Below are 1153433 nucleotides of genomic sequence, written 5' to 3' on the forward strand. Positions count from 1 at the left end.
GGTCCCCGGATGTTGCAGGGGACTGACCAATGCCGCTGGGTGTCTGCTGCAGTCCCACCAACCTGGGGACCGGCGCCCACTCAGCCTCCTTGCTCACCGCCGGGACCCGTGAAACTCAAGGTCCCGGCTCTACCACCCCGTCCAGGCCTCACAGCACAAGGCCTCGATCTTCTGCCCCCGGTGTGCGAATTCAGCCAGAACTGCGCACGGGGCCCGCCACCAATGTCCGACGCGCGGATTTATGCAAGGCGGAACGGAGCTTCTTTAGGCTGCGTCCGCCATGATGGCTCACTTGGCCACGCCCCCCATGAATATATAATTATATTGATGTGCGTTCCGTTGTACATTACTACCATCCATAGTGTTCTGTTCGCTAAACCTAACCACTTAGACCATTTTCAAGATCGCATCAGTCTTTGACCACACTAAGGAGGTCATTTGGATAGCAGGCGGATCACCACTGCCCATATTGCGGTGGCGATCCACCGGCTGAAAACCTTAGCCCGCTTAGGATCCCCCCCCCACATTACCATGGCGGGGGGACCCTGGCGGATAGAAAGACCATCCGCCGGTTTTGCTCCTGGTCAGAGTCGACCGGGCGGAAAAGCTGCTAACATGGTGATGTGTCTGGGAGACACCGCCATCCATATCAGCATTGCAGCGGGGTTGTGCCGCCACGGAAAGGCAGGCGGTTGTCGCCTTTGGGGGCCCGTAGCGGGCCCCCAGGGATTCTGGGGGTGCACATGGGGGTACCTAGGGTACCCCCCTGCAGTTCCATGCACAACATGGCAGGCATTGCACAGTGCCTGCCACATTGTGCATGGAAGTGCACGACATGCCTTCTTGGCATTGCTTGGGGCCGCAATGTCAAGAATGCAGGATGAGCCCGCCAGTGTGGCGGGCGCATCCTAATGTCACGAACGGGACCCCCGCACCAATGGCGGGCAGTCCCATTCTCCGCGCCAGCCTAAGGACCCCCTAAGGTTGGTGTTTGAGGGCCAGTGGTGTGTGTGCGAGGAGTGTGCTATGACAATCCTAGTGCTCTACCATATCTAACACTAAAATCCAGTCTGGGGCAGTCACTCTATACACAATTAACCCAGATACAGAAGTTTGATAGAACAAAACAGGGCTTTCCAGCAAGCCCAGGCCCAGATCCACCTCTCCTCCTGCCACGAAACACCAATACCTTCCCACACACAGGTCTTTGTTCTCTAATCTGGGCACAGCTTTCACACCTCTTCAAATGCTAATTACTGGTTGGCAGAAGTGAGAGAACAAATGCAAACATAGGCCTCGGGAACTACAGGTCAGGAAAAGGCACGTTTTGAAAAGCTACTTTTCCTAGACATTTCTTAAAAGTCTTTGCCATTGAATTGGATTTTTAATAACTATTACAAATAGTTGTTTAATTATTTTCCTAGCAAGTCCCATTCCCAAGATTACAGTATTAGCATTTTTTATCTGTACTCTGGATTTCAACATGGGACAGCTAGGACTGCAACAGTAAAAAAATTATTTTAGGTACTAGTCACTGTAAGGACATGTTAACATTAAATGTCTACGTGTTTTACTTTTAAATACCATGCAACTTGCCTTGCCAGTAAAAAGGCTTATATAGGGATGACTTATTAATATTTAAAAGGAAGGTTTTGACCTGTCAAAACTGTTCATTTTGACAGGTTGAATTGCAGTTTGTACACTGCTACAGGCAGGCTACAATAGTAGGCCTGAAGCCATGTTTGCACTGCCACTGTAGTGGATGTCACAATAGGTGCTGCAGTCACATTGGCAACATTTAACTTACAGGCCCTGGGTAGATTGTGTGATATATACTAGGGATTTATAGGTAAGTTAAATATACCAATTAGGAATATTCCAATTTAAGCATGTCTAAAAGGGAGCACCGTCATTTCATCAGTAGTTAGCAAGGTCAGAATGCACAGAGTTCTAACGCCAGCAAAAACATAGGGTCCAGCAAACGTTTTTAAAAATCTGGGATGACCACGCAGAAAAGCCAGATTTCCTACAATGAGGATCATCACATTTTTGACATGATTTCTGTTTCAGGAGATGGCCTAGATTAGGCTAGGGATGCAGCAGCAGAATTTAGGAACTCATACACTCCACATCGCGGAAGTATCCACAGTGGAACGTGTTCTTCAGCAAGAAGAGGCTATTATGTAGATCTGTCAGAGGAAAGACAGGCACTATTAGTCCTACGTCAGCCATGTTTTATGGTAGTTAGGCATTATGAGGACCATGCTAACTCTCCTCTCTCCTCTTTTTTCATTAGGTCAGTTGTCCGGGCCAGACATGACGTATTGGGCACCGGGCGTTTTCCCGGTGGGCTGGATGAGTGGGGGCTGGTTTTCTAGCAGTGGGGAGCGGATTTGTTACTGTGGGGCTGGTTTTGCAGCAGTGATGCTTAACACTGCCCCCCACCATGCCCCCAAAGGCCAGTCCAGCTGAATTGCCAGGGCTGGTCTGTGTTGCCAGTCCAGCCCTGTCAGTGGCTGTAAGATGCCCCGGTGGTCTGGGTTGTCAGACACTCAAATATTACAACTGCTTGGCTGAGGGCTTACCTCGCAAATAGCACTAGGTCTGGCACCAACATTGAACGTTTTGGAAGGTCTGACATAAAATGGGAGAAAATGGTCTTGTGGTGGGGAACTTTCTGGAATTCAGACCTTTCATTGGCATACTGGTTGGCCACTTGAGGGCTCACTTGTTGGGTGAGATGAGGCAAGCATTGGTTATCCTGTCCAGTCTAGCAGGGGAAACTCAGATTATATGGTCTTAAATTTTCCAAGGCTCACTTGGCTGGGGCACTGTTGCACTTGGTGGGGGAAAGTTTAAGGAAGCTGAACAAAATGCTCTTCCTCACGGAGACATGACAACTCTGCTCCTGATGGGGTGCAGTCACTTCCTCCTGGCAATTGCATTGGAAGACTAGATCGATCCTGAAAAGAGGTGTGTGAATTGCTATCCTATAAAGAGAAAATTTAACGGGCACATATTCTACTTTCAGGATTGATAATTTTGAAAGTCTTCTCTTCAAACTCTTACTCAGTAGAATTTTTCTTTTTTCTGGTGTTCTATTGTATGGACTGCCTGGTCCATATGTCTATTTTCTACAGGTTTTCTCTGGCCTGGTTGCAGTTCTAATGGTAAATAAAGCCAATTTCACTGTGTTTGGTGATTTTAATCTTCATACTGATTAGCCTAATAATGAGGATGCAAGAAATCGGTCTTTTAATTTTGCATCTAAGCAACTGTCTCATGAAAAGGACCATACCATCTAGTTTTTAGCAAGTTGGCTAACCGTCAGGTACAGACCCTTATTCCTCTTACTAGGTCACACCATTTTATGATTCCAATAATTCTATCTTTTCCTTCCTCTTCCTCTGTACCACCCCCGTCAAACGCCTGAAACACTGTTGTTGCAAGCTAAATGGGGATGATTGATTGGGTGCCTTTCTGGCCACCAGACCTGATTTGATGGATAGCATCACTACTTCTAGATTCAATGCATAGACCACAAACTCATTGGATCTGGCTCTTCTTGCAAGGTGTTGTAAGAACACCCTGTGAAACTAGATTTGTCTTTGGTTCAATGCAAGTTTACTCACTTTGAAAAAGGACTGTAAGCGTCTAGAAAGACGTTAAAAGCCAATTACAGGACTAAAGTTAGGAAGTACTATGTGGAAATAAGAGCCTCTCAATCCACTTACTTCTCTACTAAAATTAAGCAATCTGCTAACTCACCTAAGGAGATTTTCCAGATTCTCAAGGATATCATAGAACCCAAATCTGCAGGTTCTGTGCCAGAAGCTTTAGTCAAACATAGCAATGGTTTTGCCTCCTTTTTCAACAAAAAGATTTTTGATATTTACTCCTCCTTTTCTGAAGACTCCATTAAGGAGTCTCTAGGAGGCGGCCCTCATCTGACGTGGTCAGAGGGGACTCTCTAGGCCTTCTCTAACCGCATGGCTGACCTCCTTAGAGATCTCTTAGGGGCAGTAAAATCAGGCTCTCCCCTCGGCCCTGCTCCCCTCCATATTCTGCGTCAAGGGTCTGAAAGTATTGCCCCCACACTGGTGGACCCGTTGAACTCCTCCCTCTCCAATGGGCAGGTTCCCCCACAGTAGAAAAACTGGGCTTTTTAAGTCCCTTTTTAAAAAATCTGGGTGCCAACACACTCTGCCTACGTAACTTTAGGCCGATTTCTTTGTCACCAGGTCCATCAAAGCTCCTTGAAAATCTTTTTAATAAACATCTCTGCGCCTACCTCAAGTCCCCAAAAATTTTCCACCCTACTCAAATGGGGTTCAGACGCCAGTACAGCACTGAAACAGCTTTGCTAGCTGTGGTTAAGGAACTTAGATTTTGGTTGAACAAAGCTGGTTCGGCAACCATTATATAGTAGACCTTAGCACAACTTTCGACGCAGTAGATCATGCAAAATGTATTCAGAGAATATCTATGGTGGGTGTTGGTGGCCGTTCCTTGGACTGGCTCTGCAAGATCATCCCAGTGTTGCAGGGATTCTGCACATACACAGAACTATGCGCAGGAAAACAGGACTTTGGTGTACAGGGGCTAAGCCTTCCTACTGCCTCAGTACCCACAATCCCAAAACAGACTAGCTATTGTGTCTCATTTGTTCTACTACATAATCACAAAGCTACAAACGATTAGACAACGCAGGACATAACACTCTGACTGACTCTCTCAGGAATCGCGGGAACAATTCATACCTTTTCGTTCTCTCACTTGTAAAAGTCCACTATAAGAATAGTCAGTCACTGTTATAGTTCAAAATGTTTATTTTAACTATAGTGCTGTAGAATACAGTATACGAGCCACTACCAGCAACAAAACGCAAAAACCTAAAACAGTCAGCATGGTAGCAAGTCCATAGATTACAAAAGGGGATATCATGGTAAACAGACAGTGGACAAAGGACTATAAGGCCTAACCACCCTCCCCTTTGAAGGAGGACGTTTTATTATATAAAAGAAGATCTCTGGGCTTTGTCAGCAGACCCCATACCTTAGTGCCTAGAAGGTAGTGTTACATCGTAGGAACTGCATAGCTCTTCTCCCTGGAAAGGTCCTTCTCCAAGTGTGTGTCAAACGCACATGCATTCCCATAATATCAAAGCACGATATTCCAGCAACTGCAGCTGTGTAGCATGTTTTGTCTAAGTGCTAGGGACTGACCAAAACAGAATAACAAGGGGCATTGTTTATTGACCTTGTACTCCATGTTCAGACAAAACTCCAGGAATAAGCAGAGAACGCATAAAGCAGACAGTACTCATGTGAAAGGCACAAACAGAGTCCAGAAAAATAAAGTCATGTAGCAACGTGCGCAAAAGCAGCATAGCTCATGCCAATTTAGCAATGTCGATAGGGACCCTAATGGCCATATGACGCCAGGTGTGGTATTCACACAGTCTTTCTTTATGTTGTGGGTTGCTTGAAGGATCCTCCATTAGTCCCACCCTTTTCAATCTTTACAGGTACCCTTTAGCTGAAATTGTCTATTTTTTCGGGTTGTCATTGGTTCCTTATGCCGATGAAACCCAGCTGATGATTTCATTTTCATTTTTCATATTCTTTATTTCGATGATTGTTCATCATAAAAGATACACAAACAGTACAATCATGCAGTATTAAAAACATGGTATTACAGTATTAAAACTCCCACAATTAAAAAGTATATAAATATTTCGATCAAATGCTCAAATTGACCACATTCTTAGTAAATTACTTCCTAGTTTCGAAGGGCTGCATTCAGACAATAGCGCCTCCTATGCCAGACAGTGCCCAGGTATTTTGCCACAGCAAACACAATGATTTCAGCAAGATCAGTTTTTAGTACCCTGTAAGCCACCAGGCACTCTGAGAAACCTAAGTTTTTACACAGTGGTACTATCCATTTCTTTCTCGCACCACTGTACTGATTTCTATTTCTCCTAATCCTAGTTCTTCTTATCTCAGTCTAACACCTTGTCTTAAGAAAGTGACCAGGTGGACAGCCAACGGTAAATTGAAGCTGAATGAAGACAAGACTCCGATCATGATATTGGGGAATAACCTCAACAAAACGTTCCCCTTTCTTGGGTCCAACTGTCTGGATAGACTTCCTAGTCCTAAAACGGCGATAAAGAGCCTTGGAATGTGGTTAGACTCCAGTCTTACTATGGAGCACCAGGGAAAAAACTCACAGCCAATTGCTTTGATGTTCTAAGGCTGCTAAGAAAGGTTTTAGATCGTCTCCCTGTCATAGCCATTAGACTGATTTCCCAGGCTCTCATTCTATCTCTTCTTGACTATGGCAATGTTCTATACATGGGTTCTCTACTGTATGTCACAAAGAGGCTTCAGGTCACACAAAATGCTGCAGCCAGGCTTTTGGTGAATCTCCACTGTTCCTGTAACTCGTCTTAGGTTTGATGGGCTTTTACTAGAGGAGACAAACGGTCCCTCAGTAGTCCACTTTACGAGTCAGGATCCATGTAGCTATATACTTAGTAAAGACAACGTACTTTACGAATGGGATCAGTAAGTATACCGACCCACTACATACACAAAGCGCTTTAGGGTGCGCGTTGATACAAAAGACACACAGCTGGGGCCACCCCGCTTTTTGTGGCCACCGCACACTTTTCGGGCCTGAAGAAAGCCTCACGAATACTGAAGTAGGCTGAAACTAGTAGACCTAAACACACTTTTATTGAGATATAGAGGGGCATCACCACCTCATATATATCCGACTATTGTTTTTACCCATGCAATAGGACCCTTTCATTAAAACTTTTAGAAGGGTTTTCCTATAGGCATTTTTAACACATACCTCACCTCACATAGCACTGTTCACTTATACACAAAATCCCGCTCCGCTGTAATCAGGCGTTGTAGCACAGCTGGATTGCATTCGGTGATCCAGCTGGGCCCCGATGATGAAGCATGCCACCTACTAGGTAGGTGGGTGAGGGGTTTCCAAACAACAAGAATGTGTTGTTGACTCTCAAGGGCTATGCCCTGACCAGTACCTGCCTGAGGTTTTGTCTCCGTTGTTGCATCGAATCTCCAATGTCACCAATCTCCAAAAAAGTGTCGGAAGGATCTCCACTGGCTTCTGGACGAGCAGCCGGTCCAATTTAAAGCCTTATGCATGCTGCATATATCTATTCATAAGAAAGGCCCCACTCTTCTTTTTCTTTTACTACTCCTACCATTTCTGGAAGGTCCTTGAGATCTGCTTCTGCCCATCTACTACAGGTTCCTAAGTTCAGCAGATTTTGCTGGGGCAGCTGCTTCTTTTTCCATGTGGCCCGAAAGCTGTGCAACTTTCTCCCCCTTGACTTACGCCAGTTGCCTTGCAAACTTTCTTTCTGTTAATCTTTAAAAACATGGCTATAAGGCAGGGCTTAATGTGAGCTGGTGGTTTCCGGTGCACAGCACTGGCACTTAACTTTCAGCGCCGGGGCCTGTGACAGTCTGCCACAAGGAGGCGCTGTCTGGCTTATTTTAAGATGACGAGGGTAAATATGAGAGGTACCCCTTAACTAAACATCAAGGGAAATAGGGTTGTCTAACCAGTGAACTGAAGATATTCCCCTGAATGAGAATGATTAGGAGAAGCCAAAAAGGGGTCAAGGGAAAAACAATACCACAATACAAATATATATGAAGAATTCTTAAAATTTATTGAAACATACAAATGTTAAAAGGAGAGTGGTCCCAAAGATTGGAGTCCACTCAGCAAAAATAAAACAATAAAAGGGAAGTTTCAATTTCGGCCAGCAAGATTGAATCACAAAGACAGAAAAAACAGTAAGACATAAAATTTGTACAATACTTATTGTATATTCGGACTCTATTGTATACACCTAAGCTATATGTACTATGATACAATATATCAGCGAAGATGTCGAGATCCTGAATTATACTGTGTGTAGCGTCGACGCGTTTCGGTGGTTTTCCAAATTACTGTCCACCTTTATCAAGACACCTTTTGGTTTCTGTCGTGGTGTAGGGGTCTATATAATTGCCCTTGAAGTCCGTGTGTTTAAGTTATATTTCTATATTATTCCATTTTTGAAAGCCAATTCTGTTGAGTTCTGTTTCTCTAATGTTCCGCTAAGGACTGCTCACTTCTCTGGGTATATTCAATATTAAAATTGTAGAACCAGAGGCATTAGCACCATGTCCTCGTGTTATGTGGTTCTAAGAGTCTGTTGTTTTACGATGGACTGCCTGCTTCTCTGGTTCTGCGGGAACATTAGAGAAACGGAATCTAATCCTGCAAGGACAAGACTTAGTCGCCTCTGGATTTTAACTATGTAAAGACGACCAGTAATACAGATTTTAGGCACAACAACTCTGAACTCATCATATGCCTAGGTACCTTACTTACAGGAGTATGAAATTGGATATATTATCTAGAGAAACAACTCAACAGAATTGGCTTTCAAAAATGGAATAATATAGAAATATAACTTAAACACACGGACTTCAAGGGCAATTATATAGACCCCTACACCACGACAGAAACCAAAAGGTGTCTTGATAAAGGTGGACAGTAATTTGGAAAACCACCGAAAAGCGTCGACGCTACACACAGTATAATTCAGGATCTCGACATCTTCGCTGATATATTGTATCATAGTACATATAGCTTAGGTGTATACAATAGAGTCCGAATATACAATAAGTATTGTACAAATTTTGGGCCAGATGCATCAAGCATCCATTTTGCGATTCCTTATTAGCGAAAAATAAGGAATCGCTAATAAGGAATAGCAAAATGGAATGCATCAAGCAATCACTACAAAAATAGCGAATCCTTAGAATTCCTTAATTGCGACTCGCAAATTGCGAGTCGCAATTAATGAATACCTCCCCATTCATTCCTATGGGCCCAGAGGCCCATAGGAATGAATGGGAAGACAATCTCAACTTGCGAATCGCAATTAGTGATTCGCAAATTGAGATTGCGAGTTCAAGGGTGCAGCGGTGTCCAAAGGACACCCTGTTGCACCCCTGATTTTGATCTGTGCACATATGTTGCGCACACACATGCCCTCAGGGCATGTGTGTGCGCAACATGAAACTTTAAAATATGCACAGAAGTGCATTTTTCTAAGTTTTTGCAAATTACCACGAAGTTGTACTTCGTGGTAATTTGCGTGCCCTATTAGCGAATTCGCTATTTTTGAAACTTTCATGCATTGCATTTAAGGAATCACAATTTGAGATTCCTTAAATGCAAACAATCGCAATTTAGCGAATTCTCTATTAGCGATTTTTGCATTTGGGATGATGCATCCCAAATGCAAAAATACCGGTCGCAAAGGGGCAGATTCTGAGAATCTGCCCCTTTGCGACCGGTTTTGAGCTTGATGCATCTGGCCCATTATGTCTTACTGTTTTTTTTGTCTTTGTGATTCAATCTTGCTGGCCGAAATTGAAACTTCCCTTTTATTGTTTTATTTTTGCTGAGTGGACTCCAATCTTTGGGACCACTCTCCTTTTAACATTTGTATGTTTCAATAAATTATAAGAATTCTTCATATATATTTGTATTGTGGTATTGTTTTTCCCTTGACCCCTTTTTGGCTTCTCCTAATCATTCTCATTCAGGGGAATATCTTCAGTTCACTGGTTATTTTAAGATGACAACAAAAGTTAATTATTAACTCAATATACATTAAACTGAATAATACATGCCACCCAAGCCATTGTTATAGCTTTGGGGTCTTGAAATAGTCTGAATCATGACTCTTGTAGGAGTGTAAATGTTAGTACTTGTGTTGTTACTATCATTGGCAGCGCTGGTAGGCAATGTGTGGCACAAGGTGCAGAGGCCTCCTGACATGAGCCCTGGAATTTATTTTTTGCAAATTCAGTACAGCTATAAGGAACTGTAATGTTGTCCTTTTCTCCCCTCTACCACAGATGACAGATACAGGATGTGAGCGAACTGTATTTATTGGATTTTGCAGGTCGCGCTAATACAGAGCGCCGAGCGTGTTGCAAACACCGGCTCCGGTCGCTTCTCTCGTCTCTCTCGCTTCGCGCTCTTTCTCCTCCTCTCCTTGCTCATGCGCTAGTGTTCCGCCCAGGCTCCGGCGCACCTCGTCATCACGTCGGGCGTCGGAGTCTAGAGCGCAACACTACATATCTCCTTCTTTTCCAACAACAGAACAAAACAAAGTCCAACCATCAATAGTCACTTATATCATAGTCTTTGAACCGAGAGGGCAAAGTGACCACCCTTCCAACTCGGGTTCCTCTTACCGGTGCGAGCTCTTCTCTGTTGACGTCACAGGGAAGACTCTTCTCTCTCTTGGATGTGTCCATTTCCTTTTCTCCAGCAGGGGTCTCGCTCACATTGGTTTCTTCTGACCGTGCTTGTTCCTTCTCCTCCCTGCTTCCTAGGATGGGTCTTTCCTTCAAGTCCTCACTCCCTATCACATTCTCTTCATCGTAGTAGGCTGACCGCTGGCCTTCTTCCTCTTCTTCCTTGGCAGCCGGCCACTGCATGATCCTGTTGACTTTTGCCATGCGGTCTTGGGACCACACCCTCCCATCACTGAGTAGGGCAGCTCTTCCGTGTACCTCTTGTACTTGTAGAGGTTTGCTGTACTTGCTTTCGCCTTTTCTTTGGAGAGTCGCCAGCTTGACTCTAACCCACTCCCCTTTTTCCAGAGCTGTGTCTTTCGTGTTGTGCCTTTTGTCGTAATGCGCTGCATACACTTTTTGAGCTCTTTCCATGTTGTGCTGGACCACCGCCGGTGACCATTTGCTCGTCACAGTCTTTTCTCTCCATGCCACATTGTCTCTCGTGAAGGGGAGTCTGCCTCTAAGGATTTGGAAGGGGCTGTACCCTACGGTCGTGGGGGTGATCCTGTAAGCCCATAACATGCTCTGCACTTCCAATTCCCAGTCTTTCCCTTGCATTATGGCTGCCTGTATGGAGCCCATCAGTACATGGTTAAACCGGTCCACCTGACCGTTGCACGCTGGGTGATACCTTGCTGTGTGCTTCGACTGTATTCCATTCCTTTCCATATACCTGTTCCATTTGTCCGAAGTAAGCCCATTGTCACTTAATATTGTCCTCGGTATCCCTTCTCTCAAGAACAGTGAAGTGAGGAATCTCAGCACCGTGTCCGTGTCCATGGTTTCCTGTATCTCAGTCTCTGGCCATTTCGAGTATTTGTCTATGACTACACAAACGTACTTGGCTATGCCCTGGTTGTCGAGTATGGGTCCTAAAATGTCTATAGTTTTTTTTTTTTTTTTTTGTGAGCGAACTGTGTTTCCAATCTCATGCCCTAAGTACGTGACTGATGACATGCCCAGCTTGCACTTACTCCATTCAGCTGTGAGTCCCCTTTCCTGGAGTACCGTGAGTACTTTCGTTAGTTTCTCATCATGATCCTCTTGACTGGTTCCCATGATCAGGATGTCGTCCTGAAAGTACTGGACGCCTGGTGAGTCCTTAAACAGATGGTGCATCAATTTTTGGAACACCGCTGCTGCCGAGGCCAGCCCAAACGGCATGCGGCGAAATTGATAACACCCAAAAGGTTTGATGAACGAGGTTAGTTTCCTGCTAGCTGGGTGCAAATCGATCTGATGATATGCCGATGTGAGGTCTATTGTGGAGAACCAAGACACCCCTTTCGTTCTGGCTAGCATCTCCTCAATCCTTGGCAGGGGAAACTTTTCCACAATCAAGCATTTGTTGAGCTCGCGGAGGTCCACACATAAGCGTACCTTGCCATTAGGTTTCCTGGCCACAACCAGGGGGGCCAACCATTCCGAGCTGTCTATTGGTTCTATTATCCCTTGTTCTTCCAACCTTTGGAGTTCCAACCGGACTGCTTCCTTCACGGCAATGGGAATGTTCCTGACTTTGTGGGACACAGGATGGGCACCTTCCTTAAGGAGTATTTTGTGCACAAACTTGTCCAGCTTGCCCACCGTCCCTCTGAATACTTTGGGAAAAGCCTGCTTTAGTTTCTCTTGCAGCGGCCATGGGTAATCCTCCGTCAGCAGGATCTGCTCTTTGCCACCCGGATCTAGCTTGATGCCCAAGTCGCCCTGGTCCTCCATCCGAGTACTGAGGGACCCTTCTCCACTACATACAGCTTGCAGTTCGCGGATCTGCCTCTGAATTCGAACTTCAAGGTGCAGAAGCCAACCATGGGGATCGCATTTTCGGTGAACGAAATAGGACGTATGTCTGGGGGATGTAGTCGAGTACCTAGGACGGGCACAAAGTCTTCTTCCCATACTGACCGTTGGACGATGGAGTACGGGGATCCAGAGTCGATTGCGATGTGAACCTTCACTCCCCCTATCAGCATGTCCGTGCGAGGCTTGTCTGAGCGCCCGCCAGCTACATCCAACACGTGATCCTCGATGCACAAGACCATGTCGTCTTCCACCAGGTCGTCGTCAGCCGGGGCCTCCGACGAGGACTGCCCGATGTATTTCACCACATTTCTTTTCCCTTTCTTGCGGCACACCTTCTCGAAATGTCCAACAATGCCACAGAACGAGCACCTGGCGCGAAACGCAGGACACCTTTTGTCTTGTGCTGAATGATCTGCACTACCGCACCTGTAGCACGAAAATTTGTTGTCCGTGTGTTGTCTACCCGGTGCAGCTTGCTTTCCTGCCCATCTGGGGTCCTGCCTTCTTTCTCCTGTCGCTCCCTTGTACCTTGTGGATGAGGCCGCGTCGTCTATCTTGTTCACCATCTGCCTCTGCATGCAGTCCTTTTTTGCGGAGTCAGCACATCTCTTTGAAAGTTCAGCCTTCTTCACCATAGCTATGACTTCCTTGAGAGATGTCTCTCCTTGTGCCCACAACTTGTCCTGAACCGACCTGTTCGTGGTATGCATGACTATTTGGTCTTTGATATATTCATCCTGCAGCTGCCCATATTTGCATGTGGTGGCTAGTCGTCTCAAAGCAGCTACATAATCGTCGATGGATTCACCTTGCTCTTGTTTCCTTTGTTGGAAGTTGTATCGGTCGACCGACACGCAGACTGCCGGGCGAAAATGGTTATCTAGGTCTTCTAAGGCATTCTTGAAGTCGTCATCTGCTGCTGCTGGCCTCTCTGCTGGCACTATGTTCGTGTACACTCGCACCCCTTCTGGGCCCAGGTTGTGCAGCAGTAGTCTTTTCTTCCTAGCATTGGAGAACGGTTCACCATTTTCATCCTCTAAGGCCTCCACGTAGTTCTTAAAATACTCCCTCCAGTCCTCCCATTTCATCAGGGGTTCCCCTGGTCTGGGTAGGAAAGGGACTGGGGCTGTGAGGGATGACATTTGGTTGCTCATTCTGGACGCAGTATCCGGCTCTCCGTCCCTGTTGCCTGTGCTGCCAGGAGCGTTGGGATTGCTTTCCCTATCTGCGTTGCTTCCTTGGCTGTTGGGACTGCCTGGTGCGTCTATTGGATTGTCTTGTGGGGTGCTGGAGAAGCGTATCCCTCCTTCCTCCCTATCGCTGTCGCTTTTTTCTGCCAGGGTCTCAGCTGTGTGATCTGCTGCACTGCGCTGGCTTTGTTCTGCTCAGGGAGGGTTGGGTAATTTGCTGTGCTAGGTGCTTGCGTGTGGCGCTGCTGCCACGCTCTGTAGTGAATAGCGCTGGTTGCTGGGCCTGCTCTCGGGCTTATAGTTCTGCTCTCACTCTCTGACCTGTAGCTCCTTGCTGTCCTGAAGCAGCTCCCTCGTGGTGCTGTGTGGGGGTGGGGAGATCCCACCTTCGTCGCCACTGTAATGTTGTCCTTTTCTCCCCTCTACCACAGATGACAGATACAGGATGTGAGCGAACTGTATTTATTGGATTTTGCAGGTCGCGCTAATACAGAGCGCCAAGCGTGTTGCAAACACCGGCTCCGGTCGCTTCTCTCGTCTCTCTCGCTTCGCGCTCTTTCTCCTCCTCTCCTTGCGCATGCGCTAGTGTTCCGCCCAGGCTCCGGCGCACCGCGTCATCACGTCGGAGTCTAGAGCGCAACACTACAGGAACTTAGTTCTACTGGGGATCTGGTTCAGACATTGACTGCTCTTGCGCTGAGGGGCCTTTGGGCAGCAATGCAATTTATAAGACTCCCAGAATAGAATAGAATAGTGATAAACATTGCGGGGGGGATGCTTGAGTCAGCAGGGAGTGTGGAGGGAGGGAGACGCACAACGGCGTTACCTCCTATCAAGACGTGGAAGATGCCAGCGCCCACTGAGAAGGAAAGGGGCACCCACAATTGCAGTACAGGACGAGGGGGAGCGTGTCTCTGTCATCCTGTGTGGCCTTGGCTGGGACGTCGGGGCGACAATGAAGTAACGCACTATGGGTCACTTACTCCCGTTCACCCCTTTAAACAGCGGCAATGGGACGCCTGAGGTACCACGTTTATTACTGAAGGGCATCGGTGGTGAACAAAGCCCGACTAGAAGGTTACTGCCTACTGAGTGGTCTTGGGAAGGGGTAGATTCCTGCCAGAGCACATCTTTTGGTTTTCTATTTTAGGCAACATGATATTTGATGGTCCACTGATTGTTGCTTTGACTTTTTTTCACCGTGAAATAAAGACTGCGTCATCGCTTTTAATTCTGGTATGGCCGCTAAGCGGTAGCGCAGCGCAGGGTGCTAGAGGCGCGAATTTGGGGGTGCCCTTTCCCTCCACTACGGCTACCCGACCTCAGCCTATTCGTCTTTCCCACTTGGCTACCCACCTCCCGATTTCCGCCACACATGCCCGGCTCTTGCCACCACCAAAGTTGGCTTCCCACCTCCCCGCACAAGCTGCCTGGCAACTTTCCAGCCGGTAGGCGGGCTGCCACCGCCTCCATCTGTGAAGCCTGGGTCCACGCCCCTCAGCTGGCTGTCCACCTACACTGCCCTCACAGCTGGCCCCCTCCCCCACTCTGCTTTCCCATTTCCTCCACATCCGCAGGCGGCGGCCTCCGTCTCTGGAGGCTCTTCCCAGGTAGGGGTTAAGCTCAGCAGTATACTCCTCCCCTTCGCCCTTCCTCCTCCCCGCCTCCATCCCTTGACTCCATGCCAGGGGCACATGATGATGCAACACGCTGCTTGAGCCCTGGCTTATTTGCATAAAGCCACTCCTGCTCTCCCCAATTGGCCACTCCTTCGGGGCTCCCCGTTCGGATTGGTTAAGACGCACCTTGCGTCCCGGGGGACTCCTCTGTAGCCGAGCCCAAGGCTGGTAGCGAGTGTGTGGGGTGGGGAGGAAGGCTGAGGGCGGAGCTCCGACCGGGGGTGTGTGAGGGAGGCGGATCCCTCCCGCAGCCCTCCCCCGTGCTCCCGGGCAGCAGGAAGTCTGGAGCTGCACGCAGTAGGACTGGAGAGCCGTGCATGGGAGAACCCGCAGCAGCCAAGCGCCCATCAATGTGCGGCATAAGGAACCGGGAGAGTCGAGTCCGGACCGTGCACCAGTCCATACAACCCCTGGACAGACCGACACACGGGACAGACCCGGAGGCATCAGCCGGCCTATTCACCTGAGGGGGAGACCATAAGCTCAGGATGGAGACCGGCCCGCATCGGACCATACATCTGGAATAGATATCGGCAGCCCATGGCAGCTGGCACCGACCCTTGCACTTTAGAGAGACCGGCAGGCTGCACCTTGTACTAACGCCTGCCGTCAGCGCCGGGCAGTACACTTTGTATAGGGACCGGCAGTCGGAAGGCCTTGCATCAAGTGTACATGCAGGCAGCCAGAGTTTGGTCATACACTTCAAGCAGCCATCTACCGCCCTCAGCGGGTTCGATACCTTATAGAGGATCCAGCGACCACTAGGAGTAGCGACCGGACGTTAGAAACGACCGGCACTAAGCCTGGGAGACCAGAACACTTCACTAGTGCCTGATGTTAGCTCTGCCTACGTGTTTCAGCTGCATCTTGGCGCACGGCGTCTCTCCCATCTGAATACTGCTGTTCCCAGGATTTTGTTGCGCGCCTTGCGCCTGCACCCCGCAGACTTTCCAGCTGTTCTGCTGCATGGAGCCCTAAACATTCACCATCTTGTACTCTGGTTGTGCCCAGGAACTTAGAGCGATCTCTCCGCAGCCTGTGCACCCCAGGACCCCTCGGACAGTTGTCTCAGTGACCCTACCACCAAGCAGTGGCGCTGGGCTGCGCTCGGATGTTAGCAGCAGCCCAGCACCCGGAGAGGCCTTGCCGGGGTGCAGGGGGCGCCCCCGCCCCGGGCCCAGCGTGGATTGAATGCCTTTTCAGGGGCTATGCTGGCTGGTGTGCTGCAGGCACGGCTTCACCCTACTGAGGAGGGACTATGGCGAGAAAGAGGAGGAGGAGGAGTCCTACGAACTGCAGATGAGCAAGGATGAGCAGGTGTACCCCCAGCGGGTGAGTGTGTGGGACCGCTTCACTCCACTTCTATGTTCCTCTGTTTTAACATCTGGCCCCGTGCCTCAAACTCAGTCTCGCGCTCTGTTTTATTACCCCTTTAAACCACTGTTCACTTGACGCAAAACTCGAGGCGTGCTTGCTGCGTAACACCAGTCCCCAAAATAAGCAATATTAGTTGGACACCGTCAATCGTCTCCTTTACCAACCCCGCTAAATGTTCTCCTTAGCTATAAATATCCAGTGACTGAAGTGCCATTTCTCGACCCGATTGTCACTTACACATGTCCACATCGATTCCCCTAATTTGATTGCAAAAACCACGCACTTTTCACCACCCAATTGCTTCAGTTTAGGCCACGAATTTGGCCTCACAGCACGTGATCCTTGAATTTGGCATTTCTCGTTCTCCTTGTATCTGGTACCACAACGTGACATCACTTGGAAAACCGTAAAAGGCACTTCCATTGGCATCGGTTTATTGCTCTATTTGTCGTCCAATCGAACCCTCGCTTCAATGGACTCCTCTTGGTAACACTGTTTGGCATCTCTTAGGTGGTCCGAGTTCGGCATCTCCTGGGACTTCTCAGGCTTCCCTAGGGCCCCCACTTTGGCACCTTTGGGTTCCTTTGTCCAGCACCCCATTTGATCCCTCAGTATGACCCCCACCCCCTCAATTCTACCCCTCCCAAGTATGAGGCCCACTCTGACATTCTTGAATCCCACAGTTTGGCGAAACGTAGGGCCCTTTAATTTAGTTTTCCATTGGGTCCCTTAGTTTGGCATAAATAGGGACCATTTTAGCATAGATTTGCATCCAACTATGGCATTTTTCTACCCCTTCTAGTCTAGCAACATTTGGGCATTCGGATTAGCATAATGTTTGTGTCGTGGTGGGATTTTATGGATCTCTCACTTGACCCACCCTCCCCTTGGTTCCTCCCATAATATTATGCACTTTGCTTATGCGTAGCCCCTCCCATTTGCCATCATCTTATCTTCTTAAATTGAAATCCCTTGGCTCAGCAAACTCCTTTTGATCCCCAGACCGCAGCCCCCAGACCATTCCACACTTCCTCTCTCACACCTATGCATAGGCCCCTCCCCTCCCCCTCTTAAGTCTGCAGAGCCCTGCAGTAACAATGGACTCTGAAGGGACAAGCCTGGGCCAGAGCCGGCCTCACTCAGCACGCCACCAGATAGCAAGGGAGGGTAGGCGTGCTCCTGTCTCCCCAACTCGTTCTCTCTGTTGGCTCTTCTGTTTGTGAGTACCTGTTCTTTACCTTTGTGTCTCCCTTCTGTGCTTAATTTACTGCCAGGCACTTGGGTTCAGAAATCTGATACATATTGCCCAGCTCGAAAGCAATCAGCCGACAGGATGGCTCATTGAGGGCAAGCGCCTGCTGCTGAGATCTGTGGATGTCACGCAGGGGGCCGGTTTATATCCGAACTCGGCTTTTATTTTAAGCGCATAGAGCTGCCAACACGGAGTTACATTCGTGTTTAGGCCGGGGTTGTAATCTCGACTTCCTTCCCGGTTGATTCATTTTCTGTACTTTAGTTTAATATACTATAAAATCGGTGGCAGAACAGGGAAGCCCACAATTATTGGCATGGCGACCGGAATTTTGAGGTTTTGTTGCTGTTTTTCCGCATAAATATGGATTTGTCTTACGATCCATCATCCGCTGCATGCAGGTTCGGGGCTCTTTACATAGCACCAGCATTGAGCCTGCCAATGCGCCAAGATACCCTTCCTATAGGCTATACATACAGCATTTTTTGCAGAATAAAAAAAAAATTTCTAGCTCAAAAGTTACAAAAAACGCAGCAACACATGTTGCTGCTCAGAGGAAGGGTTGACCTGTCACATTTCTATTCCTTATTGCAGCATCTAGGTGTCCAACTGGTTCTAGTGAGTTTAAAGCGTTTTACCAAATAGTATTACCCCATTATTTTTTAACTATTACACGTAAGCACTATCACACAGTGTGCTGTCTTACACCGCATAAGTTTGCCTTTTTGCCACATAATTTGGTCATCCCAGACCGCACAATACCAGTGGTCCTGCTATTGGGTAGTAACGGGGAGACCTAATTGGGGTGCATGTGTATGGGGTATTTCTATGGCACAAACCTAACCCGAAGGCAGTGGAGTGGGGCATTTTACAGGGGTCTCAGTGCCACTGATACTGTTTCCAAGGTGGATACCTCACTCCACATCACCATGGGCAGTGCTTCCTGTTTTGAACGTTTGACCTACAAATCACTACTATCAACTGTTTGTCTAATTAGTTCAGTATTCCCAAACCAGGACCAGGACTAGAACACCCAGAATGCATTACGTTGAGACACAACACCCCAAGAATGCAATCTGTCTGAAATGGCATTGCCTGATGTGGTCGGTCCCCTACTTGCTGATCAAGTGACAGCTACGCTGTATACAGTGGGGCCTGCTAGGAAACAGGCCAGGTAACTGAACACGCATAGTAGTCCTTAAAGCCAGAGCCCCGATCGATACACAAATATGACCAGCCCACGCGAGGTTCTTATCAGGTTTGCCTCATATATTGATGGGTGATCGTGTTGAGCAGCGTACCACAATTCTGAAAATCACCAGATACGTGAGAAAATAGTCAGCTGGACACGAATCTTAAACCAAGACGCGTCTTGTAGAAATCGTTTTCCTGGAAAAAATGTATAATGCATCGATGCGATTAAGATAAAGTCGGTAAACCAGTTCCTCTTCCAGTATGTAAAATTGGAGATATTTTGACTTAATGATGCCTTTCAAAGGAGGTAGAAAGAGCCTCACCTAGGCCTGATAATACCGGCGTTCCTCAGAGCCCAGTGACCCGCTGTCATTGGATTACCACGTTTTCACCCAGGGCAGCCCCCTGCGCCACTTTAATTTGATTCTTTGTGAAGGCTGGATAGGTTATGGAGGCATCATTGTTTTGTTTATTTATTTGGCAATACATGACGTTTTTACCTGGCATGTTTTACATAGGTCAGTGATGCTATGTTCACAATAGGGTAATATATAAATCAGATGGTGACTGAGGACAAAGCACCTAAACCTTTTTTGTGGAGGGACATTTAAACAGAGAATGAAAACAGTAAGACAAACGTGCACGGGGCATAGTAACAAGGTAGACCGATTTAGATTGTTAGAAGGCATTTAGCTCGCGGAACGCTTACGCTATCCATATTAATGCTTAATTAGCTCATGTGATTGCTTTGCATTCTGGGATCTGTAGGCCTGTTTATAGTATTATAAACCTTGGGTAATCGAACCAGAATGCGAAGTAAAAACCTGGACTTCACCCCTCCCCCCGATCCTTACTTGCATGGTCCTGGCTCTAATATTGCTTCCTCAGCACTCCTTCTTGGCTCTGCACAGGTTATACAGAGGTGCTGTTGTAGCTAAACTTTCCCACCCACACAGGCTGTTTTTCAGACGCACTCCACGGCTTTTCTTCTGGATGTGGTTAAGGAAACTGGAGACGTTCTTTCTTCCCCTTCCTCACCCTGCCCCCCAGGACAGAGCCTGGAAGCAGCAGCACCTTCTTCTGATCTGCCAGACGGCTTCCTGTGGTCTGTTCCTGATGACTGGGCAGCTTGAAAGCAGGAAGCGCGTGCTCGTGCAGGCCCTGCTGGGAGGCTGAGAGAGGGGGGCGGGCTGGTGCCTGCTGCGAGGGTGCCGGTGTCCGCACCGAGTCACCTTGAGGGGGGAGAGCCCTGCTACCGCAGAGGGGGCCTGATGCAAGAGCGATGGTGTCCACGCGGAAGGAGAGCCCTGCTACCGCAGAAGGGGGTGGGGGGGGGGGGGGGGGGGACCTGCTGCAAGGTTGCTGGTGTCCACACAGAGTTAACTTGAGGCGGGGAGAGCCTGTTACAAGGGGAGGGGCGGGGGGCTGCTGCAAGAGCGGCGGTGTCCACATAGTTACCTTGAGGGGGAGGGGAGCCTGGTACAAGGGGGGGGGGGGCTGCTGCAAGGGTGCTGGTGTCCACACAGAGTTAACTTGAGGGGGGGAGAGCCTGTTACAAGGGGAGGAGCGGGGGGCTGCTGCAAGAGCGGCGGTGTCCACATAGTTACCTTGAGGGGAGGGGAGCCCTGCTATCCCAGAGGGGGGGCTGCTGCAAGGGTGCTGGTGTCCACAGAGTTAATTTGAGGGGGAGGAGAGTCATGCTCCCCCAGAGGGGCCTAATGCAATAGCGGTGGTGTCCACATAGTTACCTTGAGGGGAGGGGAGCCCTGCTACCCCAGAGGGGGGCTGCTCCAAGGGTGCTGGTGTCCACACAGAGTTAACTTGAGGAGGAGGAGAGCCCTGCTGCCCATTAGGGGGGCTGCAGCAAAAGTGCCGGTGTACACTCAGTTACCTTGAGGGGGAGGAGGCATGGATTCAGCAGCAGTGTTATGTTATGTTATGTTATTTATTCTTTTGTATAGCGCAACGGTTACTCAAAAAGAGTGTCCCGGCGCTTTAGGTAGGGAGAACTACTTCACCATAACATAACACAGTAAAAGAAGGGAATACAAGAAAACACAGTAAAAAGGGGCTACTGAGAGGCCTACTGGGTAAACAACCAGGTTTTAAGACCTCTCCTAAAATCAAGGAGACTAGTGGCCCCCCTGAGTGGGAGCGGAAGCGAGTTCCACATCTGTGGAGCCAACAAGCCGAAGGAACGGCCACCCAGGCGCGCTCTCTTCACACGGGGAACAACCGCCAAGAATAAAGATTCTGACCTCAAAGAGCGAGCCGGATGGTAAAAGGCAAGTCTCTTTTGGAGGTACTTTGCTCCCACCGTATGGAGAGCTTTATAGGCCAGAGTCATAGCCTTAAAGGCAATCCGTTTGCGGATGGGTAGCCAGTGCAGCGTCAGCAATAGACCCGAAGCGCTGGCCCGTCTATTTAGACCAAAGATGGCCCTGGCCGCCGCATTCTGCGCGACTTGGAGCCGCTGCAACAGGTACTCTGGTAAGCCCAGGTAAAGACTGTTGGCGTAATCTAACCTGGAGCCTATCAGAGCCTGCACGGTCAACTTCCTGTGTTCCTCCGACAACAGAGGTAAGAACCTCCGCAGCATCTTTAATAACCCGAAACAGGTACCAGTCACCCCAAGGATCTGGGCCTTCATCGTCAGCCCCTTGTCCATCTTGTACTAGCGTACAGCAATGACCGCTGCAAGGGTGCTGGTTGGAGTACAGGATTAATTTGTGGCGAAGGGGCCAGGTTCAGGTGTGCCCAGCCCTGCTACCAGCGACAAGTGACTGTTGCAAGGGTGTTGGTGGTGTACAGAGGGACCCGGCTGCAGTGCTCCTGCGTGGCACAGTTCCGTGTATGAGCAGTTCACATAAGGTCTTTTTGGTTGCATACTGGGATTTGTGGTTCTGTGTACCCAGTTATAAAACCTGGACTAGAAGTTCCAGAATTCAAAGAAAATTCCTGGTCTGGATGAACTACTCGGGCATGTAACTGGAAGTTTGCGGCGTCTGCAGCTGCAGCAGGAGTGCTTTGGTGACTGCTGTGGGTACCAGTGTAAAGAGGTAACTCCAAGGGAAGGTGCATGGTCAAGCAGGAATGTTATGCTGTCGCCTGGCGGGGTGGGATCTTGAGGGGGAAGGTGGCTGTCTGCAGCAGGGGTGCCCTGTTTGCATCCACAGAGACTCTCCTCTGCAAGGCTGTTGGTATAGAGTTCTTGCGGGAGAGGGTGCACGGCTGCTGCAAGTGTGGTCTTTAATCATCTAGAGCATGGGTACTCGCAAACATTTTCCAAGGGGCCACAAAGTATAGTTTGTGTTGTGCCCGAGGGCCACACTGATGCCAGCAGGGTGGCGGGAGGGGGTCTGGGTGGGTCATGGATTGTGAAAGGAAGTTCAAAACATGTTAAATAAACGGACAATCATTTATTTGCAGGTTAATAAATGCTTGCCCATTTATTTAACATCGTTTTTTAAAATATTAGTACTAGCAAATAAACAGCAGCTGATGTTTCTGTTCACCAAGGGGGCCACACTTGAAGGTCAAGAGGGCCGCATGCGGCCCCTGGGCCGTAATTAGAGTATCACTGATCTAGAGGCCACTCTGTCAAAGGTACCTGCTGCATGGGTGCTGGTGCACAGAGTGAACCCAGGGTAGCACCTGTTGCATGGGTGCTGGTGCACAGAGTGAACCCAGGGTAGCACCTGTTGCATGGGTGCTGGTGCACAGAGTGAACCCAGGGTAGCACCTGTTGCATGGGTGCTGGTGCACAGAGTGAACCCAGGGTAGCACATGCTGCATGGGTGCTGGTGCACAGTGAACCCAGCGTAGCACCTGCTGCATGGGCGCTGGTGCACAGTGAACCCAGGGTAGCACCTGTTGCATGGGTGCTGGTGCACAGAGTGAACCTAGGGTAGCACCTGTTGCATGGGTGCTGGTGCACAGAGTGAACCCAGGGTAGCACCTGCTGCATGGGTGCTGGTGCACAGAGTGAACCCAGGGTAGCACATGCTGCATGGGTGCTGGTGCACAGAGTGAACCCAGGGTAGCACATGCTGCATGGGTGCTGGTGCACAGAGTGAACCCAGGGTAGCACCTGTTGCATGGGTGCTGGTGCACAGAGTGAAGTCAGTGTAGCACCTGCAACATTGGTGCTGGTGCGCAGTGAACTCAATGTAGCACATGCTGCATGGGTGCTGGTGCACAGAGTAGGGAAATGGCCAGAGATCTGCTCAGTACACAGTAGGGCAATACTTGTGGGGAAACGGGAAGAATGTTCCAGCCTGATTGGAGGCTAGGGTGTGATACGAGGCTGAAAAAATTGATAGAGCGGACAACGGTGGCCAGGTCTTGTCGGTGTCTGACAAAGTCAGTAAAAGCTGCCAGGCTCTCTCCCCATAGCCAATCACAAGCAGTGTTGTGATTGGTCAGGAAGGCCCCCAGCCAGGGGCTAGTGGGGTGGGCATGTTCTCCATGCAGGCTGCAATACAGCCTGCATGGAGACGGGCAGAGTGCGCATGACTGGTTTGGACAGCCCTAGAGGGCCTACCAAACAGTCTTTCTGCACTCAGGAGTGGGCAAACCACTCCTCCCATACCCTGCTCAAAGAGCAGAGCAGCCCCCACCAGCCAGCAATGCGTAAAGCAAACATAAAATGGTAATGACTAAAAGTTATTATCATTTTGTGTTTTGGTTTTCTCGCAATGCAAGAAAGCAGTGGGGTGACACTCCTGCGCCCTAGTGAAGGAGCTGTCCCTGCTCACATGCATCCCCATATGCAGCTTCTCATCGCTGCATCTCAACAGTTGTCACTCAGTAAAAAGTACTTAAAAAAAGCACAATGCACGTACCGCCCAGGAATGGCCGTGAAACGCACAGCGCCTGTCTGTTGGGGAGACTGACTCCGCCCCCTTTTGTCCAATGATTCCTTAATGTACAGTGCTAGCGCCTGGATGCCCTCACCAGAATCGCAGCATGACCGACTGCTCCACTGTCCACAGTTGCATAATTTTAGGGTGATGAGCTGGGACTACACACATTGGGATGGGTGCTTGCTGAGCAATACCGAGTTAAAAATTAAAATAAATAATTATACATACATGGTTTACTCTCACCCCACTATCCAGCAGGTTTGCCATATAATAAAAGTATTGTGTTCTTTTCATACTTTAAGGGACTTTGGTTCGGCCCTCTCCTGCCCATACCTGGATCAGGAGTTGAGACTTCAGCCACTGGCTTGAGGCAATGTCAACCACATGCTGGATTTTAGTCTTGCCTTCTGTACAATGGATGTATCCTGCCATCATTAGCATAGGGGACTGTTTTACATATGAAACGTGCATTCTGTCGTCACACATGTAATTATTTGCCACATCCATATATTGTGTACAAATTTAAATAGTTTTGCACTGCAGCAGATAGATATTTTTACATTCCTTTTGTAAGCACTCGAGTGAGAGCATCAAACTTATTGGCTTTGCCATATTTATTCTGAAAAATCACCCTACAAGTATTATGGCTGGGTAAAGCTGATAAGTGGCCCCATATCATGTGTAACACCCTCAGCCAGTCCTAGTTTTATAGACAACAGCACTTGGCATGCTGGGATTTTTTAACAATTATATGACAAATGCATGCATAGTTAAACCACACATGGCTCTACTATGTTGCCCCAACAATGAATGCCCCTAAACAACACATACCCTTACCACTGATGCCTTTACCACAACATTTTGTGGTAGAGGCATGTGTGTTGTAAAGATTACACCCAAAACCCCCATGCCAGAGCCCTAAAAACTACAGACCCCTAAAACCTACCCCACCTGAGCCCTAAACACTACCCTGACTCCCCAAGCCCTAATCACTAACCTGACTCAGAGTCCTAAACACTACCCTGAGCCCTAAACGCTACCCCAACCCAGACCCCTAAAACACTACCCGACCCCCAAACCCTAAATACTACCTTGACCCCTAAACATTCTCCGTCCTCCTGATTGTAAACACTACCCTGACCCGAGCACTAAACACTTCTCGTCCTCTTGACCCGAAACACTACCCGACCCTCCAATCCCTAAACCCAACCCTGAACCCCCCACTGAGCCCTAAAAACTTCCGACCCCCTGAGCGAAAAACTACCCAACCCTTAAAAACGACCTCCACTTCTCCTCCAAAACCCAGACCCACTTACATCACTCACTGCGTCCTCTCCCGATCCTTCCTGTTTCTAGGCCTGCCAAATCCCAGCATCTAGACCCCACACTGCCATAACTTTGCATATGTGTAGTTAAGTCATATGCGTTGTTGAGGCATGCATGGTTGAGCTTGAGGGGGAAACGGCACATGAAGCTTTGCCCGCGTTGGAAATGCCGTTTCACTTTTTTAAGCCATACTTAAAATATTTAAAACAAAACTAAAAGTCCCGGGTTGGACGTTGCTTTTATCTAAAAATTCTAGGACCAGCTGAAGGTATCTCACATAATGCGATCAAATATATTTTTTCTTTCAATCCTGAGGATTTAACAGTTTTTGTGCTTTGAGAATTGGAAGTGGTTATGCTTGGCTTCACAACAGTTTGCCAACAGAGCGAGAGTGTTACTCCTGCTGTGTCTTATCTTCAAGAGTACCTTGAATTCCACCACCTCCGTCATGATCCTCTGTTTGGATTCATGCCTTCCGGGGGCACAGAGCCAACTTTAGTAGTATCAGGGAAGAGATCCTCCTTTCTCTGGTTGATGGCAATAAAACTATCTGGTCTTTGTCTCCTCGAGCACTGTTGACCACTGTCAATCTCAGGATTGGAGCATTCTAATCATGCATGTTTCCAGTGTCCCGAGGTGCTCATTCAAGAATCATTGTGACTTCTTTTCATTATGTAGGTTTGCTGCTGTGGCCCAGCTCCATGAATAGTATCGGGTCACCTCCTAAATACACACTGATGCACAAACCTACTTGCGTGTAGAAAGTATTGCACAGAATCCAACTAACATCCCTTCGTGTCGGGACATGTGTTCTATTGGATGAGGAAGAGCTTCCGTTGCATGAACCATTCTAAGAACAATATGCTAGTAATCTGACTCAGTACCTATGGACTTGCCCACAAACCTTGCAATCCCTTTAAACTTCTCTTAAAGTGAACAGCTCAGGGACTCTTTTTTTGATTCCGACCTCTCATTTGTTCTTCAAGTCAAAGCTACAGCGAATGGTGTGAACTTACAGTACTTGCTGCAAAAAATCCTTCCTTCTCTACACCAGCCACAGAGTTGAGCTGACAGCTCTCCTCCTACCATGCCTTGACCGTAGTCATAGCGTCTAATTTGGTCTTTCCAAAAAGCTAATTTCAACCCCCCCCCCCCCAAAAAAAAACAGAACCAGGCCATACCTACATAAGCAAAACCAAATCACCTTCCCCCCTGGCCACTAAGGCATGCCACTGGCTCTCACTTAAAGCCAGGATTACATTTAAGGACCTACGCACTCCCCACAAAACAAACTAGGTCAAATGCCCAGTGTACCTCCAAAAACTGGCACCACAACCTCCCCTAAAGACAAATCGGGTGTTCCTTCAAGAGGCTAATGCAAAAGAAGATTGCTGTGCGCACCACTACCCACTTCCTGAAATGTCCTCAGTCCGAACTTGAGATGCATCTTCATGAAGTGTCTGGAAAGGAACAGTTGAGACTGGCTTTCAACTGAACTAAGTGCCATGGAGGAGGCCGCAATGGAAGAATTTCAGACGGTTTCTCATCCGTCTGGCTGGACTCTTCCTTTCACTCTATTCTACATTTTCGAACCTCTGTCAAGCACTTAGAAGTAACTGAAACAAGCATTTGCAATGCAATAGGTCTCACAATTGCGAGGTTGTGAGCTATTGGCATTGTAAATGACAATGCCTTTTATTTGTATTAAAAAAAAAACTGCAATAATAAAAGGCATTGATATTTACAATACCAATAGGTAAAAGTTTCTAAAATGTGAGACCTATTGGATTGCAAATACTTGTTGTTTACAAGTGCCCCATGCTGCTTTCACATTACTAGAGGATACGCCCCTTTCTTTGGACGAGCTTTGTGAAGCTTGCATGATGCGCTGAATCTTGCAAGAAAGCATGTAGTGCCTGCAGTAGGAGAAACCATTAAACAAAATAGTGCTTACAGAGTAAATAAGAGATAGGTGTAAAAACAGAAGTAAAAGGCCCAGTCCTCGTGGGTGGGAGGTTGCAAATGAAGACTAATGAGCCTATTAACGAATCAGAAGCCACAATGGAGAAGCGTGGCTCAGTGGTTAGAGGCGGCAGACCCGGAAGCTGAGATCGACCGTGGACCAGGGTTCGATTCCCCCCCTCGGCGGGTCTCGGGCTCAAAATTCTACGGACTCGACAATTCTCGCTCTGGTGCCTACTCAACTCACGGGGTCACACTCTGCGACTCTGGGCAATAGCTTGCTTAATCTCCACTACGGCCCCTCGCGGCGGGATGCCTGGCTTTCACCTTGTGGACACCCTGCCGGGGTTTCTCACAGGGGAATACCAGGACGGGTTCCCTAAGCAAGCGCCGGGACGCTTACGGGCAGCTGTGCGCTTTACAAGTCCAGCACATTTACATTTACATTTACAATATATGAAGGACAATGACACAAGTTAGTGACAAATATGGGTGGAGAGTAGCAGGGCTTCAAGCCCATGGCTCGCAGAGCATGCACTGCCCAGGCTCGACCTAATAAGGCACATAGCACTATACAAAACTTCCAAATAAATAATCTTGGGAGAAGATGGTGTTGAGATGTGCGGCCTTACAGGTAACCCCTCAATACTATACTCCCACATATCCATATGTGTAATGCTCCACACAGATCCAAGATGAAATCTAGCCACCCACTATCCAACATAATTCAAAATAAAGCAATAATTTATCATACTTCAGTCTCGCCAGTCGCTGCGCAATAGGACTAAAAGTAAACACAACCATATAAAAGATCAACAAATTATTGTTACCCAGTCAACGTGTATCCCCAAACTGCAAAAACGTTGTCCGAGTCCAGAAGTGTTTTGGGGCCATACAAATGACAGAAAGTGTGATACAAATGCACATAACATTACATGTACAGCACCCTCCAATGTAAAGATGTCCTCCCGAAAAAAAGCACCCACACTTTGTTTCCTAGACTGTATCCCCTCTCACCACCCCAAAAAAATATAAATAAATTACTTATAATTACTTGGATCTTTTGCCATCATTGGCTTCCACACAGGAGGATGGCTGCCTCTTATGGGTCAGAGCCACAAGCTATGGATTGATCGCAAAGGCAGGCAGTTTTTTCTGCCTGTTTTTTTTTTTTACATTTGTATAAGGATAAAAGCTTCGCCTTCCTGCTGTTGCTCAGGGCAGGATAACGACCCCATTGCTTCTGTAATATTTCGCCCCCCATCTCTTGTATGTTATTTTAGTTTTCGAGGGAAAGAAGTTCACAACATAGGACAGAGTTAGGAAAATGCCTTCGAAAAAAGCAAAAACATAAAACGGATAGAAAGAGTTTTTGATCGGTTACCGGTATTGTTAGTAAATAATAACGTGGATGTGCGTCTTTGAGAACAAATATAATTTTTACATATTGTTATTGCTGTATAAAGAACTCCCACGCATTAGATTACGTACTACACTCTGGACATTATCATCACAAAAAAGTGGACCAGATACAACAGGGCACAGCAGGGGCCGTTTGGCTGGCTACAGGAAGTTAACGAACCACGTGGCAGTACATACAGCAGCAGTAACCTCAGCCATCTGGAAAGCAAGGCTATATAAATCGTACAGCATTTAAATTAGGAATGTGTCACGATAGTCGTGACCTCACCACACCCGTGAACTCATCATACTTGGGACTTGGCCTCGTGGCCATGTATTTTCCACTGCCCACCCCAGCAGATTTTACGGAGGGCTCCCGCATACACTGGCGGGTTCTACGGGGGATTGCTCGCACCTGTCCTAGGTAGCAGATTATAAACCATGGGACCTGGATCAACCATAATTTACTTTTACATCGGCGTTAACTATCAAGGGAGAGAAGGGTCCGTTCGGGTACAGAAGCCAGCATCTCGCCCAGTCTGTAGGGCTGATTCTTTTCACGTTTATAACCCTTAAGCCCCCTTCTTGGTTCCTCTCACTGTTAGTAGTGTGGATAAAGTAAAAACACAGGGCCAGCTGCCCTCAAGCAGACTGCGTGGTGAGTTGCCTCAGGCACGCCCGTTGCCAAGACTCGCAGCTCTCCCTGACAAGCCGGTCCTGTATGTGTTTCACCCACTTGCATAAGGACTCCTCCTACCAGTAGGACTCGGGCTGTAGCTTATGCGACATTTGCCACCTGGCTATCTATCCTACCCGGTGTGCCGGCAGCTCACGGGTTGCTTCAGATATCACTGACCGCTTCGGCTTCCCTCGCTCTTCTTTCTTTATTTTCCGAGCATCTCACAACGACGGGAATAGTGTCCCCCGCTCAACCTTGTATTTCCTAACTCTTGACAGAGGACCCAATGTCCACCCTTTCTTTGCAGGTGCCTAGGTTCCTCAACTGCAGGGGAGCAGAGAGACAGAGAAGGGACTAGGTGACTTACACCCCCCAGGTCTTCCATGATTGATCAGGCAGGCTCAGATACACAGTTTCGGCCATCTTAGATTGGGTTCATTGCATACCTATAGAACTTGACTTCACCTTTTAAAAGGAACCACTGCTCAAATCTCTACTCTCCTGTCAATAGGCCTAGTGGTTAACTACGACGTGGAGTAGCAGATTTACTTTATTCAACTTTCAGCACACTGATTTCCCAATCAAGGTTTCTTCTGTGCTATCGTCATTAGGTCAAAGCCTACCAGATTATGCGCAGTGCTCTGGTTTGCTAACAACATCTTGGGGACATTCGGGAAGCTTCCCAGGGAATATGTTCCGTCTATTGCTTACCATTGGATTTGTGGTTTGTAATTCACATTTGCTTGCTTTCTGTTTGCTGGCTTTATTTGTTTCAGGCTGTCCAGCTTGAGCTTGTTGTTCCCTTCCCTTGCCCAAAGCCTATTTACTGTATTCTTCCACCAGTACTTAATTTGGTAAACAGGCATTTGAATCTTGTTCTTATCTTGTAACATTTGTAATGCATTCAAAGACAGAGGTCAAATGTCAGGCCCTGTCTTCCAGTGAGCTTAGTTTTTACTTTTCTTTCTCTAACTTCAAAGTGAGAATATTTATGTGAAAATCATGCTGACTATTCGGGGTGTGCTGTACTGTGTTTTTTGTTTTTGTGGTAGCACAAAACAAAATTTAAATGTCTGTAAATAACAATGCAAGTATTTCAGAATATTGTCATAAATGAAGCATTTGGTAATTCTGAAGCATGATGAAAACAGATATTTTAATACAATCAAATCAATGCGTTAGGTGATGAAATTTACACACATTATTGTTTGTGCGCTTTATACTTTTATCATTAAAACTCTGTGCAAATATAATGGTAATTTCAGTTTAAGATGTGTCTGCAATGGCAGTGCACTACTGCACCATGCTTGCTTCGCTTTACCTCACTCCATGAGACTGCACTCTACTTTACACCACTCCACACTGTTACGCCACTTCATACTACACCACTCCACACTGAGTCACGTCACTCTACTCTGCTCCACACCACAACACGCTACTACACTCCACGCTAATACACTCTAATCTATTCTGCACCACTGCACTCTGGATGGATCACTCCACTGCACCCTTCAACCTACTCCATTGCACCTTTTCCCACTGAACCCTGCTCTGCATCATCCTACTCAGTCACTGCACTCTATACCGTTGGACTCTACACCACTTTACTCAAAGCCAATGCACTGTACTCCAATCTACTCTGCACCACTGTACATTACGCCATCGAGTCCGCTCTACACCATTATACTCCATTTTACTGCACTCCATGATACTCCACTGTATGATGCTCTACTCCATTATGTGCCACTCTACAACACTATACATAACTCTTTTTACACCACTCCATGCCACTATACTCGACTCGATTCTGACACACTCTCTTCTGTACTCCACTCTACACAGCACCCACTACGCCTCTCCACAACACTATGCCACTATACAACACTCTACGCCACTCAACTATACTCCACAATATTCTCCCTCCACACCACTCAACTCTATGCCACCCCATAACGCTGCACTTTATGACACTCCATTCGCCTTTACCACACTCATTTTTAGCCATGCGGAATAGCAGCCATGCTCGTGTCAATATGGCTAAAGACCTATTGACTCTGCCCATGCTTGTTTATAACTGCAGCTAAGCATCTCAGTTTAAGCAGCAATGTGTGAAAGGAGACTTACTAATTTTAGTCGATTTTTCACCCCTTAACAAGTTATGTAAATATGTTCATGCCAACTCTAACCATCGACAATATGAATAGGTGTTCCATACCAATGTCTCCCATATAATAATAATAATATAGCCATTTCTAGAGCACCTGGTTACACTAAAACAGTGTGTCCCCGCACTATAAATTGCTGTAAGACCCTAGAAGGAAGAATCTACTGCCTTCTAATCTAAAAGGCATATCTACTGCCTATAATTGAGAATATATGTGTGAGCATGCTATAGAATTGTAAACAATGCACGATTGAGTGATTTCTGTTTATTGTCAGGTGTCTTGAAAATTGTTGTATGGCACCAATTTATGTTAATATTTGTGATGCAGAACAGTCATGTGTTCTTGATATGTGACTTGTGTTTCTCCACAATATATGAATATTAATATACCATGTAAAGTACAGGCTTTGTGTCAGTTCTGATTATTATTTAATCTTTAACTATATACATGTCACACCATTCATTGGCACTTCCTAGTAAATCAGGATATAAATATTTGAACTTGGAAGAAATTGCACTCCTACAGAACAATTGTTATATACTATTAGTGTTCAAAAGTTTTTTTTATTGGTTGTTTTCTATACAACTGAATACACATCTCATACACAGATATAAACACAATGCTTCAAGAAAAATAAATACGAAACACAATACAATGATGGATGAGATAACGTTATCATCATGACTTCCTATACATTACATTGCATACCCTAAGACAAGCTCTTGGTAAAATAAATGAGGGGCTGTTAGGATCCTGAAACGGTTTAGCATCTGAAGATACCTGGACATAATACAAAAAGAATAATAAACCTAGACAATAAAAGAAAATAATAGAACAGATCATACATTGCCAGTAAGCATCTACTAGTGTACTTCTGCGACATAGCGCAGATGGGTCCCTTTGGAAGAGAATTGTTAGCATGCAGGTATTACCCGGGTATGGTCAGACGGTGGGCCTACCCACCACTTTGAGGGGTATCATTCACGGCGGTTTATGTGAATTAAAGTATATATCATGGCTATCCCATATACGTCTGACGGGGGTTTCCATGGTGAGTTTTGGAGAGCAATATTATCAGCGCCTCTGAGTTGGGAGACCCAATTTAACCAGCATTTAAGACTCTTTCTGGGTGACCTTCCAGTTATTTAATATAACCTTAACTGCTGCTATCAGGAGGAGATCCAAAAGAGCACTATCTTTATCGGTTCAAGGATTCCACCCTGAGGAAGCCAAATAAAAGCGTAGAGTGTTCCCTTTTAAGGGAACATGAAAATAGTTTAGAAATAAAGTCGAATATACAATCCCAAAAGGTTTTACACATTTGCAGTATGATAGCAGATAATAGCAGATGATAGCAGATAATAGCAGATGAGCAAGGTCTCCTGTCTACTCCTTACAGTTCCAACATCTGGAGTCCTCGCTAATCACTCCCAGTCAAGAGATCTAGGTTAAATCCATTGTTCTTTTGCACACCATGCCACCCCAGTTTAGACCCGGCCAAATGCAAATCAGTCTTGACCCTGTGCCTCATGGGAACAGTCTAGACTGAACTGCCAAGCCTGGTCCTCCCTGGATCGGACACGAGCATCCTGGGACCGATTTCTGGGTATTAACCTTCATCAGCCAGGCTAGCTTGAATCCAATGGCACAGTGAGCAAGGGACCCACGTCTGGGCATACCCATCCCACTTAGGGTGACAAAAACTCAGTGCTGATTAGAGTTTCCTCCTCCTGCCCTGGGCCCATTACGTTGGCCTCTGTGGCTAGCTCGTCCTCGGGTGGGGTAGAAATCTCCGAAGTGAGAGGAGTCCTGCCACTGGCCGCGTTGGGATTTCTGGCCCCTGCCAGAGGCGACAGAAGAGGATTGGCCAGCCAAGCGCCCCCTACTACAGCCGGCCCCGCTGAAAACACACACATTGAAAATGCCTTCTACTGTTGACTGGGCCTTGTCCAAGGTATTAAACGTGGAAACAAATTTTACCAACTCCTTGACAAACTGATCGCCAAAAAGTCCCCCTTGGGCCACCTGTCCCGGTTCTGAAATGGCCAGCTCCCCCAGCTTGGGATCGATTTTGATCAGCAACTATCTGCGTTTCTCAGTAGAGATGGCACAGTTTGCATTGCCTAAAAATATGACAGCACGCTGGGCCCAGCTAGAGAGGATCTGTGGGGAAATCAAAGCCCCGGAGGAAGTCTTGGCATCATCCGCCATTTCAAAATTTTTAACAAGGGGGCCTCCCACATCCAGGAGCTTGTCCTGGTATGACCGTCAAGAGCGGTCAATGCCTTTCTTGGGGTCTTTAATGTATTTGGCCAGGAAAGTAGCCATCCGTGCGTCAATCTCCGGGTTGACTGCAACTTTCCCTTCTAAAGACGGGCGGTGATACTCTGCCCTGAGGCGATTCCTGACTTCCTGATCTATAGACTTGCGGAGCCTGCTGGCAACATACTTAGGCACCTTGGAGCAGGGACACCACTCAGAAGAACGTGGGTGCATAAAGTCCTCAGGGTCCAGAAGATCCGATTGAGAATCTGTGGGTTCCCCTTTGGGGCACTGGGACCCGCCGCGGGTGGGCCGTTGGCCTCCAAGGCCTATCCTGATCGGAATCCCCTTCTGAACCTGTTGGCGAGTCATCAGAGGGGGGTGGCTGAGAGGGAGTATCCTCTGATGGAGGGGGAATATGAGGCGGGTTAACCTGTTGGGGAGTTTTGGGTTGAGTCCCTAGGAAGGCTTTTTTGAGCCTGTCAAAGGCATCCATATCCACCCCAGAATCATGTAGGCGTTTGCGCGGATTCTCAGAGGGGCGGGGGGGGGGCAGTGGCCTGCTCCAGAGGTTGTGGGGCCGAGGGCCCAGGCAGATCTTCCCTCTGTGAGAGGGGTTGAAGGGACCTTTGCACCATCTCCATTAATCTCTTCTCAAGAGGGGCCACTGCGTCTGTGACTGCCCTAACAATGGAGGCGTCCACTGCGTCACAAAACTCATCAGTGACTGAAAAATACTGGACGTCCTCCTCCTCCTCATAAATATCGCTGTAATCCTCCATGAGTTAAGTAACAGAATACTGAGGACCGGCAGTAATTATTGGGTTGCTACCCACCAGGTAAGCGGGATAGGAAACCCAAACTGGGAAAGGGGGGAACCCTAATCAAACATAACATATCATGTGTATTTGTAAAGCTCACTTATCACCCGTGGGTCTCAAGGCGCTGAATAACGGATGTTTATTGTTACCCAGCTCAATGGTACTCATTTTACCGATGGATGAAAGGCTGAGTGGACCAGCCGGGATTTGAACCTGTGACCATGAGGTCGAACACTGGCCCCTGCAGTGGATGCATTAGTCCACTAAGACCAGACCCTGTACACCTATTACTGAGGCAAGAAGAGAAAACAGGGGAGGTGAGCCAAAGGCCCTGCAGAGGAGTGGGTCGAAGCTCACACTGTATTAGGCCCACAGAGAACTCCTAACAGCACGTATTAGAGCAGGCAGATAGTTAACCCTCGCGTTAAAACGGGCTCAAAACAGTTATATTGCAGCCTGGGCACAGTCTGCCTCATCGGAGACCGTGCTCCTAACTGTCTTACCCCGCAGGGTGTCATGCTCCAGGCTTACTTGGGACACAGAGAGAGACTTGCTACGGCTCCGGGAAAAGGCGCTCCAATCTGACAGAAACTGATGCGCCTTCCGCTCTGCGGTCCAGCGATACACAGAGCGTCGGAGAAAAGACGCGCTGAAGGCCCGTCCCCTCTGGCGGCCGACAGAACACCAAGCACCCGCCCCGATCCCACACAAGAGATAATTACAGTTTAAATCAGAAGTTTGTTTTTGATTGGAGTGAAACAGCGCTCCCACGGTCACACCGAGCAGAAGTACGAGACCTCAGGCCAAAGCTAAACACACACAACCAAGGTGACAAAAAAGCAGATAATAAAGAAAAAGGGGACCGGAGTCCCGCTGCTCATCTGTACTCGGCTTCCAGCAGCGAAGAAAGAGGGCGAGAGAGGCAGGACAACACCCCTTGAAGGGACAGATGGCTCCAGATTGGAGCAGCACGCCTGCGTAATGACTTTGTGGTGGTTCAATCGTACTAGGACCACCACAAGCTGAGTTATGGGCAAAAATGTGTTATGAATAAAGGGCCCGCAAAGCACGTTGGGGCGAGTTTCCATAGTGCAGTGAATATTAGAGTATTGGCTCCCCTGCTGAGCCAGGGAGAGCTGCAGTAAAGTTTTCCATCCGTTTTCTGTCCTTTCTGCGGGCTCCCAGCGTGTTCCCCTTTTCTAAATGAGCGCACAAAAAAGCAAAGTTCTCAAAGAAATGCATTTTTTTGTAAAAGCGCCCCATGATGCGCTTTCACGATAATGTCGGCTGCGCCCCGTTCTTTATACGAGCCGCGTCTAAAAACAGGGGCACAGCACCCATTAAAAAAAGTGTTGCAAGAGAGTTTTGCAGGCAGGATAAAACCATTTAGCAAAATAGTGCTCAGAAGCTGTAATTAAAGCCTACCGAGTAACGACACGTGTAACAGGGAGTGTCGTCATGGGAGGTGACAAATTGAGACAATGCGGTACTAAGGAGGGACTACTACGCCTATTAACCAATGAAAAGCCACAGTTTCCAAAGGACAATCACACAAGGGTATGAAAAATATGGGCGGAGCTTCAAGTCTATATCACAATACAGCATGACTTGCAGCGCATGCGCTGCCCAGGCTCGACCTAAAAAATAGCCTTGGTTGCATTACAATGCCTGTGTGTCCGGAGTGAAGTGGCCACGTGGAATGGGGATCTGGTCAAAATAATCTTTAAAAATCAGTGGCAAACAAATCAGCCCAAAAATATTGCTAAATAATTTGTTGACCTATGTTTCTATGTCACTAAATATATTTATTATAACAGGAAAATGCAGCACGCTATTGCTAAAGCGCTCTGACACGTTCAGGTAAAGTTTACGCTATATAAAAGTGCATAAATAAATAATAAATAGATACAAGAGCATGGGTGAGCGGTGCCCGAGCAGTAAGAGAAAGAGTGATGGGTTTTGGGGGGGGGGTGACTATGCCGTTAAGATGAGAGGGGGAAAAGTGGTATTATGCTCCTACTGTTTTAGAAAGACACGAGAGTGAGACAGTCTTTGCCCCGTGCATGCCTCCCAAGTGAAATACAGATAAAAAATGATGCTACAGCATTGACATTTTCTTAATACACTTTTCGTAACCTTGAGGTAACGCAAAACCCACCAAAGCTGTCGCCATGGTGTGTCCTTTCCCTACCCTTTTATCCCTGTACGGACGCTTTCTGTCTCTGTTCTCGAGATAGGAGGTTGGAAAAGTACTGGCTGATGGGAGGCAAACGTGAATCAGTGGCTGCACTGGTGTTCGCGTAGAACAAACAAAACAGAATTCTTTCGATTTGACTTTTTAGGCTACATTTAATAAAGCAGTGTGGTCTCGAGCCTCCTCAGCACACCCTTCAACTTCACCCCCTTCTCCCCTCCTCCTCCCCCGATAGAGAAAGTTCAAGCGCCCCACCCCCTCTCAAGAGGTGAGCAGGGCGCTTTTGAAGTTTAGCAGAGAGTGTTGATTTTAAATTTAGCCTGTTGAAATCCCACTGGCCGCCCGCCCGGTGCGTGCCAGGGAGGTGCCAACACCTGGCTGGAGTGATGGGAGAAGAAGGGGCTATTTATACGTCTCGGAGGTGGTGCTTGTCCCAGCACAGCAGAATACCGGGACAGGTGTCCCTCTGCACCCCACCACCACCGCCACCGAATGGTTTTAAATTTCAAGGAATTGAGAATCCATCTGGGGCGACAAGAATCACGCCGTCCCCACGCCCTTCCTTTTTAAAACCATTCTCTGAGAATTAAGGTTCCACTTCCAAGAACAGAGTGGCAGGATCAGTGACATGGCTGACGAATAAAAGGTACATACACCCTAGCTGATTTCACATGCAATAGCAGTAACTAGCTTAACTATTAGTTACAAGTTACAAATGGTTTCTGCTGGAATCAGTTGCAGACAATTTTTTGGACTTAATGAATGCTCCTGAAATATTCGTTTTTACTAATTTGACTAATCTGCACGAATTTTTCAAATTTACCAGTTACATGTGGCCAGTACTGGATCTAGTTGCAGACATTAATTTTCAGATATAGAAAATTGGGGAAAATTCCAGGCAAGTTAATGTTTCAGTGATTCTAGATGCTGAACAACATGCATACACGTATCCCACAGGTTGCTTCCGGGCCCAGGAGTAATAGGTGCACATGTATTGTCCTTCCAGTGAGACCAGTCATCTATCCTTCTAGGTGGACTACTGCATTGGATTTCAGCCATAACGCTTTCTTTCTAACCAATTGTACAGCACCAACAAGAAACTCAAGATATTAATCAACTAGATGGGAGTGCAACAATCGCCTGGTAGTTTGTGCATATACCATAAGACATCTGGAAGTGAGTTCTAGGATGGCAGGCTAAAGCCGCAAACATCTTCCTTCCAACTTTTCTTCTGACACTCTTCGAGAAACTCAGAAACTGCTTTTTAGCAGATCTAAGAAAACTTTTCAGACACAAGGGAGTCAGTCTTTCTTGAATGTATTGGAAAAAAACTCCAGATCCTTCTGAACACAGTTTGGACATGCTGGTTTAGCTGCTGTTTCTTGGAGTTCTGGTGTCAACATGCATCAACAGTGAGTTGTAGGAAATAATCAAATGAATTTGGGTCTGGACCAACTGTTCCATTGAGCACAAGTAGGCACTAGGAGATGCAGGATTCCATGCACAGTGCATCTGCACTTACCTCACCACACCGTTTACGGTGAGAAATTGACGCCCACCGTTATTTTTGCGTCTAAAAAAAGCTTGAGCTCTTAGGTGTTAAAAGATTTATTGTGTTCCACACCAACACTTTAAGTGAGTTTTCGATCAGTATTGCTTATCATTGTTGGCTTTCTCGTCAGTTTCATTTACTTGCCTCTTATTTGATGGCTGTCTTTCCACCTGTGTTTGTATCTCCACTGGTGCATGGCTCTATATAGTATTTGTGATTGGCCGAAATGTATCCTTCCATTGTTTACAATCAGGGAACTTTTTCTTTTTCTTTCAGCACTTCACAGGAACGTATATATTTTTTTAACTTTCTTCCTTGTATACTTCATTTATTTTATTTAGTGTTGCTCCCCTCTTTCTGCTGTGCTTGTTGCTTTCTTCCCCAACCCCTCTGTTGTTCTCTAGGTGTCCTAGCTCCCCTTTGCTTAATAGTTTCTTTTATATTTAGTATTAGATGGTAGCACGTTTCATTGCTCTTTCACCCATTCCCCTCACTTTAATTCTTGTCAGTTGTATCATCCATCCTCAGTCCACACTTTAGTTTCAATTTTCATGTTGTTAAAAATTCCTTTTTTCCCTAAAGGCCCAATGTTTGCACACTTATACCTGTCCACTAGCTTATTTCCTTATTTAGATTCCCACACAGATTTTATGTCATTTAATTTACTATTCCCTAAAGATCATCAGCCATCTTTGGACAGTAAATTGAACTTCACATGCGCTGGTGGTCATGCTTTTTTTTCTTTGCAAAAATCCATTCCAAGATGGTTGCCTGTGTATATGTTTTCCTGCAGTGAGGCCATTTTGATTTTTTCTTTCTTTCTTTAAATGTTTTAGAAAAGAGCATCGGCAAAGCCAATTGCTTGGTACTGGCACTATGAAGAGGAGACCTGTTGGCTTTGCTTCAGCTTTTTTTTAATAGACCCCTCAACAAAAGTGATTATGCAAGTTTACAATTTTCCAGTTTCTATTCTCTGAGACGCTGTAGTGGCTTGCCTCTATTCACTCGGAAGCTTAAGTTCCTGGTCTTTATCCTCAGATGTTTGATTGCCTGGTCTAGGTCACATGAAGCTATAATGACTGGTCTCCATACAGCGAAGCTTTGGTGCTTAATCTTTCCCTGCTGTAAATCTGTAGTGCCTGGCCTTTCTCCGCTGTGAACCTGTAGTGGCTGGTTTTATACCCACTGAGAAGCTGCAGTGCCTATTTTTAACCCACTGAAGCTTTAATAACTGATATAGTTAATGTGACGGTGTAGTGCGTGGCCTTTCCCCACTGTGCACCAGTAGACACTGGCTTTACACACTGTGAATCTATAGTCCTCCACTCAAATTAATTTCATATTTTACCACTAATCCTTTGTTTCCAGAGTAGCCTGCTGCTCGCCGAAAAAGCGCTTCAACACTCCATCAGGGGTAGCAAGCGCTATATATATATGCAAACCTTTTTCCCCTCTTCTATCCCTCCACTATCCTTCTCAATCCAAATAGCTGACTAACATATCCATCACTCAAATTACTTTCATATTTCACGATACTAATCCACCGCTAATCCTTCATGGGTTCCGGAGTAGCGTGCTACTCGCCGAAAAAGGCTTTGAAACCTCGTCAGGGGTTGTAAGAGCTATATAAATGCAATTACAATGCAATAGTGGCTGGTCGTTCCTCACTGTGAAATTGTAGTATCTGTTCTTTCACACTGTGAAGCTGCAGTGTCTGTATGCGTCTGGTTTGTCTTCACTATGAGGCTGCAGGGCCTGCTGTTGATGTCAATTTAAATCTGCAGTGCCACGTCTCTTTTCAGTGTGAATTTATAGCGCCTAGATTGCAGTCACTGGTTCGCTGTAGTGCTTGGTCGGTGTTTACTGTGAAGCTGTAGGTCCTGGTGTCAGTTCACGGTTCGGCTAGAGTGCTCGGTGTTGGATCTGGTCTCGAGATAATAAAACGCAGGCACTCTCCGCCTCGCAGAGCCATATGGTGGGTAGGGCATTAGGCCTCTGGATCCGGCTTGTGCTCAGTCTGTCAGCCTCCCACTCCAGCCATCCTTTCCTCCTTCGGCCTCTGGCGCTTAACCCTGTGCCCGCTGCCGACTATAAATAGATCCGCAATGTTTTTAATACGCACATAACAAGTTATTAATTATCATTAGAATGTCTTATTTTATGGTTGATTGCCTTAATGTTATTTTATTTTTTAAACTATGTATTCATCACATAATTGTATTGTACAAAACGTAAAAGTGCCGTAACACAAACGAATGCTCTCCCCTGCAAAATGTGCAGGCCTCCCTGGTCTGAAAACAGGACTGATTCTCGTCTACCTCCGGGAGTAAGCATACGTCAACATCCCCGAATTCGGCGGGAGACTCTCGAGTTTTAACGTCGAAACATCTTCTTTCGGCTGTCTCCCGGTCAATAACGTGCCTACTTCGGTGGAAGTCAATTGTGAATTTACCTTCCACCGTTCTTATTTTTCTAAACACTCCCCCGCCCGTTCCATAGGGTTGGCATGAATGCAGAAGGCCCGTCCACGGTCACCCAACCGGAAGTGGAAAGAATGAACCGGACCAGCAGGCGACGGACTTGAGCCCTCAGCCGCAGAGGCCACCTCGTTAGGCCTGCCGGGGATCCTCGGCTGCCAGAAGAGGGGGGTGGGCGGCAGTCATTGTAAACCTGGCAGACCTTGAGTTCTGACTGAACTGCTACTAATCCATGGAGGACAAATGCCAGGTGTGGCGGAAGTGACATCATAGGGTTGACCTCCCTGCCTGTCACTTTGGCCCTCAACCGCCTTCTTTCTGTGCTGCCGAAGGGCTTGGGCAGGACAAGGAGTGCAATCCACAGAAGGTAAAGATGCCTTTGCAAGCCCTGTTTGCTTTCACTTGCTGCTTTCTTGACCCAGTAAGCCCAGGCCAGCTTCTGCTTTTTGACATCCATGGTCATGTACCCCTACCATGCCTCGTATTAATGCTCTGCGCTAATTGTGCACCCTTTGTCATGTAGGGGAGGACTGGGCACATAGAGGAACCCCCCAGCAGGCTGGAGCACGTGAGGCTTAGGGCCAGTAGGGTTAAGGGAACCATAGACCTTTTGGCCCGGAAAGCAGCACACCATTCTCTTATTGGTTCAGATACGGTTTGCTGCTTAGAAGATGGATGCCTCTTAGTACCATGCCAGATCCTCAAGTTATGGAATATTTAATGTGCGACAGTCATTGAAAAATGCTACTGAACGACAGTGTGACCACATTTAAAAAGAGTCAGGGCAGCCTTAAGCTGTACATCCAGAAATAGCATGCCTTTAGAACTGACAGGTTAAAAAGCAGCCCTAATACCCTCTCTGCATTGCACCAAACCAACCATATCACGCCCTGAACAGTGTGGCGCATTAGGATTTACTCTCCAAGAACTGTTTTTCTGATGTGGTCATCAAACAGTTGACTTTTACAGCTGGATTTATTCTGGATAATTATTTTTTTTTGCTGCAACTCTTAGCTACTTTTTATGACACTAGATGTGTGTGGTGCTAGCTCCTACCACTGGTGAACACTCCAAGACACTATCACTAATAGCTGATCAGTGCTCCCTCCCACCACCGATGAACAGTTTGGCTGTATCTTTCTTGGCAGATGGATGCTGTTGGACTTGGCCCGTCTGGCAGGTCCACCCCCGAAGTTTTGTGCTTATTATGTGTGTCCGGGGGATGGTGATTCCCCTCCTGAGTGTGTGTGTGGTGAGAGAGACCTGCCTCCCATAGGAATGCATGGGGGATGTATGTGGCTCTGGCAGTTCCCGATGCGTGGGGCGTGCCGGGCCGTGTTTGGTATGTGTGCGCTCGTGAGGTTGAATGCTACAAGATGACATATGTGGCATGCGTGTGGCTAGAAGGGAAGGGCCCCTTCTAGACCTTGGTGTGTGTATGCAGTAGGTGTGCTGGCGCGTGATTGGCTGAAGCCGGCTGGGCCTTCCCCCACCAGGCTGGCCCCACCCCCCGGGGGTGCGTCCAGTGTCCCTGGCCTGGCCAGCACCAAGAAATTCCTTATAACCAGTTCCAGCTGGTTCTCTCCCTGCCTGCCCCTTTTGGAGACAAAGGGAGCTCCTGTATAAAAGGAGGGTGGGCCCTTTTCTCTCTCTCTTCTCTCTTCCTGCTTCCCCTGACTGGAACCCTGCCAGGGGCTGCTGCTGCGTGGGCTCAGGGTTGGCTGGCCTCCCTGGGCCCTGCCCTGCTCCTGAACTGCTGTTGGGCCTCTGCCCCTCCTAGGAGCTGCTGTACTCCTCCTGAGGTCCTGGACTCTCCCATGGACTTTGCTATCCGTGGTCCTAGCGCTTGGGAGCGCTCCCCTGCTATCCTAGCGCCTCAAGGCGCTCCATTCCCGCTTCTAGCGCTTGGGAGCGCTTTCCTGCGGTCTTAGCGCCTGGAGGCGCTGCCTTTCTGCCCCCCGAGCCCCCAGCGAGTGTCTACCTCGCTTGCCCCCGTCAATGCTGCCCTAATCGAGGGAACCTGGCCCTCGTCAATCCGCCCTGTATTCACCGCCGCAGCCCGGGACCCTTCGTGAGGCCCGCCCCCGGGCCGCGCTCTGAGTGGCTGGCGGCCCGGGCTGGGCTGATGACGTCCCCCCGGGCCGCGCTCTGATTGGCCGGCGGCCCGGGGAGCTGCAGCGAAGGACGGGGAGAGCCGAGACCTGCAGGGAGCGGCGGGAGCCTACTCCGCGCCCCTGCGTCCCCCCAGAAGAATGGCCGCTTCCCCCCCGGGGCCCCCAAGAGCGAGAGGGAGCCCCGGAGAGCGAGGAGAGACCGGCGCGTCTCCTAGCCGGTGAGTGAGGCCGGAGGGGAGGCGGGGCATCGGGCCACATTGCCGGTGGCCGCCCCTCCCCTCCAGCGCGAGCACACATGTGCTCAGAGGCCCCCGAGGCCCCCAGTGATGCCGGGTCCCCCGAGGGGGGCCCCGCTTGCCCGAAGCTTGACCCCTGAGCCCCGAGAGGCCCCGTGGGGCCACCAGTGATGCCGGGTCCCCCGAGGGGGGGCCCGCCTGCCGCAGCCTTGTCCCGAGCCCGTGGGGCTCCCACTATTCCCCGAGCCCAGCGAGGCTCCTACAATGCCTGAGCCCGAGAGGCTCCACCGTGACCATTTGGCCCTGAGCCCCGAGGAGGCTCCAACGTGCCCCGGCCCTGCCTGGGCCCCGAGAGGCCCCACCACGTGTCCCTGGCCCTGCCTGGGCCCGAGAGGCCCCACCACGTGCCCCTGGCCCTGCCTGGGCCCCGAGAGGCCCCACCACGTGTCCCTGGCCCTGCCCGGGCCCGAGAGGCCCCACCACGTGCCCCTGGCCCTGCCTGGGCCCCGAGAGGCCCCACCACGTGTCCCTGGCCCTGCCGGGGCCCTGAGAGGCCCCACCATGTCTCCCGGAGCCCCGAGGGGCTCCACCATCGCCTTCCTGTCCCCCTGAGCCTGCAAGGCTCCACCCAAGTCCCTCAGCGGCCCAGCACTTCGTGGGCCGCTGCCACGTTTAGGCCTGCCCGGGCCTTTTCAGGCCACTTTGGACACCGAGACTTTAAGGCGCCCCTTCCCCAGGACGGTCATCTGGCCTAGGGGGTGCTACTGCCTAATATCCATGTGATGCTGAGAATTATTATGTGTTGCCCTGCTGATGGGGGCCTCTGTTGTGTTATGTACCTTGCCTCATGTATGTCCATGCTGGTTAGAGTGAGTTCTAGTGCTAGTCCTATGAGACCCCGGGGCGTGACGTATTCTAATGCTAAGCTCCTGGTAATTATGTGTTCTAGTCCTAGTCCGAGGAAGCTCCCAGTGTTATATGTTCTAAATGCCAGTTCCATCAGATGTGTACCACTGGCAGTGGTCCCTTGGCCCTGCCCTGTACCTTTTCCCTGGTAACCCCTGCCGTGCCTTGAGCACCTTGTAAAGTGTATGTTCCTATGTGTCCTGTCTAATACAAAGACTATTTTCATATATACCTCGTGTGGAGTTCCTTTTGTGGGAGGCCTGGGATGTTGCTGTTGGTGGGTGCGTGCGCAAATGCTTCACACATGTCCTCCGAGATAGGCCTGACTGCCCGCGCCGCGTTACCTAGAGGGCGAGCAGGGGTCGACTTTATATAGGAGTGGCGGTCTCTGACTGGCTGTGGCGCGAGCCCTGGCCAGCCGGGGGTTCCATTTCTTACAGATGCAATGGCGCTAGATGCTACATAGGATATAGGACCTCCAGTTGGAATCACAGGCTAATAAGACCGCCAATGTCTGCTTTGCGTTGTTACGCATGCTGCGTAAAATTCTGCCCCTGCTGCCTAAAGAGGCTCGCCCACTGGTAGTTAGTAGTATAGTGGGCAGCAGGCTGGATTACTATAATTCGTTATATCTAGGGGCCCCTTTATATATTCTTACAAGGGCTCCAAAGAATCCAGTCTGCGGCAGCTAAACTTGCCCTTGGCTGGCAACGTCGCTCCTCGACAACATTGGCACTGAGGGAGCTGCACTGGCTACCGGTGACGGAACGTATTCGCTTCAAGTCCCTGTGCCTGATTTTTAAAGCGATACATGAGATAGGGCCAGTCCCTATGCAGGAAAGGTTCTCTAGGTATCAACCCCCCAGGCAGCTGCGATCATCCACTACTCACGGTGCCTAGGTTCAAACGGGCCAGGCTAGGAGGTAGAGCATTTAGTGTAGTTGGCGCTAGACTGTGGAACGGACTTCCCCAGAGCCTTAGACAGATTAGCGACCTGCTAGAATTTCGCAGGAATCTGAAGACCTGGCTCTTCCCCAAAGCCTAGTTGGAATCCTCTATTTAGGTAATGGCTGATGTAACCTTTTTAATCGTGATTCAGTTTTAGTCGAAAGCGCAAGGATACCCGTGGGGTGACAGTAAGCGCTATATAAGTTTTAAATCAATCAATCAATCAATCAATCATTGTGTTTGGCACTGGGCAAACCACCAATTGACACCCATTGTTTGTTGTCTGCTACCCATGATGGACTCTATAGTATAGGGAGACTTCCAACCACTTAAGGACAATCTGTGATTGGACCGCAAGCCAGTTATGTTTACTCTTTGTGACACATGCTTAGTGGTGTTTGTGGTTACCAATGATGGCCCCAAGTGGTGGTGCACTCCTAAAGGGTGGACTCTCTGATGGATGCACAAAGGTGGTAGCAGCCACGAATGATGAGTGGCAGTAGATGTCATCAAGAGTGATAGTAGCTTTCACCAATGCGGTATGAAGAATTGCAGGATCTTCTACCAATGATGGGTGCTCATTTCTGGTAGCTCCTACCAGTGTTGAACACACTGTGTCTAAACATCTTATCAATGATAGAGGGCTCCTTCGCTGTAACTCACAGCGCTGAAAAATATTACATGAATTTGGTCTCTTGGCACCGAGAAGTTATTATCAACGCTGTCCTCACGCCATGGTTGAACACTCCGAAAGTGTAGTCTCTCACTGCTGATAGAATCCTTATTGCGCTTGTAGCCGACCGCCTTTGATAGTCCTCATGTTCTTGTGATCTGTACCCATGCAAGTAATATTTGTCTTTGTACAAATGCCATGTACCATCCTCTTGATATTACTCTCCAAATCCCTTCTCAACTCTGTCCCCATAGCATTCCAGCCAGCAAAGCAAACTGGATGATTTGGGCAAACTGACTACTTAACGCCACATCATCCTTTTACCTAGACGCACATCATTTTGGTACTCGAAGCAGTGGTCATTGACCCACATGCCCCTCATGAACCCAAAACATGGATTGAGCATGTCTCCATGTGCTCTTTATGTATCTAAATCATTTGCTGAGCATAGATTCCTCATACTTTTCTCCTGGTACCTAAGGCCTGCAATAGACCTAGAGCTATTTGCACTGAAAGTAGCAAAGACATAAATTGAGCATAGGCTGTTCGGGTATCTGAGATACTGGATGGGCTGTATACATTGGCAAGGGTGTGTATCACTTACAACGCAACTTTTACGTCGTAATGCTGTTACAACGCAGCTATTACAACGCAGGATCCATTACAACGCATGGCATTACAACGCATGGCATTACATCGCAGATGCTATTACAACGCATACCATTACATCGTAAGTATTGGTAAGTATATAATTTATTTTAATTTTATTTAATATTATATAAATGATTTAATTAATATTAATTATAAATAAAAATATTTATTTATGTTTTTAAATATTATAAATTAATATTTATTATTTTAAGTATTATAAATTAATATTTATTATTTTAAGTAATTTTTTAAATAAATATGAGTATAGGAGTATATGTATAGGTGTTTGGGGGTACAGGGTGTTTTTAGGTTTCAGGGTAGGGTTTGGGTTTTGGGGTACAGGGGTGTTTTTAGGTTTCAGGGTAGGGTTTGGTTTTTGGGGTACAGGGGTGTTTTTAGGTTTCAGGGTAGGGTTTGGGTTTTGGGGTACAGGGGTGTTTTTAGGTTTCAGGGTAGGGTTTGGGTTTTGGGATACAGGGGTGTTTTTAGGTTTCAGGGCAGGGTTTGGGTTTTGGGGTACAGGGGTGTTTTTAGGTTTCAGGGCAGGGTTTGGGTTTTGGGGTACAGGGGTGTTTTTAGGTTTCAGGGCAGGGTTTGGGTTTTGGGGTACAGGGGTGTTTTTAGGTTTCAGGGCAGGGTTTGGGTTTTGGGGTACAGGGGTGTTTTTAGGTTTTAGGGCAGGGTTTGGGTTTTGGGGTACAGGGGTGTTTTTAGGTTTTAGGGCAGGGTTTGGCTTTAGGGATAATTAAATTATATTTACCATTTTTAAATTAATTGAAATATATTTAATAAATTAAATTAATTATTTTACATTAATTACATTTTTTAATTAAATTAATTAAATTAAATAATTTAATATTATTAATTTAATTTAATTTCATTATAAAAAATATGTACATTAAACTAATTACATTTTTTAATTAAATTAAATTAATTACAATTTTTATTATATTTACATTTATTAAATAGATATTATTTTATTAAATTAAATTAATGACACATTTTAAATGTCTTTTAATTAAATTATTTAAAAAAATTTAATTACAATAAATTAAATAACATTTTAAAAAAAAAAGTCAACTTACCTATACTTACGATGTAATGCCATGCGTTGTAATAGCACCTGCGATGTAATGCCATGCATTGTAATGACATCCGTTGTAATGGATCCCGCGTTGTAAAATCTGCGTTGTAACGGAATGCGTTGTAAAATAACGCGTTGTAACATCATAGATCCATTGGCAAGTACATGCTTTTAAGATTTCCCATGCTTAGGAACCTACTTGATCTTTAAAGGCCCCCCACAGGTGGGGTGGGCATAGTACAATGTCTTTAGAAACCTGCCACATGTGGTTGACACAAATGTTCAAGCTATGGTTGCTCAATAAGTGTAATCTTCGGGGCACATCTACAATATTTAAGGTAACAATAAGTTGCGGTTGAGGGAATAGACAACCAGCTCTTGTGGTTTGGATATGGTTTAGAAACGTCATTAACTTCTACATAATTCAGTGAACACTGCGTCTCGGACAGCTTCTGTTTAGGGAACCGACTGGCATTAAAACAGTTTGGACTCTAGGTTCCCAGACCCTCCCTTGAGCCCAAAAAAGGAAGTAAAATAGGGAATCTTATCTTGCCACATACGTCATTATTTCATGTAGTTAAGAAAAAGGAAATAGTTTTCCTGTGATTTTTGTTAGCTGTGGTATGTAAAATATGTTATTAACTCAGTCAAATGGCAAGTTAAAGCAACCCAGAATATTAAACATGTCCTTAAGCTAGTTCTGTTTTGGGCGAGAGAAGACCAGGTCTGGATGCAGAAAAGGAGTGAAGGGTTTCAGCAAAGGAGGTGCCAAAAGGCACAGGAAGTGCTTCGGCACAACACCCAGGGTATCACCAAGCCCGCCATTCGCCGCCTAGCGCACTGAGGTGGAGTCTAGCGCATTTCCAGCCTCATCTATGAGGCTGGAAAAGCTCAGCCCTACTTAAATCAAACTCTTGCAGCTCAACAAGCAGGAAAGTCTTATACATGCGACTCCTCACACTACCAGTAATGGACTTTAACCCGTCTTGGACAAGGCAGGGCGAGGCAAGATCATGCAGACTGTGGAATTATATCGAATCCTAGCTTCATTTACTGTGCTGCTGCCCCAAACTCGCCAGCGAACGTCACCGCCTGCTAGTCCTGTTATTTCCGGCCCAAGGTATAGAACTTGCAGAAGGGCCTAGGACTTGTGCATCTCTAATAACACCCCAATGACCCAAGCAAGGCTGGGGAAATTCACTGTAATCGATCAGCACTTCGATCGTCGCAGGTGGGTGCTACTGGACCAGATAAAATGCGTGCCATGCATAGCCCCCACCAAAGTATTCCTCCCTTGGGCTCAAAGTCTTGTCTGTCCATAGCCCACCAGACTCCTGTACAAGCACTTTATCTTAATCGGCAAACCTTCCACGCTCTTAAAAACTAAGTAAGTGCAGTTTTTTGAAAGCGTGTAAAAGCCAAAGCGTCTTCGCGCCGGTGCGGTCTATTACCAACAGAAGACCGGGGGGCATACTGAGACCCCAGAAGCAAAGAGCTTCTGGGGTGGACTGGAGTGGTGCAGTGGACAAAAAAAGAGACTAACTAGGAAGCAGCCTTGATGACTGCCAATGGCTGAGACTTACAGAGTCACTCCACCCATCTTCTTTTTCTGTTCATGGGTATGGATTGCAAAGCACTTCTGGTAGAAATACTTAGTTTACAAATATAAATGAAATGTTGGAAAGCAACAGAACTAGAACCAAACCACCAAGGAACAACAGAACTGGAAACCAAACCACCAGTGGTGCTAGAATAGGCTAGAAAATTGGAAGGGTTGATGCATTTCTATCCAAGCTGAAGCATGTTTGGGCCAGCTCCCTGCATCTAGCCTCTGGAAAGCTCTTCCCCATGCCCGTTCAATTAAAGGTTGTTTTTTTAAAAGTAAATTAGAGGCCTGATTTGAGGTCAGCAATGGGACTCTGCTAACTGTTAAATAATGTACATTATTAAAAGTATTGGACCAGTACCAACAGAGCTAACTACCTATCACAGTCACCAGAGAAGGCTACATTCAGCCCTGAGAATGTTCCCAGGTCCGTGTCCGACTAGCTGCTCCAGTCCAGGTTTTTGCGTTGCATTTTGAGTCTTCTTTATCCTATTATAAACCAGAACGATAATCCCATAATCCAAAGAAAAAACCTGGAGTGGAGCAGTTTGCCACCCATTGATCTGGGAACCTTATCTGCTATGTTTAAAATCGAAACCCACTAATTCTCGGAGGCATAATGAGGGATGGCATGGAATTGAGATATATAATTAAAAGAATAAAAAAAATGCATATTAAGTATGGGTACATCGGAGGGATAGATAGGGGTGGTAGTTTTTGCCCCTATATTGCCGCACAGCAATCTCTATTGCGGCCCAATATGAACATGGCTAATTGTAGTTAATGCTATTTTTATTAGCTGAGTATTAGTGTCCTATACCGTCACTGTTTATTAACATGCTGCAGATGCAGGCGTGGAATACAAATTGAAAACCACACCTCTTAGTCCAGAAGTCGAAGGCGTGTGATACCACTTCATGTGATTTCATTTGGCGCAGTTACATCATATCTGCCACTCCAATCATTTTCTCAAAATGATACCACATGTAACAGGAGGAAATAAACGTTCAGACTTCAAGCATTGGCCCTGATAACGAAAGTATTATTTCACCTGTGTGAATATTACTCTCTGAAATTCTGGCCATTTGTAAGACACACTACTAATCGAAAATTGATGTTCCAAAGAGCATTAAATGGAAATAAAAAAATGAATATGCGGGAGAGCTCGAGCTTGACTTGTGTTGTGAAAAGGTTGTAACCTGCATCTGTAATACCCAGATGGCTAGCAACATTAAACTTAATTACAAAGTCCGGATAAATGCATGGTGTTCGGCAGCAGTGCAAGGTTCCCGTGCTCTAAGAAAACGCCCCTCAGGCTGTGGGACTCCGCTTTTCTGCAGTCCAGGTGGGATAGGCGGGGGTGTGGCCACATCTCGAAAGCTTTTTCGAGACAGGTTAATCATGTTGTGCCACGGTCGAGTCAACCAACCGCAGTGCTGCGTCATGCCGTGGAATGACAATTTAAGAAAATACAGAAAGATTTGAGAAGCATGGGCCTCGCACCCCGATCCGCCTGCCCTTAAAGGGCAGCTACTTCAGAACTGTAGTGTGGACAAAAGGGGCCGCCGTGCTCAGTGGCGTAACGTAAAATGGGGTGCCCCCTTGGATTGCGAAGTCTCCCACATTGCACAGACCCCTTGCCCTGCCCGCTGTGCCGCAGAGGCCTGTGTTACCAGGCAGTGCATTTCCCCACTCTGCTTCGTTCTAGGGTGACGAGGCGTCCCGGATTTGCCGGGTCAGTCCCTGGTTTTCACTAGGGGTGGGCGGAATTTGCGTAGTCGCGTTACGCAAAGTTAAGCAAAACGGTAAAAGATCTCTGCGAGCTATGCAGAATTCCGCGAGCACGCGGAATTGCTTGTTTCCCCTGTTTGCAATGCGTTTTTCCTGTTTGGGGCCACTGTTTGCGTGTTCAGGGAGAAATATCTCCCGAACCAGTTGGCACAGCCATCTTGTTTCACTTGTCCCGCCCACGACGTGGGTTTCCCTTTCGCGACCGCGGATGTCCGATGGCGCGTCTGAATGCCGTGTTTGTGATCGCACATTCTTGCGGGATTTCACAGCCGGCCACCAAAATCTTGTGGCGCACGCGAACGGATATGAAAACTCGTTGGGGAATGCAGGGATCCCGGTAAGTCGATACCGCGCCCATGAACACGCGTTTTGAAAGCGCGAACAAGGAAAAAATTCTGCTCGCTGCATATCGCGGAATTTTAGGCAATTCCACATTCTCCGCGGAATTGCCAAAATTCTGCAAATTCCGCAAGCGGAGCAGAATTTACCGCCCAGTCCGAGTTTTCACCAGCTGGCCTGGTAGATTATGTCAATTTTGGCTCATGCCCCGGTTTTTAAGGGGGTCAACTGAAAACAGTGAGAGGCACCTTTTAGGTGTTCTAAAGCTGTGCTAGTTAGCAGCTGCTGTAAGTAAGCAATAAAAAAAAACAGGTATGATGTTGGCTTTAGAAATTACATTTTATGTATTCTCTTAGTGTCTCTTCTGTGTTCCTGTGTTGACGAGCGCTGTCATTCTTTGCTGCTCCGTTGATTTAAAATTGTAGTCCTTCTTCTATTCTTTGAAAAATGCCCAGGTTTTTGGTTCTTAAGATCTGGTCACCCTACTTACATCTGCAGCGTCATGATTCAGGAACCAGTCTAAAGACGGCAACCGCTTTCATTGGGTCGCCTAAGTCTCCGCCCCTCCCTCCAAACTTTTGTTTGTGGTACATTAAGACCCTGCGCAGTCTGTTGGCATCTCTAGGCTGGCACAGGATGATGTCTGGCACTTGGGATGCAGTAGCAATCTTCCCTTTCCACCATCTTCTTTTTGTTTCCATCACTTCAAGCCTTTCTGCCCCCGTTTATATCTGTACGCCGTTTTTAGATGCAAATAGCACAAATGGCTGTCTTCTTGGATAATTTATTTCATATACACGGCCAGCATAGATCAGTTTTCGTATCTTTGAGCATTTTTCAGAGTAAGAGTGACTTATTTAAAAAGTGATGTCTACTGCCTTGTGCTGCGAATAGCAGCGCATTCATGCAGTTCTGATGAACAGATATATACTGGTTTGTCATACTGGGACAATTCCTTTCAGGCCGATGTCTCTGAAAAGTCTGTAGGGTTGGGGCAGAATCAGTCCCATGTCAGGCAGTCTTTTAGAGGCAGGAACTGTTAACCATCTGTTTGACCTGTGCTCTCCTCACCGTAAATGGTTCCTACATCTCGCAAATTTACTACGGATCAGCCTAGCATTGCCATCTGTCCACATGAGTATCTCATCTGCCCCTGTGATGAGCTTCCTACATGGCGATCCCTAAATTATCCCATATGGGGGCACCCAAACAGCTCACATGAGGCGCACACGATATGAGTGAGGAGAACTTCCGTCCTATCGCGTGAGGATCCGCCTTTTCCCCAAATGAGCGCACACATCTTACGATGGCAGATACCCTTCTTCGTCATCTGAGAAGAACCTCGAGCACCTCCTCTCACCACACATGATTACACGGAAACCCTAGTGACTTCTTACTGCACCGATTGACACCTGCGTCATGCTTAGAATTCACTGAGCAGTTCACCTCGTGCCTGGCTGGACCCTCTGACTGTCCTCTTGTTCTTTGGTGATGTTTACACTAGTTGTGGTCTTTCTGGTTCCTACAGATGCACTAATGGGAAATGCAGAAGTCCTCTTTAGAGTAATCTGAGAGGGGGCTCCAACAGCTGGGCACCTGGAGGACATCTCCCTTCAATGATGATCTTTTTCCCACCTGTTGGATGCTGCACTGACCTTGGGAACCCTCTGCAGTGACCAGTCAGGGACTGCACAACAACGTGTAAAAAAATAAATAAAAAAATAAAAAAGTCTTCAAAGTGTGGGCTTTCAGAGTTTCGTTTTCTTGGGGTGATTGCTTGTGTAGCCCTCTTTCATGGTCACTGTGCTGGGTTTATTTTGCAGGAAAAACATGTTTTTCCCTGCAACCTATTTTTGGAACTTTTTTTCAATTCTTGTCTGTTGCAGAAATGACACCACATTACTAAAACCAATATATCACGCGAAAGAGTGTGGTTTTGTCTTCAGGGTGGCCTGAAATGATGTAGAACTTGCAAAGTAAGTCTGATCATGGACTTTAGGCCAATAGTGGCCACGAGTGGTGTAGCACACCAGTAAGAGCTGGAAGATTCACACTGCACTAGGGCGGGGAGAGGCTGCAGGGGCATTTTCCATGAGCACTTAGAGAGGCCAGCATAGAAATATATAAGCATGTTGGTATGCTACAGAGGGGCCACAGAGTAACTAGGTATGGGCAAGTGCCCCAGTTAGGTTATGGGTATGTGAGCATGATGATAAGCGCACATAACAAACACCTACAAGACCTCCACTGCCTCCCCATCGAGAAGAGGGTCACTTTCAAACTCCTCACCCACGCCTACAAATCCCTCGACAACATCGGACCCAAATACCTCAACAAGAGAGTATCCTTCAATGTACCCAAGAGGAACCTCTGCTCTGCCGACCTTGCCCTGGCAGAGGTCATCCGCAGAAACAGAACAGGTGGAAGATCCTTCTCTTACATGCAGAAAAAAACGGGAACGAGCTCTCTGTGTACATCAGATGCTGCACGACCCTACACACGTTCATGAAGGACCTCTAGACCTGGCTCGACTGATCCGGAGCTGCTACCCTTCACCCCCCCCCCCACCCTCAGCGCCTTGAGACCCGGATGAGTGGCGTGCTTTATAAACCACTGATTGATTGATTGATTGATATGCTACACAGTAATTGGGTGGGGAAAGAGGCAGGAGTCAAAAGTGTCTGCTCACCTGGAGAAGAGTACCTGATGGGACATGGATTGGGGCGACAATGTGTGAGAACTGAGTGTAGTTTATATAGCACGTTCGACCTTCAAAGCAGTGTAGAACTGTACAGATCAGAGAGGCAAAGAAGAGGGAAAATGGCATGGATTTTGTGAAGAGGAAGCAGTGAGTGATCGAAGGAGGCAGGGTTTGAGTGTCAGAAATGAGATGGCACTCTTCAGGAATCTGGGGTAAATAGCAGTGAGGTATTGTTTACAAAACAGGCACCTTTATTCTAAAGTGGAGAAAAAATAATGTTTGGCTGACGGTTTGACAGATACCATATTCCATACTTTGGTGCCCAGCATGAAAAGGCATGGCATCTGTAGAGTGTTCCTGTTCTCATGGCTAGAGCAATGCGCCAGGACAAGCAAACAACCACATAATCAGAGTCACTGCAATTAAGCGATTCTGCGGCCACGATGTTCCACATAATTAAGGATTTCCACACAATCTACCATCTGCAGTAGAATGTTCATGTTTTAAGTCCATAAAATTTCTATCTCAAACGAATTAAAAGTTACGAAAAATGCAGGAACCTTCTCAAAGGTTGATTGGTCACCTTGCAGTTTCTTATTGTTGTATTTGAGTGTTAAACTGATACTAATGCGGTAAACCTTTTACCTAGCTAGTGTTAACATGTGTAAAATTTTCAAAATAATGAAGTAATACTACCAACAAATATGCTGCATAGTTTGCTTTTCTTGCCACATAATTTAGTCAACCCTGCTGCATAACTTGGTCCTCCCTTGTTGCATAATTTCAGTGGGCCTGAGCATGACACAGCATGCTTTCTATCCCACCTAATCGCAGAGACGCAATTGGTAATCTGAATTGATACATTACTAAAGCATACGCTTCAATTGCAACAATTAACAGCTAACTTTCCTTTATATGTGAAAATACATGAAACTAATTGGTATACCAACTCTAATAATGTTACGTTATATATGTCTAAGTGCAACGTTTACACTAGCGCTAGTAACTATCTTTGGCCTCCATGCACCCGCACGCTGCCCATCTGCAAAGCACGTCAATACCTATTCAGGAGTAGTAAGGATGTATGCAATGCAATGATTGGCTACCACTATATAGTGTCAATGTACAATGAGGAGCGGCATTCAGAATGCAACCCCTCTTTCAAACATGTGAATCTGCACTTCTTCGATTAGGTTGTGCTTATGCTTTCATCAATCTCTTATCAGCGCTGCTTCCCACCAGGCTGCAGGACTATGGCAGTGACCTCTGCTCTGACCATAGTCGCTTATGCAGTAGCCTCTCTCCGTATTCAGACCCGTCACAAGCCTGAATACAGTGGGAGGCTACTGCATATCTGGCCATGTTGAGAGCCCTTAGTTCTGCAGCCTAGTGAGTTACAGTACTGATAGAAATAAAATGGTTCTGTAAACATAAGCACAGCTTGAGCAAAGATTCACTGATTTCCATGTTTGATGCCCGGAATTAATTTTCGCACTTGATTACTTTTTATCGTTCGAACTACTACTGTTTTGATAATTCTGATGATATAATTGCTAATGTTCCACTTTTTCATTCACTGGGATCACATGAAGATCTCCCCCTGTTCGGAGAAATTCTAATCACCTGACACATTTTTTGGAGCTCACATGCGTTTCAAGGCGCCTCTTAACGTCCTCTCTGTTACTGTTTTATTTTCTGTTCCATCGCCGTACATTTTAGCATTCAGTTCTCAGCCCAGGTTCACAAAATGGAGGGGTTGCACAAAAAAAATGAACTCATGGGCTGTTTTCTCAAGCTTGTGCTAGAGATTAAAATAAACTGGTATGTTTTTCCTCCATGCAAAGGTCTGCCAGGGCTCTTGGAGTCGAGGGGAAACAAGGGCAGATCCCTAGGGGCGCTTCTGCTTAAGTAACGTGGTTAGAAAAGTTTGGACGCTTTGGGCAGGATGGCTGTGCTTTTGCTGTGTCAGCATTTTTCCTGTAGCTGGTCTGTGTTTTATCAGTGAGTTCAGTGACCACTCATTGCCTACCGTCGGTTGGTTTAATTGTCACTCATTTGCTTGCTTCTTATTGGTCATCTGACGTAAGCTTCCTTTCTCTTAGACTATTTCTCCACTCCATGGAGTATGGACATATTACTTGTATCCCTTCACTGCTCATTTTTTTAGGCACTTCTTTTTTTCTTTGTTTATGCACTCTACCAGAGTACCTCTTTTTCAGCTGTCTCCCCCGTATTCTTCTCCCTCCTCTACTGTCCGTCTTCTTGCCCCCTAACGCCGTCCCTCTGTTGTTCTTGTTGCTTGCCCCCACTTGGCTTCCCTCCCCCGGTTGTCAGTATTGCCACACTCCCACTCACCATAACTCAAATAAAACAATATCACTCTGACATCGCTAGCCATGTCCTGGCGTTTTTTTCCCCCCACACCCGCACTTAGTGTTTCCTCCTGCCCCGCCTTCATAGAATTTTCATTTTTTTAATTAAATAAACTTTTAGCCATGCTGCTATACAGCATGGCTAAAACATTGACAACGCCTATATCTCGCATAGACGAGACCTATTGTCTTTGCTACTAGTTATCGTGTAGCCATTCTGTGTTCCTTCAGAGTAGAGATCCTAGAGAGCTAGAGTTTCATATTAGATGCCTTGCTATTTACTCCCATTACCTTGACACATCTTGGCCCCAAACATCAGTATGATCAAAGAATTGCCAAATGGACCCATATCATGTGAAACACCTTTTGTCAGTTCTGGCTTTTTGTCCAATAGCACTGCACTTTTTGGAATATACACTTCAAATTTAGCAACAGAAGCATGGCCATAAAAATTCCATCATCCAAAATTCTATTGGCTTTACACAAATGTGATGGGTTACTATGTTTTACGCATGATAGGAGGCCGACTGGCAGCTCTGCAACATTTGTTCAACTAAAACAAAAAAGTGAATTGGTCAAAATGGCCAGATTTGCAAACTTCACTCAGCTTTGTTCCAGCTCATGATAGCTTTGTTACACGGACTCCCATTTTTATGTATTTTGTTTTGGGATTTATTTTAGAGTGTGGATATGGTCTGAATAAACAAGAAAGTGCTTTGCACACATTCTGCTGCATAGCACTTTACAGTTATAGTCCGGGCCGCTAGAAGTATGCGGCGGTAGATAATGAATGCAAAGCTGCACCTCCTTATACCAATGTTACACCTGAATACAATAATCCACAGCTGAATGTTGATCCACTGACCTTTGCAAAGTATTGATCTCTGTGCAGAACTATGCCTGGTGGCTTGTTATTTAACTTTTGATCTATTTGAGCTTGAAACAATGCTGGTAAATTCTGCAAATTATGCAGCGGATATGAGTAAATGCAGCGGATGCCAGATTGTGACAAATGCAGTAAATACATGGGGCAGATTTATGTTAACTGGCGCATCCCCAGGGATGCGCCAGTTAATGTGCGCCACAGCTCCGCCACCCATGGTGCGCCGCATTTACAATGCGGCGCACCATGGGGCAAAAACGGCACAGATGCGTGACGCATCTGTGCCGTTAAGGAGGCGCATTGCTGGAGTTACGTCGCAAGCGCGACGCAGCTCCAGCAAGGCTCGGGGGTGCCCAATCTTAACAATGCTGCATCAAGACCTACGCCTGCTTCAAGCAGGCGCAGGCTTTTGACGCAGCATTGGCCTGAAAGTGACTGAGTGAAATCTTATAGATTTCACTCAGCCACTTTTGCGAGGCGCACCTGCCCCGGAACGCCCACCCTACGCCGGAACGCCCACAAGCGGCGCAGGGCTTTACAACGTGACGCATCTGCCTAGATGCGTCACGTTGTAAATCGTTCGTTGGGATGCGCCACGTTTACGCCGCCTTGCGTGACGCAACAGCGGCGTAAACGTGGCGCAAGGGCCTCATAAATCTGCCCCATGATGTGGAACACGCTGCAGCCGCAGATTCGCATAACTCCAGTCACTCTGGTTATACCTGATTTTTTTTTTTCTTTTTACAAAACGAACAGTAGTATAATCTAGGTTGTGGAAGGTATACCCTTACGGAATCACTCTTCATGATTTGCATATCTCTCCATGTTCTATGTACACACATCTCTGGAAATAATAAAGTTGGCAGGAAGTTAAAGTTGGTCAGGTTTTAATATTGGGTACAACATAAAAATAAATTCAGAAGTTAAAGCAGGTACTTAACTCTCAGTCCCACCATCACATACGACATACGAGTAAGAGACAGAATTTGTTGAGCGTGTAAGAGTTTGCATGATTGTGAGACCAGGAATTTGAATGTTAAGTGTCTTAGTCTTTCTTTGTGTGGAAGGCATTGACATTCTGTGAAAGTGTCTGACGAGTGATATATGGATTCTGAACCCCAGAAGGATGCCGGGTGAAGGGGTCTATGATGGCTAGGGCTCCTCCTTTAGCTCAAGTTTAGCTGGTGACCTAGCCTTCCAGAAACCAGATTGAAGACCACAGGAATTAAGTGGAATAACCTGGGGATGGGTTCCGAAGGCCCCACAAAACTTACTGGTGTCCTGGAAGCCAGTAATAATATTCGTTAAAGCAAGAAAGATGTATGTTGCAGCTATGTTTTTTATGTTCGACTTGCAGAACAAGTTGACACTAAAGGCAGTGCTGCTTATACTGAATTGCATTTCCTAATTAAAATCGTTTCAGTACCTCCACTGTGAATATTGAGCATGGTTTCAGTAGTTAGCCTTATTCCCATCTTTCTCTCCACATCAAGTCGCCTTTGGAGTTTGGGGATATTTGCATTAAAAGCACTGAAAGGTACTAAATAGTAGGGCTGTTCTTGGGCCACACTACATACCCTTGCACCAGCCGCGCATGCGTTTATTGGTAAATACATTAGAAGCAGGAAGTACGAAGGACTGCCCAGAACATTAGTTGAAAGCATCACAGCCCCATCCCCCTCCCGCGCCCCACAATGCAGACTAGACCTTCTGTGGTTAGAGAAACGCAGCTTCTTCGGGTAGCAAGTCATAAACTTTCTCCCTTTCGCAGCTGGCCTTCCATTTAGGGGCAAAGGTCATGTGCCCACAGTTAAAACATACAAAGCTTCACCACTGGCAAACTGAAATAGAAAGGCCCTTTTTAACCCATTACCACAAAAGCGACATCAACAACCTTCCCCAAGCCCCCTCTCGCCTTTCCTAAGGAGTAACTAATATTGAAAGAGGGATACTTATTTTTTGGGGTGGGGGGAGGAGGCTCGTAAACTACTGGTGACTAGAGGGGGAGGGGCGTTGTGAGACTCCCCAGATGCTGTAAAGCCAAGCTTCCCTGCTACTAACAAAACACATTTGTCTCTCCGTCTGAGCTGCTATTCCACCAATAATTTACTGGCATCAAATGGGAACGGAGAGGGGGCCCTGCTTTTCAACTTTGAGGATCCCTGTGATCCCAAGGACCCCACAACCCCCCCTTCCCCCCACCCCCACACACACACACTTCGTCGTTGCACTTTGCGAACATTTATATATGTTTAGCCAGGACTTTCTGGTGAGACATTGTTTCGATGTATACGTTACTTGTTCCGAAGGATATGGTATATGAGGTGTTTTTTTTTTGCCAGGCCGTGGTTCCCTTTTGTAAATTCCGGTTGGCCAGCTAGAGTGCCTTTCTGTTGGATGCAGTTAGTTCTGCATTAACAAATCGCATCCTGTCATCTGGAATCTGAACAGGCGTGATGGTTTGGGAGTTTTAGTTGTCTGAAAGGAAGTGGTTATTACTGTACAGTACCTTTTTTTTTTTTTTTTTTTTTTTTTTTTTTTATCCACTAGCATGGACCTATTTCTGCTTGGCACTTGCAGCCTAAAAATCAATATGCCACAATTCACATTTTGCTGAAGCTGTGTTTGTGATGAGGCTGAATCCCCTCTGTCTGGGAAATTCTTGCTAGAGTTAAGTAAATCAAGTGATCTTACGCCCACTGTAGGGTTGTGCTTAGAAGTGACCCACTACAGACTCCCTTGAACCTCTTCAACGCTCAGAGATGACCACAGGCACATTAAGGTGAGGTAGAGCGCGCTCTGTATGAGTAAAGGAAGAGCTGGTTAACTGAGATTTGAGCTGTAAAATACTTATGTATTTTTTGCAGTTTATATTGCTCGAAATTGACCCAAAGGCAGCAGAGCGCTTAACATGAGCATCAGATTACACAAAGTAAGATATTTTTAGGCAGATGAAGGGATTTAGCAAGAATCATGGGATGGTGAGCTAACCTGCCTTCTATTTCAGTTAAGGTATTACCGCTCTATTTTAGTAAACACCGACTAATGGGTAACTGTCTAAGGAGTTTCTTACTGACACTGCATTTATGCCCAGTATCATTTTGGCCATAATCAGGAGCCTGGGAGAGACTCCAGTTTCCAAGGCACTATACTACATCTCCCTATAATGCTAATGTCCACTATAGAGAGCGTACACTGGCTGGTCTTTTGCCACTAAAGCAACAGGCGCTATTAATAACCAACTACACCCCCTTTCATCGGGCACTAAATTCACTTACATTCCTTTTAGCTCTCAGTTGGACAAATAAATGGTCATTTACAGATGTACTGCAATTTTCTGTTTTGCCCACTATTTTTACAACCGCATGAATGGTATTCCTGCACTTTAATGTTCGGATGCTGACTTGAAGTAGGACTGAGCAGGATTGTTTCTACAGCCACAGGACGGTACTTCTAGATTTTTCCACTGGCCGTATTAAGTGACCCATACAGTGAACTCCAAGTGTTGTACACATGTAGTTTTTTTTTTCCTGTTGCATTCTGGTAAATCGTTTTATTGACGTATTAAAAATACAGGAAAAAACATGGTTGTGCATTGACATGATTAACAAAGTAGATGACATCGCATAATATATGCTTTTTTAACTTATATTTATTAAACACTGCGTTCATTGCATCAAGTATAAAAACTCACTAGTACATTTTCAGGGATTATGGTAAAAATATCACTGATATTAATAAAATATCTTGTGAGTATACACAGGCTCATTAATCGTAAGAACGCGTTGCTTGCGCAGTACAGTAATATGTCTATGGAATTGTTATCTTCAAACAATTAAACCAACATCCCAACTAACGACAATAACAATAATCACAACCAGGAATACGAATTATATTCCTTGACCCTACCCCCTACCCAACTGTGGCTGCGACAGACACAGTACCGCCGACCTAAGTAAAAACCAGCATTACACGCATATCTTATTCAAGAGTCATGGAGTGAGAGGATGCATGTGATAGTGTTATGACTGGAGGTTAAAGCGGACCCAGTGCTCCGCGAGCTATGTGTGCTCACAGTCTCACCCTCATACTCTGTTGTGGACACTTCAGTCAACATTTGCCCCCATTCAAGGAGATCACCTTCCACATTCTCATTGGTCCATATTACTTTGAGGCGACATTCCTCTGCTACTCCTCATATGGCCTGGTATTGCCGAGTCCCCTCCCTGGACGTGCCCAATATCACATTATCCCCTCCCTCAGAGAACATCAATATTCAGATCCAAGACTATTTCTTTGGATTAGGGGTTGATAACCCTGGCTGTATTTATTACAAATTAATAAAAACATTATTTTTAAATCAAAATCAATAACTGGAAATTTTTTTTTTACATATACGCAGAAAACCCAAAACATATCCAATAACATTTCAAATACAGAATTTGTTACAATTGAATGGCTGACCTTAACAAGAGTCTAATACAAAGCCATACCTAATTTAGACTGGAATATGTACAATTTTGTTTTCTGCGTATCCTGGATAAACCTACGTGCAAGGTTATGACTGTTCCCAACTAGTTAGCAGGTCACCCCTTTACCGGAGCGACCTTGCGCAGGAGGTCTGTCTCCCCACTAGATGACGTGGGGACACAGGCCCTTTCCTCACACCTCCCAGGGGCTGATGTGCCAGGTTGTCGCCCAATGCGTCTGCGCGGGGGTTGGCCCATGCGGCCTACCGGAAGCGGGACTTCCTACCCCCGTGTCCTTCAGTTTACCGGCCATAACTTCCCCTGGAGTGTAATGAAAGACCACTGCCCCCCCCCCCCCCTCTCCTCAGGCGTCCCCGTTAAATAGTGGGATGCCTACTAATAGAAGTAATTATTTTCTAGCAACCGTGACCTTACTGCCACGGGCCAGCATAGTTTACTTACTATCTGGCCCTCCCCCATTCTCTATGTAGGGTCCCAGAGTCATGCCCTGCGCCCCCGCTACCACCAGGGTAGTATATTCTCTAAGAATATCTCGGTCTCTAGTTTAGAAAGGTGGACCCCGTCCTGTAGATAGCAATGCTCACTCCGGATGCACCCATGCAAGATTCTTCCTAGTTTAGGGGTCCTGAAGAGACGATTAACCCTGTTGTTGATCCTCTCTACCGAGTGATTCAACGCCCAGACAGATTTCTCTCCCCCCATTCCCCCCCCGCCATTGGAGTCTCAGGATCATGTAGGACCATACTAATGATGCTAGGGGACATTGTTTGGCCAACCACCCTATTTCTGAAATGAATGTCTCTACCACCCCCTTTCTGCCCATATGGACCAAATCATTCCCTCCCAGGTGAATTATTATTGCAGCTGGTGTCGCCGGGGACTTTAACAACAAAGGAGCAATACGTTTCTGGAACAGGCCCCGTCTCGAAATGATTAGCTAGTATTTTATTTTAATATAAAATATGAACTTACACAATTTGATAAAAATCTGTCGCTGAAAAGAAAGGAATTATTCTTAGGCGAATGTGAATAATGTGCTTTGTGCAGGTACTGATCAAAAGATTCCCTGTGTATGTATGTATGTTACTCATGGTATTTTTGGGAAAATACAAAACTGTGTCATGAAACACCTTAAAAAAAAAAAGTGAAGGAGCAGCTTTGAGGGTGTTCCTTTCAGAGGTGAGGAGTGTGAAGCGGGAGCTGCACCCTTGTTCTCTCTTCATCCTTTGTGACTTGCTCAGGCATGCTTGAACCTGGCTTCTCTGTCCAAGTTCTAATCCCACTAATCACACAGTACTCTGGCAGCTAGAAGGATGTGTATGGTTGCATAACTTCCAGATGGCCCCCATTCTATAATGGCCCAACTCCTATTCATCTAGTTCCACTTGATAACAGATTTTTAAATCTGATTCCGAAACCAAAACAGATTACTCAAATCACTGCTCCTAATGGGTGGTTTTAATATTGGTATAAGCCAAATTCTCTGGAAATGTAAGACCCTCTTTGTAGGTGTACTGATGAGATAAGCTCACCATCCCGCTTCTGAATGTTCTTGATTTAATGAGGAATTGTATTATTGTAACCAGATCCTCATTTAATGTAAGCTCCTGTACGGCTGCTTGTACTTATGAATACATTTGTACAAACTGCATATGTATTTTTAGAACTCACCCTACTTTTATTGTCTGCTGGCCCAAGCATGCCACCATTGCTGTGATGGCAGCGATAAAGTTACATTCATGAGATAGGTAGATTTGGGAACCACTTGGAATCACTAATTTAAAAAGAAAACTGTCATACATTTAGAATATCGATTACCAAATACAATTCTGAAAAAAATTGCTATTTTAAAAAGGTACATGCATATGGACCCAAGTTGACTAATCTCAGGATGGACAAAGACATCATGACTAACCATAATTAGGGCTTCCGGTTTTAGGTTATATTTTTTTTACATTTCTGTCCTCCATATTTGGCTAGATTTCTTTATTGGTAATTTTATCCATATTTATTTGAGGCTTTGTGAAAAAATTAAGCTGAAACTAGTATATTTTCACATTTACTCAATGAATGTGCACTCATATTTGAATAAAAAACAGGTTTTCATGATATGAACACCCACATAATCATTGCATTTATATTAAAACATGCACATTTTAGTTCAAATCTTGTGCATATATACTGTTATTTAAGTCTCTTTATTAAAATTAATTTCTTTTTTAACCCCTCACCCATCAATCTGCAAAACAGTCATGGCTGATAGGATAGAGAATCGCCCAAAATAAAGCTATTTCCACTTAATCCATATTTAAAAATAAACACAGACCGGAAAATAAATGTTTTGTCTATCTATCAGTGTCGGGGAAAATCAGTAAAAAACGGAAAACAGTGAGCCTTAAACAGATTACATACACTTCTACACACCTTTGTGAATCCTAGCTGTTCACCGGAAATATTAATTATCTCGGGTCATCCTCTTTGAGTAGAGTAGGGTAGGTTGGTTTACAGAAACACACCTGGAGCAGTATTATCAAAAGTGCCCAGGGGGTGCTACAGGTGCAGGCACCTGCAACTCTGGCATTCAAGAAGGAACCACAGAAGCTTGTGTGGCCCTTTCTGTAATACAGGTTGGACCGCCGTACATGAAGAGTGGGCGCAATCTAAAGAGGTGGGGGAGGTTCCCTAATTTGCATGAGGATATGGCCCGTGCAAATAGAGAAACCCATCACATTTGTGAGCCTGCCGTGTTACATATGTCCGTGAAGAGACAAAAGCTGCCGGAATGCTATATCTGTGCCCCACAAAGAGACTGCCCAGCTGGCACTTCCTGGATTGAGGGCCCTATGAACCATCCAAAAATGCCCCTGCATGTAGCTGCAGTCATTTGCTGCACCCACCTTTAAGGGGATCATTAACTCATTTTATTTGAAAGGTGAGTTGCCGCCTACACAGTGAAAAGAGATCTGTCTTTCACGAAGGGCTAGTGCACATTCGCTGCTGCATATGGGGCAGCTCATTCAATGTAGTATCAAATCAACGCTCCATGAACCCAGTTAAAGGTACACCAGGGAGCAGACCAGGGCAATTCCCCCGATCTGTGTTACAGGCTGTGGGGTTTCAAGAACGGATACCTCAGTCAGCTGTCAGCATAGCCCAAGAGAAGCTTTGAGTAATTAACTGTTACCTCGGTGGCTCCTCCCAGATTTCCTGATATCTAGTGTTGCATCCTGACGTCTGCCCTGCTGCTTCCACATATGAACTCTCTCTTCAAGCTCTCCTTTTCCAAAACTGTTTCTCTTCACATCAACATTCTACTGACACATCAGAGGAGTTGAACGCAGGCTTTCCGATTTCAGAATCTCTGCACAACAGCCGTGGTAGAGAAACCGTGCCACACAAAGTAACATATAAGAGCAGTATTGGGAACACCCTGCTATATGCAAGCTTGATTCGGCAATCTAGTGCCACCAAAAGAATGTACAAGTAAAATAACACTGAGGCACACTGATGTGGCGGTTTCTCTTCTGTGAGTACTAAAATAGTTACTCTTTAGATGTGTTACACATGAGGAGGACAGAAGAAGTAGCTAAGGTTTAGCAGCTATAGATAGGGTGGATAGAGCAATTAAAGCCTAGAGGCCCCAGGGAGGGAGATATTGCTGTGAAGACGTATCAGGGTAGAAGAACTAAACGGTCTAGTTGAGTTGCTGTGCTCTGAGGGAGATAGGATAGTGTAGATGTTAAGACTGGGAGAAATGTGACACTGATTAGAGGGATGAGAGAAACGTAACCGTCTATTGAAAGGAGTGAGGGGATGATGTCTTGTCATCGCCAGGCATAGGAGAGCGGAGAGGTTTTAGTTGCTAGCCGCGGGGTCATGGGAGAGATCAAAGTTGTGACGTTCTAGCTGCGACGAATTAGAGCTTTAAGGGCCTAGCTTCCAGGAGTGGTTGCAGTGACGCTCCAATGGCGTGGAAGCCCATCAATGCTGGTCTGGCTGCCCCCTCCCTAGGCGTGGGAGGGCTGTGACACTCCAAGGGGGCGAGAGACCAGCGGTGGTCCAGCTCCCTGGGGCGTGGGAGAGCTGTGACTCTTCAAGGGGACGGGAGACCAGTGGTGGCTTAACTCCCTGTGGCGTGGGAGAGCTGTGACGCGTTCACTGCCAGGGTGTGGGCAAGCCAGCGCCGTCCCAGCTTGTGTGGGGAGGGAGAGTTATGCTGGAAAACTAACGAAAAGCACAGGATGAACATCTGGCAGGACTGGAGGGGGAGCAGCAGTGCGCGGATTAGAAACCCAAGCCTGTGTTTGGCTGGTTAGCATGTAGGAGAGTGACACAAAACGGGTGGGGAAGACATGTTTTGTACTCCGAGAGGAAAATGTATGGAACAGAACATAGTCGCTGACTCGTGGAAGGCACGCAGAACACTGCTCAGTTACGCAACAGGCAAACTAGTCGTCCTATATTGCAAAAATCCTTCTAACCCTGTACCGTGCGCATAACTGTAAAATGCGCTGAACTTAAATCAGTTTGCGTCGGAAAACGAATAAAAAAGGGGGCCTGTGGAATTGTCGAGGGAAAGCTTAAGAAGGTAAACATTTTAAACTCGTATAACAGGAAGAGCGCCATTGAAGAAATGCCTTCAACTGGGGATGTGGACAAGTAAAGTTTCCAGATCCCATGGGCGTACAGGTCATCCAGCCCGATTTATTTCGTGTCTATTGCGGTACTAGAAGTCTGTTTTATTCAATTAAATAGTTTTAGCAAGGACCAGAATGCATAGAAACAATTTGGATTAGATTAGTGTAAGGTTTGTGGTGGGGGGCCCTAGGCCCGCATGTCAGGCGCAGCAATGACCTGACACAGACACCAGATGAGGGTAGTGGGAATGGCCACGAGCACGTGCGCTCGGCCCCTTTTATTGCCAGCGTCATGTGACACCATGACGTCTGTGGTGGGTGGGTGTAAAGTGTAATACAGACACTTGAACACTAGAACGTGTCCATGCTAGGACACTACAATTAGGTCCTCGCGCATGGAGAAGGTCGTCTAGAGCGCTGCATCTGAAGTGCACCTTTCAGAGCTCCAAAATCGCCCTCGAAAAAGGACGTTAAGCCAGAACGTAAAATCAGTCATTTGAAAGAGGGACGGGCGTTCAGAAGCGTTCGAGCCCGACAACAGAGGTGCGTTGTTTTTCGCGAGCAGTTTTCTCCTACGCCAGTTTGACACCAACTAAATAACGCCAGTTCACACGTATACACTTGTAGGACAGATGGTCCCAATAAAACACAAAAACGCAGCGTTTTAATGTTGTATTTAAATAGTCGTTGTTTAAAAGCGTTTTCAATACCCCGCATCGCCGGCTGAGGCCGGAGTACTTACTGGGTTCTATGGAGATCTCTCTTAATTGGCGCACAACATGCTGAATGATCGAGCACGCGTTAGCCATTGCATGGCACCCAACCTTTTGAGTGTCATAAGAATCAAGGTGAGGAGGAGAGTTTTGAAGTGTTGGCCAACGAATTAAATAGACATTTTTGGAAACAAAGGAAATTTAAAGGGACGGAGACTACGGGGATTCTTCTGCTTATTTATAGGGTAACGAGGAGTATACGTGATTGGCACCCTCCTAATGAGGGTGAGCTGAGAGCTTATCCGTCAACCTGTTTCGTTTGGGGAGTCTTATCCCCTTCCCAGTACTACTCTTCTAAATAGTAACATGCCTTCATTTGTACCCTCTTTGGAAATCTGTTGTTTTTTATTATCATCATTCAGTTTAATGTCTCGTGTTCTAAAACGTTTGGCTTCCCTCTCATTTGACAGCCAGCTGGTTGACATGTATCTGTGAGGTCCGCTATTCTCGTGGGGTTGGGCCTGCCGCTCAGCCTCGACCTACCTCTGCCTGAGGCCGTAACGTCGATCCCATCTAAATCCCAACTAGAGTCAGTGCTCTTCAAAGATACCCCGCTGAACTGGTACCCCTCTTGACCTGTTTTAGACCCCGGTGACCTATCGCAAGAGCACATCTTGCCTCAAGGGAAGGCACAGACCGCTGCCTTTTCTCGCACGTCCACTACATCTGTAATTGGCAGAGCTTGGCGCAGAAATATGACGTCACCACAATTACGCAGGGTGCGTAACTCGTCACTGACGTGCGGGGCCCGCCGTCTAAGGTGCCAGTCTAGGTTATCCCCATAATTTCCCCTCCCATATTACAGACCTCCGCCCCGCGGGCCAAAGCAGACTGGGTTCAAGGAAACCGCTGGTTTTGCTGACAGATTACTGGTACGTAACGTTTAAGAGCTGAGCTCGGACACCGATATCACTAGTTTTTTTTATATTTCCCGGGACTTGTAGTTCTGTTTGCTCCATTATAAAATCAGCACTGGAAATAACCGAATGCGAAGATGCTGCTTAGGAAGGGAGATGGTAAACGTCTGAGCTCTGGACAGGCATCCCATCCAATGCTCAGCTCACCACACGAAAGGGAGTGAGTGTCCCTGGGAGGATGGGTGGCTTTGCATGCCCTCCTATCAAATGACGTCTGGGGGATGGCCAACGTACACAACACAGCAGCTTGTCCGCGGAGAAGCCGCAAGAACACAAATGGCAGCTATAGCCGTATTGTAGTGTATTTCATGTGAATTAAATGATATAGCCAATGTTAGTAAGGCGTCCAGTTTATTCGCCTCATCCACAACCAGCTTCAGGTCCCAACTGACCTGGAATGTTCAATACATCCTTACACTCAGAACATTACCAACATTCCTATTCTAATCAAGTGATGTAAGCACCTCATGAGAGAGATGCAAGACAACATAACACATCTCCCTTCTTTACAATAAGCAATAACATAAATAATGAATCTAAAAGAGAGATAAGAAAATTAGTTAATCAGAAGAATAATTGAACATCATTTACACATAATCTTTCATGTACATTGGAGCACTGCGTAATCTTTGACTCCTCACACGAGTGTTGAGAGAAGAGTCAATACTTGGGCGAGAAGGATTTCTTATACCAAAGAGATTAGCTTTGATATCAGAGTCAGACTGAGTAATGTTTTTTGATTTAACAACTACCACACGACTCTTATTCCAAATCCTCCCATCTTGTGTTTTAATAGCATTCCCAAAAACTTTAATGACAGGCCTAACATTGGTATATTTTGACCAAGGCCTTCTCCCTACAGGTGCCTTTATTCTTATAAGGTCACCTACTTTTATCTCCTGAAATTTAACACACTTAACTTTGTCAAAATGTGCTTTCCTGCAAGCCTGTTTTTCCAATTCTCTCTCTCTCCAAGCACCAATATGATTGTCTACAAACCCCTTCTTCAAATTCATCCAACCCGGACACCACATTGTGTTTGGAACTCTACCTCTGAATAACTCAAAAGGAGATTTTCCAGTGGTTGAGTGAGGAGAGCAACGATAAGCATCTATTCTTTCCCTTAGTGTATCTTTCCAATTTAACCCACTAGCTCTTGCGAGTTGTATGCATTCTTTCAATGTACGATTGACCCTCTCAACAGCACCATTCGTTTCAGGGTGGTATAAAGATGCTCTTTTGTGTAATATTCCACATTTTTTTAGATAATCCTCAAAGAAATTAGAACAGAATTGTGGACCGTTATCTGATAAAATGCTATTCGGGAAACTCTCTCTCACAAATATTTCAGATAAAAACTTGATGATAGAGGTTGACGTAATCTCACTAACAGCGCAAACCTCAATCCACCGTGAATATAAATCAATTAAAACTATCAGATAGGGAGTGTCAGCAACTCCAGGAAGAGGCCCTAAGATGTCAATGGCTATTTCATCCCAAGGGTGATTAGGCAACTCTCTACACACCATCGGCATTTGCCTGACTTTTAGGATCTTGTCACTTGCACAGCATTCAACACATTCTCTAACCATGCGTTCTATTTCTAAGTCCATTCCTGGCCACCAAAACTGAGTACGAACCATCTCTTTAGTTTTTACTATTCCCAAATGTCCAGAGTGTGCATGTAACAATAACTTTTTCCTTAAAGAGAAAGGAGGTATAAGCCTCAACCCACGAGTTAGCATGTCATCAGAAATTGATAGCTCCTGAGAAACTAAGGACCAAGGTTTATCCAGTCCTTTGTTATTTTTTAATAACGACATTACCTTAACTAACTCCTCATCTTTTAACAATTCCTCTTTCCACTCTTCTTTACCTACTACACCCTCTGTAACCTCACAAACATTGAGATACTCATCTTCATCAACATAATCATCTTCACACCCTATATCATCACTTTTTACCAATCTGGAAAAACAATCAGCTGCCTTGTTTGATACACCAGGTAAATATTGTACCTCAAAGTCAAATTCCTGTAGGGATATGATCCACCTTCCAATCCGAGAAGAGATTGAATCCAACCCCTTCTTACAAAAAACTTCCTTTAACGGCTTATGATCAGATTTGACAACAAATTTAGTCCCCCAAACTAAATTTTTGAACTTTTTTAGAGCCCAATATATCGCTAATGACTCTTTTTCAATTACTGAATAGTTTAATTCAGGACCACGAAGACATCTGGATGCACATGCAATTAAAGAGTCATGGTTGTGTTTATTTTGTACTAACACTGCTCCTAAGCCTTTATCACTTGCATCAGTGAATATGAATGTTGGTAAGCCAGGAACAAATGCTTGTAGACACGGAGCTTTCTTCAATTCCTCTTTTATACTCTCAAATTCCTTTTTACAGTCATCCGACCAGACAAAAGAGACATTTTTCCCAGTGAGTCTCCTCATGTTTTTTGTCTTGTCCGCAAAATGTATGATAAATTTCCCATAAAATTCTACCATCCCAAGAAAGGATAACAACTCCTCTCTATTAACAGGTTCTGCCACTTTACCAATGGAAGCAACTAGATCAGATTTTGGAAACACACCTTGACTCTTGATACAGTGACCCAAGTAGTTTACTTCTTCTAAGCCAAATTTACATTTCTCCCTTTTGAGAGTCAAACCAGAATCAGTCAATCTTCTCAACACGTGACACACACGTTCATTGTGTTCTTGTAAATCGGACCCATATATTAGAAGATCGTCCTGGTAACATTTTACCCCTTGAAGACCATTCAGTATGTGTGTCATGATTCGTTGAAACACCGAAGCAGCCGATATCAATCCAAAGGGCATTCTTCGGAATTTAAACGTACCCATTGGTGTGACAAAAGCAGTTAGGTCCTGACAAGAAATATCTAGCTCAACTTGGTGGTAGGCGGATGCCAGATCTAATGTGGTAAAGTACTTCGCTCCCTCTAATGTACCTACAATTTCATCTATGTTGGGTAACGGAAATCTGTCTACCACCACCTCTTTGTTTAATGCCCTTAGATCAATGCACAAACGAATCTCTCCAGTTGGCTTTTTCGCTACTACAATTGGAGCTAACCATTCTGTGGCCTCTACGGGTTCTATTATGTTATTTTTTATCAATTTCTCTATTTCTTCTTGTACCTTTACTTGTTCCGCAAGTGGTATCCTTCTAACCTTTGCCACTGTGGGAATTGCATTTTTCTTAAGCTTAATACAGTGTTTATAGCCAATCAAACATCCTAACTTATCTTTAAACACAGAAGGAAACTTTTCTGCAAACATTTCAGACAGGTTTTCTACCTCTTGAATTCTCACCTGAGGTGTGGCATTCGGATCAAGTGTAACTCCTAGATCACGTTGATCCCTCCAACTAATTAGAGCATCCCCAAAATTAGTAACATAAATTTTGCCTGGAATAATTCTGCATCCCAATTCCATACTGGCCATAAAATAACCTAAAATCTTAATGGGTTTACTGCCATATCCTAAGGGTAAGATATCACTCTTGAATAATTTTACATTTTTCCCAAAAGTTTTGTGTAACAACTCTTCATCTATCATGGTGATTTGGGAACATGAATCAAATTTAAATTCTATCATGGCATCATCTACCTTAACCAGATGTGTGGGATGTTCTAATACCCCACTACTAATCTGAAACGTAACTGTCTTTACTTGTGGTTGTGTCCATTTTTTGTACATATTGTCCCTTTTATTACCTTTTGTCCTACAACATTTTGAAAAGTGACCCCTTCTCCCACACTCATTGCAAATAGATTTCAGTGCAGGACAATTTGAAGAATTAGCTAAATGACCGGGGTTGCCACATCTGAAACAAGAAAATCTGTTGGACATATTAAAGCTCGGATTAAATCTATTCATCCCCGTATCATTTCTTTCATTGTCTTCTTTTCTCTCTTTTTGAACTTGACAAACAACTTCTTCTACTTTGGGCTCAGTTTTCTTCTCAGGCTCCACCGTCTTCTCTTTTTCTCCTTTCAGTTCATCTACACATTTAGTCATGTGTTCCACTTGTTTCGCTATTACTAGTACTTCCTCTAAGGGTGGTTCATCTTTTAGCCATAACTCCTTTCGAATGTTATCATGAGCACATTTTAAAACAAACTGATCTCTTATTCTTTCCTCTAACGTTTGTCCAAATTTACACGAAGAAGCCAGTTTTCTTAGAGCAGATACATATTCTTCGACCGACTCATCTCTCTTCTGTCCTCTTAGCCCAAAATGGTGCCTCTGGGGAGCTATAAACACTGACAGTAATATAACATAAATTATACATTGGGTTTGTAATGGGGCTGTTAGGTCAAAATGTAAATACATTTTTGAAGAAATAAAATGAAGATTCAGTTTTATGTAAAGGATTTTCAAAAGAACAATTGAACTTGACAGGATTACATAACTTCGGCCCCTGGGGCAGATGCATAGCAGATTTTCAAGATAACTACTGACTGCACGCTCCTATCTGAGAACCTCAGCGCAAATGTTCCCACAGTGAGCGCCTATCGGTGAGCCACAGCACAAACGACCTCAACGACACATGCTGTCTGTCCGAGATAGCATGCACCACAGCTGTTTCTCTGGTAGGCGCGATCTAATGGCTGCAATACGCCTTTCCTCTGCTGTGCAGTTTTATTGCTGACCACGCACAAGTGCCTACACTAGGGTAGCAGGTCAAATGTGTACTCCAGAGCTCTCAAGTTTCTTGTGTCCATGCAGGAGTGGCTGATCCAACTATTGTTTTTGCATTACATTCTGCTGCTTGCAAACATGTTTATTTCGGTTTAACAAACTGGACTGCCTATCGCAGAATGCAAAGGACATCAGGTATGAATGAGCAACTCACTCAAGGACATGGAAAACTTGTGTGCCTTGTAACTCCTATTTGGCAGCCACCTGCACACCTGTTGCCAGCTCATGATGAATGTCTCTTAAGGGCACTCGGTTTTAGCACACATATCCCCACTGCACACTCCCATCTAGCACCGCAGACAACCCCACTGCACACTTCCTGTACACAACACAATGGCCCCATGAAGCACTGTGCCAGGTCACTGAAACAGAAATATATCTACAGTATACTCTAGCTGACCCTGCAGGTTGTTTTTAAAGTGCACTTCTCTTCTTCTGGCTCCAGCATGCTTTCCCACACATTTTACTTTTCTGTGATCGAGAAAGCACAGACAACACCAAGTATCCCTCTCATATGGGTGCACTATTGTTTAGCACTACAGCGCAACAACCGCACGGCAAACCAACATGCACAGTATGCACTCGGTTCAGTTTGTAGAACTTAGCACAAATGTCCACACTACACTACTATGTAGTGTAACATTAATGTATAAGTATCCTAACCATAATCCGACAGTATGTTGCAAACACTGCACAAACGTCCACATTGTACACTTCTACAGGCTGCATATATTACCACTTACACTCCTTTGTTCTGTAGCACTGCTGTAGAATGTCCACATTACACTAAGTTTAAGCAGCTTTGTCACACAAACGTCCACTCGTAACACTCTACTACACTTCATAGCAGTTCTGCACAAATTTTCACCGAACACCCCTGTAGTACACAGCACAAGGACACAAATGTCCACATTGTCCTCTCTCGCTGTATGTAGCAATCCTCCGTACAAGAGTCCTACAGTTTGTAGCACTACTGCACACATGTCCACACAGTATGCACCTACATTATGTAACAGCGCTGCACAGTGTGCCTCACTACACTCCTACAGTATATAGCAGCACTACACAAATGTCCACGTTGTACATTCCTTCCATATGTAACATATACACTACACTCCGACAGTACCCAGCACCGTCACAAAAACATCCACACCACATACACCCATGCGGTACATAGCAAAGCACACTTTCAGACACTTTACACCTGCGGCGTACCCCAGGGATCATCCCTCAGCCTGACCCTTTTTAACATCTACATGGTACCACTCGCCAACATCGTCCGATCACACCACCTCAACATTGTCTCATACGCCGACGACACCCGGCTGATCCTCTCCCTCACCAAGGACCCGGCCACCGCCAAATCCAACCTCCATGGGTTTTATTCAACAGCTCTTAGGGTCCTGTCTGCAAAGTTTTTATTCTGTCTTTCTTAATCTTATTCTCTGTTTCTTAAAGGTTTAGGTGCGACTTGTTCCTTAATTTCCGGGAGTAGTCACAAGTTTGCGCTTCTAGCAAACAGAAATATTTGAATATACTGTATTACGTTTTTCTTTTCAGATTCTAACAACATGCTTAAATAGATTTTAGGTATCTCCAACTGACAACCTTTAGCTCTTGTAGTCTATGTTGTAATGTTGATTCTAGGGCATGTGGATTAATTCCGGAAAAGAGGAATTTATGTTTTCCTGTGTGAGCCAAATATTGATCTTAAATGGGATAGCCTCAGTTCGGATACACAAGTGATCACCCAGGGTCTAAACGGTAGGAGGGGGTAGCCAATCTGAATTATATCACAATCTCTATAGCTAGAGACACAGGGAGGAGAGCGGTAAGTATTGTGGGAAATGAGGTCCAGAAGGCAAGGAAGCCAGGAAAGAGAGAAGAGCTATCGACCCAGAGTTGGGTAGTGGGCACATCGAATAGAGCGAAAAACACTGTAAAACTCCCGATGTTGCAGAGGTAACCCTTTGAGTAAATTGCTATCTTGGAATATGGCAGGTGTAGGACAGTCAAATCTAAAATTAAATTACATAGCACGTCTTAACCCATTAATAATTTGTTTGCAGGAAACTTGGATCAGTTCAGATTTTAAATATGAGAATTACTTTGTTTTTTTTCCTGTGTAGCAAAACCTTCCGTAAAAGGCCATGCCAGTGGAGGTATAGCTATTTTACTCAGTAGTGACATTAATTGAAATCCAAAGGCATTCGTTCACCCCTCAAAACTTTGTCTGCGCTTAAAGTTAGCTTTTTTCAGTGAGATAGGAGAGTTGTTTAAACCCCCCACCCCCCTTCCCCTCTCCGGGAAGTCTTATGATACGCTAGTTGATTCCATGCTCTCATTCGTTCTTAACACTAGTGTTTTGGGGAATGTTCTTTGGTTATTATTGTGGGGGACTTTGCCTGTGTGACCTTTTGGTAATTCCGAGTTGGAGGAGGTATTTAGTATCCCCGAGACTAACTTACCTGGAATTGTTAGATTAGACAGGCAGGGTTTACATTTCCTAGAAAACCTCAGACCATATGAATTCATTTTCTTAAATGGCCGGTTTCCTGAAGATTATCCTACTTCCTATACCTTCCATTCTCTTCAAGGGTGACCCCTAATCGACTAGATGGTGGTATCTTATCAAATGTTTGGAGCCTATACACAATTAGAGTTAATGAGGACTGATTTAAGTGGCCACAGTATTCTGCTGCTGTATGTTGATTTAGAGCTTAAGGCTCTTGACTTCTGGATTTCCAGGAAAGATAGTGTAGTTTACAACAAATCAAGTGGGCACACTTTTTTGTCATGTGATAATATAATGATTCTGGCCCACATTATCAAAATTGTGAGTTTGGGCCTTCCTGACTGTTCATCAGATGATCTTATTTCCTGGTTTGAAAAGAAGTTTTCCCTTTTTCGAACATTTGGTAGTAAATTTAGAAGTAAAAAAATTAAGTCACCCATTAAGATCTCATGGGCTGTAAAAAAGTTGAATTGTGATTAGAGCTCCTGGTTTTATGGCATTTATTTTTTTGCCATTTATTTATTTATTTATTTGTTGGTTTGTATAGCGCTTGAATCGACTCCCGGAGGAGTATCTCTGCGCTCAGCAAATGACAGAGAGTGGATGAACAAGAACTCTAGAGAAGGTGCTGCGTTTGAAACAAAAAAGTTTTTAACAGTTTCCTAAATGCAAGATGATCCATGCAAAGCCTGATGGGAGCGGGGAGTTTGTTCCAAAGGCAAGGACCTAGGCAGGAAAGGGCCTTTCCACCCCGTCTTGCCCTTCTGATGGGGGGAATTTGAAGAAGGGACTGATTACTGAAGCGGAGGGCGCATACTGGATTGTAGGGGACAAACTTCTCCGCCAGATATGTGGGGCCCAGACCGTGTATACCCTTATGAACAACACAGCATGTTTTGAATTTGATCCGTTGACGGATCGGCAGCCAGTGAAGCTTTTCCAGCAAGGGGCGTGATGGAGATCTGGGAGGAGCATTCAAAACTAACCTTGCGGCAGTATTTTGCACCACCTGGAGCCTGCTGAGTAAGCTGTCGTTAGCTGAAATCAGTAACCCATTGCAGTAATCCAGGCGACTGAGCACCAGGGCCTGGACGAGGGTTTTCCTAGTAGGGTCCGGTAGTAAAGGAAACACTCTTCGGAGTAGTCCAATTACGTGAAAACAGGACCCGACTGTTTGGTTTACATGTTCTTTTAAAGAAAGATTTTGGCCAAACGAACACCCAGGTTTTTCACCACCTGCTTAGGGCTGGGGACAGGACCCAGATCTAGTGGCCACCAGTCCGGTGTCCACAACAGTGTGGCTTTCCCAAAGAGCATAACCTCTGTGTTCGAGGCATGTGGGCTGCTAAATTCACATCTTAGCATTAGATCGCCGCCTAGTGTTGGGTCCGGATGATCGCACATTGTTGTCCTGGAAGAGTCTTCGAAGTATCCTGAGATAGGTGGCTCCTCCCCTGGACTACAGTGCGCATGGGCATCGGCTCCATCCCCAGATTGTTTTTTTCCGCCATTGGGTTCGGATGCGGTCTCGACGTCTCTCTGTCGGAACCGAGAAAAACTAACTTTTTACGGCCAAAGGCCTTGTATTCTTTGCGTCGGTATTGTTTGCGCACGGTCTTGAGTTCTTCCGTCTCTTGGAGTCGGAATCGACGGAGTGCTTGCACTCTTCGGACATCGAGGCCTTCTCATTGCGACACGACGCAACTTTCCAGCATGGAGCGGAGTCCGTTTAAGTACTGTCCGCTCTGTGGGTCCAAATACCCACATATAGACGTGCACCCGGTCTGTAACAAATGCCTTTCACCAGACCATAACGAAGACAACTGCAGGGCCTGCGCAAAATTCAGGTCAAAGAAGACACTCAAGCTTCGGCGCGCGGTGCGCCTTGAGGCCAGACAAGCGGCCCCGGATCCAGAAAACATCTTCGGCGACCGAGAAGAGGAGGACCAGAGCCATCATCTTCAAATCTCCCCGCCCGAGACGGAGGTCGAGGCAGATCCGGAAGGCGACGACGGAGTCGTAGATCAAGGCCTTGAATACGTCGACGAGGTAGGGGACGTCGAAGAGATTTATGGGGCCGCGGAAGATAGCTCAGGGGACGAGCTATGCCCCGAAGGTTACGAAACTCAAGATCGGGTCACGGGATCGCCTGTCGGCCTTACCCAAGGCCCCGTACCGCAAGCCACGGCCCCGCCTTCAGGCCCGGCCACGGACATACTTGCTGCGCAGCCCGTATCGAAACCGAAACTGAAACCTACGGATCGACTACACCTAAAATGGCCGACCCGAAAACTAAACCGAAACTTATCGATTCGAGCGACCCTAAGATGGCGGCCGTACCAACAAAAACGACTACACCTGCTGCTTCATCGACTCCGTCGACCTCCGGTCCACAAAAGTCGAAGAAATCTGTCGATTCCACAGGGTCGAAATCGGCGCCAGAGGAGGGATCCTCTAAGAAGGGTGGTCGGCACGGGTCAACCGCTGCGACGCCGTCAAAGCCCGCTAAAGCCGGCGACACGGCTCCGGTTCCGACTGGGATTCCGTTAGTCGGACGCGTGGTGGTGACGGAGCCGACAAAATCACACGGATCGAAGGCTGGCACGTCTGCGCATCGGTCCAAGGACTCTGGGTCGGTGGCTGCGGCATCATCGTCCAAAACTCAGAAGGGCCGACAGGACGTCGGATCCGAGGGCAAGGTCAAGACCTCCTCGTCGGCGCCAAAGGCCACTGTAAGTGACGCGTCCCCCATCGCCTCTTCACTACAAAGAATCAGGGAGATGGCCTCTGCTACGCCGGCTCCGATGCCATCGCCACAGAAGCCGATGGACATTCCGGTGAAGCCTGCGGGTAAACTTCTCTTCCTTCTGCCGCCAAAGGAGACGCCAAAGGCCTTTTCAACGAAATCGACGCCAAAGAAGTCGGATTCTTCAACGGCAGGGGCACTTTCAAGTCGGGTACTCGACTCTGAAGAGGATTCTGAGCGTTTTATCGACGCAGACACGGGCAAATTGACCCTTTACAAGAGGAGGATCACTTCACAGCCAGTGGACTCCTATGTCATCCCCTAAAGAAAAAAAGGCTTCCTCAAGACGCTTCAGGCCTCATGGAACCTATCCAGCCTCCTCCAAGAAGGAGCCCAACTCCTTCCCCAGAACACTCTGAGGGTGAAGGATATGTTGAAGATGACCAATACACTTTCCCCATCAATGAACCAGATGCACAGCCGGATTCATATGATGACATTGGTGACCAAGGCACCCAAGGTGTGGGGCAAGACCCACAGCCTTTCACTGCACGTGCATCCCCAACAGAAGATTCTGCAGGTTTTCATGCACTCATTGAAAGGGCAGCTGCTAATCATGATGTGGACATGCATGCTGACCCAGTAGAAGAAGACTTTCTATTTGACACTTTTTCAGTCTCTGAACGGACAGTAAAGACACTGCCTATGCTCAAAGGGGTCCTCAAACATGCTGCGGACATCTTTAAGGAACCTACCAGGGCGAGAGTGGTCAATCCACGTATCGAAAAGAAGTACAGACCAGCACCTGCAGACCCTGCATACATTCGGGGACAGTTGCCGCTTGACTCCCTGGTGGTCGCAAATGCCCGCAAAAGGGCCAACTCCCAAACAACGGGTGAAGATCCTCCCCCGGATAAGGAGTCCAAGGTGCTAGAGGCAGGAGGCAAAAGGGTAGCTGCACAGGCTGCCAATTTTTGGCGTATTGCAAATACACAGGCACTCTTGGCACGTTATGATAGGGCGCATTACGACACCCTAGAGCGGGTTTTAGAACACCTGCCTTCGCAGTTTCAAGAGGGCACCAAACTGCTTATAGAAGAGGGAAAACTGATCTCCAACGCAGCCATAAAGTGTGCACTTGATGCCGCAGACACAGCAGCTAGGGCCATTAACACTAGCGTCATGCTGAGACGACAGGCGTGGCTCCGCATATCGGGGTTTAAACCTGACATTCAGACAACCATACTTAATCAGCCAGTCAATCCTGATAGACTGTTTGGTCCGGATGTGGACACCACCCTAGAAAAAATTAAGAAAGACACCGAAACTGCTAAGTCTATGGGGGCCCTACAATCACAACAGTTTCGTGGCAACAATTTTCGTCGCTCAGGTGCACGTGGAGTCACCAGAGGACAGATGGGTCAACAGTCACAATTCTCTAGAGGTGGAGCACAATCCTCGTACCCCAAACAGAACAAGGGGGGTTACCGAGGAAACAGCACCAGAGGACGTGGCAGAGGGAACAACAACTCCCGCTCCTCTGCCCCAAGCAAACAGTGACTCTCTGTCACTGCCCCCCGACCACTTAACACCTGTCGGGGGGAGACTACAGCAGTTCCTGCCCGTCTGGAGAAACATCACCACAGACAGGTGGGTGCGACAACTTGTCCAGTACGGTTATGTCTAGAGTTAAAATCCACTCCACCCAACATCCCACCAAGGCAACGGCCTATGTCCGCAGAGCACTTGCACTTATTGCAGCAGGAAGTAGTGGTGATGCTGCAAAAAGGCGCAATCGAGCTCGTGCCAGTAGAGGAGGAAGGCACAGGGGTATATTCCCTGTACTTCCTTATTCCGAAGAAGGACGGATCTCTCAGGCCCATTCTAGATCTACGTCCCCTCAACCTGTATATACTGTCAGAACATTTCCATATGCTCACACTGCAACAGATTCTTCCCTTGTTAAACCAAGGGGACTTCTTAGCAACCTTAGACCTCAAGGATGCTTATTTCCACATACCACTACACCCGTCCCACAGAAAATACCTCAGATTCACTATCCAAGGCAGGCATTATCAGTTCAAGGTCCTACCCTTCGGAGTGACCACAGCCCCAAGAGTGTTTACCAAGTGTCTGGCGACAGTAGCAGCGCACCTCAGGAGGCAGAACATCCATGTCTACCCCTACCTGGACGACTGGCTCGTTCAAGCCAAGTCGGAACAACAGTGCTCCGCGGACATGTCGACTACCATTCACCTCCTTCACGATCTAGGTTTCTCGTTGAACTACCCAAAGTCGCATCTTCAGCCGGCACATGTCCGGCAGTTTCTAGGTGCGACGATCAATACCCTGACGGCCATGGCTCAACCAAACCAAGTCAGGATAAACAGCATGCAGTCTCTGATCCAGAAGTTCAGACCACAACACTCACTTCCAGCGAGAGTGTTCATGCAGTTGATAGGCATGATGGCCTCCTGCATCTTCATAGTCCCTCACGCACGGTTGCATATGCGCCCGCTCCAGGAGTGCTTAGCAAATCAGTGGACACAGGCTCAAGGACAATTAACAGACCTAGTGTTGGTTACCAGTCGGGCATACGACTCTCTGCATTGGTGGACTCCACACAACCTTTGCAAGGGCCGACTGTTCCAGGAGCCAGTGCCACAGATTACCCTGACAACGGACGCATCTCTCCAGGGATGGGGAGCTCATCTGCTCACTTACACAGTGCAGGGACTATGGACGACGCAGCAACAGAAGATGCACATCAACTATCTAGAACTGATGGCAATCTTCATGGCGCTCAAGTCCTTCATTGTACATCTGTGCAACAAGGTAGTGTTAGTCCGGACGGACAACATGACCGTGATGTACTACATTCAAAAACAGGGAGGCACCCACTCGCCACAGCTGTCTCATCTGGCTCAGAGCATGTGGCGGTGGGCCATTCAGAGGAACATCTTCCTCATGGCAGAACACCTCCCGGGCAAGGACAATCAGATGGCGGATCTGCTCAGCAGATACAGCCATCAAATGCACGAGTGGGAGTTACACCCATCTGTACTCCACCCGTACTTCCAGCAGTGGGGTCATCCGGAGATAGACCTGTTTGCAACAAAAGAAAACGCAAAATGCCAACACTTTGCCGCCAGGTTCCCTCACCCACAGTCGCAGGGGAATGCGATATGGATGAACTGGTCAGGCAAATTTGCGTACGCTTTTCCGCCAGCCCCTCTGATACCGCTGGTGGCAAGAAAGCTAAGGCAGCACTCGATGACTCTCATCCTAGTTGCTCCAACGTGGGCGCGCCAAGCATGGTACACCACGTTCCTCGAACTCTCAGTGGTGCCGCATCAAAGACTGCGCCTCACGCCCAGACTTTTAACGCAGAACCATGGAGACATTCAGCATCCAGATCCGCAACAGCTCAACCTGGCGATCTGGCTCCTGAAGTCCTAGAGTTTGGATACCTCCACCTACCTCCAGAATGCATGGACATCATCAAGGAGGCAAGGAAGCCTACTACCAGAGCATGCTATGCTGCAAAATGGAAGCGTTTTGTCATTTACTGTACAGCCAATGACATCAACCCGCTAGATGCATCTATCCCTAACATCATTTGCTATCTGCTACATCTTTACAAGTGCAATCTAGCGTTCACTTCTATTCGGATACATCTATCCGCCATCGCAGCTTATCTTCAGAATAGGCAGCATCTCTCTGTCTTCAGGGTGCCTGCCATTAAAGCTTTCCTTGAAGGTCTGAAACGAGTCATTCCCCCAAGAACACCGCCAGCTCCGGTGTGGAACCTCAATATGGTCCTCACCAGACTGATGGGACCACCCTTTGAGCCACTGCACTCATGTGAACTCCAGTTCCTAACGTGGAAAGTAGCTTTCCTCATTGCCATTACGTCACTGAGGCGTGTTAGTGAGCTACAAGCGCTCACAATCCAAGAGCCATTCATTCAGATTCATCCAAATAGGGTAGTGCTACGTACTAACCCCAAATTCCTTCCGAAGGTGGTGTCACAGTTTCATCTCAACCAAACTATTGACTTACCGGCATTCTTCCAAAACCCACAAACGGTAGCGGAAAGAATGCTCCATACGTTAGACGTACGGAGGGCGTTGATGTACTACATAGACAGAACACAACACTTTAGGAAAACAAAACAACTTTTTGTTGCCTTCTCTCCACAGCACAAAGGCAACCCTATTTCCAAAGCAGGAATAGCCAGGTGGATCGTTAAGTGCATCCAAATCTGTTATCAAAAAGCCAAGCGCACTTTAACAATACCCCCAAGGGCGCACTCCACACGCAAATTGGGGGCATCCATGGCTTTCCTGGGGAACATTCCTTTAGAAGACATTTGCAGAGCAGCCACGTGGGTTACCCCACATACCTTTACGAAACACTACTGTGTTGATGTGCATTCCAAGCAGCAAGCTGCTGTAGGACAGGCTGTTCTCAAGACACTTTTTCAGGTTTCTGCAGCTGGCACGGGCAACCGCCGCTGATGGAGGGACTGCTATGTATTCTATGCTAAGATGTGAATTTAGCAGCCCACATGCCTCGAACTGAATATGCTACTTACCAGTATGCATCTGTTCTTGGCATGTAGGGCTGCTAACATTCATATCGCCCACCCTCCTCCCCGGTGCCTGTCGCAGCTGCAGATATACTATTGTATTCAATCATTAGCATGAGCATCCTTTACACTTTTCACTCCATCTTCTGCCACAATGGCGAAAAACAATCTGGGGATGGAGCCGATGCCCATGCGCACTGTAGTCCAGGGGAGGAGCCACCTATCTCAGGATACTTCGAAGACTCTTCCAGGACAACAATGTGCGATCATCCGGACCCAACACTAGGCGGCGATCTAATGCTAAGATATGAATGTTAGCAGCCCTACATGCCAAGAACAGATGCATACTGGTAAGTAGCATATTCATTTCCCTATGTTACACTGCAGGAAATTTGAGGCCATCCATTGTGAAACAGCCCTCATGCCCTCAGAAAAGGACTGTTTAACCGCCATGGTTAATGACTTAAATGGGAAGAGGAGCTGAGTGTCATCAGCATACGACACTGGGATGAATCCGTACGATCTCATGAGGCTGGCCAGGGGGGCCACGTAGATGTTAAAAAGTGTAGGGCTCAAACATGAGCCCTGTGGCACCCCCTTGGTAAGCTCTACGGGTGCGGATCGGAATGAGCCCATACTGACGCACTGACTGCGGCCCGATAGAAAACTCCTCATCCAGGACAGCGCTGAGCCCCCGAGACCCACCTCCTCCAAACGGCTTAGCAGGATGTCATGGGATATCGTATCGAACGCTGCGGACAGGTCCAATAGCACCAGAATCATAGAATTCCCTTTATCCTGGGACATTCGGATGTCATCAGTCACCGAGAGGAGGGCTGATTCGGTGCTATAATTGGGCCTGAATCCGGATTGGGAGTGATCGAGACCGCCGGTTCGTTCAATAAAGCACGACATGTATTTATTCACATTTATGTTTTGCTAATTTTATCTGTATTTATCCATATTTATTTTGGGATTTGTGGAAAAATTAAGCTGAAATTAGTATATTTCCACATTTATTTAACCAATAAATATGCGCTCATGCTTAGAGTTCTGCCAAGTTTCAGTGCTGTGAACACCCCCAGAAGATAAATCAGTGCACCTATATGAAAATATGCAAATTTAGTATCAACTTTGTGCATATCTACTGCTGTTAAAGTCCCTTTACTACAATTCCTTTATTTTTTTTAAGCCCCTTATCCAGCATTCCACACATCTATTGGCCTGGCAGTCAAGGCAGACAGTATTTAAAATGACTCAAAAAGCAACACAAGTTCTTTTTTTATCCACATTAAAAATAAATTCAAGCAAGAAAATGGATGTTTTCTGTATGTATTTATCTGTAAAAATCAGTAAAAACGGAAAATGGGCAGCCTTAATTGTGATATAAACTCCCTAGCAAGGAAACAATTTAACTACAGTTTATTTCGAGGCAGAAGGAAATTAATTGTCTAAAGCCTGTAAGAACTAGATTAAAGGTGTCTGAACGAAGGAAGGAGGCGGATTGGAAATGGATCAATCTGAGGGAAGCGGTCTCTTCTTTTGACTCGCTCAAATATTGGGCTTTAATAGCCCAATATTGTGATTTAAGAATTAAAGCTGAGGCCATTCCTATATCCCATGAAGAGTGGCCCCAGTACATTATGCAATTATATGCCTGTAATTCTAGGTGCACTAACCAGTTGGAGCTTAGTGTTGAGGCTGATTCATTGGATACATATAGCCTGCCCTCCTTTTGAGGAGATTGAGGTGCAATGGGCCCAATGAAATTCCGATCGTTCTTATTTAACATGAAGCCTATTCGTGGGCTGTTTTCTTCTGTCCATTGTTCCAATACTGTTAGCTGTCCGGGGACATACTGTCTTCCTTGAAGGGAAGTATTGTGGTACCTCTATATAAAAAAGGTTCCAAAGTTTCACCAGCCAGCTACAGACAAATTGCCTTATTGGACACGATTGGGAATCTATTAGCTAAAAGTATACTTCTTCACCTTCTGGATTGGCCATTTAGCAATAATATTATTCCTGTTGAGCAGGCTGGTTTTCATAAGAATTGTGGTACCCTTGATAATATTATAGATCTTCAAGCTTTCTATAGCTTTGCACCCCAATGAAGAAGTGGGGATGCTGAAAGTTGGTCTATGAGTAGGAGGTCCATTAAATATTTTTAGGATAACTAGCGAGTATATGAATGCTTTCCATTTAAACGCTTTATTTACAAATGCATCTTATGTGGATATCCTGAAAATCTGGTATCGACCTGATCATCCTGAACCCAGATTAGAAAACCGTGTTCATCCCACTTCTGTTATATTTGGTGCTGTTCAGAAAGGAGCTGAAGATTCATTTCTTTCCTTCTCTATATTCCGTAGGTTGACCCTCCTCCAGCTCTCATTCACTCTTACATAGCAGAGACTCCTCCTCATGATATTGTCACGATCTTGCATCTTTCTCCACTCCCTCCCCCAGCCTACTCATTGCTGGGCGTACAGTGCTCCAGTGTTACTATTTAAATTCAAACAACAATCACGAGTTCCCTCTTCCAAATCATACTTTATTGTCTTGCATATGACAAACTCCTTTCTGTGCAAAATATTGTATAAAGCACCAGAACCCTTCCCCTGTCTCATGTAAAAGCCCTGTACACTTCCCCTGAAAAAAACGTGTTTTATACTGTGATGCATTTACGTACCTGCACCTACTCCCTTCTTATCTTGAGCTGTCTCCGATCATAGAATTCAGTAGTACAGTGCTGGTCTTAAGGCACTGGTCTCAACCTGTGGTCTGGGGGAACCCTTGGGGGTTGGGGTGGTCAGCAACACCCACTCTGGGTGGGAGGGGGGGCTGCGACTGCCTAGATTGTGTAATAATAACACATTCACATACATATCACCTGCAAACTGAAAACACGCCCCTTCAGGAATCATTACCTCTGATAGGTTGAAATCTCCATCTTCTGAATCATCCCCTCATGTTTCCCTAGCAGGGTCTGTACAGCATTCTATTCTGTAGCTAGCCAGCTAGGTTCGCACGTTAGAAATGCCAAAACATACATAAAACGTGCCTGGTCGTTGCTAGTCTTCTGATCAGATTTTTTTTTTTTTTTTTTTATACACAAGGCATGTCTTTTCGGGATAATGGTGTATGAGCAGATACTTTACAGAAATGGGGAAGAGGGTGAGTACAGCTACAATTTAGTCATGGTGACACAATTTGGAAGCGTGCCACTGTGGTGCAAAGTCCCTTAGGTTAGCCATCAGTCGCCATCCCCGCCATGACATCACAGCTGTCGCCGGGGCAACCTCAGGGTAGTTTCCCGGTGTAAGTAAACAGGAAGAGGAATTGTGGATTCCTGCTATATGATCTATGTCTCAGACTAGCACTTTCCGGGAAACTGAACTACAAAGGCAGATTCTTGATTTGTCTGCAGGCGGTGCTGGCATGAGTGTGAATCGGCTCTTTGTGCAGGTATAAAGCACACATATACACAGTCTCTCGCAAAGCATACAGATCTAAAAAAAATATTTAAAAAAATAACAAAGCAGATTCATTTGTGTAGCACAAGTCATAAAGTACACCAGTCCTAAGAAATCGGCTGTCAAATAGCACATGTATACAATACGTGCTGCACCATTTTGATCCCATTTATATAGTGCACATGTGATTAGACAACATGAAAAATATACTACACAGATCACTTCCGTTAATCAACGCTATATATATATAGTGTAAATTGTTATTACATTCAATTTAATCCGTGTTAGTCTTAAATTCGACAGTATTTAAATGATTGTGCCGAGTACATGTTTTGTCCTCATTTCATTAAGGGATTTATAGTAAAGATCTCTATTCATTATTGGTCAAAACTTCACCAATTGGGTCCTAGTGGGCACACAAATCCAAAACAGAAATTCCATATTTACATGACCTACTCGTCATTGGATTTCATATTATGAGCAGCGTTGAGCCACTAATTCTAAAGTTATTTGAATAAATAAATCAAAGCAAAAACCTATCTATGATATATACATTGCATATCGTTAAATCATCAGGACAAGGAATTTACCAAAAGAACATCATGATGAAACAGCTTGAGGCGCCCACGCTCCGGTTGATCATGGACCTTCTTAATGCCTCTTTACAGGAACGTTTTGTTCCTCCAGAATGGAAGCATGCCATGGGGCTCCCTCTTTTAAAGAAACCTATTGCAGATTTTTTGGATTATACCCCTCTCTGTTCCACATACGGTGGTTCAGGCCTTGATTCCGTCTACACTTGACTACGGCAACGTTCTATACTTAGGCTCTAATAAAACCATTATACAAAGGCTGCTGTGTCAGGTATCCAGGATGGTGTCAGCTACCGACTCTATTCGCAAACTACACTGGCTTAAAGTGGAGAACCGTATTAAATTTAAAGCCTTGAGCTTTATGTTTAAAATTAAATCTGGAACAGCCCCAAAATACTTGCAGTCTTCAATCCAGCTGTACACACCTCTTCGTCTTTTGCGTTCTGTTGGACAGTCTAAGTTCGTTCTCCCCAGAATTAAACTTACCAGGATGAGCAGTAGTTTCTTTTCTTTTTTGGGACCCTCCCTGTGGAACTCTCTTCCTATCTTTATGTGAGAGGAAACTGTCCTTCGTAGTTTCCGTAGACACGTGAAGACGTGGTTATTCATCAGTAACTCCCTACTTATTATTCTTCTCCCTACCTCTTGGCGCCAGGAAACCCCTCGGATAGCTGTGCGCCATACAAATTTAAATAACATAACATCATAAAAAAGTATACAATTCTGTGGCATTTAAGCCGTTCAGTGATTTAGTGTCTAAATTAAGAATATATTCAGCATCTATTTGTCTGAGAGCTCGCTCGTGGTTACCACCTCTGTAATGACACAACTGCATCTATAACAAACAGTTTTAAATGTTTCTCATCATTATTATGCTGCTCATTAAAGTGTCTGGCCACTGGATATAAAACATCTTTGTTTATCATATCGCTGAGATCTGTGGACCTGCAGGGTCATACTGCCAACATACCTTAGCCCACAATTACGCATTCATTAAATACACTGCATATTCTGTTTTGCAGTTAAATGAACCTGACATTTTAAATGGTTTGTTTGTAATGGAGTCCTGCCTTCCACTGTGTTTTACCAAAACCACAAGCCTTACACTTGTTACATTTGCCAAAACCATCAGGCTGTTGAAGCCACATCTTCTGTTCCACTAACTCAAGACTGCTTTTGACTAGAGCATCTCTTTTCGAAAAGGCCCTCTTATAAGATATCAATTGAGTCTTAGGGATTATTGAGCCTAAAATCGGGTCACCTCCAAACAAAGGCTAATGTCTACAGATAATAGCTCATAAACTTGTGTCTTGTTTAAAGTATATTGTGATAAGTCTAATTGTCAGAACTGGATTTCCTTTTCCTTGTTTCTCGTATACGGGAGAACAATAATGGCTCTCCACTGTTCTGGTAAACTATACGAACTGGTTAACTATACGAACTGTTTTCTCCAAAGAGTCTCTCGAGTAGCCTTCTTCCACAATCCTAGTTGTTGACTCATTTTGAAGTGTATGGAGATCATCAATGCGGCTAGTGTTCCTTCTTAAACTCAGCATCTCAATATAGGGAATTCTGGCTTTTAAACGATAAGGATGAAAACTGTGTGCATGCAAGGTCATATTACTTGCTGTTTTCTTTCTGTGCAACTGCTTCTCTTTTTGGTTATTACGGATATACACCTGCAAATCCAAGAAATGTCCTGAGCTTTGGTGATGGTACCAGTAAGCTTCATATTTAGTGTGTTGTTGTTGATTTCTTCCACATACTATTGTGCTGATTCCTGCAACCCCTTCCATATTACAAATAAATCGTCCATGAAACGCAATCAACATGCTACATGTTTACCCCAGTTGGTGCCATGGTCATTGATGAGCACCTGCTCCTCCCACCAGCCCATGTGTAAACATTCATAGCTGGGGTGAAGCGGGTGCCTTTCGCCGTACCCTTGATCTGCTGAACATGTCTCAATTAAATATGAATAAATTATTCTCAAGGCACGACTTAATCATGAAAAACAACATTTTGGCATGATTGTACAATTTGAGTGGCCTGACGTCAGAAAGTATTTAATCTCCTGTAGTCCATCAGCATGTATTACACTAGTATATAATGAGGTAACATCAAGTGTCATCATTATATACTCATCACTACATGGGATATCCTCGTCTTTTTAGGAAATCACCAGTGTCTATAATATATGATGGTAAATTAAACACATGCTCTTGAAAAAAAAAATCAATATATCTTGATGTGTTTTCAAATATACTGACTCTGGCAGAGATAATCTGACCACCTGGAGGCTGAAGTGGATTTTTATGGACTTTCGGTATTAAGTGAAAGATTGGTGTTTTGGGGTAGTAATTTATCAGAAAGAGATGCTCCTATTGATTTAGTAATCCTGCATTTCTCCATTCAGTCAATTCGGCATATTCTACCTTAACTTGCTGCATGGCTTCCCGGATATTTCTGACATTACACAGTATTATTCAATTGCTTGGACGCCTCAGTTTACTTCATATCAAGGGGCCATAGGACAATATTATCCCCTTTGTCAAAATTACTGTTTGCAGCTTCTTGACTACGCGATTATACAGTCTCTGTTGATAATTCCATGTATCATTAGCTTGCCTGCATATATTAAAACAATAATTTATTTTTATTTATTTATATATATATATATATATATATATATATATATAATCGCCTAGAGTTACAAAACTCACAAGGCATGCACATTTATTTAGGCCAAAGTCATAAAGCACACACATCGATAAAACCCTCACTCACAAAGCACAGAGCTGTAGAACACAAAGTACACTTATCTATAAAACGCGCAGTCACTAAGAACATATCTATAAAACTCCAAATACTAAAGCACACTTACAAGACCCAAAATGCATAAGTCAGTAAGTGCTGGTTAGCCCAAGGAAACCAGGTACTGCATGCCTGTCTCGTGGACCTTTCTGGCTTAATGTTAATAGAATTTCTGTTGGGTGTTGATTATGATCCCAGTGAGAAACTCTATGCTATGGTCATTTTGTTTTTATTTTTATTTTATTTTATGTAGCTTATAAAGCGCACAGCTACCCCCGGAGGGGTGTCCCGGCGCTGGAACCTGAGTCTCAGAGGGGAAAAAGGGAACAGACAGGGGAAATGACAAGAAGATCAGAGTCTAGAAAAGAGCCAGGTTTTGAGTCTGGCCCGGAAGACAGATTCAGAGGAGCAGAATCTGAGATCGACTGGCAGGGAGTTCCATAATTTTGCAGCAATGACGCTGAATCCTCTGCCACCCATTCTGGAAAGTCTGAAGCGGGGAGAGATCAGAAGGCATAGGTCATTGGATCTTAGAGATCTGATGGACCGGGATATTAAGACTCGTTTTTTTAGATAGTTTGGTCCGCGATCATTAATGGCTCGATGAGTCAGAGTGAGGATCTTAAACTGAATTCGGCTAGCCACAGGAAGCCAGTGCAGTTCCCTACGATATGCGGCAACTGACTGACGATAAGAAATATTACCAATCAGCCTAGCTGCCGCATTCTGGACAATCTGAAGCCGGTCAGTCAGGTATTGGGGAGCTCCGGCATAAAGACTATTAGCATAGTCCAGGTGGGACGTAATGAGAGCGTGGGTGACTGTCCGGCGGGAATCCAAAGGGAGATAGGGAAGGATTTTCCGGATCATGCGTAGCTTTAGGAAGCAAGCCGAGGTCACTTTTTGAATCTGGGTCTTACAAGATAGAGAGTCATTGAAATGGAAGCCCAGGTTGCGGGCCGAATGGACGGGAGAGGGAGCGGGATCTAATGCCGTGGGCCACCACCAGGAGGAGGGGATGGAATTTTTCTGGTTAAAAAACAGCACCTCTGTTTTGTCAGCGTTGAGTCTTAGATGGTTTTCAGACATCCAATCACTGATGTTGTTAAGACACCGACGGAAGTTGGAGAACGCGGAGTCAGAGTGGCCCCTAAAGGAGAACACTAGCTGAGTGTCATCAGCATAAGAGACCACCCTGACTCCATAGGACTCCACCACGCCGGCCAGAGGGGCAAGATATATGTTAAAAAACAGAGGGCTGAGGGCCGAGCCCTGTGGCACCCCGCAAGATAAGGGTTTTTCCTCCGATCTAAAGGGCCGCAACAGCACTCTTTGGCTTCTTCCAGAGAGGAAGGACTCGATCCAGCTGATGGCAGTGCCGCCAATGCCCATCTGCCGTAGTCGGTCAAGGAGGATGGAGTGGGATACCGTATCGAATGCCGCGGACAGGTCGAGGAGGACCAGCATGGCCTCCTCGCCTCTGTCCACGCACTCTCGAATGGTCTCCGAGACCTCCAGCAGAGCCGTCTCCGTACTGTATCCCGCCCGAAATCCAGATTGCGAGTCGTGCAATAGTAAGTTGTTCTCCAGGTACTCCGTGAGTTGCAGCTGCACGGCTTTTTCCAGAACCTTAGCAGGTTTGGGGAGGAGGGATATAGGGCGGTAGTTGGAAAATACAGTGGGATCGGCATCTGCCTTTTTTAGAATTGGGATCACCAAGGCTTCCTTCCAGGTGGTAGGGAAAAAGCCATGGTGCAGAGAGGCATTCCAGATGGAGAGGAACGGGTCGGCTAGCAGGGGAGCCAATTCACCCATAGTTTTGGCCGGAACGGGGTCAGTGGGTGCGCCAGACTTGCAGTGAATGAGTAGTCTTGAGAGCATCCTCCTGGGCAAGTTTATTGAAAGCATGAAGGGACGGAGAGTTAGGGGGATCGGTAGACGCAGTCCGAGGCATTGGCTCTTTAGGGAAGGAGACGCAGAGTTTATCGATCTTTTCGAGAAAGAAGTCCGAGAGTCCTTCACATAGTTTCTGGCTAGCTGAGACCTGAGTGGTCCTAGCCGGAGGGGTAATAAAATTTTTTACAATGGAGAAGAGGGTTTTAGAAGAATTATGGGCCTTGGCAATTTGGAGCGAGAAGTGGTCTTTCATGGCTGTTTTTTTATGTTTGAGAAATTTTTTCAAGGCCGCCTTGTAGGCAAGCTTAGCTTCAAGATCGTAATTTAACCTCCACTTCCGTTCGAGTGCTTTACAGCAACTTTTTTCCTCGCGGAGGGAGGTGGAGAACCAGGGAGAAGAAGGACGGGATCTAGAGGAAGTAATGAGTTTCTGGGGGGCAATGTGGTCAATAGCGTTGATAAGGGCGGAGTTGAGCCTGGCGATGTTAAAATCGATATCCGGGGATAGATGGTCCGTCTGGAAATGGAATATCGGGTCAAGGGAAGCGCATGTGACTTTGTGCCACTTCCTCCCCAGCTCTTTCCTGGGCACAGGAGGGATAGGTTTGCGGTCTAAGGTCAGAGAAAAAGGGATAAGGTAATGGTCCGACCATGTAAGAGGAAGGGAGGGAGAAACAGTAATAGTGGGGAAATTGGCGAAAATAAGGTCCAGGGTGTGACCCGCCACATGAGTAGGACCGGTAACAAGTTGAGTAAGATTAAGGCTATCCATGATTTCCAGTAAATTATTCGCTTTTGCGCAGAGGGAGTTATCGATATGAAGGTTAAAATCACCTAGAGCCAAAAAGTATTGATGTTTCAAGGCTAAATCAGCTAACTGGTGGGTGAGAGCGGTAAGAGAAAGGGAAGCCGCCGTGGGAGGGTTATAGATTAGAGAGCCGGCTAGAATGACAGCCGAGGAATCAGATACTGAGAAGTAGAGGGCTTCAATGATACCAATGTTGGTGAGTTTGGTAATGGTCAGCTGGAAATAGGATTTAAAGATAATAGCTAATCCGCCTCCCGATTTTCCCCCTGCACGATTGACACATTTTATGTCATAGCCAGATGGAATGGCTAAATAGATGTCCGGGGAGGATGAGTCAGTCATCCAAGACTCAGTGAGGAATAAAATATCCCACTCCTCGGAGGAAATCAACAACCAGATGTCATTGGCATGGCGGGGGAGAGACCGGCAGTTGAGTAAGCCTGCTTTCAACGTCCGATGATTAGACGTTGAGAGCTGCGGCGTGGGCTCAGAAAGTGAATGGGAAAGAAAGGACGGGAGAGTGAAGTTGCACTGGGGGCAGTGAAATGGAGCTGATTCAAGATGGATAGGATTGCAGGGGGTAGTGGCCGCACAGAGGGGGGGATTCAGAGAGTGGAGTAGGGAGTTGGACCAGCACCTACGAACAGTATCAGCAGCATGGACAGGGAGACAAGCCCTGGGCCCGGTCCAGGCCCGGACGGGCCCAGACGGGCTTGCCTTTGGCGCGCCTTCGGCGCGCAAACGGCGCGCCCGCTGCGCCCGTCCGCTGCGCCTCCTAGCGAGGCACATGATTTATACCCAAGCAAGAGGGCGTCACGGGGGTGTGGCCAGCTGAGGTGGGCGTGTCTAAGGACGCGTCTCGCCCTCAGTGATGGCGGAGAAGAATCGTTGCAGCGCTGAGAAACGCTGTTCAATGCAGGGGTGAGTAGGTCTTGGAGTTAAAACAGAGCACAACAAAGTATTTTAAAAACAAAGGGTTCACTCCCGGCTTCCGCCTCAGGAGACTCACAATTCGTCAATGCCGCGCTGTCAGCTGTGCGCGCAATTTAAACAGATTTCAGGGGGCGTGGCCAGCTGAGGTGGGCGTGTCTAAGGACGCGTCTCGCCCTCAGTGATGGCGGAGAAGAATCGTTGCAGCGCTGAGAAACGCTGTTCAATGCAGGGGTGAGTAGGTCTTGGAGTTAAAACAGAGCACAACAAAGTATTTTAAAAACAAAGGGTTCACTCCCGGCTTCCGCCTCAGGAGACTCACAATTCGTCAATGCCGCGCTGTCAGCTGTGCGCGCAATTTAAACAGATTTCAGGGGGCGTGGCCAGCTGAGGTGGGCGTGTCTAAGGACGCGTCTCGCCCTCAGTGATGGCGGAGAAGAATCGTTGCAGCGCTGAGAAACGCTGTTCAATGCAGGGGTGAGTAGGTCTTGGAGTTAAAACAGAGCACAACAAAGTATTTTAAAAACAAAGGGTTCACTCCCGGCTTCCGCCTCAGGAGACTCACAATTCGTCAATGCCGCGCTGTCAGCTGTGCGCGCAATTTAAACAGATTTCAGGGGGCGTGGCCAGCTGAGGTGGGCGTGTCTAAGGACGCGTCTCGCCCTCAGTGATGGCGGAGAAGAATCGTTGCAGCGCTGAGAAACGCTGTTCAATGCAGGGGTGAGTAGGTCTTGGAGTTAAAACAGAGCACAACAAAGTATTTTAAAAACAAAGGGTTCACTCCCGGCTTCCGCCTCAGGAGACTCACAATTCGTCAATGCCGCGCTGTCAGCTGTGCGCGCAATTTAAACAGATTTCAGGGGGCGTGGCCAGCTGAGGTGGGCGTGTCTAAGGACGCGTCTCGCCCTCAGTGATGGCGGAGAAGAATCGTTGCAGCGCTGAGAAACGCTGTTCAATGCAGGGGTGAGTAGGTCTTGGAGTTAAAACAGAGCACAACAAAGTATTTTAAAAACAAAGGGTTCACTCCCGGCTTCCGCCTCAGGAGACTCACAATTCGTCAATGCCGCGCTGTCAGCTGTGCGCGCAATTTAAACAGATTTCAGGGGGCGTGGCCAGCTGAGGTGGGCGTGTCTAAGGACGCGTCTCGCCCTCAGTGATGGCGGAGAAGAATCGTTGCAGCGCTGAGAAACGCTGTTCAATGCAGGGGTGAGTAGGTCTTGGAGTTAAAACAGAGCACAACAAAGTATTTTAAAAACAAAGGGTTCACTCCCGGCTTCCGCCTCAGGAGACTCACAATGTTTTCATGAGCCGTTGGGTTTTATGAAAGGCTGATCTATGGTCTTTGGTTCTAAATAGGCGAGTTTTCAGCTGTTTCCTAACACTTTTATTGTAGGCAGAGCTACACAAATATGCGTTGCAGAATTTAGAATAGTTCATTGTAAGAGGTTCAATTGAGACTCATTCTAAAAGGCATGATCTGAAAGAACATGCAATTTGGGCAATACAAGTCAACACATCTATTTTATACCATTCAGATATCACACTTGAGGCACAGGGAGGTAACGTGATTTGCCGAAAGTCACACCATTTTCTTGATCAAGATGGGTTTAGAACGCAGATCTCCTGGATGGAAGATGAGGACTTTAGACCACGTCCTATCCGATACACCAACAGGATTCCCACCCATCACCACTTCCTAATTTCTGTATTCCGGTCTCCTTGAGGCTCACACGCATACATACTGTTCTGTATACAGTACCTCGTGCTGTTGCAATGGAAATCTTCTCTGTAAAGTGCCCACTGCTTCTTGGTGTTATATTGAATTGTTTACAAGGGCCAACAGATAAACGAGTTAAGCAATTACTTCAAAACGGTGAAATTAAAAAAGTATATTTTTACTCTCGTGCACAGGTGAGCATTAGTAAAGGCATTCGTAATTCTGTCTGCTCAAGGACTCTTTGACATTGTTTAAGAAAGATGAACTGTTGGACAAGGTGAAGAGTCGGGCATTAATGGCCCAGTGGGTACCAGCAGCAGATAAGGTTAACAATTATTTTCTCGGCTTCTTTCCTCTTTCGGCTCCTTCACCCCCTCTCCCCTTCACCCTCTCTCCTGTTTCTCAGTACTGATGATGATGATGATTTTAGAAGTTGCACTGCCGTGAAAATGGAGAAAAAAAAGCCTCACAAGTTAAATTTCACTTGAAGTCACAATGTCACCTTCATGCTCCTTATCCAGATTCCACACACTTGGCTAAGTGCAGTGTAGGCGTCCAACCTGCCAGAAAATACTTTATTTTTTTCATCTAAACGCAACACAGCCACTTGGGTCTTCAAGTTTGGAAAATACCAGCTCGGGCTTCATATGTCAAATATTTTGACTTTGACAAATTATTTGCATGATTTCTTTTAGAAGCCACACAGAAATACGTTTTCTACAATGAAAATTCAAACTGAAAGCAACCACGATGTTTCCATCGCTATATTGTGCAAGATGCTAAAATCAGGTGTGAGTCACTCCTTCATGTGTAACAGGCTGATTTAATGGGATACGTCTGTGATCACAGACATGTACATCTGACATTTCAGCTTACAGAGTAAAAACATTGTCTCCAAACTAGCGCCCCAGTTGCCCTTAAATTACCACCACCTAGGCTAGGAGTCTACTGGCCAACAAACCCAACTGTAACCCGTATCTCTGCCTCCGTGCTTCAGGGCTGGCCACCTAAATCACATCAACGCTCATCCTGCTACTGAGTACTATCTCTCCTTTCATTGTCCTGTCTCTTCCCTTCTCACTGAGTATCGATATTTAGGAGTGTATCAGTTCATCGTACTCGCTGAGCCCCCCTCAAGTTGGCTTGTACGTTGAGGTACCAAAGCTAACCCTGGTGCATCACCAGAACCTAAAATCTCTGCACCACTAACCTTAATTCCATGTAAATCCTTGGCTAGCACTCGGCTGACCCATCACACCAGTGCTGTGAACCTATATTGGACCAGTGTATAAAGTACAGCAAAAGCAAGCCAGCAATTTGATAATGCATGGCACTTTTGTATTTGGTGGTTCTGACATTACAAGCCCATATAAGTCATCATTAAAAGTCAGGAATTCAAAGAAATTTACAAAAGACTACTTCTGTGAAGGTGACTCAGCCTGTTGGGGTCAGACATTATTATCCCACGATGTCTAATGGGCTCTGGCACACCCCTCCTGCTCCCCTGCCCTGCGGGCTGGTGACTGGTGTATTTGTCACTGATTTTTGCAGTGTTTTCCAGAATTCCTTGAATAATATCTGGAACAAGTGACTATTTCAGAGAGATGTATGTAGTCCTAAAGGCTTTGCCCAATTCAATATTGTTGTCTGTTCAGTAGCTAGACTAGTGGCTAGACTGCTCTCCATGTGTCCTAGCAAATGTCTGTGCTCAACACTTGATTTTAAAAAAAAATTTATTGCGTCAATCAACACTTGATTTTTTTAAATCGTTTTTACTGTAGTTGTTTGGAACAGTTTGCTGTGCTAAAGCGTTTTAAGTCCGTATCCAAATAACAAATACCAGCGTCAATGAGAACAAAGGAGGCCAACAACACGCAGTTGCACACAGCAAATCACCGGTTAGTCTGCCCATTCAGGACCAATGGTGGAAGGATACATACCAATGCTTGTTAAATCGTAATCTTTTCAAAGTCGGACATACATCATCTCACTTGGCTTCAACACACTGTTTGAGGCAGATCAACAAATGGGATACACAGTCCGTGAAGTGATTACTACAAGGTGAAAACAATTTATTCAGACATGTTCTGAAATTTGGGTAATTCTCCGTCAATCAAAGCTCTTGACGGTGTTCATCCTGAAGAATCGGACTCAGCAAAGACCCTTTCTTCCATGCTGAAAGCCTGGGAAATGTAGAGTAAATGTTTCAGAGAAGGTTGCATGTAACTGACTGGGGTAATACCAACAGAACTGAAGGCCTACAAAATCTGGATCCTCTCCATAGAAAACCTTGAGTTATGGGAATCTTGATCTCTCCTTTTGACTCAGAAAAAAGCCCAAATACCTATGGCACCTTTATCAGTGACCCTTCTAGGGCATGCACCAACATTTTCACCAGCTCAGACCTTTGTTCCAAAATTGTCTTCTGTTGAAGGCTGACTCTTTGGGCATAGCCCAACTGACTTAAACGACAATAAAAGTGAACCCAACTTTGAGTTTAATAGAATACGCCTTTCCCAAAAATATTATTGGCCTAGGTAGAAAAGAATTTCAATTCCAGTCCTAGAAATCTTGGCGTGTAATAGGTTTGCTAAGGGGTCTAATAGGTTTTTTAAGGGTTTTTATGGAAATTGATGGATTTTGTTTGCATACTTGCATATGTGCACTGCATGGGGGTGACTATGCTGAAGCGCGACAGAAATGGTCAGAATACCAGACCTCCCGGCAAAACCATGAGCTGCTTTGCCTTTCTACAGTTAAGTGGCCACAAATCACAGCACACTTGTGTTTGTGTAATGGAGGGTAGCATTCCATCACATCTCTAAACCTGGTTTGTTCCCAGTATTAACCACTATCGAAGAATTTGACATTTTTAGGTCTGACTTGCCAGCACAGCTCTTTGCCAGACATATTGTTACTAATACTCCATAATATACATGGACTGGTCTTGGTCTCCACCCAGAGTAACACTACTCTCTCACCGCGTGCCATTGTTTATTTGGTATATCATTCTGCCTTCTAGGAAGAGATTCCTTTAAAATTCATGAGGGATTATCCTGAAAAAGACTCTCAATCATCATACTGTTGGTCACATTCAGTTCTTTATTTCCTCTATCTATTCTTTACAGGTAAACCAGTTTTACTATATTTCCCGTATTAGCAAGGCCAGTAGGGCAGGGGTTTGTGTGATAAAGTAGCATTTGTGCATGCAACACATGTAAATCAAGTTTGTGAGGGTCAGTGATGAGATCAGTTGACACATTAAAGCCAGAACTATTGACTTTGCCAGTGCTTGTTATAATAAGCATGTCAGTTAATTGCACCTTAAAGTAGTCTGCAGTTTTCTCCCTCAAGGCACTTTTTCTGGCCATTCACTTTCCTATGTCTCCCGTTCTTTGTGCTATTTGACCTCTCCTGTAGCCTTTTGATCCTTAGAAGAAATTCTGAAGAGCCATATTGTTTTACATATTTGTCTTGCAATTGGTTCTTTTTAGAGTTATCCTCCCAGGCAGCCTCCTAACACTGAAGGGGTGTGGCTCTGAAGTAGTACAAAGATAGTGTGCCTTGATTTAACTTTTTTTCCTTCTTGAAACTGAATTATGATATCTTGGTTCCCTGTTACACCCAGGAAATAAATATTACCAAGCTAATACAGGAGAAAAGCAACAAAAAAAGGAAATTGACGTGGTTGCAGAAACGCAACTTTTATCCATATTAAAATGTATGGTGAGATTCCCCAGTATTAGTCTTTGAGGACTGCAGAAACCCTAATTGATATCTTGAGAAATGGGCATACAAATACAACGCATCTATAATTCGGCTTGGCTCCAGCCCTTGCATCAAAGTTGAACATTAAGCCACTACATATACATTCCAGTCCAATTCTAGCATTTTCTAAAATGTACTTTTATTCTAACCACTATTGTGGGGTGAATGTAACGTTGGAATTGCGGGGTGAAAATGGCCCTGAAATATCAGCGCCAAGCGTACTAGTCCCCACTCAAAATGTATATGTAGCTTGTACCAGTAAACCTTTACAATACATTCATATTAATCGATTGAGCAAACATAATGAACAATTCGAAAATAAGTCCTTGAATTGAGGAAACAGAGAAATATACTCTGACCTGATGCCTGGTCAACCTCATACAGCAGTCCAATCCATGAATATGACAGCACCAATTCTCCAGTGCAGATTGCATTGGTTCGTTAGAATCCTCACTCAACGCATGTTTCTCCTCCGTGTGGTGTTAAGTAAAGAAGTTCTAAGCAGTTTGGTGCACTGGAGGGTGGAAAAGAGTGTCAAGATTACCAGAGCCTGTTTTTTGTCAGAATAATTGCAGGCTGTAGCCTGGGCAATCAATTAACAGTGGCTGATCCTCTTCCACCTTGTGGACATCCATGCAGTGACATTTCCAGTCCCCGCCAGGACGGGATATACAATTGGGGTTGACCATCACCATTGTTGAAACTAAAATAACGGAAAATCAGTTAAAAAAAACATCATTGATGGTAATGTAGTCTTCTATTAATAGTGCAAAAATGCTTGCATGACCTCTACTCTTGGATTGACGGAGTACTTAAACTGAACCACCATTCTAAGATTGAATTTCGTGTCATAACTTTGCCTAATAGATGGTACACTTGGAACAAAACACCATTCCCTGCCATTCTAAGATATTAACACACCTGTATGATGGGACACCTAGACCAAACAGCCCTTCTATGAAGGAACTCCTTGATACTATCAGGGGAGTGACACGTAGGCTGACCAGATTTCTAAAATAAAAAAAACAGGACATTCCACAGACATGGAGATAGGACTACAATTTTGCATCTGAGAGGCACTGAATGGCTTTATTAACATCACTCATAACCATGAAAACCCAAATAATTAGGAGCCAAGTGAAATTAAAATCAACTTTGGCACACAGTGTCATCTTTTAATTAAATTGCTTTCTGCTCAGGATTGCTAACTAATTATCTTCTAGAAAACATGAATCCAGTCAACCCTCCCTCAAATGCGGGACAAATGCTAAAGTTCCTGAAATTAGCCGGGACAGATGGTAAAAAAAAGAGGACTATCCTGGCAAACCCAGGACGCCTGGCTAACCTAGTGACATGGAACACACACAGAATGTAAAATCAAACTCGTAGACCTATCAATGAGATTGAAAAACTAGAACACAATGACTATTGTAAGATTGAACACTTCATCACATCTGAGACAAAATGTCTACTACGATTAACTATTCTAAGTGAACACCTAGACATGACCACACCTTTGAGATAGAATATATTCTAACACCACCATTCTAACATTGAACACAGAGACGTATTTATATCAGTGAGATGGAACACCTAGGACAAATGAATGGTTTTTAATTGAATACCCAACCAGATCCGGGAGAGGGTAAACCTAGCCTCGCCTACCATTCTAAGTGATTTCCTAAACATTGCCACCTCAGTGCAAAAGGGTACAAAGACTCAACGCCACTATAAGATGGAACACCTTGACTGTATCTTGCCTACATGGTGAGCCATCTAGAAAAGAAAATAATCCTCTCATAATGAAGAAACTGGGCTTTCCAACATTATCACCTGTAAAGGGGGGGGGGTGCTGATTTTCATATGCAGTAAATGTACTTTTACATAATCTGAAGGGAAGTTTTATTCCCGAAAATCTGACACCGATCAGCATTTACGCAACCTTTGGGATGCATAGCACCTGCTGATTACATCATTGAGATGGGCCATTTACTGTACACGACTGCCTCAACATCCCCTCTCTCTCTAATCCCCCCCATCCCATGCAGCCCCGTATTAACAGTCGTCCTGCATAATTATTCGAGCCCTGTGTCGTTACCTGACGTAAGTCTGTGAGGAAAGGTCAGTGACCTACCGGCGGGAAACGTTTTTACAACGCGGGATTCCCCGCGCGCCTGGAACGCGCCCGACCAATGGCGGCAGCGCCTCGCCTCGTCCCACCCCTCGTCACCCGTGTCTTTGTCAGCTGTAGGCGTGGCGGGGTCACGTCAGGTCAGGGCGTGTTGGACTCCCAGTGTAACAAAGCCGAGGCGTGCTCCCCCGCTGCCCGAAGGCACCGGTAACCGGAGCCGGTGGGTCTCCTTCACCTTGTGGAGCGGCGCGGCCTTGGGAGTGTGAGCCGTTTTGGGACGTCAGCAGGTGAGGCCTTTATTTTTTCGTTTAATTAGAGGTGACGACAGGCTCAATGCACGACTTGGAATCAGGCGCTGCAGCTGGCGAACAGGCTACACTTAATTAGTTTCAGTGAGTCGTTATTTACGTTTACGTTGCTGTTGATCCCCCCCCTACCCTAGTTCGAAAGGTAGCCGTGTTTACCATTTTCGGTGAAGGTACGATTAATCTATATGGGCAGTTGTTGGAATAACAATGAAAGTTATTTTTTTATTGGGGTGTGGGGGGGCTTGACTAACCACAAGAGTTCGTGATAAGGGGCATATAGCATAATCCGTTTGTCACAGAAGACGCGTGGACACGGTTGTTCGCACGAGAGGCCATGGTACGCGGTGTGGTGCTAATCTTTAAAAATAAATAAAACGAGCAGTTCAGGTGACAGAAAATATGAGCGTTTGAAACCCACCCATGACGCAAGCCGGGAAGACCCCGATGATGCAATAGTGTGTTGGAAAGGCATTAGTTGGTTGGTATTTTGTAAAATTATTTATAAATATCACCCCAATTCTGCTGTTTATTTAAGAATGTTAAGGAGTCAGCTTGGTATACTGTACTTAAAAACGTTTTGAAATTGAGCCTCCTAGATATCTGCTAACAATGATAAAGCACCACACACATTTTTAAACCACACAATTGTTTTTGCAATATGTTTCTCTCATTGTTTGTTGTTGTGTTCGAATACATTAAAACAGGTGTGTAAAACAAAGCGCAGTCCTAGACAGAAGTTTCTGACAGATGTACTGTGAAGAAAAGTGTTGCTGCTCTGACGAGTAACCACAGATCCTGAAGACTGGCCCAAAAACCTTAGTGGTTACACCCTGAGGGTTCTGCTAGCACAGGGATTCGAAATTGACAGTTGATCTGGAGAGCCCAAAAAATAAGAAGCTAAACCCCTCGGCCTCTCATTCTCGGGTTGGGCTTCTTGCCATACCTCTGATTGTAGCCCTGCAGGTGCAATGAAGGACCCGTGTGACAGTAAAGAAACTGCTGGTGATTACTGAATTCTGCTCATCATTTCCATATGTGGGGTGCGATAAAATTGTCAAGCAAGGAAGTAGCCAGAAAATTAAAACACCCCCACTTTGAATCAAAGCACTGATGGTACCAAGCAAGTGAGCCTGAACCTCCCTAGAAGAGCTTCCTTATCTTTTCCATCGAAGCAACTATCTATTCATCCTTTCAGCCTTCCATCCACCCGCTGATATCCACCATTTCACCTTTGCATTCTTTCATCTAATCATTCTTTCATCCATCAGTCTTTCATCATTATTTATTTATTATTTTATTTTATAATTTATAAAGCGCCTGGTGACCCGAGGGCATCCCCGCGCTATAGAGTTGTGAGATCCAGGAGAGGGAGACCGGGGGGACTATATGGGGAAAAAGGAAGGTTTTAAGTTTTTTACGGAAGAGGTGGAGACAGGGTTCAAGACGCAGATTGCGAGGGAGTGCGTTCCATTTTAAGGAGGCATTGACCGAGAAGCGGCGGCCACCAGTGCGCGACTTCTTGAATTTAGGAACTATGGCCAGATGTTCGCTGTCAGAGCGAAGGTTTCTGAGGGCTTTATAGGGGATGACCATGTCTTTAAGGGCGGCAGGGCCAGCTCCGTTGATAAGTTTATGCGCGGTGCACAGGGCCTTGAACTCTACTCGCTGGCGCACAGGAAGCCAGTGCAGAGCTTTGAGGGCCGGTTTAGTCGAGGCTCTGGGAGGGAGGTTCAAAATGAGCCTCGCCGCAGCGTTTTGTGCACGATGGAGCTTGGCCAGGGTGAATTCAGGAGCTCCGAGGTACGCGGCGTTACCATAGTCAAGCCGAGCTAATATAAGCCCTTGGACCAAAAGTTTCCTGGATAAGGGGGGGAGGAGCGGGAGAATCTTACGAATTGACCGCAGGAGGCCAAAGCATGTTCCAGCGGTCTTGGCTGCCTGGGTCTTCATGGAGAGGTCCTGCTCCAGCCAGAATCCTAGTGTTTTAATTTCTTTATTAGGCGTGGGGATATTACCGAAGACATCCGGCCAAACTGATGGAGGGATGGAAGACCATTTGTTGCCTAGAAGCATGATTTCGGTTTTTGCACCGTTCAGCTTCAGGGAAGATTCGCACATCCAGGTGTGGATATCCTGCAAACAATTCAGCAGATTGTCTGGGTGCTTGTCAAGGTGCGAAAGAGAAACAACAAGTTGCGTGTCGTCAGCATAGTTTACTATTTTTATCCCATAAGGGGTCACCACATCTTCCAAGGGGGCCATGTAAACATTAAACAGGGTGGGACTAAGCGAAGACCCCTGGGGCACTCCACGTGTAAGAGGGAAGGGGTCTGAGCGAGAGTTGCCGTCCCACACCTGAAATGAACGAACGGAAAGGAAGGAGTCGATCCAAGCATATGCAGTTCCCACAATTCCTGCCCTGGCCAGGCGATGAAGGAGGACACGGTGATCCACCGTATCAAAGGCGGCACTGAGGTCCAGGAGGATCACTGCCACTGATCCTCCTGAATCCAGGATGCATCTTGCCTCCTCAATGACGGAGAGGAGGGCAGTGTCCGTGCCCTGGCCCGGCCGGAATCCGGTTTGAGACTGACGCAGGATTTTGTTAGTCTCAAGGAATTGGGAAAGTTGCACGTTAGCTAATTTCTCAGCCATCTTGCTGATACAGGGAAGGAGCGAAATGGGTCTGTAATTGGCCATGTCGTCCGGGTTCAATTGAGGCTTTTTCAACAGGGCCTTGACGACAGCGCTCTTCCAGTTGGGAGGGACTGAGCCATGGGAAAGAGAGGTGTTAATGAGATCCCTGATGGTGGGGGCTATGCTGGGCGACACAGTTTTTAAGAGTCTGACAGGGGCCGGGTCAAGGGGGGATCCGCTTTTCATTTTGGCCATCGTGGCGGTGACCTCAATGAGGGAGACTGCTCTGAAGGAGGTCAACCGCGAGCTGTTAGTGCAGGCGACTGTATCAGCCTGGTTGAGCGGGCTGATCGAGGGGAGGGAATCCAATATCCGCGAAATTTTGGAATCGAAGTAAGTGGCTAGGTCCTTGCTTCTATCCGGGGGAGGGGGGAGAGCAGCGGATGCTGTAGGGATGTTGAGTAGTTCCTTGACTATCGGGTAAGATTCTTTAGCGGAATTAGTCGCATTTTTTATTCTCTTATCATAGAATGTGGCCTTAGCTAGTTTTATAGCTGATTTGTATCGTCTTACCGAGCTATTGTAGGTGTCCTTATTACTATGGAGCCAGTCTTTTCTCCACTGTCTCTCAGCCTTTTTGCAATCTTTGCGGAGGTCTCGAAGTTCAGAGGTGTACCATAGGGCATGGCCCTTTATCCTATTTTTGATCTCACGATTTTTTAGAGGAATGATACTGTCAAGGGAAGAGGAGATCCAATCTCTGAATTGTGTGTCAGCCTCGGACGGGTCCTCCACGAGACTAGGGGTAGAGGAGTCCAGTACTTTGGACCAATCCTCCGCCGAGAGTCTTGCCCACGATCTATCTCTGGTGAAGATAGGGGGTTTATGAGGTTTCTTGTATGCCCCAGGGAGGTGGAATGTAACCAGAAAATGGTCCGTCCATGGGAGAGGTTGGGAATTGATGTATTGGAGGGAGGAGATGTTAGAAAACACCGGGTCGAGTAGATGCCCTTTTATATGTGTTGGGCCGGTGTTGGCAAGAAGAAGGCCATAAGCCGCCAGGTCGCGGATTAGGTCAGCCGCTCCTGTGTCCAGGGGATCGTTGAAGTGGATATTTAGGTCTCCTGTTATTAGGAAATTCGATGTCAGGTGGGCCGAGGAAGAAACAGTTTCCAAAAGGGTCGCTGCAAAGGGGGCAAAGTGGCCGGGAGGCCGGTAGACCAAAAGGCCTGACAGGGAGCTGGTCGGAGTTAGCTGGATCGTGAAGAGGCAGCTCTCTGATTCCCAATAGCAATGTCATTGATTCGACAGACGAGGTGGTCCCTGTGAATGATTGCTAATCCGCCACCTCTACCTAAGGGGCGTGGTTGAGACATGATAAGGAAGCCCGGGGGAAGAGCCAGTACTATGTCCGAATTTGACTGCTCAGTGATCCACGTTTCTGTCAGGAAAAGTATGTCCAGGTTGAGATCGACAATGAGGTGATTGATAAGCAGGGCATGCTTGGGGAGCGATCTGCAATTGAGTGTCGCAATTTTGAGGACAGGGGGTGGAACCGGGGATTTTGGAAGAAGTAACTTACCCGGTTTGCAGTTGTTACAGCTAGAATAGGAAACATTAGGATCCTGCATGACATGACATGTGCTGCTTTTACTGGGCCTTAGGCTGAGAAGCTCTCTGCGTGAGTAGCTTACCTTTGTCCTAACAGGGACGGGCAAAGAGTCTGGCCCTGGGCCCGGTCGTGCGCGGACGGGCGCAGACGGGCTTGCCTTAGGCGCGCCTTTGGCGCGCAAACGGCGCTCCCGCTGCGCTGGTATGGCCGGCACATTTGTAGTCTCTGGGGTGGGCGTGGCCTCGCTGTGGGCGTGGCTATCGCCTTTGGGCGTTTCCTGATTCAGCGCGGGGTCGCTGTGTCAGGGGGTCGAAGAGGGAGGTAAGAGCGCGTTCAGGTCGGCGCTTTTGAGCAAGTGAGCACAGTGGTTTTAAAAGTTCGAACACAAGGAAATAGTGCAGTTTTTAAAACACAAACAAACACAGTCCTCCGGCTTCCGCCTCAGAGGATGACACCAATCAATTGCAATCTGCTTTCAGTCAGCGCATTTGTAGTCTCTGGGGTGGGCGTGGCCTCGCTGTGGGCGTGGCTATCGCCTTTGGGCGTTTCCTGATTCAGCGCGGGGTCGCTGTGTCAGGGGGTCGAAGAGGGAGGTAAGAGCGCGTTCAGGTCGGCGCTTTTGAGCAAGTGAACACAGTGGTTTTAAAAGTTCGAACACAAGGAAATAGTGCAGTTTTTAAAACACAAACAAACACAGTCCTCCGGCTTCCGCCTCAGAGGATGACACCAATCAATTGCAATCTGCTTTCAGTCAGCGCATTTGTAGTCTCTGGGGTGGGCGTGGCCTCGCTGTGGGCGTGGCTATCGCCTTTGGGCGTTTCCTGATTCAGCGCGGGGTCGCTGTGTCAGGGGGTCGAAGAGGGAGGTAAGAGCGCGTTCAGGTCGGCGCTTTTGAGCAAGTGAGCACAGTGGTTTTAAAAGTTCGAACACAAGGAAATAGTGCAGTTTTTAAAACACAAACAAACACAGTCCTCCGGCTTCCGCCTCAGAGGATGACAACAATCAATGACAAACAATCAATCATTACATCCATCTATTGGCCATTCTGTCCAACCATCCATCTGTTCACACAACCGTCATCTATGCATGCATGTATCCATCCATCCACATATCCATAATTTGACTTACCCATCCATTGATAGCCTTTCATCCATCAGTTGATCCTTTTATCCATTCATTCAATCCATCCTCTCAGATTTCCATGTTCTCATCATCCTTTCACCCACCTATTTATCCATCCTCTCATATATCCATTACACTGCTAACCTTCCAGTCACTATTTCAGATTTCCATTTACTCTACCATCTTTCACCCATCCACCCTATACCCATCCCTCCTTCTATCCACCCCTCCTTCTATCCACCCCTCCTTCTATCCACCCCTCCTTCTATCCACCCCTCCTTCTATCCACCCCTCCTTCTATCCACCCCTCCTTCTGCTCACCCCTCCTTCTGCTCACCCCTCCTTCTGCTCAATCCTCCTTCTACCCACTCATCCTTCTACCCACTCATCCTTCTACCCACTCATCCTTCTACCCACTCATCCTTCTACCCACTCATCCTTCTACCCACTCATCCTTCTACCCACTCATCCTTCTACCCACTCATCCTTCTACCCACTCATCCTTCTACCCACTCATCCTTCTACCCACTCATCCTTCTACCCACTCATCCTTCTACCCACTCATCCTTCTACCCACCCATCCTTCTACCCACCCATCCTTCTACCCACCCATCCTTCTACCCACCCATCCTTCTACCCACCCATCCTTCTACCCACCCATCCTTTCACCCACTCATCCATCCATCCATCCTTTCACCCTCTCATGCATCCACTCGTCCACCCTTTGTTATCAAGCCAACTTTATTTCTTTAAACATAAATTATGAGCTGTTTTCTGCCAAGTTGCAGATAAGAGGTCTATTGAGATCCCCCACCTCCCCCTCTCCACTGAAGCGGTTCACAACACCCCTGGTGTCAAACAGCGTGTAGGTTCTGGAGTACCATAGGCTCTGGTGGTGACGGTGACCATCCAGCACAGGTCCCCAACATTCAGTTCTGCCATCTTCATAATTTTTCCTCCCACTAGACCGATAATATATGTGCAGTTTCACTCCCTTTACAAATTTCCCAAACCTCATTTCAGAGAGGCACCTCTCCGCTGTCCCTCCCTGAAGCACAGATGACCATGGCTAGAATGCACACAGTGTAGCCGAGAAAGGGCAGTGCCGGGTGAGCCTATAATGAGTTTGGATTCAGGGGTGTGCAAAGGATGAGTGAGGACGTTCGCAGCGTTTTATGGCCTGCAGCGTATGAGCCAAATATGGTAGTGGGCACGGCTTATTTTCAGTAGTTAATGTTTTTGGCAAGCAGTTGCAAGTAGCTCTGTGGTCTACCAGCAAAAACATCATAAATTCTAATTTTAATCTCTGTGTGTGAATTAATTAATAGTTGTGACTTTGAGATGGAACATCTGATTAACCGAATAGAATAAAAATACTAGGATTCTAGACCTGTCAACTTCAAACTTGCATTGAAAAAGGCTATATGTCTTTTCTTTTGAAAGGAGTTAGCTCCTCCCCCTCCCTCGAGGTTGACGATGGCGGCGGTCGGTGTTTCGCTGGCGTTCTGTGGCTCCTGCTGTGGTTTTTGCTACGGATCTCGTTGCCCTGGTTCCTGATTTCCGATTCTGACTTTCAACTCGGAAAATAAAACGGAGGGGGATGCAGCAGTGCCAATTTTGTGATCCTGTTTACGAATGTCCTTGAGGGAGCACACTACTGCGCATCGATATACACTAAGGCGAGGTGAGGTGAGCTTGGGAGCGCGGATATTGTAGCAGCTGTGCGTTATTCCGAGACTCCGAGACTTTTCAGAGGCCTGATGTGTTTAAAGCGTGAAGTGCGAGTTAAAAACGCTGTCACGTTTTCTTAAGGCAAGGAAAGTCAGCCTCTTTCACCTACACCTATACCTGTACATGCTACATGCTTTGCTCAGTGGAAAGTTGAACAGCGTTATACCTGTGCCAGCCGTAACTCTGCTATTTAGACTCGAATCTTCAAAAAAAAACCTCTGAAAAAAGCTAAAGTATCTGAAACCGGTGAAAACCATCGGTGTTTTGAACCTTCGCACAATTATTTGGATTTGTGACGCTGTTGGGAGCTACGTGGTTTGTGGCTGGGGCTTGGGGCTTGAGGCGAGCTGGGGGTTGAGGCGAGCTGGTGACTCTCCCGCTGCTGCCGTCGCGGCCGGGCTTTGCTCCGCCCCCCCCTCCCGCATCCTACCTCAGACTTGCTGCTGGTGTCCGGCCGGGCTTGGCTCCGCCGGCACCGTTGGGGACGGCATCACCCAGGATCCTTTGCGCCAGGACGACCCTTCATTGTGCGCCAGGAGGCACATATAACCACGCCTGGTCTTTCGCCTCGCGAGGTCGCGCGCGGGTCGTGCCGGGAGAAGCCTCAGACGCAGGGCCTCAGAGGCAGGGCCACCTCACTTGTTTCTCGCCTGTCTACCGCTGGAAAAAGGAGGTACACCTTTCAGACCCATAACAGTGACTGCCCGGAACACTTTTGACTAACATTTAAAGATTACCGAGGTTCCTACGTAACACGTTGGCCCAGCGTAGGTGTCTGCTTTTACTATATTAGTAATCCGCACTATGACTGGGAAAGAAGTATCAAAAAACGCTATCTCTCAGGGGGGCCTCGGAAGAGGACTTTGGACAAATACCTAACTAGGGTAACATCGGACATTGAATGTGTTATAGAGAGAGTTGAACAAAGTCCTTTTTTAGAAGCCACATATAGTTGCCAATCCCCTTTTGCGGTAGCAGACCAATGCCAAAATTTAACCTTATTGGAGGAACTTAATCGGCTCCGTCATACGGTATATGTCAATGTTGAAGAGGGAAACAAACAATTAGGTGCCCCATCCAAACCTAAAGTAAGTCATCCGGGAACCCCCCTTTTACCTCCAGCAAAAGCCAACATTCATCCGATAACGAACCCTCAGACTCCCTCTGTTAAAAGAAAGCGCAGAGGTGCCAAACAAAGGGGAAGACTATTAAAAAAACTAAAATTGTACTCTAGTCCCCCCTCAGTCATTAGCAATACCCCAAATTCATCCAGGGCATGCTCAACTCCTAATTCCCCTCTATCTACCATATCATCTGAACTACTGGCCCAGTTTGAACTTCTTGTCAAATCTATAGTATCCCCACTGGTAAAAAGAATCATGGTAATAGGGGAAAAGATCACTAGTATAGAAGAGACAATGAAGGAAAACGCAATACTTTTAAAAAGATTGGTAGGATCTAAGCAGGTAGAGACTCTAGTCGCTACAGATGTTCCCAAAATCTTGGTACAAAGCACTACTGCCCCTGTCCAGTTAGTTGCCCCAAAAACGTCATTAATATCAAATACTCGGTACCCAACACCAAACTTGGTAGTACCGCAGAGCACAGTTAATAGAGTAGGGCCGACAAATGTTCCCATGCCCTTAAAGGGGACTCTTCCCAACCATGGCTATATGCAAAGAAAGTTTACCCAAATTGACCTACCACCGGAGGCCGCTCTAATGTGTGCATTCTCTCAGGCGTGCCCGAACTAACTAATGGTAAGATGGAAGGACAAGCTGAATTGGCAAATAAGGTATCTTTCTGGCTAACTAAGAACAGGCCCCTCCCACCAAACATCGATGGGAAAATTGTAAACGTTAGAAGGGTGAAATGGCTGGGACCTTTACCTAAAGATATAGTGGGTGACCTGATTATTGTAAACTTTAGGGACTCCCACGTCGTCCCATATTTGCAAGGCTGGCAGCCACAAATGGGAGACGGCCCTATAGTTACTAGGGAACTGAGAGACTTCTACCCTAGAACCATATACTTGCCCCCTGTAAGTCTGAATGTAGAAAAGAACCATCGCAGAGGCAATAGAGGCCATACACTCAGCAACTTCAACATACCCATTCGTAATCGTTTTGCTTTACTTACCGTTATAAATCCGGTGTACTGACCTGTTAAACCGATCTCCGATTGGTCAGCTAATAATTCGAAGCCTGGGGTTGGTCTTTACTTGAATACGTTTTTACGCTTTTTGCACTCTCGCTTATTCTGTAGCCCATTTGTAACACTATGGTGAATTTATTGTCTACACTAGGAGAACTGCAGTGGAGACAGTATTAAGTGTGGAAAGCTACTATGAATAGATTGTTTTTATCAAGAGACATTGAGGGTTGCATCCCTCTTACAAACAAACAAGGTTTTCTTTTTTACTATGTATTGTAACGAATGTATTTTAAATTTTGTACTGTGCTTTTATGGTTGCTCTGTTTCAACCGAATAAAGCTTATTGAAGAAGAAAGGAGTTAGCTGATGTTTTGGCTTTGCCAGTGCTTTTTGCTGATGAACAGCATCAGTAAAAAGGCAAATGAATGGTTGTTGGTGATGCTGAACGGCATTGACAAAGGCAACAAAAAAAACTGCCTCCAGCATGATGACATTTTATTTATTTTCAGAGTTTTATATAGCACTGGCTAGATCCGGAGGTATCAGAACGGTTTACATGAGGATCAGCGAGTTACAGGTTACAAAATTACATCAGTTACAGGGGCCAAGAATAAACATAGGAGAAAAACAGTGATTACACAATTACAAGAGATATTAACGCATAGCCAAGACACACGTCTAATGGGGAATGGAAGGTAGACGGGGAATGGTAAAAGAGGTAAGGAATGCAGATAGTGTCAGGCAGACCGGCAAGGGGGAAAGTACTTCAAAGGGACAAAGCAGTCAAAATGAGAGACAGACAAACCGGCTGAAGACTAACGATCCAAAACATTCTGGTTATCGGTGAAAGTATACGATGAGAGGGGTGTTTTGCTCATGTATTTGTCAAGAAACTGTAGCAGGTATTTTTGTTTATTCACCTTCCAAGATGGTAGATGCTCATCTTGGAGCAGTAAATGGAAAAAATAAAAGTGGGGCATAATCTTGTGGTGGTGTGACCACAAAATAAATTGCAGGTGGTGCGTCCTCCATAAACGGAAAAAATAGAATAGGGAAGGATTGGGGAGTAACAAAGTAGCAGGGGAATAGGAGAGTAAATCAACACTGCTGATCAATGAGAGCAATGGGGAGCAGGGAGTGTTATGTGAGCAACTTTGGAGCAGTGCTTAATTTCAGCCGGTGCTTTCCGCTGCTCAGTGCCAGCACTTAAGTACCAACACTGGATCTTATGACAGTCCAACACATGGTCTGTCTAATTTTGAAATTAGCACAACAGCAGTTGTTTTATAATTTTAATATACTAAAAAGTACTAATACCTGCCACCCAAGCCGTTGTTATATCTTTGGGTAGCCTGGAATAGTCTGAATTGTCACATGTAAGAGTTTGATAGTACTTGCGTTGGTACGCTCATTGACATAACTGGCAGGCAGAGGCATTGGGTGGTGCAAGCTGGGAAGGAACCTGCTGTTTACCTTTTTATAAATTTAACACTGCATAGGAGCTGTGGGGGCAGGTCAGAAAAGAAGGCGATGGGTAGGAGAAGGAATGATCGAGATGGGGGAAGCAACACAGAGCGCGATAGGGGCAGAGATGTGAGGGGGAAGCAGCACATGGGGAGGGGAGCAAGACGAAAACATGTACTCCACAGGAGTGCTGAAATAAAGAGACCTTGTAAGTTCCCTGATGTTTGCTGTGGAAGGATATAAGTGATCCAATAAAAAGGATGTAGGAAGAAGCTACACTACAGGGGAGGGACAAACACAAGAAGTGGTAGAAAAGCTGTTGAATAAGAAGCCAGCAAATGAGATTGACAAGAAAGGCAATCAAGTAATGTGCTTATTCAAAACTCACTGCAAGTATTATGGAAAGGTCTTTGGCAACAGACAGCTAACACCTTTGTCAGACAAACCTATAATAGTTTCCTGTGCACACAGGGGCCCCGACAAGTGAGTGGTGGCTGAGTCGGTCGTTGGCCGTGTAGCGCCAAAGGTGCCTTGGAAGAAATTAGATCCGTGGAGAGGAGGCAGTTCTTTGCCTCATACAGTGACCCAGTAACCACTCATACCCTGCCCACAAACACCAGGTTGTCCTTGCAGAGGTGCAGTGTTTGCTAGAGTGATAAATAACCAGTTGCTTCCTCTCCTCCCTGGCACTTTCCCCAATGCTGTACAATCAACCACACTTCCATAATCGAATTTCAGGGACGCTGGAATTATTCAGCAATAGATAATACAATTATGAAGTAGGTATGCCTAAGTAATGCGGTTAGGAAAATCAAATTATTCACACAGTCTGTGGCAGTTTCTTTTGCTCATTTATTATTTCAACACATATTAATACTGCATAGGTGAAAAAACAGTACTAGTTAGCTGTTGCAGAGGGTCTGCCACTGCAACACACAAGATGGAGCCCGTTTTAATGTGATTTTAATCCGTTCAAGTTAGAAGGAACCTGTTTTAGTTTGCACTTTATGCCGCAGATAGTGGATTATGTGGCATGCATAATAAATGTATAATTATGTAAAAAAAAAAAAAAACTCGCAGTGGAGGGTCTAGGCCTAAGTAGTGAAAGAAATGTTCTTTGCACGGTGATGCCACTTACATTGCTGCCGAACGGTTGTAATCCCAGAGCAAAAGGGGTTTAATCCCAAAAGGATATGTAAAAATTATTGCTAGATGTGTTAAAATAGGCAGGCGCTCTGCAGGTAATTGTTTTTGGGTTATCACGGTTGATTTGTTAGAAACCAACCCTGAGATTTGACAAAACTAAAAGAAACAAGCTTTGGCAATAGGCCTGCAGCGGCTGCCAGCCTTTTGGCTTTCAGTGCTTATTTTCTTTTTTCATGTTTTTTCAAAATGTTATAGTTGAGTAGCTACTGGGTCCTCATCTGTATAAAATACATTGTCATGGTAGTCCCAGGCACTGAAGGGAAGTACTTTGTGCGGATGTGCTCCATGTGAAACAGTCGAATGCTGCCACTTACATTGAAGTTGGCCAGTGATTGAAGTGGGCTGACCCTGTACCCAATGCTATATGCTGTAGTGGACGGAGGAAAATGTGAATGGCACAACACACCAAAGGATAAAGACAGCTTGCTAAAAGCCCCAATAAGTAGTTATGTTCTATAATTTTCGTTAAATCAAAAGGTGCAGCTTAACATTGAATCTAAAAATAAAGCAAACAGCAGCACAAATAGGGAGCAATTTTAAAAGGCACAGTTTACAGTGAAAACGAGACTGATCCTTCTAACTTGTATTCTTTTGTCGACCCAGCCACAGCGGCATAACTGGTTTTTCCAGCAGCCTAGAGCAGCGAATGCAGTGTGAAAAGCATGTTTTTTTTGTAGGTGTCGGAACAATAAGGTGTTGACTCCCATGTGTCACTTGCAGCCCCTTATGTATTTCTAGAACCAGTTCTGTATTTTTTTTTTTTCACTGACTTCCCCAGTGCCTCAGTTTTACATTCTGCTGACGCTGGCTGTGATGTTAGCAAGGTATTTTCTGTATTGATAAGATATATCTGAGTGCAAGGTTAGAAGATCACAAGAGCTCCTTACCCATGAAAGCAGCCTTGCTAGTTTTGGATCTCCGTGGCAACCAAGCAGTGCTTACTCAAGATATGCAGAGTCTTACTCATCAAGAACGAGTTTGACTGGGGTAAAACAATAACAACCTCGTGGAGCTTTATACAACACATACGTTTTCAGTGCTGTGAATCATAGGTGTTGATATTTCCTAGTTTAATAGTACTGAATATAATGATTTCACAAGAATAGAAGACTGTGTAGTCCTTGTTGGAAATCCACGTCAAGATTTGCAGATGGCAGTAACCTTGCTTCTCATGTCTTCCCAGCAAGGCTGAAATCCAGGGTTCCTCTAGATCCTTGTCTTGGTCCTAAATTTGAGGGACAATTTAAGTCCTGGTGGGACGTCTTCTTCGCTGTGAACTCAGAGCTTCATCTGAATTCAAAGCCAGTACGAGGTGCTAGGGGCATTTCTTATCCCATTCCAGTGAGAATGATCCGCCATTGGATAGCATAATATCAGTCAGCTAGTGCTTGGTATGTTTTTAACTCACTACCAAATGAGGATGGCCCAACCTGTGGGTCTTTGAAGTGTACGCTCAGAGACTGGGCTCTCTTGGCTGTTTAGAGCTCGTCTGGTGACTGAGGTTGATTACAGAGAATGAATGTATGACTTGGAATTAGTGAGTGCTAGGTATTTGAGTGAGAGGGACTAACTTCAGTGCCTCACTTTATACTGGCATTATGATCCTTTGACGGTCTTAATTTGGAGTGAGTTACTGTGCCACAGTTAAAAAAACTGTATGTGCTTTCATCTTACAAGTACCCCTTGACTCACTAAATATATTTTCAGCTTGTGCTTTTTCTGATGTCCCCCAAAGCAGGTTAGTTAACCCAATTTTCGGTGTTATTGTGGCAAGATGCCCTCTTAAGTGCAGTAACAGCAATTTTCGACTCCTATTCAACCTAGTGTAGAGTGTAACAGTACAGAAGAGGATCTAGGAATAGTTTGAATATTTGTCTCCTCAACAGAAATGAAGTATCCTTACAGCCTTGTTTTTTTTTTTATTGTTTGATACAAGAAATGGAAGTATTCCATGGCTCAGAGCACATAATGTTTTTTATTTTTTGATTGTTTGATACTTTGTGCATCTTAGATTCTGTAGGTCGATGAGCCAACCAGGTTTTGGGCGTCATGGGCCTTGCAGACACAAGTGGAAACTTACTATTATGTGTGCCACTGCCGGAAACGCTTTGTTTTGAAAGTGAGACTTTGGATCAATCTCTGGCTGGCAGATGGTAATTTAGGGTACAGCAGATCTCACGGTCTTCTTCACCGACACCATCTTGTTATGTGGTTTTTTCAGTGCCATTCTGTACTAGGTTTGAATCCTATATATTAGGTGTGTACCTGTGTGTGCGCTATGAACCATAATGTACATCCAGAAGTTTAAATCTACTGATAGCATGCTATCGCAAAATATCTCCCCCCTGTTCTAGTTATAACTCCCTGGAATGCACCACTGCTTCTCTTCTACCTTCTGCATGCCTCTTGGGTATACAGACGACTCTAAATCGCATTCCTGTCTGTCTTGTTCACTCTTTCTTTTGCAACCTAACAATTTCTATTAATTCCAGAAACCATTTGCTTCTCACATAGCCCCCTCTTACCCTCACACCCAAGCCATTAATGTACCACAACGAAACTGGAGTAAATGAACGGACCGTTTCTTCAACAGCACAAAATGAATCCCAATAACTGTTACACTGGCCTCTAACTTTGTGCTTCTGGGTAGTGCGTTACTCATTGCAAAGCACGTTTTCATCAGTAGTAAGTAGTATATAAATGCAAAATCAATTTAGTTTCAATAATATGAGGTATAGGGAGAGTCGATCTTAAGATCAGATGTGACTAAATCTGCCCCTAACCCGAGTGTTGACGAGAGCCTGTTGGGACTTCTCCCAGTTCCTTCCCTGGTCACCTCACTTCTGGTCCCAGTCCCTTGTTGTTGTCTAGACTTCTTTGGATTTACTGTGATCCCTATAAGGTGGCCAGAAAATCTAAAATTCCAGTATTTAGTTATTTTACTGAATTCCCTGCTTCCGATCCTCCAATCTTGATAGTGGTGAGTCGAGTAATTAAAAGAGAGATGATCTATCTGGCAGTGTATAGGTCGAAGAGGTATCACCAATGCCTTAATGGGTTGTCGAGCATGAAGCCTGCTAGCATGTCTCACAGCCCACCTGGAAATTTGCCAGTAAGCCAGTCCATGCCCTGGAAGGGGTGGTGGGGGGAGGGGGAGGGGGAAGAGGGTAGTTGTTAGGTTAACGCTTCAACTCGAACCCACAGGCAATACATCCCTTTCCTGATAGTGAAACACAGTGATGCAAGTAATCTGGCATGATTGCCCTCAACTGGCCCATATCTTTCACTCATGGCATGTATTGGGGCACCCGTGGTTTATTTGGGTGAGTGGTGATGCCCGATGTGGGGGAGGAGGCAAAGTGATAGTTGGATGTAGACAGGGACACGTTTTACTGGGGGGGGGGGCTTGAGGTGAGAGGGGTTATTGGATAAGGCAGGGGAGGTTCTGGCAGTTGTTTGCCAGATTCCTCCAGCTCTGTAGGCACATTGGCCAGAAGGTGAAGAGGAGACTTTAGTTGAACTGAGTGGGATAGCAATGGTGCGCGGCTATTCAGCCCCTGTGGTATGGGGATGTGGCGCGATGGGACTAAGAGGGGCTTGTCTGATGGTTAATTGGTTTGAATTGGACCACTACATAGCTGGAAGAGTGAGCCCAGTTGACTGATGGTATGAGTTGTTGCTGGGATTGAGGGTTTGCAGAATGGAGAGGAGTATGGTTGGGGCGTTGATAGGGTTACAGTTGTATTAATAAGGGTGGGTAGTTGGTTGTATTTTAGTTGACTGTTTTTACACTGCACTGCAGACTAGTCCTAATGAAGTGATCTTTTACGCTTAAGTTATTGGTCCGTGGTAATGGGCACCGTCTCGCCTGATGCATGTAGCATTCAGTTTGTACAGCCAGTTGGACTGAAACTTTCAGGCATTAATCTTGAAAGGTGCATACAAATGTCTTTACGTGCTCAGGTTTTATGTTCCATCAGATCATGTTTTGTTGTGTGTCTTTTTCTGTCTCTATAAAAAGTCTAATTTTTTTTTCGTTTGCTTCGACAGGCAGCCCTGGAAGTGTGCCTGAGCCAGCCTACCCGTGCCAGCAACGGGCCCGAAAGGTAAGATAAGCGCCTCGTGTTACAGACGCAGAGGGCTGCTGAGTCACCGCCGCCTCGGGCTACATGTCGGGCCTGCTGTCAGCGAGCCAACTTCCTCCCGTTACACCGGGTGCCCGGGCCGCCAGTGCGGACAGAGCCCCCCACCTCCCCTCGCGCCCCAAGGCCAGAGAAGTAATCCTCCCCAGCTCACAGTAGCATCCATCTCTTCAGATGTCGTCTCACTGCAAAGAAGCGGCGCAAGGCACCCTATGGCTCACACATCAGAACACATGCACTCGCGAAACCGCTGCAAATATTGTACTACCAAAGGTTATCAGGAACGGAAGAGAAGTCCCCGGAGGCGATAGAGGCTTAAATATCTTAAGCTCCCCCGTTTTACCCCCTGGGGGTGTGGGTGGAGTACCTGGACCAGCCAGAGAGTGGAGGAGGGGCGCTGATCCTCGCAACGCCTAGGCCCAGTGTACCCGCCTGGAGCATGTATGTGGGGATAGGGGGGTGCTAATATCCGGTCCCTTTGATGTCCCCCAAACCAGGTACACTAAAATAAGGTTGGACTGGCTTATAGGGCACTCTGACGGATGGGCCAGTCCGACCGGTCACTGTGGGGACTGGTTTTGTGAAAGTGTATGGGCTAGTTTTGTGGTGGTGGGCCTGGTTAGTGGCTGCTATGTGCACTGCTGTTGTGACCATCTTTCTATAATGATTAGATTTCAATAGCAGACAGCAATGCGCAGGCAGGTTACATTGGGCACTCAATGAGGCACGGGGTGTGGGTCACATGGTACTGAATGAGCTGTGTCATGGCCTATCGGATGTGCAGTAGCAAGCGGTGCAGTTCTGATTTGAAATGAAATCAACTGCCACATTATCCCCAATAGTGGTAGAACACAAATGCCCCACTCTCCAACTCCTAGTCGTCTTCTAGTCAATTGAGCACGGAATGATCTACCAGTGAATGCCTGTTGGCGAATTCCCCTTAAAACACTAGTAGTGGCTAATGGGCACTGTATGGTGTTCCTGCCTTTGCAGTGGGAGTCCAAAACACTGACGGCATACTGGACTATGGGATTTCCAAATGTGGGGCAGTTTCTTTAACTACCCAATTTTCAAATGGGAGGCCACTTTAATTTTGGTGCTCTATCAGACCCTACATTTGTTGACATCTGAATCCTATCTCTCTGCACAAGATGAAGAATCCAATATTCATAAAATCGGATGAAGAATATAAAGCAGAAGGTCTTTAACCTCTTCCATGCTCATGACAAGGTCAGCTCGTCCTGCAGTACACTGGAGCTGTGCTTATGACGAGCTGACCTTGTCATGAACAATGGGAATTCATAATGTTTAGCACCCAGCGGGAATTGCCTTAGCATTGAAGGTGTTAACAGCGCATGAGCATGGCCAGGAAAAGGGATATAAGAGAAGTGGATCAATGGGCAGGGTGTGGGTTGGGCTGCAGCTCTGCTAAATATGTAGATCTATGGCAGAGTTTTAGACCAATAACTTACTTTTTTTTACATATATGAAATATATTTCGTTATTTGATAGTCGGTAGCTTCTCTGTTGAGAGTGGCAGCTATTTGGTGCTCCTTTTAGCATTAAATGTAGATGTCTTTCGTTTTGACCACCATGGCCTTGATCTGTGTTAAAAAACACAAAGGGGTATGTCTCAATGGTTGGTCCCTTGAGAGCAGTTTGATACTGTAAATTTGGAAAATAGTGTGTTCTAATTGGCGAGGGAGCTTTTTTTCCATTGGACAATTCTGGCTGGTCCACGAGACTTAGTGCTCTTATTGACTGGCTGCAACATGAAGAAAAATGTTGTAGCCCCCATTACAGGACATGGGTACTCGGATCCCCCATTTCATGAACTCTAACTTAAATAACTATATAATGTGGCAGGGTTTTGAGGGGGCCCGGAGGGATGTTACTTCAAATGTCGTCAGTGATGTCATCATTTATATAATTTAACATGTTGACAGTGATGTAATATGTGAGATCACAAGCAGAGCATGGCGGGGTTACATCTATAGTTAGCTCAGTAAACTATAACTTCTGAATTTCAGTGGTTTCTTTGGTGATTAAACATTAGTTTTTGTTTTTGTTTACGTATATGTTTATAGCATGTCTGGATGTAGATGCATACTCTCTTTATTCCTGCATTCTAGTGTTGGGTCTGGTCTTTTGCATCTTGTTTTTCTTCGCAGAAGTTTGAGTCGCAAGACCTGTTGTCACTCCACACTTTTCCCAGAATGCACCAGCAAAAAGGGTGTGACCTCAAATTGTTACCTTCTTCCTTCTGTCAGAGAACTCGGATGCTGAGGATGATGTCGAGGCAGAGCACCACTCTAGCTGGAGTTGGGCATTGAGCTCAGAGCCAAGGCATAAGAAGATTAAGCCCTTGAAGAATATCCCTTCAGAGGCCTGCACAGCATCGAGCAGGACAAAGGGCACTGACCAACATCATGATCTATTGTCAGCAAGTTATACCGGCTTAGAGAGGCCCCGCTCGGTGTTGAAGACACAGGAACTTTCTTCCTCAAACGCACACACAAATTCCGCGTCAAAGCCATCAAACACCTTCATTTCCCTCTGTCAACAAGCCTACTTTGGAGCCAGAGTTGAAGCCAAAGAGCCACCACATCCAGCCCGGGCTCAAAGGCAAAGCCTCCTTCAATTTCCAGAAAGCTGGAAGGGGTCGATACTGGAGGGATTTGCCTGGGTGCGAAATAAAATACACTTTTTTTTTATCCATCCAGGCACTGGGAAATTTCGGGACTAAGCCTCCTGCTCCAGGCCTTGTTGCCATCCCAAAGAAAAGACACCTCGCTTTCGAGGAAGAGCTACATTCACATCTTCTTCTGCCACCAAGCCCTAAGAAAGTTTGGCACATGGCTCCCAGTCCTCTTTACTTTCCATTGCTACCTACCACACCTCCTAAACCTCCACCTCTTCTGCCTCACAATCCCTTCCACCTGACACACAGGACATAGACTCCGACCCAGGCAACCCCTACTACCCTCAGAACACAGAGTAAAAGCCTTTTACACCACAAGGTGGATCCCTGGGAAAACTACTTAGGCGACCAATAGGCTAACCCTGATCTCGAACCATACACTGTCAAGCCAGCCTGACCAGATGATACTATGACGCATCATGTTATCATACAGCACATAATAGTCATTATTAGGTCTAACTGCCTACCATAGAGGATGAGGATGATTTCCTGCTGGAAACCCTCTCGAAGACATGTCTGACATTTCCAAGGTTCCTGTCAAGTCTAGAGAGTACACCCCCCCCCCCATATTGAAAAGAAATATGAGCTAGCCCCACATGACATGGCTTATATTCGAGAGGCAATTATCCCCAACTCACTGGAGGTGCGCGCTGCCCATAAAAGGGCCACTGCCCAGGCTACCGAGTATGCACCTCCCTTGGATAAGGAGAAAAAAAAGATTGACTGGCTAGGGAAGCTTTCAGAAGGAGTCACAACAGGTCTTGTGACATTCATGTCTTAAAAGAAAAGTTGCAAACATCCAGGCAGGACATACGCAGAGCATGTGAGAGTCTACATCAGTACACGCTACCAACAGATGATTACAGGGTAGGTAAGATTTTGTATTTTGACTTTTTTAGGTGGACCTTAATGTAAAGAATCACCCTTGCGCCAACAAATAGTGCTCCACAGTAGCTGCTAGGACAAACCCCAACTATTTGTTATTGAGAGAGTATCACCCCCCCTCAATCCTTGTTCTGTCATGTTTGTGGTAGTGAATAATCATATTTGTTAAATCAGCATGGCTATGTCTCCAAAAGCAACCCCTGCTCAAGGGACCTTTGTGCTTGAGTTTTGTAGGATTCTTCTATACAAACGCTCTACTGGAGCATTTGAACATGGGTGCGTGTGTGAAAATGGTAGATATGTGCATGACAACTTGACGACTGTCTGGCAGATTCTCCATACCACCTTCTCCAGTATCTCGGAGGATCAACAATTTTTCACTGATGCTTTTCTGATAAGACGTCCTTGAAATCTCCTCAGCACATGTACTAGTGGCAGCTCAGTTTATATTACTTGAGCTTGGGGAGTAATGTTATGTTTCACAAAAACCAACACATCTATTAATCTAAAATGCATTTATTTACTAATTGTTTATAACGTAAGAGACTAAATACACATGACACTTTAAATCACTATTTCTTTATACCTCGATTTTATCATTTATAAAGTTAATAATTTTTTCTGTGGATCCACTTCTGATAAATTAAATCAAAATCTTCTCTTTAGGAAAACTAATGGTGATCGACGGTGTCAATTCATATTCAAGTTTCCATTTGACTCTTCAATTAATATTATTAGTGAAGTCCATTATTCCTAAACAAACAGCACATTGACAGCCAGCACGAGTTTCACACTTATAATTCCGCTTCTTCGGGGTTGTAAGATAACAAATTTAGAATTTAAGTCACATGAAACGATTTTCCATTAGACTAGTAAATATGGTAAAATAATCAAAAAAGAGAAACACATATCAACTTTAAATTTATGCATGAAATTTTTTGCATCATTATGCAATGAAGCAACTCTTTTTAGGTCTCGCCTCTCAATGCGCATGCGCATTGAGCGAGATTATAGGGGCTTAAAGAAGGTTTACCTAGACTGGCGATTGACTGGCGATTTGATGCTGTGCCCGTCCGCTTTTAGGTCAATGTGCAAGCGCATTGACCTAAAATGCGCGTGCACATCATCAAATCGCCATCTGTTCCCCAGCAGCACTCCTCCCACACCTTTGAAGTGAAGCTTAGCTTCACTTCAAAGGCCCCTGCTGCTCTCCCCGCTCCGCCCCCTGCTGCGGCCGTGTCGCATTTCTCCTCCCCCCTCCCCACAGCAATGCCCTCCATCTTGTTTACCAAATGGTCACTCCCACAGCCTTTTGCTTGTTTTTAAGAGTTTGCGAGCCGTCTATTTTTTTTCGTCTTGTGTGCAAACGTCTTATCTTTTGCCTTTTGAAAGTATCATGTAAAATAATTATTTTCACAATGTTTTCAAAGTCCGTTTCAAGACCCTCAAATTTAATTAGCTGCTTAGATAGCCGTTCAATTTCGCTCTTTTTAAAAAGCGCGCATGAAAACTTGTTTGCTTACTTTCTGAATCTGTAAATGAGACCGTTCCGTACGATTGCGGCATGGCTTGCTTTTTGAAGGTACTAACGCCCTATGCCAAGGGTGCATGCATGTGGGTTGGGTGTAGCAGTAAGTGCAAAGGCATTTATTTCTTTACATTGATATCGGGGATACTTTAAATATGGCCAGGCTTGGTGTGGTAGTTCCCTACACTGCTCTTGCTGACTGCAGTGATATCTTAGCACTTTTAAGCAGCAAGGGTATGCTGCAGTCAAAGTAATACGAAATGACGTCAACTTTGGGGAATGGCTTAAAATATAATTTTAACTCTTAGTTTCTGTGCCTTGTTCCCTGTTGTTCTCATCTTCATCTCCCCCCTGGTTACTCCTTTCCCAGGTCTATCTCCATTGCTCTGCCTTCCATCTCTCATGCCTCTCTTCCACCTCTCATGCCTCTCTCCCAAACTCATCTTCTCCCTTTCTATACTCAACTCTCTCCCTTTCTATAATCTCAGACTCCCTCTCCTGCTTCTCTCTCTTGCTTCGCTCTTGGGCTCCCTGTCTGTACTTCTCGCTCCTGATACACTCTGTCTCCCTCTCCATGCTTCTGTCCCCTGCTACACTCTCAGGCTCCCTGTCCATGCATCTCACCCTTGCTTCACTCTTGGGCTCCCTCTCCGTGCTTTTCTTCCTTGCTGCACTCTCTGCTCCCTCTCTGTGCTTCTCTCCCCTGCTGCACTCTCGTGCTCTCTAGAGATGTGGCCTAACGACCAGAGCTGCCATCTAAGTCCCGTAAATACAAAACATGTTGCATTCCAAATGCTATAGGTGTCACATTCGCGAAAGTTATAACTATTGGCATTGTAAATGACAAAGCTATCCATTTAGCTATTTTAAAAACCAACACATAAATAAAATATTTGTCATTTACAAGACCAATAGCTCCAACTTTTCTAATGCGAGACCTATTGCATTTCCAATGCTTGTTTACATGTTGGACTTGGCATGAAACTAAAGTAATTTTGAAAAGATTAGAAGAAGAGTGAGAAATAAGAGGAGAAACAGTTAAGCAGGAACCTGTAAACATTTAGAGTTATCCAAAAAAGAAGGTATCTTTGTCTATACTTTATAAAATTTAAACCTCTGATACGGAAGAATTTGAAGACTGACTCTGCTATGCAGCATAGGCTTAATAGCAATACATGCAGTATCAGTGTAGAAAAATCTTCAGTAAACTGCGTTATAAACTTTACAAAGTCAAGATGCAAAGAGAACTATAATCTCCATTCTGTAGTTTAAATGTAAATAGTTTATTTCTAGCCCCCAAAATCCTGAGTTTCTTCTTACATATTTATTACGGTTCCTCAATAAATAACATATATCTCCAAACTCTTGCATGTGTATTAAGACACTTACGTTAAAAACAGTTGCCAAATAAAAGCATTTTATACAAATTGATTTGTAAGGTTTGTGTAAACATAACATTACCCCCCACGCTCAACTTAATATATACTGTAAATGTTTCGAGCCAGAGGGGAAGCTAGCTTAATGGGTGGAGTGTACAGGGCCTGTTGTTCTGTCGTCCCCAAAATAGTTGATAAACTAGTAGCAGCACACACAATATTATTGGAGTAGAGCAAACCGTGTTCTTCCAGCGACAGAACACCCTTTCGTTGTGTACCAACGGCGACCCTGGAATACACACCAGGCGTTCTAGGGTGTGATATAGTCCATGAGCATCCAGCCATCTTGAATCTGATCTCACCAGTTCCATGCTACTTCGACTTCCCTAATCTGAAAGTATTACAAGGGACTTCAATGAATGGTCTGTTGGCTGCTCTCTAGCCCGTGCATGTGTACTACCTATCCTCTTAAAGATAGGACAAAGAAGTTCTGCTGATGCCCTTGTTTCTCCTTTCCTTTTAATTACTGCTGTCGGGAAGCCTCACCAACAGAATCTAGCTAATTCCCTTGGGGGCGGGGGGGGTCGGCGGTGTCTCGGTGCTCGTGGCGCGCTCAGCTCGTCACGCTGCACAGTGGCTCGTCATGACTCCGCCCACTCAATGGAACGCCCCGCACAGGAGGGGGGAGTTAGCCCCGCGTGGGCGTTCCGCGGCCGTTATGACGAGCTGAGCTCGCCATGAGCGTCCAAGGGGTTAAAGAGATCAGCAAAAGCCACTGAAAGTGCTTTCATACCCTCCAGCGGTCACTCACAAACGCGGGTGGATAACTACTGGAATGACAGAATGCACAATAGCCACCAAAGGGTCGGTCAGTGGTTCTCCCTAGATAACATGCCCCCTTGCACCACTGAGTGAACTTTTTGTTTCTCAATCCAGACTCCTTGGGCCTTCGTGCCGTAAGTCGGCAGTACTTAATTTGTAAAATAATAAGTACCAGCGCTTTTGTCAGGAGGCCACTGCAGCTTTCACCACCCATTGCCTCTGCCAGCTCTGCCAATGACATTACCAACACAACTAACAGCCATCAGACTCCTACAAGTGTGGCATTTCAGACTAGTCTAGACCCCCAAAGCTTTAAGAATGGCTTCAGCGGAAGGTATAGGTCATTTTTAATGGTCATTGATTTAATAAACTACTATTGGGCTCATCTCTGAACTAGGATAACAGGGCCACCATGTGGTGCTCTCTCATAAATTCCAATTAAGTGCTGGTGCCTAACACTGCAAACCACTGCCTCAAATTCAGCACTGCGTACCTGTGTGGTTGAGCCTCACTATAGGTGTTCTAACCTGCACTGTACAAATGCTTGAGGGCAAGCCTGCGGACCCTCAGGGGTACCTTGAACATTTTCAAGCCCCCTGCCCACCCTCCCCAGATCCATAGACTTCAAATGTAAGACGTTTTAGGACTCCAGACAGATCCAGAAATGTCCTTGGTGCTGAACATTCATAGGAACAGAACACGTCTAATGAAGTGGAGTGTTCCCAGGTGGCAGTACAATGACACCCTTACTACCTACTGCCTCACTGGAACACCTATGCACAAAACATTGTGTGACCCTGCCTCCAGATGATTCCATTAAGCAAGATCTGGTGACTGTGAATTCTCTTCCAGGATAATATATTTGACTGGTAGTGGCTCATCTCCCAGTTGATCACATGGACTGCAATTGCGGCTGTGGGTTGAGTTCTTGGACTGGGCATCATAGTGTGCAGTTGAAGTCTTAAACTGGGAATGCCAGCTACATGATGATGATGCTGTTGATTGGCCTGGTAGTAGAAATTTAAAGTCATCCATAAAGTATGCATTGATTGACTGGGAATCCTAGTTACTGTCTTTGACTGGAAACGGGGGATCCACTATTAAACAATAGCACCTTGCACAACTTTCATCCACTGAGAACCTACAAAGTTCCAGGGAAAGTGGGCATATGGCACTCTTCCGGAACTGGGGACCCACAGAGCTTTGCTCCAGCTTTCACTGTTGTGAAAAGACAGTACAAAGCACTAAAGTCAGTCTGCCTCTCTGTGAATGGCTGCTTCCTTCTATTATGCTCATTTACTAGAGCGGTGGCTTTTGAGAATAACTGCAATTAATTAAATAGTGCTGTGTGCCCTGGGCTGGCCTCTGGGTGCTGCTAAGCGATTACGTCTCCCAATTCATGACTTTCTTGGGAATGGCGGATCCCATTAGATCTCCCCAATGGCAATCCTAGCTAGCAGTAACACCATGTGGTTTGAATCCTGGCTCCCAGCTGATGTCCTACATTCAACCGGTCCTACAGCGGATCTCCAGTTATTGTACTTTACTGGGAATGGGAGCTCACAGTTGGATTTACTGGGAGTGCTAGCCTTTGCTAGCCTGCATTTGACGTCCTTTACTGTGAGGCAGTTCCCAGTGGATGTCTTTAACCAGCAATGGTCGTTCTCAGCTGATGCCATTTAATGGGAATGTTATTTCAAGGAACAGTGGTCCCTAACAAGCGCAAAATAATAAAAAATCATATAGATCAAAATTGAAATCCATATAGTCTGTCCAGCCGGACAGGGTTTAATGACAAGAATGTAGGTATAGTCAGTAAATTTAGTACAATATCAAAAGTGGGACACAGCCTGTGTCCTACTGCTGTACAGAGACATTTGTGACATACATAGACAAGTGAGGCATGCATAGGCAGTCTGCATATATTCCAGGTTTTGCAGACAACCGGTCCTACAGCGGTTCTCCAGTTATTGTACTTTACTGGGAATGGGAGCTCACAGTTGGATTTACTGGGAGTGCTAGCCTGCATTTGACGTCCTTTACTGTGAGGCAGTTCCCAGTGGATGTCTTTAACCAGCAATGGTTGCCATTTAATGGGAATGGCCAGTCCCAGTTCATATCCTTAATGAGGATTGGCAGTTGTACCTTTAACTGGAAACCGCATCTCCCTCTTAAATCCACGACTGGCAGTCTCTGGCCCAGATGACTTGTTTAACTGGGAATACCGGCTCCCAGCTGATGTCTTTAACTGGGGATTGCAGCTCCCATTTAATGTCATTTTTCCTGGAAATCGGAGCGCCCAGTGGGACCCCTCGGCTGGCAGCCTTTGCTCCAGGGTGACCTCTTCACCTGGATAACGTGGCTCCCAGTTGAAACAATCAGATGGGGTTTAACTGTACAACGCTGACCCCCACTCCCCTCCTGTGCCTCTGAACGAGAATGCAGCTTAAATATTCCAGTTTATTTACTTTTTCCTGCGTTGGTGCCCTCTGGGCCCGGGACGAACGCTGGTGAATCAGGTTGCGTGTGAACAGAGCAGCGGCGACAGGGTTAACTCTCGTCCACCCTTCTGCTTTTGAGCCCCGCTTGATGCAGCCGGGCAGCGTGCCAGGGCCAGACTGTCCACGGAGGCGGCGTTCTTGTGTCATTGTGAAATCCCGAACCTTGGCCCCGAGGCCTGTAATTATGAGACTTCTCCCACCACTCACCCTTCAAAGTAGCACAAGCGTGACTCCATCGGCGAACCAGCCGAAATGGCACTTCTGACGCCATTGACAGGAAAGTTGGCGCCTTCTTTTTTTTTTTTTTTTTTTTCTTCTATTTTCTTCTCACGAGAGCTGGTATTCAGCGAGCCTGTCAGCCGCACACCCCGCTGCTCCGAAGTCATTGCTGACTTATTAGAATAGGGTTTTCAATGTGTACCAGGGTCGGACTGGCTTATAGGGCAATCAGGCTGTGTGTGGTTCGACAAATCGGTGTATGGATCGTTTTTTTTTTTTTTGCTGTTTGGGTCCTGTTTTATGTTTTGCAGGGCCGGGTTTTACTGTTGATTTCCCTGGTATTAAAACAAACACTGCCTGCAGCAAGCTCAAATCCAGGCAGTTTTCCATACCATGCAAAACCCTTATACAGCGTGTCTTTATAAGTTCAAAAATGCACCAATTTGCAAAATGGCTTATTTTTTAATTTGGTGCCTAGGCCTGTTTTCTGGTCCACCCTGACCCTGGGTGGTACTGATGTCACCTCATTTTGTGCTCTATGCCTCAATTTAAAGCAGTAAAAAGTAATCCTTGATCAAAAGAATAGTGAAAACTTCATATTATTGTAATAGACATCTATCCTGCCCTCTACGTGATTAAATTGTATGATCCTGAGTAAATAACCTTGATTTCACCTGCCTTTTTTTGCTTACCTGGAAAATTTTTAGGCATTTGAATGAGGGATACTTAGCTGCTATGGAAAAAGTGACCTACAGGTGGCCAGGCCTGCTATTCACTAGGAGAGTGTTCCAGATTTTTGTAACTTGTACTGAGAAAAAATTCTGTTTTATTTAGGTAGAGGGACACATGGTACTAGTCAGCTGATCCGCGATTCTGCTGGGCCTGTAGGCAGATAGAACAGGTCTAGAATGTTGTGGCTTTTTGCTGCGAAAAATGAAAAAGTGGTAGGTGGAATCTTTAAAGTAACTTCAAAACAGCTATGTATTAAGTTGAAGTAGAGAGATCACCTCAAGTGTTGTCTCTGTAGTTTGAGATTCGCAGTCCTGTATTTTTGAGACCCTATTCACCTGTGCCTCTTGCCCATACTCCTGTCTTTTTTTTTAGCATTTAGTGTCTTATTAAATTGTATGTATGTGGTATTTGTATAATGCAAGCCTAACCAAAAGGGTAACCGAACCTAAAGCTAAATTCTTGGGTAGGTTATCATAAAGGGTGTTGCATTAGTCCAAGTGCCAGTTCAGGGTTGGGTCTGCTATGATTTCCAGTACTTTACAGAAAGGAAAGCCAAGTGAGTGTTGGAAGATACACCTTATTAAGGCATTCCAGACTAACCACGTGGTCTTCAATTCTGAATGCAGCAAGCCTCCCAAGCTTTTGAACTTTTATCTTAATTGGTCTTTACCATTGACACCAATAAGAACACCATCTGTATTCCCTCCGCTCAGTTGGAAACGACTGTCTCCTAGTAGGGGATCCTCGCCAGAGCTTGCATTAGTCCTCCAAAAGCATCTTTTGTGCCAGTTTCTAAAATAATGCTTTGATGTTTCCACTTAATAATCTTTTGTATTTAGTTTCTTTCTACCCCATCTTCTGTGTTTTACATGTCTTTCTCTACAGTTCAATGTATTTTCTGAAAATGAGTCGCAAACAACGACACCAGCCACAGAGAACACAAAACAGTGAGGCAAACCAAAACAAGAAAAACAAAGACAACATAGCTGGCAGCAAATGTCAAGTGGTCAACACCCTTCTAACTGCTATTTATACATCATTGCCATTTTCACTCCAATGTATGCTTCTCAAATCCTAAAAACATACTATCTCTCTGCTAATAGTGATGCGTGGCGAGAGCTGGTGGAAAGCCCTCAAAGCACATCTGAGATTGGACAAATTAGAAACAAATTTTAGAAAAAAATCTGAAAACCCACATATAATAGCCCAATTCTAGTCACGCAAGGTAGTAGAGTAGATGTTGTTACCAGCTCTTGGAGGCCCGTCTGGTAGCCATACGCTAAATAAATCCCAGGGAATACAATAGAATGTAAAGCGCCCAATTTCCGTGCATTCCAGGTGCGCTATGTAAGAAAGTTAAAAAAATAATATTCTGTGTTTGAGTGATGCACTGAACTTTTAACCCCTTTGGTTATGTAAACGGGATTGAGTCCACAGGGAAGACCACCTGGGACACAGGACTCATGCAAGGCCCACATAAACCCTCTACAAGGGAACTCAGTGGTTGGAATCGGTTTGCTTGAAATTCCTGGGTTAAAGACCAGGCATTACAGCAGCCAACCTTCCCTTTCCAGCATGTCTAGTAAACCGCATTGTCCAAAACAGCAAAAGAAATGGACCGTCCAAATGTAATGGGGCCTCTAAATAGACTTCGCCCAGAGTTCTTAGGATCTGAACCCCTATATTCAGACTGAAATCAGTTGTAAGATTACATATTTTTTAATTTCTTACAGAGAAAAACAATTCATTATGCAATTTTCATAGACCAAAACTTAAAAAGTAAAATCAACCATTCAACAGGGCAACCTTCTTCCTTTATTGACATTCCCGCATTCATTATATTTGCCTTTTTAGCCACTCCAAATTGAGCACATCAAACAGTCCATCATTGTGAATATCAGAAATGCATCTAGAAAACTGACGATAATGGTAAAGTTAGGATGGGGGGGATCTTTTCTTGGCATTCACCTGTAATTCACACCACTAATGGTCGCTGTTATTATATTTGTGCCTGGTTGACAAGTTGCTGAAGCTAAATATTCACGTAATACAACTCCTCTTAAAGTTGGATTCCATCTTCTATCCTGATGTTGTTAGATTGAGTTCCATTACATTGGGTAATAATGCCACTTGTTTTTATAGCGCTTAGAAATAGAAAAAGTATTGTATGAAGTACTACATAAAACATTTTCTTTTATCTCTTTTACGTTTACCCAAAACATCATTATTAACACCTCATAGCAGCTTACAAGTGTCACAAGTTTACTCCCCAGCTCATACTGGGAAGGACACTTTAGATTAGCTTGTTTGAAAAAAAGATCTCAAAGAAGTGAAGAGAAGAGAACTATTTGAGAGCGCAAATTGGTTTACAGAGGTTTCTTCTGTAATCTCCGAATAGCTGCTAGGTTTGTTCTCATCACTGAAATGTCCAAGTTAAACTTTTGATAATGTGAACAAAGATTTTCTTTCCCTTTTAGACAAAATAAGAGCTAAAATGTGAAACTGTCTATAAAGAAATTATATGGAAATGTATATTTACCTAAATTACACTAGTCCCTCTGGATTACAGCAGATACGCCTTGGAGTGACTTAAAAAGAGTAAATAATAAAATATTTATACATATAGAAGTGATATGGGTCCTGAATATCAAGTGGGGAATACTGTTATTACTTCATATCAAGGACAAAAATATCGACTGGTATGCATTGATTTTCTATATCTAGCTCCAGATTACACATAATATGTATGTCATCAAGGTACATGAAGGGGATTTAAAAATAGAAAATCTATACTTCCCCATATGCATTTGCTATTCGATATTTGGTCCTAGGTATTTTTGTTGAAATAACAAGGGTATGACCATATTCGATTCGATATTCCAGACAGGCACTTGTAGAAAGTCTGTCCAAATATAAGATGTCAATCAGTCACTCAATCAGTATGTAAAGCGCTCTGATACCCGATACCTTCGGGTCAAGTTCGCACTATATAAAACTCTGAAAGAAAGATTTATATAGTGCAGTGCGCCCCACCCCCCACAGGGGTATCTGGGCACTCAGGGTGCCACGTCTCCATCAAAAAGGCAGGTCTTGAGTATCTTTCTGAGTGTTTGCAAGTGAGGGTGCTGTTCGGAAGTGGAGTGGCACGTCGTACCAGTTCTTGGCGGTGATGTAGGAGAAAGAGTGGTTCCTGCTGCTGCTGTGACTGATGCAGGGGGTGTGCCGACAAGTGAGGAGGAGCGCAGTAGTTTTGATGGTAGCTGGAAGTTGAGTTGAGGGTTGATATAGGATGGTCCTTGATGGCATCTCTTCTGGATGTGGAGCCAGAGAAGTTTTCTGAGGTGGGGGTGATGTGGGTCCATTTGGGGAGGTCCAGGATTAGTGTGGCTGCATCATTCTGCATGGTCTGGAGTCTTCTGAGGAGCTTGGTGACCATGCCGGTGTAGAGCGCAGTGCCGTAGTCAAGGTGGCTGGTGACGAGGGCCTGAGTGACGGCCTTTCAGTTGTTGACTGAGTGCCATCTCAGGATTTTGCAAAGAATACGGAGGGTGTGGAAGCAGGAGGAGGCAACTGCGTTGACTTATCATTTCATGGTCTGTTCACTGTCCAGGATGATGCCTGGGTTGCGTACATGGTCTGTAGGTGTGGGTGTTGGTCCGAATTCTGCTGGCAAACCAATTGTGGTCGAAAACTGAGGTTTTCTTCCCGAAGATCAGTACTTCCATCGTGTCAGAGTTGAGTTTGAGGCAGTTGTCTCTCATCTAGTTTACTACGTTGGTCATGGCGCCGCGTAGTTGGTTTTGGCATTGGAGGGGTCCTCCAGGAGGGAGAGTATTAGTTGAGTGTCGTCTGCCTAGGAGACTATGTTGGGGCCGTGTTTCTGAAGACGTCTGCGAGGGGGGGTCATGTAGGCGTGGAACAGGATGGATCATCATTGGGGTATGCCGCATATGATGTCCTTGGGTTCCGAGGTGAAGGGAGGCAGCTATATGCTCGGTGTGCATCCTTAGAGGAAAGAGGCGATGCACTTGAGGGGGTTTTGCTGTATGCCGATGTTGTAGTCTGTCGATGAGGGTGTAGTGGGAGACGGTGTCGTACACAGCAGAGAGGTCGAGGAGGATCAGGAGAGTTCTGATGTCGTCTGTGGCAGCGATCAGTGCGGGATAAGTGCTCTGGTTGGCACAGAATCTTGATTGAGATATGCCCTACTTATTCTACTAAAGTACATTAGCGGAGAAAATGGAGCTTTGTTGGACAATTTCTTTTCTAAAAGTTGTCCTTGCCAGGTGGATGTAAAAATAATTTTTAGATAATGTGCACAACTTCCCAAAACATTGTTAAAAACAAATACTAACTATAACTTTTACTTACATTATCTACACTGCATTTGTAGCACATTGAGTAATTTGAGTGTTCTGTAGGTCCCAACACACTAGTGGTATTTCTATGGGGGGGAGACATGCGTGGGCGTGCTTTTTGTGTGGTAAAAAACGAGTACTATCACTCTAGTGTGATTCCTACTGTTACTGTCTGTGTGTACTGATACACTAGCCCTTTCCCTGTGGCTCAGACCTGAGTGGTGCCACGTTGTGGTGCATGGGGGAATCCCATGTGTTCTACTTTCGTTGGGCCTGTTTCTTTAGCTCAGCACTGTGTGTACTAATAAACTATTCTTGTTGGTGTTGCCATAAGCACATTAGTCCTGTTCCCATGGTTGTGGCTACTGCCAGTAGCTGCCACTCTAGTTCCACTTGTATCGTTGCACACTAGTCTTGCTGCTTCTTTGATTTCAGATGTGGTCACATTTGACAATTTGCCCCTCTATTCTCGGTTTTCACCTTAGAATGCAACCCTAGAGAGATGAATTCTACTGGTGGGGGCAGCATCTGGAGTGTATAACTAAACGCAAAGTTAGCAGAAGTAGTCCACCTCATGCTGTGGAATGAAAGACCAAATATAAAGCTTATATATCAAACGGCAACTTCCGTGAAACGTTAAAGGTTGCATCTATCTAACATTAAATGAAAATGTGTAATCCGCACTTTATGCCGGAACCAAGAATTTATACCATTGAGCTTCATATCACAGACATCCTTCTCTAGATCTAGCTATTTAGCCCCCAGCAAAAGTCCCACGCCTATAAGGGGGAAGTGAAACTACAATTCCCAGCATGCAAAGCACTGTTATCTAAAAAGACAAGTGGGCTGAAAGTAACTCAGATGCCAACAGGGCCAGTTTGCAACCATGCTTGCATCCAAAGGATGCAGGCCTGTTTGGCGGGCAAATGACTCGTTGCTTGTCTCCTGTATACTACAAAACTGGAGTAGATGTATTTTTCAGTTTTTTTGGTCTTCGCAGTAGCATTGCCTGGTTTGTTAGTTGTTCCTCCACTTAATGAAAGAGCCGACACTGCTGCTGCCTTTGTTAGTAATTTTGTGTATTGTTCTTGAGTGACAGTCTTGGCCAAAGTCATGGTAGCTCGTCTATTATCTAGCAGACACGTTTGGACATGTACCTGTAGGGTGAAACCCAGACACCGGGCGGAGTGGGAAAGGTACAAGTAAAGGTACATATCAAGTTATATTGCCATACTTAGGCACTGTTTCTTTAGGGAATCACGCGGGGTGACTCCGTGAGAGTCTTTTTGTGCTCCTTCTAGCAAGCTCTTATTGTCCATCGTCGATCGTCAATTTTGAATTTGATGGTTGTGGTCACCTCCAATAGCAGGCTAACATTTAATTTCCACTATCTTCTTTTTTTTAACATGAGTTTAACTTTTCTTTTTTTACATTTGTTCGAAGAAGGCGATAGGTTTGTCATTTAAATTCCATTCTTACAAAATTTTGGGGAAAAGAAGTGTCTAACTTGTGGTGTATATCTCACTAAGGTGTATCTATGCAAAACAACAGTTGATGCACAGAATGCAGAACAATGTCATACATTCACCCCAGTACAGAGATCTGGGCCTAAATCCATCGTTTTTTTGCACTCCACACCACCCCAGTTCAAACATGGCCATATGCAAATCAGCCTTGACCCTGTGCCTCATGGGAACAGTCCAGCCCGAACTGCCATCACTAAGGTGTATCTAGCCATGGTGAGACAGCTAGAAGTATTAGTACCTGCCTTTTGACTGTGCTGTCTAAAAGGGGTTGACCTGTGTATTGTGATGTCGTCACACAATGTCTAATCGTTATTGATCATGGGCTGAAAGACTCATGCAATCCAATCGATAACGTCAAACATGAAAGTGTCTTCATTTACAGAGAATAGCGAGATGTTATAATCACGAGAAACCATGTGCATTAAAATTCAAGAACTTGATAAAATTGTTTAAATGAAGAGCTTGACTTGAAGTTAAGTTCCAAACGTCATCCCATTATTTGCAATAAATATGTCCCGGCTGTGTGATAATTAAGGCCGTCATTGTTGAGGTAGGAAGTTGTTTGCGTCACAGCTCACCGCCCAGAGACACTGTTTTAGTGGCAGCGTCATCTTCTCTGCCACTTTTGCTGGGTTCTAGGTAGGTAAATGAGGGTATTTACTTACCACGACATATAATAAAAAATACTATTTTACCAAGTTATTTTCAGCTCTCTTCTCTGAATCACGAGATCATCCAAATTACGCATGCAGTACTTCAACCCAGTACTTAATTTGAGACTTTGGTTTATGGTGCTCAGCACAACAGTGGTTTATTAATTCAATATACTTTAAAAATGACTAATACGCGACACCCAAGCCATTTGTGTACGTTTGGGGGGGGGGGCATGGAATAATCTGGATTGTCACATTGTAGGAGTCTGATGGTTAGCAATTGCGTTGGTACTGTCATTGGCAGCCCTGACGGGGCCTGCAGTTGCCCCCAGGTGAGGGCCTTAGCACCTATTTGTTTAAAATTAAGCACTGCATCACCTGTGATGAGTACTGAATTATTTGTGTTCTTTCCTCTGGGAAGTATTTGGGGAGGTAGGTGCATCAAACCGGTTGGATCTCCCTTCCACGTTTGACAACTTCCACCATCGACTTGATTACTAATCGCCACCCTCACCCGAAACTCATCAACCAACTCTGCGGACACCGACACCGCCGCCCACAACCTCAGGCAATGGATCGACGACTGCACCAACACCCTTGCCCTGATCAAGAAACCCTCCAACAGACGCACCGCAGATCGCAGACATTCACGACCGCTTCAACACCCAGACCCCCCCCCCCCCGACAGCCACAGACACCTCAGAATCGCCGCCCCCCAGCCACACCGACCTCCTGCTCTCTTGGACCCACGTCAATGACGATGACACCATCAAAATCATGAGCACCATCCTCTCTGGATCTCCGTCCGACCCCTGCCCACACCACGTCTTCAACAAAGCAAGCACCACTATCGCACCCAACCTCTGCAAGATCATTAACCCCTCCTTCGAGACCGCCACCTTCCCGGAAAGCTGGAAGCACGTCGAGATCAACGCCTTACTCGAGAAATCCAAGGCGGACCCCAAGTACCTCAAGAACTTCAGGCCCATCTCCCTGCTCCCATTCCCGGCGAAAGTAATCGAGAAGATGGTCAACAAGCACCTGAGACACTTCCTCGAAGAGAACAATGCTCTGGACGCATCCCTAACTGGATTCCGCAGCAACCACAGCCAGGGGCGGCTGGTGACATTTGAAAGTGGTGGGGGCGTAAACTAATTTGCATATTGCACCGCAGCGAGCGCAGCAAGCGAGCCCGAACCACCTTGCATCCATCCATACATCATTCATGCATCCACCCATCCATCCACCCACCCACCCATCCACCAATTCTGCATCCATCCTGCATCCATCATTCATTCATGCATCCATCATTCATTCATGCATCCACCCATCCATCCAGCATCCATCATTCATTCATGCATTCACCCATCTATCCTGCATCCATCATTCATTCATGCATCCATCCATCCATCCTGCATCCATCATCCATCCTGCATCCATCATCCATCCACCCATCCATCCTGCATCCATCCATCCATCATTCATGCATCCATCCACCCACCCATCCACCCATCCATTCCTGCATCCATCCTGCATCCATCATTCATTCATGCACCCACCCATCCACCCTGCATCCACCCTGCATCCACCCTGCATCCACCCACCCATCCACCCACCCATCCATCCATCCATGTGTCCATCCATCCATCCATCCATCCATCCATCCATCATTCATGCACCCATCCATCCACCCTGCACCCATCCTGAATCCATCATTCATTCATCCACCCATCCTGCATCATTCATTCATGCATCCACCCATCCACCCATCCACCCATCCACCCACCCATCCACCCACCCATCCACCCATCCATCCATCCACCCATCCACCCATCCATCCATGTGTCCACCCATCCACCCATCCACCCATCCATCCTGCATCCATCATTCATTCATGCACCCACCCATCCATCCTGCATCCATCATTCATTCATGCACCCACCCATCCATCCTGCATCCATCATTCATTCATGCACCCACCCATCCATCCTGCATCCATCATTCATTCATCCACCCATCCATCCACCCATCCTCCATCCATCATTCATTCATCCACCCATCCTCCATCCATCATTCATTCATCCACCCATCCATCCACCCATCCTCCATCCATCCATGCATCCATCCACCCACCCATGCATCCACCCACCCACCCATCCATCCATTCCTGCATCCATCCTGCATCCATCATTCATGCACCCATCCATCCTGCATCCATCATTCATGCACCCATCCATCCTGCATCCATCCTGCATCCATCATTCATTCATGCACCCATCCATCCACCCTGCATCCACCCTGCATCCACCCTGCATCCATCCATCCACCCATCCATCCACCCATCCATCCACCCACCCATCCACCCATCCACCCATCCACCCATCCACCCATCCACCCATCCACCCATCCACCCATCCACCCACCCACCCATCCACCCACCCACCCACCCACCCACCCACCCACCCACCCACCCACCCATCCACCCATCCACCCATCCACCCATCCACCCATCCACCCATCCACCCATCCACCCACCCATCCATCCATCCACCCACCCATCCATCCACCCATCCATCCACCCATCCATCCATTATTCATTCATCCACCATTCCTGCATCCATCCTGCATCCATTATTCATTCATCCACCATTCCTGCATCCATCCTGCATCCATTATTCATTCATCCACCATTCCTGCATCCATCCTGCATCCATAATTCATTCATGCATCCACCCATCCATTCATCCACCCATCCACCCATCCACCCATCCATCCACCCATCCACCCATCCATCCACCCATCCACCCATCCATCCACCCATCCACCCATCATCCATCCTGCATCCATTCCTGCATCCACCCATCCATCCATCCATCATTCATGCACCCATCCATCCACCCTGCACCCATCCTGAATCCATCATTCATTCATCCACCCATCCTGCATCCATCCTGCATCATTCATCCATTCATCCACCCATCCATTCATCCACCCATCCATTCATCCACCCATCCATTCATCCACCCATCCATTCATCCACCCATCCATTCATCCACCCATCCATTCATCCACCCATCCATTCATCCACCCATCATTCATCCACCCATCATTCATCCATCATCCATCCATCATTCATTCATGCACCCATCCATCCACCCTGCATCCATCCTGCATCCATCATTCATTCATCTACCCATCCACCATCCTGCATCCATCCTGCATCCATCATTCATTCATGCATCCATTCATCCACCCATCATTCATCCTGCATCCATTCATGCATCCACCCATCCTGCATCCATCATTCATGTATTTTTATGACCATATAACTTGCACACAGCTTGTCAGTGTTTAATACCAGTCTCGAACCTTGTACTCCAGCACCAATGATACATGATTAATATTAATTGTTTTTAAAAACATGTATTTATTCGACACCAATTTCACACCTTAGTCGGAACATCATTTTTATTTGTTTTTTAAAATATCTATTTATTTAACACCAAAGTAAGTCATGTATACATTTTTATGGTTCGATAAGAGGCTCGAACCTGGTTTCCCAGCACCAAAGTCGGCCGTGCTATCCGTCAGGGGTTATGTAACCGGGCTATGTAGTGACCAGCCAATCCTGCGCCAGGATTGGCTGGGGGGGCACCATGACTCGTCGCCCTGTGTAACCCCGGGGGCTGCGGCCCGCCCCCTGGTCCTCTCTCTAAGGGGGAATTCACAAGAAAACGATCTGCGCATGCGTGGGCATGTTTGTGCCCAAAAATACACTTGCGCAGCTGCAGCAGCCCGATTTCCCCCCCCCCCTGCGCACTCCGGGAAGGTCGGGTGTCTCCCGGTTTCCCGGCCGGCAGATAGCGCGATTTTTTTTAAATAATTGTGTTTGGCTTCTAGTGACGACGTGGTGGGTCCATGGGGCTTAGTGGGGCTTCGCCCCTACGCCCCAATGGACGCACCGCGCCTGACCACAGCACCGAAACCTCCCTCCATTGCCGCCACCGACATCAGAACCCTGCTAGATAACGGCAAAACCGTGGCCCTCATCCTCCTGGACCTGTCGGCCGCCTTCGACAACGTCTGCCACCACACCCTACGCATACAACTCCACAACGCAGGGATCTGCAACAAAGCCCTGGACTTGACCACCTCCTTCCTCACCGGCAATACACAGAGTGTCCGCCTCCCCCGCCCTTGCGCTTGGAAGCCACCAAGATCTGCGGCGTACTCCAAGGATCCTCACTCAGCCCGACGCGCTTCAACGTATACATGGCACCGCTCGCCAACATCGTCCGATCGCACCACCTCAGCATCATCTCATACGCCGACGACACCCAGCTGATCATCTCCATCACCAATGACCCCACCACCGCCAAAACCAACCTCCACGAGGGAATGAAGGCTGTCGCCAAATGGATGAAGAACAGGCGCCTGAAGCTGAACTCTGACAAGACGTAGGTCCTCATCCTCAGATCCACCCCCTCCGCATGGGATGGCTCCTGGTGGCCGGCCGCTCTAGGAACTGCCCCGACACCAACTGACCGCGCTCGCAACCTGGGAATCATCCTAGACTCCTCGCTATCAATGACCCAGCAAGTCAACGCTGTCTCATGCTCCTGCTTCGACACCCTCCGTATGCTCCGCAAGATCTACAAATGGATCCCCACCGAGTCCAGAAGGACGGTCACCCAGGCCCTCGTCAGCAGCAGGCTGGACTATGGCAACGCCCTCTATGCAGGAACCATGGCCAAACTCCAGAAGCGACTCCAGGGCATACAGAACGCCTCTGCTCTGCACGCCTCATCCTCGACATCCCCCGTCACAGCCACATCACAAAACACCTGAGAGACCTACACTGGCTCCCAGTCAACAAAAGGATCACCATCAAACTCCTCACCCATGCCCACAAAGCACTCCACAACACCGGACCAGCATACCTCAACACACGACTCACCTTCTACACCGCGTACCACCAGCTCCACTCCGCTGACCTCGCCCTCATCCCGCACATCTGAAGAACGACCGCCGGTGGAAGATCGTTCTCTCACCTCGCCGCCAAGACTTCGAACACCCTCCCCATCGTCGACCTACGGCAGACCCAGGACTACTGACCTTCAGTAGACTCCTCAAGACCTGGCTGTTCGAGCAGTAGCAACCCCCCACTTCCCCCCGGCACCTTGAGGCCCTCACGGGTGAGTAGTGTGCTGTACAAATGATTGATTGATTACTCGGCAACACAGAGAAAATGTAGTTCAGGCAGAAACCCTTACCTGGATAATTGAATTTCTTGCTACCCAAACGCAGACAGTAGGCACAGATGAGAACTTCTGCAAAACTTGTCATACACAAGGGTGCCAGTGTCGATCCTTAACATGGGACATAATTTAGAGATTACTTGGGTAACAAATACTAACCCTAGTCTGAACCTTTGGAATTCGCGACTCTGCCTTTGTTACTAGCGTTGCCTCCTGACCTGTTTTCTACCGGCACCACCGATATTTTAATGCCCTCCCAGTAGAAACATAACCAAGCTCTCCTGAAGCCGGTATTTTAGCCCTTATCTGCACATACTTAATCAGAAAATATAAATAGAAAATACTTTTAAATGCGTTCTAGAGCTGTGCTTGCGATCCTGACTAATAAATAAATAAGTCTTAAGTTGTCCGGGCCTTTGCAGAGTCTATTTCTAAAAATTAAAAAGCAAGAAAAAACAAGTGCCCTTCTCTTGCAAAGGTGGCAACCCTGCTTGTAAGCCCTCTCAGGCACGAAAACAGTGTTTGGAAGAGAAAATAAACAGCACTATGGGCCTCGGTTTGCTTTCTTTGGTTTCCACCCCATACCCTTCTGTTAACCCCTCGGTAGTAAAATCGGAGGCTCTTAGTCTGGGGAGAGGGTGTGTGGAGGAGCTAGATGGTTAGGGAACAGTACAAAAAACACTGTTCGGTCGTCGGGTGTTCAAGGGCGCAGTCCCATTTCAGCGAACCATGGCATCTTGGCGAATCGCAGTCTGTGGTCGATTAATGGAAAATTAATGTGCAATTAGCAAATAAACTACACAGAAATCTCACCTGATGATACACCTACAGGGACGCTGAAAGGTACATCGGAAGTACAACCTGAACAGTAGGGGTTAACAGAACGTCGCGCGCTAGCTCTATTGTCCCACTTTTGAAGAGCTTCAGGGCGAGGCCCTGCAGTGACCCCTATTTATAGGCTTGCACCGGATTTTCAAGTCCCTCAGGCAATCACATTGCCAAAGAAAACACCCCAATCGTTTTGGCGCAGCCGCTCGTCTTAATTAAAGAGCCTTTTTTTCTGCTCGCTAATCTCCTGATTCGTGCTGCTGTTTTAATATTTTAAAAGACATAGGCCTTGCAGTTGTGCAACAACCCCCGTCCCTACCCTAGCAGGAGGCTGGCGGCTGCTCTCCGGGACAGCGCGCGCCCCCTTGTGTCCAGCCGCGGGCCTGCGCTTCCGGCCCCTCAGACTGTTTGTCTTGGCACGAGCTCCCGGAATGGACTCTGAGGAAGCAATGCGCTGCCTGCTTATCTCCCGGAATATTTTTAGCCACTCAAGTGGGTTGGAAGAGAAGGAAAAGTGGGGTGTAAGTCGAAGACCAGGCCCTCGATGGCGAAGGGTGGGGTTATGGCACTGTGGCGACTCATTTTCAACAAGCATTGGCTTAGCCAATAGGTTCTTGCCTTTGGGACTTTTAGCCATGCAGAAGATTATTGTGAGTAGTGTGCCGCTAGCAGGGCTCAAGTCGGGGTACCACGCGGGTGGACGGCGCCCCCCCACTTATTTTACCGGGAGCTCCATAACTGGAGCAAATGGAGCCACACATTCACTCTTTGGCCTCTCTGGGGCGAGATCGGAGCCCCTTCAGAACGCTGCTCACGTGCTGGCTTCTCTGATGCAATCGCATCTATGGGTTGAGCGAGGGGAGGCAATGATTCTGATGGTGCAAGCCACCTTTCGTGATGTCACTTCCTGTTGTGACATCAGCGTCCCCCCACTTCTTTTTTTTTTTTTTTTTTAGGACTTGTGCCCTGGCCACTAGGGATTGAAGAGCTAAACGAAAGTTATGTTGCAAGGTAGAATAGAACTTGGACACCACTGTACACAATCTTATTTACCCATTCCAGAGAGTCGTGAAAAGAGAAACTAGTAGAAGGCCTGTAGCGATTGTTGTGCTTGACGCAGCCTTTTATTCATCCAAGGCGGAATAAGGGAGCTCCACGGACCAATCATTGGAGCTTGATGTAAAAAAATTAAAATCTACGTAAGAATGGGGGCGCAGTGGGGCTGCTCCACCCTATGAGGGCTTTATATAGTAGCTGAGGGACTGAAGACAGGATGGGCATGAACACACGAGACCGCATTGTGTACCTGTTTATAGTCTGCTTGCATCACACGGATGTGTCTTTGAGGTGCACTGCAAAAGAGGTGGGGATGCTCAAGAGATCCTGATACTGTATGATGAAAGGCATAATAAAGCAAAGGTTTGCAGTATACAAGTATAGCATTCAAAGAGGTACGGTCCAGAACAAAGGCTGGGAGCATGTTGGTGGCGGTGCAGAGAGAGGAGGGTCGCACAGCCAACGTGTGCATTATACAGTGAATAGTAATGTGTAGGGACAGAGTACTGAGAGGTGCACTGGCAATGGAAACATAGTGGAGAATAATGACCTGGGAATATAAGAAGGTAAATGCATGAGGGTGTACAGTACACAGTGAGGAGAAACAATATACTGGGAGAGACATGGAACAGTGAAGAGGCACTGCTTAGGGTGGGGACATGCAGCTTGAGTGGGTATGGGGTAAAATCTTCAGAGGTGCACACACAAACATTTTGTAGAACCCAGTGGAATTTTAGCAAGTGACTTGACACACTAAAGTCTATTGCAGGAGATGACTTTCAAAACCACCCGTCACAAAAATAAAATTGAACATCTGCTTCAATTTATATAAACCTACATGTCGGTCAATGATATTCTCTGCTGCAGAGGTGTAGCATGTTACCTTTGCTCTTAAAAAAAAAAAGAGAGAGCGAGGAGCTGCACATAATTCTGTATAAATGTCTGCACAATATTCTCCATAAACACCTGCCAAAATACCAACTAATTCTACCATCCATATCCGTGCAAAACTATGATCGAAATCTCTCAAAATAAGCCAGAAAGTTAAATGCAAAGCTTGGAAGTTTTACTGTGTACAAGGACAGTTATAGAAAGTTGCATTTTAATGCACATCTTTTAATGACTTCTATTGCTTAGTAAATCACAGGTCGAAAAGTTGAATAAATTACTCTGTCAACCTCCCAACACGAAGAATGTACATGTAACCTTCCGCTTGTTTCGCCTACACCAACTCTATCCAGCTTAAAATCACACTGTTTATTTTGCAAGTAAGCGTCCATCATAACCCATATGTTGTCCTTTATTACCAGTGCCTTAACAGCTAAACCGACGTCACAAATCAAAACGGAAGTTAAGACAGTCACGCTGGTTATAGAGTGAAGTCGTTCAGAAACATTGGTTTTGAAAGAAGGTGTTGTGTGAAAGAAACCGGTGTCGTTCCTAAGAGATGTGTTGGCTTTTAGGGCTAAGAAGTTACGCTATAGGCTGGCAAGAGAAAATACTTTAATTTCAATGGACAGGGCTGTCCCATCTGTGTGCTAAGTTGTTTGCAGATGACATGTTAACCCAAGGAACTATGTTCAAAATAGGTCTTGATATGTTTACATTTTCGGGTGTAAATGGGAAAACGAAAAACACCATAGATATTGCACTGACTCGTATAACCCTCCAGACCGATACTTCGTTAGAAACTGAATGACCGGTGATTTGGCACAGCCCTTCACACTAATCAGAAAACTTAAGGGTTAGCGAGAATACAGATAACAACTAACAAACCTTGAGGCTTGAGTCGTCAGGTCTGGTGCGGAAAAGCTGATTGTTTGCTTTTAATAACAGAGAACCCCACTGACTAACAATTTCCATCAACTGGTCTGTGAACCATTAGTTTGTGTGGAGGCCATCTTTCAGTGATCAACTGCTAATGTATGTGAAGAGTGGATCCGAGAATTAAGTAGTGACGATTTATGCAATATTAATCTGCAGGATAAAATATGAAGTTAAAATGAACCGCAGTTGTACATGCCAACATTTAGTACACCAAATGCATATTCTTGGAGTTCACCAAACAAGAGTTAATATACTGTATTTTAATGTTTGACTAATCAAAGGTGATAAAAATGAACAAATGGTTAGAAGAAAGCATTATTGCAGATACCGCAAGTCTCAGTGCAAGCGTGAGCAAAATGTAATGCCTGGTCAGATGGGGTACTAAATGATAAATGGGAGTTATTTCACAGCTTTGCAAATTGCATACAACATGCATGTTTTTTGGAGCAGGCACGGCTTCTGAAAGCCATCCATGCACAGAAAAATTAATACGAGTCAATTGGAGACTGTAACGGAGTGTGGGCGAATGAACACTTTTTTGAAGAGTTATATGGGCATATGAAGTGCATTACAAAAGCTATAAACGGCGCGGTGGAGAGACGATAGGGAAAGCGTTATTGCTGGATTTGACGAGTTGTCAGTCAGGGCGGACAGCGGAGACCAGTGCTTCAGGCGGTGCCAACCCGGATGGGAAGCTATGGTCCCGCATATAGGAAGGTGGGCCAAGATGTGGAATGAGAGCGATGTGTACACTTGCTCTTAGAAGCGCGATCCCAGAACAATGACCATGTAAAAAAATATCAAGCTGCAAGGGGCTGGAGGTGTTGTTGGTGTAGGCACGGGGAGGTTAAGTAAACTGGAAGCAGCTCCGTGCACCAGCAAGTGGCGACATCGAAAGGAAAAGTAGTCATTCAAACAAAAATATATGCCCATAGTCAAAGGATCCACATAGCAAGGGCAGTGGTGGGAACAAAACGACCACAAGGCGGGACAAATGTGCACTATTCACGAACGAAAACAATGCAGTTTATAAAGGCAGACTAAGTAACCAGTGAAAAAGCAGTGGGTGTGTCCAAACACCACAGAGGGAATATAGCATCCCTCACAGAGCAGCGCATGCACGCTGCTGCTAGGCTCAACTTAAAAAGTGCTATGAAGAAAGATTTTGATGCGAACCCAAAGCCTTCCTAAATCATGGAAAACATGGTGCTGAGTGCAATAAGGGTGTGGCCAGTGAGCGTGGGGGCGGGTTCAGACGCGTGGCAAAAAATATCACAATATTTGTTGGTCTTTTGGTTTCAGGTAACTGCATAAAAAATGACCTCACCTTAAATGTAAAATATATATATTCAAGTTAAACGAATCCGTGAGATATGCACTGTTTTACATTAGAAAACCTCTATTGGTTAATTTGATCTCTGCACATGTTTGTGTATGTAACCGAAAGCCACAGAATTGAATTCCGGTTGGTGCAGTGGGGAATAGCGATGTGCTTTTTTTTATTTTTATCGTTATGAGGTCCCAGGCCTGCGCCAGCACCATGAATGTGTAAGTCATTATTTTAAGTCTGCATTATACTTAGTTCAAGATAGGCTGCCACAAAATGTGCAGAAAAAAGTGCTTCCAAAATATAGATTTTAGTACTACTTACACTGAACCCAACTCAAACATTTATTATAACCATCCATTAAAAGCATGCACTCCACAGGTCGGTTGATAGCATTCTTGCAATGCTGCTCAAAAAGAATAAAGCTTTGTCCTTGGGAAGCTTCAAGTGAACTCCATCAACTAAAGCCAATACCGATGTCCAAGCAGCCTTTACAGTTACAGGTTAACCAGTTGCGCACATTTACATTTCTTTCAGGCCGTGGACACCCTGACAAGAAGGCTTGTTTCTTGTTTGTTTCTTGTTTAGCTCACTGTGCCGACCTCGGTCACACAGCACAAGAGACTCCTTCCCTTCCACTTCAACTGAGGCATCTCAACTTTCAGAATCAACTGTCCCTGAAGAGCTGTCTAAAATAAAAAAGAAGTAGGGAAACCGTTTTTGTCAAATTAAAAAAGATGCTCCTCAGATCCTGCCCACTTCAACCTCTGGGGCAGTGCACCTAGATTTAATTTTTTTTAGAAGTTGGGATTACATGGCATCTGGTGCACACACATTCAAAACCTTTTCAAAGAGGTTGACATAAGTACACTTAGATAGCATAGTTAGTTTAGATGTGGCTAGGCAGCTCCATATAATAATAATCAATTCGGTAATGGCTACTTCGCCATACGTGGAAAACTTAGCACTTTCAGAATGCTGGTGTGAGATGTAAGCGAGAATGGTGTCTGAACTTGTATATTCACTCACTCATCCACTTATACATTCACCTTCCTCCGTGAGTTAAACACCCACTTCAGCTATCGGTCTGTTCCTGGATGTCACTTATGTTTTAACTAGATATTAATTTTTTTATTCAGTGTTTTGTATAGTGCGAACTAGACCCCGTAGGGTATCAGAGCACTTCACAGTAAAGGACATAACTTTTTCAGTGCAATATTCTGTATAGAAATTGACATATTAAAGTACAATTCAAAACTGTCACAGCCACTTCTCTTGATAAATACTATAACACATTCACAGTAAGCAAGACTAGAGGAAACCATGTTGTCAGGGGAAACAATATTCTGTACAGTGATTGACATATTACAGTACAATTCAAAGTTGTCGCAGCCCCTTTTCTTGATAAATATTTTAGTACATTTACAGAGTGTGAGACTAGAGGAACCCTATCGTCAGTGGAAATAAGAACCTGTTATGAACAAATGAAATTAGTTCTTCGCAAAAAGCGTTTGTGACTTTAAGCTAGCGGATTTAGGCGAGTCTTATGTGGTAGTTCTGTCATGGTTACGGTTGGTATTTGCTCATTAGAAAGATCTTGGTTTCTTTCTTGAATCTTGAGTGATTTGGTAACCTTCTGATGCCTGGTGGTAGCGAATTCCATATTCTCGGTGCAGCACCTGAGAATGCTCCGTCATACGTTTTTTTGTTTTGCGGAAAATCTGTGGCTTCAGCCCTAGGTCTCTGGTGCTCCTGGATTGTCTCCCAGAACAATGCCAGTACCAGAGACTCTAAGAAACAAACACCAAGTTGCTCTCACCTCTCTTCCCAAGTGCCTGCCTGCGACCTTGCCTTGAAATGGCGCGCACGGGAAACGAGGGACACCCTACAAAGAACCAGGGTACGTATTCTATAACCAGAAACAATGGTTGTGTGGAAAAATTTTAGGCACTACATAATAATGAAATGCACAATGGCAATTAAATAGGGGCAGGAGAGATGTCAAAAATAGAAGAGAGACCAAATACAACGCGATACTAGTACGTTCAGAATGTTTATATACATAAATCTTTACAGTTGTATTCAAGATAGGTGTGTAGTGTCCCCAAGTGAACATATAAGACTCCTAACAAAGTGCGTGACATTTTGTGACATAGAAAAAAGCTGACATAGAAAAAAGCTCTCCATCATGACAAAGTAGACCATTAATTTAGTACATGAACACAGTTTTCTGATATGGTAATTGAGACTGCTGGTAATCCAGACTGGTGAAAGGTTCGCTTTCAATATTGTCGACTGTATTTCCCCCCGTTTGTTGTAGGGGGTATCTTCAGGACCTATCAATCAAAGGGACAACGTTGATCTCAGTAGGGGAAGTGAAGGTATAGGAATGGTACTCACATGGGACCCCAGCCGGGAACCCAGTGAGGGGAAGGGCGGTCTTCTAAAAGGGCTATATACAATGACCAGCTTCCGTTTTCAATTCCAAGGTAAACCGTATATTTGATAATCTTACGAACACGAGAGAACATGGCAGTGCGTGTCGTATGGACGTGTTTCTTGGATGCAGCGACAATGACCGCAGGATTCATCCAGAGACGCGGGTGCCGTGCTGCCGCCACGTGTCGGGGAAGGAGAACTGCACGAGTCCGTCTCCTCTTGTGAATGAAATGGCGCAGCGCCTGCTGCCCTGTGAGGGCCGCCTGTGCTCGTTCTGTATTGTTAATGTAACTTCTAACAAAATAGTACAGGCAATGCACTCAGTATCACACATTTCCCATAAAGGGATTCTTTTACAAATCTCAACTCCATTAAAAGTAATCAGAAGGGCAGTAACTCCCTTGTGTCATGGGCGATAGGCTTAAAAATGTTACATCACATTGTGCGAATAATCTCACCACGGACTCCTTATTTTGGAATGCTTTGGCACTGAGCTTTTGTGCCGTACCTAGGTTCTAGTATTGGTGTGCGGGGTGGGTGCAAGTACGCAGTGCACCCTTTAGATGAATTAGTATCTGCATTTTCAATCTCCCCTTCTTTTCTGACAGAGGCAGAATGCAGGCTTTACCGCGTAGTGATAGTGACCCGTGCCGTAGAGGCGCAGACTGCAGGCCTTTGAGAGCTACCTCAGCGTTGTCTGCATTGTCCAAAGCTGTCATGCCTAAGAGGTAACATCTGGGGTTACAGTGATGTTGGTGTCTGCGAAAGCAAGGTGTGCATGGCAAGGTGGCACAAAAAGGAATGGTTGGATGGCTGGATTGTATGATGGATGGTTAGCTGGATAGACCGATGACCGATGGATTGTGGGGTGTCTGGATAAAACACATAATAGGACGTGTGGGAGGAGGTGGAAGATGTGTAAGGTATTCTAGCTGGATTGGATGACTGGATAAGGGATGCCTAAATGAATGGATGGCTCTATGAAACCTTTTGGAATAGATGGACGGAGTGAGTGTTTCATGGGTAAATGAAATGAAGGAATACATGGGTGGAAAATATGGCAAAATGGGATACATCGTTAAATGTGTTGGTAAAACAGTTGATGAATGTATGGAGCAGTGAATGGAAAGTAGTATGGAGGAGTAGAAAAAGGGTAAAAAAATTAATCACGGTCACAAGGAGACGTAGCAGAGCTAATGATGACAATTGTGCTCTACATACAACTGGTAACATGTTTGGCTATATATACAAATTAATGTGTATATATTTAATGAAGCATTGGTAAAGCCAATAGGTCTGGCGTTTTCTGGCAGCCTTTTGGCTTTATCAGTGCTTGTATTGTCATTACGTTTGCAAAACGTTATTTTTGGGGGAGCTGCCAGCCCTTTACAGATAAAAATGTCTGAAAGCAATTTCTTTGATTCTCAAAAAATTATTATTGCCATGGCAGTCCCTGGAACTGAAGCAAACTACGTTGTGTGATGTGCTCCTTGCAAAAGAGCATAATGCCTCCCTCATAGTGAAGGTAGCCAGTGGTTCAAGCAGGCTGATCCATTGCCCCATGCTGTAAGCTGCAGTGGGTAGATGAAAAGTGTGAATGACAAGCAGACCAATGAATGAAGAGACCTAACTGAAAGTCCTAAAAAGTAAGGGTCTTAAACATCTAATTTTTAGGATAACAAAAACGTCCAAGCTAACACCACACATAAACACGAGATAATAAATGAACATTTATAAGGATGGATGAATGGAGAAATGACTGGGCTAATGCTAAGATGGAGATAGAATATGTGAGTGAATGAGTAGAATGAAGGATGAATGAGTGAAAATGAGTGCATAGTTGATGGGTGAACAAATACCGTAAGGGTGTATGGATGTTGGGATGGATGACACGGTAAGTTAAGAAGATTGTTTGTTCATGGGTAAATCAAACTCTTTAGCGCCTAGAAGATATAGCTTATTTGTTCTCCCTTCACAGAGTTGCTGTGCTTGCTGCTGATCTTCAGAATTGCCTGGCAAACCCTCGCTCTGTAAACAGATTATTTTTAGGAAGAGTTCAGCGGCACGCCATGCGGTCTCACTTTCCCACCAACTTCAAGGAGTTTTGCAAACCATAACTAATGGGGCTTGCAAGTTCAATGCCATGTTATTTTTATTCCACTTAAAAAGGCCTGGGAGTCTGGGGTGATGGTGATGATCTGGAAACTATCTGATCGAGAACTCATGCAAAGGACTGACACGCTACATGGCTGTGGGTATGCAGTGTCTGCACCAGTGTACGCAGTGTGCGACCTAAGCAAGACAACTTGGATATGCAATGCATTATCTGCCCCAGGATTTTCAGTATCTGTATTAGGATATGCAGTGACAGACCTGGGATATTCAGTGTCTGATCTATGGTAAGGCACCAGTAGTGTATGCATTTCTGACCTGGGATATTCAGTGTCTGATCTATTGTATGATATAGGGTATGTAATGCCTGCACTGCTGTATGTGGCGTTTTCCCTGGGGCACGGCTTACTGCATGGATTGGATATGCAAAGCATTGTCTACACCAGGATATGCAGTATCTGCATTAGGATATGCAGTGACTGAGCTAGGATGTTCGGTGTCTGACCTAGGATATAAAGGGGCCCATTATGATATCAGGCGGATACCCGCCGCCGGCCCGGCAGTGGTGATCCGCCCGTAAAATGTCCCTGGTTCACCCCCGCCATATTAGCATGGCAAGGGGTACCGCGGCAGACGGAAAGACTGTCCGCCGCTTTTGGACTGCCGGCCGGGCGAAAAAGGGACTCAATATGGTGGCGGTTCCTTGTAGGCACAAACATCCATATTAGGGTACATGCCTTTCCATGGCGAAGACTCCGCCATGGAAAGGCATGCGGGAAATCATCGTGGGGGCCCATTGCGCCCGCAATGGGCCCCACCCCGGGGCGGTTTGGGGGGGTGTAAGTGGCTGCACTGGGGGTACCCATGGTACCCCCCCCCATCATTGCCATGCAAAAGGTGGCAAGCACCGTGCAGTGCCTGTCATGTTGTGCATGGCAATGCACAACATGGGTTTTAACATTGCAGCGAGTGCTGCTTGAAGCACCGCCCGCCGCAATGTTAAAGTCTAGGATGCACCCGCCTTTGGTGGGCGCATCCAAATTTGCCTTGCGGGACCGCCGCAACTTCAGCAGTCAGTCCCGTGCTCCGTAGCGGTGGCGGGTGGACTTTTGTCCGCACGCCATCGTAATAGGCCCCTTAGTGTCTGACCTATGTTAAGATTCTAGGGTATGCAATGTCTGACCTAAAATATTCAATGAGTGGCCTAGGAGATGGCCTACGCTGTGTCCTAGGGAAGGCAGTCTGTTCTGCACTGCAGTGTGTAGTGTCTAAGCTACGCAGACACTGACCACAATACTCCGTGTCGGTGTCAGGTTTTCGATGGCTAGACTATATGATGACCTAGGGTGTGTGTGTCTGCAACAAGTCATGCAATATTTAATATAGGTGATTTGGTGTTTAGATTAGGGCATGACCAAAGGTATACTGTGTCTGCTCTAGTTATATAGAGTCTGACTTAAAAATGTAACATAAACCCTAGGATACGACCTAGGGCGTGCCCAAGGTTCTGACGTGTCTGACCGTGTACACCTAATGTTTAAATGTCCTAGCGCATTTATTTCTTTATTTTCTATGCAGCAGAAACGTACCTCCGTTCGGCCACCACTTATGGTCAGCATGTAGTGTCAGGCCTGATGTATGCCTTAGTGCATACAATGCCTGGTCTGGGTTATGCAGTCAATGTCTGGCCTATGATATGTAGTTCCTTATTGAGAGCATGTAGTATGTTACCAAGGTTAGGCAGTGTCTGTCCTAAGGAGATGTTGCATTCGGTGTACTCACCTGGAGCTGTGGTGGACACTGGGGATCTTCCCCTCTCCCAGGGATCCCTCCCGCCCCCCTCGTACTATGTTCTAATTCCTTTCAGCGCATTTGGATCTGCTGTTCCTGGCTTGTGGTTAGAGACTTCTGACGAGCAGCCATGCTTCTGTCGCTATTGGTCAGACTTTAGAAATTGGAAAAAACCTGAGAAAAAGAGAGAGAACATTGCTGGGAACATAAGAACATGAAGAGCCTGAGACTACAGCCCAAAAACGGTCACCAAAGTCTGCCTAGTGATGATGATAAACCGGGACTGCCCCAGCAATTCTGGGATGCCAGGCTACCCCAGCAAAACCCCCGCCCCACCTAAGGGCTTGGACTTGATATAATTTGGACACCTCTGCCCTTATTGGCTCTTGTGTGTGCGCGGTGGAGGTTGTTTGGTCCCACTGGAGGACAGCTTTGTTTTAGAACTGAAAGGGGGACCTCCATTGCGTATAAACCTCGTTTTTGGTGGTGCGCTGTTGGGGCTAAACGCCACAAAGGAAACTTTGGTCCTGGGCTGAGTGCCCCAGAATGGGGCCTTTCGACTTGGTGACTTGAACCCGTCCCTTTTAACTTTTTGGACATGGTGACCTAGGTGCCCCGGTTTTAAGTACTTTATCTGGGAGCCGCCCCACCCAACCTTGCCCTAGGGGATTAGCAGCAGGGTGGGCCATGGCTCCCGCAGGCGCACTTGATAACGAACTTTAGTGAGGATACTCGATCGACGAAGCACACACAGCAGAGCTGAATCCCAATATACAAGTAAAAGGTTGGATTCCCAACATTCTCATTGGTCCTTCTTTTGGTCTTGTTCAATTTTTGTGGATGTGGATGAAGAGGTGTTATTTATTTGGGGGGTTTATCTTACTAGGCATTTGGACTCTGTCTAGAAAGGTAATGCCTTCACACAAGCACAGTTATCCCTCCCTGCCGATGTTGTGAACCCGGTCCATGCTGGGCTAAATTCCTTGTCTGTGGTTGCTGCTGCCATGTGTTTGTCCAGCTACCTGAACCTTGCTGCAGGGGTGCGGCGGATGGCGGACCTCCCTGCGGCTGAGTATAGGGTGCGTTCTGATTGCCCTGTGCTTGGTTTTGTAGATTGACATTTGTAGAGTTTGGTGGTGGCTGGCCCTGGCCCATCGATCTCTGCTCATAGTATGCCTTTAACCGGCATCTGTTTGCCAGGTGGCCCATCCTCTGACAATAGTAGCATTCCTTAAGATCTGGCTGGCAACGTACCTGGCCTCTGCCACCATAGCTAGGTTGAAACCCTATTGGGTTTTGCGGTGGAGCTTCCTTTAAGACTGGTGCCATTTTGCATGCTCGCGGCCAACACGGGTCATTCGAGGGCGGTCTTTTTCGATTTATATTGGACCAATTTAGCAGTGTCTCTCTGGGTTTGCTCTTGTTATTCTTTATCCTTTTCTTGCTTCTTTTTGTGGTAATGTAATATAAGGGCCTTTTTTTTCCCACCAGTGTTTGGTGTCTAGTCCAACCACACTGTCCAGTCCGCTTTGTATCTCGGTGGGCATCACCTTTTGAGTATATTGTAAAATAATGCAACTTGTGGGCCTGTATCAGTCACAAGCTGTCCTGGCTCTTGTCCCCATCGATCCATCATTCTATTCAGGAAATTGGTAGTACTCTCCCCTGGCTGAATAGTTTCTGCCATTAACCCTCCCACATCTGGGCGGTCAGGGAACATATCCCTCAGGGCTGTCCATATCCGGGCCCTATATGAATTGAATGCAGCCCCATCATGCTTGGTGTCAGCGTAATTGCTGGGATGCGAGCTTCTGCACGTTAGTCTGGTTTCCGATAAGACTACTTAGCAGATTTTTAATATCCCCTATCGCTAGGTTTATTTCTGCAGTGTTCTTCTCAAAGCATGAGATCAATTTCCCCACTTCATCCAGCAATGGCGGTAACTTTGTCCTTAACCCCTTTTTATCCATCTGAGCCCATGGCACATAGATGGTCCCTGACGTGCCCTTCTGTGGTAACAGGTACATTCTTACTTTAGGTAGCTCTATGGGTTTCTCTCTAACATGGCATTCCTATCTTTTTAGGCATTCCTGCATGTAGGGGAAGTTCCATTTGGAATCTCCTCCCCCATGTCGGATGTAGTCTTCCGCTAGAGCCATGTCCTCTGGTTCGAAGCATCTTTCCTTCGTCCATGGTCTATTGTACTTTGTACTGGTACTAGGTGGTGGCAGAATGGGCGCACAAACATCTCGCTTTCGACTTTTGCTGCTATCTCCCTTGGGGTAAGTTTGAGGGGTGAAACCCTGAAACCGGGCCTAGGATGCTTGTTTCCAGTCCAGGGAGGACCTGTCTTGGCAGTTCGGGCTGGACTATTCCCATGAGGCACAGGGTCAAGACCGATTTGCATATGGCTGGGTTCCAACTGTAATGCCATGGTGAGCAAAAAACTATGGATTTAGGCCCAGATCTCTGTACTGGAGTGAATGTATGACATTGTTCTGCATTCTGTCCATCAACTGTTGTTTTCTGTCCATCAACTGTTGTTTTTGCGTCAGTTTGTCCTTCCCATGCATTCGGGTGGAGTAGCGAACGTCCTCGTCGCTGCTCCCCTTGTGGGCGCGCAAAGGATCCATCTTAGTTCCCTGTGTTTTCGTTGGGTCAATGCCATGCTGCTTTGGTCTCTTATTTCCCAGTCAGCCCCTCGCCTAGATTGGATGATTGGTGAGGCTCGGATCTCCGCCAGAAGCCTTTCATCTATTTCTACCTGTGATTCTTCCCTGATTGGTGCCCTGTACCTACCATCGCCTTCCTTATGTGAGGGGCACTCTGTTTTCTCACTGGGTTTCCTGGGTGCTAGTTCTTTCTCTCTGTGTCCTTGGCACACGCCATTCTTCCTCATTCCATCTAGTCTGCCTCCTTCGCTTTGATCTCCCTTCCTTACCCCCACTTACTGTATCCCTGTCTAGGATCGCCACAAATTTCCCTCTCACTCGTTTATGTTCGCCTGAACCAGTGCAAGTGCGTGTTTTTCATGCTGTTGAGGTTCTATGCGTCAGACACGACACACTAGAGTTCGAGCCTCTGCGGACATTCTCACTAGACTTGGGTCATCTGGAATTGTCTGGGCATGCTGGCCTGTTAGTTTCTCATGTTTCGGCCTAACCATTCATCGTTTGGTGGAGCCCCACCGGCCCCTATTATTGGCGAATTGGAAAATCCCAATGGAGGGGGAACTAGCAAGAGCACCTTCATACCTGCATATGGTGGGGGAGGTGTTGATGCCTTGCTTGCTATCTGTGGTGTGCGATTCTCGATCTGGGCCTCCTCGAAGATGGCTCATAGTTCTAATAATGCCTCTCTCCTATCTTTTGTTTGACCTGTGTATTTGTTAGTATGTTTCTTCTTATATGTTCAATTGCATTTGTGTCAAAAGTCCCCTCCTTTGGCCAGGGAAATATGTGTGCCTGGCATTCTTTGTCAAAACGTATTACGTTTTTTAGCCTGTGTGGGGAACCTGGTTTGCATGAGTTTTAGTGGTGAATCCATTAAGTTACATTTAGTGGGAAAAGTATGACTTAGCTCCTTTTTGGGGACTCTGTTTTGATCTAAAATTCAGAGAAATGTACTTGGTTTACTCTTATAATTACGTTCTACAAGCTCAGCACTATCTACAGATGCATCAAACTATTGAATATGAATATCTCATCAACACAAAAAACAATTCATGTGAAGGGTTGCAACATAGGCAACAAGCAAATAGGTCATGCCTTTGGGACCCTATAAGCGTTTAGCCATGCAGCAAATTAGTACACACTCCAACCTTTCGCAAGGGAATTGTTTTAAGTAGCACCCAACCCACCCAATTATTATGTTTTTTCCAAATTGACGTCCCAGTTGCGATTTTACAATTAAATTACTTGACTGGCTACATGAGAAGATCTGTAAATGGCGGATTGATACATGTTCCAAAATACTAGGATCTGCCTGCAGAGATAGCAGTAAAGTGGTGAGGTGAGGATTTCTAGATCGATGTTGTCGATGACTTGACTGCTGCAGGCTGTTTCGGCAACCTGCAGGTACTGCACATAGAGACTGTGTGGGAAGAGGATGCCTCCAAATTGTGATTGTGTCCACAGTTTATAGGGAGGGTCAAGTCAAGACACCACCTGAGTACATAGAAAGGCAATACTCGTGTGGCAACTGAAAGAGTTGCCACCTAATTGGAGGCTATGATGTGATATAAGGCTGGAAAAATGGACAGAGCAGAGTGGGTAGGGGTAGTTAGGTCTTGTCAATGTCTGTGCCTGAATGATGGAACAAATAACAAGTCACAATTGGTTGCAGGTGCCAACTTTAGGCAAATAGGACTATACGCACTTAGGATGTGTAATAAATTAAGACTCTTGCATAGCTTACATGCATCCCTTAATGCAGCTTGTATGCACTGTATCTCAACAGTTGTTACTCTGTGAAAGGTACAGTACAAATTTGGCTAAGCAGGTACAAGCACGATTCACGTACTGCTCAGGAACGGCCTTGAAGTACAAGGCGTAAGATCTTTATTACTATGGCGCCCAAAGTAAACAAAACAAGAATACTTATGAACACGGTGCCCAAAGTAAAAAGAGAACACGGTAGCTGTGAAGAAAGATGAAGTGCTGCGCCCCTTTTTTTTCATTAACAAAGCGCCTCAAGTAAACATAAAACAAAACACAAACGCTTATCAACATGGCTCCCAAGATACAGTTGTTGCTCTGTGAAAAGTATGGAAAAAATGTGGCTAAAAGTCTTTATGAACATGGCGACCAAAGTAAACCGAACACTTATGAACACGGCGCAGAAAGTAAAACTAGCATTTGCAATGCAATAGGTCTCGCATTTACGCGAGACCTATTGCATTGCAAATGATTGGTATCACGACAACGGGATGGAGGGAGGGAAGGCGGGCGGAAGAGAAGGCACGGGCAATGGGAGGGGGAAGAAGGCTCGGACAAAGGGGAGGCAGGGTGGGCGGGAGGACTTTGAAGGCACGGACAATGGGAGGGAGGGTGGGCAGGAGGTGGGTGTTGGGGGGAGGGGAGGCAAGGACAACGGGCGGGGGGAGAAGGCACGGACAACGGATTGGCGGGCAGACTGGAAGAAGGCACCAAAGCACGTCGTGCCTGCAGTAGGAGAACCTCATTAACGAAAATAGTGCTCACAGTGTACATAACACTACTGTGCAGCACTTTAAGTAAAGGGACCAGTCGCCATGGGAGGTGACAAACGAAGAGGAGGAAGCTCTAAGGAGGGACTATCTAGCCTATAGACAAATCAGAAGCCAGCATTTAGGACAGACAATGACACCAGCCAATCGCAAATATGGGCGGAGAGTGGGCAGAGCTTCTATTCACCTACTCCTCTACAATAAGCCTTGCAGAGCAGCACATGTGCGCTGGCTCTAGGCTCGACCTAAAAAGTGCAATTGTCAACAAAACAGTATCTGAACTATATCCACTTTTGGCATCAAATACAGTTTGTGAGAAAAAACAGTACTGTCATATGAAACATTGAGTCATCGACTGGAAAAAAATTCAGTATTTAGAATAATCTTTGATCATCTTTTGTACAAAATACAGTTTGCAAATACAGTTTGCAATAAATATCACCATAACCTCACATATAAATTACATCAGTCTCACAAAAATTGAAGAGAAAAAATGATGGCATTGTCAAAAATCTCTTAGCCCGCTCCTAGCACATGCTATCCAGTGACCAGAACTAATTGAGCCTGATAGTCTGCCAGTATCGGCTCCGGGACAAAGGTTATAGCAATAATTTGCAGAAATTCTCGAGAACCACAGGACCCTCTTGGCCACACACAAATGACACCTGGTTTCCCAGGTCTTACTCTTTTTCCCTAAATGTCCTAATCACACCCAAGGGCCAACGTACCATCTGTATCACATCCAGTGGTCCAAGCGACCAACACCTCTCATTCTTTTCCGATACCAACGTTGTTAAGAAACAGGTGGCACTGAGAAACACTTTCAGACTAAAAAATAAGATATGGGTGCCAACTCCACCAGATCAAAATAGCAGGATCACAAAAATAGCCTACTGGGAGCCATAAAGAGCTATACAATAAATATTCACCTTTCCTAGTGTGCTATCGAAAAAAGGTGACTTCCGCAGGATCACCTCCAAGGCCGCCTTACGACTACTCAACTAGGACATATAAAATAGGTAATATTGCAGATTCTGTCCGTGGCGGGGCACTCAGTTTATCTTTTTACGCTTCTCCCTAGTTTGCCATACACCAAATGATTTACTAAGGTTTTAATGTAGTCTATTACCCTCTGTGATGACTGCCCCGTGGATTCAGCATAACCTCTGTCAATTGCGGTGTCTGCTCACCTTCCTTGCTTGTGGAGAATATTTTAGTCGCATCTATGAATTGTCTGTTGGTTTTAGTTGGTATTTTTAGCTAACCAGACTAGGAAGTCTGGGAAGTGCAGGGTTTGACCTAGTACAATACCGTAGGCCAATAACTGCATTATTAAAGCCATAAATAGGGTGTGACAATGCATACTGTAGGTCGCACTCTTGCTAGATAATATATCACCTAGCCGAAATCATAGATCAGACTGTACATAGAAAAGATAGTTACGACATACCCTGGGTGAAACATTGCATATCCTAGGACATAGCAACAGCTAGACATTGCATGCCTTTGGTCCTGTCCTATTTGAGACATTGCATCTTCTAAGACATTCAGACACTACATGCTTTAAGCATGACACTGCATATTCTAGGCTATTACCAAGCTCTCAGTGTAGATTGAAGGTCATACCCTTGATCATACAATGCACATTCTGGGACGAGCACTAGGCCAAGAATGGCTCACACAATCACTGGGTCAGACACTACACTCTGCAGGCTGTGCCAAGGGTCAGAAACTGCATGCCCAGGGTTAGACAAATTCTTTAGGTTCTCTAGAGTACACCGAAGATCAGATATTAGTACAGTGGCTTCTACACTGCTTATTCTGAAAACAGTCACCCAACTTAGACCAAAAGGGACTAGGTAGTTAGACAAAATCAAAACAAAAGGATCCCTTTTGTGCTGTATGTTACTATGTTACTATGTCATCTATGATCAGAGTGCACCGAACCGAATTTGTACTAAAAAGTTGTATAAATGTATTAATACAATGTCATGATTCGCTCAAATATGCATATCCAAATACATTTGTAAAATCCATTCACATAACACACATCAAAAAGATATTTCCTTTATGTATGGATCTTTCCCATATAGATAATCTAAAGGTCTTATTAAGACTTCTCATATACTTACTGCAAAGAACTAGTGTCTGCGATGCGTTTCGGTGGAATATCTGATCTATCTCCGCCTTCTTCAGCACAAATTCTAAGCAAAAGGTAAATGTGGTAAATCAAGAATCCTCTAAAAATTGTGTTATGTGCCGAAGTTAACTGTGCTACTGGATTCAAGCTATCCTGGCTGATGAGGAGTAAAACCCCGAAACCGGTCCTTGGATGCTCGTTTCCAGTCCAGGGAGGACTTGGCTTGGCAATTCGGGCTGGGCTGGACTGTTCACATCAGGCAAAGGGACAAGACTGATTAGCATATGGCCAAGTCTAAACTAGGGTGGCATGGTGAGCAAAAGAATGATGGATTTAACCCAGATCTCTTGACTGGGGGTGAATGTTTTTGATTTGTTCTGCATTCCGTCCATCAATAGTATATTTTGCTTTTAAAATACCAGAGCAGGAATTATTTGAAAGGGGATAGTGCTTGCCTTCAAGTTGTAATAATGATACTGATCAAAGTCTAGCATTATTCATAAACTGAGCAGTTATCTTCAGCTGTGGACATCATTCTGTCTCTGTCCATTTAGCCGATCTCCATCTTAGGGCCCTTACTATAGCACTCCACCAACGGACCCAACTGTCACCTCCCTCGTCCCACACTACCCCCAGCCCACCAACCCTGGTACCCGTTCATGCTGCTATCACAGATAGTGCTGTTGTTCACATTTTGTCCCTGTCCAAAATGTTTTACCGCTGCTTCTGAACAGCATGGTTGTCACATGACCCAGAATTAACAAGAAATGTTGGGAGCGGCAAAGGGTGTCCGTTTGCATTTTTCCTTTTATTTGTTTCCTTTTGCTTTTTAGGGTGAGGTGTTTCTCAACGTGGTTAAGTTGGCGGGTTGGCTAGTAGCATCCTAGAGCTATTTCCTTCCTTCTGTTTGTTGTTCTTTAGCGCCTCTTCTTTTTTTCTTTTTCTTTTAATTTTGTACGTTTGTCTAACGTTTGAGGGCCTGGTCAGAACAGTGTTGTGATAAACCTTTGGGACTGCATTTCAATCTCTCCACACTGATTGTGAGCCACGGCATCCGTTACTGATAACCAAGCTGACCAGCAAAAGGGACTTTCCGCTGACTCTGAAAAAGAAAGTTGGCATTGGAATCAGACAAAAAGGCCACAAAAGAGTTAAAATAGGAAACAAAACATTTTTGGAAAGGGAAACTTGGGCTTGAGGGGGCTCGAACATACTGTACTAATTAGAGGCTTTAAAAATGTGTTAAGGGGAAAACTTTCATCACGTAAAAGATCATTCAAGAATGTGAGATTGCGTTTTTAGGTCGAGCCTCAGTTGTTTCACTTGCTATAGTGGCGAATAAATGACACGTTTACGAGCCACTGTTGGGAACCCGGGGTTCTTTGTTTACTTTTGAACAGTTCGATGTCAGATCCTCCCTGAGCGTCCCTTAAACTAAAGACTTCTGTTTTAGATCTTCAAAATCCGCAATCAGTAAAGTCCTTGTAGAGTTAATGGTCTCTTTGGAAATCCACAGATCTTGTAACAGATCGGTGTCCCCGGAGGGCAGTTAAGCTGTGGTTGCAGTATGCGACTTATTCCCATCCTCGTCTGCATTCCCGAGACACTGGCCTGACGTACAATAGTTCAAATACTCGGGTTTTGTGATCACATACTTTTAATTTGTATGAGACATTTCCATTGGTATTGCACCAGACCGTCTACAATCGCCCATGTGTTCTATACAGATAATAAATACTTTTTCTTGAGTGACTTTTTAAACAATTCCACTAATTAGAACTGAGAGAGTGGGCTGTTGCTTGCGACCCGCCCCTACCCCATCAACCCCCCACATCTTAGCAGTTCCCCTCTTCGTTGTGCCTTACCCTCAAGAAAGACATTCCTGTCAATGTCCGGTTCATCAGGCTATCCATAGCGAGGGCCCCCACAAGCTTCCGGGGCTCGTTGAGCGTCACTTGCGCGCGCACCCCCCTCAGTATCTTGTTGGACACTTGTGGGACACCCCCGCGCCGCACGGCCACCAGCTGCTGCGTGTGCCCCCAGCCGCCTCTGCCTCGCTGCTGCCTCGTTGCCGGCTCCCGCCGCTGCGAGTGTTTTTTTTTTTTTTTTGTATTATTTTGACAGTGATTTGTGCTTGTCTGTGTTAACTTGTTTTTCCTTGTTTTTCCCCGCTTTTGCGTGCATTTGTGCCTGTTTTTCTTCATTGTTTTCTCCTCCGTGTTGCCCTCCTTCCTTGTTGTCCGCCTACCGCCTTCCTCGACGCCCCCCGCCCTCCCTTCCCGCCACCGCCGCTTAGCCACGCCCCTTTTTGCCTTCTGTAACCCTCCCCGCTCCCGCCTCCCAGCTGCTCCGCCCACCCGCGCACTTGGCCTTAAATGGCGACCGTGCGAACGCGCAGCGGTCACGCGCAGCGGGCGCGCCGATTGTGCGCCGAAGGCGCGCCAAAGGTAAGCCCGTCCGCGACCGGATCGCGACCAGCGCCAGGACCCCTGGACCTCGAAGATCCAGACCGACCCGCAGGACGTACTCCGCCGCTACCCTCATCGCACTCAACACCGGCCGACTTCCAGACTGCCACCAGGCCACTCCACGACGTACCCACGGACCTTTCAGCTGCCACGCCTGCAAGTTCACCTGCAGCCGGACCTGCCTCGCACCAGCACCCGCAAAGTCGAACACCAGCAGCACCCACCTCAAGTGCATCCTGCTCAACACCCGCTCCGTCCACAGACACGCCATCGAACTCTGGAGCCTCCTAGACGCCACAGCCCCTGACGTTGCCTTCCTCACGGAGACCTGGATGAACGCCTCTTCAGCTCCCGACATCGCCATCGCCATCCCGAAGGGCTACAAGATCGTCCGGAGAACCGCAACGCCAACCAGATGGGAGGAGGCATCGCCATCATCCACAAGAGCACCATCCGTCTCACGACCAGCACCGACAACACTCCGACCAGCGCCGAACACCTGCATTTCCAGATCCACACCAACCCGAACACCACCCTCAGAGGCACCCTGATCTACCGACCCCCTGGACCACGCACGCAATTCAGCGAGGACATCGCCGACTTCATCAGCCCGCATGCCCTCCCATCCGCCGACTACATCCTCCTGGGAGACCTCAACTTCCATCTGGAGAACAACAACGACCGCAACACCAGCACCCTGCTCGACAACCTCGCCAACCTGGGACTCAAGCAACTGGTGTCCACCCCCACCCACCTCGCCGGACACACGCTCGACGCCGTCTTCTCATCCAGCAAAGACGTCACCTTCAGCCACACCACAGAGCTTCAATGGACGGACCACAGCTGCGTCCACTTCACCTTCAAGAGAACAACGACCCACCAACACCAGCAACAGGCCGCCCGCAGAAGCTGGAACAAGATCACGGCAGACCAGCTCACCGCCTCTCTGGGCCAGCACCCTCCTGCCAGCTCAGCGAACCCCAGCCAGGCCGCCGACAACCTCACGAAGTGGATCAGCAACTGCGCCGACGAACTCGCCCCACTGAGGACCCCGCCTAGCAGACCCGGCAGCAAGAAGGCCCCATGGTTCACCGACGAACTCAAGAGCTCCAAGAAGAACTGCCGAGCCCTCGAGAAAGTTTGGAGAAGGGAACCGACACCAGACAACAGGACCTCCTTCAAACTCGCCACCCGGAAACACCACCAGCTGATCCGCGCCGCCAAGAAAACAGCTTTCAAGGACCGGTTGGACAACAACGCACACAACTGCAAGGAACTCTTCAACATCGTGAAAGAGCTTTCCAACCCCAGCGCTGGTAACAACGACATCACCCCATCGCAAGACCTCTGCAACTCCCTCGCTTCATACTTCCACAACAAGATCGCGGACATACACAACAGCTTCAACAACCAACCCACGCACACCAGGACCGAACAACCACCCCCCACCACCACCCTCCACGCCTGGACCCCGATCAGCACCGAAGACACCATCCGCACGATGAACTCCATCCACTCCGGATCACCGACAGACCCCTGCCCTCACCACGTCTTCAACAAGGCCGACGCTGTCATCGCACCCCACCTGCGAGACATCATCAACACATCCTTCGACACCACCATCTTCCCGGAGAGCTGGAAACACGCCGAACTCAGCGCTCTACTCAAGAAACCAACAGCGGACCCCACCGACCTCAAGAATTACCGACCCATCTCGCTCCTCCCGTTTCCAGCCAAGGTCATCGAGAAGACCGTCAACAAGCAGTTGGCCGCCTTCCTCGAGACGAACGGATCCCTCGACCCCTCACAGTCCGGCTTCCGGGCCAATCACAGCACCGAGACCGCCCTCATCGCCGCCACCGATGACATCCGAGCCCTGATGGACAAGGGAGAAACAGCGGCCCTCATCCTCCTAGACCTCTCCGCGGCTTTCGACACGGTCTGCCACCGCACCCTAGTACAGCGGCTCAACAACGCCGGAATCCAGGGGAAGGCACTGGAATGGATCATCTCCTTCCTCGACGGAAGAACACAGAGAGTTCGCCTACCACCGTACAAGTCAGAGGCCTCCGAAGTCATCTGCGGCGTCCCCCAAGGTTCATCTCTGAGCCCCACCCTCTTCAACGTCTACATGAGCCCCCTCGCGGCCATCGTACGCAAACACAACCTCAGCATAATCTCCTACGCCGACGATACCCAGCTGATCCTCTCCCTGACCAACGACCCCGCCGCCGCCAGAACCAACCTGCACGAAGGGATGAAAGAGGTAGCCGAGTGGATGACGACCAGCCGCCTGAAACTGAACTCGGACAAGACGGAGGTCCTCATCCTGGGCTCCTCGCCCTCCGCCTGGGACAACTCCTGGTGGCCCCCCGCCCTGGGCACCGCACCCAAACCGACAGACCATGCGCGCAACCTGGGCTTCATCCTGGACACCTCCCTCTCCATGACCAGGCAAGTCAACAGCGTCTCCTCGGCGTGCTTCAACATCCTACGCATGCTACGGAAGATCTTCTGGTGGATCCCCACCGAGACCAGGAAGACCGTCACCCAGGCCCTCGTCACCAGCCGCCTGGACTACGGCAACGCCCTCTACGCCGGTACCACCGCCAAGCTCCAGAAGAGACTCCAGCGGATCCAGAACGCCTCAGCCAGACTCATCCTCGACATCCCACGAACCAGCCACATCTCCGGACACCTGAGAGACCTTCACTGGCTCCCCGTCAACAAAAGAATCACCTTCCGCCTCCTCACCCACGCACACAAAGCCCTACACGACCAAGGCCCGAGCTACCTCAACAGCCGAGTCAACTTCTACGCTCCCAATCGCCACCTCCGATCAGCCAACCACGCCCTCGCCGCCGTCCCCCGCATCCGAAGAGCGACTACAGGAGGAAGGTCCTTCTCCTACCTGGCCGCCAAGACCTGGAACTCCCTCCCGACCGACCTGCGCCTGACCCAAGACCACCTCTCCTTCAGGAAGAAGCTGAAGACCTGGCTGTTCGAGCAGTAGCGGCACCCCCCCCCCCCAGCGCCTTGAGACCCTACGGGTAGGTAGCGCGCTTTACAAGTGGCAATGATTGATTGATTGATTGTTGCGTCCCCAGAGGCGATGCGTCTAGCGCCATCTTGCCTTTGACGTTTGATGGGGTGCCACAAGGCCGAAATCCCCCCCCCCCGACCCCCCCCCCCCCCCCACACCCCCCGCGGTTCTGCTGCACCTGGGATGGTTTATGCCTCCATCTCTTCCCGCTTTCATCCGCACTTCCCGGTTCTGCATCTGGAGCTCCTCAAGACGCGTGTTCTTCCCACTGCACCCCCACCACGCCCTCCGTACCCCATCCCTTCCCGTCAGGCGCGTTTATTTTAAGCCTCCTTTGATCAGAGCTGTTGACAGGCCCTTTGCTTCTTCCACTTTAATTTTTTTCAGGCCTCCATATTCATTCCATCCAGTTTTCTATTGCATTTTGCCAAGCTGGAGTTACTGGAAATAACGCAGATAGAGAGCTCAATGGGGAAGATACATCCACAGAGACCAGTGGAAGTAGACTCATAAATCCACAGGTGTACATAGAAAAGTAGATCTGGAGAGGCAGAGAGATTGACAGAGAAACGGATATGGGGGTAGCCAGATAGGTTGTCGGGTTACATAGACTGAGAGATGGCTGGATGTAGGAACCGGCAGATGGATAGACCAATTGAAAGCAAGACAGAAGGGTGTAGAGTGAATAATGGCCAGATATAAAGAATTAGACCGAGCGAAAGTTAGGTAAGGGTAGTTGGACTGCACAAAATATAGACCTGGAGTCTGACCGAGCAATCGATGAATAAGGAGCCCAAACAATAGTTGGAGAGAGACTAAATGATATATAGATGTGACGAGATAGATCAAAGGATAGATATGAAGAAAAAGACCTCAAGAAGATTGGTATTGAGAGGTAGACCGAACAATGGGGTGGCTATGGAGAGGTATCCCAAATAATAAAACGGATATATGCTTGTATGCAGACTTTAGTGAACATTCGTTTATGATAAAGTAATTCATCTGTCAAGTTTAACAAGTAATTTTTTTTGCAATTTTGAAAGCATGGGCGTCTTAAGGGAACCCGTCAGAACAGTTTTCCTCAAAACTGACTCATCAAATTTTACGTACATGTAATAGTTGTATGGATTTGCTGAATGCTTCGTAAATGTTGGAGATAGGACCTTTGCTTTTAGAGAAAAATAATTGAAATTATTTGCCTATAATTAGTGTATGCACTGAGAAAATGGCACTGTTCTGATTTTAGCCACCAATCATGGCGCGCACAGTATTTAACAAAGCCGTTTAAAATTCATGTCTGTCAAGGCCTGGACATCATGACTTTTGAAGGGACTGACCAGTTCTTAATGATACTGGTGTGAAATGAAGTTCGTTCCGCATGCTCTAAATTTGGTCCAGTCAAATTTACATTAGTGCAACCTACGTACACCATGAGTTGTGCACGAGACCAAATCGAGTGCCCTTAATGACTCATGCCTACTACGGAGTGAAGTATGCACAAATTCATACCATCATACATCAACAGGTGTAGTACACAACATAAATGTTTCAAATAAACATTTGCGACCTACATGTTTTCTCCAGTAACTTGTTCTTTTATAGTTATACGCATCACTCTTGAGCCATTTCTAAGCACGGTAAAGAGCCATTGGCACAGTCACCTGATTTTAATTACACTCCATATATCATCCTCTTAAGGATGGAAGGCTCTCTTAGCCCTACCGCGAAATTAACTCCTGGCTGTCCATCTACCGCAATGGTGCGAGCAAAAACCTTTCACTGACAGAGCCACCTTGGCAACATTTTGCTAATCTGCAGCGCCCCCTTTCTTGTCTAACCTGGTCCTCTTCTCCTGTACTGGTCTACTGTTCTCTTCCTTTCCTTCTCTATCGTCCTATCCCCTCTTCTTGTGCTGCTGTGCAGTTCTCTCTCTCTCTCTTTCCCTTCCTTCTTCTTTAACTCACTGTGTTATTCAGCTGATCCTGTTCTCTTCCTCACTGCCCTCTTCCCCTCTACCCTTTCCTCCTTGCCCTGTGCTTTTCTCTACCTCTGTGGTGTCTTCCTCTGCCATTTTATCTCCCCTCCATCCCGCCCTCTTCTCTTAACCTGTGTTCTGTTTTCTTGTGCTGATCTGCTGTTCTGTTCTTCATAGAACTCTTCCTGCATGTGCCTTTTTCCTTTTCCTTCTCCTTGTCGTCTTGTTGCGGTCCCCTTCTCTCCTGCCCTCCTTTTTAGGTCTCGCCTGTCAATGCGCATGCGCATTGAGCAGAGCGAGACTATAGGGGCTTAAACAGTACTTACCTACACTGGCGATTTGATGCAGTGCATGTGTACTTTTAACTCAATGCGCAAGCGCAATTAGTTAAAATGCGCGTGCACAGCATCCAATCGTCAGCTTGGTGCCGCCAGCAGCTCTTCCCGCTCCGCCCCCTGCTGCATCAAAGGCTTTGCGCTCTGCCTCAGCCCAGCCATTCTCCTCCCCTAATTACCCCCTGCTGCATCAAAGGCTTTTTCACGCTTTCAGTTTCACGGCCGGCCGGCCGGCCGGGTCTTCTTTTCTTTTTTTCTATATATTTTCCCTTCTCTCCCATTCACACATTATCTCTCTCTCCCTTTCACTCGTACTCTCGTTTTCCGTCTATATCTGTCTGTCAGCCCTCTAACTTTCTATAGTTCACCCTCGTTCTTTCTCGCTCTCATATTTATACAACTTGCTCGCTCCTCTGATTCTTCCCCCACTCTGTCCCTTCTTTTTTCTCTCCCTCAAGATACCCCCTTCTCTCCTCGTATGTCGGTCTCTCTTCTCTGCCCCCCCCCCCATTCCCCCCCCCCCCCACCACCACCTCTCTAGTCCTGCCCTTGGTTATGTAAGAAGCTCTCCTTCTGATACTTTTACTTGGACAGTACCGGCACTTCTTAGAAACAATCGGGTATTTATTTATTTATTTCATGCAATTGTATATTGTTCTATTTCAGAGGGGTGGGGTTTCTTATTTCCTCTCCCTCGCTCTTGCCTTTGTTTGCCCCCTCGTCCTCCCTTCCTTGACCTCCGTCTTCCAGTGTATTGGTTGTAATTTATTCACGTTAATTAACCTTGTTTTTATTGTGGCTGCTATTTTCCACCTAACACCATCTAGGGACCAGCAGTAGTATTGCAGGCGTTACAGCAGCTTTCAAAAGGGGCATCTATCTTCGTACACTGAGCACACTTTGTCAGCTCCAGTATTTAAAGAATACTCCACTACAGTGCACCTCCCAATCGTCGCGACTCCAACTCTATTTCTACCCCTTTACATACAGTTTATGGTCCGATGGAGAAATTTATAAAGAAAAATGCGGCTGCTATCAGAGAGTGGCAGCAGCAACTGACAGCAAACCGCCTCACCCATAACTTGTTTTTTTGGGATTTACTTTAAGCTAGTGCCTTTATAAATTACAATAACTTTCATTTAAGTATTAATTATTTGAAATTTTTTTAAAAGCCATTGTTATTTGTAAAATCAATTTATATTTCACCTCTTCTTGCATTTTCGTCATAATAAAATACACTGAACATATTCTTCACAAAAGTTATTTACAATAGTTTAAGCTATTGCTATTATAAATTACAAGAACTTTTATTTAAGTATTATTTAAAAAAATTAAAAGCCATTTGTATTTGTTATATGAATACATGTAAGTCACGTACATACAAAACATGTTGCATTACAAATGCTATAGGTGTCCCATTTGAAAAAGTTAAAAGTATTGGCATTGTAAATGACAAAGATATTAATTTTGCTATTTTCAAGACCAACACATAAAAAAAAATTGTCATTTACAAAACCAATAGCTCCAACTTTTCTAATGCGAGACCTATTGCATTTCCAATGCTTGTTATTCCCTGGCCTCTGTCTGCCTCTTTTCATGTGTTCATCTTCTGTTCTTTCCAACCTTGCTCTCTTTTCTTCTGTTAGGTTATTCTCTTATTCCTTCCCCTCTTCTCTAGGATATTATCTTCTGATCCCTTGCCTCCCCTCGCTCCATTCCTCTACCTTCCTTTCCTTGTTTCTCACCTGTCGCCTTCCAAAGATAGTTCTAAATAGTTCAAGCATGGAACATGAGATGCTGCTGTATTTAACATATTTATGCAGGTGGAACAGGAGTCTGATCTAGAGAGAGAGTGTTTTTAGAAAAAGTATTTTATTGATTTTCCAACCGTAGAACACACACATAATAACCTAACTCCTTCCCACCCGTTGAGGTCAACTACATCACAAATACCTCCCTCTTTACCTTTCAAGATCTTCTCAAATTTCTTCGGACACCCTCACCCTTCTTAAATTTTCTTTTCCAGCGTGTAGCTTATATCCATTTCCCTTTCCCAATTTCGTATGTCTAGGGGCAACCTAGGAACCCCTTTTGAGTGCTATTTCTTTTTGGGCATGGAGGAACCTTAATTGAATTATATGGGTCAGTACGAGGACTAATGGAGCTCCTATGGTTATCTGCACGTCTGTTGCAGCCCCCAACCTGTGGGCTAATTCCTCCTAGAACTCATGTAGGACCTAGCAATCCCAAAAGGTATGTAGGAAGGTGCCCTGGTGTCCACACCCTCTCAAACACTAATCACGATACCTTCCCCATTTTATATAACTGAAGTCTGGTATAGTAGACCCCATGAAGGATTTTTAATGGTATTAATTAGTAACAGGCCTTAATTGCTACCCTTCTAGGAAATTGTAAGGCATCTCCCCAGTCCTCATCCTGTAGGTCTCTAGCATCTCTCTGCCATCTAACTCCCAATGGCACCAGGTCTCTTGAGTATTCCTCATTAAGAGTTGATAGGTGAGAGAGATGAGAGTGGGGTTGTTAATATCTTTCTGTTAGTTAAACAGATTTTTGTGCAAGCGCTTCCTTCAATTTTGCATTTTTATCAGTAATTCAGAGGACTTATGAAATCCCAAGGCATGGCTCTTACACACAAAACAGGCATGATCGCCTCCTTCCCCTCAGTCCGGCCCTACTCAGCGCCTCGATACCCTTACTGGTGATTGGCTGTGCGCTACAAATTCACATACAGTAAGATATAACAAAGGGGCAAAATTATGTCCTCACCAGAGCTGAGAAGTGGTCCAATTGGCTGGGCACCGGGGTTCTTCTCGAAGAGTCTTCTAGAATTCTGATACACCTTAATTCAGTCAACACCACCTGCCAAGTCTAGTAGTGTAGGAGATAGGTATTTCCTTAGGTGATTGACCTCACCTACAGATTGGTACTATGTTTGCCCTATTTTCAACTCGATAGTGAATTTACAAGTGATATGATCAATCCGAACTTGAAGGTACACAATAACTTGATTTACACATGAACCTAAGCGAGGCATCAGAGAAAATAGATGGCAGTAGAATGCATAGCATGCACATCTGTAATACTACAAACCACTTGTTACACATAAAAAATAGCTTCCTTTCTACCAGATAACTGTTGCTCCAGCAGAATTGCTAGCTATTGGAAAAGTAGCCATCCACTCTTACTATCAGTGGTGGCGTGAGATAATATGAATGCCCTATTGAAGATAAGGTTGCAGAGATACCAAGTACCCGGCATAGATTCTTGCAGACTGGTCTGAGTTTATGAAACTGTTTTTTGACAAGAACATGAGATGGAAATGTCATATGGGAAAATAGATATAGATTTGGCAACATGAAGGTTTTGACATTCTTCTATGAGCTTGCTATTTGTCCAAGTTCTACGTTTGTTCTTTTAATGCTTCTGTATATCATGTAGCATTGTATATTATACTAACTTAATTGGAGTTAAAATGTATATATACAATATGTTGTGGGTGGCAGTCTGGGATGGTCAAGTCAGTGTATTAAATCAAGTCTGTAGACAAATGGGCTAGAGACGCTTATGCCTTGCTAATGTACTTGCTCTTTCCCCCCCCAGGCTCATACATGTGTCGGAAGAGATGCGCAGTCTGATCACCGAGAAGAACAAGGTCAAAATTGAGGATGAGCCAGACATCGTAGTGAAAGGTGAGCGTATCTATCCTCTGTTTAACAGACTCCATGGCTCAAAATGGCTTTTTTCTAAGTAGGCGAAGGTGGTACATTTGACGCTCTTGTAAAGAGGGCACAGGGGCAACTTATGATTTCCTGCATGAACACAAGCACCTGAATAATGCCAAGATGGTGCAGTAAGCATTCACAGTTCTCACCTGTTAACTGCAGGTCACACTTTTCAATTCCAGCAAGGTCATTTCAGGCTACTATCCTTCGGGGGCTAATAAACTGAGTAGAAACTTTACATTAGGTAATATTAATACCTTTACAGTTCTTAGTGTCTGCATACATTGTATGGCTATAAAGCAGACTCTCATCTAATTTCGTTTCTATCTATATCAAATACATTTGTTAATTTGATTCTTAATTTTGGCTTCTTTCTTTTTTCTTTTGCTTTCTTTATCCGGCTTCAAGTTTTTGTCTTGCTCTTTCCATTCTTTCTGTTCAGTTTCTTCATACTTGTTCTTTCCTCGTTGTGTTTCCTGTTCTTCTACCTTCTTCCTCGTACCCTTTCTGTCTTTCCCACCTTCTGTGCAACCCATTCTCTCTCTACTTTACTTTTTACCCTCCCGTGCCAAGTTTTTCTTTACCTCTCCAGCTCTTTCTCTTTCATCTTTTTTTCTCTATCTTCCACTGTTTAGTTTGCTGTCCACTTTATTTTTCTGTAGACCACTTTGGCCCTCTCGCTCGTTCTTTAATGTCTCTCTACCTCGTATCTTCCCATAAGCGTCCATTTTTCTTTCATAGTTTTGTCTCTTTCATACTTCTACTTTCTCTTTCACAGTAGCTTAACTCTCTTCTTCCTTTTCTCTCATTAATTTTTTATTCGGCCTACCTCCCTGGTTACTTCACGTTATCTTTCTTTCTCTAATTTCTTTCTGTTTCTCTCCGCCTGCCAATTGTGGTGTTTTCTGTGTGTGATGGGAGACTCGCTTTAAAAAGAAACCATTCTGTTTCCCTCAGTAGTCCAATGCATCTATTGTTGATCTTTGTGTAGCCTGGTGAATTAAGATTCAAATATGATGGTGCTTCCACTCAGCCTGTCATCCTACTGAATGCCATTGGCTTAGCTAATAATTTACACACTACGAGTGCCCAAAGAAGAGACATTTCATGAAGTGTGCTTGTATAAGTGGATTTATAATTTTTTAATCTGCTGAACTGGTATCACATTAAAAAATACAAACCAAACGGTACTTTGAAAATCTAGCTCTATCTGTATGATTTGTTTGGTTCTCTGTACTCGTTTGAGTAAGGTTTTGAGCTCCTTTATGTTCCCTGAAGCCTCCCGGGAGGCATGTTGGCACCTCAACAGACCACTGTTGAGTGCTCCTGCCTCCTGGCTAAGTATCCCGGTCAAATGCACGCAGATTTATTTGCAGTACCTTGTGAGGGGACGTAGCGTTGTCCAAGTATTCAAGCGGTTAGCAGTGAAACCAGACACCTGGAGTTTTAATCCTGTCTTCTCTACTTTAACAACACTTTGTAACCCTTGGTAAAAGGTTTTTTTGCAGCGTGAATCTTTCTGGATTCACTATGCTGTGCATTATTCCGCGGTCTTGTGGTTGGGTCCGGATTCGTAGTCTTTTCTTTGTTTTTTTTTTTTTTTTTTTTTTCTTTGCCCAGGTGGGCGTCGGCGTCACACCCCCTTTGGGTGTATTTCCGGTGACGTCGGCATGCTTCCTGCGGAAGCTCCCACTCTTGGGCGCCATCTTCAGATTCTTTTTTTCCGCGGTCGGGTCTGGATCGTTCCCGTTTGGGCTCCAGACATTTTTGGAGAAAGAAGAAAGAAAATACAGAAAAGACGAGGAGAAGTCATCTGAAGACTCCAGGGGACTTCACCGACGAAAGACAAGCAAAGATAAGGCGTTTTCCATCCAGATCTTCGACGACCGTCGACGAACACGCGACCAGAGAGGCCCTGGACGCTCGAGGATGGACAACACGCCGTTCAAGTTCTGCCGTAACTGCCACCACAAGTACGCGCAGAAGGACCAGCACCCGGTATGCAACCTTTGCCTACCGGTGGACCACGAAAGCGGAGACTGCAACGCCTGTTCCGCCTTCACCCCGAAGACCCTTCGTGTGAGAGAGAGGCAGAGGGTAGCACACGCCGCCCTGCAGGGGAAGGCCCCGACCCCGTCGCTCTACGAGCTGGGGATGTCCTCCGAGGAAGAAGACAACGCTGCCGCCGAAGACGACAGCTACACGGTCGTAGAGACCGATTACACGAAGACTTCTGACAAGGTAGGAGACTCTTCGGCCCCCAAGAACCCGAGAGACTCTGAGTCTCGAAAAATCGAGGGCAAGACCCCGAAAGCGCCGACGCCAAAAAAGGCGGCGTCCGCGACTACTCCCAGGCCCAGCGGATCCTCAGAGAAGGAGTCCCCGGCGCCGAGAGCTGCTGATCAGCAGAAGACGTCGAAAATCGTCCCCGAAAAGGATCGATCGACGAGGGAGAAAGACCCGAAACTGTCGACGACGACCAGAGACCCGATATCCGGTTCGACGTCGAAAACTTCGACTCCGAGAGGCACGGCGACGAGCCATCCGTCGAAGAGAGCGGCGGAACCATCCGACGCGGAACACGCGGCCGAGATGGAAAAGAAAAGAAGGCGCCTCGAGGCAGAAATGGAGAACTTCATGCAGCGGAAAAAAGATTTCGACGCAAGGATGAAGGCCTTCACGATCCCTCACAAGACCAAGCCACCAGTGCTGGAGGCGGTCGAGGAGGAAGAAGAAGAGGTCGCCGAAGTCACCGAGCAAGACCAGGACGTCGAGGTGTTCGACGACCAGGAGGAGTACGAGAATCCCCACGAGAGCTACAGCTATGGGGAGGAAGATGAGGGCAGGACAGACACAGAGTCGGCGCCCTATGACCTTCAGGAGGTAGATTACATCGATGTCGACACCGACAGCCCGGAGGAGGTGGTCGACACCTACCCCTCGAGGCCCTCGCCGCCGGACGACATCGGGGCCTACAACGCGGTGATACAATCTGCCGCAGCAGCTTTCAAGCTCAAGCTCGACGAAGAGAAGCAGAAAGCAGACTTCCTTCTGGAAACATTGCTCCCAACACAAACGAGGAGCCAGTTCCTCCCGATGCTCGAGAGCGTCTTGGCTCAGGGGAAGGAAGCTTTCAGGGAGCCCGCAACATGCAAGGCAGTAACTCCCAGAACTGAGAAGAAGTACAAGCATGCCGCAAAGGACCCGGCCTACATTCAGGGCACGGTCTCCGCAGACTCCATTATCACGGCCACAGCAAGGAGGAGGGCTAACGTACCCACTACCTCGGGCCCGCCACCGGATAAAGAGAGCAAAAGGATGGATCTGGTGGGCAGAAGGATCGAACGGAATGCCGCGACCCACTGGCGCATGGCTAATTCCAACGCCCTGGTAAACAGACACATGTACCAAATCATGGAGGGACTGGGGCAGTTGGTGAAGGACTTGCCCCAGGATGCCAAGCAGAAAGCCGAAAAGCTAATTGAAGAGGGGAAGAATGCTGCAAATTCTTGCCTTAAGACGGCCCTGGATGGGGCAGACACCGCCAGCAGGCTCATGATGATGGGCGTCACGGAAAGGAGACACGCCTGGCTCAGGATATCCGGTTTCAAACCGGAGGTGCAACACAGCATCCTGAACACACCGTTCAACGGCAGTACGCTTTTCGGACAAACAGTTGATGAGCAACTCAGCCAACTTAAGAAGGATAACGAAACAGCAAGATCCATGGGAGCATTGCAGTTCAGAGGGAACAAGAGGGGCACCCCGTCACGGAGGCCCGGCGGAAGAGGCGGAAACCAGCCAGGTACATCACACCAGGCTTTCCAGCAAACGCACCAGGCAGACTCGCAGGGTCAGCAGGGCCATCAGAAACAGCCCTGGCAGTACCAACAAAGAGGCCAGTCCTTTCGAGGGAGAAATGGACGGGGACAAAATAGGAGAGGGGGCCAGCAGCCCACCTCCAAGTGACTTCAAAAAAATCCGTGTGCCCACCCACAAAAAAGATCCCAGGGGGCAGCACGTACAGATGGGTCAAGACAAACTAGACACCTACGACCACAGGACACCAGTGGGAGGAAGATTAAGATTCCACCTCCAGGAGTGGAGAGGAATCACATCAGACAAATGGATCCTCAACATTATCCAATTCGGATACTGCATAGAGTTGGAGGCGAGGCCAACAAGCAGAAAACCAAGAAGAAAGCCGCTAGCAAGCAAGCAGCTGCAGTGCCTTCAGGAAGAAGCAAAAGAACTCCTGCGGAAGCAGGCCATAGAAAGGGTACCCTTCAAGGAAAGAAACACAGGAGTATACTCAACATACTTCCTGGTACCAAAAGTAGACGAGACAATGAGGCCCATTCTCGATTTACGGTTCGTGAACAAATTCATAAGAACGCAAAAATTCAAAATGACCTCCCTGCAAGAGGTGCTCCCACAGTTGCAGACCGGGGACTTCATGGTCACTATAGACCTCAAAGACGCATACCTGCACATCCCAATGAACAGGAAGCACAAGCACATGCTCAGGTTCACCGTCGGAGAAAGCCACTACCAGTTCACGACACTGGCCTTCGGTCTAAAATCGGCACCAAGAGTTTTCACAAAGTGCCTCGCAGCAGTCGCAGCGCACCTAAGAAGGCAGGGAATACATGTATACCCTTACCTGGACGACTGGCTGGTGAAAGCAAACTCATACCAGAAATGCAAGCTGCACGCACATACAGTGACCAGCACGCTCATAAACCTGGGGTTCTCCATCCATTGGAAGAAATCATCAATGGAGCCGGAACAAGTGAAGATCTTCCTGGGAGCACAGATCAACACCTTACAGGGCAAGGTGTTCCCCAGCGAGAAGAGGGCGAGGGCGCTGGTGAAGGAAACTCGCCTCTACCGGAAGGGACAAGCTCGGACAGTGAGGACGGCGAGCAAGATCATGGGGATGATGGCATCATGCATCCACCTGGTACCGAATGTACGACTCCACATGAGACCCATTCAAGAATGGCTACAGGAGCAATGGTCACAAGCTACAGGCAGTTGGGAGGATCTAGTGGTTGTAACGCACGCAGTGCAGAAGGAGATGACATGGTGGACCATGGAGAACATAGCAAGGGGAAAGCCTCTAACGCCCCCAACGCCAACAGTGACCATCACCACAGACGCATCCCTGAAGGGATGGGGCGCTCACATGGAGGAGCTCAAGGTGAGGACTGTGGACACCGACGGATGCCACAAAGCACATCAATTACTTAGAATTGAAGACAATCTTCCTTGCACTGAAGGCCTTTCAAACAAGACTGTACAAGCACAAGGTATTGATACAAACAGACAACACCACTGCGATGTTCTACATCAACAAGCAGGGGGGCACACAGTCCGCACCGCTTTCAACGCTGGCGCAGGAGATATGGAGATGGGCCATCCCTCTCAAGATAGACCTGCTAGCCATACACCTACCAGGGAAGGACAACATACAAGCCGATTGGCTCAGCAGGCAGACATCGGCATCCCACGAGTGGGAGCTCAATGCTCAGGAGACAAGATACCTGTTCGACAGGTGGGGGACACCATCGGTGGACCTGTTTGCCACACGCCAGAATGCAAAATGCCAAAACTTCGCATCCAGGCAGCCCGAGGAGGGGACACTGGGGAATGCCCTATGGATAGATTGGTCAAGGACATTTGCCTACGCCTTTCCCCCGATACCACTGATGCACAGAGTACTGAGCAAGTGCAGAGCGAGCAACATGACACTGATACTGGTCGCACCGCAGTGGGCGAGGCAGACCTGGTACTCGCAGATCATGGAGATGACACAGTGTGCACCCCACAGATTCAGCAGGAGGAAAGATCTACTGTCCATGCAGAACGGAGAGGTACTGCATCCAGAGCCAGAGAGCATGAGCCTAGTAGCGTGGCTCCTGAGGACATAGAGTTCGCACATTTGAGACTACCAGAAAGCACCCTGAGGGTACTTCGGGAGGCACGAAGGCCCAGCACTCGAAAGTGCTACGTTGCGAAATGGAAAAGATTCACAATATGGTGCAGACAGGAAAGACTCCACAATAAGATGAAGAGGGACTCCACAGTGCTAAGGTACCTGACGCACTTACTGGAGAAGAACCTTAGCTCATCCTCGTTAAGAGTTCACTTGGCAGCGATAGTAGCCTACACAAGGGGAGAAACGTGCAGGAGCTTCTTCACATCACAGGTGGTGAAGAGATTCCTAGAAGGAGCGAAAAGGATCGCGCCACCCAAGCGGGTGCCGCCACCTGCATGGAACTTGAACACAGTCCTAACGGAACTCATGAAAGAGCCCTTTGAACCACTTCACAAGGCCTCCCTAAAGATGCTAACTATGAAAACAGCCTTCCTGGTTGCGATAACGTCCTTACGCAGAGTAAGCGAGCTTCAAGCGCTGACGCTACAAGAACCATACATACAAATACACAACGATAGAGTTGTGATGAGGACTGACCCACACTTCATGCCGAAGGTGGTATCCAATTTTCACATGAACCAGTCTATACAGATACCGAGTTTTTTCCAAAAACCCACAACCAGCGCAGAGAGAGCTCTGCACACCCTGGACGCCAGAAGGGCAGTCATGCACTACATTGAAAGGACAAAGGGGCACAGGAAAACGAAACAGTTTTTTGTGTCCTTCGCAAACAGCTTCATGGGCAAAGCAGTAACCAAAAGGACCATTGCACGATGGATCGCACAAACAATCCAACTCTGCCACAAACGGGCAGGACAGGAACTGGCTGAGGGGACACGTGCCCACTCCACCAGGAAGAAGGGCGCTACAATAGCCTTCCTGGCTAACACACCCATAGAGGACATATGCCTGGCGGCAACATGGGCTTCGGTGCACACGTTCACGAAGCACTACTGTGTGGACATACAAATGAACAAGGAAGCTCAAGTGGGACAGAAGGTGCTACAGCACATATTCAACACCCAACGCTCATCTTCCACCCAGCCGCCACAGAGATGAGAAACCGCTACAAAATCTATGCACAGCATAGTGAATCCAGAAAGATTCACGCTGCAAAACGAATAGTTTTCTTACCTGTCGGTGTAGTTTTGCAGCTTGAAGATCTTTCTGGATTCACTAGCGAACCCACCCACCTCCGCCAGAAAGATGAGGCTGGAGAGAGAAGAGGTGGTTAACTAAAGAATAGACTTTGAAAGTACAAAGCGGTAAATACAAACTAAGAAGAACATTGCCATTACTTCGGAAACGAAAGAAACACGGAAAAAAAGAACCCGAAGATGGCGCCCAAGAGTGGGAGCTTCCGCAGGAAGCATGCCGACGTCACCGGAAATACACCCAAAGGGGGTGTGACGCCGACGCCCACCTGGGCAAAGAAAAAAAAAAAAAACACAAAGAAAAGACTACGAATCCGGACCCAACCACAAGACCGCGGAATAATGCACAGCATAGTGAATCCAGAAAGATCTTCAAGCTGCAAAACTACACCGACAGGTAAGAAAACTATTCGTTATTGCTCTTCACCCTAATTCCCAAACCCAGCAAAAATTGTAAGAGCGATGAAGCATTTGAAAGCACCACTGTTCCGAACACTGGACTGAGCTGCAGTAACTGAATCGTTTTACAGACTGATGTCCAGAGAGGGAGATCCGCAGCTTTCAGGCACAAGGTGTACTTTCAGGTCCTCTTTCAGAGACGTGAGGCACAGATGGCTGCTTCGCTTCGCCATGTGGATGTAGGGTCCACTCTCACTACAGCCAAAACTAGAGGGCAGCATAATGGGGCCTATTCCCAAGGGCACCTTGGACTCCATAGTACCCTCATGTACTCTCACTTGCCTTTGTGAATTACAGGGAGACAGTAACCCACCACTGTGTTTCCCTTCTGAGCCACTGCTCTCGTTTTGGCTGAAGAGGGGGTGCAGTAATTCTTCGAGAAACAGACAGGCTGTGATGTTACCAATGTGGCTGATTGTGCCTGTGAAAAGTTATATGCTACCCTTGGGCAGGACTCGCCCACCTGTTCGTGTAACCTATGATGTTCCACATATGCTCCAAGGGAATGAAGTATACTAGATGTAGGTGGTAGAACCCACCTACAACACAGGATGTGCCTGCTCAGCAGTGCTTTAAATGGGCCGGTACTCACCGGTACCGAGTACCGACACTTCTGAATTTTCTCTCCGTCACTAACAGCACTGCTCTTTAGCCAGGGAGAGTACCGGTACGCTAATAGATGGCACTGCAGGCTTTGGTTAGGTAACTCTTCTAGCACAGGTTAGATGCCGGTCTGCTTCTCAGAAGCTTGTAAGCACAGTATCCTTTTGCAGAGTCCCTGTTGGAGATTCCAGCAGTGTCCATTTAAATGCCCTGAGACTGCAGGGGTCTGAGTGGACTTGCCTTGCATCATGCTGTGATTAACAGTACAGGGTCTAGACGGACTCTGCACTGTCGATCAGGGACACAATGACCATTCAAGCTGAAAGTGCTTTAGCATCCTCCCCACCTCCCCCGCCCCTCTCTATCAGGTGTGTAAAGGATTTTCCCTGTGTTCACCATTACGCTGTGTTTGATAGTGGAGGGCCTATTTAGGCCCTATGCTGTTAATCACATTCACACTATTGTGTGCATTTGTGGAAACACAGGTATTGGTGGCAGGACACTGACAGTGGCAATTTAGAAAGCCATGGGAGGCAAGGAGTTTAAAATGGCTTTAATCCCACCTGAGACTTTGTGTGAGTGTTTGCCTATGTCTGTGTGCTTGCCAACTTGTGTGTGCCTGTTTTTGTGTGTGAGAAAAGTGAGAGAAAGAGGAAGAGAATCAGGCACTCGCGGGAGATATTTTTGTGTGTGTTTCTTTGTTTGTGAATATATAGTATTGTGCCAAATAACATTATGGCATTAAGAAGCAACAAATATTACAAAACAAGTAACTGTTAACATATCATCCTGTTTGGCTTTCATTTTGTGTAATGAGTTAATCTCTTTTGTTTACATAAACTCATTTCTCATGTGTTTTGATATGTGCTGCAACTGGTACAGAAATCATTATGTATCATCATGTCTTGCCTCTAGCCTGCCCACTTGCCACACCTCTAGCTCATATTAATGAGTGCCTGCAAATATTTCTTCCCATTTAAAGCACTGCTGCTCAGCCTCCACACACAAGTGACTCCCATCCATGCCACACACCTCTGTCAGCACATCACTCCTGCATCATCACTAAGCAGCCTGAACAGCAAATCAGCCCGTCTGGGTCCCAATTCAGCCATAGACCAATGAATATGTGAGTTGTGGGAGAATCCTTGGCCCAACTTCACGTTCTGCAAGAGAGTGGCATTGTTTTGTCACTTCCTCCATGCTCTTGCTTCTGGGAGCTGCGCATGCGATGCACCAGTGCCAGCTCCACACAGAGGATTTCACTTGTTTCCACCATGATCCATGGGCAGGCCCTGCCCCTCACGTCCGTGGCCCAGGTTTGCCATGCATGCAGTTCTTATGAACCAGAGGTGCATGGCGGGTGAGCGTCGAGGGCCCCTCATCCCTGGTTGGCTGTCAGTAGCCAGTGTACATAAACAAAGCAGCTGGAACACGGGTAAAGTTGCACGGCGACACGTGGTGGGCTGCCTGTGACCTTCCCTCCTGTTATAATAGCATTTTTATAGCTCTTGTAATGGAGTAGCTTCATAGCGCTTTGTGTTGCTATGAACGTACATATTCGCTTAGTTTTGTTTTTTCCGAGCAGAGTTTGGACGGAGCAGATTGTTCCCTAGATGTCTCGAGTATTTGAGTACTGTCGGGCGATGAAGCCCAGATATGTGCATTGTGTCTCTTGCTGTTCTTGTTATGGTGTGAAAACCACTTTAGATTGATGGTTTACTGACGTGCACTGATCTGTGCTAGCTAATGTAGAATGTTTTATTTTGGTATTTGTTTTCGCCTCGGTCGGTGAGAGGGAGGGTTTCAGGTTCATTTTATGTTCTTTGAGGGGGTGGCACACTCCATGATCAGTCTGTGGCGAACTGTAGGTGTACTGTTATTTTTCTTGGGCTCTAGTCAAACTTACATTTAACTACATAACTCTAAAATCAGTCTCCCCGTGTTCCTTTTAAGGTCTCGTCTTCGTTGCAGCGCATGCGCTGCTCGCTGGCTAGAAATTTTGTGAGAGGGATTTCAGAAAAGGCTTTAAGCCCCACCTCTCATTTCTATTGGCTGGTGTCACTGTTTATGCTAAATGGTCGCCTGCAATTGGAAATGAGAGTTTTTTGTGGACGCCCTTTCGCCACCGATTTGACTGGGTTATCTACTTTGCTGCTGTCGCAAAGCACTTTCTTATCTTTATGGGGGCCATGTGTTGCTAATTAAAAACACATGGCCCCATAAAGCTAAGAGATCAATGCTTGTTTTAATAGCATCCCAGATCTGATTACCTTTGTTTCTAATGCAGAAGTTGGGATTCCACTCGGCCTGCGGTGTAGGACCATCATGAGGACTCGTCTGCTCCTTTTGATGTGGGTGCAGGCGCGGGAGGGCTGGTAGGCTCTTGTACCGTGGAACAGAAGGCAGTTGTTAAGTTCAGGTCACCCTTCTCCTTGCCATAGAGGCCAATAGCTGTCCTGGGTAGAATTAGAAACCACGGATACCTTTTAATTGCTATAACGTATGGATTATCCCATGATGCATCTGTGCGTATTGGGCATCCAGTAGAAAGCACTCGGCCACCCAGGTATTGTTGTCTTGTGTGGTCCGTTTCTGGTTGAATTGTACGGGTGTACAGTGCACGTGAAAGGGGTGTGGGGTGTTATATGTTCAGTGTAGGCCTGTGGGGGGTGATATGGGTTTACCCTAAGCAACTGCATTGTGCAGTTGAGCATCCTTCAAGGCCAGTTACACTATGGCTCTACCATTCTCATAACAGACGCTCTCTACAGTTAAAACAAATATTCACCTGCGGTTTGTTTGCTTTAGAAATGCAGAGGGCTCTGTCGTGCGTAGCTCTCTCCGACCTTCCCTTCAGGCCCAGTACTGGAGACATGAACTCGGCCATGATTTGAACATCGATAACACTTTATCCTGCATGCTGACCCGTGCCTTGTCCTGGTGTCCATGCAGCACATGCAGGGGCGCGGCTTCCATTGGTGCAGTTGCACCGGGGCCCACTGAACCCATATTATTGCTTTTTTTTTATACTTAAAACAGCTTTTAGGGTGGCGAGCGGGGAGGGGTCACTTACTTCTGTAGTAGGGGGATCTCTGTGTATAGTCATAATCTAGTGAATAGTCCCGCCCATGTGCGTGGACCCCGGAGCAATCAAAAATAATCTCTTAAGGTGTCAAAAAATGCAGAACTGCACAGTCACTTAAGAGAGAATTAAAGACAGATAATGCAGCCTATATCCACAGGCTACACTGTCCAGTACTTCAACTAGAAATTCCACCAAAAATCCACAAACAGCAAAGCCTGTCCAGATTTCCCTTGCTTTAACAGCAAAACCCCTCTGGAATGATAGAGAGGAAGACATGGACAGACAAGCCCCATAGGCTGGCATTATGTGGCTCAGAACAGAATACTGTGCCTTTAAGAGAACTTTCCAGAACTTCACAGTATCCCAGAATGCACTGCAGGTCCCTTTTACTTTGTTCTTTTTTCCGGCTCCTGCAAGCAGGACCCTGGAGCATTGAGCTCTCCCTTTTCAAGGGTTTATTGGTGATTTTTTCACATTTTTGAGTACTTTTCTGAAGTACTTTGAGGCTTTGCTTCCTGGTGTGTGTTTTGGGGCACTCTTTCAGGTCAATATGCCTGCAGTATTCGACAAATGCCCCGAGTGCTCCAGGAAGAAGGCCAAGTCGGACCCACACGAGGTGTGTATCATCTGCCTTCCTTCATCTCATGTCCCAGAGGAGTGTGACATCTGCCAGGGTTTCTCTAGCAGGACCCTGAGGGATAGGATGAAGATCAGGCTTCAGGGCCTCGAAGACAGAAGACTGAAGGCACACGGTGGGTCTGGAGGGGCTTCCTCTGCCCATGCTGAGGCCTCTGGGGGGCTCCCCAGGGGCAGGAAGACCAGTAAACGTCCCCATTCTCCGCCTGCGTCGATTGCACCGACGACGGCGTCGAGAGGGATGACTGCAGTCTGTTCCCCGTCTCCCCAGGGCTCTGGGTCGAAGCGACGTCGCCACTCTGCGTCGAGGGAACTGAACAGACCGCCGTCGAGGTCTCCGGTGACGATGTCGTCGGCGCCGTCGTCGAGTACTCGACGTCGAGAGGTGGCCCGGCGTCGGCGCTCGCCGTCACCGTCGTCGAAGAGGAGAAGGTCGTCGTCGAGGGGATCCTTGACGTCGAGGAGACGATCGCCGTCGAGGCACGGGAGGTCGCCTTCAAGGCGTAGGAGGTCGCCGTCGAGGCGCAGAAGGTCGCCGTCGAGGCCAAGGCATTCGCCGTCGAGGAAAGGGCGCTCACGGTCAAGGAGAAGAAGCTCGCCGTCGAGGGGCCGACGCTCGCCGTCGGGTCTCCGTTCTTCGACGCCGAGAAGGAGTTCTGGCGCCAGGAGTCAGTCTGGCAGGCGTCAAGTGCCTTTGGGAGACTCTCCAAAGTCCCAGCCTAGTAAGGAGGGCGGGTCACCGGGCTCGGTGTACTCTGTTGTGTATACCCCTGCTAGGCCGAAGATAGTTACGCCTCCTCCTCCTCCATTACCTAGAGGACTTCCTCCGCGGGCTCCCACCCCGCCTCCACTTCCACCACTTCCGCCTCATCCTCAGCCTCAACCTCAACCTCCGCTGCCGGCTGACAAGCCTCCTCCAATTCCTCCGAGGACAGTTTCATTGCCACGATATCCGATTCCTCCTAAGGGGACCCCTCGGCCGAGGGCCCCATCCAAGCCAAAGTCACCCGCCCCGGTGGAACCGGCAGGGCGACCGAAGCCAAGGAGGTCGCGATCCCGCTCCGGACAGAGGGGGAGATCGCGCAGTCGTCACAGATCCTCCACAAGGTCAAGAGGGCGCCATAGGAGGCGCGGATCACGGTCCCGCACGGACTCTTCCAGGACCAGGTCCTACTCCTCGACTTTGTCGGACTCCCCGGGGACGGGAGTGTCTACTGTGGACGACATCAGCACGTTCCAGGATGTTCTCCTGAGGAGTGCAGCAAAATTGGGAATCACGGTGACGGCTCCAACACCTACGACGTCCGTGATTTTTTAGACTCTTTATAAGAAGCATTTGTCTCGCCGTTTACTACCGCTCGTACCAGGATTGGTAGAGCCTGCGGAGGAGCTGTTCCTCACGCCTGCAGTGACGAAAGCCGCTCCATCCCGGCTTCTTAAGAAGTACAGGGCCCCGGATTCGGACCCGGATTTTCTGCTGATAGACCTGATTCCGGACTCCGTTATAGTGACGGCAGCCAGGAAACAACATTCTATCTCCCCATGTTCTACCGTGCCTTCCGATAAGGAGAGCTGATGGATCGACTCAGCTGGCAGGAAGGCCTGTGGGATGGCATCTACGGCCATGAAGGCCTCTAGCGATGCGGCTTTGCTAGGGCGGTATGATCGTGCCCTGTGGGAATCCCTCCAGCAGTTCACGGAACTCCTGCCACGAGATAAGAAGGAGGATTTCCTGGAGATCCTGAAGGAAGGGATGCTGGTTTCGAACCATGTCTTCAGCGCGGCTGCTGATGTCTCTCTTTTGGCGGCCCATGGGTACTGTCATGGGAACAACCAGCGGCGCCATGCTTGGCTCAGGCTCACATCACTCAAGCCGGAGGCCCAGCAGCGGGTGGCCAATCTGCCCTTCTCGGGGGAAACCCTGTTCGGCAAGCATGCGGACGATGAGATGCATGAAAGCGGAGGCCGAGACTCTGACGGCTGTGGGCTTGGAGAAGCCCAAAGAAAAGAAGGCTGATGGTTCGGGGCACAGGGCAGAGGGCGAAGGCAGGCTTCGGGACAGCAGCAGCAAAAACAGCAGCAGTTCCGGAGGCCCTTCCAGAAGCGCCAGAAGGGTAGAGGAGGTCAGCAGTCCTCTACAGCGAACAAGGGCGAGGCCGGGTCTCGACCCTGAGCGGTTACTTCCCCTACATCCGTTACCCGCTCCGGTGGGGGGAAGCGTTCAATTTTTTCTGGCAGAGTGGAGAAAAATTACTCCGGACAAGTGGGTGCTGAATATTGTTTGCAATGGATACAGTCTTCGGTTCACCAGCCCGCCTCCATCAATTCCACCGGTCAGCTCGCAGTTTCAACTGCGCGAGCTCCAGGCGGAGGCAGATATCCTGTTAAGGAAAAGGGCGATAAAAGATGTACCTCTGCCTCAAAGAGGAAGAGGTCTGTACTCCCGGTTCTTCCTGGTTCGTAAGAAGGACAAGAACGAGTTCAGGCACATTCTGGATTTGCGACAAGCAGAGAGAAGTTTCGCATGCTGTCTTTGCATCAGATTTATCCTCAGCTGCAACAGGGAGACTGGCTATGTGCTATAGACCTACAGGATGCGTACTTCCATGTGCCCATTGCACACAAACACGGGAAGTTCCTGCGATTCCAAGTCGGCGCCAATCATTATCAGTACACAGTACTGCCATTCGGGCTGAAGTCTGCGTCCAGAACATTCTCGAAGTGCATGGCAGTGGTAGCTGCACACCTAAGGAAGAACAAGGTGTTTGTCTACCCGTACCTGGACGATTGGTTGATCAAGGCCTCCTCCTTCTCAGAAGCTCAAGCGCACTTCCAGAAGCCGTGCGTTCTCTTGAACAAGCTGGGGTTGCACATCAACATGTCCAAGTCTGTCCCGACTCCGGTCCAGTGCATACAGTACTTGGGAGCCTCCATTAATATGCTGTCGGCAAGCGTGTCTCCTTCGGCGGAGAGTCGATTATCACTCCTTCGGAAGGCTCAGGCTCTTATGACCGCTCCATCTACAACAGTGAGGACGGTGTCTTCTCTACTGGGGTCGATGGCCTCTTATATCTTCCTCACGCCACACGCACGGCTGCACATGAGACCATTGCAGGAGCGCTTGGAGGATCAGTGGGATCAGAGGAAAGGATCTTGGGACGACAAGATACGACTGTCTCTGCATGCTCTTCAGTCTCTGAAGTGGTGGTGTTCAGCAGAGAATCTCCTCAGAGGGGTTCCCTTCCACAAGTACATTCCCACGCAGACTATCGTGACTGATGCGTCGCTCCACAGCTGAGGGGCGCACTCCGGAGACTTACAGATTCAAGGGACGTGGTCCCCGACGGAGTCCACGTACCACATCAATTTCCTGGAACTCAGAGCTGTTCACTTGGCACTGAAGGCCTTTCATCCGTCCTTCCGGACCAACTCTTTGCTTGTTCAGACGGACAATACGACGACGATGTATTACCTCAACAAGCAGGTTGGGTCGAGATCGTGCACTCTGTCGCGGGAGGTGCAGGCGATCTGGCACTGGCTCCTGGCCAGAGGACTGACGATAACGGCCACCCATCTACCAGGTGTGCAGAATGTTCAGGCCGACGCACTGAGCAGATTGATCCAGAAAAACCACGAATGGGTCATAAATGACAAAGTACTAGGAGAAGTCTTCGCAAGGTGGGGGACTCCAGACGTAGATCTGTTCGCCACCGCCGAAAACAGCAAATGCCGAGACTTCGCCTCCAGGTACTATCAGCAGGGGACGCTGGGGAATGCGTTATGGATCAACTGGTCGAACAGCTATCTGAAAGAGACACGTTAGTGATAGATTCCTTACCTTAGAATATCCCCAGGCGTCAGACTGGATCCGGAAATTTTTTGCGTAGCAGTACCCTTGCGCGTCGGTAGGCGTCGTCTGCGGGTCCGCGTCCGTCGTCGGCACCGTGATGACGTCGTCTGAGTACTTAGACGCGGCCTCCGCGTGCTGACGTCAGTTCTTCTTTTTTCCGCGCCAGCAACGCAGATCCGGAAAAAGTGGTACCTTAGTCACTTTTTGACTGAACTTTTTGATCTTTTTGATCATCCTTTTTCGAAGTCTTCGACTCTGAACGGTGCCGGTAGGGATGCCAGGTTTTAAGCCCTGTGAGGATTGCGACCGGCTGATGTCGGTCACCGACCCTCACCGTCGGTGTCTCCACTGTCTCGGCGTCGATCACGACGACAAGATCTGCTCCGACTGCCGGGCCCTGACTTCGAAGGCTAGGCGGGAGCGGTCTCGAAAGTAGCTCGAACTCCGGCAGTCGGCCCCGCGCCTAGAACGGGCCCGGTCCGGACGGAGGTCGAGGGACCGGTCGCAGGAGAGGAGCCATCAGAGCTCCGGGAGTCGACATCACTCCTCAGGGTTGAAGTAGTCCGGTAAGCACAAGAAGTCGAAGAGACGTCATCGCTCTTCTGACTCCCCCTCTTCCCCCCCCCCCCCGGGGGTTCAGGTGACACCGCCCACGCGGCTACCCTCCGGTCCCTGGGCCTCGCGCGGCGCCGGAGGAGATCGAGCGGTTCCTCATGGCCATGAGGTCCCTCACTCCTCCAACTGGCTCCGCGGCGCCTTCGGGCCCAGCGGACACGTCTGGGGGTCCTAGCGGGTCGGGGGCTTCGGCCCCGATGCCGTCGGGTGCTTCGGCTCTGACGCCGCCGGCGCCTTCGGGCCCGGCGCCGCAGGCCCCTGCTGGATCCGGATCCGGGTCGTCCCTGGTGGACTTAACGACCTCCCCGGCGCCAGTCCCTCAGGTGTCACCCCCGGCGCCGTCTTCGGGCCTCGCCGTCCCCGATGCCTCCCTCGACCCGACTGGACAGGTGAACTTGGGGATGCCAGTGGTCTGGACACTTTGCCGGACACTGGCTTTGTCTCACCTCCTACCGTGGCTATGGAGGAGGGGGCAACCTATAGTGTGGTGTTGATGAGGGCGGCCAAGGCATTGGGCCTTGAGCTCCCCGTCGCGGCCGTGAGGACTAACCTCCTCACCGAGGCCCTTAAGCCGCAGTCATGCTCAGCCGAGCCTCTGCTGCCGTTTAACAAAGCCTTAACCGACGTTCTTTTGGGCACTTGGTCCAAGCCCGCTACAGGTTAGCCTGTAGCTGGGAACGTGGCCAGACGCACCGCCCAGCCCCGGGCGACCCTTGTTTACTGTCCACCCACACCACCCCTGAGAGCCTGGTGATCCAGGCCTCAAATTCCCAGACTGCATTCCCGTCGGCGCCGCCTGACCGGGAATCCAAGAGGTATGAGTAATACGGCAAAAAAGTATTCTCCTCCCTAAGTCTGGGACTGCGGTCTTCCAACACCGCATGCCTCTTGGGCCGCTACACCCACTCTCTGTGGGATACGGTCGCGGACGTGCAGCCAGAATGCCCGTTGGAGGTACGGGCTAAACTCGGCCAAGCCCTTGTGGAAGGCCGAGATGCGGCACGTTATTCTATCCAGTGTGGACTGGATACCACCGACTCTCTGGGCAGAGCGATGGCAATGACGGTGGCGATTCGTCGCCACGCCTGGTTGAGATCTGCCAACTTCTCGGCAGATGTCCAGAACACGCTCATAGACCTGCTGTTTGATGGCCGTCGCCTTTTTGGCGACAAGGCAGACCATGCGCTTGAGCGCTTTAAGGACTCCAGGGCTACGGCCTAGTCCTTGGGCCTCTCGGCCCCACGCCAGCAATCGGCTGCCTTTCATTCCTTTCGTGGCCACGGAAGGGGTGCACCCACACGTGCTGCCAGCCACGCTCCGCAGGGTAATACCCAACGCGGTGGCGGCCGTGGAAACCGCCGTGGCAGCGGTCAGGGACAACAGCGAGGTCAGTCCACACCTTCCCCCGCAGCATCCGCCTCAAAACCCTCCCAGTCCGTGCTTTCAGGCCCATGTGACACCAGTGGGAGGCAGGGTTCGCCATCACCTCCTCCACTGGCGCACTGTCACATCGGAAAGGTGGGTGCTGCAGATCGTGCGAAGGGGCTATTCCCTCCCCTTCGAGGCGACTCCTCCAGCCATGCCACCGCAGAACCACCGGGTATCGGGGGATCATTTGCGACTCCTGCAGGAGGAAGTTACGGCACTCTTGGCCAAGGGGGCCATCGAGCGCGTTCCTGGGCCAGAAGTAGGGTGTGGTTGCTACTCCCACTACTTTCTGGTACCCAAGAAGGGCAAAGGGGGCCTACGCCCTATCTTGGACCTAAGGAACGTCCACGGCTTCCTCCGGAAGGAAAAGTTCAAAATGCTGACACTGGCTCAGGTCTTAGCTGCCCTGGACCCAGGAGACTGGATGGTAGCGTTGGACTTGCAGGACGCTTATTTCCAGATCCCTGTCCTGCCGGCCCACCGGCGCTACCTGTGGTTCATGGTTGGCCACGAGCACTTTCAGTATACCGTGCTCCCCTTTGGCCTTACCAGCGCCCCACGGGTGTTCACAAAGGTGATGGCGGTGGTCGCAGCTCATCTGCGCAGGTTAGGGGTTTCAGTCTTCCCCCACCTCGACGACTGGTTGTTGAAGGCGGGCTCGCACCAAACCGTCGTCAGCCACCTCCAGACAACGGCAGACCTCCTGCACCAGCTGGGGTTCTCCCTCAATGTGCCAAAGTCACACCTGTGCCCCTCTCAGAAGCTCCTCTTCATCGGAGCGGTTCTGGACTCAGCGCAGTTTCGGGTTTATCCTCCCGAACAGCGGGTCCGGGATATTCAGGCTCTGATTCCACTCTTTTAGCCTTTATCCCGGGTCTCGGTCAGGTTGACGCTGCGGCTTCTGGGGCTGATGGCCTCCTGCATCCTACTGGTGCATCACGCCAGGTGGCGGATGCGGGCTCTGCAGTGGGACCTGAAGTTTCAGTGGGCCCAGCATCAGGGCAACCTGTCAGACCACGTCCTGATCTCGGAGGGCACTGCGAGACAGCTGCAGTAGTGGCTCACGGACCGCGATTGGGTCAGCGGCAGATCCCTCTCCCTTCCCCAACCGGAGCACGTAGTTGTGACGGACGCGTCCCTCCAGGGCTGGGGAGGCCACATGGGAGAGGCGGAGACCAGAGGCCTCTGGTCTCCGGCGGAGGCCCGGCTCCACATCAACCTTTTGGAGTCGCGGGCGATTCATCTAGCGCTGAAAGCATTCCTCCCGTCTGTCCGGGGGAGTGTAGGGCAGGTGTTCACGGACAACACCACCGCCATGTGGTACTGCAACAAACAGGGCGGGGTGGGGTCGTGGACCCTTTGCCAGGAGGCTCTGCGCCTCTGGCTGGAACGCCAGGGCGTGACCCTGGTGGCTCAACACCTGGCAGGTTCTCTGAACACCAGGGCGGACGAGCTCAGCCGTCGGTGCATGATGGATCACGAATGGCGTCTGAACGCGGACGTGGCGCAAGGCCTCTTTCAGCAGTGGGGAGAGCCTTGGTTAGATCTATTCGCCACCGAAGAGAACGCGCAATGTCGTCTGTTCTGCGTGTTGGAATTTCCAAGGCGGCACTCGCCCGGAGACGCTTTTCGTCGCGAGTGGAGTTGCGGTCTGTTGTACGCCTTTCCGCCTATACCACTTCTGCCCAGAGTGCTGAAGCTCAAGCGCGACCGGGCCCAAGTCATCCTTGTGGCTCCCGACTGGGCACGAAGGTACTGGTATCCAGAGCTACTCAGTATGTCAGTTGATCCCCCGGTTCGTCTGCCTCTTCGGGAGGACCTTCTGTCGCAGCAGCAGTCCTCCACCCGAACCTGTCCAGTCTCCACCTCCATGCTTGGAGATTGAGCGGCGACAGTTGAGGCCATTTGACTTGCCTCCTGAAGTCTGTAATGTCATTCTGGCAGCCAGGCGTCCCTCCACGAAGTCGGTATACGCCTGCAGGTGGAACAGTTTTGTGGCATGGTGCACAGCAAAGGCTGTGGATCCTCTTGCTGCCCCTTTCTCTGAGGTTCTTCTCTTCCTTCTTTCTCTTGCCCAGCAGGGCTCTGCTCTGGGCACTATCAAGGGCTACCTTTCTGCCCTTCTAAGGCTGCCTGATCAACCTTTGTTCAAGTCCCCTATTGTTAATCGCTTTCTGAAGGGCATCACACACACGTTCCTCCTGTTCCGTTTGTGATGCCTCAGTGGGACTTGAACCTTGTTTTAACATTTCTGATGTGCGCTCCCTTTGAGCCACTTCACAACTGTCCTCTCCGCCTTCTTACTCTGAAGACTGCTTTCCTGGTTGCCATCACCTCTTCCAGGAGAGTGAGTGAGCTCCAGGCCCTTTCTTGTACTCCTCCTTTCCTTTCTGTCCATCCGGACAAGGTTGTGTTGCGTACTAAGCCATCTTTCCTGCCCAAGGTTGTCACGGCCTTCCACATCGGGCAGTCTATCACCTTGCCCACCTTCTTTCCGCCACTGCATCCCTCTAAAGAGGAAGAGCGGCTCCACCGTCTGGACCCAAAACGTGTGCTTTCATTCTATTTGGATCGCACACGCCAGTTCCGGGTGGATGACCAACTCTTTGGTGGTTACGTGGGCGCTAAGAAGGGGAAAGCGGTGCACAAGAGGACCATCTCTCGGTGGATCATCTTGTGTATCCAGGCATGTTACTCCTTGGCTAAAAAGGAGCCCCCTGTTGGATTGCGGGCTCACTCCACCCGAGCCACGGCGACTACAACTGCCCTGGGCCGGGGAGTGCCCTTACAGGACATCTGTCAGGCAGCTACGTGGGCATCACTGCACACGTTTGCAAGACACTACTGCCTGGACAGCCAAGTCCGGAGGGATGGCTTCTTTGGCCGTTCTGTCCTCCAGGGTTTTCTGGTGTGATTATTGGTTCGCAGACCCACCACCGGGGTTGGTATTGCTGGGGTATCTATTCTAAGGTAAGGAATCTATCACTAACGTGTCTCTTTCAGATGCACAAGTTACTACTTGTGTAACGATATATCTGTAAGAGACATTAGTTAGTGATAGATTCCTACCCGACCCACCCATCCTCCCCGTTCTGCGAACCGATATCTAGGGTTAGGGTTACCCCCTTTCAGGGCCCTAGTTTCATGGCACCAGTGTTGGATATTTTAACATGGCTCAGCGCTTCTGGCACGGAAAAGCTGTGTCTAAGAACTGAGGTCAGCATGCGGAGGCGGCGTCTAAGTACTCCGACGATGTCATCACGGCGCCCACGACGCCGACGACGGACGCGGAGCCGCAGACGACGGCTACCGACGCGCAAGGGTACTGCTATGCAAAAAAATTCCGGATCCAGTCTGACGCCTGGGGATATTCTAAGGTAAGGAATCTATCACTAACTAATGTCTCTTACAGATATATCGTTACACAAGTAGTAACTTGTGCTTCTGTACGCTTTTCCACCCATTCCCCTGATTCCGGCGGTGCTCATCAAACTGTCCCAGTCCAGGGCGCGGATGATCCTGATTGCCCCGGAATGGCCCAGACAGTGGTGGTTCACGGCCCTGCTTCACCGGTGTCTCAGGCCGTGCAGGCCGGACCTTCTCACGAAGTTCGGGGGGCAGATGTTGCACCCCAACCTCTCGTCTTTGAGTTTGGCGGCATGGCTCCTGAGAGAGTGCAATATGGCCATCTGAATCTACCAGAAGATTGCATGGACATACTGAAGGAGGCTAAGCGACCTTCCACTAGGACTTCTTATGCTTACAAGTGGAAGAGGTTTTGCATTTGATGCAAGTCCAAGAACTATGACCCAACGACATGTAAGGAAGATGTCATCCTTCCGTATCTTCTACATCTGGCGCAGTCTGGCCTTAATGTCCATTCCATTAAGGTTCATGTGGCTGCGCTGACTGCCTACAGGAAATGCCCTTCACAGACTTCATTCTTTCAGATCCCTGTGATCAAAGATTTTTTGGAAGGCTTGAAGAAAGTGTTCCCTCCTGTCCCGCTTCCTTCGCCTTCATGGGAATTGAATGTGGTGCTGTCCAGACTGACGAAGGAGCCTTTTGAACCTATTCATAAGGCTTCGTTGCAGCACCTGTCCTGGAAGGCGGCGTTCCTGGTGGCCATTATATCGGCCTGCAGGGTGAGTGAAATTCAGGCGTTGTGTTGCCAAGAACCTTATACTGTATTTCATGCTGCTAAGGTTGTTATGCGTACTCACCCTAAATTTCTTCCAAAAGTTATATCTGACTTTCATGTTAACCAGACCATAACTTTGCCTACGTTTTTTCAGAATCCTTCCTCTCCAGCGGAACGGTCCCTGCATTCCCTGGAAGTTAGGAGGGTGTTGAAATGTTATCTGGATAAAACCAAGGATATTCGTAGGTCAGACCAATTGTTTGTCAATTATGGATCAGTCAGGACCGGTCTTGCTACCTCTAAACAGTCCATCTGGAGGTGGATTATGTCCTGTATACAATTGTGTTACCAAAAAGCTAATAAGACCTTAGGGGGTAAACCTAAGGCTCATTCCACCAGGGGCAAAGCTGCCACGACTGCTTTGCTCCGTAATGTTCCAATTGCAGAGATCTGCAAGGCGGCCACTTGGAAGTCGGTCCATACCTTTGCTAAGCATTACTGTCTGGACACTGATGCCAGGGCAGACGCTCAGGTTGGGCAGGCTTTGCTGCGAAATCTGTTTGCACAGTAGTGGTGTTATTTCTCTTTTCTCCACCGCCGCTTTGGTGTGGGGATGGGCTTGCCATTCTATTCACTAGATTATGACTATACACAGAGATTCCCCTACTACAGAAGGAGTAGTTTCTGTCCTGTAACTCCAGTTCTGTAGTAGGGGTATCTCTTGTTAGTCATAAGCGCCCGCCCTCCTCCCCGGTGGAGAGAGATATTCATGTAAGGAATGCTACAGGTCTGGCGTGTTACGCCTTCAAAAAGAACTGAAAGTAAAAGGGACCTGCAGTGCATTCTGGGATACTGTGAAGTTCTGGAAAGTTCTCTTAAAGGCACAGTATCCTGTTCTGAGCCACATAATGGCAGCCTATGGGGCTTGTCTGTCCATGTCTTCCTCTCTATCATTCCAGAGGGGTTTTGCTGTTAAAGCAAGGGAAATCTGGACAGGCTTTGCTGTTTGTGGATTTTTGGTGGAATTTCTAGTTGAAGTACTGGACAGTGTAGCCTGTGGATATAGGCTGCATTATCTGACTTTAATTCTCTCTTAAGTGTCTGTGCAGTTCTGTATTTTTCGACACTTTAAGAGATTATTTTTGATTGCTCCGGAGTCCACGCACATGGGTGGGACTATTCACTAGATTATGACGATAACAGAGATACCCCTACTACAGAACTGGAGTTACAGGACAGAAACGACTCCTTCCTTGCACTGGGGGTAAAGACACTATGGCTACGCCACTGAACATACGCCGGCAATCATTGTGTACATCACGCGTAGCTTCCAGGCATGTGGGCATGAAGCGCTATGAAGCTATTGCCTATTTTGTTGCAGGAAGTGTGGATGGCCGTAAAAGTGCATCATGTCTGTAGTGCAGACAAGTGTCGGATTCAGAGGGCAGCACGTACTAACACATGCCTTCTTTGGGGCACCAGGCTTATGCTTATTGTTCCCCGGTGGTGTATTCTCGTCGAAGTCCTGTGACAAGCTGAAGTGACGTCACACGCTGGTTGACTCCTTGTGAAGAGCTATGTTAAAGAACACAAGATAACCGAGACTGCTGCATTTTTTAATCCAGGATTGATGACGGGCACAAAGTCCATGCTGCTGATCTAACAACAACAGTAATATGGGTGTGCTCCCTTCTGAAAGATTTGTCAGACTTGGAGGCCAGTGTGCCTTCTGGTAGCCAGGGCAGATTTACTTCTAGTTCCCAGATAGGCCAGACTGGCTTCAGGGAGCTGCAAGGGGGAAGTGGGCGCATGCCCGCTCCTCTGAAACCAGCCTTGAGTTAACTCAGAATCTGTGCTGGAGGAACTGGTGGCAGCCTCCATGCCAATGTCACTAGTACAGCAGCTGTCCGGGGTTTGTTCTCCGATCCCGCAGGGCAAGAGTTTGATCCTTGCCTCCAAAGACGGACAGGACTGAAGCTAATAAAACACTGGCTCATCCAACAGGTCTCACATTTGTGACCTGTTCGTTTGCCAATGGGTTTTAGCCACACTGCACACCATACTCGATGCTGTGCAGCATGGCTACAGTAAAACAACAAAAAACAACATTTAGATTACCTCACACCTAAAAATTGACGCAGGCATTTTTTTTGTGTGAGTTGGATTGGTTACTAAAAACAAAACTTGCGATAGCATTAAAAAAACACTGAAACGCCGAGGGCTTACCGGCGTCTTCCCACGTGTGCTGTAGAGTTTTGCTGTAGCCGCCTCCTGTCTTCATCTACAGCTAGCCGCACCCGCTGCGCGGGTGCCGCGTCGCAGTTTGGGAGAGTAAGGCTGTTGGGAGCACGTTTGCTCACAGCCCCCAGGAAGGACATCAGGGAGCAGGGTCGCGCTCTGCACACCAGCGCTGCCGGTGACGCCGCGGGGACTCAACTAACCAGGAGTCCCTGCGCCACGGCACACCTGCAGACCGATTGCCCCTCCCACCACTCGCTTCACGCCCCCATAAAGGAACGCCCAGCCCCCGCTGTGCGGGAGCACGCGGGAGTATCGCGGGAGAAGCCCGGGACAAGGGCGGGACCATCTTAGGCCATCAGGGGCCAGAAGAGGCCGGGCCGGGCCACATCTCTTGGCTCCGTAAAGTGGACACGCAATTAACGGGAGAATGGCTTCAGGTACCCGTTCCAGTAAAATAAAGAAATCCGCGGGAGACGTTGTCATAGGTACTATGGACCAATTTATAACCCGAGCAGTCTCAATAGTGGAAAAGGAGATAATCCTAGCTGAACGAAGATTATCCTGGGACTCCATGGGCACGTCCAACAAGCGTTCATCTTTAGGCGCCATTGCCCTAGCCCCTAGCCCTGCGCATGTTTCCCTAACTCCATTGGTGATAATTGATTCCCCAAACATTGATGAGAGATTGAGTCGGATTAGGGCAAGTTTAGAAAGGGTGACTACCACTGCACCAAGCATAGTTCTTGACCCAACACACTGTAATTCACCCGCCCTAACTGACCTCTCGTTGGGGGAGCAAATTCTGGATTCCAACTTTGCAACCCACAAAGCTCCTAGTCCCCCCACGTTGTCTAGCGAGGCTTCAAATTCATCACCCTCAGTTGTACACACTGAAGTTAGCACTTCTAGAGCAGTGGCTCAGCAAAATACCCCTGTAGGGAATCCAGCCTTAGGATCAGTCCAACAAAAGAAGAGAAAGCGTCTTGCTAGCCCCCGCAGGGGGGACTCTCAAAAACCATATAGGAAAGTAAAGAGGAACACTGTGACTAAAGGGGGTACTGGCACTAATCAAGTCCCATACCAAAAATCCCTTACGACCCATAATAGAGCTACCGCGTTGGAGGGCACACTTGGTCCGTCGGCTTCTTTAGATACCAGCATTTTCCCCCAGGTTGAGAGCTTAATTAAGTCTGTGGTGCTGCCCCTCGTAGACAAGATCGACAGCCTCACACGCAAACTAGCTACAGTTGAACAGTCAATGCTGGATAACTTTTATTTCAACTTCTGTTTATTAAGCCTCAGTTCGAGACACACATAAGAAAAGGGTCACAGTGACACAGCGATAAGCCTACAACCCTCATGGGGCCGGCCGCGTGAAAGAATTCGTGGTGCGAAGTTTGCATAAATCGGAACGTCCAATCGCACTCATCGATCTGCACATCAAAGTCCAGCAAGATCCCACGAAGTCGATCAAGAAGGGGGTCAAAAAGCGCTGCCCGGCACACCCCAGTGATACCCCGCCTCACAAATCTTCCCGCGGAGCGGGCTGGATAACTTTTATGCTGTGAAATCATTAGTCAAATTTCACGCCAAGGCTCAGGTTGAAGAAAATGGAGGGCTAACGAGTGGTGCTGTCTTCATAGCTCCCTCTGCCACTATAGCTCATCCTGAGTTTGTGTCTTGCCAAAAGACGCCTGTTCCGGGAAAGGTTTCCCAATTGCAGCATTCCAATAGTGGAACCATACATGCACCACAAACTCTTAACCCTGTGCCTAGTTTGGCCCGCTCAAGGAATAAATCTAGTTCCCAAGCTCCCAAGGCTCTTAAGGTCAACTCTGTCACAAACACCAAGCCCTTAGTGACAACTACCAAGGCAGCAGGAAACACATCGACTACAACGAAGGGCGATACAACCCCATCCCTTCCCATTCCTGCCAAACAGGCTGTATCCAACCCCCCAGCAAAAATTGTAGCTAAAACCCCGGCTAAAGATAGGGCAAGAAGGCACACCCCAAATGCTAGTCTCCCCCCTGGTTGTAAGCCTTATGTGGTAATTTTAACGGGGGTTCCTGAGCTTGAAGAGGGTTCTTGCGAGTTGTATTCTGACCTTAAGCACAAAACGCTCTCCTGGCTCAAAGCAAATAGACCCCTCCCAGGGCACATTGATGGTAGAATAGCCTTTGTCCGACGTGTGGGATGGATTGGAAATAGACGTAAGGATCTAACGGGGGACTGCGTGCTGATCAATTTTAACGATCCCAGAGCAGCAGGTATGATTTGTAGTCAGCAGTCGCATTATAACTTCTGCGACATCCAAACTAGGGACCTGGGGTACTTCTATCACCCCCCTCCTCTAATGGGGCACAAGAAATTTTCGCAAGACGGGGGTAGAGGCGCATGGTTCCCGCATAACCCAACCCTGGATGTTAGAGCAAGGGCATGGACACCTACCCAAGCAGCCCCATCCCAGGGCTGGGGTTGGTGACTTGGTGATATAGTAGTAACTATTGCCCCCCCTCTTAGGGTTAATACACCACACATAGTTGGGCGGGCATCCTTGTTTAACGTTTCTGCTCCCCAACCCTCGCTCAATCCAATTACGCCTCCCTTCTCAGGCGATTGGTCTGAGATTATCGAGTTAGTGGATGGAGCACAAACTCTGGGTACACAGGGTAGGGAAGTAGGTTGCGCTGAGCCTTTGCATCATGCAACCCTGAAAGCTATCAGCTGGAACATGGCAGGCCTAAATAATAAGTTGGATGCCCCGGACTGGGTGGCGCTCATTGAACCCCACTCAGTCTGTGCATTTCAAGAGACGTGGTGTGTGGAACCAAGGCACAGAGTGGGTTATGCCACCTTCTTTGTCCAGGCAGGCATCCCAGCATCGGGTAGAGGTCGCCCTTATGGAGGTCTCTTAGTTTGGGTAGATATTTCCTTAGGATGGAGAGTACATCATCATCCCCAAAAATCCCCAGATTTGATGCGCATAACTATAACATGCCCAAGGAAAGCTGAAAAACTGGAGATTATTAATATCTACACACGTGGGGCTTCTGGGAGAGCCTTGTCACCAACTCTTTCTGCTTTGGAGGTAGCCCTAGGTGAGTGCAGCGGAGACTCGTTAATTATGGTCATGGGAGACTTTAATTGTACATTCGAGCCTCTGTTGCCAGATGAATCTCTGGATCTGTATGACGAAGACTCAAGGAGAGGTGTCCTGTTACTTGATCTTCCAATCATAAATAGATGGACGCCCAGAATTATTCAGCTAAATTCCCTTACACTTGAGCATGGCTTGAGAGCAGCCAACGGGAGAACACGCTCAGACCTAGCGGGGGAACATACATATAATAGGGTTGGTCACTCATCCAGGATAGATTATATCCTTCTAAACTTTTCCCTGTGGGCCCACATGAAGGATATGATAGTTCTACCTTCCCTGGACAGTGACCACAATGCACTTTCACTATCCCTAACACGCTGGTGGTGGGAGAGTCACTTAGCTTGTGGAGACCTTGATGCACCTGAGCTAATGTCTTCGGGAGGGGTGGTTCCCTCAAATTGCCTAAGACGATTAAAGTGGGATAAAGTGGCAATTGATGAAGAAAAACTTTCTTGCATTCGAGCTGTTACCACTGCGGCCTGTGCCATTTTGGAAAATGAGCCTGTCAGCCCAAATCATATTTCAGCAATGTTTAGCGAGGTCTCGACGTCGATTGGGGACCTATTCAAGGCTAAAATAAAAAAGGGAAACAACAACCTTGATAAGCGTCAGGGCAAATTTGGCTGGTACTCGAAAGAGTGTCGTGCTGGAAAGAGAGCACTAATATTGGCAGTAAAAAGTGGAAATGCTACCCTAACAGCCACTAAACGCAAGAGTTACAAAGCAGAGTTAAAGTTAGCAAGGAGAGATTGGGAAGACGCATTTTGGCAGGAACTCCGTGTCGCCAGTGGTGAAAAAAATGCAAAAGGCTTTTGGGACTTATTACGCAAGAAAAACAGACCCCTAGACACTGTCATCACATGTAACATAACTGAGGATCTATGGCATTCACATTTTTCAAAATTGTACACAGCACCTGTAGCAGAAGTGATGGACTTCGCTCTACCACAGATCTCTCGAGGCGATGGGAGCTACGAGGAAAGCCTGTTTACTAGGAAAGAAGCGGAAGGTGCCATAAAATCTCTTGTTCCGCGCAAAGCGGCTGGTCCCGATGGCCTTCCTGGTGACCTGCTTCGTGCAGACTTGGGTAACTGGAGTATGCTAATCGCATCAGTTTTAAACGCTGCAATGGCGGGTGCTCCCCTGCCCGCCTCATGGATGGCCGCGGAGGTGGTCCCTCTGCACAAGAAAGGCTCAAGAGAAGACCCAGCGAATTACAGGCCGATTAGCCTGATCGATTGTTCGCAGAAAGTAGCAGGCAAGGTCCTTTTAGCCAGAGTCCAGCAGTGGGCAGATGAAAACAAGATACTTTCAGATTTCCAGGCTGCGTTCCGAGCTGGTACAGGAACAATTGAACAAACGTTAAGGCTACTTATGATCTATTGGAAGGTCGTCGTGATTGGGAAGGGTACCTTATATCTGGCCTTCATCGACCTCCGCACGGCCTTCGATTTGGTCCCCAGAAATAATTTATGGAAGGTTTTGTGTGACCTCGGCATGCCACCCTACTTGCTTCACCTGATCATGAGGTTCCACGAAAAAAACTATGCCCAAATTCGCTGGGGGCCGAATGGTCAAAAGACCTCAAGAATAGATGTGAATAGAGGTGTGAGACAAGGGTGCGTACTTGCACCAACACTCTTCTCGCTCTATGTAAATGGGGTGGTGGACTACTTGACCGGGATACCAGCAGATGCACCCCGTTTGGCAGGCCGTTTAATTCCTACCCTGCTTTTTGCGGACGATACTTTACTTCTGTCAAAATCCCCGATGGGACTTCAGCAGCTTCTCTCTGGTTTTGACGCCTTTTGTAAGCAAAGAGGACTCTGTATTAACACAGATAAAACAAAGTATCTTATCCTGAATCCTCCGCAAAAACTCGGCCCTCCCCCAACATTGGGGTCTGTTGCACTGGAAAGGACCAAGACGTTTGATTACCTGGGTATCCGGTTGGTGGACTCCATGAAATGGGACCACCACTTGACCAAAATGTTGCTAAGTTTGAAAAGAGTAACTGGGGCCCTGTTGAAAGAGCAGAGAGCAGCCTCCACAAAACCTATAGCAGCAGTAATGGACATTTACTCGGCCAGAGGAGTAAGTGCCGCTCTTTATGGGGCGGAACTCTGGGGGACGTCAAGCATGAAAGAGCTTACTCGAGCTGAGAACATCTTCTTGAGAAGTTTGATGTCCCTCGGTCCCTCGGTCCCTATCCTGCCGTTGCAATTGGACATGGGCTGTCGGGCGATTGAAGACCAAGCTAAGTTACGCCCTTTGCTTCTGTGGGCCCGCATCTGGAGAGTTCCTGAGCTCTCAAGTTATGCGGATGGCCTGCGGGAGATAATCAAATCTACAGGCTGGGCAAAAATAAAGTGGCTAAAGGACATCAAAGCATTACTTGTCAATCTGGGCCTAGAAGAAGCATGGCATCAACAGACAGCCCCGCCCAAATTAATGCTAAAACAACTCTACTGGAAATGGGTGGCAAATAAAAGATACTCTTCTGTGACGATTTGTAAATCGACTAGAAATTTTATGGACTCTAAAGATGTCCCCATTAGAGAACTGTATTTGGACATTATCTCAGCCCCATGGGAAAGATCCCTGTATTTTAAATTTAGAATAGGTCTTCTCCCCTTAATGGAACTCACAAGCCACTGGAAAATTCCCCACCAGACTGCTCCGTGGTGCCCTTTCTGCCCACAGCGTCATGAATCTGTCCCTCATTTTTTATTCGAGTGTTCTGCTTATAAAGTTCCACGGATGAAATGGCTAAAACCCATGTGTCTTACACTGGGAACAAGACATTGTAATGTGGCACTAAGGATATTACTTTCAGACACTCGCTCATTTTATGCATGCGCCACCTCGAAGTATCTTGGGTGGGCATGGCGGATTCGGTCAAAAAGACTTAGACAAATTGTTTAATCATGTTTTTATTTCTTGGGTCTGTTTCATAAACATAACTTTTTTAGGTAATTTATACAATTTTTCCCCCAAAAAATAATAGTAAGAATTGCTGATTTCTTCATGCAAGGGGCCTTTTTACACGTTTTATCCTTAATGCTTCAAAATGAATTTTATATGTATGTATGCTTTTTAAGATATTTTTATGTCGAAATAAAGCCTTTTTGACTTGACTTGACATTAAAAAAACAAAATGCAAAATAAAGCTAGAGGAGGAACAGAAGCTGGGGGGCAGAAACAACATGCAGGAGGGTGGTGGCAGTGCCTTAAATGGAAATATAGAAGTGCAGGTACTAACTATCCAGAATACCTGTTTATTTAAAGCACTGGGCGGTGGGACATGTAAGCAACAAGGGGAGGGCAGGAGGACACAAAGGGATCAAGGGGAGGTCAGGAAACGCTGAAGTAACACAGAGCAGGGGGGAGATAGACACTAGGGAGGTCAGGGAGATTTGGATGAAACACAAAGAAGCACACGGCGAGGGCAACCGAAAGGTGGTAGAGAAAAGGGACCGGCAGCGGCACGAGGGAAGAGAGAAGTTCACGTGGAGGATGGCTTGAAAACACCTGCCGTCTCTGACTGCTTACACAAAAAGTAACAAGCATTTGCAATGTAATAGGTGTCGCATTTGCGAGAGTTTATGCTATTAGCATTGTAAATGAGTCTTTTATTTTTTTTTAATCAAAACATAAATAAAAGGCATTGTCATTTGCAATGCCAATAGCTCACACTTGCGTAAGTGCGAGCCCTATTGCATTGCAAATGCTTGTTTTTAAGGTGGAAGGGATCATGAGTGAGGTGCACACATTTAAGCGTTGCTGTGTGAAGTAACGCTCCGAATAAAGTAGCTAATAGAAGAAGCACTAGTCACACACTGCTATTAAAAGACTAGAACATCCTCCACCTGCAAGAGGCTGATGAAACCCGCACCAGCATCAGGCAGAGTACACCTAACACAGGCTTGGTGGTGGCCGCTGAGACCCGAACTCTCCACTGTGATCAACCACACAGGGACAACACGTTTAACAGTCACAAGAGTTAGGTCGCGCATCCACAAGCCTCACAAACCTTATGGAGCAATCCACTCCCACCCACATCAAGTTGCGATTCAACTAGGAGTCAAGCAGTGGAAACCCTACTCAATGAACCGCAGTGCAGATTGGAGTCTTTACAAGGCACCAAGAGGGGCGTTATTGGAGAACGCTAGGGTGTACAAATACTCAGTAGTATAGCATAACTTCTGAGAACCTGCATACTGCTTATCTCTGCAGTTCCAATGACCGCCAGCTGGCGCTCCGGAAGACTCTTCCCGCATTGCCGACAGTGTGCAGCTGATATGTTTTCCTATGATGGAAAATGTGGGGGTGAGTTCCTCACACCCTAGACTAGTGCAGCTTTGTGGAAATGGACTCTTCCAGATTTTCTGTCAGGCCTGGGCCCGGCTTGCAGCACCCGCCCGCAGCCATGGTGAGCAGGCAGCGAGCCAGACAGTTTCAGATGTTTCGTGCCAAGTTGTTGCAGCTGCTCACTTTGCCCGGGCTAAATAGGAAACTTGGCAGGGAGGGGAGTGAATGCGGCCTCTGTGAGCAGCCTGATCCTCACCTCCTGCACTCGCCCAACTCTCCAGACTCCTGAATCCGAGCGAGAGGTGCCTTTCCCGTGGCTGGGTGGAGGAGGGAAGGAAAGCAAATCCTCGATTTCTTAAAATTCTTCTCAGTTCCTTAAATCTCCTATCGAGTGCTCTGCCTCCCTCACAGACGGCCGGGGAATGGTGAAAGAGGCACACATTTAACTCCCTCACGTGCAAAGATTATGATGGAGGTGTGGGGAGTGTGTACTTAAATCATTCATGAGCCATTCTGAGATATGTACCTTTAGCTCAGGCCTCTAAAATAAAAAAAACTATTTCAGGGAGGATACGTAGTAAAAAAAAAAAAAAAATGAAGTTTGACATTTCATTTAAAAAGAATGACTGTTTCCTGCCGTCATAGGTTTCCACAGCTTTCTTTATCCTTTTAAGAGCGCTACATCGTGTTCAGGTGTGTGCATGTTTGAAACTGGAGAACAGATTTCTCACTCATGCCTCTTACTGAGCATGATGTTTCATTGTATGACTGTGCTCTGAAGCATGTTTTTATTTGTGTCTGAGCAGGCGTGGGCCTGTACATGTGCGCAGGCTTCCTGCTGTGAGGCGGCCTCTCCTTACCATAACAGAGTATGTAGAGGGTATTTGGCATTAAATGCAAATATTTTTGAATTGTGAGAATCTAAACCACTGTGATAAAGCGAATCTAATGGGATTTCAACGCATAATTCAGCACAAAAAATAATGTTGTCAACTGAGTGAAGACTGTACTTTAGGCTTCATGTGGTGCCCGTCAGAAAAACTCCCTTGTTCCGTATTGGAGTCTGCAATGGAAGTGCTTGGAAAGGCCTCCTAAAGACTACTGAAAGGCACTGCAGTGCCATACTAACTGCAGAGGAAGGCTATATAAGTGCTAGTTTATAACAAAAAAAATGCCACAAGGCACATTGAAGTGGTGGTTTTGCAGCATGGAAATTCTACATAAAACACAAATGAATTACATTGACAATGTGAGTGTTCTCATCAGGGCCAGCCAGATAAAGTCCACTCAGTGTCTTAGAAAGACTGACAGGAAGGCTCCATGTCCCAAATGAGGCCCCCTATTCCCAGTCTGGGCTTTCTTTAAACATTATTTGTATACCATTATATGTTAACACTTCTCAGCCCCTCAGTTATAACCCTAATGTGGTCAGCAGAGGGCAGTAATGGAATTGACTGGTTGAGGGCGGTCAAGTCAACCAACCATCTAACATTAACAATGGTGGGTGTCACAGCAGGGTCAAATCTGGGAAAATTGAGTAACGTCAGTACCTGGTATGAGAGACTTTACAACTAGTCAAAATAAACCATTTCCCTTTGGATGTATATATAATAAGAAAATCAATATCACTTCCCAAAATCATTCATTCAACATTCCACCAATATCACCAGGAGATTTGGATATATACCCAAATGTATACATTTATTTAAAAACTGACAAGATAGCACATTTCATAAATTGAAACACACTATATGTATCATAGACGTTCACATTTGTCATTAAAAACTGATACTTTCTCCCTCTTTTTTTGTGTAAAATATTTATCATATATGTTTTTAGCTTGAAATTTCGACTCTACAATTTTAATGTGGTTTTGAATTTGCACACAGAACAAACAAGTTGTAGGGATAGATTTGCTTTGCACATATTTACTGTATATTGTGTTTCAATTTATGAAATTTGCAATTTTGTCTGTTTTTAAATAAATGTATACATTTGTGTAGATATGCAAATCTCCTGGTGATATTGGTGGAATATTGAATGAATGATTTTGGGAAGTGATATTGATTTTTTTATTATATATACACAACCAAAGGGAAATTGTTTATTTTACTGGTTGTCAATTCGGTCCCCTGTCCCTTTGATGAAGGAGGGTGCCTCTCTTGGTTTTTGAAATGAGAAACCTTACTCCAGGCCAGTTGGTTCTGTTCACCTAAAAATCAAAACTGAATCTTCACAGAATGCATTGTGGCATTCCTTGAAGAACCAGAACTGGAAGCACGGTCCTCCATTTCTGTATAGTCGTCTGCTAACGTTAAAATGTTCCTAGAAAATTAATTCAAGCTGATAGATACTCCAAGTATGGTAGAACTTTCCCAACTTTTAGAGTAAGCTGAAGATAGACGACCGCTCACTATTCCCCAAGGAAGCCTTCATTCGTCCCCACACCCCTGCACTCAGCTCTCTTCTCCTCTGGCTGCCACCTTATTAGGTGTGTAGCTCACCCCCGGTTTTAAGGTGCATTGAGCTTGATCTATATGTTGTCGATAACCTATTGTATACAGTACCAGTATTATAGTGGGCTTTCGGATAGCTTGTTCATGATTATTGCTTGGCTTTTTGGTTAACCTTATTTGTATGCTTTTTATTTTATGGCTTTCCTTCCTCTTCTTGTATTTGTTCCCCCCCGGAGCATAGCTTCTATACCACCTTTTTTGATTGGCTTACATTCAGCAACATGGGAGTGCATGTGTTTTCTTGCTCACTCCCCCGGGGCTGATTTTCCCCTCACATTCCTAGCCTCCATGTTGCTTCCTTCCAGTATGATTGTTACTTCCCTGGCACTCCCAGTGCTACTTTGTTTTTTATTTTTAACATGCTCCGCCGTTGTTGTCCTGCTCCTCCCTGTTAGCAGTTCCTCTGCCGGTCAATGCTCTGTTGCTCTAGACGCTTTCACTTGTTTTAGGAGGGGGGGGGAGGGGTGTGCCCAACAGCTGTAATTTAAGGCTGCTCCTTTATAGACGGTGCTCCAAAACGGACGTCTGCCATCTTGTAAAGTACATTAACTTGCAGGTACTACATTATTACGTGAATGTGCACGCATGCTCACACCATTTTTTTTTCTTCTTTTGCACAATTTTTACCAAAGCCATATGGCAAGACGTATTGGCTTTGCACGTGCTTGTTTCTTTTTGTTCCTGTGCATGTAATTCTGCCTTCAGAATGTGAAAATCTGAACTACCACTCCAAGTATGAAAAGGAAATGAACCAAGCCTGTGTCCGATACTCACGCCTGGCATGCAACAATCTGTGTGCTCATCACTGTGAAAGAGTGAGACGTGCTAGCCAGAAGAGGTCGCCAAGCAAATGCTTGTAACCCAAGGCCGCTCTTGGCAGACGAGGGGACGACATCTAAAGTTTTGTCTTTTCATTATTGACCTTAAAACGGACTCCTTTGGGGTGGGTGAGATACAAGAGTGTGTTTACTTGGGATATTTTTGTCCCACGCCTAGTTTATAGCGGAAACATTAAAAACGTCAAAAAGTGAACTTTGGGGAAAAAAATCTCTTCCTCTGAAACCTCATGCAAAGCCCCACCCTGCTTACTGGAGGGAGTGCGCCGCTCCCAAGTAGAACATTTGAAACGATTTACATTTCCAAGAAAAGTAGCGAACGTTCAACAGGAAATAAACTGTTGTCAGGGGGGAAACATTGTTTCTTTTACATTTTCAAGAAGTAAAATATGTACATGAGAAATGCATATATTCACAACTATGTATTTTATTTGACTTTGTGTGGCCACTACAAGACGTGAACCATTAGTTTTAAATCTGAATACCGCTTGATAGACGGTTGTGGGAGTATAAAGCTCACCATTCATTAAGTAAAAAATGCCTGGTGCAGCTCTAGAAAAGTGCTCTGTGACACATCTCTGTACCGCCTCCGGCTACTACCACTTGCTACCTGCCTCGACAGCAATGCCTTTAAAGTGTATTGCCGATCAAGGATGTGGCCTGACGACTGGAACTGTCGACCTCGAAGCTGGGGAACCAGGATCGAGTCTCTGCAACAACGCTCAACATCTTGTGATTCTGGGCAAATTACTTAATCTCCCCCTGCCTCACAAAATAAATGTGTCCGTCTGTAATGCAACTGGTGCTCATGAAAAGCACTCGGATAGCTGATGTCTTCGGTGACGGTCGAGTAAGCGCTATACAAAACTCCGCCCCAAAGAAATAAAACCCAAGCATTTGCAATGCAATAGGTCTCGCATTTACGAGAGTTTGAGCTATTGGCATATGCAACCTTCATTTGTTGTTAAAGCCCCATGCTGCTCTTTCACATGCATAAATGCCTTTACTATGCCAATTGTTCAAACTTTTGTAAATGCGAGACCGGTCTCCTAGGGCATTGCAAACAAGCGCCCACCATTGTCCCGGCTGCTTTGAAAGTGAAAGCGCGCATGGCGTGCGGATTGAAAGAAAAGTACGCAGGCAGCAGGGCAAAACACATTAAAGAATATAGTGCTTACAGAAGAATTAAAACCTACTGTGTCGCAACAGAAGTAAAAGGGCCAGTCCTCATGGTAGGTTACAAATGAAGATAAGGAGAGACTAACAAGGTGATAAAGTAATCAAAAGCCAGGATTTACAAAGGACAATGACACAAGCCAATGCAAAATATGGGCGGAGAGTGGGAGGAGCTTAAAATCCCTAACTCAATACAGCATGGCTCGCAGAGCAGCACATGCGCTGCCCAGGCTCTACCTAAAACAAGGAACAGAATGTTGGCTCCTGTGCTCAAAAGGGACCTCGCCAAGTCTACACTTGATCTTTCAGAATTTTTATTACAAAGATTTCTTTGAAAGGTTAGAGGCCAGGCAGTCATTCGCTCTTCGTAAGGCTTCCTAGAGGCACCTCACAATACATTTCTAGGGATCAGCCAACAGCGGAGATGGCCTAAATTGGCGTTAAGGACGGTATCCAGTCAATTGTATTTTTTTACCCTTAATTTCGAAAATCACTTGTTGTGAATGAAATGGGCAACAGTGATTACTGGTTCCAACATAGAATAACAGTACTTTGGCTGTTTGGTTGCGCACTTCTCTTCCTTGCAAAAAATTTCAGCGCATACCCTCCTCCCCCCTTGCCCCACCCCGGAATAAAAGTTTTGTTATTTTGGTACTCTGTTTTACCTAGCAGGTAGACCTTTAGAGGCCATATGTTGCAATCTGGAGCCATTATGTCACTCTAGGGCAGCTGCTGCTCCCATTGTAGCGCCATCCGTGGGTGAGTAAAGACCCTCTCACTGTCTAACATGGGAGAATACAGCCTCTCTCCCAGAACCTGGATAAATGACCGTTTTCCTGCGAGTGGTCTTTGCTAATACAAATGGGAGGTTTAGATTCACTGGGTAACACCTGCACTTCATCTACGAAGAACATTTAAACACTGGTTGCCGATTTGTAAAATAAAACTACTCTGATAACTCATGTTTGGATGTAGATTTACACATTTGTGAAGTTTCAAAAACTCCAGTAGTGCGACAGGGAAGCTGCAACAGTCAACGCTTTCCAGATATAGTCTTATGCGTAAACATTTACACAGGCCCAATAGTACATGTTGTACAACTAGTGCACATGTATAGATGTTTACCAAAGGTGGATTTCCACTTGCTTTTTCTCTCTTTAAGGGCAAAATATTTTTCCCCTGTGGAGAAACCACCCTAGTTGTCTACTTCCACACCAATTATGGAGTGGCTTGCTACAATGCCTCCCTCAGAAACTGGTGTACGTAAATGTACAAACATTAACAGGAATATAATGGTCTGTTAAAGTTTGGAAACCAGCAATCTCAAAACTTTGTTAGTAAATACAAATCCGCATTTTTCAGGATATCCCAATTCTGGAACTCCCACAAACCGCCCATGGGATTAGATTTAGTTCTGTATAATGTTAGAGCATGCTACTGTAATATTAGTTGTGAGTAAATGGATTTAAGATTGTAAATTATTTGTTTTAGGCTGTCCAGCTTGAGATTGTTTCATCTGTGGTGCAAACCTGTTTACAATGGCCCCTTGTATTGTTCCACCTGTGATCCTTTAAGTAAACAGGCCTTTAAATCTTCTTGTCACGTTGGCTGTGCATTCAAAGACAGAGGTCAAATGTCAGACTGTCTTCTGAGGGACCTTTGTATTTACTTTTCTTTCTCTGACTTCAAAGCGAGAGGATTTATGTGACACCTGCTGTTAAAGATTTTTTTTCCAGCACACACCAAAGTTTAAATGTCTGTAATAAACTGTGCAGACATTTCAGAATATATCAGAATTAGGAAAGCACAAATATCGCAATTTTTAATGTAATTCTTAAGTGTTGTGGAAACAAATATTTCAATACGATCAAAACAACTCCATACACTAGGTGATGACATTTCCACACATTGTTTGTGTGCTGTATACTTTTATCAGTAAGACTGTATGCCTATGCAAATGTAATGGTAATTTCAATTGAAAATGTGTTGCCTGTAATAGCAGTGCGCTACCATACCATGCATATTCCACTTTAGGCAACTCCACTCAATTGCTGCACTCTACTCTGCACCACTCCCCTCTATGCCACTGCACTCTGTTTCTTTACTGTACTGTGCACCACTCTAATTCATGCCAAAGCACTTTGTGCCGCTCTGCGCCAAACCACTGCTCTCTCCAGCACTCAAGTCTCGGCCTCTCCACTCTACTGTACGTCACTCAATTCTAATCTGCAACGCTGCATTCTATGCCACTGCACTCTACCCTGTACCACTCTGCTCTACTGCAACACTTCACTCTCACTGAACTCTACGCTGCTCTATTCAGCACCAAGCCACTCTACTCTGCATCACTCTACACCACTGCACTCTGTAGCTTTCCACTGTATGCTACCGCTCTGTTCTCTGCACCACTTAACCTTGCACCACTCTACACCACTGCACTGTATGTCACTCTAGGCCAATGCAGTCTACGCCACTGTACTCTAGTCTGCTCTGCACCACTCTAATCTAGGCCTCTGGATGCTATGATGCTGCGGCTCTCCACTCTATAACACTTAATGCCAACTTACGCCACTCCACGCCACTCTCTTCTATACCACAGACTTTTAGCCATGCTTAACAGCAGCCATACTGGTGTACAAAATGGCTAAAACGCTAAGAGCTTGCATAGGTACGACCTATTTGCGTTGCCAATGATTGTTATTCAGTGGCTTGCCTTTCTTGTCTTGTGTTTGTTCCTCCCATTGAGAATAGCCACTTTGCCATCCTTTTGATTGGATGACTTCTATTCTTTCACTGCTCACATTCACTGAACTATTTTTTTGGTGTCTCCTTTCAGCACTCCATGAAACTGCACGTTTCTTACCTCTCGCCCTTCTATGCTGCTTCCACCATCAAACACCCCTTGCGTGCTCCATGTTGCTCCCTCATCTCCCCTCCCAAGCTCGATTGATTTTTCTACCATTCCCTGGCTTTTCTTTTTTATTAGTTTTTTTTGCTTCTCCCATTCCCAGCCTTAAGGAGCTTCTTGGCTCTCTCGTGCCCCCACCCAGTCCTCGTTGCTTCCTCCTTCCACTCCTCCATTGCTGCCTGAACTACTCGCTGTCCTTTGCATTTTTGTTTGAAGGGTCTGGCAGCTGTTGTATGCTGCTGTTCTGCTCCACAGTGGAAAAAGCACTTTTACGCCACTAAAATTATTATTATTTATTTACTTAGCCACATGCATACGCTTGCCTACTGAATAATATGCCCGACAGCAGCAGCTGTGCCATTGTTCCTTTTTAGGTCGAGCCTAAGCAACGCATGTGCTGTCTCTTCGAGACATGCTGTATTCACTGTGTGGGCTTCCAGCCCGCCCATTGACTTTTTATTTGTAGCTTTGATTGTCATTAAAAAATGCTTTCTTGCCAGTGGTTAATCCTTCCTCTTTGTCCCTCAGTTTTGTTTCCTCCCACAGACCAATTACTGTTAACATTACGCTTCTGTGTTAATTTGAAATAGTATTTTTTCTTTGATTCCTGCTTGAGTTACTGTTTGCCCTTCTGCGATGGTTTAGCTTCGGCTCCCGCCACCTAATCTCTCCGCCCCGTTCAAATAACGAGATGAAATGTCAGACAATGTTTTCGGGGGCAACCCTTTACTTTTCTCAAGTTTCAATGTGCTAGGATTTCTCCCCAACCCCTTCCGCTTCGCTGCTTGTTGCTTTTTGAGCTGCAGTCACTCGACCTTCAGTAGCCTACCCTTGCAGCACTGTAAGGCTTGGGAAACTCCCATCGCTTTTGAGATGGGCGCCTGGTGAATAGAGGCCTGGGGGAGGAGGGATGTCAATGCTTGTTTTCCTTTTCCGGGTTGATGCTACACAATATCATACAAAAGGATTGGCAAAGCAAGTAGGTAAAAAAAAAAAGAAAGACCTATTTGCTTTGCCTATGAGTGTTTGTTATTTACTCTAGAGTACGTTGTTTATGGCACGGAAGATAAAAACTCTGTGTTGAAAATGGGTGGCATGATTTATGTGTATGTGGCAACATACACCGGGTTCAGTCTAGATCCCAGCTTGTCAGTCATTGTTGCAAACTCAGTTTGTGTCTGTGTAATAATGATCAAACAGTGCAAACCAAGCACTGTGCATTCATTTAGAGTTTAGAAAACATTCATATTGATATCTACTGTATGTCAAGTGTAAGGCTACCTCATGCAAATCAAGAATATATGATGTATATCATGTATATATTTGAATACCCATTTACAGTTCCTTATGTTATGCATTTTTATTTTATTTTGGGGACAGGGAGATTAAGGGCCAAATTCCGAGGTAGATCATTATCACACCAGGATAAATGTGATATCCTGGGGTGCAGCATTTACCCAGTGCCCCAATAATCTCTAATCCAATTTCCCCCTTTTTGCACCAAATCCGATTTGTCTTGGAATTTATATTTCTGCAGGTCACCTGGGGAAAAACTAGCTCAATGCACGACAAAGATTTTTTTCTTCCTTTTATGAAATACTGTAAATGAAAAACCTTGCCTATGTGTTAGGCAGGGGCTCCTGAATGACAGAAAGAGCTTGGATTAGAGTCAGTCACCTGTGAGGTTCTTCACCAGTGAGCTCTACCTCCTGTCGTGCGACTGACATTTCCATCACTCTTGACAAAGACTGCCTCTCATAGGGACATCTCTTGCTTTCCAGGGTTCATCGGAGTCGTGGTTGCACACGTTTGTTCATTCAGTTATTCATTCATTCAGTGTGGTAAAGCACAAACTGTCTCGTAAAATACATGTCCGCACGCTTTGCAATCAGGGTAGAGGGTTGCAGTGCAACAGATGTTCACAAGCATTTAACAAACGGATATTGGGAGGGTTATGGCAGGCATTCAGCTTACACGATCCGATGCAACAAGAGTGTATAGTGATGAGTGACTCACAAAGCAGTATGGCAGATTACTATACAGTAAAATCTAAAACAAAATTCATAGGTGTTCATTAAATCATACCCTCAAGTGAAACTGGGTTACAAGGCTTTGAAAAGTCAGTCCAGGTATTGAACCATCATTGTCTGGCTTAATGCTTATTAAAACGTTAAACATTAAGGTAAAAAAAAAGTTGAAAGGCAATTCTGTTGTACATTTCGGTTTGATTAAAAGTTATGAATTGATTAAAGGGTCGACCTATTGGCCATGTTACGTCCTTTTTAGGGCTCGCCTGCTGGGCGCATGCGCATAGCTGGCGAAGCTCTATAGGGGCTTAAACAGCGTTTACCCAAGCACGATTCCACTGGCGATTTCTTGAAGTGCATGTGCTTTTTGTCATTGCGCAAGCGCAAGCCCTAAAAAGCGCGTGCACAATGCCGCCTGCCTGCCTCGCATTACCACATCAAAGGCAGCTTCTCAGCGTGCGCTCATCCCCTAATTATTCACGGCCGGCCGGCCGTACTTTCAGTTTCACGGCCACCGGCCGTGTCTCCTTTCATGCTAACTCCCTCTGTACCTCTCCTTGCATCCTCCTCTTTACTTCGATTCCTGCCGTTTTCTCTCTTCTGTTTGCTTTGCTTCCTTGTTTTAGGACCCTTCAATCTCATTATTCTCTACCCTCAATTTCTATCACTTTAACATACCAGTGAAATTACTATACTATGCTATAGGCTTTCAGTCATGTTATTTCTCCATCTGCACGCATTAACACCACTTTAAGATGGCAAATATTTGTCTCTCGGGATAATGAAGGCAGCACCTTTTTTCACCCTACACTTTCATTAATATGGCGGTAGCTACGGGTGTCTTCGTTTTACTAGCCTAACCTGCGTTGGAAGCACAACAGGTTGATTTTATCACTGCGGCATGCCATGCATTCGAGCGCCATGAGGTAAAGCCACTTACACCTAGCCTTTGTCTTGCAAACACGCTGTTTTCATAAACGTGTGAGAGTATGCATGAAATCCGAAACTTTGCCTGATCAAACGCTGACAGCGCCAATGAAGGCTTCACAATTTTAAAGCACACCTTGAGCATGGCATGAACACAGATATCGTCACAGCCTTGTATGAATGTTCAACATTTACATTTTTGTAGCTAGGTATGGACATTGATTTATTCACATATAACGCATGAATGTAAAGTCATCCTGCTAATTCAATGTGTGGCACACGTTATATTAACACTCGGTATATCCACGGGTTCGTTCTGTGCACAACTTCTTTTACCTTGATTAATCACTGCACATTCTCACGGAGGTGGCGCCGTATTCTTTTGAACCGTCCATAGTTTCCTATCAGCATGTCACCATATGGACATTTAAAGACACAGGGAGACTATTCCACCTTGCATGTAACGCATGATATATTATGGGAACAATATTCCCCTTTTTTGAATTTTGTTGTCTCACTCGCCCAATCTTAGTTTTGTTTTAGGAAAAACCCCTGACAAAGGGCGGTTATTTGCCCGAAATGCATTGGGGCCAATACACACTTGTTTAATTGATTATGGATTTATACTTTAAGGAAGCTGTTGAATAACTCCTGAATTCAATGAGATTACATCCATACCGTTTACAATAAACGATGTGCTTGAACACCTGTATTTGAAATTTGGATTTCATGGATTAAATTCGTCTGAATTGGCATCAGGCAGTGCATTCAGAGGGACACTTCCCAATGGGGAGGCGCAACTGAATACATTACACAAGTTAACGTTCATTTATTTACTTTCATTTTAAGTGATTTCCCCATGATCCCAGGCATTGATCCGATGACGAGAGTCAAATTTGGTTTTCCAGTTCGGAAGTGGGCAGCTCTGGCCATAGTGCCACATCCTGCTTCCCCCTCTCACCTACTCCTTATCCACTTGGCTTCCTGGCTGCTTTCTGATGCTTTCGCATCTAATGCAACAGGCGGGGACGGCTCTGCTGACTTCTTTTCACTCGCTCACCTTGCTCCCAATTAGCATCAGTTACATTACCCAAGTTCACATTCATTTAATTAATTTTAATTTAGTGTGATATGCCTAGGAGCACCAGCGACATTACGAATGCTCTGAGACCCCACGCTGGGTGTCCAATAAATGATACTGGAGATTCCCCATGACTGACTCCTCCATTCTTTGGAGACTTCTCCAATTCAGCTTTTACACTAGACCCCTCCTAGCTCTTGTCCTCGATAAGCTCTGGGTTTGTTATCTGCGAAAGTGTCAACCCCTGATATGCCCTCTGTATGGAAAAACCAATTTCGCAGCACACTTATACAAAAGTAACAGTATAGAAGATGTCACAATGGACATAAAGTTCCAAGTTCAAGAGTGAAGGGGTTGTCCACAAGTCAAAATATCAAATCTTCTTTTATTTTTCAAACATACGCCAGCCGACACGTGTTTTGTCGTCAGAAACACACCGTTTCTGCGACTCCTCAGGGCTATAAGTGTAGATGTGAGGGATCTGTAGGTCGCGACCTGACGACGAAACACGTGTCGGCTGGCGTATGTTTGAAAAATAAAAGAAGATTTGATATTTTGACTTGTGGACAACCCCTTCACTCTTGAACTTGGAACTTTATGTCCATTGTGACATCTTCTATACTGTTACTTTTGTATAAGTGTGCTGCGAAATTGGTTTTTCTTTACTTGGTGTGTTCTCTAAGCACATCAGAAGGGGTTACAGGGCTTAGCCCCTTTTCTGCAGGCACCTTATTTGCTTATCAGTCTCTAGCTGTGCGTGAACCTAGCAGAGCGCCCACTCTAGACCTCACACCTAAAACCCTGCCCCTTAGATTTGTCTGCCCTCTGTATGCCTCCTGCAGTTATGTTGATGAGCAGTATGGCAAGATGATTAACTGCCTAAACTTCTGACCCCCGTAATCTTTAAAATAAACAGTGGCAATAAAAAAAAGTGGAAAACGGGCATCGGTGACAGCATTAAAAAGTTAATGGGAGCTTAAATTTAAAAAGAAAATGCCCGGCAGGTGTGAAGAAAATCCATCAGGAGCTGAAATTAAAAAAGAAAATACTTGTCCCCAGAGCAAAGAAGACCAGCATTGGCATAGCCAATAGGTCTCGCCTTTGGGACCTTATAAGTGTTTAACCATGCAACCGTTAATGTTATTGCACCAAGGATATTGTGCTGCATAACTAAATACTTATAAGGTCCCAAAAGCGAGACCTATTGGCTATGCCAATGCTTGTTTTAATGGGAGCCTTCGTTCTCGGCTTATGTGTTTGAATGCTTTTGTGCATATCTGTGACTCAAAAGCGCCATCCTGGTCGAGAACAGGGATTGTTCACAGTCAGTCTGGTTATCTATCAGAAGATTGCCAGTCTGGAGCATTGCACGTTCTTCAATCATCATAACAATGGCAACTGTGTGAATATAAGGAAATATCCAGAGTTTAAAAAACTATTGTGGGAAAAGACTACATGATAGGCTATAGATCTAGACGAAAAACCTGCAAATTGACTTGTTGCTCGCTTGTTTCCAGACAAAATAAATGACAAATCTTAGGTAGATATGGGGCCTATATTGCTGACAAATTTCTACACCTTTCTCCTCTCCACAAATCCTACAAAAAAAACTCTGGAACAAAAAGGAATTTCTAAAAGAACTCGCCAGAAACCTGATTTTATAGGAAAAACTAGAAGTACTAGACTATGAATTCTGGTCAATTTACCTGCGAAATGTACATTGTTCATACCCTTAAATGATCTAACTAGAGCCCTGCCCTGGCTGGGTGTGCATTTTAGGATCAGGTTAGGTTTTGTGGAATGGCCCTGCTTATTCGTGAACGCTATGTGATCCTGCTTTTACATTTGAAGGCTTAGAAGCAGGACTTGTTTACCTTACCAGTAGCAGTGGTGATTATAATGTAAATAATGTACAGTACTAGACATGCAAAATAGAGAGATTGACCTACCAACTTATCTTTTAGGTTGGCTGCAGAGGGAAGTGAAGGGTGGTGTGAAAACTCCTTGGATCCGCCTTCGAAACTACTGGTTTGAGCTCACCCAGGACTCACTGGACTACTACGCCAGCAGTGAGAAGGTCAAACAACTTGGATCTCTTGTCCTGACCAGCCTGTGCTCTGTGAGGTGGCCCGATAAGCAGTCCTACAAAGAAACGGGTGAGACCTAGTACTGACCACTGTGTGGGATGGGAAGAACTGCAAAGAAAGAATCATACAAGGCAACAACGGCTGATAGGTGTGTTACATAGTTCTACGTCTTTCTGGGGTAATCATCTTGTTCGCGCTATATAAAACGTTCAAAATAAAAATAAATGTCATATAATATGCTTGTTAGTGCCTCTAGACACATGGGCGGGTCTTCCTGTGGACAAGGAATCCAGTAGCTCACACTGACTTGCCTCTGGTACTTCGTCTTTGACCATGACCATCATGGTTTATCCAAGTATTGCTCTACCACGAGTGATGGGTGCAAAACGTGTTATAGCAGCCGGTGACCATTAAAAATCTGAATGTGAAATCTTTCATGTTTAAGTCTAAGTCTCTTTGGTTTGTGTCATGCTTCCCCTCCAGGTTACTGGAATGTGACCGTCTTCGGCCGTAAGCACCGCTACCAGTTGTACACTGAGCACCTTAACGAGGCTGTGCATTGGGTGTGTGCTATCCAGAAGGTCATTGACAGTAAAGCCCCCCTTGAAACTCCCACCCAGCTGCTCATCAAAGATCTGGAGGTAAGAGGCTACAGCACAGTCTTGTGTTTTTACTTGACTTTTCCGGAGTCTGTTTCAGATTAGTAGAAGGGATTGTTTTGAAATCTGGAAGGCCGCAATCATAATGGCTGCCTCATGCTAAAATGGCTGTTAAGAAAATGGATACTCTTCTTGAAAATAAAACAGCTGTCCACTAAAAATGTCTTTACACATTAATGCTGCCCAAAGGAAGTACAGTACATCATGACGTAGTATCAGCCTATGACTGCCCTTGGAACCCAGCTTTCACTCCAGTCACGCATTGGCATTTCTCTTTGTACGCTGTCTTTCGCAGTATAAAAAAATCACATGCATGCAATATACCAACAGTGGAGCATTGTTACTGATAGTCTATTCTCCTTGTGAATTTCAGCCACACCGGATCAGCAAGGTCGAATTAGCTAGGATTTTAACACCTCTTGTGATTGGCAAATTCATTGGTTTGTCTTTGCACAGGGCACCCACACCATACAGAGTGCTTGTTCAGGCTGCAATACTGCCAGTTGTTGAATCAATTTCAAGCCCATTTGTCTTAAATGTGCGATTGTATGCCAGTGTTATTTGAAATCCCACTTCAGATTAAAGGATGTATAGCAGGGTTGCTGCAGTTTAAATCAGTGTGTAGGAATACAAGCATCAGAAAGTGGCAGAGATTGTTTAAAGTAGGAACTAGAAATAGGGTGATTTGTTCTTGCAGTTGTTGAGCGGGTTGGAAGTTGTGTTGGCTAGTCAACACGTTAGCGTGTTTACTCTTGCTCTAAAGTTAACATTTTTTACTTGGCAATTCTTTTTTCCAAGGAACACCGTTCGAGTCCAGAGATAGTGGAGCAGATCTACAAGAACAATCCCATCCTGCGGCATACAGCCGGCCCGCTCTACGCCTCCTTGCTACCCTTCCCCTATGGCACAAGCACGGACCAAAGCTGTAAGTAGGATGGGTTGGAAACGTCTGCTGGGAACGGGGCGAGGCTGTCAATGGAAATGTGAATACATTGCTTATTTCCTAATGCACCAGTTCAAAGTTTGCTGATTCTGAAGGCCACGCCAATGATGAGCCTAAATCTGAGAGCAGAAAAACGTGTGTGAACTTGACTTTTTTATTGAATTGGTGTTCACATGAATGATCACCTTTGCAATTGTTACCCTGGCTGCTGGCAGGGTAGATGATAGCCTTAACGCAGGGGTGTATGAATTGCGCCCAGAAGCTCTAAGTGTAATTAAGGAATTAAATGTGAACTTCTCTTGTGTTGATATCCTGGAAATCGGGCAGGAATGCGGTCCTCCTAGAACTCTATTGAACTCTCATGCCCAAGCTGCTCAGGTGGTTTGAGGTCATCTCACATACACATATGTAAACTGGATTTCATAAATCCCCTTGGGACAGCCTGGTTTTCGTCCGACCTATGGATGGAAAAACGGTGGTGTAAGACTCTGGAAAGGAGCTGGCGCCGCTCTCATGATGTACAGGATAAAGAGAGATATAAGACTGCTCTGACTCAATACCACAAACATATAAAAATAGCCCAAAGAGCTCATATTGCACTACAGCCCAATCCGGCAGGGAATGCCCCTAGAGTCCTATACCAAATCCTCAAATCTTTCACCTATCCAAAGGAATGCGACATTGAGGAGGCTCCCTCTCAAGCACTCTGTGATAAAATTGCAACACCTTTTACACCGAAGATTGAGCTGATTTATGATAAAATCATCTCAGCTGGGTGGTCTCAGCAGCTTTCTGCTTCCTGCTGCCTTTCGGCCCCAACTAAGCTGCAGCTGTTGTAAAAATTTTCCTCCTCTCACCGATGATGAGGCGGAATCACTGTTATTCACAGTAAAATTAGGCTTCCCGCTGGATATTTTTCCAACCAAAATCACCCCCATGCTCTCCAAACAACTATTCCCTCCCATTTTTTCAATCCTCAATCTCTCAATGAGCGAGTAACATCTCCCTGCTGAATGGAAGGCGGCACAAGTCATTCCCATACGCCAGAATATCAAGGCCCCCATGGATGATTTATCGAACTTTCGTCCTATTTCTCTTCTACCTCTCCTGAGTAAGATATTGGAAAAACACTTCAACAAACACCTATCTGACTATGTCGAATCCACGGGATGCCTCGATCCATCTTAGTCCGGATTTAGGCTTAGGCACAGCACCGAGTCAGCTTTGATTGCGGTCACTGATAACATCAGGCAGTCCCTGGACAGCGGACAAGCAGTACTTCTCATGCTGCTGGATCTATCGGCTGCCTTCGACACAGTCTCCCATCAGATCCTGCTCAGGAGACTTCAAGAAATCGGACCCAGAGGACAGGCGTTCCAGTGGATGGCGAGTTTTCTCTCCCTCCGTACTCAAACTATCAATCTAGGCCCCTTTCGATCAAAGATTATGGGACTGACTAAGGGAGTACCTCAGAGCTCCTGTCTCAGTCCCACTTTATTCAACATTTATGTAGCCCCCCTAGTGGACTTACTCAGGACACTAGGTTTTATACCAATCTCATACGCTGACGACACTCAGCTTTTATTCTCATTCAATAAATCCACCCCTAAGGTCCAGTCTTTCTTCTCGGAAGGTATGATAGCCATAGCTAGCTGGATGAGGAGCAATTTCCTCCAGCTAAATGCAGGGAAGACCAAGATTATGCTGTTTGAAGATGCACCATTTCTGTGGTCACCAGATTGGTGGCCGGTGGATCTAGGTGATCGGCATACGCCTAGACCAGGATCTGACAATGAAAGAGCACGCTGCAACCTCCTCTTGCTCCTGTTTTCATGTACTTGGCTTACTACGGCGAGTCTTCCCCTTTCTTCCCTTGTCCACAAGGAAAACTCTCATCCATGCATTGGTACTAAGCCACCTGGACTACTGTAACGCTCTTCTGGTCTCAGCTAATGATTCCTCGCTGAGCAGATTACAGGTGGTCCGAAACACTGTGGCGCGCCTCGTCACAAACGCTCCTCCTAGAACTGCCTCTCTTTCTCTCCTACAACAACTTCACTGGCTCCCGGTACGCAAACAAGTCAAATCTAAACTGTGCTATTGTGCACACGGCCTTGAATGGCAAAGGTCCCAACTATCTTGCATGAAAATTCAACCACTACCTACCTTCTAGGTCACTCCTCTCGGGAACCAAATCTCTGCTTCTTGTACCGTGGTTCAAAAAATCGCGACTGGGTGGGAACACTTTCTTTCACCTAGCCCCTCTCTAATGGAACCAGCTTCCTATCCATCTGCGGCAATGCTCTTATCACCTGTCCCCTCTCATGGCCTACTGCAGCTCCTCCATAGCTCCTCCATAGCGTGGAGATAGCCCTTCAGGGGGGATTCAGGCGCTTCATAAATAAATACATAAAAAATGGTTACTTTGGGCTGACCTCTTTCCTGCACTCTTGTTGCCTCTACAAATGTATCCTGGGCTGCCCATCTATACTGCTGTGTTGTAATGTATTTGGTGTTTGTGTAGAGAGTAGCAGAGTACTGTAGAAGAAGCGCAAGACTGGACAGGCTGGCGGCAGGGGGTAAGGAAGAGAAGTCAGAGCTTGTGTACCGTGCGAGGATGGCGGTGGGTGTGTGGAATCTGAATGGGAGAGTCTTAGGGTTAGACTAGGTTATTCTTCAATGCAGGAGTGAATATAGCTCGAAAGCAATGCTTGTTGAAGAGATGGGCGTTAAACTCTCTTCTGAATTGCTAGAGAAGCTGGCTATCTCTTATGTAAATTGGTTGTTGTTCCAGAGCCTCAGAGCTTTGATTAAGGAGCCTGTCTTCCAGGTATTTTTGTATAGGCTGGCAGAGGTTGATCAAAAGCAAGCTTCTCAGGCTATGCCCTTATCTGTGCAAGTGTGACCTGGAGTTTGTACATGCACACAGTTTGACTTACTTTCTTGCCTGTACATTCATCAATCTGTTTCCAGGATGGGTGTGGTAATCTTACAAGTCAAGTCAAGTCAAAATATATGTTTATTATGACCTTGGTCTTTAAACAATACAGTGAGTAAAACGCCGATTTGAGTATGTAACATAAAATTGTACACCTATTATTTTTAAAAACGTGTCCATTAAAATATCATACACATCATTTTAAAACTACATAATTTATATACAAATGTTAAAACCTGTACACATTTTTATCCCTCCGAGGGTCTCTTCTGCTAAGCTAAAAAATACAGTAATGCAGGTTATTCTTTGGCCCTTAGCGCCCCAAGGGCCTCCTTTAAGAACTTCCCAAGGGCTATTACAATATCCAAGTATGGGATTTCAGAAAGGAGTTTCACCGCCTGAAACCTTGTTTTTACCTCATATTTTAGAAATACTGGGCGCAGCCACCTTTTCCTATATTCTAGGAGTACCACACAGTCTAACAGGAAATGCATCAAGTCCCCCTTAGTTCTCAAGTTGCACCTACAGTGACCTTCCTCATCTAACATTCTTATATTGAGGTCTCTGTTTGTTACCCATGGATTGATACCAATTCGAAGCCTCAGTATCTCTTGCCTGAGGCCACGGTTGGGTAATCTATCGAGATATGGGAACCAATTATCCTGGGGCCACGCATTTAGCATATGTGTGTGGTAATCTTACATGCACCATACTGATATAAGGACGGAAGAGTAATTGTGCATGCACCACAATGATTCTAGGATGGAAGTGGTAATCGTACACGCACCACACTGATTCCAGGATTGAAATGGGGGGGAACATGCCCATTCCGCTGATTGCAAGATTGCGATGGTACGAATACATCACAGTGGCTCTGAGATGAAACCGTTATCTGCCCAGGGTGCTTCCATGATGGAAGTATTGAACATGTACCAGGCATTGTTTCACTAGGAAATTGTGACCGTGCAGGCATGTGGATGGTAATCCCATGATAAAAGGACTGAATGAACACTCGCCAGACTGGTTTAACTAAGGCACTGACTGGTGGTAAGAGCAGCTGGTGTGTTCTAGGGTGGCAGTTGTAGGTTAACGTGCAGAAGCTGACTTCAAGGTTGGAAACATTGTACTGAAGGTCACAAAACTGATTTCTCTGTTAGTAATTGAAGGAAGGAAGTGCTTAGCAGACATAAACTGCACAGATCCCCGAATGGAACTCGTGGGTGCACGTGCCCCACTCTGATCCCATGCAGGAACTTGCAGTTGCGCATGCACAGCACTGACTCCTGGACCGGATGATGGGAAGAAGTGCACGTTACTATGTACAGGTTGAAGTGGTAGCAGACGTGCATTACGCAGATGCAGGTGCGTGCATTACTGCAACAGCTTACAGTTGTGCCTGCTGCCCAAAATTGTGAACAAATTACAATGAATCCACCACTCTGGAGCAACTCCATAGACATGATCATGAAACTATGGGTCGTAAATCTTTTCACTGGTTACCATTCTGGGAAGTGGGGGGGGGCATTCTTTCTAAGGTGCTGTGCAGAGCGTATTGTACTGTATCTGATGGTTGTGGTCCATTCGTTGTCCAGAAAAAAAATGGTGTCTTTATCCCTCTAGAACGCTGCACTCCGCTTCAGCACTGCCACGTTGTCCCTCTAGAGCCTGGGTACTCACAAACATTTTCCCAGTGGCCACAAAGTTTGGTCTATGTTGTGACCGAGGGCCGCACTGATGCCAGCGGAGGTGTAAAGTGGGTGTAGGGGAAGAAAAGCATGTAGATCTAGTGGCTGTCTTTAAAAATGAAAATGTTCCTAAAGTGAAAGGCCTAGTTGCTTCCTTTACCTAACTACAATTAAGCTTTAAATAAGTGCTTGCTGTATATTTAACATTTTTTCCCATGTTAGAGCTGTCTAGTAAACAGCAGCCCAGTGCTGCTGCTGCCCAGGGTGCCGCATGTAAAGGTCAAGCATCACTGCTCTAGAGTGCTGCACTCTGACTCAGAGTTGTCACGTTATCCCTCTGGAACGCTGCACTCTGCCACTTTATCCCTCTAAAATGCCGAGGTCCGCTTCGGCACTGCCACTTTATCCCTCTAGAACGCTGCACTCTGCTTCAGCACTGCAACTGTATCCCTCTCGAACGTTGCACTCCGCTTCCGCACTGCCACTTTATCCCTCTAGAACGCCGCACTCTGCTTCAGTACTGCCACTTTATCCATCTAGAACGACACACTCCGCTTCAGTACTTCTACTGTATCCCTCTAGAACGTTGCACTCTGCTTCAGCAGTGCCAATGATGCCCCTTTTAACCCTATCAGTGCTGCCGTCGGCCGCTGAACGTTCGGAGCACTACCTGGCTGGTGCTGTGAACGTTCAACGGCCGACGGGCCCCGCCCACTCTCTAGAATGCCCGCACTGTGCCGAAATAACGGCCGCAGTAAACTGGTTAAAAGACACACCTTGGAGGCAGGTCTTTGAGAACTCTAGGACCGACTCTCTGCTTCTAGAGTCAGTCAAAGCATTACATGATTTTCCGCAGAGCTTTCAAATTCTCATCTTTTTACTCCTGCTGGATGGCCCTATTCTGGGAGGGTTGCTGCGCAAACAAATGATGGAAAGAGTGCTGAACAAATCAAACACTCATCCCCAGATCTTTGGTTTTGTTGCCCATAGTGGGAAGGGTATGCGCAGACGTGGGCCTCGTGCTCACCGCTCCACTGTATTCAAGCTAGCCTGGCTGAGGAGTAGTGATACCCCAAATCCGGTCCCAGGATGCTTATTTCCGGGTTAGCTTGGCAGTTTAGGCTGGACTGTTTCCATGAGAAGCAGGGTCAAGAATGATTTGCATTCGGCTGGGTCCAAACTAGGGTGGAGTGGTGAGCAAAAAATGATGGATTAACCCCTTCGACGCGGATGCCAAAGCCAGCTCGTCATGGGCGTTACCTGCGCTACGCGGATGACGAGCTGGCTTTGTCACAAACCGTGCGATTTTTTAATTTCAGCGCACAGCGGGAAAACCCGCTAGCGCGATAGGGGTTAAACCAGGACTTTAAGTGGGCTGGGTCCTGCTGGTGCTGAGCAGCGGCAGTTCTATAAAGCAGGTGCCGAGACAGGTCTCTATCGGGCTCTCCATTTTCACCCTCTGTGAAGAAAAAAAAATCTTAACTCTGCAGTGGTGCCAACATTCACTGCCTTTTAATGCAACTTGAAGGAGGCTTGTTGTAGTTCTTTCACAGTCTCATCATGTCCAAACTGAAGCATTTTCAATATTATATACAACAAAGCCATAGGTGTTGCTTTTCTTATGCAACTAACAACAATTGACTAAGCCAATAGACCTGGCTTATTGTAGGTATGTTACTTGTGGTATTTATTTATTTATAAAGTTTTATATAGCGCGAACTTGATCCCGAAGGATATCAGAGCGCTTTACAATTGGAAGAAGTTCCACAGCATATGATTGATCGACGAGATGAATCGGCAACATGGGCATCGCATCATCTGCTTGTAAAATTGATGGACAAGAGCACTAAAACAAGTCTCGGGGTTCCCGAGCATTCAAATATGGTGAAAGTGTATTGGGTGTGGCTCAAATATCAAATGTTCAAGCAAATTAGCAGCAGGCTCTTCAAGGGACAAGCCAGTCCATCATAACAAGCATTTTGCAGCTTGAGTAGAAATCACCTAGCCACTGGGGGTTGCTCCAGATGAAGTTTCAAGGTGATTTCAAATGTGCATATATATATATGAATGTTGTGACAGAAGCAGTAAAATACCAGTCGGGCGGTACACTATGCTAAGCACAGATTTTCAATTTTGTGTTTTTAAGCCATGTCCTTAATTATATCGTTAACGCCCCTTTGAGAGACAACCAACCCACCCACCCCCCTAGTTTTTTCATCCTACTTAAAGCCCTGGATTAAACCCAGATCTGTGACTCGGGGTGAATGTTTGCATTGTTCAGCATTCCGGCCATCATCTGTTCTTTTTTTTTATTCGGGGGGGGGGGGGGGGGGGTTTGACACTGGTGAACACTTAATAGCTCGCTGGTGTTAATGCGCTCAGCAGGATTGCAGTTCAGCCACTCAGTCAAGCACGTGCACCGCACTGATCACCTAATGGACACTGGTCAGCTCCACTGATTCCTGGTCAGTAGTGACACCACGTTGGAAGCGATGAGTGCACGTGTTTTTCCCCAAGACGGTAATGGCTGAGATGTGCCAAAGAAAGATGTCGGGATGGGAGTGTTGAGGCGCATCTATCCTTCATTCCAGGATGGAAGTGGTGGGCGGACGTGCCGTATTACTCAGCCTGTGCAGCTGCAGACATGCCCTTTAAACCTGTTGGTGCATTTCCAATGTTTACATGTCCTCAAGTTAGCAAAGAAAAGCACATTTCCAGAGCGTGGTTGGCCGCGAGCTGTGAAGTCACAACGGCCTCGAGGCGACCTGCAGTCAGCACGCAGTCTCTTTTTGGCCTCCTTTAAGCACTCTTTGCGGGACTTTGTCAGCTGTCCCTGTGTGGGCAGCTCTGGAAGGAGCCTGGGGCTCGTGGCGTGTGTGCAGCCATGACATGTCTGGGTAGGGCTCTGATCGGGACCTTCATTGAGAAGGCAGCTCACGTTTAGTATGAACGAAACACGTCGTCGGAAGCAAGCCCGGCGCTAAAATGCAGCAGGTAATGATTCTGCCTGGGGTGGGCTCACACATCCCAGGGACGGGGCTCTTACAGCGAAGGTGTCCTCATTAAATGGATAAAGCGTGCCCGGTTGTGGATGATGGAGCACAGGAGTGCGTGCGCGCCCATTAACCTCCAGAAGCTGGTTCGCCAGCAGTCTCTTCCTGTCCCCATCAATACGTCGATGCTGCCTCCGGAGAGACCACCTTGCTTCCGGGACTACGACTGATTTGGCGGTCGTCGGCTCTTTATAGCAAGGGGGAGGGGTTTGGGGGAACGCGACTTCCATTTCGGGGCCGCTATTGATTGGCGGCCGGCAGTGTTCTCGTCGTTACGTCACCCACCACCTCCGCTTGTCAGGAAGCGCCGAGCTGCCCTCTGATTGGCTGTTGGTGATTTGACGCGTGTACAGTCAGAAGCAGTGTCAATGGTACTTCATGTCACCTCAGACACCTTCATTGTTTTGCTTTTCGGTGGGCTACGCTCACTGCTTTGCTTGAGTTCAGAAGAGCGAAGCGTGGGTAGACGTGTGCTGTCCCCCACAATGACGGGTAAGGCTGTGCCCGAGAATGCGCTTCCTCACTTTGCTTTCGCTCAAGAAGGGTCAAACTAAACATTCCTTGGTTTTAAGCTGTCACTTGCCGTAGCTGCTCTGCTTGGTGTTTCAGTGGAGAGGAATTGATAGTGCATCTTTAGGAACAGACACACACTCTGTGTCTCTCGGCAGCAAGAGTGCATGTCCAGGAGCAGATGAGTACTAATGTCCTCGTCTCTTGTAATGATAGTGCGTCTCTAGGAACCGACCAGAACTCCATCGGGTGACTCTTGCAATGCTGGTGCGGCTTTTCACAGGACCAGCCCTTCATCCCTCCTCCCTTGAAGCAATAGTGTGTGCAGAAGCCAACGAGCCTTAAATTCCGCATTTCTAGCAGTCATAGTGCACCTCTTGGAGAGGACAAGCTCCCCATTCCTCATCTCTTGTAGTTATAATGCGCCTGTAGGAGTACTCAAGCACCCAATGATCCATCTCTTGCGGTGGTAGTCTATCTCTTTAAGTCAAGCACACCATCTGTTGTCTCTTGCAGTGATAGTGCATCTCTTTAAGTCAAGCACACCATCTGTTGTCTCATGCAGTGATAGTGTGTCTTCCCGAGCCAGCAAGCACAACGTTCTTAATTTCTTGCAGTGAACATGCAGTCTGTACCTCATCTCTTGCATGGATAGTGCATTTCTGCTAGTACTCAAGCGCCCTGTCAGTCATGCATCCTTTGCAGACACAGCGCATCTGTAGAAGACAAGCTCTCCATCCCTCATCTCTTGCAAACACAGCGTGTCTAGAAGACAGGCATTCCATCCTTCATCTCTTGTAGTGACAGCGTGTCTCTAGGAGACGGGCATTCCATCCTTCATCTCTTGTAGTGACAGCGTGTCTCTAGGAGACAAGCATTCCATCCTTCATCTCTTGTAGTGACAGCGTGTCTCTAGGACACAAGCAATCCATCCTTCATCTCTTGTAGTGACAGCGTGTCTCTAGGAGACAAGCATTCCATCCTTCATCTCTTGTAGTGACAGCGTGTCTCTAGGACACAAGCATTCCATCCTTCATCTCTTGAAGTGATAGCGTGTCTCTAGGAGACAAGCATTCCATCCTTCATCTCTTGTAGTGACAGCGTGTCTCTAGGACACAAGCAATCCATCCTTCATCTCTTGCAGTCACAGCGTGTCTAGAAGACAGGCATTCCATCCTTCATCCCTTGTAGTGACAGCCTGTCTCTAGGAGACGGGCATTCCATCCTTCATCTCTTGTAGTGACAGCGTGTCTATAGGAGACTGGCATTCCATCCTTCATCTCTTGTAGTGATAGCGTGTCTCTAGGAGACAAGCATTCCATCCTTCATCTCTTGTAGTGACAGCGTGTCTCTAGGAGACAAGCATTCCATCCTTCATCTCTTGTAGTGACAGCGTGTCTCTAGGAGACCAGCATTCCATCCTTCATCTCTTGCAGTCACAGCGTGTCTAGAAGACAGGCATTCCATCCTTCATCTCTTGTAGTGACAGCCTGTCTCTAGGAGACGGGCATTCCATCCTTCATCTCTTGTAGTGACAGCGTGTCTCTAGGAGACTGGCATTCCATCCTTCATCTCTTGAAGTGATAGCGTGTCTCTAGGAGACAAGCATTCCATCCTTCATCTCTTGTAGTGACAGCGTGTCTCTAGGAGACAAGCATTCCATTCTTCATCTCTTCTAGTGACAGAGTGTCTCTAGGACACAAGCAATCCATCCTTCATCTCTTGTAGTGACAGCGTGTCTCTAGAAGACGGGCATTCCATCCTTCATCTCTTGTAGTGACAGCGTGTCTCTAGGAGACAAGCATTCCATCCTTCATCTCTTGTAGTGACAGCGTGTCTCTAGGAGACAAGCATTCCATCCTTCATCTCTTGTAGTGATAGCGTGTCTCTAGGACACAAGCAATCCATCCTTCATCTCTTGTAGTGACAGAATGTCTCTAGGAGACAAGCATTCCATCCTTCATCTCTTGCAGTCACAGCGCATCTCTAGAAGATAAGCACTCCATCCCTCATCTCTTGCAGTTACAGCGTGTGTCTAGAAGACAGGCATTCCATCCTTCATTTCTTGTAGTGACCGCGTGTCTCTAGGAGACTGGCATTCCATCCTTCATTTCTTGTAGTGACAGCGTGTCTCTAGGAGACAAGCATTCCATCCTTCATCTCTTGTAGTGACAGCGTGTCTCTAGGAGACAAGCATTCCATTTCTCATCTCTTGCAGTCACAGTGTGTCTCTAGTAGCCAAGCATTATATCATTCATCTCTTGCAGTGGTAGCGTGTCTTCGGATACAAGCATTTCACCGCACGTCTCTCGCAGTCAGTGTTTCTTTACGAGGCAAGCATTCCATCCCTCATCTCTTGCAATCACACATGTCTCTAGGAGTCGAGCATTAAATCATTCATCTCTTGCAGTGATAGTGTGTCTTTAGGAGACAAGCATTCCATCCTTCATCTCTTGCAGTTACAGCGTACATCTAGGAGACTAGCATTCTATTTCTCATCTCATGCAGTCACAGCGTGTCTAGGAGTCAAACGTTATATCATTCATATCTTGCAGTGGTAGCGTGTCTTTAGGAGACAAGCATTCCATCCTTCATCTCTTGCAGTGATAGTGTTTATTTAGGAGACGAGCATTCCATTGCTCATCTCTTGCAGTTACAACGTGCATCTAGGAGACGAGCATTCCATCCCTCAACTCTTGCAGTCACAGCGTGTCTCTAGGAGACATGCATTCTGTCCATCTCTCGCAGCAATAGCGTGTCGCTAGGAGACGAGCATTCCATTCTTCATCTGTTGTAATGACATCATATCTCTAGGAGTCAAGCATTCCATCCTTCATCTCATGTAGTGAAAGCGTGTCTCTAGGAGTCGAGCATTCCACCCTTCTTCTCTTGCAGTAATAGTGCATCTCTAGGAGCTCATAAGCACTCTACACCTTGGCCCAGATTTACAAACTCTTTGCGTTGGGTTTGTATTACTTTGCTAATGCAAACCCAATGCAAATTGCGATTTATGTTGGATTGTAACCAAAAGTAACAGAAAGCTGCGCAATGCGGTGCCTTGTGTTATTTCGCATCAAGGGTTCCTTCCATGGGTGGGCACGGATGTTCCCATTCAACCAACCTTCGGTTTTGATGACAGTCCCTATCCATGAAGAATTGTAGACATGGCTGCGCAACAAAATCCTGCCCCTGCTCGTTTTTGCGTATTTGCATGTGTGCTGCATTGTACAGTATGCATACAAAGAGGGAAACAGGGTAGTACCATAACTCTGTAGCTAGCATCCTGGGCTCCTCCACTGAGCCTCCTACTAAGATGCCAAATGCACTGATGTTTAGCACGAGGCTGCCCGGAGCCAGACTTAATTAGCTGGCTTCTGATCACATGGGATGCTGAATAGTGCACAAGTGGTGAAAGGCTGTACTGCTGCTCTGGATTGCTGTAGTAGAGTTCCTTGGAATTGACGCAGCTCTGGCCCAGTAATAGAATAATACATTTCCGTTTACTCTCCAAGTTTGAGTCCTTGAGTTGCAAACTTGTGACCTGCAAATCACATCAGATGTCGTTTAACTTGATGACCCATCTTGCTGGCCATGTAAGTAGGATGCTGTCGCTGTAGTCTGCCCCAGTGAAATTAGACGCGCACATCTGCGTTTGGCACAGTTGGACTATAAGGAGTTCATGCTCTGGGGCGCACTCTGTAACGCTATTTTGTCAAAGACGCTATATTTAGTGATATGAGGTCCCTGTTTGGTGCTAAGCTGAATAAAAACCTGTGATTTGATGATCCTTTGGTACCCAGTGGGTTAGAATACCTACTGTAACAATCCGGGGACACTTTTGAATCCAGGCAGGGATGGTTCAGCCGTCCATCCGCTTGAGGTTGATAAGATTAGGTATCACTGAGTTGGACGATAATAATGCCCGTAGTGAAAGCTCCACGAAGCTGCCAGCTAATTGCTAGGTTAAAACAGCGAGTTTCTGTTCTCTACTTAGATCCTAGAAGCGTACAGCCTGAATGTGCTCCTGAGGGACCGGCGCGGCTTTGGGCGCCTTGGGGCGGTGGGGCTCGCTGCGGCTCTATCGATCTCTGTTAATGAATGACTGCTGTTTGCGGTCCCTGCATGTTCGCTTAGAAGTAGGGGAGGGGGGGCGGGGGGAGGTGATGATATTTTTCGCTGTCGCTCTAATGCTTGTCTCTCGCATTGATTGTGTACGTCTCTCCTCTCCTCCTTACATTAGCTTTTTTCTATCAACTTTTCCCAAACATATTAGTTGACTGCCCCTCTCTCCCGCTGTCCTCCCCATTATTTCGCTGCTCTTTGCCTCACACTTTACTCACGTTTCTTATTATTTAACCCTCCCCCTTCTTTTCGCCTTTTCGGTCTCTTCCCTCTGTGCCGGGGTGCCTCACATTATCCTTTTCCGCAGCCCCTTGTTTACCACCAAGACCTCCAATGCCACCCTTTCTTTCTCCCCCACATTGCGTTTCCCCCCTCCTTTCTTATCCTGTTCTCCCCTCAAGGCATCCCTTCTCTCCCCCATTCCTCTTGCATCGGTACATATTTGCTGGTACCCTGTGCAGTGCTTTGGGCTTGGAATGTTGCTTCAAACTGCTTGGCTTGCTTCTCTGTGGACGAAATTTGTGGTCGTGAACGCCCCTCTCTCTCTCTCTCCCTCCCCCGCAGCGGACAGCGAGCGAGGGTACACGACGCTGCCCGAGGAGGCCCTGAAGATCTTCAACTCGCTGCAGCAGCTGGAGGCCGAGGCCGAGCCGGTGCCGCTGATGCAGGGGGTGCTGCAGACCTGCCTGGACCTGGAGCCGCTGCGGGACGAGGTGTACTGCCAGCTCATCAAGCAGACCACCGGATGCCCGGCCCCCGGCGAGCCGGCCGCCCTGCGCCTCTGGCAGCTGCTCACCTGCATGGCCTGCACCGTCCTGCCCAGCGCGCCGGTGCTGCGCTTCCTGCGCTTCCACTTGGAGAGGTGAGACCCCTGACTGTAAACACCCACAGCCTTTATGCCAAGCGCCTGCTCCACTGAGACATTCGATACAGGCTCATTAGAAGGATGCTGGGCAAGCTGGGACGGAGCATGCATGATACCTTCAGGTTTTATTGTTTTGTTTAAAAAATCTTTATTTAAAACATTTCAACTAGCACACCATTAAGTTGTTTCTTGTATAATAACTAATAACGCAAACCGTATAGCAAATTCACACAATCCACTGTTTTCATTAAATATAAGCCTGTCCTTATAAAGCATCAGGCAAGACACACACAAGGGAAAGGAACACAACAGCCTCTTAAGAGGCAACGATCAAAATGGCTTCAATATACCAACAGACCTGGGGGTATATTATCAAGGGTCGGTGTTAAAATTATCAACGTTTTATCGGCAGGAAATTGCCGATAAAATGGCGATAATGGGCTAATACGCCCTTGTTAATTCCCATAGAAGCCCATGTTAACACCAAAACATGGGCTTCTATGGGAATTAACAAGGGCGTATTATCAAGCCCATTATCGCCATTTTATCGGCAATTTCCTGCCGATAAAACAGCGATAATTTTAACATAGGTCCTTGATAATATGCCCCTAAGTTAATTAGGTTGTCGGCCACTTGAGATATTCGGTCTCAATCGCAAAACCATTTGTGCCTAATTTCAACGCAAGTGTGCAAATGGCATGATTTACAAGTGGGAATTCACATATTTTTACACTCATACATTGATTTACTCACGCATAAAATGGCATTGCTGTGGTCTAATTTTGCGTGGTAGTAAATGTTTCTCATGTATGGATTGTAGGAGTTCCAAGACAGGAATTCCCTTACACTGCCTTGTACATGGATGCACAGATGTGATCAGAAGTGCAACATAGCTAATGGATCAAGTCGGATGTTCCATTGTTCTAGGTTATATGCAGGGGCGGCCGGAATCAGAACGTGAATGATGATTTAACAGACCATTAGATGAAGTGGGCTAACCCAACTCTCCCCCTGGATATTGTTTATATGTATTTATTTTTATTAAGATTTTTCAATGCTTGAGGCTTGTGAAAAAGCTGTCTAGGCCAGACCTAAAAAGAGAGGGAAAACAAATATTCCAATTGGCTCTGTATACATTAGTAACGCAGGAGCCGGCAGTCATGTATAAAACCCTGTCTCTATTAGCTGCTCACAAGTTATTGCAGTTGATTTCTGACCTCACAATGCCTACTGCGATAGCCTGCAGCCAGAGTGAAAGGCCAGTCACGGAGGATCATCACAGATACCTTTTAAACACTGAAAAGGGTTACCAGGTTTCCATCTTCTGATATATTTTTCTAAAAAGTGATAGTGATTAGTAGATAGGAGATATTTATGGCTGCTTTAACTAATTATAGGAAAGATAGAATCTGTGCATGTTTCTACACGTTCTGAGGCACAGCTTAAAAAAAAAATGTTAAGTCTGGTTTGCATTTAACTGATTCTAATATATTTTTGCAACAAGTAACTAAATGCTTTTTGTGTATAATTTTGCACTACAAATTTACTTCTATTGTTCATGCCTGCACACATTCCATCTCTTTCATATGAAATAGCTACACTTCAAGATTTTAAGAAGTTTGTGGGAAGAGTGATGGTGTGACCATGTGTTATAAGCAATGACGTTCCCCCTGTTATGTATTATGAGGATATTGCAAGTCACCTTGGAGTTCCATCACTTTAAAAAGCAACTCTGCCTTCGGATGTGTTCCTCTATATGGTCACAGAACTTCTCTGACATCCAATATCCTTATAATGCACAGCAAGAGGTACTTTATCTTGTATATATTTAGTTGCGGGAAAAATGGAATTCACTAAAGGATTCCGTGAGCACTGATGAAAAAACTGTCACTTGTAGCTTCCCAGCAGCTTTAATGGAAATATTTTTGCATTCAGCAAAGTCAATGAGAGTTAGTTTGCGACTGAATTTTTCTAATTTCGGGCTCCTTGGTTCCAGATGTTATTGAGTAGGCAATCCGGATCCAAAATATCACCATATCCAAAATGACCAAACAGTAAAACATAAATAAGTTGTTAATATATTGGTAAATAAATGACGTCCAAGCTCTTAGCAAAAATGTATTTGTTATCAAAGTTTGATTTGCCAACCACTGTTTTAAAGCATCAACTTTTTTCTAGGATGAAAAGTATGCTAGAGTGGATTGCACTCCAATTAAACTATGAATTTTCCAGAAAGACAAGTCAGATTGCTCGTTCTGTGGCAGCTCCAAGCTTATCTCACGCACATGTTTATTGAATAGCCACTGTCTTGTATACCATGAACAGATGTGATAGACACAGTTTCGTTTGTCATGAGACAGAAAGCACTTTTGGAGCTCATGTTTGTTGTCGAAATGCTGGTAGCAACCCGGGAGGGAATGGAGTCTGCTGCCTTGCTTGGCGTCTTAATGAAAAGCTCTTACAACAGCTGGATAACAATTCAGGCCAGTGTTGTTTTTATATCGCATTAGCATTTGCTTTTTATAGTGTAACACATTTTAATACATGCCATTAATAAGGCTAGGAACTGAAGCTCTTTATTTGTATTTTATTGTGTTATATTTAGGGCTCCTATTTTATGGTATTTTTTTTGTAACATTTGTTTGTATTGATCATTATTTCTTTTTTGCTAATTTTATACGTATTATCCATATTTATTTTGTGTTTAGTGTAAGCATTAAGCTGCAGTGGGTATATTTCCACATTTATTTGACCTATAAAAGTATATTCAGTTCTAAATTTCCAACGTGTTCTCGAAATTTCCGGTACAGTGTTATCCTATAAACATTTATATTGTAGAAAAGCTCAGGAATCATCTTCAGTTATTTTTCACCTCATTAGGACATCTTTTAATTTTTTAAAATACTTTTACCTGTCAATCTGTACAGCTATTGACCTGCCATCCATCCTTGATTAACAGTAGTGAGAATTGTCCAAAAGAAGGGTTTGTTTTATGCATTTTTCCATATTTAAAAATTAATATAGACCCCAAAATAGATTTTCCGTCGTTTCCGTCTGTACTTATCTGTAAAAATGGAAAACTGTGAGTTTTAATTATATTGTATCATTTATATAGCACTTAATAACCCGACAGAATCACAAACCTCTCCGATTTGCAAGAGGTTCCTGAGCGCCTCTCGCAGTGCTTTGAAAATCATGTTGATTCACCAACATGCCTGGGGTAGCGGAAGTGACATCACATATTCTTTGACATTAATGACATTAAAGAAAGGAACTGTTAGAAATGGGGGTTTCTAGTTGGCAGGTACGCTGTCCAAGTGGGGACCCTTCTTCCCAGGCAGGATAAGGGAGTTACACTTCTAAAACAACCCCTGCTCACCCCCTTGGGATGAGCTCCGAAGAGCCGGCTTTGGCAGGCGTCGGTTCTGTGCTCAGTGCAGTAGTCGTTGGGCCCTTGAAGTCACACGCGTTCCAGGTCCAACTCTGTGCGGTTGAAGTCTGGAGCGCCGGCGTCAGGGCTGCGGTGTGGTGTGCGGTGCCCTCTTGTCGCGGTAGAGGCAGTGGCTCGCTGACTGTCGTCCAGCGGCGTTGGTGAGACCCAGGCTGTGGTGCAAAGTGGGATGGAGCTTGTCGCGGTGCTGGCAGGTCACAGTGCAAGCAGCGACACTGTTTAAGCGATGTTGGCTGACGAAAGCGAGTGACTGGCGCAGATATCGGTGGGCCAATGCTGCGGTGTGGGAAGGGGCGGTGCGTCGAGTAACTTACGAGCGATGCCCCCAAACCACGGTGCAGGCAGCAGCGTCGATGTCAGCTTGAAGCGGCGTCGGTGAGACCAGGGTTGCAGGGTACTGCTACGTGTTCTCCCCAAGAGGTGTCCACAGGCCATGGTGCAAGCAGGAGCTCGGTGGCTTTGTCGAACGGCATTGTCAGTGAGACCAGGGTTGTAGTGTGAAGTGCTGCAGTGCCCTCTGTGGTGCCTTTGGGTCGTGGAGTGGGCAGCGGTGTCGTTGACGGCGTTATGTGGTTTTTTCTTCTGTTGCGGCACAAAACACAGTTCTGTGTAGCAGATGGAGTTGAAGTCTTTGTTGTTGCTGAGGCTTTTTGAACGGGGGGCAAGCTCTACCACAAGTTCTTGTAGCAACTCAGGGAAAATAGATGCAGAAAATCCAGTCCTTTCACTGCCCAAGACAGTGTCTGCAACTACTGGTCAACACAACAAAGCACACAGCAAAGTGGTAGTCTCTGCTCACAGCTTCTCTAGCCCTTCTTTTGGCAGTTTCTTGATCCAAAAGAGTTCTAACGTTCTGTGGTTAGGGCCCCAATATTTATACCACATTTTCCTTTGAAGTTGGTAGAAACAAAGTTCCCCGGGCACACATCAGCCAGTTCAGCATGGGTCAGGCCAGGTTCACTCCAGGAGGGGGAGGCAGCTTTGTGGAAGGCTGCCACAGTCCATTCAGGTGCAAGTGTCAACTCTATCAATCACTCAGGAAAGGCAGGGCAGACCCCAACCACACCCAGTGTCTGTTTAGTGTGACTGCACATCCCCAGCTCCTGGCACTCCAAACCAGACAGGGAATATACAAAAGGCAGAGGCCCACCGGATGGTTAAGCAAGAAAGTGCCCACTTTCGAAAAGTGGTATTTTCAAACACACAATATGAAAATCATCTTTACTAAAAGATGCATTTTTAAATCATGAGTTTAGGCATACTAAACTCCATTTTTCAATACGCTCCCACTGGCAAGCTACATTGGTACAGTGTTAGAAAGCAGCTCCCATGTTAACCTATGGGAGAGATAGCTTTTCCAACTGTGAAAACGAAATACACAGTATTTCACTAGGACATCCAAAAATACAACACTAAATGTCCCACCTTTTGGGCCTACCTCAGGGGTGACTTGGATGTAAGAAAATGGAAGGGAAGGGCCAGGCAAGTGGATGCTTTTGCCTGGTTGGAATTTCAAAATTGCTCTAGACATTGTAGTGGCAGATCTGAGACACCTTTGAAAAGCTACTTGTGTGGGTGGGACAACTAGAGCTGCAGGCCCACTAGAAGCATTTGATTTACAGGCCCTGGGCACACACAGTGCACTGTACTAGGGACTTAGTATTAAATCACATAAGTGAATTATGGAAACGCCAATCCATAAACACAATTTCCTGTAGGAGCATTTGCACTTTAGTACTGATCAGAAGTATTAAAGTTCACAGAAACACTAAACTAGCAAAAACAATATCTAGAGTACCACCAAAACCAGGAGGTCAGTAGCAAAAAGACCAGGGAAACGAGCCTAAAGAAGCCAGGTCTAACAGTGACATTGTATGACATTTGACCCGGGATCTTCCTAGGAAGTGATGCTGCAAGGCACAAACCCTGATGAAATCACCATAATTACTGTTTCAGATACTACCTTTAATAGGGTGCTGACATGATATGCAATAGGAACATTACTCATTTCTCTTTGTTTTACATGAAAAATGGTGTTGGTTGGAAGAGGACATAGTGATACACGCAAAGGACAGCACTGGGACCCTAAATTATTTGTAACCACAGGCTGGCATTATTTATTAGTTCACCTAATGTAAACCGAAACAAGAAATATGGTAGTGAATCATAAGAAAGGGGAAAAAAAGAAAATTAAATAAAACAATTGTACTTCCACATGTGTAAATTGATATAAATTATATATTAAAATGAACTATTTGAAATTATTCGCTATTGTTTATTTGTATTTATTTTCATTTGCAAGGCACTGTTATTCATGCAAACACGAGGTGAAGGTTTTATGCAAACCCTTGATTTTTCATATCTTCACAATAATGAAACGAGAACTTAAACAGTTTAATCAGAAGAGTGCACATTTCACTGCTGAATTTATTTATTTTACAAAACTTTGTGTAATGTCCTAGTCAAAGTGGGAATCCCAACACTTTTTATTTTCTGCAGTGGCGACTGATGATTTTTGCAAATGGTGGACTGAAATTCTTGTAGCGAGTGAACCAGACTTCTTCTAGGAAGGGTTTGGAGGTTCTTTTCTGAAAACATTTTTTTTTTAAATGGGGTCAAATTGTGCATTTTAAGGCACAGTTTCGCATACATTTGTTAAAAAGCCTTAGTCTTAAAAAGGCTACCCATTAAATATCCAATTTGCATCACGGTGGTAAAACCAATGAAATATTACTCTCCCCAGGAAATGACCCCGTTGCTACCAAAATGTTATATGGGTGGCTCCATTTGTCAAAAATGACTCCCATTGTTCCAGTGCCAGTATTTTGTCTTGGGTGCCGCTTTGTGGCCAAACATTTCATACAATATGCCAGTCCCAGAATTTCGAAATTTGTGCCTTCTATATACCATTGATGACCCTAAAGTAAAAAATGATCACTAGTATGTCCTGTCAGCATGTGATCATGTTCGCCTACACGCACATGCCACATAAGTTCTCCCTTTTGCATAGAATTACCTTTAAAGTGCCAGCGCCAGCATTTCACCATGCTTGCCAATTATGGCAAGAATGTTCCTCTAGTCTGTCAGCGTAACAATTTTTCCACAGGTGCCCGTATGCCAAGAAGTACATCCAGTATGCCTGCACCATCATTTTGCCACAAGAGTCCCACTAGCATGCCCGTGCCAGCATTTTGGCACAGGTTCTTGTTATGATAGGAATTGTTTTCAGTATGCCAGCAGCAGCATTTTGCCATGGATGACGATGTAAGGCAGCCAATAATTCTATTTAGGATTTAAGGGCCATTGACAGATTTGCCAGCACAACACTCCGTTTTTACTCTTCCCTCACCTCTACTCACACTGATGCTCATTCACCAGCAATCACTCATTCATTCTCTTTCACTCACTCTTCCTGTCAATCATTCACAATCATCTTACTCTGACTCACGTATACTTAATCACATTCACTTGCACTCATTCTCATTCATTCTTACCCTCTCATTTTCACTCATTTATTTGCACTCACGTTTACACTTAGTCTCACTTACATTGTCCTGCACTCACGCTTTCACTAACTCGTTCCCCATGACTTATTCATTCTCCGAGTTACACTCACTTTCATTCATTCTCACTAATTCTTTCTGTCACTCCTTTACACTATCTAAGCCACCCTCACACTAATATTTACTAATTTGTCATCACTCACTTTCAGTCACTCATTCTCACTTACTGTGACTCACTTCTCACTGATTCTCATTCACCATTGTCACCTACTCTTGCTGTCTTTCATTGACACACTTACATACAGACTTACACTCTTACATATTCACTGTCTCACAAAACTCTCTTCCCCGCAAGCATGCACACGACCTACATTTCAAAACATTTTGTTTTTCTTCTCAACTGCCCAAACAATGTAGGCATGGTTAAGCAACCAAAGACTACTTCCTGGGGTCCACCCAGAAACAACAGAAGGCCTGACTATGTGGGCATGGTTAAGTGACCAAAGAGTTGGGCACAAATAACACGTGTCAACAACAGCATCGGTGTGGGGTTCAGAGGCGGACTGGCCTAATGAAAAAGTGGCATTGGCCTAATGGAAAAGTGGCATATTGCCTTATAGACACCACCAGGGTTTTAGAGATGGTGCGCAAGCTCCACTATCATTCATAAATCTTCTGGATTGCTTATATAACCTGGGCCCGATCAAAGGTTCTTTGTGAGTCTGTAGCCTTATGCAGGTTACCTAAATATTTCCTTTCTTTAATCAGTGGATGCTGGCACCTCTGGGCACATTTGTCATAGGATTCCATTTGTGGTTTTCTTTCTTGCCCTGGTCGGTTCTCTTAGATGTGGTGACTGTCTTGAGGACAGGGTTTAGAACTCGGGCGTGGTGTTTCCGCAGCCTACCATTTAGACATTAGACTCGTAGTTCTTTATCTTGTGACCTCTGTGGACCCCCACTGAATCCTCTGTGAATCCCCACTTGAAGCTAGGGCCCCCGCCTCAGCAGTTTTTAAGATTTGAACTTCAAAACAGTGCACAAAAATACAGAAACAGTATACTCAAACACAATTTATGGAATCTTTGATTTAATTCACAAATAAATAAAACAGACAAAAATCAAAAACAAAATTTTGGTGGAATAGTTTGAGCTTTTCAAATGCGGTTTTATCTCTTAAAGATGACACAACATGCTAAACTCTAGCATATCACTTTTTCTAAAAATAGCACCACAATGAGTAGCCTAGATTTTTGGGGGGATGTTGGGGCTGGGTGAGGGGTGGCAAGGAAAGAGTTAATCTGGGTGCTGTGGGGAAGCAAGCAAAATGGTGTTAATGCGCGAGAGACACTAGCTGTCTGTCCCAGTGGAAACATCCTGATTATAGTCCCACAAAGGTCAGACCCTATTAATAATGAGAGTAGATTTGATCCGGTCTCCAGGCGCTGATAACAAGTGGTCTCTGCGAGTGAGTGGTTCTCACGGTGTCCTTGCAAAGGGCGAACCACTGGGTTGCTTGCCCAGAACGATTCGAACGCATCGACACAGCAGTGGGTCCCTTAACCCACTGAGTTGTCTTAAGTAGTTTTACCGAAAAAGGGGTTTTATGTTTTTCGTAGACACTTATTTAAGCAGCATCAACTAGTGAACGTGCAGAAGGGGAACGTCTCTGGTGACCGAGCAACAGGGACAGTGCTCTGCGACGCCTTGTATGAAACGACTTCCAGAACTTTCTGTAGTCTGGTCTTGCTAGTGGGAGCGCTGGCATGGTATCCTATAAGGACATATCCCAGGTTTAAAAAGATGCACCACCTTCTATTTTAAGCGAGAGATGGAAGTCTGCCAATTTCTTTGTTAGCTGTTTGTTGTAGCACGTGCCTGATCCAGTGGCGTCTGAGCTCTTTACTGGGAGGCACACTGTTTTTCAACCAAGGTGGTTTCAGTGGAATGGATTCAGAACTTTGTAGAGCAGTGGTTCATTTTTGTGCCTCATATTTTAAGGTGCGCGGCTTTGCATGTGATGCACACCATTTGGAATATAACATTGTGCATTGGTAGGTAGTCATTTGATGGTACTGCGAGCTGGGGTGAGAGCAGCCTTGCTGCCCTGTGAAGATTTGGTATCCCTATGGGTAAAGCATTCTTGCAGTCGAATAACAGCATGACCAGAGAGTGTGCATCCGCTTAAAAGCCTGATTCTGGCAGACAGGATTTAAAGTCTTGGTGTTTACTTTGATAAGGGGTGTTCTTTGCATGTAGGCTCAGATATTTATCTAGCATTAATAATCCCAGAGATTGTGAGGATTCAATGATGTGATATTTGCACTCCAGTACATTGAATCCAGGCACAATGAGACTGAGATCGAGCTCTGAGGCGAGACCATGAGTAGGAATTTGGTCTCAGATGGGTTTAATTTCAGGGGATGACCAGACTTCCACGATTGAATGTCTTCTCAAGTCTGCTCTAGAAGGAGCATAACCTGTAGGAAGGCGACTTTTAGGCATAGCTGCTATCCTCTCCAAAGAAATGATACGAGATGATCGCTTGTTTGAAAAGTATGGACGAGGTACAAGGTATTGTAGGATTTTACAGATAAGATTTTACAAGGATTTTACAGATAAGACTCCCTCCCAGCAAGAGAGGATCTGGGCTTGCTCAAACAGAAACTTGAATCTGACTCTGCCCTCCTTGTGTCTAAAGCAACAGAAACTAACAGAGGACTGCCGTGGCTATCTCCTCTACTTTGGCGGCCATTTTGGAGTGGTCTGACCCGATCTCTCCTCTCTTTATTATCAAATACCGAGTGTCTACCGTTTATTGCAGTATTTTACCCCTACTTGTACTTAATGCACTGATGGATACCTCATATATTTCTGGCTGCCCAATAGGGGCATCTCTGACTCCTGCTGCTTTTGTTTGCACATGTATTATGTATATATACTTTGACCCGGTATATCATTAATATTATACTCCTTTATGTATATTACACCCCTCGCACTTTCAATATAGTATTGCACCGTTAACTACCTCATTTTTACCCCATACTACCCACTACCTATATTCTGTTATCATTGTATTTTGAGTCTGACTGTGATTATTGTTTTTAGATTTCGATTCTGACTATGTTTACATCGACTGCTGAGTCTGATTGTGATTATTGTATTTAGATACAGTGATTTAGATTTAGATACATACTACCACATATTTCTCTTGGACGCTACCACATATTTTTTTTGGACGCTACCTCATATCTCTTTTGGATGCTCACTAGTGTCACTTATGACGCCCTAGCTCCTACACTAGTGCTCACTAGTGTCACTTATGACGCCCTAGCTCTTACACGCACAAGCAACAGAAACTAACAGAGGACTACCGTAGCTATCTCCTCTACTTTGGCGGCCATTTTGGAGTGGTCTGACCCTATCTCTCCTCTCTCCTAATATCAAATACCGAGTGTCTACCGTTTATTGCAGTATTTTACCTCTACTTTTACTTAATACACTGACGGATAACTCATATATTTCTGGCTGCTCACTAGGGGCATCTCTGACTCCTGCTGCTTTTGTTTGCACATGTGTTATGTATATATACTTTGACCCGGTATATCATTAATATTATACTCCTTTATGTATATTACACCCCTCGCACTTTCAATATAGTATTGCACCGTTAACTACCTCATTTTTACCCCATACTACCCACTACCTATATTCTGTTATCATTGTATTTTGAGTCCGACTGTGATTATTGTTTTTAGATTTTGATTCTGACTATGTTTACATCGACTGCTGAGTCTGATTGTGATCATTGTATTTAGATACAGTGATTTAGATTTAGATACATACTACCTCATATTTCTTTTGGACGCTACCTCATATCTCTTTTGTATGCTCACTAGTGTCACTTATGACGCCCTAGCTCCTACACTAGTGCTCACTAGTGTCACTTATGACGCCCTAGCTCTTACACCCAACATTACAGCCTTTCTGAAATGGAGCTCAGCGGCAAGCACACTTTTAGAATTAACTACCCTTCCACCCTCACCAAAAAAGCCACTAAACGTTTTAAACATAACTTCTTGAGGTCGCACCCTGAAACACCCTTTGCTGACACTTACTTCTCACCGGGCAATGGAGCCCTGAATACCGATATCATCTTCCACACCTCACGCAGAGCCCAATGGAGAAAAGCGTTCCTTACCCTACTCACCGTCTCCTCCACTAGGAGAACAACTCATGGCCTATCTCTCTCTATCACACCTTCCCACCTCTTCCCTGGCAGGACTACCATTACTATCTACAATAACGGGATTGTCCTAATTCAATCCACGGACAAGAACCTAGAACTACTAGACCACCTGTTCCCCAAGTTCAAAGAACACCTCTCCAAGCTGCGGACCCCCACCCAGATCTCCACCAGCACCATCACCCCTGACGTCGCAGCCCCCACCTACAATACCTCTACCCTCAGCACCCCAGTAAATAGCACACCTGCTGTTAACGCCCCACACTCCCCAAGGACAGACACCCCCAGCACCCCAGTAAATGGCCCACTTGCTGTTAACGCCCCACACTCCCCAAGGACAGACACAAATGTCGCCACCTCTTACACTAGCCGCCCCTCTAACATGATCCCTTTTACCCCCACGCATATCCCCAGCTCCCTCCCCACTCCCACCCACGACACTCTCACCCTCCCAACAAAACATACAGAACATACCGCCTCCCCTACCTTAGCATCCCCCTCTCTCCCACCTCCTATTCTCAGCCCTCACTACCTTCCTATCTCACCCACTGTCTTCAGCCTTAACTCACTCTTCCACTCACCGGCACCGTCTCCCACTGACGGCACTACCTATGCCTCCCACCCACTGCCTTCACCGCCTACTTCACCCACACCCCCCCGCCCACAAACACGCCCACTCTTTGAATGCCATCCCACTCATTAATACCGCAGAACGTTTCAACAATGCTAGTATACCCCCCCCCTCATTACCCTGCCCGCTTTCCAGCTCACTACTCAACCAGCCACCAATCGCTCTCACCACCAACACCATCCCCAATCCACCTACCGACCTGACTTTATCCACCCTCCAACAAGTCAAAGAGGATATTCTACAAATCAAAAAAGATGTACACGCAATCAAAGACCTTCTCTCCTCACAGCCCAGTCTACCTCCCACCATCCCTTTACCCTACAAACGACGCACCCTCCCTACATACCCCCGCCTCCAACGACACCTGCGCTGGCCGACTATCCCCGTTCGCAACAACCCCCACCGCCCCCGTCGCATCCTCAACACGATGTCGGACCGCGACCTTTCCTCTCTCCTACGCTGTTATGGCCCAGGTCCGGTAAAACACATATCCAACACACACATCCCCATACCCACAATTCTTACAAACCCTCTGAGACTCCCAACACTCAACAACAGAGGTTCCGTCCCTAACAACCTCAGAAAAGTTCCACTCACTCTAGAAAGCTCGACCACCCTTCTCTCTCCCAAACTCAAATGCATCCTACTCAACTGCAGATCTGCCCAGAAACACTCCTCCGACATCGCTGATCTCGTCTCAGCTAGGGATCTGGACCTAGCCATTCTAACAGAAACTTGGCTTACTGAAGCCTCTACCCCGATTATGGATATACTAGTCCCCCCCCCAACTATCACATCATTACGCTAGACAGATCTTCAGACAAGACAGGCGGTGGAATTGCATGCATTTTTAGGAGCAACCTCTCCGTTACTAAAGTCACCTCCCCCTCCCTTTCCTCCTGTGAACTCCTCTGCCTCGACATCACCAGCGAGGGCCAACAAGTTTGTGCTTTGCATCTCATCTATCACCCGCCTGGTGACAATCTCATATTCACCCAACAACTCATGGACATGATCACTTCCAATGCCGGTCGGCAGACTACCCAAGTCTACCTGGGTGACTTCAATCTCCATTGGAACGATCAGAAAGACACAGTGGTGAATAGTCTCAAAACTTTCCTTAATGCGCTTGACCTCACCCAAATATGCGATAGACCAACACACGACAAAGGCTCGATACTCGATCTCATCATTGCCAAAGAAAACTCTACACAACTGGAGGCGATCCAACCCTGCGACTGGTCAGATCACCACATTATCACCTTTTTTATCAATGAAAAAGTTAAACCTAACCCGGCTCAACCAATTAAACCCAAAACATGGAAAAGGGACATGAAGAATCTTAACCCCTCTACCCTGCCTCCCCACATCGGCAATCTCCTCCTTCCCCCTTCAGGTGCCTCGGACGTTGAATCACTGACTGACCACTACCTTGACTCTATGAATACAATAGTCAATGAAGTCGCCCCATTGCAACTGAAGAGAGTCTCCACCAAAATCTCTAACCCCTGGTATGACGACAAACTCAATGACGACAGGCGTACTATGCGAATGGCAGAGCGCACCTGGAGATCGGACCCTTCAGCACTGCACCTCAAAAGGCTTAAGAACAAGAGAAATGCCTACTTCAGGAAAATAAAGCGCACAAAGTCGGACTTCTTTAGCCGCCAGTTGGACCAAGCCAAAAACAGGCCAAGAAAGCTGTTCGAACTAATCAAGACCCAAACAAAGTCACAACCCTCACATTCAAACAGCACAGCAAGCGACACCCCACACTGTGAAGCCTTCTCTACTTTCTTTAAGCTAAAGTCTGATAACATAAGAAATGATCTCATCATGGATGTAAGCCGATTCCCCAACCACACCAGAATGTCTAACAATCAACCTAAAAACAAGGCATCCTGGCTATACTTCGATACCTACTCGGAAGAAGCAATACACAAACTGCTCTGCACCGTGAAGCCCTCTAATCACCTCACAGACCCTCTACCTGCTAATGCTGTAAAAGACTTCATCCCCTTGCTCATCCCTCTCTGGACCAAAATCATCAACAGCTCCCTACAACAAGGCCTCATTCCAGACTCCCTCAAGGTGGGGCAAGTGACGCCTATACTCAAGAAACCTACAGCTGATCCGTCTGACCTAAACAATTACCGACCCATCACCAATATCCCCACCCTGGCCAAATTGCTGGAGAAATGTGTCCAACTCCAACTAACAAACACATTGATCAATTTGACCTCCTCAACTCTCATCAATCAGGCTTCAGAGCGAAGCATAGCACGGAAACAGCGATGACACACATAATTGATGACGCCCTCCAAATTCTTGATCGCAATGAGTCCTGCCTCCTCATCCTTCTTGACCTCTCTTCAGCATTTGACACAGTCAAACATGAGAACTTGCTGGAGCTGCTAAGCACTAGAATGGGTCTATCGGGAACTGTTCTCAAATGGTTTTCATCCTTCCTTCACAACCGGTCTCAGAAGTTCAAGATCGACAATGTGCTATCTTCACCGGTGCCTGCAGATCTAGGTGTCCCACAAGGATCCTCCCTCTCCCCCACACTGTTCAACCTCGTCATGGAACCGCTCGCCACCCTGCTCCAAGCTTCCAATGTCCAATTCCATATGTACGCCGACGACACACAACTTTACCTAAAGCTTCAATCCCCGGAAGATATCAAACATCTGAATTCCACACTTATTAACACTCAATCATGGCTGGCAGATAATCACCTCAAACTAAATGCTCTGAAAACTGAGTTCCTTCTCATCTCACCCCCGGCGAAAATTTCCATCACCCAAACCTGGCTCAATAACTTAACAGCACTCAGCGTCCAACCTACCATCGTGGATTCGCCGAAATCCCTAGGCATTACACTTGACGCCAAGCTCAACATGCAGCAGCACGTTAGCAAAGCCACAAAAGGAGCTAACTTCCAAATCAACACACTGAGGAAAATTAAACCTTTCCTCCCTGCCGAAGACTTCCAAACTGCTGTACAAGCTTTAGTCATCCCTCGAATAGACTACGGAATTGTGGCCCTCAGCGGACTCCCGCTATCCACAACAGCACCCTTAAGAGCCTCCCTGAACGCTGCCGCGAGACTCATTACTGGCTCAAGAAAACACTCACATATATCCCCAGACTTAAAGACTCTAAAATGGCTGCCTTTTGAAGCCAGAATACAGCTAAAAATTGCTATTATGACACACGCGGCCGTGCACCACAAGGCACCCAATTACCTCGCTCACAAGCTGTCTTTATCAGGTGGTTCGAGATCCAATAGAAGTACAAAAAATCTACTCCTGAAACCTCGTAGATTCCGTAAAGAGAAAACATACAAGCGCTCCTTCTCAGGAATGGCACCCAGGATCTGGAATGCGCTCCCTCCTGAAACGAGGCTTATCTCCTCCACTGCACTCTTCAAGAAAGAGGTGAAAACCATCCTTCTGGCCAAGATCCCCTGAACCGTATAGGTGCTGGACCAAAGACTCTGCATTGCTCTGTATCACTGCTCTCCTTGTCCTCTGTCACTATACTTCTACTTGATAGGCGACACTATTACGCTACTCTCTTAATACCGACCAATATATGTTACACCTTGGTTTACTGATTCACTCTCCCGCTGCCCCCACTCATTGTTCTCTATACTCTAAGAGATTGGTATAAGCCATCCACACACCCTAGGTGTACCTGAACACCTCTGTAGCGGGATCAATGACTAGTGTCGTCTTATATTACTTGTTTACCTGTTTGTATATTGATATGTTTTATGTATGTTATTTTTATCCTACCATGTCAGTGACTACTATACTGCTTCCATTATCTCTGTTCATTCCTACCGCCCCTACCCTGTCTTTGTGAAGCGCTCTGATATACCCAAGGATCTTGTTCGCGCTATATAAAACTTTGAATAAATAAATAAATAAATAAATTGTGGGTTGTAATTTAGATGATCTACTTTACGCCAGGGTAGGGACATCAAGGTGTTTGCTGTCCCTGGCCCGTTGCATGGGCCCTTTTACCAGCCATTTGCTACTACTACTACTTTCTCCGAGTTGAGGGAGAAAGGCCTGAGGTAATTGTATCACCATTCTGTTTACCCGAGTTTCTGACTTCGGAGCGGTTTGTTTCACAGTAAAAAGGCCGAGAATAAACCTCTCTGTATTTGTGCATACCAGTTAAAATTCTAAAAGCAGGTGTGTTTTTTAACTAGCTCAACAAATCTGCAAAACTTTAATAGCAAGCACTACCAAAAGTACTATTGATAGTTTCTGATTCCATGGGAGTTTTTCGTGTGTTTTAATTTTTTCCTGTGAGGTACATGTTGCCAGAATTAGGCAGCAAATGTCATGTTAAACTGCCATTCATGTCCAATTTTTTTAGCCAAAAAAGCGTCACATTTTAGGGCTCAAAGTTCAGCATTTATCACGATAAGTACAGCCTTGAAAATTCAGGCATGCAAAATGCTGCAACCGAGATAACCAGCACTGGCTGGTGGTGTCACACATGAAACGAGGCCCATTGACATTTTCCGCATATTGTAGCAATATTGTACATCAGCCTGTGCCCCCCTGCTGCACATCACGCGCACTCAGTAATTCATACAGACCCGTGCCCTGAAATATATTTCACCACTGCTTCTGTCCTGCACTGCACTTGGTGTCCCCCAAGAGGCACTTCACACAATGTCAAGAGAGGTATCTTATACATTGTTCTAATGGGGCACTTTACCGAGGGTTCCAGTGAGATCACTTCATCCGGTGCATCCCGGATGCATGTCACTAAAGCTCTCCTGAGGTAGCTATCACATTGTCCTTCCCTGGTGAATATCGCCCTCTTCTCCCTATCAACAACATCCTGTGGTCCATTGATGCACCCCCTGTGCCTGCTGCACATGATTATGTAGAACTACTAATGGTCTTTGTGCCTATGTTTTTTGTAATAGGCAAAAGGTAGAATTAAAGAGGCCATCGAGATGAGATGCTTTCAGGTTCAGTTTACTGTGCGTATTCGATCTTTGCACTTATCTTAGCCGTAGCCATTGCAGACAAATTTAAAAATCAAGACAGCGCCATACGACAGCATAGTGCATTCATGGTCATATAGGCGATTAAGACCTACCTTTTTCCTAGGGATTAGGTGGTGAGCTGGTCATTGTGGTAGCAGTCCTTTATGCTCTCTTGGTCAGCGCCGGGACACCCCCTTGCTGGGGTAGCTGTAGCGCTATATAAATAGTTTAACATAACATAACATTTTCCAGGGTATTAGGTTAATTAATTATGGCAGATGGAGACGGAGGCTGCTGGTGTTGTGTAGGAAATATTGGTAATAGAAAGAAACAAGCAAAAGCCCTCCACTTTCGCCCTGGGGGTTTAGCCAGTATTTTTTTCCGATGCTGTGCAGCATCGGCAAAAACAAAAATGACGCAGCCAATTTTTTTAAATTTACCATTCTAAGATGGCGGATACCACTTGGAGCAGAAAAATGAATTTAAACTGTGCAAAAGCGCTATTAAAAAACAAAAAGGATTTCCCTGAATGTGGACAGTGGGAGGGTACAAGTCATCCAATCAAAAGAATGGTAAAGAAGCTATGCTCAAGGGGAGGGACAAACACAAGAGGGTATAGAGCCATTGTGGAAGAGGTGCGGCGCAGCGGCCAGGGTGCCTGACTCCGGACCACAGGGTTCACGGGTCAATCCCCAGTGCCGGCGGCAGCTTAGGCCAGCACCATGTGACTCTGGGCAATAGCTCGCGTAATCTTTCTGACGGCCCCCAGCGCCTGGACACCTATCCGGAGGTAGCTGTGTGCTTTACAAATGCTGGTATTTCATTTCATTTCATTTCAATAAGAGGCAATCAAACGAGTGACCAGGAATCCAACTAATGGTAAGCAATGGGGCTGGCTCTTAGCCCAGTGTAACATTTGGTATGGTCCACAAAAGCCCAGTCTAACATTTGGTATGGTCCACAAAAGCCCAGTCTAACATTTGGTATGGTCCACAAAAGACGATCTAAATTCTTGTGGACCTACAAGAGACCTCATAACCTAGCGGCAAGTTTCCTAATTTCACCTGTACCTACATCAGCACACAGCTTCTGCGGTTACAGTTTGGTTTTACGTGTTCCTGAACAGGTTTAGTTCTCCAGGTAGTTGCTAGGTTGTGCTTGGATCCTGAAAGCCTTCTTATTTCTCTTGAACCCCTTCTAGGACGCAGGAGAAGTTTCCAGACACTGAGATGGACCGGTACTGCTCGTTTATCTCCGAGTCCCTGGAGAAAACGAAGGTGCGTGAGTGTGTGCCCTCCTGGGAGGAGATCTCAGTCCTCATGCAACGGCAGGAGATCCCTTGCACCGTGCACTACCCTGGCGCCGGCAACTGCAAGATCGCAATCAACTCCCATACGACGGCGGAGGAGGTGAGCTTCTCTCCCGCACTGGGCAGGCACAGTACACTGCGCGGGCCCTTCCGTGGCATGATGGTAGTGCCGTGGGCAACTGGGACGAAGATCAGGACTCGCCTGTATTTCGTAAGTCGACTGCTTGGTGGCGGGGGGTTTGGGCCAGCAAGACCCTGCATGGAGGGGGTGCAAGGGTTGCAGGTACAGAACACTATTAACTGAATTTCCTTTAGGAGAGATGTCTACCTATCCTAGCATGTGCTGTTATGATAATATCACAGGACTTAGTCAGCTGGAACTCTAGCCCTGTCATGTGAGCTGTTACCATAAGCTTTGAGCAAACGGTGATCCTTGCCTGTAGCAGAATAGCATAGTGTTAACCTTTGATTGTATCCGAGTACACCACTGTGCACCAATTTAAAAAAGAAAAGTACTTTAGGACAATTGAAAGACTAATCATAGGGCAGAATAAGCTTTAACTGTACAGGGTTACTGCAATACTGACAGTGGACAACAACCGACTGTGAGGAAGTACTGCTGTGCTGAAAGTAGACGAGTACTTTCACTCACGTTACCAATCAGTTTACACACCTGACTACAGAATATTACCACAGTACTCGACGCAAACTCCTTTATTATACTGCACCGAAGGAAGTTGAGAACACCTCCTGTATTGTAGGAGCATACCACATCACTCACCGGAGAGGAATCCCTTCTCTAGATTGTAGGAGCATACCTTAATTCTCCTTGTAAACACGAACCCCTCTTTCTTACCATCTGGTCGTACCATTTTTCTCCCAGGGAACAAGAACTTGTGTTCTTCATGTAAAAGATTAACACAATATTGAAACGAGAACAGACCCCACTCCAGTAGAAGATAAGATCTCTGTTCCGGCTGTAGGACAGCGCAACAACTCTGCAGGGAATCTTCAACCTCACATCTGCACAGTCCTTGGAGATGTCTGCTTCTCCAGCTGAGCCTGTAGAAAGACAGTTCGGAAAAGTAGGGATTGAAAAGGAAAAAACATGTCTGTTTGCACACATCTTGTACATCATATATACTCCAAAGCCCACCCCTAATCGAGGACATAGTGGTCACCTTGGGATGAGTTGCAGAAATGCTCTATGCCGGTGTTGGCACTTGCTTGCTAACGCAGGAATAAATTCAGGCAGTACCCATGAGTGCAGCCTTGCATTCATGTGTAGATCAGGAGTGGCAGGGTTATTCAGAGTGAAACAAATAAAGCTTTAAAATTCATACGGGATTTATCAGATGACTTTCTCTGTTACAGACAGGAAACATCCTTTACAACGCAACTTTTACCACGCAGTGCCTTTACGGCGCTACTTTTACAACGCAAACCATTACAACGCATTGCGCTGGGGGGCGCTCTAGGATAGGGAAGAAGTTTAATTTACTATCCAACACCTTCCCTAGTGTCCACGGGGACTGGAGTTGGAATAGTAAATTAAACTATTCACTATCCAGCACCCCAAAGCGCTATGCGTTGTAAAGGTTTTCGTTGTAAAAACCGCGTTGTAAAGGCATGCGTTGTAAAAGTATGCATTGTAACGTCATACATCCGTTACAGACGCACTCACACCATGCAGCTCTCCTGACCTTTCGATGAGACCCCTTTGTCAACAGCAGCCCTTTGCTGTTTACTCGAATCAGCCCTAACATTAAAAAGATGTTAAATAAACCTGCAAACATTTGTTTTTAGGTTAATTAAAGCTATAGAAAGGAAGTAACTAAGGTTTCCTGCACCACTTAACTTGAGCAACGCTTTCATTTTAAAGATATCTTGCAACAAACGTATGAAAATGATAGTCTCTTCCAAATTCAAAAAAGTCTCTTCCAAATTCAAAAAGTGTATTTCATTAACATACAGAACCATTTCACTTTAGCACATCAAATCATAGCATTGACAAGTGCTTTTTCTAAAGTGATATTTTTCAAACATGAATTTAAGAAACATTTGTGCTTCCTTCCACCCACACTGACAACAATCACAATAGTGAACTAAGAGGCAAGTCACTTGTTACTTGTACTCTTTGGGTGGCCTGGGTTGTTATTATGCCTGGACAACATTATAGTTGATTACATCCTAAACAGGAGACGGTTTCATGTAGCGCACATCCTGGTGTCATGTATTTCACGGTCCTCTTATATGTGATAATGAAGAAAAAGGCGGGAAAGTGAAATTAAACAATTACTTAGAATCACACAATTTGGTCAAGTAGGGAAGCGGGGATTGATCCTAGGTTTTCTGGTTTTACATTGTGCATTTCAGCCACTAGATTTACATGCTTCACTCCCCCTACACCCACCTTACAGTCCACGCACTGTCAATTTTCCCCAACCCATGCCAAGATAGAAAGGGACAAAGTCTCTAATAATAGCGAAAAACGTGTTAGGGGTTGCTTTTATTAATTCCAGGTTGGCTTTGATGGTTGCCTGGAGTGGTGAAAGTCTTGTGTAATTTTATAGTCCGGCATGGATGTCACTGTGATAATCCTATACTTAAAGACTTTGCTATAGAAGTGGCAAGAGACTTTGTCCCTTTCTATCTCCGCGCAAATTGCAATGTGCTAATCCTATGATTAAAAATGTTGACCCTTTTAGGTGAGCAAATTCAGAGTATTGCTGGTGTTGTAGGGTTCTCTACACAGGAGCTGCTCACCACCTAAACCTTGGAACTACCCAGAGTTCTCAGCTTCTTTTTTGCATAATTCATGCAGCACTCTGTGGTTGAAAGGATATTGTTTTGCTATATATATATATATAGATATAGATATAGATATAGATATAGATAGATATATATATATATATAGATATATAGATATTGTTTTGCTATATATATATATATATATATATATATATATATATATATATATATATATATGGATATATATATATATATATATATGGATATTGTTTTGCTATATATATATATATATATATATGGATATGGATATTGTTTTGCTATATATATATATTGTTTGCTATATATATATATATATATATATATATATATATATATATATATATATATATATATATATATATGGATATAGCAAAACAATATCCTTTCAACCACAGAGTGCTGCATGAATTATGCAAAAAAGAAGCTGAGAACTCTGGGTAGTTCCAAAGTGTATATATATATTTAGCAGTAAAGAGCGACACTTGGTTGGTGGTGTAAATCCAAGTTTATTAGGCAAGTCTGAATGAGTACATCCTTCAGACTTGCCTAATAAACTTGGATGTACACCGCCACCCAAGTGCCACTCTTTACTGCAATCTGGTAAAGTAAATTGGATTTGAGGTGTTGATGGCGGTCTCGCCATTCAGCCGCACCACTAAGGTTTGGGTTGCACGATGGCAACCGCCAGTGAAGTTTGTGTGTGTCCATGAGTTCAACACTTACAAGCAATAGCGGAGCCCCTGCTCCTAGTGGGTGCTGATGATGAGTTTTTTTGGGGCGTTACAGTAATGCATGTTGTTATGTTATAGAAAGACTTATATCTCGCTCAAATACTCTGGAGTGTCCTGGCGCGTGAGTGAACTGTGGTAGAGAGGGCAAGAATTTTTTTTAATAAGCTGACTAAAAAGATGAGTTTTTAAATGTTTTTTAAAAAGTCGAAAATCCTGGGTATACTGTAAGTCCACGGGGAGAGCATTCCATGCAACTCCTGCATCAGGTGTTAATAGGCATTTAAATGAACAGTCACTGTGCTATTATTAAAGGAGGGGACCAGAGGCTGTATGTTTCCTTCCCTGTTGAGTCCTGCATGCAGTCAGCAATGTTTTGTACCCTCTGCTCACTACCAATCTTCCTTCCCCGCCCCAGGTGGTGACAGTGATGCTGGACAAGCTGGGCCTGGAGCAATCGCGCAATGTTTTTGCACTATATGAACAGAACAACCACTGCGAGCGGGCTGTGGGCAAGTCCACCATTGTAGCAGATATTCTCACCAGGTTTGAGAAGTAAGCATGTTTGCGTGCTCTATTCACATCTTTCTGATGTTAGGGGAAATGGTTGCTAGAGTTGTTCTTTCTAAGACTTTCAGAGTTGTCTACTTTTTGAATGCTGGAGACGAGATTGTAAAAGTCTCCACTTGTGGAGCTACTTGCCACTGTTATTTTAAAGGCAGGACTTCCACAATAGTATGTTAGAGCGGAAATGCTGTGACAGTGGTGTAGGTGTCTTTGGCCCTATCAGCCAGCTGTAGGGGCCAGCTACAGTGTTTGTCATGGTGTCTCTATGAGTATTCTTGATCGCAAAGATAATAATAGGAATCCCATCTCTGGGAAAATGGATGCTAGTTGGCCTATGACTGGAACTTTAAAAAACAAAAAAGTTTTTTTAAGAGTCCAGAAATGCTCTGAAGAAATTGTTGAGGTGCAACAGCAGTCAAAAAAATGGGGTGTCAATTTGAGTGTTTTGACCGTCCTTTATCTTATTAGAAACGTTATTGGTGGTTCCAGGAAAATGTGTCTAGCTCCATATAAACAGTCCAGTGCTACCTGGGAAGGACTAGGAAGAAGAGCTTTCCATGAGGGCAACATGGGTGTAGACCAGATCCATGTCTGTGCTTACACAAATTGTACTGGTAATGCCTTTTAGCTCACCGAATCTTTCTTTCACTGACTAGCTCTAAGCTCTATACTTGAGGTAAGGCAATCGATTTTAGGCAAATAGCAACTATGTAGAAAAGAGAATTTCTATTCAGAACAAAAGTGACAGCAGAAGAAACGCAATGAGAATTCGGTTTTATTGGTTGGATTTGTCATATTCAAAACCCCTCATATAACAATCTTAGTACATTATGTAGGTGCTTCATGTGGTGGTGCAATGCAAAGGTGACCAAGTGAAATGATGTGGCGAAAAAATATATATCTACAATGCTCAACACTTGAACTATATACACAAGATCCAAAAATGAATCAACCATAGGTATTATGTGTATGAGAAAGCAAAGTCACGTAATTCCACAATATTGGCTGTCCTTCCAATGAAGGAACAAGTGGTTAATATCAAGTCAACGTTTTGACCCTAGGACAAAGATATGGGGAGGGTCTTCATCAGGACAAATGTATCTACCTGGCCACATTAGAAGTAATATCCCTCTGCAGAGAAGATATGAGGAGAGTAGTAGGATCGTCCGGATCGGTCAATCCAGACATCAGGACGAAAACGATTAGTGGTAGACTCAGAAAAGAATGCAGCTAGCCTTAAAGGGCCAAATACCTGCACTCGATAATTACAGCACTCGGAAAGAATCCAAATGTTTTAGGTCACGGAAAACAATGGCGCTTGTCTTTAGAGTGCCCACGTGCCACTGTGAATGCAGGAAAAGTGCCGGGTGCTCCCTATATTCAAGGTGGTATGCCACATGTAGCACCTTCGTTATTTACTGAGATTGTAATATGAAGAATTTGCATATGATAAATCCGACCATTAAAACTGAATTCTCGTTGCTTTTCTTCTTCTGTCACTTTTCTTGTGAGTAGAAATTCTCTTTTCTACACAGTTGCTATTTGCCAATAATTGATTGCCTTAGGAGTACTCTTTTTGATAGTGGCTTGATTACCCTAGTTCCTTGGGATTACAGGGTTTCCCCTTTTTGCTTAATGACCATACTTGAGGTAGCTACCACTAGCTGACGTACATCAGCATTCCGGGGGTAGCATTATTATGGGTTTGGGTGGTTGGAGCAGAGTGACAAAGCAGACCGTCGTCTCATGAAGAAAGTCATTCTACGCCAGAACCACAGTCTTATAAGCAGCAAATGATCTATTTTTTGGCCTGGGACAATCTGCTGATTTTATTCGTGGTTTTCACCAGCATGAACGTCTGTACAGATTGCTGCTATTTTCGGCAATACAATTGAGGATATTCTTACTCTAGAGGGGGTGAAATAGTGATGACTGGTATGATGGAGTTGATTTTAAGGGCCTATTTCCCCAAATATACGTTTGAAGCTTCCAACTATGATAGAGCACACTTCTAATAGCCATTTGCCCCAAGAACTGAAATCATCATTCCCCTTAATGTTATTTTTGATGTTCTCAGAAATGCTGGGATGGATAAGTGCCAGGATGCTCCTCGAAGGCTGGTCTTCAAGCTGTACTGCTTCCTGGACATGGACCGCGTCCCTAAGAATGGTGTTGAATTCTCATTCCTCTTTGAGCAGGTATGAATTGTCAAGATCAGTTGCGTGTTAGTGGGCTTTGGGAGGAGCCTGTGAGCACCATACCAACGAATCCATGACGTTTTAAGGTCACAGTGCAATGATGCAGTTGGAACTAACAATTAACATACTCTTAGATCATTCTTTTGCTCGTCTCTTTAATTTTTGTATTTTGTTGTTTGGGTTAAGTGTGTCCACAATTTTCTTTAAGCACTATAACTGTGTGTGCAGCATCTCCCGCTTAGTGCCAGTAGTGTGCAGTTTCAGTTAACGTTTTGAGAAAGTCATGGAATTACATACCTAGAACTGTAGAAGTAATTTCACTTTTTCGATAATATAAATAGTTCTGTTTATAAAATGTTTGGAAGTTACTGATTTATATAAATGTGCATCTCTGATTTGGGACATTATCCTGTTTTATACAAGGATGTAAGTTCAGGTCAGTTGTTACACATGGCTTCTGTTGAAAGCTGCTATCAACACTGGTCCAAGCCCTGATTGACTGCTCTGACATCAAGGCAATGTAAAAAGTCTTTGGAGACCCGAGGGAAGCAGGGGAATGTGGGTGGCTCTCTTGTGCCACAGACTGCCATCTCCCTGGTCAGTGGGTAGGCTTCTACAGGTCTGCATCCTGAATATAAAGTAGAGAATATTGTTATTCTACACATACTCACTATCAATATTTTTGTTCTCCTAATTATTATGGATACGGCATTAAGATATCGTAGCCATAATATGGAGACCAAAAATATTGATAGTGAAGTATGTGAAGAATTTTCTATGCCTAAATCCAAATCTATGTACCATGGCACTCTGTGTAAGTGTGTTTGTGTGTGTGTTTCCACTCCGGTCCCAACGAGTGGACAGATTTGGCGCTCTTTTAAATTATGTGGTGGTGTGTTCCCACCGGCAGGGCCCCTACCGTTCAGTATTTCTCCTTGTTGTGTCACCATACGCAGCAAAGATTTGAGACACACTCTCTGTGATATTTATTCTACTTTTTGTAGACAAAATGTAACACTCAACGCTTTTCAGTCTCTCTGGACCTTCATCACGGAAATCACATTGAATTTTATATATATATGGCGGAGTGTTTGCAAATGCAATAAAGACAAATTACGCACTCACTCGGGTCCACGCTCGTTTGTTTTACGACAGTAGCGGGAGAACGAGGATTCTTCATATATATATATATATATATATATATATCTCAAAGAAAAGATGACTCGCACTCTCGGGGGGGGGGTTTAAATCCGGATCAGATTTATTTGGCACAAAAGAAATGAAATAGACGCGTTTCGGCGGTACGCCTTCGTCAGTATAAGGCGGCCGCCCAGACGCTGCACCCTATAAACAACAGCTTCACCATCAAGTCTCATGAGATCTGTCCATCTAGGACGCCATTGCGCGGTCAGGCAATGTGGTTATGAACGCGAAGAGGATAAATAAAGTATTTACATTGGATAACTGGCATGAGAAACATATATTGGTCTTTAGTATAATTCGCAAAATAAAGCCCTCGGATGGGCAAAAAAGGGGGTTAAGTAAATTCATACAGGAATTCATGTTCAAAATCAATTGGCAACATGATTAATCAAATCATCTATACAAGCTGTACTAAATAAGTTGATAAGGTGATTTCTAGAAACAAGATGTATGGTTCACAGTTAATCTATACTTCAATTCATAACGTGAAGCCTGAGATTTCACTGATGGATATTCTGATCATACGAATCTAAGAACAAAAAATTAATTAGAACAAAAATTATATACAATTTCTACAGGTGTACTCTCAACTCCTCCCCCATGTTCAGTCCCAAAGGTGTTTTAGTTGCCAAATCAATAATGTAGCGAGATTCTAGTCTCCTGAGGCGTTTTTCCCTATCCCCACCTCTGGAATCTCGAGCTACATGGTCTAAACAAAAGTAACTCATAAGTTTGCGATTACTGTTGTGGTGGATTTGAAAATGCCGTGCTACTGGGTAGTTACTGTCATTGTTCTGTATTGCCCTCTGATGTTCCAATATGCGGATCTTAGCTGGATGGATTGTGCTCCCTACGTATCTGAGGCCGCACGGGCAACTTAGGCAGTAAACTACAAAAGGTGTCAGACAGTTCATAAATTTCTTGATGGATACATGACCCTTCTTACCAGGTATGGGATAGCTAGTGACGTTCTTGCTATTCCGCACACGCTTTGCATTTGTTGCATGGGTAAAAACCACTTATACCCTGTATGCCTATAGCGATTGGGGGTAAATGACTCTGTACCAGATGGTCTTTGAGTGATCTAGTCTTGCGGAATGTCACAGATGGTTGTGCAGGAATATCACGGCCAATAATTGGATCTGATTTTAATATATTCCAATTGGTGTACATGATTCTCTTAAGGCTTTTTGCTGCATTAGAGAAATTCGTTATCAGTCTGAAGTTGTTAGTGCCTGCACTTTTTTCTTTGGGGGTGTACTTAATGAGATCTGTTCTGCTCCTAGCCTGAGCTTTTTTCCATGCTTCAGTCAAGACCTTTTCCTTATACCCACGCTCCCTGAATCTGTTGAGGCATGCTGTCCCTTCCTCCTTAAAATCTTCAGACCTGGAGCTATTGCATTTAATATGCAAACGTTCCCCATAAGGAAAACTGTTTTTGAGGCTTGTAGGGTGACTGCTTCGTGCATGGATCACTGAATTACCCGCAGTCGGCTTCCTGAAAAGTGATGTCTGTATCCTGCCATCGGCTATAAATACTCTGACATCTAGGTAGTTAACCTCAGTGTCCCTGATATCACCAGAGAATTTTAGATTAAGATTATTACTGTTGAGATGTTTAATGTATTGCTCAACTGACTCTCTGCTACCTCGCCAGACAAGAAAGAGGTCATCGATATAACACCTCCAAATTATGGTCTTATCAAGCCAATGGTCGCAGGGTCCGACCATGCACCCGCTTCTCCCACCAATATATATATATATTCATTTAAAAAAACAACGGTTACAAGGATGTTATAGTTAGGAAATCGAATTCAAAGAATTCAATAATGTCATTTAAGATGTCATCAGTGATGTCACTGACCATGTCATGAGTGTTGTAATGTGTGAGGTCATAAGCAGTGCATTGTGGGGGCGTAAGTTATAGTTCGCTCAGGTAACTAGGGGTAACTGCTGAATTTCAGTGGTTTTAATCAAGTGAAATCTGAGTCTAACTATACCGTCACTAGATGCGCTGTCCCCAGATGTTGGGGGCGTCTCCAATTCATACTCCATTATTCTTTTCAAATAAAGTTATTAAAAGTTGTGAAGTTTTTTTATTCTTTATTCTTTCATTATCCTTTTTTTTCTTTTGTCTTTTTCTTTTTATCCTTTATTTACTTCCTTCTTTTAGTAGCATCTATTCAATTTAATCAAATTCATATATTCAAAATGAAAAATGCGCCCAATGAAATTTCGGGCCTTACCCGTCATCAGGGGCTGTTATCCTGAAAACATAGAAGAAACTTGAGCTCAGTCTTAGCAGGTACTGGATTGTAATTTGTATGATTAAATACACTAATGTGCAGTATCTGATTTGTCATATCCGTGGTCATGCAAAATTAAAATAGAAATTGAGGCACCTCTTCTGGTGTCTAGTCTATAACCTAGTTATCCTGGTTGCCAGGAAACATTGTTAACTGGTGGCTTTGCAAAGTGATGTTAGAGCCATTGTTTTATCCAGACAGGTGTTTCGTGAATATTATCCGTGAGAATGCAATTGCAATATGGCTGTGCCACGTACTGTGAAAGGCTAATCAAGCATGTGATGTGCAGCTCGACGCGTAAACCAATGTACTGAATGTTTGGTGATTTTTCAAAAAATTGGAAAAACTATTGAGCAATATTCCCAGATAAAAAGAACCATGTGTTTAAGGTTTAAATGAGTGCCCGTGCTCAACAAACTCATGTGGTTATATTAATTGTCATGCATTATGAATACAAGAAAACCGCGAGTGACAGACTTACGAGAACGGTAGAATATAGTTGTATTCCAATATCCGTGCATTTCAAGGATTAACCTGAAAATTGCATTTGTATTGTAAGTTCCAAGTGAATAACAAACTGACTAAACTTTAAATCATTCATAGTGCTTACTGAACTTACACCGTCAGGAGCACGTCATTGCAGCTGCCGGTTCCCGCGATACCGTTGTGTGAGTGTTTTTACTTGTATAAAATCAACCGGATATAAATGTGCTTGCTCTGCAAGTGTAGCGTGCATCATGCATCGAAACCGCTATGTGTATAAAAATAAAGAAAAGGATACTCCAAGGGGTGTAATCGACGAAGCTATGTGTATGCAAGTAAAGGACTATTCCAAAAAGTGTTCTCGATGAAACTCCTAAGTGACTATAAGTAAAAAAAAAAGCACCCAGCAACTAACTACAACATCCCTGTAATCTTTGGTTTTGTCAGTGAATTACCAAGATTTTTAAATTCTGTTTTCTAACGATAATGTCTTTGTAAACCTTTGTTTTTTTCCAGTAAATTTCCATGTATTTTTTTTATCGTAACTTTAAGCTGTCACTTTTGAGAGTGGGTGTGTGAGTGGCCGTATAGGTCGGTGAGTGGGTGAGATGTGAGTGTTTTTGGTTGGTGTGTGAGTAGTTGTGAGTGGCTGTATGGGTCTGTGATTGGCTATGTGAGTGGCTGTATGGTGACTGAGAGTGTGTTAATGCCTCTATGGGTCTGTGAGTGGTGTATGTGTGGATCTGTGGTTCTGTGTGTGTGTGTGTGTGTGAGTGCCTGTGTGAGTCTGAGAGTGGGTGTGAGAGTGCTACTGTATGACTGTGAGTGGTGCTATGGATTTTGGGCATTTTCATACTTGGGGGTTTTTAAAGAGAAACACGCTGGTGGCTGTTGGGTAAGCTGTACATCCATAAGCCAGGAAAACCTTTGCATACTACTAAGGTGGACGGGGTGGGGCCAAATGGATAGAGTTTCCTGGTGATTTGCACATTTACATACTCGTAGTAATTAAAATTTACTTTTTGAAAGTAAATTCAACAGGAGAGGCCAAGAAAGAACCCACTTTTCACAGTAATTACAGATTGCGCTCCGCTAGAGCAACAATGCAGTCACCTCCACCACAGGATTTCAGATTGCTTTTCAATGTTGAATTACTGAGAAAACACACTTGTGTTTCCTTCGCCAAGCCCGGGAATTTATTTTTTACAGGCGAGGAGGGGGGCCTCGTGGCCTCCCTCCTTAGGCCGATTTTGGCCCCTAGGAACCCATTCCCTCCGGCCAGGCCAAAATTAAGTGGGGGAGGAGGACTGCACGGTTCCCCTCCCCGGGCCAATCTCGGGCTTGGGCACCCCATCACATGGACCCCGGCCAAAAATCAGTGTAGAAGGGGGGACCATACGGCCCCCTCCCTTGGCTGATTTGGCCCCGGGGACCCCATCGCTTGGGTCTTATAACACTACCGTGGATTGGGGCTCTAGAGGGAAGGTTTATAGACATGTAAGTGTATGTTCCCTTATTACTTTTCTGAAAACCACTATATACACCTACAGTCTCTTGCATGTGTATGTTATCGGTAGAGCCCTAATTTCTCTCTCAACTATCAAAATGTGTTCTAACACAGGGGAAAGGCCTCCCTTAAGGATAAGACCCCTCACTCACCCGAAGGTGACATGCTTCATCATATGGGGCCTCCTTACCAGTGGGAAAACCTAGTCACCACTGGGAGCTACTACTTCAGGGTTTAAGGAAGGAGCTCAGAGATGTTTTAGGTTCTCAGGAAATAGGATGGTAATCCCATATGTGTGATGATGGGTTGTAGTGAGGAGTATGCAGCGCTGTGTGAAGGAAGGGTGTGAGTTAAAACTGCCTAGATAGAATCACCAATTGACTTTATTAATGTGTTCTACCTGACAGGATTAAAATGTAACAGCACAGTGGTATGGATATAAACCACTGTTAAAGGTGGGTCAACATGTTTCAGCCTGTTGATCAATTATATGTATCAGCGGCTTTCTTCAGGACCAGATATTATACAATGCTGCTGCAATAAATGTGAAAAAATTTTTACAAACATTTTAATACACCACCAGTATTCCTGCTCAATTCTTTTGCTTGTGTCAGGCTATACTCTGGGTATCCACTATTGTTGGATAATCCAGCCTCCCCTCTACCTGTCAGTGGAGAAGGGGGGACCGTACGGCCCCCTCCCTTGGCTGATTTGGCCCCGGGGACCCCATCGCCTGGGGCCTGGCCAAAATTCAATAGGGAGGAGGGTTGCGCAGTCCACCTCCCAAAGGCCAGTTTCGGCCCCGGGGACCCCATCCCCTGGGGCCTGGCCTAAAATCAATGTTAATGTTAATGTTAAATGAACTTGTACCGCGCACAGCTGCCCCAGCCAAGGGGCGTCCCGGCGCTTGCTGTAAGAAGTGTGTCAGTAAAGAGTGATAGTTCTCATCCAGGGGATACTCATCAATAGTCATAATCTATGAATAATCCCCGCCCATGTGCGGGATCCCGGAGCATATAGAAAATACATATAAATATATATGTATATATATATATATGTGAAAACATATATTTGCAGCCTAAAACATTTCCTAACTGGCAAAATTACATAAATTAGCATACATACAGTAGTACTCTTCCAAACCCTAAGGAAGAAAGAGAGCAGAAAACATTTGTATACAACAATGCTTTATTGCCATAGGAAAAACCTGTAATTGCAGGCATTTGCCAGTAGGCTGCAGTAGAGTATAAAGTAAACAAAGAAAACTGACACCTTGCCTTTAAGGCATTAGAGTAGGGGTACCGTGCCTTTAAGACATGGAGGCAACCCCCTGCTCCCATGATGCACCACAGGTGACAGTTGGGTCAGTTCTTTTTTCCGGCTCCTTCTGTGAGGATCCTGGAGCTTGAGCTCTTCAGTTTTCAACTGAAATTGTGTTTTTGAGAGAATTTTCTCTTAGATTTCGACATTTTTTGAATAAATAAGGCTTCGGATTTATTTTTCTGTGGTAACCCACAAGAATTTCCTGTCAGAATGCCTGCTCTGTTTCGGAAATGTCCTTCTTGTGACAAAAAGATGGCTCTGACTGACCCACATTCTGTGTGTATTGTGTGCCTTCCATCTACACACATTCCTGATCAGTGCCATCACTGTAAAAAATTTCAACGTCGGACTCTTCGCGACAGGGAGAAGATTCGACTTCATGCCATGCAGGAGATGGACAAAAGTCACCAGGTGGGTGCTTCCACAGTCCCTAGATCTTCTCCTACAAGCAAGCACGGCCAAAAACGGCGTCATTCCACTTGTCCTGTTTCCAGAAAGAGGAATGAAGGTCGAAGAACTCCGTCGCCGTCGAAAAGGCCCAGATCATCTTCACGACGTCGAAGATCGCCGCCGCAGTCAAGTAAGTCTGCGTCGAGGCGCCATACTTCGGGCTCGAAGTCCATGGCTGCTACTACATCTAAGTCTCCGTCGACGTCGAGGCTTCCGTCGACGTCGAGACACTCTCCGCCGCCCCGGAGGGGATCGGCGTCGAGAGCTAGGACGGCATCTATGTCGCCGCTGACTAGCGGGCCGCCGTCGAGAGGGACTGCCAGATCCCATCCTTCGACGTCAAGGAGGTCGACGCCGAGGCGACGCCAGGAAAGGTCGCCGTCGACGCGACGTCGAGGAAGGTCATCGTCGACACGACGTCGAGAGTCGTCGTCGATACGAGCATCTCCATCTGATCGACGTCAAGAGAGATCGACGTCGAAGTCTCCGGATCGACGTCGAGGTTCTCATTCGAGTCCTGCTCGACGTGATCGGCCGCCGTCGAGAGCATCACTCCGCTCGACGCCACTAGTCACCCAAACGTCTTCGACGTCGAGGTTTTCGCCGTCAAGGGATAAAGTGCCGGTGGTGGAGTCCCCTGGTTCTGAGACTTCAGGAGGCAAATCATCATATCCTGGCTTGAACATCGTGCAGGTCTCTCCAGAATCTTCGCCCAGATCTGCGGGCAGGTCATGCAGCTTGGTGTCTCAACATCCTCAAGGGGCTGTGTCTGGACAGAGTAGTCCGGGCTCGGATTACTCCCGTACATATTCTCTGTCTAAGGCAAAAACTCCGGCCAGACCATCTCCTCGGAGTCCCAGGATTTCACCCAGGCCAAGATCTCGAGCCAGATCACGTTCTCCAGTGCGGCCAAGAACACCTGTCAGACCAAGATCTCCAATCCGGCCAAGACCGAGGTCTCCATCAAGACATCGCTCTAGGTCCAGGGACAGTCACAGCAGGAATCGTGACAGGTCCCATAAGAGGCGGCGTACAAGATCTTCCACAAGGTCGTCCTAGTCTAGGTCGTCTTACCGAGATTACTCTCCGACCTTCTCCTCTATGCCTCCTTCCCGAGTCTGTCCAATTGATGACCTCGCAACTTTCTCCGATGTTCTGGGCAGGGGAGCAAAAAAGCTGAATATTACGATGCACACTCCAGTGGTTCCCACTTCTGTGATTTTTGATACCCTCCGTCATCGCACAGCGCCCAGGCCTCTACTGCCCCTGGTCCCCGGCCTCCTAGAACCGGCTATGGCTACTTTCCTCACACCAGCAGTGGTGGGATCTGTTCCATCTCGGATAGCCAAGAAGTACAAGGCCCCTGCAGAGGATCCCTTGTTCCTCAGATCGGATCCTCCTGCGGATTCCATTATTGTGGCGGATGCCATGAAGTCCCATGCAATTCAGAAAAGGGGGTGGTGATGAACAGAGTGTCTGAATTAAGCAGACCACTCTTACTCAGTCCAAAGATCAGGGCTTGATCCATTACCGTTATTTAGCTCACTGCCCCATCCCAGCTCAGAACCTGGCTATATGCAAATTAGTCTGTCCCTGGCCCAGTGCATCATGGGAACAGGGCAGACCAAACTACCAAGCCAATTCTTCACCAGAAAGGAGACAAGCTTCCGGGGACCGGTTTCTGCCATTTCAGGCGTCGTCGGCCCGGCTTGCTTGAATCCTGATGGAGCAGTGAGCAAGGGACTCATGTCTGAGTATACCCTGCCACACCTATAGTGGCCAAAAACGATTCATTTTGTCCACCTTAAGCGTGGAAGGGTATACTCAGATGTGAGTCCCTTGCTCATTGCACCATCAGGATTCAAGCAAGCCGGGCCGACGACGCCTGAAATGGCAGAAACCGGTCCCCGGAAGCTTGTTTCCTTCCCAGTATAAGAATTGGCTTGGTAGTTTGGTTTGCCCTGTTCCCATCATGCACTGGGACGGGAACAGACTAATTTGCATATAGCCAAGTTCTGAGCTGGGATGGTGCAGTGAGCTAAAAAACGGTGATGGATCAAGCCCTGATCTTTGGACTGGGTAAGAGTGGTCTGCTTAATTCAGGCACTCTGTTCATCACCACCCCCTTTTCTGAATCATGAAGTCCCATGCAGGCTCTACTTCTTCTTCAGTACCACCTGAAAAAGATAGTAAACGTATGGACTCGTTTGGTAGGAAGGTATGCAACACCTCTTCTTCCTTTATGAAGGTGGCTAGCTCCTCTGCCTTGCTTGGAAGGTACGACAGGTCCCTTTGGGACTCCCTGACTCGCTTTACAGACAAGCTCCCCAAGGAAGATCGCCAAGATTTTCTGGAGACTATACAGGAGGGAGTCCTTGTAGCCAATCAAGTTATTAGCGCCGCAGTGGATGCCTCTGACCTTGCGGCCCATGGCTATTCAAGTGGTATTTGTTCCCGTCGTTCGGCCTGGCTCCGCCTGACAGGGCTCAAGCCAGACGCCCAGAAGAAGATTTTGAATTTGCCCTTCAATGGGAAATCTCTGTTTGGTCCACACGCGGACGACGAAATGTCCAAAATGAAAGCCGAAATGGACACCGTCAAGGCTGTGGGATTAGAAAAGCGCAAGGAGTTCAAGAAACGCTTTCGCCATGGAGACAGGAGGTCTTTCCAACAGAGGGTTCAAACCCCTCAGTGGCAATCTCAGTCTCAGCAGAAGACGCAGTTCTAGCAGCGTCGTCCTGGCAGAGGAAGAGGTGGCAATAACAGACAGCAGCCTTCCTCAAAGCAACCTCCTAAGCCCTGAGCCATTGCTTCCTCCACGTCTGTTCGCCACTCCGGTGGGAGGGAGTGTTTCTCATCATCTGACAGAGTGGGAATCCATTACAAAAGACAGATGGGTGCTGAATATTGTGCAGCATGGTTACTTGCTGAGGTTCAAATCTCCTCCTCCGCAAGTCCTCCTCCAATCGCGACATCTTCCACGTTACAAGAGTCAATTGCTACAAGACGAAGTCTCCGTCCTTCTAGAGAAGATGGCCATAGAGGAGGTCCCCTCAATTCACAAAAATCAAGGAGTGTACTCCCGGTATTTCTTGGTTCAAAAACGAGGAACTGTCAAAGAATACAGGCCCATTCTAGATCTTCGAAGGCTAAACAAATTCATATGAAAAGAAAAGTTCCGTATGCTCGCCCTGCATCAGATCTTCCCACATCTTCATCAAGGAGACTGGATGTGTGCCATCGACTTGCAGGACGCCTACTTCCACATACCAGTGTCAGTCAAGCATCGGAAGTTTCTAAGGTTTCAGATCGGACGTCGTCACTACCAATATCGAGTGCTGCCGTTTGGCCTGAAATCTGCACCTCGGACATTCTCCAAGTGCATGGCGGTGGTGGCTGCTTTTCTCCGCAAAAGAAAGATCTTCGTCTATCCATATCTAGACGATTGGCTGTTGCAGAGCTCCACCCCGTCGCTGCTTCAGAACCATCTGTCGTTCTGCCTCAAACTGATGGACTCGTTGGGTCTTCACGTCAATCTGAGAAAATCAGTTCTCAACCCTTCTCAGCGGATCCACTACCTGGGTGCTTCTCTGGACTCACTACAGGCAAGCGTGTGTCTTCGGAGGAGAGGTTTATTTATTTATTTATTTATTCAAAGTTTTATATAGCGCGAACAAGATCTTTACAGATATCGGAGCGCTTCACAGATACAGGGGTAGGGGCAACAGGAATGAACAAGATAATGGGAGCAGCATAGTAATCACTAACATAGTAGGATAACAATAATGTACAGAAACATATCAAAATACAATCCGGTAAACAAGTAATATAAGAAGTCACAAGTCATTGCTCCCACTACAGAAGGGTTTAGGTAAAGCCTTGGATGTGTGGATGGCTTATACCAATTTCTTAGGATAGAGAAAGCACTGGGTGGGGGCATCGGGAGGGTGAGACAATACACCAAAGTGTTAACATATATTGGTCGGTAGTAAGAGAGTAGCGTAGTAGTGACATCATAAAGTAGGAGTATAGTGCCAAAGAACAAGGTGATCAGTGATACAGAGCGATGCAGAGTTTCGGATCCAGTATCTATAAAGTTCAGGAGATCTTGGCCAGAAGGATTGTTTTCACCTCTTTCTTGAAGAGTGCAGTGGAGGAGATAAGCCTGGTTTCCGGAGGGAGCGCATTCCAGATCCTGGGTGCCATTCCTGAGAAGGAGCGCTTGTATGTTTTTTCTTTCCGGAATCTGCGAGGTTTCAGGAGTAGATTTTTTGTACTACGATTGGATCTCGACCCTCCTGATATAGACAACTTTTGCGCGAGGTAGTTGGGTGCCATGTGGTGCACGGCCGAGTGTGTCATTACTGCAATTTTTAGCTGTATTCTGGCTTCAAAAGGCAGCCATTTTAGAGATTTTAAGTCTGGGGATATATGCGAATGTTTTCTTGAGCCAGTAATGAGTCTCGCGGCAGCGTTCAGGGAGGCTCTTAGGGGTGCTGTTGTGGAAAGCGGGAGTCCGCTGAGGGCCACAATTCCGTAGTCTATGCGAGGGATGACTAAAGCTTGTACAGCAGTTAGGAAGTCTTTGGCAGGGAGGAAGGGTTTAAGTTTCCTCAGTGTGTTGATTTGAAAATTAGCCCCTTTTGTGGCTTTGCTAACGTGCTGTTGCATGTTGAGCTTGGCGTCGACTGTGATGCCTAGGGATTTCGCTGAGTCCACGATAGTAGGTTGGACATTGAGTGCTGTTAGGTTATTGAGCCAAGTTTGGGTGGTGGAAGTTTTCGCCGGGGGTGAGATGAGTAGGAACTCAGTTTTCAGCGAATTTAGTTTGAGGTGATTATCGGCCAACCACGATTGTGTGTTGCTAAGTGTGGAATTCAGAAGTTTGATATCTTACGGGGATTGTAGCTTTAGGTAAAGTTGTGTGTCATCGGCGTACATATGGAATTGAACATTGGATGCTTGGAGCAAGGTGGCGAGCGGTTCCATGACGAGGTTGAACAGTGTGGGGGAGAGGGAAGATCCTTGTGGAACACCTAGATCTGCAGGCACCGGTTTAGATAGCACATTGTCGATCTTGAACTTCTGCGACCGGTTATGAAGGAAGGAAGAAAACCATTTGAGAACAGTTCCCGATAGACCCATTCTAGTGCTTAGCAGCTCCAATAAGTTCTCATGTTTGACCGTGTCAAATGCTGAAGAGAGGTCAAGAAAGGATGAGGAGGCAGGACTCATTGCGGTCAAGGATTTGGAGGGCGTCATCAATTATGTGTGTCATAGCTGTTTCCGTGCTATGTTTCGCTCGGAAGCCTGATTGGTGAGGGTTGAGGAGGTCCAATTGGTCAATGTGTTTTGTTAGTTGGAGTTGGACACATTTCTCCAGCAGTTTGGCCAGGGTGGGGATATTGGTGATGGGCCGGTAATTGTTCAGGTCAGACGGGTCAGCTGTGGGTTTCTTGAGTGTAGGTGTGACTTGCCCCACCTTGAGGGAGTCTGGGATGAGACCTTGTTGAAGGGAGCTGTTGATGATTTTGGTCCAAAGAGGGAGGAGCAAGGGGATGAAGTCTTTTACTGCATTAGCAGGTAGGGGGTCTGTGAGGTGATTAGAGGGCTTCAAGGTGCAGAGTAGTTTGTGTATTGCTTCTTCCGAGTAGGTGTCGAAGTACACCCAGGATGCCTTGTTTTTAGGTTGAATGTTAGACATTCTGGTGTGGTTGGGGAATCGGCTTAAATCCATGACGAGGTTGTTTCTTATGTTGTCGGTCTTTAGCTTAAAGAAAGCAGAGAAGGCTTCACAGTGTGGGGTGTCGCTTGTTGCGTTGTTTGATTGTAAGGGTTGTGTCTTTGTTTGAGTCTTAATTAGTTCGAACAGTTTTCTTGGCCTGTTTTTTGCTTGGTCCAGCTGACGGCTAAAGAAGTCCGACTTTGTGCGCTTTATTTTCCTAAAGTAGGCATTTCTCTTGTTTTTAAGCGTTTTTAGATGCAGTGATGAGGGGTCAGATCTCCAGGTACGCTCTGCCATTCGCATAGTACGCCTGTCGTCATTGAGTCTGCCATCATATCAGGGGTTAGAAATTTTGTTGGAGACTCTCCAGTTGCAATGGAGCGACTTCATTGACTATTGATTTCATATAGTCAAGGTAGTGGTCGGTCAGTGATTGAACATCCGAGACACCTGGGGGAAGGAGGAGACTGCCGATGTGGGGAGGCAGGGTAGTGGGGTTAAGATTCTTCATGTCCCTTTTCCAGGTTTTGGATTTGGTGGGTTGAACCGGGTTAGGTTTAACTTTTTCGTTAATAAAGAAGGTGATAATGTGGTGATCTGACCAGTCGCAGGGTTGGATCGCCTCCAGTTGGGTAGAGTCCTCTTTGGCGATGATGAGATCGAGTATCGAGCCTTTGTCGTGTGTTGGTCTATCGCATATTTGGGTGAGGTCAAGCGCATTAAGGAAAGTTTTGAGACTATTCACCTCTGTGTCTTTCTGATCATTCCAGTGGAGGTGAAAGTCACCCAGGTAGACTTTGGTGATCTGCCGACCGGCATTGGATGTGATCGTGTCCATGAGTTGTTGGGTGAATATGAGGTTGTCACCAGGCGGGTGATAGATGAGATGTAAAGCACAAACTTGTTTGCCCTCGCTGGTGATATCGAGGCAGAGGAGTTCACAGGAGGTAAGGGAGGGGGAGGCGGCTTTAGTAACGGAGAGGTTGCTCCTAAAAATGCATGCAATTCCCCCGCCCGTCTTGACAGGCCTGTCCAGTCTAATGATGTAATAATTGGGGGGGACTAATATGTCCATTATCGGGGTAGAGGCTTCAGTAAGCCACGTTTCAGTCAGAATGGCTAGGTCCAGATCCATTGCTGAGACGAGATCAGCGATGTCGGAGGAGTGTCTCTGGGCCGATCTGCAGTTGAGTAGGATGCATTTGAGTTTGGGAGTGAGAAGGGTGGTCGAGCCTTCTAGAGAGAGGGGGACTTTTCTGAGGTTGTTAGGGATGGAACCTCTGTTGTTATGGGTTGGGAGCCTCCGGGGATTTGAGAGAATTGTGGGTATGGGGACGTGTGTGTTGGATATGTGTTTTACAGGTTGTCATCTATGCTCCTGAAGGGTCGCTTTCTTCTGGACAATCAAGCCCCCAAAGCCAGACAAGTGTCCTCTCTTCTGGGATCGATGGCTTCATGCATTTACATCGTGCCCAATGCTCGCCTTCACATGAGACCTCTACAACAAGCCCTCGAAGATCAGTGGTCTCAGAGATCGGATCAGTGGGAAGACCGGGTCTTGCTTCCTCAAGAAGCCAGGGACTCGATCAGATGGTGGTTGAAACGATCCAATCTGCTCCGAGGAGTGCCGTTCCATCGTCCTCCTCCATCTCAGTCAATTGTCACGGATGCCTCCCTTCAAGGCTGGGGTGCTCACATGGACCAACTCCAAGTTCAAGGCCTCTGGTCCGAAGTAGAGCAAGGCTACCATATCAACTTCCTGGAGCTTCGAGCAGTTCATCTGGCTCTCAAGTCTCTTTATCCTTATCTGCGCACCAACCACCTCCAGGTTCAGACGGACAACACGACAACTATGTTCTATCTGAACAAACAGGGAGGCACGAGGTCAAGAGTCTTGTCCCTGGAAGCACAAGCCATCTGGCATTGGCTCCTAGCAAGAGGCCTGTCCATAGTGGCAGTTCATCTACCAGGAATTGAAAACGTCCAAGCAGACTGCCTCAGCAGAATCTTCGTAGAAGCGCACGATTGGGTGCTCAACGAGGAAGTGGCTCAAGAGGTTTTTCGGTGTTGGGGCGTACCGGACGTAGACCTGTTCGCAGACGCGGCCAATACAAAATGCCCCGTCTTCGCGTCCAGGTTCCCTCAACAGGGATCACTGGGGAACGGTCTCTTGATCAGCTGGTCGCAGACATTACTCTACGCTTTTCCTCCCCTGCCTCTGATCCCGGCGGTGATCCAGAAGTTCTACAGGACCAACACCAGAATGATCCTGATAGCACCAGAGTGGCCACGCCAGTGGTGGTACCCCGATCTTCTTCAGATGTCAGAGGTTCCTCACCGGCGCCTACCATGCCGTCCAGACTTGTAGACCAAAGACATGGGGAAGGTGTTTCACCCCAACCTTCCTTCCCTTCGCTTGACGGCATGGCTCCTGAGGTCATCCAGTATGGACATTTAGACCTCCCAGCAGACTGCATGACTATTCTTAAAGAATCAAAACGACCCTCCACTAGGAAGTCCTACGCTTTCAAGTGGAAGAGGTTCTTCTTATGGTGTCATGAGCACTCTCTTGACCCGGTACATGGCCAAGAGCAGGTGATTCTTCCATATCTATTGCATTTAGCGAGATCAGGCCTGAAATATCCCTCCATCAGGGTTCATTTAGCTGCAATCACAGCATATAGGAAGTCTCCTAATCAGACATCTTTCTTCCTTATGCCTGTAGATTTCCTAGAAGGTCTGAAAAAAGTCTTCCCACCGGTGAGGTCCCCCTCCCCTCCCTGGGAGCTTAATATTGTCCTGACTAAGCTGATGAGTGCTCCTTTCGAGCCTATACATAAGGCTTCTTTGCAGCACTTGACCTGGAAAGCTGCTTTTCTAGTGGCGATTACCTCTGCCCGTAGGGTCAGTGAAATCCAGGCCTTGTGTTGCAAGGAGCCTTACACAGTTTTTCATGTCAACAGGGTGGTCTTAAGAACGCACCCAAGTTTCCTGCCTAGGGTAGTTTCAGACTTTCATATCAACCAGTCTATTAACTTACCTATTTTTTTTCCTAATCCTTCCACTCCCCCGGAGAGGTCATTACACTCTCTAGATCTCCGGAGGGTCCTGAAATTCTACTTGTCAAAAACCCTGCCTCTTAGAAAGTCTGACCAGCTTTTTGTTAATTATGGTAGTACTGATACTGGCCTGTCAGCTTCCAAAAGGTCAATTTCTCGCTGGATTGTCTCCTGTATAGCTTTAGCTTATCAACTAGCTAACAAGTCCTTGCAGGGTAAACCACATGCACATTCTACTAGAGGGAAAGCTTCCACTACAGCTCTCCTTCGTAATGTTCCTATTTCTGAAATTTGTAAATCGGCAACTTGGCAGTCTGTCCATACCTTTACCCGCCATTATTGCCTGGACTCAGATACTCAGGCCGATGCCAGAGTAGGGCAGGCCTCGTTAAGGAACCTGTTTGCATAAGATGTATTTGCAATATATGTCTTAGTCATTCTGTGAAGTTTTTAGGTCTCGTCCTTTACCATTGCGAAGCAATGGGAAATGGGGGAGAATTCAAGTGCTCGAACGGATTGTCAAACCACCGCTTTTTTCCGTGGCGTTTTCTTCGAGTGCACGTACAGGCACGCGCATTTGGCCCATACACTTTCATGGCCATCTGTTCCTGTTCCTCAATGTCCCTCCCACCCTTCGTTTGATCTTGCCGAGAGTTCAGGCTAATGGCCCTCCCCCTCCCCCAGCACAGAGCGCACATCGCGGCCGCACAGCACATCAAAGGGCTTCTCCCAGCGTGTGCTGTGCAGCTTCTCCTCCCCTAATTATGTGGCCGGCCGTACTTGTGTTTCCCGGCCGCTTCCCGGCCGCTCTTGTATTTAATTAGCAGCAGCAGCATTTCTCCTGCGCCAGGCCACATCAAAGGCTCTGTGCCACTTTCACCCACACAGCAACACTTACAGACACGCAACGCCACTCACACCCACGCAAGCCCACTATCATCCACGCAACACCACACTCACCCACGCAACGCCACTCACCCAAGCAACACCACTCACCCACGCAACCCCACTCACCCACGCAACCCCACTCACCCACGCAACCCCACTCACCCACGCAACCCCACTCACCCACGCAACGCCACTCACCCGCGCAACGCCACTCAGCCGCGCAACGCCACTCAGCCGCGCAACGCCACTCAGCCGCGCAACGCCACTCAGCCGCGCAACGCCACTCAGCCGCGCAACGCCACTCGCAGATTGTGGGTGCAGATTCAGAGTGCAGATTCCGAAAAAACTCAGCAGCACCACCACCATTACAATGCAATAGGTCTCGTTTTAACGCAAATTTAAGCTATAGGCCTTGTAAATGACAAAGCCTTTTATTTATGTTCCAAAAACCAGAACGCAAAAATAAAGGGCATTATCATTTACAATGCTAATAGTTCAGACTCGCGTTATTGCGAGACCTATTGCATTTCCAATGCTTGTTATACTTCTTGCTCGTCCGCGAGACTTTGGGTATGAGCTTGCTAATCTATTCATACATTATGACTATTGATGAGTATCCCCTGGATGAGAAGGATTAGTTACTTACCTGTAATCCTAGTTCTCATCCAGGGGTATACTCATCAAAGTCATAAGCTCCCGCCCACCTCCCCGGACGAGCAGAGTTACACAGTTATGAGATGTTTTATTGTGGATCTCCACAGGTGTTATGCACCTCCAAAAAGAACTGACCCAACTGTCACCTGTGGTGCATCATGGGAGCAGGGGGTTGCCTCCAGGTCTTAAAGGCACGGTACCCCTACTCTAATGCCTTAAAGACAAGGTGTCAGTTTTCTTTGTTTACTTTATACTCTACTGCAGCCTACTGGCAAATGCCTGCAATTACAGGTTTTTCCTATGGCAATAAAGCATTGTTGTATACAAATGTTTTCTGCTCTCTTTCTTCCTTAGGGTTTGGAAGAGTACTACTGTATGTATGCTAATTTATGTAATGTTGCGGCAATTTTGCCAGTTAGGAAATGTTTTAGGCTGCAAATATATGTTTTCACATATATATATACATATATATTTATATGTATTTTCTATATGCTCCGGGATCCCGCACATGGGCGGGGATTATTCATAGCTTATGACTTTGATGAGTATACCCCTGGATGAGAACTAGGATTACAGGTAAGTAACTAATCCTTCTACGGCACTCTTTCCTGGGCCTATTTTGGCCCCGGTGAGTACATCCCACAGGGCCCAGCTAAAAATCCAGCCAGAGGACCCCATCCCTCCTGGCCTCTTTCTCTTGGGTGCCCTGGAGCCCACCCAGGGCACCCAGCATGCTATGTTGGGGAGCCCTGCGGTCCCTGCTAGCTCCCCGCCTCCAGCAAAAAATGCTGCTATGAGCATGCGGTACAAAAGGGGGTGGTGGTGATGGACGGAGCATCTGAACCAATCAAACACTCACACCCAGTCAAAAGATCTGGGTTTGATCCATCACCGTTCTTTAGCCCACTCTGCCACCCCAGTTCAGACAAGGCAAAATGCAAATCAGTCTGACCCTGTGCCTCATGGGAACAGCCCAGCCCGAACTGCCAAGCCATGCCTTCCCTGGACCGGAAACAAGCTTCCGAGGACCGGTTTCTGGCATTACAGCCGTCTTCAGCCCGGCTTGCTTGAATCCAGTGGCAAAGTGAGCAAGGGACTCACGTCTGAGCATACCCTGCCACACTTATGGCGGCCAAAAGCGGTACAAAAAGGGGTGGTGATGGACAGAGCATCTGAACCAATCAAACACTCACACCCAGTCAAAAGATCTGGGTTTGATGCTGGCACCTTGCATATCCCTAAAACTCCATGCAGACTCCTCAAGAGACCACTGCAGTAGCTGCTACAAACACAGTGGTTATAGTCAACTGGGTGGATCCAGTGGTTGTCACAGAGGATTCAAGGAAATACTATGGTTGAATAAACTAGTACAGGACATGGATGTATGGTCCATTAAGAGAAAGGTAACACTAGTGGCAATACATCTGCCAGGAGTGGCAAACACAGAAGCCGACAGGCTAAACAGACAAATGTCTCGCATGAATGGGAGCTGAAGCTAGAAATAGTGGAGACAATCTCTTAACAGATGGGCCCCTCCACACTTAGTTCTCTCTGCAACTCCAGAGAACGCGAAACACCAACGCTTTACATTCTGGTACCCACACCACAGATGACTAGGGAATACCCTGTCGATAGAATGGTCAGGGAAACTTGCATGCTCTTTTCCCCGATCTACCTCATATCACTGGTGCTACTGAGACGCAAACAATCCGCTGTCACTCTAATACTGATAGCAACCCATTGGGCCAGACAAACATGGTTATCCAGTATTAGAGTATCTTTCATAGATTCACATGTCTGAATCATTCCCCGTCGTCGGGATGGGAGTCCGGATGACGGGGAATGATTCAGGCATGTGAATCTATGAAAGATACCAATACTAGATAACTGCAGTTACAGGTAACGCATTTCTTCTCCAACCTAGTGGAAATGGCCACAAAGCGGAGTTATGAAACTGCCACCGCACCAGGACATGTTAACACCACAGAGCAGCGAGGTATACCATCCAGAATCAGCCATTCTCAGAATAGCTGTACGGCTCCTGAAGATCTAGATCAAGCACGCACCGGTGCTGAGCAAAAGATTAGACACCTGCAAACGCAGAGCGATATGGACTGAGGGTGGTGACCACTACTGGTGCTGAGTGACAGTGGTGTCCCTTTAAGTACAGAGGGGGGCCACTGGGATATTTCCCTTTGTGTGAACTGAAATGCGAAATGGCTGTGAACGTATGGGGGGGAATACCGGCTAGAATTGTTAATTCCAGTCCCAGTATCTTCTCAAGGCAATTTCTGTGATGAGGCCTCATGTCTATTGTCTGTTTCCCTTCTCTCCTTATTCATCCTCTGAAGGTCTCTTGCCTAGGTCTTTGTTTTTCTGCCCCTGTTGTATGTTGATGTTTTTCCCCCACACTGTCCTCCATAAATCGCTAGTGTTGCAGTGCTTTGAGACTTGGATGAGAAAGCTTTATATCAGTATTTTATTCACATGTTTTGGGGATAGGCAGTTCTGTGTTTTCGACCTAACCAAGCTACTTTCTGAACAAAGTTGTTTTCCCTCCTAGGCACATGAAATGGTGGTGCAAGGACACATGGCCACGTCAGAGGAAACCCTGCAATCGTTGGCGGCGCTCAGACTGCAGTTCCTTAATAGTGACTTTTCCACACATTCGCCCTTTCCCAGACTGGAGGATCTCTTCCCCATGTTGGTGCTCCGGTCACGAGTTCTGGCTGCCAGCAAACCGGCGCTCTCTTCTAAGTGCCCAAGCATGAACTTCCGGGCAGGATTGTTATCGGGGGCACTGCCCAATGGCCTCTGGAACAACTCCCTCGTCAAACAGAAGGCAGAGGAGGACCTGAAGTTTAAAGGACGCTTGAATGAAGAAGGGGCCAATGTTATGTCTGCCATTGTGGACAAGTGGAAGATTTTGCAAGGAATGGACAGGCAGGAGGCCATGGTGGCCTATGTGGCAATTGTGAAGGAGTGTCCCGGCTTTGGATCCACTCTCTTCGATGTGGACTTTTTCATGGTAATGTGGTCTTTGGTTGCTTTCAGTTACTCGTGTGAGAAGGGTGGAAATTGCTTAGTAGCTTGAGGTAAAAGGCTATACGATGTTGAGTTGCAGTAGCTTATTTATACCCCTGTTTGCGGGAACCAACTTTTTTTAAGTGTTGAGGGATTCTGGGAGAATGCTGTTTATTCAGCCTATGCAACATATCATGGAAGGAAGTGATCATAAAAATAGACAAAAACACAAGTGATATATATAGAGAGTATGTGTAAAGCTTCGAGCACTTCCAAATATTGCAACGTAGAGTTCTGTAGTAAAGGTTCCACGAACAGCCTTTATTTTTCCAAGAGTCTTTCATTTCTTTGCCTTTCCACCACGTGTTTAGTCTAAGCTGCAGATGTGACAACAGACTTCATCAGGGCTAATCAAGAATATGTCCGGGCTAAGTATGTTATCACAAGGTCTGCAAATATCTAGTTATCCAATGCTTTTGCGCTTTCAAGTCACTCCCACATCAATTGTCCAGTCACACGGAAGAATACGCTCAACCCATGTGGAGTGCTACGGGTCCCCGACTTGCATACAGAGAGTAGTTAGAATATGGAATGACTTAAGGGGCCGGATTTGTCCAAGTCGTTAAGAGGAAGATACCTACACTAATGAGCAATGTTAATGGTTGTTTAGCAGCTAGTTGTGACTGATTTCCAAATGACACCTACAGTCTGGCTTCAGCTCTCAGATGTCCAGAAGGTGCCCACCTTAGCCAAGAAGAAGAAACAAAAGAACATACCAAATGAAAAGGGTGCAACTACAGTACGTTTAATAAAGTTGTAGTTAGTAAAGAAGAGGGGCAGTCATGGGAGCTGAAACAAAAACTAAAGCGAAAATATTCCATCAGGGATTTTTTTTTTAAAGGTACATTATCTATCACAGAGGGTGACATGGTAGAAGTTGGAGTACAAGGGAAAGGCAAATAGAAGGTTACTTGGTTAGAATATTGAACTTTATTCCTGATGCTCATCGATTTCCAATACAACTGCTCATTACCATGGCTGTCTGTGACCCCTGGAAAGCTCGCAAAAAGGAGGGGATTGTTTGGGCCATCTCTTAAGCTTTTTCTAACTAAGCAGCCTTGTTGAAAATTAAACCTCCAAACAATCCCAGTGAACTCCAAGGATTCCTCCAACAGATGAGACGATTTTAACATGAAATTGTTTATGGCCTAACCAAATACGGGAATTCTATACAAGAGTACAAGTAAACGGGTAAAGCATGCCCCAGCACGGCCCAGTCTTTGTTGGACTGTAGATATTGTCGTCCAGCCTATGTGGCTAGAGAGGAGAGAATTCCAGAGTTGCGGCAGTGTATCACACAAAGCCACACATACAGGAATTCGTTGGAATTATGGTAAATTCGTATTTTGTGTTCTCGGAACACATTTTTTACAATCTCAAAGCAATTTATTTAGACACCGTAGTAAAGCACCATGGTGTAATATTTTTTGTGAGCAAATCTGTTTTGCAGGGTGGCCCCCTCAAGTTTTGTTACACTAGTGGCCTGCTTCAGAGATCTTTGTGTGCCAGCTAAATCTCAGGGAATAATAATAATGGTAAGATCTTTGGAGGATAACGTATTTGCTAGAGAGATCTGTGTTTTGCCTAGTCGAAGTTTTGAATCGAATTAGCTAGAGGGTTAATATGTCTTCTTCAAAGCACAAAATGTGACACGCAGATGACATATTTTTATTTTATGTAAGTGGATTACTGCTTTTAAGGCTGAGATTCTTTTGTTACTTGCAGTTCATAAATTGTAATCCTTCTGATATAGCACACTGAGGAATTAAGGACATTGGCTCCTACACCTGGTAACCCTCACTGTCTTATGTAACACATCCTTAATATATATTGATGTCCACACATGATTTGTCATTGTATAATCTGTGCATGTGATGTAAAGCGCTCTGTCACCCTGCATTGGGATGGATTATGGTACTACTCATCCCAATGCAAGTGTCAGAGCGCTTTACATAACACATACAAAAATAACAATTTGAATACCACTATTTTGTTTTATTTCTTTCATAGCACTACTATGTGCCAAAGAACTATAAAAGAAATAAAACAAAAAATGCTGGGGCGACCAACACATCTGACATTCTTACAGTGTATACATATCTCTTATATACAGGGACTGAACAAAGTCAAAAGCATTTCTCTCTTAAGTACCTGTTCAGAGATGAGATGTGAGCCTTTATTCCCCCTCCATTGCATCTAGATGTGAGGCTCCCCATAGCTCTTGGCCAGCAAAAAAAGAGGCTTAATGCAGTGCTTAATTTGTAAAATAAGTGCCAGGGCCCCTATCAGGAGGCCACTGTAGCTTGCACCATCCATTGCCCCTGCCCACTCTGCCTGTGATAGTACCAACACAACCACTAACCATCACACTCTACAAGTGTGACAATTCAGACTATTTCAGGCCCCCAAAGCTATAAGAATGGCGTGGAGGCAGGTTTTCATTGTTTTAATGTATATTGAATTAATAAATAACTGATGTTCTTCATTTCTCTAAATTACATAAAAAGTGCTACAATTAGGCTGTCTGTAATAAGTACCCGTGTTGATAATTAAGTGATGGTGAGCACCAGAAACCACCAGCTCAAATTAAGCAATGGCTTAATGGCCCCTTAACTTCCGCCTTTGTTATGGCCCGGCTGGAATCTGATGTGCCCCTTCCCCACCTAAATGTTGCTGCTTGGTACAAAAGCAAACAATGTGCAGGCGCTGCTGAAAGTTTTCTGGTGTCAGAAATAAGAAATGTAATTCTCTCTGCCCTTCTCTTACCTCCTCTTTCCCCCTTTCTCTATCTTATTTTGTCTGTCTCTCTTTCTCCCTTTCTCTATCTTATTCTGTCTGTCTCTCTTTCTTATTATCGATATAGGGGGTTAGCTAAACAAATGTGAAACACTGTATTAGGACACTGATGTATAAACTTCAACTGGGACAACCTATGCTAACCCTGTAACAGAAGTGCTATTGTGTTCTTGTATAAAATAAATAAAACATGTTGAAATTTAAAGAATATTACACCGGGACAAAGTAGAAAAGGAAACTAGGCTGAAAGCAGCCAGCTTTGCAGCAGGGTAGTGATGGCGTCTACCCTCGACTCTAGCCCTGCACATGTGTAAATGTACATCTGGTACATTTGCACAAATGAAAAATGCCTTAGTATGTGTGTGTAAGTTGGAATTCATAACAGAATGTGTGAACTACTCTTGGAAACCACCTGTCGAAGCTTACCTGGAGGGTTTCTCCTGTCCTTTTGTGAAGTCCAAACAAGTCAGAAATGTTATTTAACCCTGAGCAGCCAACGTAAAATGTGATACAAAGAAGCTCCCAGCAGTGGATGGCACAAAGGTTCTGTTGTTGCTGTAGTTTTTGAGTTGGTTCAAGTGATCAATTGAACCATAACCCATGGCACTCTGGAAGTGAGGCAGATAATAGCATTTAATTTTCCCACTTTCTGGAAGAATTGTAAACCACACCATAGACGAAAAAAAGTTTTGGGCGAAGCAGCCTGTGCGTTGTGCTCTGTGGAAACCTGATCAGTTAACCAAATAATACATTGTAATATTCCATATTGAACACTAAATATCAGGAGAGTGCATAGCCTAGGAATCTGCAACAGAAAAAGCTATAAACTGATAGGTGCAGAGAAAGTAACAATTTCTTCTTGTGTTTGTGGCACAACAGTTGGATAACTATAAACTTCTGTTATTCAGCGACAAGATGCCCCTTTGGGGGTGAATTTGCGCTTTATAAATAAACGTTATGTTATAAATGTAGCCACAGCATTTTAATTCAGCGGTGAGTGTGTATGGCCCGTTGTTTGCAAGGGTCGAGTTGGGGGGGGGGGAGATACGGTCTGATTTTTAACGCACTTCACTCAGACTGCCCAAGGAGAGGAAACGTGGGTCATTTGCTGAGTGAACGAGACTTGCGTTGTGTGGCTTTCCCACCAGATAATTCTTGTATAGTCTCTCCAGTGGTCCTCCCTGAACTCTTTCCCATCTCTCTCATGCAGAGCTCGGCAGGAAGCTTCTCCCAAAAGCTGTGGCTGGGGGTCAACTCCCAGGCTCTCTCTCTGTATAAACAAGGTGACGTGGAGCCCTTCGACAGCTACTGCTACAGTCAGATCTCTTCCTTTGGCGTGTCCGACAGCAGCACTTTTAAGGTCTCCGTTGGAGAAAAAGACCTTATATTTGAGACGTCCAAGGCAAGTATTTATTTTAGATTTCTGTATATTTCTGTCTTTAAAGAATACCTTCGATTGTAGATGTTTTTAAGATACAGACATTTCAGGTCTAGGGTGTTGAAGCTGAAAAGTTCTGTAATAATGTATAATACAAGGGAATGTTAGGATCCCTGTTAAAGACACTGAAGCAGTAGACAGAACATTTTCCATTGGTGCCACGAGTATAACATAAGAATCCATCTGACCAGCCAGAATGCATATATATAACTACTGTTGTGGAACCGCTTTGGGAGCAGCCTGCTACTTGACACTACACAGCTAATGCTCCTCTCCTTGTCCTGCTGATGAGGTTAAAGCTGCTCTTCCTTTGAGTTTGGACATGGCATTTCCACCCTTTGCCCTGCTGATGAGTAAAAGGCTGAATGAAACCAAGAGAAAAAAAAAAAACATTTTTATCAACTTCTGTTGCAGTCACCCTGTATTTCCCTTCAAAAGTACTGAGCTGGCAATCCTGACTTCAGAGGGTGTACATATTTAACTTTAACAGTGGAATCAGGAGAGAAACCGGCGCTGCTCTGCACCTCAGAAAAGCTCCTTTCCTTGAAAGCTGATTAATGGTATCACAGCTGCCCCTTGTGGGTATCACAGCTTCACTTCACTTTTTTTTTTTTGGAGCGGGGCCATTATCTGTTGCTCGGGCCCACAATCGTGGGGATGGGTAAATAACAGCTGTTGGTGCCAGCGGGCAGTAATGCTTAATTGCAGCCCATCTGCTCCACTATTTGATTCCCAACCCCTCGCTGACCTTGATGACATTACTCCACGCCCCAAGTAATAATGTGACTAAATTTGATTATGGAGGGTGACCCGCTTCTAAATTCACGTACATCCATTACTACGTCATCTAGTGGTTGGGTCTAGAAGTCATGATTTACTACAGTTCTCACTTTTTGGGGGTCAACCATAGGCAGGGTTTGTGACCTTGAACGTAAGCCTACAGAGCCCCTGTGCGTTACTTTCACGTTGATTCCGTTTTTCCTACTTTGGCTATGGGAACGAAGAAGATTACATAGCAATCCAGGTAAGAATTCAATGTACATACATATGTACTGAAGGCATACATAGGCACATGAGACAGAACTCCTCCGTGAAGGAGAAGATACAAGATAGAGTGAACGACAGGTTTTTGTGGGGAAAACTTTGACTGTAGGAGGGTCAGAGAATGTACATTTCGGGAGCCCAGTTCCATTCGGAGTAGTTTTTTTTTTTTTTTTTACTAAATATAATGGAAAATACTCCTTTAAAATCCTATCCAAAGTATGGTCACAAGTTATGCAATATCGGTCTCCCTAAGGACTAGAAGTTAGAGATCTGAAAGGCCTACGACCATTTTAAACTGAAGGCTCTAAAGATCAGACAGAAACCAAGGTGAGCACACTGCACCATGGGAAAGGCATTAGGACAGCTTGACGTTATACAAATTTCTGGATGAGAGGCGATTGAACACCCTATAGAGTATTGAGGAGGCACAGGTAAGTATATCCAGAAGTCCGATGTTGAGGATGCAACTTGCACAGATATTGAGTTAAGCAATGTGGTAGAGAAAGGCATTCATTCAATGCTAAAGAAGTGTCAGCAAAAAATGCCTCAGAAAGAAAAGTCTTCAGAGCCGAAAACTTTGGACTCCACTAAAGTAAAACCTAAGCCCTCCTTGGTCGTCACCTACCCAGTCGGTCTTTAGACAGACTTCTTTTCGTCTCTCCTCATTGTCTCGTCCCTAGCTCCTATCCCCTCTCTCCCGAATTCTCTCCCCTTGCCTGCTACTTTGCCTACCCCCTCTTCTTTTTTGCACTTTGACTAAGCACTCCTCCCCTTGTTGGGGAAAGATCCAATATTTATACTCTGGAGTCTCAGCGAACCCGCTGAGTGAGTCCACTGCGCCAAGGGAGCCACTCACACTTGAGGTTTGGTTGTCACCCCTTGCCAAAGCACTCCCTCTCCCCTTTCTGGGGAAGGATCCAGTATATAGGCCTTGGAGTCTCAGAGACTTCTCTGAGAGAGTCCACTGCGCAAAGGGAGCCGCTCGCAACAGACATAGGGAAGTGATACCACTTCCCCTGGGATCACAGCTTACTGGACATTGGACGTTTGCCTTCACTCGTCTACCGGTTTGTGTCCCCGTCACCTTTCCCCTCCTCTTCCCATGCTGTGTCTCTCACCCTAACCTCCTCTTTCCCGCCTTCATTATCTGTCTACTTCCCCTGCTCCAACCCCCCCTCCCCTGAATCCTTCACCTTGCCTGCTTCTCCCCTTACGTATTTGTGCTTATTGTTTATCTCGACCTTACCAGTAACTATGTGGCCATGCTCTAAGAACTATGTAACCTTTTGTTATGATGTAACCTGTAACTATGATCTGATGTACATGTAAAGCGCTCTGAAACCTCCGGGTCTAGCCAGCGCTATATAAAACTCTTGAAAATAAAAAATAAATAAAATAAATGTTGAAAACGCCTATGATGGAAAAGTTGAAGGACTCGCCACACGGGTCAAACAAAACCAAGATAAAGATGTGGTGGAAAGCCTAGACCATCTGGCTCCACTTCAACAGAGGACCAAGACCGGAGGAAGTTGGATGACAAGCAGCCTGAAATACCACACCTTAAGATACAGAAGACCCATTAAACTGTCAATGTTGAAGGGTGAGCCCTCTGTAGGACAGATACGCAAACTTGAGGCCAAAATGGCAGATACCCTTCTGAAAAAGAAAGAACTTGGTGTTTTAATGGCGTTGTACAAGAACCCAGGTAAAACTGGGCAGAATAAACCTACGGAGATAGATTGAGTGAGAACAAGAATCCATGTATACTGGACACACATGTTCTGGAAGTAGTCCCTCAAACAAGGAAATCACATAATACAAGTGGCAGCACAGGACTCGGACAGCAACATACTGGATCGGATAGAGGGTGATTCACCATAAGAAGTAGTAGAGATATACCCTAGTAGAACAGCTGTTCCAGATGACCTAAAGACCCGCTGATACTTATGGTATGCAGCAAAAGTAAGAAGAGTCATCCTTCTTCTTAGAAACACTGCACCCCTCGTAAAGAAAACCATCATTACCTCCCAATGTTGCCTAGTGTATTACAAGTGAAAAGCACAAGTCCCGTGCAAGGCAATCACACCTAGAGTGATGAAAAAATATATAAAGCCCTTACCCCAAACTTTACACATATTAAATATCATGCAGAACTGATTGCCACTGTGAACAGGAGAAGAACTAGTAATACAGCCACTACAGACCAGATAGGCACAGCAGAGTCTAGATGCAGTGAGGAAAAACATGGCAAGAGAGGCACCAGCACAATGGAAGATAGCAAACTCAATTGCACTCCTCTCAAGGTACCAACACCAGCAATTGGAAGAAATAGGGGAGCTCATGCAACACCACCTCGACAATTTCAAAAGAGGGTAAAACGCATCATTGAATAGGGCAAGACCATCTCCAGTGCTTGCCTCAGATCAACTCTGGATTCAGCAGTTACAGCCAGTAGGCTACTATGTACAGCCATGGTACTGCCCAGACACACGTTTCTCAGATTCTCTGGTTTCAAACCAAAGGTGCAAACATCAATCGTCAGCACCCCCTTTAACGGACAGGATCTGGTCAAAAACAGTATGACAAAATCTAAGAGGAAACAAAAAGGCAACAGACACAGCTCAGGCCGTTCTACAGAGGATTTAAGAGGAAATAAAGATGACCCTGCAGAACGTCATTCTCAAGCTACAGAAATTTGACTTATCTAGCAATCATATACTTAAACACCTACTTTCACATATCCAAACCATTGCCAAATACCATATATTTATTTTGGAGCAGATCAGTACCAATTTACAGTACTACCCTTTGGTATATAATCTGCTCCAAGGGTGTTCATAGAATGTCTTGCAGAAAATAACCTTTACTGTTGTACCCATGTTTATTTTTTTATTTTTTATAAACATATGTTTTTATTATAAGGATGCATCACAGTACATTACAGGGTAAAGCATCATATACATTCTGAACTTATCGGCATGAGACACATTCTTCATATTAATACAGATCATATGTTAATCCGCTGTGTATTACATTTATCCCAATATGACTTTCGTGTGTCGTATAGCTGTTCAAATAGTGCTGCACCAGCATGCAACCCTACATTAAGAGTTTTAGAAAAATCCAAAAAAAGACAACAACTTCCCCTCCTGTTTCCTCCCCCCTAGGCTCAGCGAGTAAAATGTGTGCAACTCTATACATATTCCAGATCAGCATGTTATATTTTTGTTATATACAGGTAGTAATAAATTGACTTACAGCAACCATCCCTTTCCTTTTGTATTTTGTGAGATTCTTAGAGTCCCAGTTTTCCTGTAGCATCACCCAGTCTATGTTCTAGCAAATCTCATTTTATGGGCTATACTCGATTATGTCCATTGCGCTAAGCTCTTCCAACAATAAATTCCATTCCATCTTATCTTATTCGGGATTTGTTAAGCGCACGGACACCCAGAGGTTTCATGGCGCTGAGAGACAGATGGTGACTAAAGAGACAGATGGTAACAATGCTCTAGCCGTGCGCTTGTATGAATAGCCAGGTCTTCAAGGCTCTCCTGAATTCTACTAGCTTAGTGCAGTTCCGAATAGACAGGGGAAAGGAGTTCCAAATTTTAGGGGCAAGGTAGGCGAAACGAGATCCACCTAGTCGTTTCTTTTTAAACATGGGCAGCGAGAGAAAGGACAAATGGGCAGAGCGAAGATCCCGGGTCGGTTCGTATTTATTAATGAGATGATTGACGAACTTGGGGCTTTTGCCGTGGAGGGCTTTGAAGGTTATGCAGCCTACCTTAAAGGTGATCCGTTGGGCTATAGGGAGCCAATGGAGGGAGGCTAGCAGAGGTTTGGCCGACTTCCTTCGATTGCTCTTAAAAATTAATCTGGCCGCTTGATTTTGGGCAATCTGCATGCGTTTAACGAGCGCGAGGGGTAAGCCCAAGTAGATGGAGTTTGAAAAATCCAGTCGTGAAAGGACCAAGGCGATTACCACCTGAATGAGAGCAGAATGAGTTGGCAAATGAGCTATTTTTTTGATCTTTCTTAACTGAAAAAAACAGGAAGAGATCACTGTTCCGACCTGGGTTTTCAATGAGAGGTCGGAGCAGAGAGTGACCCCGAGGCTTTTCACTGACTGAGAGGGGGAGGGAGGGGTACCCATCGAGACTGGCCAAAAGTGGGGGCCCCAGCTTAAGGCGCTGTTACCGGGGAGAACAAGCTTGGTCTTTCCTGGGTTGAGCTTAAGATGGTTTTGGTCCATCCAGCTCTGGATGTGCAGCATGGTGGTTTGGAATTCCTTAGTAGAGTCCGTAGAATTGAGGGGGAATATCAGCTGTAAATCGTCCGCATAGTTGTAGATAGTGACTTTTCTGTGTTTTAGAAAGTGCAAAAGCGGTTTGAGATATAAGTTGAAAAGGAGGGGGGATAATGAGGAGCCCTGTGGGACACCGCAAGAGGTGGAGAGTTTGGGTGTGTGAGAAGTTGGCCTGATGTGCAGTGTTCACTATTCTAGTGATCACTATATATCAGTCCAAACAACCCTTATTGATGATTGGTTGTAAGTCAACCTTATAGACCAGCTATCCTAGTAGCATGGATACGAGCAGTCTAAGGCTAAGACTCTAGAGGGCGTGTTAAGCCAGCTGTTTTACCATCACATTACCCCTTGAACACCCAGTGAAAGGACACCACACAAGTGTTATGAAAATAAACAGTGTATTTATTAGAATCACAACAACCCTGTACTCTTTATGAGGACAGGGTGCTAGGCACACAACAAAACTCTTACGAAAATACTTAAGTTAGCACGTTATACACAAATGCCCGAGGGGCACGAAAAACCATATACTTAAAAAGTGGAATGCGAAATTACTAGCAGGTAAGTACAGTACTAATAGGCTTTGGAATCGCTAGGACTTGACTAGGAAATCGTTAGATTACTACTAGGAGGCCCAGGGGACTCGGGTGCAGAGTGTGCACTCTCACGCGGGATGCGGGACAAAGTCTATGGGAGCTAGTAAAGGCAAAGTTAGTGTTCACGGGCGAACCCGACCTGGTGGGAAGAAAACGACAGTGGATCCTGACCCTAGGATAGTGAGGCTATGCTGGGACACCGAAGTGCCGAAGTTACCTAGCCCAGGGGCTGCAGCTGCATAGGTCTGAAAAGACGTCGGGGATCTCGTGCCGGACCAGGAGCCTGGAAGAAGGAAGTTGCTGGCAGGCGACCAGTGAAGAAAAGTTCGATGGATCCAAGCCTGGATCGAGGAAGAAGAAACCTGAAAGCAGAGGGGACCAAGTTCTTGAATCACTAGCCAGTGATTAAGTGGGCACCAGGATGGCACCGGGCGAAGTCACCGCAGTCAGGTGAGTGGGCGACGCTGGCTCTGCAGATCTCACGGACCAGGAGGCGTTGTCGGCGACCAGGATGGAGAGGCGAGCTGTCCCACGATGGATGAAGCTGTCGGCGTCGAAGTTACCCAGGATTGGGCAACAAGCCTTGGCTAATTCAAGCCCACGCGGTGGACTCAAAATGGCGTCTTGAGTGGACCAGGAGGGTCCGGGGTGCTCCTCTTTTGGAAGGGAGCAAGGGCCAGCCTGGAGCAACCAGACCAGCAGCAGAAATGTCGTCGGGCGTCGTTCAGAAGGCCACAAGCCAGCGGGCTAGTAGCCAAACAACGCGGTGAGCAGCAAAAAGCAGAAGGGCCCCACGCAGATCGTGGAGATGCTGGGAGGCTGCACTTCGGTGCTGGAGCTGCTCAGGGTCGGGGCTTCTCGGACCCCAAAGCACTCGCCAGGAAATTACTCGGCGGGCTTACTGGAAAGAAGTCGTGCAGTCTTGAAGATGGCCGGTCCCTCGAGGTCTCGTCACACCCACGAATCTCAGCGTGACTGATGATGCAGGTAGAGGTCAGAGGTGCCAGGGAAGCCGGTTCTCGTCGAGCTGGGCAGTCTTGATCCGGAGGAGAGACTTGCAGCAGACCGCAGTGTTCTTAAGATGGTGCCTGCGGATGCAGGGTGACTACTCCTTAGTCACAAGGGAGAAATCTTAGGAAGAAGTCTTGAGTTCCTTTCGTGGAAAGTAGTTTCAGGATTCAAAGATGATCTGATTTGGAAGGGGGCCAGTTCCTACCTTTATCCTGTAAAAAGGGGCTGGCACGCGACTAAGTCCTGCCCTAGGGGTGGGACTAGGAGGGGGGTGGTTACACCCACTTCCTTGGCGGGCTTTTCCCCAGCACAGGGTCTGGAGTGACCCTGGAACTGGTTCCAGCCAGCCTATGCACAGTGAGCACCGGGGTGCCACGTGCAGTCACCTTCCTCTAAAGCCCTGCCTACCTACAATACACAAAACCCTGTCTGGGACGGTGCTGGCACCGCCCCTGGCAGGAAACCCTTTGTCCTTATCTCCTGCTCTGGGAGGACTCCCAGCAGCAGGAGGGCAGACTTGTGTCTCGGTGGCAGCATCCATTTTGTGGAGCTGAGGCTCTGTTTGACTTTAACCGGGGTTAGGGGTTACATACATGTCGTGTCCCTCTAGAAGGGTGGAATGCTAACCCCGTCGCCAGAATTGGCGAGGGGTTAGTATTCCAATTCGTATGACACCTTACTCGACATGTTTTGATAAAGCGATACCAGAGTTGGCATATAACCGCGAGGATTATAATGCACTTAAGAGTATATGGTATGCGATATCATGGAAACGGCTAAGGGATGGATCCCGAAAGCCGCAGACAGGCTCAGCTCCTGCCAGAGCACCATCTCACACGATTCCAAGCACTCTGCCTTCAGGATTGTTAAGGCCTGCCATAGGAGTGACTGATAGGAGATCTGTGTGTCCATTTTAGGGTTAGATATAGGTATACTATATCTAAAGCAAAGGGTGATTACACCACCTTGCCCCAGCTGTCGTGCAGCCAGTTGTGTCAGATTTGGATGGCCAGCCAGGGGTGGCATAATACATGCTGCAGCCCCTGGTAGGCCCTGGGTACACCTATGCCCTGGGTACCTAAGGTACACTGTACAGGGACTGATAAGGTGACTCAGTATCCAATTAGATATGTACCTAAGGTACATGGAATCCATTTTACAGAGAGAGCAGTAGGCCTGGGGTCCTGAATAGCAGGGCCCCAGGTCAACTAAGTCAGAAAACCAGCAAAACACCAGGCAAAAAGTTGGGGGCAACCATAGTCAGGGATCTACCTTCCTACAGGGTGCTATAAAGTTCTCCAGCTTTACTGCCTGGGATCTGTCCGTTAGAAAGGACTTAATCCAGTCAAGGGCTGCGCCGTTGAGGCCGGCTTGTTCGACACGGTGTAATAAGATGGTGTGATCCACCGTGTCGAACGCAGCCGACCGGTCAAGGAGTACGAGGGCTTGGTGAATTCCATTGTCGGCGTTGGTCCTTAAAGTATTCTGGACAGCGAGGATTACCGCCTCGGTGGAGTGTGCCTGATAGATATAGGAGTCTTACGCAGTCCCCTCTGTTCCTCCCTCTTTAATGCCGCACTCTCCGCTCTACCCCATCGCAACAGCTCATCATACGCTGGTGGTCTAGCAGCCTTCCATTTCATTGTGATATTACATTTGGCCAGGATGTGCGCCAGGTTGTTAAATTTAGTGATCGGGCTACCTTTCTTTCCCTTTGGGCCCAGTCCCAACAAACAGTATTCCAGTCTGTCATTATCCCTTACCGGAGCAATAGTTAGGATTCTGCAGACTGCCGTCCAGTACTCTCGGAGCCGTGGACAACTCCACAGCATGTGTATCAAGTCTGTTGCCTGCAGTTGACATCGTGGGCATACATCCGAGATATCTGGGAACATGGCCCGTAGCCTGCTCGGCGTCAAATATGCCCTATGTAAAAGCATGAGTTGTATGAGTTTGAATTTCGGGTTCCTTGATACTCTCCTCGGGTACTCCAACAACACACTCCATTCCTCATCTCTAAGTGCCCTTCCTATATCATCCTCCCATTTGCCCCTGAGAGTCTGGAGAGACACCACTGCTATTGCGTGTATGCCCCCGTATAGCCATCTTGTAAGGTGTCTACCGTTGCCCATCAGATGTTGCATCATTGTGTGTGTGTGTGTGCCTGTGCCTGTGCCTGTGTCTAAACACCCCCAGGTGCCCGGGTAGTGCGGATGTAGCGAGATACCCCCGCGTGTAGAAGGAACAGGGTATCCGGTGCTCGGTGTTCTCGCACATGTCATGCATCATTAGGATACCTTCCCGAAAGAAATCGCCCACTGTTGATATCCGCACGTCTTCCCATGATCTTATCCTCCTTTTAGTAATCCTGTCTACCAGAGTGGGGATCCCCAGTAGAGGTATAGTGGGGGCGTACGGGGTCACCACCTTGGTGTATCTAAGTGATTGTTTCCAGTATTGTAGCACGATTTTCAAAAGATGTGGCGCCGTCGTTGGGACCCTGCGATTGGGCAACAGAAGCGTGTGTATCTCACCCCTTCGCCAATTGAAATGTGTCATATCTATTTCTGGCAGGTTGCGCCCCGCCAGCCAGTATGCTAGCCATTGTATAACACTTGCATAACAGTAGGCTTTTAGGTCCGGTACCCCTATGCCCCCTTGCTTAGTATCCAAGCAAAGTTTGTTGAGTACTATGCATCACCTCACCTTTCCCCATATCAGTTCAACCAGCATAGAGGAGAGCAGTGTGAACGTCTTAGCTGGTATCATTATGGGCAAATTGATAAAAAAATAAAACAGTATAGGGAGCACCACCATTTTTGTAATTGCTATTTTGCCTGCCACAGATAGAGACCAGGTAACCCAGAATTTTACTTGGGATCTAAGGGAGGCTTCCAAGAGGTCCGACGTGCCCCTATATATATGGATTCCTAGATATTTAAAGGTGCTAGTTGCGTTCTGGAATGACCAGTTCCCAAAACCGAACATACCAGTACGTGTTGCATTCATGAAGTAATAAACATAGGATTTGTTTTCATTAATAGACAAACCAGTCAACGTTTTAAAAGCGACTAGAATCGAAGGTACGGGTTCAGTCACCATCCAAATCCAACTGTTGTACCCATGTTTAGACGACACATTAGTAAAAGGGAATTACTGCAATGCCGGAAGAGCAGCAACACCGACATTCAGCTGCTGCACTCAGTGGGGTTTCAGTGAATAGTAAGAAATCATCCCCAATCCGAGCACTGGAGAAAATCTCCTTGGAGAATCATTTAATTTCCTGACTAGCACTAGCAGTCCACAAAAAAGACATCACAATCTCCGACAGTGAGAACAGTTCTGTGACTATTTGGCATGATGGCTTCATGTGTTCCAGACTGCACATAAGATCATTGCAGAAGTGGCTAATGAAGCAATGGTCACAAAACAGTGGGAAGTGAGATGGTTTAGAGTCTGTCACAAGGCAAGTTCCAAGAACTAAATTTGCAGACCAGGAAGAATATAAAAAGAGGTAATTCTTTCCAGGCACCACTTCACTCTGTGACAATAACAATGGATAGATCACATAGGGTGGTATGTACTCTTGAGAAACCTTAGGAAGGAGTCAGTGGATCGTGAAATAAGTGGTCCAATTCATAAATGTGTCAGTCAGTCACACAGCTTTATTCGATTTTTTAAAACGGATCATAAAAGCACAAGTTATCTCAAAATTCCAACACAATATATACACATATATACACATTTAAAATAGGAATTAAACAGTTGCCGTGATCCGTGTAAATTCATATAAAAACGTTTATGAAAAAAGCAGATCAGAATTTAAAATTAATTAATTAGTTGTTACTAAAATGTCATCCCATCTTTTTCCTCTTCCTAAGACAAGCCCATAAACATGAGGAAACAGAACAGCATACAAATGGATCCGGTAGAGTTTTAAAAAAATACATGGCCACCCGGCACTGCCTAAAATTGTGGTACCACAGGATTGGGAGTATGAATGTTTTCCTTTCCTCTGTATAGGTCTTGCAAAATAATACAATATGTAGATCTGACTGTACTGCGTAGTTGTTACAGGGACAGGGGAAGAGGTCTGCTAATTTATATTTATTTTGGGGGTGTCCCAGGAGTAGCGGGATCATGTTCATGCGGAAACGCAAAAGAATAAATCTGTGTTGCGCATTATTTATCCGTAATAAATACCGAAAACCTTCCCCCGATCTTGGTGGTACCACATCATAAAGAATGGAGGAATGATGAATACCTTTCTTTTCTCTTCGGGCATACTTTAATCTCTTAATGAATAAATCAGTTATTCTTTCCTTTGAAACCCTTTTGCAGGACTCAGGGTCCTGAAATAATTCTTTTAGATGGACCTCTACGTAATTTAACCATACAATTCTTTTATAATAATCTAGTTTTCAACAGTCCTTGATAATGGTTTGTGTCAAATCCACTGTAGACCTCCGCCATACTGATAGCCACAACAAGACTGGAGCCAGTCTTATGTTGCCGCTCATATAAGGAAGCCCCATTCACAGTGTAAAATATGATTTGGGGCGGATTGCGGTAAGGAGACACAGTTTTTAAAAAAGGAGTCTTCTATTTGTTGTAGCGGTGCAACATTAGCCATACCCCACACTCCTGCCCCATATAGTGCAGCGGACTTTGTTTTAGCTGAATATATATTCTTAATTGCATCCAGTGGGCTGCCTCCCAACTTCGTAGCAAATCTTTTGACAGCGTTGACACTCCTTTGCATGACCTGGGCTCTTGCTGCCACTAAATTAGACCAGGAGTGGTCTTTATCAAAAAGCACTGAGTCGACTGTCTCGATGTTCTTACCTGCCAACTGGGAATGGGTATGTTTCTCACCTCTTGCGGCGCCAGACACGATTATAAATGATTTCAATTCATTGACCTTTATGTCAAGGGAGGCCATAAAGGCGGAGTAGGCTGCGATTTGCATTTGTAGGGCTAAGCCCGATCTGGCCATCAATACCGCGTCGTCCGCGTACGCCAGAATCGGAAGGGGGATACGATCAAATTTAGGCACATCCACCAGTAGAGCAGACAGGGCGGACTCTACCCCATTCGTATAGATTGAAAACAGGAACGGGGCAAGAACACAACCCTGTCTTACTCCCTTTTCGACTTTAAAGAGGTGAGTGCACTCCCCCTTCCTGCCATACCTTACACAGGCAGTGGCATCGGCGTACAACTGGCGTATGAAACCAATTACTGGTGGATCGATACCCATACCCTCCATCGTGGACCACAACCTCGGGGGTTGACACACAGTCAAAGTGTCAAAGAGTGACCATCTTTCTAGTGCTAAAAGCTTTCCAAACACAAATGAAAGGAAAATGCATATTGATTCAAATTGACAACACTAAAGCACTGTTTTATTCAAACAAACAAGGAGCCATAAAATCAAATACCCTATCAAAGATGGAAAAGGAGCAATGGAATGGGGCAATAAAGAACAAGATCCACCTAATGGGGCAGTTGAACTTCGAGGCTGACCGAGAAGTAGATAAGTAGGCATATCGCACAAGTTGGAGCCGAATCATGAAATCGTAGAAAACATCTTATCTGAGTGAGGAACACCAAACATAGACCTGTTTGCAAATGCAAAAAATGCGAAACTCCTGCATTCACATTTCAACACAGTTTCCAAGGGCAATGAAAGCCTCTGAACTAGTTAGGCATATTTGCTTGCATATGCTTTTCATTCAATACCGCTGTTGCCGAAAGTGGTCAGGAAATGCAGAGTTCCTGGCTTTAAAATGTTAATCTTTACCCCAATGTGGGCAAGACATACATGGTTATGTTACTTATTGACAATGTCGTAGGAACATGTTAAAAAGCTCATCCAGAGCCAGAACAGTTATCCCAGTGGCATGGTTGCTGAAGACTTGGAGTTTAATCAGTATGAAGGAAAAGAGACTGGCAACTTGGATATGATACACTGCAAAATGCTAAGATTTCTCAAATGAAACCAACAGTGGAAACACACAGATGACCTTCTTAATAATAAAAACATCATTTGCTACTTTATGCAACTGGTGCAAAATAGCTTGCATATCGTTGAAGGTCCATTTGCCAGCTATAGTAGCATGCACAAGGCGTCATTGTAAACAACTGTTCACAATGACAGCTATTTGAAAAACACACTTTGAACCTTACATAAAAGAGATTTAGAAACACTTGACACTAATGCAGCCTTTTTGCGGCAGCCACATCTTGAAGGGTAAGTGAGATACTCCGCCCACAAAAAAAAACAAAATTCATACCGAAAGTAGCTCGGTTAAATGTTAATCGGATAATTCACTTAGCATTTTTCAAAGATCCCAAAACATCTACAGAAGGGATACTACACACACTAGATGTTAGAAGAGCCTTTATGTAATATGGGCAAAGCTATAACGGACATTAGGAAAACACATCAGTTATTTGTGGCACACGGACCACAATCAAAAGGGCAGCCATTATCAAATGCTTTGTTAACCTAATGGATAGTACAAACTATCAAACGGTGCTACTAAATGGCAAGGAAAACTTTTGAGTTTAAACATAGAGCACATTCAGCAAGGAAGGGCCACTCTACTGCAAGTGAGAAATCTCATTAGCAGACGTTTGCAAGGGCCATATTAGTAAGAGTAAGAAATATCTCACTAAAATACGTTTGTGCAACATGGTCCTCCACACACACATTTCACAAATGTAGACATTCAGGCAAGGAAACTAGAACAAGTGAAACAGTCAGGGTACTGCCCAACCTTAAGACATACCTCTGTGAGGGAGAAAATGCTGTATAATTATGCATTGCATGTGAATCTAGAAGAGGTTCATGCTGCATAAAAAATGGGTTACTAATCTATAACAATAATTTTGCAGCATGGAGCTCTTATAGATTCACATCCTACGCCCCAATTCTATGGTCCAGGGAGCAGATAATAAAAGAGGCATATAGCTAGTAGCTAGAAATAAAGTAAAAAAACATTAGGAATATGAAGTCATGGCACTGAGACATTGTGGGCATATGTTCAATGTCAAATACCCCACACCAAAAAGGAAAAACGTTGTACTAAATCAGGATTTGTGATGGATACCGTAGAGTCTGAAAGGAACAGGTTAGTGTTAGATTCCTTACCTTAGAATATCCCCAGGCGTCAGACTGGACCTGGAAAGTTTTCGTCAGCAGTACCCCTGCGCGTCGCTAGGTGTCGTTTGCGGCTCAGCGTCCGTCATCGGCGTCGTGATCGCTGGGATGACGTCGTCGGAGTACTTTATTTATTTATTTATTTATGCCATTTGATTAAGCGCGAACAAATGCCCGTGGGCGTCTCGGCGCTGCGACTTCTGCTAAAAATTCTCCGACTGATATTATAAAGTTTACTGATTAAACAGCCAAGTTTTTAGCTGTTTGCGAAATGACCAGAGAGAGTGGCTGGTCCTGATTGATTGAGGTAAGGTATTCCACAATTTTGGAGCCATGACCAAGAACCAGCGATCTCCCCAAGAAACGGTCTTGGCGCGAGGCACCACTAGGTAGTTGAGAGTGGTGGATCGCAGTGATCTGGGGGGGCAATAGGGAGTCAGATGTTCTTTAAGAAACTGAGGTCCCTGATTATGCAGGGCCTTATATACGATACACAGGGTTTGAACTTGATCCGGCTTCTGACAGGGAGGCAGTGATAGTTTCTAATTGTGTCAGCCGCAGACTTATGTGTAGGAATTCTGGCAAGAAGTCTTGCTGCCGCGTTTTGTATGGTCTGCATTTTGTTGATTACCCTTTCCTGAGCATTGGCAAAAAGACCGTTACAATAGTCCAATGAGGACAACACTAGGGAACTTATCAGGGTTTTGCCGGCACTATCAGGAAGGAAGGGAATGATTTTCTTTACTAGGCACAGTTTATGAAAGGCTGTGGACGCTATCTGGTTGGCATGATTGACAAAGTTGAGGTCATCGTCAAAGATAACTCCCAAGTTCCTCACTTTGGGGGCAGGTTTAGGCAGGGTTCCGAAAGACGAGGGCCACCAAGTGGGTGACCAACTTGGTGTTAGTTGTCCAAATATGACAACCTCCGTCTTCTCAGAATTGAGTTTTAGACAATAGGAGGCCATCCAGTCTCCAATTGCCAACATACCTTCTTTAAAGCTCTCGGCCACCCTTTCGCCATTGTTTTTAACGGCCAGGACTAGCTGGGTGTCATCTGCATATGAGGTTAGGCTCATCACATGCGCTCTGATGATTTTGGCTAGGTTCGACACGTTCATATTAAAAAGTGTCGGACTCGGGGATGAGCCTTGTGGTACCCCACATGGCAGAGACCGATTAGTCGATTGATACGATCCCAGGGTGACAGCCTGGGTTCTTCCTGGCAAGAAGGAAGCCAATAAGTCTTTGGCTGTCTGTTGAATGCCCATGTTTTCGACACGATCGACCAAGATCGAATGGTCGACCGTGTCGAAAGCTGCAGATAGATCTAGTAACACTAGTACTGCTGTTCCTCCTTGATCTCAAATGACTCTGATGTCATCAGCGGCTTTGATCAAGGCAGTTTCGGTGCCATGGAACTTACGGAACCCAAATTGGGTACTATCCAGTTGATGATGTTCCTCGATGAATTCGGATAACTGCGAATTCATCGCTTTTTCTACAACTTCTGCCAAGAATGGAAGACTGGCTATCGGTCAATAATTTTTCAACTCCTCCTTATCAAGATGTGTTTTTTTTAGGAGTGGTTTTAGGAGAGTTTTTTTGAGTGAGTCCGGATAAATCCCTGAACTAAACATAGTTACAGATTTGGGTGATGACAGGTATCAAAGAGTCCATAACCGGGGGAAGAATTTTAAACGGGCATGGGTCTAAGGCTGATCCAGATTTGATGGTGGTGATAATGTCAGCTGTTTGGGCCTCTGCCATGTCTCTGAACTGGGTGAATAAGGAGACAGGTGGTCTGGAGTTTGTGGTATATGTGGGATTCTTAGTATTGGAGGAGAAAGCTGAATAGATATCATTAACCTTTGTGAAGAAACAATTTGCCAATGCATCACAAAGGGACTGAGAGGGAGGGGGATTTAAATCGGGGGAGTTCCCTGCTAGCTGCTTGATGATATCATAGAGTTGTTTGTTAGAGTTCTTAGCTTTCTCTATCTGTTCGCTAAAGTACTTCCTCTTAGCCTCAGTAATCATGGCTTTGTATTTAGCGAGCATTTCTTTATAGCGGGTTTTACTTTCTTCGTTGTAAGACTTCCGCCAATGCCTCTCCCTATTCCTGCAAAGTTGTTTCTGATTCCTAATGTCTTCGGTAAACCAAGGTGCTGAAGGAGTCAATCTGTTTCTGGTCACATATTTAAGAGGTACCAGTGAGTTTGTGGCAAGACCCAGCCAGTCCTGGAATTGCTTGGTGGCTATATTAGGGTCCGTGGATGGTATAGGCTGGGTACTGTCAAGTAAAAATTTTAAGCTTGAACTATTTATATTTTTCCAGGCCTGAAAAGGTTCGCGACTGGAAGAGGATACACTGGCAGTGGGAGCTTCAGTGGTGGTGATAGTGCCCAGAATTGCATGGTGGTCCGACCATGGGAGCGGGAGGATGTCAGTTATACGAATATCCTCTAGATTGGAAAAGATGCCATCTAGGATATGACCGCCGTCGTGGGTGGGGGAATTAACCAATTGAAGAAGCCCGAGGGTTTCCATATCTGATAAGAGAGAGGACGTATCCCTGTCATCTGATTTCTCTAAATGAAAATTGAGATCACCCAGTACCGTTAGTGAATCTTCAATTGCTAGGGTTTCCAAGATGGTACTTAGGTCGGAGAGAAATCCTGAGCGTGCTCCTGGTGGCCTGTATAGGAGCATTCCTCTGAAATTATGGGAGGGGGGATAGCCTAATGGAAAATTGCATAGCTTCGCAAGAGCTTGAGGTAATTGGGAAAGTCCTGACTATGTAAGTGTCGCGAGCGATAATAGCTAACCCGCCCCCTCTTTTGCCCTGTCTGTCCTGTCGTTAAACCTTGAAACCATTTGGGACCGCGATGACTAAGTCTGGGTCGGACGTACTGTCCATCCGCGTCTCAGTCATGAACAGTATGTCTATATTCCTATCCCTAACCAAGTCCGCTATGTCCTGTCTATGTTTTCCTAATGAACGAACATTCGTGAGTGCTATCGAGGTACTTTTTGGGATTTTCTTATAACTAGACTTGGCTGATTTGTTTACCAAAGGAATGATAGCGTTACAGTGGGGACAGAAGTGCGTAGTTAGTCCTGGGGCATGCTCAGGGTCGTACTTTGTGCAGTTACTCACATGAGATGGGCGCAGGCTATGCAGCATAACAGACGAATAGTGGATACTATGCGCTGTACCTTCTGGACCAGGGGTTACGGCCCTGGGCCCGGTCCGGGCGCAGACGGGCTTGCCTTTGGCACACCTTGGGCGCGCCACCGGCGCGCCCGCTGCGCGGACGGGAAGTCATCGTCTTTTTATACGTTGTGGAGGAGGGTGGGAGGCGTCCTACAGCTGGACCGCTACCCTTTCCTCCCACTAAGATGGCAGCTAACCCCTTTGACTCCCGGCATCAGCGCCTCAATCGGCTGCGCCGGTAAAGAGATCGGGTGCAGGGAGCCTCGGTGCGACGCAAGTCTCGCACTCAAGGGTCTGGGATGCTTGGTAGGTAAAAACGAACAGTTAAAATAATTACAGTTTTTAACAAGCATTTACAATGCAATGGTTTCGCCTTTGGAAAAGTTAGAGCTATTGGCATTGTAAATGACAAAATTTGTATTTATGTGTTGGTTTTGAGAACAGATAAATAAATGGCATTGTTGTTTACATTGCCATTAGCTTAATGTCTGCAGTCACTCTGCAGTCACTCTGCACTCCCTAGCACTCCCTAGTCACTCTGCACTCCCTAGCACTCTGCACTCCCTAGCACTCCCTAGTCACTCTGCACTCCCTAGTCACTCTGCACTCACTACTCTGCACTCTGTACTCTGCACTCTGTACTCTGCACTCTCTACTCTGCACTCTGCACTCTGCACTCTCTACTCTGCACTCTCTACTCTGCACTCTCTACTCTGCACTCTCTACTCTGCACTCTCTACTCTGCACTCTGCACTCTCTACTCTGCACTCTCTACTCTGCACTCTCTACTCTGCACTCTCTACTCTGCACTCTCTACTCTGCACTCTCTACTCTGCACACTCACTTTGCACTCTGCACTCACACTCTGCACTCACTAGTCTGCACACTCACTACTCTGCACACTCACTACTCTGCACTCTACACACTGCACAAAGATCCGTTACAATTAAAATAAAATAAAACGATGTGTAAAACATTATATGAAGTAATCGTCCTAGAGTTTTTCTAGCACCCGATTCTCTCCCTTCCTTCCCCCTTCTAGCTCCCCACCTCACCTTCTGCCCACACTTTTTCAGATTATGGTGTGAATGGGTGCAAGTATTTATTTTACTTAATGCAGTTTTATATAGCGTAAACTTTTCTAGCACCCGATTCTCTCCCTTCCTTCCCCCTTCTAGCTCCTCACCTCACCTTCTGCCCACACTTTTTCAGATTATGCTGTGAATGGGGGATGGCGGGCAAAAAGAGATGGGGTGAAGGAGGGACGAGGGGGTCGTAGGGAGGGGGGTGGGGCGCCAAGGACGGATGGTGGACGTGGTATACAAGGACGAGGGAGGGATAGAGTTATTGGGTGTAGGGATAGGGAGGGTCGTAGGAAGTGGGTACGAAGGGAAGGGGCCGGAATGGAAGGGGGGAGATGAGGGAGGAGATGAAGAGAAGAAACGTCAAGAGAGCTGAAGGAAGGGGGCCGGACAAGCTGGCTGCAGAGGGAAGAATGGCTGAGTGAAACCGGGTAGTGGAGAGAAGGAGGGACGAAGTGAAGGAGATGCGAGAAGGATAGGATGAGAGGGTTGGAAGGGAGCCTGGCTGAGGCTCGGCAGGGGCTGGAGCTGAGTGAAACCGGGTAGTGGAGAGAAGGAGGGACGAAGTGAAGGAGATGTGAGAAGGATAGGATGAGAGGGTTGGAAGGGAGCCTGGCTGAGGCTCGGCAGGGGCTGGAGCTGAATAACAGACGGGATGTAGCGGGGTCTGTGTGGAGTGATGGAGGGGTAGGTGAGGTGAAGGGATGTGAACTGAGTTCCTCCTTAAATGCTTTACCAATATTGTACTTTCCCCCAACTATGCAGTTCTGGATTAAGGGCGCACCGAGGGGGTACAGTACAGCTCTTGTTGCCTTGGAAGGAATGCTCAGTACCTGTTGATGCGCGGTACATGCGGGGTGCGGGGCGGGCTCTGGATGCTGGTCTTGTCGAGCCGGTCCGGCTTGGGGCAGACGTCCTCTCTGGCAGGCAGATTCCCCAAGAGGCGGCAGCGGCACGGGGCGGCCTGTACTTAAGTACAGTGCGGCTCTCGGGTGCGGTGCGGCCTCGGGGACAGGTGCGGGGCCAACGCGTACACTTCAGGCGTACGACACGAACCTCTACCCCCGGAGATGTTGTATGGTGATTGCATTACTGATAGTATTCTAACAGACTGTGACACTGGATATTTGTTAAAGATGTTTTTTAAGTTTTTGGATTTGAAAACATGATTGCTTTTATGCTTCAGTGAAGACGATGTATTGTTCTTTATAGAACAGAGCAAGGTTAAGGAAAGTACACCGCATATGCTAACCCTTGCACAGGTGCACAAGCTCACACGTGCAAAACTAACTGCAAACCTTACATAAATGGAAGTAGGGGTTAAGAAGTTCTCACCAGATTTCTCGGGGCCGATGCTCTGGGTGGGTGTTGCAGAGGGCCCGTTATGCCCGTGGTTCTCGGTGGGGGTTGCAGAGGGCCCGTTATGCCCGTGGTTCTCGGTGGGTGTCGCAGACGGTCTGTCGTTCCCTTGGCTGTCGGCGGGTTTTGCGGACAGCCTTTTGTGCCGCTTGTTCTCGGTCTGAGCGCTGCTGGCACAACCCATTGCTCGCTCGTGAGGAACACAAGCCAAGCGGGAAGAGAAACGCAACCCGGCGAAGGAGCTGTGAGGTAAGAACAGGCTAAGCGTCCGGCTGCACGAACCCCTGCTCGGTACAGGTGGAGGCCGAGCGTCCCAGGCCCCTGCAGCACCGCCTGCCACTATGCACCTGGCATGCCACAGGCGCCGGAAGGCAGGGGACGGCAGGCGCGAGGACCTCATGGAGAAAGGACTAAATGCACCCGGAGACACAGGCGCCAGGTGAGACGAGAGACTGCAGCCAGAGACACAGGCACGGGTCAGGAGGGAGACGGCAGCCTGGGACACAGGTGGAGAAGGCGGACCGCATCCAAAGATACAGGGTGAGAGGGCTTACAGCAGCCTGAGGCAGTCACCGGATGAGAAGGGAGAGTTTAGCCAGAGACATAGACAAAGCATGTCATAGTAAAACAAGCACCTACGAGGACACGGGGGGCGGGAGAGGACACGGGGGGCAGGAGGGGGCGGGAGAGGACACGGGGGGCGGGAGGGGGCGGGAGAGGACACGGACGGCGGGAGGGGGGGCGGGAGAGGACACGGACGGCGGGAGGGGGCGGGAGAGGACACGGACGGCGGGAGGGGGCGGGAGAGGACACGGACGGCGGGAAACGTGTACAGGACAGCGAGGGGGGGGGGGAAAGGCACACGGAGGGGGCGGGAATGGACAGCGCATCTGAATTCACTTTCAGTGAAAGGGGAGGGAACGGGAAACAACGTAACTCCGCCCAGGGAAAAAATCTCAGGAACGCCCCCGAATCTGGTCCGGCCTTGACGGACAGATCCGGCACTCAATGGCTAGCCTCCATTTATGGAGCTAGCCAATGAGAGCCGGGGGACGTTCCAGAAGTCCTTATTGTCAACAAAGGATTTCACCTGCGCTGAAAAGCTGCGCAGAGCGCAGCCTTTCGGCAGGCGAAACCCAAAAACGATTTAACCAGCAAAATATGCAGTGTAGCAGGAGGGATAGAGTGGAGAGCCCCAGGCTTCCGCCTCAGGGGAGAATGAGCAAATGTCTGAGTGCTAGCGGTGAATGTCCCCTAAGTATCGTGGGAGGGCGGGAGGCGTCCTACAGCTGGACTGCTACCCTTTCCTCCCACTAAGATGGCGGCTACCCCCTTTGACTCCCGGTGTCAGCGCCTCAATCGGCTGCGCCGGTGAAGAGATCGGGTGCAGGGAACCTCGGTGCGACGCAAATCTCGCACTCAAGGGTCTGGGATGCTTGGTAGGTAAAAAGGAACAGTTAAAATAATTATAGTTTTTAAAAACGATTTAACCAGCAAAATATGCAGGGAAGCAGGAGGGATAGAGTGGAGAGCCCCCGGCTTCTGCCTCAGGGGAGAATGAGCAAATGTATTTTTTCCGCGCCAGCAAGCACAGATCCGGAAAGAGCAGTACACCAGTAAATTTTTAACTTGGTTTTTGATCTCTTTTGATCACTTTTCGAGTCGACCCTCGACTCGCGGTGGCGCTAGGGATGCCTTGCTAGGGATGCCTTGCGAGGACTGTCACCACCTGATGTCGGTGACAGACCCCCACCGTCGGTGCCTTTATTGCCTCGGGGCCGACCATGATGACAAGTTGTGCCCTGACTTCCGAGCCTTGACCTCGAAGGCTGCTCTAGCTCCGGCAGTCGGCTCCGCGCCGCTCGAAGTCCCGGTCGAGGGGGAAGTCGAGGGACCGGTCGCGGAGCCGCAGTCATCGCCGCTCGAAGAGCCACCACCACTCGTCGGGCTCAAAGTCCTCCGGTAAGTCGAGGCATTCGAAAAAGAAGTCGAAGAGGCATCCTCGCAGGTGCCGCGTCCAGCTCCATACCCGTGGTCCCTGGGCTGCACGCGACACCGGAGGAGGTCACGCTTTCCTCTCGGCCATGAGGTCTCGCTTTCCTCCGTCGGAACCTGCTGAGGCGCCTTCGGGCCCTGCTGGTCCGACTGGGAGCCCTAGTGGGCCAGCGGCTCCGGCCCGGCGCCGGTCCCGACGCCGCAGGGCTCTGCAGGATCCAGGCCTGGATCCAGGCTGTCACCAGACCACCTCACGACTTCTCCGCTGGCGCTGACCCCAAGGGTGTCGCTACCGACGCCGTCTCCGGACGTCATCGACCCCAGTTTCAGTCACCCATCTCCGGCGCCAATGGGTGAGGCCTTCACTCTCGACCCGGCTCCATCATTTTTGCCTGATTATCAGGAGATGGATGACGAGGAGGACTGGGAGGGGTCTGAGGACCCTCTGGCACTGCAGTGCCAGTTGAGTCAGGACTGGGCAGAAGAGCTAAGGGAGGCCAGTGGTCTGGACACTTCGCCTGACACTGGATTCGTCTCTCCTCCCTCCTGGAACAGAGAGACACATATGCACATAATCAAATATGTTAACGAATCAACAGAGACATTTTGCAAGACAAAGTATACCAACCGCATACACACTTGTGTTGAGACAAAAGCGTCTTGTCATTCACATGCATTATGAAACTATAAATTGTGGATTCTCATATTCTGTTCTCCTTAGCTCCCCCATGTGACCAACAAAGTCTCACACATCACCATTTGACCACCCCTCCTCCCCATGTGCGACTGCCCTGCAGTGCTTGCTGATGCCAGATGATGGATTTAGAGTCGGGGGGGGGGTAGAAATCACAGAGCTATAGTATGTGACTTCTGGTTAGAACAATCCCAGCTTGTCCTGGACTCCAGCTCTTCTTTGCAGTAGTACTCTGTTCTCAATATCTATTTCCAGAGACTGCTCTTTTTGCCTGGCATTCGTTACCATATGCCGGAAGGCACTGGTGGAGACCTTTTTCCTTCACTCATTGTTGCCTATAGGTCTTTATCCTATTGCAAGTAATTCATTTTGTCCTTGTGTTCAAATTGAAGTGACCAGTTACTAGTCAAAATGATGAGTGACACTATCGGGAACAGTCTGCACTGCCATTATTTATAGTTACTTATTGAATTTAAGATAAGAACATAGTCAGTATGCCCCACCAGGAGCGTAGTTGTTGTTTCCCGCTCAGCTCTTGGAGATCTGTAGCAGCCGGCGTTATTGGAACATGATACTCTCATATTACACAATGAACAGGGCAAGGAGATTCACAGGGCAGAGGCAAAGCAAAGCCAGTGTTGCATCGTAGGTAGTGTATACCGCAAGGGGTCTCCCAGCTACATATCCCATTGACTGTCATAGCGTCTAAGTGGTCGGAGGTCAATGCTGAGACCTTCTGCCAGTACTGGCATTTAAGCAATAGTACTTTGCATGCTTGGACTTGTAGGTCCATATATTTGTAGGGACCATCCCCTACTACTGTAATTGTGTCTGTGCGTGTTGTTTATGTGCTCAGACTGGCATGAGGGGTAGGTAGCTTGCTCAGAAGAGGGAGGTTGAGCCTCATTGGATTGGAGTAGCGTCTATGCCTATAAATATCTTCAAATGAGACTGCTGACATGTTTTCACACAACTTAAGGCAAGAGAATGTGACCTCGCTTTACTAGGAAGGGCAGTAAATGAGGGTGCGAAGGGAGTTTTGCTGGCGAGTGTTTAGAAGAGCTGATTACATATTGCCTGCGTTGTAGGCATCAGTGAGGCTATTAGAAGAACGATAGTCTATAAAGCATACATGTGTGTCCTGTATAATTGTGACCTAATTGTGTGACTCTGCTATCTAGATAGCCATAGTGTATGTCCTGGAATTTGTCACTAGAGAGTATCTCCTACGGAGAGCAAGCTTGTCCTTGCATGTTGATCTGTATTAGGAAGATTTAGTTTGTTATAATAAAGATCAGGGAGTGATGTAAAAATGTGTTCGAGGCATATGGGCTGCAGATGGTACATTTATGAATAGATCGCCATCTGGTGTTGGGCTCGGATGATTGCACTTTGTTTTTCTTCTGGAGAAGTCTTTGTCGTCATAGGTGACTCCTCCTCTCGGTGTTAGTGCGCATGGGCATCGGCTCCATCCTTAGATTGTTTTTTTCCGCCATCGGGTTCGGATGAGGATCGAAGCGCTCCGGACCGACTTCAACAAAGAAGGTTATAACCGGCGCGTATTCCTTTCCAAATCGACGGTATCGTTATCGAACGCGACTTCACTCCATACCAACGCGATTCGAAGGACGACGACTACGAGAAACTCGACGTAGTCCAGCCCGGGGTCCATGGAAAGGACTCCATTCAAAAAATGTCCAACGTGTGGTGCTAAGTTCCCACACAAGGACCTACACGAAGTGTGCAACCTCTGCTTGTCCCCTGAACACGAATCCAGGGACTGTGAGGCCTGTGCAGCGTTCTCGTCAAAGTCGACGATTAGAAACCGTCGAGCCCGAAGACACGAGGTATCGAGAATGCAGTCACAAGCAATCCCGGAGCGGTTCGAGGACCAGCAACCAGAAGAGGAGGAAGAAGAGGCCGACGAGGCGGGGTCAGAAGCGGACGAGTCCGACGTCGAGGAAATCGACGTCCAACAAACCGTGAGTGACGACGTCCCTTTACCGAAAAACAGACCCCGCACGGTGTCGACCCCGCCCTCGAGCCCGGTCAGACAACCGAAAAAAGTTTCCAACGCCCCGCCTTCGAGCCCGGCAACGAAACAGAAACCGAAACACTCGGTCCCCCATCATAGTGGTTCCGGTTCCGATAAACCAACCACATCGACACCGAAGCACCAGGTCAAGGAAAGCTCGAAGTCGAAGCAGTCCATGTCGACACCGAAGCACGCTTCGGCGCCGAAAACACCCTCAACACCGGGGACATCTTCGATACCGAAGAAGTCGGATCCGAACAAAACTTCGGCACCGAAAACACAAATGGACATTTCAAAGAAAAGACACCTTTCGGAACCGAAAACTGCGGTACCGACACAGGAACACGGAACGGATCCTAAACAAAAGACTTTGTTTATTGACCCAAAGACTGGCAAGGTAGTCACAGAGCTACCTAAAAAGAGGAAACATGAACATTTGGACGACAAGGCTCATCCAAAGAAGAGAACAATGGGGACGAATACAACTCCTCCCCCTTCTCCCAAACCTCACACACCATCTTCGCCTATTCCTCACAATAGGCCAGATATTCCTCCCACACGTCCATCTACACCTACAACAGATGGAGAAAGTGACACAGGGGAGGGGGGACACCCTGGGGATGATGAGGACACAATCCCAGAGGAGGCAGACCCATGGGAGGAGTATAATGTGGGATCAGGTAATGATACCGACCTTGAGTCATATCCCTCAAAACCTTCACCTCCTGATGACAATACTGGGTTTGCACAACTCATTACTAGAGCAGCAACATTTCATAAGGTAGACCTATATACAGAACCTCTAGTACAGGACTTCTTATTAGAGACACTACCTACTGCACAAAGAACATCAGGAACACTACCAATGCTAAAAGGCCTTCTCAGTCATACATCAGAGATATTCAAAGACCCAGTGAGGGCTAGGGTATTGAACCCAAGAATTGATAAAAAATATAGGGCAGCTCCAAAAGATCCAATATACATTAAGGGACAAATTCCTCTAGACTCACTAGTGGTCACAAACGCTCGCAAGAGAGCAAACTCTTTATCTACGGGAGAAGCGCCACCTCCTGACAAAGAGTCTAAACTAATAGATGCCTCTGGCAAGAGAGTAGCATCTCAAGCGGCAAACAGTTGGCGCATAGCTAATACGCAAGCACTACTTGCAAGGTATGACAGAGCGCATTATGATGAGTTAGAAACACTCATCAAACATCTCCCTAAAGAACATCAAAAGAGAGCTGATCAACTTATACAAGAAGGGAAGTTAATTACTAACACTTCAATAAAGTGCGCCCTAGACGCGGCAGAAACTGCGGCAAGGTCGACAAATACAAGCATCATGCTAAGGAGACATGCATGGCTCAGAGTGTCAGGATTCAAACAAGAGGTACAAACCTCGTTACTTAATCAACCTTTTGATGGGAAAACACTTTTTGGCACAGGGACAGATGAGGCCCTAGAAAAAATGAAAAAGGATACAGAAACGGCTAAATCAATGGGAGCATTGCAGCAGCCGACACAAAGAGGTTCCTTTCGTAGATCCACCTATAGAGGAGGATCCAAAAGTACAGGTACAAACCAACAGCAAACCTCTTTTACACCTACATCACCCAGAGGTAATTCTAGAGGTGGATACAGGGGTAACAACAACAAGGGTAGAGGTCGCGGAAACAACAACAACCGCAACTCTCCAACCCCAAAACAGTGACTTCATAGAGCTTCCCCCAGACCATATAACACCGGTAGGGGGACGCCTATCACAGTTCCTACCTGTCTGGGAAAACATCACATCAGACAAGTGGGTAAGACAAATTATCCAACATGGTTATTGCCTAGAACTCACAGCTACCCCACCAAACATCCCCCCCAAACAGCGTCCAATGAAACAAGATCACCTGACACTGTTAAAACAGGAAGTAATATCACTGCTAGAAAAGCATGCCATAGAGAAGGTTCCACAGCACCAACAGGGAACAGGAGTATACTCCCTATACTTCCTAATCCCCAAAAAGGACGGGTCTCTAAGGCCAATACTGGACCTAAGACCTCTCAACGCATACATAAATTCGGAACATTTCCACATGGTCACGCTCCAACAAGTACTTCCTTTACTGAAGAAAGGGGACTTTCTTTCTACACTGGATCTAAAAGACGCTTACTTTCATATCCCTATTCACAAAGCCCACAGGAAATACCTCAGGTTTGTGGTAGAAGGACAACATTATCAGTTCAAAGTCCTCCCATTTGGTGTCACGACGGCACCAAGGGTGTTCACAAAATGCCTGGCAGTGGTAGCAGCTCACCTAAGAAGACAACAAATTCATGTCTTCCCATACTTGGACGACTGGCTAATAAAAGCCAGGTCGCAAGAGGAGTGTCTGCAACACACACAAAAGACAATTCAGCTACTACACCAGCTAGGGTTCACGGTGAACTACACAAAGTCACACCTACAACCAAACAAAGTTCAACAATATCTGGGGGCTACCATAGACACAGGAAAAGCCAAAGTGTACCCCAACCCAATAAGAGTCCAAGCAATGCTTACAATCATTCAGAGATTTCAGCCACAACACTCACTAACAGCAAGAGTGTTCATGCAGCTACTAGGCATGATGTCATCCTGCATACTGCTAATACCATATGCAAAACTACAAATGCGTCCGCTACAAGAATGCTTAGCGACACAGTGGAATCAGGCTCAAGGACAGATTACGCATCTGGTGTTGGTAGACGACCGCACACACCGCTCTCTGAAGTGGTGGAACAGAACAAACATTACCAAGGGGCGGTCGTTCCTAGAGCCAATTCCACAGGTGACAATAACAGCAGACGCATCGCTCACCGGATGGGGAGCACATATGGACAAATACACAGTACAAGGAAGGTGGAGTGTGCAGGAAAAAACACTGCACATCAACTATCTAGAACTACTGGCAGTGTTTCTAGCATTGAAAGCCTTTCAGATACATGTTATCCACAAAGCAGTCCTGATCAGAACAGACAACATGACAGCAATGTATTATATTCAAAAACAGGGGGGGACGCACTCTCTCCAATTATCCAGACTAGCACAGGAGATTTGGAGATGGGCCATTCCTCAAAACATCTATCTGTTAGCCGAACACCTACCAGGAGTTCAAAACCAGATAGCAGACATCTTAAGCAGACAGTCGGAACAAATACACGAATGGGAACTGCACCAACAAATACTGCAGCCATTCTTCCAAAGATGGGGACAACCAGAGATAGACCTATTTGCCACTCATCAGAACGCAAAATGCCAAAGCTTCGCGTCCAGGTACCCACATCACCTGTCGCAGGGCAATGCGTTATGGATAAATTGGTCCAACAAATTTGCATACGCTTTTCCCCCTCTCCCACTAATCCCATTAGTGGTCAGGAAACTGCAACAACATTCAATGACCATGATACTAGTAGCACCCACGTGGGCAAGACAGCCGTGGTTCACCACGCTCCTGCAACTCTCACAAGTGCCACATCAAAAGCTACGAATTCTACCCATGCACCTTACACAGAACCATGGAGAGATAATGCACCCAGATCCAACTCAATTGAACTTAGCGATCTGGCTCCTGAAATCCTAGAATTTGGGTACTTAGATCTCCCCCCAAATTGCATGGAAATAATTAAACAAGCGAGACGTCCAACCACCAGAGCATGCTATGCAGCTAAGTGGAAGAGGTTTGCTATACACTGCACTAATAACAATATCAACCCTCTAGACGTATCAACAAGGGAGATTATTTGCTACTTGTTACACTTACAGCAATGTAATCTAGCGTACACATCTATCAGAGTACATCTAGCAGCTATAGCAGCATACCTACAAAACAGGCAGCGCATATCACTGTTCAGAGTACCAGCGATAAAAGCATTCATGGAAGGTCTTAAAAGAGTCATTCCACCAAGATTACCACCTTCCCCAGTCTGGAACCTCAACGTAGTACTCACCAGACTAATGGGGCCAACCTTCGAACCTATGCATAGGTGCGAAATACAATTCCTTACATGGAAGGTGGCATTCCTTATAGCCATTACCTCACTCAGAAGAGTAAGCGAGTTACAGGCATTAACAATACAAGAACCATTCCTACAGATACACCAGAATAAAGTGGTTCTTAGAACAAACCCAAAGTTCTTGCCTAAAGTAATTTCAGCATTCCACATCAATCAGCCAGTGGAATTACCAGTCTTCTTTCCAAAGCCACAGACGGTGGCAGAAAGGGCTCTACATACACTAGATGTTAAAAGAGCCATTTCATACTACATAGAAAGAACACAAGACTTCAGGAAAACTAAACAACTATTTGTAGCATTTTCCCCAACACATAAGGGCAATCCTATCTCTAAAGCAGGCATCACAAGATGGATTGTAAGATGTATACAAATATGTTACATTAAAGCAAAGAGAACATTAACTGTTCCTCCTAGAGCTCATTCCACAAGAAAACTAGGAGCATCTATGGCATTCTTAGGGAACATTCCCCTAGATGACATATGTAGAGCAGCAACTTGGTCTACACCACATACATTCACAAAGCACTACTGTGTTGATGTACAGGCTGCACAACAAGCCAGAGTGGGCCAAGCTGTATTAAAAACTCTATTTCAGACAGTTGCGACAGACACTGGTGACCACCGCTAGGGAGGTAACTGCTGTACAATCTATTCATAAATGTACCATCTGCAGCCCATATGCCTCGAACGGAATATGCTACTTACCAGTATGCATCTGTTCTTGGCATAGAGGGCTGCAGAGTGGTACATGCCCTCCCTGCCTCCCCGGAAACCTGTGTCTGTCCCAACATTATCTTATTTAGATACATTTACATGGGCATATCTTTATGTACTACACTACACTACTCCATCTAACCCTACTATGGCAAAACAATCTAAGGATGGAGCCGATGCCCATGCGCACTAACACCGAGAGGAGGAGTCACCTATGACGACAAAGACTTCTCCAGAAGAAAAACAAAGTGCAATCATCCGAGCCCAACACCAGATGGCGATCTATTCATAAATGTACCACTCTGCAGCCCTCTATGCCAAGAACAGATGCATACTGGTAAGTAGCATATTCCATTTGTAAAGCGCACGGCTGCCCACGCGACGGGGCGTCCCGGGGCTGCACTCATACCACTGTGGAACCCTTCCTGGCTTTTCCATGTGAAATGGGCACCCCCAAGGTGAAGCCAGGCATCCAAGCGCTGCTGGGGCCGTTGTGGAGATTAAGCAAGCTATTGCTCAGAGTCACAGAGTGGGACCCATGATTAGACTAGGCACTGAGGCGAGATTTATCAGGTCCGGGGAGATTGAGTCCAAGAGCCGCCGAGGCGGGAATTGAACCCTGGTCCCGGGCTAGACCTCTGCATCAGGGTCTGCCGCTCTAACCATTGAGCCATGCTTCTCCACCACTGTGCCATTTACAAGATGGTAACTGGACTATGAAACACCAGGGGGTGGTATATGTATATATTTTGACAGTAGAAAAGTTATGTTGCTTATTTTAGGTGGCAGGTGGGGCTCACACACACAAAACCTGCATATGCATTCAGGCAGTCTTTATCCCTATCCTACAAGGGTTGGTGCACATATTAGTGAAGTGCCATAGGTTTTAAGTATGGGGTAATATTCACAAAAGAGGCTACATGTATAACTGAGAAAATGAAACTGAGTCTCCAGAACAATGTTGACAACAGACTGACAACATTGTTGATGTCCAGGCCCTTCATACTCTCATGGTCGACAACAAAGAACGTAGAGAATATAGAGAAACATCATTGGTAATTCTCTCCCAACCATTGTATGCCGGAGTGTGCATAACCTGTGAATCTAAGCAAAAACAAGGTTCAAACTCAGTATTGCAGGTAAGTCACTTTTTCCATTTTTGAACCAGCTGTTCGACTTGTGAGCAATGAGAAGGGAGGTATTTGAGTGGCAAGAATTGTTGATGATGTCTTGGGAAGCCATCCTAAATTGCTGTTTACAAAAAATAAGCTTGAAAGACTTATAAGGATTTATTGGGTGATAGGGTACAGTGTGTGTTTCCTTATGCCTGTTTATATTGCTTGTTACCACTTCTCACTCTTACCACTTTAATAATGTGGCTGCTTTATTTTTCAGGTGGACGAGATTTCTCAGCTCATCAACACTTACCTCACCAGCATTGGGAACCACCAGTCGCAGCAACGGGAGAATGAAGGCAACATCAAGGAGGAGCTGGGGGAGCCAGAGCTTCCTGCTGTGGAAGTGTGAGGGAAGGGCGCATGCAGCGCCGGAGGACACTTTGAAAGACTCAAGCCTCGAACGGCAGTGCCTTCTAAAGCCATTCTGTTCATGGCAGGGTTGCCACAAAGGTTCTACGTGTGGCCGGCCTGGATTGTAGTGGCGGTCGGAGCTGAAGTTCAGCTTTGCGTTGGAACCTTCCTATTCCAGCCATCCAAGCATTTACAGGAAATGACAGTGCAGTACTCACTGGTGTGTTCTGTCCCTTGGTACCTGTGTGCAACTTGCTGTTTATGCTAATAGGTTTTGTTCAATGCTATGTTTCGCTGAAACAGAGTTGGTTATTTTTCCAAATAGTATGCAGCGCCCAGCTTGTATTTGTTAAACACAAAACATGGGTGTAAGTTTGTACACAGCTTGAAAGAAGTGTGACTGGTTGCGATGTTTGTTGTTGGCTGTTCTAACCTAGTGGTGATCTGTTATAATTTGTGCGCAGTCCTGCAGTGCCAATCGTGGCTTAATGGCAATAACCGCTGAGCGGTTCCTGCCTGTCACAGTATGTCCTTGCCTGTCACAATATGTCCTTGCCAAGCTAAACACCCTCATTTCCAGCCTGTAAATGTGTTTGCTCAGTTGATAGAGCCTTTCCTGTCTTCATACTTATTTGGTGACTGCTTCCCGGGATCTTACCCCACACAGGACTCTGGATCTCTACTGGTGCTCACTGTGATCTCTTGCTAGGCTTTACTCTCTGGAACTCTGCAATCCTCTGTTGCTTGTCTTCCTTGTCCTCTCCTTCCTCCCTACTCGTTATCAGGTCCAGTGGAAATTCCCATTGCGGAGAATCTGCCTTTGTATGCATGGTCCAAGATAGCACAAGACTCTCTACGACTTTATCATCTTCTATCTGGACCAGAGTTAATATTTTGTATGGCACAGTTTGTCTTCCCATATGTCTTCTAATTGAATGAGATTCACTTGTTCTCCACTTTCAAAGATGTTTTTGTGTAGGACATCTGATTACCCCTTTGCTGCACCAGGTCTGAATCTAATAGGCAGAACCTCAGACTTCTGCCACTACAAATCCAGAAATGTTATCATCCGGGTCACAACTCTTCTCCCTCTCTTGTCCATTTGTTCCTACTTCACAGCCCTACTTTTATATCTGACCCAAAGACTGGCCATTGCTGCTGGTCATGCTCAGTAGGTTAATGCTTCAACTACTGGCATCCGTGTAAACTTGCATTTAAGAGGTTAAAAAACTCGATTGGGATTGGGTTATCCTTTCGGTCTTCTGAGGTCAAGAAATTCATTCTATGTCTTAATTAAAAGCTGCTCAAGTCACTGACCAGAAATTAATGAGCACTGATTAGGAATAATTATAAAAATCCTACAACTTGCAAAAATAGGCAGCTGTATTGGCAAATGCCTCTGAAGGTAGATCTGGCGTTAACCGAGTACTTTTGATTTTTACTTAAATTATATATATATATATATATATATATATATATATATATATATATATATATGCTATACTTATAGGGCTTTCAGCCTGCCCTCTTCATCCATTGGTCTGTTAGTGTGTCACTCACATTTTTCATCTACTCGCTACAACGTGGGTCAGCCCACTTCAACTGCTGGCTAACTTCCCATTCTTTCCCTTTCACAAGGAGCACATGCACACACAAAGTAATTCCTGTCATTGACAGGGACCGCCATGGCATGCACGGCCATAGTAGTCCCGGTCACTGACTGCAATTACTTTGTATCGATGTGGATAGCACATTGCTTTTAAGACCAAAAATATTTTTGTTCTAGACATTTTTGAAAGGTTTTTATATTTTTTAGATTGACCGGGTCTGGTAACTACCCCAGCCAACAATAACGTTTTCTAAAAACCATGACAAAACAAGCATAGCTAAATGGCAAAAGGTTGGCAATTGTTTAAATGTATTATAGAGGAGTCTGCCTACAGCTTTGCTTAGGCTGTTTCCGAACCCTGGCGTTAAATGCTTCATGGCAGCCAATATCACGCTGTTTGGTCATTTGCTCAGTTCAATTCTGTTTTTCCACAGACAAATGTACACACTACCAAGCTGGCTGCAACTTGGGTTTATTTGGCAGATGCAACCTTCTTAACACTAACTACTGATATCCTTCACATTTTGTCTTTTTTCAGCACCTAAGAAGTAGTGGCATCCCAGTCTTCCACAAAATTCTTCCCCAATTAGTAAAATGTGCACTACATATACTCTTTCACTGCACTGCTATGGCCAATTCCATCTGCTACTTTCTGGAAACATTAAAGTAACCCTGGAAAGCTATGGGGCACTTTACAAAATCCTAATAATTTTACCAATGTGTTGTTGTTCGTAGCTTGTGTGTCATACAACTGCCATCTAGTGTTGGGCTTAGACCGTTAGCAAGTTGATTTTCTTCAAAGAGGTCTTTTGAGTCTTAAGGTGTGCTGTGACTCCAAATGAGACAATGCACATGGGCACTGACTCCATTTAGGTAGTTTTTTTCCGCTTTCGGGTTTGGACACACATCTAAAGGGCTTACAGTTTGTCTTGTTTCTCACATGCGTTTGAGTTTTATATGGTTAAATTCCAAAAGCAACGCATTGAAAAACCAGGCCATGTCTCTGCAACTCTCCATCACACTACACTGAACACCTTTGGAGACCAACAACTAACTCTCGACACCCTGGACTCCAAGGGGCTCCCTGTCCTCTTTGGGGACTGGAAAGGGGTGATGGAATGGACACCCTTGCAACATTGCCCCCCTCCCCATTATAGCTTGAAGTATCTGAGTTCATATCACCACAACGTCTGCAACTTGTGTCTTTCCCCCGACCATAAGACACTCCATGTAAGATCTGCCTCCCCTTCTGCTCGAAGAGACCCTAAGGTACCGTCGATGGACAAAATGCACCAGCAGGCATCCTCTGGAGCAGTGGATATTTTTGAGGAAGAAGATATCCTTCGCACCGAAGAAGGCGACGATGCAGGCTAGTAGTCAAAGCTTTCATGGAGTGTCCTCATGGGGCCAACCTTTGAACGTTTACACTCGTGCCACTTACATTTCCTTTCCTCTAAGTGGCCTTCCTGGTGGCTACTACTTCCCTTAGACGCATTTGTAAGCTGCGTCTTTGTGAACATTAACTCAGGTTCACAAAGAGAGGGTTGTTCTCAGAACCAACCATACATTTCCCCCCAGGTTGGTATCACCTTAATCAGACTTTAGATCTCCTGTTGGATGTCAAAAGACCTATTATGTATTATATCGACAGAACCAAGCACTTTGGCAGTCACCGGCTCTCTGTACCCCTTATAAAAGCTCACAAAGATAATCTCATCTGTAAAACAGGTTCAGCAAGATGGATGTCAAGTGTATTCAGATTTGCAACCACAAAGTTAAGAGTCCCTACTCTTAAGACAGGAACAACCATGGCACTGCAAAGAGGTCACCTGGTCAACACCGCACATTTTTACCAAGCACTACTGTGTGGGCATCCTATCCCGCCAGCAAGCTATATGGTTAGCCAGACAGTCTTACGGACTTTGTTCCAACCATCTGTAGTTAGCTACAGCTTAAGAAGGGTACTGCTTTACAGTCTATGTACAGCATGTGTATCAACAACAACAGATGCCAAGAATGGAAAGGTTTTACCCTGTAAGCATCAATTCATAGTTTATAGTGCTGTAGATTCACATGCACTCACAACCCCCGCCCGAAGCTTATCTTGTTTGTAGATCTCTTCTTTTGTTACCTAGTCGACTCTGCACAGTATGCATTATGCACCATGCTAGGCTCACTCGACATTCCATACACGTTCTCACCTTCTATGCGAAAACGTTGTGTCTATACACATTTTCCACTAAGCAAATCTTGTGGCGCAAAGGACTTCTTTGAAGAAAGATAACTTGCAAACGTCCAACCTCACCACTAGATAGCATGAAGATGCAGATCTTGTGAAGCTGCAGAGCTACACTCTACGAACATATGCCTACAAGGCAAGTAATATCTTCATTCTTCGTTATGTTTTTGTTTTGGGTAGGGATTAGAGCCAGAAGGTATGAAAATCATTTGAGTTTTTAGAATGAGCGAAAAATATAGGAATAATATTTTGCTGCAATATATTAAATCTTTTCATGCATGTTAGTATTGCAGGTTCTTAATACTTGATTGATTGCTGCTATTTTGTGGGTCGATGACCCCTGCTCTAAAATGTAGAATTTATTTGCTGTACCAGAACCAAAAAAAAGCTACACCTATAAAAAGTGTATTTTACTTCTGTAATCCCAGGCTACATTACACTGGTAAGATTACTGAGGTAAGCTCTTGCTGCTTAAATCAGTATGTGACCTGTAAGTCACAAGTTTTAATCCTGCATAGGTCAACACAGTCTTCCATCTTTCTGACCTCAGTAGATTGATTACCATTAAGTTGGGGACACTCAGCATTTCTTTTTTAGAGTACTTAGAAATGGCAAGACTTCAGTAGCAAGTGCTATATAAAATACCAGCTATTGTATCGAGGGCAATTGTTCCTGCTTATTTCCACTGAAGGCTTCGATCAGGGTCATGTCTCTAATATCTCTCACTAAACTGGTTGTAAGATAATGTTATGGTATGCCAGGGTTGCACATAAACATTTTTAAATGTGGATTCGATCTGATCTCTTGCTTTTAAATAGCTCTCTGTCATGTATGTCACATTTTGTCAATTCTAACAATTAAATTTAGATTGTGTTTTACATGTCTTGCCCTCCAAGTCTTAACATGCATGATCCTTGTAGCCAAAACATCGAGCAGATGCAAAACATGTTACAGATTCAATGGGTCTACAGAGCAGTGATCGATAGGTGCATGATAAGGAATTAAGGATTGATACCCCCCTCTACATCCCACTCCTCTTTATCACTCGTGCTCTTTGTTGAGATCCCCTATTCCAGCTCACAGCATCCAGCTGGCATTTTTCCTAATTTTCTACAATGTGCTCCCTAAGTAAAGCAGTTTGATGTCTTCAGCTTAGAATACTTCAATTTGGCTCCGTAGCTTCCTAATAGGAAATGGAGTGAACCTCCACACCCACCTTGTCAGAAGACCCAATGGGCCAGGATGAAATTGAAATGGTTATGCCCGACATACAATTGCCTCTGGCACAAACCCTATAATTGTTCTGCAAAAAGCAGATTGTTCAACAAGGCTGAGGATTCTCAATCCAAACTTCCACTTTATCAAACCAGATTCCTTCTCATGTTGAAATATGGGCCTTTCTTGGCTTCCTCACGAAAGCACCAAGGTCGAGATATACAAAGATTCTGGTCACAAAAAGCCGTTGCAATTTGTGACCTGCCGTTTTGTGTCCAGTATCTAATTTTGTGAACCAGCCTATTTACTTATAGTTTATTTCTCAAAGTACAGAATCAGAAGGTGGTTACAGAATGACCTGTCTAATTAATATTTATTAGCAGGCTGGAAAGTGTGATTCCCTCTGAGTGGCCACTTTAACAGGGATGATGGCCCACAAGGGACAGGAGGCCTCCATCCATGTGAAATTATTTCAAAATCGAAGCAACCAGAGTTTCTTTAAAAAAGCAAGCTACTTAAAAAAAAAATCCGATTTGGAAAAACACAAATTGATGGAGGTCCCCTAGACCCTTGCCTACTCAGCTGATGCTGGAACTCTGATTCAAAGGTGAACAGGCCAAAGGGGTTCCTCTTTCCATGTGCACAGCAGTTACCTCCTCAACCTGCTAGCTGGTAACATTGCGGCTAGAATTACTGTCACAAGCCATTGATACAAATGGTACTGATTCACAATGTAGTAGGAACGCTCAAAACATTTCCCTTCCACATTGCTAATCTGTAACTATTTCTAAACCCCTTAGACAAATCTATTGAAGTTCACTGACAAATACGTTGATCTAGCAGATTGGAGGGGTGCATTGTACGTCTAGCCCTCAATACGTTTGTTTCCCCAAACCTAGTCATAGCCCTCTCCTTTGGCTGTTGACCTTCCTTGCCTTCCTGAACAATTCAGTTTGTAGTGAGCTTCATATATTCCACAGTGTGGTATAAAAGGAAATGGTGGAACGTGGTTGAGTCTAAAAGGTTCGGTAGCGTAGCCCTCAGTTTCTCACTCACCACCTCCCTCTTTCTGTACTTTGCCAGAGGAAGGTTGTAAACCTGGAAAGACTAAAGGCTTGTCGACAGATCATGTAATTCAGCTGTCCTAGTTAATGCTGTACTCTAGTGATGTGTTTCGATTTGTAGATGTTGGAGAAACCCAGTTACATGTATTTGTGATATTCAAAAACAGGCACACTTACAATAACTTACAAGGTATGGCTAAAAAAAACAAAAAATGATGTTTAACAAAGAGCAGACAATTCTTTGTGCCACAAAGCAGAGCGTTAAGTCACAAATGTAGATTGTTGCATGGTGCAGGCCGGAGCCATGCCAGACATTCAAGGTAACCATTGCCTACATAAATTTCTCCAGTTTAGATTGTGTATCTAAATTCTGAAAATAAGGTCTAGCTCCAGGCATCTGTGGACCAACGGTGGACATCTGTGCCTAGGCATATTAACTTACTGTATAGTCTGTTGTTGTAGCACTCCAGGATTCTTCTTGATCTCAATGTCCTGCAGCATAAATCAAGCCAGAGTCACATGGGGTAGCTAAAAACAGAATAAGTCCCCCATACTGACTCTGAAAGCTTGTCAAACATTTGCCAGGCCAGATCGTGAATTTGTTCCACGCTCAATAATCCAGAGGAGTTTGTTCAAGAGATCCAGTGTAGACTAAAATCCAGCCTCATTACGGCATCTTTCCTGAGTGTGCCAATGCCGGATGTGGTAAAGTTCTGCAGAAGTGGACTGTTTGTTAAAAAATAAACACATATTCTGTTTTTTTCTATTGAGCTCTGTATTACACTGGTACTGATAAGTAGAGCTGCCACTCTTTGAATTGATAATCCGCAGGCGCACTCTCTAGCTCTTTTCTGTTTTACTGCTGCTCTCACGCACATATTAGGTGGAATAGGACTATACCATCAGCAATCTCATGCCAAAAACTCTTTATTTTCCCTGACACCAGAAATGCCTTCATGTTTAGCATAACATGCATTTTTCACCCTGTCCCCCATTAAGGCCATGATAACCCACGGTGATGAAAAGATGGTTCTCAGTTCCCCTTCCTCATGGACCTGGAATGCCCTTTTCTATCTGTTGCAGATACATTTCAATAGACGTTCCCTAGATCCGCCTTCGCTGCAAAAGCCATAGATAGCTCAAACACTATATCCTCGCTTTAACTTCTGTTATTTTCAGTCCACGGCTGCCTTCTACAAATCTACGAATTCCACGGTTAAGCTCATGTGTCAATGTAGTGGGAAGCCTGAGACTGAAAATCTTTGTGATCTCTATGCCAGTATTTTAAGAGAACAAAGTAATTGTATCAGTCATCAAACGTATATCGCTGCACGCGGGTGTATATAAAATCTCAGCTTGGCAGTGTCACGGAATATGCAACAGTATTATACATATTGCATAATTCAGGCATCGCCAAATCAATATTTCAGCCTAAGTTGTATACATACACTTGTCTATTGTCCATTAGAGACTGACTGGTTAGAGTATTTATTCTATTTCTGCAATTCACAGCAGCCTTGAAATGTAGGTCAATTTAAAGCAAAAATAAGGTAACCTGTTTTTCTGCGTGAAAATGAGTCAGATTTTTGGTGTGTCAAAAATGAGAACAAAATGATAACATTTACAGGTAGGGTGAACTAGGGCGACAGTGGATCCTGCCTAGGTCTTGAGGTTTAATTACCAGTTCCTTCTCTCAACACTAAACTCGCATCTTCTCAATTTTCCTTTTGTTGTTGGCTGTCAAGTGGGGTGATCACTGTGCCATCCGTGGCCATATCAAAGTGATCTTCATAGCGAGGGTGCTATTAATCTACACAAATCTAGATTAAAAAATCCCAGCTTGGATATATGGTTTAATAGGCCTTAGAATTGAGAAAAGAAGTAAACATGCACTTGTGACAGAATAGAACTAATAGCTTTCCTCAGGTGGCCAGTGGTTAGGTTCAAGAGGCAATTGGACCCTACTAATATATCTTCAAACCAATCTTTGCAAACGTTCACCAGCTGGCTACAAGCTTGCCAGAAACCAAATCAGACAGACTTTCAGAAATTTTCCTTTAGAGGGACATCACTGTTCTTTCCAAGAAGTTTGAGGGCAGGCTGATCACCAGCTCCCTTCGAATGGTGTTGAGGGGAGCATTAGCTATGGGAAAAGTTTGCAATTAATACAAAGTAATCGGATATAGGGTACCCAGAGTTTGAATTTCCAACCTATACGATTATAAAACCAAATTTCCGCCCAATGAATCTTTACACCAAATAATCAAAGGTATCTGTCATATAAAGACCTTCTGAATGGATGTACAGATTAAAGGCTTAAAAAAAAAAAGTGGAATTCTCAAGGTGGCATTCCATACCAGGATCTGGAATTCTGTTTTGGAAACTCTTAATGTGTGCCTGAATTCCATGCAAGTGTTTAAAAATGCCATAAGTTGGATAAATTGAAAGGTTCGAAATCTGTCCGGCTTTGTTCGGTGGTAAGATTTAATTTAAGTTGATGGCAACTCCTGTACCAAATATTCTAAACTGGCAATCCTTGCTCTGCAAATAATACCCCGAGGTACATAGAAGTGGCAGTCTGGCTTCCTGCCCTCTTAAGGCACCGATGAGGCACTCAGTGCCTGTAGCTCTTCTGTATATGTCTCTTACGCTGCTGTGTGTATGCTGCGACTGCTTTGTGTTGTGTACAGCTCTTGCGGATGTGCAATAAGAATACTGCAGGGCGCCCTTTCATCACTGAGATACTGTCGGGTCGTTTTCAGTGTGTACAAATATGTATCTAATGTTGGCTCTGTAAAAGCTGGGAGGTTTTGTAATAAATGAAAAAAAATGGCAATAAAAAAACTGTTCAACTATGTAAACATTTGTTTTTATATTCTATTTGACAAGATTCAGATTGGGCGTTTCTCAGGTAGGCAAGTAAGCGCCTACTCCGTTCGTAGTGCTTGGTTGGTAAAATGTTGGCTTGTACCGTGGCATGTGTGGGAAGAATTCTGGTGTCCTGTGGGGGTTAAGAGGGGTGCGACGGAGCTCTGTGCAGAAAGGATGTTAGACGTTATACACCAGTGTTTACTGCAGACTATACATATAACCACTGGTTATTTCACTGCCTTATCTCTCTGTGTCCAAATCGTAAGTCTGGAACGGATAACTACCATGAGATTTGGAGAGCAGCCCAGTGCTTAATATCCTCCACTGACATCATCCTAATGTGGTGCCAAATACTGATCAACATACTAATGGAAATAGTGTGTAATGTGCCCAATAAACTCCCAGCCACTCCACGCATACATTGAGAACCATGGGGCTAGAACAGATACTCATTATTAAAATCCTTACATTTTGTATCTCTATGAATTGTGAGCAATTGAACAGGAGGAAAAAACATCTGGATTAAAAGGATTGGAATTAATTAATACTGGTATTCGCCAATTTTAATCTAGTTAGTACCACATCCTAACTTTAATTGCTGTTCTCAACACGATTCTTGCAGTCTCAAGAGATCAATAATGTACTTAGTTTAGCCCCATGCCGTGTCTAGCGACCTGAGGTTCAGCTTAGCATACATGTGACTGGATATTGAACCTAATTTTTAAGTATTGTGAAAGAAGATTCGGATAGGAGACTTCTAACCACAGATTCCTCACCTTAGAATATTGCCCCGGGCACCTGACTGGATCCGGTCAATCTTGAGCAGTACGTTTATGCGCTGATAAGTGATGTTGATCAGCTCTGCTTTGGTGTCATCCATGTTGGAATTGACGTTGCAGTGCCCATACAATATCAGTTCCTTTTTTTCTGCGCCAACTGGGCAGATCCGGAAAGAGCTACTGTGGTAATTTTTTTTATCACCTATTGTTTTACTTTTTGTCAAGTCTTGTTTGAGTATTGCTCCCAGTCTGCTAGGGACAAGATCCCAGACAAATCCATGAGGTTCAAACCATGTGGAGAATGTTACCAACAGATGCCTGTCTCTGACCCACACTTAGTTTGTCTGGGGTCGAGCCGAGACCCTAAAATCTGCTGTGATTTTAAGTCTATGAATCCTAAGGTAATTCGCAGAAGAAGTCGCTGTCATCGTTGAAGTGTCCCTTGGCTTCCACGTCCAAATACTGTGCTTCTAGGCCTGCTCCCGCACACCACCTGCAGGGCTGGCACCAGGGCCCGCTCCGCGCTACCCCGAGTTCCCTAGAGCCAAAGCAACCACTGCCTAACTTAGAGTTTTAAGATGCCATCTTTGGGCCACCAACTCCCTCTGGCGTGCTTTTGGGCCCTATGGAGCCGAGGAGTGCCCCTGCTTGTTTACGGATGGTGGGTTCACCACCAAGCCAGGTCCTCTGGATATGCCCCCAGATCCAGACTGATGCCATCACAGGTGCCTTCTTCCTTTCCGGGTCCTTCGCCGCCACCATTATTCTCAACTCCAAACCTGCACGGTCCAGGCCCTACCTATCCTTAGATTTCCCACCGTAGATTAACCCTTCCTTTCTGAAGGAGGAGATGATGAGGAAGGATTTGGAGCTGGGTGATACCAGTGGCATAGACTCCTCACAGGACTCTTGCATGCTTTCCCAACTGGGCCTTGTGTCAGAGGAAGGCACATACTTGGCTACCATTAAGTGCAGTGCGTCAGAAGTCCTTAACCTTTAGCTGCCTGCTGTCGAGGTCAAGACCAACGTCTTGATGTAGGTTCTTCACCCCGGAGCCGGTTTAGCTGAACCACTGCTCTCCTTTAACAGAGCCCTCACTGAAGTTCTCCTGGGGGCTAGGGCGAACCCTTGCACAGGGGCTATTGGGCAGTGCATGAGTGCCCGATGCCATCATCCTGCCCCAGGAGACCCAGCTTTCCTATCACAGCATCCCTCTCTAGAGAGCCTAGTTGTATTGGCCTCAACTTCCAAGGTCAACCCAAATAAGTTCCCGTGTACCCCATGGGTAATCAAAGCGGCTCAGCACAATTAAGAAGCATATTTCCTTTTCCTCCAATCATTCTGTGACTCGATGGCACAGCTGCTTCTCACATTTCCTGAGGAGGGCCGTGCTATCTTCAACCAAGCCTTAATGTATTGTCAGGATGCAGCGAAGTTCGCTATCAGGTGTGGGCTGGATATCACAGACTCCTTAGGCAGAGCTTTGGCTTTGTATGGTTACGGTACAGTGCGTTCTTGGGGGACGTCCCTGATTGATGTTCCCTTCAATGGCTACAGCCTATTTGGCAACAAAGCTGACTCTGCACTAGACCGCTTTAGGGGGAGCCGCATCACCACCACATCTCTTGGGCTACCCCCATCTGTCCAGTCCCAACAGCAGTCCTTTGTCCCCTGCTGTAGCATGTATGGGCATCAACAATACCAACTATTCCAGCCAGTACAGCAATAGGCTCAGTCCTTTCATGGACAGGGTCGTGGATCCCAAGGATTGGGTGGGAGTCAGATCCAGGTAGCCGCCAGTCCCTCATCCCTCCAGCGGCCGCTGCCTCCAAGTCTCTTTAGTGCACCCTCCATTCAGTGCAACCGTACCATTGGTGGCAGGATCAGACACCACCTGTCCTAACGGTGTGCAATTACCTCTGACAAGTGGGTGCTTCACATTGTGCTGAAGGAGTACACACTTCCATTTATCGAAATCCCTCTACCTTTGCCATAATCCCAAAACCAGCAGACAGAGAACCATCTGTCCTTGCTCCAACAGGTAGTACAGGCTCTTCTAGCCAATCAAGAGAGTACCTGAACCAGAATTAGGGTGTGGTGTTTATTCCCGCTACTTACGGGTGCCTAAAAAGGATAGAGGCCTCAGTCATATTTTAAATCTATGCCCTCAACACTACTCTATGAAAAAGAGGAATTTAAGATGTGCACATTGGCTCAGGCTCTGTCTACACTAGTTACTGGAGACTGTTTGATAGCGCTAGACTGCAGGACAAGCATTTCCACTTCCCTGTCCCGTCGGCCCATAGGCTTTACCTGCAGTTTACAGGAGGCCACGAGCATTCCTAGTTTGCTGTGTACCTTTCGGCATTAACAATGCTCCTCAGGTGTTAATGGAAGTGATCGCGGTGGTTGCAGCCCAAGTTGGGAGTTCCAGTCTACGCCTCCCTCGATGACTGGCTAGTAAAGATAGGCCTCTAGACTACGGCGAATCTCCTGCATTCACTGGGCTTCTCTATCAATGTGCTTAAGTCACACTTGACACTCACTAAGATGCTCCCTTTCATCAGAGCCATTGTGGAACAGTGCAATTCTAAGCCTATCCTACAGGGCAGCGAGTCCCAGATATACAGGCTACGATTAGGGCATTTCAGCCTCTATCCTGAATTTTGGTGAGACTGAGGCTGCTGGGTCTCATGGTGAAAAAACATGAACATACAAATTGACCCCCACACCTTTAGTTTCAACTTATTATTAGAACAACAATAATCAGGACTGTTTTTGATTATGTGGGCTTAATTAATTTGGCCCTTTACTTTATTATTCATTCAAGTCAAAAGGTTGTTATGTATGAGAAACACACGAAACATATGATAATCAATCAAAATATAAAAATTCACAAATGACAACACATTATTTTCAAGCACATAGTCATACAAAACAAACATGAAGAAAACATTAAAGAAAAAACTTTGCACATTATTTACAGTGATAGCATGTATCAAATAGTGAAAAAGATGATGATTCTTGTGAAAGAATCTACAAGAAGGCTAGTGGATACAAATCAATAAATGTTATAGCACAATAATTTCTATGTGTTTTGTAGCCTTCTTGCCGCCGACGCGTTTCGACCCGTTAAATCAATAAACGAGGTCTCATCAGGGCCTTTTCACTTCGTTCTTTTCTCTAAAAATTTCGTGCAAAAGAAGAGAAGAACGTCTTAATTTTATTGTTCAGACCCGTTTATCCATCTTAAGCCTGAGTCTATGACAGTAGTGTACCTTTAGCGTGAGTGTAGCCGGATCCAAGGGGTTCAACAGCTTCCTTTTCTTTTTTGTATTGCTGAGAACTCTGTAAGAGAGTGGGATTCTATTAAGGTGATGATCTTTAAGAAGTGCCTGCACTATTGTCTAATATGTGTCTTTCGTACCTGTTAGCAGCGCCGTTGTTCTTGGCGTCAGTCTCTGTTTGATCTTTTTCTTTTTAATCTTTTTTGGTCTGTGGCTGACTTGATTTTTGTTTTCAGTACATCGGTGTCCCTGTGTGGAATGAGAAAGTCGTTTGTGCGTCTAATTGTCATACTTCAGTGTTATTGTTTGAAACGCTTTCATTCAAAGTACCTTGTGAGGGAAACGTCCCTCGGTGGACGAATATCTTGTCTCTTCAGAACACGGCACGGTTCCACATCATTCTATTGAGTGAGAACAGTGTGCGTTATTAGGTATCCTGCACTCGCATTTATTTTTGTATGAGGAGGGTTCTCACTCAATAGAATGATGTGGAACCGTGCCGTGTTCTGAAGAGACAAGATATTCGTCCACCGAGGGACGTTTCCCTCACAAGGTACTTTGAATGAAAGCGTTTCAAACAATAACACTGAAGTATGACAATTAGACGCACAAACGACTTTCTCATTCCACACAGGGACACCGATGTACTGAAAACAAAAATCCAGTCAGCCACAGACCAAAAAAGATTAAAAAGAAAAAGATCAAACAGAGACTGACGCCAAGAACAACGGCGCTGTTAACAGGTACGAAAGACACATATTAGACAATAGTGCAGGCACTTCTTAAAGATCATCACCTTAATAGAACCCCACTCTCTTACAGAGTTCTCAGCAATACAAAAAAGAAAAGGAAGCTGTTGAACCCCTTGGATCCGGCTACACTCACGCTAAAGGTACACTACTGTCATAGACTCAGGCTTAAGATGGATAAACGGGTCTGAACAATAAAATTAAGACGTTCTTCTCTTCTTTTGCACGAAATTTTTAGAGAAAAGAACGAAGTGAAAAGGCCCTGATGAGACCTCGTTTATTGATTTAACGGGTCGAAACGTGTCGGCAGCAAGAAGGCTACTAAACACATAGAAATTATTGTGATATAACATTTATTGATTTGTATCCACTAGCCTTCTTGTAGATTCTTTCACAAGAATCATCATCTTTTTCACTATTTGATACATGCTATCACTGTAAATAATGTGCAAAGTTTTTTCTTTAATGTTTTCTTCATGTTTGTTTTGTATGACTCTATGTGCTTGAAAATAATGTGTTGTCATTTGTGAATTTTTATATTTTGATTGATTATCATATGTTTCGTGTGTTTCTCATACATAACAACCTTTTGACTTGAATGAATAATAAAGTAAAGGGCCAAATTAATTAAGCCCACATAATCAGAAACAGTCCTGATTATTGTTGTTCTAATAATAAGTTGAAACTAAAGGTGTGGGGGTCAATTTGTATGTTCATGTTGATATATATGGTCCAGCCCCTCACATGACCCAGGACCTAACTCCTTTTACTCTAGCGGGTCTCATGGTGAAGCATTCCTGATGGCACATGCGGGCTCTGCAGTGTGACCTGAAATCCCAGTGGGCGCAGCATCAGAGTAATCTCTACGACCTGGTTCAGATTTTGATGGTGCCCGCACAAGATCTGCAGTGGTGGCTTACTAACTGAAATTGGCTCAGCAGCAGCCCCCTCTTTCACCATCCTGAGCTGACAGTGGTGACCGATGCATCACTTCTAGGTTGAGCCTGCCACCTGGGAGAGGTGACGATTAGGGGCCTCTGGTCCCTGTCGAGTCCCAGCTCCACATCAATTTTTTGGAGCGGTGGGTGATTCATTTGGCATTGAAAGCCTTTAAAAAAGGAAGGTTGGTTGAGATGTTGACCGACAACACCACCGTCTTGTGGTTTTGCAACAAACAGGGCATGGTGGGATCGTGGAACCAGTGCCGGGAGGCTCATCACCTCTGGACTTGGCTGGAGCGTAAGGACATCTTCCTGGTCGTGCGGCACCTCGCAGGATCACTGAATGCCTGGGTGGACAAACTCAGTAGTCTTTGTCTTGCGGGTCAGGAATGGCGTCTACATATGAAGGTGGCGCACGGTCTCTTCTGCGTCGGGGGAGAATCTTGGTTCGATCTGTTATCCTCTGCAGAGAACTCGGAATGTCAGCACTTCTGTGCATTGGAGTTTGCACTCTGAGAGCATTTTATCTCAAGTGGAATTCAAAACTCCTGTAGGCCTTCCTGCCGATACCACTCCTGCACAAAGTTCTCAAGAAGATTAGGACAGCCCAAGTCATTCTTGTGGATCTGGATTGGCCATGGAGGATTTGCTATCTTACCTTCTGAGCATGAGCATCGGTCCTCCAGTCAGGTTGCCCCTTCGGGGGGGGGATCTCCTGTCGCAGCAACTGGGCAGGGTCTTGCACCTGAACTTGCGCTCTCTCCACCTTCGTACAAGGAGATTAAGCTGTGACAGTTGAGAGTTTTCGATCTTACTCCCTAGGTCTGTGATGTCATATTGGGTCATCAGGCGTTCCTCTACTAAGACTAGCACACCTGCTGTTTGGATACATTTGGGGCTTGGTGTTCCTCATGCTCGGTGGACCCCCTTCCTGCACTATTGTCAGAGGTGCTGCTGTTTGTTTTGTCTGTAGCCGGCAAGTCCTTGCCCAGAGCACTGCTAAAGTTTACTTGTCGGCCATCTTAGCTTTTCTGCGGCTGTCGGATCACACCTCCCTGTTTGTCACCTGTTGTAACTTGCTTTCTGAAAGGTTTGCAACACTTGTTCCCTCCTACCCCATTTGTGATGCCGCAATGGGACTCTAAATCTATTCCTCACGTTTCTCCATACACCATATTTCCCCCTGTCTCTTAGTATGTGTGCCTCTTTTCTCCTAAAAGTTGTCACCCCATTACATGTTGGCCAGAGCATCACACTGCCTACTTTGTTTGCTCCCCATTATCACTCTGAGGAGGAGAGACTCCATTGCCTGAACCCAAAGAGCGCTCTTTTATTCTATATTGATCACAGTAAGAGCCTTTGAGTGGACGATCAGCTCTTCATCTGGATCACTGGAGTGAAAAAGGGGAAGGGTGTGCAGAAAAAGACCAGCTTTTGATGGATTGTATTCTACATTAGCTAAGCAGCCGCCACCTGAAGGTTTGAGGACCTATTCCACCAAGGCTGCTACTGCTGCGTTGTCACTCTGGGAACCTGTCCTGGATATCTGCCAAGCTGCTATGTGGGCATCCCAGCGCACATTCACAAAGCACTAATGCTTGACCAGTCAATCCATCAAGACGGGCATTTTGTCAGTTTGGTTCTCCAGGATTTTCTGGTTTGAACTAGTTTGCAGACACAAATCTGGGAAGGTATTGCTTGGGTAACTATTCTAAGGTGAGGAAGTCTATCAGTTTTTTCAGTAATGCCTTTTCTGGTTGAGAATCCATCTAACTGCAGACTTCTCTATGACCCTTCCATCCTCGCTGCACTGGGAACTGGCCTCTTCACCCTACATATCCTATTAGATACTGGTTTTTACGTGGCTCTGCATTTTTGGCGGTAAAATAGTCACAAACGAAACTGATGTCAGTGTGCCTGTATGGTGCTTATATGTGCACCACAACATCACTTCTGATGCGGACGATGCTGAGGCAGAGCTGATTGACGCCACCGGCACGCAGAAGTAATGCTCAAGATGTCCCAGACTCAGTGCGACGACTGAGAATTATTCTAAGGTGAGAAATCTGCAGTTAGATATGCTCTACTAGAAATGGTGTTACCGAAGGTAAGTAACATGTTCTTTTACTCCAACTGTAGATTGCTATCACTATTTGAGAATACACATCAATAGAAGACCCATAATAGGATACCAGGCCGCATGGAATGCTTCTTGCCAGTTTTTGTTTTCTCTGTATGTTACAGGTTCTTGAGTACAGGTTGTTCCAGGTTAGTAACTCATTTCTTACATATCTCTGTCTAGAGGTTTTTTTTATTTTGCCGGTGACTGTTTTCAAGATCACATGCTGCAAACTGAATTTTACAGGAGACGTGTGATGGTCCCTGGTGTAGATTTGGTGCTGGATCGGGTCAGTGTTGTCTGCTATAAAGTATTCTTGCACTACCCAGCTCTGTTCAGCTAGTGTCCTTGGGTAGGTAAAGAAGCAGTTCTAACAGATACTTCTTAATACACATTTGCCTGAAGTATGTAGTGCGAGCATGAAGCATCCCTGAAAATTAGAGTGATGATGAAAATCATGATGAATTTGTCCAAGCACATGAACAAAAGACAATCCACAACTCATGATCGAATGAGCTACAACTATCCTGAACATCGCTCTGAAATAACCTCAAAATTAAGTAGGAATAAGACAGAGTTCATCATTAAACAGCCCTAAAAAGAAACGAGACCGTATTAAATGTAAAATCAGCTAGCCAGATTGCCCAAAGTACCAATTTCACAATTTTTTCAGAAATCTCACTCGTGCTCAAGAAGCTGTACCTAAAAGAATGTGCATTCGTAAATGTTTACAACTATCTCTGAAACTTATTTGCACCTCAAAACAGGCATGGTATCCTTTTCAGAATTAGCAGGGAATACCCAGATGACCACATCCTTTCCGTTGAAATGAGCAAGAAATTAGCTTATAGTGGAATATTTTAAAGAATTTACACAAAGTGCCCTTAAAAAATACCATTAACGTCAATAAAAATAAGCACAGGAGGGTTTTACCTCCAATGCTGTTTGTTGTCGAGAGCGCCAAGTAGTGTTCGTAGAAAAGTTAGCCAAAACTCCCTCAGTTTCATTGCCACTTGAGCTTATTTATTTGAAGGTTTTATATAGCGCAAACAAGACCCTTGCGGGTATCAACGCGCTTTACATGGCAGATGTTGGAAAGAGGTACAAGCATAGAAAAATAAAAATATAGGTGATTCCGATACAAGGTGATTACTAATACAGACTAGCAATTATATTACAGTAATAAGTAAGTAATACAAGTGAATTTAGCCATGAGAATCGCTTTCACTTCTTTTTTGAAGGAGGCAGTAGAATGGTTCAGTCTTGTTTCTGTGGGCAAAGCATTCCAGATCCGGAGAGCCATTCCAGAGAAGGTCCGGTTGTACGTTTTCTTCTTTGCAAATCATGGTTTCAGTAGCAGATTCCTGGAGGCTTTATTACCAGAGGAGAGTACCTGAGCTATCTAGCTCAGTTTCTGAGCTAGATAGCTCGGAGTGTTGTGATGTAAGGCCTTGTGCATCATACATGCGATTTTCAGATGAATTTAGCTTCGAACGGTAGCCAGTTGAGGGCTCTAAGGTCTGGAGAGATGTGAGAGTCTCTTTTTGAACCTGTGATGAGTCTCACAGCTGAGTTGATAGAGGCTCATAGCGGGGCTGTTGTCGATCTGGGGAGGCCGCATAGGGCTACAGCCCCATATTCCACTCTTGGGATTACTAGGGCTTGAACTGCTTGTTTGAAGTAGTTTGCTGGCAGGAAGGGTTTCATTCTTCTCAAGGTGTTGATGTGGAGATTTGCTCCTTTTGTGGAGGTGCTGATATGTTTCTGCATCTATCGGTTTCTGTCCAGTGTCACCCCCAGCGATTTCGCTGATTCGACAATGAGAGGTTGCACTTTGAGTGCTGTTAGGTGCTTCATCCAGTCGAGGATGATGAACAATTTGTGAGGGGGGCGATTAAGAGGTATTCTTTTTTGAGGGAGTTTAGTTTCAAATTGGTTTTCGACGAACCATGTTTGGGTTTTTTGTTGAGTTGAGAGAATTTATGTCCTCAAGTGAGTGGATCTTGATCTAGAGTTGGCTGTCGTCTGCATACATGTAACGTATGCATACAACATACATCTGTGGCTGTTTACTCATAGGTGGTGGTGTGAAGTTTGGTACCATAACAACATATAACATGCATTATCACCCAGATTAAAAGTCCATGTCTAAGGATATTTCTTTTTAACCCCTTCGCAGCGGGGGTAATTCCACCTCTGTGCTGGGGGGTAAAGGGGGGGGCACGCACAGCGCCCCTGTGCTCATGACGAGCTCAGCTTGTCATGAGGCACGGTGCTCGTGACGAGCTGAGCTCGTCATGACCACACCCGTTTCCGTGGAATGTTCAGCACAGCAGGGGAATTATCCCCGCGTGTGAACCTGAGCACCGTGCCTCATGACGAGCTGAGCTCGTCATGAGCACTTAAGGTGTTAAAGAAATACCTTTTTATTATACACTTTCAACAGCTAATGGAATCACCCCATACAGTGTTAGCATGGCATATCATAAAGGTCTGTCAAATGCAGGCAATGTGTTCACTCACTTTACTATCGGCTTTGGGGTTCAGAGGTATAGCACTGCTACTGTGTACTATTATAAAGTTATTCATTCCAAAAGTGATAGACAGTAGTGCTTGCAAGGTAGCAAACTGGGCACTGCTGAAGTGATTTGCACTTTAAATTTAAATAGGGTTGATTTTAGAAATTCACAGTCAACGTTTTTCAATGTCTTTAAATGGCCCGTAGCGACTCTTGGCTCGAGGTTATCGTTGTGCAACTGGAGAGGCAAAACAGGCTGATTTCTGCTGGTCTGGGTTAGATATTTCCGATGCCATTGGTGTACTTGAGGGTAAGGGTTGTGGGGGGCCCAGGACCCTTTATCTTGCATTCAGTTGGTCTGAATTAGCTGGCTCTCCAGGAGTGATTTGGTCAAGCGGTACCTCGCTACCAGAATTGGCAACACAGAGGATCTCTTTAGAAGCCTGTATGTGGAGGTCTAATGGTTTTACTACTTTTTCTTTCCATGCGAGGTCCATTCTGTACTAGGGCTTCTTAGGTTGGGTATTATGGGCTTCTAGGCGGCAGGGGGACCTGGATTCTTAAGATGACCAGCCACATTATTATGCCGATTAGTAGACACTGTGCCATGATGCCACACTGGCAGAGGTCTCGGGGGGATTCAAACCAGCGTTTCTTGGTTCAAGTGCTGCCACTTGCTCGCATGGAGTCAATACTGTGGCTGCTCATTTCCACGCGTCTTCATTGTCCTGCTTCAAGTTTTCCCTGCTTCATCATGCTCAACGAGTCCTCCTCAGTCAGCTACATATCCTCTGGTTAAGGACGGCTGGCCGGCTTTTGGATGGATGAATGATTTCTTCCCATCTCTGCCTAGATGCTGATTTCCCATCCATCAGAATTAAAAGCAAGGTGTTGGGGTGTGTCCTTGGCAAAGTGCTGTGGAGTAGCTAAGGTGTATAATGAAGGACCAAGTGAGATGTTTAAAAAAACTAGTCCTTTTATGGATGCTCAGAAGTTGACGGTGCATCGTGGTGGGGGAGGAGGTGTTTCAAGTCATCAGTCATTCTTGATTCTTGTCAAATACAGAGAAGGTCAAGTTAAGCAAGACTGCTGGATATTACATTGGGGGCCTGTACCACAGGTATCAACAACAGCCACCATCCCAGCATTCTGTATACAGGTATAAGGGTATACAGACAGGCAACAGTCTACAACTCAGCTGGAGAAGTGTCTAGTATGCCAGTCTCTAGAAGCCCCGGGTCCAAAGGGTAACGAGGAAATAGGGAGAAAATAAGGAAAAAAATAAAGTATGGTTGGACAACTGCATCAGATAGTTCTGGACTTTGGTCTTTACAGAAACTCCAAAAAATGACCATATAGTGAAGAAGAAATTTACACCACCACATGTGCTCCTTAGTTTGTTTAGTGTGTGAATTGTGTTCTAGTGTGCAGTACCTTCTGCCACAGTGTATCCACCGTCCCAGTATTATAGTTCTTGGTAAGTATGGCTCTGTGCTGTGTTTTCCACCAGCACAAGAAATTAGTTTTCTACACTTGGCTGTGTGATAAATGACAAAACCGGAGCTGGTGTTTCTTCTCTCTCTCTCTTTCTTACTGATCTGACCTCCTGCTGTCTGCATTGGTTCGGGAGTGTAGCTGGTTGCACCTGCGGTGTTTCCTTTTACTCGGCCAGGGTAGCGAGGCCAAAAAATTCCCTTGTCTCTTTTTTTTTATCTCGCTTTCCTTTGGGCTATGATCCTATCAGTTGGGAACAGAAAGGAGGTTCAGAATATGGGTGAGAATACCTTTTTTTTTTAAATGTAAAATCATTTTTATTGCCATTTTGCAGTATACTTCTGTAGTAGGGGATCTCTGTGTATAGTCAATCTATTGAATAGTCCTGCCCATGTGCGTGGACCCGGGCAATCAAAAATAATCTCTTAAGTTGTCAAAAAATGCAGAACTGCAAAGACACTTAAGAGAAAATTTAAAGACAAATAATGCAGCCTATATTCAAAGGCTACACTGTCCAGTAGTTCAACTAGAAATTCCACACAAAAAAAACCACAAACAGCACAGCCTGCCCAGTTTCTTCCACAGAAAAACTTGCCTCTACCAGTAAAAGCCTTGGGAATGATAGAGAGAAAGGCATGGACAGACAAGCCCCATAGGCTGCCATTATGTGGCTTAAATAGGATACTGTGCCTTTAAGAGAACTTTCCAGAACTTCTCCCAGAATGCACAGCAGGCCCCATTTACTTTCAGTTCTTTTTTCCGGCTCCTGCTAACAGGACCCTGGTGCATTAAGCTCTCCCTTTTTCAAGGGTTTATTGGAATTTTGTGCACTTTTGGATTTAAAAGTGTTTTCAGTTTGTGTACTTGGTGTTTCCCTTCACTCCTGTGTATTTGTTCAGGCTTTTTAGCGCTCTAAAATGCCTGCTCTCTTCGACAAGTGCCCAGCATGTGGAAGGAAGAAGGCCAAGACTGATCCACACGACGTCTGCATACTCTGTCTCCCTGAAGCACATGTCCCTGAAGAATGTGACATCTGTCAGACCTTTTCAACAAGGACCCTGAGGGACAGGCTGAAGATTAGGCTTCAAGGCCTAGAGGAGAGACGGCTGCAGGCGGGTCTGGGGACCGTTCCAGAAGCGCCAGAGAGGCAGAGGCGGGCAACGGTCGGCAACAGCGACTAAAGGCCCGGCCGGGTCTAGGCCCTGAGCGCTTACTTCCCCTACATCCGTTACCCACTCTGGTGGGGGGAAGCGTTCAATTTTTTCTGGCAGAGTGGAGAAAAATTACTCCGGACAAGCGGGTGCTGAATATTGTTTCCAATGGATACAGTCTTCGGTTCATCAGCCTGCCTCCAGCAATTCCACCGGTCAGCTCGCAGTTTCAGCTGCGCGAGCTCCAGGCGGAGGCCGATATCCTGTTAAGGAAAAGGGCGATAGAAGACGTACCTCGGTCTCAAAGAGGAAGAGGTCTGTACTCCCGGTTCTTCCTGGTCCGCAAGAAGGACAAGAACGAGTTCAGGCCCATTCTGGATTTGCGACAGGCAAACAAGTGGATTCGCCGAGAGAAGTTTCGCATGCTGTCGTTGCATCAGATTTATCCTCGGTTGCAACGGGGAGACTGGCTATGTGCTATAAACCTACAAGATGCGTACTTCCATGTGCCCATTGCACACAAACACAGGAAGTTCCTGCGATTCCAAGTCGGCGCCAATCATTATCAATACACAGTACTGCCATTCGGACTGAACTCTGCGCCGAGAACATTCTCGAAGTGCATGGCGGTGGTAGCAGCACACCTGAGCAAGAACAAGGTGTTAGTCTACCCGTACCTGGACGATTGGTTGATCAAGGCCTCCTCCTTCTCGGAAGACGTGCGTTCTCTTGAACAAGCTGGGGTTGCACATCAACATGTCCAAGTCTGTCCCGACTCCGGTCCAGTGCATACAGTACTTGGGAGCCTCCATCAATACGCTGTCAGCAAGCGTGTCTCCTTCGGAGGAGCGACGGTTATCACTCCTTCGGAAGGCTCAGGCTCTTTTGACCACTCCATCTACAACAGTGAGGACGGTGTCTTCTCTACTGGGATCGATGGCCTCTTGTATCTTCCTAACGCCACACGCACGTCTGCACATGAGACCGTTGCAAGAGTGCTTGGAGGACCAGTGGGATCAGAGGAAAGGATTTCGGGAGGACAAGATACGACTGTCTCTGCATGCTCTTCAGTCTCTGAAGTGGTGGTGTTCAGCGGAGAATCTCCTCAGAGGGGTCCCCTTCCACAAGGACATTCCCACTCAGACTGTCGAGACGGATGCTTCTCTCCAAGGTTGGGGAGCACACTCCGGAGACTTACAGATTCAGGGAACGTGGTCTCCGATGGAGGCCACGTATCACATCAGTTTCCTGGAACTCAGAGCTGTTCACTTGGCACTGAAGGCCTTTCATCCGTCTTTTCAGACCAGCTCTCTGCTTGTACAGACGGACAATACGACTACGATGTATTACCTCAACAAGCAGGGGAGTTCGAGATCGTGCACTCTGTCGCAGGAGGCGCAGGCGATCTGGCATTGGCTTCTGGCCCGAGGACTGACGATAACGGCCACCCATCTGCCAGGTGTGCAGAATGTTCAGGCGGACGCACTGAGCAGACTGCTCCAGGAAAACCACGAATGGGTCTTAAACGACGAAGTACTAGGAGAAGTCTTCGGAAGGTGGGGGGACTCTAGACGTAGATCTGTTCGCCACCGCCGAAAACAGCAAATGCCGAGACTTCGCCTCCAGGTACTACCAGCGGGGGACGCTGGGGAATGTGCTATGGATCAACTGGTCACACAGCTTTCTGTACGCTTTTCCACCCATTCCCCTGATTCCGGCAGTACTCATCAAGCTGGCCCGGTCCAGGGCGCGGATGATACTTATTGCTCCGGAATGGCACAGACAGTGGTGGTTCACGGACCTGCTTCACCGGTCTCTCCTTCCTCACACACGGCTGCCGTGCAGGCCGGACCTTCTTACGAAGTTCAGGGGACAGATGTTGCACCCCAACCTCTCGTCTTTGAGTTTGGCTGCATGGCTCCTGAGATAATGCAATATGGCCATTTGAATCTGCCCGAAGATTGCATGGACATACTGAAGGAGTCTAAGCGACCTTCCACTCGGACTTCCTATGCTTACAAGTGGAAGAGGTTCTGTATCTGGTGCAAGTCCAAGAACTATGATCCGACGACGTGCAAGGAAGATGTCATCCTTCCTTACCTTCTACATTTGGCGCAGTCTGGCCTTAATGTTCATTCCATTAAGGTTCATCTCGCTGCATTGACTGCCTACAGGAAATGCCCTTCACAGACTTCCTTCTTCCAGATCCCTGTGTTCAAAGATTTTCTAGAAGGCTTGAAGAAAGTATTCCCTCCTGTCTGGCTTCCTTCGCCTTCATGGGAATTGAATGTGGTGTTGTCCAGGTTGATGAAGGAGCCTTTTGAACCTATTCATAAGGCTTCGTTGCAGCACCTGTCCTGGAAGGCGGCGTTCCTCGTGGCCATTACATCGGCCCGCAGGGTGATGGAAATTCAGGCGTTGTGTTGTCAAGAACCTTATACTGTATTTCATGCTGCTAAGGTTGTTATGCGTACTCACCCTAAATTTCTTCCCAAGGTTATTTCTGATTTTCATGTCAACCAGACAATAACTTTGCCTACGTTTTTTCAGAATCCTTCATCTCCAGCGGAAAGGTCTTTACATTCCCTGGATGTTAGGAGGGTGTTGAAATTTTATCTGGATAAAACCAAAGATATTCGTAGGTCAGACCAATTGTTTATCAATTATGGTCAGGACGGGTCTTGCGACCTCTAAGCAGTCCATCTCTAGGTGGATTGTGTCCTGCATACAGCTGTGTTACCAAAAAGCTAATAAGACCTTAGGGGGTAAACCTAAGGCTCATTCCACCAGGGGCAAAGCTGCCCCGACAGCTTTGCTCCGTAATGTTCCAATTGCAGAAATCTGCAAGGCGGCCACTTGGAAGTCGGTCCATACCTTTGCTAAGCATTACTGTCTGGACACTGATGCCAGGGCAGACGCTCGGGTTGGGCAGGCTTCGCTGCGAAATTTGTTCGCACAATAGTAGTGTTATTTCTCATTCTCCACCGCTGCTTTGGTGTGGGGATGGGATTGCTGTTCTATTCACTAGATTATAACTATACACAGAGATCCCCTACTACAGAAGGAGTAGTTTCTGTCCTGTAACTCCAGTTCTGTAGTAGGGGTATCTCTGTTATAGTCATCAGCGCCCGCCCTCCTCCCCGGTGGAGAGAGATATTCATGTAAGGAATGCTACAGGTCTGGCGTGTTACGCCTTCAAAAAGAACTGAAAGTAAATGGGACCTGCTGTGCATTCTGGGATACTGGGATAAGTTCTGGAAAGTTCTCCTAAAGGCACAGTATCCTATTTAAGCCACATAATGGCAGCCTATGGGGCTTGTCTGTCCATGCCTTTCTCTCTATCATTCCAGAGGCTTTTACTGGTAGAGGCAAGTTTTTCTGTGGAAGAAACTGGGCAGGCTGTGCTGTTTGTGTGTTTTTTTTGGTGGAATTTCTAGTTGAAGTACTGGACAGTGTAGCCTTTGAATATAGGCTGCATTATTTGTCTTTAAATTCTCTTAAGTATCTTTGCAGTTCTGCATTTTTTGACAACTTAAGAGATTATTTTTGATTGCTGGGGTCCACGCACATGGGCGGGACTATTCACTAGATTATGACTATAACAGAGATACCCCTACTACAGAACTGGAGTTACAGGACAGAAACTACTCCATACATCGTATATGACCATAACATAATCACAGTACATATTTACATTATGTCTTCTGGTATACAGTTATGCCAGCTGTCAGAAACCACAAAGATCATATTTAATTGGTTATCCTAGCTGTTTTAGAAGGACTTGTGAACTAGTCGCTTGGGGCATGGTCTACGTGATGTACTGTGGTGCATGTGTTGATCTACGTTGCTGGTGTTAAGGTACACCGCTGATTGTGTTGTTAATAAGGAACGTTACTCTTCAACAAGGACAACTGTAACTGGGGTTCACTGTATATGAGATATCGCATTATGGTGGGGGCCGGTGGGCTGATTTGTCCATTTTGGTCTTTGAGCGATGTGAAACTTGGTGTGAGATGGGAATGCCAAACAGGGTGTGCTGGTTCCTGTATGTGCACGGTTTAGGGCCGTATTCTGTTACATGTCAGCTTTAAAGGGGGGGGGGCGGAGGGGGGGTTTGCGCTAAGCTGTTGCATGACGGGATGCTTCCGAGGGGGGCAGGGTGTCTTGCTCCGGTGGCTCGTCTGTTGCTTTCTGCTTAAAGGAGTGGAGATACAACGCCCATTGCATGGATGTGTATTGCCTTTGATTTCTTCGGCTCTTAGCACCTCCTCCTCCGCCGTCCCCCACTTGCCCACTACCCCTCTCCAGGCTGCCAACGGTGGCCCCCCAGGCGCTCTCCAGTGCATTGCTATACTTCTCTTGGCTAATAGGATCGCTAGGGATGCGAAGCGTGCCTTTACTTTTTGATGTTTTCGACGCTTGGTTATGCCTAACGTGCAAGCCCTGTAACTGCCAGGAGGGTGGCGTGTATTGCGGACCAATAGATTTAGAGCACGAGGCAGTCCCAAAACATATGGAGAAAGGACACATTGGGTTATAGGCATCTTGGGCAAGTGAAGGATGAATTTGGGTAGTAGTGTTAGAGCTTTTCGGGTGTCAGATAGTGGCGGTGTTGGATGTGGAATTGTAGTTTTTTGAAGCTGTAGTTGCAGGACACTTTTTTGAGGAACGAGAGTGCCTGCTCCCCTTCCTTGTCATGGATGGTCTCTGGATTTCTGCTTCCCATTTCTCGCGAAGTGGCGTGAGGGTGATTGTTTAGTGCTCTCACCGCCTTATATAGCCATGTGTCGTCCGGGGCCCATTTGTAGGATTGGGTGTAAAACTGTGTGCGTGGGCGGCTCTGTCTATTGTGTGCCATACTCTGCGGCAGTCTCCTAGTAGCTTTCTGTGCAACAGGAACTATCCAGTTGGGAGGTCTGTGTCTGTAGCAAGTTCCGGAAATGTTTGCAGCTGCCCGTTCGCATAGAGGGAGCCCACTGTCGTGACAGAGTGCTCCATCCACACATGTAGTGTCCGCTCCATGTAGTGGGCACGGCCTTTGGGAAATCCTACCAGTGGTTGGATAGGGGAGTACACAGGGGCCTCCTGTGTCATCTTGTGTACCTGTTTCAGACATGTGCGTGCTACCATCACTTGGAGTGAGCACTCCCATATAGGTTCAGATCCCGGTAATAGCATGCGGAGTATGTCAGGGATTGGAATAGGTCCCGTGTTTGTGTGGGTTTCCCCTCATGCGCAGCCTGCTGTCCACCTCGACACCCATTGTATTTGGGCCGCGAGGAAGTATGCCTCAAAGGAGGTGAGATTACCCTCTTATCATTTTTATTTTTTATACTGGCCATAATTTCAACGCTAGCTGCTTAAAATGAGCCAAGTAGGCAACCAGATTTTAACAACTATGTCTAAGCTAAATTCTCATTATTTACTGGCTGGATGACTAATCAGTGGGAAAATACCCTACACTAGTCTAACGTGAACAGCTTTAGTTCACACAACATGTGACTTATCAGTGTCTTAGTAGGGTCTCTGTGGTTCTGCTCAAGGCGAGCCATTGGTACAGTAGACGATGGCAAAGGATGTGGATGACTACCACCAAAAGTGTTAGGTGTGTTTTATTGCCTTCTGCAGCACTTGAACCTTTCAGGAATAAAGCACAAGGCTGTCAAATGATGTGATTAGTTACCCTTTTCTGCTGCCACCTGGTGTCACTTCTGCTCCTTACCCGCCACTGTCATTTTGTATGGCATGTGTGAACAAATTGCTCTTGCGCCTGATGTACTGTAGGTTTGCACAATCCTTATAGAACTTTTGGTGCAACATTGTACAGAATGGCTCTGGTGTCTGCTGTACTGCGCCTCTTTTCTGCGCAATGCTTCTTGCCCCTGCTGTGGTACAATCCACGATTGCATCTTGGGCTTGCTGTGCTAGACTTAGTAAGGACTGCACAGAAACCCAGGAGCCTTTATGTGAGCTTTCCAGCGTTCACATATGAGACTTGCATAGTTATTACGGGCAAATTTACCAAATATCTAGATCCCCGACATTCTAGCCAACGCCGAAAGAATTGCCAATATATCTTTCTTGGTCTAGCAACTGTAATTACCTTTACTCTAGGAATCACCAAAAAGTGCTGCATCCCCACTGACCGAAAACAAGATGGGTGCCATCACAGTACATTGACAATTGGCGAGGTCAATCCAATGAGAGCTTTCCAAGCGCATGTAAACCATTGCTCATCACGGTGGGTTAATACAGGACTCACAGAAGACCTAACACCCTAGTGACACATGGACGCTAACCACTTCCAAGCAGATTAAGTTGTGAACCTTGCAGGCACACCTTATGTTAATGTGCCATTTGTTTGAGTGAATGTTTTGTTTTTTGTTTATAGTGCTTCTTTTGTTTGTAGTAAGCAGTTTTTCACAAGGGTAACTACAGGCGCCAGGATAACTGCCACCACGTCTTCATTTAGTCTCAGGCTAATAGTACTTGGTCAAACTACAAACACCACCCAAAAAAAAGTCCAGCTCCAGAACATTAGTAGCAACATATTCAGTCCAGGGGGGGCTATACCAAGAGACAGAAAACGATTGGGTACCAATATTTCCGACAGCATCTTCAGTCCTGTTGCTTGTCAGACAGCAATGGTAACTCCCCATCTTCCGCATCCATATCATGACTAGCTTAATGCCTAGGGCTACCAAAATACATAGTGTCCTGTCAAATCCTAAATAACTTTGCAGACTTATAATTTTCATATCCACGCCTGTTCCAAGAACCTAAAAAATTATCACAAAAAAACTGCAAGCAGGACCAGCTGTAAGACGCGTTCTTCAAAACACCCGGCTGTCACGCCGTTCCACCACACTTGTGCTGCTCCACTCAACATTAGTCTTCCACCCTCCTGCTAATTGGCCACTAAACTTCATCCTCATAACATAACGTGTATGTTCGAGGCATATGGGCTGCAGATGGTACATTTATGAATAGATCGCCATCTGGTGTTGGGCTCGGATGATTGCACTTTGTTTTTCTTCTGGAGAAGTCTTTGTCGTCATAGGTGACTCCTCCTCTCGGTGTTAGTGCGCATGGGCATCGGCTCCATCCTTAGATTGTTTTTTTCCGCCATCGGGTTCGGATGAGGATTGAAGCGCTCCGGACCGACTTCAACAAAGAAGGTTATAACCGGCGCGTATTCCTTTCCAAATCGACGGTATCGTTAACGACGCGATTCGAAGGACGACGACTACGAGAAACTCGACGTAGTCCAGCCCGGGGTCCATGGAAAGGACTCCATTCAAAAAATGTCCAACGTGTGGTGCTAAGTTCCCACACAAGGACCTACACGAAGTGTGCAACCTCTGCTTGTCCCCTGAACACGAATCCAGGGACTGTGAGGCCTGTGCAGCGTTCTCGTCAAAGTCGACGATTAGAAACCGTCGAGCCCGAAGACACGAGGTATCGAGAATGCAGTCACAAGCAATCCCGGAGCTGTTCGAGGACCAGCAACCAGAAGAGGAGGAAGAAGAGGCCGACGAGGCGGGGTCAGAAGCGGACGAGTCCGACGTCGAGGAAATCGACGTCCAACAAACCGTGAGTGACGACGTCCCTTTACCGAAAAACAGACCCCGCACGGTGTCGACCCCGCCCTCGAGCCCGGTCAGACAACCGAAAAAAGTTTCCAACGCCCCGCCTTCGAGCCCGGCAACGAAACAGAAACCGAAACACTCGGTCCCCCATCATAGTGGTTCCGGTTCCGATAAACCAACCACATCGACACCGAAGCACCAGGTCAAGGAAAGCTCGAAGTCGAAGCAGTCCATGTCGACACCGAAGCACGCTTCGGCGTTGAAAACACCCTCGACACCGGGGACATCTTCGATACCGAAGAAGTCGGATCCGAACAAGACTTCGGCACCGAAAATACAAATGGACATTTCAAAGAAAAGACACCTTTCGGAACCGAAAACTGCGGTACCGACACAGGAACACGGAACGGATCCTAAACAAAAGACTTTGTTTATTGACCCAAAGACTGGCAAGGTAGTCACAGAGCTACCTAAAAAGAGGAAACATGAACATTTGGACGACAAGGCTCATCCAAAGAAGAGAACAATGGGGACGAATACAACTCCTCCCCCTTCTCCCAAACCTCACACACCATCTTCGCCTATTCCTCACAATAGGCCAGATATTCCTCCCACACGTCCATCTACACCTACAACAGATGGAGAAAGTGACACAGGGGAGGGGGGACACCCTGGGGATGATGAGGACACAATCCCAGAGGAGGCAGACCCATGGGAGGAGTATAATGTGGGATCAGGTAATGATACCGACCTTGAGTCATATCCCTCAAAACCTTCACCTCCTGATGACAATACTGGGTTTGCACAACTCATTACTAGAGCAGCAACATTTCATAAGGTAGACCTACATACAGAACCTCTAGTACAGGACTTCTTATTAGAGACACTACCTACTGCACAAAGAACATCAGGAACACTACCAATGCTAAAAGGCCTTCTCAGTCATACATCAGAGATATTCAAAGACCCAGTGAGGGCTAGGGTATTGAACCCAAGAATTGATAAAAAATATAGGGCAGCTCCAAAAGACCCAATATACATTAAGGGACAAATTCCTCTAGACTCACTAGTGGTCACAAACGCTCGCAAGAGAGCAAACTCTTTATCTACGGGAGAAGCGCCACCTCCTGACAAGGAGTCTAAACTAATAGATGCCTCTGGCAAGAGAGTAGCATCTCAAGCGGCAAACAGTTGGCGCATAGCTAATACGCAAGCACTACTTGCAAGGTATGACAGAGCGCATTATGATGAGTTAGAAACACTCATCAAACATCTCCCTAAAGAACATCAAAAGAGAGCTGATCAACTTATACAAGAAGGGAAGTTAATTACTAACACTTCAATAAAGTGCGCCCTAGACGCGGCAGAAACTGCGGCAAGGTCGACAAATACAAGCATCATGCTAAGGAGACATGCATGGCTCAGAGTGTCAGGATTCAAACAAGAGGTACAAACCTCGTTACTTAATCAACCTTTTGATGGGAAAACACTTTTTGGCACAGGGACAGATGAGGCCCTAGAAAAAATGAAAAAGGATACAGAAACGGCTAAATCAATGGGAGCATTGCAGCAGCCGACACAAAGAGGTTCCTTTCGTAGATCCACCTATAGAGGAGGATCCAAAAGTACAGGTACAAACCAACAGCAAACCTCTTTTACACCTACATCACCCAGAGGTAATTCTAGAGGTGGATACAGGGGTAACAACGACAAGGGTAGAGGTCGCGGAAACAACAACAACCGCAACTCTCCAACCCCAAAACAGTGACTTCATAGAGCTTCCCCCAGACCATATAACACCGGTAGGGGGACGCCTATCACAGTTCCTACCTGTCTGGGAAAACATCACATCAGACAAGTGGGTAAGACAAATTATCCAACATGGTTATTGCCTAGAACTCACAGCTACCCCACCAAACATCCCCCCCAAACAGCGTCCAATGAAACAAGATCACCTGACACTGTTAAAACAGGAAGTAATATCACTGCTAGAAAAGCATGCCATAGAGAAGGTTCCACAGCACCAACAGGGAACAGGAGTATACTCCCTATACTTCCTAATCCCCAAAAAGGACGGGTCTCTAAGGCCAATACTGGACCTAAGACCTCTCAACGCATACATAAATTCGGAACATTTCCACATGGTCACGCTCCAACAAGTACTTCCTTTACTGAAGAAAGGGGACTTTCTTTCTACACTGGATCTAAAAGACGCTTACTTTCATATCCCTATTCACAAAGCCCACAGGAAATACCTCAGGTTTGTGGTAGAAGGACAACATTATCAGTTCAAAGTCCTCCCATTTGGTGTCACGACGGCACCAAGGGTGTTCACAAAATGCCTGGCAGTGGTAGCAGCTCACCTAAGAAGACAACAAATTCATGTCTTCCCATACTTGGACGACTGGCTAATAAAAGCCAGGTCGCAAGAGGAGTGTCTGCAACACACACAAAAGACAATTCAGCTACTACACCAGCTAGGGTTCACGGTGAACTACACAAAGTCACACCTACAACCAAACAAAGTTCAACAATATCTGGGGGCTACCATAGACACAGAAAAAGCCAAAGTGTACCCCAACCCAATAAGAGTCCAAGCAATGCTTACAACCATTCAGAGATTTCAGCCACAACACTCACTAACAGCAAGAGTGTTCATGCAGCTACTAGGCATGATGTCATCCTGCATACTGCTAATACCATATGCAAAACTACAAATGCGTCCGCTACAAGAATGCTTAGCGACACAGTGGAATCAGGCTCAAGGACAGATTACGGATCTGGTGTTGGTAGACGACCGCACACACCGCTCTCTGAAGTGGTGGAACAGAACAAACATTACCAAGGGGCGGTCGTTCCTAGAGCCAATTCCACAGGTGACAATAACAGCAGACGCATCGCTCACCGGATGGGGAGCACATATGGACAAATACACAGTACAAGGAAGGTGGAATGTGCAGGAAAAAACACTGCACATCAACTATCTAGAACTACTGGCAGTGTTTCTAGCATTGAAAGCCTTTCAGATACATGTTATCCACAAAGCAGTCCTGATCAGAACAGACAACATGACAGCAATGTATTATATTCAAAAACAGGGGGGGACGCACTCTCTCCAATTATCCAGACTAGCACAGGAGATTTGGAGATGGGCCATTCCTCAAAACATCTATCTGTTAGCCGAACACCTACCAGGAGTTCAAAACCAGATAGCAGACATCTTAAGCAGACAGTCGGAACAAATACACGAATGGGAACTGCACCAACAAATACTGCAGCCATTCTTCCAAAGATGGGGACAACCAGAGATAGACCTATTTGCCACTCATCAGAACGCAAAATGCCAAAGCTTCGCGTCCAGGTACCCACATCACCTGTCGCAGGGCAATGCGTTATGGATAAATTGGTCCAACAAATTTGCATACGCTTTTCCCCCTCTCCCACTAATCCCATTAGTGGTCAGGAAACTGCAACAACATTCAATGACCATGATACTAGTAGCACCCACGTGGGCAAGACAGCCGTGGTTCACCACGCTCCTGCAACTCTCACAAGTGCCACATCAAAAGCTACGAATTCTACCCATGCACCTTACACAGAACCATGGAGAGATAATGCACCCAGATCCAACTCAATTGAACTTAGCGATCTGGCTCCTGAAATCCTAGAATTTGGGTACTTAGATCTCCCCCCAAATTGCATGGAAATAATTAAACAAGCGAGACGTCCAACCACCAGAGCATGCTATGCAGCTAAGTGGAAGAGGTTTGCTATACACTGCACTAATAACAATATCAACCCTCTAGACGTATCAACAAGGGAGATTATTTGCTACTTGTTACACTTACAGCAATGTAATCTAGCGTACACATCTATCAGAGTACATCTAGCAGCTATAGCAGCATACCTACAAAACAGGCAGCGCATATCACTGTTCAGAGTACCAGCGATAAAAGCATTCATGGAAGGTCTTAAAAGAGTCATTCCACCAAGATTACCACCTTCCCCAGTCTGGAACCTCAACGTAGTACTCACCAGACTAATGGGGCCACCCTTCGAACCTATGCATAGGTGCGAAATACAATTCCTTACATGGAAGGTGGCATTCCTTATAGCCATTACCTCACTCAGAAGAGTAAGCGAGTTACAGGCATTAACAATACAAGAACCATTCCTACAGATACACCAGAATAAAGTGGTTCTTAGAACAAACCCAAAGTTCTTGCCTAAAGTAATTTCAGCATTCCACATCAATCAGCCAGTGGAATTACCAGTCTTCTTTCCAAAGCCACAGACGGTGGCAGAAAGGGCTCTACATACACTAGATGTTAAAAGAGCCATTTCATACTACATAGAAAGAACACAAGACTTCAGGAAAACTAAACAACTATTTGTAGCATTTTCCCCAACACATAAGGGCAATCCTATCTCTAAAGCAGGCATCGCAAGATGGATTGTAAGATGTATACAAATATGTTACATTAAAGCAAAGAGAACATTAACTGTTCCTCCTAGAGCTCATTCCACAAGAAAACTAGGAGCATCTATGGCATTCTTAGGGAACATTCCCCTAGATGACATATGTAGAGCAGCAACTTGGTCTACACCACATACATTCACAAAGCACTACTGTGTTGATGTACAGGCTGCACAACAAGCCAGAGTGGGCCAAGCTGTATTAAAAACTCTATTTCAGACAGTTGCGACAGACACTGGTGACCACCGCTAGGGAGGTAACTGCTGTACAATCTATTCATAAATGTACCATCTGCAGCCCATATGCCTCGAACGGAATATGCTACTTACCAGTATGCATCTGTTCTTGGCATAGAGGGCTGCAGAGTGGTACATGCCCTCCCTGCCTCCCCGGAAACCTGTGTCTGTCCCAACATTATCTTATTTAGATACATTTACATGGGCATATCTTTATGTACTACACTACACTACTCCATCTAACCCTACTATGGCAAAACAATCTAAGGATGGAGCCGATGCCCATGCGCACTAACACCGAGAGGAGGAGTCACCTATGACGACAAAGACTTCTCCAGAAGAAAAACAAAGTGCAATCATCCGAGCCCAACACCAGATGGCGATCTATTCATAAATGTACCACTCTGCAGCCCTCTATGCCAAGAACAGATGCATACTGGTAAGTAGCATATTCCATGTAGAGCGCACGTTCACCCGTAGGCATCTTGGCGCTGAATAATAGATGGTTGTTACCAAACTCAATGGTACTCAGCTGATCGACCTCAGATGGATGAAAGGCTGAGTGGACCAGCTGGAGTTTAAACCTGTGACCATGAGGCCGAACACAGGCCCCTGTAGTGGACATATTAGTCCCAGGAGCCTCAAGACCTGGCCTGACTCACTGTCCTCTAATCTCTGTTCAACATTCCCTTTAACCATTCTTTGGCCTTTGCTTCTCTGCACCCCCTCCCTCTTCCATCAGTCTAAGAATCATCAAATGCTAGTACCATTTAGACTGATTGCTTACTCCGTTAGGATATCAAGCAGAGGCAGGTGCTGGGAGAGTGTACTAGTGCCCTTTCACTGGGTGAAATGTTAATATGAAGCAGAGTGCATACTGTGAATTTCCATAGTTGAGCGGATTCCAAAATGCGGAGAGCCCTGGGTGCAGTTCACCGTTCGCTCCTTCAGTACCACTGAAGGGTTCATTGCACAGAAGGTGGTGGGATAGCTGGTTTTCCCATAGCCAAAGAAGAATGACTCACTGGAAGATCTGGTTGCGATAAAGTTCAATGAACAAGTGTGATTTCCAATGCTGGTGGTAGTCCAGAGTTCCTATACAAAGGTTGCAGTGAAGGAGAAGGCTATCTGCTGCAGGAACACATTCTCCGGGTCTGCACAAGTCTATTGCAAGCTTCAGTTGATCAAAGAGTTACACAGGAGAGCCCTAAGCCTCCTGTGTCTAAGAATGATGAGTCCTGGCGAGTACCACCCACTATCACTTCGGAACGACAAGAGTGATCCTGGGACCAGATGGCAACATGAAAGTACAAATTTGCAAGAACAGTAAATCAACATCATATCTAGGTCAACTCAAAAGGCCAATAACTCTCTGGGCAGCTATCTGTAAGAATCCCTACTTAGAATATAAAAGGGAGACTATCCAGTAGGTACTGGCATAAGTCTTCCTCCCAGTGGCGTAACCCAATATGATGGGCACTACCTGCACAATGTGAAGAGGGGCCCCTAAGTTTCCCATATCTCAGGAATATATTGGTCTTGGATTCTATGAGTGCCCCATATAGGGATGGGGCCTCCTGCACCGCAGGGCTGCATTACACCGCTGATTCTTGTAGCCTCTTGAGAGTTTATCTCGTCCTAATACCTATGGCACCATCTTAACAGAATGTACCTTCTGAGAGGACAGTAGCCGGAGCCCACTTGTCACCGAGGCATGGTGCAGTGACTTTTGGCACAATGCAAGGGCTATAATAGTCTGCAATGTGACACCTAGCATTAAGAGCCGTATACCCATAGGTGAGATGCACTGAGGAACTCAAACAGCCTTTCCATAGACTGGAGTCAATATGGGAGACAGAAGTGTACAAGATACCATTATGTGGAGTGATTTGGATCTTGCCTACCTGTTTCAAAAGGGCTCATTCCCTCAGAAAGGGATCCATTGGCATTCTGTGGAGACATTATACATAACATACGATTATTTCCCACAGGGAGATATGGGAGCGAGTACGTTCTCTGCAACTCAAGTCTCTCTGAAGGATACATCGACCTCAAAAATCTTCCAATCAACCAGTCTAGATTCAGAAACCTAAAATCTCTCGCACAGAAGCAGGTGGCCCAACATCTGCCCCAGACTCCATCCCTGAATGCCTTATAAGGGGCACTCTGGTACAGTGACATTTCCGTTTTTTCCCTCTTCGATGTGAATTCGGGGTGCTTTCCTTGGATTTGTCCGGTAATTGCACTGGCAGGGATTAGAGTTTAGGAACCTGGATTACAGCTAGTCTCATTACATACTTTAGTCTGGTCTTCGACTCATCTTCATCTTCTTCCAATGGAGGTTCGAATGGTTTTGAAGGATTGCACAGATCAGTGTTGTCACTGCCCCTCCAGATCCGGTTCCCTGAGTGCGTGAGATAGCTCTGCAGTTAGGCCATCCCTCAGGTGAATGTTTTGTCTCCATCTGCTTGAGGGAGTTTTCCCCTTTCTGGTGCTATTCACTGGGCAGGGACTTAGGTAGCCTTCGGACTTGGTTGCCACTTAGTCAGACCAATCCCCAGCTTCATTCAGTCTCTCCCGAAAGCTCTTCCAGCTTTACCATTAAGGTGGCAGTCACTCAACTTTTGTTGGCAATGTTCAATCCTCCGTTTACAAATCTGATGCACCTTCAGTCCCAAGGTACCTTTGGTCCTTTCGACCTCTCCTCCAGCTGGCAGCTGCAAACCCAGCGTAGTTCACCTTGCTGAGCTTGCTGGCACTGGTTCAAGCTCAGAGGCTCCAGTTATGTTGCCAGAGTCACTGTTAGTTTCATCAATTTTGACAGCCGCATTGCGCTGCAAATGGAAACATCAATTATTCTAACTCCTGCTTCATCCTTTACTTGGTGCAGAGACACCATTCGGACTGAAACCAACTTTCAGTCAAGATGTATGTGGATGAAGAGTCCACTCTAGAGATGTGGCTCGGGTTTAAGGTCTCTTGGAGTTCTATTGACTCCGGAAATGACTTCAAGCCATTGACCATCATGATGTATTCTGGCGCTGCTTTTGGGAATAGGAGTGGCCTTTTCTCCTTCTTCCTCTGACTTTGAAAGGGTTCTACTAGAGTCTCTAATCTTACACTGCTTTGATCTGTGAGGGAGACTTCCAGCTAGAATTGATCCACCCATCAGAGAGCATCCTATCTTTTAATTTTACCTTATGTAAGCTAGCTTCAGTCTTGGAATTACCCCTGCTCATGATGACGGTGAAGTCAAACTTCTTCTCAGAAATCTTACAGCCTTTTCCTTCTTATCTTGAGGCGCTCTGTGTTAGTCTTGATTGCCAGAGTAAGTCTGTTTCGCTCCAGCTGAGAATGCTTAGATTCCACTGCAGCATCACTTGGCTGAGGATGGTGTGCTCTCCTTCTTTGGTTCCTCGGTCCAATGGCATTTCCCTTGCTCCTTCCCTCTCCCAGAGGATTGGTTGTGTGTTGGGGAGGAAATGGTCTTGCAGGGAGGTGGGTGGGAAGGTAGGTGTGCCCTTCATTCTTTTACCTAGATGTGCTTATTGGTCCGATACTCCCTTGTAATTTGGGAGATAGCAGAGACAATGGTTCCAGTCCTTCCAGATCAAGAAATGTCGACCTCTTGCAGAGGTGTTGCAGGATGGTTTTGGAGACCCCAGGCACATCTGGCCTTGATTCAGAGGACTGTTGCCAATTCCATGGTGAGATCTTTGTACTTGCGTCTCTTTGACTCCCCAAAAGATTTAGGCTGCTCGACTGAATCTGGGCTTTAATAGTTCTCACCACTTCTGATCAGGGCCTGCTTTGTCTTCGAGACATTAGGATAAGGAGGTACCTCCAGCCATTTCACTACTTGTTGGCTCTGGATGCATCCGGGTTTTCTGATGGTTGCTCGAGGGCAGGCCTTACATTGGCCACATTGGGTAGGTTCAGATCTTCTGCTTCCACCTCAGTATATCCACCCTCTTTGGTATTTAAACTTTACATATTAAGCTGAACAGGTCTCAAGATACAGTGTGTTTTGGTTTGCCTTTTTACCCCTACAGTTTGTGCGTTGTTTTCCTTTTTCCTCTGTATCCCTGGAGGCATACAGGGGTTTGGGCAGGGGTTTCCCTACTATTGTGGTGGTGGAGGCTCCCACTGTTTCCGTTGTGTGGTTATTAGCCAAAATTGTAGTTGTCACTTGGGACACCCCATTCCTGTGAGCGGCATAAGCTTTCCCCTTACATGTGTATCCTTGTTGCGCACCTTAACTCCACTGGCAAAGGGATACTTTTGATGGTTTGACCTCCTTGTTGTTGTACTTGCTACTCCCATACCTCATCGCTGCATATTACAGTAGGATATTCTATCGAGGTGGACTGCTGGAAGCCCTAGTTGTCCGGGTTCCCCCTCCCCCCCATCTCATCCTGGATGATCCTATGGCTTCAGCCTTTGTCCCTTCCCTCTAAATGTCTCAATTTGTGCTGCGCTGTGTGCTTTGTGTGAGCAGCGGTACCGTCGTTCTATCAGAGGTGTGGTCTTTCTCGTTTCTGTGCCCACTTTAGCAATTGTACCGTTCTGGATTTAGGGAACCCGTCTACATATTGGTTCAGTTCATCATATGGTGGACTATATCAGTTCACCTATGGGTCCCATTTGGGGTGCCAGGCATGCAGGTGATCCTCAGGAAATCCAGTTTGCCTGGCGCCAAGTCTGCTGTCCAGACTATTATAGCCCTTGCATTTTGCCAAAAGTCAGTGTGCCGCTATCTGGAAGACAAGTGGACTCTGGCTAGGGTCCCCTTTGCAGGTATTCCCCGCATAGAGAGGTGTGTCTGTGTTCATGGAGCACGTTGATGGTTATTATCCTGTCTGCCTGCAGTGTGAGGTAGGAGTTAGGCTTTTACCACCATTCTCTTCTGGTGTGCTCTTGAACTGCCATTAAGTGTAGTAGCCCAAGGTGGATTGGATGTGTTGTTCCTCATTGACTGGGATCCTGTGGTGGTTGATGTGACACTACTTGACCTACTACAACCAGTTTGTCAAGCAGGGTAAGTGCGGTCATAAGTTATTTTGGACCATGGTACGCCTGCTGGGTGTGCAGTGTTCTTGCCTGCATCGGCTTTCCCTCCCAGGTTGGCCTCTCTGATTGTATACATGTGTTATTGTGACATCTCTCTTAGGTTTACCTTGGATGGGGTAGACCTCTTGGCTCAACTTCGGCTTTCTGGTTTGGCCTAGTTCTCTGCGAGGCATGGGTTCTTCTTGTCTCCCCAGTCCCTAGTTTGTACCTCTTGTGGGTTGATTGCTGCCACGCTATTGAGGTGTCGTCCTGTCTTTAATGGTAGGAATTATTTTGCGTCCTGGGGATTGTTGCTATTTACTGTGTTATATGTAGTCAAGACCATGTGTCTGTTCCATTTTCCCCTGCCAGCCAGGGGTAGCATTAAGTGGTGATGCAGCTAGTTCTCTTGAATTGCATTCTACTGGCCAAAATCTGCTTTAAGTGGAACTGATATTTTATCCCCTTGTGGGCTGTGCTGCAGTCTAGATTGTTCTCATCTTTGGAGGTGGAGGAGGTGGCACCCTTGCTACACGGCCTTATGCTGTATTTAAGTCTTTTGAAAGCCTTTGGTGCCTCGGCCTGGAGTTTCTTCTGCTGAGCTTTGCTGGGTTTAACTGATACTATGTTGTGGTACCCTGGGTGTATATTAGATTCCGCCAGTGCCTCAGTCATTTTCCCCTTGGCGCCAACAGTTACTGTTCAGTTATACTGTTCAGTTGTGGTTGCTATCCCCTTAGAGTTGGCCTATGACTTTGTGTCTTTAGGTTTACTCTGCCAAGTGGTGTGGTTATGGAGTGTCTAGCCTATGCTGTGGCATGTTTGTTTTCACTGCCTTCAGAAACTGACGTCAGTGTTCTTTGTGGTGACTTGTATGGCTCTGTGACAAAACATTCTGAGGAAGGAACCAGAGTAGCAAACACCACCTGCTAACGCGTATGGGGTATTTCAAGTTTCAAGATCCATTGTGGTTGCTTGGGAGGCTTCATCAGGTGAGGAATCTGCAGTATCCACAAGAAAGATAACATCCAAAGGTAACTTTACTCTCCAGTTGACCTTGGCATCGAGGTCACTGATCAGACAGCAGGCTTGGACCCTTTCCTTTTCCGAAGTATGCAAGTTTGAGCCCTGTCAAGGAGGTATGATTTCAAGTGGCAGCCATGGCTCAATGATAGACATAGCTGTAATCTATTATGGAGCGATACCTGTAGTCAACAAGTGCAGATACCATACAGAATCTTCACTTTTGTTGTGAAGGGACAAAGGCGCATATAATAAAAGAAAGTAAGTATAGTCGGTTGTATGACGTTACAACGCAGGTAAATACCTCGTATGCCTTTACCACGCATGTTTTTACCACAAATATGCTTTTACAACGCATGTCATTACCATGCATTGTTTTTATATATAAAAAACTATGCATTTGTGGGGGGAGACCCCCCCACCCCAAACTTACCTTAAATTCATGCTAAAGGTATGCATTGTAAAGGCATGCACCTGGTGAAAATATGCCTGCTAAAAATGCGTGGTAAAGGCACAACGAGGTTTAAGCCATGTTGTAAAGGCGGTTTCCTGTATAGTTTTGTTAAGAACATCGATCCAAAGAGACCTGAAACTTGAACTCTGTCCACATTGTGGGAAGAAAGCTTTAAAAAGATACAATTTTGACCCTTAATATACAATATTCTAACTTCTGGTATATTTATCGATAAAAATCCCCATTATATAAGCGCCTTTCTTTTTTTTGCCACCTCATTTTGCGTACTGCCTTCAGCCTCTTTGGAAGAGAAAAAAACAAAAAAGGACAAGAAATGCAGTTGTATTACACATGCAAAGGTGTAAAGTAAAGGGTTGCAACAAGAAAACACAACCTTTTTCTTTCAACTTCTTGGTAAGAATTTTGAAATTATTTTAGTGTTTTATTGAATTGGAACAGTTTAAAGTTTGCATTTTAGGTTTTAATAAAATGTGACTGTTTTTACAATATAACAAAGTAACGTTTCCCCCCCTTGATAATCCCCAAGCTCTCCATCCCAGACTACATACGCTTCCACCCCAGTAACACCAATACCAGACATGGATTGTATGCCATCAAAAGGCGTTGCCACCTTTGGAGACCATAAATCGACTGGAGCAAAAAGTTCTTGACAGTTTCTTTCCTGGTAGTCTATAACAATGCTCCATTGCTTTCAAAATCCCTCCCCTTTGCCATTTGGATCATTTTCCCCATGCATGGGATCCACCATATTTCTTGCAGCCCAGTTTCTCTCGAAAGGAGTGCTACAGAACCACATTCTGACTTGCTTCCCACTTCAAAGCAGATGTAAAATAATTGTACTTTGCCTGCATATAGGGGATTTACAAGGATATCCCAGTAAGATAAATTCAGGACATTCCACCAGTCGTGACATTCTCAATGCCATCTAGAACCTCCCTTTGGAAACTAGTCTGTCCGGAACATGTCATAGAATGCATAAGGTTCTTTTCTCCCCATGCTTCCTCCAGCAGTCACTACTTTTGGTCTAGTCTCCGTTGTAGTGTCTTTCTAGTGTATAAGACCAGTAACAGAGTGCCTTATTGAAGGGGTTCCTTACCTCCGGTGTGTCTCTTAAAATGATTTGTCCTTTCCAATATTACCTTCTCACAGGCCCTCTGGAATGGAAGCCAATATAATTTACTGGTGATGAGGATGTGGTAAATATCATTCTTCCAAGCCAATTCTCTCTAAGTAAATATCCTTGTGGCTCCTATTCTGTGTGCATCCAGTGCCTACTCTTTTGATCACAGACAGTCTGAAGAGTCTCCTGATTTGTTGGAAAGCCTTAGTATGTCCCTAAGACGTCCCTAAAGTCCAACACTGCCTTTCGATCCAAACTTAAAAAGGCTGGTCTCTTTAAACGACGGTTAAGGTCGTCATTTCCGCAGAAAGGCGGAAACCGAAACGTTAGGCTGTCAAGTCGGGGCCAGAGATTATGTCAATTCAAAGTCACAGATTTGCTTTCCTCAAGTGATTCAGAAGTGTATAGCCTAGGGGTCCTCTAGGCAAATAGGGCACCTTTAAGTTTGTATTTAGAAGTAAAGTACTTTAAATTTCTGTTTTGCTGTAGTTGTGACGTATTTCAAAAGGATATGTCAACAATAAACGGACTTAAGAGACTAAAAAACCCCGCATAATAATGAATTTAACAACCAGTACATTACAAAATGGGGGTGGGGTGGGGACCATAGCACAGAGCTCTCTTTGGACGCCAGTAAGCCTAAGACCTCAAAGTGCTGCCACACAGCCTGAGCACTGGCACGTCCTCATTCCACACAGCACCGTAAATCTTTGCAGAAAGTGTGTCCATTCGTGAGACCGAGGCCAGTTTCATTTTTCTGTTGCATGTTTCATCATTTGAGCAGTGTATGAGTCACTCTTTCACAGCAGTCATATTAGCTAAATGACACTTTCAGGCATCAAGTCCAACCACAGGCATGTCCAGTAACCATGTGGCTATCAGCACCACACCCACAGGAAATGCATGTGCCTATGATTGTAGGATTAAATAAAGGAATCCAAAGATTTTTTTTTCACTTTAAAAAATAAGATTTTATTTTTTACAATATATTCATTCAAAGATATTGTTCCTTAAAATGACCTTGTATGACAGCAGCTAGACACTGGCCTGACGGACACACCTGATCATGTACTATACACAGTGAAGGATAAAGAAACAATGATTCAACTTGACCCTGGTGACCACAAATGTCCCTCGCATCTGCAAACTACTATGGCCGGTAGCGGGACAGAAGTCGTGCAATGCGAAGACCTCAGAGGACAGTTTTTTAATATAACCTTATTTAGGGGCGAACAAACCACTCAAATACATGACACACATCCGCTGGAGGGGAAGTGCCTGTAGGTTTACATAGAGATTGTCACTGTCAAAGAGTAGTAAGTGCCTGCTGCTCACTTGTCCTTCGTACCCCAGGAGATGTACTCTGCCTGGGTGGCTGCATGGTACTCATCGATAAGCTGCTGGACCACCTCTCGCGAGTCGTCCAGCTCATCGAAGTTATCCTTGAAGATGTCCTCTTTTCGGAACTGTTCCAAGAAGGCCTCTCGCTTTCTCAGCTTGTCATACTGACGGCATGTCCGCTCAAATAACTGCAAGAGAAGTGCCAGAAGTCAAGTATAATGTGAATTCTTTCAAGACTCTGTACAGAGAAGGACAGACAGCAAGGGTCATCAAAATCAGCCTGCTCACTCCACTGGTCCCGCGCCTCCTGCCTGCAACCATTCACCTCTGGCAAGCCACCTTAGTCCAGTCACAGCTGCTCTTTCTTTCCAAATTTTAAGAAATTAAGAACAAAACACATACAGCCTCAGTCAAAGTGGCGGATTAAATAGCAGTGTTCAAACAGGCCAGAACAACAGTTGGCACGAGTTCTCTGGTGGTTTTGCAACAGTCCTAGGTTTTGCGGCATGCAATGGAGAATAACCAATGAGAACCGTCTCAGACTGTGTTTGTGCACAGTAATCCCCTTCAGAGCACCAATTTGTGCACACCTTTTCCTATAGATAGACTATGAGGGAAATAACCCAGAGCATTAAAATCGGTGTTGTGCCCCAAGTGAAAAATTGAGCCAAGCATGGTTAGTGCCCAAGCGCACACTATGCAGACCACCCAGCCCGAGCAACATGCATAGATCACCAGCTTTCTTTTGGCCTTCATCAAATAAAGGCAGCACCTATCCACTGAACAAATTGTCATCACTTTATTGTGGGTTTTTGGTTCAGGGCATGACCACTTTTACAAAAATAAAGATCGAATGATCTCTTCTACACAGTCACCTCAGGTAAGTTCCTACACAGAGGATTTATATTCCTTCTAATTAATACAACAGTCCCTGCAGCTGGCTAAACCTGGTTCCTTACCTGCATATTGCAGAGAGAAAGAATTTGCAAGGCTTTGCTATAGTTGACAAAGAAAATGATCCAGTGATGCTACCTAGTGGCTGGCGCGGACACTGCACGATTTAAGAATTTGAACGAAAGTAAAGTAAACCCTGTTTAAATTCTAATCTACTGCCTCTTCAAAACCCAGTTCATCTGCCCACATGTTTTTGATATTAACCACAGGGTCCTACTCCCAGATCTGTAGTTTTTTTTAAATTAGGTTTTGCACTCAGTCATCCACACATACATTTTTGATGTTCTACCAATCTGAGCGAATTGTTGCGCTGTATGTACATTTTCCCATCAGGAATATCTTTTCCTTTCAAACAGGTAGGTAGGTACCTTCCAGCTTGCTAAAAGTTGCTTTCCTTCTTCGCATACTTGATGAAGGCATACAAGAACCTGGGTTCGATTAATACCTTACATATCTGTCTAATTCCGTTGACTAGGTCTGATAATTTCCTCACAATCACACCAAAACAATTACTTGCTTAACTCAAGATTTCTGCTCTCGCCCTGATGAAGGAAAGGTATGCTCTAAAACGCGTTGCTACGGTCGTATCTAGTCTAACAAAGGATGAGTCCATTTCAGAGCTGCCCTGTCTTCAGCCAGGAAAACAACAGCGATCAGTCTCAATACAAACGTCTCATAATAATTCTGGTAGTTTGACAAATTCGTCCCATCCTCGTCAAGTGAGCTTCTTCATACTAATGATCTGCAATTTCTCTAAGGGCACAGAACCACTTTCATCGAACTGTAGAGGCGATGATCTATATAAACATACTAGCTTTCATAACAATCATTTCTGATAGAATTCACCTTTCCCATAAAGACAGACGGCGCTCCCTCCAACTCTGAATGCTTCAAATAGGTTCTAAAACCGCAAGACCTGTCTCGACACAAATCCTTCTGGAGCCATGGTTCTATGTACTTACGAATTCATTTTTTACTAGATTAACCTGTAAGAGATCCCATCCTATTCAACCACCCTCCAGAGACTGACTTTAGCCTGGTCAACGTTGACTAAACAATTGAAACACTTACAATAAATATGACTACTACAGTTTCTACACTCCACAACATTTCTGAAAATGTACGGAAACCTGGACAAGATGTTGGTGAGCATTAACCAGTGGAATGACTGCATGAAGTGTAGTAGAGGAGTTGGACACGCTGGAAATAGGACCTAATATCTTATTTCTGGCAAATAATTTTTAATAGAATTAACTGGATTGTGCAAAAAACAGTGACAACACTCGTAGCCTAGCACTAGCCCCATCTATCAGCGAGATTATAGATTTTTCACTTGTGCAAAAAGGAGTTTTGTTGCAGTGTGATAGCTGCAGTACTGGAAAAACCCAACACCACTTACTTTGGACATTTGGTCAGAAGAAACAAGTAAACCTGTATTAATGGAACCGACTGAATTAAAACACAAGACTTGCTGGATAAATCGGTCACCATGGATGGTGGGCATATTGGAGTTGTTTTATTTAATATATGGCACACCAGGGATAGAACTTAGGGCGGATGTATACTGCTTTACCCTGGAAGTTCACGGAGATCTGAGGGGGCTGGCCTGGACGCCCGGGCCAGAGTATCAACGGTGTGGGTGTCGCCCTCCCTCCTCTCTGGGATTGCTGATTACCTCCCCTGCCCGTGAAGCGGCTGGACCTCACCCTCAGTGGTGATGGGCAGAAATCACACCCTGCAGACCCATGCCCCTCAAACCCAAACAAAAATGGACCAATACACCACGATTGACCGGGATCCTGGAGGGGGCGTCCAATAATCCTGCCCCCGCTGGGGTTGACCTCTCCACTATCTTCCAAGCAATTGCCGCATCGCAGGCCTCGGTTGAAAACAAGATTGGCGAGGGTGGACATGGCCCTTATTAGTCAGGATCTGTGCAATGCCACGGCCTGAATTTCAGAAGCGGAATTGTGTATCTCCACGGCTGAGGATGATATATAGACCAACTCAAGACCCAAGTGGCCCGTCTCCAGACTCAGACCTCGGAACTCCACCGTCGAAAAAAGGTCGAGGAGGAACAAAGTGCGCCTCATAGGATTTCCCGAAGGGGCCGAACAGGGCCGTGTGGACACGTTTGTGGAGACTTTGGTGCGATCCTTGATGCCCAAAGAGTCCCTCTCCCCCTAGGTTCGCAATAAAACGTGCCCATCGCTCCCTGGCCCCCCGAACTTCACCAGGAGCTCCTGCCCGGCCCATGATCCTGAGAGTCCTCAACTTCCGGAACAGGGACGCTATCGTTAGGGCAGCAAGGACTCAGGGTCCACTGACTTTCCAAAACAGCAAGATCATGGTCTTCCCAGACTACACCAAAGAGGTACAGGCCCAAAGTCGAACTTACGATGATGTCAAGCAGAAGCTCCGTAATCTGGGTCTTTGCTATGGTCTCCTCTTTCCGGCCCGGCTCAGAGTTGTTTTTCAAGAGACAGCACTCTTCTTCGATAACCCCCAAGCGGCCTGGACCTGGCTCACGTAGGAGCGCCCTCTCCAGAACCGACTTCTCTCCTCCCCTACCCAGTGGGAGCCTACGCAACTTCACCCAACCCTACCCAAGCCTCAGAGGCGTCGTACTATGTCCCGAAAGAAGGGTGACCGTTACGGCGAAGCTTCCCGATCACAGGAAGCAGTGTCCCATCTGCATTACCTCGGGGATCTGCAACTCCCAGCTCGACTGGTTCCCTGATTGATCTGAGCCACATCCTAGACACTGCGCCCTGCCATATCGGACCCAGACTTTTTGAGGAGTCCCGCACTTTGAGGAACCGGGGAGGACGAGCGAGTCTGAACTCAGGGGCCCAACAGCATGCGGTCCATCCACTATTTCCTACATTGCTCCTACAGCTGAAGACACAATCATATCCGTACACCTGGAGAAAAAGCATTTGATACGGTTGACTGGAGCTATCTGGAGGACGTGCTAGAGGTGTTGGGTTTCAGCCTTCCGTTTCGGTGCCTCATCCGTGTTTTATATTCCAGTCCTAAAGCGAGGGTCCTAATTAATGGTGTGCTTTCGGAGGCATTTCCCATCCATAGGGGCAAATCGCCAAGGCTGTCCGTTCTCGCCGCTTTTATTTGCGCTAGCGATGGAGCCCCTGGCGCCTCTCATACTCCAAGATCCCTGCATCCGGGGTTGGGCTTGGGACCCTTTTCAGGGAGACAAGCTCGCCCTTTACGCCGACAACATCCTTCTCTTCCTGGCAGACCCCGAGAACTCTGGCCCACGGTGCTTGGACGCCCTCTCTGCCTTTGAACAGGTCTCTGGCCTTCGGCTCAACCCAGCCTAGTCCACTCAGGTTCCCCTCCACCCGTCCCGTGCCGGCTTCGATTAGCAAACTACCATTCCTCTGTGTAGGCAGTCCTTCAAGTACCCTGGGGTCTCGGCCGCCCTGTTTCCAGAACTTGAATGGGCCCTGAATATTACGCCCCTGGTTACCAAGGCCAAAGCGGACCTCAGGAGATGGCAATCCCTTCCTCTTCACCCCCAGGGCAGAAGTGCCCTTTTTAAAATGATTGTTCAGTTTTCTATATATTCTACAAAATATTACCTTTCACCTCCCGGAGAGCTGGTTCAGTGAAATTGATGATTTCCTCACCCGGTTTTTATTGGGGGAGGGGGGTGGAATGGCCCTAGCACACTGCCGCATACCTCCTGATGATGGAGGCATGGGTGTGACAAATCTTACCCTTTACTATCTGGCCACGAGACTCATCGTGGTTCATGACTGTTTTACGGGCGGCTGGTCCGATCCGGCATACCAGGAAGATCTCAGATCGCTGGACTTTCCACAGCTCCAAGCCTATTTGTAAGGGGCCCCCATACCACAAGTCCTTCCCCACCATCACTATGACGGTCCTAATGGCTCTGCGCCACACGAAATAGGGTGGGAAACTTACTAGAGTGACACCCCTGTGGCATGGTACTTGGCTGCGAGAGGCCTCGTCTCTCCGAGACTCCCGTCTGTGGGACCACATTGGGATCTCGCTTCTTGGGGACGTATGGGTTGAGGACCTCATCAGAACCTTTGCAGACTTGCAGCAGCACTACTCCCTCCATTCCTCCTAATTTTATAAATATCTACAGATTAGGCATGCCCTCAGGGTGCACATTCCGTCTACCACCTCCCTCCCTGAATTTCGTCCCCTCGAGGCCCAAGTGATGATGGGGAACCTGGGTAGGGGGGGAGGACGGGGGGTCACGGAGTTATCGCTCCCTCGTGAACAATGGCCCGCAACCCCAGATTAGTTGCGTGCCCGCTGTGAGGGTTGGTTGGGCCCCCTAGAGGATGCGGGCTGGAGGGACGCTCTTATGGCCCCCAAGACCCTGACGACTTCCTCCAAGTTGCGTCTAGTCCAACTCTACTACCTACTCATGGCATACCTAACCCCTGAGCGTCTATACAGAGCCTGTCTGTGGCCCTCCCCGACATGCACGTGATGCAATCACGCCCCAGCGGTCTTCTATCACATGATCTGGCAATGCCCTGTCCTTGCACCATTCTGGGCGGGTGTGGAACTGGAACTCACACAGACCCTGGGGTGGACGGTTCCCCACGACCCATTACATCGGATTCTAGGTGTGTTTGATAGCCTGGATGGCTCTCGGGCCGACAAGCGCTTCCTTGGGACAGCAGTCCTGGTGGCGAAACAAGACTTAGCGGCACTCTTGTCTCAGGCCAAGTTCCGTACTATGCGTAAGTGGAGACGGGTGGGGATAGACTGGTACGGAACTCAAGAGGAACCCCTCTTTGAAGCCTGGGGCTGCCCTGAACTATTTGGAAAGATTTGGGGTAAATGGTTCAACCTATTGTCCTGAGGGGGGGGGGGTATGTGTGTGTTTTTATGATTCGTGATAACCTGATGCAAGACTTTACCCTGAAGAATGATTCACAGGTCTCATCTCCCTTATGGTTGTATATTATCCAGATATTGTGCTTGATTTCGCTGCCAATGTAAATTTGTGGTTCGTTTTAAAATCAATAAACTTGATTATCAAAAAAATAAATCAAACCCTAAAAGGTTGGAAATAAACTCACCTAATTGTTGCAGGATGCAGTGTTTTTCATAGTATTACTTTTAGGTGGATGTTAACACACAACCCACTGGTTTCCTATTGCTAATAAAGTTCCGCAATTTGTTTGTTCTACCTAAATGCATTGTGGTGAATGGTTGGGAATGAGGGGTCCCAAAAAGGATCATTAAAGAGAGTCATACTAGATTTAGTAACAATGTCAATCATGTTTTGGAGGTGCTATACTCATTTTAGGAATTGTGGTCAGTTCTAAAGTGATTTCACCCCTTGATAAGATTTGGTAAACCAGGTTTGAGAGAAAACCGCTTTCTCATGATTTTCTTATGGAAATTATGGTTGGTGATCCAGATGCTAAAAATATTCTTATAAATTTACAAATATCGTCTTCATCAATGTGAGAAAAACACCCGCTATGCTGAGTAAAATGTACTTCCAACAACAGCAGTAGCCTGCCAGTTAATTCTACAGTTTTCTACTGCTGCTTCACAAAGAGTTCTAATAAATACAAAATGTACTCTAGTTCTTTATGACAAAAGTAAGGCACGCCAGACAACTGAAATAGGAGCTGTAGAACTGAGCACTCCATGTGAAGGAGAATGAACTAAATGAATGCAATGGCAGGCTTAATTTGGTAATAGTATTTATGGTTTGTGTCCCAAAAAGCAAAAATGAAGGGCAAATTTTCTGTAAGTAACTTGTTCTTCTGATGGATACATCTGCCAGTGGATTCCTCACCTTGTGAACAGATTCCCACAGCAGTCCCCACTCCCGGAAGAGGGTGTCCACCCTTCTCTACCAAGAAATCTAAGCAGTAATGCTTTGCGAAAGTGTGGAGGGAGGCCCAAGTTGCCGCTCTACAAATATCCTCTACAGGAATACCTCTAGACAAAGCAGAAGTAGTAGACTTTGCTCTATTGGAATGAGCCCTCAAACCCTCTGGAGGTTCCTTACCGGCCAGAGAGAAGCATATCTTAATACAGAAGACAATCCATCTTGACAGCGTGCGATTGTGCACCGCTTTGCCTCTTCTGGCGCCAACGAAACCCACGAAGAGTTAGTCATCAATCCTGAACTCTCTAGTTCTGTCCAGGTAAAAGCTCATCGCCCACTTTGGGAAGGAGTCACCACCTTAGGCAGAAAAGCAGCCCTGGCCCTGAGTACCATTCTTTCAGCATGAATGGTCAAGAATGGGGGTTTCGAACACAGAGCTTGAAGCTCACTTACCCTCCTTGCCGAGGTAATTGCAATTAGAAAGACCGTCTTAAAAGATAACAACCTCAAGGGACCCTTGTGCAGAGGCTCAAAAGGTTTTCCCATCAAGAAAGTAAGGACAAGGTTTAAGTCCCATTGAGGTACAATAAAAGGAGTAGGAGGAAATGTATTTGTAAGGCCTTTTAAAAGCCTTACAACAATAGGAGACTTAAATAAGGACGGCTGATCCGGCAGACAAAGGAATGCAGACAAGGCCAACAGATAACCTTTGACTGTCGCTACAGCAAATCCTTGCTGGGCCAACGAAAGAAAAAACTGAAGAATGTCAGACAAACGAGCCTTCAAAGGGTCAATGGACTTCTCCCCACACCAAGAGACAAACTTGCACCACCTATAAGAATAGATAGACTTGGTGGAATGACGCCTGGCTGATAATGACATCCACCTTGTCATGTGGGAGAGAAAAATAATTCATGTTGCCCCGTTCAATCTCCAGGCATGAAGGTGTAAGGTCTGGAGGTGGGGGTGTAGAACCTGCGACTGCGAGAGGAGGTCTGCCCTGAGAGGAAGACGGAGCGGAGGGCACGAGGAGAGGTGGAGAAGATCTGTGTACCACACCCTTCTTGGCCAATCCAGGGCGATCAATTTGACTTGGGCCCGGTCTTGGCGAATCTTCCTCAGAACCCGAGGAATCATGGGTATGGGAGGAAACACGAACCCCAATTCATCTGAAACGCGCCCCCCAAGGCCCCCTGCATCGGATACTGGAGACTGCAGAATGACGGGCAGTGAGCATTCTCGTGAGTGGCAAACCGGTCCACCCGAGGAGATCCCCACATCCGAAAGAAGTGATGAACTACCTCTGGATGAAGCCTCCACTCGTGATCAGCTAAGAACTGCCGACTGAGACTGTCTGCACAAACGTTCAGAACTCCGGCCAGATGATTTGCCATCAGACAAATCTGATGGTCCTGAACACAGGACCAAAGCCGCAGAGCCTCTTTTATTTATTTATTTATTTTATTTATTTTTTACACTTATAATGCGCACAGATACCCACAAAGGGTTTCCCGGCGCCATGGCTAAAAGAACGAAATACAGAAAGCAAATGCCGTCAAGAGATCAACAACCATTAATTTAAACAATTATTTATTAAACAGCCAGGTTTTAACTTTTTTCTTGAAACTGGCAAAGTTTTCCTCTTTGTGCAAGGCTAAAGGGAGGGAGTTCCAAAGAACTGGTCCCAAGTGGGAGAAGGATTTACCTCCCATTCGGGCCAGTTTGAATCTGGGAACCACAAAAGTTGCTCCATTTAAGGAACGGAGATTCCGTACAGGAACGTGGGGCCGAACCAATTTCTGCAGGTACCGTGGTGCGGTTCCTGCCCTGATCTTAAACATGTAGGTCAAGGCCTTAAACCGGACCCGGTTTTCAACTTTCAACCAGTGTAGGTCTTTAAGGTGCTTCGAGATCCTTGCTGTCCTAGGGATCTTACACAACAGCCTGGCTGCGGAGTTCTGGACCAACTGTAGTTGTCTGATTATGGCTAAATTGGAGCCCAGATAAAGAATGTTACCGTAGTCAAAGACAATGCGACCCCACTCCTCCCTGCTTGTTAAAATACCACATCGCGGTCGTGTTGTCCGTTAGGACTTGAACCGACTAACCGCGAAGGGAAGGGAGGAAGGCCTTGAGTGCCAAAAGTATCGCCCGCAACTCTCGAAGGTTGATGTGAAGTAGCCTTTCTTCTGGAGACCAAAGACCCTTGATCTCCAGACCCCCCAGATGAGCACCCCACCCTAGAGTGGATGCATCAGTTATCACTGTGGCTATCGATGGAGGCAAATGAAAAGGCTTTCCTTGAGACAGATTGCCTTCGACGCTCCACCAAGACAGATCCGCCACAGCTTTTCTGGAGATCCTGATTGACTCCCGGAGATCTCCGTGGTGCTGATACCACTGCCTGCGGAGGCACCACTGGAGTGCCCTCATGTGCCAGCGTGCATGGTTGACCAACAGTATGCAGGAAGCCATCAGACCGAGCAGGCGAAGGACCTTCAAGACTGGAACGACCGCTCCGTTTTAAAATAAAGGAATCATTTCCTGTATGTCGAGAATCCTTTGTGGAGGAGGGAATGCCCGATACACAGTGGTATCCAGTACCGCACCTATGAACAGGTTGCACTGAGAGGGCACCAGGTGAGATTTAGGCACATTTATCAAGAAACCCAACCTGTACAACAACTGTGTTGTAATCTGCAGATGATGGAGCACCCTCTCTGGCGACTCTGCTTTGATCAGCCAGTCGTCCAGATAAGGGAATACCGGTATCCCTGACCTTCTGAGATGGGCTGCCACCACCGCCATCACCTTGGTGAAGACTCAAGGTGCAGTAGTAAGACCAAATGGAAGGACCGCAAACTGGTAATGTTGCGACCCCACAGTGAAACGGAGATACTTCCTGTGTGACTTCAGGATGGGAATATGAAAATACGCATCCTGTGAGTCGATTGACACCATCCAGTCCTCTTCCAGCAGCGCTTGAAGAACCTGCGCAAGGGTGAGCATCCTGAACTTCTCCTGTTTCAGATAGAGGTTCAAGACCCTGAGGTCCAAGATTGGACGAAGTCTGCCATCCTTCTTGGGTATCAGGAAATACCGGGAGTAGCATCCCTGACCCCTTTCCTGCTCCGGAACCACCTCTATCGCACCTTTTCTCAGTAACGCCAGGACTTCTTCGTGCAGAAGAAACAGGTGGTCCTCTGAGCAAAAACCTTGGCAAGGAGGGTAATTCGGAGGGAATTCCCGAAAGGGAAGAGCATACCCATTCTCTACAAGATTGAGAACCCAAAGGTCTGAAGTGCCGATTCCCAATCCTGTAGAAAATGAGTAAGCCGACCCCCCACAGGACCAACATGATCCGGAATGGCGGCTCTAGGGCTGCTTTGCTGTGGCAGGAGGGGAGTGGGAAGAAGAGAAGGAGGAGGCTTGACGCCCTCAAGGACGGTCCCTGAGCCTGCCTTTGTACGATTTGTACAGCGGATTCTGCTGCTGCTTTTGGGGTTGCTCGAAAGATCGAAATGAAGACCTTCCGAATCTTCTATACCTTTTACTCACAGAACCTCTGGACTGGAGGCCCAAAGATCTAGCCGTTGCTCTACTATCCTTGAATCTCTCCAAGGCAGTATCCGCCTTCTTCCCAAACAGGCCCGAACCATCAAATTGCAGATCTATTAAGGTAGCCTGGACATCAGCAGAAAACTCAGATGACTTTCACCAAGCAGCTCTCCTGGTAGCAATCGATGACCCCATGACCCTTGCCACAGAGTCAGCTGTGTCCAAGCCACTCTGGATGACTTGGCGAGCAGCAGCTTGAGTATCAGCAAGAACCTCATTGAAGCTCTGCTTGTCCTCGTCAGAAATCTTAGGAACCAACTGCTTCACAGGGTCCATTAGAGCGTGAATGTAACACCTTTAAAGGCAAGTGGCGTTTGTTGACTTGAGAGCCATGCTAGCTGAAGAGAAAACCTTTTTCGCCGATTGACCTAGTTTCTTAAACTCTTTGTCACCAGGCACTTGAGGAAAAGCACCAGTAGACTTTTTGGAGCAGGCCACTTGTACCACCAAGCTTTCAGGAGAAGGATGGGAAGATAAGAAGTCCGGATCTCCAGGAGCCACCCTATATCTCCTTGCGACATCCCTTAAAACTGCTGGAGCCGAAAAAGGCTTACGCCACACCTCCAAGATTGGCTCTGTTAATGCATCATTAAAAGGAAGCATAGGTTCTACTACTGAAGAGGGAGAGTGAAGCACTTCCGTTAAAATGTTTGATTTAAATTCCGCAGTGGGCAGATTTAAATGTAAAACCTCAGCCGCCTTTTTAATGAGTACATGATATGGTGCTACATCTTTTGATGGAACATCTGGAGCAGAGGAAAGCTCCCAATCCGGAGGTAGTTCTAAACCACTAGCCTCCCTAAGACCATCAAAGAAATCTTCAGATTCCTGCAGTTCACCTTCCTCCATTACCTCTTCTCTATATCTCTGTTCCTCCAGAAGCCGCTGAGCTTCCCTTCTAGACCTCATCTTCGGGATCGGCATCGGTGGATCCGCAATCGACTCCGATGGAGCCGGTGCCGGCGTCGAGCTTGGAGCCGAAGGACCAGGCTGAAGCGTACGAGTCTAATTGGAACCGGCGCCGGAGAAGATGGAATCGGCGTCGATGACTTCGGTGGCGCCAAGAGATGCCAAGACGGAGTCGGTGCCGGCATAAAGGGCATGAACGGCGCCGGAGCATACGTCTGAGGGACTCCCAGATTAAAGGCCATCGTACCCATGGGACTAACCGGTGCTCCAGAGGGGTACATGGCTCTTGAAAAGACCCCCGTACATAGCATTTAAGTAATGCATTGGGTCTTGGCCTGGAAAAGGAGGGTACGTACCCACAGGCTGCTCCTGAGGAGGCACCGGATTCGGGTCAACTGGAACTTCAGGACGATGGACCGGAGTCACAGAACCCTCAGGCAAAGGAGCCTCTTCCTCCTCTCGAGGTGGAGAATGAATCGATGTTGGGGACGGATTCGACTCAACAGGCGATGGCCACCTTCCGGCTCCGGTACAGTAGGTGAAGGAGAAACATAATCCTTCCGATGTCGACGACCTGGAGACTACGACTTCGGATCCGACTCTCTCTCGGAATGACGTCGCGACCCGTGCTTCCTTTTCTTATGCTTCTTCTTGGATCTAGAAGCATGCCCCGAAGACGACCTCGAACAGGACCTCGAACGTCTGGAGCGGGACTTTAACCTTTTCTTCTTCTTGCCTTTCAACTTCGCCACAAGGAGCTTTGCCTCGTCGGCGTGTGGAGCTACAAAAGAATTTCCGAATGTTGCTGACGCAGGGGGATATTTACAAGGTGAGGAATCCACTGGCAGATGTATCCCTCAGAAGCTATTATACTGTAGTCCATCCTCCCGTTGTATTGGTCTGCCAAGCAGCTAATGAGGTGGAGAGGCATCAAACTCTACTTATCATTGGTGTGCAGTACCTGCTGCTTCATAGGGATGGAGGAAGGGTGGCAAAGTACTCTGAAATACATCAATGTTGAATAACTAGTTAAAGGTAATTAACGTCTTCATCCAGCAAGAAATCCCTTCTTTTCAAATGACCCATTCTTTCTAGACATGACCAAAGGAAACAAATGAGTGTGCTTCATATAGAAGTCCTGGTTTTTATCTTCATAGAATTTCAGGCATTCTTCACATCCACCAAATAGGGGAGAAGACCCCAGAAATCAACGATCTTTATGTGCACATGTAAATATGGAGAGCTTAAAGAAATGCCCTTTGTGTTCTAAGTGCTGACCCTACAGAGTAATTTTACACTACTCCTTAATTGGAGTGACAAATCAATCTTATTTCCAGATTTGTTCGGTATCATTTATTTATACCCTTTTACTTTTTGATTTTTTTGCTTTGAAATTCATTTGAAAGAGAAAGACATTACATATAAACTTTACATACAATTATTCAAAAAACACTACATATACAAAACAGAACATAAATCTGAACCCTTCATGTATACATTGCACGATTTTTTATGCAGAAACAGAAATATTCAATATTTACACTATCTTTAGTTAAGTGATAAAGTCATGTTTAGATGGAGAAAAACAAATCTAATGAAAAATACAAATATGACTGGGAGAATTAATCAATGTTCCAGTCATCCAGGGAACAATTTGTTCCTTGCTGTTATCAATTAATTGTCTCCATTTTGCCGACACGTTTCGAACTCGCTATTTTAATTTGCGGGTTCTCATCAGGGCTTTGTCACTTTTTATCTGCAAGGTTTGTGCAAAAAGAAAAAGTAAAAAACTCAGTCAGTTTTAGGCTTATTAGCATCCTGTTATCGCTGTATTCTCGTGTTTGACTACAAGGTGCATACCTTTAATGTGAGTCGTCACGGTTCGATTGGGTTCACTTTTTTTCTTTTTTAAAAGTGGTCCCTGCCACAGTTTCTAGAGAAAGAAATATCAATATGATGGAATCAGTTATTTGTTCCAATGTCTCGCCTGTGGTCAGACACCAAACACACTCCTAAATCCTACCTTATCGAGGTAGTCGCTTCTGTCTCCAGATCACTTCAGATTCGGTAAACAACCGCCAATGTTACTTTGTTCACAGGTGCCCATCCGGGTCCTGTATGCCTGTCTGGGGAGAGTATTTTTTATAACTCGATCTGTTCATTTAGCCTAATCGTGTATACAAACACACACTTTAACCCGAACCCAGTAAAGAGTAGGTACCTTCACTTCCAGGCTTTGCACGCTCGTTCTCGCTGCTCTTTTATATGGCGACTGGTGAATTTTATTTCGAAGGGTCCGTGTCCTGTCAAGGTACCAAGCACTGAGTTAGATACCGCTTGTCACCTTATTACATCTAAATTTCGATCTAGTCATTGTATTCACCTACCCAAATTCTTCTGCTCAGAACTGCTCTCTTCAGTAACTGTGACTTTCCATCAGTGCGCCATCTTGGACAAGGCGTGGTATTTACTTACACCACGTGATTTTTGGAAGTATGGGATATGTAGTCCCTACAGACTGGCCTCACGTAAGGTGCACCATACATGTTTGGGGCGATGTTTTTACAATCTGGAAATTTCTGACATGGAATTCAACCCAGTCTGTATGCTATTGATTCGCAATATCAGATAGACTTCCTTTTTTAATAAGACCTCATCAACATCTTGGATTCTTTTTGTGTGAGTAATTGCATGTAAGACTGTCCATTTGAAGTCTGTTTCGGAATGACCCTTTTCTATAAAGTGTTGAACCATGGGAGCAGACACCACTTTATTTTTGATTCGTGATCTATGTTGTGTGATGCGAGTATTGATCTGCTGATTAGTTTTTCCAATGTATAGTTTATGGCAACTACAGGTAATTGCGTAAACTACATTCCTGGTTCTGCAGTTAGAGAAACCCTCATTTTTCCATCTTATATTCTTGTGGAGGAATTCAGTACCCTCGATCGTTGTATCGCACGATACACAGTTTCCACATCTGTGGTGCCCCCTGATCTGTTTCCCATATCGAGAGTAAATCATGTTTAGGTTTTTCGACCAATACATCTGCCCGAACAATCTGTCGGCCGATGCTGCGATTTTTCTTATACGCAAAGATTGGTCGAGGAAAAGGGCATTCCAGTTCTTCTAGTAGATGCCAATTTTTGAGTATTGTTTGTCGCACTTGGTGGGTATGGGGGCCAAACGTTGTAACACAAACCATTTTATCCAATACATGTTTTTCTTTACGTTCAAGAAAGCACTCCCGAGGGGTGTAACGTGCTCTTTTGAAGGCATGTTTCAGTAATTTTTTGGGGTAACCTCTGGTGATCATTTCTTCACAGAACCTCTGTGCATGTAGGTCATAGTCCTCAACTTCTGAGCAGTTTCTTCGAATTCGAAGAAGCTGCCCATAGGGTAGATTAGTTCTCAGGTTTCTGGGATGCGCACTTCGATGGTGGAGGATGGTATTTCTATCTGTCTTCTTTTTGAAGAGGGATGATTTTAAATGACCCTCAACACAACTAATCTCTACGTCCAGAAAAGTCATCCTTGAGCTACTATGCTCCATGGAGAATTTGATATCCTGATGCTTGTTATTCAACCAGTGATGGAACTCTATCAATTCGGTGGGGCTCCCCTGCCACAGGAGCCACACGTCATCGATATCTCTCAACCATTGTTTTATGTATTTTTTGTAGGGGTTATTATTCTCTACGAACCTGTTTTTGGAATTGGTTGGCAGCATCACTTGGTCTTTGACTAAGTTAATAGTGGGTTCTCTGGTGAAAAAAAAGTCAGCATCCCCCATACAACTCTTGTAGATGTGTGCAGCAGAAATGTTTGACATTATATATTCGGATTAAGTTTTTTGCACTAGAATAAAAAGAGGAATTCTTAGTCTAGAAAGGGTCCTGTAACATCCTCAGGATGAAAGGGTTTGGGCTATTGTAGAAAAGGAGTGAAACAGCCCTGCTGTAAAATTACTGATGCTGTGTCAAAGGAATTGAGATGCAGATCTCATCTCCAATCAATATTGGTGGAGGTGAAACATACTTAAGGCCTGAGAGTGACAGAAGTAGCAGACAGGGCAACAACTGATTAGAGCGGGAAGATGTTATAGGCAGCACCTTTTCTGTACACCAGTGGCAGATCTTTTTGTCTTCACAAAGGTTCTCTCTCCTGAACCAGAAATTAACCTTTAGGTGCATGGCTGGTGGATAGTGATGCAATAACAAGTCTTCCTCCTTAGCCAGAGGAGCATGATGGGCTTAGAACCGGATGGATTTGTCTTAGGAGTAAGCATGTTGATTTATGCACAAAAAAGTGTTTGCCACGCCGCCGGTATCGCAGTTAGCCCTCTATCTATATGGTAAAAAATCAATTTAGTTCTCAGCTGAATGAAAGGAAAGGAACCAGCAAAAATGAAGCGTGTTGAAATATGTTCCCAGAACAACCCTGAGCATCGAGGTGTTGCGTAAAGCCCAGGCACTGGATCACTTTGTGGGAGGTCTTCGATGCCATTTGTGTAACCTCCTTCGATGGTGCCTACCGCAGCCGTTCATCTAAGTATAGAAATATTCAGAGGCCCGTGTAATTGAGGTGGACCAACACACGAACACATGGCACTTTCATCATCTTCAGATATTCAGTGCTGACTGGAAGTCAAAATATAATGACAAACATAGATATTGCGGTCTGTTGATTATGAACTATTAACATATTTTTTAGATGGGTGGAAAGTATGTGTACTTTGAAGACTATATCTTACATTTCAAGAATTAGCCCTGAAGTACATGCTAATGTTATCAAGCACAGAACCCTGCAGAACAGTTTCCTTTGATATTTAACAGACATCAAAGGTGGTTCTCAATCAGCTTACTTTGTTGACCAGGAAGTATTTGGAATACAAATTTTGCTCCAACTTCACTGGACTTATGCAAGTGCCACTTGCAGGAACATAAACAGAAGGCCTTCTCAAAAGCCTTCATACGTTGGCGAGCTTCCTTAGTTGGATGAAGTTTCTTGGAGATTAAACTTGCTTCTGAAATTCCCAAGGCCATCTCTGGCTGGAATACCCCTTTCAGGTACCGGGTGTGGTTGAAAGCACTCATTGTTGGTAACCGAGTTAACTGTAGCCTGACTCTTAGGACTGTTGTTGACAAAAGTGGTAGGAATAATAATCCCTAAAATTCACCAGTACTGTTAACCCTCCCTCTGCAAAACAGATAACCTTAGCTTGCAGTGAGGTGAAGGGCAGGTCCTTTTCTGTTCATGTTGGGCAGCAGCTTTCAAAATAAATATAGAAAATTTAAGACTGAACCTCTGGCTAAAATGGTATGCCGTCATTACGGTTGAAGCACAGCTCAGTTGGCTAACTGTTTAAACTCTGAACCGGCAATAACCATGATTGTGTCGATATTAAAGATATCCTTTCATCTTCACATATGATGGAGCTGGTCCTTCTATCCTACGCAATGAGGTCATGCAATAGAGAAATGTGGTTCCAAATTCATTTCTTCCTCATACCTCCTCAATACAGAAAAGAGATCTGATGGCTTCACTGTTGTCCGTGAAGTTACTTTATAATCAAGGGCCCAGTCGCCACTTTTCCATGAAGAATACTGTTTGCATGGCTCATTTCCATGCAGAGGCAGGGAGTAGAGTTATTTATTTATTTATGTATTTATTTAGTGTATTTTGTTATAGCGCACAGATACCCCAACGGGGTGTCCCGGCGCTTGTGCGATCTTATGCTGGATTAAGAGTTGTTAAAAAAGTGATGGTTAACAGAACAAGTGAGTTTTTAAAGCTTTTAGGAAGGATGGTTCTTCCTGTATCAACCAGATGGAATTTGGTAACTTGTTCCAGAGGGCAGAAGTGCATACTTGGAAAGTTTTTCCGCCTGAGCGAGTTTTTTAAATCTGGGAGTGGTGATGAGGTTTTTTGAAGAAGAACGGAGAGTCCTGGTGTTGTTGTAGGAGGTGAGACAGGTGGAGAGGTAGGCAGAGCCCTTGCCTCTCAATGCACGGTGAGCCAGTGCCTTGAATTCTGCCCTTTTTTGTATAGGAAGCCAATGAAGTCTGCGACGGTGGGGTGAGATGTGCTCACGTAGGGGAATGCCACCAACCAGTCGTACTGCAGCATTCTGGACTGTCTGAAGTCGATGGCAGAGACCTGCAGACAGACCAGTGTATAGGCCATTAGCGTAGTCCAGTTGCGAAGTGATCAGCGCCTGGACTACAATCTTCCTGGTGTTGTTGGGTAAGAAATTGATGAACTTTTTCACCATTCTAATCTTGGCAAAACAGGCTGCAGAGACTGTGTGAACTTGATGATGCAGTGTGAGGTTAGAATCCCATCTAACCCCTACATTTTTCACCGAGTCTTTGGGCTGGGGTGGTGCACTCAAATCAAGAGGCCACCAGATGTTGGGATCTAGTGGGGATGGCTGGTGAAAGAAAAGTACCTCAGTTTTTCCTGCGTTTAGCCGTAGAAAATTATTGTCCATCCACTGGGCAATTATGCGAAGGCAGTTTTTTAGAGGGTCAAAGGTTGTTTGGGTGATGCTGTTGAATGAAAACAAAAGTTGAATATCATCGGCATAGGAGGTGGCCTTTATTCCAGTTTGGGCGATGATATCAAAGAGAGGTGAAAAATAGACATTAAATAGGAGGGGGCTCAGTGAGGAGCCCTGGAGGACTCCCCACCGAAGTGGGCAGCTATCTGAGGTATATGGGGGGGTGAACACTGCCTGCGTACGGTTGGACAAGAAAGATGCAATCCATTTTAAGGCCGTACCCTGGATGCCTTTGGATTGTAGGCGGTCTAGGAGGGGGTGGGAGACGGTGTCGAATGCTGCCGACAAGTCAAGCAGCACCAACACCGCTCTTGATCCCTCGTCCATCCTCCAGCGTACTGCATCTGCCATCTCAATTAGTGCTGACTCAGTGCTATACCCCGGTCGGAAGCCGTGCTGAGAGTCATGGTAAGCACCTGATGTTTCTAAAAAACCCGCTAGTTGTTGCTGAACGAGTTTTTCGAGCACTTTGGCTGGGGCTGGTAAGAGAGAGATCGGCCTGTAGTTGGATGGTTCACTCGGGTCGGCGTTGGCTTTCTTAATTATGGGGACTAACCGTGCATGCTTCCAGGAGTCTGGATAGACTCCCGTATGCAGCGAGTCGTTCCAAATCCCGTTCAGTGTGGAGTTGAGAACGAGTGCAAGGGACTTATATTGCTTGGCGGGCCAAGGATCAAGAGGGGATCCGGATTTGCTTTTGTGGAGTTCTTTGAGAGATTGATCTAAGGTGATCTCTTTAAAGTTGGAAAACGTACAGTCAGATCCAGTGATGGTAATATTAGTAGTACATTTGTCTGAGTTAGTGTTGCTAGGGAAGGAATCGTAGATGGTGGCTATTTTGTTCTCGAAAAATTCCGAAAGACTGTTGCATAGTGTCTGAGACACCAGTGGGGGTCGTTTTAAAGCCAGGGGGTCGGTGAAGGATCTAACTGTATCAAATATTTCCCTGGATGATCCTTGAGAACGGGTGATTTTTTTCTTCCAGAAAAGTTCTTTTGTGTTCAATGATTTTTTTCCTATATTCTTTTAAGGTAGATTTATCGAGAGATCTACGGTCAGGTGAGTAGGTTATTCTCCAACGTCTCTCGAGGCGTTTACATTCCGATTTGCATTTTCGGAGTTCGTCGGAGTACCATGGAGTAGATGGGGCAGAACGATAGGTTTTGATGGGCCTCATAGGGGCAAGGAGGTCAATTGCAGAGGAAATCCAGCCGTTGAAGTTAGTCAAACGAGTGTCAAGGTCAGAAATCGTGTCAAGGGGGGTCGATAGATTGGAGATGGGCGGCAAGGCTGTCCGGGGGAGACCTTACTCCAATTTCTGCCCTGTAGTTTGGCCGGGTATATGTGGCGATCTTGACGGTGCCGGGGGAATGAAAAAGGAACAAAGAGGTGGTCAGACCAGATCACCGGGAAGGGATCAATTATGGCTAGACCATCCAGATTGGTGCAGATCAAGTCAAGGGTGTGGCCCACCTTATGTGTAGGGCAACTAATAAGTTGATTTAGCCCTCCATCTAATAAGGTAGACAGAAAGTTGGAGGAGGTGGAGTCCAAGGGGTTGTCTACGTGGAGATTAAAATCCCCGAGAAGGGTGAAGTTAGCATATCGCGATGTTGCTTGCAGAACATAATCTAGGAATACGGGGAGATGAGATGTTTTAGAGTTTGGGGGACGATAAACCAGGAGGCCTGTGAAGGTAAAATTGGCCGCTATTTTAATACAGAAGGGGAGTGCTTCAATGCGTTCCAATTGTTTGTAAGGAAAAGAGGATATAGTCCAATGGGATCTATATATTATGGCAACTCCGCCTCCTGGGTGAGAGCCCTGTCTGTTTGCGCAAAGTATACTATAGCCGGAGGGAATGGCTAAGTATATCACGGGGTTGTTTTCGTCCCCTAACCAAGTCTCGGTTAAGAATAAAAGGTCCCACTTATCCTCTTCCAAGGTTTGGGCGATGTCGAGGGTGTGCTTTACTAGCGAACGGCAGTTGATCATACCAGACTTTATTCGTGCCAAGTTGGAGTTTGTCTGCGTGAAGAAGCACTTGTGCTTTACATCGTCAGGATGTCCTGGGAGACATTTTATAAGAGGAAGATGGGGGCTAACATCCTGGAGTGTAATAGGGGGTGAGATACAGTGTTTGGGCTTCATGGTCTTGAGCGTGGCACTATCGTAGGAGATGGGATGTGGGGAATCACTGGGTGCAACAGTACCTGCGACTGCAGCCGCATCCGGGTGGCGGACGGGCGCAGACGGGCAGGACTCTGGCACGACTCCGGCGCGAGTCAGGCGCCCCCGCATTGCGCGTCCGCTGCGCGGAGGTATGGACATACCCTTTTAAGCGCAACTAGAGCGCTGTGAATCCCACCCACACACAAGATGGCCGCCGCTTTTCTATGCCCAGGACCGGCTCCACAGCGTCAATGCTCGGCTGGGAGTGCCCCGGGGCAGCGGGAAAGAGGGGGAACGACAAGGGAGAATAAAGCTTATTAAATCAAGCTGTATTGCTTAGCGTTGCAGGAGCATACAAAAAGTGCTGATTTTTCAATTCAAGAACAGATAAAAACAAAGCAGTACTAAGTAACACAACCTCCCGGCTTCCGCCTCAGGAGGTGCACAGCAATCACAATCAAGTGCTGGGCGATCTGGGACCCCTTTTAAGCGCAACTAGAGCGCTGTGAATGCCACCCACACACAAGATGGCCGCCGCTTTTCTATGCCCGGGACCGGCTCCACAGCGTCAATGCTCGGCTGGGAGTGGCCCGGGGCAGCGGGAAAGAGGGGGAACGACAAGGGAGAATAAAGCTTATTAAATCAAGCTGTATTGCTAAGCGTTGCAGGAGCATACAAAAAGTGCTGATTTTTCAATTTAAGAACAGATAAAAACAAAGCAGTACTAAGTAACACAACCTCCCGGCTTCCGCCTCAGGAGGTGCACAGCAATCACAATCAAGTGCTGGGCGATCTGGGACCCCTTTTAAGCGCAACTAGAGCGCTGTGAAGCCCACCCACACACAAGATGGCCGCCGCTTTTCTATGCCCGGGACCGGCTCCACAGCGTCAATGCTCGGCTGGGAGTGGCCCGGGGCAGCGGGAAAGATTTATAAAGTTTATTAAATCAAGCTGTATTGCTTAGCGTTGCAGGTGCATACAAAAAGCGCCGATTTTTCAATTTAAGAACAGATAAAAACAAAGCAGTACTAAGTAACACAACCTCCCGGCTTCACACAATCAGAGTGTGTGGGTACTTGGTTTTTTTTTTACTGACTTGGTGTTATGACTATTTACACAGTTGGGTTTGATGGGACTTGAAAGGCAGTAAGGAACTATCTAATGTTTTTACACTTTGTCAACGGCAAACGCAGTAGAAGCAGGGGGTCTCCACTGCAATCTGACCTCCAAAATGTTTGTGACTGGTGTTGTCAACACCAACTGACATGGCTTCGGTTTAAAATCGCCGTTTCTTTACATATTGATCATCCTTTCCAATGGGATATTAAACTTCACAATAACATTTGGAGAAACATAAGCAGGAGGCATTTTGTCCAACACCAATTTAATCCTGCTAGTCATTATTATGGTTCCAATCATCTCCGTGATTGAGCTGGGTTCGTCATCTGCTTCCTCATGATGTATGCATGATGGATACTGGAACATGGGCAGGGAATCTCTTATGGGTTCTAGAGTAGTATGCTACTCTCCAAAAAAGCACTTCAACAGCCCATTAGGGGTAGCAAGCGCTATATAAATGCAAACATTTTTTCCTTCTTTTATCCCTCCACTATCCTTCTCAATCCAAATAACTGACTAACATATCCACCACTCCACTTACTTTCATATTTCACTATACTAATTCATCACTAATCCTTTATGGGTTCCGGAGTAGCGTGCTGTTCGCCAAAACAGTGTTTTGACTCTTCATCAGGGGTAATAAGCGCTATATAAATGCAATTACAATACAATACAATGCAGAACAGCTTAAGGCATACAGGTCATGATGCCTCTTGTGGTACCGGCCAAATCCAAACACTCATTTGCTACAAGGCAGCATACAAGATATTTTATTGAAAGACTAAGCATTACAAATTTGCCCATAACATTGCCCACTTGGCTACTGTAAACGTATTTATTTATTTTATTTATTTCCTTATATAGCGCCTGAGTCAATTCCCGAAGGGATATCTCTGCGCTTATGCTTCTACTGGTTAGACTCAATCAGAGTTATATGTTGTTTAATCAGAGTAGGTGTTACCTATGGCAGCGTAAAAAGATAGGTTTTTAGGTGTTTCCTAAAGGATTCCAGGATAGAGATTTGTTTCAGCATAGGGGGTAAAGAGTTCCAAAGAACAGGGCCTTTATAAGAAAGAGCCCGACCTCCCTGTCTAGCTCTTCTACACCTTGGGACCTGAAGCAATTGGTGGCTACTGGAGCGTAAAGTACGTCCAGGGGTGTAGGGGACAAATTTTTCCTTTAAGTATTTAGGTCCGGCACCAAACAGACACTTATGAATGGTACAACATATCTTGAATTTAACGCGTTGCTTTACTGGTAGCCAGTGAAGTTGGTGAAGCAGGGGACGGGAAGGAGTTCTGGGAGGGGCATTAAGAACTAACCTCGCTGCAGTGTTTTGGACCACTTGTAATTTTTTTTGTTGTTCCTCATTGGCCGAGATGTATAAGCCATTACAGTAGTCCATCCTACTTATGATCAAGGTCTGGACAAGCGTTTTCCTGTAGTTGTCGGGCAAAAGTGGGAAAACGCGCCGAAGCAGCCCTACCACACGGAAACATGCACCTGTGACTTGGGTGGTGTGTTCCTTGAGTAGGAGTGCTTGATCCATCCGTATGCCAAGATTTTTGACTATTTGTTTAGGGCTTGGGACAGGTCCTAACTCTAAGGGCCACCAATCTGGGGACCACATAAGAGTCGCCTTCCCAAACAACATGACCTCAGTTTTGGTCACGTTGCATTGGAGGCAATTCTGTGCCATCCAATGTGCCACTGCTCTCATTCCATCCGCAAATGATTTTTGGATTGTAGGTGTGAGAGTGTGGAAAGGAAATAAGAGCTGGGTGTCATCAGCGTATGACACCGGGGTGAACCCATGAGATCTTATGATGTCTGCCAAGGGGGCCACATACACGTTAAAAAGTGTGGGGCTTAGGCATGAGCCCTGTGGCACTCCCTTGGTGAGCTCCCTAAAGGTGGAAGAGTGGGAGCCCAACTTGACACCTTGTGAACGACCCGAGAGAAAGCTTTCCAACCATGACAGAGCCACACCTCCTATGCCTACATCCCTCAATCGGCCGAGAAGGAGTTCATGTGACACCGTCAGCGGATAAATAGTACTGTGCATTCATGCCACAACAATGTTGTACATTTCTGAAAACACACTCACGTCTGTTAAGCCTACTATCAATCAAAACATCACAGGCTAGCACAATTCTAATTTTACAAAACCCCACCAACAAGCCTACCTCAGCAGGAATAGCACCAGCCTAGCTAAGCGCTGCCATGAAGTGTTCATCACCTAATAAGCCCTACTATTTATATGACCAAGCAGAACTGTAGACCCTGGCTCAAAAAGGGCGAGTAGGTCATCATATACTCACCGATGAGATGTTAGTGTGGTTTGCCATCATTAGACCACTGACCCTGTGAGCAGATGGAAGATAGGGAGACTTGCGGGACAAGGCTACCTGGATGCTAGCAGGCCCCCATGGAATAAAGTTTGCCAGCTTTCTTTCACGAATCCTCTGAAGACTCTTGTGCACCTATAGAAAAAGATCCACTTCATCATGTTACAGCATTTAGCATGGTGTGTCAACTCAGCAAGATGAAAACAGATTAACATAAAGCTAGAAGGATATGGGTATCACCACAACTACATATTGGTCCTACATTCACACATTCCACAGCTATACGTACCTGCGTGGGGTCCACCTCGCCTTGTATGATATTAAGTATGGCAATGTAACAGTGGTTTGTGGAGCGATCTCTCCCAGTGGACACCATTACATTTTTGGGCTGCAGCAAGCGACGCATCACATCTAGAACTGTTGTTTTGCGCACACTGGCTACCTAAAAGTACAAAAAAATGAACAGAAGACAAATGGCAATGAATAAAATGTACATCACGCGGTTTTATGTACTTCCAAAAGTTTTAGTGCTGGAAATGCGGATAGAAAGCAACAAGTGAAATGTATTTATATAGCTTTTGAACATAATATTGGGGTGTGTCTCTGGAGAATATTCTCTTTAGGAAGGCTAATACATTTTGATGCACATGACAATGCTAAATTTCCAGGATAATTTCAAGAGACCGTCTGGTACCATTTAGATTCAGAGTTTCTAAACTAGCCTTATGTGGATATCCTGAGAATCTATCATGGCTCTGATTTTCAAAGACCGACATGGCAAACCCCCAACTTACAACAAACATTCATGACTAGTAATTCATCATGAAAATACCCTAAATTGAAATGCAATTAGTAAGGAAGTTGGGATAATGGAAATTAAGGGAAAGAGAAGTGAATGGAAATGTGGAATAGGGAAAAGTAGCTAAAAGTAGTGATTAGTGGTCAGCGTTATCAGCCCTTAGTTTAACTACTTCTTAGGGGAGAGGGGGCTCCCCTGTTAATCTGTGGAGAAGTTTCAAGTTCTGCAAAAGACTTACATTTATATATAGTTCTAAATCATAAACTAGCATAAGAGCTCACTTGTCTGCACAATGATTTCGTCCCTTTATGTCACACAAGGAGGAATGGAGTCAAGCACGAGCTGTGTCTCCCATTTTAAAGAACAGTAAAAACCAAGAACTGATTTGCTACATTGCTTAATGTTATTATTACTCTGGGAAGTATAATATTGCTGATGTTCTCTCCTCCAGTCTTTGGGACGGATGGCTTTTTAAAGCATACTCTGCTTTAGGGATCCATAGTGTGATTACGTACCCTGCGCTTCAGTAAAGGAAATTAAACACTGAAGCAACTTTATACAGTTGATACAGAATACTAATCAGTGTGATGGCGATAGCAGACAAAATTCTTATTTGGAGATGTGGTTATATTTCATACTTCAGATATCACAGCTCTTGTTAATCCTCTATTAACCATACCTATCTACACCAAGGAGAGGGGAAGCTTAACTTTCTTATTGAGGATGAGAAACGTGAATGGTTGAATCATCCGCTTGCCTCGTTCAAGAAAAAGTCCCACCATAGAAAAAGCCCCCGTTTGCTAAAACTCTTATTTTATTCTAACCATGAGAGATAGTGGGCTCCCTCCAATTCTCTTCCCTTGTCCTTAGTTTCTGTTCATCAAACTAAGCAATATTGTAGAAGTCATAGAAAAGGAAAACTGTTTAGCTTTCTTAAAAATGTGTTACTTACCTGTAACCAGTGTCCAGGTGCCAAAGTACAAAGAGCACCAAAAAACAGGTTAATTCAATGTAGCTCAACATAGACTATATATTGCTTTGAAATAAACATGCCTGGTAACTAATGCCCACTTTATGCTTGAGACAGAGGCCCTTGAGCTAAATTCACTCCCAAAAGAACATGCGAGACATGCAAATCTGAACAAATGCACACAATAGGTTTCAAAGGGGCCATCCAGTGTAGATGGATCTGGATAGATCCAGTTCCCTTTGCCCAGTCCTGCATCTCCAAACAATGACAACAATAGGCTTTGTAGAATGCTTCTTTGTTTCATGATGTGAGCTGGGGTGAGAGATCTACTGGGTCACCGGATGGCTCCTTTAAATAGGTTTGAAACACTCGGTTTAAGAAAGAATATTGCTAAAGAACCTGAACGTGTTCAGGCTACTAGAGCAGGAAAGGCAGAAGGAAGAAAGAATTGCACACTTCTTGTACCCGCTTAAATGCTAAGAGCCTTTCAGATCTGGTTCTCGGAGGGACATCCTTTGCAAATGGAAACAAGGGGAAAACAAGATATCAGTACATTTGCCTGAGAACACTAACCGAATCAGGCACCATGTAATTTTACCGTCAAAGAACCCACTGTTGCTGCATGGGATTACACAACATACAGAATCTAAAAAAGGATGGAACATTAATGTATTTGCACATAACATTTTTATATGAAACAGTTCTGTATTAGCATTTTTATGTTATTAAGAATCCCCCAAATCCCCAACAAAAAGGAAACAACCAGTGCTACAACCTTATAGAACAATAACGAAGTATCTACTTTGTAACATGTGTAACACACGTTGAAGAAATAAAGGTTATGTTATTTTCTATTTGGTCAACAAGGATCCTATTCATATTGTACTGCAATGTACAAACAGGATGCACTGTTTGAATGTAGAATTGTGATCTTTAGATTTGTATTTTACTTATGGTACCGCAGCAGCTAAAAAGTGTGAGCCAGCGAATGTCATCTAATTATAACAAGATTTGTAAACTCTAGCTTCTCTCTGCACATCAAATGTATACTTCTTTTCTCCCCATTCTCACAAGTTACAGGACTACAATTAGTATTCCTTTTCTGCTGCTCATCGGCATGTTTCAATGTCCGTTTCACCATAAACAAGGCTAATATTTTTATAACAGTAACCTTTTTGTTCATCTATAAATGTTGGCATTTGTAATCCAGACACAAGCACAAGGAATGGGCAAACGTTGAGAGGAAAAAAAAACTGTTCAACAAAATAGTGTGAGAATCAGACTTTCATTAGGATTGGGTGAATATAGGTTTGTGTTAAAAATCCTTAGCAGCTTTAAGAACATTCACCACTTCCAGAAAATAATCTGTAGAATACAGTGTCAGATATTTTCCTCATACGATGTTCTTAATTATTTAGATGTATGTCTTACGTTTTGAAAATTTGCTCACAGATTAATTGAAAGCTCACAAGATTCACTTGTAATAGCGAGGGCTACACAGAGTAGAAGGGGTAATCCATTAAATCTACTCTACCAGATACTAAAGGACATGCACCTAGAATTGGGAAACCTGACCTCTTGCACACTGACAAAACATTTCTTGTTAATCAAAACACTAGCAAAATAACTGTCTGAACAAGACCATTACTTTGGGCTGAGGCTCAGACACCAACGGACTTTGGGTGTAATTCCAGGAAGCCGACGCAATGCATGGGGAAGAACAACCCACGCCCAAGCCTTTAACAGTGGGCATGGATGACAGCTACAATACATCGAAAGATTACAGATAATTAGAACACAAGAGGCATACAGATATGTAACCATCCTGGAACGCAATAGAAGCCCTGTATCATACACAACCACATAGAAGAGAGTTGAAACTTTAAAGTTCAACTATAAAGCCACAGATAGTTGGTGCCATAATCTCGAAAAATGTAAGACATGGTGCCAACATTTTGGAACAGGGGTCATGTGCAGACAAGCAGGTAATTTATCATAGAACATTATCTTAAAAATGTATATTTCCGAGAATATTCTGAAGAGGAAAGAGGCACCAACTATAATTGGTGGACATATTAGGGAGCTCAGAAACAAATCAAAGCTTTACACAGAATTTAGAAATGTAGATTCTATTCTAAACTGCTTTGCCAAGTGTCACTAAATTATTGAGCTCAGAGTGCTTTGACACAAGGTTTTGGCCTGTGAATATTTGTTAAACCTACTCATGCAGTAATTAAACTACATCCTTGCCACTAAGGGAAGTTGCTTACCGATTGGTCTGTGGTTAAAGGAGTGTACCCAGTCATGAGAAAATGAAGCCTTGGAGTGGGGATCAGAGAAGCAATCAGTCCAATCAAGTCATTATTCATGTAGCCGGGATAGCGGAGCGTTGTTGTGCTGGCAGACATTATAGTGGACACCTGCCCATAAAAGAACAAGAGAATATAAATCAAATTTAGTGGCCACTTTGCCCTCTTCCTGCCGGAGCAAACATTTTATATCACAAAAGGTACAAACCCCTACAATTTGGTGTCCACATTTTTCAAGAGTGACATAAGTAGAACTTTCACCAGAATTCTTAAGGGCTGTCAGGGCCGGACTGGGAACCACAACCGGCCCTGGCAAAGTGCTCGCCCCCCCCTCTCTCCTCCCCACTTGGGAGGTTGGAGGTGCCGATCTCTTTGCCGGGCCGGTTTTCGGACGATTTTGGTACAGGGCCGATGCTGCAAAAACGTCCCTGCTGCAAAAACGGCCCTGTAACAAAAACGGCCCGCAGGAGCCCAAAACAGGCCCCCACCCAGGCCACGCACCGGGGGATTGCCTGGTGCCCGCTATGGCCTGGCCAGTCCAGCCCAGAGGGCTGTGCCTCATTCCTTACAGAGCACTCACATTTCCAGTTTTGCTGTACTTACAATTGGAATAATGCTACTTGTGTAATACATTGCACACATGCATAGTGTAATGTATTCAACGTGGTATGTAACCCTTATCCCACAGTCTTAACCACACAGGTAAGTGAATCTATTGGGTTTTAACCCACTATACTTAAGTCCATAAGTACACATTTATATATCTATATTTATTTGAGCTAGACTTTGAAAATGATTCACCAACAAAGAAATTACATTTTAAACAAAGACATTTCTACAGATAACAATCATAGCTGAAGATTAAACTATTACCATGAGCTTTATCATTGGGGCATCTGGGACATTTTACGGCCCAGACAGACAATGAATACTCACCAGCTGATTAATCTGAGAGAACGATGGATTCTGAATGTGTAGTCTGTCTGTGGCTATACGGTTCAGGGCGGTGTTATCTAGGACGACCTATAGACAAGCACACAGATTACTAAACACACCTTGGATGTAGTCTCATATGGTAAATAATCACAGACATGATGGTAACTCAAGCAGCCTTTTTTACTGTAGCACCTTGTCACACACAAAAATACTATAGCTAAGCAATTGTGTCATTTTATTTTTGAGCACAGCAGCTTACACAATAAAGCACCAAGCTGCTTTGACATGGGCATCATTAAACATGCAGTTTATGTTTACAGTGAGACATCAGGAGAAAATATAACCTATCACACCGATATTTATTATTGCTACTAAGTCATCAAATGCCAAGTACTCTTAGATTTCACAAACGAAGCTGGAGTAATAGTGGAAAACTTTGTGAAATTTAAAAAATTGCATTTTCAGGTTGTAATAGAATTTTAATGTAGGATCCCATAATAAATGTAAAATAGCTCAAATCTGTCCATGTCACGTTGCAAAAAACTCAAAAATACACATGGAATCCACAAGTAGCACCTGAAAAATGGTGGAAAGCGTACTAGCTATTTCCTGAGAATTTTTTTTAACCTAAGTCCACATTTATCTTTTATACTGGCATACGTAGAACAACTAAATTCAATGAGATTCCTTAAGTACATCTTATAAAAGATACCAAGAACAAACAAAAACTTCAAATGCTGCAACACATAACTACATCTAGCTACTGCTGAATGCCATTAAACAACAAAAGATGTTCCTTCAAGTGGCAACAACAGTTACAGATATTCAGGCAAGCACGCAATCCGGCACAAAATCCACAGGTAGACACACCGAATACATTTTTGGCAGATTCAGTAAAACGGGCACTCACACTGAATTGGGCATCCATTTGACTTTTAGGCAGACCAACTAATCATCTGTACGGTACTGTCACAAATCAGTTCTCAAACCAAAACTAAGACCTGAACAAGAACCGATCTGTATGAACACAGACATACACTGTGTAAAAGTAGCAAGATCGGGTGATTATGAGTTAACGTAGAAAGGTCAAGCTTAAATAAAGTATTGCTTATATACCATTAGAAATAATCTAAACCTGTTGCAAGAGAAGGAGCTTCACCACCCATACTCGTATATTCGGAATACCGTGTATGTCTGCGCACACGTAACATTTTTAAATCCTAGACATGAGGCGGTAGCGCTAAAGGACCAAAAGAGGTTAAGAAGGGCCAACAAGCCAGAGCCATGTGGAACACATCAATACCTTAGTTGGTGTGACGGGGTTAAATAGACCTGGTGAGCCGATTGTACTGGCTTGAAAAGAAAGATGTTAACCAAGCTGACAAGACTGGAGACCCCAAATACAAACTGGTAACGGATGGTCAGACACAGATGTTCTTTGCTATTAAATAAAGATTGTTGAGCATGGAGGCAACCGTATGATTTGGAAAACGCAAATGTTGATCAAGATTTGTCAATTCAAGTCAATCAGTCTTTATTCGATAATTTTCCAATCATAAAAGACACAATACATCATAAAAATGTAATAAAAAAATTATACCCTAAAAACTGTCTTAAAAAGATTAATACATCATTATCGAAAGATCCTGACAATATTTCATTGAGATGGCTCTTAAAAAAAATCCATATAAACGTTCCTTCAGAAATTTGAAGAAAAAAAAAGTAGGAACCACTATAAAATAAATAATTCATGGAGAAGTAAGATTTTTCCTTCGCAGTGTCCATGCCCAGCTAAGGAATTTCGCAACAGCTATAACAATATCAGATCTGGTGTTTGTTACCAAAATACGCAGTGCTACCATACCCGATCTTGTACCCAGGTTAGCGTAAAGCTGCTTAAGCCACTTGCGACGAGGGCTACTGTAGGCTGGGCACACAAAAAATATGTGACTAATAGACTCTTCATGTGATGAGCATGATGGACAGTTAATATCAGGAGCATTGTACCAGTTTGCAGTGAAATTTCTTAGCGGAAGGGTGCCCACTCTGAGTTGGTCATTTAGTTTCCTGTCACCAGGTTTCGTAATCAGATTCCAGTAGGCCTCAGCTTCCACAACAAACTTATGTTCAATAAAGATACCCGTGAGCGAATTACTATCCACCACCGATAGGGTCTACTTAGTAATCATATCCCAATAATACCCTTGATATTAATTTTTACTGGGAAGATAATTCCCTATCGGGTCATCCCACAGGTGTCTAAGCCCCATATCATACAATTTACACTTAAGCTTCTGGAGCCATTTGATTTTTGCAGATGAATCAGCGTTCCTAATATACGTTAGAGCCTGTGCATAAGTGACCAATTCTGGAGTGGTTCACAGCCTCCTCCAGTAAGCTAATGGTCTAAATCCCGCCACCTCATCAAAGGAGGTACAGCCTAAATCTAATAGCAAAGGCCTGGTAGGGGTAGATTGTGGGAGGGCGGTCAGTGTTCTCAGAAACCTGTCTTGCGCCCTAACTAGGGGTGATAAATCTTCAAGCCCCCAAAGTTCGGCACCATATATTATGGAAGCTCTGATTTTCCCATTGTAAATTGATATAGCTGGCCCCACCGGTTTTGTAATTGAGAGTCGGTGTTCTTTTAATAAGGCACCCGCACGTTCCAAACCCGATTGAGTTTTAGATAAAATTAATGTATCGTCCGCAAACATTAATATAGGAGCCTTTAAACCGGCTAGAGTTGGTGCATCAGTTGTAAAATTATTGTAATAACCGACTACCTTATTTATAAATAGGGAGAATAGGGTAGGGGCAAGGACGCACCCTTGCTGCACTCCCTTATTGACAGGGAAATGATCGTTAGTTCGCCCTGCTGTCCCCACCTTACCTGGGCATAATTCGCCTCATGGAGTTTAATAATGAAAGACAAAAGTTCAAGAGGCATCCCAGCCTCCTTTAACGTGGCCCACAACTTATGGCGCGGCACTAAATCGAAAGCTGATTTTAAATCAACAAAGGCTGCATAAAGAGTCCCCCTTGCAAGAATCACTGTATTCCAATATATCATCACAAATCTGAAAACTTGATCTATGGTGCTGACGTGGGGTCTGAAACCCGCTTGGTAGGTAGATAATATATTCTGATCGATTACCCATTCATTAACCCTACCTAGCACAAGCCTAGCCACAATTTTCTGGAGAGTATCAATTAGGCTCATCTGCCTGTAATTGCTTGGGCTAGCACGGTCTCCCTTTTTATATATGGGGACAATTTCAGCCCCACGCCATGTATCTGGGATTGGTGCACCTCTAGTAATAGCATTTATGAAGATAAAAATATAATCTGTCCAGTTCTTCCTGTCCAGTTTATAAACATCGGACGGGATACAATCCGGGCCGGGGGTCTTTCCTGCTGGCACCCTCTCCAATACGATTCGATCTCTCGTTCAGTGAATGTGAGAACAACCTCACTAATAACCTCAGGGTAAGCTATTACATTGCTTGTCCAGTTCTCCCTGTCCAGTTTATAAACATCGGACGGGATACAATCCGGGCCGGGGGCCTTCCCTGCTGGGACCCTCTCCAATACGCTTTCGATCTCTCGTTAAGTGAATGTGAGTACAACCTCACTAATAACCTCAGGGTAAGCTATTACATTGCTATTTGCGGAGGCAAATTGGGCTTAATAAAACTCAACCCAAAGTTCTGGGGGTACATTATTAACAGGTACAAAGTCGATCACACCACTACCCCACTTTACTATTTACCAAAACTTAGTCCTAGTCCAGTTCTTCCCCTTACTAGCATTGGATAAGCTCATCCATCTATCCTCGAAGTTCTTCTTTGCCTGCGCTTGTGCTTTCTTATAATTTGCCCTTGCTATTTTAACCTCATGTGGAGCTCCTATTTTAATTGTATTTGAGAGATGCTTGAAAGCAGCTCCACATGCCTCATTGTACCACTTGGCCGATTTTTCCTTTATAATATGCCTGTGCAGTCTTCTAGTTTTTGTAAAAAGGGACTTTAATTTAGCAAAGAAGTCCTCGTGAACCTTCATAAGGTCTGGGGGGAAATTATCCTGGGTATCTCCAGAACCAAGCCTTGTTAATGTTTGTTTAATTGTCGACTTAATCTGCTTTAGTGCACCTTCGTCTTCAGAGACTACTACCCATTTCAGCCGACGGGAATCTTGGGTCATAATTACATCTCCTATATTGCTTACCAAAGTAACATGAGGGTGATCTATGCCCTTCCTAACTAAGGTTAATAAGAGAGGGTCATGGTCAATTTCCGGGCTGCGGTAAACCCGCATATCCACAAATCTGGGCCATAGCTCCATACTAAGTAGGATGTAATCAATTCTACTACCTCTAATCCCATTAGAGTGCCTTCTATAACTGAGGGAGATCTCCCATTGATGGCTCTTAGCCCCCTCCCCAAGGATAAACTTTTCAGCTGCAACGCCGCCTCAGACCACTTATTAATAGGCGGCAGCGATAGAGACGGTATCCTGTGAAGATTGGTCTACAGTAGAAATAAGTTCTTCGGCCTTCTACAGACAACTAAAAGTGTGACAGACTGTCAGGAAACTGTTAACATGTTCAAATATAACGCCAGATCAGCATCATGTTGACACGAGCAAGGAATAAAATATTAAAACAAAGAAGTAAAGTTTGTGGGTATGGCATTTTTTGGTAAGTTGAAATGTCGAAATAAAGCATCGTTCAGCACCTTCCAACACAATTTCCTTAAAATCAACGTGTAGCAGTCTCATCTCCACTTACTACCTATAGTAAGTTGTGATGTAGCCTGACGCTGTCATTTTAGTATTCTCCGTAAGTCTGAAGTTTTAGCAATACAAAAAATGCAGTAGAATTTATCAGCCAACATAACCTGGTGATAAAAGCACACAAAATAATGAACTCTTCCAATGAAACAAGAGACTTACCACACAGTCAGCATTCTGCGTGAGCCTCTTCAGCGTCAGGAGGGAGTTGTACGGCTGGACCACCACATCGCTCATTTCATCTTGGTTAGGAAAAACAGAATATGTTTGGACCAGCTTCTTGGGATACCTATTTAAAATAGGTAAAATGAAAAAGATAATTTTGCTTGATTGAGTTGGCTCTTCGAGCAACATAGGAGCAAGAATAGTAACCAAAATTATTAAGTAGCCTCTAACAATTTGTTACCCTACATTTTGAGCATAGCAAGTATGTGGGAAAAACAGTCAAGCCTGCTCATAGGCATTTATAGTCATTGCCGCTGGAATTCTGTGAGATGTTGCTATATGCACAATTTAGTTCACTCAACAATGGCAAATCGGAGAGCGCCGTTTGCAAAGGGTGCATTCTGGAACTTATAGAACCGTGTGTCCTGTGGTTCCTCCAAAAGAGAGCTTAGCTAAATATGTCATCAGCAAGATGCATACTCCTGCAACACAGTTTTCCAGGCCGAGATCCTTCCAGCTACAGTCAACCAGTGTTCCCACGACAGCAATATGATAAACAAGAATATTAGAACAAGGGCAAAGACTGCTTCAGTCGTGGGTTTCTCGCACAACAATCATAAGTTATTATTATTTTTTGCAGAGTAAGAATGAAAGGAAACAAATTCTACAACTAGTTCATCACTAGGAGCATCTCAGCCATTGCTAATTAAAAAAATGGCACCAACAGCATAGTTAGCTTGCGTTGTTAAAGACAGCCGAGCTAGGACAAGCTCTTGTGAGAAGTTATCATAAAAGACGTTGGGCTTATCAGAAACAAGCTTTAAAAATACAAATGACAAAAGGGCACAGATGAAAAGAACATCTATCACCCAATCACTCCATAGTATCATGAGTAGGGCTCCCGGTTTTATGGTATTTATTTTTTCTGCATTTCCGTCTGTATTTATCCATACTTATTTTTTGCAATCCATTTTTATTTTATGTTTTCTATATAAATGAAGCTGCAATGGGTATTTTTCCACATTTATTTGACTGATAAATGTATACTCGCATTTGAATGTCCAAATGATTTCAGCAGTATACTGTGCAATAGCGTTATCTGAAAACACTTGCATTGTAGAATAGCATCAATAACTGTAGATTTGCACTTAATTAGGAAATCTATTGTCTTTTTTCATCTCCCCTACTCTCAATCTGTACTCCTACTGACCTGTCACTCATGATTGACTGTAGGAAAAATCATCCAAAGAAGACCCATTTTCCGTATTTTTCTGTATTTAAAAATAGATTGGAAAATAAATAGTTTTCTGTCTGTATTTATCTGTAAAAATCAGTAAAAACGGAAAACAGGGAGCCCTAATCATAAGCTACCCCACATAAGCTATTGGAATATTCCATATGGCAGATCGTGTGCTCTAAAAATCTGATCTTACAGTCAATTTTTTAAGCCTCAAGATCGATCTACAAGGCCAAATAAGCCTTGACATAAGCTAGTAAACCGAGAGAAATAACTTAAATGCTCCCAAAATTACAAAGGTTTAACACATGAAAAAACAGATATATTGATGAAAAGTCACATACCTGTCATTTAACTTCTCTAAAAGGTATGAGCCTAAGCCGGAGCCTGTTCCACCGGCAATGGAGTGACAAAGCACAAACCCCTGCAAGAGATCAACACTGAGATGACCAACCCAATACAACAATGGGGATTCTTTGCACAGCAAAAGCGGATCAAAAGTATAAAGTAAAACAGTTTTTTTTATTTTAAACATTTGTTAGTGCTAACTGCACTAAATGTTATTAGCGAGCTTTGATTTAAAGCGAGCAGTGGAATACAAGTAGAACAGCATAGCACTGCAGAAACGCATTGAAAGTAGCAGTAAGTGAATACAAATGAAGTAGGCTATGTTGCATACTCACTAAGGGAAGTGAGGATGAGAGTTCAGCTTTGGGACATCATGGTACTACTAAAGGTGCATACAGGAAAGATGTCTTTCCTTTCAGGTCAGTAAGGCAGAGGGGTTGTCAGATGTGTGTGAAGATTACGGACAGGCTGTTGGCTACCATACAGAAAGATTGCTTCACGGCTAGAGCGTTTTTGAAATTAGGTGTTTTAACCTCTTCGAGGCTCATGACGAGCTGAGCTCGTCATGAGCCACGGCGCTCCGGTGCTCATGACGAGCTCAGCTCGTCATGAGCCGTGGAACGCTCAGGTGCGGGGAGAATTCCCCTCCTGTGCTGAGCGTTCCACGGGAGGCAATGCACCTGTGACGAGCGGAGTTCGTCATGAGCACAGGAGCGCCGTGGCTCATGACGAGCTCAGCTCGTCATGAGCATGCGGGCGCTGTGTGCGCCCCCCTCCCCCCAGCACAGCGGGGGATTAACCCCCGCAGCAGGAAAGAGTCCTTGGTCCTCAGCCACTGGTGGCCTTCCGATACTGCCAAAAAGATTTGGCAGATGTGTTTTTTTCCATTTGGAAGACATACACTATACAGCTGATTTGAAATGTGATTCTCACCTTTATGTGTAGCCAAAGTAAGTGATGTGATCAAATGTAATCTTGGCTGAGGCCTATGTAGCTGTTGAATGAATTATGTATTAGGGCAAAGGATAACAGAAGGATATAAGCAAACAGTGCGCCACTAGAGTCCAACTGAAAAATGATGAGAGCATGAGCTGCTGCTTGGCATTCGGAGAATAATCAAATTCAGTGTGATCACCTTGTGGATCAGAGGTTTTTGGGTTTCATTAGGAAGTAAAGGTACAAGTTAGCCTATTTGATAAATGGATTTAGGGGATGGGGTATTATCAGGATAAATCCCAGCGAAATGAGGACCGCATCAGGGAGAAAACCTTCACGTCTCAGATCGGAAAGTAATGCTGCATCAAATCTGCGTTGATGTTTAATGGCAATGAGCGGGGACGGTGTTCACTGTGCGTTTACCATTAGGAGATTGTCCAATATCTACGGCTGCATTGTCATGAGGTAAAATCGCAACAGGAGGACGTCTTCCTGTGGTATTGAGAGGCATCTAAATATCTGTGGATAGGGGCAGTTGCTTGTGCCTGGAATATGCAGTGAATTTAGTTAAAGGTTACACAAGATTAGGGGAGAATATATATATATATATATTCACTGAAAAAACCATAGGTTATAGACCATATATAGTTAGGAATTAGCATTTACAAAACCTTGAAAATTCACTGCAAAAACCATAGGTTAGAGACCATATATAGTTAGCTGGACATTTTATTGACATAAAACCAATGAAATTCCATATATAGTTAGTTGCACTAACTATATATCGCGCACCCGCAATCCACTGCTGATGATGTCACATATTACATCATTCATGACATGGTCAGTGACATCACTGATGACATCACTGATGACATCTCAAATGACATCACTGATGACATCACTGATGACATCTCAAATGACATCACTGATGACTACATCCAGTGACTGTATAATTCTGTAAAGTTAAAATATGTCTTACATATTGAAGAATGAGTGGATGTATAAGTGTCTGGACGAAGGATTTAGTAGGTGCATGACTGAATGTATGAGTGAGTGATTAAATGTGTCTCACTGAGTGCATGGGTTAGTGACTAAACTGTCTTAATTTGTGCATCATTATGTCTGTTGTTCTGTAAACTGCTGCATGTGTTGATCAGTAGCTATATGAGTAACTATATGGGTTATTGATTGATTGCCCAAGTATTTGTATGGGAGACTGAGTGTGTGTGTGGCTAGCTGGGAGGTGTGTGACTCTGTGCAGATCAATCTGTACTTGTATCAATGATTGTATAAGAAAGTAAGTATGTGTTAGTACATGTTTGAAAATGTAAGGTGCTCTATATTTAACTGTATAGACAAGAAAATGGAAGTCTCATTGATTCTTTACAGGACTGACTAGGTGTGTAAGTAACTCCATGGATGAGTGGCAGACTGTGAGTGTCTGTATAGGTGTATGAGTGCATATGATAGTGTTGTAAAGATGAGTGATTGTATGTATGAATGATTGTATGGGTGAATGAGTGAAGGTGTGTGTAGACGTAGCAATCAGTGAGTGCGTATGTAGTAACTAGTATTGGTGTGTCAATGGTTTCAAAAATTATACTCTTTTTAACACTGGGTGAAACAGAGGTTATATTAAAATGTGAGGAGATGCATTGTATTGTCACATGAATGATATCATCAGTGATGTGGTCATTGATGTCAAATGAGATGTCATCAGTGATGTCATCAGTGATGTCATTTGAGATGTCATCAGTGATGTCATCAGTGATGTCACTGACCATGTCATGAATGATGTAATATGTGACATCATCAGCAGTGGTTTGCGGGTGCGCGATATATAGTTAGTGCAACTAACTATATATGGAATTTCATTGGTTTTATGTCAATAAAATGTCCAGCTAACTATATATGGTCTCTAACCTATGGTTTTTGCAGTGAATTTTCAAGGTTTTGTAAATGCTAATTCCTAACTATATATGGTCTATAACCTATGGTTTTTTCAGTGAATTTTCAAGGTTTTGTAAATGCTAATTCCTAACTATATATGGTCTATAACCTATGGTTTTTTCAGTGAATTTCAATGGTTTTTTAATAGCAAATATCATAAGCTGTCGAATGTCAAGTACGTGGTAAGTAAAAACATTTTCGTGTTTATGCACACTGATCTGCTTTGAATGCTGCCCCTCATTTCTATTAGGAGTACTCTCTCTTTGCAGATAGTGAAGGGTAGTTAACGCAGCCCTTTGCCCCCTTTGTAATCCGTCGTGCCTGCTTCTCTCTCCATTTGATTGATTGTTCTCTTTGGTTCATTCTCTATTTACAAACAAGCACAGAGTCGCAATACTCTGTTTAGTCTTTGCAGATAGCGAAAAACCGTGTAAAAAAACAAAAGGAATCGAGCAAAATCAGTAGGCCACTAATGGGATCTCTTTTTCACCTCGCTAAAATAGAAACATTAGGAACAACCTGTTGAAAATAGCAATGCGTATGTACATAAGCGGCGTTCATTTGTGTTCACAGTACCCCTTGTTGATTGTTTGAATCGAGCATTGAATTGTTCGAAGTTGGTTCTCTTAAGGATCTTCTCTGCCTGCAAACGAGGAAGAATAGGAATATTCTCTCTCCCTTTGCAGATAGTGAAGGGTAGGTAACGCAAGCCTTTAACACGTCGTACCTATTTCATTCCTCATTGATTGATTGATTGTCCGAACATTGACTGTTTGGGAATTAGTTCTTTTTGGAGGTATTCCCTGTTTGCAAATAAACGTAGGAAAATCTTTGCAAGTAGTGAAAGGGTACGTAATGCGGACCTTTCTCCCCCGTTGTAATCTGTCATGCCTATCTACTCCCCACTGATTGATGCACCTGTTTCACCCGGACCATTTACTAGATATACGTCATCTGGCCCGACCAGAGAGCACCCCTAGTGAAAAGGACATATGCAATAATAACGAAGTGATCACTGTATCCTGTTAACAGAAACTTTAGCATGAAACAACCTGGAAAGAAAAGAATAGGAAAACGAAAATCAGTAGGCCACTGATGAACATGAACTTTTATTAAACAACGAACAAAGAAACGATAACATAACGTAATGATAAAACCTATTAATGTCCTAGAAACAAGAAAACGTTAAAATATGCCAGTGGTGAGAGACCAGAAAAACAGTAAGAGAAACCAAATCACCCCTCGCTGTCCCACCGCCTGCCACGCCAAAAAAATCGATAGACTAGGGAAAATGCAAGTCAGTAGAACATCCGCCCCCACTCTGGAAACTTCCAAGGTGGGGCAGGGTTCCGGCTACGCCCAGCCGGGAGCAGCCCATATAAGGCAGGTCCTGCTGCCACGCCTCGGCCAGGAGATCCTAACGTAGGGTGTAGCCGGAGGAGAGACCGAGACCAGCGGGACCCGGCCAGGGGATTGCCTTTACAACGCTGAACAGTTGCAGGGGGGGGGAATGTCTCCTCGACCCTCCCCTCTCTCTCCCAGTCCGGCCGCGGTGGCCCTTGAGAGTTGCAGGTAGTCCCGCCACATGCTCTTCCGGTCCGGCCACCAACGGTCGGGGGGCCGAGGCCGACGGGATCCGGCTGCAGCCGATAAACCAAAAAACCCGTTCATGGGGCCAGAGCCAGGGGCGTCCGGCCGACATCTACCGGAAGCCCGGCCCGAAGACGGACGGGACACTTCTTCTTTCTTGTATAATTGCTGCAACAACCCTGGGGGGGGATGTCTTGCACATGCCTCCGACCCCCCCCCCCTCGTCCTCATCGCCTGGTCCGGCCATAACAAATCTCAAGCGAGACGCCGTGGGGTGCACTGGGAGGGAGAGACGGTGCGAACAGGCCTCTCCCGCCTCCCCAGTGGAGGCTTCCCAGCTGCACCCTCAGCGCTCCAGGCGCCCGGAAAAGAGTTCTTCCACTGTGGCCATGCTGCAACGTCTCGCCCGGCAGGGTGGAGCCCGTCCGCTCATTTGACCCCGCGATCGCCAGTAGCTACCGAACTCTCAAAATGGCGGTCGACCTGGCAAGAGCGGGCCCAGCATAAAGAAATGGCCCGGTCACTGGTTGACTCCACCACCGTAGTCCTCCACGACCTTGAAGATTCTAGAGGAGCCGCGGGAGTCTCCGACCCCCGATGGGGAATGACTGCCATGATCACCCGTGGAGTGACGAAACTGTATCCGCGGGACGTCGGCGCCAGCCTCACTTTGAATTACTAGAATCCTGCAGACCTCACTTCCGGTGAAAGCACAGTGTGACCCGGTAGGAAAAATTGTTGCACCCCCTCCCCTTTTTGACTGATAGTTCAAACCACCGATCCTTTCCTTTGCCCTTTTAACGGAACTTTGGACTGCCTCCCCCTCTTTTACATTTTCTAGAGAAAACAAAACATTAACCACTACATTAGCATAGCAGTTGACACCAGAACTGTTTTCAAATTGAAAACCAACAACATCTTCAACAGAATCCTTTTTGTTTCTGCTGTGACCCTGCTACAGCACAGGCATTGTCCCCAGCAGTAATTCTGCAATGCCGGTAAGAATAGCTGTGGTGCCTACTGGACTCACTCACCCCCGCGGCGCCCCACGCCGTTATTTGCTGGGCGGCAACTTGCTAGACATCACTTTCGTGCCATCTAGATTTCAGCGCGTTCTGCTGCCTTGGAACTATTCGCACAACAGACCGCTACTGACAAGAATATTTCATTATTGGTGCTGTCAATTTCAATAAATCTATTGGATAATTCAAAAGAAATTGCCACGGTCTCTTCGTTGTTTAAATGTTTTTACTGTTTTTGTTTTGTTGTATATATTTATATGTTATTAAAGTTTTATATTCCTACTACTTTGTTGGAGTGCTATATATTTTTAATGTGACACATAATTGTAAAAACTTTGATGTACAAAGAGTCATTCCTGGAATCTTCCGCTTCAGGCTCGGTCCCCTCCCCAATCACAATACAGGATAGTTTTCAGATAGTAGGAACACGTGTGGTGTGACGGATCTCATCGGGTGTGGGCCTTGATCTACTATAACTCCTTTGAAGAGGGGTGATTCTTTACAGCTGGGGCCATAAACTACATCTGCAGGGCTAGCTGATAGCCTGGACAATCGGACACAGAGGAAGAGGAGTGTCAGAGGGTGCGGTAGTGAATAGGGCGAAAGGGAGGTGTCGGGCGGGCACAGAGTGTGATTCTCAGGGAAGAGCAGCGCAGATGGGGGGAGGTTTATTGCCCATGCATAAGACAGAGAGCGGGGGTGACCAGTGCCTGGGGAAGATGCTTGCGAGGGTGAGGAGCCATGCTACGAATCGAAAGGCGTGCAGAGAGTGGGTCTGGTCAAGACATCTAAAATGGCTGCCGTGCACGACAAAAGTGTGGCATTTCAAAAAAGGCAAGATGGCGCAGACAATGTTTTTCAACACTTCCTCATTTCCTTCGAATCGAACGTTAACAGACGTTGGGGCATATTACCAAAGTTAAGCGATATTTATCGCTAACGATGCTTACCAACGAATTTTTTACCGCTAAGCATCGTCAGAAATTATCGAAGATAAACCTTGCTATTATCAAGGTTTATCACAAATGCGATAATAAACGGCCGCAATGCATGAATATCGCTAAAAACTCAGCGATATTCATACATTACCGAGCTAATGCTCTTAGCCATGTTATCCACCTCCCATTGGATAACATGGCTAAGAACTGCTCAGGGCAGGTGTTACTTTTTGGAGATATTCGCGCTTAGCGCGAATATCTCCAAAAGTTGGTAATAGGAGATAGATATCTTGCATGTTGTAATGCAAGTTATTGTGGTATATGGAACTCATACCATAATCTCTCAGGAAAGCAGAAACTGATCCTTTTGGGACCGCCTAAAAAGGCCTAGGGGGTGAGGAGTACTCTACTTTGCCCCCTTTTCACGTTCCGAACTATTTTATTTTATTCTCTTCTGTAATTACACAAAATAGCAGCGATAAGATGCATCGGAGACACACAGTGAGAGAAAGGAGGCCGGAGATGAAGAAGAGATGTCAAATACACATTGGAGATAATATAGTGGCAGAAGGGAAGTAAATATGAGTAAACTTACCATGTAACATAAAAATGTTGCACTCTATACTATAAGTCTCATTTTATACTACAATCACTTCGCTACAACCTCATAAATTAAAAATAAAAATGAATAATGTCTCAAACAATTTTTGATTTCTAAATATAAATTTATTCTTCAGAATTTTCTAAATTTGAAAGAACTAGTAACATGTCCTCATCAGCAATGTCCTCATGAAAAGTCTGCAATAATGATTCTTGTAACTCTATGGTCTCCAAACACTCGATAAATTCGCCATCAAGAGATTGATCAAAAAAATCATTCAAGTCATCTCCTCCTTCTGACAATATTTCATTATTGGTGCTGTCAATTTCAATCAATGTAGTGGAATCATTCAAGTCATCTCCTCGTGACAATATTTCATTATTGGTGCTCTCAATTTCAATCAATGTAGTGGAATCATTCAAGTCATCTCCTCCTTGTGACAATATTTCATTCTTGGTGCTGTCCATTTCAATCAATCTAATGGAATCATACAAGTCATGTCCTCCTTGTGACAATATTTCATTATTGGTGCTCTCAATTTCAATCAATGTAGTGGACAATTCAAAAGAAATTGCCACGGTCTCTTCATTGTGAGCCATTTTATTTTGAAATTGCTTGCTGTAAATTGCAGAAAAAAATAATCACTTTCATTTATCGTTTTTAGTAATACATAATATAAAACTAACTTTATCAAGTATTTAGTATAACAGAAGGACTGCAAATAAATAACAGAAAACATTTTTCAAATTATCTTCAAGTGTACAACATAGTTCCCCTTACAAATTAACAACTCACCTTTTTAAAAGTAGGAGAGGTGTTAGTACTGTGTAAATCAAACACCAGAAATTCACCACCAAAAATTCCTCACAAATGTACCTCAGACAGTAGTATCACAAAATGGCTGTGGTTTCCTCTCATTTGACATATATACATAACCAATTAACTTTCATCACACACAAATACAAAACCAAAGTAACATTTTAATTGGTTCTAAATTTCAACACTTTCAAATGTGTTTTCCCCATGCAATTTTCCATAGGACATTTACATATGTCTACAGCCTGAATGGCTGAACGGAATTACACCAAACTTGGCAAAATGGTACATCAAACCTAAGAGGTCAGGAAGGATCTACTATGCCCCCTTATGGTCATTTCCCCCTTCACTTTGGCCTCCTCTTGTCTCTCAATCCTACCGAGAGACAAGATGGCGGCCGCTACGGACTGTTTGGAATGTTGACAGATGCCGGAGAACCAATCAGCTTCGCAAAGCTCCGTAACGCGAAAAGTACGCGAAGCGGAGCGCTGTTACAGATATATATCTTTTTTTGAACGTTAATTTCTCAAAATCCACTGGAGCACACATATTGAGACCTAGCAAAGGCACATCGGTCTACCAGTCCCTAATATTTTACCAAGTTTCGTGCAAATCCATTCAGCCGTTCGATTATTATTATTATTTATTTTTTTTGCCCCGCGGGGCCCTTTTAAAACCTCCACATCAAACCTAGGGGGTCAGCGAGGATCTACTATGCCCCCTTATGGTCATTTGCCCCTTCGCTTTGGCCTCCTCTTGTCTCTCGATCCTACCGAGAGACAAGATGGCGGCCGCTACGGACTGTTTGGAATGTTGACAGACGCCGGAGAACCAATCAGCTTCGCTTCACAAAGCTCCGTTGCGCGAAAAGTACGCGTCCTGGGGCGCTGCCCGGTCCGCTGTTACAGATATATATCTTTTTTTAAACGTTAATTTCTCAAAATCCACTGGAGCACATATATTGAGACCTACAAAAGGCACATCGGGCTACCAGACCCTACAATTTTGCCAAGTTTCGTGCAAATCCATTCAGCCGTTCGGGCTAAAAGTGAGGCCAACCGCCCTATGGAAATTAACATGGGAAAAACGCGTTTTGGGACCCCCCTTTTTTCTCGGCCCCCCCTTGACGAACCCCCCCAAATTTTCAGGGGCTGCTCAGAAACAAAATGTTCCATTTTCCTGAAAATTTCAGCCAATTCCGTCCACAAACGCCAAAGTTATTAGACATAGAATTTTCAAAAATCCCATAGAGAAAAAATCCTAACTATATATACCTACTGGCGACCGCCAGTAGGTAATATATATATATATATATATATATATATATATATATATATATATATATATATATATATATATTCACTGAAAAAACCATAGGTTATAGACCATATATAGTTAGGAAATAGCATTTAGAAAACCTTATTTTACTCACACAAAACCATTGAAATTCCATATATAGTTAGTTGCACTAACTATATATCGCGCACCTGCAATCCACTGCTGATGATGTCACATATTACATCATTCATGACATGGTCAGTGACATCACTGATGACATCACTGATGACATCTCAAATGACATCACTGATGACATCACTGATGACATCTCATTTGACATTACTGATCACATCACTGATGACATCATTCATGTGATGATACAATGAACCTCTTCAGACTCTAATATAACCTTAGATACACTCAGTGTAAACAGACACTCACAGACTGTCACTCATCCATGGAGTTACTCACACACCTAGTCAGTCTTGCAAAGAATCAATCACACCTCGATTTCCTCAACTATATAGTTATACACACCTTACTTATTGGAACATATAATAACACATATTTACTCTGTTATACAATCCCTGATACAAGTTCACAATAATCCATACAGCCACTCACACATTCACTGGCTCTTATGCACAGTTATTTATATATGTCAACTATCACATGTACTGTGTTTTACATATGTACTTACTTTGACATGTAGCACTGAGATATCCATTCACTCACCAATACACTCATGCACACAGTCAACCGCCCATACAGATGTTTCCACATGCACTTTTGAACCCATACATCTAGTGAATCAACTGCTCACACATCTATGCACAGAGTCATACACCTCCCAGACACCCACACACACACTCAGTCTCCCATACAAATACTTGGGCAACTAATCAATAACCCATATAGTTAGTCATATAGCTAATGATCAACACATGCATCAGATTACAAAACAACAGACACAATGATGCACAATTTAAAACAGTTTAGTCACTAACCCATGCACTCAGTGAGACACATTTAATCACTCACTTATACAGTCAGTCATGCACCTACTAAATCCTTCATCCAGACACTTATACATCCACTCATTCTTCAATATGTAAGACATATTTTAACTTTACAGAAGCATACAGTCACTGGATGTTGTCATCAGTGATGTCATCAGTGATGTCATTTGAGATGTCATCAGTGATGTCATCAGTGATGTCACTGACCATGTCATGAATGATGTAATATGTGACATCATCAGCAGTGGATTGCAGGTGCGCGATATATAGTTAGTGCAACTAACTATATATGGAATTTCAATGGTTTTGTGTGAGTAAAATAAGGTTTTCTAAATGCTATTTCCTAACTATATATGGTCTATAACCTATGGTTTTTTCAGTGAATTTTCAAGGTTTTGTAAATGCTAATTCCTAACTATATATGGTCTATAACCTATGGTTTTTTCTGTGAATTTCATTGGTTTTTTAACAGCTAATATCTGTAGCTGTAAAATGTATTCTTCTTTAAATCCAAAAATATATTTTATATGTTTATGAATAATTTTTTTTAAAAATATTTTTTTTTCTTCGTTCCCGCTTCGCGAATCGGGAAGCTTCCCGTTAGCTGACCTTGATGCCGCGAAATAGACCGCGAGCCGGTAAACGTTTCTTTACCGCAAGTGCCGCGTTAGAAAACAACATCGTGACGCCTCCCGTCCGCATGACGTTCCACGTTGTCGCTTGATACGTCATATGACGTGCTACGTTAGCAAACTGGTACGCGAAGCGAGTGCCAAAGCGCAGGTTTCTGGAAGCAAACCGGGAGGCCCTGCAAAGCGCTTAACGTAAACACAGCAAGTCATGTGACTTGGTAATAACACTTTTCATTGGTTCATTTCACTTTTGGTTTCCTAATGATGTAAGACTAGGTCATATAATCTAAAATGAACACTTTTGATTGGTTGAGAACTCTTGTTTTTCCCAAATGATGAAAATCCCTCCTTCTTTCCTCACTCTGACTTTCATCATTGTGAGAGAAAGACCCTTTGTGATCACTGAGCAATGGCTTCTTTAGTAGCTTCAGCTGGTGCTTCCCCACCACCTCCACCACATCCAAGGAAGAGTGGACCACCTGCTCAAGTTGTAATTCAACAAGAAGAAGAAGAGGAACAGGAGGACGAGCACGAAGAGAGGCAGTTTTTGCCTGAGCAGCCCAAGACGTCTCACCGGAAAGAAAACTTCATTTGGCAATTTTTTAAAATTCCCAAAGGTCAGAAAAAAGTAAATGCAAGATACGTAACTTGCCTTATATGTCAAGATAGACTGTCCAGAGGGACCGACAAAAAATACAGTTTCGGAAACTACACAATGCATCGCCATATGACTAGGTGGCATCCTAACAACTACAGTGCTGCACAGTTTCGGAACGACCTAGATAATCTCCCTATTATGGCCAGAAGATCTGTTGTACCGGAAGTAACGGGACCAGAGGGCAGGGAGATGGTGCCAAATATACAAATGAGATTTGGTGAAGTAAAACACACCTGCGTATTTTGCGATGGATTCATTTCCTACGGAGAAAGAAGCATCACTCTGATCAACAGAGCTATTGACTATCATATGCAAGTTTGTCCGAAACGCCCAAAATAATAAATACTTCTTTTTTTTGTTTTGTTGCTCCTGTTGAGCCCTTTACAATGAATCGTTTTCATTGCCCCCTCCAAGAAAAACCCAAAAAAATATAAAACTGTTCCGAAAAATTCAAAAACAGTAAAAAAATGTTCAGAAAAATAAAAAAAAAAAGTTCTTTTCAGAACTACCTCCCCGTTATTAAAAAATTGGTACAATATTTGGAACTGTGCCAACCTCTATTTCTCTTAGTTCGCTTCCTAGTTCGCTCGCTGGTACGCGAACTGGAAGCGAACCAAAAACAGTAAGTATAAGGGAAGGAAACACACACTTATGTTAAAAGAAAGACAGCTATAGGGGAGTAAACTAGAGATACTATTACCCATAATCCACTACTGATGATGTCACATATTACATCATTCATGACATGCTCAGTGACATCATCAGCAGAGGATTGCGGGTTTTTTGGCAACATGCCTTATCCACGGTTTAATAACGCTGCCTTTTGCTTTATATAAGTTTTCAAATTGTATGAAATATATACCAATAGGTCTTTATGAACCTTTAGGTAGTGCTTTTGTTCATGAGGTCTGGTCGCTTCCATACACATACAGATGTTTCAAAGATGATCAAGAAGTTTATCTGAATGGAGAGGAATGCACTGAGACGCCAGATCATTCACTAATGTGTAGGCACATACAGTTACACGATTCATGCAACAAACACCGACCAAATATGGCTTGCGTGTTGCAAGGCACGCCAGTTCCTGCTATCATCCCCACGTTCAAGTTGTTGGAAAATGGTAGTTATTTGATGCTCAATAATGAAGATTGTTCTGAGTTAATTAAAAAGTATTCCTTTTATCGTAACAGTAAGTGAACGGGTTATTTGCTGCAGAAATGTTCTATTTCCTCCCACACATGAACATAGGGAGTTTTCAATCTGGCCACAAATACCAACCTTGGGACACGTTTCAACGGCATGACAAGAATAAGAGCTCTTTTGTCTCAGAGAGAGGTGGCCTTGAGTTCGGCCCGTGAAACTTTCGTACTTCACATAGCGAACACCCGTACACAGGTTTGCCTTTCAATTTCAGCAACATGTTTCCGACTATCTTTAACGCATCCTCCACAAAATCCCTGGCACACTTTTTTAAAGTTGTTACCAGTGGTCTCGTGACTTCATTTGAGAAAATCTTTGGAGTCATCCCTGCTCCCTTTCATTCCATTTTCTCCACTCTGGTTCGTGGATTGCATTTTTACTTGCATTACCAGCGGACGCTCTTGTGCTTTTTTACATTTTTAAATATGGATGTCCCTCCTATGCAACCTCCGACCCTGCAGCTGCTGACACTGTTCCGCAATCGCATGCTAGAATATTATGGCACAATGCCGTTGGCGATATTAAGCACGGCATATGGATTATCTTTTCGGTTCTCCTACTTCACCTGTGTCCAGCCTGTATTTCACTGCCTGACCTGTGGTTTCGATTGGGCCATTGATTTGTGTCTCTGCGGACCGGTTTCTCCTGACGTCGACTTTAATCAGCTGATGACTCCTATCATTACTCACGAGTTGATTTGTCCTGGCGAAAGGATTATGGCTGTGGCATTGATGCATGGACTACTTGGTCCCTGGAATTTACTGGCGGCAGCACAGTCTTTCTTGGAACACAGCTTTCTTGAAAACCCACCGAGCTGTCCTCTGATGGTGATAGAGGATCCGGTGCTGGGAGAGCACGTATGTTCTTTTCCGCTTTTAAATTGGATGGCTGAACTGTTTTCGGATGAAGACGGTGACTTCCTATTGGAGGCTGTTGCAGCTTATTTTGCATACACAGTTATGTCATAGACCTTTTTCATGTTTGATATGCTGAGTACTAGCATTTCATTGACAATTCATTGACTTATTTGTCAAGTTTTTATTATTTACCTTGCCTATTGGCTTAAGACTCGATAAAGTACTTGGCTGTTTTATTTTTCTTTAGCATTGAATTTTCCTAGTTTTTAATGCTTTACCTTGCGGACCGTCCACATATAAACTTGCAATCTGCTCTCATGAGATGGCACTTCTATTATCTTATTCAGTTCGTTTCCGGATCATGAGGAGGTGTCATCTAGGTCCTGGATATCTTTACACCGTGTTAAGTTAGCATGGGCTCATTACCGGTTTAAACGCCATTTTTCCTTTTTTGCAACTTCTGCACACGACACTTAGTTGTTGCTTTAGCTTTCCACCTAGTAGTTCATCGTGGTTTACATGAGAATAATATGTTATTGGTCTACTATCTGCTTTACTTGTTAAACTATATCTGTACAGCGAGTGCTAAAGTTTCAAGAACAACACGATACAGAATTGTTATGAGGTCTGATCTCCACGACTTCATACTCATAACATAAGTGCAACTTCTGCCAATTCTGGGCATGAGGCGGGTTTTATATTGCTTTGCCGAACACACATACACAACAGTTGATGCGGTTCACATGAAGAGAGAGCTGGTGTATGCTGATGTGATTCCTTCAAATCTAAGACACTAAAGTATGGACACGCCCTAAACCAACACAAAGAGACCTTCTTAGCAAATAATATAATATGTGTATTAGGGAGGGTGAGATATAAGCAGCCGCGGGCCGTGGAGGGAGTTACGATGGGGCAGGGAGGCGGAGAAGCAGGGTGGAGCCCTCTCTACCTTGCCCCTCCCCCTCCCCGCCTCCCTGCCCCACCGTAACTCCCTCCACGGCCCGCGGCTGCTTATAAGTGTTGCTAACTCTTATTCATTTACAGCATGTTAACATACTGTCACCATTCGCTTTTTATGTACTAGTAACTATGCTGGTAATTTTGCTACTGATAATATGTGTACTTGTATTCTCCACCCTGCTTCTCCCCCTCCCCGCCTCCCTGCCTCACCGTAACTCCCTCCACGGCCCGCGGCTGCTTATAAGTGTTGCTAACTCTTATTCATTTACAGCATGTTAACATACTATCACCATTCACTTTTTATGTACTAGTAACTATGCTGGTAATTTTGCTACTGATAATATGTGTACTTTTATTATCTAAGGTACTACGCCTGAGAAGACGGCATTAGTAAATAAACATTTCAAATACACATGTGTTCTTCTTAACTCCATGTTCTGGTTTCTAAGAAATATATAACGACCGACTGTTCATGAGTTCCACGTATCCTGAGGTACTATAAGTTCATATTCTGGATTGTCTAAACATTGAGAGTTTGTTATATCCAATGTGACACTGTACCTAGCTTGCTAAATAGTTTTTGATTACTAACGTGAGTTTTGGGACACCCTAATTCGCCGAGGTTCCAATCCTCTGTCCACAGTTCTGTGTGAGAACAGAAACCCTGCGACAGGGGCACCCCCGACCCTTGCTGGAGCTTCATCACACTTGCGATACAACTCCAGCAATGCGCCACCTTTACGGCACAGATACATCACGCATCTGTGCTGTTTTTGCCCCATGATGCGCCGCATTGTAAATGCAGCACACCATAGGTGACGGAACAGCGGCACAGAATGACTAACACATCCCTGGTGATGCGCCAGTCATCATAAATCTATCCCTATGCTTCTTATCTTGTTAGAGATGAACCGCCATATGTATCATAAAAGTTATTTGCATTTCCTAAATAGCGAACTTTAAGGAATAAATAGCGATTCTTTACCATTCCTAGTTTGCGATGAGCTATTTGCTAATTAGCCGAATGTAGCCCAATGAAGCCCAATGTAGCCCAATGTAGCCCAAAGATGGCCGCCAGACACACAAAAAAACAAATGTAGCCCAAATATCAGCCAGATGTAGCCCAACTATAGCCCAGTGACAGAATGACCAATCAGCTTCGCAAACCTCCGTTACGCGAAGCGGAGCGCTGTTACAGATATATATCTTTTTTTGAACGTTAATTTCTCAAAATCCACTGGAGCACATATATTGAGACCTAGCAAAGGCACATCGGGCTACCAGTCCCTAATATTTTGCCAAGTTTCGTGCAAATCCATTCAGCCGTTCAATTATTATTTTTATTATTTTTTTTTGCCCCGCGGGGCCCTTTTAAAACCTCCACATCAAACCTAGGGGGTCAGCGAGGATCTACTATGCCCCCTTATAGTTATTTCCCCCTTTGTTTTGACCTCCTCTTGTCTCTCGATCCTACCGAGAGACAAGATGGCGGCCGCTACGGACTGTTTGGAATGTTGACAGACGCCGGAGAACCAATCAGCTTCGCTTCACAAAGCTCCGTTGCGCGAAAAGTCCGCGAACCAGAGCGCTAACCGGTCCGCTGTTACAGATATATATCTTTTTTTAAACGTTAATTTCTCAAAATCCACTGGAGCACATATATTGAGACCTACAAAAGGCACATCGGGCTACCAGTCCCTACAACTTTGCCAAGTTTCGTGCAAATCCATTCAGCCGTTCGGGCTAAAAGTGAGGCCAACCGCCCTATGGAAAACTCAATGTTAAAAACACGTTTTGGGACCCCCCTTTTTTCTCGGCCCCCACTGGACGAACCCCCCCCAAATTTTCAAGGGCTGCTCAGAAACAAAATGTGCCATTTTCCTGAAAATTTCAGCCGATTCCGTCCACAAACGCCAAAGTTATTAGACATAGAATTTTCAAAAAACCCATAGAGAAAAAATCCTAACTATATATACCTACTGGCGACCGCCAGTAGGTAATATATATATATATATATATATATATATATATATATGTTTGAGCAAAAGCCCTTGAGCTTTGAAAGGGCACACAACGCTCTCTCGTGCTATCCAGCACTGTGCACCTCGCTGTAACTTGCTTTCTGTCTTCATTAAAATACTTGTAGATCCGACGCGTTTCGAGGCGAAACGCACAGAGTCTATTGATACCTTGAGTAGGCTCAGTCCCCCTACTTATTTATTCGCTTTATTCATCCTTGAGTAGGAGTAGAAGTTCAGTCAGCAAGTAAAATCACCTTCGAGATTGCGTGCTGTTCAGGAAAGGAAGAGTTCTTTTCCGTAGCCGCTTCTCATCCGACTTCGCAGTCCTAAGGGAAGCTGGTGCTCCTTCCCAAGCCTACTCAAGGTATCAATAGACTCTGTGCGTTTTGGACTTCACAAACCAGCATGCCAAGCGTGCAAAGAAGGCCACACCCACTTAGGGCGGATACAGCGCATCAATCAAAAAGCGAACTTAGCACAGAGATGTCATTCCCTCTACTAAGCAGTCCATGATTACGGGGCAATCAGCCTCGAAACGCGTCGGATCTACAAGTATTTTAATGAAGACAGAAAGCAAGTTACAGCGAGGTGCACAGTGCTGGATAGCACGAGAGAGCGTTGTGTGCCCTTTCAAAGCTCAAGGGCTTTTGCTCAAACATATATATATATATCCAAACTCCAAATAGCTCGGCAGCCGCCGAGCTCCGCTCAAGCCACTTTTCGAAGGCGGTTCGTGTGTAGGCTGCGAGCCTATAAATCAATTCAATCTCTTGACCTTTCCAATTAAGTCAAGAACACACAAACGCTTCTTTCTTGGAAAATAGCCTTTATTGCAGTGAAAAGGCAACAAAAACTCGACGCGTTTCGGGAACTCTCCTCCCTTGCTCACGAGTAAGGCTACAAAGATCCTTTGGAATCCCATTGGGGATTTTTACATGAGGCGTGTCATCAGCAAATATCAGGGTCGGAGCCCTGATATTTACAAGAGTCAGAGCATCAGATCCACCACGATCTACCGAAGTTGCTAAATCATTAATGGAAAGCAAGAAAAGGGTTGGCACAAGGGTAGACCCTTATCTCCCCTCCCCACTTTGACAGGAAAAGGTTCAGGTAATTCTCCCATCTGACCACATCTTACTTGGGTGAAGTTGCCTTTGTGCAATCATTTAAATTATATTTATTAAGTAGTATGGCATGCCCAAATAATAAAAAGCCTACCATAACAATGTGGGAAATCAAAAGCTGGTCTGAGATCAACGAACACCACATATAGCCGTCCTGGTCCCAATAAGGCATATTTCCATAAAGGAGTTGAAACTGAAGGACTTGGTCTGAAGTACTTGTCCGCTCTCTAAACTCTGCCTGCAGGGCACAGAGAATCTGTACAGCTGAAAACCTACTTGTGGCGGCTATTCAGGATGACTTTGGCAAACAATCTTTGGGTACAATCAATTAAACTTGTGGGCCTGTAATTAGCTGGGAAGTCCCGAGCTCCCTTCTTAACATTAGGGATCATTTCAACCCCATCCTATGTAGGAGGGGTAGTAGCACCCCTCATTATAGCACTAAAGGCAAGGGAAAAGTTAGGGCCCCACACCACAGGCCTTCCCAAAAAGAGATCTCCTGGGACCTTGTCCAATCCCAGGGCCGTATAAGAAACAATCTTACTAATTGCCTCTAAAACACGTGATAACGTGTTAATCAGGAGGGTCACTCAAATTAACATGTGAAATTGCTTCAGTGCTAGTTTCTGTAGTAGCTCTACTATCAAGTATGAGAGAATCAAAGTCGGGGGATAAACTGGGTTTATAGGGAGAATACAAATGGGAAAAGTGTGCAAGCCAAATATCCATCGGAATATGTTTTTCAATCGGGGGTGAACCTCCGAACTACCAGTAGCAACTGTATTCCAGAACGAAGGAGAGTCGCATCTTTTTACAGATACCAGCAGGGATTACCACTTTTTAGTTTCCCAATCTCTCTTTACCTCTCGGATAATAGCGTTGTATGCCCATTCGAGCCTCCTGAATCTTCAATCGATCTTGCTACCTAATGGCATATGACAATGCTAATCTAGCTGCTCTACATAGCTGATTATACCAACTAGGGGGTTTCTGCCTCTTGCCCATGTGACAAGATTCTACACAAAAGAACTCCCAAAGATTGCATAGCAGCTGCAAATGGACACTAACAAGTGTAGCCCAGCACAGGCTAGGACTGCTCTAACAATAGCAGAATGTCATCTATTCCTCTGACAACACAACTATATATACTATCAATTAACTCTTCAGACAGAGACAGAACACCATTTAACTCTACGCCTGTCAGTGGATAGGACCAACCTTCGATCAAAGGGTTCGTCATGGTTGTGTCGAACTAGGGGCATTAACTATTTCAGCTCTAGAAATTACGGATTCTGGTCGCTATCAGTGTGAGGTAACACAGTCATATCTATAAGAGCAGGCCAGAGTCGGACATGCAGAAGGAAGTAGTACAAAAGACCAGGTCCCTGGAGCCGGTTAAATGTGTGACATCCCTATCTTTCCGAGATGGTTCTACCATTAGAGGTCCTAAGGCCTAGATACAAGGTGAAAGCATTTAGCTGGACTGCCAGGGGGGACCACCTAGCTGCTGTAGTGATTGCCAGCTGAGGTATGGACCAACGGAGCGGTGGACCAGGTCTGTTGGAACAGAGATATATCCTGCAACTTTCCAAGAGATCAGTTTGAGGGAAGTGTCAGAGGGGACGAAAGTCCAATTCTCAGAATCCTGGACAACTGCAGATCTTTAGCTCTCCTTCCCTAAATCTTCATTTCAGTCTACATCCGCTAGCACATCAGAGCGATAATGTACTGGAAGGGCAAAGGTGAAATATTCAGAGGGTTAAAGACAGCGCTAGGGGATGTATGACGTTACAACGCATACTTTTACTCCGCAGACCATTACAACGCGACTTTTACTCCGCATACCATTACAACGCATAGCGCCTTGGGGCGCTGGATAGTGGTAAGTATAATTTACTATTCTAACTCCAGTCCCCGTGGACCCTAGGGAAGGTGTTGGATAGTAAATTATACTTATTACCTATACTAGAGCGCCCCCCAGCGCAATGCGTTGTAATGGTATGCGGAGTAATGGTCGCGTTGTAATGGTAGTGCGGAGTAAAAAATGCGTTGTAACAGGTATATACCGCGCTAGGATCACATACAAACCCAGGTGTGGGTAAACTTGGTTTATAAAAATAGCCCAGAGGGAGTGGAAGAATATTGCTGGCGGCCGAGCATCTTCCAAAAGTAATTTCTTAACCGAAGGGGTGACTTAAAATTTACAAGCATACAGTCGATTTGCCGATTCACAGCGCACTCTTCTTGACATTAGGATATTACTTTTTGAGTTAAGTGAGAAGTTTCTATACTGGGACAACCAGTACAGAGTCTTGTAGAGTAAATCCTCATGAGTCTCCCACTGCTCCTTTCGTAAAAGAGCAACTCCTGATAAGACTACCACATAAGGGAAGGCAGTGGTCATTGTCAACCATCATTGTGCCTACCGCCTTGGCAGACAGTGCTACAGAAAGATTCAGATTTTCAAGCACCTCTAAACAATTGGGGGCCAGAAGAATATATTCTATGGCATCCAACCTTGCTATAACTTGTAAAATTGCCCCCTGAATTAAGTCCTTGATCTTCATTAAGCTCTCCTCCAATGAAATCACCAACTCAGGTAATGACTACAAGTCCATCGAGCCTCCTTCTCCATTGGGGAAATGAGGATAGTCAGAATTAGAAGTTGGATCACGAGTTGGCAGTGGCTCGCCTGTAAGGGTAGAGATTCACTTTTGGCCAAACGTTTTGATCATTTGAGGACTAACGTGGAACTTAAGGCAGGCTTCTTCTTAGCCACAGGTAGTGTCTGGACCACAGAATCTAATGGCTCTGCAGGTAGTGGGTGAAGGGCTGGGACTCTGGGTAAGTGGCTGGGTGGTGATGCCGTGTTGATTGAACTAAGGGAAAGTATTCTCTCTGAGAGGTCAATTTCAATGCTGATAATGTTTATCGCCCTCAGTAACATTCGATCAACTGACGAAGTTGTGGGAGGGGTTGGTAGGTGCAAAGAACCTCCTGGCTTTTTCTTCCCCTATTATATTATAAAGATAAGTAAAAAGGGGACCAAAAATTGCTGGGTAGTGGTATGCATGTGTCTTGTAAAGCGCACTGCTGCCCTGAGGCGTCGTGGCGCTGTAGACCGCTGGGGAACCCGTCCTGGCTATCCCTGTGAGATGGTCCCTACTGGGTATCTCCAAGGTGAAACCAGGCATCCCCGGCGAATGTGGGGGGCCGTTGTAGAGATGAGGCAAGCTAATGCCCAGAGTTGCCGAGTGTGATCCCTGGTTAGAGTAGGCAATGAGGCGAGAATTATCGAGTCCGCTGACCCTGGTCCACGACCCTGCCACGTCGGGAATTGAACCCTGGTCCCGGGCCGTTCTCTGCTTCCGGGTCTGCCGCCTCTAACCAGTCAGCCACACCACTCCACTACAAACCAGGTTACAACAGATTAAATAAACGTACCTCAAAACACGGCCAAAGGACGTGGCCTGGCCCAGCCCATCTTCCACCAGGCTCCGACGGCCCCGGGCCACACCCAGGAGCGACCTGCAGTGCGGGATGCCTCTGATTGATTTATGGTGCTCCAGCGGCTCAGGCTGCATCACCACCAAGTCGGGGTAGCTGGGGGATGTAATCTCCTCCCAGTACACCTCCTCCTTCGATGTAGCCAAAGTCCTGGTTGCGGACTAAATCTCTGGTTCGGGCTGGACTGTTGTTCCCATGAGGCACAGGGTCAGACTGATTAGCATATGGCCATGTCTGAACTGGGGTGGTGGAGTGAGCTAAAGAATGAGGATGGATTAAACCCAGATCAGTTGACTGGGGGTGAGTGTTTGATTTGCTCAAGCACCCCGTCCATCATCCCCTTTGGTATCGCTTTGTTCGCCCTGAGTTGGCAGGGTATGCCCAGATGTGGGTCCCTTGCTCACACTACCACTGGATTCAAGATAGCCTGGCTGATGAGGATTATGAATCCGAAACCGGTCCCAGGATGCTTGTTTCCAGTCCAGGGAAGACATTGCTAGGCAGTTCGGGCTGGACTATACCCATGAGGCACAGGGTCAGACTGATTTGCATATGGCCATGTCTGAATTGGGGTGGTGTAGTGAGCTAAATAATGATGATGGATTAAACCCAGTTCAGTTAACTGGGGGTGAGTGTTTGATTTGCTCAAGCACTCCGTCCATCATCTCCTTTGGTATCGCTTAAATCTCTGGGAACGACACAGGAGCAGATGAGGGTCCCACACTGCAGGACGCCTAGGGTTGATTTATGGCGCTCCAGCACCTCGGGCTGGGTCACCGTCGGGCCGGGGAAGCTGAGGGCTATAGTCTCTCTCCCTAATACACCTCCTTCTCCGCTGTAGCCAAAGCCCCGATTCCAGAAAAAATTATCTGGGCACAACACAGGAGCAGATGAGCAGTGATTAAATGATGTCATGCAGGATATGGTGAAGGACTACTAATTTTACAGCTATATTCACTAATATGGGATGGAAATTGTGCTGGATTTTTTTTCGGGTTTCATGGCTGGCTATTTAGAGTTCGGGAAAGTTTCCCTGGTAGGGCGAGGCTTTCATCATTTCACACCTGGATTACTGAAACATACGTGAATAAGAAAAAAATATTAACTGTGACAGAGCCTTGGAAGTAGTTTATTGGTCCTATTCGGTTGCTGATTCAGTGGTGCACATGGATGAAATAAGATAAAAAGGCGAAACCTACAACCACCCACTTTTGCCCCAACAGCATAAGGACAGACTTTTTAAAGGACCATTTAAATGGTAGTAAAACAAATGAGGAGATGGACAAACAAATATTTCCATATACCTCTAGAGATGAGACACTTTGGTCTGTGAAGAACATGATCATTTGCCATTATTAAGGTTAATACTTACACAGGATAATATCATTTAAGGAAGCAGGCTTTTTATACGTAACAAATAACAGAGGATCATATACTTAAGTATGTGAGAAATACATAAATAACAGATTGTTTTTTTGCAAGCTGTAATAGGTATTCAGTAAGTAAAAAATGTATATTCTCACAGGAATAAAGAAATACTTTGCACTAAAATTATTACATGCGCCTAAATAAAGTGAAAAAACAAAAAGAAAATCTGCCAACAAAGCACATGAACCAAATACCTGTTCTTAACATCATGAATTCAAACTCCTGATCCCACCTCTCAAGCTTCCCTTTTGAATAATATCCTGCCACAGCAACGTATATATTGAACAGAAACAGGTATACAAGAAATAGGCTTGATACTAATGGATATCAAGTAGAATATCAGAGTGCAGACAAGCCTCAGGCTTTGTTATGGGCAGACTGGCACCTACTGACAAGCTTTCACCGTACTGATCCCTTATTTGAGGTACGCAGCCGTCAAAGGCCCTTTCAAACCTATGATGCACCAGTCAATCTAAAACCGTAAAAAAAAAAAATAGGCACTTACGAGACATGAGCCCAACTGCAAAGGTACATCGAATGCAGCACTCCGCTGTAGAAACAAGAACAGAATGGCTCCGAGGAAGCCATTTGGCACACATGCAGAAAGTGGGCGCAAATGGCAGCCTTATAAAATGATAATTATTAATATTTATGTACAAAAAGCACCCTTTCAGGCCCAGCTATACTGACTTGGCCAGTCGTTGAAAACAGGATGTACAGCTCAGGCCTTGGACAACAATTAAAAGAGAGCTGCAGGCAGGTAAGACCCTTTCCTTTCATTTACCAACAGAATGCAGGAAATATTGTCTCTGCAATAAGAAAGATAACATTGTAAATCCGGGTAGTGTTTAATAACTCCCTCTAGCAGTCACCAGCTCAAAAGAACACCCTTAACAAGGGGTTGTTTATCTGAACAAAATAATTATAACGTGATTGAAGTCAAAAAGCCAAATAAGGGAAGGCTTTTTTGTACTGCACATGTTCCAACATCTTATTCGACAGCTTTTAAATTTACCTTTTCCTTTGTTATTTATAATAAAGAATTATTTTAAGAACAGGAAAATAAGAATTTCCTAAAACAGTTTATTTGATCCAGCTTCCAATCACTTTTCAAGCCAAAACAAACAATGCAGTTCAACATAATACCAAATAAACCAGAATCCACAACTATGCGCAGTCTCAGTTACCTCCAGGCTATCACTTCCATCCGCTTCTCGATCAATGATATCAAAAATCTCTTCGTGGATCTTTTCACCCTAGATCAAAAACGAGAAGGAAAAAAAGTATCAATTACATGAAAACGCTGACAAGCAAATGAAAGAATTGCTCCTCTGCTGTGCCAAGCGACTGGTGGGATCACAAAAAAGTATTCAATGAGAGCTAAACTGCCAAGCAATGCACAGCTTAAAAAGCATGTACTTGGAAACTGAAATTCATGTTTTATGTACTGAACAATGTCAGCCTTAGCTGCAGCTTATTACTTTACATGCATAAGATGGCTGGGTAATGGCAGAACTGTTTGTGGGTTAAAACTAAATAATATATTTATAGTGTAATGTGTGTTAAAAACCAAATACTGAAGGATCCTCCCCAGGTATCTCATCCTACGTGACAAATAAAAATCAATGAAAAGTGGTATCTCTCCGCTTTATGAAGTTGAGGTACTCAACGCAGAGTGGCTGACTTGTAGCAGAGAGGCATCTAGGCCACACTGAACTACACGCTCATGATGGTTGGGCACGGAGTAACAACGCTGAGCTACAAAATATAATCAAAAGAAAACTCTACTAAGACAGAGTCACCACTTAAAACAAACTTATAACAGAGTGAGTGTAGGATGTAGCATGAAGTGCCTAAACTCCCCAGTGACTGAGGAGCCACCTTCAGTCACTCATTCTTTCATTCATTAATCCACCTATTCGCTAGATCGTGCATTCACCTACTTACTCACCCACAATCAAAACACACAAACAACATGCAAGTGCAAAACAAATATAACGGTACTGAGCAGACCTTATCGTTGTTTTAGAGTTCCAACAGGTCTGCCATGTTTTGAAGCATGGTATTGGATATCTTGACAAGGTATAACAAGGATAAGCTGAGAACAATATTATTCCAAAATGCAAAAAAAGCAGTGGTCGTGTGGGATGCAGTGGCTCCACAGCACTGTCTTGAGAGCTACACAATTAACGTTTAAAAAGGCTATGGAGAAAAAGGGGAGGGGACCTATGAAAATGAAAAAAACAATAGGACTGTGTTAGAAATGGGATTTCTGGTTGGCTAAGGCTTGCGCCAAAGCCAGGCAGAAACCACCACTCTAGTCAGGGCAAGGGAGTTACACGCCGAAGATAACCCCTACTCACCCCCTTGGTAGCTTGGCACAAGCAGTCAGGCTTATCCCGGAGGCAATGTGTAAAGCATTTGCGCACGCACACAGCAACAACATCCCAGGCACACTACAAAAGGAACTCTACACAAGGTTATATAAAAATAGCCTTTGTATTCTCATAACACATAACATACACTGTGCCAACTGGCACGGGCAATATTCACAAGGGATTATTTACACAGGACAGGGCTACTGTCAGGATCAGCACTTAGCAGAAATTGGTAAAAGTAAAATAGATCATGAACATACAACCAGTAACCACTGGTAATCAATGTACTCCACCTCAACCTGTAACATAAACTACATTATGCAGAGTCACCTCAGGCGCGAATTATATCCTGCGCCAACCTCCCCAGCATAAACACATTATGCAATCTCTCACTAGGCTAAACACATTAGACTCTACCTCCTAAGTATTACTCACATTAGGGGCGTAAAGCACAGAGTGAAGTATAACCTCACTAACACAAACCTAAATAGGTAAAACAACCTCATAAGCCTAAACCATATCTAGAGGTATAAAAACAGGGTGCGTAAAACATACTAATAAATGCATTACATTTCCTAGCACCACATTGCTTGAGCACATCAATCACATTAAGGCCTGGCGCCCTATAACAGTAGCCATCCCCCTGGCCAACTGGCCATCCAAGAAGGGACTCAAATGCAGTGTCCAGAATGTCAGGGTGCGCTGCTAAGGCAGCGCCAGTCAGGGGTTCCATCTGCACCAACCTAAACGTTGCAGTTGCCCACTACTTGCTGGGTAGCTGAGAACAACAACAGGGCCTAAACGTTGCAGCTGGCACTAAGTGCTGCGCAGATGGGGAGGGCCAAGGTAGGGCGAAGGAGTGCGTCTCACTCCTAGATTCAAAAGGCAGGTCCCCCTAAAATAAAGAACCTAAACGGTGCAGCTGCCCACTACTTGCTGGGCAGCTGTAAACGCAGAACTGTGGCATGGGCCCTCACTGGCCCTTAGGACGAACTGCGCCAAAGGTTGGAGCTACCTGGGCTCTAGAAATCAACAGGCAACACGTTGGAGCCACCTAGACTCTGACAATAAAGTATGCCCCGGGGAGCCCTCTGGCTCTGAAAACTAATTGGGCGGGGAAGCCACCTAGGATCCTTGAACAACCATGCCCCCTTTCGTTGGAGCCACCTAGGCTCGGAAAATAACGAGGCCCCTGGGACCCTCACTGGGGCCCTTTTCACAAATGTCACCCACGTTGGAGCCACTCGTGGCTCGGTTGTCACTTAAGGCCCGAGAAGGTCGTAGCGGCCCGCTGCCATCAGGGCCGCTCGGGGACAATGGCACCAGTAGGCAGTCCCACTCGGGAACTGGAAGTACTGCCTGCTTCGCTTGGCGAGCCACACTTACCGGGCTCTCCTATGCTGCCGGAGCACTCCTCATTCTGGATGCGGCGGGGCAGGCACCGGCAATGTGCCTCGCGCCCCGCCCGCCGGGTATCGGCTGCGGCGCTGGCGGGGCTCTCTATCCTCATGGGAGCCCCGCCGTCTCCATGCGCCAGTCTTCACCCGGTCCCCCATCTGGGGACCAGGACTTAGTGTGGAGCCGCAAGGCTCCGGGCCAACTCCTTTTCCGGGGCTCCCTCCTGGTCATGGGAGCCCCGCAACATTCGGGCGGTTTTCTGCTGGCGGCCCCGGGGCTTTCTCACTTCACCGGAGCCCCGGGCTGCGGGAGGCCTTCACTCGGCCGCCTTCCTTTTCCGGTCCTGCCGCGTCCCCGCCCCGTCACAGGCAACCGTGCCTGACTTCCAGGGCGGCCGCGGCAGGACTACGGGGGCAATTTCGGCAGCACAAAACTGAGGGGTAGGCACCCTCAAAATCAAGAATAATGTGCTGCGGGGTGGGCACCCGTTTTAATTTAAATAAAAGTCACACATCCATAATGCAGGGTGGGCACCTGCTATAAAATATCAAAATTAGCGGGGTGGGCACCCGCGATGAGCACAAGGAGGGGGGGAATCCCTCGCACACGCTGCAGCCTAGCGCTGCAGGGTTAAAATAAAGCGCTCCCAGAGGGGGATAACTAGTAGAAAGAGCCAGGGACATTGAAAATAAAAGCCAGCACTCCTAAGGTGCTGGGGCAGCCCCAAAGTCTCTTCAGGGTCCTGGAAATACTCCAGCAAGGGTCCCCCAGAAGTCATCCAGGGGCTGGGCAGGGCCCAGGGAGGCAAGCCTTTCCCTGGACCCCAGCAGCAGCACGCCCCTGGTAGATTCAAGTCAGGAACAAGAACATTTTTCATGGGGTCACAGCCCCTTTTTACACACAGAAATCCTTTGTCTCCAAAGGTGCAGGCAAGGGGCGAACCGGATGCAACTGGTTCTGGGGCACCTTGGTTTGCTCAGCCCCTCTCCCTATGCACAGCATAGGCCAGGGACATCATACACACCACAGTGGGTGGAGCCAGCATTGTGGAGGGAAGGTCCAGCCTTATTCAGGTCCCAGGTGCAACTCCTCCCTGCCATCAACATGCAGATCTCCCCCTTTAACACCGGGCAGACCCATCCGTGGAGAAGTGTGACTCAATGGTTAGAGCGGCAGACCCTGATGCAGACAGAGGTCTGGCCCGGGACCAGGGTTCAATTCCCGCCTCGGCGGATCTTGGGCTCAATTTCCTAGGACCTGATAATTCTCGCCTCGGTTCCTATTCTAATCATGGGTCCCACTCTGCAACTCTGGGAAATAGCTTGCTTAATCTCCACAACGGCCCCAAAAGCGCTGGGATGCCTGGCTTCACCTTGGGGGTGCCCAGGAGTGGACATTTCACAGGGAAAAGTCAGGAAGGGTTCCAAAGCGGTATGCGTACAGCGCTAGGAAACCCCAGTTGGGGTATAAGTGCACTTTACAAGTACAAATTCATTTCATTTAATTTCATCCGGACTCCTGGAGCCAGGCACACCAGCCAATCACAAGCCAGACAGTCAATTCACATTTACTGCCCAGACATGCCAACTTCTAGAAGTGGCACTTCTCCACTAGACACAATAAATCTGCACACATCATCTCGCAGCATTTAATCTCATGAGTTCGCACATACCAAACTCAACTATACTATCACTCTCTCCTACTGGACCAGGCTGGTCAATCTCTTCTCAGTCAAGGATCCCTCCCAATTGTCCTCAAAACAGGACAGGTTACACCCCTTCTAAAAAAAACCTCTGCAGAGGCAAATGACCTCAATAACATCCGCCCCATCACCAATCTCCCTTTTCTTTCAAAGATCACAGAAAAATGTGTTGCAAAACAACTTTCCCAACACATTATGGACAATAATCTCCTCGACACGTTCCAGTCGGGCTTTATTAAAAACTGTAAAACAACACCACAGAGGTCTGGCTTTATACCCAGTCAGGCTGAGCCGAATACCAAGAAAGCAAAACAAGAGCCAAAACTGGACTTGATTAGATATATTCAAACCGTAACCTTTATGAATCAAACATACCGGTCTGTTTTTTACTTACATCAAGAGTTGAATTTGTATTATCGCCTTATACTGTGAGATGCGACCGGAGCTCCGAACTTAGAACGTTGTTGACTTACTGCATAACGACATGGACGATAAAAGTAATGCTTTCGCATAGCCCGATTATGATGGCCTCACGCATATAAACAGTGGAATACTGGAAATTGGTGATTACCTACCACTTCTTTGTTGGTCAGTGGTGCCAGACCACATTGATAAGAAAGTGTTGGTCCTGAGGAGAACCCCACAATTAGGGGTTTGAAACCCGTCGACCCGACTAGACCCTTTGTCAATTAAAAATGACCATGGGGTTGATTCTTCTTTAGATAAGGATTTGCCTCCAAAGTATATTTATTACAAAACAAGCTTGTAAATAGACAGAGATAATACCATTTATATGGTTATAGGATTGTATTGTTTTGACAAAGGTCCATAGTACTTTGTCTCTCTTTTTTTGTATAGTGGTATGCCTGAAGTATGAATGTTGTTGGTAGGATGTGAAAAATGTTTTTGTAAATACATGTAATTGTGTTTGTTTTGCCATGTATAGTTTTGTAAATGTTTTGTACATGCATAAATATTTCTTGTTATGACTAAAAAAGACAGAAAATCAAAATGCTCTTCTAGTGAAAAAAAAAATTCAACTAGTAATGTAAGTAAAAAACAGACCGGTATGTTTGATTCATAAAGGTTACGGTTTGAATATATCTAATCAAGTCCAGGCTCTTATTAAAAACTAGCACTGAAACAACCCTACTGCAAGTGATCGATGATGCGCTGCATATTCTCGATTCGGGGGAATCGTGCCTTCTGATTCTTCTTGACCTCTCTGCAGCTTTTGACACTGTTAATCACAACACCCTCCTTAACATTCTTCAACAGAGAATGGGCGTGGAAGGCACAGTACTCAAATGGTTTGCCTCTTTCCTCTCGGACAGATCCCAAATGATCAAGATTGCGAATAGTCTCTCGTCTTCACTGGTGGTTGGTCAAGGCGTCCCTCAAGGTATTATCCTTGCTCCCACTCTGTTCAATCTTTATCTGAAACCATTAGGAAACCTTCTAAGCAAATCTGGAATCCTCTACCATCTCTATGCGGATGACACCCAAATCTACCTCAAGGTGTCTTCCCCTCATGATCTCTCACTACTCAGCTCAACTCTCAAAGCTATTCACAACTGGATGTTAGTTCACCAACTCATTCTCAATCCCTCCAAAACGGAATTCCTCCTCTTATCTAGCTCTCTCTCTCCCTCCACCTCCTGTTCAATCTTGGATGGATCAATCAAATCTACTCAACAGTAAACCCATCATTGTGGACTGCGTTAAATACTTAAGTGTCATACTTGACAAAAGACTCAACCTAATCCCACACATTAATTCCATGGCCAAGAGCGCACGTTATCAGCTGCACCTTTTATGGGGGATTCGTCGGTTCTTTCCGGAGAATGACCTAAAAACCTTGGTCCAATCGCTAGTTCTCTCTAGACTGGATTATTGTAATTCTCTTCTGACTGGCCTTCCCAAATCTCACCTCTCCCCCCTCAAATCCATCCTCCATTCAGCAGCTCGCTTCATTTCAGGGTCAAAACGAAGTGACCACATCACTCCTATCCTGTCTGCTCTCCGATGGCTTCCCATCGAGGCTAGAGCTATCTACAAAACAGCGTGCATCACCCTCAAAGCTTTGCACTCTTCCTCCCCTCGCTATCTGGCAAATAAACTGAAATTGTCTGGAGGCTCAAGACCTTCTCGGAATGCGGAAAAGTTCCTTCTTGAACCCCCCTCCTTCAAAATGAAAGAATTGTTGGCACAATCGTTCTCAGGTAATGCGGTGAGAATCTGGAAGTCGCTTCCTCCGTCGCTCCGTGCCATCACCTCCATCCAGATCTTCAAAGCGGACATCAAATCTCTTTTATTCCAAAGACACTTTCATAACTAATTCCCTCCTTCTCAGACCCCGCCAGGAAGTTTTTTAGTTATTGTATATTTGTCACATATTTTTTTGTTTGTACATCCTGTCCTTGCTGCGGTTGATATTGTGTTCCTTTTGCCTGCGTTGCTTTGATTTTATGACCTGCTACTTTTCGCGAGGAAATTCTTTCGTCATTGTAAAATTTGTCATATTTATTCTAATTTTTGCTTGTACAGTCTGTTCATGCTGTGCTTGAGATTATGTGCCTTTGCCTGCGTCGCTTCGATTCTATGGCATGCTATTTTTGTTTTTTTCCATTACTGCAACAGTTCTCTCATGTAACGCAACTGGTTCTATTGTACAGTGCTCTGACACCTTCGGGTAAAGTCAGCGCTTTATAAAAATGCATTAAATGAAAAATAAAATATCCCTATGCATTCCTATGGGACGGTAGGACACACGGACACACACACACACACACGGACACACACACACACACACACGGACACACACACACACACGGACACACGGACACACACACACACACACACACACTTTAAACTGCACTAATATTCAGATAGATGTGTCCATGTGATGTGCCATGTGCGGTCACTTAAAGCGCTGTGGAGCCATAGATGGAGTGGGCTAACCCATTATGCTGTAGTGGGAAGAAGGAAAATGGAAATGAAAATTAAACAGACCAAGCGTCCAAAACCCCTCTATGTATGTATATGCATATTGGAAAAAGAGGCATTAGTGGAGACGCCTGCACAAATAATGGGTCTACATTTGTACTTCACTGAGAACCAAACACCCCATTGTAGCGCTCGACTCTCAGAGGGTAGCGTTGCAGAGCAGTCTAAGGCTTACTCAGGGAGGTGGTTTGGGATAGTAATCACTATTTACAGGTATGCAGAAATAACACTCAATAATTGATTCTTTATTAAAAGGAAGGAGTACATTTATTACACACTACTCAATACCATGCATCAATTTACAAATATACATAAGCTGAAGGAAATACTTCCTGACATTGTGAAAATTCCCACCTCTCCCTCAGAAGGGGGGGGGGGAGAGACTGTCTCGTACCACTACTCACAGGTATAAACATCATCTTGCCCCCAAATGCCATGGGTTGACCATAGCCTGGAGTGAGGGCCCTTTCCACTGGAACCACCTAAGTGGCTGCCCACCCCATTATTTCAACATGTATTTGCAATAGGAACACCTGCCAAAGTGACATAACCCTGACTGAGAACACCTAATACTGATCATACGGTATACACACTTAAATCACAGTGGCTGCCAGTCTGGTTGTTTAACTAATGCAGTAGCAAAAATACAGGTCTAAGCATACCTTGGAATAAGGGGTACTTATCATATCTGGTAACATGTACAATGCAAGTCAATCACAGACCCAAAAAGGCATCACATTTATAATCACATGGCTATGCAATTACAACCCAGCACCCTGGCAAGAATGCTGGTCTCATATTTCCAATTCACCTTTAACATCACATAATGCATGTGACCTCCAGTCACCCAAAAGAACTACTATTCCGTAAAGGCACCTCCTGTGCATTTACACCCCTCCACTATGACATTTCAAATTCAGCCTCTCGCACCTCAGTGTAGTCCTAACCATCAGCTCCCAGCTGAAGAACAAACGTTCTAGCAGTAGATAGGCTTGAAAACATCCAGAAACCCTTGAGGGGTTATCGCCTATAAGTCACCAGAGACTTAAGACTGGGGACTACTTCCCCCATTCTGTTCTGGGGGGTGGGGGAAGGAGTCTGCGCTGCTCCTGCAGCTCCCCCTGAACCTTTGAAATCAAATGGTGGTGACCCCATCATCCTGGGGTCACCACACACTGAAAACGTGCAGGTTTCCACAAAGGCATGACCATACCTAGCAGGGCTTTATGAGGGGGCTCCCTCTGGAGCATGCATACGCATGCAGCAGCTCTCCTGCCCGTTTGACTGGCGGCCTCAAGCTGCATTCCGCTCTTGCTCGGGGGTCCTGTCCCACCCGTGCACCAGAGTGCAGGTAAGTTGGAGAGCAGCTCGAGGAGCCCACCCCGGCTACTCTCGCCGGCTCCCTGCCTGACTAGCACCCTTGCGTGCTGCTGCAGGAGACGGCCCTTTATTCTGGTGTGCAACAGCACTCCCCCCCTCCTTTCTCCCAGTACCTTGGAGCCCAGGGATGGGGTCCTGGGCCCCCACCCAGCTTCACGGGAGTGCAACAGATTTCCTCTTCCGCGGGCTGGGGTCCTGGGCTCCTGAGACATCTTTGCGGGGAGCGCGACGGTACTCCTTGACTTTCTCTTCGTCGGGCCCAGGATTGGGGTCCTGGGCCCATTTAGACCGCATGTATACATTCAGAAACTACAGAGATCACTTCATTCTGAAATAGTTCTAAAAATGTTTACAGTCTCTATTTTCAACTATGCTCCTTACTCTGGCTGCAGCGCAGCAGCCTTATCTCACAAGGTGGACACCGGTGGAACCCATAATCAGTCCATTTTATAATGAGTTTACCATGGGTGAGTCCCAGCTTATGATGCTCTCCCCAGTGAAAGTTCAAAAATCAGGTGTTCAAAAAGCAAGAAATCCACACGAGTCAGCTGGTCAGAACCACCTTCTAACAACGCACTTTTATTTATTTATTTTTTAACACAAGAACCAGATTGATGACTTAACCAGACACACCCTAACAAAACATATCATACTGAAAATCCTATCCTGACCCTCAGGGTTTTGTAAACTGGGAGATTAACCACATCACTGTCTACAGGCTTTAACACAGTATAAGAACAGTCCACAATCAAATGCTTTTTGGCTTTACTGTGCTTTGCTTTCTAAATATGCCTAATGACTTTGTAATAGTTTTTGATAATAAACGGATCAGAACTAGGACATCCAGCATAACTTTCTTCAATGAACCAATTAGGCCAATTGTATTTATGATTGGCTTGTGACCATAAGCTTTCTTACATGATAAACATAAGGCATAGCAGTCATAAAAATCCAAATTCGTACAGCACAGAAATAAAAACGGCAAATCATTAAACAACCCGTCCTAAGATGGCCTACCATGAATTATTTCAGTGCAAATCATCCACATCTATGGTTTGTCAGATGGGGTAACCAACACTAAAAGCCTAACTATGTAACATAATAATGGTCTATAGGCTTTAACACATTAATAGCAACCCACCCTTAAATGCCTAATTTACAATAAAGAGGTCGAGCAAAAATCCTTGGTCATAGATTTTCATAAGCAACACACCAGGCCTAAGGCCTTGATCACTGGCTTGTCACCACAACTGCTACACTGCATCGGCAGCGTCCATATCAGCGAGCTATAGTTGCTTGTAGCAGTCCGTTGACTGCAGGCATATTGCGTGGCGTGCACGGCATTGTCTACGGAGTCATAGATTGCAGCAGAATCTTGGTCTTCGGCCTGGTGGAGGAGTAGAGACCCTGCGTTTGCGCAGGTGCACGCCTACATAGTGGGCCACTAGTACACTGAGTGGTGTGATCTTTTTATAGAGCAGCCAGTGCGATTGGCGCTCATTCTGGGAACCTTCGCTGAAGATAACAGTGTGATTGATCTCTCCTAAGGATTGCACAGATCACTGCTGTGGTTCCCTCATTTCAAAATCGGAAACTGCCACAATTTCTGGCTATTATTTTTATTTTAGGCCTGTAACTGTCAACGCCTTCTTTCACTAGTTCGCTCTTATTCTAACTTTCTATGAAGAAACGAGAAGTGACACGCTGTGATACTTCCCGACAAGCATGGCATCCACCATTGTCAATGTTATTGTTACATTCTAAACTCTCATGGAGGCATTACTTCCTGTATGTCACTTCCTGCTGCCTCTTTTGTGTACTTCCTATTTCATTTTATAAGTAGCTGTAACTCGGAGTAAAATGCATTGCCAGTGCTCCGGTTACTTTTGCTCAGGGGACTCTTCGTCCCCAGTTACGCATTTTTGTCCCTACTTTTCTCTTAAAGATTTCCCCAGCTCCTGGATAGTGCATCTGCTCCCATTTTTCGGGAATTTTTCTGCATCGGGATCTGTCTCGCTCCCATTCTGCTGAAGGATTGGAAAGTGCCTAGCTCCTCTACAACAGTCAGTTCTATCTTTCTCTCATTTGCCTGGAGCTTTGTTATGCCATTTGGGCTTTTTGCTCCATAAGTTATTGCTCAAGAAGATTAGGGCTGCTTCCATAATATATTCAGACGTGTAAAGCAACGCAGTGGCTACAGAAGATTTCACTCTTACTTCTGGCAACTTTCACAAGCGAAAAGGGTACAAATCAGGTGTCCTTCCGATTGACAGATTGCGACACCGTTTCCTAAGGTCTAGTACTACAGTGGATTCCTCAGAAGTATCCATGCAAAAAAACACCTGCCTATAGGCTTCAGAAAATGCTTTTCACAATAAGTGTGTCACGTCTACAGTCTTTATCTTAACTTTTCTTAACAAGCAGGTCAGTCCTATAATCTTGACAACTCGCTCAGTCCTGTAGTACAGAGCATAGGTTTCCCAAAAGGCAAAAAGTGGATTATATTCACTTAAGTGCAAAAAGCCTCTCAGTAATGTTTGTTAGGCTCTCTTTCTGTTTATTAATGTCAAGCCAGACCCACAAGAGAACCTTTTTAGCCTTTTTTTTTTAATTAAAAGGATCTTTTTTAGTGTTTTGGAAAGCAAAATACAGATTAATGTTAGTACATGTAAAGAAAATCGGAAATGTGAAGCAGAGTAAGATCAGAAGCTCCCAACTTCCTGGTATTGTGTAGCTGTAGCCATTACTACAGGATGTCCTTGAGGCACAGACGTTAGTTGGGTTTTCTGGACCTATTCCAGAAAAGTAGAGCAAACAGAAGTTACTATTGTTTAAACGTGTCAATATATTGTTGAAATACTACATTGTTGCAAGTAATTATTACATATGCACAACTATGTTTTTGGCCTACTAATGTTAGAATAACTATTTCTTTATAGAGTGGAAATTATTTTATATTGAAGAAGCTGGGAGAGCCATCACGATGATCCAATATTTAGGAAACCTGTGTGGCTGGAGATATAGAGGAATTGGTTGGTAGAACACCAGCTTTCAGCACGTGACAACCAGTTCAAGCAAAAGGGAAACGCCTCTCATAGCTCCTACGTGCTGCTTCATCAAAGGTGGTAACTGACAACCGCAGAAAACACCAGTTACATGGCCATCCTCTGAGACTAAACATCATCTGTGCCAAAATGCCACAGAAAGGCAAATATTTCTGTCAAAACAGATCTTTCCACCTCCTTAGTAGGCCAGGCAAAGTAGTAACTGGAATGCATTTTTTGTTCATGATTGCTGGAGTAACTTATTATGTCCCTGCTACTATGACTGTGAATAAGGAGTGAAATCATCAGTTCTGGTGAGACACATATTCGGACGTCCACAGTGTCTGTTTCCATTTTCTGTACAAACTACTATCAGTGTTTTATTTTATCGGAGGTATCTTGTCCATTCAATAAACCAAAATAATCATTTAATTTCAGACCAATAAGAGAATAACACCATTGTCACCGGGGTTGTAAACTTTTTATCGTGCCCTGCTTACTCCTGGCAATGTGTGGTTGTTGTAGAGATGGCCAACTCAATTACCCTTGCTGATCAACTTTGTCAATGTGTCCTTGAGACATGCGTAAGTACCTAGGTCTAAAGAAGATCTACATCCCCCTCACTGGTAAAGGCGGCAGTACTAGACTTGTTACTGTATATTAATCATCTCTTAGCCCCCAACATACCATTTACATTAAAAATCATAGAAAGCATAGAGTGTACTCTTTTCTTGCTGAGTTAACTTAAAGACTCATTTTTGGAAGAAGAACGGAAATAGCCAGAGTTGCTGTACAAAGTAATAGCCTGACCGTGTTAGTCCACTTGATCCACCAATCTCTCTGGCCCTGGCCAATCTTTCTTAATTGATCAACTGGCAGTAGAGGTGGGGCTGCAAACAAATGGTTGTTTAGCTTCTCGCCTTGCCAATGATAAGATCCGTGCATCCGAATCCTGGTTTCATGTGTTGTTCCACAACTGTCTTACCTCTCACATGGAGTTAAACATTTACATACAACCGCTGTACATTGACTCAAAGACTTGTAGCTCTATACTAATTCAGATAATGTGCAGGTGAACTAGATTGTCTTTTTTTTTTTTAAACATACGTTCTTGAAAACCTTATCCGCATAAAAGGACGACCGTTTAGATACATAAGGTATTTTGTTTTTTGTTGTTTCCGACTTATACAGAATACATATTTGGCCATGGTAGAACTTCGGGTTACAGATGTAGTTCGTCTGACGTCCGCATTTGCGGTCCGTGATGTATGTTCATATAAGCATAAAATAATGCTACATTGAAATCAGTAATACCAAGCATGTTTATGTTAGAACTAACTTTAACTTTCTAACTAGTCCCTACCCACCTCCCACTCCCTCCCTCCCTCCCTCCTGGTCTGCAGTTTTCGATTCATATGGTCGCCTGATAGGGTTATTAACATGGTGCTGTTGGTCCTACTCTGTCTGTAATCTGTGGTATGTAGACTGGGGTCTGTGTGGTTCTAGCCATGTATTTATGAGGAGTGACAGTAGATTATGGCGTGGGAATGTTTTGTGCGGGGATTAGATCTAGCTGTTTTAAGTCTAACATAATGTCCCATTCCATAGAGATAGGCTAACTTGATTGTCTTTAATATGCATGTGAACCTTAATGTCTGCATAGTCAAAAGGTCAAGGTTCCATCTGAACTTCACTATATCCAAGACAATATATGTAAATACAGTGGTTGGTTAATCTTTGTGTTTTATTATTGAAAAACTCTATATTCTTCATTATTTTTTACAGTATCACATTGCCATGAATGCTCAAACAATAGGACAAACAAGGATCAACTACTACATTCTGCTTTATCATGAGATCTCACTTGGGTTGTTGCAGCAACTGTAGACAATTCGGAATCATGCTTCACAAACTGTCACCAGTACCCCAATAACCATAAGGAATGCACAAGACACCAGGTCTCAGGCAGCAGCTTGGGGCCCAAGGTGTGCATCAACCTGAGGCTTCACTCGTTAACACCCTATTTTTTTTCTCGCAACATATTTTATTTATATTTGTAGACATGGTTGACCCGTTGGTCCCGTTATACTGAAGTATTATCAGTAGAATACATTTACATGGGATGGGTTTTGAAGTGGATTCGTCAATAATGAAACAAAATCTAAGAGTACAACCAACCGCGTGCCATAGCCCCATTGCACAACCTTGCAGGTTCCCAGTCACATCTCATTAACTGACTTCTATATATAAAGTATAACCTAAATTAGATAGCTATACCTCAATTAGGACGTATCCCGTGTATCTAGTCGAAGGGGGGCAGTAGAATACCAAAGTAATCCGCTCAGTGCTGCCATATTTTGGCATGCTTTTGTGGGCACCTGACAGCAATATACACCGGGCGTTCCAGGCCCATACAGAAGTCAATGCTTTGCTTCCATACCGCTACCAGTGGAGGAGTGTTCGCCCTCCATAGTGGAGCTGTCTTTCTTCGCTATAGTGAAACCCAGAAACAAAAGATGGTATTTGTATTTATTGCCCCCCGATTTCATAAGCTACATGTAGGAGGGTGACTTTGGGGGATGTAGGGAGCTTCCAACCTTGGAGAGGCATGCAAGTCTGACCAGTTTGCTGCATGACCAGACTGTGTAGGAAGGTGCCTTCCGCTGTATTGCAAAGTAGACATGTAGGTGAGGGCACCAAGCCGGACAACCATAGTTTGTATCGTGTGAAATATGCCCTATGTAGGTATTTAAATTGGAATAGTCTTGGGTGGGATGAGATGGCTGCACTGCAAGGAGACTCTGGGGCCTCGTTCCAATCATCGTAATCCTCTAGAGGCCAAGTTCAACATGGTATGTCTCTCGAAGGCGTATCAATGGGTTGTGGCTACTTGTGATGAGGGTTTGATACATTTTGTAATCTTATGGTTAACACACCATTTTAACCGCATGCGCGCTAGCGGTTTTCGCGCTGCGTTTTAAAAAAAGCCGCGTTACGTGACGAGCTCAGCTCGTCATCAGCGTGCGAGCGTCGTCGCTCATGTCGAGCTGAGCTCGTCATGAGCGCGCAAGTGGTTAATCATGTTAATAGCTCCAATTATTTAAAAGAATAACCTTAGAATCCGATGGCCAAACAGACGGTTGCAACCAGTGGAAGAGTCCCAGCATGCCAAGGTTCAGGAGTATCTTGGCAGGTGGTAAACAGGTTTTGCACTAGGTTAACAAACAACGGATTAGCCTGCTCTTCTCATTCAGGAAAATTAGTAACTTATTGAGTTCAGAAAGTAGGCTGGGCCATCCTTATTGGATTTTCAGGTTATCCATTTACTGCCGAATATGCAGATTGCCTCATGCATCAAAAATGCTATCTAAAAGCAATTGATCCGGGTAAGGACTCGAGCAGTATGCAGTTAAATGGAGTCCACATTATATCCATCCCAAGTTCCACACAATTTCCTACAAGGTTGAGATAGGGAAGGCACAACTATTAACACGCCACAGATTTAAGACTTCTAATGTTTTAAACAGGAAGGAATTATATGCCAATTTCAAACAGTCAGTTAGTGGAGGTGAAAAGGAAGGCAACACAGACCCTTGTTTCGAAGATATATTTGAACAAAAAGTGAAAAGAAGTGGTGAAAGTAACTTAGGGAGCAGCAGTTAGTACAATTCAAACACTCACAAACTAAGGCGATTCGTAATTTTACTAAGCAAATGCGGTCTTGCGTAAATCCAGATGATTGGGATAAGGGTTTAATGCATTGTTTCTGTTTATCCTAAGCTTACTCAGACGCTCTATGTTTTCTCATGTGAGAGTTGGTTAGAGCACAAAATGTCTTGCAGGAAGCGTGAAACAGCATTAAAACCTCAAACTCTCCACTAGCAACGTTCACACTATAAGGTTCACATGGACACTGTCCTTTGGTAATATGTGTAAGATACAGAATTCTTCTGAAAGTTAGTTAAGGAAAATAAAAAAATTTCCCCTAACCTAATAAACTTAAGCATTTCTAAAGGACTAATAGATGTGTAACATTTCTTCTTATCTGCACGGTTGTATGATAGAAGCACCATGGTTAAACCAGGCATGCCTCTACCACGCAGACCAAACCACGATGGCGTCTTAACCACGCATACCTTTACATTGCAATTCCATGGTATAGGCATGAATGGTAAAGGGGTATGTGTGGCTAAGTTCGCCACTACCCCTATCCCCCCCTACCAACACTACCACTGCCACCTCGCCCGCGCGGTTCCTAAAAGCGTGCCCCTTTACTAACAGTACAGAGCTGACTCTACCCATTCCCCTCTCGCTGTCCTAAGGCCTAAAACGCTGCCCTTTACTTACACTACCCCTCCACCCCCACGCTGTCCCTTATACTAACTCAACCCCTTCCACTGCCCTGAAACCTACCCCGACCCCCACCTGCTTCCGTCTTCGCTGTCTTCCGCCAATGCAGCAGCTTGAATGTGCACTGCCTTAACCACGCATATGCGTAGTTGAGGCATATGCGTGGTTAAGGCAAGTGTGGAACACCCGTGGTTAAGATGGCGGTGTTCCGACTGTTACCCTATCTGCACTGGTCTATGGCTTTTACCTGAACCACGGAAACACTAAAATTGCTTAGTAATGAACTACAATGATTTGTGTTTTCCCATATTTACTCTCCTAAGTCTCCTTCATGTGTAATGCACCATTAAAACGTGGAAGTGAGCAACATAAAAAAAGGATAAAGCTGTATTGTATAGATTTGCTTTGTGCTGCTTAGGCGCCACAAACTAAACTCTGTGGGTTATGACTTTGAAAATATCAGCTAAAAGGTTTTAAAGATAATTGCCTGAACTGAGTCATAAAAATGTTAAACTCTATACAGTTCTCAAAAAGTAAAGAAATGACAGATTCACTGCTCACCTGTGAAAAGCCACTGGCCCAGTTGTTCCCTGCACCTCCTCCATGCTCGGACAAGTAGATATTTTCAGGGTTGTACAAGTTGGCATATGGAGAATTCAAAATGGAATGGATCACTCTGGGTTCGAGATCCAGGAGAACAGCTCGAGGGATGTAATGTTCATCATCTGCCTGCAACACAGACTTTCATAGTCAGGACACTGGAGGTGCACCAAAGAGGATTTCTCAGATAGAGTATTTACCTAACCATATCAAAAATCAAATTTGAAACAATAACACTATTCAAAAGTTATCAATTTTGGGAACAAAACCATCAAAGTACATTGGAAAATAAACAAAGATAATAATGACTATACACAGTTAGCAGAGGACCTTTGCAAATATTTAAATTGAGTATTATGCTTCTTTTTTTACATGAATGTGTGCCAAGGATAATCTTTTTGGCAGCAGCTGGATTTTACAGCGATTTTCCAAACTTGTGTTGAATGCAGCAGGGACTCTTAGGAACAACACTCCAGAATTCCATGCTTTCTGCATATCTCCTGGTGTTCAAGATTTGTTTTCCCCAAAAAAGGTTACTCTGGTGAAGTGAAACTAGGATATTCAATGCAACTGGCGGGACAGACGTCAAGAGACTGAATGGAAGCAGGGAAGGAACTCTTCTCAATTGGGTTCAAGACAATTAGAAAGCCAATCACTATATGGGCAAGAGGGGAAAGCGGATTCAAGGTGGAGATAATGTAAGGTCTCTACCTAAAGAGGCGGGAATAATGCATTACGAAAACAATAAATAAAAGAGGGTTCTATTGTCAAGGATTGAGATAATTGATTGCACCATTTACATTTAGAGATTTATTCTTTGAATGCAAAACAATTTTCAGCAGAGTGCAGACATTTGCAGAAACATATTTTCCTGTTTCACAACTGAATTCTACTTATTCCATGTAAGTCTTTTACATTTTGTTTTAGCTTTTTATAGCTTTGTTTTGTCATTTTTAGGTTTCGCCTATGACTGCACATGCGGAGTCTCTTGCGGGACTTTTTGTTTTCTAACAGTGAGCTTATAGCCCACTCATTGTTTACTGTTGGTTGGGTTCAGTGTTACTCTCATTTGCTTGCTCCTTATTGGTCATCTGACATAGGCTCCTCCCTCTTCGTGTATTTGTACCTCCCTTGGAGCAATTGACACATTTATTTTAACTTTTCACTGTCTATTTTTAGCCACTATTTCTTGTGTTTAAGTACTCTACAAGAGTGCATATTTTTCCAGCGGTCTTCATGTACTTCTCCCCCTCTGTGGTCATCCCTCCTACAGATCCTCTTCTGTCGTTCTGCAGGTCTACAGCACCTCTGTTGTGCGCGTGCTTGCTCCTAGCCCCTTTTTCTACTCTCCGTAGTCCATCTGCTTGCTCAAGCCCCTCCCACTCTGCCTCTGTTGTACGTGTCAGCCCCCCCACACCCCCCTCCTTCGTTTGTTCCCAACGATCAGTTGTGCCTCCCACCCCGCAAAAAAATAAATAAATAGCTGGGCTGTGCCAGGGACGCATCATAGCACTCCCCCCACACTCTGCCTTTTCATTGTCCTTGTTGCCCCCAAATACCCTCCCTTCATGTTGTCTCCTAAAGCCATTATTTAAAAAAAGTACTAGGACGTAGCCAGCGCTGGCCGCATCATAGCATTCATTTTTTGTTTCAACCATGCTGCACAGCAATTTTGTGACTAAAAAACATTGACAACCGCAATATCTCTTGTAGGGGTGATGCTTGTTTAATAAGGATTCTATTAAAGCAGACTCAGACATTGCATCAGAGCACTGTTAACCCCTTCCACGCTCATGACGAGCTGGGCTCGTCATGAGGTAGCCTCCTGCTACGCTGATGACGAGCCCAGCTCGTCATGGAACATGTGTTTTTGTTGTTTCCAGCACACAGCGGGAAAATGCATAGCATCGATGTGGTTAAAAGGTTTAAAAAAATAATATTTATAAAAAGGACATTTTTAGCAGAATTTCAATAACTAAACAAGTATATCAAAGCCTCCATGCAGCTATAAGATGAAAAAATAATGTATTTTCTGAAGAGTCAACTGGTGCTGAACAGGAAGCTGGACAAGGATATAAGCCGTAGCAAAGGAGCAAAATCAGTTTGTGTTTTATATAGTGCTTAATGCTACAGTTAATAGTGGTTTCACTCCAGGTTAGAGTTTTATATAGCGATACAAAAGGGGATGATGGACGGAGCGTTTGAGCAAATAAAACACTCACCCCCAGTCAACTGATCTGGGTTTAATCCATCACCATTCTTTAGCTCACCCAGCCACCCCAGTTCAGACATGGCTATATGCAAATCAGTCTGACTCTGTGCCTCATGGGAACAGTCCAGCCCGAACTGCCAAGCCATGTCTTCCCTGGACCAGAAACAAGCATCCTGGGACCGGTTTCGGATTCATAATCCTCATCAGCCAGGCTATCTTGAATCCAGTGGCCAAGTGAGCAAGGGACTCACGTCTGAGCATACCCTGCCACACTAAGGGCGAACAAAGCGATACAAAAGGGGATGATGGACGGAGCGTTTGAGCAAATCAAACACTCACCCCCAGTCAACTGATCTGGGTTTAATCCATCACCATTCTTTAGCTCACCCAGCCACCCCAGTTCAGACATGGCTATATGCAAATCAGTCTGACCCTGTGCCTCATGGGAACAGTCCAGCCCGAACTGCCAAGCCATGTCTTCCCTGGACCGGAAACAAGCATCCTGGGACCGGTTTCGGATTCATAATCCTCATCAGCCAGGCTATCTTGAATCCAGTGGCCAAGTGAGCAAGGGACTGGGGTGAATGTATGACATTGTTCTGCATTCTGTCCATCACCTGTTTTTGCTTTAGAGTTTTATATAGAGCAGCTTGAAATACTGCACGCACTGCAGCAACTTTTGGTTGCTGCTTAACAGGCAGTTCAGTTCATACAGGTGATAATGAAAGCAGAATTTTCAGATAGTGTCTTAATTTAAAAGATGGGCACACTATCTCTGCGACCTGTTATCTGCTGCAGTGTCTGAAAGCATGTAGTAGTGTTTTGCAAGACCCAAGAATCTGTTTCCTTTGGTAGTTGGATAAACTTTAAAGATGCTAGCTAGCAATAGCAACTCACATCATAGCTTATTGTTTGCAATGGACAATAATGTTGCTATAAATATCACTGAAAAATACAAAGGTTACAGGGACGTTATAGTTAGGAAATTAATAAAAAACCTTAGAAATCCACTGAACAAACTCAACAGTATCAGAGACGTTATAGTTGGGCTCAAGACTCACTTGTACAGAACCAGAGAAATTCACCCGTTATAGTTAGTGAGCTAACTAGAACTCGCGCCCCCGCAATGCACTGCTTATGACCTCCCATATTACATTACTCATGACATGGTCTTTTTAGGGCTCGCAAGAGAAGCGAAAAGCCCTTTAAAATGGACCTGGAAATTCCACACAGCTCGTGCGTGTTATTTTCTAGGTCCATTTTGATTGGGCATTGCGCGCGTGCTGTTTTTTAACAGAACACGCATTAGGCCATAGGCAGTCGCGTAGCTCCGCCTATGGCCTATTGGTGTCTGTTTTACGCGCACCAAAGCCCATATGTCTTCAATTATCGCGGCCAGACACGGCCGCGAAAATTGAAGACATATGCTCGCAGTGGGGCGCACGCGCACCACTTCCATTTTTTTGGGGGGGGATCCTTTTCACGGCTAAGCAACTAAACGCTGACATCTTGTTTTAGTCCTCTTTCCCATAGGCGCTCCACTCGCGGGCATTTTTTTTTTTTACAATAGCGGGGAACATACTCGCTGTTTTTGTAGTCTCACACCTTACACATAGTCACTGTGGAACGGATCAGTAACTGAATGCGCATAAGAACACACATTGCATGTACATGGAAGCGCCAGGATGCATTAAACCTTCAAAGAGAGACCTGGGGGTTCAGAAGCAAGAGGACTCCTTGTATTACTGTATATACGGGCAAGCCCACACCTGGGATACTTGGAACCACACAGACGGGAACACGCAGAATAAGCGCTGAGCATTTCTAGGAACTAGCTGCACACACAGTGAAGCCCGGCACACCCGAGAGCACGAACATCAGGGCAGAGAAGCACAAGCATGAGAACATGGAAAGTGCACACTTTAAGCGCACAACACACACTTGCACTTCGCGTGTGCTCGCCCTACCCGCTTATTCGCAGTTTCACCCTGTGCCCACCGATATGCCCCTACGTTTTATGGATGTCTCCGAAAGTGAACATCTATCAGTCCGTGGGCGTCCCACCGCGCCCGTGAACTCGGGAGCCTGCCGTAAATCTAGCCCCCATTACCACCCAAGACCCACAGCTCTCCACTGGACTTGGCCCTTGCCCCGCTCCTTGGACCCTGGAACCGTCCCGTGTCCTTTGGACTCCATCATATCGACTTTCGAGCTCCCTCCTGTGGGCTAGTCCTGCGCCTGTGGACTCTGCCAGCTCCCGTGGACTTGTAGCTTCCTCGTGACTCTTTGCCCCTACCGTGGCCTCCAGCCCCCCCGAACCGTGGGACATCGGCGGAACCCCCCCCCCAACCCCCACAGGCGGCACGAGAGAGACCCACAACGCAAACAAAGGACGCGCACCTCTGAGTGGACAATAAATGGAAAACACTTCACAGCCGGCTGTTGTGTGGATGTCTAATCTCGCTCGCGACCGAAACAAACGCGAAGGCGGCGCAGGTCAGGACTTGAATATTATTCACAATAACAATAGACTTTCTGAACGCTGCACGAGCCATTCCAGAGGAACGGCGAATTCATCAAATCTCCCACATCTTTACAAGCTACCATATGAATATCAGAAAGATGCCATCAAACAAACAGTGCACGTATAGGTAACACTTGCAATCACAATGAATTCATCAGCGTCCTCAACACACCAAATGAAACCATTAATTAATGTAAAACAATCTTAATTAATGAGAAAAAAACACTCTGTGTCACATACCTAACGCTTCGGGACATCAGAGATTTGAAGCGCTACATCAATGGTACAAGATAACACAATGTGGGCGCACCCTGCTGTGTGCTGAAATGCAAGGCTTTGACAGAGCTCTGGCCACGTGCTTCTGGTGCCCGGGCTTGTGTCACGCTAGCCACGCTTGATGTCACACAAGAGAACAATGAAGACGCTGGGCGCATATCTGCGGTGGACACTGTGTGCACAGAGGGACAGAGGGGCAGGACGGTGGGCGGTACTGCTCTACAGATATAACAATGGCAGCACACGGGGCAGTGCCGGGGCAATGGCAATTCAAGGAGTAGTCACGGGCAGAGGTTGGCAGTGGACTAGCAAAAGAAAATATGACCAGAGAGAGGTCATGGGCCACGACAGGGCAGCAGAGCGGTGACAGGGCAGGAAAACGGCAGCTGGGCAGTAGTAGGGGTGGTGACAGGACAGAATAGAAGTGAAGAGGCAGCAGGAGAAAAGTGACAGGGCAAGTAGCAGGGGCGAGACAGGAGAACGGTGACAAAGCAGGTAGCAAGGGCAGGACAGGAGAGCAGTGACTGAGCTGGTAGCAGGGACAGGGCACGAGTGCAGTGCAGGCCAGGGGGTCAGCGGTAAGACTGTGAGAGTGTAAGGGCAGTGACAGAACAAGAAACCAGTGGCAGGGCAGGAGAGCATTGATAGCACTGCAGGCTGTGACAGGGCAGGGTGCAGTGACTGGACAAGAGAGACGTCATAGGGCAGTATAGTGCAGAAGAGCGGCGGGGCAGTCGCTGGACTGAGAGACCATTGACAAGGCAGCAGAACGGGGATAGCGGAGCAGGCAGTGACAGGGCAGGAGGCTGAACAAACATTGGGCGGTGGGTGATTAAAGGCGCAGGAAAATGCATGCGTGAAAGGGATTTGGAAAAACTTTAGGGGGCAGATTTATGAAGGACTTGCGCCGCCGGTGCGTCACTTTTTCCCATGTTAAAAGTGACGCACCGACGGCGCAAGTCCTTCATAAATCTGCCCCTAGGGATTTAATTAGTCAGTAGTCTACGACACAACACGCAGTGTAGATTCCCTTCCTACCCCCTCCATGTTAAACCTCAGGGACAGGGTGGACGTCACGTGTACAGCGAGCATCCTTAACTGAACACTTTTACTCCTGTAAAATGTTCAACGCACCACTCACGACCACCCAGGCTCCCGAGTAGGCGTGATGCTGCCACCGTGCAACATTTTTTTGCGAATGCTCACATTAATACCTGGCAGGAAACAAACACAGCACATGTCCCAGCTTCCAACAGAGCTGCGCTGAAGTGCCCGGTGAAGGCGCTAGAAGTAGCACAGCGACGGCTACGAGGTAGGACCGTGGCGGGACAGGCTAGTCTGTCTGTCCGACAGACTCTCAGCCCGAAGCCGGCTCCGTCTCCCCTCCGGGTCGCCTGGAATGCAGTCTGCGGCCGGCGTCTCTGTGCAGACAGATGCAGCACCCTCCTCAGAGGTAGGGCGCAACATATACACCATGCGAGGGGGCGGCGAAAAAAACAAGCATTTTTTTTTTTGCATATTTATACAGCGCGAACTCGACCCAAAGGTGTTGGAGCGCTTTACATGTGTAACTAGCATCTGTTTGTAGGAGGGGATGCGTAGGTCTCAGTACTTGTGTGCTGCGCTGTAGCCATATTTGAGGAGAGCAGGAGGCGTTTTCAGGAATTAAAACAGGTTGCGCAACTAAGTAGCTGTTTCGCATATACTCGAAGGAAATAACAGTGATTCATAGGGTAAAGTGTCTGACAGCACTTACTAGAGGGAGTCGGGACAACGCAGTACCCTAGTCCTGAAGTTTTGAGGTGCTAGTTGACGGTGTGTTGCTACTAATGCTGTTCGGCCAGTGTTAGGGTGACCAGATTCTCAAAATAAACAAGCATTTGCAATGCAATAGGTCTCGTATTTGCGAGACTTTAAGCTATTGGCATTGTAAATGACAATGCCTATTATTTATCCTTTTTGATAATTAACACAAATAAAAGGCATTATTATTTACAATGCCAATAGCTCAAACTCTTGTTAATGCGACACCTCTTGCCTGACCTATTGTCCTGGGCTGCTTGGAAAGTGAAAGAGCGCCTGACGCGCTGAAAGTTGCAGAAAAGTATGTCAAGACTGCAGTAGGAGAAAGGCATTAAAGAAAATAGTGCTTAACAACACGCAACGGGAAGACTATCGCCGATTGGGGCGTCCTCCAGGATGTAAACAGGAGATACCACATCACCAACAGATATAGATCAGCACTTCGCCGAGCACACGAAACGCAAACACACTTTAAAAAGCTGCCACCAACAACAACATTACAGTTTGAGCCGGATTTGTTTATATTTATCTGTGTGCATGTCCAAAACGCTGCATTTCTGGCGCGACTACCAAGCCCTAGGGGCAATTATTCCCTATTCCGCTTACAATAAAATCTCCCATTCAGTGGGGGGAGGGGGGGAAGGAGAGAGAAAGAGAGAAAGAGAGAAAGAGAGAAAGAGAGAAAGAGAGAAAGAGAGAAAGAGAGAAAGAGAGAGTGTGTGTGTGTGTGTGTGTGTGTGTGTGTGTGTGTGTGTGTGTGTGTGTGTGTGTGTGTGTGTGTGTGTGTGTGTGTGTGTGTGTGTGTGTGTGTGTGTGTGTGTGTGTGTGTGTGTGTGTGTGTGTGTCTCTCTCTCTCTCTCTCTCTCTCTCTCTCTCTCTCTCTCTCTCTCTCTCTCTCTCTCTCTCTCTCTCTCTCTCTCTCTCTCTATCCTTGTGGGGACTTGGGTGTGATAACACACTCACGCTGTGGGGACTTGATTGCACTGTGGGGACCTGAACCCAGGTCCCCACAAGGCAATGTCTTCTAAATAATATAAAATGACTCCAGGAACATCTGTGTCAATTTTTACAAATTTTAAAAAAATTGCCTTGTGGGGACCTGTGTTTCATCAAGTGTGTTTATATTTTTGCTCGCTCTGCCCCCGTAGACAGGAGGTGGTACTGCAGTCTTAAACACACTTTGCATTTAAACACACTTTGCTTATCAGAAACACACTAGTAGCTGAAAAAGCAGTCTTTTCTAAGGAAAAGATGCACAACCCAGTGTTTATCCAAATATTTTTCATACAAATTAACCCTTTCTCTATTTATTAAAATACAATTTTAATTGCATAAAGTATTAAATTTAAACTTTTTGTTATCGCTATTATAAATATGACTCAAAGCAACTTGGAACAGTTTCAAATCCCAGATTACTTTTTTATTGATGTTTGATTCGTAATTGCAATAAAAGAATGATGGTGCACTACACTGCAATACAATATAAATTGGTTTAATAATTTTTGGCAAATAACTTAAAGGGATTAATACTTATTGTTACATTTTAAGGCTTGTGCCAGAAATTCTAAGTCTCTATGTTGCTTTGCCTTTGTTTAAATATTAATATGAATTATGGAATTTGCTGGCACATGCATCAAGGTAGGCTTTTGCGATTCCTTAATTGCGATTCTTAAGCGCAAAAGCCTATGTATGTAGGAATAGCTAAAAAAAATAGTGATTCCTAAACATTCCTTAATTGCGACTCGCAAATTGCAATTCGCAATTAAGGAATGGCTTCCCATTCATTCCTATGCGCCTACATGCCCATAGGAATGAATGGGAATTGCATACGCAATTTGCGAGTACCCAATAGGTACCCGCAAATTGTGCATGCAATTTCAAGGGTGCCAAAAGGACACCCTGTTGCACCCCTGACATTTGTAATGTGCACCCATGTTGCGCACACACATGCCCCAAGGGCATGCGTGTGTAGCATGTAACTTTGAAAAATGCACTTTAGTGCATTTTTCAAAGTTTTTGCAAATTACTAACCAGTTCTTTTTTCGGTAATTTGCGACCCTCTAATAGCCAAATCACTATTTTAAATTGATTCTAGCATTGCATTGCATTTAAGGAATCACAATTTGCGATTCCTTTAATGCAATCGCAATATGCGATTTCTGCATTTGAGATGATGCATCCTAAATGCAAAAATACTGGCAGCAGAGGGGCAGATTCTAAGAATCTTGATGCATGGGGCCCATGCTCTTTTAGATGATGGCTAGATGGGGAACACCGTTTACAACATTGTATTTACCATGAAGCCTTTACCAAACATGCCTTTACCAAGCAAGTACTTTTGTGTGACTTTACCGTGCCAGCCTTTGCCAAGCATGATATATATGTATAGAAGCAAAGGATGGGAAGGGTAAGTTTAGGGTTTATGCGTAAGGATGGTAATAGTAAATTTAGGGTTATCGGGTGGATAGTTGTAAATGGTGGTAAGGGTAATTTAAGTGCAGTGTTTAAGGGTAGGAATTAGTGAAGGGTGGTTAGGGCAATTTTAGGATTTTAGAGGTATATATATTGTGAGCAAGGCAGGTGTGCCGAAACGCGTCAAGTGGAAGATTAAATAAACGGCTGGATGGTGGCTGGATGGTGAAGCTTATGCCTGTGTCGGAGTCCGATTTTTTTCTTAAATCGGGATTGGTTGCTGTATATATATATATAGATATATATCCAACATAAGCAGATCCCACATTTGGAGTGAGCCACACGGAAACCAAAATTCAGCTCCAGTTTACTTTATTGACAGCATGCTAGCAAATCCTTCAGGTAGGTAAAAACAATAAGCCATCTTGCAAGCCAGACGCGTTTCAGGAGTAAGTCCCTCATCAGTGGCTTCTTTGGAAGGGCAGGGGGAAGCGAGTTATGGCGTTTCAGACTCCTTTGTACCTACTCCCGCCCCAATGGGCGTGGCCAAACCGGCATTATTGGAGACGGAGTCCGCGCCAATCCAACCTCAGTGGGTGCATATCCAAGCTCAAATGTCCTCACAGTAAAGGCAACCGTCCTGACAGTCTTTGCCCCGCTTTGTTGCCGCCACACACGCTGTGAGCTGACACCATTCTGCAAAGGTGTCGGCTCTGTTCCATTCCGCTCTGTGCGGTGCTGAGTGTTGCCGCTGCGGACCCGCTTGTCGAAGCAGTGGGCTCTCTCCATGACCCAGGGAGGCCGTTACACATCCAACATAAGCAGATCCCACATTTGGAGTGAGCCACAAGGAAAACAAAATTCAGCTCCAGTTTACTTTATTGGCAGCATGCTAGCAAATCCTTCAGGTAGGTAAAAACAATAAGCCATCTTGCAAGCCAGACGCGTTTCAGGAGTAAGTCCCTCATCAGTGGCTTCTTTGGAAGGGCAGGGGGAAGCGAGTTATGGCGTTTCAGGCTCCTTTGTACCTACTCCCGCCCCAATGGGCGTGGCCAAACCGGCATTATGGGAGACGGAGTCCACGCCAATCCAACCTCAGTGGGTGCAGTCCCCAAGCTCAAATGTCCTCACAGTAAAGGCAACCGTCCTGACAGTCTTTGCCCTGCTTTGTTGCCGCCACACACGCTGTGAGCTGACACCATTCTGCAATTATATATATATATATCATTGTTTTCTTTGTCCAACGCACAAAACAATGTCCAGGCCGCTGCAGCAATAAAGTGTGTTTATTCAATTACGCTTCACTCGACGCGTTTCGAAGGACTGGCCTTCTTGGCCTGGACATTGTTTTGTGCGTTGGACAAAGAAAACAATTTGTTGGATATTTCGGGACTCGCAACCCCGTCCGGGCCCGCCGCTGTCAGTGGTAGGGGTTCGTTGCGACCTTGGGAGACTGAATATTTTATGTTCACTATGTATGTTGCACGTAATGAAGTATTTTGTTTAAATGCCGGTCTGTTTACTGATCAAATTACCCGTGAGCAAGGCGTTCTACGCCGAAACGTGTAGGGTTGTTAATTTGGCTTATGCTTAAATAAATCATTTTGGAAGCAAAGTAACAGCTACGGTGTCATATTCACAAGGAGTGCACACGTGCTGTTTTTCGTAGCATGGTGAGACGTGATATATATAGATATATATATATTCCATAGGAAAATAGTTTTTTGACTTGCCTGTATCTTTGGCATCTGTGGTAATGGTAATTTTATGGTTATGGGGTGGGCAGTTGTAAACGGTGGTAAAGGTAATTTCAGCGTTTAACGGTAGGTATTGATAAAGGGTGGCAACTTTAGGGTTTAGAGGGGGTGAGGGTAATTTTATATAATTTGTATATTTCCTGCTTCTGTTCCCCGGTTACGATGCCTGATATCATGACGAATGCCGAAGGGCTTGCCTGACAGCACACTTCTGGCTGCAGGCCAACAATTGACAACGTATTGCCTTCAATATATAGGAGGCACATGGTCGGGTGTGATCGATAGTTCTTTGCACCCATAAATGCCATCGAACAAAACTGACATATTAATCTTGGGAGGAAGTGCTTATAAGACGAAACTCTTTGTCTGCGACTATGAACTTGCAGTCTGGCAATTGATCTAATCATATAGTAGATTCCACTGTGGATTGCTACCAGTTGGAAATTTGAGGTTGACTCTTTGCTGTCTATGGCTCCTTGCAATTGGATATACCAAACAACAAGAGAGTGTTAAAACGAGTGACAAATGCAATAAACAAATTCCAAATCAGGACGCTATTAAATCCCAGAAAGGCAATTATATATAGTAGGAAAAATAAAAGAAAAAATAGAGTGCACGTGCTCAAAAGTCTAGCTAGAAGAACCCTCAGGCTCCGATAGAACATTGGTAGCCGGTTGTCTTCATTGGGTCCTTTTTATTAGCTAGAGAAAGTGATGGTGAGTTAAAAAGAGTATGGACCACTCCTCAAAATTACTTTAATAAGAGGGTGGCTCTAACTCCCTTAAAAACAGTGAGTGAAAAATATAATAATAAAATCTTCAGGACCTAGAAATACACTATTCAACCAATTCGGGCGGCGGATGTGGTCGCTTGTAGGTGTTGAAGCGGGGAGCCGTTTGGAGACAAATACCAAACGTGAAGATTTCCCTCTGCCGCTATGCCCATGGGGCACTACACCTCGTAAAACTATATTTTGATTGTTTCCCCTACAACAAGGAGGTTAATGATCTCGAGAAGAATTTTCCTAAAAGGAGCCTCGACAACTGCAGGTCGTATGGTTCCACATGTCCACTGCTCAGGTCCGAGCGCTTTAGCGTGCTCTGGTAACTGAGTGGTTGAATAGTGTATTTCTAGGTCCTGAAGAATGCTGAGCTGAACTACCGCTCTTAAAGCAGAAACATGTTGACCGTATTCTTTTATTATTTCTTTTCTTTCACTTGTTGAAGTGGACTGAAGGGTTCATTGTATAAACCTTCTTTTAGTCCAGAAAAATTAATTATATTTTTCACTCACTGTTTTTAAGGGAGTTAGAGCCACCCTCTTATTAAAGTAATTTTGAGGAGTGGTCCATACTCTTTTTAACTCACCATCACTTTCTCTAGCTAATAAAAAGGACCCAATGAAGACAACCGGCTACCAATGTTCTATCGGAGCCTGAGGGTTCTTCTAGCTAGACTTTTGAGCACGTGCACTCTATTTTTTCTTTTATTTTTCCTACTATATATAATTGCCTTTCTGGGATTTAATAGCGTCCTGATTTGGAATTTGTTTATTGCATTTGTCACTCGTTTTAACACTCTCTTGTTGTTTGGTATATGGATTTATGAGGGGCATGAGAGTGTTTCCCTTCTGGCCCTTACTCTCTTGTTGATGAAGCTCTCCTTGCAATTGGATCCACACATTTGCCAACCTAGTTACCCCGATATGATTTGGGGAACAACTGAAGAAGTCTGCTTCAAGGACGAAACGTGTTGGCTGTGTCACTTTCAACAAGTGATGCTTATGACCTTGCTTTTATAATCCCTTTTTTGATATTTGAATAAAGGAAACTTTGGAAGAACACTGCTGTTTGGGAATATATTGTATATTTGTTTTTCCTTGTATATTGAGAAGTGGCGCACCTGTGCTTCTGTTTAAAATTGTTGAGTTCCATTAGGAATAACATTGTGACAGTGAGTGTGATACAGTGTGCACACATAAACTCATGAATATATACAAGGTCAGAATAGTGGAGGGATAGCAATTCAGGTGCTGCCGATTGTAGGGATCCACTGTCGGGTGCTTTTTGTCATAGGTCACCAGTAGGTAGTTATAGTTATTACCTAGATTCCATAGGAAAATAGTTTTTGGACTTGCCTATATCTTTGGCACTGGTTGACGGAACTTCACGAAGGTTTCCAAATTGAATAGAGGATTATACCAGATACTGCATGTTTGAGGTGAAAAGGGGATATGGAAGAGATTCTCTCTCCCGGGTGAATACGGATTCTTCACGCTTTATGAAATAAAATTCATATTGTGCCAGCAAGAAGAATGATGAGGTTTGCAATGACTGTCAATTTTAAAAATTTGCATGTGGCCACTTTAATTAATCAGATGCACTGAACAACTATAAGGATGGATTTTGAACTGTTGTGGTGACAGAACGCTATTCAACATATACTACAATACAGTTTTTTAGGATGAGAACACAGAAGTCTCGTGGGACTTGTAGGGACTCACTTTGGTCATGCGTTGAAATGAATCTAAAGCACCTGTGTAGTGTTTGCATACCTCTATTCCTCTGATCAAGGCATTTCGCCAAAACGCGTAAGGAAGGATCATTTAAAACTGGTGAAACCGTGAATTGGCCTCTGCAAATCTCTTTGTGCAATTAACTTACGGGATGGATATATATATATATATTCATTCACCAGTAGGTTGTTATAGTTAAGATCTAGTTTCCATAGGAAAAGAGTTTTTTGACTTGCCTATACCTTTGGCACCGGTTGACGTATCTTCACGAAGGTTTCCCCAAAAAGTGTCATAGTAAGTTTTGTGCATGAGAAGATTTGGGATGATCCTTTAAGCAGAGGCTGAGACAAAGGGGGTTAAAAAAAGTATTTCCCCATTTTAATTCCTATGAGACGGGTAGTCAAACCTACTGTCCGAACCGCTGGACGGAATTACACCAAATTTGGCAGAAATGTAGATGTTGTGCTTTTTGTTATTCAATATAAATCCATTCAATCTTCTTTGGGAAATTTAAGAAGAAAAACTTGTATATATCTCTGGTCGTGGATATTTCACAATGCTTTTGCTATCAATCGCAAATGTTCGTGTTAACAGGAATGCTGTGATTGGCTGGACACAACCTCAGCAGAAAGTTGTGGCTGCCATTTTACCAATCGGGAATGGTTCCGGGGCTGAACATTTCTGTTAAAGCTATCATAAGGGAACAGGGTGGAGGTACTCTGACCCCATGTTTGAGAAATGGGGGTGTTAGTGACACAAGTTATGTGTCCACATTTTATTGTAAATCTCATGCGATAATTGCGATGATGATCCAACCACCAGCGCGGCCCCTCCCCCTGGGTACGGTCACTGGGACATCGCGACTATTGACGTCTTCGCGGATATTAGTGAATATATTACAAAATATATATATTTGTACACACTGCTGGTCACTGTTGCAGACTCATGTATGCACTCACAAACTCACTCAGACACTTATACACCCACTCAGACACTTATACATCCAGTCTCATACCCACACAGATATTCATGCACCCACTCCTATGCCCCCTCAGATACTCATGCACCCACTTACAGACTCACTCCGAAACACACACCCACTTAAATACCCACTTATAGACTCATGCATGCACCCACTCACATTCCCACTTAGAGACTCTTACACCCACTCACAGAACCCCCGGGCACTCAAGCACCCACTAACTGACCCATTGAGGGACTTAAACACCCAGTGACAGACCAATTCAGAGACTAATGGCACCCAGTTAAAGAGCCCGTCAAAGACTCACACACCCACTCAGATATTTACTCAGAGACTTGCGCACCCTCTGACAAACCCACTCACTGACCCACTCAGAGACTCATGCACCCACTCACAAATCCACTTAGAGATAATGCACCCATCCACAAACCCACACAGAGACATATGCTCCCCCTCAGATACTCACTCACAGATTCATGCACCCAGTCTCATTCCCACAGAGAGACTAATACTTTGTCAGAGCTGCTTTGTGGGTCTTACTGCCAGAGCAGCAGCTGGATTCTGAATCTCATTTGAATATCAGATGATAAAATAATGTTCACATGGAGCATATCCGCAGAAAGGAGACTATCCAATACATGGTACTTACATGGGCGGCGGTGCCATGAAAGGAGGAAGTAGCCAAAAAGGACAGATACATCCTTTGGACTACACTTACAGAGCAGATAGTATTGTCTTTAGTTTATTTCCAGGCAACTTGTGATTCTATAATACGTAGACGGTGAACTGAGTCTCTTCTACATGTATGGGTAAGTACAAGTTATGAGTGGGTGTGCATGATGCAGCACGGTTGAGAGCTCTAGAGTTGGGGTTAAGGAAGTGAGAGCTTCTTATAGTCCCTGTTGGTACCTCAAAAGTGTATTCAGACCACATAATACTCATCTAATAATTGGCTTCTTTACTGAGTGCACAGGAGGACGATAATCTTTTCTCTCAAAGTAATCCATGTAAGTGATACAGTCCCTTCTTACATTTCATCTTTTACTTCATTTACCTTTCCTAAAATTAGATGGATTTTCCAGAGGGCATATTTCTATATTTGTTTTTATACAACATGTGATACTTGTACAGTGCATACTGTGAAATGTGTCACCTCTAGGTGTCTGGGTAAATTGGAGTTATGTACATGTACTATACGTAGGTGCATCTACCACTACCTATACATTTGTACCTCTACTCTGCCCTATACTACAGCATCCATACCTACATCAAAAGCCTAGTAACTTAATCAAAGTACCTGAATCTCTTTGACACTCTAGTAGCCCTAGCCATGTCCATGCCTCCTTGCAGTACCCCTTACTCGACTTTGGCACTGCTACTCTTGCTAATAAGGGGCTTCTCCTTTTCCCCCAGTATTGATACCCTTGGTTTAACCTACGTCCTCTATCCTATTTTATCCAAATATCGCAACCTTTCTCTGTAACTTAGTTTGTCTACTCAAATCATAGTAGTTCTATTCCTGCCTAAACCCTACTACTTCAACTCCTGCCTTAACATCTGAATTTGCCAATACCCCAGTGCCTTTAACCCTGCCACTTCCCTAGCATGCCACTCCTACCTTTACCCTAGTATCTCTACTCATACACCATAGTACCTCTACTCCTAACTACATCCAAGTAACAATGGGAGTCATTAGCAGAACAGGCAATCGCCAAATGGCCCCGGTCCACCCCCAACCATACTAGTATGGTGAGGGGTTCCACGGCGGATGGGAAGACCGTCTGCCGCTTTTCTGCCGGTCGGATTGCCGGCCGGGCGTAAAATTGACTTAACATGGTGGCAGTGCCTTTCAGGCACCGCCAATCATATTATGATGGGCATGCGGAAATGCCTTTCCATGGCGGAGACATAGCCATGAAAAGGCAAGTGAAGATTCAATGTGGGGGCCCGGGGGATAGGGGTGTGGGAAGCTGCACTTGGGGTGTACCTATAGTACCCCCTACATTGGCATGCACAAAGTGGCAGGCACCGCGCGGTGCCTGTCACGTTGTGCATGCCAATGCACAACATGCACATTTGACATTGTGGCGGGTGCTGCTTGCAGTACCGCCCGCCACAATGTTAATTGTGCAGGATGCGACTGCCGGGGTTTGCGGTTGCATCCTAATGGGCGTAGCGGGATCACCGCACTCCTGGCGGTCGGTTCCGTTGTCCTTGACGGTGGCAGGTGGACTTTGTCCGCCTGCCATCGTAATGGACCACTATATTCTTGCCTATGCCTCTAGGTCGGTCTTCACCTTGTAGCTCTACTTAAGTTGTGCCATTAGTATATTTCTACATCCCCTCCATTATGCCAGCCATCTTTTCCAGTGTTTCTTTATTGGATTTTCCTAAATGCTTTGAGGACTTTGGTTTCCTCATTTCATCAAAAAGGAGGTTAACTGCCCTCGAGTCATCAGGCTGTGTTCTCCAGTTTGTTTTTTCTCCACAACATTAATAATGTTAATGTACAGTTGATGTGGCAGGCTTTCATTTCTATATATTGGGGAAATACCGCAGAATGTTGTGCTCAATTATTAACACCAGCCAGGAACAATCTTGTTGTCTTCCTGTGCCTTGCTTCTCTTTTCTGTTGAGTGGCTGCAAATAGAAATAGGCAATACATCTATTCTACATTATATGTTACCTGCTTGTGCCATATCCACTTGTCACTGAACACATGCCACAAGTATTGGTTTTGTCAATGCTTGTTTACTTTTGGAAATGGAGAATATATAGGTCATTTTATGTTATGGGTGTGAATCGTGCTACATGTCCACTGGGCCAAACGAGCACCGTGTCTGGTTGCTAGCTTGTTTAGCTATTCAGTGATGTGCATCAAGTTGAAAGAAATGTAGTTGGCATGTATGTTAATCAATACGTGGTTAACAATATAAATGTGAGAAGTCTGCCCACTACTTATAATATTAATGTTTAACTTTATACAAAACTTAAATAGCATGAAGAATATTGTCACGGACAAAAATCATAGAAGTTGCATACACGCACATGTTTTTCTAAATAGGGACAGCCACGAATATAAACCATGTCATGGCAAAGCAGACATATTAAAGTCCGACATTGCATTTCATCCTGCAATATATTTTCTTCATCCTATTTAAAAGCCAACAAAAAAGTAAGCATAAAAAACAATATTGTTCACGAAGCCCCTAACTATTCATTAGCGCCGTTGACAGAAAGGAAACCAAAAGCATGGCCTCTGCCTCAGGATGGCCTCTCACAGAATGTAAATGCGCGATCGATCACACATCAGAAAAGGTCAATCAGCATAACAAGAGACCTGCGGCTGGCACACCTAAGCGCATGAAAACTCCCAGGGTGGGGGATGGGCTGTCCTGCAAGGGATGCACCTTGAAAGGAAGCCGACAGGAAACAGCATTGACTGGGACTGCCTTTCATCCCTGACAGGAGCAAGTACAGGCCGAAGCGCAGAGAAGAGACGCTCAGTGACCTCGGCCTTGAGCTCAGAGCAATGTTATCACAGACAGAACATTGAAATATAGCGTTTGTAAGTGCTTTACAAAATTCTGTGTGCATAAGCACACACTTTTTATGTTAATTATTGCATTGTTAAAGCCTGTCTAAGATGCAGGTGGGTATTAAACAACAAACTGTCTAAGGGATGAGACACTTTTACAGAGTCACGAATGGGAGGTATTTTCATTCTTTTTCATTTTTTAAAGCGAACCTTCAGTGATTGTTTCAAAATAGAGCACAGGATTAGCAACCACATTACAAAGGCTTCCTTTCATTTGGGAAAACATGGTTTGTAACTAAACAAAAGTTTGGGGGGGAAATCGGTGATATGCAAATAAATGCAAGGTGGAAACAGGAGACAAAACGAAAGCAACAAAAAGAACCGTAAAAAAAGAAATACATGGAGAGGAAGAGACAGAAGATACAGAGATTGGAACGACTCCTCAATCTTTCCTCTGTTCAGGGCCAAACCAATGCTTTTGGTAACAAAAATAGTGCCAGACGGCATGCCAATTCCATCAGCAATCGGTTAATTCCTGGCATCTTTCTTTTTTGCCATTGATGGCTTTGGATTTGGCCTGCTTTGTGATCATTATGTCACATCTGAAGGTTGCGCCCGAGGACTCTCAGCTAACTATGGCATGGAAGCTCTCCAAATTTTGCTTACAAACAGTACCAACAAGGTGAATAGTCCAAATAAAAGGTTTAGGGCTCGGTTTTATTGAAATAATGACTTCCTCTATTCCTAGCAGGTTGCACTCTAGCTGTGTTTTAATAGTCAGCTTTGACAGTACAGTACAGTGCAGCACATATGAAAAGTGGGAAGTTAGGAGAAATAAAATACTTTTTAACACCTGCTTCAAAATGCGCTCTTTTTTGGCGCAAAACCATGTCTATTTTTGTTTGCAGGTAGGATTGTGCATCAAAAACTCTGGGTGGTTGCATGGAAATGCCCATGTACCACCCATGAAACACCCCCTTGATGCTGAGTAATACAAAGAGGCCCCTTGCGCTGCTTGTATTGTGCTGGAAAGTAATACCCCCCAAAATCCTGTTGCGCAGGTGTGTGTCACTTTTCCAAAGCAAATCCAGAGCAAACTTTTATACATCTGGGACAAAATATGTGTAAACTTCGCATCTAAAGTGATATTTTGCAGAACAATCTATGGCGTTGTTTCCATCATTTTTGCCATTTAAGCATACACTGAAATGAATAGGATTCCACTGTAGAGTACATGTTTGGCAAATTATAAACAACATTTTATTTACCAAGGAAATATTATGTTTGTTGTGCATGTGTGTACCAAAACACCAATTTATTACTCAGAACATCACATATATGTTTCAAATCTTGTCTTCAATATTGGGTGTACCCGTATTCACACTATTGGGTGCTGAGAAGCATCTCTTTCAATTAGGAAACAGGCCTGATAAACTTACAGTACATCATTTATTTTTCAGAGCTGTGTCTCTTAAGGAAGCACATTTGAATTGAAGACATTTAATTTTAAAAGAGAAATGTGTCATGTGGAGAAGTGTGGCTCACTGGTTAGAGGCAGCAGACCCGTAAGCAGAGAACGGCCCGGGACCAGGGTTCGATTCCGGCCCGGGACCAGGGTTCGATTCCCGACGCGGCAGGGTCGTGGACCAGGGTCAGCGGACTCGATAATTCTCGCCTCGGTGCCTACTCTAGTCAGAAACCACACTCGGCAACTCTGGGCATCAGCTTGCCTCATCTTCACAACGGCCCCCCCAGACCGCCGGGGATGCTTGGTCGCACCTTAGAGATACCCATCAGGGACCATCTCTCAGGGTGAGCCAGGACGGGTTCCCCAGCGGTCGAAGCATGGAGATACTCCTCCGGGAGTCGATTCCTAGCGCTATATAAACCCGCAATTAAATTAAATAAATTAAATTATGTTCAGGAATCTTTCTAAAACCTGCGAGCCCTCGTGAAAAATAAGTCTGTATTTACATTAGAATAGCGCTTGTAATGTAAACATGAATTTTCCACCATATAAAACAACGAATTCATGACAAAGAAAAATGCGCCTTCTTCCAGACATCTGTGGAGTTGATAGCTGAAGTCCAGGCAAGTGATGCAAATGCACTTTTGCGCATAACAAAAAGGCCATTAGCATCGCAAGAGACCCGTGTGCTCTTAAGCCTAGAAGTCTACCACCTTCTCAGGCTGGGACATAGGATGACATTAACTTGAGACCCTGATAGCAACACGAATCGGGCTCAGGAGCTCAAATATTGGCTGTCTCCAACACAGATTCGATCCCCCAGCAATTTTATAATAGCCACAGTTAAGTAAAGTGTTCGATTCCAAATGTAATTGGTTATTTTAACATGCACTTTCTTATATATTTTTTTACCAACCTGCAGCAGGGGGAAAAGGTTCAGTGTCTCCTGGAGCCCAGCACAAGGCAAATGCTTATAGTTACCAACGATACTCAACTGCTGATCTCCCTGTCCCAGGCTCCCTCTGTGGCTGCTGAAAACTTTAAAACCTGCATGAGTGATCTCGCAGATTGGATGTCCAAACACTGCCTCAAACTCAATGGCTCTAAAACGGAGGTTTTAGTAATAGGAGGTAAGGACACGAGCTGGACCAAAGACTGGTGGCCACCCTGCCTGGGACCCCTTCCCACTCCTGGTAGGGAAGCAAAGAACTTAGGTGTCTGGGTGGATACGAAGCTTTCGTTTGACAGCCATGTACATAAAATGGTAGGGAAATGTTTTGGGGTCATGAAAACCCTCAACCGTACCCTGGACCTCCTTCCCCTGGAGTCTAGGCGCACCATGATTCAGGCCCTAGTAACCTCCCGAATGGACTATGGTAACGTACTCCTTCTAGGTACCTCGGAAAAAAACATCAGGAGGCTGCAGGTGCTACAAAACTCAGCAGCACGACTAGTGCTGAGATTTCCTAGAAGAGTGCCCTCTAAACCTACCTTAGCTACCCTTCATTCGTTGCCTATTAGTAAGAGAATCCTATTTAAAGCACTTCTCTGGTGCTATAGGATTATCTCTGATAAAGCACCGTCCTACTTGGCTGACCTCGCCGTTCCCTATGAGCCTAACAGATCCCTTCGTTCCATGGGAATGGGTTTGCTCAAGATCCCTCGTATAAAAAAAGCGAGAATGGGAGGTCGATCGTTCCGCTCGTTGGCAGCCAACAAATGGAACTCCCTCCCCACCAACATTAGGCTAGCGAATAATGAGCTCACTTTTAGAAAACTACTAAAAACCCATTTATTCACCCTGTAGTTCTCTACCTCAGACACCCTGATTCTTCTCCACAGCGCGGGGATACGCCCGGAGGCGTCACCATGCGCTTTATAAGCCCCTTTAATAAAAATAATAATTGCCTTTTAGGCTGAGCGCAGCTTCCACAATTCGCAATAAAAATAGACAGATTTGGGGAAGGAAAAAAAATGAGCGGACGAGGAAAGTAAACATATAAGACAGAGACCTCATAGAGACATGAAAGAAGAAAACATGGTATGTTGGAGAGTGCCATATGACGAGGGTGAAGACGTCTGAAGTGTATGGAATTGAATAAGAGGGCAAAGGTAATCGAAAGATTGGAGCAAGTAGGGAGAAAATACCTCGAATGGCATGAGAAATATGTAGGGAGATTCAAATGGGGAGATTTGGGCGTTGATACTTTAGAGGGGAAGAGGCCTGCCATCTAACATTTGGAAACACCCAAGAGGCAGATTGGACGTTTAAGAATGATATGTATTGGATAACGGAAATGCATATTGACGACCTAATTATGAGTAGTATGGTCCAGGGAGTTCAGAAATACTCGACCAAAACTACAATTTCTGGCTATTTATTTCTCCAATGTATACCACTCTATTCCGAGTTAAAATTTGGAATCAGACAGGGTGGTATCTACACCCGGAGATACAATTCGACTTGACTTGTAATTGACCCAATAGTGGCTTTTTAAGTAAGTGAGTGAGTGACAGAGAGAGAGAGAACGTCCATAAAGATATAAAATATCATCAGTTTACATATATGGAGTCATTCTATATGTAATGGTGAGCGCTGTGAATTAGGGAAAGAAAATCTCAAGGATGTTAAAACCCGGAGTGGATTTGGGAAGGGGTTGGATGACCTAGGAAAGGGGTAAATTAGATATCATTGCCTTCCCTCTAAGATTTACATTTACATTTTTTGTTGGTTATGCATATATTTATTTATATGCACGTACATGATAATGTACAGGGTCGATGACAAGCATAAAGTCAACAACTCCAGGGAGAGAGAGCTGGGTTGTGAGCAGTTAAAGCAGTGTAATGTAGCATTTTGTAACGAGGTGAGTCTTCAACTCTTTCCTAATATTAAGCAGCGTTTGTGCTGTTCTCATGCATATGGGAACGTGGTTCCAAATCCTGGGTGTATTTATGGAAAAGGCATAATGCTTTGGTTTTTTTCTTATATACATTCCTTATCCTGCAGTCTGATGGTGTCCTGGCCCTGCATTTGCAAAGAACCACCAGAGATGGGGAGCTTGTCTGCAAGATAAGCTAGTTGCTGCTCGCGATGGCTTTGTAAAACACGTCGCTGCTTTTGAAGATGGTGCAGGCAGCAAGGGGAGCCAATGTAGGTCCATTAGGATGAAGGTGATGTGATCATATTTCATCATGCCCAGGATGAGATGTGCTCCGGTGTATAAGATGGTCTTAAGGGGTGACAGTGGGGTGTCTGGGAGGCGATAGAGTAGGGCGTTATCGCCATTCACGCATGAGTATAAAGGCTTGAACAGCAGTTTTAAAGTTGCTTTCTGCTTTCACTTTCGAGTACCAGGCCACTTTCTTTTGGGAAATGTGTTCCTTGAGGATGTGGTTGGTGCCCATGATGAATCAAAGTAAGTTGACATTCTGTGAAAGGTTAAGTTCAAAGACATCAAGGTACAAGCCATTGAGCCAAGGTTTGCATGGTGTCAGGTGCGTTGCTGCATTCCTGTCTCTAGCACTAATTCAATAAGCTAGTGCATACTGGGAGTTGCAGTGAGTGTACTTCAGTCCAAACATTTACACAAATGTTCTAGATTAGAGTTGTTTGTATAGTGAAACATTTATTTTAACATGTTGTCCCCATTGAACCATAGGGGACTTAATGTTACAGTTCATTTTTTGATCCCAATTCTTACTAAAAAAGTTATTAGGACCTGTCCTGCAGAACTTACTGACACCCAGTTTACCTGGTAGTTTAGGAAGTTGCTTCTCTATGCGGGTTGCATCTATGCAACTTCTTGGTAGAAATCATAAACTCTTGTTTTCTTCTTCACCATAAAGTGTCTTTGTGGACCGAATAGATACTTAGGCACTCAGTGGGCTCTGGAAGCAGAATTTTTCGTTTAGTTGCAAGTTTACCACATCTGTACCCCCTAGACTCTTACGTATTTTAGATTTGTTCAGAACAACATCATGCTCTTAGCATAGGTCAGCTGGACCCAAGCACACTGTGCTGAAGCAAAGCGGGGTGGAAAAGGCTATCTTCATCCAAATCATGCAGGAGTCTCTCTAATACCAGGCTACAAAGAAAAGTGTATTCTGTCGGCTGCCTTCGTACAGCTTATCTCTCAGCTATGCACTAACAACTTGAGGTGTAAGGAATCTTTTTTAGTGAAATACGGGGGAAGGTAGACACCAAATTGGTGTTTTCAGTGGAACTATCAATGCAAAGGTGAGTCGTGGCCAGTCTCTATGAAGAACATCAGCTACCCCATCTAGAGGCATTCAAACAGATGCTCAAACACAAAGTTGTCTATATCAACCAATGCAGAAACACTGCATCTAATCTTAAGAATTCTAATCTAGCCCATCCCTCCTTACCTCTCTAGCTGTTCTGCCCCTCTTCCACCTTACCTACTTCATTCTACCATGTCCCCTTCCTCTTTGCCCTCTCTAGTGACCTCTCTTCTCTCACTAACAGATCCATCCAGTTTCTAACTTCAACATCTCATTATACATTGCCTACGCTCTCTGCACAGTCTTACTCAATACACGCCCTCCTACATCTCCTTACTCAAGAAAGGCCTTCTCATATACATTTCTGTTCTCCTCCATGCACTCCTGCATTAAAACACTACGGGGATATTCTCAAACACGTGTGATAATCATCGCAAAATTAGTTTAACGCAACATTGCATATCACAGAATATCGCGGGAAAATAACGCAGTGTTAACGCTGTATTCTCAACAAGGCGTTACAATGCGAAAGGCTCACGATAACGCGTCAAATGTCCTCGATAAAGTCAACGCGACTCTGCAAAAATGTGAAACGCGAAAAAACATGTGATAAGGCCAAGCGCGATACAAAAAGCAGCGAAAACCTGTGACAGGCCACCAATCCCCACTTGTCAAGCGGGAAAAGGCACCATAAAAGCAGAACAAAATCAAAGGGAAACAAAAAGAAATGGCGTAACGCCATGGATGCACCCGGACACAACACGTGCGGGAAGCCAGCTTTGGCGTGGAAGTTTTGCTTGGTCTTCAGCTCATACGCATTGTGGGGGACATATAGGTACTGGGGTACCAAGCTGATGATGGCATCCAGGACAGGTGTGAGAAACTTTGATGGGGCTGGCTGTGAGACTCCTCCGACTCAGGCAGTTGTTGGTTGGAAGGTACCAGTGGCCAACAGGTGCAGCACAGCCGGCAGCTTTGTCTCAGGTGCGAGGTTGGTTGTCCGCTGTGTTGGTACCATTAGCCTGTGGGCAATGATGTTCAGGATGCGGAGGATGGTTGTCCTTTTGAGCCTGTAGTGGGCAATGGCATCCTCTGGTGTTCGGTCTGTGAGGCTTGTGCGTTTTCTGAGGGTACGCTGTCTTTGTCTGCGCTGCCTCTGTGGTAGTCCAGGGTAGTGAGCGCCCTTGGGTTGGTGGCGGTGGGTGTTGTGCCCCTCTTGGGCGTCCGAGCTGCATGATCAGTGGCTCCATGGCATCTGTTGTTCTTCAGGTGTGGCTCTGGACCGGGATCCCTTTTCTGGTGCAGTCTTCCGTCCGACTTTACACCAGGTCAGAGCAGGTGTTAATTCCCTGCTGCTAACACACCTTATTGCCTGGTTTGTGATCTTATCACCGCTCTGTCTGGTCGTTAAGAATGTGAGGGAGTGATGTTCTCGCAGCTATTTGCACGGGAACGCCTACTCTGCATTTCATTACCGAAAGTTGCCGGTGTCATCTTTGGTGCTGTTTTTTGCGGCTGCTATCGCAGGTAAACTGGTGATATGGGCTGTTATCACTAGCTTGTGAATGGGGCGATAGTTTTATCGCCACTTTGGCTGTGATAAAGTGCCGATAACTCGGCGATAGTTCCTTGAGAATATGCCCCTACGGGACTTAACTAGGACTATCATTTACACACTGTCTATAGGGACTTGAGCAAAAATTTAATCACGCACTATCTCTGTAGGGACCTAACCTAACACACTACCTCAGCATGGATTTAAATAGGCTATCAATAACACACTATTCCTATGGGGACTTAAACACAAGTTTAAACACGCACCATCTCCATGGTGACCTGGCATCACTAGAGCCACACTATATGGGCACCTGGGCCTCACTATAATTACACATATCTCTGCTGGGGCTCCTGAATGACTAACCCAACACACTATCTCAACAGGGACTTAACTATGACTATCCTTAAAACACAATCTCTACAGGGACTTGAGCAGAAGTTTAAACCCACTCTATTTCTGTGGTGCGGACTGTATCACTACACACATACGCTAGCTCTATGGGGATCTGGGCATCGCTATAATCACACACTATCTCTGTGGGGACTTGAGAATGGCTTACCTAATACAGTGTCTCAAGAGGGACTTAAACATGACTAATCAAACACACTATCTCAACAGGGACTTAACTATGACTATCAATAACACCTTATCTCTACAAGGACTGGAGCACAAGCTTAATTACACAGTATTTCTGTGTGTACTTGGGAAAGACTAACCTAACACAGTTTCTCAAGATGGACTTAAATCTAACACATTAACTCTACATGGACTTGAACATAATTTTAATCACACACTATGGCAGTGGTGACCTTGGCCTCACTAGGATCAAACTTTATTTCTATAGGAACCTAGGCATCACTATAATTACACACTATGTCTGTGGGGGCAGCAGTATGACAAACCTAAGAACGTTTCTCAACTGGGACATGAATATGACTATCATAAAAACACTATCTCTAAGTTACTTCATCACATGTTTAAACACACACCATCTCTGTGATGGAATGGACATCACTAAAATCACACACTATCGCTAAAGGTACCCGGGCATCATTCTAATCACACATAACTGTGTGGAGACATGTGAGTAACTAACTTAACACACTATCTCAACAGGGACTTAAATATTACTATCATTTTTTTATGTTTTAAAGAAAAATGTACACAGCTTAAGATGGCATACAATAAAATAATACAAAGCACTTAAACAAGAGTTACAGAGAGAGCAAGATAAACGAGAGAAAATAGAGGAATATATAATGCATAACACACAACAATACAGTCTGATCATTTGTCAACTGTATAAACTTGAGATAATAAAAGGAGACGTTTGATAATAACAAGTCTTAAAGATTTTTGTGAGGAAGTCAGGGAGGTTTTAAAACTTCCTGAAGAAGAGGTGGGGGGCAAGAGTTGTAATGGCAGAGTAATCCAAACATATTACCATCATTAACACACTATCTCTAACTGGTATTGAAACACAAGTTTAATCACACACTATCTCTGTGGTGACTTGAGCTTCCCTATAATCACACACTATCTCTATGGGGACCTGGACATTACAATAATCACACAGCATCTCTGCTGGGACTTGAAAACGACTAACATAACACACTATCTCCAAAAACACTGGGCTATGAGTATCATTAACACACTATTTCTAATGGGACCTGAGCACAAGTTAAATCACACACTGTCTCTGTGTTGACAAGGGCATCACTATAATCACACACTATCTTTGTGGGCATCTGGGCAGGGGCACATTTTATGTTTAATTTCCCCACAAAACAGCTAATTGCCCTTCTCTGTTCTAAAAAAGAGGATTCACGAACCCCTTAGAGAAAGCCTAGTTTTATACCCAACATACACCGACATACAACATTTGAGATACTCAAAATGTTTATGTTAACATTGTGAAATACTCCTGTAATTAAGGGGGCCCATTTTGAAATGTGTATTCACATGAAAAGTACAGCTGTATGTCAGCCAAAGTGAAATTACCAACTCTTACACAATTTTTACAACCATCGAAGCTGTCAAAGACTCTTATCCTTAACATGAGCAATTCTGAGAATGTGCTTTTTTTCAATGAACAAGGCAGAGTTTAAGAACTCCTGTATTACACTCTAAACATAATACGTGACTTCCAAATTCAATCAATCAATCAATACTTTATTTCGCATTTAGAAACAAATGCATAAAAAGTTCTGATAAAAATATAAAAACATATCAATAAATTATCATAAAAAGCTGATATCTTAAAAGCTTAACCGAAAAACACTTAAAAACAGCGTATACATCTCCACACTAATTCATCTGATTCTTAAAACATTTAGATTTCTTCGGGTGTACATATTATACATGTTTTTTGACACTTGATCACATGTTCGCTAATCTGCGAGTTTTTAATGCTCTACATAGAAATGAGGCCACCGTCAGGCATAACAGTCAGGGCGGTTATGTAATTTCACAAACAAAATTACTTCAGTAGTGGCACAGTAAATCTTTTCCTCTCTGTCTCGTAAAAATAACAAAAAAACAGTATGTGCATAATTGATTGTTTTGAGCGGGAAATCAAATGGACATCATCTCAGTTGTTTCTCAGACAACACATTTACTGGGAAACCCAGCATTAAAGTTACATACCCAAACAGAAACTTTATTAAAATAAAACGATGGCAATTATTGGTCACACAAGCAAGGTACGAAGGCAGACTGTGTGCCAGAAGTGGTCTCTTATTATATTCAATTACCTTGGTTTTATCTTCCATGTGCACGTTTCTCTAAAAAATTATTTATTAATTTCGCCTTTGATAAGGATTCCCATTGGGCGGGGTCATCATAGAGGGCCACGAATCCCAGAGAGTCCAGAGTGCATCGTATATAGTTCAGCCACGTTATTTGTGCCTATAAGCCAATTTCATGACGTCCTTTATAATACATTGGTTTATCTGTACTGCCTCCTGTTTCCAAATTGACAGCCAGAGTAGCAAAGGCGCCAGTTTGATTGTATCAGAAATGTAGGGTAAACATAGTAATTTCATTGGTACATGCCTTAGGGGCGGACAGTAATCTCTTGGTGAATCTATCCTCTATTTTCTTAAGGGCATCCACATTGGTTATATCCCAAATGGACGCCCCATATGTGGCCACAGCAACAGTTTTCGCCAGGTAGATTTTAACCATCTCTGGTATTGGTTTATTGCCTCAGTTCGATGCAAATCTAAAGATTGCCACTATACTTTTGTTCATCTGTGTAACCCTCGTGGAGAGCATTATATTCCAGTCTAAGGGGCCCATTACGATTGCGGGCAGATCGCCACCGCCGGGCCGGTGGTGGCTACCGCCGGCCCGGCGGTGATGATTCGCCTGACAAATGTCCCTTGTTCTCCCCCTGCCATATTAGGCGGATGGAAAGACCGTCCACCGCTTTTCCGCCAGTCGACTTGTTGACTGGGCGGAAATGGAGCACAATATGGCGGCAGTGTCTGCAAGACACCGCCATTCTTATTATGATGCATGCAGTGATTGTCCTTTTCATGGCGTCGATGTCGCCATGGAAAGGCATAGGGTTCTTGATGTTGGGGGCCCATTGCGGGCGCCCAGGGCGTTGGGGGGTGGGAGGTGCACATGGGGGGTACCCGCCTACATTGCAGTGCACTACGTTGGTGGCATCACATATTGGTTTATTTCCTCAGTTCGATGCAAACCTAAAGATTGCCACTATACTTTTGTTCATCTGTGTAACCCTCGTGGAGAGCATTATCTTCCAGTCTAAGGGGCCCATTACAGTTGCGGGCAGATAGCCACACCGGTGGTGGCTACCGCCGGCCCAGCGGTGACAATCTGCCTGCCAAATGTCCCTTGTTCTCCCCCTGCCATCTTCAGCGCCAGGACACCGCTCGGTAACAGCACGCTTTATAAATGGAAAAAATAAATATTAGGCGGATGGAAAGACCGTCCGCCGCTTTTCTGGCAGTCGACTTGTTGACTGGGCGGAAAAGGAACACAATATGGTGGCGGTGTCTGCAAGACACTGCCATTCATATTATGATGCATGCAGTGATTGTCCTTTCCATAGCGATGCTGCCATGGAAAGGCATGTTGGTATTGATGTTGGGGGCCCGTTGCGGGCCCCCAGGGTGTTGGGGGGGTGGGAGGTGCACGAGGGGGGGTACCCCCCCACATTGCAATGCACTACGTAGGTGGCATCACGTGGTGCCTGCCATGTTGTGCATGGCAATGCTGTGCACAATCCTTTTACACTGCAAGCGGGGCTGCAGGCAGCAGATCCACCCGCAATATAAAAGGGCTAGGATGCGCCCACTGGTGTGGCAGGCGCATCCTAATCTGCATGTCGGGACCGCCTCAACATGGGCGGTCGGTCCCGTGTCCCAGTTGCGGTGGCGGACGGACTTTGCCCCTCAGTTGTTATCAAACATAATGGCTAGATATGAGAAATTAGCTACAATATCAACTTTTCTCTGTGCAGTAACATAATTTCCTTTCTTTTTGCTTTTCCCAATACATATAATAAAAGACTTCGCTTTGTTCACATGTAAATCAAGGTTTTCCATAAAAGAAACCTAATGGGTGGTGCAATTTTGTAGGGCTAAGGGTGTTTGTGCCAGGAGGACCGTATCTTCTGTGTAAAGCAGGATGGGGAATCGTGTTGTGCTTGCGATCTATTGTTATAATATATAGGTTATTGATATAATGTTATTAATATGTTATTGATATAATGTCTATTATCTTTTCAACTAAATATTAATTTAGTTTTAGTGTACAATGAAAACAGGAAGGGTGCAAGTATGCAACCCTGCCTTTAACGATTTGCTATGTTAAAAGATCTAGTGCATTCACCCTGCCTACCGTGGTGCACCTTTGCTGTAGCCCCTGCATATGGTTGTCTTATAAAACAGATCATTACTGTCTCTACCCCCATTTGCGCCATGACCAGCCACAACTTGTTATGGTTAACGCAGTCGAATGCAGCAGAGAGATCCATGATTGCCATATAGAGTGTGTGTACTTCCCAGCGAGGAGTACCAAGTTCAGACATTGATCCATGGTCCCCCTGCCTTTCCTAAATCCATATTGGACCTCGGCCTGGCTCCCCTTCTCCCATCCCCAATCTTCCAATCTATTTAACAATATTTGGCCCATCACTTTTGCCATACTATCAATTAACGTGATTGGGCGATAGTTAGCAGGATGGGAACCATCTCCTTCTTTAAATATTGGTACATTATTGGACTGTTTCCACGACTGCAGGGGGTCCTCAGTGCCAATGGCGTTGAATGCCATATTGAGTAAAGGGACCCAGAAGGTTCTATTATTTAAGAATATATCCACAGGAACCCCATCTGGGCTTGCGACAATGCACAGTCTACCTCTTCCATATTACAGACTAGGGGGAAGTCTGTTTTATCCTATCCAACCTTTCTACAGTGGGATTTATATTAGACTTTTGGAAAAAAAATTGAAAGTGGCCTATCCATGTATTTTCTTCTATACATACGTCTGTGGAAGGGTCTCCTGCTTCGTGTAAGAATGGTGTATTGAACACTTTCCAGAAGGATTTAGTATCACTGTCATTAGCTGCCATCCTTAGCTTCACCAATGCTTCGATTCTTAGTTGTTTTTTCTGATTTTTCACAGCACTTTTATAGATCTCTCCCGGATTTTTAATTTGTAACTTATCCCTAGGGTTAGCTGTTGAAGGTTGACGGAGGCTTTTGAGCAGGTATTATCAAACCAGCGATTTTGCGGCTGTTTTCTTGCTCCTGAAGGGCAAATTAGTTACTGTTTAATTCCTTCTAAGATCTTCGAGAATGCTGTGACTACTAGGGAATTATTTATTGGATGATTTAAGCAGAGGCTAACCTCATCGTAATTTATCTGTATCAAAGGGAGAAGAGCCCTTCGTCAACCGTGCCCCATTTTAAGGAGTAGTCGTTTCATCTAGCTAAGACAGGTTTGGTGATTATGGTACTCTTTTTGGTTATGTATTGAGCTTTCCAAGGCAGCAAATTGATTTTTCTATTTTTTTTTAACTCTCCCATGTTTTTGAGGGGCACATTTTGAGAATATTTATTTTCCCATTTAAAGGCTATTGTACCGTACCACTGCCAATGTGTTTTTCCCATTCTCGCACTAAGTGACAACTAGCCTTACCCTCGAAACTCAGCTGTATGTTCCACTTCTAGAATTTGTGCAAGCAAACACAATTTTTTTTACTTTGTTAAACAAGGTTTATGTTTGGGCATACAATAATTTACAGAGTGTAAGCTAAGGCAGCTTGATGGAGCCCTAACTACAGGTAGAAGAAACACTCAAGAGAAGAAAGAATTTTGGTAGGAGAGGCCCAATATATTCGGGAAATCTATTTCTCCAATGTAATAAAGTAACAGGGTCAGAAAGAATCAGCGTAGACAGTTTGCTACAATCAGAAATACAGTTTTATCCTCTATATGGAAAATAGTCTATTAGGTGGTGGCTAGAAAGAAGAATGAGAACTCAGATATTTAGTTTTCTGGGGAATTATGGACCTTCATTGATGAACATATTTCAAATCAGGCATGGCTGTATTTGAAGTGGGATTATTAGATTAGTAAAATAATTCCAGTCTAACTACAGGAGGTGCTTGAATACCACTATTATCAGATCACATCCCATCATCTCATTTACACTTTCATGCCTGTGGGATATCTGAGTGCTAAATAACAATTGTTTTTTGTTACCCAAGTCGCTGGTACTCATTTGATCAACAGTGGAAAGATGAAAGTCTAAGTGGAAGCACCAGGATCCACACATTTGAGTGGGAGGTCAAACACAGATCCCTGAAGTGCAGTGGCAGCTGATAGGGGACAGTGGTGTGGGGCAGGGGAAGGGGGGTTAGGAAATGCATAAAAAAGAAAACTTACCTGCTTGTCGCCAGCTGCTGCCTCTCCTTGCAGGAACCTGAAGCGTCCAGGCTTCCAGACTCCCCTGACCAATCACGAGGCTGCTGATAGCAGCGTTGTGATTGGTCTAAGCACTGTGGTATGGCATTCAGACAGGGAAAGGAAACCTGGGCATGTTCTCCACCCGGCAGTAATGTAGCCTGGATGGAGAATATTAAAAGTGCGCATGAACGTTTAGTTGGTCAGTGATGGCCGGCCAAAGAGTCATGTGCACTTTTGGTGCAGCAGCAACTAATTTTTCTCCCCGACATCAGGGGAGCCCAGTCCCACCCACCTTAACCTGGCAGCAACTGTGTTGGACTTGGCCCTCTTTGCAGGGTCATCCCAGAACCTTTTGCTTTTCTTCTGTAATTTTTTCTGACCTGTTTATGTTGGTTTTCTGAATCTGTGCACTTTGCCACTGCTGATCAGACTAAATTGCATGTGTTCTCTCTTGTAAACCTGGTAAGACTGGTCTACACCTGTTTGGCATATTTAATTTACCTGTACCCAGGGCCCGTAAATTAAATGCTACTAGTGGGCGTGCAGTGCTGCTTATGCCCCCCACTGAAGTAGCCTTTCCAACGTATCTCAGTCCTCTGCCAATGCAGGGCCTGCATGCACAGTTCACTGCTGCAGTGACGGTGCATGGCAAGTGGTTGCCATGTCTGAAACTCCCCTTTTTCTATATATATCACCCCTAAGGTAGGCCTGGGTTAGCCCTATGAGAAGGATGCTGCGGAGGTAAAAGGTAGGACATGTGCCTTAACTGTGTGGCATGTCCTGGTAGTGACAAACAGCCTATTTGTTTTTTCACTGCGGTGAGGCTGCCCTCTCATAGGGTTGCATTGGGGATTCCCTGATATGTGCTTCAGTGGGAATTCCTGACATGAGGGGTAGCGTGACCATGTTTGGAATGCTAGTGATACATCCTGCATATTGGTGAAAATAGATTTATTATTACCAGTTTAGAAATACCCCTTTTAGAAGTGTGTATTTCTGTGTGCTTATGAGTCTTTGTGCCTGTCTGATGTGTATTGACCGTCTGGTTTTGACTGACAGGAGAGAGGGGATGTGCACACTCCAGCCAGTCCCTGAGGGGGTTGAGGTGTGTCCTGCCCTGCATGGGTGACTCAGTGCTAGGCTGAATAGACCTTGCCTGAATTTAGAGTGGCAGGGGGAATTTTCATTGTACCTGAATAGACCTGGTCTTCATTTGGTGTGGTCAGAGGTGCTGCACGTGCACCTGAATAGGTCTGTGCCTACCTTCCACAATAATGGCTCCACCCCCTGTGGTGTGTCTGGGGCCCAGGCTTACAATATGAACGGGGGTGTTGTGCACTTCTAATATGGGGTTGAAGTGCCCCCAGAACAAAGACTTTGGCACTATAAATACAGGGGCTGTGACCCCATGAAAATAAGAAGACACTGTGTGGGGCTCGTACCCAAAGGACTGATGTGTGCCAGGAGGAACGCTGTTTGGGACTAACCTGCTGCCTGCTGGGTGGCTGAAGTGACTGCCACTCTACTAAGGGACCTTCCGTGCTGGCCTGCATGTGCCCTGTTCTCTGCCCCAGTGTCACCAGGGACGAGGTAGTGCTAGCCTCCCTGTTTGCTAAGAGCGTGTCGTAAGCGCTTTCAATTCTGTTGCCCAAGGAGTGGGCTCAGTTTGTGCAAACCCCATACAGGAGCACTTTTTACCCTGCAGCATGGGCAGAGCAGCCCTCTCATCTAGGGCCTGAACAATGAGAGCTGAACGGAACGAAATGCTCTCACTCTCCCTCTCCGGGCCGTATTGCTTGCCTTTGTTTATGTGGCCCTGCAGCCGGGGCTCTGCTACATGGCTGTGATGCCATGCCCAAGCAGCAAGGAATATCATCCCAAGAGTTCCCTTGGATGTCAGAAGAAGATGGGGCCCAGCCGCAGCCGGTAGTGACTGGAGCCTCGCATGTCCATTCAGCTGCTTCCACACGTGGTCGATGAGAGCCCCTAGGTGGCCGATGCGAGCCCCTGGGTGCAGGAATTGCTATGGAAGGCAAGAACCTCCCAGCTGCACCAGGCCGCCTGCAGCAAAACATGAAGAGCTTCTCACCCATGCCACACTACAGAGCTGTACCAGGGGCATTGGGCCCCCCTTGCCATCCGGCTCTGTTGTTGTGAATAGTGCGGGGAGGTGGACCCATCACGCTAGATAGTGCGAGCACCCAGGGATGGTGTGCCCACACTGACAAACAGAACTCCCACCAGGCTGATCTCCATGGGTGAGATCCTTTGGTGTTTTCTTGCCCCGCAGAGCACCCCAGTACTTCCCGTCTGTTGGACCTGCGATGGGCAAGCCCAGCACAAAGGGGGTAGCTTGGCTCAAGTGACAAGGCAAGTGAAGGCTGTAGTGTTAAGCCGGCTCTGACCCAATAATAACTCCTTGTACATCCACACCAAAAAGAAGGACACCACACCACTGCTGTAGAAAAATACGATTCCTTTATATAAAAGTTCTTTGTTGTAAATAGGGTTGTCTGGGAAAGCACATATACATTTCTTTTGGTCATACAGTTCTGGTAATAAATAGTATTAATAAATAGAATAACTTCAGGAATGAATATCACAATTAATATCACAATTAATATCACAATAAATATCAGAATAAATATCAGAATAAATATCAGAATAAATATTGGTTCATTTACATAAACAACCACATGTTTCTTCTGGTATCGCTGCCACCAATCAAATACTTTCGAATCATTACATCTGCAATACGTTTCAAATGGGAAAGATAACTCTTACAGTTTATGCTGTTTTCAATGACCAGGTATACGGCTTCTCTGAGCACAAAATAAGGTTTGGGACTCTTTAATAATCACTCAAGGCGTATGCGCGTATATCTAGAAGGCAAGGAAACACAGTAAATACATCATTTGCACTCGGCGGTCACCGGGATAGGATCTCTGCTTTGCCGGTGAAGTCTATGCGCGCCTACGGGCTTTAGCACCACTTGAGCACAGGCGGCACCAGTTCAAAGTCATTAGACTGACGAACGGGCTGCCGGAGAGGTCACACAACCTTTGCGCACAGTCAAATAAATGCCGGTTCACAGTTCCTTCACAACGCTGCATTCTGTTGTACTCAAAGAGAAGATGGATACTTCATGTAAGATAGATCAAGTTCCTTTATTTAAGTTAGTTAGTTAAGATATAAAGGAAAACCCCATCAGGAGCAGCTGTCCTGCTGCTCAGCCCTCACTCAACTGACATTCACAGCACATCAACATTCCAATCATCTAACATTCCACACATCATACATACAAGCTGAGCAGCAGGGAAACACAAGTTACAACATATCTCCCTTCGTTATACATAAAGCAATAAAACGGTTGTCAATAAGATGCACTCTAGTACACAAAGTCATAGATATTAAAACAATGTACCAAAGTATAAATTAACAACACATACAATAAATTTTAACACATCCCGCAGCGCATTACTTCCTGAAATGAACAACTATCTTCATCCTACATCCTTATGCCACCAATTATACAAGCTGGCCAGACTAGTATAACAAGCAACACACAAAGGAACCAACTTAACGCAACAAATATCAGGAAACAACGCGCACACCATAAGTAATAGTACTCGTATGACACATCCATACTACGGGAAAACATACACTCACAACAAGCACACCTCAGCACTACACGTGCACACAGCAAACACATGGGTAGCCGGGAAACCAGGTGCACACAACGAACCCACAGTCACACACAACACCAATTGTGGTGTAACAACTCTTTGGTGATACCAAAACAAAACAACCAATGAGTGACCATATACAGCAAAGCCCTCAAATTACCAATGAGTGACCATATACAGCATAGCCCTCAAATAACCAAAGAGTGACCATATACAGCATGGCCCACAACTAACCAACAAGTGACCATATACAGCATAGCCCTCAAATAACCAATGAGTGACCATTTACAGCATAGCCCTCAAATAACCAATGAGTGACAATATACAGCATAGCCCTCAAATAACCAATGGGTGACCATATACAGCATAGCCCCCAAATAACCAATGAGTGACCATATACAGCATAGCCCTCAAATAACCAAGTGACCACATACCACATAGCCACTACAAACATGAGTTAATGAGTCGAGACACACTCACACACAACATAAGCTGTGTAACAACTCTTGCTAAATAAACTTCAACACCCAAACAACACAACCAAGGGATAACCATATACCACATAGCCCCCACAAACATGAGTAATGAGTCGCCTAACGTCTAGAGACACTCACACACAACCCCAGTTGTGTAACAACTCTTGGTGAAACAATCACCAACACAAAACAAAATGACCAATGAGTGACCATATACAGCATAGCCCTCAAATAACCAATGAGTGACTATATACCACATAGCCACAACCAACATGAGTTAATGAGTCGCCTGACATCTAAACACGACCCACACACAATACTAGTTGTGTAACAACTCTTAAGGAAACAATCACCAACACCAACATAGCCCTCACACAGGAAGCAAAATATGAGACATTCCCTAGATCTCCACTCATACACAGCAGTAAACTACACCCATCCTCAAGAGCACCTCTAGCAATGCACTGTACATCAAATTCAGCGACAACTGTCCCATCAAAGTGCCTGCATCGGCATAATAACATTATGGTTCTCCATTGCTGATACAGTTGACTTCTACAGTGGTGATCACAACTCATAGATATCTTCATGTCTCTCCATACGCATTGCTCTGCAAAAAAAAAAGGGTTGCCTAGTAACAAGTAATGCAATACAGTCTCACTGCGTCGCTGCCGCTTCCTGTGTTAACGCTCGCTTCCTGTTAAATTGCAAGTACTGACTTTTCTTTACACGTTCGTAGTTTATTTCTTAAAGGCAGATAGGCACTTGTTACTGCACAACTCACAGGTATCGTCATGTCTCTCCTATACGCACCGCACTGCAAAAGCGGGTTGCCTAGTAACAAGTAATGCAATACAGTCTCACTGCGTCATTGCCGCTTTCCGTGATGACGCTCGCTTCCTGTTCTTGCTTCACGTTGCTTAGAGATCCCTTTACCAAGATGTCGCCGCTTTCGCTTCCTGCAGCGCTGCTCTCAGGATCACAAGAATGCTTCCACGCACTGCATCATTCCACAGATTCAAACAGTGAGTCCTTTGTTGGCACGCGCGGCTCTCCGCTCGAGCCACCCTTCAACTTTATTTTCAAAAAAAAATGCTCGAAGTCTCGCTACTAGCAAAGTGCCTATTTCTTCCTTCTTGGAAATGTTCGTACACTGCCAACACGCTGGTCGAAGATCTTAAATCCAAAGCGCTAATTTTTCAGTTCCAGCGCTAATCTCTACTGCCTTGCTAAGGTTTATTTTCCATTTCAACAGACACAGCGCTAATCTCATCAGTCTTTCCCCAGCTTTATTTCCTTTTAACAGTGACAGAGCACACTCTCCTTTGAACAGTAACAGCGCTAATTTCATCAGCCTTGTCCCAGTTTGATTTTCCTTTTAACAGTGACAGAGCACACTTTCCTTTTAACAGTCACAGCGCTAGTTCTGCCTCTGCCTTGTCAAATTTTTTTTAACTGTCCCAGCGCTAATCTCTTCTGCCTTATACTGATAGTCAGGCAGGCTACAGTGATACTCCACACTGCCGCTGGAAAACTAAACAAATCCAATCTGGGAAACCTTGGTTACAGGGCGACCGATGTCTGGGTCACTGATGGGGTTTGTTTGCCAGTTAGGATTACACACGCACTTTTCATCCAAACTTAAATTGTTTTTTTACCTTACGTCTTCTTCTTTCTTCTTCTTCATCAGTACCTTAGTGCTACCGTTTCTTTAATCTTTTTTTTCTTCTTTCCTTGGTGAAAATGAAGTTTTCATATAGTCTTTTTTCTTTGCACGCGTTGATTCTTTTCAGAAAAGTCCCCAAATGTCGCCAAAATGTTGTACTCAAAGAGAAGATGGATACTTCATGTAAGATAGATCAAGTTCCTTTATTTAAGTTAGTTAGTTAAGATATAAAGGAAAACCCCATCAGGAGCAGCTGTCCTGCTGCTCAGCCCTCACTCAACTGACATTCACAGCACATCAACATTCCAATCATCTAACATTCCACACATCATACATACAAGCTGAGCAGCAGGGAAACACAAGTTACAACACATTCACTATGAGGAAACGGGCCCACCTCACATCGGCTGCAGTCAAGATATGATTCAGTCGGGCACAGCACTCCTCTCGTTAGCGACGGGGCTCTCAGGGGCTCCACGGACCTCCCTCCGACTTCCGCATACAGGGGGGTTCCCGCCCACAGCTACAGCTCCCGGGTCACTGGGGAGTGGCAGAGACGCTAGTCCCGCCCAACGAAGGCCGGCCTTTCCCCGCCCCGGCGCACCACCTCACCTTCTATCTGCGCAGGAAGCTCTCTACGCTGGTGGGGCTCGGAGACGTCCAAGCTCCCCTCTAGAGGCACCTGACGCGAAGGGGGCACAGCTGACGATCGCGGTCGCGGCGAACTTGCTCTCGCCTCGCGACTCGATAAGTCGATCACAGTTCACCACCGGGGGGGCGGAGAGGCACACGAATCGGGCCACAGTCTTTGGGGGCAATGAGGTACTCGCTGGGCAGGCGCTGTAGGCGCTAGATCACTTCTCACGTAGCTGACTGGAACGCCAGTCAGACACAACGCCAGCAACCCTTTGCTGCTCTACTGCCTGTGCTACCAGCCACCTCAGGGGTCAACAGGGCAGGTGTCAATCTGGTGTCAAGTCTGGAATCTCTTCTCTAATCTGAACGTCATCATCTCTTCTCATCTAAAATGGCCGCCAGGGACTGGGCCTTGTATAGCCAGTGCCCTGGGGTACTGGCACGAGCCAGAAGGTTCTAGAACCTTCCCTGGCTGTGACAATGACATGGCACTCTTGAGGGGTATTTAGGACACTCACAGCCACCGTACTGGGGTTCTAGAGCAGCCATTTTGTGTACCTGAGGAAAATGAAGGAATTCCTGTCAGAAATGCGCGCCAACCAAAGGGCGCCAAAACCTCAAAAGGCCAGGGTTCATGAAGGCTCCAATGGGAGTCACTTCACATGAGGAAAAAGGGTGTCCACCATTTTAAGTTAATTTACACAGGTTGACAACCCCAGCTTGTAATGCCACAGGTGAATTTGTGAATTTGTGAGGGTATTTGTAGAGCGCAACGGTCGCTCCGGAAGGAGCATCTTGGCGCTAAATTTCCCGGTAGAGGATCAGATCATTTCCTAGAGGGAGAAGAAGTTATATGGCGGCTTTGGTGTAGTCATCCTTAAGACTATAGATCCAGGTTTTTAGCAATTTTCTAAAATGTTTTTCATGGGTTTGGAATCTCAGAATTTTGGGCATGAGGTTCCAGGCTGTAGAGGCCAAGTGGTGTAAGGTTTTGCCACCTTTTGTCTTCATATTGAACCTGGCAGGGAGGATGAGATTGTCAAGGGAGGAACGCAGAGATCTGGACGGGTTGTAGTGGGGGAAGCATTTGGTAAGGTATAATGGGCCGGAGCCATTGAAAGCCCGGAAGGCGACAAGCAGCATCTTGAAAAATATTTGGTTTGGTTTGGGCCAGGCGCCTTGTAAATAGGTGCCACAAACCTTGTGAGCAACTGGGCGTCAAGGAACATCTAACCCCATGAAACAACACATAAAAAGTCCTGGTAGACAAATAAAAAGCGACAAATTTTGGGAGGTACAGGGGAACAAAAGAAATCATAGTGGTGAGGGGACCCTCAGAAGCAGACGGGTCTAACACCGTCAATCCCTTGCTTTCATGGAAACCGGTAGAGTGTTTCCTTGCAGAGAGTGCAGGCCAGTGGCCCTATCACACCGGTGAGCACAAGCACCCATAGACGGTGTGCTCGCCCCGTAGTGCAGGCAGGAGATCTTTTGCAGTTTTCTTGTCCCGTGGGGCGTCTCGGTAATTCCTGGCATGTTCTCTGTTTCTACGGGAACCAGTGGAGCATTTTCATGAAGAAGGAGCAAGGGGGGATGTAGAGGGGAAGTAGTTGGGTGTTAAAGCTGGAAGCACCTATCCTAAAAGATTACCCTGTCAGACTGGTGACCCTGGCTCAAGCGGAAACAGTGTTCAACTAATCGGTATTGTCTTGATTGCACTAACTGTAATGTTTTCAGTGTGGTGTTCACTTATAAATATTTACTAAAGTTCAGTAGCAACGAAAATTATGACAATTACCCAATTAGCAAAAGTGGTGTATGACTTTATGTTATGTCATGACAAAGTGCCTAGTGACACAGTGATTTATGTGACAGTGGTCTGATGTTTTTTTATAAATAATACAAAGGATATTTTTATATAACCTTGTGTGGAGTCTCTTTTTGTGGTGTGCCTAGTGTGAGTCTGTTGTGCAAACGCTTTAGACAGTGCCTCTGGGATAAGCCTGACTGCTCTGCCAGGGGTTATCTTTGGTGTGTAACTCCCTTACCCTGAGTTGAGTGATGGGTTCTGCCTGGCTTAGGTGCATACCCTAGCCAACCAGAAACCCCATGTCTAACAAACTGGAATACTAAAAATAAAATGATAAAACTGTCCATTATTATCATTTCCTTTTTCCATTGCCCTGCTTTAAAGCAGTGGGGCGACTCTCCTCCACCTTAGCAGAGCAGCTGCCACTGCTAAAGTGGCTACATTAGTTTGCTAAGCCACCAGACTAATACTATCTGTTTAAGTCTTCATAATACCTATAATCACAGACATCCCTGTGGAGACATACTATATCTGTGGGGACTTGAACAAATCTATAATCACACACTATCTCAGTGGGGTCATTGGTATCAATATAATCAATCAAACACTGCCTTTGTGGGGAATTGAACAAGACTGTCATCACACACTATTTCTGCTGGGACTGTGATAATGCTATAATCACACACCAACTCTGTGGGGACCTGGACATCTCTATAATTACACACTATCACTGTGGGGAGCTGGACATCTCTATATTTATAGACTATCTCTGTGGGGACCTAGCACCCCTATAATCACACACTATCTCTTTGGGGACCTGGGCATCAATATAACCAATCAAACGCTATCTTTGAGTAATTGAACATGACTATTATCTCACACATCTCTATGGGGACTATAATACACACTATCTCTGTGGGGACCTGCCTTCCCTATAAACACACACTATCTCTGTGGGGGCCTGGCACCCCAATAATCACACACTATCTCTGTGGGGACCCGGCATCCATGTAATCCCACACTATCTCAGTGAGGACCTGGGCATCCTTATAATTACACATTATCTCTGTGGGGACCTGGGCATCAATATAATCAATCAAGCGCTATCTTTGAGTAATTGAACATGACTATTATCACACATATTTCTATGGGGACCTGGCATGTCTATAATTACACTCTATCTTTGTGGGGACGTGGGTTCAATATACATTAACATTGTGGGACTTGAATATGACTGTCATCACATACTATCTCTGCAGGGACATCAACATGTATATCATAAAAGACTGTCTTTAGAGGGATGGGAACATGACATTTATCACACACTTTCTCTAAAGGTCAATAATTGCCATCTTAGTGGGCATCCCTGTTATCATGCACTATCGCTTTGGGGACCTAAGCTTCACTATAATCACAACATATCTCTACATCACTTGAACATGACTGTAACTACACACTACCTGAGCATGCACCTGGACATCATTATTATCACATACTACCTCTGCAGGACCCTGAGCATGACTATTATAAAGGCAAGAACTTCAACATTATTGTTATATCACACTCTATGTGGGGACTTGAACATGACTGTAATCACATACTATCTCTGCGGAGATGTAATATAACAATAATCACACTATCTCTGAGGGGACTTGAACATGCATATGATCGCACATTTTGTCAATGGGGACTTGAGTGACAATAATTAAGCGCTATATTAATTCTGAATGAATGTCAGAATGACTCATCGTACACTTTGTCTACAGGGATTTGAACAACACTATCATAATACTCTCTATGTGGGACTTCAATATGGTTATAATCACACACTATCTCTGTGGGGACTTGAACATGACTATGATCACACACTATCTCTGTGGGGACTTGAACATAACTATGATCACACACTGTCTCTGTGGGGACTTGAACGTGAATATGATCACACACTGTCTCTGTGGGGACTTGAACGTGATTATGATCACACACTGTCTCTGTGGGGACTTGAACATGAATATGATCACACACTATCTCTGTGGGGACTTGAATGTGAATATGATCACACACTATTTCTGTGGGGACTTGAACATGGCTACAATACCACACTATCTCTGTGGATACTCTCTATGTGGGACTTCAATATGGTTATAATCACACACTATCTCTGTGGGGACTTGAACATGACTATGATCACACACTATCTCTGTGGGGACTTGAACATAACTATGATCACACACTGTCTCTGTGGGGACTTGAACGTGAATATGATCACACACTGTCTCTGTGGGGACTTGAACGTGATTATGATCACACACTGTCTCTGTGGGGACTTGAACATGAATATGATCACACACTATCTCTGTGGGGACTTGAATGTGAATATGATCACACACTATTTCTGTGGGGACTTGAACATGGCTACAATACCACACTATCTCTGTGGAGACCTGGGCATTCCTATAATCACAAACTATCTCTGTGGGACCTGTGTATTACTGTAATAGTGTTATTTCTGCATGAACTGCAGCATGACTATCATCGTACACCAAAACCACAATATCTGTGGGGACTTGGGCATCAATCTAATCATGCAATATCTCTGTGGGGGCTTGAAAATTATCATCATCATACACTTACTTTGTCAGCTCTAGAATATTATTATAATATCATGCCATCTCTTTGGGGACTATTAATGCACAGCCATACGAGGATGGTGCCAATTGGTGAGGTTGATGAAAAACAACTAGGTGGTCAGATGGCAACTTGGTTTTGCCATCTGACCCCATTGCCGGATCTTAAGCCTCTAAATTAATTTAACTATGTGTTATTTTCATATTCCTTAATGTTTGTGTGCACTCAGTAATAGGCTAAACATCCGTGAATCCCTGTCCATGCACTTTATATATATATATATATATATATATATATATATATATATATATATATATATAAACGATGCTTCCAATTTCCAAGGATGTTTAGTCCGTAAAGAATGTAGCACACGCAGGGGGTAGTTCCAGGAAAGTTTTTAATATCGGAACTCTTACAGCAACAAGACGCGTTTCGCCATTGGGCTTTGTCAAATTGTGCAGAGAGCCGAGGCGCCCGTCTGCTTTAAAAAACGTCATTCTCAGTGTAAAGTGCAACAAAGGACTAACATGCAGTTGTCTATAGTGGCCGCCATCTTAAAACAATGGTAATATCACAGAGAGTTAACATACGGACAGCTCTGATAAACATGCAACCAAAATTATTCAAGTATAAATACCAGTGACATACAATCTAGTGAAACAATAAATTAACATCACCTTGTCTTTTGCTGTTAGTCCAAATGAATGCACTTCTAAAGAAATACAGCCCTAAATGGGCATACCTGAAGTGAGAAGCATGGTAAAACGTGCGCTGGCATAATATACATTGCGCCAAAATCCTTACTACAATGGTTAGGACTATATTCATACTCGTTATAAATATAACTGTATATTAGTATATAGGCAGACATAAGCGTGCGACCCTCATAGAGTCACACTAATATAGTTGTGTAACAAACGCACGTCACAGTTAATGAAGCCCTGTATGGGCAACTCAATCTACATCACTTCAAATATATAAAGAATTTTTCTACTATTCAGAATGACCATAATGGATGCAAGATAATTTCATAATATTAGAAAAAAACACAGAAAAGGTTCAGAAAAAATCGGGAAAACTCCTAAATATCAGATGCAATATAAAGATATTCAGATATATATCTGTTAACATACACATGTCTCGATAGTGTACCGGCCAACATCAGAGGGGGGGATCGCCTATTAAAATTAAGACGGCTGGAATCCAGGTACATAATCGACTTGCAATGTAAAATCCCACATGGGTTGAATATGCATGAAGAGTTATCAGTACATCTAGGATGACGACTTGTTTTGTTTTGGTGTTTGATACAAGAGTACAGTACCAGAGTCTTCTGTTGCACACATTTATAATATCTTTATATTGCATCTGATATTTAGGAGTTTTCCCGATTTTTTCTGAACCTTTTCTGTGTTTTTTCTAATATTATGAAATTATCTTACATCCATTATGGTCATTCTGAATAGTAGAAAAATTCTTTATATATTTGAAGTGATGTAGATTGAGTTGCCCATACAGGGCTTCATTAACTGTGACGTGCGTTTGTTACACAACTATATTAGTGTGACTCTATGAGGGTCGCACGCTTATGTCTGCCTATAACTAATATACAGTTATATTTATAACGAGTATGAATATAGTCCTAACCATTGTAGTAAGGATTTTGGCGCAATTTATATTATGCCAGCGCACGTTTTACCATGCTTCTCACTTCAGGTATGCCCATTTAGGGCTGTATTTCTTTAGAAGTGCATTCATTTGGACTAACAGCAAAAGACAAGGTGATGTTAATTTATTGTTTCACTAGATTGTATGTCACTGGTATTTATACTTGAATAATTTTGGTTGCATGTTTATCAGAGCTGTCCGTATGTTAACTCTCTGTGATATTACCATAGTTTTAAGATGGCGGCCACTATAGACAACTGCATGTTAGTCCTTTGTTGCACTTTACACTGAGAATGACGTTTTTTAAAGCAGACGGGCGCCTCGGCTCTCTGCACAATTTGACAAAGCCCAATGGCGAAACGCGTCTTGTTGCTGTAAGAGTTCCGATATTAAAAACTTTCCTGGAACTACCCCCTGCGTGTGCTACATTCTTTACGGACTAAACATCCTTGGAAATTGGAAGCATCGATTACTTTAACGGGCACACCCCCGTTTTGTGTGCACCCGCTCGTGAGTGCAGATGGCTGGTGTTTTGGAGCTGGTGTATATATATATATATATATATATATATATGATAATTTTCTACTGTAAAATGCATTATTAGACAAATCCCTGTTCTAGGTGCACCTAGGACATAGTGACCTATTCAAATTTCACTAAAGTATCATGTTATGTATGTATGGCACTGAAAAATCGCATTTATCTATTAGATAATGAGTGTATTCAATCACAAATGAGAATTATTGTGTAGGTCCCCACAAGGATGGTAACACATGTCCAAGTCCCCACAATGATGGTTCTGTGCGCGTGACTAAATAACAACATATTTGTAAAATTGAAGCAGGATCCTGTATTATGAATTTTTTCTTAACATATTTAGCTTATTGGTATATTTTTAAAACATTGGGAAGGGTTAGTCCCCACAAGGCTGGTGTAAACACATAGTCCCCACAAGGATGGTAACACGTGTATGTGTGTGTGAGTGTGTGTGTGTGTGTGTGTGTGTGTGTCTCTCTCTCTCTCTCTCTCTCTCTCTCTCTCTCTCTCTCTCTCTGAAAGCGTGATTCTACCCATTTGAACGTTCAGATGAATGTATTAATAAAGACGGTGACAAAGTGGAGCACTTCCTGAATAACAGTGAAAGATGCAGGCAAAGCCTGATCACAGATCTCAAGTAGTCACGTCAGGTGTGTATTCGTTTCACCAGGACTGGTCCCCTGAGCATTCTGGAACGTGTTGTGGATTTATTCCCATTGCGAAATGCATGTTTACAACCAGATGTTATGGCTTTTCCCGGCAAAAAAAGATAGTTTACATTCCAGCAACAACTATATTAGAGATAAAAGCGACTGCATGTGCTAATGATGCCTGGCAACTTGCGATCTTCGAGTGCTGACTCATAACTGATACACACTTACTGATGACAGCAGCGGAGCGTGCGCTGGTCACGGCAGTGGCAAGATTTCCTGGCACAGGCAATTGAACATCGCGCAAAAAGGAGGACTCTTGTTAACATTGAGACCCATGTTTGTATCCTTGAGCCACAATCAAAAGAGCAACACGAGGGTCCCACTCAAAACCAACCCCCACCCTCTTAACATTAACACACAAGAACCGGATTGTAATGAAACGTACTTACAGTGCCTGTTACACAGCAAAAACTCGCTTCTGGACAACTGTTGACACAAAGAAAAAAAGCGGTGCTCTGCAGGACAGCACCTACTTCCGGTTTGGCCGGCAATGCTTCCGGGTTGCCGCAGGCAGCGCGGCGGCCCGCCCTGCACGGGGAAGGGAGGCAGCTTTCGAGGAGGACAGCACCTGGCCGCGAGCGCGTTCTCGTGCGCGTGGCCTTAACAAAATCGCCGCGCGCGGCCAGTGCTGTCCTCCTGGAAAGCTGAGCCGTTAACTATAGGTCTCTGGCGAGAGCGAGCTTCGCTCGCTTTAGCCGAGACCTAAAAACGGGGACAGGTCATAGACATAGAAGTAGGACTACTGTTTGCAGTAACCATCGACATAAAAGTAGGATTATTTGACAGCTGTCATAGACATAGAAAAGGGACTACAATGACCGCTCCCTCCACAGACCGAGATGAAGCCTTACAGAAAACAAATCCGAGGTCTTTTATTGGCACCACTCTCCTTTACACAGCAGCATTAGTACTTCTTATTACATTTACACTTTTAAGGATTATAGCATATATTTGCCAAAAATCAATAAAACATCACAGGCTAGCAAACGCCAGTGCAAAGAGAGCATGCGGGCGCATACTCAACCGGAACAATGAAAAACAGGGACATTTCGGTGTTTAACTGGGACACTGATTGAAAACGGGGACATTTGAGTCACTTGGAGAAAAGTGTCGGGACACGGGGACATTTCTCCAAAAACGGGGACCGTCCTGGGAAAACGGGGACGTCTGGTCACCCTAGCCAGTGTCCGACTTAGGGCATGGGAACCTAAAGGGACCCAACCATCGTCTTGGTTTCCGGCAAGAAACAAATTGTGTTGGTCACAGTAGAAGACTGAGGGAGGGCTGCTCTTTAATTTAGGGCAGATGGCAGCAGGGGAGGGGCACACAATAGGACGATTGCATATGGAAGGACATCGAGACATTTATTACTATATATACTTCACTTTTAAACCAAAACTGTGGCACTAAAGGCAACGCCACTCTGCGCAGTGCCACTCTGCTCCACACAATGCCACTTCATGCCGCTGAACTTCATACAACTGCACGCCACCCCATGCACCACCACTCCAAGCAGTGGTACTCACGCCAATGGCACTCTACACAGCGCCACTCCATGCAACGCCACTCCGCTCCACGCAACTCAGTGCAGCGCCACTCCACTCTACACAATGCCACTCCATTCCACACAACTTGTGCAACTAGACGCAACACCACTCCGTGCAGCGCCACTCCACGCAACGCCATTCACCACAATTCCACTCCACGCAAAGCCACTCTACACAGCGCCACTCGACACAAGGCCACTCCATGCAAAGGCACTCCACAAAGCTGCACTCCACTCCGTGCAACAACACTATACAAATCAACGCAACCCCACTCCAAGCACGGACACTTCACGCAACGCCACTCCGCTCCACACAACACCGCTGCACGCAACGCTACTCTTCCACAACCTTGATAGTTCTAGTTTGATACTTTCATTCCCTCTTTCACCGATTGGCTTCTATATCCCTTTTTGGGAATGCACAAATAAAAAGTGTAGCATGGTTTCCATGCAAGGGATTGGGCCCAAGGCCTCTGTGTCGGGTGATGAGTTTCCCAGTCACATCCTGTACCCCCGGTGCCACTGCATCTGCTGCATCATTGATCACCAAGCCTCTGGGAAGCATTCACATGTACCAACACAGCCCCCCTTTGCTGGTTTATTCAGTCGCAGCAAGAGGTTTGAGCCAAGGTGCAGTGCGCCCTAGTTTATGCAAGGGATTTGGTTTCACTGTTCACAGAGTCGGGAAATAAGTAAACAAATATTGGTTAGTATTAGCCCAACACGCACAGAACCAACGCACCTACTGCACTATCGGGAGCTATTCCCCCTGAATGCATGAAGAGACAATGGGAGTTCGGTTGCATGAATATATATTGTTCTTAGTAAATACGCCGCCTCTAAGGTGGTGGAACCAGAGGCGATGTTTCAGTGGTGAGTGCCGCTCACACACCAACCCTCAAGGGTCACGGTGGCACTACACATTCATACACTATTGATAGCTGCGCCCCTGGCTGCAACCGCTTTTTTGCACGCCCAGATCTCCGCGCTCAATATGCTCACCTCCCACTCTGCCTCAGCCCGTTTTGTTTCCTGTCGATAATCATGAACTTTTAATAAAATGCGTGTGAACAGTTTTGGCACGGCAGCCGGCGAGATCCACTGGCTGATAAACATTTAGAGTACAGTTACTTTTAGCGGTCAAAAGAACTTCACCCGTTATCTTTTATTTGTAACCATGTGTTTTAGTTTAGTACACAGACAAAGCATGCGCACTGTCTTGGAGTCTCGTCTGTATATGACAAACTGGGCCTGTGGTTCAACAAAAGTAAAGTGCGTGGCTCGCCACAATGGCCTCTCGTTTCTTTCTATTATGATCTTTCATCTAGATCATTCATATTATTTTATTCTATTCATGTCAGATCTATTTTTTTCTCCCCATCTTTTTCTCATTAGGCCCTGAAGTAAACTGTTTATAGACGAGGAACAATATTAAACAATAGTAAACATTGAACAGTCAATATGTTGTAGAAAAACAAGCAAATCAACAATTGCAGAAAAAAAAGATAAAAATATAATGATAAAAGAGGTAGGAGTAAAATAAAAACACGTTTGATCAACGTGGGTCCCTATGCACATATTGTTCGTTCCTTTCAGACCTTCCTCACACTGCCTCTGTTGAAGGCCATCTGCTCTTTTTATGGCCAAAACATCCCTGCACACATTCTTGGGTAATTTCTCTTCTTGAGCCATATTCAGCAAGTTGCAGCTCATTCACAAAATATAACAGGCATTTCCAATGCAATAGGTCTCGCATTATTAAAGTTTGAGCTATTGGCCTTGTAAATGACAATGCCTTTTATTCCTTTGCATCGGTGCGTAAACAAGCACTTTGTACTTATAGTCCAAGTCTTGCAGTCTCTTTTACTGCCAGCCTTGCTCATCGTAAGCAAGTACTATCCGTTCAAAGTGCGTGTTGATGCACAGATTGCAGGTTTTAAAAACAAATGAATAAAAGGCATTGTCATTTACAATGCCAATAGCTCAAACTTTAATAATGCGAGACCTATTGCATTGTAAATGCTTGTCCATTTTGCGGTGGATCTACCAGAGAGTACGCAGCAACATTTACAAAAAAAAATGCAAAAATGGTTTTAAGACGTGGCAGGGTCCCTGCCTCCATATCTGGGGGTAGGGGGCCCGGGTATTCCTACCCTGCCCCTTTTATATGTAACTTTTTTTCTGGGACACAGCTTCAAGCGGAGTCCCAAGATGGCTGCTAACGCTTCTGGCTGAAGTGTGGGCAGCCAATCACATTTTTGTAGGATTTGCAAGTCCACTGCAAGGACATGAGTCCCCAGATATCTATATTTTTTTTAACTTTAATTTCTCTGAAACTACTGAACGGATTTACACCAAATTACAAAAAGCATGCTTCTGGACCAAAATCTAGCTTTCTGGCAAATTTGGTGTAATTCCATTCAGCAGTTTGGGATGGAGTTTTACCAATACACATTTGTGCATTGAAAACATACACATAGGCGTTTTTCCATAGGAGGCAGTGGAATGATTTATGCACTGGTTAGGTGCAAAGACAACATTCATAAGTTTGCAATTGGTCTTAGGTATGCAGCATTTTTTAACCATAAAAGAAAGCACTGCAATATTCTCAACAGCTATCTATTCATTGCGCTACTAAGTATGGTCTGTCTTTCTTAGCAGAGATTTCTGGACTTCATAAGACCGTTTTTTTCTAGGGTGCGATCATCATGGAAGATCACTCTTTGCAGGCTTCAACAATTCTTCTTGCCTGTACGAACTGGCAACAACTATTAATTCAAGGTTGAGGTGTTTGACCGCCACAAGTGGAGAAAATCGCTTTGCCATTGATAGTGCCCTTTGAAGTTCCAGAACTTGAAAGCTAGATGGTACTAAACTGGTAGTGATTTCTCCTGGATGAAAGCATGGACATGCAATACTGAACGTTAGCACTTATAAAGAAGTACTTCAAAACAAATTAATTGGCTATAACTAATAGACTTGCATTTGTAATCCAGTCAATGATATTAACCTGCCCTTGAATAGCTGGAAGAGCTGCGGAGTGGTCACACATCTGCTAAGTGGTCAGAGTCAAGCGAGGGTATTTTAAAGCCCACTCTTACAATGGATTAGCTGAAGGGGTAAGACACTAGTCTCCTAGGTAGTGCTGCAGTCATTACTAGTCTCCTAGGTAGACACTAGTCTCCTAGGTAGTACTGCAGTCATTACTTGGAGGAGGTTTATCACATGTTCGCATTAGACTGGACAGGTGGACTGAACTTAGAAATGGTCATGTCAGGGCTGTAAAAGGAATGCCTGACTTGGAAAGGATCTCTCAGATGATATGACAAATTAGCTTTTATATATTGTTGGTTGGTTCAGATTCAGTTATAGGTCTGACCAGCGACTGGAAAAATAGTATTGCTGGGCACACTTCCTTTATCTGTAAGGCATGCTGAGAAAGAATAGGTCACAAGTCAGTTTTGCATTTGAAGGTGTTTTAGTGTCAGGTACTAGTCAACCATGTCGCAATTGCCCCCAAACAGCTGAGTGTCACTGACCGAGCATTACTACATCACATGAAGAAAATGAGGTATTCATTAATTTTAGCAAATTACGGAAACCTGTCTTTATGGTTTAAATTTCTTTATTGAGTTTTCCAACATACAAAGAGAAAAAGGGCATATTCATGGTGGTGTTTCGGAACCCCGACTAAGCAGGGCACCATGCATTGTAATTTAATGTTCCCAATCGCCCTCCCTCACTCCTCCCCCAATCCCTGGACCTAGTGACTGAAAGAGTAATAAGGAAGAGTAGTGATAGGTGCAGCTTTATTACTTTAGGGTGCAGCACGAATGACGGTAATTATTTGAAGGCTGTGCGTCTTCCGGCAGGCCCAACAGGCGAAGGTATTTAGGGCAAGTGAGTTCCCAAAACTCTGATGTTAATGTCAGGAATGGTGCCCAAAGTTTAGGGAATGCCGTTCCCTGGTTAGGCACAAAGAGGTTGATGCGTTCCATCCCCAATGTGTTACCACCCCAGATGTGTTGGCGTGTGCACAGTACCCGAGTGGGAGAGAATGTTTTGCAGAGCCGCGCAAAGGCCACGCTAATTTGTTTACCCCGTTGGGACTTGAGCGGGGAAGGTGATAGGGTTCAGAAGACCTGAGATCAAATAAGAAGGGAATCTGGGGAGTACTGTGTCTAAGTGAGTATCAATGGCTGTGAGCACCTGAGTCCAATCAGACCTAAGCTTCGGGCACTCCCATAAGATGTGAAGTAGCGTACCGGGCGATCCGCACTAGTGCCAGCACTCCTGGAATTTGGACTGATTATATTTATGAATCCGTTGGGGTGTGTAATACCAGTAGGTGACTATCTTTGTGGCTGTCTCGATACTGGCCATCTTGTGCCCTGTATGCAGCGCCCTGCAGTCGATGTCACCCCATTCTTTAGTTGTGAGTTCCCTGCCAATTTCTGATTTCCAACGGAGTTGGCTCTTGGTTTTGGGGATCTCCATAGGGAAGTTGATCTGGCGGTATAGATCTGAGACCAAGCATTTGTCGGACGTCCTCAACAGAAGACAGCGTTTAAAGGGGGTACGTTGTCGATCTGTACCAGGGCGCGTAGAGGGCTGCAACGCCCAGTGCCAGTTCGGAGTATAATGCCAGCACTCCTTTTCTGGAAGTGCTTATTCTGCGTGGAGTGATTCAAAAGTGAGTGGGCCCTCCAGATCGAATAAGTGGCCCATCGACCTGCAGCCTGTGTGTGCCCAGGCTTGAAAGGAGGGTTCTTAAGAACCTGGGTGAAACTCTGGATTATTGACTATGGGTAAGTGGTAAAGGGAAGGTCGTGAGGACCTTTGTGCCTCTAAGCTGTCCCAGACTGTCAGTGACGCTTTGGTTGTGGGTGAGAGGTGTAGCGATTTGGAACACGCTTGTTTAGGTAGGAAAGGGATGCTCCATAATGCTTAACCAGCTAGTGCCCGAACCATGAACAACCAGTTATTTTTGGATTCAGCATGTGGCCATTCCACAAAGACCCTCAGTTTGGTGGCCCGATAGCAGCGGTTGAGATCCGGGGAACGGTAACTGAGGTATCTGCGAAGTCAAGGGCGCTTGTCCGCCCACACAAATTTTTTAATTTCTTGTTGCAGGGAATGCAGTGTTCCGGGCAGAGGTGAGGCCGGGAGCACCTGGGAAAGAAACAGGATCTTGGGGAGGATTGTCATTTTAATTGCCGATATACATCCTAACCAGGACAGGGAATAAGACCGCCGCTGGCCCAAATTGGTCTTGATCTGGTGGATTAATTTTTGATAGTTTAAAGTGACAGTATCTGCGATGGTTGGTGTTATTTGGAGGCCTAGGTATGGGATGGATACCGGAGACCACTGCATGGGAAGGGCCTGACGCAAAGTGTCCAATGTCTGTGACTGGAGAATGAAATTAATGGCTTGTGATTTTCGGATATTTATCTTAAAGCCGATGCCAAACCGAAAGCCTCCAGCTTTCCCCGCCGAATTGGACCCCTTTTATCTGTGGGTTGGAGCGTACTTTTTGAACTATGGGCTCTATGTACAGAACGAACAGCGATCAGGGCTATAGCAAGCACCCCTGCCTGATCCCCCGAGTAACAGGGATAGGCACGGAGGAGCGTCTGTTGACACAAACGACAACTGTCGGTTGGGAATAGCTACTGAGAATCCATCTTTGGGAGTGGTCCCTTGCCAAAGTGGGTCAGAGTGGCTGACAGATAGGGCCAATGTACCCTATCAAAGGTTTTCTCAGCATCGACTGCCAGGAGCATTTTTTCTTGGGTATATCAATGAGCTTTGTCAATTATGTGCAAAATCCGCCTTCTATTGTCGCTGCACTGTCATTGGGGCATGAATCGAGCTTGGTCTGGATCTAGGAGGCACGGAAGGAGGCGATTAAGCCGAGAAGCGAGAATTCCTGTGAAGAGCTTAAGGTCGGTGCTCAAAAGGGAGATAGGACGATAAAAGGAGCAATGGGTCCTGTCCTTCCCGGGTTTGGAAACTACTATGATGTCTGCTCGAAGCATCGACGGAGGAAGCGACACTGTCTCCAATCGCGTTGAAGAGTCTAGTAATAATAGGGGCAAGACCTCAGAACGTCTTATAAAAAAAGAGGCCAGGAAATCATCCGGTCCTGGCAACTTCGATATCTTTTGGCAGGAAATGCTAGAAATGACTTCTTCTATCTGAAACCAATGTTCCAGGTCCTCCGCTTGCACGGGCAGATATGCAGGAATCACGTCTGGAGGGAGGTCTTGTGCAGTGTAAGGGTCTGGTAATATTCCCGGAAGGAGTCTACAATATGTGCCCGTATCAGGCGGTTGGTCTCTAGGGCCCCTCCGTTGTTGTGTTAGTTCCTTCCTGGAACAAGGACCAAGTGCATGTGTTCTTCCTTGTCTTTTTGCAAAATACATTTTTTTTTTTTTAGAAGCATTTTAGTACTATTCCTGGACGTCTAATGTGGTTACCTATTTTTTGCACAGCCATGCGGATTCTTATTTATGTTGCTTTCATCCTATCTGCGGTCTCTATTGACTAAAAAAGCACTGAAAACCCTTCACTGGCTCCCGATTAGGGAACGGGTGACTTTCAAAGCCCTATGTGTAGGACATCACATCCTTCATGGTAAAGGCCCAAGGTATCTATAGGGGCTTTTGAAACGTTACGAGCCCACCCGCCAGCTTAGATCATGCGGCACTGGGCAAGTACAGGTCCCGAAGGTCAAAACAGCCAGATTGGGTGGAAAATCTTTTAGAGTTATGACCGCTAGGATATGGAACCAGCTGCCAGAAAAACTGCGTCTGGAGCCCTCCGAGTCTAATTTTTGAAGAGACCTGAAAACAGTCCTCTTCCCTAAAGACTAAGACCGGTTTAACGACCCTTCACGCAATCATGCCATGAACTCCCGGAAACAACTGTAGCGATCAGCGCGGGGGGACACTTGCTAGTGTAACCATGCGCTTTACAAAATACAAATAAATAAAATTGACGCTTTAGTTACTTACACCCACAACTGTACTACTCTATGCCACTCCACTCAACTTCAGCTCGATTCTCTGGCTTAAGGTGACACTCTTCTAACAAATAGTGCCCTTCTATCTACATGCATCTACGTCTGTTCCTAGCATACCATACTACAGAGACCAGTTGCATATTCTTAAATTTCCACAGAAGAACAGAATTTCAGCTATTCTATGACATTCTTGCCATATCTTCCATAAATGAGAAGCTGTCGATGAGTAATATTCAATACATTGGTTATTTTTACATCTACCTTGGACCTTGCTCATCAGGTAGGAGAGTTTACACAGGGCTTTGATATGTGCAACACGTGCCCAGAAAACACAAGTGAGTTTGTGGTTCGGGGTTAGAGACCCTTTCTTGTTGTACGTAAGACTATGAAGCTTGAGAGAGGACACAGTGGGCAAGTGCTGAAAAGACAGTGACCACCTTCTGCCGGTCTGGGGAAGCTACCATTCTTCCACATCACAGATAATATAAACCTCTCAACTCATTGCCCTGGCTGGCGCAGCACACAGCTACTTTAAATTTAATGGGCTGCAGTGGAAGGGGTGAGAAGACAGAGGGAAACATCAGCCTGATGAAAATGTAGCCTGCAACAACAGTGACAGAAGAGTCTTAAGTGGCGGCACAACAATGGAGAGGAATGAAGACATTCTATATAGGACATCTAAAGAGCACCAAATTAATTGGTAGAAGTGTTCATGTAGTTCATATTAAGTACTATAATTAGCAAAGAAGAAGCAGTATCAAAACATCTCAATATGTTCCTGGTATTGAAAGGGAGCTGTGGCCTTCATCTCAGTCTGAGAGCAGTGTTTCAAGTTGTGCCTTTTCACAAAACGTTCTCAACAACAGACAGGCTAGTTGGAGATGAACAAACAGCTAGATATTAACTCTGAAACGGTATCTTCTCCATATACACTTCCAACTGACACAAGTGGGTGAGACCATGTCCAGAAGGCAGTTGCCCAGATGTACCAAAGAGGCAAAAAAAAGGGTCAAATCAATATAGTCACTAAAAAAACTTATAGGACTAAAAGGCTGTATCCTGAAACAATGTAGTAGTACCATTCAAGATATCCTTGCAACTGTGGATAAACATTCCAAAAGAACGGCATGACTAGTAAGTTTTAAGACAGCCAAGAAATCTAGAAGTACTACTAGTATCATATTTCCATCACAAAACTTTAATGCAGCAGTCTGCAAATCATGGGCTGGAACGGACCTGGACAGCAGAGTGCAGAGACCGGTTTGGTATTCAAGATTGGTGTTCACATTCAGTCAGTACCAATTTTAGTTTTGGCCAGTAATTGACGAAGAGAGAGGGAGCCAGAGAGCCAGAGAGCTGCAGATCGCCAGTTGCCAGAAGACTCCAGAAGACTCCGGAACGCCATTCCAAGCGTGCTGCTGAAGAGACGTGAAATCAGTTTGCCGAATCCGGGCCCGCCGAATCCGTGCTGCCCTGAGGAGGCCCCTCGACGCCCCTTCGAAGCCTACGGAAGTCCACGCGGCCCACGGAAAACCCCCGCAAGCTGACGGATAGCGGATGAACATCTAGCCCACAACCGCAGCGGTAGTGTGCAAATTTCCCCCACCTGCTTCATCTGCTAAGCACCTTTCTGCCTTTGATCAGCCGAGCTACGCCACGCCAAACAGGTCTGTGCTGTGCTGTGTTTTGCTGGGGGCGGCTACGGAACCTCGGGAGGGGCACGCGACAGTAGGCAGTGGCATCAGGGGGGTATCAGGAGAGGTGCCTCTGGATTGGATCGGTCACCCCACCCTCCCCACCCGCATCACTGGCAGTGCAGTAGGGCGGAGGAGGCTGGAGGTAGGCATGGTGCATAGTGTATACGGACTGAGAATCGGAAAGTGAACTCCGCCATCCCCCCGCAACACTGACATTTCACCGGCAGGGCAGTACAGTGCATTGCAGTAAGTGGCACCGGAGTAAGAATCAATTGAATCAGGAACAACAACCCGCACCACGGGTGCCTTGGTCATCTTTAGCAGCAGGAGCAAGACAGTAGCCGACAGTAGCTATCAATTGCCCGATATACAAGCCAAGAATCTGTCAGCAGTGTGTTAAACAGGCTCACACCATTGGGATAGAACTCCATTAAATCCCTAGCATAATTAAAAAAAAAACAAGCGCTTTTCAACACCAGAGTGAGTAGTCGCCACATACGCAACAACCACGCTGTTCCTCCCGGACGGCAGCTGCTCCAACCCAGAGGGGGCAGACAGGCTTGGGAGGCGGAGTGGGAATAGAGCGAAGGTGTTGAGGTGTTGCGCTTACAGAAACTAGGAATGACCAGGTTGTTGGTGAGAGTACGCAAGAGAACTGCAAAACCCTACGCAAGCTCACGAACTCAAAAGATCTCAAAAGAGAAGAGGAGGTGCTGAGCGGAGTGGTCCTTGAGTGATCTTGTGCGTCTCATGATGAGGTCTGGTCTCCAGCGTGAGCCCTGCAAAAATCTAAACGAATCCAGTCGATTGAGGGGAAATCAGAAGTGATGGTAGAGATTGGAAAAGACCCAGCCGGACCTAGCTGGGATAAGGGAAATGGAGAACAGGAGGGAGACGAGTTAATTAACAGAAGAAGCGCCTGTTCAGAGGAGAATCTGTTTATCCCAGCTGAGGAAAGGGCTTTATCCACTTCTCTAAGTAAAGACTATGTTCATATGAAGTCTCCATGTGTGGCACAGTCGTCTATAAAGAACTACTTCTTTAAGTACCATCAAATACAGTCAGATAAAGATATTCACAAAGAAAACCATAGAAAGAAAGTTCTCTGAGAGGGACGAACTTAGCGGGGGGTTTAGTAAGTGCACATTGTCTTCTCTCCTGTCCTCCCCATTGTGTAAAAAAGAAAAAGAAAGTTGCCCTGCTAATGATCTGACCCAAACTAAGCTGCATGTAAAAGTGGATGTTGTATCGGTTAAGAAGGACAGGAAGATTTTAGTCGAAGAGGTTGTGACAGATAAAGCACTTACACCCACACTCGCACCCTCATTCCATCCCTTAATTGTAGCAGGGCGGTTACAAGCTCAGGCGCAAATTCACGTCTGTGACTCTACAGCGCAGGTGGGGCCTCGGCCGGCTAACAATTCTCAAATTGCCAGTCAAGAGTTGGGTTTTGAGGGGCTGGATGTAGGGAGTGATTTGTCTCCGCTGAAGGCACTGAATGAAAATAAATATGATAGTGTGTTTGATAATACGTATGTACAAGTAGCTGAAGCTGGAGATGGAGTTGAAGTTGGAATTCCAGCTTTCAAATATGGATCCAGCGAATCCATTCTAGTTACAGAGGACATACAGCCTGTCCCAAATAGTTGTTCAATTAAAGATGGTAATGTTAGCCTGATTAATCTGGATCAATCAAGTATAGTAATGGAGAATAGCTTTAATAGCCTCACTATTAATAAATCATTGTTCGATCAAGATGTTGGTAGCTCTGAGAAGACTCTTAGTACAAATGATCAATGTAGCTCAGACCTTAAAGAGAATATACCGTCATCATCTAAAGCTGAGGTCAACCAAAACAAGCATTTGCAATGCAATAGGTCTCGCATTAGGAAAGTTTGAGCCATTGGTATTGTGAATTACATTTTTTTTATTTATGTGTTGGTTGTGAAAATAGCTATAGTAATAGCTAAAGTAATAGCTTTGTCATTTACAATGCCAATAGTTTTAACTTTCACAAATGTGACACCTATAGCATTTGTAATGCGATATGTGTTGTATTTTCACGAAAATCCAAGAACAGAAGTGAAATATTAACATTTTTTTGTGACAGACGTTATTGTTGTTCGAGTACTTTACGCTGGTGTTTGGATTCCTGTAAATCCCCAGTGTTGCAGGGTGCTTAAGAATTTTGTGATCACAGTGGTCAAGGTCAGGTACTCACGCTGGTCTATAAGGAAAACATTTACTAGAAACACAAGATATGAAGACAGTCCCAGACTAACACGTTTTCACAAAAACAAACACATAACAGAAATAGGTCAACACTTAATTGTTCTTATTAAAATCGTTTAAGTAAAGTGTTTACGTACACACAACTCACACAGAACTGCAATAGTAATGCCCTAGTTTATCAGGTGGCATTCAATTGAAAGCAGTACATGAAATAGCAAGATGATTTGCAGCCTCTGCTTTTAGAGAAAGACACAAAGAAGATGAGAGAAACAATACTGAACAATACTGCAGCTGTGTAGCCATTCAACATAAAGGGTTAGGGGTGATCTTAAACTGTTAGATAAAACAGAACTATTAGTTCCAATAAAACTTGAACTATTACACTGTTAAAAAATAAACACGCTAAAGTACTTCAACAGCAGCAATTTTTCACATTTCAGCATAATGATCTAATACAAATCTAAGCACACGTGCAGGCAGATTTCTCTGGGGATGAAACATTACTGACAGGATTTCTGGAAAAAATGATTGAACATGACACGTTTTTACATTTAAAAAGCGAAATCACACACTAAATTGTAAAGAAAAAGGACAGTAAAAAGAAAACATTCTTCACCTGATGCCCTCAATCAATCTGGCACAATCTGTTTTCCCCCCATGGCTGCTTATAAATCTAGAGCACGGATGTAAACACGCATACACTAGACTAAACAATGGCTATAAGCAGCCCCAGCTCACTCTCTCTCATGCACGTCCCGTGCAAGACTGTGGGAAAATCGCACCAATGACATGGAGGAACTCAAGTGACGTTTTCTGAAAACAACCCAGAGCTAACAAGTATGCAGAAGGGCCTGGAAGCTTTCAAGACAGAGTTTTTAACTAATACTTGGCACGAAGAAAAGATTTATGTGCCATCTTTGGCTAAAATACTCAAATTAATTACCCAAAGGGGCAAAGCACCAAAAGTGTAAAGTCCGCGCTATATAAAAATGCATAAATACATGAAGAAATAAATACCGCCTTCGGGTAAAGTCCGTGCTATATAAAAATGCATAACTATATGAATAAATAAATACCGCCTTCCCTTCGGGTAAAGTCCGCGCTATATAAAAATGCATAAATACATAAATAAATAAATACCGCCTTCGGGTAAAGTCTGCGCTATATAAAAATGCATAATTAAATAAATAAATACATACCGCAAAACATCCTCGTTACTCTGCCGGCCTGCGACCAGGAAGTCAGGCAGGCCGGCGCGACAACGGGAAACAGGAAGTAGGAGGGCGGGAGCCTACCCCGCCTCCCACGGAAGAGCCGCGATTGGAGCCGTGCACCGGAGCAAGCGGGAGCCTACCCTGCGCCGAACGAGGGAAGAAGAGTCCTGCTGCCGGGCCTTGCAGCTGAGGAGAGGAAGCCGGTGAGTGCGTTGCTGAGCTGCTGCTGCAGGCGGGCGGGTTAAGCATGTACGCGCGCACGCGCGCGCGCGTGCGTGCGGGGGGGCGGCCTGTGTGTGCGTGCGCGCGTGTGTGTGTGTGTATGTGTCTTGGAGTGCGTGTGTGTGACTGTGGGGGAGGGGGTGTGTGTGTGTGTGAGCGAGTGTCTGTCTGCGATGTGTACGGCGCGGGACGCGACGTGCGCGTTCGCGCACACGAATCCAGAGAGAAAAAGCTTGTGCACCCTCTGGTCCGTCATTCCTCCCACAGTGATCGCTACTGGTCTCCAGCTGGATGCATCCTTACGGATGCATTTCCAGCGAGACCCAAAAGAGTGAGGTTAGCACAGAGCAGGGTTTATGGGATTGTCTAATACATACCATGGGCTCAATCACTAATGCGTTAAATTTCCACTCAGACAAATTGGATGTTCAGGTGGATATATTAAACACTCTAGCTACCCATGTGGCGGGTATTGACACAAAACTCTTGCATCTAACCAATTTCATTATGAAGTTCAAGCGGATAAGGATACTTCATATATAACCTGCACCTGTGCACAGTTGATTGATAAGATCTCGGATCTGCCTTCAGTAGTAAGTTCCATGGTGTAAGAAGTAAAATCGTTGTCGGGTAGAAATGGGCAAGGTAGGGATGAAATGACTGCACCATCTAATATTTTAGGCAGACCGAGTGATGATGTAAAACCTCCATCTGTAAAAGATGCTAGCAATACACAAGCTCACACTGAAGTCCCTCATTTAGATTCTTTAGAAGATAGCTAGGCAATAGAAGGGGGGAGCAGTGATGTTTCTGGTGGAATCAATGACTCAAGTAATTTGGAAAAGGCATGTTCGAAACAAAGCAAAGAAATAAGGGTTTCACCAAAACTGACATATCTGTCAAAAAGGGCTAGGAAAAGGTTAAGGAAAACTCACAATAAAAAATCATATGAACTACAAACTCTTAGTAAAGAAGTGAGTGTAGATCCTAATTCATTGAAAGTAAAGGGATCTGAAACAAATTCATACTTTCCGATCTTTGGCCCCAATAAGAAATCAGGACTAATTGTAAATGTAAACCAATTATTGGAGTGTTGTACAAAAAAACCAGGGGAGGTAGAGGGCACATCCGGTTCTGTCCCCATAGGGGAAGTGCCAATAATAACAAAGAAAAAAGTATCCGATCAAATGATAAGTGTAAGGGCAGAAGTCCATAATTTGCAATCTGGGCAAATTAAGAATCCAGCTAAGTCTAACAGTCATTTAACAAGCCTGAGTAATGAACTAGGGATTGAATTAAGTCGGATATCAAGTAATGAACTAGTGGTTGACCAAGGAGCTCAAAACAACATTGTTAATCAGATACTAGCAAATCACACTGACCAGCAAGGTGATAATAGAACCATTCAGGGGGGCCCATTTAGGGACACTAGAGCGATTAATCAAGGAAGGCGAAGAAGTGAATTTGCTGACGGAAAGAGATGGGTCGCCAGTTATGGAAAATACATGCCCCCCTGTTATTATGGAGAAAGAGAATATTGAGTATTTAAACCTGTCGCCCGAAACAAGGAAAGTAGCCTTCAGCCCCCAATATATATCTAGAGGCCCACATGATATTTTAAACCGTGGTAATATCTTGAAATTACTACGTGTTATTACAGATCTTAAAGATGTGGTAACTACGGATCTGGATGTAGTGGAATTTAAGAAAGAAGATGAATATCCCGATAAGGAGATAACAATTACAACTTGGCTAAACAGGAACATTGCTGACAAAATAATGGCGAATGTTAGCGTATTTGAGAAATGGGGTATTAAAGTTTGGCGAGCGCAAGCATCTTGTTATCCAATGGTGTTGATTCCAAACGAGCCCCTTGATATAATGCAGCAAAAAAGTGATGATAATAAAATATGTATGGCTAGTCAAAAACGAGATGATAGAAAAACAGCCAGAATAGAACAGGTTAGAGTTTTAAAAAATGCATCAGGCGCATCTAAGGAATTGAACATAGCATACGGCATCAAGATAAGGAGTAGCCAGTCTGGATTGCGAACCTGTAAAGCATTGAAGAAAGTCCCAGAGTTACAAGACGATTGGAGTTGGCTCCCAGGAATATTAACTAAACAAAATCTTGAAAAGAAGGATTGATGCTGTTCAAATCCTCGGACTCTTTGTTCCTGGAACACCAATGGCTTAAAATCGCTAATTGAAGATCAAGGGGTAATGGATTTCCTGAAAGCTTCTAGTATAAAAATGTTGCAGGAAACATGGTCGACGTCTAATGAACCCCTTATCGGCTATATTGAATACTGTAATAATGCAACACATGAAGCCAATTCAGGTCGCCCATGTGGTGGTCTTTCTATATATATATTTCTACAAATCTTAAAGCATCTCACTTTGAAATTGACATCCATGTAAAATGGCTCCAGTGTGTAAAACTAATAGCCAGTCATTCAATTATCTTATTAAATGTGTATTTAAGTTGTAAAAAGAAAGTTAGATCATCTCAAATAATCCTGCTATGGGGAATGGTAAAAACTTTATATTATGAGCATTTGGATTCAGTATTTATTATTTCAGGTGATTTTAATATGCACTTTGTTCCTTTTAATAGGCAGACTCTTGACTTAAAACAGTTAGCTCAATGGACAGAAAATGAGTAAAAAAAATATAACCTAAAGATTTTGCAGGATTCAGATAATATTCCTACATTTATCAAAGCCGACTGTTCCTCTGTAATAGACTATACCGGCGTTTCCCAAACTGTGGTCCGCGGGCCCCAGGGGTCCGTGACACATTCCCAGGGGGTCCGCAGGACTTGATTGCCTACTGTTGTTGTAAAAAAAACGAAACACCCATGCTCCCTCACAGCACTAAGAGGTGTGAATGTTGCTGGCGCCAGGGCGGCAAGACTACAATACAATTGCAGCAACACCACACTGGCCAATCACCATTCCGCTTTAGTGCAAGCTGAAGGGTGATTGAGGTCACACTCGCACAGCAGTGCGTGCGTTTCCTCTTCTCTTCTGATAACATACTGATGTCTTCAGGTTTAGTAATGGCAGCTGCAGCGTGGCCTAGCAGGTCACGTTATAATTCAATCACCCAGCTCTCTGTACCAAGGTATTCCAGCCTCCTAATCGGCCTGATGGCAATCTGGTTACTTTAAAGACGAGCGACAGCATGAAGATGAGCAGAGCTGTAATCACTACAAATAGCATCATGGGACGGCATGCGTTTAAATTTATGCAAGGGAGTTAGTCTGTATAACGGTAATAACTAGAGGGAATAATAGCTGTTTAAGTCTACGAGGAGAACTTGCAAAAGGTAGTGAGATGTTTTATGCTGCAACTGGGCAAATCACTGAATCTCCCCGTGCCTGAATGTGTAGTGTAAATACGGTGCTCATGTAAAGCGGTCCAATACCTTCGGGTCGAGTTTGCGCTATAGAAAATATGCACACAAAAAAATTGTATTAAGGTTCACCGGTCTGAACCTGGAGGAGCCAGTCGCTATGGTCTTCAGGGAGCTACAAGCTGCCCCTGTGTAAACACACCTATTTGTGTGTGCCTGAACTATTGTGGAATATGCTCCCTTATCAGGACCACTTAATAGACATTGACATCGAAGAAAAGGCACCGTAAAACATTTAAAGTGGGCCCCCAGACATCATCAAGAGGAAGCTAGAAGAACCAAGCATTGTCAGTCAGTAGGCCCGGCACTGCCTGCGAGTCTTGACTTTGTTATTGCTTATTTTGTTCTCTGTAAAACTTTGTTAGGGGGCAACCGGGGGACAATGCAATATTAAAAAAAATCTTTAGTTGAAAGCTTTTGTTTCAAGAAATACACATTTATTACAGTCTGGAAAGAAGTACTATGTGCAAATTACTGAGTGAGATTAGCTAAAGTGGGCTGGCACACTGACTTGTGAATGGCGCAACCGTCCAACAAAGTATCACTACTACCAAAATCTATGCAAACACGAGACCTAGAAGGCATGAAAGACTGCAAGAAAGAGGGGGGAGGAAAGTGTGAGGTAAGTAGGTATTATGAAAGAAGGTCGACTTTGTCAAGAGACAGAAAGGTGGGCGAGTAGTGTCTGGGGAGAAGGGAAACGAGGGAAGAAAGGAACAAACGATGAACAAAAGATAATGACGAACAAGCGCGGCCGAATTTCAGTGTAATTTTGAGTGACATTCAAATACTATGAGGTACACTTCAAGCATTCATAGGTTATCACAAGCACTTACCTACTTTAAACTGCAACAGTGTGAGTTCCTGACGCTGGGCTCCAGCCTCAGGCCATACCTTCTGCAGTGCACACCAGGCACGCAACGCCCATTGGGCTCAAAGGGCTTCAGCCCCTGTCGTGTGTGGCAGCCTGGGCTGAGACAGCTTCCCGGGCTGACATACAGTCACACCAGAGTACATCAAAGGTCTTTAAAAGACCCCATGCTTGTTAATGAGGCCGAGATGCAGCACCATCCTTCCCATTAAAATGTTTAGATTTTTGCAAATTTTTCAATATAAAATAATAAAACCTTTAGTAATGCAAGCATTTATTTGATGTGTACTTGTTTGTGTATTTTTTGCGAATGACTGTTTTAATTTTTTTTAATTTAAATTGTACAAATTGCTCGGGGGTCCCCGGCTTCCAGTAGTGATTCAGTGGGGGTCCTCAGGAGTCAAAAGTTTGGGAACCACTGGACTATACTATACTGTCTGAGAAATTATATAATTTAGTAAACAATTATGAGATAGTCCCAAGGATCGAAAGCGATCACAATCCACAAGTCATTCTCCTTGACATTGATCCGGAGTATCTGCCAGAAACTAGGACTTTGATAAAAGCTCCAATGGCCTTTAATCTTAAAAGGTTAACATGGAATGGAAAAACTGAGGATAAAATCTTGGGCGTTCTTGGCTGTTTAATTCAGGATACGCATTCTGCTTATGCTGAAGGGCAGTCTATGGTTGAGCTTTGGTCCCATCTGTGTGATAAATTAGCTACATTTGCTAGAGACGAGTCCTGTAAGGGTATAACACTAAATCCCAGGCGACCAGGATGGTATTCTTCCCACCTAGTATATCAAAAAAGAAAACTTAATAAAGAAATAAGATTACTTCACAGGAACAATAACAGGCTACCGCGTCTCAATATATCATGTAAAATCAGAGAGTTAAAACAGATACAAGAAGGAAATATGGATAGCAAAACAAGCCTATTATGAATCAACTTGGGCAAAAGTCCATCATGCATGTAAATCCAAAGATCTTCGGTTATTCTGGAGCATCATTAATGACACTGAGAATGGTAATAATAGAGGCAGCAGTGCTAATGTTGATGAAGTGGGTTGGGTAAGCTTTTTCAATGAAAAAATGGATACAGATTATTTAGATAATGATAAATGTAGTAATATTAGTTTAGTTGATATGCATAAAATAAAAGATAGTGGGGGTGGCAGCTCTCCTCCTCAATGTAGAGTGGATATGGAACCCTGGTCGCTCGACAAAGTAAAAAAGGCGATAAAAAGGATCAAATCCAACGGAGCACCGGGTCCAAATGGTATCCTGAATGCAATATTTAAGGCTGAATTGAGTAATTGGCCGGAGTTATTAATGCTTTTATTTAATGAAATTCTTAAATCAGGTTTTCTTCCGTTATCCTGGCACGGGAGTATCATACAGCCGATTTACAAAAGTGGCCCGCAGGATAATCCGGCTAATTACCGTTTAATTACACTCACTGATGTAGAGGCAAAAATATTTGCTAGTTGCTTGCTGAATGAGTTAGAGACTTGGGCCTCACACGAGGAGCTGATTCCTAAATTTCAAACCGGGTTTAGAAGGGGCGAATCAACCCATACGAATTTGATTTTATTAACGTTATTAGGTGAGAGAGCCAAAACTAGGAAGTAAAGATTATATGTTTGTTTTATTGATTTAAAAGCCGCTTTTGATTTTGTGCCACAAAATATTCTTTGGGGGAAGCTACGGATTTGGGGTATTCCAGAGTCTCTTTTAAAAATTATTATACTGTTATACTCCAACACCTGGGTGCAAATCTAAATAGGCGATGGTAAACATAGGACACAACGTTTAGCTACGAATGTGGGACTAAAACAAGGCTGTGTTTTGGCTCCTTGCCTTTTTAATCTTTTTATGGCTGATTTACCGGCCCATTTTAAAAATATAAATTTGCATTCGCCTTTTATTCATGGTCAGGAAATCAAATATATGCAATAGGCAGATGACACGATTTTAATGAACCAAACAGAAATAGGATTAAAAAGGTTAATTAACTCTTTTAACGGTTATGTTACACAAAATGGTCTGAGAATGAATATAAAAAAGACCAAGATAAGGACTATGGGAAAAGGGAAGCCTAGGAGTAAAGAGTGGAATATTAACGGTTTGGTGATTGAAAATGTGAAATTATACAAATACCTTGGAATCACGTTTGACGACGGTCTGATTTTTAGACAACATTTTAACAATCTTGAAGCCAGGGGTTGCTCACTTGCATTTGCTTTTAGAAAATTAAGAGACAAACTATTATGCCCCAACTACGACCATCTGATAAAGGTGATGCGAGCAAAATTAATGCCATCTTTGGATTATTGCTCAATTATCTTTAGGGGCAAAGACGCGAAAGTGCTCGACGATATAGAAATTAGAATATATAAAACTGTTTTTAAAATCCCCAAATATATTAGTCGAGCAAACATAAGACTGGAATTTGGTTTGAAAAACCAACCTCTGGCGCGTCAATCTACATTTTTGAAGACTCTTTTAACATTAGTGCGTTCGGAGGAAGGATCATTGGCAAAGTTATGCTGGCTTGAAACCTCAGAAGGGGAATATTCAAAAAATTGGCAGCTGTATTTTAATGAATGCATAAGTAACTTTGACTGCTCTAATTTGGCTGATGAAATGAGGAGCAGGATAGTGTAAAAAAAAGAAATGAATCAAATGGCCGGATTATTAACGACTATAGCGGACAAGGAGGAATTAAGGAAAAGAAGTCAATTCTGGACAGTTGCTAACTCTTTCGGTAGGCTGTCACCTCAATCTTACTTGTCTTATCATTTAAAACCTAGGCTTAAGAATAAATGTATGTATTTAAGGCTGGGAAGATATCCGACAAAGGATGGTATACCAAAATGGGAAAATCAATGGTCATCGAGCATTTGCAGGCTTTGTAGTCAAAGGGAGGAAACATTAACACACATAGTAACCTTATGCCCAGCTTTGGCAGAGACTCGAAATTTGATCCTAAAACCAATTTTTACTGAACTAGGAATTAGAACATGCAGGCAAGCGATTATTACCTGTTTGAGTGGGGCGAATACAAAACTTATTTATCACTTTAAGTTCATCATTATTGCTGAGAAGAAACTCCAAGACGAAGAACAAGTAAATAACCATTTTTCGTGATATAAAATACTTAAAGAAACTTATTTTAAGAATTATTTGAATCAAAATGTATGCCAATTGAAGGGTCTATTAGTATAATTTTATAGTTATGCACACTGCACTTTATTATAGCTTGCAAATGGAAAACAGCAAAAAATGTATTTATACTTGTATTTCCTACTGTTAACACCTGTCACTTTAGTTAAATGCTGCTATAATAGTGATTGCTGCTAATATATTGTACTTTAGTTAATACCTGTATTTTAATCACTGTGTAAACGTTTTAATATTATTATGGAAATAACTGTATTAATGCATTTTCAGATGATCATTTTAAGATGATAATAACTTTGTGTTTAATATATGTTTGTTTATGTTGGTTGCTTTTATCTATCTTTGGTTGTAATGATTTTAATTAATCAACAAATAAAATACTACTACAGTCAGTACCAATTTTAGTTTTAGCCAGTAATTGACGAAGGCTGAGAGGGTCAGACCGAAGATACAACTCCTTGATCCATGTCAGTCATTGTTAATGAAAAAGACTAAATGATTTAATATATTTTGTTAGCGGGTAAACAGGGGAGCAATTGGTGATGCCCCATATGCTCAATATTCTGTTATAAATGTATTTCCTTCTAAATGTGCCAAGGTAAATTCCTTTAGCGTCCACAACAGTTTACCCACTTTTCAACGATTTATGCAACTCTCCCAGGCCCCATTTCTACAGAATAGAACAGGGCTGGGTAAAAGTAGAACCTAAGCAAATCCTAGTTTTCTAAGTATTTTACATCCTATTTCTGTTCTCCCTTTGCCAATTAATGTAGTAAAAAAACGATATTCAGCAAACCTCAGATTAGGTCTTCTTACAATTTGATGCTTATTGTATCCTGAAGGTTGGTGTTTATTTTTCTTTCTCGGACTGCAAAGTTAGAAGATTTTGTAAAGTGAACTGTCGGAAAATTGTACTGTACAAAAAGTGTGAAATGCAAGGCTGTAGAATGCCAGTTTTTTTCAAACACAGCATTTACATAGCTTGTAAATAAACTGTACAAATATATAAAAATATATTTCAATAGTTAGGAAAGCACATTTTTTGTACGTCTGTATGACGGAAACAAAGATTTTAATAGGAACAAATCAAATCAAACACTTTACTTGAAAATTTGCAAATGATAAATATTTTTGCTTAAACCCAATTCCCACACAATGTGTACAAATGATATAGTTTAACCAGTAAAACTGCATATTATTGGGAATGCTTGTGGCGGTTTCAATGGAAAATATTCTGCCCGTAAATGACAGTGCGCTACTCCAGCCCTGATGGCAATGCCATCAGTGAACTAAGAGGCAAGTCAGGCTTCATTTAAATTCTATATGTGGGCTAGATTCTTATTATACATGGAGTAAAGGTTTAGTCTATTGAATCGAACAAACTAGTTTTTCTTACAGCAGAAATACTGATCTCACTGTTGAAGGGGATCTCATGTGATTACGAAGAAAAAAAATGATTGTGTAAAATAAAATATTTGCCTAAGATCACACAATTTGAGACTAGTTTACAGGTCAAGCACATTACAGTTAGGTCGAGTAGATTATTCAAGTCACTTGACCTGCAGTGCTGGTACAATTTAATACATTTTCGAGGCCATAGACTGCTTCACTACGTCACCAGTTTGGACATATAAATAACTAAATCTGAGCGTCAGATCATTTTCAAGGGTTAAACAAACACTAAACAGGACTACATTGTGCCATGAAAAATCCCTAGACTGACAGCATAAAGTGTGTAAAACATGTCAGCTGTGCTTTCATTAATGCTCTGGACCATACGTTTCAACATCAATATATGAAATTATGTATTTGAAGAATAAGAAGTAAATGACCCTCCATAATGTGACACAGCAGCTGGATTATGTATTCATTGATATTAAGCCTCTTTGGAGATTTACCTGCCAAACAAAGCTAAAAGGCAATTGAACACTTCTCTAATGAAATGTCTGAACTTTCAAATCTGAGTACTACCGATCACACAGACTATTGGATGAATGTCAAATGGGATAAGTGTTGCCCAGTTTCAGATCACTGTATGCTCAACGACTAGCATTAGAGGACTAAAGTTCTCTTAATATCTGGAAACTATTTTCTCTCAGTACACTGAGGCTACCTGTATGATCAATGACTTGAGCTTGCAACCGAACAATAGTGTCACTATTAACAGCTTCTATACAACAAAATGCTCACAATTGTTTTCCAAATAAGTCACTAAAGTGCTGCAAAAAATGGTGTCTAGTATAACATGTCCACATTGAATTATCAGGTTGTGCTCCAAATTTGCATATTGTGGCAGCCTATTTAATTGAATTAATTTACACCCATCTCAGCTCACCAGGTCATGCTGCATTTTATCTCAGTGGCCAAGTAACCTGAGTTTGTGTATCCGGCATACAGCAATCAATAAGAATGAACTTATCTATATTCGTAACAGATGAAACCTCTACACACTTTACAGTTGCCCTCTGGTCTTAGTAATCACCTACCTGCCCACTGGTTGCCCACTATTGCTCCTGAGGCGTGAGCCGGGAGCTGCTGCTAACCTTGCCCTATTTGCTTCGTTTTGCACTTATTATCTGTCCATGATTGTTGCTGCTAAATAGAATGAATTTTACTTTGAGTTTTACTCGTTTTTAAAAAAAATTAATAAATTGTGCTGCTGATCTGTATATTAACTTGGTCACTCAGGGAAGACAGGCTACTATTTATTACTTAATTTCGAGGCCCAGAAGGGAGGGAAACGCGACTAGGCACTCACCCGGACGGCCGCCATTTTGAGTGGGCCAAGGTGAGCTCTCCAGTCTTTTCTCCTCCACAGACCTTCAAAAAGCGGGCTGGCGCGACCGCGCACCCACTATTGCTCCTGAGGCGTGAGCCGGGAGCTGCTGCTAACCTTGCCCTATTTAATTCGTTTTGCACTTATTATCTGTCCAGGATTGTTGCTGCTAAATAGAATGAATTTTACTTTGAGTTTTACTCGTTTTTAACAAAATTTTAATAAATTGTGCTGCTGATCTGTATATTAACCTGGTCACTCAGGGAAGACAGGCTACTATTTATTACTTAATTTCGAGGCCCAGAAGGGAGGGAAACGCGACTAGGCACTCACCCAGACGGCCGCCATTTTGAGTGGGCCAAGGTGAGCGCTCTAGTCTTTTCTCCTCCACAGACCTTCAAAAAGCGGGCTGGCGCGCCGAAGGCAAGCCAAAGGCAAGCCCGTCTGCGCCTGTCCGCGCCAGGGTAGCGCTCAGCGCCAGCCACGCTGCCCTTTTTGGTGAAGGTAGGGTGCCCTCCTCAGAGATGGCTGTTCGGCATTACTCCAGGGATACCTTTCTCAATATAGGGGAACATTCTGCAGTCAGGGACAACCTTGCCTTTGCTGACTCGGCTCTTCCTTTGAGCGATTTCCTGGGTGGAAGCCTTCTCTCGTGCAGACTTCTTAATGTGCGGTCCCTGCCAAAACACTGTGTAGAAATCCAATTGCTAATTGAATCACATCAGCTTGATATTTTATTTATGACAGAAACTTGGACTCGCCCTGATTGCTAGATTGAGCCTGGTTGGGCCTGCCCGCCAGATTACAAAATCCTTCATCTCCCCAGACCTAATGGAAGGAGGGGTGGGGTGAGGATTATCTACAGGGCCCCCTGGCTAGTCGGGACCATTGAGATGGACTCAGTTGTTGGTGTGGAACTACTGGGCCTGGCTATAAAGAATGCCTCTGGCCTTATTGCCACTGCGGTTATCTGCTATAGACCTCCTGGGGCTTTTACGGTTCTACAACAACAATCTCTGCTAACTACCTTTACGAACATGGCAGCCTCCCACAATAATCTGCTAATTTTAGGGGATTTTAATCTTTGGCCAAACGGTCCCTTAGATGTAGGGTTCCGTAATCTTCTAAACTCATGCGAGGATTTGGGCCTCGATCAGCAGGCTGTGGGTGCTACTCACAAGGACGGTCATTGCCTTGACCTTCTCTTCTCCGTCCCTCATCTGCTGTATATGGGGAATACATTACCGTTGGTCTGGACCGATCATTTTTTAATTAAATTTTATGTTAACGTCAATACTGGTCGAACTCGACTGGTGCGGCCCACTACCAATGTTCTGTGTAGGGACTGGAAGGCCCTTGCACGACTGCGAGGGTCTGATTCGGTGTTCACGGTCAGAGATTGCTTCTCCCCGGACAAGCAGGTCGACGAAAATTATACCGCGTTGTGCCTTAGGATTACCAAAACGCTAGATTCCTTTGCCCCGCTAAAAAAAACTTAGGTGCAAAAGCAGAGCCTCGGCCCCTTGGTTTACTGACACCTTGAAATCCACCAAAATAGCTTGCAAACAGGCAGAGAGGAAATGGCGGCGGGGGTATAACGATTCAGACAGGCTGCTTTGGAAGCTTAAATTGGCTGAGTATAAAACCCTGATCCATAACACCAAAGCAGAGTATTTTTGCTCTACGATTTGTAACGCCTCAAACAGCTCCAGGAGCATCTTTAATATTCTTAACAGCCTCACCAGCCCGGATTGCTCCAGGAATTCGATACCACCATCGCAGGAACTCTGTGAGAACCTGGCCAAGTTCTTTAGGGACAAAACCGAGGTCATTATCAATGATCTCCAAGCTCGCCCTGTGCCCAGCTGCTCCCAGGGATTGATGGACCGGACCTCGCTCGGCAGCGACATAGGCCCCTGTCGTCAGCCTGGGGAGCAACTATTAGGGTTTTCTCCCTTAGGGGAGGAAGACTTTAGGAGGCTGGCGTGCGACATCTCTTCCGGCTCACCTTTGGACCCGGTCCCGCATAAGATCTGGAAGTAGTATGAGGTGGAATTATTCCCTGCTCTCCGCCTGATCTGCAATCAGTCTCTGACCAGCGGTATTGTGCCCACTCGTTGGAAACAAGCTTTGATATCCCCGCTGTTGAAAAAACCTTCGCTGGACCCAGAGTGCTCTAAGAATTATAGGCCAATTTCGTTGCTTCCTTTCCCCGCAAAGATTGTTGAGCGTAGGGTTAGTTCTCTATTGTCCAAACATTTGGAGCAACACCAGCTGCTGGAGGATTTGCAATTCGGCTTTCGCCCTGCCCATGGGACTGAGACGGCCTTGGTAACGGCCATGGATGAGCTTCAAATGCGTGCAGACAGGGGTCAGGCAACCGCTTTGATTTTGCTTGACCGGTCTGCCGCATTTGATACGGTAAACCATGAGATCCTCCTGTGCAGATTGCAGGAGGCCGGGGTGAGGGGCTGTGCCCTGCGATGGTTCTGCTCCTTTCTTGAAGACAGACAGCAGGCTGTGGCCCTCCCCCTTTTCAATCTGCATTTTTCCCAGTGCCACATGGTGTTCCTCAGGGCTCGGCTATTAGCCCTATTTTGTTTAATCTTTATTTAAAACCGTTGATCTCCCTGATTAAGTTCTATAAGATCAATACGATTAATTATGCGGACGACACTCAACTGATCCTCTCCTTTGAGGGGGAGGATTCAATATCGGTTGAGGTTTTCCATGAGTGTTTGAGGGACGTGGCTGGTTGGCTACAGATTAACTCCCTGCAATTCAACGCTGGTAAAACTGAATTGCTCTTCTATGCGGGGAGTAAGATTTCACACTCTCTCCCTGATAATCTCTGGCCCCCAGAATTTGCCACTAGGGTTTCTCCTGTTAAAACAGTGCGTAACCTAGGTGTTATGCTGGACAATAAGCTGTCTATGGAGGCTCAGGTTGCAAAAACGGTATCGTCCTGTTTCGCCCTGATTAGGTCCCTTCGCAAAATCATGCCATTTTTACCTTTCTCTGCCCGGGCCCTGGTGGCCAGATGTACAATTCTGAGTAGACTCGACTATTGCAATGCATTGTTGCTCGAGTCTCCCAGTTTTTTGCTTGATAGGCTCCAAAGAATTCAATCAGCGGCGGCCAGAATGGCCTTGGGGTGGCCCAGAAGAACATCAGCATCCGCGGCCCTGGTCAAACTCCATTGGCTCCCCCTTAGACAGAGAATACGATTTAAGTCTCTCTGCCTTGTTTGTAAGGCCCTCCATGAGCTTGGACCTAGAATGCTGCAAGCTAAATTTGCATGGTATACCCCCGCCAGGGCACTGCGCTCCTCGTCAGCACGCCTGGTGAGAGTCCCTAGATTTAAAAAAGTCAGGGCAGGGGGAAGATCTTTTGGGGTGGCTGCGGCCAAACTGTGGAACAGTCTACCTTGGGGGATTAGGCAACTGGATAAACTTCTCCCGTTTAGAAAATCCGTGAAAACTTGGCTGTTCCCTAGGGTTTGAGTTGGCTGTTTTTTGCTGTCCCTCCGTTTCATGTCTTTGGAGCTCCAGCGCCAGGATGCCTGCAACGGCGATAGTGCGCTCTATAAGTTCTATAAATAAATAATAAATGGCTGATCTTACTCTAGAAGGAGAAGTGTGGCTCAATGGTTAGAGCGGCAGACCCTGATGCAGAGGTCTAGCCCGGGACCGGGGTTCAATTCCCCGCCTCGGCGGGTCTTGGGCTCAAAAATTCCACGGACCTGATAATTCTCGCCTCGGTGCCTATTCCAATCATGGAGTCCCACTCTGCAACTCTGGGCAATAGCTTGCTTAATCTCCACAACAGCCCCCACAACGCTAAGGATGCCTGGCCTCCACCTTGGGGGTGCCCAGGAGTGGACACCTCACAGGGAAAGCCAGGATGGGTTCCACAGCGGTATTCGTACAAGCGCCTTGAGACCCTTGCGGGTGAGCAGTGCGCTATACAGGTATCAATTTTTACTCCTAGATCACTGCTATTTCTTGTGCTGAGTTTGGTCTTCAGCCTAGAACCATAAAACCCTTTAGTGTACTCATGACTGATAAACATACATTATGAATTGTTACATTGTTTCAGAAAGGTTTCGATGGGATTCAGTCCCTTGAGCAAGCGCATCCAATATTTCCCAGTGATTTCTTGGAAAGATAATTTAAGAGAATACATTGTCTGTAAAAAGACACAGCTAGGTAAAGTAACAACTTTCGGCAAGATTGCAGTCTAAAACTGACCACTACGTATGCCATTTTAGTCAGACAGGACAGAATATATGGAAAGCTAATGGGGTGTGTGGACATTTTTTAAGGAATTCAATATAATGCAGATCTTTTACAGCATTTTTAATCGCAGTTGGGGCACTTTGACTAGGAAGTGCTATACATAGAACAACTAAATGGGGTCTAATTAAGAACAGATTACAGAATCCAGTATGGGATGTGAGGAGGGAAAAACAAACTGGGACAGAAGAAAGCAGCACATTATACTGTTAATTTTCATAAACTTGCATTGCACATATTTACAGTTTGAGGCACAGGGACATTTTTTATTTCTGAAACCGAATCACAACTGTGATATAGCTGGGTTTAGAATCCAGGTTACTGAGTTCCAACTTAGTAAGGAGACGATAACGCCTCCCTTGGCTTGAAGTTTTTACTGATTCGTCACGTGGTGCAAACAATAGTCACAAAGAATTGCTGTCTAGGTTTGTTTCTTCCCCAAACAACCCCTCAGAAAAAAAACTATTTCCACCTTGAAGAGGACTTAACTAGATTGTGAAACTTTTTTATAAGGGGTTTGTTGCTCCTAAAATGGAGTGGACTCTCAGTCCTTTTCATTTCATGGACTTCAAATGAGAACCAAGGTATAGCGTATGTCCCTTTTCTTGATTTCATGAGTGGTGGCATAAGGTAGTCTAAAGCTCTCCTAGGTATTCAAAAAATGTGTGAAGTTGACATAGTAGGAGATGGGGTGTGGATATGTTTGGTGAGTTATAAATGGAAAAAAACTGGAGAAAGTCCTTTTTTCAGATTCACACTCCTGGAAAATAGAGGGTGCATCCTGATTCTTACTGTGGGAGATATAAAGGCATTGTCAAAAAGAACTAGGTAGTGGCTAGACAGTTTGGCGGTAGAACTCTATAGAATCAGTCTTAGAAAACAGAGACGGTCTTTAGGGATATGGGTTTCTTCACTTGAAAACTTTAGAGTTAAATGTCAGTGGAATTCAGTCAGTAAAAAATACTTTATTCGGTTCATAACAAAAACCACAAAAGTATACAAATAACCACAGAGGGGAAAAAACATTTAAAATTACAATAAGACTAGCTATATATATACACACAACAGCACAGCGTCCAAAGAGAAAATGTGAAATTAAAAAACAATAAGAATATATAAATTTCATATCTAAAGTTGCAAGCATACGCACTTCATCTAAATGACAGTGAATATTCCTTGTTTAACAAGCTATAAAAGGAGATCGCGGAAAACTATCATCTCAAGCTAGCTAATTTTTTCCTCAGTCTCATAGCTATATTTTAAAAAGTGGCAACGTTAAAAATTTCCCACACATTAGACAGCAGTTGAAGGTATAAAAGGGCAGGTTTCACTTGTTTAAACCCCTTATTCTTTAGCAGAGGTATAATGTCTCATTAAAGTGACCACAAAAGAACATAAAATGGGCGGTGTCCATTATGGAAAAACCATCACAGGTACATAGTTTCAGGTCTGATACCTTGGTCCAACAAGGGCGCCCAGAGAGGAGTAATTGGAATTTATTTAGTCTAAACTTGGTTAACAAATATCTATGGTTGGCGTTGTTAACAACCTTCAGATATAACTCCAGGTCATTGTCAGTTATTACGACTAGCTGATGGGCTCTTACAGTAGGCTTGATCAACTAGAGACCCTCCCTATCCATCCCTCTGTGAAGCTTAAAAGCAGTCTTGACCCTCTTTATATCCGCTTTAACCAGTTTTGACGGCTCCTCAAATATTTCTGGGCGCCCTAGTGAGACTGCGACCCTTTTAACATAATTTAGCCAAGGAATAGATTCCCAGTGTTCTAAACTAAGACAGTCCCTCAGGATCTCGTGGTTCACATCCACTTCTGGGTTCAACCAGACCGTGATCCACTTTAGAAGGGGTGCAATAGCAATCCGATCCTCTAAATATTCCACCCCGCATTCCTGATGGACTATGAAACCTGAAGTCGATTGTGGTACTGATAAAATGGATTAAAAAAATTTGTCTTCTGCCACTTGTAACAACTTAACGTTCTTAAAACCCCACAAATCAGCGCCATACATTGCTATAGAAACACATTTTGCCACGTACACCTGTAATATTGCCTGTAACTGTTTTACCCCCAGTTTGCGAGAAAAACCCAAGACAGCAGAGATGGACCGAACAAATGCATTTCTTTTCTCTGACAATTGGGGAAGCCAGGTGGAACTTTCGTCGAAAACCACCCCAAGGTATGGAAATTTGGCTACCCTAGATAACCTATTCCCGTTACAGTGGAGTGTCATCAACTTCCTGTGCCTACCCTTTGTGCCCACGGCCATGACATGAGATTTGGTGTAATTGACGCTAAGGTCCAGAGAGGACATAAACTCATAAAAGGAATTTAAAAGACTTTGTAAGCCTACTGGGGTGCGCGCTATAAGTGCGGCGTCATCCGCATATAATAGTGCGGGAAGGGGAAACTTGCCTGCTTTTGGAATATCCTTACAAACTGCTCCCAGAACACTGGCTAACTCATTAATGTACAAAGTAAATAATAAAGGGGCTAAAATACAACCTTGCCTGACCCCGTTTACTATACCTATCTTACCCGTGCAATTCCCCTTGCGATCGTATCTTACTGTGGCTGCGAGGTCTCTGTGAAGGTCAGCTAGAAAGTATACTATATTTTCATCAATGCCCATCTTAAGGAGTAAGCCCCATAGCTTGGACCTGTTTACTCGGTCGAAGGCCGAGGACAGGTCCATAAATGCTATGTACAAACAACCTTGCTTCGCTATGGTATACTTTCCAATCAGTAATTGGAGATTGAGGCTCTGATCTATCGTACTACGCCCCTTTCTAAACCCATACTGTAACGCTGACAGAGAATTTGTTCTTCGATCCAGTCAGATAATTTACACAAGACCACTCTACCTAGGACCTTCACAGCAGAATCTATAAGGGAAATTGGACGGTAATTACTCGGCTCTCCTGTGTTGCCCTTCTTAAAGATAGGTACAATTACCGACTGTGACCAGGTTGCTGGGATGCCAGATTTAGAAATTCTGTTAAAAACATTAGATAAAACTTTGTACCATATTGCAATGTTAGATTTAAAAAGGTCGGCTGGTACGCCATCAGGGCCGGGGGCTTTATTGCTTGTCATTTTACTGATGGCCTCAGCCACCTCGCCCTCATTCACCACCAAAGTATATGGGTGACTAACCCCAGAGGTTGGATCATCGTCCCCTGCGGATGCCTGTTCATAGAATGACTTAAAATTGGTGAGCCACTTGTCTTCCTGAATACCGCAGTCTAACACGTTATTGCTCGAGTCAATAAAGTAGGGTTGGTTGATCACTGCCCAGAATTTGGCGCTGTTTTTTAGTACGTCAATAGAAGTCAATTCTGCCCAGGCGTCTTCCCTGATCTCCCGTTTCCTTTGTTCTACTGCTGCTTTGTATGCTTTCCTCAGTAATGCCACGCATTGTCTATCAACAGGCTTACATTTCAAGGCCTCCTTTAGATTGCGGTTGGCTGCAGAGCAATCATGATTGAACCAGCCAACTGACCCTAAATCTCTGGTTTTGCCAGGGTGTATCAGGTCAGACAATCTGGTGACAAACCTTTTGGTAAGCCCCCACTACCTCACTATCCCCAGCATCCTTATCCATGAATACCTGCAGCTCCTCTCCTCTACGATTGGAGAGGTTAACTTGGAAATCCTCAGGAACAATTTTACACCATTTAATTCTGCGAGCCTGATCTGTTGCGCGAATGTCTTGTTTGTCGACCCTGTTTGGTTGTGTCTCAGATCTGCTGAAGATACCACTAACACGTAATAAGACAGGGTTGTGATCGCTAAAATGAGACCAGACCGGAGAATAATCTACAATGTAACTACCTAGCGTTAGACTTGTAAAGATAAAATCGATAGTTGACCCAGTGCCATTTCCTTTAAAAGTTGGGATATCCACCTCATCCCTCATGGGTAACGTTAAACCATTATCAGCCAAAATGTATTCCAATAAGATTCCCTGCTCACTATGCTCAAAGTGAGCATCACTCTGTTCAATGGGGGCAAAAGGATCATTGGGCAAACATTTGTCTGGGCATCTGTGGATATCAAAACCCCCTAGTAGTAATATGTAGCATTCTTTTTCCGACAGCTCCTTATAATCTGTTAGAAAGGAATGTAACGCTGTCAGGTTGCTGGTTGAGGTGGCTCTATCAAAAGAATTATAAAAATTAATAATTAAAACATTATGGGCCCCTTTGCGAGTAATTTTGACTATCAAACAGTAGGGGGACCCTGAGGCAATCACCGTGTGTGTGCCAGAAATATTAGCTGCGACCAAGGTTACCAGACCCCCCCCCCCCCCTCGCTCTTCCTCTGGTGGTTGTTACTGCGGGGAGAGAATAGGTAGTATATCCATCCAAGGTAAGTATGTTCTTAGTATCCCACGTCTCTTGTAGGGCAATGATGTCAATACTCCCTATAAATTCCCTCCAGATGGGATCATCAACTTTATTCCTTAGCCAGGCGATGTTCCATGTTCCTACCTTTATATACCTGTTGTCTCTAGGTGCTTCCCTACCCACTACTTGGCTATATGGGCTAGATACTAGGTCCCTACCTTTACCCAGCTCATGGACAACGGGATCTAGTTCCCTGGAGTCCACACTTGAGTCCCCGGTCTCTGGGACCATTTTTGCGGGTGAGGCAGGGTTAATCCTGATTCCTTTGTCATATCCTAGCACTATGTCCGCCTGTTGTCAATCCACCCACCCCAAATCAGACAAGCAATCATACTGATTTGTCGTTGGGATGTTGCCAAAATTAACTACTGGATAGCGAGCCTGGGCGTAGTTGTGAGGATGACCAGAAAACATATTATTGGCCCTAAAGCCATCTGCATGGTATCTATTGTCATTATTCTGACTACCTCCTCTTCTCTGCACCAAGTTCCACCCCTCCTCACCACCCCTGCCCCTACTACAAAAATTCCTTTCACTGGACACCTCTTGTCTCAATGCTCCTCTATGATGATTTTGGTCTTTGAGCCAACTCCATCTGTTATCTCTTAGGTCATTGGGCATATAAAAATAGGACAGGGGCCTGGCCGTGACCAAGGTGTCATTGTTGCTACGATGATTCCCCCGGCAGATTCTCGAATTTCACTACTATGCTGTCCCCCCGTATTCTTTTCCTATTATGTCCCACCCAGGGCGTTTTCTCAACCATTAAGATATTGCCACTAAGATTTGGGGGTAAAGGATGATTATTAGCCAACCAGTGGCATACCTTATTTTTGAGCGCATGAAAGTTTTCAGTAGATGGGGGGACCAATTCCGTTACCCCCGTCAAAATGATCACATAAGAACAGGCGTCTGGCGGTAGATGGATATTTCGCCGTGTTATTTTATTTTGATGGGGGGATGGGGCGGGTTTAGATGTAGGATTAGCGGGGCCTTTTACGTTGGCTTGGTCAGTGGGTTTATTTAGTGTGGGGGTTTGGGTGCTCACTTTGTTGGAGGGGTTTATTACCGATTTTTTGGGCATCTTGTTTTTTGTCACTGTTGCGCTCTTGCCCGCAGGCCCTGGTTTACTGGCTTCAATAGTGGCATTAGTGGTCCTGTTGGGAAAATGACTATCATGAAACCTTATGTCCTTGTGTATCTCATGAAGCACTTTTTCAATGCCATGAAGCCTAGCTTCCAGGGGTGCGAGCAAGGTTTTAACAATTTTGGTTATGATGCAGCCTATAGGCTCCTCCTCCCCATTAACCTCCCCTAATGCATCCAACCTCGATCTATTGGCTGTAGTGCTATCCTCAAGGATATCAGCTAGGGAGTTATCCAGGATGGTATCATCGATGATATGCAGGGGTAAACTGGCAGCCTCTGCCTGGGCCACTGCCGCCCCGGTTATCTGGCGAATAACTTCATTGCCAGGGTCTCTCGACTCTACCAGTCCGCCCCTCTCATTTGAATCAGTACTAGTATTCCCAGCTGTAGTAACACAAGCTTTCTTGGCTCCGATGTTGTTGGTATTTGGGAGCTTGCGTTTAGGGATTGCGCCCTCCCGCCTCCCCCTCTTTTGTTCGTTTAAAGTCACTACCTGGGTGTCCACCTGATGATTTACCTGGTTAATGTCTGAACTCATCCCTGTGAGGTTATGAGCCAGAACCTGGGGACTAGGGGGTGATGGGACTCGTGAGCTTGGCTGACTACAGTTCGCATTGTGAATGTCAGCAAGGACCTGCACAGGATTGGATATATGGGAAGAAGTATCAGGGGTGCGAGCAGAACCAATGAGACCCAAAGACGATCTTTTGGCAAAAGCCAAGTCCTGGGAAACCCTTCTCTCCATAAGTACAATCCCTTGGTCAATCAGCGTGTTGGTGCGCACAATAAAATCGTCCAAGGTGCCTGTCAGTTTTTTACTACCTGCCGCTGCCATGCTTCTAGTTTCTCGGCACTCCATACTCCTCACCGGGACCAAGAAAGTAAACAGCAGGAGCCGCAAACTCTAAACTCGCGGAAAGAGTCACTAAAATGGCGACTAAACAGCTCGGAGCGTCCCTAACTAATGTTGAACCCTGTACAAAAGAAGAACACAGTAAATTAAAAGAACTACCACAGTCTCAGAAGAGGAGCCAAGAGCCTTGGCCCAGTCCAGTCTCTTCCGGCCTCTGACGGCCGCAGACGGTCCCGCCCTTGTCCCGGGCTTCTCCCGCGCAGCGGAGGGGGGCTTTGGTTTTATTGGATATGGACGGCTCAGGGGGCGGGGCTAGCAGGCCAGGTGTTTCAAATTGGCCACTGCAGGGACTCCTGGGAAATGGAGTCCCCGCGCTGTTGCTCGCAGCCCTGCACTGGCCCCAGTCACCCTAGCAAGTCCACAAGCCTCAGCAGAGCTTCCTCCGCGATGCGGGACCCGCGAAGCGGGTACCGCGAGTCGTAGTTCCAACGGGTGCAAAGGGTCCAGAGGGTGCACAGATTAGCCCAGCCGGAAGATCCACAGCACTGCACAAAACGAAGAGTCCCGCCGGTCGTAGTTGAGGGTGGGCTTTTCTGAGGTCCGGTGCTCAGGGGGCGGGGCTAGCAGGAAGAGCAGGCCAGGTGTTTCAAATTGGCCACTGCAGGGACTCCTGGGAAATGGAGTCCCCGCGCTGTTGCTCGCAGCCCTGCACTGGCCCCAGTCACCCTAGCAAGTCCACAAGCCTCAGCAGAGCTTCCTCCGCGATGCGGGACCCGCGAAGCGGGTACCGCGAGTCGTAGTTCCAAAGGGTGCAAAGGGTCCAGAGGGTGCACAGATTAGCCCAGCGGGAAGATCCACAGCACGGCACAAAACGAAGAGTCAGTGGAATTCAGTCATGTGAGCTATGAATTAGTGTGAAGAAATAAGTGCTGGGTAAGTAAGGTAATTGTTCACATGGAGCCCATCTTCTCCTATTGTCTTGGGTTCTTCACAGAAGCAGATGGTAGGCCCATGAAGGAGCTTTTTTTGACAGTTCAAAATCGGATAGGATTTAAACAGGTTTTGTACTACGCAGAATAAGTTCTTAGAAGTCTGCCAGAAGCATGTCAAACATTACTGAACCAGCTGTTTTATTTTTCTATGAAAATGCTTACATGGGTGTTTTTCGGCAAATCACGAATGGCCAACAGACGCAGAACTACCGTTCATCCACACAGCCAGTCTTGATGGGAAAAATCTAAATGTTCTTCACGAAAACAAAAAAAATCTCTGAAAGTATGAAAAGAGCATACCTGATAGAAGAACACATCCTTTCTGTCTGTGCCCTCAGTGGCAAATTCTTCTACAATTCCTTCTGGACTTATCCCATGCTCTGCACACAGCTGCTTCCAGAACTCAAACCCAACTGTAAAAAACAGTAAAAATGTTCCGAATTAGTAGCACCTAGGTTTACGATTATAATGATGCATTACATTACCTATTGCTCAAAGTCAGTACATTGTACTGTCGAATTAAAGTCCTAACATGCAGCTAAAGGAAGCACGAAAACAGCCCTTGCTAAAATCAAATGCTTTGGCTTGGTTATACTGAAATGGTTGTACTGGTACACTAGCAATGTCGGACCACAGAAACTTTACTGCCAGCGTTACTGGGTGTTTCCGTTTTCAAAATATTCAAGTTGTTCGACTTTACGATAATAAAATACAGATGCAACAAGCATTCGCCCAGTTAGATTAATATATAGTATTGTGTTACTCCCAAAGAATTAGGGGTCGCATCTGCAGATTCCTCCTAGTCCCAATAGGAAACTGATCCTTTTGGAGAAAAGGAGAAGCTGCAGGTATTTAACTCCTCCCCTACTGAGTTATGGTCTTAGGTATTAAGTTAGATAAACCTGTCAGACAATCTCGTATCTGCAGATGGTAGGTATTCTGCATGCACCTTGAAATCAGTATGCACACACATTAATTGGTGTTTAAGCTAGATTATCATTCACTATACACTGCTCATCTGCAAATCGTGCATTGGAAAGACTAACTATAATAAACTACCCACCAGTAGTTATACAAATTAGGGCAAAGGTTAAATAGGCCTCAATTCTATTTTATCACACCACTATTTTAGAAGTCTAAAACCTACCGACATTGTACCAAGCGACTAACAGCATGCTTCTATTAGTTCCTGAACATGTGCCACGCCAAGTAAAGCCTTCCTCCACCAAGTAAGTGGCAACAATTCAGGCCTAACCCCGCCCTAACTGAGGTATTCTATACACATTCATATGCATGGTGTTTTATGGAGCAAGGAGGGGGCAAACTCTTGATTGGATCCTGTATCATTATCCAGGATATATGAAGGTTTATTGTTCTAACGTACGCAGATGCTCCATGCTTTATACAGAAACATGCACGTTCATCTCATAAGTCAATGGCCACGTTCATGATCAGTGTGCAGCAGAAAATGTCTTCTTTAGTGTAAAAAATGTAGAAAAGAAACATGGTAATCCAAGCACACATTTTATTAGCTATAAAACAACAAGTTACCTTTCTTTCTAGATCTCGCACTACGTTTGTACAGGGACCATGTTACCATTCAACCATGCATATACTGTATATAAAATTCTAATTCCTATGGAAGCCTTGCTGCGCATGAGCAGTAAGGAAGTAAAAAAAATGTGGGCAAAATGAGGTTGGATCAAAACTGCAGGTCATTTGAGAAATATAAATAAACTGTATTGCTGTACTACCTAATCTGTTACTGGGAGTCCTTCCTGCACATAAACCTGGACTAGAAACGCAGGTGGCTTTAGCATGGCCTTCTGGTGCCGACTAGTCTAATTGCTCACTCTAGCCACTCTTTAAACTGCTGAGCAAGAAGTGATGCAGGAGTTGAGAGGAGGGGACAGTGCAGGAAGCCCCTTGACAGTAGAGCAAAAGATAGTGGAAAAAGGGGAACATGGAGATGCAGAAAAGAGGGAACAAGCGAAAGAGGAGAAAAGAGATGGGGTGAATGCAGTGTAGGCAAGGAGGAGTTGAAGGGACAGAAAGATCCAATACAGTAGAAGTAACAAGCAAATGAGGCTGGAGCTACCAGTTGGCTAACGATGTATGTAAAAATGGAGAAAACATTTTTGTTTTCCACACATTGTGAACACGCTTTCACTCTCACACACACGCCCTCTATAAAATATATGTATAAGTCGTTAAACGGGCCAGAATTATTAGTGATCCGAAAAGTACATTATCATATAAATGATATATATATATATATATATATTCTTTTTAGACACGTATGCCGTGTACTCGTGGGGGGGTTGTAGGCTTGTTTATTCAGTAAGTGGACTGGAATATGTAGCCTCCGACATGTCTCTTGGAATGACCCTCCAACATCAGGAGCTATTTCACTGCGCACGGACCCCTCGGCCTCCAGGTTACACAGATAAGTGTGAAGCAAATACACAAACCCAATTAGCTATCTTAACTGGGATTGGCGTATATGGCTACAGTGTACACATATGTCTTTGCAGCAGACAGAAACTCCCCCGATTGTTTTACTAAGGTGGAATCTTCGGCTAGTGAGTACCCACAAGTCTCTTAGCAGACATCGACACCCCCTGGGCTGCTTTCTTTCTTACCGGATTAGAGATGGTGCTGCATGCAACGTGGCTCAACAGCTAGAGCGGCCAACTTTGAAGCTAGCAAACCACCAGGTTCTAGTCTGGCGTAAGACTCTAGCATCAGGCGATTCGGGGCAAATCACAATCTCCACGTGCCGAAAAATATTAAGGTTTCCCTCTGTAATGCAACTGGTGCTCACCTTAAAAAGGCTTTAGAAGGCTAAAGCGCTCTAATGCTGCGGTTGGAGTTCACGCTGTATAAAAATGCAACAACAAAAAATAACAATAATAATTAACAGGTTCTTGACTGATCGACACACCGCTCAACAATATTCGGGGGCAGGTAATTGCAGTACTCGAAAAAAACAATTAGCACTCTTCCTAGCATCAGGTGATTCAGAGCAAATCACAATCTCCCCGTGCCGGAAAAAATTAAGGGTTCCCTCTGTAATGCAACTGGTGCTCACCTTAAAAAGGCTTTAGAAGGCTAAAGCGCTCTAATGCTGCGGTTGGAGTTCACGCTATATAAAAATGCAACAACAAAAAATAACAATAATAATAATAATAAACAGGTTCTTGACTGATCGACACACCGCTCAACAATATTCAGGGGCAGGTAATTGCAGTATTCGAAAAAAAAGTAGTACCCTTTGTGTTTCGGAAGTCAGTAAGTCAATAACTCCTCTTGATTTATGAACACGAAAATACCAGACAAAGAGACGCGGTGTGTCTGACAGTGGCTGGTGTTACACGTTTACTCTAAACGCGCATTGCAAGAAACTTGCAACAAAGTCCATTCAGCGCTCGTACTTGTGCGCGTGACAGTTTCAAATCGCCTCCAAGGCGATGCGCGCGGCCAGGATTGTCTCCTGGAAAGCAGACACGGCGACAATAGTTCTCGGCGAGAACGCGCTTCCGCGCGCTTAGCCGAGACCTAAAAACAGGAGAGGGAAGTGATGAGGATCAACTAAAAAAAGGTTGGACGTGCAACAACAAAAAAAAAGGTAAAATGTGTAATTAGTGTTGAAAAGAAGAGGCGAGTGAGGAATAAAAATAAATGATAAGAGGAAAGATGAATGGGTTGAGAAGGCGAAAAAGAAAGCTAGATACAAAAACCTGAGGACAAGATGACGAAATAAAATAGAAAGAGAACAGTGTGTGACAATGATAGAGTATGGAAAGATAGCAAAGGACAATTAGAGGAGGCAGCCTAAAGGTAAAGAAGGCATTAAAGAAAAACAGGATATGACAGACAGCGACAAGCAATTAAAAACTGTTCATAAGACACAGCTAGGCGAGAGGACTGAACAGAATCAGTCACAAACTGTACGCACTAGGGCAAGTGTAATGTCAGTTATTTTCTGAGCTTGGTGGTGGGAACCATACCTCAACTACAGTCCATTTTTCGCTCCTATGCATTGGTGTTATTGTACACTGCCAATGTCACAGGCAAGAGTGAACGTACAGACAGGGTAGGCAAAAACTGCGTGAGCATTGGGTCATTAATAATGCTACACAAATATATTATTGGCAATAAAAATAGATCTTCCATAAAATACACAAAAAATATTTTAATTGCAAAAACATAATGCACGATATGACCCCCAAAATAAGGAATCAGTGTTCAATTACACAAACTGCAAAACTTGACTGAAATATCGCCCTTTTATGGGCCATGATTCTGCAGACACACAACGAAAGTGGACTTCAAGCACCAGATCTAGACCAAAACAATCCAGGACCTCAGCTGGCCTTCGTTGCTGGCCTACTGGTGGAAAGGAGGGTTATCGATAAAACACTACACAGTGACTTGAGGTGGTCACTGACTTTTGAAGACAATTATTTGCAAAGAAGGGAATATCATGGCCCCACACTGAATGATCAGTGGGAGGGAGTAGTGAAGGCAAATTATGAGATTATAAAAAGGGCCAATTTGGTACGTGACAAAGTCCCAACTATGGAGCTACTGCAATTTAACAGAGCTGCAAAAGACATGGACATATCCCAATGGACGAAGGGAGAATACATTATCAATATGAGGCCTCTATGAGAATACCATGATCATACAGTTCCACAAACATACTGACGGTGCATGAGTGTGAAGGATGGATTTGGCAGGGCAAAGGAGCAGCAACTCGAGGATGTGACCTAACTGCTAAAGGGACGACCTCGAAGCTGGGGAATCTGGTTAAAATCCCTCGGCAGGGACTTTCAGCATCCTGATATTGTGGGCAAATCACTTAATCTCCTGGTGCCAAACAAAAAGAATGGATCAGTCTGTAAAGCAACTAGTACTCATATAAAGCTCTGATACATTCGGGTCGAGTTCACGCTATATAAAAAACACACAAAAAAAACCCTGACGTGTTTGTTGAAAAATCCACATTCAGAAGAAAAGTCAAGATTCTTAAAAAGGGCAGCATAATTCACATTATCATCAGATAGAACAGCCATACACTTGATGCTCCCCACAGTGGAGGGAAGGATCATAGATTTAGAAAAGTGGTAAGTGAGGGAGGAAGTCTGCCTCAAGTTAGTCTGAGAGACAACAAGGTGATAAAGATGTAACACACTGGAGAATGTACACAACCGACCTGCTGTATCTGGCAGACCACACTACCATTGCACAGTGAGGAAAATATAACTGAACAATGGAACCCAGAATGCTTCCCTTGCTAAAAGTGCAGATCATCAAATGGCTGTAACCAATGAAATAGATGTAAGCGAGGGGCACAACGGCAGGATAGGGCCATGACAGACTGTGTCCTCCACCCCAAAGCCCCTGAAAAAGTAAAGAGAAAATGCTGATTGACCCCGCTTTTGGAAACTGTGACCAATGACTTTGGTTTTTTATCATTTGAAAATGATTCTCGTGAATTTAAAATGAATGTTGTAAAAACAAATTAAATTAGAGCATTATTGTAACCATTTAATTTTTCCAAATACAATTGAACTGCATTTTGTTATTAGTAATGCTAACTACTATTACAATTGATAGTTTTTTACTTTTAGGAAGAAAAGTGAAACGCCTGAATTATGGGTTGTGGCTTCTGGCACGGGCGCCATAGAGTAGGTTAAACAGAGTGGCCCAAGAAACGGTGTGGGTCGTTTAATTAACATTCCCAATAAGCCATTGAGTGTTCTTATTAACTAACAATGTCTCAGATTATCATTTATTCAACACAGCAATTATAGAGCACAAACAATGATTATGTTGAGTGGCGTGGAATTCCCAGAGCCCGACTCCCAAGACATATTGTTTGGGGTCAAGGACAACAAGTTTTCATGTTTATTTTGACCTCCGGACAAGTAGGCCTACCTCCTGCAGCCCAAAGCCTTTAGCTGCCAGATTACAGTACCACATTATCTTTTAACTTTTATTTAACCTTTTGAATGCTATGGGGATTTTTCCCCTGTGCTGGAAATACATGATCACCATTATTCATGACGAGCTGGGCTCGTCATGAGCGTAGCAGGAGGCTACTGCATGACGAGCCCAGCTCGTCATGGGCGTCGAAGGGGTTAAGGTTCATTAATGCAAAGCCTCTATTATTAGGGTGAGCGCTGTAAGGAAATGTTGTAAGCTTGGACTGCACGGCTGGCAGTGGTCTAGGTATAAAAATGTGTACACAAGTTGGTAAAGTTGAATATGAGGCTACGTATAATGTGCCTTGAATGCTCACGGATAAGATGCAAATATTTGCAGAAGCTTGAAAGCAAGATGGAGTCTTTGCATTCAATATAAAAAGTTCACAAAAAAATGCAACTAGAAATTAAAACATTTTGTTAAACTACTGTGAAATTTTAGGTACCTTTTCTTTGAAGCATCATCTATTAACATATGTTGATGCCTGCTAGTATTCCCAAGAAATATTCAAAATGTAAAATCAGTCCCACTAGTTTCAATAAGATTATGGGAAACGTGAAAATAAACAGTCATTGGCAAAGCCAATAGGTCTGACATTGGTGGTCAGCCTTTTGGTTTTTCAATGCGCATCTTATTTTGATAAGATTTTGGTAAAACGTTATTGTTGTGGAAGCTGCCAGGCCATCACCATTATAATAAGAATTAGCAAAAAAACAATACAATTTTTAGGGGTCTCAAAAACCACACATTGCCACAGTAGTCCCTAGCACTGAACAAAAACTATTTTGTGCCAGATATGTTCCTGGTGAAATAACAGAATGCCGTTACTCACAGTGAAGCCAGCGTACAGATAGATTCAGAGAGAGACAGACTTTTAAATAAAAACAAAAGTCCTTGCTTAACCCAAGACCGAATTAGAGGCCCAATTCATGCATTTAGTCCCAAAAATGCACCTATGGTATACGTCCTTGCAGTAGTGCAGATTTACTGCTTTCATGAATTCACAATAATTGACATAAGTTGGCCCGGAAATCGTACTATTAAATATTTAAATAAACTATAAATATTTGCAACCTGCATTTTAGCACGAGCAAATGTGCATGTGTAGTTTTGCTCCTGCGAAAATCTGTTGAGCGTATACAAGTTCCCTTTCCCTCCAACCACTTTTTTCCCAACCTTAGAAATGATTTTACTTCTGTCTTTGTCAGGAGCAAATCTCCAACATTTCTAAGTACAAGAAAAGAATAGAGAAAAGCTGGTGAAAACTCAAAGCATGCAAGTTAGTACATTTGCACGGGACTCCAAATTGCATTCCAATCCTGAAACTATTGCAACACTACCTCGAGCTCCAGTATGTAGATTTGTAGAAAGGTGGCAAAATAAGGTGAATGCTAGAATTCAACCCCTACTAAAGTATTAGCCCTGTCCTCATCAGAGAGGCTATTAGCAGAGCTCAGATAATGAGCTAGCTGTCATAATGTGTCGTCGCACTATGTGGCACCAAAGGGACAAGTAGATTTTTTACACGACAAGTAGATTTATGAAGCACCAGTCCCATTGACAAGTAGATATTTTATTAAATTCCACATCCCTGATATTATGTAGAATAAATGCTCTAATAACAGTTCATATTGGGTGCACAGGTCTTAAAAATGGCAGTGTTTCAATTCACTACAACATCAAGCCTTGATCTTATTCTGTACCTGGCCGAAGCACAAGTAAGACACATTGTTTACTGGTTTCTTTTTGATGGAGCTAGTGCCCCACAGAAATGTTACCTCTTGAGCAGACCCCCAAAAAAGTTCATAAGCCTAAACATAATGCCATCAGAGACTGTCTGGCCTGCAAATTAAATCCTCTGACAATTCACTCAAAGAAGTTTTCAAGATTGTTCAGGGCTTTATTACACCGACTGCGCTGGCTAGCACTATTGTTCCCTCAGCTCCCCTCTTTGAGGACCCATCTCTTTTTTTTTCAGGAGAAAGTGCAATCCATCTGCGCCTCTTTATCCCCAGCTGGAACACTTACGATTCCTAAAACTACCCATGACCTCACTGGGCGATGGTCTGAGTTCTGCGCGTTTAGCTTTGCTGCATCTCTGCTGGAACTGGGTAAATGCAGATCCGGTTATCCTGGTGACTCCTTCCCGGCTAAATATTTTAAATTGCTGGCTGATGGGTTTAACCGGCACTTGAACCGTATCTGGAACTGCTCTCTGAGGACCGGTAACTACCCAGGCAGGACGTAGGCTGCTTTCCAGATAGCTATCTAAAAATAAAAAAAAGCGGACACCGATCCGTTGGAGCTCAAGAACTTTAGGCCTATTTTCCTTCTGCCTGTCCTGGCTAAGATCTTTGAGAAGGAAGTTCAGAAGCAATTATCGAACTTCCTTTAGTCTAACAACTGCTTGCATGACTCCCAATCAGGCCTTAGATCGGATATAGTACAGAGACTGCCCTTTTGGAAGTGACAGAAACTGTGCGTGAAGCCTTAGATCAGGGTAGCACAGCCGTGCTTGTGCTGTTGGATCTCTCCGCAGCATTCAACACTGTGTCTCACTAAATTCTACTGGAGAGACTTGAGCACCTGGGAGTGACATGCACTATGCTAGCTTGGTTCCGCTCATTCGTAAAGGGCCGGTCTCAGCAAGTATATCTGCGCCCCCAAGTCTCCACTTCTAAAACCCTGGTGTGTGGGATGCCCAAGGGTTCTGCCCGGAGTCCCACCCTGTTCAATGTTTATCTGGACCCGCTGGCCTCCCTTGTTGAGCAATGGGGAGTGAAAGTGGTCTCCTATGCTGATGATACTCAGCTGGTGTTAACTTTCAAAGAGCATTCAGATGCAGCATTCAATAACTTTAAGACCTGTCTGGTCAGTATCTCGACCTCGATGACGGAATGCTGCCTTAAATTAAATACTGATGAAACAGAGGTGGTGTTCTTCAATCAACCCTCTCCTCCTTCCTCGGATCTCTGGTGGCCTTTGGAGTTGAATCCCTCTCCTTCTCCAGTTGTGTTGGCTAGAAATCTTGGCTTCAAATTCGATACTCACCATTACTGTAAAGCTCAGATCTGCCAAGTCTCCTCGGCTTATTTTTGGAAATTCATATCTGTCTAACACTCCCATCAGTCATGCCAACAGATTTTGATACTTTGCTGGACCACGTAACGGCCCATGCTCTGTGTTGTCCCCAGCGGCTACCAATTCTGATGACAGCATTCATAGAGATCTCACAGACTCAAAATGCTAAAGCTGAAGTACGAGAGGAAAGTTCAGGTGCGCAGGTAACATCCGATTCGAACATTGCTAATGCGACCAATGCTGAGAGCGATGCTTCACATTTATGTGCGGTTAATCTTCTAAACTAGGTAATCCAACTGTCACCTACAATGATAGACGATTTTTTTTATAGACATAGAAGATTTCATGGTTTCTCCAAGCGCTAACACTTGACTTTTGAATTTGGCATACAGTGTTCTGAGAGACTTTAAATTTGACCTTCATTTTTGATAACAAAATAACTTTTTCCTATGATTATTTTTTTTCTCCAAATTTGTATTTTTCATTTTTTGGCACAAGTAATCTGCTTATAATAGAACTATTCATAGAGAACAAGAATTCTTTGAAATGCTTCCAAGAGACAATATATGACCTTGTCTACAAACAAACAGTTTTATGAAATCGGACATGACATGGTTTCAGCCTTTTTTTTCTTCTGTATTTACGAGCCATTTCATAAATGTATATTTTTATGCTTCATTCATTTAGCATTCAAATGCGAATATATGCTTAGAATGAAACATTGCTTTAATGTGTACAGCATCTATGCATATTTCTATGCTTGCAACCAATTCTAATGCATTTTGTATGTATTTTGGAGGGGGTTCTAGCACTTTATGTGTAGATATGTTTTAGATATGTTTAAACATGTTTAGTAACGTCGTACATACGAAAGTGGAGTGGGTGTTGTGTATCGATTTAGAGTCCGTATGAATTTTCCCGATTCATGCCCTTATATAGGTACAATTCATATTGCCCTTATATAGCCATAGAAATCCAGTCCTTATTTAGGCATAGCCCATGCTACCCAAATACAGGCATGGCTACTTCAATCCGTTCATCTACGTCACGATTTCTTGGAAAACCAGACTCTTAAGCCGTTAGGGACTTCCCCTTGCTTGAATTTTGATTTCTCCAAGAACTCATTACTATGCATAAACCTCTATTCCTTAGGGGTTCATTCATGACGTTCATATTTCAGACTTTTACGTCAATACTGGCATTCCTAAACACCTTCAAGGTATAAATATACCTTCACTTGCTATGGCAAAGCACGGTGTGGTTCGGTGCAGTTCGACTACCTCCTTGCACGACGCAGCTCGCTACAGCAAGTGCCGAAGGAAGCCAACTCTCCAGCTGACGCACTGACCAGAAGCTGACATCCTCCTGCTGAGAATCCAGCTCCAGTGTTTGACTCCCTTTGCGGGGTGTTGGGAAATCGAGTCCTGTGAAAGAGATACCAACCTCTCTCATTCTAAGGTATGGAGCTGACTAGAACCTAGAGAAACCTTTGGCAATTCTTGGCAGAACTAAACTATAACAAAAAGACAGCACCTACTTCGTCCCTAGTACTAGACTTAAGTTAGGTACACTGGGGAAGGATTATTTAGAAGCACCAGTTTCGTATTTTAGCCTGTGTTATTTATGTATTTATTTTTATATATGTCATAGCAACAGACAATGCTACTACAGTATTATTTTAGATTACTGTTTACGCTGTACCCATTATACTTCGCATTCTGTCTAACGATTGTAGCAGTTCATAGCTCTTGCATGAGAAATAAGACTGTTCAATAAACCCCTTTTGTTGAAACATCCGTCTCTCCATTTCTATGCAACTCTATAGAAACGAAGCATGCACGGTTGACTGAGTGAAATTATTATCTATTGTTTCCACGACTCTGAAGATATTGTTCCGGTTCTAGGGGAAACTGTTGTCATGTTTATGCAGTTGTTAGAGACTAATCCCTTCTTGTTTATTCGAGAATTTCTAGGGACCTCTGAGTTAGCTGGCACACACACAAATAAGTTTAATGTACTCAATAGAGACATACTGACCACAGTCATATGTTAAATCTATAGTGTTTATTATTCCAATGCGCAGAGCCTATTGGTAATATAGGAACTACACTACACCAACACAGACATGAAACTGCTCTGTAAGGTTTTATTCTTAGGTTACACCTCTAATTACACGATTCATACATGGGGACCAATGCGGATTCATCCCGATCATAGCACCATTATGAACATCCAGAGGTTACTGTATGTCTTACACAATTGTAATTGCATTTATATAGTGCTTATTATCCCTGATGAGGCGTTGAAGCGCTTTTTCAGTGAGTGCACGCTACTCCAGTATCGAATCGGTATAGGGAGATATGAAATTAATTTGAGCGGTGAACATGCGAGTTTATTTTGATTGAAAAAGTATAGTGGAGTGATAGAGGAGGGAAGGGTTTGCTTTTATATGGAGGAGGAGCTCGCCATTGTCTTCATTGATATTTCCAAGCTCTTTGACATGGTCTATTGGCAGTACCTCATGCGGGTTCTGGTAGCAATGGGAATTGGACCACAATTTCGAGCTTGGGTGAGGCTACTTGTACACCAGCCCCACTGCTAGGGTGTGGGTTGGTAAATTAGGCTCGGAGAGTTTGTTTGTTGGCAGGGGAGCACATCATGGCTGTGCGCTCTCACCGCTCCTCTTCACCATCGCTTTGGAACCACTGGCCATGTGGATTCGACAGGAGATGACACAGTGGGAAATTACGGTAAGTGGTGTTACCCACCTGGTATCTCTATATGCTGATGACACCCTTTTGTATCTTTCTGCAACCAGACGCCACCCCTGCCGTTGGGGCACTTGGGTAAGTATGGGGGAAGGCTTGGGCTTCTGGCTTAAATACAACAAATATTTGGTGTTTCCCTTGTGGATGCTTTTCTCCCAAGCCCCAGAGACATTACTGGAACTACCCCTCCAATGAGAAACTGATGGCTTCCGTCACTTGTGTATGATGTGGCACATACATGGCAGAAAAGCTTACAATATCATATCACCAGGTCACGGAAGGACTCCGGTCCTCCATTGAATTCTGGAACACTCTTCCCCTCTCCCTCATGGGATGCATTGCAATGTCGAACATGGTATTTTTGCTGCACTCTCTCTACTCCTTGCAACACTCATTTGACTGTATACCTCAGGACATGTTCAAGCAATTGCATTCACATATAACCTCCTTGATCTCAGCGTTTGGACGTAGAAGGGTGGCAAGGAAGTTTATTTTCCTCTCGCTATAAGGGGGGTGTATTGGCTATCCCAAATCTGGAAACAGCATTACTTGGCCTCCCAGCTGCAAGACGCTGCATGTTGGCTCACATAGGGGAGTAACTGGGTGAAAGAACTTTTGAAGGAATCTGCTAGTGGGTTCTCCCTTCCTTCAGATCCTGATGGCAGGCGGCAGAGATGTGGCCCATACATCGTATTTTATCAAACACACAGCTTCATCATGGGAGCGCACCGTGATTGTGGGTTTGAGGTTTTGAAAAAGGCCTTCTTTCCCAGGGAATTCGTATTTTGGGACTTGCCAGCCTTTAGGGTGCTCGCGGACTCAATGGACATGTCCTCCTGACGGGAGGGTGGTTGGAGACGCTGGGAGATGTATACCCCAATGAAGAATTTATTTCATTTGAAGACACTCAGAGCAGTTTCAACTTGGCTGGGGGCAGTTCCTACAGCACGCCAGCCTTGCTGCTATAGTTAAGGAAATAAGACTCTCATTCACCACAGCCCGAGCATATTTCCCTGGGCTTATTACAGCTGGGGGAGAGACGACATTTGGTCTGTCTATTCCTCAAAGCCATGACAGCTGACCGGACATGTGCGTGTACAGCCTGGGGCAGTGATCTAGGGATGCAAATTCAAAATGAACAAGGGGATAGAGTTTGTGCACTGGTGAAATCCATATTGAGTAATACCAGATTCATACTTGCTGTTTTCATTTTCTGCACTGCACTTGCATCACTCCTTTGACCTTACATAAAATGGATCCAACTCGCCTAATGAACTGCCTGTGCTCTGTAGCTTAATTTCTAATATTTGGCATGAAATTGTCTACCTGTGCAGGTGTTTTGGACAAGTGTGGTTGCAGGGTTACAAACGTTGGTGCCTATCATGTTCTGCAGAAACTACTATTCGTCTTTTTGGGGACATCCGTAAGCAAAAAGGCCAGAAAGTTGTGGTTTTTATTTTTTTACATTTGTTGCTACTGCTGACTAGGCGCCGTGTGGCAATAACCTGGATTAGCCACGTGGATCCTAGTGTGGAGCGTTTGTTGGGTGATGTGACTGAGTGGGCTGTGGCAGAAGAGTTGCGGCTGAAAATGTGTAGACATGATGATAAAATGGAAGAAAATCTTCGTCTGGAGAGAGGTGCTGGCTGATTTGTATTTTTTTTAAAAACAAATTATGTAATCTGTGGGTTTGTGGCTGCCCTCGCCAGCCAGGGAGGAGGAATCTTCTGAAACCATCACGGTTTAATTAGTTCATAGGAAATATTCTTGCTGGATGTCCACGCAGTAACTCGCTCTTGGATATCGTGTAATGTAAATTACTCCATTAGATATGCTTATGTGATACTTACTTTTCCCTCGCTAGCAATGTTCATGATGACAACAGTTGACAGTTGCTTGTTGTTGTACCTATGAACTGTAACCATTCAAAGAATGTTCTAAAAAACAAAGCCAAAAAATAACTATGCAATTAATCTTTCTAGTTTGTTTGGGTGCCTGGCCAATCAAAGGTAAGCGGCAGGTGAGAGCTGGTTACTATTTCTCTAATGAGAATTTATGCAGCTCTCAATGTATCACTAGATACATTTAAACTGTAAAAAAAGTTCATAAGCCTAAACATAAAGCCATCAGAGACTGTCTGGCCTGCAAATTAAATCCTCTGACAATTCACTCAAAGAAGTTTTCAAGATTGTTCAGGGCTTTATTACACCGACGGCGCTGGCTAGCACTATTGTTCCCTCAGCTCCCCTCTTTGAGGACCCATCTTTTTTTGGGGAAGGTCGGTAGACACACTTGGCCGCAGGATCGTACACTTTGCGCCATGCGTGCTCCAGCTTCTTAAAAGAGCTTTTCTCCAGCTGGAGAGCCGCCGTAAACCAGAGGGCAGAGGGTTTCCTCCTGGCTTGTTTCAATTTCTGAATTGGGTGAACTTTGTCCAAGGCAGAGGTAAGCAAAGAATTGAAGGAGCCTGCATCACTACAAGGGTCATCCGAAAGCTCAGGTGGGTCAGCCTGTAGCATGGATTCCATGATCTCAGGGGAGAGGTTTCTCCAATCTCTCCTCTCTTCATACAAGGAACTAACTTTATTTAACCATGATGGGGAAGTCCAGCTAAAAGGAACTAACTGATGGTCTGACCAAGTAAGGGGGAGCCGAGCCTCCACAGTCAGTGTGGGATTATTAGTAAAAATAAGATCCAGCATGTGTCCAGCTTTATGGGTGGGAGCGCACAATTTCTGAGCTAGATTCATGCCACTAAGATTATCTGCCAACTGAGAGGCCAAGGTGCAGTTACTGGTGTCCACATGGACATTGAAGTCTCTGAGGACGACAAAGCTGGGACGTCTAAGAGACAGGTCTGCCATAGTGGCACACAGCTCAAGAAGGTGGCTGGCAGGAGTATCTGGTCTATAAACTAGCAACCCTGCTAAGGAAGAAGCCGGGGAAGTTTTAATGCAGAAAGGCAGGACCTCGATCATCCCAGAGCCATCTATTCTGTTGCTTGAGATTTCCCATTCATCTCTCAGAATTACAGCGAGCCTGCCCCCCACGCTGTTGCTTACCCGGTTGGAGGTAACAACCCGAAAACCCCCAGGAATAGCCAGAAAGATATCGGGATTAGAGATATCTTTTAACCATGTTTCCGTTAAAAACATAATGTCCCAAGAGTTTGACTTCAGTGCAAGCCAAACCCCATCAGCGTGTTTTGAGGAGGATCTACAATTTAGCAGACAGATCTTGAATACATAGTTTGTGGTTAAATGATGTGTTGAGGTTGACTTTGAGTGGGGGATACATCTGTTATTCCACCTTTCTTTATGCCTCAAAGAAAAGGTGCAGGAGCAACATTGCGGCACTTAATCTAGGATGTCCTGGCAGTACAAATTGGTGTTGAGAGCGATATAAGGAGGGCCCGGGCATCTTCTTGTGCTCAGATTTAAAAGCTGCTCCCTTGTCCAAGCTAATCTAGTAGCAGGGACAAAAGATGCAGCGTGGCTGGTGCTGGCCCCAATCCGGACGCGGATGGGCTTGTCTTAGGAGCGCCTATGGCGCACCAGCCACACATGAGCCATTGAATAGGGTTCTTGAGGTCAGGCGGACTACTAGACCGCCGACCCAAGATGGCGCCCATAAATGTCCACCCCGGAGATTCAAAAATGGCCACCACACCACGGGGCATTGTGACTCCACTGATGGACGCGGAGCAGGGGAAGAGAGAAACAAGCCGCTCCGTAAGTGCCCAGGTAAGAGGGGAGAGGCTGCAACATTCAGAGGTGCAACTAGCGGCTAATTAAGGCTAGCAGTGAAACAAGTAGCATTAAGCAGCTACTAGACAGGAGAACACACAAAAGGGGAACAAAGTTGAAAACCTATAGATCCCTGCAACACGCAGTAGAGCAAAGTGAAGGCAGTGCCTAGCAGCAAAGCAAGAACCGTTAGCAGCAGCACGAACAGGAAAGTGCAAGAGGAAAACTCAAGTTTGAATCTATAACTCTCTGCAACACGCAGTAGAGCGACAAATAAAAACAGTAAAAACAACTTAACTGCATGCGTGCGGCGACTTTTTTCGCGCTGTGCGGCGTTTTTTAAAAACGCGCGTTACATGACGAGCTCAGCTCGTCATCAGCGTGCGAGCGGCACAACTCATGACGAGCTGAACTCGTCATGAGTAGGGAAGGGGTAAAAACAATTGATACTAAAGTGACTAAGTGCTTCAGACCAGGTGGATAGCGTAGAGAAGTTACGACCCACTAGCATCTACAGATGTCCGCACCTCATGCTTACTAAGACATGTACCTGATGGGACAGAATCAGTCACATGACTGACCCAGAGCAGGCGCAACTACGATTACCAAAATACTTGTTTGAGAGGAAATTTCTATGCTGTTCTATCCCTTTAAAAGGCATATGTAATTTTGATTCTCTGTAAAATTGATGAGATGGTAGTGAATCTGCAATAGAGATCTGAATGTGAATGGCACTACACGGGTATGTTGGCTGGCCCCGAGGGTTAATGTGCCAACTGCAGATAACTGGGTGCAAGCCTCAAAGTTAAAATATCACTTGGGCGAACTCAGCATGTCACCTTTCAGAAGTTAGCAAAAATAAATGTAACAAATAACACTTACTAATAAAATATGTAGTGTGCATCTCTGGAAAATGTAGGACCACAGAATCACATCATTATTTGTTACTTTGATCCCTGGAATCATGTGAAGAAGAGATTACGTACGTTGTACATAGACTACATTGAAGGAGTATCTCGTGCAAGCTCCCCGGACTCCAACAAAGCGTTCTATATTGCTTAACAGTTGTAGCTGGCTTGTGGTCTGAAAGGTGCAAGGCTTCTTTGTACTTAGTTAACTATGGAACACATATCAACAACAATTACAGAACAAGCATTTACAATGCAACGGTTTCGCCTTTGCAAAAGTTAGAGCTATTGGCATTTTAAATGACAACATTTGTATTTATGTGTTGGTTTTGAAAACAGATAAATAAATGGCATTGTCATTTACAATCCCAATAGCTTAATCTCTCGCAAATGCCACACCCACATAGAGCCCCCCCACACACACACAGAGCCCCACACACACACACACCCACAGAGCCCCCCCCACACACACACCCACAGAGCCCCCCCACACACCCACAGAGCCCCCCCACACACACACAGAGCCCCCCCACACACAGCCCCCCCACACACTGCGAGCCCCCCCCCCCCCAACATTGGCTGCTCACCAGCATACAGGTGTAGTATAATGCGAATATTTAGATGAGGGTGCAGTCTCGAGGCATAAATCAGCGTTTGAAGTTCTCGGGGGTGACCCGCAGTGCCCGGTAATGTAACGGACGTCACCGTGAATCACCGGGGGGTAGACAGGTGCAGTCTGTGGGCGCGGGGTGGGGGAGGGTCAGCCTATAGAGCTAACATTAGATTTCGCCCTTGGGCGGAGCAACTGCTACGCAGTTGCAACGCCAGGGCGAAACCTAAAAAGCTTTTAAAGAAGACATATTGGTCTTTTATACATGGTATTTCGTCCCATTCCTCTAATGTGGGATCATTGACATCACGTTTCCTCCAAATAAAAACAGTTTGGAAGTTTGAGCACTTTCTGGACGAAATACAGCCGCAGCTAGCTAAATCTTTATACCTTAAATACCGCTATGGTGTCCTACACAAAGGCAAATACTGTGAAATGGGCGCCAGGCAAAACAGAGGAGGGCAGATGTGTATTATGTGATTTAGGTGCAATAGAGAATGAAAACACACCTACTGTTCTTCTGCCCATACTATTTGCAATGTAGGAAGAAATGGATTAAACCCATTAGTATTATCAGGTATTTGTTTGGCAAGGAATAGGGAAGGCCTGACACCCTAGGCTGACAAGAATTAAAAGTATAATGAGCTTGGCACGTGCACTTTATGAATATAAAATAAAATGTATAATGATTTTTAGACTATTCTTAGTATTTATTAATGAAGCAATTGTCTTTATTATATATATTTTTTTTAGAGGTAGTAATCTAACTGTACAGTTGAATCTTTTTTTTAATGACCTGTTATGTCTATTCCTCATATCTGTTTTTATTAATTTTTTATACTACCATGCAAAATTGCAAAACATTTGATAAATCCTTTCAACATCACAAAATTGGTTGATTATTCCATGTAGTATCCAGTGTGTCTAGCAGTATTGTTTCCTATGCTCGACACCATGCATTGTCAAAATTCTTGCATTGTCGAAATTGTTGTACTGTATTTTACTTTGTTAAGCTTTTATGGTCTTTTACACCGAAATAAAGATTGAATTGATTGTAACGTGATAAGTCCCGAGCCTAGTGCACCGTGGAGTCACTGCATCAAAAGAAAGCTCGCCATTCATTTAATATTACAGCCACTAAGAATGTTACAATTTGGAATATTTCCTTATAAACCATGCCTGAACCAACACGAGTTTAGTGCAACTGTTTAAACAAGGCGTCGTGTACCTGGAGGTTCAATATTGACTGCAGAGGTTATTTTGTAACTCTTTACAGAATGCCAACAATAAAACCGTCCTTAACTAGAATGCAAAGATCAAGTGCAATAAGCAAATAAACAAGGTTTGTATATTTTATCATCAACGAAAAGTAGGGGCTCTGCTTTAGAAAGGACCTACAAAAAAAATTGGCAAAGCTAGAAGTCTAGTCTTTGTCATCAAGTGGCTTTCCAAACGTTACAAAATTACGCGATATTGTACTGAAGGAGTTCCAAACCCCCAACAAAATGTAATTGTGCTAAATGCCACTCTGGCACGTTGCACTATTTTTCAAGCGTGTTATATATCTTTGCAAAGAAGGATTTCGCTCTAAAAGAGAGGGGGTTGGGGAGCACAAACGTTGCTAACAAGCATTCACGTACTATTCATTGCGTGATTGCCGTGCTCGTGAGATAAGGTCTTAACCCGAAAGCAATATCAGGCATTTCGTGTAAAAAGGGTAATGCAAAATACCAAAGATTGCGGCGGCATAAACAAAAAAGTTCCTAGGCCCAGCCTTCACATTCGCAGTCACACTACATTCTCCAGCCCATTTCTGAATGTCCACCAACCCCACCCCGCACCCACTCAAGTTGACCCATTATTCCTATTTGTCAAAGGAGTCAATCCACTCATACTGTAACTACCGCTGCTTAGCATCCCCTTCCCCCACCGCCGCAAAGTCGGTCCGAAGACCTATGTCAAGTTCAACCCTTTCAGCCAAACTTGACGTTCATGCGGAGCTTGTAAGTGTACCGGGTAGCTGTACGTGCGAGTAGATCATTGTTATCCATCCTTTCCTTTAATGTTATTAATAGTATAGTTACATTTTAATTTCGCGGCAACACACACCAAAGTGAACTTAACGGGCAACCCATGCGTGAACCTAGAGAATTCTGCAGCTCTATTCGTACCCCACATTATGGTTTTTCTGGGACTCACTCGTAGCACTATAAACCACTGTCTCGTGTGCCAGTATGCAGAGGAGCAAAAAGCCAGAACTATGAAACGTGTCAGACAGGACATGGGTCTACTTGCCAGATATGCTCGAGTCCCTTCGGTGCGCGCCCGTCCCTTAGGTGGGAGAGTGACTCTATTGAACTACAACCGACGTCACACAATGCGCTCAGCGCGCGTGAGCTCTTTCTGGTGCCCCCATTAACGAACCCTCCCTCTCGCTTTGGAAGGTAGCTTATTCCCTTTTCCATTAGGGGACCAGATATTCTCGTCCTGCGCCGACTGATTCGTGTATGAACTGCTGAGTGGTCATTCTCTAAAGGCTCTTGCACCATAAAAGGTCCCCAATCCAACTTTTTTACGTCCTCACCGGCCACTTTTAGCACTCCAGGTGCCCATCGTTAACCATACTTCCGGTCTTGAACTGGTAACTTCCTGTTTCTGTGCCGCCACGGCGGGCAATTTGCCACGAACGCTTCCCTGCAGCAGATACTAGCTGTAGTCGACTCGGGCGCGGCTCCGCCAACCGAAACCGTTTGTTTTCGTTTCACAAGCCAATTCCACCAATTGGAAGAGACATCACATTGAACCAAGAATTGTAACGAATACTAGATCGCCATGCATCAGGTTAGCCGGTCATATACCAATCAGGTGGATCTACCAGCTGAAGGGGGCGGGCTGATGTCAGAGCAGGAATTTGCAGCCGTTCGTCTGAGAAACGTCCCTCTTGAAATGGGTCATTTTACCGGCGTTCGTAGAGAAGCAGCAGCGAGCGCCATCTTCGAACGGATCGAGTGGGCCAATTTACCTCAGAGTGCGTATAAATACAGCGCTGACATCACCGACTTACTCTAAAGTTTAAACTCGAATGATATTTTTTTGCCTGGCTCTACGGCATTGTTATCCGCAAAAAAAGAATTCTACATATAGTGGACTTTTTGTCACGAGTGACTATTTTACGTATGAGAAGTACATTACAAACAAGTCAGGTCCCGGGCCGCGCTGTGATTGGCTGACGTCACTGGGGTGTCCCGGCCGGCAGCCAATCACAGCGCGGCCCTGGAATGACGTCACGGGGGTGTCCCGGGCCGGCAGCCAATGGCAGCGCGGCCCGGGACAAAGGGGCGGGGCTTAAAAAAAGCACCAGAAACGCCCCCGAATCGCGTTTTCGAGAGAAAACGCGATTGACAGCCTCTGCCTCCCAATGGCTAGCCTCCATTTATGGAGCTAGCCAATGAGAGGCAGAGGCGGTTCTAACCCCACTATTAAAAACAACAGATTTCGATCTGGGAGGGGCTTCGCCCCTCGCCAGGTTACGAAACCTAAAAAAAGGGCTATGAAAAAAAATAAAAATGTTACATTCTTTGTGCATTTATACTCCTCAGTTGACAACCGAATGATAAAGCTGTTTCACAGTGCACGGTATGTGCAACTTTGGGTCCCATTATTTTATAGATTAAACCAACCATTGGCTTTCATCAAATGGCCCATGTGTCGACAATGGATGGGGTAACTTTTTGTCCAAAACACATTATAGTAAAACACAGGTCAAAAACAATCATAGGGGAAAGGATCTCTCCGTTAATCTTATTAATGCTTCACCTTAATTACTAACAGTGATAATAACTCTGAATTGTTTCCGCCTGCTGTAATCTTTCTCTAAGTAGCCTTTCTCTATATATGGTGTAACAGAAAATGCTCTCTGTTCATAACTAGCTTCTCTCCTAACCAATGCGTAAAGGAAACAAAAGGCTTTCTTTTGAATCTCACGATCAAATTTCCAGTGTACCTCCCACCTGTGCGCCTTTCCACTTGGCACACACAGATGGCAGTTGAAAAACAGGTATTCCCCACAGTACTGCTTTTTAAAATAGATGAAATGGGGAATATAGAATCTAATAGTCTAGTGGAAGGCTGCCGAACTGGAGAGGGAACAAAGGCTCAAATCGTTGAGCACTTTAATAATGAAAAAGACTTCCTCATTTTAGTATCACAATTTTAAGTCCATTTACGGAACACAATAATAAAACGAATAAGTAACACACTAGGAACCTCTGAGACTACAACATGTGGAGTAGCTACAGGGGATATTGCAAGACCAAGTCATTAGTAATTTACTGCATCTTCCAGTGTTAAATTGCTGCAGAGAGCAACATTAGAAAATACATTGCTCTGTGTTAAGCTAGGGAACCAGTAGCACATCACGGAGTCACTCTTTATACAACACCAGAACATCAGGAAGAACCTACTAACACAATCCCTCTTTGTATTTCCATTGAACAACACAATTCTACATTCAAGGAACTTTTTGTATTGTCAACATGGCAAGACATCATAGAGCTAAAAGCAGCAGAGGGATGTAAAACGAAATACTATAGCACATCTTGATAGGGCTTCACTCCTTGCATTACAATGTGTATAAGCCCACTGTACTTCATTAACCTACCAAAGCTGAACTATGGTTACTATACCTTGATGGGAGGTAGCAGACACAAATATATCTGTCAATTATCAACCCACATCCATAAACAGTTGAATAAAGAATTATATTTGAAAAACATGCACAGTAAAGTTTATGTGGTATGACGCCTTGTCTAGAAAGTCTATACCCAACACCCCAGCAACAGCCGTTTGAGAATGTGCAAATGCAGCCAAGGCTTTATTCAAGGTTTGAAAAGGCACTCGTGACAGTGTAAGGTGATCAACTCACAGCAGCACAAAGAAACGGATCAGTGTCAGCAATAATTAACGGGAATGGAGTTAGAAGACAGCCCTGCCATACAGCCACCACACACAGCGGGAAACAATGCCCACCAGGTAAATTTAGCACCAATAGATACTCATGTTACAAGTGCAGCTTTTCGAATGCTTAACATATTTAAGAGTAAAATCAGCTTTATTGCAAATCGAGATGAAACAAAGCTTTTTAAGAAAGACTGGTGTTGCAGAACCATTGTGTGCCTTGGGACCGCCAACTAATCAGCACGCAGTACAAGCTTAGGTTGTGATAAAATGGAATGATTCGTATGATATGTTTATCACTTTGCTTAAAGGTAGAAGGAACAGAGGTAGTAACATTTGGAACTACTGCAGCGCTGCAAAAGTATCCCCACCTGCCATGCCAGTGATTGATGCACACTCCTCACTGATAATTCAGAGAATAAGTAATGAGATGCCTCGTTCTCCATGTCATGAGACAAATAAAAGACCTATCATTTGGAAGCCCTTAAAAAGAAGGTGGTATTTTGAATGAAACTGGAACAATTACCCTAGGTTATTAAGACCCCCGACTATGCCTAAGGATATCACCCCCAACACAGGATTTCCTTTCTGCTACTGACGTACAAGCCGCCTTGCTTCTTTTCGGCACCTTTTAATACACTCCTCAGGATCAAGTTTCAGTTACTACTAGTAAGTGTCAACATAAAGTACTGCAGTTTGTCAATTCAAATACTGTTTACTCTTAACACCTCCTACGTAGCTTTCAAGAACACTCCTCTAAACTGTATATCAACCCTCCGTTTGTATGCCTTTGCCACTAAGCCCACTCTTAGCTAGTGCGGTGCTCCCTGGCCCTAAAATGTCCAACCCTCCTGAATAATCCAGTAAACCAACCCTGGGTGGGGGTTTGTATGAGGAGCACATTACTACCATAGTAGCAAAAGACCCCATTGCATTGTGGTAACTGTAGTTCTTACTTGTAAGATATATACAATATTACGATATGTTCACCATCAGTTGGTAGAGCCAGTACTGGTATTTCTGTACATTCTTGAAAATTGTTTCTGGGTGACTGCCCATCTCCAACTGAAAGGAACAGTTCAGATTTGGGGTGCTCAAAATGCTGCTAGTGGCTCATCTGGTCAAGTACCACTCCTAAGGACACAGGCATCACAATGCTCGACAGCCTGACTTCAAGAGGAGCTTTAACACTACCAGGAAGAAGGGGAACACTGCTGACATCAGCATACAATTCCCACCTCAAAGCCAATGACCTTTGTCCCTTCTTCCACTGGATAAAACTATATTTATTCTATTTTTTGTGTTTTCTATAGCACGAACGTGACCCATTCCTGGGTGACAGATCGCTTTACAATTCAGCACCAAACAGTTTTGATCACATTTTACAAATTTACGTTAACATTTTCAGTCTTACTAGGCGGCCTATATGTTATGTTATGTTATCCCAACTTGTATAGCGCACAGCTGCCTCAGAAAAGAGGCTTCCCGGCGCCGACTGCAGCAAGACATATAAGCTAGAACCTAAACCAGAGGGAAGAGATAGGTTTTGATTGCCTTCCGAAACGCCAGATAGTTGTGCAGACTGCGGATCTGAAAGGGAAGGAAGTTCCAGAGTTTAGCCGCTAAGCTGCGAAAGGACCGTCCCCCGGCACGTAAACGTTTCACCCGAGGGACAAGAACCAGGCATTGCCCCATGGAGCACATATGGAGCGTGGGTGTGTAAGGCACCAACAGATTGGCCAGAATCTCTGGGGAAAGAGAGCTTCAAATGTTTAAAGGCCAAGCAAAGTGCCTTGAATTCAATATTCTTGGCTATAGGCAGCCAAATTAACAGTCGAACGGCACCAGTTGTTGGGCAGCTTCTAGGGAGCCCAAATAGGGCTCTGGCTGCCGCATTTTGGACCCTTTGCAAACGCATGACCTCTGCCTTATTTGCCCCCAGGTAGAGCGAGCTGGCATAGTCCAACCTTGACAAGATAGCCGCTTGGACAATCATTTGTCAGGTGGATGGGTCGAAATACCCCAGCAGGGGTTTTAATCCCAGAGTAAGCCACAGCACGTGCCTGCCACTTTCTTAATATGGCCCTAAAAGCTGAGGGTCGAGCCCATCCACACCCCTTGATTTTTCACCACCGACTTAGGGGTGGGTGCATTCTCAAGTGTATTCGATCACCATTGCTCACTCCATAACTCAGTATCTCTCCCCACCAGCAACACCTCAGATTTATTGGCGTTAAGCTGGAGACAGTTGGCGGTCATCCACTCCGCGACTGCCGCCAGACTGCTTCTAAATTTGGGAGCATCCTGCGTAGAGTCTTCAGAGAGTACCATCACCAACTGCGTGTCATCAGCACAAGAGACAATGGTGAGACCCCAGTCCCTGGCCACCGCAGCCTGTGGTTGTACATACAGATTGAATAGTACAGGACTCAGGGAAGAGCCCTGTGGCACACCCTGTCCAATAGGCTGGAAACGTGAAAGAAAAGGCGGGGCAGTCACCTGGAATGTTCTCTCAGAAAGGTAAGAGCTAAGCCATTCCAGAGCCGAGTCAATGATAGCGGCCTCCTCCAGACGATTTAGAAGAATCTGGTGGGAGACCGTATCGAACGCGGCACTAAGATCTAGCAGTATCAGTGCAGCGGTATTTCCAGCATCTAGAACAGTCCGCAGATGTTCGGTCACAGCAAGGAGAGCTGTCTCGGTGCCGTGACCTGGGAGGAAACCATTCTGCGAGAGACCCAGGATGTTGTAGGTGTTCAAGAATGCCATTAGGATGGTGTTAATATGTGCCTCTACAAACTTAGCTGTCCATGTTAAAAGATATCGGACGGAAATTTTCCAGTTTATGCCAAGAGCACAGGCAGGGAGTCCATAAACTGGCCTGGCTTGAGAGCCAGATTTGACTTTGCTGCATAGCGGCGAAGCTCATCCTGTGAAACAGGAGGAAAGGCCGTGAGAATATGGGTAGTAGGGGGTCTGTGGATGGGGCTGAGACAAGCAGGAACCAAAGGGAAGGACATATATAGTTTCCACTTTTTTAACAAAGAAAGTAGCACGGTCCTCACAATACTGCTCAGACGTGATCGCAGAAGCCGTAGGAGTTTTCCTTAGTTTAAGATCATTGAGTATTTTGAAAATACACTTGGTCGGATTGCTACATGACTTAATTTATTTAGCAAAGTAAGCAGCCCGATCAGATTGTACAGCCCGGTTGTAGCTCTTAATGGCGGCCTGATAGCATCTCTTAGCCGACAGGTCGTAATCCCTTCTCCAATCTCGCTCCAGTTTTGTACAAGCTTTATTCATTGTGGCCAGTCTATCAGAGAACCAAGGGTTGAAATTATAGATGCGGCACTTGGACCATTTGGCCGGGATGAGAGAGTCAAGTACTTGGAGAAGCCAGTCACAAAGTGTTTTATATGCCACGTCTGGATCACTAGACAGCTTTGGCGATTCTAGGGCAAGAAGGGCATGGAATTGCTCAAGATTCAGTTTACGCCAGGGCCGCTTACGGGAGGACTTCTGAGCAACTTTGGGTTCAGAAGCCGGGAGAGACACAGAAAATCAGAAAGTTGTCAGACCAGCATACCGGATTAGGAGTATTGACAACAAGGGAAGGGAGGTTGGAAAAAACGGAGTCTAGTAAGTGACCTGCAGCATGAGTATGACCGGAAACTAATTGAATTCGTTGACAGGCTGCAAGGTCTGCGAGAAAGCTGCTGATCTCTGTATCTGTATGGCAGTCAAAGTGCAGGTTCAGGTCTCCCAAAATGGTACAACCAGCTGTTCTCATTGCCAGGGCACTGGTGACTTCAATGAGTGCAGATTTGAACTCCTTGGCTGGTCCAGTAGGACGTTGACCAGCAGCCCTGACATGGTATGGTTGGCGCTAAAGGAAAATCGAGAAGCGTGCGCATTCGCAACCTGGCACAGGCTCTTTATCAAACGTGCAACCATAACAGGATTTGAAAATGACCGCAATACCGCCGCCTCTCGACATCCTATTTAAGGTTGAAATACTGTAACCAGGTGGAAGCGCTAAGCCTGGCTCTGCACCTAAACAGAGGAAACAGAAAGCCTTAATAGAGGATCTACTTGTAGAGTTGAAAGAGGCCGAACGCGAGCTTATTTTAGTAATTCGTGCACATAGGGATAGTCAAACTGCCCAGACTAAGGTAGCTCGCTGTAAGGCGAAGATTAATGGGGTTTGGAGTCAGGGAATTGCAATTCAGTATAAAATACAAAAAATTTAAAGATATGAATATGGCGAAACAACCGGTAGATGCTCAGCCCAAAGACTGCGTGGTCGGCATGCATCCCAACGAATTGAGGCATTGGAGAATGAGCAGGGAGGTATGGTCGAGACTATGGAAGGTATAATGGAGATATTTCAACTATATTATAAAGAACTATATACTCAGGATTTTGTACCTCAGGACCAGATTGAGCAACATTTGCGAGAATTCGATTTACTGGAGGTGGGGTCCCCGGAAAGAGAAGAATTAGAAGCCCCAATATCTAAGCAAGAATTACACACAGCACTTGATGACTTGGCGCTTGGGAAAGCAGCTGGATAAACTTCCTCTTGAGGTTTATCAAATGCTTTTTCCTATCATAAAGGATGATATGCTTGCCACATTTATAGCTGCTCAGTGTGGAAACCTCTCTCCATCGTGGGATGAGGCAAACATAGTGGTCTTCAAGAAGACAGACAAGTCTCCTACACCCCCCGGGTCATATAGACCCATATCATTAATAAATGCGGACGCCAAAATATACTCAAAAATACTTGCAACTCGATTAGTCCAAATTGTTCCATTATTGGTATCCCGACACCTGCATGGGTTTCTTCCTGGTAGGAGTACGATTAATCACTTGCATAGGGTCATAGCGTCGTTGGACTATGCTACTGCACTACATAAAAACATTGGTATAATATTTTTACAAGCTGAAAAAGCATTTGATCGCGTCACATGGGCATTTTTGTGGTCTACAATGTGCAAAATGGGGTTTGGGCCCCAGTTTCTGCTCTCATTGCAGACTATGTATAAACGACCGAGGGCAGAGATTTGTGCGATGGGGCAAGAATCAGCTTTTGTGTATATTACCCGGGGCACAAGGCAAGGATGCCCATGTTAGCCTCTACTATTTGCTATTTATATCGAACCATTGTTGCGAATGTTGGAGTCCACACTTGGTATACAATCAATGGTAGTGGGGGAATATCAAGTGCGTGTTTTAGCTTATGCCGACGACATAGCGGTCATAACATCTAACCCTAAGCAAGCACTTTGTGAGATTGAGTATCTGACCCAAGAGTTTGGGAAGGCCGCGGGCTATAAGCTAAATATTTTTAAAACTCAGGTTGTTTGCACTACGGGGCTTTGCCCTGGAGAACCGCGAGTGACACATGAGGCTAGATATTTGGGGATCAAAATTAGGATGTCCCTTCAAGTGATAGTAACTGTAAATTGGGCTGATACATTAGGGTCAGTTAAGAGACAGCTGGAAAAGGTAGAATGCCTCCATCTATCAATGGTGGGTCGACGGAATGTTTTAAAAATGTGCATACTCCCCAGGGTGCTATATTATTTCCGGACAGTACCGCTGGAGTTGACACGTGTACAATTAATGCAGTTACAATCTGTCACGAATAGGTTTATCTGGGGTTGGGCTTCAAAATATATGACGTTACCACTGTCAAGAGGAGGATGGGGCGTGCAGAATTTTGTTCTTTATTTTTTAGTTTGTCTTCCCCAAAATACGAAATTCCTGGTTATTGGGGGAGAAACAATGCCGTTTGAAACCACGAATATTTACCAGATGCTATTAAGATGCCAGTCTCGTCAAGTTTTGCTTACATTTTTTGAACCAAGTTATTTTAAAAGAACAAGATTTAAAACTGTATCTGCAGCATTTAAAGGTTGGAAATTGATGCGTAAAATTATTTCCCTCAATCGAATAAGTTAATATACTCTTTTTGACTCTATTGAATTATTTCCGTCAATATTCTGGGACACCAAGATGAGGATATGGAGGGACAAATGGATTTGCTGTTTAGGGGATATCTACAATGCTGGGGTGATTATTTCATTTGCGGAGTTAACTGAACAATATGCAATTTCTAAGAATGATTTTTCTAAATATTTACAGTTACGCGATTTTATTTTCAAGAATTGTAGTGCTCTCCCTATTGCAACTAACGAACTTCTTGAAGCTTTGATTAAATGGGCTAAGATCGGGACTTTGTACGATGTCTTATTGGTACAGCAGCAAGATGATATTGAGGTTCAAGATTTGAAATGGTGCGCTAGACTCAGCAACTCTGGTTTGTTTGTTCAAGAATCAATTGACATGGCCAGCAAAGTTATTTTGACTGCTAATTTACGTGCCCAACATTACAAAACTTAGTTTAATTTATACCATACACCGGCTAAAATGATGAAGTGGGGTGATGTTCATGATGGGAAATGCTTCAGGTGTCATTCTGCGGTAGCAGATATTGTACATATATTTTTTGATTGTACTATGTTGGGACCTTTTTAGGTCTCGCCTAGACGAAAGCAAAGCGAAGCTTTGCTGTCTATGGCGAGACAACTTATGTAGTTACTTTTGGGGGAATGTGGACAGCAGAGTTTCACGCGCTTTCCCTGGCCGAGATTTAACCTCGGGAGCGCGCACGTCGCCGTGCCTCATATTCCCATGCACAAACAAAGCCTCACTCACGCATGCGCACATACACAGCCATACACACACTGCATACACACACGCACCCCCCCTTAAACAGACACACGCGCACACAGACAGACAGACAGACGCACGCACGCACACACACACACTCAGACACACACCTCTCCTGTCCCTCAACACACTCACCTGTTCTGGCGGTGCTCGGCGGCGGTTCTGGCTCTCGGGCGGCGGTAGCGCTTTGCGGGGCTCTCTCACCACATGAGAGCCCTGCCTTCCCCATGCGCCCGGCCGCTCTTCACTCGGTCCCCCATCTCGGGACCGGGACTCAATCAGGAGCCTTCGTGGCTCCTCGGGCAGCTCTCTCTCGCCGCGATGGGGCGGGACTTCGGTTGGGGCCGCGATGTGATTGGCCGGCTGGCCAACCGCTTCCGGGTCGTTGCAGGCAGCGCGGCGGCCCGGCGGGGACTTTTTTTTGCGTGGCGGGTTTCTGTGCACCTTCAGAGCCGACTGTCGATCTGCCAGCAAGGATATGTGGAGTAGAGACAAGATAGGCAATTCGCATCACGAGGCTAGTTCCCAGAAGCAGCCCAACGAGTCACGGGGAGCATTTTATAGAAGAAGAGACAGTTCGAACTGAACGCAGTGCAGATATCAGAAACTAGAATGTCGTGTGGTGTAGACGGCGATATCCTATAGTTGTAATTGGTAAGGCGCCTCAACCTAAATAACTAAAGTTTCCAAGTGCTACAAGAACAGATGATATAACAACTGTAAATGTAAATGCCACTCAATTTTCCGATCTAAGCATGGGCAGAAGCTGCCCGGAATGTAACTCGTCACCTGTAGATGAGGAATCTTTTTTAACAGCGAATGTCTGTCCATTCAACCACCTCCCCTCCAGCACTAACAGCGTGCTGCGCAGTTTTCATTACAGCACGCGTGCATTTACCGCATTACCTGGTGTCAACTGCTCCCCCCACACGCTTGTTGTCCCCCCTATGCACATAGGATGCGCTTGTGCCGTAAACCCTTTGCCTGTAGGTTATCAGAGTTAAGTGCATGTGAAATACCCCAATAAAGCAATAATAACCACCCAGAACAATTCCGCGAATCACCACTCTCTTGAACTTGGAGTACCCCTTGTCTCCACCCCACAAGCCGCTGCTTTGTTTGGAAAATAAAAATACCAAAATATTGAAAGCTGGCCTATTTGCTTTGTAAATGCTTGTTTATTTTTTATAGCAAGGGCACATTTGCAATGCAATAGGTCTTGCACTTGCGAGAGTTTAACTACTGGCAATGTAAATGACAATGCCTTTTATTTAACAGTTTTAAAAACATAAATAAAAGGCATTGTCATTTACAATGGCAATAGCACAAAGTCTTGTAAATGCGAGACCTATTGCATTGCAAATGCTTGTTTTTTTATCTATTGCACAATTTTTGTCTCAAATAACGAATGTTAATGTTAGGATATCTAGAGAAATGATGTTATTTGGGGTGTGTAAAGACAGCGATGCTATCCAGCTTTACTATCCATATAGATTTTTTTTTTCTTTATGGCTACGGCAGTCGCTCGACTATGCATTGCTTCCATGTGGTTGAAACCAGAGGCGCCATCGTATGAAATGTGACGTGCAAAATTCAAGAAAATGAATGTGTTCTATTTGGAATTTAATCTGTATCGTATGAAATCGTTGAAGAAAAAACAATTAGGGATCCAGATCTGGCAACCCATGATACAGCATATGGAGAGTTCGTTCTTTGATTAGTACCCTTGTTTTGGTTGTCTCCTGATTGCTACTAGCCATGATATTTGCAATGGTTTATTTGCAATGCTCCCTTTTTTTTTTTCTTACAGCACATTGAACATTGATTTATGTATGATGTATACTTGTTATATATGCTATGAACTGAACAATAAAAAAATAAAAAATAAAAAAGGTAATGTACAATGAATATCCTTTCTAAAGAAAAACCTGGATTCTGACTGGATGCACAGTTACTGGCACAAATCAGTAACCAACTTGCTGGACAGAAGTATGAACATTAGCTATTGCCATTATTTTGATATTCGCATTACAGTCATCCTGCTTATCTCCACCTTTCCACGCATCTGAAAATAGTATATTCAGGGATGTTTAAAAGGTCTCAAAAGAGTCACAAAAGGGCTGTAGTTAGTTACGGGAGAAATTTACTCATGAGAAAGGACTTAGCCTCTTTTTTTAATTGGGAGACCGAAGTGATTCTTCTAGTATTTGGTGGAAGCACATTCCAAATTCTTGGGTGCTGCTCCCGAGAATGCTCTATCATACATTCTTTTCTTGCAGAAAATTGCTGGTTTCAGTAGGAAATCTGCAGCCCCCCTCCATGATCTAAGGCCTCCAGAAATCTTGATTTTCTGTGCAAGATAAAGTGGTGTTTTGTAATGTAAACCTTTGTGTGCAATACACCCCATCTTTAGCTGAATAACTTGCCTCGTACGGTAGCCATTTGAGAGTTTTCAGATGTGGAGTGATGTGGTCAAATTTTCTTGTACCCGTTACGAGTCTCGATGCAGCATTGAGGCAGGTTTTTAGTGGGGCTGTTGAAATCTTAGGGAGCCCAGCTAGAGTTGTGCAAATGTGTTGTGAATGTTGTAAATGTTTTTGTCTCCCGGCGCTTGTACTCATACCGCTAAGGAACCCTTCCTGGCTTTCCTTGTGAAGTGTCCACTCCTGGGCACCCCCATGGTGAAACCAGGCATCCCAGCGCTGTTGGGGCCGTTGTGGAGATTAAGCAAGCTATTGCCCAGAGTTGCAGCATGGGACCCATGATTAGAATAGGCACTGAGGCGGGAATATCAGGTCAGAGGAATTTTGAGCCCGAGACCCGCCGAGGCGGGAATCGAACCCTGGTCCCGGGCCAGAGCTCTGCATCAAGGTCTGCCGCTCTAACCATTGAGCCACACTTCTCTGCAACCATACTCAATCCTCGAGTTGACCAAAGCTTAGACAGACGTTTTCAGGTTGGACGTGTCAATGAAAGGTTTCAGTTTTCTGAGATAGCTCAAATGGAATCGGGCGTTTTTTCCCATAATGTTGATGTGTGCACGCATGTTTAAATCCTTATCCAGTGTGATTCCAAGAGACTCGGTAGAGTCAACTAGAATCAGAGTACCATTTAGAGCTGTGATCATTTTGGTCCATTCCTTGATCATGGAGGATTTGGGAATGGAAGGTCTTTTTTAGTGCTTGGTTCATTATTTTGATCTCTTCAAGCAATGTTATCTTCATATAGATCTGAGTGTCGTCTGCGTACACATGGAAGGAGATGTTCGCCTGCTGCAATATTTCTGTGAGTGGCTCAATGTACAGATGGAATAGGGATGGGGATAGAGTTGAGCCTTGGGAGACTCCAATATGACTTGGGATGGAAGGGATAGTTTGTGGTTCTGGTTCACCAAGAACCTTTGCGATCTGTTCTCTAAGAGAGTAAAACCCTTTTAGGACTGTCCCTGAAAAACCCATCCTATTCTCCAATTGGTCTAATAATTTGCCATAGTTTACGGTGTCAAATGCTGAAGATAGGTTGAGGAGGACAAGTAGACAGGTTTCGTTCTAGAGCAAGTAAAGCGTCATCAGCTATATGCATAATTGCTGTTTCCGTGCTGTGGTCTGAACCCCGATTGGCAGTCATTTAATAGCTTATTGTTGGGCACATTTTTCCAACACCTTAGCCAGTAAAGGAATGTTTGTTACCAGCCTAAAGTTGCTAGGGTCCGACGGATTCTCTGCAGGTGTTTTTAGTAGAGGAATGACCTGGCCAGTTTTTAGACAGTCGGGAAAAGAACCTCGGGAAAGCAAAGCTTTTAGTCTAGCTAGGGATGACCATGTGGTTGACCTAGGCCAATATTTTGAGGGGAGAGGATTATTGAAATGGTTCTTCGGTTTTAAGGCCAATAAGGTTTTTGCAATGTCTTCCTGATCATAGAGTTTGATGGTTGACCAATGGGTATTATTTTTGGGCACGGTTTGTGCAGGCTGGGATATCTGCATCACTTGAGTGCTCTTTTGAGTCACCAGATTATCCGCGATAACCTAGAGTTTATTTTCCATGGAACTAGCTTTGGTCGTAAAAAAATGCTGAAAAGTCTTCACAGCTCAGAGCTAAGTGAGCGGTTAGTTGAGAGGTTTTAGTCAATTTGTTTGACTGATCCTTTAATAGAGCGAAGAGTTTTCTCAGTCTGTTCTTAGCGTTATCAAGTTAAATTCTAAAAAAGTATGTTTTTGACTGAAGTACGCTTTTATTGTAGGCTTTCCTAATCTTTCTTAGCTGATTTAGATGAGATGATGGGAGCTTTCTCGATTTAGTTTCTGTGATTCTGAGTATCCGTCTTTCTTTATTCAGTGAGCCGTTGAGTCATGTTTTTTTTTCTTTGACTTGGATTCGTTTGAGTTTTAAAGGGGCTATGTTATTGATTATTTTAGACATCATACTGTTGTAATGATCCGTAAGCTCACTGACGTCCACCACTCTAGGAAGAGGTTGAAGTTCTTTCTCACAACTTGATGTTAGCAACTCCATGTTCAGGACTTTCCACTGCTTGTGTGGTTCTTTTCTTCTTTAAGGAGGTTATTTGGAAGGTGATGATGTGGTGAGCCGACCAGTTGCAGGGTACCATATCGATTGAGTCTACCACATTTTCTTTGGAGATGATCCAGTCTAATGTTGCACCTTTAGTGTGAGTTGGAAGACCACAAGCCTGCACTAGAGTTGGCCTGCTAGAAAGTTTTTGAAAGTATTGACCTGATTATTTATGAGGTCATTACAATGTAAATTGAAGTCCCCTAGAAAAATATTGTTGGAGTGAGGATCCGAATTTGCTGTAATAATTTCCATTAGTTGGTCTATGAACATTTCGTTTTTACCTTGGGGGTGGTAGAAAGCATGTAGTTTAAGGTGTTGGTTATCTGCGAGGCGTAGAGACAGCCCCAGGTATTCACAGGACTCAAGGGAGTTGGAGTGGGATTTGGAGATTGAAATGCTTGATCTGTGTATACAGGCCACTCCTCCACCTGTTTTGTTAAGCCTGTCTTGTCTCACAATATTATAGCTATATGGTGGAACAAATAGGTCTAGGCATTGGGACAATGCATTATTAAGCTATGTTTCTGTTAGAATAGCTATGTCAATATCCTGGTTCAGGATTAGGTCGGCAATGTCCGCTGCATGTTTCATAGCTGATCGGCAATTCAGTAGTAAGCACAAGAGCGGTTTTGAGGGGTAATTAGATTTGAGTCTTGCTTTAAAGGTATTAATGTTATTTCTTTCAGGTTGTTAGTACTTAGCTTTCTAGGATTCACTTGTGTTATTCTATTGACATTGATCGGGACTGCTCTAATTTGTTGATCATTTCTCTTATGGGTGGGACTACATAACAACCCGTATGATAGCATTAGGGATTGTGCTTCAGAGACCGACAAATAACTGAGGATTTTGCGAGGACGAAGAATCCTATATGAGAGAGGCATAGGGGTCGTGTTTGTCCTGTTAAGTTTGTTGTGTAATGAGTGTACACATTTTTTAATTTGGTTGATTTTAGAGAGATAGCTTTCTGAGAGAAATATAATATTTTTCATGTTTCTGAGGGCGTTTTGCATGTCTCTTGCTATCCAATCGGTCTGGGCTTTGAGTGATTCTAGTTCAGTATAGTGATCTAGCCTACCGCAGTTCTGATCGCCGGACGCTGCATCTGAGAAACTCTCGCTTTGCAGAGTATTAGATGTGTTCGCCCGTGAGGGATGGACAATGAGCTGGATTAACCGTGGTTTGCTACTATGGTGTTAATTCTAGCTGCTTTGGGTATGTTCAAAGAACGATATGAGGCTAACCTGCACTTCTTCGCACCAAGTCTTGTGCTATGGGTTACAGTATGGGGGCTATTACCTTGGAGTAGTGTTACTGACTGACTGCTGTATCCTATTGCCACTAGTTCCATTGTCGCTGGGCAAAGCATTAGACTGTTGTCTATCACTGTCAGTCCTGTTTTTATTAATAGCCAATGTACTTTGTGCAGTAAAAGTGTTAGTATTTTCTGTGAGGGCTTTTTGGGGTAGAGTTAACATGAACTTCTAGCTTGTTCAAATAGTTCCAGATCTTTGTTGGATGCCTGAATTAGAACAGTGATGTATGTATGTGGGTACTGCACACTTTTATCTACCTATTTCGTTTGTACGTTTTGAGTGCTGCCTTTGATTGGTGCCTGCTAAACACCTTGAATCAATGTATAAGGCCTGGCCTCTAACAGCTGCCAGAACTCAAAAGCGCACTACTTATAGTGAACAATTGTTCCTTGTTGTCATTTGAATTTATTCAAACAATTATTATCCAGTTCATATCACAATTGACATTTTACTTGTATTCATTCTTCATATTTTCAAAACATATCACATTGAAATCAACAATAGCAAAATAGTAACATATTCAAATCATATTCATAACGTGAACCCAATGCATTTCGGGGCCTCAAGAGCCACTTCGTCGGGGGTCTGTTAAGAAAAAAAGGAAACTGTATTGCTTTTGATCCTTATCAGGTTTACAGTTGCTACTTGATTTAACATTATTTGATTGTTTAAATCTTACCTCTAACTTAGAAGGAAACTTTTCACAGGATTAATTCTTATTATTGTGTTTTAATCTAGTTGTTTTGGAACAGATTTATCTGCAATGAAATTGAATGCTTTTATTTTGGTGTCTTTTTTTGGGGGGGTTGATTGCATCAAACATACTTCTGCTCTTTAAAAGAATTTTTGGCGCTCACCTGTTGTTGTCAAAACGTTGTTGCTATTTATAGTGTTCTCCCTATATATAAACAATAAAGTTTTATTTAAAAAAAAAAACTTACAAAATTTGGGTTTCTGTATCTTATTAAATTATAAAGTAAGCAAATTACCTGCGAGTCTAGGCTACATGGTGTTGGTCTCGCTTGTTGAAATGAATATTGTCTGCTGCTAAAAAACAGAACACTTAGTTTTAAAAAAATTAGATCTTAAAAAGATCCATAGTTTTACTAACGTGTGAAGAGTGTTAAATGACCGCTTTTATTTACCTTCCGAGCAAAAAGCTCGAAGACTTCACGTCCGTCGGTTTCTTGCTTTTAAACAGTAACCTACATAGAAATTAAAAAATGAAGTTTCAATATCTCATGATTATTGCCAATAAGATGCAGTGTTCGTGTGTTTACACACGTCCAAAATGAATTTACCTGCAGTCCTACGCTGTTTGGCTTCGGTCTTGCGGTCTGTATTATCACGGCTGACTAGAAAATAAACAAAGGTGATGGAGTTCTTTAATCAAGCGTTTAAGCGCCATTACAAAATAAGTATCCAACTAAATATATCCTCATACTACATTTAATCTTTCTTACCGGCTCGACTTTTGGCTTGCTCGTTGTAACGAACGCCCCTCGTTGTCTTTTGTGTTTGACTTGAGTGATTGAGGGTCCTTCCTTTATTACTAGTATCCGTTCTGCTCGATCAACAAAATAATAGAAGGACTAGGGATTGTAAGTCGCTAGTTATTTCTACTTGTCAACGATATGATGAAAGGACTGGAGCTGAATTTGAGTGGCGGCCATTATTAAAAGGTGTCGAAGGTTGTTTTAGGTAGATCTTTCTGGGATATTGGGTGAGCATGAACATAATATTAGAAACAAAAACTCGAACAACATTTGTACAACAATACGTACTACATGCTATGTATCATTTGTTACGCTTTCTCTGTAATTTATATTACATTTAACATGTTTTTTGCCCAACAAACATTTAGTTCTTTTGTTGATTTACATTTACTGTCTGCCTATTTACAATCTAAATTTTTTAATAAAGTTATGGTGTGTGAATTTCTCGAACTCTTGTAATATATATTATGCTTGTGTGTGGTGATTATGTGCCTTATAACTGAATGCTTTTTTATACATCTCGCGGGTCTGAAGTCCGAGTGTTTAGGATTGGCTATCTTTTTTTCTGCTTATAGAAAGCAGATCATCTCCATCTTATCATTTAATCCACAGGGGACTAGTGTCTGTAATCTTTGTATCCAATAGGCTTCTCTCTGGAGTAGGGTTTTAGCGTTGTCAATTCCTAGTTTCTGTGAAACTTGTTCTACTATTAGGAACCTTAATTGTGCAATAGTATGTCGAAATTCTGTCCAGTGTTGAGCCAGTGGTGATGATACACTTTTGTTTCTTATTCGACTCTTGTGCTCTGATAGTCGTACTTTTAGTTTCCTGTCCGTTTTTCCTACATATAAAAGCCCGCAAGGGCACTTGATCGTGTATACAACATGTTCTGAATTACAAGTTGCGTTATGCTTGAGTGGAATTTTTTCACCTTCATCTTGACTCTTCCATACCGTTTATAGAACAAACCTACAGACGGTATGGAAGAGTCAAGAATCTATAAAGGGACAACCAAATGCTATAATTGCAAGAATTGTAACAACATAATCCCTGGTAATGTAATATTACATCCAAGAACAGGTGAAAAAATTCCACTCAAGCATAACGCAACTTGTAATTCAGAACATGTTGTATACACGATCAAGTGCCCTTGCGGGCTTTTATATGTAGGAAAAACGGACAGGAAACTAAAAGTACGACTATCAGAGCACAAGAGTCGAATAAGAAACAAAAGTGTATCATCGCCACTGGCTCAACACTGGACAGAATTTCGACATACTATTGCACAATTAAGGTTCCAAATAGTAGAACAAGTTTCACAGAAACTAGGAATTGACAACGCTAAAACCCTACTCCAGAGAGAAGCCTATTGGATACGAAGATTACAGACACTAGTCCCCTGTGGATTAAATGATAAGATGGACATGATCTGCTTTCTATAAGCAGAAAAAAAGATAGCCAATCCTAAACACTCGGACTTCAGACCCGCGAGATATATAAAAAAGCATTCAGTTATAAGGCACATAATCACCACACACAAGCATAACATATATTACAAGAGTTCGAGAAATTCACACACCATAACTTTATTAAGAAATTTAGATTGTAAATAGGCAGACAGTAAATGTAAATCAACAAAAGAACTAAATGTTTGTTGGGCAAAAAACATGTTAAATGTAATATAAATTACAGAGAAAGCGTAACAAATGATACATAGCATGTAGTACGTATTGTTGTACAAATGTTGTTCGAGTTTTTGTTTCTAATATTATGTTCATGCTCACCCAATATCCCAGAAAGATCTACCTAAAACAACCTTCAACACCTTTTAATAATGGCCGCCACTTAAATTCAGCTCCAGTCCTTTCATCATATCGTTGACAAGTAGAAAAACTAGCGACTTACAATCCCTAGTCCTTCTATTATTTTGTTGATCGAGCAGAACGGATACTAGTAATAAAGGGAGGACCCTCAATCACTCAAGTCAAACACAAAAGACAACGAGGGGCGTTCGTTACAACGAGCAAGCCAAAAGTCGAGCCGGTAAGAAAGATTAAATGTAGCATGAGGATATATTTAGTTGGATACTTATTTTGTAATAGCGCTTAAACGCTAGATTAAAGAACTCCATCACCTTTGTTTATTTTCTAGTCAGCCGTGATAATACAGACCGCAGGACCGAAGCCAAACAGCGTAGGACTGCAGGTAAATTCATTTTGGACGTGTGTAAACACACGAACACTGCATCTTATTGGCAATAATCATGAGATATTGAAACTTCATTTTTTAATTTCTATGTAGGTTACTGTTTAATAGCAAGAAACCGACGGACGTGAAGTCTTCGAGCTTTTTGCTCGGAAGGTAAATAAAAGCGGTCATTTAACACTCTTTACACGTTAGTAAAACTATGGATCTTTTTAAGATCTAATTTTTTTAAAACTAAGTGTTCTGTTTTTTAGCAGCAGACGATATTCATTTCAACAAGCGAGACCAACACCATGTAGCCTAGACTCGCAGGTAATTTGCTTACTTTATAATTTAATAAGATACAGAAACCCGAATTTTGTAAGTTTTTTTTTTTTAAATAAAACTTTATTGTTTATATATAGGGAGAACACTATAAATAGCAACAACGTTTTAACAGGTGAGCGCCAAAAATTCTTTTAAAGAGCAGAAGTATGTTTGATGCAATCAACCCCCCCAAAAAAAGACACCAAAATAAAAGCATTCAATTTCATTGCAGATAAATCTGTTCCAAAACAACTAGATTAAAACACAATAATAAGAATTAATCCTGTGAAAAGTTTCCTTCTAAGTTAGAGGTAAGATTTAAACAATCAAATAATGTTAAATCAAGTAGCAACTGTAAACCTGATAAGGATCAAAAGCAATACAGTTTCCTTTTTTTCTTAACAGACCCCCGACGAAGGGGCTCTTGAGGCCCCGAAATGTATTGGGTTCACGTTATGAATATGATTTGAATATGTTACTATTTTGCTATTGTTGATTTCAATGTGATATGTTTTGAAAATATGAAGAATGAATACAAGTAAAATGTCAATTGTGATATGAACTGGATAATAATTGTTTGAATAAATTCAAATGACAACAAGGAACAATTGTTCACTATAAGTAGTGCGCTTTTGAGTTCTGGCAGCTGTTAGAGGCCAGGCCTTAAACATTGAATTAGAACAGTGCCATTTTTGTAATATGTTATGTCCAGTGTGGCTCTCAGATGTTTTGAGGGTCTTATTAGTATCTTAGATCCATAAGGGATGTTTCTTGCCTCCTGGATGCTGAGAGATTTGGCCACAGTAGTGCGCCATTTAGCCAGGGCTCTAGTGAAGAAGATTAAGCCATTGATAATTATGCCCCTTTTCAGGTTGCATGAAGGATCTGAGATAAGTGTTTCAGGGTATTTTCTGATCAGGTTGTGTTTAAAGGATTTGGTAGCATTCCTGGAAAGATTGGGCGGTTAGACTATAGAAAATAAATTAGAATTGCTCCCATCATCTTTGGAGGCAAAGGCGTAACTCCTGATCTATCCTAACCTAATCAGGGTAGCAAGAAATATTTATAAGGCATTGATTACCGAGTAGTGAAACTGAGGGAGCACTACTCAACTATGTTTATCTGTGATGTCGGTCCCAGGGAATTGAGGACGGCCACCACTGTGAGATGGAAATGTCGAGACCAACCCCTTCTTATAGCTTTCCTTTCCTAATTTTCTTTGTGTACGTCCTAGTGCGGTTGTCACATTTATTTTTATTCTTATAACAATCTTTTTCTTCCTTATTGATTTATGTGAGTTTTTTTATTTTAAATGAGTATTTAATTAATTTATTATACTGGATCCGCTGAAAGATCCTCCTATATAGGGAGCCTCTTATACCTTTAGATTTCATAGTAATATTGAAAAAGGGACCTTTTAAGTTTTACTACGATAAGTCCTCTCTTCATTTCCATGGATCCCTGAAACGTAGTCTTCTTTCCCTGACAATAGGGGGGGGGGGAAGGGTGTTATTTCTACTTCACTTGTAAAGCACCTTTTCCTTTACAATCCTCTTTCTGTACCTATGGTTTACTGTTCCTTCTTATCCTACTTTCCAGAGTGTTTTGGGGAGAGGCTACACTGAAGAAACTGCCATTTCATAGCCTCTAACGGTCAAAGACGCTGAAAACTTCCATGAAAAATCACAAGAGAAGTCTATAACAAGTTTCACCGAGCTGTATTCTCCCTCTGAATTCACATTTACACTATAGGAGCAGGGAGTCGACCTTTCATCAATCACAGCTCTCACGCTGTGCTCATCACATTGCTGTACCGCGCGTTGCCGATCACCTTCTTAGACACATATATCTGTTAGATGCTATCGTTGTATAGCCAGGGGGTGGGGGGTGGAGCGTCTTCAATCCCTTCCTGGTGCTGTATGATGTAATTAACAGCCGATCTCGCCCGTAGCCCCGCAGCCTTCCACACAACTACCCCTCTTCCTCTAGAGTTGCCGGTAGTCGCCCATAGCCCCGCAGCCTTTCACACAACTACCCCTCTTCCTCTAGAGTTGCCGGTAGTTGTCTGGTGTGCGCTGGAGCTACTATTGTGAAGGGGCCCCACCAACTAGCCAGCCTTGCATCAGGGCACTGCACGAGGGGGGTTCGACTCGTTGTCTGTGCGGACGAGACTCTGGAATTGGTGCTCTGGAGGCCTGCCTAATGAACAGGGCTATGACAAGGATCGCCCACGAAAGCTGAGCCTCTCGCGTCACCTTCCGTCCTCTCTACACTCCGTTGAACGATCACGTCCGAAGTCATGTAGACCTTCCAGCGGGGTCAACTGCGGTAAGTTGATTGACGGTGATATTCCTCTTCTTCGTGTTCTGTATGCTGGATGGCTTGATTGTGATTGTGCGAGCTCAACAGGGATTTATGCCATAAATGCTATCCCCAGGCCCGGAGCTCCTTTCTCCAGGTCCTTTTGTGCCGCCGCCATCTAAATGCAGAGATTGTCTTCTCCTTTATAGGATGCTGGCTCTTTACATAAGGGGCTAATATGGGGTACATTGTGTAAAGAGTCTAAGCAAACCCCAGAGGAATTACAAAGGCACAAATGACACCCCAAATGCTCTCTTTTGTGGTAGTGTGGGGAGCAGTTAGGCGTATCATTAGGGTAGTGCTCAGGACAAATTACACACACCCAGCAGTAAGTGAGAAAACACTCAAAGATATCCGACACCAATTTATAAAAAAATAACACCTACTTTTATATAAGTTTAGATACTTAGATCATTGGAATCGGGTAAGCACTTTGAGTTTTTTTTGAGTTATGAGTTTTTACAGTTTTAAAAAATGGACAGGGCAATTGTATTGCATTTGGCAATTGTCAGCGAATTACAGGACTGTTCTTCTGGACTTAAGTGAAGTGAGTATGGGGCAAGGTCTAAGGCCACACCAACAGATCACGTTTGGGGGGTGGGGGAGGGGCACTGGGGCGACTGGGTGCTGAGTTGTGTCATGGCACCAGGTGTCTCATTCACTTCAATAGGTAAACAGTCTGTTTACAAGAGGCTGCAAACTGGGTCACCAGCCTGGGGGAACCCACAGGTGGCTCGACCCTTGAAATCCTCAGGCACGCAGGAACACCTTGATTCACTTCCCCTTGGGCTGTGGGGCTCAGGTGTAGTGGTGTCTTTTGGGATCGGACTTCGGTGCAGGAGTCCCTCGTGGTTGAAGGGGGCCAGCAGAAAGAGGCTGAAGGCGGTGACTGGAAGTCTAGTCTGGGCAAACTCAAGCGTGAGCTTAGCTCTTGTGGGTCTGGTGATCCCGTTGGTACTGTCACCTCCTTGGACTCGGGTGCATATGAGCTTTGAGGCATCAGGTGGCAGTGGTCACAGACTCACATCTTGGTCTTTGTCTAGCAGAAGAGGGACAAACACAACAGCTGGGCCACTCATGAAGTGTCTCTCGCTGTCCCTGAAGTCCCTCAACATGCAGGTCGGTCTTCCTCTGAGTCGGTGTCCGGACTTGGCACAACAAGCCTTGGCTGTTGCAAGGGGACCGTTACGTGGGAATTGGTCCTGTGCAGCGTTGGTTGGTCCTGGTGTCCTCCCACTCGGTGGAGAAACAGATCTAACCTTGAGGGGCCAAGGGTTCTCTTCCTGGGGAGCTGCTGCGTTGGGCTGGCTGGGGAGTGGCAACTCAGTGGATCGCACCTTGCATCTTTGATGTCTGCGGCTGCGACGGAGTAAGCCCCTCTACGCCAAGGGAGTTTCTTCAGGCAATTTGCAAAGCACTGCCAGCCCCCTGGGTGTCTTGGAGGCTGTACAGTGGCAGGATGAGTCTTCTTGTTCCACGATAGTTGGGGCAGTACTGAGGCTAGCAGGGTTAGAACCAAGTCAGTCATTGCTTCCCGGTTCTTGTGACCGGACTCTTCTTCATACGCTCCTTTTCTTGATCCATCGGAATCTAAAGTCTTGTTACCACAGGGTTCCCTAAATACTCAATTTAGGGACGTCAAGGGGAATGAGGAGTAGTAGCCAAAAAGACTACTTACCCCTGAGGTCACTACACCCCATAGATGACCACTTTCTGTGGGGAGTGGACATCACCCTGTCCCAGAATTCATAATTACACCACACACAATATAGTGGAACTACTAAAGTCATGTCCATGTCAGACTTGGTCACCCCAGAGATGTGCCCAGCCTGGCAATGCAACATGCCTTCTGCAAAGCTAATTATGCCACCTTTCCAACATAGGGGGTTGGATTCCTCTTATGTGACAAGCCAGATTTGCATTTCAAAGGCGGTAGGCTCTTTAGAAGCTCCCTGCCTTTGAATACTAATTTACCAGCCTTTCCTGGTGTCGGAGCTGATAACACCTCTCCCGAGACATCTCTCCCCAGAGCCCGCATTATTTCTGCCCTTTCATAGCGGAGTTCTCATCTCCTAGAGGTTCAGAAACTTGTCTAAGACAGCAGGCTGGACTGAACCAGTCACCTAGCACACTTGAGGGCTGCCAGATTTCAGGGATACCTCTAAGGTACCCTCTGGGAGCATTTATTAATAAATCCATCACTGGAATCAGTGCGAGTTTATTAATACAATGTGTTTTATATCAAACAGCATATGTTTCAGTGAAGCTATCATGCATCTGAAAAAATCATTTTGACCAGTGTCCAGTACATACCTAAAGATGGCTTTCCTGTTCACTTGCAATATCTAGTAATAGAACTAGACATCAGAGGGGCATATCTGCTCATGCAGATATGTATTCACATAAAATATAATGCACCCTCTCTTAGGGGTGACTTACTGTGACGGGGGGGACCCTGACTCGGGGCCCCCCGATGTACCTACTCATATATCTCCTCTCTCTACACAGCACACGGAAGCGCGGAAGACTGCCGACATCGTATGCAGTCCAGTGACAGACACCGATGATGACCGTTTCTTTAAGTGGGCGGATCCGGATGCAAGACCGGCCCCCTTGGACATGGTAAAACACCCCCAAGAATCCAGACAGGTGTTTGTTACACCCGGAGGAGGCGAGTGGAGACTGGAGAGCGAAGGCGGAGCGGAGGTCGAGCGAGGACGGAGAGGAGTGGAGATATCGAGAGGACGGCGAGGAGTGGAGATACCGAGAGGACGGCGAGGAGGAGGACGGGAAGAAGAAGGAGGACGCAGGCGAGCGGAGAGAAGCGGAGGAGGAGCGGAGCAGGAGAGGAGACCCGACGGACCACGAAGGTCAGAGACCAAGAGAAGGAGCGGAGGAGCTGGAGAGATACACCCGCGACAAGCCAGGAGGCCAACGGGAAGGCGGATCGCCCAGCCACGCTTCTCGGGAAGTGTGGCTAGGACAGGTACGGTCACGTTTCCTGGGTTGGGCGGGACGAAGACGGGACACCCACCAGTGACCATAACCGTGCACTGATAACCCCTGATTCCCTCACTTTGCACCTCCAGGATAGCGGGGTATTTAGTTGCGCGAGTGTTACCTCACTGACCCCCCCCCCTTTTGGTATACCGAATAGCGGACAGCCCAGTAATATAGGTCTCCCTTCTCTTTACTTTCCGTCGGAACCCGGCACGTGTGCCACAACGGCGGAAGCCAGGACTACGACTCCCAGAAGACACCGGGAGCTACGAAGGCGCGGACTGGAACGGGAGGCGACGGAGGACGCAGCAAATCCGCTTCCTTTCTATCGCATCCCTGTACAACAGAGGAAATTGTATAAAACAATAAAACCGGCTTTACCCTCTATACAGGTGTCTGTGGATCTATTAGGCAACCCTCCCGAAACCCCACACTTACATATATTAGATGCAGTGACTTTGGCATGAAACACAGGAGTTTATCATGTTTTCACTCATGGTTTGTACCATGTCACACATAGGCAGCCTATATGGAACTTGTATGTGAGTCTCTTAGGGTGGCACAAGATTTGCTGTGGCCCATAGGGACCCCTGCCCTCCTTATCTGGAGTGCCATTTACTAGAGACTTATAGGGGTGCTAAAGTCCTTAGCCAATTGAGGCACAATTAGACATTAAGTTGTTTTAGGGAAGGAGCACTGCCACTAAGGTCTGATTAGCAAATCACAGTACACTGTTATAGTCGAAAATGTGCATCTATTAGCAAAAAAGTGGACAAAAAGTGGGGTCTATCTGCAAAAAAAGCCCAGTTCACTACATTCCTTTTATAGGTTAAAACATGGGTCAACAGCCATTGGTCATGGACCATTGCTACACTATACAATCCTACCCGACCACTGTTGTTTACATTTTTTATTCCTTTGTACTTAAAATAATGTCTAACCCCCTTTCAATCAGTCATATGGCTGTCATTTCTCTGTACGCTCAGAAGATTACCAGGTCAGACTGAATCAACCAAATGCCATGGTGACAATGCCTCTATGTTCCAGCGTGAATTGTTTGTTTGACATACTGGTATCATGCACCCACAGCCTTATTCCCCACCACTAAATAACAACCATCCTGTGGTAAAGATGAGGAGAGGCGCTGAAGAGAAACTCAGCAAGCTGTATTGCAGCTACGTCTAAGGAAGGCAACGACTGCCCCTCATGCGCTCCCGTTGTCCCAGAAGAACTAACAGTCATTCAGAACACTAGCAAGGCTGTAAAAAGAACGTGGAATCAACATTGGAAATAAATAAACAGCGAGCCAAATCAGCAAATGTGGCACATGCCACAAGAATCTAGTACCACACTTCCCTAACCTAAACTGCTCCCCATATAAACGACCATCTGCCCTTTGCTTACTGAACGTATTAATTTAGGTGGTGGCCTATGGATTATTTGACTATACCCTAGTGCTTTTGTGGATGATGCAGAATGAATATGTTAAGATGTTAAAGCCAGCTTCCTCAGTAGGAACAGGATGATCGATCAATAACAAAAGCAAAAGAAAGTTCTGAAAGATATGGATTACACGCGGCTGGAGTTGTTAAATGCCATTCACATTTTTATATATAGATGAAGACGTAATAGTAAAACTGTTAGCGTTAAAGTTTACTCATACGCATTTTATATTTGTTTCTCATAATGACATCCGAATATGGTACTTGAGCTCCGATGCAGGTTCAAGTGCATGTAATGTGATTTCCTAAGATACCAACAATTGACCAGAAGTCGTATGACGTCATTCCAAAGATGTAAACATTATGTTAGTTAGAAGTTTAAAACAAAAAAACTACATCTTTTTGATCACAGTCTACAGAACGCTCCTGAGTATACTATTCTACCATTACATATTAGATATGGTAACAACTTATCTCATACCAACCCGAACCTACAATACTCAGGTTACAATGGCCCGTTCCATCGGTTGAGCATGTTGGCGAAATTGTAATTAATTCTCACTTTATCTACAGCACTAATAATTCCCGGGAAAGCAACTGATGTGCCCCTTTTATCAGTATACGTTTTTTTCGCACCCTCTGCGGTTAACAACCATAAGCAGTGTCCCTCCTTCGCTCAAGCAGGTCTCACCCTCTATTATCCCCTCCAGCTCTTACTTTGGTTCCCGCACTGGCCCAGTTGCAGGGTGATGATTTCCCGGGGCATGGCTGCTGCTAACAGAAGCCTTCACTCCCGCTTCACAACCAGACAAGGCGCGTAGTACCAAACAGCTGAAAGAGACAGACAAACGCCCCGCCTACAGGCGACGCGCAGGCGCTCGTGAGCTGTACGAACACAATTATGGACGTTTGTTTTCAGATACTCTTAATTACCGTGGTGATTCAGCACTTTGAATTATGTTGTCTCAGTATGTTGTTCTCTAGACGTATAGTTCAGTTTCAGCTTTACAGCGTGCATTTTTAATCTATTTCAATCAAGCCCATTGAGATATTCTAACTGGCACCCATCTAGTCTCTTTTTTCTTTCTACTGTACTGCTACATGTCTTCTGTTTCTCAACCAATGGCCTTCCTTAAAGCCCCTCCGGCCCTCCCTTCTTATGTACGGTGGCCATGGCAGTCCGTTCTTCCTTTCCATTTTGTTTTCAATCTGGTAACGGCCTCATTGAGAACTACGCATGCGTTACAGTGACAGTAGTAGCAGCAGGTGTGGTGCAGAAGGCGGGCGGAGCTTCTGTCAGCGCTCGAGCGGAATAGAATGCGAGGGACAGGAGCTGAAGCACTTGGATAGCTTATTTTGCTACGCATATCTTTACTGCTGATCTAAGTTTGAATTCCTCTCTCTTTCTCGTCTAACCCTCCGTTGGCTTTTTTGCACTATAATACGCAATGACGTCACGGTGCCATAGGTGACGCAGATGCCTTCTGTCGGTGACGTCATTACTTGAGGTTGAGTAGCTGTAAGATGGCGACGATGGAGCAGGGAGAGCCAGTTCCTGGCCTTGAGCGAGAACATCGAGTCTTGGACCTGCAGGAGCAACTGCGCGCAGCATTGGAGCCGTACGAACCGGCGCTCAGTTATCTCCAGGGCCTGTTGCTGTGGGAGAAACGTGGACACAGCGCGTTGCTGTGCCTGGGGGCAAATGTAGTGTTTTGGTGAGTAGTAGTATCTTCTACAGTGAAGACTCAGTCTTTGAAAGGGAGTACATTATCCACAACAGGCATATGTCAGTATGTAACGCGATGCAGGCTTGTCTTCACTTAGAAGGGGGATATATCTACAGGCGGGCGAAAGGGTTGTGTCGGAGGTTATAAACCCATTGAAGGGGCAGTATGTAAGGCGCGGAAGGGGAGAGAGGAGTTCGTGACCCTTAGAGGAAGAGAGAACTGCGAGTATTTTACTATACTAGGAGAGTGGCAGGGCACGAGTCGGGGTTACACGCGGGTGGACGGCGTCCAGCCACTATTTTCACAGGGTGAACGCTGACCATCCTGCCAGGAAGTACTGCTCCCATTGAATAATAGGCTGAACTCGTCCTGGTGTAATTTCCAAAAAACGGGACACTTTCAGCACTGCCTGCACGTTGTCTGCTTTCCATCTGCAACAAGCAGCAACGTGCAGGTGGGGACGGGACTTTCTTATTTAACACCTTCGCTGCGGCGGCTATTCCGCAGCGCTAAGAGGACGGGGCGGCCGCGCGGTGGGCCCATGCTGGTGACAGAACCGCTCCATCACCAGCCTCGGTTGAGCTGTACTCATGACTGAGCGGTTCCGTCATGGCCCCGCCTGCTCAATGGAACGCCCAGCGCAGGCGCGGAATCCGCGGCGAGCGGGCCATGACGGAACCGCTCCATCATCAGCACGACCGCGGCTGATGACGGAGAGGTTCCGTCATCAGCATCGAAGGAGTTAAGCCTCCTGCTGGGTCCATAACAAAGGACCAATTTGAGGGGTCATCAAGCCTCCTTTTGTTGGGAGCAGTCAGGAGCCTCACACCTGATGCAAATGAAGCGGAGGGGAAACAAAGGCTCACACCTTGTTAGCACTTCACACTTAAGAGAGGCAGCTTTTCACTTTGTTCAGTGCCTGTTTAGGAGATATGCATGCACTGTAAGAATATCGGATTTGTTGGTCTTTCCCAGCAGTTACACAAAGCAAATTGCATTTATATAGTACTTACTAACCCTAAGAATACGTTGAAATAATTTAAGTACCACTGTTTTTTCTTGTATAGCCCAACTCGTCTCAATGCAGGGTGTCAGAGCGCTTTACATCTACACGTGCATATAATATGCACTAAAAGTTATATAAGTTTGTAACTGAATGTACAGGATGTGTTACATAAAACTGGGGAATTGCAAGGTGTAGAAGTCACATATCCTCTTCCATAGCTCACTGTGCTATTGTCCTCGCAGTGCGGCGCAAACGTACACATGATAGACCTGCTAAACATATATGTGAGGGCTTTAGATCTGATGTCACTTCTTGTGATGCCACTTCTGTAAAGTCGTGGCTTGGGATGCCACTTTCTATGATCTCAATTCCTGTGATGTCACGAGCAGTGATGTCACTTATATATTGCCTAACTAGGTTAGTCCACTCACTTCTTTTTTTAGCATTTGTGCCCTGAAGAGAGGATACGGTGCTGGGTGGACAGGACCCGTAGAAAGGCAGGTACTTAATGAGAGGTGTCTAATGACCTAATCTATTGGTTAAATCTGTCTGAGAAGCGAGTAGCTATGAATTGATACATTAAATCAGTATCCACACATAACTCGAGTGAGGTTAGGGTGCATCATGCCCATTAACCTTTCTTAGATGTTGTTTAGATTTTTTGATCGTGTTATAGACTTAGAATCTAGCGTGCAGAGTGATGTTGGCTAAATGACAATGTCTTTAGGGGTAACACCAGGGCAGGCCTGCCACAAGTATTCGGGGGGGGGGGGCTCAGGACCTGCTGGGAAAATGCTAGTGTGTGCTATGACATTAACCACAAACTAGAAGGTTAAGTGAGGGAACGTAAAAGATATGACAGTAAGGCTGGTATATGGAAGGAGAATATGAGTCAAAGGGGGGGTGGGCTAATAAACATTTCGGGGGTGGCTAATTCTTCCAGCAATAGGCAGAGTGGAGATGCAGGGGATCTAAGAAGGGGTGAAAACACAACAAAGCCTCGTTAATAAGTAAGTGGCCTTTTAAAGACCTGTGAAGTACTCGGGTGCAGCTGCAATAAGATGATCGCCAGTCCGGAAAGCTGTCGGGGGGGGGGGGGGGGGCCTTTGAGCCCAATGTGTGTTGTGGGCCTGACATGAGTACAGGTAGACGGACATTACCTACTTCTGGACCTATGATATTTTATTTGAAGATGACGCCCAGTAGGTTACTTAGTCTCAATGTGATATACTTAACATGATGGTGATAATAAATGAGTGAGGGATGGTACATTATCACTGATGATTTGTTAGGCATGTGTTTTGCTTTGAGGGATAGGTGGGGGCCCTGGGTGTCAGATCTGCTATGCTTGATGGCTTTTGCTGTTTTAACGTATAAAAGAAACTGGTTGACAATCTTTTAAGTTATGATTTTCTTTTAATAGGTGGCCCACCGTACGCACCCATTAGTTTTGTCGTGGTTGGCCTATTGATGTAACTAAGTAAATCTCACCAGTGTTGTACCTTTCCCAATTAAAATGTGCATATATTTAAACAAAGGCATTAGACACGCAAGATTTTTAGAGCATTATCTGACTTGTACATCTCGAACAGTTGTTAATTTTGGTCCATTCTTGTCAGTGTATCAAATTTGCTTTTAAGGAGGTGGATGGGCCCAAAAAGTCTTGGGCAAGCTGAGTTGCAAAACTTATCTGTTTTTCAAACATCATGTGAGTGCAAGAATAATTAAAAACAAAAAAATCACCAATTCCTCTTTACTAATTTTTTATTTTTAATGTTTTATAGAGCGCGAACTTGACCCGTGAGGGTATCGGAGCGCTTTACAGGTTCATAGAGTAATACAAGAAAGACGGTTGTCACATGGGAAAACAATACATCAGAGGGTTATACAGAATCAAGGGTCATACGGAAGGCGGGGAGTCAAAGGGGAATGTGCAAAGGAGCGAGGGGATGAAAGCTGTACATAGGAGCAATTTACAGAATAGAAGGTCATACATTAGGGAGGATGTTACAGGGGTGCTTTACGTTAAGGGACTGGAAAAGAAAACTGTACCACAGTGTACTTTACAGAGTCAAAGATCATACAATAGGCATGATATCACATGGGTGCTAAGTCTCTCGGTGTCTGTGGAGCTGGTTAGCCAAGGAATTTACCTATGAGGAAGGATTTAGCCTCTTTTTTGAAGCGTGCCAGGGAGTGGATACTTCTGATGTCAGGCGGGAAGGAGTTCCATATTCTTGGAGCGGTCTCGGTGAAAGCCCGGTTGTAGTTTTTTTTTTTCTTCTTAAAACGTGCAGGCCGGAGTAGGAGGGTATTTGCCGATCGCGAGTTTCTGCTTCCTCCGGATATCACAAGCTTCTGCGCTAGATACGCTGGAGTGTAAGGCCTTGTGCGTGATGCATGCTATCTTGAAGTGAATCCTCGCCTCGAGGGGAAGCCAGTTCAACGCTTTCAGGTGAGGGGTGATGTGATCGAATTTTCTAGAGCCAGTAAGTAGTCTGGCGGCTGCGTTAAGGCAGGCTTTTAAGGGTGCCAGAGAGACCTTGGGTAAGAGTCCACAATGGTCGGGGAACAGTTTAAGGCTGTGACAGCTTTGATCCACGTCTGTATCTCACAGTTTCTCTTGGGCGGGGAGATTAGAAGGAACTCAGTTTTATTAGCATTGAGTTTGAGTTGGTTTGAAGCGAGCCATCGGACGGTCAGCTTCGGGGCCTCATTCAGGGTGAGGATCTCCGCAAGAGATGAGATTTTTATGTAGATCTGAGTATCATCAGCGTACATATGGAAGGAGATATTTGCAGTGCGAAGGATTTCGGCAAGAGGTTCCAAATAGAGATTAAAAAGGGTGGGGGACAACGTTGATCCTTGAGGGACTCCCACCGTGACCACGGAGGAGGAGGAGAGTTCACCATTGATTAGGAATCTCTGAGATCGATTTTGGAGGTAGGAACTAAACCAATCAAGTACAGTGCCATCTAAGCCCATCCTAAGTTTGAGGCGTTCGAGTAGCATTTTGTGGTTGACAGTGTCGAAGGCCGAGGATAGATCAAGGAGGATTAGGAGACACGTTTTGTCTTGGTGCAGGGCTTGAAGAGCATCATCGACAATGTGGAGCATGGTGGTTTCAGTGCTATGTCCCGGTCGAAAGCCGGATTGGCAGTCATCGAGTAGGCGGAAATTGCTGATGTGGTGACTTAGCTGTATGTGAACACATTTTTCAATCACTTTCGCCAAGAGGGGAATGTTGGAGATTGGTCTAAAGTTATCTGGGGAGGCTGGGTCCAGCGATGGCTTTTTCAGAATGGGGAGGACTTGGCCTGCTTTCACTGAGATCGGGATTGATCCCTGACGGAGAGAGGCGTTGATTATCGCAGTGCAGCAAGGAATGATGGATTTGGTAATAGTCGCAAGATAGTTTGAGGGGAGTGGGTCGTTGAAATGGTTGTTCGGGTTTAAGGAGGAAAGGATATTTGCGACAGTCTTCATCGTAGGGTGAGAATTCAGACCAGTGCACTATATTCTTGGGTGAGGTCTGTGTCGGTAGCAGTGATGGAGGAGGTGGATGGTCAATGTTAGGTGGGGGGAGTGAGGCAGCTTTGAGTTCGGTACCTAAGGTTAGGATTTTGTTTGCGAAAAATGAGGAGAAATCTTCGGAGGAGATGAGAGACTTGGGGTTTTCTTTCGCTGTTTTGGACAGTTTGTTCGATTGGAGTTTGGTCATCTCAAAGAGTTTCCGAGGCCTGTTCTGGGCATTTCCTAGTTCCGCTCTGAAACTCTTTTTTTGACTTGAGGATGTTTTTGTTGTAAGCATTTCTGGCCTAGCGGAGAAGTTTCAGGTGATCTGCTGATGGGTGCTGTCTCCAAATTCTTTCGGCTTGTCGGAGTGATCTTCTCTCGTCGTTGAGGGAGCTGGTGAACCAATGGTTTCTATCTTTGACTCGAGTCCTAATAACATTTTACCTGATTGTGTCCTTCCATTGAAAAGTGGGCTTTACATACTGCTACATTTCACTGCTTTAGAGTAACTGCTGTTGTAGATGACAAACTCAGTGGTACTCAGTTGATCTTCATAAGTAGTTTTTATGAAGTACGTTAGTGGTTTCTACTTTAAGAGCCATTACTATTAATCAGTTAATTATGTTTAGGGCTCTTGTTTTTATGGTATTGTGGAATGTTGCGGTCACTAAGTCTACCCACACTAGTGAAGTACCATTTTTATCAGGCTATTTGGGGGAATGCTGCGTGGCTGGAAGTTTGTGGCTCCCTGCAGATTCCAGAACTTTGCATCACAGAAATGTGAGGATAATGTTATTTTTTTCTTCAAAGACACAATTTTATGTTTGCAGGGGATTATGGGTAAGACAACATTAGGAGAATCACACATGCCACACTTCCCAGGACTCCCCCGAGTGTCTGGGCTTGGTAGGTTTCCTTAGATGGCCGACGAGCCTGGGACCAAAAACACAGATGACTCCCTTGCAAAACCAGGTTGTTTTGTCATCGATAATTCTGATGCCTCCACAATACATTTTGGGCCCTTCCCTGTTGCGGGCACTTGGCACACCCACATGAGACGTAGCATTTTTACTGGGAGACCTGGGGGAATGCTGGTTGGTAGGAAACTAGTGCCGGACCAGTGATCCACAACTTCCCATCCAGAAATGTGAGGTAAAATGTGATTATTATTATTTTTCTTAAGATAAGTTTGAGGTTTGCAGGAGATTCTGGGTAAGACAACTTGTTAGGATCCACAAGAGGCCCACCACCTTGAACTCCCTTGGGTGTCTAGTATACGAAAATATCTATTGTTGGCAGATTTTCCCTAGAAACAATATACACTGTTACAGAGAAAGACTAAAAAGACATATATTAATTCACAGCCATCTGTTCCTTAAGTACACGCTCATACTAGTTAGATTTGGCATGTGGGTGAGTGATGGTTCAGAACGTAAACTTGTATTAAGAGATTTTACAAAAATGAAATGCGCTGTTAATAGTGGAAAGGTCAATAATCTGAACCAATGACTCACAGATTGTGAGCTCTAAAACCGTGACAAGGCACCAACTTCTTTACAGGACATTCACATACCTTTCATACGTGACACACACAAGACCATTCACACCGCCATCCACGGGCCCAGCACTTTGCAACATTTACATCAACAGACAGCGCCATTCAAGGGCCCATCACTTTCATATGCCCACATGACTAACACAGCAATCACAACGGTTGACTGAGTGTTTGCACTGGCGTTTGGCTAGCAGTGTTTGTAGTGACTAGCAGCAAGTCGCTACTTGCACACCGCCAGCCAAGCGCACCCCGCAAGCCAAGCGCCAGTCCACACTCACTTCCATCACATTTTTTAACAAAAAGGGAACCACAAACCAATTGGAAGTAGATTAAACACTATAACTAGAAACACAGCAGCTTTAACTAAATACATCCCACTAATGCCAACCTTAAAATATGGACAAAAAATATAAAACGATGTAGACTAGTCATTTCACTTTTATGATCACAGTTGCCCCCAAAAACTCAGTTGCATGTGTTGCAATTTAAAACGTGGGCACACTCAACCCAGGATTATAAGGACAATAGGGGCAATACATACGACTCCTTCCGCATACCTCTTGGGGCACAGACTCTACCGCATACCTCTTGGGGCACAGACTCTACATTTATACTGGGAAAGTCTTTTTTGGGAGTGGGAGGAATGTGATCAGAAAAGCAGAGATCTTTCAATTTAGGCACATCCTCCTCCACTGCAACTCTAGCCTGTTCCAGTACAACAAGGCTGCCCATCACAGACTGCTGAAACTGACCAAATGTCATCTTTGACTCTGGAGCACAATCCTTGAATACAACCAAAGCATTGAAGGTTGCTAAATGAAATAAATGGATAGCCGATTTCTTATACCAAACTTAAGCCTTACGAACAGCAGTCTAAGGTCCCAACCTCTGATCTACTATACCCATGTGCATATTGTAGTCTTTAATGCACAAAGGTTTGGCACTTCCACAACCTGACGCCAATCAGCCAAATGTGAAGTACTTTAATTATGGATGGTAGTCCGCATGTAGAAATCTCTCCAGTCCGCAAATTTCACAGCAAGAAGTTCAGAGCTACGCAAGGCACAGCACTGCCCCTGCTCAAGTTTTTTTATTTTTTACAAACCAGCTCTTTTCTGTAACCTTTACGGTAGACTGGATTGTGCCACAAGCAATTGTAGACAGAATCACGGGGATTGATGCCACAGTGACTGCACCTATCTAAAAGTATGGTATTTATATACATTTGTCTTTTGGTGCACAGGACCTGAGGCTCAATGCCCCTAAACCTCCTGGGATTAAAACCCCACCAAAGCAAATGCATCAATTTGTTCCAGCACTCCTTATTGTAACATTCCTAAACATTTTCTATTTAAATTGCATAAATGATGCTTCCTTCAAACATTATTCTGTCACACAGTTAGACACAACATCAATTCAGCAGGACCAACTACTCATACACAGCTATTTCTCTCCCTGGAAAATAGATCTCTGAAAATCGATCTACAAAGTGATCAAGGATAGGCCAAATCCTAAAAAGACTGTCTCAATCAGGGTGATCTCGTAGCAACGCTGAAGCTTTATCAACAAAATGCAGCAACTGAAGAAGCAGCAAATGCCGATCACGACTCATGGTTGCAGTAAATATAGCCGTTGCAATCAAGGTACTAGTAGACTAATATGAAGACAGTGACGGCTTCTTATCCAGCCCACCAAAAAAGTTAAACCCAAGAACTTCATCAGCTCATCCAGATTTGGGGGAGTACACCGGGTGGCTCTAGAGTGGGGTTTAAGTGTGGTACTGTTGTCCCTCAAATAGTGGTCAGCATGCAAATTAGTCTGGTCAGCAATCTCATCCAAAAATACATTGTCCGTAAACAACATAAAAAAAGTTATTCGCAGAAAGTTTTCAATGTTCACTCTTCACTCTACACCCTGCGACGGGCAGTGCTGGCTGAACCATGTTTAGGGCAACCCAGAGTTCAGCTCTGCCAATGGGAAGCCTTTCAGCCCCAGCCTGCAATCCAGATGCCTCTTGCTGCAATATTGGCACGTAAGCTTCCTCTTCTAAAAGCAGCACAGAGTGGTTTCATCATCAGATGATTCCTCTCTGACAGAAAATTCACTGCTAGAATCCTGGACGGCCTCCTCTTCCTCGAATGCGGAGTCAATCCTATAGACATCAAGACTCAAAAGCATACCAACAACCTGCAGAGCAGTAATCTTGCGGCTAGCCGTATTCCATGCTAAGCAAAGAAACTTGACAAATAAGTCAACATACCGAACACTGTGTAAAATAAGTAATAAACAAAGTGTGGCTTTATCAAACTGAAAGTAAAACTACTGGTAGTCTGAAAAGAAAAGTCAGTCAATGCAAAACACACACCAGCCTATATTTTGAAAAAAACAATAACGCTCACTTGTCAGAGACCGCTAGACTCACCAGCACCTACTCTGCACAGATGCAGAAATCACCGACTATATCCCCCTAGAAAGGAAGAACAAAAGAAAATTACACTCCACACAACACAATATGCATCATGTACAAACCCAGGATATTTTTGCTATTATAACAGCATTTACAAAAATCGCATTCATGCAGAGAAATGATAACATGATACATATTTACAGTAAGCAGTACAAAAAAGTTTTCTTACCAAAGACATGCAATTACACAAACTGCAAATCTACCAGTGCCGAAACCACAAGCAGAAGTCGCAGAACAGGAAATCAAAAGCGTTGCACTAGAATAAAAAGGAAAAATAAAACATTACAATCACAAATGACAAGAAATAAAACCATTAACATTATAAAACACTATGTCTGCCCATCACCACCCAAATGGCACGCACACACATTGGCATCCAGTCGACATGCAGCCAGAAAATCCCCAGTTTAACCAGATGGATGCTCAGCATATTCCCCTTCTGTGCTGAGATTTGATGATTCCCATTATTCATGACGAGCTGGGCTCGTCATGAGCGTGCGAGGAGGCTACTTCATGACGAGCCCAGCTCGTCATGAGCGTGGAAGGGGTTAAACACACCATCAGCCAAACGCCAGTGTGCACACACTGACAGCCGAGCCTTAGTCCACACACACCGTCGGCCACACACACACACGCTGCCAGGAAATCACCTGCCCCGCACACTGCCGGCCAAGTGCCAGTCCAACCACGCTGCCAGCCAAGCGCCAGTCTCTACATACTGCCAGCCAAGCACTAGCCCACACTTACTGCAAAAAATCTCGCTCCCCACCCCCCAAGAAGAGACCCTTGCCCAAGGGGTCACTCACCATAATCATCATTACAAACTATTCCCTGGTTTCTAATGGGGTTAATCAGCCTAAAAAGGCCCAATCTTCATTGTGGGACAAAACATGGATAAAATAAGCCCCCCAAGGTAGTGACACTTGCCTGAGGTGTCGCTCCCATAACGATCACCCCCAAAACATCCCTGGTGGTCCAGTGGTGTTGATTTCTGCTCCACAATCGTAGCTCTACCCGTGATCGTGGGGCAGGAATCCACTCTAAACAGGCATAGGAGGGGGAAGGAAAAACTCTTTCCTTTATCCCTGCGTCTGCAATGTATTAAAAAAAAACAAAAAAAAAACAGAGTGAAGGCTGTATCTGCACAAACGTCCTCTCCTTGGACGCCCTGGAAGCAAATGGCTTCCAGCCTGTCCCTGGCAGCTTGTGCACCAACGTAATCAGATTTCCGTGTCTGGGGTTGGGGGTGGCAACGGAAGCGCTTCTACTGTCATCCCCAGTGGGAGCCTGTACTTGGGCGGCCCACGGGGGTGCTCCAGCGCTTCCCCGTTGAGGGGGTGCTAAGACGGAACGGTTCCATCCTTGGCACATTAACACCTTGACTGAGGACGAAACTGTTCCGTCTATTGCACCCAAGAGATTAATGACTCCATGTATATATTGAAGATATAAGGTGACGCACACTAGACACCAGGGATTTTTCTTTTGAATATGCAGGGATGGAGGCTGCCCAAAATGGGTAAGGTAATGCCCCCACCCCACCAAACACTAAAGGGCAGAAAGCCCATTAGGTTCCAAGGATTACATTTTAATGTAAATTTAGGGTTGGGGGCTGCCCAGAATAGGCATGCAAATGCTTCCCCCCCCCCAAAATAGCCACAGTCTTCTCCCACTAGAAACCAGAGATTTGTTTTTTAAATGTAAATTTAAGGGTGGGGGCTTCCCTGAATGGGATGGGCATTGTAATGCCCTTACCCACAATTGGTCACAGTCTTTCAGCCCCTGATCTGCCCCCCCCACTCCCCGGTGGGGGGGGGGGTCAGAAAGCCCACTAGGAACCAGGGATTACATCTTTATGTAAATATAGGCACTGCGGCTGCCCAGAATGCCCCCTACCCCAAAAAATAACCAGTCTTTTGCCCCCCCTGGAGAGTAGATGGGGCAGTAGCCCCCGATCTGCCCCACCAAGGGGAATGAAAAAGCAGACTAAGCACCAGGGAGTATTTTCTATGGCCTGGAAGCCCACTAAGCACCAGGGAGTATTTTCTATAGCTAGAGTAGGGGTGGGCGCTGGCCAGAATGGGCATGCCAATGCCTCACCGCACCCAAAGAAAAATGGACAGTCTTTCTTGCCCCGCCGGGCACATATGGGGCAATGTTCCCCAATCTGGCCTCCAGGGGTGGGGGGCAGAAAGCTCACCAGGGGCCAGAGATATGTTTTTGGTCATAGTCGCTACCCTTGGTTTTTTTTTTTGTGCCTTTTTTATTTTTATTAGTGCACACATTTTGGCCTTTTCTGCCCACCTTAGGAGCAGATCTGCAATAATTTTTAGGCAGAAAAAAACTAGACACTATCAAAAGTTTGGATGTGAACTGGATTTCGGCCAAAGGTGTGTGTACTGGACGGATCACGTAAATCTTTCCCATGAGGAACAGGGTCAATACTGATTTGCATATGTCTGGGTGTGAACTGGGGTGCCGAAGTGAGCAGAAGAACAATAATGGATTCAACCCAGATCTGAAAGTGACTGGGGGTGAGAGTCTGAAAACTTTCGGCGCGCAGTCCATCATCTTATTGTGTTTGCTTTGTTCGCCCTAAGTTGACAGGGTTTTCCCAGACGTGGGTCCCTTGCTAACTTTGCCACTGGATTCAAGCTAGCCTGGCTGATGAGTGGTGTTGCCCCGAAACCTATCCCAGGATCCTTGTTTCCGGTCCAGGAAGTCATGGGCTGGCAGTTCAGGCTGGACTGTTCCCATGAGGAACATGGTTAAGACTGAAATGCATATGGCTGGGTCTGAACTGGGGTGGCAAAGTGAGCTGAAGAACAAGGATGGATTTAACCCAGATCTAATAATGACGGGGTGATTGCCTGAAAAATGTTATCGCTCCGTCCATCATCTTATTATTTTTGCTTAATAAATAACAAAAAAACCTACACTCCTTGCACTAAATAATCTAGCGCTGTTCTAATTGGACTGTACAGGCCAGGTGTGACTTCCTGTTTTTACTCTTGACATATGGACCAAGCACAGATTGATTCTCTCTGCTGCTCGTGCTATGATTAAGGTGCTTTCTTGCATGTTTTATTTCTTTCACCTCACACCGCCACCTATCCGCGTTGCTGCTCTCTAATCTACCCACCCCTTGCGCATAGACCCACCCCTTGCGCATAGACCCACCCCAGCAGAGCATTATTTAAAAAACGAAAGCGCTATGATGCGGACAACACTGGTCGCATCATTTATTTATTTTTATATATATATATATATATATATATATCTATATCTATATCCGTGCCGTTACCCAGTTCCTGCTCTAACCATTTGGCGCTGAAGAAGGCAGAACTTAAAAGCCGAAATGCATTCGCCCTAAATTTGGTTTACCTGCAATAAAGAAGTCTCCGCTATTGTGGCCTCTTCTTGCTTGCGGAGGAGGTAATTTGTATACAGTCCGCGCGAGTGCCAGAATCGTGCTTCAAGAGGCCCCGCACCGAAAGTTGACCCCGGACATGCTGGCTTCTGCTTCGGTGGAGTTGTTTGTACCCAGGTGACTGGGAGGACCGGGGCCCACCTCTGGAATCGGGAAGAATAAGGCAGTGTTGGAGTGCTTTCACGCCACGTCGGGCGAGCTGGAATGCCAGCCTTGTCCCTGCTGAGTGAAATAACCGGGACTCGGAGGTTGGTGCGGTCTGGGGAGCAGAGGAGGCATCGGCATTGATCATCATCAGGTGACAGTTTCCCGCGTATTGGCTTGCCAAAAACCCGTTGCTTTTCCAGAACAGTATACAGCATTCTGGGACATGTAGTATTGATGCAGTGGGCGTCCTACATGTTCAATATTCATTGGTACGAACTTTGCTGCTCGGGGGGCGGAGTTTGCTGACACTTTGCAGGACGGGTCAAAGGTATTTAAACATGTGATGTTACCCAGTTCCTGCTCTAACCATTTGGCGCTGAAGAAGGCAGAACTTAAAAGCCGAAATGCATTCGCCCTAAATTTGGCTTATCTGCAATAAAGAAGTCTCTGCTGTCTCCCCTATTGTGGCCTCTTCTTCTTGCTTGCGGAGGAGGTAATTTGTGTGTGTGTGTGTGTGTATGTATGTATGTATGTATATATATATGTGTATATATATATATGTGTATATATATATATATATATAAAGGCTCCTCGCTCAAAAGAACGCACCACACTCACGGAGGTTGTCAGGTAAGCGCTTTATTCACAGCAGCGTGCACAATGGCTTCAGGCACAGGAGAAAGTCTCTGATGGATTCAGAGACCAAAGTTTGTCTTATATTATATCCGACGCGTTTCAAAGGTCTTAGCCTTCTTCTTCAGGGAAAAGACGAAGCGCTTTAAATAAAGCAGGGAAAAGACGAAGCGCTTTAAATAAAGCAAGTCCATTAATATGACACACCTGTTTTACGGGCTGGGCTGATGCCGCAATGTCTCATGGAAGTTGTAGTCACGCAACAATTTGCGTATGGTATCTCCCGTTGTTGCCCTCAGCCGCTGTCTTCAGGCACTCACAGGGCACCTCCTCGCCAACCTCGAGGCATCCTGTGCATCGGAGTAAGGTGCGGAGTATTCACGCATGCTTAACGACCTGGATGGCTGTCGTATTCACGTCTCCGTGTCAGGATTTCTCGATGGCGGTGCTCGGCGTATGCAGTTCTGCTGCTCGGCTCCAAGGTCCACCAAAACGCCTCGTGCACTCTTTGGGGCGGGTGCGGTGTAACGGCGGTGGGTCCGTTTTAATGTGAAGGCTCCTCGCTCAAAAGAACGCACCACACTCACGGAGGTTGTCAGGTAAGCGCTTTATTCACAGCAGCGTGCACAATGGCTTCAGGCACAGGAGAAAGTCTCTGATGGATTCAGAGACCAAAGTTCGTCTTATATTATATCCGACGCGTTTCAAAGGTCTTAGCCTTCTTCTTCAGGGAAAAGACGAAGCGCTTTAAATAAAGCAAGTCCATTAATATGACACACCTGTTTTACGGGCTGGGCTGATGCCGCAATGTCTCATGGAAGTTGTAGTCACGCAACAATTTGCGTATGGTATCTCCCGTATATATATATATCTTGATTCACTCTCAACGCCAACATCCATACGGCGTCCACAAACAACGAGAGAGACGGACTCTTTTTAATTTCAGCAGCCGCTGAGAATCTTTATTTTTTTCATTTATTTAAAGTGCATTACCGTGCCTAACCAAACGCGTTTCGGCGTACCTGACGCCTTGGACAAAGCTTCGCCAGGCGCTACAAAAGCCTCCAATTATCCGGTTCTTATTTTCAACAGGATAAAAACGAAGAGTAGAACCCAGTTTAGTTCCAAAACAAAAGGTGTCTTTATTTGTGCAAAATTCCGCTCAGCATGTCGCCACGACGCGTTTCGACTGTCTCCACAGTCTTGATCACATGGTGTGATTGTTATGTCACAGGTGAGATTTAAATAATCAACACAAAAGGCGGACCATATTGTCCCACCCACCACCAGTCACAGGTTCATATCAAGGAAACAAAAGAAAGACTGAAGAACAAGTAATAGTTCTCTGTCTGAAATGTGGATAAAACTCATAGTGAGTAAAGATCATACACAATTCATTGAATAGATATATACATGTGCAACAAATCGCAAAGGTCATATATATGTACATTTAGATTAGCAAAAATATATAACAGATTAAAACCATATGCCGATTCAAATCACATATAAAAACTTTTTACATTTCCTTGTTGAAACCCTTAAATTGATAATTCCCAAGTGGGAATTTCCGACTAAAGTGCTGTTAAAGATATTTCAAATCTGAATAGAGAACATATCTCACTAAAGTGACTAGGAGCATTTATTGCTGTTTATAGTGCAAACTACATAGAAAGTGCTAAGTGCAAAAAATATATAAAATAATATAATTAAACTTATTAAACTCATATTAATACAAAAGAGAGGAGCCCCTCCCTCTTGTGTGTTTGATTTCATAGTTGTTATTTACTACCAGTAAAAAAGCATTGCCAATCTAAAGGCCAACCAACTAGGTTATTGAGATAAGAAGCCAGGATATTCAAGAGTCGTATCCCTGAAACACTATGAATTCAATATAGAAGTTATTAAAAAAATTCATAGGCAAGTGTAGAGGTCCTCGCTTGCGTTCAGACCCCCTGGGCTACGGCTGTCCAGTTCTAGAATATATCTAGTTTCTAAAACCCTCAAAAGAGCATCTCTATTGCCACCTCTTTTGAGGGGTAGAATACAATCAATGACATAGTATGACAGATGTTTTGGGTCACTGTCATGAGTGCTCTCGAAGTGGCGTGCCACTGGGTAAGTCTGGTCTTTGGTGCTGATTGCTCTTATGTGCTGCAGTATCCGCTTATGAGCCGGAAGTCGAGTGCTCCCTACATAACGAAGCTCACAAGGACACTGCAGCACATAAACTGCAAATTCTGTTTTGCAGGTAAGCTGTTTGGTAATAGGAACAGGCATATCTCTGAATGGTGTATCGTATTGGGTTTTGCTGCAGCCATATTTACAAGCTTAGCAGCTTGAACATTTTTTAAACCCTTTCCTGAGAGCCATAAAGGTCTCCGGGATTGGTTGTTCCAAATGATTTTTAACCAAACGATCTGCCATAGAGAGAGATTTTCTGAAAGAGAATTCAGGTTTCCTACCCACCAGATCACCGATGACGGGGTCCCCTGTCACCAGGTTCGAGAAAAGATTTAGCGAATCTCTTTGAGCTGGCGATTGTAAGTGACAATGATGCGAGAGGTATCTGGTAAAGATGCAGTACCAATTTTACTTGTGTTATTTTAGGTGTCAAAGCCTGTGTTCTAGGTATATTATTAGAACGATTAACTGCTTTCTGAACAACTGCCTCCAAGTATCCTCTCGCAAGAAAACGATTTTTACTCGCTTCCTGAGCCCTAGCACATTCTGACTCAGTACTGCAAATTCTTTTGATGCGCAGCATCTCCCCAAAGGGGATGCTACGGATCAAATGATGGGGATGCTGACTAGCAGCGTGTAAAACAGTGTTACCCGCTGTCGGTTTACGATGTAATCTAGTCGCTAAACCACCTGATTCCACATAAACCTCAATGTCCAGAAAACAAACTGACGTTGTACTCATTGTAGATGTAAAATGTAAATTTAAATCATTGACATTCAGTTGTTCTACAAACGTGCATGCCTCATCTAAAGTGCCCTGCCAAATCAAAAAGAGGCCATCGATGTATCTCAGATAAAATGGAACATGACCTTGCATTGTGGCCAGATGTTGTCCCATGAGGACCTGTTCCTCCCACCAGCCCATGTGCAAGCACGCTAGGCTGGGAGAAAAACAGGCCCCCATTGCCACCCCTCTTATCTGCTGGTACACTTGATTGTTGAATAGAAAAAAGTTTTGTTCCAGACAGATCTTAATCATAGAAATTAGCATGGTATTGTGGGCAGAAAAATTAATTGCACGTTGATTCAAATAATAGCTCACTGCTCGAATGCCATCATTGTGCCGTATTGACTTATACAATGAGGTTACATCTAATGTAATCAGTATACAATCTGGATGCCATGAGGTATTATACAATTTGCGTACAAAGTCCGATGAATCCTGTACATAAAACTTTAAGCCCTTTACATAATCCTGCAAAAAATAATCGATGTAGGTGGAAATGTTCTCCGTTGAAGTATTGATAGCGGAAATTATAGGACGCCCTGGTGGATTATCCAAATGTTTGTGGATTTTAGGAAGTAAATAAAAAGAAGGTATGACTGGAAAATCCTTCTTCAAAAACCCAAATTCCTCCCACCAATTTGGAATTCTGATCTTGCCAAGCTAGTCTGATTGCCGCCAAGTTGCTTCTTTTATAACAGGATTGATCATTTAACTGACTTTCAGCCTCACTGATGTAAAGTACACGAGGCCACAACACTACGTTCCCGCCTTTATCGGCCTGACGCACGATGATGTTTTTGTTAGCTTCTATTTTATTTAGCAGATTGTTGTAACTGCGGTTCATTTTGTTCAATGCTTGATGTTTTTTATTCGTAGTAGTGTATAGTTTTTTTTAAGTCTTTAGTGATCAGGGCCTATTTTGAACATCGCATTGATGAGACTGAAAATGTCTGCAAAGAAATTTCCAAAGTGGTTCAGGACTTTATTTCTCCTGCCGTTTGTACTCCTAGTCTTACTCACACTGACTCTTGGATACAACAATTAGCCACCTTATTTGTGAGTAAGATTACAACTATTCAAGCCTCTCTCTCCCTCTCTTGTTCACGACCGGATCTGAGCCATTTAATTTTATCATCTTTTGTGGAGGGTCAAGGCCCTTTCCTCTCTGAATTCCCTCACATGGGTCTTAGTACATCCTTGGATCTTTTGTCAGGTTTGAAATCTGGCTCTCCTTTAGACCCATGTCCGGCCAAATATCTGGGGAAAATGGCATCTGCCTTAAACACCTTGGTAAACCCTCTTTTGAATTCTGCCCTGTCTACAGGCGAGGTGCCTCAGGCATGGAAGCGCGCCATGATCTTACCACTGCTCAAGAAACCTAGCTTGGACCCCCTCATCCATGCCAACTACAGGCCAATCTCCCTTCTCCCTGCTCTGGCGAAAGTGGCCGAGAGATACGTGCACAGGATAATTTCCAGTTTCATCGAAGGAAATGACCTGTTGCACGCCTCGCAATCCGGTTTCCGTGCTAATTTTAGCACGGAGACGGCTTTACTCGAGGTCACTGATGCCATCAGGGAAGTGCTCGATTCTGGGGGAAAGGCCATGTTAGTCATGCTTGACTTGTCGGCGGCATTCGACACCGTTCCTCACCAAGGCCTCCTTGTAAGACTCTGGGAATGTGGCCTTCGCGGAACGGTGTGGAACTGGCTTAAATCTTTTCTGGCCGGCAAACGATCTGGGCGCCTCCTTTTTCTGCTGATATGGCTCCGCTAGAGGTGGGAGTCCCTCAGGGCTCCATCCTCAGCCCTATGCTTTTTAACATCTTTATGGCCCCTCTGGCGGTAGTCGCGGAATCGTTTGGCGCCCAGATCGTGTCATACGCTGATGACACCCAGCTCCTGTTCACATGTGATAGGGGCGGGTCATTTAATGGCATACAGATCAGGGATTGTCTTGGTGCGGTATTTGAGTGGTTTAGACGTCATGGCTTAAAATGCAACTCCGATAAGTCGGAGCTCCTCTTTTTTGGCTGCGCTCCCGAACCCAATTGGAAATCTTGGTGGCCACAAGATATGTTTCCCCCTGATAATGTGTCCTCTAAGGCCAAAAATTTGGGAGTGATAGTGGATTGTGAATTATCTTTTGGGCCTCACATCTCGTGCCTCTCAGGAAAATGCTTTGGCATTTTGCGGATGTTGAGGAAATTTCTTCCCTTGCTATCACTCAATCATAGGAAAACAGTTGTCCAGGCCTTGGTCGGTTCTCGACTGGACTACGCAAACGTTCTTTTTTGGGTTTACCGAAATATCTTTTGACCCGTTTGCAAGTAGTCCAGAACTCGGCAGCCGGAGCCATCTATGGACTCCCGAGGAGAGCTGGTGCCACTGTTTTATTGAACACCTTACACTGGCTACCTATCTCTAAGAGAATTCTTTTCAAAAGCCTGACCGTGGCCTTTAAAGCTCTACACGGTACCGGCCCCAAGTATATTGGGAAGCGTCTTTCCCGGTACCTACCTAGCAGGACCCTGAGGTCATCTGCTCTGTCCATGATGACAGTTCCTGCAATTCGGCGTGGAAGAATGGGAGGTCGGTCTTTCCGCTACCTAGTACCAAAGGCTTGGAAGATTTACCCTTGTCCCTGAGACAGGCTCCCTGTCTTTTTGCTTTTAGGAAAGACCTGAAAACATGGCTCTTTACGAAATAGATTTCTTCTTCTTCTGCTTCTGTTTTTGTTTGTTGTTGTTGTGGTTGTTTTATCTGCTGATATTCTTCGCCAAAGCGCCGGGATGCTCCACGGAGTAGCCCTGCGCTATAGAAGAAATAAATTAACATAACTTAAGATCCTGATATACATCGATGTTGTCATGTATCGTAGTAGGCAAAAAGACGGACTTGGGTTTGAAAGGAGTATTGCAACTTGCCTGATCAATTTTAGATATTGTGTATATATATATACTTTATACTTTAAGCCGTGTTGCACAGTAGTTTGAGCTGCTGTGGCATGTCTTAAAACATTGCTCTGCCAATGCTTGTTTTAGTAGTAGCAAGATTGGTGGTGAGGCAGTGCAGAGATGGAGAGATTTAGCTTGCTTGTTGCGACACTGGCTAATAATTCAGAAGTTGAATATTGTATTCACTGAATGTGCCCCAGGACGGCTGGCTACCTTCACAGACAGAATCTGTCTAAGCTGTAAAAGGCATTCCATTAAAGGCAGCAGGCTCTTTGCCTGCACCCAGTCTTGTTTCTCCTGATAAACTCTTATTTCGCTATCTTCTGATGCTCTACAAGTGGAGAAAATAACAGGCCTTCTTTAAAGCTTATTGTTGAAAAGGGTTAATTCAAGGAACAGGAATCAAGTTGAAGTTGACTTAAATTAATTTATTGAAGTAACAAGTCCCGAGTGGAAACTTCGTGGCTCTTCCCTGGCCAGCTAGTCTTAAACTGCCAGAGTATAGAACAAGGTACAAATACATGGAATGTGGAACGCACTAGGCACAGTGCTCCACACTCAGGATTAACTAGACCAGATAGTTACAACATATCCTCTTCTCTTATAACAATTAAAAGAACTAAGGAAAGAAAGAAAATAAAGAAGGAAGAAACGAAGGAGGTAGAGTAAAAAAGAAATAACAATATTCTACAAACACAACTACATATTCTTAACTATGCAAGAGAATCAAGTATAAAAGTAATCTTTCAAACAATTAAGTACAAATGTAATCTTTCAAGTAACCAGGAGGATGATGACCTCTATAAAGTCTTACCTCCCTTGTTGGTTGGCATTCAACAGAAAAAGGAGCATCTCTTGTTGGTTGACGTTCAACAGGAGCATCACCTCCTCCTTGCACAACCCTTTGAGAAGTATTGATGGCCTGGGAATTGTGAGTGAGATCATTGTCAGACATTGCCAATAAGATGTTGTTAGAAGAATCATTATGAGACATAGTATTGGCATCAACGTTTGTGTTACCTTTTTGATACAAAGCTACCCGTCTATAATTCCATTTGTCACCATTGTCTAACACTACACAATATGGTAAAGCCAACTTAACTCTGTAAGGACCCAAGAATTTAGAAAATTGAATGCTAGGCCTTCCTGTACGTATTTTAACCCAGTCACCAGAACATATTCTTTACTCTATTTTCTTCTTGTTGCTCACAAATGGTTGGCCCGAAAAATATGTGGGATTAGAAGAGCTGGGATTCTTTGAAACAATGTGCTTAATCCACGTGGGAACAAGTTTTGTGCTGGGAAGTCTTCCTCGCATCATTTCGGATGGTGTTTTACACGTCACACTACGTACACTTGATCGATAAGCCCAAAGCATTTCTGACACCATAGGCTCGACATCTTTCCTACTTGAAATGGCCATTTGAATAGTGCCTTTGACTAAGCGGTTCGCCCTCTCAACTACGCCATTTCCTTGAGGATTATAAAGCGATGTGCGAATGTGTTTGATACCAAAAGTAGATAGAAATGTTCCCATTTCATCAGAGGTTAGTTGGGTGCCATTATCTGTTAATAAGACTGAAGGCAAACCTTCCTCTACACAAATGTCCTTTTAAAATGTTGATCGTGGTTGAAATGGTGATATCTTTAATACACTTAACTATCAACCACTTTGTGTGAATATCGACAACCACTATACCAAAACGTAAGTTTACTTTAAGACCATTCATGGGTCCAATGAAGTCTAGACAAATAGTGTGCCCATGTTGGCCTGGATCATTTATGTGACCTAAAGAGGCTTGAATTCCAACTTTTAATCGTTTGTCATTCTCTTTGCAAACCTCACATCTTGTGACCCAAGAATCCACATCAGCATCCATGCCTGGCCACCACCAATTTGCTCTTAGTCTTTGCTTTGTCTTAGTCTGACCCAAATGTCCTTCATGGGCCAATTTGATCAAACTATTGCTCAGAGCAACAGGAGGTATAAATAAATCACCTCACATAATCACAACATCTTCATAAACTGACAATTCGTCTAAGATTTTAACATAAGGCCTGGTAGCAAGGGAAACAGTACTCTCTCTAAGTTCCAACATGGAATTATCTTTAGACATTGCATTGAGCCATTCAGTCTTAGTTAAAGCTTGAGAATCGAACACACCTTAAGACGTCTTGGACACAAGCTACGGCACCCTAATTTTGTTTTTTAAGAACAACTGTTTTGTCAAGCAATTCCCAATCAAGTGATAACCTAGACAAACAGTCAGCTTGTATGTTTTTCCAAACTTGTATATAAACTATGTTACAGCAAAACTCTTGAAGTCGCGAAGGTAGCCTAGCTAATCTCGCTGAACATTTGGAGGCACTACCAGGTAGTAGTACCTTGAGAGGTTTATGGTCTGATTTAAGTGTAAATTTGGATCCCCACAAGTAAGTCCTAAAATACTCGCACTCCCAGGCAGCAGCTAAGGTATCTCGCTCTGTAACGGAATAATTTTTTTCTGAAGTGGTTAAAGTTCTAGATGCAAACGCGACAGTCCTTTCTTGACCATTGTGTACTTGAGCTAAAACAGCTCCAAGTCCTGTTGGCTAGCATCTACAGTGAGTACTCACTGACGCTTAGTGTCAAATGGAGTAAGAATCCCCACAAATATCATTTTTTATGTTCTCAAAACATTTTTGTTGGAAAGTGGTCCGAAAAAAGTTAGCACCTTTTTTCAAAAGAATTCTTAAATCCGCAGTTTTAGTAGAAAAATCCTTGACGAAGATGAAATAATATTCTATTTACCCTAAGAATGATCTCAATGTGTCTTTATCAAATGGAATGGGAGCTAAGCGAATGGCATCTAATAGATTCTGTTTAGGTTTCACACCACAGTTCGAAATTTCATACCCCAGATAATCTACTTTATTCACTAAGAATTTGCACTTGTCACATCTAAGAGTCAATCCTGACTCTCTGATTTTGAACAGAGCTTCCTGAAGTGTTTTATTATGTTGATCAACAGTATCACCAAAGATTAGAATGTTGTCTTGGAAATAGACAATATTCTTGGTATCTTTGAAAAGTACATTCATCATTCTCTGGAATATACTTGCTGCAGAACGTAGCCCACATGGCATTCTTGTAAATTGATAAATACCATCTGTGGTGATAAAGGCTGTGAGAGGTTTAGATTCGCCATGTAACTTAATCTGGTGATACACATTCTTTAAATCCAATTTTGAAAAGAATTTGCCACCACTCAGAGCAAAAATCAGCTCATTAATGTTTGGGAGAGGAAAGGTATCAACTATCATGTTTTGATTAGGAGACCTGAGGTCAATGCAGAACCTAAACTTTCCATCCGATTTTTCAGTTATAACCACTGGCGAAACCCACATTGAGCTCTCAACCGGCTCAATTACACCATCATCTCCTTGACTGCATCTCTAGCCATTAAAGGTGTCCTACGCACTTTGTGCTGGATTGGAACAGCATTCGGTTTCGAGATGATTTTGTGTACATATCCTTTAAAAAACCTAGCTCATCCCTAAAATCATCTTTTGCTTCTTCTAAAATGTTCTCTATTTGAGGATTGTCAACAACTAATACTTGAGTAGGTCCTCTAGGATCGATGATGATGATGGAAAGATCAAACTGATGCATCCAAACCAGTATAGGTGGACCATCTGTTACAATGTATACTTTACCCTCAATAGATCTTCCACTAAATTCAATTGTAGAGTTCATATATCCTAGTAATTTTATCGTTTCCCCTTGGTACCCTACTGGATTAATATCCTTAGGCAGTAGAGAAATACTGGACCATACCTTATGGTAGATATCTTTTGGAATTATAGTGTACATAGATCCACAGTCCACCATTAAATGTACATATTCACCATTAATTCTGAATTCAGCCTTAGGTGTAAATGTTCTATCTATAAGATCATCAGGATCATCAACACTCAAAATCCTGTCAGCCTGTAAAGGAATGTCATTAGAAGTGCAAGGTGAAGAAACATTAAGGGGCGTAGAAACAATATTATCCTCAATCATAGCTACTCTTTGTTTGAACGATTTTCTACACATATTTGAGAAATGACCTTTACGTCCCCATTTCTAACAATTTTGACCTATTGCAGCACATTTCTGGTAATGAGCATTATGAGATGAACTTCCACATCTATAGCACGATCTGAATTGTTGTCTGCCTCTGAACAAATTTTCCTGATTTGTTTATAGCTGCCACATCAGGATCTTCACTGGAGACCCCAAACTTTCTCAGTATTACTCTATTGTTTTTTACTCAACTCTTGCATACAATATTGTGATTGCTCAAGCACTTTAGCTATATCTATTGCATCTTTAAGTGACGAAATCTTGCCTGCCCAAAATCGTTCTTGAGTTTTCTTGCAATTACATTGGACAATCAATTGATCTCGCACTAACTCATCAGTCATTGCTCCAAATTTGCACTTTAAGGATAATTCACGAAGCTTTGAAACAAAATCATCAATGGATTGATTTGCTTCTTGTCGGTGCGTATAGAACTGATAACGGTTCATTACAATATTTATTTCTTTAGCAAATCTGTTTTCCAACCACTTTTTGCTTCTAGATACACATCTTCAATAGCATTTCCATTAGGTAAAGTGGCTGTTGGCAGGTATTTAAAAAGGTGTTGCCGTTCCTTTCCTAAATTATTTAGTAATAAAGCTTATTTCCTTATAGCACTTAATTTGGAACCATCCATAGCTTTAATATAATTTTCAAACATTGGTAGCCAATCCTCCCATTCAATTGAGAGTGGACCAGGAGTTGCCAAGAAGATAGGAGGTGTAATTATTGAACTTTCATTATCCATGTTGCCACAATGTTGATTAGTCAGTATCAATATAAGTTGAAATAATATTAAAATGCCAGAAATTGTATTACTTGAATCTCACTTGGGCTGCTTGTAAATCTGACTTTAATAAAAAAAATGCAGTCACAAATATTATATGCATGTGCAGCAAACCTAAAATGAAAAACGAGATGGAGTTATACATTTTTGTACCTTTCTTTAAAATTCACAATTCTTCAATAAAATGCCAATGAAGGAGCTCACCGGAATACCTCAAGAGACTTTCACATCATCTTTCAGCACTTAAAGTGGCCGCCGACGTGGTCTGTGCGTGTTTTCTAAAGGAAGTGGAGCTTGTCACACAAACGTGCTGTACGCGCTGTAGACTGTATTTTCTGCAGGCGATTGAGTGCACACAGACGATGACTTACTGTGCGCTCGCGATCACACTCATGGACAGCCAGAGTTACGACACGTCATCAGACTAACTGCTCTTCTTGTCGTACCTCTAACAAGTATTTGCAATGCAATAGGTCTTGCATTTACGCTAGTTTGAGCTATTAGCATTGTAAATAACAATGCCTTTTTTAAGTTTTGGTTTTTAAAACATACATATGAGGCATTGTCATTTATAATGGCAATAACTTAATGACACCTATTGCATTGCAAATGCTTGTTAATACCTGCCGCCCCCAACACTGTTGTCAGTTAAACGGTTTGTAACTGCTTTCACAAACCGTTGATTCATTTGATTGTTACTCACAATTAGGAGGAGAGCCCTTTTCACGTTCCCTGCTATCTGTACTTCGAAATGAGTCACAAAACCAGTTTTATAAATCTGACACTCAATAGGACGTTTACAAATCGCAAAATTCTCTTTTGCTGTCTCAATAGTGTTTATACATCAGTTCCTTAATTGCTCCTAATCAGTCCTTTGCCAAGATTAATATTGTAAACGTATGTTTTACACACCCGGAAGTAGCAGGTCTTTGCTGGTAGGTGATGCAGAGTGCCTTCACTGTGGTCTTCATATAAAACAACAAACCGAACATGGATAATAAAAGGTGCTGCTCACCAGCTAAGACTCATCAAAACAATCGAACGTCTCCCACTCCAAGATGGCAACTGTTCGTACAGGCATTGGTAAACCAGAGACTGGAAAATGTTATCACCAGCCCAACTAGAACCCGTCACTGGACATCTCCACTGAAACGGTCCTTCGTGCAACTGCAAGACTCTAGAGGCGCGAGGAACTTCCCAGGTCGACCTCAACGCTGGAGAACCGGGTTCGAGTCTCGGCAGGGAGGCTTAACATCCTGTGGGGCGCGGCTGCTAAAGTTAAAGCTTGCCATGTTTGAAAGTGAAAGCGGGCAGAAACCCATTGAAGAAAAGAGGGCTTACACACTAAAACAAGCTATCGCCATCACGCTTTCACGTTAATGGGAGAAAAAAAAACTACACCGAGTAATGAAGGAGATGTGTCGTGCCGCAAGCAAACAATCCAGTCCGGATGGGCCGTCGCAGAAGGATGTCAAACAGCAACGTTTGCGGGTCTAACAGACTCGCCAAAATGAGGTCTAGAGCACTGAAAGTACAAGTAAATTGCTCCTTACATTGCTGTTACATCTTGGAATAATATTAAGCAAATTGTTCCATGATTCAGAGCACTAAGTATAATACAAGTATTTCTGATTTATTTCTTCTCCTTTTTGCCATGGATGAGTTTTATTGGCATGTGTTTTCTTTCACAGGTGATGACAACAAATCCTGTAGATCTTTCCAAAACATAGGATATCACAGGTGTTTGTATGTTGTATCGTTTCAATTTTTACTAATTTATATATCGTTAATTTTCACATTATATTTGAAGTAGCAATAGTCATCTAGGTCCTGAAGAAGTCCGCAAACAACGACTAATCATCATGGCTGAAACATGTAGACCCTCTATATAGACCTGCGCACTCTATTATTTGTTCAGATCGCGCTTGCCCTGTTTTTTAATATTGACACCAGGAGATAACTATTAACCCCTTGCGTGCTCCCGTTGGCCGACTGGAGCACTGCCTCCCTAGTGCTGCCGACGGAGCCCTGCCCACCCTTTAGAACGCCCGCACCGCGGCGGTTAATGCGTTAAAATGTCCTTCTTTTCGTGGTAGCCAATTTTAATTTCACTTTTTCATAATCAGTTTTGCACTGCAATTTGCTTCACATCTATACGGATTTTAAGAGATCCAACCCTCTGATCTACCAAAACATCCCTGAGCTCCTCCTGCACAGTGAGGGGGTTGTAGCCCTTGGTTGCACTAGGATTTGCAACCAAGATGTGATCCCAGATGATGAAGCATGCCACCTCGGTGGGGGATGGGATTCCGTCCTCTTAAATAGGACTCCTTCCTTGGTTTAATAGGAGCAATTTACTTGTACTTTCAGTGCTCTAGACATTCTTCTGGGGAGTCTGTTAGACCTGCAAACTTTGCTGTTTGACATATGATTGACTGGGGATTCTGTCTGCGCTGGTCTTAAAATGTGTTTTCCCTGAGACCCTTATCTTACCTTAGTGTTGTGCTTATTCCGTCTCAGAAGGAGACCGGGTGGTAACAAAAAGCCTCACTTTCAATCGGAGGCCAGGGTTTAACATAAATGATGCCGCCAGCCAATCAGAAACGATGGGCGTGGCTACAAGTCCACTGCAGAAATTTTCTCGATCACAATAAACCTCGCAGAGCGAGGAGCGCATGCGCGCTCCAGCGCTAGATGAGACCTAAAAATGAGCACAGACCAGTGCTGCCTATGTTGGTCCTACTGAGGGAAGAGCAGCTGAACCCCTGTGCCGCAGCAAGCTACAGAACCCAGCCCTGGACGTACTCTTGGCATATAGAGTAACTAATTTAGTAGAAGAAAAACGTAATGAATGGAACACTTGAATTAATCATAACCTTGTTATGTAATCATTCCATTGTCTATTTGCTCACAGTGCTCACTCTTCCCACCTTCATTATGATATGATGTGGACTGGCCTTATTAAGATGGAGCATACAACTGTTTGAATGCTTTTGCACTTTCTTCTATAATGTCACAGCGAGCTAAAAAGAGTGGAGTAGAACTTTACCCAGGGTAATTACCAGTTAATCAGATTACTTAAGCATTTGCTCTGCCTCTTTCTGTTTTTTTACTCTGGCACTAAAGCATGACGGCTCCTGGGAGACAGCTGTGCAGGGGCCAACTCCCATTTGGGGACCAGCCTGTAGTTTGTGAGCGATGTGAGGTGGCTAAAGCGAACTGCTAGGTAACGTTTCGGTCATTATTCTCTGTTTTCTTCACATGGATGTGCCTGTGGTATATTTTCGAAGTATTTGTTATATAGTTTATATTTATAAAAATATTGTCAACCCTTTTTTTCCAGATTTTTTCTCCGCTTGTCACTTCCTGTACCCTAGCCATAACAGAAATCCCATTCCCACTCCAAAGTCCTTCTTTTCATCCTGTCATTTCAACCTTTCGGCCAGCACATGTTTTTAATGTAGTTTTACATTGCTGGTGATCTTTCTTTTGTATATCTCTCTTCCTTGAAAGTGCTTTAACTTTAATTATGCATACATCGAATTTTCGGTGTAGTTTGACATTGAAGCATACACCACAGTGAAAACACTTTGTTATTGTAGCTTTACCTTCTTCACCTATCTGTGTTTTGCTACTGCTGTCTGCTGCACCACCAACTGTGTGACAGAAATCCGTTTTTTACTGTGCGGCAGCCCAAACGATTGGCTTTAATAATTTTTTATTATTTTTAGTTAATTAAGAGAAGCAAAATTACTCAATTGAAAGACTCCTCTAAGTTTATACTTAGTTCTTAGTTGCTGTGGGTTTAACCAACACTTGCCCCTAAATCCAAGACATCAGTGCAACATACCGTAAAACATGAAAGATCCTGCGAAGCTATTAGTGCAAAAGCTCCCATTCCGGTACAAGCCCCCACCCCCCCTCCTTCTCCGCCGTGCTAAGCCTTTTTTAGGCAATTTGGGGTCGTTATAGTTGAGGCTGTAACTTTTTCACCACATAAGGTATCTGCGCAAAATTTGCGTCCTTCTCTTTTAAAATTATGGGGATTTTAAAGGTACCCAGAGTTTGTTGATTCCCCTGTAGGAGACTCAGAAATCAGCCAAAATACATTAACATTATTATTATTTTTTTGTGGGAAAAAAGGGCTGCTGAAGAAAGCGTCTGTTTTTTTCCCCCTGAAAATCGTATCAACACTGAACAAGTGTGTGGGGCAAGATGGCGGCCGCGGCGGAGGCTGTGTGAGCAAGTTGTGGACTGCTCCTCCGTAGCCCTTACCTGTGGCTTGAATCACCCGTCTAAAGTGGCTGTGGTTGCTCGGTCGTGGCAGCCGGTGGTGGCTGTGTTTTGTGTGGTCCGCGAAATTTGCTTGGTGGAGGACTGATTTCTGTGTAGCTGTCCCGGGCAGCGTGGGGCGGCGTGGAGTTGCAGCGTTCTTGGCTGCCGCCGCTGGTTTGTGGAGTGGAGACGCGGAGTAAGCGGAGCGGTGCAGCAAGAACGACCAGGAATCTGCAATTGAAAGGCCCGGAATGTAGTTTGGCAGCATCCTTCTTGTGTTTTTCTGTGGTTTCTGAACTGGAGCTAGAATGGCTCCGAAAGGCAGAGGCGCGAAAGCCCTTGGGGGCGCAGCGTCGGCACCAGCTTCGGCGGCTGTGGTGATTGACGGCGGGGAAGACACATCTAAGACTGCATTAAATGCACCGGCAACCAGCGGGACACTCACTGCCTCACAGAAAGGTATTCATGAGGAAATTGGGTCTGAAAATGGGCGGCAACCTGTAGAGCAGATACGGGATCCCGGGGGGGCTGGCAGAAGCACTGCTCTCGGTGGCACGGGAGTAGAAAAAAGAACTGGGCAAAATTGTGAATGCGCAACAACATACTCCCGAAAAGGAACGTATAGTCCCTGCGATATTTAAAAAAAAAAAAAAAACACCTAGAGGGTGCTGATACCTGTCTGGAGCGATCTGCGAATCAAGAGACTGAGGATAATACAAGAGTATGGAGACCACGCGCTGAATGAGATGATGATCCCTGTGGACCAGCCTATTTGGGACGGTACACCGCGTGTACAGTCGGAAACCGATGCTGGTAATTCAGGGCAGGATGGTGGCGAAGTTACGCTAAAAACAATCTATAAGGTCCTAATAACCCATAGGGAGGAGACCAGGGCAGAAGGTTTGCGTGCACAGGGGGCAGTACGCAAATTACAAAATACAGTTCGCCGCATGGCAAAGTCCTGTGCAGAAATAACAACAAGGGTTGTGGAGGTGGAAGAGCGCATCTCTGGTGTGGAAGATTCACTGGCGAACCAGCAGTTGTCTATTGCTGCTCTACAAAAATTTAAGGTGGACACTGACTGGAAATTAACAGATCTCGAAAATAGAGCAAGACGTAATATTCTTCGTGTTTTGGGCATCCCTGAAAAGAGGGAAGGGCAGGATGTGAGACAATTCATTGTTGAAATGTTCAAGGTGGCCTTCCCTGATCTAAAAGATTGGAATTGGGAGACTGAGGTTATCAGGGCACACAGATTTCCATTCGCCCTTCGTATGAGAGCGGGTGGGGTAGGGGGAGCAGTTAATGTGCAGCTTCTGGCAATCTTAATTTGTCTGAACAACTATTTGCTGCGCGAGGCAATATACGATCTTGCTCGCCCAGATAGGCGCCGGTCTGGTAAGGTGTGCAAATTTCTTTGTGCGACCCGATTTTTGACCAGCTACCGTGCAGCAAAGGTGGAGATTGCTGCAGTTAATATCGGCTTTTCAGGCCAAAGGGGGGCAGGCTTTCCTGTTAAATCCTGCTAAGTTGAAGGTGATTTATAAAGAAAAAACCCAATTCTTTACATCCGAGATTGCTGCACAAGAATACTTGCAGATAATGGGCAGTCAATAAGTGCCATGATGTTGTTTTTCTTTTTTCTTTCTCGCTTTTCTTCTCTCTTTTGGTGTATCACTAATATGTCTATAATATTAGGGTATATAATGTGTGTACTATTCATTTAGTGTTATATAAGACAGCACATTAGCTTTACCTGGGGGAATATAAAAAATATATATGTGTTGTAATTAATATTATGTGAGGAAACATATAGTCTATTGGTAACCGAAAGGGTCTTAAGTATAATGGACGAACTAGATTGTGACGGGTGCTTCACGGGTGGAGGGTTGCGCGGGGGGGGGTCCACAAGCACTCCCCATCACTGAGGACCTGGTCCTTACGCCTCGTATTGGGGGGAGGGTTCGGGTGTGGGGGTCTGTGGGGGGTGGTAGGGGTCTGAGAAGAAAAAAACAATCCATGAATACACTTTCATTGGGAAATATGATAAACAGAGGTCTATGGCACAGGCCTAGGGGGGCAAAGGTGTAGTGAGTACAGATGGCAGATAGAGGTATTAGATTAGGTTCTTTGAATGTTAGGGGCTTGAACCATCTTAATAAAAGGCAGCGGGTGGCGAGTGAGTTGCAGATGCTCCAGTGTGATTTGATTTGTCTCTAAGAGACCCACATAGCATGGACCAAGAGTAAAGTATTATCGGAGTTTGGGTATATGGTATTGACATGCACTGAACAAGCTATTACATCACGGGGTGTGGCAATTTTGGCGAAAAAACATATTGCCAGTACAGGTAGAACATTAACTGATAAATATGTAAGATGGACCATAGTTGAATGTGTTAGTGGGACGCTGAAATTTACGACTTGCTCTATATATGGCTCGAATCTTGATGAGGCATTAGTTTTAGAGTCACTTAATGTCAAATTGGCATTATGGCCAACTCCATTGATAGTTTGTGGAGACTTTAATATTCATCTTGCCTCTAACTCTGTAGGAGATTTGAATTATAGGTACACCGGTAGAAAGCCAGAAGTATTTAAGGCGCTTCAATCTTTTGTGGATGCGCATGGTCTGGTTGACGTTTGAGCTACTTTGAGGGGGGGATGACCCTGGATACACCTTTTATTCTTGTCCACATCAAAAACTTGTGAGGTTGGATTACTTTTTGTTCCGTATCATCTTTTGAAGGATGCTCGAATTCAAGTGTACCCATGGGTCACCTCAGATCATGGCCCGCTCGTATTAACTTTAGCCTGTACTCGTATAGCTTTTAAGCCACGCTGCTTCTCCTTCGATAGGAAATTACTTTTAGATGAAAAGTTTGTCTCCCATATGAATGAATGGATTGCAGCCTTTTTTCGGATTAATCGAGGCAGTACAGTGATCGGGAATGTTTGGGGCGCTTTTAAAGCTGCATTCAGGGGGGAAGCTTTGGTCTCTATAGGCAAAAACAGTTAAGGACTACATTGCAGGAACTGTATCAGGCTCTGATGCGCGCAGAAGAAAAGCTTATGCTGGGCATACATGGTGGCTTAGATATCGGTGACCTCTCAACAGAAGTTGCCAGGTGCAAGGCCAAAATAAATTTTCATTGGAGTCAAGAGGCAGCTAAGAAATATCTAGTGAAACAAAAATTGAGTTATGAGTATGGGGAGGCAAGTGGTCGTTGTCTGGCACAAAAACTGAAAGCAAAGGAAACGGCTCAGAGAATTAGCTTAATTTTTGACACTAGGGGAAATTCTGTTGAAACTGAGGCTGGGATACTGGAGGTGTTTGAAGACTTCTATGAGGCATTGTATACGGGAGAAAAATATGACCAGAAAAAGGGTAAGCTCCTGATACAGAGTTTCTGTGAGAACAATTTGGATAATGTAGAGGCGGAGAAGCTGGAGGCCCCTATAACTATGGGTGAACTAGAAAGAGCTATAAACGAGCTAGCATCTGGAAAAGCGTCAGGAACGGACAAGCTTTCGCTTGAGATTTATAAAACTTTTTGGGAGTCCTGCAGGGGGATATGTTGGCTCAATTTCGACAAGCTCAGGCTGGCGCGTCTCCCTTAACGTGGGATGAGGCTAGCATTGTAGTATTTAGGAAAAAAGATAAGCCTGCTGAGAACACGGCTTCATACCTCCCTATCTCTCTCTTAAATGCCGACGGCAAAATATACTCAAAAATCCTTGTGACTAGACTTGCAGAAGTTATAACACCTCTGGTGTCGATCCGACAACACGGATTTATTCCTATGCGGGGGACAACGAACCACGTCAATCGAGTAATAACACTTTTGGATAATGCTAACCGTAGAGGGGAAGCGTTTAGCCTTATTTTATTAGACGCCGAGAAGGCTTTTGATCGTGTTACATGGGGATTTCTGTGGGCGGTGATGCGGCGACGTGGGTTTAAGCAGCAATTTATATCTGCTTTGCAAACACTATACCGTAAGCCAGTTGCAAGGATTTGTATAATGAGTCTTGAGTCTAAGCCGCTGCCAATCACACGTGGGACAAGACAAGGATGTCCCTGTTCCCCTTTACTGTTTTCTCTATACATAGACCCATTTTTAAAAATGTTGGAAGATAACCCTAGGATTGAATCAGTTAAGCTTCAGCAAGATCAGTACTGTGTTTTTGCTTATGCAGACGACGTGGCTGTAGTTACAATTAATCCAGCAATGGCCATGCCTGAAATAGTGCAATTGGCGGTACAGTACGGAGCGGTATCTGGTTATAAATTAAATGCAACCAAGACTCAAATCCTAATTTTTAACATAGGGGCATTTGTGGATCAAAGGGTTGTGCAGGAGGTGGTGTATTTGGGGATTAGGATCCGGGTTTGTCTGAGTGCTATGGTTGAGTATAACTGGGGGAGGTTGGTGGCAGATGTCCGCAAACAACTGGACCGCTGTGAGTGCTTACATCTGTCCTTGGTGGGAAGATGCAACGTTCTCAAGATGTTGATTTTGCTGAAAATATTATATATTTTTTAGATCAGTACCTCTAGAGATTTCGCGAGTTAATCTTGCTCTATTACAATCAATGTGTGCTAGGTTTATATGGGCTCAGGGCAAACCACGAAGAGCGATGCGATACATGGTTTTACCAAGGGAACAAGAGGGCTGGGCTGTCCCAGATTTCACGCTGTATTTTGTGTGCATGTTACAGCATATGAATATTTTGCAGACTGGAACAGAACCAACTGCAATGGCTGAATCCTCCTCTATCTACCAAATGCTGTTGGGCAGCGATGCTAAAAACCGTTTGTTTATTAATCTGGATTGGAGCTATTACAAGCGTACTAGTTTCAAAGTTCTTATTGCTGCCTATAAAGTCTGGACAGTTGTCAAAAAAAAGTATGGGTGGAAAGGGTATCTTGGTACACTCCGCTAACGGCAGCTACTTTCCTCCCACCAGTATTCTGGGATCAGGTGGTAGACAAATGGCGGGCTAAAGGGTTGTGTGTTGTTGGAGACTTATTTTCTGTTGATTGTTTGAAGTCCTTTGATCAGTTAAGGGATCAATTTCATCTGTCTCAGGCTGATTTCTTTAAATATTTACAAATGCGTGATTATCTGATGAAAGCCCGATGTAAAATTCAAGTCAACCCTCTTGTCGAGGCAGTTAGGAAAGATGCACGGATTTGCACACTTTATACTCTAATGCTGGGTACACTTGATAATGATTTGGAAGCCCAAAATCGCAAATGGGATAATCGACTGGGATGTCAGGGTACACAGGTGGAGATGTCCATAGATTTCGCGGGTCGATTATTTATGTCTGCAATCCTTTATGCCCAAAACTATAAAACTATTTTTAATTTATACACCAGCCAAAATATCTATGTGGGGGGGCGTTAACAAGGGAAAGTGCTTTTGTTGTGGGATCGATGCTGCTGACGTGGTACATGTCTTTTACTCGTGTAGGCATTTAAGTACGCTCTTTGGACATATGGAGAAATTTCTAGCTGAGATTTTGGGTGCACCAGTACGATTGTCTGCTGCTCAGATTTTGTTAAGGGTAGAGAAGGGATCGGAAGTGGATAATCTACCTATCCAATCTGTGTATCTGATATTTATGCCACCGCTGTTGCTAGGCTTTGTATCGCATCAATGTTGCTACAAAAGGACCCCCCGTCTTTTGAGGTATGGAGGGCAAGGTTTTTTATCAATCTTTAATATGGAATATAGCCTGTATGCTTTAAAAGGTAGACGGAAAATGAAACTTGGACGTCCGATCTGGGGGTTAGTCATGATCTATATGGAGGTATAAAGGTGCGGTAAGTATTACTTTTATTTGATTTCGTTAAAAATCATAAAAGCATGGAAAAACACATTTTACATAATAATTATCCAAGGTATAAGTCTATAAAAATGCAAACAAGTAAAAACATTATCCTATCATAAGCTTTGGTCGAAACGACCACTAAAACAAAATTTTTATAGTCTATACAAATTGTCAGAAGTTCATTGCAATTCAATATGAAAAGAGCGATATTTGATGTCAGTGCAGAAAGGGAGTGACCAGACAGTCGTATACCTTTGCCATGTGGACTATTATGTTTTTTTGTCCAATTCTTTGGCTGCTATTTTCCAAAAGGTGGTGGCTCGACATGACAGCTGAATTGACAGTCCACCAAGGCATTGTATCACTGCAGCTCTGCACGACCTCAACTGATGTTTCCTAAAAATCTCACAGAGGACTATTTTTCGAGGTTCTAATAGCAAGGGGCAGATGCATAAAAGGTGTAATAACGTTTCTTCTCCTTGTTCACACAGGTGACATTCTTTAGTGGGCCATGTTGACTTCCATTTCGGGGTTAGATCCTTTGTGGGGAATGAACCCAGCCGCAACAGTGTCAAATAATGCTTTTTGTAATGCGAGAAGTGTTCAGACAAGTAGGGTTGGGGTTTCAGAAACTGGTATGATTTAATCACTGCCCATGCATGATTTTTCTTAGCAAAGGCAGATTTGTCAATAAATAGCAAAGTTTGTTTAATTGAGCTGTTTACCATATTTTTTAACCCGGAATATGATGATGTTGTATTCCATGCCTCTTCAAGATGTAGATCGAGTGATTCTTTTAGGACAGCAACAATAGAGTTTTTTGCCTCGCTTGCTTTTCGATTTCTTCCCAACAGAAGTGGGCTAGAGTGTTGTGTTCCGCTTGCCTCATCTGCCAGTAATATTTTACCATCGCCCCTTGTCTGGCAGGTATCTGATTTTTCAGCCCGTATTCCAGTCGAACTTGTGCCTGAGAGATGTGCCGAGGAATTAAAAACAGACGCTTAAAAAAACTCGATTGGGCTAGGTTTAAAGCGGCTGCATCTTTTGTATTCATAATTTCCGACCCATATGATATTGAGGGTAAAAATGTTACTGCAATTATCTTAAGCAACTGACCTGTTGGACAACCTTTTAGCTTCTTCGGTAAAATTTTGAAAGCATAAAGAAGTTGTTTTGCTTTAATATTCCCTTGGTCCAAGTGTTGCTTATATTTAAGTGTATGGTCAAGTTGGAACCCTAGGTATTTGTACGAGTCCACCTGGGATATTGGTTTTTCCTCCAATTTCCAGGTGAATTTCCCCTTTGACACTATTTTGTGATGCCTACTAAAGCATAATACCTTAGTTTTCTTAAGGTTTATTATTAATTGAGCAGAAATGATATAAGATCCTAGTTGGGTCATCGATCGCTGGATTGTAACATTGCGTTGGTAGAGACATTGCATTGTCTGTTTTGGGCTTTGCCATGCTTATAAGCAAGGTGAAAGTTTGGGGATAGTGATCACTTTCTGCTCTCTCTATAATTAAGAAGTTCGCAATATATGGAAGAATGTCCTAATCAATAAATGTATAATCAAGGATTGTGCCTGATTTTTGAGTAACCCTGGTGTATGCTGGGGAGCCTTCTAACGTAACTCGTCCGTTGAGCGCACACAATGAAAGGTTTTTCAGCAGGAGTGCACATCTGTCACCGTGTGTATTGCTTCGTTTGCTTCGTTGTGTGTAGCTTGTTGATTTTCCTTTCCTGACATTTAAAAGGTTCATGTTGAAGTCTCTGGACAAAATGATGTTAACATTGGGATGCGCAAGTTTAAGGGTGGCTATTGTTTCTGTTAGTTTCTCTATACTTGACATCTTTTGTTTGAATGAAGGATGGATATAAATATTCAATATGATTAAGCTAAAAGAGGATGTAGCCACTAATTTGGTACATGACATCTAAGTCAAGTCAAGATCTACTTCGGAAACTTCCCAAGAAAGGTTGGTCGAAACAAAAATGGAGAGACCTCCTTTTGCTCTGCCATATTTGGAATCCCTCTTAGCCGGTTTGAGATACTCTTTATATCCCACAATTGATGTTTGATTTGTCTGCCATGTCTCTTGGGGGAGGAGTAGGTCATATTGAGTAATGAATTCCATGAAGTATGGATCTTCCAATTTTGCGCTTAGGCCATTCACATTCCAAGAGCAGATGCTGCAGCAATTAGCTGGATTTAATGCTTTGGGTGGGTTTATTCATGCCATACCGTGACTGGTACCAGATAGATTCCTCTGGCCAGGGGCTTGTCTGCTGCGGAGTGAGCGATGGTGATGGTAATTTTCTTACCGGTTTGAACTATGCCATTGCTTGGGCTGGATTGATCCGGGCCTTTCGCACCTCTCAGCATGCCCTTCAGCATATTTGGTAGTTGTAACGTGTTGGGTAACGGGGCGGAGCAAGCTTTTTTATCTCTATGCCCCTTTTGGCAAATGAGTCCTGTTGCTGCCAAATCTGCTCAATGATGGAAATATCGGAAAAAGTTGCTATGGTGATTTCCTGGCCCGTTGAGTCTGAATTAAGTCTGAATTCTATACTTTCCAAATTGCAGGTATCAATATGGCTCAGGGAAGGAAGTGCCTTAAATAATTTTAATAATACGCCTCTGTTGAGGATATCTTGAGTTCCCCTCGAGACATAGTGGGCGATAAATTCCAGCTTGATGTTATTGTCAACAATGTCCGGCCTTAGTTTGGTATCTGCGCTCGTATCGCTTTGTTTCACCCCCACAGTTTGCTTCGAGGATGTCCCACATAATTTCTGAACATTACATGTATTTCTTTGTAAATACGTGTCATTGGCCTTAGCCGGCGATGTCGAGCAACTTCCAAGGTGATGTCTATTTATAAGTTCAAGGTTTCTCCTCTCCTCTTCATTGTCGCCCTCCTTGGGCAGGTAAGGCTCCTTTAATGCTGGTTGTTGTAGATTCTATCATATTAGGCCCTAGTGGGGGTGATGATCTTATAGTTTGTGTAGCCTGAGTTGTTAAGAGTCGTTTCTTTCCCTTCTCTATGAGCTTAAATATGCTGTAGACTTTTGCTGCCTGGGAATTTTCTGTTGTAAATTGAGTGAGGCTTTCAGAGGTGATGGGCTTTTGAATTGATACGGTCAAATGAGACTCTGGGCTTGCATCCGCAGTGGTTGTGCTTGTAGCATTAGCTTCGTATTGTGTCACTTCTGGCTCTAACGTGGCATTGTTTACGTTTTGGGCCTGTCTTGTCTGTTTTCCCTTTCTGGCCTTTCTCCGGCGTTTTCTCTCTCGCTTGCTTAGAGGAGCTATGCTTTTTGTTTGATTTGTATTTTGCTCGTGACAATTATCAACTTGTGAAGAGGCCAAGGAGTGTCTGTTGTCCGTGATGTTTGATTGTTGTGGTGTGTTGGTAGTGCCCGGTGTTTGACCTGCATTGATTCCTGCGACTCTTACATTTTCCTCCTCCCTGTAACGGCTCAGGCGAGCCTGGTCCTCTTCCCTCTGTGTTTCTTTTGCTCTCTCTGCTGGTAAATTGATTTTTGAAGGAGTAGCCCTAATAACCCCCAATAATTCGGTCATTATGGTTGGGACTGAAGCTAGTTGGTCTATTATTTGGGCGCAGTGGCAGTGACTCGATTGGTAGGTTGTTTCTCTGTCTGACTGTACCCTTGTGATCATTTCATTAAAATGTTGCCGCTTTTGTTCCACCCCCTGAACATAAATGGCAAGCGTGTTTAGAAGATCCACTTGGGTATTTAATTGATCTGCGTGGTAAGTCATAGCTTTACCGATGGTATCCAAAGTGTCTAGCAAGTGTGGCCATACTGTTGATGGTGGAGAGCTAGCTCTCTGTTCCTGAAGGCGGTGGACGTCTGGAGATGAAAAATCCGGTACACCAGAGAGCTCGCTTGATCGAACCCTGTTTTGTGACGGTGGCATCGTCAAAGAATTATCAAGGTTCTTGCTTTTAAAGTACTTATCATCATGCTGATTGAAGATCATGAGCTCATGTCCACTTATATGGTATTTTTCCAATGACTGACATGGCAAGGAGAATTGGTCCTGCTTGTTTGTATGCATTTCAGCGTAAATCGGCGCCAACCAGCGCTTTTGCAGATTGGGCCTCCTGCTGATTATATCTATTTCCATAAGCACTAGAGGTGTTTGAACTCATCTGTTGTGTTGGAATGGTCTCATTGTTGCTACTGAGACCGGTTAAAGACTGTTGTTGCTTCTGTAGCTGTTGTGTTTCTGACAAGAAAGGATTATTATAAATTAGTGCCTCCGTTATCTTTGCATTGTAACTTTGTCCACTTTCTAGGAGCGCTGTGGAAGTTTGGACTTGCGAGCCTTGAACTTCAAAATCTATTGTGCACTGAGTGTCTGGTTGTATCTCCCCAAGATCTTCAGTTGCTGATTTTCTACATTTATTGCTTTTGTCTTGGAAGACATTTATGTCAGTTATATTCTGAACTTCTATAGTTTTATTATTGGGATTATTGTTATTTAAGCCTGTAAGATCTTTTGAATTATTGGAGTAGTTATGGACATTGTTTTCCTTATTTTCCTTAATGGTTTTAGTTGCAACGCTTAGGAAATCTGTGATCAATGCCCGTTTGCTGCTGTTAGGGCATGATTAATGCCTTGATAGTGCTGGTGGAACTGATGGAGTTCCTTTCTTGCCTCTGTCATGGGCGACCTGAGGGGCTGACTCTGTGACATTTTTACTGCTGCTGTAGGTGATTCGCTTTACACTTGCCGATCCAGGGGTTACCGATGTAGCAGACATGGCAGAGGTTGAAACTCCCAACACCTGCAGCCCGTCACCGTCGGCATGCCCCCATCCTGCATTGGTCCCCCTGGTGTTACTCCAGGTGTAATTTCTGGTATGAAGCCGAGTGAAGTTATTATATCCGCCATAACTGGCTCTGTCGGTCCGTTCATTGTCATCTCCTTCTTTGAATTAACAGTAGGCTTTTTATCTTTTTTCCCCCCATCTCTGGTTAGGTCTCGCACCTGCGATGCAGGGCGAAGCCCTGCTGTCGCAGAGCGAGGCCTATTGTCGGCGATTCTGCTTACAAGGACTAACAAGAGTAGACAAGAGACTAGCACACGCAGCCTGCCGGAATCGGATCAGGTCGCGCGTGCGAACACGCGCTCCGATTCCGGCATGCTGTGTGTACACACACGCACTCGCACTCGCACTCGCACTCGCACTCGCACTCGCACTCACACTCACACACTCACACACTCACACACTCACACACACACTCACACTCACACTCACACTCACACTCACACTCACACTCACACACACACTCTCACTCTCTTACAGGCACGCGATGTGCCTGTCTCCCTTGCAAGCCTCCAGCACAATGGCATTTTCCTCGCGCCACTAAGACTGCCTCCGACCAAGCCCGCCCCCCCCCCCCCCCCCCCCCCCCCCCCAGGAAACATGCAAAATCACCCGGTGCTGCGGCGCGGTACTCCAGCTCCCCCAACGCAGCATGACGCGGGGCTCTCCCATTAGGCATGGGAGTCCCTGCTATTCACTGGTCTTTACCCGGGCCCTCTCCTGGGACCCGGGACTTGTTATTCCTGGTCTTGCTAGCGAGATCCTTTGTTGTTGAGCAGATGTGCACGCTCACGTTCAGATGTGCACTTGCCCAGACAGCCGGCACACGTATGGCTCGCGCATTCAGCACAACGTGCGCTTTCACTTTCCCTTGCTCACCGTTCTGGAAGCTCCAGTTGTGCACACGCTCAGTCTGTCTCCCAGTGGTTCGCCGTGGAGTTTGTGGGCGGCATTCTCGTACAGGGCAGGACGCGAGAGGAGCGCAGTCATTCTGCTGGTTCCCTCTCGTTTTCGGAGACACCTTCTTTGTGCAGTTTTGATGGATATTACTGTTTTTCCACTGGTGCAATCAAAACATTGAACCCTGCCATCAGTCCTTGAATTTCTTTGGTGCTAGCAAGTAAATCTATGTTTGTGGGGCTAGGTACTCTACTGGCAAATAGCTGAGCCATTCGTTGCACATCCTGATTTCTGAGCGGATGAAAATGAGGCATTGGAGTTGTTGCTGGCATAAAGCACCACTCGCAAAGTGCGTGTGATATGCCTGTGATGTGTGTTATGTTTTTTGATCCAGCCGAGTTCTGATGTTTCCTGTGTTCATACTTAAAAGGTTAATCAGGTCCCATGTTTTTGCTTTGCATACTGGGGTTTATTGCCCAGTTAATCCGATTTTACAATGAGGACTACAAGTCCCAGAATGCCAGCTGAACACAGGACGGAATGATCTAATCACTCCTTGACCTAAAATAAACCACTTGAGAACGTTGCTCTCTTTCCCCCGTAAACGTGATGTGTATGCTTACAAGTGTTGGCTACGGCTTGTGTGTGTTACCTTCTTGTGCTTCAGGCCAGTGAAAACAAACGTTGTGTGATTTTTGTTTGGTGTTATCTATTTTTTTCCGTTCTCTATCGGTATCTTAACACGTTAGGAACAGGTATTGTTTGGGTGTAAACCAGTTATGGTACGGTTAGTGTTTTTGTGCAGTCTCGACTTAATACGTGAGTGTCTGATGTGATGACATGTGTATTGTACAACTTGTTTTACAAACGCCACATTCCTTCTCTCCCCCAGCATTATCTTGTCCTGTGTCACGGGGATCCCTTACTCACCTTCCCTCTGCTCTGTTTAATTCCAATGTTATCTGATCTCCGTTCTTGTGCTGGCAGTATGGGTGGAAGGCCTGGTTACCTACCAGGAAGAGCTGAACCGAGCCTTAATCTCTCTTGCAGCTCGCTTTATAAGAAACTCAGGTGCTGGGATGTGGGCTTAAAGGGGCCATGAAGCCCAAACAAAGGTTCTGCTTATGGACACCGAGAGCACACTGTGTCCTGCTTAACAGTCTGTGAATGGGGAGAGGATGTGGCGATGTGGCCAGAGCTGCCTACTATGAAAGTGGGAAACTCGATTCGAGGCTCGCACCCACTCAGCATATCTTGTGATTCTGGGCAAATCACTTACTCTTCCAGTGCCTTAAAAATATGAATATATCCTTATATAATGCAACTTGTGCTCATGTTAAGTGCTCCAATACCTTCAGGTCGAGTTTGTGCTATTGTAATTGAATTTATATAGCGCTTACTACCCGTGATAAGGCGTCCTTTTCAGTGAGTACACGCTTCATCGGAACCCAAAACGTATTAGTGAAGAAATAGTATAGGGAAATATGAAAAAGGATAGTGCTGTATAAAACTGCAAAAAAAGTATAAATGCACAGAAGCTGAGGGGCTCAACCTTTACTGGTGTTATGGCCCCGGAGAAATAAATCACATTGTTTCCTTTCCATACCTACCCAGCGCATTGCTGATATTTTAGCAGAAAAATGATGCTACTTTTGTTCATAAGCTGCACTGGTGACAGTAGGACAGTTTTCTCATTTGTTAAACATTTGAGTAAAGACTGCATTAGCAAAGCCTTTGAAATTGGCTAGCAGATGTGCTGTATTAAAAGTTTTAATGACCAGCAGATGGCAAAAAAAGCAGCTTTTCAAAATGCATATATAAAAGGCATTTTCATTTACAATGCCAATAGCTCAAACTCTTGCAAATGCGAGACCTATTGCATTGCAAATGCTTGTTTTTCCTGATCTCATGGCGAGTTGTTATAAACAGTTGCCCTTCCCCGACTGGACAGCTGAAGTTATGAAACTGTAAATTGAGGTATGAGGGATAAAGATTGGGAGATAAAATTGAGATTAGCCTTTGTGTTTTTTTGTTTTTTTTTGTCTAGGTAGGAGTTTTCAAATAATTTGAACGTTGAGTCAGTCAGGCTGTGTGCAAAGGTAATGAGTGTAATTTAGCCTGACCTTACTTAAAAGACAAGCTACAGAGTCCGGGAAGTGGGGGGAAGGGGGGTGCAACCTGGTCCGAGTCAAAGCCCCTCGCAACAACCCTCACACCTACTCCTCACCATTTATTCCCCGAACTTACTCGTTATCAGTTTGTGTGGCTCCTTGCCTTTCCTTGCTTTGCTTTAATCTGTACTGGACTCCTTGCTGTGGCTCTGTGCAACTCGTGCCCTCCACCGCTCTCTACCGCCGCTCACCACCACCAGACGTGAGCCTGGGGAACGCGGCGGATCACCAACCCAAAACCGAGGGCAGGCAGCTCCGCACTCACAGTGAAAGCACAGCAGAGGCACCAGCACGAGCAGACTCTGCCTCCGGGAAAAGCGGGACTTGTGAGGGCCTTTGAAGCCCTTGGCTGGCCCCCGCTAAGCAGCACAAGGAAGAGCAGGCATCCAGTCGAGGTGGGTGGAGCGACTGGGTGAGAGAAGTCGCAGTGCTCCAGGCACTGATCCGGGCATTCGGGCTCTGGCCTCTGATGCGGCCGCTACGCCCACTGTTAAGCAGCCTCTGCTTTTGTCGTTCCGATCCGCCACCAACCCGACCCGTGCCTCTCAGTCTCCGGGATCTCCGTGCCTCCGTACTCCCGCGGCTACAGGGGGGGGGGCGGGGCAGGCCGCCGGTTCGCTTGTTCACTGACCGTGCTCCGACCGCAGCACCTGTCCAACAGCTTACACTGACAGCTCCTCCTGCTTCCGTCTTGAGTCCACTTCCGCTGACACTGTTAGCTGTACTAACTATGCACCTCTATGCGAGCAGCATCGGGGTGTGGTGAGCATGGCTTGCTATGGCTTGCTATTTCGGTTCAGCTACATTTTCCCCGCAGTACTTTGCGTTATGAAGACTGTAATATTTTTGTGTAGATTTTACTAGCCCTTTTGTCTTAAAATTTTGATATATTGGACTGATGTATTATTTTCTGTCATGCTGTCTTTGCAATGTTTTATCTTTTGTTGTGACCTTTTTGATCTATCATATGTTTTCTTTGCTGTATTATTTGTGTTGTTGTCTGTACTCGTGGATTACAATAATTTAAAAAAAGAAAATCGGATCAACAAAGGGTTTATGGTGCTGAAAACACCATTTGCCCAGCTTTCAGGGACTGACAGACTCTTATCAGAAAACCTACCTTTTTTTTACACAGTTTTCGCATTTTACTGGGACATAGCCTATTTTTGCAATTTTTGTGCTTTCAACCTCCTTCCAGTTAATGATAGAATCGGGGTATGAAAGATATAATGGATCCTGGAAAGCTATACATTTCAGAAAAGTAGACTACATTCTGAATTCAGCAAGTGGTCATTTGTGTAGATCCTTCAAGTTTTTTTTTTTAAATAGAAACTAACAGCTGAACTATTGCCCTCATGGGAGGGGGGGGCAGAAAAACTGTGTGAAAAGTTAATGGGGGGGAGCAAAGGCCCTTGACCAAGGCGCCGCTCTCCCCACCCTGGTGGCTAGTGGGTAGGTCCCTGCTTGGGGATCCACTAGAAAAGGGTACCATTTGAAAGGGGAGATTCTCCCCTTTCAACGATACCTGTCCCAAGTTCTTCAGTGCTCGGGGGCTGAGATAGCCCCACGAGCATTGAAACTGAAACTCAGTTTCATTTTCACTCTAACGACGATAGCGCATGATCGTCCTTACATTTTGTGGGGCTGCAAGCCCCAGTAGACATCATTCCCAGGAGGGAGGGTCCCTCTACGTGCATAAAAGCGCCAACAAACACCCGCAGCATGGGGTGGACCCGGCAAAGCCCTGGCCAAAGACTGGCCCGTCCGTGCTAGTCAGACTGGAAGAGGTGGTTCTGGGCCACCCCTCTCGGTCCTCCGTGTTAGGACGTACTTTGTAATGGCCGTGCATCCTTGCGAAAAGCTGGAAGTGGTGGATTAAACCTTGCCCAGGAGGCTTTTTTGGTAAAGCAATTGATCCAGCATGCACTGGATAATGGGTCCTTTCTTGCAAGTCCTATCCCTCTTGCTATTAGGAAATCACGGTAGCTTGACTGAGATGGCTTGGCTGGATTGGTATCTAAGCCTAAACGACAATAAGCGCAATGAGGCTATTGTTGGGTCAGTACATCCGAGACCATCAAAACTGTGGCATGCAAAAAAGAGAGAGTAAAGGTATCATTCTGTGCCATAGAACCACACCCAGTTATTTGGAAGCTTGCCTATTGTCCAATTGCTACAGGCCTATGGTCTGTTTATAGTAACTATACTATTTAAATTCTATCTTTATCATACTTTATTCATTTAAATTTCAAAAAGCTTTTTAGTAGTTAATTTTCCTTTTATAGATTGCCTATATATTATATATTTGTAATTTACACAGTAGATCATTTTTTGGATTAAGCATGGAAAAAAGGACATTTTTAGGCGAATCCGGAAGGCGCAAATACACCACAGACACATACACAGACCTCACTACTAAAGTCTATATCAGAGGCCATGTGGGCTATTGAGAAGCAGATTACCAATGTTGAGGAGTCACTGTTAGTCTGCGGAGACCAATGATTGCATTACAAAGCCTAGCTGATAATGATGAAAATCTTAACTTGTGATCGAGGTGGGCCGGTGGTGACTGACAAGGGAACAAATGGGTGTATACAGAATATATCCGAAACTATAAATTGTTCTAAATCGTATTCCCCATTGCCCTTTAAACGGGTAAAAAACATGTGTGCCACAACTAATTCTCTAAATAAAGAGGCACCCGTAATAAAAGAACCAAACCACATGGCAAGAATCAAAGTAGACGGATGACGGTAACTACTAAACCCATCCCACAGTGTAGTGACTTAAGTAATCAAAAACTAGATATATTATGTTCAGCACTTGCATCTCTAGAGCAATTTTTGAAAAATTGCTTAGAATCCATTAATACCCGCTTAAAAGAAATAGAAACTAAACGTACAATCTGCTTGGACCAATTGAATATCCGATTGATAAGGGAGTCTCCGGGGAATGCTCCAGCTGGTAGTTACTGAGACGTAACCAACATAGTGAGGCAATTAAATCAACCGTGTACTAAAAACCCACAGGACATAATCTATAACAACCATACTGGTCTAGGCATAAACAAAGGGATTAAAGTAGACGGTGCTCTCTTTCTGCCCGTCAATACTATACCCGTTGAAGCTTCACAAATACAGCCAACAGAGTTCTTCGATCTTCCACCGGCTGCCAACCCATATGGAATTGTCTTGTCAAATGTTCCACCTCTACAGCACCAGACTTTGGTATCTTGGACCTCCCTTAAGAATAAGGCATCAAACTGGTTAGGAGTAAGATCTGGTCTGCCCGAACATCTGTTCCAAGACCTAAATTAAATGGGTGGGCAGCACCCGGAAATCTCTACCAGGAGACTGCATAGTTTGGGTCTTTTAAAACACCTAGACTGGTGGAGGCTGTCCCAAATCGACCTAGGCCCACCTAAGTTATTTCAAATACAATCTCTGCCCTCCCACTCGGTTATTTTTATAAACCAGGCTTACTAGAGGCTTTTAGTTGGCCTATGCCTTCAAATATTCCTCCATCACTTACCAGCTGACTCTATAATGTTCCACCTTTTAATAGATACCAGGAACTAGAAAATCTTAATGAAATAGATTGACCAGTCATGGTGGACCTGGAGGCAACCGAGTGGAGGCATGAGAGGACAAATGCATCCTATCATTCTGGAAGGGAGGGACAGATTATAGAAACGGCAGTTCAAGTACTTCACCTGGCGCTTATCTTGTACAGTATTCCGGCAGGCATTATAGAGACCGAACGTCAACTAACTGTGCAGGTAATTCCCCCCGCCCCCCATTCTTCAAACGAAAATATTCCATTTTTTGTACTGGAACACAGCAGGACTCAAAATCAATAATCCAGAGTGGTCAGACTTCGTAGAAGAATATAACTTTGTTTGTATTCAGGAGACCTGGTTGGAGGAACCTGCCCATATGAATGGGTTTAGAACATTTCATATCCCTGCTGTTACAACCGTTCATGGTACATCTAAAGGTGGTCTGTGCATTTTAGTTTCTAATTACTTACCACCTGTAAGATCAGTAAACTCCTTCGCTGCTGGGCCTTTTCCCCTCCTGTGCTAAGCCTTTTTTTTAGCTATTTGGGGTAGTGCGCGCTTAGGCCCCTGTAACTTTTTAACCACATAAGGTATCCACGCCAATTTTGCATTAATTTCTTCCAACAGCGTGGGGATTCTAAAGGTACCCAGGGTTTGTGGATTCCTTTGGAGGGGTCCCAGAAATTAGCCAAACTACAGCAACATTTTGGGTTTTTTAAGAAAAATGGGAAAAACGGGCTACAAATGAAAGCGTCTGGGTTTTTCCCTGCAAATGTTATCAAAGAAGGGTTTGTGGGGCTGAAATCACCATTTTCCCAGCTTTTAGCAAATGACAGTCTTTTGTCAGAAAACCAAAATTTTTACAGTTTTGGCATTTTTCTGGGACATAGCCTATTTTTGCTATTTTTAGTGCTTTCAACCTCCTTCCAGTTAATGGTAAAAATTACTATGAAAGCAATAATGGATCCTGGAAAGCTATGCATTTTAGAAAAGTAGACACAATTCTGAATTCAGAGAGAGGTCATTGCATCTTTATAGAAACGAACAGTTAAATATTGAAAAAATTGAAAATTAGTTGAAAAAAACAGCCTTTTGTGTCAACTTTTCACCTGTAACTTCTTGTAATTATGACAGCTCTTTGAAAGCAATATACCGTTGCATCCACTGGACCTTCCTGGTTGTGGGGATACATAGGACTTGTAGGTTCACGACGAACCCAGAGTCAAAAACTGAGTAGAAATTTGCAATGCCTTTTTATTATGTACCGGGTATATAGCAATTGTTGTGTGAAAATGTGTACATGGAAAAATTGGTATGAAAGACACCTATGTATTTCTGAAATGGGTACAAATTATAGAGTTTAGAAACGGTTCATATTTGCACATTTTTTAAATTGGGAATACTCATACTAGCATGAGAAGTATTAGTCATTTTTCAAAATGACATCTTTTTTACACAATGTCTTTCATTTGGAAGGCAGAAATGCATCAAAACTCAATAGGTAATAACAGTTGCTTTACAAATCTGAATTGCCCTGAGTCTCCCGATAAAAATGGTACCTCACTTGTGTGGGTAGGCCTAGTGTCCACGACCGGAAAGGGCTCAAAACCCAACTTGAACACACCACATTTTCACAATGAAAAGGTACCCTTTTTTTGCGAAGTGTGTAGCTGTCGTTTTTTAACCGTAGCTCTGCCGGCACCTAGGGAAACCGAGCAAACCTATACATTTTTTTAAACTACACACCCAGGGGAATCCAGGATGGGGTGACTTGAGTGCCTACTACCAGGTTCTGTTACCCAGAATCCCTTGCAAACCTAACCAATTGTCAAAAAAACACATTTTCCCTACAATTCTGTGGTGGAAAGTCCTGGAATCTGCGGGGATCCACAAATTTCCTTCCACCCCGCGTTTCCCAAAGTGTTCCGAGAAAAATGGTACCTCACTTGTGTGGGTCGGCCTAGTGCCTGCGACCGGGAACGGCGCAAAACGCAAGGTGGTCACACCTCAATTTCGCAGTGAAAAATGACCCTTTTTTGCAAGGTGCCTAGCTGTAGTTTTTTAACCCTAGCTCTGCCGGCACCTAGGCAAACCTACCAAATCCACACATTTCTGGAAATTAGACACCCGGGGGCTTCCAAGGAGGTATGGCTTGCGTGGATCCCCCAGTTTCCTTACCCAGAATCCCTTGTAAACCTCCATTTTCGCTGAAAAAAATCAGTTTTTTCACACGTTTGTGTGGGAAAGTGTGGCATCACCGGGCTCACACACATTTCCTACCACCCAGCGTTCCCCCAGGTCTCCCGATAAAAATGGTGCCTCACTTGTGCGGGAAGTGGTACAAAAGGGGGTGGTGTTGGACAGAGCATTTGAACCAATCAAACACTCAATCCCAGTCAACCGATCTGGGTTTAATCCATCACCGTTCTTTAGCCCATTCTGCCACCCCAGTTCAGACATGGCCATATGCAAATCAGTCTGACCCTGTGCCTCATGGGAACAGTCCAGCCCGAACTGCCTAGCCATGCCTTCCCTGGACCGGATTCAAGCTTCCTAGGACCGGTTTCTGGCATTACGGCCGTCTTCAGCCAGGCTTGCTTGAATGAATGAATGAATGTTATATTTGTAAAGCGCGTGGTTACCCTGGAGCATCCCAGCGCTGTACCACTGGGGAACCCGTCCTGGCTTCCCTGTGAGATGGTCCCTTTACTGGCAATCCCCAAGGTGAAGACAGGCATCCCCGGCGGTGATGGGGCCAGAGTGGAGATTAAGCAAGCTATTGCCCAGAGTTGCAGCGTGGGACCCCATGGTTAGAGTGGCACCTAGGCGAGATTTATCGGCCCGCTGACATTGGTCCTGCACCCGGCCGCGTCGGGAATTGAACCCTGGTCCCGGGCCGACCTCATCCTCCGGGTCTGCCTCCTCTAACCGTTGAGCCACACTTCTCCTCCAGTGGCAAAGTGAGCAAGGGACTCACGTCTGAGCATACCCTGCCAACTTATGGCGAACAAAGTGGTACAAAAGGGGGTGGTGATGGACGGAGCATTTGAACCAATCAAACACTTACACCCAGTCAACAGATCTGGGTTTAATCCATCACTGTTCTTTAGCCCACTCTGCCACCCCAGTTCAGACATGGCCATGTGCAAATCAGTCTGACCCTGTGCCTCATGGGAACAGTCCAGCCCTAACTGCCAAGCCATGCCTTCCCTGGACCGGATTCAAGCTTCCTAGGACCGGTTTCTGGCATTACAGCCGTCTTCAGCCAGGCTTGCTTGAATCCAGTGGCAAAGTGAGCAAGGGACTCACGTCTGAGCATAGCCTGCCAACTTATGGCGAACAAAGTGGTACAAGAGGGAGAGGGAGAGGGAGAGAGGGAGTGGTGATGGACGGAGCATTTGAACCAATCAAACACTCGCATCCAGTCAACCGATCTAGGTTTAATCCATCCCACTTGTGTGGGAGGCGCAAGTACCCACGACAGGCAAGGGCCCCATACGTAGTGAGGCGACCTCAAAATTGCCCATCTCAAAACCACTGCTTTTGCAAGGGGGGGTCACGTGGGTTTTTGGCCCTGTGCTCGGCAGCCATCTATGGAAACCTACCAAGCCCACACGTTTCTGAAAACTAGACACCCAGGGGCTACCAAGGAGGTATGGCTTGCGTGGATGCCCCAACGTTCCCTTACCCAGAAATCCCTTGCAAGCCTCAATTTTAGCTGAAAAAAACTTTTTTTCACACTTTTGTGTGGGAAAGTGTGCCATCACCGGGCTCACACAAATTTCCTACCACTCCGCGTTCCCCCAGGTCTCCCGATAAAAATGGTGCCTCACTTGTGTGGGATGCCCAAGTACCCGCGACGGGCAAGGGCCTAAAACATTTTTTGATAGGCAATATAGATGTTGCCTCACAACGTTTTGTGCCCTTGCATGTCGCGGGTACTTGGGCCTTTCACACAAGTGAGGCACCATTTTTATCGGGAGACCTGAGGGAACGCTGGGTGGTAGGAAATTTGTGTGAGCCCGGTGATACCACACTTTCCCACAAAAATGTGTGAAAAAAGTGAATCGAGAAAATTGAGGTTTGCAGGTAATTCTGGGTAAGGAAATGGGGGATCCACGCAAACCATACCTCATTGGACTCCCCCGAGTGTCTAGTTAGCAAACATATTTGGGTTTGGTACTTTCCCAAGATGGCAGCCGACCCCGGGGCCAAAATCTCACGTTCCCACCGAAAAACCAGGTAGTTTTGCTATGGGTAATTTTGAAGTCTCCACAGTACGATTTGGGCCATTTCCTGTTGCAGCCATTATGCCTATCCACACAAGTGAGGTACCATTTTTATCGGCAGACCTGGTGGAACACTGGGTGGGAGGAAATGTGTGGATCCACGCAGATTCCAGAACTTTCCCACACAGAAATGTGAGAAATAAGTAAAATATTTGGCAACATTTGAGGTTTGCATGGGATTCTGGGTAGGAGAATAATGGGGGACCCATGCAAGCCATACCTCGCTGGACTCACCCGGGTGTCTAGTTTCCGGAAATGTGTGGGTTAGGTAGGTTTCCCTAGATGGCTGCTGAGCCCAGTGCCAAAAACTCATGGGACCCCCCTTGCAAAACCAGGTTGGTTTGCGGTAGGTAATTTTGATGACTCCTCAATTGGTTTTGGGTCCTTGCCTGTCGCGGGCAATAGGCCTTCCCAAGCAAGTGAGGTACCAATTTTCTCTGAAGACTTTGGGGAACGCGGTGTGGGTGTAATTTTGTGGACCCACGCAGATTCCAGAAATTTCCACCACAGAATGTGTGGAAAATGTGTTTTATTGACAAATTTTTAAGTTTTGCAAGTGATTCTGGGTAACAGAACCTGGTGAGAGCCAGCCAAGTCACCCCATCCTGGATTCCCCTGGGTGTGTAGTTTTAAAAAATGTACAGGTTCGTTAGGGCCCAAAATTCACAGGTAGGCATATTGCTATAAACAACTCCATGCCTAGTCGGCTTTCTGCTGTCCGTGGGGGATATTGGGGCCGGGGGTTGCCCCATTATGCCCCCAAGGGCGGCAGAAACACTGTGGCTATTTTTTGGGGGGTTGGGGGCATTGGTATGCCCATTCTGGGCAGCGACCACCCCCATGCACAAAAAAAGCCAGCGTAATCGTTGGAGACTAGTGGGCTTTTTACCCCCCCCCCGCCAGTGCGGCAGATTGGGGGCTAATGCCCCAATCTGCCCCTGCAGCGGGGTAGAAAGCCTACTAGATGCCAGGGATTTTTTCGGGCAAATTTTAATTAGGGTGGGGGCTGCCCAAAACAGCATGCCAGTGCAGATTGGGGACTACTGCCCCATCTGCCCCCGAGGGGGGGGCAGGAAGGCTGTAATTTTTGTGGGGGTGGGGGCATTGGCATGCCCGCTTTGGGCAGCCCCCACCCTAATTAAAATTTGCCCCGCAAAAAATCCCTGGCGACTAGTGATCCTCGCCCCCCCCCCCCCCACCCCGGGAAGCAGATTTGGGGGCTAAAGCCCCCATCTGCTCCTCAGGGGGTGCGGAAAGCCTAGTAGACGCCAGGGATTTCTTTGGGCATATTTTAACTCGGGTGGGGGCTGCCCCAAACGGGCATGCCAATGCCCCCACCCTAATTAAAATTGTCCCAAAAAACCTGCAGTCTAGTGGGCAGATTGGGGGCTACTGCCCCATCTGCCCAGGAAGGCTGTAATCTTCGCGGGGATTGGGTAGGGGCATGGGAATGCCAGTTTCAGGCAGCCCCCACCCTAAATAAAACTTCAAAAAACAAATCCCTGGTGTTTTGTGTGCTTTCTGCCCCACCCCCCTCCCTCCGAAGGGGCAGATTTGGGGCCAATGCCGGGGGGCGGGCAGAAAGACTGTAATAATTGCGGGAGGTGGGGACATGAGCATGCCGTTTTGGGCAGCCCCCACCCTTATTTTTACGTTCTAAAAAAATACCTGGTGTCTAGTGGGCTTTCCACCCCCCCCCCCCCCTGAAAGAGAAGATTAGGGGCCAATACCCCATTTTTTCCCCCAGGGGTGGGCAGAAACGCTGTAATGGTGGCAGGGGTGGGGGCATTAGCGTGCCCTTTTCGGGCAGCCCCGCCCCCTAAAAATAATTGCGCCCAAAAAAATCCATGGCGTCAAGTGGGCTTTCTGCCCCCATGAGGGGGCAGATTAGGGGCTACTGCCCCATCTACCCCCCCAGGGGGGGCAGTAAGGCTGTAATGTTGGTGGGTGGGTGGGTGCATGGGCATGCCTATTTTGGGTAGCCCCCACATGGTGTCTAGTGGGCTTTTGGGGCTACTGCCCCATCTGCCACCCCAGGGGGGGGGCTAAAAGACTAAATTGTGCCAATTTACATTGGAGGGAGCAAAGGCCCTTGCCTAAGGGGCCGCTCCCCCCTCCCTGGTGTCTAGTAGGTTGATCCCTGCTTGAGGATCGCCCTCCTGAGCACGTAGAAAGGGAAACTGAAATGAGCCTCTTGGGTCATTTCAGTTTCGGTTTCACTGAAATAACGTCAGCGCGACGTGCGCGCAGATCGTCATTTCAGGGAAACCATGGGGGGGCCTCAGGAGCTGGGGAAGCTCTTCCCCAGCTCCTGAGGCTTTGGGGGAGAAAACGAAATCCCTCTGGTGCCCGCACCAGAGGGATTTCCAGTGGTGGGTGTCATGACAAGCTGAGCTCGTCATGAGCACACGAGCACTGTGACGAGCGGAAGGGGTTAAATTACGAACTAATTCGTATTACCAAGTGATTGTATGTGAAGGTTCTGGCACGGTCAGGATAGTGATGATCAATCTGTATAACAATGCCCCAAGCGGTGAAATTATAACACATTATAACACATCTGCCTAAACTGTATGTTTACTTGGAAAAGCTGGATAATACTAACTAGAAAAAGCTATCTATTGTGTGGGGAGGTTCTTTTAATACTCAACTGTGTAGTTCACTCATTGAAAAGGTATGCGGAATGAACAACCTAGACTGTTCATGTAAAACACATTTTACCCATAATTATTATGGAGATAAATTAAATGAACTTTTCTATACATTAGATTTATCATTTTTAAACGAAATGTAATCTTCATATGCTCCATTTAGGTGTACTTTCAACTGGAGAAATAATCATAGTATTATTGATTAAGTTCTAATATCAAGCATTCTGAGCTCCCATGCTTTTAACTCTAAATCTCATGCTAGACTATTAAGTGATCACTACCCACAATCTGTCCAAATCTCAAAAGCTCTATCAACTAGAAAACACAATGGGCAATGCCTGGCTCTTGGTGGAGAACTTGAGTTAGCCACCCTTAATGGTTATTCATTACGGTGGCATCCGATCACCCTGGAGAGCTTTTGGGAAAATTAATTTGTAATACAGGGAAGCTTTTGCGATTCGCCTAGACTACACCTTACAACCAAAGGAGATTATTAATGCTTTTATAATTATTATACACAAGAGTGAACCGCACCCTTCAAATATTATTACAATGTTTGTAAATTTACAATAGTGTTAACACATGAAAAATCAGGTGATTTAATGGAACGAAAACCGTCATGGTTCCATGATATTGATGGTTCCAATTTTAAAGGATCTTGAAGAGTAAAGGCCGTGAAGAGTATCGGCATGTAGTAAGGCGTGTGGTCATCTGGTTCGAACCAGATGTGTGAAGAATAACAAGAAGTTATATCTTAAAAAAAGAAGAAACTTGACAAGCCCTGAAGAAGTCCTGTCACGGACGAAACGCGTTGGCTATTGACTCAATCATCGTTTATGAATAAAGAACTCTTTTTTTGAAGAACTTGACTCAGAATTTCTTGGGAGAACATTCAGGAGGATTATTGAAATCTATGGTTAACACTATTGTAAATGTACAAACATTGTAATAATGTTTGAAGGGTGCGGGGTCACTCTTGTGCATTTTATTAGAAAGCTAAGTTTCTTGGCTCTCGATTATTGGGATCTAGGGGATTGTGTCCCAGACCATCTGCACCTTCATTTTTATAAAACCTTTAGGACTTCATAACCAGTGCGGGCAAGGTAGCCTTAATCCCCTTTTCCGGTTTTCTAATTATTAGTCTAGCTGTGAAGGAGAATTTGCAAGCGATAACGAAAATTTAGAAAGCTAGAAATGGCTGGTTTGATATACAATGTACTAGGGCTAACGAGGCTTAGAGGCACTACTTAAAAACTTTAGGTGCACAGCTGAGGTTCAACATTGTAGATCTGTTTATCAACAGGCTCTGAAACAAACAAAAACTCGGTAAAGGGAAGAGGATTGGGATGTGTTATGTAAAGCAAGTATTAAGAATGACCATTAAGCATTCTGGAAGATAGTAAACTCTGCACCGCTGAGAGAGGACTCTGGTCCTGGGACTGAGGATGACTTGATCAAACACTCTTCCGCCATCTATTCTGCACTGACCCCTAAACCCGACTCTACACAGGCTGCTAACGAATTATATTTTTGATTTTGGACAATCCCACAGCAGTATTCCATTTAGTTTAGAGGAAGTTACTAGCTCAGTAATAGCTTGTAAAGGGTGTAAGGCACCTGGCCCGATGCCATCCCTGTGAATTTTTACAAAGCTGAAATTCCTCTGTGGGGGCCCATCCTAACCATTGTTTTAAGGGCCTGTTTTATCTCAGAATTTCTCCCTACATGGGCTGAATCCATAATAGTACCTATCTACAAAAAAAGGGACTGGCATAACCCTGCCTGCTATAGGACGATCTCATTGTCCAACTCATTAGTTAAAGTAGTGGGTAGAATAATTTTGAACAGACTTCAAGAGTGGGCTGAATCTAGGGGTATTTTGACTGACATACAATATGGGTTTCGCACTGAAGTGGGGACTATAGAACAGAGCCTTCATTTGAGGATGTTCGTGGTGAAATATACTAAGGTTGAAGGCGGGGACTTGTTTTTGGGATTCGTAGACTTGTCCTCCACCTTTGACTGTGTTAACCACTCTAAGTTATGGGCATTTATGTTCAATATGAGAGTGGACCCTACGATCATTTCTTTTCTGAGGGATTTGTACTCCGGTACGAAAGCTAGGGTCATATATGGGAGCAGGGATGAATGTACACAGCCATTTAGTATAGAAAGAGGGGTGAGGCAAGGCTGCCTCCTTGCTCCCTTTCTATTTTTGCTCTATATAAATAAAGTAGGTACTGCTCTGACCCTGCAACCTAAAGATCTTGCTTGGGTGGGACATCGTTCTGTGCCTGCCCTCCTTTATGCAGACAATGGCACGCACCCCAATTTCCATGCAGTCGGTACGTTGACATTGTTAACTATATGCAGGACCTCGATTTGCATGTCAATCAAACCAAAACATTTATAATGAAGAGTGGCAGGAAAACTGGTAACTGCTGCGCCTTTAGAATCTTGGATTCGCGTATAGAATTCACAAACAATTTATTGTACCTGGGTGTTCCATTCGATAAAGATAGCACATGGAATCATGCCATCAAGACTAGGGCACTGCTTTTCTAGAAGTGCCTGTATGGCCTTACAGATATTCGCCAACAGATTAGGTACAAACCAACCCCCCCCCCGAGAGATGCTCACTAGTAATAAGGCAAAAATGGGTTAGTAAAGCAGTATATGGGGCCGGCATATGGGGGAATGCAAATTGTACGGCACTGCAACTACTGGAAAGAGTTTTTGAAGTACTAACTTGCTACACCTTAAAGTGCCTCAACGTTTGTGGGCCTTGCAGAGCTGGGTGTACTATTTCTTTCTGATTTAATTAAGATCCAACCTATCTTGTTGTGGCACAAAGTTTGGTCAACTGAGCACACCGCCCTAATTCAGTCCGTCATAAAGGATTGTTTAAAATCAACCCTATATACACAAATTCTGTGGTTGAGATATATATAGAGCGCTTTTGTCAGGACTTTGGGCAACCAGACTATTTTAATAAACTTGAATCCCTAACTGAAATCAATTGGAAAGATTTAACAGCTAACTGTTTAACACATTTAGAGAAAAGAAGGATGTCTGCAGAATTGTTAAAGCTAACTGCTTTAAGAACCCTTCTTATTCTAACTAGCTATGATATGCAACTATACCTGAGAACCGTACCAAATCAAAAGCATAGATCTATTATTTAGCTTGTTTTAGAATGGATGTTTTTCATCGTATGGTCCCCTTTCCTGAACTTAACAATTGGTCCTCAAACTTATCTAAATGTCCCTCTGATAGCTCCTCAACACATAGTACATTGCATGTTCTTTTCTGTAAATTTTATAAAAGTGGAGGACATATTATATATTAAGCTTTTTAAAACCATTATCGTTTACCTAATGTTGCCTGGCGTAACCCTTTTTACAGTCCCTGCCCACTATTGATATCTGTGTAAGAATATAATGTTTTTTATGGAGTGTCTGTTATGCCAAGAAAAACATTTTGATAGAGGATATGAATAATCCAGTCAGATAAGTGAAGATTGTTCAGAAGGTTCATGCTGGCAAATTGATCCATTTTGGATATGGGAAACATCCATTTAGTATCTTCTAAATGTAATTCTATCAACATGAATTAAAGTAAGAGTGTGTAAATAGGATGGTATGGTAGTCCCAGTCTTGAGGTTTTTACCCTCCTGTATTTTTACCTCTGATTACCTGTATAGAATTTTAAACAGGCGTAAGCTATTATAAGGTATATATGAATTTTAGACTGGTCTAGATTAAATTGTCTTTTTAAAAGGAGTTTATTTTGAATAATGAAAAGATTTGATAAGGTTTGGTATTTTTATAAATGTGTATGTGATAATGAAATGAGATTTGATAATGTATTGCATTGTGTATTAGATATGTGCATTTATGTTTGACGTGCTTTTATGGTCTAATATATTTTGACTGAATAAAGATGATGAACTGAATTAAAAGTCAAAATAATGAAAAACGAGGTGCTCACCAGCGTTTAAATTTGCAAGCAAGCAGCCCAGCAGCTGCAAAACTTGAAAAAAAGATTAAATGATGGAATCGTTGCAGAGGGAAGTATAAATGGAGGGTACTGATGGAGCAGAGGAAAAAGCAAGAGGAACGATCAAGGAAAAGCATGCACTTCCATGGGGTGTTGAATTGAAAAGAAATAGTGACCTCAATTCAGTAGTGGAAGGACACAGCTCATTCAGTCAGTGAACCAGGAGACCGAAAATGCTTCTTGACTGCACAAACTAAAGAACCGAGAGGAAAGCCATCAACTCGAGCAAACCGGTGCGATGGACAAAACAACTATCCAATCTAGAGCAAGGAGCTGACCCAAAGCACCTCCTAAATATTTTTAGGTCGAGCACGCATGCACGGTCCTCGAGACATGCTGTATTCACTCTGTGGGCTTTGAATACACCCAGCACTTGTCATTGGATGTTTCGCTCGCCTTTTGAAATTCCTTTGGTTAGTTGGTGGATAGTTTACATTTGTCCCACCTTTTGGCTTTTTTGTTTCCGCCCTGGTGACTGCCCCTGCTACATGAATCTTTTCACTATCTGCCAAATGTTTAGTTTCGGGCACACTACTTTTTCTTTCGGCTCTCTCCCTGCCACTCACTCCTTTAGATTTCAAGCTTCTGAGACAGCTAAAGCTATTTCCTGGGATTGATATATATATATATATATATATATATATATATATATATATATATATATATATATATATATATATATATATATATTACAAGCTCCTCCTCGGATTTCACAGCGTTTTAGCAGCAACACACACCGGCAAACGAGGGAGACGGACCACAGGAATCAGCAAAGGTGATTTATTGTTGCAACCACACAGAGAACAGTTACGCGTTTCAGGCTAACTCACCCTTGTTCACACTGCAATATTACAACACATGAGATGCTTGTTATATATTTGCTCAACCATGTTGACACCCACTCTTAGTGACATCAACAATCACGTGATACAAAAATCAAAAGTGAAGAAATACAACTACTAGTAGTATAAGCAGCAAGGAATTGTTGCACATTTAAACAATTGAAATAGCAGGATAAATCCCAATAAGACATGATATGTAGTCCCAGTCGACAGGCATGAATGTAATATATTTTGGAAATAAATATAGAAACTTAGTTTAAATATTATTTCACATAAATGGCAAAATTGATTGAAAATAACTGTATGAATACATGTATAAAACTTCTCCTAAAAAACTTTAAATTTAAATAGTCTGGTAGGTATATACTGAATGCCAAAACCTTGTCAATGACTAAAGTCTCCATGTGCAAAATACAACCAAGCAGCAATAAATGGTCAAAAGTGCAAAAGTTGTGCAAATATACGTGCAAAGTAAGCAGAAAAAAAGTGTAACACCGACAAAATTAAGAGACAATGTCATCTTCATATTTAGAGCCTCTCAGATCCCTGAGATATAATTGCTACAAAAATTTCTATGACTTTCATCTACCTCTAAAAAATAGTCAGTATCAAAAGGTATCAAAAACAGTTAAAGCCCTCCACCTATAAATAAGTAATATATATATATATATATATATATATATATATATATATATATATATATATATATGTGTGTACAAAACTTAATGCAAATAGAATATCAATACGATATCATAAATAGTAGTATAAAAAGGTAATCAGAAAATACATACTATTTAGAAATATATTATTACCATTGATTTCATCAGGGAATAGCAACATAATCATCACAGTAAATGTATGGAATAGACAAATATAAATAGGATACAGATTAATTACAACAGACAAAATAAATTCATAGTAAATAAAGTGCCAAATGAAACCTTCATGAACCACCGTCGTCTCAACCTTCAATAGGGAACCTAACTGAAAGGGAGCGTTATATGTAACTGGGTCAAAAAGGACTATAAGAAAATGGTACCAGTAACTAAAGCTCATTACAAAAAGTGGTGCATTTCTTCTAAATTATTTAATCCATTCGGCCAACGGCTATCAAATTCCAGTATCATCTTAGTTTCAAGCTGTCTTAATAACGATTCACGGTCACCTCTTCTTTTTAGTTTGGGAATTGCACCCACCACAAAATAATTTAAACAGGAAAGGTCATTGTTATGGACTCTCCTGAAATGGCGGGCAACGGGATAAGCCGGATCATTATGCAAAATTGCGCGTAAGTGTTGTAATATCCTGACATGCACCTGAAGTTTGGTACTGCCAATATATTTTAGGCCACAGGTGCATGTCAGGACATAAACGGCATGATCCGTTTTGCAATTGTAATTGCCATTAATCGATCTGATATATATATATAAAAACTGTGAGAAACTATCTGAAGAGATCGAGGAGATAACAGGCCGATTGAAAGCCTTGTATGATGATCAAAAGGATTTCGAGAATGAAATGGCCAAGTTGGATGCCAAACTAGAAAAAATCGAAAAGGACATTCGAGATAAAAAGGAGACCAAATTCATGGGAGACCGCAATGACTATGAACGCGGCCAGGTCCTCACGTTTGCTAAAAAATACGACCACTTGCGCACGGCAGCCGCGATGCCTGGGAATGGAGTACCAAAGACAGTGCGAAACGTACAGACAATGCCTGTAACACTCTCCCATGCACAAGAAAACACGGCACCCGCCACTGAAAGAAACATACGACAAGCATGGATATTTTGAGCCCAAAATAACTTTTTTTTAATGGAGTTCGCCCTAGTAGCCCAGGGGAGACAGGCTTGGCAAAGCAAACCAAGCACAGCAGGACCAAAAGGACAAGGGCAAGGCGGGAGAGGCGCAGGAAAGCCAGGCACTTTAAGCACCAACAGCATACCGAGCCCAGTGGGATCCCGAACGAGGTGGCAGAGACGAGGCAAATAGTAGAGGACAACACTGTGATTAACCTCTCCTCGAGGGAATTAAGTCAAGCTGAAATACAGGTACTGTCACTTGGGTTATCTTTTTGAGCCACCGCCACTTTTGACTACACACAGAGCAGAATCGATTTGTTTTACTTCACGCGTAAACTACGCCTGAAGAAATGGTTCGCCACTGAACTGAACATTGAGACTCAAGAACCACCCCAAGAACCCAGCAATATTGCGGTGAAAGACACGGAAACGCTGCATCTTTTGCATGAACTTGGGGGAGACCCTAATACTTTGGACAATCCAATTCTTAACTTGATTAACGATGATTTGAGAATTGATCTCAATTGTAATTGTGGCTTCAGACCAAAATCGGTCTTCCTGCCGCAAATTGTGAATGAACCTATTGACATTTTTCAGAGGGGGGTGATAAGAGAACTTGAAAAATTGTCCAAAAAGGTGCAGTTTGCAAGGAATAACCTCACGAAAGCCTAACTTCAGGCAATTAAATCCCTCAGTAATGACAGAAGTATAGTTATAAAAAAGCAGACAAAGGGGGCAATATTGTTGTGCTCCCACGCAATATGTATGTTAATGAGGGCCTTGCACAACTGAGTGACAGGACTAGTTGTAACGCCAGCATTACGCACTATGCCGAACTGTTGAATGACTGGAAAGAGAGGGGACTTTTGAGCCGGGAAGAGTTCAATTTTTTGAATAACAAATACCCTAAGATACCGGCCCTTCACCTCCTGCCCAAGGTTCATAAGAGCATGAGCGAGCCCCCGGGGAGACCTATCGTCTCCTCACGTGGGAGTTGCTGGGAGAATACGTCCAGATATGTGGACTTCTTCCTGCAGCCTTTGGTGCAGGAACTACCCTCGTACCTTAGAGATTCAGGAGACTTTTTACGTAAAATCAGCAATGTCACATGGGATCCAGATTGGCTTCTGGTGACATTGGACGTGAACGGTTTATATACGTGCATCCCTCACCAGCAAGGTATAGAGGCCTGCAGACATTTTCTCTGAGTCCGATCCATCTCTTTTTTGTTACACTCTGAAATGCTAATTGATATGGCATTCCTCTGCTGAACAAAAAATGTATTTCTCTTCAACAAGAACATTTATCATCAATTACTCGGGACAGCGATGGGAACCTGCTTCGCCCCCAGTTTTGCGGGTCTTTACCTAGGCTGGTGGGAGGAGCAGGTTGTCTACCAGTCCCCAATCTACCAAACTAAGGTAGTTAAATGGCTTTGTTACATCGATGATATTTTCATAATATGGAACGGAAGCCATGATTAGGCAATTGAATTTGTTCAGGAGCTGAACAATAATGACTTTAATTTATCTTTCACTAGTCACACCAGCAATACTGTGATTGACTTTCTGGATTTGAAAGTGAGTATTAACAATGACAGCCTTACTACCACCTTATTTAGGAAAGATGCGGCTGGCAATAGCATTCTACACGCCCGCAGTTGTCACCCCAACAACCTTATCAATTCAATACCTATTGGGGAGTTCCTGCGGGCAAGACGTAATTGTTCTAACGATGAAGACTACCAGAAGGAGGTTCTGGTTATGTCTGAACGTTTTGAACAAAGAGGATATACTCCGAAGTGCATTACCAGTGCCATAAAAGCAGTGAACACCAAAGAAAAAGTGAGGCAGGTGGCTAATACAGAAGTAGATCAGGGGGCCTCATCGAGTGTTACTAGCAGATTTATCACTGACTACCACTCACAGTCCAAAGACGTGAAGAAAATAATGGGTACATTTTGGAATGTGCTTAAACTTGATAAGGACTTGATACAAGAAGTCTCAGATTATCCACAGATTACCTATCGAAGACCCAAATCCCTGAAGGACCTATTGTGTAGTACTCTCTTACCAGGGAATATCAGTACCAAAAAAACGATCCAAGGATTCTACATTTGCGGGAAATGCAAAGCTTGCCGCAATAGTAGTAATCAAAAAGATGTGAAATTATCCAAAGACAGGGACAAATTTAAGATTCTGAAACATGTCACCTGCCTAACAGATCATGCGGTTTATGCGCTGAAATGCCCGTGCAATCTCTATTACATTGGGACACTAAGCATCCAGCCAAAAAGAGAGTCCTTGAACACATGCGTGCCATCACTAACAGAGACAAACAGTATCCGATAGCAAGGCACTTTGCAACACATCATAAAAGTAATGCACGTCTTTTATCGTTCTGTGTTTTGGAAACGATACCTGCCAGAGAGAAAGGAGGGAATAGAATCCAAGAGCTCAGAAGATTAGAGTCTAAACTCATCATTAAGTATAAAACCACACAACCGGATGGGCATAATCTACACGAGGATTTAGCGGTTCATCTAGGCTAGAATCCGTATTTAATGCCAATGTTTGCTATACTCATGATTGCCTTTTTTTAAAACTTTGTAAGAAACTGTATGTTGTATATTTTAATCACAGCCCTGTGGGTGTCACTGAATTTGACACATTTTATTTTATTTTCACAGAACTACGGGATTATTGCTGGTGGGAATTTGTTCCCGATATACTTGTGTAACAGCACCTAGACATCACCATGTGACTATGGATAACCATTGTGAAGATGGGAGACAGTTTGCACCGTGCATCACATTTAGTTGCAACATTTGAACTGGTCCTCCACTGCCTACTTGGCACATTAATTTGCCCACTGGGGCTAGACTCTTAGAACTTGAAAAGACTTGATAGGAGCTCTCTGTCCGGATTGGTTGGCAGCGGCTCTCTTTGGCTTTATTTTGGTTATAGATACTTTGTTCAACAATGCCCAGATTGCCCACTTGGGCGTTATTCGATTCATGAATGGGTTGCAGACGGTGTCTGCATTCGTTCTGGCTTTACCGCCGCATTGTTTTGACTTTAACTGCATTACGATAATTGCATGCATTTTGTGATTGGTTACACAGGTTTATTTGGACCCTTGAAGCCTAAATAACATTCTTTCATTTTTTTGATTTGTTAAAAGGGCATAACTTTATTATTGCGCTAAACATGAACATTGTTGAGCGGTTACTGAATACTAATGCTGAATTATAGTCAAATAATTGTCTTTTGTCCACAGTCACATCATGAATTTATCGTAAAAGTATTGTATGTATTTTGGTGCTTGATTACACATTTACAAAATGAACATATCTCTCAGCATTACCAGCAAGTCTGTTATCCATTGCTTTTGGTATGACGCCAATACCACGTGATTTGTATATATTGCACGGGAAACAGTTTTCTCGTTCTCGTGAAAAAGCAGGTTCTTCCTGCGAAACGCGTCGAGCGAAACCTTCCTAATAAACACGCTTTTTTCAACTGCAAGTGGCCCGGACAATCTTTTCTTAAGGAGGAGTGAAAGGTTTGAGAGATTATTATATTTATTATATGTTTTTTAACGCTGACCATTTTGAAACACGTTCCACTTCCGAGAGTTACCGGCCTGCGCTTACGTCACGTTCGTCAACTCATGCGCCTGGCATTCCGCCCAGATGCTACAGAGCACTGCTGCTCTCCTTGGCAGTGTCGCCCCTTACGTTCCTAAAGCTGAGAGCTCAGGCAAAACGTTTCTCACATGCCTGTTGAGAGTTGTGGTATCCAAGGGTGCAGTGTGCCATCAGTTGGGCAGTTTTGGCGTTGCTGAAAGGTGCACTAATAAGCTCGCATTGCTTATCTGTGTGCTCTGCTTTCTAGCAGAGGTCCGGAGTTTCCCCTATAGTTTTGCAAGACCCATCCTCTTGCGTTGTTCAGCTCAACATTATTTTGCCCCAGTTGATTGTTTGTGTTGTCTCCTATGCCCCCACCTCCCATTGCACTCGCCCTCTGTCTGCGACGCCCCTCTATATTATCTGCTTCCAGTCCCTATCTCTGAATGTTTGCAGCTGCCTTCCACTGTGCTTGTGTTGGAAATAGTAGGACTGTCTTAAGCAGAGGTCAAAATGGAACTGATCTCCTGGAATCTTGTCTTCTAATTATTAAGACACAAATTAGCAAAGGGGCCTTTGTTCTGCAGAGAATGTTGGCACATGCATAATTTAATAATAAGCATTGACTAAGCAAACGTGCCTCGCCTTAAGTGTGCGAATTCTGCGCTGTTGACTTTCCAATGTTTGTCTGTAAATTATTCTTTTAAAGAAAAGTAAAAGAAACCCATATTTCCAAATACTGGTGGAAAATCAAACCCATACCGTGTGGTATCCCAAACTTGTACATTGGAATCAATGTCTTCAATCTTTATACATGGTATGGCTTATTTTTTTGGAATACGTTTTAAGAAGGAAACTGAATGAAATTTAACAGAATAAGGAAGTGCCAGAATGTAAATGTAATATGTATACTTGTAAAGCGCACTGTTGCCAGTCGGCGTCCTGGCGCTGTATACCGCTGGGGAACCCGTCCTGGCTTTCCCTGTAGGATGGTCCCTGCTGGGAATCCCCAAGGTGGAGCCAAGCATCCCCGGCGTTGATGGGGCCGTTGTGGAGATTAGGCAAGCTAATGCCCAGAGTTGCCGAGTGGGACCCCTGGTTAGAGTAGGCACCGAGCCGAGAATTATCGAGTCCGCTGACCCTGGTCCACGACCCTGCCGCGTCGGGAATCGAACCCTGGTCCCGGGCCGACTTCTGCTTCCGGGTCTGCCGCCTCTAACCAGAAACCATTTTCCAAGGCCTAATTTACTTCTACAGGATTCAACAATTTGTTCGTCTGCAGTACTCCAGGGTGCTATTTGATCGCCCCCAGTGAATTGTGATGCTAAGTATGCATCTGCCAGGGATGCCAGCTAAGTGAATGAAGGAGATGTCCAGTGCCATAAAAGCCTCTGTCTGCCAAAGCTTATGCCTTTATGCAGAATGTGGAATATAGGAGATTAAACAAAAAGAACCCTTAAAATCGGCCTTTCAGCAACACACATCAAAATATCCATGTAGTAACGCCTGGGAGGGGCAACTGGTGGGCAGCAATAAAGCCCTAGGGGTGGCAGGGTTTTGAGGGTGTGGAAGCAGCACACCAGGAAGAGAGCTACAAAACGGATGCACTCTTGTGGAGCTTTGAATGGAAGAATAAGGTGGGCCCCGAAATGGGAGCTAAGATTGAACAGGGGAATGATATAAGTCAGCCAATGAAAAGGATTGTAAAGAAACTATACTTAAGGAGAGGAATAAACACAAGAAAGGAAAGTCATTGAATAAGAAGCAAACAAATTACAATACAGCCTACCGATAGTAAGCATTTGACAGCAGTAAGCTCACTGTAAGATCACAATAGGTATTGTGCAAGCTAAAGAAAAGGAACATTTTACCACAGGAATGCTTGACCCCAATAGAATTCTGTAATTGTGTTTTCTTTTTTTTTTGGTTGGTGGTGGCAGGGTGCACTTCCGAATGGAGCACAGCCTCACTTCTAGAGCATCATTCTGCCAGAATCGACCACAATGGAATCCACTTTAGAATAAGCAACAGTATTAACATCCTATTGAGCAAGACATGCCAACACATTGTTGTCTTTTTTTATATAGTGTGAAAGTGTGTGTCTGGGTGTGTATTTTTGTTCTTTTTTTTTTTCGGGGAGAAAAAAGCGTATTTTCTTAAACCTTTATGCCTATACAGGACTTTGTTGGAATTGTTTTTTCTTTTTTTAAGCACAGACTTTTTTTTCTCACACAATTACAATGCTTTTTAATATGTGATCAATCCAAAGTGTACAAGATACTGATTTAAATTTTGCTAAAAAAAACACTTGATGCGCCGTGGTTAACATATTTGATGACTTATAACTAGGTGATGCAGAAGGCGGCACTAGGGCTCATGCTTTCACCTTTCTATAGCACCTCCCTTCTCGACGTGCTCTAGAGAGATAATGTCATGACTTCAGATTTCGCGATCGATGAGTGACTAGGTGCCCCACACCCCAGTGCCGATGAACATGTTTGGCCACTGCTGACACGCCGCTGCTGACATGCCACTGCTGTGCACTTATCGCCTGCGAGAGCTATAGTCATCAAGCAAGTTTCAAGAAGGGGACTCGAAGCCCCGCCCCTCATTTTCATTGGGTAGCATCAGTGTTTGTTAAACGCTGGCTTCCCATTGAAAAGGAGGGTTTTCGATTGCCGCCCTTTTGCCTTTTTGGACGGTTCCCAAGGACTCGGTCGCCTGCATTACGGCTGTTGTGACGAAGTTTCTTATCAGAAGCTTCGTCACGCTGCCATGCATGCGCCAGTCCGCCTCTCTCACTGGGCGCTCTGAGGTAAGGGGTGTTTATGACTACATGTTGCAAATGTTTTGCCTACTAATGAGGCATTAACAGCATATCACACTCTCATACATAGGCAAGGAAGAGCAGGTAAGGTCTGTGTGGCCACAAGTATCAGAGGTATACATTCAGTGGTTTCTCCTTATTTGGATTTTGAATCCTTTGCCGTTATCTGGAAAGTCAAACATGTTTCCAGTGACACTTGTACTTGTATTGTTAAAGTTTTTGCTTTGTGAGGTGATGTTCTCCGAGCAGTATAAAGGCAAATTATGTTGCCAATTTCTTGGAAGGGCGTGCTGTTTTAGTGACTTCTTGTCGCGTGCACGATGAATGATTTCCTTAAAAGAATGTCAAGTGTAGGCATTAATGTTGTCATACTGCTGAAAACAAGACGAGCGAGGTTCCTGCAGCTCTGTTAACGCAGGTATTAAAGGAGGGTGGTGCGATGTTTGGCATTGCCTGCACACCTCTTTCAGTTCCACTCCAAACTAAGTGTGTAGACTTTGTGCAGCCGGGTCACCTCTGTGAACTTCGCGGCCATGTTTCTGTGTGTTGTGCCCGTGCAGCCAGGAGAGAGACACTCCTCCCCTCCAATCCTCTGGATCTCGATGAGTTCTCCAGATTTACTCCAGCCTCTGTCTCGTGCAGCAGAGCCATCGAGGGAACACCCCTTAAGCAAGCAAGGACAATTAATCTGGTCAGCGGGGAAACTCACTCGAGAATTAAGCAGGATTTCACATTTTTGTAGTATATTAAAATGTGCGCTATTGACTGTCAAAATTGCAAAGGTAAACATCAGAGAGGAATAGAAGAAAAAATCGTATTTCCTTAAACCTTAATGCCTATACATGACTTTGTTGGAATTGTTTTTTCTTTTTTAAGCACACTTTTTTTCTCACACAATTACAATGCTTTTTAATATGTGATAAATCCAAAGTGTATAAGATGCTGATTTAAATTTTGCTAAAAAAACACTTGATGCACTGTGGTTAACATATTTGATGACTTATAACTAGGTGATGCAGAAGGCGGCACTAGGGCTCATGCTTTCCCCTTTCTATAGCACCTCCCTTCTCGACGTGCTCTCGAGGGATGTTTGCATAACTTCAGATTTCGAGATCGATGCTTGACTAGGTGCTCCACACCTCAGTGCCGATGTACATGTTTTGCCGCTGCTGACAAGCCACTGCTGTGCGCCTCACTGCTGACAAGCCACTGCTGTGCGCCTCACTGCTGACAAGCCACTGCTGTGCGCCTCACTGCTGACAAGCCACTGCTGTGCGCCTCACTGCTGACAAACCACTGCTGTGCGCCTCACTGCTGACACACCACTGTTGTGCGCCTCACTGCTGACACGCCACTGCGGTGCGCCTCACTGCTGACACACCACTGCTGTGCGCCTCACTGCTGCTGACACACCACTGCTGTGCGCCCCAGTGATGAAGGCAGAATTGAATGCAGCCAAATTTGGAAGAGGTGGGCATGCACAGCACAGACCCACGTCATCTGAAGGAGTCAGGGCAAGGAGGAGGGTGCAAGAAGCTGCCAGCACAGCTGCGATAGGGGGAACATTAGACCGGTGCATGAAAGACAAAGACTAAATCCATTTGATCCCCAAGCGGAGTCACGTGGGCGGGGGGGGATAAGTAGGTGGGTGCAACTAAAAAGTGGAGTAGGAGGAGACAAGAGCTCTGATGTAAAGAAACAACTAGCTCTGTAGAGCAGATGGACGACAAGGGATGCTACTGGGTGGACACCGCTTTACAGAGCAGATTAAGCTTAGGTAGTTGCAGGTGCAGGTAGAAGGGATGTTTGGCAAGGATTGGTGAGGGAGAGCACATGGGAGAGTTACACGAAGAGAACAAGCATTGAAAATGCAATAGGTCTCGCCTTTGATTAAGTGAAAGCCATTTGCTTTGCTAATGGTATTGTATAGCAATGCAAATGGTTTTCGCTTAATGAAAGGCGAGACCTATTGCATTTTTAATGCTTGTTATCGTTACACATTGGGAAAAATTCTTACCACTGGTTGAAATTTATTATTCTGCCCCTAAATGCTTTTGAAACCACTTCTCTAGTGCAGTTAATGAACATAAACCCTTCTCTCAATCGATATTGAAACAGCACATCTGCAATTATAGTTGGATTGTATTTTACAAGTAGAAGCATTTTTGGTTTTGCTAATACTGTTGTTGCTGTTTGGCAAATTTTTTCATACCTTTTCGTAAATACTTGTGGCTCATATTTGCATAATGCTTCATGTAGTTTAAGTCAATCCCAAAATGTGATATCTGTGTTTTAATTCTTATATTACGGTTTTCAGAACAGCGATAGAAGACCAGATTACATCAAAGTTGACATGCATATAGAACAGATTTTCTTTTCGAATATGCTTTTTCAAGGTTGTTATATTTTCATTTAGTATTTTTTTTATTATACTTCTTTGTAGATGATGTATAGATATCTGAGAGAGAGAATGCAAAGGGTCTATGCATTTCGAGGTCTCACGCCTGCGTTGCAGTGCGCAGCATTGCTCGCGCATCGCAAGACCTCTTGAAAGGGGGTTCTGAAAGCTGCTCGTGCGTGTAAGCAGGCTTTCGCCGCCTGCCATTGACTTTAGCGGTTTTTTTTTTAAAACTGCACGGGATTGGGCCAAGGCGGGCGCATGTCCCGCCTTTGCAACGCTTATTCCTGTCTGTGGCTAGCACGCGCAGCAGCGCGCATTCGCCTCGCTGCCGTGCTCCCTCCCCCCGCTCCTCTGTGTTGTGCGCGCACCACTGGTTTTAAATGGAAGTGTTTAGGGTTTCACGATTTGTTACTAAAATGATCTTGTAAAATAAAAGCTTGTTATCTCTTTGTCTACTCTTGTCGTCTCTTGTTTTTTATTGAGTTCATTGTGTGCCGGAATAGTACAACACCTGAAAGAGTTAAAGAAGAATATTTGGTGATGCCACGATGTGCGAGCTCCTTACGGAAGTAAATTAGGCCCAGCGCCCGGGTTAACGACAGCCTGTAATCCCAAGTACTCCTTTAACTTAGTCTTGCAATTACGTGGCGCTGTCACATCTGCGCCGCTACCCAGCTCTCTTGAAATTGTTATCTACCTCGGCAGGATAAAGGCTGAGCAACCAGATGTCGATACCTGCACACTGGTACCTTATTTTTTGTAAATCCGGGCTTACACGTATTTTACGTTTCTCTTGATGTTTTGTAACCATCGCTGGAAACAGCTTGCCAACATAATGTAATGCCTAAGTCATGTTGCTGCATTCATGGTGGAAATGCCTATTTCGCAAATAAGTACTGCTTTTTCCTGGCATATTCGTGTTGCCAAGGGTCTATTTACAATGAGAAACTTGTGCATTCGCTGCATGCTTTGCCCATCGCTTGTGACTAGTAGAAGGAGGAAGGCAGCAGAAACGTGTTTTGACAGTGACAGCCGAGGCAGAGCTAGTGAGGCCTCTGCTCACACACTGCCCCCTCCTTCCAGCAAAGAGCTTTCAAGTGGCTCTTGGAGTCCCTCCTCGGCCCCCTCCCCAGCTGCTCTGCAGGCACAAAGGCAGACTGCCCAGGCTGCATGTTCACACTCACACAAACAGGTCCCAAGCAACACGCCCAGCTGCCAGCAGGAGTCCCAGCAAGGACCCGGGCAGCCCAGTGTGCGCCGCCGGAGGGACGAGGGCACCCCCACAACACACACAAATACGCTGTAGCTGCTCGCCTCACATGGCACAAAATACACTGCATCGCCAGCAACACAATGCACAAAACAACACGCAAAAGACCCCACACAACGCACATAGGCATTTTTCAACCGGTTTACCCATGCGTTGTAGTAATAACCAGCAGCGTGCTCCGCAACACACCGCAAGGTACAGCTAGGAAAACAGGCAAGCGTGCTCCACACAATGTAAATAAACAACAACCTGCATGCAGCCAGTCGCCCATTAATCCACAAACACTGCAACTTGCCCCCTGGCATACACAAAATACACTAGTTTGCACTACTAAATACACAACCGCATGTTGTACATAAGAAAAGGGTCTCATTGGGACACAGTGCAAGCTGCAGATGCCATATGCGCTTGTCCACACACTACATTTCCATTGCATTCCCTTCTAGAGCATGCTTCCCCACCCGCACCACGAGCAATCAACAAAGAGCGCCCACTCCGGAACCAACACCCCAGCTCCTTAAAATGTAAGACATAAAAGATCTACACACAAATCTTCTTGCAGATCCTCTCTGTGCCTCCATATTCAGAGAGCTTCAATTATGTTCGGCCGTGTGTCCTGCATTTTTTAATGGGGTTGTTTTAATATTGTGTTTTTTTTGTGCAAAATCCAGTCTCTTTAAAGTTACGCTGAGGAGAGGGGGGAAGAAAGCACTTTTGCCTTGCCCCATTTCTACAAAGTGCTGGGCACCATGTTCGTGCGGGGAGGTGGCACGGACTATGACGTCACGCAGGACGGAACGCCCGGAGTACGCTGAACTTTGTAGCGTCGGTGGAGGCTGCAGAGCAACATCCGAATTCTGAAAGAATAATGGATAGGCTTTTATTATTTGTGTTATGGCAGGTCAAGAGGCAACGACAAGGCTCAGTCCGCAGGCACGGTAGCTTTTACTCCCTGCTGCTGAATAGTTGTATGGGCTATAGTTCCATTACCGGCACAGGATGATCCCCACACGCACCAAAGTAGAAAAGGCATGCATAAGTAAATACACCACACAACTTGTTTGTTTGGAGAAATTATGGCTGCAGGTTTATTCCATACAACAGTATGCAAATTATGGTGGGTTATCTTACGGGCGATCCAAGGGCAGGTAGCCGTACTTAACCTATGCTACCCTGTCCGCCTGATGAGCCAAGCACTGTGGAAACCCAATCAGTGCTACCCTTATAGGGGTGATCCCCTTACTGGATCACGTGACACATTGGTCCCTTATTACTCACGCCCCTTTCAGGGCAGAGCGCAGCAAGGCAAGCCCCCGGTTGTTCAGGCCCACGACCGCCCGAAGGACTAACCAGGCGCCGACATCATTGTTCCAGGACCCTCCCCTGAGGCACCTGGGATTTGGCTCTGGCACCCTTGTTGTGCTCTTGGAGAGGTATCCTTCTGTACCCAGACTGCTTCCAGATCGCCCTGTAACTCCGCCACAGCTCTAGAGGCGGCCCCCGTCGCCTACCGAGCCCCCAACCCTCTCCCCCCCATCACCCCCCCCCACCACCAACCAAACAGCACTTAACTCACTTGCAACCGGCTCCTTCCAGTGTCTCTTGTATGTCCAAGAGGATCAGGTCCATTCCAGCCTGTGACAAGTGAACCATATCTGCATCGAAATAGCCTCTCACCTTCATTTGTATCAGCTCATGTCTGATAAACCCAAAACCTATTTTCGTCTGAGCTTGCGCATAGCACTCTTCACCCTTTGCGGGAATGCTCCACTGCTTCATTAGACTTGGCCCGTGCCAAGACAGGCGTACCCCATGCCTGCTTAAGCCAAAGCCCCTTGCTCAGCGACTTGCACATGGAGCGGGTTATCCTTCTCTGGGGACTGTACCAGTGCCTCACATGCCCAGCAAGACTGTGATGGCTTCCCAGGAGGGAGCTCTCTCGTAAACATCGCTATGTCACCCTGCAAGCTGATATGGCTCCCATCTGCTGTAACCTGTAGTTGCAGCCCTTCTAGCATTTTGAGCTCCCTAATGCTGGTTTCCTAATTTATGGAACAGCAGCACACTTGCTAGGAAGACCGCTTCCACAACCAGCCTAAATACTCTGGCTATGCAGACGAGGCATGTCATGCATCACTGAAGCAGCCCATGACCTGCCCTGGGAGCAGAGTGCACCTACTTTGTTAGGGTTGACCAGCCAACTTATGCCAACTACCAGGCTTGCTTAATAAAGCTCGCTCACAGACACACACATACCTGTTAACCCACATTGACCCTTGATGCTCAACCCAGCTAATGACCGAGTACTTGTTTATTCCAGGGAATATTACCTCCCACAAGATACGCAGCACGTGAGCAATATGGCCTTACCTACTGGGCTGAGGTGCAGGGTGTTCTCTATAAATGTCAGTGGTGGTGCTCCAAACACAATTCCAGCCGCTCTTAGAGCCACGGCACACACATCTGACCTTAGGAAATTTGGTTTGCTTTGGCAGGGATCAAATTGTTGCATTTGTCACACTCGAAATAGTGGCCATGCAGTTCTTTTGCATTCTACACTCCAGAGTGGAACTACATACACCACGAGACCACGGAGTTGCGTGTATATTACCAATGATAATATTAGAATCAAAGGTTCCCAGTGTCAATTGTTGACTATCCTGCCATGGAATATGTAACCTTAAGCAATGTAATCTTCGTGTACTTGCCATTATCCCTCCTGTCATACCGTGATTTGCCTTTACAGTTTAATTTGTGGTATTCGCCCCCAGACTTCCCAGGCTGTGTATTGCGGGCCATGTGCGCTGCTGCTGGCGTACTAAGGGAATCTCCCGTTGCAACTTGCAATAAACCACGCCCGCTTGCATGTGCTACGTTGTAAGCGCTTAAGTGCCTAATGTATCTCTTCCCCTTGAAAAGATACCACAACCGTACTGGTCATTAAAACCTTAAGTGGCACACAATTTTCACCTGGGCAAGCTCTACACCGCCGTAAGGACAGAAGCACCCATCTTTTACACCAAGCTGTTGCCTGTTCAGTGTAATCTGTGGTGACTGCACCCAGACCTCCCAGGCAGCTACGTTGCTGACAATGTGACCAGTTGCTGAAATTTGAGGGACTCTCACGCTTACCACTTGCAACTAAAGCAATCATACAAAATAATATGATACGGTGTATCTGCAAGAACTATGCACAAGTAACTGATACTCCCACGTGCAATTGCTGTGAAACCTTTGGACTAGTCCATCAAATCCAGCCAGCCACCCCCCTAGGTGGAGTTTAGCACTCCCAAATGTCTTCTCGTGTAAAACACGGTCACTCCTCTTGTTTAGTTGAATTTAGCGATTCACAATGCTGACTAACTCAAGGGCCTAATACTGGGCTGTGAATATGAGGCACAAGATCACCTTAAATAATCGACTTGCAGTGGCTGGGTGTTAGCATTGCCTGGCTGAAATGAACCTTTGACTCCTGAAAAGATGTGCCGATGCAGGGGGAAGAAATACATTATCCAGCCCGCCTTACTTCCCTCCCCAGCTATATGTGTATAGCGCTTGTTGGAGCATGACGCTTGTGTATTTTTGAAGTGCAAGTGTTCCCGCAGGCATGTTGCTGCTGGATCGGAGATCTTTCTTACCCCGCTACTGAAATTCATTTTTACAACCACAGAAGGAAGAAAGGTTGATTGAACCCCGAAAGTGGCCAATTGGCTGACGCGCCCGCGGGACCTGGCAGTTGTCTTTTAAACTTTATATCCTTACAGCATGGCAACCTTCACCGCTGCAAGATGCCTTGGTGCGTAAACACCTGGTAGTTGCACTACTCCATACAACGATTAATTAAATTAATACTGTGCATGTGAATAAGACTATGCACCCTCAGCTAAAAACGTTCATACGTTAGTAAATGTGAAACGTATATGGGGGGGGGGACAATATATATCAATACCTGTCCTTTCTTGATACTTGGAATGCCAAATTACATTGTAGCCTATTTGTGCCTTAACTTATTGCCCCCACAGCTTGACCCAAAATCTTGGACAACTTAGTAGAAACATGCTCTTAATGGTATGTGACATTCTACAAGCACTGCGCATGACTCCCCCTTTGACCAGCTCGAGCCTGTGGCCATTCTGCTGAAAGCCCTGTGAGCCTGGGGGAGGGGAGTGCTACTAACCCTAAAGTCCTAGGCAATCAATCAAAAAGCATCCCTTACTGCTGCAGGTGCCCCAAAGCATTTATAATTGGTAACCGACCGCCAAAAGACAGGGCCTGGGATCCTTGTATCCTAAGCAAAACCACAATCCTCCTGCACCATTAACAGATGCACCCATGCCCTACCTGCCTATTGCTGCAATGGGCGGCCACCCCCCTGGGGGCAGTGGTCTGTCCAATTATCCTCTGAATTCTCAGCTATGGAGGCTCCAGATAATCTCAGGTGTGAGAAAAGGCTTTCTTACGTAGCCAACCGATGGTTCATATGTTACATAAGTGCTCTCCCCTTGTGGCACGACCAAAACAAGGCTGAGGCAATGGGATCATGAAGTCTTAAGCAACAGGTGTCTTTGTGGGCTGGAAACATTACTTCACCGCACACAGAAACATGGACATCCCCTTAAATGCCAGTCACCAGAATGTCCATGACATAGATGGATCCGAGACATAGGCGCCATCCAAACTACTGAATTAAAATTGGCAAGAATAGTTCCTTGAAAGAAAGGCATTGAATGAATCGCTCCTAAAAGTCAAAGGCATATCACCCGCTTTGGTCTACCTTGCTGAGGATGGAGCAATGGCCATTATTGGTATTGGTGAATGCAGACATTGTTCATTCATGTGTAGCTAAGTGAGAAACACTGCCCCCAAGTGGCCTTGCCCTTTTGTGGCCCCCTGGCCATGCAAATTGGTCCAACACACCAATATTCAACCCCAAATGATATACTGTTTTGCCCGACCCAGGGCACCCTGTCCGGTTACCGCCAAGGCTGACGCACTGCCCCCAAATGAAGGCAGAGTAAAACACAAGTTTAGACCTAGAGCTGTTAAGGCAGTTCAACGGAAAAACCTGACACTTGTGCCACTATATGCCAAGACTCCCATCAGGCGGCCACTTTCTTTAGCACCAAACCTTGCTCCTGCCATGCTGCCAACCATAGTAACACCACAACTGCTAACCCTGACACGCATGCAAGGGTGACACTTGCGCCTATTCCAAGACCTCAAAGCTATAAGAATGGCTAGGGCAACTTACCATAACACTTTATGCATCCACTCAATCAGCAGTGTCCCCTACTAACACTTGTAGTAGGGCGCATATCCAGGTACCTCATGCCCAACTGAGGCATCACCTATCACCATAGTGATGTGTACAATTGGCTTCACGCCGGGACTAGGGTGCAGCTTCTACCCCCTCAGGCTGCCTCGTACCTCTACAACCGCACAAAAACTGCATTCCACAGCCGTGACAACAAAAATGTGTGGGAGCGAGATCACACCCCAAAACGCTGGCTAAATCACCCCTTACTTTCACTCCAACTAGGGTGAAACTGACCACAACGGGGGCCGGATACTGGGCTGGGCATCTGCGACCCCGGGTGACCTTCCAATCGGCTTGGTGTGGATGGGTGTTACCCTTTCCTGGCTGTAGTGCAAAATTCTGTTACTATCACTCCTAACATGACGTGCCAATGCAGATAGAAGCCAGAGTTATCAAGCCAGCCTTATTCTTTTCCCAGTATAAATCAACATGTGTGACTGCCACCGCAATCTCTCATCATCTACTTGGTGTGATCCTGACCTATTTTAGTGTGGGCAGAGCCCGTATGTAGACTTGTCTTCATGGTCGCTAAACCGAGCCATAGCCAAACGACACCACTAGAAGCAGTTTATCAGGCAATGTAGAGACCACCAGGGTCCCGCCGTTCTTGCGCAATAGCCAGACGGGTCACCGGCGCGCATGCCATGAGCTGCAACCAGAAAGCGACAGCCCTTTAGAAAATGGAATGGCGGCGCACAATCGCCGCGTTGGAGACAAAATTGCCTTATCCATAGTTAATTAGCTGCATGATTTGACGAAGCAACAACTCTGGATTCCTTGAAGAATGTTGAAAATTCTTATGCTCTGTGAAGGGACTGCACGATCTATGATGAGTTTCTCGTAAGTTACAACCTAGTTCAACTTGCCACAAATTACAACCTTACTGCAGCATTGCCTGAATATGGGCCTGCTGTACCATACTTAGGGCCCGTAGGAGAGCAGGTGCAGCCCCGCTGGGTGAGAGTACCTCTCGGTGGGTGCCCTTAGCGCGCTGCTGCCTCACCACATGCGGACTCCCACCCAGCGGCCTGGTCCCTCGCTGTACAAGCCAGCAAGCAGGGGTAGTAACGCGTGACCCTTCAGCATTCGCGCATGAGAACAATAGAATGTTTTCCCTCTAAATCCCTTTAAACATGGCCTGCACGTGGCAATAAATGCATGCAGGTCCCAACTGACTGCACCACCCTTGGGCCCTGCCCAGCAATAGCACTCCCGGTAGGTGTAGCTGACCTCTGCCTCTAAGCATCGTTGATCAAAGACAATGAGCATGGCTGAAATATATTGACCATTTACCTCCATCAAACACGAGACATGATCCTGAATGGCCGGATCCACAAAACTCCTCACTACTAAATAGTCTTCACCCAGAGCTGCTAGACACAAACAAAAGCCACATCTCCGCCCGCACAATCTGTGTTCTGATTCGGTTCCCCAGGCACTCCTATGTGCCACCAACTTAAGTTCTGAACAGAGCCTCTGTTTGCCCTGCTGTTATTTCTCAGTTACGCAAAATGCGTCTCCATCATCTGCGCCGCGACTGCCCTCAGGCGGCACCAGAGCCGGAAACAAAACCGTGAAGAGGGCCCTGTATCGGAGCCCATGCTTCCACACCCACAATGACAGAGCACCTAGAGGGCAAGCACATCGTGACCGCAGACCCCTCGTCCTTGCGCCGGATCCACTGGGCAATTAGCCACCATAGGGGTAGGTGCTCAATCCGACCGCGGGACAACCGGACCATGCATTCTGTGTAAATATGTAATGCCCTCAGCATTACACACTATGCAGAGCACCAATTTTTAGTGTGTTTTAGGCCACGCCCATAATTGTATTGGCCATGCCCCCTTTGAGAGACCCTCCAGTTTTTTCACGCCCATAATTGTATTGGCCATGCCCCCTTTGAGAGACCCTCCAGTTTTTTCATCCCATGGCGGCCATAGCACATTCGGCACTGCAACAGATACACTTGAGAGGCGGATGGGGGCTGGGACGAACCCGCGGTGCCCCCTATGCCCCAGCATCCCCTTACAGCCCTGCAAACCGCGAATCTGACCCACGGTATGGGTTCATTTCTGCCAGCAGAATTCTGTGCGTATCATGTCAGTAGAGGCATTTCCGGCTCTGACAGGCATGTTCCCAAGAGAGTGTAATACTTACTCATGAGATTCTGCTAAAACACCCATTTGCACTTTTCTCATAGTGGAGATCAGCGGTGGAAGCATATTTATATTGCGCAAACTCTACCGCTGGTATTGGCGCGCATACATGAGCACTCTATTTACATCACACATTCTTCCGGCATGGGGAGATTAAGTGATTTGCCCTGAATTACAGGATGTGGACATGTTGGAGCGTATACATGAACACCGTATTTACATCATCCTTCTGGAACAGGGAGAATAAGTTATTTGCCCTGAATTACAGGATGTGGACCTGACCCCGAGGCTCGAACGCTGGTCTCCAGCACCAAAGTCGGCAGTTATCTCCACTAAACTTGGTGCTCAACGTCGGCTCACATTCCTTTTCTAATCATGTGCCAAAATTATCATGTACACATGTGTGCACTGCAGGCAGTCACATTGTTGGTTTGAATTGACGCTTCACCAAGTTTAAAACCTCTCTTCTAGAACCCGTGAGGGATGCAGACACTCAGATTTCAAAGGGGCATAAACTTTTATAACAATTGATGTTCTGAAGTGATCAGGCGCCTCCTATCCACTTCGCAGCGTGGGGGCAGGGTGTTTGGAGGACTTTGCGGGCCTCTAGAGCTGCGAGGAGGAGGCCGTAACATTCTTCGTAAGTGTCCTTTTACTAAATGAGATGCATTGCCCTTATGGGCCTCAAAGCACTACAAGCGAGGCCTAACACCCAGAGGGGGCCGCCATATAGGCCCCTGGGACGGAGATACGGCCGTACAAGGGACAATAACGACCCGCGGTACATACAGATTTAACAAAGCTACCCTTACGGCCCTCACAGCGCCTCAAAAGGGGGTGGGGGGACACCGGTCGAGACTATTGAGCTTTACCTGGGCAGGGTCCTGTTATACATTATTCCTACCTTTGTGTCTTGTATTCCCTTACCTCACTGTGTTCCAGAATGTGCATGGCTCTGGACTGCTCTTGACATTCTGGGTTGAGTCAGTTGTTCCTGACCAGCTCCTTGATGAAGATGTCTTGTTGTCTTTCTGCGCAATAAACCCAGCATATTTCCTGAGGTCTCCAGAGTATTTACTACAATTTATGGCGACGATTTGTAGCTGGTCAGAGATACTCCTGGTGATCTCCGACGGACCGTGAGGATTTGAGGTCGTCAACGGAATTGCGCTACCTAGACAGCGAGCGGAAGACTTCACCAAGGGAAAAGAACTCGACGTGTGCAATCTCTCTTATTGCCCTACCAGCGTTAGCTAAAATTTTGGGACATTTTTGGAGGAACCGTGAGTAAAACTTTGCTAGTAGCGCGAGCGCTTCCCAACCGGTGGTGTTGCTAGGCGCGCTGTCCTCGCGTTGTAGTCTGACGTCACGGCTACAAGGAAACTCTACGCATGCGCACCCACTGTGACGCCGGTGGTGTTGCTAGGCGCGTTATCCTTGCGCTGTTGCCTGATCTCAAGGCTACAAAGAAACTCTACACGCATGCGCACCTACTGTGACGTCCTCGCGCAAAGCATCTTTGCGTTTCACGCCTCTTCTCCAAGTATTCCAAGCCTCGGATTGGACAGGCGGCCATTTTAAAGTGTGTTTACATTTTTAAAGCGCATCTCTTCCGTTTTTCTTCGTGTTTGACTGTCGTGGAGAAGCTTTCTCATCAAAGAATTGAATTCCTTCCTCTAAAAGCACAACGAAGTTCTCCTATGCACAGCACATAGCTAGAGGTATGTCATCAAGATAAATTACATTTCAAACTAATATAATTTTTTTTTTTTTACCTCTTCCATATTGACACTCATATTGCTTTGACTAAAATTAATCAACAAATATGGCACAACAAATCCTGGTTACCTTACCACCACAATTTCTACCTGAACCAGGTACACCAGATATACCATGGGAAGATTGGTACATTATGTTTGACAACTACCTCGAAGCACTTGACGGTCAAGAATTTTCGGCAAAAAGAAAAAAGGATATCCTTTTGAGCACGCTAGGTAAAGAAGGGCAGAGAGTTTTCAGATTTCTACCCATAGCTTTAAGAGCTAATGGACAAGATATGGATGATGAGTTCAAGGAAGCTGTAGCAAGGTTGGAAGTTAGGTTCTCGAAGGAGGAGAATCTAGTCATGAACCGATATAAGTTTTACACTCAACGACAAAAGGAATCCGAGTCCATAGATGACTTTGTGGCTCGACTCAGAGAGTTATCTATTAAATGTAAATTCGGTGTCATGAATGAGGAACTCATAAGAGACCAACTTATAGTACAATGTTCGAATAAGAAAATTCAGGAGAGATTATGGGCGGCAAAGAATCCTTCGCTCAAGGATGCCATAGACCTAGCGAAGGTCATTGAGGAATCTAGCAAGTGTATGAAGACACTTGATTCCCACAAAGCGAGCCCACAGCAGGAAGTTTCAGTAGTTTCTGATAAGAATAATCCTACTGAATGCGAACATTGTGGAAGTGACAGTATTGCTGTTGTAAAAAACAGACCGAAATTTCCACAAAGGAAAAACTTCACTACCAGCAAACTATGCAACAGATGTGGAAGCAGTAGCCACTCTTCAGAAGCAAAATTCTGCTTCGCGGCAAATAAAGAATGTCTCAAGTGCGGTAAAATAGGACACTTCTCTAAGATGTGCAAGACAAAATCTAAGCAAAGGGTTGCTACGGTTGAAGACTACCTACATGAGAGTGAAGCGGAGAGATTCTTAGTGGTGGATGAAATCGATGTGGTTGGCGAGGATCCTAGACAGAACAGACCAAAGGCCATCTTCAAGATTGACTCTCATGAAGTATCATTGATGGTAGACACAGGGTCACGTCATACCATTATTCCCAAAGTTACTTTTGACACCTTCTGGCAAGGGATGAACTTGAATGAGAGTGACATTTCTGCAAAGGGTTTTAATGGCCAGAAGATTGAAATCCTTGGGTTCTTTGAATCTGATATTAGTTTTGAGAAAAGATCCACTCGAGGGAAAGTGTACGTTTCTATTGATGGTCCGCCCATTCTGGGTTGGATCCACCAATATGATTTGTATATTGTAATCAACCCGAGAGCCAAGAACCAAATCATGGTGGTGGATGACGATTCCATCCTCGATGAATTCGGTTCAGTATTCAAAGCTGAGCTTGGTGAGTTGAGGGGTTACTCTCATCTTATCAAATTGAAGAAGAACAGTTTACCCATACAACACCGTGTCGGAAGAATTCCCATTTCTATCCGTGAAGATGTAAGTTTATTGATTGAAGAAATGCTTCAGTCCGGAGTCATAGAACCAACAGAGGCATCAGCCTGGGTTTCCCCTGTTGTTATTTCTAAGAAGGCCGATGGCAAGCTCAGGTTTTGTGTGGACCTTAGGGCCTTAAATAAGTGTGTCGTTGCAGACACCTTCCCCTTGCCAAATATCTCAGAGATGGTGTCTACCCTTCAGGGAGCAAAATATTTCTCAAAGCTGGACCTGAAGAGTGCCTATCATCAGGTCAAGCTTCACGATTCTTCGAAACACCTCACCGCATTTATCACTCCGGAGGGTATTTTCCAATTTACTCGCCTTCCCTTTGGTTTGATATCAGCGGCGAGTGTGTTTCAAAGGTTAGTTACAGAGATTTTCAAGGGGTTGAAAAATGTGGTATTCTTCCAGGACGAGATCTTGGTATTTGGAGAGTCGGTTGCTGAACACAATCTCGTTCTGAAGAATGTTCTACATAGAATTTGGGATACAGGGCTTACCTTGCGGAAAGAGAAGTGTTCCTTTCTTGTTCAAGACATTGAATATTTGGGCCATGAGATATCCGCCAAGGGAGTGAAACCTAAAAAAGATCTCTTGGAGGCTATACGCTCTGCTCCTTGTCCAGCTGACAAGGACCAATTACGGTCCTTCATGGGACTGATCGAATACTATTCTAAATTTGTGGAGAAGTTTTCAGAGAAGACATTACCTTTGAGAGCATTACTTAAAAAAGTTTGTAAGTTTGTATGGGGACAAGAGTTGGAGATGTGTTTCAACAATATCAAAGATGCCATTTGCAGTGCAAAAGTCCTGGCACCTTTTGACACTAAGAAAGTCTCTACCTTGTTGGTTGATGCGAGTGCGTGTGGTCTTGGCGCTGTTCTAATGCAGGCACATAGAGAAGGTGAGAGGCCTATTGCGTTTGCTTCCCGCACTCTTTCTCAATGTGAACAGAATTACTCTGTTATTGAGAAAGAGGCTTTAGCCGCTGCCTGGGGCACACACCATTTCCGCACCTATTTATGGGGTACTCGTTTTAATCTTAAGACCGATCATAAGCCACTCATAAGGATCCTTTCCCCTGGGGGTGCAGCCTGTAGTTCCCCAAGGTTAGCGAGATTGGCTTCCAAGCTCCAAGAATATCACTTCGATATTTCTCACATACAAGGTTGGAAAAACTTTCAGGCTGATTGTCTGTCTAGATTAGCAATTCCGACTAAACGTCCGTCTAGTGATGAGTTCCATCTTGAAGGTGTAGAGGAAAACATTGCTTGGATTAAGGATGTTGTTTCTCTTGGTGCAAGTTCTTTCACACATAAGGATTGGGTGGAAGCTATGTCCAACGATTGTGTGTTACAAGAAGTTATTCAATTGATCAAATTAGGTTCACGAAGGGAAAGTTGTGTACATGTTTCCGTTCGTCCTTTCTTAAAGATTATTGACGAATTGTCTGTGTGTGAAGATAATGTCATAATGCGTGGAGACAAATTTGTTCCCCCTGTTGATTTAAGAACCAAACTAATTGCTATAGCGCATGAGGGGCATCTGGGACAAACATTGACACAACAAAGACTCAAATTAAATTTCTGGTGGCCAGGTATAGACTCCTCTGTTTCTTCCTGGGTTGAGGATTGTCCTACTTGTAAGATAGGTGAAAAACGGTTGAAAGTTTCAGCAGGGTCTCAAGTTGGGGAGTTAAAATTTCCTGAGGTCCCGTGGCATACTATCTGCTTAGATTTTATAGGTCCAATGAACGAGTTACCTGTCTCACAGAGGTTTGCCATTGTTGTTGTGGACTGTTTTTCAAAATGGTTGTCAGTTGAATTTCTGAAGGACATCACTACTGAAACCACTATAAGATGTCTAAGGTCTTTATTTTTAATGGAAGGTTTCCCTAATGTCATCATTACCGACAATGGGACGCAGTTAGTTTCTCATGAGAGGCGTTCCTTCCTAAGTGCCTCTGGCATTTCTCATCACAGAACGTCTCTCTACAATCCTCAAGGGAACGGCCTCTGTGAGCGCTTGAATAGACTAGTCAAAGGAACCATCCAGATGGCCATAGCTAAGAGTTCTTCGGTTTCTGGTTTAGTTAGTGAGATGGTTTATGCCTATTGCACTACACTTCATGGTTCTCAGAGCAAGTCTCCCTTTGAGATTATGAGAGGTAGGGTTGCCAGCACGAAATTAACTCCTTCTTGGCTCAAAGATTTAGTTTCTCAGTCAGATTCGGCAAAGGTTGATTTTGTGCCTGGGTCTTTTCCTTCACCGACACATGTAATCTCTAGTAGGAAATTAGTAGAACCTGCTTCAAACAGAATTAATAAGGGTGATCTTGTGAAAGTGAAGTCCGGGAGGGTTTCTGGTGGTTTGTCTAAATTTAGAGGTCCTTTCTTGGTGAAGATGGTTTACCCTCACTATGTAGTACTTTCCAATGGAGAGAAGTGGAATTTGAGGAGGGTGGCTTTATACCAGAAAGCTTGTTCCATGAAGGAGGGTTAAGTAGGGTGGGGGGGGGGGTGGTGATGCTCTTGGCCTTTCTCCAATTGGTGATATTTCCCAGAGTAGGAGGGGTGGTGGTGGTGATGCTCTTGAAGCTCATTCCAGTGGGGGGGTTTCAAATACATTCCAGCCATCCTCAAGGTGTCTACGGTCTCGCAGACCACCCGTGTATCTAAATGATTACTGTTGTGATTGATTGGTTGGTTATAAGAACCAAAGTGTGTTTCAATAAGAACCAAAGTAGGTTCTCTATTTTATGTATTTATTTTATGTATTTTTTCTTTTGTTATTATTAGATATTTTCTGGTTACCAATACTTATTTACTATTCTTAGCGATCCAAGTTCTTTTGTTTTCAGCGAGAGAAGATGTGTTATACATTATTCCTACCTTTGTGTCTTGTATTCCCTTACCTCACTGTGTTCCAGAATGTGCATGGCTCTGGACTGCTCTTGACATTCTGGGTTGAGTCAGTTGTTCCTGACCAGCTCCTTGATGAAGATGTCTTGTTGTCTTTCTGCGCAATAAACCCAGCATATTTCCTGAGGTCTCCAGAGTATTTACTACAGGTCCCAGGATAAAGCTACAGGTTGAGACCATGATAGTAAACACTATCCCGAGTCAACATCGATGGTACAGAGAAACACGCCACAGCACCGTGCAAGCTAATTCGGTGCCCGACCTTGTCAACACCATTAATCACCACCCTAGCGGGCTGCCTTATTTACAATGCAGGAAGCAGGGCTCTGGCATAAGTGTCCTACTGCACTTTCATCTTAAACATGTCACGGTCGTTAGCAGTAACGGCGTTGGCAGGTAGGTATAAACACAGGCACTGGTGACAACGCTTGTTGGTACGGTTTACGGCGCCATAGCTGGGCTTCTAGCTCCTCCAAAATTGAAGTGCTATAAAGTCGTGGGGTGCTGAGCCGTGGCAGTACTTTGTGTAAGAGGCCTAGTCCCCCCCCCCAAAGGACGTCCAAGACATATGGGTGCTGGTCATGACAGAATAGACATCACTTACTGAAAAGTAATTCCTTACAGTATAAACTTTGCGCAAACTCCCCCGGAGATCTCAAAGTGCTTTCCAATCGCACCAGTCGCATTAGAGGCACACATTCAATATATACATTTGATGTGAATCGCACGTTGTTTGCGCCTCACACCGGACTCGAACCTGGGTCCCCGTTTTCGAAACGGGCATCCTAGCCGTTGAGCTACCCTCGAAGCATCGAAAGAAAACGCTACTCTCCCAAGCTTTACAGGCGTTGAGGATGGAAGCCTAGCCCCGTAAGAGAGCCGCGCAATAGCCTGGGGTGGTAATGATGCTCTCGGTAGCCAATTTGTTAACGAGCGCCACACAGGCCTAAAGCTGTAAAAAGCGGCCTATCCCTAGGGAGAGCCGCGACATGGCGCCTGCTGCATGGCCAAGCCAGCCAGATCCGTGCCGCCCCCTTGAAAATGACACCGTCTCCGTGGGAGTTGCAAGTAGGCCTCCAAAGCTTTGTATCTGCTCTGGGTGATGCAGTGACGGTCATTGATGGGTTAATGCCCATCAGTGGCCCACGGCCCCTTCCTTGACCAACAAGCTCATTGCAGGGCACGCATGGATCTAATGGGGCGGCTCGCACGGAATGGAGACCGCCCAGAGGACTCACCCTTTCTGCATGGGGGGCGCCATTGTTGCCTGCAATCGGAGGTCGAGATGCACACAAAAGCTCTGGCCTGCGCCATCACTGCCCCAATTAGGCCACGAATTGTTAGGTAGGAGGGGGTGAGGGTATCAAGTCTGGGCAATAAAGTGCCTGCGGCTTTCTCACAGCACTAGGCTCCGCAGCCAGCCACTGTACGCTGGAACAAGGCTCGTTTTACCCCCTCCCCACCCCTCAGAAAGATGCTGGCGGGGAGGGGGCGTGGGTTTTAATGCTCATATTGCGGGTGTCCAGAAAACTGGAATGGGCCTTGACTCGGAATCAGTCTGGCTAAGTCAAAAATACTCTAAATAACAATGTGTGTGCCAGGACTGATGGTTTTTTGAAAACTGAAACTTGTTAATGACACCTATGAATAAAAAATAAACGTCTGCTTAATCCTTTGCATCATTTAATGATATAACTTAATTTTTTTCTTTTTTGTGTGAATTCTTTTTGAAAGAAATATTCTCTGTGCGAAAAACACCTTATACAACAAATTCTATATACAAATCTATACACAATATACAAAACATTTACAGTTGAAGGAATTCCACTTACACCACATCCAAACCTCTTTCAAACTTCCCATACATACTGCACAATGGTCCCTAGGTACACTAAAATCGAGGTAAAAAATCACACTTCAATCATGAAACTGATTATGCAACAGAGTTTGTAGTGATTTTTCAATTTCTAACTGTAAATAAACTCAAGAGACACTGGTGACTCCTTAGTTCGTGTGACCTGGGACCAGGTCGACGCGTTTCGAACCCTCAAACTGGTGGGGTTCTCATCAGGACCAAAAAAACTCTTAAGTCTTCTCAACAACTGAGATCATATGTGGTGGAGCTGTCTTGGAATCCCTATTGTGATGAATCAGGAGTTTTTTGTAATGAAAGGAGGAAAGTCTCCTAGCTGCCAAGTCACGTCCTAGTTCCGCCGCGGGCTAGCTGAATGTCCTTGCTGTCTTAATCCGTGATTAACCTTGTTTTTCCAAATTGCCTAAGTCAGGATTCTTTAGATCATTAGTCACGCGGAACTGTCAGGCCGAGTTCTGTCCCTCCGTGGACGAGTGCATATTGCGGGTGTAGCGCGGCTCTCCACCAGCTCAGCAAAGCCCCGCCTTGCCCTGCTAATGTTCCCCGACCATCGGCGCTGCTGCCTGGGTTGGTTGGCCAAAATTCCATGATAACTAAAGCCATATGTACTAGAACATATGTAATAGAACATATGTAATAGTTCATTTTACATTACAGGCAATAAACACCTCGGCCGGTAACCCGGGATCGAACCAGGGACCTTAGCTGTTCACCTAATGCTCTCCATCGTCGAGCAGACAGTGTCGGGATGCACCTTGCCTCGGCTGAAACCCACCGGACCACCAATGCTCCGCTAGTGAGCTGCCCTCGGAGGCCTGGACTGGCCATCCCCTGCTCCTGTGTGTGTACCCGCCCCACATGGATCCGCGCTGCCCCCCAAGAGCATACACAACATGCGGGCGCAACTGCCTCCCCTGAGCTTACACACCCCCCATGGCTGAATGTGCCATGGCCCCTGTACAACCTGGTACTGCCCAGGGAAGGGGCGGGGTGGGTGGGTGGGGGAAGCTGCACTCACCGCGAATACGACGCTTAACGCGGACCAGCGAAGATGGGCAGAACAACAGATGGCGTGTCCTGTTGAGCTGAAGGCCTCTCAGGCCTGGGGACAGCGACTACCAGACGAGCAACACGACCTTGCATGACGGGGTGTCGGGCAGCAAAGCGGCCCAACAATGGCGGGGGAGGCCTAAATACCCCTCCCCATCCCCCGACACGCCGGACATGACGTGTCCAGCGCGCCCAGTAAGGGGACTCCTCCTGGAGTCCAGCAAAAGCGTATGGGGAGGCGCCTAAATGGCACAAAGGGTGGCCGCCCTCCGAGGTGGCCACCTGCGGGGGCCGCGGGCAACCTCAGAGTTCCTGTTTGCTCGTTACCGGGGGAGGCGGGCAGCAGCAATCTCTGCAGCAAACCGGTTCTCATCCGCCTTTGAAAGATCCTAACTTTTAAATTAAGTGCTCGCCATGCAGCAGAGGTGCGTTATTCAACGTTTTTGATGCTTGCATTTTATCCGCGAATGCACGCAATAAAACAGATGAGGGTTTGATCCAATGTACTTGATTCTCAAGTGGCATTATACAGGCAAATGGTTAAACGATCGCTCATGTGTTACTTTTGACCAGTCTGCAGGAAATGTTGCTAAAAATGCCTCTAGCTTTTTGTCAGATTTTGAGCAGCTAGGCCAGGGCAGAGTGGCGGGTGATGAAGTGTATGGCACGTTCTGTTGCATATAAATATTTCCAGATATCAGTTAGAGCAAAAATTGCTATACCAAGCTGTGCGTGTGATTTGAGCCTGTTCCCCTTATCGTTCTCCTGGGGTTTTGTTGCAAAATTGCACAGTAGATTTTCTTGTATTACAATTTAGAATACGTAATAATATCGGAACGGAGACCGTAATTTTGACTCTGTTTGTCTCCCTCACGTCATTACCTCTGAGATTATTTTTTTATTTTTTTTATTGGAATGCTGTGTTCCTTTATTCATAACATCAGTGATGCACCTCGGACCAGACCACACCTGACAAGTGTGCAGGGTCACCACACTGTAGTTTTAGTTTGGAGGCAACCAAATACGGAACATTCCTTTAAAACTTATGAATGACTATGCAATAGTGCAAACAACACAATAAATATATTCACAAACTCGCCAACAGACTCCACCCTGAATTCCTCCACAATGGGTTACTGGGGGCTGCAGATTTCTAGACAGCATGCAGCCAGACCACAAAGTGTAACAATGACTGCCTTATCTAGTTTGATATGTAATCAATAGAGGGATGAGGAGAGCTATTTGATGAGGCCCTACACCCACGCTCCTCATAGGGTACTATAATCTAAACAAGTCAATGTGGTAGTTCCTCTTGTGGGGCTCGTTCAAACCTATGTAGTGTGGAATCACTGGTCTGATCCTCAGAATCACAAGGGAACTGAGTGGTCAGATCATGGAGTCCTCACACACCCAATAGGGTGGCATGCTTCATCATAGGGCTCTCCTCGTCAAGCTGGCGCCTTAATGCCCGAGAGGCCTGGGGGCTGTTTGTCGGAGATCATTTTTAACCTTCGATGCATGCATGTGACGGGTCAAAGAAATATAATAGCCTACAGGATGACGGAGGAGGGTAAGTCGAGGAAGACTTTCTGTTGGAAACTAACTCAAAATATTTTTGATTGTCGAATATTATGGCTACCTTTAAAATCTGCTGTATGTTATGTTATGTTAAATGTTTTTCTAAAGCGCACAGCTGCCCCAGCCAAGGGGCGTCCCGGCGCTACCAGATCCAAGTGACACAGTACCTGAAAACTTCACAGCTATGGTAATTCCCAACTATGTTAGAGGAAAGAGGAAGGTTTTAATGGCTTTTCGAAAGATAAGCAGGTCCTCCATTCCACGAATGTGAACTGGGAAGGAGTTCCACAGCCTAGCTGACATGTACCGAAACGAACGACCACCAACTTGGCAGAGTTTAATCCACGGGACGATCACCAAATGTTGTCCCAGCGCACGCAGCTGTCTACGGGGCACGTACGGGACCAGAAGATTGCTCAATAGTTCTGGACTCCCAGATTTTAGAATCTTAAACGATAAGCAAAGAGCTTTAAATTGTATCCGGGTGTCGATCGGAAGCCAGTGCAGCTTTCTGATCGTAGCCCTGACCGAGCATCGACGGGGAAGTCCCACCAGAGTTCTAGCTGCCGAATTTTGAACTCGTTGTAGTCACTGTATCTCAGCTTTATTAGCCCCTAGAAGCAGCGCACTAGCATAGTCTAAGCGAGACAGTATGGTAGATTGCACAATGAGCTGTCGTACTGCTGGATCAAAAAACTTCAAGAGAGGGGTGAGGCCCCTTAGCAAGCCCACACATGTGGCTGCAACTCTCTTAGTGTGGGTCTTGAAACTAAGTGAGGAGTCCATCCAGACTCCTAGATACTTTACTAATGTCTTTGGCGTTGGTATAGACCCCAGAGACGCCGGCCACCAATGTTCATTCCAAAGGGCGGTATTCTTGCCTACCAATAAAACCTCGGTTTTACTCGCATTAAGCTGTAGACAGTTGTCTGCCATCCATTTAGCCACTGCTGCCATCCCATCTCTGAACCTAGTGGCCGATATTGATGGCCCTTCCGCTAAGGTGATAACAAGCTGGGTATAATCAGCATACAATACCATCGTTAGGTCCCATTCTTTTGCCACCGCTACCAGTGGCTGTACGTAGAGATTAAACAGGGGCAAGGGAATCGGGGTAGCGCTGCGGGTGAAGTAAACACCGCACGTACTGCGTACAAAGCAACAAAAAATTAAGCTTAACTTTTCCGGCTGAGCCTCAGGAAAGTGCCAAGCAAATCTAGTATGCCTGACCACCTAACTAATAAAAAATAATGGAAAAAAGTAGCACTAATGTAATATTGTAACACAATCTTTTACAATGGGAGAGAGGTCTTGCAGTAGTGAAAAATACATTTGGAGATTTTTACTACCTGGACATGTAGAACTTAAAAATACATATCCTACTTTTTAAATACAATACCCCCTGCCCTATGGGCTGCCTAGAGCCGACCCCACAGGTGACCTATATGTATTAAAAAAGAATGTTGAGGCTTGCAAAAGGTTTATTTTACCTTAAAAAAAGAGTATTCAGCCTGAACTCGACGTACTCTAAACTATAAGATTTAATCAATGTATTTCAACTGTGTGTTAACTTCTGACAAGACCTGCTCATGTGCCTATATCATGTGCCTATATCGATGTACTGCAAAAGGTGTACAGGTACTGTGCACTCAACACAATGCTCACAACTCAAGACCCTTAAGGTTAATTAAAGCGTGCAACTTTCATCAGGCTCAATAAAGTAAATCTAGCATTTATTTATGCTTTATGCGAAATCAATCATTCTTATTATTCTCCTCAGTTGTCTTATCATTCTACATTTTTACATTCACTCTGATAAACGAGCATTTGCAATGCGATAGGTCTCGCATTACTGAATGTTTGAGCTATTGGTGTTGGTTGCATTATTATTAGCAATGCCAATAGCTCAAACTTTAATAATCTGAGACCTATTGCATTGCAAATGCTTGTTTCTAATGTCTGGCCTTATGTAAATCCTTTTTTTAAAGTTGGATCTCAAATAGAGATATTTCTATTTTTAGTCATAGAATCTGTTGAATGCAACATAGATTTATAGTATCTTTTGAGACCTTGTTAGTATGAGATGGAAGTAATGAACGTAGATCTTTAACCCCACCAATGCACTAAGTTTGGGGAAGTTGGCCGCTGAAAAGGAGTCTTCCGAAGGAGCTCCTGGTTTGGGGATTACCCATCAGGTAGTTATCCCGGTTTTAAACCGTCCTACCGGCCTTCCATCCCGACCGCCCCTGGACCAGACTGCACTCCCCTACTGAAGCTCAACCAAAACTATTCCGATGAAGCAGATATCTGAAAGAGACACGTTAGTTATAGATTCCTTACCTTAGAATATCCCCAGGCGTCAGACTGGATCCGGAAAGTTTTGCTTAGCTGTTTTGCAGTAGTGGACCCCCCACGATGTTTGCCTCCACTGCCTGGAGGCAGACCACGACTCCTGGGACTGCGTGCCATGGCCCCCAAGGCCTTGCAGGAACGGCGTCGGAAGTTGCTGGAGGTCCAGCATTCGTCGCGCCGCTGCCCTGGGTCTAGGGGGCCATTCCCAGGACCACTCGCGGGATCAGAACCGTCGCTCCTTCGGATTACGGTAAGCGGCGCCATAAAAAAAAGTCGAAGAAGCGTGTTCACTCTCAGACGTCGCTCCTTGGAGGGGGACAGGGGCCTTGCCCCTGCGGCTCCTCTGGAGCCGGGGAGTCCCGCGGCCTACCCGCCATACCTGGGTCCGTTGGCGACTCCCGAACAGATGCAAGAATTCTTTGCTGCCTTGCACCGCTTTTACAGGCCTCGGGCTCCTGCCGGCGCGCCTTCGGGCCCCGCAGTCCCGTGTCCAGATCTTGCTGGCCCGGCGGCTCCACGACCGGCTCCAGCCCCGGCACCACGGGATCCTGCGCCCCTGGCCCCGGCACCACGAGATGCGCTGTTTCCGGCCCCTGGGCCATCCTCTACCCCGGCGCCACCCTCTGCCCCGGCCCCACCTTCGGCTCCACCCCCAACCCCACCCCAGACCACACCCTTGGCTCCACCCCCGGCATCGCACTGGGTGTCGTTCATCCCACCCTTGCCCCGGTTCCCAGACCATTTTGTTCCGGCCTGGGATCCGCATTGGGAGCCAGCGCCGGTGCGGCGCCGTTATCGGCACTGTTCCCGACGCCGTTTGTGCCTGCTCCGGCTCTGCCGCAGCCACCGGCCCTCTCTGTGGCAAAAGTGGACGATGACTGGGAAGGGTCCGAGGACCCGCTTGCTCAGCAATGTGACTCCGAACTTGATTGGGTGGGCGACTTGGAGGATGCAGTCGACCTTAATGTCTCTTCTGACCCGGGGTTCGCCTCTCCCCCGCCTGCTATGGAGGAGGGTGCCTCCTACATGATGGTCCTCCGTCGGGGCTGCTGAGGCCCTAAGGCCCTTACAGAGGTCCTCTTGGGCACTTGGTCGAGGCCGGCCACGGTGGATAAAAACGTCGTCCGATGCCACCGACCGGTCTCCGGTGACCCAGCTTTCTTGACTACTCACCCTACGCCTGAGAGCCTGGTCATTCAGGCCTCGATGTCGCAGAGTGCCTTTCCCACGGTCCCGCAGGATAAGGACTCTAAAAGGCTGGACCAGTTTGGGAAGCGGTTGTTCTCTCCGGCCAGCCTCAGGCTGCAGTCGGTGAACACAGCCTAATTATTGGGCCGCTACTCCCACGCGGTGTGGGATACCGTTGCTCAGGTGTTGCCTCAGTGTCCTGAGGAGGTGCAGGCTACCCTTTCCCAGGGCAGAGATGCGGCTGAGTTCGCCATTCGGTGTGGGTTAGACACCACCGACTCACTGAGCAGGGCGATCTCTACGACTGTGGCGTTGCCGCGCCACGCCTGGTTGCGTTTGACTGGGTTCTCGCCCGATGTCCAGAGTTCACTCATGGACATGCCTTTTGATAGCACCCGCCTGTTTGGCGACAAGGCTGACAGTGCACTGGAGCGCTTTAAAGACTCGCGGCCAAGTCCCTGGGTCTTTCTACTAAGAACCCAGACTCTCCTGGTTTTCGTTCCTTTCGTGGCCATGGTCGAGGCACCCAGGCACGCCCTTCCACCAGGCCTGTGCCGAACCAACCCCAGCGAGGTTGGGGTTATCGCAGGGGCGGGGCGGGGAACCAGCGTGCGGGTCCGTCCACCTCCACCCCACAGCGTTTGCCTCTAAACCCTCCTAATCTGAGCTTCAGGGAGCACCCCACGCCGGTGGATGGCAGGATCCGCCACCACCTCCCCCGCTGGCGCGAGATTACGTCAGACAAATGGGTGCTGCAGATAATCTGCCAAGGTTACTCCCTTCCCGTTCAGTCCCCATCCCCAGCCATGCCACCTCAGTGCCACTGCATGTCGGGGTATTATTTGGCTCTTCTCCAACAGGAAGTCGCGGCCCTCTTGGCCAAGGGTGCCATTGAGTGCGTTCCTGGGCCAGAAGTAGGGAGTGGTTGTTATTCCCACTTCTTTCTGGTCCCCAAGAAGGACATAGGGGGTCTGCGTCCTATCTTGGACCTCCGGGGCGTGAATCACTTCCTCCGGAAGGAGAAGTTCAAGATGCTAACTCTGGCTCAAGTCTTGGCTGCTCTCCACCCTGGAGACTGGATGGTGGCGCTGGACTTGCAGGACGCGTATTTTCACATCCCCGTCCTGCCGGCCCACCGGGGTTCCCTGTGGTTCACGGTAGGCCAGGAGCATTTTCAGTTTACTGTGCTCCCCTTTGGCTTTACCAGCGCCCCTCGGGTGTTCACGAAAGTGATGGAAGTGGACGCAGTTCATCTGCGCAGGTCAGGGGCATCCGTCTTCCCCTATCTCGATGACTGGTTGTTGAAGGTGGGCTCGCCCAAGCAGTCGTCACCCACCTTCAGACTACGGCTGACCTGCATTTGCTGGGGTTCTCCATCGAGGTGCCGAAGTCGCACCTGAGTCCCTATCGGAGCAGTTCTGGATTCGACGCGGTTTCGTGTTTATCCTCCCGAGCAGTGAGTCCGGGATATTCAGGCTATGGTTCCCATCTTTCAGCCTCTATCCCGGGTTTCAGTCAGGATGACCGTCCGGCTCCTGGGCCTGATGGCCTCCGGCATCCTGCTAGTGCAACATGCCAGATGGCATACGCGGGCTCTGCAGTGGGACCTGAAGTTCCATGGGGGCACAGCACCAGGGCAACCTGTCCATTCATGGCCAGATCTCGGAGGGCACTGCACGACACTTGCAGTGGTGGCTCATGAATTGCAATTGGGTCAATGGTAAATCCCTCTCCCTTCCCCAACCGGAGCACACAGTAGTGGCGGATGCGTCCCTCCTGGGATGGGGAGGCCACTTGGGAGAGGCGGAGATCAGAGGCCTCTGGTCTCCGGAGGAGTCTCGGCTCCATATCAACCTTGTGGAGCTGCGGGCAATCCAACTTGAGCTGAAGGCATTCCTTCCCTCTGTCCGGGGGAGTGTAGTGCAGATTTTCGCGGACAACACCACCGCCATGTGGTATTACAACAACAGGGCAGGGTGGGGTCCTGAACCCTATGTCAGGAGGCTCTGCGCCTCTGGACATGGATGTAACATGAAGGCATTACCTTGGTGGTTCAACACTTGGCAAGTTCTCTGAACGCCAGGGCGGACAAACTCAGCCGCCGGTGCTTGATGGATCACGTATAGCGTCTGAACTTTAACGTGGCACAAGGTCTCTTTCAGCAGTGGGGAGAGCCTTGGTTAGATCTATTTGCCACCCAAGAGAACGCGCAATGTCATCAGTTCTGCGAGTTGGAATTTCCAAGGCAGCACTCGCTCGGCGACGCTTTTCGTCGCGAGTGGAGTTGCGGCCTGTTGTACGCCTTTCCGCCTATACTACTTCTGCCCAGAGTGCTGAAGATCAGGCGCGACCGGGCCAAAGTTATTCTTGTGGCTCTGGACTGGGCTTGATTAGTATGGTATCCCGAGCTACTCCGTATGAGCATCGATCCCCCGATCAGACTGCCTCTTCGGGAGGATCTTCTGTCGCAGCAACAGGGGACGGTCCTCCGCCCGAACCTGTCAAGCCTCCACCGTCATGCGTGAAGATTGAGCGGCGACCGTTGACAGCTTTCGACCTTCCTCCTGAGGTCTGTAATGTCATTCTGGCAGCCAGGTGTCCCTCCACTAAAACGGTATACGCCTGCCGATGGAACAGATTTGTGGCATGGTGCACAGCAAAGGCTGTGGATCCCCTTTCGGCCCCTCTTTCTAAGGTTCTTCTGTTTCCTCTATCTTTGGCCCAGCAGGGCTCTGCTCTGGGCACTATCAAAGGTTATCTTTCTGCCATTTCCGCCTTCCTGAGGCTTCCCAAACAGCCTTCTCTTTTTAAGTCCCCGGTTGTTAACCGTTTCCTCTAAGGCATTACACACACGTTCCCTCCCGTGCCTTTCATAATGCCTCAATGGGATGTAAATCTTGTCTTGACTTTTCTGATGTGCGCTCCATTTGAGCCTCTTCATAACTGTCCTTTACGTCTTCTCACTGTAAAGACTGCTTTCCTGGTAGCCATCACCTCTGCCAGAAGAGTGAGTGAGCTCCAGGCTCTTTCTTCTAAACTTCCTTTCCTTTCTGTTCATCCGGACAAAGTTTTAAGGACCCATCCTTCTTTCTTGCCAAAGGTTGTCACGCCCTTCGACATCGGGCAGACCATCACTTTGCCCACCTTCTTTCCGCCTCCGTATCCTTACAGGGAAGAGGAGAGGCTCCACCGTTTAGACCCAAAACATGCGCTTGCTTTCTATCTGCAGCTTACACTACAGTTCCGGGTGGGTGATGAGCTCTTTGTCGGCTACGTGGGCGCCAAAAAAGGTCGGGCTGTGCACAAATGGACCATTTCGCGGTGGGTCGTTCTGTGCATCAAAGCATGTTAATCCTTGGCCAAGAAGAAGCCTCCTGTGGGGCTACGTGCCCATTCAATCAGGGCAACTGCAGCTACTACTGCCTTGGGACGCGGCGTTCCCTTGCAGGACATTTGTCAGGCAGCTACGTGGGCCTCGCTGCACACGTTTACAAAGCACAACTGCCTTGAAAGTCAAGTCCGGAGAGACTGCTTCTTGGCCGTTCTGTTCTCCGTGAATTCCTGGTGTAATTTTATTCGCAGACCCACCACCGGAGTTGGTATTGCTGAGGTGTCTATTCTAAGATAAGGAATCTATCACTAACGTCTATTTTAGATTGCTAGGGTTAAGGTCATCCCCTTTTAAGGCCCTAGTTTTATGCACCAATGGTCAGTATCTTTCATGGCTCTGCGTTCCTGGCGCGGAAAGTCATGTACAGAACTGGCGTCTGCGCACATGGGTGGCGGCTAAGTACTCTCCGTGACGTCATCTCGGGCTGACGACGTCAGTGACGGACGCGGAGCCGCAGGACGCCACCTACTGACGCGCAAGGGTACTGCTAAGCAAAACGTTCCGGATCCAGTCTGGCGCCTGGGGATTTTCTAAGGTAACGAATCTATCACTAAAGTCTCTTACAGATATATCGTTACACAAGTAGTAACTTGTGCTTTGAACCCCAACTTACATGTTGGGTCGACCGCCAAGGCCGCCCAGGTCCGTCCCTTACTCCCTGGACTCCAGCTCTCTAGCAGATGTAGCTCTGGCCCCCGGGACTAGTCTGTTATTATTTGCAGACTTTCCTAGCAGTGAGTCCTTGGTTTCTTTTTGTTGGTGTTTTTTTTCACTGCTGCTGGCGTCTCCGTTTTCCCGTGCCGCCTGCTTCCAGTGACCTGTGATCTCCTGGTACCGGCGGGTGATCTCCCAAGACAGGAGCCATTCTCAGCATCTCTACCGCGGCCCGAATGATCCAACGATGCTTGATCTGACAGTGATCTCTGCCCATGGGGATCGGACTGGAGTCAGGAGCCGCTCCCGATCGTAGGGACCCTCTCCCCCACCCCTGGTGGACCGACATCATGCCTGAAGCCAACGCGGGGATCCGGGGTATCGGCTCTGATGCTATTTTCTTGCCTCCAACACTGCTGCCCCTCTGACCTTCCCGGTTCTGAGCATTAATCACCGCTTTCATTGGAATCCCGCCCCTCTGCCTCCGTGACGATTACCAGGTATTTTCTCCGCCTTAGGCTGGATTTCTGCATATTGCCTTTCATGGTATGAGGGCTGTCTGCATTCATGCCGACGGCGATTGAGGCTTTGCGGGGATCACAACACGGTGCTAGTTTGGTATTGTACCTCCCAGGAGGTGATTTTGCAGGTGATTTGAAAAGGCATTACATTTAAGCCATGTGAACTTTGCTTTTTAACTGGGGCATGCTGCCTGACTCTAAAATGGCGGCAATTTGAAGATATTAGGTTCGCTGTCGATTGCCTGACTTTAAAATGGCGATCATCCAAAGACATCGTGAGTACTTTACCCCTCTAGTTATTTTGAGAGTCGATTTCGAGGATGGTAATTAATCATTGTCTTTGTAATAAATTTTGTTGAGCCCACATGGGTTGTTAAAGCCCTAAGAACTGACTCACAGGACTTATATTTGATTTGGTCGGGCACCTTTCTGGACTATGCCTATATATAATCAATGGTCCTGCTGTTATACCGCCATTTCATGAGTATCTTTTCTCCACGCTACTGATGTTAGTACTATGCTGATCCCGTTCTCAAGCCTTCAATGACTCAAGAAGCCGTTGGACCCTATTGCATGTCCTGAAAACGGCGTCTTTAGGGGACTGTTTCTCTCTAAGTTAGCAGTTCTTGTGTCCAGATCATAGAACAGAAACCCTTCTGCTCCCCGCTTATTCCCTCATAGAGGGGCCTCCCATCGTCCTGTGTAACGGCCAATGCCACTTTATAGAGCTGAGCCAATTTACAGGATCCCACGACAGCATTAACTTAGTGGGCCTTAGTCACTAGCTTTGCCCAGCAAGATCTCAACGTATCCACAGGAACACACACTCGATTTCTCTCTTGGAGTCCTCTGCGCCTTCCTCCAGTGAATACCTGTGTCTCAGTATCTCTAGTATGAACCTGCCGGTTTGCAAACTACATACCTTTTACTACCCTCCAGGTGACAATCTCCCCTTCATTGAGCATCTAATGGAAATCAGTAATGTCGACTCAGCGGTGGCCCAAATCTTCCTTGGTGATTTCAACCTTCACTGGTCTAACTCAGATGACTCCGCTGTATCCTGCTTGAAATCATTCTTAATTGACCAAGATCTGACTCCGCACTGCAACCAACCAACTCGCACTAAAGGAGAAACTCTAGACCTCATCATCTCTAAAGAGCAGACCATCACCCTAGATTCCATTACCCCCTGTGACTGGTCCGACCATCATAGCATCCTATTTTACATTAACAGGGAGGTAGTGATGAGGAAGGCTCAACCTTTGAAATCGAAGATATGGAAAAGGGACCTCAGATCAATTAATTTTGACGATCTTGCTGCCCAATGTAAGTCTGCCCTCTCCGCCCAAGCTCATTTGGTCGAGGTGCAATCACTCACCGACGCCTACAATTCGACAATTTCCAACACATGGATGACATTGCTCCACTGGAACACAAAAATGCCTCAACTAAAATATCCAAACCGTGGTATAATGACAACTTAAACACTGAACGACGCAACCTTAGGGCAGTTGAACGGTCCTGGCGATACAATCCTTCCTCGGACCAACTAAAACTCCTTAGAGATGTCAAGAGCCTCTACAATAAACAAATCGGGAGTGCCAAGGCTGACCACTTCAGATACCAACTGGATCCAGTAGCAAACCGCCCCAAGAAACTGTTCGAATTGGTCAAACAGCAATCAGTCTTTGGTCCAAACCACTCTGAACTTGATGGCTGCCCACCCTCATGCGATGATCTTGCCACTTTCTTTTCGGAGAAATCAAGACTCATCTCTGCTGACCTCGCCTCTAAGAAGGCTCTATTGACTCCCTCAGGTGCTGCCTTCCCCCTTGACCCGTTTGATAAGGACAAACTGACCACTAAGAACAAGGTGTCGTTTGGTACCTTTACCCATTTTAGTGAAAATGACATCCACCAGATTCTTCAGAATACCAACCCCTCCAACCACTTCAGTGACCCGTTGCCCCCGGCTATCTTCAAAGAAATCAAAAATGCACTCATCCCCAACTGGACAAGGATAGTAAACTCTTCTCTTTCACAAGGCACGATCCCCAGTTGCCTAAAAGCAGCTCAATTTTCACCAATTCTTAAAATAAAAAACCTAACGCTGACAAATCTGATCTCAATAATTTCCCACCATTTCCAACGTTCCCACCCTAGCGAAACTTCTAGAAAAATGTGTTCAATCTTAACTTTGTGCTCACATAGCGAACTATCAACTTCTAGACCAACATGGAGGCGCTAGGGGGCGCACAGCGGAATGGCTGCCTGAACCGCAGCTCCGCCGGGCGATCATCAGCTAGGTGGTCGATATCCGCCCTCACCCCGTTATTCCGCTCTCCAAGGCCAACATCACTCATGGGAAGTTGAGGTGCGTCGGCGACGAGGGGATGCTTCGGCTAATTCTCCGGTAATAACGACTTTTCACCGTTTTGGATGCGGAGCTCGCTAGCTTGCCTGACAATATGGCCGCCATCGGACAGCGGATCCCAGTGCCAAGACGCGACCCGGCTTAGTCTCGCCCTCCTGTACTGATCATCGCAAGCGGAGGTGAGGGTTAGCGTTCAGGGTCTGTGGAAATGAGTGGCGTTGCCCTTCCCTTCATTTACAGAGCTTTGCAGACGTCCAGACGCAACTGCCTGACAATATGGCGGCGGGAGGCTCCGGAGCGCCGAGGCTGCTGCCTTCGCGCCTAAACGCGCTATAACTGCTGCACGTACCTGTGACCTCCGAAAGAGCGCTAACACACTGCGGACTGCTGTATGCTCCTAGGGGAGGTCTGTCCTGGCCAAAGTTGCTAACATCACCAACGCTGCCACGTGGGCGCCCGCCCGACCGGCCAGGACACGCGACCCAGACACGGTGGGACACACGCAGTGGGAGGTGTTCCCGCGTCTTGCTGCCTTTTGCGGGGCCCAGGACGGGGCTACAGACGGTCGCTTACAACACCAGTACACGCGGAGGACAGATTACGCAAGCCGCATCCCCCCCTCTAGAACTGTGCAGTCTGCTGAGGTGAGCCCGTGCTCTGGGACGTTTTCACGCGTGCTTGCTACACGTCTGCACGGAGACATCACGGCGGCAGCGGCGAGGGCCACGAGGGCATCTGGGGCCATCCTCAGGAAGGTGACTTCCCCTTCCACTACCATGGGGAAACCTGATAAACAACAGTCAAAGATCTCTTTCGACTCCAAAAAGGCGACGAGACTAATGGACGGGGCGGTGGAAGAGGGCGGTGCGGCCGACCCACCACCCAGTACCAATATGGAGAAGATACTGCTAGCGATACAGTCAAATCTGCAGGACATCAACGGTAAGCTTGATAACCTCACATGCAGAATGGATAGTATGACTGCACGTCAGGAGAAACATGGTGAACGGCTGGATGAGGCGGAGACCAGGATTTCCGCAGTCGAGGATGAGGCAAGGACCTCCACCACAAAATGCACGGGAATGGAACGTCTCCTAGAGGTGATCAAGGCAAAGGAGGAGGATTTGGAGGCACGCTCGAGGCGCAATAACGTCAGAATAGCGGGCCTGCCGGAGACGACCAACACTGGGAGGATGGAGCAGTTTGTTGAAAACCTATGCAAAGATCTCTTTGGAGCGGAGGCCCTGTCATCGGTCTTCATAGTGGAACGTGCCCATAGATCGCTAGTCCCCAGGCCGCCACCTGGCGCCACGCCGAGACCTATTGTGGCGAGGATTCTCAACTATCGAGACAGGGACACGATCCTCAGACTTGCGCGAGAAAAGGGCAAAATCACCCATCAAGGCAACTCCCTGGAGTTTTACCCGGATCACACGGTCGCAGTTCAGCAGGCACGTAAGGAATACTCCTCCGTGAAGGCCAAGTTGCGGGAAATGAACGTTGTCTACTCCATGCTTTATCCAGCGCGGCTTCGAGTGGTGTGGAAGGAGAAAACAATCGTGCTGACAACACCGAGGGCAGCCCAGGACTTTATTAAAAGAGCGCAGCGTGAGTCGAGAGAAGACTCGCAACGTGACCAGCACAGAGACTCGGAATAATGCCATTGAAGCTGTCTATCGTCATGCAGCGGTGAGTTTTGTTATACTGTTCCACGACGTGAATGACCACTGGCCCACTTTTGATAGTAGTGGACAGCTCAGTCCAGGGTCATCCTCCTTGGGGAGGTCAATGTAGCTATACCACACTTGCACTTTCTCACTGGGGCAGTCGTCCGTTGACGCGATGGGGGCTACAGTGCAACTCTGTTTTTTCTTTTTTCTTCTTGATGGTTACTTCGCCTGTAGCTGCCCTGTGCTATATTTTCCAAACCACGATGCATTTATTCACGAGGCCGGAACAGGCTGCTGAGGTGGCGGACGGCTGTGGGGGCTGACGAGCTCTCACCTCTTGCATTAACAATAACTTCTAACACTGCGGAGTAACGAGACCGCTAGAAGCGTGCAAGACTCTCACGAGTGAGGAGGCACTGCCTTGCGGCACAGATTCCAGCGGTTGGCAACGCATTCAATTGTAACATTGGCGAAGGTGCCCCCTGGCCGTGCCGCATATCGTCAGGGTGGCATGGGGTACAGGGGGCAGATAGACTTTGTTGTCAGCAGCGGACATCGATAGGTGCCAGGATATCGAAGTGATGCTCTTATGGAACTGAGACCCAGTGTAACATATCGCCGAGGTATTGGAGGGGTGAAGGGTGGGGGCGGGGGGTTCGATCACTTGTCTTATGCATATATCCAGTTGCTTGAAGTATCGCCGGAACCCGACCACCGGGTGTAGAGTTGTGCTCCTAGCGGACCTCCGTAAGGGTATTACCCACGAAGTGTTCTAACTATGGGCAATGTTTTGATGGTTCTATGGTTGTGGGAATTGTGCTCTGAAGGGTCATGGCTTCGGCAGGTTGGGGTTGCTGGAGTGGGTGGGGTTCAGGGTGGGGGTGTGTTTGCCAGTTTACTAAGACCGACAACCTTGAATATGTACTGCTTGTTGTATTCCTCATTGTACTATGCTGTCATTGAAGTGATCATTCTTAGCATCGCTGGAGGGTGGATACCGCCTGAGGGAGTGGCGTATGAAGTGATGGTGTTTGTTATATTTGCAGATATCAATGGGTTCTGGGAGGGAGGGTAGATTGGGCTTGAACGTTCTTACATGGAATATCAGGGGGTTCTCTAGGCCTCAAAAGATCAGGCAGGTTTTTGCTAGTCTTAACAGATGGAACGTGGATGTAGCGTTCATACAGGAAACGCACCTCGCACCGCACACTCATGCACATTTGGGGGAGAGGTGGGACGAATCAGTGTATAGAGCCTCGTATTCTTCCTACTCACGCGGGGTGATTATTATGATCAAGAAAGGGATTAACTTTGAGGAGCGACACGTTCTTTGTGATCCGGATGGCAGATATGTATTGGTTACAGGCACACTGAGAGGCCAAAGACTGACACTCCTGAACGTCTATGGGCCAAATACTGATGCTCCCGAATTTTTCCGGGAAATATGGGGACACTTACAAGCACATGCTAGCGCACACATACTCTGTGGGGGGGATTGGAACGTCACGTTGCAGGATGGACTGGACCGCTCCTCCCAATCGCTAGAACAACACAAGCAATCAAGGCAAATGGTGGGTCACATGATGAATGATCTGGCCTTAGCAGATCTATGGAGGTTGCAGCACACTGATATGCCGGGCGCTACGCACATCACATCATCACACAATAGTTGGTCCAGGCTGGACTACTGGCTGGGCTCTAGGGACATGGCGCTGTGGGTTCGTAAGTTACAGGTACTACCTCGAACGCTATCGGACCACAATCCTGTACTACTGCGGGTGGAGTTGCCCCGCTATTCATCTCCCCCCTTCCAGTGGAGATTCAATGCCCGTGCCCTCTCGGACACAGTCTATGTTGACACAATAACGAAAGCTATCAAAGACTACTTTGATGATAATGCGCAATCGACGGATGACCCGTGCCTTCTATGGGAGGCGTTCAAAGCTACGATCAGGGGAGTCTGCCTAAGCACCTCCGTGGGGATACTCAGGGACATAAGGGGCCAAATTAGTCGTTGTGAGAAGCAAATGAGGGACTTGGAACTGTTGTATGAGACCACGCAGGATGTTTCACATTTACAAGGCTTGCGTGCACTACATACGGAGCATGCAGACTTTTTGGAGTCCGAAATAAAGTACTTAGATCGCCCGCAAGTGGCCAGAGCTTTCGGGGAGGGAGGTAGGCCAGGGGGGGTGCTGGCGCGTAAAATCTGTGAGGGACGAGGACAAAAAGCGATCCTTAAGGTTAACTCTAAAGAGGGTATACCACAAACGCACTCTGAAGACGTCTTGAAATGTTTTGTTGACACCTTTGGCACGCTGTACAGGTCGCAACCCACTGCCCCAGCGGAGGACACGTATGACTATTTGCGCGATGTAGCAATTGGCTGGCTATCGGATGCACAAAGGGAATACTTGGCTAGGCCCATCACTGTTGAGGAAGTGAAGGAAGTGATCGCCTCGCTTCCGAATGGCAAGGCGCCCGGCCCTGACGGGTACACCTCTGAATTCTACAAGCACTTTGTGGATATTCTCGCACCCTATTTAGTAGCCATGTATGGCGCTGCCTTCGAGAATTCGTTACTCCCCCCCACTTTGCGAGAAGCCATGATCATTGCGCTCCTGAAGCCGTCCAAAGATCCGGAGGAATGCGACTCCTACAGACCGCTCTCCCTGATTAATGTGGACTCAAAGATCCTCGCTAAGCTGATAGCATGCCGCCTGTCTCCATTGATGACTAGTCTGGTCCTTCCAGATCAGTCGGGCTTTGTACCCACCAGATCCACGTCACACAACACTAGATCTTTGTTCGCTCTTGCACACTATCTCCAACCGTCGATTAAAGCGGCGGCGGTCATGCTCGACGCCGCGAAGGCGTTCGATTCCATTGAATGGCGATATATGATCATTGTCTTACACCGGATGGGTTTCCCTAAACGGTTTGTACAGTGGGTCACTTTGCTCTACACAGAACCGCGCGCTAGGGTTCGGATCAATGGCTACATATCGGATCCGTTTGACATTGAGCGTGGTACCAGACAAGGCTGCCCACTCTCCCCATTGTTATTTGCGCTGGCTCTAGAGCCCCTGGCGTGTATAATTCGACAGAACTACAAAGAGTCGGCGTTGCAGTTTGCAGCCAGGCCTCTTCACATATCACTCTACGCGGACGATATGCTCTTATACGTTCGCGACCCTGAAACCCATCTGAACCCACTGCTCAGAGAATACATCCGCTTCGGCGGTCATTCAGGGCTGGCGATTAACTGGTCCAAGTCATCCATAATACCTCTGACCGACGCCACCATGCCCTTCGACGTGGATTTCCCATTGGACTGGCAGAGGGACCCGATCCGATACTTAGGGGTCATGTTCCACAGAGATCCGGAAGAGGTCCTGCGGGCCAATTATGGGGTGGTACTCTCTAAGCTTGAAGATAAGATACAACGTTGGATTCGTTTGCCACTGTCATTAGCCGACAGAATCGCAATCGTAAAGATGAACGTGTTGCCCAAGCTCTTGTACCTGTTTGACAACGTCCCAATAACGCCGACGCGTGAGATCTTCCGCCGTATAAAATCCATGGTGCGGACATTGATTTGGGCAGGCAAACAGGCTCGGATTGATCTGCAGACCCTAACGCTTCCATTCGCGAAAGGCGGCTTTAGCGTGCCTGATTTTCTCCTCTATTACCTTTGCGCACAGGCGCAGTATGCGGCGTACTGGTACCACGATGTCCCATATCTCGCACATACGGCCGTTGAGGAGGGTGATGCTCATCCCATTCCCCTATCTGCGATAATATCACACACAAGGCCACCGCTGCATGCAATGGACATCAACACGGTAGACACCACGGTCAAAGCATGGCACAGGCTTGGACAGCTGGCCCATAAGACTCCCCTATACGCTCCAGACATGCCTTTACAGCATCACCAGGCACTGTCAGTCACTGGTGAGAAGGTTGGTATGTCCTTGTTGAGTAGGGCAGGCATTGACAAGCTGGGTGATGTGTTTCGAGACGGTATGTTTGTAAGCCTGGACCAATTGAATTACATCCAACACCAGACTCCCATGTTCCACTTCACGTACTATAGACTAACTAGGGCGTTGAGGGACCATTACCCAACTTTCCCGGCGGAACCAGAGTGTCTTGCAACACTACAACTCCTGATTACCACTACTGATCTTTCACATCTAGTGTCTAGATTATACTCAGCGGCACAATCAGAGCTGGCGGGACACACTCAGAAAGCTAAGGGGCGGTGGGATGCACTACTAGAGACTCCACTAACTGATGAAGAATGGAACACCACTTGCGCGTTAACACAGATCTTAACGCCTAACGGTAATTTAAGAATAATACATTTTAAATTTATACACCAGATCTACTACACGCCGACCAAGCTGCGAAGGTTTGGCCTACAGGAGGAAGACAGATGCAAGAGGTGCAATAGGGAGGGGGCGGATTTCGCACATCTGGCTTGGGGTTGCGAGAAAGTGGCAGGATATTGGGGGGAGGTGACTACCGCCCTTGCTGGTATGTTAGAGGAAGAGGTACAATGCACACCTAAGATCTGCTTACTGGGCATAGTTCCTCAATTCCGTGCATTGAAGCGTAAGTTTTGTGCAATTGCTTTATTGATGGCGAAGAGACAGGTGGCGCAATGTTGGCATAGCCGTAAGGTACCGACGAAGACAACATGGCTGCATGATATGTCCATCTGCCGGGACAGACTACAAACATATGAGGAACAATTACCGATGAGATCCAGACCAAAGGATATGTGGTGTTTTTTGACAGACTACCTTACTTCACTGCAGGACAGTGAGGAGGATTAGTTACCCAATTGTTTCACCTCATGGGTGGGTTGATTAAGGCATGGGTACAGACTGGCCGAGGTGTACATAGGGGGAACACTGAAGTTGTGGAAGAATAGGTATCTAGGTCGTATGAAAGGAAATGTCAGGTCTTCAGTTGGGGAATGTTTTTGTTTTCCTTGTTCTCCTTTATATAAAAGATTAAAATGTAAGACTCACTACGCTTGACAGAAATGAGCCATATATAAGATGATGAGGGTGGTAGTACCAACAGACTACACGCTTTGCTTCATATACCGCTTGATAACTACACTCTGTCTGCATTGTGATAGCGAACCGGCCTCGGGGTTGTAGGTTCATGCTGTGTACTCTGCTTTGTGTCAATAAAGGTCTTACAAAAAAAAAAAAAAAAAAAAAACTTCTAGACCAACATCAATCTGGTTTCAGGAATGGACACAGCACTGAATTGGCTCTCACCCACGTTATGGATGACATTTTAAAAATGCTTGACAAAAACGAATCCTGAATCTTGATTCTCCTTGACCTTTCTTCCGCTTTCAATATGGTTAATCATGACAACCTTCTATCCATCCTGCAAAATAGAATGGGTTTTGCTGATCAGGTGTTACAATGGTTCTTGTCTTTCCTTCATCACAGATTCAAGGCAGACCACTCCCTCTTCCAGCCCTCTCCTGTACTCATGGGGTCCCGCAAGAGTCTGCCCTATCTCCCATCCTAATCAACCTTTTCCTGGAACCTCTCTCTAACTCATTAAACTCAATGAGCATTCTCTTCCACGTGTATGCGGATGACACACAACTCTATTTGAAAATCTCATCCTTGGATAACCTCATCTCCCTCAACACTTCTCTAAGGTCTACTCAAAACTGGTTAATGGAGAACCATCTCCTGCTTAACATTTCCAAAACAGAATTCCTGCTCATCTTCCCCCCTCCCCCCCCCCCGTTCCCCCGAACCACGTCCCCAAGATACACCTATGGCTGAGTCAACTCACTGCTTTCAGTTGCACTCCTCTCATCATAGACTCGGCCAAATTCCTTGGAGTCACCATGGACAAGCACCTGAATATGAAAAATCAAATCATATCAGCAATGTATGTAGGGGAGCAAACCATTTGTTGAGGTCACTCAGAAATATCAAACCTTTCCTTCCACTAAAGGCTTTCAAGTGGTAGTCCAAGCGCTTGTCTTGTCGAGGCTTGACTACGGCAGCGCTACCCTTTGTGGCCTTCCCAAATACGCCCTGGCTCCACTAAGGTCAACTCTAAACGCAGCGGCGAGACTGGTCACAGGCACCTAAAGATGCGATCATATATCTCCAGTCCTAAAATCTCTCAATTGGCTACCCTACGAAGCTCTAATTCAGTTAAAGATTGCTGTTCTGGCTCACATAGCCCTTCACTTCAATACTCCCAGGTACCTTGCGCAAAAACTTGAACTATCCTGTGGTTCTAGAGCCTCATGTAGTGCCACTACCTTCCTCCTGAAACCACTTATCCTGAACAAAAAAAGAACTTGTCACCGAGCTTTCTCTGGCGCTGCACCAAAGATTTGGAACTCTCTTCCACCGGACGTATGCAGAATCTCTTCAACGAATCTTTCAAATTGGAAGCTAAACGATTCCTTATGAACAAATTCGTACCCTAAGAGGGATACGTTCACCTGCTCGGATGTTGATACTGCATTTGTTATTCCTCCCATTCATATTGTAAAGCGCACTGTTATCCTTCGGGATTTTTTTCGCGCTATATAAAACTTTATAAATAAAACGAAACAAAGAATAGTATATACTGTGCATCGGGGGGGGGGGGTGGGGGGGGGGTTGGCCCAGTATCATTTGTTACACCTAGCATTTATTATTGCTTGCCTGTGATGATTTCTGCCACTGTCGTTTCTACTTTTTCCCCAGTTATCACTCTTTCCTCACTGATCAAGGTTTTTTCTCTCACTTTGAAAATTATACGAGATAGGAATTATGTGGGCATTTTTCTAAAATCCGCAGGACATTTTCCAAATTTGCAAGGCTTTGATTCAGGGTTTGAAGCAGAAAGAGGTGGAGTGTTCATGCTTGCTTATATATCTAACATATAAGCATTTCCCCTCCTCACAAATAACCTCATCTGTGACCCCCGCCCGAATCTACAAACAGTTGCGCTTTTTAATATCGGTTTGCTGCTGGTAGAAATGCCACATTATTTCATTGCATCTAATCTCTCCAAGGACAAATGGATTCTTGTTGCGATACTGCAGCGGGTTAGATTCCAGTTTTTACATTTATCTGTCCTCGCTTTGATGTGGGCAAGGACTTCTAGCGGTGGTACTGGACCCTATAATCCTGCAATCTGTAGACGGCAGTCAGTGCCATTGTACCTTTCCATGTGACTGTATGACGTTAGCATGCTATTACTTAGCATGCCTTTTCTATGCATTTTTCACTTCGCAAATGCCTATACTTAGCCGTTTTTTACTACGCATACCTTTACTTCGCAAAATCAATTTAAAGCATTAAATTGGCATTACTTAGCAGTACATTACTTCACAGGATTTTACTACGCATAAAGTTTTTTTTTCCCTACACACCAACACTACCCTCCACGCCCCCTACACTTCCCAAAACACTACCCTACACTACACATACACTACATCACTACCCTAAACCCTAAAACACTTCCCCCTACACTACACAAACACTACAACACTACCCTAAACCCTTAAACACTTCCCCTACCCTACACATACACTACAACACTACCCCCTACCCTACACATACACTACAACTCTACCCTAAAAAACTACCCCCTACACTACACATACACTACAACACTACCCTAAAACACTACACTACACATACACTACAACACTACCCTAAATCCTAAAACACTACCCCCTACACTACACATACACTGCAACACTACCCCAAACCCTAAAACACTACCCCTACACTGCACACACACTACAACACTACCCTAAAACACTACCCCTACCCCTACACTGCACATACACTACAACACTACCCTAAAACACTACCCTACACTACACTACACATACACTACAACTCTACCATAAAACACTACCCTTCTCCACACATACACTATGCTACCCTGAACACTAAAACACTACCCCCTACACTACACATACACTACAACACTACCCTAATCCCTAAAACACTACCCTACACTACCCCCTACACATACACTACAACACTACCCTAAAACACTACACCTTACACTACACATACACTACAACACTACCCTGTTTAACACATACATTACAACACTACCACCTGCACTACACCTACACTACCCTAAAACACTACACCTACACTACAGCACTACCCTAAACCCTAAAACACTACCCCCTACACTACACATACACTACCCTAAACCCTAAAACACTACCCCCTACACTACACATACACTACAACACAACCTGCTACACTACACATACACTACTACACTACCATAACTACACTGCCCCACTTACCTCTCTGCCAGTGGTCCACTCTTCTCCTGCGAAGTAACGGCATATGCTAAGTAAAGGCATATGCTAAGTAAAAGCATGCGAAGGAAAAGACCATGTTAAGTAAAAGATGCTAAGTAAAAGAAGTGCGTAGTAAAAGATGCGAAGTAATGGTTGTCCACCTTCCATGTTAGTCTACATTCAGTGCCTGTGTGGACATCAGTTCTCTGCGTAGACTTCTAGTGGCCGAAAGTGGCTGCCATGTGGTCATTTCAAGTCGTGTTAGAGCATGAGCAGACCATTGGAACGTTTAGTCGTGTTATGTTTAACTAACCATAATAGGAGTACTAATGACCTACTACCATGAAAGCATGAAAGTGCTTTAATGGTGGTGCCTCTTTCGTACAGATATGTATTAATGACTATCTGTATATTTGTATATTAATCGCTTATATTCCCCTTCTGTGCTATGAGGTTTTAGTGGTTCTTCCAATAATCTGTGCCATCATAACACGATAATACACAGTAAAGATAGAAAATGCATTAGTACTGTAATTGGAGTAATCGATGGGGGTGAGTTTGATATGTAGTAATAGAGTCTAATATACGGTGAATGGATGGTTTAATTGATTGTTAGGTCTTCTCGATGATAAAACGGTTTGTCTACAACCAATCCACAACACCTGAAATATTTCGAAATCAAGACTTTGGTTCGTGGTGTTTAGCAGTGAACCATTTAGTAGTCCAAGTATATGTTCTTTATTTTGTAGCAAGAATCTGTCAGGGCCTAGTAGCACTCAAAACCCATTTCTAAATATATATATAATACTTTTAAAACAAATGTATTCCAATCAGCAGTACTAAAAATTTGAAACTGGGATGATGCAATGAGCTAAAAAACGGTGTTGGATCTAGCCCTGATCTCTTGACTGGGTGAGAGTACTCTGCTTAATTCAGAGACTCTGTCCATCACCACCCCTTGTTGTAAATAATTTTGTCCGCCCTAAGCGTGGAAGGGTATACTCAGATGTGAGTCCCTTGCTCATTGCACCATCAGGATTCAAGCAAGCCGGGCCGAAGACGGCTGTAATGCCAGAAACCGGTCCCCGGAAGCTTGTTTCCTTCCCAGTGTAAGAATTGGCTTTTGTAGTCTGGTCTGCCCTGTTCCCATGATGCACTGGGCCAGGGACAGACTAATTTGCATACAGCCAGGTTCTGAAACTGGGATGGTGCAATGAGCTAAAAAACGGTGTTGGATCTAGCCCTGATCTCTTGACTGGGTGAGAGTACTCTGCTTAATTCAGAGACTGTGTCCATCACCACCCCTTGTTGTAAATAATGTGGTCATTTCAAGTCGTGTTAGAGCATGAGCAGACCATTGGAACGTTTAGTCGTGTTATGTTTAACTAACCATAATAGGAGTACTAATGACCTACTACCATGAAAGCATGAAAGTGCTTTAATGGTGGTGCCTCTTTCGTACAGATATGTATTAATGACTATCTGTATATTTGTATATTAATCGCTTATATTCCCCTTCTGTGCTATGAGGTTTTAGTGGTTCTTCCAATAATCTGTGCCATCATAACACGATAATACACAGTAAAGATAGAAAATGCATTAGTACTGTAATTGGAGTAATCGATGGGGGTGAGTTTGATATGTAGTAATAGAGTCTAATATACGGTGAATGGATGGTTTAATTGATTGTTAGGTCTTCTCGATGATAAAACGGTTTGTCTACAACCAATCCACAACACCTGAAATATTTCGAAATCAAGACTTTGATTCGTGGTGTTTAGCAGTGAACTATTTAGTAGTCCAAGTATATGTTCTTTATTTTGTAGCAAGAATCTGTCAGGGCCTAGTAGCACTCAAAACCCATTTCTAAATATATATATATAATACTTTTAAAACAAATGTATTCCAATCAGCAGTACTAAAAATGTATGTTGGGTTTGGTGTGTGGACACATTTAATCATGGCCTTCTCTAGGACATTTAGTCTGCAGATTACAATAAGAAAGTGGTGACGTTTCATCAGTTGTGATCTGAAGAACTGTGAGAGCAGGTGTGTTTTTGGGGAAAAGTGTTGGTCTGCTACTACAGCTAATAATTCCTTTCTAGTTTCCGTATGCTTATGTTGGGTGTTTTCCCTCTGTCATAATGCGTTCTTATGAAATTGCCTGAGTGTGAAGAGTGGGATTCTGGGTACAGCGAGGAGTCTGAGGTTTAAGGATTAGAAAGGTACATGGCAAATAGTAGTTTTGAAAGATTCACTTTTCCATGAAAACCTGTTGCATGGTACTTGGCTACATGAAGGTATGTAGTGTAGAGCTCTATGGACAATGTAAGATGGCCGCCTGGTAGGAGCTCCCGTTAAGAGCTCCCAGTGCTCGGGATCCCATTTAGGGCTTTATCCCTGTCAGCACCCATCAGCCCTCACGAAAAGTAACTGGAAAAAAACAATAAAAGTAACTGGAATATTACAAAAGTAACTGGATTGCCCCGGACTGCCTGTTTACCTGATCGATGGAGGTTTTGAACCTGCAAAGCCCAGAGATCGGCTGCTGAACACTCGCCTTCAGGCACCCACATCGCGCTGCTGGACTGTGCGGCTGAAAATCCGGGAGCCTGTTGAGCCTACACTTCCCCACGGATCATCGCTGCAGCAGAGGAACATCTGTGGAATCGGAGGGTTTAGAGAGACACCCCCTCCCGGCCGTTCCCATGGCAGAAGACGCTGGTAGCTAAGCCGGGACTGCAAAGGGACGAGACCACGACAACGGACCCGCCCGCCCGTCCGTTCCACGGAACCGGAGCACAAGCGGTCTGATACTGGACTGAGCCTGCCTGCACTGGCTCCTACCCCGTGGATCACCACTGCGACTGGACACGGCAGACCCCCCAATTCGCTGCCGGGACTGAGCGGCTGAGGCTCCGGGAGCCTGCATGCACTGGTGCGCGGAGCCTCGCAGGAGAAGAGCAGACGAGCCATCCCCACCTGCCTATTCGGTGGCCAGAGGTAGAACACGACAACGCTGAGATTGACCTGTGCACAGCCACGCTGATATCCATAGTGGAGCTGGATCCGGACCGGGACCATCGCTGGCGCCGAACATATAGCGGGAATACCACTGCGGAATGCTCCTGCCTACAAGCACAGCCGAGACCCCTGGTGTCCCGTACACGGCGGGAGCCTTGCTGTCCTGCGGGCTGGTTGCCTGACTTCTGCTCCTGCCTGCCTGCAGCTACCGCTTGTTCAAATACACTCACCGCCGCAAGCAGCGCTGGTGCCCCGTTCAAGCAGGGTGCCGGGTTGTCCTGCGCGGCGCCTGAATCTTGCCCCGGGCTGAATCTGCACAACGCGGCGACATTGGAGGAAGGTGAGCTCTGTGTCCACCCCCACTCCACAAAATAAGCCCTTCGTCCCCCCCCCTCTGAACAGCTGGTGGTATTGTGGAGCCGCGACCAGGGAACTAATTGTGTAGAGTGGAGGCAAAGCGCGGAGAAGGGAGAGCGACCCCATACCCGTGGGTACTCTCGGGGTCAACGCGGAACTTAGTTCGCGAACCCCTCAGCCGGATGCACCTCGTCACCCCCTCCCCCCCTCCAATGTAGACAGTGAGAAAAGAGAGAGACCTGCACAGGTGACCTGGGCGACAAGGGTGTCCTCGGCGAGGCGGTTGCTGTGTGCAAAAGTGGTGTAGCCTATGTGCATGATGAACTTGAGATTCGTGAAGGTTTTTGCACGCAAACAATTATATTGAATGTGCAAAACCGACTACTACAGGGGTCCTTTGCATGCAAGATTCTATGCCTGCAAGATCTTATCTCTCCGGACAAAGCGGTCCTGCTCTCTCCACCAACTAAAATGGCGGGGGCCATAAAGAAGAGCTATAAATCGCCTCCTCTGCCCACCAGATGAACATGAGGCTACATTCCAAAGGGGCAAGGGTTACCAAAAAAAGAGATAAGACGCTCTCCTCTCCTCCCTGCAACACTGGAGATGTTCTCTCTCCTCCCCACCAACGAACATAGATGAGGGACTAACCAGATCGGCCCCAGAGAAGAAAGGGAAACAAAACTCTCAAAAAGACATCCACAACAGACAAAGGACTACTACAAAGGACGCTTGTCTCTGTATAGGATACTCGGGCGGCCATCTTTGACTAGTCATCCATTGAGGTGGCCTGCTTAGTCTAATGGCTACTTGTAGCTAATGCACCGATTGTTACTTCCTATTTTCCTGGCCGCTCTCGTCGCAATTTTTGACTCATTTGGCTCTGTGTCTATTTTGTTATTCGAATATTTTGCTTCGATATTTCACTAATACTATATTTCTACGTGTATACTGTACACTCCTATAAGACTGCTATCGCTTAGGCTAGTGGCCTTCCAACCGATTCTCACTAGCGAATGTCTGCCTTTTACAGCAGTATTATATTTCTATTTGTATGACCTAAAGACCTAAGACACAGCTTGGTGTTTTTCACATCGGACTTTGATAGTCTGCCTTTTTACAGTGGTATTTATTAATATATTCCTAATTGTATCCAGCACATTTCTCTTTTTCTGCACCTATTGCTACCCATATATTATTGCCTTATACAGTGGTATTATATTTTATACTCCTAATTGTATCTTGCACGTCCCACTTTATAGTCACCGGTAATACACCGTATGCTACCTCATATATATTTTTTGATGCTCACTAATGCCACTTGTTGTTTCATATAATTTTTGTGTGCAATTGTATCCTACCACTGACTCCTGTTCCTTACATATTTTTGACTACTCACTATTGTCCCCTTCGATTGAGGTATTTTTATGGTCTGCATAGTTATTTTATGCCAGTATTTTGTCAGTATTATACTTCTACTTTATTCTGCACTTGTTTATAACCTACATCGAACTCACTTCTATTCCCTTAATGTACTTGTGATTATTGTATTTAGATTTTGATTCTGACCATGTTTACAACGACTGCTGAATCTGATAGTGATTATTGTATTTAGATACAGTGATTTAGATTTAGATACATACTACCTCATATCTTTTCTTGGACGCTACCTCATATCCCCTTTTGGATGCTCACTAGTGTCACTTATAACGCCCTAGCTCCTACACCCAACATTACAGCCTCTAAAATGGAGCGCAGCGGCAAGCACACTTTTAGAATTAACTACCCCTCCACCCTCACCAAAAAAGCCACTAAACGTTTTAAACATAACTTCATGAGGTCGCACCCTGAAACACCCTTTGCCGACACCTACTTCTCACCGGGCAATGGAGCCCTGAATACCGATATCATCTTCCACACCTCACGCAGAGCCCAATGGAGAAAAGCGTTCCTAACCCTACTTACCGTCTCCTCCACCAGGAAAACAACTCATGGCCTAACTCTCTCTATCACACCTTCCCACCTCTTCCCTGGCAGGACTACCATTACTATCTATAACAACGGGATTGTGCTAATTCAATCCACGGACAAGAACCTGGAACTACTAGACAACCTGTTCCCCAAGTTCAAAGAGCACCTCTCCAATCTGCAGACCCCCACCCTGATCTCCACCAGCACCCCTGACTTCGCAGCCCCCACCTACAACACCTCTACCCCCAGCACCCCAGTAAATAGCCCACCTGCTGTTAACACCCCACACTCCCCAAGGACAGACTCCCCCAGCACCCCAGTAAATGGCCCACCTGCTGTGACAGACACAAATGTCGCCACCTCTTATACTAACCGCCCCTCTAACGTGATCCCGTTTACCCCCACTCACATCCCCCTATCCCTCTCCTCCCTGACATCATAACCCCCACCCGCAACACGCCACCTGAACACACCACCGCTCGGAATTTATCCACCCCCTCTCCCTTCCCCCCCACGACAGACGCCTCCCCCTCCCCAGCTCCCTCCCCACTCGCGACACTCTCACACCTGACAGAACAACTCTCACCCACAACACGCCACCATCTGATAACATCACCACTCGAAGCCTATCCACCCCCCCCATACCCCCCACGGGGGACACCTTCCCCCCCCCAGCCCCCTCCCCACTCCCACCCACGACACTCACACCCTCCCAACAACACACACAGAACATACCACCTCACCTACCTTAGCATCCCCCTCTCTCCCACCTCCTATTCTCAGCCCTCACTACCCTCTGGTCTCCCCCACTGTCTTCAGCCTTCACTCACTCTTCCACTCACCGGCACCCTCTCCCACTGGCGGCACTACCTATGCCTCCCACCCACCGCCATCACCGCCTACTTCACTCACACCCCCCGCCCACAAAGACGCCCACTCTTTGAATGCCATCCCACCCATTCGCACCGCAGAACATTCCAACAACGCCAGTATATCCCCCCCCTTCGATTCCCTGCCCGCTTTCCAGCTCACTACACAACCACTCACCAATGGCTCCCACCACCTACGCCATCCCCAATGCTCCCCCTGACCAGACTTTACCCACCCTCCAACAAGTCAAAGAGGATATTCTACAAATCAAAAAATGTCCGCGCAATCAAAGACCTGCTCTCATCTCAGCCCACTCCACCTCCCATCATCCCTCTACCCTACAAAGGACGCACCCGCCCTACATACCCTCGCCTCCAACGATATCCGCGCTGGCCGACTATCCCCGGTCGCAACAACTCCCACCGCCCCCGCCGTGTCCTCAACCCACTGTCGGACCGCGACCTATGCTCACTCCTACGCTCTTATGGCTCAGGTCCGGTAAAACACATACCCAGCACACACATCCCCATACCCACAATTCTTACAAACCCTCTGAGGCTCCCAACACTCAACAACAGAGGTTCCGTCCCTATCAACCTCAGAAAAGTTCCCCTCACTCTAGAAAACTCGACCACCCCTCCCTCTCCCAAACTCAAATGTATCCTACTCAACTGCAGATCGGCCCAGAGACACTCCTCCGACATCGCAGATCTCGTCTCAGCTAGGGATCTGGACCTAGCCTTTCTAACAGAAACTTGGCTCACTGAAGCCTCTACCCCGATTTTGGACATACCAGTACCCCCCAACTATCACATCATTAGGTTAGACAGGTCTTCAGACAAGACGGGCGGGGGAATTGCATGCATTTTTAAAAGCAACCTCTCCGTTACTAAAGTCACCTCCCCCTCCCTCTCCTCCTGTGAACTCCTCTGCCTCGACATCACCAGCGAGGGCAAACAAGTTTGTGCTCTACATCTCATCTATCACCCGCCTGGTGACAATCTCATATTCACCCAACAACTCATGGACATGATCACTTCTAATGCCGGTCGGCAGACCACCCAAGTCTACCTGGGTGACTTCAATCTCCACTGGAACGATCAGAAAGACACAGTGGTGAATAGTCTCAAAACTTTCCTTAATGCACTTGACCTCACCCAAATATGCGATAGACCAACACACGACAAAGGCGCGATACTTGATCTCATCATTGCCAAAGAGAATTCTACACAAGTGGAGACGATTCTACCCTGCGACTGGTCAGATCACCACATTATCATCTTCTCTATCAATGAAAAAGTTAAACCTAACCCGGCTCAACCAATCAAATCCAAAACATGGAAAAGGGACATGAAGAATCTCAACCCCTCTACTCGGCAATCTCCTCCTTCCCCCTTCAGGTGCCTCGGATGTTCAATCACTGACTGACCACTACCTTGAATCTATGAATACATTAGTCAATGAAGTCGCCCCACTGCAACTGAAGAGAGTCTCCACCAAAACTTCTAACCCCTGGTATGACGACAGACTCAATGACGACAGGCGTTCGATGCGAATGGCAGAGCGCACCTGGAGAGCAGACCCCTCTGCACTGCACCTCAAAAGGCTTAAAAACAAGAGAAATGCCTACTTCAGGAAAATAAAGCGCACAAAGTTGGACTTCTTCAGCCGCCAATTGGACCAAGCAAAAAACAGGCCAAGAAAACTCTTCGAACTAATCAAAACCCAAACAAAGGCACAACCCCTACAATCAAATAGCACAACAAGCGACACCCCACACTGTGAAGACTTCTCTGCTTTCTTTAAGCTAAAGACTGACAACATAAGAAATGACCTCATCATGGATGTAAGCCGATTCCCCAACCACACAAGAATGGCTAACACTCAACCTAAAAACATGGCTTGCTGGCACTACTTCGATACCTACTCGGAAGAAACAATACACAAATTGCTCTGCACCTTGAAGCCCTCTAACCACCTCACAGACCCTCTACCTGCTAATGCTGGAAAAGACTTCATCCCCTTGCTCCTCCCTCTCTGGACCAAAATCATCAACTGCTCCCTGCAACAAGGCCTCATTCCAGACTCCCTCAAGGTGGGGCAAGTCACGCCTATACTCAAGAAACCTACAGCTGATCCGTCTGACCTAAACAATTACCGGCCCATCACCAATATCCCCACCCTGGCCAAACTGCTGGAGAAATGTGTCCAACTCCAACTAACAAGACACATTGACCAATTTGACCTCCTCAACTCTCATCAATCAGGCTTCCGAGCGAAACACAGCACGGAAACAGCTATGACACACATGATTGATGACGCCCTCCAAATTCTTGATCGCAATGAGTCCTGTCTCCTCATCCTTCTTGACCTCTCGTCAGCATTTGACACGGTCAAACATGAGAACCTGCTGGAGCTGCTAAGCACTAGAATGGGTCTATCGGGAACGGTTCTCAAATGGTTTTCGTCCTTCCTACACAACCGGTCTCAGAAGTTCAAGATCGATAATGTGCTATCGTCACCTGTGCCTGCAGATCTAGGTGTTCCACAAGGATCCTCCCTCTCCCCCCACATTGTTCAACCTCGTCATGGAACCGCTCGCCACCTTGCTCCAAGCTTCTAATGTCCAATTCCATATGTACGCCGACGACACACAACTGTACCTAAAGCTTCAATCTCCGGAAGATATCAAACATCTGAATTCCACGCTTATTAACACTCAAGCCTGGCTAGCCGATAATCACCTCAAACTAAATGCTCTGAAAACTCAGTTCCTTCTCATCTCACCCCCGGCGAAAATTTCCACCACTCAAACATGGCTCAACAACCTAACAGCACTCAATGTCCAACCCACCATCGTGGACTCAGCGAAATCCCTAGGCATCACACTGGACGCCAAGCTCAACATGCAGCAACACGTCAGCAAAGCCACAAAAGCAGCTAATTTCCAAATCAACACAATGAGGAAAATGAAACCCTTTCTCCCTACTGAAGACTTCCAAACTGCTGTACAAGCGTTAGTCATCCCTCGAATCGATTACGGAATTGTGACCCTCAGCGGACTCCCACTATCCACAACAGCACCCTTAAGAGCCTCCCTGAACGCTGCCGCAAGACTTATTACTGGCTCAAGAAAACACTCGCATATTTCCCCAGATTTAAAGTCCCTAAAATGGCTGCCTTTTGAAGCCAGAATACAACTAAAAATTGCAGTTATGACACACGCGGCCGTGCACCACAATGCACCCAACTACCTCGCTCAAAAGTTGTCCATATCAGGAGGTTCGAGATCCAATAGAAGCTCAAAAAATCTACTCCTGAAACCCCGTAGATTCAGGAAAGAGAACTTACAAGCGCTCCTTCTCAGGAATGGCACCCAGGATCTGGAATGCGCTCCCGCCTGAAACTAGGCGTATCTCCTCCGCTGCACTCTTCAAGAAAGAGGTGAAAAACATCCTTCTGGCCAAGATCTCCTGAACCTTATAGGTGCTGGATCAGAGACTCTGCATTGCCTTGTATCAATGCTCACCTTGTCCTTTGGCACTATACCTCTACTTGATGGTGACACTACTACGCTACCTTCTTCCTACCGACCAATATATGAGACACATTGGGTCACTGATTCACCCTCCCGATGCCCCCATTCAGTGCGCTCTCTATACTAAAACACTGGTATAAGCCTTCCACACACTCAAGGTGTACCTGAACACCTCTGTAATGGGATCAATGATTTGTGCCGTTATATTACCTGTTTACCTGACTGTATATTGATATGTTTTATGTATTTTATTATTATCCTTGCATGCTAGTGACTACTACATTGCTCCCATTAACTCTGTTCATTCCTACTGCCCCTACCCTGTCATTGTGAAGCGCTCTGATATCTGTAAGGATCTTGTTCGCGCTATATAAAACTTTGAATAAATAAATAAATAAATAAAATGGACATGGGTAGAAAGCAGTTTAATTGTTACGGTTCGAATTTTGTTTTTAATCTTTACCGAAGAGTTTGGAGTTAGTAATCCAAAATCAATGGCTGGTACACATCAGTCTTGCATAGCAGTTGCTTTTAAGTGTTAAAATTTCTCTTCCAGTTTTCTACGCAGTTTGTTTGCTATTGCAATACAAACGGAAGTGCCCTGGGAGATATATAGTTGTGTTAGCAACCGGCATTGGATTAAACCAAGGCTGATGTCTACAAGGAAGGATTTATTAAATTGTAAATGTGTTTTCTGCCTTCCCACTTAAGAACCGGTCTCTTGAGTCATGCCCCATGTGCACTTGGACATCAAGGCTTTTGTCTTGGCAGACTGCTGTGAATGTGCCTGTGACAGACTAGGCCTTAATTATGCTGCATCCCCAAGTGCCTATTCCAGCTGGTGGTTAAAAGAAAGACTGCTTTCATGTAAATAACACTGCTGAGATGTGCTATTCATATTATCGCCTATTAGCAAAAAGAGATGCAGTGAGCCGAAAACTAATTGGCCCCTGGAGTGCCGGGAAGGAAGCATACAAGTAGGAGATAGATGAGGAAAGTGTGCGCTGTAGATATGTTAAGAACAAAACCATGCATTTTACTGATTTGTGTGTAAAAGTGGATTTGTTAGGAAAAAACTGAGTTTGACATTTTTGCTCTTCTCTTTAGGTTTTTTGCACTGACCTCGCTCAGAATAGTATTTTTGATCACATTTGGACTAATATTGGTTGTTTGTGTGGATCAGTGGAAGAACAAAATATGGCCTGAATGCAGAGGTAAGTGTTTGGTCGTTTTCTAGTAGTAGGGTATTTTATGCTGTGCACCTTGTCACAACAAGACCAATTGATATGGATGTTTCTAGGCCATTACGTTTTTGAATATATAGAAAACACAAATGATCATTAATCAGCTTACAGTTATCACTAAATTCATAACCGAAAAAATGCAGAAATTAATACAGCCAAGAGTATTACCTATTTATAACCCATGCCGTACACCTAAACATTCCTGGTCCATAACTTAATTCACTTAACTGTAAACACAATTAAATTTACGGCGAGTTAAGACAAAAAGAGTGCAAAAATGATATCCAATCAGGCTCTTTTGAACTATGGAAATTATCAGAGACCGCATCTTTTAATTTCGTTCCAACGTCGTCTTTTTCCCCATAAGAGCTCACATTTCGACTGCATGTAACTCATATTCCACTTTTCAACTGCTTATCACTTGCTTGATTTCTACGGTTTTAGTCTGCACCTTTTTTATTTTTTTATTTTTTTTTTTGCAACCACCATTACCTTATTCCCGCACTCATGTCAACCCTGAGCAAAATTTTTAGGTATTTAAAATTGCAGTATGTTCAGAAGTTGAAACTCCGTATCCGGTATGTGACTCAATCTGCCCAAAACGTCCATCAGGAAGGATTCCTGCCTCGCAAGTATTAACTATTTTAGTACGTTTGAGGGAGGCGTCCATACTTGTGGAAAACACACTGTTGTCACAGATCAAATTAATGGATTGGGAGGATCCTGGTTATACAAAGTATGTCCAGGACATGTTCAAATACGTATTCAAATATTTGGGTATTTCTGTATATCAGGATGAAGAGCTCCTAATTAGAGAAATTATGGGGTAGACGGTGGCCTTGGTGAGGTCTTCAATGTCGTTCTAGGGAAAGCTCCTTTGGGTAGGGTTGCAATACTGTGGATGATTAGTTCTAACACGCCTATTATATTTTTTGCCAAGGCAGTATCCGTGGTCTTGAGGGCTTTTGTTATGGAATTGAACTGATTGTTTTCTGACTTGTAGTGGAATGGTTGGAGGAATAGGATGTCAATGGCCATAATGATGTTATAATTACCCGAGAAGATTATGGGGCTGCCTAATAGGAAGATATTTCTTGGCAGCACAATTAATGTGGCCAATGAGATGGCTGAGTGACACAAATGGGCAAGAGACTTGGGAAGTGGAGGCAGGTGTGATGAGAAAATCCGTAGTGGTGGTGCTACAGACTTCAGTATGTGGATCATGGACTCACTCGCCCCAAATGAAATCTTGACAGCACAAGATACGCATTGGGTTATAGCGCCCCAAGAAATTACCCTCCGGCACTAAAAATACAAAACAAGCCAGTTACTGCTAGGGAATTTAGAGCATCTTGGCCTTTGTGTTCTGAATGGTCACTTTGCCCCAGACAAACCACCTGGGCTCTCGTATCATTCCAAAACAGGAAAATCCCTGATTGATTATACCTAGCAGAGCCTCCCCTTAATTCAGTATGTAATCTCATTTGGACTTGGTAGGAGAATATACGGTGACCATCGTCCTCCGGAGATAGCTCTGTCAATTGCCTTTGGAGAACACGAGGTTTCTGCAGATCTTCTTGGGTGCACTTTTTAATTCGGGGAGCCCAGTCTATTCCATGAGATAGCCCTGTGCCCAGTGATTTTGTGTGTGGAACCCTGAAGGTTGAAATCTTGACTGAGGCTCAGCAATACAGTTCTGATGAGGACACAGAGCCTGCAAGGTGTAGCTGGGAGGCTATTCAATGTACCGCGGCTATCCGCAGTACAGGCCCCAGTAATGCTAAGCAACAGAGGAATAGATGGGTCCCCACTGAGTACGCAGTGCTCAACAGCCCCAATGCTTATTGGGACTTCAAGCTTTCAATTAGCCCATAGGCCATCCAGAGACTAATTTCTTAGGGGTGCCGAAAAGGGGCCCAGAGTCTGAACAGGATCCCACGGGCTATCTACACCCACCTACTGGGCAAAACAATTATCCCCACTGTTTAATTTCAGTGCAGACTGTGATCTTGTCCCAACTTCATTGAGCAGCTCAATTATCACTCCCATATACAGAAGGGAAGAGAAAAGAAACCCAGAAAACTATTGTCTTGTGGCCTTATTGGACAATGAGGCCAAATACGGTACAGGGATCTTGTTAGAAGAATTACAGCTATGGGCTGCGGAAAACGCCATAATCCCTGTGAATCAAACCAACTTCACTAAGCATATAGGGACAGCAACTAACATCATGGCCCTCTCCTTGCTGAATTACTTTGCAACGACATATAAACAGCTGTTGTAGCTAAACTTTATAGACTACAAATCTGATTTTGACAGGGTAGACCAGTGGAACCTATGGGAAAAACTATCAGAATGGAACATCCCTGCTGGACTTCAAAGGGCAATACATATGCTTCATACAAACATGTGGATTTGTGTTAAGTTGGGGGGGATGGCTCCCACTTGTCCAGGGTCATTCAAACAACACAAGGCTCAAAGCAGGGTTGTGTGCTGGCTCTGACCTGCTGGTCTGACCCTATTCATTCTGTTCCTTGCTGATATACTCTGACCCTAAATAACTTAAATTACCACGCCTCAAAACTGGGTGGTACTTCACTTTTCCATCCATTCTCTGCAGACAACCAAGTGCTAGTCAGCAGGACCAGGGGTGGGGCTGAAACGGCTCTTAGATTCCTCTCTGGTACACTCCATGATCAATGGTCTGGCTATAAACATAAAGTCTAAAACTCTAGCACTCCACGGAAAAAGATCGAACAACCATTTCTGTTTTTTTGTGGGGATAAGGTAGAGCCGGTCAACGCCTATGGGTACCTCAGAGTGCCATTTAATAACAGTGGTAGGTTTACCACCCACTTGGAAGAAATTACAGGAAAATATAATTCTGTGACTCTTGGGCTACAGTCTCTGCACAGGAAGCTGAATGGGCCATTGTTAATCTCATTCTTACATGTGGCTCAAGCCAAGGTTCTCCCCACTCTGACATATGGGAGCGAGGTCTTGAAGGGCCAGGACAATATCACTTTGAACAACACAGTAACGAAAACCTACTGGTCCATTTTTCATCTGCCAGTGTACTCGTGCCCTGTAGAAATTAGGTTTGAGTTTGGCTTAGTAAAGCCTTGCATATGTCTCTAACCACCCTAGGCCTCTCTTCAGCTTGGGCCTTACCACTGAGCTGAGGAGAACTCAAAATGCAATCGGAATCCAACACCAAAGCTCTATCCCTTCTGGAGGATAAAGCAACACTGGCTAGGTGCAGCCATGGATGGCTAACATTCAGTAACTTTAAGACGCAATAACTCCAAGTTCTCTAGGTGTACAGTTCTCTAGGTGTACCTTACATCAACCATATGAAGGAAAAGTTCCTAAAATACCGACTTAGAGGTTCTGCCTTTTCTAAAGCATTATTTTCCCCATGGAGAAGAACGGAAGGCCAGGGAAACTGCACGTTATGTGGTCAAGGCTTTTCAGTGCAAAGCTACAGTGGAAAATCACTGTGTACTTTACGTATGAAATTCAATATAAAAGGAATAAGGACATGCAGAGAGGTGGTAGTAGCATGCTGTATTCCAACTGATCTCCGACTGAACTGTGCATTGGCAAAACTTCTCCAGAGGGTGGGAAAAAGGGTGCTGGCCAAAGAACAGGATGAAGCTGTGAAAGACCCATGAATATGCTGCATCTTACTCGTGGGGGGACAGGGGGGGGGCTGGGGGGAAGTTGCAACGGGCGTAGCTGGGGGGGTACTTGTAAGTTGTAACGCACGTAAGAAGTGCAGGCTCGAGCTAGGGGAGGGGGAATTTTTTAATACTGTATTTGGTCTTAATAAAGGCTCACTTGTTCACGGTAGTGTAGGCATTAGTTCTCGAACAGCTATCTGGGCCTAGCACGCAAATGCTTCACTTTAGGCCTCATACTAACACTTTATATAGCACTTTATTTCCCCAGCACTTGTGTACAACTGCACTTTTTCCTTGGCCCATTCCAATTGCACTGCTTCTGCCATCTTTGTGTCCTGAGCATATTGAGTGTGTTTATGGTATTTTAGGTATGATTTTATTGAGTGGTTATGCCTATCTTATTTTAACAGGGAATAGGCTGGCCATGCACTGTTTTAATGTTCTCATTTGATCTGTTCAGTTTAAGCCCCGCAAATGCATACATGTACCATAATGGTTCATAACATGGCAAACGGCTGGCCACATGTAATTTTAATATTTTTTATTTTAATGTATTTTAGGTGCAGCAAGGTATATATGTCTTGCAGTGGTTTTAATTAATCAAATGAAATCTAAAATTGAAACTATCTTTCATTATGAACTATATTTGCTAGTCAATTACAATGTCCCAATCTTAAATTTCTACCTGCTACCTCAGTACATGAGAGCTTAGTTCTTTGAAAATTAATATACACATTTAGTAATTTCTAATACAAAAAACCTTGATGTTATGTATGGCGTTAAACCGATGCCCCAAGAAAGCAGCCCATATCAGGACTCTACTGCAATTCCTAACTAGTTGTGAAGGGGATAGGACCAGGACTAGTAGCAGAATGGCCACCAAGGTACTTCTCCCCATTACAGAAAACAATACTTCTATATCCATCTGCTTTCATTTGATTTCATGTGCTCCTAAGACACATGAGTAATATCAATTTATCATGCAAAATGTATCATAACTTCCTAGATAAAGGTGCAAATTAGAATGACCTGACTTCATGCCTTCTACATTTTGATCATGCTACTGTTGTATAGTGAAACAACTTTTTTTTCTGCTGTAAGAATGAACAAAAGTTACAAATATAAGGATTTTGAAAATTAAATCTCCAAGTAAATGTTGGCTGATTATTAATGAAATATAGCTAGACAACTGACAATTACTTCTCAAGTGGCAGTTTAGAGGGCGGTACTTCAACAGATATACCTACCCTCCATGTAAAAACTGGTGAAAGGCACGGGTAAATTTGCAACTGAAGTTCTTGATTTCCTATGTTTAGAAATTAAAAGCATCTAGGCATCCTGACTCTGAGGGAGTCTAGTTTAGGTTTCATTCCAGTTGATTCTAATCCGCACTGCCTACCACAAACATCCTATCTCTTTTTTCTTTACTTATCTTATCCTGGAATATCAGCATACTAAAACTATGTCAGAGAAAAATACTGACCGTAGGCTGTTCAACATGTTTATAGATTGTGTCACGTGCACTCCTTTTTTAATAATCTATCCCATGTGACTGCTCTAAAGGTTCAACTGTATTTATGTAAATGTTATTTCTTCTAATTAAGTCATATTAAGGTACATCAATTCGCACATTCTTTTAATTAGACTACCCTTAACTATCAAAGTTGAGTTTGCTTCCCTACCATGCACATCTGAAATTAAATGTTTGTTTGTGGGTAATGTTTGAAAACGGCACATGCAAAACATTCATAAACCTCATTCCAACTGCAGCTGTTGGGTCCTCTGTGTTTTCATTATTTTTATATACTCCTGTTTCATTGAGTTTTTTTTATATTTTTATCATTTTAGTTGCAAGACCTGACCAAGGTGCTCATGAGAGGTATGGAATTTTCATAACTATTGTTTTGAACTTATGTGATTGATATTGTAGATAAACTTACTGATAGTCCATCCGGCACTCTCTTTTGTTCTGATTACTCAAATTTTTCATCTTTGCTTTGTTTGCATACTCATCCTACCTAGTGTCTTGTCTAGAGACACTGTTCGGAATACTTTGGTTAGGGGAAAACGGTGTTACCGTTTTCAAAGGTGGTGTGCACTGTAGTACAAAGACCAAAAAGGTCTTACTCCATTATATTCATTTTAAATGAAGATTACTCCATATGGAAGTGGTTTCAAACCATAATGTTTATTTATTGAATTTTTCTTTCATTTGATTATTCTTCAAAACTTTTTGTAAATGATTTACAATTCATCAAAATGCACATTTTATATCTTCCCAATGCATTTCGGGTCATATAGGACCCTTCCTCAGGGGTCTAAATTGAAACAAACAAGGAAAATATTATGAGCCGTCCGGCCTGTTCATGTAACACATAGTACATAACGTATAACTCATTAACATACTCAATCCAATTTTTCTGCTGAAACAGTGAACGTGATGTCATACATGCATAGCCATATCAGATCTCTTCCCGGTGCTTAAACCTAGAATTACACATGAACAATCTTATCATACTCGTAGGTTGAACAACACTGAACTGAAAAAGCTATAATGAAAAACGCTCGATTATTTTACAGAACCCTGGGTTACGCTATTAAGGTGACATGTTCTAATTCGATACGAGCCACTCTATAACTCTCGCTTAATGCAGAAACAGCTAACTTATTGTCAAAGAGCAGCGCGCTGGGTTTCTTAATGTTTGACGCTAACTAACCGGTTAAAGCGGGGACGTTTTACTTACGGATTTGTGATATTCCAGCGTGTCGCATTCGTTAACCAATGGGAATTCGACTACTTGACTCTCCATTCCTCGAACTTTAAATACGTACTCTGATTGGTTTAAATTACGATCACGTGATCGCAATGGTCTTTAGTAAATATTAAATGTGTTCAAAGCGCATATTATATTTCAACAAATGTTTTCTCGTGTTTATAGATTAACTTGAAATAGAATTCACACTAGATTCTGTATTAACATGATTTTTTCGAGTTGGCGTAATTTGGTCACAACTTAAGCTCTATGAAATCAATTAAACGTTTAGGAGTTTGTAAAGACCAATCGAATAGAAAAATGATTGCATAAAAACAAAACAATGATTGTTCTGGTTACTAGTAAACATTGTGGAATTATTTTCGGTCAGCCATCTTGGAATGGGGTGATTGGGCCACAGTTGAACACAGGAACCAAAGTCTGCTATCCTAAATAAGTTTAAAGAAAACATGATAGTTCGATCCTCTCATTTAAACCCTGTGGTTGTAAACTGTCCATTTTGCAGATCCAAAAATATTCAGCTCTTAGTCTCGGTTTGTGCGAGTCACTGTCTGGTTGTGGTTTGATTACTTCAAGTATGGTGAATCTTAACTGTGAAATATTGTGGCTCGCTTCAGTCCAGTGCATTGCTAATGTTGATTTTTGTTTTTTTAGCCGAATGTTACTCTTATGTTCCGTTATTCTTACTTTAATCTTTCGTTCAGTCTGTCCCACATATAATTTGCCACATGGACACTTTATTCCATGAATAACACTTTTGGTATCACAAGTGCTAGTGTGATGTAGTGGAATCTTTTTCCCTGTCATAGGATGGGTGAAGATTTGGCCTACCATTACATTGTTGCAGTGGGTACAGTTTTCACATTTTCGCATTCCTTTATGTTGTGTAACTGTGTTTTTTAACTGTTGCTTCTTTAGTACTTCTTTCAAGTTTTTTGATCTACTGTAGGCAAATGTGATTTTATCAGCAAATAACGGTTGCAGATCAGGTTCTTGGGTAATTAAGGACCAATGTTTTCTCATGATGTTGGTTATTTGTGTTGTTTGCATGGAATATTTTAACACACATACTGTCTTTTGTGCAGTAGTTTTTTCTTTTTTCTTTAACGGTGATTCTCTGTTCATTGTCATAACTTTTTCCTTTGATTCTTCCAGTATAGCTTTTGGATAGCCGTGTTTTAAGTATTTCTGAATCTGATTGTTGAATGTAGTAAGAAGATCATTGGGGTCAGAAGTGATTCTTTTTTGTCTGATAAATTGGGATAAGGGCAAGTGATTTTTCAAAGAGTGGTGATGGAAGCTGTTGTAGTGAAGACTACTGTTTCTATCTGTTTCTTTGATATGTACTTTTGTGTTTATTTCTCCGTTGACCGGGGAGCCATTCTGGATTATTGATGATGTAGTCATGCTCAAATTTCGCCATAAAAGTGTTCGCGTAGGACGGTGCCGCCGCAAAACCCATTGGTTTATGCAACCATTAGTGCAAAACTGGAGTACCCACATTAAGGATACGACCTCATTCCTGAACATGCTTGCAATGATTGATATCCCAGCGAATGAAGAAGTGTGGCTATGTTCCATCGACGTAACAGCACTGTACACTTCTATCCCTCACAACGAGGGTATAGAAGCAATGGAAGGGAGTTTATTAGAGAATAACATCAGTGGTACAGATAAAATATTCTTGCTTGAATTACTACAGTTTGCGCTTTTCCACAGTTACCTACAATGGGAAGATGAGTTTTATGAACAGTGCAGTGGAACCTCAATGGGTTTTGCGGGGGCACCGTCCTACGCTAACACCTCTATGGCGAAATTTGAGCATGACTACATCATAAATAATCCAGAATGGCTCCCCGGTCTTCTGGTCTTCAAAAGATATATAGATGATATCTTTATTATATGGAGAGGCAAGCAAGAGAAATTGGTTGAAAACATTCAGATCTTGAACTCACAACATGAACGGATAAAATTTACCCACATTATGGATAAACAAGAACTGGCATTCCTAGATGTGATAATTTCCATTGTCAACGGAGAAATAAACACAAAAGTACATATCAAAGAAACAGATAGAAACAGTAGTCTTCACTACAACAGCTTTCATCATCACTGTTTGAAAAATCACTTGCCCTCATCCCAATTTATCAGACAAAAAAGAATCACTTTTGACCCCAATGATCTTCCTACTACATTCAACAATCAGATTCAGAAATACTTAAAACGCGGCTATCCAAAAGCTATACTGGAAGAATCAAAGGAAAAAGTTATGACAATGAACAGAGAATCACTGTTGAAGAAAAAAGAAAAAACTACTGCACAAAAGACAGTATGTGTGTTAAAATATTCTATGCAAACGACACAAATAACCAACATCATGAGAAAACATGGGTCCTTAATTACCCAAGAATCTGATCTGCAACCGTTATTTGCTGATAAAATCACATTTTCCTACAGTAGATCAAAAAACTTGAAAGAACTACTAAAGAAGCAACAGTTAAAAAACACAGTTACACAACATTAAAGAATGCGAAAATGTGAAAACTGTACCCACTGCAACAATGTAATGGTAGGTCAAATCTTCACCCATCCTATGACCGGGAAAAAGATTCCACTACATCACACTAGCACTTGTGATACCAAAAGTGTTATTCATGGAATTAAGTGTCCATGTGGCAAATTATATGTGGGACAGACTGAACGAAAGATTAAAGTAAGAATAACGGAACATAAGAGTAACATTCGGCTAAAAAAAACAAAAATCAACATTAGCAATGCACTGGACTGAAGCGAGCCACAATATTTCACAGTTAAGATTCACCATACTTGAAGTAATCAAACCACAACCAGACAGTGACTCGCACAAACCGAGACTAAGAGCTGAATATTTTTGGATCTGCAAAATGGACAGTTTACAACCACAGGGTTTAAATGAGAGGATCGAACCATCATGTTTTCTTTAAACTTATTTAGGATAGCAGACTTTTGTTCCTGTGTTCAACTGTGGCCCAATCAACCCGTTCCAAGATGGCCGACCGAAAATAATTCCACAATATTTACTAGTAACCAGAACAATCATTGTTTTGTTTTAGTTTTGTTTCTATGTAATCATTTTTCTATTTGATTGGTCTTTACAAACTCCTAAACGTTTAATTGATTTCATAGAGCTTAAGTTGTGACCAAATTACGCCAACTCGAAAAAATCATGTTAATACAGAATCTAGTGTGAATTCTATTTCAAGTTAATCTATAAACACGAGAAAACATTTGTTGAAATATAATATGCGCTTTGAACACATTTAATATTTACTAAAGACCATTGCGATCACGTGATCGTAATTTAAACCAATCAGAGTGCGTATTTAAAGTTCGAGGAATGGAGGGTCAAGTAGTCGAATTCCCATTGGTTAACGAATGCGACACGCTGGAATATCACAAATCCGTAAGTAAAATGTCCCCGCTTTAACCGGTTAGTTAGCGTCAAACATTAAGAAACCCAGCGCGCTGCTCTTTGACAATAAGTTAGCTGTTTCTGCATTAAGTGAGAGTTGGCATTCACAAATGATAGAGTGGCTCGTATCGAATTAGAACATGTCACCTTAATAGCGTAACCCAGGGTTCTGTAAAATAATCGAGCGTTTTTCATTATAGCTTTTTCAGTTCAGTGTTGTTCAACCTACGAGTATGATAAGATTGGTCATGTGTAATTCTAGGTTTAAGCACAGGGAAGAGATCTGATATGGCTATGCATGTATGACATCACGTTCACTGTTTCAGCAGAAAAATTGGATTGAGTATGTTAATGAGTTATATGTTATGTACTATGTGTTACATGAACAGGCCGGACGGCTCATAATATTTTCCTTGTTTGTTTCAATTTAGACCCCTGAGGAAGGGTCCTATATGACCTGAAATGCATTGGGAAGATATAAAATGTGCATTTTGATGAATTGTAAATCATTTACAAAAAGTTTTGAAGAATAATCAAATGAAAGAAAAATTCAATAAATAAACATTATGGTTTGAAACCACTTCCATATGGAGTAATCTTCATTTAAAATGAATATAATGGAGTAAGACCTTTTTGGTCTTTGTACTAGGGTGCACACCACCTTTGAAAACGGTAACACCGTTTTCCCCTAACCAAAATTGATATTGTAGATCTCATGATGTGAGTTAAATACATATCTAAAGCTATACATACGTTTGAATAAAAATTAAAAGCAAACATGAGTAATCATTTGAATGCACAGAGAAAGACGTACAGTATAGCTTCCTGATTTGTAGCATTTGGATTAGACTATGACAGTTTTTGTTTATAACGTAATGAGAAGCGTTAGTCTTTACGAGATGTATGTGATGGGCAAATATTTAGCAATTGTTCAAAATGAAAATAAAACCTACTGTTTTACACATTTGGTTATGTCAATAAGGTCTGTGCAGGTGCCAAGCGGGTGCCTAGCTAACAGGGCGGGAGTATGGCAAAGCTAAGTACTTCTGTATGACTGTTGGCTCCTTTGCTCATACCTGTTACTTCCTTTTTTCTACAGGGTGTGCCATTTCGCTACCACCCCCCTCCCGAGACCCATGGTGCTTTAAATTGAAGCGCCTTCTGTAAGGAAATTTTTAATTTCTGATTCATTGTGATTGTCTATTTCTGCCCAACTACACTAAGCAGCCCAGCTGTCCGTTTTAAATACGCAATCATGTGATAGCTTTAAGTACCAAATGGGCATACCAAAACCTTTTTGCCTGTACTTTCTAGCATAATCACGCTATAAGACTCGTGTAGGGACATTTGTCCCTGCGTCTACACAGGGGTAATGTTAATCCCATATGAGCACGAGTTCACTCTTGACTTCACTCGTGTTCAGGATACGGCTACAAACTCACAATAAGAGCACTCGAGAATGCTGTTTTTACTCTACAACAACGAACATTGTAATATCTAATTGATTTTGTGTTCTTCCCCCCCCATTTTTCTATGTTTTGTCTGTTGTATGTGATTGTCTCACAGAATAAACTCTGTTCCACTCCATCACGATGGATTCTTGATACAGTGTTTTTCTTTTAACACTAGCAACCCCAGGCTAGGCTGGGCCCTTAGCGCGCCCACACCACCGGGGTTCATCACAAACTTTTTTATACACTTTAATTCACTGGTCCTGACGAATGCCTGATATACCACTATCACATAGGCAAAAACATGTTGACCTCACACTAGGATAAAACTGAACTTGTAATTTTGGTCCATTATCCCACACTTTTGTTTTTAATCCTTGTCCAATTGGCAAAACAAATAAATTCTTTTTTTGACACAATTGTGAAATTTTTTAAACTCACTTAATTCTCACTTCGCGCACAAAAAAACCAGCTCCGCAGTAACCTGGCGCTGCAGCACACTAGGATGGCATTCGGCCACTCCTGGTGGGGCCCGATGATGAAGCATGTCACCAAACAGGTTGGTGAGTGGCGGCTTTCAAACAACCTAATGAGGTTTCCTTAACAGTCAACGTAGACTTTGAGCTATGCTTCTTGCTTGCTCCTATTGTAGTAATTATTGGTGTGACGCTCCTCTGTTGTTCTTTTTGATTTCACCTGAGGGGAATTGGAGCGCCTTGTTACCTTCCTCTCTTGTTGTTACAAGCAATAAGGTCATAAAATCATGAATTCCCCTAGTTAATTTTCCTTTTATTGAGCTGTATTGCAGCGTTTTCTTTTAGGTCGAAGCCTATCGGACAGCGCAGCTGTCTGGTTGAAAAAAGACTTATTGGGGACGTTCTGAAAGCTTCCCTGGGAATGCTTTATTCCCATTGCTTACCATTGGCTTTGTGGTTTCTAACTCGCATTTGGATGCTTTCTATCTGCTGGATTTATTTGTATTGGGCTGTGCAGCATGTCTTTTTCTCTCCCATGAAGCATAGCCTTTTTACCACTGCTGCTAGTGTTCTTCCAAAAGTGCTGGCGTTGTGTAAATAGCCCTTTAATTTTGTTCTTATCTTGTGACATTTGCTGGGCATTGGTGTGGTATTGCACTGCTATTACAGACAACACATTTTCAACTGAAATGACTATTACATGTGCACATCTAGTTTTACTGATAAAATTATACAACGCACAACATATAATGTGTGGAAATGGCATCACCTAGTGTATTGGTTAGTTTTGATCATATTAAAATTAGTTTCCACCACGCTTCAGAATTACAAATCAAATCTGCTTCGTTTGTGCTTTCCCAATTTGGATATATTCTAAATTATTAACACAGGTCATTTACAGATATGAAACTTCTATTATGTGCTTAGAATTTTCTTTTTCCTTTCCTACCCCATGTATCCAGCAAGACTGGGACATACATTCTCTACATTTTGAAGTCTGAGAATGAAAAGTGAACACCGAGCTCCCTTGGAAGACAGAGACCTACAGTTGACATCTGTTTTTGAATGCACAGCAAATGACACAAGATAAGAACAAAAATCCTGGGTATGATTCCAACATGTATGATATCAAACATGATAAGGTTTGTTAAAGCCAGGTTAGAGTTGGTCATCGGGTAATGACGCAAGGACATTCTATGTATCGTAATGGCTGATGCACTTACAGCCCGTGAGAATAGACTCCGAAGGCTGTAGGGGTGTCCTGCTCATGCAGGGGCACCCTCATTCTTAGAACCGAGCACCCTGCCTTCAGGATTGAAAGGTTTGCTTTAGGGGTGACTTATAGGTTTTAAGTGCAGTGAGCTTAGATATAGGGAAACATATCTGTCATAAGTGGTGCTAGCACCAGCTTACACAGGCTGCAATGGCAGGCCTGTAGTTACTGTTTGAGTGGTCCCTTATGTGTGTGCATCATACATGCTTCGGCCCAAGGGGGTATCCCTGGTGTACCTATGCCCTGGGACCTTTGTATCATATACAGGGGACTGATAAGGGTACACTAGTGTCCAATCTGGGATGTACCTAAGTACTTACCATACCAATTTAGGGAAGAAAGCACAGAGACTGGGGTCCTGATTAGCAGGATCCAAGTCAGACTAGCCAGAAACAGCTTAACACCAAGCAAAAAGTGGGGGTAACCATAAAAGCAGATCCTACACAACCCATGAGACAAGGAAGGACTTTAAGTATTTCACTGCCATCATTCTCTCTAGCACCTTTGTTGGAAGGCACTGGAACTCAGCATGGTCCTGTCACAAAACTTGTGCATTCCTCCTGACCCGTAATACCCTGTTAGAAATTCAAAGTAAAATGCAACTGTTGGGATCCTCTGCAGCCTCCTCTCAGAATTTTGAAAGTTAAATGAAGGTTTGCCATACACAGCCTTTTTTCTATGGTTGTATGTGTGATCATTATGTACTGGCACCTTCTGATACTATGGACAGGGCTGATGCACGTGTAGGGTTCATCACCTATTTCAGTTTAGTGATAGGCTGTTGTAAGAAATTCGGAGGTAGAAGCCGCACTCGGGTAGCAACAACAATCCTTGTCAGGATGAACCACAAATGTTGCTAAATTAACCTGTACTTAACCTTCTTGTAGCTTGGCACAAAAGCAGTTAGTATTATCTTAGAGGCAGTGTCTAAAGTATTTATGCAGCACAGAAACTATAATAAAATGAAAACGCAACACAAGAAAAATGCCAAACCAATTTAGAAAAATAAAATACACTTTAATAAAGTGATACCTTAAAGATAAAAATCCAATGAGTAGAACCAGAGATACGAAATTTGTAGGTAGATGTAGTGCCTAAAAGCACAAAGAGCCATTCAGTCATCTGGTTCTGCTAGGCTGCGGGAAAGTTAGAAGTTCAGTTTGACCATAATGAAATCTAGGCTAGATACAGGGACCAGGTTAGTCCTGCTGAAAAAGTTAACTTCTCAAAGTCCGTCGTGAAGAATTTTTAGTGGTGGTGGAGGCTAGGTGAGCAGCGCAGATGGGCGTCACTGTAGAGTGAAGAGCAGGCCTGGCATTGCGGACGTTAGTCGCTGTAGCACGAAGATCCGGCATCACGTTTTAGACAGTCGGCGGCCACTGCGGACTGTTATTGCTGTAGTGCAGAGTGCAGTTCTCCTCTAGGGGATCCTCATAAACACCAATTATTCCTTCCCATGTGCGGGAAATATATATATTAAAAACATATATGTACATCTATATATATTTACTAAAAAACCATAGGTTTCAGGGACGTTATAGTTAGTTGGACATTTGACTCGTATAAAACCAGAGAAATGTGCCCGTTATAGTTAGTTGAGCTAACTATACCTCACGCGCCCGCAATGCACTACTGGTGACGTCACATATTACATCACTCATGGCATGGTCAGTGACATCACTCATGACATCTCAAATGACATCACTGATGACATCAGACACGAGATTTTTTTGGGTTGTAATATTTTGGAACTCTATTTTTTTACCAAAAAAATTATGTAATGTTTTATATCTTACAAAAAAAATATGTATATCTTTTTTTTGGGGGGGTGCGGTCTCCTGGCGCGCAGGGTGTGCGATTGCCATGTGACCTTAAAAAAAAGCATTTGATTAGTTCATACCATTTCCCATTGTAGCAGTTGGAGAACGCCACCCAGTTTAGTCTTTCTCTCTACAGCATTTGATTAGACACACCTCTTCTGCCTAGAGTACTTCTTTGAAAACGTTTTTGCTATGTACACATATCTTACACTACACACAACATGCAACCATCATCTTCATCAATATTCATGGTCTGTAAAGTAGCCTTCCACCTGTGATAGCCATGCTCCTAAGAGTTACACAACCAAAGTTTTCCCCACTGCCAGAGGTAACATGGTTGCATACGCTGTCCACAGCACAATGTAATGTGGTACGGCCCAGGGGCAGTATCATGCATAGAAAATGAACACAAGGACACAGATAGTGGAAGGTGGTACGGGCACGTGAGCTTGACTCCTTTTTATTACCAGGGTCATTTACCAGGGTCACATATCCTGTGACATCTGTGCTGGATGCGTGTGGGGTGAGTGTAAACCAGCCTTCAGGGAATGGTTGCTGCTAGCATCAACTACAACAGTAATCATTGGATCACACACAGAGATTCAATAATAAAAGGGTCAATAGTTTGTGCTGCAGTAAGGTATGGACAGTAGATGTGAAATAATACACAAAAGATTCTATCGTAAAAGAACTATAACTTGTGGTATACTGAGACACAGGCAGTAGATCTGAAATAATACACAAAATGATTGTATCATAAAGGGTCCATCAGTTCTAGTGCATTCTGATAGCCACATCAAAAGCATTCAGCATGTGCACAGCCAGCGATGCTGCGTGCGGGCCGTACTGGGAGCAATGTCTGTTGCTTTCAGGTCTGCATCATCTGCAATAGCGACTCGATCTGAATTGTGAACACTGCTGTCTGCCGTGTAAAAGGAAGGCAGTAGTCAGCACAGACATCCATGAATACTTTTTCTCACTTCCTCTTCACAAAATACAACAACATAAATTACAAAAAACTCTGCAATAAATAAATCTAAACAGTTTGAATTGCGATCTTTGCTGTCCACAGTGTAGACTGTTATTCAGTGTTCTTTTCTACTATCAAGAAGAATTTGGTCATTGTAGTAAACCTATAACTCATCTAAAAAAAAGTTCTTCAAGCAAGTATACTAAAAGGATATTGTGTATATTTCAATAGACGTTGTAGTTAGTTGCCTACTGGATTCTGTAATTAAACAATCCCCACTCGATCTGAATTGCGAGCCCTGCTGACCGCAGTGTAGGCCAGAGGCAGTGGTCATTAACGCCTCACAGCCACGTGCAGTTGGATTCGGAAGCATGGAGTTGGTTGCACCTGATCGGAGGGGGTACACCGAAATCATGACCGACTTTAACTTCCGACATCCTCAATCATAGAATCAAGAACCCGCTTCACTGTTCGGACCTGCTGTACTACTGCAGTCGGCCAAGCCCAATAATCATGTGCAGCAGTTAGCTACGGAAGCACAGAGTGTGATGCACCTCAACTGAGGGAGTTGTATGAAAACCAAGCAGCAGGTAATATCGGACATCGTCCATTGTGGGATCAAGACACCGTTCCACTATTGGGACCTAGAGTTGGTTGCACCTGGTCGAAGGGAGTACCTTCATCTCCACTCTCAGGTGCAGTTCTAACATCGTCCATTGTGGGATTAAGACACCGTTCTACTGTTGGTACCTGTTGGACTACTGTGTTAGTAGTATACAGAGCACTCCACGGTGCTGGGCCTCAGGCTGGGCGCTGTGTGCCTGTGTCGCGGTAGCCAGCGTTGATGTTAGGAGCCTTCCGAGCTCGCAGGCCTTAGCCCAGTAGCTTCCGCCGGCACGATGTGGGCCCTCTTTCACATACTGCGGTGTCGAAAGGTGAACTGTGGGGCATATGTGCGTCGCAGCGGCCATGACGGTTTCTTGGTACCAGCAGGCTGAGAGCATCATTCACGCAGCCACCTTCGCTCACGGTGCCACCTTTGCACATACTTTGCTCCCATCTCTCCCCGCATTCTGTGGCAGAAGTGCCATGCCATGGTTTGTGTACATGGCTAGCCACAGTTCCCACAGTACATAGTGTTGTTGTGTCTGCCAGGTGTACATGTTGTATGTCATGTTGTATGTGATTATATAATGTAGCACGTTTATTCAAGAGCAGTGGTTTTTCCCATTTACATATCGCTGTCTTAAAGAGGATACAGAAGTGTTTCTCACAGGCGAAAAGTGCGACCACAATGGCAGTCATTCATTACTATGCAAGAATATCCAACTGCACGACGCTTCAAAGCTTACAGCCCCCAATCTTGTGTGCTTTCTTAAAAGCACGCCTACTCCCACAATCAGACCAAAATTGACACAGCTTTTTATCGGCAGTTATCTGCTTCTTAATAACATGGACTGCTATGGAATGTGAGCTGGCATACCGTATGTCCTTACTGTTTCAAACTGAGTAACTTCCTGTGGCAATGTCTATTCCCACCCACACAAAGTAACTCCCAAAGTTCAACTTGGCCTTCAACACCTACTTTGAAAACAGATTTCATTAACCTGAGCAAGCTGAAAGCGCTTTTGTTTCAAACAGAAGTGTCCCTCACTTCTGCAAAAGAAATTTATCGACTGCATATAGCACGAACTTCAAGTAAAATACAGTCCCTTTTAAATACAAACCTCCCATTAAACTTTGTGAATTGTTACACAATTTGTCACAGGCTTTCAAACTGTTTTTGGTATAATACCAGACTTCATTCATTTGATCATCTCTGGAATAACCGGGACAGTGCCCATAAATCTCGCTCTCTTTGCGGCCATCCTACTACTATTTTTGCTTGTAAAAAATCACTGCGCTCCCTGTAGTAACAAGCATGTCCGACAGAATACGCCTCTATGTGAAGCTACAGCAATACCGTGAAAAAAAAGGGACAACTTTTCGGCTGCCTACCTCTATCTATTATTGGAGCCAGCTACAATATGACATTTATTTACACACATGCAATCTGCGTGCAACCATCTTTTTATTGCAAAACTTGCCCATTCGACTGGCGAATGGATCTATACCTTGCCAACATCCCAACAATCGCTTCCGATATCCAGCAGGTAATGGAGTATCTTGAAAACCCTGAACTTGATTGTTCAGGCAGTGGAGAAATGGCAGATGCAATGCAAAAAGGTATCCTGGCTGAATGGAATTTCTGTGCAGCCACGAAAGATATCCTGCAACGTGCGACTTTTTACAACATCGCAGATTGCCTGCCAATTCAAATTGCCGCTCCAACATTCGAGGAACATTACTGTCCCTTCGAGGATATGAATTTGATTGCTTCGCTTTTCTCGCACGATGGCAACAATCGCCTCTTGGAACATTACTCATCTCAAGCCGCTGAAGAACTTCTGGACTGTAATCTCTAAGACTCGTAAGAAATTCACGTTATTCTTGTATTGAATTTTTTTCCAACTTTTTTCTATAACATTTTTTATCTTCAATTGAACTATTTTCATATTATAACTTTCTAAGTATGCTCAGGCATTTGAACTCTGTTTTCATTATTGCCCATTACGTCTTCAGCCTAACCAGGGACGGGTGATGTATGGCCTATGTAAATACGCTATTTACTTGCTAAATTAGCCTAAACCCGACATCCATTGTGAAACCATGTCGATTCTTTGTGCACACATCTCTCTCTCTCTCTGCCTGCCTGTTTTCCACGAAGCCCTTTCACACAAATTAGCTCATCCTCAGCCTCTGCTCACGAGCTGGCGATCAAGATCTAAAAACACGACATTGTTTACGAACTGGTTGGCACATTGTGGTAATCATATCCTACCTTGATTTTCATTATAGAATTTAGTCTTTCATGTCTAATAGCTATTGTTTATGTCACATGGAACTGTAACATTTAATGTGGAATTCACTGTTGCAGGAGCTTAGGTTTAAATACAGCAGAAGCGGTTGGAGTTTGCCTCAGCTCGATGCCTTAGCTCTTGCACAAGAATGTCTTTTTGAAAGGGCTGAAGACAATAATGTATGGTTTGACGAGACGGGTACCGAATGTACTTCTGAGAAGCGCAATGTTTGTGTTCCTCGAACTTCCAATGTGGGTTGAACTATTACCAATTCTGACACGCATCAGATTGAATCTACTGTAGAAGAGATTGCTGACTGTTCTGATGTTGATAATTTTGTTTTACAAAAAAGGATTACCAGGGTACCTGAGAAGTTTGATTACATTTTGCAAATTTTTTTTGTGCTCTGTTTTCTTAAAGGATACATGTGGTAATCGTATCCTACCTTTATTTTCATTATATAATTTAGAGTCATTTATGTCTAATAGGTATTGGTTATGTCACGTGGAACTGTAATATGTAATGTGGAATTCACTGATGCAGGAGATTATGTTTGAATACAGCAGAAGCGGTTGGAGTTTGCTTCAGCTGGATGCCTTAGCTCTTACACCAGTGTGTCTGATTATGGCACTCAAATAGACACTTTTATATAACTTGCAGACTCCATCACTTTATTACACACACAGCCACTTTCTTAGACACACCTGATTTCACCATTTGTCTTCTGTGGCATTGCAACATTCTGCATTATATTCTTCACAATTATTTCTTTATTCCTGCTTGCTAAAACACTGTATTCAAGTCTTCAGACCGGTAGGGGTAAGTAGTTCGCTTCCCACTCCCTGTATAGTATAAACGCATATGAACACTACTTACACAGCACCCACAGCACATCACTTTACAGCAAACGGCTCACGGCTTAGGCTCACGGTTTCATCCCTGAGTCTTCAAACGGTAGGAGTGAGTAGTTTGCTTCCCACTCCCGCTATAGTCTTGACGCATACTAACACCACCTGCACAGCTATGCTACAGCGGCCAGTATGCTACAGCGCCCAGAGCACATTAGTTTACAGCAATCAGCTCACGGTTTAGGCGCACGGTTTTCATCCCGAGTGTACCGGCACCTCAGCACCATCTCACTCTGGGCAAAACAGCACTTTCACACCGGTAGGGGTGAATACTTCGCATCACACTCCCTGTACATACCCTAACCACCCCACAGAGCTCACAGCGCTCCTTTTTTCCCTTACTTGCTTCAACAGAATCACAAAATGGCTGCCAACACTTCCTAGTTGCAACCGTTCGCAGCCAATAACCAGCAAGCTGGTGCTCGTTACGCCTCAGCCAATCAGATAGCAGAATTCTCAAATATCGATATCTGTAAATTTCGATATTTCCCCAAAACTACTGAACGGATTTACACCAAATAAACAAAAGCGTGCTTCTAGACTAAGACCCTTCTCCCTGCCAAATTTGGGGTAGTTCTGTTCACCTGTTAGACCTGTAGCCTTGTCTAAAGTTTCCTATGGCAATTGCATAGAGAAAACACGTTTTGGGACCCTGCTTTTTTCTCGGCCTCCCCCGTAGACGAATCACCCACAAACTTTCAACATAGGAGCTGATATGAACAAAGAATTAGTTTGGAAAATTTCATGAAGATTCATCATACTACGCCAAAGTTATAAGCAAAACAAAAAATGCACTTACTATGGAAACTTGGTCATAAATATATTGTTTTTTCTCATACCAATGCAGGCCCCATATAGGAGGCTAAACAATGCAATAATAAATAACTGCTGAATATATAGACCACAGGAGGGCAAGTATCACTTGAAATCTTTTTAATGAGTAAAGCTCATGAAAACTGCAAAAGAACAGGCATTGTTAGCCTACAGGCTGCATTGTAAACCAATAGCATAGAATATGAAAACAATTGTACAAAAAACTGTCACCATGCCTTTAAGGCAGGCATCACCCCTAGCTTCCCATCTTGCCTCAGGGTGACAGTTAGGTCAGTTGTTCTTGCCGGCTCCTTCAGTGACGACCCTGGAATTCACAGCTCTGTCTTTTTTGTCAATTAATTGTACATTTATTGTGGTTTTTTACCTTTCACTCGATGTCTTTTTGACTTTAGAGTGACGTGTAACCAGTTTTTTGGGCAGAAAGTGATTTTTTTTCTGTCAGAATGCCTTCACTTTTTGATCCTTGCCCTTACTGTGGCAAGAAGAAGGCCAGGTCTGACACACATTCTGTGTGTATCCTCTGCATCCCTGGCCCTCACTCTCCAGAGACCTGTCAACATTGTAAAAAGCTGTCCAGGAGAATTCTCAAGGATAGAGCGACAATTTGTTTATATGGACTCTTTGTAAGAGGTAGTTCTCCTGTGAGACAGAAGAAAGAACAGGATCGACATCGAGAAGCAGGATACTAATCTGTTCACCTTCGGCGGCAAAGAAGCAGATGTCGAAGTCTTCGGCGGTAAACAGCACGCTTCATTCAATTCCAAGACCGAAGACGGCAGTTTCAACGTTGAGTCAGGTAAAAGACCCTCTGTTGATGTCAATCAGGCGACAGTCCATGTCGGGGAGCAGGTCTCCGTAAGCGTTGGCTAAACATGCGACGTCGAACGGACACTCCGTCGCCGCACACCCTGGAGCGGTCGACGTCGAGGCACACGTTTCCGTCGATCTTTATTCAGATCATCGACATAGAGGCATAAGATGCCGTCTCTGACGTCGTAGCAGAGGATTCCTTCAGCTTCGTCCAAGAGAAGGTCGATGTTGAGACACCAAACTTCGGTGCAGAGGCGTTCAACGTCGAGACCAAGGTCTCCGTCGGCGTCAGCACAGAGAAGGTCGACGTCGAGGCAGAAGACGCCGTCGACAGCATCACGAAGACAGTCGACATAGAGGCAGAGGCCTCTGTCAACGCCACCACGAGACGTTCGACGTCGAGGCAGAGGTCGACATCGAAACCGAGACGTTCGGCTTCGAGACAAGGGACTCCGTCAGCGTCAAAACTCAGACGTTCGATGTCGAAGCACAAATCTGCTCCCATTGAAAGATCGACGTCAGAATCGAGCAGGCTCATGTTCAGTGAGTTTTTCTCCATCACCAACGTCGAGGGCGGTATCTCACCGCACCTTATCAAGACCTTCTTCTTCTTCCTCAAGGTCACCGGTGGTCATTTCGACGTCGGATAGCCCGGCCTCTTCACCTGTACAACCCCGTCCCGCTGAGGATCCTGCAAGAACAGGGAACCCGAAATCTCCATCTGCACATCATCCACGGTCACCTGAGGCTCCTGTGCAGGCATACAGGCGAAAATCTCCATCTGTACACCTCTCGCCCAGATGATTGTTACCTCTTCATCACTGGCAGAAGCGGACGCTGCCCAATCAAGAGGTGTTCAGGAGTATTCCAGCCGTCTGCACAGGTCTCCTCTAACCCGACTGGTGCAAGCAGCAGATCGCACGCCTACTCTTACTCCCTCTTCAAGAAAGAGATCCAGATCTTGAGGGAAAAGGAGAAGACACAGGTCTCCAACACGTTCACCCTCTTCCGCCCATTCCTTGAAGAGGGACTACTCCCAGACTCTGACAGACAGCCCTCCGTTGAAGATCTCTCCGGTAGATGTTGGTGTTACTTTCCATGATGTTCTATCCAGAGGGGCAAACAAATTAAACATCGCTGTGCCCACTCAGCAGAGCTCATCCTCAGTCATCTTCGAAACTTTACATCCGAGATCAGCAGCCAAGCCATTGTTACCTTTGGTACCGGGTCTACTCTAACCTGTGATGGACATCTTTCTTACACTGGCGACTCTCAAGACCGCGCCAGCGAGAATCTTGAAGAAATAGCCTTTGTTTTTCAAATCTAGCCCGCCTCCAGATTCTGTTATTATCGCAGCGGCTAAGAAAACGCATGCAGTATCCTCCTCATCTACAGTTCCACCGGATAAGAAGAACAGAGCATAGGATGCATGGGGGGAGAAAGGTCTGTGACTCGTCAGCCTCCATGACGAAGGTTTCCAGCGCTTCGGCTCTGTTTGGGCGCTATGACAGATCCTTGTGAGGCTCCCTCCAAAGATTCGCAGAGAAGCTGCTAAGGGAAGACCGCAGAGATTTTGAGGAAATTTTACAGAAAAGCAGCTTGGTAGCAAACCAAGTGATCAGCGCCGCAGCTGATGGAGCGACGCTATCTGCACACTCTTATGCGAGTGGAATCCGCGCCACAAAATCATCCTGGCTCCGTTTTTCTTCCCTTAAACCGGAAGCGCAGTCTCGAATTCTCAATCTCCCTTTTTCAGGCTCATTTTTGTTTGGCACTCACACTGAAGAGGAGATGTTAGGGATGAAGTCGGAACTTGATACCCTGAAGGCGGTTGGACTTGAGAAAAAGAGAGTACTAACGCCGTTACAGGCCCTACGATCGGCGGCCCTTCCATCAGAGGTTTCAAACCCCTCACTGGCAGAGGCAACAGCAGCAGCATGGTCAATCAAAATCCCATTACCAGGGCCGTCGTACCCCCAGAGGAAGAGGAACCCCTCGTCCGTCTACTGCCTCAGCAAAAAGACCAGCTAAACAATGAGTGTCCACTTCACCCTACGCCATTTCCCACTCCAGTGGGGGGAGGAGTATTGCCAATCATCTGGAAGACTGGCGTGGTATCACAAAAGACCAACGGGTGTTAGCTACACTGCAGAGTGGCTACTCTCTACGTTTTCGACATCGACCTCCCTCGATCCCACCAGTGAAAACAACATGCCACCAGATGAAAATACTGCAGCGGGAAGTAACTATCCTTATGCGAAAGTTAGCCATTGAGAAGGTTCCTATAGCGCAACGAGGTCAAGGAGTATATTCAAGATACTTCCTAGTGAAGAAGAAAGGTCGGAAATCGGAATACAGACCTATTCTAGACCTTCGGACACCCAACAAGTCCATCAGAAAATTAAAGTTTTGCATGTTGGCTCTTCATCAAATATATCCACATCTGTAACAGGGAGATTGAATGTGTTCGCTGGATCTGTAAGATTCATACTTTTATGTCCCGATCAGTCCTCATCACAGAAAGTTTCTCTGATTTCCGGTGGGATTGTCCCATTAACAGTTCATAGTGCTGCCCTTTGGGTTAAAATCAGATCCCCGAGTGTTCACAAAGTGCTTGGCAGTAGTGGCAGCCGCTCTACGACACAGGGGCATCTTTTTGTACCCCTATTTGGACGACTGGCTCCTTAAAAGTCTTTGCCCCCAGAGCGTGAGGAATCATCTCCAACAGTGTCTAGGACTTTGGCAGCAGCTGGGTCTCCATGTCAACTTCCAAAAGTCGACTCTGCAACCCACGCAAATAATTCATTATCTGGGTGCGACAGTAGACTCCTATAGGAAAAGTTTTTATTTCGGAGGAGAGACTGTTATCTATCACACTGTAAAGCAAACAGATTTTAGACACCAACTTTCCGTGGGTCCGTCAGACTGCATCTCTCCTAGGATCAATGGCATCCTGCATTTTTCTTGTCCCCAATGCCATACTGAGAATGCGTCCTTTACAACAGGATTTGGAGGCCAAACAGGATAGAAGGACTTGGTGGGACGATAGTATACAACTGTCATAAGCAGCCAGAGCATCAGTCCCATGGTGGATGCAGCAGGAGAATCTACTGATAGGGATTCCATTCCACCAGACACCTTCCTCCCAATCATTGATCATGGATTCCTCCCTTCAGGGTTGGGGAGCTCACATAGGGTCCCTTCAGGCTCAAGGTTGATGGTTAACAAAAGAGCAGTTGTACCACATCAACATGCTGTTAATCGAGCTCTCAAGGCTTTGCTCCCTTCGATTCAGACCATGTCCATTCTAGTACAGACGGACAATACGACCACCATGTACTACCTGAACAAATGAGGAGGAACTCTATCGAGGACTCAATCGCTAGAAGCTCAGGCCCTCTGGCATTGGCTCTTAGCGAGAAATCCATCAATAACGGCAATACATCTACTGGGAGAGCAGAATTCACAGGCAGACGCTCTTTCATCACTTCAAGGACCAGCAGGACTGGGGTTCTAAATGATGAAGTAGTTGAAGACATTTTTCAAAAATGGGGTCGTTCATGCATCGATCTGTTTGCGGACGACACAAACAAAAAATGCTGATACTTCATCTCAAGGTACTACTGACCAGGGTTGAAAGGGAATGCCCTTTTGATCAGCTGGTCAGGGGCACTTTCCACCTGGTCCACTCATCACAAAGGTGGTGACCAAACTCTCGCACTGAGACACGAGAATGATTCTGATTGATCCAGACTGGCCCAGACAATGGTGCTACCCGGACCTTTATGCACCTGTCCAAATGCCCACACAGGAGACTGCCGTGCAGACCGGACCTGCTGTCGAACATGAACGGGAGCATTCTTCACCCCAACCTTCCCTCACTGAACTTCGCAGCATGGCTCCTGAGGTCCTCCAGTACGGTCATTTAGGACTTCCTCAAGACTGCATTGTAGTGTAGTTCCTTTATTCCCAATAGGCTCTGCGCATTGGAATAATATAAACAGCAGTTTAGACGTAGGACTGAGGTCATCTAGGTCTCTACTGACTATATTAGACTTAAGGTTTGCCAGCTAGCTCAGAGGTTACTAGAAACTTTCTCGAATAAACAAGGAGGAGTTTAACTTCCCTGGATAGACAAGAAGGGATTAGCTTCTGACAACCATAAAACATGACAACTTTGCTCCCTCAGAATAAGAGTGTATCTCTAGAGTCGTGTGAAAACAATAGACAGCTATTTCACTCAGTCAAGTGTGCATACTTAGTTTCACCAGATTGCAGAGAATAGAGAGACGGGCGTTTTTAATAAAAGGTGTTATTTTTTGAGCAGTCTTCTTTCTCATGCAAGAGAAATGAATTGCCACAATTGCAATACTTTTAGTAAAGTAAAGTGCGTACTGTAAAAGGAGTATTATGAAATAATACTGTTAAACCATTGATATGGTTTCTTAGCCATATGATACTTTAAAATGGATAAAATATATACATACAAATATACATTGACTAACGTACTCAACTGGTGCTTCTAAATACGCCTACCCCGGTGTACCTGACCTAAGCCTAATACGTGGGAAGGAGTAAGTAAGTAGCAGTTTAAGCTAAGTTGGTTTTGCCAAGAATCTGAATCAAGAATTCTCTTTAAGGGTTTAGTCAGCTCCGTACCTGGGTAATAGAAAGCAGGAGGTCTGGTATCTCTCTTTCAGGACTCGATATCCCAGTAACCCGCGAGGGTATCTGGAAACACCGGAGCTGGATTTCTCGGCAGGAGAAAAGACAGCGTCTCTCTCAGTGCGTCAAAAGGGAGGGGCGGCGTCCATGGGCTCTCGTATCAGCTGGGCTCTCGGGCAAGTAGATAGCCGCTCTGCTCCAAACCACCGTGTGTTTGCTTAAGGCAACGTTGGTATATTTATACCTGAAAGGTGCCGGGTTTGACGTAAGGTTGGACATAAGACGTCAATAAAGATGTCACTAAGAACTGGCCGTTCTTACAGTGGTCACAGGAGTTCTAGGACGAATCAAAACAAAAGCAATGGGGGTTTCCCAGGTTGCTGGAGGTTTGGTTTGTTTAGAGAACTCATTGTGCTTTCTAGGAGTCCGGGGAAGTAGCCTTGCTTAATGTGTACTGCATGGGCTACGACTAAATATGGATATGATTCTTATGCCTTTATAAGGATATTATTTATTATAACCGTACAAGGGCATAAAATAGAAATATCGAATTAGGTTCCTAGATAGAAACACAATACCCACTCCACGATCTAATGTCCATCATTACTAAAACTAAGCAATAGTAAACATATAAAGGTGCATGTGTTTTCTAACCCACCCCAAAATACATATTTTTGCATTTGAAATGGTATATGGTAAATACACGAAAATGATTATTGGTACTGTACGCTTTTCAAGCAGTGTGATCATTCAGTAAAAAAGATGCATATATATCAGCTGAATGAATTGCGAAAATTACACATGAAATGGCTCTGAATACAGAAAAGAAGGTCGAGACCATTCCATCACATAATAATACAAAATGCTGTACATGCGCTAGAGGCTGAGGTAAAATATTGTCTCTAGAGTTCCTAAAATAGAAGCTCTGTTCTCTAAGAATAGTTCTACTTTAAGCAGAGTACTCTGTGCCAAAAAAAAGTAAATATTTTGGAAGGGAGAAAAAAAAAATTCGCTTTCAGGGGAAGAAATAGTTCCAAATGTTTTTAGTCGCTTTTGTTTATGAAAGCTGAAGGCCGAATTCAGAGTTAAGGGAACGCTGTGTGCTCGTTGCTTAAAAAGTTATTCTTTCTGTTCAGGGGAGAACATTTCATTCAGACAGATTCGCAAAAAATTGGTCTACCGCTTCAGGTGAAAGTTCGACCAAGTTTGAAAATGCCACAACAGTGCAGTCGTGGGAATGATTGCTATCATCGATGTCTGGATCAGCAATGCTCACTGAAAGTTGTACCTGGGTAATGCTGCTCTCATCTCGTACTCCACTGTGCCACATAATCGTAGTGGTGAAGTCTCAACTAATGCTGTCAACAGAATCGGTAGCCGCTGGGGACAACACGATGCATGAGCCGTTACAGGACTTAGCAAAGTATCTGTATCCATTGGTACTGCTGATGGTAGTGTAAGACAGACGTCCAACACGCATTCTTCTCCGCATAGCATACATCGAAGCACAGGTAAGATGCAATTTTGCCAGATAGGTCTGAATGAAAGAAACCAGGTCATATTCAGATCTTAGCCGGGCTAATCCTAGGACTTTAGTTATGCGGTCCCGATAGCGTATAGCTAGGATCGTTTCTTCCATCGTTGCTGGAGTCTTGTCTGCGACTTGGCTTGCCATATCGGAGCAGAAGGATCAAAAACAAAATTCCTGCTACGAGTCCCAAAAGAAGTGGTAGGCCGCCAAAGACAGAATGGACAAAATTAGGAAAAATGCCCAGAACTGTTTCGAAGGGTGTTAACAGTCCCGAAAAAGTTGTCTTAAATACATGTGGGATGCCACTGGTATCTGACATATTTAGGATTTGGCTTAGCATTCCTGCGAAATGCACGGGGCAATTTGTTAATAAAAGGGTATGTATCTCTGCCGTTGTCCTTGCAACTTGCAGATCATACGTTTCTTTTGATGACGTTAAAGGCACAGTTGTCTGTAACAGAACAGACTTAATTCTGCTTAAAGTATCAATTCGAATAGAAGAGATATTCAAAGAAGGCCAAATTGTCGCCTCCGTATCTGGAGTGCTGTTTGGATACAATACTTGCATACAGCAAGTGACCATGGAACTAACGCTGACGAGATAGGCTTTCCCTGGCACCATGCCACAACAGCTGTGGTCCACTATTAGAATATAGCTCCCGTTAGAAATCCGTCTAAAAAAATGGCTCTATCTGTGTTGTAGGAGTGCCATGCAGGTGACATGAAAGGTTATTTGAAGACCCATCGCAGGCTTCATGCAAGTTAATACCTTGACACAGAAGTGTACCGCTTAGTGATCTTTTACAATTGTTTCCACTAAGAAATACATTCCTTTTCTTTTCACTATAACATGTGTGTGTATAAGGTAATTTCCATGATGACTTGATGTACCCTTTACCCAACCTTTCATACTGGCCTGCTGGTATATATTCTTGGCAGTATTTAAATTGTAAAGTTGTTATCGGAATTGTGATTATTCCGTGTTTTATCCATTCAATGACCGGTCTCTCTGACATTGTCAATGGTAATCTCTCAAGTTTTTCAATGCTCAGAATCGTATAATCTGCTCCTTTTTGTGCCAAACTGATTTGTTTATCAGTAAGGTTAAAGATAGAGAATAATGACGTTGTGTTGATTAAACGCCATGGTACGTAGCCTGAACGCAGATTTTGCAACGTCCAGCCAAGCTGTACAATAGAACGTAATTGGGACTGACTATGTTGTAACATTTGTAAGTCCTGCTCTATTATATCAATAGCAGATGATACAATACTGTCCAGTGAATATATTCTGGAGGACAGAGTCATTAACCCATTGTCCACAACAGAAAGTGATTTTTCCAATTTAATACGATCAATTTCTCGTATTTTTTCTGCTGTTTCAATTTGCATTACTTTCCAAGCTTCGTTGTACGCAGCGTATATACCGGCCGCTATGAAACGTTTTTGACGCTGTTTGCGTGGTCCCATTATGAAATCACGCAAGTCAGCACCGTCTTTAAGTAAAGTCAAGTGTTGCTTAATTTCTGCCAGTGTGGATTTTTGTAGCCATTCGAGGCATAGTTTCCCTACACTGTATGTTTTAATTATCCCTGGATGTTGTCTCTGGGAGTATCTTGGGTCTGGCCTGGTCATTTTGAACCCCTGTATTTTGTTCAGGAATCTAGCTCGACAGTTATTTGTGTCTGTGGGCCAGATCAACCATTTTTTCCATTCAGAATGTGTTCTGTTTTGGTGTAAAATATGAGGTATGTCTATCTCCATGTCTGTAGTGCTATTGCTATCCGGTATGGGCTTTGCAATACACGGTTTATTTAAGTCTTTAATTTTGGCTAGGCTAAGACAGGTAGTCTGGTGAATGGTGTCATTCAAGAATATTAATTGTTCTGGGATCATGCAGGCTCTAAATAATGCTTCTAAACCTTGGACCTGCCATTCTTTTGTACCCCAGATGGTTTTTGTTTCAATGTTATTTTCCCAGAAATCAAAACCGAATGTAATCATTTTTTCATAAAATGTTTCAGAATAGATCAATTTAGTATTTGTCAACATTGTTTTCATTCCGGTCTTATTTAACATTTTGAAATAAAACGTTTCTGTATCACTTGTGTTAAACCCTGAGAAGTATGGGAATTTCTCATAAAATGTTTTCGAGCTGCTTTTAGGTGGAGTTGCACAATGTTCTCATTGATTATAATTAAAAACATTTCTAGGTTGAGCCGATTTATGCAGATAGTGATGCCCAAAGTGATTATAACAATACATTTCTTCATAATTTGATGAACCCTGTAAGTAATCATGTTCTGTAAATTTTGCTGACATTACTAAATCTGACATATCATTAATACTTGCAAAGTCCCAATCATCAGAGAATGTACTTGGTTTTACAAAGTCACTTAACGAAACCTTGAACTGATGTGGATATTTCAAGAGCTCAATCGGGCCATAGATTTCATAATCCGTTTTGTCCCATGCTACCCCACCGGGTATTGGATTGGCTGTGACATTCACTGATGATATTTCTCTTTTCTCGATGTGTGATGACTTGTGAGGCTTTAGGACCAAGTTGATGTTCTGACTTGCTGTGTCCATTGTACTGTATTTTCCTTCAATGAATTTTCCCAAACAAAGATCCATGATGAGCCAAAGCAGGAGGAAAAGTACACCTAACACAATCCAAAATTCAATCCATGGTGAAATCAGATGGGTTTCTTTTAGTTGATGAAAAAGAGTTCAGTTACTTTGTCTTTAAAAGTTTTTGTTGCTGGCGTTTCTTCAGGTTCCCTTGGATCTTCAGAAAAGTTATCGAAATTGATGAAGTAGCCAGATGCCGTTCTGTCAATTGTTGGAATTGCTTCCGGATTTTTATTTGCTTTTGGATTTGTCTTTGTTTCATTAGCATAGTCTGAGGCTACATCGTTGTAGACTGGTGTTTCTTGACGAACTGTTGCAATTTGGGTTTCAAGAGGCACAAGTTCCATGGCTTTGTTGCATAGTCCTTTTTTATTCACTGCAGGTTTATCGAATGTGATTAGTCTCTCAGTTTGAACCTCTTGTATTGTAGCAAATGTTGGTACACTGGGCCTACTACTTATTATTGGCCACATGATTGTGGTTTTACCAGGTCGATGGATACAACTCGGTTCTCCTTTTTACCAGCAAGGGGCGGTAGTACAACTGATCTTGTTCCGCTGAGAGCTAGGACAGGTACTGCTTTTCTGTAAGAAGGCCCAAATTCCTTCTTCACCGCGATCTTCTCTCTGACCAGATCCCCATTCTTTGGAATCCAGACAGGTCTTGCTGGGACAGGTGGTTTTTCTTCAGTGGCTGTTGTTTTAACTTTATGTTGCTCAGGTTTCGTCTTGTTTCATTTAATTCCTGTAAAACAGCCAAACGGTCTTTGATATCAAAGCATTTTTCTTCTACCACTGAAGTCTGACTATCAAGGTCCTGAATATGCATTCTAGTCCCGAACAATAGTTCGTACGGACTGAAACCTTTTAGAGAATTTCTTGGCAGATTAATAAGACTACGTTGGACACTTGTTAAATGTTGCACCCACCCATCACCCGTACCTAATACCCTCGCCGTTATAGATTGCTTTATGTCCCGTTTTTTTCTTTCCACTACCGCATTTCCCTCAGGATGGAATGGACAAGAGTACCGCAATTCAATGCCCATGCTGGCCATGGCCTCCCTATAAGCTCCCTATGTACATAAGCTCGAGAGCTAAAAGCAGGACCCTGGTCAGAATGTAGCATGGCAATTGTGTATGTGCCGATAAAGGACTCGCAAATCTTTTATAACAGTTCTGGCGTCAGCCGAGCGCTGGGGCCACATCCAAATGAATCTCATGCAGGAATCCACTACGACGATGATGTATTTATAGTTGCCATCCCCTTGTAAGGGACCACAGTGGTCCAGGTAAACACAAGCTAATGGTTTATCTGTGATTAGAAGGGGTGTCTGCGCTGGTCGTTTCACTGTTAATACTTTCATTCTTTGGAAAATTTCACATTCTAGAACATAGTTCTTAGTTTGTTTTCTCATGCGCGGCCACCAATATCTCTGTTTTAATAACAATATTGTGGCGGAAACACAAGCATGTGCAGAAGCTAGCCCTTCGTGTGCCGCTATAATTAGTCCTAACCTGTGTTCCATGTTTGGAATTGCCCTATCCCCCACTCCAGGGATTCGAGCAAAAGGAACATTATTCGCATCAGTTATGTATAAGTACTTTACTGGAAAGCCTTTTGGGAGTGATTTTCTATCATCTTTTACTGAAGCACTGACAGCTTGCATTACATCGCTGTCTATTTTTGTTTTTGACCGGGTGATACCAGCTACGGAAGTCGTTTGTACAGCTGCCTTCGCGGATTCATCAGCCAATGAATTCCCCGCAACGTGAACGCCATCACGTTGATGACTCAGTGTATGTATCATGTGAGTCTTTTGTAGTTCTTTCTGTAAAAGAACTACTTGTTCCAAAAGCATTTTATGCTTGATTGTGCCACCTTTTGCATCTTTGAAGCCGTTTTGAACCCAGTTCTGCAAGTATTCATTATAAGACTGAACGCAGTAATATGAATCGCACACTATTAGTGTGGGGAATTCACGATCGGTATTTTCAAGCGCCATCTTAAATGCTAGTAGTTCAGCTCGCTGAGCTGCACAATCTCCTAGAGATTGTGTTTTAGTGACCAGTGGTCTAAATTTACCTTTGTGCCAACGACCTTTAACAATCGCGCACGCAGCACTATAAGCTTGCTTACCCCCGACTGCGGGTTGTGCTGATCCATCTGTATATATTATACAGCCGTAATGTTCTAGAGACAGGATTTCGTTCGGCAGAGGACATTCATATTCATATTGGAGAAATTCTTGTGTTTTTAAATTAGGATCAAATTCTTATACAACGTCTGTTGCAGCAAGAGAATTAACACATTGTATCCATCTCGGATGTAGTGCTTTAGCATTTGGAATGCTTGCTTTTGTTACTGCTTCTAGGGCAGGTACTGGTGTAACGATTATTATTCGTTTGCCTTGTGCTAGGGCTCTTTCTTTTGCTACAGCAGTTTGAACCGCAGTTAGAATTTTTTCATTTGAACGGAATTTCATTTGAGCTTTTGTGTACAAATGTGATTTGTAAGCTATTGCTACCGTTTCTCCCTCATTAGAGGTCAGGTACGTGAATCCGCATCTTCCTGGGATGACTCGGATTACAAGGTTGCGTATGTTTTTGCGTGTTTGCAATTTTGTTTTAGCTAACATGTCTGTTTGCAATGATCTCAAAATTTCTGTGTTTCTGAGTCCAATTGATTGGTTTGAAATCAGGTTTTATTAATTCATAGGGAGGTTTTACCCTCTCTGCATAATTTAGAATGTATGTTCTTCTGAAATTCAGGAAACCTAGTATTGATTGTAAGTTCTTCAGCGTTTTTGGTGCTTGGAGTACAGCGCACTTCTCTAAGAAGTTGTCTGCTAGGCTCTTGCCTTCACTTGATAATTCATATCCTAAAAACAGGACTGTTAGATGGGCAATTTGTGACTTTTTAAAGATGAATTTGTAACCCTCAGCTGCAAACCCAAGTATTATGGTGTTCACTCTTTTCAAGTGTGTCTCCAGGTCATCATCTGTGAGATAGATGTCATCGACATAAGATAATGCCTCATCATCATAAATTTGTAGTAACTCTGTTACCCTTGCTGAGAATAATCCTGGGCTATTCTTGAATCCCTGTGGGAGTCGACAGTAATTTTCTGTGACCCCATTATTGAGAAAGCGGTCAAATACCTGCTTTCAGGTGCAATGTTTTGACTAAAGAATCCATTAGAGATGTCTAATGTCGTTTTGTATTTTTTGCGCACAATGTTATTCATTAGTGCTGCACTGTGTGAGTTTTGTACTGCAAATGTTTTGCAACATGAGTTAAGGTGTCTGTAGTCCAAAACTAGACGATATGAATCGTCTGGTTTGGAGACAGGAAACAAAGGATTGTTCATTTGTGAGGTGCATGTTTCAATCACCCCCTGGTATTCAAGTTGATCTAAGATCTCCCTGACTTGCTTTTTAGCTTCTTGCTTAATTGGGTACTGCCTTTGTGCAGTTGGTTGACATTTTAACTGGATTTTGTGAGGAGGAGAGTCCTCATCCCATCCTACATGATTTTTATATAATGCAGGAGCTTGGGCTACTGCCCATTTTCTTTCAAGTGTATATTTTCCATGAATTGGAATATGGTTTGAGAAGGCAGGCATAATCATTTCCTCGCCATGAGGGCACTCCCTGACAAACTCTGTTGGCCAGTCTTTCTCAGCTAAAAGGATGTCATAGCCTTTCGAAAGGTTATCCCAAAAGAGACCCCTTACTTTCCTAGTCTTATCTCCCTCTATACGTAATGTTATTTCGTATATTTTATGAGATTTGCTAACTCTGGTATCTGCAGTTTCCACCTGAAAGTATTCATTCGTGTCCACTGTCTCCAGAAGATTCATCAGTATCTTGCGAGCTATGGTCACTTCTGCTGCGCTGTCTAGCATTGTCTGAGCCCACTCTCAGTTTTTCAGCTGTGTCCTCAGTATTCTCGGCATGTTAAATTATTTTAATACTGGCTACCTTCTTTCTTGGAAATTGTAATTTGTTTACTTTGATGAGCAGGTTCCTTGTCTTTGGACTTGAAGTGCTCTTCCCTGTGTTCTGACCGTCCTCTTTCCGATTTCTGCGAGGAAGTCTGAAAAGATAGAGAGGGACGTGTATCAATATCTTGATATCTATCAGGTTTTCTTAATTTATCCCTATCTCTAAGGTTGTATCTTTTCTCAGAGGGCTCCCTCTGGGGAGACTTGTGTCCTTGGTCCGGAGATCTTTCTCTCCGCCGAGGAGACCTTCCTCTGGACTGGAATCTTTTTTCTTTGAGAGTGGTTTGTTTATTTCCATCCCAGCTCTTTTTTTGAGTGTTTAGATTATTTTTAATAAATATCTTTTCAGGATTTTCAGTTAGTTGGGGTTTTACTGGTTTCCCACCCAAACTATCTCTACCTAGTTCTTCATAGGATTTTTCTATGATTCTGGCAAGTTCAAATGGTTGTTCTGCTATATCTGTTTCTTTCAATTTCTGGAGGTATGTTATTTCCTCAGTCGCCAATTGAACTAATTCTCTATATGCCTTTGTTAATTCTTTTATTTTAACTAAAAATTCTTCACCCGACATTTTTTCAATGTCGGGATGTGGTGTGTAGCTGGCTAGAACCGGCCACATTGCTCCTGGTCTACCTAGTGGACCTAGCCTGGTGATGTGATTATTATGTTTTAGGGCGCCTTTAAACCAGAGCAGGTGCTCTTGGTAATTTAATGGGATTTCAACCTCCTCGAAAGGAGTGTATATATCCGGAGGTTTCTCTATTTTGTAATAGTGGAATTCGTGTGTTACAGCGTTTGCTGCTGGAAAAGTTTTTCCATGAATAGAATACCTCTGTCTGCCGATATTCATGGGCCTCTACCACAAATATGACTGTACCACCTTGTGATGTTAGTCCATTTTCTACAAGTTTAAGAGTTATAATTTTTCTTTTGTTGACCGGATGAGTATAATATTCGGGTCATTGTCTTGGAGACTTGAGTCATCCGCTAGGAGTTGAGCTGCTATTCTAGCTGCCTCCCTTTCGTCTTCACTTTCCCCCATTTTACTGACAGAAAGCTTTTTGTTGCAGATCAAGTTTCAAGGAAACAAAGATTAGGTGCCCAATATTTTGGAACACTGTATTCTTCAACATTGACTAAACCGAAAACTTATACATAGGAATCTCTTCCTACTAAGTTCCGGCGGATTTTAACCTTTTACCCACTCCAGACGTCTTTTGGAGTATTTACGGGAAAAAGGGGTTCTGTGTGAAAAAGCACGACTGAGTTACTCTAACGTCTTGCGTTAGATTTATCGCCTTACCAAACGTTGGTCGCCATGTAGTGTAGTTCCTATATTCCCAATAGGCTCTGCACATTGGAATAATATAAACAGCAGTTTAGACCTAGGACTGAGGTCATCTAGGTCTCTACTGACTATATTAGACTTAAGGTTTGCCAGCTAGCTCAGAGGTCACTAGAAACTTTCTCCAATTAACAATGAGGAGTTTAACTTCCCTGGATAGACAAGAAGGGATTAGCTTCTGACAACCATAAAACATGACAACTTTGCTCCCTCAGAATAAGAGTGTATCTCTAGAGTCGTGTGAAAACAATAGACAGCTATTTCACTCAGTCAAGTGTGCATACTTAGTTTCACCAGATTGCAGAGAATAGAGAGACGGGCGTTTTCAATAAAAGGTGTTATTTATTGAGCAGTCTTCTTTCTCATGCAAGAGAAATGAATTGCCACAATTGCAATACTTATAGTAAAGTAAAGTTCGTACAGTAAAAGGAGTATTATGAAATAACTGTATAAGCATTGATATGGTTTCTTAGCCATATGATACTTTGAAATGGATAAAATATATACATACAAATATACATTGACTAACGTACTCAACTGGTGCTTCTAAAGACGCCTACCCCGGTGTACCTGACCTAAGCCTAATACGTGGGAAGGAGTAAGTAAGTAGCAGTTTAAGCTAAGTTGGTTTTGCCAAGAATCTGAATCAAGAATTCTCTTTAAGGGTTTAGTCAACTCCGTACCTGGGTAATAGAAAGCAGGAGGTCTGGTATCTCTCTTTCAGGACTCGATATCCCAGTAACCCGCGAGGGTATCTGGAAACACCGGAGCTGGATTTCTCGGCAGGAGAAAAGACAGCGTCTCTCTCAGTGCGTCAAAAGGGAGGTCGGCGTCTGTGGGCTCTCGCATCAGCTGGGCTCTCGGGTAAGTAGATAGCCGCTCTGCTCCAAACCACCGTGTGTTTGCTTAAGGCAACGTTGGTATATTTATACCTGAAAGGTGCCGGGTTTGACGTAAGGTTGGACATAAGACGTCAATAAAGATGTCACTAAGAACTGGCCGTTCTTACAGTGCTCACAGAAGTTCTAGGACAAATCAAAACAAAAGCAATGGGAATTTCCCAGGTCGCTGGAGGTTTGGTTTGTTTAGAGAACTCGTGCTTTCTAGGAGTCCGGGGAAGTAGCCTTGGATATGATTCTTATGCCTTTATAAGGATATTATTTATTATAGCCGTACAAGGGCATAAAATAGAAATATCGAATTAGGTTCCTAGATAGAAACACAATAGCATGACCATCTTAAAAGAAGCTAGAAGACCCTCCGCAAGGCACTCCTACGCTTGTAAATGGAAACGTTTTTATTTATGGTGTGTACAAAATAATTGTTGTCCTACCAAGGGCCAGGCGGGAATGATTTTACCATACCTGCTTCACTTAGCTAAGGCAGGCCTAAAATTCTCTTCCATTAAGGTGCACCTAGCTGCCATTACGGCATATATGAGCTCCCCTTCTCAACCGTCCTTTTTTCAACTACAGGTAGTAAAAGACTTCCCACAAGGTCTAAAGAAGGTGTACCCTCCTTTTCGGCCTCCTTCCCCCGGGAAGCTGAACTTGATTCTGGCTAAACTGATGGGTCCCCCATTTGAGCCTATCCACAAAGCAACCCTACAACACCTTGCGTGGAAGGTAGATTTCTTAGTGGCGATTACCTCAGCTCGCAGGGTGAGCAAAATTCAAGCACTCTGCTCAAAAGAACCAAACGCGGTGTTCCATCTCAATAGAGTTGTGTTAAGGACTCATCCCTCCTTTCTTCCGAAGGTGGTGTCAGATTTCCATATCAACCAAACCATTTCACTACCGACCTTTTTCCTTAACCCCTCTACTCCAGCTGAGAGTTCTCTTCACTGATTAGACCTGGAAATGGCTTTAAAGTTCTCCTTGGACAGGTCTAAATCAATTAGAAAATCAGATGAACTATTCATTAATTATGGCTCGATCAGAACAGGTTTTCCAGCCTCCAAACTTTCCATCTCAAGGTGGATAGTTTCATGTATCAAATTGGCTTATCAGTTAGCACAAAAGCCACTCTGGTTTACACCCAAGGCTCATTCCACTAGAGGTAAAGCTGCTACAACTGCTTTCCTTAATAATATACCGATTTCTGAGATCTGTAAAGCAGCTACTTAGAGATCTATACATACATTTACAAGACACTGTTGTCTTGATTCAAATACCAGGGCAGACACCCAAGTAGGCCAGGCCTCCTTGAGGAATCTGATCCAACACTGATAAATTTATGTTTTTTTTTTGGGGCATTCCTTCTCATTTGCCCTCAGGCGAAGGATGGGCTTGCTATTCTATTCAGTGCTTATGACTATTGATGAGGATCCCCTGGAAGAGAAGGATAAGTTACTTACCTGGGGACTGAAATCTTTTGGGGGCATACCTTGGTGGACCAGCTCTCAGGGACCAGCGCAGCTCCAACGCTCCCCTCCGCCGCTGCAAACCCAGACCAGCGGCTGCAGTGCGAGGGGGGCGAAATTGGCCATAAACTACATTACCCAGATGCCCTAGCGGCGGAACACGCCGCCACACGGAAATCTTGCGCCAGGAGGCGCTTCAAAAGGACTCCAGTACCCACGTCGCGCGCGGGTCGGCGCTGGGCTAAGCCCGGGCCCTCTGTGGCCCTCGGAGGCCAGAAGAGGTCGGGTCGGGACACCCTACTTGGTCGGTCACCCGGGACTAATGACATGAACTATGGTATGCTCAATCAGAGACCAACCACCTAGAGCCTAACAACAAATGTCTTTGTGTATTTTTACCCAGCACCTTTTTTAGTCTACCTAGATAACCATAGGCCCCTTACTAGGTGTGTGTAGTTGGGTCATTAGCTTGTTGCACCATGACCTCTAAAGGGTCAGCCAAACAATCTGCCTCTCAAGGAGGGTCACTCAAGGGGACACTGGACTTATATTTTACTAGGGTAACATCGGCTTTTGAGTCAATAGAACATAGCCTTCCTAAAGATACCATATGTTGCGAACGATCCCCTCCGATCTCAACCGACTCGTCAAACTCTTTACTACAAAGGGAATTAAACGCTATCTGCAATACCAGGTATATTCCCAGAGACCAGGGAATAGAACTAACCGGTTCCACAACATGCCCTATGGGTATTGGAAGACCCCAGCTCAGGAACTCGCATCATTTGAATAACAGTCCACTGGAAACTCCCGTTGTAATAAAAGATAAAATTACCACTCAGGGGATAGCACATCCTCAGGTCCCTACCCAGAGCACAAAACGTAAAGGTACGAAACATAAGGGGAAACTAGCAAAACATCGAAAAATAAACTTAAGCCCCACTTTGGTTACTGCCACCATCACCCCCGAGACACCCAAAGCATCTCAAATACTGGAAACCCCTATATCCCTTTTACCATCTACTTTGCTGGCCCACTTTGAAGAACTGATAAAAACCCTATTATCCCCGCTTATTGAAAGGATAGAGAGAATTGGGGAAAAGCTCTCAACAATAGAAGAAAATACCAAGTCAGCCAAGTTAAACAACCAACTTCAGAGAATAGGTGCCCCAAAAACGTCTGACACCATTGTATACAGCAAAATTGTCCAGAATAAGCCACCAGATCCTGTACTATCAGTTATTAAAAATAAGGAGGTAGCCAATGAACTGACAATGGCTCTCAGCTCTGTTCCCAGAGCTGGGTGGCCGAAAGTAGGCAAATGTTCTGAGGGGCTAGCTGCGAGCAATAAATGCATAAATCTACCACCAGAGGCAGCACCCTACGTGTGTGTTCTTTCGGGAGTGCCTGAGCTCACTACTGGAAAAATTGAAGGTCATCAGGACTCAAAAATAAAGTCCAGTTTTGGCTGACAAAGAATAGACCGCTTCCATCCAAAATTAACGGGACAATCCTAAATGTTAGAAGGGTGGGGTGGATAGGCTCCCGTCCTAAGAACACAGCGGGAGACCTGGTCATTGTTAACTTTCGGGATAACCTGGTCGTCCCTTATCTGCGAAGCAGGGTGCCACAAAGAGGAGATGGGCCGATAACAACACTTGAATTGTGCGATTTTTACCCAAGAACTGCATATTCGCCAATTACAAGGTGGAGTGTAGAGGGACACCACCGGGGGGGGGGGCAGGAGGGGTCCTGTACCAATTAGTTACCAGCAGTAACCCACCTATAATTACCAGAACCTACCCACTGGCCCAGATATGTTACTCTGAAAGGATAAGGATATCGCTCCTACCAACTCTGCATTGTTTGATTATAAGGATAATTGATGTACTTTTTAAATTGCTATTCTAATGTAAATGAATTTTGTATTTTGTATGCTTTTATGGTTAATAATTTTAACCGAATAAAGTAATCTTTGACTTTGACTTACTTACCTGTAATCCTAGTTCTCTTCCAGGGGGTATCCTCATCAAAGTCATACGCCACCCACCGCCTCCCCAGGCAATGACTGTTTTTTAATGTTCAGCTTTATCTTTGTGTCCTGATCTTTGAGTCCCCACAAAGAACAACTGACCTAACTGTTACCACTGAGGCATGATGGGAAGCCAGAGGTCATGGCTGCCTTAAAGTTACGGTGCCAGTTTTTTGTACAGTTGCTTTCATTTTCTATGCTATTTGTTTACAATGCAGTCTGTAGGCTAACAATGCCTGCTCTTTTGCTCTTTTGCAGTTATCATGACTTTTACTCATTAAAAAGAGTTCAAGTGATACTTGCCCTTCTGTGGTCTATATATTCATTATGTGTTTAAAAAAGCAGTTATTTAATATTGCATTGTTTAGCCTCCTATCTGTGGGCTGCATTGGTATGAGAAAAAATGATATATGTTTTTTAGGGCTCGGCTGAACGCGCGGAAGCGCGTCTCCGCCGAGAACTTATTGTGGCCGTGTCTCCTTTCCAAGAGACATTCCTGGCCGCGCGCATCGCCTTGGAGGCGATTCGAAACGATCACGCGAACGCGCTCGCTGCATTCTCTCAGACGCACACACAAGCGCCCATGCACCCGCGCACGCACATACAGGCCCCCCCACGCTGCATTCTCTCACACACACACAAGCGCACATACACACGCGCACGCACAAGCGAATCACCCCTCCCGCCTACAACACTGCTTGTTTTATTAATTTTCGAAGGACTCCAATTAATTAATTGGAAGAGTCGTTTTTTCGATGCCTGACAACGTACCTACTGCTCAGCTTCACGGTTACTCTTACGAAGTATACTATAACTGCATTAACCAGAACATCAGTCCTGCTCTTTTAGAAAGGTTCGGAGTACTCTGGAGAGAATTTCAATTATGCTTCAGACTTAAGAACACAAGAATATTACACAACGGGTTCCGTTTCTAAGCCAGGACTCCATTGCATCGCCAGAATCCACAAAGCTTGAGGGAGATCTCTCCTAATCCAACAATAAAGATATTACTAAAGTGTGTTCCTAATGTATCGGCATACAACCCTATATTATATGGCATTAACTTGCAGACTTTTGCTTTCTCAATGTAAACTCTCTCAAACCCTTGTCCATTCACCTGTTTCTCCTTCGAACGAGTTGACTTTAGGGAATCGAACTGCATGTTTTGCCCTGACCCTGCAGCCGGTCTTCACCAGAGCTGTGTGTATTTGACATTATCCGTGATGGCGGTACCAACTGGGAGCTGTAATGTACCCCGCAGCCGTCACTTTGTCCGCAAATGAGCAGAAACACGTCACAAGATGTAATGGCGGCTGGAAAGGTAAGAGGGTTAAACGAGCCTCCAATCTTCGTCCAGGAGGCCGTTGGCCAGACTGATACCCGGGTTACAAAAAATGATATTTCGTTACATAAAATGTGGGCTGGAGCACTTTAACACTGAGCCATTATTACGAGGTAATTAGACTTTTATAATGGCCAATTAAATTTGGAACTTGCACGTTTGAACAAATTCATAGACGGCTGCCAAACAGTGAAAACTGACGTCTAACAGGCAACGAACGACCTCTGACTCAGAGTTCCATCAGATGTACCAAATGAAAACCTTCTAGATTCTTTAGGGCCAGCACCATATCTTTTCACTCCACCTACTGGGCACACTATTCACTCGGAGTCTGCCATATGCGTGAGGAGAGCGCCCCACCTGCTCGTTGACTTTGGTATGCGAGGGTCCCTGGTGGATGAGAAGCTTGACAATCTGGGCGTCTCCCTTCCAGGCAGCGAGGTGAAGCGGGTAGCAGCCCTTGCAGTCCCCCACGTTCGTTATTGCATCGTTCCTCAGCAGCGCTTCCACCACGTCCCTGCAAGAGAGAAGAAGCAGGCAATCTGAGAAGAGGGGGGCGTCTGTGAAGAGGAAGTGAACGCCAACACCCCAAAAGTGGCAGCTGAGAGCATCAACTAGGTCGGTACAATGGCTTTTCCTCAATGCAAGCTTCCCATCATGTGCTCCTATACTGTATGCAGAACATTTCGGATGCACCAGTTGCACCCCACACAAAGACCCTGATTAGGAGTTACTGATCACATCAGATACTCTAGTCTAGAGATTATTTATTGGATTCGACAAGTAACTCCAGTAACAATCTGCATCCAGGAAATCTGGGCATAACATCCTGGTTTTGAATCTTACTGCACGAAAATAAGCACGTTCCGTTAGTTTCTGGGCCTTTTCCCATGGTAGATATCGGCAAGATTGACATGCCAACATTATGCCCGGGGAAAATGGTGCTTTTCGACAACCTTCCAAGTGCTGTCATTGGCGTTGGCGCACACATTGCAAGGAGGTGCAGCAGGAGCAGTGGCACCGGGCCGACAGGCGTACTGGTGCACTGCACCACATTTATGGGTGCCTTTTTCTACCCAGCCATAGGGAATGGGTCTGTTTTCAGTACTTGCATTAGGACCAATGACACACTTGCTATGCCACTGTGAACAGGTCGGATTTCATACAGGGATGCAGAGAGGATGAAAAGCTCTGTGGTCCCATTCAGTGTATAGCTTTGATCGACGGGAACATTGACAGGCTGGTCTCGCGATGTTTTTACTGCTGGCGGAACTCTGCTCCGGTGAATGAATGTAATCGGTTCAGAGCCGTGAAGAAATCCATTCCATTCCACGTTTATTTACCATTGTAATGCCATGAGTAAAATTGCACCATGAGACTGGCAGAAACACAAATAGTTTTTAAATAGAAAAATGTGACAAATCCAGGTTTTGACAGCTCAGTTGGCCATCTCGAGAGAACAAAGTGACACTCTTTGATAGAGTCTATCTTTCAGCTTCAACATTCCTCACGGCGCTGTGACTGCCCGCCCTTCTGAGAGGCCGTAGCCCGCCGCCATTACACAGCGGAGCTCTGAACCCGCCCGCGCACGGGCACTAAATTGAAAGCAAGAGGCCAAGTTAATACAGGAACATTTTAAAAGCAGTAAGGCGTCTTTAAAGCGAAACTCTAGCCTGGGTGTCACTTAACCTTTCTTCGCCAGTCCCGGGCGGATGGGAGCCTATGACTGGGGCTGTCAAAAGCAGATTTGTGAGAGTACATGTACTCACTCAGGATGGGGTGGCATCTGAGGCAGGGGTAATAGCAACTTTGACATATGGCACTTGTGTTGGGTTGTTTCTCTGCTTTTAGCAGTTGTGTGCCCAGCAGCAGTAGTGCCTGCAATGGTAAATGACAGAAGTCGATACCACAAGTGGTTGATGTGATGATTACAAGTGTTGAAGCAGAGGGGGTGGATGTGGTGACCACAGGTGTTGCAGCAGCGATGGTGGTCATGGTGGCTATACGAGTGTCAGCAGATGTGGTGCTTCCTGCCATGTTTGCGGTCCATCTAATGGACATGTAGGTAGGTGACTTTGAGCGGCTTGTGGCTCATTTTCATCGTCCAAACTCGCCTCGAGCCCCCAAACAATGGGACAGTCTCGCACCACACTCCATCCCTCGCCCCACACTCCATCCCTCGCCCCACACTCCATCCCTCGCCCCACACTCCATCCCTCGCCCCACACTCCATCCCTCGCCCCACACTCCATCCCTCGCCCCACACTCCATCCCTCGCCCCACACTCCATCCCTCGCCCCACACTCCATCCCTCGCCCCACACTCCATCCCTCGCCCCACACTCCATCCCTCGCCCCACACTCCATCCCTCGCCCCACACGCCATCCCTCGCCCCACACGCCATCCCTCGCCCCACACGCCATCCCTCGCCCCACACGCACACCCTCTATCACACGCCATCCCTCGCCCCACACTCCATCCCTCGCCCCACACTCCATCCCTCGCCCCACACTCCATCCCTCGCCCCACACTCCATCCCTCGCCCCACACGCCATCCATCGCCCACACTCCATCCCTCGCACACCCTCTATCTCTGTCTCGCCCTCCCTCTATCTCGCCCTCCCTCTATCTCTCTCTCGGCCTCCCTCTATCTATCTATCGCCCCACACTCCATCCCTTGCCCCACACTCCATTCCTCACCCTCCCTCTATTTCTCTCTCACCCTCCCTCTATCTCTCTCTCGGCCTCCCTCTATCTATCTATCGCCCTCGCTATCTATCCTATCACTACAGCATCACTCAGGAGCACCACAAGATCACTATGCGCTACCAAAATGCTTATAAGTACAACAGTAACTTACAATATTATTATAATATAATATTATTGCCAACATTGCTTAATATTTTGCAACAGCTATCATCTTGCAAATCATCTTTATACACCGATACAGACTTTGCTAAAAATTTAATGCAACACATTGTCATATACAATGCCAAAAACTCAAACTTTAATGCTGCGAGACCTATTGCATTGCAAATGCTTGTCATATATATTTTTTATTATTTCCGAGGTCCCCACACATGGGCAGGAATATTCAGTGCTTATGACTTTGATGAGGATACCCCTGGAAGAGAACTAGGATTACAGGTAAATAACGTATCCATCTTGCATTGCTGGTGGTCGCTGTAGGAAAGAGGCTCACTGGTGCTTCGTGTTGGCAGTCGTCGCAGGTGGCAGACTCTTGGCGTGAACAGGCCTGTCCCTGTGGTGAAGAGCTCAAAACGTCAAGATTTTTCCTCTTCTTGCAGAGGAGTGCACTCTTATGCCAGTGAAGGATCCAGGGCCTCAGAAGGCACTTATTTAAAATCAGGGACTCACTCTGAACGGTCAGAAAGATACAGTTGTAGGTCCATTGCCTCTGGAGCTTGTTCTGTCCCTGTATCTCAGAACCGGTCCGCCAACTGATCCTTGGAGTCACTCTGGTAGCCTGGATGAAGGGAGCAGATCCAGTCTTCCTTCCCAGATACCAGGACTGGCTTCAAGCAGCAAAACAATCCTCTAGGTGATAACGCAAACCTAAACCAGCAGAGCAGTCCTCTGGGAAGCAAGAGCAGCTAATCGCATTAGATGAAAGCATACATTAAAGAACTGCTGAAAACGTTATCCAAGCAGCTGCGCTTGGCGGCCAGAGCAGATGACTCTGGAGCGTGTGGGTCACGGTTCGATCGCCGACAGAAGCTCTGCTCCGCATCATGTAACTCTGGGCAATAGCCTTACTAACACAATAGACTTGATAAAGAGCTTTAGCTTGCACAACTTGATAAAACAATTTATTCTGTGCACACAACCTCTGCCCAATCAAAATATGTAAATTCTGTCTACCAACGTATGGATGAATCCTTAAAGCTCCTTCTAGATTGAGCACCTGGCGCCTCACCTAAAACAAAACAAACCTTGGCATTGCCAGTTGGTCTGGCTCCAAAGAAATAATGTTAGCACGCTTGGTAACTGGTAATAGGAACAGCTCAAGGCGCTCAGCAAATGTTTTTGGGGAAAATTGAACAAATACTAATAAGTGGTGTTAGGAGAGGAAGGGTCGGTTACCAATACAACCCAAGTTTAGCCCTTCAAAGAAGGGGACAAAGCAGAGAAATAAAACTCCAATAAGGGGTCCAACAAGAGAAAGAAAGGGCATGGAGATGCGATCATGGAAAAAACAATGAACATAGAAGGTTCTGATACTGTGGATCAAGAGATTAATGTTGTTAATCTATCCAATGTCCCTCTGACACCGGATATGATCTCTGAGACGTGGTTTGGGGTTTTGTCCTTTTACCAGATGTGACTGGTATACTACAAGAATAGATCTATACAAATTTGTGAGATTATTCAAATGAAAAAAGCCTTTGCTGCAAACCCTCAAGATGTCACTTATTCTAGTGTAACAACGGAAATGAGTAATCTAACAATACAAGATGTGTATGACACCAAGACACTGCTATCACTAACTGAAAATGAGGATGACCATGACCAAGCTCTTACTGGAACTTGAACTTAATACGGGCTTGAGTAAAGACTGGACTGAAAAATCCCACCCAGCTTAAGGTGACACCCCACCCCACCAAGCTTAAGGAGTTTTATGATGCCATATGCGCCATATGTGTGCGGCCTGATCCTGCTGGCCAGCCTTCGGGCCCGCAGGCTCAGATTATGGAGGATTCCCTATGGGTTCAGTGCCGTGGGCTCCAGCCACAGTCTCCAACTGGACCCGTTCCTGCGTCAGGACCGGCGCCGCTCGCACCCCCGCAGCCGCCGGTGCCACGCCCACTGCCGAGGTCCTCTCCGACGCCTCCCCAATCCTCAATCCTGACAACACGGAGCCGGTCAGGCATCCTCCGACGCAGAGATCGGAGCTGTATGGCTCCATGCCGTTGAACTTGCCCTATTCTGAAGGGTTAGGGATTGGTGAGAAGGAATGGGAGGGGGACCTGTATCCCTTGGACATCCCGCACCCACAAGATATGGTCTGGTATGAGGAACTGGATGTTGCTAGTATTCTAGACACCTCCTCAGACTCTGGCATGCTGTCTCCAGCTAACCTGGCTACAGGGTGGGGTCTGTGAGAGGCGGGGCATCATTTGCCATTGTGGTGCGTATGGCTGCGGTGGTCCTGGTCCTGCAGCTCCCTACAGTGGCAATCAAAACTAACATCTTGACAGTGGTCCTACAGCCTGGTGTCTCCAGCTCGGAACCCTTGCTGCCTTTCAATGAGGCCTTAATGGACGTTCTTATCAGCACCTTGTCCAAGCCTAGCACCGGGGCTCCTTTGAATAGGACGATTGCCCGCTGCTATCGCCTTCCACTGGGAGATCCAGTTTTTGTCACCGCCCACCTCACCCCACAAAGCTTGGTGGTCCAGGCTTCCACTTCCTGTGGACCATTCCCTTCCGCACCCCAGGACAGGGAATCCAAGAGACTGGAGAATTCTGGAAAGAAACTGTTTTCTTCCGCCAATCTGGCATTGCGGTCTGTGAACACTGCATGCCTTTTGGGCCGTTATTCCCAATCTATATGAGACACGGTTGCGCAGGTGCTGCCCAGGGTCTCGGAGGAGAACCGGGCTCTTCTCTCCCTAAGCTATCTCAGACGGGAGAGATGCATCAAAGTTTTCCATCGGATGTGGCTTCGTCACGCCTGGCTGAGGACATCTGGTTTTTCAGGGTATGTCCAAGCTAACCTTATGGACATGCCCTTTGATGGCGCCCTTCTCTTCGGAGACCAAGCAGATGACGCCGTTTAGTGTCTCAAGGACTCGCGAGCTATGGCAAAGTCCTTGGGCCTCACCACAACATCCCGACCCGCATCTGCTTTTCACTCCTTTTGTGGCTGCTGAACTGGCTACCAACCACGCCACCCCTATTCCAGCCAGAGGGCCCCGCAAGTTCAGCAGTGTTTGCGGGCAGTAGACGCGGTTCACCTCGACCCCGTGGGTCGGGAGGCCAGATGTCAAGCCAAGCCACTATCCCCTCCTCCACCGCAAAGTCTTCCTAGTCCGATCCCACAGGATCATCTACGACCAGTTGGTGGCAGAATACGCCATCACCACCACTAGCAAAACATCACATCGGACAGGTGGGTGTTGCTAGTAGTCCGAACTGGCTGCTACCTCCCCTTGGATCTATGCCTCCAGTGTACGATCGGCTGATGGAGGATCACCTTGTTCTGCTCCACAAAGAATTCCAGACTCTCTTGGCCAAAAGGGAGCTATAGAGAGGGTTGCAGGGCTGGAAATAGGCTGTGGTGGTAGTTCCTGCTTTTTTCTGGTCCCTTCGTCCTATCCTTGACCCCAGAGCCCTCAACTACTTCCTCAAAAAGGTGAAGTTCAAGATGCTCACCGTAGCTCAGGTCCGGTCTGCCCTATATCCGGGAGACTGGATGGTAGCGCTGGACTTGCAGGATGCCTATTTTCATATGCCGGTCCTGCCTGCCCTTCGTCGCTACCTGTGGTGTATGGTGGACCATGAGCACTTTCAATTTGCGGTGCTCCCCTTTGGCCTCACCAGCTCCCCTCAGGTGTTCACAAAGATGATAGCGGTGGTGGCAGCCCATCTACAGGGATCAGGGGTTCCAGTCTTCCCCAATCTCAACGACTGGTTGTTGAAGGCGGGCTCGTCCCAAGCAGCCGTCTCACACATCCAGACCGTGCCGAACCTCCTCCATTCTCTGGGGTTCACTATCAACGTGCCGAAGTCACACCAGACTCCCTCTCAGACGCTCCCTTGTATTGGAGCAGTTCTGGACACTGTACAGTTTCTGGCTTATCCTCCCGAAGGGCGAGTCCAGGGTATTTAGGCTATGATACAGATGTTTCAGCCTCTAGCCTTGATTTCGGTGAGAATGTCTCTGAGGCTGTTGGGCATCATGGCCTCATGCAATCCTGCTGTTGAACCACGCTTGGTGGCATGTTCAGGCAGTGGGACTTGAAGTTCCAATGCGCACAGCAATGAGGCAATCTCACAGACCTAGTTCAGATTTTGGAGGGCACTGCGAAAGACCTGCAGTGGTGGCTAACAGATCGCGATTGGATCAATGGCTGACCCCTCTCCCTTCCCCATCCAGATCTCACAGTAGTGACGGATGCGTCTCTTCTGGGATGGGGCGGCCACCTGGGAGGGATGGAGTTCAGAGGACTCTGGTCTCCGGCAGAAGCCAGGGCCCATATCAGTCTGTTAGAGCTTCAGGCAGTCCGACTGGCAGTGAAAGACTTTTTACCATCCATAAAGGAAAGGCTAATTCAGGTGTTCATGGACAACTCTGCCGGCATGTGGTATTGCAACAAACAAGGCGGAGTGGGTTTGTGGACTCTGTCAAGAGGCGCTGTGCCTCTGGACTTGTCTGGAATTACAGGGCATTTCCCAGGTGGTTCTCTGAACGCCAGGGCAGACGAGCTCAGATGAAGGTGCCTTGTGGATCATGAGTGGCGTCTCCATCCGGCGTTGGCACGCGGTCTCGTTCAACGCTGGAGAGAGCCTTGGTTAGATCTGTTTGCCTCCGAAGAGAACGCGCAATGTCAGACGTTTTGTGCGTTGAAGTTTCCAAGGCGACTCTGGCCCGGCGACGCTTTTCGTCGTGAGTGGAGCTCAGGCCTCCTATATGCCTTTCCGCCCATACGACTACTGCCCAGAGTGCTCATGAAGATCTGGAGCGACCGGGCACAAGTCATTCTTGTGGCTCCAGATTAGGCATGGAGAGTTTGGTATCCAGAGCTTCTAGACCTGAGTGAGCATCGATCCTCCTATCAGGTTGCCCCTTCTGGAGGATCTTTTGTCGCAGCAGCAGGGGAGGGTCCTTCACCTGAACCTGTCTACTTTCCCCCTCCTTGTGTGGAGATTGAGTGGCGACAGTTGACAGCTTTTGCCCTTCCTCCCATTGTCTGCAAGGTTATTCTCGCAGCCAGGCAAAGGAACTCATTTTGTAAATATTGTACAGAAAGGTCCATTGACCTCTTGTCTGCCTCCCTGGCAGCTATCCCCCTGTTTATCCTTTCCTTGGCCCAGCAGGGCTCTGCCTTGGGCACTTTAAAGGGCGTCCTTCAGGCCCTTGTGGCTTTTCTTCAGCTGCCAAATCAGCCTTTACTTTTTAAGTCCCCGCTCATGCAGAGATTTTTGAAGGGGTTAACCCACTTGTTGCCCCCTTCTTCTTTTCTTATGCCACTTCATTTGGTCCTTACTTTCTTCATGTGCGCAACATTTGGGCCGATGCACAACTGTCCTCTACGGCTGCTCACCATCCAAACAGCTTTTCTTGTGGCAATAACCTCTACTAGGTTGTTATGTTAAATAAATTTGTATCGCGCTCAGCTACTCAGTAGAGTGTCCCGGCGCGCACATAGGTAAAGGTGGACAGTACCAAAAGTGACTAGAACAAGAATGTTTTAAGGTTTTTTTTGGTTTTTTTTTCCCCAGGACGCACTGTCATCACGGCCTCCTAACCCGACAATTTTTCATAAAAAGTGGTACTGAGAACTAGGACATCCTTTTTGCCCAAGGATGTAACTCTTTCATCTGGGACAGTCAGTTACTTTGCCCACTTTCTACGCACCTCCGCATCCTTCCAAGGGCCCAAAAAGAGCATTATCGTTCTACCTTGATCAAACTAATGAGTTCCGGGTGGCTGACCAACTCTTTCTAGGATATGTGGGAGCAAAGAAGGGGCGTGCTGTCCAAAAGAGGACCATATCATGCTGGGTTAAAATATGTTCCTTTTTGAAACAGAAGCAGCCTCCAGAAGGCCTTAGGAACCCATTCCACCAGGGCGAAAGAAGCCACCACGACACTTCAGTGTGGTGATCCCATTTCTAACATCTGTCATGCGGCCACAAGGGCATCTCTACACACGTTCGACAGACGATATTGCCTGGCATCTCAGTTTCGCAAGAGGGGCCTGTTTGGCCGCCTCTGTCTTGCAGCATTTCCTAGTTTAAAACTTTTTCCGCAGTTACACCTCTGGGGAATGTATTGATTGGGTATCTGTTCAAAGGTAAGGAATCTGCGGCTAGGGGTCTCTATCAGATGGACCAGTTGCTTACCTTTGGTAACGCCTTATCAGGTAGAGACATCTATCCGCAGATTCCTTATTGACCCACCCATCCTTCCCGCACTGCGGAATTGTCTTTTAGTGTCAGAGCTGTTCCTCTTTAGGGCTTAGTTTCTTTTTAACACCCCATGGTCAGTTACTTCATGGCTCCGCGCTTCTGCGATGGAAAGTTGCGAAAAATACTGACTTAAGCGCACCATAGTGGTTGTTATATTGACGACGCAGACTTAACTACGACGACTAACACAACGCTGACCAGTGCCTGATGCCTGGAAGTTCAAAGGTAAGGAATCTATGGCTAGATCATGTCTCTACAGAAGATAAGTAACTTGTCCATTAAACATTACGAGTAGATAGCTTGTAAATGGAAATGCATATGTGTGCAGGAAACTTTAATAGAATTACAGTGTCAAGAGTGTGCCCCTGAAGTTCAAGCTCAGGTATGTGGATAAATAAACAAAATATTCACAGCTGTGAGTGCGTGTAAGGTTTTTTTGTGGGGGCACACAACTTCTGCCCAGTCAAAACATACTCCTAGTTCCCAGTCTAGGGGTAGAGCCAAAGCTCTTCTCCTAGTGATTCTCACATAATTTTCTGGCAACCACTGCGTTGTCAAGCCAGACTATAATACAGAACTAACCTATGCAGCCTATCTGATTAATGCAGCACGAGAATAGGCTGGCCAACCGGGAGAAACATAACTACTATTTTATTTGGTTTGAATTTCTATTCAAAATTTGGTTCTGATCGGGCTCACAAACCAAACAGTCAACATATATCTAAATGTTAAATTTTTTTAAGGAATCATGTCTTTTTTAATATTAAATTTGGTATCTGATAAATATTTCTAGCCGCAGAGTCCTCACCTCAGAATATTTTTTAGTCGTCAGACTGATCCAGAAACCTTTGGTGAGCAGTATCATGCACGCCAGTAGATAATGTCATTTGGCTCTGCGTGGTGTCGTATGCACCGAAAGTAATGTGCGCGGTGCCTATGTAGACGCCACCTGGGCCCACTGGTGTCATTTCTTTACTTGTTTAGCCAGTCGACACAGACCCAGAGAGAACTACCCTCAGTCAAATTTTGACTGACTCTTTTTTGACCTCTTGTCGAAGATATTTTGAGTTTGTCTCCTAGTGTGAAAGATCTCTACCAGAAAAGCAGATTTTAAACAATGTGTTGTATATTACCGTCCGAGATCAGTGATGGACCCTTTCTTGGGTTACCTTTAGTGTCTGGAGCATGATCATGATGGCAAGACATGCAGGATTGCAGCGCCATGCATCCTAAGGCGCTGAGGGAGCGGTCCCTCAAGCTCCTCGTCGCCCAATGCCGACCGATTTTGCAACATTCCAGATTTCGTTCGCGAAGAAGGTCCCGAGATAGTTCGCAAAGTCATACCCAGCGGTAGTTGTCCCACTCCAAGTTGTTGGAAGTCTGGTAAGTCCCACACAAAAAAGAAGTTGCTGCACAACTCTTTGGACGAGTCTGGGAACATCAACACTTAAGGCATAGCCCTGTGGTGGAGCCTGGGTCTTCTCCGTGTCACCCTGAGGTTCTGGGAGCTGTAGCGACCCCCGTCCAACCCAAAGAATTTTGAGACTATGCACCTCGTCTAGCAGCGGTCTGACATCTCTGGAGCTTCCTTTGGCCCAAGGTGTCCTAAATGGAGCACCTACTGGTCTTCCACCGGCTGCCTTGCTCGCCATGCCAGTTAGTTCCCCTGGTATGCAGTGACTGATCCGAAGCAGTGGCGCTCGAGCAGCCTTGAACTTCTCTGGCTCCTGCCCCAGTGCCGATGCCCCAGAAGCCAAGTGGAGACACTGCCCCATCATCATTCCAGACTCCGACACTAAGTTGGACAGGCACCAACGCAGACCTGGGGCAGACTCGCATGTTGGAGCCAGTGCCATAGTCTTAATACAGGCCTGGAATGGGTGACCGTTATGGATACCAGCCATTAGAAGATCCTGAGGACAACCGGTACAAGGATCTGGGGGATGCCAGTGGACTAGACACCTTTGGCACTAATCTGGTCACTTCCCCTAATGTGGCTATGGGGGAGAGTGCTTCATTTGCAATGGTGGTGCAGAGGGTGGCAGAGATCTTGGGCCTTATGCTGCCCTCAGTGGCAGTCAAGACAAACGTATAGATGGAGGTGCTTCAGCCATGAGTTTCCCCACCAACCCATTAGTCCCATTTAGTGAAGCCTTTACAAATGTTCTCTTCTGCAATCTGGTCAAAGCCCTGCACAGGTATTACTGTGCATAGGATAATTGCCTGCCGCTATCTCCCTGCCCCAGGGAAACTAAGTTACCGAACCCACCCCACCCATGGGAGCTTGGTGATCCAGGCCTCCACCTTCAATATCAACCATGACTCATTCCCTATCACTTCACTGGCTAGGGAATCCAAAACCCTGGATACCTTCGGTAAGAGTATGTTCTCTTCTGCTAGCCTTGCCCTGCAGTTGGTAAACACCAGTTGCCTCTTGGACCGATATTCCTATACGATCTGGGATTCTGTAGCGCAAGTGCTGCCCATGGTCTCTGATGAGATCCGCGCCATACTATCTCAAGCAGTTGCTGATGGGAGCGATCCAGCCAAGTTCACCATAAGATGTTGGCTGGGCACAACAGACTCACTGGGCAGAGCGAGATTACATCGTCCTTGGCTTTTAGGTGCCATGCCTGGTTGGGATACACTAGCTTCTCCGTGTATGTCTGAGCCTCATTCATGGACATGCCCTATGATGGCTGCCATCTGTTCGCGAGAAGGCGAACTCTACGCTGGAGTACTTGAGGACAGTAGGTCTTGGCCAAGTTCTTGGGCCTTTCTCTGGCCCCTCTCCAACCCCAGTCCACCTTCTGCCCCTTTTGTGGCCACTGAGGGGGCTTTCAACTGCCTCTCTGCTCTGCCAACCAGCAATTTTGCCAATCTTTTCGTGGCTGAGGACTCTGTTCCCACAAACCACGTGGGAAAGGTTGCTAGAAGCCGGGCCAGCCCACCACTCCTTGGCAGCGCAGCCTCCAAACCTCTTTAGTTTGCCCTGCGACCATCATAGGCATCCAGAGGCAGCAGGATACTCCTTCACCTGCACGAGTGGAGGTCAATAATATGCAACCGTTGGGTTTTGCAGCTCATCCTTACGGGCTATTCTTTCCCCTTTGTGACCACCAATCCCAACATGCCGCCCACTTGCAACAGGCTGACAGAGGACCACCTCGCCTTGCTGTGCCAGGTAGTGGCTCTCTTGGCCAAGGGAGTAAAAGAGAGGGGGCCAGCATCAGAAGTAGGTAGTGGATGCTATTCCTGCTACTTTCTGGTGCCCACGAAGGATGGAGGCCTTCGTCCAACTCTAGACCTTCACCTTCTTAACTTGTTCATGAAAAAGAAGAAATTCAAGACGCTCATTCTTGTGCAAGTCCTGTCTGCCCTAGATTCGGGAGACTGGAGGTTAGGGTCGGACTTGAAGGACGCACACGTCTACATCTTCGTCCTGCCTGCATACAGACGTTGCCTGCAGTTCAGGGTGGACCAAGTGCACTTTTGCTTTGCTGTGCACCAAGGCGATGGCAGTGGTTGCAGCACATCTGTGGAGGTCAGGGATTCCATCCTTTCCCTACGTCGATGGTAGGCTGTTAAAGGCGGGTTCACCACAGTCCGTGAACCTCTTACACTCACTGGGGTTCACTATCAACAAGCCGAAGTCACACCCGACTCCCTCTACAGATGCTAAGTTGTTCTGGGTGCAGTGTGGTTTCAGGCTTATGAACATCGAGTCCAGGATATTCAAGCTATGATACCGATGTTTCAGCCTCTATCTTGGGTTTCAGTGGGAATGACTTTGCAGTTTTTGGGCCTCCTGCATTCTGCTTGTAACAAATGCCCAATGCCATATGCGAGCCCTGCAGTGGGACCTAAAGTCCAAGTAGGCTCAGCATCAGGAGAATCTCTTCTCAGATGGAACTGCAAAAGATCTGCAGTTGTGGCTGACAAATTGCGATTGGGTCAGTGGCAGACCCATCTCCCTTCCCTATCCAGAGCAAATTGTAGTGACCGATGCATCACTCCTAATCTGAGGCAGCCATCTGAGAGAGATCAGGGGACTCTGGTCTGTGGCAGAATCTGGGCTCCACGTCAGTTTGGAGCTCCGGGTGATCTGGTTTGCACTGAAAGCTTTTCTTCCTTTGTGGAAAAGTAAATTTTGCCATGTTCTGTGTCCCTACGTGTCATCCATCATATGTTATATGTGCATGATTAATATGCATATGTTATTCCCCATGTTTGATTACAGACGCAATTATAGTTGTGTCCACCTCTAGTATGCCAGTTTCCAGTTCTCGTGAATACTACGAATATCAGGCCTATGTAAAGCTACGTTGCCACGTTTCTCAGTGTGCACGTTATTCCATTGTAAAGTCCCCGTTTCTAGGCCTCAAAAGGGCCCGGACACCAGATTCAGCTCCTGTCTCCTGAACCCTCGCTGAGGAACGATACAGCCCCCACCTGTATCCTCGACCCTTCACTTACTTCCTGCCTCACAGTGCCCGGTTCAGCCTGGCTCTGCTTCTGAGTCTGCCAAGAGTATGTTATGATTCCAGTTATCAGTTCAGCCCTCCTTCTCTGCATTCCTAAGCTACTGAATCGCATCAATAGTTTCCGTCATTGTCTAGCCTCTACGTCTCCATGTAAGAGAAATACTGCATTTAATGGTCATTTAATATTCTTCATCACGCACTACATGTAGAATAATGCATGCTCCAGTCTTAGAGTCTGTTCGCCTTTACCCCGATAACTTTTGGATTCTATCAACATGTTCCCTAAACATCAGATACTAGATAGGGTTTAGGTACATGTCGCCCTGACTCTCCAGACTTCAGTCTCTGCTCCTAGCACAGAGTTCATAGCCCCCAGCTTCTCCTAGTGATACGTCATTGCCAGTTTGCGCGCACCATCAGGTTAGAGGTCCCGGCTCCTCAGGTAGCCCCCTCCATGGTTTCCGTCCCATTCATGACATATTCTGTTACGTTTGCATCACATGTCTATGTATACGCCCTGTTACACCTCTTTTCACCCTTATCTTTCGCGACTGCTACGCGTCACGCCTATTGCTCCACCCACTGCTACGCCTATTGCAATGTAATGCTATGTGCTTGCGCTATGTATATATGCTCATGTACTGTTATTAAAAAGTTATCCTTCCTAGCCTTTTTGTCCAGATCCTGGCAGCGCTGCCAGGGCTTACCATTCTGTTCCCGTGCAGGTTGTCCTGTTCCTGTCCTTTATGCTGTATTAAACCTGCAAAACTCCTACTACCTCGAATCTTGACTCTTATTTATTGAGCTATCTGTCAATCATTTATGCATTCAAAAAGAGAGGTATTATTTATTTATTTACCACATAATGGCGCCCGAATAGGGACTTGCCCTTTCCCCACGCGTCGGTGAAGCCACACCGACCCCCTGACCCTCTGCAGTCGTGACGGAACTCTTCTGCGCACCGGCAGATATTTCTGCTTCAAGTATCCCTCAGGCCCACGGAGGAGACGGAGGAGGCGGTCCAGCATCCAGACGAGACGGTGGAGGAACGCGGCGAGTCCCGACCAGAGCCCAAGCCGAGAGTCCAAGGTCCGAGGTATCCGGAGGTCCACCCGTAACTGAAGTCCGAAGTTCGTCGTCCGTCGTCGTAGCAGTCCAGTCCAGTCAGAGGCCTTCCGTTCTTGCTGGCCGGTGAGTACCGTTACTGGGGTAGTATCTAGACAGGGTCAATCTGATTGACTCTGGTCCGTGGGTTGGTGGTACACAGACCCACAAACGAAGTGTCCACTTCGGTGGATGCGGGTCCTGACGTGTCTCTTTATGAGACCGGTAAGTTTCGTACTGTTTCAGCAGTGCATCTAGTTTCTGTTCCAGTCAGTTCTGTTCTCGAGAAAATTCATGTATTCTGTGTTCCGTATTCCAGGTAGTATTCTGTTCGAACTGTTATTTTAAATGTTCTTCATGTATTTTAATGTCGTGGTATGAATGGGGAATAAGTATCGTGTTCATTGTGTATTGTATTGTGTCTAGATTACAGTCCAGTCATGCCCTTGTTTTTTAAGTTACGTCAGTTAAAAACTAGAAAGGGTCTGCTGGAAGCAGCAGTTCCAGTTCCGCCTAGGGACAGTCCAGGTCATTTTATGTATCAGAAGCATGGCATAAGTGCCATATTATATCTAGATTTATGGGTAGAGTATACCAAAGAGTTAGAGGAAAAGTATAGGTGGCCCGTATCAGGTACGTGGGATACCGAGTGCATCATGAGAGTAGAAGAGGCATTATGGAAAAAGAAAGCCAGACAGTCACAGAAAGATGCCATCGAGTTATGGCGCAAAGAAGCTCATAAAAGAACCGAAAAAGAAATCAGAAAGTCAGAATTAAGTAGAGAATCCTTAGAACGAGCACAAGAAAAAGAACTAATCGAGATAGGTGAACAAGTTAAAGCCGAACAGTCAGACAGACAGAGGCATGCTCTTATTAGGGGTATGTATCCTCTTCTTGCCGAGGGCTTGCCAAAAGCGACCCCAGAGGCATCCAGTAATTTCCCGCCACCATTAGTTCCGACCAAGCTACGTCACAAACCGACTGCAGCTGATATTTTTATTTCGTCCTATTTGGACGACACAGTCCCAGAATATGCAAATCCTGTTCGCGCTCCGCCAGTCCCTGTAAATCAGGCACTTCCCGTTCCTCCAGACACCGGGGTACCCCTTGCAGTACCTGTTACGGTCCCCCCGGTCCAGCCCGCCATACCAGTTCAGCCCGCATTTCAATTTCCTGCCACACTAGTACGAAGAGGATCAGTCGACGATTCTAGTTTAGGGGCCGCAGGAGGAGGTCCTCCTCAGACCCCGCCGCCACATAAGCGTTTAACGTCAGCCGAATTACATGCACAAGCGTCACAGCGTACGCCCAGACATCAGTCTGTAGCAGAAATAAGAAAAGCCCTTAATGAATGCGGCTATGATCCAGTCCCAGGCGAGGATAATATGGTTTTATATTCATTCCGCGTAAGAAAGGTGGCCGAGTATCTAGTCACCCTACCGAATATGAAAGAAGACCTAGACAGAATATATCGTTTCATCCGTACAGGGGATGATCCAGAAAGCATTGGCGAGGCCATGTCTCAAAGGAAAGCCGAGATCCAGCTTATGATACTAAAGTTCCTGATTAACTGTCTAATAAGAGAACAAGATTACCCGTCTAAAGATCCGGCCGAAATGAAAATCCTGACACGGTGGAGTGATAATATAGCCGAGGGTAAGCACAAGACCGTCGGTGCTATGGAGAGTATGTACAAGAAAATCCGTAAAGAAATAATAAAGTTACACAAACAGCGTAAAGCAGCACAAGTAAGCGAGAAAGAAAGTAACTCTGATACTGAAGAGGTAGACGACGAGCATTCCGCCAGAATAGCGTATGTAGGAAAATCTAGATTTCCAGATCGCCATTTACGTCTAGAACACAAGTCTACTTTCCATCATCCAGCACCAGAACAAGGTTCTCTAGAACAAGTGTTTCAAGCCACCGATCACATTCTGAAATCACGAATCGGTTACAGTGAGTTAAGTACTATGCATGAACAAGAACTAGCCCGATCAGCAGTCCGATGGATTACTGATTCTACCACTTTTCCAGACGAAATAGTGGCACAAATGTTTCTGAAACTGCCCCCAGCCGAGCAACGACTGGTGGGTATGTATATGATCCAGCACCTCATTACTCTGTATGAGGGTCAACACTCTGATCCAGGTCCTTTACATGATATCCTGAACGAGTTACTCCAGTATAGATGGAAAGGTCTAGGTACGGATTTAATTAGTGTCATTCTAGAACAGCGCCACAAATATAGAACGTTTCTGAACCCGCATTTTGTTCATGTCTCACCCCCAGAAAGTAAACCATTTTACATGGAGAGACAGAATCCGTTACGAGAAGTCCACCCAGTTAGAGGAACGGGTGGCGAACTAGAACGAGTGTTTGTTTACACTCCGATTACAAAGATGGAACTCCTAGAGATGGAAAAAATTAATTCCCTGCCACGATAAAGATCCAGCAGGGTTCCACCGAGAATTAAAAGACATGCTCCGTATGGGAGAATACACGTATCCAGATATAATTAAAATGTTAAAGGTTCTGTTGCCCGCAGGGGTGTATGAAAAGCTCAAGGGAAAAGAATGGGAGGTGGGAGAGAAAAAGATCGATTGGGCAGTTCTAGAAGCCGAAGATAAGGCACGAGTACCAGGTACCGGTCTTGGAGCGAAATGTAAAGAATTACCTGAATTATTGATTCAAGTTTTACCCAGATTGTTAACAACGAAAAAGGAAGACTGGGATGCAATCTCAGCCTGTAAACAGAAACAAGATGAAGACATTAGTGATTTTTATTCTAGATTTGAGAAATGTTTTAGCATCAACAGTGGCCTCAAGACAAGTAGTGAGTCATACCCTCACCTTTTTGTTACTAAATTAGTCGAGAATTCAAGTCCACAAATTAAGAATCGAGTTTTGAAAGTCGAAAGTACCTGGCAAGCTAATACCCCGTCCCAGATGTTACAGATGCTCCAATACCACCAGAATAGAATCAGAGAAGAGCAAGAACACGAGAGAAAACGTATGAAAGACACGAAAATGAAAGTACTAGTTGCACAATCTGTTCCTCAAGACAGTCAGAAGAGGGGTCCGAATCAAGCCAGTCATCCTGCAGCTCCCGTTAAAGGGAACTGCAATTATTGTAAACAGCCAGGTCATTTTATAAACGAGTGTGCAGTTCTGAAACACAACATAGCTACCGGTAAGACTAAAGAAAGACCACGTCCGCCTAGACAAGAACAAGTTTCACAGACTCCTCAGCCACAGAATACACAACAGACAGTTACAGCACCGCAGCCTATTGCTGCAACACAGCATGTTACACAGCAAATGTATCAGTATGCACAGTCCGAGTATCCAGAGTACCAGCAGTATTCATGAAACAGCCTAGAGAGGGAGGTAGGCTTGCCTCTCATCGAGATACCTGTAGATCAAGAAGGTCCCTATGTTCACAGTCAAGTATTAGGGAAAGACAGAAAGTTTTTGATTGATACGGGGGCAAGTAGGACCACAATTAGTCACGCCGAAGTTCCAGGGGCTCCGCTCTCAGGCTCAAGAAATGTTTCCCTTGGATTTTCAGGAAAACCTATAGTAAATGAAATATCAAAGCCAGTTACTCTAGAAGTAGGTCCATTGTCCCGTACCACTGATCTGTTACTTACTAAGTCATGTCCAGAAAACCTATTAGGCATTAAAACACTGAAAGAGTTAGGTGCAGTTATATGCTGTTCCCCAGAGGGAATACGTCTGTTCCTACGTGACTTTAAGGGTCACTATGTATTACGAGATTTTGATCCCAGATTGTCTAATGTTCCGCAGCATTTATGGGCGCAAGGTCCAACTGATGTAGGGTACATGCAAATCACACCCCATCGTGTGACTCTCAAGCCAGGTGTAGTGTTACCACGAATCAGACAGTACAGATTGCCACCTGAGGCTGTAGCAGCCTTATCCAAAATTATTGACGAGCTCATCGCTCAAGGAGTAGTTGTAGAAACTGACTCCAATGTATGCAATTCTCCGATCATTCCAGTCATGAAACGGACTAATCCAAATGCACCCCCAGTATATCGATTAGTGATTGACCTACGAGAACTTAATAAATGTATTATTCCTCAGTACCCAGTCGTTCCAGATATCTCTTCCCTATTGACAGCCATTGATTCCGAAGCCACGTTCTTTACTGTAATCGACCTCAAGAACGCATTTTTCAGTGTTCCCATTCATCCAGACAGCCAGTTTCTTTTCGGATTCTGTTTAAATGGAAGGAGCTATATGTTCACACGAGCTCCTCAAGGTTTCACAGAAAGTCCTAGTATTTACAGTCAAGCACTTAAGAGACAGCTTGATAATGTTCACATGCCAACTGACACTGCCCTGCTCCAGTATGTCGATGATCTACTGATCACAGCCCGTTCTGAACGTGACTGCGAGCGAGCGTCACTGACGGTTCTGTATTTCCTAGCCGAGATGGGGCACAAGGTGTCCCCTTCAAAGCTTCAATTCTGTGTCCAGCAAGTGGTATACTTAGGACACTTACTGTCCAAGAGGGGTAGGCAGTTGACACCAGACCGTATCCAGTTAATAGCGAGTCTTCCTCAGCCCAAGACCCAGAAGGAGGTACGTGCTTTTATCGGCCTTACTTCTTATTGTAGACAATGGATTCCTCAGTATGCATTTCTAGCCAAACCACTGATACAGTTAACGACACAGGAGGCAGCCGTACCGACTGTCCTCCCTTGGACATCTGAACACACACTTAGCTTCAATGAGTTAAAGAAAGCTTAATGCCAAGCTCCAGTTCTAGCCACACCAAACTACAGTAAGCCTTTTACACTTTTCGTCACAGAACGTGAAGGTACAGCATTATCTGTTCTCACACAAGATCAAGCAGGACAATACAAGCCATGTGCTTATTTTTCGAGCACATTAGATCCTGTAGCCCAGGCTCTGCCTGCGTGCCTCAAGTCAGTTGCAGCCACAGCACTAGCTATCAGACAAAGTGATTCCATAGTATTAGGGCACTCCCTGACAGTACAAGTTCCACACTCCGTGGAAGTTCTTTTAAACCGAACACAGACTCAGCACTTGACAATTGCACGTTTAACAGGTTATGAATTGACACTGTTCCAGCCACACATAGAAATCAGACGCTGCAACATCCTGAACCCTGCTACACTGTTACCATCAGTTACTTTAAGTCCGGACACACACGACTGTGTGGAAGTAGTTAATATTACGACAAAGCCAAGACAAGATCTGACAGATATTCCGTTACCAGATCCCGACCTGACACTTTATGTGGATGGTTCATGTATGAGAACAAGTACAGGAGAACTAGTCGCCGCGTATGCAGTGACTACTGATACTAAAGTTATTGAGACACACCGTATTGACACTCTGTCCGCTCAAGCAGCAGAGCTAGTTGCTCTGACTCAAGCCTGCATACACGCCAGGAACCTGAAGGTTAATATTTACACAGATTCCCGCTACGCATTTGGAGTCGTACACGACTTTGGAGTGCTCTGGCAGGAGAGAGGTTTCATGACTTCTCATGGAACCAAGATTCAGCATGGTCTCCTTATTCAAGCTCTGTTAGATGCCATACATTTACCGACATCCATTGCTATCATGAAATGCAAAGCACATACGAAAGTTACTGACACTATTTCCCAGGGTAACGATCTAGCAGATCGCACAGCCAAGCTTACAGCACAGACTCCAGACATTCCAGTTAACAAGACACATACTCCAGATCAGACTACTTGTATGACAGTTAAGGACCCTACTCAAGATGTCATAGATATCCAGTTACATGCTACTCCCGATGAAATCAAGAAATGGTCCGAACAAGGAGGGGTCCAGACAGATCAAGGATGGGTGACGAAGGGTAAAACCACATTGTTTCTCCCCGACTCTATGGTTCAAGTCATTATCAATACCGCACATAGTCCAGCACATTTAGGGGAAAAAGCAATGTTAGACAGTATCCAGAACATTTGGTTCAACAAGCATCTACGAGCTGCAGCCAAGCAGAAAGTCCGTACCTGTATGATATGTTGTCAGTTTAATCCAGGTAAAAGTGTCCCGGTGGAACAAGGTGGATTCCAGCCCCCTGACCACCCTTTTGAAGTCCTCCAGATGGATTATATTCAGATGGAGCGATGTCGAGGTTTCAAGTATGTCCTTGTAGTTGTATGCGCTTTGTCCAGGTGGACAGAAGCATATCCAGTCCCAGATTACACAGCCACGACCACTGCCAAGCAGTTGGTTCGTGAATTCTTCCCCCGTTACGGACTCCCTAGGGTCGTATATTCTGATAACGGCCAGCCATTCTCTTCAGAGTTAATGAAGCACGTTTCCCTTTTGTTAGGATACCAGTGGAAGTTCCATTGTGTACGCCATCCTGAAGCAGCAGGTCTCGTAGAGAGACATAACCAGACCCTGAAAATTCGCATCGCCAAAGTATGTAAAGAGAAAGGTGTGGACTGGCTAGTAGCTCTGCCAGTCGCTTTGTTCTACATGCGCATGGTCGCACATTCCAGATCAGGTCTGTCCCCGTATGAGGTCGTTTTCGGCCGCCCCCCTAACATGTGGGGTACTCCTAGACCCCGAAGTATTACCGATGTTTCAAGTAATATGCTGACAGATTACCTAGCTTCCTTGATGTCTGCCCTCAACTCTTGTCGTTCACAGGTTGCCGCCACATTTCCAGACAATACCGAGGTGGCACCGCATGAAATCGTTCCCGGATCCATGGTCTTGGTTCGCAATTTTGACCGCTCAAGTCCGCTGGAGCCACGCTGGAAGGAGCCCCGACAGGTCCTCCTCGCCACCCGTACAGCCGTGAAGTTGGAGGGTCGCAAAGGCTGGGTGCACCTTTCGCACGTAAAGAAATTTTATGGACTGAAACCCGTCTCAAAGAACATTTCCCAGGATTTGAAGGATTGCCAAAGTACTATTCTCAAGGACTGTCCCGCAAAGAACAATGATACTGCACCCTCCCCGTTAGAGAAAACTCCGCAACAGGAGTATAAGTTGAAACTCCGGTCTAGTAAAATAAGTCAGCCAGTTTGATTGTCTAAGTCCTCCCCTAGGTGAAATGGTTAGACTGTTTCTGACATGTATAAAATAGACCCCCATAGTGAGAGAGTTAGTCAAAACTCAATCCGATGTATCGTTTTTCTAAGTTTCATATTATTTCTCAGCATTATGATTTCCTGCACCAGTTATGCATTTTATCTGTATTTTCCAGTTTCTCATGTAAATAAGTCTTCTAATGTTACAGTAGAACACACGTTTAGTGATCTACCTCCTCATGAACTCTCTTACCGCCTCGCTATGCGTAATAATACTTTTATCCGCATGTTACATCATTCACACCAGACCAGCAATGCCACTAATTGTTGGGTATGTGGCCGACTCCCCCCTTTCCAGATACCGAAGGGAGTTCTGCCACTCTTTCCTTATCCGTTTTCACATAATGGTTCGTGTGGAGCATGGTCCACGTTAACGTCATCCTCAACAGATATGTCTTTTCTTAACAGTACATGTTTTCCAGACAAGCAAGGTCTTCCCCACAGAACAGGGTTAGATCTAGAAAATGAAGTGTACAATTTAGGTAATTATTCTTCGAATTTCATGGTCCTGAATGTTCAGTCTGATACTACTCCAGACTTACCTGCTATTTCAGTACTACCAGTCAAAGGCGAATTATGTGTCCGAAATAATGGTTCCGTACATGTAGGACATAGTGATTGTACTACTATTGTCAAGTATAGTGACAGTGGGAAATCTATTTTCAAAGTTTCACGTCATTCATATTTTATTTGTGGTCAAACCGCATATGTTCGTCTGCCCCTCGATTGGGAGGGAACCTGTTACATTGCCTTCCTACTGCCACCAGTTTTCCTAGCCCCATCTGATTATCATAGAAACACACATCTAGTACACATTAGACATAGAAGGGAGATCGAGTCCCCAATTGTCGATTATACTGAAACTGCTCTAGAACAGTATACAGATTTCAATAGAGGTTTCTTCTTCTTTATAGGACCTATCCAGAATAGTAAGCTAATCCGCAGGTTAACCAGAACCCTTGAAGCTGTAGTAAATGAGACTGCCTCTGCTCTAGGTAACTTAACCGAAGAGCAATCTGCTATGAGATTTGTAGTTTTGCAAAATCGTCTCGTCCTTGACGTCATACTGGCCGATAGGGGCGGGGCCTGTAGAGTCATCGGATCTAGTTGCTGCATTTTCATTCCAAATAACGCGCCGTCTGTTTATTCAGCTATAACCAGACTCCATAAAATTGCCCATCTGTTACATCAAAATCCAGGCACCTGGACATGGTCCGGTTGGCTCTGGAGTATAATTTCCGCCTGGGGATGGAAAGTCTTGTCCTTTTTAGGTATTGCAGTAGCGATTATATTCAGCTGCTGCCTCTGTATACAATGTGGCCCTGCGATTTGCGGCATTTGTGTTACATCATGTATTCCTAGTCCCAAGCCCCGTTCTAAATCCCGTTCCAAGAAAATTCGAGACGAGCAAATGATACTGTATGAAATGATAGATGGTATCATGAATATTGATGTTTCCTGATGGAAACGTAGTGACAAGGAGGGAATGTGGAAAAGTAAATTTTGCCATGTTCTGTGTCCCTACGTGTCATCCATCATATGTTATATGTGCATGATTAATATGCATATGTTATTCCCCATGTTTGATTACAGACGCAATTATAGTTGTGTCCACCTCTAGTATGCCAGTTTCCAGTTCTCGTGAATACTACGAATATCAGGCCTATGTAAAGCTACGTTGCCACGTTTCTCAGTGTGCACGTTATTCCATTGTAAAGTCCCCGTTTCTAGGCCTCAAAAGGGCCCGGACACCAGATTCAGCTCCTGTCTCCTGAACCCTCGCTGAGGAACGATACAGCCCCCACCTGTATCCTCGACCCTTCACTTACTTCCTGCCTCACAGTGCCCGGTTCAGCCTGGCTCTGCTTCTGAGTCTGCCAAGAGTATGTTATGATTCCAGTTATCAGTTCAGCCCTCCTTCTCTGCATTCCTAAGCTACTGAATCGCATCAATAGTTTCCGTCATTGTCTAGCCTCTACGTCTCCATGTAAGAGAAATACTGCATTTAATGGTCATTTAATATTCTTCATCACGCACTACATGTAGAATAATGCATGCTCCAGTCTTAGAGTCTGTTCGCCTTTACCCCGATAACTTTTGGATTCTATCAACATGTTCCCTAAACATCAGATACTAGATAGGGTTTAGGTACATGTCGCCCTGACTCTCCAGACTTCAGTCTCTGCTCCTAGCACAGAGTTCATAGCCCCCAGCTTCTCCTAGTGATACGTCATTGCCAGTTTGCGCGCACCATCAGGTTAGAGGTCCCGGCTCCTCAGGTAGCCCCCTCCATGGTTTCCGCCCCATTCATGACATATTCTGTTACGTTTGCATCACATGTCTATGTATACGCCCTGTTACACCTCTTTTCACCCTTATCTTTCGCGACTGCTACGCGTCACGCCTATTGCTCCACCCACTGCTACGCCTATTGCAATGTAATGCTATGTGCTTGCGCTATGTATATATGCTCATGTACTGTTATTAAAAAGTTATCCTTCCTAGCCTTTTTGTCCAGATCCTGGCAGCGCTGCCAGGGCTTACCATTCTGTTCCCGTGCAGGTTGTCCTGTTCCTGTCCTTTATGCTGTATTAAACCTGCAAAACTCCTACTACCTCGAATCTTGACTCTTATTTATTGAGCTATCTGTCAATCATTTATGCATTCAAAAAGAGAGGTATTATTTATTTATTTACCACACCTTTAGTCAGGGGAAGGCTGCTACAGATGTTCACAGACCATACCACCGCCATGCGGTATTGCAACAAACAGGATGGGCAGGGGTCTTGGACCCTTTGTCAAGAGGCCTTGTGACATTACTGGAACATCAGGGCATATCTCATAATGGCTCGTTCTGTGCATTAAGATCTGCTACACATTGGTCCAGAAAAAAAACCCTGAGGGCTTGCGGGCTCACTCCACCAGAGGCAAGGTGGCAACCACTGTTAGCGTGCTGTGTCCCTGTCCTGGACACCTGTTGGGCAGCAACGCAGACAACCCTGTACACGTTCAACAAGCTTTTTTGCCTGGACAGTCAGGTTTGTCGTGATGGGCACTTTTCCCATTCAGTCCTGCAGGACTTCTGATTTAATTGGCCCTGCAGACTCACCTCAGGGAAGCTATCTATTCTAAGGTAAGAAATCTGTGGCTAGAGGTCTGTATCGAATGAACAAGTTAATTACCATAAGTAACGTCTTCTCTGGTAGGAACTCTCTTACAGCAGATATCTTACCGGCCCTTCCTTCATCCCTGCTCTGCAAACCAATTACAGTGTAAAGGACACCCTTCTCGGGGCCTTAGCTTGTCACATCAGTGGTCAGTTCTCATTGTGGCTCTGCGTTCTTGGCGTGCAAAGCCACAAAGTAACTGATGTTGGTGAGCCGTAGTGGCTCCTATATGGGTACTGCACACGTCAATTCGATCACAAAGCCGAAGGATGTCACATACCGGCAGGCAGAGGTACTGCTCATAAATCTTTGGGATCCACTCTGACGCCTTGGGAATATTCTAAGTCTCTACCAGATTAGGTGTAACCAAAGGTAAGTAGCTTGTTCATTTCACCCACACATCAGAAGTATTTGTAACCATGCCTGATGCATCAGATCTGCTCCTTAAAATTGTCTTCTTAAGTATCAAAGGCGTTAGCCATCAAGTCATAAAGAATTATTAGATTACACATGCCAGCTAAAAGTGAAAATAATTATTATCCAAGTAACCCAAATAGGAGATATGTAGACATGGATGAGTTGAAAGTCAAAAAAGATTGCTGTGTTTTCTAATCAAAAGCTAATATTTCAGTCATTAGTAATAAAACCAGTGGCGTAACACAGTCTCCCGCAGTGCAGGGAGGTCCCCTCGCTTAGGGGTCCCCTCAGCACAGTACCCTGGCAGGAGAGCTCCTGATTGAGCCCAGAGGAGTCCCCTCCACATACCTTCCAGGGCCCCACCCCTCCCTCAAGTTTTGTTACACCACTAAATAAAACAGATGATAGTTGACATGGTTCTTGACTAAGCCGTTGTCCAAAGAAGACTCCGATTTTAATTTTTGTATCGAACATTAACACCCAAAGAAAAGGTGAGCCCAAATTCCGGTAGTCTTAAAATGGTAAATTGATAAATTACCATGAGATAAATTAATGGTTTTCTGAGATAACTTTATTCTTCCTATGGACCACATGCTTATAAATGTTCTAACTGCATATTCTGTGCTAAACATGACTTTAAAGATGTCTGTAGACTCCATCACACGGATCACAAAGACTGTAACTTTTTCTACCCCCCCTACACATTAGTCGTGCTTGACAGTCAATTTAATATCAAGTATCACCTCTCCACCTAATGGATGATTGCAACATTAAATTAATGGCCATCTCTGACCATACACCTAAACCTGACCCTAAATTGAACCACACCTCCAACCAAGATGTGCTGCTGGAGAATAGATAAAGAAATGTTTTAAAAAATGAAAACATAGAAGCTATAAACTATTGGGAACAGATAACCCAATGTTATATAAGTAGATCATATGGGATACATTTAAAGCATCAGTTTTAGGGGTAATGATAGCCAGAAGAGCAAATATGAATAATGATTTTAAATGCAACGTTCGATGAACTAGAAATCTATAATCGAAATGTAGACGGTCTAAAAGCAAGTCATTCATGTAAACTCTGGCATTCACATTTGTTTAGAGTATTCTGAGCAATAGGGAAGGAATCTGAATTAGCAAGCTGTAGGTCTGTTTACACTTCCACATTGCATCCAGCCCTGACATTCTACTCATTAGCTAGTGGTGGATAGTGGAGCGTAATTTTTTCCAAGCCCAAAGCAATCTGGTAAGGAGACATTGAGCCAGGAGAAAGAAACCGAGGCACAAGTAAAGGAAACTGGCATATACGCAAATGATAAAAATTTCGAAATGGCATAGGAAAGACACAAATGGGGTCAGTATCTTTTCACCCACCGTTTCTCACCTGTCCTGGCCCTTAGTCTCCACCCTGTTTATCTGTGAATTTTCCCTCGTCATTTGAGATCTAGCTATTTTGTCTGTTGCCCGATGGAGCTACCTGGTTTTGCTATAGGGGAGACAGGTCGGGGATTCCCTCCTTGGACGTCACCTACCCAGTCGGTCTTTAGCCAGACTTCCTTTCGTCTCTCCTGTCATCTCTTGCGCTGCATCCTCCCTCTATGTATGTCTCTCCTTCTCTCCTCTCTCAATGTATTGAGACTGAACTATTTTGTCTGATGCCCGATGGAGCTACCTGGTTTAGCTGTAGGGGAGATGAGACGTGGACTCCCTCCTTGTTCGTCACCTACCCAGTCAGCCGTTAGACAGACTTCATTTCATCTCTCCTTGTTGTCTTTTCCCCAATCCTCCCTTTCTCACCTTCCCTGCCCCTACCCTCTACGCTCCATTTATTTTGCCCTCCATGTTCTTTAAATGTTTTCCCATTGAGACCTAGCTATTTGGCCAATGCCCGGTGGAGCTACCTGATAGCTATAGAGGAGATGGGTTTTGGGACTTTCGCCTTGACCGTCACCTACCCAGACGGACTTTGGGCAGACTTTCCTTCGTCTTTCTGCCGTATCTCCCTCCTACCCCTTTACCCTTACCCCCTTCCCCTCTACACTTCACTTATCTCGTCTTCTATGCTCTTGTAATTGTTTGTCTAGCAACTGATGTAAATTGGAACTAATGTAATCTTGTAATTTTGTGGAACCTCATGTAAAGCGCTCTGATACCTCCGGGTCTAGCCAGCCCTATATAAAACTCTTAAAATAAATAAAATAAAATAAATAAATCTGCCACATCAGTATATCTGAAAGTTAGTTGGATTACATTTTCTGTCCTCAAAGATAAAGTCCGCAGGAGTGCAGTAGCCCTATAAGAATCAGAGTTGCAACAGAGAAACGGAGAATTAGTGCCTATGGCGGTAAATCAGTAATTGTGTGTAAACCGCAGAGAGAGAGAGAGAGAGAGAGGGGAAAATATAGCAAACTTACCTCTCACTGCCATGTGATTAAATTGAGTGGGGGGGGGGATTTCTCACACCATATGCTGGATTTGAAAGCAAAGGGGAGCTTAGTCAAAACAACTTTTATTGTACAAATTCCATGAACATCATATTTTGTTTTCAGTTACCATGCTTCAAAGTATAAGGTTGTAGTAGTAAATTTGGCATAGAAGTCTTGAGAGGATAGTCAGTCTGCATGACTTCTGAATTCTTTCGGACATGTGGAGAAGATCACTGAACTACTGCTACTCTGATGCAGTGAATCATCCTGGATTTGGAATATGTTGGTAGTACTGATACGATTTGCTGTCATTCGCTGGTATCTGGCGGCACTTTCTGTGTGTTTTTTGTGTTCTGAGATCGCAAAGAAGTCTATTTTTGGGAAATCTTTGTCTCAGTCAGTAGAAAGTCATCTGAGATTTTTCTGAGCAAATCTCCTACATTATGTTCACCTAGCAATTGTGCAACTTTGATTGGGAGACACTTGTCTATTAGCAACCTCCATTCGCATAGACTGAGCTTTTAGTCTGACTCTTGACCTTGTTCCTCTCTGTTTTTTAGATGATACCGCCTGAATTAAAATTGATTTCAATGTTATTGATGCAAGAAAGAATTTCTCAGGTAGATAAACAGCCCTGAGGTTTAGAACACTGATGTAGTATTGGCATCTGGCATCAGGTGGCTTGAACATTTAAAGTTAACATAGGACCTCCTGATTCTCAGCAGTCTACTCACCAGAGTGTCTGTTTGGGTAATTGCTGATGGAATGGCACTTCCACCTCAAGATTACACTACCATATTAAAGATTGTAGAGCTTTCTGGGAAAGAGTGATCTTGTGCATCCAGCTTTCTTCAAACTGGCTCCATTGAATGTCTAGGCACTGCTCAAGTTGCCTCATGTTAAGTTAAACACTTGGCACAATAAATATGAAAGATGCCTCAAAACCCATTAGTGAAGAGATTTGACAGGCAGTTGACAGCACAGTCTCTCCTCCAAATGAAATGCATATCCTTGTTTGTGCCCAGTGTGTCCACCAGATGATGCTTTAACTGGAATAGGGAATGAGTTGGGGTTTATGATGTGATGCCCCAGGATCTGAAGAAGAGGCTTTTGTTTTAAAATATTGCCGGAATTTCTAGATATGGGTAAGTGAAAATCTTTCTTTTCCTCAGGTCATCCACTTCTGTTGCCATGCTTATTGAAAAAGTGTGCAGAGCAGACTTCATTCTGAAATGTAGGACTTTGTATTGGTAAAGGAGTTCTCTTGTCCCGGAGTTGCAAAAAAAAAAACAACCTGATATTTTGTTGCAATCAAGATGTAATTTATACATTGAAGGACCACACCCTTTTCCCCTAATGATGGGGTATGTTTGGTATAGTGCTAGTGTCCTGAATTGATCTTCTTTGATGAATTTGTTGTTTTTAGGTCTAGTATCAGTCTGAATTCTTGTTTTGGAGCTTTTGTTTGAAGAAGGAAGTGAGAAGACTAGATGATTCTGCTTTTTTGATTTGATGGTTTTAGTTCTAGCTCATTCTTCAGTTGAATGCTTGTGACCTTTCCCTTTTTAAATGTTTTTTTTTCTTTTCAAAACCTTAATTGACTTATTAACCCCTTCGCTGCTCATGACGAGCTCAGCTCGTCATGAGGCACACTGGAGCTGTGCTTATGACGAGCTGAGCTCGTCATGAACAATGGGATTATCAATCAATCAGCACAGGAGGGGAAAAGTCATAGCAGCCAAGGTGTTAAGCATGTTCACAATACACTGTTGTGTCAAATCAGAGCATCTTACACATCAGGCAATCCTCAGAATACAGTAGACGTATGAAAAGTCTAACCCCCACAGGTGCATTGTCCTGTGCTGCACGACAGAGGCGCCATAAATAACAAAAATCCAGAAGAGATGATATTGACCCTTCAGGGGGAGCTACTGGCCCGGCCAGTTGGGGAACATGATCCATGAGGTATGCAACTACTGTCCTACACCGGCTGCCGCCGCGGGTGGAGTGCCGGCGGGGAGCGCGGGAGAGGCAGTTCTGCTAGAGTGTGAACGTGAATAGATATGTTAGTAGGGGGCCTCATATATAATTTGGGCGTGATCTCACAGGCATCAGGTCACAGAACTCTGATAATAGGGACTGGCATCTCGAAGCGTCTTCAAGCCAGTGGGTGAACCTGGGCGCCGGCCTATGACCCCAACACATGGCCACCCTATGCCTCGCGAGGACTAGCAGCATTGCCGCCAGTCGGCGAGTGGCATCCGGACAGAACTTGACATAGCCCCGCTGGCACAGCGGTGGGTCTGGGATAACCCGGGTGGCGGTAATTTCAGAGATGGCGGCAGAAACCTCCAGCCAGAAATCAGACACCCTGGGGCACAACCAAGCAAGAAGAGTAAAGTCCGCAGAAGGGGAAGAGCAGCGCATGCAATTATTGTTGGGTATGACTCCCAGTTTGTGTAGCTGAACAGGTGTGCGATATAGCCTGTGCAGATATTTAAAATGTATGAGACGAAGATAGTTGGGAGGCAGTTTCTTGGTCTGGTTACAACAATAGAGCCAATCAGCTTGGAAAATGTCCACACCTAACTCCGTGCCCCATGCCGCTTGTGCACGCTCGGTGGAGATGGAGGTGGTCGACAGCGTGAGGGCATATAATTTCATTACCAGCTTACTGGGAGTGGGGAGGTGTATATAAAATTAAGAGCAAGCATCGATGGTGGAAGTTGAGGGAGCGTTGGGTGAAGCTCCGTACAAACAGCCCGAAGCTGATAAAAAAGCAGAGTGTCCATCGTACCAGAAGAAGCTGGGAGAAAATAAAACGTATTCCAGGGTAGAGATCCGCCAATGTCGTCAACCCCAGGCGGTTGGCATGATTAGACATGCCAGTTGGTTGCAGAGGAGGGATGACGTACAATCGGCATGCTATTAACCGAAAGCGTTGGAGAAACGGCAAAGTCCCAGCCAAGCCCAGCTCAGGGTCTCGACCGTGTCCACCTCCGCCCGTGGGAGGTTAGCCGGCGGAAACAAGGCAGTATTAAGCGTCCAGGGGGTCGAAAGGTCAGTTTCGACCGCGACGTGTGGCTGATAAGGGGCGGGGTGAACCCAGAAGTGTAGAAAAAGGGTCTAGGCACTCCAGGCAAAAAGTTGGAAATTAGGAGCGCCTGTGCCTCCAACATACATGGGGAGAGTGAGGATATCCTATGCAATCCTAGGCTGCTTGCCGGCCCAAACGAGTGAAATTATCAAAGAGCGAATTTTACGAAAGAAATTAGCCATTTTGGCGATGGCTATGCGGCACGCCAGAGACCAGGGGATCCAGTTCCAGTGGGGTATTTTGGTTTCGAGCCAGTCCACCGCACAAAATTGGACCTCCAAAGGTCATCGAAGTATCACGTAAGCCAAATTCCTAGGTAACAAATGGGTCCGGAGGCCAATACAAAGGAGAAATCCGGTACGAATGGCTTGGTGGCATCTGTGAGAGGGAACAATATTGACATGCTCCAGTTCTCCTGTATACCAGACGATTCGCCAAACCTTATTATCTCACACACAAGGGGGCTGAGGTTTTCCTGATGATGGCGGACATACAGCGTAATATCATCAGCATACATGGAGACCAGGAGAGAATGGGCCGAAAAGGCGGTGCCCTACTGAGTATGGTGTTGCCGGAGTTCGGAAGCAAGGGGCTCCATCGCTATAGCAAAGAGCATGGGGGAAAGCGGACAGCCCTGCCGAGTGCGGCGCTTAATCGATATAGGGTCAGACACCTGACCATTAACCAGAAGATGTGCGGAGGGACGGGCATAAATGAGTCGGATCTTATAGAAAAATATTGCTGAAACCAAGGCGCGGCTAAAGAAAAAACAAAATGGTCACTCTAGTGTATCGAACGCCTTTGTGGCATCAAGTAGAGCCGCCACAGCAGGGAGACCAGGATTCATTTGGTGAAGAACTGAAGAAATGGTCCTGAGGTTATGAGAAGTGGCACGGCCAGGGATGAAGCCGGACTGATCGGGGAGGGCGATGTGGGCATAAGGAGGAGGTTAGACCTGGCACCTTAGCGTGAGTTTCCCTTCCACTTTTTGCTGATTTGCCTCGGATGTTTTTGCTGGTGTCCGCTGCTCAGGGCACTGCGCCACGGCCAATCCGTGCCGCAGTGCAAGTGCTCCCAATATAAAATGTATATGTGATTGATTTCCATGATTTGGCTCATTAGATTTACTGTCAGTACCCAGTAAAGTGCACCAGGAGTGCCAGGGCTTGTGAATGCCAATACTGCTAGTGGGCCTGCAGCGCTGGTTGCGCCACCCACCGAGGCAGCCTTTTAAAATGTGTCTAGGTCTGCCATTCCAGAACCTGCGTGCAATCTGGTACTGTCATGCTGGCTGGGCAAGTGCACACACTTGCCAGCCTCTAAACCTTCCCTTTGCTTCATATTAGTCACCCCTATGGTAGGCCCAAGGCCAGGGTGCATTGTAAGTGTAAGGTAGGACAAGCCTGATGTGTGTGGCATGTCCTAATAGTGAATTACAGCCAAATTCGTTTTTCACTATAGTAAGGATACCTTTTCTCTTAGGCCAAGATGGGCTGCTGGAATTATTACACCCTATAATCCCAGCAGGCTCAGGGAACATGGTAGAAAATAAAGTTTAGTATGCCTGAACTCAGAATAATAAAATACTTCTTTTAGTAAAGTTTATTTTAATATCATGTGTTTGCAAATGCTACTTTTAGAAAGCTAGCATTTGCTTGCCTAACCATTTCAGCCCGCCTCTGCTAGGATGTGTATCTGACTGTCTGGGTTATGTGAGTGACAGGGCTGGGGGATGACAGGTGGTGAATGCCAGGATTACACCTTAGTGGGAGGTGGGAGTGCCCCTGGACTCTGAATAGGGCTGTGCTCTGCCACCACAATTCTGGCTCCACCTCCTGGGACTGAAAGAAGTTATGCAGAGGCCACCCTGGCCTGTAAGAACAAAAGAAACTGAGGATAAGTATAGGAGCCCTGCTCCCAAGAAACTAGATCCTGTTTCCCACAACGAACCTCTGCCCAACTAGAAGGAGAAGAAGAAGCTGGAAGGACTGGATCGATTGAGCCTGTATCGATTTTAACCGTGACTCCGTGCCCCTGTGTTGATTATCCTGCTTTTTAGCCCGTATTTGTGCCTCCGTGCCCTGTGCTGATTGTGCCGCATATTTAGATTGTCTCTCTGCCTCCGTGCCCCTGTATTTATTTACTGTGCCTCCATTTGTTTGTGTTTGGATTCTTCCTCGATCCCTGCTGCTCCGGCCCCACCCCCGCTCCCTCCAGCTTCACCGCTCCCCTCCCCGAAGGCGTGCCAAAGGTAAGCCCGTCTGCGCCCGTCCACGCCTGGCCCGCGCCCAGCGCCAGAACCCCTGAATCCCGCAAGGACCATCCCTCCCGCCGTACCTACGACGCCGCAACCCTCATTACACTCAACCCCGGCCGCCTCCACGACTGCCACCAAGCCGCCCCAGGACATACCCATGGACCCTTCACCTGCCAATCCTGCAAGTTCTCCTGCATCAAGACCCACACTACACCCACAAACGCAAAACAGAGCTCCGACAACAACCACCTAAAGTGCATCCTGCTCAACACCCGCTCAGTCCACAGACACGCCATTGAACTATGGAACTTACTCGACACCACATCGCCGGACGTCGCCTTCCTTACGGAAACCTGGATGAACGCCTCATCAGCGCCCGACATCGCCATAGCCATCCCGGACGGTTACAAGATCATCCGAAGAGACCGTATCAACCAAACAGGAGGAGGCATCGCCATCGTCCACAAGAACACCATTCGCATCTTGACCAGCTCCGAAGACACCCTCATAGCCACGAACAACTCCACTTCCAAATACACACCGACCCCAAGACCACACTCAGAGGCACCCTCATTTACAGACCCCCTGGACCCCGCACACAATTCAGTGAAGACATCGCTGACTTTATCAGCCCACACGCCCTCCCCTCCAAAGACTACATTCTCCTTGGAGACCTCAACTTCCACCTAGAGAATAACAACGAAAACAACACCACCACCCTGCTGGACAATCTCACCAATCTCGGACTCAAACAACTGGTGAGTACCCCCACCCACCTAGCCGGACACACGCTTGACCCAATCTTCTCCTCCAGCAAGCACATCTCCTTTAATCACGCCACAGGACTCCACTGGACAGATCACAGCTGCGTCCACTTCAGCTTCAAAAAGACCACGACCCACCACCAACCACAACAAGCTCCCCGCAGAAACTGGAACAAAGTTACCACCGACCAGCTCACCACATCTCTGAAACAAAACCTTCCCACCATATCAACGGACCCAAATCAAGCAGCCATCAATCTCGCACAGTGGATCACCCACTGCGCCGACGAATTAGCACCCTTGAAAAACCATCACAACAAACCAGGGAACAAAAAAGCCTCCTGGTTCAACGACTACCTCAAGAACTCCAAAAAGAACTGCCGCACCCTCGAGAAAGCCTGGCGAAAAAACCCAACCACAGACAACATGACCGCCCTCAAGGACGCAACCCACAAACACCACCAACTGATTCGCTCCACCAAGAAAACAGCATTCAAGGATCGACTAGACAACAACGCCCACAACAGCAAGGAACTCTTTAGCATTGTCAAAGAGCTCACCAACCCCAACGCCGACACTAATGACATCACTCCCTCTCAAGACCTCTGCGACTCTCTAGCCTCGTTCTTCCACAGCAAGATCGCTGACATACATAACAGCTTCGGCGACCAGACCACTCCCGTCACCACCGAACTGAAGCCCCCCTCCACCACGCTTCGCGCCTGGAACCCGATTAGCACCGAAGACACCATCCGCTTGATTAACTCAATCCACTCCGGATCTCCAACCGACCCATGCCCCCACCACATCTTCAACAAAGCCGACTCCATCATCGCACCCCAACTCCGGGATATCATCAACTGCTCCCTCAACACTGCTACCTTCCAGGAAAGCTGGAAACACGCCGAACTCAGTGCCCTCCTGAAGAAACCCACTGCAGACCCCACCGAACTTAAAAACTACCGCCCCATCTCACTCCTCCCATTCCCCGCCAAAGTCATAGAGAAGACAGTCAACTGTCAGCTCACCGCCTTCCTCGAGTCTAACGGCTCCCTCGACCCCTCACAGTCCGGCTTCCGAGCCAACCACTGCACCGAGACCGCCCTCATCGCAGCCACAGACGACATCCGGTCTCTACTCGACAACGGGGAAACAGTTGCCCTCATTCTTCTGGACCTCTCCGCAGCATTTGACACGGTCTGCCACCGCACACTGGTACAACGCCTCAGCAACGTCGGGATACAAGATAAGGCTTTGGATTGGATCATCTCGTTCCTCGCCGGAAGAACCCAAAGAGTCCGCCTCCCCCCTTTCAGATCAGAGGCCACCGAAGTCATCTGCGGCGTACCACAAGGATCATCGCTCAGCCCCACCCTCTTCAACGTCTACATGAGCCCCCTCGCAACCATCGCTCGCCAGCACAACCTCAATATCATCTCATACGCTGACGACACACAGCTGATCCTGTCCCTCACTAAAGACCCAAACACCGCCAAAACCAACCTACACGAAGGAATGAAGGACGTAGCCGAATGGATGAAGAACAGCCGCCTAAAACTGAATTCAGACAAGACGGAAGTCCTCATCCTAGGATCATCCCCCTCTGCATGGGACGACTCATGGTGGCCACTGGCCCTAGGAAGCGCACCCAACCAACAGACCATGCTCGCAACCTGGGATTCATCCTAGACTCCGCCCTCTCGATGACCAGACAGATCAACGCCGTCTCATCGTCATGCTTTAACATCCTACGTATGCTCCGAAAAATCTTCTGATGGATCCCAACCGAAACAAGGAAGATGGTCACCCAAGCACTGGTCACAAGCCAACTGGACTACGGAAACACCCTGTACGCCGGAACCACAGCCAAATTGCAGAAGAGACTTCAACGCATTCAAAACGCTTCCGCTCGACTCATCCTAGACATACCCCGCCACAATCACATATCCGGCCACCTGAGAGACCTTCACTGGCTCCCTGTCAACAAGAGAATAACGTTCCGTCTTCTCACTCACACACACAAGGCCCTCCACGACCTAGGACCCAAATACCTCAACACTTGCCTGACCTTTTACACCCCCACCCGCCAACTACGATCGTCCAACCAAGCCCTCGCCGGTATTCCACGCATCCGAAGAACCACCATGGGAGGAAGAACATTCTCCTACTTAGCGGCCAAAACCTGGAACTCCCTCCCCACTCACCTCCGTCTCACACAGAACCACCTCTCCTTCAGAAAACAACTCTCCCCCAAGCGCCTTGAGACCCTCTGGGTGAGTAGTGCGCTATACAAATTTTTACTTGACTTGACTTGACTGGCCTGCTGTCTGCCTTGCTGAGGAAGGAGAGGAAAAGACTTATTGAAGAGACTTTGTTGACTTGTGCTTGAAACTTTCTCCAAGGGCTTGATTGAGCTTGCCCCCTGACCTGAACCCCAGGACTAGTAGGTTCTTGGTGCCTTTGCTCGTCTTGAACCTCGAGCCGTGTGTGCCTCCCGCCGGAGTAAGACTGCGCCCCTCATCGCCCCCTCCTAGGGCTGTGGCACTCGGGAGCTTGCCTGCCTTTTCACCCGTGAGAGCCTCGCTCCGTTGGAGTCACTCTCTGCCCTCGGGCCAGGCTGCCTGCTCCTCTGTGTGGTAAATAAATAATTAATTACCGGTACTATTTTTGAATACATTAATAATAACCGATGGCTCAATAAATAAGAGACAGGATCCGAGGAATCTGAAGTTAACAGACTTTAATCAGGCATAAGGGAAGGGACAGGATCGGGACAGCCTGAAATAAAGTAGAGAGGCAGCTGCCGGGACAGGGGAGAGATGGCAGGATGGCAAGATGGCAGCATCACATTAACAGTATACAGTATATATAGGAATACATTATAATTACATTACATACAGTAGGCGTAACAAGTGACAAGCGTAAGATAAGAACAAAGTAGGCGTGAAAAGAAGGCGTGCACAGGGCGTGCACGAAGACATGTGATGAGAACGTCACAGAAATGTCATGAAATGGGTGTATACATGGAGGGGGCTACCTGAGCAGCTGGGACCTTTAACCTAGTGGTGCGCGCAAACTGACAATGACGTGTTACCGGGGAGAACTGGGGGCTCTGACTTCTGCACTAGAAGAGGAGACTAAAGTCTGCGGTGTCAGGACGACATGTACCTATAGCATATCTGGTATCTCGTGTTTGGAGTACATGTTGATAGAATCTAAAAGTTATCAGGGGAAAGGCTACTTGGCACTAAGACTGGTGCATGCATATATTCTACATGTAATGCGTGTGCTGGGATTCTTCTATGGATATTAATTCAGTAATTCACTTGCATGGAGACAGAAAGACTAGACTATAGCTGAAGCTGTTTATGCGGTTCGTTAGCTAAGGAATGTGAAGACGAGGAGCTGAACTGATAACTGGAGGCATAACATATTCTTGGCAGACAGGCAGGCAGAGCCAGGCCGGGCACCGCGCTGCGCGGCAGGAAGTAAGTGAAGGGTCAGGGATGCAGGTGGGGGCTGTATCGCTCCTCTGAGTGGGTTCAGGAGACAGGAGCTTGAATCTGGTGTCCGGGCCCTCATGAGGCCTAGAAACGGGGACAATGCGGGGAATTAACGTGCACACTGTAAAACGTGGCAACATAGGCCTAATACTCGTTGCTTTCACGAGAACTGGAAACTGGCATACTAACGTTGGACACAACTACAATTGCGTCTTTAATCGATCATAGGGGGATATATGCATATCGATCATGCACATATAATATAGGATGGGGAACACGTAGGCACACATGACAAGGCAAAATTCAATTTTCCTCATTACCTCCTTGTGCACTACGTTTCCATCAGGAAACATCAATATTCATGATACCATCTATCATTTCATATAGCATCATTTGCTCGTCTCGAATTGTCTTGGAACGGGACTTTGGACTAGGAATACAGGATGTAGCACACAAGCCGCAAATCGCAGGGCCACATTGTAAACATAGGCAGCAACTGAATACGATCATTACTGCTATACCTAGGAATGACAATACTTTCCATCCCCAGGCAGATATTATACTCCAGAGCCAACCGGACCATGTCCAGGTGCCTGGATTCTGGTGTAACTGATGGGCAATTTTATGAAGTCTGGTTATAGCTGAATAAACAGACGGTGCGTTATTAGGAATGAAAATGCAGCAACTAGATCCGATGACTCTACAAGCTCCTCCTCTATCGGCCAGTATGACGTCAAGGACGAGACGATTTTGGAGCACGACAAATCTCATAGCAGATTGTTCTTCAGTTAAGTTACCTAGAGCGGAAGTAGTCTCATTCACTACTGCTTCAAGGGTTCTGGTTAGCCTACGTATTAACTTACTATTCTGGACAGGACCTATGAAGAAGAAGAAACCTTTATTGAAATCTTGATATTGTTCTAAGGTAGTTTCAGTTTGATCGACAATTGGGGACTCGATCTCCCTTCTATGTCTAACGTGTACTAGATGCGTGTTTCTGTGATAATCGGATGGGGCTAGAAAAACCGGTGGCAGTAGGAAGGCAATGTAACATGTTCCATCCCAATCGAGGGGCAGACGAACATATGCGGTCTGACCACACACAAAATAAGAATGACGTGAGGCCTTGAAAATAGATTTCCCACTGTCACTATACTCGACCACAGTAGTACAATCACTATGACCTACATGTGCGGAACCATTCTTTCTGACACATAATTCGCCTTTAACGGGTAGGACTGAAATAGCAGGCAAATCTGGAGTAGTCTCGGACTGAACATTCAAAACCATGAAATTCGAGGAATAATTACCTAGATCATATACTTCATTTTCTAGATCTAACCCTGTTCTATGGGAGAGACCCTCCTTGTCTGGGAAACATGTACTGTTCAGAAGGGACATATCGTTTGGGGATGACGTTAACGTGGACCATGCTCCACACGAACCATTGTGTGAAAACGGATAAGGAAAGAGTGGCAGAACTCCCTTCGGTGTCTGGAAAGGGGGGAGTCGACCACACACCCAACAATTTGTGGCATTGCTGGTCTGGTGTGAATAGTGCAGCATTCGGATAAAAGTATTATTACGCATAGCAAGACGATAGGATAACTCGTGAGGAGGCAGGTCACTAAAAGTGTGCTCTACTGTAACATTAGAGAACATATGTACATGTGAATCAATAGGAAAACATACATGTAAGGCATAACTTATACAGGTAACCATAAGACTCAAAAATAATAAAAGTACTAAAGTAATAATACATCTACTTCGAAGATTCTTTTGATAACGTATTCTCTTAGAGTTTTGACTAACTCTCTCACTGTGTGGGTCTATCTCATACATGTCAGGAACCTGTCTAACCGTTTCACCCGAGAGGGACTTAGACAATTAAACTGGCTGACTTACTAGACCGTAATTTCTCTTTATACTCCTGCTGCAGAGTTTTCTCTAACAAGGGAAGTTTAGATTCAGTGTCTGGGCAGTCCTTGAGAACGGGGCAGTCTTTGAAAAATGTCTTTGGCTGAAGTCCATGGAATCTTTTGACATGACTGGAGTGCAACCACCCCTTCCTGCCCTCGATCTTCACGGCAGTCCTGGTTGTTAGTAGTACAAGACGGGGCTCCTTCCAGCGGGGCTCCAGCGGGCTTGAACGATCAAAGTTCCTCACAAGGACAAGGTCGCCTGGTATGACCTTGTGCGGTTTCACTTCGGTGTTGTCTGGAAAAGCAGCGGCAACCTGTGAACGACAAGATTGTAGTGCAGACATCAAGGAGGCCAAGTAATCTGTCAGCATATTACTGTCGACATCTGTAATTGTACGTGGTCTAGGTGTACCCCACATGTTTGGGGGACGACCGAAAACTACCTCAAAAGGTGACAGACCTGAACGGGAGTGTGCGACCATTCTCATATAAAAAAGGGCGACTGGCAGTGCTACTATCCAATCTACACCTTTCTCTGCACATACTTTGGCAAGGCGGATTTTCAGAGTCTGATTATGTCTCTCTACAAGACCGGCTGCTTCAGGATGTCGTACACAGTGGAACTTCCACTGGTACCCTAACAGAAGGGATACTTGTTTCATGAGCTCGGATGAGAATGGCTGGCCGTTGTCTGAATACACGACCCTAGGCAATCCATAGCGGGGAAAATACTCACGAACCAACTGCCTGGCAGTGGTCGCAGCAGTGTAATCTGGAACTGGATATGCTTCTGTCCACCTGGACAAAGCGCATACAACTACGAGGACATACTTGAAACCTCGACATCGCTCCATCTGAATATAATCCATCTGGAGAACTTCAAAAGGGTGGTCGGGAGGATGGAATCCACCTTGTTCCACCGGGACACCTTTACCTGGATTGAACTGACAACAGATCATGCAGGTACGCACTTTCTGCTTGGCTGCTGCTCGTAAATGCTTGTTAAACCAGAGGTTCTGAATACTGTCTAGCATGGCTTTTTCTCCTAAATGTGCTGGACTATGTGCGGTGTTAATAATGACTTGAACCATAGAGTCGGGGAGGAACCATGTGGCTTTTCCCTTCGTCAACCATCCTTGATCTGTCTGGACCCCTCCTTGTTCAGACCATTTCTTGATTTCTTCGGGAGTAGCATGTGACTGGATATCTAGTACGTCCTGTGTAGGGTCCTTAACTGTCATACAAGTAGTCCGGGCTGGAATGTCTGTCTGTGTCGGGTTAACTGGAGTGTCTGGAGTCTGAGCTGTGAGCTTGGCTGTTCGATCTGCTAGATCGTTACCCTGGGAAATGATGTCAGTGACTTTCGTATGTGCCTTGCACTTCATGATAGCGATAGCTGTCGGTAAATGTATTGCATCTAACAGAGCTTGAATGAGGGGGCCATGCTGAATCTTGGTTCCATGAGAAGTCATGAAACCTCTTTCTTGCCAGAGTACTCCGAAGTCGTGTACGACTCCGAATGCATAACGTGAATCTGTATATATGTTTACTTTCAGGTTCTTCGCTTGTATGCAGGCTTGGGTCAGAGCGACAAGCTCTGCTGCTTGAGCAGACAGGGTGTTAATACGATGTGTTTCTATAACTTCAGTTTCAGTAGTCACTGCATACGCGGCTACTAGTTCTCCTGTACTTGTTCTCATACATGAACCATCCACATAAAGTGTCAGGTCGGGATCAGGTAATGCAATGTTTGTCAAGTCTTGTCTTGGTTTTGTCATGGTGCTAACAACTTCCACACAGTCATGTGTGGCAGGATTTGAAGTAACTGAGGGTAACAGTGTAGCGGGATTTAAAATGTTGCAGCGTCTGATTTCTATGTGTTGCTGGAACATAGTCAGTTCATAACCTGTTAAACGTGCAATTGTCAAGTGCTGAGTCTGTGTTCGGTTTAAGAGAACTTCCACGGAGTGTGGAACTTGTACTGTCAGGGAGTGTCCTAACACTATGGAATCACTTTGTCTGATAGCTAGAGCTGTGGCTGCAACTGACTTGAGGCACGCAGGCAGAGCCTGAGCCACCGGATCTAATGTGCTAGAAAAATAAGCACAGGGCTTGTATTGTCCTGCTTGATCTTGTGTGAGAACAGATAATGCAGTACCTTCGCGTTCGGTGACAAAAAGTGTAAAAGGCTTACTGTAGTTCGGTGTCGCTAATACAGGTGCTTGGCATAAAGCTTTCTTTAACTCATTGAAAACAAGTGTATGTTCTTGGGTCCAAGGGAGGACAGTCGATATGGCTGCCTCCTGTGTCGTTAACTGTATCAGTGGCTTGGCTAGATATGCGTACTGAGGAATCCATTGTCTGCAGTAAGAAGTGAGGCCGATAAAAGCTCGTACCTCCTTCTGAGTCTTGGGCTGTGGAAGATGTACTATTAACTGGATACGGTCTGGTGTCAACTGCCTACCCCTCTTGGACAGTAAGTGTCCAAGGTAGACCACTTGCTGGACACAGAATTGCAATTTAGAAGGGGACACCTTGTGCCCCATCTCGGCTAGAAAATACAAGACTGTAAGTGACGCACGTTCGCAGTCACGTTCAGAACGGGCTGTGATCAATAGATCATCGACATACTGGATCAGAGCAGTGTCAGTTGGCATGTGTATATTGTCTAGTTGTCTTTTAAGTGCTTGACTGTAAATGCTAGGACTTTCTGTGAAACCTTGAGGAGCTCGTGTAAATTTATAGCTTCTTCCATTTAAACAGAATCCGAAAAGAAACTGGCTGTCTGGATGAATGGGGACACTAGAGAATGCGTTCTTGAGATCAATAACAGTAAAGAACGTAGCTTCGGAATCAATGGCAGTCAATAGGGAAGAAATGTCTGGAACCACTGGGTACTGGGGTATGATACATTTATTAAGTTCTCGAAGGTCAATCACTAATCGATAAACTGGAGGTGCATTTGGGTCAGTACGTTTTAGAATCGGAATGATAGGAGAATTACATACATTGGAGTCAGTTTCTACAACCACTCCTTGAGCAATAAGCTCGTCAATTTTGGATAAGGCTGCTACAGCCTCAGGTGGCAATTTGTACTGTCGGATTCGTGGTAATACAACACCTTGTTTCAGAGTTACACGATGGGGTGTGATGTGCATACAACCTACATCAGTAGGACCTTGCGCCCATAAATGCTGAGGTACATTCAACAATCTTGGATCAAAATCACGTAACGCATAATGACCTTTGAAATCGCGTAAGAACAATCGTACTCCTTCTGGAGAGCAGCAAATAACTGCTCCTAATTCTTTAAATGTTTTAATGCCTAATAAGTTCTCAGGACAGGATTTCGTGAGTAACAAGTCTGTAGTTCGGGACAATGGACCAACTTCTAGGGAAACTGGTTTCGATATTTCATTAACAATAGGCTTTCCTGAAAATCCAAGGGAAACATTTCTAGAGCCTGAGAGTGGAGCCCCTGGAACCTCGTCATGACTGATGGTAGTCCTACTTGCCCCTGTATCAATCAGAAACTTTCTGTCTTTCCCTAATACTTGACTGTGTACATAGGGACCCTCTTGATCTACAGGAATCTCGATGAGAGGCAAGCCTACCTCCCTCTCTAGGCTGTTTCATGAGTACTGCTGATATTCTGGATACTCGGACTGCGCGTACTGGTACATCTGCTGTGTAACGTGTTGTGTGGCAGCTATAGGCTGCGGGACTGTAACTGTCTGTTGTGCATTCTGTGGCTGGGAAGTCTGTGAAACTTGTTCCTGTCTAGGCGGACGTGGTCTCTCTTTCGTTTTACCAGTAGCTATGTTATGTTTCAGTACTGCACACTCGTTTATATAATGACCTGGCTGTTTACAGTAATTGCAGGTCCCTTTAACGGGAGCTGCAGGATGACTGGTTGGATTCGGACCCCTCTTCTGACTGTCTTGCGGAACAGACTGTGCAACTAGTACTTTCATTTTCGTGTCTTTCATACGTCTCCTTTCGTGTTCCTGCTCCTCTCGGATTCTGTTCTGGTGGTACTGGAGCATCTGGAGCATCTGTGACGGAGTGTTAGCTTGCCAGGTACTCTCGACTTTCAGTACTCGATTCTTAACTTGTGGACTTGAATTCTCAACTCGTTTGGTGACAAAAAGATGTGGATATGATTCACTACTTGTTTTCAGACCACTATTAATAATGAAACATTTCTCAAATCTGGAATAAAAATCACTAGTATCTTCATCTTGTTTCTGTTTACAGGCTGAGATGGCATCCCAATCTTCCTTTTTCGTGGCTAGTAATCTTGGCAGGACTTGTATTAACAATTCGGGCAAAGCTTTAGCTTTCTCCCCAAGACCGGTACCTGGAACTCGTGTGTTATCTTCAGTCTCTAATGCGGTCCAATCTATCTTTTTCTCTCCCACCTCCCATTCTTTTTCTTTGAGTTTTTCATATATGCCCGCAGGCAACAGGACCTTTAACATTTTAATGATATCAGGATACGTGTATTCTCCCATACAGAGCATGTCCTTTAATTCACGGTGGAACCCTGCTGGATCTTTATCGTGACAGGGTATTAACTTTTTCATTTCTAGAAGTTCTATTTTCGTGATAGGGGTGTAAACAAATACTCGTTCTAGCTCACCCCCCGTTCCCTTAACTGGATGTACTTCTCGTAACGGATTCTGTCTGTCTATATAGAATGATTTTCTTTCTGGGGGTGGAACAGGAACAAAATGTGCATTCAGGAACGTTCTGTATTTGTGGCGCTGTTCTAGAATGACACTAATTAAATCGGTACCTAAACCTTTCCATCTGTTTAGGAGTAACTCGTTTAGTACATCATGTAAAGGACCTGGATCAGAATGCTGATCCTCATACAGTGTGATGAGGTGCTGGATCATATACGTACCCACCAGACGTTGCTCGGCTGGGGGCAGTTTCAGAAACGTTTGGGACACTATTTCGTCTGGAAACGTGGCGGAATCACTAGTCCATCGGACTGCCGATCGGGCTAGTTCTTGTTCATGCATAGTACTAGGCTCGCTATAACCTATTCTTGATTTCAGAATTTTATCGGTAGCCTGGAATACTTGTTCCAGAGAACACTGTTCTGGTACTGGAGGAGGAAAAACTTTCTTGTAATCTAGACATGGATGTCTGTCGGGAAATCTGGTTCTACCTACATACGCTATTCTGGAGGGATTCTCGCTGTCTACCTCTTCACTAGAAGAGTCATTCTCTTTCTCGGTTGCTCTACTTGCTTTCTCTTTCTCGTGTATACTTATAATTTCCTTACGGATTTTCCTGTACATACTTTCTACACTACCTTGTGTCTTGTGTTTTCCCTCGGCTATATTGTCACTCCATCTCGTCAGGGCTTTCATCTCTTCTTTATCTTTATCAGGATAATCCTGTTCTCTTATTAAACAGTTAATCATAAATTGCAGAATCATACTTTGAATCTCGACCTTTCTGTGTGCCATAGCTTCGTGAATACTTCCTGGATTCTCCCCTGTACGGATAAAATGATATATTCTGTCTAGATGATCTTTCATGTCGGGCAGGGTGACCAAAAAGTTGGCAACCCGTCTTAAACGTACTGAATACAAGATCATGTGATCTTCACCTGGTACTGAATCATATACGCAGTCAGTAAGGTGTCGCTTGAGATCCGCGTATGTAGTCACTTTTGGCGTACGCTGTAACGCTGCTTCTCTCAGCGTCGTTCGTTTTACTTGAGGCGGGGTGATAGGAGCACCTCCTACCGCTCCTCCTGAACTAGAATAGTCAGTTAATACTGAATGTGCTGGTAAGGTGACCGGCAAAACTCGTGACGTGGACTGGTCCGGGGGTACTGGCACATGGACAGGGTTCCCGGGACCAGTGGCTGGAGGAACAGGAATTACATTATTAACAGGGTGCTGAGGTTGAGCAGGCGGAATAGGATTTGCATATTCTGGGACAGTATCGTCCAGATAGGATGACAGGAATATTTCAGCTGCAGTCGGTTTATGACGTAGCTTAGTCAGGACCAAGGGTGGCGGTAAATTACAGGATGCTTCCGGAGTTGCCTTCGGCCAGCCCTCGGCAAGAAGAGGATACATACCTTTAATAAGGGCATTTCTCTGTCTGTCCGACTGTTCTGCTCTAACTCGTTCGCCTTCTTCGATTAATTCCCTTACTTGGGCTTTTTCTGTGGATTCCCTACTTAATTCTGCTTTTCTTTCTCGGATCTCCTGTGAGATTCTTTGCGCCATAATTCGATGGCGTCTTTCTGAGACTGTCTGGCTTTCTTTTTCCATAATGCTTCTTCTACTCGCATGATGCACTCGGCATCCCATGTACCTGATACAGGCCATCTATATTTCTCTTCAAGATGTTTGGTGTAATCCACCCATAAATCTAGATATAATATGGCATCTAAGCCATGCTTGTGATACATAAAATGACCAGGACTGTCCCGAGGAGGGACAGGAACTGCTTCTTCGAGTAACCCTTTTCTAGTCTTTATCTGACGTAATTTCGAGAATAGAGGCATCTTGAACTTGTACTTGGACTTTAACACAATATACAATAAACACAGTAATGAAATGGCGAACAAATCACTCATACCACGACATAAAAATACATGAATAACAGAAACATAATACTTGAATTTCTCGAGAACAGACTGAACAGAAATACTGGATGCACTGTTAAGAAACAGTACGGCAAACTAGATGCACTGCTAAAACAGTACAGACTGGATCTGTGTACCCAAACCCATCGGACCAGGAACAAACTAATGCACCTTTCTAGATACTTCCCCCGCAACGGTACTCACCGGGAAGCAGAAACTGAAGGCCTCGGACTGGACTGGACTGCTACGACGTCTGGTTACTACTACGCGCTTCGAACTTCGGGCTTCGGTTACAGGTGGGCCTCCTGATACCTCGGACCTTGTTCTCTCGGCTTGGGCTCTGGTCGGGACAAACCGCCTTCCACACCGCCTCGTCTGGATGCCGGACCGCAGTCTCCGTCTCCTCCGTGGGCCTGAGGGAGACTAGAAGCAGAAATATCTGCACGTGCACGGTAGAGTTCCGTCACGGCTGTAGAAGGGTCAGGGGGCCTGCGTTACATCGCCGGCGCGTGGGGAAGAGGTAAGTCCCTGTTCGGGCGCCATTTATGTGGTAAATAAATAATTAATTACCGGTACTATTTTTGAATACATTAATAATAACAGATGGCTCAATAAATAAGAGACAGGATCCGAGGAACAGACTTTAATCAGGCATAAGGGAAGGGACAGGATCGGGACAGCCTGAAATAAAGTAGAGAGGCAGCTGCCGGGACAGGGGAGAGATGGCAGGATGGCAAGATGGCAGCATCACATTAACAGTATACAGTATATATAGGAATTCATTATAATTACATTACATACAGTAGGCGTAACAAGTGACAAGCGTAAGATAAGAACAAAGTAGGCGTGAAAAGAAGGCGTGCACAGGGCGTGCACGAAGACATGTGATGAGAACGTCACAGAAATGTCATGAAATGGGTGTATACATGGAGGGGGCTACCTGAGCAGCTGGGACCTTTAACCTAGTGGTGCGCGCAAACTGACAATGACGTGTTACCGGGGAGAACTGGGGGCTCTGACTTCTGCACTAGAAGAGGAGACTAAAGTCTGCGGTGTCAGGACGACATGTACCTATAGCATATCTGGTATCTGGTGTTTGGAGTACATGTTGATAGAATCTAAAAGTTATCAAGGGAAAGGCTACTTGGCACTAAGACTGGTGCATGCATATATTCTACATGTAATGCGTGTGCTGGGATTCTTCTATGGATATTAATTCAGTAATTCACTTGCATGGAGACAGAAAGACTAGACTATAGCTGAAGCTGTTTATGCGGTTCGTTAGCTAAGGAATGTGAAGACGAGGAGCTGAACTGATAACTGGAGGCATAACATATTCTTGGCAGGCAGGCAGAGCCAGGCCGGGCACCGCGCTGCGCGGCAGGAAGTAAGTGAAGGGTCAGGGATGCAGGTGGGGGCTGTATCGCTCCTCGGAGTGGGATCAGGAGACAGGAGCTTGAATCTGGTGTCCGGGCCCTCATGAGGCCTAGAAACGGGGACAATGCGGGGAATTAACGTGCACACTGTAAAACGTGGCAACATAGGCCTAATACTCGTTGCTTTCACGAGAACTGGAAACTGGCATACTAACGTTGGACACAACTACAATTGCGTCTTTAATCGATCATAGGGGGATATATGCATATCGATCATGCACATATAATATAGGATGGGGAACACGTAGGCACACATGACAAGGCAAAATTCAATTTTCCTCATCTGCCCCCGCCTGTCATTAGGAGCGTGCTGAAGCGCTCTCGCCCCTCCCGCCGGAATTCCTCTGGGGACCGTGATCCACGCCGAGATAGCAGCCCGCACGTAGGACCGTGCCCTGTTGTCCTGCTTCACCGTCTCAGAGACCTTACAGGCCGCGCCGCCCGCCCCCTTTTGGAGACTCCAGTACAGCCGTACTAGGGTCGTGGGCCGCGCATGCCTGTGCGCACGCACCCGCTGAATTAAAGATCCAAAGGCACCCCTTCACGGAACGAGTCGCACGGGCCGTGCCCGACTCGTCCGCTCGAACCAGAACTACAACGTCTCAAGGTACGTCACTGCGAGAAACTACACCCGGGCTCGGGGCCCGCAACGTTTTATTTCTCTCTCTTGATTGATGCGCTACCTATTGCCTTTGTGAGCGCTACGCTTTGCCCGGCTGATTCGCCGCGTACGCTCCGTGTAGCTTTTGTGAACGCTACGCTTCTCCTGACCGGTTGTTGGTGTACGCCTCTTACTGCCTCCAGAGTGGTACGCCTCGCACTTCACTAGATTATCAGTGCGCCGTACTCTACTCTCTGGTCACCATTTAACCCGTACCGCGAGATGCGTGAGTCGCGGTAGGGCAACCAGAAACCACACGGTACGAAGCGCACCATAGCGCTGAAAACGTACGGTTCAATCCCACCTTACCCCAAAAGAGCAGAGACACTGGGTTAGGTGGTTTAAGAAGGGAAACTAACCAGAGAACCTACCGATTGAACATTCTGGAAAGGTCATTGATAAACATTTGAAATAACAGAACTATTTTCGAAGCAAAAGTAAGCAGCGTACCATCGAACAGAAACATTGCCATTATTCTACAACCTTGTGGCTTGGTTAAACGTTATACTGGTCTTGTGACAAAGTCTTGCCTGCATAGATATATTTTTTTATATAAAGGAGACGTATTTTCATATATCCACAGCCTGGTGTCCATTTGTGGGGGGATTGGTACATTTACTGTGTGTGTGATTACAAATGCTTAACCCAGAAACGCCTGAAGAATAGCCTTGGCTGCTCACGCCACGCACCTAGAGGGTGAGCAAGGGTAATTCTAAGGGGTCATCCTTCGCCCTGACTTAGAGGAGAGGGTCCCTGCTTGTCACAAGTGAATACTTGCGCCAACCAGAGACACCCAATTCTAACAAAGGAGCAGACGGGTTGCCAATAATTTAGCAAAGATCTTATTATCAATATTAATTAAAGAAAGGGGCGGTAAGAGTCCCGACCGTCAGCCGGTTTGTCCGGTTTAAGTAATAGCGTGAGCATTGCCTCCCGGAGGGACTGCGGGAAAAGGCCATTTTCAAAGGAGTCATTGTACATGGGGGACAAGTGTGGTACAGGAAGTAGGGCAAACGTCTTTTAGAACAAGGCCGAGAGGCCCTCGAGACTAGGGGCCTGGTCACTGGGCAGATTATTTATGGCAGCAAGTATCTCCTCCTTAGAGAAGGGCTCGTCCAAGAATTTGCGATGGTAGTCCTCCAGCCAAACCAACGCAAGAGTATCAAAATATTATTCGAAAGCCTCGCGTGGGGGGGTCGATCGCCCTCGCCGAAGTAGCGAGCACGGGCCTCCCTACCAAGAAAGGAGAGTTCCCTGTCCGCCTCCTCAGCAAATTCAGTGTGTTTTACACGCAAGGTCGCGAGGATCTCGACCTGGGGTGGGCCGCATATTCTGAGTTGAGAGCCTTGATCTTCAAGTCTAGCTTGTCCAAAGAGGCACGGAGGGAGCGAAGGACCCCAGCTTGCTTTGAGATGCACTCGCCACGTATCACTGTCTTGAACCCCTCCCAAAGGGTAGATACTGAGTCCACAGAGCCAACGTTTAAATCAAAGTAGTTGGTAATCGCTGTTTGGATCTCATCACAAAAAACGGAATCTCGGAGGGCGTTCGGTGGGAGCCGCCATGTAAAAGCGTGTTGTGGGGAGTCGGGGAGGCGACGACAGAGCTGGACTGGCGCGTGATCAGAAAAGGTGCGTGCCATATGAGTTGCGGAGTTAAGCCATGTGACATCAGGGGAGGTAATCCATAAATCAATTCGGGACCAGCAGCCACGAGCACCAGAGACGCAAGTACCCTTACGGGCCTCGGGTCGAAAATGACGCCAGGCATCATATAACGAATCATCATTGAGTATAGACTGAAGTAATGCAGTTGAGCAAGGGTGGGAAGAATGGGGGCCGGAGCGGTCGAAGACTGCAGAAAGTGTAACATTAAAGTCCCCTCCCCAGAGAAGGGCAGCTGGCCCCAGAGAAAAAATAAGGTGCCATATATGAGTGAAAAATTCAGGATCATCCGAATTGGGTCCGTATACAGCAGCGATCGTCGTGGGTTGGGACAAAAGGGTACCATGCAAGATGACATTCCGTCCGGGTCAGTGAGTACCGGTATAGTGTGCAAAGGGAGCCTTCATCTTAGCAAAATGGACACTCCCCTAGAATAGGAGGAATAAAAAGAGGAGTGCGTTTCACCCCAAGAGCAAGACTGAAGTCTGGTGGAGGTGGCAGGCAACAGGTGAGTTTCCTGCAGAAGGCAAATATTGACCTTATGGTGGAGTAGGTGTGAGTGAATGAGCCTGGCTTTACGGTAATCGTTAAGGCCACGGATGTTCCAGGTCCAGCAAATGGTGTCAGTCAAGGTGCTATGTACCTAGGAAGAAGATAGAGTGCAGTGCAAGAGGCCAGAGAGCCAAGAATACCACAATAAGTGCTCGGGCAAACATGACATTACAAGAGTAGGAGCCAGGCAGATGTGCAATGTGTATACTGGAGCAGCCGGCAGTCCACCGCTGTGTACATTCTAACCATGGGGACTGGCTCATAGAGGCGGAAAGCTCAGAAGGAAGAACTCATATCATTCAGGGAGGAGAGGACGCCGTGTACTAACATGCAGCCCTGAACAGGCCTGATAATAAGGTGGTGGTGCGTACAGACTGAAATGGGAAGAAGCGGAAACAAAAGCATAAAAAACACAACCCAAAAAACAGTGCTAGAAGGACCCCTAACCCCGCGGCCACTCCAACCCCCCAATCAGGCTGAGATACCACCCCACCCCAGGAACTAGGAAGAGGGGAAACAACATTAGGAGAGGGAATTATCCCGTGGGGGCATGGCAGGGCTCAGCGTACACCCCTGCAGTAAAGCAGGGTGGCCAAGCTAAAATAACAGCAGACAACATTCAGGAAAAAAATAGCATCTCAATTTGTGTCACAAAGGCGATCAGCTGCAGCGAGCTGAGAGCTGGATGGTGATGTGATGATTTTTCAAGTTTCTTAGCAAAGGCGAGGGCTTCTCTGGGATCAGGAAATACAAGCGTTTTTACGCCCTGCCGGACTCTCAGCTTTGCTGGATATGCCAGAGAATAAGAGACATCATGTTTCTGCAGAATCCGCTTTGCAGGAAGAAATTCACGGCGGGCAGCCAACTTGTGATCTTTCCTTGAAGTTTATTTGAAGGTGTAGCTTTTGGATGCTTTTGAAGTATAAGACACTCAGAATTGTGTAACTGTTCTGTGTTTTGCCACTCTTTGAGATGAATAGTGAAATTAATGGTGAAAGATGGAAGATGTATTCATTGGCGGATTAGATTGTCCTGTTGCAGCAGATGGTGCAAGCTGTTTTGCAGCCAACCCTAAGCCCCTCTCATGCATGCTCGTTAACTGCCGACAAGCTAATGAAAATTCTGAAACCATCGACATTGCCTACCTTACGGAAACCTGGCTGAAGGACCAATTGACAGCCATCCTTGACTTATTGAAAAATTCTGAACACATTACCTTTGAATATCTTGGCGCATAACTCACAATTCAGGGCGCTCCCACAATTCGCCTACAAAATATCTACCACCCTCAGGGTGATCCTATACCCTTCGCCGAGGAACTATCCAACCTTCTCTCCCAATCCTCACTCTCCAACTCCAAAAATCTCTTCCTAGGAGATTTTAAAATCCACTGGAACAATGTTACTGACCCCACAGTCCGCCATCTCACCCATCTGCTAGAGATCAATGGCCTGGCTCAACTATGCCATTCACTCACCAACCCACACCAAAGGTGCCACTCTTGATGCCATCATTTCCAACAATGACTTGGCCTCCCTCTCCAGCATCTTCCCTATTCACCAGTCTGACCATCACCTCATCATGTTCAAGATCGAATCCTCTCCCATCAGAACCGTCAAACCCATGAAATGGACCAGAAATCTTTAATCAAATCCTCCTGGCGAACTAGAGTCTCGGCTCCAAGCTCAACTCCTTCTCACCCCTCTCTCCCAAGACGCCAATGAGCTCAGTGAGCTTTTCAACAAGACCATCAAGGAGGACGTAGACCATCTAGCCCGTCCCAAACTAAAAAAACAAAGAACCATTCCATCCAAAACGTGGTTTAACTCTGACCTCAATGACCAAAGATGTTCACTTAGACTGACTGAAAGAACATGGAGGCAACACCCCTCCCCTGCACATATTGCTTGTCTTCGGGCCACTAGGGCCACTGATAAAAAAACTAATTTTTAAGGAAAAGGCCCACCTTCTGCCAAACTAAACTAGACCGGGCCAAAAACGGACCCAGAGAACTATTTAACATTGTTTGCAACCAAACATCCACAGCCCCCCTTAAACTGACCGACTCAACTAATAGATGCGAAGAAATTGCCAACTTCTTCAGGGAGAAAATCGCCAAAATTGATCAGTCCTTCCATCTAACTCAGACCCCACCCAAACCACCATTAGCTGCTGACACTACATTGGACGATCCTTCCTTCTTGGGTCTACCTTCTTCCTCTTCCACTCTCCCTCACGCTACAACCCACACAGATTTCAGCCTTCCCCTCTTGCAACTTAAAAACAATGCATCCTGTACTAACTTCTACCTAGTGACTGAGCTCGAAGTCTTTAACATCATCTCCAAACTTAAACCATCCTCACACACCAAAGATCCTCTCCCATCTAGTCTTACCCAGAGACTTAACCACATTATTGCCCCTTATTGGAACATGATCATCAACACCTCCCTCTCCACAGGATGTGTCCCAAACTCCCTTCAACTCTGTCAAATCATGCCTATTCCTAGAAATCTCACATCTGACCCTAATGACCCGAACAATCTTTACCCTATCTCGAACCTACCACTTCTCTCCAAAGCCCTTGAAAAATGTGTCTTGCTTCAATTGGATAATCACATTAACAGTAACCTTCTGGACCCCTTACAATCCGGCTTCAGAAAAGGCTGCAGCACTGAAACTGCCATGCTAAAGATAGTTGTTGACATCCATTCCGCCCTTGACAACAGTGAATCCTGCCTTCTCATTCTCTTTGACCTCTCAGCGGCCTTCGATACAGTCCTCCGCAATTCCTTACTCAACTCGCTCAAGACCCGCTTTGGCCTTAACAGTCAGGTCCTTAACGGGTTCACCTCTTTTCTCCAGCACAGAACTCAACACATCAAAATGAATTACTGCCTATCTAACCCCTCACCTGTAACCCTAGGTGTCCCTCAAGGCTCTATGCTCTCCCCTCTCTCTTTAACCTCCTCATGGAATCCCTTACCCTCATTCTGAAACGAGCTGGAATCAACCATCACCTCTATGTGGATGAAACCCAACTTTACTACAAGATTAGGTCCCACTCTGATGTACTTCATCTCAACCAGACCTTGAACAAGATCCAATCCTGGTTCTATACCAACCATCTCAAACTTAACCCTAAGAAAATGTTGTCATCCTCTTCTCACCTAAAAACAGGCCACCCATCTAATCCTGGATCTCTGATCTCAATTCTCTCAACTGTTCGCTCGTTGTCCAATTCAATGAAATCACTAGCTTTCTTCACCGTCAACAACCTAACCCTTAACTAACACATAAAAAACTCTACTAAAGGAGCTCTCCTCACTCCCCACCATCTGTAGAAAATCAAACCATTCATCCCACTTGAAGACTTCAAATGGGTTGTTCAATCACTGGTTCTCTCCAAAATGGACAATGGCAACGATTTCGTCACAGGAACCCCCAAAGTGCACTTAGCCCCTCTCAGATCCGTGTTCCACTTAGCAGCCAGGCTCATCACTAACTATAGGTGTTTTGACCTCATCTCTCTAGCCCTGAAGTCCCTTAACTGGCTTCCCGTAGAAGGTAGATCCTCCTACAAAGACAGCATGCATTACGCATAAAGCTTTACACCAGAATACCCCGCTGTACCTCATAAACAAGCTCAAAAAAGCGGGCGGCTGTAGACTGATGAGGAGCACAAACACTTTCCTCCTCGTACCCCCGTGCTCCCCCTTATTAAAAAAGAAAAGCCCTCAATCTCGCTCCTACTCTGGTAATGCTCTGACCATCTGGAATGCCCTTCCCAAAGAATTGCGTTGTAACCCCCTCCTACCTTGGCTTTAAAAAAGAACTCAAACTGCACCTTCTTAACAAATACTGGAGCCGCCAATCTGGTATCTGACCCCTCACTCGGCCTCCCCTGTACTTACCATCCTATACCCCACTTTCTTTCTCCCTCTCCCTATGTAAATGTATCTGCTACTGTTGTTTCTAGGTCTATAGACATCTGTGGATTACCTTTTCATGTATATTGCCCTCGGCTCATTTTAGTTTTGATTTAACTTGCTTTCATACTCTTCTGTTGAACATTCCTTTATTTGTCCTGCTGTACTGTTATCTTGTTTTTTACATATGTAAAGCGCTCTGATACCACCTGGTCTAGCCAGCACTATGTGAAACTTTTCAAATAAAATGGTTGCTGAACTAGTCTCTGAAATGGCATCTGCTGTTGATATGTTTGCCTATATTAAGGCTTTTGGTATTGTTATTGACCAGCTTGTCCTCTAGCATGGTATCTGGATGTGAGACATCTAATGCGCTTTAAGGAATTGTATTCTCTTTTTTTAGCCCAGCTGATTTTTTTGTTTTAATTTGCTGCATATTTAATATGTGGCAATAAAATAATCCAAACCAGAGAAAAACCTGTCAATTTTCATGGGGATCAGGTATGCTCCCTGGAAGTCAAGGTCCTGATGACCAAAAGACAAGACCAAGAAAGTACCCCTATTTGTGGACCGCATATTTGAAGTAATTCGAGGTTCTGGTGACATAGTATGATACTACCAGTTTACTGAAAACCTTCATAAAACCTTGTCAACCTCTGAACGAGTTCCCAGTGGTGTCTGTCATAACTGCCCAACAGGGCAGTAGCAGTGGAAGCCTTACTGGTTCCAGCTGCTGAACCAAAGACTTTTCTGCATGCAGAATCCTACTGTTTGCTTTCCCTGTGAGTTCCTAGGCAAGATAAGCGAGTAGCAGAATGTATTTCTGTGTTCACTATCCAGAACAACTGAATCTGGACGTTGGTTAACTCTCAATAGCTTATACTGATGTGGTGTACTGTAAATTGTAAGTTGCTCAATTTACGATGGCCGGTGTCACGGATGTCGTCTTTACTGGGTCAGGGGAATCCAGAACTAATAGGAGTAGAGCTTCTGATGGAACCCATGAATAACGTGTTTAAAACAAAAAGAATAAAAATAAAGAGGCTGCAGTTTGAGGCTCTGCCATCGGGATGTTGAGCTTAGCTATAGTCCTTGTTAGGATGTTGTAGAATGTTGTGATATTGTGCACTGGAGAAGTTTGTGATGGTGGCATTGATGGAGTCAAATTATAAGACACTGACAGTATATATAGCTTAACCATATCTGTGGTATGTACATTCATTGTGGAACAAGAAATGTCCTAGGCATATGGCTTTAACAGAGTTTCTTTTAAGTGCATTCTCTGTAAGCTGTTACTGTTTTTTGGGGTACAAAGCTTAAACACTCTCACTTGAGGAGTCATTGATCTGCTATGCATAAGTGTAGTGGACTTGCATCTAGGGGGTTCTGCATGGATGATAGGAATTTGAGAAGCATCTTTAGCCTTATTTATTTAATATAATCATATGCTTCTATTCTAGCATATGTTAAATGAGCTGAAGCTATGCATCATTAAAGTAATTTTGAAGGTATTTATTTGATGCTCTACATGACGTTTGTCCTTGAATGAAGGCACGCAACCTTAATGGGTGGATGATAGCTAATCAGTTGAAAAAATTAACTTTTGCTTTACAAACTTCAGTTTCATTATCTTCAGGGATAATTTTGTGCTATTTGAACAATGTTCGTTAAAGAAGGGCAAGTGATGGACACTTGTTTCTTGTTTCTCCTGTAGTTGGGGCATGGTCCACCCACATCTCCTCAGCCTGCCAGAAATGTGTCACCATGCCGCTGAAGCACTGGTTAGCGCAGCCGTGTTTTTTGAGAATGTATTGCTTTTCAAGAGTGAAAATCCTGGCAAGGTAGGACTCCTTGTTATCATGTTAATAACAATGTAATGTAATGTTTACAAGAGGTCTACCTATTTAAAGCCTGACAATAAACCTTGATAATAAGTGACAGCGGTATGCAGAAAGATTTGGAAAGAAACGCATCACATTAGCCAGCGATCGAGTCATAGCTAACTTCAGAGTCCATGCTTTAATTGAATCTATTTTTGTATTATAGGTAGAGTGATTAAGATCACAAGCACTTACCTTTCCCTGATTTCTCATTGGATTGAAAAAGTGTCTTATTAGTAATCCAGTCATTTGCTTCAGAAAATTGTTCTTTGCAAAGTTATTGTTAACAATGGTATTCAGTTCTGCATGCTAGTGTAGTGTAAGATTCTATACATGGTGTTCCCACAGAGTTGTCCTTTTCCTGCACCCATCCTTGCATTTTTTTTTCTAGTTCTGGTTTGGGATCTTCTTGATGGGCCTTGTTTTAAGAATCCCGATTAGCTTTACAAGTGCTAGATCGAGAGCGAGATTTTCCATTAAAGGGTTACATTGTGGTAGAAGGAAAATTCATCCGCTGCTTCAAATTCTTCTTAAGGGAAAAACGCTGTTTTGGTAAAAGTATTGGTTAGTTAGTTTAGCCTTCCCCCCTCACCCATTAACAGAATTGATTGTTCGCAGAAGTCGACATACACCGGGCTTTGACCCTTCTTTGTATAAGCACTGAACTGCGTAAGCAATCAGATTTTGTCTCTTTAGCTGAATAGCTTACGGGTTGAGAAAAAATGTTGGTGCATTTGTTAGCTTTTCCTGACCTGTTTAGTAGAAGTGGAGCTGTTGAAAAGTGTTTCTTTGTGGGTTCTGTAAAAGCAAGGCATTAAATTATTCATCCCTTGTTTGTATGTGTAAAAGATATCAGACGGCTGTTTGTTAAAAAATACTCTCCTGGCATAAACCATGTCTTGCTTAGAAATATGTCAGCATAATATGCTGGAAACATCAGCACTCACTCCCCATTGTTTCTTATTGGAGCCAACATTTGCTTACACAGGCCATGATTAAGTAGAAAACATTAACTTTTATAATATAGAACGAATAAATACCTGCCTAAGTCATTCAGTCATCAATTGCTATTGTATAGCATAATTGCAATTTTCTTCATGTTGTTTCTTTCATATTCCTAATATATCCTGCTTTCTGTCTTCAGTTTTGCATTCTAGGTTGTGCTGTTTTGACGTTCTTTGCTGTATTGGGCCACTATGTTCCTGGTGTTGTGCTGTCATACTTCATGTGTAAGTGGAGACTTGTAGTTTTACTGAGTTTTCTTTAACAAGTATTAGCCCTCGGGTCTCAATTTACCTTTCTTTGTATATGAGAACAATTAAACATTTGAATCTCACCATGTTCTACTTGAAAACCAGATGAAAGGTTTGAATTAATGAATGGCAGTTGCAGGGTAAGTATAATCAGAATAAAGGATGCAGAATGTGGAATCTCCGGCTTGGCAATTGGTTTATGGCAAAAGGTACACATATGACTTGCTTCAGGAATGTAGCTTAGCAATTAGGCCATGCTGTTATCATATTTGATGTTTATCCAGTATTGGGGTATCTTTCACTGCTTCACATGCATGAATCATTCCCCGTCGTTGAGATGGGAGTCCCACAGTATAATAATCGAGCAGTATTCAAATAATGCCACAGGCTATAATGGCCCTGAGCCTTGTTCTATATAGCCTATCTATGTCCTTTTAAAAAAAAAAAAAAGGACTAAATGTTGAATGCAGCCAATCAGCTGCCAGGGCCCTCTAGAACCTTCCCAGCAGAGGCAGTTTCTCTCAGATTTTCACCACACGTCTTGTGTGAAGGGAGTCGAGTTCTACTCGGTTTTCTAACCTATCAGGTTTTTCCTTTAACATTTCTACTCATCATGTCTGATAAGAAAGGACTCTTTAGGCTCTGCAAGACCTGTGGCAAGAAAATAGTTCATGTTGATGATCCTCACAAGGACTGCATTTACTGCCTCCATCCAGCCCATGAGGTAAAACAGTGCAAAATCTGTTGCACTCTCTCTAAGACCATAAGAGACGGAGAGGGGAGGCTGCTTCTGTGGTTATAGTCCACTAAGCACTGCAAGTCATCGGAGGAGGTCAGTGATGGTTTACCTAGACCTCAAAAAAGAGAGAAGGACTCTGGAGAGGGCAGGAAACACCGTAGGCCCTCTCCAGAAAGCAAGTGCTCAAGAAAAGACAAACATTTTAAAGTCTCCTCTGAGCCTCCGTCTTCAGTTTCCTCTACCCCTTTGAGGAAAGAAAAGAAACACAGAGCCTCTTCATCTGATCCTGGAAAGAGCAGAATTGAAATATCCACATAGACAACGACACTGTCGACGACAGCCACTGGGCCATCGCCGGCAAGTTACACGATGACTACCATGGCCATCTCCGGACCCATACCGTCGACAACGATATTGTTGATGCCGTTCCCATCGAAGTCTTTGCAGTCGTTGAGAATTACAGTGACGAAGCTGTTGAGGATACCTTCGTCTACACCTTCTACGACGATGATTCAGTCAACAACAGGATTTTCAATGGCTGTAGCAAGAAGCCAGTCGACGCCACCGTCGACTGTGATTAGGTTGACGAAGAAATATTTCCATCCTGAAATGTCAGCTTATAATAAAATCTCCCCTTTACCTCCATTGCTCCTTTTGGACCTTCAGGAGTCTGATGAAGAGGAAGATGATGGTATGTATGGAGCAGCACACAGTCCTTTAGAGCTGCATTTGAAGTGCCAGGATTTAAACGATTACTGCGAGGGCCATCAATACTACCAGCCGTATCTGGCACCGCTGCGTCATTGTCAACACTACGAATATCTAGGACATCATCCTAGAGAGATGGATAATCTGCCGCCAACCTGAAGATCTTCAAGCTATGGTAGCAGATTTCAAGCAAAGATTTCCATCTCAATATTTTCCCAATGAACTACGGCGCTAACGCGAATCCTTGAGAAACCCAGTTCACCAGCAACATCTACAGTGCCACGAGAGGCTGATCCGGTCGACCCATCCTCTTAGGACAAAGACCGAGAAGGTGAAATCCCAGATCCAGCTGCTGACCCTTGGGAGGACTGCATTATTCCTACTCCTTCACCTCCGTCACACCATCCAGCGGATTCCCTGGCAGAAGACATAGGGGGTCCCCACAACTTAATGGAGAGTGTTTCTAATAGAGTACATCTCCCCATGAAAATCAAACATACAGACTGCTTCCTATTTGACTTTAAAGAGGAAGCTAGAAAGTAAATGCGCATAATTCTAATTATTGACTACTTTTGGCAAGAGGGTGTAAAGATAATGACCCCGGCAGCAATACAATCAGTGCTTTCTCACATAGAGAAAAAGTACAGAGCCCCAGAAATTTCCCCTTATTTCCTGACAGGCCATCCGAAACCGGATTCTGGTATTTCACAGGCGGGACAAAGGAGATCTAAGAACCAAGCCACCCTGATCTCCACTCCTCCGGACAAAGAAGACCGTAAGCTTGACATTATGGGAAAGTGTTTCTCCACCATGGCTACGACTACTATTAAGGCAGCCAACGCTTTAGCTATCATCGGACGCTATGATGGACAAATGTGGTCTGATATGGCTTCTGTACTAGACCCTATTCCTGACGACAGGAATCTAGAAAGATCTCCATAGAAGGAGAATGGGCAGCTTCCGAGACAATCGATTGCGATATGGACATAGCCAACACAGGGTTCCGCTAACTGGCAAGGGCGGCGGTATTAAGACGCATGGGATGGTTAAAAGCAACCACATTTAGACCAGAGGTCCGGTCAAAAGTTCTGGATATGGCCTTTGAAGGGACGCCTTATTTGACAAACCTATAGGTGAGGCGCTTCTATCCATCAAAAAGGACACAGATACTGCTAAATTCTTCGGTTCCCTCCATGACAGGAAGATACCGTTCAGAGGGGCAAAAGGACATAGTTTTTCCACTTACAGAGGAAACTATCAAAGGGCACAACAATACCAGCCCTGCCAGACACAATATAGGCAATCCTACCACCTGCTGCCTACCGTCAACCGGCTACGGTTGGTTTCTCTCGCCAAGGGGGATGAAAAAAAACACTGACCCAAGGCAGGGACAATGGAAGAAAACCGTAATCTTACCAGGGTACCAGCTTCCCCCTCACTTTCTCCTCCCATGGGTGAAAAGATATCCAGTTTTCTCCAGCAATGGGAAAGTATAATATCGGACCGTTGGGTATTGAATTTGATCGCCTAAGGTCACACACTGGAGTTCGTACAAAAACCTCCAACTGCGCCGCCAAGGGGAACCCCTCCCCTCGTCTTCACTTATTGCAGAAGGAAACCAAGGTTATGCTTGCAAAAGGAGCCATAGAGAAAGTTCCAGCTCAGCAAAGAGGGCAAGGTTTCTACTCCTGTTTCTTCTTGATTATGAAAAAGTCAGGGGAATGGAGACCATTTTGGATCTCAAAAGTTCAACAAATTCCTGAGGAATAAACTTTCAGGATTGTAACTTTGACCAAGATCGTACGATGTCTCAACAATGGAGATTTCATGACCTCCCTTGATTTGGAAGATGCATATTTCCACATCTCCATTCATCGAAAGCATCGAAAATTCCTCAGATTTGCGGTGGCTGGTACCAACTACCAATTCAAGGTTCTCCCTTTCGGCCTCAAATCAGCACTCTGGATATTTACAGAATGCTTGGCACCTATGGCGGCAGCTCTACGTTCTCATGGCCATCAAGTATTCCCATACTTGGACGACTGGCTGTTAAAGGCTTCTACGGCATAGCAAGCGTCCAGAACCATCAATGCTTGCTTACGACTGTTCAGCAAACTGGGGTTGACAGATAACGTCTCAAAGTCCTCTTTCATTCCCAATCAAATAGCGCCATTCCTGGGAGCCATATTAGACACAATCCAATGCAAAGCATTCTTGTCGGAAGAACGTAAAACCCGACTAAGTCTTTTGGCTATGGCCATATCAAGAAAAAAAGTCAATTTCAGTAAGGAAATACAAGTCACTGCTAGGGATGTGCTCTTCAGCAATCGACTTGGTTCCCTTGGCCAGATTCAAAATGAGACCTCTCCAGAAAGAATTACAAAAACAATGGCTTCAAACACCGGGATCTTTCGAAGACATCATTCGCGTTACTCCGGCCATGAAGATGGCAATGAAATGTTAGTCACACACCCCAAACCTTCCAAAAGGGTTGACTTTCTTACAAGACATACCAGATTGTATCCTGACAACAGATGCCTCCATCAACGGCTGGGGAGGCAATTTGCAGGACCTTCAAATTTAAGGAAAATGGTCCAATTCTCAAAAACAAAGTCATATCAACAGCTTGGATTTGAAGGCCAAATTCCTCTCCTTATAGGCTTTCTCGGCGAGTCTAGCAGTCGCCTCCGTACTGGCCCGTACAGACAACACGACCAGTATGTTCTACGTAAACAAACAGGGAGGAACAAAATCTCTCACGCTTTCACTAGAAGCGCATAAATTGAGGAGCTGGGCAACAGAACACGGGATCTCTCTGAGCTGAGCATGTTCCAGGGTTACACAACATGCTGTCCGATGCTCTCAGCAGAGCTACAGACAATTGCAATGAATGGGAACTCAATCAATTCCAGTCGGATGGAGTATTTGCTCTATGGAGGAAACCAGCTCTGAACCTGTTTGCCACGAACATCAACACCAAATGCTTGTCCTATGCCAGCAGGTCCCCCCTCCCCTCCCCCCCCCCCCCAGGGTCTCAAGGCAATGCCCTTTTGATGCGATGGTCAGGGATATATGCCTACGCTCCCCCCCCCCCCCCCCCCCCCCCCCCCCCAATCCCATTGATTCCCAGAGTACTGACCAAAATTAAGCTGGATGTCGCCTGATTCTCATCGCGCCCAGGTGGCCCAGGCAACATTGGTTTCTTGAACTTCTTCACCTCAGTAATGAGATCTATTCATCTGCAGCTGTCTACTCCTCTTTTGTCCAGGGACAATGGTCAAGTGCACCATCCGAATCCGGACATAAGCATTTCTCAAGGGTGTAGAGGTATTCTCTCAAAATCTAGAGCGGAAAGCACCAGCATGACGTACAAACTTGAATGGAAGCGATTCTGTGCATGGTGCAAACGAAATGACCTGCATCCATTTCAAATATCCCACAACAGATTTTACCATATCTTCTCTCTTTGGCAAAATCAGGTTTAGCCTTCTCTCTGGATAAGGTGCATCTGGCTTCCATCTCTCACTATAGAAGAGCTTCCAGTGCCATTTCTTTGTGTCTCAAGCCTTATCAAACAATTTATGAAGGGGTTGTTCCGTGCTTTCCCTCCGGTGCAAGCACATCCATCGGAATGGAACTTAAACGTGGTTCTTGCACAACTCATGAAAAGACCATTTGAGCCCACTGATAAAGCTGAACTGAAGTACCTCACATGGAAAGTCGCACTTCTTCTGGCCCTCACCTCAGCCAGGAGGGTAAGCGAAATCCAGGTTTTCACAATTAGGAAACCCTTTTTAATATTTAAGGCGAATGCTGTGATTCTAAGGACTAATCCCACGTTTATCCCTACAGTGCCTTCTCAGTTACACCTCAATGAGCCTCTGGTCCTATTTTCCACAAGCATTAACGCCTGCAGAGCAGGCGCTACATACACTTGATGTCAAACGCTGCCTCAAGTTCTATCTTCAGAGAACGGACATTCGAAAAAACTGATCAATTACTTGTTATGTAAGTAAAGATCACATATTGGCACATTAGAATTGCGAATTTTGCACAACATATCTGCGTATTTGCCCATGTAGATTATTATAATATTATATGACAGCACAGGACCGACATAAGAGATTCTAAAAGCAAGTGCCATATTGACTAGCAAAAAGGCTGTTTTGCATATTAGGGCTTCATACATTGATGCTTGCCAAATGTGCGTATTAGTACATTAAGACTGTGTATTTGCACGTTGGAATAACTTAAGGATTTTAACTCTTATTTTTACCTGAGTATTGCATTATGCATTTATGCATTATATGCATCAATTTTCTTATTAGTACGCAGTATATTGTTCTCCACACCCTAAAGGCCCAGTACTATAGCAATCACACGGACATACTGGTCAACGTGATTTATGTGTTCCAAATCTGCGTATTTGTACACCGTATTTGGTTGGATTAACATGTAGACACAATAATTGCAGTTTAGCACTGTACTAGCTTTACATCCACTTACCCTGTTTTTGCACGTTTGCACATTTTGCTTTAATGCAGCCATTAGAGGCTATGAATTATCATTGTACTGTTTCATTGTGCTTTTTGCACATTTCGGTATTCTTTTGCAGGTTATGGTATAATATTTGTACTGTATGACTGTACGTATAGCGATATTTATAACTGTGCAATAATTTTGGGCGCATGGATAAAGACGACATTATGTCTGTATTTCTATGAACACGCTGACAATGTAGACAAGATGTCTGGTTGCTTACTTGCCTTTTCTGTTCATAATTCTCGTTAGAAGCTACCAATATGATATTGTACCAGTACAACGGTAGTATGTTTGCCATTGTAAAGCATCACGAATCAACTGGGGTATGATGTTCCCATTTACACTGACACAGCGCGGTCATGTGATCAAGAATAAAAAAGAAGGGAGGTCCCTTACTCATGCAGTCTGGGACAAGGGGAATTACCAATAGAAATGAAAAAGTCCCAAGTATGTATAAACCAATTAGGTTTATTTCTCCAAGACTTGTACGTACACAATCATTGGCACACCACTAGGTAGACATGGGCATCACTAAAACTAATCATTCTCTCCATGCATTCAGAAGTTGACGTGAATTTCACAAATGAAAGACTAATATCAAGGCACCATTTATAAGACAGTCACAAAGTATTGCACAATAGATTTATACAAGTTTATTAAATGCAAAGTTGTCAATCAACATTTTATGTTTTAAACAATCTAAAATTGCAATAATATATAAAAAACCAGTTATCACAATACTGTAAATACAAATGACAAGTAAAAATTAAAAAAGAAGAAACAATTTGTCGACGCAGCGTTTCGGTTTTTTGAAGTTCAAAACACCTTCAGGACAGTTTCTAAATCAATAAAAACACATAATTATTATCAATTACAAAACAAAGTGACAATCAGATTGATTATTATAAAGGTGCATTTGAGACGTCGTATTTCAACCTTTCACACGCCTAACACACGCCTAATCTACACATTATGTCTACATTTTATGGATAGTACACTCTAAACAGTTCAGATTGTTAAACAAATAGATTTTACAATAACTTGTACTCTTTTTTTTATACATGATTGGTAAATGATTGCTCTTTACATACAGGCCTAATATTAGTTGTTCTCTCTCAGGGAAACAAAGTCAATGAAGGTTACCCTAGTGACGCACCAACAATATTGCCCATGCTTAATCTAATTCCAATTCAAAGCGGTATAGAGTTAACTGCATTCCTTTAATTTAGCAGCACACTGGGGACCTTTCCATTCTCCCTCATGGATATAATTCACCCACTTTATGTATCACCTTTCTCAGTGTTGGTACCGTATTAAAATTTGCCTAGACGTAAGTGATACTAATTAGTATTATAGTCTCGTTGCTATTACCTTACGCTATGTTTTTGTCAGGGAGTATTACTTATTTGCCTTTATTTTCAGTATCAGTCCACATGACAACATACAGCGGAGCCACCGTTTTTCAATTTTCAGGTACTCTCTCTTGGAGCTAAAACACACAGTAGATATGATACTTGTCATCATGTGATCAAGGCCACAGGATGTTGCCGAAACGCGTCCTGGGCAGCACGAGCACAAAAATAAAACTGAATTACTAGCACCAGCTATATGTTGGAGTCAGTTGCATCTGTTTTAGTGCACGTTTGCACTTGGATGCTTCGGTGTGTGTGTGTGTGTGTGTGTGTGTGTGTATATATATATATATATATAATTTTTTTTTCTCTCACTGAAAAAACATAGGTTTCAAGGGCGTTCTAGTTAGTTGGACATTTTACTTGTACAAGACCATAGAAATTCCCCCGTTATAGTTAGTTCAGCGAACTATAACTTGCGCGCCCACAACCACGAGGAGTGAGAGGTAAGGGGAATTGGGCATGGTGTGGGGGTTTCCTATTTAGAGTTTATGGTAGTGCAGTGGTGTTTGGGTAGTGCTGGGGTAGTGTTTTAGGGTTTAAGGTAGTGCAGTGGTGTTTCTGTAGTGGAGGGGTAGTGTTTTAGGGTTTAGAGTAGTGCAGTGGTGTTTGGGTAGTGTAGGGGGTCGTGCTGGGGTAGATTTAGGGTTTAGGGTAGTGCTGTGGTGTTTGTTTTGTGATGGGGTCGTGCTGGGGGTAGTGTTTTAGGGTTTAGAGTAGTGGAGTGTTTGTATAGTGTAGGGGGTTTAGAGGAGTGCAGTGGTGTTTGTGTAGTGTAGGGGGTCATGCTGGGGTGGTGTTTTAGGGTTTAGCGTAGTGCAGTGCGGTTTTTGTAGGGGTAGTGATTTAGGGTTTAGGGTAGTGCAGTGGTGTTTGTGCAGTGTAGGGGGTCATGCTGTGGGTAGTGTTTTAGGGTTTAGGGTAGTGCAGTCGTGTTTGTGTAGTGTAGGGGGTCGTGTTTTAGGGTATAGGGTAGTGCAGTGGTGTTTGGGTAGTGAGGGGTTTATGCTGGGGTTAGTTTATTAGGGTTTAGGGTAGTGCAGTGGTGTTTGTGTAGGGAGTCGTGCTGGGGGTAGGATTTCGGGTAGTGCAATGGCATTTGGGTAGTTTAGGGGGTCATGCTGGGGGTAGTGTTTTAGGATTTAAGGTGGTGCAGTGGTATTTGTGTAGTGTAGGGAGTCGTGCTGGTGATAGTGTTTTAGTGTAAAGTGTCGTGCTGGGGGTAGTGTTTTAAGGTTTTAGGGTAGTGCAGTGGTGTTTGGGTAGTGGAGGGGGTAGTGTTTTATGGTTTAGGGTAGTGTACCCAACCCGCCACAATATCCGTGGGCAAAGGGGATCCTGACTCTTTTGAATGCTCCGCCAATTGAATAATTTGGGTCAAGGGCCCTACCATGCCCAAGACCTATCAATTCCTTTCTTGGGATCCCTCATATACTTGGAGTAAAAGGTACATAGTTTCTCATCAATTTCAGGCGTGTGTGCCACCTTCCACGTCAGTTAGGGCCTGGGGCATTCTCCCCTCATCCTATTCCTGACCTCCCTTTCAAGGGGTTGATGGATTTTCCCCACCACATGCTCTGCCACTTTGGCGTCAGGGGTCCACTCCGCCGACCTAGGATGGTAAATTTGGGTAGGCTCGAACATGTCCGAGTGGACCCCGTCCCCTACCTGGGACAGAGAGGAGTGGGACTCTGGACGCCAGGGACGCCCCGAGTCCTTCTCTCATCGGAGGAAAAATCGTCCTCCGATACACCCTCTCCCTCTAAGGGAAACCAGCCGTCGGGTCTAAAATAATGGTGACAGCGTCACAATTTTCTCCGGGCTTCTCCTCCTCCCGGCAGGGTGCATGTTTCAGCGTTCGCGCACTCTTGAGGAAGGTCTCCGTTAATTTATAAAATCTTTCCAAGTGCCCCGCGTTATACTTAACGGCCCTTTTATTCCCCATCTGGGAGCTACTGGGACCCGCCACCACCAGATCTGGGTCACTGATCACCCCAGGGATGCTTTTCGCCAGCTTATCAACCTGATCCCTAAGAGGAGCTAGCGCCCCAGAAATAGCCAGAGAGGGGGCTTGGTCCACTGCTGGAGGGAGAAGTTGGGGGGCCATTCTTCCTCCACTTCCTGGTAGGAGGAGTAAAAATGGTCTCTGGAGAAGACCTGATAGCAGAGTGTGTGAGCACAGAACATATGCCACTAAAATCCGGTGCTCCAACAGCTGGGCTTTCCCCGAAGCTGTTAAAAGAATAGACTGAGGCGCAATACCAATTGCCACCACCAGGTGGTAATTGGTGGCTGTGTGGGGAAATCACCGTGTAGCGGTGTCAGAATTAGGCGAGGGTTGGTCGGGAATCAAGCGGGCGCTAAAGGAGTGACTGGATTCCCAAACGCGCGTAAAGACCAACAGGCGCACTCGACGGAGCTGCCTCGCTCGGACCAGACGCGCCTGACCGGATCTCACAGTGAGCAGAGCACACAGCGGGAGAAACTGCGAGGGGGAGAACGCGCTTGGGAAAGAGCCTGCTGCGCAGGGAATATGAAACCATACCAAGCCAATAATGCTAATAACGTGAACAAGAAACTGCTATACAAACAGCAACGACGTCCGATTAAGCCAAAAATGTAAGGAATGCACTTAACTGACGAGCAGGGAAGAAAGAGGAAGCGGAAGGTACATCACAATATTATATACGATGGACAGTGATATCATTGGACTATGGTTGCCTTGGAGGCTACCCCCCTAATTGTTCATGGGTTGTGTAGTCTTTTGTTTAATGATTGTTGTTACGTTTTCTTTGAACTGCTAAGCAAATAAAGTGAGGAAAGATATGCATAATCCTCGCCTCCGTCCTGCCATAGAATTAATTAAACTTTATTCGATCTGATTTAGAAAAATAGATCATAAAAGTGTACATAAAAACAGTAAATCCTCTTTCTTAATATAATACAGTGAGAATTAATTAAAACCAGTAGGTAAAAACGGATGTTACAAAGCCCGGTGCAGAGCAACTTCAGGTTAACAGAATCGTAAAGTTCAATGTTTCGCAAGATCAATCTCATGTACTTCGTGCAAAATACGCAATAAGGGGTCCAAGTAAGATGTAACGCTCCAATATCTGACCAGTCTGCACTATATAAAACTGCAGAAAAACTAAAAATAAAAAGTATTTTGCACACTTCTGTCATTGGGCTATATGTGGGCTACATCTGGCTGATATTTGTGCTACATTTGGGCTCTTTTTTTTCTCTGGTGGCCATCTTGGGAGACTTATTTGTTATGAAGTTTCCTAATTTCCTCATATACTGAAAGTCTTACAGCACTTCTAAATAACAGCATATCTGGATCACCTAATGATCCTCTACCTGTTTCAGTATTAAGACAGCGGAGTGTTGACTCATTGGCTGTAATAGTGAATCTCCTTAACGCCTCTCTACTTGAAGCAACCATTCCAGCATCTTGGAAACATGCCATGATTCCCACACTCCTCAAAAAGGCCAACACTGATCCTGGGGTGCCCAGTAACTATCGCCCTATATCCTTACTCCCCATCTTTTCAAAAATCTTAGAAAGGCATATTCACCAACACCTCAACAACTTTGTAACAGCACATGATCTCCTCCACCCCTCTGTCGGGCTTCAGAGCAGGTTTTTCGACTGAAACCACTCTACATGGAGTTACTGAAAATATATGACACTTGGACAATGGTGACTCCGTAGCGCTCATTTTATTAGATTTGAGCGCTGCTTTCGATACGATGTCACACGCAGTGCTTATTAACACACTGAGATCACAAGGCATCTGCGGGCCTGCTTTAAACTGGCTCACTGCATTTCTTACAAAACGTACCTTCCAAGTGTTCTCACATTCAGCCTGCTCTGAAATCCATTCCTTTGCTCATGGGGTGCCGCAAGGGTCTATTCTCAGCCCTCTACTATTTAATCTGTATGCGAGACCATTGGCTGAGGTAGTTGCAAAATCTGGAATATCCCTTTACTCTTAACGCGGATGACTCTCAAATCCTCTTCTCCCTTTCCTCACAGAAAACAGACGATACATCAATTCTCAAATTAGGCTTACACCAAATAGCATTTTGGATGCAGAAACATTTTATAAAGTTAAATGGGGAAAAAACAGAGATTCTAGTATTCGGGAATAAAAAAGACTTATGGAATCCCATACACTGGCCGAGTAAAATGGGCAACTTACCGTACCCTTCCCCTCAAGTGAAAAACCTGGGCATCATCATAGATCAATCAATCAATCAGGAATTTGTAAAGCGCGCTACTCACCCGTTAGGGTCTCAAGGCGCTGGGGAGGGGAGCTGCTACTGCTCGAAGAGCCAGGTCTTGAAGTGCCTCCTGAAGCTGAGGTGGTCCTGGGTCAGTCGTAGGTGGGTGGGGAGGGAGTTCCAGTTCTTTGCTGCCAGGTAGGAGAAGGATCTTCCTCCGGCGGTGGCTCGGCGGATCCGTGGGATGGTGGCGAGTGCGAGGTTGGCTGAGCGGAGCTGACGAGCGGGGGTGTAGAGCGTGAGTCGGCTGTTGAGGTATGACTCTCTCAGCATGCATTCTCAATCAATCAAAGTAACGGCAACCTGTTTCACCATCCTTAGATGGTTAAGGACAATCTGCTGGATGCTACCGGAATCTACCAGGAAAACCGTAGTCCATGCCTTAATAACATCAAGACTTGACTACGGAAATGTTCTTTACCTGGGAGCAAACAACGCTGTAGTCCACAGTTTACAAATGGTTCAAAATGCCGCTGTCCGACTTCTATGCGGAGCCCCAAAGTAACAGCAACCTGTTTCACCATCCTTAGATGGTTAAGGAAAATCTGCTGGATGCTACCGGAATCTACCAGGAAAACCGTAGTGCATGCCTTAATAACATCAAGACTTGACTACGGCAACATTCTTTACCTGGGAGCAAACAAAGCTGTAGTCCACAGTTTACAAATGGTTCAAAATGCCGCTGTCAGACTTCTATGCGGAGACCCAAAGTTCTCCCCTGTCTCGAACTACAGACGCAAACTGCATTGGCTCAAAATAGAAAACAGAATAAAATTCAAGGCCTTGAGTCTCCAGCACAAAATTAAGTCAAGCTGTACCCCTCGCTATCTTCAGTACCCCGTAACCTTCGCTCTTCCACCCAAGGAAGGTTTGTTGCACCCAAATTCAAACTTGTCCGGGTGGGTGGTACGTCCTTTTCCTACCTTGGTCCCTCTACTTGGAACTCTTTACCCACAATCCTTCACAATGAAACAAATTACATACAGTTTTGTAAATCTTTGAAAACTTGGTTATTTGACAAATAATGACTCAACTTCCTGGCTCCCATCCCTGTCCCGTTTTTTGCGCCGGGAAACCCTTTTTGGGTATCTGTTGCGCACTATAAATTTAAAAAACGAAACTAAACTACTGCAGTCTCCTCAGTAGGAAATGCTTTCAGTTTTTTACTTTGATTCCATCAAGAAGGCATTCAGATGTGTCACACATTTGCCATACAATCAGAATGTTAGCACTCTAGTTGTTCATTAGATCACTGTAGTAAAGCTACTGCTCACCTGGGAGTTAACTGGAAGTCTACTGCTGGTATTGAAAGTGAGTGTTTCAGTCTGCATGTCAGAATTTTCTAATGCAATAGAAGAGGATTTGAGATCTCACTTAAAACATACCCTACATTTTCTTTCTGCAGCACTAACCATAATTTCTATGGCAAAATGAACCCCCTCATTTTGTTCCTTTTTAAATTAAATGTTTTAAGTGTTACCAGTTTATTCCAATCAAGATGGCTTCAGGTGTGCCATAATTTTGTCATAAGTAAGACTGTTAGCTCTCTAGTTGTTCTTTAGACCATTCTGGGAAGCTGTAGTAGAACACAGAGGCATCAACTGACAGGCTGCTCCTGTTGAAATATAACAGAAAGATATTTGAGACACCTCCAACGCAAACAGCCCTCCGGGGCCTACAGAAACCCCTGATATCCAGCAGCAAAGTCCCCCCACCAGGGTTTTGAAAGCATGCTCACAAGAAGCCTCAAAAACCGGAGTCCCATCCCCTAGGACCAAGATCAGTTAATTGTCTGATATAATTCACCTGACCTCAAGGCCCATTGATGCCAATAACTTAATTCTTGGTCATCTGAATCTAAGGTGGAACGAGACAAACCATCCTCTAATCCAATCGCTATCCAGTCTCCTATGTGATAACAACCTTACACAATACTGTACAGAGGAGACACATTACAAAGGAGCCACACTGGATGCCATCATTGCGCAAAAGAACTCCATCACGGTCAACCACATACTTCCCGTCGACTGGTCTGATCACCACATGATACTATTTCATATCAACTCTCTCCCAACAACCCCCAGAAGACCCTCCCAAATGGATGAGAAAACCTCTCTCAAGTGCCCCTGGATATCCTGGAAGATCAGATAAGCTCACTTCTCCCGGACAACAAAGTCCACCTCTCCTCCAGTGAACTCACTGACCAGTACAATTCCGAGCTAGTGTCCTTACTTGACAAATTAGTTCCACTTAAGCTCAAGAGGAGCAGAACCATTCCATCCAGAACATGGTTCAACTCTGACCTTAACTCAGAAAGGAGAAACTTAAGGGCTAAAGAAAGAAAATGGAGAAACAACCCGACCGCCATCCTTCGCGATCAACTGAAATCAGCACGTAGGAAGTACATCAACCACATCAAAAACAAGAAATCCAGTTTCTTCCCCGAGGCACTGGACAGTGCCAAAAATAGACCGATAGCATCATCAGACAACAAACCTCCAAGCCAGTGGCCTCATCCGTACAGGCGTCCAAAGAACTCTGCGACAACTTCGCCCACTTCTTCAACAACAAGATCACAAAAATTGAACTATCATTAGTCTTCAACAATTCACTCCCCATAAAGAGTATCACGGCTGTACCCCATGCTCTCTCTCCTGGCTCCTTGCCCACCCCCTGGCTGAGCTTTCGCCCCGTTCAAGAAACGGAGATAATCTCGTTGATCTCCACCTCCAAACCATCAGCGCATATCTCAGATCCCATTCCTCCCCTTCTAATCAAAAAAATGAAACCCGCTTTTGAACCGCTTTGGGGCAAAATCATAAACCGCTTCTTAAAAAATTGAGTGGTTCCCGATTGCCTTAAAATGGGGCAAGTCACCCCCCTGCTGAAAAAACCCGGTCTAGATGCGACTGATTTGAACAATTTCAGACCTGTATCAAACCTCCCCTTGCTCTCAAAAACACTTGAACGTTGCGTACTTCATCAACTAACACAGCACCTGGATAACATCAACGTATTGGACCCCCACCAGTCTGGTTTTAGAAAAGGTTTCAGCACAGAAACTGCGATTCTGAACATCATGGATGATATCCATGGATCACTAGACTCTGACAAATGCTGCCTCCTCATTCTCCTTGACCTCTCGGCAGCATTTGATACGGTGGACCACAAACTCCTCATCAGGGCTCTTCAAGAAAGAGCTGGTCTCGGCGAGGTAGTTCTCAAGTTGTTTTCCTCCTTTATACACAATCGCACACAAAAAATCAAAATCAAGAACTTCACCTCCGAAACGCAGCAAGTCAACAAGGGCGTCCCCCAAGGATCGGTGCTCTCTCCACAACTCTTTAACATCTACATGGAACCGCTATCCAAGTGTTTCTCCACCATGGCTACGACTACTATTAAGGCAGCCAACGCTTTAGCTATCATCGGACGCTATGATGGACAAATGTGGTCTGATATGGCTTCTGTACTAGACCCTATTCCTGACGACAGGAATCTAGAAAGATCTCCATAGAAGGAGAATGGGCAGCTTCCGAGACAATCGATTGCGATATGGACATAGCCAACACAGGGTTCCGCTAACTGGCAAGGGCGGCGGTATTAAGACGCATGGGATGGTTAAAAGCAACCACATTTAGACCAGAGGTCCGGTCAAAAGTTCTGGATATGGCCTTTGAAGGGAAGCCTTATTTGACAAACCTATAGGTGAGGCGCTTCTATCCATCAAAAAGGACACAGATACTGCTAAATTCTTCGGTTCCCTCCATGACAGGAAGATACCGTTCAGAGGGGCAAAAGGACATAGTTTTTCCACTTACAGAGGAAACTATCAAAGGGCACAACAATACCAGCCCTGCCAGACACAATATAGGCAATCCTACCACCTGCTGCCTACCGTCAACCGGCTACGGTTGGTTTCTCTCGCCAAGGGGGATGAAAAAAAACACTGACCCAAGGCAGGGACAATGGAAGAAAACCGTAATCTTACCAGGGTACCAGCTTCCCCCTCACTTTCTCCTCCCATGGGTGAAAAGATATCCAGTTTTCTCCAGCAATGGGAAAGTATAATATCGGACCGTTGGGTATTGAATTTGATCGCCTAAGGTCACACACTGGAGTTCGTACAAAAACCTCCAACTGCGCCGCCAAGGGGAACCCCTCCCCTCGTCTTCACTTATTGCAGAAGGAAACCAAGGTTATGCTTGCAAAAGGAGCCATAGAGAAAGTTCCAGCTCAGCAAAGAGGGCAAGGTTTCTACTCCTGTTTCTTCTTGATTATGAAAAAGTCAGGGGAATGGAGACCATTTTGGATCTCAAAAGTTCAACAAATTCCTGAGGAATAAACTTTCAGGATTGTAACTTTGACCAAGATCGTACGATGTCTCAACAATGGAGATTTCATGACCTCCCTTGATTTGGAAGATGCATATTTCCACATCTCCATTCATCGAAAGCATCGAAAATTCCTCAGATTTGCGGTGGCTGGTACCAACTACCAATTCAAGGTTCTCCCTTTCGGCCTCAAATCAGCACTCTGGATATTTACAGAATGCTTGGCACCTATGGCGGCAGCTCTACGTTCTCATGGCCATCAAGTATTCCCATACTTGGACGACTGGCTGTTAAAGGCTTCTACGGCATAGCAAGCGTCCAGAACCATCAATGCTTGCTTACGACTGTTCAGCAAACTGGGGTTGACAGATAACGTCTCAAAGTCCTCTTTCATTCCCAATCAAATAGCGCCATTCCTGGGAGCCATATTAGACACAATCCAATGCAAAGCATTCTTGTCGGAAGAACGTAAAACCCGACTAAGTCTTTTGGCTATGGCCATATCAAGAAAAAAAGTCAATTTCAGTAAGGAAATACAAGTCACTGCTAGGGATGTGCTCTTCAGCAATCGACTTGGTTCCCTTGGCCAGATTCAAAATGAGACCTCTCCAGAAAGAATTACAAAAACAATGGCTTCAAACACCGGGATCTTTCGAAGACATCATTCGCGTTACTCCGGCCATGAAGATGGCAATGAAATGTTAGTCACACACCCCAAACCTTCCAAAAGGGTTGACTTTCTTACAAGACATACCAGATTGTATCCTGACAACAGATGCCTCCATCAACGGCTGGGGAGGCAATTTGCAGGACCTTCAAATTTAAGGAAAATGGTCCAATTCTCAAAAACAAAGTCATATCAACAGCTTGGATTTGAAGGCCAAATTCCTCTCCTTATAGGCTTTCTCGGCGAGTCTAGCAGTCGCCTCCGTACTGGCCCGTACAGACAACACGACCAGTATGTTCTACGTAAACAAACAGGGAGGAACAAAATCTCTCACGCTTTCACTAGAAGCGCATAAATTGAGGAGCTGGGCAACAGAACACGGGATCTCTCTGAGCTGAGCATGTTCCAGGGTTACACAACATGCTGTCCGATGCTCTCAGCAGAGCTACAGACAATTGCAATGAATGGGAACTCAATCAATTCCAGTCGGATGGAGTATTTGCTCTATGGAGGAAACCAGCTCTGAACCTGTTTGCCACGAACATCAACACCAAATGCTTGTCCTATGCCAGCAGGTCCCCCCTCCCCTCCCCCCCCCCCCAGGGTCTCAAGGCAATGCCCTTTTGATGCGATGGTCAGGGATATATGCCTACGCTCCCCCCCCCCCCCCCCCCCCCCCCCCCCAATCCCATTGATTCCCAGAGTACTGACCAAAATTAAGCTGGATGTCGCCTGATTCTCATCGCGCCCAGGTGGCCCAGGCAACATTGGTTTCTTGAACTTCTTCACCTCAGTAATGAGATCTATTCATCTGCAGCTGTCTACTCCTCTTTTGTCCAGGGACAATGGTCAAGTGCACCATCCGAATCCGGACATAAGCATTTCTCAAGGGTGTAGAGGTATTCTCTCAAAATCTAGAGCGGAAAGCACCAGCATGACGTACAAACTTGAATGGAAGCGATTCTGTGCATGGTGCAAACGAAATGACCTGCATCCATTTCAAATATCCCACAACAGATTTTACCATATCTTCTCTCTTTGGCAAAATCAGGTTTAGCCTTCTCTCTGGATAAGGTGCATCTGGCTTCCATCTCTCACTATAGAAGAGCTTCCAGTGCCATTTCTTTGTGTCTCAAGCCTTATCAAACAATTTATGAAGGGGTTGTTCCGTGCTTTCCCTCCGGTGCAAGCACATCCATCGGAATGGAACTTAAACGTGGTTCTTGCACAACTCATGAAAAGACCATTTGAGCCCACTGATAAAGCTGAACTGAAGTACCTCACATGGAAAGTCGCACTTCTTCTGGCCCTCACCTCAGCCAGGAGGGTAAGCGAAATCCAGGTTTTCACAATTAGGAAACCCTTTTTAATATTTAAGGCGAATGCTGTGATTCTAAGGACTAATCCCACGTTTATCCCTACAGTGCCTTCTCAGTTACACCTCAATGAGCCTCTGGTCCTATTTTCCACAAGCATTAACGCCTGCAGAGCAGGCGCTACATACACTTGATGTCAAACGCTGCCTCAAGTTCTATCTTCAGAGAACGGACATTCGAAAAAACTGATCAATTACTTGTTATGTAAGTAAAGATCACATATTGGCACATTAGAATTGCGAATTTTGCACAACATATCTGCGTATTTGCCCATGTAGATTATTATAATATTATATGACAGCACAGGACCGACATAAGAGATTCTAAAAGCAAGTGCCATATTGACTAGCAAAAAGGCTGTTTTGCATATTAGGGCTTCATACATTGATGCTTGCCAAATGTGCGTATTAGTACATTAAGACTGTGTATTTGCACGTTGGAATAACTTAAGGATTTTAACTCTTATTTTTACCTGAGTATTGCATTATGCATTTATGCATTATATGCATCAATTTTCTTATTAGTACGCAGTATATTGTTCTCCACACCCTAAAGGCCCAGTACTATAGCAATCACACGGACATACTGGTCAACGTGATTTATGTGTTCCAAATCTGCGTATTTGTACACCGTATTTGGTTGGATTAACATGTAGACACAATAATTGCAGTTTAGCACTGTACTAGCTTTACATCCACTTACCCTGTTTTTGCACGTTTGCACATTTTGCTTTAATGCAGCCATTAGAGGCTATGAATTATCATTGTACTGTTTCATTGTGCTTTTTGCACATTTCGGTATTCTTTTGCAGGTTATGGTATAATATTTGTACTGTATGACTGTACGTATAGCGATATTTATAACTGTGCAATAATTTTGGGCGCATGGATAAAGACGACATTATGTCTGTATTTCTATGAACACGCTGACAATGTAGACAAGATGTCTGGTTGCTTACTTGCCTTTTCTGTTCATAATTCTCGTTAGAAGCTACCAATATGATATTGTACCAGTACAACGGTAGTATGTTTGCCATTGTAAAGCATCACGAATCAACTGGGGTATGATGTTCCCATTTACACTGACACAGCGCGGTCATGTGATCAAGAATAAAAAAGAAGGGAGGTCCCTTACTCATGCAGTCTGGGACAAGGGGAATTACCAATAGAAATGAAAAAGTCCCAAGTATGTATAAACCAATTAGGTTTATTTCTCCAAGACTTGTACGTACACAATCATTGGCACACCACTAGGTAGACATGGGCATCACTAAAACTAATCATTCTCTCCATGCATTCAGAAGTTGACGTGAATTTCACAAATGAAAGACTAATATCAAGGCACCATTTATAAGACAGTCACAAAGTATTGCACAATAGATTTATACAAGTTTATTAAATGCAAAGTTGTCAATCAACATTTTATGTTTTAAACAATCTAAAATTGCAATAATATATAAAAAACCAGTTATCACAATACTGTAAATACAAATGACAAGTAAAAATTAAAAAAGAAGAAACAATTTGTCGACGCAGCGTTTCGGTTTTTTGAAGTTCAAAACACCTTCAGGACAGTTTCTAAATCAATAAAAACACATAATTATTATCAATTACAAAACAAAGTGACAATCAGATTGATTATTATAAAGGTGCATTTGAGACGTCGTATTTCAACCTTTCACACGCCTAACACACGCCTAATCTACACATTATGTCTACATTTTATGGATAGTACACTCTAAACAGTTCAGATTGTTAAACAAATAGATTTTACAATAACTTGTACTCTTTTTTTTATACATGATTGGTAAATGATTGCTCTTTACATACAGGCCTAATATTAGTTGTTCTCTCTCAGGGAAACAAAGTCAATGAAGGTTACCCTAGTGACGCACCAACAATATTGCCCATGCTTAATCTAATTCCAATTCAAAGCGGTATAGAGTTAACTGCATTCCTTTAATTTAGCAGCACACTGGGGACCTTTCCATTCTCCCTCATGGATATAATTCACCCACTTTATGTATCACCTTTCTCAGTGTTGGTACCGTATTAAAATTTGCCTAGACGTAAGTGATACTAATTAGTATTATAGTCTCGTTGCTATTACCTTACGCTATGTTTTTGTCAGGGAGTATTACTTATTTACCTTTATTTTCAGTATCAGTCCACATGACAACATACAGCGGAGCCACCGTTTTTCAATTTTCAGGTACTCTCTCTTGGAGCTAAAACACACAGTAGATATGATACTTGTCATCATGTGATCAAGGCCACAGGATGTTGCCGAAACGCGTCCTGGGCAGCACGAGCACAAAAATAAAACTGAATTACTAGCACCAGCTATATGTTGGAGTCAGTTGCATCTGTTTTAGTGCACGTTTGCACTTGGATGCTTCGGTGTGTGTGTGTGTGTGTGTGTGTGTGTATATATATATATATATAATTTTTTTTTCTCTCACTGAAAAAACATAGGTTTCAGGGGCGTTCTAGTTAGTTGGACATTTTACTTGTACAAGACCATAGAAATTCCCCCGTTATAGTTAGTTCAGCGAACTATAACTTGCGCGCCCACAACCACGAGGAGTGAGAGGTAAGGGGAATTGGGCATGGTGTGGGGGTTTCCTATTTAGAGTTTATGGTAGTGCAGTGGTGTTTGGGTAGTGCTGGGGTAGTGTTTTAGGGTTTAAGGTAGTGCAGTGGTGTTTCTGTAGTGGAGGGGTAGTGTTTTAGGGTTTAGAGTAGTGCAGTGGTGTTTGGGTAGTGTAGGGGGTCGTGCTGGGGTAGATTTAGGGTTTAGGGTAGTGCTGTGGTGTTTGTTTTGTGATGGGGTCGTGCTGGGGGTAGTGTTTTAGGGTTTAGAGTAGTGGAGTGTTTGTATAGTGTAGGGGGTTTAGAGGAGTGCAGTGGTGTTTGTGTAGTGTAGGGGGTCATGCTGGGGTGGTGTTTTAGGGTTTAGCGTAGTGCAGTGCGGTTTTTGTAGGGGTAGTGATTTAGGGTTTAGGGTAGTGCAGTGGTGTTTGTGCAGTGTAGGGGGTCATGCTGTGGGTAGTGTTTTAGGGTTTAGGGTAGTGCAGTCGTGTTTGTGTAGTGTAGGGGGTCGTGTTTTAGGGTATAGGGTAGTGCAGTGGTGTTTGGGTAGTGAGGGGTTTATGCTGGGGTTAGTTTATTAGGGTTTAGGGTAGTGCAGTGGTGTTTGTGTAGGGAGTCGTGCTGGGGGTAGGATTTCGGGTAGTGCAATGGCATTTGGGTAGTTTAGGGGGTCATGCTGGGGGTAGTGTTTTAGGATTTAAGGTGGTGCAGTGGTATTTGTGTAGTGTAGGGAGTCGTGCTGGTGATAGTGTTTTAGTGTAAAGTGTCGTGCTGGGGGTAGTGTTTTAAGGTTTTAGGGTAGTGCAGTGGTGTTTGGGTAGTGGAGGGGGTAGTGTTTTATGGTTTAGGGTAGTGTACCCAACCCGCCACAATATCCGTGGGCAAAGGGGATCCTGACTCTTTTGAATGCTCCGCCAATTGAATAATTTGGGTCAAGGGCCCTACCATGCCCAAGACCTATCAATTCCTTTCTTGGGATCCCTCATATACTTGGAGTAAAAGGTACATAGTTTCTCATCAATTTCAGGCGTGTGTGCCACCTTCCACGTCAGTTAGGGCCTGGGGCATTCTCCCCTCATCCTATTCCTGACCTCCCTTTCAAGGGGTTGATGGATTTTCCCCACCACATGCTCTGCCACTTTGGCGTCAGGGGTCCACTCCGCCGACCTAGGATGGTAAATTTGGGTAGGCTCGAACATGTCCGAGTGGACCCCGTCCCCTACCTGGGACAGAGAGGAGTGGGACTCTGGACGCCAGGGACGCCCCGAGTCCTTCTCTCATCGGAGGAAAAATCGTCCTCCGATACACCCTCTCCCTCTAAGGGAAACCAGCCGTCGGGTCTAAAATAATGGTGACAGCGTCACAATTTTCTCCGGGCTTCTCCTCCTCCCGGCAGGGTGCATGTTTCAGCGTTCGCGCACTCTTGAGGAAGGTCTCCGTTAATTTATAAAATCTTTCCAAGTGCCCCGCGTTATACTTAACGGCCCTTTTATTCCCCATCTGGGAGCTACTGGGACCCGCCACCACCAGATCTGGGTCACTGATCACCCCAGGGATGCTTTTCGCCAGCTTATCAACCTGATCCCTAAGAGGAGCTAGCGCCCCAGAAATAGCCAGAGAGGGGGCTTGGTCCACTGCTGGAGGGAGAAGTTGGGGGGCCATTCTTCCTCCACTTCCTGGTAGGAGGAGTAAAAATGGTCTCTGGAGAAGACCTGATAGCAGAGTGTGTGAGCACAGAACATATGCCACTAAAATCCGGTGCTCCAACAGCTGGGCTTTCCCCGAAGCTGTTAAAAGAATAGACTGAGGCGCAATACCAATTGCCACCACCAGGTGGTAATTGGTGGCTGTGTGGGGAAATCACCGTGTAGCGGTGTCAGAATTAGGCGAGGGTTGGTCGGGAATCAAGCGGGCGCTAAAGGAGTGACTGGATTCCCAAACGCGCGTAAAGACCAACAGGCGCACTCGACGGAGCTGCCTCGCTCGGACCAGACGCGCCTGACCGGATCTCACAGTGAGCAGAGCACACAGCGGGAGAAACTGCGAGGGGGAGAACGCGCTTGGGAAAGAGCCTGCTGCGCAGGGAATATGAAACCATACCAAGCCAATAATGCTAATAACGTGAACAAGAAACTGCTATACAAACAGCAACGACGTCCGATTAAGCCAAAAATGTAAGGAATGCACTTAACTGACGAGCAGGGAAGAAAGAGGAAGCGGAAGGTACATCACAATATTATATACGATGGACAGTGATATCATTGGACTATGGTTGCCTTGGAGGCTACCCCCCTAATTGTTCATGGGTTGTGTAGTCTTTTGTTTAATGATTGTTGTTACGTTTTCTTTGAACTGCTAAGCAAATAAAGTGAGGAAAGATATGCATAATCCTCGCCTCCGTCCTGCCATAGAATTAATTAAACTTTATTCGATCTGATTTAGAAAAATAGATCATAAAAGTGTACATAAAAACAGTAAATCCTCTTTCTTAATATAATACAGTGAGAATTAATTAAAACCAGTAGGTAAAAACGGATGTTACAAAGCCCGGTGCAGAGCAACTTCAGGTTAACAGAATCGTAAAGTTCAATGTTTCGCAAGATCAATCTCATGTACTTCGTGCAAAATACGCAATAAGGGGTCCAAGTAAGATGTAACGCTCCAATATCTGACCAGTCTGCACTATATAAAACTGCAGAAAAACTAAAAATAAAAAGTATTTTGCACACTTCTGTCATTGGGCTATATGTGGGCTACATCTGGCTGATATTTGTGCTACATTTGGGCTCTTTTTTTTCTCTGGTGGCCATCTTGGGAGACTTATTTGTTATGAAGTTTCCTAATTTCCTCATATACTGAAAGTCTTACAGCACTTCTAAATAACAGCATATCTGGATCACCTAATGATCCTCTACCTGTTTCAGTATTAAGACAGCGGAGTGTTGACTCATTGGCTGTAATAGTGAATCTCCTTAACGCCTCTCTACTTGAAGCAACCATTCCAGCATCTTGGAAACATGCCATGATTCCCACACTCCTCAAAAAGGCCAACACTGATCCTGGGGTGCCCAGTAACTATCGCCCTATATCCTTACTCCCCATCTTTTCAAAAATCTTAGAAAGGCATATTCACCAACACCTCAACAACTTTGTAACAGCACATGATCTCCTCCACCCCTCTGTCGGGCTTCAGAGCAGGTTTTTCGACTGAAACCACTCTACATGGAGTTACTGAAAATATATGACACTTGGACAATGGTGACTCCGTAGCGCTCATTTTATTAGATTTGAGCGCTGCTTTCGATACGATGTCACACGCAGTGCTTATTAACACACTGAGATCACAAGGCATCTGCGGGCCTGCTTTAAACTGGCTCACTGCATTTCTTACAAAACGTACCTTCCAAGTGTTCTCACATTCAGCCTGCTCTGAAATCCATTCCTTTGCTCATGGGGTGCCGCAAGGGTCTATTCTCAGCCCTCTACTATTTAATCTGTATGCGAGACCATTGGCTGAGGTAGTTGCAAAATCTGGAATATCCCTTTACTCTTAACGCGGATGACTCTCAAATCCTCTTCTCCCTTTCCTCACAGAAAACAGACGATACATCAATTCTCAAATTAGGCTTACACCAAATAGCATTTTGGATGCAGAAACATTTTATAAAGTTAAATGGGGAAAAAACAGAGATTCTAGTATTCGGGAATAAAAAAGACTTATGGAATCCCATACACTGGCCGAGTAAAATGGGCAACTTACCGTACCCTTCCCCTCAAGTGAAAAACCTGGGCATCATCATAGATCAATCAATCAATCAGGAATTTGTAAAGCGCGCTACTCACCCGTTAGGGTCTCAAGGCGCTGGGGAGGGGAGCTGCTACTGCTCGAAGAGCCAGGTCTTGAAGTGCCTCCTGAAGCTGAGGTGGTCCTGGGTCAGTCGTAGGTGGGTGGGGAGGGAGTTCCAGTTCTTTGCTGCCAGGTAGGAGAAGGATCTTCCTCCGGCGGTGGCTCGGCGGATCCGTGGGATGGTGGCGAGTGCGAGGTTGGCTGAGCGGAGCTGACGAGCGGGGGTGTAGAGCGTGAGTCGGCTGTTGAGGTATGACTCTCTCAGCATGCATTCTCAATCAATCAAAGTAACGGCAACCTGTTTCACCATCCTTAGATGGTTAAGGACAATCTGCTGGATGCTACCGGAATCTACCAGGAAAACCGTAGTCCATGCCTTAATAACATCAAGACTTGACTACGGAAATGTTCTTTACCTGGGAGCAAACAACGCTGTAGTCCACAGTTTACAAATGGTTCAAAATGCCGCTGTCCGACTTCTATGCGGAGCCCCAAAGTAACAGCAACCTGTTTCACCATCCTTAGATGGTTAAGGAAAATCTGCTGGATGCTACCGGAATCTACCAGGAAAACCGTAGTGCATGCCTTAATAACATCAAGACTTGACTACGGCAACATTCTTTACCTGGGAGCAAACAAAGCTGTAGTCCACAGTTTACAAATGGTTCAAAATGCCGCTGTCAGACTTCTATGCGGAGACCCAAAGTTCTCCCCTGTCTCGAACTACAGACGCAAACTGCATTGGCTCAAAATAGAAAACAGAATAAAATTCAAGGCCTTGAGTCTCCAGCACAAAATTAAGTCAAGCTGTACCCCTCGCTATCTTCAGTACCCCGTAACCTTCGCTCTTCCACCCAAGGAAGGTTTGTTGCACCCAAATTCAAACTTGTCCGGGTGGGTGGTACGTCCTTTTCCTACCTTGGTCCCTCTACTTGGAACTCTTTACCCACAATCCTTCACAATGAAACAAATTACATACAGTTTTGTAAATCTTTGAAAACTTGGTTATTTGACAAATAATGACTCAACTTCCTGGCTCCCATCCCTGTCCCGTTTTTTGCGCCGGGAAACCCTTTTTGGGTATCTGTTGCGCACTATAAATTTAAAAAACGAAACTAAACTACTGCAGTCTCCTCAGTAGGAAATGCTTTCAGTTTTTTACTTTGATTCCATCAAGAAGGCATTCAGATGTGTCACACATTTGCCATACAATCAGAATGTTAGCACTCTAGTTGTTCATTAGATCACTGTAGTAAAGCTACTGCTCACCTGGGAGTTAACTGGAAGTCTACTGCTGGTATTGAAAGTGAGTGTTTCAGTCTGCATGTCAGAATTTTCTAATGCAATAGAAGAGGATTTGAGATCTCACTTAAAACATACCCTACATTTTCTTTCTGCAGCACTAACCATAATTTCTATGGCAAAATGAACCCCCTCATTTTGTTCCTTTTTAAATTAAATGTTTTAAGTGTTACCAGTTTATTCCAATCAAGATGGCTTCAGGTGTGCCATAATTTTGTCATAAGTAAGACTGTTAGCTCTCTAGTTGTTCTTTAGACCATTCTGGGAAGCTGTAGTAGAACACAGAGGCATCAACTGACAGGCTGCTCCTGTTGAAATATAACAGAAAGATATTTGAGACACCTCCAACGCAAACAGCCCTCCGGGGCCTACAGAAACCCCTGATATCCAGCAGCAAAGTCCCCCCACCAGGGTTTTGAAAGCATGCTCACAAGAAGCCTCAAAAACCGGAGTCCCATCCCCTAGGACCAAGATCAGTTAATTGTCTGATATAATTCACCTGACCTCAAGGCCCATTGATGCCAATAACTTAATTCTTGGTCATCTGAATCTAAGGTGGAACGAGACAAACCATCCTCTAATCCAATCGCTATCCAGTCTCCTATGTGATAACAACCTTACACAATACTGTACAGAGGAGACACATTACAAAGGAGCCACACTGGATGCCATCATTGCGCAAAAGAACTCCATCACGGTCAACCACATACTTCCCGTCGACTGGTCTGATCACCACATGATACTATTTCATATCAACTCTCTCCCAACAACCCCCAGAAGACCCTCCCAAATGGATGAGAAAACCTCTCTCAAGTGCCCCTGGATATCCTGGAAGATCAGATAAGCTCACTTCTCCCGGACAACAAAGTCCACCTCTCCTCCAGTGAACTCACTGACCAGTACAATTCCGAGCTAGTGTCCTTACTTGACAAATTAGTTCCACTTAAGCTCAAGAGGAGCAGAACCATTCCATCCAGAACATGGTTCAACTCTGACCTTAACTCAGAAAGGAGAAACTTAAGGGCTAAAGAAAGAAAATGGAGAAACAACCCGACCGCCATCCTTCGCGATCAACTGAAATCAGCACGTAGGAAGTACATCAACCACATCAAAAACAAGAAATCCAGTTTCTTCCCCGAGGCACTGGACAGTGCCAAAAATAGACCGATAGCATCATCAGACAACAAACCTCCAAGCCAGTGGCCTCATCCGTACAGGCGTCCAAAGAACTCTGCGACAACTTCGCCCACTTCTTCAACAACAAGATCACAAAAATTGAACTATCATTAGTCTTCAACAATTCACTCCCCATAAAGAGTATCACGGCTGTACCCCATGCTCTCTCTCCTGGCTCCTTGCCCACCCCCTGGCTGAGCTTTCGCCCCGTTCAAGAAACGGAGATAATCTCGTTGATCTCCACCTCCAAACCATCAGCGCATATCTCAGATCCCATTCCTCCCCTTCTAATCAAAAAAATGAAACCCGCTTTTGAACCGCTTTGGGGCAAAATCATAAACCGCTTCTTAAAAAATTGAGTGGTTCCCGATTGCCTTAAAATGGGGCAAGTCACCCCCCTGCTGAAAAAACCCGGTCTAGATGCGACTGATTTGAACAATTTCAGACCTGTATCAAACCTCCCCTTGCTCTCAAAAACACTTGAACGTTGCGTACTTCATCAACTAACACAGCACCTGGATAACATCAACGTATTGGACCCCCACCAGTCTGGTTTTAGAAAAGGTTTCAGCACAGAAACTGCGATTCTGAACATCATGGATGATATCCATGGATCACTAGACTCTGACAAATGCTGCCTCCTCATTCTCCTTGACCTCTCGGCAGCATTTGATACGGTGGACCACAAACTCCTCATCAGGGCTCTTCAAGAAAGAGCTGGTCTCGGCGAGGTAGTTCTCAAGTTGTTTTCCTCCTTTATACACAATCGCACACAAAAAATCAAAATCAAGAACTTCACCTCCGAAACGCAGCAAGTCAACAAGGGCGTCCCCCAAGGATCGGTGCTCTCTCCACAACTCTTTAACATCTACATGGAACCGCTATCCAAGTGTTTCTCCACCATGGCTACGACTACTATTAAGGCAGCCAACGCTTTAGCTATCATCGGACGCTATGATGGACAAATGTGGTCTGATATGGCTTCTGTACTAGACCCTATTCCTGACGACAGGAATCTAGAAAGATCTCCATAGAAGGAGAATGGGCAGCTTCCGAGACAATCGATTGCGATATGGACATAGCCAACACAGGGTTCCGCTAACTGGCAAGGGCGGCGGTATTAAGACGCATGGGATGGTTAAAAGCAACCACATTTAGACCAGAGGTCCGGTCAAAAGTTCTGGATATGGCCTTTGAAGGGACGCCTTATTTGACAAACCTATAGGTGAGGCGCTTCTATCCATCAAAAAGGACACAGATACTGCTAAATTCTTCGGTTCCCTCCATGACAGGAAGATACCGTTCAGAGGGGCAAAAGGACATAGTTTTTCCACTTACAGAGGAAACTATCAAAGGGCACAACAATACCAGCCCTGCCAGACACAATATAGGCAATCCTACCACCTGCTGCCTAACGTCAACCGGCTACGGTTGGTTTCTCTCGCCAAGGGGGATGAAAAAAAACACTGACCCAAGGCAGGGACAATGGAAGAAAACCGTAATCTTACCAGGGTACCAGCTTCCCCCTCACTTTCTCCTCCCATGGGTGAAAAGATATCCAGTTTTCTCCAGCAATGGGAAAGTATAATATCGGACCGTTGGGTATTGAATTTGATCGCCTAAGGTCACACACTGGAGTTCGTACAAAAACCTCCAACTGCGCCGCCAAGGGGAACCCCTCCCCTCGTCTTCACTTATTGCAGAAGGAAACCAAGGTTATGCTTGCAAAAGGAGCCATAGAGAAAGTTCCAGCTCAGCAAAGAGGGCAAGGTTTCTACTCCTGTTTCTTCTTGATTATGAAAAAGTCAGGGGAATGGAGACCATTTTGGATCTCAAAAGTTCAACAAATTCCTGAGGAATAAACTTTCAGGATTGTAACTTTGACCAAGATCGTACGATGTCTCAACAATGGAGATTTCATGACCTCCCTTGATTTGGAAGATGCATATTTCCACATCTCCATTCATCGAAAGCATCGAAAATTCCTCAGATTTGCGGTGGCTGGTACCAACTACCAATTCAAGGTTCTCCCTTTCGGCCTCAAATCAGCACTCTGGATATTTACAGAATGCTTGGCACCTATGGCGGCAGCTCTACGTTCTCATGGCCATCAAGTATTCCCATACTTGGACGACTGGCTGTTAAAGGCTTCTACGGCATAGCAAGCGTCCAGAACCATCAATGCTTGCTTACGACTGTTCAGCAAACTGGGGTTGACAGATAACGTCTCAAAGTCCTCTTTCATTCCCAATCAAATAGCGCCATTCCTGGGAGCCATATTAGACACAATCCAATGCAAAGCATTCTTGTCGGAAGAACGTAAAACCCGACTAAGTCTTTTGGCTATGGCCATATCAAGAAAAAAAGTCAATTTCAGTAAGGAAATACAAGTCACTGCTAGGGATGTGCTCTTCAGCAATCGACTTGGTTCCCTTGGCCAGATTCAAAATGAGACCTCTCCAGAAAGAATTACAAAAACAATGGCTTCAAACACCGGGATCTTTCGAAGACATCATTCGCGTTACTCCGGCCATGAAGATGGCAATGAAATGTTAGTCACACACCCCAAACCTTCCAAAAGGGTTGACTTTCTTACAAGACATACCAGATTGTATCCTGACAACAGATGCCTCCATCAACGGCTGGGGAGGCAATTTGCAGGACCTTCAAATTTAAGGAAAATGGTCCAATTCTCAAAAACAAAGTCATATCAACAGCTTGGATTTGAAGGCCAAATTCCTCTCCTTATAGGCTTTCTCGGCGAGTCTAGCAGTCGCCTCCGTACTGGCCCGTACAGACAACACGACCAGTATGTTCTACGTAAACAAACAGGGAGGAACAAAATCTCTCACGCTTTCACTAGAAGCGCATAAATTGAGGAGCTGGGCAACAGAACACGGGATCTCTCTGAGCTGAGCATGTTCCAGGGTTACACAACATGCTGTCCGATGCTCTCAGCAGAGCTACAGACAATTGCAATGAATGGGAACTCAATCAATTCCAGTCGGATGGAGTATTTGCTCTATGGAGGAAACCAGCTCTGAACCTGTTTGCCACGAACATCAACACCAAATGCTTGTCCTATGCCAGCAGGTCCCCCCTCCCCTCCCCCCCCCCCCCCCCCCCCCCAGGGTCTCAAGGCAATGCCCTTTTGATGCGATGGTCAGGGATATATGCCTACGCTCCCCCCCCCCCCCCCCCCCCCCAATCCCATTGATTCCCAGAGTACTGACCAAAATTAAGCTGGATGTCGCCTGATTCTCATCGCGCCCAGGTGGCCCAGGCAACATTGGTTTCTTGAACTTCTTCACCTCAGTAATGAGATCTATTCATCTGCAGCTGTCTACTCCTCTTTTGTCCAGGGACAATGGTCAAGTGCACCATCCGAATCCGGACATAAGCATTTCTCAAGGGTGTAGAGGTATTCTCTCAAAATCTAGAGCGGAAAGCACCAGCATGACGTACAAACTTGAATGGAAGCGATTCTGTGCATGGTGCAAACGAAATGACCTGCATCCATTTCAAATATCCCACAACAGATTTTACCATATCTTCTCTCTTTGGCAAAATCAGGTTTAGCCTTCTCTCTGGATAAGGTGCATCTGGCTTCCATCTCTCACTATAGAAGAGCTTCCAGTGCCATTTCTTTGTGTCTCAAGCCTTATCAAACAATTTATGAAGGGGTTGTTCCGTGCTTTCCCTCCGGTGCAAGCACATCCATCGGAATGGAACTTAAACGTGGTTCTTGCACAACTCATGAAAAGACCATTTGAGCCCACTGATAAAGCTGAACTGAAGTACCTCACATGGAAAGTCGCACTTCTTCTGGCCCTCACCTCAGCCAGGAGGGTAAGCGAAATCCAGGTTTTCACAATTAGGAAACCCTTTTTAATATTTAAGGCGAATGCTGTGATTCTAAGGACTAATCCCACGTTTATCCCTACAGTGCCTTCTCAGTTACACCTCAATGAGCCTCTGGTCCTATTTTCCACAAGCATTAACGCCTGCAGAGCAGGCGCTACATACACTTGATGTCAAACGCTGCCTCAAGTTCTATCTTCAGAGAACGGACATTCGAAAAAACTGATCAATTACTTGTTATGTAAGTAAAGATCACATATTGGCACATTAGAATTGCGAATTTTGCACAACATATCTGCGTATTTGCCCATGTAGATTATTATAATATTATATGACAGCACAGGACCGACATAAGAGATTCTAAAAGCAAGTGCCATATTGACTAGCAAAAAGGCTGTTTTGCATATTAGGGCTTCATACATTGATGCTTGCCAAATGTGCGTATTAGTACATTAAGACTGTGTATTTGCACGTTGGAATAACTTAAGGATTTTAACTCTTATTTTTACCTGAGTATTGCATTATGCATTTATGCATTATATGCATCAATTTTCTTATTAGTACGCAGTATATTGTTCTCCACACCCTAAAGGCCCAGTACTATAGCAATCACACGGACATACTGGTCAACGTGATTTATGTGTTCCAAATCTGCGTATTTGTACACCGTATTTGGTTGGATTAACATGTAGACACAATAATTGCAGTTTAGCACTGTACTAGCTTTACATCCACTTACCCTGTTTTTGCACGTTTGCACATTTTGCTTTAATGCAGCCATTAGAGGCTATGAATTATCATTGTACTGTTTCATTGTGCTTTTTGCACATTTCGGTATTCTTTTGCAGGTTATGGTATAATATTTGTACTGTATGACTACGTATAGCGATATTTATAACTGTGCAATAATTTTGGGCGCATGGATAAAGACGACATTATGTCTGTATTTCTATGAACACGCTGACAATGTAGACAAGATGTCTGGTTGCTTACTTGCCTTTTCTGTTCATAATTCTCGTTAGAAGCTACCAATATGATATTGTACCAGTACAACGGTAGTATGTTTGCCATTGTAAAGCATCACGAATCAACTGGGGTATGATGTTCCCATTTACACTGACACAGCGCGGTCATGTGATCAAGAATAAAAAAGAAGGGAGGTCCCTTACTCATGCAGTCTGGGACAAGGGGAATTACCAATAGAAATGAAAAAGTCCCAAGTATGTATAAACCAATTAGGTTTATTTCTCCAAGACTTGTACGTACACAATCATTGGCACACCACTAGGTAGACATGGGCATCACTAAAACTAATCATTCTCTCCATGCATTCAGAAGTTGACGTGAATTTCACAAATGAAAGACTAATATCAAGGCACCATTTATAAGACAGTCACAAAGTATTGCACAATAGATTTATACAAGTTTATTAAATGCAAAGTTGTCAATCAACATTTTATGTTTTAAACAATCTAAAATTGCAATAATATATAAAAAACCAGTTATCACAATACTGTAAATACAAATGACAAGTAAAAATTAAAAAAGAAGAAACAATTTGTCGACGCAGCGTTTCGGTTTTTTGAAGTTCAAAACACCTTCAGGACAGTTTCTAAATCAATAAAAACACATAATTATTATCAATTACAAAACAAAGTGACAATCAGATTGATTATTATAAAGGTGCATTTGAGACGTCGTATTTCAACCTTTCACACGCCTAACACACGCCTAATCTACACATTATGTCTACATTTTATGGATAGTACACTCTAAACAGTTCAGATTGTTAAACAAATAGATTTTACAATAACTTGTACTCTTTTTTTTATACATGATTGGTAAATGATTGCTCTTTACATACAGGCCTAATATTAGTTGTTCTCTCTCAGGGAAACAAAGTCAATGAAGGTTACCCTAGTGACGCACCAACAATATTGCCCATGCTTAATCTAATTCCAATTCAAAGCGGTATAGAGTTAACTGCATTCCTTTAATTTAGCAGCACACTGGGGACCTTTCCATTCTCCCTCATGGATATAATTCACCCACTTTATGTATCACCTTTCTCAGTGTTGGTACCGTATTAAAATTTGCCTAGACGTAAGTGATACTAATTAGTATTATAGTCTCGTTGCTATTACCTTACGCTATGTTTTTGTCAGGGAGTATTACTTATTTACCTTTATTTTCAGTATCAGTCCACATGACAACATACAGCGGAGCCACCGTTTTTCAATTTTCAGGTACTCTCTCTTGGAGCTAAAACACACAGTAGATATGATACTTGTCATCATGTGATCAAGGCCACAGGATGTTGCCGAAACGCGTCCTGGGCAGCACGAGCACAAAAATAAAACTGAATTACTAGCACCAGCTATATGTTGGAGTCAGTTGCATCTGTTTTAGTGCACGTTTGCACTTGGATGCTTCGGTGTGTGTGTGTGTGTGTGTGTGTGTGTGTATATATATATATATATATAATTTTTTTTTCTCTCACTGAAAAAACATAGGTTTCAAGGGCGTTCTAGTTAGTTGGACATTTTACTTGTACAAGACCATAGAAATTCCCCCGTTATAGTTAGTTCAGCGAACTATAACTTGCGCGCCCACAACCACGAGGAGTGAGAGGTAAGGGGAATTGGGCATGGTGTGGGGGTTTCCTATTTAGAGTTTATGGTAGTGCAGTGGTGTTTGGGTAGTGCTGGGGTAGTGTTTTAGGGTTTAAGGTAGTGCAGTGGTGTTTCTGTAGTGGAGGGGTAGTGTTTTAGGGTTTAGAGTAGTGCAGTGGTGTTTGGGTAGTGTAGGGGGTCGTGCTGGGGTAGATTTAGGGTTTAGGGTAGTGCTGTGGTGTTTGTTTTGTGATGGGGTCGTGCTGGGGGTAGTGTTTTAGGGTTTAGAGTAGTGGAGTGTTTGTATAGTGTAGGGGGTTTAGAGGAGTGCAGTGGTGTTTGTGTAGTGTAGGGGGTCATGCTGGGGTGGTGTTTTAGGGTTTAGCGTAGTGCAGTGCGGTTTTTGTAGGGGTAGTGATTTAGGGTTTAGGGTAGTGCAGTGGTGTTTGTGCAGTGTAGGGGGTCATGCTGTGGGTAGTGTTTTAGGGTTTAGGGTAGTGCAGTCGTGTTTGTGTAGTGTAGGGGGTCGTGTTTTAGGGTTATAGGGAGTGCAGTGGTGTTTGGGTAGTGAGGGGTTTATGCTGGGGTTAGTTTATTAGGGTTTAGGGTAGTGCAGTGGTGTTTGTGTAGGGAGTCGTGCTGGGGGTAGGATTTCGGGTAGTGCAATGGCATTTGGGTAGTTTAGGGGGTCATGCTGGGGGTAGTGTTTTAGGATTTAAGGTGGTGCAGTGGTATTTGTGTAGTGTAGGGAGTCGTGCTGGTGATAGTGTTTTAGTGTAAAGTGTCGTGCTGGGGGTAGTGTTTTAAGGTTTTAGGGTAGTGCAGTGGTGTTTGGGTAGTGGAGGGGGTAGTGTTTTATGGTTTAGGGTAGTGTACCCAACCCGCCACAATATCCGTGGGCAAAGGGGATCCTGACTCTTTTGAATGCTCCGCCAATTGAATAATTTGGGTCAAGGGCCCTACCATGCCCAAGACCTATCAATTCCTTTCTTGGGATCCCTCATATACTTGGAGTAAAAGGTACATAGTTTCTCATCAATTTCAGGCGTGTGTGCCACCTTCCACGTCAGTTAGGGCCTGGGGCATTCTCCCCTCATCCTATTCCTGACCTCCCTTTCAAGGGGTTGATGGATTTTCCCCACCACATGCTCTGCCACTTTGGCGTCAGGGGTCCACTCCGCCGACCTAGGATGGTAAATTTGGGTAGGCTCGAACATGTCCGAGTGGACCCCGTCCCCTACCTGGGACAGAGAGGAGTGGGACTCTGGACGCCAGGGACGCCCCGAGTCCTTCTCTCATCGGAGGAAAAATCGTCCTCCGATACACCCTCTCCCTCTAAGGGAAACCAGCCGTCGGGTCTAAAATAATGGTGACAGCGTCACAATTTTCTCCGGGCTTCTCCTCCTCCCGGCAGGGTGCATGTTTCAGCGTTCGCGCACTCTTGAGGAAGGTCTCCGTTAATTTATAAAATCTTTCCAAGTGCCCCGCGTTATACTTAACGGCCCTTTTATTCCCCATCTGGGAGCTACTGGGACCCGCCACCACCAGATCTGGGTCACTGATCACCCCAGGGATGCTTTTCGCCAGCTTATCAACCTGATCCCTAAGAGGAGCTAGCGCCCCAGAAATAGCCAGAGAGGGGGCTTGGTCCACTGCTGGAGGGAGAAGTTGGGGGGCCATTCTTCCTCCACTTCCTGGTAGGAGGAGTAAAAATGGTCTCTGGAGAAGACCTGATAGCAGAGTGTGTGAGCACAGAACATATGCCACTAAAATCCGGTGCTCCAACAGCTGGGCTTTCCCCGAAGCTGTTAAAAGAATAGACTGAGGCGCAATACCAATTGCCACCACCAGGTGGTAATTGGTGGCTGTGTGGGGAAATCACCGTGTAGCGGTGTCAGAATTAGGCGAGGGTTGGTCGGGAATCAAGCGGGCGCTAAAGGAGTGACTGGATTCCCAAACGCGCGTAAAGACCAACAGGCGCACTCGACGGAGCTGCCTCGCTCGGACCAGACGCGCCTGACCGGATCTCACAGTGAGCAGAGCACACAGCGGGAGAAACTGCGAGGGGGAGAACGCGCTTGGGAAAGAGCCTGCTGCGCAGGGAATATGAAACCATACCAAGCCAATAATGCTAATAACGTGAACAAGAAACTGCTATACAAACAGCAACGACGTCCGATTAAGCCAAAAATGTAAGGAATGCACTTAACTGACGAGCAGGGAAGAAAGAGGAAGCGGAAGGTACATCACAATATTATATACGATGGACAGTGATATCATTGGACTATGGTTGCCTTGGAGGCTACCCCCCTAATTGTTCATGGGTTGTGTAGTCTTTTGTTTAATGATTGTTGTTACGTTTTCTTTGAACTGCTAAGCAAATAAAGTGAGGAAAGATATGCATAATCCTCGCCTCCGTCCTGCCATAGAATTAATTAAACTTTATTCGATCTGATTTAGAAAAATAGATCATAAAAGTGTACATAAAAACAGTAAATCCTCTTTCTTAATATAATACAGTGAGAATTAATTAAAACCAGTAGGTAAAAACGGATGTTACAAAGCCCGGTGCAGAGCAACTTCAGGTTAACAGAATCGTAAAGTTCAATGTTTCGCAAGATCAATCTCATGTACTTCGTGCAAAATACGCAATAAGGGGTCCAAGTAAGATGTAACGCTCCAATATCTGACCAGTCTGCACTATATAAAACTGCAGAAAAACTAAAAATAAAAAGTATTTTGCACACTTCTGTCATTGGGCTATATGTGGGCTACATCTGGCTGATATTTGTGCTACATTTGGGCTCTTTTTTTTCTCTGGTGGCCATCTTGGGAGACTTATTTGTTATGAAGTTTCCTAATTTCCTCATATACTGAAAGTCTTACAGCACTTCTAAATAACAGCATATCTGGATCACCTAATGATCCTCTACCTGTTTCAGTATTAAGACAGCGGAGTGTTGACTCATTGGCTGTAATAGTGAATCTCCTTAACGCCTCTCTACTTGAAGCAACCATTCCAGCATCTTGGAAACATGCCATGATTCCCACACTCCTCAAAAAGGCCAACACTGATCCTGGGGTGCCCAGTAACTATCGCCCTATATCCTTACTCCCCATCTTTTCAAAAATCTTAGAAAGGCATATTCACCAACACCTCAACAACTTTGTAACAGCACATGATCTCCTCCACCCCTCTGTCGGGCTTCAGAGCAGGTTTTTCGACTGAAACCACTCTACATGGAGTTACTGAAAATATATGACACTTGGACAATGGTGACTCCGTTAGCGCTCATTTTATTAGATTTGAGCGCTGCTTTCGATACGATGTCACACGCAGTGCTTATTAACACACTGAGATCACAAGGCATCTGCGGGCCTGCTTTAAACTGGCTCACTGCATTTCTTACAAAACGTACCTTCCAAGTGTTCTCACATTCAGCCTGCTCTGAAATCCATTCCTTTGCTCATGGGGTGCCGCAAGGGTCTATTCTCAGCCCTCTACTATTTAATCTGTATGCGAGACCATTGGCTGAGGTAGTTGCAAAATCTGGAATATCCCTTTACTCTTAACGCGGATGACTCTCAAATCCTCTTCTCCCTTTCCTCACAGAAAACAGACGATACATCAATTCTCAAATTAGGCTTACACCAAATAGCATTTTGGATGCAGAAACATTTTATAAAGTTAAATGGGGAAAAAACAGAGATTCTAGTATTCGGGAATAAAAAAAGACTTATGGAATCCCATACACTGGCCGAGTAAAATGGGCAACTTACCGTACCCTTCCCCTCAAGTGAAAAACCTGGCATCATCATAGATCAATCAATCAATCAGGAATTTGTAAAGCGCGCTACTCACCCGTTAGGGTCTCAAGGCGCTGGGGAGGGGAGCTGCTACTGCTCGAAGAGCCAGGTCTTGAAGTGCCTCCTGAAGCTGAGGTGGTCCTGGGTCAGTCGTAGGTGGGTGGGGAGGGAGTTCCAGTTCTTTGCTGCCAGGTAAGAGAAGGGATCTTCCTCCGGCGGTGGCTCGGCGGATCCGTGGGATGGTGGCGAGTGCGAGGTTGGCTGAGCGGAGCTGACGAGCGGGGGTGTAGAGCGTGAGTCGGCTGTTGAGGTATGACTCTCTCAGCATGCATTCTCAATCAATCAAAGTAACGGCAACCTGTTTCACCATCCTTAGATGGTTAAGGACAATCTGCTGGATGCTACCGAATCTACCAGGAAAACCGTAGTCCATGCCTTAATAACATCAAGACTTGACTACGGAAATGTTCTTTACCTGGGAGCAAACAACGCTGTAGTCCACAGTTTACAAATGGTTCAAAATGCCGCTGTCCGACTTCTATGCGGAGCCCCAAAGTAACAGCAACCTGTTTCACCATCCTTAGATGGTTAAGGAAAATCTGCTGGATGCTACCGGAATCTACCAGGAAAACCGTAGTGCATGCCTTAATAACATCAAGACTTGACTACGGCAACATTCTTTACCTGGGAGCAAACAAAGCTGTAGTCCACAGTTTACAAATGGTTCAAAATGCCGCTGTCAGACTTCTATGCGGAGACCCAAAGTTCTCCCCTGTCTCGAACTACAGACGCAAACTGCATTGGCTCAAAATAGAAAACAGAATAAAATTCAAGGCCTTGAGTCTCCAGCACAAAATTAAGTCAAGCTGTACCCCTCGCTATCTTCAGTACCCCGTAACCTTCGCTCTTCCACCCAAGGAAGGTTTGTTGCACCCAAATTCAAACTTGTCCGGGTGGGTGGTACGTCCTTTTCCTACCTTGGTCCCTCTACTTGGAACTCTTTACCCACAATCCTTCACAATGAAACAAATTACATACAGTTTTGTAAATCTTTGAAAACTTGGTTATTTGACAAATAATGACTCAACTTCCTGGCTCCCATCCCTGTCCCGTTTTTTGCGCCGGGAAACCCTTTTTGGGTATCTGTTGCGCACTATAAATTTAAAAAACGAAACTAAACTACTGCAGTCTCCTCAGTAGGAAATGCTTTCAGTTTTTTACTTTGATTCCATCAAGAAGGCATTCAGATGTGTCACACATTTGCCATACAATCAGAATGTTAGCACTCTAGTTGTTCATTAGATCACTGTAGTAAAGCTACTGCTCACCTGGGAGTTAACTGGAAGTCTACTGCTGGTATTGAAAGTGAGTGTTTCAGTCTGCATGTCAGAATTTTCTAATGCAATAGAAGAGGATTTGAGATCTCACTTAAAACATACCCTACATTTTCTTTCTGCAGCACTAACCATAATTTCTATGGCAAAATGAACCCCCTCATTTTGTTCCTTTTTAAATTAAATGTTTTAAGTGTTACCAGTTTATTCCAATCAAGATGGCTTCAGGTGTGCCATAATTTTGTCATAAGTAAGACTGTTAGCTCTCTAGTTGTTCTTTAGACCATTCTGGGAAGCTGTAGTAGAACACAGAGGCATCAACTGACAGGCTGCTCCTGTTGAAATATAACAGAAAGATATTTGAGACACCTCCAACGCAAACAGCCCTCCGGGGCCTACAGAAACCCCTGATATCCAGCAGCAAAGTCCCCCCACCAGGGTTTTGAAAGCATGCTCACAAGAAGCCTCAAAAACCGGAGTCCCATCCCCTAGGACCAAGATCAGTTAATTGTCTGATATAATTCACCTGACCTCAAGGCCCATTGATGCCAATAACTTAATTCTTGGTCATCTGAATCTAAGGTGGAACGAGACAAACCATCCTCTAATCCAATCGCTATCCAGTCTCCTATGTGATAACAACCTTACACAATACTGTACAGAGGAGACACATTACAAAGGAGCCACACTGGATGCCATCATTGCGCAAAAGAACTCCATCACGGTCAACCACATACTTCCCGTCGACTGGTCTGATCACCACATGATACTATTTCATATCAACTCTCTCCCAACAACCCCCAGAAGACCCTCCCAAATGGATGAGAAAACCTCTCTCAAGTGCCCCTGGATATCCTGGAAGATCAGATAAGCTCACTTCTCCCGGACAACAAAGTCCACCTCTCCTCCAGTGAACTCACTGACCAGTACAATTCCGAGCTAGTGTCCTTACTTGACAAATTAGTTCCACTTAAGCTCAAGAGGAGCAGAACCATTCCATCCAGAACATGGTTCAACTCTGACCTTAACTCAGAAAGGAGAAACTTAAGGGCTAAAGAAAGAAAATGGAGAAACAACCCGACCGCCATCCTTCGCGATCAACTGAAATCAGCACGTAGGAAGTACATCAACCACATCAAAAACAAGAAATCCAGTTTCTTCCCCGAGGCACTGGACAGTGCCAAAAATAGACCGATAGCATCATCAGACAACAAACCTCCAAGCCAGTGGCCTCATCCGTACAGGCGTCCAAAGAACTCTGCGACAACTTCGCCCACTTCTTCAACAACAAGATCACAAAAATTGAACTATCATTAGTCTTCAACAATTCACTCCCCATAAAGAGTATCACGGCTGTACCCCATGCTCTCTCTCCTGGCTCCTTGCCCACCCCCTGGCTGAGCTTTCGCCCCGTTCAAGAAACGGAGATAATCTCGTTGATCTCCACCTCCAAACCATCAGCGCATATCTCAGATCCCATTCCTCCCCTTCTAATCAAAAAAATGAAACCCGCTTTTGAACCGCTTTGGGGCAAAATCATAAACCGCTTCTTAAAAAATTGAGTGGTTCCCGATTGCCTTAAAATGGGGCAAGTCACCCCCCTGCTGAAAAAACCCGGTCTAGATGCGACTGATTTGAACAATTTCAGACCTGTATCAAACCTCCCCTTGCTCTCAAAAACACTTGAACGTTGCGTACTTCATCAACTAACACAGCACCTGGATAACATCAACGTATTGGACCCCCACCAGTCTGGTTTTAGAAAAGGTTTCAGCACAGAAACTGCGATTCTGAACATCATGGATGATATCCATGGATCACTAGACTCTGACAAATGCTGCCTCCTCATTCTCCTTGACCTCTCGGCAGCATTTGATACGGTGGACCACAAACTCCTCATCAGGGCTCTTCAAGAAAGAGCTGGTCTCGGCGAGGTAGTTCTCAAGTTGTTTTCCTCCTTTATACACAATCGCACACAAAAAATCAAAATCAAGAACTTCACCTCCGAAACGCAGCAAGTCAACAAGGGCGTCCCCCAAGGATCGGTGCTCTCTCCACAACTCTTTAACATCTACATGGAACCGCTATCCAAACTACTCAGAAAAGCCAACATCTGCTTCCACCTTTACGCGGACGATATGCAGATCTATCTGGAAACTACCTCTCTCAAAGACATCCAAAGATTAAACGATGTCTTGAAAGATGTGCAAGAATGGCTGACAAACAATCACCTGAAACTAAATCCAGACAAGACCGAGACACTCCTCATCTCGAACCAGGAGGATAACCCACAAATCGCTGAATGGTTAAAGGCTATCGATGCGCTCAAAGGGAATCTTACTCTAGCAGACTCTGTCAAATCTCTAGGCATCACCTTAGACCCAAAACTAAACATGATGAAACACATTAAGAACTCGGCCAAGAGTGCATTCCTTAACCTTAGACTGCTGAACAAAATCAAACCCTATATTCTCAAACTGGCCACACAATCTCTGTTACTGTCAAGACTGGACTATGGGAAATCAGTCCTAACAGGAATTCCTAAAGCACATCTGGCACCGATCAAAACAACATTACATGCGGCAGCCAGAATGATAACCGGCATCAAAAAATCTGATCATATCTCCCCTGCACTTAAAGAACTCGAATGGCTTCCAGTAGAAATTTGAAGTAACTTCAGAACGGCCTGCCTAACCCACAAACCCCTCTATACAGGCAAACCCGAATACCTGGCAAAAAAACTCAAAAAGGCAGATCAAGCCAGAAATCTGAGAAGCTCTAACTCCCTCCTACTCATCCCACCTAAAACTAGAAGGAAAAGATCAGCGGACTGCTCTTTCACTGGAAACGCCCCCAAAATTTGGAATTCCATTACTCCGCACATCAGAAACATACCCTCCTTTATGGAATTCAAAAGTCAACTCAAATCCTTATTACTTACCCGTTCCCTTGGATGTGGACAACACGGGACAGACAGCAAGCATAGAGCTATGTTATCCCTCAGAACCTTGAAACCAAAGAAGCTCTACATGACAATTATGCCGCTCTATACTATGTCATTTGTTTATTGTACATCGCTCACTTGTCATGTTTCTGTTGATTATATACTATGCGCCTACTGTAAACCGCTCTGATACCTTTGGGTCTTGACAGCGCTATAGAAAACTTCTAAAATAAAAATAAATAAACTTTTGTTATAGCTGTTAGCAGTTAGCTCTCTAGTTGTTCTTTAGAACGCTCTGGGAAGCTGCAGTAGAATCAGAAATCAACTGACAGTCTCTGCCCTTATTGGATGTACATGTTTTACCGAGAATGTCAGATTTCATTCTCACATGACTGAGAAAGATAATGTGAAAATATGCTCTCATTTTAGCTTCTGGTGCACGTTCCAAAACTCTATGGGACAAGCATGTGAAAATAGTTTTCTCTCAAACATGATTCATGATATCCCAGCAGAAGGTTTTCCACAGGGTAAAATCACCACAATTCCTGAAATTAGTATGGTACCATCAACAAATGAATTCTAATGTAACTAAAGTCCGTTATCACCCTTTATAGTTCTCCTTTTGGTAACCCTCAAAATCTTCGATTCACTACAATGCATTTCAATGGTGTACTATCATGTATATTGGTCCCAAGATGGCTGCCAGCAATTCCAGGATGAAGTGCTGACAGCCAATCAGATTAGGCTCCGCCCAGATATCGGTATTGTTTCTTTTTCACATTTCTCAGGAACTATTGAATGGATTTACACCATTTAACAAAGAGTTACCTTTTTGCCAAATTTGGTGTAATTCTATTCAGCAGTTTGGGCTGTAGCCGCGGCTAAAGTTCACGGTTTACCCCTTTTGTGTTATGTGCAATCTGTAGAAATGAATAGTTTGAAGAAGGGGGGTGTGGCCGAACAGCCACGATGGTGGACGGCTTTTGCTAGCCCGGCCGGGCTTTCTCCGAATTACACAGACCTGTGGAGATCATCTGCCCGCCAAACCGAGCGGAACCGCTTGAGGACTTAGCCCGGAGCACAAGAGCCTATGCGGCGGCGAAGAAGAAAGCCGGGGCAGACAGCTTTGTGGCGCGCCGAGAAGCGCGACACAGGCCTCTGCAGCCGGGAGGTGGAGTGGCGCTGCGGCCCGGCGGCAGACCTGCAAATCCCGGGGCTTACTTAAAGGTAGTCGCCGGACTTGTCGAGGCAGGGCCCGCGCCCTGTGGACGGCGGCGACGGCTGCCTGCCCCCTCCCCGCGGACATTGCCGGACAACAGTAACGTCAGCGGAGTACAGGGAGAGGCGCACCGTGTCCCGTGCTCCAGATACGAGACACTGGGGCGGGTGGCGACGCCATTTTGTGGCTGACGGCCGGGGGAGAGCTCCGGGACTGCGGTGCGGCCCCTGCAGCGAGTGGACCTTCGCGGATCTCCCATAACCCTGTCTCTTCCCCCCCCCCCCCCCCCCCCCCCCCGATCTTTCTGAAGCAGGCGGCCCGGCGAGGGACCACGAACCAAGAGGCAGAACTGTGTCGCCTAAAATCGCCAGGCTCACAAGCTAGGTGGTAGCCGTGGTGGGGAGCTGCTCCCACTTGCCATCTTCATCCTGAGCAGGCCTTAAGGCTGGGAGTGACGCTATCACAGCGTGAGCTGCTGCCTGATGTAACCCCGGTGAGGGTTTGGACCCCGGAAAGACGACCCTGTTCGGAGCCGGAACCCCCTGTTCATCGGCTCTTTCTCCACCTGGGAGCCCTGGCGCGGGATCGTCGGAGCTGGTGCACGGAGGGACGAGGGCATACTGTCTGGGCTGCGGCGCACGTGCGGCCGGAACACCTGCAGGGCGGCTGAGTACTACGGGCCAGACGCAACATGGTCCGGAAGGGCCAGAGAAACGTGGGGGGTCCGGGGGAGCCGACGGGACCCGGCCCGCAGACAGGGGCTGGGGCGAGCGGCGGCGGGCCTGGCTTGGCTGACCAAGCGATGTCGAATACTCAACAACCGGACAAGCTGGACCTTATACTTCAGGAGATCCGAGATTCCCGACAAGCGCCGGAGCAACAATTGGGGACCCTCACCACTAATTTATCCCTCCTAAAAGCTGACCACGGCAAGCTGGCGGACAAAGTCAAGGACCACGGGCTAACACTTTTAGACCTTGCGCCCACGGTGGCTGATCATAGCACATCTATCCAGGAAATACAAGGCCAGGTCGCTGCGCTGATGGAAAGGGTCGAGGACGCGGAAGGACGCAATCGAAGGAATAATATAAGGGTGATCGGCCTGCCAGAAAAATGTGAGGAACCGCGGGCTGAAGAGTTCATGGAGCAGTGGTTCAGAGAACACGTAGCGACGGACGGACTCTCCCCATACTTTTGTGTGGAAAGGGCGCATAGGATCCCGACGGGACAGCCTCGGCCGGGGCGCCCTCCGCGCCCTCTCATTGTTCGTATCCTTAATTACCGTGACGGGGACGCCCTCCTGAGGAAAGCTCGTGAGAAATCCACCATCCATTTTGAGAATCAGAGGGTGTCACTCTACCCGGATTATACGAACATGGTACAAAAACAGCGGGCCTCCTACATGGAGGTGAAGAAGAAACTGAGAAGCGCACAGCTGAAATACGCATTACTCTTCCCCGCCCGCTTGAAAGTTATCCACGGGAAGAAATCTCACTTTTTCGAGAGCCCTGCGGACGCTGAAGAGTGGCTGTAGGTGATGGGCTTGGACGGCAGTCAGAAGGCGTCTCAGGAGGCGGAGGCGAAGACGTCGGAGAAGAGCTCGGGAGGTAGCCGCCGCTCCTCCTCTGGATCAGGACAGAGAACTGCTGGGCGCGCACCGTCGTGGGACCATCAGAAGGAAGACCAACTGGCGGCTCTCTCGCTCGCTGGCACCTTCAGGGAGGACTCGGCGAAAATAGCCACGGACTCTGACGATAACACGGTGCATTCAGACTCGGAAAACAGTGTGCTGCTCTTTCCTACAATCACACCTAGATCCGCTGACTACCTAATCGACAGCTGACCCGTCGGGTGACACCCAGGACTGACACATCTGTAGATGTCACTGTACGGTATCCTTTTTTGCTGTATTTGGTGCTTCTAGTGCCTGCCTATGTTTGGGAAGCTGTGTATGGGGGATGTGGGTGATACACGTGATGAGAAGACAATGACTCTTTCCACAATATACATCACGCCCCCTAGAATTGGCACTGCACTGGGTACCTCGGGGCAAGGCTTGAGGTTGCTTATTGACAACCCCATAGATGCTGTCTGTATATCACACTGACCTTTTCTTCTATGCATCAAGTGCCCGGCCAGGCCACTGTTGAGCCGGTGGAGACCGGAACTGGTAACAAAATAGACGCATGTGTGCTAGACCACCACCCCTATGGCGAATGCACAAAAATTTGGTTCTCTATGTTTTTATTGTCAATGTTGGGCACAGCTATGTTCTATGGCTGCGCCAAGTTTGTTTTGTTTCTGTTAGATGTATTTAAAGGTGCACACTCCTGCGTTCAGCTCCCCGGTGTTCTCGGAACACGACCACTGACGGAAATGGTTCCGCCACCTAAGGATCATGGCTGAACAATCTGGACTGTACAAAGTCATCACCTGGAATGTGCGTGGGCTAGGGACAGTGCAGAAAAGACACAGGGTTCACTCCTACCTCCTTAGACAGCAGACACAAATTGCCTTCCTGCAGGAAACACACCTCACGGTAGCTGAAGCTCAGAAGTTACGGAAGAAATGGAGAGGGACTATATATTCCACGTCATACTCAGCATTTTCTAGGGGAGCCATAATCTGGGTGCGACGCGGGACACCGTTTATTGAAGCGGAAAGGAAGATGGATGAGCAGGGCAGGTACATCCTAGTCAAAGGTACCCTAGATGGCAAACTGATTGTCCTGGGCAGCATCTACACCCCGAACTACGACCAGGAATCGTTCCTGCAGAGGGTCGGGAGGGCACTCTCCTCGAGGGCAGATATTCCCTGGGTACTTGGGGGGGGGGGGGGATTGGAACGCCGTGCTGGATCTGGCCCCTACAGGCCGCCGGCGCTATTAAGTTCACTGACATTTTCAAGGCCTGGGTGGAGGGCTGGGGGATGCTTGGCGAGAGGTACACCCCACACACAAAGCATATTCCTTTTACTCCCCCGTACACGACTTACACACACGTATCGACCGACTCCTGTGCTCCCACGCGCTGCTTTCAATGATAAGTGCCCCAGAATACTTAGCGAAGACCTTCTCGGATCATAGGCCCCTAAAATGCACCTTTTTCTGGGGCAGGGTCCTGACCACAGTCCCCACATGGCGACTCAACCCTCAACACTTGGAAGACGGACCATTCAAAGCAACTCTTTCAGAGGCACTGACACACTACCGGGAGGTTAATTGGGATACTGCCTCCTCCAACCCGGTGGTCTGGGATGCGATGAAAGTGGTAATGCGGGGGGGGGGTAGCGATTGGAAAGTTGGTTGGCGCCAGGCAGGAGATACACCGGAAGTTATGCGAGGTGGAGGACTGACTAGCGGGGCTTGAACAGGAGGCAGTTGAGGATCCTGGGAAAAAACAGGCTCTACAGGAACAACATATTTTGCATGCAGAGACATTAGAAACACTGCGCACCCTTGATCAAAAAGCCTACTTACAGAGACAACACACGGAGGCGGACCGCTCCGGTGCACTGCTGGCCCGATTAGTACGAGACCGGCCTGACACCCCAATCATCACTCAGATCCGTAACCAAGCGGGCTACCTAGTAGGCACACAATCTGACATCAACCGGGCATTCCATGACCACTTAAAGACCCTATATGGCCGAACTGGGACGGAAGATCCTACACGAATAATTGATTTCATGCAGGACCTCCACTTCCCCCAACTGACAGCAGAGATACAAAAGTCGATTGAGGGACCCATTACCCAACAAGAAATACGCGCTGCGATCAAACACTTAAACAGAAATAAGACACCGGGCATGGATGGACTCCCGGTGGAGTTCTATTCTACTTATGCTGACACATTAGTACCGGTTCTGGAAAAGATCTACAAGGAAGCCTTCGAGAAGGGCCATCTACCACACACAACCATGCAGGCCATAGTGATCTCTATACCTAAACCGGGTAGGGACGTCTTGGAGCTAGCAAATTATAGGCCTCTATCCATGCTGGCCACGGAATATAAAATCTTGAGCAAAGCTATAGCCCTACGTGTCCAACCCCACCTGACTGCACTCATACACTGCGACCAGTGTGGGTTCCTCCCGGGGCGCAGTACCTCCCTCAACACGAGATGCCTACACGCCATAATAACGGCGTCGCCGGAAGAGCTGGCACAGGCGCTATGCATAGCGTTAGATCTCAAACAAGCGTTTGATTCGCTTTCTTGGTCCTTTATGTTTGCAGCCCTGTGCCGATTTGGTTTTCAAGCCCCGTTAATAAGGTGGATCAGGCTGCTGTATACTAATCCCACGGCCAGGGCGAGAACGGGGCGGTATGTATCGGCCGAATACACAGTTCACCGAGGCACCAGGCAGGGATGACCCCTGTCCCCAATGCTGTTTGTGTTAGCGCTTGAACCACTAGCCATTGCTCTTCGCAAACACGCAGCTGCGCTGGGTATACCAGTGGCGGGGACGTCCCATCTCCTGTCTGTATATGCGGACGACATGTTATTATACCTCCGGGACCTGGAAGCCGACCATATGATATTGTATGATACCTTCCGCTGATTCGAAACAGTATCGGGATTGGCCATCAACCTGGAAAAATCTGTGGGATTTTACTTCCGTGACAGGCCTCATCCGCCCTCCCTACCGTTTGGCACCTACATGATCCTGGTAGCCCAATCCAGCTTTACATACCTGGGAATCCGCATATATAGGAAGCCGGAGGACCAGCTGGATGGCAATATTTCTCGGGCCATCACCGGCCTCCGTGGCAGCATCGGTTTTTGGACCTCACTCCCCTTGTCAGTCATGGGCCGCATTGCGATAGCAAAGATGGTAATGTTGCCACGCTTGCTGTACTACTTCGTGAATCTGCCTATATGTATCCCGCACCGCACCTTTGCGATCATTAAGTCCTTATTGATCACCCTTATATGGGGGTCGGACAGGCGACGGATCCGTCTGCTAAAATTACAACTTATCACCTCCCAGGGGGGACTGGGTGCCCCCGACTTCCAAGCATATTTTTACGCAAGTCAACTTCAATGGTTGTCTTATTGGCTGGCCGGGAAAAACCTCCACGAGATCGGATGGACAACGGATCGGTTGGGCCGGGGTGACTTACATACCTCACTACTACCCAAGAGTAGACTTCCACGAGAATGCCACCCGCTGCTCCGCACCGCCCTTCTTTGTTGGAAGAAGGCATTGGCATATACGTCAACGGTTCAGCCATATGCAGATAATATCCCCCTACTAGGTATCCCGACACCGCAGGGAAAACTTACCAAATATGCCCTAAGGGACTGGACGGCATGTGGGATTGAGGGGGTGGGTAGTTTCTTCGGGGACAACCTACTGTTGGACCATCGCACTTTCGTGCAGGTGACAGGGACTTCTGACAGACACTACTTATTACATGCCACTGTCTCATTTTATCAGGACGAATTGGGCGCCACAACGCATCCAACCACAGCAACACGAACTAGTACACATAGTGCATCACATGGGAGCCGGCGGTCACTTGGTAAGATGGCTGTACACAGGGCTTAGGACTCATGCTGCATTATCCCTGGACACCCTGCGAGATACCTGGTCACGGGACACAGGGGAGGATTTAACTGATATAACCTGGCGGGTGGCCCTGGAACATCCAAAGAGAGTTTCCCGAAATGTGAAATTCAAATACATCCAAGCCATGATACTCCATAGGGCGTACCTCACCCCGGAGAAGATCCACAGGATGTTTCCCGACGCCTCTCATCAGTGCCCGCGCTGTAGGGCGGACGAGGCAGGCCTCCTACATATGCTTTGGTCGTGCCCACAGCTGGGCGGTTACTGGAGCGAGGTCTGCCGGACAGTGCGAGTGGTTTCTCAGATACAGGTGAAAGAGAGTGCACTGTATTGCTTAGTGGGAGCCCGTCCTCGCCCCAAACCATTAAAACCCAAATGCAATTTGTGGATTTAGCTCTCCTCTTAGCGATCAGGAAGATTACAATGCAGTGGAAGTCACCGAGAGCGCCTAGGATGGAGACATGGCGGGCGGATGTGGTGAAATGGGGCCGAACAGAATGTGTTGCCCTTAGAAAGGAGGAAGAAGGCGGGAGGAGGAAAACCCCGATGGCACTGGACTGGGAGGTCATGCTACTAGAATTAGATAGTATGGATCGGCCACTGCCCCAGGGCACCGGAGTGCACTGTGACCCTGAGGGGCTACTGTAGTATCTACCGAGCACTGTGGCGGGACGGAGGTGGTTATCAGAGCTCCTATTGCATAATCCTGGCAGAGAGTGGTCAGCGCTGGGGAGCTGAGGCGGAACAGTTAGGAGGAATTGGACACCTGAGTTGGATGGGTGGGGGAGGGATAGTTGGGGAGAGTGAGGGTGGGTATGGGGACATGTATTGATAATAACAGAGGACTCTAATACTGTGCACAAATTTGTATGGAAACGACCTAGAGGATGAGTCTCCGCCCTATATTTGCAGACTGGGAGTAAATTAAAAAGCGTAATGTATTGCATGTCTGTTGCTAATACTGTATACATATGTGACGAATATACATTCACGAATAAAGTTTTGAGAAAAAAAAATGAATAGTTTGAAAAAACTGTCATTCTCTGTTTTATGTTAAGCTCAAACTCTAAATTGTAGCCAAATTTGCTGTTGGCCAAAAAGTTGTATACGACTCTTGCGAAAATGTTCTGTAGATATTTTCGCGTATGCAGCTAAATAGTTATCATTGATGTATACTTCAGATGATGAAATCAAAAGCTATGAATATGACATTTCGGTAGAATAGAAATATATCTTGGAAAGAGGCAAAGATAACAATGTTCTCACCTTTGCAACATTAGGACTAGTTTGTTGGAGCTGGGGTTGGAGAGTTCCTTCACGATGTTTAAGAGCTCTTTGCTGCTGTGTGCGTTGTTGTCTAGGCGATCTTTGAAGGAGGCCCTTTCGGCGGACCTGATGAGCTGATTGTGTCTTCGTGTGGCGTTCTTGTGGGCCACGTAACTGTCCGTGGTCTATTCACGGTGCCATTCCTTCTCTAGTTTATGGCAGGTTTGCTTGGAGGCCTGGGGGTCCTCTGTGAACCAGCTGGCTTTCTTGCTGGTATCTGTTGGCGGGTTTCTTGATCGGGCAAGAGTGTTTGCGCAGTTTTCGATCCACTGTCTGAGGTTGCGGGCGACTGGGTCGGCGGGTGGGCTCCGGGCGAGGGTGGTGGTTAGCTGGTCGTCAGTGACTTTGCTCCAGCAGCGGCGGGGGATCTGTTGCGTGGTGGGTTTCCGGAAGGTGAAGTGGATGCAGCGATGGTTGGTCCAATGGAGTTCGGTTGTGTAGCTGAAGGAGACGTGGGAGCTTGCAAAGAAGATGGGGTCAAGCCTGTGGCCGACAGAGTGGGTGGGTGTTGTGACGAGCTGTCTGAGTCCGGGGTTGTCAATCAAGGTGGTGGAGTTAGTGTTGTTGTTGTTCTCGAGGTGGAAGTTCAGGTCCCCGTGCAGGATGTTGTCTGTGGTGGCGAGGGCGTGTGTACTGACGAAGTCTGCGATAAAGTCGCTGAACTGTGGCCAAGGTCCGGGGGGGTCTGTAGACCAGGGTTCCTCTGAAGGTGGTGTTGGGGTTGGTGTGGATCTGGAAGTGCAGGTGTTCGCCGGTGCTGAGGCTGTCGTTGGTGCTGGTCGAGACTCTGAGGTTGTTCCTGTGGACGATGGGTTCCTCCTCCTGTTCTGTTGGTGCGGTCCCTGTGGGTGATCTTGTAGCTGTCCGGGATGGCTATGGCCATGTCTGGTACCGAGGAGGGGTTCATCCAGGTCCCCTTCAGGAAGGCGACGTCTGGGGAGGTTGAGTCGAGTAGGTCCCAGATTTCAATGGCGTATTTGCGGACGGAGCGGGTGTTGGGAAGAATGCATCTGAGGTGGTTGCGTTGTTTCACGGTGGGTGGATTGGCAGGTCGGATGCTGGTGAAACTGCAGTTCCGGCAGGAGAAGGGTCCTTGGGTGTGCTTCGGGGTGGCCAGGAAGCAGGTGTGTGATCGTCCAGTATTGAGTGCGAGGAGGGTGCTGGCATCATAGCGGAGACGGGCATCGTGGCATTCGCGGGAGCCAGGGTTCTGGCGCTGGGCGTGGTCCAAGCGCAGACGGGCTTGCCTTAGGCGCGCCTTCGGCACGTCGGCCGCCATATAAGGGGAGGTCGGGGGAAGGAGCAGCTGGGAGGTGGGAGCGGGGCGGCGAATGGGTGCGCAGGGCAGATGGGGAGGCAGCGGCGGGAAAACGAGCGGGAGCTAGCGGGGAAAAAAACGGCAAGGAGACAGTGAAATAAAGCAAAAACAGAATAATGCAGCTAAAAATCGTTAAACCAGAACAAGGAAACCAAATACAAGAAGCACAGAATACAAAAACGCTGGAAAAGGGGGGCAGCTGACTTACAGCAGCAGCGGGCTGAAGGCACGAACACACAGGTGGTGCTGCGCTGCGTGGGGAGCGGCCTAACCTGCAAGCAGGGTCAAGGGTCTTTAAGTGACATTAACTATTGCCAGGCTGATATATTTTTCCAGTCCTAGGCTATAATACACAAAACAAAACCGGGGAGGGGAACAGTTGTGTGGAAAGGCCCTCCATTTCCCTGAACTCGTATATATATAAACCAGAAATGGAGGGTATCTCCCAAAAAAAGTTCATCAGGCACAGTACATGTTCTTATATAACCCTCACCCATGTGCTTATCTTGTGGTACACTAAGTCATAAGGTCCTCATCTGGTGAGGTGCTCACCACCAGGTGGGTTCAAATTCTCAGTGCAAAGGAGCAGTATGGTATTATCTATGTTCTTCATGGGATCTTAGGACTGAAAACTTTAACAATATCTCCAGGTAACACTAACCTGACACAAAGAGGTACTTACTGAGCCAGTGTGTCTATTCTAAGTCGACATGTTTCATCTCCTTCACAAGATGTGAAGAGTTCATCAGGACTTCTAAGACCCTTGTACTCCTAACCTGTACTGAGGAGGAATTATGTATCTGCACGCATTCAATGCAAGATCGGGAGATAGTTACCCAACCCATCTATATAGGGTGAGTAGATTAAAAACTAGAATATGATAGACATATAGTTGCAGCCATCACACTGGATCTGTACGCTTTTTCTTAGAGTCTTACAAGTGCCTCTCTGGTGTTCACCAAGGTGATGCCGGTGGTCGCAGCTCATCTGCCCAGATCAGGGGTGTCATTCTTCCTCTACCTCAATAGCTGTTTGTTGAAGGCGGACTCACCCCAGGATGTCTTCTTCCACCTTCAGACTACAGCGAACCTTGTGCTTTCTGTGGGGTTCACTATCAACGTCCAGAAGTCACACCTGACTCCCTCTGAGACACACTCTTTCATCGGAGCCATTCTGGACACAGTGCAGTTTCCTGCCTATCCTCCGGCGAGACGAGTCCAGAATATTCAGGCTATGATTCTGGTCTTGGATTTTGTGAGACTGTCTCTGAGGCAGTTGGGCTTCATTGCCTCCTACATCCTGCTGGTAACACACGCCTGATGGCATATGCAGGCTCTGCAGTGATACCTGAAGTCTCAGTGAGCGCAGCATCAGGGGAATCCCTCTAACTTGATCCAGATATCCAGTGGAACTGCAAAAGATCTGCGGTGGTGACTGCAAAAACTGAGATTAGTTCAGCTGTAAACCCCTCTCCCTTCCCCACACAGGGCTGACTGTAGTGATCAGATGCATCACTCCTGAGTTGAGGCAGTCATCTGGGAGAGGTAGATATCAGAGGACTTTAGTATCCGGTGTAGTCTTGCCTCCACATCCACCTGTTGGAGTTGAGAGCTTTTCGATCAACATTAAAAGCCTTTCTTCCTTCTATCAAGCGAAGGCTGGTTCAGATATTCATTGACAACACCACCACCATGTGGTATTATAATAAACCGGGTGGAGGTGAGGTGGAGTCCTGCATCTCAGGATATATTCCTAGTGGTTCACCATCTGGTGGGTTCTCTAAATGCCAAAGCTGACAAACTCAGCCGTCGATGCCTAGTGGATCACAAATGGCATCTCTGTCCAGAGGTGGTGCAAAATCTCTTCAATGATTAAGAACATTGGTTAGTTCTGTTCCACACTGCTGAGAATGTGCAATGTCAGCACTTGTGTGCTGGACTTTCAAAGGCGACTCTTGCTCTGCAAAGCTTCTCATCGCGACTGAAGCTCCGGCCTCTTGTATGCCTTCCCACAGTTACCACTACTGCCCAGAGTTATTAAAAAGATCAGGAAGGAACTGAGCCAAGTAATTCTTGTTGCTCCGGATTGGGCATGGAGAGTATGGTATCCCAAGCTCCTGACGAGGAGTATCGGTACTCCGATCAGGCTGACCCTTCGTTAGGATCTACTGTCACCGCAACAGGGCATGGTCCAGTACTTGAGCTGCACACTCTCTGCCTTCTTGCTTAGAGATTGAGTGGTGGTTAGTCTGGGATCTTATTCTGGCAGTCGGGCGTCCCTCAACCAAGAATGTTATTTTGACAAATCTGTGGCTTGGTGTGCTTCCAAAAATGTTGATTCCCCTTTCTGCTCCTTTGTCTGAAGTTTTGTTTTTTCTCTTACTAGCCAACAAGAATTTGTTTGGGCACAGTTAAAGGTATCTTTCGGCCACATCAGTGTTCTGGTGGTTACCGGATCATCCCTCCCAATTTTAGTCACCTGTTGTAACTCGTTTCCTAAAGGGCCTACAAGATAAACCCTTCATCATGCCCCAACTGGACTTGAAACTAGTTTGGACTTTCCTTATGGGCTCGCTCTTTGAGCCCTTGCACAATTGTCTGACACATTTTTTTTTTTTTACAATTAAAACTGTGTTTATAGTGACATTACACCGGTCAAAAGGGTTAGTGAACTGCAACCACACTCTGCTCCTTCCATGTACAAATGTTTTCCCAGATAAATTGGTTTTGAGAACCTGTGCCTCTTTCCTATTGAAAGTGGTGACACGCATTCCGGTAGGCCCGACCCTCACTCTACCTCCATTCTTTGCTCTACCTCACCCTTCTAGAGATGAGAGACTCCACTGTCTGGACACAAAAAGAACATTACCGTTCTACATTGAGCGTTTCAAAGAGTTCCGGGTGGAAAATCAACTCTTCGTCGGGCGAAGAAAGGAAAGGTCTTGAAGTAAAGGACCATTTCGAGATGGATTCTGCTCTGCATTAAAATCTGCTATGCACTGACCAAAAAGCAACTTCCTGAGGTTCTGCATGCTCACTCCTCCAGAGCCAAAGCTGTGACCACTGCGTTAGCTTGCGGAGTCCCTGTCCTGTACATCTGTCAGTCAGAAACGTGGGCGTCTCTGCACATGTTTACCAAACACTTCTGCCTGGACAGTCAGGTCTGTCGTGATGGGCATTTTACCTGTTTGGTCCTCCAGTATTTTCTGGTCTTAATCTTTTTGCAATTTGGTGCAAGCTGTGCTTTTGATGTGAATTAGAGGAATGTGTTACAGATGCTCTGTACATGACATTTGATCACAATCAGATCTTTGCAACCTGAAACCATTCTAAGTGAAGAGGAGGATCTGCTGGCTCGTCCTGTTCCAAAGGAGCATATATCCTAGAGGGATACTATAGCATTATCACCATGCAAAGTATTTGTAGTAATTTTGGGAAGCTCTTGTTAGAATCAATTAGACTGTTGGATTGGAGCCTTTTCCTAAATTGGTGGCCAGAAGATTTGTGTGGCAAATGTGACCAGGATCAATACTGGATAACCTCTCCTGCCCACCTATCCTCCCCTCCAAACTACAGCCACGTGCTCCCCTGCTGATGGTCTCCCACCTTGTAAGTGTGTCATGAGCCTGTTGACTCCTCACACTCTATTACTTTTTCCCTCTCCTGTTCGTTAGATCCGGGCTACCTTTCCTAGCGTTTGGCCCTGCCCTATTTCACCACTGTCACAAACCTCAAACAGATTTCCAAACCTCCTTGGATGATCATATCCTTCTAGAATGTGGGTTTTCACCATCGCACCAAGCTTCTTAGTGTGGTGAGTGTGATGTGTGGAATTCGCCTGTAGAGGGAGTTTATTAGTATTCGAGCAGCTTTCTGTATAAGAAGATAGCATGTGTTGTAGTTGCTCATGCGGTAAAAACTATTTTCCATTTTCTGTATTTGCCAGAGTCTGTGCTTGTATAAGAATGTACGTTAGATAGGTACAGCCCTTAAATCACTGTAAATCCTTTTATGCCAACACTTAAATCCTCAGACTCTGTTAAATTCAGATACAATGGCAGGGCAATTAATTTCTGAGAATGACCATGTTGATGATAGCACAAGACACTATAGGACCATGCAATTGCAGTAAAGTTCTAAGTCACCAGAAGGATGGATGACCCGAAATAATTGAGATGCTACCTTGGCAGGTTTGTGTGTCACATTCATGCTACTCACTCTGGAATCTGAATCTAACCAAAGAAAACATTTTTCAAAATTGCAACCGTACCACTAAATGTTGAAGAGTGAGTCTTTGTCTAGGGTTGGTACATTTTAAAAAGCTGTCCACCATTAAAAATAATATTTTTCCCTTTGCAAAGTGTTGCAGATTTTGAGCCTAGGCAGAGCTATTTTCTCTTTAAGAATTCAATTAAGATACCCCCTGTTGGAGAACCAGGATTCCAAATTAATACTTTTTAAATCTTGCGCTGTTGCTTACGAAAATCTTTTGTTAATTTAAAAACAATGGCTTTGGGCCTGTGCATTGCTCAATATTGTTTGGCTTCATTGTCTCTCCTGTTTTCTTGCTTCTCACATGATCACGTGTGAGCACCTTTTGACCGCCTGTTGCTTTTACTGATTATGAAGACATAAACCTACTCCCTTCCTTTAAGACTGTTACCAGACAGTATATGTTTTTAAGAATTAACTTATGCCGCTGTTGCATTGTCTTATTTGTAGCTTACCTGTTTTATATTCAGAGAATGCTTTATTCATCATCAATACGGCAGTGTTTTCAAAAGGTTTTTTCACCCTTACCTCCCTGTACCTCCACCCAGCCATGAACCCTAATATCACCCGTACTTCTACCCACCCTTAAACCATCGATTCACTCTTACCTCCACCCACCCCAAAGCCTAAAATCATTCTTGCCTCATTTTGCTTCTTCCTATCCCTGAACCCCCCCCCCTCCAATCACCCTAAATCCACCCTTACCTTCTTTTGCTTCTACTCATCTCTGAATCCTAAATGCATCTTTACCTCTGCACACCCTTAAATCCTGAAATCACTGGTACCTCCCTTTACCCACCCTTGAACCCTAAAATTATGCGTACCCTCTACCCACCTTTAAACCCTAAAATCATCTTTACAGCCCTTTACTTCTACCCATCCCACACCCTAAAATCAAGCTTAACTCCCTTTAACTCTACCCACCCCTGAACCTTAAAATAAACTTTGCCTCCCTTTACACCTACCCAAAACTCTAATCTCTTACCTCCCTTTACCTCTACCTAACCCTGAACGCTAAAATCATTTATATTTAATAACATAGCAAAATGTTATTTAAAAGAATATATATGCATACCTGTGTGGTAAAGATACAAATACCTGCGTGGTGCTTCCCTGCGTGGTAAAAGTCTTGTATGGTAAAGGCTGTTTCCCTTCATGCAAGGCACATCCCCATCCCCTCCTTAGCCTCATGCGCGCTAGCGGTTTTCCCGCTGTGCGCTGTTTTTTTTTTTTTAAAACCGCGTTACATGACGAGCTCAGCTCGTCATGAGCGTCGAAGGGGTTAGACACTTTCCTGCCCTTACCCTAGCGCCTCTAAATGTTTTGGGGGCGCTGTCAGCTGTTTTATGCTCTTCGATATATTTAGCAGCCAGTTTTCCCACTCATGCGCTTTCGCTTTCAAGACATTTTGTTTACTTACATGGGGCTTAAAGCAAGTCCATTGCTTACTATCACTCATTTCCTTGCTGTGATCATCAGGTCACAGGGATAGACGTCCTTCCAGAACCAAAATGCTGCTTGCTTAATGTCTGGGAGCCAACAGACCTCAATCATTCGGATCAGGACTGGGTAACACTTGGTCTGGCCCTGGCAAAAAGGAATATAGCTCTTAACTGTGGATCCAGGCAGACCCTGACCCTGCAGCAATGGTGCAGAGATATGGACACATCAATGGTGACCGAAAAAGCTGTGTACGTACATAGGGAATGCCCCCAAAAGTGGGCCCACATTTGGGGGAGCTGGAACACATTCCGCGGCAATATATGCGAGCCCCCGCAAGAAGGCATAATCTCTGATGATAGTGAATAAGCTAATGAGCCGGAGGTGGGGCTATGTACTTAGCATGTAGTCCATTTAATAGATATGCCTCGTTTTTCTGTTGCACTGCAAACGACACAGAACAGCTCAAGAAATGTTATACCTGAACACATGTATGTAAGTAAATGCTGCTAAAATGTGATATAATGACTAGCACCGATTATTTGTTATAAAATAAAAACAAATTTATAAAAAAAAATGGATGAATAATTATGTATTATAATTTATTGTTGGGTTATGTTTGCTAAAAAGGTGGTGGTGTCATTTGTTCCTGGAATGATTCTTTTTTTCTTTTTTCAGAATACTCTCATACTTGCAAAACCGACAACTGCCACTCTTGGCCAGCGCTGGCACTGTCCTAGCACTTCTGTTATCTAACTCTCAGGCATGTTGTACAGCAGTCGTGCTTCTGTACAACATGGCTAATAGACATTGACAAAGCAAATATCCCTTGCATAGGCGCGACCTTTTGGCTTAGCCAATGCTGGTTGCATTTGTATTTCTAAAGAAAGTCTAATTTCTGCATGAGGTCTTTAATGAAACTTATGAAAAAAAATAGTTTCTACCCCAGGGTAGATGTTACCGTGGAATCATGAAATACCATTTTCCTGTACCCGATGCCACATAATCTTACCTTAAAACTTTTATCTACTCCTGCATCAATTCTGATACTGACCTCCTTAAACCGTTATGCTTTCTTTTAGTGCTTTTTGTTCTGCTGTGGCCCCTTGCTGTATATCACAGATTATGGCAACAGATTTACTTGAAGATGGAGCCAGCCCTGCAGCGGCTGGACTTCAGTGTACGAGGTTACATGGCGACAAAGCAGAAGGAGCGAGAAAGTACGTATGCAACATTAATATGTAGTATACAATATGAAAGTTAATAGCTATAGGGTACAAAATAAACATTTGTGTTTAGAGAAGTATCACATTTCAGTTTTTCTTCTATGTAATTTGAAGGCATGTATTAATGTTTTATGGTTCAGTCCTCATGTTTTTCCAAAGTTAAATGCTTTAGCCATAATCTTATTATGTAGTATTCAGTAGTGTTTGGCAATCCTTCATCATAATCTCTTTTTATATAGAGAGTACGGGGTGTACAAATGGATAAATCTACAGCCTTCGTTCGTTATTTCAAGTAGAGTCCCATTATAATCATTACCATGTAGTGGGCTTTGCATCCATAAAAAATGTATGACGTGGAAAGGGCTGCCCAATTCCCAGTAAATTCATTTCACCTTCAACGATGGTATCCTAAGTGTTTGCTTTTTTTGATTTGAGTTTCAGTAGGCTGTGAATAAACCTTCTGTTACATTAATGACCTTAGAGTGGTCAGACCGAACTTTTAATTATTTAGTACAGTTGTGAAGTGCTCACTTTGTGTGAAAATACCACATTTTAGAGAAATAAGAAATACAGCTTTTTTCTGCTAGCATTGTTGGAAGATGTATTCAGTGTCCTACCTTGTGGCTGCCATCTCGCTCCTTCACTGCCAGTTTACCATTGTTTCCCCTATACTCACACGCCCATCCCAGAGACTGTCCTAGTTCAATGAGTTGTGTTCGTGTTACAAGCGCTGGAAGTTTTGGAATGCTGCTAAAAGTCTTCTGAGCACCTAGTGCTTAGTCTGATATGTTCAGTGTAGGAAATTCACCTTTTTTGCATGATCTCACTGAATTTTTCACATCTTGCTGGACCCAATATTTTTACTGGTTTTAGAACTCTGTGCATTTCACGCCAGCTAACCAGTAGTCAAGTGCCCTTGCTCTGCCTCTGAATGTGGTTCAATTGGCATATTACTAAATGGTATATTTAACTTGCCTATTAGTCCTTAGTATGTGGAACAAGATGTGCCCAGTTCCGGAAAGTTGAATGCAATTACTGGACAGAATCACCTATTGGTCATCCAGTACAGTGGCAGTGCAAACATTGCTTCAGGCTTTCCCTGTGTAGCCTGACAGTAGAAGTGTACGAACTGCAATTCAACCTGTCAAAATACACCATTGTGACTGGTCGAATCCTCCTTTTGAAAATATTCATAAGTAACCCAGTATAAGCCTTGTATTCCAAAAGGCAGGTGCATAGCATTTCCACTGGGACATGTTGGGGTGCACGAGACCCAAGAATCAAGCTGGCGACTTGTGAGCTAAGCTCTGCTAGCTTTCTCCCAAAAAACAGCATTGCCGCACCAGTGCACAGTACACCGATATGAAGAGCCTGTGGGGCCTGATGATCCCAGTTGGGGAATCACAAAGAGATCTAGCCGCTATTCGCTGAAGCAGCTCCTGCAGGCTTACGTTGTCGGCATGGACCTTTGGTCCTGGTGGAGCTGAGGCGCTGGGCCTGCACCTGGAAACTGTTGTTGGACAACTGGCCCTGGAACGCCTACACTATGCTTGTGGCTGCTGACGGACCTCCAAGAGGAACTGGCATTGGGGTCGTTGGCATGCACTGGTGCAACCCCCACTCCTGCAACTCACCGCGGGGTGTGGCTGCGGCTCATGCGGACCTGTGAGGCTCTAGAGCAAGAGGGCCAGGCATGGGTGCCGCAATCAGCCTGGCGGCCCAAGGACTGCAAGGGTCTCCTTAAGGGGATGACTTGCTTGAGGCCTCTGGGGCGGTGTCTCCCCCCCAGGTCAAGACCTCATTTGGTGGACGAGAGGAACTATTTGCACACTTACACTTGTCTTCATGGGGAAGCAGACAGTAACTGAGATGGAACATGTGGGCTAATAGATGATCTGGCCCCCTCCACCTAGCCAAAGCCATAGAGAGATTGCAACTGACTGTGCAACTGACTTGCTTCTGCAGGTGAGGTCGTTTTTGCCTACTGTGCTCCCATATTTCTGTGCTTGTGTCTCTGTGGATTTCACATCGAATGCCAGAAGGATAGTTTTTGGCCTAATCCACCACATTAACTTCCTTCTCACCAGCCGCCACTTATTCTCCCTTCCACTAGCCGTTACCCCTCGCTCAGTAAATCGTTTCATTTTCCTCACCTACTGGCACTGGGCACACTATGTTCGTCAGGTGGCCCTGCGATCTCACCGGGGCCCCAGTATCTGCATGCTATACTTATAAGTGCCAGTCTTGGGAGGGGGAGTCTCTGTACTGCAATCTGCTGCCACTAAAGACTATACCGATATGAGCAAGGCAGATCATAAGTAAGGATCCCAGCTTTTTATTTTTACTGATTTTTACAAATCAATACAGATCATAAGCAACCTACGTTGCAGTTTGATAAAATACAGAGAGCTCCATCTGTCGTGGGGGGCCACAGTCCCAGTCGTTTACTGTGGGGATATTTCTGCACTGTTACATGATATGAGAATGAGTCTCCACACCATTGACCGCAAAATTGATACCCTGACAAGCAGAATGTACCAGTTTCAGGCGCCCATTGACAAGCAGAATCATAGGCTTACTTGGGTCGAGTCTAGAGTGTCTGATGTGGAGGACTCACAGCAGCTAGCAGATTCACAAATGGTCTCGCACGACTGACGTGGGAGCTACAGACGGCAAGGCAAAGAACAAAGACCTGGATGGGAGCTCCCTTCAAAATAATATTCGCATCTTTGGGGTAGCAGAGGCAACCAACATCACCAGCATGGAACTCTTTGTTGAACAACTCCTGATTATGCTGTTCAGCCACAAGTCCTTCTCTGTAGACTTATTGTGGAGAGTGCGCATTGCTCACTGACCCCTAGTCTGCGTTGGGGTCATAGTCCTATCCCCATTATAGCGAGACTCTGAAGTTATAGGGACAGAGACCAGGTTCTCTGCCTAAACAAGATGTCCCCATAGCTTTTATCTGGATTTCATCCTTGCAGTCAAGGCAGTTACATGCAAGAGCAATTGCATACTCTATTCTCTTCCCAGCTCACCTTTGGGTAGAAAACCAAGGGCTGAAATATTTTTTTATTTTTGCATAGCTAGGGAATTCTTCTCCCATCTTAAACAGGGCGGCACCACAAGCTCTGTGACTAGCAGCTCTTTCTCTTCCAGACATGGACGATCACGAAGTTACTCATCTTGGCGATAATGACTGATAATCACTGCTTAGGTTGGTGTAAACTGTTAATTACTATGCATATTCTCCGTGTGCTCTTTTTTTCTCAGAATGCTCTTGGTCGCACACCTGTCTCTTGGAGTGTATACCATCTGGGCACCTTGTACTTCTGTTTCAGGTTTTATCTCAGTTTGTGTGTCACTTTGGTGTTTGGCTAGGCATCTAAATCCTACAGTCGTGGGGTTTCTGCCCACCCCCAGGGTCCATATATGCTCCATGGTGCTCCCCATTGTGTGAATCTCATTCTCTATATTGTTGATTGATGCCATAGAGTGTTTTTTCTGTAATGCTCTGTTTCGGGTTATTTACTAATGTTTGTGGTTGGCATGAGTGGTGGGAGGGAGAATGCCTTTGGGATGTTTGTTTCACTATTAATGCTACAGGCTGTCAAGGACTCTCAACCCCCACTTTTGCATCCAAGCGGGGACCCAATCGATATTTTCGTCCTATTCCACCTATTCACTGGCAATGGTCACGCTTATTAATAAGTCCCTGGGGTTCACACGCGGAGCATTTGACTGATTCGGCTGGCAGATCAGTGGTTGTGGCAAAAAAACTTGGCAGGCAACAGCTCTTACTGGTTAATGTATACGGACCAAATCTTGACAGCCCAGTGTTATTTTATGAAATAACAGGCACCTGCACCAAATTTATGGATTGGCCTATTATATGAGGTAGGAATTTAATTACGGTACTGAATTTGGGTATGGATAAACTATCTGCTTAAAGTAGACACCCCACAAATAAAAAAGGGCCTTACACCATAGAATTTGATTATGACTTGATGCATTGCGGACCCTCTCATTCTATTTTTCCATCTATGATATGTTCTCCTGTATAGACCTATGGCTGCTGAGTAAAATCTTTTTACCCAAAGTGCAGGATGTTCACATCTTGCCCAGAACATCCTCTGGTCACTTCCCAGTTCTGCTGACCCTACACCACCACCACACTTTCTTTCCTGGCGACTGAAGGGTTACGAGCTTTGTGGCCCAGTCTTCAGCTCCGAGGTTAAAGCAATTCTGAAGTACTTTCACGTCATTGAGCACTCTGTATCTACTGCTGAAACGTTATGGGAAGCTTTTAAGGCATGCGTTCATGGAGACAGTCTCTCCAAAGCAGCGGGTGGCCTCAAGTCCACATGGAGCACTATTGACCATCTAGAACGGGAACTTAAACGCTTAGAAAATGAGTACGCCCGCTCGCCAAAGAAATCCACCCTGGCGAGGTCTTTACAGCGCAAGTCGTTACAACGACTTGCATTGGAGGGCGCTGGACTTAGGAGTAGTATAATTTACTATTCCAACTCCAGTCTACATACAGTAGGGAAGGTGTTGGATAGTAAATTATACTATTCCTTGTCCTATAGCGCCATCCAGCGCAAGTCGTTGTAACAACTTGCGTTTTAAAAACCGCGATGTAATGGCATCGCGGTGTAACAACCGCGTTGTAAACGACGTTTCCCCTTCAGCAACAGCAGACAGTACTATTCAGAGCATTCCCACTGTCACCCAGCAGATATTGCGGCAATTCAATAAATCTATCTGGGGTTTGTGAAGCGCATTACTCACCGTGAGGGTCTCACGGGGCTGGGAAAGGGAAGTGGATTTGGCGCAGCTATGTCTCATCCAAAGAGTCAGGTCTTAAGACATTTCCTGAATGCTTGCAATGTGTGGGATCGTCTGATGCGGAGAGGGAGTTCATTTCAGGTCAAACCCCCCCCCCCCACTCTAGCTCTGCGACAGCAAGTTATTTCAGCCAGGGCCAGAACGGCAGATTGGAGGCTTCTTTGGGGGTGTACAAGGAGATTATTTTGTTGAGATATTGGGGTCCGACATTGTGGAGGGATTTGTAAGCATGGGTGAGGAGCTTGAAAGTCACACTTTTTTACTGGGAGCCAGTGAAGTTCTCATAGGTGTTGGGTGACGTGGTGTTGTCGTGTGATGCCGAGGACCAGTCTAGCTGCGGCATTTTGGATAGTCAGGAGTTTGAGGAGTAGAGATGGGTTTATTTCGGCGTAGGGGTCGTTCCTGTAGTCCAGTCTGCTGGTTATGAGTGCATGGGTGACTATCTTTCTGGATTTGGGGGGATCCATTTGTAGGTCTTGCAGAGGATGCGAAGGGCATAGGTGAAGGGTGGGATGAGAGACCTATTAAACTCCCCATTAACACTAGCCGATATTCAGGCCACAATTAAGGACTTCACGAGCAGTAAGGCCCCTGGAGCAGATAGTCTACCTTTCAAGTTTTATAAGGAAGTTGCTACTATTTTAGCCCCTAGATTACTAGCCGTTTATACCCAGGCACTGGAAAAAGGCAATCTTACCCCCTATAATGATGGAAGCCATAATAATTGTTCTTCTCAAACACGGCAAGGACCCGAGGACCTGCACTTCTTACAGACCGTTGTGTTTGTTAAACGCAAATATTAATATCCTAGCAAAGATCCCGACCCAACGCCTTCAATCGCCCATGTAATTTGTTATTACCGAATCGGGCCAGATTCAGTTCACCGCGTCCAACCTATTTTAATCTCCGTACCTTGATGACAATATTTATCGGGTGGACCCAGCCAGACCTGCCAGCTGTTGCCGTGCTTTTCAATGATGAAAAATCATTCAGTACTTTGGAATGGCCATTTATGTTAGAGGTCCTTAGTTGATTGGGTTAGGTGCCTGTTTTTTTTTTTTTTACAATTAGTCATCCTGCTGTACACAAACCCCAAAGCCAGGATCCGAGTCAATTGGCACTACTCTGAAATCATAAATATAGAAAGAGGCACAAGACAAGGTTGCCCTCTATCACCCTTAATATTCGCAGTAGCAATGAAGCCACTGTCCCATTTCCCTCGGTAGTTTTACTAGCACCATGGGCAATGGATTGGCGACAGGGCATTGGTGTTGCTTTATGCTGACAACATTATCGTTTATCTCCAGCTCTTGGATGCCCATCTATCCCTGGTCATCAGCAAGGTCATTCGATTAGGTTGCCTGCCCGGACTCCGAATTAATTGGAACAAGTCAGAGATGTTCCTTTTCACAGACATGACCACAGCACCAGCGGCTGAATACCCTCTGAGCAGTGACTGTGAAATACCAGAGTATACATATTATAAGGAGCATACCGTAATTGCTGAGAAGCAACTTTGGCATGGCATTGGACCATTTTAACGTGTGCATCAAGCATTTGCTGTGCCTCCCCATCTGAATGTCTTTTTTGTATTTCCTTAATAAACATTGTGATCTTACCAAACTTTCTATACCCTGTTAATGAACATTCCTGTGCTCATCACCAAACGTGTATTGGGACGACAGTCACATGTCCGATTCTCCAGTATTGGGGTGTCTTTCATAGATTCCCATGCCTGAATCATTCCCCGTCGTCGGAGTGGGAGTCCCACGGTCCATAAAAAAGCAATAATATGCCTATAAGAAACCAAAACCTTGGTAATAACCAATCAGGCAGTAAAGTAGCCCTAAGCTGCAGTGCAAAAAACTTCCACACTCATGACTATCCTAGTCATTTTGTATAGACCAAACTGCAGCCAATCTGGCGACAGCACCCACCAGAATGTTCTCCCCAGAGGCTCAGGCTCTCAGATTTTCTACTGCACGTCGTGTGAGGGGAGTCTCCCTGAGCTCTGCTCAGTACTTCACAACTTTGGTTGTTTTTTTCCTACTTAAAGATGTCATCTTCTAAATCCCTCTTCAGGACTTGTGAATCTTGTGGGAAGCTTAAGTTTTTAAAGAAAGATCCCCACAAGAAATGTATTTATTGCCTGTATCCAGACCATGAGGTAAAGGAGTGTAAGATCTGCCGAACCTTTCCTCAGAAGACCCTCCGACAGGGAAGATCGTCTTCTCCTGTGGCTGCAGAAGATCAAGGACCAGGATAACCCCCTTTCTGAGGTAAGAAGTATAGCCTCGGGGTCAACTATGTCCTCTAGAAAGAAGAAAGCTGAGTTAGAGGTAACTTCTCCTGGGTCAAAGGTGTCGAGAAAAGCCCAATCCTCCAAGGATTCTGGCGTGCCTCCTGCTTCTACCTCGAAAAAGGCATCTCCACCTTCTAAATCTGGACCTTGTGCGCTCTCGAGAAAGTCTGGAAGGTCTTCATCTTCCAAAAGACTGTCACAAAAAATTTTACCTCAGGAAATGACTTTGTCGACGGCAGCGTCGACGACTGCTTCTCCGTCGACGATAATCACGGTCGACGCATCTTCGACGTCGATGGTTAGTTTCTCATCGCCGAAGCCTAAGATGTTGATGTCTTCAGCTTCTTCCCTGTCGACGCTGGTCTCAGTGTCAGTATGACCTATCTCGCTGACGAAGATAATGCCATCGATCGTCGACGCCCCATCATTGAAGAGAGTTATGAAGGTCCCGTCAACGAGCACATCGTCGTCAAAACATTCCTTGACGGCGCAGACCTAGTCTACGAAAACCATCTTGTCGACGGATTCCTCGTCGAAGAAAGATCATCTTGCTGTCGACGACCTCACCATCGACGAAGATTTCATCGTAGTCGATGGCCGCATCGTCGACGAAGAATATCGTAGACAAGAACATAGTCGACGAAGATTGCCTCGTCGTCAAACATAGTCGACGATGATTGCCCCGTTGACGAAAGTTACTATCCCGTCAATGACCACTGTCTTTACACCTTCTCCGTCGACCGCACTGTCGACGTTTCTACCGTCAACGCCTCCTCTCTCATCCTGTAAGGAGCTACAAGTTTGGTCTGCTGCGTCGTCTGCAGTCTCCTTAGATCCGCCGTCGACAACAGCTTCCTTATTGGAAAGATGGGGCTCCTCCTTGGCGGTTCTTTCCCCGTTGAAGTTGCCTGAGCAACTATTGGACTCCGAGGAGGATGAAGAACAATCTGATGAGGATGAGAGGTTTCGCGCAGCTAGGAGTCCATCTGAGCTGCTTAAAAAAGTATCAAGATGAGGATCAAGAAAGAAGAACAGTTCCTTGAGCCTTCAAGTCGGGCTCCTACCTCGGTGCCTACGGCACAGATGCCGTTAGATCTCCTCAACAACTTACAATATATGTTGAACGATTACTATTGCCGGTTTCCAGCATCTGAATCTGGTGAATCGCACTTTTTGACGCCTATGCCTCAAGCCTCTACGGCAGCGTTTAGACCTCCAAGGCAATCTTCTCCGTTGCCAGCATCAGAAATGCGATCTACAGTCCCTCCTTCAACAATGCCATCCCATCATACGCAGGAGGATGTCACTTCTGAGGAAGACAGGGAAGAAGGAGAAGTGGATTATAAGTCTGTACTGTCCGAGTGGGACGAATATCAAACACAGACCCCGTCTCCAACTGGTCTACCCGCTGCGGACTCTCCACCCGTAGATATCGGAGGATTCCATCTCATAATGGAAAGAGCAACAAAAAGATTTCTAATCTCTATGGAAACAAAACAGGAGGACTGTTTCCTGTATGATTTTAAAGATCAACAACAGAAACAAGTTATGACAATTCCAGTAATTGATTTCATTTGTTAAGGCCTAAAGATAATGTCCGAATTCTCTCCCTGCAGTGTTGCCCCGCGCAGATAAAAAAATAATAGGCACCACTCACAAGGCACCCCTCACTTGGCCAGCATGCCTTATTGGACGGTCAAAAACTGATTCAGTTGTCACCCAAGCGGCTCAGAGACGAGCCAGGAATCCATCTTCGCAGGTAACCGCTCCTCCGGACAGGGACGGCAGACGTCTGGACTCCATTGGCAAAAAGGTTTTGACTATAGCTGCAACTACCGTCCGTGCTGCAAACTCCCTAGCGACATTAGGTAGATTCGATAAGCAGATGTGGTCGGATATATCGCCATATATTGAAAAGCTTCCGTTACCTGACAGATCTGAAGCCAAGAAAATATTGCAGGAAGGGGTGTGTACCTCTGCAGAGATGATTGATATAGCAGTAGATGTGGCAGGTACTGGTTTCAGGCAATTGGCGGGTGCAGCAGTGCTGAGAAGTCAAGGTTGGCTGAAATCAACATCCTTCCGCCAAGAGATTCAAGCTAAGATCATAGACATGCCTTATGACGGAGAGTTTCTCTTTGGCCAGCATGTAGATGAAGCCTTGCAGACCATAAAGAAGGACACGGAGACGGCAAGGTCGCTGGGGAGTCTGCAATTTCGTAAATCGTCCTTTCGTGGTGCCAAAGGGCTTGGCAACTTTTCCAACAGAGGAGGATACTCTCAACAACGTTCGTATCAAACCACACAAGGTATTCAAAGGTACCAGCCGTACAAACAACAAACGTATGGTCAGCGAGGAAACAATTATTCTCAAGCAAGAAGGAAGTCTTCTTATCGGGGACGAGAGTCCTCCAAGAACAAATGAGACGTACAACCTGACACCATCTCTACCCATTCCAAAGTCAAAAATTGGAGGAAGAATATCCCGTTTCTTATCAAATTGGTCAAAAATTACTATGGCCAGATGGGTCCTGGATGTAGTAGCCAGGGGCCACTCTTTGGAATTTGTCAAAATCCCTCCAAATTCTCCTCCAAAAGGTCCACCACCAGCTCATCTCAAGGAGCTGTTCTCCCAAATATATATATTGATTTGGAAAGGAGCGATCGAAAAAGTACCTCAATTGCAAAGAGGAAGAGGATTTTATTAGAGGTTTTTCCTCATACACAAGAAGTCAGGGGAATGGCGTCCTATCCTCGACCTGCGTGCCCTCAACAAATACCTCAAAAAATTGTCCTTCTGGATGTTAACACTTCAAGAAATCCTCCAGTTTCTCTCGGAAGGGGATCACATGGCAACTCTCGACCTTCAAGATGCATATTTCAATGTGCCCATCCTTCCCAGGCACAGGAAATTCTTAAGATTCAGAGTGGCTGGCAGGGACTTTCAATTCAAAGTTCTCCCATTTGGACTTCGTTCAGCTCCCCGAGTTTTCCTGAAAATACTAGCCCCAGTGGCAGCACATCTTCGTTTGGAAGGCTTTCAAATTTTTCCATACTTGGACGACTGACTTTCAAGGCCAGTTCTCTAGGAACAGCAAGAGCGCATGTTCAAAGGTGCCTGTCATTGTTTCAGCCTCTTGGTCTCTCAGTCAACCTCGAGAAATCCCAACTAACTCCGTCTCGAAGTAAGTCTTTCTTGGGAGCCACATTAGACACTCCGCTCACTCTGACTTTCGTTTCAAAAGAAAGGCAGCTCAAATCTACAAGATGGCTTACCTACTACTACAAAAAGAGTGCGTTTCCTTTCGGATGTTCAAATCTTTCCTAAGGATGATCTCCTCCTGCATCCCTCTGATACCCAACTGTTGTGTCAGAATGAGACCCTTACAAGAGGAGCTCAGTCTCCAATGGGTGCAGGTTTTGGGGTCATTCCACAACATGATCAACATAACTCCTCGTATGAAGGACGTCTGTCAATGGTGGATGCAAGGGAATGATTTGAACAAGGGATGTGCATTCCTGACGGAAGTGCCAAGGTTTACCATCACCACGGATGCTTCCTTCGAAGGATGGGGCGCACATCTTCAGGGAATGACGGTCAACGGAAAATGGAGTGTGCAACAGAGGAAATGGCACATAAATCTGCTAGAGCTGTGAGCCATTTTTCTAGCCCTGAAGTCTTTTCGGACAGTCATCAAGGGATCCACGGTTCTGATTCGCACAGACTATACAACAAGTATGCATTACTTAAACAAACAAGGAGGTACGAGGTCGGCCCTACTATCTCAGCAAGCGCAGGAGATTTGGGATTGGGCCCTGGATCACAAGATTAATCTGTCAGCGGTTCACGTTCCAGGAATCTCCAATGTGTTGGCAGACTCCCTCAGCCGGTCTGCAATATCCAATCACAAGTGGGAGATCCATCAACCAACTCTAGACCGAGTCTTTGGAGAGTGGGGGTCACACCGACCTGGATTTGTTTGCAATGAATCAGAACCGCAAATGCCTACACTTTGCAAGCTGGATTCCCTACAAGGACCCATGCGAGGATGCGCTTTCGATGAACTGGTCTCAGATATATGCATATGCCTTTCCTCCAATTCCGCTGGTTCCCAGAGTCATCCGGAAGATGAAGAGACAACCATGTCGTCTAATTCTCATTGCGCCCAGATGGCCTCGACAATATTGGTTCACCGAGTTTCTCCTCCTCTCTGAGTGCAATCCCATTCAGTTGCCACCAATACCGAATCTGCTGACCATACAGGGGGGTCAAATTTGCCATCCGGATCCAGCTTCCTTGAAATTAGCAGCTTGGCTCCTCAACACATTGAATTCGCCCATTTAGAGATCCCTGCGGATTGTCAAGAGGTTCTTGCCAATGCTAGAGCACCGGCCACAATTAAGACTTACAAACTCAAATGGAAGAGGTCTGTGTCTGGTGTCCCTCTGCCAATCTACATCCGATTCATGCTAAACCGGAACAGATCTTGCCATTCTTTCTTCATTTGGCTAGATAGGGTTTATCTCATTCCACTCTAAAGGTATTTTTGCCAGCCATTTCCAGCTTCCATCAGGATGGATTTACTTCTCTTTATTCACCAAGAATAATTCAGCAATTTTTTAAGGGATTATTCTGAATGTTTCCTCCTGTTCGGCGTCCACCTCCATCCTGGTACTTAAATGTGGCGCTCGCTCAGCTCATGTGTCACCCCTTTGAACCTATTCATAAAGTAGATCTCAAATTCCTTTCATGGAAAGTTTCTTTGCTTTTAGCACTGACGTCCGCACGGAGAGTCAGCGACATTCAGGCGTTCATGATCAAGTCTCCTTTTTTGCAATTCACTTCAAATTCAATGGTGCAACGTACCAATCCAAGTTACATGCCTAAGGTTCCCTCTGACTTTCATCTTAATGAACCGGTGATTCTAAAGACATTCTTTCCAAATCCGCAATCACCGGCAGAAAGGGCCTTGCATTCACTAGACATCAAAAGATGTCTCAAATTCTATCTCCAACGAACTTCTACAATACGGAAAACAGATCAATTATTTGTAGCATATGGAAGGTTACATCAGGGATACGCTGTATCCAAACAGACTATAGCCCGATAGGTGTCCTCAGCGATTAGCCTGTGTCATCAACAAGCGGGAAGGCCTCTACAGTCTTTGCCAAGGACACATTCTACAAGAGCGATCTCCTCTTCTACCGCTCTCTTCGCTGGTGTGCCTCTCCATCCGATTTGCAGAGCAGCAACTTGGTCCAGCAGGCATACCTTCACCAAACATTACTGTTTGGAATCTGCAAGTGATGCAGATACTTCGGTGGGACAAGCAGTTCTTCGCAAACTTTTCAAATAAGGTGAGCCTCTGTTCTCCCTCCTCCTCTATGCTTTCTTTAGACGCTTATTCTTACATGTTATTCTCTTTTGCAAAGCATGCATGTATACTGTGATACAAGGAGCGTCTAATGAGCATGATGTTTTGTACTGCTATCTACTCTGATTCAGGCATGTGAATCTATGAAAGACACCCCAATACTGGAGAAGAACAATAGTTACTTACCTGTAATCTGTGGGTCTCCAGTATTGGTGTCTTTCATAGATTCACATGCACCCACCTCCCCTCAGAGGCTCCTTCAGGCGATTATGTTGGATTTCACTCCTGTGCGAGAAAATCTGAGAGCCTGAGCCTCTGGGGAGAACATTCTGGTGGGTGCTGTCGCCTGATTGGCTGCAGTTTGGTCTATACAAAATGACTAGATAGTCATGTGTGAACGTTTTTTGCACTGTAGCTTAGGGCTACTTTACTTCCTGGTTGGTTATCACCACGGTTTTGGTTTCTTATAGGCATATTATTGCTTTTTTATGTACCGTGGGACTCCCACTCCGACGACGGGGAATGATTCAGGCATGTGAATCTATGAAAGACACCAATACTGGAGAACCACAGGTTACAGGTAAGTAACTATTGTTCTTGTCTATACTCACTTGACCTATGGAAAGTGGAGGACTGTCTGTCCCGATTCTTTTATGTATTACCTATTTATACACACCCATAACATGAAATATTTGCTGCAAGCTTGGTCCTCACTTGTGCACGCAGGAATGGAAACATACTTTTGCACGCCCGGTCCCCTTGTTTGCCACATTTTGCAGGAAACCATCATATCTGTGGGATGACGTTGGGACATAGCGAGCTATTTTAACTGTGAAATCCCCTACTCACCGCTCCAGAACCCAATGCTTCCCCCCGGTGATGGTGCCCGTATTGGAAAAGTATCGGACTGTGGTGAGCGTCAGTTGTTCCCTGGTGGCTCCTTCATGTCTCTTCAAGAATATATTGGTAGTGGACACACTACACTTCTGGCCATTCTGTACTACCATTTGCTACATCTGTTGTACTAGCTGTCTTTTCAACCTTTCCGAAGCCCTCGACAGAACTCGAACTCCTCACAAAATACATTCAACCTGCGGATACTGGTAAATCTTTTTCCTTTTTATACTCCAAGGTTGTGTTCCATAGGCCATATCCCCTGTTGACTGCTATGCTGGAATGGGAGAAAGACCTGGAATTTCGATTTCGGGTAAATCATGGATCTATTTAGTGCCCAAGTTAAATATATGCCAATCACTTCTAGACACACACATCACACACACATCACTTGGAGCACACTTGATAGGAAGGGAACAGAAAGCCAAAACAATTCTTGAGTTTTCTCTGTTTGGTACGGAGGAATCCTGCTTTTGTCATACCAGACTTCCCTCTCTTTGGTTATATCATAGGTACAGTGGCTGGTTCAAACTGGATGTTTGTGTTCGATGCGGGAAGGTACTAGGATTACCATAGTTCACAAACCACCAACCCTAAGAGACCAAGTTTAGCGTGGCTGAAGTAGACTTCCACCATCTTAAAAATAGCCAAAATGGGTAATGTTGGCTCCACACACTTTTACCTCATTGGTAAGGGTATGCTCAGGAGTCATTCCCAGCCACTAACTAGTGCCAGGCATAAATGTGGCACCTTAAGCATGCACTGCGAAACTTTTCTCGGCCTGCAGAAGATTACAAGAGGCTTGGACCTGCCTTCTGCGACTGTAAGGATGCCTCCTACCACTTGTGGGCAGAGGACATTTATTTTCAGTGATCCAGAGAGGAGTGCATCTACTGTTCAAACAAGTCTGGGGGTTGTAAAATATGCAGCAAATTCTCATGAACAACTCTTAAGGACAGGAAAGGGTGTCTCCCTTGTTTCCCTGGACAAAAGATACCCACTCTTCGCCTGATCTATACCACCAAAAAGGCATAAAAACGCACTAATTTAGGCACTTCTTAAAGGAAAGTGCTTGTAAAAGTGGCTTCATCAGAGCATCTACCTTCAGCATTCATGGAGCTTCCTGCCACAGTCGCCTCTGATTCCAAGAAAAAATTGTCACTTTCCACTTAACCAGTGACCACAACCAAGCTGCCCAGATTCCCTTGTATAGGTACAATTCTCGTTGCCCTTATATAGGCATATAAATCCAGCCCTTATTTAGGCATAGCCCATGCTACCCAAATACAGGCATGGCTACTTCCATCCGTTCACCAAACGTCACAACGATTTCTTGGAAAATCAGCTTAAGCAGTTGGAGAAATCAATATGCAAGCAAGGGGAAGTTCCCTAAGACCTCAGTTACTTTACAATGAACAACTATACCCCAGGGGTTCATTTATGACGTTCAAATGCCCGACTTTACGTCAAACTATGGCATTCCTAAACACCTTCACGGTATAAATATACCTCCACTTGCTATAGCAAGATACGGTGGTTCGAAGACCTACTTGCCCGACGCAGCTCGCTACAGCAAGTGCCGAAGGAAGCCGACTCTCCAGCTGACGCATTGATCAGGAATCTTCCCTTCTCTGCTCAGAATCCAGCTCCAGTGTTTCCAGCTCCCCTTGCGGGGTGTTGGGAAATAGAGTCCTGAGATAAGAGATACCAGAGCTCCTTCATTTTAAATAAGGTATGGAGCGGAGACAAGAGATACCAGAGCTCCTTCGTTCTAAATAAGGTATGGAGCTGATTAGAACCTAGAGAAACCTTTGGTAGATTATTGGCAAAACTAAACCTATGCTAAATGACAAACACTTACTTCTTCCCTCGTACTAGACCTAGGTTAGGTACATTGGGATTGGCGTATTTTAGAAGCACCAGTTGAGTATTTTCGTCTGTTATTGATGTATGTATTGTTATATGGCTTAGAAAACATACAATGCTCTTACAGTATTATTTTATAATATTGTTCTCGCTGTACGCATTATACTTTGCAGTCTGCATTACGATTGTAGCAGTTCACTTTTTTACTTACATGAGAAAGAAGACTGTTCAATAAAACCCTTTTATTGAAAACCCCCGTCTCTCTATTTCTCTGCAAACTCTGTTGAAACTAAGCATGCACGATTGACTGAGTGAAATACTTATCTATTGTTTCCACGACTCTAGAGATATATTTCTTATTCTTGGGAAACAAAGTTGTCATGTTAATGCGGTTGTCAATAACGAATCCCTTCTTGTGATTTCGAGAAAGTTTCTAGTGCCCTCTAAGCTAGCTGGCACTCACTATTAAGTTTAGTATATTCGATAGAGACCTATTGACTTAAGTCCTATGGCAAATCTATACTATATATTATTCAAATGCGCAGAGCCTATTGGGAATATAGGAAATACAATACATGGCGCCCAAAGTTTGGTAAGGCACTAATTTAACGCTAGATACTAAAGTAACTCAGTCGTGCTTTTCTCAGAGACCCCTTTTTCCGTAATGCTCCAATAGACGTCTGGAGTGGGTAAAAGGATAATATCCGCCATAGCGGAGTAGGACGAAAATCCTATGTATTAGCTTTTTGGTTTTTTCAACATTTTTCAACAGTGTTCCAAAATATTGTGCACCGTATCTTTGTTTCTTTGAAACTTGCTTTCAGTCAACAAAATGTCGAATAACGACAACAACACCGAGGCCGGTGGAGCTACAGGCGATGACGCCGCACAAGCTTTAAACTGTACAGGTCTCCAAGAGACCGGCAAGGATGCTATATGCATTCCTAAAATGTTAAGGAAAGCCATCACTATAAAACTTATACGAAATGGCCTATCAGCAAGAGGTGGTAGGGTAGTTTTTGTGATAGAGGCACATGAATATCATCAGACAGAGGTATTCTATTCATGGATAATCTTCCCTGAAGCAGATCCAAGAACAAAAATGTTTCACTTCTACAAAGAAGATGAACCACCAGAGGAATACATTCCTTTCGAGGATATTGAAATTCCACTAACTTACCAGGAGCATGCGCTCTGGTTTAAAGTCGCCCTAAAACATATAAATCACATTACCAGGCTCGTTCCACTAGGTAGACCAGGAGCAACAAGGCTAGCTTCAGCCAACTACAGACCTGACCCTGACATTGAAGCAATGTCAGATGATGAATTACTATATAATAATCAGAATTTAGTAGAGTTTCACAGTTAAAGGTCTTTATTAAAAACACTCCTACTCCTCCCAAAAAGAAGTGGAAAATAGTAAACAAACTTCTAAAGAGAAGCGTTCTCAATCCAGAGGGAGGTATAACCTCAGGAATAGGGATAATCTGAGAAAACCTGATAGATATCAAGATACTGATACATGTTCCGCTCGTACCTTTCAGACTTCGTCACAGAAATCCGAAAGAAGAGGACGGTCAGAAAACAAAGAAGAACGCGTGAAGTCCAAAGACGATCAACACGTTCAGAAAAATAGGAAAACTCAATTCACCAAAAAGAAAGTAGCAGGTCTAAAAATCAGACATTCCGAGGATCTTGAGGACACAACTCAAGACCGGGGAATGGGCTCAGACAATGTAGGACAGCGCAGCAGAAGTCACCATAGCTCGCAAGAACTTGAAGGATCATCTGGAGAGAGTGGACTTGAATGAGTTAATTCAAGTTGAAACTGCAGATACCAGGGTTAGTTGTCCACATAAGTTATATGAAATAACACTCCGGATGGAGGGGGACAGACCAAGAAAATTGATAGCACTCTTTTGGGAGCGACTTTCTAAGGGTTATGACATTCTTCTAGCTGAACAAGACTGGCCACCAGAATTTGTCAGGGAGTGCCCACATGGCGGAGACATCATTATGCCAGCCTTCTCCAACCACATTCCATTTCATTTAAAATATACTTATGCCAGGAAATGGGCAGTGGCCCAAGCTCCTGCATTATATAAAAATCATGTAGGATGGGATGAATATTCTCCTCACCATAAAATCCAGTTAAAAAATCAACCAACTGCACAAAGGCAGTACCCAGTTAAGCAAGAAGCTAAAAAACAGGGCAGGGAGATATTAGATCAACTTGAATACCATGGGGTGATTGAAACATGCACTTCGTCAATGAACAATCCTTTGTTTCCTGTCTCCAAACCAGACAATACATATCGTCTAGTTTTGGCTTACAGACATCTAAACTCTTGTTGCAAAACTTTTGCAGTACAAAACGCACACAGTGCAGCACTAATGAATAACATTGTGCGCAAAAAGTATAAAACTCCATTAGATTTTTCTAACGGTTTCTTCTGTTAAATCATTGCACCAGAAAGTAGGTATTTGACCGCTTTCTCAATTATGGGGACATGGCGTCAATTTTGTCATCTACCTCAGGGATTCAAGAATAGTCCAGGGTTATTTTCAGCCAGGGTAACAGAGTTACTACTAACCTATGATGATGAGGCATTATCATATGTTGATGACATCTATCTAGCAGACGATGACTTGGACAGGCACTTGAGCACGGTGAGTACCATCATTCTTGGATTCGCCTCTGAAGGGTACATATTCAATTAAAAAAAATATAGAATTGCCCATTTAAACGTCCTTTTCCTAGGATATGAACTTTCAAGTGAAGGAAAAAGCCTGGCAGCAAACTTTCTAGAGAAATGTGCGGTGCTCCAACCTCCAAAAACGCTGAAAAACGTAGTCGATTCTAGGTTTCCTAAATTTCGGAAGAACTTACTTTCTAAACTATGAGAAAGGGCTAAACCTCTCTACAAATTAATCGAACCTGATTTTAAAAATCAGGAAATTTTGCGTTCACTGCAGACATGTTAGCAACTAAACATTTGCAAACACGCGTAAACGTATGCAACTTGGTGATCCGAATCATTCCAGGACAATGCAGATTCACATACTTAACCTTTCATGAAGGAGAAAAAGTACCAATAGCTTACAAATCACACTTGTACACACAAGCAGAAATGAAATTCACTTCAACAGAAAAAATTCTGACAGCGGTTCAAACTGCAGTAGCAAAAGAGAGAGCCCTCGCACCGGGTAAACTGATTATGGTCGTTACACCTGTACCTGCCTTAGAGTCAGTGACAAAAGCGAGCATTCTGAATGCAAAAGCTTTACATCTGAGATGGATACAATGGGTTAATTATTTTGCTGCAACAGACGTAGAATACGTTTTTGACCCATATTTGAAAACGCAAGCATTTCTACAATACGAACAAGAATGTCCTCTGCCTACTGAAATTCTAGAGCAGTATGAATGTATAATTTATACTGACGGATCAGCTCAGCCCGCTATGGGGGGTAAACAAGCTTATAGTGCTGCGTGCGCGATCGTTAAAGGTCACTAGCGAGATGGCAAATTCCGACCAATGGTCACTAAAACACAATCTCTAGGAGATTGTACTGCTCAGCGAGCTGAACTACAAGCATTCAAGATGGCGCTTGAGAATACGGACCGCGAATTCCTCACACTCCTAGTGTGCAATTCGTATTATTGTGTTCAATCTTACAATGAATACTTGCAAAACTGGATTCAAAACGGTTTCAAAGATGCAAAAGGTGGCACAATCAAGCATAAATTGCTTTGGGAACAAGTAGTTCAGTTACGACAAGAACTACAAAAGGCTCACGTGATACATACACTGAATCATCAACGTGATGGCATTCACGTTGCAGGGAATTCATTGGCTGATGAAGCCGCAAAGGCAGCTGTGCAAACGACTTCCGTAGCTGCAATCAAAGACGAAAATAGAGGGCGAAATAATGCCAGCTGTCAATGCCACAAACCAAGGCAGCGGTGCAGCGTTACCTCCAAACTATCCACTCAAACAGTCATATATAATTGATGCAAACTCTGTTCCTTTTGCTCGAATCCCTTGAGTGGGGGATAGGGTAATTCCAAACCGGAAATGTAGAGTAGCTTTGATACACGAAGCACATTTGGGAGAGGGTCTGATACATCAAGGGATCTCTAAGTCTATACTGGAAATAAAGGAGACGTACTGGTGGCCAGGGATGAATGCCCACATTCACACATTTGCAATTAATTGCCATGACTGCAACAGAGATCGCAGCAGAGAATGCCGCCAGATACCGTACTACAGTGTAACCAGCCCAGTACAGACACCATTGCTAGACCGCATTAGACTGCCTACACGCAGAAGTCCCTATGGACAGATGCGGTACCACAAATATTAGGACAAGATTCATTTGGATGTAGCCTCGGCGCTCGGCTGACGCTCAAACTGTTATTAAAGATTTGCAAGCCTTTATCTGCACATACGCAGTCGGCACGCTACATTCTGACCAGCGTCATGCGTTTAGCTCTCGAGCTTACAAGGAGACCATGGCCAAATTAGGCGTTGCATTGCGATACTCTAGTTCATTCCATTATGAGGGAAATTCGTTAGTGGAGAGCTAAAAATAGGACATAAAGCAATCTATAACAGCTAGGGTATTAGGCTCGGGTGACGTCCAACGTAGTCTTTACAATCTGCCAAGAAGTTCTCTAGGGAGTATCACTCCATATGAAGTCCTTTTTGGAATCAGAATGATAATTTCGGATCTCGATTGTCAGACTTCAGTGGTAGAACAAAAACCCTTTGATATCGAAGACCATTTGGCTGTTTTGCAGGACTTAAATGAAATAAGAACGAAACAAAGTAACGTGTTCCTGAAGCCAACAACCACTGAAGAGAAACCGACCATCCCAGCAAGGCCTGTCTGGATTCCAAAGATTGGGGAACTAGTCAGAGAAAAGATCGCCGACAAGAAGGAATTTGGGCCTTCTTACAGACAACCAATATCTGTCCTAGCAATCCACGGATCAAAAACAGTTTTACTGCCGCTCCTTGCTGGAAAGAAGGAAAACAGGTTTGTGTCCATCGACCTGGTAAAACCACATCATGTGGCCGATCATAAGCTGTAGGCCAAGTGGACTCCAACAATGTAGCAGACGCTCTAATCTGGCTACTATCCAAGAGGTTCAAACAGAGACTCATCACCTTTGAAGAATCTTCAGTGCGAAAAGAAGGACTATGTGGTGGGTGTACTTTTTCTTCTACTTTGGTTGACTCTGGTAATAACTTTGGGAATGCTGATAAATGGAAGATATGTTAAAAAGGACACAGCAAGTAAGAACATCAACTTGCTCCTCAAGCCACACAAATCATCTCATCATGAAACAGCCGTTCCTATTCCTGGTGGTATAGCTTGGGACAGAACTGAATATGACTTATTTGGTCCGGCGGAGCTGTTGAAGATTCCACACCAGTTCAAGATATCCTTGAATGACTTTGTTTCATCTAGTACCTTTTCTGATGATTGGGACTTCGAGACTGTTAATAATATGATGTCAGACTTAGAAATGTCTGCAAAGTTTACAAATCATGAATATTTAGAAGGTTCATCAGATTATGAACAAATGTATTGTTATAATCACTATGGTCATCATTTCTTGCACAAATCTGCAAATCCTAGAAATGTACGGATGTATAACCAATGTGAACATTGTCCGACGCCACCAAAGGGTAGCTCAAAAACATTTTATGGCAAATTTCCATACTTTTCAGGTTTTAATGTTTCAAATCCAGAATCATTTTACTATAAAAATGTTAATAAGACAGGAATGAAAAGTATGTTGACAAATACCAAGCAAATTTATTCTGCGACCTTTTATGCTCAGCTGTTTTCGTTAGGTTTCGACTTTTGGAAAGACAACATTGAGACAAAAACTGTCTGGGGCGCAAAAGACTGGCAAATGCAGGGATTAGAGGCTTTATTTAGAGCCTGCATCATCCCAGAGCAAATGTTTTTGAACGACACTGTCCAACAGACATCGTGTCTTGGGTTAGCCAAGATAAGAGTTAAACAAACCGTCCATACCTACACCTACACCTGATAGCAGTAACACTTCAGAGGGGGAGGTCGATGTACATACTATTTTGCTTAACAACACAACAGAACAGATCCTAATTGGAACAAATGGTTAATCTGGCCCACAGACACAAACACCTGTCAAGATAGATTCCTGAATAAAACACAAGGGTTCACTTTCACTAGGCCAGATCCAAGATATGTTCAGAGACAGCATCCAGGAATAGTAACAACATACAGTGTAGGGAAACTGTGCCTTGAGTGGCTACACAAATCTACACTAAATTATGTAAAACAACACTTATCTTTACTTAAAGATGGCACTGATCTGAGTGACTTCTCACAAGGACCTACTAAATCGCGTCTTAATATTTTGTATATTCCGGTATGTATGCATTGTATAATGAAGCATGGAAGATTAGGCAAGCAGAGACTGCAGAACGAATACGAGAAATTGATCATATTAATTTTGAGAAATCTCTCTCTGTAGTTGACAATGGGTTAACGACTCTCTCATCCAGAATATATTCTTTGGACAGCATAGTATCTTCTGCCATAGACTTCATGGAACAGGAATTGGTCAGGCTGCAACATGGTCAGTCGCAATTACGTTCTATCATGCTATTAGGGTGGACATTGCAAAACCTTCGTTCAGGCTATGTGCCTTGGCGTTTAATCAATACCACGTCACTGTTTTCAGAATTCAATCTCACTGATCAACAAATCAAACTGGCACAGAGGGAAGCAGACTATACGGTGCTGAGCATTGAAAAACTGGAAAGATTGACATTTGCAGTAGCTGAAAAGCCAGCCATTGAATGGATAATACACGGAACAGTCACTCTGCCTGTTACAATTTTCCGTTTTCAGTATTGCTTAAAACACATACCAGTAGGCGCATATGTAAGGTTAGATAAAGAATACATCAAGACATCCTGGAAATTACCATACACACACAAATGTTGGAGTGGGGGAAGAGACATTTTTCTTAGTGGTACAAATTGTGAAAATGCACTAAGCGGTCCTCTCCTTTGTCAGGGTATTAATTTACACGGGGCCTGGGATGGTTCCTCTAACAACTTATCCTGCCACCTGCAAGGCTCACCAGCTGCAGTGATTGATCTTATTTTTAGGCAACTTTCTAATGCAACTTACATTATGTTTTGGGACTCGCTGCAGGGATACTATTTTTGCTCCTACTGCTTCGATATGGCAAGCCAATCCACAACAGATACCCAGATCACCGTGGAAACAACTCTACTGGCGATGAAGTGTCATGAACGCATCGTCCAAATTTTGGGATATACTCGTTTAAGAGAATTGAATACCACATGGTTTCTGTCATTTAGACCAATCTGGCAAGATTGCATCTTACCTGTTCTACGATGCCTGCTATGCGGAGAAGAATGAGTGTTAGACATCTGTCTCACACTCCCATCAGTCATGCCAACAGATGTGGATACTTTGCTTGAACCAGTAACGGCCCATGCACTGTGTTGTCCCAAGCGGCTACCAATACTGAGGACGGCATTCATTGAGATCTCACGGATGCAAAATGCTGACGGTGAGGTAGGAGAGGAAACGGGCACAAAGGTACCTTCCAATTCGAACATTGCTAATGCGACCAATGCTGACAACGATGCTTCACATCTATGTGCGGTTGATCTTCTTAACGAGGTAATCCAACTTTCACCCACAATGGTAGGCGAATTCTTTACAGACTTAGAAGATCTGATGTTTTCTCCAAACAATAACACTGACTTTTGAATTTGGCACACAGTGTTCTGAGAGACTTTGAATTCGACCTTCATTTTTCAAAACAAAGTTCTAACTTTGGGGCTCCTTTTTTTTCTTCTATGATTTAACTTTTATTTTTCCAAATTTGTGTTTTTTTTTATATTAGCACAAAGTAATCTGCTTAAAGTAGAACTATTCATAGAGAACTAGAATTCTTTGAAAACTTCCAGAGACAATATTTGACCTTCCTAAGAACAAAACAGTTTTATATAATCTGTCATGAAATTGTTTCGGCACCTTTTCTTTTCTGTATTCACGAGCCATTTCATACATGTATTTTCGTGATTCATTCAGATAGCATTTTGAAGAATGTCACCTATATGCTTGGAATGAAGCAGTGCTTTTAAATGCGTACAGCACATGTGCTTTTTTAATGTACAACCAGTACCAATGCATTTTTTATGTATTCTGGGTGGGTTTTTTACACATCATTTTTAGATATGTTTTAACGTGTTTAGAACTTTAGAGTAATGTCGTACACAAGACAGTGGAGTGGGTGTTGTGTGGCGTTTTAGGCTCCGATTGCATTTTCCAGATTCATACACTTATATAGGTACAATTCTCGTTTCCCTTATATAGGCATACAAATCCAGCCCTTATTTAGGCATAGCCCATGCTACCCAAATACAGGCATGGCTACTTCCATCCGTTCACCAAGGGTCACAACGATTTCTTGGAAACCCAGCTTAAGCAGTTAGGGAACTTCCCCTTGCTTGAATATTGATTTCTCCAGGAACTCAGTTACTTTACAATGAACAACTATTCCCCAGGGGTTCATTTATGACGTTCATATGCTCGACTTTACGTCAAACTATGGCATTCCTAAACACCTTCAAGGTATAAATATACCTTCACTTGCTATAGCAAGATACGGTGGTTCGGAGCAGTTTGAAAACCTACTTCCCCGACGCAGCTCGCTACAGCAAGTGCTAAAGGAAGCTGCCTCGACAGCTGACGCACTGATCAGGAAGCTGCCCTTCTCTGCCGAGAAGCCAGCTCCAGTGTTTCTGGCTCCCCTTGCGGGGTGTTGGGAAATCGAGTCCCGAGACAAGAGATACCAGAGCTCTTGCATTCTAAATAAGGTATGGAGCTGATTAGAACCTAGAGAAACCTTTGGTAGATTCTGGGCAAAACGAAACCTATGCTAAGCAACAAAAACACTTACTACTTCCCCCGTACTAGACCTAGGTTAGGTACATTGGGGTAGGCGTATTTTAGAAGCACCAGCGGAGTATTTTGATCTGTTTATGTATTTATTTTTATATGGCTTAGAAACCATACAATGCTCTTACAGTATTATTTCATATTACTGTTTACGCTGTACGCATAATACTTTGCATTCTGCATAACGATTGTAGCAGTTCACCTCTTTTGCATGAGAAAGAAGACTGTTCAGTAAACCCTTTTATTGAAAACGCCTGTCTCTCAATTTCTCTGCAACTCTGTAGAAACGAAGCATGCACGATTGACTGAGAGATACATTCTTATTCTTGGGAAACAAAGTTGTCATGTTTATGCGGTTGTCAGAAACTAATTGTGAATTCGAGAAAGTTTCTAGTGACCTCGGAGCAAGCTGGCACTCACTATTAAGTTTAGTATATTCGATAGAAACCTATTGACTTAAGTCCGACGTCATATCTATAGGATATATTATTCGAATGCGCAGAGCATATTGGGAATATAGGAACTACACTACACCCTCATCTGCAGATTCTTCAGCAAGTGTCAGTGCAGCCCCATCTGCACAACTGTTTGTAGCTGCTAGTTTATCCACCCCAACAACTAGCACAATTGCCACCAAATACAGCTGTTCTACAGGCAGAGTCTGAAACTACTGAAAATGGTTAATAGCAAGAAATAGCAGAAGATGAGTGAACAGACTACATTGCCGTTATTTCCGGGACAGTCTCTGACTTTCCACCTGATGTCAAATGCGATTTACTATTCCAGAATTATTTACAACAAGGGATGGTGCAATGAGCTAAAAAACGGTGTTGGATCTAGCCCTGATCTCTTGACTGGGTGAGAGTACTCTGCTTAATTCAGAGACTCTGTCCATCACCACCTCTTGTTGTAAATTACTATTCCAGAAGGCATCGGAGTTGTTTGACTAGCTATTCCTTCTGAAAAAAATCAAATTGTTTTCTTATGAAAGCCATATCTATTCTTCAGCACATCTGGGAAGATGGTAGGAAGGTAACGCAGATCCTAGTGACCGTCCCAGTGATAGTTATTTTCCTATAAAAGAAGATTAAAGCACCTTCCTCGCTAACAAATCATGGCAATACATATTCAGTGGGGATGGCAGCAGCGGAGCATCAGTCCCAGAACCATCTTACTCCAAGCTGCCGGCCATGCAAACAGGAAGCACATAGTCCACATACAGCACACAGCCAGAGGACCTTAACTCCTCACAGCACAAATTACTCTTTCTCTGCCATCTTCTCTCAAGGGCAAAGTATGAGATACGTTTTTGGACCAGTATTGGTAAGCAGTCAATCTCATATTTGGTCCCAACACTTGTCTAGCATGATGACACTTCAGTTACCACCACATAATGAAGCTCACCAACCTCTCTACCTCATTCAGACCAATATTCTCTCCGTGCTTCTGAACAGGCACTCGGTACATTTTAGAAGATAACTGCAAATTCAGGATTTCAATATATCGCGGGCGTTTCTAATCTAGAAGAAATCGGCAAACTTGCTTGCTAGTCTAAATCTTGCTCAGTAAACATGTACTTCAAAAACCAGCTCACACCCTAACTCAGGAATAAGCCCCCTAAATTCATAAAATATTCTAACCTACAAGACCCCTCCTTTCATATCCTCATGTACCCCAAGAATCTCAAGGTTCTGCATGTGAGAATTTGGGATACCATTAGCAGTAAGTCACGCCACTCAGTCAGTTTTACCTTTTGGTATAAAATCTACCCCCTGATGTTCACTTAAGTGTTTGGTACCTACTGTAGTTTTTTGAGACCGTATGGTCAGAGCCTGTCCAAACATGGATGACTGACTGATCAATGGGATTAACCGAAGTTTTGTGCATGACTCTTGGACAGGTTGGCGTTGGCACTCAGCAAAGTGCAATATCCCTTTTCGCACATACCTGGATTCAATTTCTAGGAGCTTCTGGGCACTTCTTTTTGTGGAAGATGCAAGTCTCAAGTTTGTTTAGCCAGGTTCACATCCTTAATACACCGAAAGTGGCACATGCATGTTGGGGCCAGGGTTGCAACATCTCTGTAGGCCTAGATACCAGGCCTGGTTGTTGCCAGCAGGCTGCATAACCATGGACATTTATGAAGATTTAATCACCATGAGTTCTGATATGCAAGCCATTTCGCAGCTGGAAACTATTGAATGTAGTGTGATGTATGTATGAGTTTGTGTGGTATATTTTGATTGCATGTGAGGTTGGTACGATTGTGTTTTTGGTAGGGTGATGTTTATACACTGTTTTGTTAATTTGACAATATTTCTTGTATTTATCATCATATTTTGATCTGCTAATTGGTCATAGGTGTCATTATGCCTTTCTAAATTTTTTGCATACACAGATTGTTAAAAAAGGAAAATAAATGTTTGTCCCATTAATCATGAAATGGTATTATAAGAACAAATGAAAAAAAGAGATGAAACAAAAATACTTTTCTAAGAAAGTATACATTCCCTGTAAGTATAATTGTATTTTATATCATTGAGGGAGAGCCCAATAGAGCAAGTGTTGGCCAAATCAAATTTGTGGGTGGTCGAGGGGGAGGTTTATATATTTGCAGCGTTTGTGTCCCTTTTTCTCCCAGACCATATAATTTGATTAGGGGTACCTCAATCCAGTATTGGCCTAGGTACAATGCCCTTCACTTCCAGATAGCAAATGCTTTTGTAGGAAGGTTCAATAGTTTTCAGTGAGAGGATAGTGGAGAAATCAGTAAGCACAACTGCACATCAATGTTCAGGAGCTGAGGCTTATCTGAAAGGACATGAAAGCATTTCCCAAAAATAAGATATGTTCTGCATTTACCTGGACAGCCAGTGATCAAGGATGAAGTTAAAGCGGACACAGTTCCTGTAGAACTGAGCCAGTTAGCATGATATAATGGCCAGGCATTTGGTTCGATATGCTCGGGCGATTGACAGAAATGTCACAAGTTAGACTTGGAGCACAAGCAACAAAGCAATTTCTTTACCAGCGAAATCAAGAGGAAAGGCTCGTTTATTTATAGACCACACAGAAGGCATCATGGCTGTGAAGAGGCAAAAAACAACCAACCACAAAGTTCTGGACAACTCAGACACCCAGAAAAACACAGATAGGAGTAACAATAACTGGATTAAAAGAAAAGTAATGCCTTCACTGTTTTTATTAAAAGCTGTATACTCAAAAATAGGCAACAAACTAAAGCAGTAGATTGCTCCAGACCTATGGTCTCAAAACTCTGAACGATCTCCATCCCCAGAGGGCATTCTGTAAACATAGGCTAGCCATCAGGGAGCGAGATCCAGAGCAGAGTGGTCCAAGGTGCCAGACTCTAGAGCTCATCCTGTTTCAGCAGAAACCGGGTGTTCCTGTCTCCAGATGGGTTAAAAGCCAACTTCTAACACATTTATTTTATGGAAGGATGTGTGGCCTCCCAGATAGAGCTGCCTACTTTAGAACTCGGGAGCCAGATTTGAGTCCCGGCATTGGCCAACATCCTGTGGTTTGGGGCAAATCACTTAATCTCCCCAGTCCTAAAAAAGAAAAAAATCCAATCGCACATAATATGGTGCTCTTATACCCATAGGCTAACCTTGTGCTGTGTAAAGGTACAAATTAATGTGGCGGGTGCAGGCAACATGGAGATCATAAATGAACTTTAGACCAGTGTGCAAAGAACCTACTGCATGAGACTCTGCACTGCTTGAACAGCTTCTCTAGTGAGAGATGAACCTTTGATACATAATCAAACTTCTGCAGACCAAAAATCAAGCAGACTGCTATGTTTTGGGCGTGTTTTCATTTACGGTTATATCTCGGGAATGCAGATGTATAATGCATTCCCATGATCCAAGCAGGATATATAAAAGACCCTACTTCTGAAGCCAGCTGCTCTTAGGGAATAAGAGGACTGATTTTTAGGTCTCACCTAGCGTAGCAGCGCGCATGCGCTGCCTGCTCTGCTAGGCTTATTGTAGTAGGGTATGTTTTAGAAGTGGAGTGGAAGCCTCGCCCATCTTTTTCATTGACTGGTGTCATAGTCCATGGTAAACGCTGGCTTCTGATTGATAATGAGGCTTCTTAGACCCTCCTTGTTACTGCCTTTCTCCTTTTGGGACCGCCCATCAGGACAGGATCTTTTACTTGCGGTGTTATACTGTTATCCTTCAATTAATCGGTGAGCACTATTTTTTTTTGTTGCAGTACCTTCTTTCCTGCTTATCATCAGAGGGTGCCTGTTCTGTCCCATGCACGGGCTCTGGCATTTGCAATGCAATAGGTCTCGCACTTGCAAGAGTTTAAGCTATTGGCATTATAAATGACAAGAAAAAAGTAATATTGGGATGCACACCGTTCCTCCATTATAATCCATGTTACTCCTCATTTTTTCTTCATCAAAAATGTGCGTGCAGAATGGCTCGATGACATGCCCACAAGTCACCATTTGTGTACAACTCTAGCAAAATGGGGCGACTGCGCACATTTAACGCTTCCACACGCGGGATGATTCACAATTTCCAATTTCTAAAAACAGTCCTTTCCCATTTCCTGTCCAAACCTTAGGTTTGGACAGGAAATGGGAATGGACTGTTTTAACAAGTCGTGCAGTTACCCCTGACGGAAGGGCTTGTTTAAGCCTGAAATGCATTGGGTCTTTTAATAAACACTGCTTCGACGTACCTTTCACTTTTGTCGTGTTCTTGAAAGAGGCCTGGAGAGGCACAACTTGGGCATGTGAAGTTTTGGAAATTGTGAATCATCCCGCGTGTGGAAGCGTTAAATGTGATGAAAGACATAAAAATGGAATCATAAGAAATGAATCTAAAAGGAACACATGATTAAAACTGAGTTTATACAAAAGAATAATTTGGCAAAGTAGCCATAGCTGTGCGATTGGCTTGGGGTGCGCAGTCGCCCCATTTTGCTAGAATTATAAATGACAAGGCCTTTTAGTTATCTGTTTTAAAAACAACGCATAAGTAAAAGGCAATGCCATTGCCAACAGCTCAAACTCTCATTGTTCTTATAGTTTGTAATACAGAAAGCAGGGTGTCTGTTCTTTCTGAATCTTTGGTGTCAAAGTTTATGATGTTATGAAATCAGACCCCCAGATTGGCTTTCGTAGGTGATGTCCCCAAGGCACCTAGCGAGAGGGCTTGAGACTTTCAGACCAGACAGGCAATTTTCTAGAACAACAATTTTAAGTCTTGCTGTCATTCGCTTTAGGGCAGTTGTCCGACATCTAACGTGGAGAGAAGACAAACAATTACTTTGCAGCAATGTTGCCCATAGAGGCAGATTTGAATGAAAACAGCTATTGAATATCATCGTCCTAAGGCAAGACCTCAATACTATTACTGCAAATCTTACCCAGAATTTGCACATAGATGTTGAATTGAATTAAATAGACATTTGTAGAGCGCATGGCTACCAGAAGACCTACCAGCGCTTAGGAGCAGAACCTACACAAATGATCGTTAAACAGCCGGGAACAGAAACGTTTTAAGCTGTCTTCGGAAGGACAGACAGTGGTCTACAAGATGAATGTGGTTTGGAAGAAGATTCCAGCTTTTGCATTCGATGTAGGAGAATCGTTGTCCTCCGCTCCTAGACCTATAAACCCTCGGGACAGCTGCCAGGCGCTTATTCCCAGAGCGCAAGGATCTACTGGGACGATAGGGAGTGAAGATGGCATGCAGAATTGATAGGCCCTTAGAAGATAGAATCTTGTGAACAATGCATACAATACATAGGGCCTTGAACTGAACTCTCTCAGCGACTGCGAGCCAATGGAGAGAAGCTATTGATGATCGCGCAGATTCCCTATAGGGGGTCAGAAGAAAGAGGCGAGCCGCACAGTTTTGCACGGTCTGTAGCTTCTTCATCGTTGAGCATGGGGAGCCTAGATAGAGAGCGTTTGCGTAATCTAGACGTGAGATAATCAGAGCTTGAACCAGCAGTCTCCTGGCATTGAAAGGCAGCAGGGGGAGGGTTTTCCTGATCATCTTCAGTATTCCATAACAAGTCCCTGCTACCTTCCGAGATTGCTCCTTCATGTCTAGATTTTGGTCGAACCAGAAGCCAAAGCTTTAGATTTGTTCTTTTGGGGGGGATGGGGGGTGGGGCATGCTATCCAGACATTTGGGCCATAAGGAGCTGGAGCCTAGGGGGGAAGGTTTACCCAGGAACATCAGGTCAGTTTTTGCTCCATTTAGTTTTAGATACGAGCCTTCCATCCAAGCAGACACTCTTTCCAGACAGCCGGCCAGAATTTGTCCCATTCTCCGATTGGCTTAGGGAAATAATCAATTGGGTATCATCCGCATAGGTGACGATCTGTATGCCAAAGGGTTTGCCGATCTCGGCCAGAGGGCTCGTATAGATATTCTAGAGGGTGGGGCTCAGGGAGGAGCCCTGAGGAACCACAACTCAGCGGCATACTTTTATAGATGGAGTTGTACTCAAAGCCTTGAAATAATCGGTCGCCTAAGAAGGACTCCAACCACTTTAGTGCAGTTCCAGATACTCCTCTAATTCTAGAGATCAGCAGTTGATGATTGACATTGTCTAATGCCGCACTCAGGTCAAGGAGGACAATTGCTGCCGACCCCCCAATGTCTAGGATTTTCCTCGCTTCCTCAACAACTACCACCAGGGCCGTCTCTGTTCCCTGCTGGGGTCTGAAACCGGTTCGTGAGGGATGGAAGCAGACATTTTTCCTCCAAAAAGATGGACAGAATGGAATTGACATGCTTTTGCGCAATTTTTGCGATCCCTGGTAGATGCGAGATCTGCCGGTAGTTGGCAAATATTTCAGGGTCCAAGCATTTTTTTTTTAAGCAATGCTCTGACCATGGCCCGTTTCCATAGAGAGGGAACGGTCCCTGAGGCAAGTGAAATTTTAAAGTGGTCCAGCATGGTAGGAGCAACTGTCTCGAAGGCTTGGTTCAGCACGGGGGGGGGGGGGGGGGGCACTTCTCTAGGGGAACCCGATTTCAGCTTATTAAAATAGATTTTTAAAATTTCATGTCCGGGGGAAATACCGCCAAAGAACTGTCAGGTATTTCTTCTTGTTTTCCAGTGGTAGGTAGTTCAGAGTGCCTGCAGCTGGCGAAAATGCTGAATTTGAAAAAAAGAATTCTGCCAGATTATTGCAGCGTCCTAAAATATCATCAGCGGGCAGAGCTGGGGATGGGGGACTAAGAGGAGATTTGGCAATTCACACAGAGCATTAGAGGCTGAGGCAATCCTTGTAGCATAATATGAGGATTGGACCCTTCTGATTTCTGACTTGTAGGTTTTAGTAGCCTCCCTGTAATCGCCCTTCTTCTCATTGAAGAAGTCTTTCCTCCAGTGCCTCTCCAATTGTTTGCATTTTTGTTTCAGCTCTCTGAGCTTGGGCGTGTACCATGCAATCCTCTTAGAACCCTTCTTATTGGTTTTCCATTTTTAGGAGCCGCAAGTCCAGGGAGGATTCAAGCCATTGATTAAACTTGTTGGCAGATTCTGGATTGGCCTCAAACACCGGTCGGGTGTTACTGAGAGTACGTGCCCAGGACTCAGTAGGAAGCTTGGCCCAGTTACGGCTCAACTTCTTTACAAGCTCCAATGGCGGATCACTAGTGGGGGGCGTGGGCGCGTTATCCGCCCCTTTTTAATCAAGGGCAAGCGTGAGGACTGTGGCAGCTAGAGCGCTAACCTCCTTGTCAATTCCCCTAAATGTCCGCCCCCTCCCAGAGCATTGAACACAGCTCCTTCCCGGACTAACGGGTGCAAATGGCCGATAGTTTAAAACATTCAGGTAAGAACACATTTTTAAAACTTATGTGCAAAATCGCAATCAAATTCTCAAGAAATCCCTGTGCAGCAGCTGAGCGTCGGACTGCTAGCGTTCAGTGTTGCTTTCTGTTCAGCTGTGCGGCTGCGTCATCCGCCCCTTTCAGAAGAAAGCATCCTGTGCCCAGTTGTTCTATCACATCAGGCATTAGCAGCAGGAATCCAGTGGGAATGCATTTTCAATAACTTGGTACAAGACATTTGTGTACGCTTTTCTTCTTTGCACCCTCATCCCATGCACCATCAGTAAGATAAAGAGTGAACCATGCGGTACAGCCCTCTTCGCCTTGGTATGGCTGAAGCAATACTGTTTAGCGGAGCTCATAACTGCCTCCTCTGTAGGTGAAAGGTCCGATCCTCCATCATAACCCACCACACCCGAGCTTGACAGCCCTGCTGCTAAAAACCTGTACTTCAAAACCAAGACATCACTTTAAAATGTTGACAGATTCTCACTCAGCTCAAGGGCATTTTTGAACATAAAACCGTACCAAGCTAAGTAGAAGAGGTTTTAAGTGTTTGGCGTTTCCAGCATTACCTGCATCCAGTATCCTTACTCTTCATTCCCAGTCCTAACCTGCCTTTTCTATTTAACCTAATCAGGACTAAAACATATCTTGTTGAGGTTTCTCATCTCTACAGTTTCCTGATTTCTGTAATGATTGCTGTGCCTCTCCTCATAGATGTTTGAAAAAAAGGGGGAGTTAGGCCCACGGGACAAAGAATAGGCAGGGCCGTTCTGTATAACGCAACTGGGGATAAGCCTATATCTCTGAATCTTTCAAAGCTTAACTAATTTCAGCTTTACAGACAAACACTTTCTCATTGTGTTTATCCTGGTATATTTATTCAAACCTCTTCACTTTACATTTTACAGTTGTGATTTCACACATTACCACATGAAGAAATGGAAAACAATGTCAATTAATTTCCATATCACAAAAACATTTCATAAAAGACATTTACACATGTTCGAGGCATGTGGGCTGCTAAATTCATATCTTAGCATTAGATCGCCGCCTAGTGTTGGGTCCGGATGATCGCACATTGTTGTCCTGGAAGAGTCTTCGAAGTATCCTGAGATAGGTGGCTCCTCCCCTGGACTACAGTGCGCATGGGCATCGGCTCCATCCCCAGATTGTTTTTTTCCGCCATTGGGTTCGGATGCGGTCTCGACGTCTCTCTGTCGGAACCGAGAAAAACTAACTTTAAACGGCCAAAAGGCCTTGTATTCTTTGCGTCGGTATTGTTTGCGTGCGGGCTCGAGTTCTTCCGTCTCTTGGAGTCGGAATCAGCGGAGTGCTTACACTCTTCGGACATCGAGGCCTTCTCATCGCGACACGACTGCAACTTTACAGCATGGAGCGGAGTCCGTTTCAGCTCTGTCCGCTCTGTAGGTCCAAATACCCACATATAGATCTACACCCGGTCTGTAACAAATGCCTTTCGCCAGACCATGACGAAGGCAACTGCAGGGCCTGCGCGAGGTTCAGGTCCAAGAAGACACTCAAGATTCGGCGCGCGGTGCGCCTTGAAGCAAGACAAGCGGCCCCAGATCCAGAAAACATCTTCGGCGAGCAAGAAGACGAGGACCAGAGCCATCATCTTCAAATCTCCCCGCCCGAGACGGAGGTCGAGGCAGATCCGGAACACGACGACGGAGTCGGGGGGGCAAGGCCTTGAATACGTCGACGAGGTAGGGGACGTCGAAGAGGTTTATGGGGCCGCGGAAGATAGCTCAGGGGATGAGCTATGCCCCGAAGGTTACGAAGATCAAGATCGGGTCACGGGATCGCCTGTCGGCCTTACCCAAGACCCCGTACCGCAAGCCACGGCTCCGCCTTCAGGCCCGGCCACGGACATACTTGCTGCGCAGCCCGTATCGAAACCGAAACTGAAACCTACGGTATCGACTACACCTAAAATGGCCGACCCGAAATCGAAACCGAAACTTATGGATTCGAGCGTCCCTAAGATGGCGGCCGTACCACCAAAAACGACTAAACCCGCTGCTTCATCGACTCCGTCGGCCTCCGGTCTGCAGAAGTCGAAGAAATCTGTCGATTCCACAGCGTCGAAATCGGCGCCAGAGGAGGGATCCTCTAAGAAGGGTGGTCGGCACGGGTCAACCGCTGCGACGCCGTCAAAGCCCGCCAAAGCCAGCGACACGGCTCCGGTTCCGACTGGGACTTCGTTAGTCGGACGCGTGGTGGAGACGGAGCCGACAAAATCACACGGATCGAAGGCTGGCACATCTGCGCATCGGTCCAAGGACTCTGGGTTGGCGGCTGCGGCATCATCGTCCAAAACTCAGAAGGGCCAACAGGACGTCGGATCCGAGGGCAAGGTCAAGACCTCCTCGTCGGCGCCAAAGGCCACTGTAAGTGACACGTCCCCCATCGCCTCTTCACTACAGAGAATCAGGGAGAAGGCCTCTGCTACGTCGGCTCCGATGCCATCGCCACAGAAGCCGATGGACGTTCCGGTGAAGCCTGCGGGTAAACTTCTCTTCCTTCTGCCGCCAAAAGAGGCGCCGAAGGCCTTTTCAACAAAATCGACGCCAAAGAAGTCGGATTCTTCAACGGCAGGGGCACTTTCAAGTCGGGTACTCGACTCAGAAGAGGATTCTGAGCGTTTTATCGACGCAAACACGGGCAAATTGACCCTTTACAAAAGGAGGATCACTTCACAGCCAGTGGACTCCTATGTCATCACCATGAAGAAGAAAAGGCTTCCTCAGGACGCTTCAAGCCTCATGGAACCTATCCAGCCTCCTCCAAGAAGGAGCCCTACTCCTTCCCCAGAACACTCTGAGGGTGAGGGATATGATGAGGATGACCAATACACTTTCCCCATCACTGAACCAGATGCACAGCCGGATTCATATGATGACATTGGTGACCAAGGCACCCAAGATGTGGGGCAAGACCCACAGCCTTTCAGTGCACGTGCATCCCCAACAGAAGATTCTGCAGGTTTTCATGCACTCATTGAAAGGGCAGCTGCTAATCATGATGTGAACATGCATGCTGACCCAGTAGAAGAAGACTTTCTATTTGACACTTTTTCAGTCTCTGAAAGGACAGTAAAGACACTGCCTATGCTCAAAGGGGTCCTCAAACATGCTGCGGACATATTTAAAGAACCTACCAGGGCTAGAGTGGTCAATCCACGTATCGAAAAAAAGTACAGACCAGCACCTGCAGACCCTGCATACATTCGGGGACAGTTGCCGCTTGACTCCCTGGTGGTCGCAAATGCTCGCAAAAGGGCCAACTCCCAAACAACGGGTGAAGCTCCTCCCCCGGATAAGGAGTCCAAAGTGCTAGAGGCAGGAGGCAAAAGAGTAGCTGCACAGGCTGCCAACTTTTGGCGTATTGCAAATACACAGGCACTCTTGGCACGCTATGATAGGGCCCATTACGACACCCTAGAGCGGGTTCTAGAACACCTGCCTTCGCAGTTTCAAGAGGGCACCAAACTGCTTATAGAAGAGGGAAAACTGATCTCCAACGCAGCCATAAAGTGTGCACTTGATGCCGCAGACACAGCAGCTAGGGCCATTAACACTAGCGTCATGCTGAGACGACAGGCGTGGCTCCGCATATCGGGGTTTAAACCTGACATACAAACAACCATACTTAATCAGCCAGTCAATCCTGATAGACTGTTTGGTCCAGATGTTGACACCACCCTGGAAAAGATTAAAAAAGACACCGAAACTGCTAAGTCTATGGGGGCCCTACAATCACAACAGTTTCGTGGCAATAATTTTCGTCGCTCAGGTGCACGTGGAGTCACCCGAGGACAGATGGGTCAACAATCTCAGTTCAATAGAGGTGGAGCACAGTCCTCTTACCCCAAACAGAACAAGGGGGGTTACCGAGGAAACAGCACCAGAGGACGCGGCAGAGGGAACAACAACAACTCCCGCTCCTCTACCCCAAGCAAACAGTGACTCTCTGTCACTGCCCCCCGACCATTTAACACCTGTCGGGGGGAGACTCCAGCAGTTCCTGCCCGTCTGGAGACACATCACCACAGACAGGTGGGTGCGACAACTGGTACAGTACGGTTATTGTCTAGAGTTAAAATCCACTCCACCCAACATTCCACCAAGGCAACGGCCTATGTCCGCAGAGCACTTGCACTTATTGCAGCAGGAAGTAGTGGTGATGCTGCAAAAAGGCGCAATCGAGCTCGTGCCGGTGGAGGAGGAAGGCACAGGGGTATATTCCCTGTACTTCCTTATTCCAAAGAAGGACGGATCTCTCAGACCCATTCTAGAGCTACGTCCCCTCAACCTGTATATACTGTCAGAACATTTCCATATGCTCACACTGCAACAGATTCTTCCCTTGTTAAACCAAGGGGACTTCTTAGCAACCTTAGACCTCAAGGATGCTTATTTCCACATACCACTACACCCATCCCACAGGAAATACCTCAGGTTCACTATCCAAGGCAGGCATTATCAGTTCAAGGTCCTACCCTTCGGAGTGACCACAGCCCCAAGAGTGTTTACCAAGTGTCTGGCGACGGTAGCAGCGCACCTCAGGAGGCAGAACATCCATGTCTACCCCTACCTGGACGACTGGCTCGTTCAAGCCAAGTCGGAACAACAGTGCGCCGCGGACATGTCGACTACCATTCACCTCCTTCACGATCTAGGCTTCTCGTTGAACTACCCAAAGTCGCATCTTCAGCCGGCACATGTCCGGCAGTTTCTAGGTGCGACGATCAATACCCTGACGGCCATGGCTCAGCCAAACCAAGTCAGGATAGACAGCATGCAGTCTCTAATCCAGAAGTTCAGACCACAACACTCACTTCCAGCGAGAGTGTTCATGCAGTTGATAGGCATGATGGCCTCCTGCATCTTCATAGTCCCTCACGCACGGTTACATATGCGCCCGCTCCAGGAGTGCTTAGCAAATCAGTGGACACAGGCTCAGGGACAATTGACAGACCTAGTGTTGGTTACCAGTCGGGCATACGACTCTCTGCATTGGTGGACTCCACACAACCTTTGCAAGGGCCGACTGTTCCAGGAGCCAGTGCCACAGATTATCCTGACAACGGACGCATCTCTCCAGGGATGGGGAGCTCATCTGCTCACTTACACAGTCAGGGACTATGGACGAAGCAGCAACAGAAGATGCACATCAACTATCTGGAACTGATGGCAATCTTCATGGCGCTCAAGTCCTTCATTGTACATCTGTGCAACAAGGTAGTGTTAGTCCGGACGGACAACATGACCGCGATGTACTACATTCAAAAGCAGGGGGGCACCCACTCGCCACAGCTGTCTCATCTGGCTCAGGGCATGTGGCGGTGGGCCATTCAGAGGAATATCTTCCTCATGGCAGAACACCTCCCGGGCAAGGGCAATCAGATGGCGGATCTGCTCAGCAGATACAGCCATCAAATGCACGAGTGGGAGTTACACCCATCTGTACTCCACCCGTACTTCCAGCAGTGGGGTCATCCGGAGATAGACCTGTTTGCAACAAAAGAAAACGCAAAATGCCAACACTTTGCCGCCAGGTTCCCTCACCCACAGTCGCAGGGGAATGCGATATGGATGAACTGGTCAGGCAAATTTGCGTACGCTTTTCCGCCAGCCCCTCTGATACCGCTGGTGGCAAGAAAGCTAAGGCAGCACGCGATGACTCTCATCCTAGTTGCTCCAACGTGGGCGCGCCAAGCATGGTACACCACGTTCCTCGAACTATCAGTGGTGCCGCATCAAAGACTGCGCCTCACGCCCAGACTGTTGACGCAGAACCATGGAGAAATTCAGCATCCAGATCTGCAACAACTCAACCTGGCGATCTGGCTCCTGAAGTCCTAGAGTTTGGATACCTTAACCTACCTCCAGAATGCATGAACATCATCAAGGAGGCAAGGAGGCCAACTACCAGAGCATGCTATGCTGCAAAATGGAAGCGTTTTGTCATTTACTGTACAGCCAATGACATCAACCCACTAGATGCATCTATCCCTAACATCATTTGCTATCTGTTACATCTTTACAAGTGCAATCTAGCGTACACTTCCATTCGGATACATCTATCCGCCATAGCAGCTTATCTTCAGAACAGGCAGCATCTCTCTGTCTTCAGAGTGCCTGCCATTAAAGCTTTCCTGGAAGGTCTGAAACGAGTCATTCCCCCAAGAACACCGCCAGCTCCGGTGTGGAACCTTAATGTGGTCCTCACCAGACTGATGGGACCACCATTTGAGCCACTGCACTCATGTGAACTCCAGTTCCTAACGTGGAAAGTAGCTTTCCTAATTGCTATTACGTCACTGAGGCGTGTTAGTGAGCTACAAGCGCTCACAATCCAAGAGCCATTCATTCAGATTCATCCAAACAGGGTAGTGCTACGTACTAACCCCAAATTCCTTCCGAAGGTGCTGTCACAGTTTCATCTCAACCAAACTATTGACTTGCCAGCGTTCTTCCAAAACCCACAGACTGGCGGAAAGAATGCTCCATACGTTAGACGTACGGAGGGCGTTGATGTACTACATAGACAGGACACAACACTTTAGGAAAACAAAACAACTTTTTGTTGCCTTCTCACCACAACACAAAGGCAACCCTATTTCCAAAGCAGGAATAGTCAGGTGGATTGTTAAGTGCATCCAAATCTGTTATCAAAAGGCCAAGCGCACTTTAACAATACCCCCAAGGGCGCACTCCACACGCAAATTGGGGGCATCCATGGCTTTCCTGGGGAACATTCCTTTAGAGGACATTTGCAGAGCAGCCACCTGGGTTACACCACATACCTTCACAAAACACTACTGTGTTGATGTACATTCCAAACAGCAAGCTGCTGTAGGACAGGCTGTTCTCAAAACACTTTTTCAAGCTTCTGCAGCTGGCACGGGCAACCGCCGCTAATGGAGGGACTGCTATGTATTCTATGCTAAGATATGAATTTAGCAGCCCACATACCTCGAACTGAATATGCTACTTACCAGTATGCATCTGTTCTTGGCATGTAGGGGCTGCTAACATTCATATCGCCCACCCTCCTCCCCGGTGCCTGTCTCAGCTGCAGATGTACTATTGTATTCAATCATTAGCATGGACATCCTTTACACTTTTCACTCCATCTTCTGCCACAATGGCGAAAAACAATCTGGGGATGGAGCCGATGCCCATGCGCACTGTAGTCCAGGGGAGGAGCCACCTATCTCAGGATACTTCGAAGACTTCCAGGACAACAATGTGCGATCATCCGGACCCAACACTAGGCGGCGATCTAATGCTAAGATATGAATGTTAGCAGCCCTACATGCCAAGAACAGATGCATACTGGTAAGTAGCATATTCATTATACACAATAAATCATACTTTACAAACACCCTCACAAGACTCTTAAAGTAATTTGTGAAACAAACAATTTGTGAAAACCAATATAGTACAATAAAAACTACTCTTTGTCTTGTTGCCCTATTTCCAACTCTTCATTTAGTGTCCACAAAGTGTTTCCATAATTTTTAAACTGCAATAAACATTACATTATGGACACAAAGGGTATTTTATCCTTTGATTTAAAGTGGATTTAAACCATATGCCGACGCGTTTCAAGTCCTGTTAATCTCTTCACAGAACTCTCATCGGGGCTTTTCTTTTAAGTCTAAAAATAAGTTGTAACATAAAAACAATTCTCCAGTATTAGGGTGTCTTTCATAGATTCACATGCTTGAATATTCCCCGTCGTCGGAGTGGGAGTCCCACGGTAAATAAAATAGCAATAACATACTAATAATATGTATATGTAAAACATAACACATGAAATACACATTAGAAAAAAGGCAGTAAATGCCTAGACATAATTCCACATAGGAATACATGGAGAGAAAAAAACACATGAAGTCTATTCCTGTCATTATGTTGGTCCAAATTGTAGCCAATCAGGCGACAGCAGCCGTCTAGAACCTTCTCCTCAGAGCTCAATACCTCAGATTTTCTACCGCACGTCGTGTGAAAGGGAGTCTCCCTGAGCTCTGCTCAGTTTTCTCTACTTCTTCAGGTTTTTCCTGTGTTTTCAGCATGTCTTCAAGTAAGAAGTCTCTTTTCAGACCTTGCTCTTCTTGTGGAAAGCTACGCCTTTATTCAGAAGATCCTAACAGTAAGTGTATTTACTGTCTTTATCCCCGACCATGATGTGGGTAAATGTAAGTTCTGTAGAACATTTTCTACAAAGACTCTAAAGGACAGGGAAGGCCGTCTCCTACTGTGGCTTCAGAGACTTAAGGACAAGGATAATGTACTTTCTGATGCCGAAAGTCTAATTTCTGGTCGTTCCCAAGCAGCTTCTAAATGTAGTAGTGTGCAGGAGTTGCCCTCTCCATTCCTTAGGAAGAAGAAGATGTCTCTCTCTATGGCCCCTGCGGTGTCTTCACCTCTACCTACTACTTCCACGCCCACGAGACCTGGCTCTCAGGCGTCTGCTGCATCTTCCACTCATGTTTCTGTGAAAATACATGTTTCATCGACGACGAGATCTGCCGGCTCGGCGACGGTGACAATGACGTCTGCTTCAGGATCGTTGACGACTGTTTCGCTGACGTCGTCGACGAAGGTAACCCTCAGTTTCAAGACTGTGCCGTCTGTCATTCCGATTGCTTCGTCGTCGTCTAAGAAAACTCCACCGTCGACGACCAAATCATCGTCGGCAAAGCGTGTTAAGAAACCAGCTTCGTCGACGAGCACTCCGTCGACGACCGCCCTGTTGACGACTGCTCCGTCGACGAGCACTCCATCGACGAAGAAGTCATCTTCGTCGTCGACTCAGACAACGAAAGCTCCGTCGACGGCGCCATTGCCGTCAACGACGGAACCGTTGACGACGGATTCTTCCAGTGTGGTTCCATCAACTCCATCGTCGTCGCCAGCTCCATTGACGACTTCTTCCGCGTTTGCCTCTCTGCCTTTGCAGCCACTGTCGTCCACTGAGTCTGCCAATGTCGACCTACTTCACCAGCGCCGCAAAGTGCCTATTGACCAGATTCCTATCACCAGTGATCCACAGCCTCCCTCGCCCTTGTTTGCCACGGACTTGGAGCAGGACTCGGAGGAAGATGTACACGAGTCTTTTAGAGCGGCACGTAGTCCATCTGATTTAGTCATCAAGTGCCAGGATTATAGCAATGATGATGAGGACCAATATTTCCAACAGGAGGAAGTGCCTGTTTAAGTTCCTACTGCGACTGTGCCTTTGTCGCTCATCTCTAATCTCCAGCATATATTGGACGACTATAACAGGTGTTTCCCGCCATCTCCACAAGTGCCTGCGATTCCTTCTGTTCTGACGCATGTTGCAGTACCTGCTTCGGCTCCTCTGTCGCCTCTGCCAACTTCTGCTCCTCAAATACAAACATCAGTTCGGATACACACGACTGTGTATGCCGACGACGAAGATGAGATTCCTCCAGACCGCGAAAATGGTGAGGTTCGAATGATGATGAGGATATGGCGGAGTGGGATGACTATCAAGTTCAGACACCGTCCCCCTCTCCGGTAACGCCAGGAGATTCTCCTCCTGTGGACTTTGCGAGTTTCCATCAGCTGATGAATAGGGCGGCTCAACGCTTCAAGTTACCAAGAGTCCAGAGGGAGGAGGATTGCTTCCTCTATGATTTTAAAAATCAACCATTCAAACAAGTCCATACTGTTCCCATTATTGACTTTATCTGGACTGAAGGGGTGAAGTTGATGCAGACCCCAACTTCATTACCGGCACAGATGCCCCGATTGGAAAAGAAATATAAGGCGCCTGTTGGCACTCCAGCGTGCCTCATTGGACAGCCGAAACCAGATTCGGTGGTTACGCAGGCAGCTCAGCGCCGTTCTCTGAACCCTGCGTCTGCTGTTACTGCCCCACCAGATCGCGAAGTTAGTCGCCTGGATGCTATAGGCCGCAAGTTTTCCACGATGGCCTACACCACAGTGAGAGCGGCCAATGCTTTGGCTATTTTGGGGCATTACGACCGCCAGATGTGGGCAGACATGTCTGCTTTTGTGGCTTTGGTTCCAGACGCTTCAAAGGCGGAAGCCTTGCAACTTCTCCAAGAAGGAGAGAGAACATCGGAGGAGATTATGGACTGTGCCGTTGATATTGTCTGTACTGGTTTCCGGCAGCTCGCTGGAGCGGCTGTTCTACGCAGGCATGGTTGGTTGCGCTCCACATCCTTTCGCCAAGAGGTGCAGGCGAAGATCCTGGATATGCCGTATGACGGAGAGTCACTTTTTGGAGCACGTGTTCTTGAGGCATTACAATCCATCAAAAAAGACACTGACACTTCTCGCTCTTTAGGAAACTTACAATTTCGGTAACAGCCCATTCGGGGTGCACGCGGACGCGGCACCTCTTATACTTTTCGAGGAGGAAGCAATCAATATCGCTCCTACAACCAAGGCAACCAACGCTACTCCAATAACCAGCAACAGTCTTCCCGTCAGCAGTCTTCTAAGACCTATAGGGGGAAATCTTCTTACAGAGGATCTGCTCCCAAGAGACAATGACGTGCCTTTACCCCAAAGAGTTGGAGGTCGAATCTCCCTGTTCTGTTCCTCAATGGTCCTCCATCACTTCGGACCTTTGGGTTCTGGACATTGTAGAGAAGGGCCATGCTTTAGAGTTCATCAAACTTCCTCCTCCCACTCCACCTTCCGGCCCACCACCTTCCATCAAGTTCGCCTTATGATACAGAAGGGTGCCGTCGAAGTGGTGCCCAAGTCTCAAAGGGGGAAGGGATCTTATTCCCGTTTTTTCCTTATCATCAAGAAGACAGGGGATTGGTGGACGATATTGGACTTGCGAGCACTCAACAAGTATCTCGTGCCAATCCTTCCGCATGCTAACGCTGGTGGAGATCTTACGCTTACTCTCAATGGGAGATTTCATGGCAACCATCGACCTCCAGGACGCCTACTTCCATGTCCCTATTCTTCCGCGACATCGGAAGTACTTGCGTTTCCGCGTGGGACGGAGGGACTTCCAGTTCAGAGTACTACCTTTCGGCCTACGCTCAGCCCCTTGCGTCTTTACGAAGGTGTTGGCTCCTGTGGTAGCTTATCTGCGTCTTCAGGGTGTCCAAAATTTTCCATACCTGGACGACTGTCTCCTAAAATCAGTCTCGCACGCAGCTGCTTCAGGACACATGCCTTTGTCAGGAGGTATTTCGCTCCCTCGGACTTTCAATCAACACCGCAAAGTCCCAATTACATCCAGCTCCCTGCAACAATTTTCTAGGGGCCACGTTGGATACAACTCTTGTAAAAGCATTTGTGTCTCCGGAGCGTCAACAAAAGATTCTTCAATTAGTGTCTCATCTACGGACAAAACAGTCCGACTCTTAAAGTCATTTCTAGGGATGGCGTCATCGTGCATTGCACTGATCCCAAATTGCAGACTACGGACACGCCCCATTCAAGAAGAATTGGATGGACAGTGGCGTCTGGTCACCGGTTTCTTCAACGACATAGTCTGTGTCACCGCTCGCATGAGAGCGGCTCTCAAATGGTGGGCGCAGCCATCCAATCTTTCGGCAGGGACTTCGTTCCTTTCCATCACTCTGGAACGTACTCTAACGACGGACGCCTCGTTGGAAGGATGGGGTGCACACCTTCAAGGCCTGTCCATTAACGGCAAGTGGACTCTGCCTCAGAGAGCCTGGCACATCAACAGGCTGGAGTTGATGGCCATTTTTCTAGCGCTCAAGTCATTCCATCTATTGATCCAAGGGGAGTCAGTCCTTATTCAGACGGACAACACAACCAGCATGCATTATATAAACAAGCAGGGCGGAACAAAATCTCCAATCTTTTCTAAACTGGCGCAATTGATCTGGGACTGGGCTTTAAGTCACCACGTCACTCTCACCGCAGTTCATCTTCCAGGTGTCTCCAACATCCTAGCGGATTCCCTCAGCAGGTCCACGTCATCGACCCACGAGTGGGAGTTACATCAACCAACACTCGAGTTGATTTTTCGGCGATGGGGTCGTCCGTCGCTGGATCTCTTTTGCCACACCAGAGAACCAGAAATTCCCATCTTACGCAAGCTGGCATCCCCACCGAGGGTCACAGGGCAATGCCCTTTTGATGAATTGGTGCAATCTGTTTGCTTACGCTTTTCCTCCAATCCCTCTGGTGCCTCGAGTATTGTGGAAGATGCGGAGACAGCCTTGCCACATTCTTCTGATCGCTCCCAGATGGCCTCGTCAGGCATGGTTCTCGGAGCTGCTTCTTCTATCCCAGTGTGAGCCCATCCTTCTTCATCCTCGGGTGGACCTCCTCACGATGGACAACGGTCAGATACGCCATCCGGACCCCTCCGCTCTGAATTTGTCAGCCTGGAACCTGAGCACCTTGAATTTACCCATCTAGCCATCCCGCCAGACTGTAGAGACATTCTCGCTCAGGCCAGAGCTCCGTCAACTGTGAAAACCTAAAAGCTTAAATGGAAGAGATTCTGCCATTGGTGCGCAGCTGCTGGTGTCCATCCCATTCATTCCACACCTGCGCAGCTCCTCCCGTTCTTTTTGCAACTGGCTCAGTCCGGACTTTCACATTCAACTTTGAAAGTTTTTCTAGCGGCAATTTCCCACTTCCGCCAGGATGGCTCCACCTCACTCTGTTCTTCTAGGATAATACGTCAATTCTTCAAAGGATTGTTCCGCAAATTCCCACCGGTTCGGCGCCCTCCTACTTGGCGCCTTAATATCGTGTTGGCACAACTAATGAAGGCACCATTCGAACCTATACACAAGGCAGACTTGAAGTTTCTCACTTGAAGGTTGCTCTTCTCCTTGCGCTGACATCATCACATCCCGTAAGTGATATTCATGCCTTCACTATAAAACCTCCTTTTCCTCAATTTCAGCCGGACTGTGTAGTGCTTCGCACTAATCCCACCTTCTTGCCTAAGGTGCCTTTGGATTTCCACATCAATGAACCTGTTTTCTTAAAGACTTTCTTTGCTAACCCACAGTCCCCAGCGGAGCAGCGATTACACTCCTTGGACATTAAAAGGTGCTTAAAGTTCTACAACAGCAGAACTGCCCCTTTTCGCAAATCTGATCAACTGTTCATAGCTTATGGACGCTTCCACAAAGGGCGTCCAGTTACCAAACCTACTATTGCTCGTTGGGTTTCCTCAGCCATTGCTTTCTGCCATCAAAAGGCAGGCAAGACTCTACAGTCTTCAGTGAGGGCGATGTCGTCTTCAACTGCCCTGTTCGCCGGTGTGCTGCTGCATCAGATCTGCAGAGCAGCCACGTGGCCCAGCAGGCACACGTTTACGAAACACTACTACCTGGGTGCCATCAACGAAGCAGATACTGCAGTGGGACAGGCTGTGTGTAGGAGAGTAGGGTCTGCAATCCTATGATCACCCAGATTTTTGCTTTTTGCTGCACTGGTTTACGACTTTCCCTGGCTGTGGGCCTGCTAATCAGACCCACAGCCTAGCTGTTCTCTCTATCCAAATTGTACTCAGGTACTGAATTGGCCCTGGGCCCTCTCCAAGTCCCTGTACCCAGGGCTGAGGTGCACCCAGAAGTCTCCCAGGGGCTGAAGCATGTATTATGCCACCCCTGGATTGACTAACTAAAACTGACACAACTGGCTGCACGACAGCTGGGGCAAGGTGGTGTACTCACCCTTTGCTTTAGATATAGTATACCTATATCTAACCCTAAAATGGGCACACAGATCTCCTATCAGTCACTCCTATAGCAGGCCTTAACAATCCTGAAGGCAGAGTGCTTGGAATCGTGTGAGATGGTGCTCTAGCATGAGCTGAGCCTGTCTGCGGCTTTCGGGATCCATCCCTTAGCCGTTTCCATGATATCGCATACCATATACTCTTAAGTGCATTATAATCCTCGCGGTTATGTGCCAACTCTGGTATCGCTTTATCAAAACATGTCGAGTAAGGTGTCATACGAATTGGAATACTAACCCCTCGCCAATTCTGGCGACGGGGTTAGCATTCCACCCTTCTAGAGGGACACGACATGCCTGTAACCTATAACCCGGTTAAAAGTCAGACAGAGCCTTAGCATCCACAAAATGGATGCTGCCACCGAGACACAAGTCTGCCCTCCTGCTGCTGGGAGTCCTCCCAGAGCAGGAGATAAGGACAAAGGGTTTCCTGCCAGGGGCGGTGCCAGCACCGTCCCAGACAGGGTTTTGTGTATTGTAGGTAGGCAGGGCTTTAGAGGAAGGTGACTGCACGTGGCACCCCGGTGCTCACTGTGCATAGGCTGGCTGGAACCAGTTCCAGGGTCACTCCAGACCCTGTGCTGAGGAAAAGCCCGCCAAGGAAGTGGGTGTACCCACCCCCCTCCTGGTCCCACCCATAGGGCAGGACCTAGTCGCGTGCCAGCCCCCTTTTCCCAGATAAAGGTAGAGACTGGCCCCCTTCCAAATCAGATCATCTTTGGAATCAAGATACCACTTTCCACGAAAGGACTTCACGATTTCTTCCTCAAGATTCTCCCTTGTGGCTAAGGAGTAGTCACCCTGCATCCGCAGGCACCATCTAAGAACACTGCGGTCTGCTGCACGTCCTTCCTCCGGAACCCGACTGCCCAGCTCGACGAGACCCGGCTTCCCTGGCACCTCTGACCTCTACCCACCTCTACAGCACAGCTGAGAACCGTGGGGGCGACGAGACCTCGAGGGACCGGCCATCGCCAAGACTGCACGACTTCTGCACAGCAAGCCCACCGAGTAATTTCCTGGTGAGTGCTTTGGGGTCCGAGAAGCCCCCACCCTGAGCAGCTCCAGCACCGAAGAGCAGCCCCCCAGCATCTCCACGATCGGCGTGGGGCCCTTCTGCCTTCTGCTGCTCACCGCGTTGTTTGGCTACTAGCCCGTTGGCTTGTGGCCTTCCTGACGACGCCCGACGACATTTCTGCTGCTGGTCTGGTTGCTCCAGACTGGCCCTTGCTCCCTTCCAGAAGAGGAGCACCCCGGACCCTCCTGGTCCACTCAAGACGCCATTTTGAGTCCACCGCGTGGGCTTGAATTAGCCAAGGCTTGTTGCCCAATCCTGGGTAACTTCGGCGCCAACGACTTCATCCTTCGTGGGACAGCTCGCACCTCCATCCTGGTCGCCGACAACGCCTCCTGGTCCGAGAGACTGCAGAGCCCAGCAGCGCCCACTCACCTGACTGCGGTGACTTCGCCCGGTGCCATCCTGGTGCCCACTTAATCACTGGCTAGTGATTCAAGAACTTGGTCCCCTCTGCTTTCAGGTTTTCTTCTTCCTTGATCCAGGCTTGGATCCATCGAACTTTCCTTCACTGGTCGCCTGCCAGCAACTTCTTCCTTCCAGGCTCCTGGTCCGGCAACGAGATCCCCGACGTCTTTTCAGACCTATGCAGCTGCAGCCCCTGGGCTAGGTAACTTCGGCACTCCGGTGTCCCAGCATAGCCTCACTATCCAAGGGTCAGGATCCACTGTCGGTTTCTTCCTACCAGGTCGGGTTCGCCCGTGAACACTAACTTTGTGAATTCTAGCTTCCATAGACTTTGTCCCGCATCCCGCGTGAGAGTGCACACTCTGCACCCGAGTCCCCTGGGCCTCCTAGTAGTAATCTAACGATTCCCTAGTCCAGTCCTAGCGATTCCAAAGCCTATTAGAACTGTTACTTACCTGCTAGTAATTCGCATTCCACTTTTAGCGTATATGGTTTTTCGTGCCCCTCGGGCATTTGTGTAACGTGCTAACTTAAAAGTATTTTCGTAAGAGTTTTGTTGTGTGCTTAGCACCCTGTCCTCATAAAGAGTACAGGGTTGTTGTGATTCTAATAAATACATTGTTTATTTTCATAACACTTGTGTGGTGTCCTTTCACTGGGTGTTCAAGGGGTAATGTGATGGTAAAACAGCTGGCTTAACACGCCCTCTAGAGTCTTAGCCTTAGACTGCTCGTATCCATGCTACTAGGATAGCTGGTCTATAAGGTTGACTTACAACCAATCATCAATAAGGGTTGTTTGGACTGATATATAGTGATCACTAGAATAGTGAGCACTGCACATCAGGCCAACTTCTCACACTGTGCTTCGCAATCTTTTTCAATAAGGTGAGCCTCTGTTTTCCCTCCTCCATTATGGTTCACCATTTTACTGTTATGACTTGCATGACTATATATATATATATTTTGGTCTTATAAGTCTGTTCATGTGTATCATGACTATGGAAGCCTTTTTCGGCTATTACTGCTTTCTATTCTATATTCAAGCATGTGAATCTATGAAAGACACCCTAATACTGGAGAAGAACAATTGTTACTTACCTGTAAACAGGTGGTTCTCATAGATTCACATGCGACCCGCCCACCTCCCCTCAGAGTCTCTCTTCTCTTCATAGACTATATGGTCACTCTTGTGCTACGAAAATCTGAGGTACTGAGCTCTGAGGAGAAGGTTCTGGAGGGCTGCTAGCACCTGATTGGCTACAGTTTGGACCAACATAATGACAGGAATAGACTACACGTGTTTTTTCTCTCCATGTATTCCTATGTGGAATTATGTCTAGGCATTTACTGCCTTTTTTCTAATGTGTATTTCATGTGTTATGTTTTACATATACATATTATTAGTATAGTATTGCTAGTTTATTTACCGTGGGACTCCCACTCCGACGACGGGGAATATTCAAGCATGTGAATCTATGAAAGACACCAATACTGGAGAACCACCTATTTACAGGTAAGTAACAATTGTTCTTCTTTTAGTTTCTCCCCCATTATTATCGATTTTTACTACACTGAGTTATAAGCTTGTAGTACCTGTTTACTTATAGTACCTGTTAGTGTGATTTCAATCTCCACACTGTTCACCACAAGATGAGAGATTCCTTGCTCTTTCTGTCCCAGCTTTCTGAAACAATATCAGAAACGTTTTATTAGTGGTATTCGGGCGAACTTGAGTCGCACTCGCGGCTTATATTCATTGTTGCCTACCTCGTATTATTCTCTTATTATAAGATGCGGTTCTCTGTGGCTTTTGTGATATGGAAAATAATTGACATTGTTTTCCATTTCTTCATGTGGCAATGTGTGAAATCACAACTGTAAAATTAAAAGTGAAAAGGTTTGAATAAATATACCAGGATAAACACAAGTAGAAAGGGTTTGTCTGTAAAGCTGAAATTATTTAAGCTTTGAAAGATTCAGAGATATAGGCTTATCCTCAGTTGCGTTCTCCGCATACATGATCATCAGGCAATTTTTGATGGGTTTGTTCCTAGCCGTTCCACTGGTATCTCTCCCGTCCCCCACTCTCCCCCTCCCCCCCCCACCCCCAGCAAATCTAATTTTAATGCAGTACTGGTGCAATTCATGAAGAGCCCATTCATCAACTGACCTCAAATAGATCTCCTAGAAGGTAGCATTGTTACTGGCCCTCACTTCAACAAGAAAAGTCAGCCATGCACATAACATTTTACCATCAAAAATCTTTTGCAGAGATTTTATGAAAAATGTAATTTGTCAAACCAATTCCCAGTTTGTCCCTAACATTCCATCAGACTTTCATATTAAAGAACCAGTAGTGCAGCTTCCTTTACAAATGCTTCCATTGCACGAGGGCGGTTGCTAAATTCACTATATGTTGAATGATGCATGAAATCTTCCACAAAAGGATAAAAAAAAACTTCAGGCTCTAGGACCAACTTTATGTAGTCACTCACAGAAAGGATACCCCCTTCCAAGCACGGTCAATAGCAGCCACAAGCTCCTTTGTGTCTCATGAAAGCTAACTGCTACGATTTGGAACCAGTTAAAAGCTGATTTTGCAAAAGTGCAGCTATAGAAAATGTAGATGTACTGCCTGCTCAGTGGACAACTCCTAGATGACTCATTACTAGTGTAATACTGACTATTTTGCAGAAATACACTTTTTAAGAAACAAATGTTTTTTTGCTTGTTCAGAGAAAACCAGTGAACATCTTGCATATAAACAAACATTTCTGAAATATCTTCCCATCTGATAGTCAAAGAGATATGTTGCAAATGATTTTTACTGGCTCATTGGTTATTAAAGCCAATAGTAAGTGGGAGTTCTATCTTGTTCGGATGAAAGTAACTGCACATGAAAGTGTAGGCATTCCACCAACCTATAATTTGCACAAGAAGCGGAGGCACTTGGCTGTCTGGTTGACTCAACAAGTTAGTGATGAAAAGGTTCCTACTCTGGAGTTTAGTAGCTAGATGAGCTCAATATTGTGCCAGTTCTTTAATGTGATGTAGGCTAATAAACCGGCATCACGCATAAATAATTCTTTAATAAATGTTGTGCTTTCTTTATACATTTAACAATCACCCTCCAGAACTATAGAAATTACTACTTTTTGACCAGTTAATGCACTAGAAAACTGTTATTGACCATTTTGTTGTAGGTAAATGAGCATTTTCTTAACTTATTACATCTAAAAGCAGTTGAACTGAATTATTGTTCTATAATTTAAGTGGCTTCAAGGCAGAGGTGCACACAGGTCCCAACAGTATTGCACAATTACAAATATTATATTGTTTCCCCTAAATTATCCAGTTTGTCTGACCTATATCAGAGCGTTTCTTCCATGATTTAAGAGTGTGTGTGTGTAAGTTAAGTTGATTGATAAAATGTGTTAGTATGAAGGAATAGTTGCAGGACGTGCACAATCCCCTTTAGCCACTGGAAGGAAATAGCCACACAAATACTAAGATCCTGGCTGTGCTCAAGGAAACACACAGGCATATTACCCTGACTTGAGGCGCCCACCCTAACAGTGAAGCAGGGAAGCATATGCTACATCTGCACACGTCCCCATTGACACTCACGAATGTGCGAAGATAACTGAAAAGAGGCCACACACCACACAGGTCATTGCATACCACCCAGCAACACATGCTTTTCTATGTATCAGAAAGGGAACAGGGTCTTAGAAAACCATCCCTCTCACAAGCCTGCATCTCGGAACAGAAACAGCAGCACACAAAGACAGAGGCAGCAACTCCAAAGCCACTGAATGAAGTGGAGAGTCTGACTGAGACCATACCATACAGTGGAATAAACTCAATTGCTTGATATATGTGACTCTGAAATGCGGTTCATAAGCCCGCCAATGAACATTCAGGCACCACAACAGGTCAACAGAAGACACTCCGCTACAGACAGTAAAACAGAGTGTGCACCTTCTCTAACAGCTCCTCAAGGAGACATCTGGAAAGTGTAGGATGGCATCAGACAAATCTGGTCTGTTGCTGTGTTTAATCTTCAGCAGTTTCAGCACAACCATTCCAAACAGAATATAATACTTTTCAATTGTATAACTTCCTCAGCTTTCCTACGTGAGCATTTTTTTCTAATAAAAACTGTTTAGGCAATGAGAGAAGGATTACCTGACGCACTAGGCTCTGTTTTATTGGGACTCGGAGGTGCCCATGGGGAAACATTCCGACATTTAGCTTTGCTTGGGTCTTCTGCCTTTAGTTAAGAGCACACTTGTAATTTGGATAACCACAACAAATGTTCTTACTTGGTTAAAGAGAAATGTCTAGAAAGAAAGCAATGCGGTTTTAGGAAATGTGGAACCCTTGAATGTTATAGAGTGGTTAAATGCCTGTCATCCGTCATGACCTCAGTAAGGCAGTGTAGTACTCTTCCTAATTCACATGCAGCAATGCAAGTACACGTTGGATAGGCCTCAGCGCTGGAGTGTTGTTTCAGATGTCGCTCAGGCGTTGAGAGCCGTGTCTTCTCCCTTTCAAGCATGCTCTGTTTAAAGTCATAGCTGTGCTCATCCAGGGTCTCAAACATATTCCCAGCTTGACAGGTGCGTGTGGTCCCCGTGTTGGTGGCAGAAATCTACTCCTTTGCTTCTCCTCTTCCTAATGCAGAGGCCTCTGTAAACAGGCAAAATTACATCACTCACACTTTCTGACAGTCCAGACACCAAATGGTCATAGACCAAATGACTCACGTGGGACATGAAAATGTGAACAACATTGGCAACAAAGCAAATGGCTGAACAGAGTTGACCCACTCTTTGTATACTAACTGTGGACAGAGCCATATGTGATTGACAGTTTAAGCATTCAGTGGCTAAAGGATGTGCATTCAAAATCACTTTAGGTATCTACTAAAATTGTACTATTTTCTAAAAGCTTGAGAGTAAATTTGTTTTTTTTTATAACCATCTTTTTAGTCCTACATTAAGTTCCTGCTACTGGCGGACGTCTCAAGAAAAAACCCTAACATGACTCGTCTGCAAATAAATCCACAACCAGCAGAAGTTGCACTGTTAATCCAAGGAAGCCAATGGGGTTGTGACAATATGGCAAATCTTGCTATGTACAGGAAACGCCTGTGATAACTTAACTGAAATAGGACAATTTTAACTTAACTGAACTAGGACAACAGTTTCCTTAATCACTGGTTTTAAAATGTTGCATTGAAACATTTTAGTTAGAAAATTTGCGACAGTCTCAAGGCATAGCGTCAAGCCTGTTGTCTTTGCAGAGGCACAGTGCCCTAGCACACTGTACATTTTTTGAATTTCGAAAGTCTCTAAACTACACAGAAAGGTTGGGAGAGGAGATCATGATCGAAGAGCATGGAAAAAGATGGACTGATGTCCGCGTGCATGGACCTTTTAAGTGACTCCATGTTGGTCCATCCAGAAGCAGTACATTGTAGACAGTCTGATTGCACGGCCTGCTAGCACATGGCATCTGGGAGGATTCCCAAGGTGAGGAACCTGTGCCAGAGAGAGTATCCACCAGAAAAGAGTGTTACTAAATGTAATTAACTATTTCTTCAGTGAATCAATGAGTACATGTATAATGAGTACACTGCCAGCAAATGAGTCTCTTGACATGGACATCTTGCTTTGGACAAACCGCATTAGTAAGTTGAAGATTCAGATGCGTTGCAAATCGTGGTTACTGGGCCCCAAGTCTGCAGGGTTTGGGTATCTAACACACAGGTGCAAGAACTTGGGTCAGTGCACCATCACTGGATAAGGGTGTCCATTTTAACTTCATGCTCACACAACCCACTGAGCATTCCTTTAGGCGTGGTGTTTGCATTTTCTGGATTACTAACCGCCCCATAAAGAATTCAGAGACACATAGGTAATCCAAACCCAGTTTCTTTCCTAGAATAGCACACTCACACAACACTAAGAAAGACACTAGGAGGGGGCGCGGCTTGGTAAGCCAGCATGGCAGACGCTAGCTAGGAGCGCTCTGTGCAGTCAGGTTACATTATCTGCAGCATCCTGCGTACATGTACTTTGAGCCACCAGCCCCGGACTCAGTGGAGCCTGGGACCAGCACAGCCCGCTTGTTTAGGTTAGCGGTGCTGTAGATGCCGGTAAACAACAGGTATAAAGTCCTCGGCCACGTGAGCCTGTGGTGTGATTGTCTGTGTAGCAGTCGTGGGCGAGGTAGTCACCAGAGGGCCTGGTCATCGGACCTGATGTGGTGCCTGCCCAAAATCCCTGTCACCAACACGCCATCCGCTGCCCCGGGCGATGCGGTGACCGCGGGGCAGCGAGGAAAGACACAGAGGGGCTGGAACTGTGGCCGCGGGTGGTCTATGTTGGCGTCCGTGGAACCTGGCCTAGGAGCTTCGGGCCATTATGGACTAGCCCAGATATCTGAAGAGTGGCGTTGGTGACAAGGGGCCCCCTCTGTGTTGCCCTGGTGGGTGCACTGCGGACTGGATGTCCGGCGTGTTAGATCCCATTAGGGGGTCAACGTTGTGCACAGTCCTCTGGCTGCTACTTGCGGCTTGGGACTCATCAGTTCCATGAGGCCGGCTCACGGTGCATAGCCCTAAGGGGGGTTGCTGAGCGAGGGGGCGGCCCTGTGGAGCTGTGCTGTGAGATGACTGGGAGTGTGTCACTGCCACAGATTTGGCCGGGGGAGAGTTGGTGGAGGGGGCCGCCTTGCCACTATAATCATGACATGACAAAGGATAAATTAACTGCCCCTCAGACAAAGCAGAGCATTATGGACAATGATACAACCGTAAATATGGGTGCCGCCGGTGGAGCTGACTTTGCCAGGCAGGCCCCAGACAATGCTATGTTACAAGGGGCCATCCCACAATCGCGTGACGCGCTTGATGCTAAAATTGGGGCTGTGGGGTACGAGGTCTCTACTACGACCTGACCTCTGGAAGGCAGTAGACTGTATGGCAGAGGCAGAGAACAGGATGTTGACGGTTGATGACTCTGTGGCGTCGCTTCCACAGAGAGTCAATAAATTGACGGCCCTAACGCAAGAGTTAGCGGTGCGCATGGAAGGTGCAGAAGGTCTTGCCCGTCGCAACAATCTACGCTTTGTTGGGTTCACAGAAGGGTACGAAGGCGCATTAATTGAGGAATTCTTTTCACAATGGCTGCGATCCATCATGTCTGAGGGTTCTCTGTCCCAGTGCTTCACGGTTGAGCGGGCTAACTGGGCTGTTGTGAAGAAGCCCTCCACATCATTAACAATGATCGCTGAGTTTCTGAATTATGTAGACGGGGATTCCATCCTCCAATTTGCCCGGGGCCAGAAGTTGACACACGACTCGCATAAAATTATGATTTTCCTGGCCTAAACTAGATTAGTTCAGCAGCGGAATCAATCCTTTGTGGGGGCAAAGGAGAGATGGCTTGAACTGAATATCCAATATATGCTGTTCGTGCACGAATGAAGGTCATATACAAGTCGTAGTCCTTGTTCTTCGACACACCTGAAGCCGTCTTTGCATAGACTGACAAAACAGTGTGTCGCTGGTTGCATACACCGCCTTCTTTGGAGTCTGACTCCTCCCAAAGTGACTGAAATAGTTCAAAGAAGTCTACATCGAAGTGTTGGCACTGTCCACGCTCTAATTTGCGATCTCAACCGCCGGGTGAAGATCCATAACATGAATAAGGCTGGGATGGCTGTGCTGGCTCCGAATTAGTTCCGGGTTTGGCCTTCGGCCCTGCTCCTGTGCCATGATTCTAAACTGGTTTACTCCTGTGGGGTTTCCAAGCCAGACTACCACCTTGGAAGTACATTCCTGAAAGCTTCCAGAGACACATGTTCAGGGGAGTTGCAAGTCTGACGCTCCATTGGGTGGGATACCCCTGGGCTCCCCCCTCCGGCGCGACAGATACTTCTTGTTTGACGAGGTATTGGGGTGGAGGGGTTATGTTATCTATTGGGGTTGGTTATGTTTTCCCCTGACTTAGATGCACTATGATCCGCAGGCACTCTGGCTCCACATGGTTTCCTTTATAAAAATAGAAGGCTGCACATACATATGGTGATGGGGCCGGGATAGTCCATGTCATGACAAGGAATGTAAGGGGGTCTCCTTGACTAAATCAAATGTGGGGCGATATTACAACAGACCAAAAGGCTTGAGACACATATTTTTGTTTCAAAAAACCAACATCATGAGAACGAAAGTGCAGGGTCTGGCACGGTTTTGGTTTGATCAAACTTTCCACTGCATTTGTTCGGGGTTCAAGGGGCACTGTTATTCTCATTCACCATAGGGTTCCCTATAGGCCTACTAAAGTATGGATGGACCCGGGTTGGAGATATACCCTGCTGACAGGGCTGTTTTACAGGAAGTTGCTGGCGATAGGCAGTGTTTAGGACCACCCCCCTACCCCCTTCCTCTGGACCCGACATTTTGTTGACAGGATCATATGACTTAGGGGGGAACTTCCGGCTGGACTGGCGGTAGGGGGGATTGAATGCTGTGATGGTACCGGGTGAGGACAGTTGGAGTACGGCCGGACCCTTTCACAGCTCCGGCGACTCCAGGCTGCGCCTTCTGGATTCCTCCTTAGGGTGGACTGACGCATGGAAGGTCTATCTCCCTGCGGAGCCTAGCTATACCTTCCTCTCTGCGGTTCATTGGTCCTTCTCCAGATTAGACTACCTATTTCTCCCCAGCCCTTACATCCACAGGGTCTCGGACGGGAGGGGGGGGGGGGTGGGGGGGTTGCGATTTTGCCACAAGGATTGTCTGATAATTTTCCTGTGGCCCTTACATTTCATATCGGTCTCCATAGGCCCCTGTTCCAGTGACGTATGTCACCCTTGCATTTAAATAACTCAGCATATAGTCCGCGCTTTATCGGTCAGTCACTGAATACCTTTCCTTTAACACTGATACAGCTCCTTCTGGAGTGGTTGTATGGGAGGCCCTGAAGCCCACACTACTAGTGGTGGACTTTAGCTTTTGCTCAGGGGAATGGTGTTGTAGATCCGAAAAGGTGGTGGAGGTAGAAACCCAGCTGTGGGCCCTGGAGGATGAGGTCAGGCGAAGTGGAGGGGAGCAGGTCCGATGCAGGCTACATTTTTCCCAGCAGCAGCATCTGCTTTTAGAGGAGGTTCGGACGCCTTAGCAGGAGACGCAGAATCAGATATATCAATGGGGCGACAAGTCTAGTAAAATGCTTCACCACCTATGTCAGGTCGCACAGACGCTGGTGCTCCACAATGCTGAAGCCTGGTTACGTTCCGGCCCCCTGGAAGTGGCTCAGGCATTTGTGGAATAATATGAGACCCTCGATGCTCAGCGGGAAGCCCCGACCCGCGACCAAATTGACGATTTTGTATGCACCATGCCTCCCCGATCCGTGTCAGACTTGGTGCGCAAACAACTTGAAGAATGGATCACTGTAGAGGAGTTGATGGGGATGCTGGCGAGTCTGGGTTTCTGTGCGGGTTCCCGAAGGCCTACATGCCCCAGTTGGGGATGCACTTGCTGAGGGTGCTGCATGAGGCCGTCATGTCGATCATTCTGATTGATTGGCAACATGCAGAAATACTTAGTTTCCACAAACCAAGTCGTCCTCCCTGGGACCTGTCTTCGTATCGTGCCATCTCGTTATTGTATGGTGAAGTTAAACAGACAGGCAAAATACTGTCCGATTGCCACCTTCAACATATAATGGATCTGGTTCACCAGGACCAGGCCTTATTTATGCCGGGGCGGTCAACCCGTTATAATATTCGATGTGTCCATAATGCACTGGCCAAGGTGCCAGACCTGGGTAAACCAGCGCCCCTCTTATGGACAAAGCCTTTGACTCGATTAGCTGGAAATACCTATTTATCCTTCTGCAAGCCCTCAGCCTAGGCCCACGGTTCCTCACCTGCATCCGTCTGTTATATATGAATTTGTCCGCATCTGTTCTCGTAGTAGGCGTGGTGTCTTCTCTGTTTCCTCGACGCAGAGGCTGTAGACATGGGTGTTGCTGTCCCCACTGCTATTTGCGCTTGTTATAGGGCCATTAGCTGCATGGGTGAGGCTTGACGCCCCCAACACCCCGCTATGCGGCTTTGCCTTGTCTTTCGAGATAAACGACAGGATCGCATTCTACGTGGACGATGTCCTGTTTTTTCTTACCAACCCAGTGTTTTCTGGCCCACGGATTCTGCAGATCTTGGGGGTTTTTGTGGAGACCTTGGCGCTCTACATGAACCGGACGAAGTCGATAATTGTTACGGTTTGCTGTGCTTAGGTGAGGTCATCCTGGGCCCCACAACTGATCTGGGCCCTTAAGGACTTTCAATACGTGGGGGGTTCTATATCTCCCCAAATCCGACTATCTCATGGCAGCGCAACATTGGTCCATCCCTTGTTGTCTCGCATCCAAGAAGAAGTGAAAGCGTTGACTTCCCTCCCCTTGTCGTTGCTCGGTTGGTCCGCCAACTTCAATATGGTGTCTGTACTGTTCCAGCTGTATCTGCTTTGAAACTACCCATACAATCTCCCAGATTCATGGTCCAGACAAAGGAATGCAGTCCTTAATCACTTCCTGTGGGGGAGCAGGGGAGGGACCGTTGCTCGATTCGCCTAGCTCTCGGTACCGGTATCCAGTCTTACTTTTGTGGTGGAATCGCCGCGGGAGATGTATATTCATATGCCGCTTCTCACCTCCTCAGTGCAACTAGTGGTGGTACAGTGATCAGGTTAAGCCCGCATATGCCTTAAAAAGATTGGTAAAGGGCACCCAGTAGGTCGGTCCTTGATTTCCTTTATAGTCGGGCGGGGATGGAGCGCCTGCCTCTAGCGGCCAGGGTGGTCATTCAACTGTGGTGGTATGATGTTCAGCGAATAGGCTGGTGTGTAGATTGATCGAGGAAACACCTTATGGGATGGCACTGTCCTGCGCCAAGTGGCTGCGTTGTCTGGGTTCTGGGAGTCTGATCTCATGGGCGCGTCCACATTGGGGCACATCATGAAAAGACGTGTATTGTAGACTTTCCAAAACCTACAACTGGAATACCAGCTTCTTCACAGCCAATTCTACAAATATCTACAACTCACCTCACCAGACATTGGTATATTGTCTCATCTGGGCCAGGCTTTGGAGTGACCCACTGTGTACCATATACCTGTGATATTACTTGTTACAAAAATGTGTAATGGTACCTATAGGAAATTCTCTGTCTAAATTTGAACTTTTCAGAGTTTGTTGATTTTGCCTTACAAGCCCTTTTATGTATGTTGTTGTTCGTGTATTGTTGTGGCTGGGTACAGGTTGTGCCCCACGCACGTGAATTGTTGAAGGTGTTATTGTGTTTTGTAAAACTTTGATTTAAATATAAATTTTGAGGACCTCTGCCCGGCTGGGCATGTCTTCCATAATATAGAACTGACTGAGTCTATATTCATTTGCAATTATTTGTCTTGCTGCCAGGGACCATTGTTGTTTCCATATAATAAGGCTTTGGAGTGAAACACATTATTCGCTGCGGTAATGCACAGGGCGGCGGAGTTCCATGACCTTCAGCTCCCTGCTGTCAAGGCAAGTCGAATGTCGAGAAGAAGCCCTCACCAACATCTACAGAGGCTCTGGGCTAAAGCCTGCACAGAGGCTCCTGTGCACCGCATTATTGCCAAACCATATTGTCCCACCCAAGGGCACCCAGCCTCTCCCAGCAGCCCTCCCAGGAGAGCCTGGTGGTTTAGACATCAATGGCCACAATACACCTGGGCACATTCCCTACCACACCACTGAAGGGAGTCCAAGAGGCTGGATTCTACTGGGAAGCGTATCTTTTCTTCCACCAGCCTTGCATTGCGATCGGAGAACACCACATGACTCTTGCACTGCTATTCACATGCGTTGTGGGATTCGCTCGAGCAGCTGCTTCCCATGCTGTCTGATGAGGGCAGTGCCATTCTCACTATAAGAAATATTCCCCCTTGACCTCTACAATTTTAACGATATGCCTCCAACACTTTTACTTTTATACTTTAGTACATAGTGGCAACATCAACATTTTTTTGGAATTTATAGTTTTATTATTTTTTTTAACTTTGTTATATTTTATAGTGCAAAATTTGTCATTTTTCAATTTATCATCTCAATTTTTACATTTACAAAAACACAATAATATAAAACACATAGTACTACAATGAAATCAGTAAAAAACCATTCCATGCAGAGAAAGCAAATACAAAAAAGGTAACATTCTTACAAATCCATACACCCTACTCTCATCATACATACTGCATTCACCCCTAATTCTGCGTCTGAGGGATCGCAGATTGAAGTGCGAATTTGTACGCAAGGTCGACGCGTTTCGGCGGTATGAAACCACCTTCCTCAGGACCTTTCTTGCAGAATATTCAGATATTCAAAACGAAATGTTTTAACCCCTGCATGGTCGGGTATCTTCAGTTTATCTGTGAACTCGCACCCTGCTTCGATCGCAAATTCAAAGCTATTTGTGATTCTATTATTAGGAGTTCCAATTCTCTCAGGTAGCGGTCCATTAGATAGTTTCAGATGCGAAAGATTGTTGACTTCCTTTAGATAAAAAGCCGGTGTTTGCCTTATTTTAGGATTCTTTAAAAGCCCTTCCGGAGAGGGACTTCTGCCGGCGGATATTTTACACGAAACAACTCGCAACCGCGTCTTTCAGTGTTTTAATACGGGGAAATGTAATTCATCATAGGTTTTGCACATTTCCCGTAGTGTCGGTATACATCCAGTCAAAGTAACTCCGTTGCGCTCCGGTAGCCATTCTCAACCAGGCTTTACTGGATGTCAGGAATGTGGCTAAGTTCACCCTACTGTATGGACTGGACACCACTGACTAACTTAGTAGGATAATGGCCACAACAGTGGCACTTTGCCGCTACCCTTGGTTATGGTCCGCTGTGTTCATGGGGGATGTTTACTCATCTTCGATTGACGTGACATTTGATGGGTCCCTCCTGCTTGGCGATGAGGCCGATTCAGTACTCTAGTGCTTTTGTGAGCGCAGGGTCACCACCCAATCTTTAGTCCTCTCCCTTTCCGCCCAGCCGCAACCGCAGCCCTACCGCAGCACAGCCAGTTTTGGGCGTCTACAGTACAAGTCCTAGCAACTACAACAGCTGGCACAGTCTTTTTGGGGGAGGGACCGCCAGAGCCCAAAGAGTATGCAGGAACCGTACCAAGCTGCCCCAGCCGCTGCAGCCTCCAAGCCTTTTTTAGTACGCCCTTCAACAGGCACACCCAACCTGTGGAAGAAGTATAAAAACAAGACTTGTCCCAATCGCCCAGCATCACATTGAACTGTTAGGTGCTCCAGATTGTGCAGAAGGGGCACGACCGACCATGTGTGGACACCCCTCAACCTTTGCTACCATTCCAAGAACGGCCGGCGGAGGACCATCTCTCTTTACTCTGCCAGGAAGTGCAGCCAAGGGAGCTATTGCGAGGGTGCAAGTAATAGAGCGGGAGTGTGATTGTTATTACAGGTATTTCCAGGTACCGAAGAAAAACTGAGACCTCCATCCCATCTTAGACCTGCACCTTCTCAATGACTTCCTCCGGGAAGAGAAGTTAAAATTGCTCACGTTGGCTCTGGTTTTGTCTGTTCTGGGTCCCAGAGACTGGCTGGTAGTGTTGGACTTGCAGGATGCCGGTCTTGCCTGCCCATGACATTACTTGCGGTTTACAATAGGCCACAAGCACTGTTAGCCGTGTTCCATTTTAGTCTCAACGGCACCCCTCGGGCGATGGTGGTGGTTGCAGCACAACTGCGGAGGTCAGGAGTTCCAGTCTACCCCAACCTCAATAACTAGCTGTTGAAGATGGGCTCGCCACAGGCTGTCATATCCCACCTACAGACTATGACAGGCCTTTGCATTTGCGACTGTTTTCCATCAGTGTGTCAAAATCTCATCTCACTCTCTTAGTCCCTTTCATCAGAGGCAAATCAGAGGTCTCTGGTTTCACAAAGGGTGACAAACTGAAGTATGCAAAAAAGTGATGGATAAAATATTTGAATTGATCTGAACCACTGGTAATTTCTTAGGCGCATCCCACTCCATCGTTATTTTGCATACTTCAGTTTCTCACCTTACGTGGGACGGCTCTACCCAGATGTGGGTCCAGTGCACACTTTGTCACTGGACCCAAGCTGTACCCATCTGATCAGCATGTAGCTAGGCCGAAACCGGTCCTGGGTTGCTTGTAGTCTGGTTCAGGGAGGACCTGGCTTGTCTGATCGGGCTGGACTGTTCCCAGTTGAGCAGGGTGAGGAGCGTTTCGCATATATCTTGGTCCAAACTGAGGTGTCATGGTGTGCAAAGTAACAATGGACTGGAATGCGGCCGGAGTAGTTACCAGTGCCTGAGATTAATTCAAGCATTCCACCCATCATTTTTTGCATGCTTCATTTTGACATCCAGGTTCAGCATGTTCAGTCCCCCAGGATTTTTTGGTCTAGCCAGTCTGCTGACCCACCTCCAGGGACATATTGCTTGCGTATCTATTTTAAGGTGAGGGGTCTGCGGTCCGATGTCTCTATCAGATGGACAAGTCAGCTTACCTTTCGTAATGTCTTATCTGGTAGAGACCTTATCTGAAAGCAGATTCCCAACTCTGACCTTGCCGCTCTGTGAACTGGGCTTCCCCCCCCCCCACTCACCAAAAGATCCCGCTAGATTCTACAAATTGGTTACTACTGGTACATTGGTTTTATTGTGGCTCCACATTTTTGGCCAGAAACAGTCACAAAATAACGGATGTCGGCACACTGGGGTGGCGCTTATGAAGGCACTGTGACATCACTTCCAATGTGGATGGCGTTGACACGGTGCTGATTGATTCTACTTATCAGTGTGCAGAGGTGTAACTATGTTAATCCTTGAGATGTAGATATTGAAGAGTTTGTGTCAGATTTGTGCTCCCCGATTACAATAGGAAATAAGTGTTTAGGTGAAAATTACACTTTCACAAATCCTGCTAAAGATAATAACGTTGTGGTGGTGTACCAAAGACAGACCGGCTAACTGAGAGTTGTAAAAAAGGATCCAAAGTTGGTGTTCGCAGATGACATCGACGGGAGTACTTTAATAACGAAGGGATATCAGATTAGAACAAAACATTTTCAAGCTAAGTTGTTGTGCAACCTTTGACATTTTGTGAAAATAGATTCTCTCAATCTTTTTCAGTAATTGACATTGGATAGGAATTTCTCCTGTTAATTTAATGCTCTCTTTTTGAGTGGATTGGCTTTGTAACTATCAAATAATTTAATTGATATCCTTTGGATATGCGTGTGTAACCCTCTGTCTACTAATTATCGATTTTCATTTTTGGAAAAAACATGGGAACCTTGTGGATTGGCCTCCGTGAAAACGCGATTTTAGGAATATGAATGTCTGACATATGTGAAAACGCAATTTTACGAATATGAACGTCTGACAGGTATAAATCTTCGGTGGATGAAAGTGTATAGTTAAATGGCTAGTGTTGTGTCGCTCGACCCAGGAAGCCACACAGAACGAGGTTTTTGGTTAACAGGTACTTCTTTATTCTTACTGTCACAGCATGTACATATCACGACCTCTTGCCCCGAGGTCCAGCAGCCGAGTGTCCCTTGTCCCCACCCCTTGACCGGATGTGGTGTCTGTTGTCCCCTCGCCTCTGTCCTGTCCCAGGGTCTTAGTGCCCTTGTCCTGGGCACGACATCTCCCCCTCCCCCCCCCCCCCCCCCCCCCTTGTTGCAAACAAACATTTTTTTTTTTTTTTGAAGAGAGACAGAGAGAGAGGATGATATACAATGGCCCATAGGCCCCTTTATTTTACATCTCCTCACTTAGTCTCTTTGTTTCCAGTTGTTTCGGCGTAGAGATTGTATCCTACGCCGACGATACACAGCTTCTACTCACCCTCACCCAAACGCCGGCTGCTGAAGCCAATAACTTCAGAGCCTGTATGCAAGCACTGGCCACTTGGATGGACACACACTGCCTTAAACTAAACGGATCCAAGACAGAAGTCCTGGTGGTTGGTGGTGATCAACGGCTTTGGACATGTGATTGGTGGCCAAGCTGTTTAGGCGATATGCCTACACCATGTACTGAAGCCAAAAATTTAGGGATTTGGATGGATCCCACACTCTCTTATGAGACACACATTAACCGTCTAGTAGGCAAGTGTTTTGGAGTCCTAAAGACTCTCAACAAAACCCTAGATCTCCTTCCTTTGGAGGCCCGGCGCACTATGATCCAGGCACTGATAACGTCACGCCTCGATTATGGAAATGTCCTTTTCCTGGGAGCTTCTTGTAAAAGCATTGGAAGACTCCAAATACTGCAAAATGCTGAAGCCCGCCTAGTGCTTAGACTCCCTCGAAGAGCCAACTCTAAAACCACTCTGGATGCCCTCCACTGGCTCCCAGTGAAAAAAAGAATACAGTACAAAGTACTCCTAATATGTCATCAGATCATCTGGAATAAAGCCCCCAGATATCTGACAGGTCTGGTTACCAGATATGAACCACGCAGATCACTCCGATCTAGCGGTATGGGCATGCTTATGACCCACCGCTATAGGAGAAAAAAAAATGGGAGGTCGGTCTTTCAGAGTGGCGGCTGCAACAGCATGGAATAAACTTCCCAGCCATCTCCGCCTTAAGCCTTCAGAAACCATTTTCCGACGGCAACTAAAAACTCATCTGTTCTCCTTATAGCCTATTTAATGCCCCTTGCCTCGTACTGTCTTCTCCCCCCTTATGAGTTTATCGCCTCTTCTTTAGCGCGGGGATACGCCGTGATGGCGTACTATTTTTCCATGCGCTCTATAAATGTCTTTATTCTATTCTTATTCTATTCCTTCGTGGTCGCTGTTTTCTGATATCAGCTTGAAGTTCTTCTTTTTGTGTGTCTTCCTACAGTTTTTGCTTTGGCCTTTCCGCTTCTCTTGCTTCTACCTTTCTGACATGCGAAAGGTGCCCAGTGACGTGACACTGGCCAAACTGCCGCCTTTGTCATCCGTTCTTTTGCTTTTGTCATCGTCAACTTGCCTCCGGGGAACTCATTGCCATATTTCCTCACTTGTCCTTGTTTGACCATCGCGGTGCCTCCTTTATTTCTTTTCCGCTTTGTCGCATGTCTTCCTTGGTTCTCATGGGCCTTTGTTGTTGTTTTCGCTGTTTGGTCTCTTGCAGCAATGTCTCCTTGTTCCACTCTTTCTACCCTTCTTGTGTGTGGTAGTCTCATTCTTCTTGACTCCCTCATCACCGTTCCCTTTCCGCTTTCTTGTGCCACCACCTGTCTTCGGTGATCTTTTCCTTGTTGGTGTTGTACCAAGCTTGCTTCCAATCTCACTTGGTTGCCATCTGAATTTAGTTCCATGTGCAGCCTCTGGTCAGCATGTGCTAGGTCGTCTTCTGCCGTCATAGCAAATCTGATCTCTTTTGATGCTTTGTGGTGCTCTTCGGTCCATGTGAAACTTTTACCTTTGTTTGTTAACTCCCTCAGTGGGGTGCTTGTGGCGGCATCATCTTTTTCCAGTTTTTCAGTTATGTTGTGACCTGTCTTCAATATGCTCCCTTCCTCTGACATGTTGTATGTCATGGCCATGAGACCCATCATTTGCGTTGTGATGTTGCTCAGCAGGCACGGTGCTGGGACGTCACCCTGCAGCACATGAATGTCCTCTTTGATCTTTTTGTCCTTATATGCTAGCTCTTCTGTGAATTTTCCCATGTTAATCAATGGTTTCTTTGACCCCCAAGGGAACACTTCTAATCGGGACGGTCTCAGTGCCGGCTTTGTCTTCATCTTTCCGTATTCCGATATGCACATAATGTTGCGTGTTGTGCCGCTGTCCAGGACGAACTTGGTTTTGTGTGATCCTACTCCTATGGTCACAGAATCTGTCTTCTTCATTTTGTTTTTGTCTGCCAGGCATGTTCTTTCTTCATTTTCATTTTCTTCAGTTGATTCTGTGAGGACGCCTTCAGTTGATTCTATGTGGACGTCCGACATGTGATATAGTCGTTCCGTCTTTTCTTCTTCTTCCTCTTCACCTGATTCTAGTGATGAGCTTCTCCTTTCCGTTTCGATATGTCTGACATGCCTGGTTGTCGACACTTGTAGTCTCCCTGTTCTTCCCCTGTCATTCCTGAATTGTACTCCTTGACATACGCTGGCGTAGTGATTCCTCCCATTGCATCTTCTGCACATCTGTCCAAACGCTGGACATGGGCCTCGATGTGGAAATTCCATTCCACACCTGTAGCAAGTTCTTTCAAGCGGTTTCCTCACTGTCTGTTCATTCCTGTCTTTTTTCCAAACACCTGTGCGATAATTGTTTGTCATGTGATGTGCTTGTTCCACTCCGATGTCGTTTCCTCGCTCCATTTCCTTTGCGTGTGCTGTCGCTCTCGCCTCCGCTCTTGCTAGTGCCAGGATGTGCTCTAGTGACGTCGGTTCTTTTAGGATCCTTGCGCGGAACCCCGTGTCATGGCAGCCTTCGATGATCCGCAACCTTATTGCTTGTTCGTTGTCCAATTTGTCAAATTCACAATGTGTCACAAGTTTTCTCAGTCTGGTCGCAAAGTCATCTAGCGTTTCATCTATTTGTTGAGACGCAATTGCGAAAGTGTATCGTTCGAAATCAACATTTCTTTGCGGGTCAAACTTGGTTAAGCATTTCTTTAGTTTCTCATAGGTGGTTGTGTCCTCGGTTGGTAGCGTCACTAGAAGGTCTTCAATGTCATCGCCTGCGAAATTTAGCAATAAACCCAATTTCTTTGCATCTGTCACATCAGTCGCTTCCATGTATCTCTCTAGACGTCTGATCCACTTCTCCCACCTAATTCCTACTTGTGGCTCCGACAAGTTGAATGGTAGTGGTCTTCTGTATTGTGCACTTTTCTTTCTGGCTTAGGGTCTGCCATTTTTGCTTTCCTGCGTTCTTCTCGACCCTCTTCTGTTATTTCTTCTGTTGTCTGTCCTTTTGTATTTTGTTCTTTACTGCTTGTGCTCTATCAGCGCTCACTCTCTTAGCTCAAGTTCGGCACTTTCAGCTCCTTTTCAAAATTTGCCTTCCCTTTCCTTTGACCTTCTCTTGTTTTATCCTTGTCAACCCTTTGTTCTTCCTTTGGTATCTTCTTTGTCTGTGCTTTATTCTTTTGTATCTTCTTTACGTGCTCTGAGAGTCCCTTATTCCTTTATTTGCACTTGTTCACTTTGCTCTCACCTTCTTTTCTTATTTATTCCTTTTACTTTAATTTCTTTGTGTCTTTTCTTTCTAGTGTCTTTTTTTCCTTTTATTTGTCCCTTTTTTCTTTTAATATTCTTCTTATGTACACTGTTGCCACTTATTTGCCTTTGTTTGTCCTTATTTGTGCCTTTATCTCTTTAATCGGCACTTTCTAATCCTTATTTTCGCGCTTTTCCTGACTCTAAGATTTTCCGAGCTGTTCTGGGTTCCTATTGGCCGATGTGCCTGATTCCAAGATGGCCGCCAAGACTCTCGTGAGACTTCGGAGCCAATCGGGGCGTTGCCTGACTCTAAAATGGCCGCCCAGGCTTTTCTGCTCGCTTATTGGCCCTCGCGCCTGACCCCAAAATGGCAGCCGAGACTCTCGCGAGAGCTCGCGCCGATTTCTTTAAACTTCGCGCTTTCTCTACAGCGCTTACCGGGTCACTTGGTCTTCCTCTCGCCGCGGTCGGGGTGGGCTCCCGCGTCGCTGCGCTTCCGTTGGTGGCACCTGTCGTCTTTTGTCACAATGCGATCCAGGGTGGGCTCCTGGTTTAAAATCGCGATTTCTGCACACCGGTGGATCTCGATCCCACCTTCGTCGCCAGATGTCGTGTCGCTCGACCCAGGAAGCCACACAGAACGAGGTTTTTGGTTAACAGGTACTTCTTTCTTCTTACTGTCACAGCATGTACATATCACAACCTCTTGCCCCGAGGTCCAGCAGCCGAGTGTCCCTTGTCCCCACCCCATGACCGGATGTGGTGTCCGGTGTCCCCTCGCCTCTTTCCTGTCCCAGGGTCCTGGTGCCCTTGTCCTGGGCACGACAGCTAGGTCAAGATATTATTTATGAATGGCAATGGGATCAAACGCTGCTAGGGTGTGTGCTCGCTATCAACAGATGTATTAATGCGAATGGCTGATGTTCTCATACACCAGTGATTTCTTGGCGCTGAATAACAGGAACACCGCTTTCAATTAATTGTAATATACCTGCTTGAATGTCCACATTTTAATAGTGTGTAGTTGTCTTGCTCAGCAGTGGAAAGTAAATTCTGTAACCCAGTGTTGCGGACAATTAGAATTTGTTATGGTAAGTGTAGGAAGGTAAGTTCATAGTCCCCCACCCCCCCCCCCATGTCCCCCCACCCCAACACACACACACACATGCAGACACCCACACACATGTTTTGCCTGACAGCTGATGCAACCTGACTTGATGTGCCCTGGGCCCCTGCCAATCAGTTCCCAGGGCCTCTGTTCTTTCTCAAAACTGTACCTTTGTACCCACAATTGGCACATCCATGGACACAGGTAAGCCACTTGTAAAAAGTACCATGGGTACCAAGGGCACTGTGACCAGGGAAGGCCTCTAAGGGCTGCAGCACCTGTTGTGCCACCCTTAATGGCCCTGTACCTTAACAACCACACTCTGCCGTTGCAGGCTGTGTGTTTTGGTGCAGAGTAAAATGAAGAGTCAACATGGTACCCATCCCTGTGTGCCATGCCTGTGACCTACTGCCTGAGGCCTAGCTAAGTCACCCCTCTAGCAGGTTGCACTAGCCCCCAGGTGAGGGCACAGTGGCATGCACCCTGTGCCCCTACAGTGTCTAGGCCCATTCTAAGACACTGTAAGTGTAGTAAAGCCATAAAGAGTATATGGTCTGGGAGTTGGTCATTACAAACTCCGCAGCTCCATAATGGCTTTACTAAAAACTGGGACGTTTGGTAGCAAACTTCTCAGCATGTAAAAGCCACAGTGAGGCCAATGTGTGATTTAATGTAAAATGCACTCAGAGTGCAACTTAGAGATGCTGCCTGAAAATCGAACAGCACTGTTGTGGTTCCTGAATGGCTGCCTGCAATTTGCCACCACCAGACAGGTTACTGGACCCCTGAGTCAAGAGCCTCTGCTCTCTGGATCCAGAAACAAAGCCCATCCTGGGCAGAGATGAGGTACCTACTTCCCCAGGTTGGGCTGGGTCCACAAAGGGCAAGCTTTCAAAGGCCTATCGCCTTTGGAAGCTGTCCCTGTGTCTTGCTGCCCCCAGCAACTTGCTCCCACCGGTTCTGGTCTCCACTTTGGGTGGGAGAATCGGCAGGAAAACCAAGCTAGGAAGAAAAGTGTGCCCACCTTTGCCAACCTTAACCCTCAGGTGGGGGAGGTGAGAAGGACACCACTCAGCCCCCTCCATCTTGGGGATGGAGGGGACTCTGCCAATTAGGGAGATGCTAATGCCCCGTCCCACGGTAGTGTGGTATAATAGGGGGTGTAAACACAAAGAGATGTTGGACGGAGCACTGAAACCTTTCAGACAATCACCCCACAGATCTGGATTGAATCCATCATCATTCTTTAGCTGACTTCGCCACCTCAGTTCAGACCCAGCTAAATGCAAATCAGTCTTGACCCTTTGCCTCATGGAAACAGTCCAGCCCGAACTGCCAAACCAGGTCTTCCCTAAACCAGAAACAAGCATCCTGGAATTGGTTTCTGGGTAACATGAATAATAGGGGGTGTATCCACCTCAAGGAAGGGACCCGTTGGTCCTGACCTGCACACCCCTTTCATGCTACTAAATCTAATATTTAGGGGTAGCCATGAACCTTGCCTCCTCAGATTCGAAGAAAAAAGACCGGAGAGCGGTGCTAACCCAGGAAGAAGAGGAGAACTACTGCTTTGGCCCCAGCCTATCCGCCTCCGACCTGCTAATAGCAAAGAAACCTGCGTAGCTAGCAGCCTCCCAGAAACCTGAGAAATTGTCCTGCACTCGCCTTACAGACTGTCTCCAATTGGCACCGGATTTGATCAACAAAGACTGCAAGACTAGAATCCGGATTCAGGCAACTCTGCGATTCTGCACCCGATGCCCACAGCCTGAGTTAGTTTGGCACATCACCACGAGGAGGTCTCCCCAGCGATCCTGACACGGGATCTGGTGATTCCTGCGACTTCCCTCAAGATGAAGCCTGCAGCCTCAACCTGAAGAGCCCCCGATTGCGACTGGAGCTGGTAAGAAAAACTGATGCCAGAAGACACCCCTGCATCCGACGCCCCACGGTCTTGGGTGGCCCAACAGACGGTGTCCAGGCATACCCCAAGTACCGGTGGTCTCCTTCAGGAAGTGTCCATGCCCGAGCCTGCAGCAACTTTGCAGAACCAAAGGTTTCCATTGAAAAGCACAGGGCCCGACGTGTCCTTGGCACCCTGCACCTGGTCACCCCGCACCTAGTCACCCCAGTGGCGCAGGTGGTCCAGCTCCTGTACTGATCTTTGTCCCCTGCAGTGCTGACCTTAACCTCAGGAGCTTTGCTCTCACACCAGAGTGGCCTGCTCGTAAGCAGTCCCTAGCCGAAGGCCCCCTTAGCCTCATTGGTTAACATTCGGCCCGCACTCTCCACCTAGCCGCCACAGTGCCGCTGGTGGTGCAACTGGAGTGCCTGCCTAGACCTTGGGCACACTTGGTCCTAGCCCACAAAACTTCCACTCATAAGACGTTTACTTACCTGCAAAACCAATAACCATTTGTTCCCATAGAAACCCATGTTATGAGATTTTGGGCCTAAAATGTTCTTAGTCTTGAACTGTTGTTTTGTAAGGGAAAACAGAAACTTTAATTCAAAGCCAAGAAACTTCTTACATACCTTGTATGGTGAGATCCTTGGGTGTGGTATCTCGGCATACCACCACCACCAGTACTCAAAGTAATGTAAAGGTAACTAAAAAGTATTCTAAAGGAATTACTGTGTAATTCAAACTTCTTTTTAAAGTGATACCAACCTGTAACAATTGCAAATCCATTCTCAAACGCATTTCTCTGTAAAGGTTTACTATTGAAAGTATACTTTACCTACCTGTACCAAGTCCTGCTTGGTTCTAGAAATCAAATACAAGTATACATTTTTTATACTTACCCAATTGGTCTGGATTCAGTCTGAGTGTGTTTATCAGTCTTGATTGAGTGAATACAATAAATGCTTAACACACCCTCTGGATAAGCCGAACTGCTCGCCCACACTACCATAAAGAGAGCTTTTAGTACTTACCTAATTTAACCTCTGTTATACCTCTGGGGACTCCCTGGACTCCGTGCACACTATACCTTACTTTGGGATAGTGTATACAAAGCCAGCTTCCTACTGTAAGGTTTATTATTAGAGTCAATAACTCCGAGCATGAATTTCCATAACTACAAAAATGAGTGACATATTTGTGATATTTCTTGAAGTGTTTTTCATAGTCCTTACCAAAATAATTGATGGATCAGGGTAAAGTATACTTTTATTAACAAAAGAAAACACAAATTATTTGTATGTATAGTAAATAGGTATTTGTAGTTTTTTTTCAGTTGATCATTTCATTGAGCTTTAGTGCACTCTTCAAGTCAAACATTTAGTTACTGTCTATATTCAGCTGTTTTGAGCAGCAGTAATTAATATCTTATAGCTCATGTAAAGTTGTCAGCATTTTGTATACTATCTACCTTTAGGTATGGCATTGAGATACTTTCTTATTTTGGAGGCCATTTTCTTATGGGTCGTTGATTTCCGCAGATCCATTCTATATAGTTGTTTGGGTGCATCTTATTAGTAGGCATTTCTTGCATGTCTAGTTTAGTATTGGTTCATGTTATGTTGCTTGATGTTAAACAACAAAAAATTACGTTGATTCTGCAGAAGTCTTTTGTAGTGTGTTTGAGTGGGGGTGTCAAAGGAAGTTGTCATTTTTCATTCACTTAGGTGATCGTATATTCAAAGGCTAACATATGGAAATTGTTTTCTAGACTGCATTGCTTGTGTTAAAGCTAGATGTGACCGTATTCTTAGCAAATTAATCTGCGCTTAGATCCTATGAATTTTAGCATGCATTATTTCATAGATTCAAGACAGGAAATACATGAAAATACATTTGTATGTAGTAAATGTAAATGGAATTTGTTTATGTAGTCGGAAGCTATTGTGAAAATGTGGCTTTGACATAGTTCTCTTTGACCTATTCTAGATGGCCTGGAATATTTAGTTGTCCTTTGACTTTTTATACTGTTGACTGACCAAAACAGCATTTAAATTGAAAAAAATCTTTGTCTAGACCATATTATTATTTAACAATTTAGATATGATTCTTGCTTTTGCATAGTGATGATTTTGCCCTGTCATCGCTTACTGTAGTGAGACGTCGAGTGCTACGTCAAAGACCTACTGATGACGATAGTGACAGTGAGGAAGAACTTGCAGCATTCTGCCCGAAGGTAATGACACATTTCATTACAAGTGTTACAATTAATTTGTCTTGCTCTGTACAGTTCCATGAAAATAGTCACTCTTTGCTATAGGCTGTATAATATCAGTCTCCTTTTGTTTTTTATGTGTAATATTTATGATTGGAAAACAAATATTTGATTTAAATACATTGGTCCTTAGTGAGGAGAAACCCTTTTAAGGCAAGTACTCCTTATAACTGTCCTTGTAATTGGCACAAATTAATTAAATTATCTACTGTTTACAATCCTACATTAACTGACCTCCCTCTTCATGTGTGGAAAACCCATTCCTTTGCTTCAGTAGTGGAAGCGCACAACAATAATGTTATGTACTGACTCTTTACAATTCTTTCCACCTGGCTGCATTACCAGCAACTAACTGCTTTGCTAACTTTTTAAATACAAAGATTTCCACACCTGTATGACTTTCCGCATGTATATGTTATAGGTGATATGCACCCACCAATGCACATATGCATGCCCTCAAAAGTTACCCTTTTCTGCTAAATGGTGTAGATTGAAACCTGCGGTTTGATGTTTACACACACAAAAGTCTATATTAAACTGACATTGGAGCATTTGGACATCGCTGTTCAGTGTCACGACATACGAAATCTCATTGTTACTCTCACCACTCAGCGTTGACTTTGAGCATTTGCAACCTTCAAAAAGGCTTGATGGTTTGAAGGGTATTTTTGTTATTACCATATCTGTGGAGGGAGGAGTGTTTTGGGGATCAATATCCCCTGTTCATCACTCCATAGCTGCTGAGCTAAGTTCACTGTCTGCAAATAATGCATACATACATAAATATATTATTTCTGATGACCCTCAATAGATGCTGCTACAGTTTTTGGATCTTCCTGTTTGACCTTCAAAGGTTGTCATTTTGCCTAGGCAAAGATCTGTGTCCTCCACAGAGGAGACTGCCCATCACCTCGGCTCCCCCTCCAGTTTCCACTGCTGTCTTCTATTCAGCTACCAGCTAATCCCTTTGGTCTGCAGACTGATTCAAATTTGCAGAAAATGAGGCCAAAGAGAAAACCGACTCTATCCCTTCCAAAAAGGGATATGAACATATATACAGAATCTGGTTCTTAAACAGAATCTTCTTCTGGCTCACCTTCACAGATCTCACTATATGGTTTTATAAAATGTTCTAGGATGAGGGGAACTGCAAAGTTCAGTATACCGCTAGCGGGCCACAAGCGGGTGGTTTCGGTGATCCTAAAACCTTAACAACACATACTCTTGTTTCTCCTGGAGGCTGATTTGTGGAATTGACAGAGAAGTTTTTGACCTGAGCAATGACAAAGGTGGGTACATCTAGAGTATTGAAAAGAATACTGGACTCATAAGTAAAGTCCTCCATTTCGCACGATTGACCCTGTGCTGGACTGTGCAGTTTTTCGTTTGTTTTATAATAAGTAGCCAGGAGTTTGAAAATCAGGTGCCTGTTGCATACTCCTGCTATCTAGTGTTGGGTCCGGATATTTGCAAGTTGTTTTTCTTCAAAAAAGTATTTTCTAGTCATGAGCTAAGGTGACTCCTCCTTTCGATGATAGTGCGCTTGAGCATTGTATCCATTGTTAAATAGTTTTCTTTCTGCCAACGGGTTCGGATGTGATTTGCGTCACTCCGGTTCGAACCTGCCCTTCAGGTTCTCGGTGCGCAATCCACTGTACCCTCGTCGGTATTCCCAGTGTAGCGAATAGATCTGAAAACACAAAGAAGAGGATTGTGACGCTTGCCGATCGTTCTGATTGAAAAAGACTTTGCGGGATCGTCTGGCTCGACGAAGAGACATGCAGCGACAAAACATTGAATTAGTGCTGGAAGGTTAATTAATACCAGCATTCCCCTTAGACAACATGCATGGCTTAGGATTTAAACCATAGCTTCAGCAGTCTAACCTAAATACTCCTTTTGACAGAGAACACTTTTTTGGACCTCAAGTAGATGAGGCATTAGAAAAAATGGAGAAAGATACAGAAGTAGCGAAGTCAATGGGAGCTCTTCAGACCCCATCTTTCAGAGGCTCCTTTTACCGTTCATTTTATAGAGAAGGGTCCAAAGGTAATCCCTCAGACCCCAATGCCTCCTCCTATAAATCCAACATTCAACCCTCTCCATCTACAGGTTTCTATAGAGGGGGGTATATAGGAAACAGCTTCAAGGGTAGGGGTAAAGGTACGGCAACACAAACTCCTTTGCCCAATACATTTCCCCCTGATTATTTTACACCTGTCGGGGGAAGACTTCAACAATTTCTACCCATTTGGCAATCAACAACATCAGACAAATGGGTGTTAGACATTATCCAACATGGTTATTGCCTGGCTCTTACCAGCAGTCCTCCCAAATTTCCACCTCAATATCCATTTTCATTTTCCAATCTTTATTTCGGCCATTTGGCCATAAAAGATGAACAGTACACATATACATCACAGATAAATCAGTTCATGCAAGGATAAAACCATTGGAATGTATATACAAGAATGCTTTAAAAACTATGCATCTAAAATTTTAAGAAGGACCCAACGTCTTTAAAATACGGTTGCGCGTATGCCAAACCTTAATAAAAAATGTTGTTAATGCAAAAACAGTTGGGCCAGAGACATCAGATTTTAAAATCCTATACATTGGTGCATATTCCCTGCAGCCCATATTCCTTATCAGTGGGAGGAGCCAGTATTTTCTAGCTGCCTTGTAGGCTGGGCAGAAGAAAGCCACGTGTAAGTCTGTTTCCTCCATGGCATCACAGGCCGGACACTGCTTTGTAGTGGGGCATGGTGCCCAAGTGTTTGTAAAAGACCGGAAGGGCAGCGTGCCGTATCTCCATTGGAGAAACAGCTTCCTGGCAAGTACAGGGGAGATAGGATCCAATACCTTCTCAAACCTATAAAGGTCCTTGCTTTGCAAAAACACAGAGGATAAGGACCCTTCTGCCTGTATTACTCGGGCCCTAGCTAATTTTTGTTCATGATATGTGTTGGCCAGGGACCTTTTGGCGATGTTTGATACGGCATTCGCCGGGTCCGTCCATAAGTCGGGGAGCCCTATTTCCATACAAGTGGCTTGGATGTTTTTGACCCAGGGGATGTGAAGCGCTTTTGGATGGTTCAATAATTCGACCAATTCCGCCCTGTATTCTGCAAGATCGTTACTGCTCCACAGCCTACGCCAGAAAGCTATGGGTCTCAGACTTATTTCCTCGGCTAGCGGTCGTAGGCCCAAATCAAGCCTCAAGGGGAGGAGCGGAGTACTGGGCGGGAGTGCGGCTATCCGTCTTATGAACGTATTTTCCGTTAATGACAGACTCCGGCAAGGTGTATGACCCCACAATTCCGCCCCGTACATGTTCGCTCCCCTAGCCTGGGCCTTATATATCTGGATTAGTGCCCCCAATGGGCGGTATGATGAACCAGTCATCATCCGGGCGATACCCCCAGTTGTTTGTGTGAGTTTGAGGTTTGCCCTAGTCTGATGGGATCCCCAAGACATGGTTTCGTTAAGAGTCACACCAAGATATTCAAAGGTGGATACTCTCTCGAGTCGTACAGCTCCCAGTTGCGGATTCGGCCGCAATTTTTGACTCGGGTTCAAAACCATGAATTTGGTTTTTGTCACGTTGATTTCTAGCCCCCTGTCGGTGCAGAAGGCTACAAAGGAATCAAGGATCCTCTGTATCCCCATTGGGGTTTTGGATAGCAGCAGGGTGTCGTCCGCAAACATAATTGCGGGCACCCTGCTGCCATTCAATTTGGGGGCGTCAGTATAATCGGTGGCGTTTAGGTGAGCGATTACCCCGTTGACGAAGAGGCAAAACAGGGTCGGTGCCAACACACAACCCTGTCTTACCCCCCGGCCAACGGGGAATCTATCGGTCAGTTCCCCCGAACGCCCACACCTCACTCGGGCATAATTATTGTGATGGAGCCTCTGTAAGATTAGTAGGATGTCCGGGGGGACGCCCATCTCTGCCAGGACGCTCCAAAGTTTCCCCCTAGGCACCAGATCGAAGGCGGCCCGTAAGTCCACAAAAATTGTGTACAGACTACCGCCCTCGAATTTTGCTGCCCTCCAATAGATGAGGTTCAATCTAAAAACCTGGTCCACTGTGGATACCCCCCTCCTAAATCCCGCCTGGTAGGGGCTAAAGGCACCCACCTCCTCCATCCAATCCTGTAGCCGATTCAGCAAAACCCTGCCAAACAGTTTCTGTGCTACGTCTATTAAACTGATGGGTCTGTAGTTGGCTGGGAGCAGAGGCGAGCCCTTTTTAAAGATGGGGACCACCTCCGCCCCCAGCCAAGTACTAGGGATTTCCATACCGCCAAGGACTCCATTGAAAAGGGCAGTGAGGTAGGGCGCCCAGACAATGGGCTCTTGCTTAAACATATCCCCAGGTAAGCCATCCAGTCCCGGCGCCTTTCCCGAAGCCAGAGCTGAGATGGCAACAGTGACCTCACCCAGCGTTATTGGCTCCCCCTCATAACCCGGCCAGCCCGCCTCAGTTACAGCAAGAGATTCTCCCGGCTCAGAGCTGTATAAAGACTGGAAGTGTGCCTGCCACACCTCTGGAGCAATGTTGGGCTCTAGTGCCGATTGTAAGTTCCCCGACCCCCCGCTCACTATCCTCCAAAACAGACGATGGTTTTGGATCGCTAGTGCCTTGGTAAGTTCTTCCCACTGATTTTCCTCCCATTCGGCCTTAGCGTGGGCAACAAGTTTCTTGTAGGCTCGCCTACTTTGTTTTAAGCTATCCCCCCCAGCCCCTCCTTAATTAGTCTGAGGAGTTCTGCTTTTGCCCTTCTACATGCTAGGTTATACCATGATAGTTTGCCTTGCCGCACCTCTCTTGACTTTCGTGAACTGCAAGAGAGATGGGGGACCGCAGCTTTTATAAGGTCCTCGTGAGCCTTGTACAATTTGGCCTGGGAATCTTTGTTGTTTGCCTCGGTGTCCAAACTCCCCACAGTTTCCAAGATGGGAGTTATCCCATCATAGAGCATGGGAGTTTGTTCTTGCTTGTAACCAAGTGCTCCCACCTGATCCTTCTCCTGCTATTATCCAGGAGAAGAGCAGGTTTGTTCCCTTCCGCGTTGATCGCGAGAGCTTGGGGACCAGGATGGATAAGGTCAAGCTCAAGCGGATTGTGGTCACTATCGGACCTCTCCGTCACCCTAAAGTCCTGAATTGTTGGCCACTTCACTATTTGGGCCAGAACATAATCCAGGCGAGACTCCCTTCCCAGTCTATTATAGGTGGTTTTATTGGGTATGTCAGATTTCAATCGCCCGTTGCAGGCTCTAATTCCAAACTTTAGGGTAAGGGCTGTGATTTGTAGTGCTAGTGGGGTCCAAGCCTTCGGGGGGGGGAGCTTCCACTGGGGGCACTGCCCATCCGACCTCTTCTTCCGATGAAAACCCCTCCAGAAGACCGGGTAGTGGCTCAAAGTGGGAATTAAAATCCCCTCCTACCACATAAAATGAATCACTCGGTAATTCAGATATGTAATTCGAGAGTTCATCTATGGTCGGTGATTCCTTTGCAATTCCCACTGGCCTAGAATAAATGTTAATTAGAACAAGTTTAACTTGGTTAGGCCAGGATAATGAAACCACAAGAATGTCTTCAGAGTTAGCCGACAGCCGTGTTGCCACACAGCCCAAATGAGATGCAACCCAAGTCGTAAGCCCCCCTGATGGACGACCTTTGCCTTCCCACCTAGCTGGAATGAAAAATGACATGTAGCCTTGGTGACCGTAATCCTCTCTGGCCCAGGTTTCCTGGAACATACATACGTCTCCAGTCTCGATGTAATTTGCCCAGTCCGGGTCACCCAGTTTATTGGCCAGTCCAGCAACATTCCAGCAAATTAACCTCAAGTATTCAGGGGTGTTAGTTGCCGTGCCAGAAGTGTTAAAGGGGATGGTTTCAGACACCGTATCAGTCAAGAGTTCTGACACATTACCAACAGTAGGGGCAGGTGGCACAGGAAGTCTACAGGAGCCGTTATCCACAAGCACTGGCTCATTCAGTATTCCAGATGCATTGTCAACATTGTGGACGGATGGATCAAAAAGTCCTGTGGTGCCATTATCCGGAGTCACTGGGTCCTTCGGTGGTCCAGGAATTCGTCCAACAGTCGGGGGAGATGGCTCAAAAAATGTGCAGGAGCCGTTATCCCGAGGCACTGAGTTATATACGGAGAGTCAATCAACCCCATCCAAGCTATTCAAGCAATTAAAACGGTTGAAATGGAAATAGGGTGTGTCTGGCAATTGAAGATTTGGGCGTTGTGCAAAATCCTTGGGTCTGCGCCTATGTTCCACCCTTATCCATCCATCATGCGATGGAGCATTGTGCATGCGAATTGGAGGGAAGAAAAAGGATACTGGAAGGGTCTGAATAGTAGAGTCCAGTGAGCGATTAACACCTTCACAAATATGCAAGACAGTGCCCGGATCTTTAAAAGTTACCAAAATACAGTCCCCAATTATTGTTTTTCTGGTCCTCCCTAGCCAAGGGACCCTTCTAACCATAATGATCTCATTGTTAAAGTGTGATGGTAGGGGTCGGTTCCAATTCAGCCATTTAATCACCTTTTTCTTTAGGGATTGGTAGTCTTCATATTCTCCTGTTCTCAGGTGGGGGGCGCCTGCTAGTACCACCGTTAAACTATTAGCTTCTGGGGGAAGATCTGGTCTCCGTGGTCTTGGGGCTGGCCGACCAGGGGAAAATGCAAGGGCGCTGCCAGCTTCTTGGTGGCCATCATTAGTCCCTATCTCGGAGCTTTGAGGGGCGGCGACTGTTGATTGTGAGGGCCTACTGGCTAAAATATTGCGTGGTGCCTCGACTGAAATAGCCATTAGTGGCTGCAAGGGGGGGCAGTAGATGCGCTCGGAGGGGGGAGTTTGTTGGCACCCTGTGAGGCTCCTGGTTTAAGAGGGTTTCCAACAGGGGGATAGGGTCCCACATTTTTGGATTGCTTACTAACTAAGGTGTTCAAGGTAGTAAGAGATGTCTCTAGTAGAGTGAGCCTAATCTCTACTTTTTTCAGGCTATCGCTAATGGGCTGGAGAAGGGAACGGAATAGGAATTCTATACTCCCTATAGATATGGGCGGGGGATTTATATTAGGTGTTTTGGCCACTGGATCACTGTTAATACTAGCTATGTTAGAACTTGGGACCTTAGAGGGGAAAACAGTAGGCGCGGTTTCATTGTTCTTCCCAAATTGGAATACGTTTGTATGTTTTTTCCCAAAATCTAAATGAGAAAGTTTAGTTTTCCCCCGCCCCCCCATTGACTTCCTACAACGTTTGCTAGGTGGAGGCCTGTGCAGCTCTACCACAACACTTGGTTTTGACTTGCTCTTCTTATTTATATTCAAAATGGGAGTTTGAGTAACCAGATTCACTGGGGTAGCGCCTGTCATGGGAGGAGTTGTGTCTGTAATCTTTGTAGTCACCATACCGGGGGTGCTTGGAATTTCCCGGAGTAAAAGGGGGAAATCCTCAAGGGACGGGGGATTTAAGCTATTGGGGGGCGTACCTTCCTCTTGAGAGATAGGATACGGGATGATTTCTGTCAAGGATCTACTCTTCATGGATTCAATGGAGCGCCGTCGCTCCGCCCTACGTCTCTCTAGGGAGTTTTCTTTGGCCCCATCTCCTTTGGCAGATTTAAAATAATTGTCCAGCGTCCCTGTGTTGCTGCCCCCCTCCCTTGATGGAGTTTCACATGGTGCCGGCGAGGGCATCACCTTGGACAGAATGGAATGTGCAAGTACAATGTTAGGGATGTGGCCCAGCCCGGCCTCCTTCGGCCCCGGACGGCCACAGACGGTCCCGCCCTTGTCCCGGGCTTCTCCCGGCGCGCTCCCGCGCAGCGGTATTCACGCGTTATGTTAAACTGTGATTCAATCACCAGTCCGTTGGGGGCGGGGCGGGGAGGGAGAGCAGCCCAGGTGGAGCGGGCGCGGCTTCCTGGGACTCCTGGGATATGGAGTCCAGCCCTTTCGCTCGCAGCCCTCAGCCCCTGTTAAGCCCCAGCAACCAGCTTTCCGAAACTGACAGGAGCGCCCCTCTGCGATGCGGGACCCGCGCAGCGGGTTCCGCGAGGCGTGGAGGTAGAATGACCAAAGTATCCTCGGGAGTGCAGGGTCGGCAGAAAACAAACAGCCAAGTGGTCCCCCGAGGTGCAGGGCAATCCGGTATTTAGTCACCAGTCCGTTGGGGGCGGGGAGGGAGAGCAGCCCAGGTGGAGCGGGCGCGGCTTCCTGGGACTCCTGGGATATGGAGTCCAGCCCTTTCGCTCGCAGCCCTCAGCCCCTGTTAAGCCCCAGCAACCAGCTTTCAGAAACTGACAGGAGCGCCCCTCTGCGATGCGGGACCCGCGCAGCGGGTTCCGCGAGGCGTGGAGGTAGAATGACCAAAGTATCCTCGGGAGTGCAGGGTCGGCAGAAAACAAACAGCCAAGTGGTCCCCTGAGGTGCAGGGCAATCCGGTATTTAGTCACCAGTCCGTTGGGGGCGGGGAGGGAGAGCAGCCCAGGTGGAGCGGGCGCGGCTTCCTGGGACTCCTGTGATATGGAGTCCAGCCCTTTCGCTCGCAGCCCTCAGCCCCTGTTAAGCCCCAGCAACCAGCTTTCAGAAACTGACAGGAGCGCCCCTCTGCGATGCGGGACCCGCGCAGCGGGTTCCGCGAGGCGTGGAGGTAGAATGACCAAAGTATCCTCGGGAGTGCAGGGTCGGCAGAAAACAAACAGCCAAGTGGTCCCTCAATATCACAAACTCTCGTCACAACACCTACAGCTCCTCCAACAAGAGGTACAAGCTCTTTTAACAAAATAGAATCAGCTCCATTACAACACCAAGGGTCAGGCATTTACTCTCTGTGCTTCCTAATACCCCAAAAGGATGGGTCCCTAAGGCCAATTTTTGACCTAAGAAGGTTAAACCTGTACATACTGTCAGAACATTTCCATAGGGTTACCCTTCAGCAAGTGCTCCCACTTCTACAGCAAGACGACTTTATGTCCACACTAGACTTAAAGGACACATACTTCCACATTCCAGTTCACTCAGCACATCGCAAATATCTCAGATTCGTGATAGGAAATCACTATCACTTCAAAGTACTCCCGTTCGGAGTTACTACTTCACCCAGAGTGTTCACAAAATGTCTAGCAGTAGTTGCAGCTCATCTCAGAAGACAACAAATTCATGTCTTCCCATATCTAGATGATTGGCTTGTCAAAGCCAGCTCACACCAAAAGTGTTTGCAACATATTCAGACTACATTAAACCTTCTCCATCAATTGGGCTTTACAGTCAATAAACAAAAGTCTCCGCTTCAACCTTCACAAATGCAGTCCTATCTGGGAGTGAGACTAAACACTCGCACAGCTCTTGCCTCTTCCAATGGCCAGATTTCAAAATCTTCAAACTCTGGTACTAAAGTTTCAGACCAACCAATACTTAACAGACAGGACTTTCATGCAACTACTAGGAATGATGGCATCCTGCATTGCAATAGTGCCTCATACAAGATTACACATGCGTCCCCTAAAGGAATGCTTAGCACGTCAGTGGAATCAATCACAGGGTAAATTAACAGATCTAGTGTTGGTAGACAGCTGCACCCATTGCTCTCTGTAGTGGTGAAACACACAACTTATCGAAAGGATACAGCCTTTCATCGACTCTGTTCCACAGATCGTACTAACAGCAGTTGTAGCTCTCACAGGTTGGGGTGCCCATCCACAGAATCTAACAATTCAAGGTCTAAGGGACAACGAGTACAAACGTCGCCACATGAACTATCTAGAGCTTCTATCTGTGTATCTGGCACTTAAAGCTTTTCAGCCTCACCTCATAGGGATCGTTGTCCTAGTCTGCATGGACAATATGACAGCCATGTACTATGTACAAAAAGGGGAGGGGGGACACACACTGCAACTGTCACTCCTCTCTCAGTCCATTTGGCATTGGGCAATTCATCACAGAATTCATCTTCTGGCAGAGCTCCACCCAGGAGTGACTAATGAAATTGCCAACCTCAGCAGGATGCAGCAACAAATACACAAACGGGAACTTAATCCCCAGGTTCTCCTTCCATACTTCCAAAAATGGGGATTCCCACAAATAGATCTGTTCGCCACAGTAGACAACTCAAAATGCCCAAACTTTGCCTCCTGGTCCCCACCCCCTCTATCCAGAGGCAATGCTCTATGGATGAATTGGTCAAGGATATTTGCTTATGCTTTTCCGCTGGTTCGGACGCTCAGGCAAATATCACTCACACTGATTTTAGTGGCTCCCACATGAGTCTGTCAACCTTGGTTCACCACACTCTAGGAACTATCAGTGGTTCCACCTCAAAAGCTGCACCTCAATTCCAGCCTTCTCACTCAGAATCATGGAGAAGTCAGACACCCAAACCCAAGGATCTTAACCTAGTGATTTGACTCCTGAAGTCATAGTGTTTGGATACTTAAATTTGCCACCTTGTAACAACAGTATTGACCCGCTAAATGAGTCTATACAAAATATTATTTTTTACCTTTTGCATCTACAGCGAGCTGGCTTAGCCTGTACATCCATTCGGTTACATTTTGCAGCAGTAGCCGCATATTTGCAAAACAGACACCACTTATCTTTGTTCAAGGTTCCAGTAATTAAGGCCTTTATGGAAGGTCTTAAGAGTAATACCACCCAGAGTACCACCTACACCAGTTTGAAATCTTAACATTGTTCTTACAAGACTCAAGGGTCCACCTTTTGGGCCACTACACAATTGTACTTTACAGTGTATTTCATGGACCGTTGCCTTCCTGATCACTTCATTAAGGAGATTTGGTGATCTACAGGCATTAACTCTAGAAGAACCCTTCTTTCAATTTTATAAAGATAGAATAGTTCTTCGTTTCCATATTAACCAGTCAGTTGAATTACCAGTGTTACCTCAAACTGATTCGGTGGCAGAAAGAGCTCTTCACACACTTGATGTCAGAAGAGCGCTATTATACTATATTGAAAGAACAAAGGATTTTCGTAAAACAAAGCCTGTTACACATGCTGCACCTCACAAAGGCAATCCTATCTATAAATCTGGTATTTCTAGATGGATTGTTAAATGTATTCAAACTTGCTATGCTAAAGCTTAAAGAACTTTATACCTCCCAGAGCAAATTCCACTCATAAAATAGGAGCGTCTATGGCCTTTTTAGGTAACATTCCCATAGCTGATATTTGTAGAGCAGCAACATGGTCCACATCACACACCTTAACCAAACATTATCATGTGGATGGGTTGGCACGTCAACAAGCTAATGTAGGACAAGCAGTGCTAAAGACACTTTTTCAAACAACTGAAACACCTACTGGCTAGCACCGCTTTAAGAGAATACTGCTATATAGTCTATGCAAAGCATGTGTATCTACAGCACACATGCCTCGAACGGATTATGTCACTTACCCTGTAGGCATCTGTTCTTGGCATGTAGGATTCACATGCGCCCTCCCACCTCCCTGGGCTCCTTTAGTTGTAGCAGTTCTCATTATTTAGATTACATATGCATGAACATCTCTATACTACATTTACTTATTCCTGTCTCAGTCTTGTGGAGAAAACAATCTAACAATGGAGTCGATCCTCATGCGCACTATCACCGAAAGGAGGAGTCACCTTACCTCGTGACTGGAAAAGACTTCTTCGAAGAAAAACAACTTCCGGACCCAACACTAGATAAAAAGAGTGTGCAAAGCATGTGAATCTACAGCTCTACATGCCAGGAACAGATGCTTACAGGGAAAGTAACATAATCCTTTCCAGCCCAATTTATGTCTGGAAAACATCTGTCAACTGATGTTCTCTAAATTGAGAAAAATAGTGCAAATATCTTCTTTACAATCTTCGGTTCTAACTTACTGTCAGTATCCATTTCATGGTTTTAAACCAAATGATCGTAATATGTTGCAGGGTGAACTTTAATGTGCATGTGCTATGAAAGCAAAATTGAAACATGAAATTCTGCTTGAAATTGCTAGTTGAACGGTCAAGTACTTAAGATACACTTGAGTGCTCCAGGTCCTCTAAACCATATGCTTATTTTTATTTGTAATTTTTTCCAGCTGGATGATTCGGCTGTTGCTAAAGAACTGACAATTTCTGACTCTGAACATTCAGATGCTGAAATATCTTATACTGAAAATGGAACATTTAATCTATCCAGGGGGCAGACTCCCTTGACTGAGGGGTCTGAAGGTAAGACTATAGATGTTACCCTGAATTTGTCCAATCTGAGATCCTTCCAATCCAATAATTGTTCATTATTGAATCTTGGACTTAGAATCACCATTGTTTTGTTTAGCATCTTAGAGCATATACAAATAGTCGAAACAAAGCTTCTGCAGCTTAAATTTGTACATACTTGTTACAGATTGTGAAAAAGTCAAGTAATAATTCTATCTCAAACTGGTAGAGTACACACTAATGAATACTACTTATTTTTAGGTTTTGGCATAATTCCAGGCACTGATATAGTGCACATTTTGGCATCCTATCACCTGTATGACTTCTTCAAACCCTTGTGTGTAATTGAAAATGTTTTTGCTTAATCAGCTTGAGCTTTCCCTGCCTCTATCTCTCTTTCTGCTTGCTTTAGCTCCCTTATCCTGACAAGCTATCTTTTCACTTACTCTGTCGGAGCTCTTTTAGGGCTAGTGGTCAGCTAGTCTAAGATTTGTTACTCCCTGCTTTTCTCCTTTTCATTATCATAACTGGGTACCATTGTATCCCTTCTTCATGTTTGTAAACTATCCAATTAAATGTTTGTGTAGACTTAACTTATTTCCTCTCCTCTGAACTTGCAGAGATGCATGTTCAATAATTTAAAGCACAGGGTAATATGCAAATCTTGATTATGTGCTATTAGCTTAAAAAAGTAACACCTTCTCCGTTATTTGGATCATTTGTGATATCCATAATCTAAAATTCTCCACACATGGAATTCTAGGAGCAGCAGTTTAAAAAATATTTTTACAAAGAAAACATGCTCCTAAAAGACAATATTTCTACTTAGTCTTTTTTGGTTTTAATAGTTAAATCCAGTTAGCCAAATTCACACCTTGGTGCATTTGACTGAAAACGCCACTGCTCTACTAACCCCAAAACTAAAGGGAAAATATAGTATCTAACAAGATGAACACATACTGTACCTATTAGACACGGCACTTCTAGAAGCTGCTAGCCTTCCCATCATGCAGTTTAGGGTCAATGCAAGAGTTTGTTTTTCCGGCTCACCATAAAAGGATCCCTAAATACTGTTTCCTTTTTCAGGCTATTTTTTATGAATACCTGTTTGTTTAGCTTCCTTCGACTCCTTTTGTCATTTACTTTGGATTCCTTCTCTTTTCTTGCAATAAATACCCCTTTTTCTCTGAGATGTTTCTCTTCTCACATTTTCTCCTTTGCTCTCCATGCTTGCTCCTTTTAACAGGTGCCCATCATGTGGAGATAACATGTCCTGGATGAATTAACACAATATTTGTATCATCTGTCTTCTGGATTCTAATTCCGTCAGGAGGTCTAAAATTTGTCTGGAGATTCTATACAGGTGCTTCAGTGATGGGAAGAGAGTGAAGTAGTCAAAGTGAACTAGGAGGAATGACTTATTCATACTCTTCTTAAGCCCCCCGTGTGACCATGTCCGATTCCACTTAAAACCCTCAGATCACTTCTTGACTTTACAGTGCTCCTGGTCAACCTTGGGGCATTCAACTTTGAGATGTTTGTCGTCAAGACAGTTGACATGGAGGTATTTAAAGTAGAGGATTTCTGGAGTTTCCCAGTAAGTATTTGGTCATTTGTTTTCATTGAGTTTTATTTCAGTGTAAAGGGCTAGGAGGTATCCGCCTGTCAGCTTCATAATTGGAACAAGCCAGACGCAAATGTCCAGTGAGAAGGTGAGAAAACTGAAACATCAATGATGCTTCTCCAAATTCTCCAGAGCAGCAAACTCGTAGAAAAAAGCTCCCACCTGTTCTGTTGGTGGAGGCTGACTCATAAGTCTCTAGCGGGTATATCTGCACTTTTGGGGATACTAGCCTTTCAGTGCCTTAGGAGGAGCCTGCTCAGAAGAGGAAGAACATCACTGTAGAAGCACTAATAATTCCAACAGCTCCCGCAGATCCAGATCTCCGAGCCCTTGGAAAAGGTTCATACATGAGTGGGTTGTAGATGACGTCTCCAGAATCACCAAATTCAAAATTATCCCCTGTAGATGTTGTGAACTATTTTCAAGAGGGTAACAAACAGGAAAGCTCCAGCCATGAATATCGAAGTGTCCACTCCTGGTATAACACATTAACGCATCCTCTTTCTTTCACATTCTTCTCTCAAAACCACAAGTGAGGGCCATGGTGACTCTAATTCTTGGCATTCTGGAAGATGCATACTTTCTTGACTCCTATCTTTTTTGTAAAATTCTTAAAACAGTTTTCTAAAGAAAACAATAATTTTCCTCCAGGGGATCCTCGTCAAAAGCAATGAAAAGTCCTGCCCATGCGCGGGGATGCTGGAGCACTTAAAAAAGTATACATGTATGTATAACAATCCTTTGTACTTATAATATAAATTTTATATATATATATATATATATATATATATATATATATATATATATATATATATATATATATATATATATACATACATATATATATATATATACATACACGTGTTTGTACTTTTTTAAAGAAAATTCAATTAAATCTGGTCATTTTTAGCCTTTTTTTTTGCACACACATCCATATATTTATTTACATATATATATATATTTGCATGTTTGCAGCCTAAAGAAGGCTAAAAATGGCCAGATTTCATTGCATTTAAATTTTGAAAAGAAGCCAGTTGCACACACATGCGTCAAGTGACCATCGAAAATGTTCTCAAGCTATTTCAAAAGGAAAAAGAAAGGGAATATGAGACTTTGTTAGGTTTTCTTCCAGCAATCAAAACGACTTCTCTCTTGTTCAGACAGACAAAACAACAATGTAATACCTGAAAAAGCATGGAGGGACACATTTGAGAACTGTGTCCCTAGGATCACAAGCCATATGTAAATGGCTTATTGCAAGGAACTTGACAATTATAGCTGTCTATCTCCCAGTTGCACAGAACATGGAAGCGGCGACCCTCAATCAAACCTTCCAAGAAACCACAACTGGATTCTAAACGACAAAATTGTACAAGAAATGTCCAAGAATGTGACTTATTTCCTGACATGAACAAAAAAAAATACCACGACCATGCCTACAAATATTACCCGCTAGGAATGAAAAGGAATGCTCTTTAGATAGACCGGTCGAAGTAATGCCTCTTTGCATTTCCACCAGTACCCCTCATCACAACAGTTCTGACCAGATTTTTTCGGTCCAAAACCAGGATGATCATGATTGCACCAGAAACGCCTTATCAATGGTGGTTAGGGCCGGACTTGAAACCCAAAGTAGCCCTGGCAATTGTGACAAACCAGTCCCCCATTCTGCTTTTGTTACTGGAGGGCAATGTAACAGCACTGCTGCAAAACCGACCCCCCAGTAATAAAAACAGCCCCCACCGCGTCAAAATCGCCCCCAACCTTCCAGCCTCTTTAGGAAACGCCCGATAGCTGCTACAGCCCTGTTGGTGGTTCACAGACCATCACCTATCGAAACGACGGCACAAGAGACTGCTTTGCAGACAGGATCTCTTGTACAAGTTTGGGGCCAGATTCTACACCCCAACCTTCCATCACTAAATTTAGCAGCATGGCTCCTGAATTCCTGCAATATGGCAGTCTGTTTTTTTTTTTTTAAAGAGTGTATGAACATTCGAAGAGCAGCTAAAAAAAAATCCACAATAAAATCATATGCCCTCAAGTGGAAGATGTTTTGCATTTTGTGCATCCAGATTCGCCACAATCCCACCTGTCAAAAAGATGTACTGATAGCATATTTTCTTCATCTATTCCGAGGCCTCAATCACAAGGTATTAAATAGGGCTTTTCCATGTATCCAGTATTGGGCTATCTTTCCTAGATTCACATGCCTGAATCATTCCCCGTCGCCGAGATGGGAGTTCCACAGTAAAATACAAAAGCAGTGCCATAAGTAATAAATAGGCTAAAAAGGCCAAAGGCCATATCTTAGTAGCCTATCTATGTCCTTTTTCAAAAAAGGACCAAAAGTTGGTTCCAGCCAATAAGCTGCCATCACCCTCTAGAATACTCCCAGAAAAGGCAAGTTCTCCTCAGATTGTCACTGCACGTCGTGTGGAAGGGAGTCTCCTTGAGTGCTACTCAGTTTTTTCCTTCTATTCAGCTCTTCTGAAGAAAATGTGAGATAAGAAAGGCCTCTTCCGCCCTTGCAAGACCTGTGGAAGAAAAGGGTCCATGTAGATGATTTACATAAAGATTGTATTTATTGCCTTTATCCAAGGCATGAGGTGAAAGATTGTAAAATCTGTCACACCTTTTCTAATAAGACCCTCAAGGACAGAGAGGGAAGATTACTTTTGTGGCTTCATTCCACAAAGGAGCAGCCTAGCTCCTCAGATGAGGAAGAAAGATTGCCTTCAACTTCTCACAAGAGTGCTAGATCACAGGAAAGATCTTCAGGTGAGGGAAGGAAACATCTCAAGTCTTCCCAGGAGAAACCTGTGAGTAAAGAGAGGAGCTCCAAACACTCCTCTGAGCCATCTCTGTCACCTCTTCGCCTGCCAAAAAAGAAAGAGAACGTCCAAGATCATCTTCTACTGACTCTGTTAGTAGAAAACATGTAAAGAAATCTGTGTCAATGACTATTTCCCTGTCATTGTTGACGACATCTGTGACTTCGACTACGCCAACCGTCACCATCTGTGACTTAGATGACGCCAACCGTCACGACGACTGCGATTCAGTCACCTATTTCATTGACTAAGCTCTCTATTGTGACAAGATCTCCATTGGTTTCATCCGTCAACGACAACTCATCGACGAAGAAACCATCAGAAAAGATATCGTCGACGAAGGCACCGTCGACGACGACACCTTCGTCGACTATTGCTACACCGTCCAGGACCGTTTAGTCGACTACGGGGATTCCTTCAATAGTAATTTCTGGACCGTCAACGAGGATTTCTCACACCGTGACTGTTTCAAATGCTTTTCTTTCTCCGCCTTTGCAAGACTATAGCAAGGTGTCACCCTTGCTACCATCTCCCCTTTTGGAGGGTTATATTGAGGAGAAGGATGATGAAGATGAGGATGGTCTAAATGGAGTAGCTCATAGTCCATCGGAGCTACATGTGAAATGCCAAGATGACGATGATGAAGAAGAAGATTATCATGAGACTCGTTGTAATCGGGAGCAATACATGCCTCCTCGTCATGCTTATCAGTTTAATCCTCGACAGGAAGCACCCCATAGAGAGGTGGATCATCTACCTCTGTCACTGATTCAGGATCTGCAGGCCATGTTGGCAGGTTATCGGCAGAGATTCCCTCCTCAACAAATTCCACCACAAGCTCTGGTTCCACAGGAGTTACCGGTGACAGTACTAGCGCCTCAAATACAACACGTGAATGCAACACGTCCAGTTCCGGCTTACCCTGAAGTTCACAACACTTTCTCTTCGGAAGAGGAAGTGGAAGAAGGAGAATTACCGGATCCAACTGCTGTTCCGGATCCTTGGGATGATTATATAATTCCGACGCAGTCACCTCCTCCACACCTACCTTCCGATTCTTCCCCTGGCGCATCAGGGGGTTTCACAATTTAATGCAGAGGACAGCCAATAGGTTCCATGTACCTATCATGGTGAAACAGACAGATTGTTTTCTGCATGATTTTAAAGAGGACACAAGAAGGATTGTACGGTCGATTCCGATTAGCGACTATATTTGGCAGGAGGGCATGAAGATTATGAAGACACCAGCATCTATACCAGCGGTTCTGCCCCGTGTTGAGAAACAATATAACGCTCCTGAAGATAGTCCATCTTGCTTTGTAGGAAATCCAAGGCCAGATTCTGTTATATCTCAGGCCGCACAGAGATGGTCAAAGAATCCAGCAAAACTGATTACTAATCCTTCGGACAAAAAGCGATGTAGGATGGACCACGTGGGGAAAAAATTCTTGGCAATGGCAGCGGCTACAATTCGGGCAGCAAATGCGCTAGCCATTATCGGCCGTTATGACCTTCAATGTGGTCCGATATGGCGGGGATGATAGACCTCATCCCGGAAGAAAACAAACAGGACACTTGAAAGATTTTATTGGATGGTGAAAGAGCTACCTCTGAGACTATTGATTGTACCTTGGCAATAGCAAACACAAGTTTTAGGCAGTTGGCAGGAGCGGCAGTACTTAGATGCCAGGGGTGGCTGAAAGCTACTACCTTCAGACCTGAGGTTCAGGTTAAATTTCAGGACATGGCGTATGATGGAGAGTCGCTTTTTGGTAAACATATTGAAGACGCTCTTTTGGCTATAAAGAACGATACAGATACCACAAAGTCATTAGGGGCTCTGCAGTATAGAAGAATACCATTTAGAGACGCCACAGGGCGAGGATTCACCACCTACAAAGGAAAATATTAAGAATATCAATATCGTCAATCTTACAACCCTCCATCGTATCTCCAATCCTCAGCAGCTGGTTTCTCCCGCCAGGGAGGTCGCAAGCCAACACCTCAACAGGGCCATGACTCTGGCAGAATGCAATGAGTGCATCAGGGCATCAGTCAATGTTCCCTCTCTATCTGTGGGTGCAAATATTTCTACTTTCGCACAGGGGTGGCGCAAGATCATTTCAGATCGCTTGGTGTTGGACCTAGTCACCAAGGGCCACACCCTAGAATTTATTCAAAAAACACCTATTACTCCGCCCAGGGGTCTCCCTCCCCCTCGTCTTCACTAACTACGAAAAGAAGTCTTGATAATGCTCCTCAAGGAAGCTATAGAGGAAGTCCCATCCAATCAGAAAGGAAGAGGATTCTATTCTCGTTTCTTCCTAATAAAAAAAGTCAGGAGCATAGCGACTGATTCTGGACCTAAGAAAACTCAACAAGTTTCTAAAAAAAAAGACGTTCAGGATGGTGACACTTTCTGATATTTTGGGATGCTTAAACAAAGGAGATTTCATGACTTCTCCCAATATGGAGGACGCATACTTTCACATCCCAATTAACCCAAAACACCGGAAATATCTACGGTTTACAGTGGCTGGTACCCATAATCAATTCAAGGTGCTCACGTTTGGCTTAAAGTCAGCACCAAGGATCTTCACCAAGTGCCTAGCACCAGTAGCTGTTGCCTTGCGATCTCAGGGGTGTCCAGTTTTTCCATACGTCGATGATTGGATGCTCAAAGCCGCATCAAAGCAGGAAGCCGATCAGACAACGGTAGCTGGTTTCCACCTGTTCAATAAATTGGGACTCACTTTAAACAGAGAAAAATCAAAATTGCATCCAACCCAAGTAATTTCGTTTCTGAGAGCATCACTAGACCCCGTCCAATGTAAAGAATTTTTTGTCTCAAGAGCGACAGATGCCTCTCCAAAGGTTGGCATGGTCCATTTCAAAAAGCTATGGATGTGCTCGTCAGCGATAAACTTAGTACCTTTAACGAGGCTAAAGATGAGACCTTTGAAGGAGGAACTGCAGAAACATTGGCTAACTGTAGGATCTTTCGGAGATTTAATTAGAATCACAACAAGGATGGTGAAGGCACTTCAATGGTGGTCTCAGACGGCGAACCTTGCTCAAGGTTTAACCTTTCTCCAAAGCATCCCGGATTTCATTCTGACGCCTCCATGGAGGGATGGGGAGGTCATCTGCAGGATTTACAAATCCAGGGAAAGTGGTCGTTAATGCAGAAAAGACAACACTCACAACAAGGATGGTGAAGGCACTTCAATGGTGGTCTCAGACGGTGAACCTTGCTCAAGGTTTAACCTTTCTCCAAAGCATCCCGGATTTCATTCTGACGCCTCCATGGAGGGATGGGGAGGTCATCTGCAGGATTTACAAATCCAGGGAAAGTGGTCAATAATGCAGAAAAGACAACACATCAACAGCTTGGAACTCAAGGCTGTATTCTTATCTCTCCAAGCGTTCCTTCCCAGGATAAGCGGTTCTTCAGTGCTAGTCTGTTCGGACAATACGACCAGCATGTACTACAGAAACAAACAAGGAGGAACGAAATCCATAACGTATCTCAAGAGGCCCAGGAATTATTGGAATGGACAACGTTCCACTGAATCTCTTTGAGGGCCAAGCAAGTCAAAGGTCTGCACAATGCTCTGGCAGATACACTAAGTAGGTCCCAGTCCAGCTGCCACGAGTGGAAGCTAGAGCAAACACAGGTGAACAGGATTTTTCTCAGATGAGGGGAAGCCAACCCTGGACCTGTTTGCAACGAAAGAGAATACAAAATGCCAGTTTTACGCCAGCAGGTTCTCACAACCGGGGTCAAGGGGGAGTGCCCTTTTAATGCGATGGTCCGGGATCTATGTCTACGCCTTTCCTCCCATCCCCTTGATAACCAGGATACTAATCAAGATGAAGTCAGAAGACTGTCACCAAATTTTGATTGCTCTGCATTGGCCAAGGCAGTATTGGGTCCGGGAACTACTTCTGTTGTCTCAGGACAAACCCATACGTCTTCATCCATCACCAACAATGTTAGAGGAACAAGGGCCATGCATGGCTCCTGAATTCTTAGAGTTTAAGGATCTCAATATTTCACAAGACTGTAGAGAAATACTGGCTAAATCCCATGCTGAAAGCACTATCAAAACATATTGTCTGCAGTGGAAGAGATTCTGTTGCTGGTGTGAAAAGAACAAAGTTCATCCAGCGCAAGCTCCTGCTGAACAGATTTTGCCTTACTGTTGCTAGCTAAGTGTGGCCTCACTTTCTCTTCAGTTAAGGTTCATCTGGCGGCAATTTCCTGGTACAGGAAATCTCAGATTCCTTCTCTCTGTTCAGCTACTCTCATAAAACAATTCACGAGGGGCCTTTTGCACGCTTTTCCCCCAGTACGCGTACCTCCTCCAGAATGTAAGCTCAATGTGGTTCTAACACAATTGATAAGACGACCACTCGAACCAATTCATAAGGCAGAACTTCAATTTCTCACATGAAAGTTTACGCTCTTGCTGGCTCTTACTTCGGCGAGAAGAGGGAGTGAATTGCAAGCGTTTACAATCAAATAACCTTTCTTATAATTTACAGAAAATTACGTAGCCCTTCGGACAATTGCTAGGTTTATTCCGAAAGTGCCATCACAATTTCACCTAAATGAACCGGTAATAATGCAAACTTTCTTTCCAAACCCATCTAGTCCGGCCGAACGGGCTCTACATACAATCAATCAATCAATACAAAGTTTATTGTGTAGGTTACTTAAAACCAAAACAATATAAAACATTAAAAAGAATGGCATACTAGGCTGAGAAAAAAGGAAGACGATGGGTTCGTACAGAAGCTGGCACTTGGTGCCCCAAGATAACATTCAAGGCATACAAGCAGTATTATTAAACTTAGGATGTTTTACTAATTAAAATGTGTTATGAACAAGCCGGTTTAAATATTTTTATACAAAAGTAAAGGAAAAAAAGGTTTTAAAATCAACCGCAAGTTAGAGTGAATGCATGACAGATGTTAAAACTCAAGTGCAAAGAGGTGCGTAGGCTCTACATACATTGGATATCAAAAGATGTTTGAAGTTTTAACATTCACAAAACAAAGGTAATAAGGAAAGCAGATCAACTTCTGGTGGCATACGGTCAAGGGAAACTCTTAACCGCAGTAACGAAAGCCACGATCGCCAGATGGGTAGCTCTGCGATACAATTCTGCCACGAAAAAGCAAATAAACCTCTAACAGTGAGAGCTAAAGCTCACTCCACAAGAACTGTTGCTGCGTCTACAGCTTTGTTTGCAAGATGTGCCGTGCTGCGACATTGAAAAATGTCCACACGTTCACAAGGCCCTACTGCCTCCAGTCTGCACAAAAGGAGGATGCAGTGGTTGGACAGGCTGTGTTGCGCCATCTTTTCAACTAAGGTCAGATTCCTTTAAGTTTCATAAGGACCACTCTCTTGTTTGCTTTGTCTAATTTTAAGTGCATTCAGTGATTGTACAAATGTATTTGGCGATTGATTTCTTACTATGATTTATGGTCTATGTGTAGCTATATGAATACATTAATGGTTATATTGATATCTTTTTCAAAATTGATATAGAGTATAATGCTTAATGCATGCTTTGTGTAAAGGTAGTGGGTAACTATTAAAAGATTAAAATTACACGTCTCCCACCTTCCACTAACGACAATACAATTGCTATTCTGATTCAGGCATGTGAATCTATGAAAGATACTAAGAACAACTAAGGAGTGACTAAGTGAGACAAAAAATATATAGATACAATAAATGTGTTGAGCTATTTAAATCCCCCAGTGTCAAAAGTTGAGCCAATTCCAGGAAACAACCACAATTAGCAACCTTTGCCCTTGTGTGTTGCTTAAAAAGAAAGACAAATCTTTCTCTTTGTAAAAGGACCCTCACTCACCACTAGTTGGTGACATGCTTCATCATTGGGTCCCAGCCGGGGTGGCCGAGTGCCCCCCAGCGTGCTACAACGCCTGAATTACAGCGGAGCGGGATGGTGATGTGTGTAACAGTGCTCTAACTGAATTTTGAGTATAACTGTGAGTGCAAAGTTAAAAAATACAAGGTTGGAACCTATAAAAAAGTTTTAATAAAGGCCAACCTGTATTAGAATTAAAAACAATGTGAACAGACAAACCTAGGTTCTATATTAGGAGACCTGTGTCCTGTTAGATAAAATAAACGGTCAACATGTTTCTGCTGATAATTATGCAAACTCGCTCAGCATTTGTCAGGACCTTTTCAGATAGCACCCCGGTGGTGTGCGCGCGCTAAGGCGCACCCTCCCGTGAGGCTTTTAGTGTGAAAAAGAGAAAAAAAATGTGTGTGTTACTCACGGATATTACCCGTGGCCGCTCACTGAGATTCACAGGAGCAAAAATACCTGTAGACACAGGAGGAAAACAAAACACAATAACACATAATGACACACATTGACTGACATATAATACAATTTCTTATAATTGCCAGTTAGTCTATAGCGACATGACATGCTTATTGTCATGTAGCCTATGTGAAACATTGTTCTGTCTTGGTGACATAATAGTGAACCCTCCAACTACGTAATCAAAAAATGAGGTCCTACCTTCTATTGTGAATTGTAAATATTTACAATGAGGTTGAGAAACCAATAGTGCTATAGCTTAACATCTATCGGTTAACTTAAGCAAAGTATCACGGAGATCTATCCTCCCGATCCCATCATTATGGTGCTTGAGGTATTAATCAAAAACAGTGTAGCAATAGTAAACAGTCAACAGAAATTTCAAGCCCATGCCATGAGGACTGGCATGGGCTTGTAATTTCTGTTGACTGTTTACTATTGCTACACTGTTTTTGATTAATACCTTAAGCACCATAATGATGGGATCGGGAGGATAGATCTCTGTGATACTTTTCTTAAGTTAACCGATAGATGTTAAGCTATAGCGCTATTGGTTTCTCAACCTCATTGTAAATATTTACAATTCACAATAGAAGGTAGGACCTCATTTTTTGATTATGTAGTTGGAGGGTTCACTATTATGTCACCAAGACAGAACAATGTTTCACATAGGCTACATGACAATAAGCATATCATGTCGATATAGACTAACTGGCAATTATGAGAAATTGTATTATATGTCAGTCAATGTGTGTCATTATGTGTTATTGTGTTTTGATTGTTTTCCTCCTGTCTCTACAGGTATTTTTGCTCCTGTGAATCTCAGTGAGCGGCCACGGGTAATATCCGTGAGTAACACCCAAAAATAATTTATCTTTTTCACACTAAAAGCCACACGGGAGGGGAGGAGCTACGCCAGCAACCAAGATGGCCGCGTAAGCTCCCGGCTCCGCCGACCTCCGCCAGCAGCTCGTATATCCTGTTCTCAATCCTGAATTCGCACCAGTCTCCCGGGTTCGTGAAGTATTCCTGCTTCTAAAGGTGTAATCCCGAGCTTTTTATCTTGTCGGAGGCCAAAGATACGCCGTGTTCCCATTCTCGGCCTAACATCGTGTGGAAGCCGGGGCCTCGATTTCTAGCCTATCCGGGTTGGAGTTGATCAAAAACGGCCGCTGGACCTGGATGAGCCCGGTCCCCCGGAGAGCATCGTAAACTGCTTGTTGGATGCTGACATTGTGAGCGGTCTACACTGTGGAGACAACAGCGTACCGCACTGATCGCCGTTTTCGGGGGTCCGACGCCCGGAGACCCTGCCCCTTCCCGGGGTTGACGGACCGGGGCCTTCGCTGCCGGCGAAGGTGTCGATCTGGCGCGACGTAGAGCACCCATTATTGTCTTCGGATTTGTGTGGCCTGTTACCCCGGAGAAGCCGGCCTCCGGGGTTCGAATCCTGTTCTGCCGCTTCGTGAGAGAGGATGGGGCGGACGGAAAGTACGCCATCGCTACAGGCCGTCATGGCCGCCATTGAGGCGCTCCATTCACAATCCACCGCTGTATTCCGGACACTGATCGTGCAAGTGGACGGTATCTCAGGACCGGCACATGACTCTCCGTTTAGTCCTAATACATCTGTGGTACCAGCGGTACAATGTACGCCTGAGATCGAGGTCCCCGGGCAGAACCTGGATTCCATGTGCTTTGTCGGCCCCCAATTCACACTCAGCGAGTCCGCGATTGTCGCTATTGTTCCCTGCTTGATCCTGCTGCCGCCTCGTACATATATGGACAGTCTTCTGTTCTGTAACAAGTACCAAAGTGACTGTTGGGGAGATTTGCTATTTCTGGACACATTCCCTCACTCGTTTTGTGGCTATCGTGACCTTCTATCCTTTTGTCGATCCTGCACCACTGATGTGGACTTTAGTGAACGTTTTGCCTTTTCCTTTGTGATGGTGGTCCGAGTGAAAGAGACTCTCCCGAAATACCGTACTGGTCAGGGTTGACCTTGAGGGCTTGGACTTGATAATATAGCTTGATTCAATGCCGGGATTGTCACATGTAATGTGCTGGGAGTTGGGTGGTGCTTTGTTATACTCCCCCGATTGGATTGTATATTTTGCTAAATGTTGGTTCGATTATATCTCGGGGTGGTCACTGCTGGCGGGCGGTACGGAAGACCGGGGGTGTGTTTGCTTTTGCGACATTCCCTCCTCCATCTTTTCCCTTCCTTGGGGTTAGTTTAGTGGGCGACAGGCACGCTGCTAGTGGGTTAGGTCGTAGCCATCCGCAGGGGTGCAGGGTGGGGGGTTGAGGGGGGGTTTGTTATTTTTCCTTTCTTTTGTTCTATGACCTTTCTTTTCCCCTTTTCCTTTCTTCACGAGAGATGTGGCGTATTGTCCTGATTTTTATTCATCATATTTGGGTATCGAGTGTCTGGTCTTCATATCCTGTATTCTGGGTGGGCGGGATTCGGCGATGTTTGCTTAGGTTCGCAGTAACGTATTGTTTTGCCTCTGCCCTACGCTGCTATTGATGTCGTTCAGATGCTTGTAATTGTTGTGTGTTTTCTTCATTGATTTGCCCGTCCACCATTACGATATGTTCCTCCGACTGATGCCCGATATGTATATTTTTACTCTTGTGTTATAATTAATAAAAATATATATTAAAAAAAAAGCCTCACGGGAGGGTGCGCCTTAGCGCGCGCTAACCACCGGGGTGCTATCTGAAAAGGTCCTGACGAATGCTGAGCGAGTTTGCATAATTATCAGCAGAAACATGTTGACCGTTTATTTTATCTAACAGGACACAGGTCTCCTAATATAGAACCTAGGTTTGTCCGTTCACATTGTTTTTAATTCTAATACAGGTTGGCCTTTATTAAAACTTTTTTATAGGTTCCAACCTTGTATTTTTTAACTTTGCACTCAGTTATACTCACAATTCAGTTAGAGCACTGTTACACACATCACCATCCCGCTCCACTGTAATTCAGGCGTTGTAGCACGCTGGGGAGCACTCTGCAACCCCGGCGGGGACCCATTTATGAAGCATGTCACCAACTAGTGGTGAGTGAGGGTCCTTTTACAAAGAGAAAGTTTTGTCTTTCTTTTTAAGCAACACACAAGGGCAAAGGTTGCTAATTGTGGTTGTTTCCTGGAATTGGCTCAACTTTTGACACTGGGGGATTTAAATAGCTCAACACATTTATTGTATCTATATATTTCCTGTCTCACTTAGTCACTCCTTAGTTGTTCTTGATATGCTGACAGGGGTATAGGAGTGTCTACTCATGCCCTCTCTCTCGTGTTGATTTTTTGTCTATGAAAGATACCCCAATACTGGATTTATTCAGTGCTTCCCCTGGAAGAGAAGGAAAAATTACTCGCCTACAATTCTAGTTCTATGGTCACCTTTTTATAGTGATGCATCCATGTAATTGCCTTCTTTTTAAAATGAAAACTCAATGAAATCTGGCCATTTTTGGCCTTCTTTAGGCTGCAAACACACACACACAAACACACACAAACACACATGCACACACACACATATTTATATATATATTCCCTACTGGCGGTCGCCAGTAGGTAGTTATAGTTAGGACCTACTTTCCATAGGAAATCCACAACATTCTATTTGGAATAACTTTGGCGCCGGTGGACGAATCTTCGCAAATTTCTCCAAGAAAATGGCCTGCTCGGTTCCGCTCCTTCCCTGAAAGTTTGAGGGTGATTCGTCAAGTGGGGTCCGAGAAAAAAGGGGGGCCCCAAAACGTGTTTTCCCCATGCAATGTTCCATAGGGACCTTTAGCCAGGGCTACAGCCCGAACGGCTGAACGGAATTACACCAAATTTGGCAGAGAGGTAGAGTTCGGTTCGCAGATTGTGCTTTTTGTTAAATGGTGTAAATCCGTTCAGTAGTTCCCTAGCAAATTACAAGTAAAATCATAGCGATATCTAGAGACGGAGTACAGCACGCTTACAGAAATCCGTACAATTACGAGCACGAGCTGCATGCTGATTGGCTGTCAACTGTGCGTGAACACTCCAAACCAGGAAGTGTTGGCAGCCATCTAAACAGTTAAAGTTGAGAAATAAGGAAAGGGGGCAGAGTAGAAACATCCTGACCCTCTAGGCTTGCTCAGGGGGTCGTACATGGATCTTTAGGCTCAATTTTTATTTTATTTTTTAAATACAAAATCGGGGGGTACGCGTATGGTATACGTACGCGGGGGAAAAGGGAAATAAAAAATAGAAGTCCGTTTTATTCATTAGGTCCCGGGGGGGGGGCAAATTTCGGGGCAATTTTTTTCATGGGGGAGGGGGCTTGTAAGGTGCCCCGGGGAACGCCACCCCTCTGTGGTTTTATTTTGAAGTTTGCGGGGGGGTTACGATCCTCTTCCCCCTCAGTCTCGGGGACCGTCACCCCAACAAGGCTTTTAAAAAAAATAAAAATTAAGTGTGTTAACTGCTCTCCCTCTCTCTCTCCCCGTACACGTCGCGGGGACCACCACCTTCCTGGGGCAGTAATATGTAAAATGACCTTCCAGCCCCGGGTACCTGCACTCCCCGGGGTTTTTTAATCTTGGGCGGGGGTCGCGCTGCCCCCCTCCTGGAACCCTTGGTGGCCCTGGGGTCCACCATCTCCCTGGGTCAGTTCTTGCAGTGTCTTGGGGTGCGTAGTTCCGGGACACTGCTGTTTGGTATGGTAGGGCGGTACCGTCGCCGCTTTCACTTAACCTCAGGAAACCGCTTTCCTATTTGAAAAAGAGAGCAAGTTAATCTGTTCTCTCTTTCAAGAAAGCAGATTGTTTTCCGAAAGAGAGAGCAGCATATAAGGTGATGTCTCTGATAAAGCAATGCGGGCTCACGAAGGACGCAGGGAGCCATGTGCGATCGTGGGGCCATTGGGCCCAAAAAAAAAAAAAAAAAAGTTATTTTTAAGAACTAACTTTACTGGTCAAAAAAAGAGCTATATTTCTATGATAGTATGTAAAACTTTCCGGGTTTTTTTTGTGCACCAGTTGTACTCTCTACGCATGCGCAGCCTCGTTTCCAAGCCCACGTTTTTTTCTTTTTCTTCAAGTTCACCAGGTAAACCTCTCCTCATTTCAGGTATTAAATTTGCTGCTTTCTTTTCCCGGGCCGTGTGTGTCATCCGCTGATATACTTTTGTAATATATTAATAAACATATTGTATCTATATTTATTTGAAATGTAGTGTCGAGGCGCCAAACGTTGATTACATACTCTGTCCAGTGCCATTTCCGTAGTTTTCCTCCGTTATTTTTAGTATACCTGTTACTTTCATTTTACCCTCCGCATATTTTCTCTGTGATCGATGAGATTTCCTGCTACAGACACCACGGTAATTGTCTTTGGCCTCCGATCTTCTCAGACTTGGTCACACGTATACCTAGAAACTAATTTGAAGGACGTACTCTCTACGCATGCGCAGCCTTGTTTTCAAGCGCACGTTTTTTTTCTTTATCTTCAAGTTCGCCAAGCAAACCTCTTCTTATTTCAGTTATTACATTTGCTACTTTCTTTTCCCGGGTCGTGTGTTGTATCCACTACTATACTTTTTTAATATATTAATAAACCTATTGTATCTATATTTATTTAAAATGTAGTGTCGAGGCACCAAACGTTGATTACATACTCCGTCCAGTGCCATTTTACTAGTTTTCCTCCGTTATTTGTATTATACCTGTTACTTTCATTTTGCCTTCCGCATATTTTCTCTGTGATCGATGAGATTTCCTGCCACAGACACCACGGTGTTTGTCCATTGCCTCCGATCTTATCAGACTTGGTTACACGTATGCCTAGAAACTAATTTGAACGACGTAAGCCACAGCCATTACAACGCGTGTTCGTCAACACAAAGGCATTATTAAGATTATGCGTTTGTCATGCGTGGTAAATTCATACTAGTTGTAAAAGCATGTGTGGTAATGCCATATGCGTGCTAATGGCTTTGTGGTGACGATCAGGCGTTGTAATGGCAGTTTCCCCCCAGGACACTGCAGAAGCCGGGTCTGGGCGTGGTGGACTCCAGGGCACCAGGCGGAGGGCCACGCAGCCCCTGTCATACAATATAGAAGTGTTTGTGGGGTTATTGTTTCCGTGGTTTGAGGGGCGTCATTGAGGCGCACACACTTAATTTTGTAGGGGGGTAGGCATTGCATGGGGAAATGTCGCAAAAGGTTTGTAAATGTGGTACACATTGTTTTGTATTAGTTTGATTTCTTTACCAGGTTGTAGTGTATCCAGAGAAAATATAACTCAGTACTTACTATAATACTTCAACATTTTAAATATTATTTTTATTGTGGATCGTCACACACACACACACACACACACAAAGAAAAAGTAGTATGTACGTTTTTTTATTAAGTTTTATTAAAAGAATAACTGTAAACGAAACTTAATGATAACTATATAATAAAGAACTAGAAAAATAACTTTAAATAAACAATAGTATAAACAAATTGTGAAGTTGACTCCAAAAGACGTACGATTGGTAATCTGCAAAACAAAAAAGAAAATTAGAGTTTAGAATTATGTAGATGTGACTAAATGAGCTGAAGCATTACAAGTCAAGGTAACACTACGATTTTGAATGTGTGTAGTGTGCCTGGTACATTTCACTAAGGTTGTAGTGCCGCGTTCAAGTGGTGTCTATATGGAAGTGCCTATTGCGTCACTGACACAAAAGTTGCACAACAGGATTGTAAATATGGCGACTTATTTCTAATGTATTGTAATGAAGGCTTTGTATATCTAGGCCTTGGTGCTTCCCGTTCTATAAACACTGCGGCCAGTGGAATTTAAAACTTGAAGACTTCTTTGCTTTTACATGTGAAAGCAGACCGCATTTTCTATAACTTTAAAAGAGAAAGAGAAATTATGTCACAGAGAGTGAGAGAGAGAAAGAGAGAGAAAACAACATTAAAACTATCTCGCAGAGTCTGGAGTTGAGATTTTTTCTTGAAAAGTCAGACGTAGATTTACAAGCTGCTTGCGTTACTTTTCCCATGTTAAAAGTGACACAAAAGTGGCGTAATAAGCTTGTAGATCTGTTTGTCAGACTGTTGTAAGCTATGTGTTGTCACTGCTCGGAGCTAATTTAACCTTTTAGACAGTGAAGCTGGGGCACACTACCCACTCGCTCCTTTCACAGATAATTTGTTGTTGTTTCGGAAACAAAATTGTTTGTCACCTAGTGCCATTGGTGTGATTGAAACTACGTGTGGAAGAACCCTTGACTGTAATCAAGAGTTAATATTTCAATTCAGATAAGGTTGTATACAGCAGAGTGGAGATAGCAGCGTCCAAATCTTTGAAAAAGAAAGAAAAATGATGTGAGAGTAAGAAAGAGAAAGGGAAAAAAGGATATTTAAACGTGGGAGAGACACACACGACAGGGGAGGGGTACGTGAAGCCAGAGACGCAACCAGTCAAAAATAATGGGGGGTCAGGGAGGGGGGGGGGCTTTAGTTCAAGCAAAAAGAAGAGTGGAGCTGCAGGGGCTGTAAGCGGGGGGGATTATCAAAGCCTCATTAACAAGCAAAATGTCTTTAAAAGACCTGTGACGTACTCGGGTGCGAGTGTGTGTGGGCCCAGGAAGCTGTGTCATCCTTGCTGAAGCCCCGTTAGCCCAATGTTTTTTTTGCGGCTGCTGCATACTACATATTCTCTCCTTTGACAGATAACTTGTCGTTGTTTCAGAAAAGCTTGTTTGCTCACCTTGTGGTATTGCCGTTGTCTGTGTTACATAATCCATCCTGAAGCTGTACATCTAAAAGATATTAAAAGAAAGATGTTATGATTGGTAATTCTTGCTATATTAATTTGGAGTTAGATAATATCGCGCTTTTAGATTGTCGGATTTCTACGAACTGTTTGTATTGTGAATATATTCCGGACATTTCAGCGACTATAAAAACGTTACTGCTATTGGGGGAAAAAATTAAACATATAAATTAATACATTATGTAGCAGTGCGTTCGTCTAAAATACTAAGTCGCATTTTTGTATGTAGTCAGCTACAACCCTTTGACTCCTTACGATGTAAATGTAAATGTAAATGTAGTTGAGCTTATATAGCGCACAGCTACCCGCAGTGGGTTTCCCGGCGCTTGCTTAGGGAACCCTTCCTGGTATTCCCCTGTGAGATAGCAGGGTATCCACTAGGTGAAAGTCAGGCATCCCGCCGCGAGGGGCTGTTGTGGAGATTAAGCAACCTATTGCCCAGAGTCGCAGAGTGTGAACCCGTGAGTCGAGGAGGCACCGGAGCGAGAATTATCGAGTCTGTGGAATTTTTAGCCCAAGACCCGCCGAGGCGGGGAATTGAACCCTGGTCCAGGACCGATCTCAGCTTCCAGGTCTGCTGCCTCTAACCCCTGAGCCACACTTCTCCACAATGCATACTCAAGTCTCACTGCTCAGCTTTTCGTGGAAAAGACACCTTCATGAGGTAGTCCTGATTTCCAACAAAGAAGTCTCCTATATGGTGCAGAGTCTTGATATCTCTATGGCTAACGATATATTCGTGCTCCCATCCTCATCGCAGGTTCTTCACCCGCTCAGTGCTTCGGGCACCACTAACTCAGTGACCAAAGAGGCCACGCATGTGGTGGTGGGTCCCTTGTTCGGTGCTTTGGGAACAACTCTAAAATGGCGTAGAACACGTGTGCTCTGTCTTTTTTATACATAGTCACGTGTGTAGTGACGGATGTGTTGGATAGGTGTGGTGTGGGAGTATACCAGCCATGAGAGAGTGTGTCGATCTGACAACTAGACCTGCAACTAAGAAATCACTACAATGGAAATCTGGGCTTTGTACTGTTGTTGTGTCTTTCTGGTAGCGTAAGCACAGTAGGCTGTACTAACGTATTCAGTCTCGATTAATCTACCCCCCCCCCCCCTGGGGCTTTTAAATGTTGGGAGAGGGGTCAATAATTGTGTTGACTTTTCCTCTTTATTGAGCAGTGCTATATTGTTTTGTAAAATGTATAAGTCTTCAAACTATCTTTACTCTTACGATGTACGTGCGATATTTCCGTAATTGATTTTAAAAGTAATATACGCTTTTTTACAGTTTAAAAAAACTATTTTTATGATTATCCCAGATAATGTTTTCTCTTAATATGTACATTAAATACATAAATATATGATTTTGAATAATTAGAATCTTACGTGGAGTACGTGTACGGGGCGCCGTATATGACGTTACGCGGGATATGTATTCTTTTTTATTAAAAAGACGCAGGGTACGCGTTTTGGGTGAAAAAGAAAAAACCGTGAGGCCCGCTTTCTTGTTACATAGAAATGCATGCATTATTATTTTTAAAATTTGTATTCTGTACAATTCAGAAACATGCTTACGTAGTGTTTACAAGTTGCAGACTGTTCCGCTAATAAATCACATACTCACCAAAGAATATATAGAATATTACTCTTATAATATATAGTACAGGTCCTATATATTCTTTAGGGAGAAGGTGAATAGGAATCGCAAATAAGAATAGAAATTAGAAAATAACGTTCAGAAATGTAGGGTTGATTAAATATTTAAAGTAAGAAAGTATGCATGATCGCTATATTTTAATATATATAAAAATATCTGATCAAGTTTTTATAAATATTTGATCATTATATTACAGATGGTGCTGAAAAATCTCCCATTCCTCTTCTGTAGCAATAGGACAATCTATTATAATATAACAATTGATACCATTGTTACAGTAAAAGGAAAAGGAAAATAAAGTTATGTATTTCACAGAACATCATAATGAAATAGTTTCGAGCGGTAATTATTTACTGAACTACTATTCTCCGGGAGGTGAAAAAATTCGATCTTCGTGGCGACGGGTCATAAACTCCTCTGAGATCATGACGGTGAGAATGATATGTATATATTCTCACAGCATATGATCACAGGGGAAAAATAGACTGAAAGCGCAATTCGGTAACGTTGCTTACTTATCGTTACTCTTTGTGACAACGGATCGTGAACTCCACTAAGATCACCAAGACTGTTAATGTTATAATATACATATTAACAGTATGTGATCTCTAGGGGAAAACACAATAATAAGTGGAAGATGGTGACATTGATTGTAAATGTTTAGGGTTTGCTTCGACGGGTCACCCAACACCTTTCGAGCGAAGTACAGTATCAATATTATAATATAAAAAGTCACTATATATAAGGTAAAAGGAGCCAGAAAAGGAGTAATATTTGTTATAATATATCTGTTTCTAAGAACAAGCTGCTGACGTTAGAGAAAAGGGGAAAAACATGCAATACATTTTTTTTCTACATATAAATGTTTAAATATTGACAAATAGTCACAATTTATAACTAAGTACTATGCCTATGCCTATGCCATCTTGAAACAACTTACAACTCCGACATATGTTTGTTGACGCAAAAAGAGAATCCGATGCTGGAGAACGGAACCTTCTACAGAGATTTGAGATTTAGAAATAACTCAGGGGGGGGGGGGGACGAAACTAATTGCACAGTGGGTGTGGTTTATATAGTTTTTTTGTTGTTTAGTAGTCTATGGAAGGAAGATGTGGCTCCGCCTATGTAGATGGCACGTTTTGCAGTTTACACGAGCCCCCGTTTTAACTGTTTTTCGTCTGCACATGTTTGGTAAAGTTTCAAACTGAAGCTGTAAAGGTTTCGATTTTGATAGTAACACGTATAAGATATTACTATCTACATACGTTGGAGAGTTTAAAAAGTGTTACTCAGTAAACTGTGTTCTTTGCCTTTTCATGATTAAAAGCATCTAAATGGAAGACGTATAAAAAAATATCGTTATTAGAAGAAGAAAAAAGGTTTAATATTTGTTATTTTCTGGTTCTTAATTTAAAAAATGCTAGCATTTGTAGATCGTAATCCTACCCTCGGAAAGGTGTGCTGGCGCTTGGGGCTTTGAGAAGGTTATTAAATAATCAATGCCCTTTTCTATGCACCTGTAGACTTGGCTTTTAAACTTTCAATTGCCTAATCTGTAGATTTACACTTCCTCCAAACATTTTGGTACTGCTATTTTAGTATTGCAGTGAGCCATACAGCAGTAGGTGTTTATGTATTCATTGTTCTAAAAGTGAAGCTGCTGTACATTTTGCCAGACACTCTCCTTGCAGAATTGTAATAATTCAGCCAGTACCCAAGTGGTCATGGTGCAAAGTGGGCCTTAGGGCATGGACTGCTTCAAAGTCCTATACACTATGCATGCACTCTTCTATGCACGGGCAAACTTGTCTTTTATAGCTTTTATTATCCAGTCTATGTTCTTACACTTCTAGCAAACTCTTTGTGATTGCTGATTAAGTATTGTAGTGAAGTATTCGGCAGAATGCCCTTATGTATGCGCTGTGCTAAAAATGAAGCTCTTCCAAATTCAGACACACTCTTGTTGCAGAACTGTAATTATCCAGTCAGTACTCCAGTAATCATGGTGCAAAGTAGGCCTTAGGCCATGCACTTCTTTAAACCTGTATAGAGTATGCTTGCACTCTTCTATGTATGTGTACATTTGTTTTTTATACATTCAATTGTCCAGTCTGTATCATTAGACTTTCACAATCACTCTCACTCTACTGTTTCAATATTGTAGTGAGCCATTCAGCAGTATTTCCTTTTATATGTACTGTGGTAAAACTGAAGCTCTTATAAATTCAGTCATGCACTCTCTTTGCAGAACTGTAATCATGCAGTCAGTACCCAAGTAATTATGGAGCAAAGTAGGCCTTAGTATATGGACTGCTTCAAACTCCTATTTACTATGCATGTACTGTTCTATGCACCTGCAAATTTATTTTTATATTTTGAATTCCCCAGTCTCTATCCTTACACTTCCAGCAAACACTCTGTCATTCCTCTTATAGTTTTGGAGTGACTCATTGATCAGTGTGTAGTAATCCATTCTCTACATTGAAACAGTAATCAGGAGATGTACAATAAGTGGTACATTCCCAGAGATATGGCAGTTATTGTGCATTGTGATATCAGCACAATGGATTGACCGTATTTACAATGTAGTGTATTATGGAGCAAAAAACGGTACAGATATGTGATGTATTTGTGTTGTGAAGGTGGTGCATTGCTTGACTTGCGTTCCAAGTGCAACGCAGCTCCAGCAATGCTCTTGGGGTTCTATGCTCACAAAGCTGTGTCAATCCTTACAACTGTTTCAAGCAGGAGCAGGGTTTTGATGTAGCACAGCACTAAAAGTGACTGAATGAAATATTATAGATTTCACTCAGTCACTTTTAGGAGGTGTTCCTATGCTAGAACACTTGCACTCCCTCCCCACCTTACCCCTCTCTGCGCAGAAAAGTCTCTTTCTGGCGCAGGGCTTTAAAATAGGATGCACCTTCCATATGCATCACATTGTAAATATCAGGTACTATGGTACATCTTTTGCAACACCGCAGCATCACAAAAGTGACGGAAAAGATGTGTTAAAGAGGTACAAGGGGGTTGTAAATTCGCGCCTAACACATACAAATTCACCCAGGCAGTTTCACTAGCAGTGCAAATTGAAGTATAGACTTCTAACATATTTATATGGATGTGTTACATTGAAGTGCTTCGGAGGTACTACAGTATAGTATAGGTAAACACCTTATAAATTTATGCTGTAACACTCTTATACTTTTTGCACTTTCACATTCACCATACACTACTAATTCATTCGTTCATTTATGCACTACACATTCATTCTGACAAAGTTTTACACACTAATATAGAAATATAGTTCTTTTTTAAGCCAGTGGAGGTAGTTCTGAAAAGAAGTGTTTTCTTATTAGTTTTCTATTTTTTTTTCTATTTTTTCAGGAAGTATTTAGTTTTTAGTTTTTTTAAACCAAAAAAATGAAACTGGAAACAAAAAAACTGGAACAGGAAGAAAAAAGAAAAAAAAATGTTTTTGTTTTGGGCAACGGTGCTCTGCTTTGCTCTTCACAATGAGGTGAATAGACTGCCCACCGTAACAAAGGAGTTCTCTGCAAAATTTACAATGAATTGTAAGATTTGCAAACTGAGGCACAATAACAGGATGCGGAATGTTCGGAGGAGGTGGTGGTGGTTTTGAGGTATAAGGAACTGCAGGTTGAGGGTTTTCCTGGAACCTTTGTGTTGTCATCCTTCCATAATTATTTGGATGCAAATTTTTGACATGGTGACCCATTGAGGCTGTCCCGAAAGAGTACTTTTTAGTGGGGTCAGCCCTGGAAAGTACCTCACAGATCTTGCATGTTACTTTCGGTACATTCACGTTTTTCTGTCCCTCCGGAAATCAAGAAAACTGAAATGATTGAAAGCTTCTTTTCAGTTTTTCTGAGGTGGCTTAGTAACAAAATGTTTCTTAAAGGAATGTACTGATTAAGTCTCTAAAAGAGCAGCCATTGTAGAGTTTGGTTGTAAAAGACTACAGCTCCACAGAATAGATGTTTTGAATGAATGAATGATTAAAGCCTTGTATAGCGCAACTTAACCCGAAGGCGTCAAGGCGCTGAAGATGGAAGGAGAGGTTGAGTGAGAAAAGATGAAGGATAGCGGATAAAGGTAGGCTTCACTGAAGAGCCAGGTCTTCAAAGACTTCCGGACCTGAGAATGAGAAGGTTGATCCCTAAGTTCAGCAGGAAGGGCGTTCCACATCCTGGGGACAAGGGAGAAGAAAGCCCTCCCGCCCCATCTTGCCTTCTGAGTTCTGGGAACAGCAAGAAGGTTTTTGGTCGTGGAGTGGAGGGTCCTACCGGGGACATAGAGAGACACAAGAGAGCTGATGTCTTCCGCCCCGAGCCCATGAAGGGCACGATGAGTGAGGCATAAGGCCTTGAAGTCAATCCTAGCTTGCATGGGGCGCCAATGCAGATCTTTCCTAATGGCTGAGCCTGATGAACGCTTGGGAGCGTCAACAACGAACCTTGTGGCCGCGTTTTGCACAATTTGGAGGCGCTGGACAAGTTGTTTAGTAATTCCCAGATAAAGAACATTACAATAGTCCAGGCGGGAAGCTATAAGGGCTACCGTAACCTGTTTGCGGGCTTCGATTGAGAGGTAATGTGCGATTTTCCTCAGAATTCGCAGAACCCCGCAGCAGGTTGAGGCCGTCCTGCTGACCTGCCTGTCGAAGGAGAGTGAGGAGTCAAAGATAACACCCAGATTCCGAGCGGACTGAGTGGGTGTGGGGCAGGCACCGAGGGCAGGGGGCCACCAGTCCTCCGACCAGATCTCCTGCTTTCCTCCAAAGACGATCACCTCCGTTTTCTCCCCATTAAGTTTGAGGTAGTTTCTTACCATCCACTCCGCGACTGCTGTCATACAAGCTTTAAAATTAAGGGCAGTGATGTCAGCGGTATGTGAGAAGGAGACCATGATCTAGGTGTCGTCAGCGTAGGATACGACTTCCAGAACAAAGGATCTGCCAAGCCTGGCCAAAGGTGTTACATAAATATTAAAGAGTGTGGGGCTCAGGGACGAGCCCTGAGGGACCCCACACTGCACAGGCTTGACAGGGGAGAGATGATCGCCCAGCTTGACCCTTTGTTCGCGCTGAGTCAAAAATGATGTTAAGAGGCTGAGCGCCGGTCCGCTCACTCCTATTTCCCGCAAACGCCCAGCCAAAATGTCTGGGGACAGAGTGTCGAATGCGGCAGTGAGGTCGAGCAGGACCAGCAGGGTGGTCTGGCCACTGTCGACCCTCGCATGTATATTATTGGCGACAATTGTCAGGGCGGACTCGGTGCTATGGCCTTTACGAAAGCCGTGTTGGGACGGGTCAAGTAGGCTGGCATGATCTAAGAAGGTGCTCAGATGGGTGTTTAAGTGAGTTTCTAATATTTTCGCTGGGGCAGGGAGCAAGGAAATGGGGCGAAATTTTTTGAGAATGCCACGGTCTAGGGTGGGTTTCTTAAGGAGGGGCTTGACGGTGGCCAATTTCCAAGGTTTCGGGTAGACTCCCTCACGAATAGCTTGATTGATCACCTCTAGAAAGGGAGGAAGTAGGACATCCCTGCATTCTTTGAAAATTTTAAGAGGGCAGGGGTCAAGAGGAGATCCAGACTTCAGGATTTCCAAAGACAGATTTATTTGTTCTAAGGTAAGCAGAGGGAAGTTAGTGAGATAACCCCCCTGCGGAGTAGTAGAGGTGACAGCTGGTGAAAGAGTGTCCAAGTCAGGGGGGGGCCCATATCATGATTCAGAGCTTATAGGCCCGAGTAGATGTTCGTGATTTTCTCATGGAAATAGGTAGAGATTTGATCGCAACGGTCCTGTGAGGCCTCAATGGGGTCAGGGGATTGAAGGGCACAGAGTCCACGATTTTAAAAAGCTCCCGAGGGGAGCTAAGAGAGGTGGTGATCTTAGTGAAGTGGGATTTCTTTTCTACCAGCACAGCAGCTTTGTATTCCTTAAGCAATCTCTTGTGGATGCATTTTTCACGGGGGTCAAGGTGAAGTCTCCAGAGCCTCTCCTGCTTTCTGCAGCCCTGCCTAAGCAATCTGAGAGTGTCTGAGAACCAGGGTGCTGTGGGGCGTTTCCTAGCAGTATAATGCTGCTTCAGCGGAGCGAAAGTGTCATCAGCTTTAGAGATAGCATTGTGGAGGGCAAGGACCGACGTGTCAGTTCTCCTAGAGAGAAGGGGCACAGGACTGGGCAACAAAGGGGCCAGAGTTTCATTATTTATCACCTGAAAATTTCTCTTTAATTCCCATCTGCGAGAGTCTCCCTGCACAGTATTGGAAGGAGGGAAAGAGAGGGCGAGAGGGACAGCTAAATGATCTGACCAAGACAGCGGGAGGGGGGTCCCTATCGTTATTCTAGGGTCATTGGAAAAAACCCCGTCCAGCAGAGTGAGTGGGCCCTATCACGATCTGTGTTAGTCCACAGGAAGTCATGGAGTCCAACAAGTGGGTAGTATCTCTGGAGGTATCATCCTCCAGATGGAAATTAAAATCCCCTAGGATGGTTAGATTGGGACTATCCATATAGGGTTCCAGAACTTGCGATTGGTCCTGGCCAAAGCTGGACCTGGGGCCCGGTGGCCTGTAGATCAGAATGCCCCCAAAGGAGATAGTAGGAGTGGGGCTGAGGACAAAATGCATGGCCTGAAAGGAAACTGCGGGGAGATGTTCGATGTGGCATTTTATCGAGGTTCTGTGAAGTATTCCTAGTCCGTCCCCCGTCCCCCCCTGCCCCCCCTTCATCGGCCCTGCCTATCCATTCTGACAAGGGAATATCCTTCTGGAATGGCATTTACAAGTTCAGGCCCAGAGCACTCAGAGGCCTAGGTCTCGGTAACAAATGCCCATGCAGGGTTTCTTTCCGAGATGAAATCCCTAAAAGCAAGGTTGTTTTTAACTAGGGACCTAGCGTTAATGAGAAACCCAGTCTGGGTGGTCGGCAGGAGGGGCTCAGTTTTCTCAGCCCTAAAGCGTTTATGGGGTGGCGTAAGGTGGGGTAAAATGGAGTTTCTCACAAAGCAGTGGCACGAAGGATTATTAAGAAGCAACTCGGGGGTGAGCGTATAGTGGCAGCTTTTAATGGGGGTTTAAGTGCAATTAACATTTGTGAATCGTAATAGAAGCTCGCCTGGGCGTGGCTAACAGGTCGAACAGCCGTCCCGGCCCCCGGCGCATCCTTGGCGCAGACGGGCAGGACTCTGGCACGACTCCAGCGCAGATCCGGCGCGTCCGCTGGTCGCATCCGCTGCGCGGAGACACGACCGTCCCCTTTTATGCGCAACTAGAGCGCGTCACAGCGCGTAAACACACCCAATATGGCCGCTAAAATTCTTCGTCAACCCGGGACCGGACTGCTCAGCGTCAACACAGGCTGAGAGTGGCCCAGGTAACGAGGAGAAGGGGGGAGGTGGTAGCAAGTAAAAAGCTTTGCAAGTCAAGACGAAATAATAATTATTAAAAGCAAACAGGAAAGTCGAAGTAGGATCATTAAAATGAGTGGGGTCTTTCAACAGTTGGAATAGGAAGTATTATGAACTAATCAAAACTCTCTTTTTATGGTCAGATGACTTTGCGTATGCTTACAGTGCTCTTAAGATGCGAGTATGTACGACGTACCTTTGCGATTTGCGTAATTGCTTTTAAAAGTAATAATTCCTTATTAAAAGTTTTAAAAACGTATTTTCATGTTTGTCCTAGATACTGTCTTCCCTTAATATGTACATTAAATACATAAATATGTTTTTGAACAATTAGAAACTTTTGCGCCGTATATGACGTCACGCAGAAGCGTTGATGCGATGCGCAAGGTCAAAGTGTATCTGTAACGAGTGCGTGGCTATGCGCAGAGGACCATTTGCCGTACAAAGTGTGGTGTGATCACTGTACGCGTACGGTGCGATAATCCAAAAAAACTAAAAGGAATTATAGAGATTCTAATTGTAAAAAATGGGGGGGAAATTTGGGATTTGATTTAATTATTTTACATTAAGAATATGAAATATAATTTAAAAAATTAAATTAATATAAATATTTTTCATAAATATGTAAGAAATTAGTATAAAAAGAAAGAAATGTAATAATTTATACATTTAAAAATTATCATTTACTAAACCTTTGAAATTCACTGAAAAAAACATAGGTTTCAGCCACGTTATAGTTAGGAATTAGCATTTAATAAAACCTTGCAAATTCACTGAAAAAACCATAGGTTTCACACATGTTCTAGTTAGCTGGAGATTCCACTCCTAAAAAAACCATTGAAATTTCCCCATTATAGTTAGTTCAGCTAACCATAACTCGCGCGCCCGCAATGCACTGTTGATGGCGTCACATATTACATCACTCATGACATGGTCAGTGACATCACTCATGACATCATCCAGTGAATGTGTGTTTTTCGGAAAATTAAATATGTTTTATATATGTACATCTCAAGGTCGATGGAAGAATAAATGGGTATATAAGTGTCTAAATGGATGATTTTGTTTTGTAAAATTGATTGTATAACGGACTGAATAAGTGTATCTTAGTGAATACAAGTATTACCGAGTAATTTTTAAATATTTAGATATCTTTATCAGTGTCTCACTTTGTGTATAGGTGGCTGCGTGGGTTGGTGAGTAGCTACATGAGTGTCTATATGGGTTATTAGTTGTTTTTTAAACTATCAGTATGAATGTTTGTATGGTTCGGTGGGGAATTTTACTTAGCGCTAGATGCATAAATGAGTGACTCACTGTTTGTATGTGTTTTGAAGACCGCATGTGTGCAGGACTGTATGGGTGGATGAGTGTGTGTATGGGTGTGTTAGTGAGTGAATGACTGTCTCAATACTATCTTTATAAGTAAGTACATATGTTTTAATCTACTATATGTGAGTATTAATGTTTATAAGTGAGTATATATGAGAGTGAGAGATTGGAAGAGTTCCTGTATAAATAAGTATGTGTTTCTATAAGTGATTGTTTAATAGAGTAAGAATGTGTACGTTTCTGTAGAAGTAAGTGTAGTGGTGTGTGTATAGCTGTATATGCAACTAAATGGATGTTTGATAGTTCATTTGCATGTGTGAGTATGTGTGTAAGTAACTCCATGGATGAGTATCTGTGTGTAACAGGATGTATAGGTGTATGAGTACATATGATGAGTGAGTACATGTATGAGTGACTATATAGAACTGGTGGTGAATGAGTGGATGTGTATGTAGATGTTGGAATTACTGAATTGGTTGTTGTAACTGGTATTGGTATCTCCATTTTTTTTGAAAATTTTAGTTTCTATTTTTGAATGTGTCTATCAAAGGTTATATTAGGGTGAGAGGAGGTCTGCCATTCTTTCACAAGGATGATGTCATCAGTGATGTCATCAGTGATGTCATGAGTGATGTCACTGACCATGTCATGAGTGATGTAATATGTGACGTCATCAACAGTGCATTGCGGGCGCGCGAGTTATAGTTGGCTGAACTAACTATAACGGGGGAATTTTAATGGTTTTGTATGAGTGAAATCTCCAGCTAACTATAACATGTGTGAAACCTATGGTTTTTTCAGTGGATATATATATATATATATATATATATATACACATACACTAACGGCCCGCCCCGACATTGTCCGGGGATGAAATATAATGTCTGCAATGGTTGTAATAGGCAAGGCAAATTTATTTCAAAACTTGCCTGTGCGTCCGCTCAGAAGCCCTCGTTCGGTACCGTTGAAGGTGAGCGTGTGCTCTTCTGTTTGTTGTCCTTGCCGCAATATGCGAACGTGTGTGTCCGCTCCAGCCGACGCCCCGATCACCGCAAAATGCACGCACTCCCCAAACATGGCGCGGTGCACTTAGACACCCCACATCGCGTTAACGGCAAACGCCACAACTCCTGATTCTGAATGCTTCCGACGGCACACGCCCACAACAATGCTGAAGGGCACGCCCACTCGTGTTAGAACGCTAGTCCCACACAGAACGCTTATCGCAAGCTGTATAATACCGCAGGCTTTTGCCGAATGCACACGCCCATCGCTTTACAGCAGAACGCACACGCCCACAGAGGACTACTTTTCCCCCAACGTGCTTTTTCCCTTCTAATGTATGTTGGGCTGGTGTATAGCCTATGTCCATCTGCTGATACTCTCCTTTCCAACACTGTATTGGGTGTTCCGGTTGGCGATGTGGTTCCAGAGCTTACCCACCTCAACGGTTTGGGCTCTCGCTTTATAATATTAGTATGGAAATATATATTATATATCGCTATGGTACAAATTCTTGTTATACATAACATGTATACTTTTTAAAGTGCTCCAGGATCCCTGCACGTGGGCGGGACTATTCAGTGCTTATGAGGATTCCTCTGGAAGAGAACTAGGATTACAGGTACGTAACTTTTCCTTCCTCCAGTATTATTTCTAAAGAGAAATGATGCTTCCTTTTTCGTTAGTTGTATCTGACACCAGTACGTTTTACAATGCATCCGGATTTACTTCCTCAGCACAGCCAGAAAAAAAGGATGAGATAAATTGATGCTGTTGGGAAAAATAAGTGCACAACTTCAGGCCCAGCCTTCAGGTTTTCAAGCTCCACCTACTCTTACAATGGGAACTATGTGACTGTTGCCTGGTTTTTGATCCAGTTCCAGAAGAGGATAAGGAGTACTTGAAGATGTCCTGCATGAAAGGATGATCACAACAGACCAGGCTATACTTAGAGCCAAGGACTCTGCTGATTTTGCATTAAGTGGCATTTTTCACTACATGAGGCACAAATTGTAACTGAGACTCACCTCTTAGACACCACTGGTGCAAAGAAGGATTATGGTGTCTTTTGTAACAAATTCTATTGAGGAAAACTCCTAGCAATGAAGAAACCCCAATACATGAGGACAAAACGCTACGCGCCTTCCAGAGTTTCTGGGAGTGGGAGTGACCCCTGCTCAACTTCAAGAGGAATGATTAGGGCATGCGCCTCAAATTTGAGTGTCTTGCTTCCGCTGGTGCCCTTTTGGACCCTGCGGGTTTGGGATGGGTTCCTACTTGTTCCAGACCGGGGCTCTGTTCCCAGCACCATTCTGGCCCCTTCGATCCACGGATGAATTTGGACCAGTGCTGGTCATACAACCTAGACTATCCTGGCCCTGATGCAGGCGCTCCCAACGCCCTCCCCGGCACTGTCACCATTCTGATCCCTGACACCAACATGGAGCTGAAAGAGCCTTGTCTGACTGGAGCCATGCATTCCAGGCCGCAGCCTGAACCCTATTCCTATGGGCTAGGACAGGTGGAAGATTAGGAAGGGTCGTTTGACCCTGAAGAATACCAGCCTTTCGATCCAAACGTGTGGTGTGAGGACTTGGCGGAGGCTAGCGGACTGGACACTTCTCCAGATACTGGCATGCTTTCTCACCCTACCGTGACCATGGAGGAGGTGGCAACATTTGCAATGGTGGTGAGAAGAGTGACCGAGGTCCTGGACCTTATTCTACCCTCAGTGGCAGTCAAGACTAACATCTTGACTGAGGTGCTTCAGCCGGGGACCGACTCAGAATCGCTTATCCCATTTAATGAAGCCCTTACAGACACCCTGCTTGAGACCTGGTCCAATCCCAGCACGAGCGTCTGTGAACAGGGCCATTGCCACTGCTGTGCCCCAGTAGACCCTAGTTTCCTCGTACAACACCCTACCTCTGAGAGCTTGATGATCCAAGCCTCTACCTCCCATGTAAATCCTGGTGCATTCCCTACCACCACACCCGATAGTGAATCCAAGAGGCTGGATGCTTTAGACAAGAAGATGTTTTCTTCCACCAGCCTGGCACTGCAATCCCTGAACCGAACATGCCTTTTGGGCCGTTACTTTCATGCTCAATGGCATTCAGAAGTGCAGATGCTGTCCGTGGTTCCAGAGGAGGCCCAGACCGTATTCTCCCACACCGTCGCCGTCAGGAGAGAATTCGCTAAGTTCATGATCGGATGTAGACTGGATACCACTGACTCACTGGGCAGAGTAGTTTCCTCAACAGTGGGCTCATGTGCCACGCCTGGCTGAGAACAACTGGCTTGGCTTTGCTTGTGGACATGCCTTTTGATGGCCCCCGTCTAGTCAGAGACAAGGCGGACTCAGTGCTGGAGCACCTTAAGGACATCAGGGCTACGACCAGGTCCTTGGGTCTTTCAATGGCCCCTCCCAGCCACTGCAGTGCTCAAGCTTCCCAGGCTCTGCTTGACCGAGGATGCACTTGACCCTGTTGGCTGGGCAGCCTGCGGTCAGGCTAGCCCACCACTCCTCCCAGCAGCCACAGTCTCCAAACCCTTATATTTGCATACTTACCATCATGGGCACCCAGTGGCAGGCAGGATACGCCATCGGCTGTCCCCCTGGAGGTCTATAACATCAGACCAATTGGTTCTTCATATTGTCGGAAGAGGCTACTCCCTCTCCTTCATGACTACCCCTCCACCCATGCCACCTGCTTTTGACAGGCTGACTGAGGAGCTTACCTTGCTCTACCGAGTATGTTTGGACACAGGGGGTTCAAATTATGCAAAATCCCGCATCTGTTTCGCCAGTTGTCCCTCGTTTGGACAAGAAATACAAAGCTCCAAATACGGCACTGGCCTGTCTGACAGGTCATCCTAAACCTGACTCGGTGGTGACGCAGGCGGCGTGGAAGAATTCCAGGAATCCCTCATCGCCTTTATCGGCTCTGCCGGATAAAGAGGGAAGGAAATTGGACAACATCAGAAAATGATTTTCCACAATGTCGGCAATGACTGTCAAAGCGGCAAATGCCCTAGCGCTTCTTGGGCGTTACAATAGACAATTGTGGGCGGATATTACCCCATATCTGTCTGAATTGCCTGATGCATCTAAAGAGGAGGTGAAGGCAATTCGTCTGGAGGGTCAAACATCAGCATCAGAAATTATAGACTGTGCAATGGATGTCGCTATGACAGGATTCCGCCAACTAGCTGGAGCAGCGGTGTTAAGGCGCCAAGGATGGCTGAAAGCGACCTCATTCCGTCCTGAGGTGCAATCAAAGGTTCTTGATATGCCATATGACGGCCAACTTCTATTTGGCTCCAAAATTGACGGGGCATTACAAAATATTAAAAAGGACACTAACACTGCAAGGGCCCTGGGCACACTCCAATATAAAAACCAGTCCTTTCGAGGAAACAGAGGAAGGGGTCAATCTTCCTAGAAAGGAGGTTTCAAATACAGGTCCTCTTACTCTACCAACCAGAGTAGATCACGGTACCAGCAACAACAAGGCCAACAATCCTCGTATGGAAAGTCGTCCTTTCGGGGTAAAGGACAAAGGAGAAATAGCGGACGAAGACAATGACTTGTTTATTCAGCCAGTCCGGCCTCATCTCACTTATTAAAAATTGGAGTAAAACGTACCCACTTTCTACAAAATTGGAGGATGATTACTACGGACCGTTGGGTCCTTCAGTAATACAATTCGGCCATTCCATGGAATTCGTAGACACTCCTCCACAAACCCCACCTCGCCCAATGCATCACAAGAACATACGGCTGCTTCTACGAGAAATCTCAGTTATGCTCCAGAAGGGAGCAATAGAGAGGGTGCCACCATCACAGAGGGGAAAAGGATTTTATTCCCGATTCTTTCTAATCCAGATAAAAGGAAAAAAATGGAGGCCGATCCTAGACCTCAGGGCCCTCAACAAATTCCTGAAGAAGCAGTTGTTTCGCATGGTAACGATACAAGAAGTCTTACATCTTTTGGATGAGGGAGATTTCATGGCGTCACTGGACTTACAGGACGCTTACTTCCATATACCAATTCACAAAAATCACAAAAAGTACTTGAGATTTGCAGTAGGGGGCCGGCATTTCCAGTTCCCAGTCCTGCCCTTTGGACTCAAGTCTGCACCCCGCATCTTCACAAAATGTCTTTTCCCAGTAGCGGCATACCTCAGACGGCACCGTCATCAAGTCTTCCCATATCTGGACGACTGGCTAATCAAGACACCATCCATCGAAGACGCGTCCAGGTCTTCCAACGCCTGTCTGAATCTCTTCAAACACCTGGGTCTCACGCTCAACCAGGAGAAATCGAATCTGCGACCTTCTCAAACAATCAACTTTTTAGGTGCAACCCTGGATACACGCTCTGCAAGAGGGTTCCCATCGCAAGAGAGGAGAACCAAACTCCTAGCACTGTCCTCTGGAGTGGCCTCGAAGAAAGTGTTGACGGTCCGCCTCTTCAAGTCCCTTTTGGGGATGATGTCATTGTGCATCCTGTTAATCCCTCATTGCCGTCTGCGGATGCGCCCTCTGCAAGAGGCACTTTCCAGGCAGTGGGTCCAATGTACGGGGTCATTCGACGGCCGCATAAAGGTGACTTTTCGGATCGTCAAGGCTTTGCGATGGTGGATGTCATCACGAAACCTGTCTCAAGGATTGACATTCCTACTTCCAGCAGCTCCTCATGACGCCTCCTTAGAAGGGTGTGGAGCCTTTCTGCAGGAGCTGCAGATAAGTGGAAAATGGTCAGCTGCAGAGAAAAAGCTCCATATCAATCTGCTCGAGCTGAGAGCAGTCTTCCTGGCCCTGCAGCCTTTCCTACCAAGGATCAAAAACTCCCTAGTGCTAGTCAGGACAGACAACACTACGACGATGCACTATCTCAACAAACAGGGAGGGACGCGCCGCTGGCACTCTCTCGCGAGTTGCAGAAAATCTGGAACTGGCTTATAACAAACAAGGTAGCCCTGCGGGCGGAATATGTCCCAGGCAAGGACAATGTGCTCGCCGACTCGTTGAGCAGGCAGAGGACATCACACGAGTGGGAGCTAGATCAGAAGATCCTCAACCAAATCTTCAGATGGGGCACGCCACGGATCGATCTCTTTGCGACGAAGATGAACGCCAAATGCCCACACTTCGCAAGTTGGCATCCCCAGTCAGGGTCTCTAGGGAATGCATTTTCCATCGCATTGTGCAACGTCTTTGCGTACGCCTTTCCGCCATTCCCGATGCTTCCCAGAGTTCTCAGGAGGATGAAGGCGGAGCCTTGTACTCTAATTTTAATAGCCCCAACTTGGCCGAGACAGCATTGGTTCACAGAACTCCACCGTCTGTCCCTGAGACCGCCGATCCGTCTGAAACAGTGTCCGTCTCTGCTCACAATGAACGACAGGCAAGTTCAACATCCGGATCTGAAATCTCTCAGGTTGGCCGCCTGGCTCCTGTGTTCCGAGAGTTCCGAAAATTGAATGTTCCACAAGACTGTAGAGACATTCTTGCCAGAGCACGAGCGGATAGTACTACCAAGACGTATTCCCTGAAGTGGAAGCGGTTTTGTGTTTGGTGTGCAGATCAAGGGATACGCCCTTTCTCTTCCTCACCGGAACAAGTCTTACCTTACCTGTTACATCTGGCAAAGTCGGGCCTGGCCCACTCCTCCATTAAAGTCCACCTGGCGGCGATATCCCGTTATAAGAGAACTTCAACGGGTCCATCCCTCTGGTCAAGCAGGTTGATCAAACAATTTCTGAAGGGATTATACAGGTCTTTCCCACCGGTAAAGATGTTGCCACCTACCTGGCATCTGAATGTAGTTCTTAATCAGCTCATGAAGCATCCTTTCGAACCAGTGCACAGAGCTGACCTAAAATACATCTCTTGGAAAACAGCGCTCCTACTGGCGCTGACCTCTGCAAGGAGGGTGAGTGAACTACAGGCGTTCTCGATTCAGGATCCTTTTTTGCAGTTTAAAAACGACAGGGTAATCCTGAGGACCAATCCGAGGTTTATTCCGAAGGTTCCGTCGGATTTCCACCTTAATGAGCCTGTGGTTTTGCGTTCCTTCTTCCCAAATCCGAGCACAGCAGCTGAGAGATCATTACATTCCTTAGATCTCAAACGATGCTTGAAATTTTACATCGATTAAAAAAAAAAAAAAAAAAGCGTTCAGGAAGTCTAACCAGCTGTTTGTAGCTTACAGCAGACCTAGGAAGGGTCTCCCTCTTACTAAGCAGAGCATCTCCAGATGGATTTCTGCGGCCATCTCTTTCTGTCATGAACAAGCAGGACAGCCACTACGCTCTAAAGTGCGAGCCCACTCCACAAGAGCTATGTACACTTCTATGGTACTCTTTGCAGGGGTGCCAGTCATTGACATTTGCAGAGCGGCAACATGGAAGTCGCCACATACCTTCACTAGGCATTACTGCCTGGACACGAAGCGGATGAAAGATGCAGCTGTGGGACAAGCAGTATTACGCCATCTATTTCACTGAGGGGAGCCTTCTTTCGTCCCTCCATCCTTCTCTGGTATGCACATTTCTTTGCTAATTCTTGTTATTGGTGTCTATTGGCTATTACTAGTCGCATGATATGTTATTATCTAATGACTTGTATATACTGTACCATCAGAAATTGTAGTGTAGTTCCTATATTCCCAATAGGCTCTGCGCATTGGAATAACATAATCAGCAGTGTAGACGTAGGACTGAGGTCGACTAGGTCTCTACTGACTATATTAGACTTAATTAGTTTTTCCAGCTAGCTCAGAGGTCACTAGAAACTTTCTTGAATGTTCAGGAAAGAGTTAACTCTCCGGATTTAGACAAGAAGGGATTAGCTTCTGACAACCGCATAAACATGACAACTTTGCTCCCTCAGAATAAAGAGTGTATCTCTAGAGTCGTGTGAAAACAATAGATGGTTATTTCACTCAGTCAATCGTGCATACTTAGTTTCACCAGAGTGCAGAGAAATAGAGAGACGGCCGTTTTCAATAAAAGGAGTTATTTATTGAGCAGTCTTCTTTCTCATGCAAGAGAAATGAATTGCCACAATTGCAATACTTATCGTAAAGTACGTACAGTAAAAGGAGTATTATAAAATAATACTGTAATAGCATTGATATGGTTTCTTAGCCATATGATACTTTAAAATAGATAAAGTATATACATACATAAAAACATTGACTAACGTACTCAACTGGTGCTTCTAAATATGCATACCCCGGTGTACCTGACCTAAGCCTAATACGTGGGATGGAGTAAATAAGTAGCAGTTTAAGTTAAGGTGGTTTTTGCCAAGGAATCTGACTCAAGAATTCTCTTAAGGGTTTAGTCAGCTCCGTACCTTGGTAATAGAATGTAGGAGGTCTTGTATCTCTCTCTCAGGACTCGATATCCCAGCAACCCGCAAGGGTGACTGGAAACACCGGAGCTGGATTTTCTCGGCTGGAGAAAAAGACAGCGTCTTTCTCAGTGCGTCAAAAGGGGAGGGCGGCGTCCTTCGGCTCTCGCATCAGCTGGGCTTCCGGGCAAGTAGATAGCCGCTCTGCTCCAAACCACCGTGTGTTTGCTTAAGGCAACGTTGGTATATTTATACCTGAAAGGTGCAAGGTATGACGTAAGGTTGGACATAAGACGTCACTAGGAACTAACAGTTCTTTCTGGACTCTAGGAGTTCTTGTGCAAATCAAAACAAGAGCAGGGGGATTTCCCGGGCTGCTGGAGGCTTGGTTTGTTTAAAGAACGCGTTGTACTTTCTAGGAGTGTAGGGGAGTAGCCTTGCTGTATTTGGACTGCATGGGCTATTACTAAATATGGATATGATTCTTATGCCTTTATAAGGATATTATTTATTATAACCATACAAGGGCATAAATCTGGAATATCTAATTAGGGTCCTAGATAGAAACACAACAAAATGGTCATTCTGCATTGCTTGCTACTCTGATTCAGGCATGTGAATCTATGAAAGACACCCACAATACTGGATAAGAAATGCGTTACTTACCTGTAACTGCAGTTATCCAGTATTGGTGCCTTTCATAGATTCACATGCAACCCTCCCGCCTCCCCTGGAAGGACTCACCTAATTCTCTCAGTGACACGCCTACTTAGCTTAGTGCGTACGAAAATCTGAGGGACTGAGGCTCCTGCCAGGAGGGTTCTAGAGGGAGGTGACAGCTGATTGGCTCTTCTCTAGAGTTTGGTCCTTTTTACAAAAGGACCTAGATATGTTACTAATGTGAGGCCTTTTGGCCTACTATTCTCTATATGTCTAGAGGACATTACTTATTTATTTACCGGGGACTCCATCTCGACGACGGGGAATGATTCAGGCATGTGAATCTATGAAAGACACCAATACTGGATAACTGCAGTTACAGGTAAGTAACGCATTTTTTTGCTGATGCGGAGCCATTTGAAGATTCTTCGGAGCAATCTGAGAATGTAGAAATGGGTGGAGGAAACTGTTGATCTGTTGCTTCATGGTGAGTTTACTGTCCAAGATGTTGTTGAGGTTACCCGTGGTCTGTCGGTGTCGAAGTGTATCCAAGTTCAGCGGGCCACCATGTGTTGTTCCTGATAGAGGTGTGATTGCCAAAGATCAGCACTTCGGTCTTGTCAGTGTTGAGTTTGACAGTTGGTCTTCATCCAGTCTGCGACATTCCTCATGCAGTTGTGGAAGCTAGTCTTGGCAGTGGTGGGGGTCTACTGAGAGTGAGAGGTGAGATGATGCTCGTGGGTTCGAATGGGAGGTAGGCATGTTCTGAGCTTGTCCCATGAGAAATAATACAATTGACTTGAGTGTCTCCCCTGATCCCAGTCTGGTGCAGCCTCTTGATGAGTGTGTGTTAGGGTACAGTATCGAAGGCTGCAGAGAATTCGATGAGGATCAGGGCCGACTATTCTCCCCTGTAACAGGGTTATCTGTAGCTGACGATCAGTGTGGTTTCAGTGCTGTGGTAGGCACGGAATCCAGATTAGGAGGAGTCTAGCAGGTTGTTTCTCTGCAGGTGTTTGGTGAGCTGCCAGTTGATGGCATTGTCCCGGACTTCAGTGAGGAACGAGAGCAGTGAGATTAGATAGGGCAGTAGTTCTGCAGTTCGCTCAAGTCGGAAGAGGGTTTCTTAAGGAGGGGTCAGACTTCTGCATGTTTCAATGCATTGGGAAAGGTGGCAGTGGTGATGGACGAGTTGAGGATGGTGGTTTGATGGAACCTGATCTCGTTGCTCCCTAGGTTGAAGAGGATGTGGAGGCAGGAGTCCGTGGGTGCTCTTGAGTGAATGGATAATAAAATTGATAATAGTTGTGGTGTCTGGTTTGGTGAGTTGTTTCCATGTGGTGAGGCACTGATCGGGAGTGGCTTCCGTTGGAGGGAGGAGGCTAAGGAGGTCGGTAAGTTGGGACTGAACGTTCCTGTACATGGTGGATATCTTGTGGAAGTGGTTCGCTAGAGCTTTGCATAGTTCTGTGAGGGGGAAATCATGTGCTCAGTGGCTGTGGGGCAGGAGAATTCTCTGACAATGGTGAAGAGTTCTCCCGGTTAGCCTGTGCCATTCCCCTATGCTCAGAGATATTGTTTGTTCCCTTTCAGCTTCACTTGCTTTGTTGAAATCGCACACGTTTTATGCATATCTTGACTTACTTGGTTTGCCCTGTGTGCCTGTCAACTTGATTGTGCCGTGAATGTGCCTGTCTGTGCTCTTTTTTTTTTGTTGTTTTGAAGAAGAAAAAAAAAGGTTTTAGCCTGCTCGCCTTTTTACCCTGCATAGCTTGCTTGTGTTTATTTTTTGTTGAATTGTGCCCATTTTGTATTCATTTGATTCGCTTGTACGGCGAGCTGCGCTGCTCGCTCACCGGTTCCCACCGCCGGCTTCCCAGCACCCTCCCTAGACCTACTTAATAAAATTCTGCACCTGGACCACACCCATCGCCAAGAACCCTGGCCCTCGGACACCTAGAGGTACTCTACTGCAGAAGTCCGAGCACTGGACCCAGGACGATAGCTCGCTTTACAACTGGACCGTTCGCCTGCCACTGTTGTCTCTTCACCTGAAAAGCAGCACCACCAGCCCACACAGAAAACCATGCCTCTGCGTCGACTGGGACCATCCTGAAAACACTCAGCTACCTCCTGATCAGTGCCAGATCCCTCTGCAAACGCACTACTAAGGTCTAGGATACCATCTCCACCCTCGCCCCTGACGTGGCCTTCATCACAGAAACCTGTCTCAACGGCGCCACCACTGCACCCAACGGTTACAAGATGATGCACAGGGACCGCACCAATTAACTCGGAGAGGGTATCAACATCATCCACAAAGACTCCATCCGCTGCACCACCACCAAAGACAACACTTCAGAAATCATGGAACACCTTCATTTCCAACTCCACATAGATTACAAAACAATCATCAAATACACCCTCGCCTACAGATCCTCATGACCATGCAACTAAATCACAGACATTATCACCCCATTTGCTATCGAGTCCGAGCACTACATCTTCCTTGGAGTCCTCAACTTCCACCTTGATAACCCCACAGACACCTGCTCCGCCAACCTCCTAGAGCAAATGGACAACATCGGCCTAACTCAACTGGTTACAGACCCCACACACAAAGAGGGACACACACTGGACCCGATCTTCACTTCAAAATGCAGCCATCCCACAGAAATCACCTGGACCAACCACTCCATCCTCCATTTCTCCATCGCAGGACCTATGCACACCACCCCCAACCCCACCAACAACCTCTTCCGCAGATGGTGCCAAGTGACACAGACCCAATGGATGGACACCCTCAACATCACCCCCCAGCTGCATGCAACAACCAACCTGGTACAAGCTCTGATACTATTAAAGGCTACATTTTCCCTTTATAAGTGGTTTTAAAAAGTCTAGTACAGTGGTGTTTTCAGTCAAATATATCGTAGTGTCATTTTGTCTCAATGGGTTTACTTTTTTAAACCAACAAATAAAGAAAATATATAGAAAATGTTCCCTTTTATTAGTTTTTGTTTTAAAATATATATATATTTTTAATTGTGCCCGAGGATACTCCTTGTGCATGCAGGTATTAACTGTCTAACTGTTTATGAATTTAGAGAGAATACCGTAATACATAACTAGAGTCACATGCAAGTTCCTTTTCCCTGGGCACAAACCATCCATTTCTCTATAAAAAAATAACAGTTTGGACTAAGTTGATGTTTATGATGGTTTTTGTGAACTACATGTTGAAGGTAACGATCTATACCGTTTTGATAAAAGATATGAATGCTGGTTGCGCTGGCCTTAGAAAACTGAAGTAGTGTATCCACCTATGGTTACGTGAGATTGCCACTTTTTCATTGTTTTAGTGTTTAAAAGTGCTTCAATTTCTTGTTTTCATTAGATTTTGACCGCCACAGTGATCCAGAGGAGTCGTTTGCAAGAGACCTCCCAGATTTTCCATCCATAAATCCTGAAGCTTTGGGACTAGATGATGAAGATGACACTAGCATTGGCATCCCAAGCACTGCTTTTCACTCGCAGAGAGCAGAAGAGGCGCAGCTCTACTATGACCAGGAAGAATTAGACGCTGAGATGTCTCTTAGCGGACTACCACCTATTCAGAATTTCACTAGCGATTTAGCTGGGTTAGTTACCAGAGGAATGATCCAGTATGCCCTATCAGGAGCTGCCCAACAAATGCCCTTATTCAGTGACAATCCGCCACGACCAGCAAAAACATATCACAGAAATTCTAGTTCTGAATTTGACACTGATGCAGAAGGGGACGATTTTGAACTGCTTGACCAGTCTGAGTTGAACCAGTTTGATCCAACCACTAATCGTGGCCATCAATGAGCACTTGGTGTTTTCTGTAAGACCTAACAAAGGTTTGATGAAACATGTTAATTGTAGACTTTAATCTTTGAATTCTGTCTTTGTGTGTAAATGAGATTTCGGCTAGTGTTCCTTTCAAACTAGTTGTGCTCATCACTGTGACGTCTGAGTCTGTAAGATTAGTTTGAGGTTAAAAAAGTAAACAAAAGCTATTCTTTGAAAGAGAAAAAATAGATGCTCTTCATATGTGTTCCTTCAGAAGCATTTGATGTAACTACAAAACAATGCTGTAAACATGTTCTTTATTTTTAACAATGAACCTCAAATTCTCAGTGGTAGAAATGGCCAAATAAATTATTCTAGTACTGAAATAATAATCTCTAGACATGCCGCCTGCGTTGTCATCCTGTCTTTGCTCAAGTTTATTATACTTTTTCTTTTTTCTGCACGCCTTGCCTCAAAATATACATCTAGGTTTCTTTTAAACAGTTGCCTGGGATTTCAGTTGCTTTATCATCCACCACTTGATAGCTAAGTATGTAATAAGTAACTGTTCCATGATCATTTTGAGAAAAAAACCTGAACATAAAGGCCGCTTGGAAATGGCCTGAACTTCTTGATAAGTATATGGCCTCAAATAATTTCCATTGTGCATTTAGTATAGCATCCCATTAGTAGGTAAAACTAGAGTAATTTTACTATGTGCCATTGCTCATTGACAATGCAGCTTTCTGTGTAATTTGTTGCAGTCGCAGTAGAACTTAGCGGTTACCCACTGCACCGAAAAAGTATGTTTTTATATCTGCTTTTGGAGTGCATTCCTTATTTTGTATTACAGTGGTTTCCTTTTTACTCATGTCTATCTGTCTATTTCTATACACAGATATTTTGGTTTTATTTAATTTGGGTATGAATATTTCTCGTGCCATTCTTCTGCCATGACCGAAGTAGATTGGCCCAAAACTCAGCATGCATGTTCAATTCTAAGATGATGGGTCCTCCACCAGTTTAAAAAGTAAGGCATCTCCCCTGTGCCAGAGCTATGCCATGTTGTACCATAAGATTGACACGAGGGCCTGGCTATGTTTCTACCTGAAATATAGGTATGGAGCCTTCTTTCATGTCGACTAAGCTCACTAATTGTGATGGACTTAAGGCACAGTACTACCTCACAGCAAAGTCTGGTAGACATTACCTCCACTACATCTGATTTTCTTATCGCTCCAAGGTCACAAGCCGCAGTCTCAGTTAAAACTAGTGGATCATTGTTGGCATTTTGCAAATATACATTTTTCCAAGGTCATTTTTGAAAATTGAACATCATACATGACTTGCTATGACAAAATGTGACATAAACCACAGAAAACGCTGCTGAATCAGTTAACTGATTCTGACATCCAAATGCATTTTTTCCCTATAATTTAGATTATCCACCTAACCTCTCAACTCCCCATCCCTCTTTCCCGCCACCCTCTTCTAGGATATCGTTCAAATTGATGCATTCCTTTAGGACCTGGATAATCGATTGTTTGGCATGTTGGAAGGAAGAAGATGTTGTCTTTCTCTCGAGGTAGGGGTAATCGGCTACATTACTCTCTGATAGCCAAATCATCTAATGAGACCCTAGGCTAAAGCTTTTTTCCCACGGTACTCTTGAATGGTGACACTGTTTTGCCACCATATGATGACTAGTATATCTCTGAGATTTAGAGGGTAATCTTGGTGACATTACATTCAGTGATCTCTCATCCTCAATCTCTCATCCTGTATGTGAAAGCTTGTTGTGAGAAATGCATTGTATGGGACAAGCTATCTCCCTGCCCACAGTGACCTTAAGGGATTTCCGATTACTTATTTTTTAAACTGCTCCACTTAGACTAGTCATCACAAGGAATAATCATGCATAGATGTCTCGTTCAGAAGATTCATATCCGTCAGTTTTGAAAGTAGTGAAGGCTAGTTATGTACACCGTCAATAGTCCATATTTTCCTATTTTGCAGAGAAATTCACAAATCAGATTAAGTATGTTTCTATCCACAGTACCTGGCCAAGATAGAAAATACCCAAATAGCTATCTACTTTCTATAACAAATCTTGACTTCATCTCTGGAAATCAAGGAAAGATTTGGTATTCTAGTGCATTTCCCTTAGTCATATCTAAGTGATTGCATTTCATGTGTCAGCTTAAGGTAGTAGTGGCTTTTTAGCTAACATCACTTTCTTTGCATACCAGGACTTAAGGGCCCATATATGTAATGGATAATCTACAGGTCTATTCAGTCTAAAAACGACAACACACATGATATGTGGCAACCTGGCAGCTGTACTCCTATCTTGTCATTCAAAAACAAGTTATATTGTCACAGTCTTCACTGTACGGTTTCTTTCCCCAAAGGCAGTGTTTCAGGTTTTACTTCTTCTATTGTTAAATGAGTAATTTGTGCAGTACTGCATATGTCTCATGGTGGCCTTGTGCTTCTCAGGTCCTCATTGAAGCATCAGACTGATTACTTCTATGAATTGATATTGCTAATATATGTTTCTGTGGAAAAGGAACACCTTTACCTTCTTCCGCAAAAGGAAATGGCCCTCAGCTAATCTCAACTCAAATGGAAAGTCATTCCCGACCTTGCTTTTTGCACTGAAAAAGCTCTTCCCTCCTTTTCTGACTACGCAGTCTGGCTAGTGTCAATAAACACTGCCCAGGTGAACAAAGTATTCTTGTTGGGTTTATGCAGAATGCTTTCATTCACTCTTGGAACAATAGAGAACCTGAGCAGTGCTACTCCAGTAGAAGGCGTCCAAAATCCAGCGCCACAGTTCAACAGGTTAACAATAATCATTTGGTTTTTGTGTGGAAATAAAAATATACACATCTTTCATAGAACTCTATATACAAAAAGTGCTCCAAGAATAAATAAAAAAGTAAAGTTGTGCAGGTGAGAGATGTCACGTGATAATACACAAATAAGCAAGCTGTGGAAAAGCTTGGTTGCAAAACATGCATGAGATCTTCTGGGATAATGGAAACAATCTGTATATTTATCCTAGTTTCACCGTATTTTTCCAGCCGTTCGAATCAAGCACGATTGTTGACGTTTTGTCCCCACAAGGTAAATTTCACCCGAATCTTCATCAGGACAAAATATACATGCATTCTAAAAGACAGGAAGGATGAAAAGGTCATTAAATGTTTAAACAAATATCAAGTAGTGAGAATACACTAAAAGGTTACTTAATCTCACCTCTGCAACAGCATAATATATAGAGCTACAAATACAAGGAAACGAAGAAAAATCTATAATGGACTGTAGTTTTCACACAGCCTATTATTGATTGTTCTTGTGTTTCATTTCTTATTATAGTTGTAACAACTATAAAAGGCAATCTTTAATGTTTAATGTTCTAAAAGTGATATGCACAAATCCAAATTAACCATTGTTTTAGTATATATGACACCCAGGTTATGTGGAATACAGGGTTACCACTTTTGTTATTACTATTACTTTCTTCAATATGCCCTTGTATTTCAACCACAGAAAAAATCTGTTTGCATTCTGCAAAACTTTAATTCTTGTCAGTTGCTTAATTGACAGACCTAAGTGGGCCCCATTTTAGTAGTTACCATTTAGAACACCAAGGTTACCTCTGACTGAGTTCTTTATTGAATGCTCAAGAAATAGGACTACCCATCTGATTTGGCAACGCCTTATTACCAGCGACCTTATTCACCTGAACATCCAGGCTTTCATGAATAGATAGCGGAACTGAGCATGGTCCTAAGGTGTTTACTGAGATTCACATGAGGCCTACTTCACATGAGGCATTGATTTGCTGTTTAGAAATGTTTTCTTTTGCAGTGGGTAAGATTTGAAGGATTAAATGATTTTCATGTCTTTGGCTATACATTTAATTCTGAATACATGCAACAGTTTAAAAATTGATTTGATGGTACTTAACCTTGCAGAATTTGAAAAGTGGGGTATGATGGTGAAATATGGAGGCTGCACCACTACTGTGCTCTGCTTCAGTAGAATCAACTTTATTGAGAATAGAGATATTCCTTGATATGCTGTCATATTGATTTATGTGTGATCCCATTGTGTTGGTTCATGGTGTTAAACCTTCCGCGTACATCTCATATCCAGGGTCCATCACCCCCTTCACTTGTTATAATCTCAGTTTGCCCAGGCTGAAAGTTAGCACTGGTTCTGTACGGCAAACTAGCTAAACTACTGCTGGGACAACATCAAATAGCTCACTAAGATTGGCGAAAGGTTGAGACTGAAATATTCACATCATTTTCACTATGTATGAGAGGTTTGCGGACTGTAATATTGACATCATTTTTACTATGTATGAGAGGTTTGCTAGTGATTAGATCTAATCACTGTTTTTACAGAAACAATGTTGCTACGTACTTTTTGGCTGGGCAGTGCTGGGTATTCACATCCACCAAAGGAATAGCCAGAATGATGTTCAGTCTGTAGATCGGCTGACCGAGAACTGTTAGAGGGTTCTCAAGCACTCTTCTCTCCCTATACTGGGGATCCTTCTATTTGACCAGGATTGTCTAAATTATGTATATTTTTGGTGAGAAGAATATGGAGTGTGCTTTCCATGACTCTTTGGACAGACTTTTGTTGGCAGTAGTTCTTATCCTTCCTAAACTCACCAGGAATGCACCAGATTTATGTCTGTGGAGATATAGCTTTCTTAATGTGTGTGAAGTCATAATTCCTTTTCACCTTGCTTACCTACGTTTAATTTTGAAGGGGGAATTGGTCATAAGCCTTACATTTTTCTGGATAATTTTAGTTTGTTTGTAGCCTTTGCTTTATAGTTTTACATACTGCTAGTTTTCCATATCATCTTTCCTTTTTCTGCCTGTATCTTAATATTATTTAACAGGATCAAGAGTCTGTACCTGTCATTCCTCAATAGAGAAGTTGAGTTCTAAGACCACTGCTTCTTATTAAGTCAGAGCTGTAGCAGTTGGCTTCTAGGGATGAAGATATTTGAGTGGTCCAACTATGAAATTTGAACCAATATGCTGACCTCCATTAGCTGGTCTGCTTACGGAACAGTAAACCTACACTGTGACCACCTGATCCAGTGGGTCTTACTCTCTTGGAGTATACTGATATAAATATATACATATTTATTGTAACATTTTTCAACATTGACCTTCATAGACTGTTTTCCCACATTTAGTTCACTTAAATTATCTCTGTGAGCTGGAATGGAACCTCCTTTTTAAAGCAGGGAAACATGGACACCTCTGAGTGTCCCAGACTGCGTTAAGGACTACTGCAAGACTGCAGCTACAACTGGCCAAAGAGAATAAGCCTGTTCCTACCTTTCTCTTTCAATTCAACTCATCTAAATTTTGACCAGTACCATGACAAGCCACCTTATTAAACCTTGAAAAAGACCAAGGCCCGCATGGTGGTGAGGGGCGATACACGTGTGCGCTGTCTACCCATTGTTTCTCAGTTGTATTCAAAATGATTAAAAAACTGGAAAGCAATGAAAACTGAAGATATCAATACATACTAAATGTGCCATATAAGTGTGAAATGAATCTGTGTTCTGTATGAAACACATTTTATTATAATCCCAAGTGCTTGAATCTGCAAATTGTCGCTTTAAAACTGAGGTGATTCCATTCCAGTTATCAAGCTTCTTCAACCACGTGATAATAGGCACTAACTAACAATCGGGAATGCACTGACTCATCAGCTACATATTTTCAATGTAATTACATAGGCGATTTCTCTTTTGAACCTATGTAAAAGCAACTGTTATCTGACTTAACCAATGAGTTTCACCTGGTCTTTTTACAGATGCACACACTCCTTTTCCTGTGAGTCATTCTTTAGGAGAAAAATGTTTAACCTAACCTGGGTGTATGTCTGCTCAAGGTGGTATGTTGTATTTGTGATAATCAAGATCAGGATGCAGATCCTTGACATGAACTCATGGCTCGAATAGGACATGTTAGTGGTGGCTGCTTATTGCTGAACCAGGGCTGTGTGAGTACGTTCTACATGTAAATTGGGTTCTTTAAGTCTTCGTTTAATCAACCGGAACAAACATCCATGAGACAGCCCTTCTGAGTCTTATTTTGTATAAGAGGAGCTTGGAATTGGACTCAAAAGAGGACCTTTCAGATATTTTGCGAGCCTTTTTCTGCTTGTGGATTTTGGCATTCAGATTTGCCCAATCTCTAGAACTCATACATTTCTTTGGGGGGGGGGGGGGTATTCATATACTGCAAGTGAGAGGATTGGCAGAGAAATTTGATGTGTAGAGGGCTAAATGTTTTAGGACTACGGCATTGGTTCAAACTTTTGACCAGTGTGAGCCCCAAATGGCAGAATGCATATAAAGACTTAATTAATTCTGTGTTCTTGTTTTCATCTAGTGTTACCTCCAATCTGCTTTGTTAACTTGGCACAGATTAACATGTGTCTTTGTATGTTAAATGTGATTTGACCGTAGTAGTTGGTGATTATTGGTCCTGCAAGATGGGAGGTAGAGTGGGCCATGCTCCATGCTGATGAAAGTTAACCTTATGAGACATGTCGATATATCTTTTCTTTCCATGTCATTCCATATTAATATAGTTTGTAAGCTCTATACCTTTACAAAAGCTCCTTTGTAGACTCAGACTATTCAAGATGCTATGCTCTTACCATCCCCTTGTTAGACTGCATACAGGATCAGTGCGTAGAGGCTGGGAAAGAAACCTTTAAGAAAATCAGACTACACTGGTGATCTGATGGGACGAAATGTCCTTCCATCTATGTCAAAAATGTCAATGATGTAAATAATGCGAAACAAAGACAAGTGCGATTTAGAAACTAAGGAATGAAGAAATAAGCAATTTCTGTTTTTCTGGAAGTGTTACATTAAATTGCAGTTGTGGTTTTGTGTTTAATTGAAAGAAGCTCAGCCCAATTTTTTACACTGAAATGTGGAAAACAACATGACGTAACAATCTGTATTTCCCACCATACTACTGTAATAAATGGCAGTGTTAAGCAACATTATCATTAATTTAGGACTTATTCTCCAGTTACAGAATGGCAAAATAAATGTGATATCCTATCCATGCCAGGGCTTTAAATAGAACAAATGAACTGTAATGTGAAGTATTACCTCCATTGTAACCTTTAGGCAGTTGTGATGTAGAATTGATAGAAGACCCGGTAAATCTCTTGTGTTTGTTGGTTCTCTCTTACTGGCTATGAATGGTCAAAATAACTGAAAAAAATATAATATGGTCTCTACTTCTGAAGGAGACATGAGCACTTTCCCTCAAATAAATATTTTGTGTTTCTTACCTGCATGAGTAAAAATGCTTTTTTCCCCGGTGCTAACTGTCCAAAAATGATGATCTGACGCATTTACGTTTTGAGGTGACATTGGGTAAATATTGGCAAGTACAGCAAGCCAAGAGATCAAGTGAAAGATGACTAACCATCTGTTCCCACTGCAATTCTTATGTTGTGTCTCACCAGGAACAGCCATACAGGAGACAATTCAGTATTTACACTAGTACCATGGGTGTGCAAGAAAGCAATATTGTTCTATAATACCGAAGCGGATGTGAGGTGAAGTACTCAAGAGCACCTGATGATCACACTGTTATTGGCAATTTTTAACTACTGTAGTTTCTTAAACTGCAGTGCATGTACTGACAAGACATACAAAGATTGTCCCTGTGGAGCAAACAACTAATGCAGTGACTAAAATATACTGTAACTTGAAGACTTTACACGCCCTTTACATCAAAGCATCGCCTGGGGTTTTCAGTTCTTCCCACGGACTGGTGGGGAGACATTGTTTACAAAGAATGCGCTACAACGCAAGCCATTACAATGCGGGTGTTACAACAACGCATTGTTACATCGCAAACCATTGCAACGCAAGTCGTTACGACTTGATGTAGGGGGCAGAAGGTGTTGGATTTAAAATCCAACACCTTCCCTACTGTTGCACAGACTGGAGTTGGAATAGTAAATTCTACCATTCCAACATCCAGCGCCCCCTACAGTAAGTCATTGAAAAGACTTGTGTTGTAATGGTTTGTGATGTAGCAACGCGTCGTAGTAACGACCACATTGTAATGGAATGCGTTGTAGAGCATTTGTTGTAATAGCCCATATTCTTCCTGGTGAACAGGAAGTAACTAGAATTTAAGAGTACATGTTGTGACTTGGAGGGTGGATACTTTACAAGGATGTCAACTAGGTAGCTGCTGGCTAGTCCCTTCATTGTTTTGAAAAATAGGACAAGTAGATTTGGCAAGAACCTGTTTTTGGTAAATTGCCAAAATCCCTAAGAGGTTATAAAGTCCTGGCTGTAAAATATATTCTCTTATTGACTGCGGAAAACTAACATTGGAGAGGCCTACGGACAGAATGTTACAAGATTCAACCTTGCTTAAGACTATTGTGAAGATAAATGTTTTAGCAGTATGGATGGCGGCGTTGGGATCGATTTTGCAAATGTTCAGCAGTTGATATTAGGTAGCACTATCTCTGATTTTTTTTTTTAAGAGCTCCTGACACTTAGTAAGGTTCAGTATTACCCCATGGTTTCTTATTGATGGCTGGATGATGATTGTCATGGGAAAATGTTATGGGGCGTGTGGTAGATATTGGTGCCGTTTTACCTGGCATAAGGATCATATCTGTCTAGTTCGGAGTCCCAGTCAGAAACTTTAACTTGAAGGGCAGGGGTAAATGCTGGAAAAGAGAAGATGATTTGGATATCATCTACTTAGGAATGATCAGTGAAACCAAAAGAGAAAATAATGCTGCCTTGAGAGGTAGCATAGAGGCAGAGAGCCATGGACTGAACGCTAAAGGTGATGATAGTGCTGGGCACCATCAGGAAATGAAAGTCCGATCAGAATGATAGGGGGAGAACCTACTGTGTGCTTTTTCAAAGGTACCAAGAATGAGAAGGGTAGAGATTAGGGTGGTGTGAGCAATGGTAATGAATGCAGCTGAGAGGTCTAGGAGTATGAGAATAAATTATACATTTTCGTTGGTTCAGGTACTGAAATGAACTAATAGAGTGGATAGGTTCAGTACACTGGAGGGCTCTGAAACCTGATAGTGCCAGGTAGGTGAAGGCTCAAACGTGATATCAATTACAGGTAGGTTTTAGGTGAAACATGAGGTCTACCAATTGAAGACAAGCTATTTCATGACTTTGTGAAGTTGAAACAAAGAATGATATTTGGATGTTTATATATAGATGAATCCGCAGTGGATTATTTTGGTAGAGGAAATACCATTCCTGACTTGAGGCCTAGAGTGTACTGACCACAGCTGAGACAGTGGCTAGGCAAGAAAGTATTACAGGTGTGCGAGCGAAGTGTTTGACAATCGGATTACTGTAGGAGTCACACAGTGCACCAAAGAGATGGGCAGATTTCCGTCTGGGACTCAATTCAGCAGAGGATGTTGGATGCAGTGTAAATAGAGTGGCGTTTGTTGGGTTTGAAAGAGGTGAGTGGGAGTATTTTAGTGAAAAGTTAAGGGTATTCCTGGTCATTACAATTTTAAGAAACTTTTAAGCATAGTCTGAGCAGATAAATGAGATTGAGTGAAGTTCAGATAGTAGGGAGTTAATGGTATGGACCAGTTTTTGAGGATGTGAGCGAAGCCAGCAAATTAAGTCAAGGAAGTTGTATTTGGCTGTATTCAGTGTCTCGGTGAGATCTTTCAGAGTAAATTTTGTATGCTGTGTGGCCCTGTCTTTTTGCTATTTTCAGAAAAGTATGCTTCTTCTTATCTTGGGGTTAATCCATGGCTGTGGAACGTTTGACTTTTGGTGAAGGGTTGTAAAGGGTTGGGTAAGTTAAATGTTCTTCTCAGTGTGTCATTGAAATTTTCAAAAAGAAGGAGTAATGAAGCAGGTGTTCAACATCCCTGTCAGTTTGGTTTAGCCATGTCTCGGTTGTTTTTATTTGGTAATGGGGTGTTTTTTGTAGGCAAATGATTGGAAGGGATGATGGCTCATAAAGAAATGATGGCGTGACCAGATGAAGAGAGGTAAATGCTAGGCACGGTTTTTAGTAGCGCAAGTTAGGTCTAGTGGTTTCCCAGGCGTATGAGTATGGTTGAATCTATATTATTGCATTGGTCCAGATCTAAATCTCCAGGAAAGATGAAGGGGATGTCAAGTGAAAGCAATTCTATGATGGTGCACAGGTCTTCAAAGAAGGAGCAAAGGGAGCCTTCTGAGTGGTAGTTAGCAAGATAATCACATTGATTGTGGCAACAAACATGATGGAACGGTGCTCAAAAGCGCAAGAAGGTGTTGCTTTCCCACCATTTAATTTATTTTATTTATTTTAAAGTTTTTATATAGCGCTGGCTAGACCCGGAGGTATCAGAGCACTTTACATGAGCATCAGATCGTAGTTACAGGTTACATCGTAACAAATGTCACACAGTTATTAGAGCATGGCAACATAGTTACTTGTAAGGTCAAGATAAGCAATAAGCACAAATACGAAAGGGGAAAGATTCAGGGGAGGGGGAAGGAGCTGGGGAAGTAGATAGGTAATGAAGGCAGGAAAGAGGAGGGGAGGGTAAAGGACATTGCAAGGAAAGAGGAGAAGGGTGACGGGGACACAAACCGGTAGACGAGTGAAAGCAACGTCCAAAGTCCAGTAAGCTGTGATCCCAGGGGAAGTGGTATCACTTCCCTATCTCTGGTGCGGGAGGTTCCCTTTACGCAGTGGACTCTCTGAGGGGTCTCAGACTCCAGGCCTACATACTGGATCCTTCCCCCAAAAGGGAAGAGGGAGTGCTTTGGCAAGGGGTGCCATACCATACCTCAGCTGTGAGTGGCTCCCTTGGCGAAATGGACTCTCTCAGCGGGTACGCTGAGACTCCAGAGTATAAATATTGGATCGTTCCCCAACAAGGGGAGAAGGAGTGCTTAGTCAAAGGGCACAAAGGACAGGGGGCTAGGCAGACTAGAAGGTAAGGTGAGAGATTCAGGGGAGAGAGGATAGGAGCTAGGGAGGTAGACAAAGGGAGAAAGAGTACTAAATGGGAGCAAATTTAATTAATGAGTTATTATATAGCGCTGGCTAGACCCAATGGAATCAGAGCACTTTACATGAGGGACAATATTGTTGCAAATTACATCAGTTAAAAGTTACATAAGTATCAACAAAAGCATTTAAAGAACATAGGGGAACAAGGTGAATGGAGCAGGAAGGGTAAGGGGATAGGGTAAAGTGGTAGGAGGAAGACAGGACGTAGAGACGAGGGGTAAATAGTTACAAAAGATACCAGAAAAAACTTTTTAGGAGCATAGAAGAAAAGGAAAGTGGGGTGAGGAATGGAAAGGGGGTGAGGGCAAAAGGGGTAGTGTATAGATACAGCGGAGAGACGAAGGGAAAGTTTGTCCAAGGTACGGCTGGGTAGGTGACGGCGGAGGGGAAATCCTCGGTCCATCTCCTCTTCAGCTATCAGGTAGGTCCACCAGGCATCAGTCAAATGTCTAGGTCTCAACAGAAAAACATTAAAGAGGAAGAGGGCGAGAAGAAGGGTGTAGGGGGGAAAGGGGTGGGGGGAAAGGGTAGGAGGGGGAAACGACAGAGAGACGAAGGAAAAGTCTGCCCAAAATCCGGCTGGGTAGGTGACGGCCGAGGGAGAATCCACAACCAACCTCCCCTTCAGCTAACAGGTAGCTCCACCGGACATCGGACAAATAGCAGGGTCTCTACGGACGAGGGAAGGTTCAGACTACTTGTCGAGGAGGGAGAGCAGGATCCAGGTGAGGGATGTGGTTAAGCTCAGGATGCTGACCAGTTCTATTGTCCGGGAGCATTAGAGCATCGTGGAGAGACCGACTGAGGCTGCCAACTTGAGGTCAGGCAGGGGGGGTTGAGACCTTGGTGTTAAGTTCAGTCGGTCCCCAAAATTCCCAAAGCATAGGGGGTGCAATCTATGCAGTGAAGCGGCAGGAGGACAGGGCCAGTGTCCGCATGTCTTCAGAGGGGGTGAGTGGCAGGTCTGGCGTGTCGTCCAGAGTCATTCTGCAATAATCAGGAAGCACTTCCGTTCTGCAGCCCAATTGAGCATACAAGCTCCTCACGTATATAATTACGTCAAAGAACAGGCACAGTAGCACACAAGGCGAGAACTCTATTCTGCACCAACCTATTAAGCCTAAATCTAGTAGACCACAACTCCTAAACATTACTTGCATTAGGAAATAAACTTAAACTTAGTAACATAACCTGCAGTAAAGAATAAATAAAACCTAGACCACAGTAGAAAACATAAGACAGTAGGTAAAACCTAGTAAGCATAAAAGCACATCTATAAGCATAAATCAAGGTGCATAAATCACACTACAAACATTACATTTCCTAGTGCCTATAAAGAGTACACTAGGGCCTTGTGCCCTACAAACCTAATAGTCCCCTGGGCCAACTGGCCATCTATAAGGGGCTCAAATGCCCTCTGTCCAAAAACGATTCAGAAAAGGGGGTGGTGATGGACAGAGTATCTGAATTAAGCAGAACACTCCTACCCAGTCAAAAGATCAGGGCTTGATCCCTCACCGTTCTTTAGCTCACTGCACCATCCCAGCTCAGAACCTGGCTACATGCAAATTAGTCTGGCCCAGTGCATCATGGGAGCAGGGCAGACCAAACTACCAAGCCAATTCTTTACTGGAAAGGAAACAAGCTTCCGGGGACCGGTTTCTGGCATTACAGCCGTCTTCGGCCCAGCTTGCTTGAATCCTGATGATGCAGTGAGCAAGGGACTCATGTCTGAGCATACCCTGCCACTCCTATAGTGGCCAAAACGATTCAGAAAAGGGGGTGGTGATGGACAGAGTATCTGAATTAAGCAGAACACTCCTACCCAGTCAAAAGATCAGGGCTTGATCCATCACCGTTTTTTAGCTCACTGCACCATCCCAGCTCAGAACCTGGCTACATGCAAATTAGTCTGACCCTGGCCCACCTGGCTACATGCAAATTAGTCTGACCCTGGCCCAGTGCATCATGGGAACAGGGCAGACCAAACTACCAAGCCAATTCTTTACTGGAAAGGAAACAAGCTTCCGGGGACCGGTTTCTGGCATTACAGCCGTCTTCGGCCCGGCTTGCTTGAATCCTGATGATGCAGTGAGCAAGGGACTCATGTCTGAGCATACCCTGCCACTCCTATAGTGGCCAAAACGATTCAGAAAAGGGGGTGGTGATGGACAGAGTATCTGAATTAAGCAGAACACTCCTACCCAGTCAAAAGATCAGGGCTTGATCCATCACCGTTTTTTAGCTCACTGCGCCATCCCAGCTCAGAACCTGACTACATGCAAATTAGTCTGACCCTGGCCCAGTGCATCATGGGAGCAGGGCAGACCAAACTACCAAGCCAATTCTTTACTGGAAAGGAAACAAGCTTCCGGGGACCGGTTTCTGGCATTACAGCCGTCTTCGGCCATGCTTTCTGAAATTGCAGAAAAATTCCCAATTGGATTAAGTATGTATGTGTCTAAAGTATTGCTATAATGTGGTAGTGAGATTATTTAGTAAGAAGACCTACTCCGAGTCCTTTTACTCTTCAATTGCTGCAAGGTGTATGTGGAAAGTGGAGCAATCAGTATTTTAATCTTCAAGGGTGGCTCTGTCTTTTGAATGGATCCATATCCCTTTGATGGATGTGAGGTATAAATGGAGAATGAGAGTTGAAGTCGTAGTGATCTAAGTAGTTTGGTTACAAATATAATAGGCAGGAAGATATTGGTAAAGGCTCTGGATTATAGTTTGTGCTTGTTTGTTTCATGCTTAAATGGGAAAGGTAAATGAGGTGTATGATAGTGAATATACTTAATCTGAGGTCAGACATGATTGGAGGGATCAATGACAATATATCATGGCAAACCATATCGTTGACAAAAATATTGTTTACCACAATATCGAGTTCCTATACTTAAAATGGTAAGTACAAAATAAATAGGTAAAAATATAGTGGACTGTAATATCGCCCATAAGTATATGTAAATATTACATTTGCAATATATATATATATATGTATATACACCCAGTTTAAAGTAATAAAACATAAATATTATGATTTATAGAAGGCTTCGCTGCATATTATGCAGACTTGTAGGCCCCAAACGAATACCTTAGTGAAGATGTGGTAGATAAATTTATTGCTGACCTGCCACCTCGTGCAGTATTGGATGATGTGCGAGAGCGCCTTGAGCTTTCACTGATGGAGGAGGAGCTGGGCACGGGCCTGGGCGAGCTTAACACAGGAAAAGCTCCCGGACCCAACGCGTTCCCTAGTTCATTTTTCAAGAAATATTATCTACAACTGGGTACGCACTATAGGGCGGCCTTGGGGGAGGCCAGGGAGCGAGGTAGCCTCCCCCCAGATTGGAGACACGCTGAAGTGGTGGTGTTCCATAAGCTGGGCCGGCCCCCGGAGAGTCATGCATCCTACCGCCCCATCTCTTTGCTAAATGTGGAGGTCAAAATTTTGGCCAAAGCATTAGCTAACCGTCTTTTGCCTCATAGTGCAGCACTGGTCCATCCAGACCAGGCTGGTTTTATGCCCCAGAGGGCAACCAGACATAATCGGCGAGCGCATGTAGCGGTGGCAGCGGTTCAGAATACGGGGGAACCGGCGGCACTTTTATTAGCAGACATGGACAGGGCATTTGATTCGCTGAGTTGGGTCTACCTGTTTGCACTCCTGCCTCGGCTCAATCTAGGGCCCCGCTTCCTCTCGTACCTGTGACTTCTATACGGGGGCTTTATCCACCAGGTTCTCCATCGGGCGTGGCACCCAGCAGGGCTGCCCTTTTTCGCCGGACCTATTTGCCCTAGCTATGGAGCCGCTGGCGGCATGGGTGCGCAACTGCGGGGGTTCGAGTGGGCGCGGGGACTGTCCGATAGGATTGCACTCTATGCGGACAATGTACTGTTTTTCCTTACAGACCTTAATAGGTCAGGGCCGCGTATACCGCAAATCATGCAGATCATCGGGGAAACATCAGGGATATATATATGAATCCTCGTAAGTCATCCTTATTGGTGTTGGGGAGGCGTGCAGAGGTGGGAGACTGGGCATCTACACATCAGGTAGCGGTAGTTGGTATTAAGTACCTGGGGGGTTTTATATCTGAGGTCCCCACAGTCTCCTGGGAGCGGAATGTAGCGCCGGTGTGGGAACGGGTCCGGGCCCGGGCGGATATCAAGTTGTGGTCCCGCATGCCACTGACGATTTATGGTAGGTCGGCCATTTTTAAAATGGTAACCCTTTCCAGGCTGATATACCAATTACAGAACCACCCCTTCCCCATTCTGCCTCAATGGTTCAGACAGGTAAACTCCATACTGGGGCAGTTCCTCTGGGCGGGGGGAACAGTACGTGTAGTGCTGCGCACCTGTTTTTTATCTACCTATTGTGGGGACTTGGCAACTTCTGATATCCTTTCTTATTATCAGGCTTCACATCTTCTAGTCCTGAACGAGTGGTGGTATGGCGACGGGAGACCTGGCACATGCCCTGGAGCGCTGCCTATGAGGCCTCACACGTTACACACCATTCTGTATACGGTGCAATTGCGGAAGACGTTACCACCGGTTACGCAGGTTGTGTTTCAGATTTGGAGACAGGCGCTGCGATGCATGGGAAGGTGGAACACCTTGACTGGTGAAACCCCTCTGTGGCACAACGGGCGGCTACCTGGGCTAGCGACATTGCAGGGCTTCCGGGGATGGGACAGCATTGGAATTTCGACGCTGGGAGGTGTGCTGTCTGGCACGACGCTTAAGTCCTTTCAGGATCTGTGTAGGGAATTTAGCATGCCTTGCTCTCAGTTTTTTAGGTATCTTCAGTTCCGCCATGCCCTCGCCCGAGCCTCGAGGGCCTGGAGTCCCTCCCCGAGTTTAGCCCTCTGGAAGCGAAGGTGTTTATGGGAGATCTGGAGACGAAAAAGATATCACGCATATACCAGTCACTAGTTGCACACTCTTCCCCCACACTGCAGAAGCTCCGGGAAACTTGGGAAGGGGATGTGGGAGAATTGGAGGAGGATTGGAGAGAGGCGTTGGCGGCCCCTAGAAGTGCGGCCATAGCGATGCGCCTGCAGCTCATCCAATTTAAGTATCTACATAGAGTTTACTTCACTAGGGAGTGGTTATGGCGGGCAGGGCTGATTTCAATCACCGGACTGTCTCAGATGTGGCCAGGAAGTAAGGACATTTATACATACAGTGTGGAGTTGTAGCTCTCTAGATCGTTTCTGGAGTGGGGTCCTGGATTGCATGTCTGAGGTTCTCGGGTGGGAGCTCCCCCGTACGCCACGGCTAGGTTTACTGCATGTGATGGATGGGGTGGGTGGTAATGTCTACAAGAGGCATTTACTGCTGCTGGGTCTCTCATTGGCCAAAAGAGACGTGGCTAGGGCGTGGAAGGACCCGCGAGCCCCTTCTGTGGTGGTATGGAAGAGAGGGTTTGACTTTTGCATGGGAATGGACCAGCCGATTTTTTTTAGCCTGAAGAAGGGTCTGTGGCATGAGCCGCCGGTGGACCGGGAAGACCTACCGGAGGGGATATGAAGGGCCCATGGTAGAGTGTACATGTGTGTAGCCATTTAGATGTATAATATGTAGGAGACACGTGATGGACCTTGTGCGACCTGGGTGGGCCGGGAGGAAGGTGTTTGAGGAGGGGGGGGATGCCTAGTATTGCTTTGTTTGTTCATCAAAGAAAAGTAAAGCTGCTTGCATCTCAATTGATGTGATATTTTGTCCTGCAGATATCTCTGGTGTGCAGAGCTCTGCAGAATGTGTGCAACCTTTCAATAAAATCTGTTTTAAAAACAAATATATTATGATTCATTAAAAAAATGATATAAAGTTGGATGACACCCTCACTACCTTTCTAAGGCACTGGCGTAGTTGCAGTGAAAGTGAAATGAGCCGGTGGGCTCATTTTTCTTTCACTGAATCAGTGCTCGAGGGCATATCTCAGCCCCTCGAGCATTGAATCTCTTGGGGGGAGGTATTTTTGGAAAGGGGAGAATCTCCCTTTCCAGTAGTACCTCTGCCAAGCGCATCCCTGCTTTGGGATTGTTGCCGGGACACTGAAATAAAAAAAGACAAGACTCCTCTTGGCAAGGCAAAAGGTTTAAAGTTGCAGCAGGGAGAGTAGCTATCCCCACACAGATAAACAGCTGGTCTCAAATTGCTGCTCGCAGGTGGCCTCTTATATGGTTACACAAACAATGTGTCTAACAAAAATCTCAAATAATACGTTACTCAGTATTGACATATTTGTTACAAAGACTTTGCATCGCCTGTGTCCTTACACTTTCAACCTAATTCCCACAAATTCTTTACTGCAGTTCTAACAATGTTTAAACCATTTATTTTCTTCTTTTGAATGCATGTATATTTGCGTGTGTTTTCGCATTCTGCTCCCTTCTTATCAGTTTCTGTGTACTCTTGGCTGATTGCAACTTCTGCTCATATTCTTTGTCATGTTTTTAATTTACTAAGACAACATAATACGTGCTTGTGTCCATAAATTCCATAAGGCTTGAAAACAGGGGTTTTCCTTTAACCTAATACCTTGCTGATCATGCACTCAATATTTTAGTGAACTCTTCACAGGTCTTGCTGCGGAACTTTAGGCTTGTACTGTTCTTTCACCACATATAATTCTGATGCTCTCTACTGATGTATGTGGTAACTCAACTTCACATTTAGTTCCCTCTCTAATAATCCCCTTTTAGTTGATATTCCACCTACTGGTTCTTATCCTGCATCTGTACCTGGCACTAGGTGATATGTATTGCCCTGAGCATCTATTACTAGTGTATGGTTTCCTAACTGTAAACATCTATCCCTCCTTTGTGCTGATCCTTCTACAACATGCTCAAATGTATTGAATATCACAACATAACAATAGTGTAACAAGAGCTGGAAATAAGACTTCTAACAGTCCAGACAATCCGGATGCTAGTAAAGCAAACCACTCGCTAAGCCAATTATCTGGGGCACTTCCTTCACCTACCATTTTCTTCTGTAGATTATGCAAAGGTTTGCTGGGACATAAGTATAACATGCAGTTCCTATCTTGGCACACACCCCTACTTCCATGGCCGGCATAAGGTCATCTGCATAACGGTGCTGCATGATCATCATTTTCATGGCACACAGCTCTTTAATGGCATTACATCTTTCTTTTGTGGTATTGAAAGTCTTCAAACATTCCCATCTAGTTATTTGTAGCCATCGAGCAGTTGCCTTTGCCTGAACAAATAGCAGAATACTTCCAAAGACTGTGCGTCATTAAAGAAACGGTACTGTTGGAGAACATCATTGGAAGTGGTAGTGCCATAATATTCTGCAGTTCTCCAATATTGGATATTTCTTAGATTCACATGCTTGAATCATTCCCTGCCGTCGAAGTGGGAGTCCCAAGGTACCATAGTAAAGCTGTATGTATCGGTATAAAAGGCTATAATGACAATGAAAAGTCCGTTTTAATAACCTATCTTTCCTTTTTTTTTTTTTTTTAAAGGACTAAACTTGAACATTAACCAATCGGGCGACAGCACCTTCTAGAACACTCCCAACAGAGGCTGAGGCCCTCAGATTTTCTAACGCACGTCATGGAAAGGAGTCTCCCTAAGCTCTGCTCAGTTTTTTCCTTTACATTTATCCACAGCTACTATGTCAGAGACTTTGAAGAAGGGCCTCTTCAGATTCTGCCAGACCTGTGGGGAGAAAAGGCTTCACGTGGACTGTCTTTATTGTCTCTACCCTCAACATCAGGGAAAGGAGTGCAAGATGTGTTGCACTTTCCCCTCAAATTTTAAAGTACAGGGAGGTAAGACTACTTCTGTGACTACAGAAATCTAAAACTGAGAAATCCACCACCTCTAAGGAAGACAGTGATACTTCTGTGAGAGCTCACAAAAGGTCAAGATTTTCTGACCTAGGGACATCTGAGGAGAGCAGGAAGACCTTACAACGATACCATATAGACGGAAAGGAGAAAACAAAACTCATCTCCACAGAGCAGGCCTCCTAACAACCCATTACTCCATTTTTTTAAATTAGAATTTTCATGTAACAACAAACATCCCGCTTTTACTTATAGACAGTACTCATCACGAAGGCAATAGTTATGCTTCTCTCGGTCGCCATGTTTCCAGGATTATTATGTTTACAATCACTGAGCCGCCCCTCGCAAGTACTATCTTTGCACTTGGTACAGTACAATAAATACATAGTGGCCCATCCTTTAGCAGCTTACAGGAGCGTCTGTTGCACATTGACTGTCTAACATAACGAAAAATAAACTGTCTCCTTACCCTCGCCCCACCTACCCCACCCTCTGCCACCGGTGTGTCCCAACTACTAATTGTCTGTACAGTCTAGTATGCTAGGTCCCTCTGCTGTGCATAACAGAATAACATTAGTGTAATGCACCGGAACTTCTAACCAAGCCTTAGCCATTGGTACCCAACCAGACTGCACGAGGGGCATCCCTTCTGCGTAAACCTTTCAGGGTGATCCAACCCGGGCAATCTGGTCCGACTCCGTATCAGAGACCTCCTCTGGTGTTTGCAATAATACAACCAATGTCTCCTATGCCCTCGCATTCTCCAGCGCCTTATCATTGTTAGTTCGCTCAGCATGTTGGAGCCGCACTGTACTTTCACTCGCCGCCCATTTAACTAATTCTGCCTTCCACCGTCTAAAGCTGGGCCCTCCCCTTGACTTCCAGTGCGCTGTGATGTCCCTTTTGGCCAACAGCAACCCCAGGTCTTGAAACCTACTTGTCACCTTCGTTTTCGGGGTGTGTGGAAACCAATGCAATAAACAGGCACCTATGTCAGGGGCAATTCTCCGTTCTGTGATTTCGCAGAGCAGGTTCACCACCTCCTCCCAATATGTACCCAGTTACGGGCAGCTACACAACATGTGGCAGAATTCTGCTTCCTCCAGAGTACATCAGGGACATTGGGGAGTATCTGTTTTGAAATACTTATACATTTTGGCAGGAGTAAGAGATGCCCTGTGTAAGATGAAAACATTAACCAACTGAAATCTAGCATTCCTAGTGCTCTTCCACGCTCTCCTGACTATTTGGGCCCCAGTTTTCTATGGAATTTCTTTACCTAAGTCTGCCTCCCATTTCTGTTGCAATTCCCTCAGAGGTTCCGTTCCCTCCCCCACCATGCGCCTGTATAAGCATGCAACTGCTTTAAAGGTTCCCGCTGCCATCACTAAATACTGACATGCCATGGACGTCCGTGGATCTGAACATCCTTCCCTCCAATGTCGCAGAGACCAGACCAGAATGTAATCAGTAATCCCTGCGTGGGAGACCATACCTCTCTTGTAAGGCCTGGTAGGGCAATAAAGCTCCGTCCTCATACAAATACCCCAATACCTGCACCCCTAATGCCTCCCATTCGCCCAACGCGGTCTAGTCCCCCCATGTGGTAAAGCCGTACAAATGCCCAGTGGTATCTCTGGGGCATCAGTTCACAACCCAGTACTCCATTCATAAAAAAAAGGGGGAACGTCCATGTTGTTCCTCAGAACTGTTGACATCAAAGAGTTAAACTCTCAGAGCACCATTGATGCCAGTATCTATGACTGTTACCACTGTCTCATCCACCAGACCATTGTTGACTAAGACAATGACAGCTGTCGAAGCGCTCATTTAGTTGACAAGAGTACTGTTTACTGTTATTAAGGACACCGTCGACGTTGGCTCTACAATCGAAGACTTCATTGACAGCGGCTCAGAATTCTTACCATAGACATAAAAATTTACCTTGATAACGACATCATCAACGGTAGTCGGCAATGATAAAAATCACCAAAACAGCCCTAAGACCAGAGTTAATATCTCCTAGTAAGGTCTCAACTCTTATGTTATGTAAAAAAAAATTATAAAGCGCATGTACACCGGATTGGTTTCATTGTCATTGAAGAAGGTATTCAGGGAGTCGCATAGGGTTTGAGAGGGAGTGGGTATTATTGGACTGTCAGAATTGGACAGCTCATTAACAATCGAAAAAATTTCTTTGGACCTATTAGTGGCAGTCAAGATTTTAGAGGAAACGTAGGCTGCTTTGGTGCTCAGAATAACTTCTTTATAGTTTTTCAAAGCATCTAAATAGGTCAATTTGTCCTCAGACAGGTAATTGCGTCTCCACTTCCTTTCAGCTCGCCAAAGAGCTAATTTCTGGGCTTTTAGGTTGGTGGGGAACCATCTCTGAGCTTCAGGACGTCGGCAAGGTTTGTTTTCCTGAGAGGTGCTTGTTTGTTGCTAGCTGCTAATAGCCATTTTGTTAAGTTTTCAATGCTATGATTGATAGATGGTTGATTGGGCGGGACTGTGTTAGCCAGTGTATTGAGGAATAGAGTTTTGTTGGTTTTGTTCCAGTTTCTTGCTGTTCTCCCTTCAGTGGTTGGGGTTTTGGCCATGGTGATGTTATTGATGGTAAATTTAATTAGATAGTGTTCAGACGATGCGCAGGGTGCAACCGACAAAGTGGACGTGACCAGGTTGGCTGTCCAAACCTGATCAAGTGTGTGCCCTTTAATGTGCTGAGTGAGATTAAATCCCTGAGTAGATTGGATAGTTTGGTGGATGTAGGACCACCCGATGTGTCGTTAGCCCAGTAATTGGAATCACCAATCAGCAGGATTTTTGTATGATTGGTTATTAGTTGAGCTACCTGGTTGCCCGGAGATCGTGGAAATAAAGGAATTCTATGAAGGGGCCTGTAGACCAAACACAGATCGGGGGCTGTGGTTATTCTGGTTTGACAACAAGGTTATCTACTGACTGTACTGGCGTTAATGCAGTAAGTTTCTGGTTGTGGTGTATTATGGCGGCTACTCCTCCGCCCACTTTCCCCTGGGGGCAGTTGGCTTGGAGGATATAGTAGTCCTTGGGTAAGGATGTCAGGGGAGGAATCCTGAGAGAGCCAGGTCTCTGTCAGCAGAAGGATATGCGGCTGCTCAGACTTCAGTAAAATAAATATATGTCTCATTGAGAGATTTACCCGGGAGTGGGTATTTAGATAAAAGACGGATAACCTCTGTGCTCCATTTCTATCCTGTGACTGGGAAGGTCCTGCACTATGGATGGTGCATAGTAGTTCAGGAAAGAATGTTCTAGTTACCATGAACCCATGCTTGACCAAACTGGTGCAACAGGAGGGATTGGATATGAACTTGTCTAAGTGTAGCTGTTTAAGATCAGCTGAGGAGTAGGCGGTAATTTGGGCATAATAACTGGCCCCTGGCCCCGGATGGGCGCAGACGGGCATTCCTTTGATCCGCCACCGGCTCCAGCGCTGCAACTGGCATTAAATGGCCAGTAGCATCCTTTGCTCCACCCCATTCCTCTGTGATTGGGTGACGAGATGGGCGTTGGACCAGGGCGTAACTGGGGCCTGAGACAAACCACAGGAGGATTCCACGACGTGACGATGAGAACATAGCAAATTCAAAACAATTTAAAATAAATGCTTAAAAGGTTTAAAATGTTTGAGGGTTAAAAAGTTTAGAAAAGTCAACCAATTTGTCCCGCAAGGCAATGGCACTTAACTCGGAGTGCCTGCCCCGTGCTTCAACCGGCATCAAATGGCCGGTAGCAGCCTTGGCTCCACCCCCCTCCTCTGCAATTGGGTTCCCAGATGGTCATTGGACCAGGAAGTAACTGGGGCCTGAGACAAACCACAGGAGGATTCAGCGATGTAGCAGTGAGAACATAGCAAATTCAAGGCAATATAAAATAAATGCTTCTGCCAAGTCACCTCTTAGACATAGAGGAAATGGACAACAACAGGCCTTTTGGGGACAGTGAACAGCCCATCAGAACTCAAGGTCAAATACCAGGAGGATGAGGAGGACGAATGTATTACCACCAATACTTTGCTCCTCCCAAGAGACATTATGAACACTATCAGTAGCAGCCTAGGTATGATGAAGTGCAGAATCCCATGTCTCTGGTTCAAGATCTGCAGGCCATGCTGCAAGTATACAGGAAGAGGTTTCCTGACCCTCAACCTGCCTCTCCAGCAATGCTTAGGCTCATTCTGCCACCTATAACGCCTTGGATGACACGTACCAAATATAGCACCACCACCAAGAGAGGACCCAACATCATCTGAGGATGAAAGGGAGGAGTGGTGTGGTGGTGTTTCTGAGTGATGTGGTAGTGTCCCCGAGTGATGTGGTGGTGCCCCCGAGTGATGTGGTGCCCCTGAGTGATGTGATGTGGTGTCCCTGAGTGATGTGCTGGTGTCCCTGAGTGATGTGGTTGTGTCCCTGAGTGATGTGGTGGTGTCCCTGAGTGATGTGGTGGTGTCCCTGAATGATGTGGTGGTGTCCCTGAGTGATGTGATGTGGTGTCCCTGAGTGATGTGATGTGGTGTCCCTGAGTGATGTGATGTGGTGTCCCTGAGTGATGTGCTGGTGTCCCTGAGTGATGTGCTGGTGTCCCTGAGTGATGTGGTGGTGCCCCCGAGTGATGTGGTGGTGCCTCCGAGTGATGTGGTGGTGTTCCTCAGTGATGTGGTGGTGTCCCTGAGTGATGTGGTGGTGTCCCAGAGTGATGTGGTGGTGTCCCCGAATGATTTGGTGGTGTCCCCAAATGATGTGGTGGTGTTCCCGAGTGATGTGGTGGTGTCCCCGAGTGATGTGCTGGTGTCCCCGAGTGATGTGCTGGTGTCCCCGAGTGATGTGGTGGTGTTCCCGAGTGATGGGGTGGTGTTCCCGAGTGATGTAGTGGTGTTCCCGAGTGATGTGGTGGTGTCGTCCCTGAGTGATGTGGTGGTGTCCCCGAGTGATGTGGTGGTGTTACTGCGTGATTGAGTGATGTGGTGGTGTCCCCGAGTGATGTGGTGGTGATCCTGCGTGATTGAGTGATGTGGTGGTGTCCCCGAGTGATGTGCTGGTGTCCCCGAGTGATGTGCTGGTGTCCCCGAGTGATGTGCTGGAGTCCCCGAGTGATGTGGAGGTGTCCCCGTGTGATGTGGTGGTGTCCCCGAGTGATGTGGTGGTGTCCCCGAGTGATGTGGTGGTGTTCCTGAGTGATGTGGTGGGGTCATTGAGTGATGTGGTGGTGTCCCCGAGTGATGTAGTGGTGCCCCTGAGTGATGTGGTGGTTTCCCTGAGTGATGTGGTGGTGTCCCTGAGTGATGTGGTGGTGTCCCTGAGTGATGTGGAGGTGCCCCTGAGTGATCTGGTGGTGTCCCTAAGTGATGTGGGGGTGTCCCTGAGTGATGTGGGGGTGTCCCTGAGTGATGTGGTGGTGTCCCCGAGTGATGTGGTGGTGTCCCCGAGTGATGTGGTGGTGTCCCCGAGTGATGTGGTGGTGTCCCAGAGTGATGTGGTGGTGTTCCTCAGTGATGTGGTGGTGTCCCTGAGTGATGGGGTGGTGTCCCTGAGTGATGGGGTGGTGTCCCCGAATGATGTGGTGGTGTCCCCGAGTGATGTGGTGGTGTCCCCGAGTGATGTGGTGGTGTCCCCGAGTAATGTGGTGATGCCCCCGAGTGATGTGGTGATGCCCCCGAGTGATGTGGTGGTGTCCCCGAGTGATGTGGTGGTGTTCCCGAGTGATGTAGTGGTGTTCCCGAGTGATGTTGTGGTGTCCCTGAGTGATGTGGTGGTGTCCCTGAGTGATGTGGTGGTGTCCCCGAGTAATGTGGTGGTGTTCCTGCGTGATTGAGTGATGTGGTGGTGTCCCCGAGTGATGTGGTGGTGTCCCCGAGTGATGTGGTGGTGTCCCCGAGTGATGTGGTGGTGTCCCCGAGTGATGTGGTGGTGCCCCTGAGTGATGTGGTGATGCCCCCGAAAGATGTGGAGGTGTCCCCGAGTGATGGGGTGGTGTTCCCGAGTGATGGGGTGGTGTTCCCGAGTGATGGGGTGGTGTTCCCGAGTGATGTAGTGGTGTCCCTGAGTGATGTGGTGGTGTCCCTGAGTGATGTGGTGGTGTCCCCGAGTGATGTGGTGGCGTTCCTGCATGATTGAGTGATGTGGTGGTGTCCCCGAGTGATGTGGTGGTGATCCTGTGTGATTGAGTGATGTGGTGGTGTCCCCGAGTGATGTGGTGGTTTCCCCGAGTGATGTGGTGGTGTCCCCGAGTGATGTGGAGGTGTCCCCGAGTGATGTGGTGGTGTCCCCGTGTGATGTGGTGGTGTCCCGAGTGATGTGGTGGTGTTCCCGAGTGATGTGGTGGTGTTCCTGAGTGATGTGGTGGGGTCATTGAGTGATGTGGTGGTGTCCCTGAGTGATGTAGTGGTGCCCCTGAGTGATGTGGTGGTGCCCCTGAGTGATGTGGTGGTGCCCCTGAGTGATGTGGGGGTGTCCCTGAGTGATGTGGTGGTGTCCCTGAGTGATGTGGTGGTGTCCCTGAGTGATGTGGAGGTGCCCCTGAGTGATCTAGTGGTGTCCCTGAGTGATGTGGGGGTGTCCCTGAGTGATGTGGTGGTGTCCCTAAGTGATGTGGTGGTGTCCCTAAGTGATGTGGTGGTGTCCCCGAGTGCTGTGGTGGTGTCCCCGAGTGATGTGGTGGTGTCCCCGAGTGATGTGGTGGTGTCCCCGAGTGATGTGGTGGTGTCCCCGAGTGATGTGGTGGTGTTCCTCAGTGATGTGGTGGTCTCCCCGAGTGATGTGGTGGTGTCCCCGAGTGATGTGGTGGTGTCCCAGAGTGATGTGGTGGTGTTCCTCAGTGATGTGGTGGTGTCCCTGAGTGATGGGGTGGTGTCCCTGAGTGATGGGGTGGTGTCCCCGAATGATGTGGTGGTGTCCCCGAGTGATGTGGTGGTGTCCCCGAGTGATGTGGTGGTGTCCCCGAGTAATGTGGTGATGCCCCCGAGTGATGTGGTGATGCCCCCGAGTGATGTGGTGGTGTCCCCGAGTGATGTGGTGGTGTTCCTGAGTGATGTAGTGGTGTTCCCGAGTGATGTTGTGGTGTCCCTGAGTGATGTGGTGGTGTCCCTGAGTGATGTGGTGGTGTCCCCGAGTAATGTGGTGGTGTTCCTGCGTGATTGAGTGATGTGGTGGTGTCCCCGAGTGATGTGGTGGTGTCCCCGAGTGATGTGGTGGTGTCCCCGAGTGATGTGGTGGTGTCCCCGAGTGATGTGGTGGTGTTCCTCAGTGATGTGGTGGTGTCCCTGAGTGATGGGGTGGTGTCCCTGAGTGATGGGGTGGTGTCCCCGAATGATGTGGTGGTGTCCCCGAGTGATGTGGTGGTGTCCCCGAGTGATGTGGTGGTGTCCCCGAGTAATGTGGTGATGCCCCCGAGTGATGTGGTGATGCCCCCGAGTGATGTGGTGGTGTCCCCGAGTGATGTGGTGGTGTTCCCGAGTGATGTAGTGGTGTTCCCGAGTGATGTTGTGGTGTCCCTGAGTGATGTGGTGGTGTCCCTGAGTGATGTGGTGGTGTCCCCGAGTAATGTGGTGGTGTTCCTGCGTGATTGAGTGATGTGGTGGTGTCCCCGAGTGATGTGGTGGTGTCCCCGAGTGATGTGGTGGTGTCCCCGAGTGATGTGGTGGTGTCCCCGAGTGATGTGGTGGTGCCCCTGAGTGATGTGGTGATGCCCCCGAAAGATGTGGAGGTGTCCCCGAGTGATGGGGTGGTGTTCCCGAGTGATGGGGTGGTGTTCCCGAGTGATGGGGTGGTGTTCCCGAGTGATGTAGTGGTGTCCCTGAGTGATGTGGTGGTGTCCCTGAGTGATGTGGTGGTGTCCCTGAGTGATGTGGTGGTGTCCCCGAGTGATGTGGTGGCGTTCCTGCATGATTGAGTGATGTGGTGGTGTCCCCGAGTGATGTGGTGGTGATCCTGTGTGATTGAGTGATGTGGTGGTGTCCCCGAGTGATGTGGTGGTGTCCCCGAGTGATGTGGAGGTGTCCCCGAGTGATGTGGTGGTGTCCCCGTGTGATGTGGTGGTGTCCCGAGTGATGTGGTGGTGTTCCCGAGTGATGTGGTGGTGTTCCTGAGTGATGTGGTGGGGTCATTGAGTGATGTGGTGGTGTCCCTGAGTGATGTAGTGGTGCCCCTGAGTGATGTGGTGGTGCCCCTGAGTGATGTGGTGGTGCCCCTGAGTGATGTGGGGGTGTCCCTGAGTGATGTGGTGGTGTCCCTGAGTGATGTGGTGGTGTCCCTGAGTGATGTGGAGGTGCCCCTGAGTGATCTAGTGGTGTCCCTGAGTGATGTGGGGGTGTCCCTGAGTGATGTGGTGGTGTCCCTAAGTGATGTGGTGGTGTCCCTAAGTGATGTGGTGGTGTCCCCGAGTGCTGTGGTGGTGTCCCCGAGTGATGTGGTGGTGTCCCCGAGTGATGTGGTGGTGTCCCCGAGTGATGTGGTGGTGTCCCCGAGTGATGTGGTGGTGTTCCTCAGTGATGTGGTGGTCTCCCCGAGTGATGGGGTGGTGTCCCCGAATGATGTGGTGGTGTCCCCGAGTGATGTGGTGGTGTCCCCGAGTGATGTGGTGGTGTCCCCGAGTGATGTGGTGATGCCCCAGAGTGATGTGGTGGTGTCCCCGAGTGATGTGGTGGTGTTCCCGAGTGATGTACTGGTGTTCCCGAGTGATGTAGTGGTGTTCCCGAGTGATGTTGTGGTGTCCCTGAGTGATGTGGTGGTGTCCCTGAGTGATGTGGTGGTGTCCCCGAGTGATGTGGTGGTGTTCCTGCGTGATTGAGTGATGTGGTGGTGTCCCCGAGTGATGAGGTGGTGTCCCCGAGTGATGTGGTTGTGTCCCCGAGTGATGTGGTGGTGCCCCTGAGTGATGGGGTGGTGTTCCCGAGTGATGTAGTGGTGTTCCCGAGTGATGTTGTGGTGTCCCTGAGTGATGTGGTGGAGTCCCTGAGTGATGTGGTGGTGTTCCCGAGTGATGGGGTGGTGTTCCCGAGTGATGTAGTGGTGTTCCCGAGTGATGTTGTGGTGTCCCTGAGTGATGTGGTGGTGTCCCTGAGTGATGTGGTGGTGTCCCTGAGTGTTATGGTGGTGTCCCCGAGTGATGTGGTGGTGTCCCCGAGTGATGTGGTGGTGTCCCAGAGTGATGTGGTGGTGTTCCTGCGTGATTCAGTGATGTGGTGGTGTCCCCGAGTGATGTGGTGGTGGTCCTGCGTGATTGAGTGATGTGGTGATGCCCCAGAAAGATGTGGAGGTGTCCCCGAGCGATGTAGTGGTGTTCCCGAGTGATGTGGTGGTGTCCCTGAGTGATGTGGTGGTGTCCCTGAGTGATGTGGTGGTGTCCCCGAGTGATGTGGTTGTGTTCCTGCGTGATTGAGTGATGTGATGGTTCCCCTGGGTGGTGTCCCCGAGTGATGTGGTGGTGTCCCCGAGTGATGTGGTGGTGTCCCTGAGTGATGTGGCGGTGTCCCTGAGTGATGGGATGTGGTGTCCCGGAGTTATGTGCTGGTGTCCCTGAGTGATGTGCTGGTGTCCCTGAGTGATGTGCTGGTGTCCCTGAGTGATGTGGTGGTGCCCCCGAGTGATGTGGTGGTGCCCCCGAGTGATGTGGTGGTGCCCCCGAGTGATGTGGTGGTGTTCCTCAGTGATGTGGTTGTGTCCCTGAGTGATGTGGTGGTGTCCCTGAGTGATGTGGTGGTGTCCCTGAGTGAGGACGTGTTGTCCCTGAGTGATGTGGTGGTGTCCCCGAATGATTTGGTGGTGTCCCCAAGTGATGTGGTGGTGTCCCCGAGTGATGTGGTGGTGCCCCTGAGTGATGTGGTGATGCCCCAGAAAGATGTGGAGGTGTCCCAGAGTGATGTGGTGGTGTTCCCGAGTGATGTAGTGGTGTTCCCGAGTGATGTGGTGGTGTCCCTGAGTGATGTGGTGGTGTCCCTGAGTGATGTGGTGGTGTCCCCGAGTGATGTGGTGGTGTTCCTGCGTGATTGAGTGATGTGGTGGTGTCCCCGAGTGATGTGGTGGTGATCCTGCGTGATTGAGTGATGTGGTGGTGTCCCCGAGTGATGTGGTGGTGTCATTGAGTGATGTGGTGGTGTCCCCGAGTGATGTGGTGGTGTCCCCGAGTGATGTAGTGGTGCCCCCGAGTGATGTAGTGGTGCCCCTGAGTGATGTGGTGGTGCCCCTGAGTGATGTGGTGGTTTCCCTGAGTGATGTGGTGGTGTCCCTGAGTGATGTGGTGGTGTCCCTGAGTGATGTGCTGGTGTCCCTGAGTGATGTGGTGGTGTCCCTGAGTGATGTGGAGGTGCCCCTGAGTGATCTGGTGGTGTCCCTGAGTGATGTGGGGGTGTCCCTGAGTGATGTGCTGGTGTCCCTGAGTGATGTGGTGGTGTCCCTGAGTGATGTGGTGGTGCCCCCGAGTGATGTGGTGTTGCCCCCGAGTGATGTGGTGGTGTTCCTCAGTGATGTGGTTGTGTCCCTGAGTGATGTGGTTGTGTCCCTGAGTGATGTGGTGGTGTCCCTTAGTGATGTGGTGGTGTCCCCGAGTGATGTGGTGGTGTCCCCGAGTGATGTGGTGGTGTCCCCGAGTGATGTGGTGGTGTCCCAGAGTGATGTGGTGGTGTCCCCGAATGATTTGGTGGTGTCCCTGAGTGATGTGAAGGTGCCCCTGAGTGATGTGGTGATGCCCCAGAAAGATGTGGAGGTGTCCCCGAGTGATGTGGTGGTGTTTCCGAGTGATGGGGTGGTGTTCCCGAGTGATGGGGTGGTGTTCCTGAGTGATGTAGTGGTGTTCCCGAGTGATGTAGTGGTGTCCCCGAGTGATGTGGTGGTGTCCCCGAGTGATGTGGTGATGTCCCTGAGTGATGTGGTGGTGCCCCCGAGTGATGTGGTGGTGCCCCCGAGTGATGTGGTGGTGTTCCCGAGTGATGTGGTGGTGCCCCCGAGTGATATGGTGGTGCCCCCGAGTGATGTGGTGGTGTCCCTGAGTGATGTGGTGGTGTCCCCGAGTGATGTGGTGGTGTCCCAGAGTGATGTGGTGGTGTTCCTGCGTGATTCAGTGATGTGGTGGTGTCCCCGAGTGATGTGGTGGTGTTCCTGCGTGATTGAGTGATGTGGTGGTGTCCCCGAATGATGTGGTGGTGTCTCCGAGTAATGTGGTGGTGTCTCCGAGTGATGTGGTGGTGTCCCCGAGTGATGTGGTGGTGTCCCCGAGTGATGTGGTGGTGTCCCCGAGTGATGTGGTGGTGTCCCCGAGTGATGTGGTGTCCCCGAGTGATGTGGTGGTGTCCCGAGTGATGTGGTGGTGTCCCTGAGTGATGTGGTGGTGTCCCTGAGTGATGTGGTGGTGCCCCTGAGTGGTGTGGTGGTGCCCCTGAGTGATGTGGTGGTTTCCCGGAGGGGGAACGTCCATGTTGTTCCTCAGAACTGTTGACATCAAAGAGTACCATTGATGCCAGTATCTATGACTGTCACCACTGTCTCATCCACCAGACCATTGTTGACTAAGACAATGACAGCCGTCGACGCGCCCATTTAGTTGACAAGAATACTGTTTACTGTTATTGAGGACACCGTCGACGTTGGCTCTGCAATCTAAGACTTCATTGACAGCGGCTCAGATACCCTCTCTCGATGAATCTTAAATTCATTTCATGTAGACGTTTGATGCAAACTTCTGGGTTAGAGACAATGCGCTCGCAACATTTGACTGAACGGTAAATGACGTTTGAGAGAGTTCTGGTGGAAACTTGAAAAATGTAGCGTGTTATTGCGGTCCGTTGTTTTTCTGAAGAGATCCGTTTCTAGACTTGTGGTAGACCTTGTAATGGACACGTCCAAAAAGGTAATGGTATGCTCACTGACATTCCACGTCAGTTGGATTCGATGATCTTTGGTGTTAAGTATGTTCAACTCATTTTCTAGCTTGTCTTTTGTACCATTCCAGATGAAGAATAGATCATGAACATGAAATGAATTTAAGATTCATCGAGAGAGGGTATCCTCCCGAAATACCCAATGAAGCCATGAGAAAAGTTTCCCTGATCAAACGCGAAAATACACTCAAAAAACCGGTGAAAAGTGAAGAAAACAGGATGGTGGTAGTATCCAGATACTCCACACTCAGTGGAAAGTATAAAAAAATCATACTGGGACATTGGAGAATTTTGTCGTCCGAACCAGACTTCAAAGATCTCTTCAAAAATCCGCCGATCTTCGCATACACTAGAGCTAACAACATAAAAGAAATATTATCAAGAGAAACACCTCAACAAACTATCTACAAAGGCACTAGACCTTGCTTCAATTGCAACAGTTGCAACAATATCATCATAGGCAACAAAATAAATCACCCAATGAAGGGCACAGAAATCAAAATTAAAGTCAATGCAACATGTGACTCATCTAACCTAATCTACCTACTCAAATGCCCCTGCGGGAAGATTTACGTAGGTAAAACAGAGAGAAAAATCAAAATACGCTTGAACGAACACAAGTCAAACATCAGGACCAAACAAGTCAAATCAAGCGTGGCCATGCAATTTATGGAACATAACCACAACGTGGCACAATTCAAATTCATGGTGTTGGAAACCTTTGAAAAAAAAGAAGGAAGAGACAACAATAAGTTCCTTTTACAAAAAGAAACAGCCTGGATTTATCGCTTACAATCATATAAACCATTCGGTCTCAATGACCGTATTGAACTGAGTTGCTTTCTGTAAGTACCCATATGGTACTCAAAGACACATTGCTCCTGTGCGAACTTACAATCTGACCTATATGATATTCTCTGTACAACATTGTTTATGCAATAACATTATTCCATTGTTTATGTAATTATACTACTCTTGGTGTAACCAGATTAAGACATCAACACATGATGTTATGTGTAACATGATTTATACCCATGACCTCCGCTACCCCTCTTATGTCGCGTCATTTTCATGCCTTTAAATTGTCACTCTTTATTGTCACGACCCATGTTTTTAAAGTTAAGATGGCCGAATCCACATTTCGCTTAATTGTCCGTCGTTTATTTCCAACGCGCACCCGGTGAACCCTAGTCCTACACCGATGTCTACACATTCTCCACACGTCATAATCATGCGCACGAGCACGGCCAACCGAGCCCAGCAGTACCCATGGAGACTTTTTCGTACCCGGCCTGAACCTTTTTTCGGTAAGCCTGTGCGCGACCAGCCCATTATTGTTGATAGATATGACCCTCATTACACGGATATTTTTTAATGCGACCCATTTATGTTGTTGATATTCTGCAAGAATACTTGAGCATCCCTTCTCACAATTCTACCGTTTCACTTTTTTTGTCGGCATGACCACGAATGTTTTTCACTCACCCGAGTTCATTATTTAAGCACTCGTATTTATGTAACCTGTCTTTGCACAAATTTCACCCGCTATTGAGCACACTAAATAGCATCACAACAGCTTTGCTTTAAACTCACTACTACCACAACAATGTTAACCTTGGTTATCTAATAGAATGCATGGATTGTTACATCTTGAGGATTTATGATGCAAATGATGATCGTTCTTATTTTCAGAGCTCCTTGAGAAAGGGCATTCCGCCCGAAATGCATTGGAGCAGTATTGATTTGAATCATTGAAAACTTTAATGAATATGATGAAAAGAATCTATGTTCATGAAATTCAATATGGAACTCAATTAAAACAAGTTTGTTAACCTGAGAGGAGTCGATTCATATTTGATGAACCAGAGGGAGTGCCCACACGCTGGGATGTGCACACAAACTGTGTGCCCACATTATTGATTTCTAGTTACCATGTACCCATGCTTGACCAAACTGGTGCAACAGGAGGGATTGGATATGAACTTGTCTAAGTGTAGCTGTTTAAGATCAGCTGAGGAGTAGGCGGTAATTTTGGCATAATAACTGGCCCCTGGCCCCGGATGGGCGCAGACCGGCATTCCTTTGATCCGCCACCGGCTCCAGCGCTGCAACTGGCATTAAATGGCCAGTAGCATCCTATGCTCCACCCCCTCCTCTGTGATTGGGTGACGAGATGGGCGTTGGACCAGGACGTAACTGGGGCCTGAGACAAACCACAGGAGGATTCCACGTTGTGACGATGAGAACATAGCAAATTCAAAACAATATAAAATAAATGCTTAAAAGGTTTAAAATGTTTGAGGGTTAAAAAGTTTAGAAAAGTCAACCAATTTGTCCCGTAAGGCAATGGCACTTAACTCGGAGTGCCTGCCCCCGTGCTTCAACTGGCATCAAATGGCCGGTAGCAGCCTTGGCTCCACCCCCTCCTCTGTAATTGGGTTCCCAGATGGTCATTGGACCAGGAAGTAACTGGGGCCTGAGACAAACCACAGAAGTATTCAGCGATGTAGCAGTGAGAACATAGCAAATTCAAGGCAATATAAAATAAATGCTTCTGCCAAGTCACCTCTTAGACATAGAGGAAATGGACAACAACAGGCCTTTTGGGGACAGTGAACAGCTCATCAGAACTCAAGGTCAAATACCAGGAGGATGAGGAGGACGAATGTTATTACCACCAATACTTTGCTCCTCCCAAGAGACATTATGAACACTATCAGTAGCAGCCTAGGTATGATGAAGTGCAGAATCCCATGTCTCTGGTTCAAGATCTGCAGGTCATGCTGCAAGTATACAGGAAGAGGTTTCCTGACCCTCAACCTGCCTCTCCAGCAATGCTTAGGCTCATTCTGCCACCTATAACGCCTTGGATGACACATACCAAATATAGCACCACCACCAAGAGAGGACCCAACATCATCTGAGGATGAAAGGGAGGAGTGGTGTGGTGGTGTCTCTGAGTGATGTGGTAGTGTCCCCGAGTGATGTAGTGGTGCCCCCGAGTGATGTGGTGGTGCCCCCGAATGATGTGGTGGTGCCCCCGAATGATGTGCTGGTGCCCCTGAGTGATGTGGTGGTTTCCCCGAGTAATGTGGTGGTGTCCTCGAGTGATGTGCTGGTGTCCCTGAGTGATGTGCTGGTGTCCTTGAGCGATGTGGTGGTGCCCCTGAGTGATGTGGTGGTGCCCCTGAGTGATTTGGTGGTGCCCCTGAGTGATGTGGTGGTGCCCCCGAGTGATGTGGTGGTATCCCTGAGTGATGTGGTGGTGCCCCCGAATGATGTGGTGGTGTTCCTGCTTGATTGAGTGATTTGGTGGTGTCCCGAGTGATGTGGAGGTGTCCCCGAGTGATGTGGAGGTGTCCCTGAGCGATGTGTTGGTGTTCCTCAGTGATGTGGTGGTGTTCCTCAGTGATGTGGTGGTGTCTCCGAGTGATGTGGTGGTGTCCCCGAGTGATGTGGTGGTGTCCCCGAGGGTTGTGGTGGTGTCCCCGAGTGATGTGGTGGTGTCCCCGAGTGATGTGGTGGTGTCCCCGAGTGATGTGGTGGTGCCCCCGAGTGATATGGTGGTGCCTCCGAGTGAAGTGGTGGTGTCCCCGAGTGATGTGGTGGTGTCCCCGAGTGATGTGGTGGTGTCCCCGAGTGATGTGGTGGTGTTCCCGAGTGATGTGGTGGTGTTCCCGAGTGATGTGGTGGTGTTCCCGAGTGATGTGGTGGTGTCCCTGAGTGATGCGGTGGTGTCCCCGAGTGATGTGGTGGTGTTCCTGCGTGATTCAGTGATGTGGTGGTGTCCCGGAGTGATGTGGTGGTGTTCCTGCATGATTGAGTGATGTGGTGGTGTCCCCGAGTGATGTGGAGGTATCCCCAAGTAATGTGGTGGTGTCCCTGAGTGATGTGGTGGTGTTCCTGAGTGATGTGGTGGTGTTCCTGAGTGATGTGGTGGTGTCCCCGAGTGATGTGGTGGTGTCCCCGAGTGATGTGGTGGTGTCCCCGAGTGATGTGGTGGTGTCCCCGAGTGATGTGGTGGTGTCCCTGAGTGATGTGGTGGTGCCCCTGAGTGATGTGGTGGTTTCCCTGAGGGGGAACGTCCATGTTGTTCCTCAGAACTGTTGACATCAAAGAGTAAAACTCTCAGAGCACCATTGATGCCAGTATCTATGACTGTCACCACTGTCTCATCCACCAGACCATTGTTGACTAAGACAATGACAGCCGTTGACGCGCCCATTTAGTTGACAAGAGTACTGTTTACTGTTATTGAGGACACCGTCGACGTTGGCTCTACAATCGAAGACTTCATTGACAGCGGCTCAGAATTCCTACAATAGACATAAAAATTTACCTTGATAACGACATCATCAACGGTAGTCGGCAATGATAAAAATCACCAAAACAGCCCTAAGACCAGAGTTAATATCTCCTAGTAAGGTCTCACCTCGTATGCTATGTAAAAAAAAATTATAAAGCGCATGTACACCGGATTGGTTTCATTGTCATTGAAGAAGGTATTCAGGGAGTCGCATAGGGTTTGAGAGGGAGTGGGTATTATTGGACTGTCAGAATTGGACAGCTCATTAACAATCGAAAAAATGTCTTTGGACCTATTAGTGGCAGTCAAGATTTTAGAGGAAACGTAGGCTGCTTTGGTGCTCAGAATAACTTGTTTATAGTTTTTCAAAGCATCTAAATAGGTCAATTTGTCCTCAGACAGGTAATTGCATCTCCACTTCCTTTCAGCTCGCCAAAGAGCTAATTTTTGGGCTTTTAGGTTGGTGGGGAACCATCTCTGAGCTTCAGGACGTCTGCAAGGTTTGTTTTCCTGAGAGGTGCTTGTTTGTTGCTAGCTGCTAATAGCCATTTTGTTAAGTTTTCAATGCTATGATTGATAGATGGTTGATTGGGCGGGACTGTGTTAGCCAGTGTATTGAGGAATAGAGTTTTGTTGGTTTTGTTCCAGTTTCTTGCTGTTCTCCCTTCAGTGGTTGGGGTTTTGGCCATGGTGATGTTATTGATGGTAAATTTAATTAGATAGTGTTCAGACGATGCGCAGGGTGCAACCGACAAAGTGGACGTGACCAGGTTGGCTGTTCAAACCTGATCAAGTGTGTGCCCTTTAATGTGCTGAGTGAGATTAAATCCCTGAGTAGATTGGATAGTTTGGTGGATGTAGGACCACCCGATGTGTCGTTAGCCCAGTAATTGAAATCACCAATCAGCAGGATTTTTGTATGATTGGTTATTAGGTGAGCTACCTGGTCGCCCGGAGATCGTGGAAATAAAGGCATTCTATGAGGGGGCCTGTAGACCAAACACAGATCGGGGGCTGTGGTTATTCTAGTTTGACAACAAGGTTATCTACTGACTGTACTGGCGTTAATGCAGTAAGTTTTTGGTTGTGGTGTATTATGACGGCTACTCCTCCGCCCACTTTCCCCTGGGGGCAGTTGGCTTGGAGGATATAGTAGTCCTTGGGTAAGGATGTCAGGGGAGGAATCCTGAGAGAGCCAGGTCTCTGTCAGCAGAAGGATATGCGGCTGCTCAGACTTCAGTAAAATAAATATATGTCTCATTGAGAGATTTACCCTGGAGTGGGTATTTAGATAAAAGACGGATAACCTCTGTGGTCCATTTCTATCCTGTGACTGGGAAGGTCCTGCACTATGGATGGGGCATAGTAGTTCAGGAAAGAATGTTCTAGTTACCATGTACCCATGCTTGACCAAACTGGTGCAACAGGAGGGATTGGATATGAACTTGTCTAAGTGTAGCTGTTTAAGATCAGCTGAGGAGTAGGCGGTAATTTGGGCATAATAACTGGCCCCTGGCCCCGGATGGGCGCAGACGGGCATTCCTTTGATCCGCCACCGGCTCCAGCGCTGCAACTGGCATTAAATGGCCAGTAGCATCCTTTGCTCCACCCCCTCCTCTGTGATTGGGTGACGAGATGGGCGTTGGACCAGGACGTAACTGGGGCCTGAGACAAACCACAGGAGGATTCCACGATGTGACGATGAGAACATAGCAAACTCAAAACAATATAAAATAAATGCTTAAAAGGTTTAAAATGTTTGAGGGTTAAAAAGTTTAGAAAAGTCAACCAATTTGTCCCGTAAGGCAATGGCACTTAACTCGGAGTGCCTGCCCCCGTGCTTCAACTGGCATTAAATGGCCGGTAGCAGCCTTGGCTCCACCCCCCTCCTCTGTAATTGGGTTCCCAGATGGTCATTGGACCAGGAAGTAACTGGGGCCTGAGACAAACCACAGGAGGATTCAGCGATGTAGCAGTGAGAACATAGCAAATTCAAGGCAATATAAAATAAATGCTTCTGCCAAGTCACCTCTTAGACATAGAGGAAATGGACAACAACAGGCCTTTTGGGGGCAGTGAACAGCCCATCAGAACTCAAGGTCAAATACCAGGAGGATGAGGAGGACGAATGTTATTACCACCAATACTTTGCTCCTCCCAAGAGACATTATGAACACTATCAGTAGCAGCCTAGGTATGATGAAGTGCAGAATCCCATGTCTCTGGTTCAAGATCTGCAGGTCATGCTGCAAGTATACAGGAAGAGGTTTCCTGACCCTCAACCTGCCTCTCCAGCAATGCTTAGGCTCATTCTGCCACCTATAATGCCTTGGATGACACATACCAAATATAGCACCACCACCAAGAGAGGACCCAACATCATCTGAGGATGAAAGGGAGGAGTGGTGTGGTGGTGTCTCTGAGTGATGTGGTAGTGTCCCCGAGTGATGTAGTGGTGCCCCCGAGTGATGTGGTGGTGCCCCCGAATGATGTGGTGGTGCCCCCGAATGATGTGGTGGTGCCCCTGAGTGATGTGGGGTGTCCCCGAGTGATGTGGTGGTGTCCCCGAGTTATGTGCTGGTGCCCCTGAGTGATGTGGTGGTTTCCCCGAGTGATGTGGTGGTGTCCTCGAGTGATGTGCTGGTGTCCCTGAGTGATGTGCTGGTGTCCTTGAGCGATGTGCTGGTGCCCCTGAGTGATGTGGTGGTGCCCCTGAGTGATTTGGTGGTGCCCCTGAGTGATGTGGTGGTGCCCCCGAGTGATGTGGTGGTATCCCTGAGTGATGTGGTGGTGCCCCCGAATGATGTGGTGGTGTTCCTGCTTGATTGAGTGATTTGGTGGTGTCCCGAGAGATGTGGAGGTGTCCCCGAGTGATGTGGAGGTGTCCCTGAGCGATGTGTTGGTGTTCCTCAGTGATGTGGTGGTGTTCCTGAGTGATGTGGTGGTGTCCGAGTGATGTGGTGGTGTCCCTGATTGATGTAGTGGTGTCCCCGAGTGATGTGGTGGTGTCCCCGAGTGATGTGGTGGTGTCCCTGAGTGATGTGGTGGTGTTCCTCAGTGATGTGGTGGTGCCCCTGAGTGATGTGGTGGTGCCCCTAGTGATGTGGTGATGCCCCCGAAAGATGTGGAGGTGTCCCCGACTGATGTGGTGGTGTTCCCGAGTGATGGAGTGGTGTTCCCGTGTGATGTAGTGGTGTTTCTGAGTGATGTTGTGGTGTTCCTGAGTGATGTTGTGGTGTCCCTGAGTGATGTGGTGGTGTCCCTGGGTGATGTGGTGGTGTCCCTGAGTGATGTGCTGGTGTCCCTGAGTGATGTGGTGGTGCCCCTGGGTGGTGTCCCTGAGTGATGTGGTGGTGTCCCTGAGTGATGTGGTGGTGTCTCTGAGTGATGTGGTGGTGTCCCTGAGTGATGTGGGTGTGTCCCTGAGTTATGTGGTGGTGTCCCTGAGTGATGTGATGGTTCCCCTGGGTGGTGCCCCTGAGTGATGTGGTGGTGTCCCCGAGTGATGTGGTGGTGTCCCCTGAGTGATGTGGTGGTGTCCCTGAGTGATGTGGTGGTGTCCCTGAGTGATGTGGTGGTGTCCCCCAGTGATGTGGTGTTCCTGTGTGATCGAGTGATGTGCTGGTGTCCCTGAGTGATGTGGTGGTGCCCCTGGGTGGTGTCCCTGAGTGATGTGGTGGTGTTCCTGAGTGATGTGGTGGTGTCCCTGAGTGATGTGGTGGTGTCCCTGAGTGATGTGGTGGTGTCCCTGAGTGATGTGGTGGTGCCCCTGAGTGATATGATGGTTCCCCTGGGTGGTGCCCCAGAGTGATGTGGTGGTGTATGTGGTGGTGTTCCTCAGTGATGTGGTGGTGTCCCTGAGTGATGTGGTGGTGCCCCCGAGTGATGTGGTGGTGCCCCCGAGTGATGTGGTGGTGCCCCCGAGTGATGTGGTGGTGCCCCCGAGTGATGTGGTGGTGTCCCTGAGTGATGTGCTGGTGCCCCCGAGTGATGTGGTGGTCCTGCGTGATTGAGTGATGTGGTGGTGTCCCCGAGTGATGTGGAGGTGTTCCTGAGTGATGTGGTGGTGCCCCCGAGTGATGTGGTGGTGTCCCCGAGTGATGTGGTGGTGTCCCCGAGTGATGTGGTGGTATCCCTGAGTGATGTGGTGGTATCCCTGAGTGATGTGGTGGTGTCCCTGAGTGATGTGGTGGGGTCATTGAGTGATGTGGTGGTGTCCCTGAGGGATGTAGTGGTGTTCCTGCTTGATTGAGTGATTTGGTGGTGTCCCGAGTGATGTGGAGGTGTCCCCGAGTGATGTGGAGGTGTCCCTGAGCGATCTGTTGATGTTGCTCAGTGATGTGGTGGTGTTCCTGAGTGATGTGTTGGTGTCCGAGTGATGTGGTGGTGTCCCTGATTGATGTAGTGGTGTCCCCGAGTGATGTGGTGGTGTCCCCGAGTGATGTGGTGGTGTCCCTGAGTGATGTGGTGGTGTTCCTCAGTGATGTGGTGGTGCCCCTGAGTGATGTGGTGGTGCCCCTAGTGATGTGGTGATGCCCCCGAAAGATGTGGAGCTGTCCCCGACTGATGTGGTGGTGTTCCCGAGTGATGGAGTGGTGTTCCCGTGTGATGTAGTGGTGTTTCTGAGTGATGTTGTGGTGTCCCTGAGTGATGTGGTGGTGTCCCTGGGTGATGTGGTGGTGTCCCTGAGTGATGTGCTGGTGTCCCTGAGTGATGTGGTGGTGCCCCTGGGTGGTGTCCCTGAGTGATGTGGTGGTGTCTCTGAGTGATGTGGTGGTGTCCCTGAGTGATGTGGGTGTGTCCCTGAGTGATGTGGTGGTGTCCCTGAGTGATGTGATGGTTCCCCTGGGTGGTGCCCCCGAGTGATGTGGTGGTGTCCCCGAGTGATGTGGTGGTGTCCCCTGAGTGATGTGGTGGTGTCCCCGAGTGATGTGGTGGTGTCCCTGAGTGATGTGGAGGTGTCCCCCAGTGATGTGGTGGTGTCCCCGAGTGATGTGGAGGTGTTCCTGAGTGATGTGGTGGTGCCCCCGAGTGATGTGGTGGTGTCCCCGAGTGATGTGGTGGTGTCCCCGAGTGATGTGGTGGTATCCCTGAGTGATGTGGTGGTATCCCTGAGTGATGTGGTGGTGTCCCTGAGTGATGTGGTGGGGTCATTGAGTGATGTGGTGGTGTCCCTGAGGGATGTAGTGGTGTTCCTGCTTGATTGAGTGATTTGGTGGTGTCCCGAGTGATGTGGAGGTGTCCCCGAGTGATGTGGAGGTGTCCCTGAGCGATCTGTTGATGTTGCTCAGTGATGTGGTGGTGTTCCTGAGTGATGTGTTGGTGTCCGAGTGATGTGGTGGTGTCCCTGATTGATGTAGTGGTGTCCCCGAGTGATGTGGTGGTGTGTCCGAGTGATGTGGTGGTGTTCCTCAGTGATGTGGTGGTGCCCCTGAGTGATGTGGTGGTGCCCCTAGTGATGTGGTGATGCCCCCGAAAGATGTGGAGCTGTCCCCGACTGATGTGGTGGTGTTCCCGAGTGATGGAGTGGTGTTTCTGAGTGATGTTGTGGTGTCCCTGAGTGATGTGGTGGTGTCCCTGAGTGATGTGGTGGTGTCCCTGGGTGATGTGGTGGTGTCCCTGAGTGATGTGCTGGTGTCCCTGAGTGATGTGGTGGTGCCCCTGGGTGGTGTCCCTGAGTGATGTGGTGGTGTCTCTGAGTGATGTGGTGGTGTCCCTGAGTGATGTGGGTGTGTCCCTGAGTGATGTGGTGGTGTCCCTGAGTGATGTGATGGTTCCCCTGGGTGGTGCCCCCGAGTGATGTGGTGGTGTCCCCGAGTGATGTGGTGGTGTCCCCTGAGTGATGTGGTGGTGTCCCCGAGTGATGTGGTGGTGTCCCTGAGTGATGTGGAGGTGTCCCCCAGTGATGTGGTGGTGTTCCTGTGTGATCGAGTGATGTGCTGGTGTCCCTGAGTGATGTGGTGGTGCCCCTGGGTGGTGTCCCTGAGTGATGTGGTGGTGTTCCTGGGTGATGTGGTGGTGTCCCTGAGTGATGTGGTGGTGTCCCTGAGTGATGTGGTGGTGTCTCCGAGTGATGTGGTGATGTCCCTGAGTGATGTGGTGGTGTCCCTGAGTGATGTGGTGGTGTCCCTGAGTGATGTGGTGGTGTCCATGAGTTATGTGCTGGTGTCCCTGAGTGATGTGGTGGTGCCCCCGAGTGATGTGGTGGTGCCCCCGAGTGATGTGGTGGTGCCCCCGAGTGATGTGGTGGTGCCCCCGAGTGATGTGGTGGTGTCCCCGAGTGATGTGGCGGTGTTCCTCAGTGATGTGGTTGTGTTCCTCAGTGATGTGGTGGTGTCCCTCAGTGATGTGGTGGTGTCCCTGAGTGATGTGGTGGTGTCCCTGAGAAATGTGGTGGTGTCCCCGAGTGATGTGGTGGTGTCCCTGAGTGATGTGGTGGTGTCCCTGAGTGATGTGGTGGGGTCATTGAGTGATGTGGTGGTGTCCCTGAGGGATGTAGTGGTGCCCCTGAGTGATGTGGTGGTGCCCCTGAGTGATGTGGTGGTTTCCCTGAGTGATGTGGTGGTGTCCCTGAGTGATGTGGTGGTGTCCCTGAGTGATGTGGTGGTGTCCCTGAGTGATGTGGTGGTGTCCCTGAGTGATGTGGTGGTGTCCCTGAGTGATGTGGAGGTGCACCTGAGTGATCTGGTGGTGTCCCTGAGTGATGTGGTGGTGTCCCTGAGTGATGTGGAGGTGCCCCTGAGTGATGTGGGGGTGTCCCTGAGTGATGTGGGGGTGTCCCTGAGTGATGTGGGGGTGTCCCTTAGTGGTGTGGAGGTGTCCCTGAGTGATGTGTGGGGTGTCCCTGAGTGATGTGGTGGTGTCCCTGAGCGATGTGTTGGTGTTCCTCAGTGATGTGGCGGTGTTCCTGAGTGATGTGGTGGTGTCCGAGTGATGTGGTAGTGTCCCTGATTGATATAGTGGTGTCCCCGAGTGATGTGGTGGTGTCCCCGAGTGATGTGGTGGTGTCCCCGAGTGATGTGGTGGTGTCCCTGAGTGATGTGGTGGTGTTCCTCAGTGATGTGGTGGTGCCCCTGAGTGATGTGGTGGTGCCCCTAGTGATGTGGTGATGCCCCCGAAAGATGTGGAGCTGTCCCCGACTGATGTGGTGGTGTTCCCGAGTGATGGAGTGGTGTTCCCGAGTGATGTTGTGGTGTTCCTGAGTGATGTTGTGGTGTCCCTGAGTGATGTGGTGGTGTCCCTGAGTGATGTGGGGGTGTCCCTTAGTGGTGTGGAGGTGTCCCTGAGTGATGTGTGGGGTGTCCCTGAGTGATGTGGTGGTGTCCCTGAGCGATGTGTTGGTGTTCCTCAGTGATGTGGCGGTGTTCCTGAGTGATGTGGTGGTGTCCGAGTGATGTGGTAGTGTCCCTGATTGATATAGTGGTGTCCCCGAGTGATGTGGTGGTGTCCCCGAGTGATGTGGTGGTGTCCCCGAGTGATGTGGTGGTGTCCCTGAGTGATGTGGTGGTGTTCCTCAGTGATGTGGTGGTGCCCCTGAGTGATGTGGTGGTGCCCCTAGTGATGTGGTGATGCCCCCGAAAGATGTGGAGCTGTCCCCGACTGATGTGGTGGTGTTCCCGAGTGATGGAGTGGTGTTCCCGTGTGATGTTGTGGTGTTCCTGAGTGATGTTGTGGTGTCCCTGAGTGATGTGGTGGTGTCCCTGGGTGATGTGGTGGTGTCCCTGAGTGATGTGGTGGTGCCCCTGAGTGATGTGGTGGTGCCCCTGGGTGGTGTCCCTGAGTGATGTGGTGGTGTCTCTGAGTGATGTGGTGGTGTCTCTGAGTGATGTGGTGGTGTCCCTGAGTGATGTGGGTGTGTCCCTGAGTGATGTGGTGGTGTCCCTGAGTGATGTGATGGTTCCCCTGGGTGGTGCCCCTGAGTGATGTGGTGGTGTCCCCGAGTGATGTGGTGGTGTCCCCTGAGTGATGTGGTGGTGTCCCCGAGTGATGTGGTGGTGTCCCTGAGTGATGTGGAGGTGTCCCCCAGTGATGTGGTGGTGTTCCTGTGTGATCGAGTGATGTGCTGGTGTCCCTGAGTGATGTGGTGGTGCCCCTGGGTGGTGTCCCTGAGTGATGTGGTGGTGTTCCTGAGTGATGTGGTGGTGTTCCTGAGTGATGTGGTGGTGTCCCTGAGTGATGTGGTGGTGTCCCTGAGTGATGTGGTGGTGTCCCTGAGTGATGTGGTGGTGTCCCTGAGTGATGTGGTGGTGCCCCTGAGTGATGTGATGGTTCCCCTGGGTGGTGCCCCAGAGTGATGTGGTGGTGTCCCCGAGTGATGTGGTGGTGTCTCCGAGTGATGTGGTGGTGTCCCTGAGTGATGTGGTGGTGTCCCTGAGTGATGTGGTGGTGTCCCTGAGTGATGTGGTGGTGTCCCCGAGTGATGTGGTGGTGTCCCTGAGTGATGTGGTGGTGTTCCTCAGTGATGTGGTGGTGCCCCTGAGTGATGTGGTGGTGCCCCTAGTGATGTGGTGATGCCCCCGAAAGATGTGGAGCTGTCCCCGACTGATGTGGTGGTGTTCCCGAGTGATGGAGTGGTGTTCCCGTGTGATGTAGTGGTGTTTCTGAGTGATGTTGTGGTGTCCCTGAGTGATGTGGTGGTGTCCCTGGGTGATGTGGTGGTGTCCCTGAGTGATGTGCTGGTGTCCCTGAGTGATGTGGTGGTGCCCCTGGGTGGTGTCCCTGAGTGATGTGGTGGTGTCTCTGAGTGATGTGGTGGTGTCCCTGAGTGATGTGGGTGTGTCCCTGAGTGATGTGGTGGTGTCCCTGAGTGATGTGATGGTTCCCCTGGGTGGTGCCCCCGAGTGATGTGGTGGTGTCCCCGAGTGATGTGGTGGTGTCCCCTGAGTGATGTGGTGGTGTCCCCGAGTGATGTGGTGGTGTCCCTGAGTGATGTGGAGGTGTCCCCCAGTGATGTGGTGGTGTCCCCGAGTGATGTGGAGGTGTTCCTGAGTGATGTGGTGGTGCCCCCGAGTGATGTGGTGGTGTCCCCGAGTGATGTGGTGGTGTCCCCGAGTGATGTGGTGGTATCCCTGAGTGATGTGGTGGTATCCCTGAGTGATGTGGTGGTGTCCCTGAGTGATGTGGTGGGGTCATTGAGTGATGTGGTGGTGTCCCTGAGGGATGTAGTGGTGTTCCTGCTTGATTGAGTGATTTGGTGGTGTCCCGAGTGATGTGGAGGTGTCCCCGAGTGATGTGGAGGTGTCCCTGAGCGATCTGTTGATGTTGCTCAGTGATGTGGTGGTGTTCCTGAGTGATGTGTTGGTGTCCGAGTGATGTGGTGGTGTCCCTGATTGATGTAGTGGTGTCCCCGAGTGATGTGGTGGTGTCCCCGAGTGATGTGGTGGTGTTCCTCAGTGATGTGGTGGTGCCCCTGAGTGATGTGGTGGTGCCCCTAGTGATGTGGTGATGCCCCCGAAAGATGTGGAGCTGTCCGCGACTGATGTGGTGGTGTTCCCGAGTGATGGAGTGGTGTTCCCGTGTGATGTAGTGGTGTTCCTGAGTGATGTTGTGGTGTCCCTGAGTGATGTGGTGGTGTCCCTGGGTGATGTGGTGGTGTCCCTGAGTGATGTGCTGGTGTCCCTGAGTGATGTGGTGGTGCCCCTGGGTGGTGTCCCTGAGTGATGTGGTGGTGTCTCTGAGTGATGTGGTGGTGTCCCTGAGTGATGTGGGTGTGTCCCTGAGTGATGTGGTGGTGTCCCTGAGTGATGTGATGGTTCCCCTGGGTGGTGCCCCCGAGTGATGTGGTGGTGTCCCCGAGTGATGTGGTGGTGTCCCCTGAGTGATGTGGTGGTGTCCCCGAGTGATGTGGTGGTGTCCCTGAGTGATGTGGAGGTGTCCCCCAGTGATGTGGTGGTGTTCCTGTGTGATCGAGTGATGTGCTGGTGTCCCTGAGTGATGTGGTGGTGCCCCTGGGTGGTGTCCCTGAGTGATGTGGTGGTGTTCCTGGGTGATGTGGTGGTGTCCCTGAGTGATGTGGTGGTGTCCCTGAGTGATGTGGTGGTGTCCCTGAGTGATGTGGTGATGTCCCTGAGTGATGTGGTGGTGTCCCTGAGTGATGTGGTGGTGTCCCTGAGTGATGTGGTGGTGTCCATGAGTTATGTGCTGGTGTCCCTGAGTGATGTGGTGGTGCCCCCGAGTGATGTGGTGGTGCCCCAGAGTGATGTGGTGGTGCCCCCGAGTGATGTGGTGGTGCCCCCGAGTGATGTGGTGGTGTCCCCGAGTGATGTGGCGGTGTTCCTCAGTGATGTGGTTGTGTTCCTCAGTGATGTGGTGGTGTCCCTCAGTGATGTGGTGGTGTCCCTGAGTGATGTGGTGGTGTCCCTGAGAAATGTGGTGGTGTCCCCGAGTGATGTGGTGGTGTCCCTGAGTGATGTGGTGGTGTCCCTGAGTGATGTGGTGGGGTCATTGAGTGATGTGGTGGTGTCCCTGAGGGATGTAGTGGTGCCCCTGAGTGATGTGGTGGTGCCCCTGAGTGATGTGGTGGTTTCCCTGAGTGATGTGGTGGTGTCCCTGAGTGATGTGGTGGTGTCCCTGAGTGATGTGGTGGTGTCCCTGAGTGATGTGGTGGTGTCCCTGAGTGATGTGGTGGTGTCCCTGAGTGATGTGGAGGTGCACCTGAGTGATGTGGTGGTGTCCCTGAGTGATGTGGAGGTGCCCCTGAGTGATGTGGGGGTGTCCCTGAGTGATGTGGGGGTGTCCCTGAGTGATGTGGGGGTGTCCCTTAGTGGTGTGGAGGTGTCCCTGAGTGATGTGTGGGGTGTCCCTGAGTGATGTGGTGGTGTCCCCGAGTGATGTGGAGGTGTCCCTGAGCGATGTGTTGGTGTTCCTCAGTGATGTGGCGGTGTTCCTGAGTGATGTGGTGGTGTCCGAGTGATGTGGTAGTGTCCCTGATTGATATAGTGGTGTCCCCGAGTGATGTGGTGGTGTCCCCGAGTGATGTGGTGGTGTCCCCGAGTGATGTGGTGGTGTCCCTGAGTGATGTGGTGGTGTTCCTCAGTGATGTGGTGGTGCCCCTGAGTGATGTGGTGGTGCCCCTAGTGATGTGGTGATGCCCCCGAAAGATGTGGAGCTGTCCCCGACTGATGTGGTGGTGTTCCCGAGTGATGGAGTGGTGTTCCCGTGTGATGTTGTGGTGTTCCTGAGTGATGTTGTGGTGTCCCTGAGTGATGTGGTGGTGTCCCTGGGTGATGTGGTGGTGTCCCTGAGTGATGTGGTGGTGCCCCTGAGTGATGTGGTGGTGCCCCTGGGTGGTGTCCCTGAGTGATGTGGTGGTGTCTCTGAGTGATGTGGTGGTGTCTCTGAGTGATGTGGTGGTGTCCCTGAGTGATGTGGGTGTGTCCCTGAGTGATGTGGTGGTGTCCCTGAGTGATGTGATGGTTCCCCTGGGTGGTGCCCCTGAGTGATGTGGTGGTGTCCCCTGAGTGATGTGGTGGTGTCCCCTGAGTGATGTGGTGGTGTCCCCGAGTGATGTGGTGGTGTCCCTGAGTGATGTGGAGGTGTCCCCCAGTGATGTGGTGGTGTTCCTGTGTGATCGAGTGATGTGCTGGTGTCCCTGAGTGATGTGGTGGTGCCCCTGGGTGGTGTCCCTGAGTGATGTGGTGGTGTTCCTGAGTGATGTGGTGGTGTTCCTGAGTGATGTGGTGGTGTCCCTGAGTGATGTGGTGGTGTCCCTGAGTGATGTGGTGGTGCCCCTGAGTGATGTGATGGTTCCCCTGGGTGGTGCCCCAGAGTGATGTGGTGGTGTCCCCGAGTGATGTGGTGGTGTCTCCGAGTGATGTGGTGGTGTCCCTGAGTGATGTGGTGGTGTCCCTGAGTGATGTGGTGGTGTCCCTGAGTGATGTGGTGGTGTCCATGAGTTATGTGCTGGTGTCCCTGAGTGATGTGGTGGTGTCCCTGAGTGATGTGGTGGTGCCCCCGAGTGATGTGGTGGTGCCCCCGAGTGATGTGGTGGTGCCCCCGAGTGATGTGGTGGTGTCCCCGAGTGATGTGGCGGTGTTCCTCAGTGATGTGGTTGTGTTCCTCAGTGATGTGGTGGTGTCCCTGAGTGATGTGGTGGTGTCCCTGAGAAATGTGGTGGTGTCCCCGAGTGATGTGGTGGTGTCCCTGAGTGATGTGGTGGTGTCCCTGAGGGATGTAGTGGTACCCCTGAGTGATGTGGGGGTGTCCCTGAGTGATGTGGGGGTGTCCCTGAGTGATGTGGGGGTGTCCCTGAGTGATGTGGTGGTGTCCCTGAGTGATGTGGTGGTGTCCCTGAGTGATGTGGAGGTGGCCCTGAGTGATCTGGTGGTGTCCCTGAGTGATGTGGTGGTGTCCCTGAGTGATGTGGAGGTGCCCCAGAGTGATGTGGGGGTGTCCCTGAGTGATGTGGGGGTGTCCCTGAGTGGTGTGGGGGTGTCCCTGAGTGAGGTGTGGGGTGTCCCTGAGTGATGTGGTGGTGTCCCTGAGTGATGTGGTGGTGTCCCTGAGTGATGTGGTGGTGTCCCTGAGTGATGTGGTGGTGTACCTCAGTGATGAGGTGGTGTTCCTCAGTGATGTGGTGGTGTCCCCGAGTCATGTGGTGGTGTCCCTGAGTGATGTGGTGGTGTCCCCGAGTGATGTGGTGGTGTCCCCGAGTGATGTGGTGGTGTCCCCGAGTAATGTGGTGATGCCCCCGAGTGATGTGGTGATGCCCCCGAGTGATGTGGTGATGCCCCCGAGTGATGTGGTGATGCCCCCGAGTGATGTGGTGGTGTCCCCGAGTGATGTGGTGGTGTTCCCGAGTGATGTATTGGTGTTCCCGAGTGATGTGGTCGTGTCCCTGAGTGACGTGGTCGTGTCCCTGAGTGACGTGGTCGTGTCCCTGAGTGACGTGGTCGTGTCCCTGAGTGACGTGGTCGTGTCCCTGAGTGACGTGGTGGTGTCCCTGAATGATATGGTGGTGTTCCTGCATGATTGAGTGGTGTGGTGGTGTCCCCGAGTGATGTGGTGGTGTTCCTGCGTGATTGAGTGATGTGGTGGTGTCCCCGAGTGATGTGCTTGTGTCCCAGAGTGATGTGGTGGTGTCCCCGAGTGATGTGGTGGTGTTCCCGAGTGATGTGGTGGTGTCCCTGAGTGATGTGGTGGTGTCCCTGAGTGATGTGGTGGTGTCCCTGAGTGATCTGGTGGTGTCCCTGAGTGATGTGGTGGTGCCCCTGAGTGATGTGGTGGTGCCCCTGAGTGATGTGGTGGTGCCCCTGAGTGATGTGGTGGTGCCCCCGAATGATGTGGTGGTGTTCCTGTGTGATTGAGTGATGTGGTGGTGTCCCCGAGTGATGTGGAGGTGTCCCCGAGCGATGTGTTGGTGTTCCTCGGTGATGTGGTGGTGTTCCTCAGTGATGTGGTGGTGTTCCTGAGTGATGTGGTAGTGTCCCTGAGTGATGTGGTGGTGTCCCTGAGTGATGTGGTGGTGTCCCTGAGTGATGTGGTGGTGCCCCTGAGTGATGTGATGGTTCCCCTGGGTGGTGCCCCAGAGTGATGTGGTGGTGTCCCCGAGTGATGTGGTGGTGTCTCCGAGTGATGTGGTGGTGTCCCTGAGTGATGTGGTGGTGTCCCTGAGTGATGTGGTGGTGTCCCTGAGTGATGTGGTGGTGTCCATGAGTTATGTGCTGGTGTCCCTGAGTGATGTGGTGGTGTCCCTGAGTGATGTGGTGGTGCCCCCGAGTGATGTGGTGGTACCCCCGAGTGATGTGGTGGTGCCCCCGAGTGATGTGGTGGTGTCCCCGAGTGATGTGGCGGTGTTCCTCAGTGATGTGGTTGTGTTCCTCAGTGATGTGGTGGTGTCCCTGAGTGATGTGGTGGTGTCCCTGAGAAATGTGGTGGTGTCCCCGAGTGATGTGGTGGTGTCCCTGAGTGATGTGGTGGTGTCCCTGAGGGATGTAGTGGTACCCCTGAGTGATGTGGTGGTGCCCCTGAGTGATGTGGGGGTGTCCCTGAGTGATGTGGGGGTGTCCCTGAGTGATGTGGGGGTGTCCCTGAGTGATGTGGTGGTTTCCCTGAGTGATGTGGTGGTGTCCCTGAGTGATGTGGTGGTGTCCCTGAGTGATGTGGAGGTGGCCCTGAGTGATCTGGTGGTGTCCCTGAGTGATGTGGTGGTGTCCCTGAGTGATGTGGGGGTGTCCCTGAGTGATGTGGGGGTGTCCCTGAGTGGTGTGGGGGTGTCCCTGAGTGATGTGTGGGGTGTCCCTGAGTGATGTGGTGGTGTCCCTGAGTGATGTGGTGGTGTCCCTGAGTGATGTGGTGGTGTCCCTGAGTGATGTGGTGGTGTCCCTCAGTGATGAGGTGGTGTTCCTCAGTGATGTGGTGGTGTCCCCGAGTCATGTGGTGGTGTCCCTGAGTGATGTGGTGGTGTCCCCGAGTGATGTGGTGGTGTCCCCGAGTGATGTGGTGGTGTCCCCGAGTGATGTGGTGATGCCCCCGAGTGATGTGGTGATGCCCCCGAGTGATGTGGTGATGCCCCCGAGTGATGTGGTGGTGTCCCCGAGTGATGTGGTGGTGTTCCCGAGTGATGTATTGGTGTTCCCGAGTGATGTGGTCGTGTCCCTGAGTGACGTGGTCGTGTCCCTGAGTGATGTGGAGGTGTCCCCCAGTGATGTGGTGGTGTTCCTGTGTGATCGAGTGATGTGCTGGTGTCCCTGAGTGATGTGGTGGTGCCCCTGGGTGGTGTCCCTGAGTGATGTGGTGGTGTTCCTGGGTGATGTGGTGGTGTCCCTGAGTGATGTGGTGGTGTCCCTGAGTGATGTGGTGGTGTCTCCGAGTGATGTGGTGATGTCCCTGAGTGATGTGGTGGTGTCCCTGAGTGATGTGGTGGTGTCCCTGAGTGATGTGGTGGTGTCCATGAGTTATGTGCTGGTGTCCCTGAGTGATGTGGTGGTGCCCCCGAGTGATGTGGTGGTGCCCCCGAGTAATGTGGTGGTGCCCCCGAGTGATGTGGTGGTGCCCCCGAGTGATGTGGTGGTGTCCCCGAGTGATGTGGCGGTGTTCCTCAGTGATGTGGTTGTGTTCCTCAGTGATGTGGTGGTGTCCCTGAGTGATGTGGTGGTGTCCCTGAGAAATGTGGTGGTGTCCCCGAGTGATGTGGTGGTGTCCCTGAGTGATGTGGTGGTGTCCCTGAGTGATGTGGTGGGGTCATTGAGTGATGTGGTGGTGTCCCTGAGGGATGTAGTGGTGCCCCTGAGTGATGTGGTGGTGCCCCTGAGTGATGTGGGGGTGTCCCTGAGTGATGTGGGGGTGTCCCTGAGTGATGTGGGGGTTTCCCTGAGTGATGTGGTGGTGTCCCTGAGTGATGTGGTGGTGTCCCTGAGTGATGTGGTGGTGTCCCTGAGTGATGTGGAGGTGCACCTGAGTGATCTGGTGGTGTCCCTGAGTTATGTGGTGGTGTCCCTGAGTGATGTGGAGGTGCCCCTGAGTGATGTGGGGGTGTCCCTGAGTGATGTGGGGGTGTCCCTGAGTGATGTGGGGGTGTCCCTTAGTGGTGTGGGGGTGTCCCTGAGTGATGTGTGGGGTGTCCCTGAGTGATGTGGTGGTGTCCCCGAGTGATGTGGAGGTGTCCCTGAGCGATGTGATGGTGTTCCTCAGTGATGTGGTGGTGTTCCTGAGTGATGTGGTGGTGTCCGAGTGATGTGGTGGTGTTCCTGATTGTTATAGTGGTGTCTCCGAGTGATGTGGTGGTGTCCCCGAGTGATGTGGTGGTGTCCCTGAGTGATGTGGTGGTGTTCCTCAGTGATGTGGTGGTGCCCCTGAGTGATGTGGTGGTGCCCCTAGTGATGTGGTGATGCCCCCGAAAGATGTGGAGCTGTCCCCGACTGATGTGGTGGTGTTCCCGAGTGATGGAGTGGTGTTCCCGTGTGATGTTGTGGTGTTCCTGAGTGATGTTGTGGTGTCCCTGAGTGATGTGGTGGTGTCCCTGGGTGATGTGGTGGTGTCCCTGAGTGATGTGGTGGTGCCCCTGAGTGATGTGGTGGTGCCCCTGGGTGGTGTCCCTGAGTGATGTGGTGGTGTCCCTGAGTGATGTGGTGGTGTCTCTGAGTGATGTGGTGGTGTCCCTGAGTGATGTGGGTGTGTCCCTGAGTGATGTGGTGGTGTCCCTGAGTGATGTGATGGTTCCCCTGGGTGGTGCCCCTGAGTGATGTGGTGGTGTCCCCGAGTGATGTGGTGGTGTCCCCTGAGTGATGTGGTGGTGTCCCCGAGTGATGTGGTGGTGTCCCTGAGTGATGTGGAGGTGTCCCCCAGTGATGTGGTGGTGTTCCTGTGTGATCGAGTGATGTGCTGGTGTCCCTGAGTGATGTGGTGGTGCCCCTGGGTGGTGTCCCTGAGTGATGTGGTGGTGTTCCTGAGTGATGTGGTGGTGTTCCTGAGTGATGTGGTGGTGTCCCTGAGTGATGTGGTGGTGTCCCTGAGTGATGTGGTGGTGCCCCTGAGTGATGTGATGGTTCCCCTGGGTGGTGCCCCTGAGTGATGTGGTGGTGTCCCCGAGTGATGTGGTGGTGTCCCCTGAGTGATGTGGTGGTGTCCCCTGAGTGATGTGGTGGTGTCCCCGAGTGATGTGGTGGTGTCCCTGAGTGATGTGGAGGTGTCCCCCAGTGATGTGGTGGTGTTCCTGTGTGATCGAGTGATGTGCTGGTGTCCCTGAGTGATGTGGTGGTGCCCCTGGGTGGTGTCCCTGAGTGATGTGGTGGTGTTCCTGAGTGATGTGGTGGTGTCCCTGAGTGATGTGGAGGTGCCCCAGAGTGATGTGGGGGTGTCCCTGAGTGGTGTGGGGGTGTCCCTGAGTGGTGTGGGGGTGTCCCTGAGTGAGGTGTGGGGTGTCCCTGAGTGATGTGGTGGTGTCCCTGAGTGATGTGGTGGTGTCCCCGAGTCATGTGGTGGTGTCCCTGAGTGATGTGGTGGTGTCCCCGAGTGATGTGGTGGTGTCCCCGAGTGATGTGGTGGTGTCCCCGAGTAATGTGGTGATGCCCCCGAGTGATGTGGTGATGCCCCCGAGTGATGTGGTGATGCCCCCGAGTGATGTGGTGATGCCCCCGAGTGATGTGGTGGTGTCCCCGAGTGATGTGGTGGTGTTCCCGAGTGATGTATTGGTGTTCCCGAGTGATGTGGTCGTGTCCCTGAGTGACGTGGTCGTGTCCCTGAGTGATGTGGTCGTGTCCCTGAGTGACGTGGTCGTGTCCCTGAGTGACGTGGTCGTGTCCCTGAGTGACGTGGTGGTGTCCCTGAATGATATGGTGGTGTTCCTGCATGATTGAGTGGTGTGGTGGTGTCCCCGAGTGATGTGGTGGTGTTCCTGCGTGATTGAGTGATGTGGTGGTGTCCCCGAGTGATGTGCTTGTGTCCCAGAGTGATGTGGTGGTGTCCCCGAGTGATGTGGTGGTGTTCCCGAGTGATGTGGTGGTGTCCCTGAGTGATGTGGTGGTGTCCCTGAGTGATGTGGTGGTGTCCCTGAGTGATCTGGTGGTGCCCCTGAGTGATCTGGTGGTGCCCCTGAGTGATGTGGTGGTGCCCCTGAGTAATGTGGTGGTGCCCCTGAGTGATGTGGTGGTGCCCCTGAGTGATGTGGTGGTGCCCCTGAGTGATGTGGTGGTGCCCCCGAATGATGTGGTGGTGTTCCTGTGTGATTGAGTGATGTGGTGGTGTCCCCGAGTGATGTGGAGGTGTCCCCGAGCGATGTGTTGGTGTTCCTCGGTGATGTGGTGGTGTTCCTCAGTGATGTGGTGGTGTTCCTGAGTGATGTGGTAGTGTCCCTGAGTGATGTGGTGGTGTCTCCGAGTGATGTGGTGATGTCCCTGAGTGATGTGGTGGTGTCCCTGAGTGATGTGGTGGTGTCCCTGAGTGATGTGGTGGTGTCCATGAGTGATGTGCTGGTGTCCCTGAGTGATGTGGTGGTGCCCCCGAGTGATGTGGTGGTGCCCCCGAGTAATGTGGTGGTGCCCCCGAGTGATGTGGTGGTGCCCCCGAGTGATGTGGTGGTGTCCCCGAGTGATGTGGCGGTGTTCCTCAGTGATGTGGTTGTGTTCCTCAGTGATGTGGTGGTGTCCCTGAGTGATGTGGTGGTGTCCCTGAGAAATGTGGTGGTGTCCCCGAGTGATGTGGTGGTGTCCCTGAGTGATGTGGTGGTGTCCCTGAGTGATGTGGTGGGGTCATTGAGTGATGTGGTGGTGTCCCTGAGGGATGTAGTGGTGCCCCTGAGTGATGTGGTGGTGCCCCTGAGTGATGTGGGGGTGTCCCTGAGTGATGTGGGGGTGTCCCTGAGTGATGTGGGGGTTTCCCTGAGTGATGTGGTGGTGTCCCTGAGTGATGTGGTGGTGTCCCTGAGTGATGTGGTGGTGTCCCTGAGTGATGTGGAGGTGCACCTGAGTGATCTGGTGGTGTCCCTGAGTTATGTGGTGGTGTCCCTGAGTGATGTGGAGGTGCCCCTGAGTGATGTGGGGGTGTCCCTGAGTGATGTGGGGGTGTCCCTGAGTGATGTGGGGGTGTCCCTTAGTGGTGTGGGGGTGTCCCTGAGTGATGTGTGGGGTGTCCCTGAGTGATGTGGTGGTGTCCCCGAGTGATGTGGAGGTGTCCCTGAGCGATGTGATGGTGTTCCTCAGTGATGTGGTGGTGTTCCTGAGTGATGTGGTGGTGTCCGAGTGATGTGGTGGTGTTCCTGATTGATATAGTGGTGTCCCCGAGTGATGTGGTGGTGTCCCCGAGTGATGTGGTGGTGTCCCCGAGTGATGTGGTGGTGTTCCTCAGTGATGTGGTGGTGCCCCTGAGTGATGTGGTGGTGCCCCTAGTGATGTGGTGATGCCCCCGAAAGATGTGGAGCTGTCCCCGACTGATGTGGTGGTGTTCCCGAGTGATGGAGTGGTGTTCCCGTGTGATGTTGTGGTGTTCCTGAGTGATGTTGTGGTGTCCCTGAGTGATGTGGTGGTGTCCCTGGGTGATGTGGTGGTGTCCCTGAGTGATGTGGTGGTGCCCCTGAGTGATGTGGTGGTGCCCCTGGGTGGTGTCCCTGAGTGATGTGGTGGTGTCCCTGAGTGATGTGGTGGTGTCTCTGAGTGATGTGGTGGTGTCCCTGAGTGATGTGGGTGTGTCCCTGAGTGATGTGGTGGTGTCCCTGAGTGATGTGATGGTTCCCCTGGGTGGTGCCCCTGAGTGATGTGGTGGTGTCCCCGAGTGATGTGGTGGTGTCCCCTGAGTGATGTGGTGGTGTCCCCGAGTGATGTGGTGGTGTCCCTGAGTGATGTGGAGGTGTCCCCCAGTGATGTGGTGGTGTTCCTGTGTGATCGAGTGATGTGCTGGTGTCCCTGAGTGATGTGGTGGTGCCCCTGGGTGGTGTCCCTGAGTGATGTGGTGGTGTTCCTGAGTGATGTGGTGGTGTTCCTGAGTGATGTGGTGGTGTCCCTGAGTGATGTGGTGGTGTCCCTGAGTGATGTGGTGGTGCCCCTGAGTGATGTGATGGTTCCCCTGGGTGGTGCCCCTGAGTGATGTGGTGGTGTCCCCGAGTGATGTGGTGGTGTCCCCTGAGTGATGTGGTGGTGTCCCCTGAGTGATGTGGTGGTGTCCCCGAGTGATGTGGTGGTGTCCCTGAGTGATGTGGAGGTGTCCCCCAGTGATGTGGTGGTGTTCCTGTGTGATCGAGTGATGTGCTGGTGTCCCTGAGTGATGTGGTGGTGCCCCTGGGTGGTGTCCCTGAGTGATGTGGTGGTGTTCCTGAGTGATGTGGTGGTGTCCCTGAGTGATGTGGAGGTGCCCCAGAGTGATGTGGGGGTGTCCCTGAGTGGTGTGGGGGTGTCCCTGAGTGGTGTGGGGGTGTCCCTGAGTGAGGTGTGGGGTGTCCCTGAGTGATGTGGTGGTGTCCCTGAGTGATGTGGAGGTGTCCCCGAGCGATGTGTTGGTGTTCCTCGGTGATGTGGTGGTGTTCCTCAGTGATGTGGTGGTGTCCCTGAGTGATGTGGTGGTGCCCCCGAATGATGTGGTGGTGTTCCTGTGTGATTGAGTGATGTGGTGGTGTCCCCGAGTGATGTGGAGGTGTCCCCGAGCGATGTGTTGGTGTTCCTCGGTGATGTGGTGGTGTTCCTCAGTGATGTGGTGGTGTCCCTGAGTGATGTGGTGGTGTATGTGGTGGTGTTCCTCAGTGATGTGGTGGTGTCCCTGAGTGATGTGGTGGTGTTCCTCAGTGATGTGGTGGTGCCCCTGAGTGATGTGGTGGTGCCCCCGAGTGATGTGGTGGTGTCCCTGAGTGATGTGCTGGTGCCCCCGAGTGATGTGGTGGTCCTGCCTGATTGAGTGATGTGGTGGTGTCCCCGAGTGATGTGGAGGTGTTCCTGAGTGATGTGGTGGTGCCCCCGAGTGATGTGGTGGTGTCCCCGAGTGATGTGGTGGTGTCCCCAAGTGATGTGGTGGTGTCCCCGAGTGATGTGGTGGTGTTCCTCAGTGATGTGGTGGTGTTCCTCAGTGATGTGGTGGTGTCCCTGAGTGATGTGGTGGTGTCCCTGAGTGATGTGGTGGTGTCCGAGTGATGTGGTGGTGTCCCTGATTGATGTGGTGGTGTCCCCGAGTGATGTGGTGGTGTCCCCGAGTGATGTGGTGGTGTCCCTGAGTGATGTGATGGTGTTCCTCAGTGATGTGGTGGTGCCCCTGAGTGATGTGGTGGTGCCCCTGAGTGATGTGGTGGTGCCCCTGAGTGATGTGGTGATGCCCCCGAAAGATATGGAGGTGTCCCCGAGTGATGTGGTGGTGTCCCCGAGTAATGTGGTGATGCCCCCGAGTGATGTGGTGGTGTCCCCGAGTGATGTGGTGGTGTCCCCGAGTGATGTGGTGGTGTCCCCGAGTGATGTGTTGGTGTTCCCGAGTGATGTGGTGGTGTCCCTGAGTGATGTGGTGGTGTCCCTGAGTGATGTGGTGGTGTCCCTGAGTGATCTGGTGGTGTCCCTGAGTGATGTGGTGGTGCCCCTGAGTAATGTGGTGGTGCCCCCGAGTGATGTGGTGGTGTCCCTGAGTGATGTGCTGGTGCCCCCGAGTGATGCCGTGGTCCTGCGTGATTGAGTGATGTGGTGTTGTCCCCGAGTGATGTGGAGGTGTCCCCGAGTGATGTGGTGGTGCCCCCGAGTGATGTGGTGGTGCCCCCGAGTGATGTGGTGGTGTCCCCGAGTGATGTGGTGGTGTCCCCGAGTGATGTGGTGGTGTCCCCGAGTGATGTGGTGGTGTCCCCGAGTGATGTGGTGGTGTTCCTCAGTGATGTGGTGGTGTCCCTGAGTAATGTGGTGGTGTCCCTGAGTGATGTGGTGGTGTCCAAGTGATGTGGTGGTGTCCAAGTGATGTGGTGGTGTCCCTGATTGATGTGGTGGTGTCCCTGATTGATGTGGTGGTGTCCCCGAGTGATGTGGTGGTGTCCCCGAGTGATGTGGTGGTGTCCCTGAGTGATGTGATGGTGTTCCTCAGTGATGTGGTGGTGCCCCTGAGTGATATGGTGGTGCCCCTGAGTGATGTGGTGGTGCCCCTGAGTGAAGTGGTGATGCCCCCGAAAGATGTGGAGGTGTCCCCGAGTGATGTGGTGGTGTTCCCGAGTGATGGGGTGGTGTTCCCGAGTGATGTAGTGGTGTTCCCGAGTGATGTTGTGGTGTCCCTGAGTGATGTTGTGATGTCCCTGAGTGATGTGGTGGTGTCCCTGAGTGATGTGGTGGTGTCCCCGAGTGATGTGCTGGTGTCCCTGAGTGATGTGGTGGTGCCCCTGGGTGGTGTCCCTGAGTGATGTGGTGGTGTCCCTGAGTGATGTGGTGGTGTCCCTGAGTGATGTGGGGGTGTCCCTGAGTGATGTGGTGGTGTCCCTGAGTGATGTGCTGGTGCCCCTGAGTGATGTGATGGTTCCCCTGGGTGGTGTCCCTGAGTGATGTGGTGGTGTCCCCGAGTGATGTGGTGGTGTCCCTGAGTGATGTGGTGGTGTCCCCGAGTGATGTGGTGGTGTCCCCGAGTGATGTGGTGTTGTCCCCGAGTGATGTGGTGGTGTTCCTCAGTGATGTGGTTGTGTTCCTCAGTGATGTGGCGGTGTCCCTGAGTGATGTGGCGGTGTCCCTGAGTGATGTGGTGGTGTCCCTGAGTGATGTGGTGGTGTCCCAGAGTGATGTGGTGGTGTCCCCGAATGATTTGGTGGTGTCCCCAAGTGATGTGGTGGTGTCCCCGAGTTATGTGGTGGTGCCCTTAGTGATGTGGTGATGCCCCCGAAAGATGTGGAGGTGTCCCCGAGTGATGTGGTGGTGTTCCTGAGTGATGGGGTGGTGTTCCCGAGTTTATTTATTATTTATTTATTTATTATTCGGTTTTGTACAGCGCATGGTTACCCAAGAGCATCCCAGCGCTTCGCCAAACAGAGTAACAATACAGAGAGGAACAGATACAAAATTTAGCAGAAGAGGAAGGTTTTCAAGTGTCTCCGAAAGCGTAGGAGACAAAGCTCCGAACGTAGGGCAAATGGGAGTGAGTTCCAAAGAGAGGCGACATTAACGGAGAATCTCCTTCCTCCTGAACGGGCCTTTTTTACCCTGGGAACAACGATAAGATGTTGTTAGTCCGAGCGTAAAGATCTACTGGCTTTGTACGGGATGACCATCTTTTGAAGGGCGGGAGGGCCTTTGCCTTGCAAGATTTTATGAGCAAGGCAGAGGGACTTGAATTTCACCCTCTCTCGTACAGGCAGCCAGTGTAGGGCCTTCAATGCTGGTTTAGCCGAACGTGACATGGGGATGTTATAAAGCATTCGGGCTGCCGCATTTTGAACTTGCTGAAGTTTGTTCAAAGTAATCTCAGGGGCACCTAGGTAGATCGCATTGTTGAAGTCTAACCTAGACATGATCAGACCCTGGATTAGTAACTTCCGAGATAGATGAGGAATCAGGGGCAGCACTTTGCGTACCGATAGGAGAAGGCCGAAGCAGACACCAGCTAGTTTGGAGGCCTGGGTCCTAAAGGAGAGATCTTGCTCCAGCCAAATACCCAGGCTCTTGATCTCGGCTTTCGGTTTGGGAGGGGATCCAAGGCAACTGGGTCAGGCTGAACATGGGAGAGAGGGATTTTTCAGTCCCACCAACATTATCTCCGTTTTAGAACCATTCAGCTTTAATGCTGATTCCCCCATCCAAGAGTGGACTTTGGACAGGCAAGAGTGTAACACCTGGGAATTATCCGTAGATTGGGAGAGGGCGAACACCAGCTGGGTGTCATCGGCGTAGCTCACGATCTTGATGTTAAAAGGCGCCACCACATCCTCCAGAGGGGCCATGTACACATTAAATAATGTGGGGCTCAGGGAGGAGTCCTGGGGCACACCATAATGCAGGTGGGTGGATGCCGATCGTGCGCCCCCTTCCCAGACCTGAAAGGATCTTTCACTGAGAAATGACCTAAGCCACTTCAGTGCTGTCACCCTCACACCGGCATCTGACAGTCGCTGGAGTAACACTCGGTGGTTAACAGTGTCAAACGCTGCACTTAGGTCCAGGAGGATCACTGCCACTGATCCTCCCGAGTCCAAAATGCAGCGTACCTCCTCCGTGACTGCCAGCAAGGCGGTGTCAGTGCCTTGACCCGGGCGAAAGCCTGTTTGGGAGCTTCTCAGTGCCCCGTTGGACTCAAGGAAATTGGACAGCTGAAAGTTAACCAATTTTTCCGTGATTTTACTGAGTCCCGGAAGTAGTGAAATGGGCCTATAGTTAGCCATGTCTAGGGGGTCTAGGCTCGGCTTTTTTTAGAAGGGCTTTTACTATGGCACCCTTCCAATTAGATGGAACTACACCCGTGCCTAGTGAGGCACTGATAACCTCGGTGATAGGCTCCACAACGGAAGAGGCAACCAGTTTAAGGATCCTCATAGGGACAGTATCCCGTGGAGAGCCACTCTCAATGGACAATAAGACTTTAGAGACTTCGTCCTCGGTCACTGGTCTGAAGGAGTCCAGGGTCCTCTGAGGTAAACCCAGGTCCTCCAGGGGCTCAGCTTCTATCTTAGGTGGGGGCAAGGTGGACAGGATGTTTGCAATTTTAGTATGAAAGTACACTGCGAGGTTATTACATTTGTCTTCCAGATTATCCGTAAGGGCAAGAGGAGTGGGGACCCTCAGGAGTTCTTTAACCACCCGAAACGTTTCTCTAGAGGAGTTGGAGGCGTTGTTAATTTTTTCCTCTAGGAATACAGTTTTAGCTAGCCGGATGGAGAGCTTATAACTCCTCATCGCCGTACGATATGCAGTTTTACAAGCTGTTTCCCAATTTTTTCTCCAGGCGCGTTCTAGTTTTTTACAAGCCCTCCGCATAACCCTCAGCTCAGGTGTGTACCAGGGGGCGGTGTGCAGTCTTTTCTCCTTTCTTCCTGTTGATCTTACAGGAAGGACGGCGTCGAGTGAGTTCGACATCCATCGGCAGAAGTCTGCTTCTGCCAAGACAGGGTCCTGCTGGAGTAGTGGGCGTGAGGCTTCCAGGCTTCGCGAGAGGTTTTCCACAGATAGCCTGGCCCAGGGTCTTTCAGGAGCGCCGACGGTAGTGGGAAGGATGTTTTCCAACTTAGTTTGCCAGGCAAAAGGAATCATGAAATGATCTGTCCAGGGCAAAGGAATGGGGGGGGGCTGCTTTCATAAAGGCAATATTAGAAAAAATCGCAGGTGGCCCTTGTTGTGGGTGGGCTCCATGTTTATGAGGTCCACCCATAGATTTTAAAATCGCATTTGAAGGGCTGTCGCTGGCCGATCTTCCTGGTCGTCAAAGTGGAGATTAAAGTCTCCCAGGGTAATAAAGTTAGTTGTAGAAGCAGCACAGACCATTACCGTTTCCGTGAGGGAGCTAGTGAAGTTGCCAATACTTCCTGGGGGACGGTAGAGTAGCAGTCCCGTCATTGTGACAGTGGGAGACAGTGGGAGAGATTTGGAAGGAGAACTTACAGCTCTCACAATCTTCCACCTCCCCTTTCTGTAGTGGTGTTCCCGAGTGATGTTATGGTGTCCCTGAGTGATGTGGTGGTGACCCTGAGTGATGTGGTGGTGTCCCCAAGTGATGTGGTGGTGTCCCCGAGTGATGTGGTGGTGTTCCTGTGTGATTGAGTGATGTGGTGGTGTCCCCGAGTGATGTGGTGGTGTCCCCGAGTGATGTGGTGGTGTCCCCGAGTGATGTGGAGGTGTCCCCCAGTGATGTGGTGGTGTCCCCGAGTGATGTGGTGGTGTCCCCGAGTGATGTGGTCGTGTCCCCGAGTGATGTGGTGGTGTTCCTCAGTGATGTGGTGGGGTCATTGAGTGATGTGGTGGTGTCCCCAAGTGATGTAGTGGTGCCCCTGAGTGATGTGGTGGTGCCCCTGAGTGATGTGGTGGGGTCATTGAGTGATGTGGTGGTGCCCCTGAGTGATGTGGTGGTGCCCCTGAGTGATGTGGTGGGGTCATTGAGTGATGTGGTGGTGTCCCCGAGGGATGTAGTGGTGCCCCTGAGTGATGTGGTGGTGTCCCTGAGTGATGTGGGGGTGTCCCTGAGTGATGTGGTGGTGTTCCACAGTTATGTGGTTGTGTTCCTCAGTGATGTGGTGGTGTCCCTGAGTGATGTGGTGGTGTCCCTGAGTGATGTGGTGGTGTCCCCGAGTGATGTGGTAGTGTCCCCGAGTGATGTGGCGTTGTCCCCGAGTGATGTGGTGGTGTTCCTGTGTGATTGAGTGATGTGATGGTGTCCCTGAGTGATGTGGTGGTGCCCCTGGGTGGTGTCCCTGAGTGATGTGGTGGTGTTCCTGAGTGATGTGGTGGTGTCCCTGAGTGATGTGGTGGTGTCCCTGAGTGACGTGGTGGTGTCCCTGAGTGATGTGGTGGTGCCCCTGAGTGATGTGCTGGTGCCCCTGAGTGATGTGATGGTTCCCCTGGGTGGTGCCCCTGAGTGATGTGGTGGTGTCCCCGAGTGATGTGGTGGTGTCCCTGAGTGATGTGGTAGTGTCCCCGAGTGATGTGGTGGTGTCCCTGAGTGATGTGGTGGTGTCCCCGAGTGATGTGGTGGTGTCCCTGAGTGATGTGGTGGTGTCCCTGCGTGATTGAGTGATGTGGTGGTGTCCCCGAGTGATGTGGTGGTGATCCTGCGTGATTGAGTGATGTGGTGGTGTCCCCGAGTGATGTGGAGGTGTCCCCGAGTGATGTGGAGGTGTCCCCGAGTAATGTGGTGGTGTCCCCGAGTGATGTGGTGGTGCCCCTGAGTGATGTGGTGATGCCCCCAAAAGATGTGGAGGTGTCCCCGAGTGATGTGGTCGTGTTCCCGAGTGATGGGGTGGTGTTCCCGAGTGATGTAGTGGTGTTCACGAGTGATGTTGTGGTGTCCCTGAGTGATGTGGTGGTGTCCCTGAGTGATGTGGTGGTGTCCCCGAGTGATGTGGTGGTGTCCCTGAGTGATGTGGTGGTGTTCCTGCGTGATTGAGTGATGTGGTGGTGTCCCCAAGTGATGTGGTGGTGTCCCCGAGTAATGTGGTGGTGTCCCCGAGTGATTTGGAGGTGTCCCCGAGTGATGTGGTGGTGTCCCCGAGTAATATGGTGGTGTCCCCGAGTGATGTGGTTGTGTCCCCGAGTGATGTGGTTGTGTCCCCGAGTGATGTGGTGGTGTTCCTGAGTGATGTGGTGGTGTTCCTGAGTGATGTGGTGGGGTCATTGAGTGATGTGGTGGTGTCCCCGAGTGATGTAGTGGTGCCCCTGAGTGATGTGGTGGTGCCCCTGAGTGATGTGGTGGGGTCATTGAGTGATGTGGTGGTGTCCCCGAGGGATGTAGTGGTGCCCCTGAGTGATGTGGTGGTGCCCCTGAGTGATGTGGGGGTGTCCCTGAGTGATGTGATGGTATCCCTGAGTGATGTGGTAGTGTCCCCGAGTGATGTGGTGGTGTTCCGGAGTGATGTGGTGGTGTTCCTGCGTGATTGAGTGATGTGGTGGTGTCCCCGAGTGATGTGGTGGTGATCCTGCGTGATTGAGTGATGTGGTGGTGTCCCCGAGTGATGTGGAGGTGTCCCGAGTGATGTGGTGGTGTCCCCGAGTAATGTAGTGGTGTCCCCGAGTGATGTGGTGGTGTTCCCGAGTGATGTGGTGGTAATCCTGAGTTATGTGGTGGTGTTCCTGAGTGATGTGGTGGGGTCATTGAGTGATGTGGTGGTGTCCCCAAGTGATGTAGTGGTGCCCCTGAGTGATGTGGTGGTGCCCCTGAGTGAAATGGGGGTGTCCATGAGTGATGTAGTGGTGCCCCTGAGTGATGTGGTGGTGTCCCTCAGTGATATGGTGGTGTCCCTGAGTGATGTGGTGGTGTCCCTGAGTGATGTGGAGGTGCCCCTGAGTGATGTGGGGGTGTCCCTGAGTGATGTGGGGGTGTCCCTGAGTGATGTGGTGGTGTCCCTGAGTGATGTGGTGGTGTCCCCGAGTGATGTGGTGGTGTCCCTGAGTGATGTGGTGGTGTTCCTCAGTGATGTGGTGGTGTTCCTCAGTGATGTGGTGGTGTCCCCGAGTGATGTGGTGGTGTCCCCGAGTGATGTTGTGGTGTCCCCGAGTAATGTGGTGATGCCCCCGAGTGATGTGGTGATGCCCCCGAGTGATGTGGTGATGCCCCCGAGTGATGTGGTGGTAACCCCGAGTGATGTGGTGGTGTCCCGGAGTGATGTGGTGTGTTCCTGCGTGATTGAGTGATGTGGTGGTGTCCCCGAGTGATGTGCTTGTGTCCCCGAGTGATGTGGTGGTGTCCCCGAGTGATGTGGTGGTGTCCCCGAGTGATGTGGTGGTGTCCCCGAGTGATGTGGTGGTGTCCCCGAGTGATGTGGTGGTGTCCCCGAGTGATGTGGTGGTGTTCCCGAGTGATGTGGTGGTGTCCCTGAGTGATGTGGTGGTGTCCCTGAGTGATGTGGTGGTGTCCCTGAGTGATGTGGTGGTGTCCCTGAGTGATGAGGTGGTGCCCCAGAGTGATGTGGGGGTGCCCCTGAATGATGTGGGGGTGCCCCTGAGTGTTGTGGTGGTGTCCCTGAGTGATGTGGTGGTGCCCCTGAGTGATGTGGGGGTGTCCCTGAGTGATGTGGTGGTGTCCCTGAGTGATGTGGTAGTGTCCCCGAGTGATGTGGTGGTGTTCCCGAGTGATGTGGTGGTGTTCCTGCGTGATTGAGTGATGTGGTGGTGTCCCCGAGTGATGTGGTGGTGATCCTGCGTGATTGAGTGATGTGGTGGTGTCCCCGAGTGATGTGGAGGTGTCCCCGAGTGATGTGGAGGTGTCCCCGAGTAATGTGGTGGTGTCCCCGAGTGATGTGGTGGTGCCCCTGAGTGATGTGGAGGTGTCCCCGAGTGATGTGGTCGTGTTCCCGAGTGATGGGGTGGTGTTCCCGAGTGATGTAGTGGTGTTCACGAGTGATGTTGTGGTGTCCCTGAGTGATGTGGTGGTGTCCCTGAGTGATGTGGTGGTGTCCCCGAGTGATGTGGTGGTGTCCCTGAGTGATGTGGTGGTGTTCCTGCGTGATTGAGTGATGTGGTGGTGTCCCCAAGTGATGTGGTGGTGTCCCCGAGTGATGTGGTGGTGTCCCCGAGTGATTTGGAGGTGTCCCCGAGTGATGTGGTGGTGTCCCCGAGTGATGTGGTGGTGTCCCCGAGTGATGTGGTTGTGTCCCCGAGTGATGTGGTGGTGTTCCTGAGTGATGTGGTGGTGTTCCTGAGTGATGTGGGGGGTCATTGAGTGATGTGGTGGTGTCCCTGAGTGATGTAGTGGTGCCCCTGAGTGATGTGGTGGTGCCCCTGAGTGATGTGGTGGGGTCATTGAGTGATGTGGTGGTGTCCCCGAGGGATGTAGTGGTGCCCCTGAGTGATGTGGTGGTGCCCCTGAGTGATGTGGGGGTGTCCCTGAGTGATGTGGTGGTATCCCTGAGTGATGTGGTAGTGTCCCCGAGTGATGTGGTGGTGTTCCGGAGTGATGTGGTGGTGTTCCTGCGTGATTGAGTGATGTGGTGGTGTCCCCGAGTGATGTGGTGGTGATCCTGCGTGATTGAGTGATGTGGTGGTGTCCCCGAGTGATGTGGAGGTGTCCCGAGTGATGTGGTGGTGTCCCCGAGTGATGTGGTGGTGTCCCCGAGTAATGTGGTGGTGTTCTGGAGTGATGTGGTGGTGTTCCGGAGTGATGTGGTGGTGTTCCTGAGTGATGTGGTGGTGTTCCTGAGTGATGTGGTGGTGTTCCTGTGTGATTGAGTGATGTGGTGGTGTCCCCGAGTGATGTGGTGGTGTCCCCGAGTGATGTGGTGGTGTCCCCGAGTGATGTGGAGGTGTCCCCCAGTGATGTGGTGGTGTCCCCGAGTGATGTGGTGGTGTCCCCGAGTGATGTGGTCGTGTCCCCGAGTGATGTGGTCGTGTCCCCGAGTGATGTGGTGGTGTTCCTCAGTGATGTGGTGGGGTCATTGAGTGATGTGGTGGTGTCCCCAAGTGATGTAGTGGTGCCCCTGAGTGATGTGGTGGTGCCCCTGAGTGATGTGGTGGGGTCATTGAGTGATGTGGTGGTGCCCCTGAGTGATGTGGTGGTGCCCCTGAGTAATGTGGTGGGGTCATTGAGTGATGTGGTGGTGTCCCCGAGGGATGTAGTGGTGCCCCTGAGTGATGTGGTGGTGTCCCTGAGTGATGTGGGGGTGTCCCTGAGTGATGTGGTGGTGTTCCACAGTTATGTGGTTGTGTCCCTCAGTGATGTGGTGGTGTCCCTGAGTGATGTGGTGGTGTCCCTGAGTGATGTGGTGGTGTCCCCGAGTGATGTGGTAGTGTCCCCGAGTGATGTGGCGTTGTCCCCGAGTGATGTGGTGGTGTTCCTGTGTGATTGAGTGATGTGATGGTGTCCCTGAGTGATGTGGTGGTGCCCCTGGGTGGTGTCCCTGAGTGATGTGGTGGTGTTCCTGAGTGATGTGGTGGTGTTCCTGAGTGATGTGGTGGTGTCCCTGAGTGATGTGGTGGTGTCCCTGAGTGACGTGGTGGTGTCCCTGAGTGATGTGGTGGTGCCCCTCAGTGATGTGCTGGTGCCCCTGAGTGATGTGATGGTTCCCCTTGGTGGTGCCCCTGAGTGATGTGGTGGTGTCCCCGAGTGATGTGGTGGTGTCCCTGAGTGATGTGGTAGTGTCCCCGAGTGATGTGGTGGTGTCCCTGAGTGATGTGGTGGTGTCCCCGAGTGATGTGGTGGTGTCCCTGAGTGATGTGGTGGTGTCCCTGCGTGATTGAGTGATGTGGTGGTGTCCCCGAGTGATGTGGTGGTGATCCTGCGTGATTGAGTGATGTGGTGGTGTCCCCGAGTGATGTGGAGGTGTCCCCGAGTGATGTGGAGGTGTCCCCGAGTAATGTGGTGGTGTCCCCGAGTGATGTGGTGGTGCCCCTGAGTGATGTGGTGATGCCCCCAAAAGATGTGGAGGTGTCCCCGAGTGATGTGGTCGTGTTCCCGAGTGATGGGGTGGTGTTCCCGAGTGATGTAGTGGTGTTCACGAGTGATGTTGTGGTGTCCCTGAGTGATGTGGTGGTGTCCCTGAGTGATGTGGTGGTGTCCCCGAGTGATGTGGTGGTGTCCCTGAGTGATGTGGTGGTGTTCCTGCGTGATTGAGTGATGTGGTGGTGTCCCCAAGTGATGTGGTGGTGTCCCCGAGTAATGTGGTGGTGTCCCCGAGTGATTTGGAGGTGTCCCCGAGTGATGTGGTGGTGTCCCCGAGTGATGTGGTGGTGTCCCCGAGTGATGTGGTTGTGTCCCCGAGTGATGTGGTGGTGTTCCTGAGTGATGTGGTGGTGTTCCTGAGTGATGTGGTGGGGTCATTGAGTGATGTGGTGGTGTCCCCGAGTGATGTAGTGGTGCCCCTGAGTGATGTGGTGGTGCCCCTGAGTGATGTGGTGGGGTCATTGAGTGATGTGGTGGTGTCCCCGAGGGATGTAGTGGTGCCCCTGAGTGATGTGGTGGTGCCCCTGAGTGATGTGGGGGTGTCCCTGAGTGATGTGATGGTATCCCTGAGTGATGTGGTAGTGTCCCCGAGTGATGTGGTGGTGTTCCGGAGTGATGTGGTGGTGTTCCTGCGTGTTTGAGTGATGTGGTGGTGTCCCCGAGTGATGTGGTGGTGATCCTGCGTGATTGAGTGATGTGGTGGTGTCCCCGAGTGATGTGGAGGTGTCCCGAGTGATGTGGTGGTGTCCCCGAGTAATGTAGTGGTGTCCCCGAGTGATGTGGTGGTGTTCCCGAGTGATGTGGTGGTGTTCCCGAGTGATGTGGTGGTAATCCTGAGTTATGTGGTGGTGTTCCTGAGTGATGTGGTGGGGTCATTGAGTGATGTGGTGGGGTCCCCGAGTGATGTAGTGGTGCCCCTGAGTGATGTGGTGGTGCCCCTGAGTGAAATGGGGGTGTCCATGAGTGATGTAGTGGTGCCCCTGAGTGATGTGGTGGTGTCCCTCAGTGATATGGTGGTGTCCCTGAGTGATGTGGTGGTGTCCCTGAGTGATGTGGAGGTGCCCCTGAGTGATGTGGGGGTGTCCCTGAGTGTTGTGGGGGTGTCCCTGAGTGATGTGGTGGTGTCCCTGAGTGATGTGGTGGTGTCCCCGAGTGATGTGGTGGTGTCCCTGAGTGATGTGGTGGTGTTCCTCAGTGATGTGGTGGTGTTCCTCAGTGATGTGGTGGTGTCCCCGAGTGATGTGGTGGTGTCCCCGAGTGATGTTGTGGTGTCCCCGAGTAATGTGGTGATGCCCCCGAGTGATGTGGTGATGCCCCCGAGTGATGTGGTGATGCCCCCGAGTGATGTGGTGGTAACCCCGAGTGATGTGGTGGTGTCCCGGAGTGATGTGGTGTGTTCCTGCGTGATTGAGTGATGTGGTGGTGTCCCCGAGTGATGTGCTTGTGTCCCCGAGTGATGTGGTGGTGTCCCTGAGTGATGTGGTGGTGTCCCCAAGTGATGTGGTGGTGTCCCCGAGTGATGTGGTGGTGTCCCCGAGTGATGTGGTGGTGTTCCCGAGTGATGTGGTGGTGTCCCTGAGTGATGTAGTGGTGCCCCTGAGTGATGTGGTGGTGTCCCTCAGTGATATGGTGGTGTCCCTGAGTGATGTGGTGGTGTCCCTGAGTGATGTGGAGGTGTCCCTGAGTGATGTGGGAGTGTCCCTGAGTGATGTGGGGGTGTCCCTGAGTGATGTGGTGCTGTCCCTGAGTGATGTGGTGGTGTCCCCGAGTGATGTGGTGGTGTCCCCGAGTGATGTGGTGGTGTCCCCGAGTGATGTGGTGGTGTCCCCGAGTGATGTGGTGGTGTTCCTCAGTGATGTGGTGGTGTTCCTCAGTGATGTGGTGGTGTCCCCGAATGATGTGGTGGTGTCCCCGAGTGATGTTGTGGTGTCCCCGAGTAATGTGGTGATGCCCCCGAGTGATGTGGTGATGCCCCCGAGTGATGTGGTGGTAACCCCGAGTGATGTGGTGGTGTCCCTGAGTGATGTGGTGGTGTCCCTGAGTGATGTGGTAGTGTCCCCGAGTGATGTGGTGGTGTTCCCGAGTGATATGGTGGTGTTCCTGCGTGATTGAGTGATGTGGTGGTGTCCCCGAGTGATGTGGTGGTGATCCTGCGTGATTGAGTGATGTGGTGGTGTCCCCGAGTGATGTGGAGGTGTCCCCGAGTAATGTGGTGGTGTCCCCGAGTGATGTGGTGGTGCCCCCGAGTGATGTGGAGGTGTCCCCGAGTGATGTGGTCGTGTTCCCGAGTGATGGGGTGGTGTTCCCGAGTGATGTAGTGGTGTTCACGAGTGATGTTGTGGTGTCCCTGAGTGATGTGGTGGTGTCCCTGAGTGATGTGGTGGTGTCCCCGAGTGATGTGGTGGTGTCCCTGAGTGATGTGGTGGTGTTCCTGCATGATTGAGTGATGTGGTGGTGTCCCCAAGTGATGTGGTGGTGTCCCCGAGTGATGTGGTGGTGTCCCCGAGTGATTTGGAGGTGTCCCCGAGTGATGTGGTGGTGTCCCCGAGTAATGTGGTGGTGTCCCCGAGTGATGTGGTTGTGTCCCCGAGTGATGTGGTGGTGTTCCTGAGTGATGTGGTGGTGTTCCTGAGTGATGTGGTGGGGTCATTGAGTGATGTGGTGGTGTCCCCGAGTGATGTAGTGGTGCCCCTGAGTGATGTGGTGGTGCCCCTGAGTGATGTGGTGGGGTCATTGAGTGATGTGGTGGTGTCCCCGAGGGATGTAGTGGTGCCCCTGAGTGATGTGGTGGTGCCCCTGAGTGATGTGGGGGTGTCCCTGAGTGATGTGGTGGTATCCCTGAGTGATGTGGTAGTGTCCCCGAGTGATGTGGTGGTGTTCCGGAGTGATGTGGTGGTGTTCCTGCGTGATTGAGTGATGTGGTGGTGTCCCCGAGTGATGTGGTGGTGATCCTGCGTGATTGAGTGATGTGGTGGTGTCCCCGAGTGATGTGGAGGTGTCCCGAGTGATGTGGTGGTGTCCCCGAGTGATGTGGTGGTGTCCCCGAGTGATGTGGTGGTGTCCCCGAGTAATGTGGTGGTGTCCCCGAGTAATGTGGTGGTGTCCCCGAGTGATGTGGTGGTGTTCCGGAGTGATGTGGTGGTGTTCCTGAGTGATGTGGTGGTGTTCCTGAGTGATGTGGTGGTGTTCCTGAGTGATGTGGTGGTGTTCCTGAGTGATGTGGTGGGGTCATTGAGTGATGTGGTGGTGTCCCCGAGTGATGTAGTGGTGCTCCTGAGTGATGTGGTGGTGCCCCTGAGTGAAATGGGGGTGTCCATGAGTGATGTAGTGGTGCCCCTGAGTGATGTGGTGGTGTCCCTGAGTGATGTGGAGGTGCCCCTGAGTGATGTGGGAGTGTCCCTGAGTGATGTGGGGGTGTCCCTGAGTGATGTGGTGCTGTCCCTGAGTGATGTGGTGGTGTCCCCGAGTGATGTGGTGGTGTCCCCGAGTGATGTGGTGGTGTCCCCGAGTGATGTGGTGGTGTTCCTCAGTGATGTGGTGGTGTTCCTCAGTGATGTGGTGGTGTCCCCGAGTGATGTGGTGGTGTCCCCGAGTGATGTGGTGGTGTCCCCGAGTAATGTGGTGATGCCCCCGAGTGATGTGGTGATGCCCCCGAGTGATGTGGTGGTAACCCCGAGTGATGTGGTGGTGTCCCCAAATGATGTGGTGGTGTTCCTGCGTGATTGAGTGATGTGGTGGTGTCCCCGAGTGATGTGCTTGTGTCCCCAAGTGATGTGGTGGTGTCCCCGAGTGATGTAGTGGTGTCCCCGAGTGATGTGGTGGTGTTCCCGAGTGATGTGGTGGTGTCCCCGAGTGATGTGGTGGTGTCCCTGAGTGATGTGGTGGTGTCCCTGAGTGATGAGGTGGTGCCCCAGAGTGATGTGGGGGTGCCCCTGAGTGTTGTGGGGGTGCCCCTGAGTGTTGTGGTGGTGTCCCTGAGTGATGTGGTGGTGCCCCTGAGTGATGTAGTGGTGTTTCTGAGTGATGTAGTGGTGTTTCTGAGTGATGTGGTGGTGCCCCTGAGTAATGTGGTGGTGCCCCTGAGTGATGTGGTGGTGCCCCCGAGTGATGTGGTGGTGTCCCTGAGTGATGTGGTGGTGCCCCCGAATGATATGGTGGTGTTCCTGCGTGATTGAGTGATGTGGTGGTGTCCCCGAGTGATGTGGAGGTGTCCCCGAGCGATGTGTTGGTGTTCCTCAGTGATGTGGTGGTGTTCCTCAGTGATGTGGTGGTGTCCCTGAGTGATGTGGTGGTGTATGTGGTGGTGTTCCTCAGTGATGTGGTGGTGCCCCTGAGTGATGTGGTGGTGCCCCGAGTGATGTGGTGGTGTCCCTGAGTGATGTGCTGGTGCCCCCGAGTGATGTGGTGGTCCTGCGTGATTGAGTGACGTGGTGGTGTCCCCAAGTGATGTGGAGGTGTCCCTTAGTGATGTGGTGCCGCCGAGTGATGGGGTGGTGTCCCCGAGTGATGTGGTGGTGTCCCCCTGTGGAAAAGTAAATTTTGCCATGTTCTGTGTCCCTACGCCTCATCCATCATATGTTATGTGTGCATGACCAATATGCATATGTTATTCCCCATGTCCGATTAATGACGCAATTACAGTTGTGTCCACCTCTAGTATGCCAGTTTCCAGTCCTCGTGAATACTACGAATATCAGGCCTATGTAAAGTTACGTTGCCACGTTTTCCAGTGTGCACGTTATTCCATTATAAAGTCCCCGTTTCCAGGCCTCAAAAGGGCCCGGACATTAGATTCAGCTCCTGTCTCCTGAAGCCTCGCTAAGGAGCGATTCAGCCCCCACCTGTATCCTCGACCCTTCACTTACTTCCTGCCACGCAGTGCCCGGTGCAGCTTGGCTCTGCCTCTGAGTCTGCCAAAAGTATGTTATAGTTCCAGTTATCAGTTCAGTCCTCCTTCTCTGCATTCCTAAGCTACTGAACTGCATCAATAGTTCCCGTCATTGTCTAGCCTTCTCGTCTCCATGTTAGAGAAATACTGTATTTAATGGTCATTTAATATTCTTCATCACGCACTACATGTAGAATAATGCATGGTCCAGTCTTAGAATCAAGTTAGCCTTTCCCCTCATGACTTCTAGTTTATATCAACATGTTCCCTAAACATCAGATACTAGATAGGGTTTAGGTACATGTCGCTCCGACCCTCCAGACTTTAGTCTCTGCTCCTAGCACAGAGTTCATAGCCCCCAGCTTCTCCTAGTGATACGTCATTGCCAGTTTGCGCGCACCATTAGGTTAGAGGTCCCGGCTCCTTAGGTAGCCCCCTCCTATGTTTCCGCCCCATTCATGACATATTCTGTTACGTTTGCACCACATGTCTATGTACACGCCCAGTTACACATACTTTTACTGTTATCTTTCGCGACTGCTACGCGTCACGCCTTCTGCTCCACCCACTGCTACGCCTACTGCAATGTAATGCTATGTGTTCGCGCTATGTATATATGCCCGTGTATTGTTATTAAAAGTTAGCGCGCTCATCCCAGACCAAGCCCCAGCAGCTGCTGGGCCTCTTTTCCCCTGCTGGGTCATCCTATGCAGGTTGTCCTGATCCTGTCCTTATGCTGTAATAAACCTGCAGAAACTCCTACTACCTCGAATCTTGACTCTTATTTATTGAGCTATCTGTTATGCTATATGCCTAGTCAAAAATAGGGTATTATTTATTTATTTACCACATAATGGCGCCCGAATAGGGACTTGCCCTTTCCCCACGCGTCGGTGAAGCCACGCCGACCCCCTGACCCTCTGCAGTCGTGACGGAACCATACCGTGCACTGGCAGATATTTCTGCTCCAAGTATCCCTCAGGCCCACGGAGGAGACGGAGGAGGCGGTCCAGCATCCGAACGAGACGGTGGAGGAACGCGGCGAGTCCCGACCAGAGCCCAAGCCGAGAGTCCAAGGTCCGAGGTATCCGGAGGCCCACCCGTAACTGAAGTCCGAAGTCAGTCGTCGTAGCAGTCCAGTCCCGTCCGAGGCCTTCCGTTCCGTGCTGCCCGGTGAGTACCATTGCTGGGGTAGTATCTAGACAGGACCAATCTAAATTGACTCCTGGTCCGTGGGTTGGTGGTGCCCAGACTCACAAACGAAGTGTTCACCTAGGTGGATACGGGTCTTGATGCGTCCCTTTATGGGACCGGTATGTTCCGTACTGTTATAGCAGTGCATCCAGTAACTCTAGTCTGTTCCGTTCTCGAGAAAATTCTTGTATTTCTGTTCTCAGTATTCCAGGTAATATTCTGTTCGAACTGTTATTTATAATGTTCTTCATGTATTTTAATGTTGTGGTATGAGTGTGACGTGATTTCGTGTTTTCATTGTGTATTGTATTGTGTCTAGATTACAGTTCAGTCATGCCTATATTTTCCAAGTTACGTCAGTTAAAAACTAGAAGGGGTTTATTAGAAGAAGCAGTTCCTGTTCCGCCGAGGGACAGTCCAGGTCATTTTATGTATCAGAAACATGGCATAAGCGCCATATTATATCTAGACTTATGGGTAGAGTATACCAAACAGTTAGAAGAAAAGTATAGATGGCCCGTATCGGGTACATGGGATGCCGAATGTATCATGCGAGTAGAAGAAGCATTATGGAAAAAGAAAGCCAGACAGTCACAGAAAGATGCCATCGAGTTATGGCGTAAAGAAGCTTATAAAAGAACGGAAAAGGAAGTCAGAAAGTCAGAGTTAAGTAGAGAATCCCAAGAACGAGCCCAAGAAAGAGAATTAATCGAGATAGGTGAACGAGTCAAAGCCGAACAGTCAGACAGACAGAGGAATGCCCTTATTAAGGGTATGTATCCTCTTCTTGCCGAGGGCTTGCCAAAAGCGACCCCGGAGGCATCCAGTAATTTCCCGCCACCATTAGTTCCGACCAAGCTACGTCACAAACCGACCGCAGCTGATATTTTTATTTCGTCCTATTTGGACGACACAGTCCCGGAATATGCAAATCCTGTTCGCGCTCCGCCAGTCCCTGTAAATCAGGCACTTCCCGCTCTTCCAGACACCGGAGTACCTGTTACGGTACCCCCGGTCCAGCCCGCCATACAGGTCCAGCCTACATTTCCATTTCCCACCCTGCCAGGACGTAGAGCCTCAGTAGACGACTCCAGTTTAGGGGCCGCAGGAGGAGGTCCTCCTCAAACCCCGCCGCCACACAAGCGTTTAACGTTAGCCGAATTACATGCACAAGCATTACAGCGTACGCCTAGGTATCAGTCTGTAGCAGAAATAAGAAAATCCCTTGCCGAATGTTGCTATGATCCAGTCCCAGGCGAGGATAATATGGTTTTATATTCATTCCGCGTAAGAAAGGTGGCCGAGTATCTAGTCACCTTACCGAATATGAAAGAAGATCTAGACAGAATATATCGTTTCATCCGTACAGGGGATGATCCAGAAAGTATTAGCGAGACTATGTCTCAAAGGAAAGCCGAGATCCAGCTCATGATATTAAAGTTCCTGATCAATTGTCTAATAAGAGAACAAGACTACCCGTCTAAAGATTCCGCCGAAATGAGAATCCTGACAAGGTGGAGTGATAATATAGCCGAGGGTAAGCACAAGACCGTCGGTGCTATGGAGAGTATGTACAAGAAAATCCGTAAAGAGATAATAAAGATACACGAACAACGTAAAGCAGCACAAGTAAGCGAGAAAGAAAGTATCTCTGATCCTGAAGAGGAAGACGAGAATCCCGCCAGAATAGCGTATGTAGGAAAATCTAGATTTCCAGATCGCCATTTACGCCTAGAACACAAGTCTATTTTTCATCATCCAGCTCCAGAACAAGGTTCTCTAGAACAAGTATTTCAAGCTACCGATCACATTCTGAAATCACGAATCGGTTATAGTGAATTAAGTACCATGCATGAACAAGAACTAGCCCGATCAGCAGTCCGATGGATTACTGATTCTACCACTTTTCCAGACGAAATAGTGGCACAAATGTTTCTGAAACTGCCCCCAGCCGAGCAGCGACTGGTGGGAATGTATATGATCCAGCACCTCATTACTCTGTATGAGGGTCAACACTCTGATCCAGGCCCGTTACATGATGTCCTGAACGAGTTACTCCAGTACAAATGGAGAGGTCTAGGTACCGATTTAATTAGTGTCATTCTAGAACAGCGTCACAAATATAGAACGTTCTTGAACCCGCATTTTGTCCATGTCTCACCCCCAGAAAGCAAACCGTTTTACATAGACAGACAGAATCCGTTACGAGAAGTCCACCCAGTCAGAGGGACGGGTGGCGAAATGCAACGAGTGTTTGTATACACTCCAATATCAAAGATGGAACTTCTTGAAATGAAGAAATTAATTCCCTGTCATGACAAAGATCCAGCGGGGTTCCATAGAGAATTAAAAGACATACTCCGTATGGGAGAATACACTTACCCAGATATCATTAAAATGTTAAAGGTCCTGTTACCCGCAGGGGTGTATGAAAAGTTAAAGGAAAAAGAATGGGAGGTGGGAGAGAAAAAGATCGATTGGGCAGTTCTAGAAGCTGAAGACAAGGCACGAGTACCAGGTACCGGTCTTGGAGATAAATGTAGAGAATTACCAGAATTATTGATTCAAGTTTTACCCCGATTATTGACAACGAGAAAAGAAGACTGGGATGCAATCTCAGCCTGTAAACAGAAACAAGACGAAGATATTAGTGATTTTTATTCTAGATTTGAAAAATGTTTTAGTATTAACAGTGGTCTCAAGACAAGTAGTGAGTCATACCCTCACCTTTTCGTTACTAAATTAGTCGAGAATTCAAGTCCACAAATTAAAAATCGAGTTTTGAAAGTCGAAAGCACCTGGCAAGCAAATACTCCGTCCCAGATGCTCCAGATGCTTCAGTACCACCAGAATAGAATTAGGGAAGAGCAAGAACACGAGAGAAAACGTATGAAAGATACGAAAATGAAAGTACTAGTTGCACAATCTGTTCCTCAAGACAGTCAGAAGAGGGGTCCGAATCAAGCCAGTCATCCTGCAGCACCCGTTAAAGGGAACTGCAATTATTGCAAACAGCCAGGTCATTTTATAAACGAGTGTGCAGTTCTGAAACACAACATAGCTACTGGTAAGACTAAAGAAAGACCACGTCCGCCTAGACAAGAACAAGTTTCACAGACTCCTCAGTCACAGAATGCACAGCAGACAGTTACAGTACCGCAGCCTATTGCTGCAACACAGCATGTCACATCACAGATGTACCAGTATGCACAGTCCGAGTATCCAGAGTATCAGCCATATTCATGAAACAGCCTAGAGAGGGAGGTAGGCTTGCCTCTCATCGAGATACCTGTAGATCAAGAAGGTCCCTATGTTCACAGTCAAGTATTAGGGAAAGACAGAAAGTTTTTGATCGATACAGGGGCAAGTAGGACCACAATTAGTCATGCCGAAGTTCCAGGGGCTCCGCTCTCAGGCTCTAGAAATGTTTCCCTTGGATTTTCAGGAAAGCCAATAGTTAACGAGATATCTAAACCAGTTACTCTAGAAGTAGGTCCATTGTCCCGCACTACTGATCTGTTACTTACTAAGTCATGTCCAGAAAATCTGTTAGGCATTAAGACACTGAAAGAGTTAGGTGCAGTTATTTGCTGTTCCCCAGAGGGAATACGTCTGTTCCTACGTGACTTTAAGGGTCACTATGTATTACGAGATTTTGATTCCAGATTGTCTAATGTTCCGCAGCATTTATGGGCGCAAGGTCCAACTGATGTAGGTTATATGCAAATCACACCCTATCGTGTGACTCTCAAGCCAGGTGTAGTGTTACCACGAATCAGACAGTACAGATTGCCACCTGAGGCTGTAGCAGCCTTATCCAAAATTATTGACGAGCTCATGGCTCAAGGAGTAGTTGTAGAAACTGACTCCAATGTATGTAATTCTCCGATCATTCCAGTCATGAAACGTACTGATCCAAATGCACCCCCAGTATATCGATTAGTGATTGATTTACGAGAACTTAATAAATGTATTATTCCGCAGTACCCAGTTGTCCCAGACATCTCTTCCCTATTGACAGCCATTGATTCCGAAGCCACGTTCTTCACTGTCATAGACCTCAAGAATGCATTTTTTAGTGTTCCTATTCATCCAGACAGCCAGTTTCTTTTCGGATTTTGTTTAAATGGAAGGAGCTATATGTTCACACGCGCTCCTCAAGGTTTCACAGAAAGTCCTAGTATTTACAGTCAGGCACTTAAGAGACAACTAGATAATATTCACATGCCAACTGACACTGCCCTGCTCCAGTATGTCGATGATCTACTGATCACAGCCCGTTCTGAACGTGCTTGCGAGCGAGCATCCCTGACAGTTCTGTATTTCCTAGCCGAGATGGGGCACAAGGTGTCACCTTCGAAGCTTCAATTCTGTGTCCAGCAAGTGGTATACTTAGGACACTTGCTGTCCAAGAGGGGTAGGCAGTTGACACCCGACCGTATCCAGTTAATAGCGAGTCTTCCCCAGCCCAGAACCCAGAAGGAGGTACGTGCCTTTATCGGCCTTACTTCTTATTGTAGACAATGGATTCCCCAGTATGCATTTCTAGCCAAGCCACTGATACAGTTAACGACACAGGAGGCAGCCGTATCGACTGTCCTCCCTTGGACATCTGAACATACACTTAGTTTCAACGAGTTAAAGAAAGCTTTATGCCAAGCTCCAGTTCTAGCTACACCGAACTACAGTAAGCCTTTTACACTTTTCGTTACTGAACGTGAAGGTACAGCATTATCTGTTCTTACACAAGATCAAGCAGGACAATACAAGCCCTGTGCTTATTTTTCGAGCACATTAGATCCAGTCGCCCAGGCGTTGCCTGTGTGCCTCAAGTCAGTTGCAGCCACAGCACTAGCTATCAGACAAAGTGATTCCATAGTTTTAGGACATTCCCTGACAGTACAAGTCCCACATTCAGTAGAAGTTCTTTTGAACCGAACACAAACTCAGCACTTGACAATTGCACGTTTAACAGGTTATGAATTGACACTGTTCCAGCCGCACATAGAAATTAGACGCTGCAACGTTCTGAATCCTGCTACACTGTTACCATCAGTCAGTTTGAATCCTGCCACACACGATTGTGTGGAAGTAGTTAACATTACGACAAAGCCAAGACAAGACCTGACAGATATTCCGTTACCAGATCCTGACCTGACACTTTATGTGGATGGTTCATGTATGAGAACTAGTACAGGAGAACTAGTCGCCGCGTATGCAGTGACTACTGACACCGAAGTTATTGAAACACACCGTATTGATACCCTGTCCGCTCAAGCAGCAGAGCTAGTCGCTCTGACACAAGCCTGTATACACGCCAAGAACCTGAAAGTTAATGTTTACACAGATTCACGTTACGCATTCGGAGTTGTACACGACTTCGGAGTGCTCTGGCAGGAGAGAGGTTTCATGACTTCTCATGGAACCAAGATTCAGCATGGTCTCCTTATTCAAGCCCTGTTAGATGCCATACATTTACCGACATCCATTGCTATTATGAAATGTAAAGCACATACGAAAGTTACTGACATTATTTCCCAAGGTAATGATCTAGCAGACCGCACAGCCAAGCTTACAGCACAGACTCTAGACATTCCAGTTAATCAGACACATACTCCAGATCCGACTACATGCATGACAGTTAAGGACCCTACACAAGATGTCATAGATATCCAGTTACATGCTACTCCCGATGAAATCAAGAAATGGTCTGAACAAGGAGGGGTCCAGACAGATCAAGGATGGTTAACGAAGGGTAGAGCCACATGGTTTCTCCCCGACTCTATGGTTCAAGTCATTATCAATACCGCACATAGTCCAGCACATTTAGGAGAAAAAGCCATGTTAGACAGTATCCAGAACATTTGGTTCAATAAGCATTTACGAGCTGCAGCCAAGCAGAAAGTCCGTACCTGTATGATATGTTGTCAGTTCAATCCAGGTAAAAGTGTCCCGGTGGAACAAGGTGGTTTCCAGCCCCCTGACCACCCTTTTGAGGTCCTCCAGATGGATTATATTCAGATGGAGCGATGTCGAGGTTTCAAGTATGTCCTTGTAGTTGTATGCGCTTTGTCCAGATGGACAGAAGCATATCCAGTCCCAGATTACACAGCCGCGACCACTGCCAAGCAGTTGGTTCGTGAATTTTTCCCTAGGTATGGACTCCCTAGAGTCGTATATTCTGATAACGGTCAGCCATTCTCCTCAGAGTTAATGAAGCATGTTTCCCTGTTGTTAGGGTACCAGTGGAAGTTCCATTGTGTACGCCATCCTGAAGCAGCCGGTCTAGTCGAGAGACATAATCAGACCCTGAAAATCCGTATTGCAAAAGTCTGTAAAGAAAAAGGTGTGGACTGGCTAGTAGCTCTGCCAGTTGCTCTATTTTATATGCGCATGGTCGCACATTCCAGATCAGGTCTGTCCCCGTATGAGGTCGTATTCGGCCGCCCCCCTAACATGTGGGGTACTCCTAGACCCCGAAGTATTACCGATGTTTCATGTAATATGTTGACAGATTACCTAGCTTCCTTGATGTCTGCCCTCAACTCATGTCGTTCACAGGTTGCTGCCGCCTTTCCAGACAACACCGAGGTGGCACCGCATGAAATCGTTCCAGGTTCCCTTGTGATGGTCCGAAATTTTGACAGATCAAGTCCGCTGGAGCCTCGTTGGAAAGAGCCACGTCAGGTCCTCTTGACCACCCGTACTGCCGTCAAGCTGGAAGGCAGGAAGGGGTGGGTCCACCTTTCTCATGTAAAACTTTTCAATGGATTGAAACCGGTTTCTAAAACCATTTCCAAGGATTCCCAGGATTTTAAAGACTGCCAAGACATTGTTTTAAAGGACTGTCCCGCAAAAGACATTGTTACAACCCCTTCCCTGTTAGAGAAAACTCCGCAACAGGAGTATAAGTTAAAGCTCAGGTCTAGCAAAATAAGTCAGTCAGTTTGATTGTATAAGTCCTCCCCTAGGTGAAACGGTTAGATTGTTTCTGACATGTATAAAATAGACCCCCATAGTGAGAGAGTCAGTCAAAGTTCAATCAGATGTATCGTTTTTCTAAGTTTCATATTATTCATCAGCATTATGATTTCCTGCACCAGCTATGCGTTCTATCTGTATTTTCCAGTTCCTCATGTAAATAAGTCTGCTAATGCTACAATAGAGCACACGTTTAGTGATCTGCCTCCTCACGAATATTCTTACCGCCTCGCTATGCGTAACAACACATTTATCCGTATGTTACATTACTCACACCAGACCAGCAATGCCACTAATTGTTGGGTGTGTGGTCGACTCCCCCCTTTCCAGACATCAAAGGGAGTTCTGCCACTCTTTCCTTATCCATTCACACATAATGGTTCGTGTGGAGCATGGTCCACGTTAACGTCATCCGCAACAGATATGTCTTTTCTTAACAGTACATGTTTCCCAGACAAGCAAGGTCTCCCCCACAGAACAGGTTTAGATCTAGAAAATGAAGTGTATAATTTAGGTAATTATTCGTCGAATTTCATGGTCCTGAATGTTCAGTCTGATACTACTCCAGACTCACCTGCTATTTCAGTACTACCAGTCAAAGGCGAATTATGTGTCCGTAGTTATGGTTCTGTACACGTAGGACATAGTGAATGTACTACTGTTATCAAGTATAGTGACAGTGGGAAATCTATTTTTAAAGCCTCACGTCATTCTTATTTTGTTTGTGGTCAAACTGCATATGTTCGTCTGCCCCTCGATTGGGAGGGAACCTGTTACATTGCCTTCCTACTGCCACCTGTTTTCCTAGCCCCACCTGACTACCATAGGAATTCCTTCCTAGTACACACTAGACACAAGAGAAATCTCCCGATTGTCGATTATACTGAAACCGCCGCAGAACAATTCATTGATATAGATAAAGGTGTTTTCCCTTATTTAGGTACAATTGTAAATAGTAAGCTAATCCGTAGGTTAACAAGAACCCTTGAAGCAGTAGTAGATGAGACTGCCTCCGCTCTAGGTAACCTAACCGAAGAGCAATCCTTTATGAGAATTGTCGTTTTACAGAATCGTCTCGTCCTTGACGTCATACTGGCCGATAGGGGCGGGGCCTGTAGAGTTCTCGGATCTAGTTGCTGCATTTTCATTCCAAATAACGCACCGTCTGTTTATTCAGCTATAACCAGACTCCATAAAATTGCCCATCTGTTACATCAAGATCCAGGCACCTGGACATGGTCCGGTTGGTTCTGGAATATAATTTCCGCATGGGGATGGAAAGTCCTGTCCTTTCTAAGTATTGCAGTAGCGATCATATTTAGCTGCTGCCTCTGTATACAATGTGGCCCTGCGATTTGCAGCATGTGCGCTACCTCTTGTATTCCTAGTCCTAAGCCCCGTTCTAAATCCCGTTCCAAGATAATTCGAGACGAACAAATGATACTGTATGAAATGATAGACGGTATCATGAATATTGATGTTTCCTGATGGAAACGTAGTGACAAGGAGGGAATGTGGAAAAGTAAATTTTGCCATGTTCTGTGTCCCTACGCCTCATCCATCATATGTTATGTGTGCATGACCAATATGCATATGTTATTCCCCATGTCCGATTAATGACGCAATTACAGTTGTGTCCACCTCTAGTATGCCAGTTTCCAGTCCTCGTGAATACTACGAATATCAGGCCTATGTAAAGTTACGTTGCCACGTTTTCCAGTGTGCACGTTATTCCATTATAAAGTCCCCGTTTCCAGGCCTCAAAAGGGCCCGGACATTAGATTCAGCTCCTGTCTCCTGAAGCCTCGCTAAGGAGCGATTCAGCCCCCACCTGTATCCTCGACCCTTCACTTACTTCCTGCCACGCAGTGCCCGGTGCAGCTTGGCTCTGCCTCTGAGTCTGCCAAAAGTATGTTATAGTTCCAGTTATCAGTTCAGTCCTCCTTCTCTGCATTCCTAAGCTACTGAACTGCATCAATAGTTCCCGTCATTGTCTAGCCTTCTCGTCTCCATGTTAGAGAAATACTGTATTTAATGGTCATTTAATATTCTTCATCACGCACTACATGTAGAATAATGCATGGTCCAGTCTTAGAATCAAGTTAGCCTTTCCCCTCATGACTTCTAGTTTATATCAACATGTTCCCTAAACATCAGATACTAGATAGGGTTTAGGTACATGTCGCTCCGACCCTCCAGACTTTAGTCTCTGCTCCTAGCACAGAGTTCATAGCCCCCAGCTTCTCCTAGTGATACGTCATTGCCAGTTTGCGCGCACCATTAGGTTAGAGGTCCCGGCTCCTTAGGTAGCCCCCTCCTATGTTTCCGCCCCATTCATGACATATTCTGTTACGTTTGCACCACATGTCTATGTACACGCCCAGTTACACATACTTTTACTGTTATCTTTCGCGACTGCTACGCGTCACGCCTTCTGCTCCACCCACTGCTACGCCTACTGCAATGTAATGCTATGTGTTCGCGCTATGTATATATGCCCGTGTATTGTTATTAAAAGTTAGCGCGCTCATCCCAGACCAAGCCCCAGCAGCTGCTGGGCCTCTTTTCCCCTGCTGGGTCATCCTATGCAGGTTGTCCTGATCCTGTCCTTATGCTGTAATAAACCTGCAGAAACTCCTACTACCTCGAATCTTGACTCTTATTTATTGAGCTATCTGTTATGCTATATGCCTAGTCAAAAATAGGGTATTATTTATTTATTTACCACACCCCGAGTGATGTGGTGGTGTCCCCGAGTGATGTGGGGGTGTCCCCGAGTGATGTGGGGGTGTCCCTGAGTGATGTGGTGGTGTCCCTGAGTGATGTGATGGTGTCCCCGAATGATGTGGTGGTGTCCCCGAGTGATGTGGTGGTGTTCCTCAGTGATGTGGTGGTGTTCCTCAGTGATGTGGTGGTGTCCCCGAGTGAAGTGGTGGTGTCCCCGAGTGACGTTGTGGTGTCCCCGAGTAATGTGGTGATGACCCCGAGTGATGTGGTGATGCCCCCGAGTGATGTGGTGATGCCCCCGAGTGATGTGGTGATGCCCCCGAGTGATGTGGTGATGCCCCCGAGTGATGTGGTGGTGTCCCCGAGTGATGTGGTGGTGTCCCCGAGTGATGTGGTGGTGTCCCCGAGTGATGGGGTGGTGTTCCCGAGTGATGTGGTGGTGTTCCCGAGTGACGTGGTTGTGTCCCTGAGTGACGTGGTTGTGTCCCTGAGTGACGTGGTCGTGTCCCTGAGTGATGTGGTCGTGTCCCTGAGTGATGTGGTCGTGTCCCTGAGTGATGTGGTGGTGTCCCCGAGTGATATGGTGGTGTTCCTGCATGATTGAGTGATGTGGTGGTGTCCCCAAGTGATGTGGTGGTGTTCCTGCGTGATTGAGTGATGTGGTGGTGTCCCCCAGTGATGTGCTTGTGTCCCTGAGTGATGTGGTGGTGTCCCCGAGTGATGTGGTGGTGTTCCCGAGTGATGTGGTGGTGTTCCCGAGTGATGTGGTGGTGTCCCTGAGTGATGTGGTGGTGTCCCTGAGTGATGTGGTGGTGTCCCTGAGTGATGTGGTGGTGTCCCTGAGTGATGTGGTGGTGTCCCTGAGTGATGTGGTGGTGTCCCTGAGTGATGTGGTGGTGTCCCTGAGTGATGAGGTGGTGCCCCTGAGTGATGTGGGGGTGCCCCTGAGTGATGTGGGGGTGCCCCTGAGTGATGTGGTGGTGTCCCTGAGTGATGTGGTGGTGCCCCTGAGTGATTTAGTGCTGTTTCTGACTGATATACTGGTGTTTCTGAGTGATGTGGTGGTGCCCCTGAGTAATGTGGTGGTGCCCCTGAGTGATGTGGTGGTGCCCCTGAGTGATGTGGTGGTGCCCCCGAGTGATGTGGTGGTGTCCCTGAGTGATGTGGTGGTGCCCCCGAATGATGTGGTGGTGTTCCTGCGTGATTGAGTGATGTGGTGGTGTCCCCGAGTGATGTGGAGGTGTCCCCTAGCGATGTGTTGGTGTTCCTCAGTGATGTGGTGGTGTTCCTCAGTGATGTGGTGGTGTCCCTGAGTGATGTGGTGGTATATGTGGTGGTGTTCCTCAGTGATGTGGTGGTGCCCCCGAGTGATGTGGTGGTGCCCCGAGTGATGTGGTGGTGTCCCTGAGTGATGTGCTGGTGCCCCCGAGTGATGTGGTGGTCCTGCGTGATTGAGTGACGTGGTGGTGTCCCCGAGTGATGTGGAGGTGTCCCTTAGTGATGTGGTGGTGCCGCCGAGTGATGTGGTGGTGTCCCCGAGTGATGTGGTGGTGTCCCCGAGAGATGTGGTGGTGTTCCTCAGTGATGTGGTGGTGTTCCTCAGTGATGTGGTGGTGTCCCTGAGTGATGTAGTGGTGTCCCTGAGTGATGTGGTGGTGTCCCTGAGTGATGTGGTGGTGTCCGAGTGATGTGGTGGTGTCCCTGATTGATGTGGTGGTGTCCCCGAGTGATGTGGTGGTGTCACAGAGTGATGTGGTGGTGTCCGTGAGTGATGAGGTGGTGTTCCTCAGTGATGTGGTGGTGCCCCTGAGTGATGTGGTGATGCCCCTGAGTGATGTGGTGATGCCCCCGAAAGATGTGGAGGTGTCCCCGAGTGATGTGGTGGTGTTCACGAGTGATGGGGTGGTGTTCCCGAGTGATGTAGTGGTGTTCCCGAGTGACGTTGTGGTGTCCCTGGGTGATAATGTGGTGTCCCTGAGTGATGTGGTGGTGTCCCTGAGTGATGTGGTGGTGCCGCTGGGTGGTGTCCCTGAGTGATATGGTGGTGTCCCTGAGTGATGTGGTAGTGTCCCTGAGTGATGTGCTGGTGCCTCTGAGTGATGTGATGGTTCCCCTGAGTGATGTGATGATTCCCCTGGGTGGTGTCCCCGAGTGATGAGGTGGTGTCCCCAAGTGATGTGGTGGTGTCCCCCAGTGATGTGGTGGTGTCCCCGAGTGATGTGGTGGTGCTCCTGGGTGGTGTCCCCGAGTGATGTGGTGGTGTCCCTGAGTAATGTGGTGTGTCCCCGAGTGATGTGGTCGTGTCCCCGAGTGATGCGGTGGTGTTCCTGAGTGATGCGGTGGTGTCCCTGAGTGATGCGGTGGTGTCCCTGAGTGATGTGGTGGTACCCCTGAGTGATGTGCTGGTGCCCCTGAGTGATGTGATGGTTCCTCTGGGTGATGCTCCTGAGTGATGTGGTGGTGTCCCTGAGTGATGTGGTGGTGTCCCTGAGTGATGTGGTGGTGTCCCTGAGTGATGTGGTGGTGTCCCTGAGTGATGTGCTGGTGTACCTGAGTGATGTGGTGGTGCCCCCGAGTGATGTGGTGGTGCCCCCGAGTGATGTGGTAGTTCCCCCGAGTGATGTGGTGGTGCCCCCGAGTGATGTGGTGGTGTTCCTCAGTGATGTGGTTGTGTTCCTCAGTGATGTGGTGGTGTCCCTGAGTGATGTGGTGGTGTCCCTGAGTGATGTGGTGGTGTCCCTGAGTGGTGTGGTGGTGTCCCCGAGTGATGTGGTGTTGTCCCCGAATGATTTGGTGGTGTCCCCAAGTGATGTGATGGTGTCCCCGAGTTATGTGGTGGTGCCCCTGAGTGATGTGGTGATGCCCCCGAAAGATGTGGAGGTGTCCCCGAGTGATGTGGCGGTGTTCCCGAGTGATGGGGTGGTGTTCCCGAATGATGTGGTCGAGTCCCTGAGTGATGTGGTGGTGTCCCCGAGTGATGTGGTGGTGTTCCTGCGTGATTGAGTGATGTGGTGGTGTCCCCGAGTGATGTGGTGGTGATCCTGCGTGATTGAGTGATGTGGTGGTGTCCCCGAGTGATGTGGTGGTGTCCCCGAGTGATGTGGAGGTGTCCCGAGTGATGTGGTGGTGTCCCCGAGTGATGTGGTCGTGTCCCCGAGTGATGCGGTGGTGTTCCTGAGTGATGCGGTGGTGTCCCTGAGTGATGTGGTGGTACCCCTGAGTGATGTGCTGGTGCCCCTGAGTGATGTGATGGTTCCTCTGGGTGATGCTCCTGAGTGATGTGGTGGTGTCCCCGAGTGATGTGGTGGTGTCCCCGAGTGATGTGGTGGTGTCCCTGAGTGATGTGGTGGTGTCCCCGAGTGATGTGGTGGTGTCCCCGAGTGATGTGGTGGTGTCCCCGAGTGATGTGGTGGTGTCCCTGAGTGATGTGCTGGTGTACCTGAGTGATGTGGTGGTGCCCCCGAGTGATGTGGTGGTGCCCCCGAGTGATGTGGTAGTGCCCCCGAGTGATGTGGTGGTGCCCCCGAGTGATGTGGTGGTGTTCCTCAGTGATGTGGTTGTGTTCCTCAGTGATGTGGTGGTGTCCCTGAGTGATGTGGTGGTGTCCCTGAGTGATGTGGTGGTGTCCCTGAGTGGTTTGGTGGTGTCCCCGAGTGATGTGGTGTTGTCCCCGAATGATGTGGTGTTGTCCCCAAGTGATGTGATGGTGTCCCCGAGTTATGTGGTGGTGCCCCTGAGTGATGTGGTGATGCCCCCGAAAGATGTGGAGGTGTCCCCGAGTGATGTGACGGTGTTCCCGAGTGATGGGGTGGTGTTCCCGAATGATGTAGTGGTGTTCCCGGGTGATGTTGTGGTGTCCCTGAGTGATGTGGTGGAGTCCCTGAGTGATGTGGTGGTGTCCCCGAGTGATGTGGTGGTGTTCCCGAGTGATGTGGTGGTGTTCCTGCAGGATTGAGTGATGTGGTGGTGTCCCCGAGTGATGTGGTGGTGATCCTGCGTGATTGAGTGATGTGGTGGTGTCCCCGAGTGATGTGGTGGTGTCCCCGAGTGATGTGGAGGTGTCCCGAGTGATGTGGTGGTGTCCCTGAGTAATGTGGTGGTGTCCCCGAGTGATGTGGTCGTGTCCCCGAGTGATGCGGTGGTGTTCCTGAGTGATGTGGTGGTGTTCCTGAGTGAAGTGGTGGGGTCCTTGAGTGATGTCGTGGTGTCCCCGAGTGATGTAGTGGTGCCCCTGAGTGATGTGGTGGTGCCCCTGAGTGATGTGGTGGTGCCCCTGAGTGATGTGGTGGTGCCCCTGAGTGATGTGGTGGGGTCATTGAGTGATGTGGTGGTGTCCCCCATGGATGTAATGGTGCCCCTGAGTGATGTGGTGGTGCCCCTGAGTGTTGTGGGGGTGTCCCTGAGTGATGTGGTGGTTTCCCTCAATGATGTGGTGGTGTCCCCGAGTGATGTGGTGGTGTTCCCGAGTGATGTGGTGGTGTTCCTGCGTGATTGAGTGATGTGGTGGTGTCCCCGAGTGATGTGGTGGTGATCCTGCGTGATTGAGTGATGTGGTGATGTCTCCGAGTGATGTGGTGGTGTCCCTGAGTGATGTGGAGGTGTCCCCGAGTGATGTGGTGGTGTCCCCGAGTAATGTGGTGGTGTCCCCGAGTGATGTGGTCGTGTCCCCAAGTGATGTGGTGGTGTTCCTGAGTGATGTGGTGGTGTTCCTGAGTGATGTGGTGGGGTCATTGAGTGATGTGGTGGTGCCCCGAGTGATGTGGTGGTGTCCCTGAGTGATGTGCTGGTGCCCCCGAGTGATGTGGTGGTCCTGCGTGATTGAGTGATGTTGTGGTGTCCCCGAGTGATGTGGAGGTGTCCCTTAGTGATGTGGTGGTGCCGCCGAGTGATGTGGTGGTGTCCCCGAGTGATGTGGTGGTGTCCCCGAGTGATGTGGTGGTGTTCCTCAGTGATGTGGTGGTGTTCCTCAGTGATGTGGTGGTGTCCCTGAGTGATGTGGTGGTGTCCCTGAGTGATGTGGTGGTCTCCGAGTGATGTGGTGGTGTCCCTGATTGATGTGGTGGTGTCCCCGAGTGATGTGGTGGTGTCACCGAGTGATGTGGTGGTGTCCCTGAGTGATGTGGTGGTGTTCCTCAGTGATGTGGTGGTGCCCCTGAGTGATGTGGTGATGCCCCTGAGTGATGTGGTGATGCCCCCGAAAGATGTGGAGGTGTCCCCGAGTGATGTGGTGGTGTTCACGAGTGATGGGGTGGTGTTCCCGAGTGATGTAGTGGTGTTCCCGAGTGATGTTGTGGTGTCCCTGAGTGATAATGTGGTGTCCCTGAGTGATGTGGTGGTGTCCCTGAGTGATGTGGTGGTGTCCCTGAGTGATGTGGTGGTGTCCCGGAGTGATGTGCTGGTGTCCCTGAGTGATGTGGTGGTGCTCCTGGGTGGTGTCCCCGAGTGATGTGGTGGTGTCCCCCAGTGATGTGGTGGTGTCCCCGAGTGATGTGGTGGTGTTCCTGTGTGATTGAGTGATGTGCTGGTGTCCCTGAGTGATGTGGTCGTGCCCCTGGGTGGTGTCCCTGAGTGATGTGGTGGTGTTCCTGAGTGATGTGGTCGTGTCCCCGAGTTATGTGGTGGTGCCCCTGAGTGATGTGGTGATGCCCCCGAAAGATGTGGAGGTGTCCCCGAGTGATGTGGCGGTGTTCCCGAGTGATGGGGTGGTGTTCCCGAATGATGTAGTAGTGTTCCCGGGTGATGTTGTGGTGTCCCTGAGTGATGTGGTGGAGTCCCTGAGTGATGTGGTGGTGTCCCCGAGTGATGTGGTGGTGTTCCCGAGTGATGTGGTGGTGTTCCTGCAGGATTGAGTGATGTGGTGGTGTCCCCGAGTGATGTGGTGGTGATCCTGCGTGATTGAGTGATGTGGTGGTGTCCCCGAGTGATGTGGTGGTGTCCCCGAGTGATGTGGAGGTGTCCCGAGTGATGTGGTGGTGTCCCTGAGTAATGTGGTGGTGTCCCCGAGTGATGTGGTCGTGTCCCCGAGTGATGCGGTGGTGTTCCTGAGTGATGCGGTGGTGTTCCTGAGTGAAGTGGTGGGTCCTTGAGTGATGTCGTGGTGTCCCCGAGTGATGTAGTGGTGCCCCTGAGTGATGTGGTGGGGTCATTGAGTGATGTGGTGGTGTCCCCCATGGATGTAATGGTGCCCCTGAGTGATGTGGTGGTGCCCCTGAGTGTTGTGGGGGTGTCCCTGAGTGATGTGGTGGTTTCCCTCAATGATGTGGTGGTGTCCCCGAGTGATGTGGTGGTGTCCCCGAGTGATGTGGTGGTGATCCTGCGTGATTGAGTGATGTGGTGATGTCTCCGAGTGATGTGGTGGTGTCCCTGAGTGATGTGGAGGTGTCCCCGAGTGATGTGGTGGTGTCCCCTAGTAATGTGGTGGTGTCCCCGAGTGATGTGGTCGTGTCCCCAAGTGATGTGGTGGTGTTCCTGAGTGATGTGGTGGTGTTCCTGAGTGATGTGGTGGGGTCATTGAGTGATGTGGTGGTGCCCCGAGTGATGTGGTGGTGTCCCTGAGTGATGTGCTGGTGCCCCCGAGTGATGTGGTGGTCCTGCGTGATTGAGTGATGTTGTGGTGTCCCCGAGTGATGTGGAGGTGTCCCTTAGTGATGTGGTGGTGCCGCCGAGTGATGTGGTGGTGTCCCCGAGTGATGTGGTGGTGTCCCCGAGTGATGTGGTGGTGTTCCTCAGTGATGTGGTGGTGTTCCTCAGTGATGTGGTGGTGTCCCTGAGTGATGTGGTGGTGTCCCTGAGTGATGTGGTGGTCTCCGAGTGATATGGTGGTGTCCCTGATTGATGTGGTGGTGTCCCTGACTGATGTGGTGGTGTCCCCGAGTGATGTGGTGGTGTCACCGAGTGATGTGGTGGTGTCCCTGAGTGATGTGGTGGTGTTCCTCAGTGATGTGGTGGTGCCCCTGAGTGATGTGGTGATGCCCCTGAGTGATGTGGTGATGCCCCCGAAAGATGTGGTGATGCCCCCGAAAGATGTGGAGGTGTCCCCGAGTGATGTGGTGGTGTTCACGAGTGATGGGGTGGTGTTCCCGAGTGATGTTGTGGTGTCCCTGAGTGATAATGTGGTGTCCCTGAGTGATGTGGTGGTGTCCCTGAGTGATGTGGTGGTGTCCCTGAGTGATGTGGTGGTGTCCCGGAGTGATGTGCTGGTGTCCCTGAGTGATGTGGTGGTGCTCCTGGGTGGTGTCCCCGAGTGATGTGGTGGTGTCCCCCAGTGATGTGGTGGTGTCCCCGAGTGATGTGGTGGTGTTCCTGTGTGATTGAGTGATGTGCTGGTGTCCCTGAGTGATGTGGTCGTGCCCCTGGGTGGTGTCCCTGAGTGATGTGGTGGTGTTCCTGAGTGATGTGGTCGTGTCCCCGAGTGATGCGGTGGTGTTCCTGAGTGATGCGGTGGTGTCCCTGAGTGATGTGGTGGTCCCCCTGAGTGATGTGCTGGTGCCCCTGAGTGATGTGATGGTTCCTCTGGGTGATGCTCCTGAGTGATGTGGTGGTGTCCCCGAGTGATGTGGTGGTGTCCCCGAGTGATGTGGTGGTGTCCCTGAGTGATGTGGTGGTGTCCCCGAGTGATGTGGTGGTGTCCCTGAGTGATGTGGTGGTGTCCCTGAGTGATGTGGTGGTGTCCCTGAGTGATGTGCTGGTGTACCTGAGTGATGTGGTGGTGCCCCCGAGTGATGTGGTGGTGCCCCCGAGTGATGTGGTAGTGCCCCCGAGTGATGTGGTGGTGCCCCCGAGTGATGTGGTGGTGTTCCTCAGTGATGTGGTTGTGTTCCTCAGTGATGTGGTGGTGTCCCTGAGTGATGTGGTGGTGTCCCTGAGTGATGTGGTGGTGTCCCTGAGTGGTTTGGTGGTGTCCCCGAGTGATGTGGTGTTGTCCCCGAATGGTTTGGTGGTGTCCCCAAGTGATGTGATGGTGTCCCCGAGTTATGTGGTGGTGCCCCTGAGTGATGTGGTGATGCCCCCGAAAGATGTGGAGGTGTCCCCGAGTGATGTGGCGGTGTTCCCGAGTGATGGGGTGGTGTTCCCGAATGATGTAGTGGTGTTCCCGGGTGATGTTTTGGTGTCCCTGAGTGATGTGGTGGAGTCCCTGAGTGATGTGGTGGTGTCCCCGAGTGATGTGGTGGTGTTCCTGCGTGATTGAGTGATGTGGTGGTGTCCCCGAGTGATGTGGTGGTGATCCTGCGTGATTGAGTGATGTGGTGGTGTCCCCGAGTGATGTGGTGTTGTCCCCGAGTGATGTGGAGGTGTCCCGAGTGATGTGGTGGTGTCCCTGAGTAATGTGGTGGTGTCCCCGAGTGATGTGGTCGTGTCCCCGAGTGATGCGGTGGTGTTCCTGAGTGATGTGGTGGTGTTCCTGAGTGAAGTGGTGGGGTCCTTGAGTGATGTCGTGGTGTCCCCCATGGATGTAATGGTGCCCCTGAGTGATGTAGTGGTGCCCCTGAGTGATGTAGTGGTGCCCCTGAGTGATGTGGTGGTGCCCCTGAGTGATGTGGTGGTGCCCCTGAGTGATGTGGTGGGGTCATTGAGTGATGTGGTGGTGTCCCCCATGGATGTAATGGTGCCCCTGAGTGATGTGGTGGTGCCCCTGAGTGTTGTGGGGGTGTCCCTGAGTGATGTGGTGGTTTCCCTCAATGATGTGGTGGTGTCCCCGAGTGATGTGGTGGTGTTCCTGCGTGATTGAGTGATGTGGTGGTGTCCCCGAGTGATGTGGTGGTGATTCTGCGTGATTGAGTGATGTGGTGATGTCTCCGAGTGATGTGGTGGTGTCCCTGAGTGATGTGGAGGTGTCCCCGAGTGATGTGGTGGTGTCCCCGAGTAATGTGGTGGTGTCCCCGAGTGATGTGGTCGTGTCCCCAAGTGATGTGGTGGTGTTCCTGAGTGATGTGGTGGTGTTCCTGAGTGATGTGGTGGGGTCATTGAGTGATGTGGTGGTGCCCCGAGTGATGTGGTGGTGTCCCTGAGTGATGTGCTGGTGCCCCCGAGTGATGTGGTGGTCCTGCGTGATTGAGTGATGTTGTGGTGTCCCCGAGTGATGTGGAGGTGTCCCTTAGTGATGTGGTGGTGCCGCCGAGTGATGTGGTGGTGTCCCCGAGTGATGTGGTGGTGTCCCCGAGTGATGTGGTGGTGTCCCCGAGTGATGTGGTGTTGTTCCTCAGTGATGTGGTGGTGTTCCTCAGTGATGTGGTGGTGTTCCTCAGTGATGTGGTGGTGTCCCTGAGTGATGTGGTGGTGTCCCTGAGTGATGTGGTGGTCTCCGAGTGATGTGGTGGTGTCCCTGATTGATGTGGTGGTGTCCCCGAGTGATGTGGTGGTGTCACCGAGTGATGTGGTGGTGTCCCTGAGTGATGTGGTGGTGTTCCTCAGTGATGTGGTGGTGCCCCTGAGTGATGTGGTGATGCCCCTGAGTGATGTGGTGATGTTCCTGAGTGATGTGGTGGTGTTCCTGAGTGATGTGGTGGGGTCATTGAGTGATGTGGTGGTGTCCCCGAGTGATGTAGTGGTGCCCCTGAGTGATGTGGTGGTGCCCCTGAGTGAAATGGGGGTGTCCATGAGTGATGTAGTGGTGCCCCTGAGTGATGTGGTGGTGTCCCTCAGTGATATGGTGGTGTCCCTGAGTGATGTGGTGGTGTCCCTGAGTGATGTGGAGGTGCCCCTGAGTGATGTGGGAGTGTCCCTGAGTGATGTGGGGGTGTCCCTGAGTGATGTGGTGCTGTCCCTGAGTGATGTGGTGGTGTCCCTGAGTGATGTGGTGGTGTCCCCGAGTGATGTGGTGGTGTCCCCGAGTGATGTGGTGGTGTTCCTCAGTGATGTGGTGGTGTTCCTCAGTGATGTGGTGGTGTCCCCGAATGATGTGGTGGTGTCCCCGAGTGATGTTGTGGTGTCCCCGAGTAATGTGGTGATGCCCCCGAGTGATGTGGTGATGCCCCCGAGTGATGTGGTGGTAACCCCGAGTGATGTGGTGGTGTCCCTGAGTGATGTGGTGGTGTCCCTGAGTGATGTGGTAGTGTCCCCGAGTGATGTGGTGGTGTTCCCGAGTGATGTGGTGGTGTTCCTGCGTGATTGAGTGATGTGGTGGTGTCCCCGAGTGATGTGGTGGTGATCCTGCGTGATTGAGTGATGTGGTGGTGTCCCCGAGTGATGTGGAGGTGTCCCCGAGTGATGTGGAGGTGTCCCCGAGTAATGTGGTGGTGTCCCCGAGTGATGTGGTGGTGTTCCTGTGTGATTGAGTGATGTGATGGTGTCCCTGAGTGATGTGGTGGTGTCCCTGAGTGATGTGGTGGTGTCCCCGAGTGATGTGGTGGTGTCCCCGAGTGATGTGGCGTTGTCCCCGAGTGATGTGGTGGTGTTCCTGTGTGATTGAGTGATGTGATGGTGTCCCTGAGTGATGTGGTGGTGCCCCTGGGTGGTGTCCCTGAGTGATGTGGTGGTGTTCCTGAGTGATGTGGTGGTGTCCCTGAGTGATGTGGTGGTGTCCCTGAGTGACGTGGTGGTGTCCCTGAGTGATGTGGTGGTGCCCCTGAGTGATGTGCTGGTTCCCCTGAGTGATGTGATGGTTCCCCTGGGTGGTGCCCCTGAGTGATGTGGTGGTGTCCCCGAGTGATGTGGTGGTGTCCCCGAGTGATGTGGTAGTGTCCCCGAGTGATGTGGTGGTGTCCCCGAGTGATGTGGTGGTGCCCCCGAGTGATGTGGTGGTGCCCCCGAGTGATGTGGTGGTGCCCCCGAGTGATGTGGTGGTGCCCATGAGTGATGTGGTGGTGTCCCCGAGTGATGTGGTGGTGTTCCTCAGTGATGTGGTGGTGTCCCTGAGTGATGTGGTGGTGTCCCTGAGTGATGTGGTGGTGTCCCTGAGTGATGTGGTGGTGTCCCCGAGTGATGTGGTGGTGTCCCCGAATGATTTGGTGGTGTCCCCAAATGATGTGGTGGTGTCCCCTAGTTATGTGGTGGTGCCCCTGAGTGATGTGTTGATGCCCCCAAAAGATGTGGAGGTGTCCCCGAGTGATGTGGTGGTGTTCCCGAGTGATGTGGTGGTGTTCCCGAGTGATGGGGTGGTGTTCCCGAGTGATGTAGTGGTGTTCCCGAGTGATGTTGTGGTGTCCCTGAGTGATGTGGTGCTGTCCCCGAGTGATGTGGTGGTGTCCCCGAGTGATGTGGTGGTGTCCCCGAGTGATGTGGTGGTGTTCCTGAGTGATGTGGTGGTGTTCCTGCGTGATTGAGTGATGTGGTGGTGTCCCCAAGTGATGTGGTGGTGTCCCCGAGTGATGTGGTGGTGTCCCCGAGTGATGTGGTGGTGTCCCCGAGTGATGTGGAGGTGTCCCCGAGTGATGTGGTGGTGTCCCCGAGTAATGTGGTGGTGTCCCAGAGTGATGTGGTGGTGTTCCTGAGTGATGTGGTGGTGTTCCTGAGTGATGTGGTGGGGTCATTGAGTGATGTAGTGGTGCCCCTCAGTGATGTGGTGGTGCCCCTGAGTGAATTGGTGGGGTCATTGAGTGATGTGATGGTGTCCCCGAGGGATGTACTGGTGCCCCTGAGTGATGTGGTGGTGCCCCTGAGTGATGTGGGGGTGTCCCTGAGTGATGTGGTGGTGTCCCTGAGTGATGTGGTAGTGTCCCCGAGTGATGTGGTGGTGTTCCCGAGTGATGTGGTGGTATTCCTGCGTGATTGAGTGATGTGGTGGTGTCCCCGAGTGATGTGGTGGTGATCCTGCGTGATTGAGTGATGTGGTGGTGTCCCCGAGTGATGTGGAGGTGTCCCCGAGTGATGTGGAGGTGTCCCCGAGTAATGTGGTGGTGTCCCCGAGTGATGTGGTGATGCCCCTGAGTGATGTGGTGATGCCCCCAAAAGATGTGGAGGTGTCCCCGAGTGATGTGGTCGTGTTCCCGAGTGATGGGGTGGTGTTCCCGAGTGATGTAGTGGTGTTCACGAGTGATGTTGTGGTGTCCCTGAGTGATGTTGTGGTGTCCCTGAGTGATGTTGTGGTGTCCCTGAGTGATGTGGTGGTGTCCCCGAGTGATGTGGTGGTGTCCCTGAGTGATGTGATGGTGTTCCTGCGTGATTGAGTGATGTGGTGGTGTCCCCAAGTGATGTGGTGGTGTCCCCGAGTAATGTGGTGGTGTCCCCGAGTGATTTGGAGGTGTCCCCGAGTGATGTGGTGGTGTCCCCGAGTAATATGGTGGTGTCCCCGAGTGATGTGGTTGTGTCCCCGAGTGATGTGGTGGTGTTCCTGAGTGATGTGGTGGTGTTCCTGAGTGATGTGGTGGGGTCATTGAGTGATGTGGTGGTGTCCCCGAGTGATGTAGTGGTGCCCCTGAGTGATGTGGTGGTGCCCCTGAGTGATGTGGTGGGGTCATTGAGTGATGTGGTGGTGTCCCCGAGGGATGTAGTGGTGCCCCTGAGTGATGTGGTGGTGCCCCTGAGTGATGTGGGGGTGTCCCTGAGTGATGTGGTGGTATCCCTGAGTGATGTGGTAGTGTCCCCGAGTGATGTGGTGGTGTTCCGGAGTGATGTGGTGGTGTTCCTGCGTGATTGAGTGATGTGGTGGTGTCCCCGAGTGATGTGGTGGTGATCCTGCGTGATTGAGTGATGTGGTGGTGTCCCCGAGTGATGTGGAGGTGTCCCGAGTGATGTGGTGGTGTCTCCGAGTAATGTAGTGGTGTCCCCGAGTGATGTGGTGGTGTTCCCGAGTGATGTGGTGGTGTTCCCGAGTGATGTGGTGGTGTTCCTGAGTGATGTGGTGGTGTTCCTGAGTGATGTGGTGGTGTCCCCGAGTGATGTGGTGGTGTCCCTGAGTGATGTGGTGGTGTCCCTGAGTGATGTGGGGGTGTCCCTGAGTGATGTGGGGGTGTCCCTGAGTGATGTGGTGGTGTCCCCGAGTGATGTGGTGGTGTCCCTGAGTGATGTGGTGGTGTTCCTCAGTGATGTGGTGGTGTTCCTCAGTGATGTGGTTGTGTCCCCGAGTGATGTGGTGGTGTCCCCGAGTGATGTTGTGGTGTCCCCGAGTAATGTGGTGATGCCCCCGAGTGATGTGGTGATGCCCCCGAGTGATGTGGTGATGCCCCCGAGTGATGTGGTGGTAACCCCGAGTGATGTGGTGGTGTCCCGGAGTGATGTGGTGTGTTCCTGCGTGATTGAGTGATGTGGTGGTGTCCCCGAGTGATGTGCTTGTGTCCCCGAGTGATGTGGTGGTGTCCCCGAGTGATGTGGTGGTGTCCCCGAGTGATGTGGTGGTGTCCCCGAGTGATGTGGTGGTGTTCCCGAGTGATGTGGTGGTGTTCCTGAGTGATGTGGTGGGGTCATTGAGTGATGTGGTGGTGTCCCCGAGTGATGTAGTGGTGCCCCCGAGTGATGTGGTGGTGCCCCTGAGTGAAATGGGGGTGTCCATGAGTGATGTAGTGGTGCCCCTGAGTGATGTGGTGGTGTCCCTCAGTGATATGGTGGTGTCCCTGAGTGATGTGGTGGTGTCCCTGAGTGATGTGGAGGTGCCCCTGAGTGATGTGGGGGTGTCCCTGAGTGATGTGGGGGTGTCCCTGAGTGATGTGGGGGTGTCCCTGAGTGATGTGGTGGTGTCCCCGAGTGATGTGGTGGTGTCCCTGAGTGATGTGGTGGTGTTCCTCAGTGATGTGGTGGTGTTCCTCAGTGATGTGGTGGTGTCCCCGAGTGATGTGGTGGTGTCCCCGAGTGATGTTGTGGTGTCCCCGAGTAATGTGGTGATGCCCCCGAGTGATGTGGTGATGCCCCCGAGTGATGTGGTGATGCCCCCGAGTGATGTGGTGGTAACCCCGAGTGATGTGGTGGTGTCCCGGAGTGATGTGGTGTGTTCCTGCGTGATTGAGTGATGTGGTGGTGTCCCCGAGTGATGTGCTTGTGTCCCCGAGTGATGTGGTGGTGTCCCCGAGTGATGTGGTGGTGTCCCCGAGTGATGTGGTGGTGTCCCCGAGTGATGTGGTGGTGTTCCCGAGTGATGTGGTGGTGTCCCTGAGTGATGTGGTGGTGTCCCTGAGTGATGTGGTGGTGTCCCTGAGTGATGTGGTGGTGTCCCTGAGTGATGAGGTGGTGCCCCAGAGTGATGTGGGGGTGCCCCTGAATGATGTGGGGGTGCCCCTGAGTGTTGTGGTGGTGTCCCTGAGGGATGTAGTGGTGCCCCTGAGTGATGTGGTGGTGCCCCTGAGTGATGTGGGGGTGTCCCTGAGTGATGTGGTGGTGTCCCTGAGTGATGTGGTAGTGTCCCCGAGTGATGTGGTGGTGTTCCCGAGTGATGTGGTGGTGTTCCTGCGTGATTGAGTGATGTGGTGGTGTCCCCGAGTGATGTGGTGGTGATCCTGCGTGATTGAGTGATGTGGTGGTGTCCCCGAGTGATGTGGAGGTGTCCCCGAGTGATGTGGAGGTGTCCCCGAGTAATGTGGTGGTGTCCCCGAGTGATGTGGTGGTGCCCCTGAGTGATGTGGAGGTGTCCCCGAGTGATGTGGTCGTGTTCCCGAGTGATGGGGTGGTGTTCCCGAGTGATGTAGTGGTGTTCACGAGTGATGTTGTGGTGTCCCTGAGTGATGTGGTGGTGTCCCTGAGTGATGTGGTGGTGTCCCCGAGTGATGTGGTGGTGTCCCTGAGTGATGTGGTGGTGTTCCTGCGTGATTGAGTGATGTGGTGGTGTCCCCAAGTGATGTGGTGGTGTCCCCGAGTGATGTGGTGGTGTCCCCGAGTGATTTGGAGGTGTCCCCGAGTGATGTGGTGGTGTCCCCGAGTAATGTGGTGGTGCCCCCGAGTGATGTGGTTGTGTCCCCGAGTGATGTGGTGGTGTTCCTGAGTGATGTGGTGGTGTTCCTGAGTGATGTGGTGGGGTCATTGAGTGATGTGGTGGTGTCCCCGAGTGATGTAGTGGTGCCCCTGAGTGATGTGGTGGTGCCCCTGAGTGATGTGGTGGGGTCATTGAGTGATGTGGTGGTGTCCCCGAGGGATGTAGTGGTGCCCCTGAGTGATGTGGTGGTGCCCCTGAGTGATGTGGGGGTGTCCCTGAGTAATGTGGTGGTATCCCTGAGTGATGTGGTAGTGTCCCGAGTGATGTGGTGGTGTTCCGGAGTGATGTGGTGGTGATCCTGCGTGATTGAGTGATGTGGTGGTGTCCCCGAGTGATGTGGAGGTGTCCCGAGTGATGTGGTGGTGTCCCCGAGTGATGTGGTGGTGTCCCCGAGTAATGTGGTGGTGTTCCGGAGTGATGTGGTGGTGTTCCGGAGTGATGTGGTGGTGTTCCTGAGTGATGTGGTGGTGTTCCTGAGTGATGTGGTGGTGTTCCTGAGTGATGTGGTGGGGTCATTGAGTGATGTGGTGGTGTCCCCGAGTGATGTAGTGGTGCCCCTGAGTGATGTGGTGGTGCCCCTGAGTGAAATGGGGGTGTCCATGAGTGATGTAGTGGTGCCCCTGAGTGATGTGGTGGTGTCCCTCAGTGATATGGTGGTGTCCCTGAGTGATGTGGTGGTGTCCCTGAGTGATGTGGAGGTGCCCCTGAGTGATGTGGGAGTGTCCCTGAGTGATGTGGGGGTGTCCCTGAGTGATGTGGTGCTGTCCCTGAGTGATGTGGTGGTGTCCCCGAGTGATGTGGTGGTGTCCCCGAGTGATGTGGTGGTGTCCCCGAGTGATGTGGTGGTGTCCCCGAGTGATGTGGTGGTGTCCCCGAGTGATGTGGTGGTGTTCCTCAGTAATGTGGTGGTGTTCCTCAGTGATGTGGTGGTGTTCCCGAATGATGTGGTGGTGTCCCCGAGTGATGTTGTGGTGTCCCCGAGTAATGTGGTGATGCCCCCGAGTGATGTGGTGATGCCCCCGAGTGATGTGGTGGTAACCCCGAGTGATGTGGTGGTGTCCCTGAGTGATGTGGTGGTGTCCCCGAGTGATGTGCTTGTGTCCCCGAGTGATGTGGTGGTGTCCCCGAGTGATGTGGTGGTGTCCCCGAGTGATGTGGTGGTGTCCCCGAGTGATGTGGTGGTGTTCCCGAGTGATGTGGTGGTGTTCCTGAGTGATGTGGTGGGGTCATTGAGTGATGTGGTGGTGTCCCCGAGTGATGTAGTGGTGCCCCCGAGTGATGTGGTGGTGCCCCTGAGTGAAATGGGGGTGTCCATGAGTGATGTAGTGGTGCCCCTGAGTGATGTGGTGGTGTCCCTCAGTGATATGGTGGTGTCCCTGAGTGATGTGGTGGTGTCCCTGAGTGATGTGGAGGTGCCCCTGAGTGATGTGGGGGTGTCCCTGAGTGATGTGGGGGTGTCCCTGAGTGATGTGGGGGTGTCCCTGAGTGATGTGGTGGTGTCCCCGAGTGATGTGGTGGTGTCCCTGAGTGATGTGGTGGTGTTCCTCAGTGATGTGGTGGTGTTCCTCAGTGATGTGGTGGTGTCCCCGAGTGATGTGGTGGTGTCCCCGAGTGATGTTGTGGTGTCCCCGAGTAATGTGGTGATGCCCCCGAGTGATGTGGTGATGCCCCCGAGTGATGTGGTGATGCCCCCGAGTGATGTGGTGGTAACCCCGAGTGATGTGGTGGTGTCCCGGAGTGATGTGGTGTGTTCCTGCGTGATTGAGTGATGTGGTGGTGTCCCCGAGTGATGTGCTTGTGTCCCCGAGTGATGTGGTGGTGTCCCCGAGTGATGTGGTGGTGTCCCCGAGTGATGTGGTGGTGTCCCCGAGTGATGTGGTGGTGTTCCCGAGTGATGTGGTGGTGTCCCTGAGTGATGTGGTGGTGTCCCTGAGTGATGTGGTGGTGTCCCTGAGTGATGTGGTGGTGTCCCTGAGTGATGAGGTGGTGCCCCAGAGTGATGTGGGGGTGCCCCTGAATGATGTGGGGGTGCCCCTGAGTGTTGTGGTGGTGTCCCTGAGGGATGTAGTGGTGCCCCTGAGTGATGTGGTGGTGCCCCTGAGTGATGTGGGGGTGTCCCTGAGTGATGTGGTGGTGTCCCTGAGTGATGTGGTAGTGTCCCCGAGTGATGTGGTGGTGTTCCCGAGTGATGTGGTGGTGTTCCTGCGTGATTGAGTGATGTGGTGGTGTCCCCGAGTGATGTGGTGGTGATCCTGCGTGATTGAGTGATGTGGTGGTGTCCCCGAGTGATGTGGAGGTGTCCCCGAGTGATGTGGAGGTGTCCCCGAGTAATGTGGTGGTGTCCCCGAGTGATGTGGTGGTGCCCCTGAGTGATGTGGAGGTGTCCCCGAGTGATGTGGTCGTGTTCCCGAGTGATGGGGTGGTGTTCCCGAGTGATGTAGTGGTGTTCACGAGTGATGTTGTGGTGTCCCTGAGTGATGTGGTGGTGTCCCTGAGTGATGTGGTGGTGTCCCCGAGTGATGTGGTGGTGTCCCTGAGTGATGTGGTGGTGTTCCTGCGTGATTGAGTGATGTGGTGGTGTCCCCAAGTGATGTGGTGGTGTCCCCGAGTGATGTGGTGGTGTCCCCGAGTGATTTGGAGGTGTCCCCGAGTGATGTGGTGGTGTCCCCGAGTAATGTGGTGGTGCCCCCGAGTGATGTGGTTGTGTCCCCGAGTGATGTGGTGGTGTTCCTGAGTGATGTGGTGGTGTTCCTGAGTGATGTATTGGGGTCATTGAGTGATGTGGTGGTGTCCCCGAGTGATGTAGTGGTGCCCCTGAGTGATGTGGTGGTGCCCCTGAGTGATGTGGTGGGGTCATTGAGTGATGTGGTGGTGTCCCCGAGGGATGTAGTGGTGCCCCTGAGTGATGTGGTGGTGCCCCTGAGTGATGTGGGGGTGTCCCTGAGTAATGTGGTGGTATCCCTGAGTGATGTGGTAGTGTCCCGAGTGATGTGGTGGTGTTCCGGAGTGATGTGGTGGTGTTCCTGCGTGATTGAGTGATGTGGTGGTGTCCCCGAGTGATGTGGTGGTGATCCTGCGTGATTGAGTGATGTGGTGGTGTCCCCGAGTGATGTGGAGGTGTCCCGAGTGATGTGGTGGTGTCCCCGAGTGATGTGGTGGTGTCCCCGAGTAATGTGGTGGTGTTCCGGAGTGATGTGGTGGTGTTCCGGAGTGATGTGGTGGTGTTCCTGAGTGATGTGGTGGTGTTCCTGAGTGATGTGGTGGTGTTCCTGAGTGATGTGGTGGGGTCATTGAGTGATGTGGTGGTGTCCCCGAGTGATGTAGTGGTGCCCCTGAGTGATGTGGTGGTGCCCCTGAGTGAAATGGGGGTGTCCATGAGTGATGTAGTGGTGCCCCTGAGTGATGTGGTGGTGTCCCTCAGTGATATGGTGGTGTCCCTGAGTGATGTGGTGGTGTCCCTGAGTGATGTGGAGGTGCCCCTGAGTGATGTGGGAGTGTCCCTGAGTGATGTGGGGGTGTCCCTGAGTGATGTGGTGCTGTCCCTGAGTGATGTGGTGGTGTCCCCGAGTGATGTGGTGGTGTCCCCGAGTGATGTGGTGGTGTCCCCGAGTGATGTGGTGGTGTCCCCGAGTGATGTGGTGGTGTCCCCGAGTGATGTGGTGGTGTTCCTCAGTGATGTGGTGGTGTTCCTCAGTGATGTGGTGGTGTTCCCGAATGATGTGGTGGTGTCCCCGAGTGATGTTGTGGTGTCCCCGAGTAATGTGGTGATGCCCCCGAGTGATGTGGTGATGCCCCCGAGTGATGTGGTGGTAACCCCGAGTGATGTGGTGGTGTCCCTGAGTGATGTGGTGGTGTCCCTGAGTGATGTGGTGGTGTCCCTGAGTGATGTGGTAGTGTCCCCGAGTGATGTGGTGGTGTTCCCGAGTGATGTGGTGGTGTTCCTGCGTGATTGAGTGATGTGGTGGTGTCCCCGAGTGATGTGGTGGTGATCCTGCGTGATTGAGTGATGTGGTGGTGTCCCCGAGTGATGTGGAGGTGTCCCCGAGTGATGTGGAGGTGTCCCCGAGTAATGTGGTGGTGTCCCCGAGTGATGTGGTGGTGCCCCTGAGTGATGTGGAGGTGTCCCCGAGTGATGTGGTCGTGTTCCCGAGTGATGTGGTCGTGTTCCCGAGTGATGGGGTGGTGTTCCCGAGTGATGTAGTGGTGTTCACGAGTGATGTTGTGGTGTCCCTGAGTGATGTGGTGGTGCCCCTGAGTGATGTGGAGGTGTCCCCGAGTGATGTGGAGGTGTCCCCGAGTGATGTGGTCGTGTTCCCGAGTGATGTGGTCGTGTTCCCGAGTGATGGGGTGGTGTTCCCGAGTGATGTAGTGGTGTTCACGAGTGATGTTGTGGTGTCCCTGAGTGATGTGGTGGTGTTCCTGAGTGATGTGGTGGTGTTCCTGCGTGATTGAGTGATGTGGTGGTGTCCCCAAGTGATGTGGTGGTGTCCCCGAGTGATGTGGTGGTGTCCCCGAGTGATGTGGTGGTGTCCCCGAGTAATGTGGTGGTGTCCCCGAGTGATGTGGTTGTGTCCCCGAGTGATGTGGTGGTGTCCCCGAGTGATGTGGTGGTGTTCCTGAGTGATGTGGTGGGGTCATTGAGTGATGTGGTGGTGTCCCCGAGTGATGTAGTGGTGCCCCTGAGTGATGTGGTGGTGCCCCTGAGTGATGTGGTGGGGTCATTGAGTGATGTGGTGGTGTCCCCGAGGGATGTAGTGGTGCCCCTGAGTGATGTGGTGGTGCCCCTGAGTGATGTGGGGGTGTCCCTGAGTGATGTGGTGGTATCCCTGAGTGATGTGGTAGTGTCCCCGAGTGATGTGGTGGTGTTCTGGAGTGATGTGGTGGTGTTCCGGAGTGATTGAGTGATGTGGTGGTGTCCCCGAGTGATGTGGTGGTGATCCTGCGTGATTGAGTGATGTGGTGGTGTCCCCGAGTGATGTGGAGGTGTCCCGAGTGATGTGGTGGTGTCCCCGAGTGATGTGGTGGTGTCCCCGAGTAATGTGGTGGTGTCCCCGAGTAATGTGGTAGTGTCCCCGAGTAATGTGGTGGTGTCCCCGAGTGATGTGGTGGTGTTCCGGAGTGATGTGGTGGTGTTCCTGAGTGATGTGGTGGTGTTCCTGAGTGATGTGGTGGTGTTCCTGAGTGATGTGGTGGGGTCATTGAGTGATGTGGTGGTGTCCCCGAGTGATGTAGTGGTGCCCCTGAGTGATGTGGTGGTGTCCCTCAGTGATATGGTGGTGTCCCTGAGTGATGTGGAGGTGCCCCTGAGTGATGTGGAGGTGCCCCTGAGTGATGTGGGAGTGTCCCTGAGTGATGTGGGGGTGTCCCTGAGTGATGTGGTGCTGTCCCTGAGTGATGTGGTGGTGTCCCCGAGTGATTTGGTGGTGTCCCCGAGTGATGTGGTGGTGTCCCCGAGTGATGTGGTGGTGTTCCTCAGTGATGTGGTGGTGTTCCTCAGTGATGTGGTGGTGTCCCCGAGTGATGTGGTGGTGTCCCTGAGTGATGTGGTGGTGTCCCTGAGTGATGAGGTGGTGCCCCAGAGTGTTGTGGGGGTGCCCCTGAGTGTTGTGGGGGTGCCCCTGAGTGTTGTGGTGGTGTCCCTGAGTGATGTGGTGGTGCCCCTGAGTGATGTAGTGGTGTTTCTGAGTGATGTGGTGGTGTTTCTGAGTGATGTGGTGGTGCCCCTGAGTAATGTGGTGGTGCCCCCGAGTGATGTGGTGGTGTCCCCGAGTGATGTGGTGGTGTCCCCGAGTGATGTGGTGGTGCCCCCGAATGATGTGGTGGTGTTCCTGCGTGATTGAGTGATGTGGTGGTGTCCCGAGTGATGTGGAGGTGTCCCCGAGCGATGTGGAGGTGTTCCTCAGTGATGTGGTGGTGTTCCTCAGTGATGTGGTGGTGTCCCTGAGTGATGTGGTGGTGTATGTGGTGGTGTTCCTCAGTGATGTGGTGGTGCCCCTGAGTGATGTGGTGGTGCCCCGAGTGATGTGGTGGTGTCCCTGAGAGATGTGCTGGTGCCCCCGAGTGATGTGGTGGTCCTGCGTGATTGAGTGACGTGGTGGTGTCCCCAAGTGATGTGGAGGTGTCCCTTAGTGATGTGGTGGTGCCGCCGAGTGATGGGGTGGTGTCCCCGAGTGATGTGGTGGTGTCCCCCGAGTGATGTGGTGGTGTCCCCGAGTGATGTGGGGGTGTCCCCGAGTGATGTGGGGGTGTCCCTGAGTGATGTGGTGGTGTCCCTGAGTGATGTGATGGTGTCCCCGAGTGATGTGGTGGTGTCCCCGAGTGATGTGGTGGTGTTCCTCAGTGATGTGGTGGTGTTCCTCAGTGATGTGGTGGTGTCCCCGAGTGAAGTGGAGGTGTCCCCGAGTGACGTTGTGGTGTCCCCGAGTAATGTGGTGATGACCCCGAGTGATGTGGTGATGCCCCCGAGTGATGTGGTGATGCCCCCGAGTGATGTGGTGATGCCACTTAGTGATGTGGTGATGCCCCCGAGTGATGTGGTGGTGTCCCCGAGTGATGTGGTGGTGTCCCCGAGTGATGTGGTGGTGTCCCCGAGTGATGTGGTGGTGTTCCCGAGTGATGTGGTGGTGTTCCCGAGTGACGTGGTTGTGTCCCTGAGTGACGTGGTTGTGTCCCTGAGTGACGTGGTTGTGTCCCTGAGTGATGTGGTCGTGTCCCTGAGTGATGTGGTCGTGTCCCTGAGTGATGTGGTGGTGTCCCCGAGTGATATGGTGGTGTTCCTGCATGATTGAGTGATGTGGTGGTGTCCCCAAGTGATGTGGTGGTGTTCCTGCGTGATTGAGTGATGTGGTGGTGTCCCCCAGTGATGTGCTTGTGTCCCTGAGTGATGTGGTGGTGTCCCCGAGTGATGTGGTGGTGTTCCCGAGTGATGTGGTGGTGTTCCCGAGTGATGTGGTGGTGTCCCTGAGTGATGTGGTGGTGTCCCTGAGTGATGTGGTGGTGTCCCTGAGTGATGTGGTGGTGTCCCTGAGTGATGAGGTGGTGCCCCTGAGTGATGTGGGGGTGCCCCTGAGTGATGTGGGGGTGCCCCTGAGTGATGTGGTGGTGTCCCTGAGTGATGTGGTGGTGCCCCTGAGTGATTTAGTGCTGTTTCTGAGTGATATACTGGTGTTTCTGAGTGATGTGGTGGTGCCCCTGAGTGATGTGGTGGTGCCCCTGAGTGATGTGGTGGTGCCCCCGAGTGATGTGGTGGTGTCCCTGAGTGATGTGGTGGTGCCCCCGAATGATGTGGTGGTGTTCCTGCGTGATTGAGTGATGTGGTGGTGTCCCCGAGTGATGTGGAGGTGTCCCCTAGCGATGTGTTGGTGTTCCTCAGTGATGTGGTGGTGTTCCTCAGTGATGTGGTGGTGTCCCTGAGTGATGTGGTGGTATATGTGGTGGTGTTCCTCAGTGATGTGGTGGTGCCCCTGAGTGATGTGGTGGTGCCCCGAGTGATGTGGTGGTGTCCCTGAGTGATGTGCTGGTGCCCCCGAGTGATGTGGTGGTCCTGCGTGATTGAGTGACGTGGTGGTGTCCCCGAGTGATGTGGAGGTGTCCCTTAGTGATGTGGTGGTGCCGCCGAGTGATGTGGTGGTGTCCCCGAGTGATGTGGTGGTGTCCCCGAGAGATGTGGTGGTGTTCCTCAGTGATGTGGTGGTGTTCCTCAGTGATGTGGTGGTGTCCCTGAGTGATGTGGTGGTGTCCCTGAGTGATGTGGTGGTGTCCCTGAGTGATGTGGTGGTGTCCGAGTGATGTGGTGGTGTCCCTGATTGATGTGGTGATGCCCCTGAGTGATGTGGTGATGCCCCTGAAAGATGTGGAGGTGTCCCCGAGTGATGTGGTGGTGTTCACGAGTGATGGGGTGGTGTTCCCGAGTGATGTAGTGGTGTTCCCGAGTGACGTTGTGGTGTCCCTGGGTGATAATGTGGTGTCCCTGAGTGATGTGGTGGTGTCCCTGAGTGATGTGGTGGTGCCGCTGGGTGGTGTCCCTGAGTGATGTGGTGGTGTCCCTGAGTGATGTGGTAGTGTCCCTGAGTGATGTGCTGGTGCCCCTGAGTGATGTGATGGTTCCCCTGAGTGATGTGATGATTCCCCTGGGTGGTGTCCCCGAGTGATGAGGTGGTGTCCCCAAGTGATGTGGTGGTGTCCCCCAGTGATGTGGTGGTGTCCCCGAGTGATGTGGTGGTGTTCCTGTGTGATTGAGTGATGTGCTGGTGTCCCTGAGTGATGTGGTGGTGCTCCTGGGTGGTGTCCCCGAGTGATGTGGTGGTGTCCCTGAGTAATGTGGTGTGTCCCCGAGTGATGTGGTCGTGTCCCCGAGTGATGCGGTGGTGTTCCTGAGTGATGCGGTGGTGTCCCTGAGTGATGCGGTGGTGTCCCTGAGTGATGTGGTGGTACCCCTGAGTGATGTGCTGGTGCCCCTGAGTGATGTGATGGTTCCTCTGGGTGATGCTCCTGAGTGATGTGGTGGTGTCCCCGAGTGATGTGGTGGTGTCCCTGAGAGATGTGGTGGTGTCCCTGAGTGATGTGGTGGTGTCCCTGAGTGATGTGCTGGTGTACCTGAGTGATGTGGTGGTGCCCCCGAGTGATGTGGTGGTGCCCCCGAGTGATGTGGTAGTTCCCCCGAATGATGTGGTGGTGCCCCCGAGTGATGTGGTGGTGTTCCTCAGTGATGTGGTTGTGTTCCTCAGTGATGTGGTGGTGTCCCTGAGTGATGTGGTGGTGTCCCTGAGTGATGTGGTGGTGTCCCTGAGTGGTGTGGTGGTGTCCCCGAGTGATGTGGTGTTGTCCCCGAATGATTTGGTGGTGTCCCCAAGTGATGTGATGGTGTCCCCGAGTTATGTGGTGGTGCCCCTGAGTGATGTGGTGATGCCCCCGAAAGATGTGGAGGTGTCCCCGAGTGATGTGGCGGTGTTCCCGAGTGATGGGGTGGTGTTCCCGAATGATGTAGTGGTGTTCCCGGGTGATGTTGTGGTGTCCCCGGGTGATGTTGTGGTGTCCCTGAGTGATGTGGTCGAGTCCCTGAGTGATGTGGTGGTGTCCCCGAGTGATGTGGTGGTGTTCCTGCGTGATTGAGTGATGTGGTGGTGTCCCCGAGTGATGTGGTGGTGATCCTGCGTGATTGAGTGATGTGGTGGTGTCCCCGAGTGATGTGGTGGTGTCCCCGAGTGATGTGGAGGTGTCCCGAGTGATGTGGTGGTGTCCCTGAGTAATGTGGTGGTGTCCCCGAGTGATGTGGTCGTGTCCCCGAGTGATGCGGTGGTGTTCCCGAGTGATGCGGTGGTGTCCCTGAGTGATGCGGTGGTGTCCCTGAGTGATGTGGTGGTACCCCTGAGTGATGTGCTGGTGCCCCTGAGTGATGTGATGGTTCCTCTGGGTGATGCTCCTGAGTGATGTGGTGCTGTCCCCGAGTGATGTGGTGGTGTCCCCGAGTGATGTGGTGGTGTCCCTGAGTGATGTGGTGGTGTCCCTGAGTGATGTGGTGGTGTCCCCGAGTGATGTGGTGGTGTCCCTGAGTGATGTGGTGGTGTCCCTGAGTGATGTGGTGGTGTCCCTGAGTGATGTGCTGGTGTACCTGAGTGATGTGGTGGTGCCCCCGAGTGATGTGGTGGTGCCCCCGAGTGATGTGGTAGTGCCCCCGAGTGATGTGGTGGTGCCCCCGAGTGATGTGGTGGTGTTCCTCAGTGATGTGGTTGTGTTCCTCAGTGATGTGGTGGTGTCCCTGAGTGATGTGGTGGTGTCCCTGAGTGATGTGGTGGTGTCCCTGAGTGGTTTGGTGGTGTCCCCGAGTGATGTGGTGTTGTCCCCGAATGATGTGGTGTTGTCCACAAGTGATGTGATGGTGTCCCCGAGTTATGTGGTGGTGCCCCTGAGTGATGTGGTGATGCCCCCGAAAGATGTGGAGGTGTCCCCGAGTGATGTGGCGGTGTTCCCGAGTGATGGGGTGGTGTTCCCGAATGATGTAGTGGTGTTCCCGGGTGATGTTGTGGTGTCCCTGAGTGATGTGGTGGAGTCCCTGAGTGATGTGGTGGTGTCCCCGAGTGATGTGGTGGTGTTCCCGAGTGATGTGGTGGTGTTCCTGCAGGATTGAGTGATGTGGTGGTGTCCCCGAGTGATGTGGTGGTGATCCTGCGTGATTGAGTGATGTGGTGGTGTCCCCGAGTGATGTGGTGGTGTCCCGAGTGATGTGGAGGTGTCCCGAGTGATGTGGTGGTGTCCCTGAGTAATGTGGTGGTGTCCCCGAGTGATGTGGTCGTGTCCCCGAGTGATGCGGTGGTGTTCCTGAGTGATGTGGTGGTGTTCCTGAGTGAAGTGGTGGGGTCCTTGAGTGATGTCGTGGTGTCCCCGAGTGATGTAGTGGTGCCCCTGAGTGATGTGGTGGTGCCCCTGAGTGATGTGGTGGTGCCCCTGAGTGATGTGGTGGTGCCCCTGAGTGATGTGGTGGGGTCATTGAGTGATGTGGTGGTGTCCCCCATGGATGTAATGGTGCCCCTGAGTGATGTGGTGGTGCCCCTGAGTGTTGTGGGGGTGTCCCTGAGTGATGTGGTGGTTTCCCTCAATGATGTGGTGGTGTCCCCGAGTGATGTGGTGGTGTTCCCGAGTGATGTGGTGGTGTTCCTGCGTGATTGAGTGATGTGGTGGTGTCCCCGAGTGATGTGGTGGTGATCCTGCGCGATTGAGTGATGTGGTGATGTCTCCGAGTGATGTGGTGGTGTCCCTGAGTGATGTGGAGGTGTCCCCGAGTGATGTGGTGGTGTCCCCGAGTAATGTGGTGGTGTCCCCGAGTGATGTGGTCGTGTCCCCGAGTGATGTGGTGGTGTTCCTGAGTGATGTGGTGGTGTTCCTGAGTGATGTGGTGGGGTCATTGAGTGATGTGGTGGTGTCCCCGAGTGATGTAGTGGTGCCCCTGAGTGATGTGGTGGTGCCCCTGAGTGATGTGGTGGGGTCATTGAGTGATGTGGTGGTGTCCCCGAGGGATGTAGTGGTGCCCCTGAGTAATGTGGTGGTGCCCCTGAGTGATGTGGGGGTGTCCCTGAGTGATGTGGTGGTATCCCTGAGTGATGTGGTAGTGTCCCCGAGTGATGTGGTGGTGTTCCGGAGTGATGTGGTGGTGTTCCGGAGTGATTGAGTGATGTGGTGGTGTCCCCGAGTGATGTGGTGGTGATCCTGCGTGATTGAGTGATGTGGTGGTGTCCCCGAGTGATGTGGAGGTGTCCCGAGTGATGTGGTGGTGTCCCCGAGTGATGTGGTGGTGTCCCCGAGTAATGTGGTGGTGTCCCCGAGTAATGTGGTAGTGTCCCCGAGTAATGTGGTGGTGTCCCCGAGTGATGTGGTGGTGTTCCGGAGTGATGTGGTGGTGTTCCTGAGTGATGTGGTGGTGTTCCTGAGTGATGTGGTGGTGTTCCTGAGTGATGTGGTGGGGTCATTGAGTGATGTGGTGGTGTCCCCGAGTGATGTAGTGGTGCCCCTGAGTGATGTGGTGGTGCCCCTGAGTGAAATGGGGGTGTCCATGAGTGATGTAGTGGTGCCCCTGAGTGATGTGGTGGTGTCCCTCAGTGATATGGTGGTGTCCCTGAGTGATGTGGAGGTGCCCCTGAGTGATGTGGAGGTGCCCCTGAGTGATGTGGAGGTGCCCCTGAGTGATGTGGGAGTGTCCCTGAGTGATGTGGGGGTGTCCCTGAGTGATGTGGTGCTGTCCCTGAGTGATGTGGTGGTGTCCCCGAGTGATTTGGTGGTGTCCCCGAGTGATGTGGTGGTGTCCCCGAGTGATGTGGTGGTGTTCCTCAGTGATGTGGTGGTGTTCCTCAGTGATGTGGTGGTGTCCCCGAGTGATGTGGTGGTGTCCCCGAGTGATGTTGTGGTGTCCCCGAGTAATGTGGTGATGCCCCCGAGTGATGTGGTGATGCCCCCGAGTGATGTGGTGGTAACCCCGAGTGATGTGGTGGTGTCCCCGAGTGATGTGGTGGTGTTCCTGTGTGATTGAGTGATGTGGTGGTGTCCCAGAGTGATGTGCTTGTGTCCCCAAGTGATGTGGTGGTGTCCCCGAGTGATGTAGTGGTGTCCCCGAGTGATGTGGTGGTGTTCCCGAGTGATGTGGTGGTGTCCCCGAGTGATGTGGTGGTGTCCCTGAGTGATGTGGTGGTGTCCCTGAGTGATGTGGTGGTGTCCCTGAGTGATGAGGTGGTGCCCCAGAGTGATGTGGGGGTGCCCCTGAGTGTTGTGGGGGTGCCCCTGAGTGTTGTGGGGGTGCCCCTGAGTGTTGTGGTGGTGTCCCTGAGTGATGTGGTGGTGCCCCTGAGTGATGTAGTGGTGTTTCTGAGTGATGTGGTGGTGTTTCTGAGTGATGTGGTGGTGCCCCTGAGTAATGTGGTGGTGCCCCCGAGTGATGTGGTGGTGCCCCCGAGTGATGTGGTGGTGTCCCCGAGTGATGTGGTGGTGCCCCCGAATGATGTGGTGGTGTTCCTGCGTGATTGAGTGATGTGGTGGTGTCCCGAGTGATGTGGAGGTGTCCCCGAGCGATGTGTTGGTGTTCCTCAGTGATGTGGTGGTGTTCCTCAGTGATGTGGTGGTGTTCCTCAGTGATGTGGTGGTGTCCCTGAGTGATGTGGTGGTGTATGTGGTGGTGTTCCTCAGTGATGTGGTGGTGCCCCTGAGTGATGTGGTGGTGCCCCGAGTGATGTGCTGGTGCCCCCGAGTGATGTGGTGGTCCTGCGTGATTGAGTGACGTGGTGGTGTCCCCAAGTGATGTGGAGGTGTCCCTTAGTGATGTGGTGGTGCCGCCGAGTGATGGGGTGGTGTCCCCGAGTGATGTGGTCGTGTCCCCCGAGTGATGTGGTGGTGTCCCCGAGTGATGTGGGGGTGTCCCCGAGTGATGTGGGGGTGTCCCTGAGTGATGTGGTGGTGTCCCTGAGTGATGTGATGGTGTCCCCGAGTGATGTGGTGGTGTCCCTGAGTGATGTGATGGTGTTCCTCAGTGATGTGGTGGTGTCCCCGAGTGAAGTGGAGGTGTCCCCGAGTGACGTTGTGGTGTCCCCGAGTAATGTGGTGATGACCCCGAGTGATGTGGTGATGCCCCCGAGTGATGTGGTGATGCCCCCGAGTGATGTGGTGATGCCACCTAGTGATGTGGTGATGCCCCCGAGTGATGTGGTGGTGTCCCCGAGTGATGTGGTGGTGTCCCCGAGTGATGTGGTGGTGTCCCCGAGTGATGTGGTGGTGTTCCCGAGTGATGTGGTGGTGTTCCCGAGTGACGTGGTTGTGTCCCTGAGTGACGTGGTTGTGTCCCTGAGTGACGTGGTCGTGTCCCTGAGTGATGTGGTCGTGTCCCTGAGTGATGTGGTCGTGTCCCTGAGTGATGTGGTGGTGTCCCCGAGTGATATGGTGGTGTTCCTGCATGATTGAGTGATGTGGTGGTGTCCCCAAGTGATGTGGTGGTGTTCCTGCGTGATTGAGTGATGTGGTGGTGTCCCCCAGTGATGTGCTTGTGTCCCTGAGTGATGTGGTGGTGTCCCCGAGTGATGTGGTGGTGTCCCCGAGTGATGTGGTGGTGTTCCCGAGTGATGTGGTGGTGTTCCCGAGTGATGTGGTGGTGTTCCCGAGTGATGTGGTGGTGTCCCTGAGTGATGTGGTGGTGTCCCTGAGTGACGTGGTGGTGTCCCTGAGTGATGTGGTGGTGTCCCTGAGTGATGAGGTGGTGCCCCTGAGTGATGTGGGGGTGCCCCTGAGTGATGTGGGGGTGCCCCTGAGTGATGTGGTGGTGTCCCTGAGTGATGTGGTGGTGCCCCTGAGTGATTTAGTGCTGTTTCTGAGTGATATACTGGTGCTTCTGAGTGATGTGGTGGTGCCCCTGAGTGATGTGGTGGTGCCCCTGAGTGATGTGGTGGTGCCCCCGAGTGATGTGGTGGTGTCCCTGAGTGATGTGGTGGTGCCCCCGAATGATGTGGTGGTGTTCCTGTGTGATTGAGTGATGTGGTGGTGTCCCCGAGTGATGTGGAGGTGTCCCCTAGCGATGTGTTGGTGTTCCTCAGTGATGTGGTGGTGTTCCTCAGTGATGTGGTGGTGTCCCTGAGTGATGTGGTGGTATATGTGGTGGTGTTCCTCAGTGATGTGGTGGTGCCCCTGAGTGATGTGGTGGTGCCCCGAGTGATGTGGTGGTGTCCCTGAGTGATGTGCTGGTGCCCGCGAGTGATGTGGTGGTCCTGCGTGATTGAGTGACGTGGTGGTGTCCCCGAGTGATGTGGAGGTGTCCCTTAGTGATGTGGTGGTGCCGCCGAGTGATGTGGTGGTGTCCCCGAGTGATGTGGTGGTGTCCCCGAGAGATGTGGTGGTGTTCCTCAGTGATGTGGTGGTGTTCCTCAGTGATGTGGTGGTGTCCCTGAGTGATGTGGTGGTGTCCCTGAGTGATGTGGTGGTGTCCGAGTGATGTGGTGGTGTCCCTGATTGATGTGGTGGTGTCCCCGAGTGATGTGGTGATGTCACAGAGTGATGTGGTGGTGTCCCCGAGTGATGAGGTGGTGTTCCTCAGTGATGTGGTGGTGCCCCTGAGTGATGTGGTGATGCCCCTGAGTGATGTGGTGATGCCCCTGAAAGATGTGGAGGTGTCCCCGAGTGATGTGGTGGTGTTCACGAGTGATGGGGTGGTGTTCCCGAGTGATGTAGTGGTGTTCCCGAGTGACGTTGTGGTGTCCCTGGGTGATAATGTGGTGTCCCTGAGTGATGTGGTGGTGTCCCTGAGTGATGTGGTGGTGCCGCTGGGTGGTGTCCCTGAGTGATGTGGTGGTGTCCCTGAGTGATGTGGTAGTGTCCCTGAGTGATGTGCTGGTGCCCCTGAGTGATGTGATGGTTCCCCTGAGTGATGTGATGATTCCCCTGGGTGGTGTCCCCGAGTGATGAGGTGGTGTCCCCAAGTGATGTGGTGGTGTCCCCCAGTGATGTGGTGGTGTCCCCGAGTGATGTGGTGGTGTTCCTGTGTGATTGAGTGATGTGCTGGTGTCCCTGAGTGATGTGGTGGTGCTCCTGGGTGGTGTCCCCGAGTGATGTGGTGGTGTCCCTGAGTAATGTGGTGTGTCCCCGAGTGATGTGGTCGTGTCCCCGAGTGATGCGGTGGTGTCCCTGAGTGATGCGGTGGTGTCCCTGAGTGATGCGGTGGTGTCCCTGAGTGATGTGGTGGTACCCCGGAGTGATGTGCTGGTGCCCCTGAGTGATGTGATGGTTCCTCTGGGTGATGCTCCTGAGTGATGTGGTGGTGTCCCCGAGTGATGTGGTGGTGTCCCTGAGTGATGTGGTGGTGTCCCTGAGTGATGTGGTGGTGTCCCTGAGTGATGTGCTGGTGTACCTGAGTGATGTGGTGGTGCCCCCGAGTGATGTGGTGGTGCCCCCGAGTGATGTGGTAGTTCCCCCGAATGATGTGGTGGTGCCCCCGAGTGATGTGGTGGTGTTCCTCAGTGATGTGGTTGTGTTCCTCAGTGATGTGGTGGTGTCCCTGAGTGATGTGGTGGTGTCCCTGAGTGATGTGGTGGTGTCCCTGAGTGGTGTGGTGGTGTCCCCGAGTGATGTGGTGTTGTCCCCGAATGATTTGGTGGTGTCCCCAAGTGATGTGATGGTGTCCCCGAGTTATGTGGTGGTGCCCCTGAGTGATGTGGTGATGCCCCCGAAAGATGTGGAGGTGTCCCCGAGTGATGTGGCGGTGTTCCCGAGTGATGGGGTGGTGTTCCCGAATGATGTAGTGGTGTTCCCGGGTGATGTTGTGGTGTCCCCGGGTGATGTTGTGGTGTCCCTGAGTGATGTGGTCGAGTCCCTGAGTGATGTGGTGGTGTCCCCGAGTGATGTGGTGGTGTTCCTGCGTGATTGAGTGATGTGGTGGTGTCCCCGAGTGATGTGGTGGTGATCCTGCGTGATTGAGTGATGTGGTGGTGTCCCCGAGTGATGTGGTGGTGTCCCCGAGTGATGTGGAGGTGTCCCGAGTGATGTGGTGGTGTCCCTGAGTAATGTGGTGGTGTCCCCGAGTGATGTGGTCGTGTCCCCGAGTGATGCGGTGGTGTTCCCGAGTGATGCGGTGGTGTCCCTGAGTGATGCGGTGGTGTCCCTGAGTGATGTGGTGGTACCCCTGAGTGATGTGCCGGTGCCCCTGAGTGATGTGATGGTTCCTCTGGGTGATGCTCCTGAGTGATGTGGTGGTGTCCCCGAGTGATGTGGTGGTGTCCCCGAGTGATGTGGTGGTGTTCCTGAGTGATGTGGTGGTGTCCCTGAGTGATGTGGTGGTGTCCCCGAGTGATGTGGTGGTGTCCCTGAGTGATGTGGTGGTGTCCCTGAGTGATGTGGTGGTGTCCCTGAGTGATGTGCTGGTGTACCTGAGTGATGTGGTGGTGCCCCCGAGTGATGTGGTGGTGCCCCCGAGTGATGTGGTGGTGCCCCCGAGTGATGTGGTAGTGCCCCCGAGTGATGTGGTGGTGCCCCCGAGTGATGTGGTTGTGTTCCTCAGTGATGTGGTTGTGTTCCTCAGTGATGTGGTGGTGTCCCTGAGTGATGTGGTGGTGTCCCTGAGTGATGTGGTGGTGTCCCTGAGTGGTTTGGTGGTGTCCCCGAGTGATGTGGTGTTGTCCCCGAATGATGTGGTGTTGTCCACAAGTGATGTGATGGTGTCCCCGAGTTATGTGGTGGTGCCCCTGAGTGATGTGGTGATGCCCCCGAAAGATGTGGAGGTGTCCCCGAGTGATGTGGCGGTGTTCCCGAGTGATGGGGTGGTGTTCCCGAATGATGTAGTGGTGTTCCCGGGTGATGTTGTGGTGTCCCTGAGTGATGTGGTGGAGTCCCTGAGTGATGTGGTGGTGTCCCCGAGTGATGTGGTGGTGTCCCCGAGTGATGTGGTGGTGTTCCCGAGTGATGTGGTGGTGTTCCTGCAGGATTGAGTGATGTGGTGGTGTCCCCGAGTGATGTGGTGGTGATCCTGCGTGATTGAGTGATGTGGTGGTGTCCCCGAGTGATGTGGTGGTGTCCCCGAGTGATGTGGAGGTGTCCCGAGTGATGTGGTGGTGTCCCTGAGTAATGTGGTGGTGTCCCCGAGTGATGTGGTCGTGTCCCCGAGTGATGCGGTGGTGTTCCTGAGTGATGTGGTGGTGTTCCTGAGTGAAGTGGTGGGGTCCTTGAGTGATGTCGTGGTGTCCCCGAGTGATGTAGTGGTGCCCCTGAGTGATGTGGTGGTGCCCCTGAATGATGTGGTGGTGCCCCTGAGTGATGTGGTGGTGCCCCTGAGTGATGTGGTGGGGTCATTGAGTGATGTGGTGGTGTCCCCCATGGATGTAATGGTGCCCCTGAGTGATGTGGTGGTGCCCCTGAGTGTTGTGGGGGTGTCCCTGAGTGATGTGGTGGTTTCCCTCAATGATGTGGTGGTGTCCCCGAGTGATGTGGTGGTGTTCCCGAGTGATGTGGTGGTGTTCCTGCGTGATTGAGTGATGTGGTGGTGTCCCCGAGTGATGTGGTGGTGATCCTGCGCGATTGAGTGATGTGGTGATGTCTCCGAGTGATGTGGTGGTGTCCCTGAGTGATGTGGAGGTGTCCCCGAGTGATGTGGTGGTGTCCCCGAGTAATGTGGTGGTGTCCCCGAGTGATGTGGTCGTGTCCCCAAGTGATGTGGTGGTGTTCCTGAGTGATGTGGTGGTGTTCCTGAGTGATGTGGTGGGGTCATTGAGTGATGTGGTGGTGCCCCGAGTGATGTGGTGGTGTCCCTGAGTGATGTGCTGGTGCCCCCGAGTGATGTGGTGGTCCTGCGTGATTGAGTGATGTTGTGGTGTCCCCGAGTGATGTGGAGGTGTCCCTTAGTGATGTGGTGGTGCCGCCGAGTGATGTGGTGGTGTCCCCGAGTGATGTGGTGGTGTCCCCGAGTGATGGGGTGGTGTCCCCGAGTGATGTGGTGGTGTTCCTCAGTGATGTGGTGGTGTTCCTCAGTGATGTGGTGGTGTCCCTGAGTGATGTGGTGGTGTCCCTGAGTGATGTGGTGGTCTCCGAGTGATGTGGTGGTGTCCCTGATTGATGTGGTGGTGTCCCCGAGTGATGTGGTGGTGTCACCGAGTGATGTGGTGGTGTCCCTGAGTGATGTGGTGGTGTTCCTCAGTGATGTGGTGGTGCCCCTGAGTGATGTGGTGATGCCCCCGAAAGATGTGGAGGTGTCCCCGAGTGATGTGGTGGTGTTCACGAGTGATGGGGTGGTGTTCCCGAGTGATGTAGTGGTGTTCCCGAGTGATGTTGTGGTGTCCCTGAGTGATAATGTGGTGTCCCTGAGTGATGTGGTGGTGTCGCTGAGTGATGTGGTGGTGTCACGGAGTGATGTGCTGGTGTCCCTGAGTGATGTGGTGGTGCTCCTGGGTGGTGTCCCCGAGTGATGTGGTGGTGTCCCCGAGTGATGTGGTGGTGTCCCCGAGTGATGTGGTGGTGTTCCTGTGTGATTGAGTGATGTGCTGGTGTCCCTGAGTGATGTGGTCGTGCCCCTGGGTGGTGTCCCTGAGTGATGTGGTGGTGTTCCTGAGTGATGTGGTCGTGTCCCCGAGTGATGCGGTGGTGTTCCTGAGTGATGCGGTGGTGTCCCTGAGTGATGTGGTGGTCCCCCTGAGTGATGTGCTGGTGCCCCTGAGTGATGTGATGGTTCCTCTGGGTGATGCTCCTGAGTGATGTGGTGGTGTCCCCGAGTGATGTGGTGGTGTTCCCGAGTGATGTGGTGGTGTCCCTGAGTGATGTGGTGGTGTCCCCGAGTGATGTGGTGGTGTCCCTGAGTGATGTGGTGGTGTCCCTGAGTGATGTGGTGGTGTCCCTGAGTGATGTGGTGGTGTCCCTGAGTGATGTGCTGGTGTACCTGAGTGATGTGGTGGTGCCCCCGAGTGATGTGGTGGTGCCCCCGAGTGATGTGGTAGTGCCCCCGAGTGATGTGGTGGTGCCCCCGAGTGATGTGGTGGTGCCCCCGAGTGATGTGGTGGTGCCCCTCAGTGATGTGGTTGTGTCCCTGAGTGATGTGGTGGTGTCCCTGAGTGATGTGGTGGTGTCCCTGAGTGATGTGGTGGTGTCCCTGAGTGGTTTGGTGGTGTCCCCGATTGATGTGGTGTTGTCCCCGAATGATTTGGTGGTGTCCCCAAGTGATGTGATGGTGTCCCCGAGTTATGTGGTGGTGCCCCTGAGTGATGTGGTGATGCCCCCGAAAGATGTGGAGGTGTCCCCGAGTGATGTGGTCGTGTCCCCAAGTGATGTGGTGGTGTTCCTGAGTGATGTGGTGGTGTTCCTGAGTGATGTGGTGGGGTCATTGAGTGATGTGGTGGTGCCCCGAGTGATGTGGTGGTGTCCCTGAGTGATGTGCTGGTGCCCCCGAGTGATGTGGTGGTCCTGCGTGATTGAGTGATGTTGTGGTGTCCCCGAGTGATGTGGAGGTGTCCCTTAGTGATGTGGTGGTGCCGCCGAGTGATGTGGTGGTGTCCCCGAGTGATGTGGTGGTGTCCCCGAGTGATGTGGTGGTGTTCCTCAGTGATGTGGTGGTGTTCCTCAGTGATGTGGTGGTGTTCCTCAGTGATGTGGTGGTGTCCCTGAGTGATGTGGTGGTGTCCCTGAGTGATGTGGTGGTCTCCGAGTGATGTGGTGGTGTCCCTGATTGATGTGGTGGTGTCCCCGAGTGATGTGGTGGTGTCACCGAGTGATGTGGTGGTGTCCCTGAGTGATGTGGTGGTGTTCCTCAGTGATGTGGTGGTGCCCCTGAGTGATGTGGTGATGCCCCTGAGTGATGTGGTGATGCCCCCGAAAGATGTGGAGGTGTCCCCGAGTGATGTGGTGGTGTTCACGAGTGATGGGGTGGTGTTCCCGAGTGATGTAGTGGTGTTCCCGAGTGATGTTGTGGTGTCCCTGAGTGATAATGTGGTGTCCCTGAGTGATAATGTGGTGTCCCTGAGTGATGTGGTGGTGTCCCTGAGTGATGTGGTGGTGTCCCGGAGTGATGTGCTGGTGTCCCTGAGTGATGTGGTGGTGCTCCTGGGTGGTGTCCCCGAGTGATGTGGTGGTGTCCCCGAGTGATGTGGTGGTGTCCCCGAGTGATGTGGTGGTGTTCCTGTGTGATTGAGTGATGTGCTGGTGTCCCTGAGTGATGTGGTCGGGCCCCTGGGTGGTGTCCCTGAGTGATGTGGTGGTGTTCCTGAGTGATGTGGTGGTGTCCCTGAGTGATGTGGTGGTGTCCCTGAGTGATGTGGTGGTGTCCCTGAGTGATGTGGTGGTACCCCTGAGTGATGTGGTGGTACCCCTGAGTGATGTGCTGGTGCCCCTGAGTGATGTGATGGTTCCTCTGGGTGGTGCTCCTGAGTGATGTGGTGGTATCCCCGAGTGATGTGGTGGTGTCCCCGAGTGATGTGGTGGTGTCCCTGAGTGATGTGGTGGTGTCCCTGAGTGATGTGCTGGTGTCCCTGAGTGATGTGGTGGTGCCCCCGAGTGATGTGGTGGTGCCCCCGAGTGATGTGGTGGTGCCACCGAGTGATGTGGTGGTGCCCCTGAGTGATGTGGTGGTGTCCCCGGGTGATGTGGTGGTGTTCCTCAGTGATGTGGTTGTGTTCCTCAGTGATGTGGTGGTGTCCCTGAGTGATGTAGTGGTGTCCCTGAGTGGTGTGGTGGTGTCCCTGAGTGATGTGGTGGCTCCCCCGAGTGATGTGGTGGTGCCCCCGAGTGATGTGGTGGTGCCCCCGAGTGATGTGGTGGTGCCCCCGAGTGATGTGGTGGTGCCCCCGAGTGATGTGGTGGTGTCCCCGAATGATTTGGTGGTGTCCCCAAGTGATGTGATGGTGTCCCCGAGTTATGTGGTGGTGCCCCTGAGTGATGTGGTGATGCCCCCGAAAGATGTGGAGGTGTCCACGAGTGATGTGGTGGTGTTCCCGAGTGATGGGGTGGTGTTCCCGAGTGATGTTGTGGTGTCCCTGAGTGATGTGGTGGTGTCCCTGAGTGATGTGGTGGTGTCCCTGAGTGATGTGGTGGTGTCCCCGAGTGATGTGGTGGTGTTCCTGAGTGATGTGGTGGTGTTCCTGCGTGATTGAGTGATGTGGTGGTGTCCCCGAGTGATGTGGTGGTGTTCCGGAGTGATGTGGTGGTGTTCCTGAGTGATGTGGTGGTGTTCCTGAGTGATGTGGTGGTGTTCCTGAGTGATGTGGTGGGGTCATTGAGTGATGTGGTGGTGTCCCCGAGTGATGTAGTGGTGCCCCTGAGTGATGTGGTGGTGCCCCTGAGTGAAATGGGGGTGTCCATGAGTGATGTAGTGGTGCCCCTGAGTGATGTGGTGGTGTCCCTCAGTGATATGGTGGTGTCCCTGAGTGATGTGGTGGTGTCCCTGAGTGATGTGGAGGTGCCCCTGAGTGATGTGGGAGTGTCCCTGAGTGATGTGGGAGTGTCCCTGAGTGATGAGGGGGTGTCCCTGAGTGATGTGGTGGTGTCCCCGAGTGATGTGGTGGTGTCCCCGAGTGATGTGGTGGTGTCCCCGAGTGATGTGGTGGTGTCCCCGAGTGATGTGGTGGTGTTCCTCAGTGATGTGGTGGTGTTCCTCAGTGATGTGGTGGTGTCCCCGAATGATGTGGTGGTGTCCCCGAGTGATGTTGTGGTGTCCCCGAGTAATGTGGTGATGCCCCCGAGTGATGTGGTGATGCCCCCGAGTGATGTGGTGGTAACCCCGAGTGATGTGGTGGTGTCCCCGAGTGATGTGGTGGTGTCCCTGAGTGATGTGGTAGTGTCCCCGAGTGATGTGGTGGTGTTCCCGAGTGATGTGGTGGTGTTCCTGCGTGATTGAGTGATGTGGTGGTGTCCCCGAGTGATGTGGTGGTGATCCTGCGTGATTGAGTGATGTGGTGGTGTCCCCGAGTGATGTGGAGGTGTCCCCGAGTGATGTGGAGGTGTCCCCGAGTAATGTGGTGGTGTCCCCGAGTGATGTGGTGGTGCCCCTGAGTGATGTGGAGGTGTCCCCGAGTGATGTGGTCGTGTTCCCGAGTGATGGGGTGGTGTTCCCGAGTGATGTAGTGGTGTTCACGAGTGATGTTGTGGTGTTCCTGCGTGATTGAGTGATGTGGTGGTGTCCCCAAGTGATGTGGTGGTGTCCCCGAGTGATGTGGTGGTGTCCCCGAGTGATTTGGAGGTGTCCCCGAGTGATGTGGTGGTGTCCCCGAGTAATGTGGTGGTGTCCCCGAGTGATGTGGTTGTGTCCCCGAGTGATGTGGTGGTGTTCCTGAGTGATGTGGTGGTGTTCCTGAGTGATGTGGTGGGGTCATTGAGTGATGTGGTGGTGTCCCCGAGTGATGTAGTGGTGCCCCTGAGTGATGTGGTGGTACCCCTGAGTGATGTGGTGGGGTCATTGAGTGATGTGGTGGTGTCCCCGAGGGATGTAGTGGTGCCCCTGAGTGATGTGGTGGTGCCCCTGAGTGATGTGGGGGTGTCCCTGAGTGATGTGGTGGTATCCCTGAGTGATGTGGTAGTGTCCCCGAGTGATGTGGTGGTGTTCCGGAGTGATGTGGTGGTGTTCCTGCGTGATTGAGTGATGTGGTGGTGTCCCCGAGTGATGTGGTGGTGATCCTGCGTGATTGAGTGATGTGGTGGTGTCCCCGAGTGATGTGGAGGTGTCCCGAGTGATGTGGTGGTGTCCCCGAGTGATGTGGTGGTGTCCCCGAGTGATGTGGTGGTGTCCCCGAGTAATGTGGTGGTGTCCCCGAGTAATGTGGTGGTGTCCCCGAGTGATGTGGTGGTGTTCCGGAGTGATGTGGTGGTGTTCCTGAGTGATGTGGTGGTGTTCCTGAGTGATGTGGTGGTGTTCCTGAGTGATGTGGTGGGGTCATTGAGTGATGTGGTGGTGTCCCCGAGTGATGTAGTGGTGCCCCTGAGTGATGTGGTGGTGCCCCTGAGTGAAATGGGGGTGTCCATGAGTGATGTAGTGGTGCCCCTGAGTGATGTGGTGGTGTCCCTCAGTGATATGGTGGTGTCCCTGAGTGATGTGGTGGTGTCCCTGAGTGATGTGGAGGTGCCCCTGAGTGATGTGGGAGTGTCCCTGAGTGATGTGGGAGTGTCCCTGAGTGATGTGGGGGTGTCCCTGAGTGATGTGGTGGTGTCCCCGAGTGATGTGGTGGTGTCCCCGAGTGATGTGGTGGTGTCCCCGAGTGATGTGGTGGTGTCCCCGAGTGATGTGGTGGTGTTCCTCAGTGATGTGGTGGTGTTCCTCAGTGATGTGGTGGTGTCCCCGAATGATGTGGTGGTGTCCCCGAGTGATGTTGTGGTGTCCCCGAGTAATGTGGTGATGCCCCCGAGTGATGTGGTGATGCCCCCGAGTGATGTGGTGGTAACCCCGAGTGATGTGGTGGTGTCCCCGAGTGATGTGGTGGTGTCCCTGAGTGATGTGGTAGTGTCCCCGAGTGATGTGGTGGTGTTCCCGAGTGATGTGGTGGTGTTCCTGCGTGATTGAGTGATGTGGTGGTGTCCCCGAGTGATGTGGTGGTGATCCTGCGTGATTGAGTGATGTGGTGGTGTCCCCGAGTGATGTGGAGGTGTCCCCGAGTGATGTGGAGGTGTCCCCGAGTAATGTGGTGGTGTCCCCGAGTGATGTGGTGGTGCCCCTGAGTGATGTGGAGGTGTCCCCGAGTGATGTGGTCGTGTTCCCGAGTGATGGGGTGGTGTTCCCGAGTGATGTAGTGGTGTTCACGAGTGATGTTGTGGTGTTCCTGCGTGATTGAGTGATGTGGTGGTGTCCCCAAGTGATGTGGTGGTGTCCCCGAGTGATGTGGTGGTGTCCCCGAGTGATTTGGAGGTGTCCCCGAGTGATGTGGTGGTGTCCCAGAGTAATGTGGTGGTGTCCCCGAGTGATGTGGTTGTGTCCCCGAGTGATGTGGTGGTGTTCCTGAGTGATGTGGTGGTGTTCCTGAGTGATGTGGTGGGGTCATTGAGTGATGTGGTGGTGTCCCCGAGTGATGTAGTGGTGCCCCTGAGTGATGTGGTGGTGCCCCTGAGTGATGTGGTGGGGTCATTGAGTGATGTGGTGGTGTCCCCGAGGGATGTAGTGGTGCCCCTGAGTGATGTGGTGGTGCCCCTGAGTGATGTGGGGGTGTCCCTGAGTGATGTGGTGGTATCCCTGAGTGATGTGGTAGTGTCCCCGAGTGATGTGGTGGTGTTCCGGAGTGATGTGGTGGTGTTCCTGCGTGATTGAGTGATGTGGTGGTGTCCCCGAGTGATGTGGTGGTGATCCTGCGTGATTGAGTGATGTGGTGGTGTCCCCGAGTGATGTGGAGGTGTCCCGAGTGATGTGGTGGTGTCCCCGAGTGATGTGGTGGTGTCCCCGAGTGATGTGGTGGTGTCCCCGAGTAATGTGGTGGTGTCCCCGAGTAATGTGGTGGTGTCCCCGAGTGATGTGGTGGTGTTCCGGAGTGATGTGGTGGTGTTCCTGAGTGATGTGGTGGTGTTCCTGAGTGATGTGGTGGTGTTCCTGAGTGATGTGGTGGGGTCATTGAGTGATGTGGTGGTGTCCCCGAGTGATGTAGTGGTGCCCCTGAGTGATGTGGTGGTGCCCCTGAGTGAAATGGGGGTGTCCATGAGTGATGTAGTGGTGCCCCTGAGTGATGTGGTGGTGTCCCTCAGTGATATGGTGGTGTCCCTCAGTGATATGGTGGTGTCCCTGAGTGATGTGGTGGTGTCCCTGAGTGATGTGGAGGTGCCCCTGAGTGATGTGGGAGTGTCCCTGAGTGATGTGGGGGTGTCCCTGAGTGATGTGGTGCTGTCCCTGAGTGATGTGGTGGTGTCCCCGAGTGATGTGGTGGTGTCCCCGAGTGATGTGGCGGTGTTCCCGAGTGATGGGGTGGTGTTCCCGAATGATGTAGTGGTGTTCCCGGGTGATGTTGTGGTGTCCCCGGGTGATGTTGTGGTGTCCCTGAGTGATGTGGTGGTGTCCCCGAGTGATGTGGTGGTGTTCCTGCGTGATTGAGTGATGTGGTGGTGTCCCCGAGTGATGTGGTGGTGATCCTGCGTGATTGAGTGATGTGGTGGTGTCCCCGAGTGATGTGGTGGTGTCCCCGAGTGATGTGGAGGTGTCCCGAGTGATGTGGTGGTGTCCCTGAGTAATGTGGTGGTGTCCCCGAGTGATGTGGTCGTGTCCCCGAGTGATGCGGTGGTGTTCCCGAGTGATGTGGTGGTACCCCTGAGTGATGTGCTGGTGCCCCTGAGTGATGTGATGGTTCCTCTGGGTGATGCTCCTGAGTGATGTGGTGGTGTCCCCGAGTGATGTGGTGGTGTCCCCGAGTGATGTGGTGGTGTCCCTGAGTGATGTGGTGGTGTCCCTGAGTGATGTGGTGGTGTCCCCGAGTGATGTGGTGGTGTCCCTGAGTGATGTGGTGGTGTCCCTGAGTGGTGTGGTGGTGTCCCTGAGTGATGTGCTGGTGTACCTGAGTGATGTGGTGGTGCCCCCGAGTGATGTGGTGGTGCCCCCGAGTGATGTGGTGGTGCCCCCGAGTGATGTGGTAGTGCCCCCGAGTGATGTGGTGGTGCCCCCGAGTGATGTGGTTGTGTTCCTCAGTGATGTGGTGGTGTCCCTGAGTGATGTGGTGGTGTCCCTGAGTGATGTGGTGGTGTCCCTGAGTGGTTTGGTGGTGTCCCCGAGTGATGTGGTGTTGTCCCCGAATGATGTGGTGTTGTCCACAAGTGATGTGATGGTGTCCCCGAGTGATGGGGTGGTGTTCCCGAATGATGTAGTGGTGTTCCCGGGTGATGTTGTGGTGTCCCTGAGTGATGTGGTGGAGTCCCTGAGTGATGTGGTGGTGTCCCCGAGTGATGTGGTGGTGTTCCCGAGTGATGTGGTGGTGTTCCTGCAGGATTGAGTGATGTGGTGGTGTCCCCGAGTGATGTGGTGGTGATCCTGCGTGATTGAGTGATGTGGTGGTGTCCCCGAGTGATGTGGTGGTGTCCCCGAGTGATGTGGAGGTGTCCCGAGTGATGTGGTGGTGTCCCTGAGTAATGTGGTGGTGTCCCCGAGTGATGTGGTCGTGTCCCCGAGTGATGCGGTGGTGTTCCTGAGTGATGTGGTGGTGTTCCTGAGTGAAGTGGTGGGGTCCTTGAGTGATGTCGTGGTGTCCCCGAGTGATGTAGTGGTGCCCCTGAGTGATGTGGTGGTGCCCCTGAGTGATGTGGTGGTGCACCTGAGTGATGTGGTGGTGCCCCTGAGTGATGTGGTGGGGTCATTGAGTGATGTGGTGGTGTCCCCCATGGATGTAATGGTGCCCCTGAGTGATGTGGTGGTGCCCCTGAGTGTTGTGGGGGTGTCCCTGAGTGATGTGGTGGTTTCCCTCAATGATGTGGTGGTGTCCCCGAGTGATGTGGTGGTGTTCCCGAGTGATGTGGTGGTGTTCCTGCGTGATTGAGTGATGTGGTGGTGTCCCCGAGTGATGTGGTGGTGATCCTGCGCGATTGAGTGATGTGGTGATGTCTCCGAGTGATGTGGTGGTGTCCCTGAGTGATGTGGAGGTGTCCCCGAGTGATGTGGTGGTGTCCCCGAGTAATGTGGTGGTGTCCCCGAGTGATGTGGTCGTGTCCCCAAGTGATGTGGTGGTGTTCCTGAGTGATGGTGGTGTTCCTGAGTGATGTGGTGGGGTCATTGAGTGATGTGGTGGTGCCCCGAGTGATGTGGTGGTGTCCCTGAGTGATGTGCTGGTGCCCCCGAGTGATGTGGTGGTCCTGCGTGATTGAGTGATGTTGTGGTGTCCCCGAGTGATGTGGAGGTGTCCCTTAGTGATGTGGTGGTGCCGCCGAGTGATGTGGTGGTGTCCCCGAGTGATGTGGTGGTGTCCCCGAGTGATGTGGTGGTGTCCCCGAGTGATGTGGTGGTGTTCCTCAGTGATGTGGTGGTGTTCCTCAGTGATGTGGTGGTGTCCCTGAGTGATGTGGTGGTGTCCCTGAGTGATGTGGTGGTCTCCGAGTGATGTGGTGGTGTCCCTGATTGATGTGGTGGTGTCCCCGAGTGATGTGGTGGTGTCACCGAGTGATGTGGTGGTGTCCCTGAGTGATGTGGTGGTGTTCCTCAGTGATGTGGTGGTGCCCCTGAGTGATGTGGTGATGCCCCTGAGTGATGTGGTGATGCCCCCGAAAGATGTGGAGGTGTCCCCGAGTGATGTGGTGGTGTTCACGAGTGATGGGGTGGTGTTCCCGAGTGATGTAGTGGTGTTCCCGAGTGATGTTGTGGTGTCCCTGAGTGATAATGTGGTGTCCCTGAGTGATGTGGTGGTGTCCCTGAGTGATGTGGTGGTGTCCCGGAGTGATGTGCTGGTGTCCCTGAGTGATGTGGTGGTGCTCCTGGGTGGTGTCCCCGAGTGATGTGGTGGTGTCCCCGAGTGATGTGGTGGTGTCCCCGAGTGATGTGGTGGTGTTCCTGTGTGATTGAGTGATGTGCTGGTGTCCCTGAGTGATGTGGTCGTGCCCCTGGGTGGTGTCCCTGAGTGATGTGGTGGTGTTCCTGAGTGATGTGGTCGTGTCCCCGAGTGATGCGGTGGTGTTCCCGAGTGATGTGGTGGTGTCCCCGAGTGATGTGGAGGTGTCCCGAGTGATGTGGTGGTGTCCCTGAGTAATGTGGTGGTGTCCCCGAGTGATGTGGTCGTGTCCCCGAGTGATGCGGTGGTGTTCCCGAGTGATGCGGTGGTGTCCCTGAGTGATGCGGTGGTGTCCCTGAGTGATGCGGTGGTGTCCCTGAGTGATGTGGTGGTACCCCTGAGTGATGTGCTGGTGCCCCTGAGTGATGTGATGGTTCCTCTGGGTGATGCTCCTGAGTGATGTGGTGGTGTCCCCGAGTGATGTGGTGGTGTCCCCGAGTGATGTGGTGGTGTCCCTGAGTGATGTGGTGGTGTCCCTGAGTGATGTGGTGGTGTCCCCGAGTGATGTGGTGGTGTCCCTGAGTGATGTGGTGGTGTCCCTGAGTGATGTGGTGGTGTCCCTGAGTGATGTGCTGGTGTACCTGAGTGATGTGGTGGTGCCCCCGAGTGATGTGGTGGTGCCCCCGAGTGATGTGGTAGTGCCCCCGAGTGATGTGGTGGTGCCCCCGAGTGATGTGGTGGTGTTCCTCAGTGATGTGGTTGTGTTCCTCAGTGATGTGGTGGTGTCCCTGAGTGATGTGGTGGTGTCCCTGAGTGATGTGGTGGTGTCCCTGAGTGGTTTGGTGGTGTCCCCGAGTGATGTGGTGTTGTCCCCGAATGATGTGGTATTGTCCACAAGTGATGTGATGGTGTCCCCGAGTTATGTGGTGGTGCCCCTGAGTGATGTGGTGATGCCCCCGAAAGATGTGGAGGTGTCCCCGAGTGATGTGGCGGTGTTCCCGAGTGATGGGGTGGTGTTCCCGAATGATGTAGTGGTGTTCCCGGGTGATGTTGTGGTGTCCCTGAGTGATGTGGTGGAGTCCCTGAGTGATGTGGTGGTGTCCCCGAGTGATGTGGTGGTGTTCCCGAGTGATGTGGTGGTGTTCCTGCAGGATTGAGTGATGTGGTGGTGTCCCCGAGTGATGTGGTGGTGATCCTGCGTGATTGAGTGATGTGGTGGTGTCCCCGAGTGATGTGGTGGTGTCCCCGAGTGATGTGGAGGTGTCCCGAGTGATGTGGTGGTGTCCCTGAGTAATGTGGTGGTGTCCCCGAGTGATGTGGTCGTGTCCCCGAGTGATGCGGTGGTGTTCCTGAGTGATGTGGTGGTGTTCCTGAGTGAAGTGGTGGGGTCCTTGAGTGATGTCGTGGTGTCCCTGAGTGATGTAGTGGTGCCCCTGAGTGATGTGGTGGTGCCCCTGAGTGATGTGGTGGTGCACCTGAGTGATGTGGTGGTGCCCCTGAGTGATGTGGTGGGGTCATTGAGTGATGTGGTGGTGTCCCCCATGGATGTAATGGTGCCCCTGAGTGATGTGGTGGTGCCCCTGAGTGTTGTGGGGGTGTCCCTGAGTGATGTGGTGGTTTCCCTCAATGATGTGGTGGTGTCCCCGAGTGATGTGGTGGTGTTCCCGAGTGATGTGGTGGTGTTCCTGCGTGATTGAGTGATGTGGTGGTGTCCCCGAGTGATGTGGTGGTGATCCTGCGCGATTGAGTGATGTGGTGATGTCTCCGAGTGATGTGGTGGTGTCCCTGAGTGATGTGGAGGTGTCCCCGAGTGATGTGGTGGTGTCCCCAAGTAATGTGGTGGTGTCCCCGAGTGATGTGGTCGTGTCCCCAAGTGATGTGGTGGTGTTCCTGAGTGATGGTGGTGTTCCTGAGTGATGTGGTGGGGTCATTGAGTGATGTGGTGGTGCCCCGAGTGATGTGGTGGTGTCCCTGAGTGATGTGCTGGTGCCCCCGAGTGATGTGGTGGTCCTGCGTGATTGAGTGATGTTGTGGTGTCCCCGAGTGATGTGGAGGTGTCCCTTAGTGATGTGGTGGTGCCGCCGAGTGATGTGGTGGTGTCCCCGAGTGATGTGGTGGTGTCCCCGAGTGATGTGGTGGTGTCCCCGAGTGATGTGGTGGTGTTCCTCAGTGATGTGGTGGTGTTCCTCAGTGATGTGGTGGTGTCCCTGAGTGATGTGGTGGTGTCCCTGAGTGATGTGGTGGTCTCCGAGTGATGTGGTGGTGTCACCGAGTGATGTGGTGGTGTCCCTGAGTGATGTGGTGGTGTTCCTCAGTGATGTGGTGGTGCCCCTGAGTGATGTGGTGATGCCCCTGAGTGATGTGGTGATGCCCCCGAAAGATGTGGAGGTGTCCCCGAGTGATGTGGTGGTGTTCACGAGTGATGGGGTGGTGTTCCCGAGTGATGTAGTGGTGTTCCCGAGTGATGTTGTGGTGTCCCTGAGTGATAATGTGGTGTCCCTGAGTGATGTGGTGGTGTCCCTGAGTGATGTGGTGGTGTCCCGGAGTGATGTGCTGGTGTCCCTGAGTGATGTGGTGGTGCTCCTGGGTGGTGTCCCCGAGTGATGTGGTGGTGTCCCCGAGTGATGTGGTGGTGTCCCCGAGTGATGTGGTGGTGTTCCTGTGTGATTGAGTGATGTGCTGGTGTCCCTGAGTGATGTGGTCGTGCCCCTGGGTGGTGTCCCTGAGTGATGTGGTGGTGTTCCTGAGTGATGTGGTCGTGTCCCCGAGTGATGCGGTGGTGTTCCCGAGTGATGTGGTGGTGTCCCCGAGTGATGTGGAGGTGTCCCGAGTGATGTGGTGGTGTCCCTGAGTAATGTGGTGGTGTCCCCGAGTGATGTGGTCGTGTCCCCGAGTGATGCGGTGGTGTTCCCGAGTGATGCGGTGGTGTCCCTGAGTGATGCGGTGGTGTCCCTGAGTGATGTGGTGGTACCCCTGAGTGATGTGCTGGTGCCCCTGAGTGATGTGATGGTTCCTCTGGGTGATGCTCCTGAGTGATGTGGTGGTGTCCCCGAGTGATGTGGTGGTGTCCCCGAGTGATGTGGTGGTGTCCCCGAGTGATGTGGTGGTGTCCCTGAGTGATGTGGTGGTGTCCCTGAGTGATGTGGTGGTGTCCCTGAGTGATGTGCTGGTGTACCTGAGTGATGTGGTGGTGCCCCCGAGTGATGTGGTGGTGCCCCCGAGTGATGTGGTAGTGCCCCCGAGTGATGTGGTGGTGCCCCCGAGTGATGTGGTGGTGTTCCTCAGTGATGTGGTTGTGTTCCTCAGTGATGTGGTGGTGTCCCTGAGTGATGTGGTGGTGTCCCTGAGTGATGTGGTGGTGTCCCTGAGTGGTTTGGTGGTGTCCCCGAGTGATGTGGTGTTGTCCCCGAATGATGTGGTGTTGTCCACAAGTGATGTGATGGTGTCCCCGAGTTATGTGGTGGTGCCCCTGAGTGATGTGGTGATGCCCCCGAAAGATGTGGAGGTGTCCCCGAGTGATGTGGCGGTGTTCCCGAGTGATGTGGCGGTGTTCCCGAGTGATGGGGCGGTGTTCCCGAATGATGTAGTGGTGTTCCCGGGTGATGTTGTGGAGTCCCTGAGTGATGTGGTGGTGTCCCCGAGTGATGTGGTGGTGTTCCCGAGTGATGTGGTGGTGTTCCTGCAGGATTGAGTGATGTGGTGGTGTCCCCGAGTGATGTGGTGGTGATCCTGCGTGATTGAGTGATGTGGTGGTGTCCCCGAGTGATGTGGTGGTGTCCCCGAGTGATGTGGAGGTGTCCCGAGTGATGTGGTGGTGTCCCTGAGTAATGTGGTGGTGTCCCCGAGTGATGTGGTCGTGTCCCCGAGTGATGCGGTGGTGTTCCTGAGTGATGTGGTGGTGTTCCTGAGTGAAGTGGTGGGGTCCTTGAGTGATGTCGTGGTGTCCCCGAGTGATGTAGTGGTGCCCCTGAGTGATGTGGTGGTGCCCCTGAGTGATGTGGTGGTGCACCTGAGTGATGTGGTGGTGCCCCTGAGTGATGTGGTGGGGTCATTGAGTGATGTGGTGGTGTCCCCCATGGATGTAATGGTGCCCCTGAGTGATGTGGTGGTGCCCCTGAGTGTTGTGGGGGTGTCCCTGAGTGATGTGGTGGTTTCCCTCAATGATGTGGTGGTGTCCCCGAGTGATGTGGTGGTGTTCCCGAGTGATGTGGTGGTGTTCCTGCGTGATTGAGTGATGTGGTGGTGTCCCCGAGTGATGTGGTGGTGATCCTGCGCGATTGAGTGATGTGGTGATGTCTCCGAGTGATGTGGTGGTGTCCCTGAGTGATGTGGAGGTGTCCCCGAGTGATGTGGTGGTGTCCCCGAGTAAGTTGGTGGTGTCCCCGAGTGATGTGGTCGTGTCCCCAAGTGATGTGGTGGTGTTCCTGAGTGATGTGGTGGTGTTCCTGAGTGATGTGGTGGGGTCATTGAGTGATGTGGTGGTGCCCCGAGTGATGTGGTGGTGTCCCTGAGTGATGTGCTGGTGCCCCCGAGTGATGTGGTGGTCCTGCGTGATTGAGTGATGTTGTGGTGTCCCCGAGTGATGTGGAGGTGTCCCTTAGTGATGTGGTGGTGCCGCCGAGTGATGTGGTGGTGTCCCCGAGTGATGTGGTGGTGTCCCCGAGTGATGTGGTGGTGTCCCCGAGTGATGTGGTGGTGTTCCTCAGTGATGTGGTGGTGTTCCTCAGTGATGTGGTGGTGTCCCTGAGTGATGTGGTGGTGTCCCTGAGTGATGTGGTGGTCTCCGAGTGATGTGGTGGTGTCCCTGATTGATGTGGTGGTGTCCCCGAATGATGTGGTGGTGTCACCGAGTGATGTGGTGGTGTCCCTGAGTGATGTGGTGGTGTTCCTCAGTGATGTGGTGGTGCCCCTGAGTGATGTGGTGATGCCCCTGAGTGATGTGGTGATGCCCCCGAAAGATGTGGAGGTGTCCCCGAGTGATGTGGTGGTGTTCACGAGTGATGGGGTGGTGTTCCCGAGTGATGTAGTGGTGTTCCCGAGTGATGTTGTGGTGTCCCTGAGTGATAATGTGGTGTCCCTGAGTGATGTGGTGGTGTCCCTGAGTGATGTGGTGGTGTCCCGGAGTGATGTGCTGGTGTCCCTGAGTGATGTGGTGGTGCTCCTGGGTGGTGTCCCCGAGTGATGTGGTGGTGTCCCCGAGTGATGTGGTGGTGTCCCCGAGTGATGTGGTGGTGTTCCTGTGTGATTGAGTGATGTGCTGGTGTCCCTGAGTGATGTGGTCGTGCCCCTGGGTGGTGTCCCTGAGTGATGTGGTGGTGTTCCTGAGTGATGTGGTCGTGTCCCCGAGTGATGCGGTGGTGTCCCTGAGTGATGCGGTGGTGTCCCTGAGTGATGTGGTGGTCCCCCTGAGTGATGTGCTGGTGCCCCTGAGTGATGTGATGGTTCCTCTGGGTGATGCTCCTGAGTGATGTGGTGGTGTCCCCGAGTGATGTGGTGGTGTTCCCGAGTGATGTGGTGGTGTCCCTGAGTGATGTGGTGGTGTCCCCGAGTGATGTGGTGGTGTCCCTGAGTGATGTGGTGGTGTCCCTGAGTGATGTGGTGGTGTCCCTGAGTGATGTGCTGGTGTACCTGAGTGATGTGGTGGTGCCCCCGAGTGATGTGGTGGTGCCCCCGAGTGATGTGGTGGTGCCCCCGAGTGATGTGGTAGTGCCCCCGAGTGATGTGGTGGTGCCCCCGAGTGATGTGGTGGTGCCCCCGAGTGATGTGGTGGTGCCCCTCAGTGATGTGGTTGTGTCCCTGAGTGATGTGGTGGTGTCCCTGAGTGATGTGGTGGTGTCCCTGAGTGATGTGGTGGTGTCCCTGAGTGGTTTGGTGGTGTCCCCGATTGATGTGGTGTTGTCCCCGAATGATTTGGTGGTGTCCCCAAGTGATGTGATGGTGTCCCCGAGTTATGTGGTGGTGCCCCTGAGTGATGTGGTGATGCCCCCGAAAGATGTGGAGGTGTCCCCGAGTGATGTGGCGGTGTTCCCAAGTGATGGGGTGGTGTTCCCGAATGATGTAGTGGTGTTCCCGGGTGATGTTTTGGTGTCCCTGAGTGATGTGGTGGAGTCCCTGAGTGATGTGGTGGTGTCCCCGAGTGATGTGGTGGTGTTCCCGAGTGATGTGGTGGTGTTCCTGCGTGATTGAGTGATGTGGTGGTGGCGTCCCCGAGTGATGTGGTGGTGATCCTGCGTGATTGAGTGATGTGGTGGTGTCCCCGAGTGATGTGGTGTTGTCCCCGAGTGATGTGGAGGTGTCCCGAGTGATGTGGTGGTGTCCCTGAGTAATGTGGTGGTGTCCCCGAGTGATGTGGTCGTGTCCCCGAGTGATGCGGTGGTGTTCCTGAGTGATGTGGTGGTGTTCCTGAGTGAAGTGGTGGGGTCCTTGAGTGATGTCGTGGTGTCCCCGAGTGATGTGGTGGTGCCCCTGAGTGATGTGGTGGTGCCCCTGAGTGATGTGGTGGGGTCATTGAGTGATGTGGTGGTGTCCCCCATGGATGTAATGGTGCCCCTGAGTGATGTGGTGGTGCCCCTGAGTGTTGTGGGGGTGTCCCTGAGTGATGTGGTGGTTTCCCTCAATGATGTGGTGGTGTCCCCGAGTGATGTGGTGGTGTTCCTGCGTGATTGAGTGATGTGGTGGTGTCCCCGAGTGATGTGGTGGTGATCCTGCGTGATTGAGTGATGTGGTGATGTCTCCGAGTGATGTGGTGGTGTCCCTGAGTGATGTGGAGGTGTCCCCGAGTGATGTGGTGGTGTCCCCGAGTAATGTGGTGGTGTCCCCGAGTGATGTGGTCGTGTCCCCAAGTGATGTGGTGGTGTTCCTGAGTGATGTGGTGGTGTTCCTGAGTGATGTGGTGGGGTCATTGAGTGATGTGGTGGTGCCCCGAGTGATGTGGTGGTGTCCCTGAGTGAAGTGCTGGTGCCCCCGAGTGATGTGGTGGTCCTGCGTGATTGAGTGATGTTGTGGTGTCCCCGAGTGATGTGGAGGTGTCCCTTAGTGATGTGGTGGTGCCGCCGAGTGATGTGGTGGTGTCCCCGAGTGATGTGGTGGTGTCCCCGAGTGATGTGGTGGTGTTCCTCAGTGATGTGGTGGTGTTCCTCAGTGATGTGGTGGTGTTCCTCAGTGATGTGGTGGTGTCCCTGAGTGATGTGGTGGTGTCCCTGAGTGATGTGGTGGTCTCCGAGTGATGTGGTGGTGTCCCTGATTGATGTGGTGGTGTCCCCGAGTGATGTGGTGGTGTCACCGAGTGATGTGGTGGTGTCCCTGAGTGATGTGGTGGTGTTCCTCAGTGATGTGGTGGTGCCCCTGAGTGATGTGGTGATGCCCCTGAGTGATGTGGTGATGCCCCCGAAAGATGTGGAGGTGTCCCCGAGTGATGTGGTGGTGTTCACGAGTGATGGGGTGGTGTTCCCGAGTGATGTAGTGGTGTTCCCGAGTGATGTTGTGGTGTCCCTGAGTGATAAGGTGGTGTCCCTGAGTGATAATGTGGTGTCCCTGAGTGATGTGGTGGTGTCCCTGAGTGATGTGGTGGTGTCCCGGAGTGATGTGCTGGTGTCCCTGAGTGATGTGGTGGTGCTCCTGGGTGGTGTCCCCGAGTGATGTGGTGGTGTCCCCGAGTGATGTGGTGGTGTCCCCGAGTGATGTGGTGGTGTTCCTGTGTGATTGAGTGATGTGCTGGTGTCCCTGAGTGATGTGGTCGGGCCCCTGGGTGGTGTCCCTGAGTGATGTGGTGGTGTTCCTGAGTGATGTGGTGGTGTCCCTGAGTGATGTGGTGGTGTCCCTGAGTGATGTGGTGGTGTCCCTGAGTGATGTGGTGGTACCCCTGAGTGATGTGGTGGTACCCCTGAGTGATGTGCTGGTGCCCCTGAGTGATGTGATGGTTCCTCTGGGTGGTGCTCCTGAGTGATGTGGTGGTATCCCCGAGTGATGTGGTGGTGTCCCCGAGTGATGTGGTGGTGTCCCTGAGTGATGTGGTGGTGTCCCTGAGTGATGTGCTGGTTTCCCTGAGTGATGTGGTGGTGCCCCCGAGTGATGTGGTGGTGCCCCCGAGTGATGTGGTGGTGCCACCGAGTGATGTGGTGGTGCCCCTGAGTGATGTGGTGGTGCCCCTGAGTGATGTGGTGGTGCCCCCGAGTGATGTGGTGGTGTCCCCGGGTGATGTGGTGGTGTCCCTCAGTGATGTGGTGGTGTCCCTGAGTGATGTGGTGGTGTCCCTGAGTGGTGTGGTGGTGTCCCTGAGTGATGTGGTGGCTCCCCCGAGTGATGTGGTGGTGCCCCCGAGTGATGTGGTGGTGCCCCCGAGTGATGTGGTGGTGCCCCCGAGTGATGTGGTGGTGCCCCCGAGTGATGTGGTGGTGCCCCCGAGTGATGTGGTGGTGTCCCTGAATGATTTGGTGGTGTCCCCAAGTGATGTGATGGTGTCCCCGAGTTATGTGGTGGTGCCCCTGAGTGATGTGGTGATGCCCCCGAAAGATGTGGAGGTGTCCACGAGTGATGTGGTGGTGTTCCCGAGTGATGGGGTGGTGTTCCCGAGTGATGTAGTGGTGTTCCTGAGTGATGTTGTGGTGTCCCTGAGTGATGTGGTGGTGTCCCTGAGTGATGTGGTGGTGTCCCCGAGTGATGTGGTGGTGTTCCCGAGTGATGTGGTGGTGTTCCTGCGTGATTGAGTGATGTGGTGGTGTCCCCGAGTGATGTGGTGGTGATCCTGCGTGATTGAGTGATGTGGTGGTGTCCCCGAGTGATGTGGTGGTGTTCCGGAGTGATGTGGTGGTGTTCCTGAGTGATGTGGTGGTGTTCCTGAGTGATGTGGTGGGGTCATTGAGTGATGTGGTGGTGTCCCCGAGTGATGTAGTGGTGCCCCTGAGTGATGTGGTGGTGCCCCTGAGTGAAATGGGGGTGTCCATGAGTGATGTAGTGGTGCCCCTGAGTGATGTGGTGGTGTCCCTCAGTGATATGGTGGTGTCCCTGAGTGATGTGGTGGTGTCCCTGAGTGATGTGGTGGTGTCCCTGAGTGATGTGGAGGTGCCCCTGAGTGATGTGGGAGTGTCCCTGAGTGATGTGGGGGTGTCCCTGAGTGATGTGGTGCTGTCCCTGAGTGATGTGGTGGTGTCCCCGAGTGATGTGGTGGTGTCCCCGAGTGATGTGGTGGTGTCCCCGAGTGATGTGGTGGTGTTCCTCAGTGATGTGGTGGTGTTCCTCAGTGATGTGGTGGTGTCCCCGAATGATGTGGTGGTGTCCCCGAGTGATGTTGTGGTGTCCCCGAGTAATGTGGTGATGCCCCCGAGTGATGTGGTGATGCCCCCGAGTGATGTGGTGGTAACCCCGAGTGATGTGGTGGTGTCCCTGAGTGATGTGGTGGTGTCCCTGAGTGATGTGGTAGTGTCCCCGAGTGATGTGGTGGTGTTCCCGAGTGATGTGGTGGTGTTCCTGCGTGATTGAGTGATGTGGTGGTGTCCCCGAGTGATGTGGTGGTGATCCTGCGTGATTGAGTGATGTGGTGGTGTCCCCGAGTGATGTGGAGGTGTCCCCGAGTGATGTGGAGGTGTCCCCGAGTAATGTGGTGGTGTCCCCGAGTAATGTGGTGGTGTCCCCGAGTGATGTGGTGGTGCCCCTGAGTGATGTGGAGGTGTCCCCGAGTGATGTGGTCGTGTTCCCGAGTGATGGGGTGGTGTTCCCGAGTGATGTAGTGGTGTTCACGAGTGATGTTGTGGTGTCCCTGAGTGATGTGGTGGTGTCCCTGAGTGATGTGGTGGTGTCCCCGAGTGATGTGGTGGTGTCCCTGAGTGATGTGGTGGTGTTCCTGCGTGATTGAGTGATGTGGTGGTGTCCCCAAGTGATGTGGTGGTGTCCCCGAGTGATGTGGTGGTGTCCCCGAGTGATGTGGTGGTGTCCCCGAGTGATGTGGTGGTGTCCCCGAGTAATGTGGTGGTGTCCCCGAGTGATGTGGTTGTGTCCCCGAGTGATGTGGTGGTGTTCCTGAGTGATGTGGTGGTGTTCCTGAGTGATGTGGTGGGGTCATTGAGTGATGTGGTGGTGTCCCCGAGTGATGTAGTGGTGCCCCTGAGTGATGTGGTGGTGCCCCTGAGTGATGTGGTGGGGTCATTGAGTGATGTGGTGGTGTCCCCGAGGGATGTAGTGGTGCCCCTGAGTGATGTGGTGGTGCCCCTGAGTGATGTGGGGGTGTCCCTGAGTGATGTGGTGGTATCCCTGAGTGATGTGGTAGTGTCCCCGAGTGATGTGGTGGTGTTCCGGAGTGATGTGGTGGTGTTCCTGCGTGATTGAGTGATGTGGTGGTGTCCCCGAGTGATGTGGTGGTGATCCTGCGTGATTGAGTGATGTGGTGGTGTCCCCGAGTGATGTGGAGGTGTCCCGAGTGATGTGGTGGTGTCCCCGAGTGATGTGGTGGTGTCCCCGAGTAATGTGGTGGTGTCCCCGAGTAATGTGGTGGTGTCCCCGAGTGATGTGGTGGTGTTCCGGAGTGATGTGGTGGTGTTCCTGAGTGATGTGGTGGTGTTCCTGAGTGATGTGGTGGTGTTCCTGAGTGATGTGGTGGGGTCATTGAGTGATGTGGTGGTGTCCCCGAGTGATGTAGTGGTGCCCCTGAGTGATGTGGTGGTGCCCCTGAGTGAAATGGGGGTGTCCATGAGTGATGTAGTGGTGCCCCTGAGTGATGTGGTGGTGTCCCTCAGTGATATGGTGGTGTCCCTGAGTGATGTGGTGGTGTCCCTGAGTGATGTGGAGGTGCCCCTGAGTGATGTGGGAGTGTCCCTGAGTGATGTGGGGGTGTCCCTGAGTGATGTGGTGCTGTCCCTGAGTGATGTGGTGGTGTCCCCGAGTGATGTGGTGGTGTCCCCGAGTGATGTGGTGGTGTTCCTCAGTGATGTGGTGGTGTTCCTCAGTGATGTGGTGGTGTCCCCGAGTGATGTGGTGGTGTCCCCGAGTGATGTTGTGGTGTCCCCGAGTAATGTGGTGATGCCCCCGAGTGATGTGGTGATGCCCCCGAGTGATGTGGTGGTAACCCCGAGTGATGTGGTGGTGTCCCCGAGTGATGTGGTGGTGTACCCGAGTGATGTGGTGGTGTTCCTGCGTGATTGAGTGATGTGGTGGTGTCCCCGAGTGATGTGCTTGTGTCCCCAAGTGATGTGGTGGTGTCCCCGAGTGATGTAGTGGTGTCCCCGAGTGATGTGGTGGTGTTCCCGAGTGATGTGGTGGTGTCCCCGAGTGATGTGGTGGTGTCCCTGAGTGATGTGGTGGTGTCCCTGAGTGATGAGGTGGTGCCCCAGAGTGATGTGGGGGTGCCCCTGAGTGTTGTGGGGGTGTCCCTGAGTGTTGTGGTGGTGCCCCTGAGTGATGTAGTGGTGTTTCTGAGTGATGTAGTGGTGTTTCTGAGTGATGTGGTGGTGCCCCTGAGTAATGTGGTGGTGCCCCTGAGTGATGTGGTGGTGCCCCCGAGTGATGTGGTGGTGTCCCTGAGTGATGTGGTGGTGCCCCCGAATGATGTGGTGGTGTTCCTGCGTGATTGAGTGATGTGGTGGTGTCCCCGAGTGATGTGGAGGTGTCCCCGAGCGATGTGTTGGTGTTCCTCAGTGATGTGGTGGTGTTCCTCAGTGATGTGGTGGTGTCCCTGAGTGATGTGGTGGTGTATGTGGTGGTGTTCCTCAGTGATGTGGTGGTGCCCCTGAGTGATGTGGTGGTGCCCCGAGTGATGTGGTGGTGTCCCTGAGTGATGTGCTGGTGCCCCCGAGTGATGTGGTGGTCCTGCGTGATTGAGTGACGTGGTGGTGTCCCCAAGTGATGTGGAGGTGTCCCTTAGTGATGTGGTGGTGCCGCCGAGTGATGGGGTGGTGTCCCCGAGTGATGTGGTGGTGTCCCCCGAGTGATGTGGTGGTGTCCCCGAGTGATGTGGGGGTGTCCCTGAGTGATGTGGTGGTGTCCCTGAGTGATGTGATGGTGTCCCCGAGTGATGTGGTGGTGTCCCCGAGTGATGTGGTGGTGTTCCTCAGAGATGTGGTGGTGTTCCTCAGTGATGTGGTGGTGTCCCCGAGTGAAGTGGTGGTGTCCCCGAGTGACGTTGTGGTGTCCCCGAGTAATGTGGTGATGACCCCGAGTGATGTGGTGATGCCCCCGAGTGATTTGGTGATGCCCCCGAGTGATGTGGTGATGCCCCCGAGTGATGTGGTGATGCCCCCGAGTGATGTGGTGGTGTCCCCGAGTGATGTGGTGGTGTCCCCGAGTGATGTGGTGGTGTCCCCGAGTGACGTGGTGGTGTTCCCGAGTGATGTGGTGGTGTTCCCGAGTGACGTGGTTGTGTCCCTGAGTGACGTGGTTGTGTCCCTGAGTGACGTGGTCGTGTCCCTGAGTGACGTGGTCGTGTCCCTGAGTGATGTGGTCGTGTCCCTGAGTGATGAGGTGGTGTCCCTGAGTGATGAGGTGGTGTCCCTGAGTGATGAGGTGGTGCCCCTGAGTGATGAGGTGGTGCCCCTGAGTGATGAGGTGGTGCCCCTGAGTGATGTGGGGGTGCCCCTGAGTGATGTGGTGGTGTCCCTGAGTGATGTGGTGGTGCCCCTGAGTGATTTAGTGCTGTTTCTGAGTGATATACTGGTGTTTCTGAGTGATGTGGTGGTGCCCCTGAGTAATGTGGTGGTGCCCCTGAGTGATGTGGTGGTGCCCCCGAGTGATGTGGTGGTGTCCCTGAGTGATGTGGTGGTGCCCCCGAATGATGTGGTGGTGTTCCTGCGTGATTGAGTGATGTGGTGGTGTCCCCGAGTGATGTGGAGGTGTCCCCTAGCGATGTGTTGGTGTTCCTCAGTGATGTGGTGGTGTTCCTCAGTGATGTGGTGGTGTCCCTGAGTGATGTGGTGGTATATGTGGTGGTGTTCCTCAGTGATGTGGTGGTGCCCCTGAGTGATGTGGTGGTGCCCCGAGTGATGTGGTGGTGTCCCTGAGTGATGTGATGGTGCCCCCGAGTGATGTGGTGGTCCTGCGTGATTGAGTGACGTGGTGGTGTCCCCGAGTGATGTGGAGGTGTCCCTTAGTGATGTGGTGGTGCCGCCGAGTGATGTAGTGGTGTCCCCGAGTGATGTGGTGGTGTCCCCGAGAGATGTGGTGGTGTTCCTCAGTGATGTGGTGGTGTTCCTCAGTGATGTGGTGGTGTCCCTGAGTGATGTGGTGGTGTCCCTGAGTGATGTGGTGGTGTCCGAGTGATGTGGTGGTGTCCCTGATTGATGTGGTGGTGTCCCCGAGTGATGTGGTGGTGTCACAGAGTGATGTGGTGGTGTCCGTGAGTGATGAGGTGGTGTTCCTCAGTGATGTGGTGGTGCCCCTGAGTGATGTGGTGATGCCCCTGAGTGATGTGGTGATGCCCCCGAAAGATGTGGAGGTGTCCCGGAGTGATGTGGTGGTGTTCACGAGTGATGGGGTGGTGTTCCCGAGTGATGTAGTGGTGTTCCTGAGTGACGTTGTGGTGTCCCTGGGTGATAATGTGGTGTCCCTGAGTGATGTGGTGGTGTCCCTGAGTGATGTGGTGGTGCCGCTGGGTGGTGTCCCTGAGTGATGTGGTGGTCTCCCTGAGTGATGTGGTGGTCTCCCTGAGTGATGTGGTAGTGTCCCTGAGTGATGTGCTGGTGCCCCTGAGTGATGTGATGGTTCCCCTGAGTGATGTGATGATTCCCCTGGGTGGTGTCCCCGAGTGATGAGGTGGTGTCCCCAAGTGATGTGGTGGTGTCCCCCAGTGATGTGGTGGTGTCCCCGAGTGATGTGGTGGTGTTCCTGTGTGATTGAGTGATGTGCTGGTGTCCCTGAGTGATGTGGTGGTGCCCCTGGGTGGTGTCCCTGAGTGATGTGGTGGTGTTCCTGAGTGATGTGGTGGTGTCCCTGAGTGATGTGGTGGTGTCCCTGAGTGATGTGGTGGTACCCCTGAGTGATGTGCTGGTGCCCCTGAGTGATGTGATGGTTCCTCTGGGTGATGCTCCTGAGTGATGTGGTGGTGTCCCCGAGTGATGTGGTGGTGTCCCTGAGTGATGTGGTGGTGTCCCTGAGTGATGTGGTGGTGTCCCTGAGTGATGTGCTGGTGTACCTGAGTGATGTGGTGGTGCCCCCGAGTGATGTGGTGGTGCCCCCGAGTGATGTGGTAGTGCCCCCAAGTGATGTGGTGGTGCCCCCGAGTGATGTGGTGGTGTTCCTCAGTGATGTGGTTGTGTTCCTCAGTGATGTGGTGGTGTCCCTGAGTGATGTGGTGGTGTCCCTGAGTGATGTGGTGGTGTCCCTGAGTGGTGTGGTGGTGTCCCCGAGTGATGTGGTGTTGTCCCCGAATGATTTGGTGGTGTCCCCAAGTGATGTGATGGTGTCCCCGAGTTATGTGGTGGTGCCCCTGAGTGATGTGGTGATGCCCCCGAAAGATGTGGAGGTGTCCCCGAGTGATGTGGCGGTGTTCCCGAGTGATGGGGTGGTGTTCCCGAATGATGTAGTGGTGTTCCCGGGTGATGTTGTGGTGTCCCCGGGTGATGTTGTGGTGTCCCTGAGTGATGTGGTCGAGTCCCTGAGTGATGTGGTGGTGTCCCCGAGTGATGTGGTGGTGTTCCTGCGTGATTGAGTGATGTGGTGGTGTCCCCGAGTGATGTGGTGGTGATCCTGCGTGATTGAGTGATGTGGTGGTGTCCCCGAGTGATGTGGTGGTGTCCCCGAGTGATGTGGAGGTGTCCCGAGTGATGTGGTGGTGTCCCTGAGTAATGTGGTGGTGTCCCCGAGTGATGTGGTCGTGTCCCCGAGTGATGCGGTGGTGTCCCTGAGTGATGCGGTGGTGTCCCTGAGTGATGCGGTGGTGTCCCTGAGTGATGTGGTGGTACCCCTGAGTAATGTGCTGGTGCCCCTGAGTGATGTGATGGTTCCTCTGGGTGATGCTCCTGAGTGATGTGGTGGTGTCCCCGAGTGATGTGGTGGTGTCCCCGAGTGATGTGGTGGTGTCCCTGAGTGATGTGGTGGTGTCCCCGAGTGATGTGGTGGTGTCCCTGAGTGACGTGGTGGTGTCCCTGAGTGATGTGGTGGTGTCCCTGAGTGATGTGCTGGTGTACCTGAGTGATGTGGTGGTGCCCCCGAGTGATGTGGTGGTGCCCCCGAGTGATGTGGTAGTGCCCCCGAGTGATGTGGTGGTGCCCCCGAGTGATGTGGTGGTGTTCCTCAGTGATGTGGTTGTGTTCCTCAGTGATGTGGTGGTGTCCCTGAGTGATGTGGTGGTGTCCCTGAGTGATGTGGTGGTGTCCCTGAGTGATGTGGTGGTGTCCCTGAGTGGTTTGGTGGTGTCCCCGAGTGATGTGGTGTTGTCCCCGAATGATTTGGTGGTGTCCCCAAGTGATGTGATGGTGTCCCCGAGTTATGTGGTGGTGCCCCTGAGTGATGTGGTGATGCCCCCGAAAGATGTGGAGGTGTACCCGAGTGATGTGGCGGTGTTCCCGAGTGATGGGGTGGTGTTCCCGAATGATGTAGTGGTGTTCCCGGGTGATGTTGTGGTGTCCCTGAGTGATGTGGTGGAGTCCCTGAGTGATGTGGTGGTGTCCCCGAGTGATGTGGTGGTGTTCCCGAGTGATGTGGTGGTGTTCCTGCAGGATTGAGTGATGTGGTGGTGTCCCCGAGTGATGTGGTGGTGATCCTGCGTGATTGAGTGATGTGGTGGTGTCCCCGAGTGATGTGGTGGTGTCCCCGAGTGATGTGGAGGTGTCCCGAGTGATGTGGTGGTGTCCCTGAGTAATGTGGTGGTGTCCCCGAGTGATGTGGTCGTGTCCCCGAGTGATGCGGTGGTGTTCCTGAGTGATGTGGTGGTGTTCCTGAGTGAAGTGGTGGGGTCCTTGAGTGATGTCGTGGTGTCCCCGAGTGATGTAGTGGTGCCCCTGAGTGATGTGGTGGTGCCCCTGAGTGATGTGGTGGTGCCCCTGAGTGATGTGGTGGTGCCCCTGAGTGATGTGGTGGGGTCATTGAGTGATGTGGTGGTGTCCCCCATGGATGTAATGGTGCTCCTGAGTGATGTGGTGGTGCCCCTGAGTGTTGTGGGGGTGTCCCTGAGTGATGTGGTGGTTTCCCTCAATGATGTGGTGGTGTCCCCGAGTGATGTGGTGGTGTTCCCGAGTGATGTGGTGGTGTTCCTGCGTGATTGAGTGATGTGGTGGTGTCCCCGAGTGATGTGGTGGTGATCCTGCGTGATTGAGTGATGTGGTGATGTCTCCGAGTGATGTGGTGGTGTCCCTGAGTGATGTGGAGGTGTCCCCGAGTGATGTGGTGGTGTCCCTGAGTAATGTGGTGGTGTCCCCGAGTGATGTGGTCGTGTCCCCAAGTGATGTGGTGGTGTTCCTGAGTGATGTGGTGGTGTTCCTGAGTGATGTGGTGGGGTCATTGAGTGATGTGGTGGTGCCCCGAGTGATGTGGTGGTGTCCCTGAGTGATGTGCTGGTGCCCCCGAGTGATGTGGTGGTCCTGCGTGATTGAGTGATGTTGTGGCGTCCCCGAGTGATGTGGAGGTGTCCCTTAGTGATGTGGTGGTGCCGCCGAGTGATGTGGTGGTGTCCCCGAGTGATGTGGTGGTGTCCCCGAGTGATGTGGTGGTGTTCCTCAGTGATGTGGTGGTGTTCCTCAGTGATGTGGTGGTGTCCCTGAGTGATGTGGTGGTGTCCCTGAGTGATGTGGTGGTCTCCGAGTGATGTGGTGGTGTCCCTGATTGATGTGGTGTGTCCCCGAGTGATGTGGTGGTGTCACCGAGTGATGTGGTGGTGTCCCTGAGTGATGTGGTGGTGTTCCTCAGTGATGTGGTGGTGCCCCTGAGTGATGTGGTGATGCCCCTGAGTGATGTGGTGATGCCCCCGAAAGATGTGGAGGTGTCCCCGAGTGATGTGGTGGTGTTCACGAGTGATGGGGTGGTGTTCCCGAGTGATGTAGTGGTGTTCCCGAGTGATGTTGTGGTGTCCCTGAGTGATAATGTGGTGTCCCTGAGTGATGTGGTGGTGTCCCTGAGTGATGTGGTGGTGTCCTGGAGTGATGTGCTGGTGTCCCTGAGTGATGTGGTGGTGCTCCTGGGTGGTGTCTCCGAGTGATGTGGTGGTGTCCCCGAGTGATGTGGTGGTGTTCCTGTGTGATTGAGTGATGTGCTGGTGTCCCTGAGTGATGTGGTCGTGCCCCTGGGTGGTGTCCCTGAGTGATGTGGTGGTGTTCCTGAGTGATGTGGTCGTGTCCCCGAGTGATGCGGTGGTGTTCCTGAGTGATGCGGTGGTGTCCCTGAGTGATGTGGTGGTACCCCTGAGTGATGTGGTGGTACCCCTGAGTGATGTGCTGGTGCCCCTGAGTGATGTGATGGTTCCTCTGGGTGATGCTCCTGAGTGATGTGGTGGTGTCCCCGAGTGATGTGGTGGTGTCCCCGAGTGATGTGGTGGTGTCCCTGAGTGATGTGGTGGTGTCCCCGAGTGATGTGGTGGTGTCCCTGAGTGATGTGGTGGTGTCCCTGAGTGATGTGGTGGTGTCCCTGAGTGATGTGCTGGTGTAACTGAGTGATGTGGTGGTGCCCCCGAGTGATGTGGTGGTGCCCCCGAGTGATGTGGTAGTGCCCCCGAGTGATGTGGTGGTGCCCCCGAGTGATGTGGTGGTGTTCCTCAGTGATGTGGTTGTGTTCCTCAGTGATGTGGTGGTGTCCCTGAGTGATGTGGTGGTGTCCCTGAGTGATGTGGTGGTGTCCCTGAGTGGTTTGGTGGTGTCCCCGAGTGATGTGGTGTTGTCCCCGAATGATTTGGTGGTGTGCCCAAGTGATGTGATGGTGTCCCCGAGTTATGTGGTGGTGCCCCTGAGTGATGTGGTGATGCCCCCGAAAGATGTGGAGGTGTCCCCGAGTGATGTGGCGGTGTTCCCGAGTGATGGGGTGGTGTTCCCGAATGATGTAGTGGTGTTCCCGGGTGATGTTTTGGTGTCCCTGAGTGATGTGGTGGAGTCCCTGAGTGATGTGGTGGTGTCCCCGAGTGATGTGGTGGTGTTCCCGAGTGATGTGGTGGTGTTCCTGCGTGATTGAGTGATGTGGTGGTGTCCCCAAGTGATGTGGTGGTGATCCTGCGTGATTGAGTGATGTGGTGGTGTCCCCGAGTGATGTGGTGTTGTCCCCGAGTGATGTGGAGGTGTCCCGAGTGATGTGGTGGTGTCCCTGAGTAATGTGGTGGTGTCCCCGAGTGATGTGGTCGTGTCCCCGAGTGATGCGGTTGTGTTCCTGAGTGATGTGGTGGTGTTCCTGAGTGAAGTGGTGGGGTCCTTGAGTGATGTCGTGGTGTCCCCGAGTGATGTAGTGGTGCCCCTGAGTGATGTGGTGGTGCCCCTGAGTGATGTGGTGGTTTCCCTGAGTGATGTGGTGGTGTCCCTGAGTGATGTGGTGGGGTCATTGAGTGATGTGGTGGTGTCCCCCATGGATGTAATGGTGCCCCTGAGTGATGTGGTGGTGCCCCTGAGTGTTGTGGGGGTGTCCCTGAGTGATGTGGTGGTTTCCCTCAATGATGTGGTGGTGTCCCCGAGTGATGTGGTGGTGTTCCCGAGTGATGTGGTGGTGTTCCTGCGTGATTGAGTGATGTGGTGGTGTCCCCGAGTGATGTGGTGGTGATCCTGCGTGATTGAGTGATGTGGTGATGTCTCCGAGTGATGTGGTGGTGTCCCTGAGTGATGTGGAGGTGTTCCCGAGTGATGTGGTGGTGTCCCCGAGTAATGTGGTGGTGTCCCCGAGTGATGTGGTCGTGTCCCCAAGTGATGTGGTGGTGTTCCTGAGTGATGTGGTGGTGTTCCTGAGTGATGTGGTGGGGTCATTGAGTGATGTGGTGGTGCCCCGAGTGATGTGGTGGTGTCCCTGAGTGATGTGCTGGTGCCTCCGAGTGATGTGGTGGTCCTGCGTGATTGAGTGATGTTGTGGTGTCCCCGAGTGATGTGGAGGTGTCCCTTAGTGATGTGGTGGTGCCGCCGAGTGATGTGGTGGTGTCCCCGAGTGATGTGGTGGTGTCCCCGAGTGATGTGGTGGTGTTCCTCAGTGATGTGGTGGTGTTCCTCAGTGATGTGGTGGTGTCCCTGAGTGATGTGGTGGTGTCCCTGAGTGATGTGGTGGTCTCCGAGTGATGTGGTGGTGTCCCTGATTGATGTGGTGGTGTCCCCGAGTGATGTGGTGGTGTCACCGAGTGATGTGGTGGTGTCCCTGAGTGATGTGGTGGTGTTCCTCAGTGATGTGGTGGTGCCCCTGAGTGATGTGGTGATGCCCCTGAGTGATGTGGTGATGCCCCCGAAAGATGTGGAGGTGTCCCCGAGTGATGTGGTGGTGTTCACGAGTGATGGGGTGGTGTTCCCGAGTGATGTAGTGGTGTTCCCGAGTGATGTTGTGGTGTCCCTGAGTGATAATGTGGTGTCCCTGAGTGATGTGGTGGTGTCCCTGAGTGATGTGGTGGTGTCCCGGAGTGATGTGCTGGTGTCCCTGAGTGATGTGGTGGTGCTCCTGGGTGGTGTCCCCGAGTGATGTGGTGGTGTCCCCGAGTGATGTGGTGGTGTCCCCGAGTGATGTGGTGGTGTTCCTGTGTGATTGAGTGATGTGCTGGTGTCCCTGAGTGATGTGGTCGTGCCCCTGGGTGGTGTCCCTGAGTGATGTGGTGGTGTTCCTGAGTGATGTGGTGGTGTCCCTGAGTGATGTGGTGGTACCCCTGAGTGATGTGCTGGTGCCCCTGAGTGATGTGATGGTTCCTCTGGGTGGTGCTCCTGAGTGATGTGGTGGTGTCCCCGAGAGATGTGGTGGTGTCCCCGAGTGATGTGGTGGTGTCCCTGAGTGATGTGGTGGTGTCCCTGAGTGATGTGGTGGTGTCCCTGAGTGATGTGCTGGTGTCCCTGAGTGATGTGCTGGTGTCCCTGAGTGATGTGGTGGTGCCCCCGAGTGATGTGGTGGTGCCCCCGAGTGATGTGGTGGTGCCACCGAGTGATGTGGTGGTGCCCCAGAGTGATGTGGTGGTGCCCCCGAGTGATTTGGTGGTGTCCCCGGGTGATGTGGTGGTGTTCCTCAGTGATGTGGTTGTGTTCCTCAGTGATGTGGTGGTGTCCCTGAGTGATGTGGTGGTGTCCCTGAGTGGTGTGGTGGTGTCCCTGAGTGATGTGGTGGCTCCCCCGAGTGATGTGGTGGTGCCCCCGAGTGATGTGGTGGTGCCCCCGAGTGATGTGGTGGTGCCCCCGAGTGATGTGGTGGTGCCCCCGAGTGATGTGGTGGTGTCCCCGAATGATTTGGTGGTGTCCCCAAGTGATGTGGTGGTGTTCCCGAGTGATGGGGTGGTGTTCCCGAGTGATGTAGTGGTGTTCCTGAGTGATGTTGTGGTGTCCCTGAGTGATGTGGTGGTGTCCCTGAGTGATGTGGTGGTGTCCCCGAGTGATGTGGTGGTGTCCCCGAGTGATGTGGTGGTGTCCTTGAGTGATGTGGAGGTGTCCCGAGTGATGTGGTGGGGTCATTGAGTGATGTGGTGGTGCCCCGAGTGATGTGGTGGTGTCCCTGAGTGATGTGCTGGTGCCCCCGAGTGATGTGGTGGTCCTGCGTGATTGAGTGATGTGGTGGTGTCCCCGAGTGATGTGGAGGTGTCCCTTAGTGATGTGTGGTGCCGCCGAGTGATGTGGTGGTGTCCCCGAGTGATGTGGTGGTGTCCCCGAGTGATGTGGTGGTGTTCCTCAGTGATGTGGTGGTGTTCCTCAGTGATGTGGTGGTGTCCCTGAGTGATGTGGTGGTGTCCCTGAGTGATGTGGTGGTCTCCGAGTGATGTGGTGGTGTCCCTGATTGATGTGGTGGTGTCCCCGAGTGATGTGGTGGTGTCACCGAGTGATGTGGTGGTGTCCCTGAGTGATGTGGTGGTGTTCCTCAGTGATGTGGTGGTGCCCCTGAGTGATGTGGTGATGCCCCTGAGTGATGTGGTGATGCCCCCGAAAGATGTGGAGGTGTCCCCGAGTGATGTGGTGGTGTTCACGAGTGATGGGGTGGTGTTCCCGAGTGATGTAGTGGTGTTCCCGAGTGATGTTGTGGTGTCCCTGAGTGATAATGTGGTGTCCCTGAGTGATGTGGTGGTGTCCCTGAGTGATGTGGTGGTGTCCCGGAGTGATGTGCTGGTGTCCCTGAGTGATGTGGTGGTGCTCCTGGGTGGTGTCCCCGAGTGATGTGGTGGTGTCCCCGAGTGATGTGGTGGTGTCCCCGAGTGATGTGGTGGTGTTCCTGTGTGATTGAGTGATGTGCTGGTGTCCCTGAGTGATGTGGTCGTGCCCCTGGGTGGTGTCCCTGAGTGATGTGGTGGTGTTCCTGAGTGATGTGGTGGTGTCCCTGAGTGATGTGGTGGTACCCCTGAGTGATGTGCTGGTGCCCCTGAGTGATGTGATGGTTCCTCTGGGTGGTGCTCCTGAGTGATGTGGTGGTGTCCCCGAGAGATGTGGTGGTGTCCCCGAGTGATGTGGTGGTGTCCCTGAGTGATGTGGTGGTGTCCCTGAGTGATGTGGTGGTGTCCCTGAGTGATGTGCTGGTGTCCCTGAGTGATGTGCTGGTGTCCCTGAGTGATGTGGTGGTGCCCCCGAGTGATGTGGTGGTGCCCCCGAGTGATGTGGTGGTGCCACCGAGTGATGTGGTGGTGCCCCAGAGTGATGTGGTGGTGCCCCCGAGTGATTTGGTGGTGTCCCCGGGTGATGTGGTGGTGTTCCTCAGTGATGTGGTTGTGTTCCTCAGTGATGTGGTGGTGTCCCTGAGTGATGTGGTGGTGTCCCTGAGTGGTGTGGTGGTGTCCCTGAGTGATGTGGTGGCTCCCCCGAGTGATGTGGTGGTGCCCCCGAGTGATGTGGTGGTGCCCCCGAGTGATGTGGTGGTGCCCCCGAGTGATGTGGTGGTGCCCCCGAGTGATGTGGTGGTGTCCCCGAATGATTTGGTGGTGTCCCCAAGTGATGTGGTGGTGTTCCCGAGTGATGGGGTGGTGTTCCCGAGTGATGTAGTGGTGTTCCTGAGTGATGTTGTGGTGTCCCTGAGTGATGTGGTGGTGTCCCTGAGTGATGTGGTGGTGTCCCCGAGTGATGTGGTGGTGTCCCCGAGTGATGTGGTGGTGTCCTTGAGTGATGTGGAGGTGTCCCGAGTGATGTGGTGGGGTCATTGAGTGATGTGGTGGTGCCCCGAGTGATGTGGTGGTGTCCCTGAGTGATGTGCTGGTGCCCCCGAGTGATGTGGTGGTCCTGCGTGATTGAGTGATGTGGTGGTGTCCCCGAGTGATGTGGAGGTGTCCCTTAGTGATGTGTGGTGCCGCCGAGTGATGTGGTGGTGTCCCTGAGTGATGTGGTGGTGTCCCCGAGTGATGTGGTGGTGTTCCTCAGTGATGTGGTGGTGTTCCTCAGTGATGTGGTGGTGTCCCTGAGTGATGTGGTGGTGTCCCTGAGTGATGTGGTGGTGTCCGAGTGATGTGGTGGTGTCCCTGATTGATGTGGTGGTGTCCCCGAGTGATGTGGTGGTGTCACCGAGTGATGTGGTGGTGTCCCTGAGTGATGTGGTGGTGTCCCTGAGTGATGTGGTGGTGCCCCTGAGTGATGTGATGGTTCCTCTGGGTGGTGCTCCTGAGTGATGTGGTGGTGTCCCCGAGTGATGTGGTGGTGTCCCCGAGTGATGTGGTGGTGTCCCTGAGTGATGTGGTGGTGTCCCTGAGTGATGTGCTGGTGTCCCTGAGTGATGTGGTGGTGCCCCCGAGTGATGTGGTGGTGCCACCGAGTGATGTGGTGGTGCCCCAGAGTGATGTGGTGGTGCCCCCGAGTGATGTGGTGGTGCCCCCGAGTGATGTGGTGGTGTCCCCGGGTGATGTGGTGGTGTTCCTCAGTGATGTGGTTGTGTTCCTCAGTGATGTGGTGGTGTCCCTGAGTGATGTGGTGGTGTCCCTGAGTGGTGTGGTGGTGTCCCTCGAGTGATGTGGTGGCTCCCCCGAGTGATGTGGTGGTGCCCCCGAGTGATGTGGTGGTGCCCCCGAGTGATGTGGTGGTGCCCCCGAGTGATGTGGTGGTGCCCCCGAGTGATGTGGTGGTGTCCCCGAGTTATGTGGTGGTGCCCCTGAGTGATGTGGTGATGCCCCCGAAAGATGTGGAGGTGTCCACGAGTGATGTGGTGGTGTTCCCGAGTGATGGGGTGGTGTTCCCGAGTGATGTAGTGGTGTTCCTGAGTGATGTTGTGGTGTCCCTGAGTGATGTGGTGGTGTCCCTGAGTGATGTGGTGGTGTCCCCGAGTGATGTGGTGGTGTTCCCGAGTGATGTGGTGGTGTTCCTGCGTGATTGAGTGATGTGGTGGTGTCCCCGAATGACGTGGTGGTGATCCTGCGTGATTGAGTGATGTGGTGGTGTCCCCGAGTGATGTGGTGGTGTCCCCGAGTGATGTGGAGGTGTCCCGAGTGATGTGGTGGGGTCATTGAGTGATGTGGTGGTGCCCCGAGTGATGTGGTGGTGTCCCTGAGTGATGTGCTGGTGCCCCCGAGTGATGTGGTGGTCCTGCGTGATTGAGTGATGTGGTGGTGTCCCCGAGTGATGTGGAGGTGTCCCTTAGTGATGTGTGGTGCCGCCGAGTGATGTGGTGGTGTCCCCGAGTGATGTGGTGGTGTCCCCGAGTGATGTGGTGGTGTTCCTCAGTGATGTGGTGGTGTTCCTCAGTGATGTGGTGGTGTCCCTGAGTGATGTGGTGGTGTCCCTGAGTGATGTGGTGGTGTCCGAGTGATGTGGTGGTGTCCCTGATTGATGTGGTGGTGTCCCTGATTGATGTGGTGGTGTCCCCGAGTGATGTGGTGGTGTCACCGAGTGATGTGGTGGTGTCACCGAGTGATGTGGTGGTGTCCCTGAGTGATGTGGTGGTGTTCCTCAGTGATGTGGTGGTGCCCCTGAGTGATGTGGTGATGCCCCTGAGTGATGTGGTGATGCCCCCGAAAGATGTGGAGGTGTCCCCGAGTGATGTGGTGGTGTTCACGAGTGATGTGGTGGTGTTCCCAAGTGATGTAGTGGTGTTCCCGAGTGATGTTGTGGTAACCCTGAGTGATAATGTGGTGTCCCTGAGTAATGTGGTGGTGTCCCCGAGTGATGTGGTCGTGTCCCCGAGTGATGTGGTGGTGTTCCTGAGTGATGTGGTGGTGTTCCTGAGTGATGTGGTGGGGTCATTGAGTGATGTGGTGGTGTCCCCGAGTGATGTAGTGGTGCCCCCGAGTGATGTGGTCGTGCCCCTGAGTGATGTGGTGGGGTCATTGAGTGATGTGGTGGTGTCCCCGAGGGATGTAGTGGTGCCCCTGAGTGATGTGGTGGTGCCCCTGAGTGATGTGGGGGTGTCCCTGAGTGATGTGGTGGTTTCCCTCAATGATGTGGTGGTGTCCCTGAGTGATGTGGTGGTGTCCCTGAGTGATGTGGTGGTGTCCCCGAGTGATGTGGTGGTGTTCCCGAGTGATGTGGTGGTGTTCCTGCGTGATTGAGTGATGTGGTGGTATCTCCGAGTGATGTGGTGGTGTCCCCGAGTGATGTGGAGGTGTCCCCGAGTGATGTGGTGGTATCTCCGAGTAATGTGGTGGTGTCCCCGAGTGATGTGGTCGTGTCCCCGAGTGATGTGGTCGTGTCCCCGAGTGATGTGGTGGTGTTCCTGAGTGATGTGGTGGTGTTCCTGAGTGATGTGGTGGGGTCATTGAATGATGTGGTGGTGTCCCCGAATGATGTGGTGGTGCCCCTGAGTGATGTGGTGGTGCCCCTGAGTGATGTGGGGGTGTCCCTGAGTGATGTGGGGGTGTCCCTGAGTGATGTGGTGGTGTCCCTGAGTGATGTGGTGGTGTCCCTGAGTGATGTGGAGGTGCCCCTGAGTGATGTGGGGGTGTCCCTGAGTGATGTGGGGGTGTCCCTGAGTGATGTGGTGGTGTCCCTGAGTGATGTGGTGGTGTCCCCGAGTGATGTGGTGGTATCCCCGAGTGATGTGGTGGTGTTCCTCAGTGATGTGGTGGTGTTCCTCAGTGATGTGGTGGTGTCCCTGAGTGATTTGGTGATGTCCCCGAGTGATGTGGTGGTGTCCCCGAGTGATGTGGTGGTGTCCCGAGTGATGTAGTGGTGTCCCCGAGTGATGTGGTGGTGTCCCCGAGTGATGCGGTGGTGTCCCCGAGTGATGTGGTGGTGTTCCCGAGTGATGTAGTGGTGTTTCCGAGTGATGTGGTCGTGTCCCTGAGTGACGTGGTCGTGTCCCTGAGTGATGTGGTCGAGTCTCTGAGTGATGTGGTGGTGTCCCCGAGTGATATGGTGGTGTTCCTGCATGATTGAGTGATGTGGTGGTGTCCCCGAGTGATGTGGTGGTGTTCCTGCGTGATTGAGTGATGTGGTGGTGTCCCTGAGTGATGTGCTTGTGTCCCCGAGTGATGTGGTGGTGTTCCTGCGTGATTGAGTGATGTGGTGGTGTCCCCAAGTGATGTGGTGGTGTCCCCGAGTGATGTGGTGGTGTTCCTGCGTGATTGAGTGATGTGGTGGTGTCCCCGAGTGATGTGCTTGTGTCCCCGAGTGATGTGGTGGTGTCCCCGAGTGATGTGTTGGTGTTCCCGAGTGATGTGGTGGTGTCCCGAGTGATGTGGTGGTGTCCCTGAGTGATGTGGTGGTGTCCCTGAGTGACGTGGGGGTGCCCCTGAGTGATTTGGTGGTGTCTCTGAGTGATTTGGTGGTGTCCCTGAGTGATGTGGTGGTGTCCCTGAGTGATGTGGTGGTGTCCCTGAGTGATGTGCTGGTGTCCCTGAGTGATGTGATGGTTCCCCTGGGTGATGCCCCCGAGTGATGTGATGGTGTCCCCGAGTGATGTGATGGTGTCCCCGAGTGATGTGGTGGTGTCCCCGAGTGATGTGGTGGTGTCCCCGAGTGATGCGGTGGTGTCCCCGAGTGATGTGGTGGTGTTCCCGAGTGATGTAGTGGTGTTTCCGAGTGATGTGGTCGTGTCCCTGAGTGACGTGGTCGTGTCCCTGAGTGATGTGGTCGAGTCTCTGAGTGATGTGGTGGTGTCCCCGAGTGATATGGTGGTGTTCCTGCATGATTGAGTGATGTGGTGGTGTCCCCGAGTGATGTGGTGGTGTTCCTGCGTGATTGAGTGATGTGGTGGTGTCCCTGAGTGATGTGCTTGTGTCCCCGAGTGATGTGGTGGTGTTCCTGCGTGATTGAGTGATGTGGTGGTGTCCCCAAGTGATGTGGTGGTGTCCCCGAGTGATGTGGTGGTGTTCCTGCGTGATTGAGTGATGTGGTGGTGTCCCCGAGTGATGTGCTTGTGTCCCCGAGTGATGTGGTGGTGTCCCCGAGTGATGTGTTGGTGTTCCCGAGTGATGTGGTGGTGTCCCGAGTGATGTGGTGGTGTCCCTGAGTGATGTGGTGGTGTCCCTGAGTGACGTGGGGGTGCCCCTGAGTGATTTGGTGGTGTCTCTGAGTGATTTGGTGGTGTCCCTGAGTGATGTGGTGGTGTCCCTGAGTGATGTGGTGGTGTCCCTGAGTGATGTGCTGGTGTCCCTGAGTGATGTGATGGTTCCCCTGGGTGATGCCCCCGAGTGATGTGATGGTGTCCCCGAGTGATGTGATGGTGTCCCCGAGTGATGTGGTGGTGTCCCCGAGTGATGTGGTGGTGTCCCCGAGTGATGTGGTGGTGTCCCCGAGTGATGTGGTGGTGTACCTGTGTGATTGAGTGATGTGCTGGTGTCCCTGAGTGATGTGGTCGTGCCCCTGGGTGGTGTCCCTGAGTGATGTGGTGGTGTTCCTGAGTGATGCGGTGGTGTCCCTGAGTGATGTGGTGGTGTCCCTGAGTGATGTGGTGGTGTCCCTGAGTGATGTGGTGGTACCCCTGAGTGATGTGCTGGTGCCCCTGAGTTATGTGATGGTTCCTCTGGGTGGTGCTCCTGAGTGATGTGGTGGTGTCCCCGCGTGATGTGGTGGTGTCCCCGAGTGATGTGGTGGTGTCCCTGAGTGATGTGGTGGTGTCCCTGAGTGATGTGCTGGTGTCCCTGAGTGATGTGGTGGTGCCCCCGAGTGATGTGGTGGTGCCACCGAGTGATGTGGTGGTGCCCCAGAGTGATGTGGTGGTGCCCCCGAGTGATGTGGTGGTGTCCCCGGGTGATGTGGTGGTGTTCCTCAGTGATGTGGTTGTGTTCCTCAGTGATGTAGTGGTGTCCCTGAGTGATGTGGTGGTGTCCCTGAGTGGTGTGGTGGTGTCCCTGAGTGATGTGGTGGCTCCCCCGAGTGATGTGGTGGTGCCCCCGAGTGATGTGGTGGTGCCCCCAAGTGATGTGGTGGTGCCCCCGAGTGATGTGGTGGTGCCCCCGAGTGATGTGGTGGTGTCCCCGAATGATTTGGTGGTGTCCCCAAGTGATGTGATGGTGTCCCCGAGTTATGTGGTGGTGCCCCTGAGTGATGTGGTGATGCCCCCGAAAGATGTGGAGGTGTCCACGAGTGATGTGGTGGTGTTCCCGAGTGATGGGGTGGTGTTCCCGAGTGATGTAGTGGTGTTCCTGAGTGATGTGGTGGTGTCCCTGAGTGATGTGGTGGTGTCCCTGAGTGATGTGGTGGTGTTCCCGAGTGATGTGGTGGTGTTCCCGAGTGATGTGGTGGTGTTCCTGCGTGATTGAGTGATGTGGTGGTGTCCCCGAGTGACGTGGTGGTGATCCTGCGTGATTGAGTGATGTGGTGGTGTCCCCGAGTGATGTGGTGGTGTCCCCGAGTGATGTGGAGGTGTCCCGAGTGATGTGGTGGGGTCATTGAGTGATGTGGTGGTGCCCCGAGTGATGTGGTGGTGTCCCTGAGTGATGTGCTGGTGCCCCCGAGTGATGTGGTGGTCCTGCGTGATTGAGTGATGTGGTGGTGTCCCCGAGTGATGTGGAGGTGTCCCTTAGTGATGTGTGGTGCTGCCGAGTGATGTGGTGGTGTCCCCGAGTGATGTGGTGGTGTCCCCGAGTGATGTGGTGGTGTTCCTCAGTGATGTGGTGGTGTTCCTCAGTGATGTGGTGGTGTCCCTGAGTGATGTGGTGGTGTCCCTGAGTGATGTGGTGGTGTCCGAGTGATGTGGTGGTGTCCCTGATTGATGTGGTGGTGTCCCCGAGTGATGTGGTGGTGTCACCGAGTGATGTGGTGGTGTCCCTGAGTGATGTGGTGGTGTCCCTGAGTGATGTGGTGGTGTTCCTCAGTGATGTGGTGGTGCCCCTGAGTGATGTGGTGATGTCCCTGAGTGATGTGGTGATGCCCCCGAAAGATGTGGAGGTGTCCCCGAGTGATGTGGTGGTGTTCACGAGTGATGTGGTGGTGTTCCCGAGTGATGTAGTGGTGTTCCCGAGTGATGTAGTGGTGTTCCTGAGTGATGTTGTGGTGTCCCTGAGTAATGTGGTGGTGTCCCCGAGTGATGTGGTCGTGTCCCCGAGTGATGTGGTGGTGTTCCTGAGTGATGTGGTGGTGTTCCTGAGTGATGTGGTGGGGTCATTGAGTGATGTGGTGGTGTCCCCGAGTGATGTAGTGGTGCCCCCGAGTGATGTGGTCGTGCCCCTGAGTGATGTGGTGGGGTCATTGAGTGATGTGGTGGTGTCCCCGAGGGATGTAGTGGTGCCCCTGAGTGATGTGGTGGTGCCCCTGAGTGATGTGGGGGTGTCCCTGAGTGATGTGGTGGTTTCCCTCAATGATGTGGTGGTGTCCCTGAGTGATGTGGTGGTGTCCCTGAGTGATGTGGTGGTGTCCCTGAGTGATGTGGTGGTGTTCCCGAGTGATGTGGTGGTGTTCCTGCGTGATTGAGTGATGTGGTGGTATCTCCGAGTGATGTGGTGGTGTCCCCGAGTGATGTGGAGGTGTCCCCGAGTGATGTGGTGGTATCTCCGAGTAATGTGGTGGTGTCCCCGAGTTATGTGGTCGTGTCCCCGAGTGATGTGGTCGTGTCCCCGAGTGATGTGGTGGTGTTCCTGAGTGATGTGGTGGTGTTCCTGAGTGATGTGGTGGGGTCATTGAATGATGTGGTGGTGTCCCCGAGTGATGTAGTGGTGCCCCTGAGTGATGTGGTGGTGCCCCTGAGTGATGTGGGGGTGTCCCTGAGTGATGTGGTGGTGTCCCTGAGTGATGTGGTGGTGTCCCTGAGTGATGTGGAGGTGCCCCTGAGTGATGTGGGGATGTCCCTGAGTGATGTGGGGGTGTCCCTGAGTGATGTGGGGGTGTCCCTGAGTGATGTGGGGGTGTCCCTGAGTGATGTGGTGGTGTCCCCGAGTGATGTGGTGGTGTCCCCGAGTGATGTGGTGGTATCCCCGAGTGATGTGGTGGTGTTCCTCAGTGATGTGGTGGTGTTCCTCAGTGATGTGGTGGTGTCCCTGAGTGATGTGGTGATGTCCCTGAGTGATGTGGTGGTGTCCCCGAGTGATGTGGTGGTGTCCCCGAGTGATGTGGTGATGCCCCCGAGTGATGTGGTGGTGTCCCCGAGTGATGCGGTGGTGTCCCCGAGTGATGTGGCGGTGTTCCCGAGTGATGTAGTGGTGTTCCCGAGTGATGTGGTCGTGTCCCTGAGTGACGTGGTCGTGTCCCTGAGTGACGTGGTCGTGTCCCTGAGTGACGTGGTCGTGTCCCTGAGTGATGTGGTCGAGTCTCTGAGTGATGTGGTGGTGTCCCCGAGTGATATGGTGGTGTTCCTGCATGATTGAGTGATGTGGTGGTGTCCCCGAGTGATGTGGTGGTGTTCCTGCGTGATTGAGTGATGTGGTGGTGTCCCTGAGTGATGTGCTTGTGTCCCCGAGTGATGTGGTGGTGTTCCTGCGTGATTGAGTGATGTGGTGGTGTCCCCGAGTGATGTGGTGGTGTCCCCGAGTGATGTGGTGGTGTTCCTGCGTGATTGAGTGATGTGGTGGTGTCCCCGAGTGATGTGCTTGTGTCCCCGAGTGATGTGGTGGTGTCCCCGAGTGATGTGTTGGTGTTCCCGAGTGATGTGGTGGTGTCCCGAGTGATGTGGTGGTGTCCCTGAGTGATGTGGTGGTGTCCCTGAGTGACGTGGGGGTGCCCCTGAGTGATGTGGTGGTGCCCCTGAGTGATGTAGTTGTGTTTATGAGTGATGTAGTGGTGTTTCTGAGTGATGTGGTGGTGTCCCTGAGTGATGTGGTGGTGTCCCTGAGTGATGTGGTGGTGTCCCTGAGTGATGTGGTGGTGTCCCTGAGTGATGTGGTGGTGTCCCTGAGTGATCCCTGAGTGATGTGATGGTTCCCCTGGGTGATGCCCCCGAGTGATGTGATGGTGTCCCCGAGTGATGTGATGGTGTCCCGGAGTGATGTGGTGGTATCCCCGAGTGATGTGGTGGTGTCCCCGAGTGATGTGGTGGTGTCCCCGAGTGATGTGGTGGTGTCCCCGAGTGATGTGGTGGTGTCCCCGAGTGATGTGGTGGTGTCCCCGAGTGATGTGGTGGTGTCCCCGAGTCATGTAGTGGTGTTCCCGAGTGATGTGGTGGTGTCCCTGAGTGATGTGGTGGTATCCCCGAGTGATGTGTTGGTGTTCCTGCGTGATTGAGTGATGTGGTGGTGTCCCCGAGTGATGTGGTGGTGTTCCTGAGTGATTGAGTGATGTGGTGGTGTCTCTGAGTGATGTGGTGGTGTCCCCGAGTGATGTGGAGGTGCCCCTGAGTGATGTGGTGGTGTCCCCGAGTGATGTGCTGGTGTCCCTGAGTGATGTGATGGTTCCCCTAGGTGGTACCCCTGAGTGATGTGGTGGTGTCCCCGAGTCATGTGGTGGTGCCCTGAGTGATGTGGTGGTGTCCCCAAATGATGTGGTGGTGTCCCCGAGTGATGTGGTGGTGTCCCCGAGTGATGTGGTGGTGCCCCCGAGTGATGTGGTGGTGTCCCCGAGTGATGTGGTGGTGTCCCCGAGTGATGTAGTGGTGTCCTGAGTGATGTGGTGGTGTCCCCGAGTGATGTGGCGGTGTCCCTGAATGATGTGGTGGTGTTCCTGTGTGATGTGGTGGTGCCCCTGAGTGATGTGGTGGTGCCCCTTAGTGATGTGGTGGTGCCCCTGAGTGATGTGGTGGTGTCCCTGAGTGATGTGGTGGTGTCCCTGAGTGATGTGGTGGTGTCCCTAAGTGATGTGGTGGTGCCCCTGAGTGATGTGGTGGTGCCCCTGAGTGATGTGGGGGTGTCCCTGAGTGTTGTGGTGGTTTCCCTCAATGAGGTGGTGGTGTCCCTGAGTGATGTGGTGGTGTCCCTGAGTGATGTGGTGGTGTCCCCGAGTGATGTGGTGGTGTCCCCGAGTGATGTGGTGGTGCCCCTGAGTGATGTGGTGGTGTCCCCGAGTGATGTGGTGGTGTCCCCGAGTGATGTAGTGGTGTCCTGAGTGATGTGGTGGTGTCCCCGAGTGATGTGGTGGTGTCCCCGAATGATGTGGTGGTGTTCCTGTGTGATGTGGTGGTGCCCCTGAGTGATGTGGTGGTGCCCCTTAGTGATGTGGTGGTGCCCCTGAGTGATGTGGTGGTGCCCCTTAGTGATGTGGTGGTGCCCCTGAGTGATGTGGTGGTGTCCCTGAGGGATGTGGTGGTGTCCCTGAGTGATGTGGTGGTGTCCCTAAGTGATGTGGTGGTGCCCCTGAGTGATGTGGTGGTGCCCCTGAGTGATGTGGTGGTGCCCCTGAGTGATGTGGTGGTGCCCCTGAGTGATGTGGGGGTGTCCCTGAGTGATGTGGTGGTTTCCCTCAATGATGTGGTGGTGTCCCTGAGTGATGTGGTGGTGTCCCCGAGTGATGTGGTGGTGTTCCCGAGTGATGTGGTGGTGTTCCTGCGTGATTGAGTGATGTGGTGGTGTCCCCGAGTGATGTGGTGGTGATCCTGCGTGATTGAGTGATGTGGTGATGTCTCCGAGTGATGTGGTGGTGTCCCCGAGTGATGTGGAGGTGTTCCCGAGTGTTGTGGTGGTATCCCCGAGTAATGTGGTGGTGTCCCCGAGTGATGTGGTGGTGTTCCCGAGTGATGTGGTGGTGTTCCTGCATGATTGAGTGATGTGGTGGTGTCCCCGAGTGATGTGGTGGTGATCCTGCGTGATTGAGTGATGTGGTGATGTCTCCGAGTGATGTGGTGGTGTCCCTGAGTGATGTTATGGTGTCCCCGAGTGATGTGGTGGTATCCCCGAGTGATGTGGTGGTGTCCCCGAGTGATGTGGTGGTGTCCCCGAGTGATGTGGTGGTGTCCCCGAGTGATGTGGTGGTGCCCCTGAGTGATGTGGTGGTGTCCCCGAGTGATGTGGTGGTGTCCCCGAGTGATGTGGTGGTGTCCCTAAGTGATGTGGTGGTGCTCCTGAGTGATGTGGTGGTGTCCCTGAGTGATGTGGTGGTGTCCCTAAGTGATGTGGTGGTGCCCCTGAGTGATGTGGTGGTGCCCCTGAGTGATGTGGTGGTGCCCCTGAGTGATGTGGTGGTGTCCCTGAGTGGATGTGGTGGTGTCCCCGAGTGATGTGTTGGTTTTCCTGCGTGATTGAGTGATGTGGTGGTGTCCCCGAGTGATGTGGTGGTGTTCCTGAGTGATTGAGTGATGTGGTGGTGTCCCCGAGTGATGTGGAGGTGTCCCCGAGTGATGTGGTGGTGTCCCCGTGTGATGTGGTGGTGTTCCCGAGTGATGTGGTGGTGTCCCTGAGTGATGTGGTGGTGTCCCTGAGTGATGTGGTGGTGTCCCCGAGTGATGTGGAGGTGCCCCTGAGTGATGTGGTGGTGTCCCCGAGTAATGTGGTGGTGTCCCCGAGTGATGTGCTGGTGTCCCTGAGTGATGTGATGGTTCCCCTGGGTGGTACCCCTGAGTGATGTGGTGGTGTCCCCGAGTCATGTGGTGGTGCCCTGAGTGATGTGGTGGTGTCCCCGAGTGATGTGGTGGTGTCCCCGAGTGATGTGGTGGTGCCCCCGAGTTATGTGGTGGTGCCCCCGAGTTATGTGGTGGTTTCCCCGAGTGATGTGGTGGTGTCCCCTAGTGATGTAGTGGTGTCCTGAGTGAGGTGGTGGTGTTCCTCAGTGATGTGGTTGTGTTCCACAGTGATGTGGTGGTGTCCCTGAGTGATGTGGTGGTGTCCCTGAGTGATGTGGTGGTGTCACTGAGTGGTGTGGTGGTGTCCCCGAGTGATGTGGTGTTGTCCCCGAATGATTTGGTGGTGTCCCCAAGTGATGTGATGGTGTCCCCGAGTTATGTGGTGGTGCCCCTGAGTGATGTGGTGATGCCCCCGAAAGATGTGGAGGTGTCCCCGAGTGATGTGGCGGTGTTCCCGAGTGATGGGGTGGTGTTCCCGAATGATGTAGTGGTGTTCCCGGGTGATGTTGTGGTGTCCCCGGGTGATGTTGTGGTGTCCCTGAGTGATGTGGTCGAGTCCCTGAGTGATGTGGTGGTGTCCCCGAGTGATGTGGTGGTGTTCCTGCGTGATTGAGTGATGTGGTGGTGTCCCCGAGTGATGTGGTGGTGATCCTGCGTGATTGAGTGATGTGGTGGTGTCCCCGAGTGATGTGGTGGTGTCCCCGAGTGATGTGGAGGTGTCCCGAGTGATGTGGTGGTGTCCCTAAGTGATGTGGTGGTGCCCCTGAGTGATGTGGTGGTGCCCCTGAGTGATGTGGGGGTGTCCCTGAGTGTTGTGGTGGTTTCCCTCAATGAGGTGGTGGTGTCCCTGAGTGATGTGGTGGTGTCCCTGAGTGATGTGGTGGTGTCCCCGAGTGATGTGGTGGTGTCCCCGAGTGATGTGGTGGTGCCCCTGAGTGATGTGGTGGTGTCCCCGAGTGATGTGGTGGTGTCCCCGAGTGATGTAGTGGTGTCCTGAGTGATGTGGTGGTGTCCCCGAGTGATGTGGTGGTGTCCCCGAATGATGTGGTGGTGTTCCTGTGTGATGTGGTGGTGCCCCTGAGTGATGTGGTGGTGCCCCTTAGTGATGTGGTGGTGCCCCTGAGTGATGTGGTGGTGCCCCTTAGTGATGTGGTGGTGCCCCTGAGTGATGTGGTGGTGTCCCTGAGGGATGTGGTGGTGTCCCTGAGTGATGTGGTGGTGTCCCTAAGTGATGTGGTGGTGCCCCTGAGTGATGTGGTGGTGCCCCTGAGTGATGTGGTGGTGCCCCTGAGTGATGTGGTGGTGCCCCTGAGTGATGTGGGGGTGTCCCTGAGTGATGTGGTGGTTTCCCTCAATGATGTGGTGGTGTCCCTGAGTGATGTGGTGGTGTCCCCGAGTGATGTGGTGGTGTTCCCGAGTGATGTGGTGGTGTTCCTGCGTGATTGAGTGATGTGGTGGTGTCCCCGAGTGATGTGGTGGTGATCCTGCGTGATTGAGTGATGTGGTGATGTCTCCGAGTGATGTGGTGGTGTCCCCGAGTGATGTGGAGGTGTTCCCGAGTGTTGTGGTGGTATCCCCGAGTAATGTGGTGGTGTCCCCGAGTGATGTGGTGGTGTTCCCGAGTGATGTGGTGGTGTTCCTGCATGATTGAGTGATGTGGTGGTGTCCCCGAGTGATGTGGTGGTGATCCTGCGTGATTGAGTGATGTGGTGATGTCTCCGAGTGATGTGGTGGTGTCCCTGAGTGATGTTATGGTGTCCCCGAGTGATGTGGTGGTATCCCCGAGTGATGTGGTGGTGTCCCCGAGTGATGTGGTGGTGTCCCCGAGTGATGTGGTGGTGTCCCCGAGTGATGTGGTGGTGCCCCTGAGTGATGTGGTGGTGTCCCCGAGTGATGTGGTGGTGTCCCCGAGTGATGTGGTGGTGTCCCTAAGTGATGTGGTGGTGCTCCTGAGTGATGTGGTGGTGTCCCTGAGTGATGTGGTGGTGTCCCTAAGTGATGTGGTGGTGCCCCTGAGTGATGTGGTGGTGCCCCTGAGTGATGTGGTGGTGCCCCTGAGTGATGTGGTGGTGTCCCTGAGTGGATGTGGTGGTGTCCCCGAGTGATGTGTTGGTTTTCCTGCGTGATTGAGTGATGTGGTGGTGTCCCCGAGTGATGTGGTGGTGTTCCTGAGTGATTGAGTGATGTGGTGGTGTCCCCGAGTGATGTGGAGGTGTCCCCGAGTGATGTGGTGGTGTCCCCGTGTGATGTGGTGGTGTTCCCGAGTGATGTGGTGGTGTCCCTGAGTGATGTGGTGGTGTCCCTGAGTGATGTGGTGGTGTCCCCGAGTGATGTGGAGGTGCCCCTGAGTGATGTGGTGGTGTCCCCGAGTAATGTGGTGGTGTCCCCGAGTGATGTGCTGGTGTCCCTGAGTGATGTGATGGTTCCCCTGGGTGGTACCCCTGAGTGATGTGGTGGTGTCCCCGAGTCATGTGGTGGTGCCCTGAGTGATGTGGTGGTGTCCCCGAGTGATGTGGTGGTGTCCCCGAGTGATGTGGTGGTGCCCCCGAGTTATGTGGTGGTGCCCCCGAGTTATGTGGTGGTTTCCCCGAGTGATGTGGTGGTGTCCCCTAGTGATGTAGTGGTGTCCTGAGTGAGGTGGTGGTGTTCCTCAGTGATGTGGTTGTGTTCCACAGTGATGTGGTGGTGTCCCTGAGTGATGTGGTGGTGTCCCTGAGTGATGTGGTGGTGTCACTGAGTGGTGTGGTGGTGTCCCCGAGTGATGTGGTGTTGTCCCCGAATGATTTGGTGGTGTCCCCAAGTGATGTGATGGTGTCCCCGAGTTATGTGGTGGTGCCCCTGAGTGATGTGGTGATGCCCCCGAAAGATGTGGAGGTGTCCCCGAGTGATGTGGCGGTGTTCCCGAGTGATGGGGTGGTGTTCCCGAATGATGTAGTGGTGTTCCCGGGTGATGTTGTGGTGTCCCCGGGTGATGTTGTGGTGTCCCTGAGTGATGTGGTCGAGTCCCTGAGTGATGTGGTGGTGTCCCCGAGTGATGTGGTGGTGTTCCTGCGTGATTGAGTGATGTGGTGGTGTCCCCGAGTGATGTGGTGGTGATCCTGCGTGATTGAGTGATGTGGTGGTGTCCCCGAGTGATGTGGTGGTGTCCCCGAGTGATGTGGAGGTGTCCCGAGTGATGTGGTGGTGTCCCTGAGTAATGTGGTGGTGTCCCCGAGTGATGTGGTCGTGTCCCCGAGTGATGCGGTGGTGTCCCTGAGTGATGCGGTGGTGTCCCTGAGTGATGCGGTGGTGTCCCTGAGTGATGTGGTGGTACCCCTGAGTAATGTGCTGGTGCCCCTGAGTGATGTGATGGTTCTTCTGGGTGATGCTCCTGAGTGATGTGGTGGTGTCCCCGAGTGATGTGGTGGTGTCCCCGAGTGATGTGGTGGTGTCCCCGAGTGATGTGGTGGTGTCCCTGAGTGATGTGGTGGTGTCCCCGAGTGATGTGGTGGTGTCCCTGAGTGATGTGATGGTGTCCCTGAGTGATGTGGTGGTGTCCCTGAGTGATGTGCTGGTGTACCTGAGTGATGTGGTGGTGCCCCCGAGTGATGTGGTGGTGCCCCCGAGTGATGTGGTGGTGCCCCCGAGTGATGTGGTAGTGCCCCCGAGTGATGTGGTGGTGCCCCCGAGTGATGTGGTGGTGTTCCTCAGTGATGTGGTTGTGTTCCTCAGTGATGTGGTGGTGTCCCTGAGTGATGTGGTGGTGTCCCTGAGTGATGTGGTGGTGTCCCTGAGTGGTTTGGTGGTGTCCCCGAGTGATGTGGTGTTGTCCCCGAATGATTTGGTGGTGTCCCCAAGTGATGTGATGGTGTCCCCGAGTTATGTGGTGGTGCCCCTGAGTGATGTGGTGATGCCCCCGAAAGATGTGGAGGTGTACCCGAGTGATGTGGCGGTGTTCCCGAGTGATGGGGTGGTGTTCCCGAATGATGTAGTGGTGTTCCCGGGTGATGTTGTGGTGTCCCTGAGTGATGTGGTGGAGTCCCTGAGTGATGTGGTGGTGTCCCCGAGTGATGTGGTGGTGTTCCCGAGTGATGTGGTGGTGTTCCTGCAGGATTGAGTGATGTGGTGGTGTCCCCGAGTGATAAGGTGGTGATCCTGCGTGATTGAGTGATGTGGTGGTGTCCCCGAGTGATGTGGTGGTGTCCCCGAGTGATGTGGAGGTGTCCCGAGTGATGTGGTGGTGTCCCTGAGTAATGTGGTGGTGTCCCCGAGTGATGTGGTCGTGTCCCCGAGTGATGCGGTGGTGTTCCTGAGTGATGTGGTGGTGTTCCTGAGTGAAGTGGTGGGGTCCTTGAGTGATGTCGTGGTGTCCCCGAGTGATGTAGTGGTGCCCCTGAGTGATGTGGTGGTGCCCCTGAGTGATGTGGTGGTGCCCCTGAGTGATGTGGTGGTGCCCCTGAGTGATGTGGTGGGGTCATTGAGTGATGTGGTGGTGTCCCCCATGGATGTAATGGTGCTCCTGAGTGATGTGGTGGTGCCCCTGAGTGTTGTGGGGGTGTCCCTGAGTGATGTGGTGGTTTCCCTCAATGATGTGGTGGTGTCCCCGAGTGATGTGGTGGTGTTCCCGAGTGATGTGGTGGTGTTCCTGCGTGATTGAGTGATGTGGTGGTGTCCCCGAGTGATGTGGTGGTGATCCTGCGTGATTGAGTGATGTGGTGATGTCTCCGAGTGATGTGGTGGTGTCCCCGAGTGATGTGGTGGTGTCCCCGAGTGATGTGGTGGTGTCCCCGAGTAATGTGGTGGTGTCCCCGAGTGATGTGGTCGTGTCCCCAAGTGATGTGGTGGTGTTCCTGAGTGATGTGGTGGTGTTCCTGAGTGATGTGGTGGGGTCATTGAGTGATGTGGTGGTGCCCCGAGTGATGTGGTGGTGTCCCTGAGTGATGTGCTGGTGCCCCCGAGTGATGTGGTGGTCCTGCGTGATTGAGTGATGTTGTGGCGTCCCCGAGTGATGTGGAGGTGTCCCTTAGTGATGTGGTGGTGCCGCCGAGTGATGTGGTGGTGTCCCCGAGTGATGTGGTGGTGTCCCCGAGTGATGTGGTGGTGTTCCTCAGTGATGTGGTGGTGTCCCTGAGTGATGTGGTGGTGTCCCTGAGTGATGTGGTGGTCTCCGAGTGATGTGGTGGTGTCCCTGATTGATGTGGTGTGTCCCCGAGTGATGTGGTGGTGTCACCGAGTGATGTGGTGGTGTCCCTGAGTGATGTGGTGGTGTTCCTCAGTGATGTGGTGGTGCCCCTGAGTGATGTGGTGATGCCCCTGAGTGATGTGGTGATGCCCCCGAAAGATGTGGAGGTGTCCCCGAGTGATGTGGTGGTGTTCACGAGTGATGGGGTGGTGTTCCCGAGTGATGTAGTGGTGTTCCCGAGTGATGTTGTGGTGTCCCTGAGTGATAATGTGGTGTCCCTGAGTGATGTGGTGGTGTCCCTGAGTGATGTGGTGGTGTCCCGGAGTGATGTGCTGGTGTCCCTGAGTGATGTGGTGGTGCTCCTGGGTGGTGTCCCCGAGTGATGTGGTGGTGTCCCCGAGTGATGTGGTGGTGTTCCTGTGTGATTGAGTGATGTGCTGGTGTCCCTGAGTGATGTGGTCGTGCCCCTGGGTGGTGTCCCTGAGTGATGTGGTGGTGTTCCTGAGTGATGTGGTCGTGTCCCCGAGTGATGCGGTGGTGTTCCTGAGTGATGCGGTGGTGTCCCTGAGTGATGTGGTGGTACCCCTGAGTGATGTGCTGGTGCCCCTGAGTGATGTGATGGTTCCTCTGGGTGATGCTCCTGAGTGATGTGGTGGTGTCCCCGAGTGATGTGGTGGTGTCCCCGAGTGATGTGGTGGTGTCCCTGAGTGATGTGGTGGTGTCCCCGAGTGATGTGGTGGTGTCCCTGAGTGATGTGGTGGTGTCCCTGAGTGATGTGGTGGTGTCCCTGAGTGATGTGCTGGTGTACCTGAGTGATGTGGTGGTGCCCCCGAGTGATGTGGTGGTGCCCCCGAGTGATGTGGTAGTGCCCCCGAGTGATGTGGTGGTGCCCCCGAGTGATGTGGTGGTGTTCCTCAGTGATGTGGTTGTGTTCCTCAGTGATGTGGTGGTGTCCCTGAGTGATGTGGTGGTGTCCCTGAGTGATGTGGTGGTGTCCCTGAGTGGTTTGGTGGTGTCCCCGAGTGATGTGGTGTTGTCCCCGAATGATTTGGTGGTGTCCCCAAGTGATGTGATGGTGTCCCCGAGTTATGTGGTGGTGCCCCTGAGTGATGTGGTGATGCCCCCGAAAGATGTGGAGGTGTCCCCGAGTGATGTGGCGGTGTTCCCGAGTGATGGGGTGGTGTTCCCGAATGATGTAGTGGTGTTCCCGGGTGATGTTTTGGTGTCCCTGAGTGATGTGGTGGAGTCCCTGAGTGATGTGGTGGTGTCCCCGAGTGATGTGGTGGTGTTCCCGAGTGATGTGGTGGTGTTCCTGCGTGATTGAGTGATGTGGTGGTGTCCCCAAGTGATGTGGTGGTGATCCTGCGTGATTGAGTGATGTGGTGGTGTCCCCGAGTGATGTGGTGTTGTCCCCGAGTGATGTGGTGTTGTCCCCGAGTGATGTGGAGGTGTCCCGAGTGATGTGGTGGTGTCCCTGAGTAATGTGGTGGTGTCCCCGAGTGATGTGGTCGTGTCCCCGAGTGATGCGGTTGTGTTCCTGAGTGATGTGGTGGTGTTCCTGAGTGAAGTGGTGGGGTCCTTGAGTGATGTCGTGGTGTCCCCGAGTGATGTAGTGGTGCCCCTGAGTGATGTGGTGGTGCCCCTGAGTGATGTGGTGGTGCCCCTGAGTGATGTGGTGGGGTCATTGAGTGATGTGGTGGTGTCCCCCATGGATGTAATGGTGCCCCTGAGTGATGTGGTGGTGCCCCTGAGTGTTGTGGGGGTGTCCCTGAGTGATGTGGTGGTTTCCCTCAATGATGTGGTGGTGTCCCCGAGTGATGTGGTGGTGTTCCCGAGTGATGTGGTGGTGTTCCTGCGTGATTGAGTGATGTGGTGGTGTCCCCGAGTGATGTGGTGGTGATCCTGCGTGATTGAGTGATGTGGTGATGTCTCCGAGTGATGTGGTGGTGTCCCTGAGTGATGTGGAGGTGTTCCCGAGTGATGTGGTGGTGTCCCCGAGTAATGTGGTGGTGTCCCCGAGTGATGTGGTCGTGTCCCCAAGTGATGTGGTGGTGTTCCTGAGTGATGTGGTGGTGTTCCTGAGTGATGTGGTGGGGTCATTGAGTGATGTGGTGGTGCCCCGAGTGATGTGGTGGTGTCCCTGAGTGATGTGCTGGTGCCCCCGAGTGATGTGGTGGTCCTGCGTGATTGAGTGATGTTGTGGTGTCCCCGAGTGATGTGGAGGTGTCCCTTAGTGATGTGGTGGTGCCGCCGAGTGATGTGGTGGTGTCCCCGAGTGATGTGGTGGTGTCCCCGAGTGATGTGGTGGTGTTCCTCAGTGATGTGGTGGTGTTCCTCAGTGATGTGGTGGTGTCCCTGAGTGATGTGGTGGTGTCCCTGAGTGATGTGGTGGTGTCCCTGAGTGATGTGGTGGTCTCCGAGTGATGTGGTGGTGTCCCTGATTGATGTGGTGGTGTCACCGAGTGATGTGGTGGTGTCACCGAGTGATGTGGTGGTGTCACCGAGTGATGTGGTGGTGTCCCTGAGTGATGTGGTGGTGTTCCTCAGTGATGTGGTGGTGCCCCTGAGTGATGTGGTGATGCCCCTGAGTGATGTGGTGATGCCCCCGAAAGATGTGGAGGTGTCCCCGAGTGATGTGGTGGTGTTCACGAGTGATGGGGTGGTGTTCCCGAGTGATGTAGTGGTGTTCCCGAGTGATGTTGTGGTGTCCCTGAGTGATAATGTGGTGTCCCTGAGTGATGTGGTGGTGTCCCTGAGTGATGTGGTGGTGTCCCGGAGTGATGTGCTGGTGTCCCTGAGTGATGTGGTGGTGCTCCTGGGTGGTGTCCCCGAGTGATGTGGTGGTGTCCCCGAGTGATGTGGTGGTGTCCCCGAGTGATGTGGTGGTGTTCCTGTGTGATTGAGTGATGTGCTGGTGTCCCTGAGTGATGTGGTCGTGCCCCTGGGTGGTGTCCCTGAGTGATGTGGTGGTGTTCCTGAGTGATGTGGTGGTGTCCCTGAGTGATGTGGTGGTGTCCCTGAGTGATGTGGTGGTGTCCCTGAGTGATGTGGTGGTACCCCTGAGTGATGTGCTGGTGCCCCTGAGTGATGTGATGGTTCCTCTGGGTGGTGCTCCTGAGAGATGTGGTGGTGTCCCCGAGTGATGTGGTGGTGTCCCTGAGTGATGTGGTGGTGTCCCTGAGTGATGTGGTGGTGTCCCTGAGTGATGTGCTGGTGTCCCTGAGTGATGTGGTGGTGCCCCCGAGTGATGTGGTGGTGCCCCCGAGTGATGTGGTGGTGCCACCGAGTGATGTGGTGGTGCCCCAGAGTGATGTGGTGGTGCCCCCGAGTGATTTGGTGGTGTCCCCGGGTGATGTGGTGGTGTTCCTCAGTGATGTGGTTGTGTTCCTCAGTGATGTGGTGGTGTCCCTGAGTGATGTGGTGGTGTCCCTGAGTGGTGTGGTGGTGTCCCTGAGTGATGTGGTGGCTCCCCCGAGTGATGTGGTGGTGCCCCCGAGTGATGTGGTGGTGCCCCCGAGTGATGTGGTGGTGCCCCCGAGTGATGTGGTGGTGCCCCCGAGTGATGTGGTGGTGTCCCCGAATGATTTGGTGGTGTCCCCAAGTGATGTGATGGTGTCCCCGAGTTATATGGTGGTGCCCCTGAGTGATGTGGTGATGCCCCCGAAAGATGTGGAGGTGTCCACGAGTGATGTGGTGGTGTTCCCGAGTGATGGGGTGGTGTTCCCGAGTGATGTAGTGGTGTTCCTGAGTGATGTTGTGGTGTCCCTGAGTGATGTGGTGGTGTCCCTGAGTGATGTGGTGGTGTCCCCGAGTGATGTGGTGGTGTTCCCGAGTGATGTGGTGGTGTTCCTGCGTGATTGAGTGATGTGGTGGTGTCCCCGAGTGACGTGGTGGTGATCCTGCGTGATTGAGTGATGTGGTGGTGTCCCCGAGTGATGTGGAGGTGTCCCGAGTGATGTGGTGGGGTCATTGAGTGATGTGGTGGTGCCCCGAGTGATGTGGTGGTGTCCCTGAGTGATGTGCTGGTGCCCCCGAGTGATGTGGTGGTCCTGCGTGATTGAGTGATGTGGTGGTGTCCCCGAGTGATGTGGAGGTGTCCCTTAGTGATGTGTGGTGCCGCCGAGTGATGTGGTGGTGTCCCTGAGTGATGTGGTGGTGTCCCCGAGTGATGTGGTGGTGTTCCTCAGTGATGTGGTGGTGTTCCTCAGTGATGTGGTGGTGTCCCTGAGTGATGTGGTGGTGTCCCTGAGTGATGTGGTGGTGTCCGAGTGATGTGGTGGTGTCCCTGATTGATGTGGTGGTGTCCCCGAGTGATGTGGTGGTGTCCCTGAGTGATGTGGTGGTGTTCCTCAGTGATGTGCTGGTGCCCCTGAGTGATGTGATGGTTCCTCTGGGTGGTGCTCCTGAGTGATGTGGTGGTGTCCCCGAGTGATGTGGTGGTGTCCCCGAGTGATGTGGTGGTGTCCCTGAGTGATGTGGTGGTGTCCCTGAGTGATGTGCTGGTGTCCCTGAGTGATGTGGTGGTGCCCCCGAGTGATGTGGTGGTGCCACCGAGTGATGTGGTGGTGCCCCAGAGTGATGTGGTGGTGCCCCCGAGTGATGTGGTGGTGTCCCCGGGTGATGTGGTGGTGTTCCTCAGTGATGTGGTTGTGTTCCACAGTGATGTGGTGGTGTCCCTGAGTGATGTGGTGGTGTCCCTGAGTGGTGTGGTGGTGTCCCTGAGTGATGTGGTGGCTCCCCCGAGTGATGTGGTGGTGCCCCTGAGTGATGTGGTGGTGCCCCCGAGTGATGTGGTGGTGCCCCCGAGTGATGTGGTGGTGCCCCCGAGTGATGTGGTGGTGTCCCCGAATGATTTGGTGGTGTCCCCAAGTGATGTGATGGTGTCCCCGAGTTATGTGGTGGTGCCCCTGAGTGATGTGGTGATGCCCCCGAAAGATGTGGAGGTGTCCACGAGTGATGTGGTGGTGTTCCCGAGTGATGGGGTGGTGTTCCCGAGTGATGTAGTGGTGTTCCTGAGTGATGTTGTGGTGTCCCTGAGTGATGTGGTGGTGTCCCTGAGTGATGTGGTGGTGTCCCCGAGTGATGTGGTGGTGTTCCCGAGTGATGTGGTGGTGTTCCCGAGTGATGTGGTGGTGTTCCTGCGTGATTGAGTGATGTGGTGGTGTCCCCGAGTGACGTGGTGGTGATCCTGCGTGATTGAGTGATGTGGTGGTGTCCCCGAGTGATGTGGTGGTGTCCCCGAGTGATGTGGAGGTGTCCCGAGTGATGTGGTGGGGTCATTGAGTGATGTGGTGGTGCCCCGAGTGATGTGGTGGTGTCCCTGAGTGATGTGCTGGTGCCCCCGAGTGATGTGGTGGTCCTGCGTGATTGAGTGATGTGGTGGTGTCCCCGAGTGATGTGGAGGTGTCCCTTAGTGATGTGTGGTGCCGCCGAGTGATGTGGTGGTGTCCCCGAGTGATGTGGTGGTGTCCCCGAGTGATGTGGTGGTGTCCCCGAGTGATGTGGTGGTGTTCCTCAGTGATGTGGTGGTGTTCCTCAGTGATGTGGTGGTGTCCCTGAGTGATGTGGTGGTGTCCCTGAGTGATGTGGTGGTGTCCGAGTGATGTGGTGGTGTCCCTGATTGATGTGGTGGTGTCCCCGAGTGATGTGGTGGTGTCACCGAGTGATGTGGTGGTGTCCCTGAGTGATGTGGTGGTGTCCCTGAGTGATGTGGTGGTGTTCCTCAGTGATGTGGTGGTGCCCCTGAGTGATGTGGTGATGCCCCTGAGTGATGTGGTGATGCCCCCGAAAGATGTGGAGGTGTCCCCGAGTGATGTGGTGGTGTTCACGAGTGATGTGGTGGTGTTCCCAAGTGATGTAGTGGTGTTCCCGAGTGATGTTGTGGTAACCCTGAGTGATAATGTGGTGTCCCTGAGTAATGTGGTGGTGTCCCCGAGTGATGTGGTCGTGTCCCCGAGTGATGTGGTGGTGTTCCTGAGTGATGTGGTGGTGTTCCTGAGTGATGTGGTGGGGTCATTGAGTGATGTGGTGGTGTCCCCGAGTGATGTAGTGGTGCCCCCGAGTGATGTGGTCGTGCCCCTGAGTGATGTGGTGGGGTCATTGAGTGAAGTGGTGGTGTCCCCGAGGGATGTAGTGGTGCCCCTGAGTGATGTGGTGGTGCCCCCGAGTGATGTGGGGGTGTCCCTGAGTGATGTGGTGGTTTCCCTCAATGATGTGGTGGTGTCCCTGAGTGATGTGGTGGTGTCCCTGAGTGATGTGGTGGTGTCCCCGAGTGATGTGGTGGTGTTCCCGAGTGATGTGGTGGTGTTCCTGCGTGATTGAGTGATGTGGTGGTATCTCCGAGTGATGTGGTGGTGTCCCCGAGTGATGTGGAGGTGTCCCCGAGTGATGTGGTGGTATCTCCGAGTAATGTGGTGGTGTCCCCGAGTGATGTGGTCGTGTCCCCGAGTGATGTGGTCGTGTCCCCGAGTGATGTGGTGGTGTTCCTGAGTGATGTGGTGGTGTTCCTGAGTGATGTGGTGGGGTCATTGAATGATGTGGTGGTGTCCCCGAGTGATGTAGTGGTGCCCCTGAGTGATGTGGTGGTGCCCCTGAGTGATGTGGGGGTGTCCCTGAGTGATGTGGGGGTGTCCCTGAGTGATGTGGTGGTGTCCCTGAGTGATGTGGTGGTGTCCCTGAGTGATGTGGAGGTGCCCCTGAGTGATGTGGGGATGTCCCTGAGTGATGTGGGGGTGTCCCTGAGTGATGTGGGGGTGTCCCTGAGTGATGTGGTGGTGTCCCTGAGTGATGTGGTGGTGTCCCCGAGTGATGTGGTGGTATCCCCGAGTGATGTGGTGGTGTTCCTCAGTGATGTGGTGGTGTTCCTCAGTGATGTGGTGGTGTCCCTGAGTGATGTGGTGATGTCCCCGAGTGATGTGGTGGTGTCCCCGAGTGATGTAGTGGTGTCCCCGAGTGATGTGGTGGTGTCCCCGAGTGATGCGGTGGTGTCCCCGAGTGATGTGGTGGTGTTCCCGAGTGATGTAGTGGTGTTCCCGAGTGATGTGGTCGTGTCCCTGAGTGACGTGGTCGTGTCCCTGAGTGACGTGGTCGTGTCCCTGAGTGATGTGGTCGAGTCTCTGAGTGATGTGGTGGTGTCCCCGAGTGATATGGTGGTGTTCCTGCATGATTGAGTGATGTGGTGGTGTCCCCGAGTGATGTGGTGGTGTTCCTGCGTGATTGAGTGATGTGGTGGTGTCCCTGAGTGATGTGCTTGTGTCCCCGAGTGATGTGGTGGTGTTCCTGCGTGATTGAGTGATGTGGTGGTGTCCCCAAGTGATGTGGTGGTTCCCCGAGTGATGTGGTGGTGTTCCTGCGTGATTGAGTGATGTGGTGGTGTCCCCGAGTGATGTGCTTGTGTCCCCGAGTGATGTGGTGGTGTCCCCGAGTGATGTGTTGGTGTTCCCGAGTGATGTGGTGGTGTCCCGAGTGATGTGGTGGTGTCCCTGAGTGATGTGGTGGTATCCCTGAGTGACGTGGGGGTGCCCCTGAGTGATTTGGTGGTGTCTCTGAGTGATTTGGTGGTGTCCCTGAGTGATGTGGTGGTGTCCCTGAGTGATGTGGTGGTGTCCCTGAGTGATGTGCTGGTGTCCCTGAGTGATGTGATGGTTCCCCTGGGTGATGCCCCCGAGTGATGTGATGGTGTCCCCGAGTGATGTGATGGTGTCCCCGAGTGATGTGGTGGTGTCCCCGAGTGATGTGGTGGTGTCCCCGAGTGATGTGGTGGTGTCCCCGAGTGATGTGGTGGTGTCCCCGAGTGATGTGCTGGTGTCCCTGAGTGATGTGGTCGTGCCCCTGGGTGGTGTCCCTGAGTGATGTGGTGGTGTTCCTGAGTGATGTGGTGGTGTCCCTGAGTGATGTGGTGGTGTCCCTGAGTGATGTGGTGGTGTCCCTGAGTGATGTGGTGGTACCCCTGAGTGATGTGCTGGTGCCCCTGAGTTATGTGATGGTTCCTCTGGGTGGTGCTCCTGAGTGATGTGGTGGTGTCCCCGCGTGATGTGGTGGTGTCCCCGAGTGATGTGGTGGTGTCCCCGAGTGATGTGGTGGTGTCCCTGAGTGATGTGCTGGTGTCCCTGAGTGATGTGGTGGTGCCCCCGAGTGATGTGGTGGTGCCACCGAGTGATGTGGTGGTGCCCCAGAGTGATGTGGTGGTGCCCCCGAGTGATGTGGTGGTGTCCCCGGGTGATGTGGTGGTGTTCCTCAGTGATGTGGTTGTGTTCCTCAGTGATGTAGTGGTGTCCCTGAGTGATGTGGTGGTGTCCCTGAGTGGTGTGGTGGTGTCCCTGAGTGATGTGGTGGCTCCCCCAAGTGATGTGGTGGTGCCCCCGAGTGATGTGGTGGTGCCCCCAAGTGATGTGGTGGTGCCCCCGAGTGATGTGGTGGTGCCCCCGAGTGATGTGGTGGTGTCCCCGAATGATTTGGTGGTGTCCCCAAGTGATGTGATGGTGTCCCCGAGTTATGTGGTGGTGCCCCTGAGTGATGTGGTGATGCCCCCGAAAGATGTGGAGGTGTCCACGAGTGATGTGGTGGTGTTCCCGAGTGATGGGGTGGTGTTCCCGAGTGATGTAGTGGTGTTCCTGAGTGATGTTGTGGTGTCCCTGAGTGATGTGGTGGTGTCCCTGAGTGATGTGGTGGTGTTCCCGAGTGATGTGGTGGTGTTCCCGAGTGATGTGGTGGTGTTCCTGCGTGATTGAGTGATGTGGTGGTGTCCCCGAGTGACGTGGTGGTGATCCTGCGTGATTGAGTGATGTGGTGGTGTCCCCGAGTGATGTGGTGGTGTCCCCGAGTGATGTGGAGGTGTCCCGAGTGATGTGGTGGGGTCATTGAGTGATGTGGTGGTTCCCCGAGTGATGTGGTGGTGTCCCTGAGTGATGTGCTGGTGCCCCCGAGTGATGTGGTGGTCCTGCGTGATTGAGTGATGTGGTGGTGTCCCCGAGTGATGTGGAGGTGTCCCTTAGTGATGTGTGGTGCTGCCGAGTGATGTGGTGGTGTCCCCGAGTGATGTGGTGGTGTCCCCGAGTGATGTGGTGGTGTTCCTCAGTGATGTGGTGGTGTTCCTCAGTGATGTGGTGGTGTCCCTGAGTGATGTGGTGGTGTCCCTGAGTGATGTGGTGGTGTCCGAGTGATGTGGTGGTGTCCCTGATTGATGTGGTGGTGTCCCCGAGTGATGTGGTGGTGTCCCGAGTGATGTGGTGGTGTCCCTGAGTGATGTGGTGGTGTCCCTGAGTGACGTGGGGGTGCCCCTGAGTGATGTGGTGGTGCCCCTGAGTGATGTAGTTGTGTTTATGAGTGATGTAGTGGTGTTTCTGAGTGATGTGGTGGTGTCCGAGTGATGTGGTGGTGTCCCTGATTGATGTGGTGGTGTCCCCGAGTGATGTGGTGGTGTCACCGAGTGATGTGGTGGTGTCCCTGAGTGATGTGGTGGTGTCCCTGAGTGATGTGGTGGTGTTCCTCAGTGATGTGGTGGTGCCCCTGAGTGATGTGGTGATGTCCCTGAGTGATGTGGTGATGCCCCCGAAAGATGTGGAGGTGTCCCCGAGTGATGTGGTGGTGTTCACGAGTGATGTGGTGGTGTTCCCGAGTGATGTAGTGGTGTTCCCGAGTGATGTAGTGGTGTTCCTGAGTGATGTTGTGGTGTCCCTGAGTAATGTGGTGGTGTCCCCGAGTGATGTGGTCGTGTCCCCGAGTGATGTGGTGGTGTTCCTGAGTGATGTGGTGGTGTTCCTGAGTGATGTGGTGGGGTCATTGAGTGATGTGGTGGTGTCCCCGAGTGATGTAGTGGTGCCCCCGAGTGATGTGGTCGTGCCCCTGAGTGATGTGGTGGGGTCATTGAGTGATGTGGTGGTGTCCCCGAGGGATGTAGTGGTGCCCCTGAGTGATGTGGTGGTGCCCCTGAGTGATGTGGGGGTGTCCCTGAGTGATGTGGTGGTTTCCCTCAATGATGTGGTGGTGTCCCTGAGTGATGTGGTGGTGTCCCTGAGTGATGTGGTGGTGTCCCTGAGTGATGTGGTGGTGTTCCCGAGTGATGTGGTGGTGTTCCTGCGTGATTGAGTGATGTGGTGGTATCTCCGAGTGATGTGGTGGTGTCCCCGAGTGATGTGGAGGTGTCCCCGAGTGATGTGGTGGTATCTCCGAGTAATGTGGTGGTGTCCCCGAGTGATGTGGTCGTGTCCCCGAGTGATGTGGTCGTGTCCCCGAGTGATGTGGTGGTGTTCCTGAGTGATGTGGTGGTGTTCCTGAGTGATGTGGTGGGGTCATTGAATGATGTGGTGGTGTCCCCGAGTGATGTAGTGGTGCCCCTGAGTGATGTGGTGGTGCCCCTGAGTGATGTGGGGGTGTCCCTGAGTGATGTGGTGGTGTCCCTGAGTGATGTGGTGGTGTCCCTGAGTGATGTGGAGGTGCCCCTGAGTGATGTGGGGATGTCCCTGAGTGATGTGGGGGTGTCCCTGAGTGATGTGGGGGTGTCCCTGAGTGATGTGGGGGTGTCCCTGAGTGATGTGGGGGTGTCCCCGAGTGATGTGGTGGTGTCCCCGAGTGATGTGGTGGTATCCCCGAGTGATGTGGTGGTGTTCCTCAGTGATGTGGTGGTGTTCCTCAGTGATGTGGTGGTGTTCCTCAGTGATGTGGTGGTGTCCCTGAGTGATGTGGTGATGTCCCTGAGTGATGTGGTGGTGTCCCCGAGTGATGTGGTGGTGTCCCCGAGTGATGTGGTGATGCCCCCGAGTGATGTGGTGGTGTCCCCGAGTGATGCGGTGGTGTCCCCGAGTGATGTGGTGGTGTTCCCGAGTGATGTAGTGGTGTTCCCGAGTGATGTGGTCGTGTCCCTGAGTGACGTGGTCGTGTCCCTGAGTGACGTGGTCGTGTCCCTGAGTGATGTGGTCGAGTCTCTGAGTGATGTGGTGGTGTCCCCGAGTGATATGGTGGTGTTCCTGCATGATTGAGTGATGTGGTGGTGTCCCCGAGTGATGTGGTGGTGTTCCTGCGTGATTGAGTGATGTGGTGGTGTCCCTGAGTGATGTGCTTGTGTCCCCGAGTGATGTGGTGGTGTTCCTGCGTGATTGAGTGATGTGGTGGTGTCCCCGAGTGATGTGGTGGTGTCCCCGAGTGATGTGGTGGTGTTCCTGCGTGATTGAGTGATGTGGTGGTGTCCCCGAGTGATGTGCTTGTGTCCCCGAGTGATGTGGTGGTGTCCCCGAGTGATGTGTTGGTGTTCCCGAGTGATGTGGTGGTGTCCCGAGTGATGTGGTGGTGTCCCTGAGTGATGTGGTGGTGTCCCTGAGTGACGTGGGGGTGCCCCTGAGTGATGTGGTGGTGCCCCTGAGTGATGTAGTTGTGTTTATGAGTGATGTAGTGGTGTTTCTGAGTGATGTGGTGGTGTCCCTGAGTGATGTGGTGGTGTCCCTGAGTGATGTGGTGGTGTCCCTGAGTGATGTGGTGGTGTCCCTGAGTGATGTGGTGGTGTCCCTGAGTGATCCCTGAGTGATGTGATGGTTCCCCTGGGTGATGCCCCCGAGTGATGTGATGGTGTCCCCGAGTGATGTGATGGTGTCCCTGAGTGATGTGGTGGTATCCCCGAGTGATGTGGTGGTGTCCCCGAGTGATGTGGTGGTGTCCCCGAGTGATGTGGTGGTGTCCCCGAGTGATGTGGTGGTGTCCCCGAGTGATGTGGTGGTGTCCCCGAGTGATGTGGTGGTGTCCCCGAGTCATGTAGTGGTGTTCCCGAGTGATGTGGTGGTGTCCCTGAGTGATGTGGTGGTGTCCCCGAGTGATGTGGTGGTGTTCCTGAGTGATTGAGTGATGTGGTGGTGTCCCTGAGTGATGTGGTGGTGTCCCCGAGTGATGTGGAGGTGCCCCTGAGTGATGTGGTGGTGTCCCCGAGTGATGTGCTGGTGTCCCTGAGTGATGTGATGGTTCCCCTAGGTGGTACCCCTGAGTGATGTGGTGGTGTCCCCGAGTCATGTGGTGGTGCCCTGAGTGATGTGGTGGTGTCCCCGAGTGATGTGGTGGTGTCCCCGAGTGATGTGGTGGTGTCCCCGAGTGATGTGGTGGTGCCCCCGAGTGATGTGGTGGTGTCCCCGAGTGATGTGGTGGTGTCCCCGAGTGATGTAGTGGTGTCCTGAGTGATGTGGTGGTGTCCCCGAGTGATGTGGTGGTGTCCCCGAATGATATGGTGGTGTTCCTGTGTGATGTGGTGGTGCCCCTGAGTGATGTGGTGGTGCCCCTTAGTGATGTGGTGGTGCCCCTGAGTGATGTGGTGGTGTCCCTGAGTGATGTGGTGGTGTCCCTAAGTGATGTGGTGGTGCCCCTGAGTGATGTGGTGGTGCCCCTGAGTGATGTGGGGGTGTCCCTGAGTGATGTGGTGGTTTCCCTCAATGATGTGGTGGTGTCCCTGAGTGATGTGGTGGTGTCCCTGAGTGATGTGGTGGTGTCCCCGAGTGATGTGGTGGTGTCCCCGAGTGATGTGGTGGTGTCCCCGAGTGATGTGGTGGTGTCCCCGAGTGATGTGGTGGTGTCCCCGAGTGATGTAGTGGTGTCCTGAGTGATGTGGTGGTGTCCCCGAGTGATGTGGTGGTGTCCCCAAATGATGTGGTGGTGTTCCTGTGTGATGTGGTGGTGCCCCTGAGTGATGTGGTGGTGCCCCTTAGTGATGTGGTGGTGCCCCTGAGTGATGTGGTGGTGTCCCTGAGGGATGTGGTGGTGTCCCTGAGTGATGTGGTGGTGTCCCTAAGTGATGTGGTGGTGCCCCTGAGTGATGTGGTGGTGCCCCTGAGTGATGTGGTGGTGCCCCTGAGTGATGTGGGGGTGTCCCTGAGTGATGTGGTGGTTTCCCTCAATGATGTGGTGGTGTCCCTGAGTGATGTGGTGGTGTCCCTGAGTGATGTGGTGGTGTCCCCGAGTGATGTGGTGGTGTTCCCGAGTGATGTGGTGGTGTTCCTGCGTGATTGAGTGATGTGGTGGTGTCCCCGAGTGATGTGGTGGTGATCCTGCGTGATTGAGTGATGTGGTGATGTCTCCGAGTGATGTGGTGGTGTCCCCGAGTGATGTGGAGGTGTTCCCGAGTGTTGTGGTGGTATCCCCGAGTAATGTGGTGGTGTCCCCGAGTGATGTGGTGGTGTTCCCGAGTGATGTGGTGGTGTTCCTGCATGATTGAGTGATGTGGTGGTGTCCCCGAGTGATGTGGTGGTGATCCTGCGTGATTGAGTGATGTGGTGATGTCTCCGAGTGATGTGGTGGTGTCCCTGAGTGATGTGGTGGTGTCCCCGAGTGATGTGGTGGTATCCCCGAGTGATGTGGTGGTGTCCCCGAGTGATGTGGTGGTGTCCCCGAGTGATGTGGTGGTGTCCCCGAGTGATGTGGTGGTGCCCCTGAGTGATGTGGTGGTGTCCCCGAGTGATGTGGTGGTGTCCCCGAGTGATGTGGTGGTGTCCCTAAGTGATGTGGTGGTGCTCCTGAGTGATGTGGTGGTGTCCCTGAGTGATGTGGTGGTGTCCCTAAGTGATGTGGTGGTGCTCATGAGTGATGTGGTGGTGCCCCTGAGTGATGTGGTGGTGCCCCTGAGTGATGTGGTGGTGTCCCTGAGTGGATGTGGTGGTGTCCCCGAGTGATGTGTTGGTTTTCCTGCGTGATTGAGTGATGTGGTGGTGTCCCCGAGTGATGTGGTGGTGTTCCTGAGTGATTGAGTGATGTGGTGGTGTCCCCGAGTGATGTGGAGGTGTCCCCGAGTGATGTGGTGGTGTCCCCGTGTGATGTGGTGGTGTTCCCGAGTGATGTGGTGGTGTCCCTGAGTGATGTGGTGGTGTCCCTGAGTGATGTGGTGGTGTCCCCGAGTGATGTGGAGGTGCCCCTGAGTGATGTGGTGGTGTCCCCGAGTAATGTGGTGGTGTCCCCGAGTGATGTGCTGGTGTCCCTGAGTGATGTGATGGTTCCCCTGGGTGGTACCCCTGAGTGATGTGGTGGTGTCCCCGAGTCATGTGGTGGTGCCCTGAGTGATGTGGTGGTGTCCCCGAGTGATGTGGTGGTGTCCCCGAGTGATGTGGTGGTGCCCCCGAGTTATGTGGTGGTGCCCCCGAGTTATGTGGTGGTTTCCCCGAGTGATGTGGTGGTGTCACCTAGTGATGTAGTGGTGTCCTGAGTGAGGTGGTGGTGTCCCCGAGTGATGTGGTGGTATCCCCGAATGATGTGGTGGTGTTCCTGTGTGATGTGGTGGTGCCCCTGAGTGATGTGGTGGTGCCCCTTAGTGATGTGGTGGTGCCCCTGAGTGATGTGGTGGTGTCCCTGAGTGATGTGGTGGTGTCCCTGAGTGATGTGGTGGTGTCCCTAAGTGATGTGGTGGTGCCCCTGAGTGATGTGGTGGTGCCCCTGAGTGATGTGGTGGTGCCCCTGAGTGATGTGGGGGTGTCCCTGAGTGATGTGGTGGTTTCCCTCAATGATTTGGTGGTGTCCCTGAGTGATGTGGTGGTGTCCCTGAGTGATGTGGTGGTGTCCCCGAGTGATGTGGTGGTGTTCCCGAGTGATGTGGTAGTGTTCCTGCGTGATTGAGTGATGTGGTGGTGTCCCAGAGTGATGTGGTGGTGATCCTACGTGATTCAGTGATGTGGTGAAGTCTCCGAGTGATGTGGTGGTGTCCCCGAGTGATGTGGAGGTGTCCCCGAGTGATGTGGTGGTATCCCCGAGTAATGTGGTGGTGTCCCAGAGTGATGTGGTCGTGTCCCCGAGTGATGTGGTCGTGTCCCCGAGTGATGTGGTGGTGTTCCTGAGTGATGTGGTGGTGTTCCTGAGTGATGTGGTGGGGTCATTGAATGATGTGGTGGTGTCCCCGAGTGATGTAGTGGTGCCCCTGAGTGATGTGGTGGTGCCCCTGAGTGATGTGGGGGTGTCCCTGAGTGATGTGGTGGTGTCCCCGAGTGATGTGGTGGTATCCCCGAGTGATGTGGTGGTTTTCCTCAGTGATGTGGTGGTGTTCCTCAGTGATGTGGTGGTGTCCCCGAGTGATGTGGTGATGTCCCCGAGTGATGTGGTGGTCTCCCCGAGTGATGTGGTGGTGTCCCCGAGTGATGTGGTGGTGTCCCCGAGTGATGTGGTGGTGTCCCCGAGTGATGTGGTGGTGTCCCCGAGTGATGTGGTGGTGTTCCCGAGTGATGTAGTGGTGTTCCCGAGTGATGTGGTCATGTCCCTGAGTGACGTGGTCGTGTCCCTGAGTGACGTGGTCGTGTCCCTGAGTGATGTGGTCGAGTCCCTGAGTGATGTGGTGGTGTCCCCGAGTGATATGGTGGTGTTCCTGCATGATTGAGTGATGTGGTGGTGTCCCCGAGTGATGTGGTGGTGTTCCTGCGTGATTGAGTGATGTGGTGGTGTCCCTGAGTGATTTGCTTGTGTCCCCGAGTGATGTGGTGGTGTTCCTGCGTGATTGAGTGATGTGGTGGTGTCCCCGAGTGATGTGGTGGTGTCCCCGAGTGATGTGGTGGTGTTCCTGCGTGATTGAGTGATGTGGTGGTGTCCCCGAGTGATGTGCTTGTGTCCCCGAGTGATGTGGTGGTGTCCCCGAGTGATGTGTTGGTGTTCCCGAGTGATGTGGTGGTGTCCCCGAGTGATGTGGTGGTGTCCATGAGTGATGTGGTGGTGTCCCTGAGTGATGTGGTGGTGCCCCTGAGTAATGTGGTGGGGCCCCTGAGTGATGTGGGGGTGCCCCTGAGTGATTTGGTGGTGTCCCTGAGTGATGTGGTGGTGCCCCTGAGTGATGTAGTTGTGTTTATGAGTGATGTAGTTGTGTTTATGAGTGATGTGGTGGTGTTTCTGAGTGATGTGGTGGTGTCCCTGAGTGATGTGGTGGTGTCCCTGAGTGATGTGGTGGTGTCCCTGAGTGATGTGCTGGTGTCCCTGAGTGATGTGGTGGTGTCCCTGAGTGATGTGGTGGTGTCCCTGAGTGATGTGGTGGTGTCCCTGAGTGATGTGGTGGTGTCCCTGAGTGATGTGCTGGTGTCCCTGAGTGATGTGATGGTTCCCCTGGGTGATGCCCCTGAGTGATGTGATGGTGTCCCCGAGTGATGTGATGGTGTCCCTGAGTGATGTGGTGGTGTCCCTGAGTGATGTGCTATTTTCCCTGAGTGATGTGGTGGTGCCCCTGGGTGGTGCCCCTGGGTGGTGTCCCTGAGTGATGTGGTAGTGTCCCTGAGTGATGTGGTGGTGTCCCTGAGTGATGTGCTGGTGTCACTGAGTGATGTGATAGTTCCCCTGGGTGGTGCCCCTGAGTTATGTGGTGGTGTCCCCGAGTTATGTGGTGGTGCCCCCGAGTGATGTGGTGGTGCCCCCGAGTGATGTGGTGGTGTCCCCGAGTGATGTGGTGGTGTCCCCGAGTGATGTGGTGGTGTCCCCGAGTGATGTGGTGGTGTCCCCGAGTGATGTGGTGGTGCCCCTGAGTGATGTGGTGGTGTCCCTGAGTTATGTGGTGGTGTCCCTGAGTGATGTGGTGGTGCCCCTGAGTGATGTAGTGGTGTTTCTGAGTGATGTAGTGGTGTTTCTGAGTGATGTGGTGGTGTCCCTGAGTGATGTGGTGGTGTCCCTGAGTTATGTGCTGGTGTCCCTGAGTGATGTGGTGAAAAAACATAAACGTAAATGTGGTTACTTATATAGCACACGTATCACCCCCGCAAAGGGGTCCCACGGTTCTTGATTAGGGAACCCGTCCTGGTATTCCCCTGTGAGATAACCCCGGCAGGGTATCCACAAGGTGAAAGCCAGGCATCCCGCCGCGAGGGGCCGTAGTGGAGATTAAGCAAGCTATTGCCCAGAGTCGCAGAGTGTGAACCCGTGAGTCGAGTAGGCACCGAAGCGAGAATTATCGAGTCCGTGGAATTTTTAGCCCAAGACCCGCCGAGGCGGGGAATTGAACCCTGGTCCAGGACCGATCTCAGCTTCCAGGTCTGCCGCTTCTAACCCCTGAGCCACACTTCTCCACTGAGTGTTGTGGTGGTGTCCCTGAGTGATGTGGTGGTGTCCCTGAGTGATGTGCTGGTGTACCTGAGTTATGTGCTGGTGTCCCTGAGTGATGTGATGGTTCCCCTGGGTGATGTCCCCGAGTGATGTGGTGGTGTACCCGAGTGATGTGGTCGTGTCCCCGAGTGATGTGATCGTGTCCCCGAGTGATGTGGTGGTGTCCCTGAGTGATGTGGTGGTGTCCCTGAGTGATGTGCTATTGTCCCTGAGTGATGTGGTGGTGCCCCTGGATGGTGCCCCTGGGTGGTGTCCCTGAGTGATGTGGTAGTGTCCCTGAGTGATGTGGTGGTGTCCCTGAGTGATGTCGTTGTGTCCTTGAGTGATGTGCTGGTGTCCCTGAGTGATGTGATGGTTCCCCTGGGTTGTGCCCCTGAGTGATGTGGTGGTGTCCCTGAGTGATGTGGTGGTGTCCCTGAGTGATGTGGTGGTGCCCCTGAGTAATGTGGTGGTGCCCCTGAATGATGTGGTGGTGCCCCTGAGTGATGTGGTGGTGTCCCTGAGTGATGTGGTGGTGTCCCTGAGTGATGTGCTATTGTCCCTGAGTGATGTGCTGATGCCCCTGGATCGTGCCCCTGGGTGGTGTCCCTGAGTGATGTGGTGGTGTCCCTGAGTGATGTGGTGGTGTCCCTGAGTGATGTGGTGGTGTCCCTGAGTGATGTGCTGGTGTCCCTGAGTGATGTGATGGTTCCCCTGGGTGGTGCCCCTGAGTGATGGGGTGGTGTCCCTGAGTGATGTGGTGGTGTCCCTGAGTGATGTGGTGGTGCCCCTGAGTAATGTGGTGGTGCCCCTGAATGATGTGGTGGTGCCCCTGAGTGATGTGGTGGTTTTTCTGAGTGATGTAGGGGTGTTTCTGAGTGATGTGGTGGTGTCCCTGAGTGATGTGGAGGTGCCCCTAAGTGATGTGGAGGTGCCCCTAAGTGATGTGGAGGTGCCCCTTAGTGATGTGGGGGTGTCCCTGAGTGATGTGGGGGTGTCCCTGAGTGATGTGGTGGTGTCCCTGAGTGATGTGCTGGTGTCCCTGAGTGATGTGATGGTTCCCCTGGGTGGTGCCCCAGAGTGATGTGGTGGTATCCCTGAGTGATGTGGTGGTGTCCCCAAGTGATGTGGTGGTGTCCCCGAGTGATGTGGTGGTGTTCCTCAGTGATGTGGTGGCGTTCCTCAGTGATGTGGTGGTGTCCCCGAATGATGTGGTGGTGTCCCCGAGTGATGTGGTGGTGTCCCCGAGTGATGTGGTGATGCCCCCGAGTGATGTGGTGGTGTCCCCGAGTGATGTGGTGGTATTCCCGAGTGATGTAGTGGTGTTCCCGAGTGATGTGGTCGTGTCCCTGAGTGATGTAGTGGTGTTCCCGAGTGATGTGGTCGTGTCCCTGAGTGATGTGGTGGTGTCCCCGAGTGATATGGTGGTGTTCCTGCATGATTGAGTGATGTGGTGGTGTCCCCGAGTGATGTGGTGGTGTTCCTGCGTGATTGAGTGATGTGGTGGTGTCCCCGAGTGATGTGGTGGTGTCCCCGAGTGATGTGGTGGTGTCCCCGAGTGATGTGGTGGTGTCACCGAGTGATGTGATGGTTCCCCTGGGTGATGCCCCCGAGTGATGTGGTGGTGTCCCCGAGTGATGTGATGGTGTCCCCGAGTGATGTGGGGGTGTCCCTGAGTGATGTGGTGGTGTCCCTGAGTGATGTGCTATTGTCCCTGAGTGATGTGGTGGTGCCCCTGGGTGGTGCCCCTGGGTGGTGTCCCTGAGTGATGTCCCTGAGTGATGTGCTGGTGTCCCTGAGTGATGTGGTCGTGTCACTGAGTGATGTGGTGGTGTCCCTGAGTGATGTGCTGGTGTCACTGAATGATGTGATGGTTCCTCTGGGTGGTGCCCCTGAGTTATGTGGTGGTGTCCCCGAGTTATGTGGTGGTGCCCCCGAGTGATGTGGATGTGGTGGTGTCCCCGAGTGATGTGGTGGTGTCCCCGAGTGATGTGGTGGTGTTCCCGAGTGATGTGGTGGTGTTCCCGAGTGATGTGGTGGTGTCCCTGAGTGATGTGGTGGTGTCCCTGAGTGATGTGGTGGTGTCCCTGAGTGATGTGGTGGTGTCCCTGAGTGATGAGGTGTTGCCCCTGAGTAATGTGGTTGTGCCCCTGAGTGATGTGGGGGTGCCCCTGAGTGATGTGGTGGTGTCCCTGAGTGTTGTGGTGGTGCCCCTGAGTGATGTAGTGGTGTTTCTGGGTGATGTAGTGGTGTTTCTGAGTGATGTGGTGGTGCCCCTGAGTAATGTGGTGGTGCCCCTGAGTGATGTGGTGGTGCCCCCGAGTGATGTGGTGCTGTCCCTGAGTGATGTGGTGGTGCCCCCGAATGATGTGGTGGTGTTCCTGCGTGATTGAGTGATGTGGTGGTGTCCCCGAGTGATGTGGAGGGGTCCCCGAGCGATGTGTTGGTGTTCCTCAGTGATGTGGTGGTGTTCCTCAGTGATGTGGTGGTGTCTCTGAGTGATGTGGTGGTGTATGTGGTGGTGTTCCTCAGTGATGTGGGGGGGCCCCTGAGTGATGTGGTGGTGCCCCGAGTGATGTGGTGGTGTCCCTGAGTGATGTGCTGGTGCCCCCGAGTGATGTGGTGGTCCTGCGTGATTGAGTGATGTGGTGGTGTCCCCGAGTGATGTGGAGGTGTCCCTTAGTGATGTGGTGGTGCCGCCGAGTGATGTGGTGGTGTCCCCGAGTGATGTGGTGGTATCCCCGAGTGATGTGATGGTGTTCCTCAGTGATGTGGTGGCGTTCCTCAGTGATGTGGTTGTGTCCCCGAATGATGTGGTGGTGTCCCCGAGTGATGTGGTGGTGTCCCTGAGTGATGTGGTGATGCCCCCGAGTGATGTGGTGGTGTCCCCGAGTGATGTGGTGGTGTCCCCGAGTGATGTGGTGGTGTTCCCGAGTGATGTTGTGGTGTTCCCGAGTGATGTGGTCGTGTCCCTGAGTGATGTAGTGGTGTTCCCGAGTGATGTGGTCGTGTCCCTGAGTGATGTGGTGGTGTCCCCGAGTGATATGGTGGTGTTCCTGCATGATTGAGTGATGTGGTGGTGTCCCCGAGTGATGTGGTGGTGTTCCTGCGTGATTGAGTGATGTGGTGGTGTCCCCGAGTGATGTGCTTGGGTCCCCGAGTGATGTGGTGGTGTCCCGAGTGATGTGGTGGTGTCACCGAGTGATGTGATGGTTCCCCTGGGTGATGCCCCCGAGTGATGTGGTGGTGTCCTCGAGTGATGTGATGGTGTCCCCGAGTGATGTGGTGGTGTCCCTGAGTGATGTGGTGGTGTCCCTGAGTGATGTGGTGGTGTCCCTGAGTGATGTGCTGGTGTCCCTGAGTGATGTGATGGTTCCCCTGGGTGGTGCCCCTGAGTGATGTGGTGGTGTCCCTGAGTGATGTGGTGGTGCCCCTGAGTAATGTGGTGGTGCCCCTGAATGATGTGGTGGTGCCCCTGAGTGATGTGGTGGTTTTTCTGAGTGATGTAGGGGTGTTTCTGAGTGATGTGGTGGTGTCCCTGAGTGATGTGGAGGTGCCCCTAAGTGATGTGGGGGTGTCCCTGAGTGATGTGGGGGTGCCCCTGAGTGATGTGGGGGTGTCCCTGAGTGACGTGGTGGTGTCCCTGAGTGATGTGGTGGTGTCCCCGAGTGATGTGGTGGTGTTCCTCAGTGATGTGGTGGCGTTCCTCAGTGATGTGGTGGTGTCCCCGAATGATGTAGTGGTGTCCCCGAGTGATGTGGTGGTGTCCCTGAGTGATGTGGTGATGCCCCCGAGTGATATGGTGGTGTCCCCGAGTGATGTGGTGGTGTTCCCGAGTGATGTAGTGGTGTTCCCGAGTGATGTGGTCGTGTCCCTGAGTGATGTAGTGGTGTTCCCGAGTGATGTGGTCGTGTCCCTGAGTGATGTGGTGGTGTCCCCGAGTGATATGGTGGTGTTCCTGCATGATTGAGTGATGTGGTGGTGTCCCCGAGTGATGTGGTTGTGTTCCTGCGTGATTGAGTGATGTGGTGGTGTCCCCGAGTGATGTGGTGGTGTCCCCGAGTGATGTGGTGGTGTCCCCGAGTGATGTGATGGTTCCCCTGGGTGATGCCCCCGAGTGATGTGGTGGTGTCCCCGAGTGATGTGATGGTGTCCCCGAGTGATGTGGTGGTGTCCCTGAGTGATGTGGTGGTGTCCCTGAGTGATGTGCTATTGTCCCTGAGTGATGTGGTGGTGCCCCTGGGTGGTGCCCCTGGGTGGTGTCCCTGAGTGATGTGCTGGTGTCCCTGAGTGATGTGGTGGTGTCACTGAGTGATGTGGTGGTGTCCCTGAGTGATGTGCTGGTGTCACTGAATGATGTGATGGTTCCTCTGGGTGGTGCCCCTGAGTTATGTGGTGGTGTCCCCGAGTTATGTGGTGGTGCCCCCGAGTGATGTGGATGTGGTGGTGTCCCCGAGTGATGTGGTGGTGTCCCCGAGTGATGTGGTGGTGTTCCCGAGTGATGTGGTGGTGTTCCCGAGTGATGTGGTGGTGTTCCTGAGTGATGTGGTGGTGTCCCTGAGTGATGTGGTGGTGTCCCTGAGTGATGTGGTGGTGTCCCTGAGTGATGAGGTGTTGCCCCTGAGTAATGTGGTTGTGCCCCTGAGTGATGTGGGGGTGCCCCTGAGTGATGTGGTGGTGTCCCTGAGTGTTGTGGTGGTGCCCCTGAGTGATGTAGTGGTGTTTCTGAGTGATGTAGTGGTGTTTCTGAGTGATGTGGTGGTGCCCCTGAGTAATGTGGTGGTGCCCCTGAGTGATGTGGTGGTGCCCCCAAGTGATGTGGTGGTGTCCCTGAGTGATGTGGTGGTGCCCCCGAATGATGTGGTGGTGTTCCTGCGTGATTGAGTGATGTGGTGGTGTCCCCGAGTGATGTGGAGGTGTCCCCGAGCGATGTGTTGGTGTTCCTCAGTGATGTGGTGGTGTTCCTCAGTGATGTGGTGGTGTCCCTGAGTGATGTGGTGGTGTATGTGGTGGTGTTCCTCAGTGATGTGGGGGTGCCCCCGAGTGATGTGGTGGTGCCCCGAGTGATGTGGTGGTGTCCCTGAGTGATGTGCTGGGGCCCCCGAGTGATGTGGTGGTCCTGCGTGATTGAGTGATGTGGTGGTGTCCCCGAGTGATGTGGAGGTGTCCCTTAGTGATGTGGTGGTGCCGCCGAGTGATGTGGTGGTGTCCCCGAGTGATGTGGTGGTGTCCCCGAGTGATGTGATGGTGTTCCTCAGTGATGTGGTGGCGTTCCTCAGTGATGTGGTGGGGTCCCCGAATGATGTGGTGGTGTCCCCGAGTGATGTGGTGGTGTCCCTGAGTGATGTGGTGATGCCCCCGAGTGATGTGGTGGTGCCCCCGAGTGATGTGGTGGTGTCCCCGAGTGATGTGGTGGTGTTCCCGAGTGATGTAGTGGTGTTCCCGAGTGATGTGGTCGTGTCCCTGAGTGATGTAGTGGTGTTCCCGAGTGATGTGGTCGTGTCCCTGAGTGATGTGGTGGTGTCCCCGAGTGATATGGTGGTGTTCCTGCATGATTGAGTGATGTGGTGGTGTCCCGAGTGATGTGGTGGTGTTCCTGCGTGATTGAGTGATGTGGTGGTGTCCCCGAGTGATGTGCTCGGGTCCCCGAGTGATGTGGTGGTGTCCCGAGTGATGTGGTGGTGTCACCGAGTGATGTGATGGTTCCCCTGGGTGATGCCCCCGAGTGATGTGGTGGTGTCCCCGAGTGATGTGATGGTGTCCCCGAGTGATGTGGTGGTGTCCCTGAGTGATGTGGTGGTGTCCCTGAGTGATGTGCTGGTGTCCCTGAGTGATGTGATGGTTCCCCTGGGTGGTGCCCCTGAGTGATGTGGTGGTGTCCCTGAGTGATGTGGTGGTGTCCCTGAGTGATGTGGTGGTGCCCCTGAGTAATGTGGTGGTGCCCCTGAATGATGTGGTGGTGCCCCTGAGTGATGTGGTGGTTTTTCTGAGTGATGTAGGGGTGTTTCTGAGTGATGTGGTGGTGTCCCTGAGTAATGTGGAGGTGCCCATAAGTGATGTGGGGGTGTCCCTGAGTGATGTGGGGGTGCCCCTGAGTGATGTGGGGGTGTCCCTGAGTGACGTGGTGGTGTCCCCGAATGATGTGGTGGTGTTCCTGCGTGATTGAGTGATGTGGTGGTGTCCCCGAGTGATGTGGAGGTGTCCCCGAGCGATGTGTTGGTGTTCCTCAGTGATGTGGTGGTGTTCCTCAGTGATGTGGTGGTGTCCCTGAGTGATGTGGTGGTGTATGTGGTGGTGTTCCTCAGTGATGTGGGGGTGCCCCTGAGTGATGTGGTGGTGCCCCGAGTGATGTGGTGGTGTCCCTGAGTGATGTGCTGGGGCCCCCGAGTGATGTGGTGGTCCTGCGTGATTGAGTGATGTGGTCGTGTCCCCGAGTGATGTGGAGGTGTCCCTTAGTGATGTGGTGGTGCCGCCGAGTGATGTGGTGGTGTCCCCGAGTGATGTGGTGGTGTCCCCGAGTGATGTGATGGTGTTCCTCAGTGATGTGGTGGCGTTCCTCAGTGATGTGGTGGTGTCCCCGAATGATGTGGTGGTGTCCCCGAGTGATGTGGTGGTGTCCCTGAGTGATGTGGTGATGCCCCCGAGTGATGTGGTGGTGTCCCCGAGTGATGTGGTGGTGTTCCCGAGTGATGTATTGGTGTTCCCGAGTGATGTGGGCGTGTCCCTGAGTGATGTAGTGGTGTTCCCGAGTGATGTGGTCGTGTCCCTGAGTGATGTGGTGGTGTCCCCGAGTGATATGGTGGTGTTCCTGCATGATTGAGTGATGTGGTGGTGTCCCGAGTGATGTGGTGGTGTTCCTGCGTGATTGAGTGATGTGGTGGTGTCCCCGAGTGATGTGCTCGGGTCCCCGAGTGATGTGGTGGTGTCCCGAGTGATGTGGTGGTGTCACCGAGTGATGTGATGGTTCCCCTGGGTGATGCCCCCGAGTGATGTGGTGGTGTCCCCGAGTGATGTGATGGTGTCCCCGAGTGATGTGCTGGTGTCCCTGAGTGATGTGATGGTTCCCCTGGGTGGTGCCCCGGAGTGATGTGGTGGTGTCCCTGAGTGATGTGGTGGTGTCCCTGAGTGATGTGGTGGTGCCCCTGAGTAATGTGGTGGTGCCCCTGAATGATGTGGTGGTGCCCCTGAGTGATGTGGTGGTTTTTCTGAGTGATGTAGGGGTGTTTCTGAGTGATGTGGTGGTGTCCCTGAGTGATGTGGAGGTGCCCCTAAGTGATGTGGGGGTGTCCCTGAGTGATGTGGGGGTGCCCCTGAGTGATGTGGGGGTGCCCCTGAGTGACGTGGTAGTGTCCCTGAGTGATGTGGTGGTGTCCCCAAGTGATGTGGTGGTGTCCCCGAGTGATGTGGTGGTGTTCCTCAGTGATGTGGTGGCGTTCCTCAGTGATGTGGTGGTGTCCCCGAATGATGTAGTGGTGTCCCCGAGTGATGTGGTGGTGTCCCCGAGTGATGTGGTGATGCCCCCGAGTGATGTGGTGGTGTCCCCGAGTGATGTGGTGGTGTTCCCGAGTGATGTAGTGGTGTTCCCGAGTGATGTGGTCGTGTCCCTGAGTGATGTAGTGGTGTTCCCGAGTGATGTGGTCGTGTCCCTGAGTGATGTGGTGGTGTCCCCGAGTGATATGGTGGTGTTCCTGCATGATTGAGTGATGTGGTGGTGTCCCCGAGTGATGTGGTGGTGTCCCCGAGTGATGTGGTGGTGTCACCGAGTGATGTGATGGTTCCCCTGGGTGATGCCCCCGAGTGATGTGGTGGTGTCCCCGAGTGATGTGATGGTGTCCCCGAGTGATGTGGTGGTGTCCCTGAGTGATGTGGTGGTGTCCCTGAGTGATGTGCTATTGTCCCTGAGTGATGTGGTGGTGCCCCTGGGTGGTGCCCCTGGGTGGTGTCCCTGAGTGATGTGCTGGTGTCCCTGAGTGATGTGGTGGTGTCACTGAGTGATGTGGTGGTGTCCCTGAGTGATGTGCTGGTGTCACTGAATGATGTGATGGTTCCTCTGGGTGGTGCCCCTGAGTTATGTGGTGGTGTCCCCGAGTTATGTGGTGGTGCCCCCGAGTGATGTGGATGTGGTGGTGTCCCCGAGTGATGTGGTGGTGTCCCCGAGTGATGTGGTGGTGTTCCCGAGTGATGTGGTGGTGTTCCCGAGTGATGTGGTGGTGTCCCTGAGTGATGTGGTGGTGTCCCTGAGTGATGTGGTGGTGTCCCTGAGTGATGTGGTGGTGTCCCTGAGTGATGAGGTGTTGCCCCTGAGTAATGTGGTTGTGCCCCTGAGTGATGTGGGGGTGCCCCTGAGTGATGTGGTGGTGTCCCTGAGTGTTGTGGTGGTGCCCCTGAGTGATGTAGTGGTGTTTCTGAGTGATGTAGTGGTGTTTCTGAGTGATGTGGTGGTGCCCCTGAGTAATGTGGTGGTGCCCCTGAGTGATGTGGTGGTGCCCCCGAGTGATGTGGTGGTGTCCCTGAGTGATGTGGTGGTGCCCCCGAATGATGTGGTGGTGTTCCTGCGTGATTGAGTGATGTGGTGGTGTCCCCGAGTGATGTGGAGGTGTCCCCGAGCGATGTGTTGGTGTTCCTCAGTGATGTGGTGGTGTTCCTCAGTGATGTGGTGGTGTCCCTGAGTGATGTGGTGGTGTATGTGGTGGTGTTCCTCAGTGATGTGGGGGTGCCCCTGAGTGATGTGGTGGTGCCCCGAGTGATGTGGTGGTGTCCCTGAGTGATGTGCTGGGGCCCCCGAGTGATGTGGTGGTCCTGTGTGATTGAGTGATGTGGTGGTGTCCCCGAGTGATGTGGAGGTGTCCCTTAGTGATGTGGTGGTGCCGCCGAGTGATGTGGTGGTGTCCCCGAGTGATGTGGTGGTGTCCCCGAGTGATGTGATGGTGTTCCTCAGTTATGTGGTGGCGTTCCTCAGTGATGTGGTGGTGTCCCCGAATGATGTGGTGGTGTCCCCGAGAGATGTGGTGGTGTCCCTGAGTGATGTGGTGATGCCCCCGAGTGATGTGGTGGTGTCCCCGAGTGATGTGGTGGTGTTCCCGAGTGATGTAGTTGTGTTCCCGAGTGATGTGGTCTTGTCCCTGAGTGATGTAGTGGTGTTCCCGAGTGATGTGGTCGTGTCCCTGAGTGATGTGGTGGTGTCCCCGAGTGATATGGTGGTGTTCCTGCATGATTGAGTGATGTGGTGGTGTCCCGAGTGATGTGGTGGTGTTCCTGCGTGATTGAGTGATGTGGTGGTGTCCCCGAGTGATGTGCTCGGGTCCCCGAGTGATGTGGTGGTGTCCCGAGTGATGTGGTGGTGTCCCTGAGTGATGTGCTATTGTCCCTGAGTGATGTGGTGGTGCCCCTGGGTGGTGCACATGGGTGGTGTCCCTGAGTGATGTGCTGGTGTCCCTGAGTGATGTGGTGGTGTCCCTGAGTGATGTGGTGGTGTCCCTGAGTGATGTGCTGGTGTCACTGAATGATGTGATGGTTCCCCTGGGTGGTGCCCCTGAGTTATGTGGTGGTGTCCCCGAGTTATGTGGTGGTGTCCCCGAGTGATGTGGTGGTGCCCCCGAGTGATGTGGTGGTGTCCCCGAGTGATGTGGTGGTGTCCCCGAGTGATGTGGTTGTGTCCCCGAGTGATGTGGTGGTGTCCCCGAGTGATGTGGTGGTGTCCCCGAGTGATGTGGTGGTGTCCCCGAGTGATGTGGTGGTGTCCCCGAGTGATGTGGTGGTGTTCCCGAGTGATGTGGTGGTGTCCCTGAGTGATGTGGTGGTGTCCCTGAGTGATGTGGTGGTGTCCGAGTGATGGGGTGGTGTCCCTGATTGATGTGGTGGTGTCCCCGAGTGATGTGGTGGTGTCACCGAGTGATGTAGTGGTGTCCCTGAGTGATGTGGTGGTGTTCCTCAGTGATGTGGTGGTGCCCCTGAGTGATGTGGTGATGCCCCTGAGTGATGTGGTGATGCCCCCGAGTGATGTGGTGGTGTTCACGAGTGATGGGGTGGTGTTCCCGAGTGATGTAGTGGTGTTCCCGAGTGATGTTGTGGTGTCCCTGAGTGATAATGTGGTGTCCCTGAGTGATGTGGTGGTGTCCCTGAGTGATGTGGTGGTGTCCCGGATTGATGTGCTGGTGTCCCTGAGTGATGTGGTGGTGCCCCTGGGTGGTGTCCCTGAGTGATGTGGTGGTGTCCCTGAGTGATATGGTGGTGTCCCTGAGTGATGTGGTGGTGTCCCTGAGTGATGTGCTGGTGCCCCTGAGTGATGTGATGGTTCCCCTGAGTGATGTGATGGTTCCTCTGGGTGGTGTCCCTGAGTGATGTGGTGGTGTCCCCGAGTGATGTGGTGGTGTCCCCGAGTGATGTGGTGGTGTTCCTGTGTGATTGAGTGATGTGCTGGTGTCCCTGAGTGATGTGGTGGTGCCCCTGGGTGGTGTCCCTGAGTGATGTGGTGGTGTTCCTGAGTGATGTGGTGGTGTCCCTGAGAGATGTGGTGGTGTCCCTGAGTGATGTGGTGGTGTCCCTGAGTGATGTGGTGGTACCCCTGAGTGATGTGCTGGTGCCCCTGAGTGATGTGATGGTTCCTCTGGGTGGTGCCCCCGAGTGATGTGGTGGTGCCCCCGAGTGATGTGGTGGTGCCCCCGAGTGATGTGTTGGTGCCCCCGAGTGATGTGGTGGTGCCCCCGAGTGATGTGGTGGTGTACCCGAGTGATGTGGTGGTGTTCCTCAGTGATGTGGTTGTGTTCCTCAGTGATGTGGTGGTGTCCCTGAGTGATGTGGTGGTGTCCCTGAGTGATGTGGTGGTGTCCCTGAGTGGTGTAGTGGTGTCCCCGAGTGATGTGGTGGTGTCCCCGAATGATTTGGTGGTGTCCCCAAGTGATGTGGTGGTGTCCCCGAGTTATGTGGTGGTGCCCCTGAGTGATGTGGTGATGCCCCCGAAAGATGTGGAGGTGTCCCCGAGTGATGGGGTGGTGTTCCCGAGTGTTGGACCTGGGCCTCTTGGCAGGGTCATCCCTAAACTTTTTGCCTTCCTCCAATACTCTCTCTGACCTGTTTTTGTTGGTTTAATGACTCTGGGCACTTTTACCACTGCTGACCAGTGCTAAAGTGCATATGCTCTCCCTGTGAAAAGTATACATGTGATTGATGTCCATGATTGGTTCATTGGATTTACTGTCAGTCCCTAGTAAAGTGCACCAGGAGTGCCAGGGCTTGTGAATGCCAATACTGCTAGTGGGCCTGCAGCGCTGATTGCGCCACCCTCAGAAGCAGCCTTAAAATGTGTCTAGGGTCTGCCATTGCAGAACCTGCGTGCAGTCTGGTACTGTCCTGCTGGCTGGGCAAGTGCACACACTTGCCAGCCCCTAAACCTTCCCTTAACTTCATACTAGTCACCCCTATGGTAGGCCTGAGGGCAGGGTGCATTGTAAGTATAAGGTAGAACATGCCCTGATGTGTGTGGCATGTTCTAATAGTGAATTACTGCCAAATTCGTTTTTCACTATTGTAAGGCTACCAGTTCCCTTCTAGGCCAGATGGGCTGCTGGAATTATTACACTCTATAATCCCAGCAGGCTCAGGGAACATGGTAGAAATTAATGTTTAGTATGCCTGAACTCAGAATAATAAAATACTTCTTTTAGTAAAGTTTATTTTAATATCCTGGGTTTGCAAATGCTACTTTTAGAAAGTTAGCATTTGCTTGTCTAACCATTTCAGCCCGCCTCTGCTCTTGTGTGTATCTGACTGTCTGAGTGTGTGAGTGACAGGGCTGGGAGTTGACAGGTTGTGAATAGCAGGATGACACCTTAGTGGGTGGTGGGAGTTTCCCCTGAATGATGCATCAGGCTGTGCTCTGCCTCCACAATGCTGGCTCCGCCCTCCTGGGGAGCGACTGATGACTCAGCCTGCACCTGGCCCAGGAAGGACCGAAGCTTGTCAACAGAGTGCTCAGGCTGCCCCTGTCTTCACAATGCCGGCTCCGCCCCCCTGGGGAGCGGCTGATGTGCCTGCCCTCACACTGAATGCAGAAGCAGAAGTACCCACCACAAGTGCTCAGGGACTGGAGCAGTTATGCAAAGGCCCCCCTGGCCTGTGAGAACAAAAGAAACTGTGTATAAAAGTAGGAGCCCTGCTCCTTGTAAATTAGAATCCTGTTTTACCACGAAGGACCTCTGCCCGCCTAGAAGGAGAAGAGACGCTGGGAGAACTGGCCTGCTGCTTGCCTTGCTGAGAAAGGAGAGGAAAAGACTTGATAAGAAAAGACTTTGCTGCTTTGTGCTTAAACATTCTCCAAGGGCTTGACTGAGCTTGCCCCCTGACCTGAGCCACAGGACCATCTGGCTCAACCTGCCTCTGCTCGTCTGCCGGTAATTAACCGGGATATCTACTACTGCCGGAGCTGTGACCTTGGTGCCCCCCAGCCCCTCCCTGAGGCCGTGACCGACTGTGTCTCCTCGTCCCCGCCGAGGAAGAGCTCCGCTCCGTTGAGCCGCTCTCCCCCCGCTGAGGAGATCGCTGTGTTGACCGCCTGGAAGGCTCGCTGCTGTGGTGCCCCCCAGCCCTTCCCTCAGGCCGTGACCGACTGTGTCCTCTCGTCCCCGCCGAGGAAGAGCTCCGCTCCGTTGAGCCGCTCTTCCCCCGCTGAGGGGATCGCTGTGTCGACCGCCTAAGAGGGCTCGCTGCGGTGCCTCACCCTCCCGCCAGAAATCCTGTGCCGGACTACAACAGACCCAGGGGACAGACCTCCGCTGGACGGACGCCTCGGGTGCCAGCCTCGCTCTGCCTGAGCCGCTGGGCACCTCGCCTCTGTCACCGGAGAAAAGCCGCCACTGAGACTGCCATCGGGCTCGTGGCCCGCAAGGTTCCTTGACCCCCTTTGTTGTCTACCCTGTTCCCAAGTGCCCCCCCGGCCTGAAGATCCGCTGCGGTGCGAGCCGCCCTTTCCCGCTGACTCGCACCGCTCTCTCTGCCTGCCTTCAGCTCCGCGCTGCGAGAGCGCTCCAGCCCCTCCCGCTGGAATCCTCTAGCTGTCGGATCCCACCGCTGCCACCAATGTTAGAATTGGGGGTCTCTGGTTGGCGCAAGTAAGTACTTGTGACAAGCAGGGACCTTCTCCTCTAAGTCAGGGCAAAGGATGACCCTTCAGAATTACCCTTGCTCACCCTCTAGGTGCGTGGCGTGAGCAGCCAAGGCGATTCTCCAGGCGTTAGTCAGTTAAGCATTTGTAGACACACACACAGTAAAATATACCAATCCCCCCACAAATGGACACCAGGCTGTGAGTATATAAAAATACGCTTCTTTATGTAAAAATTAAATATACTCTTTAGAAGGGGAGTGGCTCAGGTATCTTCCAGCCCAGAGTGGTGGAAGTGGCGCAGAGTAGCCCAGCTAGGTCCTGTAGCAGTGAGAGGGGTGTAGGGCCTCACGTCCTGTCCTTAAGGGGAAGGAGTGAGAATGGGTGTTGTCCCGGTAGTGCCCAACCTCAGTCTCAGAGCCTGGATGGTTCTTTAAGGGAACACCAGGTGGGGAGCCTAGGCTGTCCGGATGAGTCACCCTTTAAGGGGGATCCCCCAGTGGCTAGAGAACGTGGAGGCTCTGTAAACGGGGCTCCAGTAGTTCTGGTGACTGGCAATACCACTCCAGTTGGGAGGGTGCAGAAGTCCAGAAGGAGGGGCGAGAGGGGGAAAGAGTCCCCCGTGGAAGAACCAGTGGGTCAGGGGCCAGCCAGCAGGGCTGCGTCCCCAGTGAATGACCATGGGGACACCACTTCTGTCCTGGGGGATCTTCCCACACTGTCAGAGGGACAGAGGCTGGGAGATCTGCGCCAGGCAGACTGTTGCACGGCACAGGAGCTATGTGCCACCCTCAGGGGCTGCATGTGTGCTCCCCGAGAAGTCCTGGTGCGCCAGGCAATTGTTCAACTGCAGGGTTGGGTCCCTGAGTTGGAGAGCCAGGTTCAGGTGTTGTCTGACCTGGAGGGTGGGACCGCTGTAATCAGTGTCCTGACCCATGTCACTTCTAGGGGTACCACTCCAGTTGGGAGTGGGCCGGACCCTGGAAGGGGGTGCAGAGGGAGGGAGTCCTTGCCTCTGACCCCGGTGCAGTTTAAGGGTTTAGGCCCTAGGATAGAGGGCCAGGTGCAGGGTGTCCCCCCTGACCTGGTGCCCCAGTTGCAGGATAGCACCCCTGAACTGGTGGGAGAATTGTGCAGATCACCTGCCACAGGTGCCCTGACAATTCTGGAAGGGGGTACCACTCCAGGTGGGAGGGTACAGAGCCCCAAGGAAGAGGACCGGGTGTGGGAGAGGCCACCCCAGTGTTTGGTCCAGCAGCCAGGTACAGGCCTGGGGCTGGTGAGTCAGTGCCAGGATGGCATACCTGACCTGACAGGAGGGAGAGTGGACAAATGGTGCCAAGCACCTGGGGCTACTGCCCCCCGCTCTCTGAGGCCACAGAGGTTTGAGAGCCCTGAGAGGCATGAGGCCTGGGTCTCAGCCCTGACTACCGTCAGTGGCCACTGTGATTTGATGACTGCCTGTTGGGACACACCTGTGAGCCAGTTAAGGTTAGAGGCTGCACAGGTGGTGTCCACAGAGGAAGAAAAGGGTGCCCCAGGGATTGGCTTGGTGGACCCTGAGAGTATGGACAGAGGATTTGAAATAGGTTCAGATTGGCGTAGAACTGGAATGTGCCCCTGCTGTTGCGGGCCAGGTCCAGGTTCTATCGCCCAAAGCAGGGAAGCCCATCACGGTGGTGATTGGTCTACCCTGCGTTTTGGCTGGAAGGGGGTTGTGTTGGACCTGGGCCTCTTGGCAGGGTCATCCCTAAACTTTTTGCCTTCCTCCAATACTCTCTCTGACCTGTTTTTGTTGGTTTAATGACTCTGGGCACTTTTACCACTGCTGACCAGTGCTAAAGTGCATATGCTCTCCCTGTGAAAAGTATACATGTGATTGATGTCCATGATTGGTTCATTGGATTTACTGTCAGTCCCTAGTAAAGTGCACCAGGAGTGCCAGGGCTTGTGAATGCCAATACTGCTAGTGGGCCTGCAGCGCTGATTGCGCCACCCTCAGAAGCAGCCTTAAAATGTGTCTAGGGTCTGCCATTGCAGAACCTGCGTGCAGTCTGGTACTGTCCTGCTGGCTGGGCAAGTGCACACACTTGCCAGCCCCTAAACCTTCCCTTAACTTCATACTAGTCACCCCTATGGTAGGCCTGAGGGCAGGGTGCATTGTAAGTATAAGGTAGAACATGCCCTGATGTGTGTGGCATGTTCTAATAGTGAATTACTGCCAAATTCGTTTTTCACTATTGTAAGGCTACCAGTTCCCTTCTAGGCCAGATGGGCTGCTGGAATTATTACACTCTATAATCCCAGCAGGCTCAGGGAACATGGTAGAAATTAATGTTTAGTATGCCTGAACTCAGAATAATAAAATACTTCTTTTAGTAAAGTTTATTTTAATATCCTGGGTTTGCAAATGCTACTTTTAGAAAGTTAGCATTTGCTTGTCTAACCATTTCAGCCCGCCTCTGCTCTTGTGTGTATCTGACTGTCTGAGTGTGTGAGTGACAGGGCTGGGAGTTGACAGGTTGTGAATAGCAGGATGACACCTTAGTGGGTGGTGGGAGTTTCCCCTGAATGATGCATCAGGCTGTGCTCTGCCTCCACAATGCTGGCTCCGCCCTCCTGGGGAGCGACTGATGACTCAGCCTGCAC

At 46.9% G+C, this 1153433-nt stretch overlaps 3 protein-coding genes across 7 annotated transcripts; 2 read left to right on the top strand and 1 right to left on the bottom strand.

Moving 5' to 3' along the window:
• Positions 1-15369: 15369 nt before the first annotated feature.
• Positions 15370-310119, top strand: PLEKHH3 (pleckstrin homology, MyTH4 and FERM domain containing H3). Of its 5 annotated transcripts, none has more exons than XM_078645364.1 (13): positions 15370-16422; positions 116743-116798; positions 169562-169650; positions 214746-214937; positions 215352-215509; positions 216326-216452; positions 229343-229640; positions 247692-248010; positions 251736-251872; positions 253962-254082; positions 274244-274708; positions 278771-278962; positions 309661-310119. In XM_078645364.1, the coding sequence occupies exons 1-13, from the start codon at positions 16282-16284 to the stop codon at positions 309790-309792; spliced, it is 2427 nt and encodes an 808-aa protein (XP_078501490.1). In that variant the 5' UTR covers positions 15370-16281; the 3' UTR covers positions 309793-310119. The 5 variants fall into 5 exon arrangements, with proteins under 5 accessions (XP_078501490.1, XP_078501491.1, XP_078501492.1 ...); XM_078645365.1 differs by having other exon boundaries at positions 247692-247899; positions 309661-309931; XM_078645366.1 differs by lacking the exon at positions 15370-16422 and adding an exon at positions 100609-100745 and having other exon boundaries at positions 309661-309931.
• Positions 310120-352743: 42624 nt separating this feature from the next.
• TUBG1 (tubulin gamma 1) lies at positions 352744-556947 on the bottom strand. Its single transcript, XM_078645369.1, has 11 exons — positions 556808-556947; positions 510886-510998; positions 428588-428755; positions 411956-412024; positions 388228-388307; positions 386644-386770; positions 381694-381780; positions 380719-380868; positions 376969-377121; positions 376653-376814; positions 352744-353328 (listed from the first exon to the last, which is right to left on the bottom strand). The coding sequence occupies exons 1-11, from the start codon at positions 556854-556856 to the stop codon at positions 353131-353133; spliced, it is 1356 nt and encodes a 451-aa protein (XP_078501495.1). The 5' UTR covers positions 556857-556947; the 3' UTR covers positions 352744-353130.
• Positions 556948-557310: 363 nt separating this feature from the next.
• Positions 557311-966470, top strand: RETREG3 (reticulophagy regulator family member 3). Its single transcript, XM_078645370.1, has 9 exons — positions 557311-557805; positions 676234-676340; positions 681902-681932; positions 773638-773764; positions 774948-775032; positions 832823-832960; positions 904835-904914; positions 917069-917201; positions 958688-966470. The coding sequence occupies exons 1-9, from the start codon at positions 557615-557617 to the stop codon at positions 959140-959142; spliced, it is 1347 nt and encodes a 448-aa protein (XP_078501496.1). The 5' UTR covers positions 557311-557614; the 3' UTR covers positions 959143-966470.
• The last annotated feature ends 186963 nt before the right edge of the window (positions 966471-1153433 follow it).

This window comes from Lissotriton helveticus, chromosome 5_1 (genome assembly GCF_964261635.1).
Source record: "Lissotriton helveticus chromosome 5_1, aLisHel1.1, whole genome shotgun sequence".
Taxonomy (NCBI): Eukaryota; Metazoa; Chordata; class Amphibia; order Caudata; family Salamandridae; genus Lissotriton; species Lissotriton helveticus.

Excerpts from the sequence above, each read along its gene's own strand:
- PLEKHH3 (XM_078645364.1), top strand. The coding sequence starts at position 16,282 with ATGCCTTTTCAGGGGCTATGCTGGCTGGTGTGCTGCAGGCACGGCTTC. Across the intron at positions 169,651-214,745 it reads GCCAGACATCGTAGTGAAAG|GTTGGCTGCAGAGGGAAGTG; the intron begins GTGAGCGTATCT and ends CTTATCTTTTAG. Across the intron at positions 278,963-309,660 it reads TTATATTTGAGACGTCCAAG|GTGGACGAGATTTCTCAGCT; the intron begins GCAAGTATTTAT and ends TTTATTTTTCAG.
- TUBG1 (XM_078645369.1), bottom strand. The coding sequence starts at position 556,856 with ATGCCCCGGGAAATCATCACCCTGCAACTGGGCCAGTGCGGGAACCAA. Across the intron at positions 412,025-428,587 it reads GGGCCAGTGGCTTTTCACAG|GGTGAAAAGATCCACGAAGA; the intron begins GTGAGCAGTGAA and ends TTTTTGATCTAG. Across the intron at positions 353,329-376,652 it reads ACCACACTAACATCTCATCG|TTATTTGAGCGGACATGCCG; the intron begins GTGAGTATATGA and ends CTTCTCTTGCAG.
- RETREG3 (XM_078645370.1), top strand. The coding sequence starts at position 557,615 with ATGGCGACGATGGAGCAGGGAGAGCCAGTTCCTGGCCTTGAGCGAGAA. Across the intron at positions 773,765-774,947 it reads AGAGTGAAAATCCTGGCAAG|TTTTGCATTCTAGGTTGTGC; the intron begins GTAGGACTCCTT and ends TTCTGTCTTCAG. Across the intron at positions 917,202-958,687 it reads CTTGACTGAGGGGTCTGAAG|ATTTTGACCGCCACAGTGAT; the intron begins GTAAGACTATAG and ends TGTTTTCATTAG.